The sequence below is a fragment of the Grus americana genome, chromosome 3, assembly GCF_028858705.1.
Source record: "Grus americana isolate bGruAme1 chromosome 3, bGruAme1.mat, whole genome shotgun sequence".
In the NCBI taxonomy this organism is placed as follows: domain Eukaryota; kingdom Metazoa; phylum Chordata; class Aves; order Gruiformes; family Gruidae; genus Grus; species Grus americana.
The window spans coordinates 27,508,193-28,410,749 of record NC_072854.1 but is presented as its reverse complement, the minus strand read 5'-3'; the positions used below and the strand labels follow the sequence as shown (position 1 = coordinate 28,410,749).

Genomic DNA, 902,557 nt, shown 5'->3' with positions numbered 1-902,557 from the left:
GAAAGAGTCCTACCACTAGTGTTTAAGACAGATACAAATATTTAATTCAATCTCATATCCAGAATTAATTCAGTCTTGTGGAGCAAAGAGTAGCAAGGGGTCCTGTAATTAAAGGCTATGTCTGCTTGTATATACTAAAGAACATAATCTAATTATATTGGAAAGTATAAATCTAACATTTCCTAAATCTTCCAAACTAAATATTGATGTGGAAGATGTATTTTTCTGTAATAAGCTTATTTATAGCCATATGTCATATAAAAATACAGTTACTGCATTTAGTTATTAGAAATGAGCTTGTTTCTTCAGCAAACAGCACTTGAAACAAAAAAAAAAAAAACCCACAAAAAAAAATCAGGCTTTGTTGATGGTAGCTAGCAATGTCCAGAAGATTTCAGGTAACTAGCAAAAGTAGTTTTTATCTATCAATATATAGTTTATACTATCAATATACTATAGTTTATACTATCAATAGCTAATGTGGAGTCACTGTGCAGCTTCTCTGGCAGATTGCACGTACAGTGGCAGCAGAAATACCTCCCTCAGTCCTGTACACACCATCACTTCCCATACCTCTGGTGCAACCACAGTCCTTCCCTTGCCCCTTCTGACTACACCAGAAAACAGACCTGAAGGTTAGTCTCCTGCACTGCAGAACAGCGTGAAGTCCTCTTACAGGACTCCGTTCCTTGTCATCACTTCTTCTGAAAGCGATTACACTTTTTTGCCATGCTATTTTTGGATTTACTCTCTGCAAATGGCGATAAAAATTTGAACTATGCCTTGCTTTAGGTTTAGATTTTTCTCTACAGAGAAACAGCTAAAAGAATGTGGCCAATAGCTATTCAAACCTAACACGTCTCTAGACTTGAGAAAAAAAAAATATCAATATATTTTTCAAGATTCTTTCTCCTAGCTAGAGCTGGAAATAAACCCTAGGTCACAGCACTCACACTCCAGTTTAAAGTAGGCTGTGAGAGAGATAAAGATATGGGTGAAAATATGCAGGTTTCTTAAGGGTTTACTTAGATTATAGTTGTGTGTGTTAACACTCAGTATGTGGTAATCTAGGGCTCTTAGAAATGTTTTTCACTCTATAGCAATGTGGAATAAGACGACTGATGCCCCTATTATTATTTGTGCTTTGCACATAGCAAATGGAAGGAGAAGGGGGAAGCTGTTTGCTCTATATGATACAGAATGCTGTTCATCAGGACCAAAATACCTTTACTTATAGCCCAATCTCCTAACCTTTGAACTATGTTTCCTAAAATGGCTTAAGAGTGAGACTTGGAAGTAGGTGATCATTTTCACTCTTTGCCTAAAGAAAATGACTTGGTGTTCTTGGAAACTCAGAGTAGTGATTCCTTTTGGCTTGATAACTTCAGGTTTTAATAAGTGAAAAAGTGTTTCAGGAGGGTGGAGGACCCTACTTATATTTCTAGAAGGTGACCAGAAATCTGTGGAGGAAGAAAGGGAAGTCTGATTTTTCCCCATCCTGAGCAAGCCAGCACTTCATAGTAAAATACCAAGGTTCATCTGCTTCAATGACTTCCTTTGCATTTTCTAACTTTCTTGTTTTCCAGCCGTGTGTGTGTGTGTGTGTGTGTGTGTGTATATGCATATATACTCAATTCAGCTCCAAAGGGCAATTTAGCCCCTCTTCAGGTATGTGTCAAAAACAAGTGGGATGAAATGCCCTCTAATGTTTAGAAAATGGGACTAGATGCCTAGCGTAGACCATGTAGCTGTCTTTTAGATAATTGAGGTTGGGTAAAATTAATCCCTACCTTAATAATTAAACTTTTAAGGAAAATAATTTTAAATTTCAGTTATGGGAGATACATTAAAAGCTACCGATTGTGTGTATCATATCATATTGTATCGCATCATTAATTAAATTGTGCAGAGCTGAGGGAACACAAGGCTTGACACATACGATTGTCCTTGGAGCTTGAGGTAAGCCTGTTCTGTGCCCAATGCTCTGCTGTGCACCAAGAGGTTGAAAAGTAGGCATAGAGAAGCACAGCCCGATGCACAAGAACTTTGCTGTGATACAACAGGCCATTCAAGGTCTTCGCTTTGAGCTGCCCAGGCGCAGAGTTCACCTCATGGAAAATGGCCCATGGAGTTTCCCAGAAGTAGATTTTCTGTACTTCTATAACCTTTGCTAATTCTTTCTTCTGGTGGCTTTATTATTGATTTGCTTGTTTATTAAAGAAATGGGATTTGCTTAGGAGAAGGCACTTCTGTTGATAACCCTCAACATTTTCAAAAGATGGATTAGAAACTTCCATTTGTATTTGAGCACTGAAGACACACTTCTGTTTTCAGAAGTGCTGAAAGCCTGCAGCTTTCACTAGACTCAACTTCAGGTTCTCAAAAATCAGGAGTCATCACTGGCACACAAGATCTAAATATCCTCACCCAAAACACCTTTTTTAAACTTCTTGTCTTGCATCTTTATACAGATACCCTGGAAATTATTATATTACAGATTTTGAGACAGCTAGCTGGTATTAATGAAAGCCAGAGAAGTACTGAAGATGCATATATTACACTAATATTTCACTAACAGCTTGAATTGCAGCTGAAGTGGGCCTACTTTATTTTTCTAAAAGCGTCCCTAATGACCAGGATATGTTGGTGTACTCATGCAATATAGTGATGATCTATGAAAACAGGTAAGCAAATAAGAAGATAAATTGTATAAATATATGCATTTTTCTAAAGGTAGGTAGAATTAAGTGTTGGAGAATATTCAGCCTGAAGCGAATAGATATAAGACACTGTGAACACATACTAGTAATAAATACATTAAGCTGTTAGTTAATCATAGATCTGACTGGTGAGTTCTGTAGCTACATCTGTGACTGCTCTGCAGCACGCAGGTTCGGGTGACTACGCACTCCTTACAACATCTGATGCAGAGATAAACGTTTAGTTAGGGCTGAATCTAGCCTTTAGGCTGTGTCCTGAACTCTCTTTTCTCTCAAAATCAAATATTATTTTTAGCTTTTATTGACCTGGCCAGCTGACTCCACTCAGCATTAGTTTGTGGTCAAATGCACTTCTCCCCCTCTATGTCAGAAGTGACTGACCAAAGAAGTTGTCTTCTTCAGACATGAAATGGATTTTTATTACTGAGGCCCACAGCGCAGATCATTGGAAGTTACGTAATAATGTGAAAGGACATATAATTGAAAGGCTGTCAGAAGATAAAACTATATCAAGCTTCCCAGAGCATTCGCATTTCGACTCACGGAGTCGGTTGACATTGAAGGAGCAATTCAGTGTTTAATGCATGCGCCTCTGGTGGCTGTGCTCTTCCACAGCACTAGCTGTTGAAGTATCAATCACAAAGTCTGTAGCATGGAATTTAATATAGAAGTTTTCCATTAAAGAAGTTAGCTGTTGCAGTTCACAGTAACTTACCTTCTAGTTCAACTTACCTGCTGAGGACACAGTACTTTGTCCTTGAGTAGGCAGGATTGCTCTCACCTTATTCTTCCCACTGGAGCAGAGAGGAAGTAGAGTGTGGGTACATATGGAGCAATGCACAACAGGTGAGTGACTGCAACGCAGGCATATATTATATTGGATTTTTTTTAAATGTCAAGCAATAATAAATGAGAAATAAAAGTAAGTCTGTAACTATCCTGAAATTCTCCTAAATGTGCAGTAGGACTATAAAAGATGCCTGTATTTACTACAAATAATAAAACTGTAGCATAACACTAATCAAATTCAAATCAGTTCAACTGCATAATTTTCAGTGAAGAGGTGCTTATGAAACACAAAATGAACTCCTGAATGGAAGGTTCATTGCTTCCTAATCAAAAGCAGTCAGCTTTAAACACCAGCCAGTCAGGCGATAAGTTTGTCATTTCTCAGCTGCGCTCTTGGAGGGAAGTTGCCAAGAAGGCTTGACAGCCTTTAAACTTCGCAGAGCGTTTTTTGCCTGTTTCTGAACATCATGTTGGTCTACAAAAACTCCTGGGAGGCTAGGAGGAGAGGCAGACCAACAGCAGTTCTATTAAAATATATTTGCAGCAATGAATGTCAAGCAGAGTTTATGGTGTGAAAAAATGTGTAGTTCCTGAAAAGAAATTTTCACCACCCCTCAAGTCTGGTTCTTTCTTGTCTAATTGTGTCCAGCTACTTTGGGAGACTGAGGAGTGTCAATGATTAATTGTCTAGGTGTCAGAGAAGTACAGGCTTGTAATGCATCATTAAAAGCCAGAGATCAGGGTGTCTGAATTAAAATGGGAAGCTCTGAATGAATATATTACTGCTATATACAATTAGCAGCACAAGCCAGAAATCATTTACTTTCATAATTTAGAACAATGGCAGCTCTCCAGTGAAAACGTATTTACAGTAGTTTTACATTGCTTAGTACAGGCTTAGTACAAAAGGGAGAGACACAAATTAATATGCACCAAGGCAATAACAGAGAAACCTGTCTTTGAACTGTTCTTTCCTTTTAATCAGCATGAGGTCTGCTAAATAGAGGAAAGAATTATGAGTAGGTGGAGACCATCTAGGTTACTGAGGGCAAATCACTCTTGGGGGAATAACTTTGCAATTTGAGCAACAGAGTCTGACCTTTACGTGACTTGGGCTGAACAGGTCTTCTCTGTTTTAACCCAGCGTGAACAGCAATTGCAAGGCAGCCGACCTGAAGTCACTCAACCGTCTTTCCCTACATGAAGGTCTGATTTCCCTTTCTTTGGCAATTATACCATTGTCCTGGAAGAACTCTCTAATGCTGACTAATGTCTTTTATTCCACATCCTCAGGTGTGGGACCCTATAGGTATTTTAGTAATTTTTGGTATTGGTTGAAGTCCCATTAAGCTTCTGAGGTTCTTAAATTGCTTCGTGGAGTTTATTTGTCTTGTAACTTAGGTTATAAAAGTAACACCATAAACATTAATTGAACAGCCATTAAGCAGTATGGCTGTTTGTTTTGGGTTGATAGAGGACATAAAGCTTCATACCCTGTGGTGGAAAACAATTAGATCTGATGATGAACATGCTATTAAATATAGCATTTCCAGACTTCTATCAGTTTAACTTTAGAAAATAGCAACCAGCTGTAGCCAAAGCATACACAAGTGATAGAAAGTCATATTTTAATTGTCATGTCATAGCCTGTTATAAATATTGTCGTTTCTAATGTTTTATGCTAATGACAGTGACTAATGGTAGTCATTATCTCCATTCATTCTCATAAAAAATTTCCACAAGAGAGGATGATCATAACTAGAATGCTGTTTAAAATTAAACTGTGTTTTTCTAAAATAGAGAACATAAAAAACATTTAAATACGAAGAGGTTGACTAGCTAATTTATTTTGGTTTGAGTGTGTTTGACAACTACAGCTGTTGTTAATTGTGCCATGAGTTGAACGGATATTGCTTTTAGAAATTTTTTTGGCATACTAACATGTATCCATGTCACATCTTTGTATGGTCTCTGCAGAGTGGGATAAAAGGTGAACCTCACAGCGGGATACCTGTGGCCAGAAAAAAGTCTGATGCTGCCTCTGTAGAGCCTTATTGTTAAGAACATTGAATTTCCTCATCAATTTCTTATTTCAGTTATGAATTCTGCTTACTTGACAGGTACAGAGTACTTCATTATGTGCACGAACAGAAATGCTTAAATGGATGAAGCAGCTATTTACGTCTGATAGGAGCTAAGTGGGACACTAAATTAATGCCAAACAAGTGAGTGCTCATTTTAGTTTCGTTATAAATGGCTGCAGCACAGCAGTAATGTGTTCACTCTCATGTGCTGACAAGTTCTATATTTCTTACAAACTTCCCTTAGAGCTCAATGTGGAAAGACAAATTCGCACTCTGCATGATGAAATTAGCAGCAGATGCATTAATAATTGAATAAGGATCTCTGGAGACACACCATAGCAGGAGAGTTGGTGACTGGCTGGTTTTAACTAGACACTTTTGTCATATATATATATACACACACACACACACACACACATATGCACTTACATAAGCCCCAAGTTAAGAGCCGCTGCCTTCACATAGCTTTTAGTATCAAATCCTCTTCCTGCTTTTAAGGGTAATGGCCTTAAGCTGAAGAAGGGTCGATTTAGATTAGATATTAGGAAGAAATTCTTCACTCTGAGGGTGGTGAGGCACTGGAACAGGTTGCCCAGAGAAGTTGTAGATGCCCCATCCCTGGAAGTGTTCAAGGCCAAGTTGGATGGGGCTTTGGGCAAGCTGGTCTAGTGGAGGGTGTCCCTGCCCATGGCAGGGGGGTTGGAACTAGATGATCTTTGAGGTCCCTTCCAACCCAAACCTTTCTATAATTCAATACTTAACTAATTATTGTACATTTATTACTGTACTGCCATCTTCATTTCCATCCCTGCAAGCAAAGTTGATGTCCTTTGATTGAACCACATGCATTGCAGATTCCCAGGTTTGGGAAGGAAAGGAGCTTGTGTATTTTGGACAGTAGCAAAGAAAACAAAAGGATTGCCAGAAAAAAACTCTGCTTTTTAAAGATACCACCAAGGCCATGATGTAATTCCTAATACTTAAATTATGATCATTCCTCACACCAAGTAATATTATGCTCAGAAGTCATTGACAAAACAGTGTGACACCTCATAGACAGCAATACTGCTGGGGTAAATACTCGTGGGTTTAAAATCAGCACTTTATTGCACTAGTGCCAAGACAATGATAGCAATTGGAATAATCTAAGAATTTGTCCCAGTTAGAAGACAACTAGAAAAATTTAGCACACTGTTACTAGATTAATTCCACACGGATTTCAGCTCTACTAACTGTCCATGCAGACTTCAGTCACTGGTTTCGAGTTGCACACGTTGAAATGACCTCTGTGTTTTGCTTTCCTCCAGTTACAGGTTATTTTGTAAATCTCAGGATCTGGAAGACAGAAAAACTTAACTTCAAAATATCTATCAGTGTTTTTCCTAAAGGAAAGCCAATTCTAATCGTAGGTTTTTTAATATATTGCAGTATTTTGAATAAGCTATAATATGATTTAATAAAGTGGTACAGTCTTTAAAACAATAGTCATTAATATAAATATGGAGTTCAATTCCTTCTCTTTAGATATGCAACTCTTTATTCAATAACAGTGGATATGTTATTTATTCAGTAAGAGCTTAGTATCAATCTTGTCCTAATAGAAATATTGGATTTGAAATCTTTTTTGAATAAGAAACATTTAAACAGTTTCTGTTGTCACTTGAAATAGGAGATAGGTCCCAGAGATTCATATTTGTATAATGAAATAATGTCTCAATCTATTAGACACCCTTGAAATATCCTGCAAGTGACTCAGCTGAGGAAAGAACAGTACATTTTTTGCTTCGTGATGTTGGACCATGATGCAGATGTTAGAGACCAGAGAATGTCAGATGGAGGAGTAAACATGCTAAAAGAACACCCTGGTTTCAGCATCACAGCTTCTTCTGAGGTGCTTGAAACAAAGATGTGGAAAGTAAATTGGATTTCCACATACATTTTTAGTGGACAGAGATAACATTTCAGAATAATATTTTTCATTTGATTCGCACATGTATAAGACAATTCATTGCTGTTTAAAAAAATAATGTTACCGTCATCTGAGTTTTTAAGGAAAAGACTAAATACATAAACTAGGCCATGTACTGCTGCATGAGAAGAATATACCTGAATTGCATAGACCAAAGGGGAATAAAGAAGCTGTATTGATGGGGACAGGGGGAGAGAAATCACAAGTCATTAACTATGGCTTTATGCTTCGCATCTCTGTACAGTGGGTTTAATCCTACTAACTGCTTTCCATTCATTCTGTTATTCCCATGGAATACGATTCTAAGTCTGCTCCAGGTTAGTCATGAATATTATGCAGTCCGCTAACTTCTGTATCTCTTGTTAGCGTAAAAGGCACATCAGAGGTGCCACTGTTTATTCTTAATAGCTGAAGTAATCACTGAATTTCACTACTCCTGTAAAAGCAAAGAGATTTTTCTAAAGCCATCTAGTGAATGAATAAACCAATGGCTTTTATCCAGGTTTTGCAGGTCACTGGGTGTTCAAAACAGCACAGCAAATTAAAAGAACCCTTTCTCTTTTGCTATCACGGTAATTTTGCACTTGAGTATATGAGGATTAGCTAATATAAAAGCTATTGAGGAAGATATGGAGTGATTTTCTTCTAGCACTGCCTTGAAAAGTAGCAATAAATGTTGCATTTCAAATTACAGCTTTCCTTAAAATGTGACTTCATTAAAAAAAAAAAAAAGCATCTTGGACACCAGGTTTTTGTCCCTTGGTGACTTCCAATCAGAGGTAATTCACTTTGAGGTAAAAAGATAATTTTCTAATTGCCAGTCCAGTAACCTCAGCCTGAATATCAAGTGGCTACTTTTTGGTTTATGCGTCATCACTAATATTGATGCTTCTGCAGGCCAGAATTTTTTTTCCCCTTGTAATTCACAACCTTCTAGTCTTCATATTTTTCCTCAGTTGCCCCTTTGTCTCATTATTATTGTTATGTTTCTTCTGAATTGTATAAGTAGTGTTTAGATGCACCACTGGAATAAGTTGGCAAGTCTTTTGGTAATCCATTTGTGTATTTGTACTTTGTTACAGATTTTCCAGAAGAATAAATCATACCTTAAAATAGGTACATGAGCAGATAAATGAGGAACATTTTACAGTTTTTTCTGAACTTGAACACAGTTGTGGAGAAACTGCTAAATGCTGCACCCTCCATAAGCACTCTGCTGAGCACGAGCACTAGGAATGGCCAACACAACTGAAGCAGAGCAAGACATTGCAGGAACAAATTATTGCTTCTGAAAACAGGACAGAATAGCAGTTCTTTCCTTGGAAGCTCTTGGGATGACAAAGTATGGAGAGTGTTCATAGCAAGTCCTAGCCTACTGTATTTAAGCAAAACAAATGCATATAGATAGGGTCACTGTGCGTATCCAGATTATCCTCTGAGGTCTGTGATAGCTGTGCTGAGCTGGCAGGGCTAAAAATTCAATACAGTCCCAATAGAATGTATTTGATTTCTTTCTAGCCCGCCCTGAGAAGAGCAAGGGCAAGTGTTTTCATGTATTCTCTGTACACTTTCTTTGAATTTAACAAATCAGATGGGATGCTGATTACATGGAGTGATCCAAGCTTCTGTAGAAAATGATACCCCTTCATTCATCCCAGCAAGCAATACCATAGTTCTACTTTTTCTCCTGCTGCTGTTTGAGAAAGTAGGACTTATTTTTCCAATGTCCCATATGAGAAGTGCAGCCTCTTCTGATCACTGAAAAAGGTGTGTATTTTTACCAGCTTTTTCCTTCCAATTTTGAGTCTACTGAAAAAACTTTCCTCTCCCATCATGGTCTTCATTAGTTCCCTAACATTTCTTAATCCAATTAGCATTGTCACCTTTCTTGCTTCCTTTCTGTCTTTCTGATAATTTATGGATAATGCATGAGATGTCTGCTGACTTTGGAATTAAAATGTCTATTTTGAACATCACTAAGCAGAAATGTCTAGAATTAGGCACTAACTTAACTCATGCAGTTCCGAAGTCTTCAGTGTTGCACAGTAGACCAGCCATTAAAGCAGAAGACTATTTTTTCAAGGTCTCATTTAGGAACTAACTTTCCCAGTGCTAGAACAGTAAACACAATTTCGTCTTTCAGATACTCTTCCGAAATTCCTATCTCCCACACAGTGTAAGAGTACTTCAGCAGCTTCCTGTCCTTTCCGATACCCTGCCTTTGCTAATCACTGCTCCCGTGGAGCTGATACGAGATTTGCACATAGACGTATCACAGCAATTTTGGTGAATGCAGGCTTTTGCAACTTAAAAATGGCAGTCTTCGTGGGGAATAGGATGAATATTATGGTATGAATAGATAGTGGTTACAATCCTAATCCAGCTGGAGGTCTGTTCCTCATACCTTCCTCCTCTTGTAAGAAATATTCAATACGCATCTCCACATACTTCTATAGTTGGCATTTTAAGAAATAAAATAAGTTTTGTAAGTAGTGATGAGTTCCCCATGAGGAATCATGGTTGTTCCCATTTCCCATAAACACATATTTATGATCTATATTAAAAGAGTTTTAGTTCAGTTCTTATTAATTATTTGGCTTAGTGACATGTTCAACTTCATTTTACACTTCAAAAAAAAAAATTGTCTCTGAAACCTTCTGGTTTTGCTTGTTTCTAAATTAAATCAATATTAAGATTTTCATAAATAGGGAGCACTGACATTTTAGCCACTGGAATTTTTCAAGTATTTTAGGTGCCAATTCAAGCACACTTTTGGGCTATAAAATAATCTAATATTCTAATTGCACTTCACATTCAACTATTTGCTGTTACTTGGACATCTTTTACGCATTGAGCAGCTGTTTCTGTTGGGATGGACACGATGACTTCTATATGTTTTCCATGAATGCAATTAATTTAAAATGAAGGAATATATGTGAGGCTTTGGGCAACCTGGTCTAGTTGAGGGTGTCCCTGCCCGCGGCAGGGGGGTTGGAACTAGATGATCTTTAAGGTCCCTTCCAACCCAAACCATTCTATGATTCTATGATTCTATGATTCTATGATTCTGTATTAGTATTCAGGTTTCTGAAGTACATCATTCTGCATTTTGTCAAAGTATATGTTGGCATACCAGTGTATTTTTCAGTGGCCTACTTTAACGTCATCTCTGAAATTTCGTAACTGTCTTTTCAGATCTATCCTACTTATATTTTTATGTACTTCCTATTTTGACATTTCACTTTCAGCTATATTTGTATATTTTAATTAAAGTATATTCAGCATTAATCTTCATATGAATACCAAGGTGGCACAAGATTAGTTTTCTGATACAGCTTTTCAATCATTCCTATTGGTTGTTATCAGAATCTCATCCAGCTTCTTATCCTCTCACAGTCAATCTTTGTCCAGAGGGATTTTTAAGGTGTGATGATAATTACATAGTACAGAGAGCAAGATTTTCTGTAAACGCCCAGTTGTTTAATTGGTAATTGAGTGGAAAGCATTTTCACTACTTAGATACTATAGGGTTTGTCTATGAAATCAGAAAGAAGTCTATCTTTGCACAGAAGCGTGGAACAGGCTCCAAGGATTGTGAGATTTTTGGAGCCTTTTTTAATCTATTGTGTAATGACAACACTAGAAAAAGTACCCTCAATTAGATAGAAAAATATTATTTATGTCTACTGTTTTTGTGCTCCAGGTCTCTTTCTCAGCATTTCTACTCTCTCTGTACCCCAGAAATATTTTCTGTAATATTGTAATATTTTTAGCATTCTCATAAATATATTTTTGAGTAAAACCCACTTATTTTGTAAATATTTGTGAACTGTAGACAAGCATTCAGCTCATCCTAGTATCTGTGGATTCATCTGGCAGAATGAGCTAAGTGTAACGAGCTCATATGTGGCAAATAATTCACTTAAAGAATGTAATGTATATGCTTCAGAGTTACACGTAAATCAGTAGAATACTGCATATGCGTGTTCTGTCAACAAAAGGGCAGGTATTTCCATCACACGGAAATTGGTTGGAACAACTAGTTCTCTGTGAGAAGCTGGAAAAAGGACAACAAAACCGATTTTGTCAAGGATAAATGAAGAATAAAGGGCAACACAATAGTAAAAAAATATATATATTTAGGCATATACTTTAAAAGATTTGAATGATCCTGATCCAAGGGAAGGGCAGTTAAGAATGATAAATGTAATAACCCTGAAAAATAAATATGAGAACTCATTTAGGCTTTTTACTAAAACCGCAAAGGGTTGACTTACCATAAGCTATAAAAGATGTCATTAAATCATCAGCCTTTATGAGTAATTACCTGTTGTGGTTTTTGAGATGGTCCTTCCTCTCCCAGTACTCTGAGTAACTATGTACAACTCCAAGAACTGATAACTATAAGGAAGTTCCAGTGTCAGACTGACAAAGAAAGTTTAAAAAAAAAAAAAATCATATCTTACTATAGTAATGAGAAATCCTGTTCACCTCAGTGGGTCTAATCAGGTGTATAGGTTGTAAGATCTGTCTCTAAAATTATACTGTGCTGAGAGCACAGAAGACAGTTTGATAAATGGGCTACATCAAGTCAGTTCAATGGTGTTCTGTGGAGTGTAGTCTGTGTACCAATAAAAATCTCCATGATTTTTATTAATTCCATTAAAGCAGCACACCACCTCCGAATATTTATAGAGATCAAGCAGATTCACTTCAGGATGAGCCCTTCATACATACCAGAGGTACCATTTCCTGAAATGTAAACAATTGGCATCTGCTGAGCCATAATCCCTAAATCAGAAACACAAATGTTTGGATTAACAAAAAAATTTGAAAGCCTCGTTCTTTGTTGTTGACCTCCCAATGCATATTTTTTCAGTGTTATGTGCATGACTAGCATTCTTTATCCAGGACGGGAAATGCAGTGGCTATTCGCCATAGTGACCACAAAGGGCAGCGGTGATCAAATTCAAGCCAATCCAAACCCTCACTCAACCTCACTGACTTCAGGAGATTTTAAATCAAGCCTTCAGTTAAGTGCTACACATATGGTGTAGTATGAAGCAGCTGAGATTCGATATTCTTAAGAATCAGAAAAAATGAAAGGATAATTTTTTTATCCATTTAAAAGAGCAGATAGATCTGATACAGGGAAAAGTTGAGGAGATATAGAATTTAAGCATATGTGTACTGTCATTGAAATCTATTCGATTTTTATATACATAAAGTTTTAGCATTCCACTACTAAGTGTTTAATAACTGTTAAGTGGTTTAGCTCAGACCTGCAATTGCTGGTTTTTATATTTGCAGTGCATGTATATGGTATACAGAATGCAGATATACAGAGTAATCCATTGTACAAACTAAAGCTATAATAATGAGAAAACTGCTTAAACTCTAATGCTGAGGGAATTAAGTTTTAAATCCTGTTCCAGCGTAGTTTATATTTGAACAGGGTTTTTTTCTTGAAGGAATTAAATACAGAGCTAGTGGAGAGCACTGGGAAGTTGGAGAAAGGTGAGGGAAATACTGTCCCAGTTGCAGGTGTTGGTGCTCAGGACCTGGGGCACAAGCAGTGATCTAGGAATTCCTGCCCCTTCTGTTATTTGCTGTGGTTTTTAGACTGTATGGCTCCCAGTAGGACAATCCATAATCAAATCTTTGCTGGAGTTTTGGGGCTTCCAGTCTTCCTGTTCACAAGTCATGCTCCAGTCACTGCTCCCAGCCTCATCCCAGGGGCTCTAGAAGTTGTTGGAGCTCCTCTAGCTCAATAGCAGGAGGAGATCTAGAGTTTGTTGGAGCTCCTCCAACTCCATTGCAGGAGGACAAGGAACCAAGTGCTCCAGTTCAACCTGCCTGGTGAGGGGGTTTCCTAAAAATAATGGATTTGTAACGGCAAATTGGAGCTGGCAGTGACCTCTCTGAACCAGCGACTCTTTGGAGCCTGAGGTGGTCACCGGGAATTGCATTTGGCAAGATGACAGAGAAACAGTCACATTTCCACTGGATTCTGCCTAGCTTTACACACGTTCATCACAGGTATTCAGTGTTCACTCAATTTTTTTTGATTCCACGAAGCTATTTGGCTGGGAATAATTCTAAGTTTCAGGGAAGACTGGGATTATCCACATACAAAAGACTGATGCTTTAAAACTGCTACAAAACAATAAAAATTAAAATCAGTAAAATACCCCTAAGTGCAATTTTAATTGTTTCAATAAGTCCTTTTCATGCTCTATTTTCATGTTCTATTAATTTCTGACACATCAGATTTCATTATACTCTATAAGAAGAAAGGAAATTTTTCAAATTTGTCGTTAGGTATTAAATTTTAGGTCTTTGCATTAGAATTTCCATATAACTTCAAAATTATCAAAATTATTACTTTTTGTCTATGCAGTATGCAGGTTTTGCTTTCCTTCCTACCCTGTCATAAGAAATCCAAAATTCTAGGCAGTATAAAAAACGCGTCCTGAATCCTAGTGTCAATATTCATCTACTTCCCTTTTCAAAATATAGTGTGATTTTATTAGACATCACTTTAACCCTGGGGTAAAGGAAAGCAGCTCTTGCCATGTTAAACAATAAGCTGTGTAAATTTCAGCTGTTGGGGATCTATTCTATGCCTCCAACAGGAGAAAAAACTATTTCCAGTGGTTATGACTTTTAATGTTCATAATTTGAAATAACTCGTATACTGATAACATTCAGGGGAAATCTAGTTTTTCTGCACCCTTAGTCTTACCAAAACGGTCTTAAAAACAACATAAAACCATATTATATTATGGCCGCTGCCTTGACACTAGACTTGACACAGTGCAGTGCATTTGTGTTTATAGTTTGTACAGTGGTACATTTGATCCTTGATTTCATTATTCTACTGTCATATAATTCAAATCTTTCCAGATTTTGTCACATTGAGTTACTTATTCAGCTGGAGCAAGGCCAGAAAAACAAGACCTGAACCTCTTCAATCATAGCCATGAAACGAACGTAAGAGTGGAGAAGGCTGCTGCAGCTGTGGGTGTCTGTGTGTGCACATATCCATATGCCATCCGCGGGGCTCTGACAGGGAAGCAGGGTACAAACCTTTGACTTCTGATCTGAGAGATTCTCTGTGCCAGCAACAATAGTGGCAAAGAGCATCCCAAACCTTGGGTTAGTCTCTGTTGTAGAATGATGGTTGTACTTCTTGCACAGAAAAGAGAATTCTTCCTAATTTCTCAAAAGGCAAACTATAGGCAATCACAGCCACTATTAGCAGGATCTGTTCAGGGGTTTTCACTTTTTTTTGTTTGTTTCTATTTTTACTGTGAATATTAAAGCCACATTTTTCGATGAAAAACCTATGAAGAATATTCTTAGAATCACAAATGTACCTGGGAAATTTTAATCATTTGTATTTTAAGTAGCCAAGTTTACCTCATCATTGGTGTGCAGTTCGACTACCTATATTCATAAGGTATGTCTGCATGCCACTTTGGCGAGTACTGCGAAGTTAAGAAATACCCTGCAGGAATTAAAAGGCTTGTTTTTCTTCAGAATGGGTCAGTGATTATGGAATGCTTCATTGCCAATGAAAAATAAAGGAAATCTGCATGAAATAAAAGTAAATACAAGGATCTAATGGCTTGACAAGCAAGCATAAAGTGGTATTTGGAGACTTGAGTCTGAAGAAACTTTCTTGACGTCTAACTTCAAACAAAAATTTATTATGGAAAACTCTTCCTGCTACCAGGAAGTCTATCCAGCTACCAGCAAAGCTGATTCCTATAGGATACATATATAGCTCACGTCTTAAGAGGCTGAGCTACTTAATTCTTTCAGAAAATTGTGTGATTTTTCTAAAAAAAAAAAAAAAAAAAAAGATTATTTTAGAAAAGAAGAAAAGAAACCAGAAAATAAAAGAGAAAAAACAGGGGGGAAAAGGAAAAAGAAATTAAAGAGAAGGAAAACCTTAACCTTATAATCAATTGATAAAATTACATTAGTTTTCTTGGTTTTGGCTTACTGGTAAAATATTTGGGAGCAATAAAAATGTTTCACAAACACAATGACATCTCCTGTCATGTAAAATCCCTGTCCTTTCTTCAAAGGCCTGGCAAGAAAGCCGAGTTTTCTACCTAAATTGTATTTTTCTATCTAAAAGCCAGAGTGCCCTGAAAAATTAAGCTGTCACTAGTTAATGCTGTCAAAATACCATCTCAACTGTTCATGCTTGTTTAATTAGACTTTACTCCTTTTTTTCCCTCTCATTTTGAATGGTGTTTGTTCATTTGTTATTCTCCAGGCTCTTTTTTCACAATATCTTGAAAACAAACCATAAAATAAATGATGCTTAAATTTATGTAGGCTTAATATTAGGCAAAAAAAATGAAAGTGCCTAGTCCCACCATCGATAGTGTGCATTTGTGTAGTTCTCCATGTAGCACTTCAAAGTAGGGTAAGTTAAAGCAATCTCATTCTGAGAGAGGAAGAGCCATATGGCTCCATTTTATGGGCGGCTGGTTTTATAATAGCTCAGAACAAAACATTCGTGATCCTTAAACAGATTCAGATTACTTATGTAGATGGGCAAAGTAGCCGTTCACAGTGCCGTGGAGTTCCAGTCTTTTCCACGTATTGCCCTGTTAGGAAAGCACATCGAGGATTGCAGTTTATCAAGAAAGAGGAGAAATGTTTCCTCCAAGGCATCTATAGATTCAGCAGGAGGTTCTCATGGTTTGCATGGTTACTTGAGGTCAGCCGATGGTAATTAGCTCGTACCTTCGGTGTCTCCAGAAGAAGGCACCCTCAGGCAGAACAGGACAGGCTATGGTGACATGCCACACTGCTATTTCAAATATGTAGACACTAGGGTTAAGTTCACCTTTTGGTCACTATACGTGTGTGTGCATGTGCCTGGCTACCCACACGTGCATCCATATGATGCACTACGTCTCTGAAGGGATCTTAAATGGCTTGCTTTGGCTTGGCTCCTTCCTTATGATACTGAGCTGACTGTATGAATTGAAAGTGAGAAAACTGTTAATACAGTATCTAGTTTCATTGTAAACCCTTCCCGATTGATGACTTACCTTCTCCCAGGACCCAACATTACAGCACAAACCAACTGGTATAACCTGCAGCTAAAACTACTTGGCATTGTCCTTCTTTTCTAGGGAAATGTGTTTTTCATTAATACCAATGTTCAGACTCAGGAAAAAAATGTATCTAAGGAAGTGTGTTGTACGCAGAACTTTAAGCTATTGCTCTTCTTGATAATACTGATCTGTTTTCCTAGAGAGAATCATGTGAATTGTTACCTGTCATTGCATCCCCATGTTCATCTCTTAATAATTGTGGGTGTGATACAAAACTCTTACAAGAAATTCACTGCCCAGACTAGGTGGTTTCCTCTCTTACACCAATATATTTTTCCTGTTGTATTTTTTGGTTTGGTAAGTGCTAATACAAAGATTCTTACCTAGTGCTTTTAAAATGCTTACTGATCTACAGAGACAGAAAAAGTAAACAAGAGTTAACAAATTGCTCTGATAGATGGTGCAGTCCCTCAGGAGGCATTCATAACATCAACACCAACGTTAAGTTATTCTCTCTCAGGAGAGCCATTAACAGACATTTTATCAACACCGAGCGTGTACGTAGTTCTGTAACATCAGTCCCAACGCTGGGCAGATCTCCCGGTCAGAGGTTAACTGTAGGCAAAACCACTTCACTATTGAAAAGAAGGTGGAAACAACTTCCAGTTTAAAGTCACATTAACACAGACATTTACAGATAGCAGAACCAAACTGTGAACACAAATGAGCAGTGTATTGACTTTTTTTTTTAATTGTATACAAAGGGACAGCTTGTGTCTTATTTTTTGTTTTCATTAACAGTTTATTTTGGCTTTAGTTTATTCTAATCCTGACTTAGAAAAATAATAATTTTGAGAAGGACACAGTGTCACTATAGATAATAAGTTGGATATGAACTACAAGCAGGATGCTATTTGAAGACAAATGTAATCCTTGTAAGAGTAAATAGGTAAATCTAATTCAGAAATTGGCACAGTGTTACTTGTTCACAATATTTGTGAAACTTTTACTGGAAAGCCATGTGCCATTATGGTTTGTTGAAAAGTATGTTGAAAATCAGAAAGACGTACAGAAAAGAGTTCTGAAATGACACAAAAAAATAGCGAAAATGTGCCAATAGTGAAACACAAAATAAACTCTATCTATTAATTTAATCAAGAGAAGAATTAGAAGTAGCTTGACTACAGTCTTTAGGTACCTACAGGCAAAAAGGGTTTCTGACAATTAAGAGCTCTGTAATTTAGGAGGAAGGAATGCATAATTAGCTGGACTCAAGAATTCCATTCTGTGTTCCCTCTGCCAAATTAACAGTGGGAGTTTTTAACCATTGGATCGATCTGTGTCCTTCTGAAAGATATGCTACATCTCATACAGAAGCTACAAAGGCTGATGGAGAAAATTTTGGGACCACACAGAAGGTTAGACTAGGCAGTAATGTACAATTTCTTCTGCCCTTAATATCTTTGTTTGAATTTAAGAATCTGTAAATCAACAAAGATGAATAAGGTTAACTGAATCTGACTCTCAGTCATATATATTTTATCATTTAATTACATTTCCATTTGAGGATTATAATTCAGTTCTCTTATGACTTCATCTCTGAAACTTTTCTACAGATCCCAGAAACAGCCTTTCTTGTTCTAATAATTAAACTTTGAACCAGATAGAAGCTTTTCAGCTTGAGACTCTGAATTGACATGATGAAAATTTAAATAAACATCATTTTAGCTTCTTTGTTACGAGTGAACACAGCAATGATATTAGCACAAAAGGTGTTAATGTCTGTTATAGCCCTTGAGCTATACAAATGTGTGGTTCTGTTTTGACCATGCTTGATATGCTCTGTCTTGACTAGGTCTTATTCCATTCTGTTTCTACAGGTTAGTGAGACTTTAATCAAGAAAAAAAAATCTAATGAACAGCAATTTGAAACACAGCATTTGGAAAGGTCAAAATGGTACATTACATCCTTATTATCCAAAAGAACAGATGAGTTTAATATCCTGGCAGCATTTTCCTCTGAAGAAGATATTAAACAAGAACTGAAAATGGCACAAGGTTCCCTCTTCCTTTCTTATGACAAAGATTGTAACAAGATGATGAAACTATACAGAATAAATGTCTTTTTGCTTTAATGTTCAGGCTGTGGATCCTGCTTAGATTTCAAAAACCTAAACTAACCAAAGAGCCAACACACATACTACTTGTTTCAGGTCATTTACAACACATTTTTCTGCTTATATGACCCAGAGTTTCCATTAATATTTTCCAGTCTTAAAGACGGGAAGAGATGTTAACAGAAGTGTCGTGGTTTAGGCCCAGCCGGTAGCTGGGTGCCACGCGGCCGCTCACTCACCCCTCCCCCAGCGGGATGGGAGAGGAGAAGTATAACAAAAGGCTTGGGTCGAGATAAGGACAGGGGGAGATCACTCACTAATTACCGTCACGAGCAAAACAGACTGAATGTAGAGAGGAGATTCATCTAATTTATTACTAGGCAAAACAGAGTAGAGCAATGAGAAAATACAATCAAGTCTTAAAACACCTCCCCCCACCCCTCCCATCTTCCCGGGCTCAACTTCGCTCCCGGCTTCAACCTCCTCCCCCCTCAGCGGCACAAGGGGGCAGGGAATGGGGGTTGCGGTCAGTTCAGCACACATTGTCTCTGCCGCTTCTTCATCCTCAGGGGGAGGACTCCTCTCAACATTCCCCCGCTCCAACATGGAGTCTCTCCCACGGGCTACAGTCCTTCATGAACTGCTCCAGCATGGGTCTCTCCCACAGGGTGCAGACCTTCCAGGAGCAAACTGCTCCAGCATGGGGTCTCTCCCACAGGGTCACAAGTCCTGCCAGCAAACCTGCCCTGGCGTGGGCTCCCCACTGCACGGGTCTACCGGTCCGGCCTGGAACTTGCTCCAGCGTGGGCTTCCCACGGGCCACAGCCTCCTTCAGGTGCCTCCACCTGCTCCGGCGTGGGGTCCTCCACGGGCTGCAGGTGGAATCTCTACACCCCCTCATCCTTCCTCCATGGGCTGCAGGGGACAGCCTGCTTCACCATGGCCTTCACCACGGGCTGCAGGGGGATCTTTGCTCTGGTGTCTGGAGCACCTCCTCCCCCTCCTTCCTCACTGACCTTGGTGTCTGCAGAGCTTCTTACATCTTCTCACTCCTCTCTCCGGTTGCAAAAGTTTCTTTAACTCTTTTGTTTTCCTTCTTAAATATGTTATCACAGAGGCGCTGATTGGCTTGGCCTTGGCCAGGGGCGGATCCATCTTGGAGCCGGCTGGCATTGGCTCTGTCAGACACAGGGGGAGCTTCTAGCAGCTTCTCACAGAAGCCACCCCTGTAGCCCCCCCGCTACCAAAACCTTGCCACGCAAATCCAACACAAGAAGGTACAGAGTGCAGTGAGTTTTGGCAAATGCTGTGCTGAACTGCAGCAAATATTGCACTGCATCAGCACTGCTTAAAATGTAGATTTTTCAGCTTCTGTTTGAATAGACATAAGAACAGAGATAATGTATTCCAACACACAACACATTGCAGGTGTCCTGCTTTGGAGAGTCCCTAAAGGTATGGAACTGTTTGAAGGCAAAGGAATTTGTAGTATATCCCGTAGGTTGTTCACAATTTGATTAATATAAGAAAGTGTCACAATTTGCTTCTGTAAATCATTATCTGCATTAAGACTCTTACTTTATAGGTCTAAGGAGAGAAGAAAACCTTCTGGAACTTGATGTTGTATTTTAACACTAAAATATAGCATCAGAGTCCTCATGTTAAAACTTATGACAACTGAAAAATTCTATGCTTAAAAATCAAAAAATGAGTATATGGCATGCACCTTTACTAGTTACTTCTATTCATTCCACATGATATATGAGAATTCTGTTATTACACCAGAATGTAACAAGTTATATATTAAAGATATTCATAATTATTAAAGAAAACACTTTATATTGTTCCAAAATATATCTGTCTTGGCGTATTGCTGGATAAAGTAGACCTACACAGATTTGCACAAGCTCAGAAGTAGAAATCATATTGATACTCCTTTTTTTTTCACACCATCTAGGGAATACATTTGGAAAAAAAATTCTCCATGGTACATTACATGCAGCATCTTGCTGAGAAAGGTCATTCTGCTTTGGTCAAGAGAGATAAAATGAACATATCCAAAATATATTTTCAATGTCTCAAGTGAATATATATATATGTGTGTGTGTGTGTGTGTGTGTGTGTGCATACTTGGTTTTTTCTTTTCCTTAGGTGGTTTTATTTTCCACTGGAGATTGTAAATGTGTTTTTCATCCTTTGTTTTGCAACTATAAAGTTGGATTGCTTTTTCAATGCACTGGCAATGTGCAACCTATTTTGAAACTTCAAAGGTTTTGCAAAACTGCAGACAAAAATCCCTAATGGCTGTTCATTTCGTACGTGCCTACGGAAATTAATGTTTTCCATGTGTCTAGAAAAAATCCACTAGATACAAATTTCTATCAAGTTCCTTGTGATTTAGCTAATAGTCCTTGAAACTGAAATGACTGCAAATAACTCTTTTCTGCTTCCAAACCAGATATATCAGCCATTGAGTATGCAGCCTACAGAAAGTAATAAACAAAACTCTATTTTCAGTTCCTAATTATTATTCAGAATAGAAATCCATCAATTTTTATAATTGGAATTACTAAGAACTCTGACCATATATACTTTTGCTATGAAAAATTAAAATATATGGTGTTGTATACATTTTTTTTAAAGATTATGGTTAAGGAATGACTGAGTAGAGAATCCAGAGTATTGGTGGGGGACACTCAATGCGTAGTCACACAAACAACTCCAGGATTTCTCAGTGAGTCCAATATATCAGGTGAAAACAGTGGGGTTTGTTACACTCTTTTCAGTTCACTCATGAGTATACAAAATGCTGTTACTGTGTCACGCTCTATTGAACATGGGCAACACCTTGAACAAATTATACAGCCTTATTTAGTTATTTCATGAAATGGATTTTTTTCCACTATGTGATCACGGTCATTCTTTTTTGAAAAATTACCAATCAAGTACATTTTATGAACCAATATACCAGTTTGAAGCTAAACTTTAAGAGGGACCTACTTTCATCGCTTATCTTCAATAAATCATGTGGTGGTTGGGCATTCCATGAAGTCTTTCCTTAATGGGGAAGGTGAAGAGTAAAACTTGCATGTAAAACGTCAGACCTGTGAACCCATGAGAGTCACATCTCAAAGCAAAGGATCATGTAATCTTCTGTGAAGTATATTCATTAAATTAAGAGCAGATGACAAAAGGATATGACTGATGGGAAAGGTGTCGTGCGGAAGCAAGATCACAAAAGAGAGTCATCAAAACACAGCAGACCACGTGCAGCACACACATTCCCACACACATGATTTTGCACCAGGAGGTGCTGGTTCATTGTATTCCCGGTAAGAAGGGCTCTCAGACTCTGTGAAGTATTACTTAAAATACCATTTATTCCAGCTAACACTATAAAGAAAAAGAGGTTAGTACGGGTAATCTTACATCTCTTCAGATGCTGAGAAACCCGGGTTATGCACCATCGAACGGGCCTCCAAGCAGGATGCAGTATCCTGTGCAGATCCTGTCCATGTAAAGGTTACTCAATATTTCATTCTGAGCTACTGTAAGGTTTTCCTAAAAGAAAATAACTCCATTTATCACTTTCACTGTCAAGTAAAAAAGGTGTGTGCGTGAGAATTTTTTGCTGCTGTTTTAGATAAAGGCAGTGACCCACAGGTGGTACGATCGGAGGGACCAAGCAGCAGCTGCCCACGGGCTGCTTCGTTACAATTAGCCAGCGAGGCTTATCCTGCAGCCAGAGGATGTGCACAGCACATCGCAGACCTGAAGGTCACGTTGTGTGCACAGCACCGTGCAGGCCTGCGCCTGTTCAGGGTAATTGCTATGTGGATCACTAACTCCTCCGCGTACAACGGCCTTCTGGTCAGGATCTCTGCACGTGTCTACATACGGACCTATCTTCCATCCGCATATAAAAAGCTCCTTTTGTGCTCCAAAGTGAACCAATGCATTGTATTCGAATCTGCACACATTAAAAATCTGTACCTGTCTATTGCAAACACTCCTTTGTACAGGTCTCTGTGTCCATCAAGCTGGAATTGTGCAGGCAGTCAGATAGGTTTATAATTACACAATTTATACCTCCAAACACTGTTAAAAGGCTATGTAAGTACATTTTTGGAAGTGTGCTTTTTGTGCCTGCAGCTCAAAATCTGGTTGCACTTGCATTTGAATTTGTTTTGTTTTGTCACACAATGTTACTTGATATTAAATGAATAAATAATCCATGAGCTAGAAAACACTCTAAAATCAAAGGAACAAAGTCAGTTGCATTATTAAAGAGAGATTAAAATAATTTGACATGAAAGGCATTTTAGAGACAATACAGCCTGTCTGATTTACTGATGTGCACAGAAGCTAATACATCATTCAGCCCTGCTACCACCTGACAGCTGCTCAACATCTAATGGGAAATGGGATGGTGGTCACAGTCCAGTTCATAGTGGACAGGTGTCGGCATCACAAAAATCATCATCACAACTGGCACTAATTGGCACCTTTGTCGACAGCCTCAGCAGAGAGCCAGTGACTGAATCGGCAGGGAGGCCGCCTTGCAAGCTCCGCTGGCATGGGACACGGGGCTCAGCTCTTCCTTCACTGAAATCATCCTTAATTTTGCACGTATTTCAAAGGAACACGGTCAGGTCCTGACACTCTTTATTTGCCTGTAAATTCGATGAGCGTGCGCATTGCTGTGACATAGTTCTGGAAACGATGCCTCTGTACAGAGGGTTAGGCACATCTCGGGGAAACTGAAGCCTGCCCACTGATGCTGGCCAACAGAAGAGCCTGTGGACTTAGGCTTGAAGTGGAAAAAGACCAAAGGGGATGAGACCAAAGGCTGATGTAAAGGAGAAGCCACACATGACCCACATGGGGCTCCAGTCTCATCCCAGCTTTTCTCAATTCTAGTTTATTTTAGATGCAATTGTCATTCCGTGGACTTCTAGTAGCCACTTTACTCCTCCGTGCCTCAGTTTACTCTTTTGTATGAAGGTCATAATATTTGTCTCACTCTCAGACATAATACGAGGCTTTGCAAACTAACCAATGCCTTCAAGTATTTAAACACCTCTGATGGAAGTCAATAGACAAATTAAAACTCAGGCTTCGAATTTGTACGACCTTTGGTTTCTTAATAATCCTATTAAATGAGTTGTAGGCAATGACTGTTGAATGTATCCATTTCCATATCCCATTCATGCTGCTGAATATTAAATACAGTTTCTTCTTCCACTCAGCCTGCCTTGTCCAAATCAGCGATTAAAACTAATTCTCCTTTGGTGTACAGAAACCTATACTGTTTGTGGGTTAATTATCACTTTTTTCTTTTTTCTTTTTTTAGCTCTCTAGACAAATGTAATATAGGTAATAATGTGACTGTAGGATTTGAGAATGTTTTTATGGTAATAAAAAGAAGTAAAAAATGGGTGATAAGTTTGATTGCAATTAGCAGCAGTAACTGAAGTACAGAGAGGTTATTAGAGCTCATTAGTACCTTTTTCCAAAGTGCAGGAAGGCAGGAAGGACAAAAAGCAAGGAAGTAAAGAAAAAGAAAAAGTAGGGAGGTTGGGAAAAATGAAAGAAAGAACAGTTCTAGTTTCATGTGTGTGGAAAAAATGTTGAATTTTTGTCAGTATATAGATAAAAGTGAGAAAACCAAACTGGAAAATTGACACACAAAGTCTGGTAAAATATATCATAAAGGACTTAAAAAATTATGTTACGAGCCTGAGGTTTATCTGTTTGTATCATTGTACCTGAGGCCTACCTTCATTAGAAATGGTAAGGTTATAAGATAACATGAGCACTTTCAGAGTCTCAAAACACCACCAAGCCAGATTCTGATCTCTCCCCATTGATTTTTCACTGCTGTATTACATTTGATTTCAAGGAAATGTCTTCTCATTTACATGCATCTACATAAATTCAGGATCAAGCCACCAGCTTTTGCTTCCTCCAGTGTTAGTAATGAGCAGTGGCTGCTATAGTGTGCTCCTAAAGACACTCTGGAAAAAGAATATGTCATCGTTAGCCTAATGAGAGGAAAGAGGGAGAGAGATTGCTAAGTGTTTTCTCTCTAGCCCAATTAAAGGAGAGAGAGCAAGTCAAAGAGAGGGGGAAGGCGTGCTAGAGGGAGAGCTGCGTACGTGACGGATTTCTTCCTGCCTTTAGCTACGAGAGCATTCACGTTAGGTAGAACTGAAAAAGACAGGAAGACGTAAGAACACAAAGGATAAATCCTTCGACTGAAATCAGACTGTGGCAGCATGGACCATCAGTCTGAGCGGCACATTAACTTCCAAAAATAGCTTACTTGGGAAGGAAAAAATATGATAACAAGTCCTTTATTGTCATTATTGTTCTTAAGACAAATTATCCATGCAAATATGAAGGAGCAAGGCTTGTCTGCCTGCTGGGAGCCTCCTTGGCCATCCGCAGTCACCTTTCAAGACTGCTCTAGAGGGAGATAACTGCTTGTGTATGAAGGACTTCATCAGTCTGGACGTTGCTGAGCTCACTGGAAAGTGCCAACCCAGTGTTTATAAAACAAGCAGAACTTGATCCCGTGAAGTTTTGTGCCAGCAACATCATGCCTGCCAGAAAAGATGTCTACACTTCAAACTGCATGCTAGGTCCCAAACTCATGTTGTCCCATGAGCTGGGCTCACCTGGCCCAGACCTATGCCATGTACCACACCAAAAATTTCACATTACAGATGATTGCAAGCCAGTGCTTGGGGCCACATGCCAGACCAGTTTGGTTTGTTCATGATTCAGAAGTCGCTAGGGTTGAGCGTGCTGTTTAGAACTCCAGGTGCTATGCAGGGAGTCAAGGATCCTAGCCCAAGCTAAAAACTATGGTGTGAAGGTTTGCGGGTACATCACCGAAGCGATGGAGACTGTTTTCTTTCCAAACACAGAAAAGAACACTACATCCAGTTGTACAGCATGAAAATGTACAAACATTATCTCATATGACAGAAGAATACCTGCTCCTTTAGGCTGCAGCAGAGATATAAATGGGCTTGCTGGAAAGTTTTCTTTGCACGCATAGTTCTGCTGCTGATTCCACAAGCAGCTCACGGCACCTTTCTGCCACGCTGTGACCGCATATTAAAGCCCATCCTTTTAAAACCCAGCCGATGGGCCTCAATTTGCATGCTGCTGACTGACTGCACGTGACCCATGGTCCATGGGCAGGTCCATGGTGTCTGCAACAGGACAAACACATAGGCAGGCAGATGATGGGTGAGAGTCAAATGAATATTTCTTGTGTGCCAGGCCCTGAAATTTAACAGCACTGCATGGCTACATGAAGATGCAAGGTTTTTTCCATAGGTTATAGAGACCAATGACCAAAGGTAGCTAAGAAGGTGGGAGTTTCCTTGTCATTGTGTCGGCCACCAGCCCCTGATGGGATTCCAGGATTGTATCCCACACTGTTCTCATTACCTGCACAATGGCCTGTTTATATAAAATGCTCAGATACTGAGCTGAGCCATGAAAAGCAGATGTGCCTTGTATAATCCAGTACCCAAATGTTGAATTCCTGTTACTTATTTTAAATCTCTCCATATTTCCTTGCCTTCTGACTAAAATGTAGCAGCTTTGTGAGCTAAGCTATAGCTGCCCTCTTGCCATTTCAAGTGCCAGAAGCTTTAGCTAGGAAAAATGATTTTGTAAAGACTTTGTGCTCTGCTAGTCTTACATATTGCAGTTTCTCCCAACAACTAAAAAGTTGAGAAAGTTCCCGAGAAAGATTTGCATTACAAGTATCTTGCTGTAATTATTTTTTAATCTGTGACTCCTGACTCCCCATCCTGAGACACTTTTTGGCTTGTTCCATCATCAAGTCATGACTGGATTACATTTTTTTCCCCTGCAATGAGACCTAGGACTAGGGAAGAGATCGTGCCCCTGTACTCGTCACTGGTGAGGCTGCACCTTGAGTACTGTGTTCAGTTTTGGGCCCCTCAGTACAAGAAGGACATTGAGGTGCTGGAGTGTGTCCAAAGAAGGGTAACAAAGCTGGTGAAGGGTCTAGAGCACAAGTCTTATGAGGAGCGGTTGAGGGAACTGGGGTTGTTTAGTCTGGAGAAAAGGAGGCTGAGGGGAGACCTTATCACTCTCTACAACGACCTCAAAGGAGGTTGTAGCCAGGTGGGTGTTGGTCTCTTCTCCCAAGTAACAAGTGATAGGACAAGAGGAAATGGCCTCAGGTTGTGTCAGGGGAGGTTTAGGTTGGATATTAGGAGAAATTTCTTCACTGAAAGAGAGGTCAAGCATTGGAACAGTCTGCCCAGAGAGGCGGTGGAGTCACCATCCCTGGAGATGGTCAAAGAATGTGTAGACGTAGCACTTCATGACATGATCTAGTAGACATGGTGGTGTTGGGTTGATGGTTGGACTTGATGACCTTTGAGGTCTTTTCCAACCTTAATGATTCTATGATTCTATGATTTTCTTTATTCACCACTTGCCTGAGCACAGACACCAGAAGGGGAATATTGGGTCTGGCTTCTGGTTGTCCAGTAGGAGTCATGGGATGATTTCCCAGGCCTTCCAGTGAGGAGTACAGGATAGGAATGGCTCCATCAACACTCCTGTCAGCACAACAGAAGATGGTGGAAAAAGCAGCCTGTGCTGCTTTGGGGAGAAGGGCGAGTCTGCCAGGAAGACCAGCATTCACCCAGACTCATGAAAGCAAGCCCAACTCAGCCTTGCTTGTGCACTCGCAAACAGGAGGTGAGGGAAGGCTGTGATTAGGGTCCAGATGCTTTCAATTTCCTTACAACATTTTTAGCTTATTCCATATTTCTTCCTGGGTATTTATATATTATAAATATTCTAGCTAACAATGACAATGTTATAAGTTTTCCATTCAAAACTTTGAAACTTTGCACGTCTCAGAGGGTTTTTCACATGCTAGATTCCTTTATCCTCTTTTATGTTTTTTTTCTTAAGAAGTACTAAGCTCCCCAGTAAAAAGCTGCCCAACTTGCATTTGTAATACTCAAATTTTATCTATTTTTTTAATTAAAAAGCATGGCCCACTAAATTCTGACATTCTAGCAGTGCACTCTGTGCTGGGTGCTAGCAAAATCAGTGAATACATGACTGAGGACTTTCAGCTCCTCTGTCCTGAACTGCAAATACCACAAGGTCTGAAATAGAAACATTTTCCCTGACGTTTGAGAAGATGCTAAATTCAGTTTAATTTAGTGATAAAGCCTGCCAATTTGGGAGATATAATCAGTAGCTAATGAAATTGTATCATATTTGGTTATAAATGCCATCTTCTAAAATATAATTCTTAAAAAGAAATTAATCATTCATTGTTTCTGTTGGGAATTAAGCCCAATGGCAAAATTTAATGGACAAATGTGAGTTCAGTTAACTCCGGCTCACATACAAGGTTCCATCACATAACCGGAACCCTCTAAAGTTTACAAATGGCAGATCTTTGTGCCCCAGCCTGGAAATAAGGGCCTTCCATTACCCAGCAATGGTCTAAGGTGATGTAAGGAGGGAGGAGACGAGTACAGTCAATGTTTGTATGATACAGAAACTGCCCAGACACTTTCTGGTCACTTTCCCCTTCCTGTCATATCTCAACCACTGCAAAGTCTGAGTCATGTTAAGGAGGCTGAAGTTATTAACTTCACATGCAGCAATTTAATTTTTATATAAAAATACTGTATTAAATAGGAAAGTTGTCTGCAAAAGCTACAAGTAAAATTTCAATTTCCATCAGCAAGACCCACACAAAAGGCCAATCTAGTCTGAACTATCAGTCATCACTCAGCAACATTCCAATTATTTTCATCATTTAGAATGACCCTAGCAGTATTTTGAAATTATATTTAAAACTGTAGTGGTTATTAATCAGGGAGCTATGGCAAGCTAGCATCATGATCATCAAAAGGGTGGAGACAGATAGTATATCATTTTGATCTTACCGAGTAAATTGCTTTTAAGCACAAAACTTCTTGGAACTGTATCTCTTCATCATTTGGATGTCCAGAATAACAAGCAGAGTATCTTGCAGCGGCTTAGAAGGCTTTTACTACATGTCACAAGAAGAAAAATGAAATTAAATTGCATCTATCTCCCTCCAAAACTGCATGGTTGGGGTTTTTTTTTCATTCATATAGACATAATCTTCATGAAATCTCAATTTCTTAGCCATTAGGATGCACAGTAAAGCCTGCAGTAGCCCTGACCATAGCAGACCAGAGCTGGAATGAATTGTTCACAGCACTTTAGTGCTGACATTTCCTTACAGGAAATTTTTTTTTTTCTTTAATTTATGACACTCTATGGCCACAATTTTTGTTTGTAGCATTCATTCCTATTTTCACTATGTAAAAAGCAATATTGCTAAAATTTTCTTGATAATATTACTTAAATATTTGTGCTTCTGAGAAGAAAAACAACTTTTTCTTTTTTTTTTTTTTTTTTGGCTTTTGAGGGGACTCTTGCATTCATGGCTTCAGCAGGCCTCTTCTTTTCCAGTGTAGCTGTTATGTCCTGAGCATCACTTGGGTATTATTTAAAGAGAGATGTACTTTTGCTTCATCTTATTTCTTATTCCAAGCAAAATAAATGGCTAATGGTAACATCAGTGGCTTCTCTACTCCTTTAAAGTTCTATTTTCCATGGATCAGCAAAATTTTATTACAGTGCTCAGTAAAATCTGGTGAAATTTACTTTTATTATCTTAAAAAAAGGAAGGTCAGTAAGGTTATTTTTTCAAGTAATGCTCATATTTTTTGGTGATCTTAAACATTAAACAAAACAATTTATTTTTATGTATTAAAAATGGGAACTGTCAAGCACAGGGTTTACATAATCCTATTTCTGATTAAAGCATCTCATTTAGAGAAGCTAAAAGTGCCAAAAACTGCAGACAATAAAATGTTATCTGAGGAGTATTTTATTTCCCTGAAACACAGTTCAGACAAACCTGCTCCATGTAATTATCCACACAAAGAGCTGCTGGATTTTGTTTTACTTAAAAAAAAATGAGAAAAATCTTTAAAGCTTTTCTCTGTATTAAAGCCACTTCAATGCCAACAGTACACACAGAATAAACCCCTTCAAATGTCTCCTAGAAGATCCGTAATTCAGTTAGTTTCTAAAGAATGAGGGATAGAGCTGCGCGTAGGATTTCCTTGCCTGTTGCTGTAGGAGGCTAAAAAGCCTGTGTCATCTTTGGTATCAGTCAAATAAGATGGAAGCTATCCAACTTCTTGTTAATTTTATTTGGTTCTGGCCACCACCTGCAGATAAGAAAAGCAATGGAGGCTGCGGGTCTGGGTAAACATTGAACCCACTGCTATGCCGCAGCATCGCCCTTAGCTCTGGTGTTGAGAAGGAATTGACCAGAATTTCCCTGTGACTATCAGAAAGACACTTTACCCAGCTCTCCCCAAGCATTCCTTTTGTGAGGCAAAGATAGTTAATCTCTGTTTTTGCCAGAAGCAAGTGAACTAAGGGAAAGATCCATCCGTATCTGCCATCTTTCAGATACTCTCCTTATGCACCTGCTAGCAGCCACTGAGAGAGCTACACCTTTGGCCTGAACTCGGTGTGATCTGTCTTACGGGTCACTCTTACACCTGACTTTCTACTCAGCTGCTTTGAACCAGTAAATCTTCTGCTCTTCTTTCCACACTACTTTTTGCAGCTACTTTTATGTAGACACAAACCCCAGAAATATTCCTGCCAGATGGTTGCCTAGCATCCTTATTAATTACTAGTTGAGTGTGTACTTCAATTATCATGACAGGAGGTGTAAAGGTGTCAAAGAGACTTTAAAAAATTATCTCAGATAGTACGGACAGAAAAATCCCTTACAGCTCAGTTACAGCACCTTCTGTCAAAGCAGAGACTTGGGGAAAATTCGGTCTGAAAAACAGCACATTCATGCTTCAGGAATTCCCACTGAAACAGCACAGCATTCCCATTGATAAGGGAAGAGGTTTGTTGTGACATTCTCTGATTTCCTAATGATTTTCCATAAGACTTGACTCTTCCTAGAATGGAGTAACATGCAACTGAATGACAAGAAAATACACTGTGCCTAAACATGATGTTTAAACAGCCCAACAAAAACCAATCCAGGCAATGCTAGCAAGACAGCCGACAGATGAGGAAGGGATATTTAGGGCTATGACAACCAATCTAACCATGTGTCTGGACAGATAATATAACACATAGGAGAGAATGAAGTTATTTACTGGCTGCAGCTCCTGTATGATACCAAGTTATAACTCTCCTCTTGTACTCTGACATGTTCATTTGATGATATTTCATCCGCTCAAAACAAGTGGATGAAGAAAAAAGTGTCTTACTTATAAGCACCTGTGAGAAGCTTGGGGTTTAAACTATAAAAAAGGGGGTTGTGCATGTTGTGTTTTAATGAAAGCTCATTTGGTAAGTGTACAACTATATCATGCCAGGTGAAAGGTGCCTTCTTTCTATAACTTTCTTCACAATTGTGTCAAATTCCATTTACGTGCATATTCAAGAGCCGTACAATACAATAAGCACGAACTGAGAAGCAAACATGCAAAGGAAAAGTATAACTTTTCAGAAATATGATAGATAACAAAGTACAATACACTTGACCTTGAAATATTGCCATGGTTTCTTATACTAATTACACAGGTTATTTTATCTTCCTTACATATTTGGGTGATATTTATATACTACCTTACCAAGTGAAATAGATATGTGACAACTTTGAAATTCAGCCCTTAAAACACACTGTGTGTCTAAATTTAAGGATGCACTTTGAAATTTTTGCATGAAGTTTTACATTTTAAAAGTATCTGGAATTGCTATGCTTCTATTTTTCCCCATATGAAAACACTGAAATTGATTTATAAATGTATTGCATTTAGAATGAGAATTAACTTCACTAAGTCTTATCTCAGTAGGTCATCTAATATACCCTAGGAAATAAACTAGAAATTACTACTGACACAGCTGAAGAAAATGAAAGAAAAAACATATTTAAAACATTCAACCCATAATAACATTCAAGAACTAATGTATTAGAGTAGTCACAACCATAACATATTCATGTGCTATATTGAGAACTCTGAAAAGTAGTTTTAAATAAGCAGTTATAAACACTTAGTTGGTTCAAGGAATTCCAACAATGAGAGACTGCATGAATGATAAATACCTAAGCAGAAAGCAAACGATTCGCTTTATCCCCAAAGCCAACACACAGTCTTTCAGCATCAGAAGTTCTATGAAATTGGAATATATGGGTACACACTGTTGAAATATCACCTTTTCATCCAATCGAAGTAAACAAACATCTTGCACACTTCAACAATGAATTGAGGAGTTTTCTTTTACCCCTGGGATGCAAAATGAGAGCGAAAATAAGCACTGCATTCATGCTTTGTGGTTCAGGAGCAAACAATTCTCTGTCTTGTTTTCTCTGAAGAGCTTGCCTGTGTAGTTTGTGGATGAAATTCAGAATGCAGCTATAGTTAACATCTTTCAGATAGTGTAACAATTCCACATGTTCTGCCTGATTTCTGCTGCTGGAATAGCCAGTAAAATATAATGCCACTCTTCTTTTGGGAAAGGGATATATCTTGAGTAGAATAACAATATTATTATTATAACACTACCAGTCCAGTTGTGGTAATATTTGAAATGCATGGTTTGCATAAATAAAAAAATTGTGTGACTTTTATGCACAGGTGATGGACTGGAAATTTTGGACAACAAGGCTGACAAACCAACCAGAATAAACAAACAATACAAGCTTTCTCTTCCAAACCTGGAAATGTCTGACCCTTCTTGAATCAAAGTGAGGGCTATATTTTACTCCTATATATTAGTTGGGCTTTCTGATAATACTGCAAACCGGTGTGCTGCTTTTCTACTACCAACCATCAACCAGAGCTGAGGCTTCAGGTGGTAACAGCCCTGCCCACGTAGGCATCTGTCTCTGATTCGGAAACTATCAGTTCCTTACCACCTACAATCCCTCATACTTTAGCTGGGTTACTGCACAATGTTCTCTAGTTCTACACAGGAAAATGTAATTTGGGAGAAAAAAACCCTAGCTCCTGGATGGCTGTGGGATTCCACGCCCACTCAGGAGAAGTGCTAACCCCCTTCCACTGTCAGTGAGATGCAGAAAAGGGGTTTTTCTGTTGGTACGTTGTGCTACACAGGTAATCTGTGATAGCTTATGTCTTTGATACTTCTGCTTCTCACATTAGGAAGTTATGTATCATTTTTCTCTTTACTGCTCCCCAAACAAATAAAAGAAGTAATGGTTATGATTCTGCTTTTCATTGCTTTTCATTTTTCATCTCTCCTTTCTACCTGGATCCTTTTTTTAAAAAAATAAACCAAACCAACAAACAAGCTTTTTTTGGTTTTGTTTGTGTGTGTATTTGTGGGGGGTTTTAAGCTGGAAATGTACTGAACTATCATCTAAATAATTTTTCCAAAGTGCCTTCTGTAAAGACTTAGATTTTATGATCACCAAGATGCATCCTCAGCCATATGTAGCAGGCCAATGGTGACATTGAAATGTCAGGATAATCAGAGAAGTGCACGGCACTCCATACAGCTAACAGAGAGTCCTGGGGTCATTTCCTCATTCAGCATGATTCTCTAAATGTGTTGGTCTGAATTCATATTGAATGTAAACGATTGTACATTGCATGCTTAGCAGAATTTAAATGTGATGTGACATTAATAAAGCATAAAGGATAAATGCTAATGAAAAAAATCTTTCACATCATATCTGTGCTGGGCACCCATTCTTCTCTATTAAGGATGAATTTTAGCAATGCCCATCGTCTTTTGTTGGCTCATTTTTTCCCCCCACTGCTCATAGGAGTTTTTAGTGTACTGAGTGTGCCTGAGTCTTAGGCTATCAGATAGCCCTGTTCAGTGAGCTATCTTGATGAATCAGAAAAGGAATAGGCAGACTTTTTAACACACAGTGAAGTGGTGAATTATTTCTCTCTTTGTGAGTATGTTTCATGCACCTTTTTCCAAGAATAGGAACTCAACTCACATGCTACTTTTACAGTGCTGGTAGCATAAGAGATTTGTTTGTGTCAGATTTTACACCTTTGTCCTCTTTTAAACATCATTAAAATAAAATCAGTTTAAAATCTCATGATTTCACCCAATTTTTAGACCCATGAAGGACAGAGCGTTGTGCATTTCAGTTGAAGGGCTTTTTGTAATTGCCAGCAAAAATAAAAAAAATCTGGAATGACAGAGCACTTTCTCTGAAGTGTGTTTTGAAAAAAAAATAACATTTCCAAGGGCATATGTACAAAAACTGCACAGAATCATCGAGTGTGCTTGTTAAACTACAGTGAAAGCATGCACTGCGCAGCAGTCCATCCCTGGTTCTGCCACCCGTGCAGCTCTGGGACTGCAGCATGTGATTAGCAGTGGCACACTACCTTGTCACCCCCAAAGTAAGCACAGCAGTGGTGGATTGCTCCCCACAGCCCCTTGCCACCCTTCCTTTGCTCTGAGAGAGCCGTCATTTGCTACTACTCTGTGCCCATTAGCAGTTGTTATATCCGCCCATCACTAGCTCACTCTGCAAATCTAGAGAAGATCACCCACATTTGCAAGGACCTCCACTCATCCACTGGGCCAGTGGATGAACAGTTTGAGGAGGAGATGAAGAGAGAGGAGGCTCTACTGCCTTTCTCTTCAGATCACTCACTACCTGTGCAACACAAGCTGGAGTGCCTTTTGCCTCGCAGAGATGAATTAAATGGCTTGCAAATAGGACATCCTCATCAGTCTCCCCGCAGATGATGCCTGGGATGGGTGATGAGCCAAGACTGTCCAAAAATACCCCCAACCCCCACCCCAGAAGTTTAGATCAGCACGGGCTGTTCATGACATTGCTTGCAAATAATAGTTCTCCCCTTTCAGATCCGTATGACGCCCCTCCAGCTCAGTGTCTGGCCTGGCTGTATGTGAACAAGCAATGGGTGAAAAGGCTTTCTGACAGCCCAATCTCATAGGAATTGAATCTGTTGTGCAACTGTGCTGCAACCACATTTTTCAAAGCTATTCTTTTTCAAAGGTTATTTTTAAATATTCCCCCCCCATTTGATCTTTCCTACTTTTAAAAGGCCAAATGGGAAGATTTGCTGGTAAGTTACTGTATAGACAGTAGGGAGGAGGGAAAAAATATTTCACTTGCCACCTGGATAGGCAGTCGTTCGTCAGTCCTGGTCACAGGTATGTGATGCTTGATCCCACATCAAGGCAGAGTTTCATTTCATTCTGTTTCTGCCATTACAGCTGATGCAAACCATGATTTTGTACTGGTCTTCAAAGACGAAATGCTGCTTTCTGTGACAGAAATGTGAAGTGGGGTGGGACAGACTGTTGAAATTAGTGTCTTGCTTAGTGAAATTGGTTCCAGGATCAACCCTGGCATCATCTGGGGGGCAAAGGTTGACCTTTTTGTCAAAACGGTAGGTCCCATTTTTCAGCCTCCTAAACCTTCCTTTTTAGATATCTGTCCTAAACACTTTCAGCAGGAAAGGTACCCCAAAGTCCTCTCTCTCTTGAAAGACACAGCGTTAGTGTACGCAGCCTTACAGCCTGCAAGTATTCCAGCCATATCTGATGTTATGCACATAGCTCTTTTCAGAACTATGTGTCCTGTCAGGGCATATAAATTCAACAGGCTTGGTAAACAAGTGGCCCAAAGGGAGCTGCTGCTGGCTGCATTATAAATATTCAAGACCCAGTCAGCCATAATTAGTTTATTCCCTTATGTTGACTTTAATACATCCCCCTCCTTCCAGTCTGTATATTTTGTTAAAGTTCTTCCTTTAGAACAAAAGCTTGCCCGGGCATTTTTATCCTCCAAGTACAAACAAAATCTTATGGCTGTGCAATAGCACTGTAAGTGTATCCCATACATAGAGGAGGGAAAAAAATCTTTCCTCCTTTCTGATGAGAACACCAGAGTTTTATTATCATCCATGTTTCTTCTGAAAGGAAACGTCACAATTTATATGCTTTGTTCCTCCAAACCTTGTATCCTTCTGTATTTTGCTTGGTTATTAAATTTTTAAACATGAAAGAGTGTAACTTACAGTCTCATCCCTATTAATGGTAAAAGTGGCTTTGCTGCTTTATGACCCAGAAATTCTGTGAAGTGCCTCCATTCATATCAGAAGCATTGCACAAAGCTGGAAAATATAGTGTTGGGGGTTGCCTATCACAAAACATATTTTATTGCATATCTGCAAAATGAAGCATAAACACATTAAAAATTAATCAGTCATACAAAGGCAGAAAATCTAGGCAGTCGAAGGGGCAAGGGATAAATGAATTGAACAAGAAAAACAAGAAATTACCTCTTCAAATAGTGATTTCTAGTACTTGAAGGAAAGTAAGTTGGAATATTTCTGCATCTGAAGAGATTGAGTTCAGGTAAAACATTTTCTGCCCCTTTTAAATACTGGCACTGCAGCTCAGAACGCGGTGGTACCTCTTGCTCGGTTGGAGTCCTATCTCTGAAGCTGGCGAGTGGGGACACGGCAAGCTGAGTGGAGGGTGATGAACCTATCTGGTTATATTAAATATCCCTTGCGATCTATGTTGTTTTCCTATTCTACAGCCTTTTCTAGTGTAGAATGAAGGTTTTTATGGTCAAACACCAAAATGGTCATGACATAGGGTCCCGTCCTCGCAGAGCAATCCAGACTAAGCTCCTTTTGTGGTGCACACAGTATATAACAGTTCAGTAGCTGGAACAGCTGGATTTTATAAGTGACTAATCCACATTTAAACCCCATTTCAAAATGGAGTTATGATGTTACTGGCTATACCATTATAGAAATATCATTAGCATTATCATACAATTTAATGACAGAGGAGTGCTATTAAACGCAGGACTTGGAACCATATGTAGCTTTCTTCAAAGAAGACCAAGAAAGTTCAGTTCAAATGTTTGGTATTGGCTCATCTCCACTAATAGTAAGAAAATGTAATCACTTCTGCAGCTAGAAAATTTCAGAGAATAAAGACTGAGAATAGCTTAGATGATACAATCAAAACAGAACTTTAAGATTTGTCAATAGAGTCAGGTAATGTTTAATCAAATTATCAGGGCCTTGAGGGTGCTACCATCCCTTTCTGTCCTTATCCAGACCCACAAGGTCTTCCCACACCTTGCCAGAGCCCAGGACCCCTATTCAGCCCAGCCCAGGGCTGTCAGTCCCCGTACCAGAGATGCCATACCTCCTGGACAGCCCTCAGACCTGTGCTGTAGCCATGTTTCCAGTCTTGTCTCCAGCTTTTCCTGCACGGACCCTGGATACAACTCATAGCCTCACCTTGTCTAGGACTGTGGAAGGACCTTTTCCCATTACCATGCCAGTCCTGCTCAATTTTGGTCTGGTCAGTAAAGTCGCATTCCCTGCTTCTGCCAGGGCTGCCCTTCCTTGACTCGTGGCTCATCCTCTGTTATTGCTTCTCCCTGACAAAAGCAGTGTGAGAGTATGAGGCAGATTGCTTTAATCAGAGAAAAACTTTGACTAAATGAGAGTAAATGCTACTGACTAGATTATGTGACTGATGGTAAGCAAAATGATTTTATTTAAAAGGTAAAATCTGAAGTGCCTCACCTGTGGCACCGCAGAACAAGCCGTGTCAGGGTTAAGTTCTCGTATCCCAGACCAATGAGCTGCTTCCTCTGGAAGAAGTGTCTGGTTAGTTGTCTTGGTACAAGCTACATGACTGCACAGCTTCACAAGCACAGTTTCATTAGCCTAACCAATGTCTCTCCATGCCTTGAAGCTGAGTCATTAGGTAATAAAACACCCTTGTTTCCAAAGTTTAGCCATTTTAGAAATGCTTGATTTTTTCCCCTTTAACTCCAATTTTATCTTTGGGTATCCATCAGGTGCTAGCAAATCAATGGAATTAAACTGCACATATGTATATATTGAACGGAATGCACATGAGATTCATCTGATCTAACTTCAGATATAAAGGCTTTCAAATGATGAAACAACTTCACAGGTCATCTAGTTTCTTAAGGCTCCAGTTAATCTGTTTCCTCCTGTCCTCAAGACACCTTTGTGTACACAGATATTTTGATAGGCCTTACTCTGACTTTTGTTTCTAATAAGCAGATAAAGACCCTTCACTGTCATTACCCTACTCTCCATTCTTAAGGGACATCTTTCCAGATCCTGTCTAATGGCTACTTTCTCCCTTGTAGCTCTCATACTCCTGCCATGTATTAGCATTCACTTCAACGTATCTCTTGTTTCTGCTTCCTGGAGAGTGGTGTATTTGGCTGTCCTGTTTGAACTTCACGGCGCTTTACCATAACAGTATTTGGCTTGTTGTTGCTGCTGTTTAACTTGGCCTCTCACCTTTCACACTTCAGCTGCATCCGGTATTTTTGATGCCTAAAACTATATAGTCTCAGATTAACTTGTAAATAACTCATTGGCACTTGAGGCTAATAACTGGTGCAGTTAAATTCGGACTATATACTTTCCTTTCAATTTCGATGAAACTGAGGACATCTCTCTGAGACTGTGTTTCTCTAAAGACCTGTGGAATTAAATAAATGAAAGATAAATGCTGAAGGCAATGATGATTCAAGTTGCCAGAGAATCAAGGAATTATTTGATGCCTTCAGTGTATTCTGGAATTCACAGCTACATTCATGATGGGACATGGCTATTGCAATGGAAGACTTGAAATTCAGAAATTAGGAGCCTGGTGAAATTCCACTTACTGTTAGACATCTATCCTCTACTTCATACCCGGAGAATTAGACATCAAAGAGTGGCAGCCTCGAAGAGTATGAAACTGTCTCCATTAAAAGAGGGAATACTGAGGAGCTGTGTTTCTTACATCTCATTCACCACTGGAGCTCTCATGCAAACTGCACTACAAATGGAGGACTCATTTCCCTCACCTCAGGATGCATTCATAGTCATATCTTTAAATCCTCTGTGTTGGGTTTGCGTGGCAAGGTTTTGGTAGCGGGGGGGGCTACAGGGGTGGCTTCTGTGAGAAGCTGCTAGAAGCTCCCCCTGTGTCTGACAGAGCCAATGCCAGCCGGCTCTAAGACGGGCCCGCCGCTGGCCAAGGCCAAGCCAATCAGCGCCTCTGTGATAACATATTTAAGAAGTAGAAAAACACTTAGAGAGAGCGAGCTTTTGCAGCCGGAGAGAGGAGTGAGAAGATGCAAGAAACTCTGCAGACACCAAGGTCAGTGCAGATGGAGGGGGAGGAGGAGCTCCAGGCACTGGAGCAGAGATCCCCCTGCAGCCCGTGGTGAAGGCCATGGTGAAGCAGGCTGTCCCCTGCAGCCCATGGAGGAAGGATGAGGGGGTGTAGAGATTCCACCTGCAGCCCGTGGAGGACCCCACGCTGGAGCAGGTGGAGGCACTTGAAGGAGGCTGCGGCCCGTGGGAAGCCCACGCTGGAGCAAGTTCCAGGCCGGATCGGTGGACCCGTGAAGAGGGGAGCCCACGCCAGGGCAGGTTTGCTGGCAGGACTTGTGACTCCGTGGGGGACCCCACGCTGGAGCAGTTTGCTCCTGAAGGTCTTCACCCCGTGAGAGGGACTCCATGCTGGAGCAGTGGAATGATGAGAGGAGTCCTCCCCCTGAGTATGAAGAAGCGACAGAAACACCGTGAGATGAACTGACCGTAACCCCCATTCCCCATCCCCCTGTGCCACTGAGGGGGGGAAGGTTGAAGCCGGGAGTGAAGTTGAGCCCGGGAAGATGGGAGGGGTGGGGGGAAGTGTTTTGAGAGTTGATTTTATTTTCTCATTCCTCTACTCTGTTTTGCCTAGTGATAAATTAGATGAATTCCCTCTCTAAGTTTGGTCTGTTTTGCTCGTGACGATAATTAGTGAGTGATCTCTCCCTGTCCTTATCTCGACCCACAAGCATTTCGTTATGCCTTTTCTCCCCTGTTTAGTGAATGAGGGGAGTGAGAGAGCGGCTCTGGTGGGCACCTGGCCCCCAGCCAGGCTCAACCCACCACAAGCATTCAGTCCATAGGACCAGACTAAAGCTAGTCTAAAGTGAAAACCCCAAAACACCTGTGGAACATCAAGTCTTCATCCCTAACTGCATCCTTCTTCAAATCTGCTATACTGCACACTAATGGAGGCAGCCCTCTTTGCCATAATTCCTCTTCAGCTTTTTCTGATAACAGTAGAACAAAAACATACAGCAACCTCAATATAAGAATTCAGCTAATATAATCTAAAAATTCCACCTCATTTTCATCCCTTACACCTAACTATTATGCATTAGAAATCTGGCAGAAAGCTCTGTCAAATTGAACTATTGAACTCAGAGTGGTAAAAGTCCCTCCCCAGGCAAGACATTTAAATCATTTTCAAAGTTAATTTCCTGCTCCCAGATGGAGAACAAATCTAATCGGGTTTACTTCATTCTTCTGATGAACAGGAAAATGTTGCTTGCATACTCAAAAAGGGAAAACGTCCTAGAAGGCAGCCAGAACACTCGCTTTGCAGCACCAAAGAAGCCTCTTCTGCAAAGCAATGCGTGTGGATCAGCATGTGAATGGGGATTTGGATTTAACCTGTCAGATCTTCCTGTTCTCCTGCTAACCCCATTTTATAAAGAAATTATGAACTGTTTACAAGCTAACAGCACACATAGGAGATGATTGAAAATAGTCAAAAAAATATAGTATGGCTGCAGGGGTATGTTTCAGAAAACTGGCTATGCATTTAAAAAGACCCTCCTCTGGTCCCTCTGGATTCCTGGCGACCAAGGCTTTCCCCAGGTTCTAAGGATATTTCCATGTAAACTTCGGATAACAAAACTTCAGTGACCATTGGAAAGAACTGAATGAGGTTACTAGGTGACTAAAGAGAGTTTGTAGAAGAGTGAACAAAAGTGGATATACATGTGGGAACAAAAGTGTATATATACATATATATATTACACAGCTAAAGATATAACAGGGTTAATTAACATCTATGTCAATGTATTATCAAAGGTAGAAGACAACAAGTATTAAATTTCTAAATGCAAGACTTGTTAGATTCTATTTCTGCATGCATTTTTACAATTCCATGGGGAAAAGGTATAGAATAGCACCTCAGCTCCTAAGTATTTCTCGTTTCTTTTGAATGAAATAGCGAAAAATTTTGTGTGTGAAATAGCAGATATATATTTAAGTCTTCTTGAAGCGGTTTAACTGTAACTGAAATTTTCCCAATTTCAGCATATGATATATGACTTTTTATTGTTCTACAGAGCCAAATGCTATATTTCAAAAAAAAAAAAAACCCTGAAAATACTGATATGGTGAATTTAAGTTTACTTAGCAGTAATATTTTCAGTCCATGCAAGGAAATCAGATGTGCATTGCTAAAAGCATAAATCCTCTTTTATATTTAATTGTAATGTTTGTGCTTTTATTTGTGAATCATATGTAAGTACAAGGGTGAATTACTTGAATGGATATAGAGTTCTTAAGTATGGTATTTCTATAAAACAGGGAAAAAAGTAAACTTCTTCAAGCTACTGTTGTAGTGATGAACAATCATAACAATTACAAACTCATCATTAAAAAATAATTAATTCAAGTCACTGAAAACTATTTTTTGAAGTTGTTTAAAACCACTATCAAAAACTTTGTCATTTCCAATTAACTAATTCATATTAGTTGCTTAACTGAGAATGTATCTCAATTACTTTACTCCTTACTTCTCTCTGCCCAGAAACTCTTCTTTTTGGACCCAAATTTATCCCTAGTGATTGACAGAAAATTCTCTTCCTGCAGAGCAATAATAGAACTTACCATACAGCATGATTAATCCTGCCATAAGAATTAAGACGGTTAATGCTATTGCTTATTTCCTTAATTTTACTTTCTCTGACAAGCCCACATAAATTTTTGCATAACCAAAAGATGCATATGACCAACCTACTCCACAGCGAACCTAAAATTGCCCACTGTACTAAAATTGACCCTTCCTGGCACTTAAAGAAAAGGAAAGATTTATTCAAATATTTAAACAAGGTCAACATGAGCAAACTACCATGCTAAATTTCCAAGAATCACTTCTAGACACCTGCTACAGCACCTTAAATTGCCTAAGGGTGATGGATAGGAGAGGGAAACCAGAAGTCTAACTGAAAACTGTAGGAGACTTTTCTTCCATACTGACCTTCAGGAGCATATAATGGAGGAAGAAGCATCCCAGTTTCATTCCTGTATCTTCAGACTTTCTCTGTTCCCTTCTTTTTAAGGTAGGTACTACTAAGTCTATCTTCCTACAAATCCTAGACTATGCTCTAGATTTAATATATGTTATCTGCAATAAAATAAGTGGGTTTTATTTAGTTAGTAAAAAACATTATAATTAGCATTTCCTTGCCCAGTAGTAAAAAAATTTTCATTTAAGATCTTTTTTTATATGTGTGAACTTCCTCTGAATTGCAAATTTTTCACTAGCTCAGACTGCATTTTGATAAAAACTGATATTTGAGCAATATGCTGTGACAACACTCTATTTATCTATCTGCTCTGTTGTTATTAATGGGATATTATATTGCCATGGAAGAAGAACTCTAAGTTTAAAAGTCAGGGTTGAATTATTTCCAGCAGAAGGTTATGGGATCCTTCTGCATTCCATTACTTAACATTTTGTGTGCTCAGCAAAATAATTTTTAGATCAAGTTACAAGATTAATACAGTGTAATCACTTTTTTGTTTTTCTTTAAGAAACTTTGGTGGCAGTGATTTAAAACAAGAAAAATCCCATAATGCCACCTTTATTGTGCTTCATCAGCCAGGTGATTGTATCACTGGATATTTTTACCCTCTAAGTTCAAAACACAGATAGTTAAAAATTAAATTCAGGATGTAAAAGAGGGAATTAATTCACTTCTTCAGGTAATTTGGAGAGAGCCCACAGTGTTTAAAGTAGATGAAAAAAATGGATCCATGTAAACTATTTAAATAACTGAGTGAATGCATTTTTTAACAACTTTTACCAAATTATAAGTTCTCCATACAATGAACTTTACTGCTTCTTCTACTTCATTACAGTACATTTCTTTGCAAAAGTTTTGCTATAAGTATCTAATTGTCCTGCTTTTGAAAACTGCAGTTTCATCCAATTATTTCATAGGATGCAATAGAAAAAAAGAAACCTCATTGCTTTATATGTGATCATTCTTCCAGACAGATGGTACCCACTAAATACCCAGAAGCATCATTAAGATGACTATATTACAAAAATTCAGGAAAGATTAATATGTAATGTTTACCAAATGATACACAGCTAGATCATCATTCCAGAATCAGGCTTTAAGATAAGAATAAAATGAAAATATGTATGGCGTATTCGCTTAGGTGGAGGGGCTGAAGAGAGATAAAAAAATTCCAAGTACTAGTTTCTTAACTGGAAAGTGGTACAAGTAATTCACCATAGAAAACAATGCTCCCATCTTGAAAATCATTAATGAAACTACCATTGGTTTCAGTGGTGCAAGATCCAACCCAAGACTCTCTCTGCTACATCTGAAACCCTACAGTGGAATTATCCTTTCAAGGTATAAATTCTGTGGTGTGAATAGCTTGGTGATATAATTTATTTTCAAAGTTCAATTGCAAAGATTTAAGGGTTTTCATCATGCCCACGGAGTCATAATTCTTATGGACCAAATGGCACTTTCTTTTGAAAGGCAGATGTTGCCTCTCGTGAAAGAGTAAAGAAGGTGTTTACAGCTCTAAAAACAATCTTGTCAATAAGAAAGGAATATTTTATGTTTGCTATTAATTGTCAAAATAACACTGATGTACACTGAGTGGAGTAGCAAAGATTATTGAAAGCAGATCTATTAGCAATTCATCATAGATTATTTAAGAATATTTGTGGGTTTTAGTGCTGTTCTCTGTTATGACAACAACTGTTTTAAGCAAAACCATATCAAAACAGCCTACTTTTCCCATTTCCCCCACTTCCTCACAGGAGAAACACGAATTAGAATGGTAGAATTTTCAAGGATCATTATACACACTGTGCAGTGCTAAAGAAAGTTAGTATTAAAGTGTGCCTGTGGCCTTTGTTAAGATGAATTTACCTCTAGATTGAGACATCATTTTGAGTTTTTCTCACACAATACTCTGTCCTCCAAAAAAAACATAAAAAGGCAAAACAAAATGAAAAACTAGGAGTGGAGAGAAATGGATACATTACTTTGAAAGGATACAGACTATTTCATTCTGAAAGAAAAGCATAATTGTTTTGGTTTGAATTTTCAGTACAGTGGTAAAAAATGAAATACAAGATTTTCTGAGAAAATATTGCCTTTACTAAAAAAAATTGCATAGTTGGGAAAAAGGACAGCTTTAAGGCAGACAAGTCTTTCCTTGGGTTTGGCACAAAGGCAGCAGCCTTATAGTTGAGTTGGTCTAAGCTTAGCTTGATTGTCTTATATAATTAGACAGCTTGAGAGAAAAAGGTGATTTGAACTTGGGGAGAAGAGGGACGAAGCGAAGGAAGAGTAGGATGCTGCTAATCCTAGAATGACAGAGAGAGAGAAACAGGTAACTGCTGCTTACAAGACACTGTAAAGTTAACTTTGTATATAATGTGGCGAAGGTTTTAATATGCTAACAAATTACAATCTCTATTGAGTTCATATGTAGTATCCACTAGATATGAAAAATAACAATCATGAAAAATAAAACTATGAATTTTTATTCCCCGATTCATATCTTGAAAACCATAGGGAGGTCGCTGTTTTATTCCAGCTATACCTGTTTCTCTAGTACAAGATACTACCTTTCTGAGAAGTCTTGCCTCACTTACATGCTTAAACAATCAATCACAGCTACATCAGCGGCAAAACATAAACAAAACAAAACAAAAAACAAATTTAGGTTAATTTATTTGTGACTTTAACTTAGTAAGACTAACTTTAGTATGGGATCTTCTAAAACAGGCTGAAGATTAGGAGATGGTTTGCTAGGCTGCTGGGAGTACATACACTTCCACAAAGCATCTTCCTGTTATGATAGGTTTCATCTTTTGTCTGATCAGCTCCTGCCGTTTGGTTTCAAAAATTTATGTGCTAAGCTTGTTCCGTATCTAAGAGGGAATGCCTCCAAATTTCCTCTTTAAAACAAATTTCAGCTGTAATAGACAAGCCCATGAAGAAATATGAAAGCATATTGGGAATATTATTTCCAACCATGAATGAATTAGACATTAGTAGTAGAGGTTTCAAACATGACCGAATACAAGAATTACATAGTAAAATTCATCTGTTAATTTCCTCCATTGTACCCCAATTTTGGAAAGGCTGGTACCAGTGATTAGTTTTCACTTCTAGCTAGGAACTTTCAGTTATACCTTTGAAAGTTGAAGTGACTGTGCCAATATTGATTCCTCAGGACGGGAAGGAACCAAGTAAGGAAAGCAAAACATTATGTAGAAGTCCTAGAGCCTCAGACACAGTAATAGCTTTGGAAACAGAGGCAGTTTGGTTTTATTTTTGCACTGATCACATTTAATGTTACCAGTTCAGATAACTGGATGAGATGCAAATCTCTATTTAGGTGAGGGCTTCATTGGTTACACATAGGAGCAAATAATGTTTAACCTACACTTCTGGCAGACATGCTTGTAGTCAATCTGGTGAGTGAAACTATCAGAGGGTGTATAGCATAAATTGGCAAACTAATGAGAAAAACATGAACAATGTCTCCCACAGAAGCCCCATTCAAAGTATTAAGAACAGGGTCTAAGAACTGTAAATACAGAAAATACAGAACAAGCTACTAAAAAAAAAATAAAAAAATATTTCTTAGTCACACTATAGAAATCTGCAAGCCATCAGGGAACTAAATCTGAGATCTTTACTTTCTCAATTAAATTATCATTATAATAGACTGGGGGAATGCATCTGTCAAAGTGACAGTTTGCATATGGTCTCTGAATTGTACAGTTGTTCCATACAGTAATATAATCTTTTTTCCATTTTAAGCTTTCAGTCATTGCCAGTGATTCATTGAAACTTGGTCATACTTAAATTTAGCAAAAAAAGACTATGAACTTGTCTGAATTCAAAATATCCCGTACTGCTCCTTCATGTGTTTACAATAGTGCAATTGTCTATAGGTTAATGGGGCACTGCAGATTAGTAACTGAATACCATTTATCACCAGAAAGGCTGATTTCTAAATAAATCCACTTACAGTGCAGGTAGGGTAGGCTCCAGTCTCATATGTGTAAAACATGGAAGGAACAAACATGCAAGTAGAGTCTCAATAGTAAATGTATGATTCCACTATAGTGCATAAACAGAGATCCACCAGGTCATTCTTCAAACAGCAATATTTAAAAAAAAAAAAATTGTCATTTCTTTGAGTGTATCTAAAATTATCCACGAAAAGAGACAATAAGAAAATGAGAAAATGAGAAAAGCAAATGAGACAATGAGAAAAGCAAAAATACATACTAATTGGAGACAGGAGAGCTACCATACCAAAGAAGGCAGAGGCATACAGTAAATGTATGGTAATTGTAAACTTCTTAACCTTTGCACAATTTTCACCTCTTCTCATTTAATATCGCTATTATGAGCTTTTCTATTTTTCCTGTTCCACAAGAATGAGCCTTTATTCACATGTGCATCACAAGGACAGCTGAGGAAGAACTACTATGGGCATAAATAAAGCCAGTCAGTTTGAAACAGGTGCTACAGCAAGTGCACAGGCAAAATCACTGGAGAGAAGTCTAGCTTCCTGTGGTCTTTTGGACACAGATTTGTATCCCGCAAGTCCAAATATAAAATGCTGCACAAAAGTTCATTCCTCTTTCTGGAGTCCAGGAACTCCTACAACAGTCACAGGATGAATTTGGATATGGAAATAACTTGATTCTAACATAGTTGCTTTGTAAAATAAAAGCTAGGACTATTTCAGACCAATGCTTCTGAAAGTAAAAGGAAAAAGATATGTCTAAAAAAATAAATCCTACAAGAAATTCTGCCGATAGTGGTTATTTTACCACTTTTTATTCTAAAATAGCTCAGATCAAAGTAGTTCTATTTAATAACTTCATAAAACCTGAAATAAAGAAAAATAAACAAGGGTAAAATCTTACTGAAAATATAAGATGGCAGTACTTATGGTATTCCTTTAGTAAAGTCACTTCATATATTTGTTTTCTTTAATCTGTGGCAGAACATTCAAGCCATTCTCTGCCACAAGCAGCCATCTGTCACATCACTGTCCTTCATACTTTTTTCATTTCTGTGTAATAGCATGCACTGAGTGAACATATGGCCTAGAAGGTGTACAAATGTCCCTCCTGGCTCATATAAACTCTTCAGAGGTGTTTGCTGGTGGAAATCATTACACTTCTCATTAACAGAGTGAGAAAACTCCTTCCTTCAAGCGTTCAGCTGTTAGCTCAGGAAACGATTGCAGGAGGCTCCTCTGCTATCTCCTTCATCACTCTCTGTAAGCCAGGCTGCTGGCCAATGGTACAGGCACTGGTTGATCTGACCAGTCTTAATCTTCTCCCATAGAAGGACAAAGGTCATTCTTCTTTTCAGCTAAGTACAACTATTAAATATTAGGGTCCTACTGAACTGGATGAATTGAGAAAGGAGGTGGGGATGTAGAAAAAGTCGTTAAAGGTTTTCAATATTTTACCATGTGCCTCAAGTGTTCTGCAGTGGTCTTAATTAGCGAGAATATTGGGAAAGATGGGTAAGTAGCGCTGAGATAGCTAGATGCTCTAAAGTGCAATGCCAAAAACAAGTAAAGGAAACTCAACCTGCTGCCATATTTTCATTTAACCCAGATGATGCTGGGTTTTAAAAACCACCCAGGTCTGGTGGTGACCATGATAAAGTAGAGAAGGAATATTAGGGAAGAAAGCAGTAGCAAACCATTCCTTGCAGAGAGGAGGGTGTCCCATCTTTCACTACAAAGGTTTTAGAAGAGTGTGTCCTTTCCTGAACTTCTACTGTTGCAGAATGGTGAAGGCCACTAGTAGTGCACAAGCACATTACAACCTTTCCTGTCCAAAGCATATCTCACCATATTCTTAATGACTTCATCATATTAGATTACGCCCATCTTTGAAGCCTTTGTGAAAATTTGGCAAATGGAGAAAGTGACTTAGGAAGCAGAAAGTACCTGTGCTTGAAAGAGGCCACTTTTATCGGTTTGTTTCCAAGGGTTTCTTTTCTTGAACACCACCACTTTCCATTAGCATTATCATGAAGATTCATATTAGCAGAAAATGGGTTTATTGATCTTCAAGTCAAGGTCATCAACTGATTGTGAAGGTCATCAATTAATCTGAGATGTGCTGTAAGAAAAATAGCTCGCCATTATTCAGATGTCTTGAAGAGGTATTTTGCAGTTTTATTATGTATTTCTTGCCATGAACACAAATACATGACAGCATACTTTTAACATACCTATATGAAAACAACATGGTTAGATTAACTTGATATGATCACAAGGCACATGAATAGCCTATTTTTTTTACTTTAAGAATAGGCTTGTTATACATATGTCAATAGAGAAAACACCATTCCCTACAGGTTTACTGTATTACTAGGATATATCTGGTGCTGGGAACTTTCCTGGCCAGCTGTATTATTTTGTGGCATCACTTGTCCAATTTTTTTAAATTGTAGGTAACAAAAATTATGATGATAGAGGGACTGTGAAGCTGGAGAAGAACTGTTTACAAGGGCAGGAGTGATAGGTCAAGGGAAAATGGCCTTAAGCTGAAGGAGGGTCAATTTAGATTAGATGTTAGAAAGAAATTCTTCACTCTGAGGGTGGTGAGGCACTGGAACAGGTTGCCCAGAGAGGTTGTGGATGTCCCCTCCCTGGAAGTGTTCAAGGCCAGGTTGGATGGGGCTTTGGGCAACATGGTCTAGTGGAGGGTGTCCCTGCCCACGGCAGGGGGATTGGAACTAGATGATCTTTGAGGTCCCTTCCAACCCAAACCATTCTATGATTCAATACTTAACTAATTATTGTACATTTATTAATTTAATAATTAACCAAAGACAACCTAACAAATTTAATCTTAGTCCCTGTCAGTTATAGGCGGAAGTTTTCTTGACATAATATATACAGAACCAGACTTTAGTAATGATATTGTAGTCTTTAGCATGTTCATGTGATTTCAGTAGTGATCATTCTTACTAAGTGTTTGAGTCTCTAAACTGCAGTAAAGAAATGACTGAGGACCTTGTTATATCTAGAACAAACTAATAAGGCAGCCCCAAAATATGACTACAAACTTTGAAGGACTACAGATAGTTACAGATACAGAAGATGTTTATTATCTGAGTGAATTGCTCCAGATTCTTCCCTGTATTCCAGTTTTGTAGGTTGCTAAGGGTCTTTCATGACACTAATGATATTTGCCTTACCTTCTCCAATGCTCTGACCTTCAAGACAGGTTAAACAAGCCAGAGCTCTGTTCTCATATGTGTCAGGAGCAAGTTCATCCATTGTCTAAATGGAGCTTAGCAGTCCCTGATCATACCTGCATACAGGGAACATAACTTCCCACACCTAAATCATTTTACCAAAACAGTGGACCAGTTTGTAATGTTAATTAACCTTTCTGACCTGCATGCTCACAACAAGGAAATTAGAAGCAAAAGTTAGTGGTTGATTAATTTTGATTTATTTGATGCATTCTGCTGCTTTTAAAAAGAATGTGCCAAGTCCCTAGATGCAGGAATCAGCTTCCAGAGAAAAATAAACCTGACATTCCTAGGTTTTCACTCAGTACAGTCACCTTACTTTTTGTGCTTTTTCTTAGGGCCATGTTGTAGTGTTAAGACAGGATATGCCCTTCAGTCTCTCTCTTAAAGCTGTTTTTAAGGGGTTTTTTTTCAAGCCTCTTCTATTCTCACCTGCCCAAAGCAGAATCCTCCTCCTACAACTGTCCGTATTCACTTTCATATTCAGTCATGATATATATCTGCATTTTGATGTGGATGTTTATACTGTCTTCAAGAACAGCAGTCATCTTTAACTTACTTAGATATATCCCACGTAACAAGCAATCGGACAAGAAGAAATGTGCCAGGGGAGGTTTAGATTGGGTATTAGGAAAAATTTCTTCACCGAAAGGGTTGTCAATCATTGGAACAGGCTGCCCAGGGAAGTGGTGGAGTCACCATCCCTGGAGGAATTTAAAAGATATGTAGATTTGGCACTTAGGGACACGATTTAGTAATTTGACTTGGCAGTGTTAGGTTAATGGTTGGACTCAATGATCTTAAAGGTCCTTTCCAACCTAAATGACTTTATGCTTAAACCCTTCCATGTGCCCTTCCCCACTTTTAAACGTATTTAAGCCATGAATAATAGCAAGAAACTGAAAGATTTACACAAAATGGCAATATTTTTTAAAGTGTGAATTTCCAAGTTACTTGCAGAACACAAAATATTTCTTATGTCCTTTCACCTATGACAGCCTCTGAGCCCAACACAGTTACTTCCTAGGCTTTGAATAAAGGTATCTAAGGTAATTGCGTGGCAGTAGTTAGAAAATGAATTCTGCTTTCCTACTGCTGTCTTGCAATTTTCCTGCTGGTCTTATTTTCTTTACATTGATCTCCCACAAAGTGGCAGATATAGTTTAAGCTGTTCCTGCTAATATTGATGACAAAAGGAAAACTATTTTCACTAGTAAATGGCTTGATTGCTTTGCCTGTAGGAGAAAGAGCAGCAAATGGATGGAGTGCACTTTGGCAGATACCCATATTTGTGAATGGGTCTTCTTTCTGCACATGGTGCTGTGATATGAAATCAACAGAGAAGTATTAGTTTCTTTTAGGGAACCAGTTTTTCTGAATGCTTGGTTAAGAGTGGAATTATGGTGAAGATACAGTGCTGGGGAGAGGTATTGTCATTTATTTCTTTTTGCTAGTTCAAGAGTTCTGAAGGATCAGGAAGTTGATTTCCCTCTTTTCTTAGGAAATAATGAGCAAAGGACAACTGCTATAGGTGCATTAAAATATAATTTTTAAAAAAAATTGCTTCTTCACCTAGAATATTGGGGGGAGAGGGGGGACCTTAGTCCAAATTCCTCAAACCTATCTAAATGCCTGTCTCCCTTAGAAATCAGTGTAAATTAAGCATTTGAATCACTGGAGAGTATGCCTGCCTGGCCCTAGCTGAAATCATTTTATGGCTTTACAGAGTGCCTCTCATCCTACCAGTAGGCACCACTGTGAAGACCCTGGGTCTGCCTCCTCAATACCCTCCATGTAGGCACTAGGGTCTGCTGTTAGGTTCCCCTGAAGCCATTTTCAGGCTCAGCAATCGCAGCTTCCTCAGCCTCTCCTCACAGGGCAATTGCTCAGCCCCCAAACATTTTGGTGGCCTCAGCTAACTCATCCTAGTTTATTAGGGTCTTTCTTGTACTGGAGGCCTAAAACTGGATGCTGTATTCCAGACAAGGTCTAACAAGTGCTGAGTTGAGGACAATAATCTCTTCCCTCTGTCTACTGGCCGTGATTCTCTTAATAGAGCCCATGACAATATCATCCACCTTTGCTGCCAGGGCATACTGCTGGCTCATGTGCAGCTCACTGTCCATAGAGAGCTCCCAATCCTTTCAAGCAGAGCTGCTCCCCCAGCAGCCCCAGTCTGTATCATTGCAATAGGTTCCTCCTTCCCAGGTGCAGTACCTTCCATTTTATCTTTTAATTACATGAGCTTCTTGTGGGCTCCAACCTACCTCAGACCCCCTGAATGGCAGCTCTGTCATTGAGTGCAATACAGAAACTTCCTTGAGTTGTTTAAAGCAGGCTTGGCCTGCTTACCCACCCAGGACATGGGGTTTCCCACCACAGATTCCTGCCACAATGCCACCATCACTTGCCTGTCCTCTGGGTCTTGACCCACAAGCTCTCACCCAGCCTGATGTCCATCCTTTACCGGAGCTCCCTATGTTTGAGCTCATATTTCATGCAGAGAACACCTGCCTCAGCTCCCCCGCCACTATCTGCCTTGCCAGTCTTTCCTGAAGAGCTTGTACCTGTCCATTGCAGGTCTCCAGCTGTGAGCTGCCCCACCACCTCTCAGTCTTCCCCTGAATTTCTGTTGGCAAAGAAACTCTTGCCACATTTGTCAGGTGGATCCCATTGCTCTCATTCTCAGCCTTTAAAAACGTTCCTGTGTTTGTAAAAGCCAAATCCCCATCTATGACACAACTTCTGTACAAGGTGTTGACCTACAGGATCGGCCTACCCCTCCCCAAACCCTTCCGTTAGATCAAGAAAATGTCACCAGGGCTCCCTGGCTCACCCCAGGGCCCTGCAGCCCCTCCTGATGTCCTCAGGGTCTCACCTGGCCAAATTATTGGTGCCCACATGGATGAGCAGCAGGGGGATCAGCTAGAAACAATGTAGAAAAGGTGACATTAGGAAGTGATTAGATGTGGGTTTATGATCATATCTTAAAATGCTTTGTTGGGGGATTCATTAAGTTGCTAGATTTCACTTTCAAAAAACAATTACCTTTTGGAAAAAAAATAGCTGTGGCCTTCTTTCCATCTTCATAAGGAAAGAATTAAGAATATTTAAGAGATTCCGTATCTGGCCCAGATTCTGTTTTCAAATGCATGGAGTATAAACCCACAGAAACCTCATCTAGGAAGTGTGCTTTAATCAAGCTGAAGGTTTTCCACTGCTAAGCATTTTTATTTAAAATGTAGCTCTTCTGGCTTTATATTGGTGTTACTGAAAGCAGAATGTGATTCATTACAGTCATCCCCACCTTTTTTAAAACTGAGGATTAAAAATAATGGCATTTATCAAGGCCTTTCACATGTCGTGCTGATGTTTACAGGATGGCCAAGAAGCATCTTTATTTTTAGTCAAGGTTCTCCTTTAAAACACCTTGCCGGTATAATGTGTCTGTGTTTGATTATCTAATCTATGAACAGATCAGTCCTCTCAGGAAAAAATGTTAACTTGCTCCCAAGAGGCCAGAATAGCTGTTATACAGACATATATCTGCATCCATCTCTCTCTCGCATCTTTGTGATTCTGGTAAAATAGATTAGTTAGCAGCACAAAATACTTTGTACTTGTATACTAGTTTCCATCCATGGATCTCAAAGCATTTTTCCAATGTTAAAAAAGATAAATAACTGTTTATTAGGATAGATAAGTCATCCAGACAAGTATGACTATCGATATTTTGTGGATGGGGAAGTCAAAGTACAGGAAGCTTAGATGACTTGCCCAAGGTCATATTGCAAACAAACAAGAGGATCAAGGGAAAAAAAGGCCTATTTTAACTGTTTTAGGTCATTTTTAATTCCAAGCTATAAGCTTGAAAAATTATTTGTATTGCTAGGAATATTTTGACACTTTAATTAAAATAAGCAATCGGTTGTTATTTAACCCTTAATCAGTTATTATTTAACCCACAAAATCTTTGAGAGAAAAAAAATGAAAGTCCGTCAAGGTGCAAAATGACATTTTCAAAATGTTGTATAATGCTCTACAAAAGCCTTGCTCAAGCATGTGTCCTTAGGGACACATCCTATAAGGAGATTAAGAAGCTAATATCACGATTTATGCCCCAGTATCATCTTCAACATCACTAACATATGCAAGCTGTGTGCTATAAATGTTTATGTACCTATTGGTAGACAGATATGAAGCAACTCAAACATCAATATTAGTACACAAAACTAGGAGCTATACTTCAAACCACGAGAGGGAGGTTTTTAAATGAGATATTTGCTGTCAGCTATATGGCGAGGCCTGAGAGCTCAAGGGAAACTCATGAGCACACTCATAAAGGAAATACTCTGCAAGAAAGAGGACAAAATGAGAGAGAGTGAATGATTTATTTGCCTACACATGGCCACTTCAGGCACAGTGGGATGTTTCATTTGGCCTACAGCTGCAACTCTAACAGAGTGGAATTGTCCCTTTGGTCTGCTGTCATGCCTTGTGTAGCTATTCTAGATATTCCAGACCATCTCAAATAGGACTACATACTGGTATTTAGGCAATCCCACCCCACACATCCAGGTTTACTCTTCTCACATGAACGTAGTAAATGTAGGTCCAAGTCCCCTCACCTTTATCTCCAAGCTAAGGAGTCTTCGCTGTTACAGCAGCCCTACTTTTTATAGATTGCTATTACAACAGTCTTAAATCACATTTTCCCTACAGTCTAGGGTGTCCTTTAGTAACTGGGCTAAAGATTGAGACATTTCTTTTATTTGGCTGAATGCATATTAATTGCTTCTGGAAAATTAGACATGTATGAAAAGAAAGACTGACCTAAGTTGACCTCCTGGCACATCACAGCTCTCAGGAGCATGAGGGCACGCTGAGGTCTTGTCTGTTTTCCAAGTCACACAGAACAAGTCCACCCACAAAGTTATTTGGGGATAACACACCTGCTTTCTCATGATTGCTTAAGGAAATTGGGCCAAACTCCAGGGCACAGTCCATAAGTCATGGCTGAGGAGCCCACTGCATGTCAGGAACATATAGGTGCCTTTAACAATGTAGATATTATTATGATTAGCTACTAAAACAGATACTTCACATTTAGCAAGAACACATTCTTTACCAGGTACATGGTGAAAAAATTTAAATCCACTGCTAGAAGTCTCTGTGAAATCCAAATATCCAAACTGTATTTCATGATGGTTATTGAAATACTTGAAACAGTTTTATGATGTGCTTCTAACCTGTGTCAACCACATCATTACTCTTTAATTCAGCCAAGAAAAGCTAAACGTTATTTACGTGGGCCTTGTATCTGATACACATGGAAAAATCCCAAACGTGAATCAATATACTGTCTGTTACTGTAACCAGCACACTGGGGTTATAGAAGAAAAAAAAAATGCCTTCTGTTTTCGACTGGCCTTGCTCATGCAGTAGCCTGTCCGCTGATTAGAAAGCAGATCATGCTTTCCTTGGCATTTATCCAGTTGCTGTCTGGACTGAAAGGTTACAGAAGCACACGTACCATGGCTCTGCAAAAAGTAGAAAGGCCAGCGAGTCATGTACCCTCAGTGCCTGAGGCAGAGAAAACAGTGTTCCCTCCTCAGAGTTTCTTTCCACCTTCAGTCTTCTAAGGGACTGTCAGACTTAAGGTATCATCCTGCATTAGTGAGTTTGGAGACTGACAGTTTTATTCATTTTTTTGTCAGATTCTTAAGTGCAATGTAGCAGACAGAATATGAGATTTACTTCTCACCTACTACGCATACCAGAATTTCCACCTGGAACCCTAGCACCCCCTTCCTTTTTGATTTTCATAAAATGTAAAAAGGAAAAAAGATTGAGACAAGAGCTAAAATTCAATTCAAGGTGATAAAGATAATTGTTTGGATTATTGGTTTTTCAGTAAGACCATCTATTCTTCAGCCATATATTGATCGTAAATGTTCTGATTGACAGGAACTTCCCTGATTAAATAATGCAACAATCAGGTTACAAATATGCTGAAAATGTTATTGTTCAGTTGGTAATATGGTTCTTCTACACTACCCTGTAAAAAAAAACAATCCAAATTCCAAACCCCATAACAAAAAAAAAAAACCAACCCTCAACCACAGTCCAGAAAATCTTCTATTTTAGTGAGAGATAAAATTCCATAAGCCTGAATGCTCAAACTAGTCCTTTGGCACAAACTAGTGCAAAAGATATGTACATCAACATATGTCTGCCTGACACAGCGTAGCCCTGTGCAGTTGCACCCAAGTCATCCTATAGTGAATTAGCTCAGCTATCACAAGAGATATAATCAGATCAGACCAGCAGTCTCCCTACTTGTACAGACCCCGCACGAGCACACGAGCAACAAGCTCATATGGCCATGTCTAACGTGGCACTGGAGTTATTCACAGGACTGAATCCAGGCCAAATGGCTGGTTGGAAATAGTAGAGTGACATTGGCTTCAGAGGTTTTACACAGCATGATACTCATCGTGAGCTTTGTCCTTACTAAGCCCAGACTAGTCAGGCTTCATCTGACTAGGATACAGATCATCACTAGCATGTGGAGTTTTCAACCCACCCAGAATTTTTGTGCGTCTTCTACAGCTTCCTTCCCAAGCCAGGTTAGAGGTCTAACGGCGAGGTTAGCCATATCCTCCCAAAATTTCCACCCTTAAAAAATCCCTTTCAACCCCCTGAATTTGCTCCAAACCACATCAGTATTTCTATATAGCTCCTTAATGTCTCCTCTGTATGTGTACGGTCTGCTTCTGATTTGCTCAATCAAGCACTTGGCTTACACCTGGGCACTGCCAAGATTCACAGTCTAAGGACTGTTTCGTCTGCTTTATCTGTAGCATCAGATCGGGGGGGGGTATACGTTCTGAAAACATCCCCTTTCTTCCCAGCTTGTCCAAACACAAGACATGAAAAACTTGTGACAAGAAAAGTGGTCATAAGTGCCGAAGTCTGTAACCTTTGTGTTTGCTGTATTAAAACCTATGCGGGAACTGAACTGATCCCACCAACTTTAAATGCTCACCACATCAGTAGTAAATAATTACTTCCCAGAAAGAAATTTGGAAATATTTGATCACTCTACTAACACAAGCTCAGTAACGGCTTGATTTCTTTATACAGTGAGCATGACAAAGAAAATCCTAATGCATTTTTTTGGATGACCTTAATATATTTTCCTTATCACTTTTTAACTTGACTTAAAATATGATACAGCAATTTTCAGGTAGAAAAGGAAAGACTAAAAAGCATGTAATTCAGCTCACAATGGATTTTACAAGCCTCAATGGAATTAATTACTGAGAACTTGCACATGTAGTAATTAATTTCATGCAATTCAGCACCATCTGCAGATGCATTATTCCCTTTCAAAGCTACTATAATTTGATGTAAAATAGAAATTGTTAGGAGTTTTTAGGCAGCAAAAGCTTTTGTATCTTGTTTATGCCAAAGCAATTAGATAAGGAAATTAAATATTATTTGAAAAACATAACCTCTTTTTTCTACTGAAGAGAAAATGACTTCCTGTTGTTGGTAAGGAAGATGCTTGCAATTACAGAGATTTGGGAAAAAGAAACTTTGATTTAGGAACAGTTTTCTGGTTTAAAAAGTTTTGGTGGGGTTTTTTTTTTTTGGGGGGGGGGGCAGGAATCGTTTATCATTTGCAGGTGAAGTGTATTCTTGCATCAAACTTTATACCAATTGCAAGCAAAACCTACTGAGCATACATCACTCTGTTGAAGAAAATTCTAAAACTACCTTATATTAATAACATGTAAGATAGATAAAAACATTACTTTAACTCCTTTTCCCTTTATCAACTTGTATATATATCTTGTCCTGGAACAGAAAGCAACTGACTACAACAAATGACATGAGCTGCTTTTCTTATATTCAAGGGTATTTTTATTCTTTTCAACCCCTATTCAGGGTTCATCTGTACTAAAAAAAAGCAATTCCATAAACCAAAATTCATTTAAATTGAGTACTTTCTTAAACAGTGTCCTGAAGTATTCAAGAGCATTCCTCAGTTACATCTTTAAAGTCTATACAATTTAAAGCCAGAAATATTGTCAAAGAACAGATTAGAACAATGTACTAGAATTTACTCCATCTATCAGCTGAACTATCAGTTTTGTGCTGAGACCTCTGGAAAATCAATCCTGATTTTTTCCAGATATTCATGTAACACCTAACACAAGGGCTGATTCTGCAGTAATACTGTGATGGGAAAGAGGATGTGTTTGGGAGGAAGACGGTATTCACGTAGCACAGCTTTTTTTCTGTGATGCGTTAGGCAGCATGCATTGTTCTTTGGCAGCAATAATGAACGGGTTACAGCCCCATCAGTCTATGCCCATTCAACACAGAGTCACATTATCACGGAATGGTTCCTGTTTTGAAAAAACACATGTGATTATTATTTGCATTTGTTAGCACTTACAGTATTCAGCTTTAGCTGAGAGCTCATTGTCCTCTGTAAAAAACAAACACTGTGGCAACAGAGAACTGAAACAGCCAAAGAGCACAAGCCTTATAATTGCAGGAAGAGGTACAAGACCAGTCAGGCTCTCCATATTTTCTGCCTGCTGATCAAAGTCCTGACGTGGTTTTCCTTTCTGTCAAATATCCACTGAACTCTTGTGTCTAACAAGCAGGCTAGATAACAGCATTAAAATTACATTTGGAGCTAAAAGAGATGCCATCATGACAGTCACATATGAGAATGATATAGGGCAATACAGACAATCAATTTTAGTGCAATCGCTTATCAAAGCGAGAAGCAGTAAGCAAGCAAAAACTCTTCCAATGCATTCTACAAAGAAAACATGAAGACTTCCAACAAGTCTGTAGTGTTCCCACAACAACTACTTTTAAAGAAGCAGGGTATCTTTACCTAGATAAGCAAAGCTGGTGAAACGTGAAACAATTACTGTGAGGTGCCCTTATTTTTGAAAAGCAGTACTAATCCACCTTTTTGGATGAATATGTACTGAAATGGAGCTGGTGATTTGATCTGTGAAATACCCAGTTCAGTCCTAAGAAAGAAAAAAAATTGAAAGTGTGAACATGAGTGTCATTTTGAGGGCCTGAATAGGGCAATAAAGTGTTTTGAAAAGAACCTTGAAATCACACTTCTAAAAACGCCAGAGGATTTGGTTATTTTTATACTGTTCTTACTGTCATTACATTCACTGACAAGAGAAGAGATGAGTAGTTTGAGGGAGGGGAGGCTGGAGAGATTCGCTCACTCTGCAGCCCTAAGATTTCCTCAGGCCTGGATTGACTGCCATTTCCTGATCCTTCTGTGATGTTTATCACAATAGGTTATCACCAGCCTTTAATGTCTTATATATTCTTAATGAATATTGTCATTCTCCTTAATATGACAAAAGGGCAGAGTCATATAATAAACACAAAAAATACCATGAATTTAATGCACTCGCATAAAGAGATCTTCATGCTATGACAAAACAGGCTCAGAATGTACGCAGTCTGATGATTAAATTGAAAATTGGTAAAACAAGCAAACAAAAATATCTTACAAATCATTCTTCCTCCAGACAGATTTAAGATTATGATCTCCCAGTTCTTGGTGTTGCAAGCAATTCAACCTCATGAAAGTTTTAATTTAGAGAGCTTAAGTTCAACTCATTTCTCACTTTTTTGACTGAAAAGAAATTGTTTAGACTAGTGAAATGTTACCTTTATTTCTGGATTACCTTAAATAAACAACTAGTGTGATAAATTTGCAGTTATCTAGTAAAAACTTCCATTTTTAGTTAAATACAGTGTTCAACATGCTGCTTCTTGTGCTAGCCCTTCATGGACTTTGTTGGTTCTGTTATATGATGTAATAAATTACCCATTATTAACATTACAAAACTGTTTCTTATGGAACTGTTTCTTTCGAATAGTTCAGGTGACAATATTATAATCATAAACCTATGACAGGATGATATATGTCCTATGCTGTAATGAATGACATGAGAGTATTTTTCCAGTTACTAAAAACCTGTCTTAGAGAGGTCCCAAACCCTTGAGCAAACATTGTGTGGGGATTACATGGCTTGCCACTATAAATGTGGATACAACAGTTAATTGTGCTGTAAATGAGTTAGACAAACCTTTGACTGCCATACATGCTCAAAGATTGATTCTTTTGATTTCTGGATACTGTAAATGGTCGCATTTTGTTCAGCATGTAGCCTTATTACATACTAAATCTGTCTGTAGTGTCTACTTTATGTAGCCAGAGCTTCTCCTCTGTCATATCTTTAAAAAAGAAAAACATCAGTATGAGTTAGAAGTGAGAAGCTAGAAGGTTTTATCAGTCTGATGGTATATAAAAGTACATAAAAGAAACAAACACACATAAACAAGTATGTGAGAAGACTGACAATGCATAGAAGAACTGAAATATATTAAGAGGCTTATGCAGTATGCTCGCTCTTCTTATACGAGCTTTTGAACTGTACCCCTTCAGGTACAGTTCCGATTCAAACTTCTAAGTGTCTGCAAGTCTCTGCAAAGCCTTCCTTTCCACTTCGCTAAAGTAACACATGCAAGAAGATGAAATAAACAAAACTGGGTTGAATGATTTCCTGGTTTCACTTTCTTCTTCTCTTCACTAAAAGTTCTCCCATGGCACTTTACACTGTAATGCGGTCACAGCTTGGCACAAAGGACTCTTATATTTCATAGTGGTTGCAATAGAAGTAGTTTGAATACAAATATTTATATGTGGTGGACTTTGATTCCCCCCCTCCCCCACCCGGAAATTTTTCAAAAGTGAAGTGAAACATTTTGCGTTAAATGAAATAACACCTTTTTTTTTTTTTTTTTTTTTTAAATGTTTGGGCTTCAGAGAAGAGATACACATTTACAAAACAGCATAGGAATATCACATTCTAGTGAACAAAAGAAAATAACAGCTGCTCATTCAAACATTCAGCTCTCTAGAACATAGGAAACGTAGGCAATGTGATGTGCCACAAGGCTTGCAAGGCATTTAAAACAAGAATCTTACAGCACTCACCTACAGCTCCTACAAGCCATAAGCTGGCAAATTTTTAGCACAACATTCCTAACAGACATTCCTGTCTTTTCCTGTCCTAAATAACATTCACTATAAATACTAAGAATTAATATACAGAGATCACAGTGAGAGAGTAATTAAAAAAAAAAACAAAAACAAGAAAACAAAACAACCAACTTGCAAAGCAAGTCATTTGCTCAATGATCACCAACTTCCTTTTAATTCTGTCTTAGATAATACAAACACAATAACATCTACTTCATCTCTATTCTCCTTATTATTGAAATTCTATTTTCTAGAATGCAGCTGCTTGAAAAAAAAAAAAGTGTTCAATATCAAGTATTAATACCACCAAGACTTCTACTGACAATAAGGACATAACACATTGCTGCTCCATCTTCTAGTTGTTCTAAGTTTTCCTGGTGACAGAAAGCACATGCTTATTTTTAATTTATTTCAATTTGTAAATATAAAAATATTTGTCATCCTAATGGCTTGTATGCCCAGATGAGAGTTATAGGTAGACAAATAAACAAATAGAAGTGAATTTCTCTGTAGTCAACACTATATCCTTTAGAAAGTAAGATATTACAATATCCTTTTGACCATGAAATTTAAGAAAAATTGTTGGAGCTAAAATCCAAAGCAATAAACAATATTTCTTTTGACTTTGGTAAATTTTGACTCAAATTTCACCATGTTCATGATCTTGAAATAATCTTTCACTCTATCCAGTCCCACTGTTTCAATGGGCATACTACATAGCGAAAAAGATGCCTGCAAGATGTTTATGACTTTAGATAATGAAGTGACCTGTGAATATTTGTAAACCAGAACAGTGTACTTTGATTTGCCTGATGGTTTAGCCATTGCTGTGGCAATTCCTGACATCAGTGTTGTATCTAAGTTAAAAGTAGTGACGAAAGGAAATAAACAAGTTTTCAATGCTATAGAGAAATAGCCAATAGTTAGCAATTCTCCTGGGAAACAGGAGCCCTGACGTTCTCAGATTTGCGCAGCCTCTGTTTCAAGCCTTCTCAGATCATCAGTTGAAGGTGGTTAGTGCAAACGAAGTACAGTGCCCTTTCACAACACCACACAACAGCCATGTGGCCAGCAAAACGTGGGTGCTGATTCTCATAACCTGTGGGAATTCACAGCTAAGTCCAGTCAACAAAGTCCTCATCACACTTGCTGCTGTTGACAAAAGAATATACTGATGACCCTAGAACATGAAAGTAATAGATTACAAACTATTGGGAGAACTTAGATGCTTTTAAATAATCCTAACTTAAACAAACAAACACACACAACAAAAAAACCAACAAAAAAACGCCCAAAACAACAAAACCCCCCCCCGAACTTTATTTAAGAAGACACAGTAAAAGCAACCTCAGATTTACAGCAGTTATCTTTAATAATTTGTGTACAGCAGATGAAGGACAGAAAGGGAGTAGAGAGTAGGGAGTTTCAGGTCAATTAGCATAACGTGAATTCTCAGGTGAAAAAAAAAAATCAACTGAAATATAAGTTTACTACTTATAAAAACAAGTCAAAACAACCTAATACTCTTGTAAATCAATGTAACATTGTGGATTCAAGAGAAGTAGCTTATCCTTTATATGATGACTCTCACATGAGATATATTAAGCAAGCTAAGAAAACATGAACAAGATTAAATCATTCTGGAATAGGTCTGCTGTCAGAATGACATGTGAAGAGTTTGTCAGACTTCTGCTCTGCATCCAGCCTTATTCAACAATTCCATTTGTAACCAAAAAAGAAAAGCCTCTAGTGTTTTTTTTAACACCTCTTCTGCCAACAGGAGGCTGGTGGGACTGTGTGTATTTTGGAAGCTAGGGTTCAATTCAAAATGATCTTGAGGGAGTAGATAAGTAGCCCCCAAAATAATCTAGCATGTGGAATTGGAAATAGCTGACCAAAGACTGCAGAATAACTTATTGGTTCTTTGGAAAAGGATCTGGAAGTTACAGTATATCAAACATTGAATGCAAAACTACATCATGCTGTCATGAAAAAGACACCAGGATGAAAGATAAACGATGTCTTCCTCCCACTCCATTCAGCACGGGAAACACTTGCTCTCTTCAGCAAGAGAATGAGTTCAGTTTTAGGAAACATACATGCAGAACGATTAGAAAAACTTCAGAGGATGACATGCATAAAGAACAATCTGTTAAAAAAAAAAAAAGGAACCAAGGTTGTTTAGCATAAAAAAAGGATGTCTGAGAGAAGAATTCTGAAAATAGTCTTCAGTTCCCTAAAGACCGCTGCAATAAGTAAGAAATTAATCTCTACTCCACATGCATAGTTGATATGAAAATACCTTAAGCTACAAGGAATGATAATTCAGGTGAAATATTAGGAAAATTTTTTTATGGCCAGAAGTGAAACACTGGAATAGATTACCCTGAGGCTGTGGCACCTTCGTTGTTTGTGGTCTTTAAGAAAGTCGAGCAGACCTTAGATGACAAGAGACAAAAAAGGAATAGGTTACCTGAGGGTAAGACAGTTGATTAGGTGACCTTCTAAGGCCTCTTTCTAATGAATTTTTCAAGGCAGAGCAAAACTTAAAATTATGCTCCTGTGTGCATATACTAAACCCTGTGCCCATTCTGTCACCTCACTCCTACATATTTTCATCTTACATATTTTCAAGGAAACTTTGGCTCTGCAGCAACTACTTTCATCTTAGACATCTTCTTCAGCAATAAAGCACACAATAAATTTTAACTTTTCTTACACAGCATCAGAAAAAGTAGTTTTCTCTGTATTTCAAAGCCACTCTACCAAGATGACACTATTTATTTTTACACCAGACATGCAATTTTTGTGCCTCTCTGAGGCACTGTCATGCCTGACAAATGCCACTCCAGAGGCAGACCCCAGGGACTTCCTCCCTGCAGAGCATAGCACCAACCAAAGGCCTCAAGCGATATTTAAGGACTTTCTCACCTGTGGAAGCAATGGCAACTCAAGCAGAGTTAGGATTAACAAAAGCCTGCATCGCATGTACTTTTTCCATGCTAAATGCACCTCAAAAGCTCATGGAGAAGAGTGATGACCCCAGTTGCATCTCCCATGTATTGGTGGTGGTGCTGCTGACTGCACTAGCCAACTAACCCTCCTCCTGTCCAGGACTCTGGGAGCTCAGTGATTAAAACTCAATTGCCCCCAATTTACACACCTGCACATCCTTATACCTAGTTGCAGTCAGGCCCCATGGCATTAAAAGAATCCACATGAGAAACAGAAAATTCAAATACTGCCCCTTCATGACAGAGTATGAATAAATAAGAGTGAAAGATTTATAGTATATTAACCATTGGAGAATTCAACCACTATAAATATAGTGTACTCTTGAAATTATAGTGACAATCTGGAAGTAATTGAAGGATACTATGTGTAAATGTGTCTCTATATACAGGCAGGTCCATTCACCCAAAATTGTAGAGAATAAATAACATGCAATACAATTTCTTTTATACCAAAATGACACTCTAGAGAAAATGGAGAGCAGAAGCAGGATAATGTGACAGAAAAAGGCAGACAAAGGACACTGTAAAAATGCTCAGGGGGGAGAAAAGGAGAAACAGGAAAAATAGGACAATGTGCTAAGGAAAAAAACTAGGCTGCAAAAAGAAGAGATAAAGGTTGGTTGATGTGATATGCTAAAACAAAGAGATTAAATGAAAGGGATAGGAGTAATGGGGAAGAAAAAATAAGAAGACGTATGACAAAAGAGAATAAAGCTAACAGAGTAGTATAGAGAAAAAAATAGCTAATATGATGCAGATAAATATAAAGGTAGTTCAGTGCTAAAAGAGAAGAAGGGAAGACTCAAGGTAGGTCAGACATTTCCTTCTTGAGACAAAGAGACTTATGTGAAAATGGCACAAGAGTAAGTGTACAAAAAATGACATACATGAGGAAACAATGGGAAAAAAAGACGAAAAGATGTGAGTTCCGTCACAGTAACGATGTTTCTTCTGTGCTGATGTGCTCGAGTTTAGTCCTGTAATGGCACAAACACACCCTGTATAAAGCTTTGCACCAATGTCATAAGATAGGATTTTTGGAAATGAGAAAAGTAGTGGTCTGATGAGGGCGGGGGGGAAGAGCACAGCTCACAGTATGTACCTGATACCTCAGAGAATACCATTTGTAATGCTAAAGGACTTCTCTCTCTGCCTCCAGTGATTTCCCATATGCCCATTGCATACTAGTGACTGAAGGTGACATGTGCACAGAGGATTAGATGCAGGAGGCCACAGAGCATCCACAACACTGACATGGAACTGGAAGACATGACACAGGGTCTACAAGAAACGTTTTTAAAAGTAGCACCTGGAGTCCAGGCATATCCTAATCTTCCAGGGCATCTAAAATAGCATGAGATACCTAGGCAGCCAAGGCCAAGCCATGACCTAGTTCTTAAGGGGACAGTGCTTGACTTTGCTGGAGATACATATCTGCTGCTAAGGTTTTACAACTGTGCGAATAGAGATGTAGAAGGTCATTTCACAGATGTCTTCTTAGCAACCACTAACAGACAGGGAACGCTACCTCGCTACTTTATAACCTGTCTGTATATGACGTGACTGGAAAGTTTCTGGTAGGAAATTGCTGTGACTTTCACCTTCTCCACTACTTCTCCAGAAAACTGAAAACTTAACTCGAACTCAAAAGTTCTTCATAAACCAACAGCCAAGAAATAGTTCATACCTAGGTCACCTTGTAAAATCACCACTTTTTCTCTAAGGGACAAATTCATACACTCATCAGATATTGGGGGGAGGTCCTTAAAGACATCATCTCTACACACAGGAGTTACACATAACTATGTCTCTCTCTCACCCTTTTCACTGTGCCATGTGACAGGAATTTCACATGGCATGAACTCGAGCTGGAAGAGCAAGGACTACTTCTTGTTTAGAGAAATTGATTCACACTGAAAATTACTTTAAACATGTTCATATTTAGATTTGGCCTCGTCTTCAGTAACCAGGAAGGCAAACTGTTGGTGAAAGTATTAGAAACCATAAAGTTTTCTACTAAAAAGTGAACTGCAAATCTGGGACTGACATTCCACATGGGTGGCAACACTTTGGTCAGCCTTGTAGGATGAGAACACCATCTGCTCATTAGCAGGGCATGAGGACAATTTCATTCACCTTAACTAAGCATAAGGACAATTTGCTCTCTCTCAGACCTAGACAGCAGGACAATTTATGGATGGCTCATATGGTGTTAAAAGCTTTATATTTGAACCAGACCAAAAAAGAAAAAAAAAAGTTCCTCTATTTTACTAGGTATTCCTGCCATATAGGTAGTTTTCTCAGACCTTTCAGGATATTGTACACTGGGGGAAAGTGAGAACAATCTGAGAATCACTTAGAACAATCCGTCATCCAGGCTTCAAAGAGAAGAGAGTTAAGGTCATTGCAAGACTGTTCTTTCTTCTTAGCACACTAGATCTGGGGATCAAGATGAGTCTTTAAAACTGAGGGATGAGAGAAGTAAAACTTCTAGGAGCAAAAATTGTCCATGAGAAAAGTGCATAGGAAATAGCAGTTTTAAGTTGTTTCACAAGTAATAACCTTCCTCATCAAATCCAGGGCAGACATACTGTGATTGTCCCATTGAACACCTGGCACTTGAGACTTGTTTCTCCTGGCTGATGTCTCTCACATAAAAATAGCAACAGGACATAGGAGAACAGGATGCACTTCATCTTCCTTGCTTGGACTTTCCAGAAGAAGAAATTGACCTTGCTTTCATCTTCAGTAGAGACTACTGATTTTCAGCATTCTTTTCAGCTCTGCCTTATTTGCCTTGTGGTCATCTTTTTCATCAGATTAGCAGCTACAGTGTTTATTTAGCATTTTCTTACACTTTTGTTGCTTCTGTGAAAAGAGCTGGAGCAATTTTTGTCTAACTAGTACCAGAAATACAATACAGGAGGAAAATATAGGGAAATGCTGTCATTATACATTAAAGCTCTTAGAATTTTGTATTTGTGTCAGAAATATATGCTCTACATGAGATGATGCATTCTGCTTTTAATTTTTAAAAAACTAACAGACTTTGATTTAATTTAAAAATGTTTCTAACACATCTGACCTGGTGAAAATCCTAGAGAAAAAGCTCTCCTTACAAACAGAAGTAAACTTGGATTTGTGGGTTATTAATCATGTACAATACACTATTGAAAGAACAGGAAATGTCCATATAGATTTTTAGTTATTTCACATCTCCTTTTGAATAAAACTGGCAAATAACAAAGAGTTGTTAAATACTTTAAAATTAACAACTCCTGATATTGAAATGTATCAATGATTATGATGTGCAGCTTTCATAATCAGGCAATAAACATACACACCTTCTAGCTAGTAATTAGGGTAGATTTGTAGAATACAATTCTAAATGTATTCCAATGTGTATTTGTCTTGAGTAGTACCTTCTCCCCCTAGTTGTATCTCACGGAAATCAAGGCATATTCATCGAGATAACTCAATGAATAAACTGCAATTAGCATGAATGCCAAGCCTGGCTATTTTGTTATATGGGTTTAGGGCATATTTGTATTGTTCTTGTCACTCAGCAGCTCCAAACTCAATTGCATTTCCTAATTATTCCCAAATTGCTTATAAGTCTTATTAGTTGTATGTAAAATGTACTGCTGTGTTTGGGATCTCAGCATGCAAGTGGAACCCTGCACCCTTTCTTGCTTGCTACAACAGAAATTGAAGGAGGTGCATAAAAAGGTGAATCATTCCTTCAGTACATGTCCTTCAACTGTCAGCTGCAAGATTAGGACTTTCTTTGGAAAGACTGCTTCCCTGAAGATGCTCTTGTACACTGTAGTGAATGAAAAACCTGTACTTTAAACTCTTGAAAAAATGCATCAAGCTGGAACTTGTGAACTGGTTCTTTTTGCCATCTGTAGAAATAACTATTTGAGCCAAGAGGAAAAAAGTTTTATTTCAATGCATGGTAAGCACGGTTCTGCAAGCAGCTGAGATTCATGCGATCAGGCATAGGGAGTGAAAACATGAAGACAGTAAAGGCATTCTCATGTTCCTGTGTATGCTTCTCAAGGAACATTAAAGGCCAGAAAAAGCATGACTGGTTGTCCTGATTTCCTCTGTGAAAAGCATTAAAACAGTAACCACAGGAAGGAAAAGATCACTATTGTGAGATCCTTTACCTCTCTTGCCTCTACTTTTGAAAAGCCTTCTCAATACCAGATTTAAGAAACCCCGCATAATATTGCATTTTAAAGCAGTTCATTAGAAGACTACGCATGGTTCCAGTGGAGAGACAGAGTGAGATACCTGTTGTGAGTATAAAGTTCAGTGATTGGGGTCATATGAATCTGCTGTTGTAAGCTGAGGCTTTTTGTATGCACGAAAATTTTGTCTGCATTTTGAAACCTAATATTTGTATTTAGAAATTCCAATTTTGTTTTTAAATTCCTTCAAATTTATGTTTTCTGTCAAGTCTATTCTTAACTCTGTTTGCCTCTTGATGGAGGATACTACAGCCCAGGAAGACTTGAAAACGACCGAGCTATCCAGAAACTCAGTCATCATCAATGGTGACACACTTGTATAGCTGAGCTCCTCATTGAAAGAGACCTAAATGATATAGAAGGTGTCCTTGAAAAGCAGCTGGAGTAAATATTGTTAAAGGAAAACCCCATGAAACAAAAGCAAAAAAACCTTTCATTGTTTTTCTGCATTTTTCAATTAAAAATCAATTGTTTCTGCAGCAATATATTTATTACCAATATATTACAAAAATATAGTATTTTGCAGTGTAATAACACTATAATACTTTAAAATTTGTAGAGGAAAAAATAACAACATAATGAATGGTTGAAATGAGGAGTAACCAAACTGCAAAACAGTAATGCAGTAATCCTTATGGAACAATAATAGTTCTAATCATGGGAAAAGAAGGAAAAGCAAAGAATATTAGTGCAACCACAATAAAGATTTTTTAAAATTTGCTTTAAAAATACTACAGATCAGAATTTACTTGTTGCTAAATAACATACTACTGGATAAAATACTTTGGTCAATGTTCTCTGATATTTTCCAGGAGCTACAGTGCAGTCTTTCAAGTTGAAGAATGTCTTTGAGATTTATAATGCATTTGTCATTTGGCAGAGGGAATTCTGCTCTCCAGTTTATTTGCTTTTTGGCAATCAATAAAGCTATTTGTACAAAAGTCCCTTTGAATTTGTCTAGTGTGGTATTTTCATTTCTGTGAAGTAAAGAAACATGGGATAAATAGGAACTTTTATTTTAGCTACTCTATTTGTGATTTGAATCACTTGAGACTAGCACTTTCACAATTTAGATGTTCAGAATGTATGCATAGGGTCACTCATTTTTTAAAAATCTCGGACAGCAAAAACTAGTAACCTTTACTGAACAAACTAAAAGATCTGTAGCTTGTAAAAAAGTACAAATACACCTACCGACATTTAACAGAATTTAATACTTTAAAACTGATTTGCATTTTTCATTTGGCTCTGAGCAAGCTTCTGCAGACTTCATTGTTTCCTGTACTTCATGTTCTGTGATGAATTTGTAAGACCAGAGTAAACTTGAGTTTGAAAAATTGTCATCTACCTCTGCACCAGTACTCTTTAGCTCACAATATGTCTGAGAAACACTTCTGCTGAAAAATGGATTTTCTGACTATTCAAGGATACATCCACTTTATACATCAACACTGAGGCAGACTCCGCCATCATATTTCTTCTTCCTACCTCCTCTGAAGTGTTTTGTATGCCAGTGACAAAAGTCAGCATCTAGACAGCATCCACATGATAATTCCTTCTCATTCTAGTCATTACTTTCTACTCAGTTATCTCTATCTATTATGTGTTACTCGTTTTTCATTTTATGCTTTACAAGGGTGATTCATGCAGAGATGCTGGAAGCATGTAAAAGCACAGAGCCTTGTTGGCTTTTCACATCTGAGACTTGGTATATATAGTTTGCGTTATGTGACAACATAGCCTTCCTAGGTTGTGTTTCGTCTCGAGTAAACCCAAAGATTTCACCAGTGGCTTTTCTTAGTTTAAGGCTTATGCAATCACATTTGTGTATGGCCCAGTATGTGTGAACTTATGTACGTGTTTATAGATACATCTTTTTGCCAGTTTCTCTGTCTGTCAGTAACTTCTAAACATGCAACCAATTTCAAGTTACTGTGACAGAGCAATAGAAATTTCAAAGTATATGAAGTTCCTAAAAGTCCCATGAAAATAAGCAGCTGGGTGAAAAATAGAGAATGGAAAAGGCAGGAATACCTCTGTTCTTATCTTTTTTTCCTTTGGCCCACATCACAGCCCCAAAAGAAGAGCTGTTCGACCGTTTCACGCTTACTAGCTGTCCAGTCAGCCCACACTCACCCTGCAAACTAGCCACAGCATATGCTGCCTCTTGCCTCGGCAGAAGAGGTAGGAGGGATCTGCGTGCAGATGTAAGAGGTAGGTAGGAGAAGAAAAGAGGCAGAATGAGGGGAGAGCTATGAGATGGCCGTAGCAGCTAGGGGGATGTGAGATGAAAAACTACTCCCAGGACCAGTTTCATGCAGAAATGGAATGCCTTCCTCTTGTAGTGTCTTTGTTTCTTCTCTGCTTGAGGAACCGTCTGCTTGAAGAGATCATAATTAGTTAGCTGACACCAGGTAATTGAATGGAAAAAGAACATATAGTCCGAACTGCTTCATAACCTAGATTTTTTAGGTGGCGAGAGATATTTTGATTCTTGAACAATTAGGCCTCTTATTGATAATGGCTTATTGATAAGAACAGAAATACAAGAAAAGGCTGGGATGACTTTAATGAATGTACATAGTTAACTAGAATAAAGTGCTTTGATGGCTGGTATTCTCAAATAATTGGATCATTAACCTTAACTATATCAACCTTTTCTCATTATCAAGGTTAAATAATTGGATAGACTTCTGGGGAACTTCCAGTCTTACACAGAGGACTTCCATTTACCCATATTGTAGAAACCTGCAATTTAAAGAAGCTGTTTGTGAGAGAGTGGGAATACTCACACACATACACACAAATTACTAAATACTTGCATATTAATTGTGAGAATACACAACAGAAAAAAAAATTGAGCAGCCCTGAAAAATTTTCAAGCAGCAGACATGTATTTTATGAAGTATTTATTTACCAGTGATAGTACCTGTCAGATTCTGCTTTCTTTAGATAGCCAGCAAAGATTATTTCATGTGCAGGCCTCCTCATTCTCTAGCTATGGTTCTCGAAATTGTGTCAATAACAGAAGCACCTGAAGCCCCCAGTCAGCAAACAGGTCCCCATGAAGCATGACACCATTGAGAATTTTATGGAAAAGAAAAAATCTTACTCCAAGTGAAAAAGAATCAAGAAGATGCTGTCTAGTAGTCATTACAGATGAGGGATGTAGAAGCATCAGTTTTGTAGTCTATGTATCATCTGCATGTCACAAAAAAGGATTAAAATAGACCAGTGTAAGACCAATATACACCAACATGGTGGCATTACAAGAAACCAGGTTCTTGTGCTGTTCCTATTCTTTGTATAACCAAAAGACATAATTCAAATGTTGGCCTTGCAGAGACAGTACATGATGTTAGCCACCATGCACTGCTCTTCTCAGAGTGGCTAGGTTTAACCCCAGCCAGCAGCTCAGCCCCACACAGCTGCTCGCTCACTCTCCTCCGGTGGGATGGGGGAGAGAATTAGAATGGTAAAAGTGAGAAAACACATGATTTGAGATAAAGACAGTTTAACAGGTATAGTAAAAGCCACACACACAAGCAAAGCAAAACAAGGAATTCATTCACCACTTCCTGTTGGCAGGCAGGTGTTCAGCCATCTCCAGGAAAGCAGGGCTCTGTCATGCCTAACAGTTACTTGGAAAGACAAACACCATCACTCTGAATGTGCCCCCAATTCCTTCTTCTTCCCCCAGGTTTATATACTGAGCATGATGTCATATGGTATGGAATATCCCTTTGGTCAGTTGAGGTCAGCTGTCCCAGCTGTGTCCCCTCCCAACTCCTCATGCACCCCCATCACTGGCAGAGTGGTGTGAGAAGCAGAAGAGGCCTTGGCTGTGTGTAAGCACTGCTCAGCAGTAACGAAAACATCCTTGTGTTATCAACACCGTTTTCAGCACAAATCCAAGACACAGCCCCATGCTAACTACTCTGCAGAAAATTAACTCTATCCCAGCCAAAACCAGCAGACAAGGCAAGGAGCTAAGTGCTGCCTGATGCCATCACCACTACCACATTCACCTTGCCAATGGGCTAAAACCATTTCTTTCCCACTTTCGAAGACACCCTCTGCTACTGAGAGCCACTGCAGGAGTACGAGTGAGGGAGTAGTTCGCAAACACCCTTGGGCTGGCAGCAGAAAATCATAGTCTGAGCAGCTGGAAGGGGCTTGAAACCTGAGAAGTGACAGTGGGAGGCAGAGCAGCACTCGAGCTGCAACTTTCAGACAGATTATTAATTTATCTTTTCCTTAGGTCTAAGGTGAGAAGGAAGGTTGAATTATTCATTGCACACCAGGCTCAGCAGCAATACCAGGACAAATGATGCAGACAGGGGCAGATTAGAGAAGTCCCCTAGGAATGGAGGGAATCTCCTAGGTAAGCCAGTGTATTCAAATGCACAAAAAGACCTGACATATTACTGAGAGATCAGTCCAAACAGACACCTATATCTAGTTACACAAGATAAATATGGAAATTTAACTAAGAAGTGATACATCCATCATCTGGAGACCCTACTTGATACTCCAAATAAAGATATTAAATAGGAGAAGCCTCAGTTAAAAAAAAAGAAAAAAAGTCCAATCCTCAGCCCATTTCTCTTTTCCCTGGGATGCTTTCAAGCTGTTCTTTTTTTAAATTGTTTTTGACTCTCAGTATATCTATAATGTAAACAATATGAAATCAACACCACCATTTAAGATACTGTGGGTTTGGAAATCTATACTGTATAAATGATCAAATAAAAAGGTAAAGGTCAGAATAGTGTCTTGCTAAAAAGACTGGCAGCTAATTGGAAAAATCTGTCTACTCTGAGCTCAACTAAACTCCCTATTGTATTTCTTCAGAACGTGTCTGGTGTTTTATTTATGTGTGTAGTGTGTTGTGATTTTGCCTACTATGATTTGTGTTTGTTTTCCAGCCTGTTCTTGCAGATATTTGGCATGGAACTAATCCTCTCTCCAGCTCATCCTCCCCCACTTCTAACCTAACTTGAGTTATAGCTTGATATTTGAAAGATTTCCTGCAAATTATTTTGTCTTGTGTGGGAGGATCATAATAATGTTCAGAACATTGATCTCAGTGAAACTTTTAGGGCAAAAAATTGCACAGAGAATGATGAGTTTACCCGTAGGCATAAGACATCAAATTGGTCAGACAGTTCATAAATATGTAGTGAGGGTTGTATAATATTGAACTTGTTGATGCAGTTAAATGGTTAACAGACAAGGTTCAAGGAAAAGCTATACAATGCATTGCATTTCTAAATGCTCCATTATAAATCTCATACTTTCAAAATGGCCTATAAGTACTCTTGGTTTCTGGATGGATGGTAACTAATCTGAGTTTTCTCTAACCACTTGTTTTTAGACAGAACTAGACTCTGACTATCTCAGTACTGAAGGTCTTTAAATTATCTTCAGATAAGCAGTTAAAAAACCAAGGTGCCCAAAATATTTCATCACTTCATTTGTTTAGTCTTGACTTGAAAATACTCTAAAGAAAGGATTTCTTGTAATAGAAAGTGATAAAGAAACAGATACTGTCTGTATCACACAGTCAATACCACACATCGGCAGTACAACTATCAAAGAAACCTTGCCTGATTTCCCTCTAAAATCACACTGCAGCTGGAATGATAAAGAAAGCACCTTCCTATCCTATGCAATCAATATCATTTGCTGTGAAATCAGGGGAAATCTTTAATCACTATTAAACTTTTCTGAGCAGAGAGTGAATATGAGCTTATGATCTGCTCACAATTATAATTTTCTACATAAAACTTACTTTATCATTGAATGTAATAACCAAGGTCATGTAAAAACAGGGCTTTCTCCTGTAATCTATTCATTTTATCAGCAAGGGTGATTATAAAGCTATCAGACATCTAAATCTTGAAAAAGTTAACTCTTCAAGGACACAACCGGAGATGCACAATAGTCACTCTGAGCTGCCACTATGGAGCTTGTGCACTATAAAGGAAATGGTGACTTGCAAGCATCTATTGTATGTACCACTGTTTTGTATATAGTATAAAATATATACATACATTTTGCATACAATATAAACACATTCAAAATATTTTTAAAGGAGATTTCCAGAAGGTGAAGGGTGATAAGAGGTGATTCATTATTTAGATGTTATTAAAACAGTAGAAATTATCTAAGCTGAAGACTGGCAGTGGCAGAGGTCTGACTAGTAGTATGGCTTTTGGGATATTTATTCTCTGTCTTAGGGTCTCTGTTCCAGGAACTACCACAGCTGCTAGGTCTTTCACATGGCACCTGCAACCCAGCACTCCATATCCAGTATGAAACCAGGTTTGCTGAATTTGGTACCCGCAGAAGTAGATAAAACATTACAAAGACATAGAATGAGCTGATAGGACTGCAGAAGTCTCCACTGTCTACGTCTATCTTAACTCAGGTCCACAGAAAAAGTATTGTTGTACAAAAGTTCATGCTCCAGAAAAGGACTGCCATAGCAGGTGTAAGAAAACCACCACCACTGCACATCCCCAAAGTGCTGTTAACAGAGAAGGGGTAACTTTGGAAAACATCTGTAAAAAAACATCTTTTCACCAAAAATATGTCTCTCAACTTAACTATTAAGATAAATAGGCAGGTAGGCAGTCACACAGATGAGTAGATGTGAACTATAAGTTAGGAATCATGAAAATTAGTTTCTTAAAACTAGAAGCTTTCAAAGTAGAGGAATGAATATAAGTCAAAAGAAGTCATTCTAATCTAAACAGGTCAAAAGTGTTCCCTGACACTGTTAATTCCTGCCAACACTACAGAAATACCTTTCAAAATTTGAGGCAGGATAATTTTCTTAATTTTCACCTGTGGTGACAACCTATGACGCTATTCAGTAAGTTGTTCCACTAGCTACGTGTTGCAACACCTACAAATGTTCATCTGAAGTTTAGCATCAAACTTCCATTTTCCTGTCTAAATACAGTTTTGAGGTGGAGCAACAGAGTAACTAGTTCCTTTTGCCTCTGTCATGACCATCCCTTGAAGCTTGTGCAGAAACGAGATGAGAAGGTAGGACTGGATTGGATGCGACTGACCATCTTTCATGCACCAAGTACTCACACTTGTGCTCCAGAGCTGCATGACATCGGGTTTTCTCCCATGTGAAAAGCAAATCCTGGTACCTGCCAACTTGACACACTCGCAATGAGGTCACAGTGACCAATGATGTGTGTGGGTCCTGTAGCTGCCTGCTTTGGTATCAGCCCAAAGGCTCTCATATATGTTACCATATGTGGTGAACTGACCTTTTCTTTGACTGCCCTCGAGGCATTTGACCAATTTTGTAAACAGGCACATTGACTAGCTATCCTCTTTCTAATTTTGTTTTACTTATATAGATATTTTTACTTTATAGACATTGTTAGTTATCTCTCATTCTCCTTGGACGCTTATCCCCAGTTTAAGTAATTTCATTGCATTACATTGGTCGGCTGTTGATCTTGATCAGATTGTTACCATGCTCTGTTACTCTACACATTTCTTTGGCAAAGTGCTGTGTCCTTTTACCCTCTCATTGTTATAGACTGCAGCAATTTTTATTCTCAATGAAGTTGTTTCAACTTATCTCTGTGTTTATGACTCTTTTTCTTCAGATGAAGTGTACCCACTCTGTCTCTCAGGACATTTGCCAAGTAGCAGTGCACAAGGGATTAACTATTTCTGGAATTCATTCAGTTACACAGCTCAAGAAGGTCTTTGTACCTTGGACAAAGACAGTGTCTCCCACTAGTTATTTATACTATGACACAAGACTTATCGATGACAGGAGACAATAATTACAGGTGTCACCACGGTGTAGAGACAGTGCAGGTCATGGATTCTCAGACATCTTTTCTTGTTCCATTAGAAAAAGGTTTTACAAGAGAATTCAGAGTCTTTTACGCTTGTAATTAGATTGCTGGAGAGAAGCAAAATAAATTCATACAGTTCATACAAATCACTTACAGTAGATATCTCCTATAATGATTGCTGTTCCACAAAGCAATAGTACCATTATAATACTGCATGCTTTTGAGGAATGATAGCTATATCAACACACAAACATTTTATGAGTCATTCTGTCCACTGTGCATCTATCTGTGAACTAAAGCATGCATACACCAACTTCAAACCAATTTCCTTCAGTCAGGTAGAAAATGTAACTGTCCAACACAAATGCAAAATGAGAATTTCACCTGGAAAATGTTCAAGATTTGTTCATCAATATTTCCTTTGTGAAAGGGAGTCAACAGCTATGGGAAATCATTTAAGAAATGTTTCTTTAAAAGCACTTGTCCAGTTGAAAATGTGTTCATCAAAGTTTATTCATAATTGCTCAACATCATAAATACTTAATAAACCAATAATTGAACATTTAGATATAGCTTTAACAGATCGTGTTTAGGAATGACTACATACTTTTGCACACACAAAAAAACCCCTCAACCTGGAGATCTTTAGAGATGTCTCTAAGGAAAGAATCAGACTGATAAGAAGGATGTTTGTTGCACATTGTCGTTGAGACAATTGCTTCCTCAGACTCTGAGGTCATGAATTCTCTGCAGATCATGGCAGGGTATCATAGAATCATAGAATGGTTAGGGTTGGAAGGGACCTCAAAGATCACCTAGTTCCAACCCCCCTGCCATGCACAGGGACACCCTCCACTAGATCGCGTTGCCCAAAGCCTCATCCAACCTGGCCTTCAACACTTCCAGGGAGGGGGCATCCACAACCTCTCTGGGCAACCTGTTCCAGTGCCTCACCACCCTCACAGTAAAGAGTTTCTTTCTAACATCTAATCTAAATCGACCCTCCTTCAGCTTAAACCCATTACTCCTTGTCCTGTCACTACACTCCCTGATAAACCATCCCTCTCCAGCTTTCCTCTAGGCCCCCTTCAGGTACTGGTAAGCCACAATTAGATCTCCCCAGAGCCACCTTTTCTCCAGGCTGAACAATCCCAACTCTCTCAGCCTGTCCTCATAGGAGAGGTGCTCCAGCCCTCTGACCAGCTTTGTGGCCCTCCTCTGGACTCGCTTCAACAGCTCCATGCCTCTCTTGTACTGGGGCCCCCAGAGCTGGATAACCAATCCATTCTGGAGATCAGTTTTGGGAGGGAATTTGAAGAATAAGCACTCCTGCTATATTGAGTTTGCTTCTTGGTTTCAAAAGTGAGTAATGCATACTTCAGATATGCCTGTTAGCTCCAAGAGCTACAGATAAAAACTGAAGGAGAGACCATGATGTGGATATTCTTCTATGTTCTAGAAATCACCCAATGAACAAAGACCACTGAAAGCAAATAATTAAATAGATAAGAAATCAAATGTGTTCAGCAGGTGGCAATACAAAGTTTGCGAAAGAATTTAGGCAGTAGTCTGGACTTAGTGGCTCAAGGGCAAGTGAACTCAAGCTTCCCTTTACTCAGATAACATTATGACGTTATGTATTCTTCGATATTCATACACTAATACTACAACAAGGCTTACTGGGCACAAAAAGCAGGGTAAGGAAGTGGCCTTTGCACTGATAAAATGAGAGCAGGGAGAAGTTCTGACTTTAGGTGATCTTTCTGAGGAATGGTGGTATTTCAGAAGGGATGTCAGGAAGGACATTTTTCTTCTATTTTAGGGCTGTGTATTCGTAATGACAGTTTTGCTGAGTAGTTTTCCAAAATCATTGCTGTTCATTTGTTTTGTTTCACAAATTGTTTGGGACCATGCTGTCAAACTGCTACACAGATGCATCAGATCCATGTGAATTTCCTGCGCAACTTGCTATGCAAGCAATTGCGTGTTGAGTAGTCAGTGGTAACTGTTCCTGTGCACATGCCAAATGTGAACAGTTAAAGCAAGCTACCGTGGCTTGGGTTGCCTCCCATTAGCTGAAGGCTGAGCATTTGCACCTGAAGAGTTGCCACAGAGCAGCTGATGCTTTTAGTTGTATGCACATATTCTAAGTCTTTAAACTAATTTGGCTCTTAGAAACCCTGTTCGTGTAATGCTCTCAAAGTGCTTATAATCTCTCTCTCTATTTTCCTCTGCCTTATTGCTTTAATAGCTTAATAGAGACTTCTCTAGCATGTGCATTAAAAGGCAGAACGGGTAATAAAAGCAGAAGTATCATAGAATGGTGGTTTGGGTTGGAAGGGACCTCAAAGATCATCTAGTTCCCAACCCCCCTGCCATGGGCAGAGACACCCTCCACTAGACCAGGTTGCCCAAAGCCCCATCCCACCTTGAACACTTCCAGGGATGGGGTATCCACAGCCTCTCTGGGCAACCTGTTCCAGTGCCTCATTACCCTTATAGTAAAGAATTTCTTCCTAATATCTGACCTAAATCTACCCTCTTTCAGCTTAAAGCCACTACCCTTTGTCTTAACTACATGACCTCGCAAACAGTCCAGCTTTCTTGTAGGCCCCCTTAAGGTACTGGAAGGCTGCTCTAAGGTCTCCCTGGAGCCTTCTCTTCTCCAGGCTGAACAACCCCAACTCTCAGCCTGTCTTCATAGGAGAGGTGCTCCAGCCCTCTGGTCATCTTCATGGTCTTGCTCCTCTGGACTCGCTCCAACAGCTCTATGTCCTTCTTATGTTGGAGGCCCCAAAGCTGAATACAGTACTCCAGGCAGGATCTCATGAGAGCAGAGTAAAGTGGGAGAATCACCTCCCTTGACCTGCTGCTCATGCTTCTTTTGAAGTAGCCCAGGACATGGTTGGCTTTCTGGGCTGCAAGCGCACATTGCTGGATCATGTTGAGCTTCTCATCAACCAACATCCCCAAATCCTTCTCCTCAGGGCTGCTCTCAATCCATTCTCTGCCCAGCCTATAGTCGTGCTTGGGATTGCCCCGACCAATGTGCAGGACCTTGTACTTGGCCTCGTTGAACTTCATGAGGTTCACACAGGCCCACCTCTCCAGCCTGTCAAGGTCCCTCTGGATGGCATCCCTTCCCTCCAGCATGTCGACCACACCACACAGCTTGGTGGCATCGGCAAACTTGCTGAGGGTGCATTTGATCCCACTGTCCATGTCGCTGACAAAGATGTTAAATACTGCCAGTCCCAGTACCGACCCCTGAGGGACACCACTTGTCACTGTTCTCCACTTGGACATTGAGCCGTTGACCACAGCTCTTTGAGTGCCACCATCCAGCCAATTCCTTATTCACTGAGTGGTCCATCCATGGAATCCATGTCTCTCCAATTTAGAGACAAGGATGTTGTGCAGGACAGCGTCAAATGCTTTGCACAAGACCAGGTAGATGACATCAGTTACTCTTCCCTTATCAATCAACAGTATAATCTTGCCATACAAGGCCACCAAATTTGTCAGGCACAATTTGCCCTTAGTGAAGCCACGTTGGCTGTCATCAGTCACCTCCTTATTTTCCATATGCCTGAGCATAGTCTCCAGGAGGATCTGCTCCATGATCTTGCCAGGCACGGAAGTGAGACTGACTGGCCTGTAGTTCCCCAGGTCTTCCTTTTTTCCCTTTTCAAAGATGGGGGTTATGTTTCCCCTTTTGCAGTCAGTGGGAACTTCACTGGACTGCCATGACTTCTCAAATATGATGGATAGTGGCTTAGCAACTTCATCCACCAGTTTCCTCAGGACCTGAGGAGGCATCTGATCAGGTGCCATGGACTTATGCAACTTCAGGTTCCTTAGATGGTCTCAAATCTGATCTTCTCCTGCAGTGGGTGGTTATTCATTCTCCCAGTCCCTGCCTTTGCCTTCTGCAACTTGGACAGTATGGCTAGAGCACTTGCTGGTGAAGACTGAGGAAAAAAGGTCATTGAATATCTCAGGCTTCTCCGTATCCTGGGTAACCAGGTCTCCCATTACATTCTGGAGGGGGCCCACATTTTCCCTAGTCTTCCTTTTATCACTGATGTACCTATAGCAGCTTGTCTTCTTGTTCTTGATGTCCCTGGCCAGATTTAATTCTATCGGGGCTTTAGATGACATGGAAATTGCAGGCTGTGGTCACACAGCACAATGCTGTGTCAGGTTAGAGGTAACAAGTAACCTAACACATTAGATCAATATGTACAGCCCTGAACATTTAGCTGAGTTCACTTTGCAGTCTAAGAGTTTTGTTAATGTGGCACCATGCCCATTAGCCCATGTGAGAAACCGGACTGTAAGAACTTTTGTCTCAAAGATCGCTTTGCTCAAGCGGGAAACCCCTCCAGCTACTGAGTGCGATAAGGACAATAAGGACAATTGCTGGGTGGTCAAGACTTTTAACCTGCAAAAAACGCCTTGCCGGGTCATGTGCCGCGGAGTCAGGTAACAGTCGTGTGAAGAACGGGGCTGGAACTGTGTGTACGCATGTGCAGGAATGTGGAAGCCGTGTTGTACATGCCATCGTGAAGACCGCTACCAGTATAAAAGGGGACTGCCAAGATGAGGGAGGCGCGCCTTCGCCCACTGCCACAGAACAAGAGATTTGGACTCTCCCGAGACAGACCTCCAAGACGCTGTGGACCCGTGCCACGCCTTCGTCCACGGCACACTGTGGACCCGCATCTTTGTCCACCGCCGCAGAACGAGAGATTTGGACCCCTTTCCCCCACTGAGACACCGTGGATCCGTGGCGGTGACTATTCTTGCAATTCTATCCCGGAGTCTTGCTTGGTTTTCTGCCTTTCTTTTCTGCCCTATCCTATCGCTCTTATTGGTTACCTTTACCTTTTCCTTTTTACTCTTTTCATAATAAAAACTGTTTCTGGTATACGGCATTTGACCTCATTTGTGTCTTAATCTCGCTCTTGGGATCGTATCGAAACCTCCCCGATATTGGATTGGGACAGCCCAAAAGGAGAATCACAGCTGCACACAAACCTGCTCTGCTTTCAGATCTAGAGCTGCAGCTTGCTAAACTCTTTCAGCCAGCACCACTTAGAAACAGAGCTCTGGAGAAGACCACTGAATTCACAACCTAATTTTTGGCAGGATCAACTGTATCTAAAGCCTTCCTGACAGCTACCTGTCTATTTAGTTGTTATAATTTGGTGGCAATTTGATGTCTTTCTTCACAGTTCACTCCATGTTATATTATGTTAAAATGATGTTGTTGTTGTGCTCTAGGTCAGTTGAGACCCTCTAGAGGGGATGGTTCCTTCCCTGGAAAACAGTTGGTGTGATCAGGTGGGAGAACTGTCTGGTATGTAGCATGAAGCACATGGGGATTGAAAGGCATAGGGAAACTGCAGCATGAGCTCAGAACCTGGGACCAAACAAAAGCTGGGTAAAAAGCCTGCAGTCAGGCCTTAGAAAGAGAAGCAAATGGGACACTTACATGGATAGTCAGAATGGACTACACAAAACATGTTGCAAAGCAGGTATCTACTGAAAGTAACTAGCCTGAGATCCAGACCAGAGGAAAGTTCCTACCCAGTGAGGGCAGAGGGAACAGGAGAGAAATCTGCAAATTCTTTCATTTCAATCTCCCTCACCTAGCAGATCTGAGAATTCCTCACTTAGAGTTCCTAGTTCTAGCTGGTGTTTAGTAAAGAGTACCTTGGGAAGCTGTAATGCAAAGAATATTTTTCATTCACTCACTGAAGAGAAAGTTGAGGGAGTCCATCCTGATCGCTCTGGGCAATGCAGGTTCCACTGTGCACACTTAAAGCTATATAGCTTTGTGGTTTTCCCAAATTTCCTATGCATGTTTTTTAAAAGAGTAATGATTTTTATTTGAGAAAAGTTGCTAATGTAAATTCTCGTTACTGTAAATTAAAGCCGATTATTTCTTGTTCCCCTTCTCAACAGACGTGGAGACCAATAGATACTGTCTTTTTATAAGAAATGTTTTACACATGATCCCATCTATCGTCCTCATAAAGTCTTCTTTTGTACAAGATGTTTTCCATCTTTCCTTGGTAGTCATATTTTTTAAATTTAGCTGCTCTCTCAACTCTTTACAGCCTGCATACATCCTTCTCAAAATATGACATATAAAACTGGCACAGAACTTTAGCTGAGGCTACGGTGCCACTGGGTGTCAATGTATATGAAGCAATAGCAATTATAGATTTATTTCTGACATGATTCATGTAGACTTTCTGTTTTATAGATTGAATACTCTATATCAGAAATTATTTATTCAGCATGCAAGTGGTCTTTCACTGCTAAAGCGGAATAATTATCTCCCTGCATATGATACTTCTATTAATACTTTAGAATATCATCTACCTGTTATTTTGAAAAGTACCCACCACGACTGTTGACTTGTTTTCACTTTCTGATTCGTCATAACATACAGACCCAGCCCTGCTGCTCAGCAGGACCTTCCCCATTTGTTAATTTGATTTCTACCTCTACTTTGTATTTTACAGTTGGATTTCATCTTCCTGATTTCAATTCACCTCTCAAAAGAATTCAAAGCTAAAGCAAAACAATGGCAAAGGGGAAAAAGAGCTTGTTCCAGGTTTGCCTCTAAATAGAGGACTAAATGGGCTCAAGTATAGAGAACTAGTGAAGCCTATTTCTTGAGAAAGAGAATGTGAAAGCTGAAAAATGTCACTAGATGAAGAACTTCATTTTCAATATCCATTGCCACCACAAGTGCTGAATAGCAGAGGATGTGGGGGAAAGTTGGAGGAAGAGGTGGCATCATTCATACAACTCAGCCCAACTAACTTCTACTCAAGCCTGTGAATGTGTTTGTAAGGCCCTTCGGGATGCTGAAAACAGGTGGTTTCACTTTATTCCAGCACCCCAAAATATTAGTGACAATATTGACTCACACAGAACTCAGATTAGGATTTTGTCATATCACATGTGATAAACCTTTACAGTTTGACAGGCAGCAATTTATAACTACTATCGCATTACAGTTTTTCAACCACTTGTGCATCAACATTACTGTAATTTCATCACCCGCAATTTCATCATATTTCCCTAAGAGTGTCATAGGGGATATCATCAAAAGCCTTACTCGAGTCAAGAACTATCACATCTTCCGCTTCTCCTTTTGTCCTCTAAACCAGTTATCCTGTCAAAGAAGGAAATTAGGCTGGTTTGTCGTTATTTGCTCTTAGCAAATCCATATTAGCTGTTTCTTATCACCTTATTATTCTGCGGGTACTTTCAAATTGATTGCTTAATAAATTGTTCCGATAACTTTCTAGTATTGAATTTAGGCTGCCTGCCCTATAATTCTCTGGATTCTCCTTCTCTACAGATAGGTACTCTATATCTGCCCTTCTACAATCCCCTGGAGACCTCAACTGTCTCACACTAGATCTTTGAGATAAATGCTGATGGTGTGTATTCAGCTCTGATGATTTACTGCTTGAAGCAGATGTTTGTTTACAAGAAGAATCTAAGTTAAAATCAGTATTTCAAAACAGAATATTTATGATATTATATAATTTTAGCTGCAAGTTAAGGCCTTGCATATACCCACTATATGGAAATGCCATTGTCCTCGGGAGATGTTTGTGTCCATTCCTCATAAAAGTATTACTTCACTTAAAAATAACCACCTAAATGATTATAGGTGGATTTATAGGAAAATATGGAAGGCAGAAAAGAACAGCAGGCAGGAAGGATGGAAGAAGGGAGAGAGGGAGGGAGGAAAGGAAATAGCTTTCCAAAAAGGTAAATACATGCAGGTAAGAAGCAGCATCACAAAACAACTCTAAGAATGGTTTCTAGCTAAATATCCATCAACACAGCACCCTAAAATAGCAATAAATAAAACATAAACAGAGCTCTTCTGAAGCAGAACACATGAAAATACTACAACTAGTTTAAGTCCGTCTGTCCTTACTTCTACTTACATATGTGATATGTGTTAGCTATGTGATATGTGTTATATGTGATATGTGAAGCTGTGTTAAACTACAGCTTCCTCCAAAATATAGTTCTGTCTACAGAGGTGTTTCTTATCAGTTTAACGTAAAGTATTTCAGGCCTTGTGTATGTTCCTGGAAACACCTGTGAAGTAAATAGTTGCCTAGTTTAAAAGAAAAAAAAGGATGCAGCTTGAAGTTAAAAGACTGTGGGCTAATTTTCCAGACAGCTTTGTCATTATTTAAAGCTGCCTTGCTGTTTTTAGGTGAGAACGAAGTACTGTGCATGGAAATGTTCCCTAATTTAAAGAACCTTGTGTACATTTTTATTGTTGAACATAATCACTGGTGAACTTTACTTACTTTGTGCATATTCCTAACTGTTGTTATACATAATTTTATGCACAAAGTATTAACTGTATGTTACTCAGAGATATTTGAATTCATGACTGCAAGACCACGGTCTGCTATTATCTTCACTGATCTGTGAAAATAGTATTCTTCCAGAGCGAGCCTTCAGTTTTTCAAATCCTGCTTTCACTTTGGTAGCAACTGGCCATGGAAATATCTAAAGTACAATAGAGGCAATATTTCAGCAACATAATAGAGTCAATGCTGAAATTCTCTACTGGTATTTAATTGAATATATTCAATAATACTAGCAAGTAAATACTGACTGTTCTTCAAAAACTGTCTTAGGTAGGTGGAAGCACATAGGGAAGAGTTACTCTGTAAACAGAAGGTAAACATTAAGGTCATTTATCCAGTTTAAGGGATTAAAAAAAAGGAAACATTGCAGACACAGCTGGCTTTCACATCTTCTTCTCCTTAGAACAAATTTGTCTTTTTATAGATTACAGTAAGCTGTAAGGAGAGTGAGATGTCAGGGAACTGCAAGAAATCCTTTATGAAACAGGACAGGGAGACAGTGATGACTGGCGGGAAGTGAAGACAACTAAAGTGAGGGGGAAATTTCTAAGAGGCATCTCTGCTCACAGTGTGTCTCTTGTGGATATAAAGAATGGCTTGATAATAAGTAAGGCTCTGGTTTCAAACATCCAAACCTGATGAAAGGAGGCAAATTCTGTTTCGGTCCCCTATTGTTCCATTAGCTGGAATGTGCTCCCATGTCTCATTGCATGCAGCCTGCACATACAAATGCCCCCAAGGCCCTGGCTCCGTCAGCAACAGCATTCTCCTCTTGCTTTAAAATATTCCACATGAAGCATGTTAAACATGTCCCTCTCAGATTCTCTGGTGAGAAGAAACAGAAGACTACGTGTAAGGGGATGTTTTTGTTCCATTTACTGCTAATTATGAATCTAACCTGTGCAGCATTTCTTCACAAAAATAACTTTTCATCCTGTCTCATAGCACATCGCTGCTTCTTGTTTTCTAAAAGACTGCTACATTCAGAAATATTCTCTGTTTTCATGCTGCATCCATTTTAGCTCTGTCTAGTGTCTTCCCTTCCCCCACAAAATGTTAGTCATTGGAATTTCAGTCAGATCACTCTATTACCTATTTAGATGCTCAAATCATCATCAAGGTACCGTGAGATTCCGGATTGCCTCCAAAACCAGGAAGCTGTCTGATTGCCTGACTGGCTGAGTGTGAAAATGAGTGAAAATGTGAACCTTACAATATGGCATTACAGCCAGTCATGGAAATAATAACTGGTAAAGTTAAGAGACTGGGGTGACATTACTGGTCATTTTGCAAATCTCACCAGACAATCTCACCAAAACCCAGGCAAGGCAGTGCCACAGATGTTAACCAATAGGTGTCAGACTCTACAAAATTACTTAATATAGCAAAGATTGTGTTCTATATATGGAAAAATATTAAGTTCATATTAAACTCCAACAAAAAATGGATGTAACGAGAGGTTAACTTGATTCTGACAAGTAACATGAGAACTGTTCCAACAGTTCCAGGCAGTGAGAGAGGCCAGAAAGATGATGCCTTGCAGGATGCCTCAGACCAAACTCTTTACAGAAATCTCTCTAGAGATAAGGAGATATTTTTTGAGGAAGAAATACAGTCAAGTTGCACACAGTTCTTAAAAAACACAAACAGGACAAATAATGAAAAAGTGTTTTACTGGAGGAAATGCGACAACAGAAAGCACTAAAGAAATCCTAAAAAAAAAAAAAAACCAACACCCTAGAATGTTTTGGGAAAAATAAAAGGCTCAACTAAAACCAAGAAAATAAAACAAGCTGTGAAAATGATATGCATAAGATTAAGTTATTCGGAAAAGTCAAACCAAGGGTACAATCGGTAAAAAAAGGCTAACTGTAAAGTGACAACAAATGCCAAAGAAAAGCCAGAAGGATAGAAGGAACATTTTGACAAAGTGCTAATCCCTGCTGACCATGCAGATCCAAGCAGTCCAGGCACGCTGGAAGGACAGGGCAGCTTTCAAGGCAGAAGGGATGTGAGCACTACGCTGCCAGCAGAAAAAAGGAGACAGAAGGAGCACTGATGTAGATCAGAAGAGGAGAGCTGATGGTGCGGACAGCATAACTGCTGAGCTGTAAATAGCTAGAAGGACAAGTGTGAACAAAGCATTGGAAGTACAATCCTTTAAGCTTTTGAGCAGAGGTGATACTCAGTGACTGGCAAAACACAGCAGTTGTGTCAATCTATAAGGCCACCTACCTAATTCAGGCAATGACAGATATGAATCTCATTGTCAGTTTCTGAAAAACAAAAAACCCAAAACCAAACCAAAAAACCAAACAAACCACGAAGAATGAGACTTTTAACAGATTCAGACAAGTTATGAAGAAAGTTGTAGAGGAAAAGTACAGTTTCAGATCAAGAACTGTTTAGATGTACTCACCCTCAGCTGACCAAGGACAAAAATGGGAGTAGGAATGGTGGTCTTTGCTCTTTTCACTGACTTTCTGAAGGCATTCAATTTTAGCATTTAGAAAAACATTATGGAAAGCAGCAAAGCCATATGATGCTCTAGATAAAACAGGTTCTATTTAAAATGCATATATGAAACCTTCTTGAGTGAAATTGGTAGCTGGTTCACACTGGAGGTTAGAGTAAGAGCGAAGATGGTCTTCCAGCTGTTCGACATCCCTCTATGCTGAATTAGTAAGGGTGCTGTAAGAGACATCAGATGAGATATTAGACGGTCTAGAACTAATCATCTACTGTGCAAACAGCATTACACAGGGCCAGTAAATGAAATGCATTGTGGTGGACTTTGAAGTGTACCACAGAAGTTTGATTAGCACTGATGATTCAAGAATGAGTTTTCATGAATGATGGGAAAGCTGATCAAGATGTGTCCCAGATATGTGTTGCATGGAAATTGATGAAATTGGGAACACATGGTTATTAATAGCATTGTTAATAAGGTCAAGAAAGCAACATTCCAAGACGATTCCTCAACACCCTGGAATTTGCTATATAACATGAAACAGGCTTCTAAGCACTGAAGAATGAACATGGGGGGATACAAAATTATTTTTATGAGAACTTATGAAGAGAGATGGAGAAGAAACCCTTATATGGAGATACAGGAGTCACAACAATCAAGAAAGTTAGAATGGAAGGAACAAGACATAAGACAAGAGAGGATGGCCAACAGCTGGACTGCTGTACATGGAGACAGGAATTAGGTTTAAGTGAGGTAAAAACACTGAAGAAGTGTCACAGGGGAATTCAGTGTGGGATAGCTGCAAGAGTGGAACCACACCAGTCATTGACATAAAATTTTAAATGTATTTATCAAGACAAGTATAGCAGGCAGGTAGTGATCACTTCAGACACACACCAGTCTAGGCCCCTGTCCCTGCCCCTGGACTCAGGGAACAGGACATGCACCTCTGCCGGCTTGGTGTGTCTCAGTCCCGGCTGGCAGCCTGGCCACTTTGCACAGCAGTTCCACCATGGGCTCAGACTTCTGCACAGTGTCAAACTTTTGTGTACGGATGTTCCCCACAAGGGACTAGGAAAGATGCATCTCTAGTAATACATACTATATGTATCATGTACTTTCAAATTCTTAGAAACGATCCATAAATACCAGAAACTGGAAGACAATGCAATTTTGGAAGGAAAATAAAAAACTGTTGCAAAAAAATGCTTCTGCAATGACAGTGCCCAGTCTATCCTTCTTTTGAGGAAAAGAGACTTCAGTGTAAAGACCCAAAGGCTGGAATTTAGTTCAAGGCCAGTATTTAGTTCAACTTCAGTTTACTTTTGTACCCAGTAGCACACTGAGTACTAAAGGTCCCCCCACTCTCCTGTAAAGATGATATGAGCTTCACTAGACCAGGTGCTGGAGGAAGGAACCTGAGCTGAGGGTAATGAAGAGATGCCTAGTGCTGTGCCAGCTGCTAGGCTCTCCTCCATTTAAGACAGTACCTCTGAGACCTGCTCCAAGTGGGAGCAGGAGTACTATGTTTCTTCTCGATGTAGCTCTCCAGTTATCTCTGTACCTCTACTTATAGCTCACCTCCTCTCTTTTTTTATCTGAAAATGTATATAGCAGACATCTGAATGGTCCCTCTGAGAGTGCTTATTCAATTTTGTCACAAGTAAGCCATGCAAAGACATTTCCATAGGTAATAACATATATAGATGCATCTCGTGGATAAAATTATCAAATTTATCCTAGTACTTTGGGAGCCAAAGTAAAAATTGAAGCTTCTAGTGAAACTAAAGATCCACTTCCTCCAGATATGCCTAAGTATTTTATTAAAAATCAATGGATGCATGGTAACTATTTTTTTATGAATCTTGGCCTCTGCCTAAACTGCAAAAACATTTTCAAAAATGTATCCTGTAATAAAGAAGATAGAACCGAATTGTGGTGCATATCTAGGATGCACATATATATAACAAAATAAAAAAGTCTCCTTTCACAGAAATTCAGCGAAGTCAGTATATTTATGCACAGATATGAAATTCCATGGACCTCGGGGCAGGTCCTTGGTGATCAGAGAAATGCAAATTTACACCTAAGCCAAAAGGATGGTCTGGAGAACTGCAGAATAGTCAACCTCTCTTCAGTCCCTGGGAAAATCATGGGGTGAATCCTCCTGGCACAAATTTCTAGGGGCAAGAAGGATAAGAAGGTGGATTGACTAAGGGTTAAGCATACCTGACCGTCATTATTGTCTTCTATGATAAAATGACTGGATTTTTTGATGAGGCAAGAGCAGCACATGTCTTTCACCTCCATTTCATCAGTGTCCAATGTAACCAAGATACAGTGTTGTGGTGCAATGGGAAGACAGCTAGATAAGCAAAACAACTGTTCAGCAGTTGTGTTCAGTGTAGTGATTACTGGGTCAACCAATGGCCTAGAGAAGGTGAAGGAGGGGACTCTCATCAGGTTTGCAGATGACACCATACTGGGGGATCTATTGATATTCTTATGCACAGGGTTGCCATTCAGGAGACCTAGACAGGCTAGGGCAACTTCATGTAATGAAAAAATACCCATGAAAACTCCTGCACCTGGAAAGGAAGAACTCAACAACAATATAGGCTGGGGCTGGTTGGGGAGCAGCTCTGCTTAGATGAAGCTGGTATGCCTTGGCAGCAAAGATGGCCAACAGTGTTCTGGGGTTTTCACTGTCCTGAGAATCACGGCCAGTAGGTAGAGGGAAGGTATTATCCTCCCTTTACACAGTATTCATTAGACTTCATGCAGAATACAACGGGTTTGGGCTTTCCAATACAGGAAAGAAGGGAACCAACTGGAGCAAGTTCAGTGGAGGCCACCAAGATAGCTGGGGCTGGAGCACTTGCCCTGTGGGAAGAGGCTGAGGGAGCTGGGCTTGTTCATCCTGGGAAAGAGACAGCTTCAGGGCACCAAGCAGCAGCCCCCAGTGCCTATGGGGAGGATACTGAGGACACAGTGCCTGGCTCTTCACAGCAGAGCATGGGGGGAGGATGAGGGACAGCAGGCACCAGATGAAAACAGAAGTTCAGATTGGCTATAAGGAAAATTATTTTCACTGTAAGGGCAGCTCAGCGGTGGAGGAGGTTTCCTAGAGAGGTTACATAGTCTCTGTTCTTGGAGGTTTTCAAGACTCAACTGTATAATGCCCTGAGCGAGCTGGTTAGACCCATACTTGGCCCTGCTTTAAGCAAGAAGTGGGACTAGAGACCTCTTGAGGTCCCTCCACACCTGGATTATCCTACAGTCCTGTGATTCTGTGAGATAATCATATGAATACATGAGCAAACTCGCTAATAAAATCTAAATAATTGAAATTCTTAGAAAATCTAGAGCAGTTCTAATTTTAAGTCTAAATTCCTTAACGGTACAAGAACCTTTCAGCAAAATCAGTCAATATGACACACTTCAGCAGTATGGGAGACAAAATAGGCATGATTTTCCCAATATTTTTTTGATTGATTTGGAATACATTATTGAGAACCTAACAGAACCTTTTAGATCCAAGTCTGCTGAGGGTAAAACTTCGTTTCCATAATGTTTGATTTATGTATTTCGAAGTGTCTCAGCAGAACCAATATATCCATTAAGAACAGCTTAAAAGGCAAAAATATTCTAAGAGTTTAACAGGTGCATATAAACTAATAAAGAAGCAGACACTTTGAGGGACCCATTTTCACTGTTTTTCCTCTTGCTCCCACATGAGTTTAATGCAGTGTTAGAATAGGTAACTCCAGTAGGAGTGAATGAACTCTGAACACCTTGGGCATTCATGCTTGATTTCCTTGAAGCACTGATTCAAGTTGGTATTCAAGTTCTGAGGCTAAGAACATAGCAGGATTAGATGTTTTACTAATTTCCGCAGTAAAATTTCAGTGCATGTGAATTGGCAACAACACAGTGACGCATAGAGTCTTGGCTACTGGACAGCTTTATGAACAATTAGGACAGAGGGTAAATACTGTAGTGCCATTTAAATGCCGATGCTGTTTCAATATTGCATAGCACGATTGCTTTATGGTCACACCTTCTGGAGAAATTAAATATGTGAAAACCTTCATGGTTTTCCCCATAGCTTTCACCTGCCAGCGTTTGAATACAAATCAGCTGCAGAAGCCTCCCTTGAGTTATTCTCAGAAGAACAACCTTCCTTATGTGTTTCCTCTGAATGTAAATGGCAGTTTTATCACCAAGCAGGCCATACAGCAGCTTGGTCTGGAAATAGCATCCTCCTCCATCATGAACCAGGATCAGAGCCCCAAGTGCCAGGAGGTGGAAGTCAACATGCGCACTGGAGCCTGTCAACACACTCTAACTTAAAGGTTTGCGCGGGACATTTCTGCATTATCCCAGCAGTCAGGATAGAGACGAAATTGTAATTCAGTCTCATAGTATCTTCACGAGTTTCCATGGTGATGCAGGCAAAAAAAACCTGCAGTAACTCCTCCCTGCTACCGGTATCTTGGGAGACAGAGGTGGAGGTTTATGGTAAGGAGCAGGAGCCTCCCAGACATTTCTCTGCTCGCCCGTGCTGCAGACATGAATGCACGTACTAGGTGTTGTGACACAACAGACACAGCCACATGATCCAGTAACACCAGAGGAGCTGTTGCGATCACTCATCAGTACTGTGGTGCCTCTTTTGGCATCATAACAATATGGCTGTATAACACTTACAGTTATGTGTGTACATTCATTCCCAAAATTATTTGTCTCTAAAAGGAAAATGGAAGTCCAGCTAGCAGCAGCCTCAAAAATTAAACTAGAATAACACCTTCAGCCTATTTTTCATCCATTCAGCCACCTGTGTTAGACAATAGGCATAAGACCAGCTGTGGGAATATTTATTACTTAGAAAAGCAGCAAAGGCAGATCATACACCAAGGCCTTACACCTTTCTTTTTCAAGCCATGATTATGCCAGAGACAATGCCTCTCTAGGACAATATAATGGGATATAATGGGTTAAATATATTTTTAAAATATGGATGATATTCCCAGGTAAATTGATGAAAGTCAGGAGTCTGAACAGCTACAAGTCTGAATTCTACAAGCTACTTCGGTCATGATGCTCAGCACCCTGGAGGATTTGGCTTAAGTATTTTAGGATAGAGGTTTAAGAGCGGGTTTTTTTAACCTAATCTGAAAGTTTATGACCCTATGCTAAGGACTGTTGACTATTTGCCATTCCCACTAATAGTTTAGCTATTAGACATGTTTTGTAATTTGGTTATTAAGCAATCAAATAGATGCTCTTTGAAAAAAAAGAGTTCCTTTTAGCCCTTAGAGACTGCACTACGATTTTCATGTTATGATGAATATAATTTGCATCCTTTGGTTACTATTTCCTACTTGTCCTTGCCCAAAAAACCCCCATTAATATCACTAAATCTTCTGGAGGGGCAGAGAGGAGCTGGAGAAGCAAACAAATGTTGCTTATTCCCCAGTTTAAGATCATCGGAACTATCCATAAAGGAAAGCTTTTTAACAGGAAACTGGTGACTGACACTTCAGCTGCAGTAAGATATATACATTGATGCTTTCACCCACTCAAAAACATAAAAATAGCAAATTTGGCATTGAAGCTTATATTGTTGACAGCATAATAATGCAATCAAAACTCTGCTACAGAGAAGTAAGTAATTCCCCAAAGTCTTTGCATCATTGCAAACTAACACCCACTCCATGAGGTTGTTTATGAAGGACAAACTACTCGTAAATATGATTGGAAGGTACCCTCCAAGAATTTCCTAAAGTAAATACTCCATCAATGTCATCCGAATGAATTATAAAATGTAATTAAACAAATAACAGGTTTTTTGAAAATTAACTATTTGTAATAAAACATTAACTTTGTAGTAGCCATTGCACATAAATATTTCTTCAATAAACATCAGTTGGACAATACAGAACAATTTTATCACCATAACACAGACCAAAGAAGGCAACACTGAAATACGGCAAATATTTCTACCAAAAAAAGGTGTGTGCAATGTTCTTAGAAATAATTTAAGAAAAGCCATCCACGTATGACACTGATCGCAAAATCAAACCAACCATTTCAGTTCCCTATAAATTGTGACTTCAGGAAGAGCTTGGCTCATATTCTCACCTGATTTAGTTACATAGCTGCATCTAGAGACAGTTTAGACACCCAAACCAGAAATTAGTTCCCCAGTGACTAAATGTCATGATCACAGCTCTGTGGCAGAAATATGTGGTGAAAATCAGAAACCTCTGTTACTAAAACTCATTTTCTTATTTGTCAGAAAGAATGCTTCTGTTGGTAAAATTTAGGCCAATTGGACAGATGAGATTTATGAGCCGAAGAAACACACACTGAGCCAGAGTAGCTGGTGTTCCCACTAAGGATGCTGCTGATCCCCTGTATCCGCACAATGTGGTGGAGCCAATCCACTAGCGCCAGTCAGGACAAAACTCAGAGGAAAATACAGATGTAACTTGCAGAACTGTGCCATTTATTTTCCTTGGGGTTTTTGGGGGTTTTTTTTTGAGAGAGAGAGAGTTTTTTAGCAGTGATTTTGAATCGAAATCAAAATCACAAAGACAATTTTCAAACCTGGCACATTATGCCAAGGAAAAAGATATGCAAACTATGAAATTACTACTCCTTTGTTCAATGCAGAATATTTTACTATTCTGAAATTGAAATGTGGCTGTCCAGTTCCTGACCTGGCCCAAAACATCACTTTGTTATTCCACAAGATAGTCTCATATTGCTCTGAAAAGAAAAAACCTCTTAGTTTTACATGTATACCCTAATAAGGGATCTTAACAAACTAGTCCATTAACAGTTGTGAAACACTGCTATTTTTAAAAGCTATTCCATTTGACCCTCAGCTTTTTCAGCCCTTCATTTTCCATTTTCCTGTAGTACTACAGACAGGTTGGCCACTACTGCAACAGATTGCATTGGTGCTACTAAGAAATCATCTGCCATGCAAATATGGGCTTAATCCCAACGTGTTCCACTGCCTCTGAGTGACAGTGTTCATAGCAAAGCTTGTGAATGGTTGAATGTCCAGGGCGTTTGCGGCCTGCCTGCTCACTTTTGCAATAGCGTCAGGTACTAAGCTGACAAGGGCGATAATAATTGAACGCAACTGTCGCTCGCTCTGTAGTGCCTCGACAATACCGCTTCACCACACAGAAGAAACAAGTTCCCACCCATGTTGTAATTCTTATCTTGGATCTGCCTTTCATGGGTAGCTGCTCCCATGTACTGTTTCTTCATGTAAAACAACCTGTTTAGTACTACTGAGCTCCTGAGAGCCTGTAAACCACAGATTCATTTTTTTTCCCCTGTATTGCATTTCTCCCCTTTCAATTTATGTTCCCCTAAGAAGTGCTGCTAAAGCTACACGTGTAGAGATTAAAGGCAGGGTCTGCTGTGGCTTACAGACATCAAAAGCCAAGAGCAGTGCAAGACCGGAGTAAATTGCACGGTACTGACTTTTGTTAGTCTCCAAAAGCCTCTCATTATCATTCTTGCTGTAAGTGCTCTCTATGGCTTCTCTAGTGATGGTAGATGCCCATCAGAGGTGATAAATACTACCTCCGGAGAGAGCACAGGTGACTTGATTAACGTGGGAGAGGAGGCCGTGAGGTGGGTGGGTGTAGTGACCTGTGGAAGCTGTTATTCGTGACACATCGCACCTTACATTTCCTGGTTAATTTATTGTTTGCAGAAACAACTGCAGTTTGTCTAAAACAAACAGAGAAGAAAACCCCCAACCCTTCTGGTAGTAGTTTAAAGGCAGTGTAAAGCCATGCTTTCCCCCGTCCCCCCTCATGTGATGCAGTTATACTGATGTAAAGGTGTTTTATATACATACTTCTGTATATATATATATGTACACACATCTCTCCCTCTGGAGAGGCAAGCACCTATTCCAGTGTAAGCTACCTTCAGAGTAGTATAACAAAATGTCTGTTCTCATAAAATTACACCCCTTGAATGCACGAGAATGAGCATATTGGTTTTTTAAAAGCCCATCCATCCCAGTACCCCATCTCCTGCACCAGCTGTTGGCAGATCTGGATGGAGAAGTGTGAGACCAGAACAAGAGCGTATGGTTTCCCCCTGAGTGCTGTCCCATCTCACTAATCCGTACTGGAGGGGTTTTCTGAGCCCGATGTGGTTTCTATATTTAGAAATTTGGGTTAGAAACCATAACATAATTTTACATAATAATTCATAAACTTAGGCCAGATCTACGTCTTTTTTCCCATTTCTCCGCACAATTTACTGCATTTTACAGAATCCATCTGCCTGCAGTTCGAATTCCAGGTTTCCATGCTGGTATTCAGGATGGCTTATGGGTTCTTTCCATTCCCCTCGTATCTAGTTCATCACTCTCCCAATATTTCATTCCTTTCTGTCCATTTCCTGCAAATTTCAGAGGGATTGCTCCATTATTTGTTCTGTCATGGTGATCTCATTTTGCTCACTCACCTTAAATCTTCCTTCTTTTGTTCTTTAGTGTGTGACTTGCAGCATAAACCTCTTGCAGCATAAATACCCTGTATGAAAACACCAGAATATTTTTTCTGTATGAACAAATCAGGAATGTTTCTTTCATTCTTAGTCAAATTGTTGGCTTTCTGCTGAAATAAAAAGACATTATGTATTTTTGTATCTTTCAAATAGGTTTCTACACATACAATATTTTTTAATTTATTGTAGAAATGTCCCTAAAAGACACAGAGCGTTGTTTCACTTTTATGGGTAAATTAAAAATAAATGCATGTGGGTTATTACATCTTTGGATAGTTTTAGGGATTGGTTTTCTGGGTTTTTCTTTTTACTTCTGACTGTTTGGGGTAGTGGCAAAATTAAATATGTTTCATTGCAAAAACTCATTTAAATATCTTCTTCAGTGAAAAGTATGTTTGATTAAAACTTCCAATTTAACATACACTCCTTCAAAAGTTGTATGTATGTAGAGGAATTTAGTGAATTGTAACTAGGTATTATGTTGTAGATAAGGCTATATAGCAAAATACGGAGAAAAAAGTAAATAGTGACAACAATACCATGAATGTAGGATGGTGATGGTGACATGAAGAAGTGGTCTAGGGAATGATGAGTCACAAAAAACAGTTTGTGAAAAATTGGGAGCTTTTTTGTTATCTTTGCATGAGTTGCTGTTAGTTCACATAAAATATTTTTTCTCCTCACTTCTTTATTACTTTGTGCTGGACACAATGCCTCTATTTACATAGATAAAGGCACTTGCTCTGATATGTTATCCACATCCTAGGCCAACTGGTACAGGGTCACACAGACTGCTGAGGGCCAGAACCTCTTTGGGGACACCGACCATTTCCACACATCCTAGCACTTGGCTTGAGCCTCCTTTCCCAAGGTGATCACGCAAAGCCTCTAATAACAATTTTCTGGGAGCTTTTAAAGTTGAAAGAATTTGAAATCACCTGAGGTTTACATTGCAGAGAACTAATGCAGAGTTCTTCTAGTATTAGACTGAGGATATGTGGTTTATGCCCTGGGGCCTTTTTACCAGAGGAGCTTGGGGTGTGCAGGGTCTCTGTGTTGGAAAACACGACATCTCCACAGGACACAATTCTGGGAACTGCCTCCAGAAACACACTCTGGTTTCATCAAGAAGGGAACTGATTTACTTCAAAAGAGTAGAGGAATGAACACACTATGTATGAGATTGGGACAATTAGGGGCAAAAGAAGGAAGTAAGTTATTTGACAGCATAGGTATACCTAGTGAGTTCCAAATTACCTCAGGGGGTCCCAAAGAGGGCCTTTTCATGCAAAAACTTGGTATTATGGGAATAAATTAGAAGCTGGATGTAGCGAGAGGTATACTTTGTGGCATAAATTTTGGCATCTGGAAATGGATAGTAATGAATGCGAAGGTGAATGGAAAAAGGTTTGCAATACGGGCAAAGCAGGAGAGGAATCTAATAGGAACAAAAATTCTACAAAAGTAGACAGAAATCTATGGTGATCTCTTTGAAATGGGTTTGTATACAAGAGAAAACTAAATCAGACATGACATTAATGGGTTATGAGCTTGCGAGTTTATGTTATTATACAATTTAAAAAAATAATTATAGAGGAATCTATGTGCACTGTGAGTATTACCATACTTTCTCACTCAACATTTCCTTTCCTCCAGTGTTTCTCTGTATTTATTCAAGGTACACTGCAGGGAATATGTAGACATAAATTCTTCTCCAGTTTCAGCACTCTATATTTGAAGAAGGAAAATAACAAATTCCTCTCAGGTTGTCAGTCTAGTAGGTGGTAGCAAACCCACCTCTTGCCAATTCTCAAAATCTATTCTGAATTATTCCTGTTTTGCTCCCTTTACATGCATTGGAGCGTATATGTAGTGGAGTAGCAAAACAGTTATCTAAATAGTTCAGTCTGGCAAATTCCTTCATTGTGTGGAGCAAGGCACAGGAAATGAAAATTCAGTAATTACTCATTAGAAACATGAAAGACAAAATAAAAGGCAAATACAAATTATTCTTTAGAAACAAACAAAAAAAAAACCAAAATCAAAAACTAAAATTGCTGGTCTGTGCTATTTAACAAACCTCTATGTTGTTAATGAAGAGCTTAGACAAGCATTATTCATCCTCACAAGATTTCAGGGTGGTAAACAAGAAAGGAGAATAATATTTTGCTGACTTGACAAAGCAGTCTAATATTTTGAGAATAATTGTTTACCCCAGAATATTTTACAGAAGGGTGGGATAGCAGAATATTTTGTAATTTCTTTTACTAGTTTTCTATTTACTTCGTATGCCTCCATAAATATGAGAGGTTTTATTTTTAGACCTCACATTTTTGCTCTAATTTAATCTAAAAGTGAGTTATCCAAATTTAACAAGTACATTTCTGAACATAAGATCTTTCTAGGTGATAAAGCCAAGAAACTCCCTTATCACAGTGAATAGCTGAATGATCACTTTGTAAGCTTATGGGTAGAAACATGAAGTACAGAGTAATCTAATTGTTTTTAAGGAAGTTTTGTTTTGAAAAAAAAATACTTTGAAAAATCAGATTCCTCATAGTTGGAATCCAAATCTATTGGATTAGATTTAATAACAACAACATAAAAACCAAATTTTAACATAAGATTTTAGCTGGGAAATGAGAAATCATGAAGATTAATTTTTCTTATTGTAGTATTTGTTAGAAGTTAAGCTTGGACTCAAACTGAGCTGCACGCACTTCTTTTGAAGATATTGAGGATGATTGGGGGGGGGCAGGAGAAAAATACATTTATTTTAGCAGACATTGTCTGTCTTGTTGCTAGTAGTAGCCATCTCTCTAAAGCATTTATTTTTAAAACCTTCTTTCGTCTGTTCAAAAGGAATTATATTTAGCACTTATCTGTCATTTTGAAGTCTAATTAGCTAGCCTTGCATTCTTATTAAATTATGAAGAGTTGAAGGTCATGTCATACATCATTTCAAAAGTAAATGTCCCCTAAGTTTTTAATACAGTCTTGAAATTTACCACTTTTACAGATATGACATTTGGCATTAAAGATTTCAACATCATTAGAACACACGTAAAAAGAAAAATCCAGGTTTTATAAAGTTCATTGATTTTCTTATTTTATGAGGAGAAATTTGATTTAGTATACTTATTTTCTAAAATCACTGAGTAGCATGATTCATCATTTGCAGAGGTTTTATACCAGCTTATTTCAATCGCTTTGTTGGAGTTACTCCTGTGTATTTTGAAATGATCCAACACAGAACCAGGTCCAATTACCTACCTATGCATTTCAACATATGCATGGTCATATCCCAGCTGGCAACACACCCTCCTCTTCTCCCTGCCCCACTGATTACAGAAGTGGGATGCTCCGATGGCAACAGAAAGCCCAACTGATTTTTTGCACTGGATGAAGATATGGAGCTGCGAAATGGTCCAGAGAGCAGGCAGCATCCAGGGTGGGGAAGAGCAGAGGTTTTGGAAGCGGTTTCCAAATCCCCTGCAAACAGACATTGGGAGAGGGCTCTGGGTCACCCACAGGAGAGAGGTGGGAGCCTGCGGGGTGCAGGTCTCACTCGCAGGTGGCCCCAGGCAAGTCGGTGTCTTGTGGAGGGAAGGCATTGAAGTCCACGGGTGTTGCCTTCAGATTTTACACCCCACGGCTTTGCTCAGACAGTGCCAGGCCCCTTACGGCCTTGGTTAGAAAATCCTGGCTCTTCAGCATCTCCTGGGTGCTTCTTAGCCCAAGAGGCAGCCCCACGGCACTTTCTCCCTCCTGCAGACAGACTGCTAGGTATGAACAAACTGCCTGCACAGGAATAGGTCATTTCTGTGTGTCTCTGTCTGGTTTTCACGTCTGTGCTCACAAACTGTGCCTGCACTTCTGGTAGGGGCTGCTAAGGGAAGACTTTACACCTGGAAGAAACTGTACGTTTGAGAATCAGCAGCAAAGGCTTCAGTGACTTTGGTTGTCTTGCTTATTCCAGTTCCCTTAACTGAACTCTCAACATCTGTTATACCTAATGCAAACATTTGTGCAGCAGAATTGTTTCATTTTTCAAAATAATTTAGAAATAAACATCCATCTCTGTTCTGATTTGTATTTAGTCACTGCTTTAGACATTACATTTGGGTCTTTATTGGTATAAATAAAACCAATAGATTTAACAGGATAAAAAGCATTTGGGGCTTTTTTCCTGCGGTTTCTTGCTTTTGCAATGCCTGGCTTTCTGACTGGGTTTTATTTTTAAGGCTTCACTGCGTGTTTTGCTGCCAAGTTAACCAAACAACTGGTAAAAACATGTGCACCTGCACCACACTTGCCTTCATTAGCAGTGTGCTCAGAGAGAAGGGAGGGAGGTGAGAAAGAACTCAACAAACCTACCTACAAAGTGCTAAATCCAACTGCATGCCAGTGTGGTGAAACCTTGGAAGCCCTTCACAAGGATGTTGGCATATCTGTCCTTTCTTTCTTAACAAACTGACAGATGTCTCGATTGCTTGAGCAGATCTTTCAGTAACTATTCCAGAATTATGGTCCACGGTGGATAATCCATTTTTGGTGCTCAGCTACTTTGATGGCTACAGTCACAGAGTTACCACTAAAGATTATTAACTGGTTCTAAGATTACAGTTTATAATGGAAAATAGGGCACACATCAAAGAATATTGGTATTATCTTTTTCTCAAACTGAAATACAGGGAAGTAGGAAGTGGAAGAAAAGGAAAGCTTAAAATTGGGACACCTGGTGAGAAACATGAACTTCTCCCTAACACAGAGGAAATTCTAATTCTTCTAATAGGCCATTACAGTAACTTTGAAAATAAAAAAAGACAGCACCCACCTTTCAATTCCATAAACCTTATATTTAGGGCTCAGCTATATCAATCTGAAACCCAGAATCTGATAGCAGGTACTCCTGAAGCACCCAGGAGTACATTCATCTGATGCAGCCTCACCTTTTCACTTGAAGCGTTGCTATTAAAACAAGCAAAAAAGACTAAATCATTCACAATCTCAGCTAAATCTCAGTTCAATCTCAGGATCAGCCTCAGGTCTTACACTGTCAACTTTGACATCTCAACTTTAGACAAAAAAAAGGAGCATTAGATAAAAGTGTAAGGGCACCATTTTTTTGCCTGTGGCTTGCCCATAAAAGTTTTGTTTCCCACCATGCCAAAGCTTTTGCAAGATAAATGATGTGGGCCACCCTAGAAGCATGGAAAGCTAAGTCCCCATGCATCTCTCTTTAAAAAAGAAAACTGGCATTCTGCAAAGCCACTTGTAGCCGTCCATCTGCTCAGCTGAGAGGCTAAAGATGCCATGAAAGTGCTGAGTCTCCTTTTTCCCCATATGATAAATTCGAACTAAATATTTTTTGACATCTTTTAGGACAAGTCAGAGTCAAAGAAAACCAATCGCCTGGTTTATGCCTTAGACCTAGCCAAGCAGGATAACCAGAGGACAGCCATTAATCATTAACAAATTACAAAGCAATCACCATGCCAAGTCAAAGCTAAAATCAATTACAGTGACAATTAAAGTGGTCGGATATCAGACCTGAAGGCTTCACAGTTAATAGATGTTCTAACACAAGGTAGCAGAGGCTATAGGCTTCTGAACTTTCAACTAACAAACTAGGTTTTCCCTAGAATGAATAAAGTTATTAGTTAATAGCAATTATTTGTATAATGAGCTAAACACAAAACTACATATAGAAATTAAACTAATGAATTAATCTCCTTCCTTGCAAAGAATAACTGGTAGTTAAAGCAACAATAAAACATTACAAAGCTTGTAATAATCACAGTTGCTTTTAGCTGCAATTAAGATAAGAACAAAAGAAATTGGCACTTTCCTTTTCTCTAAACTGAGTGATAAAAAAAAGGAAAATGTGGATTACTTAGTGGCCAGGGTCAGAAAGAGTACAAATTGTGCCTTCTACTCCTATTCCTGGAATGAAGCAAAGTCTAACAAGAGTTTTCCAGTCTACAGCTCTGTGCAGCTAAATGTGTCCTTCTATTGACATACTATAGCATGAATGTGTTCAAGTTGGGTTGAAAATGTTCGAGAGCTGAATTGAAATGACAATTCCAGGTACAAAGAAAACCAGCAATGAATCACAAGGGAGAATGAAGATCCTATCACGTGAGAAGGATCTGAAAGTCCAGGAAAATGAAGAGAATGCAGATGTTCATCTCCCAACCAAAGCTCAGGCAAACCATCATGCTGCTATAAATACACAGTGTCTGGTTTCAAGATAAGTTTTCATGGACTGGGCTGCCTGAGAACATGAACACAGGAAGCGGATCCCCCCTGAGAAGACCATGCAGGCAGATTGGAACGCTGCTGTTAGACCCAACCTCCTGAATGCAGTTTCTCAACTGAGAGAGATGCCTCCTGGAGAGCCCGCCCTCGGGCACCTAGACTTCAGGTAGGGTCTGGATTTCTGAAAAACAGCAGCCCTAAATCAGTCTACATTTGTGTTGCTTCCAAGGCATAGCCACCAAGCAATGCTTTTCTGTCTCAGCTCATCAAGGATCCTTGGCAAGTGCCCCTTAGTTAACATTAGTTGAAAAGTGCTTCCCATTCTATGAATGAGAAATTTGTGCACACAATCGAATCAATTTTCTAACAAAGTACAACAACAACAAAACCTACAAAAAACTCACTCCCATCAGGTTTTAAGTACAAAATACAATCTCATGGAGTGTTTTATCTGGGTTCTACTTCTTATTCATTCCTAGGATCTCTCGCTCTCAGAATTTCTCTAAATTATGAATCAAAACTGCTAGGTTTACAAACTTGAAAATTAATGGTGGTTATAACCTAATTTGAATTCCCAACCAGGCAGGGTCATTTCATACCAGACAGCTGATAGCCAATGCATTCAAGGAGAAGGAATTAATGAAGGACTCCCTCTCCTTCTCTATTAGAACTAAATACACGTTAGATTATCTTTTAAAAGCAGTTATTCAAAACATTTAAAAAATTAAATTTTCATATAAAGATGCATTTAAAAAGCAACTGCCAATAACAAAATTTGAAAAAAAGGTAGTAGACAAAATGCAAAAACGTACAAAAATGCATGGAAACTGCTCTCATGCTCATACCTTCTGACATGGAATCAGCACAAGCAGGTCCATGCTTTCCAAACCTCTGCGTTTTTTTCATAAAGTAATTATGGAATGGCATCCATTTATCAATACGTAAATGGATGTGCTCAGTAACTGAATCCAACATACAGAATAACTAACTACATACATAACTATTCTTTAAAAGTGAAATCGGCTGAAACCTAGCTTATCTTTGCTGACAAGTTTCACTGTGGGCCAAAGCTCATATGGTTATTCAATTTGTAATGGGAAACTTTTCAAAATACATATTTATTTCACTTATAACTGTGGAATTTCAGTTTAGCAATCTACAGAAAGTAGGGGCAGGAGCTTTTTTATTTTTCGGTTTTGAACCTGAAATAGGCTTTTTCTTTCTTATTTTTCTAATAAAAAATTGGAGCTATAATGAGGACTATTAACTGTCTCAGACTGTAGGCAATGCAGTGATGTATTTTTCCCTGGATACAGGTACTATATGTCTTTAATCTGTTCAGTTCAATAAACATTTCACAGCTTGGACTAAAAATATTAGTTTAGTGCTTTAATCATGGAGAGCATTTATCTGAGATAATCTATAATGTTTTAAAATACTTACAGGTTAATATTAAAACCTTGAACTTAGGAAACTCATTTATCTCCAATTATTAATCAATTCGTATGTTGATGACTAGTCAAAATTATCGGTGGTTACAAGGTCTTAATCTGTCTTTCCAATCAGATATGGACATCTTCTTCAGGTTGAGTGGTTATTTTTATTCCTAGATGGATGCCAAAGACTGAAACAGCTACATGTGTGAGGCACTGTTCCTGGCTCAATAAACTGTGAAAGATTTGTCCTCGCTCTGCATCACATAAGCGTCCTTGTCTCCTTTCCTCTTCCATGAAGTAATACCTCTATCTCAGTGGGTTTCTGCTTGTCCTCCTGACTGAATATATTCCAGAGGCCAAATAATTCTCCTGTGCCTGTGAAGTCTAACACCTATGCCACCAGCTGACCTTCCCTGTTTTAGATATGCTTTACATTTTCTTATTTCTATAATTTACTTCAGTAGTCAGCTTATTCAAAGTTATTTCTTCCCTGCACTCTAATCATTAACCTTTAATAATTTTTTCTGTATATAAGTCATGAAAGTAAAATGACCAGTTCAACCCATCAGTACAAGATGTCTTTGAAACATTAGAAATTACACTAAGAAGAAATATGAATATTGTTTCTTTACTTTGTCACTGACTTACTGCATGTCCTTGAGCTGTCTGTATTACTAGATTCTATCTCTAAAATGGTAAAAATAATAGTTGAATATATTCTATGCACACAGGTATATATTCCATATTATATACAAAAGCCATTTTCTTTCAACATTTTACAGGCTTTAGTATAGGCCTGTCTCTCAAGCTTTCAGTGTTCAAGCTAGATTGCGTTAACCACAAATGGCTACGCTTACAAAGGGAAAACACCAACCTGCTGGGTGAGACAAACCAACATGCAGAATTGCCCTCCTGCCCGCTGAGTTCTGCAGGATAAACTCTGTCCTCCAGCCTTGTTTTCTAGTACAGCAAATTTCAGCATTTTCCCCAGTCCCAACAAATTCTGAAGAAGCCCCTGTGCACTCCCAAGATAACCACCTACAAGCACAGACAAGCTCCGTCCTCAGCTCCAGGTGCCTCTTTCCTGCATTGTCCATCCCACCTGCATCTCCAGGGACGTCCTCTTGCAGCGCATGTTCAGGCTGTGCCTGGCAATGAAGAGTACCTCCTCGAGACGGAGGGTTTGGCCAAAAGAGTAGCCAACTGCCAGAATAGCTGGTTGTTCTCTGCTTCAGAGCCCGAGCCTTTTTTATCTACAAAATACTAACACTTTAATCTACATATGAACAATAAACGCACCCATATGCTCTGCCAGTCCTCCCGCCCCAAGTTTGTGAAGTCCTTTGCGTTATAGGGAACTGCTAGATCCAAAGGAGATCTTTACAGATCTCTGTCCACAGGAAACTTTGTCCTTGTGCTGCAGCCTGAAGACTCTGTAGTTCTAAAACTAATTGGCTTGCTTTAGTCTTGCACCTTAATTACTCTAAAAATGAAAGCTCTTTGCATCACCAATTTCTTAGCCAGACCACGCAAGTTCTATGACAATCCCCCAAAGACCAGCTTGCCACATAAAAACAAATTGCCCTGCCATAAATGTTATGAAAAACCTACTACCTAGCAGAATAGCTCCTCGTTATAATGAAAAATATCAGTTGCATTACAGCTTGGATTTTTTTTTTCCTGTTGGAATGATAAAGGCTCAGGAGACTGATTGCTTCCTGTACAGCAAGAAGGTCGTTCTATGAACTGAAAGTTGTGAGGATTGGACAGGCTAGGGTTATGTCAGACTTTGTTTACTGGAAATATTAAATAGATACTTAATGACCCAGAAGCAGGTTCGCAACTTTTACAGCTATTGCAAAGGAGTTGCACAAAATATTTGATACCTTTATCAAGAAATATTTGGATACATTTCTAAAGAAATTTTGTGATGATGCTGCAGACATCACAGAGACAGTGACAGAGGGAAAAAAAAATAAATTAGGTTTAGTCTATTAGACAAAAGATGTCAATCTAGGACCTCCAGAGACTGCAGGGTTGATAAACAGTTGTTGATCAACAGCATTTAAATTACACAATAGACTAAAAAGAGCAGGGTGAGATAAGCACTGGTGATTGGGAGGGGCGGGGGAGGCAGGAGAAGAACCTACAGATAAGTCATAGGCTCCAACATGACTAAAATCTATCTGTAGATTTATTATTTAAATCAAACGCCGGAGGAAGGATGTCATGTAGAGTGTGGTCAAAACAATTGACATAAGAAATCCCAACAAAACTTGATGAAATAATGCAACAGCTGGCTGGAACCTGCCTAGAAAGTTTACTGAGGCTCAACAATACTGTCTGTGAAACAGTTTAAACTGCAGAGGCAGAAGAAGAGCTATTCAGCAACTAAAAAGATCAGAAAGCCCAGTGAGATGTTCATCCTGAAAAAAATGTCCAGCCAGCAGAATCTGTGTTATATGTTGATATAGATAAAGACATATGTTTTCACTCTAGGTTGCAGTGTAACGTTGGAACAACTTGACCTCATTTTAAATGAGCTAGCTCAGGTATTGGAAGCAGTGTAAATGCTATGCTATGCTGCAATATTTATTCTGCAAAGGCAATTAGAGCTTTTTGCTTCTATGGCTAGCTTCCTTCTAATGAGTTTGCTTGCTACTTGCTTATCAAAGCAATCTAGTTCACTGAAAGCTATTTCCAATATCTCTGCAGTCTTTAAAAGGTACATGCACTCAGATGTCACAATAATGTAAGACTGAAACAAATGTTATTGGGACTATACCACTAGTTTCCTATCTGGTAAGGAAAAGGATACTGAACAAATTCTACTGAGATAGCTAAAATAAGCAAAAAAGTCTGAAAAACAGATGTGACGGCAATGTCAGCTACCCAAATAAATGATTGTCCTCATTAAAGGCTGGAAATCACACAGGCAAATCAGTGGCTCAGTTACATTCTTCTAAAAATCTTTCCTGGGAGAAAATGGTCTTTGGCCTGATTTCAGTTCTCATTACCAACCCTCATAACACAGGTGAACTTCAAGTAATTTCAGCTTTACCTGGAGTAACTCTGTAGTAAACTTGAAATGCACAGATTCAGAAGTGGAGGAACCACTTCTCTTTGCCAGGACCGGGCACCGCTGGCATTAAAGGCAGGCCTGTACTCTGTCCCACTAGGGAGAAGGAAAAGAAGATAAAAGATTAGGAGGCCTGCAAATACCAGCCTGCTAACTGTTCTTGCACCTCGCCCTCACACCAAAACATGGCAAGGGAACCCCCTCTTTCCTTATTCCTAGGTCCCTGGTCTATATAGTAGCTCTGCTAATTGAATCTGATTTTACATGGGATGGATAGATCAATTTGGTCCTTAATACACAATACCAAGACAGCTACTTTGTAGATGTATGTTGTTTGTCAAAGGCTTATACTAATCGAATCTGCAGAAATCTCATTCACTTTCAGGACCCTTTTATGTTCACCTTCTAGTGAGTCCAAGCATTTTTTTACTTGGCTGCTAAATAATTTCTTCTTCAGATTGAAGTAAAAAAAAATATTAAATTGCAATTGCCTTTAAGAACTTTGCAATGTTTTATCTTAACTAGACCTTTAAACAAATCCCTCTTTAACTACATTATTTTCCTTAGTAGTGGGAAATCTACGCTGCTACAGCAAAAATCGACTTTTCTAGTGCAGCTCAATTTTGAACTTGTAATGAAATTCTCTACTACTGCTGAAATTGGCATCTTCTAAAACATCTTTTAAGATTTCGTCTATGACAAATGTTCTTGGAACTGCCTTCACAGCAAGGTTTATATTGATGACAAGAACAAGTAAATAGAAGAAAGGATCAACACGAATTTCACCTATTGCCTTCAGTATTTCCAGGAGAGAGAGATCAGTTCATTGATTATTTCAGAAGCAACTGTCCCATTCACCCTCTTCAAGGTCCCTTTGATGGGAATGCACCCAGGGAAGGTACTTATTCCATAAAGACAGGAAGTGTACAAATTCAGCATAATATCATTTAATAACTGAATTTCTCCCCAGCAAGAAGTTATTTCTCCATAAAATGTGTGAACTTAATCTTCCTCAGTGCAAAATAAAATATGTTAATTTAAATAACCACTTACGATGCAGTCAGTCATTTTGGCAGAGAGGTCTTGCTTATGATGTCCAACATTGCAAAATTCAGACTAAATAGCTAAAATTCAGGAAAGACAAAAGTAACAGAAAATCAGATCTTATAATGGAAATTATCAGAGGCATTAACTTCTGTCACACAAAGATGCATACACATACACAAAATAATCAGTCTCTGTATTTTTTTATTCTTTCCTACAACACAACACATAGAGTCACACAATTTTTACTATTAAGCAACCATGGAAACGGTAGACATTATATTATTTCATGCACATCCACCTTGCACAAATGGGGTCTAAAACCTCAGGTATATTTCAGCCCTAGCCACAACTTCTTAATGCATTAAAAAGCAATTGGAAAATGAAAGGAAGAAAAAGGTCTATACAGCTAACTTAAATCTAAATAGTAGATCTGATCACATTCCTAGAATCAAATGAACAGATCTTCCAAAGATATCTCAGAGTGTGATTCCACTTTCAATCATGGTAAAAATGAACCTTTTCAAGAGACTTTCTAAGCCCCCAGCAAAGGAAAGGAAGTTGAAATGTTGGTTGTCATATAGATCAATACATTTCTTTAGATGAGATTGGTTGTGTGTCCTGGTTCAGCTACAGTTGCATTTGAATGTCTCTAATGAAATCCCAAACTTCACAAACATCTACACCTACGCATCCAACATTTGCAGCTGTTTCCAGCTGCACAAGAGTCTCCACAAATATCTCTCCAGTAAAGCTAGGAAGGATAGTGCTTTGTGTCAGAATGAGTAAAACCACAGGTAGGCAAGCATTCCACAAAGATAATGATACTTACCTCAGTAATAACATTAGGTGCTTTCAAGCTACCTTTACGGACATCTTCACTTAAGTATACTGTGGGGCACAAAACATGCTTTTCTACTGAATTCAGAGTACACGGAATAACTGACAGTACTGCTGGCTTAAATGCTTCTTTCTATAGGAAGACTGGCAACATGGAGTGTGGTTGTGCTCTGATATAGTACCCTAATTGTCACCCAGATATTAATAGGGTAGATGGGATTCATCCCATCTTATCTGAAAACGAGGTGGTTGGTAAGCTGGCAAACTAGAACAGCTGTCTAAAATAGCTGAGATGAATTGATGGACAGACACATGGGTTTGTATCCATTGACAGTAACGGGACTCTAGCACGCCTAGCTGAAACATGGCAATGAGGTGAATTAGGTATAATGAATTCCCACTGTGTGGTATATGCCAATCTCAGACAAAAAATGGGCTTGAGGTGTCTTTACTGGCATTTCCACCAAAGTCAGTCTCAGGACTATGTTATTGCCATTGTGGTAGAGCTATACAAGGGTCCCTAGCAATAGCTGTTAGCTAGCCTCAGTCAGCTGAATTTCTTTCCACTCTCTCTCTGCCAGATTTCTTTAAAAAATTTCACTAAACCTTTAATAATCCTAATCAAAACAAGGTGATAAATAAAGAGGGAGGGGAAAAAAAAAAACCAAAACACAAAACAAACAAAAAAACCCCAACCAGCAAAAAACCCAACAGAGGATAATGAAAAGGAAAATTCAGGAATAAAAATAAAAGAGGGGAGTAAAGGAGATTGAGGACTAGAAAAAGAAGAGAGATGATCAGCAAGGCAGACAAGGAGAAAATAAAGAAGGAAATGGAAAAAATAGAAAGGTTCAGGGAAGGGATGAGAAAGAAGATGCAATTACTCCATTTATTCCAATTAATCCAATTTATTTAAAAGCTATAAAGCTTTATATGAAATCCCTAGTTTGTAGTAATCTTGCTCACTCATAATTCAACCTTGCTTTTGCAAATCTTTAAGGGTAAAACCCAATATGATTATAAAAGGAGTAGCAAACTAAAATAGCCTACAGGTTAACAACATTAGTATCCCATTCTTGTGAAAGCTAAATAAATTCACCTTGTCCATGGGAAAGAATTAAACCAAAGGTATCTGTTTGATTAATTATGTCTGTAAAAGTAGTTAAATTTTGCAAACCTGTGTCGGTAAAAAGATATCATGCCTTAACACCCGGCTGCAATATAACATGAACGTGAGTCAACAGGAGAAAAATGCTGTCATTTGAGTTCCTATTCTTTACACTCTTTCTATTAAATCAGCTTCCTAGATAGTTGAAGTAAAATTCATGTCAGCATGGGAGCATTAATGCCTGCACTCTGAACAGAAGAAATCCTGATACTTCAGTGTGAATGAAATGTGGCAATATCCATCCCATTCAAAGGCTTTCTTTTTTTTGTTTGCTGTTTCTTAGTCTTAGCCTGTTACAGATTCTTTAAAATTACTTTATGTAGAAGGAAAAAAAAAAGTTGTGAAAGGTTATCAGCTTGTAAACTATTTGCTGAAGAATAACATAAAACAGACCTGCTGAATATACATTATTTCTGTACTTTGTGCCTGAAATGATGTAAGACGACAGTTTATAACTAAACAAGGTATGTCCTTCTTACCAATCATATGCTGCCATAATCCCATTTACTGGGTTAAAATCTATTTTACAGGGAGACAAAGAATATATAGACTGGTATAATGATAGTGTGTAAAACCTCCTAATATGCAATATACTGCTCAAATCAAGTTGCCACTTCAAGTTTATTGCTTACTCACTAGTATTCGCTTTACATATTTCTATGAGACACTATGCAAATTCAAAATGAGTTTATTTCACAGTCTTTGTGAGAAGTAAGATCCAGAATTGCAAACAGGAGATGAGCCAACTATATTTTGAAATGTGATCAAATTCACCAGTAGCAAGTATTATCATTTGATTTCATATTGAAAGAATAGGGATTTCTAATCTCAGTTATTGTGCTAGTTGTAGACAAGAACCTGCAAGACTTTGTGTTGAATATCAGATGCTGATAAATAATAGGGCCATGTTTATAATCCTTTTTCTATTTCAGCTTTCCAGAATGCAGTGCTTCACAGCACTTTAGCAAGATATGTTTCCATGTTAGAAAGAACTTTTTCAATACACTGTCAGGATTACAGTTCTAACAAAGCAGAGAAATGCATATTCTGGTATACTTCACAGTGCAAGGGAATTATTCACAGTAAATTTGGGGGATTGTCAGCTTCTTCTTATATCTGTCTAGCTGTACTTTTACTGTACAAAAAATTAATCACATGACCATAACTGAATGGAAAAGAAACTCTTCTGCTTCTGATACCACAGATCTGGGAGGATTTACTGGTAACACATGACTCTGTGTGTCTGTGTGAGCACCAGCAAGTGGAGTGAGGCTGCAGACCTCAGGGCGTTCAAATGTGCAGATGCTAGCAACTGGAAGACCAGGGATCTGGAGCCAGCTACAGGGTTGATCGAGTGCCTAAGGCCAGCAATTGCAGAGATGGATATAATGTGTGTGTGTGTGTAAATGTATAAGTATGTATATATTCCACTAGCACACTTCAATCCTGACCAGCTGGAGGAGAGGAACAGGGCTGGCCAGTCCATGCCGTTCATGTTCGTGCGAGACCTACATGTTTATGTGGGTGCTTGTGAGTCACTGTTTTCTGTCTGTGCTGACCTTTGCGGCCGGCTGTTTGTGCGCACATGCGTGTGCATGTGTGTACATGCCTGTCAGGAATATGCGCTGAGCCTTGCTACTGGCTGAACCTGGGCACAGGGACCCACAGCAGCCCCGCAGCTATGGGACAACTGGATGGGGCAACTGTTGTGCTGCTGGAGCTGACTTCTGCTGAACTCCAGAGTGTCCCTTCTGAATTTCTTGACATCTGACCACCAAGATGACAAACCAGCTTATCCTGCTCAAGATTATGTTCACTTCACTGACTGCAGGGCAGATGGGTCCCATCTTGAAGGAGTACATCGCCATAGTCATCTCACATAGATGGCTGAGTGGCGACAGCTTGTAATCTCTAACAACCAGGTCTGAATTTAAGCTTACAGAAGACTCATAAGAGGATCTGGATCACTTAAACCCTGGGACGTTTAGTTCCCTAGAAGATGATGTTTCACCTTTTGTTAATGAAAATAAGACTTATTCTTAATTTTTATATTTCTTTCAATTATTTTACTGGTAAATCCCCACTGAGATGAAAGAGTGAATATAAAAGTGTGTTCTAAGAAAGAAGAGCAGAATATGCATTCAGATTGATATCAAAACTTAAAAAAAAAAAAATTAAATCCTTAAACATTCCTAAATAATTTTTAAGTTTTGATTATAGAGGCTAGAATCTTGTCAGCAAACTCTCAGAATAAGGCATTTATAGGCATGAGATAAGCAGGTTACTTGCACTCTTGAACGCAGCAGAAAAATGTGATTCTGATGCAGCTCAACAGAAAAAACACAAGGAATCTAACAGAAATTTCATCTCAGTCAATGACTTTGTATTTCTAGTATTAAATCTATGATTATGGTTCATTAGCTGAAACTGCTGTAGAAAAATTTACAGAAAAATTTATTTGGAAGGATTATTTTAGCTAGTGAGGAGAAAATCTTATTAGACTGTCAAGTCCATCTGCCTTCAAAAGCAACATACTTTCTACTGGCCAGGGGACAGATCAGATATTAAACTAACAGCTTGCTCTTCATCAAAAGGCAGAAAAAACTCATATGTTACATCATTTTCTTTATTGGAGAAACTACAATCTAGTTCTAAAAGAACAAAACAGACATTTCAACTTCATCTTATCTTTTGTGAATCTTTCTCATTTGCTTGTTTGTTGTGGGTTGGGGTTTTTTTTAAAAAAAAAACCAAACAAAACAAAACACATAGCTGCACTGTGGATACTAGCCTCACCTTTTTTTAACAAGTAACTTTGACAGTTATTCATGGAACTGAACTTAAAAGACACTCAGGGCTATAAAAACACATTGCTGTTTTAAGTGCTGTTTTGAGTGACACTCTTATCATGTGGCTAGGGCCATGTATTAAGCCACATCTCTGTCTACACAAACACACCCCAGTGCTTGTCATTCTTCTTATTTATAAGTACTATTTTTCTTATTTATAAATACCATGTATCTTATAATCTATATCTTGTAGGTATCCATTGTGAATCAGACAGCATACAGCCTGTGTAACCACAACTATAATTTATTGTTTTCTTTTCCCATTTATATCCAAGCCTTTGATTCTTCACTCTCCCTCAAATTAATTTCCTTCCTGTTCCTGAACCTGCAACTCTGCTCCTTCCCTAGGCAGACCTCTCAGAAACTTGCGCTCATAATGGGCACTTAACTTTGCTCATCTTTTTCATCTTCCCCCACATAATCTGCTTTATTTGCTTCTTTTTCCCTCAGATTTTCCCTGTTCTCAGCGCTATCCCTTTTGCTCAGTTTCTCTTTGCCTGCCAAAGGTACTCAGTGCTATCCCTTTTGCCACAAGGCTGTGCTAACACTTCCAGTTATTCTCAACGGAGATTATCTTAAATGGAAATCAACCCCTGCACCTTTTTTCCACGTCATAGAAGAACGGATGTTGAGAAGAATGGATTTCCCTTTGATAGTCTTCACAGGCACATACTTCTCTTTGTCTACTGTGTATGTTATATCAGAGGATCTGTTTCTCAGATAGGTGCTGCTGGGAGTCTCACATCTAAGATTTTGATGAGAAATTTAAACCAGTCCCAATCTTGGTAGGAATGAATTTACATTAATCTACCAAGAGTAGAGCCTATCAGTGAGGTCTGTTGACAATCTGGAACGTGGTTAGTTAAAGTTTGAGCTTGGTTTTCCAAATAAGGGGATTCATCACCCTTACTGCAAATTTGCCCCCAAGAATAACAAAAGACTAAAGAAAAGAAAAATAGCTCTCTTCCTTCTCTCACCTTTTTGGCTTCTTCCTCTTTCTGGAAACCAGAAAGCTCCTACCGTAGTTTCCACTAGGCCAGAGCTGCCCAGTAATTTTTGAATGAGTAAGACAGGAGGAACTAACTTACTGGTCCTTCCAAGGCAAATGTTCTGATCAAAGTCTCTGCTGAAGGACACTGGCCTGAAAAATGAGGATCCTGACCCACTAATGAAATGCCTTGAAGCGCTCTTACTGAAGATGAAACAATCCTACAAAATTTCAGAGAAAACCCTCTGCATTTTATTAAATAAAATGAGCAAGAAATTATATCTGAAATATACATATCCCAGTGATCAACAGGACCAGATACAGGAAAGTGATAATCATATCATTTCTCTTAATTCATCCACTCCTCTGCTGTAATTCTTCCCTGGGAAATGCCAGCCCACCAGCCCTGGTTTCAGTATAGCTCGGCCATGCACGTTGATGTTAATTTGCACACCGTAACTGAAGAATGAATATAGAGTCTTTGACTGCTTTATAGTTTTCCCTGGCAAAAGAGGGAAGTCCACTCTCTGACAGACCAGGTAGGATGGAGGCACAGATTTATTTTTGCCTTTTCCTGGCGAAGTATCACTCCTCATTCCATTGCAGCAACACTCCATCCACCTGTGAGTACATCCAGTGCAATTTCTTTCCTTGTGTATTGCTCAGCATTTCACTGTCTTCCTAACTCTATTCAGAACTGAGCTTGAGACTTTATTCCCACCATCCGTCTAGTTAGAGCGCATTCGCTGTCTTGTATCACTTACAGTTGTGGAGAAACTGCCATTTAAAATGGCTCCAACTCCAATTTAGTTTTCTCTGGTTGTCAAGCCATTTTCTTTCAGGTACTAATGATAATAGCCAAAACGACTATTTCTATTAGCTGCTGAAACTTGATCAACAGGTGGTTCTAGTCCACCTACACCTCTCCATAGCTAACAATATCAAAAATAGGGATTTATTGGTACTTTGCCACTTTTTCAGGACACAGGACTCTGTTTTAAAAAAAAATAAAAATCTTGTTACAGCTTTTGTTCTTTTGGTTGGATTTTAATTTTAGCTCTCAGTAAAAATAATATTTATCTGAGTAAAAATAGTGAAGAGTCGGGGCAGACCTAGCTTAGATTATGATTGACATAAAGAACAACTGACTGTGGTGACTCTGATGGGAGGTATTTCATACTCTGGAGGAGACTTTTCTAACAGAATAGTAATTGAGTCTGAACTCCTTGCTTCTCACTTCTTATTTATACTCTTTTGTTACTTGATGACTGAGACACAGTAAAAGGATTTCATTTAATACATGGTACTTTTTAGAGATGGGGTTTGAAACCCTTTCTCTTTTTCCATTTCTTTGCTCCTGACATATATCTGAACAGTGATCCAAATTTGAAAACTGGTTCATCTTAACCCAGATGCTGTAACTCAGTAATTGACAGAAGACTGCTGCTTGTAACTCCACTACAATTAAAAGCGCTGTTTTGTAGAGCTTTCTCCTAAAAAGTAAAGCTAGTACCCTAATTGATTTTTATCAATCACACCAATGGCAATTTATTTTTACTTTGAAGTCAGCATATAAGATCTACTTCTGGGAGAGCTGTGAGACTTGTTAGTGCTAGAAAGCACTTTAAAAGAAAGAACCACTTTCAATCTCTCTATTTAACGACTCTGCTATCACCACACCACACTGACCAGTGTTCAGGGGGAAGTTTTTTATACGCTTTCTCATCTCCAAGACTTCCAAAGTTTTTCTTCTCAGAGTCAATAGTTTCTCTTCCTCTCCATGTACTTGAAATTGTGCTAGGCATCTGCGTCAGCTGGTCTACCTTCATCCTCCCATCACCAGTACTCTTATCATACAGCCCCACCCACTTTGAATTTCCACCTGCACTGTACCCCAGTTTCAAAGTACATTTTAGTAACACTTCTGAAGATCATAAACAAGGGAATGTTACAGAGCACAAGGCTCCCCAGGGTGAGATGAACAAGACTGCCAATTCCCACTGTCCCAGAGAAAAGAACAAAACATGACTTCATTCAATAAAAAATGTAGCCTTCTCTGTTTAGAATGAATAAGGACATCAACAGACAAAAAATAGAGACATTAGCAGTGAAAGACTTAAATGTTACACACCAAGTCCAAACTCCATTAAACTTAATGGCCAAGCTCCTGACTGGCTTAAATGAGTTTTAACACAACTGCAGCAAATGAAGAGCTTCCACATGTCCAGCATGGAGGAAAAGAGCTCATACAAAGTTATTCAGCATAAAGCTTTTTAGCAAGCATCTCTGACCTCTTGGCAGGGAGCTGGAATATTTCCAATCATAGGTATGAAATTGTTCTGGATTTATTCCATGATTAGTCTTTTATGAATATGTTTGTCACTTCTGCTGAAGACCTGTTTTCTTCCAATTACCTCAAGTCTGAATAGGATATGCACACTTTTTAATAGTCTTTCATCCACTGTAACATCTTCTGCTTACATCTGGGCACACTAGTCAGCAGCAGAAAAATCAAGGTAAAGATTATCTCTACAATTAGTCTTCTCCAGGATGTGAAAAAGATGATGTGCATTTCCTGGTATATTCAAATGCATCTTTTTTTTTGCAAACTATGGACAAAGAATGGCATTAACAAGGAATGAATTATTGTGCGTTTTTAAAACAATTTAAAGAAAAAAATGGATATTCATTTTAATTCTTCCAATTATCTTTTATGTTTCAAGATATAAAATGTTTTATTTTGAAAAGAATTTTTAGCAAATGCTTTATGTGGCTTCAACATAAATTCATAGTAATACCATATTTAGTCTCTAATATGTCTTAAGTGTCACTTTAAAAACATTCTGTCTAACTTTTGATACACCAGCAAATACCCTGTAGAGTATAAAAAACAGTGCTGACCCTTCCTATGTGAAAGCACAGTAAGATCTTCTGTATCCTGTTCAACAGAACCTTTGCAGATTTCAGAAGATATTTTAAGAAATTGTATCGCTATAGAAACTACAAATCAGCAATTTATAGTATTTCTGTTACTTTGTACATCTCAGAACTTAAAGTCTGTCCTGAGTAGTTTCAAAAGCACAATGCCTTGATATTTTTCTGTACCTTTTGTCCTTTTGGTAAACAGAGAAAAGCCCCAGGGGAGGTTATTTCATCTTTCACTACTCACAAACTTGGGATACAAATGTATCTAGTCCAATTTTATTAACCATATGCTCTTAAATTTTGCTATTACTTTGGGCAGAGGCAGATTGAAAATAACAAAAGCAATGGCAAAGATTTCATAAATATAGCACTACTTTCACAGCTTCAGCAAAAGGGCTCTGTCCTAAGGTAAGCAGACGGAATATATTTCTGTGTCTCTATTCTTCCTCACATTCAAGTCTTTCCACAAGAATACCTTCCCAGGGCTCTTGGTCAAAATTAGCAACTTGATGAGTCTAATAGTCCTACACCTATAGCTCATTGTTTTAGAGCTTTTGTTCAATAGGTCACATCAGTCTGAGATGTAACTCCAAAGAAAACAAGATTTGCACCAGCAGTGATATGGAAACAAGTTCTCAGGACTGGTACAAGATGCACATCATCAGTTTTCATCTGCTCTTCTCAAGTAAAGCATGCTGAAGCACTGAGCTGCTCAGCTGCCAGACAGGTATATTTACAGTAGCTCTTAACTCCTTCTCCAGATTCCTATCTCAGATATTTCGCTCATTAACATTTTTGTTCCTACATCTTTAATATTTTTATTATGTGGTGTGGGTTATCGCTAAGCATTACTTGTTTTGCTGTTTCACTGCACTTACAGCATAGACCAGACCCACCACAAACCCGAAGAAGCCAGCAAATTTTCCTATAATGTTAATTTCTTACTGTAATGTAAGTATGCATATTTTCATGCATTATTTTCACACATCAGTCTATAGGATAGCTGTAGGCATTACCAAAGAAGATATTTAAGTCAGGATCCTACCTTAAAATTTAAAAAGATTCTTCTTACAAATTCATTTATGTGTTTCCACATAAAGGACAATAACTTTTTGCCTTCGTTTGTAAATTAAAAATTAAATTATTGAATGACCTGACTGTATACCCACACTTATACTGCATAAAAACACAACATACACATTCAGAAAATCAAAATGTGCAAAGGTACACTAAAAATGAGGAATTTTTAAATTTCTTTTTGCATGGAAAAGCATTTGGTATGTTTTTCTTTGAGGTTCGTGATCAAACCTCTTTGAGGCTTATTAACATATGTCATGTTTTGCCTTGATTCAGGAAAAATATATGCACAGGCTAAATCTGCCAGATCTTTCACTTTTGTGAGCAGACTTGTCTTGATAGCTGAAATCTGCTCATTTCCATTTGATTTCAGATTTTCTTATGAGTATTTCACATAATGTTATTATGCATCAAATAAATATTCAAAGTCTACTTATAGAGGACACATGCCTCAAGAGCGACCGTGATTTATTCCTACCCTTCAAATATTGGGGAAAATGGTGTGCTGTCAGCTAACCCCTGTGTTCATTCAGAAACAAGACTCTGGGAAGCAGGCTGCAGTGCAGAGAGCTTCAGCACAAAATTCTGTCAACGGAGCTGCTGGTTTAAGATCTCTTTAGAGAGAATTTGACTTTCAGATTCTCTCAGGAAACAGAACATCACACAGCAGTAATACACAAGCAACTTTTACTGTGGTAGCTGCATATTTAAACTTCATGAAGTAACATTGCATAACACATTGATTCCAATTGCATAATATACTTCAAACCTTGGCTGTGTACTTTTTTCACATACAAAAGTTCTTTTCCAAGCAACCGGATTTTTTTCCTTCAATTTTTTTCTTTATATTTATGCCATGTTTCCTTTCATCTAATAACATAGTTCCTTCAATGTGACCGCAAAACTTTTCTATAATGCCTTCAAAGCTTTCCTCTCAAATTTTAGTAGTCATTCACACTAGTAAGGAAACAGAAGATGAAATGCCATCTCTTAAAAATTGAACAGAAAGTGTTTGTCTCCTAGCTAAGATGACATTTTTCAGCAAATTATTTTTTAACTTATCCTCAGAAGGCCAAATTGTTTATTATGTGTTTAACATGATGCTGTCTTACTTAAAATGCACGAGTGGTTTTTTGAGGACTTGGGGTGGGGGGGTGGTTTATATGGAAACTCACATAATTTCTGCTAAGATATAGAACATGTTTAAGAAGGTATTTTCTCTTTTTTCTTTTTTGAAGTTGTCTGTACTTTTGGTGTCCTTGTGAGCTGATCTCCAACAGCAAAGAAAATTGCATAGCTCACAATATAATTTTATGAGGAACATTATACAAGTGTTCATCCTGTATTGGGCTACGCTGCCTTTTACACTGCACACATCAAGTTTAGCTACAAATTTACCCTATTTTCTCTAATACAGTAAAAGATTTATTTTGCCACCTGTTTTCATGTTCAGTACCCTAATTTGCAAAAGCAACGAGCTGCAGAGTAACTGATTGCTTTAAGTAATACAGGGACAGAAATGGAACTTTCCATTAAGACTTTAATTGTTCATTTGTTCAAGACATAAGCTAGTGAATTGCGAAATAAAAACCTCAGAAATGATTGACCATAAGGCTGGTACTGAATTCTAAAACCTGGACTCAAAGTCTAAGACTTCATAATGTAAATAGGTTCTTTCAGGTTCAGTAAATAATTTGACTATTACCAAACCTAGGCTGCTGCTCTGATGAGTGAAGTGTAAAATGTGACCAGCCTAAAGAATCATTGCTCTCCATGCAAGGGTAACATCTACTCAAGCAGACTTTAATATTTTTATGCTTTATTGCAGGAGTGCTTCCCACAGGAAAAAATTTAACACCGTACCCATGGTGCAGTGATAGTAATCACTCATCTGCTGACTATCTCCTCTGCATCCAACACTTTTAGTAACACAGATTAATCTGTGCTAGCATTAGCTAAATTAGAGAACCTTGGCTGGGAGGACAACAGATCAGAGAGTCTGGGATATTATTTTAAGGGCTACAGGATCTCTAACAATTTTTGCAAATTTGGCCTCATTTTAATGCTGACCCAAAAGGCTGCACATTTAAGCCAACTGTAATTGCTCCTCAGTGTTACACTAATTATTGACATGCTGGCAGTGAAACTTTGATTTATTATCCTGTTTTTCAAAAGCAGGAACCATAGGAGCTCCCAGTACTATTAATCCTGGGAGATGCTCAGGTAGAAAACTCTGTGGATTATCAGGAAAAGTTCTGGTGAGTATTTATGATATAGAGTTTGCAAAACATTGAAACTGATACAGAAAATAGAGAATTATCCATGCCTATCAGAGCTTACTCTACCTTTCAGGCTGCAGATCCTTTAGCATTTGGTTTAGAGCAGTTGTAGGATTTGAATTGAAGCATTCACTTATCACTCACCATCCACACTTAACACATTGAATGGTTCACTTCACAGAACAGATGTGGTGCTCACAGACAAGATATGCTTTGGAAGCCTCTGCTCTAGGTACACAACAAATGTAGTCCATCACCTCCTGGGAGTGGAAAACATAATGGTCCAAAACAGTGTTTGTCCTTTGGGCAATTTTAGACCACATCCATGATAAGGCCATCCAATCGAGGTGACTAGAGTAAATTCAATTCAAAATAAAGTCTCTGAATAGGGCTGATATAGGGGCCCCAGCACCAATGGATTCAACCTGTGATCTGCTCCTGCTCTGCCAAATTACTTGCTAGTGTAGATACAGCCTTAGCCTTATGAAAGGGGTCATGGAACTCTATGAAAACAGACATGTTATATTGCCAATCAAAGAAGTAATATTCTCAGTTCGTAACAATGATGCCTATAGTCTTCTCAGGCTATTGTAGCCCATACTACAGAAACTGGATTGGCTGCTGGATTCCTATCCAAATATCTAAATATAATTATGAATTAATTTTATTACAATCATACAATCATTGATAAAGACTTAATAAGTGCTTACACACTATTTTAGGAGAAACCAATATGGGATTTCTGTAACTATTCCACTACAGAAATGAACTCTTAATCTAGACTTCTTAGCATCTGAGTTTTCATTCTAATTAGGGTTAATTCATAGTTAAGAGAAAATGCCTTTTTTATAATAATGCAGTACTGAATCAGTAAAGAGGCAGGAAATCACATTTCAAGGGGAAAAAAAAAAAAAAGACAAAGCTATTATTTTCAGAACTATGTATTTAAGTTCTTATTGATATCTGCACATTCATTATCCCCAAATCAAGTACTTTCCAAATTATTGCTCAATAATTACATTAGGTAAAATAGTATTAACCATAGCATGGACCTATGTACACAATTCAGCAGTCAATTCATGTAAGAAGACATTTTCAGGCACATTATGCACAGATTAGCTGTATAAGACACTTTTTAATTCAGCCCTATTACATGCATTACAAAAGGAAATGTACCCCATCCCCTTTTATTATATCTCCCGTTAGTTTCTGAGTCTGATACCTTCATTGGTGGCCACTTTTCAGCCAGGGACCTCTCAACAACGTGACTCCCCACAGCATGATCTGTCTGTCACAATATCTGCCCTGCCTCTCACACACTTCTCTCTTATCGTGGGTTTGTATAGGTTATCTGATTATGCATGTTATCTGAAGTGTATATGCATGAAAGGATGCTAATTGTTATCAGACCTTGGATTTTCACGTTTTCAGCTGGATCACCAGCCACCTCATTCCTACTTAATTTTGTGGTAATGTATCTTTTCAATGTGTTTTATTTTGTGCCGTTTTCCCAGTTTCTATGTATTACAATAGTTACAACTTCTTTGTATCAGACTTGTGAACAACTGAAGTCTTGGCAATAAATTAGAGAGTGATTAATTGTTTTGATAACATTTATAACAAAAGGTCAACCCTCAGCAGGTCAATTGTCTTTAGAGTAAATTAGGTTATAATCCATCAAACAGATGTCAGAACCCCATAAAGATAGGAACATATGTGTACACTGACAAATTCATTATGCGAAAATTGTACAGATGATGGCATGAGAAAATTTGTTGTTCCCTTAGGCACCATGTATGAAACATATTTTCTGAATTGCAGTTTGCCATATTTTACTGAATTTGTGATAATAAATAACAGTCATCTGGAAGTGGCATACCACTGGCAATGGAAGCACAGTATGTTCACTCTCTGCGATAATAACAGGATTTGCCAAGGCAAGGCAAAGGCAAGCCAAGAATCAGCTGAAGAAATCAACTTTCAAGCTTCAAGTCTAATGTCACCTGCATTCCTTTGTACACTCCCAGAGAGAGATCCAAGCACACACAAATTTCCTGCCCGATTCCCACACAAAGGGGATCCAAGTCCCAGGCTGGAAAGAAGCTGTGGTGTGTCCTGGCCAGGACTCTGTGCAAATGACTGAATGATCATAGAATCATAGAATCATAGAATGGTTTGGGTTGGAAGGGACCTCAAAGACCATCTAGTTCCAACCCCCCTGCCATGGGCAGGGACACCCTCCACTAGACCACGTTGCCCAAAGCCCCATCCAACCTGGCCTTGAACACTTCCAAGGAGGGGGCATCCACAACCTCTCTGGGCAACCTGTTCCAGTACCTCACCATCCTCACAGTAAAGAATTTCTTCCTAATATCTAATCTAAATTGACCCTCCTTCAGCTTAAAGCCATTTCCCCTTGTCCTGTCACTACACTCCCTGATAAACAATCCCTCACCATCCTTCCTCTAGGCCCCCTTCAGGTCCTGGTAAGCTGCACTTAGATCTCCCCGGAGCTGCCTTTTCTCCAGGCTGAACAAGCCCAACTCTCTCAGCCTGTCCTCATAGGAGAGGTGCTCCAGCCCTCTGACCAGCTTCGTGGCCCTCCTCTGGACTCACTCCAACAGCTCCATGTCTCTCCTGTACTGGGGCCCCCAGAGCTGGACGCAGTACTCCAGGTGGGGTCTCACAAGAGTGGAGTAGAGGGGCAGGATCACCTCCCTCGACCTGCTGGTCACCCCTCTTTTGATGCAGCCCAGGACACGGTTGGCTTTCTGGGCTGCAAGCGCACACTGCCGGCTCATGTTGAGCTTCTCATCAATCAGTACCCCCAAGTCCTTCTCCTCAGGGCTGCTTTCAATCCATTCCTTGCCCAGCCTATAGTCATGCTTGGGACTGTGCCGAAGATCATGGTGTGGGGCTGTACCATGGCACATATCCAGACTCTATATAGTTCTACTCTGATCTTCAGACTCCCAAAAGTCCCTTATTTAGTATTGGACAGAAAGAACCAACAGAGCACCCAATCACCAGCTTAGGGTTGCACTGAACACATGTAGCACTTGAAAACTACAAATAGAGTAATTCCATTGAGTAGCCTCAGAAAAGCAAAAAAAATCCTGAAGCTACTCACAAAGGGATTTCAGAAGTAATCACTCCCTGTCTGGAGCCTGTCAACCACTTGGCATCACTCTTATCTAAGACACAACTTAAAATTCAGTTCACGCACCTTTGTAGCCATATTGACATGAGCTAATATAGGTGCCTAACTTAGGTACTAAGACTGCAGCAGTATTGACATTCAAGACAGCAACGAGCAATCACACTGTTAGGCTTGCCGTGCTCTGGTTCCCTATCCAGTCAATGCAGAGAACTAGTCACAGTGCTCCAGTCAGACAGTTCTAGTAGCTGTTCTTCCTATTTTGGGGATAGTAATGAATTTCTTCCTTTAGCTGCAAAGGAACGAGGGTCTGGCACCTGTGGTAAGCAAATGGTCCAAATCATAGGTTAAGCATCATCACAAGGTGGCTGGAATGCAGGCCATTGCAGTTACCTGCACCTGTCACAATGGGACAAACCCGAGAATGCCACTAGTTATTCCCATTAACCTTGCAAACCGTGAATGGATTGTGTTAAAGGGACTCTAAACTCCACAGGTAATTTTCAGCAGTTTGCTTCAATTAATGCCCAGCTTACCTTTTCTTTTAGAAATTCATGAAGGCACATGAAAATTATAGCATGAAAAGATTATAGAAATGGCAGCTGCACAGAAGCATTTTAATTCTTTAATAATTTTTGTACAGTTCATTTCACTGATGTCATGGTTTAGCCTCAGCCAGCAGCTAAGCACCACGTGGCTGCTCGCTCACCCCTCCCTCCACCTCAGTGGGATGGGGAGGAGAATCGGAAGAGAAAGGTAAAACTCATGGGTTGGGATAAGGACAGTTTACTGGGACAGCAAAGGAAGAGGAAAATAATAACAATACTAATAAAAGAATATACCAAGCGGTTGATACACAAGGCAAGTTGCTCACCGCCCAGAACCCGATGCCCAGCCCAGCCCCGAGCAGCAATCCCTCCTCCCTGGCCAGCTCCGCCTCCTTATATACTGAGCATGACATCATATGGTATCAAATACCCCTCTGACTAATTTGGGCCAGCTATTCTGGCTGTGTCCCCTCCCAGCTTCTTGTGAAAATTAACTGTACCCCAGTCAAAACCCAGGACAACTGACTTGGACTATTTAAAGCAAATATTTTTTCTGGAAAATCAGGCAACACTGTAGAGAAACACAACGGTAGTTAACAGGAAACAGAGACTCTGGCACTCAGGTGGGGTTCTAGAAAATTGGCACTCAGCTGTAATTCAAAATTATCTCTTAACTAAAATATGAACATTTCCCAGAGCTTATTTTAAGCTTTCCATTTTACTGCAATAATGTCACCTATGGATGTTTTCTTCTAGCAAATTAGGTTTCCGTTAATAAGAGACATTAAATCCATTTTACATGAAAACATTAACTAGGTTTTTTTAACTTGTTTCTTTCTTGGATGCCTTTTGAGATCTTCTGTTTGTTCCATCAGAGTCACTTTGAATTAAAACCCATGTGGTACTCCTTGAAATGCGTGATAAAAAGCACCTGACAATTTCAAGAGGTTAAGTGGCCATGATCTGTGCGCTGTCCGTACTGCAGCTGACAAGAAGATGCAGTTTGACACAATATCTAATTTGCTGTGACATTCAAGTTTTAAGTGATGTTCAAGGAGATGGAAGTGCTGGCTCTGAACATATCCCAACGTGTGCTGGTCTTCTGTCTGTTAACTTGCTAATGAACCATGATTGAGTAAAGTAATGAAGAGTTTACAGAGAGCCCCAGGAAACCAATTTCCAATTTTGCAACCAGCAGGCTTTAACTTCACTACAGCCTTTGCTAATTTTGTCTAGAAGGAGGCTTGGATACTAAATCCCATTTCTGCTTTGTGAATCAGACAGACTTTTCTAATCCCTGAATACTTACTTGCTAATGAATGTCTCTTCTTCAGATCCATTTTATTTCCATCTGTAGTTGTTAAAAATAGGCTGAATAACTAAAAAATGATTACTGAGAGAAATGAAATTATAATTACTGAAAATCAGAGGAACTGTTAGGCTGGTGGAGAGAAGGAGATTTTAATCTTCAGTCTGACCTAGGATGAACCCAGGTAAATGTAAGAGAAATACAGAAGGCTAATTTTGAGCAGAAAAAAATAAAAATCAGTGTGAAAATCTTTTATATATGATGTCTTTATGTGACTGTAAGGAATCAGTGTTTCTACCCACCATATGCAGTCCATAGAATCACATTTGCTACAAAACTGTTTCTCTGGAGCCAGCATCCTCAATATTTGTCACACAGGGCAACTGAAGGCAGTTGGAAAGAAAAGTAAAATAGGAGAGAAATCATATGTCAAGAGAAAAGATAGATTTCTAAGGATAAGTTTGCTACACATCTCTCTGCTGAACAGAAGGATTTCTATACTCAGGCCCCTGTAAATTGCAAATGTCACATTTGCTTTGTTTCTCTTCTTTTCAAGAAAACATCATTTTAAAAACACAATTTCCAAAGAAGATAATGCCAGTACAACATTTCAACAGATACATCTGTAAATAATAGTGCAGACACACTTCTGTACTATATCTGTAAAAACAACTACAAAAGCAGTGGTCTTCATATTTCAGCAAATCTTTTAATTGAATTAATTTACTTCACATAAATTGCAATCTAAAATGCTACCTAACATGCAGAAGGGATTTTTTTCCCTCCTTTTTTCTCCTGATACTGTAGTTGTAATTTAGAGAGCTTGCAACTTTATCAGTGGGTGTAATCTTGCAATCCTTAAAACAGCTTTGTCTATGTTATTCATGCTTGCATGAGTGCAGGTTGAGATTTTTCAAAACTGTAGAGTACTATCAATGATTTTCTTAGTGAATGACACTATTGTATTGACAGAGGAATAATTTGGGATATAATTATTAAAACAGGCATAAAAGTGAAATGATGTATTCCATGGACAATGGAGTGAGGAGAAAGCCATAATCTAAAAGTCATAAAGAAGTGCGTGTCAGTAACTATACAGCTTCTGTGGCTGAATATGACTAGTACAGCTCTTATGAATTCTGGGTGCTGCTTTCTATTCTCTGTTCTAAAAGGCACTTACATGTAGGGTGTATTTTAACATTTCAGAGCATCTTCAGATTAAATCTTTGAGATAATAGCAAACTGTCTGCAACTGATCACTGAAAGAGTCATGCTTCATAATTATCAACAAGAGCCTTTTTTCTTTTTATTTTGGTTGTGGAAAAAGCAAAAAAGCATTATCAGGAGAGCATCAGTCTGGATTTCTGCCTCCAGTGCTATTATCTCAGTCAACCTTCTACTTATCTTAGCTGAGTGAAGAATTCTGAGTTATTTTAGGTCCTGTTGGCAGTGAAGTGCACTGTTCCATTTATTAGCTACATGTACTTAACATGCATTCCAGTTTCACAACAAATCCTGATGGATCCATAATCTACATGTAGTATTATTTATTTAATAAATCAGATTTCTCCTTTTCCAGGATAAAATATAACCGATATCTTCAGTAATGAACAGAAGCCCATTAGAGTCTCAACAATTACAAGCTGTTAGAAATTATAGACATTTTCTTCTTCAGAAATTTTAAAATCTTAGGAAAACAACTACAACCTAGGAAGAGAATACTACCAGCAAAACCAAGATTCCACAAATTTTGACATGCTGTCTCAAAAGAAACCTAATTTTTTAAAAATGTGAGTTTTATGAATGTCTGTTTATCATTAAACCTCCAAGTACATGTATAGTATAGATAACAATGCAATTTGACATACTGAGAAATGCTAATGATTACAGATATACCCCATACAACAAGCACTATAAATCCTTCACAATGACATCTTCAGGCAAAAACCTGAATAAGTTTTATAGTAAGCCTTGAAGGTCAACAAACCTTGTCTTGGTCTAAGCTGTGGAATTAAAATCAAGATCCAGGGCTACTACATCTGTTAAACTCTGCCAAAAGCTTTTGAAGGTCCATTTAAGGACAGCGGGTAGCCATAGCTGCCATAGGACTTTATCAGGAATGGCGCATCCAGCATCAAGTCTTGAATTTGCACAAGAAAATAAAATTCCATCAAAAAAATTATGAAAAACCATCAGTTATACTGCTGATGAGAGCAAAGACTGCATTTTTGATTGCACGCCTTTCCAGGATCACCTAGGGATTGAAGGTGTAAACACTTTTGAGGACCAGATACACATCACTCATCTGAGGAAATCCAGTACTTGTGCAACAGCAGAGGTACTAGGCTAGTCCAGTGCTCAGCCCAAGTAAGTCTTTGCCTTCCAGCTTAGCTTCTTAGCTTGTATTTGCTGCCATAACAACATCTTCAGGGAGACGTTATTGTGGCCTTTCAATATACAAAGGGGGTTTACAAGAAAGGCGCAGAGAACCATTTTACAAGGGCCTGTAGTGACAGAACAAGGGGCAATGGTTTCAAACTGAAAGAGAGTAGATTTAGATTTGACAATGAGGAAGACATTTTTTTACAACTGTGGTGAGGCACTGGAACAGATTGCCCAGAGAAGCTGTGAATGCCCCATCATTGGAAGTGTTCAAGGCCAGGTTGGATGGGCTTTTGAGCAACCTGATCTAGTGTTCCTGCCCATGGCAGGGGGGTTGGACTACATGATCTTGGGAGTTGTGCGAGTAATGCAGCTTTCTGCCCAAGCGCAGCAATTGGCATGGGTTGGAGTCAGTTGACAATAATGTTACCAAAGCCTTACCTGATGGCAAAGGTGGGGGGGCAGATCAGAACAAATTGCAGCAGTAACCCATTAAACAGAAAAAGAAATAAAATGTGGTTGAAAATTGACCCCATCTGAAAGAAATTTTAGAGGTGGTGTGTTGGGTTTGCGTGGCAAGGTTTTGGTAGCGGGGGGGCTACAGGGGTGGCTTCTGTGAGAAGCTGCTAGAAGCTTCCCCTGTGTCTGATAGAGCCAATGCCAGCTGGCTCCAAGATGGACCCGCCGCTGGCCAAGGCCAAGCCAATCAGCGCCTCTGTGATAACATATTTAAGAAGGAAAAAAACAGTTAGAGAGAGCTTTTGCAGCCAGAGAGAGGAGTGAGAAGATGTAAGAAACTCTGCAGACACCAAGGTCAGTGCAGATGGAGGGGGAGGAGGTGCTCCAGGCGCCAGAGCAGAGATCCCCCTGCAGCCCGTGGTGAAGACCATGGTGAAGCAGGCTGTCCCCCTGCAGCCCATGGAGGAAGGATGAGGGGGTGTAGAGATTCCACCTGCAGCCCGTGGAGGACCCCACACCGGAGCAGGTGGAGGCACCTGAAGGAGGCTGTGACCCTGTGGGAAGCCCACGCTGGAGCAAGCTCCTGGCAGGACCTGTGGACCCATGGAGAGAGGGTCCCATGCCGGAGCAGGTTTGCTGGCAGGACTTGTGACCCCGTGGGGGACCCATGCTGGAGCAGTCTGCTCCTGAAGGTCTGCACCCCATGGGAGGGACCCACGCTGGAGCAGTTCATGAAGGACTGTAGCCCGTGGGAGAGACCCACATTGGAGAAGTTTGTGAAGGAGTGTCTCCTGTGAGAGGGTCTCCATGCTGGAGCAGGGGAACAATGAGAGAAGTCCTCCCCCCGAGGATGAAGAAGCAGCAGAGACAATGTGTGATGAACTGACCGTAACCCCCATTCCCCATCCCCCTGTGCCGCTATGGGGGGGCGGAGGTTGAAGCTGGGAGTGAAGTTGAGCCCGGGAAGATGGGAGAGGTGGGAGGAGGTGTTTTAAGATTTGATTTTATTTCTCATTCCTCTACTCTGTTTTCCTTAGTAATAAATCAGATGAATTTCCTCTCTAAGATCAGTCTGTTTTGCTCATGACGATAATTAGTGAGTGATCTCTCCCTGTCCTTATCTCGACCCATAAGCTTTTTGTTATACCTTTTCTCCCCTGTCTAGTGAAAGGGGAGTGAGAGAGTGGCTCTGGTGGGCACCTGGCCCCCAGCCAGGGTCAACCCACCACAGGTGGCTCTAAGATTCTGGGGAAGAAATGGAGAAGTGGCACAAAAGTCCAACTGTCAAGCTAGAAGTGTAAGCCAAGGAGGTAAGTGACAGATGAAGGAACTGCTGAAAGCAGAAGCAGCCACCAAAGAAAGCTGTAAGCCTACCCCCAGTTCAAGGGAATCTTATAAACAACTGCTCAGCGAGTTGTATGAAATCAGCTTCTGCAATGAGAGTGCCTTCCCTCTGGCCCGGAAGAGGAGGGGTAAAAAGCTGTTTATTGAACATACAGGGTACAGGGACCCAGCACAACCAATCCCATCAAGCACCAAGCCTTCACAGACACCAGTGCCCCATGCACCCTGTTACTCTCATCCCAAACAGAAGAGATGCCTATTGCTGCCACTGGAGTGACTGGGAGCATGACCCAGCTAGCTGTGCTGCTGGGACCAATTAGCCTTAATGGTGACTGGTGGGAACACATGACTCCTATGAGGGGTCCAATTACAGCTACATTACCAGAGGGGTGGAGATCACAAAGACCCATGGGGACATAAATAGGCTTTTGGCATTGCTACTGAAGAGGGCCACCTTGTCTCACCTGAGCTCCCCAGGCTGACTGAACAATCAGAGGTGGTGACCCTTTTGCAAGTCCCTGAACAGCGTGTAAGTTTTAAAGCTTCTTTGGACAGACATTACTTTTTTCCAAATGACTAACACACTGAGCTACAGGCTGTGAAAGGAGAGAGATGCAAGAAAGAAGATTGAAACAAGGGAAACCTGAATCCCTCAGATTATATCTGTTATCTTCCAGATGAGCAAAGTTAATCCATTTGTTTTAAGAGTCTGTAGAAGACAAGCCCTTACAAAGATAAACTTCTTCAGTAAACTGACTTGTGCAATAACTTCCTTTGGCCAAATGAAACTGATTCAGGTTATTAATAGCTGCATAATGAAAGTCTCGCCATTTCTTTTTAGAACTCACTGCATTCTACACGATTATTAAAAAAAAAAAAAAACCCAGAGAATGAGTCTATATTGTATAGAAATCCAAAGCCACTAATTGAAAATGTATTATGGAAAGGAATGCATGGCTGAGATACTTTATTCAGTCCAGTAACAAATTCAATGACATTTGCAGCAATAGCTCTCTATTATCTACATTGTATTACTTGGTAAATTTAGCAGAAAGAAGGGGATGGGAAAATATGAACACAAGAAATATGAAAATAATGAAACTTTAATGTAGCACAAAAAGTGTGACAGATGTAATACCACAAAGAGTCATTAAATACTTCCCAGTCCATCTCTTTTTATCTCTCTCATCCTGTCACTATCAATTATTCCTAATGTTTCTCCTTGTTCCTGTTAGACTTAAGGAAGCAAAATTAATTTATGGGTTTTGCTTGTTATCTCTCCATCTAAACTGGCTACTGACATTTCAAGATGCTGAACCATATGATGCAAAATCTCTTTCAGTGGAGGAAAAGATAACCATTTTATGAGATAAGCAACAAGTCATTTTAGTATTTGTTTGTTTCTAGTGCTCACATCTTAAAGAAAAAGTCTAAACAATAGCAATGGTTACAGTTCTTAGCTAACCTCCTTATCTTATATTTACTCCTTGGTTTTAGGCCCACAACATATTCCAGTAGAACTTATATTAGTCTTTTTAGCACAGATCAATGCAGATGAAAGAGTGCCCTGAGCAGAACTCATTTGTCCTTGTCAGCTGTGGATAACCAACTAATACACTTAAAATAAAATTACACTGAAATAGCCTGATCTTATTAGGTTTATTTAAAGTAATAAGTGCTATTAAGTCTTTAAGACCTAATTTAAAGTTGCAATAGCCTACAAAGATGTACTGAATTCACCTAAAGCAATATTTTATATGGTAAACTGAAGTAGTCTAGCATATAGAATGAAACCATTTTTTCCATAAAAATAAGCTGCTTATTCCGCAGACAAAATAATACCAAAACTAAATTAATTATTACTTAATTCTACTCATTCTTCTCAGTTCAAAATATTTCTAATAAACAGAATACCATGAAAAGATATACAGTAATCAGTGCAACATTAACATAGCCATTTTCATTATAGAGGTCCAGGCTATTCCAGGCCAATTTATTTGAATATTTAGAGGGATGCAATATGTATTCGGGTTATGTAAGTGCAAGATTAGTGTTAGTCTTAATTCTGCAATGGGACAGAAGGGTTACTTTCTACAGCTTGGCAGGCTCAGTTGTGGACATTAAGGCCTTGTTTCTATTTCCATTTAAACTATAGCCTTACAATAGCCATTAAAATTAAATTCAAGAGTGCATTACAAAATAATGGGCAACACTTTATTAGCTAATCTTTAAAAAAAATCCCATCATAGACAAATGAATATTTGCTTCACATTTTGAATGCACATAACAGTCTTTCTTTTTTTTCAAATTACGTATATAATTAGAAGCTCTATGTGAAGTAAATATTAAAAAATTGAGAAATACATATGGGAAATATAACTTTCATGAGTTAAAATTTCAATTCTGCAAAATACAAAAGTCCTTTGTACCTTATTCACAGTACAAAGTTACATACATGCTTAAATACCTTTATGATGCAGAAGCTGCATGATTATGAAGAATCAAACAGTTCATAGATGGGGATTTCACTATCCAAATCAAATTTATGGCGATGAGAGATAGAGTGGCTATTTTCAATAGCAATTGTACAAGATATTTTAGACCAATGTAGCAAAAATTCTGGCCATTCCTTGCAGAACACCTCCAAAATACCAAAATACTAATTTAATTGGCATCCCAATTAAATTCTTCTGATTTTCTTTTCCCAACTTATGTGCGGAAACTTTCCTCAACTTCCCGACTCAGACTGCAAACTAATATGATGGGAACTAATATGATGGCTGAGACAGCAACCCAGCCTCCTGTTTGGTCATGCAATCCAACAGAGGAGAAGCCTGACCCATAAAGGCTATCCCCTCTTACTCTTGAACTTTTTCTTCTGTCTTTGGAGTTAGAGGGAAATCTGTCTTTTGCCATACAAGCTGACAAAAAGAGAATGTCTTCTGGATCCTGAATTACTTTTTTCTTTTTTTCTTAACTAGTCAGCTTTAATTATAGAATCATAAAATCATAGAATGTTTTGGGTTGGAAGGGACCTTAAAGATCATCTAGTTCCAACCCCCCCCCGCCATGGGCAGGGACACCCTCCACTAGACCACGTTGCTCAAAGCCCCATCCAACCTGGCCTTGAACACTTCCAGGGAGGGGGCATCCACAACTTCTCTGGGCAACCTGTTCCAGTGCCTCACCACCCTCACAGCAAAGAATTTTTTCCTTAGTTCTAATCTACACCTACCCTCTTTCAGCTTAAACCCATTACCCCTTGTTCTATCACTACATGCCCTTTTAAACAGCTTCAGTTTTCTTGTAGGCCCCCTTCGGGTACTGAAAGGCTGCTATAGGGTCTCCCCGGAGCCTTCTCCAGGCTGAACAACCCCAACTCTCTCAGCCTGTCCTTATAGGAGAGGTGCTCCAGCCCTCTGGTCATCTTCATGGCCCTCCTCTGGACTCACTCCAACAGCTCCATGCCCTTCTTATGTTGGGGCCCCCAGAGCTGGATGCAGTATTCCAGGTGGGCTCTCACAAGAGCAGAGTAGAGGGGGAGAATCACCTCCCTTGATGTTTCTTTTGGTGCAGCCCAGGACACAGTTGGCTTTCTGGGTTCCAAGAGTACATTGCCGGCTCATGTTGAACTTGTCATCAACCAACACTCCCAAGTCCTTCTTCTCAGGGCTGTTCTCAATCCATTTTCCACCCAGCCTATAGTTGTGCTTGAGATTGCCCCGACCCATGTGCAGGACCTTGCACTTGACCTTGTTGAACTTGATGCAGTTTGCACGGGCCCACCTCTCCAGCCTGTCAGGGTCGCTCTGGATGGCATCCCTTCCCTCCAGCGTGTCGACCACACCACACAGCTTGGTGTCGTCGGCAAACTTGCTCAGGGTGCACTCGATCCCACTGTCCATGTTGCTGACAAAGCTGTTAAACAGCACCAGTCCCGATACCGATCATTGAGGAACACTACTCGTCACCAATCTCCACTTGGACATTGAGCCGTTGACCACAACTCTTTGAGTGTCACCATCCAGCCAATTCCTTATCCACTGAGTGGCCCATCTGTCAAATCTTTGTCTCTCCAATTTAGAGGCAAGGATGTCGTGCAGGACAGTGTCAAATGCTTTGTGCAAGTCCAGATAGATGACATCAGTTGCTCTTCCCTTATCCACCACCGCTGTAATTAGAACAGAAAATGTTTATATGCTTCTCCAAATGAAACAGAGAGATTCCTACATGTATTCAATGCTATTATCTTGGTTAAAAAACAAAGGAAAAATGGACCATCATAATCTTTCCTGAATATATTTTCCTGTCAACTTTGAAGATCACAAATAGCTCAAATCTCAGGTATGGGCTTATTTAATCAACCAAATATCCAATATTTGCTAACATATTTGTTCATCCAGGGGCCACCGAGGATCTAAGAACTATGTTAGCCTGTTGATCACATGCTGCCTCCCCATCTATTTGAAACCTAGTACACAAGGAGTAAAACAGAATACACAGAGGTACCTGGTATCTGATCCTCTGTTACAGTACTTTTCACACCTCCCAAATTGCCTTTGCCTGCTGGGAACAGTAAAGTTTAAGATGAAAGTGTTCAACTAAGCAACTTGTTTACTTGATAAATATGATTAAGCTCACTTGTTTTTCCTTGGTTTCCTCCAGTCTGGTATATACCTTTTTTAACCTGTGTTCTTTAACAAAAGGGATTATATAAATTACCACTGAAACCCCAGTGAAAATAAGGCCTAGCATTTAATCTCTTTATCCGTACATGTACTTTTAGGACATCTAGTTCACACAAAGCAGTTCAGTTTTCTTAAGTCTGTGAGTCAGCACAACTACCCATCCAATAGAATTTGAAAGTGCAGTTTCAGAGGTTTCTCTGCTGCCTTGAGAAATGGAGAGGACGTAGAGTATTCCCTCAGCAAAGACTATAGGCAGTTTGCTAGTACATTCTCCCGTGACTTACAAATGTGGGTTTCTAGCTACCTAGGAAGAAAAGAGAAGTGAAAAAGATCATACATCTTGGGCCAGTGATCTAAACACTTAGCTTAATTATAGTTCTGAGAGCCAGGATAGGAGTAATACTGATTAAAAAGATCCTAGTGCTTTTTACATACCGGGCAAGTATATAAAAAAGCTGACTAATTCCTATCAAGCCAGAAGCAATTCCAAAGCAAAGATATGGTCCGCTGCAGAACTTCACGGTGAAAAATGAGTAACTACAGACCTGGGATGCCTTCAGGATTAAGCTATATCTGAACAGGGAAACTGATGGTTGGGAATAGTCAGCATGGATCTATGAAGGGAAAGAGCAGGCCAACCTGATAGCCTTCTACAGTGAAATGACTAGCTTAATGGACAAAGGAAGAGCAGTAGATGTTGTTTATGCTGACTTCAGCCAGACTTCTGACTTGCTGAGAAGGACCTTGGGGTCATGATTGACACCAGGTTGACCATGAATCAGCAATGTACCCTCACAGCAAAGAAGGCAAACAGCTTCTTGGACTGCATGAGAAAGAATGTTGCCAGCAGATCAAGAGACATTATCCTTCACCTCTACTCAGCAATGGTAAGACCACATCTGATGTGTGGTTTCCAGTTCTGGGCTTCCTAGAGTAACAGATATGGATGTCGTAGAGCAAGTCCAGTGAAGGGCCATGAAGATGATGAAGATAATAGAGCATTTGTAATACAAGGAGAGGGTGAGACAGCTACGGTTGTTTAGCCTTGAGAAGGCTCAGGAGGGGATCTTATAAACATATATAAATGACTGCTGGAAGCAGCAAAGCAAGCACAGCCAGATTCTTCTCAGTGGTATCTAGTGACAGGACAAGAGGCAACAGGCAGAAACTGCAATAAAGGAAATTTCATTTAAACTTAATTAAAAAAAATGTTTTCCTGTAAGGAAGGATGATTGAATACTGGAACAGTTGCCCAGAGAGGTTGTGGAGTCTCAGTCATTGGAGATATTCAAAATCTGACTCAACATGTCCCTCATGAGAGCAACCAGCTCTACTTGACCCTGCTCTGGGTTGAGCTAGACAATCCCTAGGTCTCTTCCAACCTCAACGATAGTGTGATTCTGTGATGAACTCAATTTTCTGGGCAGAGGCTCTAAATTAGGTACTCCAGTCCTTTTTTAAGATGTGGCATAAGTATGTTTTGCTATTCAATGTGATGATTTTTACATTAATTCCTTTCATATATATTTTTGAGTCTTCAATTCTGTAGATAATGTCATTTAAAAAACAGAAAAGAGGATCATTCCACCTGAGATTTTAACAGTTATTTCAAGAGGAATTAGCTATTCTTTAACCTTATAGAATGTAATTTAATATTTCTGACTAGGACCACTCTTGTCCTCATTCTATGAAGAATGAAGCTTCATAGATTATGTCAGTATCATATACTATAAAATAAGTGTGGTGGATGCCTAATATCTGTGTTCTTGAGAAGTCCTTGTGGCTTGAAGGGGGACAGTTTATGGTAACATCCTTACAATTCGATTTTTAATTGGGTAATTATAATTAATAATATGCCATTCAAACTCATGTCCTGGATAAGAATTACGAAGTTAGACATCCCTTTGTCAAATAGCGTGGAATTCAGTTTGAGGTAACCACATATAAACTTAGGCTGAAGTTGCCATGCATAAATTCAGGGGTATTCAGTATTTAGCTGACTAGAAACACAAAAAGTGAGTTTCAGTCGCATAAACGAAAGCCACATCTATGTTATCAAGTACTGGGATATGATAGAAGTGGACATTTAGAGAAAAACAGTAGGTGCAGATGACTGAACTTCAAAATGCTTTTCAGGGGACTTATTCAGAATTACTCTAATTTAGTTCCATGGACTATGCTCCCACTGGCAGCTAGAACACAATAAATGCACTCTGGAAGTACACTTTCTAGTTTAATTTCGTCTGAGAACAGTCATATTGAAGTGATCCAAGATTGCTCTGTGACGTGAACCAAAGCTTTGAAGATGGGAATAATTGGAGATTTGCTTCGGAAGCAAAATAAATTAAAATGGTAATGCAGACAGATCCCTACTGTTGTTTGAAATGTACTATGTCCCACCTTGCCTTCAACTGCTGTTTCAGAAGGACATGGGTCTCTCACAGGTCCTGTGTCACAGTTAACAGCCCCATTTGAACGTCCTAAACAGCCAAGGACATGAAGATGCATCTTTCTAGGAAACGGAACAACTCTTAGGTTCCTACAGTGAACAACTGAATCATTCTCGAGACCCCTAGTACTGACTAGCCTCCACTGACTAAAATGCTATTTTAAAACACTGGAAATGTTTTTAAACACAAGTGGACACTTACATTTAGACATCATAAGCTTGAACTGAATCCAACTCATTGTATACCCCTCTATTGAGCCCTTTCTTGTACTCTGTTATGTCCCCTGGTCTGACACCCTCTTCCAGGTTACAATTTTTAGCAGGCAGATAACTTTAATGGCACAGATGGGCCTCTAGTTGGAGCTTTCCCCTTCTTATCACATCAACAACTATTTGTTTCACACTTTCTTTTTCTGATTATTCAATTTCAAATATGGTCTCATCAGGAGGTCATAAATTTCACTCCAAAATTTAACTGACTTGCTAGCTTTTTGATGACCCACCTTTCCTCAGCGTAAAGAATGCTTAAAAACTTAAAAATCTGGGAGATTCCTTGCCCTTCTGTATCAACTGAAAGTTGTATAAGACCACCTACATTAAGCATAATTTCCTCAATCTTAGAGTAGCAACATGCCAGAAAAACATGATGTAGTCTCACAAGTCGATAAAGTTGTCCACATTATCCACCTTGCTGCTGCCTGCTTCACTGCCTGCACAGCTCTCTTCCTTTCTCTTAAGAGGATGATAAGCACTGATGTTCTCACACTGTGTAGTGGGTTGACCTTGGCTAGCCACCAGGTGCCCACCAAGCTGCTCTATCACTCCCCCTCCATCAACAATGCAAGGGGAGAAAATACAACGAAAAACTTATGGATCGAGATAAGGACAGGGAAATAACTTACCAATTACCATCACATGCAAAACAGACTCAACTTGGGGAAATTAATTTAATTTATTGCCAATTAATAATGAAGTAGGATAATGACAAATGAGAACAAATTTTTAAAATCTTAAAAAAAACCCAACTCCTCCCCACCTTTCCCTTCTTCCTGAGCTCAACTTCACTCCTGACTTCTCTACCTCCTCCCCCTGAGCGTTGCAGGGGGATGGGGAATGGGGGTTGAGGTCAGTTCATCACACGTTGTCTCTGCTGCTCTTTCTTCCTCATGCTCTTCCCCTGCTCCAGCATGGGGTCCCTCCCGCAGGAGACAGTCCTCCAAAAACTTCTCCAATGTGGGTCCTTCTCACGGGCTGTAGTTCTTCACGAACTGCTCCAGCATGGGTCCTTTCCATGGGAGACAGTCCTTCAGGAACAAACTTACAGATTTTCCAACATACAACAGAAGTTGCACAATCTCCCCTGATCCATGGGATATTTTTTTTCCTCTCCATCACTCCCAAAGCCCTTCTGTCCCCTGCCTTCTCCTTCCTGTAATCTGTCAGTGTCTGTACTAACTGCAAGCCCCCACCTCGTTGCTGTGCCTATCTGATTGTTTCTCCTTCCCATGTTGTGCAGTTCCTGCAACCTTGTCTTCTTGAGCAGCTGCTGAAGAGCAACCATTCCTCCCCAGGAGGTTTCTGCCCTACCCAGTCCTGCTTCTTACAGGAACAGTACATGAAAGCTGAGAACAAGCTACACAAGTCTTTCAACAAAGATTTCTTCTAGGAATTTTTTCTTCCTTTCTGATCTTCCTCACTATTTTGAATCTTTCTGTCAGTATGGACATCTAGCAACTTCTAATCTCTGCAGCACTATGGTTTGAGTCAGTTCTCCTTGTTCATCTCAGAAACTAACACAGAATGATGTTTTGTACCACAAAACAATGAACATCCGTCACTGGATGGCTGGCATTTTGGGTTTTTTATTAGCTGGGAATGAACTAAGAGATGTGAACTGAGAGATAACTAAAGAACAGAGATGACATGCAAATACGAGCTTTCTCAAAGTTACAAGTGATCTCTAAATAAAATCAGCAAAGTGATATGCTGCTTTGAAGCAAAAATTGGTGAACAATTTGCTGAGTGTTATCTACCTGATAGGCTAGCCAGTTAGTGGTTTTACTCCAGAAATCTGAACCTGTAGGCAGAAAAACATTTCTAGTCCTTTATGCAAAGAGAGGCATTTAAAAGTAAACTACCAATATGGCTCATTAAAAAAGAAATGTTGGAATGTTTAAAATGCTATTATAGGTGTGGGTAAGTATGAAATCCATTTACAAATATACCAAACACTTGTATCATTTATTTTTCTCTTTGAAGATGTTGGGAGCTATTTATTAGATTTAAAATTCAGATTCTAAAAAAAATTGTAGACTTCTTTTCTGTAAGATGCTGACACAGTGGTGGGGGTTTGGTTATGGCCTCAGCAAAGAATAAGGTTGCTTTGCAGGAAGAGGAGCATACTGTCAGGGCAGAGCGGGAGCCATCGGCTCCCTTGGGTCAGGTGCCAGGAGCAGCGGGGGCTCCCCATGGAGGGGCGGCAGGGCAGGCCCAGGCAGCCAGGGCCCATCCCATGGCCACAGCCAGGAGAAGGGCAGCCAGGAGCACCGGGGCAGCTCTGGGCATTGGGCACCTCATGGGGATGCGGACAGGCTGAGGACAGACGGGGACATGGGCCCGTGGATGGACCCAGCTCAGAGGGGCCCATGGTCAGGTAAGGCAGGGCTGTGAGGAGGTGGAGACCGGCCCTGCTGCAGCGGGGCAGGGGCTGACGGGCCCGGGGGGGCGGGGCTGATGTGGGGTCCTGGGCCATGGGCAGGTGGGGGAGCCCCTGGGGGTGGGCTGGGACAGTCAGGGCTGGCGGTGCCCTCAGGGCCTGGATGCATACATGGAGTAACGGTATCATGTTCCCTGGCTGGTCAGGGGTCAGGAAAACTAAAGAAAATAAAGCAGAGGCTTAACATTTAGAAGTTCAAGGCAAAATTAGAAAAAGACACTTCTTAGTCAAAAGATTAATGGGAGAAGCTGTGTTCAAGGACCTAAATGCTTATTATGACAGCTGTGAAAAACAAACGCTTTGCAAGTGCAGTAAGGTTTGGTATACATGCTAATGCACCAGAAGTTGTAAAAAAAAAAACAAAAGAAAAAAACCCTGAAGGTTTCTAAAGAGAAACAATCTAAAACAGATTGCAGTTGTTTGCAATTTATGTCAGGCCGGTAAATGTTAGATATGAACAGTTCCAGGCAATATATAAAGTTTAAGAATGCAGATTAATGTGAAAACTGGACCCAAAGAGAATAGTCTGTAAAGTCCTGTATAAGAGAGTGACTTTTCCTTTCCCAGCGTTAGAAGGGAACACATCAGAAAGGTCTTGGTACAGAAAGAGTTAATTATCGTGGATGTTTTCTCTGCTTGACCCCTGGAGATTTCACATGAGTTAGAAACCTGAATTAAGCAGAGCATTTATGCTTAACTTTATCAAAGAAGTCAGAAGAGAGCAGTAGGTTCATCCCATCCTTACTGTAGAATTTGCCAGTTAATAAGAAACTGCAAAATTGAGACTTTCCATCAACTCCTAGACATTAAAATTGTCAAAAGACAGATAATAATAGCAAAGGGTCATAAGACTTGACAGAGAAAAATCACTACCACTAAGACCTTCTCTGCTTAGGAAACCACTTAAGCACATGCTTAAATCTACGCAAAAGTTTTTGTGCAAAAAAATCTGCATTTTCTCCATGATTGTGTGCGTATTTTAGGCACACTCTGAGCTGATGACTGTTACCAAAAATTAACAAGACCATTGTCAAGGCTCCTGTTAATTCAATGAGTTTGAATCAGCCAAGTTAGAAACTGTGTGAATATCTATGTACTATCAGAGAAATTCAATGAAAAATTCTCTTTTCTGGCCTTTTTCCCTGTTGCTCATTTTTTTTCCATCAAGTATTTAATCTAAAAGGTCCACTCATATGAGTAATATTATTGTATAGCAGACTGACTAGTGCATAATGCAGTTTTTCTACCAATATTCATATTTTTTCCATGGCAACTGCTGTATAGGTACGGTGGCCTGTGCTACTAAACTGTATATAAAATAGTCCAATATCCTAAGATTTTCTTTACATGTAAGTCAAACACTATTTCAGTTTTACTGAATATGTATCTTATACTACTGAATATAACTTTTTAAAAAATAAAAAAAAAGTGCAATAAATCTCAGTTTAAGTACAATGACAGACATGATATCCTAAGGATCCTGAAGCAAAGAACTTCTGGGGAGTGAAGGTGAGTTATTTTACGGAAATCTCCTGACCTCACAAACCTTGGACTTCCTACCTTAATCTTTGAAATATATTTTAATCCTTGTAAGATGTAAGAAAAAATGCACCATTTTTTGTAAGATCTACTCCTTCAGCTGTGTACAAAACAACAGCAGACAGACTGCTGTATTAGCGTGAGAGACTGAGATACTGAAGCCAAGATCTTAAAAATACTTCAGCACTAAGGGTAAAATCCACTTTCCCTAATGTGTAGGTGCTTTGTGAGCCAGTATCTATGCCTTAAATTCCATTCGGTGAAGAGGAGGGTATCCTTCACTGTCATCAGAGCAAGAACTGACTGCAGATCTCCACTGGAAATTAAACAATATTTTTAACAGCACTGCATCCCATTGCTAATCCCTGCATAGTTATTTCAGTCCTAACCTGAGAGATGGCAGAGAATGGAATGACCTACAGAGTATTTTTTTATATTTTGAAGGCAACCAACATGATGACTAATGCCAGCTAAAAAGACAAGTAAAACCATACTGAGATTTCACAGAGAATCAGAACAAGGAGGGTTGTTTTGAATCGGAGGAGATCTTGCCTCACAGAATAAGGTGACTTATTTAAGCTCACCAAGAGGAGTGAAGTGCAACCCCATCTGAGATGACTTTGCCTGTCCATTTTACTCCTACAACGTGCATAGGAAAGAATGGGAATTTGGCTATCAGGAAAATAGGATCAGAAGGCTTGTATTAAGAAAAAGGAAAAAAGAAAAAGAAAGAAAAAGAAAAAGAAAAAGAAAAAGAAAAAGAAAAAGAAAAAGAAAAAGAAAAAGAAAAAGAAAAAGAAAAAGAAAAAGAAAAAGAAAAAGAAAAAAAGAAAAAGAAAAAAGAGAAAGAGAAAAAGAAAAAGAGAAAAAGAGAAAAAGGGGGGAAGGGAAAAAAGAGAAAAGAGAGAAAAGAGAGAAAAGAGAAAGAGAGAGAGAGAAAGAGAGAGAAAGAGAGAGAAAGAGAGAGAGAGAAAGAAAGAGAGAGAAAGAGAGAGAGAAAGAGAGAAAGAGAGAAAGAGAGAAAGAGAGAGAGAAAGAGAGAAAGAGAGAAAGAGAGAAAGAGAGAAAGAGAGAAAGAGAGAAAGAGAGAAAGAGAGAAAGAGAGAGAGAGAGAGAGAGAGAAAGAAAGAAAGAAAGAAAGAAAGAAAGAAAGAAAGAAAGAAAGAAAGAAAGAAAAAGAAAATGAACTACAGAGAGCAAGACCTATCCTAGGAGTCAAACTGGTTTTGCCCTTCTTAGTCAGGGCTTGCGTGTGCTGGAAGGCTTTGCATGTGGAAGAAATTATCTGACAAGCATAAAAAATGAGAAAAGAGTCTAGAAATCCCTGTGTTAAATACAAACTGACAGCATCCCTCAGATGGCAGGTTTGAATTAACCTTTAGTCCCTTATAAAAATGCACCAGTTTTTGTATGCTGTTCTGAAAAATAATGTTTACATATATTAGTTCATCCATCATCAGAGTAAGAGGGCAGAAAATAACTTGCAGAACAGCTATAATTCAAAAGTACATATCCTGGTCCTTGAACCAGATTGGTATTTGTAGCATGGGCTTTCACTGTAGTAAACTAACAGTTAACTGGCTGTCAAGCACGTTTACAAGTGATAGGGGTAAGTTCCTGTGTAGAAAGCTGAGCTATGTACCAAGTAAATTATCGCATTGTTAACATTTGTATTTACTCCTCATTACTGTCAATAATTTTTGTTACAGTCTGAGGCCTTAAAATTCCGCACTTTATTTCTGTGTCGACTTCTGCCGAAAAGGGAAGAGATTTTTTTGGCAGCTGTAGCTATATACTGTAGGGGGGAAAATGACTGGAAGCTTGAAAGTCTGGAAGATACTTTAAAACTTCAGAGGATGTGAAACCCTTTTACTCCCTTTCTGTATGTGTGTATGTCATTCACTAAAGCTGTAGGAACTGCTTTGACTGAAACACCCTCAGCTCGGCAAATCTCTGCCAAATCTAAGGAGTCTGAGAGAGTCTGGGCTGGATTCCATCCAAATTTCCCAAGGATCCATGCCCCTAATGCAGTTTACCAAATCCACCCTTGTGGTATGGTCGTCTGCATGGTGTAACATATGGTCTCCAGCCCTAATATAATTTATCTGGTAGGATTCAAGTCTGTGACTGGGGTAGGTCCAACAGCTGGAGTGGCTCAAGACCAGAGAATGTGCCAAATTCTCTTGGCTGAGGCAAGTTGCACAGATGAAAAAAAAGGTAGAGGAGGAGTGATGCTTGCAGTCATTTATTAACAATAGCCTGAACTAGTCTATCTAGCAAAGAGAGAAATAAGAGTGTCTGCAGAGTTTGATCTTCTGCATCTTAGATACCTGTGTTAGAAGAAATGTTTGTTCTCTCTTTTGACTGTACAGGAAGACATGGATATGTATAGTCAGATTGCAACATCTATCTTGTGATACATAATCTCAGGTAAGATTAATTTTACTTCTGCTTACCCTATTTGGTGTCTAGAAATGTTGGCTTTAAAGAAAGGGTGGCTCCCACTTCTGGCATGGCTTTTGGGTTAACATGTAAGATCCACAGAATAGTAATGCCAAACAGGTGGAATCGTGAGGATACCCCAGCCCAGAAGTTGCCTAGTGAAATGCTTGGCAGGGAAGCTCGTATCTATCAATAATGGTAATTTACCTCAGTAAGGATCAATGGGATCAATGGCATTATTTTAGAATGACTTGGGCCAGCACAAAGTTTTGAAAAGCAAGATTTTTCACAGGGAGGAAACCCTCCATTATACTCACTTCTAATAATGGACCCCCACTTCCAATGCAATCACCAAGCACAGGGGAAAAGAAAAATCTTACTAGTATATCTCTTCTGCCTCTCTTACCATCTGTGTCCATCAAAGCAGTGATGTGTTTTTACAAAAATGAATATGTGTTTTCATAACACTTAGAGATTTCCATTGATAAATTTTCACCATGATTATGTCAGAGTGGCTCAGGAACTGAAACAGAACCAGATCATCAGCCAGTGGCAGTCAGTGGCTCACTGACTTCACTAGAATTGGTTGTTTATCACTAGCTGAGATACAGAATTTTATTCACTTTCTGTTTCTTGGTTTAATGTAAGTTTAATGCAGAAATCCTGTCCAAGCTGCATAAACAGTCATTGTCCTTTCTTGTTGTGGTGGGTTACCCTTGGCCAGCAGCCCACTGCCCACCCAGCTGCTCACTCACTCTCCCTTCTCAACAGAACAAGGGCATAAATAGGATGAAAAAGCTCATGAGTTGAGATAAAGACAGAGAGATTGCTTACCAGTTATCATCACAGGCAAACCAAACTCAACTTGGGAGAAGGTAATTTAATTTATTGCCAGTTAAGACAGATTTGGGTAGTGAGAAAGACAAATTTTAAAACACCTTGTCCCTTCTTACCTGACCTTGTTCACACTACTGTTTCTCAGTAATTTTCTTCCCTCCTCCCATGCCTGTGGGGTATTTTCTAGCCTTTCTTAGATATGTTATCACAGTGGCACCACCACCTTGGCTGCAGAGCTCAGCTGTGCCTTGTGGTGGGTCCACTGGAGGCGTCTGGAACCAGTCGTGTCCAGCATGGGCAGCCCCAGCCTCTCCTCACAGAGGCCACCCCAGCAGTCTCCTGCTACCAAAACCTTGCCACCTACACACAAAGGACTTATGCACAACATTTTTCTTTCCTTTTGATTTTAGTTCCATCATCTACAGTTAGTTTACTGTGTCTCCACTTAACTGACCAATGTTCTTCTAAGAGGAAAGTTAGCCATTTGCACCCATTCAGACTTTAAAGAGCAGCCAGTTTTCTAAGATGTGCTAAAAAGACGGTCAGGGACCCAGATCATATGGCCTTTGAAGAGATCACCTTCGTTAGTTTCCTGAAGAGAAAATTAAGGGATAATCCAATACCTGCCTGCAACTATTTGAAAAGTAGTGCAAAACATGAGAGAGTCAACCGATTCTCAGTAATCTCAGCTGACAGAGACATAAATTTGTGGCTTGGAAGGTACCAGTTGGACTTAAGGAAGCAAATTTTCACCATAAGGATAGTGCAGCATTGAAACACGTTGCCTAGAGAGACTGTGAAGCTGCCAAGTTCCTTACTTGGCTAGACAAAGCCAGAGCTGACCTGACCTAATGTTGATAGAACTGCATTATGAGGGAGGCTGGACTACTTGACATACAGAGGTCTCTTCTAACAAACATTTATATTATTTTGTTATTCTAATTTTTCACCCCTTTGTTGATCCAAATAATTAGCATTGGATCATGCAGATCTATTAATACATTCAAAGACTGAGTGGAAAAAACAATGATTTTGCTTAGTCCATTCTATTCAAGTAGACCTCTTCCTGCTCTCTACTATGGAGTCTTCATCAGTTTTATTTTTAAAAAATATTCATTTGGGAAAGACTACAGAAATATGTACTCATGCATGAAAAGAGTTCTTCTGTAACTGTTATTCTGTACCTCTTACTATTAAAAATCTCAGGTGTATTTATACTATGAGGATTTTCCTGAGATGGTAAGACATCAGATTGCTAACTGCAACTATCCACATACCAAATATTCCACCTCCAACAAGTATTCATCCCTGGACAGAGTTTCTGTATCTGTTCTCATAAATCTCACTGATGAGTTATAAGTAATGTTTCTCATTTGGTTTGCTATAATCTGGACTATCTAACATTTAAGAAGTCTTTCAGCAGGTATGATTTTTTTCAGAATATAACAATTAGATAAGTACATATCCAATACTCTTCACCATCTAACACTGATTTGGAAAGAATATTTATTTTAACTTACATTTTAAATGGAGTGTAATCTCTCTTAGAAGACAGAGATATATGAACAGGTATGTTCTGCTAAATTAAGAAAAATTTACCCACAAAAAGTGCTGTGAAAAACAGCATTAAAATAGATTCTTTCTCTCCACTATTTTCCTGAGTTTCATCTGCTGCAATACTTTTTTCACTGGCAAGTCTCAGGTGTGTTATCCTCTACAGCACTTCAGAAACCACTTTATAGAATATAAATGTGACAAATCTTCCATTCTGTCACATTTGAATAAACTCCAAACACCTTTGAAGTTGTCATGACCTCTTTTTGCAAACTGTTTGAGATCTACAGATAAAAAGTACTGTATGATACTAGGTAGTTATTATCATCTATTTCTTTATACTCTTGCCATTTATTTTCACCTATTTGTCACATCAAGCAATGTTTACCTTCCAGATTTGCTAAATGTTCAAAAATGGTTTCCATCTCCATCACTGAAAGTCACTCTTTGTCTTGGGGCAATATTCTGGAGAATTTCCAGAGCCATGTGCTGAAATGGACATTTTCAACATCAAATTATATTTTTGTATTGTTTGTGTATAACCTCTTTGTATATATAAATTTATAGAGAGATATTTTTTTGTAAACTGATTCATGTCTTAACAGCAGTTTGTTTTCAGTTACCTGCCTGTAATATTCTTCCAACAATAGTCACTGTCTGAAAACTATGTCACTTAGTACTGTCTGTCCAGAATAGGACTTGATAGAGAAATGAGGGCCCATATAGTATCACACACATGTTCTGTCTACATGTCAAAGAACAAAATGCAGATAGATGCAATGCCAAGTGCCGGTATATTATCTTTGACTCGGTATGGCACCAATTTCTAATTAAAGTTAAACCCCTCTTGATTGAAGCAGGCTAGTATCCTGCTGTTTTGGTAAATGAGCAAAGAAAGCTTGTAATGATTGTGCACAATAATCCTTGTAAGTGTACCCTAAATGCATTATTTTTTTTAAATGGCCATGAAAGAGCAAGGAACTGACTTCCCACTTTGCAAGACAGAACATATGAGACAGGGAAAATAGCTGTCATCCCCTATCCTTTAGCTATCTATCAGTTAGCAGCACCAACTCATAACTAACTGGTTAGCAGCTAACTAACCATAACATAGTTTGCCAGCATTTTTTTCTGCTACATAAGCTTTTAGTAGGTCATTCTCAGTTCTTTTACCCCAAAGAAAGAATTAATCTCTAAATTCCTAGTGCTCTGCAGAGTGTGTGTAGCCACACACAACATGGGAGTAAGCTGCAGCATTCTGCATAGCCTTCATTTTTGGAGCATGAGTGATACCCATGGCTGTGGACAGGCCTGCATGGCAAAATGTAGGGATGGCAAATCAGGTCAGGACAGAAGCCTGCTGGGTCTGGTCTGGACAAAGCACTATATCATGTATGTTCTATCTTTCTTGTACTCAATATAAGCAAAGCCTGACTCTCGGGCACGTGTTGTAAAATGTGGTGCAGATTCTCCTCTGCTCTCTGGACTTTCTCATCCCAGCGCAGTAACTGATTCACTCTATATCACTGCCTGGGAATGAACTGATATATAGTCGCCATACGGATAACCATAGTACTACCACTATTATGGACCAAAACAGAGAGAGGATATGTTTGGAAATATAGACACCCCTAAACATAGTTATACCACTTCTTGTAGCTTGGTAAGTGCATTTAGGACTTTGTTCTGAATATCTGTAAAACACTGCATCGTACTCTATAGATATATCTATTTCAAGGTATCTTTATTTAGAGAGGTCTGCGATGTTTATACTATGCTGCTTAAACACTAAAAAGGAAGGGTCACTTACTGTCAGGAACTGTGTATTCTGCTGTGTTTGCTACCATATTTCTGCTAAGTTAAATCTCTGTTACTAAAGAGAAGACCTTATCTTCTTAGATCTTCACTGAATGATATGGAAGTGTCATTGCTAAAGAGAACTACATTAGGAAAATAGATATCTCTAAAATTGCTTGCAGAGTAGCAGATCCAAGCAGGAAAATGTTCTGCCTTTATTTTGCATATAGCACACTGAGAGATCACTTATAATTTTCTTATGAAAAAATAATGGAACCTTTAATGAACCTTAAATGTAAAATCATCTGGTTTTTTGCCTGAAAAAAACTCCAGATGTCTTGGCACTATTCACAAAATTTGTTGGGGAACAAATGCAAATACTTGGCTAGTTCTGCCATGCATTATTTAGTAGAGAAAACGAAATCTGTTTGTGGGAAATTAAGCTACAATTTAGAAACTAAGATCAGATGAGGCAATTCAATTGCCGAAAGTCTAAAAAACACTGCAATAAATGTCAACAACTAACCGTAAATTAGTTTAAACATTATTAATGTCATTTTTTATCTTGCGGCTCAGGTATAACATCTGCTTTTGAATACTATACCCATTCCTTTCTGGAATTTCAAGCCAGTAGTGATCTGAATTTTATCGTTCAGGACTCCAGAAGACAAGAGGTAATTTTTTGTTAATACTATGATCCTGATCCCTTTTACCATAAGCATCATGTAGCTTCCTGCGTGACTCATCTTGACCTTTCAGGCACTTCCACACCACATCTACATACACCGAGGACATAGGTCATGAAGGAAGAAAAGTAAGCTGAAAGGCAGACCCTGTGCAAGTCCAAAGAGGGGTGCGCTGGTGATGAATAAATCTAAATTAGAAAATAAAAAAAGAAACCAATAACTGAGGAAATTCTTCTTCTCCTGTGTTCACACAGGGCCCAGGTGAATGTACAGTTCAGTCTGTTTAGTCAACAAAATGTAAGACCCTGTGGAGATTGACTTTAAAACTCCAGCAGGCCATAAATACCAAGTGGGGAACAGAGAACTATATGAGCTAACAAACACTGCAAGCATGTGAGCAAATAACTAAGTGAAATTCTGGCTTTGTCTCAGAATGTTTTAATGGCCAGAAAGGGGAGTACTCTTCCTCTTGGAACAGTGAGGACACAAACCAATTCAATATCAATTGCCAGCTTGATAAACTTATGAAAAGAATTCGACAATTATTTGTCTGTGATTGATTGCTTTGTGATCTCCTTAGTGAACTAAGGGACCCCATCTACTATTGTGTGTCCTGTGTATGCATCCAGCTTCTACAAGGTATCAGATTGACACCAAATTAATTGAGCCTTATTTTTTTTTCCCAGTAGATAATTTCAGTCCAAAAAAACTTACATTCTAACTTGACACTATAAGTTAAAAGTGGGAGAATATAATGGTTATAGTGCACAATTTGTGGGTAAGGAACTGAGACAGGACATAGCCTGACACACACAAGAAGTTAGAAGTCTCAGCCTGAGTCTACACAGCACAGTGGGACTAGAGAAAACAATACCAGAAGAAGTAGAACCACATAGTGTGGGAAAGAGCCACTTTTGTGTTTGGGCCCCAAAAGCAGTACAGCCACAGTAGGAACTCCCCCCCTATGCCTGTACTGGGAAAGGAAACATTTCAGAGCCACCATCAGGCTTTTGAGCCGAATGGTATGGTATGGATTGCATCCATACAGCTAGACTACCTTATCCACCAGAACATGGTAACTTGTCCAAACTGCCTGTTAAGAATGCTTCCTCACCCATGCAAAAACTCATGCATGGTTTGGGGTTTATCTGGAAGAGTGCTAGCTGGCCCTAGGCCAAAACGATGCCAGGGACTGCATGCTGCAAAGCTGGGTACGTGTGCTCGGTCTTCTTCCCTAACTCTTCTCTGCTTAATATTATAGATGCGGCCACTGGGACTAATTAAGCTAAGCACTGTGCTGTATTGATATAGCTGTAACACTCCCCTCTGAAGAACCTACAAATTAAAGAAAACTTCATAACGCTTATAATTCTGACAGACTTTCTGAACATATTAATTGCATTTAGAAACCATAATTTTCAGAGCATAAACCACTTTTCCTACTAGGTAGTGTGGGGACAGGTTTTGATAATGAAATAAGCCCAAAGTTTTTGATTTCTTTTATTATTGTCTCAGGTTTTATTTCTGATATCTTTGCATCTTAGCATGTGGAGAAAAGAAATATTAAGTGCAGGAAAGCGGTTGTAGTTTTTATTCAGTTAGAATCTATTTCATAGAAACATTCACTGCTTCCTTTCTGGATTGTGAATATCCCAAAATGAAAGTTGTATAGTTATAGCAAGACAGCCTCCGGGAAACTGCACGAGAATGTTCATGGACTGTCTGCACTGTTATGAAATAGAGTCTGAAGGTTGATAGAAGATTTCAGCTATTTTCCATCTGAACCATGTTTCAACAAGAGTTATGGATACCTTCCTGACTTCTCCATACATAGGCCTTGAAGTTAAGAAAAAAGTTTTTCCTGTTTAATGCACAGTTTACAGTTTGTTAGATATGTAAAGTAAACTGGACTGGTGTAGATGTAGCCAGCATTTCATCTGAACTGCTATAGCCACCCCAGTGGCTGCAATTCCTGTTCTGTAACGCCTGAATAAGAGCAAGGTAGAGACACAGTTCTCAGTCTGTTGTTTTCCTGTGCTTCATTTCAGTGACTTAAAGATGTGACTTTGTGACATTGCTTCTTCTACGACTCAGGAAATTCTAGTGCTTTTGATTACTTGCCACAGCCACTTGCCCCATTACGATGTCTCTGTAAGAAATATGCTGTTACTTAATCTTGCTTTGGAAAAGCTGGAGATCAACAGAAGAGCTCTGACAATCTAAAAAATATGATTTAGAGATAAATAACCTCGTTTAATTTAGGTCCTTTTGTATTTGAGTACCAACATGAGATTTTTCAATTGATACAAGCAGAAAGCAAATAATGATACATTTTCTTCTGAAGCTTATCGAGTAAGGTGAATTTTGATCGACAAAGCAGAATAGAAGCCTGTTATACTGTGAATAACCTTTATTGTTTCAGTGGGTTGCTCTATCTCTAAATTTCATAATAGCTAATCCTGTTTTAGAAAGACAAGTTTTTAATTATTTACATTTTATCTCTCTGACCTTATTGCAGAATTTTACTTTACCTCAACTGCTAAATATGTAGAATACACATATAAAAAGGTATAATATATTTCTGATGCTAATTGAACATGGCCAATTTTGACTAACAAAGCAAGCTGGAAGAGTGTTGATTTGTGAGTTTATCATTTAATCAAAATGTGCTCATCTTTATATGTCATTAAAATTAAGCCAGTATTAAGAAGATAGATCTTAAATTATTGTTTTCTCTCTTCTAACTTAACGAAAGTATTTTTACCTCTGCTGATAAAGTGAAGAATTAATTTTCATCACTTCACAATGCATAGGCACCAGAAAATGTGCAGCACTGAATTACAATGACATACAGTCTCCTCTGAGTCATTGTATGGTATATCACCAAATGTCATGCAGTAACTCCTTTTTGCTTCAGGGGATCATTGCTCACCCTTATAATTAAAGAGACTGGTAAAGCTAGTGTTTCTGGACTGGAATGGGAAAAGTTAAACTTATTCATGATAATTGACTGTTTTAGTGAAAGCTGGGTTTCATTATAAACAGACAGTCCATAGCTCATTTGTAAAAGAAAAATGCAAAATATTGCTTGGCTACTGGAATTTATCTGTATTTTCTACAGCCAAGTGTTGGGGCAGGAAAGACTAAAACTTCCTTATGAATTACTGGGAGGTTTTCTAATATCCTTTAGCAAACTCTGCACTGCAGATCCACTGCAATGGGCAATTCAGCCCACCTATAGAACAGGCCAATGCCTTGCTGCATGAAATTCACACCAGCCTTTGATTCCCGTAAGGACTGGCACTTAATGAAAGTGGCAATTGACACAGCGCCATAAGAGAAGTTGCTGAAGAGGGTACACTTTGCTAGCAAGCCTTCTGTACTACCAGGATCCCAGCAAGCATGTTACTGTCACCACTGAACTACTGAGGACCCTAGAAGGAACCGACCCAACAAGTGAGACTGCTGCCTAGTTGAACTCACCTGAAAAAAAACGGTTGGAGACAAGACTAATGAGATGATACCAGATGCATAAATTCAGTCTGCATCGAGAATAACTGTTTTGGCTGACTGTCAGTCCAGAGTCTGGATTGCTGACAGAAATATCAGTCCTTTCAAGTCTTACAAACATCAACAAAAAGCTGTATTTTCCAGATTGCTTCTTTTCCTCTATTTCTTTTTGTATCTATCTGTTTTGTTAGAGCAAGATAACAGCAGAACTTAAAAGGTGAGTTAAACATCCTCCATTAAGAGCGGTATGACAAATCAGAGAACTCTAATGGAGATGTCTTACAAAAAGGCTTTTTACTTTCCAATAAATGGGGAATTGAAAGTAGCTTTTACACTGGAATTTATCATCCAAACTTCAATTTATTGAGAGTAATACACTAATACTGCTAAATTTAAAAGCAAGAAAGCAATTCAATTTCACTTGCTGGGAACAGCAGGCAATATTACTGTTATCTGTTGGAGAGAGCTCAAGGTTTTCTCAGCCTTTCAGTTTTCCTCTTATCTCCCCCGGATTTTAAGCACACTCTTGCTTGTCAAACTCTCCAACTATCCCAAAGGTGGACTGAATTTTTCCTGGCCTGCCCTTCTGCTAGGTTAGGTCAAGTTTCTCCTTTTTTTCTCTAATTTGCCGTACTTAATTTCTTTGTTTCTGGGGATTTTTTGACAAACCAGGAAAAGTGGTTCTTCCAATTAGTAGAGCAACAGGATACAGTCTTGTTCATATTTTCCTTCTGGACTAAAGAGAATTGAGGCACAGGAAAGGTATTGCTTACCAGTCTTATATCTTTATTATGTCTCCTACGTTATTGATTTGATTTCTAAACTATTTCTGCAGTCTACCTGCTCATATTTTTGTCATCTGCTTTGCCTGGAATCTCACAATAGCAGAGATATGGTTATTTTCTGTTGGAGAAACTTTGAAGAAACCTCTAACCCAGAGATATAATTACAGTAAATAACAGTACACAGAATTATGTCTTACACTAACACACATTTGCATATGGTACTGATATATATATACTGTATATATCTATATTGAGAGAGATATATATAGCACGCTACAATTTCTATAAGCAATTAGACTCTAAGAACACCCTTCTGGGGGGCTCCTAGCTTTTACCAGAAGTACCTTTAATCTAAAAATGATGGCACTTTGAGATGGTTGACTACCTTCTTTTACACTGCCTGTTTTATTTTCAGAATGCTTTATCCTGTTTTGGGATAGTTTCATCTGTAAATCATGGTCAAATCAGGTAAATGGGTGAATAACAAGTAACATAAAATCTTTATAGGCATGGAAATTCAAGGCCCAAATAGGAAAAGTATAGTATCAAGATTGCTCAACTAGACAGTGATAGTGACTGTGAGAAGTTGTAGGTCATTAGAAGCTAAGGAGAAAAACATAATAATGAGAGTCCATCTATTGTAATATAGACTAGATAGAAATCACTTTTCATATGTGAAACTAAGCCAGTTTTTCAGGCAAAATGAATGACAACTTTGCACACCTGTTTTAAAATTTACTTTCAAAGACCCTGATGAATAAATATCAATTATCTTTTCACGAGTAAGAAAAGCAATACAGCCACTGTAGCAGTGCTTAATTTCAAAAAGAAGAATTACATTAAAAATGAGAAAAACTTTTAGAGAGAAATGAGAAGAGGAAGCCAAAACTACGAAATGTTGGCAGACAACACATTAGAAACTCAAAACAAATGTGCACCATTTGCCAAAATGCTTTTAGAAACATCACAAAGAAGGAAGCCAGCATGGCTAAACAAAACATTAACAGAGGCTATTTTAAAATAAGGAGGCACATTTCAAAAACTTGAAAATGTATTAAAAGAAAGGAGAACAGGAAAAAATTTTAAAAAACCAAGAAAAAAAAAGAAGTTTAGGTACAGCATCTCAAAAGCTATAAACACCTGTATTAAATACTTGTTCAAATCTGTATTTGTTGAGAGAATTGTCTCCAGGGATGCCTTTGAGGAGATGGTCAAGGGGTATAAAAACGTAGCTCAGAGAAGACCACAACAGACACATGAAATGATTCTTTCCATCCAAGTTTACCAGCAAGCAAGGTAAACGTTAGAGACGCATCTGTGTGACAACGCTTTTTACAAAGGGATTTATCTAGAACTGGACTGGCAGGAGAAGTTATGAGCAGTCGTTAGCACATTTGGTTTGTGTTCTTTTTCTTCATTTTTGCGGACACACTCATTCCACCAACATAAACTGAACTGAAGTTTCCAGGCTGGGGAAATGGAAGATTAATTTCTTATTTCTAAAACTTCCCTTTTTTAAGAATTTACTATCTGATCAATGACCATTATTATCTTTTTGGAGATGCTTTTCCAGCTATTCTTCTTTAAATGGTGTGGTGAACGTTGTCCTTATTCCTGTTTGAAGAGAAAACAAGGTTGCCAGGGCTGTAAACCAAACAATGTGCCACTTGCAAATGTTAAACATCCTTAGGCCCTTTTTACCAGAGACACACTGAATCATAGCTAAGCCAATATTTCTTTGAAGCAAAGGACTGTCCAAAAATAAGCTAAAGAAAGTGCAGTGAACTGTTGTTTTACAAGGTTTGGGAATCATTTGCAGCTGCTTGTGTTGTGGCTCATCATAAATAATGATGATCATTTAGAAACCAGACACTAAATGCAGCTGATCCCAGCCATGTTTCCTGAGGGTTGGATTGATCTCACCTGCTATTAGTCTTCTGAACATTAGCCATCATGTCTAAACTTCCAGTTCAGACTCTCTCTGTACTCAGAGAGATGTTTCTTCAAAGCATGATTCATCCTACCAGTCTTAATGTGAATGAATGGGGAAGTACCCATCTTTCTTCTCTTCAGATCCAGATCCCAATGTCTATGTTTCTAACTTTTTGTTGGCAAAAATTAAGGTGCGTAAATCTAGGCCTGACTGATTCATGAACACCTTAAAAAGGATATTTTTTTCCTTCTTAGTACAGGAGGGACAGCTGTCTGAATCAGATAATGAATCAGAAGTAAGATCAACACACAGTTTTCACAAAAAGTTACACTATATTGAATATAGTGTATTCACATATATGTAATATATAGTTACTACTATATTGAATATATCAGATTAGACTTGATATGTAGGTGATCGAAGTATTTTCACACTAGTTTCATGTAAAGGAAAAGTTCAGGAAGAAAATGTAATGGAGTATAATCCTGTTTGTCTAGGTATATAATGTGCATGTATGTATAAACAGATACACCTATGATATCTTTGAAATCAGTGATGATAAAGAGTAAACAAGTGCCTTCATTCTCTGGATATTATTTAAAAGTTGTTCCATGGACTATTAAACACTAAATGTTTTGCTTCTCTGTATGAGAAGGCACACATCGGAAAAAGCTGTACTAATATTTCAGATTGATTTTGAAAATTGGTATATGTGATTTCACTTTACGTTTTCAGTTCATTAAAAAAATGGGCAATTAGAACTATCCTTACTATGGAGGAGAAATAATGCTTTCCCTTATTTAAAGTAACTTGTGTATACCCATGCCGCCTTCTTGCAGTAAGATTGTCTTCATGTAAAACTGATGTTTTTCTACACCAGTTCTATAGATGGGGCCAAAGCTTTCCCCTGAGCTAAAGTTAGCAATGTAGAAATCATTCAACCTGACAGCTTGAATCAACTTAAACGTGAAAGAACAGAAACACACTCTTGTTCATCTCTGCTGATATACTTGTGTCAGAGCCAACACCAGTAAATTTGCTGTTCAAAAACTCATCAGAAAGATGAGTTAACTTTTCTTTAAAATATGTCACAAAAGCTTAGTAAGAAGTGTGACAGAGTGGATGAAAAGGAATAAATAGATGCAAGTCGTGTTATACTGAAATTAATGTCACTGTGCATGAATTCAGAAGTAATGTGATAAAGAACCATGCAAAGACATGATTCAATTACCAGAATACAACTCTCACAAACATCTGGAAACAATACTGCTATTTTCACACTTTTTAACCAATCAGTTCTAGTTTCACACAGTAGTCTCAAGCGGACCTTAATTCCTTAATGCCATAAATTGTTTTTTAAAGTCTAAAACTAAAATACACTAGGATTAGAGAAGTGACTTAGTAGTAGTACATTTGTACTTAAATTAATTCCACAATGTACTGACGAAGACTTTGCACCTCCCTTTTGTTGGCCTTTTGCTGGAAGATGTGGCAATTAGAAAGTAAGAACCAATAAACCAAATAAAATCCTCCTCGTAAATTCACATGCATTTAAGAGAACTGTCTTGATCAACAGTTCGTCTTATCAGGTTTCTCCCTGTCAAGGAGAGATTTACAACAGCAAGCAGGGATTTACAAAGCAAATGAAGTCCAGCCAAGAATTCTTATTATTTGTAAGCAAGATGCTTCTGAAGGGCTGACCGATTTCACATTAGCTATCACATTTCAAATGCCTTGTCTATAGCAGACAGATTTCTTGGAACTGCACAACAAGGGGATGCTGGCCAGCTTTCCCCCCAGAAGTTCCAGGGCTTCACACCTTTGCTTATAGCACAAAATAAGCTTGTAATGGGCACAAATGAGCAAAAAAGCACAGTAGTGGGGCAGGGGGGAGAGTAACTAGTACGTTTCATAACTTATTCAGATTTTATTATATTCTGTAAGAAGATTTGGTACCAAAAGTTCAATTCTTATTTTAGCTAAACCAATATTAACAGGCTAAAGCTTCGGAAAACTTTCTAAAAGTGAGAATAATCAAGCACTGGTATAATTTGTCATTTCAATAGGGACATTTTGATAACAGAAATTGGAGGTGGCAGTGGGTTGTTTAGTTTTGTATTTTCAGCAACAGGTAAAACATAAATCTGTCAGGAATCATCTAAAAAGAGTTGGTTCAGCTGTGGCCCATGCAAAGGAATTGTGACTTTCCTTTCAACCCTGTTTCCTATATGAAACTCATTCCAGAAATAGTTTTTCTTCATTTTAAGCAGCTATTTAAGGATAGTAACAGAAAAAGTGATTCTTCAACATCTTATAATTGTTAAAATTTATTTCATTGATGATGAGAGGTGAAATCGATTTCTGTTGCAAAGATGGTTTTACTAATCTAATTATTAGACTCTACCATATATATATGTTTCAAGTAAGGGAATTGTGGTAGCTTGTAGTCAAAACCACTTTGTTCATCTCCTAGCTGCTACTATATATCTCTTTTCAATTTTGTTTACCTTTGTATTTTTTCATTTTGTTTAATTTTCAATTTGGTTTAACAAAAGCTGCAACACAACAATATTGGCTGCACATGATTCCGGAGCCTTTTAAAAGTAGTATATGTCACAGAAATGTTCCAAATTTAGATTCTGGCATTATCTAATACTTTCATTTCTTTTGAAATTAAATTTCCCCATGTAAATAAAATCTAGTACATAAATATGTTGTTCAACGAAACAGACGGCACGTAGCCCCTTTAAGGCATAGATTTACACATTTCTTCTGAACAGATGAGATATTGATCCAAACACTTTGTTATTATTATTTCTCCTAGTGAGCAGCAAAGATGCCCCATTTCACCAGACAAAAATATGGCTGCAGATGCACAACAACAGGGAAAAGAAATAAGTTGAAGACAAGGATTTTGATTTATGAAAGTAAAAGAGTACAACAGACAGATAAAATGAAACAGAAGATTACAAAAGGGAAAAAATAAAAGCTTAATGGGGAGCAGGTGGAGTGGACCACAGAACACCAGCTGAAAATAACCCTTGCTTGTCATACTGGGAGGTAGAGAATCAACCTCAGCCAACTCAACTGCCTCTCTTACTACAAAGTACTGGGTATATATCCTTAAAATTAAATTCCATGGAAAATGTCCAATGAAGACTGAAAAAAACCTGCCCCAAATCAGCAGAGTTTTCTTGTTTCTCTAGCCCAGTGGCACTAAAATTACCAGTCAAAGCAGAGAAGAAAAAGAGAAAGGTAACTAGATTCTTAGAAAAGTATGTTAATTAAGAACATTAAACAGCTAGGGAGCATGTATCTTACTGCTTTTCTTGTCTTTTATACTATTCTTAACAAACTTCCTCAACTCTTCTTTAATAATTTTCCTTTTTTTTTTCTGCAGCATGGTTAATTTTTCAATTTGAAGAGCTATTGGTATAAAGCACGCCTCATTAGCTTGTGGGAGGTAGCTAGTCTTCATTAATTCAGTTCTCACTTCATTTGCTTTGCATACAGTCATAATTAGCTTCAGAATAACTTTGGTAACTTCAGCAGATTTATAGCTTCAGTTTTATTCTACATTTGGGTTTTTCCTCTTGTTTCAATGTGTTGTATCAGTTTTAAAAAATCAAGAACAGCAATGATTGCTTTAGGGAATAATTTAATGTTGCAATTTTTAGACTGACAGTCTCTCTACGTCCCTCTGTCTGCTCAGCTACATAAACAGTTAAAACACTAAGCCTTACGTAATCTCAGATTACTTTTTCTTATAAATAGGCAGAAATTCCCACTTTATCTGGCATACATTCTCTGGAGAAGTAATTCTTTCCTCACCATAGTGTATATGGCAGCAGAGGAACCCATCTATACTGTTCAGAGCTGAGGAAGGAATCATGTCAGTCTTTTATTGATGTCCTATAGCCAAAAGAGGAGTTAACTTATTCATTGAGGATGTACTACTGTAGTAAGAATACATGCACAGCACTACACAGTTCAAACTGGTTTACATAGGCTGGCAAGGCAGCACTCCTATTTTAAGAAAGGCAAAGAGGACAGAGCTGAAGATAGCAGAGCCACAGCATCTCCCGACACCTCTGCAAGGTTGACAGGGAGCATGTCAGTGTTTTTAGTACATCAGTCCTCCCCTGGCTGAGCTGATTATTTCTTTCTTCTTGAGGCAAAAGCACAATGCTTTATTCCACTATATTGGACCATATTGAGTAAGAGGAGGAGAAATAAACCCTTCAAAAAAGTCTCAGAACTTTTATATAAATTACTAATTTCTTGGCACATGTGCCAAGGTACCAACACCAGAAAGACGGAAATACTTCCAGGAAGAAGCCACAGCAACTGCTGGAGATATTCCCTAGAAATTTCTGATGCTGTAAAGGAGCTTCAGTGAAAAAAGTCTGTGGTAGAAATAAGGTGTCCAGTCCCACACAGACACCATCTGAGAACTGAGCTGGTCAGAGCACAGGGCAAAGGCAGGAGTTATAAATACAATGTTAAGAGCAATGCTGCAAAGGCTGCTGTTTTCCTGGCATAAATAGAAGTCACTCGCAAAGCTCTGGAATCTGTGTGCATTCACAGTGTGCTGAGCCAGCATGAACTGTCTGCAAAGCCCACCGAAAACTCCTCTCTCCAGTATTTCCCACAGAAAACCAAGAACCTATGAGTTAATGCACTGTAGCTATTATACTTTTCCCTTACTTTAAAAGCCAGTTGACACAGTCTAAACCAAAATGAGGTTTTACCAATAAGCTGCCAGTGGTTCAATTTGTGGTAGGAGAGAATTAATATGGTATTGCAAATGTTAATAACCTGCCAAAGTCCTATTAATTGCTCTGCATGTACTGCTAAGTCATGGCTTCTCTGTAGCAGTCCATAAGCGGACATGGTGATCCATGATCTTGGAGAACAACTCTCCCTCATGCTTAGCCAACATGTGAGCAGGCCACTGAGCCCAGCTGATAGTGTTCCTGGCACACTTCACACGTCTCTAAGAAATATGTTCTATTTACTCCTCAATACCATCTTCATTTTAGCTCAAGAGTTAGACACTCAGGGATGTGATCAGTCCATACCACCGCCACCAGACGAGCACCTGGAAAGCTCAAGACCGACACTTAGTAATATCCTTATATCTGTCATAAAACCCATAGGTAATTTCACCCTGCAAGCTCACAGGAATGATTAAATGACATCCCCTCAACAGCAGGCCACCTTGTTAACTGGGATCCAAACATGCAGCAAATTGAGCTGCATGGGTATGTGGAAGACTAACACTCCTGGCAGAGCCTCATGAGCAGAAAATGCGTTTGAGCAGCTTGTTGTGCTGATCAGATTTCAGACAGCTCCTGGTACCTGGAGGGAAACAGGGGCAGCCTGTTGAGTCACCTGTCCCAGATGGCTGATTCTGTCATATCGTCCCTCCCATACAAGAGTCTTCCCTGAGAAGCCCAGTGAAAGAATTGTGTGTCATATTGGACCTGCTACATTGCAAGCACAAAAGAGAGTCAAACTATATCATTGAGGAGATAGATACAAAATTATTTGTGATCAGTTTTGATGCAGAAATCTCAGAAGTTGCTCATATGCCTGGGCAAATGCAAGAGATATTCGTTATATCAGCACATATTCTTTTCTTATTTGTCAGATTCTTCTGGAGGCAGGTGGTGCTCAGATTCTCCTGTCTACAAAACACCATAGAAGTCATTCTGATTTTGTTCTCATTTTGCTATAACCTTTTGTGCTACAGTCTTACTGTGCCGCTAGACCTGAGTCCCGTTATCCCAGTGTAAGCTGCAGGTTCCTTTAGCCAGCAGGTACAAGGATGCCCGGTTAGCTGTGGGAGCATCCGTCACTCTGGAAGGTGGCTGGTGGTGACACTCCTCAGACTTCCAAGTACCAACACCACTAAATATTCAGAAGGCAAGGTGCCCTTTTTAATCTCTAAAATTTCCACGTGATATGCCTATTCACAATATGAAACCCCTACAAAAGCTACAAAAGTGTAACTAAGTGAAAGATGATTATGGAGAGGTGAATTTAAGGGTACATGCTGACATACCAAAATGTACAATGACAGGTTGCAGTCCTGTCCTGTCGTATACGTAAGAACAGCAGAGCGCTGCAAGTCCTTATGAAAAATACTGCTCAGTTCAGTACCTAATAATGTGTCTTTAAAATATGTTCATAACTATTGTATATAATATCAGTAATTTTTTCTCTGTGTTTAAAGTACAGGCAATTCAGGGTTATCATTTTTTGGAGTCTGAGAATTGTTACTCAAGACCTATAAAGGGAAAGCTGCAGGGTAGCTGTTCTGGAATATCAAGAGAGTTCACCACAGGGACAGGGCTGTTTTCCAAAACAAATCTATTGTTCTGCACTGAGCAGGGGGAGGGAGGGAGAGAGGGAGAGAAAAAGGGAAAGGAAGGAAGGAAGGAAGGAACGAACGAACGAACGAACGAACGGAGGGAGTGCATGGCCCTTTCAGCATATCACTAAGAAATGCCCGACAATAAATAGCATATTAAAATAGATGCTTTAAGAAGGATAGGATAAAAAATAGGATAAAAAGAGGACTATAGATAAAAGAATAAATCTTATGTCCCTTCAAATGCAGGGAACCTCTCCATGGGTGGGATCTGCATGACATACTGTGGGAAAGTCCATCCGGGGTCCATCTGATGCTGCATGAAATCAGGGTTCCCAGCACCTGAAGGGGTGTAAGATTTACTTACTATCTATTCCACTCTTTTTGTTCTATCTTAATAAGCCATTTGTTGTTGGGCCTTTCTTACTGACATCCAGAAAGACCCCTGGACCATCTCACCCCCCAAGCCCCCTTCCACCCCCTGCGCAGAGCACGTATCTAGACAAGAGTTACTATAGAACAGCTGTGCCACTTTAAATTTGTACCCTGCCTTAATGATTTCCCTATGCAGCAAGACCGTTCTCACTGACACACTGGCACACAGTCAGAGGCTGCTCCTTGCAGCAGAGCAGAAATGCCTGAAACCAATTTGAGAAACTTTAATTCCTGGGCCTGCAGAAGCTGGAACAGCTCTTTGTCAATTTTCAGGGTGGTGATCTTGCTTTTATCATCCCAATTATCCACCACACAAACAGAGAGGTCTTAGGTGAAGTATCTAAGGTTGCCCATGCCTCAGTCTGTTGTGGAACCTTTCTTCTATAAACACTAAAATAGATCATGACAGACCTGGCAGGATATGGGGGACTAATTGCTGAAAGAATCCATATTTTAAGCTGGGGAAAGTTTTGCAAAGTTTTTATTAATACTTGAAAAATGATATTTCTCCCTGCCTAATGCATCAATACTGTCTCTGCCTCACAAGCTTTCTAGTTAGAACAGATCAGTGAGATTCACAAGGCTATCAGCAAATGTTTTTAGCTGAATTTTCTGCACCTCTCCTTTCTTAATTATTTGCCATTTAAGAATTCAGTCAAAAGACTTTAAAAGTTTGCTATAATGAGGCAAAGACTGTTGAAACAGAACATAGGTTCAGCAGTAACAGACTGTCCCTGAGTTTTTGACAGATGCAACAAATTGCTTTAAAAAAAAAAAAAATTACAAGCAATGCTGTGAAAGTTCCAACATCTGGAAAAGGATTTGTGTTGCTAGCTCCCATGAATAGTCTCTAATTATACTGAGCATCTTTACACCAAGAAACAGGGTTTATCAGCACCAGACGCTGGGCTGCAATCAAATGCGCACAGTGAATTCTAGCTCCAAGAAGTTAAAGATGCATTGAAAAGTTGTAATGAAGTGTACAATTGGAAACATTTATCGGTGATTCTGTCCCAGTATGAGTCAAGTAATTGTCTGAAATCACTGGAAGCTGGTCTGTTGGCTATTCAAAGTCTAGACTGAAGAGCTGATTGAGCTTGCATATAATTTTTTTTTAACAACTTAAGCTTTTTGACTTCAAACCAATGGGGATGCATGCTGTATGATTGAGAGGAACTTTGACTAAGTGGAAAGTGATCCCATCTGGAGTACTGCATCCAGCTCTTGCTCCCCAACATAAGGACATGGAGCTGTTGGAGCGAGTCCAGAGGAGGGCCACAAAGCTGATCAGAGGGCTGGAGCACCTCTCCTGTGACGACAGGCTGAGAGAGTTGGGATTGTTCAGCCTAGAGAAGAGAAGAGTCTGAGGAGATCTAATTGCAGCCTTCCAGTACCTGAAGGGGCCTACAGGAAAGCTGGAGAGGGACTGTTTATCAGGGAGTGTAGTGACAGGACAAGGGGTAATGGGTTTAAGCTGAAGAAGGGTCGATTTAGATTAGATATTAGGAAGAAATTCTTCACTGTGAGGGTGGTGAGGTACTGGAACAGGTTGCCCAGAGAAGCTGTGGATGCCCCCTCCCTGGAAGTGTTCAAGGCCAGGTTGGATGGGGCTTTGGGCAATGTGGTCTAGTGGAGGGTGTCCCTGCCCAAGGCAGGGGGATTGGAACTAGATGATCTTTGAGGTCCCTTCCAACCCAAACCATTCTATGATTCTATGATTCAAGTTCTGCCATCATATCTTGACATAGTCCAGCTTTTGATTTCCCATTCTAAGCAGAAGATAGCAACATGACTGGCGGGCCTGGGGACATTTTTCCTGTTCTTTTTCATAATCCATCATGATGTAGAGAAATTTCACCAAGAAATTTGGACCCAGATCCCCATGGCCTCTCAAATCTTTTGTAGTTGAGCTTTATCAGCAGAAAGACTCCAACAACATCCTCACATGTATTTCGCAAAAATGTTGTCAAGAGTCTAAAATGATTACACTGCTTTTTGCCACTCAAATATACAATTCCCTGATGGTTATATCTACTTCATGTGTCCCTGTTTTGCTGTTATAAAGATCTGTTATATGATGGAGAAGTGCAATATTATTGCAATTCATCTGTCAATTGAAAGCATCAATCTAAACAGAGTTCCTTCATAACAAATCATCTTTTAAGATTAAAAAGCGGTCTCTTGTCATTAATAAAGACGCTTTCATGTAAGAGGAAGATGGAGATAATATTTGGGATACCATCATCTGAGTATATATCTGTCTCTTAACTGAGAAAAATCCAGCAAATTTGCTTGAATACCAAAAAGCAATAGATATATGGGAATAGAAGTTACCCAGTATTGTTCATCATTTAATGGAAAAAGGAGTGGAGTGATCATCAAGGATTATTTTCTAAAACACGATTCAATTTCTGGATTTGTAAAACATGAAAGAGGAAGGGTTACCCATGCCGTCAGAAAGCTTTCACTTCTGCCCAGCCAGCCAATTGAGAGGCCTCCTAGTATGCAGCTTTCCAGTTAAGTTCTTCAAGCTAAGTGAATTGAAACAGAGAATAGTCTACGGAGAGCCTGAAACAGGCTCTCAGGGAGCCTTCCATTGACTAGAAAAATCTTTCCTTCCCTCTGACCCTGTCCAGATGCAGTTGAACCCATCTTCCGACTATGCAGAGCTAAGGTGTCCTGGCAGAGGGGCTCTTAGCTGGTGTCTGTAGGTCCCAGTTCAGCACCAAAGCCACCCATCACTTTCTCCAAAAGCCTTGCAAGGGCTTCCTCTCCTATAAGGGCAGGCAGAACATAATCTTTATAAAAGCACCATGAAAAGCCAAATGATAAATCGATGTTCTTTCAGTCTGAAATTAAAACCTATGTCAATTGTAATGGCAGAAATATATGTTTTAAATTGGACTCAAATTGCTTTCAGCAAAAAGACATTTGAAAGCATCATGAGCGGATTGAAGGTTCTAAAAAAAATAGCAGCTGCCAACATCAGTAATCCCTGGAGTGCTGCAGAGAACAAAAGAGCCTCTCCCATTGAATTTTGCCTGCAGAAAGCCACAGCAGCCTAGAGTGGCTGGATGTGTGGAAAGCACATATTTTTAAATGAGCATTAGGACCTAAGTAGGTCAAAACATAAACATGAAAAAAGCTTGATATTTCAAAGAATATGGAAGTCTACCAGTGCAACTGAAAGCAGCATGAATTACAAAGCTGAGGACTTTTGCCCTGCCACGATTCAGCTCTACGAGTGCTTAATCAGTCACCCTAACAATAGGACAAGGCTGTGAACTGCTTTGCGTGCTCACTGGAGTATGTTTTTGGCATTATCCTGTAATGACACAACAGATTCTATAGACAAATTTTGCTGCGAGAGCAATTTCTCTCATTTTCACCTTAAAAAAAACCTGCACAGTAATTAACTTCACAGCCGTTTCATTTGGCAGAGTAATACAGTACATCATAGAATAAAATATTCATTAATAATTGACTATGAAAACTGTAGTTAAACTATGTTCAGCTAATGTAATAGTTAACAGCTATAAGAATACAGAGGGCATGGTTCTTCGCAAAACCAAAATATTTCAATCCAACAGTGTTTGAGAGTGAAAAACTGTAGTAAAACTGCAAAGGGCTCACTACAAAATTTTGACCCATAGTTCTGAAAATGAGATTAATGATAATTTCTCCAAAACCAAGTAATGTATTTCTTCTAAAGATTTAGAAGGGACAGTCAATGGTTTCTTTTCAGTGAGTACTGCAAGGAAACAAAACTGCATTACAAATAACAAAACCTGACAGCAACACCTGATGACATGGTGAAATATAGAATGAAATCTCTGATAACTGAGCACTGAATCAAGCCTTTTGTTTCCACGTTAAAGCTCTAGTCTTAGCCTTTTACATTGTCTTTCCATAGTCCCCTTAATTCCAATTTGCTGTTCCTTAATGGGAAACAAAACATAGTCCTACTTACCATGTTTAACTGTGATGTGATACATTCTCTTTCTCTCTATTCTTTCTTTGCATGTATGAAAATTTGCTAAAAGTAATTTTTCTGCCTGAGAGAGGGCTTGAAGCTCAGTGGAGCTCCTGTCTAATGCTTCAGCTTTCATACGTTAAGTGTCTGCAAAACCTTTTAGGCAGAAAAGAAAACAAAGGCAATTGGAATATTTTTTCCCAAGCTGTTTTTTTCCACTCTGTAGCTCACCTTTCATAATTATTCTACCCATGCAGCCTGACATACGCTGGGAAATAAACCAGAAGCAGAGAATTGATATGTCCTTTCCAAAAAGAAGTGTTAGAAACCAGCATATGAAAACTCCAGAATGCAGAAATATATTTGATAAGAAGGATAAAAACACACTTTTAAGATTGTTATCTATTTTCTCCCAAGTGATCAGATTTTTCAAGACATGAGTCTGAATCCAAGGTTAAGTTTTCTTTGAAGCTTCAATGTATTAGAAACTATGGTCCAGATTCAAAACTTTCAATGGATAGAATGGCCAGGATTCTGTTTGACCTTAATGACAGGCACCAGATTTAGGAGTCTATAGGGACCCTGGCTGTCTAAACTCCCCCTTGTAATCCATGGAAATAGCCAATACAATCAAAAGTACCTGGAGAGATACTGAACTAACCAGTCACAAGGGCATCAGTACAGTTGCCCATGCACACAGATCCTTCCTGCCACGTCCAAAATCTGCACGGACTGGCAATATTACGCAAGGCTTATGTGGTGGGTTGACCCTGGCTAGAGGCCAGGTGCCCACCAGAGCCGCTCTCTCACTCCCCTCATTCACTAAACAGGGGAGAAAAGGCATAACGAAATGCTTGTGGGTCGAGATAAGGACAGGGAGAGATCACTCACTAATTATCGTCACGAGCAAAACAGACCAAACTTAGAGAGGGAATTCATCTAATTTATTACTAGGCAAAACAGAGTAGAGGAATGAGAAAATAAAATCAACTCTTAAAACACTTCCCCCCACCCCTCCCATCTTCCCGGGCTCAACTTCACTCCCGGCTTCAACCTCCTCCCCCTCAGCGGCACAGGGGGATGGGGAATGGGGGTTATGGTCAGTTCATCTCATGGTGTTTCTGCCGCTTCTTCATCCTCAGGGGGAGGACTCCTCTCATCGTTCTCCTGCTCCAGCATGGAGTCCCTCTCACGGGGTGCAGACCTTCAGGAGCAAACTGCTCCAGCGTGGGGTCCCCCACGGGGTCACAAGTCCTGCCAGCAAACCTGCCCTGGCGTGGGCTCCCCTCTTCACGGGTCCACCGGTCCGGCCAGGAACTTGCTCCAGCGTGGGCTTCCCACAGGGTCACAGCCTCCTTCAGGTGCCTCCACCTGCTCCAGCGTGGGGTCCTCCACGGGCTGCAGGTGGAATCTCTACACCCCCTCATCCTTCCTCCAGGGGCTGCAGGGGGACAGCCTGCTTCACCATGGTCTTCACCACGGGCTGCAGGGGGATCTCTGCTCCGGCACCTGGAGCTCCTCCTCCCCCTCCATCTGCACTGACCTTGGTGTCTGCAGAGTTTCTTACATCTTCTCACTCCTCTCTCCGGCTGCAAAAGCTCTCTCCCTCTAAGTGTTTTTCTTCTTCTTAAATATGTTATCACAGAGGCGCTGATTGGCTTGGCCTTGGCCAGCAGCGGGCCCGTCTTAGAGCCGGCTGGCATTGGCTCTGTCAGACACAGGGGGAGCTTCTAGCAGCTTCTCACAGAAGCCACCCCTGTAACCCCCCCCGCTGCTACCAAAACCTTGCCACGCAAACCCAACACAGCTTATAAGAGAGACATGAAATTAGATGGTGGCCTGTATGTCTGCTTTTCCATGGGCAAATGACTCCAGGCTGCCTCGGCTGGGAGCAGAACCCAGCTGCCAACACCACAGTGTGTCCAAGATGCCACAGGATACTCGAGACACTTGCACAGCATGAATGGACGTGACGTAGGACTCACAAGAGACCTTCACCTTCTGGAGAAGCAGCTTGAGCCCAAGCAGTCAACCTCACACAGTTAAGTAGCACCAGTTGCTATAACAAGGTAGCTGAATCCCACACTAGATCTCCACACAGAAGCAGTTTAGACAACTAGAGAGCTTGTAGACACCTAAAGTTATGTTTCTTATTTTGAATTAAATACCACCGTAGAAATCTGCATGTGAAACCCAACTTCCCCAAGTTTCAAATAAGCTCGAAGGGTTCTGATTCACACTATACACTTCTTACCAGAGTACCAAATAAGCAACAAAAGTGTTCATACTGAGTAAATTTAAACCCCAAATCCCAAACTTCTCTCTTGCCTTCATGCCAAGTGTGTATCCTATCAAAGAGAATCATCTCTGTCCCCATCTGTGCATCTAGTGTTTCTCAACTAGAGATGTATGAAATCTTTTTGGGTTTTTTTACTCTGAAAAAAGCAATGATGTTAATCTCGTTAGAACCAAACATATCCTTTTTTTCTGTAGTTGTTTCAAAAATTGCAAAAAGAGAAAAAATAATTTCCACAATCATGCCGTAAAAAATAGATTTTGCTTACTGAACCCAAAAGTTTCATAACTGGCATTGAAAGGACAAAGTGTATTCAAATTCTTCTTCAGACAGCATTTCCAGCTGCAAGGGCAGAGAGTATATGTAGGTATTTATAACTGTTCCACGTGATCATTATAATCACATTTCTCCCTTAGATCTTGTAAATTGAAGCAGGAAAAAAAGAGAAAACATGACAAAATTTTCTAAAGGAAACACAAATATGTACTTGTTCTTTGGGGTTTCTAGGAACTCGAATAATCATCTTTCATCACATACACAGTCTAATTACATTTTCAAACATAAATAAAAAGCACTAAAGGTGAGTATTGTCTAGGTCAGCATCACTTTTAATAGCAGAACAAAAGCTCTTTAATAGTACACACAATGTGCAACTATTTTGAATAGTTAATGAGAGCTAAATTTCCTACTAGTTACATGGGATGGATGTAGATAACCTACATCATCATCATCACACTGACTATTAACTAGAATCCTTATTCTCAGAAACTATCTACAGTTTTTTAAAGGCTATAAGTTACCAGGACATCTGTCACTTTCAAAAGAAAATTTAAGTTTCATAATAATAGTAGAAAAGGTTAATAATTTGCATTTTTAATATATCCATTACCTTTTCTAAATTATCATCAGATTATAATTCCATGAGAAAAGGAAAAAATCACAACCTTTTTTTAAAGCAAATATTTAAAGGAGAATAAAAAGACCAGGAACTAGGCAGTCAGCTGTAGCTTGATGCTTTTATAGCTCACTAGCAAGAGAAAGTTGCTGCTACATGGGTGAATGATTCCCAGAGATATTTAGGTGATCTTCCTAACATCACCTAATCCCAGTATAACAGTACAAATCAACAGCAGATCAATGAAGAGACCAGGCAATGGAAAACATTAGGTTTCTAAGCAGTAACTAACACCTGAATTTCATCCAGCTGAAGGCAGATATGCACAGAAGTGAGCTTCACTCCACTCACAGGGCAAATAGCATTATTTTGCCCTACAAAAAAAGCAGAGTGGATTTACTCCAAAGGGAGTTAATTTTAACAGTTCTGTCTACTGATAACTAACATGCGAATTAGCAGGGCAAGGCTAAGGCACAAACATCGATAGTTCACACTGCCAACTCTGCGAGAAATTAACAACTGGACATCAAAGGAGAATTTCCAAGTGCTGAGATGAGATCATAATTCATGCCTAGATTTAGATGAGATCATGATTCATGCTTAGATTTGACCAGGATGCACTGCAGCTTTTCTAATGAAATAATACCCCCAAAAAAGCAGACTGAGATTTATTTCTTTGTCAATGTGTTGCCTGACCTTCTTGCTCATACCCAAAAACAACTACCACACTAATTGCATTAAAAGAAAAAGATCTAATGGATTGTTAATGAAAAGAGAACAGCATAAAAGCCCATTGCATAGCCAAGGCAGACAACCAGTTTAGCAGCAGGAGGTGATTCTACTAAGTGCAAAGATAACATTTATTCAGTCTTATCTAACGGCAGCTTTCATTCATTTTCAAACTCCCAAAATGAAATCATTCACCGTTTAAACAAGAGAGCTGATCAAGAGATTCCCAACTTCAAAACGTGATGGACTGGCAAAGATCTGACATTTGAAACTGCCAACTACACAAGGATTTTTGGTAGCATTTCAAAAGTTTCTGTGATACTTTATACACAGATTTTTTTGTAGATTTTTAAACCTCCAGTCTTAAATGCAGCAAATTTTCTGTGAGTTTCACATGAAAGAAAATCACATTCATAACTTGAATGAGGGTCTTGGGATTCAGTGTTTCCAGGTACTTCTCTCCAAAAATCAGGTCACCTACCTCAGTATTTAGATACACCTTCAGGTTCCTTTCTCTGTACTTTCCGGTAACACTGGTTTTAATCTCCTCTACTAAGTAACACAGTCTACAAATAGTTAACTCTATGTAATCCATTATGATCTTGGGTTGAAATGCATCATCACTGTCACTTTTACTTGTGCACACTGTCTGTCTTTATATATATGGATTTATGTAATTATTTTGCCTAAAAAAGAACAGTTGGCCTTCATCTGTTTGGCTGTCTTGAAAATGTATTTCCATACTTCTTAAGCACATAAAGTAGTTTTGTTTGCATATTCTCCCTCCCAATTTGAATTTATTGAGACCAAGGGAATAGAACATGCAATACTAAGCTCCTTTCCTGTTCTTTTTCCCTCTTAAAAAGAAGGGCTTGTTTCTTCTCATTGCTATAGCTACTCAGAACAGTACCTAAGCTCTTTCAATTCTGAATGTTAGTAAACTCTGAACAAAAGATGATGGGGTTTTAGCTTATCAAATGTCATTCAAAAATAGCTCAGTATACAAATAACCTGTTACTGTGTATGTACATCGCTGGAAAGTCTCTGTGCTATGTGGATCGAGAGACTTAAACCTGTTTCTGTTCCAATAAAGCCCCTCCTGATGCTCTTGAGACCAGATTTCTTGATTGGTGAAAGGCAAGGCAGGATAGCAGCAACAATTCTGGATTGCTTACCACCTGTATGCAAACACACAGAAGTCAATCAACAGAGGTATTTACTGGGATACAGAATATTCCCTCGGCTAAACAGATCCAGACACTCATTTAATACTCCATGCCAGATCTGTTCTTCCTGTCTAAACCATTTCTCTTACTGCAGGTTGCAGGGCTGGCAGGCTTCTGAGGCAGAAGATGCTGCTCGGCCCTGTGTAGAAATAGCTGACTTCTGGGCAGGCACTGGCTGGCCCAGCCGTAAGCATTTGACAGAAACAAGGTTCAGAGCAATTTGGGTTTGTCTTTGGAGGTGGACAGCACTGGATCTTCTTGATCCATTTTGTCCCCCCAGTTTTGCTATATGTAGAGCTGATTACCTCCCCAGCCTGACATCTATAGTCATCTCAGCATAAGCAGTACATCAGTTCTCTAAAAGGATCTAATTATTGTCCTTTTCAGAAGTGGGTCTTTCAAGGAAAAGGGGATGGACAGTGCAACTGAGGCACTACTGGGGTGGCAAGGTGAACAGTTTCAACACTGAGTTCATAGTGGAGACATGTTCCTGCCTACTCCATAGTCAATGCCACTCAGTGGAGGTGTGACCAGCTGGGTGAGACCTTGCTACCTTGAGTATCCTAGGGGCAGTCCTGCGAAATGGTACAAGCCAGAAAAAGTGGGCATGCCCCAAATAGTCTACTATTCCAGTGTCCATGTGTTGGTGTGAGATTGTTGTAAGGTATTGAGCACCTTTTAAAATACATAGGTCTGACCAGACCTGGAGTTGCTGTGAAAAGGACAGGATCATTTCATGTAGGATATTTACCTGGCCATAATACTGTTTATGTATCAAACAAGATTGCGCTTACCCACACACCAAATTTGCATTTTGGGGCAAGCACAAATGAGCAGGTTCCAGGAACCGTTACTACTAACTAGCAGGTTTCCAGGCAGAGATCTGAACTCTGAAGGAAGTTTTTGACATCCTAAGGACAGCCTGGTGTGGTGGTTTAACCATGACTGGACGCCAGGTGTCCACCAAGCTGTTCTATCACTCCCCTCCTCAGCAGGACAGGGAGGGGAGAAGAATTAGATGGAATAAACAACCCCAAACTCGTGGGTCAAGATAAAGGCAGTTTAATATAGCTAAAGCAAAAGGCTGTACATGGAAGCAAAGCAAACACAAAAGATTATTCTCTACTTCCCATCAGCAGGCAATGTCCAGTCACTTCCCAGGAAGCAGGGCTTCAGTATGCGTAGCAGTTGCTCCAGAAGACAAACACTGTAGAAACGAATGCCCCTACTTCTTCCCCCTATCTCTCAGCTTCTTATTGCTCAGCAGACATCATATGGTATGGAATATCCAGCCTACTGCTGAGGGGGGGAGAAATGTTGGAGAGACAGCCTTGATGCTGTGCCAGCACTGCTCAGTAATAGCCAAAACACTGGTGTGTTACCAACACCTTGCTCGCCACCAATACACAGCACAGCACTGTGAGGGCTGCTATGAGGAAAATTAACTCCATCTCAGACAGACCCAACACACCTGGTTTTTGTCTTTTAATATTTCTCAATGTGCAATTAAGATTTGTAATAACATGCTCCAAAGCTTCACTGAAATCCTTGGAAGTCCATATATTAACCAGGAATGCATCATCAGAATTGATACGTTGGTTATCAGTATCTGCAGGCTACCTGAAACAGTGTGCTCCAAGCTCCCTGTCATCTCAGTGCAACAGGAATGAGGTTTCCCCTGGGAGACAGGAAAAAAGTATAAAATGCTACTGCTGAAGATGTGATCAATCTGGTTTTAAAATCCTCAGAGGCATACTTGTGCAATTTATCCCAGATGGACACAAAGTCTGTTTTATGTAGTTCCTAAAGAACTTGGCCTTTTGAGGAAACAGAAGGTCTAAATTTGCTACACAATATTATTTTATCAAAGATCCACAGAAATTCTGATGTGCTAGTAAACAGCATTTCATCTATGTGTTTTGTCTTATTATATCTCTGCTATCACATTTATCAATCACATGTCTTAACTACCATGACGAGGTTTCTCACAGGCACACATTTTGCTGCCTTTAATTTTAGACTTGTAGCTACACTTGTTTCAAAGCTTCTTTTTAAATTACATCATTACATTATTTTAATCTCTTGTGTTTGTAAAATATAAATATCATGGGTACTAAATTTCAATCCTATCAAGATTTCAAGAATCTCATACATATTATGTTGGACAACTTCTATTCTTGTGATGATGAATGGAAAGTACCAAAGGAATCACTGGATTAAAAACTTGTAACTTTGATGTGATCAGGTCAGGGTAAATTTTGGAAGAATATGCCATCTGCATCTACTCAGGTACTTTGGTCTATCTACTGTCAACCTACTCACTTACCATCTATCATCCAGATGATGTCTTCTCCCCTAAGAGGTAAACACAGCTTTCTTGGGTTTTTTATTACACATAACCATATTACAGGCAAATACTGATTTGTCAAGTTGTTCATCTTATGCCATGCTTGGTCTCCATCCCAGTACAATTTTCCTTACCTTTGAAAATCTTTGACTGTGACTCCCATGACTTACTTTTCCTTCTTCCAGCAAAATCTGTGTTAGCTATATTTGAAAAAGGCACTTGTGATTATGATCATCTCATCCTCCTCTTGCATTTTCTGAGGTTTCACTTCTTCACTTCAGTTTTTATATAAATCTAAATTTCCTTGTAGGACAGAAGATGTGGAGCAGATTTCAAGATACCTCCTTTCAGATGAGTCTTTGATTTAGGTTATTTGCATTCAGTATTATTCTACATTTTTCTAGATAAACATTATTAGTATTTTTGCTTTCTTTCCTGTTTTCTGAAGAAGACAGATATGCACCCAATAGATATCATGTTTCAGGTTTACGTGTCCTCAGAAGCCATACAAATGATCTGCTGACTAGGTGCTTACAGACCTTGTCTGCCCGTTCTGAGAATGAGACTGTCTCTACTAACAGCACTAAAGCAATGATGACAGCAACATCATTAAAATGGTTTGGGGAAAAACAGAGGAGTACAATTTCACAAAAAATTTCCTCTCTGGCACTCCCAGTTTTTATTCTCCAGTATTGACTCTAATATAATTTTATGCTTCCATCTGTGTACATACACTGTATGTGAAGCAGAGGAGAACTTACACCAACTAAGTCAGTGTTGTAGTAGTACAGATGCGTCTGTTGGTGAGAGACCACTAACATTTTCACCTCTCTAAGGCTTCCTAAGAAGTGAGTTTCTTCCTTCATCCATGCTTCAAGAACTCTTATTGAAGATGGGGTGGTATTCTGTAATTGAGGCACCAAAATATTTTTTATTCTGCATCAGAAGACAGCAAACATGAAAAGGCTATTTGAAAGACATGAAGATTTCAAAGTCTGGTACTATTTCATGTTGTCAGCAAAGTTAAGCTAAGCATTTCTATATAAAGTCCTTACCTCAGTTAAAACAGCAGCTTAAAATTGTGGGGGGTTGATACAGAAAAGACAAAACATGACCCAGCTCATTTAACAATAAAAGCACAATATACAGAAGTCAAATGACTACTGTATTGGATCTATGTGTCCATCACTGCTCATTCAATAAGGTTTGATTCATTTTCCTGGCTATAAATGGGACTTATCACTCCTCTGTTATGCACAAATGTTATAATTTGGAGGATAACATATTGCAAACCTCAGTATCTCTGTGTTCCCTTGGAGACATCCCAGGCAAACTAATGATTTTCATTTCAGACTCTCATTTCGCTCTGCACTTTTCATTGCTATGAGGGCTTTGTGGTGATCACAAAATGCTTACCCAAGCAAAGTAAAACTAAAATTCATCTAAGGTACCCAGAAGTCTACTATACTACCCTTGGAAAATGTGCATTATTCTTTTCAGTATTTTGTTGGCTTAATGAAATGTGAATGTGTAACCTTTTTTTTTTTTTTTTTTTTTTGCTTTCATCCAAGTTCACATTACCAATACCAACACAAAAGTGACATATTTTCAGGTCCAGAAGCAAAACATTCCTCTTTCTCTAGCTAATTGAAGTCAGCTTAATGTACATTTTTAAGCCAGAATCTGTAGTATGATGCCCTGCAGAGCAAAATTTGTCACGTGTTTCATTACACATACCTGCCATTTGTATTTCATCTCAAAATGGGAATTAGTATACAATTTCTAATTTTTGCTTTATTTAGTAAATGCTGACTTCTGATTTCCCAATGCTTTTGGAGGCAAAGTTGTCTTTTACATTTTAACATATTTAGCAGGCTTTTCTCAATCAAATCCTTCCATAAATTCATGTTCTACCTGCTTTTTTTTTTATTTTATTTTAACATTAAAAAATGTTGTCTGTTATGCATTACAATCAGTGAACACTAATATACATTTCTGAACCCTGAAACAGTGTTTTTTCTTATGACTTCCAGTTTACATCAGGAATAAATCACACAAAACTGAATAAACTTTGATATACAAATTGGTTCGTGAAAACAATGACAAAGAAGTAATCTAACTCAAAAAAATTAACCTTCTCAAAACATAATGAACCGTCCTCTGAATGTTTAAACAGACCTGTTAGCATAGCAGTTATTGACTGTGAGTTCTTTAGGTCTGTATTATTTTCAGGTTTGTTATTAATAATGATAGCAACAATTCAAAGGCAAGCAATACCTGAAATGGTATTGCAGTTGTTAGATTAAATTGCTTCCAATCCTTATCAAAGGCAATTCAACACATGGTCAACAAAAAAAAATGGGTATTTGACACTAATTTTGTTATAAAATTGGGATCCGTGTCCAGATAAATGACTTACCAACATGCTGTGAAAACTGTTTTAATGAGTCTTATGCCAGTATAGAGAAGCCATATTAAGCCATTAAATATTGCACAGTAAATGTTTATGAAGATGACAGTGACAGAAGAAGAGGCCATAATTTAAGTGTCCAAGCTATCTCTGCATGTGTCACAAATAAAGATGTGAAAATAAACATAAAGAAGAATAACTACCTTATATGGCATATGCGAATATTCCTTTCTGTAAAGTAATTTATCTGTACTCTTTTTGGTGTTGATAACTACAGAAAAAAAATCTTACAGTTGCAAAATAATGTTAGAGTAATAAAATGGCCTTCTTACTAACTTCATAATGCATATGGCAGAAAGGAGAGATGCTTAAGTGAAGACCGAGCAAAGAAAGGAGACAGCAGCAAGCAAGTATTCTGAACAAAATCAGCCATTAAAACCACTCCTGGAAATGCTGTTGTTTTGTTTTCCCTCCAGTGTAAAATTTCACTCCTGAAGTATGCTGTCTTCTAGGTAGCACAATTTGTAAAGCCCATACGCAATAATTTGCTTGGCAGTCACAATTTAGTGATCCATTAAAGACTTATCTTTAGGCTCCAGTTCCCTGAACCCATCAATCAGAGCTAAAGCAATAAAAGCTTGCTGAGGGCAGAAGCTTTGGGGCTCATTTTCAGAACAGCTGAGCACCCTCAGCTGTCAAAGCCATAGCTACAGGCACCCAGGACAATAAAATAAAAAAGACCTGTATTCTATCTGTTGGTTTCTTTCACCTGGACTGTCACTGAACAGAGAAGATCTGCTTTTGTGTATTTCCCGTTAAGTCAAGTCTCGCAATTTCCACAAGTAATCTGCTTGCCAGTTTGCTAAGATCAGAATCAGTCATTCAGCAGTAGTAACATATTTTGCTTGGTCACAGCAAAGAACTTCCAAAACCTAAAGCAGACAAAGAAAGAGCTAGGAGTAGACAATAAACTTGTACCATCATGAAAAGAGTTCAGGAGAAGCTGGACGGTTACCTTGTCTTGCCACTGAACCAACGTCCTTCTAGGGAATAGTTGCCAATGATTCATGAAGAAACTGTCTTCATCAGCACTGGAACTGTGGGGGTTTACTGCAGGGGCTGAATTTGCGTTAGGGGGAGTTAGAATGACAGTATTTGCATTTGCATTTCAAATATGTCTTCCTCTTCACCATAGATTTAGAACTGTTTATACCTAGGATTATGACTTAAACCAGTTTGGGCATATAAATCATGCCTGACATTCAGACCCAGAACGAAGAACTGTAGTTCAGAGTTTGAAAATGTCCAGATTTAGTATTTTTATTTGGCTAACTGGCATGGTTCCAGACCATCCCAGTTAGGAACTTACCTAGCTGAATGCATTTTACCAAGCCCCCAGGTGTTACACTGAGGTTGAAGATGTGTTCTGATCAACTAGTAAACTTTTCTGAACAAGGAGTTATGATGTGATTTTCAAAACTCCTGAGATGCACACAAATTACAGTGTTGCCAGCTCCCTCATTGTTGCTGTTTTGCTCATGATAATAATATTTTTCTTCAAGCTCTAGCTCCTGAAATGAGAGTCTCAGTTCTCCTTATATAAAAAACAGATTTCTAGTTCTTTCTGTTGCAAGGGAAAGTTTGAAAATAAGACTTCAGAGCACCCTAACATTTTAGAAACCCCAAAAACAAATATTATTGTTACTTGGGGGTTTTGTATTTTGATTTTTTTAAAACTTATTAAAAATTAATCTAGGCAATCTGATTCACCATTTGTTAATGCACAAGAATGGTAAAAATGAGAAATACAGAGAAGGTCCCTCTTGCAGGTGAATGGGACAGCAGGAGAGATACAGAACATATTATAGAAGATATTCTGGTGTTTTCTGTGCAAGGAAAGCTCTAAACCAGTCAGTATAAATTGCCACTGGGGAGACAGCTGCCGCGACCTGCCTTCACTATGTTTTATTTTCCTTTCAGAGCAGAAAAGAAAGCGTGTATGGTAGGCCTGTATGAACTGCACAACTTGCATCATACATGTGAGCAGTATAGTCCTAGCTGAAGGCTGGCCGGAAGACAGCTAACACACGGGGAGAGGGCTGCAAAGGGGCGTAAAGTCACAATCAATTAGTTACCAACCAACAGAGCTATAAAGACGACAAACTCAAAGACAAGAAATTGTTTGCGCTCTCAGATACCAAATGCCAAGGTAACAAGAAGGGAGAAGTGGAAATCCCTGTGGATAAGATGAAATGTGATTTAATTGGTGACACCAAATCCAAGAAGAATAATTCATATGATTGGAATGTTAAAATTACTGGGGTAGGTCTGGAAAAAGAGAAGTGAGTGGGTGGTATGGTGTGCTGCATGAAAGAGAAAACATTTCTCATAGAGTTAATGAGGACGTATCGGCATACGGATCTACATGATAATGGAGGTCAAGAGAGTCTAATAATGGGGTGTGCTACAGACCACTAAAACAGCCTGGTGCAGAGGATAAGTCAATCCCCCATAATGAGGAAAAAAAAATAAAAGCTGTATAGAGAGGAGCTTTGGTTGGGCAGGAGGCCACAAGCAGCCAGTGGCAAATGAGATTAGAGCTGCTGACGGGTACAGATGATAATGGCCCAGCACAAACTCCACCACAGAAATTACACAAGTTGGATTTGGTTTGGGTGAAGTGATGGGATAAAGGGATGAATGAATCACATGTCTGAGATCGGGGCAGTCACCTATTGCTAGTTGTCAAACTGAATTAAGATTACTTAGGGCCCTGCTGCCTCTCCGCTAGACGGTACTCCAGCTGAGTCCTGAAATTATTACAGAAGATCACCAGTTTGTTTCAACAGTAATCAAGAAGCTGTACATTCATTTTTGGTGAAATCAAAGCAGTTGCTTATTTTGTTTTATCTTAACCCACTGAGGCAAAAGATGGTTGTACTTCGGGAACACAGTCTTTAAAGAAAAACCATCTCATAAAGCCTGTACTATGTGCCCCAATGTGAGTTGTGTCTTTGTTAACCTTTGTTCGGTATCACATGGAGCACGTAGGCGGTATGCATGCCCCCGCACAAAACATCTGAAGACAAAAATATAAAAACCTCTATTTAAAAAATGTAGTTGCTTATAATGAAGCTGGGGTGGGGAAAGCCAGAGACAGAATGCAAAACTCTGAGCACCCAGGGATACTCCTGGGAGAAATACCTCGATGATGACAGATCTGACAAACCTGTGACACATCCCAAAATCCATACATGCTGTTATTGTCGATGTGAGGTGAACAGGGCTGGAATCTCACTCCATTGCCCCCACATGTTTCTTCCTGGCACTGGTGGGAGAGCCTGAGAGAGGCAGCGGGGGCATGGCTCCTTGTCATACAACAAGGAGGAGCTTTTCTAGCCCTGTCCAAGGATGACCTGAACCTGTGTTGCCGTAAAGAGGCTCTTTTACTAAACTGGAAAGCCTGTGGTGTGCACATTCACATACAATCACTAGAAGTCACACTTTGTTGGGATGGTCTCATAGACCTTGCTGTCTTAATTTATGCAGAGTTAAAAGCCTCATTCCTAAGCGGCATTTTTAAGGGGATAATTACATGAACTGGATCTTTTCTGAGTATGTATAGTTCTATAAAAGGTGGGCATGGCATTCTTTTTTTTTTTCCTTCTGCTATTCAGATTGCAATAGAAAATGGCTATGCAAACTGTGAAAACCATAAACCAGATAAGCCATTTGGGCTTTTATTTTGCCAATTTGTGCTCTTAAGAACCACCTCCAAGCAGGAATTTGAGAAGAATGCTCCGTGTTTGGTTTATTTTGTCACAAGGTGGATATGGCTTGAGTTTTGAAAACATACTTAGCTGACTTTCATAATATTTTTTCCTTTAATGTGCCCAAGCTGGAGTTTTTCCATACAAAGCAGAAGTATGAAAGTCAAAAACCATCAGTAACAGGCAGAGACAGGGGAAAAAAATTATCTGCCCACTGCAAGGTCCTGGGGGACGCTGGGGAATTCACACAGCAAGTCACAGTCGTTAACTCCTTCCTCTGCCATGAGTGCATTTGAGGAAGCTGTAAGAAGTATGTCAAGGTCACATTTACCCAATTCTAATGAAGCAAAGCATAAATCATGATTTGTTAACTATCCACTGGGAATAAAAGTGTAATTTTTTTTTAAACAGCTAAGTAATTAAAAAGGCAAATGTGTTCCATATTGAAAGAATGTTGCTATATTAGATAAGGGAATGGTTCATGACCATGTGACACTATTAATATGACCAAAAATGATCTGGTCTCTTAAATTACTTTATTTCCCTTAGCAGAATGTTAATTTCAGGTTAGTAATTTTAATTGCATTAGTATCTGACTGCTTAAAAGTGGCATTTCATTTCATTTTTTAAGTTGCTTCTCTTTTAATTTCTTCTCTTCCTACTCACAGGGTTCTGTTTATTTTAATTGGGAGTTACTTACGCCAGATTGTGTACTGACTCCCCGTGATTTTTTTTTTTAAATAAGCAGTTCTTTTCAAACTCACCATACTGTGGACAGAATCACTATAAATAACAGAGAAAATTTAAAATCCAGTCTCACTTGAATGGAGAGTCTTTCTCTTCAAGATGTAAAATGACCTAATAATTTCATGGGCACTATAGGTTTTTGCTTGATTCTGTCACCCTTTCTCATGCTGATTAGCAATGTCTTTTGCATGCAGTGCCACTGAAGTCAGTGTAGGAGGCAAATAATCCATTTTACTTAAAGTCATCTACTTTACGCAAAGGAGGAAACATAACATGGCTACTTTATCCAGTGTGGAAATACAGTATGAGACAATAACTATATAATTGCTCCTATTTATTAATTTTGTCACAAAATTAGAAAATAGCTTTACCTCTTTCCCATTAAAGGCACTGTTTGCATTGTAATTTATTTTTTGCTTTGCTACAGTGTGTTTCCATGGTAACAAAAAACTTTACCACAAACTTCAATGACTGACCAGCAAAGCAACCAATTAGTTTACAATGATGTTTAAATAATCAGCACCTACCATCAGCAGCCACACAATGATATCTAAGATACCACAGTATTTCTTAATCAAGTGGTAGGTGCTAATCAAGTAAAAATGGGGTGGAGGGGGAGACGAAGAGAGAAAACTGACAGGGAGTTGTAATTAGTGCTGAATGGGGAAAAATTGCTACCAATTTCCCTGCAACAAAAAGGGTCTTGAATTCCTAGGAAAGCTGAACTGGAAGAGAAAAATATCCAGGAGTTTTTGCCAAGGAAAGAGGTTACCTTATCTCTTAATAATTATCGTGTAATGAGGTGCTTACTTGGTACCCACCAGGTGTGTATGCAAGTATAGGAAACAGCAAATGTGACAGCAGTGTATCTTTCTAGCTGCTGAAATGTGACCTGCAATTTTGTACTCTGTGGTGGGTTGAGCCTGGCTGGAGGCCAGGTGCCCACCAGAGCCGCTCTCTCACTCCCCTCATTCACTAAACAGGGGAGAAAAGGCATAATGAAATGCTTTTAGGTCGAGATAAGGACAGGGAGAGATCACTCACTAATTATCGTCACTAGCAAAACAGACCAAACTTAGAGAGGGAATTCATCTAATTTATTACTAGGCAAAACAGAGTAGAGGAATGAGAAAATAAAATCAACTCTTAAAACACCTCCCCCCACCCCTCCCATCTTCCCGGGCTCAACTTCACTCCCGGCTTCAACCTTCCCCCCCTCAGCGGCACAGGGGGACGGGGAATGGGGGTTATGGTCAGTTCATCTCATGGTGTTTCTGCCGCTTCTTCATCCTCAGGGGGAGGACTCCTCTCATCGTTCTCCTGCTCCAGCATGGAGTCCCTCTCACGGGGTGCAGACCTTCAGGAGCAAACTGCTCCAGCGTGGGGTCCCCCACGGGGTCACAAGTCCTGCCAGCAAACCTGCCCTGGCGTGGGCTCCCCTCTTCACGGGTCCACAGGTCCTGCCAGGAGCTTGCTCCAGCGTGGGCTTCCCACGGGCCGCAGCCTCCTTCAGGTGCCTCCACCTGCTCCGGCGTGGGGTCCTCCACGGGCTGCAGGTGGAATCGCTACACCCCCTCATCCTTCCTCCAGGGGCTGCAGGGGGACAGCCTGCTTCACCATGGCCTTCACCACGGGCTGCAGGGGGATCTCTGCTCCGGCGCCTGGAGCTCCTCCTCCCCCTCCATCTGCACTGACCTTGGTGTCTGCAGAGTTTCTTACATCTTCTCACTCCTCTCTCCGGCTGCAAAAGCTCTCTCCCTCTAAGTGTTTTTCTTCTTCTTAAATATGTTATCACAGAGGCGCTGATTGGCTTGGCCTTGGCCAGCGGCGGGCCCGTCTTAGAGCCAGCTGGCATTGGCTCTATCAGACACAGGGGGAGCTTCTAGCAGCTTCTCACAGAAGCCACCCCTGTAGCCCCCCCGCTACCAAAACCTTGCCACGCAAACCCAACACATACTCTTAACATTTTGACATCTCAGTTAACTGAATATCACCAGCCTGCTTTAATAACACAGACACCCGAAGGGGTAGCACCCACTGTAACCACCTCCTGCCTCGCTATAGCATGCTCTAATGCATGCCGTACAAACTGCTTCCTGAATCACAAGAAGTGATGGTGATGGTCCCCTTTAACTATGTCAACGTCTTCTGTCTGACACAGATTTCCTCAGGATAAAAGATCTCACTTGAGTAAAGACGAATTAAAATCACTAAAGATAGAAGCGTGTATGTAAATGGTTGTAAATTAATCTTGCATGTTTTACCAGGAGCAGTAATGACTGAAATGCCATGTATGGTGTCTTTAACCTTGGTTTCAACAGGCACAAAAAGTGAGAACACAAGTTAGAGCCAAGATGCAGAAAAAATTCTTCTCTTCCAGGAAGAAGATGATTTTTCGTTGTGGTTGAATCCTTATGTATTCATAAGAGTATCCAGGCAGGAGCAAAGAGGATTTTTTTTAACTTTATAGAAAAACTCTATTTGCATTTTAGGTTGCTTCATTTGCTTGTTTTCAAGAGAAACCACATAAAAGCTGTTTAAAAATAATAAAATTTAAACCTTACAAAATAGCACTTTTCTGGGGAGACCTTATAGCAGCCTTCTGGTACCTGAAGGGGCCTACAAGAAAACTGGAGAGGGACTGATTACAAGGGCATGTAGTGATGGGACAAGGGGTAATGGGTTTAAGCTGAAGAAGGGTCGATTTAGATTAGATGTTAGGAAGAAATTCTTTACTGTGTGGGTGGTGAGGCACTGGAACAGGTTGCCCAGAGAGGTTGTGGATGCCCCCTCCCTGGAAGTGTTTAAGACCAGGTTGGATGAGGCTTTGGGCAACGTGGTCTAGTGGAGGGTGTCCCTGCCCATGGCAGGGGGATTGGAACTAGATGATCTTTGAGGTCCCTTCCAACCCAAACCATTCTGTGATTCTATGACATTTTTTGATATTTGATTCTGATTCATAAAGGAAACTGATGAATTCATAGATTTTGTTGAAACTTATGTTCAAATACTCTCAATTTAGTACATGAACTGAATAGCTCTGTACTTCCAGATAATTATATCATTCATGCTGATACCAGTAAGTGAAATAGCTAATGGCACTTGCAGCATAACATCTACCAGACTTTGTTTTAGACAGATGTAGGTTCCATAAGAATCAAGGAAAAGCTATAGGTGTTGCTTCTTCAACAGGATACTAGGTACACATGTAGTGTTTCCAGTTAAATCATAGTCTCAGTGGCTCGTCTTATTGTAGCATTTAAAAAAAAAATAAAATAAAATTTTTACTGGCATATAATGGAATAGATAATAAAGAATACATACTGATTTTAAAAATTAGAAGATACATGTGAAATCAGTTTTCCTCATGAACGGCAGGATCTGCCAGTACAGCTTTTGTTACAGTTCTGAGAGGTAGAGATACTGGTAAGATTTAGCTAACTGGAAAAGACAGAAAATCCCATAATCAGCTTACCATGATTAAATACCCATATAAGAAGTAAACAAATTCTCCTCTTTAAGAACAACTTTACATTGGATACACTACAGATCTCACAGCATCTGGAATTCTTCATTGATAAATGAAGCACTAAGTATATCCATAAAACATGCTCTTTTGATTAATTCAGATGCACTTAACGTATCTCAGTGCTCTGCATTTATTTGAAGAAACAGAACAGCAGAAACTTGCCACTATATCACGTGCATGTTACACGGTCTTGAAGAGACGAAAATAGAGTATACAGAACTGCAGAACAAACTACCCAACACATCACATCTTGGCAATTTTTACGAAGAGTATGAGCAAGAATAAATTTGCTTTGCAAACCCATATTTGAGGGTGCTACGATACTTCCAGTGCTAGCTACCTACGTTTTCCTACTTCAGTAGAAAAAGAAAGGTCTGATATTATGGCAAGGGCATGATTGTGAGGATTTTTTTGTTTGTTTTGTTTTAACTGCTGTTAAAAATATGAATGAACCAGTAGGTTGCTGAATGGTCAGATCTGGAGGGTCCATGAAGTATTTCCATGATTGGAATTGCTCCCTCTAACAACAGATGGGGAATTGATGCAGAAACCCTTCATAGGCTTTGAACATCACGCAGTATGGAGCTTTTGAAGAGACACAGCTCTATTTTCTAGCTGGTTTGTTGCAAGACAGATCTTAGCATCTTAAAGGAAGTGTCTTTGCTATTTTGTGCACACAAAATTACATACAGCTTTTGATTCGGTGCTTTTAAAAGCCCCTGAGAAAGTGGTTAATCTTAGTCAAAGCTCTTGAGCATTAGTGGTTATTAGAGGCTGGTGAGTATTGCAGAGAGTAGTTATTAGTCTCCTTGTGATCCAGTAACAAGTTTTTCACAGCGGCTGGCTTCTTTTAGTGAGTTGTTCTGTATGAAAGTGGATTATTTATAGGCAGAAACTCTACAAAGTGCCATAGCATCTGAAGGCTGGAGTGGGCTGGCATCATCCGGTCCTGATGACAGACAGGGAGTATTCCAACACCATATGCTTTCATCTGCAAAACGCCTACTTCTGAGTACAAGTGCCCCATAAAATTAAAATTATCTTCCTGCTGAATTCAAAGTCATTTGCAAATCTTCGTCTGTTAAACAAGCTCAGAAATAAGATTAATGGAGTAATGAAATTAAGTCTGCACCAAACCAGTTTTATCTTCTGACTCTTTCAGCAGGTTCTGAATTTCCGTGGCTCCTTTGTGAACATATATTCACAGGACTCTAATCAAAACTGTTTATCATCTTTCCTGTAGCAAACACAAGCTCTCTCGTGCTATAGCAGCATTGTTCTTTTTGTGACATCTGGAGATTAGACAAAGTCAAACATCATTTTAAAAAAAACCCATACAAAGCTTAGCTTCATTCTTTTTTTCACCACTTCTTTAATTACTTCATGTCAACTAGTTTGAAGATCTGAAATTTATCCTAAAAAAAAAATTCACAATACCTTGGAAAACTGATGCTTTGGTTTTGTATCACCAGGTTTTGTTATTAGCATCATTCTTGTTCTAATTACTGAATGTACATGCTGCAGACAGACTGGGATCCTCCACAGTGTCTAGAGGTGATACTAGAGGAGAGACACAACTCACTTGTACAGTGTACTCACGTGATCTTTTATCGCTCCTCTGGTAATGAAGAATCAGTGGTAAATCAATTAAAAGTGTTAAAGCTATTGGCAGGCTAACAAGTAAATACTGGCAGCGTGGCAAATTGGGAACCTCGTTTCCATATCAAAGCAAGAAGGATGGTTTAATGGAGGTGTAACCAAGGGCTGAAAGCTACCGTGGAGATAGCCAAGGACAAAGCCACCCTGTGAGTGCAGCCCACAGGGATGATAGTTCTCACCTTTGTGAGAATCCAAAAAGGGAAGAACACCAAGAATGTGCTGCATTTCTTTAGCTCAGGAATGAACAGTGCAAATGTAGACTTCTGAAATGTGACATTTATATGTGTGTATATATATACACACATACATCTATATATGTATATATGTTTCTTGCTGTATTTTTCATTGCAGGGATGGCAGAACATCAATTACATTATTTTATTTTTTTTAAAAAATAGGTTTGCATGAAAAGCTTGCAGTATGTGAAAAAGCTATGAAAACTTTTCATTCAAGCTGTATTACCCAGGACATTTTGCAGCTTTCCAAAATGGTCTAAACAGGACAATACCAACCCAGGGATAGATTTTTATTCCTTTTCTCTGACTGACACAAAAGACTTGTGGTGGGAAGGAAATTGTGCTGTGACTCACATGCCATCAAATGACTGTTTGTGGCACACAATGGGCTCCATATATCACCAGGAAAAAGAGAATGGCAATATTTAAAACAAACAAATTTCATGCCATTATCAGCCCATCAGGAAGTGATTCAACTCCAGAAAGTCTTCATTTTTATTTTGAAATCATAATTCCTCCCTGCCAAACCCTGGTCAGGTTCATCTTTCTTTTTGATTGCGGCAGACTCAGATCCCTGCAGTGTGTTACACAACTGTTTCCCTTAAACCTGAGCTTTGTTATATCAGAGCTATATTCAGAAACACTACTTCAGCCTAAAATTGAATGAAAATCTATTTTCCCCTTTTATATTGAGTACATTTGCTTCTCCGCTAGGGTAAGAAGACTATCAGAGGCACACAGTGCTTAAAAGTGTTATTGATTTTTAGAAATTAAAGCCAGTTTCACATAGCTCTGGGCTTCAATGAGTCATAAAACCCCATCAACAGTTAGTTCAGATGTTTTTTTGTTCCTGGAAGACAGTGATAGGTTCCTGTGAACTGACAGGTGCAAACATATTCAGTGTGAAAACTTCTGAAGGAATTTTTGAAGTGGGAGTCTTAGCAGAAAGAGGCTGATTTTAACTAACCCACAACCAGCTGAGTACAGAGACCAATTTGTAGTGAAATGGGGTCATCACATTAGGGAAGTCTTAGATTCAAACCTGCAGATGTTCATGCTGGTTGCTTATCTGAACCTCTGGAGTCTTCAAAGCTGTGCTTCAAAAATGTATTTCATGAGAACAGGGATTTTTCTTTTCTTATGACACTTCCACCTCATAGTAATGCAAAAAATTCCCAGAGCACAATCTCTAGGTCAGCAGTTTTTCATCTTGCTTGTTTCTGGATATGTAAAGATGGCTAAGGTAGAAACATGATTTAAAAATGAAAGGAAAAACAACCTAGAGAAATAAACCCATATATTTCTTAAGAATAAATATCTTAAATTTGCTTATGCTGTTTCTATCACATGATGACTCAATGTCTTCCTTTAGCAGATGTTCCATTACATGCAACTGTATAGAAAAAACATTAGTTTTCTCACACAAAACATGTATCAGACCCTGCTTAAACTCAGATACATTCAGATATGGAGAATGTCTGTTTTCATAATATATCAGTAAGCAAGGTGCTATAATTACTACCACAAAAATAATGAAGTTATTACTCAGACATAGGCCACCAGTTCTCAGTGTCCCACCATATAACAAGAAATCATCAGGCGTTCTGAAAACAGTGAAATGCACAAAATTACCCAGCAAAGAGCAAGAAAGAATCCCACATAGATTTCCTCCTAGAATTCCATATAGATGTTTGCCTCCCACCACCAACAGACAGTACTTCCCAAACAGCGTGGGAAAACTTGTAGGATCTTCAGTTATACCTGAAGGAATTCCTATCTGTGTCATGGTATAACCCCAGCCGGCAGCTCAGCCCCACGCAGCTGCTCGCTCACTGCCCCGCAGCGGGATGGGGGAGAGAATCAAAAGAGTGAAAGTGAGAAAACTCATGGGTTGAGGTAAAGACAGTTTAATGGGTAAAGCAAAAGCCATGTGCGCAAGCAAAGCAAAACAAGGAATTCATTCACCGCTTCCCATGGGCAGGCAGGTGTTCAGCCATCTCCAGGAAAGCAGGGCTCTGTCATGCCTAACAGTTACTTGGGAAGACAAACACCATCACTCTGAGTGTCTCTCCCCCTTCCTTCTTCTTCCCTCAGCTTTACATGCTGAGCATGACATCACATGCATCCCAACAAAGAGGAAGTCAAGCAAAACCACCGAACGAGGAGCTCCTGGGCAAAGTCAAACAAAAAAAGGAAGCCTACAGAGGGTGGAAGAAAGGGCAGGTAGCCTGGGAGGAATACAGAGAAACTGTCCGAGCAGCCAGGGAGCAGGTTAGGAAAGCCAAAGCCCTGATAGAAATTAGCCTGGCCAGGGATGTCAAGGACAACAAGAAAAGCTTCTATAGGTATTCTAGTGATAAAAGGAGGACGAAGGAAAATGTGGGTCCCCTCAGAATGAAACGGGTGACCTGGTTACCCAGGATACGGAGAAGGCTGAGGTACTCAATTACTTCTTTGCCTCAGTCTTCACTGGCAAATACTTGAGCCACACTGCCCAGGTCACAGAAGGCAGGGACTGGGAGAATGCAGAACCGCCCACTGTAGGAGAAGATCAGGTTCGAGAAGATCTAAGGAACCTGAAGGTGCACAAGTCCATGGCACCTGATGAGATGCATCCACAGGTCTTGAGGGAACTGGCCGATGAAGTGGCCAGGCCACTCTCCATCATATTTGAGAAGTCCTGGCAGTCTGGAGAAGTTCCTGCCAACTGGAAGAGGGGGAACATAACCCCCATCTTTAAGAAGGGTAAAAAGGAAGACCCAGGGAACTACAGGCCAGTCAGTCTCACCTCCGTGCCTGGCAAGATTATGGAGCAGACCCTCCTGGAGACTATGCTCAGGCACATGGAAAATAAGGAGGTGACTGGTAACAGCCAACACAGCTTCACTAAGGGCAAATCGTGCCTGACAAACTTGGTGGCCTTTTATGATGGGGTTGCAGTGTCTGTGGATAAGGGAAGGGCAGCTGACATCATCTACCTGGACTTGTGCAAGGCATTTGACACTGTCCCGCACGACATCCTTGTCTCTAAATTGGAGAGACATGGATTCCATGGATGGACCACTCAGTGGATGAGGAATTGGCTGGATGGTCGCACTCAAAGAGTTGTGGTCAATGGTTCAATGTCCAAGTGGAGAACGGTGAAAAGTGGTGTTCCTCAGGAGTCGGTACTAGGACCAGCACTGTTCAACATCTTTGTCGGCAACATGGACAGTGGGATCAAGTGCACCCTCAGCAAGTTTGCCGACGACACCAAGCTGTGTGGTGTGGTCGACACGCTGGAGGGAAGGGATGCCACCCAGAGGGACCTTGACAGGCAGGAGAGGTGGGCCCGTGCAAACTGCATGAAGTTCAACGAGGCCAAGTGCAAGGTCATGCATGTGGGTCAGCGCAATCCCAAGCACGACTATAGGCTGGGCAAGGAATGGATTGAAAGCAGTCCCGAGGAGAAGGACTTGGGGGTATTGATTGATGAGAAGCTCAACATGAGCCGGTAGTGTGCGCTTGCAGCCCAGAAAGCCAACCGTGTCCTGGGCTGCATCAAAAGAGGCGTGACCAGCAGGTCGAGGGAGGTGATCCTGCCCCTCTACTCCGCTCTCGTGAGACCCCACCTGGAGTACTGCGTCCAGCTCTGGGGGCCCCAGTACAGGAGAGACATGGAGCTGTTGGAGCGAGTCCAGAGGAGGGCCATGAAGCTGGTCAGAGGGCTGGAGCACCTCTCCTATGAGGACAGGCTGAGAGAGTTGGGATTGTTCAGCCTGGAGAAAAGAAGGCTCTGGGGAGATCTAATTGCGGCTTACCAGGACCTGAAGGGGGCCTACAGGAGAGATGGTGAGGGACTGTTTATCAGGGAGTGTAGTGACAGGACAAGGGGTAATGGGTTTAAGCTGAAGGAGGGTCGATTTAGATTAGATATTAGGAAGAAATTCTTTACTGTGAGGGTGGTGAGGCAGTGGAACAGGTTGCCCAGAGAGGTTGTGGATGTCCCCTCCCTGGAAGTGTTCAAGGCCAGGTTGAATGGGGCTTTGGGCAACGTGGTCTAGTGGAGGGTGTCCCTGCCCATGGCAGGGGGGGGTTGGAACTAGATGATCTTTGAGGTCCCTTCCAACCCAAACTATTCTATGATTCTATGATTCTATGATATGGTATGGAATATCCCTTTGGTCAGTTGGGGTCAGCTGTCCCAGCACCCCCAGCCTCCTCACTGGTGGGGTGGGGTGAGAAGCAGAAAAGGCCTTGGCTCGGTGTAAGCACTGGTCAGCAGTAACGAAAACATCCCTGTGTTATCAGCACTGTTTTGTTAACAACACAAACAAAACACAGCCCCATACTAGCTGCTATGAAGAAAATTAACTCTATCCCAGCTAAAACCAGCACAATATGGCATGAGTTAATGGATGCATGTCTCCTGCGCACCCCTAATGTCTAGCTCTTCCCCCTTTCCAGTTAGAGACTGCCCATAAGATCTTAAAAATAGATGAGTTTTCCCTTTCCCTCATTATAATATTTGTTCTTATCACCATTATTGTCATCACAAGATTCTCTTCTCAGCATGTAAGACCTCATCAGCATTGCATACAAGCAGATACTTTGTGTGGTTTGGGCTGCTGTTAGTAGACTGTTGGGACATCCTAGCAGATAGCAGTATCGTAGGATAATTAGGGTATGGACCTCAGGAGGTCTCTAGTTCACCATATTGCTCAAAGCACAATCAATTACAGGGTTCCTCAGGGCTTTATCCATTTGGGTCTTGAAAACCTCCAAGGACAGAGGCTGCACCACCTTTCTGAGTAACATGCTCTACTGCATAGCAGTTCTCATGGCAAAAACATTTTCCTTTTATTTATATTTATTTATTTTTAATTCTCATTTTATTTGGGGTTTTTATTATTATTATTTATTTTATTCCTAGTCTGGTGCTCTCATTTCAGCTTATGCCCGCTGTCTCATATCTTCTTGCCACACATTACTGTGAGGAGCCTGTCTCCTTCTTCTACTATTCTGCACCATTCTTCAACCTTTGGACCTTCTCCCATTTGTCCATAAAGCTCTGCTTAGGGTTCACTCATCTCTCATTACATCTTTCTAAAGGCTGTTTGCCTTTTACTGTTGATCAAAGGAGGACACTTTGTTCTTCTCCCTTGCTGCATGTAACAATAAGTTATCTAAGTAATTATTCTTGCATTTAGGAAACTACTTTCTTCCCACCTGGAAAAAGTAAACTCATAAAAGTTTCCTCTCCCACATCAGACTAAGAATTTTAGTTCTGAGTACAGACCAACTTTGGAGAAATGCTGAGGACTCCCAGACCCCACAAGGTGAGGCAGGACTTATTCCTGTACCAAGCAGCAGAGTTGCTATGTGTATACCTCACTTCACACTGCAGCTGCAGGAGAGCAGCTGCTGAACTATGGATATGGGAGTGGTCTTCATGCTTCATGTAAAGAATATGTTACTGGAGTTCTTTCATTTGCAACCTTTACATGATAACAGTATTATTATACCTGTTAGTTTAGGATTCAGACATCCAGCTGAAGCTAACACTGTTTACCTCTCAGATGAGCTGAAAGCACAGTTGGACTTTAATGATAGTTCATCTGAGAAGTGCTAAGCTGCTTGCCTCATTTCTATGATATTTCTTGCCCTCAGTTTTGTGCTCCAGTCCCAGGCCTCAAAATCACACCATTTAATAACTTAACAGCAAGCAATTACAATTTAATACTTAAATAATCTGTATAACAAATATATCTAAACCGATCTATAAAATGGCATTCAAGGGAGAGCAGGTCCAGGTTACACATACAGTTTTCAAAACCTCTCTTTCAGACCGTATGAGTGATTTGCACACAAGTGTAAATAATTGCTTTCTCAGCAAGTACATTCCTGTAAACTGGTATTAATGTCAAAAATATACTCATAAAAGCATGCAGACTGAAAGAATAAGTGACAGGCATTGATTTAATTTCTTGTCATGCATATATTTGCATAGTATTTACAGATTAATAAATGAGACATACCTTGTGTAAATCAATAGCTACCCTCCCTGTATAGTGTAAACTTCATTATTCATGGTCGTACACTATATTGAATGAAACATTAAAGATACAACTAAAATTACTATGGATTGCTTTGAAGGACATAGGGAAGGTCATTGTCTTAGAAAGATAGAACAGGATTTCACAAATTTCACTCTCTGCCCTTTTCTTCCTTCTTTCATATTCTCTTACCTGTTTCCCATTCTGTCAAACACAGATGAGAGCATCTCAAAGGGTCATCATGAGGTGTTACTAGTAAATGTTTGTAAATGTCTGAGAAAAGGATCATTATTTTACAGGCATGGATGCCTTCTAGTTTACAATGTCATTAGGCCATTTCCTAACCCTGTAGATCCATATGAAGTGATTACGTGCATTTCAAGGAAAGGAGGCTACATGATAAACAAAGGACAAGGGCACTGACCAGCAGCTGTTTTTTGTGTCACTGGCTTCTTTCATTCCCACTGCTCTCTGCTCCCCCATGCTGCTTTCTCTGTCTTTTGCTCCAGTTCCTAGAAGAAAAGAAGGAGCACCTGATGCTTGAGCAATGGCTGTGGACAGAGAAAACTACAAAGCTCCTGTATTTTTGGTCAGGAAACATATTCCCCTCCCAAACTCTTATTTTTTTATGCCTGGTCAAGCAGGGTAGGTACTAAAGGGACACAGTGCTGTCATGGTGAATGTTGTTCTTTCTGTGCTGTGTGTTAGCTGGGATAGCCTTAGTCCAGTGTCCATTATATCACACAGCCGGCCAGCGGTACAGTGGCAGTCATGTCAACATGAGCCCCAGATTGACCCAACTTCCTGTTGCTGGCAGTATTTCCCTGGGAGAAAGCAGTTGCTGTGTTTTGCTGAGTGTATCACAATTCTTCCTTCTCTCTGCCTCCTCATCCTATTTGTCCTCAATATGCTTTGCAGAAATGAACTTATAGGACTTCTAGATGTTTCCCCATACAGGGAGCATCTTCCACAGAGAGGCTTGTTTCAGTAAAGGGAGCAGAATGAGGCTAAAATTATGTTGTCTTAATCTCTAACAGTAATCACAAATTAATCATTATATCAATATATGGGGATAAAATTCTATGGGGAGATGGGAAGCAAATGCTCTCCTCTGTTTACCAGGTAGCCTCCTTTCCTTGAAATGTAAGTAATCACTTCACATGGATCTACATGGTCAGGAAATGGCCTATTGACACTGTAATATGTATCAGGCCCTGTGTATGATCACTGTAATGTCTCCTGTATTCTTACTAAATCCCCTTTTTCTAATTATCTTCTGTGTGGGTGTGCTCCTTCTTCTCAGCCCATGTGGGTGAGCCTTAGCGACCGCCAAATCAGACTGGACACTGAGCAGGGTATGAGGTCCAAGTGCCAGCCACCAAGGTGGGACCAAAATCCTGGGAGCTCAAGAGTCTTGGGGTCAGCAACTGAAGGAAACCAGGGCCTGGAGGACAGTTTCTAGATAGACCGAGCTGCAAACACCAGATTTTGGAGAGACCCACAGCATGTGTGTGTGTGTGTCCAGTGCAAACTTCAATAAGCAGATAAGGAGAAACAGGTTTAGCTTCTCTGTGCAGTTTATGGCTACGTGAGTGCTGTTTGTTTTCACTTTGGTAAAAGCACTGGCCTCTGTGGTGATTTGCCTGACCAACCACATTAGTAATGCGGGTGAGGAAACACACTCAGCCTCACTACTGGTTGAACTTACAAATGGGAATAGCAGCACTCTGGCTTTACTGAACTGGGCCAGGAGGGATCCATCCTCTCAGTCCCCACAGCCACCAGATTTGGCTCCAGTGGACCAGGAAGCAGAAATCCCCTAGATCATGAAGCCGACCAGATCCAGTAATCTCCCGTACCTTCCCCATATGAAAAGGATGAATGTGCTCCTCCCTCACTCATCAAGTGTCTCCACAACCACAGACTCTTACTGAAAATATTGAGCCATTCCAGTCTCTTCTTCCCACGGTAGGGACATCTAGTGCCTTCTCATCCTTTCTTCTTCCATAATTGTTATTTTTGTGTTATCTTTATAAGAGAGATGGACAGAGCAGAGATTAGGAATATCAACACACCATGACACATAGTATGCTGTCACCAACCTACAGGCACTCTGTTGAAGCTGCTGTGTTCAGAACCCCAAACTGCATGTATATCACATTTGAACTGTTCTGGTTTTCAAATCTTCAGTGAAACTAGTAGAAGCCAGCCCACTGTGTCTGGGAGAGTTCCTTTAACACAGTATTGATCAAAGCTGTATTATTTCCAGGCACAGAAATCACATTGAACCTGGAATTAATTTTGCTTTTTCATAACTGAACAAAACCAAAGTTGACAAATCCTTAGGGTTGAATTCCAGTAAAGAAAAGACAACCAGGGGAGGTCATGGAGCCTTTCAGGAACTTGTCTTTTACCTGAAAATGTGAGCTGGGAAACAGTAGGATACTGAAAGGGCAGGCTGTTCTGCTCCTAGAGAGAATGCAGTTGAAGCTGTGAGCCCTCATTGCTCAAGCCAAGCACAGAAAGCCGATGCTATGAATTTATGAAGATAAAATGTGACCAGAAAAACCCACACCATGCCCTGCCTGAGCCTATAAACCTTGGCACATTGCACCACAAGATCTAATCTTTTATAGTTGACAGCACTATTGGTGCTTCATAATATGAAAGAAAATAAATCCTCAAGGAAAAAAATAAAGCTCACGTAAAACCATGGTTTAACTTTTGTTTTACTTCTCAGACACCTTTTGCTCACCCTGACTGATCTTAGCCTGATCAAATGGAAAACAAATCTCCACAGAAATAACATAGCTGTCTTTCTGGGCTCTCAGATCCTTTGGAAGGGTGGAGAGGGCACTCAGAATATAGAAGTGTTGTTTTCTGCTTCTCTCTTCCTCCTTCTCAATATCCAAAAAAACAGCACAGAAATGAGGTTAAAACCCATAAAGCTAGGAAAGGCAAAGTTTCCATTTCTTAGCAAAACGGAGAAGTAAAAAGAAGGTTAAAGAATACTAGTGGTAATGGCAGCAGGAAAATTCAAACACAGAGCTTTTTAAAAGGGCTTAAATGTAAACTCGCAAGCATGCCCAGTCTTAATATTCTGTCCTCAAAGGAGATTCTGAGGACATGAGAGCGGGAATAAACACAATAAGAGAGTTCAGAGGTCTTCTACCATCATTTATCCAGGAGATAAGCAAGGATGAAAAATGAATGGAGAAAGAGATGGGCTGTCTGGCAGCCATCAGCATCTATAGCAGCACTAATGTAGGAGGTTGAGCAAGGGATGGGGAAACAGGACGGCAAGACTTCGCCCATTGGATCTTATCACATTTGTCACACAGCGTGAATGAAAAAAGCAAAAGAAAATGGAAAATCTCTCCTATGGGGGAAATACTAGACTGTGCATTGACAGAAACCTAATATAGGAACTTGAAAACATATCGCTAGAAAACAAGGGTCTAAGAGGACAATAGTATAGTATTGCAAGTGCCAAACTAAAAGCAAAGTCAGAACCTAGGCACCTGAGGGAGTAAAAAAACATTAACTCACTACTGCCTACACACGTGCACAGCCACCCTTGCAGGAACCCGCCAGTACTCAAACCACATTGCAACAGAGAGATGAATAGTTAGGTACACAGCCTGACTGATCCTATTCCAGGTGAGGTACCATAAAGCACTCAGAGGGGAAAGAAAAAGAAAAAAAAAAAAAAAAGAAAAAGAAAAAATTATTTTTTATCCTATGTCTCTAATCATCTTTTTTGTTATTGTTCTTCAGCAACAATGAAAACACTGGAAAACTGTACTGAACAGCAAACTAAAACATGCCTACAGCAAGAGACTTTTAAACTTCCATCTCACTAGTGTCTGTCTATATGAATAATGTCACCATGTCACTGCCTTTCCAGTATTCTATTACAGTATATTCTTCCCTCATTTTTATTATGCTATTCTGTTTCAACTTGATGAATTATCTATATTACATTTTTTGAGAAATATTCCCCCTAGGGATGGACATACTTAGTTTAGAATGTTTCCAGCAGAAAGAGGAAAAGGGGAAGAGAAAAAGAAAAAGAAACTTCCACATCTCCACTCTTTTCAAGCTACCCTTGGGAGTAGGACATAATTACCCACATTCTGCGATTGCCAGCCAACTCTTAGCAGAGGTAATGTATTTAGGGCAATGAAAATTAGTGGTACTAAGAAGTGATGCTCAGGCAAGCCCAAACAGAAGGAAAAAGGAGTCTGTTAGCAGAGAGCAAGAATGTGAAGCTGAAAACACAAGATGGGGGCCCAGCTAAATAGTTTCATTGGCGTTTATTTTGGTTTGCTACTCTTTTCTCCGTTGTTCCACAAGTGATACGCTTACTCATTCAGCCAGAGATAACAGGCTCAGTAACCTTCTCTTTGAAAGTGGCACAAAATAACAAAATAACTTTCCCCACAGCAACTGTTAGCAGGAGACTAGGTGAGTATGCTCTGGGTTAGACAGTAAAGCAGATTTTGTGTCTGACAGAGACCACTTTGAGGTCAAAATCTATGACTCTGTGGATACAGTTTTCACTTTGTCCTCCTCTCAAATGTGAGAAATAAAAGGAAATAAAACATGCTAAGTCACTTTCTCTTTGTGGGTATAGTTACTAACGGATTTTGTTACATTTCTGCGTTCCAGTGGACTTTACCAAGCATTGCTGGGAAGACCTCTTGTCCCTTCTGCCGTGCTAAGGACTGAGGACTCCACAGGCCAGGTACGCATGGTTTAGCTTGTTTGCCACTGCTACAGCAGCCTATACTTTCATATGAATATGAAAGCCCATTCCCATGGTGTCAGCCTTCAGTAGAAATTCAGTGCTGAACATGTAAGCTTCTGTTCTGTTGGGTTATTGCAGACCTGCTTTTATGCTCAGAGACCTGTTTTGTCACCATAGTGATTTTGGACAAGGAGACCCAATGGACAATTTTTATTTAAAAAACAAAAAAAAAATCATTTGGGGAAAATAAGTTCCACCAGCTGAGCTGAGTTTCAAATAAATTTGTAACTAATAATATGTGTGTGTGCCGCTACTGTGAAAATCTTTATAGGACTAATCAGTCCTTGAGGAACCATAAGCCAACTTTGTCATGTAGAACGATTGCACTACAAAACCTCCTACTTACCCTTTCTTCACACTTGTTTGTTTTAATTCAGTTTACACTAATTGGTTTTTAATAATTGTTAATACTTAAAATTCAAGTCTGCCTATTTGTTTAGAATTAGAAAATGTCTTCCTATGTATTCAGTTAAAATGTAAAACATTCTGCAAACAATCTTCAAAATTCAGCATACATCACAAAAACTTTACTTGTTTAGTGCCACATTTCTTTTTCCTTTTCAAAGATAAGGCTCATTGCTATGTTTCCTTACCTAAAGGGAATGATCCTCCTAGAGAGCCTGGTAGCTTCCACTGCTTAACAAGTGTCTGAGGCTTAAACTGGAATGAGGTAGTATGAACGGTTCTGCACCCTGCAACAACAGTTCTTACTGAACACCCAGTATGATAAGTTCTAGGCTCATAGTCTAGCTATAATTTTATCTCATAATTTGTTTTAGGTCTGTGGACATTTCTCTTATAGAGAAATTGTATGGGTCTGAGTTCTCCATGGATTTGGGACATCCACAGGTGTGTTTCTGCAGTGGCCATATGTTCTTCTTGCCCAGTTGCAACTTGACTACAATAAGGCTGAGACAAACACCACTTCTCCAATGGCTTTTCCCTAAAAAGCAGAGAGCATGGAGGTTCACTATTCATAGAATCATAGAAACATAGAATGGTTTGGGTTGGAAGGGACCTCAAAGATCATCTAGTTCCAACCCCCCCCTGCCATGGGCAGGGACACCCTCCACTAGACCACGTTGCCCAAAGCCCCATCCAACCTGGCCTTGAACACTTCCAGGGAGGGGGCATCCACAACCTCTCTGGGCAACCTGTTCCACTGCCTCACCACCCTCACAGTAAAGAATTTCTTCCTAATATCTAATCTAAATTGACCCTCCTTCAGCTTAAACCCATTACTCCTGTCCTGTCACTACACTCCCTGATAAACAGTCCCTCTCCAGCTTTCCTGTAGGCCCCTTCAGGTCCTGGAAGGCCACAATTAGATCTCCCTGGAGCCTTCTTTTCTCCAGGCTGAACAATCCCAACTCTCTCAGCCTGTCCTCATAGGAGAGGTGCTCCAGCCCTCTGACCAGCTTCGTGGCCCTCCTCTGGACTCACTCCAACAGCTCCATGTCTCTCCTGTACTGGGGCCCCCAGAGCTGGATGCAGTACTCCAGGTGGGGTCTCACAAGAGCAGAGTAGAGTAGAATAGTATTGCCTCATTGAGAAAAGTTGCTTGTGAGTCCCCAAGCTATGTATATTGCTTCTTTCAAATTGTAGATGCAGATCAGTTGTAGGACATTATGATGGACCCCAGAGAGATCTAAAGTGGGTGAAAATAGTCTTCCTCTTCAAGGCTTCCTCTCAAGGAATGTCCTCAGATTTCATTGCCCAGGACACTACATTTCAACATGGGATGGCAGAAGGATGCTCATCAGCAATTTGACCCTTGTCTTGCAGGGGTCCAAAAATCTCATACTCTCATGATCAGAAAAAAAAGTCTTAGAAGTTCATTTAGTATAAATGTCTCTTTGGTCCACGTTATTTATCTACACTCATGACCTTGAAAAGCCAATTGCATTTATGAAGAGGACTTTACTGTTTGACTCAGGAATTTCTTTGATGTAATCCCATTCATTTCACACTCTATTCCTCCATACACCCCCCAAAAAAAATCCTCTTTCACTGAACACTGGAAAAATAAACTGAATAGGCTGTTCCCTTAGAGAAACACTGATGTTTATCTCAACAGTGAGCTCATTGCCTACAAATATCTATCTCCTTTCTTTCAAAGTCACATTTTGAACTCCTTTTTCTGGTGTCTAACTACATCAGCTATACACAGGACATCAGGGCACAGGAGCCCTTTTGCCCAGACAAGAGCTCTGCTCAGAGCTCACCATGCAATTCAATAAACTAGGCAGTAGTCCCCACTATGTACAGCTGTCCCACTGCAAAAAGGATCTCAGTCCCCTTCGTTAAATTCAACAGGAGTGCTTATTGCATTCATTACCTTTAATAAGATCTCTCATAGTTTGAAAACAAAGAGCTCTTTGATAGCGACCATTAGCACTTTCCAGCTTAAAAGAGTATGAAATACCATCCTTACAGGACAGTCACTGGAGGATGTCCCACTGTTCTTTGTACCATGTTGCTTAGTCCTGTTTAAAAGTGGTTTCTATTAAACAACCATTTTTTTGCTGTTACCTTGAACAGTAGCTTCAGACAGATTTTTCCAATATATTGAAAATACAACTGATCATGATGTATGTAAGCAAAGATGAAGCAGTTAAAAAAATTTAAAAAGCGTAATATTGCTGAGGCTCACATCTGTTTCATGAACGTGTAATAATCACTAGTTTCTTTGCATGGCAGGGGAGGAGGTTATACATTTTGGAAGAGGTTCATACTTCAGCATCAGAATCCATTATCACATTTCCATGAGTTTTCACACACATTCTCTTGGGATGACAAATTATTACACCATTTAATGTGCTTACTCTTTGCTGCATTAAAAGGATTATCATATTCTTAGCTGAGAGTTTCATTACATATAATCTTGACTCTTTTGGTCTAAGTACCCTTATGTTTCACACAGGGGAAAAAGAAAGTCTGGAAGTGCCTTGTAACTTGATTATTTTTTCAGTCTGGATGTCTTGTTACAGATTAGAAGTTAAATTTTGTTTTAACTCTGACTGGAATGGGTCTGTTCTTAGGTGGAAGGTTAGTCACTTGAGTACCGACAATCTTTACATTTCCACCACTCCTCTCAAAAGGAGAGACATACTGTCTTGCAATTATTGGGAAAGAATCCTAAAGCATCGTTATACACAGAGTCATTCTTCTAATTACACCTAGCCAAAAGCAAAAACAGTTGTGGTGGAACAGCCTAGCGGTAGGGCTTTGCGTTTGGCTAGGTCAAGTTTGGTACTCAAACTAACTGCCAACTGTAGGCTTACTTGAGGAGACTCTCTATTCTCCAAAGCCACATTTGCTCACCTAGAATTAGTGGGAGGATTCAGACTGAAAGGAAGCTTTATAGATTGAAACTAAAGGAGGATGCTGCAGCCCATTCTTAGTGGGTGCTCCACACCTTTGAAATCCATACTTTCCTCTATGCTTGAAACAGCCCAGCTCTGATAACCTCCAGATTACATTGCACAACCCTCTTTTTTCCAGAACTTTGTACATAGTAGGAGAGAGGTGACTAAAAATGTTTAAAGGAATGATTTTTCAGCAGGGGTGTCTTTCAGTGCTCCACTTAAGATAAGTTTTATATTATGCAAAAAGTTCTGGGTACATATGCAGAAAATGTCTTTATAGTGTTCCAGAAATCTAAATAAATACATAAATTCAGACAGTGTAATGAACTGCAGCTTTCAAAATAAATGTACATTTTTAAAGTTACATTTATGTTTCAAGTAATGACTATCTCACTAAAATCTGAGTAATGGTCTGGTAATGGCTATTTCACAATACTGCAGTGAAACAACAGAAACTGAAAAATCCGAACGTTGTATTTACAGGTTCCCAGAAGATTTTTTTTTTTAAAAGCATTATCATCTTAGCAATGAATTTCATCCACAGCGAACAAGAAAATGGAAAAATAAATAGCTTTATATACAGGGCACTTTCCTGTAGTCTGATTTCTCAACAGTTCCTTGGTCAAAAGAAATTAGAGGTAATAAACTTTATGAATTTCTTGAGAGCCTTTAGTGTGTAGTTTCAATTATTAAAGGTGCTAAGCCAGAATAATGTAGATTATTTCTGTCTTTTAAAGGTCCCTCAATGACATTCAAGTATCTGGTATAGTCTTGAAGAAGCTAAGGTATGACTGTCTTCCGTAACCAAATCTGTCCCCTCTCGGCCCTATATTCAGTAGCTACATCTGTTCTCTTTTGACCCATGATAAGGTAATAAACTTCCAGATCTCAGCATGGCCTGTGCTGGCTGAAATGATCACTGTTTTGTAGTAAAGTAATTTTTCTAGAGAAACAACACTGCAGACTTAAAACACACAGAGCATATAAACCAAAGTTAATTGGGCACATAATGATTCTTGAGCCATAAGGTTAAGTATTGAAAAACAAGGAGATAAACAAATCCCATACACCAGACTATGGTGCATGCCGTGTTGTAATTGATGTAATACACTGCTTAGCTTTCCTTCGGAGAGAAAGAAGTGTTAGGGAGTGAAGTGAAGCAAATAATGCAATACGTTAACTGAAACAATAGTCATCGTATTAATTTGATAAAGTGCTATGTCAGAGCAGTCCCTCTAATCTTGTAAGAATTTATCACAGAAGTATTTTCACAGTTAGAAACCACTGGGTTTAGCTCCTAACAAGAAGAGGCATTAACCCTTGTGAAAAAACTGACCAAGATCTCTACAGAAATAACACATTTTGCAAATATGATACTGCACTGCCGACTTTGATTTTTAAGAGATTAGTGATAACAGAGCTTCTTTCTGCATATAACAATATTTCCAGAACCAGCTATTCTGAATGCAGGACCACAGTCTACTGCTAGTAGGTCAGGGTCTCATGGTTTTGGAGGGGTTTTGTCTGTCAATAATTGTTTACTTGCAACATTTAGGTCTTTATATGCTACCCAAACAGTCAAACAAGCCCAATCTGTTTTATTAGTTTTACTTACTTTTCCAAAGTGTTTCCAGTCGCCCTTTCTTCTGCTGTAGCTATTATTTTTATTTGAAACTGAAAGCTGTTCTTTAAACACAGAAAACTTCTACTGCTTCCTAGTAATACATATTTAGACTTCCCATTCATTTTATTTAGGAAGTATTGCAGGTATACTTTTTCTAAACATGTAAAGATCTAAGATCTGCTTTCAGAGATTAAGGCAACTGATTCACAGATATCTCATTTTGCCCACCTTTAATCTAGGATTGAATTCTCTTGTACAGTTTTAAACAGAAAACAGCTCCTTATGCTATTAATGGTTTTTCTTGTCAATTAAAACAATGTAGTAAAAATGTTATAAACTCAGCTATGACAATAGTGAACATTCCTTCAGCACAATCGAAACTGGGAATTTTACAGTAACGTGAGATAAAATAATAGTTTGAATCATTCCAGGATAAAAATAGTTATTTCATGCCACATACAAGTGATGCTTATGAAACACTCACTAATCTTGAAAATTTAAGCAAAAACTAGGAGGGCTTTCTAGACCCCTAAGATAGGTAATTTAAGGCTATAGACCAAGCACTTTATATTTTAGTACAAAAAGGTTGCTTGTAGCTGTCATCTTCCCTTCTCTGCAGAATATATTTATGCAGCTTGACACAGGGTGATGTAAGTACTATATTCTAGAAATGTGGATATATGCATGCTACTACATAAATGTGAGAAAAAGGGAAAATCCAAGCAGCCCTTAGCTCACGGATGTGAGCAGGCATTCCACATAAAATGGCAGAAGGAGATGCTGTCTTAGCTGCTGCAAAGTACAGAAAAGAAAAGACAAAGAAATCAGTAAGAGTGTCATCCAAAGTAGTATTTGTATGCCTGAAATGCCATAAACCCCTCAAGTTTTGTGACTACAATCTTGCACACAGATGTCCACTTCTTTTACTGCTTAGAAATTTTGTCATTGTGGCTGAATAGATTATTCAACTAAACTGAAGTCTGTCTCCTTTGGCGGGGGGGGGGGTTCAAAGTGATTATCCTCATTCTTTTGCAGAATGGCCATTAAAAATAGACAAATAATGAAAGAAAAGGAGTGGTGTCTTCCCTTCTTTTTGCTGCAGCTCCATAACTGGGATACGTCCCAAAAGCAGAGAGAAGAGACACCCCTCTGATAGTCACCAACCTAAAGCGATGCTGACCATTGTTCCTCTCCCTTACAGAGAAGCTGTACACATCTCTATTAAAAAAAAAAAAAACAAAAAAAACCACACCCAACCAAAAAACACCCTACATAAAACTAAAGGTGTTTTTCATGTCATGTTTGTAGCAAAATGCAAAGAGTTGAAAAACAGTATGTGAAGTAGGAGAGAGGAATTCTGATTCTGGAGGGCACATGGGGAACATGTTCCTGCTTTCAACCCCGGCTCCCAGAACTACTCATCCTGGATGAAAAACAGGAATAATCCAGCTGGAGAGGACAGAAGCTGGTTTTCTCAAAAATAAATTTGGGCTCTAAAGAGCTCATCCAGTGCTGAGACAGTCTTGCACTGTTAGATGTGGTGAGGTCTTTTTGCAAGTTATCTAATATCATATCCTTCTTTTAAAGTTACAGATAGTAACTACAAATAGCAGACAGTCAAAAATCATAAAAATGGAGGGCTGGAAAGCACCTAAGCCCAGTGGGGAATTTTGAAGCATTCCTAGACCATCCCTTCCAAGTGTTTGTTTCAGCTGTTCTTCAAAATCTCTGATTCCGCCATCTCCTTAACACAGCCTCTTCTGGATTTTCACAGTTTTAACACTGAGAGGTTTTCTTAATATCCACCTTAAGCCATCTTCCCTTCAAATTAAATTGCTTTCTTCTTTTGTTTTTCCCAGTGACTATGCGGAATAATTGATCACAGGTATCTTTACAAAAACCTTTAACATCTCAGAAAATGGATCCAGTCCCCCCCTTAGTCTTCCATACTTTCAAAAAAACCGCTGCAGTTCTTTCAACCTTTTTCTTTTGTTGTTGTTGTTTCTTGGGCTTCATAAATCTCTCATAATTACTACTGCTCTTTCCTGGATGCTCTCCAATTTGTTTACATCGTGCCTGAGGTTTGGTACACAACACTGGACACAGTTCTCCAGATAACCTCGCCAGCAGCAAGTGGAGTTAAATAATTACCTCCCCTGTCTGTCATAACCTCTTCCTCATAATTCCAGAATGAGATTAGGTTCTCAAACAACAGCCTTGTTTCTCGGCCCTAGTTATATACATCCTGCATTAGAATCCCCTGCCGTTATCAGCAGTACTATTGTCTACTTATTTCCACCTTTCAGTATTTGTGTTTGATACTTCCCTCTGAAGAACAGTACTTTGTGCTTGCCCTTATTTCATATTGTTGATATCAGAGCATCCCTGAGCTCAAATGAAGGATTTTGCTGATGCTGTTTTGATCCATTTTCCTTATAACAATTTGTGTGAAGATTACATACATTTCCATCATTTCCTGTATATTCTTGGCATGATCAAAATCTAATCATCACCATATTTTCTTACTCCCCTCACACTTCTCACCCAGCCACCCACATTTTCATTCTCTCAACATCTTTTTTTTTAATACTTCTTGTTCTCTTTTGCTTGGAAGAAATCAGAGAATGATTAATAATTTTTCTTTCCTTGGTAGAATAAAGGTCACCCTCGACAACATGAAAGTATTACAAAATGTACCTGAACTAAGAAAGAAAATAACAATTTACACCAAAAACAGAAAACTATACAGATTCAGACTCAAGCCTATTCCATTGATATATATCATTTAGCTAAAATAAGAGACTTTGTGGGTTAATTCATATCACAGGACTACTTAATATAATGTAGATGTTATCTTGTCATCAAGGAAAATGTCAAGGAGCATAAGTTAGCGCTCTTGTCTACCAATAAAACTGGTCTGTTGGAAAGTGTTGTTCAAAAGGGAAAAGACCACAGATGCTGTTACGGTGGGGCTTTCCCTACAGATCCAAGCTGGAAAGAACTGGTAGATAATTTCTTTTGAAAAATTACATTTTTATTATTCTTTTGACTATTGTTTTGAAATTAAATAGCACAGAAAGCCATTAGGAGTTTCTAACCAACAGAGGGGAAATGATTGCAAATACCAAGGGAAAGAGTATCTGGGAAAAAAGCAAGAGTGAAATGACATGTTTAGAAGAAGGGAGAACAGGCAAATAAAACCAGCAGTATTTAGGTAGACTGATTTCAGCGCACTGAAGAAATTTCAAGATACAGCCTCCTGGAAGGCTAATCAAGGTGGAAACCTGTTAAAGAGACTGAATTCCTTGAAGAAACTGTATTAAGGGTAAATACACAAACAATCCCACCACAGGGAAAGAAAAGAAATATAGACAACAGACTGATGTGGCTAAATCACGAGTGCTTTATGGATTTCAAATGCAAGGAGGAGGTATACAGGAATGGTGACAAGATCAGCTTAAAAAAGACAACAACAAAATTTTGGTATGACAAGTAGAGAGAAAATCAAGGTACAAATCAGGGTGAAACTAGCAGAGAACATGGAGAATGGGACTCTATAGATCCCCCGTGTTTGTGTTTTGAAAATTTTCCTCACATGGAAGTTTTCCATACCAATCTTGAGCTCCCTTGCTGCTTTTTTGTATATTTTTCCTGTCCTGTCATTCCAACATGAAGAACAGGGTTTTACATCAGTCTTTCACATATCTAAAATCCTTTAGCATGCTCCTCTCTGATCTTCTCTTCTAATCCTTAATTACATTATCACTTCACATTTTCTCCATGGGATAACAACTTCATTCAGTACAGGAGTTGTTATTCAGTATTTTGTTTTAACCTTCTTGTCCAACTTGTGATTCAGGTTTTTTCTTCTCACTTTTTTTTTTTTAATTAAACATATATACAAAAGCTTTGCACAGATCACAAAATTATTTATTTCCTCCTGGGCTTTTCCTTTTGAGATGCACTGCATTTGAGCACTTTAAAAGCATTAATTAATTTCTCTCCACAATACAGTTGTTGTGAGATAGATGCTACTCTTTTTTCACTGAATAGTTGGGAATCTAAGGCACAGATATTCAAGTTAAAATTGTTAAAAACATTCATTAATTGCTGATTACCAAGTTCAGCCATATAGGATGGTGATCCTTCATATTTTATGCAAGCTGAAAGCACAGTTGCAGCAGGCATAGCTGGAGATGTTAAGCATTATCCGCTTTAGCAGATTTGTCCCTCGGTGTCACACACTGGGAACACATTCATGGCCTAACAATTTAACTGGCTTACCCACTGCCATGCAGCAGCTCTCGGGTAGAAGCAGGAATAAAACCCAGTTTTCCAAAAGAGCACTCTACTCCCTTAAGCATTAATCAATGGTTATGTAATTAAAGATCATATCTCTGTGTATAGAAGACCAAAAGTTGTATGGGTAACTGTATCCCTGGTATTTTGTATCCTGATTCTGTAAAATTTACAGTACTCGAGACATTCTCTGGAGAGATGTGGGGAGCATGGGGGAAGAAGTCTTGCTGTGCTTACTTCTGATATTTGGCATTACAGTTTTCCCCACAAAAACAAGAGCCTGAAGAGAAAATCCCAGTAATTTCAGACTAGATCCTACCCTGTCCAAAGCTGCCAATTGTCACAAAACACTAAAAAACTCCGGACTGTATGAAAAGATTCCTACATTCAGGAAAATTTTCACCAGCACTGGTATCTGCTCACAAAATACCTTACTGAATGTGAAGACTTCCCATAAGAGCAGGGAATTCATAATATCTTTGAAAAATACTAATAAAACAAAAAAATGGTATATAAATTACAATTTTAAAAACTGAGCAAAAAGCAGATTATAGCTTGAATTTAGGTTTCTGATTTTGGTTTAAGCAAAGAGCATCCTAAGAAACCTCTCTGTTGTCAACAACAGATTAAATTCTCAAGTCGACCCGTAGAGTTATCTTTGTATTGTGTCCAGACCAGATAAGATTCAGTGTTGGCATGATGTCAGATTTTTCTTGATGCAAAATTTCCATGTTGTTCATATACCATGGTGCCAAGCACAGCCAGATTAGTAATAGAAACAGTGTGTCACTGGAAAGCAGATTCCTGACTCTGGAGTCAGAAAAATAATTTGCTCATAGCTATGGAAGGGCACATTTCTTCCTACCAGGAAATTTTAACACAGCCGGACAGATTCACAAAACCTGCTTATCACACATGGTTTGCAGCCCGTCCAACACACTCATCTGCCAGCTTGTCTCTCCCACACTGTCCTGGGGAGATGTCAAAAGTCAAAACGTAGTGGATATAGAAAACCTGTCCTACCTATGCAGCACAGCAGAGGAGGAGTCTGTATGGGACAGATCAGCGTGCTACAGGGGACCCGCTGCAGTCCCCCTTTCTGGCTGGTTACCCCACCTGAAGGCAGATGCTGTGGCCAGGAGCCCCGACCCTGTCAGCAGCCCCGGAGCCAAGGGAATTGTTGAAGGCCTGGCCAAAGCTTGAGAAATCAGGGTTTGTCTACAGTAAGCAAAGGTACCGTGCAAAGGGCATACAGGCAGGACAAGTGTTTCTAGGCAGGTCAGGAACTACAGCCAAAATTAAGTGAGTTTTGAGGTTGGAAGAGGAGCAAGGCTTAGGGACCCAGCCTGGAGATGACGTTAACAGCAGGACTCGAGACAGCCCACACAGTCCAAGGGTGTCTCCTTCACACAAACACACCTACCTGCCATCTGCGTGCCGACTGCAGCAGCACACAGCAACCGGTAGCCAGGAGTCACACCTGCAGAACATCTCTCCCTGAGGCAGGCTGTGACTCCTGACGGACAGGAGCTCCCAACCCGCAGGAAACCACCTTCTGAAACCATCCACGCCTGATGGTTTCCCTCTCGTGACATCCCAGTACCCAGCATCACACAGAGAGGAAGACATCTGTCTGATGTCTTAGATCCAAAACCAAAAACGATCCACTGGAGCAGTGTGATGCATGCATTCCTCAAACACTTCAAAAGTAAAAAAACATCATAAATATGAGAAGAATATTCATTTCACTAGTTAGGGGATTTACAATACTATTTGGCTTTAAACAAGGATTAATTCCCTCATTCCTTTACCCTTTTAATGTCAAAACTGACAAAGTGAAAACGTTATTGAATTCTAACAAAAATACCAGAAAAAGAATGAAAAATGAGTAGAACTTTGATAGTAGTTGTGTCTCATCACAAGAGACTCAGGAAAGTAGCTATAGTGCTAGAAAGATATTTTACATGAAAAGAATATAATTTTTTTAGATCTAAGACTTGCAACATCACATAGAAGGAAACAATTTGTGTGTGGCAAGGAAGCCCGTGTGGATGACAGAAAAATGTCTTTGCGCATATTCCCAGCTAAATTCCAGCCAGAGCAGACAAACTCTTTGTAAACCATGAACAAGCAGCCTAGGACCAAAGTGAGCAAAACACTTAAACTAAACTCAGTGCTACAGCTGGTGCTTGAGTCCTTTACTCAGATTTGGCCCTTTTTTTTTTTGTGTGTGTGTGTGTGTGTAGGTGGGTGCACAGTTTGACTGCTCCTCTGTAAAACAGACACCTCAGAGGAGAGCTGTGTAACCCTTTACACTCTATTTGTTCTAGTAAACTGAATGGTCCCAGAAAATACAGCCGGGCACTCAGTTATCTCTGTGGACAATTGTTGGAACTGGCACAGATTTGGCCTCTGCACCCAGACGATTTGTGGGCTTAATCAGGAATTAGCACGGGACAAAAATGATGCTCACTGGGCATGCTGGGTAGTAAAGGAAAGATTTTAATAGTGAATTATTAGGACGTCATTTCAAATCGGTTGGTCTCAGTGCCCAACAACAATCTTGAACACACTTATTTACTAGTATAGACACAACCTAGAGTGTCTGTAAGGTGCTCGCATGTGGAATTGCAGGAAACTGTGCTTACAAACACCCTGCTGTTAATAAGCCCGTAATCAGGCAGCCTCTGGTGACTCCAGCACGAGTAGTTTACGGCATTGCCCAGGTGCCTGTCCCCTCGTGTGGACCTGCCAAAGCAAACCGTGACAGGGTTAATAGTCCATTTCAGGACAAAATCATCCAGATCCACTTCAGCTGCCTTCACTCATAAATTAAACTAATCTAGCTAGATTTAAACTCATCTGGATTAGCAATAACTCAGCCACCATAGGCGTTACGCTCACTGCAACAGAAAATAAATCCCAGAGGACAGATTTAAAAGGCAGCACAGGGACAGAAGTTTCTGACTCTTCTAACTACCTGAGAGGACACCTAGCTGCACTTGAACACGGATCTGTCCAGTGGCCAGAACAGAGCAGCAGTACACATGTTCATAATTTTAAATAAAAGCTTTTCTTCACCATAAAGAATTAAACCACAGTAGAGTGTGACAAAATTGAATGTACCTGTATTTTTGTGCTGTAGCTGCAGAGTGAGTAAGGTAGCTAGAAAAGAAACAAAAGCAGAAATTATCAGACAGCCTTGGGTAAAGTAAGTGACCTGCACCTTCCCTTCCAGTTTGATCATATCTACCAGTAGATTTGAAAAACAACACTTTGTTATTTTTGCTAATTATTCAGTCCTTCCCATGATTCTAAGTATAAGCCAGCAGTAACTGAAAATAACAGAAATCCAAGATACATTATTTTTAAGTTATGTATCCAGACCACCCAGAACAATGAATATAGGAAGCTTTGCAGGTTTTCTTACACTGATTCTATTTCAATCCTTCTTTGCACAAGACTGAAAAATAAAATCTCCTGTCATCACAAAATGACTGTGCAGATCTACCAGCCTCATTTAGACTCCTTTGACAAATGCAAGGGGAAAATTAGACACATCACCTGATTTCTCCAACATTGTTTTAAGTCAGATGTTTTCAACCTGTAAAGCCCTAAACACTTTTCAGAGAAATATGGAGACCCTAGAAGAGTAAATTTAAGCCTATTCCATCTCAGTTTTCGTGACTGTCTTTTTCAGATCCTTTTAGACACAAGCAATTGACCATCAAATTTTAAGTTGCAAATTGGTACTCAAATGGAAACAAAAATACATCATCTTTCCATTTAACCATAAAAGAAAATCGTTCAGGAAAATTACAGCTGCCAAAATAGCAGCGACTTTTGTCTCGATGTGATCCAATCTCTTCACTGCTTCATGATGCTTCTGAATGACCAAAAGCTTGAGAAGTTCATGTGGCATACTATAGGTTTATGTCAACGAGGAGCCACGTGCAGAAGCAAACATGCAGACCACTCCTGTTCATCCCAGTATGGTAGCACCTTAGGGTTTACCCAGCGGAGCTGGGAAGGAAGCATTAGTATTGCCCTTTAGCCTTGTGCTGTTTCAACTTTATGAATCAGAAACTGGCTGATAGTTCTGTCATGCAATCATAGAATCATAGAATCATTTAGGTTAGAAAAAACCTTTATGATCATCGAGTCCAACCATCAACCTAGCACTGCCAAGTCCACCACTAAACCATGTCCCTAAGCACCACATCTACACATCTTTTAAATCCCTCCAGGGATGGCGACTCAACCACTTCCCTGGGCAGCCTGTTCCAGTGCTTGACAACCCTTTCAGTGAAAAAATTTTTCCTAATATCCAATCTAAACTTCCCCTGGCACAACTTGACGCCATTTCCTCTTGTCCTACCACTTGTTACGTGTGGGAGAAGAGGCCAACACCCACCTGGCTACAGCCTCCTTTCAGGTCATTGTAGAGAGTGATAAGGTCTCCCCTCAGCCTCCTTTTCTCCAGGCTAAACAACCCCAGTTCCCTCAGCTGCTCCTCATAAGAGCACCTATAAGTGTAAGGTATTTCATATTACACCCAATCTCATAACCAGGTTCTACATTAAAAGGTGACTTCCCCCTCCATTCATCTCTTTTCCAAAGAAATTATGATTCTTTCAATGGTCCTTAGTTCTCCTGGATGTTTTTGGTGGGACCAGAAAAATTACTATGCCTCTTTCTGTTCATATATGTGTCCTAACCACTCCTACCCAAAACCAAAGGAGGTTTATTTCACAGACCCACAGAAAAGAGATTCTGCAAAGCTGTCTGATCTCCTCCTTTCTCCAAAGCATGGTTTCTTTCCAGTTCAGCCCTTTGGATCCATTTCAGTCAATCCTGACATGTATCCTCCTGTCCTTCCTCTATAGAGTGAAATACTACCTCCCCTACAAGCCTGGTATATTCTTACCATTCCTTGGACAAGCAGTTATCTGCATGGTCTTCCCCAATATCAACCCAGCCACACTCTGTGTCACCCCTTGGCAGACAGCTGTAACTGACCCTACACCTTCTTCCTACCTGTCTTATTCTTCAGGTTGTTTTCTGCCCCTTGTATCTTTGTACTGAAGAATATTGCCATCACCTTCCACAACCAGATGTACCTAGTTCACCTCCTACGGTATCCACCCACACTCGTTATGACTTCCTCCAGAGTTCTCTATAAATACAATCCAAAATAAAAAAAGTACACTGCACATTTACTGCAATATATAATTTGCAAGAAGAGGCACGATAAGCGCATTGTTTTAAATATAGAGTCTGATTTTCTCCTTGTCTACAGAATACATTAATCCTGCAGAACAGCAGGCAACACTGTAGGAAATAAAGTCACAATATCATAGCAGCCACATAGGAAATCGCAATGCAGGACTTACAGGCGGAGGAGGTGATTTTATTTTTAAACAAAACCAATTTCATTTGTTCATACTCACCCTTTCATATCCACTTACTCACAACACCAAAATGTGTGAGACCGTCATCTGTGCAGCACCCAGGCAAGAGGCCATGTATATGCAGGTGCTGTGTCCAGAAGTCCTTGCAATAAAGTGGGAGACAAGGGACACCAGCTGTAGAGTCCTTCTCACATCTGGGTTCCTCTTATGCTCGTGACCATGTGTTGGCTTTAGATATACCTTTTTGTACCCATTAGAAACTGTCAGTTTCTTCATTCCCATCTCCACCTCATCAGGATTTGCTCATTGCCCTTTGTCTCCCAGACTCGGTGGGAAGCTGCAGGTAGATGTGTGCTAGGATACGGCAGGCCATCAACACATGCTGTTCGCACAGCCCTTCTCCTGACTTTCCCTCAGTGTTTCCACACCCAGACATTCCCAGGCTTAACGTTTCCCTCTATATAGCTCAACATAACACCATCTACACAAGAAAGTTTCCAGGGCTCGGGGTTGCACTACACATTTGGAAGAAGAGTTCAATAATGGTTATTTCTTCAGAAGAGGATGCCTAAAATGACTGTTGGGCATGTAAGGTGGTTTGAACATGTACCCAAAGACTGCATTATTTGGGAGTCCGTCCTATGACTTGGATATGGTTATTGCACCCACTACAAGTAGCGGAAAATTACAGGAATTCAGATCAAGGGTTTTCACTTGCTGCTCTCAATGCTCACCATTACTTTTAAATAAATCAGTTGTAGGAAGTTTATGGCAATAATCATAATTACTTTAGTACTGAATAAGAGAAAAACGTTCCTATAAAAACAATCTCAAGCAATTATTTCCACAGAGGATCACACACATTGGCAAATAAAAAACTACTGATAGGAAAGAGTTATACTTACAGGTTTCTCTATGCGCTTACAGCATCTGACCAAACACATAGAAATTGTGAGCAGAATAGGAAATAGTTTTCTGCATTAACCATACAAAATCTATAAATAAATGTTGACAGAGAACAGATGACTCATTTTATATATTGCTTGCTAGCTCCAGATCCCTTGCATTTCCCTGCTCTCAAAACTCAGTGTCTCTGAGTATCAAGCCACCTGATACTGCTTAAACATTGCCATGGGATACCTTCCACTCAGTACCTCCTGCTTCTTAAGACCTAACTTTCTCTTCCAAATATTAGCAATAGCCCTGCCATAAAATTGAAGTTTACTTTTCTGGGCATTACTTTTCCCATATTATTCAGCTCAGACCCTGCTTCTTACAAGAAAAGGCCACAGACAATAACTTTCCCCTTCAGCAACCCACCAAACTCATGTTATGTCTCCAACAGGCAAAAAAACCTACTCCTCTGCCACTGAGTAGCTAGAGCTCAGGCTTCTTATAACTTCAAGCTACCATGGCTGGATACAGTATCAATGTATCAACAATATTATTTAAAAAAAAAAAAAAAAAATGAGGGTATAGGTATTTGTCAGCATGTCCGTTCAGGTGAGGATGCTATTAAAACAGTAAGTGGGCGATGTTCAGTCACTCCTGTTCTGTTCTGTTCTATTCTGTTCTGTTCTGTTCTGTTCCTTTCATTTTAGCTCATCTGTGCATTTTTAAGATCTGTTCTTCATTCCACCCACAAAAATTATTCCTTTTCTCCCTTACTTTGTTATTTCAGTGTGTCCGGTATTCAGGACTAATTGACTGCAGCCTGTTCATCGCCATGAGGACAGTTATATTTGCAGAAAAGTGCCTCTGACAAAAAAAAAAAAGCGTTAATGCTTCTGAAAGTACATCACTGAGTGCATTGGTATGTCCCTCAGATTTCTGTGGGTCTGCTGCTGCTAATAATAATAGCGATGGAGGGATGTGTGATGCTCCCATCAATGACAGGGCTCTAAGACAAACTCAGCTGCTTTTCTGACTTCCCTGCTTTGTCATCCTGAAACAGTAGCCCAGCAGTGCGCTACCATGGCAAACCCAGCATTTTCTGGAAATGAAAGATCATGCTCCATCCTTGAAGAAAAAAAAGAGGGATTAAGATAAATATGTCAGCGGCTCAGTGCATGGCCAGAGGGCTGCCTGCATTCATACCGCAACATGAATTTCATGTTGAGACTTGGCTATGAGAGCGGTTCATAGCACCATATTTTATAAAACCATGGTTAATTTGGGGCTGGGAGGTGGCCTTTGCCCAAATTCTGATTTCAGACTTTTACCAAAAAAAAAAGGAATGGTGAAGAAACTTTATTTTTAAAAAAGCATAAAAACCACACAGTGGGATCCCTAGAAATTCCTACCAATGAATAAATACCATTATCTGAAGTAGGCATTGTGCTAAAATAATGCTATAAACTGAATTGGCCTACAACAAATTAGAACCATTTCATAAAAATATCTCATATGCAATACAGACATAAAAATATATAATGGAAAATATATCTAATTGATGGAATTTTGAAGTCATCATGACTTTTTTTCAGTAAAATTCTAAGGATTGCATGACTTTTAACACAAAAGCTTAATTACATTACTTCCAAACACTGCATTTCATAGCTGCATATACATACACATATATATACACACTTGCACTTATGTATGATATGCTGTAGATTTATACAATAGAAGATATTTTACTCAGATTTATGTGAGTTAATCTCATATATTTAATGGCAGCAGATCTTCTGCTGAAGAAGTCATGTCTCCAGATTACAAGCGGAGAACACGTCCCCCGGAAGCGGCTGTGATTAACAACTTGCACTGTGCCAGAGCAGTGGCAGCCAACAATACGTTGCAGTCCAGCTATGAATTATCAGAAGCCTGTGCACATTGAGAGAGACTAGAAGAAACAGGCCTTCAATCCCCTTTTGAATAAATAACTTACGTTATTGTGCAGCTAATCATACGCCACCCTGCAAAAGGAAAACATCTGCAATGTTCGCTTTATAAATACTCTGCACATGAAGTTTTCACCCAGTTGGTTGGTTCGGGTTTTTTTCATGTGTTTCATAACAGTGTGGTAATGGGAACGAAGACTTTTGTTTCTGCATAAAACAGGAATGCAGAGCAAGATTACATCTGCCAGAAATGACATATCTTTGCCTCCATGCAAGGCACTGACTGCTTGACAAACAAAAACCATCCCGATAGTGTCACAAGTCCATACAGGTGTGATGGAGTGCTGCTTTTCATGCAGAGCTCTGATTTATCTCAACGCCATGAAAAAAGCCACGTGTAGCAAGGCAATTTCAGTGTGACCACTCGTCTGCAGACACAGAGGAACGCACGCCATTCCAGCTGGGAACAACAGAAATGAAATTTCTGCATGTGGCAGCGCCGCTCCCACGGCTATTGTAGGGCTTGATCCCACCCTCCCTGCTCACATCCCACTGACTGAAAGGGGGGTGAGGAAGAGCCTGAAAGGAAGCAGATTTCACTCTTTATGGACATAGGTGAACACTTCATCTTTTATATCCTGGATATAAAATTATCATGCAGTCCGAGTAGTTGTGGTTTTCATGTGTACAAGCAATAATAAATATTTGTATGGACCTGAAGATGAGCACTTTTAAAGAAAGGTGTTTTATCAGAGCATCCCGACTACGAAGAGAATCTTACTTAAGCCATTGAATATTTTAATAATGTCATTCTTAAGGAGCAAAACATTATAGAGCTGACATTACTATGTGGGCCAGCCAGAAACAGGTTTCAGGGATGGAAAATTCTCTCTTGTATTATTCACTGAGGCAATAAAAGTGACAGCAGCAAAAGTCACCTTTTTTTGCTGTACACTTCTGGATGAGCTTTGTCAGAACACATGATCAGAAAGATATAACAATTTAGTATTGCAAAGATCAGATGAAAAAAAAAGTGCAGTGGATCTGATTGCATTAGGTTGCTTGCAGTGAAATGGCAGTAACTATAAGAAGGAAATTTCAGGAGCGCTTAAGACACTTCAAACTTGACGTAGACATGACTGCAGGATTTTTCCTTCTTCCTCTGAACTCAGTGGGCATTAAGAGTGCTCAGCACCTTGCAGGAGCAAATCCTTACCTTCCTCTGCTTGCCATGCATCTCTGCCTTTCAGATAGTCTCTGCTGCCTCTATGGTTTCTCCCTGCTAACCCCTTATTCCTGAAACATGCTCTATTTAGCTACGTGTTCCAGTGCATTTCACAGGCAGCTCTGTTCACGCTCTAGCTATTGGTTTTCTTGTCAAAACATGTACACCTCACATTTTCTGTTGTTTTTGTCTAAGCACAGCAGTGCTCCCGAGTTCAAGTGCCTAGACAGACCCTTTCCTGCAACCGTCCCCAGCTGCTGGAGCAAACACGCAGCTGTCCAGGTGGAGATAGAAGAGCTCGGGAGCACGGTGCTCCAAACACTGGCTGCTGGCTGTACTATTTACTGCTCTTTGTCAGCCCACCGAAGACTGAGAAGTGGGCATGTGTCCAGGAGGAAACATTTGCAGGATGATTGCCCTTCTCTATGTCAGTCCTCTTCAGTAAAGTTACATGATATGATTAACTATCCCATGTGGTATGATGGGCAGGTCTACTTTTACCCTAGCTTTTGGGTTGTGTGTCAAGACACATATACTTCTACTTTTTGTGTACGGATAGAGAATATGGAAAGGCATCCAGACTTCCATGCCTTAACCTAGCACATTTTTGTCAGCCCGTATAACATTATCAGAAAAATGTCATTAAGATATTAAAACCCCTGTGCAATGACATAAAGTTCACAGTGCCAAGAACCATGCAAGCAGAAACCATTTGCTCCATAGCTGCCACCTCGTGTGAGGAGAGCAAAGTCTCTTACAACAATTTGCAGCAGGATTATTTTTTGTCTTGAGTAAGCCCACCTGCATGTCCTCTAAACTGGTAGGGCAAAAACGATCCTGTGTCTCCTTGTGGCACTGGAAACGGTGCGGTCTGCTGGAGCGAGTGCAGGGTTGGCAGCAGGGAAGTCCTGAGCTGTAACTAATCCAACACAAGCAACTGATTCATTATGTGGCCTTAGGCAAATCCCTTCACTCCCCTGCTTTCGTTTCCCCGTCTGTAAACTGAGAACAGCAATATGCACTTTGCGGGGATGCTGTGACCGCAGGCTGCAGTGATGTCAGTGCCTCCCAGCCACGCTTTCCAAGGAAACTTTAGCCTGCCCGTGCAGAAAGCAAAGCCAGTTCATTCCCATGGTGCAGGCTCAGTGGAGCAAAACCAGAACTGTGTAGAGGAAATTACCAAATTAGAAAGTAGAAAGCAGAGCTTGGAAAACAGAGGCTGAAAAGGCATTGCATTCAAAGAGGCACTGGCTCCTTTGGGATTTACTGAGCCTCCTCTGGTGGATCATAAATTCTGGTTTTTCTACCCCTGTTTAAAAGTTTTGGTGGCAAAGTCCATGAGGTGAATATTTTACCTGAAGTGGAACTTAAAAGCCATTTGATGTGACTGATTCTGACAAAAATCAAAAGGGAACTTTCTATGCAGACATTTGAGCCAACATTATCAAATCCATAAACAATATCCATTTTCTGTGTATGTCAAGTTTCTCTTCTGACTAGGTCTTACTATCAGCAAGCAGCCTTCATCTTTTACAGAGTACTGCAAAATGCAACACATATTATCAAAAAAAAAAAAAAGCCCCAAAAAAACCCAATTGAGGCGGTCTATCAAAGCCTGTCATGTTTTAACTGAGTCTCAACCATAGCAAACAACAAAATGTGCCAATGCCAGCAGCTGAAGGAAGATGCATTTACAAGATAAAGCTTGACCTTCTCCTTGCTAAAGCACCCACTTGAGCAGATGAAGTGTGTACATGATCATTGCTTGGAGCATGTGGCTGGTAAGAAGAAGCCACAATATTGGGCAGTAATTGGACATGTCTATCCCATTCTCCATCTCTATCGACAGGACACCTGTGATATGTCTTCTGACTCTGCCATTCTCTGCCAAGTCAATCCTCTCATTAGCTTCCTTAAACACCACCTGTCGGTGTTGAGAAATCGTTCTGAAACAGCAACATCAGCGTGTTACACTCTGCTCTTATTAGGAAGCTAGCTGCAAGCATCACGGACCCAAGAGCAAGGTGCACAGCCTGAGCATTGCCACCTATTTTGGCCATTCCCCTGTCTTTAGTGGCCTGATCTTATAACATTAAAAACTAACAGGCCACTTATTTTTCTGCTGGCTGTTGGAGGGAATGCTGAAATTCATTGTGGTGAATTATTCCAAACAGCTAGTCCACAGTTTATACAGCCACAGGATTTAATCAAGGGAAGAAAGAAGATTTTCAGAAAAATGTTTTATGCATAACTGTGCACTTAATTGAGTGTAATTGTACTGAAACTTCTCTTTGATTTGACCCATTTCCCTCCTTTTTGGACACTTCTTTACAGGCTACTTGGATCCCTCTCAATGACTTAGGAACAATCTTCTGCACTTACCTGACAGATACTGTCATTACTCAACTGATTCCCACAGAACTATGATAATTGCACCTATTAATCTGCCAATACCTCTACAGCCCATGTTCCTGCCTTCAGTATAATTCATCCCATCTATTTACAGAGTCATCACTTTTTTTTCCCTATAGCTGAGTCACCAGTCCCAATGCAGTGACACTTTGAGTTTCTTTGAACTCTTTTACTGACATCTATTCTGTACCCATTGCACAAATTTTGAGCGGAGGTCTGTTGTGACTTTCTCTGGAGATCTATGGAAAACCCTCTGATTCTTCTTTCAACCAACACTGATTCATTGGGAGAGCAAGGTAGAGGGCATGCTCCTGGAACACCTCGCTAGATCATTGCACAGAATAAGCTTTTGCAGGAATCCTACCAAATCAAAATTACTTTCTTGCAGCACAGAACAACATAGCAAGTGTCCCAAATCACACAACTATCAGACTGGGCACTGCAGCCACTCACAACATTAGAAGACAATTACCATGCAAAGTAGGGAAATATAATCTGACAGCATAAAGGTTTAACCAGGGACGGAACTATCTGTACTACGACAGATCGCCCTGGAACACAAGCTCTGATGTTTGCATACACAAACCCCTGTCTAGGTTAAATAGTCCTGCTGCTGCAATTTTGTCTGCCGTGGGAACTCCACGTTAGATTGTGACAAGAATAAGAGAGAAACTGTGAGGGAAGGAGACAGCTATTTTCACTCTGTTTTATTTGATGCATTAAGTGTAGTTTTTCCTGTTCTGTGTCAATAATTTATAGTAATTGTATGCAGTGCCTTCAAGATCCATTTGCAGGATGTTTGGCCCCAGATCGCTCCCTTTCAGCTGCACAGCAAATCCTCCTTAGACTCCTCAACCCTGACTTCCCCATCCCTACACTAAGGATGAACCAGCACGTCACCGGGACATCACCCACAAGGGGGCCCGGAGGGATTTGGGAGTATCACAGAGGAGGGTAAGAATGAATCGTTGGAGTCCTTTGTGCACAGCTACTGCAAACCCAGCAGGCTCAAACTGCAGGAAGGGCTCCTTCATCTGCCACTGGGGTCTGAGGCAAGCCACTGCAGCACATGAGGCTCTTCTAAAAGGTTAAGCAATTTATTTTTCATGTCCATGAAAGTACATGGGCCTTGGGAATAATTTCCATCTCCCTCTCCACTTCTGTTCAGCCCTGATACACATTAAAGTATATAATACACAGCTAAAGCCATTGCCAGGCTGGTTCACAGCTCTCTAACTGTTTTTCTGGTTTCAAAGCATTAACCATCTTAGAAAAAGTGCAGAAGAAGTATCTGACACATATTCAAAATTAAACAGCTGAAGAAATAGAGGGGTAGGTGTGCAGGGACTACTCATTGCAGTCCCTCCTACAAAAAGCCTATAAAACAAAGAAGATGAAGTTGTTAATTATTTCAAAACTAAGATGCAAAAGGAGGTGAGGAAACTGGTACATTCATTAAAACTGCAGGTAGTAGCAAGCTGTTGTCAGCACCTTAATCACAATCATCTCTACTGCAGCAACAACTAATGCCTTCATTTTGTGACAAGGACACAGTCAATAGCAAGGTGCTGCTGTACCAGCATGAATACTGTGGGATAGATGCGATGGTTCAGGACACCATTGTTCTTTCCTAGCTCCCAGTGTCGCTAGCTCCTTCCTAGCTGGAGTGTATTTGTGCTAAATGACCACACCCGTGTTGGCCAGTGGAAGAGCAGTGTAATTCTGCCCATTCCTCTTCCCCTGTCCATTTGCTCCCAAATGATGGGAACAAGTGAAATGTTTTCCCATTTATCCCAATCCAACCAGACTCAATTTCCTAAATAACACCATATGAAGTCTGCAAGGCAGGTAATCCATAGGCACAAGACCCAGATCTCTCCAATGCTTGAGTTGTCTCATGCTGTTCTGAAAGAAGAGTCTTGCAACTCAGATATGACGCTGATAAAATATTGCCATCATTCCTCCTGAAAGTGAATCAATTTATCACAATGTTGTTAGCTTTTATTCCAGAAATTCCAGATACAAAATGAAAAATAACATGGTACTAAATATTTTGCAGTAATAAATTAATATAAATACAGATTTAATACTATCTATCTATCTATCTATCTGTGTTCTTTCTCTGGAGAAAACAGGTATTTTTCTACTGTTGTGATATTCCTGGCAGTTGATAGAAATGCAAAGTTAAACAAGAGGCCTCCTTTAATTTCACAGTCTGTGATTTTTTCATAAAACTTTTAAAGATCAATTATGTCCCATCAATGCAGAAGTCAGGCTGAACTAAGTGATTTATGCATAAATAGCCTTATACAGTCAACTAATGTAGAATGAGCAACTCATCTGTTAAACATACATTCAAAGAACTGTTATTTTTGGCACTGTATTATACTTTACCATTATATTAATCTTTCTGATTCTTCATATTTTCTGTCGTGGAGGCATCTTGTTGTACATGTAGCTCTGTGTGACTTTCATAAAACACGTGCAGTTGAATAAAATAGAAATTGAAATCAGAGAGCAATAGTTTACTGATGGGCCTGTGCAATATCCCAAACACAAAATGAAAACAGTGAATTAGCGCTTTTCAAAGCCACCTTCATTTTTTTAGGTTTATCTCACAGTCAGTTTGTTTAACACAAAAGAAAGATAGATTTGCTTTCCTTTCCCCTGGAAAATAGAGGAAGTGTTTGCATTCCAGCAGAAGCTGGAAGTATCGCTGGATGTGACTTTTGAAGAAATGACATTGCAATAGCTTGTTGGGCCTTTCAGATTAAACTGAAGGCTTGCCTGAAAACTGAAGGCACTCTTCCTCATCTGGAGCAGAGATAGTGACACTCAGGCAATTCTTTGAAAACTCATTCTCTAACTCAGAGAGGCTGGAAATATCAAGTAGCCAGCTTGTGTGCTCTGCTGAGAGCTGAAGAAATTGTGTCCGCCTTATTTTTAGTTCTACAGTCCATAGTAGTCAGTAATTTTATCACCAGGTACCTCTCAACGCTGTTGCAACACAGCAGGCAGTACCCACAACTAATGGAGAGCGAGGAGGAGCAGGGAGCCCTTCTTGATTTGGCATTTCCCTCCTGCTGCAGGGCAGCTGCCAAGCTCCCACGCTGCAAAGGTGAGGTCAGGAGAAGAGCTGAGGGCCAGGATACGTCCCGGAGGGTGGCACAGCAGAGTTCTGTCCCACTACAACAAAAGGCTGTTTGTGGTTTACTCAAAGAAGCCACAAACTATCAGAGGAAGATGTTGGTGTGCACTGGCACCTTCGTGAGTCTGAGAAATGGTCTACAAAGTCAGCATCCAACCGAAGATCTTCGTAAGTATTTTTGGACTAGCTTATAAAATATACCTGCACACTAGTGAAAATGCAGACTCATGAATAGTGTCATTTTGCATTTTTAACTGAAGAATTAGAATTATATTCATAGTGGCTCTTTAATCAGGCAGAAGAGCCACTAGGTATTTTGATTTTTCTGTTGAAGAGTCTTGCAAGACCAAACTCAAAACATTATGCAATCCAAATGCTAAAGTAACAAAGAAATCCTATCACAGAGAAGAAACAGGCAATATTTAACAGGATAAAGCATCAACATTTGGAAATCTTTTTTGTATTCTTAAGTCTATGATCATCCAGTGGACTAAATGAGGTGTATCTTTAAAATGTCCCTGTAAAGTAAAGGACTGGAGCACATTGCAGCAATACAAAGCTTACTGCACATCTAAACCTATTATGTACAAGAAGCAGTTACAGCACTGTCATACCCAACAAAACCTCCCTAGAAAACCAGGAAAAAATAGGGTGTTTTGCCAGCATTAGGATGAGCATGGGTAGACAGCATGAGAGAACCTAGAAAATATGTTTCTCTTTGGGCCTGATTTATTGTTATTCGTCTAAGCAGTGTGGCTGAGCCCGAGTGCTGCGGAGAGACCCTCCGGGCTGCCTTGTGTTGTGCCAGCGGAAGGTGGATGGATCACGCTCTGCTTCGTCCAGCTCAGCCCCACTTCCCTTTCATAACGGTGCTGTGGGTGAGGAGACCAGAATGTGACTATCTCAATGCCTTGCAAGAAGCTACAACCAAAACAAAAAAAAAAAAAAAACAACTACCCACCATAAAGGTTTAAGAGCCCTGTATCCAGCAGTCACCAGCTCTTAGGAAGAGAATGAAGGAATTGGGAAAGGAAGAAATTGCAAAACTCTCATCATAAGAACACAAACTTATATCAGAGGTGCTTCCTCTGCTATGTCCTTACATGCTCTGAGCAGGAGGTACATGTTTTATTGACCATCCCACGCTTAAGTTCAGCTAATGGATGGTACCAGTTATTCAACCGGTTGGTAGAGGAGAGATTTTAAATCATGCTGAAACAAAAATATGACTCACAAGACCATACTTTTTGCATATTTTATGCAAGTGCTAGAGCATCATCGCTTACAGTTCAAACACGGAAAAGATTTTGAAAGCCAAAGCAGAATGGCTCTGACTCCCCACTGCTCTGCATCCTGCAATCTTTTACATACGTACAAAATGTAATGCAGCCAAACAAAAGCAGTGTTTTTCATCCACTTTCCAGTGACACCAGTGAGGAACCTATCCAGGGAGATCATTTAGGAGCACATACAACTTTCAACACACAAGCAGTGTAATGCTAGTTCTAAATTCCCAACGGGGTAGCAAGAGCTCCTGCTTTGCTGGATTGGGCCCTAAATAGTGATTTGTCATACAAGGCAAAGGAAAATACAGTATTTTCTGTTAGATAACCATCTTAAACCCTTCTTTAGGTAAACAGAGCACAAACTGAAGGTTCAGTCTAGTTGTCAGGAAAGCTCATTTCTTTAGTAATGGGAATTTAACCTGTAGGAAACTAGGGGGAGGCAAATTAATTTTGACCATGCCTATCAGAATATGTGGTCACAGCACTCAAAGAGGCACCTTGCTTAGATGTTCCTGGCAAAGATGAGAAGACTTTTATTAATTTCCCTTCAAGAGGAGCAGACACGGGTAGGAAACAGGTCCCTGCAACTCTCCAGTCTGAAAGGGGCTGCAACACGTAGATACGGGCAGATACAGCAGCGTAACCCTTAACAGAGATTGCTTCTTTCCAAAGAGCAGCCTGGAGGCGGAAAGGAGTTTCTGCGATGCTGCCTTGACAGGGCTGCTCCTTCCTATCCCCAGGTGAGGTTTTCCTTGAGGACTTCTTGTACCAAGGGGTTTCCCACCCCTCCTCAGCCGCAGGGGAGCTGAGCAGGCAGCGCTGTCCCAGGGAAGACAGGAACACACCTAGGCCTGAGGGCAAGGATGGCAGGAAAGGGTATTAAGCCTCTTTCTTCCTGGAAGGGCTGAGGCTGGATCATGTGTGAGGATGGCCAGTAACACCCTTATGGTAAAGAAAGGGTAAGAGTCTCCACAACTGTCGTATTGCTTGCATTACTATACAGTAACGGGCAGGATTTTTGTCCCCATTTCTCTGCTATGCTGAGCTTCCTGAGTTGTTCCTTCCATGATTTTGTGTTGCTGCAGTTTTGCTTGTCTTTTTGTGAAGCAGAAGAGCACCAGCATCTCCTGTGGCTTAGGAAGAACTGTAAAAACCCTGATTTGAAAGGACCTCTGGGCCTGCTGCCTGGCTGCTTCAGGCAGCAAAGGATTCGCATTCTATTGAATTACGGTCTTCTGTGGCTGAAGGGAGCAGCAAGGGAATGCCACGCTCACTGGCTGATAGCACAGCTGCTGAAGCATCTTTTTACAGATTTTAAACACCAGCTTTCTCTCCTATAGTAGCTGCGTTGCATAAACAGCACATGCGGTGCCTTAGCTTTCAAACTAGCATTCAGCTGCTGAGAAGAACTTAGCCTGATGTCTGGTGGGGTTAGTCTAAAAGTATATATAAATGTATATACGCTCCTGCATTACGGAATTAAATGATATGCACATACAATAATGCAATCACGCCTTATATAAGGTAAGCATGTTTACATGAGGTATCCCAACACACATACCTCTAAAGTCCTGTGGAATCATCCATATCAACATTATATACTATAGAACAGAAATAAATAGGTTTTGTATTATTTAATTACAAAGCACTTATAGTTTTTATTTTTAAATTATATGTGTCCAGTCTTTAGAAAATAATGCAGGTATGCACATAAATGAGTTCATGTGCATATATCTAAAAGATCACATATATATATACTGTACATATAAAATCACACACAGTATATATATATATATATACACATTGCCTGTAATATGAATGTGTTATGTGAGAAGAGAACATAACAGCTTGTTGCCAGGGAAATTACAGGTAAGGTCCTTAAGCACATCCCTCCTCTGGCCACATGAAGAACATTTGAGGTAGTGGGGGGAAAAAATAAGACTATGGTTTGCAAGGCTATGAAGAAGGTAAGGATGTACTTTTTCCTCCAGCTGCCAGTGACTGCTGAGCTGAGATACCGCAAGCCAGGAGACATTCTCTCTCATAGAGACAAGACACCACCAAGGTGTTGGTGACTCCCATCTTGCTCCTCAGCAAAGTCTTCCATCAAATTGAAGAACTGGCAGCATTTTGAAGGTAGCAATGAAAGCGTTTCAAAAGCAGCAGTAAAATGGCAGTGAACCTACTTTCTCTCGTCCTCCTTTGCAACCCTACATACCACACAGTCATACACACATGCAAATTATCTACCCTTATATTTATGAATGTATTTCTCTAATGTGTGTGTACATACATGCCCAACATGGAGTGGTTCTACATGAGTTTAGGAAAAATGGTTAAAAGCATATAAAAACATATGTACTTTTACATGGGCACAGATTATCTAGGACTCTGCTTCTCAAGAGCAGCATAAATGCAAATGAATGGAGAAAACTGCACAAAGATGTGTTTTTTACCTATTTTATTTATTTATAACATTTATGGAGGATTTTGCAAAGCTAATTCTCAATCATTACTTGCCATTTTACAAGCATGTTTAACATCTGCCGTGTCAGGTAAATGTGTAGCTATTTACACTTCTGCAGAGATGGTGCTGATTACATAAAGGAGCAGGTGTATTTCTTGGGTAATGCAGCTGAAACAGAAATATTTTGTCCCAGGGGAAACCAGCCATGATGTATGAAATGTGCTGAGGATACAGGATACAGTGCTTACTAGGAAAGTCTCAACAAATTCCCTTGCAAGGTGTGCAACCTCTGTACACTGGGAGCATCACCACCAGGTACCTGAACGTGCTGTAATGAAATTATTGCACCAACAATTGCAGACTCTGTGCTTTCAACAGGGAGGCCAACAGCAATTTTCCTTCTCAGCAAGAGAGACTAAGCCCTTTTTCTCTCTGGCTCACACAAACACACACACTCTTTGCATACAACAGCCCTTTATATGCTTTCTTTCCTTTGGGGACCATAGATGTCCTGACTCCGCAAGCGCATGCAGATGGCCATGCCCCTGCTCTGCAGCTTCATTACTCTAACATTTATGAACTGTGCCAAAACCTATTGCTTTCTGCTCCTGTGCCAGTACTGCCATTTGCTCTAGGTGCTCTTCTCCATGTTTACCCTCAGATTACAGCCCACACCCATCACTGTCTGCCCCGATGTTCTCCTCTGTGATCAGTGATCAGCTCCCAGAACATACAGCCGCCTGCTGCACCTTTCTCCATTTCAGTTTAGCTTAGCTTTCCTTTCATCCAGCCAAAATACAGCACCTCCAAGCCACATCACACATAGGCAACCTCTCTTTGGACGAAGTTACCTTGGAGTATTCACTACATAATTTGGTAGCTCACTCCTTAATAGGCTCTACTCTGGCTGCAGGCACATCTAGTGAAGGTATGTTAATTAGCAGGCAGTCAGACCTATGAAATATTGGCCTGGTAATTATCCACTGAAAATTTTCATCTTACTGAACCATTTTTGAGCCCATCTAAATTGCTTCCCATCAGCCCAGCAGGGTTGTTTCAGAGGTAGTGACTGGTACAGTACAAAGACAGTGAACCTCACTAATGAAACACCCTCCCTGAGAGTAGTATGCAAATGGGATGTGTTTCATGCTTTATAGTCAGCAACTCTAAATGCTGTATGGCTGCCCCACTCGTTAGAGCAAAGGCATTGTGCTGGATATACACATTGCCCTCTATCATCTCGGCTGTTTCTTTCCTCGGTAAAATTCATGCTCGGGAGGAACTGCACGGTCAATATAGTCCACTGAGCAACGCAGCACAGAGGAACGAGGCTCTTGCAGAGAATATAGAGTCACACTGCAGCCTTCTCACTTCTGAAAGCCCAAGTGGTTTCCGAACGTTGTGCCCTTCTTTGTACACTCTGCTCACAATCTGGAAAATCATAAAAGGGTTTTAGTTCAGAATTGCACAGAAAGGGCAATGAAATATTGCCCTGCTGGCACAGTTCAGTGTTAGGTGCTGCTCTGACTTAATAAATTGCAAGAGACCACAGGCTCTTGCCTGATGGAGAACTTCCTCAGTGGATTTTTAACAGCTCTTTGATCTGAGGCTTCACAGTATGATGCACAGATTGACTGAAAGACACAATGATGTTACTGAAGTTTGAGTGTTGTTTGATTGGTACAGAATCGTACTAGCTCCCCTTGTCTCCTGTGTCATTTAATTTGATCTCCTTGAGCCTCTTCCCTGACATTTCTAATCATACAGCAGATTTTTGTAAAGGTCAGGGGGGCAGAGGGGAATGTAGAACACAAGATTGTTCTCAGTCTTTTGCAAATGCAGTGGCCTACCACGGTATTTCTCTATTCTGCAGTGGTGCTTTCCTGGAGCTTTCCTCCATTCTTCCATCACATCTGTACAAGTACATTCAGAGATGAGAATTCAGAAAAAAATAAATATATGAGCACAGACCTTGCAGGAGGTGAGTTTGTCATTATTCTCTTTAATGGCATTGATTTCCTTTTCATTTTCACTGCTGAAGAGAAAGGAAGAACTGTAAATAAGAGAATAATGCTACTGTCACACTGACATACTGTAATGAACAGCACAATACGCCTTGAATGAAAAACACAGGAAAGCAGTTCTGCAAACTACCATTTCCAGGGTCATAGGTGATGTATTTATGGAGTTTTATTTTTTCCTAGTTTATTGTGTAATGGAATCATTGAAATGCAGAACCAGAAGGTGCTCAAGAGGTCACGTAGGACAGCCCTCAGTGAGACATTTAACTTCCTCCTCCAAGGACGGGGGAGTGTGGCATCCCGCCGCACCTCTCCTGGTGTTTGGGGACCGAGGCTGTGGGTACAGAAAGCCCAGTTTGTCGGAGCACTGGACGAGCTGCACCTACCCCGTGCGTTCCTTCTGCCCCTACAGCAGCCCTGGACCTGCCTGGTAAGGGAGAGCTGAGGAAGACTTTGGCCCAGAGCAGACCACTGGTGCACCAGAATAAGTCACGCCAGCACCCTCATGAACCCTTTTGGGCCAGCCAGAGACAGGCATCAGGTTGAATACCTCTTGTCTACCCTACCCTTCCTTGCACCAAGACAGGGTCCCTGTCTCCAGACCCCCACATATCCAACTTGCTTGCATGAACTTAACTCAAGACACTCTATAACCGCGCATGTTGCATTCACTCTAGAGAGAAAGCTTTTTCTAATATCTAAACTAAATCTTCTCTTAATGCAAATTAGACTAATTTATTCAGGTCTCTCAGCAGAAAGTAAACCATGGCATAAATTACTAGTTCCAGGGAGATCTTCTTTCGTACCACTCCAAGCTAAAGCCTGACCCTAAGCAATTTGAGACTTATACTTGTCAAATAGGACTGTCATAAACATAATCCAGCAAGAAGGCAAGAACAGAAAGCTTTGTTGCTTCTTAGGGAGAAAAACACTTGGAAACACCTCTTTTTAAGGGTGATGCTGAGATACAAGTGTGTAACTTGTAGAGTTACTCAAGGGTCAGAGACAGTCTGAGAAGATGACTTGAAAAACTTGGTCTGGTGATGATCTGTGACAAGAGAAAGTAAGTCTGAACGGAAATATTTCCTGACATGACTATTTGGAGATATTTGAGTTCATCAGTGACTCAGACCCAAAACAGATGAAGCTATTTGCACTTATTCGACCAAATCTCATCAAAAACTACCCTTATGAAAAAAGCTTTAGTGCTACTGGAGGAAGGGGGCTGGAGGAGGGGCAGTGGGGGTAACCACCAGGTTAAACTAATTCATAGGGTTAAAAACAAAAACCACAAAGGCATTTATTTGGTCATTGCAACAGCAGCCCAGAGGATATTGTGAATTCTTCTAGACTTCAGCAGAATACCATAGCAATTTTGCCCCTCTCCTATCTAGCAATCATATGCTCACATTTGACTTGATCCTGGTCACAGTTCTTTAATCCTTCTTATAGAGCAGACTTTACTGAAACAGATTATTGTACAGTAAGGTCTTTGCTATTTCCCTTGCTGTATTTATCTCTCCAGAGACTTGTGTAGGAAACCAATCAGAGCATCAGCTTCTTTCCATCCATGCAGAAACATGAGAGGTTATGAGTTTCACTTCTCAAGATTGCCTTACAGCCCAGTATTTTAAATGAGGCCATTTGAGAGAGAACTGAACTTCAGTAAATGCCAAAAACTTCCTTAAGAGTATGTATTCTTCTGCAGGTTAAACTTAGTTACAAGACTGAATTTACAGTTAACTTTAGTATAGACTCGCAACAAAGGGAAGGAGTAACTGCCATGATGTCATGCTGAGACAGACCTTTACATGTGTGATGGGTTGACCTTGATTGGATGCCAGCTGTCCACCAAGCTGCTCTATCACTCCCCTCCTCAGCAAGACAGGGAGGGGAGAAAAATAAGATGGAAAAAACCCCTAACTTGTGGATCAAGATAAAGGCAGTTTAATAAAGCAAAAGCAAAGGAAAAAAAATATATTTATTCCCTACTTCCCATCAGCAGGAGATGTCTGGCCACTTCCCGGGAAGCAGGGCTTCAGTACACATAGCAGTTGCTCCAGAAGACAAACTTCGTAAATAATGAATGCCCCCTCCTTCCTCTTGCTTTCTCTCAGCTTTTTATTGCTGAGCAGATGTCATATGGTATGGAAAATTCCTTTGGTCAGTTGGGGTCAGCTGTCCTGGCTGTGTCCCCTCCCAAGATCTTGCCCACCCCCAGCCTATTGGTGTGCGGGGGATGTTGTAGAGACAGCCTTGATGTGTGCCAGCGCTGCTCAGCAGCACCCAAAACACTGGTGTGTTACCAACACCTTGCTCGCTACCAACACACAGCACAGCACTACGAGGGCTGCTGTGGGGAAAATTAACTCCATCTCTGCCAAACCCAATACAATGCGAAAGAAAAAAATACATACATGAAATTCTGAAGTACTTGGAAGCAGTGAATCTGAGCATTAGTGCCCAGAGAGGGCATTTATGTGATACTCAAACTATCTGTCCTTATGAAGTCAAAGCTTTTATACCACTGGCTTAACAGGATGGGTTTAGTTTTCGTGCTCACAAGAGTTTTATAACGCTGCCTTCCTGAATATTTCTTTGCCTATCAAGCATTCACAAACAGAGCAGGAATAAAGATCAATGTATTTTTAACTTACTTACATGGTACATTTGTTACAGATTATGCCATTCTGAAGACAGACAACAAGCCTCAGAGCATGACTGTGAAGCAGACCTTCAGCGAGAAGATGAGTGCTGCCTATAGGAAAAGATGAAAGATGAACAAGAAAACATACTTAGATGAGGAATTGTTGTACGTTAGACATTAAAAAACAGACAGAAGGAAAGCCATGAGGAGAAACAGCAATGATTTAATTGCACACCAAGAAATGCAAGCTGGGTCTACTTGATCATCATCTGAGGAGACCCCAAAGAGCTGATATACTAGGCAGTCACTGGCTCTTTAGTATCAGTTCTCTTCAGCTCGTACCTGCCAGTGTGACCATAGGTTGCTAGCCATATTTCTGTAGAATAAGCTCTAGAAGTAGATGAGGGAGTTTATAACATGTATATTAGTTATCAACAAAAGACAAGGGCAGAAAAGAGGGGAGCAGCAGCTGAGCAGCGGGAAAGATGTTCAGGGTAGTGGGGCAGGCAGGAGCCTGCCGGAGCTGTGAGGGCAGGAGCCCAGTGCTCTGGGCAATGCTGAGTATGCAGAACACAAACGAGGAGTTTCAACGGCCTGGTCATCACCTAGAAGTCCGAGGTGAGGCAGATATTGTCTGAAGCCACAGCAGCAAACTAAGGGGCTGTGACAGACTAGCTGGACCTGGAGCAGCAGCCCGGTGAGGGCCAAGGAGTTGTGAGATGGTCATGGAGAGAACGGGCTTTAAGTCTTCCAGGGCAACCATGTAACAGGGATGTGTTTGGAGTATTGAAGGTGATGGTCTGATTACATCGACTTGAAACACTGCTTCACTGGGTGAAATGGGCTCACAGAGCTTCCAGGTCCCGTGGGAACACTCCAATGCAGGGAAGTACAAGGGAAATATCACCACCTTTCCCAGGCAATGCAATTCAAACTGATGTACATCACTCTGAACCCCTCACCCAAACCATTTGCATTTACAAAATGAGCAACTCGCACTTGCAGTTTGTATCTTTATTGCCTGATCTGAACATTGGTTGCTTAATCTCTGATGCTTTTCTTAGGGAGTTTCTAGATATCAATACTGCCATCCTGCAGATGAGGAAACTGGTACCTGGAAGGATGTGCGATGTGTTTTAGAAGCAGAAGACAGACCACAGTCCAGCTCTCCCTCACAGCAGAGTCAATACAGCAGCACAATATTTGCAGGAAGCTTCGGTGACATGAAATTTAACTGATGTGAAAATGTAACTGAATGCTGTTAGCTTGTGTGTGCCTGCCAAAGCCAAACTTCCGTGCGCTCAGAGGCATCACACAGCTCATGAACAAGAGGAGTACATCAGCACCACCTCCTGGCAGCTGCCTAACTCCAGATATTTATGAAATAAAGAACGGCAGGGGAGAAAAAATCTGATCTTTGCATGGGAAGATCAGCAAAATTATGCTGTCCATGCACTGATGATAACATTTCCAATTCCTAGAATAGTCTTTTAGTACGATGATATGTCCCTGCTATTTGGGAGTGATGGTCTCAAGGGTAGGCAATGACTTAAATGAATGCAGGGCACCATAGTAGGGAGCAGGATGAGACATAAGCACACCAAGACCACATCCGTGACACATAAGGACTAGGGTGAAGTAAGCCCGAAAGCTCTCCCCACATCACATGTTGTCATCCGAAAATCAAAGCACTCTGAAACTTTAGTGCAATGGCCTGAGAGAAGTTTTGAAATGGGTATAAGCAGTCTTTGCAGTAAGAAAGTCCAAGTACATCCATGCTTTGCTTGCTCCTCAGATCAGTGTAGCCAAGACTGTGGTCTCCTTACAAAAGCCCGAAAAGCAATGTCAACACTTGCCTGGAGCACAGAGAAAAAGCAATTCAAAGATAAGTGCTGGCAGTTTCCTTCAGACGGTGTTGGATCCTGTACTTGAACATGACGGCCTCGCAAAGGGCAGCACGTTGATTATCAGCACTACAAAAAGGACCAAGACAGCTTCCTAGCTCTTTCTTTGCACACTTGACAGTGCAAAATGATGATGTAGGAGGGAAATCACTGAGCGTAAAATGTTCCCTGACTCTCAAAACTTACGTGGAGAAAAAAAGGAAAGAAACTCTTGCAATATCAAATGAAATGATATTATACTTACGCCAGTTTTTCAAGCTGTGAGATTACTCAAACAGAACTGCAGGTAACCAGGAGGAAGGCCAGCTGGCAAACTGAAACCTGTTTACATCTGTGGAAAAGATTAAGGTGCTAAAACAGAGGTAAAATAAACCTTCTCATTTTTAACTAAACCTAAAAAAAAAAAAAAAAAAGGAAGAGAAGAAAGAGAAAGAGAAAGAGAAAGAAAGAGAAAGAGAAAGAGAGAGAAAGGAGAAAGGGAAAGGGAAAGGGAAAGGGAAAGGGAAAGAGAAAGAGAAAGAGAAAGAGAAAGAAGAAAGAGAAAATGAATGGGGGAGAAATCCTGACTTCGATGTCTCAGAGAGAAGCTGCAAACTTCAGCATTTCATGAAAGCTGAACAGTGAATTCTCAGGATCTGCACAGAGGGCTTCTAGTTTGAAGGTTAGAAATTTAAATTTCTCACTCCCAAACTTCAGTGAAAAGGTACTCAAGAGCCCTCTTCTTCTTCTGGTTTATACAGCTTCTTTCACTTTCTTGTGGCCAAATGCAACTTCTAATACACATCAACAAAGAGCTATTTGCAGGTATTAGCAAGGGCTCGCACCATTTTTTCCTCACACAGATGCAAGGCCTTTATTTTTATAATGACTTTATTTATTAATCATTTTTAAAGGTTATTTAAGGATAACTTCTGCTCATTTACTAAAAAAAGTTTCACAAGTGAATTTCTGTACTCTGTGGGAGTGCAGAATGACACTCCAAGGACAGACTTGGTCCCCCTGCTCTTCAGCCTTTTGAAGAGTCACCTGGGCAAATCTCACTGTGGTGCTTTGATAGAAAAGCACCTTCAGTTCCGTTAAACGTGGAGAGAGAAACATTTTTCCGTGGTTCAAAGCTAAATCTCACAGATCCTACTCCAAAATGTAAGGTAATCAGGGAATAAATCAACGTCTAAATGTGCTTGGAATCAGGAAGAGGGAATATTAGTCAGATGTGTCACAGGTTCATGTCTCACCTACCACTTCCCAAGCGTACTAAATACAAAGTATACCATCTTTACCCAAAAATCAGCTGAACAAGTCTGTTTTACTGGTCAGAAAGAACAACAAGGGGAGGCTACATAGCACACACACTGGGGGGCGGGGGGAAAGCCAACCAAAAAAACCCAAACCAGATAAGTAGGTCAACCTCTGCTTAAGTACAATATTTTTTTACATTCCATAAAAGCTTAGTATCTCAAAGGAACATCAAGTCAATTTTTGGACTGGACATCCAACCTCTATTTCAAGCCCCAGACTTTCCTGAATTGTTGATACTGAACCTTAAAATTAAGGCGGAGTGGATGGATCATTCCCAGAGCTGTCCTTGCTCCATCTCAGGTGGATACGTGTTGTTTGTAGCAATGAAGACCATAAGGTAGAAAACACTGGTCTTTACCATTCATGCCCAACTTTCTCTCCGATTGCTCAATGCTTTCAAAAGCTCAGAACACAGTTTTGCTTCAGTCTGTGCAGCAAGCTGTTGTGCAAAACCAGAAGGTTTATGAGACAGAAGTAAGACAACCTTCTTCACTAATACGCTCAAAGCAAACAACCATCTGAAGACACCGGGCTCCTCATTGTAGCAGATGCATCTTTTCTATGTGTGTATTTAAACCTATGATAATGTATAGTGTATGTTTCAAGAGTGACACAGTAAGTGTTCGTGTTCCCAAGGTAGGGGATAGTTATTCGAGTCTGTTATAAGAAGCATGAAGCAAGTATTAGTGTTATTCATCAGTCCTGTAAAGAATAACTGTGATTGTTAAAAGGCTTAAGTAGCTGGAAATGAATTCAGGGGGAACACTGATGAACAAAAGCACGGCCCCCAAACACTGTGCTTACACCACTTTGGTAAATTATAAATAAACAATTTCTTAAAGACAAACAGACAGATATAAACATAGTAGCTGTTTTCTCTTAAGAGGGGCCTAAAGATCAACTGAGAAGTTTGGCTTACTAAAACATACTCACATTTTGCAACCAAATGAAATCATTCAAGTTAGAAACTTTTAATTAAAAGTGGTTTATAAATTGCATTCATTATGTATGTTTGCAGTGATATATTTCTTTGCTCTCTGGAGCAATCTGTTTCCCTTGGTTTCTTTTTTGTCCACTTAATAAATTATCCTCATTTACACAAAATGTTAATGCCAAACTCTTTATTAATAGGATAAATATGGACTTCAGTAGCAACAAATTATGTGGTGTCACTACTAAATGATCTGCCCCTTCCCAGCTTAAGTTCACTGTTCAACACCAAGCCTGCCAACGGTTTGGCAGCTGCTTTTTGCAGCACAGTGCAAGAAACATTTAAAGCAAAACTTTCAGGAATTACTGCTTTGGGGTGGTCTAGCACAATCTGAAGTTTCCTGTGCCTTATTTCGAAACAGGACTGTGAGCACTTCCCCTCCCTGCACTGACCTTCCTCCCATGGTGCTGCAGCAGGTTGGGATGCTCAGGAAAACCAGTGGCAGGGCAGACAGACTCTATTTCTTTGACATTTAAACACATTGAAGACATGAGCCCCCAAATATATTATGTTTTCTCATAGACTTTGGCTGCTGTGCCTGATGGCCCATCCTTACAGAGACTGCACAGAGGCAGCTCAATGGAAAGGGGCAGAGACTGCTTCCATGGTAGCATTAACAAGCTGCAAGGCACATGCAAAACTAGCAGAGTATCTTCCTTTTCTTGTAAAACCTTACTGATTTTTTTTTCCCTGTGAAGTCATGGCTCTAGTGATAATAGTAATAATAAGTTTCAAATCAGTGTGCTACAAGTGAGGTACCTAAATTTGTGTGTGGGCACCTGAACACAGCTGGCTTGGTTTGGGACTATGCACAGTGACTCAGACAGTCAAGGGAAATTAACTGCTCGGCGGCAGAGTGCATTCAGCTGTAGTCAGGGAAGCACAGAACCCTGCTGGATAAGTCTGTGTGAACTACTGTAGTCCTAAAGGAATTTTTTGCCTGAAAACACCATAGTAAACAAAAATAAGTTTGACTCTTTCAGCCATCACCTCATGGACTCTGCCTTGTCTTTTATTATGCCACTGATAATTTGATCACCATAAAGACCCACGCTCCGGCAGAGGACAGAATCCACCCTTAAGCAATAGCCCAGCCCAGCCTTCTCAAGACTAATTCAGGCTTTCACATGTCCTCCGTCCATTGACAAGACTGATCTCAAGCCAGCTGGTGGCAATGCCCGTGCATTTCCCTCGTACCATCACCAACCCTCGCACACTTTGTTCCTATTTCTGGGAGCATGACAGAGAGAGCCTACAACCAACCATAGGTTAAAAATGCCTAGCAGCCACTTGTTGAAGATTGGGAACAACTTCTAGAAGGTTTCCCTCTCCTTGGAGAGTCGCTGATTTTCCCAGAACAACTGCAGGCAGCCTGCCTGCAGCTATCACATTTTTACATAGCAGATGAGAGCGATCCTTTCCAAAACTAGCACCTTCCCCCACCACTCTTCTGCCCAGCTATGAGCTGCAGATTGTAAAACACAAGAACAAAACCTCAGGACATGGCCTTCAGTAGTCTGAAACACTCCCAGCTCTGGCACCCAGGCAGCAAAGAGAAGACTGCTGCCTGATGCAAAAAAACAGGGAACAAGGAGGAAACAATAGAAGGACTAGGTTAAGACAAGAAATGGCTAAGACCTGATGAGAAGCCAGGAGAAGCCAGTAAGACTGAGATTAGCTGAGAGAGAACTGACCTCAGAGGACTGAGGAAGAGACCATAATAGATGTAGTCAAAAAGGATCTCTGACCACCAAAGGAACTTCCTCTTCAAAATGCAGAGCATAACTCCAACTTCTTAAACCTCACCACTCTTCTGATATCAGCCATGGGCTGTAAAGTACCTTGGAAAAAGCACTTTTCGTTCCTTACTTCTGGTAAGCACAAGTGATGATAATCTGCTATCAGTTATTCTGCTGCTGAAGTGACAAAGATCTGTGCGATAGAAGGCTCCAGTTCTGTCGATCGACAATTTCTCAAGTGAAAATTTCTGAGGTTTTTTTCAGTATGACTTCTAAAAACCCAAGAATACATAGGCATTTCTTCTGAAGGCTGCAAAGTCAAGGATTTAAAAGTTTAAAAATGGTAGAACTAAGGTTTTGCAGACAGCATCACTTTGTGCAAATTCACTGTGAGACAGTTAATAACTACAAGGTCATATGACATCATGTTCTTTATAGGCTCTACCACATCATTTAGCGAATAAAATAAACAGTACTCACCTCAATGAATACATTTTGTTTCAGTTGTTCAGTGTGATGCCCCAGGCCTTGCATGCTGCAATATTGTTTAACAGCAAACACCAAGGGGCTGGGACTCATCGAGGCTTTGATGCACTTGGTGTAGGCATCCGTTCCAGAGCTGGCCATCTACTTTCTCTTTAAGGCAATGAAGAGGAAATAGGCAGTTTTAGGAAGCAATTCTTGAGACCCAGTTGAAATGGATACATCCAACTTGTATGTACGCAGTCAGGTGCTAAAAAAATGTTATCTTTACAGCCAGTGGCCATCTGAGAAAAGTCAGCAGACAAGCAACAGCCAGGAGTTTTGTGGCAGAGGCTGAGAAAGACTCTCTCCCTCCGGGGCAGTATTATTCCCTCACGTAAGAATTTGTCCTTTCCCTAATTTACAATTGTCTCAGCTTCAGGTTTGGCATTTCCTATTTTTAGGTGATTTTGCAGCTCGATGATCCCTAGGATGTAAGCTGTGCATGTGCATAACAAAGGTACGAGAGTGGAAGATGAAGGCTACTTCACCGTTATCACATGCAAAGGCAGTCCCGATTGCTTGAGGACTGCTGCAGCTGACCTCCGGAGGGCCATCAAACAGCCAAAGCTAATCTGCTCTGCATGGACAGCAGAGGGTTTACAGCAATTTCAAAGGTGTTTACCACCTTCATCCTAACAGAGAAAAAGCAGGCTGGAGAGCTGATTGAATCGTAGCCTGAGAAAACAGGGAGCCAGACAAGGCTGTCAAAAGAGGGGTCAAGATCTTCAGAAGATCACATGCTTAGTTTCCTTAAGGAACAGGGAAGTCCATCTCTTGGCAGGACTGTCGTTTTCTGTCCCTGGCCTGTCCTACACAAAAAAAAAGCAATTTTCTTCCCCATTTACAGGCATTCATTTTAATGTAATGTATATTTAATTCCATTAGCACCCTGAAATTCCCTCCTGAAACACCCTCCTCTCTGCCCCCTTGCAGGCAGGACCCCTGACCAGGGCTGGTTTTTGTGATGTCTGAGTGTGAAGAAATCAGGAAGTGCAGGAAGCATCCAGAAAATGAGAGCTACCTGGCTTGAAAAAGTCTTTTAGCAAAACTTCAGCATCTTCAGACTGAACATGAGTTCAGCCACACACCTCAGAAGAGTCAGTTCCACGTGCCTGAAAACGAGGTATGCAAGTGGGCATACCTAGATACGGAAAATGAACCGCCATGAGAAGAAAATTAATGTAATCACAAAGCGAAAGGGTACTATCACCATGTGTTTCTTCATATTTCCTGATGACATTTTTGACATGAAGCTTAGCCTGGAATGGAAGATATATAAATATATAGTTTATTTGGCAGCCTGACCGAGATAAACAGTATACCACTTTCGTGGGTAGAGGATTTACAAATGTCTCTGGAGACTAGAAACGCTTGACAATCCTCAACACTGTACTTGGTCTTACTTGCTGGCCTTTTGGATTCATATCACTTCGGTTTCTCGTGTGTTAAATAATTCAATCATCATCTTATTTTCTGATTGCAAAGAGTTAGGCTTGACTCACAGTTTTTTCAGCGGCATGAGCCTGCAGAGTAAAGAAATGGTAACAGCAGGCTTCTGTGTGGTAGATCACTTTCATGACAGCGTTTTGTTCTTGCTGTGAGTGTGTGCTACACTGGTGCCTATTTATATTTTATTGAATAAGTCAAAGTGTGAATTCCAAAAATAAAAGCACAAATGTTTCTTTTATGGGGAAAAATAGTGGTTGTCAAATATACGTACTTATTTTTGAGGACATGACTGAGTTATCAGCATGTCTAACCTTTACTAAGGAAGGGTATCTGTGCTATTCAAATACTTTTTTCTTTTCCTCTAATAAATTAAAGGATAGAAGAGCAGGTATCTCTTCTTTACACAAGAGCTGATACAACACAAAGAATTTAACCACTAAACATGGACTCATTGACTGTTTTCCCAGGAGAAGCTGTACTTGCAGTACGTTTTACATCTGGTGTATGTTAGCCCCTGTCAAACAAAATATTCCTCATAAACACATGGAAGGGTCGTTTTAATTCCCCCTTAGGTAGATTGACTTGAAAGTTCTTGCCGGAGGAACGCTGGTGACAACCCATCAGCACTAACCACATTTTCAAGATTTCTCTGATTAACCTTTCAAATCCAGATGAGCTACTCTAGAGTAAATCTGCAGAAAATACAACTCCCTCAGCTTGTGGTAAATGGGAGGTCCTCCGGCTCTCACCCCTGCAGGGCAGGAATCGCAGTACAGAATTACACCCACCGGGCAGACTTTGCCTGAAGGCATCCTTCCTACTCACCAAGGAGAGCAGTGGGGCCACCACACTGGACACAATGGTAGTGGACGTGGGGCCTGTGCCCCCTTCCTGCTGCTTTCACCCATCCCAGTCACCAGCGGCCACGTGCCACCACTGCCCGCCTGCTGCCCGTGTTCCTTGAGGGTCTTCTCATCTCTCTACACCCAAATGTGCCAAACCAGTACAGGTGGCTGTGTGCACTGGAGTTAAGACCAAACAAGCAATGATCATGTGTGGCCTAATAAATACTTAATAGGCCATTACAAGATAACAAAAATTCCTAACGTTGCCCCTACACTTCCAGACAGACTTGATTGCCAACATAAGTAATCTTTACATTTTTCAAAAGGTGGTTGTTCAAAACCAAAAACATGTCAGAAAAGTGTTATTTTTAACATTTTTACAGGTTGGGCTTTTTTTTGCTAGCACATGTATATTTGAGATATAGAGTACACTATATGTTACAGTGTTCAAAGGGCATGTTCAGCTTGTGGTTTGGCAAAAGCCCTGCTTGGAGACATACTCAAGGTTTTCTGTCTTTGACAGCTTTATGCTCTTGTTATCGGCACGTTCATCTTCTCTTGGGGTTTTAGCATTCTGAGTGTTCCTGCTACGGTGTCTTCAAATCAAAATAATGAGACACAAGCAGGCACTATTGTACATATGTCATTGTCGGTAATTGACGGGGACTGCTTACTTGCAGGCCCTCGTGGCTGTAACCCAGGCAAAGAGCTTAAACTCTATATTGAACCATAACTCTAAATTTAGAACCATTATGGTCCTTTATTAATAATAGCAATACTCAGCACTTACATATAGCAGTGCCTTTTATAGGAGAATCTTCAATGTGCAGTGAAAGCACTAAATAAGCCACAAAATACCCTTGGGTAGTTCAGAATGATTATTATGCCTCCCTCATTTTACAAAGGAGCTTCAAGAGGGGGTTTTTTGGTTGGTGTTTTTTTTTTCAATAACAACCATTACTGCTTCATCTAAATGTTTGCAAGGAAAACCAGCTCTGCCTAGTTAAGATGGTAGTAGGTTTTGTGGACCACTCTGCTTTTACTCATAAATTTTAAGGCCATGAGGAATTACTATGATCATCTAGTCTGACCTCATGGATAATATAAGGCTGTTCTTTCTGCCTGGAAAATGGAAATTTTTCAGTTCTGTAGAGCAGCATTATATCCGTACCCTTACTACACACATTATACACTCTATAAACATATGCCATACACGCATTCTAAGTAAATCAGCCCTGTTAGAATCAAATCAGAGATTTTGTGACCTGTCAATCTCTCTTATAAATTAATTTCACAGTTGACCTTCCTCAAGTGAGTACATGTTATTGCCAGCACCCACGCTGCAGCAGAGTGGTTTATTGAGAGTGGACTCTATTCGTGCACCACCATGGCTGAACACTGCAGAGGCTGGTTGCAGTTAGAGTAGCATGAAGCTTGGTGTCTTATTGCCCAGAGTGAATTACATCCTTACGGTGAGCAGAATATTTAGTGTTCGACAATAAAAGATGATAGATGTCTGCAAGGAATATTTTGTAACAATTACCCTGCGCCACGTGCTCCCCATTAGCATAGCAATGAACTACTCTCTTCTGAGATAATGTGAAGGAAAATCTACCACAGAGGTTTTCTCTCTCCTTTTATATTTAACTCATTTCAAATATACAAAATGTGAGAACAAAACAGAGTGGGTAAGACAAAGCTCTTATGACAATGCGTGAGTACATGCATAAATTTACCAGAGAACAGTAGGATGAGAGAAAAAAAATCAAAGATTAACAGCGGAGGCACAGGTACACGAGAAGGATGTATACGTACCATCGCAAACTAAAACTGTTCTTTTTACTGGTTTGCTTAATGCTATAGAGAAATAATTCTGTTCATACTCTTTTCTAGGGAGATAAGCCATGTGTAAATCACCAGGAACTGTATTTTTATTATTCAGAAGTGTTTTCTATTAGACATATACACAGGATTTTTCCAATTTAAAAACCTTTTCCTGGGAGTCTTTTTGCCCATTGTTGAACTGTTGCTGATGATGTATCAGTGGAAAGATCCACTGTGGACACCAGACTGGGATTCTAAATGTATCTTTTTTTCATCAGAACCTGGTGGGGTTTAAAAGCAGCAGCGTATGCGTGATGTTCCAGGGTTTGGGAGAAAGTACCATCAAACTGCTTGCAAATGAAACCCAGGAAATGAAAAGAGAAGATGTGAAGAAATTATGGGGGGAAAATGCTTCCTACTCAGAGCAAATAGGTTATTGTGCTCCGTGGTAGAGAGATAACCGGAGTATGACTTGGCAAGATTTTTTTTATTTTTAGTAGAAACAGAGCAGCGGTTGTTGTTTATGTGTCCTATCAGGATTTCACATACAGAGAACAAAAAAACCATGTGTCTTAACTACCAGTCTGCTTTCCAATAAACCCTGGAACAAGAAAAGAAATGCACAGAAGGGACGTGTTAAATCAATACTTTTGATGTCCAGCAGAAGGGAAAGATGTTAAAAATTTTGTTGTTGAACCAGCTGTAATTACAATAACAAAGAACAGGTGAGGACAGGGAAAAGAGGTACCAAATTAAATGGACATATAAGCTAGAGACTTAAAAAAAAAAAAATATTACACCAGCAGCCTGAGTACTCAGCATACAGGTCCATGCAAGGACGCTTGCTCTGACAGAAACATAGTTGTTCCCACAGCAAAATCATCCTGCTGTTGCTGAATTCTTCCTGCTCAGTATGTGAAAAGGTCATTTTTCTGGGATAGCCTAACACATCTTCTCAGTCAGTGGTGCTAACTGCAGAGGAACTTCTCTGTCCCTCAAGAAGAGGGTAAAAATGACATTAGAAGACTAGAAGCATTTATGGGACCTCTGAAAGTAGCTAGTACTCAACCTGGTTTTAATCACACCATCTGCCACACGAGGAATCACGGGTTAAATATACATGCTTGACAACTGTGGACAGAAGGGCTTAGGCAACAAGATTTGCCAAATGAAAGGTGAAGACTACACATTATGTCACTGTGAAATCAAAGTCTTGACAGTTATTTTTCAGAATTGCTGAGTGCCTTTTCTGACAGGACTCTTTAGGAGAGACTGACTCTTGAGAGTAATGGAGGTTGCACTAACTTTTGAAGAAGGCAGAAGTGTGTCATGGTTTAACGTGGCCAGCAGCTAAAACGACAACACAGCCATTCCCTCACTCCCTCCCTCCAGTAGGATGGGGGGAAGAATTAAAAAGAAAAAAAAAGAAAAAAAAAAAGTAAAACTCATGGACTGAGATAAAAACAGTTTAATACGATGGGGGAAAAAAAATAGAATATACAAAAAAAGTGATGCCCAACACAATTGCTCACCACCCAAAGCTGATACTCAGATAGTTCCTGAGTCACACTGCCTCCCGGCCAACCCCCAGTTATATGCTGAGCATGATGTCATATGTTATGGAATATCCCTTTGGTCAGTTTGGGTCAGCTGTCCCCGCCCGCAGCTTCTTGGGCGCCCCGTCTTCTCATTGGCAGGGCTGTATGAGAATCTGAAAAGTCCTTGTCTGCTTAGCAATAACTAAAACATCAGAGTGTTACCAACATTATTCTCATCCTAAATCCAAAACACAGCACTAAACCAGCTGCTAGGAAGAAAATTAACTCTATTCCTGCCAAAACCAGGACATACACGAATACAAGGGGCTTCTACAGAGACAGGACTACCATAAAATTGGCGTAAGTAAGCAAAGGAAAGGGGAAAAAAATCAGTTGTACAAAGTATCATGGACTTTGATGCTTCATTCTCTGTGCTTTTCTGTGTAGAAGCATGTTGTGGGTTTTGGTTTTTTCTTTTGATGCATTTTCAGTTAAAATGGCACTGTTTTTTTCAGGTAGAGAAAACACTGGTTTTCATGCTCTTTAGAACACATCTGCCTAAAAAGCAAATCATCTGTAATACAAGACACACATCTTATTACCTGTGACACACATGCACACAATTCTTACTCTTACACATAGAAGACCTTGTCATTGATTTGTTACTGAGAGCTCCCATGAGGTCAATAAAGCCTGGAAAATGTGACTGAATGTTTCAGTCTTGCCCTTGGTTGGGTAGTTACTGACACCTTCCTTATCCAAGATTAAAGCTTCTTTATCACATTTTATGTTTCAAAGATATAAGTTATTTTAAAGTAATTGACTGAGATAGCGATCTCCGGAATTAAGATAGGTGTGATTTGCATGCACATCTGCTTTGCTATAAATTGTTGGCAAGGAAATGCAGTACCTAAACTTCAGCTGCTTTGATCATCTCCATGTTATATTTAATATGCTTGCAGTGAGAAATATGTGAATAATAAACTAGGAAGGAAGGAAGGAAGGAAGGAAAGAAGGAAGGAAGGAAGGAAGGAAGGAAGGAAGGAAGGAAGGAAGGAAGGAAGGCAGGCAGGCAGGCAGGCAAGCCGGACCAGAACTTGTACAAAGGCCCTTTCTGATTTTTTTTCTGTCCTGAAAGTTTGATCTTTTGGATGATAATACCAGTGCAACTGGAGCAGTGTTTTCAGATGTATAAGGATGTTTCTAAGACATAATTTTTGGTTTTAGTTAGGTGTTACTGAGATAGAAGTTAAACCAAAGGAGAAAAAGAAGCCCTCATATATCTATTATTTCACATACATACACCTTCCACTTACCAAAAATATATTGCCTGAACTGCATGGCATGAATCCTTTAAGTGTTGCTTGTGTAAGACTCACTCAAGGTGAATTAAATTCAACATTCAGAAAAGTTTCAGGCTGGTCCTACTTTTATCAATGCAATTCAAACTGGAATGCACCTGGCCATTCTTAGGATTTTTTCTATTGTAATTTAACTATTTATCAACTTTTTGCATAGTCAAACATAACATAATGGTTTACAATAAAAACTCTCTAAATTTCTATCCAACATCAAGGAAGATTAGTTTCTTTTACTTCCCCCCAGGCAAACCCTATATTCTTTTGCAGTAAGTTTTCAGACAGTTTGATTTTTGTGTATTCAAAACCAAAACCTTTCTAGTGTTTCTATTTTTAATATCATTTCACAAAGGTCTATAACAGGCATCTAGGTGCCAATAGATTTAAATCCTATTTTAGCAGGTGGTGCAAAAAATCCCAATCTCTGCCATAAGAATCATAAACTTAAAGAGATAACAGGCAGAGAAGGAAAACAAACATGTTACAAACAAAAAAAGAGAGAGGGCACAATGAAAGTTTATTAGTGATTATTTCCTATAACTGCTGTTTGAAATGTAAGGTATTTTAGTTTGCAAACCAAAACTAAGACAGATATGAATATCAGAGGAAAATAGTAAAAAGGCCGTGGGGATGCATGAAGAAGATTTAGGAAGAAATTGAAAGGTTCAGAAAGGAAATTACAGGCTCCGAAGATGCCTCTGAAGAAAGGAGAAAGCCTGAGGGATAAGAAAATCTGAGACCCACTGTTAAAAGCAGCCATAGCCCATGCCCAAGGAGAAGCTGAGAGGGCAGAGAATGCTCTGCGACTGCCACTGTCAGGTTAATTGCACATAATCATCTGTGTTACGCTGCCCACCCCCTGCTTGACAAGTCCTTCCACTGGCTTAAAGCATAGATTACAAACCCTCCAGAAAAGAGACCATCTTTTACATGAAGATTTGGTAATTCCGTAATTAGCAGAATCGAACAATGATTTCTGGTCTGGGTCTCCCGCAATACCAGGGCCATTATTAATCGCAGACATTGTACAGTCCTCTGCAGTCATCATTTACACCGCACGGTTAATGCAGTGATTTTCCTCGTATGGCATACAGACTCCCTGGAAATTCATATTTCTAGTCCACAAAAAGTAACTAAAACCAGCATTCTGTTATAAGCAGACTAATAAATAGACTGCACAGGAATCCATAGCTCTCCTGGAAAGTGCTGAAGCATTAATACATTGGAAAAAAAAAAAAAAGATGATAGCTACCGGTTTTGCATCATTTTGCAAAAATCAGCAAAGGAGAGAGAGATTGTGCCCTTATGGACAGTGCATGTCTGTGCCTGGTCAGGAAGCTGAGGAGCAGAGAAGGTCCTATGAGCTCCAATCGCCTCGCACCAAGATCCTGCCTGCTGCTACTTTCTCCCTGCGGTAGCAGAGGTGTGTCCCCACGGGTGACAGCATACAGATTGCCTGAAGAACTCTGCTTGGGTCTTCATAATTTGCATAATATCCTTCCTTTTTTTCTTTTTTTTTTTTTTTTACACACCTATAATTGGAGACATTATACCATTTGTCTGATTGAACGTACACTGAAGATAGTTTCCATGGCGCAGCGGGTGTTTTGACTAGCACTGAGGATGCATTAAGGGTTTAAGAAAGGGGAAAGAGAAGAGATGGTTGTGCAACCTGTTATACTTGGCTGGCTTTCTCTCGTTTTAAGAAATGCAACCCTTGGAAAGTTGCAGGTCAGGGTATTACTGGCTCATCCTTCCTGACACACTGTGAATTCTTACTGTCCGTGTTCATTTTACAGACTCAGGCAGAGACACTATACTAGGTAAAAATGCTAGCTACGTATTTATTGGAAAGATGCTTTTATTTGTTGGCCTGCTTTCAGTACTGATTATTCTTGGTTTTACCTGTTTTATAACCCCCTTCTGCCTAGTAACATGACTGATTCAGCCAGTTCTTCCAATATCCTGGCACAGACGTCATGATCCAGATAATTTGTTAAACTGCTTTAAGTGCCCTCCCATCTGCCTTTCCACTGGTCTAACCTGAGCTTTCATCCACTTATTGCCAGTCTAAATAGCAGTTGGCCAAGTGATAATCTGAGAAATGAAGCTAAGAAAGCTTTAAATATTTCCGTATTTTAGGTTTCATCTGATCACAACTTTCCCTCTTCGCTGAGTGGAAGGTTTTTTTCCTGCTGTTGTACTTACATAACGATGTAGTTTATGCTGCACCTTCTTGGTTTGCTTATCTTTGTGTGCTTTGGTTTTTCTAAATTTTTTCTCTCATTCCTATTTAATTCTTTATAATTCATCCTTAGTAACTTGACCAAACCTCTACCTCTGCTCTTTTTAGACTTAGAATTTGCTTTTAGCTAAACTTTTTCTTATAATACTTCCTATTCTTCCTCCTCATTGAAATGATTCATATCTGAACATTTAATACAGCTTCTCAGGGAACTGCCAACTATTCCTAACTCCTTTTTCCATCTCAGACTTACCTCCTGTGATTAGCAATACCACTGCAGCCGTAAATCTGAAACCACATGCAGAAACCTAACACAACCTTTGCACATAGCAGGGAAGGAATTTCAGAAGTGAGAAATGACTCGCAGAGCAAATATGAACTCCTTTATATGTGAACTGGAGAAAGTCTCCTTTCAAATGGTACATGAATTTGTCAGGTTTTGAAATGTGCAATGATGGGTTAACGTTACTGCATTGAATCCCAGCAGTCAATGGTGAAAAAACCAGACTTTCATAAAATATGTTACTATCATTCAGGAAGGTGCGTGGAGAATTAGAACCAATTTAAAAGTTTAAGACAGCTTTTCTGAATGGCAAGAGTCAGCTTAATAAAAGGTTCTGTTGTTAGGACACAGTATTCACTAGATGTCAGGGTAACATGTTTTTATTTTAAATAATAAATGCTAATTATTAATTTAATTAACAGATAACAGACAAAGGTATTTCCAACCTATCTTTGTCACAGGTAAGTTTGGGTGTTTCCACGGGCAGAAATGAGGCTCACTAAAGCAAAGCCTCAGAGTTACCTCAGTGGGCTCTCGATTCACCTTTAATGTGAAGTGAAAAACTTGAAGATAAACATAATCAAAGGATGACTGAAGATCTCTGCAGTCACACAGACTTGTTAACTGAGTAGAGGTACATGGCATCGCTGCTCAGATATAGAGAAATAAATAAAGTCTATCCCATAAGTCAAGTCTGAGAAAAGAATAAGTAGGTGGTGATGTAGAAAGATCTATGGAGCTGTTTACTCTGTTGGTGTTGAGCCAAGTTATGACTATTGGAGAACATATCATTCAAGTGACTTTTATACTGCTGTATAATGGACTGATTAAATAGGCTTATAAAACACTAAAGAACATAGAAAAACTATTACAGATTAACAAAGAAAGGTTTGACAAAGCTTCTGGAAAGGGGAAAAAAGATCTGAAAAGGTATAGAGAACTCTGCAGGCATCCAGGAAATCACACTTCTCAAGTCATTGACACCCTCACTACAAGAGACTTACAAGTACACGCTGGTTGTTAAAAAATTGAAAATCCAGAACGGTAAGCTGAAATTTGTCAGAAATCATCATAAAAACACAGAGATTTTCAGGCTGCATGATAGGACATGAAGATGCATTTTTCTGAAATTAAATGATAATATCTTTTCTACTCAAACTGTAAAAAGGTGATATTTAAAGCACGTCTCATCTTCTGGGGACCATCACAGTTCCAGACAGCAATCGATTTTGGATTTCTTAGCATCACATCTGTTTTCAGATAAAGCTTGTTAGTCCTACCCATCCCACCTGAACAAAGAATGTAGTGCCTTTAACAAATAAATTAATGTGACCCAAAAACTAAATAGCAACAGCAAGACAACACTACTCTGAGAGAACAGAAAATTTCCTACAGGAAAGCTGGTGAGGGACTGTTTATCAGGGAGTGTAGTGACAGGACAAGGGGAAATGGGTTTAAGCTGAAGGAGGGTCGATTTAGATTAGATGCTAGAAAGAAATTCTTTACTGTTAGAGTGGTGAGGCACTGGAACAGGTTGCCCAGAGAAGTTGTGGATGACCCCCTCCCTGGAAGTGTTCAAGGCCAGGTTGGATGGGGCTTTGGGCAACCTGGTCTAGTGGAGGGTGTCCCTGCCCATGGCAGGGGGGTTGGAACTAGATGGTCTTTGAGGTCCCTTCCAACCCAAACCATTCTATGATTCTATAAAATACATACCTCCATCCAACAGCAGCTCAGCATTCTCCCATTAAAGTAACTGCCAAAATCCATTATTCTCTTAAAAGACAATATATTGTGAAGTGCCAGACTGAACCAGACAACTGACCGATGTACAGATTTCCCTTCTGCAAAATGTTTCATACACCACTGTCTCTTACCTAAGGGAGTGCTAGGTTATTCTAATCTTAAAGAGAACACAATGCTAGAAAAAGCTGGTGAGAAACAAGTAGATATTTCAGAAATTTTGTCGTTAGGTACTCAGAAATAGCTGGATCAACATTAAAGATACTGAGAGGGGACTGGAGTTTTACACAAGTTCAGCGTGGAAATGGAGGAGGGGAGAGTGTTCTCTACATGAGACATAAAGGTAAACACAAGGGAAAACACCTAAAGAATAACAACAGCTTAAAGGTTTCACTGTGGGTGGTTGTTGTTTTTTTTTTTTTAATTCACACAGCTTTTTAGCTGCTTGAAGAAAAAAATAATTTTAAAGCTCTTTCTGTGGCACCAGATGATTGCAGTGTGAGGCTTGAGCACAACAGCTTCAGGGATTTCCTACTCCGTGGCAGGATGAAGGCCAAGCTCCTTTTACTAGCATGGAATCTGAACTTACATCTAACAATCAGCAGCTTATGAACATACATAAAACATCTACATTTCAACCCAGGCATTGCTTTGAGCTTTGCTATAGATACTTCTGTAACAGATAGATGATCTTTAGGGTACTTGCTGTACTTGACAGAGTCATGGAGGGAATCATTTGTCTCAACACATTTAATTAATGCTCGTACAAGAAAAATGAAAGGATTTAAACTGTCTTTCCCTTTTCAGAAGTATCGTCTATTATCCTGTCTGCCCACACAAAAGTCATGGACTACTTTTCATTCTTCTTTTAGAGCTATTCCTTCCAAAACAAACACATTTGAACTTAGCTGTACAAAGTGCTTACATTAGGCACTTAGTCTATACGTGCCAGTAGCAATACCACCAGATGCGTGACCACAGAGCTTGGTCTTGTTATTGTAAATATTTATGGTGCAAAGAGTTATGCTATAAGATTTGGAAAGATGAGATATTCTGATACTACAGTGATACTTACACAAGCAGATATTTATGAACAAATTAGACAAAGGTTATGCGTCCTGTGGGAATGACTCAAGAGGAGCTCAAGATACTCCCAGAGTGCAAAAAGCTGCAGGTTACCTCTTCCCAGCTGACGTTTGGCAACAGACCCCACGCACTTCCAGTCATTTGCATTGCAAAGTGAACAACAGGCATATAAATCACACAAGGCTCAGACATTCACCTGACAATGCTACAAAGAGTCGATGATTAACAGCACTCAGCTATGACTAAGCCAGACGTGACACCAGGTTCACTCCATGTTTTACAGTTGATATTTCAGTTTTGTTTTCAGCTCTGCTTTGCTTTTGCATTATACTTTGTTAATTGCTTCAGGAAATGGCCAGAGTTTACAGGCTGCCTGGAAATTGGGATGTTTTAAGAGAATGTACTGAAGCGCATTGATCTGAATGATACCGAATCTATTCTTCCCCACTGGTGCATAGCGAGTGACCCTACCTGATTGCTTAAGTCTACTGCTCTTCCATGAATAGTTTACAACTCATGGTTTCAGTTTTCATCCATATTAAATATATTATAAATCTTTAACTTGAGAAGCAGCCAGCCAATATGCAGCACTCTGTAATGTATTGAAGCTCTTCTGTTGTTTGAAATTGTGGTTAGCTCCTGGGGATGGGTTTCTCTCTGGGCAGGCAAATGCTCTCTGCTGGGATATTCTGTTAGAAAAAGCACTGATGGATAGACTGACTGACTTAAAAAATCCCACTCCCAGTAACACCTTTATGCAACTCATCATGAATGTATATGCACCCACCTTTATTGAACACAATTATCCCCTAAATATAGCACAGGTACAGGACACTCAGCACACAGCTCTGTCTTTTAGCATTTAGTGAGTGATGTTATATCATGATCAGCTGCTTCAGAGAGTATATACAACATTTTAACTAAAAAATTACTTCTTTTTTCTTTTTCTTAGCTGGTGGTCTCAAACCCCTACACAACCTAGTGCTTGACAGCATGCCTATGTATGCTTTGCAATAGTATGTGGAACAGCAACCCAAACTCAGAATTGTGCTTTAGCACTGCAGTTCTCTCTGAGAAATATATATTTATGTGATGGTGTTTCATCTGTCATATCCATCATTATTGTGCCACTATAACTAACAAGCATTTTCAGAAGATCCAATAAACATATACAGCAAAAGTTTTTTTATTTATTTGATGCAAGCACCATCCACAGCATGAGGGGGATTTTTGTCCTTGCTATTTCAATCACTGAAAATAGATATGAGAAATTTGGGATTTTAGCTTCTCATTTTGTTTTTGAAGCAGCAAAGTGTCAGCCATCATTAACTATGTGCAACGTACCTGAATACAAATGAGAAAGGAAACTCCAAGAAAACCTTACCTATAGCAATGCTACCATATAGCACAGTGAACAATATCCATATGGACAAGAACACCCAGAAGAGTATCTACCACTTCTTTTCAACAAGGTAATGTCCATGTTGTTTAAACCTTTCAAAAAAAAAAAATCTTTTTCTAATGAAGTTATAGCAGCAACCTGACCTTGTAGCCAATTTTTAGTTAATACAAATGAATATAGATTTATCTATTTCTGTTCTCCATAGATGAAAATTGATGAGTGGATAGTCGTTATTAAAGGAGATGTTATGCTGAAGAAAGATTGTAATTTTCAGAGGGGCTTTATGTTTACCTCACAAAACTTGTGCCTGGAAATATCTGTAAGGCTGCGATGTTTTGCTTACAGGTTTGCCAAGTTTAACTTGGGGTGGGCAGGAAGAGGAAAATAAATCCATGGGTTGATTTTTCTGTTCTTGAGAAAGAGTTAAGAGAAGTTCAGCACATCTTGCCAGAAACAGAGCTATTGAGTACACAGCCAAAACCGCCCCGTGCCCCGTGGCAGGAGGAGGAGCGGGTGCCTGCCGTCCCGACGGGAGGCAGGGGAGCCCCAAATCCCCGCACGTGAGGCACAGCCTGATGGAGAGGGGATGCACAGAGTCCTCTCTCCCCTTCCCTCCTCCCTTGTTTCCACTACACTTTCTGTTATTAAAAGTTCATTTTTGCTATAAGATCGGCCTGCAGTTTCTCTGTAACTTGCTCTCCTGGCTCTGCAGCCTGTCTGCGGGGGGATTGGAGCGGGACCAGGGACAAACAGCTTTGCTGGGCTGCAGCTGGCAGCTGAGCGAATCCACCTGAGCCTTCCCTGTGCCCAGCTGAATTCGTGAGCCCAGCCTCACTGGGCAGAGGATGTTTATTACTGGAATACCAGGGGGCCCTGAGAAGCCAGCGTTTCCCCCAGGCACAGGAGTCTGCTACAAGCATTTCAGTTTTCTAATATCAACTGTTTTCATAAGTTTCATAAGTAAATTTCTCTATCAAAAACACAGGAGTTTTGCTTGTGTCGTGGATGCTTTCAGAGCTTGCAGGTAAGCCTGGAAAGGTTTATAATTTCCCATTTTTCAGTTCCAATACCTGCAATCGGATAAGATTTTGTATGGGAACTTAAACAACATGTTTTATATTTGTTTAGGGTACCCTTAAACATGCCTGAACATACACTCTCCTGGCTAACAAGGTCCACATTTGTTGGTATTTTGCATACCTGATTTCTGATGCTGTGGCTTCAGTTGCTTGCCAAGGGGGTTAGACGCTCACAGAACTTCTTAGTAAGTCTGTGCTGTTCAAAAACCCAAAATAAACCAAAACTCCAGAGGCTTACACAGATTTAATTTCCTTTCTCACTAACCTTGCCAAATACTTCCTTTTCTATAGCGATCCCTGCACACCGCCAAACTTTGTGTGAAGACCAAAGGTCTACTTATGGCCATAGTGCTGCTTTACTGTTTCATTCCCTGTAGGAGTGCAACTAGAGCAATGGAGGCTCATCTTTTCCCGTTGGAATAATGGCATTACATTGATACGGATGGTATTAAACCTTACCAATAAAAGAAGAGGGTATTTGGTGTATACAAAGCAACATTCACTGTCTTTGGCTTCACACCTCTTTCTTACCCAGAAACCATGGACCCGTGACCATGAGAGCTGGACTCAAGAGGAAACATGCTGCCCTCTGTGTTTCCTCTTACTGATGGATGCTATTCACAACACAATTGAAATAACATTTAAAACAGACCCTAACTTCGAAAATGAAACATTATGGCATGCTGCGGAAGAAATTGTCATACATGAATTGCTGTGATTTTCTGTAAATAAAAAGCATATACAAATTAATATACAAAGTAGTGTACTCCACAAACCTGAAAGTTTTATTCATCTTCAAGGTGGGGTCTCAGTGGTATGTCTCTAACAAAACCTTGTTTCAAAAATAATTCAACCAATTCTGCACAAACAGCATGAAAGAGTTTATCATGTCTTCATGATTTCACATGAGAGTTGTTCATTTTGCAAATAAGGAGACTGGTATTTCTGACTCCAGCTAATCCAGAGCTCCTTCTGTGTTACTCCTGACCCATACCATCACTGAAGTTTTCCCATGCTACACTCCATGCCTTTAGTGTCCTTCCATAGATGTATGGGGCATTCAAGCCGGCACCGCAAAGCGGAACTTATTTAACGGTTGTCTTAAGTTGGGGAAGTCAGAAGAAAATCCATTTCAGTTCTTTCCAGGTGTATTTGCAGGACCAAGAGCAAGAGGAAAAATAAGCAGAAAAAAAATGTAGGAAATTCATCAGCAGTGGGCAAAACTAAATCCAAATCTATATGCACACAGGAAATGAAATTGCTCCATAAGAATGTGCCACTTTTATATATTAGCTCTCCGGAGATAAAATGTCCCTTAAGACGTGAACTCTGGATGTCACGGGTAAGCAATGAGAGAATGAAATTCCAATTACTCACCTTGAACACAGAGAAAAAACTCAGAAAATAAACACACTGCTTCTACTGTCCCTAGCAGCCCTACCCATGCACAAGGAGCAGAGAGAGTTTGTGATAAAGCGGATCCCCTTCAAGGTCATGTCACCATAACAGTTTTTGTGTCTTTGTTTTCCTTTATCCTGAGGCTATTCCACCTCCAGTCACTGCAGAAAAGGACACGTTGCTACTTACAAAAGAAGAGTAACCTAGGCTCTGATAAACAGTGAAACAGATTAAACAGTAACTCAAGAAAAAGAGTTCTTACCTACTTAACAAAGACAAGTGAGCATATGAACAAGAGACCAAGGGGAGTCTCTAGTGGAAAGAGATCAACTCTGAACTTTGATCCAATGCAATCGTCACAAGAGACTTTCATGGGGACTGCAGCATGCTGGAAGACAAAGAAAAAAAGAGGACATTGCATGGGAGAAAAGCATACAGGAAAAAAATATATTTGCCTGTTTGATAGAAATATATTAATGGAGAAAAAAATTGAATTCCTCAGAGTGTAACAACAGGATATTATAAAAACTACCAGAGTAAATGTTAAACTGTAAAAAGCATATCAGATCAGAAAGGTGGATGTTTAACAAGGTCAGAGGCTATACATTTTTAGCCAACCTTCATCTTATCTCACATATTATCATATAGCTTTATGAGCATGCTCACCTGGGAAAAGTACGGGTCTGACCGCCTACAGTGATTCCAAGGATCAGCTGCAGATCACTTCCCACCACCAAACGGGTCCCCAGCACAGCACCTCGTGACACTTGGGTGAAGGCCATCCCTTCACTCCATTGCTCCTGCCCCTCCGCTGTGCACCACAGACATTTGTGGAACTACAAAAATGGTCCAGACTGAAATAACCCTCCCAGATGAGCTACCTGACAGGCCACGGGCTTTACTTCCAATAGTCTGTTTAAATTTTTTTTTTGCCCTATTATTTTTTCCAACCAGACCTGTAATGACTGCTTAGGCATGAAACAGTTTTAAAACTAACTTTGTGGATTTTATGCTTTTTATGTAGCTTTGCACATTTCACATTTTTTTTCTCACTTGCCGGGAATTCTGGTATGGCCATTTTCAACCAAGCCCATACCAGGCAGGACCATAAAGCAGTGTCTGAAAGAATCAGCTATGAAGAACAAGCTACAGAAGTATATGAAGTGCTGATCACCCCAAGACTGAAAAAATAACTTTATGCACAAATTAGAAGCATTCCTGAAAGCATGTTTGCTCTGCAATGCTAAAAGCTTAATTCACTTGATGACTTTGAATAAGAACAAGCAGAACTGTTCTCATTTTTAAATACAAAAGACACAACTGCATTGCATTATCTTCCAGTTAGTAATGCTTGCTGAATAATTATATTTTATTGTATCTCGTTCTTTTAATATCCTTTTTCTGGAGAAATAAGGAGCATGTGTGATTGTAGGCAAGCGACCACATCTGCTCTAGTGTATTCCATAAAGAAGCATAATTTATAATCACCATTTATTATTTACCAGATTAGCTGCTGGACAGTAAGAGCAGAGCTCCTCATTTTCCTTCCTCAGTGGCAGAGGATGAAGAAAAGAGGAGCGGCAAGTGTCAGAGCAGCATTGCTCGAACATCTGCATTGCATGAAACTCCAGCGCCGTCCTGCAGAATCTGCAGTCCAACACCAGAACTCTTCTAAAACAGTTTTTGCATTTTACCTGTAATCACACAATGTTTTTGAGCAGTAGGGAGCAGGGAAAGGAAGAGGTTTCTGCCTGGCATGAGAGAGACAACTCGAGGGCTGCTATGCCAGACCCAGTCAGAAGAGGACACCTCCATCATCGAGGGAAATCATTTACAGTTCTCATTTGCTTCTTCCCTTCCCTCATAAATAACATAACAGGCACATCATTGCTGGGACACTCCCAGCCTTCTTGAAAACTGCTGGCATTTCATAGCTAAAGACAAGAATTACTTGATGAAATGGGTCATTAAATAAAGCAGCTGCTATTATTGTAGCACATTAACTTCTGTGTTACTCTGGAAAAAATGCTTACGCTTGGGCTGAGTGCATGCTCCATTCCTCCAAAGCCAGCCACTGAGCTTAACCCATTTGTCAAGCATTAAGTGAGTCAGATCCTCACTATCAGAGGTCACCGACTGCCTCATACGTTCATTTGCTGTAAAATTATTTTTTTAAGCATCCGAGGCACTTCTTTACAGTAACCCACGCGTGGTACCTGGCTCCATTTCTTGTAACGTCATATAGCACTTATGGCATCTGTCAGCATCTGTAGCTGCTCCCAGGATAATCTGGGAGGTCACCCTCAAGGAATAATAGTGCTGCTGAGGGAACAGGTTCTTAGGTTTGGGACTTTGGGTTTTAGGCTTAAGGTAAACATACTGCAGCTGTATCTGTCAGCTGATTTTTCCAACACACGTAGAAACCCCTCATGGGATTCAGAGCAGTTGGTGCACATGGGCATCTGGGAAATGAGACTGGAGCTTTTATTGTCCAGAAAAGACACAGAAAACATCTTAAGGAAGGACAACACAAGAAAGAAAGTATAACAGGAGGTAAAGGGAGGGGGCAAAGGGAACACGCTTGAAGTCCACCCCACAGCATGCTCAGTGGTAAAATCAAACCCTTTTAGCTTCTAGTCAGAGAGATGCTTGGAACTTACCTTTTTGTTTCTGCTCCACAAAACTGTGCTGATGCTCAGATGAATATTCTCCCATCCAACATGCACTTTTAACATTTCAACTGCTTGTATCAAAAGTAATTTTGATGCCAGATGAGAGTTGCTTAAAGTTACTTCATTGGAAAGTGTGGGGGGTTTTCCACAATTGCAATATGATTTTCCTACCAAAAGAAAAGTACCAAAGGTAGAAAGAGAGTAACTCCACAGAAGGGCTGTGCAGTGGGATTCTTCAGAATCCTTCTTATTAAAAGGGGTTTTGTACTGGGATATCCTTCCCCTTCTTTTTAAGGTTCTTTTAGTCCACCCGTAGATATCGGCATCGCAACAGGACGGGCACCCATTGCACCTACCGTTTGCAGGAGCAAGTCCCAAATGTACAAGGAGGAGACTTTTAAAGATAAAGGTGCAGTGTTTTCATGCACCAAAGCATTGCCCTACAGCCTAGGGTGCTCTCATCAGCTGCTGTCAGGGCCACCTACATGTTTCCCCCTCCCTTGGCCGGCACACTGCAGACCCGGGTTGGAACAGCCACTGCCAGGTCAGAACGTAACTCCCCACAGCATCCCCCTTGCGCCAGGGAGGTCTGGGTAGTGAGGGAACACTGCCCTTGTGAAAGGGAAGAAGATGAAAGGAGAAAAGGATCTGCAGAAACGAGCAGTTCGGCTTCTTTTAAGCATCAGTAAGCCAGGAACAGATTTCCTTCTCCATTACAGTAATTTGTTCTTTTACTCTGACAGACCCATTTCCTCACTGCAGCACCGCCTCCCGCAGCTGCCCGGGCAGTGGGCAGGACAAGATGCCTCGTGCCACCCATGCTGCAAACTCATCTCAGTATTTCCTGCCAACTGCTACATCTTCTCCTGCACTAATCTGAGAATAAAATAGGCTGTTCAAGGATCTCCAAGCCATCAAAAGCACCTTACATGGGGAGCTGCCTTGCTGCCTCTCAGCCACGTAAGCGAACTGGTCCTACAGGACAGAGGACTCACCAGGGACAGGACAGGAGGATGGAAGATAACTGGCGATGGGATGGAGGGCTGACAGGGCAGCAGCGCTGGAGAGCTTTCTCTGCACTCAGCGGAAGGACGGAGGATGAGGGAATCGCAGGGAGAGGAAGGACCGGCCAGGGCTGCCCCTCTCACACACAGCCCGGGGGCCGCGGCAGCAGCTCTCCAGGGCTCTGCCATGGACAGAGCTTGGCAGCAAGGTCACAGTCGTGTCCCTGGTTGCCTGGGCACCTGCCTCCTCTGTCTATGCATCAAACTACACTTCTTGACCTTTTGGGGGCCCCTTTTTTTTTTGGCTCCAGTGAGTTTATAAATCACACGGGGTGGGAAAGGGATGGGAGAGGAGGAGGGACTGCGGTGCTCGTCTGCACACAGTCTGAGCAGCGTTGGTTTACACAAGTCTCTTCCTCCTGCCTCACTTCTCAGTTGAGCTGGCAGTCAGTAAAAGCCGTGGATTGACACTTTTTGAACCCTTCCAACAGAGGGGCAGAGTTCCTGTGCTCATACCCTTCCACAGCAAAGGATATTACACCTTAACCCTCAAAGTTAAACACTGATTTCTCCCCAATATCAAAAACTTCAGTGATTAACCAGAACCTGAAGCTTAACGCAACAAGATTTACTAACCGCTACTTTGGACTATTGAAATGTAAATTAAAATCTCTTAGGGCTACATTCTAGCAATTTAATTTTAGGCCATGCATAGCTGTGGAGGGATGCCAGGAAACAATCTCCCTCCCCTTGTTGAAAAGCCAGATTAAAATATGGAAGCTGGTTTACAGTATCTTGTCCTGTCATTCACCCTACATTACCTGTGTCAAACAAAAGGCTGGGAATCAGGCCATCATCAATAAGTCTCAGGAACGTCAATGAACTTTATGTGCAGACTTTGTACTTTGCATGGGTACCAAAAACCCTTCTCTGAATGAATCTTCCAAGGTGAAGCTGAAGAAAACTGGTGCTTTATACCTGTGAAGCACCAACCATCCTAGTAAATGCACTGGAGCAAAATGGGTGAAGTTTTTCTGCAGGAAGCTATGTGGGTGGGAAGAAAATGTATTTCATGTAAAGCTGATGAAATTGCCAGATCCGGGGTCTGTGGACTGTGCGGTGGGAATTCGGGTGCTGAGGTAAGCGTTCCTCTGCTAAGCACTGTGATATAAGTAACACTAAACTATAAGCAAGTTATTTCCCATTGTAAATCAGAAAAGAAAATAAAAAAAAATATCAGTCTTCTTCCCTCACTGCAATACAAGTGAAGCAAGAGAAGAAGCCTGGAGGGAGCAAATGCTCTTCAAAAGCCATTAAATACAGAATAATTTCAAAGACGAAACACTTGTCCCCTCTTCTGCCTAAGCCACTCTGTTGCCAGTGTGCAGGATCATTGCTATGGAGTCAGAGCAAGCGCGTGGGGCACAAACGTGATCCCATCAGTCTATGGCAGCCCTGCACATGAGGCTGTCCAGGCCTCTTTTCCCAAAAATCGCTACCGAGCTCCCCAAACGCAGCGTTACAAGTGAGAGGCTTCTCCCAGCATCCCCAATTCTAGTATCCCACTAGCCTAGAAACACGGGTGACCCCATCATTTGCTGTTAGCACACCCTGCGGCAAAATTAATACCTAAGGCTACAAATTAGCCTACATGCTGGCCCACTCTAGAAAAAAAACAAGGCATCTGCACCTAGGTTTCTTACTCATTTTTAGGGACCCCACCATCGCCAGCGTAAGAGACACCAGAGCTATTTTGTCACTCCTCACGCAAGTTGGATTTGCTGGCCACAACCACAAGAAGACTGCGCTATGTGAATGCCTTGTACAATGCCCTGCGCAAATTCCCTCCAGACGAGATTAGGGAATGCCATAATATGGCCATCACTGAAGGGAGAAAGCAACCCATATATCCTGACTGCTGTTGAAGAAATGTATCCAGCCTACATTAGTAAAACTAGAAAAAGGTACTCTATTACATCCCAAAAAGAAAAAGCTGTGCAACAAAATGTTCATTTAATATTGCTGACTGTACCAGAGTAATAACCCTTCCTCAGAAATTATGACCAGAGACAAAGAATTTCTTGGAGACATCAGTCTTGTCACTCCTCAAACCTGCTCCATCCCTCCGTGATCGTGAACCTGCTCCATTTCCCACCTCTCTTCATTGCAAGTCTCTTCTCATTGCTTTTTGGGTCCCAAAGGCCATCACTCAGGGAGAAAGTTCCAAAATCAGCAGCGTAACCTAATACTTTACGTAGTGCAAAGGGTGTACCCACGCAAGGCAAGATTCGTTCCTTACCTGGGATGACAACATGGCAGTCCTTCCACGCTGGTGGGCATGTTGTTACTGGGGACAGCGGCGCTGAGCCCGTGCCCTGCAGTGTGCTGGCCAACTGGCTTCTCCTGGGACAGCTGGGAGGAATTTTGAAAGCAATACCATCACCACCTTCAATGGCAAAAGTAAGTCTATAATCACAATGGGTTTGTCTGATTATGGGTGTAAATTAAATGTGCTGGAAGTACAGGGAGCAACAAATACTCTGATTTATTATAACAGGCATCGTTCCCCATTTATAAAAACTCGAATTTGTGCTGTACAGTGGTTTGACAAAAAGCCTCGGTAAGTCATTCGCTATCCAATAGTTACATTGAGTTATCACATGAGCAGCCATTACTCAAGGTGACAGTCTCGGCACAACAAGCCCCTGTTGAGAGCACTTGAGTTTATGTCAACATGAAACAGATGAACCTAATGTATATCCGCCTGGGTGAATCCAGCATCTGCACGTAGCCACAAGCCCGACTGTACACAGTGGGACAAATCAGCTGAGCAGTGCATCTCTCCAACATTACTCTCTGCACAATAAGACTGACATTTTCCTGTTTTTCTTTAGATAAACCTGGGGTTTTGTTGATTTTTTTTTTTTTGAGGGGGTGGGAAGTAAAAATAATTCCTAATTAACAACCGCCAGTCACATCTGGCAACCTGTTTAGTGTTGGGGGGAGGGGGCGGTAACCTTTCAAAAGTGATGGGAGAAAGCTTGGCTTGGATTTTCTCCATCAGACCTGATCCGCGTGGCATTCCAGGGCATGAGGATACCCAAAGGCCTGGCTATTGCAGCCCACTTTGGGGAAGACAGAGGCTTTGCCCGGTTCTGGTGCAGGTTAGCCCAATCTTGGAGGCTATTCTGACCCAACATCTATAATTTTAGCTAATTGTGCAGACCTACCTATTTTATCAAACATCTTGAAAAGCAAGTTTTTTAAAGCCACTAGCTGAGAAAGATCAGGATTTCCTCCATGGTTCTCTCTTGATTAGGAGATATTTCTTTACAGAAAGAAGACAGACATCACTGTTTCTGAGCTGATCCCGAATTATTTCTGTTAAAACCTATGGCTGAGCCTCATGGTGCAAAGAGAACATTCATTCCCTAACCAAGAATAGTTGAGAAGAAATAAAATGCACACCAGTTATTTTACTACTGCTGAAGTTACTTCATTGTCATTTTCTAACACACAATTCTCTAAATTACATGCAGAAGTTTCCTCCTCCTCCTTCTAAAAAAACTAATGAAAGTCAATGTCTGAAAGCAGGGTATTCATCTTCTGACTGGTTTTACTGCAGTTTTAGGCTTTTATATCATCGCTGCATATTTGAAGGGGGGGGAAACCCAGTAAGTAGCTAGCGAGATTGATTTCTGGAGCTGTTATTTAATCTCTGGGTTTTGTTCAGCACTTAATACAACGTAGCCAGTAGGGAACAGTCACATTTTGCATTCATTCATCTGATTAAGGAGAAAAAGTCGCTTCCTAGTGCCACGCATTCAGCGGGGGATTAGCCAAATTACCACGGTCTGAGTCATCATGCCCATACCCTCAGTATGGGTACGTCAGTCTCCGCGCGGCCTTTCAAGCGGGGAGACGCGTGGCATGGCCTTGCACCGCTGCACCCCCAGCCTCCACAGTGACCCCCTGTGCAGAGTCACCCCCACCAGCCCTGGCCACTGCCAGCCCCACCGACCCCACGGCGAGCAAGGGGCTGAGAAAGTCCTCCTCGCCACAGACACAGAGGAAACGTCGGCACAGACAAGCCGGAGGAAAATTACATCTATCTGGAGTCGCTTATTTAGAGCTTTGTTTAAAAGGAACGCGAAGCAGATGGGGACAGAATAAATCCACGGTGAGAAGTGAACTGGGATAACAAATAAGACAATACTGAACTGTGTTCTTCAGGGAGCACATTAATATTCTTATCTAACAATATGTCTCTTTAGTGATAATACACTGGAAACAATTCAAAATGATATTAATATAAATAAGGGGTAGCTGTTACCAGCGCTCAGTTTAAATGACAAAGCTCTATATTAACACGAAGTCATTAGTATCCTCTTCCCTGAATGCATATGTCTAATTTGCAACTAAATTATTGGGGGGGGTGTGTTATACTATATGTGACCCCAACCTGATGCTGCTGTACTTTTACCCCCAGAGAACCGGGGGTGGGAGGGGTGAGGAGCAGGCTCTCTTCTGAGCCATTGCCAAACACTTTTTGAACAATTGCAGTTCCAGTACTTGATTAGGCAAAACTCCTTTAAAAGGCAACGGTCATTTGCAGAGAGAGATCAGAGCTCCGCTGTGCGGCACAGCCACAAGAAATGACACGATGTCTCTCTGCCCAAAGATGGAGAACACCACTTACAGAAACCACAGCAAAATTGGTTGAGTCGTCCTCCATCCATCACAACGTTTGCAGCTTCCTTCTCAAGGCAGGCGAGATGATGATAAATACGGCATGAGCATATTACGCTGTGTCTTTTTCCTGAGCCACAAATAAAGCTGCCTGCAGGATCTGCCTCCCCAGGAGCAAATGCCAAGGAGATATCCAGGGAAAACAAAGGGAGCTGGTTAATTGAGTGATGCCCACGTCCCTCAGCAGACATGCTCCTACGGAACGGAGCATGCAGTCCCAGTCTGGCACTGCTTACAAACACGATGCAGCCGGCATCATTTCAGTATCACCGTAACAGGTGAGCACATGTGTACGCTGGGGAGGAAAAAGCATTTTTATTGACTTGACAGATCGCAGTACTACTTTACATTGAACATCCTATTAAAAATTGAGTGAGCCCTGCCTAAAATATGGCACCGTGCAAAGGTTAGCAGTACAGCAGTCATCAAGGTTAAGGCTACCCTGTAAAGCTTTGCTGGGACAGCTACGTCGCTTATGAACGTTAAATAAATAAATAAATATAAATCATACCTCAAAGCCATCTTAGCTTAGCCCAGGGAACCCCTGCGTAGGTACAGATAGGCTTTTGTCAGCTTAGCTGGGCTGTTTGAGGAAACAGCGTAACAGAAGTGGCACCTGTATCGGCACCTTTACTGCGGGGCTCAGCAGACACGCAACGCGGCACAGCTGCTGCAGCGACACTGCTTCCAGCATAAATCACCCCTGACCAAGCTGTGTGCACGTGTGTAGGTATGTATAGATAACGTGTGCCTGTATGTACATATCCTGACTCTCAAGTCCCGGTTCCAGCCGTGGCCACGGCCTTTGCTTCTGGGACACAGGCTGTCCCCAGCAGCTCCCGACAGCGGTGACAGTCACTCCACTGCCACCTCCCTTCACTCTGCATTTCTGGCCTGCCTAAAACCAGGTCGATAAAGTACAAAAAGGATAAAAAGTTAATATGCATGTATAAATTTGACACTTCAGCCCTGAAGATTTTGCAGGATCTGAATTGCAACTCTACTAATTATACATCTTGTTTTCCTCACTCTGACAACCTCATGACTGGCATTTGTTTGCCCTGATTTCTTTACTGAGCTTCCATCTCTACAGCAACCAGTGCTTGAGTACTCATTGAATATCATTACTCATCAAATACCATAGAGAGTAACTGTTCTGTATTGTCAAAACCAAGGGCTGAAAAATTATATCACTTAAAGACCTTCAATGGAAATTATGGAATAGCCAAATGAGTCTGGATGGGATGACTTTCCTGTCTTGCAAAATTTGCCAAAGGTTTTGGGTTTGTTTTTTTTCCTTGTATCCTGAGGAAAAGGGATTTGAAAAAAAACTAGAGATCATATATTTCTCAAAAATGACTACTATACCAATCAGAATATGTATCCCAAAAGAGAAAGATGGGAATTAATTTCCCCCTCTGCCTCTTTCAGACCAGGAACTTCCCTTCAAAACCCATTCCCTCTGAGAAACATGTTTCATAAATAAGTAAAAAAAAAAAAAAAAACTTCATCAGCCTTTTTAACTTACCTCTGACATAAAAATTCTGCTCTGACTACCAGAGAAGGAGGAAAATGATAATAACTGACATATAGGTTAGACACACATATATTTAAAATAACCTTTCGTTGAAAGCAGAGCCAGCCCTGAGTGCAGGCAGAGTCAACTGTTTGCACAAGAACAAAGCTCTTGGGCTTTCTCAAGCCTTGACGTCCCATGCCATTTGCACCTTCCATGGAGTCAGGATCTGGCAATTCCTCCCCAGATCGACCACGTCTGGTGGGGAGCAGCTCTGAGCCAGCTCTGGGGCTACATTGACTCAATCGTCCTAACTGGCCAGGCAGAACTCAAGTCTCCCAGGGAGCTTTGCTGAAACAGTAATTAATGAGAAACCGGAGATATTTCTCCTACTTGTTACGTCAGCAGCATGTACGCGGGCCCTGTGTACGCTGAACAGCAACGAGGAAGCGTCCATGGAGTATTTGCACAGATGTCACTCCACCTTTTTAGACACCACAAGCTACCGGCTCTAGCAAAAGCTCTATAATCTCCCCTGGTTCATAAATCTGAGAGCCTATATAACTGTCAGTATCCCTTAAATTCTGCGTTACATTTGGACAGACCAGCATAGCATTTCTTTAACTGCCTACACGTTACACAGAGCCACCAGACTCCTTGGATGGAGCAGTCGGGAATGCATTTTGGTGAAGCAAATGTATTAGCACTAATTATGACACCGCTCATGAACACGGACAGAGAACACCAATGTTTAGATGACTAACGAAAACATATTTACTACACATAGACAACCTCGTTCAGTTAAAGCCAATCATTTCTCAAGAACTCTTGAGCTTGGGGCTTTGAAGGCAAATGGATGAGTGGAGAGTGGGTTTGGAAAAAAACCTACTGTCTGGGAAGCTGCTCTCTGCTAAGCAGAACACATCGATATTTCTCACAGGACAGAGAAATCCCTTCCCGGCTTCTCCTGTGACACAGCTAAGTCTGGTGGGAGGAAACATCAGGAGGAGGACCCTGCCCCAGGTGTAACGCTGTGCTGTGCAGCTCACACTCCATCCGTGATGATCATTGCTGTTGGTTTTCAGAAGCCTGCTCGTTCTTGCAGAAATAGGCTGCTCCCGTTAAAAAAAATAAATATTCGAATGTGTAGAACAGATGGAAAGCATGAAATTGTGCATGGAAAAGTGGGGGAAGGATTACCAAAAAGTGGCTTTTCAGTTATTATTTTCTTCCAAAGTCTGAAGAAAAGTTAACCTATAATATTTCTGCAGTCACTTCAGCCAGCTCACAATCTTAAAATTCCTGTAAAATTCTAATTTTCAAAACAGCATTTAAAGGTCACACTGGATTCCAGACTTTTTTTAATAATGAGACAGAATAATCGGCAAATCACAACAGATAAGGCTAGAAGGAGCCAAAACCCACTGAAGTCGAAAAATATCTCCCAGAGCTCCAGTAGGATTTGGTCCAGAGTTTGCCTTGTACATAACCATCCTGAAGACTGCTGGCAAGGACATCATACTATTTCTCTTTTTTCATAGTGAGAGTCACATGAATTGATAAATGCTCCCTCATTTGAAAGCCGGGTGCTTAGCCCCTGGCTCTAACAACACTCTGCAGACTGATGACTGATTAATTGACAGGCATTTTTGGGATACCTAGTGATGAATATCAACAATGAAGTGAAATGTCAGCAAGTGAGTGAAATATATCACAAAGCTTACATGGATTATGAGAAGTTGTATTATCAAACAAGAGAACGAAGTCAAGGGATAAGCAAGTGTAGAATCAGAGCATCCAGCAGGATAGTGATAATTAAGTCCAGGGAGATAATTTTATAAATGTAGATTTAACGGCTTTACTCAGATTCTCATCTTTTCTTGTATAACCAGTAGGTTTATTCAGAGATCATGTTAGTAATCAACTCGAGTAGAGGTGGCAACGTGAGTAGAAAAGGGGCTGCACAGAGGAACGGTTAGGTTGAAGAAAAGCAAAATTACAATTTCCCTGCTGCCTGCTAATGACTTAACGACCTCAAATGTGATCCACAGGGGGCTGCGAAAGGAAGCTGTCTTTTGAAATTCAAGCAGGAGTTTCATATCTGTCATGCTAATTTCCAGATACTAATGCGGCCGATTTCATATATAAACAAAAATTTCATCTGTCATTTTGGGCTTAAGTTGCAATCCTTTTCAGTAAAAAAAAAAAAAAAAAAAAAAAAAAAAAAAAACCAGTAAGTAAGTAATGATGTCCCTTAGGCTAGAATTGTGACCCTGGTGTCATCCAGAAAACAAGCCATGTTAATCACCCCACTGCAATGCCATGAAGATACACATCTGTTCATGAGCAATTGCCTGTTCTTATGTACCTGTTACTGGGCACATCATACGCACCATCTTACGTTCATAATGAGGCTGGACAGAAAAAAACAACTCTGTTTAACAGAATGGTTCATGTATCACCACTGAGTTTTGCCAGTCGTAAGGATGAGCATGGCTTTGGGAAGAGACAGGAGAAAACCACAGTGGTGAGATGAGATAATTGCTGCGGATATCCAGTGTTAAATCACCATTCCTTCAGATGCCCAATTTCCCAGCAGTTCCCCAGCCACGATACTATGCAATCAATATTCCACCCTCCCCATATAAATGAAATGACTGGCTTCCAATTTGCAGCCTCTAGACCCCTGAGGAGGACATGGAGTGATTTTAAGTTATCCAAGAAAGAGGATCACAAAAGCAAGCTGCTATACTCTACCTAGGGTTGGGTCGGGACTTTTTTTGGTGTCCACAAATTGCTAGAAACTGAAATTCTCTAAATGAAGTTTTAAACAAGCTACTAGGTGTGGTAACCACCAAAATTCTGAGGCTTGACCCGCGGTCTCATAAAACCAGTGCAAGCGCCAGTGCCATCAAGGGCTCCCTCAACCTCTCTGCTGCAGACACAAAGCAGGAACCTGAGGAGCCTTTGTAACAGACATCTCCTTGAAGCGTTTCCCCAAGCTTTTAGTTTCAACAGATGAGAATTTCCCTACATCAAAAACTTTCCATTCACCTGTAATAAACACACATATACACAGTTTGCACAAAGCACTTCAAATCCTTGGGTTTTGTAAGCTTCGAGTCAACAACTCAACTGGAAAATTGAAAAAAGCCTCAGTATAGTGAGAGATTACAACTGATCAGAATTATCATAAATTATTATGAGAATAAATATATATTCTTCTTAAACATTGTAAAATCTGATTTCACATCTAAGCAATTGCTTCAGTATAACAGCGCTTAAATACCTATAATTACACGTCTATTGTTCAGACCATTTTATATGAACACGTAAGGCAAACGTTCAGATATAAATCCCAGGCGGTGATTATTTTTAATAGTGCAATTATTTTCTCATCGTAATCACTGGGGTACAATTCCCGTTTAACTATTCAGAATTCCTTGAGAAAGTTAAGTAAAAATCAATCTGATTTACTTTGAGGTAAGGGCTTCCCAGCTCTGCTGTCTCCCCCTTCTCTGCTCAGATAAATATAAATTTGTATTAGCTATGGGGAGAATCAATGAAATTATATTAAATTTGCAATTCAGCCAAGTGTCTGCAAATTCAACTAATTATTTATATTTTGAATCTTGTTGATGCTGCTGTTATTGAAAAGCTCAACAGCCCATCTCTTTAATGTAAGCAATATCTGAGGCTTTTACACCTCCCTGTCGTTAAAGTTGAAACATTTTGTGGCCTAGTTAAGTGGTTTGGGTAGTTTTCTAATTATTTACTGGAAATTGTGAAAAAAAGTTTGGTCTCCTGAAATGCATTTATGAGGTAGCACATTTCAATCGGTGCTAATATCTTACCACAAGTGCTGTATAAAAAGATTTGGATGTTTGGACCTTTTAGAATTCATCACTGACCATCTTTACTTACCGTAGGACTTCTCTGAAGAGCTCTTGGTGGAGGTCAGAGAGCAGCAGGTCCCTCCAGACCCTGCACAGCTGGTCCTGTTCCAGAAAGCTGTGTAAAAAACACCCAAAACCATCATTCACCCTATTCTGGCAGCAAGAAAGCAATTAGCCTCATGTTAGTAAACCCTGACAAGGATGAGGAAAGCCTGGCCAAAGACTTCAAGGCCATGAATTTCAACACATAATGAGACAAACGCTAGTGCAAATACCTCAAAATCGATTTGAATCCACAAGGATGAGTTCACCACATAGACCTCCCCTCCCACAGTCACTAGACACCCTGTGACATTTATCAGAGGAGTGCAGGTAACGACCTCACTTCAGCTTGGAAGATTACATTCTGCCTCCGTGAACCCACCTTTAAAATTTCAAACGGATTGCACATTATTCATTTCCTGTTTCAAAATGTCCATTATTAGCAAAAATGACATTTCAGTAGAGAGAGAAATGATTTCAATGTAATCTGCAAATCAATTTGTAAGGATTTCAGCAAAGCAATTAGGGGAATTTCTGGACTACAAACACCGTGTAACGTGAGATTTCATCTTGACTGATAGACCCGTCAGGATCTCCATCCAAAAATACAGCTGCGTTTCCCTCCTCGCCGCCCCACCTTTTCATGAGTTATATTTGAAAGTTCTGTTCTTTCCTGTATTTATTATTGGTGCCTTGGCACTTTACCCAATTTTAATCCATTTTAATCCTCCTGTTGTCCCACTGAGCAGAACAGATGCTGAGCAGGACTGGAGAAAACGGACAAATTGATGCCATTTCTACAGTGCTTTGAAGCCACTGAAGAGAAATGTAAACGCAATTAAACCTCTACCTCTAAAATGTAGCGAGTGCTCGATGGGCAGGGGAAAGCAAGGCTGACCAAACCTGAGCTTGGGTACATGATGCAACCTGTAAGATGAGAACCAGTCTCAAGTTTCCTAACAAAACAGGTAAAATGCAGGATCACAAGTTACAAGCTCTACCAAAAGGCCCCAGGGCACCATTTTAGGAAGCTATATGGCTTTTTTTTTTTTTTTGAGCTTTTTCCCCCCTCTTTCCCTCTAAGTGAAGTGAATTCATAGTTGTGTTCCAGTGTCTTTTGAACTGTGCACCAGAGACATCATAAATAACAACTTTGCTGCCATCTCATTAAGACTCAGAAATTTTCCAGTCATTAAAAAACTGAATTCCTTTCACATTTGCAGGTTGTGCTGTCTCACTGGCAGCTCCCTCTAAAAGGTTCCCTGACATCCCAAGCTTAGTGCAAATAAAATCAAAACCTTAATTAATTCTCTGTCTTCTCTCCCAATCCTTTGTTAGAAATGCCACATCCACAACGCTTTATGTTTGGCTCCATATCTCAAGGGTGATCTCCAGTTCCCCTTCCCTCTCTTACAGCCTGTGTCAGTCAGATCTGTGAAGATCTATTATTTTTCTTTTCCTGCTCTGAGGCAGTCATGTCCTGGCTTGATTATTGCACTTTTCCTTCTGGGGCCCTTCTTCACTATAATTTTTTCTAGTCCCTAAAAATCCAGTCTTTCTTTCTGCCTTGTGAATCCCCTCAAACCTAGCTGGTAGGTTGGTTTAGATAGTTAAACTAAACTTGGTTTAAGTAATTAAACCTTGCACATGTATAAAGAAATGTCTTATGAGAAGCCAGCATCCACTCACCAAGTCTAGCTCTTGTTTTGACCTGCATGTCCCTGCACCATCTCACTAGGGTAGGAAAGAAATTCATAAAGTATTTAACCAACTGCTAGAGCCTGTGTGTTGGAAACAGCAAGAAACAGAACAGCTGAGCTGGTCGAAAGCATCCAGCTGGGATCCTCTTTCCCTGAGCTTCAGGCACAGTCATGCCGGCTGCGCCGGGAGGGAATGCGAGCACAGATAAACAGAAAATCCAAAATAATTAGATACCCACAACACTGCAAATAACTTAAGTAGGGGTTTTCACACTCTGAAGGAGTGGGATGGAGCTGTTCACGGCCGATTTTTCCTGGCTGCATCTGAACTGACTGTTAAAGCGAACAACAGAGCCGAAGAGCGAACTCAGGGCAAAAGCAGCCTGCACCACCCATGCAGTCAGAAGTTTTCCTTCCCTACCTTACGCCCACCACGCTGCAGCCCCGCCACGCAGGCGGTACGTGGGCCATAGGAGCTGACGTGGTTCAGCCCCAGCCCCAGCTGAGCACCACGCAGCCGCTTGCCCACCCCTCCCCTGGCGGGATGGGGAGGAGAACGGAAAAACAACGGCAAGGCCTCGAGGGTTGGGGTAAGGACAGGTTACTGGGACAGCACGGGAGAGGGGAACAATCAACAACAGTACTGATAACAGATATTCACAATGGGTGATAACAGAGAACAATTTACCGATCCAACGACCGACCAGGTGCTGAGCCCACACACAGCCTGTCCCGGAGCCATGCCGAACCCACCCCTCCCCAGCTAGCCCCCTGTTATGGGGAGCATGATATCACATGCTATGGAATAGCCCCCTGGCCAGCTTGGCTCACCTGTCCTGGCTCCTGGTGAGAATTAACTCTATCCTAGCCAGAATCAGGACAGGAGCGAAGCAGATACATTGTGGTAGGGGAGTAGGAACAGCTCTATGTGAGCTGCCAGAAGCCCAGGAGGTTTGAAGGTAATATCGAATGGCAGATGGAAATCTAGCATCCATGGACCAATGTCGAACCCAAACCATTACAGAATTAGCAACCAGGAGTGCCCCAAATGTCCAGATTTTTTAGCATCAGAATGCTAGAGGAGGCCACCTGGAATATTTGTTTCTACTATAATCTATTGTTGCTCAAGTAAAATACACCTTTACACATCGAGTGCCTGGAAAGAGAACTTTCATCATTGCTCATTGTCACTGCAGGCAAGCTTGGAGACTCCAGCTGAGACAATCCTCTCAGCGCTACACAAAGCAGGAGATACAGTACACGTGGTATAGACTGATACAAATGAGCCAGAGCTGGGTTTAAGGAGGGATGCTTCCCTGTGCCTTGCAGGTGAGGCAGGTAGGCAATTTGCCACAGATCACCAGGACAATTCATGGCCACATCTCAAATTGAACACAAACCCTCCAGAGCTCTGTAGCATGGTCTTTGAGTGGTGAAAAAGGTGATGTTCAGTGCATCAGCACTAACAGCAGCAACAGGGTTGTGCCTGCTAAGCCAGCATGAATCTGGTACATTTATTAAGAAGGGAAAATGAATGCATTTCCCTCAGTCCTGTCCCAACGTTTCCAGCATATCCCCAGCCCAGGGCTTCTCTGCCAGCTGCTGGCACATGGGAGCTCCTGGCTCTATTAGTGACTTCCCATTCCCCACCTCATACAAAGGTGTTTTCCTCTCCCTTCGAACAGCTCTGCAAGCAACCCTCCTTTATTTGTAATAATGACAAGCTCTTCCTAAAACTTGTCACTTCAGATGAAAACCAGGCATATGCAAAAGCACTGTGAAATCAGCAGCTTTCCATACACAACCAAAGCCACAAGCTCTTCAGCCTCGCACCGGGCTCCAGCAATCAGAGGCCTTCATTTTTTGCTTGCTCCTGTTATGCAGAAAATACCATGTAATTCAAATTTGGAAGAAAATGAAAGCGAAACATGATTGCTTGTGTCAGAAGCTGTCCCCTGCCCACCACCAGCATGACGTGGGCAGTTGTGCAGCCCTTCCTCCACGGTCAAGGTCATCAAGAAGAGAGCTGTGTGTTTTCTCAAAGCGTCATGGAGAGATAAAGAGATTAATGGAGCAGGAAAAACCACTGTCAACAGCAAAATCTGTTACTGCAGCCACTTCAGAGCTTTAGACAGCAAATTGTGTATTTGCACCCTTCTCCACAACTTCCCAGGGAGAGCACACTATTTTAGAGGCATGACCAGAGAAGCCTAGATATAGGCTCATCCCTGCCAAAACGTCACTGTGAATGGATGGAAGAGTTTGCAATCAGGTCAAAATTCTGGAAATATTTGGCCTTAGGCTCACAGCTGGCGTTAAACTCTGGCAGTTTCTGGTAAGCAGGCAAGACATTGTTTTTCTCATCATATCTTAACGGTCTTCCCATCATGTCCCAGTTCACCAAGGCAAAGCCCTATTCCACGTACCCTGGACGGGCCGTGAACCTTCTTTTCCTGGCAGGATTAACTCACCTAGCTCCCTTTTAGCATACTTTATCATGCAAGCTCAATACTGTACCTGCTTACGCAGCCTAAAGATGTGACTCCGCAGATTTTCATGATTGTCTTTGCAAACCATTCTATATCCTTTCGTAATGGAGGTAGATAAAACTGTTTTCTCCCTCCAGGCCCTAGAGTATTTTCATTTTTTAAATACTGAGTAAAACAAATTTAAAAAAATCACATTTAGTGACTGCTTTTACCTATACTTATGCTTAAGGTATGTCATTTTGTGGCGCATTAATGAGAAATATGTATGTCAGAGCACAGTAGTAGTAAGATTTGCCCACAGTCTGTTGTGACAAAGCATTTATTTCTGACTGTGTTCAGCCACCATCTGTGGCTCACCGTGCAACCTGACAGCTGCCACTGGTGGGGTGACCTCCCGAGCAATCCTTATTAGTACAGCTTCTTACCCCGTCATTTAAGAAAAAGAAATTACTATAGAATAGCTCCCAAATGTTCACCCCTGCATACAACTAAAATTCAAGGGACGAGGCAAGAGACAGAACATCTGGCAGAGAACGGTGTATTTTGTATGTTAATCAGCAGTGGAGAGCAAATAAAACATGTTCTGGAAAATAGAAAATGGACTTCTTCCAAATCAGAAGAGATTATAAGAATATATGCCTGCTATAAAAAGGCAAAGCAAGTGACTGACTCTGCATACGAGAGCAGCCCCAGCCAAAGGCAAGGTAGCTCCCCAGCCTGGATGCTGCTCAGCAGGCAGAGGAAACACTCCCTCTCCCCCAAAGGCTGGGGTACCTGGATAAGGGAAACACCTTCCCTCCAGCGTAGACTTCTGGCATTCTTGAAGGGAGCAAGGTCAAAAAAATATTTTGCCTTTTTGACTTTCTTGTTCGGTATCTTTTTAGGCTCTTAGATGCTGTGTCCTTGGAACTGCAAGCTCAAAAAGCAACTGCAGGAAACTGAATTTTTACTCTTCTCCAGTGTTTTGTCAGGAACAAAAGCGTTTGCTTACCGAACTAATTGTGGACAAACTCAAAGCAAAGCTTCAATCACCCATTCCAAATCAGAAACACAAGGTAAAAGCCAAACTACTGGGAGCCTGCTCAAAGATCATCAATTTCCTTATGCGACTCCATTTCTCTAACAAGCTTCTCCTGAAAGTTCCTGAAAGTACTATTAAATAAAAAAAAATAAAAAAAGGTCTCCTTTAAAGCAATTCTGGAATGGCTGAAATAAATTAATAAAGTGACTGGAGTACTGTTTTGAACATGTTTTCAGCGCTCATGAAATATATTTAACATATTCACCTGGCAGCTCTGTAAAATAAAAACTTCTCTGGCTAGGAAGAGTTGAACGGGAGGCGGAATGTGCTCCTTGCCTAGCTCCAGACGTGTCTCTTTAACCCCAACGTATTAGAAAGAAAATATCTAGAGGAGGGGAAGATAGTTCAATCGTCATGCCAAAAATTAATCAAGTATCCATTTTGGATATCCAAGCATCCAAAAATTGTTTGTCATAAATTATTAGGTTGCATTTAAACAGAGAAGTTACCAGGAACAAGAGTTCTCTTAATCCGCAGTTAACCAAATCTGCCAAGCAAAACATATTTTTGTAATTTGTTTGTCTGTGTAATCAATTGCATATTACAAATTGTGAAAAGTTACTTATTATTATAAAATAATAATTAAAATATGAAATAGACCAGTTTTATGGCATCAATCCAAAATCATTTGCTGCAGCACATAAGCTAGCATATGAAATTTGCTGAAGCCAGAGTTTCGCTCCAGCTGTAAAAACACAAGACTGGAATACAAAACATGGCGTTCAAATACACAGGCATCTAAGAACCTTAAATACCTGTGTTTAGAGGCTATGAGATCTGTGATTCCCAGAACAAGGGAAAGTGTTTACAAAGTATACACAATCCAATTCCTTGGTCGATCAGTAATCATAAAAATAGTTTATATTTGGGGCATTTCATCTCATCTTCAGGATCTCTCATAGAGGAGTATGGTGATAAAACATGGGGCTGGCTTTGGCTTTTACAACACTGAAATCAATCAAGCATCTGTATGCAGTCCAAAGGGATGATAAATCATGTTTGTCACACCTACAACCAATTTTCTGAAAACAAAAGATGTAACAATTTACAGAACCTCCGATGCCCTATATTTATCCTTTTTCTGAGAGCTAGAAGTGAAGACAGAATCCACCCCTCTCTTTTTTCTTTTTTTTTTATAAGCATCTTTTTTTTTAATAGACTACCTTTTTTTAATAGTAGATTTCTTACTACAGCTGAAGCTTTTGCTTGAGGCAGAAGACATTTGAAGTGTTTTAAACAGAGCACTTTGGGCTCCATGGAGTGGCCTAGATTATACTTCATATAAATGAAGTCATTATATTAATCTCAACATTCATCATGAAGTATTACAAAGTTTAAAATGCCTTAGATATGTTATGAAAAACAATATTATGAAAAATCCTTCCTATTATATCTGTTTAATTTACTACCTCCTCCTACATATGTATTCTAGTTACAAGACGTTTGTTTTCTGCGTTGGTAAATATTAGAACAATATGAGAGATTAAATTAGAAAAAATATGTGCTGTTGCAAACTCTTAGCTACAGAATTACTTGCTTCTGCTGCCTTGCCTAGATAATTCATTGATCTATATACCCTAATAAATATTCACGCAGGTCAGTCTCAAGTACAGATCCTTATCAGGCAGATGTGTTTGAGGCATCTCCGTTTCTGGAGCAAAGAAAACACAAGAGAGTCATTTTCTCCGCATCGTGTCCAGCCACCTCTGGTTACCCCCAGCCAAAATTACCTGGGACCCAATTACAGCCGAGTTAGCTGGCAGCAGCCTCCACGCAGGTTCGACGCGAGATGTGAACTCATGCCTCTGGATGCGTAATGAGACTCATTAGCCGCATTGCAACAGTGACCGAGCAAGTCTCTGGAGCACCGGGACTGAAAACACGACTTGAAGTCTGGGGTAGAGATAAACCACATACAAAAAAGCCATAGGAAGAAGAAATATCAGAGGCATAGAAGAACATCCATGTGCAGAAATATTAAACGCAGGAGGACTCTCCAGTTTAGGAAAGCAATAACTGAGGAAGGGAACAGCTAGGACCTGTCATATTGAGAAGGTAAAAGCAGCGCTTAGGTGCTGTTTCTTATCATACAACATAATGATACGATCAGGCACCAAGCTTAAAATAATGAAAAGGAAGTGTTTTTTCACATAATCACATCATGGGAACTATTGTTACACAAGCATGAGAAGGTTAAAAAAAAAAATAAATTACTTCAAAAACTGTTTTAAAAATTCATGGACTGTACAGAGAAGGATCACTGCCCACTTGTCCTTTTCCTGAGCATCTGGCCGGTTACAGCTGCCAGGGATGAGATACGGACTAGGAAGCGATAGGACTCACTCAGTTTCATTAGGTAGAAAGCACTCATCTCAATTCAAAATGCTCAGGGAGTTCAAAGCAGCAGCAACAGCAATGAAATTTTAAGATTTTCCCATCAGAATAAATAATACACTGAATAGGCCACAAGTATGTATCAAGCTGGTTATTGCCATTCTATGCTACAAGAATTAGAGCTGGGATTGAGAGATTGCAAGCAGCTCCAGTATTTCTCACCTGAATTACAGAGCTTCTTTCAAACAGAAGGTCTTTCAAAACAGAAGGAATCAGGCCTAGTTTGTGTGCATAATATTTACTTATTTTTATTTGGACTGAAAGAAACAAAGAAATCCAGGCCCTAGATGCCCTTGCGATCGCTCATAAATGCAATTTTGTGCACCAAACCCCAATACATTAAAATAGTCTTTATAAATAATTATGAACTGACACCTACGAGCTAACATAGCTGAAATGATAAATTAGAAATGTCATCTCACGAGGTGCATTAGCCCAGTGTCACTCAAAGCCAATGTATTTTTACTCACATCAAATTAGAATTGCCAGCTATCGTGGATTTTTTTTCTTTGAACAGGGTAGAGCTGAAAGCTCTGCAGAGAGAAGCGTGACTCCAGAGCACTTCTTATGGAGCAAGCCATAAACCATCTATCTGCATGGACCATTAGTGCTGGACATGGCAGCGGGGCTGCTGGTGTCAAAATGCTCACAGGACAGAAGTGTGTCTTTGGAAAACAAAACATAAAGGCTAATACAAAGGTCTTGTATAAAGCTAACAAAAAGATTACGACGCTGAATGAAGGACACTTGGACGACAACAAAACAAAGATCTGGGCTGTTCTTTCTCCAAAAGTCCCTGACAAGGGAACCGGTAGAGCTTTCTGGACTCTGAGAAGAGCAACATCACGAATGGAGGTCTTGTCAGACGCCAAAGCGTCCTTCTCATGTAGGTGTATGTTAAACAGAAGTGCAGCATGTGGACTAGTATGTATGGAAATGATCCTTGGGGAAAAAAAAATAATAATTCTCACCTGGTTCTACCTTTTGTTCCATCAGCAGTCAATATTTGCTGCTGGCTGAACCTCCTTCTCAGCTAACCATCTTAAACTCCTCCTTTCTCCTTTCTTCAAGCAGGTGTCACTGATTCTGCATTGTTTTTGCAGATGCAGAAATGTTCGTACAGCATTCCCGGGCAGTGGGTTTTGAGCTGCTGTCACTCACTTCGGCGTTCGACACAGTGAGTGACCGGATCAGGCAGAGGGACAACAGTTCCTCTCCTTCAGCCACTGCTTGCGCATCGCTAGTTGAAATCAAGCCTGTGGAACAATACTGTGCACGACAGACCCAAGCCGGTGGATTTATTATAATTTATGTGCATTGGTGAAACCTTAAAATGAACGTCCTTAAGGTTGACGTCACCAGCTGGAAAGCTGCAAACAGTTTGCAATTCAGCCCGCACGCCTACCTATAATTCAGAAGCACCCAGCTGGTGTCAAGGAGTGCCTAGGATTCCTGTGCCTTTTGTTATCGCTGCAATCCCACATCAATAACGCAAAACAAAGTACCAGAACGTGAGGGCCCCTATTCACACAAGAGCTTCTGCATCGTCAAAGATCCTGAAAAGTTTGTGGACAGCAAGAGAACTCTGATAATAAGGGAGGCACAGACTTCAGCTCAGGGTTACTTAGCATGTAATTTGATTTAATGTGTTTTCCTGCTTTGTATTCATTGATTTCAAATCCTTCCTCAGTACCCATTTCTGCCACAATAGCTATGGTAAATCGCCAGCTCATATTGGATAGGCAAGTGGCCAGCTGAGACTATGGACATAATTATCGTGTCTATTTTAACAACCCACCTCAAACCTTCAATTTATGCAGTGATGCATCTATGTAAAAACACCTTCTGGTCACAGTCCTTTCCATTTTTTTTAACATCTGCCCCTCATATTTGTTACATTCAATCATCACAACATCTCATAATTTAAATTGTAAGCTGCTGAGGACAAAAAATATTCTGTCTTGCTCTGTTCTTGTGCAACGAGACCACGAACAATGAGACCCTGCCACAATAGCTCCTCTGGAAATTAATACACATAATAATATTATTATAAGCTTCCAACCATTTTCTTGTCATTTCAAAATTTATTTTTTTCCTGTATTTTTTTAAGCAGAGCAGTGGAAGCTGCTGTCTGATTTGCATTCAAACGTGAATAAGATGCCAAGTGCTGCACCTCTGTGCACTTTGCACCGTGTGCTCCTTACAGCATGCATCTTCCATAGAGAAAAGCGTGTTGTAGCAGCAGCAGACTAAATGAATCCAGACAGGTTTTGTCCTTCAGGGAAAGACGCTTTGTTTTTGTCATGCTCCAGTCTGTCAATGCTCCAAAGTCACAGGATAGCAATCCGCAGCACATGGCATCTCAGTATAGCACTGGAGATCAGAAATGGAAATTGTATTGTTCTTTTTGGAAAAAAAAAAAACAATCTTTCACACAACATCTATTGACCAAAATACTGCAACTCTGGTGAGCAGTTGTCATTTAAGCAACCTTCGGCTTCCTAGAGACTGATGAAGGAAGCAGATGGGTCTCCACATGTTCCTGGTGAGTATTTTCCCTCTTCCCAATTTCCTGAACACAGAACATATGAAACAAGATGAAGACAACATGAAGTTCATCTGAATGTTTCCATTCAGCCAAACCTATTTAGAAGAGCAAACCTAATACCAAAAGACATGTAGGGAGTGTTTTCCACTCAATCCCTGCTCAGAGGAAGCACGCAGAAACGGAAAGGCCTGCTGCCTGCCAAAGAAAAAAGTTCTTGGGGTTGAATCACCCATCCGTTACTAGCTGTGAATAGTAACAGCAGCTTGTGATCGTGAATACTATACCCTGCAATGATCACTTCATACTACTTTGCTTATGGGTAAGGGTGTTCTTGATTTTTTATTTTTTACGCTAAACAACCAGGTTTAATGTCACAATTCTTTTGATAGCGTGATTCTGTGCATTTATAGAAATGAAAATCTATACAGGAATTTTTTTTTTTTTTGAGATATTTGTTTTCTAATAACCATGAGTTATAAACAAAGTCCCTCAGATGTCACCCATAAGACCTCCTGTTTTTCTAGGGATCTGCTGGCTCTCTTTGACACATGCAGCCAACATACTTAACTCACTATGCCACAACCAATTCATCCACACAGAAAGTAAACATATTGATGCTTTTATCCCTCCTTTCCCTATTCCAAAGCCATCCTGTCACCCCAAGGAGCAGGCCAGGCTCCTCTCAGTACTAACAACTGCTGTGAACGGTGAGCAACAGCAGGAGTGACTGCCAACAGAAACCTCACGCTCCTTTCTTCACCCCTGGGAAGTTAAGGCTTTACCCATCACTTACAAACGTTCCACAGAAACTAGTTTAGAAGTATTACATTTATTAGACTTCAGTCTTCCACCTGGCAGAACAAACAGATGCAGAGTAACCCACACCTTTCATCATTTTCCCTCCGCAGGCACAATTCGGCCATACAGCTAATTCATGCTGTAGATTCTGCTCAGCGAAGCACTGCAAATTATCCACACAAGCCAAAATAAAAAAACCAAAAATGACTTCCAGAGAGTAGATTTAGGTTAAGCATCATTCAAGGATTTGCCTGCAAGGACCTCACCACAGCGAACCATGAAGACATTAACACCATGATACATTGAAAAATTATGCCGAATGCATTTATTTATTTATTTAGAGGACAGAGAAGAGCCAACTTTTCATTCCCAAAACAATCATTCAGCAACAGTTGAAAATTAAAACTCTTCAAAAGTACCCTGGAATAGCATGTGGTGGTGATGTTTGTTTGGTTTTAATTAAAATATTTAGATATCTGGAATTGAAGGGAATGCCAACAACTTTCAACTTGCTGGTAGAGCGAGGAAATAAGATACTTCTAGTATATTCCTACCACTTAATCTTAGTTCACACAATTAAAAACATTAGTCCCAATCAACTTGATTACCTCCTTGCGTAGGTATACACTGAGCATTCAACTTCATGGAAGATCTCGGGGTTTTCTAAGCAGCTGGTCAAGGTACCCTGCACAGGCCACCTGCCTGGCAGAGCCCAGTTCATAATCCTCAGCTGAAAAAAATCACAAACACTTCAGTCTGCTACTACGAATCGCAGCTCTGTTAAGACATCAGTTGATACCAATTGCAGCATAAATCTTGCCCAGTGAAGTAGAAAGGGTCTATTCACTCCTTTATAATGTCAGTTTAACAATGTCTGTTAAAAATGGTCTTTACTAAAGCTTGGGATGAACTCATTTGGACATTTCTTCCAGAATTATGAACAACATCAGGTCTTAGTAATTAAGTGTTCTCTATAGTTATGATGATTAAGAAGGTGACAACTGAACAAATAACACTAGATATAGGAGTACTACTCTCTTTTCTGCTTTAAGATATTGTTCTTCCAGGCTACAGAAACACTCCGCAGGCAATTTTTTTTTAGAGAAAATGGTGCTTGCAGCCATTCTTAATAAGGAAGAATAGTGTAGGTCTACTTACATGAAGGAAGAAAAAGTAACTTATTGGGAACAAACTTCATCACTGGCTGACTTTAAGAAACTTTAATAAGAGACCGTAATTTAATAATGCAGCATTTTTCCAGTTTAAATGTGATTAAAAGCTTTTTAAAAAATCCTTTTCTTTTTAACATTACCCAGAAATAGTGCGTAGCTAAATCTGAAGGGTGGAAGGAAAATTTTTGGAAGGGCACTAAATTCTAATAAGGAAAAAAGCATTTCTAGAGTTTGCTACATGTTCAAAAATAAGACCAACTACTAACTAGCCTTTTGAGAAACTGGGTCTGAACTGAGAACCCAGAGTGTTGGTGGCTGGGGTTACTGCAGAGCTGTGAGCAGCATTCCCGGAAAACTGGGCTTACTGTGTTTTAAAGTCTGCACAACAGACAATTTAATAAATATTGAACCTATAATGTAATGGAATAGTCGTGTGGCAAGAACATTGCTTGCAAAAATATGAGAGGTCTGTTATCACTACAGCTATTGTTTTTCCAGACATAAAAAACATTTATCGAAAGCACTTTAGCAGAACCAGTTATACAGGTATACGGTATAGAGAGATGTTTTTCCCCTCCCGTATCTGTATTTAAGCACCTTAACTAAGTGTCGCACAGGTAAAGTTCTTTAAAATAGTTTTCAGCTACCTACAGGAAACAAGAGGCTCTTCTCTCCTCTCCTCTGCCATCGAACTTGATACGTGCTGGGAGCCCACACTGCAGTTAAAAAGAGTGAATATCTCATCAAATCTGCTTGCTAATTGATTTGGATATGCCAGCGTGGTGGCTGTGCTTCAGATTAGCTTTGGCCTTCAGTTTGGAAGCAGTTAAGCAGGCTGAATATTCTGCTATTTTTATTTCTGAGAAGGATAGCGAGGGTGGTTTGGTTTTCCCTCAGACACAAAGTGCCATTAACATATGCTCCAAAACAATTTAGAGATCAAAAGAAAAACACTGCATTTAGAACTGGCATAAATATATTTTCATGAGGCCTCCTGGGTGTCACAGGGAAACTTTTACAGAAAGTTGGTTAAATGTGTTTAGAAGAAAATTTACTCGGATTTTTTTTTTTTTTTATCTACATGCATTCACTATTTCATTTGGTGGGAACTTTAGAAGGGCAAAGGGAGGAGTTAATTTCATATGGCCTATGAAGGTCTTTACAATTTTTATTGTGTAGGGATTTTTTTCTAGCTGATGCTTGAAGAGAAAAAGAATGAAGTGGCATTCTTTAATCCAAAGTTGCAAAATCCTGAGGTTTCAAGGTAAGGCCTTACATATCTCGTAAAAATCAGTTTAAGTCAAAATATACAGGCGATAAAGTCCACAAATATCAGTGATTAAATTAAACAGAGCATTCAAATGTATTTTTCCACTGCATAATACATTCGAAATTTTTACAAAACAAAATTCTAATATTCTTGAAATGAATGTTTAAAAGGTGAGAAATATTTTTTCAAGGATCATTTCTAAACATACTGAGTAGAAATAGGCAGGGGGAAGAGTACTGCACTTATTTCATATATGCCCACACTCAGCACATTACTGTGGCCACACTACCAATATATTCAACTATTATCTCTCTTATTACATACAACTGATTTGAAAAATATATTTAAAGAATACAATTTACTTTTCTTACTTGTATGTTGATTCAGATGTTTGTACTTGTTATTCTCGATACGCTGTAGCAGCCAAGCAATTGTGAGAAGCAAGACCTTAGGTGAATATCTAAATCCAACTGACAAATTCCCTCAACTGTCAAAAATTATATTTCTATTAATACTAGATCCTGAAAAGTGCAGTTTTACAATCATCCCTTAGGACATAATAAACTAAAGAGAAAAATGTGACCAGCTGTAGGTAAAACTTGCCTTCCGTAGTGCCTCCTGATTTAACAGAGAGACGGCCTAAGAAACCTCTAAACTCCTTTCTAAGCCCTAGTGTCAAGGATTCGCCCTTTTATCATTCCGAATCATAGCAGCAGCAGCAATTACGACCATTCTTTACCTACAACATGTTAAGAACTTTACCTATTTTTAATTATGCTCTAACACCAGAGAGCAGAATAGAATTAACGTCATTCAGCAGGTTTCCTGGTATTGTTCTACAGCCAGCCATTTCCCTGAAAACTGTAGCTGGCCAAAACACTGACACTCCAAAGACCTGAACGTTGCGTACCTGAATCACACGTTTCTGACTCTTAGGTCTGTCTACTCAGATTGCCTCTATATTCTACCCAAAAGCACTAGAGCAGCTGTCTGAACCAAGGACACTACGCAGCTTGGAGGATTAGGTTCTTATCAAACTTAAAAATAAATCCTAGTGTCATAGACTTTAATGGCCAAAAGGGCCAGTCGGATGATCTTCTTTAAACCGTACAACATGGACCATTACATTTCATCCAGTAGTTCATGCATCAATTTGACTAGTTCAGGTTGAGCAGAGACACTTCTTCTGGTCTAACTTGATTTTTACTGAAATTCACATTATAACTGCTACCATTAAGCATGGCAGAGACTTGCTGTTTGTGTAACACCTCCCATGATACAACTATGATCCTGAGTAGAACATAACGTTCTTCTAAAAAATAAATATTAACGTTATGTCATATCTGCTTCTGCTATACTAAGGTCCTTTTCATTATCCCATGTTCATGAACCATCTTAATCAAGGTTTATGATTATATGATAAAACATCTTCAACTTGGCTGAGAACTTGCATTTCAGCTAGAAACATAGCATCTTGCGATGCTTTCATTGTGGTTATCATTTTTAAGAGATATTGAGAGTTCATACACCTTCCTGCTGTTTGCAGTCTAATCACCGAGTCCTGCTCTCCCTTGACAGATCTACATCAATATCACCTGCCTCTCTCCAGCCATTGATCTACTTTTCGTCTACCCTAAACCCACTTCTGAAGTCTTCCAGTGCTTCCTCCGTTGTTTATTTATTCCTATTATTTAGGAATCTGTTCCTATATGTTTCCCAGCTACAATTCACTCTTGACATTATTCCAACCATTTTTATACCTGTTTTCCACTCAATTTACGTACATAAATGCTTCAGGTTCCTTGGGGGATTGAATTGCACCCATTGATCATAACCTTTGTCCAACTCGAATGCCTTAGATCCTTCAGCATTTGAGGGATTTAATCAAATCTTTGCAAATAAGTGAGCTAAAGGGTGAAAGTCTTTGTTTTTCATTTTGGGAACTAGATACTAAAGGTAGAAGTTTTGATGTTGAGATAAAGTACTTTTGGTAAAGGTATTAAGAGTACAGATCAAAGTGGAAAGAAAGGTTTGTTGTCTCAAAAGGATTTGTTAAAATTAGGGATCCACTGACATGAACTAGGTGTCTGATTCAGACAGGCCAGTGAAGGATGGCAACGTTCTGTACCATCTGCCAGAGTAACAAACATAGAGGGGAAAATAAAACATGAAAGGCAGCGATTAGCAAGCATGGCAGCAAGGATGTGTTACCCTGCTGATGTGAACAAAGTAGTGGACTTCATATAAGTTCTAAAAACCATCATCAGTGAAATCTATTATGTAGTAGATAAGGAGGAATACACCAGATGGTAAAATAAAGAGACTGAACAGCAGAAGTTAGTTAAGTTATTCAGCAGACCTACAGTGTAGTAAAGAGAGGAAACAAGCAAGAAAAACACCAATAGAATGACCTAAAAGGACAAAGTGATTATTTTGTGGGTTTTTAAGAGACTTGAAGTAGATGCAGATTTTAGAATATGCTTGTCCTGGGTTTGGCTAGGATAGAGTTAATTTGCACCAGAAGTTGGGAGGGGACACAGCCAGGACAGGTGACCCAAACTAGCCAAAGGGGCTATTCCAGACTATGTGACATCATGCTCAGTATAAAAGGGGGGCTAGTTGGGGAGGGGCGGTGAGGCTCCAGGATGGGTCTGAGTTGTACGGTCGTTGGGTGAGAAACTGCATTGTGTCACCAGTTTTATATATTCGTTAAGTACTGTTGTTGTTATTTCCCTCTCCCTTTGCCATCCCAGTAACCTGTCCTTGCCCCAACCCATGAGGCTTTGCCGTTGTTTTTCCATTCTCCTCCCCATCCCGCCAGGGGAGGGGTGGGCGAGCGGCTGCGTGGTGCTCAGCTGGGGCTGGGGCTAAGCCACAACAATATATGCTTTAAAAAAATAAAATAAAAAACTTAGATATCATGATGTGAAATCTACCCACGCATACTGAGACCTCGATTACATCTGTCCAGCTGTAATTCATTAGGTATTTCTGATACGCACTTGGGAAAACAAGGAAAGCATCAGTAATTATATTGGGATAAGCTTGCCCAAAAGCTCTGGATTCCGTCAGCCCTGCCCTAACTGCTTAAGTACACGTAAGGAAGAAACAAAAAGCCTTAAATGAACTCTTTAAGCTTTACACCCTTGCAACAAAACTGGGCTGGGAAACCAGATGATTGCAACCCAGGTAACATAAATGTCCTTGACAGGCCAACATGTCTAAGTAAAACTAAAAAATTATTGCTGTAGGTGCAAGGTTTTAAGTGTTTTCCTTCCCTAGTTGTAGGAAAAAAAAAAAAAAAGAAAAATCCCAGGGAGCTAACCCTGGGTTTCTGGAATACTTTTATTGTATTTTGTATATTATCAGATTTGTGGGGAAAATAGGTCTTTTGAATTGTACAATCTTCGACATATTAAACTTCCATAAGTATTTTGATAGTAGAAACCACAAGAAATTTCACAACCATGTGAAAATAACAGCACCACAGAGTGAGTACCTGCATCGCAAAGACATCCCCCCATCTCATCCTCTAAATGTATTCTTGCCGCCATCTTTCAATTACACGGGCTTGAGACTGATTCACCGTCTTCAAGGGAACCTCAGCCATCCCCACTTGCTCCGGGGGGGAGCAGGGCTGCGAGCATGCAAACTGGATTCCTTTTTGAGGAAATTCACCCAAAAGGCACACTCTGCAACATTCCTCTATCTGCTAATGACCGCTCCAGCCATATTGTAAAATTAGTCCAAAGTAAAACTCCCAAAGCACGCACAGAAGGAACGCCACATGCTCAGCACCAACTGTTCAGCTCCACAGATGCGCTCCTGTCGTGCCATGGTACTGGCTGCACTCCCCATCTCAGCAGAGCACTTTGAAAGTCACACACAACTTGTGAGCTCCTCACCCTTCCTCCTGCGGAAGACCCAATAGTAAAGTTCTCTTCTTCATTAGATCCTGAAAGGCTCTGAAGTCACAGACTGTTTTATTGTCCTTGATGCTAGCACTTCAAAAGATTACAAGCGATGGGCTGGCGTTCCTTCCGAGACATCCTCCTCTAAATTTAACTGTGGTACATTTAAGATCAGCTGTTGCAAAGAAAAGTACTTCCTACATGAACACCACGGCTGTGCAGGACTATCTTTTGGCAACACGCACAGTTGTGTGCGTCCCCTCAGAAATGCAACCAAATATTATCTCAATATTTCATTTAATGATCCAGAACACACAGGTGTCTTGGACCAGAATAGTTTAAAACTTCAGATGTTTGTATGTCTCTTGTTTTTTTTTCAAGTTGCAAAATATAACAAAAGTTTAGTAGAAAGAACCATTTGGAAGGACAGCTGATGCTTGCAAACAGACCCAACTGCAATGCTTTACTGTAGAAACACATTTTATTTTCAACTTGTGAGAGTAGGGTTTGGGATTTGGTTTTTGTTTGGTTTTGTTGTTATTTCTGACTACTGCATAATCATATCAGGGTCACTCGGTTTTCAGAATCCTTACCTTCTGACTAAGTATGTTTTTTTTTTTTAATAGCACTACTACAATGCAGGAAATGTTTTCAAATGAATGATTTACATATTCTTTGAGATTGGAAAGGCAAAATCACTAACAGCTCTATAATCAAGGAACAAGTGATTTGTATTGAAATTACAAAGCAGTAAATGTTTAAAGCTCTAGAAGATGAACAATTCCTTGGTGTCCAAATGCTCAAAAGGAGGATTCTAATTTTGGATTTTTCTGTATTATCAAATTCAAAATATTATGCTTTCAAAGAAAAAGCAAAATGGTCAAAATGTGTGAAATACAAAAATAAATTGCTATTTTCTTCAAACAGCAAGAAAAGCATTAATTTAAATCCTTTGCTAGTTACTTGCAACTGTATGCTATAATTTGTACATTTTTCTGCTATATATTTTATTATAGTCCACCTGACAGGTAATAAACAGGGAAGAAAAAACAGTTTAAAGCAATTTGTAGTACTATTAATCAAGAGAGGTAAACTCACAATAATGAAGTAAAGCAATGAAGGACAAAGGCTTTGTCACATAATGTTACGTTTGTTGCATTTCAGATAAAGATTTTTCACTCAGAGGATTTGTGATGTTATATTCCCTTCCTTGTAATAGAACTTATTTGAAAATTTTATGCTTGACTTCCTAAAAATAACTTTATTCTGCTAATGTAGCAATGCAAGGTAGAATACGTGAACAAGTCACCCATTCCCAACATAACAGATTTCAAAGTACCTGGAAAGCTCAGCAATGAAGCGCTAGGAGTTTTACTCACACACAAGTGACAAGGTCGACATGAGTAGGGTTCGGGTATAAAAGAAACGTTTCTACTGAACCAGAAATTGCGGTTTCCCTTGGCTGGGCAACCTCACCTACATTCAGCGTCTTGACCACCTCATTCTTCTCCCAGTTGTTTCACTAAGGAACATAAATCTCACTGCAGGTCTGTAACAGTTTCACTTCTATTAAAAGGATCCACGATGTCCACTAAAGCACCTCAAACTCCGGTATTCAGTAACACAAAATTAGAGTTCAGTTAGCACTTGAAAGGACACTTCAAAACCCTAAGGTCAAGTTTCTTAACCATCTAATACAACCACTGGACTTCCACACATCAGGGTGCTGCCAGGAGCTTAACCAACAGGAGAAACCAAGCCCACAGTTGTAATTCCTTGTTTCTTGGGCCCTGAACAACCACCCTGCAGGATCCAGACGCAGACCCTTTGCCCAGGGTGGATTTCTACAACTCCTTCGGATATACGATATCCAAAGAGAAAGAGGTTTGGTAGTTTACACAAAACAGTCCCTAAATAAATTAAGGAATAATTCAAGGAAGAGAAAAGGGACAGTGAATCCTGGCAGATCCTCTTCTAACAACAAATGACATGTTTTATTTTTAAAGCCTGGTGTTGCACTAGCCCTGTGCAAGTTACATGCCCTTAAAGGAACACTCTACATATGAGAAGCCAAAGATTTACAATTAGCCCAAAATCTTAACAGTAATCAAATAGTCTTTAGTCCAGTCACAATATTAATAGTCTAAATCAGTCAATTATTGTAGAGAAAATAAAACCTCTAACATAATACAACTAGCAAACATTACATACTCACACACTTGTATCTATCTATCCCTTTCTGTAGTGTTGCACACATCTTGCCACTGCACCTTGGGGTCCTGGGATCAACAGCACGCTGTCAAGAGTCCTACGTTGCTCATCAGGAGTAGGATGCTGATGGTGGGGATTGTTCTTTCTTCTCCCTAGAGTCCATCTGGTGTAATATTACACATTTCCAAAAATGTTTTACTTGCTGTTCTTTCTTTATTGGTCTGGCAATTCCACATTACAGCCAAATAATTACACATACAGTGTGGTTTACTCACGTTGCGTATTTGTTCTTTCTTCTCTTTTCCCTAAAAAACTCATTTTGCACAACTCTTTAGGTTGCATTTCTTTAAGGAACAGCACTTGGCCATGGATGACTTGCTTATACCCATGGGGTCTCTGGCACCTAAGATCGCAGATCAATTCATTCTACAGAAAATAACTACTTATTACTTACTAGCCATTAGCTACAGAAATATATCAAAATCATCATAAACATAGGCAGTACACCACACAATTGTACAAAGCTAAGCTCTCATTTGACAGCTGCCATTATGGCTAAAACAAAGCTTTAGGTAAGGCAAGATAAGCCCAGAATAATCAAGCTTAGTGAGTCTTCATGCTAAGGCCTTGGCAGAGTTACTACAAGTTACCAGCAATGGCAATACTGTGTTTATGTGGTTACAGGGCTATACCAGTAGCTAGGTCACTCTCCAGGGAGGGTGTAATGTTGTCCTGAAACTCCTTAGATAAAATAAAATTCAAGCCTTTCAAATCCCCAGGGAATACTCTAACAGCCTGATACAAAATAGCAGCTCTACTCAGAGCTTCCACCCACCACATAGTGGCTGCTGCTCAATTTAATGCAGTTCGTGTGTTTGGTGACCTCGGCTCTGGGGGAATGGGTGGAATTTAGGTGACCCAAAGCTGCATTCAGACAGCTGTTTAGCTTAGCAGGACACAGGAGGCTCCAGCCATGCTCAGACATTGAGGAAACTTTTAAAGGAATATACGCTAATAAGTTTTTAGCTTCTTCAAGATGAGTCAGTTGGTAGAGCATCAGCTATTTGGATTACCTTCTTATATACTGGTGTCTAAACTCTGATAATGTTCTAATTCAAGCACCAAAACCAGCTCTCTAAATTTAGTTCAAGGCACACAATTTAGGAAACTGATTTCCCTCAGCTCCTCATAGAGAAAAGAGACAGACAGACTCCTCCAGAGGGTAATTTTGAGAGTAAGAACTCCTACTTAATTACCATCCAAATACGGCTAAAAAGAAAACACCACAAATTTTTGCTCTGCAATTTATTTATTAAGAAGAAACATATAAAAGTGACCACAAAATGGGATAAAAATATTTAAACAATCTGAAGAAAAACAAAAGAGGCAAGTCAGGCAAAAATTACCTAATAATTGGGAAGGAACTTTTCATTTCCCGTCCTTCAACATGCCATATGAAACAGTATCCTAAAGCAGCAAAAATAAGTACTGGATGTAATTACAGCTTCAGTACCTATCTTTCTTTTCTTCAGGCTATTCAAAGCACTAGATGTCTGTGTCTTCCAGGTAGCGAGAGGTATATTCCTTAGCATAAGGACAAATCCAGCTAGAGAAGGGAAAGAATGAAAGAAAGAAAGAAAAAAACCCCAAACAAACAAAACAAAAAACCAAATAACACACTGCTTAGTCTTCAGTGAAGTATGCCTCCAGTCCCTCCAGTTCTGCATCAGCTGTTGTACTTGAAGAGGTGGGAGCTGAATTTGAATTCATGCTTTCCTGACTATTACTTTTTTGTTGAGAGTTTCCCGAATTATTTAGTTCCTTCTTCAGTTCTCTACCACCACTTAAGAGCCTTTGACTCTCTGTAAAATACTGATTAGGATGATTCAGAGAAAACCCAATGTCATCAACCTGCACATAAAAGGAAAGGAACACTGAGTTATTATATTTATTTCAAAAAGTATTATTTTTTCACATTCAAGAACAAATTAATTAGCAATTTAATAAGTTCCAATTTTGTTGAAGAAAAAGGCATCTGTTTGTAAATACTATCCCGGTAAATATTAGCATGACACAGATTTACTTTCATCACAAAATTTCTTCCTTCGTGTTGGAAATAAAACAACTGCTTTGGCATATTCAAACAGTATTTCACACTGTCTTTGCTGTAGTAAAGAAAAATAACACCTCAAAACATATAAAATGGCATACCTTTACAGATGTAGTACAATTGAACCTACACCTTAAAACAGCATTTTCCTACCCAAAAGAGGGACTGACACAACTCTAGAGTTCAAATGGCAGTAGAGAATACTACTAAAAGTTGTAACAACTGCACAATATAAATCTAGATCATAAGTACCAGTGTGAAACTGTGAATGGAAACGGGTAGATTCACTTCTTTCTCTCTTTTCTCCAGTAGCCACAAATGCAATATTTACAAGGCAGCAGGCTAAGACAGAAGCCCAACAGATCCAGCTTATCTCTGCTCCACCAGTACCAACATTAGCATCTGAAACTAGATGCACAACCAATACCAAAGAACATTTAGTCTTCAGTGTAAAAGAATACAGAAAACTAGCATAAGGTGCAGCATATTTTTATTGCTCCTTTCTACTTAGCAGATGCATTCCTCCAGCTCCGTAATTATTTGATAAATAACATTTAATTAATGCTCATCAAATATTTCAAATCAACAAACTTTCAGTTTTAGAAGTAAGCTATTCTGACATACCCTTAAATCTCAGTTATAACCTTTGTATCTTTTTTCAGGGGCTCAGAAGTTGGAAATGCTTACTTTAAAAGGTGCTTCTACCTCCTGCTCAGGCAATCTGCACCTTTATCTGCCTGCCAGTTCATGTGAATACTAAGAACGTTTTAAGAAAAATACTGCTCTTAAAAACATTGGAAAACTTCCCAAACCTGGGATACCAGAAACCAAGGAAGACTAAGAGCCATATACTAGTAATTTTCTGCTCCCACTATCTTCCCTTTTTTCCCAGAAGAGTGGGGGCAATTCAAGCATTCCAAGCAACTTTGCACACACATAGCGTCTTATGAGGACATATACTGTAGCTGATTTAATCTGCCAAAACCCATCAGTTTAAGTTTCGGCCACTTGTGAAAAATCATAAAGCAAATATTCAATGTGCATTTTAAATGGCTCCCTGATTCAACGCATTCCCACCACCTGGCTTAGCCCCATCAGAAAACGGCAACATGTATAACAAAATCTAATTCAGACATGAAAAAGACAATATCAACTCTAGTAAGTGACCTTGCTTGAAAAATCTTAAAAATAACTGACAGGCCTAGCACACTAATTTGGCACTCAAAAGAAAAGAAACCTGAAGCCACCACTAAATTTCATTTCAGTCTTAACTGCATGAGTTTCATCCAGCCAGCTTTCATCCATGCTCCAATCTCCGTTATGTGGGAACTAAACTACTTCTTTGCACCAAAAAGGCTTAAAAAGAAGTGATACAGTGAAAAGCTGGCTTTCCCAGAAGCAGCTTTTAATTAGTTCTATTTTTTTAACCTTAAAATCTCAGTTTTCTTCAGACCACTTTAACTTTTTAAGACTTTTTAACTCTTAATTTTGTTCTAAACTCTTCTTTCGCCAACAAATTGGAATAAGCTATAGAAGCAGCTCATTGAGTGAATGGAACCTACAACCATGTTTTCAGAGGTGATTGACAGTATCTGGCTAAAAGCTCTTTACAGGTTGTTAGTTAAAACTGTAGTATGACCCAATGTACCCTATTTTAATTAAAAAAAAATCTGCCTGTTCATTTTATCACCTGTTTTTGAAAGCCTGAAGAGAGAAAGGGGAAGTTTTGTTCATCATCATCACCTTCATTTATGATCTAGTGATACATAAACAATTCTGTTCTGCGTAATTTTCAACAAGGTTATCTGAATAAAAATATTCTGTTCTGGCTGGAAATACACAAGAAATTTGACCACAAAAATGGAGGTGAAACAAACACAGATTTCCTGGCTTCTTTTATATGAGACTGCTCATGTTAATTTTTCTAAGTTTTACAATGCTTTTAGGCAATACAGATCAAAACACATCAATTTTAAAAGCTGCATCATTAACTTAGCTGTAAGTTACCTGAAATTTACTACCAGAAATAGAGACACTAGATTTCTCTAACAGCTTTATCCATTTACACCTGTAAATCCATCTGGAATTCACTATGCCCAAAGAAAAATGTATTTTCTGTGCAGTCAAAAATTTAAGGTTATAACATGTATTGATCCAAGTGAAAAGGCCTGTCACTTTGGACAGAACTGTTTATTCCATCTAGTAGGCGATACTAACACAAGACTTTTTTTGGATTCGACACATTTTGCACATACTAGCCTTCTGCTTTCTCTCACTGAAGTTAAGAGACTTATCAACAGCAAAGCAGAAAGATGACTCGTACTGCAAGCAGCAAAGACAGATACTTATATTACCACAAGATTGAAAAAAAGAATGCTTTTCTGGAATTTGCCATAGAAGAATGGAGAGAGAGCTTTCCTAAAATGCAACAGAACTTCAGCACTGTGTTGATTTATCCTTTGGTGAACGTTGACCTTGGAGTCTATAGTCATCTTGGAAAAATATTATTTCTACTGACTTAGCCTTACACATGGCAAGTAGTATCTAATTTTCAAATTATACATAATTTTGAATTTCCTTCCAGAATATTAGACATATTTTATCATTTTCTAAGACTGCAAGACAAAGTGTACCTCTCAAATTACAGCTGCCAAAACAACACTAGATATGGGTTCAGAGTATAGCTTTGCTATACATTCACACGTATGATTGCTGGAATATGGGGGAGACAAACAGTTCAATTTCAATCAAATGTGAAAACCAGCAAGAACAAAAAAGTCAATGGTAGATATCTCTGGGTGGGTCTTCTCATCCTCATCCATATCTTTAGCAAGGTTGTTCCATAGTCTGTTTGAAACGGATGTTTCCATTTTTTGAGTTGTGGAGAGAACAAAGATATAAGAAGGGCTGCGCTCCATTGTTTTTTCTTGATGAGAAGGAATCTTGAACCAATGCGAAAGGGGATTCTTTGAATCAAGAAATTACACAGAGATGGACTGTGGCCATTCACTAATAACAATTTTGTGAAGAATTTAATTTAATATTTTTCTTTACCTATGACTACACAAATGGGAAAGCTCTGAGAATGTTCATCTTTATTTAAAAACTAATAACACCTGACTAAAGAAGTGGAAAAAAAAGTGAAAATTAACAATATTAACTATGTAGGTGCTGGGAGATTAGAGTTTTAATGACACTTTTTAGATCCTTTTTGTTTATTTTTTTGAGGTATATCTCAAAATATCAAACCTGCTTAACAGATTAAAAAACACAAACTTGTTTAAAACCAGGATACTGAAAAAGTTAAACGGTTTGAAATAGATAAAATTCAACAATATTGATGTTTTCAGGAAGAAAGCATAACCTTTTACTATATCTTGTAATGTCCAGGGTATTAATAACATCAATAGACAAATGCAGAAAATTACAAAAGAGTATTTGAAATTATTGAAATTAAAACTAACAAGGCAATACAGCTAATGATGGATGTGAAAACTGCAAATAGTCTCTGGACTTCATGCATGATTTCCAAGGCTTCCTCAAGATAAAGACAGTGATTATAGTACAACAAAAATTAGCAGCTACTTACATCATGCGTCAGCTCGAAGTACTTCTGACAGGCCAGCTGGTAATGCATGCCCTTCACCAACTCCAGGATCTATACATAGGGAGAAAAACGTAAAGGTTTCAGAAGTAGCACAAGTACATCTTGTTTATACTTACCACGACAAGGTATTTCACAAGTCTTGTGTAATACCTCATGGAACTTTGCAGCACAAGACATCTTTCACATCTGTGTATCCTACTAATAACTGACAACATTTAGACATAATGTAGTTCTTTAAAAATACCCTGGCTACATTAAACCCAAGATAAAACCACAGGAAGATCTGCCTGATCCTTAAAATGTAATTTCAATACTCCTAACTTCAAGAATAAGTTGAAGCTCTATTTTGGTAATATAATTGTGACAGTTATTGTCAAACTATCATATTGCAACATCTCTTCCATAATTGCAGACATCAATCTAGTAATTCAAGTGGCTGAAGCATGAAGCAATCAAGGACACGATTTGTATTTTTATTTTCCACATTACCAGTTCATGCAGATGCAGAATAAAATACTACTGTGCTCCCATCAAGAAAATTTAATGCAAATCCTTTAGACAAGTATCTGTGAGAAGGGAATGCTTTTACCTTCAATCAGATTTGTCCTTTTTGAAATGAAGTTATTTCTAGTCAAGCTCAGCAGAATATGTGAGTGAACAGCCTGTTTTGAACACCTATTAGGAAAATCACGCCACCTTTTGTAAATACAATTTGCTTCCCAATTCTACTTCAGGTAATCTCTTCTGTGCTGCATAAAGTCCCATTCTTATCACCAGAATGCAATGCCGGTTGAAATTTTTTAAAGTTTCATCACTACCTCCCTCCTTCATATAATCAAAATGTATGCTCCCTCCTTATCAAACAGAGAAAATTGCTGGAATTAAGAGATAGCCTCAGTGGAAGGAAAAATAGTTTTCAAGAAATGTTAATTTCAAGCCCCTTTCCCAAGTTTGACCTTTGTGTCAAACACAGCAATACACTCCAGCTTAAGTCCTTGCTGTACTCATTATTGGATGCCACCTTGTATTTATTGACAGATGTATAAATAAATTACATTTGCTGAATGGATAAAAACAGCAACACACTGCCAAGAAAGTACTTAGCTGCATTGTTTCTCTGTAATAGCCCAACTGATTACATTTATATCCCTCTTGCCACCTCCTGTTAAAACTTCTGTAAAAGATCAAGGCTAAGGCCAACTAGGCAATGAAGTCTGAAATCTGGCACTGTGTACATATTTTTTTTTTTTTTATCTTCTCCTTCCTGCATATAAGATGGAGTTGAGAAAAAAGGAGTACACTAAACGTATCCAAACAAGAGCAGGTTTAGTGCATTAACTGACTTTAATAGGGAACAAGTTGCTAAGAGAAGAAACAAACAAACAAGTTAAAAATTGCAATAGAATGGAGTCCAGCTAGAAAGGAGTTCTCTGTGTGAGAGAAAATAACAATTCTCTATTTAAATAAAACAGAATTATAATTCAAAATAAATATTATCTTTCCTACTACATTTGTGCGCATAATGAAAGCAAGCTTGCAGCTGTTTTTCACTAGTGTTATCCTGAAACAGACCTCCACTCAAAGCTCCCTTCATTCACAGCAGGAATATTTTGCCTCTACAGATATTAAGACATTTATACTAAATTGCTTTATTTTGCAAGTAAAGGTACATACTTAAGGATTCTTTGTTAGTTATGTGCCTTTTCTTTGGCTGCCATCTGCAACTTGCTTTTCTGATGTTGCTTTACTGACTGCTAATGAGGTTAAGATGGTATTTGGCAGTTGTATGCAGCCACCTGCTTTATAGATCCTTGGCACTCAAAGCTAAGATGTTGCATAGCAGGATAGTTTGGGCTCTGTAATTATCCATTGTTATTTTCACTTATTCAAAGTTAGTTTGTTTTATTAGAAAATTGCAGAATTATCTTTTCAAAATTAAAATCTTTCTACTATAGATTCAGTTAAGTATGACTTGTTTCTAACTTTCTTTTTATTTCAAAGGTGACTGAAGATACAACTGGTTGCAACTGCTGGAACATATCCGAACACATCCCAGTTTTCATCCATTTCAGGTCAGTTTGTGACCATCTCAGCACTAAGTCCTGCCCCAAGAATCCCCAGTGCCCTTCGCTTCCTGGTCAGTACAGGCATCTCTCCTTTTTCCTGCTTTCAGATATTTCCTTTGTATTTTAAACTGATTTTGAAGGTTTCATGTTTATAATTTATACACGTATAGGACAATTTTCTGATATTTAAGCTCTGTTTTCCCTCAGGGACTCACTCACAGGCTAGAAAATCATTGTTACAGCTTTGCCAGAGCTCCTGTTCCTTTTATATTCTTTGTCTTTTTTGCAGCGAAGAGTACTTGATCGCACAGTGCTCAGCACTGCACATGGCAATATTTAGGGCACCAGAACAGATCAATTCCTCCCCTGCAATTTGCCTCACAATTGTCAAACAACAAAACCTAATTGTATTCTAGCACGCTTTATAAAGGTATAAAAGAAAGAAACAGTCATGATCCAGAAGGTATTTTATTAATGTCTCTTAAAAATACCTATATTTTTTCCTCCATTTTTAATGTAGAGGTTTTCTAGCCTGAAGTTCTTATTTAATGTATGTCAGTAAGGAAATCATTAAATACTTAGCAAAAGAGTAAGCGAATGTCTGAATGAAAAGAATATGTCAATATGTGCCTATATTTGCTGCAGCACCTCCTGGGCAGCTTATTAAATGAAGACAGACATTAATTTAAACTGAGTTAATCATTTTAAAGGAAACGGCTCTAATGCTAGTTGGCTTTATTTGCTTGGTTGTGGGCTACTTTTCAAAGGTTTATACAGTCATTGGTGTGAACATCAAAGGCAAGAAGGGTTAATGCACCTGAGTATTCCACTTCTCTGATTTCACATAGTTTTAAAATAGCGCTATAAAAATGTACATTTTATGATTACAAAATCTTTTGGCTATCTTTCAGTGACACGTTTTCAGTTAACTCACAAATCCTGCGTGAGTTTACAGCCATCTATTTTAAAAGACAGTCATGTCTGCTTTTAGATATGATAGATAAGCGACATTCCTCTGTTGCAAGGAAATGCTGAGTCAAAACCTGGACTGTTACGAAGTATGAAAGCAAGCATCTGAAACACTTCAAAATATATTTTAAAAGTTACAAAATAAATAAAATTGAAATATTTGCTTTATGTACATTCTAAGTTTGCAACATAACAGTTTCAAGAACTATGAGTTGAAACATTTTTATTTCACATCTTGGTTGTTTTCCTGTCTTCTCATCCTGAACTGCGCATTTAATCTCTTTGACTTTTTTGTGTGCTTCTTTTTTCCTTCTTTCTCTTCTAAATAAAAATTTCATGAGTAGTTTAATACACCATAAGTTGAAGCTGCTGAAGTGTGAAGACACAGCCCCTGATTCTGTCCACCCATTCCCGCCATCTGAAAACAAACCTCATTCCTCCTCACCTTCCCCAGGTAAACCTATCATTGGATAATTTTTTTTTAGTCTATTTTACCAGGTAGTCATAAGGCCAGAGTAAGGAAAGGAATGGAAACTCAACAGGCAGGGACAGAGAGAAGTGCCTTCCACACCAGCAGGGCCCATTTAGGCTAATTAACTGCTCCTGGAACTAAAGTCTAAGATTTGACAAATGAATTTAAATACTTCTAATTGAATACACTGAATTAATGCCATTCATCTCTTTAACAACAGGAAGAAAATATGCATTTTAACTCTACTTTTCATATTATTTCTTCTAAAAGCCACATTTGACCGAACTCTGGCATGGAATGCCCAGAGAGGCTGTGGAGTCTCTGTCCTTGGAGATACTCAAAACCCATATGGACACGGTCCTGGGCAATCAGCTCTAGATGACCCTGCTTGAGCAGGGGTTGGACAAGATGAGTTCCAGAGGCATCTTCAAAATGCAGCTATTCTGTGATTCAATAATGAACAGTCTCAATAGCATCTGACCATACCTTTTTATTATGTCCTTTTGGTGGTTAGAATATCAAATCCAAACTTTGAGATACATTTTCTAGTTCACCTTTTAATCGCTTCCAATTTAATATAACATCTACCTTATGTGTTCTATGTATAATAAAATCCATCCACATACTCTAAAAGTCTTCTGTATTCTTACAGCCTGTTATTATCAAACAGGTTAGCTGTGCTTCTCACCGAGTTTCTGCATCTTTCAGCATTCTCTCAAGTTTTCTTTTCCTGTGCTGTTTTTTTGTTTTACTGTCACACACCTACCCATCAGTACAGTAGTTCAACATTTACACTTTTTTTTACTAGTACTTATATCAGATTTTTTTAACAGTCCACGCTTATTTAATCACATACAGCATCTCACCTGACAATAGCCAGATATACCTTCTTATTTTTAACATTTGTTTCAACTTTTCAGCAATAAACTGAAGATTAGGAAAATTCAGTAGTCTGAAATACTGTAACTCAAATTTTTAAAAGAATTAGTTTTAAGTAATGGCAGGTTAAGATGTTGTAAGTTTTCTTACGATATGAAGCCACGTCATGCTAATACTCCACAGTATTCTACTCACTGATGGTGTCAGTAATATTAACACTGCAGCACCAATAAACACACACTAAAAGAGTCACTGGAGTTGATCAAGAGACATAATATCAGAGTGATCAGAAGAGGTGGGAGCTTTAATATCAGAAAAGAAGGCTCAGTATTGGCTGATTACATTTGTATTTGTATCTGTTCAGCTTATGTGCAAAAGTAGTCCTACTGAAATCAGTAAGCATGCTCATACTTGAAAAATAACCCAAATACAAGACAATTAAACAAGGCACACATTTTAGCAGAGAAACTATAAAAGTGTAGCATCAAAATACAGGGTCTAGAGAGTCAGTCAAAGAAAGTATAATCTCAGATAAAATGAGGAAGACATACTCCTAACTCACAACTGTTACTCTCTAAATAATGGAAAGGCTGAACACTGTCACCTATCGATAAATGTTCTCCATCTATAGAAAAATACATGGAAACTTTCAGCATTCACTTTTACAGAAATCTACACCAGAGTACCACAAAGATTTATTTTCACTATGAAGTTTCCTTGAATAATCTTACTTTCAAGACTTTTACACTGTCCACTTTGAAAGATTTAATCATTTTAAAGCATTAAGAGGTTTTGATGTAGTAAAGATAGTAACTACCTGAGAGATTTTGGATAGTGAATAAGGAGTCTTAACCCACCACTTGAGAAACCTGAAGAATGTACAATTTCTAGATCAAAGGTGTAATGCTTTTTTAGAATTTCTTGGTAGCAAATGTGTCAGGGTACCTTAAGATCTGAGTTTAAGTAGTTCTTCAGCTGCAATGATCTAAAATGACCACAATTTGGCAATGATCTAAAATGTCTAAAATGTCTAATATTAGATCATCAGAAGGGAGAGTGGGGTGTTTTTTGTCTGCTGTGGTGGGTTGGGGTTTTTTTATTCATTAAAACATATAACCATATCAGAGGCCTAGGCACAGACTGGCATATTTATTTCAATTTCTGTGAAGACTCTCCAATCCCCCAAAACACTACGTTTGTCAGAGAACACTGGCCAAAGTTCAATGACTCAATCAAAATCTTTAATTTAATCCAATTATGGGAAAAAGCAGCTTTTGAAATTAAGAGAACAATTCTACTAGAAAGAACATTCTTTCTTCTCAAGTTATCTACTGCTCATTTACATAAGCATTTTTCCCTAAAGAGAAACCAGTAATTGGAGCAAAAGCAAAAAGAATTAGTCTAGACCTTCTGTTCCTCCTGACTGTAGAACCAGGAATTTTTACTACCTTTTGCTTTGACTATTGTGATAGCAGTGAATTGGGAATAAGGCCATTTCTCCAAGAAAGCTTTCAGAAAGAAATAACAGATATTTTGAAATAACTTGAATTCAAAGCCTATCATATAATTTTTTCTATTTGTGACATGTAAGCAACACATTACAGTGCACTTTGCACAACACCACAATGGATGTATTTATCTTAACATATGCTTTAATATTCATATTCTTCAAATTGATTAGCCATTGTCAAACCTGGTTTCATAAAGATTTTACCTGATTAGCAGTATATCAAAGACAGAAATGAAATGTGATCTGAAATATACTATAAATTCAAACGCTCTACGATCACACATTGACACATTAGATGCTCAGCTAACCATATTACTTCTCCAAGAAGTATTTTTAAAACAAACAAAACCAGCTATGATCACAAATAAAGAAATAGCCTAACCTAAGGAAAGTGTGAAGTAATACAAGTTAAATAATTCAGTTCTTGGATTAAACATCAGGATTAATTCTTTCTGCTTTAGGCTATATAATAACTAGGCAAGACCTGGAAATGATCTGCTATATTACCTCAAGAAGGTGACTTCAGCAGATACAATCCCAGACAGAATACGACCTCAGAAAATCTGAACTGGGACAGCAGGCTGGATCTAGTTACTTCACAAAAAGCAGATTCACATATTCAAATGTTTTGATCACTTTTTTCACTACTGACTGTACTACAAAATGACTGCAATGAAAGCAGTCCAACGCTCAGACTGAGTACTGAAGTCACGTGAGGTCTGGGAGCATTTGCTCTGCACCATGATCCCAAGGTCCAGCTTTCTGTTGCACACTTAGCCCATGCACAGAGTGCCCTTTGGAAAAGCACTGTGAGGATGAGGTTTGTTTCCACCACAGACCTGCCAAATACTTTATGAAAAAAACCTCAGAAACTTCCTGGTCTTGTGAACCTGAAAGGAAAAGGTGTACTCCTTATCAAGAGTATGAAGGACAGCCCTAGAAACAGAAGACTGAGAATAGCACTGGAAAACTAACCATCTTTGGTAAAACCACAATCACATGGGCTGGACACTAGCCCACATTCTGGTTCAGGTAATAGCTATGAGAAACAAGCTTCATGAACAAGAAAGGGACTTGTTCACGGCTTGAAGGGAAGACGTGTGAGTACTCTCAAACAACAGATTAAAATCCCAGTGGGGGACCAATTCATGTCTATGTAGCTAAATCCAAAACAAGCGTTTGGAAAACTGCATCATTCACATAAAAATGGACAGGTCTGATAAATGAAAAATTTTGAGCAGAGAAGGCAAGTTCTTCAGAAAGTAAAGAAAAGCTCCACATTCTTCAAATCCAAGAAATATCCCAAAATAAGCAATATAAAAACACTGGAAAAGATTGAAAAGAATATTAGTAGATGTATTCTGACCATGTCAGATTGAAGTATACACTCTTGCTGTTGAAAAAACCCCCAAACACTTGACCAGAGAAGAATGTAATTTACCTCAGAGAACCAACTACCATCTACACTGGAAAACAGAGTGTCTCAAGGACAACTGAAGCACTTGATGATAGTCCTAACAATGAATTGCAGGAACAGGCAAAGGCCTCGGGTTGTGAATGGACAGACAGGGAAAGACCTGGAACCAGAACTGAAGTCAAGGTGGAGCACAGGTGATTTGGTAAGAAGATGGCATAAACACTAAACACAGCAAGGGAAACACACCAATGGGTTGGTGCTTGCAATTTTTTCCTGAAACAACCAAACACACCTGAAGCAGCTGCCAATCAACTTGAGATCAACTAAGACAGTGGCCTGCATTTCATGATTCAAGGACCTCCTGAGATAACCTGTGAAAGTCATGGGAGAACTAGGAAAAAAAATCACTTATGTGGTTGCTGATGTACTACAAATCCAAATCTTCTGATGGTCTAAAGCACTGTGAATTCACTTCATGGAAGATAAACCACCAACACTCAGGAGTCTGTACCCCCCTAATGAATACAATATATTCAGGAATAAGCCATGGTTTTTGTGTGACAGACAGCACAAAGATCATTGAAGAGAAACACATAAAACATTAAAAGAGCATTCTCCTATGACAAGCCCGAGGACTCTCATCAGCAAAAAAAGAAAAAAAAAGTCTTCAAGATTAGAGCAGGACCTTGATGAGTATTTAAAAATATTGTGAACAAATGGAAAGGAAACCCCTTCAAAAAAGTAACAGTTCTGATCCAGATCACTGCATATGAACTGGAGATAGTAAGCGTTCAACAGACAGCTATGAACGCAAGCCTACAGGCACTGCTGATAAAGACACCTGCTAAGTCTCTGTCAAACTTTTTGTGATTTGGACAGTAAACTTGACCAGATTCTAGAACTAGAAGATCTCTGCATCCTGACTGAATCCTGGGATTCCAGAATGAAGTAGCCTGATACCAAACTGTCTTGGATTTTTTGTGTGCAGTAGGAGCATTCTTGCTGAAGAGAAGTATCAGAGGAAAAGCACAGAACAGCTTTCCCAATTAGGGAAGCTGACAGCAGTTCCACAACCTGTCCATCCCAGAAACAGAAATACTAGAACTTCTTGTTAGATTCCAAGATTGACAGTTCAATTTTTGAGTGCCCCATTCATAAAAAGTGATTTCTAAGATACCATTCCACACTGCTTGCAATCCAGTAAATATTTAAGTCTATGTAGTCATATATACTTTTGGTTTCACTGCTCAGTGCATTACTTGCACAGATCTTGTAGTATTTTACTTTGCCTATGCAGAACTTGGTAGTGATATAATATCTGCTGTAAGCAGGGAGGGCCGAAAGCATGAATTGATTCAAGAACGGAAGGTCCAGTGTGTTACCTTTCAATGTGATTTCCAGAATGCTGTAATTTACACTCAACAGGGACTGCAAGTCTTGAGCTTTCATTTGAATTCCTTAAAACAAGTCCTTAGCTGCAGAGAGAAGCATGCATCGCCACTAATAACCTGGGAAGCAGAAGTCTACCATTCACATGATCTGACACCTGTTACCACTGCAGGGAGTCTCATAACTCCCTCAGAATCACCCATCAGGAAGTAAGCTGGGAAGCAGTTGAGCAAGTAACGGTTGGTTCAAGTTACTTTTGCACAGATTTCATATAGAGGCTTGCAAAACATCCAAAACTGAATTTTCAAACTGTCAAGCATGAACCTGCTAGCTAGCTGCAAGTGGTATGGTCTGGTTGTGAATTTTGATAACATTTGGACTAAACAGAAGTGACATGTTCTGATCTTCCCATTAGTAAAGAGACATGACACAGAACTACCAGTTAGGATCCTGACCACAGGTTTTGCAGATAAGACTATTTAGATGAAGAAAAATGGGGGCTTGGGAGCCCAGAAAGATGAGGGTGAAGAACCTGGGAAGTTGAGGATGATCCTGGAGATCAGAGATGCACGGAGATGAAAGCTGGGGACTGCCCTTAGTCCACAGTCCACTGAGACTTTAATTGCAAGCAGCTGCAAAGCAGGTGTTGACATGATTTTCTGTCCCATCCTCCCAGACTAGCAGTGATTCCCTTGCTGGGAAGTAAAGTTGAGATCTCAGTAAACACACCACCAGGGTGGGGAGCAAGAGAGGGACTGTGTGAGACAGTCAAGCAGGGGTATAGTTCTAATATCCTTGACTCTTAAAAAAAACCCAAAAAACTCAAACCCATATCCAGATCCACTACAGTCATTTGCTGTCTCACCTGTGACTCCATGGCACGCATTTGTTGATGATTCACCTACTTTGTACACTGTCTTTCATTAAGTGGACATGAGACTTCCACTCATTGCAGACAGCTCAGAGTGCTGGAAAACTCATGTAAAATGCCTGCTCCTTTTGCGTTTGCTGTCCTCTGCACGTGGCCACTTGAGTGTCCCCTCAGTCCAGAACAGCACATTTATCTCTACCATAAACCAGGCAGAGAGAACCGAAAAAACATTTAGGTACATACACTGATCTGGTTTTGACAACATAGAAGGGAATTTTTCACTTTGTGACAACCTGCTTGTCTAGAGCATATAGATCAAGAGAAGTCACTAAATGAAGTCACATTTGAAGACAGCACAAGAATTTTGGAACAAAGCAAGGAACAAGTGTAAAAGGCCCTGAGCCCCAGGAAAGGCAGACTATTTATTAAAATACATAACTGAAAGGTCAAGCTCTGAATCACTCATTAAAAATAGGAATCTGCCAGGTTGTAAGGAAGCTCTCAATTGATCTGGAGTTAACGGGTGGTCTAACAGATTTGATGGGTACAGTTTGAGTGAATGTCAATCTTGAGGCCCAGATACTGGAAAAGCAATTACATGAGAGGCTTTGAAAGACTGACAAACCATCCACCCCTAATAACCATTCACTGAGCTAAAGGAAAAACATTTCTGATATTCAACAACTACCACCACCATTGCACATGTTATTGGACCATGCAAATGTAGCAACGAGGAGTGGTAGCAATAGGATCTGTACGAGATCTTGGAGACAGATGCGAACCAATCCTCTTCCTCCTCCTCCTACTGAATAACTGAAAGACTGTATGATGTAAAAGATCAGTTTCTGAAAACCCAGCCACAGCCAACTTTTGGGGTTTTTTTCCTTCTTAGTTTTTGGGCAGAGGTGCTTTGTTTTGGGTTTCTTTTGTTTTAGCACTAGGAGTGGCCACTCCAGAGCCCTGTACCCTGACTGCACTTAAACTGACACCACAAAATTCGTGGACAGCACAGCATTCATTTCCAGGCTGGGAAAATGCTGATGGGGAGTTTTTCTTAGTCACTTTTGATAAGAAAATATAAGATGACTCCTGAATCCCAATCTACTTTACAAGGAAAGAAAAAAACAAACCACAAAACCACACATACACAATAAGATAGCACCCAATTCACATCAAGTAAGGAACTGCGTTAAATATAAAGATACCACCCCACTGTGCAAATTCACTGAAGAAATAACATCTACTAAATCCTACCCACATACCGCAAGGCAGCTAAAACAGTAAATCCTCCCCAATCTTTCCAATGATTAGCAGGATAAAAATCTCAGAAAGGCATCAATTTTTGATGCATATAAAAAAGAAAAAGTCAAAGGAAAGTATCTCTAGTGTCTGTCATATACGGAAGCCAGTCAAATGCTTATTTATATGAACCAGGAGAAAAGAAGAAAAAAAAGAAACAAAACCAAAAACCAAACGAAATAAAACATTCCTAGGAAAAACTATGGGTATTTCAAGAATTTTTCAAGAATGACTATGAATGAACGATACACTTTAAAACTATTTTCTTTTAATTTGTATCTTAATTATTCCTTCCAAAAGAGACTACTTTAAGTAGAACTTTCACATTCTTTTCTATCTAGTTCAACACTCAATGACTGACAAGCAATGGTAACATTCCACACGAACTAAAGACAACAACTTAAAGCAGGTTTCTCCTATGAACCTAAAGCAGATTTCAGGCAGTTAATATACACAACTTTTTGCTGAACTGTCTCAGATTAACTCTAATGCATACGTCTTCCTCCAATGAAGATGATGGCATCCTTTTATAGCCTTAACCTCTTGCTAGAGCAAGCAATAGGAGTCACAGTCCTTCAGTATACACGTCAAAAAGTTCCAATTTCTGTGTTGTCCTTGCTATACAAGATAAGTTTTCAATTTAATGTTACCTTTTGAAAAGCTGCTAAAAATCTCTCCTTAATCTCACTAGGAATTTCATGTCCTTTTGCTGTTTAGGGGAAGTTAGCACAACGGATGATTAAGAATGTATGGTTTTTAGAAGTTTATTACAGAAAACAATTACTTATGTCTACTGACTACATAGTAGAGTCTTCCACAAGTCACTGCAAGAATAAAAATAAATTCTCTAAAATATTGCCAGATTCATTTAAACTTTCTTTTTTATCACAGTGCAGTAAAACGAAGTAAACTAAAATTCTGCATTGTATCCACTACAGTAATAAACCAACTCATAACATTAAGCAATAAAAGGTGATGACAATAAGCAACACATCAGAAAGCCAAGATTCTGGTTTAAACTTTTCATAAGATGAGATATTTCACAATACATACTGATAAACTGCATATAGCATTCCTACACAAATAGAAAGTAAAATTGAAAAGCAGTGCCTTATTAATGAAAGCATCAAACAAAATATGCCTTACCTGAGTTATTCCACTGGGAGGGATCTTGTATGACTGCAGCTTCTGCTTCAATAGCTCAGGATCACTGTGGCGGAATGGGCACCCTGACAGTAAAAAACAAGGCTGTTTACCCAGGAGTTAGCACAGTAAGGCACTCAAGAGACCAGCTAAGCTGTTCCTAATTGTCTAACAGCTTATTAATAAGAAAGTTAATTGCCCATGTGTACAATTGCTTTTTTTTTTTTCTTCTTTTAAAATAATTACTCCACTGTATGGTTATCAGGGCACCACAGGCTCAAAAGTTACATAAAATATCCCAACATAAACAGGCCACAGTTCTCATTCACTGACAGGAAGAGTTTTAGTTAGTTCCTTATTAACAGTGATAACGCTGGTACATTTAATAGCTGTGCAAAAAACCAGGAAAGGACAAGTAATGAGGGCCAACTGGTCTTTAAAGCATAGTCCTTTGTAAAATATTACTTTAGAAATACCTTAGAAAGCTCGACCACCTTAAATAAGAATGAAGTTTCTTTGTCCCAGAATTAGTTTTGAGACACAACTGAATGAACGACTTCGTACTGGAATAACAACAGTGAACCCAGTGCAGGTTTGCCATGTTTAGTCACAGAGAGGTAGGAGGTTTTAAATTACCCTAGCAAACTTCAGAATTTTTGTATGATTGAATTCATATCTCAAAACACCTCTAACTGGTCACTTTCAAAAGCATCTACACATTTAAAATCTCCTTGCACTGCATGACACAATGTACATAAAACCAGAAGCTATCAAGTGCAATCTAAAGAGAAAAGTGCAAGACCACTGTGGCTTTGAAATTAAATACAAAATTTAAGAGACTACAGAAGGGAGTAACTTCTCTACCCAAGTGTTTCCTTTATTTTTTCTTTTTTTTTTTCTTTTTTTAAAGGAACTCACCATGATAATCCCCTTGACTTGGAGGATTGGACATGATAATCTTCATGCAGCTGTATGGGGTATAATCAGTCCTCTTTCCTTCTTTCCCATAGCTGTGGCGAATGCTGTAAGCATATCCTTTATCAAACTAAATAGAAACAAAATAATAAATTCTTACATACTGTGCGAGTGATTCTATCTGCTCTGCAAATAGAAATATTAGATATCAAAATAAATCTTCCAAACGTTCAAACTGAGAAAAATAAAAATTGAGTTGCTTGCTGCTAGCTTTGATTTTATATTACATGGACTTGGATACGCACATATACATGTTTTACAAACACATCACAAGAGAAGTGTATAACTGCATTGATTTAAGGTCTTTTCAGCTGATGCACTAATCACTTTAAAGATAAGATGATTTAAAGATAAAATTTTGAACCCCACGATGTTAGTAAATGGAGAAAACATAGTAATTTAAAATCTTTCATGAATGTCCATAAATTGATTGCTTTATCAGAGCAAAACCTAGAAATGTAGATTTCTTTACTCGGGTTCACATTCATGTTCTCCCAAAGCATAATACTTGACATATACTTTGTTCCAGCACTGAAGTTCAACTTCCATTAGATACCAAACTGGAGTAAACTTGTACAAAAGGGAAAGATTTTAGCAAATCTGTTTTGTCTACTGACAGACTACCAACTTCTCCAATAAAATGAAATCTTCTTAAGTAATATAGATGTAAACAAACATTTATCTTGGCAGTTGAGGACACTGCTATCAATATATCATGTTAGTTAAGTCCTGTGGAGAACATTCAATGACATGACTTCATGTTATTTTATATGTGGCAACAGGCAACATAAAATCTGTAGTAGAATCAGGTGATTTAACATACAGATTCCCTTAAGGTGCATTAGCTGCTATAAGACATCAAGGAACATTTGTTCAAATACCATACTTCTAGTTCCACAAAACCCAAATAGAATAAAATAATGAAGCATCATATTTAGAATTCCACATCTTCAGTCTCTTTTCTCAAAAATGCTATGACAGTACATAAAAGAACAACTGTGCTCTTGCTCAATTCAAAATTTTAGCATTAACCATACGTAAAGTTGTGTCTGAATTAAATATAAACAACTCCCATAAGACTTTATGTTTTCTTCTCAAAAAACACTTTAAAATAATTTTTACTCTAATATTTTACTAATATAAAACAATGTAATATACTGAGAGAAATCATTCAATCATACAACTGGTAACTCTACTACTTCAGGGATAGTCTCATTTCTACAGATAAAAGTAGCCCCGTTTGGCCTATGGACATCCAAATAGTAATTCAGACTATTCAGATACCTATGAAATACCTTGACCTGCTAAAATATATCTAAAATAAAACAGAACAATAAGTATATTTTTGTGTATAAAAATATACACAACCTTTGAGAACAAAATCCTAAATTTAACCTGATTCAAAGGGTAAAAAAGAAACTTCTCTATCAAGATGATGGTCATAATCAAGTCAATGTATCAAGAAGAGTAACATTCAGCACTCCTTCCAAATAAGGCTTAAGATAACCAAAGCTTCAAACAAATATTGACTAATTAATCATTGCTGTACATTTGACAAAGTGACTTTATTTTTTAATTTTTTTTTTTTTTAAAAAGGAGGGAAAAAAGAAAAGAGAGAGAAACAAGATAGTATCATGTTTTCCAGCATAGCCACAGGCAGGATCCAGCACATAGGAATATTCCTATCTAGTCTACCCTTTTGCCCAAGAGATAAAAGAACTGGTTGGTTGAATAGTAAATGAAAACTATTTTTGCTCGCAACAGAGAGCTTACCAACTCTTCATTAGAAAGAAGAGTACAAGTGTATAAGGATCTGCTATAGGTGTGTGCATGTACTTGGGAAGGGCTGAGGGAACAGGGATACCACCCCTCCCCACTGCAGGGCAAGCAGCAGCTGCTGGCTGGGTCCTGCTGCTGCTCCTGCAGGAGCTGCAAATGGTATATTTACTCCTGAAAAAGAGCAAACATCAGAGACAAAGATGTGTATTTTAATTCCTAATCTCTGAGTGAACCTGTTAAATTGAAGATGGGAGTCTGTGATCCTATGGCCACCTATTCTTCCATCCAGAAGCTATGGAACCTTTTCTCTTTCTTTGCAAAAGATGAATGAAAGCATATTTCATTTGCTTAACAAAGGATATGTGAACAAGCAGTTAGATTAAATTATGGATTTATGAAAGGCAGGTCCTGCTTGAATAACCTGATCTCCTTCTCTGACAAGGTGACCCTCTCAGTGGATGAAGAAAAGGCTGTGGATGTTGTCTATGTGGACTTTAACAAAGCCTTTGACACCATTTCCCACAGCATTGTCCTGAAGAAACTGGCTGCTCATGGCTTGGACGGGCGTACGCTTCACTGGCTGGATGGCCAGGCCCAAAGAGTTGTGGTGAATGGAGTTAAATCTAGTTTGGCAGCTGGTCACAAGCAGTGTTCCCCAGGGCTCAGTACTGGGGCCACTTATGTTTAATGTCTTTATCAATGATCTGGATGAGGGGATCGAGTACACCCTCAGTAAGTTTGCAGATGACCAAGTTGGTCAGGAGTGCTCATCTGCTTAAGGGCAGGAAGGCTCTACAGAGGGATCTGGACAGGCTAAATCAATCGGCTGAGGCCAACTGTATGAGGTTTAACAAGGCCAAGTGCCAGGTCCTGCTCTTGGGTCACAATCCCATTCAATACTACAGGCCTGGGGAAGAGTGGCTGGAAAGCTGCCCAGTGGAAAAGGACCTGGGGGCAATAAAGCTGGTGAAGGGTCTAGAGCACAAGTCTTATGACGAGTGGCTGAGGAAACTGGGGTTGTTGAGCCTGGAGAAAAGGAGGCTGAGGGGAGACCTTATCACTCTCTACAACTACCTGAAAGGAGGTTGTAGCCAGGTGGGTGTTGGTCTCTTCTCCCACAAGTAACAGGTGATAGGACAAGAGGAAACAGCCTCAAATTGTGCCAGGGGAGGTTTAGATTGGACATTAGGAAAAATTTCTGCACCAAAAGGATTGCCAAGCACTAGAACAGGCTGCCCAGGGAAGCGGTTGAGTCACCATCCCTGGAGGTACTTAAAAGATGTGTAGATGTGGTGCTTAGGGACATGGTTTATTGGTTGGACTTGGCAGTGGTAGGTTAATGGTTGGACTTGATGATCTTAACGGTCTTTTCCAACTTAAATGATTCTATGACTCTATGAAATTATTTTTTTTGTAAGAAAAAAGCAAATCTTGAGTGCTTCAAGATGTATTGCTTAGGTTGCCAGGGAATGAATGCCCCTTTTTAACAGTTCTGTGTACTAAAATCTTGAGCTGTACTTTTCACATCACTTGTCTCAATGCCCACAGAAATTACTTTTACTACCTAAGTTACTATTTTATGCTGAGAAGCAGCTCGTGCAGTAAATAGAAACAACAGCTACATAATAACACAACATGGTCTTGGGACAGGTTGGATATAAATTGCTTGGGTTTAAACTATTTCAGATAAACAGTATAAAAACCTGTAAAACTACTGTTACAGTATATTCTAACTGCAATCTACTATAAGGTCATTATGGCAAAACACTGTAAAAGGTGAAAACTCAGCTTTTTTTGAAAAAACATTTTGGTGATGGCCCTATAAGAACCTACAAGGTTTCTATTGAAGCCTGATATGAACTTGCTCAACAATAAAGATGCTGCGCGAGTTGGTGCATTTACCTTGTATTCTCCTGCCAGTTTCCATTGAGACAAAGGAAATTCAGGAATACACAGGCAAAAAAATATTCTATTATCATAGAAATGACTATTCACATATATCCCATTATAGTCTGTGCTAAATATCAGTGGAAACTTACTGTCAAAGTTACAATAAACCAGCAATGTTAAAGCAACATCATTACACTATTGTGTATCTACATGTACTGGGTCACCTACTACTGGTAATACTTGTGAGAAGGAATTCCCTGCAACTTTTTAACAGTACGGCCCACATCTCAACTATCTCAGTTATTTTTCCTCTGTTTAGGTCTCTGAGCTTTCCAAAATCCGCAAGACATGTAATTTATGTGCTGGGTGGATGGGTTGTGGCTTTCGTGAGGGAGAAAGGGATCAAGAAGTAAGTCTTGTTTAAGCAACGAACTGGTTCACACTGAAGTCAAGAAGCAGAGGCAAAGACAACCCCTCAACAACATCTCTATCAAAATCTGTCACTCTGATGTTGGAATGTACAAATCTTGGGATTAGCAGCAGTGTGCATTTTTGTTTTAAAAGACTGAAAGTCAACTATCTGTGCTTTAACTTGATCCCTGAAGATATAAAGTTTTTTGAAGACTTCTCTTTGCTCCAGGCATGGCTGTAGGATGCACGTGATATGCCTAGTCTGAAGTGCACTGCTGATGACAAGTGGGTAGTTTTGAGTTTTTATGCATCAGTATTTGTCGTAATGAACCGAGGTGTCCAGTGTATGGTACCGAATGTACTAATGATGATCCTGGGTATCCCAGAACAAGTGACACTAAGGCTTTCTTAGATGACTTCTCCCTATAAGAAACTAAGCTCTTAGCACTGATCAGTGGGACTAAACCAGTAGTCTAAAGCCAGAATCCAGGAGGCTGGGGGACAATTCACTGGGTATAAATGATTGTACTGTAGCGAGGAACTTATATTTTGCTTTTATGTGGTATATTCACCTATCAGACTAATGCAGAGTAATTTGCCTTGTAACTGTTAGTTAAGACACATACTATATTAGACAGCCTTCACTAGAAGACATACAAGTTGTAAATTAAGGTATAAGTAAGGTATAAATAAAATGGTATATAAAAAATATACATATACAAGTTATAAATTTGCAACTGGTATAGCATAATACCAGATTGCCATGTTCCAGATAGGAATTTAAGGAAATGCTATTTTCAATAAATTCTGATCACAAATAATGCACAAAAAGATCTTTGGATATGGAATGAGGATGTACATCAAATGGACCATTTGGCAGGTATATGCTTTCCTTTGAAGAAAAGCTTTCATTGAACAAAGCAGGGAAGGATGGATCATGTGTGCCTCACAATTATCAATCTGATACAACTGAAGAGACTTTCAAAAGAGAGAACACTAACAAACAACATTCCCAAGGCATTCCAGCCACTGCAGAATAAGTATCATGTCATCAATGAGAGTCACTTTCCTTATATCACTTGTCGTATTTGCAGATTAGTATCTGGAAGTAGAACTAGGTCCTCCATAAATTTTATCAATTATTATATTCATCATGCGTATTTGGATGGAAAATAACTTGCTGACAGGTCTTCCAAGCCCTGCGTGCTCAGGTCCACACTTCCGCAAAACTTTCATGTATATGAAAGTACTTAAAGTGGAACTTGTATAGGTTTTTATGCATCTATTTCTTACAGTACTGGGAGATTTATTTATTTAAAGTCTACAGCTAAGCAAAATGACTACAGTAATTTTGTTTAGCTTCTTGGCTGACCACCAGATTAGTTCCAACTCTGCAAAATTCAAAGTAGTAATGGTTCAACACCTTTTTTTAAAAGTCATTGGGTAATTTCCTGTCTAAAATTGTTGAGCCTGTATGGATCACAGCTTTGAATTCATACATTTATCACACAAACTTGTGTATCTTCTGAAGTAATTGGTTCACTTTTTCATCCATTTCCTAGGCAGTCACTCAAATCATTACTATTGACACTGCTTAGTTGGCATATCTTTTGCCAAGCAACTTTTTTTTTTTTTAAGCTCACTCTTAAAATAACCTCAACTTGAGGTTATCTTTTCCCAAGCACAGTTGTCATTTAGGAGCACAAATAAATGCTTCTCCATCTGCCAGCGACAAAAAGTTTCAATTTATCCTAAATTCTCAACTGTGGCACGATGCCTATGCTTTAAGGTACAGATCAGAGACATCAGCTAAAACTGAGCTGGAAAATTCTAACACGTGCAGCAATCATCACAGACCCATTCACATCAAGTACAAAAAGTTTCTTCCCCTCTGATTTCAGGTTTTCAAAACACATGAGGCAAGAATTGCTTTGCCCTGGAGATGGCTCCATCTACCACAAGGAAATCAGCAGAATTTTGATCAGTTGGATTCCTTGTATACTACCCACATAAGTGTAAACTGTATGGCTGATGAACTAGTTTTTGGGCTACCCCACACCACTCATGCAAAAATATGACAATGTAGGCTTTTATTTACAGTACTCCAAGCTTGCCTTAATGTAACTTAGCGAAATACACAATAACGTACACATTTTCTCCATACATGTACATGGACCAAGACTTTGAATCAGGAAAAGTATAAAATAACCCACAGCAGGCTGTCTTCTGACTTAAGACACTGCATCAAATTATCAGCACAACACATTGTAAAGCCATCTCCCATAACAACATGATTTTTCTTAGGCACACACTTGGTCATCTATGAAAGATTTTATTAGCTACTTCAAGACATTGCAATTTTTCTTTCTGTATCAGTTATCAATACTTTTTTTTTTGTCTGATGTTTCACGTACATTATATTGAAAAAATTCAGAAGATGCATTTCAAAACACATGGTCAAAGAATAAACATTTCAATTCAGATTTGGAGCAAACAATGAAGGAGTTGCTTTCAAACAAACTGAAGTCTCCGAACAAGAAACTGGCACAGGGAAGACTGTTCTTTTGTAGACTGCTACTAAAACAAAATTTCCATGGGTATAACAGCATGTGGCGGTCACAAAGGTAAACGCTACTTCACATAGTACTCTGCTAATTATATTAGTCATTTTCTCAAATATCGTTAACATTTCCAAAAATTACAAACTTAGAAAAAGGTAAAAATGCTATGTATCTATGAATATCACTGTGTTGATAATTCCCAAGAACCATTAATTTTTCTAAATATTTGCTTAACCTACTGCAAAATTTTCCAGTGAGTAACACTACCAAAAAAAAAAAAAAAAACCCTGAGAGAAAGAACAGCCATTTTAAGGCAAAAATCAGTTTGTAGGTGACAATTTCACCCATATCAGAATTCCACTAATAAATTAATACATAATCTTATTGAAAATATTGAAAGTTTCATGCTGGCAGTTCAGAGTGTTACTGAACATAGAGGTGTAAATTCCTTGTCATTTCAAATGAAACAACTACACAATGAAATAGTCATGTTTATGAATTCTAATCAAGAATTATAAGGAAATTGGAAATTATAGCAAGAAAATAAGTATTTTACATGGTAATTTAACACTGAATAGGTGATGAGAATTTCTGTTGCTTTGTTTTTAAATAGAAGAAAATATTAAATCTTATTTTAAACAAGAATTAAACAGTAGAATTAGAATGGCAATATTCATCAGCACCATAAGAGATACTGTGCTTTTCTTAAGTATCTATAAAAATACGTTGGTACTTCCCTTCAAATAACAAATGAACACTCAATAAATCAAATTTATTTTCAACAAATTTCTGCAGACCATTCTCTACGGTTTTAGGGAACTCTTAAGAAAAGTCTTTCTAATATCAGAGAACAATCTTGAATACTATACTAAATATTTACTCCAAAACACACTCCTCTAGAAAGCTTAATGTGAGACAGAAAAAACAATTCAATAATTTATTTCTAAACCAAGGAATCTCATTCAGTGAGGAAAAACCCCACACCGCACTTCTGGTACTCCATGAATTACAAGCACAACAAGGCCTTTCAGATTTTTCTGCTGATGATTTTTAGTGTTTCTCACATTTTTGAATATTCAGAGAAGTTAACTGATGTAACTTGGAAGTGTATTTTTCAGCAGAAGGTAAGCAGTAAATTAATGAGGTTAATTACATCAGAAGTGGTAGACAGAGAATAAAAGTCCCTAAAACATTTAGTGGCAAAGCAGAACACAGAAAGCGTTATCACTGAAAGAGATGTAAGAGTGTTAACATTACAAAGTAAACAGAAATTTGGCATGCGGTACAATAAAAAAATGACTAAAAGTTAAATGGAAGTAGAATAGTAACTAACTGTGTGCATCTATAGGAATAAGATTCAGCTCTAGACATCTAAATCCAGACGTCTCCAATTATTGTCAATGGAGGTCAATGCAATCAGAGGAGCCTGGGGAGCAATTCAATTTACCCTAAGGTAGGCACCTAGAGGCTCATTAAATAAATCATTCTCTAGACACTATTGACTGTATAGGCTAGATCTCTATTGATCATAATGGCATCTTAGGATCCCAGTGTAAAGAATATGTATACCAATGAGAAAAGAAATTCATTAAGCCTGTATCAGAATTGGGAGAAATCCATACTTATATGTATACCACTGCTGCGTGAATTACAGGTTTTCAGAGAAGATGGATGAAGACCAGCCAGGGACTCATGCAAAGTACAAAACCTGAACTTCTACTGTTTATCCAAGCCCTATCAATACTCTAAACAAGACTGCTCTCATGTGATGCTCTATAGTTTTATTTGAGCACAGTCAACATGTAATGCATTTGCAGTCTCATGTAGCTCATGATCTATTGTACTGTAGCATATACTATAACCTAGATCAGCATGTACAATAAAAACCTAAACGTACAGGGAAGAAATAGGAAAGAAAACTGATTGAGCATGGAGATATGTTGTAACTTTGTGAAGAATCCTGAAATGTATCCAATTGGACTCCGGTTATAAGACAAATCAGCAATAAAAAGCAGGACTGGGACATGAGGTCTAGACCGCATGCCGACAGAGGGTTTATTCTCACTAGCCCATAACAACTTCTTAAAGCTGTGGATGAGAAGACAGAGGCATTCAGCAGCCCAGACTCCAACAGGCCAAAGTGGCAGCCAAATGGGCTTCAGAAGAGATTTAGAGAAGAGACACTGCTCTTGGCTCCAGCTCATACCCTAGATATTTGGGAGATCTTCTGCTTCATGGAAGATAGTCCAGTGTGAATATTAGACAGAAAACTGTTACCATTTAACTCAACAGTCTGACATGGCAGGCTCCTTCAGTCTAGTAATAATAATTTTCCTTCTAAGGAAGGAGAAAAAGCATACCAGAAAGCAAAGCTATCCAAGCAGCTATACAACAAACCGGAACTTTGGCAGGGTATGAGAGGTCACTGGGATAGCAGAAGAGAAACTCAAAAATGAGAGAAGATCTGGGGAAAAATGGTCTTAGCCATTTCAGACAACCAAAATGAGCAGGACCTGCCTCATTTTGAAGAGGACTCTTGGCATTAAAACAACAGACACATGTTCAACCACAGCACCAGAAATGAGTCCAAAGGAACAGTGCCTATTGATCTGCTCTTGAAGACCTCTGCTGCTGACACAGGCTGCTAGGGTGTTCCCAATTTCAAAGACCTCTACAGGATACTGGAATTAATCCAAGAAAGTCTGGCTCATTATCCAATATTCCAGTTCTACTTAGTACATCTGCCAGAGTGTCAAAAGATCTGAGCAAGTTAACCACGACAGTTGAAGTTCTCTGTCTATGCATCATTTCCAAAGAGCAACCACCTCCTGACACAGTGGAAGACATTATTTGCTCACTGAATTGTTTGTATTTTACAAGCTGGTTGAACTACGCAGCATTGCCTAAATATGCAATCTTTGAAGCAGAGACTGGAAGGTTTTGTACACTTTTTGGACTACTTAAACCACAGAATTGTTCTTCCCTTTTAAAACCATGTACCTTGCATAGGGAGTTCACCTGAGTAAGCTCCCCATCTTGACTGATTAGATATTATTGAATTACTTCATTAATTTATTACTGCATCCCCTTGCAAGCACCTTTGAGGTGTAGCAATGTTATTAGGAATTCTTTACAGACTGTTATTCCTCAATCTATACACTGATCAGAATAACATCTGAAGCCAAGTTCAGCATTAGATGACAAAAGGCACACAAGAAGCCAGGTGAGTTTAAAAAAACAAAGGTGGGCCTTCTTCGTTGATCATGAGATTGAGCAGTAAAGTGCTATTACCATCAGGTTATGACAGTCCACTAGCAAAGCAGTCCTCATTCATTAGAAATCTATGACCAACCCAATCTAATCTGTAATGAGATACAATAAAGTCCAAAAGATTCAATTTTATCCTAAGCCTCAGATTTCCAGAAGCGGTGGCATCACTCAAAGAGATCCAGTGACTTGGGTTGGAGAATATCCTTCAAACAATCAAAGTGACGAAGTTACCAAAATGTGATACAACTGTGGCAAAAAACCTGTCTTTTACTGAGATATGGTTAATTCTCTGGGACAAGGATTTGTGTCAGAACAGAAGGATATTAAGGGCCAAATCACATAATATCTCAAGATACCAGCAAAGCCCCAGTACAAGTGCAGATTAAAAAATATTTTGATAAATTGATGATTGGAAAGGAGCCTGAGTAATGAATAAGTTTCCTCAGACTGAGGAATTTTTCCTTATGTCTACTCTTGAAACATGTAGACTTAACTTTTTTGATGCAGTCATAAAAGAATGGCAAAACTAAGTCATTAAAACACAAAACCGTACACAGAAATTTGATGTTTGTCAACCCTTTTGAACATAGAGTAAACTTGATATTGGAGCTCTCCAAAAAGCACAGGTTGGCTTAAGAACACTGGCATTCTCTCTGTAAAAAGTCTGCTGAAAAACAAATTTTTTTTTATATTAACAGCACAACAAAACATAAAATCACATTTTAAGATGATCATCAAATGAAACAGAAGTGCTGAAAAACAGATATTAGCCCTTCCTGACATAATAAGGAGAACTGCTTACATATAAAGACACTTTTATATTCTATCTTAGCACAAAGTGCACTGTAATCAAGACATATTTGAATTATACTGCAAGTATGACAAGTCTTTCTGTCTTCAACGACAGAAGAAAGCTTGTTTTAAAATGCACAAGGCTATTTTCCCATCTTTAATTTTTTTTCCGGTTTTCCTTAACTTTTGACAATTCATCATTAATTAAAAGATGACCTGACTGCAGGGAGAACGCAAACAGCAGCTCTACTGCCAGATCGCTCTGAACTGTCTCAGAAGTAACATACACCCCAGCGTTGATCTGCTTGAGGGCAGGAAGGGTCTACAGAGAGATCACAGATTCACGGGGTGGAAGGGACCTCTACAGATCATCTAGTCCAACCTCCCTACTAGAGCAGAATCACCTAGAGCAGGTTGCACAGGATGGCATCCAGGCGGGTTTTGAATATCTCCAGAGAAGGAGACTCCACAACCTCTCTGGGCAGCCTGTTCCAGTGCTCTGTCACCCTCAAAGTGAAGAAGTTTTTCCTCGTACACAGATGGAACTTCCTGTGTACCAGTCTGTGCTCATTGCTCCCTGTCCTGTCACTGGGCACCATAGAGAAGAATCTGGTCTCTTCCTCTAGACATCCACCCTTTAGATATTTATAAGCATTAATAAGATCCCCAAGAATCCCCCAAGCTGGCCAAGGCTAGCTGTACAAGGTTCAACAGGGCTAAGCGCAAGGTCCTGCACTTCAGTCACAACAACCCCACGCAACGCTACAGAGGCTTAAGGAAGAGTGGCTGGAAAGCTGCCCAGCAGAAAAGAACCTGGGTTGGTCAACAGCTGGCTGAATATGAGCTAGTAGTGTGCCCAGGTGGCCAAGAAGACCAACAGCATCCTGGCTTGTATCAGAAATAGTGTGGCCAGCAGGAGTAGGGAAGGGATCATCCCTCTGTACTCGGCACTGGTGAGGCTGCACCTTGAGTACTGTGTTCAGCTTTGGGCCCCTCACTACTAGAAAGACATTGAGGTGCTGGAGTGCATCCAAAGAAGGGTAACGAAGCTGGTGAAGGGTCTAGAGCACAAGTCTTATGAGGGAACTGGGGTTGTTTAGCCTGGAGAAAAGGAGGCTGAGGGGAGACCTTATCACTCTCTACAACTACCTGAAAGGAGGTTGTAGCCAGGTGGGTGTTGGTCTCTTCTCCCACAAGTAACAAGTGATAGGACAAGAGGAAATGGCCTCAAGTTGTGCCAGGGGAGGGTTAGATTGGATATTAGGAAATACTTCTTCATCGCAAGGGTTGTCAAGCACTGGAACAGGCTGCCCAGGGAAGTGGTTGAGTCACCATCCCTGGAGGGATTTAAAACACATGTAGATGTGATGCTTAGGGACATGGTATACTGGTGGACTTGGCAGTGCTAGGTTAAGCGTTGGGCTTGAAGATCTTAAAGGTCTTTTCCAATCAAAATGATTCAATGATTCTATGATTTTTAGTGCCTGCTGTAAGGTTCTAAAAACAGGGAAATAACTCTGGTAGCAAAATACAAGAAAGAGCCCAATGGTATTGCCCCAGTTCTCATGCCCCAAACCCAACTCCATTAAGCTGATGAATTAGAAAAATATTTTTTTAAAATGGATTTAAACAATGAAATTTGCATAAAGACCACTAGCTTCTGCTCCCCCATGTACAACAGCGGAAAGGAGAAGGAGGCAGGGGGAAAGGTATTTGATGGACATGTTTTTCCTCCTTGTGTGAGTGGACTTAAGAAAGGACCACATATGCATACCACATCATGCAGAATTCAGTTTCACTGCTAAATAGCAGTGTACGTGACAATATAAAATCAGAACCTAACCTTCTTTCAAGAAGTAACAACCTTTATAATGTTGAAATACTTAGGCTCTACCATAGTAATTTAACTTTCCTAAATCAATATATTAAATTTCTGAAGCATAAATTGTGCATAGCACAAATAATGTATGAAAGAGCTGTCCTGTCTTTATTCATGAGATTCAAGAGATTTCAAAGACATGCAGCAGAATGTTAAATCAATTCTGAAAGTAAAAATACATTATTATTTACATTGTGCCTATGTGGTATATCAGCAGAGTGCACATTTGATACAACGTGCTGCTTTTCTGGATGACTGAATATGAAATATACCCACGATTTGCTAGCTGAATATAGACAGATGCAATTTGACAGCTATATGATGTTACAACAATTACATGGACATTATCAAAAGAGAAGGCAAAGTATACAGGATTCTGGATTTTGATTTGGAAGTCAGTTTATATGATTACAGGAAATCTGAACAATATTTTAAAATTATTTTATTAATTTCAAACAATTATATCGAGATTAAGAAACTATTCTTTCAAAACTTTTTTGTTCAAAAAGCACTGGAACACAATTGGAAGAGACCTGCTATGTCATTCAGTTTGTCCTGCAAGGTAATAAAAAGATACAGATGAATAGAATTGCACGTCAAAAACAGTTATCCCTTGCCTCAGAACTTGGGGTAAATAGCTGAAGAGCTTAAAGACATTACTGGTGGTGTGCGTGGGAACGTACAGCAAGTATTTTTCAGCAGATGGCTATAAAGAGAGAGCTGTATGGTTACGAAGGTATTCGACAGAGCTTGCTAAAGACCATATTTAGTGACACTCAGATATTTCACAATCGCTGAACTTTGAAATTTGGCACCCGAGTAGACAAATCCATCTATTATTTTTCTTAAAATGTCATGGACTGACTGACTTGCTGCTGCTGTGATGGCTAATAAAATAGAAACCTCTTCTGACAAGTACACAGTCTTTCTACAGCGATAATAAAGTGCAAGTCTGACAAGTGGTTCAAGACTACAAAAGGAATCTTCAAAAATTAAAGGTCTGGCTCTAACATCCATTTTTACACACACAATTCTAAAAAGATACTACAGTATGGAAAGTAAATGTGTGTTGCTGGGAATAAAACAAGCCATAAGACACCAGATTCTGATCTAAATTAGTTTTAGTACAGGAAAAATACTTATTGCTTTCATTCTTGTCAGTGCAAGAACCTTATCACTAACCTGCTCATACACTAGATTACTAAATACAGAATTCAGTGCCTAATATCTAACAACTATGATCCTACTTTTTATGGTAGCTTGTACAGCTAAAAAAGTCACTAAAATTATGCCAGCACTGTAATTAATGTCTTAGAAGAGAGATTATACAGCTAAAGCTCTTCTCTGTAAGACATGCTACAAGCTGAAAGACCATCCAAAATTTTCCTGTATAATGTAAGACAGATGATGAAAACTGAAAATCAAAACTAAGGGCAAATAAGTACATTTTTAACAGGGTTAAAAAAAAAAAAAAGATGAACAAATTTAAGTACTTTAAAGCAAGTAATCATAGGAAAATGCCATCGTAACTTGCTTCATAACAAAGACCAGGGAATTCCAGTTTTAAAAGAACATAACTGAGAAATCTGGTAGCAACTGAAAGAGTGATTGTGTTTGGAGTGAAAGAGAACAGATTTTTACCATAGCACTTATTACTGTGATTCCTAGAATATTTAGGTGTCCACACAATAACCTCCAAATATATCATAGTCTAAAATTATTTATGTTTTCTAATACATCATCATCAGTTGTGGTCTATTTGAATAACACCCATGAAACAAAATTATAGTGAAAAATAATGTTTTTATACCAGTTCCATTTAAGAAATATTGCTTTGAGATTTTGAATCCATTACACAAAAATTAGGGGGTTTTTAATTCTAAGGGTGTTTTTTTTAAAAAAACCCACAAAGTTTTGTAACAAAAATACTGTCTTATAAAAATAATTAAAATATAAAATGACAAATAGTGAAACAGATTCTTGTCAATATTCAGTAAGCTTAGATAACTAAGATATACTGATATGCTGATTAGTAATTTAAGGCCTGAAAAAACAAAGTTTCAGAGAGAAATACACAGAAGCATGATTGAGTTTAATATGCATCTACATTAGCTACAGGGCATAATTAAAACTACATCACTCTCTTAAATCTACGTAATTATGTCCCAAAGGCACTTTCTCTTTAGTATCCTTAATTTTACTGATAAACCAGTAAGGACCTTGGGTTTAAAAGGTCAGGCAATATTGGTTTAATGTAAAATACATTCTTACAAGTAAAAAGGTAAAAAAGTAAGGTTTTGCTTTGGTTTTATTCCTTCTAGTGCTCAGAACACCAGATGTGGCTGGCAAAACAAAATTCTAACGCATGCTGAAAGAAAACAATACCAAGTGAAGTTGCAGATTATTCCCCCGCCAAAAGGTACAAGGAATTGATGCAGCATCTACCACTGGGGCGGGGCGAGGAGGTGAACGTGGCTAATTTTGGAAACACCAATAACTCCTTTAACTGATATTAAAAAGCATCGTTACTTCAGTGCAGGGGTGGGCAACCCCTTTACCAGTGAATATTCAACCTGTAAATTTAAATACCACCCAAGTTAACTAGTTGAATTCAAAAGGACATTACGCATCATTTACCATGTATTTACTATTCTTAATCCAATTTTTAAAACATCTGAATACAGTTAAATCATGTGCAGACTTTATATACACAGTCTCTCTCTCTCCATAGAGATATTCATTTATATATATATATATATGTATATATACGAAGTTGTAAGTTAACAGTACCTTTTCAGTGATGATTACATACATTGCATATGGGCAGAAATGGTGAAAACCTGATAACTTTCATCATATTTTGCTGAAGTAAGTGGTAGGACATTTCTACTATGTATCACAAAGAACATCTAATCTTACAGTCACATATGATTTATCATCTGACTTCTTATATGTCAACTGGAGCTATGATGTGCTTCATTTACTTGCTTAATTTGGAAAAAGAAGTAAAATGGGCTATGAGAGAAAGAGCCACAGAACACACATATTCTTCATTTAATAAAGAGGTCAGAGCAGCAATACCTACACACTTGCACACATTTGTGTGAGTATCGTGAATAGCGTAGATGTTGCTGGTAAATAAATCCCTTTGCAGCAAAGTCAGGATTTCCAATTTGTCAGGAAAGTAGAAATATTATCAACTGCTTTACAAAATTTGTATTATTAATCGCATTATACAGTAATGTCCATAAATACAATGTGACATGTTATTTTAAGGACAGCAATTCCATACTACTGTTTAACTAAGTCCTAATAAAAATCACCGTCTGATGCAAACAACTGCTTAATTAAACGGGAAGCAAACAGCTATCTCTAGCTCTAACTAGATGAGCTAATTTTCTGTAGTCTTTTCAGAATGATTGTGTCTACAACACTAAACAGAAGTAACATTGACAACGCTGACAGTGACTTCCCTCTAGCCACGGGCCAGGGGTATATGTTTATAAGCATTGCTAATATTCTTCACATTTCATACAGTCAGTGACAAATCCTATCTCAGCTCCTTCCTATGACTTAGCAGAATTCAACAGGACTCTGCAAGAAGTTATTCACGTTTGATCCTACTTCTTGCAATATAATCAAATGCAACCCCTGTGAGCATGCTTTCTCAGTCCTCTCACTTCCAGAATCCATTACAGATCTCTTTCCTAGTGCTTCAGTCGACAGGTATACAAAACAAATTGAAGAAATCAAACCATGCAGACCAGTAGGTCAGTAATATGCCAACAGTACTCATCGGAGTGTTTCAAAATTCTGAAGTGCTCCACAAAAGAAGGGGAATGCTGGCAAGCATAAATGAACGCGCACAGGACAGAAAGGACAAATTCCCACATATAAAACATAACTCTAAATAAAAATTCAAATATATGATAGCATGGATCTTGCATAGACTTAACATACTTACTGTGATACACTTATTGCCAAAAAAACTCCAGTTTTAAAGGCAATTGAAACTTCCTTCCGTTCAGCTAAAGAAGGATATTATGATTCCTTGGACTAAACTCTGCGGCCAGACCACAAAGGTTTTGCAAGAAAGTCCTCGTTTTCAGGCTCAGCTCTAACCATTCATACAGAAGAATAATAGCTGTCCGCAACATAAGTCCTCAGGATTTTCAGTTGTTTGAGTCCAGCTTGTCACTGCTGCTTATTAGCAAATTACTACAGCCAAAGGAAAGAAAACAAAATCTTTTTCTAGCTGCAACCAACAAGAAAGCTGTACTAATTCAGCTTGACTCAGATGCAACAACAGCAATCCATGCACTTACAGCTTCAAGTCATGCTTTTAATTCTCATGCCTAGTTGTATAAATTTTAACTATAAAACAAATTCACTCAAAATACCTCTTCTACATATTGTTTAATAAAAATATAAAACGAACTCCAGACTATCCTCTTCAGCCAAGAACACGCCTCCAAATCAATCTCAGCAGCCATCTCTCTTCACATAAGTATCACCTTCAACAGCAGTTCTGTACCACTGGAACAATGCACCTGTTAACCTCCAGGCTTCAATCTATATGCAAAAAAACCCATCAAGGAAGCTGTATGAACGGAGTAGAACTCCTGATGACTGATTCACTGCCATCAAGCCGATTTCTGGAAACTAACATGACTATGGAGTTCAGACTATGGACATTTTGAACTCAGTGTTCAGTGTATCACAACCGGCATCTTGGTCGAGTCACTTGACAGTTTTGCACAAATACTCTGATTTCATAGACCTGGCTGTTCAGAGGAATGCCACAAAGGACAACACAAGAAAAACTCCAAACCCACAATGAAACCCCAAACCAAAACCACACAAAAGAACTCAGTGAAATTTGAAAGTCCTTTCCTTTATCCTTTGGAGTTGAAATTCAAATCAAGTATTAATTTTTATTCAAGCCTAGCATGCACTTGGATCACCTACCGTCTTGAAATCCCCATAACAATTGCACATTACTGGTGGTTTTTTTTCTTCAAACTTGCATTTGAAGAAAACGTTTAATGTAAATTCAATAGTAAGATTGGGAATCAAAATGAGTCATGTAAATGAAAATGCATTTTCATATTTCTTCTCAAATCACTTTTAGCCTGCTATTAAAGTAATTTCAAGAGCTAGCGTTGTTTGTAGAATACAAAAAACATTTGGAAACATATCACAAAAGTATTTTGACTTTCTTTATGCTCAGATATACTAGGTTAGCATAGCCATTCAACATACAATAATGTTATGAATAGAATGTCATTTTGCCAATACAGAATAAAAATGATTCACTCAAAATCTTTAAAATGCACTTGTTTTATCCCACTGCTACTAGACTATGAAAGGATAATTTCCAAATAATGAAATAGAAATACAGATAGTAAGTGGTTCTACCAAAACTAATTTTTACAGTCATTCATGGAAGGAAAAAAAATTCTATTTCATTTTATGATAAGTTTAATGCAAAAATACAATTTAATCAAGAACTTGACTATTTAGTCCCCTGCTAGCCAATGAAAGCAAGGACAATACGCTTAACTGTATTAATGCTTTGTTACCATGATATACTCTTCCACTTCCACAGATTTCAGAGGATAAGATTTTACAGGTAATATATGCTGCTCTTTTATTACTTTTTTTTTTAATATATCCTAGAAGACAGTAAACATTTTCTTAAAGTTCTGTAGTAGCCTTTATATATCTCAGGAGAATTCAAGCCTAGCCATCTCTTTCCATTACAGTACTACTGATGTGCAATTAAAAAAAGATCACATTTTAATCTATATAGAAGAATTTCAATTATACTTATATCTTTATCACTTAGATGTTTAAAAATTGTGGCTTGTTCAACATGTCACTCTAGGCTGCAGATTTGTAAAGTTTTAGTAATTCAAGAATAAAAGTAGCAAAATACAATCAATTATAGAATTATAATTAAACATGTGACAGAGTAAAGATACTTTTCTGATATATGAATCAAAATACGTTCCCAAAATAGTAGGCACCATTACCCAGTACAAAGGGGGCAAGTTAAAAAAAAAAAAAAATCTAGCTGCAAATCAACCCCCAAAATCTCAAACAAATGAGAAAATAAAATATCAAAACCAAATGTAACCAACTGACTGATAAAGAAAATATTTCTGGGGATTTAAGAAGGTGGAGGTTGTTTTAAAGAACCACCACATCATTCACGCGTTACAAATTGCATTGTGGATAGTTGTGTGTGCTTAAATGCACTGCCCTGCAGAATTTCAAGTACTTACTTCTATTTTCATTTAAATACACCAGGGGGGAGGGGGAGGCGCACGTTTTGTAATGTAATTGTATAGACCTACAAAGCATTATAGTATAAGCACGTCTAATATACATCTATATGCTATATTTGTTTATTCCTTATGATCTTGTCTCCCTCTAGTGGTTAGCCCTCACAACGTACTTTTACCTGTATTCAGACCTGTATGCAGAATCACGGGATAATTCAGGCTGGAAAGGACCTCAGGAGGTCTCTAGTCTAAGCTCCCCGTCATGGAATTTCTGCTTGGCCCTGTTAGAAACATACACCAGCAGCTGTTTGCAATTAAGGTAAAGCCTCACTCCTGAATCCAGATTCAAGGACCTCCTAAGATCATCTGGAAAAGAAATGGAAGAGCCAGGAAAATCAAATCACTGGAACTATCTCATTGGGCTGTATCTTCATCCCAAAGTTTCATTGCTTCTTAACAGATTAGGAGACGTATTCCTTTGCATATTGATGCAGTATATAGCTGGGAAGTTGTCTGTCCTTGGTTTCATACATGATCATCTTGCGTGGAAGAAACATCTAGAATATATTAATAATCAATTGAAGCTCAAAAGCTTTATTGTCAAGGGTTTGTTTCTTTACCTGTCACAGACCTTGAGCAAGGTTAAGTCTGAGCAAACTTTCCTCTTCCTTCTTCCAGGAAAATGTCTGTCATGAGGACCTTCACTAGTGGGAAGGGATGAAGAGTTATACCTCAGACAGGAATCTCTGATAACTAGAAAACCACCTGTTCATTGCCACTTGTGATCAACTGCTACAGAAAACAACAAGCCATACGAAACTGCAGTAAAATAATCTGGAAAATTAAGTCAGGAAGAATAAGAGGCTTCAGTAGCCTGAATGCCACCACATCCCCCAGGAAAGAGTCCTAGAACACAGGGGCTAAAAAGCCATGTCTCATTCTCAGTAAGAAGTCACAAGGACCAGAAAGCTGTTCTGTCATCAGGATAATTTTGTAAAGATAGCAATGCTTAAGTTTTGGAGATTTATTAAATAAATAAATTAAACAAGAAAACTCTTGCGCAATTTTCAGATGCACTTCAGCAGAATACACAAAAATAAGAAAAATCAGTGCAGTATCAAATCGTAATTTCAAAGCAATTACTTTTCAACACAGAAGTGCACAACCAGCAACTGTTCTGTAAAAAGATAAGCAGAGTACTAGAAGAGAGCATTTCGTACTACCATGCACCAAATACTGCTAAAAAGAATATATATAACAAGCATATCTGTAGCAAAGGAAAGCACAAAGTGATGGGTTGCCTCAGTCATCCATCTGTATCAAAACCTTGATTCCAGGCTATTAGCTAAGGAAGTAACTGAATAATGCCTTAAGAAACTGATCCAGCTTTCATTCTTTCCTTTGTTCTAAACACTGCATCATCTTTCAAGTCTCTGGTTTCACATTCACAGACTAATCATACAAATAGATCTGAAAATAGTAACAGCCAAGTAACGGCACTATAAGAGGATTTTATTTTCAAGCATCGGAGCATTTTTACAACTGTACTGTAATTATTAATTTGCTTTGATTCATCTTATTACTTTCTTGTTTCAAGTATTGTAAAAGCTTACTAGAGTTGCCCCCCTCTTCGTTGAGGGGGGGAAGTTATTTTTTAAGTAACAAGAACAGGATGTGGAAGAACGTATGGGAATTAATATCTGTTTAGAGTAAGATTACATTTTATAGAAAAAAAAACAGCCAGCCTTAAAATAACACTGAGGTTATGAAGTCAACTGATATAATCATTCAGTCAGAAGTAACACATGTACCACCATTTGACAGTTGATCCTATCATCTGAGCAACAGTGATTTACCATTTAGGCACTCTTAGCCTAGCAATTTGCAGAGTGATTTTAATTACAGTGGCTAAAGAAAAAAAACGCTTTATTTTGCCCTCTGCATTCGTCTCTGTTGTGAACATGCCAGTACATGATCATTCCCCGTCCCCTTGCCAACAAAGCGTCTCTACCGGTTTCAGTGCTACTTGATTTTTTTTTTTCCACTGAATACGTGGTTTCACACTTCATTGACAATATATTTTACAGATTCCGCTCTAAAGGTAAAATATTGTTTCCTACAAACTTTTCTACGGTATTTTTATCAGTGAGCCCTAGGGTACATCCACACCAACGATTCAGAGCACAGCAGAGGTTCTTTTTGGTGCAAATTTTCTTTGTGCCTATGCTAACGTGTTCAAGGTAACTTCCTTCCTGCTGAAGTTGCGTGCCAAGAATTCACAGGATTGAGAACTGGCGTAAATGTTGCAGCCATTAAAGATAACCGTGAACTTAAAATTTTGAAACCATAACCATTTGCAGCAAATTGACACTCCCTCTCTGCAATACACCAGTCAGTAATGAATAATTAACCTTAGTCTTTAGCAAGTATCCAAACGCTCCAGTAAGACAAAAACAGTATCATTATCTCCACTCCACAGGAAAGGAACAATGGCATGAGTGTCAGAAAATAAGAATGTCAGAAGACAAAAGTACCAATAAGAATTGTATTAATCTTCAATTTTTTTCAGGACATTAAACATTATATGATATTTTACTGTGAAAAATCACAGGCCACTGACTTCAGTTACAGTTGTGAAAAATCAGCTTTTTTTTTTTTTTTTACTCCAATCTGAAGTTAGTTATCTAGAACCTGAGAAGAATGAAAATCACATGGAAATAGCAGCCTGCTGGTGAAAAATGCAGTAACTACAACCCCTTGCTTCATTCACAATGTGCTTTCTAAATTTGAAGCTAAACACAGGACCATAAAACTTCATCTATTTCGAGGGTCTATCAAGAGAGATGCTATACTAGAAAGTCATAACCCTGTGACTGAAAACAGGATCCAAGGTGCTTACGTCTTCATACATGGGCATACATGTATGTAGGGTCAAAGCACAAGTAGGTGTGTAACTGTGGAATAGGGGCCGTGAAACAGAAACTATAGAATCAGGTTGAGATAATTAGTTTGTAACCAAGGTAATAGGTAATGAAGCTAACTGACCATGGCAAGGTACAATGCTGCTATGTTCCATGTACAGTCCCTACCAAACTGAACAATAGGTTTGGAGATATTAATCTTATGAAGTAAGTCATTATGGACAGGTGCATCCACAGCAAGGATACTGTGCATGCCTGCAAGAAGAGGGTCACGCAGCGGACACGGGTGTGAGACCACTGATGACCACCAGAGACCCTTGAGGACCACCGACTCAAATCATTGAGCATGCGTGACGGGGAGGAGAATATGGAAATGGATTCTAAGAAATGATTACCATAGGACTGCCCTTTCTGAGATAAACGATGAATATGTATGTTTTGATCCTACATACCCTGTGTGTTGGTGATCACCTGGCATGCACGTTGGGTGGAGCTATCCCCCGTGCATCCAGCGCTGCAATAAAGAATGCCTGCCTTTTAACACTACATTGGTGTTACGAGGTTTATTCCCGGATTTCGGTGACAGGTGGAATTGGACTTGTTCGCACTATTTTTTTTAAAATAGAAATAATAAATGAATATATTTACATTGTTATTGTTTGTGTTAGCTTGTTTTTATTCTTTCAATTTCCTTTAAGTACAGGAAATTGCAGCTGAAGAGTCTGTATTTTCCTGAATTCAGCTAGTAATTAATAGGCATTCAACTGCAAAATTTATTACTTCTTTTCAAATCCTTTCTTGAAGTCTTTGTAAGGGAATGTATTTTGGATTTCTTTTTTAACAAAAAAACCTATCTGCTCTTAAATCACATCCCAGTTAAGGAGCTAGATTTAGAGGTTTAGGTACTCATGCATACTTTCAAATCCCTTTCCCCTTCCCAAAAAAATCTGCAGATCAGTTGATCTGTCTTCCAGGACTTGAAAGAGACATACTTACCGTAATTCATTGTAGCCAGCATTACTTTTTGCCTCATATCTTGTATAAATAGCCATGTCTCAGAGAACCTAAGCTAATGAAAGACTGTCTACCAAACACTCCAAAATACTTCATAGTACTCTGGAAAGCTGAAATCTCACAATACTAGACGCAAAGTATCACAGTCCAAACAAAACTGATACAAGGTCTGAAACATCTGCTCTAACACATACCGCAGGCCAGGCAGAGATGGTTGAGAGAGGAAGCCTGCTTGATTCTACCTAGGTTGTTTAAGGTAAGGAGCAGGTCACAAATCTCCAAAAATTAGCATACATTTTTCATGCTTTCAAAGAGACAGCACACGTATGTTACACTTTCCTCACTCACAATACTCCCAAAAATCTTGGCAAGGGTTAGGCCAATGACTAATACATCAATAATACTGCTCATTGCTCACAGCGTTTTCTCACTATTTCTGTGAACACAATCTTCTGTCTTCATTCACCTCCAGTTTCTTCTTTTATTCTTAGACTGCAAATTTGCTAAGACAAAATCACCTCACACACAGCTATCCAATTTTTTTTTTTTAATTACCCAACAAAAAAGGCTAATCTTGCCTCTCAGATGGTACTGTTTGTGGTTACTTACCTGCTTGGTGAATTAATTTAGTCACATAGTACCTGTACTTCATAAAGGACATTGGTTTCCTAGTGATTTAGTGGTAAAGTAAGATTTTTCTAGTCCTCATCTATAAAAAGCCTCTTTGTGGCTTGCCTTTCTTCCCCATGCTTCAGGAGACCAACCAACAAAATAAGTAAAATCATAAGCAAAGACAGGACAAAAACCCACCCCACCTTTAAAAGGCATCGCTCTGCCTTTTGCTCAATTATCTAGTTTAACAAGCATCTATCCAAACATGTAGCACAATGTACACATTAACTACATTCTCACATTCACATATTTAGATATTTTTCATTTTTTTAATTACCTTGTCTGCATCAACTTTTCCTCTAATAAATTCTTTCTTCCAAAATTCCAGTGCCTGTTCCAGAGTCAAGCCGATGCCTTTTAAGAACAATCCATATTGCATACGGCCTCCATGACGGAGGTGATGGTTATCACGTAGGGCTTTGTGCAACTGGCGCATGCAAAGAGGGAATGATTTCACAGAAAGCTGTCGAGAGAAAAATTGGTGTTTAAGGCATACCGATCATTAAATTTGTCGGATATATGCTCATTTTGATTATTAATTAGCTCCACTAATGGAGCCAATGGCTGGAAGAAAAGATATGCATGTACAGAGCACCTTGGGACTGATGATAACCCAAGTGTGTCCATAAGCCATCAAATCCAATAATCATCTCAAGAACAAAATCCAAAGGACAGAGTACTACAGGTGGTAGTCTCAGACTATCTTCAGCTACAAAGTAACACAGGTTTAATTGCTGTCAGGAAAAATACATCCACAGTTCCCTTACAATGTTTCTAGCTTCTTCCTTATTTTAGCTTCTGGAATGGTGAGGTGACCTTCTTTTGACTTTTTGGGGGTTGGGAGAGGGGATTTTTTTTTTTTTTTAAACATCTTTGAAAAAGTGCAAGCAGGAGTAAAATCATTGCAACCAATCTGCAGGTTTTTTCCCTGAAGAATACTATTTCTTATAAAGCAAGATCTCAGAGATAAAAAAAAAACCATAACATTCAAGTTTACTTGGGCTTTGCATTTTTATTTTTAATATCTGAGTCTTGCCATGGAATTCACTACCAAAGAAACACTGTCATGGTTAAGATGGACACTGCAAGCACAAATGATTTCTCAAGTTCAGATAAAGGAGTTACAATGTGTTTTTAATTGTCTCTGCACCACTGATGTGGTTTTACAATCCATTTTATTTACTTCCTTGTTTGAAAAACCCTTCTGAAGTCAGAAGCCCAAAGAAGAGCAGTGAAAAGACTAATATTGCAATGCAATAATCATAAACTAAACATCATGGGTTGCAAAATTATTAAATACGAAAATTTTGTGAAACTATGGTTTTAATTATGTTAGGTATTTGTGAAAGTACACAAAATTAAGCAGCAAATTAAGCAACTCATTATAGTTCCAGTCTAAATCCTGATTAGATGAATTTTCAGTAAATTCTGCTCCATTTTAAACTTTATCTCAATTTCATTCAAGTAGTTCTCAGGAGCTACAAAGCAAATATGAATCAAAAAAAGATAAAGGTTTTATATGTTGTCTTTACATAGAGTACTTGAATTTGAAAAGTTACATATCAAAATACAACTCAATAAACAGAGGACTTACAGCATCGATCTGTTCTAGAGAAATTTTTCCAGTGTTCTTTTGCACGCTGTAATCTGGGCCAACGTAAGAATGGCTGAAAAACAAAGCAAACAGTACAGCATCACTTAAAACTGTTCAAAAAATATTTTTAGTTTACAAATTTAGAAAAAAATTATTTTACCAATTAAGGGTTGCAAATATTTTGTTATCAGACAAAACCAAGAAAACAGTATTTGACAATTATGTAAGATTTATAAAACTAACATTAGAGTCAACATGGTAAAGAAACCCTCCGTCCCTGTATCTGAAAGGAGTGGTGAGGGGTCATTCAGAATTCAGATCACAGGATCATGCTGCTGTTGAGGCTGAGACACCTCTGAAGATCATCTAGTCCAACCTCCCACTCAAAACAGAGTTAACTACAGCAGGTTGCTCAGCATCTCATACAGCTGGGTTTTGAGCATCTCCAAGGACAAAGACTCCATAGCCTTCTGACCCAAGCTGTTCCAGTGCTTGATCACCCTCACAGTAAAAAAGTGTTTTCTTATGTTTAAGTGGAATTTCCTATATCTCAGTTTGTGCCCATTGCCCCCAGCCTATCACTGGGTACCACTGAGAAGAGTCTCACTGTCTTCTTTACTCACCCCTTATCAGACACCTATCAGTATGTACTGATAAGACTCACACACACATCCCTCCTGAAATTTATCTCCTCCTGGCTGAACAATCTCAGCTCTCTCAACCTCTCTTCATGTGTACTGGGTAGCCCAGGACCGGACACAACCCTCCAGATGTAGCCTCACCAGTGCTGAGTAAAGAGGAAGGGTCACATCCCTCAAGCAGCAAAGAGTGTTCTTCTTCAGCCTGTAGTGGTACATGGGGTTATTCCTCCCCAGATGCAGGACTTGGTATTCCCTTTTGTTGAACTTCGTAGGGTTCCCATAAACCCATTTCTCCATCCAAAGAGATGGACTGTCCAAGTTCATCTGAAAGGCAACACACTCATCTGGTCTAAACCATTCCTCCCAGTTTTGTACATCATCTGAGACTTGCTGAGTGTGCACTCTGTCCCATCACCTAGGACATTGTCCTGGTTTCAGCTGAGATAGAGTTGGGTTTTTTTTCTAGTAGAGAATAATGTTGATAACACACTGATGTTTTTAGTTCTTTGCTAGGTAGTTGTTGTGTCTACACTAAGTCAAGGACATTCCAGCTTCCCACGCCCTGCCAGGTGCACAAGAAGCTGGGAGAGCACAGCCAGGACAGATGACCCAGACTGGCCAAAGGGATATTCCCTAGTATAGAACACCACACTCCAGATACAACTGGGGAAGCTGGCACAAAGGTTTGAGATAACAACAGATCTGACCAGAGCATGTTAAAAAAAAATTGTTATAAGCATTCATTATATTAGTTTAATCATCACATTGTTGTCACAATGGTCACAATGTTGTTTTATTTGTTCACAGACTCACAGATTGGTAGGGGTTGGAAGGGACCTCTACAGATCATCTAGTCCAACCTCCCTACTAGAGCAGAATCACTTAAAGCAGGTTGCACAGGATGGCGTCCAGGTGGGTTTTGAATATCTCCAGAGAAGGAGACTGCACAACCTCTCTGGGCAGCCTGTGCCAGTGCTCGGTCACCCTCCAAGTGAAGAAGTTTTTCCTCATATTGAGATGGAACTGCCTGTGCTCCAGTCTGTGCCTGTTGCCCCTTGTCCTGTCGCTGGGCACCATAGAGAAGAATCTGGTCTCTTCCTCTAGACATCCACCCTTTAGATATTTATAAGTGTTGATCAGATCCCCTCTCAGTCTTCTCCTCTCCAGACTAAACAGACCCAGCTCTCTCAGCCTTTCCTTGTACGAGAGATGCTCCAGTCCCCTAATCATCCTCGTAGCCCTTCGCTGGACTCTCTCCAGTAGTTCCCTGTCTTTCTTGAACTGGGGAGCCCAGAACTAGACACAGAACTCTAGACGTGGCCTAGCCAGGGCAGAGCAGAGCAGGAGGATAACCTCCCTTGACCTGCTGGCCACACTCTTCTTAATGCACCCCAGGACACCATTGGCCGCCTTGGCCACAAAGGCACATTGCTGGCCCATGGAGAACTTGTTGTCCACCAGGACTCCCAGGCCCTTCCCTGCAGCACTGCTTCCCAGCAGGTCAACCCCTAACCTGTACTGGTGCTTGGAGTTACTCCTCCCTAGGTGCAGGACCCCACACTTGCCCTTGTTGAATTTCATTAGGTTCCTCTCTGCCCAGCTCTCCAGACTGTCCAGGTCTCACTGACTGGCAGAGCAGCCTTCTGGTGTGTCAGCCACTCCTCCCAGCTTAGTATCATCAGCGAATTTGCTAAGGGTACACTCTGTCCCCTTGTCCAGGTCATTGATGAATATGTTGAATAAGACCAGACCCAGTACTGACCCTTGGGGCATACCACTAGCTACAGGCCTCCAACTAGACTCAGCACCACTTATCACAACCCTCTGGGCTCTGCCATTCAGCCAGTTCTCTACCCACCTCACTGACCACTCATTCAACCCACGCTTCCTAAGCTTGCTAACAAGGATGTTATGAGAGACAGTATCAAAAGCCTTGCTAAAGTCAAGGCAGACAACATCTACTGCTCTCCCATCATCCACCCAGTTGGTTCATAGAGCTGTTCTCAGAGTTGTGTCATGTAACACCTTACTTGCTGTATATACTAAATTGTACAGACATAGAAACACATGTTAATTCCTAACAGTAAGTGTCTAGCCAAAATAGCACAGGACTTTGCATGTGCTGCCTCATCTTTCATTCCTACACTAGCAAAAGCTACTTCTGATACCTGAGCCAAGTTCAGGTAACCTTAAACTAGGGCAGAGACACTCATGTAGACATTGTCACCAAAGTAATTTCAAAACAAACACAAGCATCTAATGCCTGGCTTTTAAATATATAGACTTCCTGAATGAGGATATATGCAGGGCTGCAGAATAGGCCAAGAGAAATGGTTACAGCAGAACCCAACCAAACTCAGGAGTTGATAGTACGGCAGGCAATAAAGCAAACAGGGGCTTTGGATACAGCATATTCATCCAAAAATCAGGTTGCAAAGTCTGGGTAAGAAAAAAATTTATTTGTGCAAGAGGGATTTTTCAAGTAACTTACACAGATAATTTCTTAAATCTTCTCAAGGCATATAGAGGCTAACTCCAGAAAAAAAGGGATTTAGCTAAATGGTGATACTAAGTGCTACAGATTATTTTGTGACATTTCAATATTGTAAAGAGTGAAAAATATATAGCTAAGAGTTGGTTTTACTACAGTACAAATAATTTGTTTAATTATACATGCATTCATTCTTTAGTCTTATTTCTGACACGCACTGGAGCACTAGGTAAGCTTACTGTACTTAATAGATTTTTTCATTACCCAACAACGGATAAATAATTAAAAGTATTTGAGCTGTGTATGTCTATTACTACTCATTCTACTAAAGAGGTATCTAAATTTCCTTGTAGAACCAGATCTGTACCACTTTACTTAGGCAAACTACAAACAAAACAAGAATTATAATCCAAAAGTCATAGAATTATAGAATCATTTAGGTTGGAATAGACCTTTAAAATCATCAAGTCCAACCATTAACCTAGTACTACCAAGTCCACCACTAAGTCATGTCCTTAAGTGCCACACCTATGCATCTTTTAAATCCCTCCAGGGATGGTGACTCAACCACTTCCCTGGGCAGCCTGTTCCACTACTTAACAACCCTTTCGGTGCAGAAATTTTTCCTAATATCCAATCTAAACCTGCCCTGGCACAACTGGAGGCCATTTCCTCTTGTCCTATCACTTGTTACTTGGGAGAAGACACCACCCACCCACATGGAGTTACAACCTCCTTTCAAATAGTTACAGAGAGTGATAAGGTCTCCCCTCAGCCTCCTTTTCTCCAGCCTAAACCAGAAGCATAGAACAACAGAAAGCAGCTGTGACTTAGGTGACTTTTTTTTTTTTGTAAACAACCAATTAGGAAATGGTTTGGTAAAACAACCGTTTAGGAAAATGACCAGTCAGTTGTTATATCCCAGGATGAGTGCTGGTTAACTTCCTAAGCTGCTCTACCATAAGCACTTTAGATTATCTGTTTGTACCCCGCAGTATTTATTAGAATCATAGCGATACTGAAAAAAAAATTGCTAAGCTAAAGAAAACTACTTCTTCCTAGCATCTGTAGAAAGGATTGGCCTGGGAAGGGGAGGCCCAAAGAGAAAAGTTCTCCTGTACAGTAAGTGAACAAAATAAGACTTCAGAAGTAACTGCTAGAAAGAGGACATACTCTCTCAATCTTGCTTACCTCTACATCTGGACTTGGTAGAAAACTTTACTGCAAGGACAGAAAATCCAATGTTAGGAGTGGGGAGGGAGGGGAAAAAAGAAGAAAAAATTCTACTTTTCAGACTCTCAAAAGCTCAAATACTCTCCACACAGTAAGCAAATAGTAGAAGTTTTTCATAAACATTTTCTTATTTTTACATTAAAAAGTAGCATATGACCTTTGCAAGGTCAAAAGTTTCTTGATACCTGACACCACTCACCAAAAGCTGAACTCTACAAACTGCTTTCAAAGGCTCTGAAAAAGAGTACGCTTTACCCATCCAGAACATGTGGTAGATTGGAGCTGGGCATAAAGAAGCCAGCACTAGTCACGCAGCCTTTGGCAGCTAAGCTGCTGGATTCCTGTCCCAAGGAGCTCAAGGGACTAGAGCTTTTGAGTTTGCAATTTTAGGTGCCAGGTCTTCCGATTTTCTACAGTAGAGATTCCCAAGGTCCCTTGATTTCATCACAAGAAAACACCACACTGCTTTCTCCACAGACTGCAATTTTCTCTACATTTCTATTAAACACTCTCAACAATCTTGCACCAAAAAAAAGAAAAAAAATTAAGACTATCCTATGTTCTATGAACAATGGTCCTCATTTTTCCATGTCATTAAACGTTGCCAAACAGCTTCCTACTGCTGGTTTGAAAACTGATTACAACACAAACCAACCAGGCTTGTGATCACCCTTGCCGCCTTCTCCTATTTTTTACTTACAGTTTTAGCTCTTGTTTTGGACTCATCCCTTCTTTTATTCCACATAGCTCCTGAGGTTACTTCCTGATCAAGCTTCTTACCCACCCAGAAATACCTATAGTTCTTCATAATTTCTTTTTGTGGTTTACTGGAATGCAAGCAGCTATGTCTTCACTTTTTACTTAAAAACCACTTTTATTTTACCTCCAAATATAAACTCCTGTCTCACTCCATTCAGCCTGACTCAATCACACAAAACCTGTTTTTCTAAAATCCAAAAATCTTAGTTACTGAAAGTTTTCTAAACATATCTTGCAACTAAAGATCAATACATACATTTGCACCACTGTTGACCAAGAAGAAACCTCCACTACATCCATGTTACCAAGAATGGGATCTAGTTCTTTCAAATAATCAGCTGTAGGACCACTCTGATAAATACTGTATCATTCACAGATCTGTTAGTATATCATGAGATTTAGTAAGCATAGGAAGGGCACTTTGTAGATGTTGAGGATAGTAAATGACACCAGTCTATGAAGGTGTGCATTCCTCTTTACCTGCTTGTGAAATGAGCATAAGTGAGAAGGAGGGTGAATGTCTGCATGAATATTGTGCTATCCGTTAAAAAAAAATCCAGTCTTGAAAAACACTTCCTTTCTGTATCAACCTTGTGAACTGAACTATCATTTGAAGACAGAATTAACAGAATCATATAAATGTTGGTTGTAAAGGATGTTAGAAGACCAGCAAGTCCCACGCCCCACTTTGATTGGGACTACTGCCAACGCTAGTCAGGTGAGCCATGGCTTTTTCTAGCTGAATCCTAAAAATCTCCACAAACCATGATTCCACATCTCTGGGCAATGTGCTGCACTATCGTTCTAGCACAGACATTTTTCCTAACATCCGATCTAAACCTCCAAAGCTGCTACATGTGACCACTGTCATTTGTTATATCCTCTGGCACCATTAAGAATTCCAATACTGTGATGTTTCTCCTTCAAACAATCGTAGGCCGCTATTTGATCATCCCTAAGCCTCCTCTTCATCAGACTAAACAAAGTCAACTCAGCTTCTCCTTATAATTCATATACAGGTACAGTCCTATAGTAGTTTGATGGGATTACATATGACAGTTTTTGTCTATCTTTGAAGTTATTCCTGCTGAAGATTTTAAACAGTGTTTACAACTGTTTTAAACAGTGTAACAGAGCGTTACAACCCTGTAATTTCATCACAAAACCCATATAAACTCCTTTGAAAGTAGGAGTTGCAGAAGGGTTCTTCTCATGCATTTAGACATAAAGTTTCCATTTCTATTAAATTGCTAAAGTTTTAGCAATTTCAATCTCCTTGTAGCTTACTGTGAGCATGCAAAATCCCTAAGCATGTTCTTGCATCAAACATTTTAACACTTTAACTAAAAACGTTCTCTTTTTTGGTCTAGTACAATTAATATTAGCAAGCAGAATAGGACAGAAAGAGGACCTAAGTCACAGATAAAATACATATTTAGTCCAGAACAGTCCAATTACAAAATACATGTTATGGTCATTTAAAAAAATGGGTAAGGATTAAAAAAATCTCTGCAGACATAATCCACAGTAAAATGACCCTTTGTGAGGACTAGCTAATTTAAAAGTCACAAGCAGATATGAATAGCTGCCAAAAAATGTGTGGGGCATTAACAACCAAACAATGCTCTGTAACCTTCAATTGTATGCTCTTTCACACACTTCTACCTAAGCTTTTGCTCCCCTGATAAAGCTCTATTGACATATGCCAAAAATAAAATACTGCTGTAAGAATTACACAATGAAGGTACAGGAAAGCCTGCAACTAGCTAATACTCTCCTTTCTTACGAGCAAGATGAAGCAAAAATGAATCACAGATTCACAGAAATAAGTAAGAGAGAAGACCTATTTGGTCATCTGTCTGTTCACTGCCAGAGCTTGTTTTTCAAGTTGCAAGGTGTGATGTATTTTGTCCGTTTTAAAGGAACTTCCAAAAATGCAACTCGGAAGCATTTGTGTAGTTTTTCCAACTGGTGACAAAATGTACTGGGAACAGCCCCTCCATTTTCACAAAAGCAAAATGGAAGTAACTCATTAGTTGTTCAACATACATACTCAAGATAACATAAGAATGTGCAAAAATTACCTTTTGCATAAATGTAGGATATAGTATCCCTGTTAAAGGAGCTGATGTTAAACTAACTTTTTTGCAACCTTTCCTTTTCCCCTATTTTTTAAAAAACCACAGAGAAGACTGTGATTGCTGTGATACTGAAGGCTGTTCCACTTACATAGATGCATAGCATATATGAAAAGAAATTTCAAATTTCTCAGCAATTACTCCTAGAGAGCACGATTTATAAAAAGCTAGCCTAATTGCTCTTTAGCTTCAAATGGAGAAAGGTATGCCACTGAGGCATATTTTTTTAAATCCCAGTAAGATGTATGGTAATAAAAACATAGAAGGTTATTGGCATTCAGAAGTATCCCCATAGCAGCTACATAACAGTTACACTGCAATATTCTTTTCATTCATTGCTCTTGAACAAAAGTTCAATCATATATAAAGAAGCAGAAATATAATGAAAGCTATTTTTCCTATTCTGATTTACACTAAAAGCAACAAAATATAAAACTGTTCCTAAACAATTATGAGATTTTTTTTTTTTGTTAAATCAAAATAAAATGTCAGGTTTTGGGTACAGATATGTCAAGCAGTAGAGCACCACAGGAAATAAAGATCATGCTAACTCTGCATCCTAATTCTGGTGCAGTGCTGTCATGATGGCGCCTCACTGCTTCCATTTCTAATTCATCCCACATAATTTCAGTGATCTTAATGCAAAGCTGTATGTGTTCAAAAACAAAGCTTTCATTACTGACATTCAATATTTAAGTAAATTTCTACCCTTGGAGATATTAAAAATTCAACTGAATAAATACCTGAGCAATCCAATCTAACCGGATCTGCATTGAGCAGGGGCTAGATTAAATGATCACCAGAGGTTCACTCCAAGCTAAACTATTCAATGATTCTGAACCAATGCATCTCCTTCTAATTGTACAGTCTTTGTTCTCCTGCATACTACTGTAGTAAGATAACTCTCTCAAACAATATCAAGCACTAAAAAGCAATCGTGTGTGTACGGAAGACACCAGATCTATGCTTAACCTGAAGAACATCAGAAAAGTATTTTTTCTTACTCTTCATCCCCAAACACATTCAAAGAAAGTAGCGAGCTTCTATATACTGTATACCACTAAGAGAGGCAGGCTGTATCAACTGTGTTGTAGAGCACTCTTAATGGTTCATGTTTTCAGCACTCTCCTTAGGTCCATTAAAAGAAGAAAATAGGACTCCATTCATCAATGACAGTGATGGAGAAATCTTCCAAAAAGATCATAAAGCATAAAATATTTGCAACAAGGAAGGCCTATACTCTGAGCAGTGTAATTTGCAATCTGTTTTGTTCATAAAAAAAACTTAACAACTTTGCACTTACTATAAAAAAAGTTTTTACAAAAGCTACAAATATTTTTTTGTTACTTAGAAGCAACACCAGCTCGCTAAATTATGTTTCATGTGAATTATGAAGCATTTGTTGGAAGACATACTTTCAGGGCTTTTTTTCCAGTCAAAGCAAATTGCATAGATGAGGTGTCTGGGAAAAAAAAAAAAAAAAAACAACCCTGTAGCTAAACCGTTCTACTAGTATAATTATTTTAATCTGTATGAAAGAATACATTCATGCTTTCAGTTTATGCTACCTGAGATGACTAAGCAGAGGTTGTAGTCTCTCATCAGACTGTATGGAAGGCAGTGATCGTGCTGTCAGCTAGAAGAAAACAGAGGTTCAATTAATACAATATTAGCTTCAAAGCTTTGATAGTACAAAGTAGGAATGATGTAAGAAATCACCCGGCATTGCTACAACTTTACTCAACACTGGATAAGATATACTTTCTCCTATTAAAAATAACTAAGCACAACCTTCCAGAATCTGAAGTTAGCAGAAATCTTTACAAGTTAACCAAGTTAAACAGTGAAAAATAATTTTGCTAAAATTACAATGTTATTTGAATTAAATAGCAAAACATTGTTGAAAGTAGTATACTTTTTCCAAACATATTTGAACTATAAGTTGTATTCTACCTAGACAGCCTTCTAGCAACCACATAATGTAAATACAGTCCATTAGGCCATATTATATACAATTTACATTTGTATAGAAAAATTTACATATTTAGCACTATATGACTTTAGGTACACATGCCTCTGTGTATACTTTTTTTAAATGGGCGTAACCTGTATTTTGTAATTTTACTGTTCTAAACTAAATACATACTTCTTTCTTGTAGCTGTTTCCTACGACTAGTTAAAACATGAAACTTTTTCTGAAAAAAATAAAGCTAGTAGTCAATACATCAACAAGTATATGTCACACTACCACAGAATACTAGTTAATTGGTGTATTAACTAAAATAATTGGGAAAATATATGTATTAAATTTGCTTAATATCAGTATACAGGTGTCTACCTTCACCTATAAAAGTTACAAGCACAGCAGTTCTGATACTGCTGACATACATCTAATATAAAATATTTGATATAACATACATTTCATGATTCTATTGCTGCCAAGTTAGGCTGTATTTTGAAAACTACCTTCATACAAATTTAAAATTTCAACATATTTCACATTGTATAAATCACCATCAAGTTTGTAAGTATTTTGCAGGTAACTTGAAATAGCATGCATCCAGTTATACATATTCTTTAAAAATCTCATTAAAAAAACAACAACAAAACCCTTTTAGCACCAACAGTGTAGCTTCACTTTGCTGGCTCCAACACACAAGTAAACACAAGCACTGAAGTAGGACTAACTAGCACACTGCAACTTCTATTTATAACCCATAAATAAATATACCCCAGAACAAGTTGCGATCAGTGTTTGGGTACAGGGGGTTTATTTGTAACTGTAAGAAACTCCATGCCAAACTCCACTGGCTCATAGGTGGATTGTATAAATATGGAGGAGGTGTTTAGTATTTTCAGAAAGATCACCCATTCATCACATCCATTTCATAACCTTTGCTGCTAGGCAGAAGTCAGACTGGGGCCAAATTTTAAACTCGCGCCTCAAGCTAGCAATACCAACCACCAGCTAAATGACAGGAGGTTCAAAACAGCTAGTCTGTTAAGTGAAAGTTGAAGGTACTGAACACAAGGACAGGAGGGAAGGAGGAACGGGGCATTTCAGCTTTTAAGCGAGCCCTGGCCTGCAGCAATCACAGCTTCAAAACACAGCTCTTCTCAGTCCCAGGTAAGCCAAGTGTACTCAGCCGATTTGACTGCTGCAGTACAGGTAAGTCAGGCAGACTCAGCAATCCATTCATCCTTCTTTAAAAAAAGATGGGTATCTTGGCAATTAAAGCATTATCCACATTCTCCTTATTTTATGGAGATAGATTGAGATGTAAAAAATTCATTAAGCTCTGTATTTATTCAGAAGTTTCTTTTGATAAAAACTAATTTTCTTACCAATGAGTATTAAAGGCCAATACTTGTATTGTTCTATATTCGCGACCTCTATAAAGTAACCCTCTAATTTTGTTTTAAACACAATCAGAAAACCAGAAATTATTTCTGAAGACAACTTGGAAGCCCTCTAAATACCAGCCAAGTTATTCCACTTGGCTAAAATCAGAACAGAGCCTGAATTACCTGAAATACCATCTGCTTCCCTTTCTATTAATAACTTAACTGATATAGAAAACACTATTTGTGTGCATGCTCACATACAAACATATATTTTTAAAGGACAAGCATATAGTATTTTTTTCTATACAATACTTTAAATATTACATTTAACCAGAAAAAAATTCTCATTAAAAACAATGCATTTTATGACAAAATGATGTTTATGAATGTCAAACTGGACAGCGGTGTACGAAGTAAAAAACAGTAAAATTCAAAACCTGCAGAAGTATTTATATTATTGTCAAAGTTATATACACAATAAAATACATTGTTATGTAAACATTATCAATGAACAGAAATACTGTTTTAAAACTAATTTGGGACACTTGTAGGAATTGAGGTAGAACCAAGAACTAGTGATCTCCGTGTTTAACTGAGTTTTTTCTTGATGTTGCAATGAAAGAATATGGAAGAAGTGGCTGTTTTGGGAACCACCATTAAAGGGGAAAAACCCCAACATAATCCCTTGAAATCACAGGAGAATCCACATCACCAATGCTGCTCTTAATTTTTCTTCTTACTGTCTTAGTGTTTCACCAACAATTATGGAACCTGCAAATTTTAGGAGCAAAATGAATCCCCATTTTCCTCCATTACATTGATTGGAAGGACAGGATAAAGTTCTCTACAGAATATGCTCTTGTGAAAATAAGATCATACATCTTTCAACTCTCAGTCTGTTATGTTAGTTCAAATGCTTGTTTTCAGAAAGATGTGGGATCCTCGTGCCACTCTTCTATCTAAAACTAAGGAGACCTCAACACAGTTGACGAGAGCCCATCAAAATATTTGAACAATTTTAATTGAAAGATCACATTTTCCTTTAACTTACCTGGATTATAAAAATAAAAGGTAAATTTTTGATGTATAAATTCTTTCCTCTTAACTGTATTTCAAGTGAGCCACTCTGTAAATAAAATTTGCTTTTACAAATGTGGAAGTAAATTAACGCTAGACAACAACTTTGGTCCAATTTCATGCCAGCTTCAGTACCAGAGTCACCAGCTGTCTTTGCTACAATTCAGATTGCCAACAGTAAGAAAAAACCCCACAAAACAAAACCCAAAACACAACAACAAAAAACCAAAACAAACACCAAAACACAAAAGCATGACCATTGGAGGGAAAAACCAAATCAGAATCTTCACACATTTGAAGTAACCACTATTTCCAAAAGCAAATTTTCTAAAGTTTTGACAAAATTCAGTAACACTTTTATGCAATCTTGTAGAAGAACAAGAAGCTGAATTTGTCTTTTCTACTGAGCTCTACGCAACACATTTCTAGTGTGCACTATGCTGCATTTGTGGCAAATAAACAGGACATTTTCATACAGCATGAAGAAGGTAATGATTTGAGAATACAGAAACCATGTGATGGTTGGAAAACTACATGAATATTAGAATTATTTAAGATTTGGCAGTGGTACTTCAAGTAATAATGAAGGCAAAAGGATGACAACTTATAGGTTGATGTCTAAGAATTGGTCCGTTTTTCTTCCCCTCCACTTTTGAAACATGAGACCAGCACATGAAATTGCAAGGTATAGAAGATTTACTATAAACCTTAGAAGAAAGTTAACTGGACACAAAGCCTGAAATTAAGTAGCAGCTCCACATGGTATCAGGAAGGCAATGACATTTTTACACATGGCAATTAAGAACAAGATTTTCATGGCTCAATTAACTTGTCTCAAGTTTTTAGGAGTGCCTGAATTTCTTGATTTTGAGGTTACCATGTGAGAGTTATTTGCTAAGTGGTTTTCTGTGCAAAAAAGATAAGAAAATTTTTATTTTCACAGAGTTTACTTTCTAAATGAGATGCCCTAATTAGCTGTATTGCACAAGGAAATTTTAATATGCTGCCAGACCATTTGATGAATACATCAAAAAACCCCACCCATCACATTAAGTTGGATGTCATTGAGAAAAATGGCATGGAAGGCTTAGGAGGAAAGCACAGGAAGAAGAGTTTTGTGGCAAAGGTTACTTTTTAGCTGAGGCAGGCTACTGAATTACTCCTGAGTCTTTCTACAATTTACCAGAAAAAGAAAGTTCCTTTAGCAGGGTGCATTAGAGAACCTAAAATGTAAATTATTACGAAGAGTTATTTCCTTATCGACTGCTAAGCAGTCCTAGAACAACAAGGAGTGTCTGATGGCATGCTGTCCACATGCACATCCACAGCCTGTGATCTGCCTCTACACAATTTGCCAAGCCCCCCTTTTTTTAATTCTCCAGGAACTACCTGTGCTGGCTATTCATGCTATTTCTTTCATGCGTTAACAAACACCGTACAAGCAGGCTTAGCATCCTTTTGCCTCCTCAGTTCTTTTAAAACCCAGACAAGCAGGATTACATCATACAGGACTTGTATTTATTAGGAAGAGTGACTGCACTGCAACTATGTCTAGGGACAGAGTATCTCAAAGAATGCTCAGTCTCTGGAAAGTTACCTTGCTTTTTCCCCCCAAGAAATTCTTCCTTCACAACTCCAAGCTTTATAACAAAATTTACTTGAAGGAAGCTTGCAGAGACTTTGAACGGAGGACTACTCTATCAAGTGCTAAATGCACCTCTGAAATACATAGCACTTTTAAAGGTGAGCCCACAGTTGCCAGCAGCCACTCTGCAGTTCTTGACAACACATGCACTTCTCTAGAGCAGCTGCCTAAACTTTTATCTCCACTGGCAGTTCCAGAACAAACATCACCCCCATACGTGCTCCACTGCTCACTGTAACAAGGTCTGAATTACAACCAGGCGTAGGTTTGGGAGCCTTCTGCATCACAGATGAAAAGATGTTCCTAGAATGTTTTTCTCTGTGTACTTCTGCTATGATAGTTACACCACTAACAATGGGTGTGAAGGAATGGCTCTAATCCAAATGCAAAGATGAAATAAGGTTAAAGTAGGGATTGGTCAGGGCAGCCATAAAAGCAAAGGAAAGGCTTTAACAAAACCATCCAAAACTAACAACCAGAAAAAAAACAGTTACCTTTGCCATCTGCCAAAGTCTACCATCACCTGTGACCATAAAACATCATGCTCAGCAATAAAACTGAGGGGCAAGTTTTCTGAAGTAGCCATTGCTCAGGGCCTGGCTGGGCACTGGTCTGCTGGTGGTGAACATCACTTGTGGGTTTTTTCCTTTCCCCCTCCCCCACCTTCGTCTTTACCTCAGTCCATGAGTTTTCTCATTTTTACCCTTCCTGAATCTCTCCCCCATCCCTCAGGGAAAGATGGGGGGTGGGGGGCTGGCTTTCCTGCCAGCCAGGATCAATCCACCACATACATATATAAACTCATTTCACACTAATAAGAAACTGATAAATTTCATCTTAAGCATAGATTTCACAGTATTTTGAAAGCTTGGTTGTCTATCTTAGAGGAATCCAAAAAGAGCTACTACTGGTTTGTACAAAATCTACTGAAGGTGGTTCTACACCACCTACTTTTACCTTTATACACTCAACAGCAAGTCTTTCCTATCAACAGAGGTAAATTAAAAAATAAATGAAAAATTATATTCCAGACTTGGGAAAACAAAACAAAAAATAAAAAGAGACTACATGTGTTTAACTAGAAACTACAATACAAAAAGTCAAAATCCACTAAAAATGAAGTCTTTTATATCCCTTTTTTAAAAAAAAAAGTTGATCCCATCTAGACAGAAAAAAATTGAACTTCAAACCCTACTCTTGTTTCCCCAGTAATCTAGAGACCTGACCTAAAGAAGCCACCTCCAAAAGTAACAAATATAGTCACCATATCCATTAGAAATGGAACTAACAAATTATACTATTTTTTAATTATCAAATTTAATATACTAATTTAGAGCACATTTTTGATACTCTCCCAAAAAGGTCAAAGAAAAAAGCAGGAAGACTTTGTGCTTACAATATGCAGTATGACACATTAGCTCACTTTCCCCTACGATTTTCCTGTACAACCATTTTAACACTTCACTACTCCATTACTGGGCTCCAACTTTCAAGTTGGACAGTTCATATCCAGGTTAGTTGCTTTTCCATTTTAATTGCTCTAATTAAACAAATTGGAAACAAAACTAGTTTTAAATGCTACTGGGGAAAACATTGACAAGATAATCATATGGTCTTTAATATTAACCAAAAATGTTTTATAGCATTAGTATAACAGTTTCTAAGCCTTGGTGAAAATCAAAGGTCTGTAAGACCTGTTCTCCACCCACAGAAATTTAAAAACAAACAAACAAAAAAAAAAAATAGACTTGAAGCTATTATACTATTAACAGTATCAAGAAATAACAGCACACTGAGACAAAGCTCAGAGATGAAAAGAAAAGCAGACGAGTATGGAAAGTGTTTACCTTATAAAATTTTATTGTCCAATTCCAAATCTTTCCACCTTTGTAACAGCAGTAACAAAACCAATAGATTAATCTATGTCAAAACATCTATAACAAGTGTATTGTATGCTGATTTTAAGAATTTAGAAATAACACTCCTATATTCCATGCTCTAACTCTTCAACTAAATGTCATTAATGCATTAGTGAAAAACCACCTAGAACAAATTTCTTTCACAGCGATTTTGATGCAGCATAGAATAACTACAGTTGTTAGGCTTTTGTTAGATTTCAAATAGATAACTAGGAAGCAAATTTTAGCAAGTAATAGAACCACAGAAATTAGAAATAAGAGTATTAGAAGGGAAACAAAACCCTACATGTTTTGAATTTTACACTACAGGTTACAGACAACAGTTTTACAAGGATTAAATCTACACTGTGAAGGCTTTTGCGTCTTCCCATTATATGTATTGATGAACAGAAAAATGAAGGATTAGGTAACTAAATGGTTAAGTATAGAGAGAAAATTTATATTTAGAAAGCAAAGAAACAAATCATGGATTAGTGTATTCTTTTACTGTATTTTATACTCTTTAGTCTGTTCTCCCACCAACCACTATTTGTTCTCATGATGCGCTTCAATGCCTTTAGTGCTACAGGCAACTCCTTCCTCCATTTCTGCTTTCCAGTTGTTACAATAAGGAGAGAGCATAAAGAAAACCAAAATGAGTTTGGACATCAGAACTTCAATTTCAGCCTTCCAAGTGAAAGCTTTAGATGGTTCTTTATTGCTTTAATGCAATTTAACAAATATTTTTATGAAGAGAGGAAAGAAACATTGTCTGTGTAACGTCAACAATTCAACATATTCAGAGTGAACACATCACTAAAATGCTTCCTTAATAATGCTGTATGGATTTTAAACAAAAAACCAACAACTTTGGTCAGACATTAAATTATTACAGTTAGGACTTTAAACTTTTAAACAGAGAATCTAGTTCAGTCTCTCATTGCTGCCTAAGGAATAAGTTGTAACTTACCTGTTTTCTCTTTCATTTGTTTTGTAATATGCCACTTCACAGAATGTGCCCTTCTTGTTAAATTGTCTTAATTGTGATCTTTGCTTTTTGTTAGTTCATCTTAAAAAAGTTTCCTATTCACTGTTGCCCTGAAACATTTAGTTAGATAATTCTTTCCTGTCTGCTCTGACAAGGACACAATACATATGTGATGGTTCAGAAAAGCCTTAGTTATTAGCCCGAAGGGTTACAGTGGCCCGGTGTGTTGTCTAAAAGGAAAACAAAGGCATGAAAGTTTAGATTGTTTGCTAGAACTGGTTTTGGTTAGTATGAACTGTAGCATTACAAACTTATTGTCAAAGTTATACAAGAGAGGGTTTTTTTGACCGAGGTTGGAGCAGACAGGGAAAAAGATACTAAACTTGTGGGTTATTTCTAAACAGCCTGTAAAAGATATTTTAAAAAATAAAAAAAACCCAAACAACTATTATCTGGCAGGCTTAAACATACCAGTAACTTACAACTCTACTGGATTTTCGCCAAGAGATCTGCAAAACAAAATAAATAAAGTGGAAAACTTGATGCTAATATAAACTTAACAACTTTGTTTGTGTAGGCAATAGCAATTATACCACAGCTGAATCAGTGTTACATCCTCCTGGAAGTTTTAATGAAACAGCGACTTTTCACAGGAATGTTTCTGTGATCAGTCAGAAACAAACTTAGCTTAATTTGAGCTACAGCAGGATCTGACCTGGTGACCAGTAAGACAAAGAAACAGGAAACTCCTTTCACCTGTGGTACACACACAAACCACAGCTTTTCCTGAAGTTCCTCAGACCTGCTGTTCAACATCCTGATATGAACAATTCATCTCCATCAAAGGCTAAATAACAAGCCTATTTTCCAGGAATTTAAAATCTTTTTATCTAGCAAACAAACTGTGGCAGCAAACAGAGGTGATATCAAACTGCATTGCTCCTCAAACCATTCAATTCTTAGATAATGATTAAAAATCATTATGCTGCGCGTCTATTAGAAACAGAAAGTCTTCCTTCTTATACCTCTGACTATGGTTTATTTGCGTCACCTAGCTGAGTACCGGCCTGCACAGTAGTGAAGTGCAACAGGGAGATAAGGTAAAAGATAAGTGGCAACAAAGATATGAGTAACATGTAACATTGTAGTAGTACCTGCAGCAATAACACATACAAAGTAACTGTATTCCATTAGAAATTATCTTTTGTGGAATGAAATAAAATTATGTTTTAGTCTGGTAATCCAACACTACTTTACCTATTCACATCTTTCTCTTGAATTTTTTAAAGAGAGACTACATTTAGAGATACCTATTTAACATTACTAGGCACTACACTTGTTCCAACTTACTCCTTAATACTAGACAAGCTTTATTCAAAGACATGTTTGGTCAGCAATGTTTTGTTTTCCAGATGTAACCACTCTTAGAGAGTATTGGCTCTTATACAACCAAAACCAGACCTGCATATTTTTTTATTGACAGCACAGAAGCCACGACATATCTGAGAGTTCAAAATACAGATTCCAGCTTTCCCTCCCTCACCAGGGATATCCAAAAAATGAGAGAGGGCAGTAAGATGTTTTCTGTGAAAGTTTTTTTTACCTTAATTCAGGATTTTTCTCCTCATCCCTAGTCTATCTAGATTAGCTATCCTTCTGGAGTCTCTGCATGATCACAAGGAAAAACAATCTCCAGGAGATGCTACAAAAGCATTTGGGAGGCTTTCCTCCCCTCGCCGCATTTTAAGGTACAAAACAGGCTGAAAATAATGCTGTAGAAACATCTTAGTTCTACTTAAGGACTGTGTCATAACATTCACTGTATTATTAAAGATACACTACACACATGAAAGTACTCTTTACATATTTATAGTATTTAGGATCAACATGAACCACGCGCATACCCAGCATGATTACAGTAAATAACAGGTCTTTAAGTCTTGGCTCCTCTTATACTGAGTCCAACTACAAATGTTTCTCAATGCATACAATCAAGACCATGTTCTTATTTAAACAGGGAGATGCTACTATATGACATCTTATTTCAAACATAAATTACTCAGGTAAAATCTTTTTCCCACTGCAATCCGATTGTCTTTGATGACGAACACGAGTTTTGATGTACCTTTTATTCCAGAATACAGCCTAAATGGGGGAAGTAATAGTCACAAAAGGTTTGTTAATACATTTCTCTCTGATTAGAAGCATTGTTGATGAATAGGAATTCTAAAACTTTAAAACAACTTCATTTTCACCAAAACCTGAATTTTAGCTAGCAATTCCCTAAAAAGTAGTTTTAAAGGATATGAACTCTCCAGTAAGGTAGCCTATTTTTCTATCTTGCATTGTAATACACCAGGCACCAAAACACTTGCCTTAAATTAAATTTAAAATATAATATCTAGAAAAGTTTTGTACTTCTGAGAAAATCTTAATATTGCTTTCTTTTGCCCTTTTTTTTTTTTTAAATGTTTCAGAACTATAACCTTACATGGTCTTTCAAACTGTACAATTTTGCAGCCACCACTAAGAAGTCATGAGACGCAGATATTGCCAGAACCCAAGAATTCAATTTAATTACATTTCAGAGAAACACCTTCAACATCTGACTAAGTTGCAGGCTGCCTCATACCAATAAAAACTGATTGATTTTGAAACATCAGCTGTCTTGCTAATGTTGTAACAAAATGTCACAATGCAGATGCTATGCAGCTGGGGATACTGAAGAGAAGAGTGTTTGCATGCTGGTATGCTGCTGTACCTAGACAGTTGACATTTTAGCACTGATCAATTGTCTTTTGAAAAAAAAGTTGGAGTTTAACCTTTCACAGCATTTTACAAATCTCAAGTGTTGTGCAAAATTAATAAGTAATTTTTGCCAAGGCTTTTTCAGCTATTAAAAGTTATTTCAGCAGCACTTACACTGAAATATGCTCAATAAAAACTAAAGCAAACAATTAATATCACATGTATTCCACATGAATTGTTCACACCCTATCTGTATGACAGGAGATAACATTTTTCAAAACTAACAAAACCATTTAAGCGAACATATTTTCAACATTGCAAAAAGAAATTGGTAATAGGCCAATATAAATTTTAATGCATAAAGCATTTAGACTATTTTCATATAGCACCACCAAAGGTATGGAAGGAAATAAATAATACAGATTGGCATTACTGGGCTCTTGGTACAAATGTAACAACTCAGTGACATTTTCACAGGACAGGAAAAAGTTTCCCTCATGAATCTCTAGTGATTGACATAGGTATCAATATAAGGCTGAAATTGTTTTTGTGGGTTTGTTTATTGGTTTTGGTTGGGGTTTTTTAATTAAATAAAACTCCCCACCAATCTCTTCTCTCACACACACAACCTTCACAATAACACAAACCAGCCCAAAGAAAATCATGGTGAATGCAAAGTGGCCTTCTGTGTTTTAAGGAAAGCAAATCAAAGGCAACAGCTAACTTATTTCTAAAAAAATGGAATTCAACCTATATTCTTAGCACTGTAATTTTTTTTTTTTTTGACTCTTAAGTGGAGGGCACAAATTATTATCAATGTTGCTTAAATGTTATATCTAACAATTTAAAAGCTATATAAAAATTGTATTCTAAAACATATATTCTAAATTATAAATATTACATATATCACTAATGTCTTTTTATATTTAGTCAGTTAATTCAAGCTGCCAAAGGACAAATCTTCCATGGCAGAAGAAACAAATTAATAGTTGTGAAGAACTTCGTTGCTAGCATGCCCTGGATATTTACCTAATACTTTAAGAACTTTGAAGAAACCAAATTTCACTACTTTCAGCTCAGCATTTGTCAAATGCATTCAGAATAATAATTAATGTTTTCCTGAGGCATTTGCTTCTGAAAATAATTGATTTCTTTTTTCCATTTGGAAATGTCTAGGTTTCATATTCACATTGAGATATAAATAACATCTGGGTTGAAGATTAATATTTAATCTTTAAAGCAAAAATTTTCAATAATTAAACCTTGTTTAATTGGTAAGTGAACTGTTGCTGGTTTTTGCATCATTATTATTTGTGCATATACTCATTTCACTTGCATGTTAGGGTGAAAGTATGTAAATTAACTCATCTCTTGTAGTTTTGCATTCTAACACAAAGCTGAAGTTGACAGTTACCAAGATGCTCATTAGATATTTTTCTCCCAAAACAGATTATTAATTCCATCTTTCTTACAATAGTGCATAGTGTCTTTCAGGCTTTAATTATATGTAGATTGAAGTAGCCACTTAGAAAGCTACCTTGTCAGCAAAACCCAAATCTTCTGTTAAATAATACTGCTTCCCATAATTGTAAAGGTTCTTCCGTGATTTTATCAACTGTTTCACCACTGACTTGCCCTTTACTGGTAGCTTTCTCAACTTTTAATTTAGTCCTCAGTCTTTTTTGTATCTAGTTCCAGATACCTAGTAATTTTAAAACTAAGTAGTTTGTGTACTGGAACACTTGTCTTCAGAGAAAGCCTAGAAAATGAAATAATTTATTTCTCTACCAACTTCTGATACATGCACATATTTCTTCATCTCTTCAATACTGGTTACTGTTCTTTGCATACAGATCTTTTGTTTCTTTTTATGGCATTATTTATGAACAGAAGCTTCTATGTTTTGCTGTCATTCTCCCAGGTTCACAGACTAAATATTGATTCCAGTATTCCAAGGTAACCTGGAATCTGTTCTTCAGATTGTTGCTTTAATTAACTTGCATCAACAGAGAGTTATTGGAGGGGGAGAAGGTCACTCAGAAAACATTAAAATCTTGGGGAAATCACTGCTATGATTTTGAAGGTTTCCCCCCCGCCCCTTTCCCTTCATTCATGAGAAGAAAATTAAGAAAACCAACAACTCTGCATCATTTGGTAGAAGTTACTAGCCAACATCACACAAGAAGCGATCAGCTAGAAAGCACAAAAGATTCATTATTACTTCATTAAGTACACTCAAAATCACTGTCAGAAACCATGGTAGGTTTTTTCTATCACAAACATCATCAGTCTAGCACTAATTATGTGTTCCAAAACTGCTCTAAGAACAACCATAACCACGCTAACAAAACTTATCCAATACTGAAGACAGTATGCAGTCAAAAAGAGAAGTAACAAGCATCTATATATACCCATCCAATCCACTCATAACATCTCATTTTCCATAATCATCATTACTACTATGGGGATTCATCTATTGTCCTACAATGTAGACCATCATAAAAATCTTGAGTTAAAAAGCTGTTATGTAGTTATTAATCTTGACAAACCTCATTACTAATGCCCTATGCCATTCAGAAGGCACTACAGGAAATAAATACATCTGCAAGTGTATAAAAATCAATTATTATATATCAGTTTTATTACAGAACTTCAGAGGAGATATTTAATTTTCTTAACAGGATTTAACGACTGGGAATCAATTACTTAGTCCAGTTCTGGGCTGCCCATTACAAGAGAGAGATGGATATACTGGAGAGAGACCACTAAAATGAAGAAGGGACTGGAGCATCTCTCCTATGATGAAAGGCTGAGGCACCAGGGACTGTTCAGCCTGAAGAAGAGAAGGCTCGGGGGGATCTCACCAATGCATATAAATACCTGAAGGGAGGGTGCAAAGACGACAGAGCCAGGTTCTTTTCAGTGGTGCCCAGTGACAGGACCAGAGGAAATGTGGGCACAAACTGAAACACTGGAACACCAGGAAACACCTTTTCACCGTGAGAGTGACTGAGCACTGGCAGAGGTTGCCCAGAGAGGTTGTAGAGTCTCCATCCTTGGAGTTACTCAAAACCTGCCTGGACAGTCCTGGGCAACCAGCTCTAGATGACCCTGCTTGATCTGGAGGGTTGGACCAGGTGATCTCCAGAGATACCTTCCAACCTCAGCCATTCTGTGATTCCGTGAAAAACCACAGGAGATCAGACAAGTTCTGCCAATCTTCTAATCTCAACTGCTCAAGTATCAAAGATGGTCAAAAAGAATCATGGTTGTTTAAAACCAAAATATACAATACATAGTACAGACCTCCAATACCTAATATTTCTGAACAACTACTAGCATTCCTGTTTTCCATACAAGAATTTCCATTCTCTAAGCATCTTCAAAAGTCCACATTTTCATTGGCAATGTAGTAAAATTTTCAAAATTACTAGCGATTAGCTATTAGACACAAATTCTAACAAGATTGTTAAATCCTTTTTCGGGAGTTATAAGGATGAAGTGAAGTGGTTGTTTAGAAATGAGATCATTTTACTCATAGATTGCTTTCAGAGAAAAATAATTAACAAAAATCTTAAAATACACTTGTTGTTAGGGACCATGATTATTTACCACAGTCAATGCTGACCAAGGCTATGTTCCTATGCAGTCTTTAAACACTAGGGTAAAGACATTAACATCTAAGGAAAAAGGATCCTATTGCAAAGCATTTTCTCTGTTTAAGATATTCACTTTTTTTCTTGAGAAAGTTACTCTAACACTTCAAATTCATTTAAATAATCCTTAAGAATTCCACACTTGATGTTTAGTAACAACAAACATAGAAAGGATTTTATTACAACAGTCTGTGTGACGCCAACCTCTTCCTTTCAAACCTCAGAAGGTGGCATTTGAATGTCAGTGTTTTATTCTCTCAACACGTGGTACTGCTCGGAAATAATTGTTTTGTTGCTAAGACTTAGAATATACCCATCTTCTGAAAGTAAAAAGGTATTTGGAATACTTTGCTCAGTTATGCATATTTTACAATATTGTTGTGGGGGTTTTTTAAGAAGTAAAATCAAATCTTGCCAACCTTTGAAAGAGTTTTAAGCCCCAGCTTCCCGTATGTTCAAGTACCAGTGATTACCTTCTTATCTTTAGTGAATAGAGCTAAAAACATGACAGGCACTCAAATTTCATGCTGCTAAAAACCAGCATTAATCTGAGCCTACTTATCATCATTTTCAAACATTTTATTTAATCTCAACTCTCAATTGCCAGCAACAGCAATGACATTTCCCAAATATGAGTAAGAGTTAATGTTTAAATATTTTCTTTCCAAAACAGAAAGGGACATTTGCATTAAAGAAAACTACTAGCAACTCCAACAACATGCAATTTTTTTTTATTCCTTTTAAAATGTTGATTATTTACATTTGTAATTATTACAAATATTTTACTTCTGAATAAAAATACACTCTGACATAAAAACATTTCCCCCAGGACTCAAGTTCATGAAGCAGAAAACCAAGCCTTCAAAAAAACTACTTAATTATAAAACATAATATTGTTGCCTTAGAACTTAATGATGACAGTAGGACCTCTATTTGACCTCCTCCTATTGAGGCGTGTTGCTTGGTACTTTTAGGCATAAGCAGCAGTGCACACAGCAAGCTGCTCAAGTGAAGCTGAAGCTGGTGGGCTTCAAGGTCCGGTGATGTTCTCCTTCCTAGCCCACCACAGGCAGACTGCTGCCACCCCCTAACCCTAGCCTCTGCCAGTAGTAATGCTGGCCACGTACCCCTCAGACATACACACACACAGTGTACAGACACCACTGGCCACCAGAACACCACCACAAACACAAGAACAGGCACCACACACGCACAAACAGCAGATGATAAACAAACTACACAAATGGTCTGATCTGTTCATACATGTTGGCTGATCTCATGCACACGAGCCTCTCGTAGCTGGCCGCAAACTGTGGGCTCCCCAGAGGCCGTCCCTCAAAGCCCTGACTCACTCCCTCTGGAAGTTGGCTTGGACATCAGTCCCTCCAGCCACTGACTCCCAAGCCCTCTGCTCTCTCCCGTATCCTGCCCCCAGATCGGCCTCTCAGACCTCTGAAGCTATCCGCCAGCTACACTGGACAGAAGTTCACTAGCACCACACACACAGAACAGAGAGAACCCTTATACCGCGAAAATAATTATGAATAGTGTTTAATAAGATAGATTTTCTTTTTAAGTTATTACTGCAGTGATAAGGCCCTGGACACAAGCCTAACAATCAGCAGATTTCTTATGCTCCCTTTTCCTGCCTTTGGACCTTCCCATACACAATCCATAATAACTTTTACACAATCCCACAAGACTCCTCAAATATCTCATAATAAGTTTGCTCTTCGCGTTGAGACATGATAATCTAGTTTCCCTCAAGGCTTTGTGCTGCTCCTTCAATGGCCCATCAACCACCAGTCTGATAGTTTTGGTCTTCCATATCTTCTTAATTATCTCTCATTCTGCAGAGTTTGTGTATCTGAGTTTTTAATTTATTATTTGTCCTCTCTTTTGTCCTAGTTTTTCATGCTGAACAGCCATTAACCAAATATGCTTGTGGAAGGATATGTGGAACGTAAGACTACTTCCCGTGTTCAACAATTAGATGTGGTTTACCCCTTGATGTTAACCAATAACAATGGCAATAGCACTATGTTTTACAGAACCAGTAAAAACAATGACCATTTATGGATGAGGTAAAGGAGAGAACAGTAAAAAGAAACCACAGCTCAGTTCAGATTGATACAAAATCCCAGTTATAGCTCTTGAAGCATCAGGACACAAACCCAGAATGCTTCACCACGCAGTTTGGCAAGATCTTGGATCTTAAAGCATGCATACTGCAAGACAGGAACATTGGAAAAGCACAAGTTGTGAACATTAACTTCTCCTGGCTTGTTTAATTAGTCCTGCATGCAATGGTATTGTAATGAGATGTAGAACATAGGGAATACTCATGAAAAAAAGCTATCCCACCAAAATGTCTTTCCTGAATACATTTGGTATAGAAGAGAGATCTTGTACACAAACAAGGATGCTGTAAAGGGGCAAATATTGTACTCCATACACACTTGCTAAAGACTGCCTGAATCACTAGAGTCATGGCAGAGAAGCTGAGAAAGTAAAAATAACCACTAAGTTACGAGCTGTAATAGTAATGGCAGGTTTAGTCCCTCATATGGACTGGCTCTGCCACCTCCTCCTACTGCTTTTCTACCTTATCACAGAACTGTTGAGGTTAGAAGGGACATCTCCGGAGGTGATGTGAGTGACCTTCTCCAGAAGTCATCTGGTCCGATCCCCATGCTCAAGCAGGGCCACCTAGAGCCAGTTGCTTAGGTCCGTGTCCAGCTGGCTTTTGAGTATCTCCAAGGTGGGAAACTCCACAACTTTTCTGGGCAACCTCTGCCAGTGCTCGGTCACCCTCAGGTATTTATATACATTGGTAAGATCCCTCTGAGCCATGCCTTCTCCAGGCTGAACAGTCCCAACTCCCTCAGCCTCTCCTCACAGGAGAGATGCTCCAGTCCCTTCATTTTAGCGGCCCTTTGCTGGACTTTCTCCAGTCTGTCCATATCTCTCTTGTACTGGAGAGCCCAGAACTGGACATGGTACTCCAGGTATGGCCTCGCCAGTGCTGAGTAGAGGGGAAGGATCACCTCCCTTGACCTGCTGGCAACACTCCTCCCAATGCAAGTCTTACTGGCACTCTTTGCCACAAGGACACATTGCTAATACTCGATTTTGTCTAGCTTTAGTAAAGGACAAAAATGAATGTGAACTATTTTAAGTTCTCCAACATGATATCCTCGTACCTATATTCTTCTTAGTAAGCCTCCTACTAGATTCAAATACGTATTTAACAGAAAACACCCTGGACCTGAAAGCCAATGACTCTTCAAGAAAAAGGGCAATTGCACAAAGCATACAGAATGACCTGCCTTAACTGAATCTTACACACAGGCTAGCAAATCCATTCCTAACTAGAATATAAAGGCAATTCAACCCTTTCCTAAAGATGAATCCTATGAAAAACACTACATTTAATATCATCGAGACACTGTATCTTTCAGTCTCCATGTCCCTCTCTAGACAATAACTAATACAGCTTCACTGACAAAGAGACTCATTTTCCTCCAACATAGGTCTAGAAAATCAAAAGGTAAGTAAATATAATGATAACTATTTTGCACATTTTTCCCAGAGAAAATGAGGCTAGAGTAATCCTGCTATCTACACTCATCTCTAAGTGTTAGAATTAACTTTTGCCCATCTTAGCCAATGTCACCACGTTTGACAGAGAAAAGAATCTGAAAGACACTAAGTCCTAACAAGTTTCATGGAAAAATATTAGGTGAGAGACACTATTATCTCTCAGAAATCAAAACACTACAAAAAAAGAACGTAGTACAGAACAGCAGAGACACTACAAGGAAAATGTGTTGTGTGTCAACTACAAGAGACTTTTCAGAGTTTTCAGTTTGTTAAACTCTGAAGTATCCAAACAACAAAATAATCACAGGAAACTAGGCCCCTGCTCAGATAAAGTAATTTAAAAGATTACCAGCCAAATATAGTATAATTATGACTAGTAACTGAAGTGCTTCTACTGCTTTTCAAGGGCAGATTAAGAACAGAACGCTAGCGAAATATTAGAGGGCACTATTAGGACCATGACTCCCACCAGCTTGTATTTTTTTCTGACTACTGCTCATCTGGAAGAAAGTCTGAAAGCTGCTCCTATTCGCTAATGCATCTGACTTACTGTGAGATCACTAATGAAATAATTAGACACTGAACAAATAACTGCATATAATGACTGCAGCACAAGGGTTGAAAAAGACTATGGAGTCCAGCAACCAAGAGCGTACAGGATTGAAAGATATAAGTGGCTGTTTGAAGTCACAAGAGAAGCTACTTTACAGTAATGTCCTCAAATAAAGGGGGCATTAAAAAAAGTTTTTATCAAGAACGCGCTCCCCAAGCATTAGTCTTTGAAGACATCCAGTATCCATTTTCTAAAGCAAGACCAACATGTTTTAAGGCAAAACCTGTGAGTAAATATCCTTTGTAATATTGTAGCATTCTTCAAATCACAGCTTACGATCCACTGGGAGATGTGAAAATATACAACAGGTATTGGGAAGTGTCTGATGGCAACAGACAGCAGAAGTTTGGTTCCTCCTGAATTACAGCAGTTCACCACCCTTGGGGCAGAGGAATAGAGGATGTAATTACTATTGGCAGAGGATCAGAGGCTGCAATTACTAGTTCAAGTATTTATATTGGCCAAAGAACTTTTGCTGCTACCATCAAATCTGTTTTGCCATGGCAGCTGCGTAACTGTAAAGCCCTAAAGGATCTAAGCTGCTCACAACCACTTGTAGCATGCTCACATGACAGAAAATAACCTGTGTAGAAGACTACACACAGTACATAAAAAGCTACTTTCTACATAGTTCAGCAAAGCCATTGTCAAATATAGTATAAAAAAAAGGTCTATATAGAAGTGACTAGACGCAAATATGGATTAGTCTTGTTCTGGATAGTTTATCAACACAGCAATAATAAATAATAACAAATAATCACTTGTCCATAAAAGTTAACTTACTAATTCTTTGCAGATTGGTTTGGCGTAACACTTGGACACCAAAAAGGCTCCAGTGATCTTCTCACTAAACTGTGACCAGATGTGTTGAGTGACACTTTTTTTTAAAATATTCATTAAATACTTATCTCCTGAAACACACTGATGACAAGTCCTACTAAGCATACCTCCTATAGCACTCCATATATTCCATCATCCCTATGACCATAAAAACCCAAACTCCAAATCTGCACAGTTCTTAAACTTTAATTTTGCTTTTGACAACATTTTCTCTAATGGTTACTCAAAATCATGTGAAATGCCACTCTCCATTTTGCATAAGACAACTAGCTTCTTTTCACACTGACTTGTGACCTCACCAAGACTAATCCGGTACCAAAAATAGTCAAGCAAGAGAAAAATTACCTGGGACAAGGGCAATAAGGTTACTGAGGTTCGGAAAATAAAACTGTTTTCAAATATGTACAAAAGACAATGGAAGAGATTAGGAGAAAGCAGAAAACAGCTCTGATAAAATGCCAGAGCAATCACAGTCACCTCACAGCCCATATATGACATTGCTTTACAAAGTAAGGATTAATGGGAAATTATTTGTCTAAAAGATTATCTCTGCTCTTTAAGGTCAGTTCAATAAGTCAAAATGGAAGGGCACATGCAACAAACCACTTTTTTTTATTTCAAACTTTCTGCACCTAATGCCTTTAATAAGTGAGACATGAAAACAACTGTGTATTGTCCAAGCCTGCTTTGGAAGTATCACTCAGAAAATAAGACTTTGACTACATTTGTCCAGCTCTAACTCATCAGATGATTCTAGTACCCACTTGGAAAATAAGGAAAGCACAGATAAGTTTTATGGGGATAAGCTTGCCCTAAAGACTACATTTGCCTTGCTCTAATGGTTTAGGTATGCACAGGACAAAAGCATGGATGAACTTGTAACAGCTCTACGTTCTTACAACACATTTGGGTCACAAAGCCAAAAGCTGGTAGCACCTCAGGTAACAGCAGAAAGTGGATTTAAGACATGGAGAAGATCAAAGAGATAACATCACCAACCAGGCCATTGACAAATTATGCCAAGTGTCTAAATTAGAAAACAATAAATAAAGTGAAAAATAATAGCCCTGTTTAGGAGGAGGTGAGATATCCATGAACATCCAACACTGCAAAAGCCTGAGGCCAAGGGGGAAGCACTATGCATGGAAGCCAGGCCACCAGCCAAGACCTGAACCCCTTGACCAGCTGGAGTGCCCTGTTCAGAGTCCATGGCACTGGTCACAGCTCGACAAGAGGAGGAGATTGACTTGTTTGATGCGACTCTCTCCTTCACAGAATGCGTGAGTGGGTCATAAAATAGGAACCCCAAACCAGTTTGGTGGATGGACCTTGGCTAAGGGCCAAACTCCCACACAGCCATTCACATACTCCCCCCACCTCAACAGGAGGGTGGGAGAAAATAGACGGAAAAACTCATGGGTCACATACCAATTACCAATTACTCAACTTGGGCAAAAGTAATTTCATGTATTGAACAATTAAAATAGATCTGGATGGTGAAAAACAAAGACAAAAAACAAAACAACATGTTCCCCCCCGCTTCTTCCCAGGCTCCACTTCACTCCTGTATTCCCAAATTCTTTATCCAACATTGCCAAGTGCTGCAGGATAGATGGGGAACGAAGAAAGTAAATAAAAATCAGTGTGCAGTGTTTTATTTTCGAAATTGTAATGTTTTTAACTATGTGCTCAAAAAGCCATATGAATGGCATGTTGTCATGTGGGGTGGGGGCTTGGGTTTTTTTACAATGTTACCAATTACTTTATCTTTTACCTTATTATTCAATGAAATAATCATATATAAACACAAAGTACAAAACCCTCACTACCAGTGAAGTAGCATTATTCAAAATGGGGAGCTCTTTTGTATCATCTAGCAAGAGGTCATTTCCTGTCATATGAGGCCCAGTGCCCTTTCTTTTCAGGAAGGGGCACACCAGCTCTATCCCTGCCATCCACTGCCATTTCAGTTGTTCTTCAATGAACATCACATCTATAAAGTACTCCAGATGAAGAAGATAATGTACACATGGACTGTATACCTGAACACAGGTTACTAGTAACTTAGTTTGTCAAAGACAGTTTGAAATTTGGATAAAGACAAGGATAAGTCTTCACCCACCACGTTTAGGAGATCATAGCAGAGCAAACAATGTGAAAGTATGCATCCTGTGGGCGGTATAAATGCACCTCCTTTCCTGAACCACTGGCAGAAAAACAGACCAGATCATCTTCCTAAATTTAAGTTGTGAAAGCTCAGTTCCACAAGTCCAGGGTTAGAAACCAGTCCCCTTTTATGTTTGGCACAAAGTGAGGTAGGAGCATTTGCGTCGCTGTTGAGTTGGCAACCTCTAAAGCACTTTTGAACAGAGTGAACTAATCTCATGCTGGATCAAGATCTTTCAAGAACAATGTCGCTGTGGTAATACAACTGGATAGTAAGACATGCAAACTTTGCACTAAACAACAGAGAGATCAAAAGCAACAGAACATGCAAGGAAAGTCATAAAATTCCATCAGGGCTGCTGGGTAGAAACAGACTGGTGATAAAACACAAGTTATACAAGCTAATTAGTCAAGTCTAAGGACAAGGAAATTAAGAAAAACCCAAGATATTCCTCATAAAACATCATTGTTTAACCCAAATATTACATTTCAAAAACTAGTAAGTGATCAGGTAAGGCAACTCAGGGTCTTTTTAAATTAAAATACATCAAAGATGTTTAAAAATAGCATGTTTAATTTTTGCATATTACCAAATGATCAGAGACAAGAATCTGCTATTTCTCACATCTATTTTCAATAAAAATGTAACTGTTTTTTACATAGTCCGAATGGTTAACCAAGTACACTTAAACAAAAAATCCCCCCCAAAATCCCCAAAGAAGAAAAAAAAACACCCACCCAAAACAAAAAAAAAAAGCACTTTACATGACAGCCTATTATGCTAAAAAGAAACTGTAATCTCTATTAAAAACCAATGAACTTTAAGTTGAAATATTCTGTCTGTGTTTTTAATCTTCCTTATGTGTTCCAGAGAATTTTAATGACTTAGTTGATATAAAGAAGACTAAGTCGTCACCTCTTCGAGGAAAGTACTCAGGACTGATAGGTAACTTGAAAAGGTGTAATAAGCAAAAAGAAATTTAAACCATTCTCACCATTCACTTTGTTCATTAGTGAGGCAAACCTTGTTTTAGAAATGACACATTCAGAACTTCACCATTCAAATATGAAATGAATCACCCTCCTCCACAATGACTGTCTGACCACAGCAGTGATACATATCCTCAACTTTAATTTAATTAATAGTAAATTCAGTGACTACATTGACAGGTCTGTTTCATTTTCTTAAATTCACATATTCTTTTGATTCAAGTTTTAGATCTTAAAAAAATGCCTGAACATAGACATTTATAGTATATATAATTTATAGTACTCTTAGTTAGTGATTACAAGCATTTAAATGCACTGTAGGGTACATCGAAAAGTAGTGATTAACTTTTTTTTGTAAGCAAACAAAAATATCTTATTAGGGCTAGCTTGCAAAGTTTAGAATATCTTCACTCTAACTCATGCCATGCAGTTCTAGGGTTGGTTTAGAATCACTTTGTATGCCAAAGACCCTTCACTTCATCTTGTACATAAATAAAATTTATCTTTCTCATAACAAATAATTAAGTAACTATACCAGACACAGCCCTTCTTCAAGAAAGACTTGCAGTTTCATGGATCTATGGTCAGTAAGAGGTATGAAAAAAATCCTTTCAAGTGCTCAGAGTATCTTCAGATATCTGGGGGTTTTTTTAGAGACAGATGCCCCCCGTGGGGCCTTCTAATCCAATGCTGCATAACTGGATCAGAACGGAGTTGATTAAACTATATTTTCAATTCAATACAGTACACGAGTACATATAGCACACTGCTGTTCTGACTCAAACTTCACAAACAAGGCTTATAAATGCAAGTAGCTAACTGAAAAACAAAGGGAAGTCAACTTTTATCACTATGGTATCACTAATACCTTATGGTTAGGATTAATAAAGTCAGATCTCTAATACTGAGGAAGTACTAGGTTGTGGATACCCCATCCCTGGAAGCGTTTAAGACCAGGCTGGATGAGGCTTTGGGCAACGTGGTCTAGTGGAGGGTGTCCCTGCCCGCAGCAGGGGGGTTGGAACTAGATGGTCTTTAAGGTCCCTTCCAACCCAAACCATTCTATGATTCTGTGATACTACATCTCTTATTAATTTTATTACTTTCAGAAAGACTGTTGCAAACTGCAGGAGAAAACTTTGTTACAGAAGGAAAACAGCAAAACTGAGCTATAGAAGTGCTGCTTACAGACAAATTACATCAGAAAATATGTCAAATATTTTTCAAGGCTATTTTATTGCTTTATCTTGCCACAAGAGTAGACAACTGAAAAAGCAGATAAACACATTCCAAACTGATGTATTTTGTTACTTAAGTCTCTACTTCTTCATTGGTTTACCAGCTAGAACACCAGCAGTAACAGAGTTTCAGCCCATTCCTGAATTTATACTGCCATTTAAATCAGGTAGACCTGAACTGAATTAGAAGCAAATCTCAACTACATTTGCACTATATTCAAGTTCACATGCAGTAAAGCCATAATATGTAGAAGCATGTTCAGAATGTACTTGCATGTTCAGAATGTACTTGCCTCCACGTGTGCTACACACGCACAACATTCACTAGAGATACCACCGCAAATTCTAAGAATAAAATCATGATGTTAGAATGGAACTGCATCTGTTACTACTTTCATCTACTTCTCAGAGTTATCAGTCACAGCATGACATAGCGCAGAAATGGAGCTGATGGTAACAGAGCCACATGTACCTAATTCTGTTATCTCTGCAGTAAGCTGCACAGTTAACCACCTAAGTGTAATTTTTTTGTTTGGTTTTTTTTTAGGGCTGTGGCTCTACCAAAAATAGGTAGTGCGGTTCATTTATTTATTTTTATTGTAGACCTCTGTAATAGAGTTGTGGGGTTTTTTAAGCTTGCTGTAGAATTGGATTTGTTGCCAGGCAGGGAACACACAACACAAGATAGATCTGACAATGAGCAGAATTCAAATATGCCCATTTAATAAGCATACAATGACACTAGGAACAAAATTAACTAAGATGCTAAGGAGAGAAAACTAAAACAGGAATTGCCCATTAAAAAAAGGAAAAAAGCCACAAACCAAAAACAATGCTAAGCAGTCTTGACAATAATTAAGAGAAAAACATAATTGCTCATTTACTGTCAGATACTCTGTTTAGTTGATGTTAAATCTTAAGGAATGAAGTCTAACGACTCAAAAATTAACCTATATAGTCATAACATCATGGACAAAACATAGAATTACCTCAGACACTGAAAACTTTGAATGCATCAGGAGATACCTGCTACACCAGATTAAAAACTAGAATCAGTGACATATCACAAATACATAAAAGCCTGGTAACCATAAATGACATATGCAAGCAGATTCATGAGGCTACTGTTAAGACATCGTCAGAATTTTTAAATGTTCATCATTTCATAACTTTTGCTTATCAGTTCATACTAACAGATAGAGGGAAATTAATCACAGAACTAAAAATTAATGACATTTAGTGAAATGCTTATTTGCATTTGGTGTGTATGAAGAGAATAAAATCAACCTCATTTACATACATTCCACATTAGACCAAACACAATAAATTTTTCTTTAGAATTAAGAATTCAATCCCATGCCTTCATCTCTTCCTTAAGGGAATATCGTTGCTACACAGAAAGGCTGCATTTCAGGCATAACTTTCCTGCCTTACCTCGTTCAGCACTCTTGTGGTGCCCTCGCATGGCCAAGGCCAGAAGGTGCAGCTATAACCTCCCAGGCCAATTAAGCATCTGGACACATACATTAGTAAGCATCACGGGTCAGGCAAAAACCAAAAGAAAAACGCATTAACAATTTAAGCGAGATTAGATGCAATAGCAAGCCAGAATTTTCTCTCAAACCTCACCCCATTAACTCTGTGTTGACCAGAACTAAAACTGCCACCATAGCTTACAAAGAGAGTCAGCTTATAAAATATGAAATTGATAAAGTTGATCCAAACTCCACACTCAGTAGGCAAAATATTCGATTAGACTGCATGATGTAAGATGGGGAGCTACCACAACCTGGAGAGAAGGCTGACACATAGCATTTAATTTTTAGTATTTTGTCTGTCTGCATCTACTTTTCTGAAAGTGAAAGGTTTCTTCAACTTAAGCCCAACACAGAAAATGATACTTTCACAGAGCTCACCTGCCAAAAGCTGAATAAAGACTTTGGGAGAAAAAAAAAAAAAACCCTTAGAAAAAGATTTTAAAAGCTAACTTAAAAATTGACAGAATTACCTAAATTTGCAATTTCCACGCTTTGCATTTTCATTCCTGCAAATATAGAATACTTTTGAGTCCAATCATGCAGTCAATGAAGCATAGTTGTTGTACCATTTCCAGGTAATACTAAAACTGCATAGTTTAATTATATTTGCTAACTGAAAGGACACAGTAAACAAAAAAAGAAATATTACATATATCCTTTTCAAATTTCCAAAAGTAAATATAAATAAAATAGATCTTAAGTATTCTAGCTTCAAGACTACTGCTACAAATTAGAGACAATAATTTAATATAAATGCAAGTTAGAGAGCAATTTTACCCTCCACATTTTCTGCCCATCCTCACTGACAAAGTTTTCCAGGCAAATGCCTTATAGAGATTATTCAAGGAAGGGAAGAACTACCACATAGTCAAAAAGGATTAAGGGATCTACCAAGAAATTTCCTCTGATGCAAGCCCATGTAACTCTCAGGGTGCTGAGAGTGCTGATGTCATAAGCCTGCTCTCCATCATTGCTGAAAGGCCACTGACGACCAGAAGGCAAGTCCTGCACCCATCTCCTGATAGAGCAATAATGATGACTGGGAACAACAGGCCAGTCAGCCTCACTTCAGTTCCTGGGAAAGTCAGAGAGCAGGTCTCCTTGGAATGCATATCTGGGCACACAATGGAGAAGGCCCTCAGGAATAGCCAGCATAGATTTACCAATGGTAAATAATTTTTTTATTATTTTATTTTTAACCAATCTGGTTGCCTTCTGAGACAAAATTAGTAGATCTGCAACTGACGAGCAGTGGATGTCATCTGCCTTGGCCTTAACAAGACTTTTGATACAGCGTTCTACAATATCCCCATATCTAAATGCAACTTTATAGTCCAGTGGCGTACTAGGATGGGCAAAAATCTATTTGGCTCACTGTAGTGATCCCAGCCAGAAGATCATTGTACATCAATGAGTTAGGGATTCCCTTAACAGTAAACCTGAGTAGGCACAGGTCTGGGCTGTGCTACGCTGCATGTCTAACTTGGCCTTCTGGTGTTGTGCCACACACATATCCCTTGTGTGGTGGGTTGACCCTGGCTGGGGGCCAGGTGCCCACCAGAGCCGCCCTATCACTCCCCTCATTCACTAGACAGGGGAGAAAAGGTATAACGAAACGCTTGTGGGTCGAGATAAGGACAGGGAGAGATCACTCACTAATTATCGTCACGAGCAAAACAGACTGAACTTGAAGAGGAAATTAATCTAATTTATTACTAAGCAAAACAGAGTAGAGGAATGAGAAATAAAACCAAATCTTAAAACACCTCCCCCCACCCCTCCCATTTCCCAGGCTCAACTTCACTCCCGGCTTCAACCTCCACCCCCCTCAGCGGCACAGGGGGACGGGGAATGGGGGTTACGGTCCGTTCATCACATGTTGTTTCTGCCGCTTCTTCATCCTCAGGGGGAGGACTCCTCTCATCGTTCCCCTGCTCCAACATGGAGTCTCTCCCACGGGCTACAGTCCTTCATGAATTGCTCCAGTGTGGTCTCTTCCATGGGGTGCAGACCTTCAGGACCAGACTGTTCCAGAGTGGGTCCCCCATGGGGTCACAAGTCCTGCCAGCAAACCTGCCCTGGTGTGGGCTCCTCTCTCCACAGGTCTACAGGTCCTGCCAGGAACGCACTCCAGCGTGGGCTTCCCACGGGCCACAGCCTCCTTCAGGTGCCTCCACCTGCTCCAGTGTGGGGTCCTCCACAGACTGCAGGTGGAATCTCTACACCCCCTCATCCGTCCTCCATGGGCTGCAGGGGGACAGCCTGCTTCACCATGGCCTTCACCACGGGCTGCAGGGGGATCTCTGCTCCAGCGCCTGGAGCACCTCCTCCCCCTCCTTCTGCACTGACCTTGGTGTCTGCAGAGCTTCTTACATCTTCTCACTCCTCTCTCTCTGGCTGCAAAAACCATGGTTTTTTTCCTTCTTAAATATGTTATCACAGAGGCGCTGATTGGCTTGGCCTTGGCCAGCGGCAGGTCCGTCTTAGAGTTGGCTGGCATTGGCTCTATCAGACACAGGGGAAGCTTCTAGCAGCTTCTCACAGAAGCCATCCCTGTAGCCCGCCAGCTACCAAAACCTTGCCGCGCAAACCCAACACACCTTGGCTGCAGGACAAACAGGTGGCTAATTGTAATGAAGGAGCCTGTGGGCAACTCCCACCAGCAACTGAGCCACTTGCATGTCCTTGTCTTTATTTGAACGTGTGGCAACAAATTCTTATGTGAACATGTAGAAATGATGAACAGAAAATCCTCTAAGAGCTCAAAAGAGCAAAATGGGGTACAGGATCCACAAAGTGAGATGTGCCCTGGTTGGTGGCTCATTTGATGTCCCACAACTCCCAAGTTCCCAGAAGGGAGTTAAGATTATCAGTACTATCCTGTCTTTATCACATTACCTCCAATAAATGGCATTTTAAGCAACACTTTACTTTCTACTGAGATGAAACCAAACCAGCAGCTCCCAATGAAAAACACTCATCAGGCTCAAAGGATAGCAGTTAATGTTTGTACACTACCTGGAGACCAGTTACCAGGGGAGTTCCTCAAGTGCCTATCCCAAAAGCTATGCTGTTTAATAACTTCACCAGTTACCTAGAGGAGACAAAATGCATCTTCATCAGGTTCATAAACATCAGTTTAAGGAAAGCGATCAATGCACTGAAGAGCAGTGTGGCCATTCAAGGGGATCTAAACCGGGTGGAGGATTGAGCTAACAGCAACCTCATGAAATTCAACAAGCACAACTGAAAAGTCCTGTACCTATGACAAAATAAATCCCTGCATTGGTACAGGATGCTGGCCAGCTCCTTGTGGAACAGCTCTTCTGGAAAAGATGTGAAGATCTGGTAAAGAGTAGGCTCATCTTTGTCAGTAAAGACAAGCAGAAAAAGTAGAGGGTAGACTTGCACTAAACTCGCCTCAGTTTATCAACATCTTTCTTGTACCAGGAACCCCAAAACGGGACATAGTATTCTAGATGTGGTCTCATGAGTATCAAGTAAAGAGGTATCCATTCCCTCTACCTACCTACTGTACTTCTGTTGATACCGCCCAAGATACTGTTGACCTTCTCTGCTTCCAGGGCTCTACTGGCTCATGTTGAACCTACTGTTTGCTTAGATGTGAACTACACTAAATCCAAATTGTAATGCTTATATTAAAAGTTTAAGAAACAGGATCACATAAATATAAGTCATCTCATTAAACTCAGATACATAATCTCATTGTGGCTACTTTTGCTATGACATTTAAGTGGCTGAAGCAATATTCATCAGTGGCCAGGGAAGTTCTTAGTGACCATGACTTAGTTTTCAATAGGGCTACCCAACATTCACAAGAAAACATAAGGAAAAAAGTTGAAGAACTAATCCTGAGCTTGGAGCAATCACTTGTTAGATGAGAGCATGTTACCATCTGCTATACATTTCTATGGTGAACCATATCTTCACAAAACAAACACACACATCACAACACACACACACAAGCAATAGCCTCTTCTTTCCTATTCCTGGGAGGTTTCTCTGTGGCTTCTAGACACTGTCACGAAGGCACAGGAGGTTATGAAAAGGGTAAGAAAAGAAAATTTATTTCTTTTTTGCAACTATCTAATATCCTTCTTACTACTCGTAATAGTATTCATGCCTGAGGAACAGGAAAGGCTTCCACCTGAAAGAAGTGCTCACAATGACCCTCATATAGCTTCTGCACAGATCTGCTAGGATAGTGCTGGCAGAGCACCCTGCACAGGGCAGGGCAGGAGCTTTCACTCTCCACTACTCCACAGCTACTTATTAATCCCTGAACAATACAGCACAGGTTTATGCTCAGCATTATCTGATGTATACTTCTTTGTATTAATTGAATTGAGGTATCCCCACATTCGTTCATGAAACAATCCAACTCTTTAAGAGCCAGGTACTAGGTCGTGTACTTCACAAGAACTACCATTATCTTTGAACCATAATAAATTCCCCAAAGTCACAGATCTAACACAGTACTGGTTTCAAAAGCATGCAGCTTGGAAGAATTTTTTATTATTGCCTCTCTAACTATTACTTAAATCATCCCTCTGCTTTCATTGCAGACTCTATCATCATTATCCTACACCTTAAGAAAAATATATAGTTGGATAGAAGTGCCTAATAGTTTTCCACTAGGAAGTGTACTGATAATGAAAATCAGGGCTTACTCCCCAGCCTAAATTTAGGCAAATGCACATCATCAGGTGATCTACAACACTCCCCTCTTTATTCCTCCCTAAATAGCTTTAGATCAAAAGTCCAACTGGACTGTAAGGGTAGAAAGAAAAAGTAACTACCAGCATCAAGATGTGTCCTCTTCAATGCCGCCCTTTGTTTCTGACAGGAGCATCAGAGAACATACCAAACTTAGAAGCAGATTAACCCTAAGATTTTATTTTTTTCAGTGAAAACAATCTAGAGAAACAATTTCAGTAAAGTCCAGAAGCATGTTTCAAAAGAAATAGTGTAATTTGCCTTTGAAATTCCACTTATTAAAATATCTAACAAGGCAAAAATGTTATCGTATGTGACAGATAAGAGACTGATTTTAAATTTAAATATATTCTAAACTAATTCATAGCTCTTATTCTTTAGCCTACATCCTCTGTTACATTTCTTTTACTATTTGTTCATGCAATATGAGATATCATCAACTTTTATTGAGAAACAGGAATTTGCTTTCTGTCACTGAAGGATATTACGTGACTGACTTTCTACAATAGTGCCTGGGAGACTCAACTCCACCAAAAATTACTTTAGAAGCTTGTCATTTGGAGTAAGAATCCATTAATAATTTTATTCATTCACTTTGACAACTGGTGGGATATTTCCCACTTTTTAAAGAAGTAATTCAACATTTTCGTGTACTCTAAAGAGGATTCTTCTGATTCACAGTTCGGTTTTAAGGGGGGGGGGGATTTCCGCATTTTAAAATTTATTTTTATTGTCTATACATCAAAAGGATGGAGTAAAAAGAAACACAAATCCTTTGGAATTAAGAAAGGTGGTAACAGAACAACCTTCACATCATTTTGGCAAGATAACTAGGAAAACAACAGAGAAAACTGATGGGTTTTTCTATTACTTAAGCTCTAAGCACTACATCCAAATTTAATCCATTTCTTTCATATGTACATATATAAACAAAGGCTGTAGTCATTAATAAACCATGTCATTTTGCTTAACTCATGACAGATGATAATAAAAAACCCTTTGCTTTCCAATATTTGTTCAAGACTACAGATTATTTAAATTAAACATCAAACCTTACAAACAGAAAAATACTAGTATTTACATAAAAAGGAATTTACTTACATAAATACAGAAAAAATTTATAGCTAAAAAAACTTTCACAAGCTACATGTAAATTGAAACTGTATGTCTTCATTGGTCTGTTTCTCCAACATTTCATCTTATTTTCTGCCTTTCTACAACTCAGACACTGAACAGCTAATTCAGTGTCCTTTTCAAAAATCAACACAGCACATACAAGCTGTTACAAAATTTCACTTATACCTGGAGACTTTCCTGTGACCCTGAATAAATCCATCACTGCCTTTCAAAATTCATTTTTACTATAAAACATCTATATTACAGTACTTTTGTGCCTCCTCTCTCAGACAAGTGAGGCATCAGACAAATGAGATGATACAAAATACTTACATATATACTTGACATGCTACCAAATGTCCATAACCCATGTAGAATCTATGGAAAACCTCTCCTGGTTTTCTATTTCACAGTAATAGAAGATCCAAAGAATAACAAAAACCAGCCCAGGTAAGGCCATACAGACATGCCTACTAACGTAGAAAGTATTGCTACTAGACCACCTCTTCCTTAAATACCTCAAGAGAAAAGAAAGCCACTCCAGAATAAGAAATTTCAGTTCACAGCAACGTCAAAGTGCTCCACATAAAGCTGCTGTCATCTTTCAGGATTCGAGTGCTTATAAGTCCAGGCAGGCTTGAAACGCTTACAGATTAAGGTAGGCTTGTAAAGGTGGAACACAGCAGCACGAGGCCTCTCGTAATGAAAGCTAAGTCGGTAATATTTGCACACCTAACTTTCAATTCATACCTTTCTTCAGGCTGAACAGATCACATGAGATAACTGGGCACGCAGATAGAATACAGTACACCTCTCGTGGAAATGCAAGGCTACACTCCTCAATAAGAGGAGAATTGGACAATTAACTAGAAAGTATGCTCCCTAGTGAGAGGTAGCTTGCATCAGTGGGTCAGTATTTCCCAATAGGAATTTAGCAAAAAAAGATTAGGAGTGAACTATAAAATAACCTGAGATAATCCATCAGGAGGCATAACCAAAAGAAACCCCAAACCTACCAACCAAAAGCCAATGACAATCTGTGTCAGGTACCCAAGAGAAACTCAACAAGAAAACAGCTGGGGAACATAGGGTAATCAGTTGAGCATAATACACTGATTACCCAACTTCAAAATGTATCCCTGCAGTCAAGATATTCAGGGATAAAGTAGTTCCCTCCTGCGGCAGGAATGCTGCTGGCCACTAGCAGGAAAGAAAGTGATGATCCAGTAGGAGCCTGGCACCTGAGTACAGGCAATGCAGATGCACCTGATGCTCTCCTGGAGACAAGTAATTGCTCAAATAAGGATGTGCTTCTTCACAAGCCAGAGCTGCTAAATGAAGTCACAGCTGTGAAGGGAGTGGGCCAGGTAGGGTACACCAACAGGCCCAATACTACTACAGCCAAGTTTAACTACCCTAGCTCTATATTTGCAGCCTAATTAAATTATGTTTCTAATATTTCAGGAAGACAGCGCTCCAGTGATCTCAGTGACAGCCTGTATAGACTGTCCATAAGATACCAGGGTGTGTTTTTATTGTAAAAATTCTGCCCAACTGTAATGCCTCTGAAACATATCTTGCTTTCTTATTACCAGGAAAAAATATTCTGATAAATAATCTTCATTTACAAGAACTACAAAAAATGTCCACTTCCTCTCTAGCATAATTATGCAGATTAGCAATTAAGTGCAGAAGAAATACATTAACAGATTAAATTCTCTTGGAGAAATTGCAGTAAAATAGAAAGTCATACAATGAGACCGCCCAGAAATCAGCTGCAGCAATAGTGACAGTGACTAGCATTTCTAAAAATACTTCATCTATATTTAAAACATCTTAAAAATAAATATTCAGTAAGTTCAAAAAGCATATTGCTACAGTTTTTACTTAAGAGAGTTCAAAACACTTGAGTTGTGTAATCAGTAAAATTAGTGGTTTTTTTAAATTAGTCTTACAGCAGAATTTCTTTTAAACATGTCTCAGCAAAGGCATTTCTGAGATGAGACTTGTGCATACTTTATTCTTACGCTTGCTGCTTAAAGAAGTGCTTCAACCTCTAGAAAGATTCTATACATTAATTAACCAAGTGTCATCTGATACAACTATCAGTTGTTCAATTTATTTCATGTCTGACTTTGAGCTACTGAAAGTTGTTTCCCATTTTTCCTTCTCATTGAAAAAACGGATTTAAGATTTAGTCCTTCCCCAACAGTCAGCTGATCTTTATCATTAGTAGGAATGGCAAAAACATGTTAACATCACATATGTAAAGTATTCAGTGGCTTAGAATATCGTAAAACTTTACTCAGGAGAACAGCCACTCTCCATATTTCACGGAAAAATGCATTAAAAAACAACCCTCAACCATGTAATTGGAAAGGCAGTCATCACAATTTTTATTGATTTAACCTATTTCTTTTTGCCTGCTCCATAAACTTGCATTAAACATTTTAAAACATATCCTCTTCCTATCCTTCTACATTCCATATTGTCACAGCCTTTTTTGCCATTAATCCAAATTGCTAATTCAAACTGTAATCAAAACTTAAGATACTACAGCTTAATATAGGTCTCAAAATAACTTGCATGACTTCAGTTCTTTCTTGACTGCTTAATCTGACACCCACTGCTGTACACGTTGCTTTCAACGACCACAAGACTTACTGATTTCACTGTGACTACTTACAACAGCAAGTCCTACAAGCATCTGTATTTGGTATGCTATAAAATAGTTATTAACAAGGTGCAACTTTTTGGATATCTGTAGAGTAAGTTTATAAAAATATGCAATATGCTAGCCAGAATTTAATGTCTAACCAAGTACCATGAGAAGCAAGTGTTACAGACAATGGAGATAATGAAAAATCACCATGGTGAATGCAGGTGCACCTACTCTTGCATTGTTCATGATTTTTCCATCATATAGAATATTTTACGATTACATTGCAAAGTTTTCAAAGAGTTCCTCTTCCTTTTACTTCTAAAATAGCTTTTAGCAAGGGAGTAAAGCAAGAAAAGAATCACTTTGAAAAGCAAATGCAAGGCGGGCACTCTAAAGTGTAATAAAGAAACTGGGGAGGAACCCCCAAAACCCTCACATTTCTTTCAAGACGCAAGGCTTGAGATTAGCAGAAAGGATGAGGTGGAGCAAGAAAAAGTCGAATTTTAAGAACTAGACAAGGGCATGTACTCCACAGAGCTTTCAAATAGAAGAACTTTTAATTTGTCTAACGGAAGTGATGAAACAAGTTACCGGAGCAATTAGACGAAGAGACAAGCAAGAATAAGCATATTATTTATATTGTACAGGAATTGCCAATTTAGCATAAATACTTGTAAAGTTTAAGTCATAAACAATTTGAAAGTTAGGACAAAAGAGGCATGCTCTTTAGAAATGTTATAAAAATGTAACTGCCAGGATTTGACCAAGTTTGTTCAAAAGCGTCAGTGAGGCAGCAATCCTGCTTTTCAACAATCATGAATTTAAGAGTCCATTTATTAAGCCCAATGAAAAACTGTTGTGTTCTAAAAGCAACTACATCACTTGAAAGAATTGGTTTAGACAAAGCACATCTAAGATTTATGGTCCTTTACAGAATCCTGCAACGTTGTAGGCAAGATTCAATATATTCATTTCAAGTGAAGTTTATGATTTACCATACCTGGCAGTGGTAGGTAAATTGAGTCTCTTGAACCACACATAAAACTACTAAGTGGTTGAAACTTGGATCTCAATAATGAGCCTCTATTAATGTACACACAGGTGAGAAATCCAAGTCCCCACTATCACAGAAGGGATTCAGCTAGCATTATCGAGATATATGAATCAAGTTTCCCCAGGAAACAACTGTACACACAAATCAGTGTCATTCCACAGTGAAACACTGGAAGGCTGAGAAACACAGTAGGTACATCTTCACTGGCACTTTGGATGGCTCCCTGTGTCACTCAAGTCCTGCTCCATTGGTGGTGCATGGTAAACATCAGCTAGATCACTTACCTGGTAACTTCCAGAAACTTAACTAGTTTTCTCCAAGAAGCAGCCAGAACACAGTTGATGAAACAATTTGTCATTAACTCCAGTGTAAACTAACTCAAGATAGATACTACTATAGCTATCACTTATCAACTGTCCATAGGTCACAGAAGGTCATAAGAAAATAATCAGGATAAAACTCAAATTTCTAATACAGTGTCATCCTGAAATACAGACTTCTGTTTACTTACCAACCACATATGTCATTAGTTTTTTCCTACTGACTATAGTGCATCATTCTCAAATTACTGTTAATAAATTGTCACATGACATTAAACAGGTACTTTATTAACTGATGCATTTCCAGGTTATCTGTCACACAACATAGAAATAAAATTGTACTTCCTGCTAGGATATTTCATTCCATTAGTTTTTCTGAAATTTGGGGAACATCTCAAGAGTTAAGCAAGCCTTACACATGCTTCAAATCCTGTACATCTTGCTTTGTTAGTTTTACTATCATGAAACACCTATGTTGATTTGAAGATGAAAGTATTCCATATAAATCAAGCAGAACAGGACCACACAGAGACCACAGCAATTGTTTATACTGCAAATTTAGTACTTAATAAAATCTTATACTTTGTAGTAGATGCAAAAAGCAAATAGAAGAAATAGAAAAGGCATAATACTGAATACAGCTAAATTTTATTTAGCCTCTTATTTATAATGACTCTATGCTAGCAATCTGTGTAGTCTCTAGAAGAAACACATGTACTTCAATTAGTAGAGGAGATAAAACACTAAAGGATGGATTTCAGAGAATAGCCAACAATGGGACAATTAAGGGGCCACGGCAAAAAGAAGGTCCACAAAGAAAAGTCCAAGGAGTTTCCCTGCCTTGCAGTAACTGTTCCACATACAGGCTTGAGTCCTCTCTGACACACAAACACGCACTCAAAGTCACTTCCCTTGATTTCACTTCTCCCACTCAAAATACCACCATTTTATTCAGTAGACCTGTGCCTTAGACAATGACCTTATGAAATAATACTGCTCAGAAATGAAGACCAGCTGCTTCTGCGCAAAACTCTCACAGCAAACTTCATCTGAGAGATTCAGAGGACAAAGTCACTGTAATCATGTTTTACTCTGCACTGCCAAAGTTATTACCTTACTAACCTTGTATGTGCATATTATAAAAATCATCCATTTATGTTACAGTGAATTACTTTAAGTTAACACTGGGAACACAACACCTGAAATGAATTTCAAGTGACAAGACCATCATCAATCATACTTTCTCAACATTAATGCCACTACATAAAGCCTTCTGCTTCACTGCTTGAAAACATAGATGTTTTAGGAAGAAAATGTTTTGCAGGTGGTGCCTTGTATACTGATACTGTTCCCAAATTAGCAGGTTCTTTGAACATATAGCATAAACAAACCAAAATAGCATCTTTGATTAATATTTAAAGACAAATCATTACAAATATTAGTAAAGCAAGAAGCAACTTATTTGATCCACATTTCTAACACTTTTGAAGATTACATCCCAAAAAGGGAAAGGAATAAACAAAAAAAACCAGAAAAGTCAGAAAAACACCAGTGAGGTCTTCCTTATGTGCTAAGTCCTCAAAACCCAACAATTTGATTTGTAGACGGTTTATCAGATTACACAAAATCATACTGCAAAGTAAAAAAAGTGTAGGCATTAAATTAAGAAGAAACACGTACTATCAAGATAGTAGATATTAACATTGGAATCTTGATTTCTTATGGTACCAGTTTGTGCTATTTGCAGTTAATATTTTCATTTGCAGACTGTTAGATCCTATATGATGTTCTGACAGAGTATTTTCACAAAAGCAACTTTTTGCAGTAGAGTTATAATAGAAAGAACAGCCAAGTTATTACTTCAATTGCTAGGCTCAAGATGGGGGGGAAGGGGGCTGGATTTAAATATAAGTATGAAAAATCTATTGAAAAACTGCCATTAGAATATGAATGGAAAGTTCAGTTATGCTATCATCAATAATTACAAGTCTTTGTAAAATAAACTCTTCAAACCCACAATAAAAGCACTCATGCTACACAGGAATATTTACACATTCTCAAGCATTTGCTTATAGCTTTAAAATATGCACTAAAACTTTAGGACAAAACATAGTCTGAACTGTAACATTCATTAAGAATGAGGTAATGATTCAATCTAGTTGATGCCAACACCTGACACTAATGCATGGATCCCAGTCAGAGTCAGGTTTTTCGATATTTATTATCCCCACCTCTGGAATTTATCCAAGAGCTGTTTCAGAGGAGGAGCACAGGAAACACAGAAGCTAATATGACTTCAAGAGCTGGAACCAGAGTGCTGAACCTCCTTTCCTCCAGTATCCAACCTCAGCAGAACTACAAGCCTAGAGACTGAAAATTAAAAGAACAGCCAAGGTTGACTCACCACAAGCTAAGGGCCAAACTCCCACCCAGCCACTCACTCCCCCTCCTCAGTGGGATGGGGGGGAAAGTAGGATGAGAAAGACAGGGAGATTGCTTACCAATTACCACTGCAGGCAAAACAGACTCAACTTGCGGAAAATTAATGTAATTTACTGTCAATTAAAATAGTCAGGTAGTGAGAAACAGAGACAAACACTAAAACAATGCCTTTCCTCCCCTCTCTCCCAGGCTGACTCCTTTACTCGAGACTCCTCCAGCTCCCACCCTGAGCAGCGCAGGGGGCAGAGGGCAGGGGCAGCTATGGTCAGTCTGTAACAGCTCCTCTTTGCAGCTCCTACCCACTCACATATTTCCCCTCCTCTGGCATGGTCTCTCTCCCACCAGTTGCAGTTCATCAGGAAAAAAATAATTTGCTCCAGCATGGGCTCTCCACAGGCTGTGGTTCCTTCAGGAACTCTCCACCTGCTCCAGCACGGGGTCCTCACAGGTGCCATGAAGATCTGCTTCAGTGTCACAGAGCTGCTCCTCTGACCTCGGTGTTCTCTCTGCTGCTTCTCACTTCTTTTGGTTCCCTCTTCCTCTCCCTGCCTGGTGTTTTTGCCCTTTTTTAAACACATTCTCCCCAAGACACCCCCACCTTGGCTATGGGGCTCGGCTGTGCCCTGCGGTGGGTGGGTCGGAGCCGGCTGGAACCAGCTGTGTCCGGCACGGGGCAGCCCCAGCCTCTCCTCACAGGGGCCGCCCTGCAGCGTCCGCTGCCAGCGCCTGGGCACTCACACCCAGCACACTGGTTTAATCAAGACTACTAGTGTTATTTTAATAATTAAAAGAGCATTTTATCTGCTCAACCTAAAACCATAATCTCTATATAAAGGATTTTCTGATCAATCACACAGGAAGAGTATTTGTATCAGACCTTAAGTATGAACGGTACTATAAGAAAAGTAGTTCAAAAAAACTTAAATGCATCTTCAAAAATTATGCCATTTCTGGGAATCAGCCATTACAGGGAAGCTCACACTGAACACTGCAGCACTTTGAGCAGGTGGGAGATGTAGTCCACCCCTATGCCCTTGTAGTTAACCACACAGGGCAGGAATTGTGGAGGCAAACTGCTGTCCAGTGCAAACCTCTGTTCAAACAAGTCAGACAACTGCTAATGTAACACTAAGTCATTTTCTCAATTATTTGAGGACACTGCTGATAAAGGCAAATCCTAGGCAATGATTCAGCAGCCTCTTCTGTCTTTTCCCTCCTTTGTCCCATTTCAGCTTTCTCTGGAGCAATCCTCCTCTGTGCTGTACCAAGTATAACAGTTCTGATATGGGTCTGCGGGTCTGAACTGCGACACTAAGCCAAATCTTCTGGTTTCAAGAAATCAAAAATTAAAATGACTATCCTCAAAAAAGAAGATCCAATACTGCCAAGAATTTCACAACCTAAGTTCACTGCATGGCTATAACTGAAATTACTAAAATGCAGCATAGCATTACTGCAGAAATGTTTGTGTATTAGTGCAAACACAGTGAAACCCTCATGAATAAAATATACAGCAATTTGAATTAATAAAAGTTTGCTTTAAGTTATAAAACAATTGTAGAGCTAATACTACAACTTACATGAGCTAGAGAAAATGTTTAGGCTTTCTACAGTTTAATCATCATTAATGGCACAAAGGAAATTATTTACTATCGAATGGATCAGAGAATACAGAAAGAAGGTCCTTGCAGTACTGATTTTGCACATAAAATGAACGCATTTGCAATTGTCAAGAAGGCTCAAATAGTATTAGCTCCTCCTATTACCGAGCCTCAAGCAACGGCCACATAATCGAGATCTCAAACTTATTTTTAAAGGATGAAACAAAACATAGGACTGCTTCGTGGGCTTGACTAGTAAGCAACTAAAACATAACTCTGATTAAATTGAATTTGTGCCAGTGTCAACATAAGTCTTTTTTTAAAAAGTCAGTACTATGAATTATTTACTGTTCTCTCAAAGCTCAGTATCAACACATCAATTCCCTCTCGTTATATTCCTCTGTTATAATCCTGGCTAGAATCACCCTGTAACATGCAGGACAGTGGTGACATGTGCCTGCAATGCAGTGAGCAAGGCTGAGCGACCACCCAAATTATTCAATGCTTTGGAGACCTAGGAAAAGTAGCTTTAGCACAAGCACACTCCCATAAAGCGTAACAGGCACCTCGGAAAAGACAGGGCAGGCCTTTACCATGAAATCATTCCTGTGTAGGGATAATTCCTTCCAAAAATCTGTGCATGCGACTGCCTGGAGTAGCACCAACCAAGCTCCAAGAGGCAAAACACGCATCGCAATACAAATAATCAATAACACCACACAAACAGCCCACATGTGGAAAACGATGCTGCTTTAACATTGAAGAATTGAACCACCAATGAGAGCTGTAAGAAAGATTCCTCAAAACTATGTGCCCGAAAGACGGTCTTTGCGCTATCTATATTCAGGGTATTTTATCCTTTAGAAGCTTGTAACAGACTGTCAAAGCCAGAAGTATTGGCCAAAGTCAAACTACCCCACAGAAGAAACAAGTATTTAGCCTAATTTTATGGCCCTGTGAAGATACAAACCACTTCTTTAGAAATAGCATTCAAGCCTAATTTGGATTATCAGCCCATTAAGATATTTCATTCTCAAATTCTAATAAACCAAGGATTGCCCATTAGACAATCCAAACAAAGTGCAAACAGCCAGATGCTGCAAAACCACTAAAACATACTCCCAAAAGCATACATAAGTAATGCTTACCAAAGTAGTAATGTTCTCAAATACACTCATTAAAAGACAAATTAAACAACAAATCAGTGATGCTGTTTAAGGCTCTATTACTTCTTATTTAAGTCTAGCCACAATGCACAACTTCTGTGCAAAGTCATGAAGACCTCTGTACTGTCATAGTGCCTGAAATTCAGCACCATTTCTCGATTGATTTCTCTTTTGCAGTAGATACATACAAACATCCATGTGCTACAAAAGCAGTACCGAGCTACAGTAAACCAACTGTACTTGCAGAACTTAAGCCGAGACCAAACAGTATTTCAACAACTACTTTTCACAAACAATACTGGAATATAACTTCTACTGAAACGTGCGTCTTCGCTCCAAATAAGGCTGAGGGAAAAAAAGGTACTTTGCTAAAGACTATCCTCCCAATTTGTATGTTGTGGAAAAGAAACTGTTACCATCTTTAAATTTGAAAAAGATTCCTTATGTACAATCCTTTCTATAAAAGTGTATTCTTATACTTTCACTGAAATGTAATTGATGACTATAGTTTTGTTCCAGTGAAAACTACACTAATTATCCAGCTACCAAGCGTAACACTCCAGTTATGGTATGTTTGGTGTAACAGAATAACGTTAGATTGACCTCTGTAACATATGCTGGATTTTTTACCTTCATTTCCAAAAGACTCAATTTAATAATATTCCTAGTATCTCTTAGTAGTGCACTGTGCTGGCTAAAATTATCTGAAACAGCTTATTAAATGTGGTTTTGCAAACTAAATTAGTAATCAAAATCCCACAACTTTAATCAGAAGCTTTGGAATAAGTCAGAAATCACTAATCATCTTTTATTCCTTACTCTTAAAATACGGTGAACTTTAATAAACAAAACATATGTATTAAACTAAAAACTAATGCAAATCTGAAATACTGCAGTAACTTAAAACATAGCAGTTCTATAAAATTTCTAAGCTGTGATTACAGAGGATAACATAAAGAAGTGCTTCTTTACTATAAAGCAGCTATTGGTTTTAACAAAGTAATCTGGGTTAAATGAATTCTACACAAGATAGTGTGTGCTCATAAGAAAAAGTTGCAGATTTTTCCTCCAACAGAAAAGTCAGGTAACCTACTCATTACAGTTCCTACTGTTTTTCAGATTTCTCCTCAGCTACTCACACAACAGGCAAATTCCAGAAGTCCATGAAACTCCTCAAAAGTAGATGCAGATAAGTTGCATACTTAGCCACATTTCTGTAGAATACATTCATTGTTTTTAAATCCCCCACAAATGTTACCAGCTATCAGCAAGAACATTATGCATCAACTAGAGACATCCTTCAGTTGAAGTTGTATTAAAAGAGTTCTAATGGAAACGTTCACATAAGAGTGTCACCATTGTCACTGCACATTAAATAATTCCACAGACTCCAGTTACATTCAAAATTAACAAATTAGAAAATTAGCATATTGGCAGCTTCTTAAAGAAACACATCTTTACTTCACACTGTTTGTTTACTAAACACTCATGGCCAACCTTGATATTAATGTGACATAGCAATACAAGGCTTTGAAAACATTTTTAAAAAGCAATCCAAACTGCCTTCATGTTATTCAATGCCATATTTTCTAGGACTCAAATTCTGTGCATTATACATGATCACCAACTTTTAAATCTTGTGAAGAGTCTAATATTGTAAAACTAGCAATTCCTACATTGATCACCAGATTGCTAACAGAACATTCACACACAGTATTTACCATAGGTGTCCAAACTAGATTTGATACCTCAAACATTCATACAATGAAGACACTATTTTTGCCTGACAAGTTCTGACTTATCCTCATTTCAGTTCTCACTAGCAAAAGAAAAAAAGAAAAAAAATCCACCAACAAATCACTATTTTACTTGTTTCAACAAAAAACTCTTGCAAAAAGTTGTGAGATAAAAGATTGATACAAAGAGAATGCACAGTTGTCTGTATGGGCCTAACATTTTGAATGTCACATTACTCTCTCTGAGGGAAACAATTTTAAAAATCCTCTAGCAGAAATTTCTTTACAATGCACATCACATGCTAAATTTCATTTAAAATTAATGAACTCTCAGCTCATAATGAACTTTTTTTTAGCACTGTCAGCACTTTTGATAGGGTTTCTGGTATTCTCCAGATGGAAGCAGACAATGCAACAAAAGTTATAAAGTTGTCAGACTTTATCAGACTTACCGCCAGTGCTTTAGATAACTTTGTTCTATAGCTATTCAAAACAATCGCATCCATCTCCTTAAGTGGCACATATGCAAAGCCATCTTTAATAAACACTCTTCTGGCTCGAAATAGATCCACAGCATCTGCAAGTCCAACCTGAGAAAGAAGAAAAATCCACCCTGTAGAATAGCAAAATAATGCAGTAATAATGTTTACAACCCTAAGATTCAAGATGGACCAGTAAAGCTTTTAAGTCATTCTCTGTCTTTTAACAAAGCTCTATCCAGGCAAAACGCAAAGATTTTGAAATTAAATGTTGACTTTGGAATAGCTGATCATTATTTTGGTGGGAAAATATTGTTTACTTATAGGAAATCATGCAACTAGGCAAAATAAGCTACTTTAAAAGTTTGCATCTATGATTATTAGCCCAATTATGTAGCTTTGCATCAGTTACTCATTTGATATTTGAAAATGAACTTCTGTTGGCCTCCTGTTTCAGACATCTTGAAATATTTGATTCGTGTAAGCTACATATAAAAGGTATTGGAAACAGATCTGGAACCCAACCAACTTTGCTCCAAAGAAGAATCAGTGGGCTACATTAGATAGTTCTTTCCTTTCCCTTGCTCTCTTGCAAAAAGAATTTCAGACTGATACAGTCAGACCGAAGTCCAACTGTTCCAGCAACAGATGTTTGAGAATGTCTCCATCCTGAACGCTCTGTCAGCCAGGCAATTTAAGTCATTTGTCTGGGAAACGTTAAAACTTTAGACAGTTTTAACTTAAGACGAGGCACAGCAGAAGAGAACAGAAGACATTAATGGTAGTTTAAAGCTCCCTTCATTCTCCCAGTCTCTCCCTCTAGCCTTATACTGCCATGAAGAAGAGGAACTCTCATTTACATTATTAAGTAAACTTAAAATTACTAAATCCAAGTTTAAATGAAAGAGAATGAATGTAAGTCTGTGGAACTTACCCATTTCTACTTACCTTATAGAACATTTGCTCTTTCATTTTATTATTAAAGCCAGGGGTTGATGAACACAGCTCATTTGCCAATTCATTTTTCAGGTCTTCACTAATCTAAAATTAAGAGCTTGTTTTAAAACTGCTGAAATACTTCAGAATAAGGCTTTTTTTTTAATTAATGTGAGCTAAAAGATTACTTAATATGTAAATATATCATCACTTTAGTTGACAAGGGAAAAAGAATGATTACATATTCAGCAGGTGATCACTAATAATTAACTAAGCATAAACCAGCAAAACACTAGTGGTCAATAGTGTTAAGTAACATTCCTTCTGAAGCAGTAGTGTAGATTTTAAAATATAATAATAATTTTAAACATTAATGCAAGAACTATAAAAACATGCTTTTTAAAAATCAAGCTCTTTAAAATAAAACTTGTGACAATCCCTGCTCATATCTAGATTTATTGCATGCATTAAAGCACAGCATGATGACTCACTGGCAATTAGTAAGGACTTAAAAAACTTTGTTAGATTTTTAATAAAAACATCCGCTTCAGTTCATTTTTAAGTCCAGACTTTTAAAAAAATGACATATCATCTTGTATTCATGGATTTCTCACTTTTTTTTTTTCCTCTCTGAGGAGCAAGAACAATGAGAGATTTACTGTTCTCTAAATGTTAGTGCTTTCACAGTTCTTAAAACAGGTAAGTTAGGCAGCACTATTCTAATTTAACTTAAGGTATTTCTAGCTTGAAAAATCATGGACAATGTTACATTTCCTAATATAAAAACTTAAATACTAAATACACACAAATATATATATTATGCTTTTCAAGTACTCGATAATGTAGGTTTTGGGTAGCACCAAACAGCAGAAAAGCCACACTTAAAATCAGCATATTTCAATTATTTTACTATTCAGTAGAACATTATTTTGTTCAACAGAAAACAATTAACAACAACATTTGAAATCAAATCATTTTGCTTTAATTCGTTATTAAGCTCAGGCTTTAAAACCTGAAAAAAAGTAATAAATAAATAAATAAATCATAAATAATCCACCCTGATAAAACAAATCAGACATGCTGGTAATCCAACAATTATACCTAGTAAATTAACTACATGCAAGAACACTCTTAAAATATTTACACAATATGTTCTTGATAAATTATTACGGAAATAGTCTTTACCTGGAAGAGATTAAGTGTTAAGGAACACAGAATACCTTCCCAAAACATAGATGGACACAGATGCCACCCAAGTCTAACACTTTGTGTGACACTGCTCTACAAACACTGGACATGTCCTCCAATATCTATGGAGAGGTGATATTAAGGCTGCAGTCAAAGGAGCTTTTAGAGACAAGTCAGGAACCAAGCCAAGACTATCCCATGCAAGAGATACCAAGAGTTCAAATGCAAAATAAAAAAGGCACTCAGTGTCCTTCCTCCCCATGGACAGGGATGTGATAAACAGTTCAGTTTCTTCACTGAATGGAGCAGAATAATTTGTTGACTAACACTTCTTCGCAGTTAAATGGACATTTAAACAAGATTTTTTTCCCTTCTCAGCTGAAAAACTGAGAAAATGAAACAAAACACTTTCCTTGGAAGTCATAGGAAGGACCTTTTGAATTTCAAACTTGAAGTAGCTCAGCAAATCTATGAAAGTGATTTGATAGATGCATATGGAATGGCCAAGGCAGCGATGTCTAAAGGCTTATGATTACCCTGTCCGCATCTTGATGTAATCTGTAGTACTCTCTCAGGAAAACCAGCTTTAAAAAATAATAATAAAGCTGCCAGCAAGGCAGAAGAATGTAACTTTCAAGACAGAGGACACAGTAGCATTATATTTCTGCATGTGAAAACCTAATGCTCCAGGGAAAAACAGCCTGTAAGGAAATGATTTTTCTTTAACAAAGTAGCTGTATCAAAACAGTTAAATGTGTTTGTGTAAATGATACAAGAAAATACGTTCTATAAAATACTCTCACAATTTTATTTTTGTTAGTCTTTGAAAGATTCCTGCTTTTCAAACATGACAACCTGGAACTATAAACAAATTTCACACTGCGCTACCGAAACCCCGCTACTCCTTCCAGATGATATATTTCTTGTTTAAGAATAAATCTAAGTCACTACATAAGCCTGCAATCTTGTTTTTCACCTTGTATAGACCAAAGTTTTACTTTAATTCCAGAGTAGTGACTTCCATTTTTCAAATGTAACTGGTTTATGCTTTCTCATTAGAAATTGCTTAAGAGAGCCCAGTCTACCATGACATTCCAAACCCTTGGTGAAACTGCCTTCTAATAAAAACAGTACAACATATCGTACAGTTATAGTGGTTACAATTGCATCTTTTCTTCTAGGGTACCTCACTAAGTCAAGCTGAACCAAGCATATGGGGTTTTTTTACAGAAAGCCATTAAAACAGTCCAGTGACTGTTCTACAGGCAGGCTTGCAGGTTGGGGGGGAGAACGAGATGGGGGGAAAGGCAAGGATTCCTTGTTTATTTGTTTCTTAAAAATTAATTTGCTCATTTTAATCAATAAAACCATCTTATTCAGTATTACATTTAATTTCAAGGTTTCTTTTATCTTAATATACACATAAAATAATTATACTGACTCCGAACTTCACAAGCTGTCCAGATCCTTCTTTATTAGTAATCTGACCATATCAATCTTGTACAGATTGTAAAGTCACAGTGATTTTATATTTTCTTGCATCATCCTAGCAAAAAAAAAAATAAAAAATTAACACTGTTGGGGTAAAAATGGTCCTGGTGAAACCTCCAGAAAAATAGGTTAATGGGCCATGCCTAAAGATTTGGATAAGTTTGTGGAAAGTGTTACCAAAAATACAGTTTCATCAGAAATTGTATTTTTTAAACAAATGCAAATATTATTGCAAATCAATACTTATCATATAAATAAATAATACTTATAAAGCTATTAAATAACTTACTTACAGCCTCAAGTACGTTATAGGTTATGCAGCCCTACAAACACTCTGCTTCTAGCCTTTTCACCAAATTCCCATTGCTTTCATGTTTTCAACTAACAGACAGTGCAGAATAAGAAACAAGGATATCCCTAGCACCTAACTACAGCTGGCAGATGACTCCAGAACGCATTTAAAAATAAAACTTTCTTCCCAGAACATTAAAAATAACCTTTCATTGACATTAAGGATTTCACCATTTCCACATAAAATTGTGTAAAATTGATTGAAGATGCAATGGAATGAAAATAAGCTCCTAATAGTCTAAACTCAGATTCAAGCTTTCAGCTAGGTCATGTCTGTACTCTGTATAGGGAGCATCATGAGCCATGTATCCCAATTTTTCTTGGTTCATGCAAGCTGAAAAAGCTTTTTTCTTTTTTAAATTTTAATAAGAACACTACAGTTTGTACATTTAATAATTTCATCCTAAAATGGCACCTGCAAGAACACATTCCGGTAATCATTTAAAAATTAGACACAATTAAATACAGCTTTTAGGATTCTAATCAAGATCAGAAAGATAAACAGACTCCTTAACTTTTGACAGCACTCAATGGTGTTTGCCAGATAAAACACTGTGATGTTCAAAAGACTAAAAAATCAACAGGATTCTTCTGAGGGTGTCATCTGGTGCTCATCTGACCCTCCACACCAAACTGATTCAACTCACCCCACAGAAAACAATTGCTAGCTCTGCCTTGTTAGTTTTTGCCAGTTTAATAAACTGAAACTGCTTATCACCAAGTCAGTCTTTGCTTTGCACAAGTAAAGAACAGTAACAGCAGGAAAAGGATCTTCCCTTTTCAGTGACAGCAGGTCTCATATTGTAGCTTGAAACTATTCAACACTTCATCATAATTTTTTGAGACTTAGAAAAATTAGAAAAATCAAGGCATAAAAAGGGAAGGCATGAGAGGAAAGGAAGGAAGGACTGGGACAAGTTGTATTATTTCTAGTTTTCTTGCTTTCTATGTGCAGTTTATTCATTGATTTTAATCACAGAATTGTCCAGGAAACACAAAGACACATAAATTTAGATTAAAATATGAATAATTTAATATGTAAGGCTTGGTTAAACAAACACTGGCAATGAGGCAGTCCAAAAACTTCAAAATAAATTTGATATCCTCACTCTGTTTTAATGAACAGACAAAGATGCATGCATACATTATACTACTATACAAGCACAACAATTTTGCTGTTTCTAAGTCTCCCAGTGAGGAACAAGAATTTAATGCACAAGTCCATTTCCAAGACTTAGCTTCAGGTATTTCCATGCACACGCCACTGGTGTCCTTAGTGAACTTTTTAAAATGTGCTTTTAGCCACTGAGCAGCTGGTACTCAAGTGGCAATACACCCTTCTCAAAAAAAGATGGCATCAGTCTCTCAATACTGCGTTATATTGCACTTTTAAGTATCCAACAGATTAAACAATCATTTCCTTGTCAATCTGCTCCATTGCCACATAGCACAGTACAAACCAAGCTTGAACTAGTATGCAAAAGTATTAACCTAGATACCATTAAATTTAAGAATGTAAATTTAAAGTGTATTCAGCTGGTTAATGAATACTAGCTTGACTAGGGAAGGGCATCACTCCCAGCTGTCCTACCAATTAAAAGCATGAAGAACCTTAAATAAAACATTCTAAAGGCTCATAATTCTGTTGTTCACAAATCTCATGACAGTGTTTCTTAAGAGATATCAATTCCATTTTGGCCAGCCACAAATGAATTAAGAAAATGGTATTTGCCATGGTACTACAACTTACTATGTTAGCTCAAGTTCAGGTTGCTGGCATCCCTAAAAAAATAAAGGGCTGCACTTGGAATTATTATGTATTCTTATCCGTTGACTGAAATGTTGTTTGGGCTTTTTTTAATGTCAGGAGTGGGAATGGACAGGACATTTCATGGATCTTCCTCAATTAGGCAGCTAACTCATGGTTACCATAATCACAGAGAAACTCAGTGACACAGGCCCAGTTTCCTACATTCCTGACAAACATTTCCCTACATCCATGAAAAGGAAAGCTGAACAAAAGCAATTACTACAGATTACTCTAGAAACATCACCACAAACATATTAGAGTCACACTTGACTGAAGAGCTAACAGAAGTTCCTCATGTGAAATAAGGCAATGAGTTTTCTTCCATTTACAAATCAGGATGCTAGCATCAGACTCAATTTTACAGAAACTTATTAACAAATGTTTCTCTAGATTCAATCACAGGATTAGCAGGAAAGAGTATTTCAGTATTTACAGACCATTTTACAAAGCTTACACCCAAATAGTAAATTCTACTTGCAGTGTAATTACATCCTGTGCAACCTATCCTATCAGCTTTTATGCTGCTGTATGAAGGAACAATATAAACATTTCCAAAGTTACTTCATTCACTGCTATGTGAAAAATAAATTAATTTTGGAAACATTCCTAACCTCAACCACTACAAAAGGACTTAACATCTTGATTATCCAAAGAATTTATTTTCTTCTTGAATACTATATGGATATAATTTTTAAAAATACACTATTGATTTCCCAATTTTCTCTTCCCTTATGTCCCAAAAGAATGTCTAAAATATTTATAGAAAAAAAGAACGAACACCTGATGACACCATTCTCCTTGTCTATACTAAGTTTCTTTCAGGAATCCAAGATTACCAACTGCTAAGAAGTAAGGAACTACAGGGATCAGGTTAGGACTTGCTGCTCTTTCATCATTTCCAAGCCATCAAATAAATGGCAGTCAAGTGTCCCCTGATCAACCACTGAGTGCCAGAGCACACTATCACACAAGTTGTTGCTCCTATCATAAGCTGAAGAACGTTGTGTAGAAGACATCCACTCTCCAACTGCATTTCTGGAACAGCTGCCATTTCACATGACTTTAGAAACCCAGGGTTACAGCAGCACATCTGCCTCAGGATTCAGACTGTATTCCAAATAGCCTGTTTGTTTTCAGCTAGATTAGGAGGAAGAATGTTTTTATTCATCATCTCATTTTTATTGCAGCCTTTTTTGCAATTTTTACTTCAAAGCACGTAACCTTTTCAAAGCAGGAAGAGAATGTACTTCAAACCAGAAAAAGCATGTATGGTACCCTGTACAGAAGGATTCGACCTTAGAGTGGACTTTAACGGTCCTATTTAACTCAAACGATGAATTGCACAAGGCTATTTAGTAGAATAGTAGTGTTCTAGTGCACTAAAGGGGGCATAAGTAACTGTACAGTTTGTGGCTTAGTTTGACTTTAGTTTCACAAGTCAATTTTAAGCAATAAAAGCTACCTTCTAAGGGTCCATTTAGATTTCTGCAGATAATCAGCATCTGTTTCTAATCAAACAGAGATGATTACCAAATTAAAACTTTTAATTAGCATTTTGCATCATTTACAAACTGTTGTGCATTATGTTTATGAAGGTGAAAAGGGACATTCCCAGTAGCTATATATTCTTCAATCACATTTATTACTTAATTCCACAATTTTATAGAACATCACCAACACCATATGTGCAAATAAATACATGCAACTAGAATTACTGCAGCAGAATACTAGTTTTCTCCATGACTAATAACAAAGTCATGCTTATAGTTCAAGGATCCATTAGAGAAGGGTAAATAAAAGACTCCTCCCCATCCATCCTGCCAGTCCACAAAAAAATGGCAAGTGCATGTTCTCCCCCTCCTTCCAGCCAACACTTCTCCTTCTTAGATTTATGAGATGTGTTTATACTCTCCTGTGAACCAAGCTTTATTTAAAATGTCTATAAGAGAATACTACAATTCAGTTTCAGCCTAAATGTTTTAACCAAACCTCACCACATCTACCCATCCGTCACAATGTTAGCTCACTAGAATACTCTGGTTGCTTTGCAATCAATCCAAATATTTTAGACTGCAACCAGTTAGTAAGACTGCAAACTAATGTCTTTTGTAAAGCAAACAGACCTGCTAGTTGGCCTACCAAATCCTCGGGCTGCAGTTCAATGACCTGAAGAGCACTAGCTACTGGTTGAACTGGATTCCCACGCTGCTGATACTTCTGAGGAAAGAGGTGTCCCTAGGATTTTCTTCCCCCTAACACATAACTACAGTCAACTACAAGAGGTAGCCATAAACCTAGATATCAATGGGTTGTTTTTTTCTTTATCTGGAACAAAAAAAAAAGTTTTAAAAATGGAACAGTCAGTTCTGCAACAAAGCTGCCACTTGTTTTCAATTAAATCTACCTTCTGAAATGTGAATGATTAAATTGAGAAATTTATTACTTCCTTTGAAATTAGGACTTCAAAAAACATAACAGGTTACTTTCATCCTAAAATGCTAATGGTATACATGTTTCACTGTCTTAATTAATAAATTCTAGCATTTTAAAAAAAACAACCAAAAACTACTCCCGAGCCTTTCCACATACAATTTTGTTCCTATTATGACTTTAAGCAGGGAGCTAAGTGCCAGAATACATATTTTTAGCTTACTTTGGCAATAAGACACTATTTCCCACTTAGACATGCATCACTTCTGACCTGTGCTGTCACCTGTAAGACAAGCATCATTGGTTTTCAAGCAAAGGGACAAATGTAAGATTCAAGTAGCAGGAAACTGAACTAAAATTCAGAACAATTTCCTTCACAAATGCAAATTGCAGCCTACTTGGACAGAGCTACTGTTTTAGCTTGGCATGAGTTTCCACACAGTAAAATCAGGCTTTAGACAGTTTCCACTTGTAAGCATTTTTCCCCATCCTGTTTGGGAAAGGAAGAAATATTATTTCAGAAGCTTCTGAAATGCCAAGCCATAAACCCAATCAGAAGAGTATTTTGGTTTATACACCTGGTACCAAAACAGATGATTGCAGTCATGGCCTTTTAGTAGCTAGACACCATATTGAGTATTTTCTTTCATCTATGTCTGTCCTTATTAAGGACACAAACTAGTCCCAATTCTCACTAATCCAAATCTGACTTTAGGATCTTCTGTACCCAAAAGGCAGTCATAAAACATTTTTTCAAGAAGCTAAACTACAAATATTTATACAACTACCCCACTACTGAGATAAATGCTTTTGAAGAAAGCATAATAGTGATATCAGAAAGTCTCTCATAGCAGTGCTCTGATCATAAAAATGGAAATTAAAGAAGTTTAATTTCTGCTGCTTAAAGCTGCTAAAAAAGTACTTCAACCACAATATCAAAGAAGAGCTACTGTGGAAAAAAAAAATTAACTCCACTAATGGATTTTGCTCTTTCCTTTTATTTTGCAGTTCTTATTCTTTCTTCTCAAATGCTGGCAGATGCATTACAGAGCATTAGCTCCCCCAGCTGACTACTCCCATCTGCTGTTCCTTCCCCATTACTATGATCCAAACATTTTATTAAAATAATGTGCTTTATAACAGCATTAAAAAAAAAAAGATGGTTAATTTTGCAACAACTGGCAGTTACCCAAAAATAAGGCATCTAACCTCAAAGTTATTAAAAAAAGTTACAATATTTTTTAAATTTCAAGAGGCAAAGAAGTTCTAAGATAACTTCAACAGGATCTTTTACGCTCTGTGGAGAGGAAACAGCAACACAGAAAGATGTATTCAAGAAGAAATATACCACACTTTGAAGTTTATTTCTTCCGCACACTTCAGAAAGATAGCACAGCACAGCAGCATTGCAGGGAATCTAAATTCAATTATACATCATCCTTATACCACAAATAAAGATATGATGATAACTATTAATTTTCGTTTCTTGTGGAAGCAACAAAGGGGAATTATGTCTATTTCAAGGAACGGTCTGAAGATAAGATGAAGTAAAGGTCAAAAGAAGTCAGAACAATCAAGATAATGACCGAACATCACTGAAAAATAAATTTAAGATAAAACTTTACATTCTATTCCACTCCACATTTCAGTATATGAAGTTAAATTCCTGGAAAGGTACAGCAAGAAATCAAAGCATCTGATCGCATTTAGGAAAAACTACAGGAGACAAGTAATAGCCCAAGTGGATCTGTCAAAAAACCAAATTATGTTAAACCGACCTCACCGCCTTTATGACAGTGCAACAGACTTCAGGGATAAGGAAAAAAGCAGGTGCCGTATTACATCAAAACCCCTTGAAGTTGTTCTCATAAGAGACTCTTCATGAGCAAATGACCAAACAGGTCTACTGAATCTCCTGTAATCTGGGTGTAAAACAAATTGGAAAAGCCACGCATGGAAGAATTTAACTCAAAAATAGGAGGTATTAAGCCAAGGTCTGTGATTATCTAATTTTAAACTAAAATTTAATATTTTACTTACTAGCTTATACATTAAAGTAGAAGCAGATTACATATTTAAATACCATAAGGCTGGGGACACTGCAAGGGATCAGACAAGAAAATCTGGTCTAAAAACGAAGGCTGTATTTGAGCAGGAAATTTGCAAGGTTCTACATCTGAGCCAGTTCTGTACAAACAGGAAGAGCTGACTAACCAGGAGCACTGAGAAAAGCGGTTGTGAGACCTCCCCAAGTCCAGCTTGGGAGCTGCGATATCATGTTGAGGGGGGGAAAATGCAAATAAAATATAAATTTAATCTCCATATCATCTTAGAATTGGTAATGGTTAAGCTGGAATATTCTGACCAGCTGACACTGCACTTAAAAAAAAGATGCTGTCCCATTAAAAAATGGCAAAGGACATCCACAGAAATGACAAATCATCACACACAGAGAAAGTCTAAAAGAAGAAACAACAAGAAAGCATAATTAGAGTAATCTTATATGTAGAAGGCAAATAAAAGAGGAAGGGGAAAAAAACCCCAAAACTCACTTCTCAATTAGCGGATAGAACAAGAAGTAATAAACTTACGTTCCTGGAAGGTTAAAAAAAAAAAAAAAAAGTTACAAGGAAAGTAAAGCAGCAGAACAATGACCACCGCTGTGAGACATGAATGTACAAGTGCCAGGGACTTTACAAGCAGAACTGTGAAGTTTTCCTGCACAAGGCAAATGAAAAAACTGTTATCTTCAAAGGGCTATTGAAAGAGTCAAAGACAAACAGAGAAATACGTAGTATTATGAAAGCAACCACAGAACATTTTGGTCCACATGAACAGAGAAGAGACCCTTAAACAGCCCCCAGAGAGAGACAAAGTCTGACTGGTTAAGATGAACAAGTTTCATGGCAAGTTTTCACAAGAACCAAGTGGGAAAGAACCAGAAGTTCACTGTGTCTAAATCAACGCAAGATATATCACAGACCTACACAGAACTTCAGCTGCAGATGCTGAAAGGACAGATCCTTCATTTGATGTCTAAGAACAAATGATAGGTCTCGGACAGTTAAAATTGTCCAAGAGGCTGAAATTCTCAGGTTGAGGGTTTGGAAGGAGATACCTCTGACAGTGCCAAGTAGTAAGTGGTGTTCTGAGGAAAAGCACAGCTTTGCTACACTAAACATAAGCTAGAAGAGCATCCAAGAGAGAAAGCAGGGAAGACAAAAAAAAACAAATTAAAGCAAAGATGTAGTAGCAAAAAAGCATTTTTAAATATCAGGTAAGGGTTGAGACCATAGTAACACTGATACACACATTCATGAAAAAGAAGAAAATTTGAAGAACTGAATGCTATTGCCCTCACCACAGAAACAGAATGGGTAAGTTAAAAGAAAACAATAAAAATATTCACAGCCATACACAATAAGAAAAGAGGAGCATGACTGAGTAGATTAGAAAGTAGTTTCAATAGAGGAAGAAAAAGTAATAGCCAAGAAACACCAGAAGGACTTGAAGTTAGGACAAAGAAAAAGCAAGCATTAAAAATGCTACATGCATTTAATTTAGTGATGAAATATTGAATATAATATTGGCAGGAGAGCTCATTACTTGAAGACAGACAGTAAATTTTCTTCCAAATTTAAATCCTGTCAAAAGAAAGATTATGAACAGCTTAAGTGCATTATCAGTTTCACTGAAGCAGACTATGGCATGGAAGAATCTCCCAGAATTTAAGAGCAAAATTAGGCATTGCTTCTGCTGAGATTTGTACACAGGCAGTAGGAATGCAAGATGCTGAGATAAGTAAGTTACGGGGGTTACTTTGTGAGTGAAGGAGGAGGACTTGACTGATTTGAGAAACAAGAGAGAATAGCAAAATGAGTATGGCAGACCTATTACAGGAATTAGAAGTTAAAGGCCCCAGAATATGTGGCAGTTGTCTAAAAATTAATTAGATACGTGGCAGTTCCTACATGAAAAGTTCTATGAAAAGACAATTAAGAGGAAAGTTCTGTTCATTGTTATTTTAGGGAACAGAGGGATTGAGCAACAGCTGAGGAAAAAGTCAAATTCATGGAAAGAAGAAAGCATTAATAATTACGGAAATTAACATGTAAGTTAAATTCACAAGGAATGACTTCTGCTGATAAGAGTTTTCTTTTAAGAAAACATTACTCCAAACACTAATTTACAGTAACCAATATGTTAGTTGCCAGTCCAGGAGACTCCACTTCTACCTCTTGAGCAAAGTGAAAATACTAGTACAACCAGGTAACTTTTGACCCAATTTCTCCTTTAACACTACAAAGCACAAGTTAGTATATATTAGAAGAAAAAAAAAAAAGTGTAACTAAAACTCCAAAGACAATACTCTCACCACTTTTCCAAAATATCTTAAAACAACTGCTGAAAGGAGCAGAATGTATTAGAGGTGCCTATTAATATTTCAGAAGCATGCAAAAATCGAGCCTAACGTCTAGGAGTTACTGTGCAATATGACATACACAGACACAACCTTGAAGGGCAAGAAAAAGATAAGCAACATACAGAGTGAAGGAAAAAATAAATTTACTCTATTTTTATGGCTTCAGGTTATCATCATCATGATTAATATCTTCCCCAGTGTTAGGTCCTGTAAGACCAAATACATGAACAATAGGAAACTCAACACCTTAATTCAGGAATTTCTAGGAACACCAATGACCCAGATATCCTGCAGTCTTCCTCAAACTTACAGACACATTGAAAGCTTTGCAATAACAACTTGTGGCAGTTGCCATAAATATTCTCATTATGTCAAAAAGGCTATCAGAACGTCAAATCGATAAACTAGGCTTTATCTCACACTATGAAGGTCTAAAAGCACTACTGTAACAAAAGAAGTCTAAGTGTGGTCATTTCTCAAGGGCTTCTGATATGGGCATGCATAACCAGCTACAAGAAAAAAGGGAAAAGGACAAGTGAAAAGGTTGGGGTAGGGAGAGGGGGACGAATAAGGGGGTGCATGCGTAGCAGGACATGTGGAAAACCCCACAGACAACCAACCTCACTGATAAAGTTACATGACAAAATGGGACTTGGGCAGCTGACTCCAAACAGGCCTTGTATCACAATCTGGCAGAAATAAAATCAAGCACTCCTAATTTAAACAGAAAACGTCAGATGCCCACAGCTTGCGGCAAGAAAGAAGAACATCTTCCTAGTTAAAACTCAAGTGTCACTTACCTGTAAAACCATTTACTTTTATATAATTCCTTCATATACTGAAGAACTTACTTTATGATTAAAATATTTTCTTCAATGACTATAATATTTAAAAAATTCACTATATTTCCCTTTAAATATTTTTTTTAAAAAAACTATATTAGTGGCTTTTACTGCCAGAACTGTCAGGCATCATTGTTGTAATTACTCATTTATAGTAAGATTTTAATGCTTTAATCTTCTAAATTAATGTAAATCTCAACTGCACACCTGTGTTTGCATATTCTCTTTGATGGGCTCTGTCACCGTAAATGTCAGCATTTACTTCTTTTGAGTGCTGCTTAAGGATTTCCTGTGCTCCCTATGTGACTGACTTTGCACACAGACTATTTAATGTGCCTTGAAAGCTTAAAATTACATGCCATACATAAAAAGCTTCAGTATTTAGCTGGATGAAGACAGCACTGTCCCTTAAAAACCCTTCTTTTTTTTTTTAAGTACATAAAGTATAGAATAGTCTGAAAACATTCTGAAATACCTTCAGAACCATTCCATGATCTCCTGTTATTCTGACAGAAAACCATTCAACATATCAGGGGGAAATATTCTTGAAGAATAGACTAAAAATAAGCAAGCTCTAAAAACAGGGAACAGATTACTAAGTACTTCTTGTTCACTAGAGACAATTATACAGCAGAATCTTCTTCTCATATTGAATGCCCCATATTAAAGTGTCAATAAAGGCAATGTAGCACTCCTTTCAGGATGTGGTGGGTTGACCCTGGCTGGGGGCCAGGTGCCCACCAGAGCCGCTCTCTCACTCCCCTCATTCACCAAACAGGGGAGAAAAGCCATAACGAAACGCTTGTGGGTCGAGATAAGGACAGGGAGAGATCACTCACTAATTGTCGTCACGAGGAAAACAGACTAAACTTAGAGAGAAAATTCATCTAATTTATTAACAAGCAAAACAGAGTAGAGGAATGAGAAAATAAAACCAAATCTTGAAAAACCTCCCCCCACCCCTCCCATCTTCCCAGGCTCAACTTCATTCCTGGCTTCAACCTCCTCCCCCCCTCAGCGGCACAGGGGGACGGGGAATGGGGGTTACAGTCAGTTCATCACACGTTGTTTCTGCCGCTTCTTCATCCTCAGGGGGAGGACTCCTCTCATCGTTCCCCTGCTCCAGCATGGAGTCCCTCTCACGGGAGACACTCCTTCACGAACTTCTCCAATGTGAGTCTCTCCCACGGGAGACAGTCCTTCACGAACTGCTCCAGCGTGGCCTCTTCCATGGGGTGCAGACCTTCATGAGCAAACTGCCCACGGGGTCACAAGTCCTGCCAGCAAACCTGCCCTGGCATGGGCTCCTCTCTCCACGGGGTCACAAGACAGCCAGGAACGCGCTCCAGTGTGGGCTTCCCATGGGCCACAGCCTCCTTCAGGTGCCTCCACCTGCTCCGGCGTGGGGTCCTCCACAGGCTGCAGGTGGAATCGCTACACCCCTTCATCCTTCCTCCAGGGGCTGCAGGGGACAGCCTGCTTCACCATGGCCTTCTCCACGGGCTGCAGGGGCATCTCTGCTCTGGTGTCTGGAGCACCTCCTCCCCCTCCTTCTGCACTGACCTTGGTGTCTGCAGAGTTTCTTACATCTTCTCACTCCTCTCTCTCTGGCTGCAAAAGCTCTCTCTAACTGTTTTTTTTCCTTCTTAAATATGTTATCACAGAGGGGCTGATTGGCTTGGCCTTGGCCAGCGGCAGGTCCATCTTGGAGCCGGCTGGCATTGGCTCTGTCAGACACAGGGGCAGCTTCTAGCAGCTTCTCACAGAAGCCACCCCTGTAGCTCCCCGCCCCCGCTACCAAAACCTTGCCACGCAAACCCAACACACAGGACAAGGAAACATCAAAACCAAGGAAACTATCACATCTGAACATATGCAAAGGCTGACAAACCATGTAATGCTAAAATAAAATTAATTTAACGTGACCAGGTGAAAAAGGAGTGAGTCATGGATCCATGTGTGGTGGTTTTGTTTTTTTTTTTTTTAAAAAGTAAACTTAGTTTTGAGGCAAGAGTATTTCTGTCAAATAGTAAGACATGCATTAACTAGTCTGTTGCAGTCTCTCCTCCCTCAAAATTTGATGGACACTTGACAGCAAGCCATCTATGAAGCATTACATAAAAAGTCAGACAGATAAGATTACAGAATGAGATCCAGAAATTAAAGTGTCAAATAAGGATAAAAATAAGCTTTACTGAACAAGAGAACTGCTGGAATTACAGAATAGAAATGTTCAGCAAATGTTTCTTTAAGTCCAAGGCTCTAAACCGAACAACTCGATCCTTTTTGCAAGACAGCAGGATCCTAACATGAAGCAAATGCTATTCAAATTGCCATTTTCCCAGGGAACAGGTAACATCAAGAGAAACACCCCACAACTGGCTATCAATTAGATGACACTGCTCCAAGAAAACTACATTTTAAATGAGCTAGTAAATATTTCTAATAATACTTTGATAAAATACTATTTCCTAAAAGTTGTTATTGTAAAAGTGTCATGTAACAAATTCTGCTCCCAGGCCAAGCCTAATCACTCCCAAGTCAAGACTAACCCCTCTCAGGAAAACACATGGAAGGGACTTCTTCCAAGTAACGTATCAAATAATCTACCAAATAATGAGTGGGTGGGTGTGTGCAGAAAATAATTTCTGTTTGCCCCCAAAAGTTCTAACTACTGTCAAAAGTAAAGTTCAAAAGTTAAATTTCTTTAGTGTCCTTCCAATTAGTGGGAAGGAGGCTATACTGTAAACATCACTTTTGACACCATGGTTCAACTACAACTTATTTTCTGAGGAAACACAGGGTAAATCCTGAATTAAGTTCTCAATACAGTAATTTTGAGGTGGAAGCTATTCATGAAAGGTGCATAAATTATTTCGTTAAGATAGAAATCATCTTCAAAATTGAATGTTTTAATTTTTAAAAAGATACCAAAAAGAAGAGATACATCTGAAAAAGTTCAAAAGTGTCTGAAGAGCATTAATCTTAAATAATTTGTTTTCTAATGCAATACCAACAGCTTTAAAGCTATTTAGTTTAAAGCTGTTGGTATTACATTAGAAAACAAATGACTGCATTAGAAATTAAATAATGGAAATGAACTAATTAAGACAGCTACTCCCAGATACCACAAAGTACATTAGCCTGTATTATTTTTGTACTATTTGCAAGCAAAACAGCACTTCATTAAAACACTTTCTTCTGCCAAAAAAAGTTATGGTTTTGTATTCTGATTAAGAGCTGAACACTCATTACAGTACACAGAATGCTTTAACCAAAAGGAATAAATAAAATAGTTTCGCTCCTGACCCAAAGTGTAGCCAAAATCAAAAGCTGAAGCAAATTAATGTTGGAGATGTTGAATAATTCCTCTCAGAAGTTGAGGCCATTGAGTTTTTCAAACTGAGAGGAGTAAAATTCCTCATCAGTCTCTATTCTTGGGCACAACCCAAGTGAGTGACCTGACAACCTCTTCTTATCCAACCTAACATATCCATGCTTAAAAAAAAGGAAAACACCACTGCCATTTATGTAACTTTTTTAGCCTCTACCATTTACAAGTAACTAGAAGAACATCAGTTGTCAATGGCCCCAGTAGGATATCAATCTCAATAACAGTCAAACATCTACATTGGAGTAAAATAGAAGCGTAAATAAAGATGTACAGAAGTTGCAATAAAGGAACCAAATGCAGCTGTCATTTCATACTATGGTAGTTACGATTAACAGCTCACCACCAGCAAAAGAAAAGGGAAAAAAAAAAAGAGTGAGAATGAGGTTTATCATTCCTGTTTCCCCACTGTTATTCCTACTTGCCCTCTACCCTCCTTGACATTTTATTCAATACCCTATGCTCTACCTCTTGCCCATGTTGGCACAAATTGGTAGGATAATACAAACACTAATATTTCAGAGCAGTGTAAAATTTTGAGTACTGAATCAATGTTCCAGCACCAGTCCAGGCATCTTGCACACTTGCCAGAAAACAGATTGGCCAAAGCTATTTCGTACAAGTGATTAAAATGCAATCTACCTGTTAGTAGTTCAAAAAAATGTCTCAAATATAAACCCAAAGCAAACTTCCTTTTTTTTTTTTTGAGATAGCCCACGTTCCAGAGGCTTCTCACAGAAATATTAAAGGTGGACTAATTCAATGCAGTGACAGCTTTGTAAAAACATTTCAAGGAAGAACTTACCTAAGCTTCAATTTTCATAATTTATACTAAATATAGAGATGCTTATTTTCACAAACATTGTAAAAATGTTGTACAATCATAATCCTATGCATATACAAACACAAATTCATTATACTGAAGTCATCATCTTTGATCTGAATACTTTGAACAGTTTATAGTCTCCTTTTTACAAGTAAAGGGCATCTTTATAATCAGGTACAGCTCCCCAGAGCAAATATTTACTCATTTTACAAACCCCTTCCCATGTATTTTGCTCCATTAGCAATATAAATGTCAGCAACAGGACATAAGAAATCCTATTATAAAAGTGAAAACATTCATTTTCACTAAATTTCACTTCCATTTTTATTTTCAGAAAGTTCATGTTCTTTGATAAAAATTCTCTTTAATCATGAGATCAGAACTACTATCATTTCAAATTCTTTGCAGCTGACTATCATACAAAAAATTCAGTCTGATATTTTTTTCTTCTGGTTGTCAACAACTTCATTCTTTCCAAAGAGTTGCTAAATAAGATCTTTGGCACTACAGTCTTCAAAGAAGATCTTAACAGCTGCTTAAATATTATCCCTGAGTGGGTCTGAAGACTTCTTGACTCTATAAAGCAATAATTCTCAGTCCATAATTCACAAAAACCTCAGGAACTAGTCTGCAAAGCTCTGCAAAAAAATGTAAGAATACACATCTTGCTGTCCCATGCATGTAAGCAAACATGAAAAGGAGAGAAGCGACAGTTATTAAATTCTCAGTTTTTAGCTTCATTTTGTTGTTGCTGTAAATGAAGACACCTGTGACAAAACTGTACAAGACAATCCACTTATTCCACCTCTCCACAAAAAAAGTTGACCAGTTCTTAAGGACTGAGAATCACTTCTTACAGTGGTTCTTAGAACTGTTAACTGGAGACATAGCTAGGCCAGGCTACACCAAGGTCTGAACTTCAGCAGCTCTGACTTATCTCAGATTGCAATTCTCCAATGTAGAACCATAATCTAGGAAATGCAAGGCATCTGTCTTCTCTTTAAAGAAATTTCACTAACTTCCTTCAGATATCTTAAGCAATTAAAATCCAATAGGAGAATTCCTATCAGTTCAGCAATACAGAGGTTGCATTATAATATCAGAACTTATTTCCTTTTCCTGGAGATCATTGCCTTTTCTAACAGGTGGAACACAAAGTTTGTTTTCCATCATTTTATACACAGTAAGGCCTGAAAACATTGTAACTTCTAACAGAGAAGTATGGATAGCACAGTTCATCTTCATTTCCCCTTTAAAGCCTTTTACAAATACAACACTGAGAAAAAGAATATTGCTTTCACAATCTTATTTTTTAGTAGCCCCTGCATAGCACCATAGAGTTTAGACCTATTTCAGATACGTATGGAATTCCTTAGTAATATTCAAATACTTTATACATGAGAGTGTAAGGAGGGATCAGCTTTGCTCGAAATTCCCACCAGGATTGGAAGGGGGAAAAACAGTAGAAGCAGGGAAGTAGATTTTCAATTAAATGATGCTTTGTTGCCTTAATAGGTGTAAGAAAGTAATACCTTCTTAATCATCTTGACATATTGAAGGCACATTCAATAGCACAGAACCAAGCCATACTCCTAGCTATTTCCAGCAACCTGTAAACATTAATTTATTCTCACAAGCCTGAATGCTGAAACTGTGACAGGACAATCAGACTGGGGAATAAGCAGTGGAAATACAGCTCCACTAACACACCATTCCCTGAAAGGTCTGTTGAACCAAGGAATGGCATTTCTAACAGTGTCTCAAAGACCCAGGAAAGGCCACCAGTTACTGTTCAGCTAGACAATGTCATTCTCAACACTGCACAAGTCATCTTTCATCATCAACATGCAGTGCTGCCAGATCTTTCAATCCAGCAACACAAAAGCATCAGTCAGTCACATATTTTAGAATATTTAAGTTCTTCTAATTAAGCAGTATTTTAAGAGGTTTTTTTGTACATTAATTTAACTTTACTCTGAGAGCTACAGGCAAAGCTGGAGCTTTCTAACAGAATAGTGCATAGCTGCAACGCAAAATTTTACTGAAATCATTAATGCAGAAACTGCAATAGACATTTTAACTCAGACAAATGAAGCAGTATATAACAGCAACAACTCTTCTGTAATATCCCTAAAGCATCTCGAAAGCAACAGTTGTTTGTCTACACAGATTTGGTATTTTTAAGGTTTTTCAAAAGTTGGTAAAGAACTAGAATGACATTGTGTTTTAATCCGCTTTTGTAATTACATATTTTTCAGTTAGGTGTTGGTTGACTGAAGCAGACTGAACTTCTCTTGTTGCAGCACAAAATTACATCACTTACTCCTCATTTCTGTGGCATAACTATTCTCCAAGTTCAGAAGTTCTGTGTGGCTGTTTTTTAAAGCCACAAGTGCACTTTTTTTTTTTTTTAAACAGAAGTACTATAACTATTTTAATGTGAATTTTAAAAAAACATCGGGCACCATGCTATGTAACAGAAATCCAGAAAATAACATACTTACAGCTTCAAAAGATAGGTTAATATGTTCCAAGAATTTCTGCCTTAAAGCTTCAGTCAGTTCATGAAAGCGATACCGCAAGAGATCCATTTCTTGTTGAAGAAACCAACGCCTGAGGTCCTCACTGCAAAGAAATAGTAATTAAAAAAAATAATATTTTTTCTGATTACACATTATCTCTTTCTTTACAAACTAGATGTCAAACCTAGTTAACATAGCAGTAAATGTAGTGCTGACTTTGGCATGGGACCCACAAACTGAAAAGCTTGGAAGAGAAGGTAGGAAACCTTCAGGAAGGAGCACTCAATCAGTAAAGACTTTTGAAGAGAAAATACACAAACATGACTGCGGATGTTTTGGAAGAACAGAGGTAGTCCATCTCAACACTAAAAATTGCTCTGTAGGTATCAAAGTTGTTAGTCTCTTAAATGGTACTCAACATTTCTTACTTGTTTTAGATAAGAATAACCAACTGCAGATAACATTCTCCTTTGGTATTTATAGGACAGGGGTTTTTTTTCTTCAACATGGCACAATATTTCTTCATTGTACAATTAACATCATAGTTAATCTGATAAGGCAAATACATTATGAAGCCTACTTCTTTTAATTCTCATTTTTGGGGTATCCTCCAGCTGAAGGCACACACACATACCTCAGATACTGTAACAACAGTGCTCTATCCTAGGGAAAAATACCCTGGAAGCAGGCAACGACAATTAACTTGAGTGAGGAACACAAATAGAACATCTAACACTTGACAAAACAGCGAAAGGGGTTTAGCAACTGAACAAGTAGGAGAATGAGTAAGAACACAGGGACAGGAGTCAGTAGACAGCGTAAAAGAAAAATGGAGTTGTTTGTGTTTTTCTGGACAAAACCTCTGCTTGAAATACAGCTTTGAGAAAAGTAATTAGAATTCCAGATGGAAAGGCTCCATTAAGGTGCTTTGTAAAGTATAACCCTGGGTACAATTTCAGTGCTTGGGATGTATTAATAACCTATGCAACTTAAAGTGAAAGTTAATGCTTTTATGACTGATCTTCTGCAGTTCTTCTGTGTTCATCTTAGTAACAAAACCTTAGGATGTGGCAATTTTACTCTTTTCCTAATTCATCAGCTTTATACTGCATTTGTTTTCCTAAGCCAGAAAACAAAAAAAGCACAGAAGTATGTTTGAAAGTTCTCTGAATAGAAGAGAGAGTTTCACTGTCAGAGCAGAGGCAAGATTTACTTCTTCCATCTTAAGTAAGTAAAGTGAAGATTATGCTCCTGTGACTTTCAAGATTCCTCACAGCTGATCTGATAAAGTGGAGAAACATGCAACACACAGAAGCAGAAATGCATGGTCATGGCTGTGGTGGGTTGACCCTGGCTGGGGGCCAGGTGCCCACCAGAGCCGCTCTCTCACTGCCCTCATTCACTAGACAGGGGAGAAAAAGTACAAAACGCTTGTGGGTCGAGATAAGGACAGGGAGAGATCACTCACTAATTGTCGTCACGAGGAAAACAGACTGAACTTAGAGAGGAAATTCATCTAATTTATTAACAAGCGAAACAGAGTAGAGGAATGAGAAATAAAACCAAATCTTGAAAAACCTCCCCCCACCCCTCCCATCTTCCCAGGCTCAACTTCACTCCCGGCTTCAACCTCCACCCCCCACCCCCCCGAGCAGCACAGGGGGATGGGGAATAGGGTTACAGTCCGTTCATCACACGTTGTTTCTACCGCTTCTTTATCCTCAGGGGGAGGACTCCTCTCATCGTTCCCCTGCTCCAGCATGGAGTCCCTCTCACGGGAGACACTCCTTCACGAACTTCTCCAATGTGGGTCCCTCCCACGGGAGACAGTCCTTCACGAACTGCTCCAGCCTGGGTCTCTCCCATGGGCTACAGTCCTTCAGGAGCAGACTGCTCCAGCGTGGGGTCCCCCACGGGGTCACAAGCCCTGCCAGCAAACCTGCCCTGGCGTGGGCTCCCCTCTTCACGGGTCCACCGGTCCAGCCAGGAGCTTGCTCCAGCGTGGGCTTCCCATGGGCCACAGCCTCCTTCAGGTGCTTCCACCTGCTCCGGCGTGGGGTCCTCCACAGGCTGCAGGTGGAATCTCTACACCCCCTCATCCTTCCTCCAGGGGCTGCAGGGGGACAGCCTGCTTCACCATGGTCTTCACCACGGGCTGCAGGGGGATCTCTGCTCTGGCACCTGGAGCACCTCCTCCCCCTCCTTCTGCACTGACCTTGGTGTCTGCAGAGTTTCTTACATCTTCTCACTCCTCTCTCTCTGGCTGCAAAAGCTCCCTCTAACTTGTTTTTTTCCTTCTTAAATATGTTATCACAGAGGCGCTGATTGGTTTGGCCTTGGCCAGCGGCAGGCCCGTCTTGGAGCTGGCTGGCATTGGCTCTGTCAGACACAGGGGAAGCTTCTAGCAGCTTCTCACAGAAGCCACCCCTGTAGCTCCCCGCCCCCGCTATCAAAACCTTGCCATGCAAACCCAATACGATGGGCAACATGTAAATAAAATTCTCTTTAGCTGTGTTTACCATGAAAGTGAACAAATCAAGATTATTTTACATCCGGTCCTTACAGATATAGGTGATATTACAAGAGGTGTGAAAGAAGGGTATGGATGACACTGTTCACTCCAGACTGTGCATACCATATCTTAGCAACTTTATGTGGGAAAGAGCTTTAACATCTTGGATTTCAGAAGACAGAAAAAGGACAGTCAAGAGATGATGACTACATTACAAATTTAACTGACAAGAATGGTGGAGCTGGCCACTTCAGACCATGCAAAAAACAACCCAAAACCTATCCAATTTATAAGTGAGGACTGATGCAAACTAGAAAAAAAAAAAAACTGATGTAAACTTGTACCCCTGGGTGGCACTGTTGGCCAACTAGAAACTTAAAAAGACGGTGTCACAGGAAAACAAGCCTATAAACAACTGCCTGGCAGGCCACAGGGAACTGAATTCAAGCGAGTTTGCACTTATGTCTACTTAAGTATGCTTTTTCAAACACTCCTACCTTAATAGCTTCCATCAATTAAACTAATGATTTGTGCCAAGCTTATTTTTCTGACCTAGTACGATAAAAACTTAGAGAACGGTATTCTATTTGCCTCCCAATTTTATCTTTTGGGGAACGTGCCAGTTTTAGAGCATAAAAATATCTCATCCCTGAAATAGCTGCTTTATAAGAGAGGATGAAGAATGCTGCGTACAGGGTCACCTCACAGTGCTTAAGATGCTATTTTCCATTTTATAAGTAGTCCCTAAGTCCACTTCTGCAAAGAAAAAAACCCACCAAAGTACAAACTGACTATCAAGCTGCTTTATTGAAATAGTACATCAATATACCTGTATATAAACATGAACACAAAAATACATTTGCAAGTAGTTTAAAAAGAGTGCCCTGGAGCCACATCCGAGGCCCCTCCTCCCTAAGAAGGGCTCTTTCCCCCCGAGACTACAAAACCAGACTCTTTCCTCCTGATTCTGTGGCCCAAAATAGCTTGTATTCATTTCTGCATGGTGGTTCACCTTCAACAAGCTGTCCGCCTCTGCCCTGCCTATAGTCTAATTCTTAAGATACTTCCCTGAAACACAGGGTTGAAAACATGTCTCCCATTTATTTTGTGAGCAAGCACTGCAGTCAAATAAGCTCTCATACTAAAACCAAGGACCTTCTTTTAAAAAGATAGCTTGCACAGAAAAAGAAAGCAGTCCCATTACCTGCATCTATCATTATTTCCAGGAGATTCCAGAGCCATTACAGAGATGTTGGCAGGAGGGGAGAGATAGCACATCACTGACAAAGGCACATGTTTAGCCAAGTCCCTGCCTGGTTATTTCTGACTGAGGCAGCCTTTCACTCAGCATGCTGGCCACAGTGACGCACATATGCCTTCCTCCCTTCTCAGCACAGTGGACAAAGCTTAGTGAATTCCACTCCTGAACCAGATACCTAACCTTCAGGCTTTTGCTACGTGGCTTGTATTGCCTTCTGTGAATCTGGCTCAAACTCATTTTCCCTGAAGCCACCGGCCAACCAAAAAGAGACTCTTCTTGAAGTGCAGATCAGATTCTTGCCACCACACACTTCTACTTTCCAGAACAGCAGAACTTTCTTCAACTGTGTCTCTACCAACACCCTCAAGGTGTCTCATCACCCACAGAAAAGCAATGGTCCCACCTAAATAACTAAATGCTTAAAGTTTTACAAGAGAAGATAATGGAAACTAAACTGACTATTCAAAATGCCACAAGGTGCATAATAAGAAACATTAAGTTTTCAGGGGCTTTTTAGTCCCAGGCTACTTAAGGATACAATACAGATAAAGCAAGACATTTTCTTGTAAAAATCAGTAGGACCAGTATGACTAAGGAAATTCATAAAAATACATATAGCAAACATAAGCACTAGAAAGAAATCAGTCTTGTATTTCTTATTCATAATCACAAATAATGCATATAGAATAGAGAAGGGTAGTAGGAACTTCAGTTGTAATTCTGTTATTCAGCAAGCTCCCTTCTTTCAGGATTTTAAACGACACTATCAGAGTCACTGCAGCGAAGGCTGCTGTTGACTTTCACATCCACAACCTGTTCCTCACTGTACACACATCACAGATCTAGCTGGCTCATTCATCACATACATCAACAGACTGTCTTCAGCACAGCCCAGCTGTCTTTTGAAAGGGCAACATAGTGGGATGTGAATAATCCAGAAGATTTCAGGGTGGTTAAAGTCACCCAGGGCCTGTCGTGGTGAGGTTTCCTCCATCTGGAGGCTTTTGAGGCCTCTGCCACTTCCTGTTCTGATCAGATGGTCTGCAGCAGGCACCTACCATGTTGTTCGCTATCTTGATCTGTTCTCCAACACTTGTCCCAAAACTCTCAACTTTCTCATCACCCATTCCAAAGCAAAGCCCCCATCCATTTCAGCACCAAATCCTAGCCTAGAACACAATCCCTCCTACTCACCTTCCCAGTCTATTTTTGTTTATGAATCTGTATCTATCCACAGCAGCACTTCAGTCATGTCAGCTATCACAGTATCACAATATGTATACTATCACACTCATCTAATTTAAACAAGCTATATCACAACTTACAGTGCAACTGAATCAACAATTCAAAACAGTACACACTTCATATTTGCTACTTTTAATCCTAAAAAAGGACTGCAATGGCAAGGAGTCAGCAGTTCACACTGACGCATAACAAAGCTGCTAACAGACATAGAGTGCTCTATAATTTTATCCAATAACTACAGCTGAAACAAAAGGAATGCACTTGATGAGACCAACTTTGTGCCTGAGATTTCATGTGGCAAAAAAAGTGCAGTGCAACCATCCATGGCAACGAATTTGGAAGAAAAGCAGAGTCAGTAGAGGAAACCTCAAACTCAGATGGTATTTTTAGTATGCCAGAAACAAGGCTCTCTCTTTAGACAATAATATAAAGCTTATTTACATCGTCAGGTCTTTGGGCAGTAATCAACAGCTTAAGCATATGCAACAGTTATCAATCACTGAGAATGCCTGACAAACACTTAATATTGGTGTTCTTTAATCTTAAAAAAGATGTCAAAACGAAGAGACTCAAATCAATGTTCTGTGCATAAAACCCAAAAGTTTATCTTTTTTTTAACAATTACAAAATCTAGATATTAATTTTGATCCCAAATGTCCCTTTTCATCACAGTTGAAATCAGGTTCCTACAAAAAAAAAAAAACCTCTGTTTGACACCCTGTCTATTTAGTAGCCACACAACTCTAAAATATCTGTAATATCTATAAAAAAGCAATGTAGTATCTGTGTACATTTAAAATTAATAATATGACTACAGCATAATCAAAAAAGTACTTACGACTGACAGTAAGCGAGGCGTAGTATGAAATGAGAGATATGGTCTTTTCTTCTTGCCTCATAGTCATCCTCAGCCAGAGCCTACAGAACACATTATTTATTATTTCAGAGAAATAATCTGTCCCAGATTAAAAATCCACAATTAATTTATCATTGCTGTTCAACAGTGTATTAATACTCATCTTTAAGACAATAAATGCAAGACTATTAAAGAAGCAGGTTGTCCTAAAGAAAGAAACCTATACTCTCAAAGCAAAACTACATCTCTGACAAAATGACAGGATTTAAGTTTTAGGAATAGTATTTCATCACCTGTACATTTTTTTCCAAGTTCTTGAATGGTGTAAAGAAAATAAAGTGCAAGAGAGTTTCCTTTTTTATTTTTACTTACTTTGTAGGGAAACTTAAGTCTCCGGAGCTCAGCCCCCAGCTTAGTTTTGTACGATTCACTACCTCTCGTATAGCTCACACCAAGGTTTTCAACTACTTTGAGCACTGTGGGGGAAAAACAAAACAAAAAACAAACAAACACAAAAATACCACAAAGTCCATGTTAGATTTCTTTTCAGTATGTTGTCCCTGTGTCATATCTTGGGAAATGCACAAATTGGAGTAAGGCCACAAGAATTGCTTTTAGTGGTATGGAGAAGAAAGGGGTAAGAATGGTGGAGGATGTGGTCCACCTTACCCTGTAGCCCACAAGTCCTAAAGAGCTCACCCAGCTCTGAGATCCACACAGTCAGCATGGAAAAGGAGAAATGGATCGGTCCCTAAGCACTGCAGTGATGGAAACCTTGGATTCACTGGTTTTCAGGAGTTCAGGGGAAGCTGTGCTCCCAGCCTCAACGATCTGAGTCACTGTCCTGACAGACATCAGGTAGGTCACACCACCAAGTGAAACATGCTCATAAAAAACACCCGTGTAAACCAAAACTATAGAGTCCTGACTGCTATCCACCAAATACTCGTTGTGAAATCAGTCACAGCTCTCCGAAATACCTAAAGCAACACGTTTTCCTTTAAAGGGGGCTCATTTCAGCATAAGCAGGCAGCCAGTTCACATTAATAAGAGGCAGAGAGCATCTAAGCCCGCCAAAAACACATACAGCCATGACAGGAAGAATCAAAAGCTTCCAGGGGCGGGACGGCCGGGGACGCTACTCACGCTTCAGGCGGTCGACGGCAAAGCTCTCAAACTCCACCAGCGAGATATTTTCCGTCGGGGGCTCCAGGTAGAACTGCAGGCTGTGAGGGTACAGATCCCGCCGGTCCCCAGCCAGGTGCCCGTGCTTCAGCCTCCCTCGGCCGCTGAACTGCATCTTCCCCGCCGGCGGGCCTGGGGGCGACGTGGGCGCTCAACCCCGAGGGAGGCAGTACCGGGGGGAACGGGGGGGAGGAGGGGGGGTGGGAGCAGGAGGGAGAGGAAAGGGGGGAAAGTTGGGGAAGGAGAGGGAAGGCCGCCGCCGGCCCTCGGAGCGGACAGGGCCCGCCCGCCACCGAGCCGCCCTGGGGCTGCCTCCGGCCCCCTCCCGGAGAGCCCAACCCCTGGCTCCCATGGCAACCACCCCCGCCCACCGCGAAAACGCAGAAGCCCCCCAACCTGCTACTGCGCCCCGGCCAAGCGCCTCAGCTTCCCGCGCACAGCGAACCCCACCCACTTCCGCCTCGCCTCTCCACTGCGTCTCACGCTCAGCCCCGCCTACCCGGGCCACGCCTTCTGCGCAGCAATTGGCTGGCGACAGCGAAGCGTGCAGAATCCCAGTGAAAGGTGCCCGCAGCCAACATGGCGGCTCCGGCTACCTGCGGGCAGGTTGCAGCGGCCTCTCTAGCCCCAGCGGGAGCTCTATGGTGCCTGACCCATTGTACCCCGATACCTAAACTGATGAAATGGGTCATTTTGTCTGGTTTTTGTGACAGCGTGTGATAACGCTGTAACTAACTTTATGTCAGTTCATCATTTTCATGACTGCAGATGTTTAAAAATACTTGCCACTGAATGAAACAAATACTCTTCCTTTTTTTCCCCCCTTTTGGTAGGGTAGCAGGATAACAAAGCATTAGAGACAATTGGGAAATTGTATATTCTGGAGAAATTACATTAAGTTGTAAACTTGGCAAAGACAACAGTTGTGCTTCACGAATCAGTAAAAAAATTGACTGTATCAAGTCCCACGTTGTGGTAAAACAGGCAGAGAACTGCTGTTCCATTTTGTGTCCCTGCCTCAAAATGCCACTTACTTGCTAATTTTCCCCAACCAGAGAAGTTGGTTGATGTTCTTGCAACAAATTCAGAGTGTAAAGGGATGGAAAAACAAAATTGACGTATAGTTTATACCCACAAAGTGAGGAAAATCAGTAGCTTAGGCTGGCAAGTCGTTCTTAAGAACAGCAAAGCAATCATGGACCAGGACACATACCAGTCGCGTGTTCACCTAAAACATTGCCGAGTCATCAGACTGCAGCTTTAGCAAATGCTGCCACTGGAAGCTGGCCTAAAACCACAGCTTACCTCTGTACCAGCAGGTTAAATATGGTGCTGAGCTCAACTGAGGTAGGATAACCCACTCCAGTTACCTTTCGAAACAAGGTGGCCACATCCAAATTGCCTATGGAGAATAGTCCTATGTCCATACTAATTCTCAAACCATGAGGTGTGCTCTTTGGTGTGGGACAAACCTCTGTCAAGGGACCATTTGTACAGTTTAACAGGATAGAAAATCAAGTTTCAATCTCCAGGGCTGCTCTGCAGATTTCCAGGATAAAAACATTCATAGAATCATAGAGTCATAGAATGGTTTGGGTTGGAAGGGACCTCAAAGATTATCTAGTTCCAACCTCCCTGCCATGGGCAAGGACACCTTCCAATAGACCAGCTCGGCTTCTCCGGGCATCCTGTTCCAGTGCCTCACCACCCTCACAGTAAAGAATTTCTTCCGAATATCTAATCTGAATCTACCCTCTTTCAGCTTAAGGCCACTACCCCTCGTCCTATGACTACATGCCCTTGTAAACAGTCCCTCTCCAGATTTCTTGTAGGCCCCCTTCAGGTAATGGAAGGTCTCCCCGGAGCCTTCTCTTCTCCAGGCTGAACAAGCCCAACTCTTTCAATCTGTCCTCATAGGAGAGGTGCTCCAGCCCTCTGATCAGCTTCGTGGCCCTCTTCTGGACTCTCTCCAACAGCTCCATGTCTTTCCTGTACTGAGGCCCCCAGAGCTGGACGCAGTACTCCAGGTGGGATCTCACAAGAGCAGAGTAGAGGGGTATAGAATCACCTCCTTTGACCTGCTGGTCACGCTGCTTTTGATGCGGCCCAGAACACGGTTGGCTTTCTGGGCTGCAAGTGCGCATTGCCGGCTCACGTTGAGCTTCTCATCAACCAACACCCCCAAGTCCTTCTCCTCAGGGCTGTTCTCAATCCATGCTCTGCCCAGCCTGTAGTTGTGCTTGGGATTGTATCGCTATATATTTGTATTTTTAAAAATATATTTAACCCAAAGCACCTTTATATCTTTATATACATACAAAGCAACTTTAATCCAAAGCAACTTTTTTTTTTTTTTTTTTTTTTGCATAGCAGGTGCTCATCCCTGCAGTTTCTTCCCTTCTCCACCTAGCTGCTACACAAGTTGCTCAGGAGTAGGAGTGAATCTGCCAAAATCCACCTAGTAGCTACAAGAAGGCAGAGTTTTTGCCTTTGGCTGACCAGCATGTTAATATCCAAGAAATCTTCCTGAGGCTGGCAGTGCACCATCCAGGGCAGGTCAAGGAGTAAGGTAACAGTTCACACACTCGCTTTGCGTGCTGCACCCGGCCTGGACCGGAGCAGGAGAAGTGTGACAATGCTGCAGAGCACTCTGCAGAAACCAGGAATGCTTTTCATTTTCATCTCATTTCAATTAATGTTTAGGGTTTGGCACATAAGCGGTACCACGCTTTTAGAAACCAGAGTATGCAGTTTGCTGTCCATCGCCATTTCTCCTATAGAACTGTGTCCTGCTAATTTTTTACAGGTCAGCAATTATGTCTACGTTTGCCTTTTTTTTTTTTTGTTTCACTACTAGTTTCTGTTCCTTTAATGCTGAGTAATGATCCCTGAATTGTCTGAAATATTATGTCAAGACCTAACCTCTTTCTTTTTTTTATTTCAATTAACCATTACCACTAACATTTTTGCAAAAAGTCCTATGATTACTTCAGCAGATTTTAAGAAGCAAAATTTAACATCTATATTACTAGACCTAAATAAATCTTACGATGCAAAACCTTACAAGGGGTTTGTCAGCCCTTTCACACAAAAATCCTTTTCTTGGGAAAAGAAAACAGACAAAGAAGTGACAAGATATCATCTTACTGAAAAACTCCAAAACCACAATTCAAACAATCTCATAACCCAAACTTTCTTACTGATGTATTTATTGAAACCTACAGACAGTTTCAATAGTATTTTGGTTATTTTTTTAATGTACATTTTCAACAATTCCACAGTAACATTACCAACAGGGACTGATTTTTTAGGTATTTTAACACAATCATTGATGTTGCAACAGCCCACCTCACAAATGTTTTACAACAACATCCATATGGTCAGCTGTCAAACTGTCCCCATCATCCCATCCAAACACAGTCCATTCCATCATACTCCAACCTGTTCTGCCACCTAATTAACAAAAAACAATTCCTTATTTGCATTAAATATATATCATCGCACAGTTTCTACTCCCACTTTTGTTACACTAACTAGCAGAGTGCCCCATGCTAATCTGTCAGAGCCCATTTCTTCTCTACTTGCATGATTACCACTGCTAATAGGAGGGTAGACATGGTGATGCCAATATCTAGTCTGTCTTTTAAGCTGTCCATTCATCCATCATGTCTGGGCTGTTTGGATCTCTATGGATGGCAGGGATTAGCGCAAAATGTCCCTTCTCTGCTTCCAGCTCCCTTTCAGCTCTTATTGTTAATTTACTTACAATCTCATTTACTGCATGTATCATCAGCCTGATTGAATTCCCATGTAACTCAGTCTTTATATCTATTGCCTTCATAACTTGCTTTCTTGATGTTTTCACCTCTTAAAATATTATTCTTGGTTTTATTTTTTAACTTTTGTTTATTCGAAATATTTATTTATAGATTTTTCCATCATTTAACTGAGTTCCTTTACTGATCTGGCTTCTTTGGATGTCTTGACAAGTTTGCACTTTTCTTGTAATGTATTTGTGTCATTGCTAGCCCAACTTATCTTTTCATGTCTGTTTCGCAGTTCTCTGCTCCATGCTTTTTATTATTTCTTTAAATATTTGCCATCCAGGTTACACCAAGACTTTTTTTCTGACCATGATGCACAGATACCTCTGTACTTACTATAAATAGCAGGGTAAATGTTCTCAGCTAGCCTTTAAATTCCTGCAGGCTCCAAAGTGAGTAAAGCGTGAATCATGCAGTGAAGAGAGGTTCAGGGGGCTATTTTAGTCAGAACACACTCTTGGTCTCTCAGTGTTAATTTGTTTAAGTGGGGAGTGACATTCTTTCTGGCACCACTCGTCCAGGGCTTTTGGATCCTGGATTTATTCCGCAAGTCCCCTGTCGAAGACTGTAGTATACATTTGGAGGAAATCTGGATACATCTTCACAATCTTCTTGAATTTATCCTGACAGGTAGGTCTATCATCCACCTCTGCCTCTCACTACATGCATCTTCTTCAGTATGTTCATGCTGCTGTAGCAAATATGCTCACTGGATCCTTGTTCTGTTATGTATCATATTTTCAATCCCTTAGCATCATTTTTCAGGTTATGTACCAAGGAAGAATCTGCCCTGTCCCTGTGCTAGGCTTCTCCAAAAGGATGCCACTCTTGTACTCCATTATAAGATGTTCCATGTGCTTTAAATAATTTTGCCTGCCATGCTGGGGCTTGGGGAGTTTTTTGACCTGTTTCTTTTTTTCTCTTGTTAATGTTTCGCTGATAACTTTTGAGCATTCGATCAATGTTAGAGAGACGGGTTGAAGCATCAAAGATAAGAAGTACTTGCAAATTTGAAAAATTAGAGCCTGGGTAAAGGAAAGAGAGAGAGATTCAAATTTCTACGAGGAGAAAGAAAAGCAGAACTCAGCCTCTTCTGTGCAGGGAGCAGCAGCAACCACCCAGTTAACACAAACATCCTGGATGAGCAGCGCAAATACAGCTTGAGCTCAGCCACTGCTCCAAACAGACAGACGGGGAAGGTTCGAACTATCGAGCATCAGGACTAAGAAAGTAGAATTAATTTGTAGACTTAATGTATTCTGCTGCACAAGGATCTCCTTCTTTTTCCTAGTCTAATGTCTATCTTTACCATATTTAAATTGTGAGCTTCTGAAACACACAGTTTTTCAGTCTATCTGTATCGATACTGACGTTTTCTTTTCTCAGAAATGATTACCACTAAACTACTTTACAAGAAAAAAAATGCATTTGTTACATATAACATTTAAAATTTGCTGCATTTCTAATACTCTCTTGTGATTAATCAACTTTCTACCTGTATAGCAGGTAAAGAATAGGATCTTTTCTTATCAAATAATCTGTAGGTAACTGAAAAATTTCTTTAACCTCAAAAGTATTGCTATCCAACATAAAAACTAGACAGAGCTATGTATCTAGGACTTTTTTTCTTTTAATCATATAAAAAAAATAATTGTCAGGATTCAGAATAATGCAAAGAAGGCTTAAAATATTTTTACAAGCAGAATCTCTTACTGTCTGAAAATTCCAAAATATTATTCCACCTCTATTAAAAGATACCTACTGCAGTTTAAGGATTTTCTTCAGCCTTTTTGGTGTTTATTTAGGGCTATTGAATAATACAGACTTGGCCAAGCAGATTTCCCGTATTAAGCCCATGACTTGATCATGAAAAAATGTCCTGCTCAGTACTGACACACACTGAGTTTTCAAATACCCAGTCGCTGTGTAAAACAGTCTGCAAAATTCCAACGTAAACGTAAGTGGCCAGCTGCCTTCCCATTGCTCATAAATCTGTGTTAGACTTACCCAGAGCACTTTCACCATTACAAGTGAAAACCCCCAAAATGAACACCAGGGTGGGATGTGGTCTGCCTAATCTAGCCACTGAACCTGCACCTACCTTTTAAGCTCTTCTTTTAAAAGGAATAGTTTCCCATGGAATACTTGGAAAGAGGTAGGTATCCGCGTGGCCTCCAAAAGAACATCCAGCCTGCCTAAATTTAGGTGCCTGGGTAGCTGATTTATTTTCCATTTGTTTACCTCAAGTTTGTTTTGGGGATTTTTTTATTTTGTTTTCTGGCTTTGGGTTTTGTGGTCTTTTTCAAATGTAAGTGATGCACAGGACTGGAAACTTAAGCATTTTTGCAAGTTTGGGGAAAAGAGTCTCCCTGGTACATAATACTAGGTCCTGTTCCCCATTATGAATTTATACCAGCATAAGGAGTTAGACATAACTCCTACATTCCTTATGCAAGCAAAATTCCAAATTAATTAGAAGTTGCCTGAGCAAGACATATGAGATCAAGATTATTAACATACTAGCCAATTGTTGAGCTACCTTCCTACTGGAAAATAAATACAATACTTTGTCTTAGTTCTTAGTATTTTGTCTTTATGTTACTTTTGTCTTGTTCTAGCATTTTCTTTGGCTGAGACTTTGTGGACGTTGAGCTAAAGAAGGAATACCGACTAGTTTATTAAAAAGTATCGGTGAAAAGTTCAAATAAAGGCTCCTCCCCCCATTAAGTCTTATCTAAAACTGCATTGGTTTCACTGGAAGCAGAATGTAGCTGCAGAATGTAAAACCCCATCCTCCAGCAGAGTGGCCATCAGTTCCTACTGTAGCGCTCCTTAAAATTCAGGGCTTGCTGATAAAACTGTTGATTTATTTTCAGACCTCAGAGCTAGAACAACTATTGGCACCACTATCTTGGCAATCTTTCTTCAGATCACTTATGTGAATATGTAGATATCTGGTACACACATTATTGTTTTGAAAACTACGTGGTACCTTTGCATAACAAATTTCAGAAGCTGAGATTCATCCTAATAACTTTTAAATCACTGTTAAAATTGCCTATAATATAGCCACACTAATTAGAAGAGGTTACTATGTTTATACTTGGTTAGGAAACCAAGTTTATCAGTTGCGCAGCTATTAACAACATATAGTTTTCAAAAAACACAAGGTTATTAGATATATTGAAGACTTAACATTTTTATAACAAATCTGGTAACAGTTAAGTGGCAAGGGTGGATCACAATGAATCTAAATGAATCCAGCTGGTATACCTTACTGTCATATTTTAGGTAGCATTGATGCTTTGCAAAAAAAAAAGCAGCAGCATTTTTCTTCCTAGCATATAGTGTCCCAAATGCTTTCAAAAGGGACTGTGTTCTCTTTGTATATATTTAGCTTTTACGGACCCATTACTTCCATGGCTATCTGCATGGTACTGCACGCCTCAGTGCCTGCAGTTTTGCCTTCTCAATTAACTGTGTACAGTTAAATATGGGTACAAATGATGGCAGATATGTAACTATATACTGAGTGTTGAGTACACGTGCAGGTGTTGAGTGCCTTGCCAATTTATGATTAATGTGATGATATCTGCAATAACTTGATATTCCATGCTAGTGGGAGAAAGTTCTTCCAAGGTCTTCTAGACCAGACTTTAGGCAAAGTAGACTTTGAAAGTAGAATAAAGCAAATATCAGTCAGGCAGGGACAACAGTTACAGTGGCAGTCATTGTGGGTAAAAATCAGCATTTCTCTTTGCTCTTTGTTCTTGCTGTTCTCTGGCAGCCTGAATACTCTCTCAATTCCTTCCTCTCTTGACTGCATAGTACAGCATGGCACACTTGTCCACCTTCACCTTGCGAGGAAAGCTACCAATAAATGGGCACCTATAGGCAGATTCTAGAGGTCAGGGAAATAAACAAAAATAAGCACAGTCTAGCTGCAGCGAGATGGTCAGTTGTGCATCAAAAATACTGAATTCTCCATTTCAGAGTGCCAGCCAAGTTTTGGTTTAGAATAACAGAAAATTTCCATGTGATAGAGCTGCTGTAGTTTACAATCACCTACTATTTCAGAGATTTTTTCAACAATTCTGAAGACTGGAAGTCTCAAGGCAACACAGCACTTTTTCTTTTCCTACAAAGTCCACAGCTGAGGGGTCACATAGCAAAAAGAGCTCACAGGGTGGTTCAGCGTGTGCTTCAGTTTGAACTGTTTGTTGTATTCCAACAAATTTGTTTGATATTTCCTAGAATCATAGAATTGTTTAGGTTGGAAAAGACCTTTAAGATCTTCAAGCCCAACGGTTAACCTAACACTGCCAAGTCCACCACTAAACCATGTCCCTAAGCACCACATCTACATGTCTTTTAAATCCCTCCAGGGATGGTGATTCAACCACTTCCCTGGGCAGCCTGTTCCAATGACTGACAACCCTTTTGGTGAAGATATTTTTCCTAATATCCAATCTAAACCTGCCCTGGCACAACTTGAGGCCATTTCCTCTTGTCCTATCACTTGTTACTTGTGGGAGAAGAGGCCAACACCCACCTGGCTACAACCTCCTTTCAGGTAGTTGTAGATAGTGATAAGGTCTCCCCTCAGCCTCCTTTTCTCCAGGCTAAACAACCCCAGTTCCCTCAGCTGCTCCTCATAAGACTTGTGCTCCAGACCCTTCACCAGCTTCATTGCTCTTCTTTGGACACACTCCAGCACCTCAATGTCCTTCTTGTACTGAGGGGCCCAAAACTGAACACAGTACTCAAGGTGTGGACTCACCGGTGCTGAGTACAGGGGGACGATCACTTCCCTAGTCCTGCTGGCCACACTATTCCTGATACAAGCCAGGATGCTGTTGGCCTTCTTGGCCACCTGGGCACACAGCTGGTTCATATTCAGCCAGCTGTCGACCAACACCCCCAGGTCCTTTTCCACCAGGCAGCTTTCCAGCCGCTCTTCCCCAAGCCTGTAGCATTGCATGGGGTTGTTGTGATGCAAGTGCAGGACCTGGCACTGAACCTCGTTGAACCTCATACAATTGGCCTCAGCTTATCGATCCAGCCTGTCCAGATCCCTCTGTAGAGCCTTCCAACCCTGAAGCAGATCAACACTCCCGCCCAACTTGGTGTTGGCTGCAAACTTACTGAGGGCTCACTCGATCCCCTCATCCAGATCATTGTAAAGACATTAAACAGAACTGGCCTGGGGAACACCACTTGTGACTGGCCACCAACTGGATTTAACTCCATTCACCACAACTCTTTGGGCCTGGCCGTCCTGCCAGTTTTTTACCCAGTGAAGCATATGCCCATTGTTAATTAAAAAAAAAAAAAAGGTTCTGTCTTTTCTTTTTTCCCTGTTCTGGCTCTCTATTGAATGCAAAGTCTTTCTCTTAATCTTGAGGACAAACAATTCCATGGCCAAAGGACTACCTAAGATTAAGGTTAATAACTCTGTTCCTTGGGAATAAAGCATCTTTCTAACAAGGTAAAAGATGACAGAGGCTTGAGGAGGCAGTTTTCCATGCTTTCACTTCAAGTACAAGCATTTCTTTGCCTTCCTGTCATAAATTTTTAAATAAATATAAATGCTTTTAAAATAAAACAATAGCATGCAGCAACAAAGCACTAAACTTCACACACAATTCTCCCTCCTCTAAGGTTAAGAGAGAAAGAACCAACCATGTGTACATGTACATTATACATGATACATGCATAATATTGCATGTATCCCTAGAAGCTGTTCACACAGTAGAGAGATGAGGCTAGTACAAGAAACTACACAGAACAAAACCCTGTACGGTGTACAAATAGCTACTACATAACAATAATATATTTGTTAGTAGAAAAAGCTAAGTATACCAGAAGAGTAATAAAAGAAAATAAAACAGTAATAAAAGAGTAATAAAAGAAAAACTGTATTTGGCTTTGATTAGAAAGTCCAACTAGTTGAAGATTTAATGGAATGAGAAGGACAATGAGAAAATCAGAAAATTAGAAATACGCTCTTCTGTGACAGTAACTGAGGCTTAGTGTTTAAAAGCCCACGGTATCATCTGTCAGGGACCTCTTGCACAGAGGTGAACAGAGAATTTTCTACACCAAAATGCAGTTTTATGGCAGTGACAGAGCTGCCAGTAGCATTTTGGTGGCAAGTCGTGAGCAGGCAGCACAGCCTCTGTGTTACACCTCCTCATCCAACGCCAACTGATCTCATTGCCTTGCAGGAGGGAGCAGGTGATACTCTCGGGGAACACAGCCAAGAGTGTTAATTTATTTACAGGCCTGGGAACATCTCATTTTTGCTTTGTATGCCCATGGCATCCTGCAAATTCTACACAGGGCACTGGGAAAGCCGAAACTATAGGAAGGGACTACACAGCAGGCAGTGTCAAAAGGAGAGGGACAATTCCAGGTGTCCTCACAGGTATGCTGGTTAGGCTGCCATCCCTACCTCCTCAGTCTCCTCATCTGCCATCCCAGTTCACTTAAAACATCTCAGTCCACTCACTCTGACAGTTTCTGGGCCCGAGGAACCTGTGATGCTCATTTTCCCTATCCCCTCAGTATTTTCTTCCCCTGCTCTGTCTCCTGCCTAGGCATCCCTCACTTGTAGGTAGCAGTAACTCAGTAGTTGGAGTACCAGTAGTAACCCAGCCCAGTGGCATGGATAATGCCACCATAGTTCACTTCTTTCCCTCCCTCGCAGCCCTATAGCCAGCCCTATTTCTTCCCACACTTCTTTTCACCAGCATCAGACTTACTTACCTGCTTACTCTGCATCTCCAGGCGCTCCCCGTTCAGCAGTCACAGCCAAAGCGATCTAGACCCTGTTTGTCATTGTGGCTCCATCTCAGCCTTGCCATCCAAGGAATTCAGGCTGTCCGGGGAAGAGGAGCAGAGCTCCCACCTCCCAGCCCTCTGCCCCTCCAAGCGTAGGCATAGGCCAAGTAGGCAACGCCGGCACAGCTGGACCTTCCTGGTGCAGTCTCCAGACAGTACTGAAATTCAAAGGAACACATCAGACAAAAGGCTTTTCTGAAAATTCAGTGATGTGACACATAAAAAGAGGAGGGGAGGTAATGACATTTTAGATAATTACAAATACATTTGCTTTTACAGATTATTGGCTTTGGAGGCAAAATAGTAGCATAACTTCCCATTACATTTATCCTCCTTCATAGTGTTTTACTTCTATGATTCTTATTGAGCATTTTCCTCAGAGCCTGGTATAAAAATACCTGCATTGACTTCTAAAGTTCCTGTCTCCCTCAGTAAGCTAAAGTTGGACTCATTAACTTTTTTTTAAGGTTGCTGTGACAGACTCTTCAAAGTTCAAGTGTAATAGCCTGAATACAGATGAGTTTTCAGTAGCAGCCAAAGAAGATGTCAGAAACTCATTCTCCTTGACATTTTTGAGCTTTGAAAAGACTGAAAAAAATACCTGGCTGAGATTTTGCAAAACTAACCAAGTTTTTATACAAATTTGTTGAAAAACTAGCTGGTTTTTCAGCCACGTTTTTACTTTGGAATATTATCTTTCCCATGCTGCACAGGACTAAGAAGTCAGATGGCTAGAATGTTTGGATATCTGTAAAAACTCCTTTAAAAATGAGATAGCTCTGGAAATTCAACAGAACAATTTATAGAAATTGAGGTTTTTTTGATTGACAGAACATTTTCCATCAGTGACAATTGCCTATTTTAAGTTGCGGTCTACTGATGATGGGTTGACTGTAAGGTGCTTGCTGGTGGCCTACAGAAAGAGACTGGTCATACAATTAGAAAAAATGGAATATGCTCTATGATTTACTTTTTTTGCTTTAATAGATTTTAGAGCCAGAAGGAAATATATTTAAACTGCCTATATATGACAGGCCATAGAATTTCATCCACCGTATAGATCCGTACAACTAAATTTGGTCTAAGAAAACTGGTTTAGGAAAGAGTGGATCTTATGATCTTTCGGTTAAACTCAAATCCAAATTTTCTGGAGTAAACTTGAAGTAAAAGGGAGATCTGGTTGTGCTAAAACTTAGTAAAGCCCACATGCTGTGGTCACAAGAATGTGGAACATATTACATATCTGAAATTTGCAGCAAGACATTGCAAACGGTCCTTCAGATCAATAATTATTTATTCACTTATAACAGCAAGACTGGGGCTGGTAGAGACTACTTTTAATTTTCTTATATTTACCAAAACATAGGGGGTTTTTCCCTATAGTTTGGCTGTAACATCTTACAAAGTCAAATTTTATTGTCTTGTTGCTTTTAACTAAGGGTAGCCTTTCTTAACTACAAATTGCTTTCCTCTCCTGCTTCCAACAGAAATACAGAAGACTTACAGAGGGTGGCCTGGGAAACACAGATGCAGAATATTTCCACTGTGATCTACACAAGGAAGTTCTAAAGTTGTCTGTATGTTTCCCAGTTGTTTGGGGTTTTTTGCTTTTATTGGTGCTAGTTAGTTCAAAATTTCTTGCTTTATTTTCCTCCTTATGGGTGTGGACATAGATTTAGTTTTTATGTCTACATTGACATGATCTCAGCCTGACAGTACATCATGGGAAGCTGGAAGATTTATTGGCAGAAGAGAGCCGCTTGGAAAAAAAGCTGGGTAGTGGTAATTGGAGAATGAGTCAGTGTCTGGAGTCCAGCTGTGCTTGCTACACAAGCCTGACTAGAGCTGAGTTACTCAGATTTCTTCAACTATCTGAAACTTTGGGTTTTTTTTAAAAGGAAGAGACTTTATGTATGCTGGATACATTTTTAGCTGAGAATATTTGTATAAAGGCAGCAAATTAGCTTTCCTCCTTCTTATTGTTGGTATTGCAGTGGAGTGTAGGAGCCATGCTCTTGGAGAAGCAATTCATTGTACACACATAAACCAGCATGTCTGAAAGATGTCGTGGCATCAACATCTCAAAATGCCCCAATAATAGTTTGATATGCAATAAGTTCTGTGACTAATATTGTAAAAACACCTACATCCTGACCCTGGGAGGCAAAGCATTGCTATTTCTTATTGCACACATTTACAGACTGAAAAAAACCAAAGAATAAATTAATTGTGAATAATTTACATTTTTCTATTTCTTTGCATTTTAATAATTCCTGAAAGTTTAGAAACATAATGAAGGAATTTTCTTTTTTTACATATGAGATTCATGAAAACAGACATTTAAAACAAACGAAGTAGTACAGACAAGTTATGACAACTTTGGGCTACAGACACAGAGGCTAGGATGATAACAGCAGTACTTACATGAGCCACAAAAAAGTCAGGATTGAAATTTATGAAAAAATCGATCAAACAATGGGAGTCTCATTTAATACAGAAAAAGCCTTTGGCAGTCAGCTGGAAGAACATTTTGAGGCAACGCTCACATATTTGGGCTGAAGTTTTGTCAGTGATATGGTGTCTAAACCAGTTTCAGCTCATTAAAGTGTGACATGGTCGCCCAGTTTCTCGTCTCAGTTTTTGGCTTATTCATTGCAATTATAATTGTAGGTAAGTAAACCAAAAGTTCAGGAGAGCAAACCTGACAAGATAGTGTATCTTGTATTTCTTACAGGCATTAATAACACTATTTCTGGAATTTTAGATCCACTTGAGAATTGAAATAACTAAAAACAGAAGGGAAAAGATAACAAGCCATGTTATCCATTCCTCTCCATACCCATTACTCCACACAGATGTTTCAAAACTACTAATTCCAGCCCTGTGTAGCTAGAAAGCTAGCACTGCCTGCTGTGGTGTAGAGAGCTGGATTTCTCAGTAGCTTCGTTCCAGCTGGGAATGCAGAGTGACCCACACAGGCTGTGGGAATAGATCATTGAATAAAGATGATCTCCCTGAAGCATCTGGGACCTGGTCTAATTCCTGATCTCTCTATGGCATTAGAAGGACAGCACTTGTTCTATGATTCAGAGAAGACAGACAACTTGGCTTTTTATGGATCACCATCCCTACCATGCCTTCAACCCTGTGCTCCATTTCACACACAACCACCTCACCTTCTTCCCCGTTCTTGTTTCCTAAGTAAGTCCTCTTCTTCCTTGCTGCCAGAAGAAGACCGTACATGTGCTGAGCATAGCCTGGACACTGATAAGCTAAGTAGTGGCTCTATCAAAAGTGACAGATATTTTCTGCTTTTTTTGTCTGTGGTGAACACATTCATTTATCTGGGTCTCTTTCGTCTACTTAGTTGCCAATTTTCAGACAATGCATTTAACGTTTACCATCTTTGAGATGTTTATCTATATTATTTGGTTTCTATCTATATTATTTGGAATCTACTCTTATTAGGAGGAATCATGCACCACCATCACCAGCTGCCAATGCAGACAGAGAATTATTCTTCTGCAATTGCATTAGCAACAGTCTGCAAAGGCAGTCAGCAGAGATCAGCTGTGTAGACAACATTTGCTACTCAAATAGTAAGTCCCTGTCTTCACCACAGTACGTCACATGGAATGGGGACAATGCTGGTAGGTGATATGGTGGCCATCATGCAAACTTAACAGCACATTGTTTCTGATGAGGAAAAAACAAGACTTTTTGTCACAATATTGCTTTCTCAGTTCTCTTGTATGTCTTAAAGAAGAAGGTATTTTATTGTAAGGTCCTTAAGAATTATGACTACCAGAATTCAGTTCTATAGAATATTCCATATCTCACATAGTTTCTCACACCATAGTTTCACTTCATGATAAATTCAGCAGTGATGCTAACATAGGCATTTTCTCCTATCCCTGTGTGATGATATGAAGTGGATCAGGAAACTGATCTGACTTTAAGAAAAAAGTGTTTTTTGAACACTAGTTCAGTTCATCGTCCAATTTCCATTGTGAGCACACAAACTGTTGTTCCCATGCAACTGAGTGAGAGGCACAGCACGGGGAGGCAGATAGCAGTATCTTCAGTATTGCCTTCAAATGTTAAGCTCCTGCATATACTTACTGGTTTTCAGGGTATGTGGAGCCGCTATGACTAGGCAAACACTTTCTGTCTCCTTGCCTCCCATGCTGGATCCCTGCCATGAAGTTGGAAGAAGAAAAGATGGAGCAGCAATGTAAGCTTGAAGTCTCGGGCTCCTTCTGCAACTGAACCCCAACCCTCCTTGGACTTTCAGTTCACATTAGGAGCCTTAGCAACTTGAACCTCCATGCGTACTCATAGTCATTGCCCCAAAACACCACCTTCAAACAATCTTCAGTTCTAGTTACCAGATCATACCCATTTGTCCTGGCTTTAAAACAGCTTATCCTCTTAATTTCCTTGATATGCCTATCCACATCTACTTAGCAGTTTCATCCAAGATATCCAGACATCCCAGCTACCTCAGAGTAGTGCAGAGGCTGCTGATCTGAAGGAAGTGCTCAAGGAAATAGCAAAGTCCACAGGATTTTTAGTCCTTAGCATCACCTAATCACACTCAGCAATGTTGTGCGAGACTTATTCTAGCCTGGAATTTTCCAGACTTCACAGCAACAGTCTACCCTGATTTGCATGAAGGTATTTCTTTCATTACTGTTATATCAATCTGAAAATAATAAATAGTATCTCCTGTTTGTAGGGAAGCAAAAAGGAACGTGAAAAGTCACATGCAAATGAAGAGGATCAAATGGTACTTCTGAAACCCTCTTACTGAGAAACAAAGGAGTTCCCTGGATGAGAGCCAGGGTTGACTCGATCCAGTCAGTGGGCTTCCCACAGGCATCATTTTTGCATCACCATAGTTATTCTACCTTGAAGGTAGCATTAGCTTTAACTATTATAAATTCATATATGAGGGAAAACATGTAATGATTGAATCCCTTTTGTAAGTGACAAAAACATGTCCTCTTGACATTTTTTTCTTCCAAAAAAGTTTGAGCTGTGTGATGCTTTAGGACAGAAATCAGTTTCATATATTTTTTAAATGCAAGAGAGACAAGCGCTAAAGAGAAAGGCAACATAATAAATAGCAAAGATAAAAATTTACTCCTACTAATGCTAAGGTGACTGATAACCCATCACTAGGCAAAGAGCCTCAGTACTGAAAGAAATCTAAAGCTACTAAAGTAGAAAATATAAATCTAAAGCAAGAGGACCACTGTGCACTAGCCCCATAAGTGGGACATTGTAAAGTGCCAAAATTCTTTCATAGCAACCATCACCAAGGACATCAGTTACATAAAAATGTGATATAAAAATGTGAACAGATAGATATCCTTCTACAAATGAAGTAAAAGTGGGTTGGTTTCCATCTGTAATGTTGATAAATGAAATGTTGAACTATTTGGTGCAAAACATCGGTAGCCATTGATACATCTTTTACCATCACTCTCTACACCTGTCTACTCACTCACATCAGGGCAATACAGAACATAGGTTGGTTGTAAGTCTTTTTACACATAGAATCATAGAATCATAGAATGGTTTGGGTTGGAAGGGACCTCAAAGAGGGGTCCCATGGGCAGGGACACCCTCCACTAGACCAGGTTGCCCAAAGCCCCATCCAACCTGGCCTTGAACACTTCCAGGGAGGGGGCCTCCACAACCTCTCTGGGCAACCTGTTCCAGTGCCTCACCACCCTCACACTGAAGAATTTCTTCCTAATATCTAATCTAAATCTGCCCTCCTCCAGCTTAAGACCATTACCCCTTGTCCTATCACTACATATACTTGCATCTATGAAAAGGGCAGGAGCTGCAAATACAGGAGCAGCCCAAGCGTCTACTTAATGCAATCTGTTTCTGACAGTGATCGGTACCAGATGCTGCAAAGGAAATTTCCACAGAATCAGTCATGGAAGAACTGATATATAAGGACAGTTTCTTCCTAACTTTGCTGTTTAGCTGGTGCATGCCCTGAAGAATGGCATCTTATGCCCTTTCCAAATTCATTCTCTCCCATCACCTTAATAATGTGTATCCTGTTTACTGAACCCTGTCTCTCTTTCTGTACCCTGCTGCAAGCTTTCCCCATCACCAGGGCTTTAGCAGTCTGTGCACCAAGGATCCAGGGGCCAGCTCTGACACCACAGCTGCACAACCTCTGCTCAGACTGCTGAAAATGAGCTGAGAGTCTGTACAGAGATGAGAAAAATGAAAATTACAGGTACTGGTGTGATAGGATTATTAGCAGGTCAAGAATTCAAGAGGGAAAACACCAGCATGGAAAGGTGTATAATCCTACATTAAAAAAGAAAGGGAGGCTTGTTGGCCCATGGACTAGTCAGGAGCTGCTGGGTCAAGTCACCAGTGTCACAAGTGTCGGTGGAGCTGGTGGTAGGTAGCAGCTCAGCAGCCCCATGCATCCGTTGCGGGGAGGTGTGGGACCAGCCTGCCCTCCCCATCATGACTGATACCTGGCTGGGCAGGAAAGACCCTGCATGCCATGCCTGGAGCAGTGAGTGTATTAATCCTTAACCTAAGGGGTCATTAAATACAAGCTACTTTTTGTGTGAGTTGATAAGCACTTGCTTAGTACTCGTACGTTGTGCATATCCTGCTTGTAGAGGATCACAGGGTATGGCTACACATACCCAAACAAACCAACTCAAAATAGGGACCGTAACAACTGATGTACCCTTATTTCTGAAATCTACTCTTAACCTCAGTAATTTATTGAACAATCAAATCCATGATGTGTTGTATAAACCACTGGTGATGATTGTGTAAACTGAGAGAAATTGCACATTTCTGAGTCTGTGCTGCAGAAGCCTGACTGAAGCAAATCTTTTGCAACATGATGTTTTATATTATTTTTTTAATCTCTGCAAAACCAGCCAATTCCTACCACCCAATTTGCTTATACTGCAGTGATTCAACCCTTGGCATTTTTAGCAGACTCACCACAGGTCATTAGTTGCAATGTGTGTGTAGTTTATGGAGTAGATAGCCCACAACTGCGCCTATTTTGTTTTTACAAGCATTTTTGTTCAGTTACACTGGACAAAGCAGTCAGCAGGATAATATTTCATGAGGTCATCTTTTGCAGTAGTAATTTTTTTGCAGTAGTAATGAGAATTTCTGAAATAGAATATTGTTGCTAATTACTTTCACTCACCTAATTTAGCCATCTAAAGCTTAGGTGTCTAATTTAAGCTAATTGACTTGGCTGCCTCAGTGGTTACTGGAGAGAGAGAGGTCTCAGACAGCAAAGGATCTCTAGCATATTTTTGATACTTACTTTATCCCACTATGAATCACCCTCTAGGAGTCCTCCCTTTTTCTGCTGAGTACAGAGGTAGTCGAAATGATAATTTTAAACTGGATGCCCACCCTTGCTTTTATGCAGTGTACATATGAAGTTCTCTGCAGATGGACTGCAAGGAAACAACATTACATAGACACAGCTTAAAATCACAGTTAGCTGATACATATTATTTTAGAGATATAGGAAGCAAGCTTGAGATTTTCTACTCCAAAACAAACAAAAGCCCAGGTCTCTGTCTTTTGCATTGTTATGATGAAAACTGGATGAACCTTCACTGAATTTGATGAGCACAATGAGTCTTTTGCATGGCTGTTCAGCTCAAGGTAGTTCATCTTTTTTCACGGGGTTTTTTTGGGGGGAGGTGAGGGGTTAAATTTCAGTAGGAGCCATCATCAAAAGTCCAGACCACAAGTCCACAAGGGAGGCCATGAATATGGTTTTGCAGTTGGTCATCATATTTCAAGAAGGGTACACAAAAACTGGAGAGTCCAACAACAAATCAAAGATCTAAAATCAAAAAGACATAGTGGGGTTGTTTAGCTTAATGAAGAGAAGACAGATAGGGAAGAGTGGGAACTTCATGATTTTCAAAAACCATCATGGAGGAAAAGCAATGATCACAGCAAGGAAAATTTCAGGGTAGACATAAGGAAAAAAGTCATTCTAAAGAAGTGTCTGGGGGGGACTTGCCCAGTTTTCATTACTGGAGCTTGTTAAAACTAAACAAGACAAATGTCTATCATGAATGACTTAGGCATAGGCGCTCTGCCCTAGGAAAGGGAAATGGAAATAGAACAAATGCATCCTTCCTCTATAAGCTTCCATTATCTAATTAATTTCTTATTTAGAAGAAATTTGTTTCTTATTTCTCTGTTTCTTATAAATTTCTTCTAAATAAGAAATGGGCTGACAGGAACCTCATGAAGTTCAAAAAAGGAAAGTGCAAAGTCCTACACCTGGGGAAGAACAACCCCAGGCACCAACCAGTACATGCTGAGGCCACCCAGCTGGAAAGCAGCTTTGCAGAAAAGGACCTGGGTGTCCTGGTGGACACAAAGTTGATCATCAGCCAGCAGTGTGCCCGTGCCACAAAAGGCTGCATTAGGAGGAGTGCTGCCAGGAGGTAGAGGGGGGTGATCCTTCCCCTCTACTCAGCACTGGTGGGGCCACACCTGGAGTGCCGTGTCCTGTTCTGGGCTCCCTGCTACAAGAGAGAGATGGACGTACTGGAGAGAGACCAGCATAGGGCCACAAAGATATCAAGTGACTGGAGCATCTCTCCTGTGAGGAAAGTCTGAGGCAGCTGGGGCTGTTCAGCCTGGAGAAGAGAAGGCTCGGGGGGATCTCACCAATGCATATAAATACCTGAAGGGAGGGTGCAAAGAGGACTGAGCCAGGCTCTTTCAGTGGTGCCCAGTGGCAGGACCAGAGGCCATGGGCACAAACTGGAACACTGAAGGTTCCCTCTGAACATCAGGAAACACCTTTACACTGTGAGGGTGACTGACCACTGGCACAGGTTGCCCAGAGAGGTTGTGGAGTCTCCATTCTTTGAGATACTCAAAACCCATCTGGACATGGTCCTGGGCAACTGGCTCTAGATGACCCTGCTTGAGTAGAGGGGTTGGACCAGATGAGCTCCGGAGATCCCTTCCAACCTCAGCCATTCTGTGATTCTGTAATCAATGGGGGGAGTAAGCAGATGCACAGAACAATTTTGAATATTACTTGAATTGCTCTTTCCCTGTTTGTCTGTCTTTTTCTGATACCTGTACAAAGAGTTCCCAGTTTAGGTGTCCATGTTTATGGGCAGGAGGGGATGAATCTGGGCCAAGGGCTGAAGAACACAGATAGCAGACTGCTCCTTGGAGGCAGAGTCCCTGCTCAGCTTCCACTGACCTCCCAAGGAGTTAATGATGTTTAACAGCCCACTGAATAAAGGTTGCTTTTTTTTTTCCTGACAGAATTTAAGCTTCTGTATAACAGGCGCTAAAACATAGCCTGTCAGATTGTCAAAATTACGGTCTTTATTTCTCTAGAGTATGCCAGAGAAAATCCTAAAGTAAATGATTGAAGATTTTGTTATAATACTCATAATGTTTAAGTAAAGCAATGACTCTCTGTCTCACATATGCTTCATTTTTACCAGTCCTCAGTTTACTTAAACATTAGAGACAATGTAACAAAGTCTTCATTCACTGACACTATGAAACATAACAAAAAGGGGGTTGCCAATGAAATAACTTTATTAGCATGTTAGTAATACCTTTTTGCATTTCTGTAATCTTTTTGTATTTTTTTTAATTTGGTCTTTTTCTAATTAATAATTACATTTGACAATCTGGATCTACTTTACCTAAATACATAAACTCTGTTTTAACCTCTTATGAGAAGCAAGAGTCAACGTTTAAAAAGACATTTTCAGATTCCATATTTTCCCTTCTGCCTTGTGGTACTGAAAACCAAACTTTCCTAGCTGATTTGAATCTTCCCATCCAAGTTAAGCTTACTTACACCACCTTCCTAATTCCACCTCCTGCAGAATAATGCCTTCATTTTAATCTATCATATAAATGCAACTCATTGATTTCTTTCTTTGCAGGCATGCCACAACTTGCCCTAACTTCCTTAAACTATTTCTAATGCATTTACTGGTCTTTAAAGTGATGTAAATATTTTGTTTCAGTTGTCAAAGATTCTTCTTTACATGTAATGATTGTGAAAAGACAGTCAGTACTGTTACTGACTATGTTTAGTGTGTGGTGTCTAAGTGATGAGCAAGAATATGCACTCTGCAAGCACAAGGAGGCTACTAAGGAAGATTGGTATTTACCTGAAGGTATCAAATATCAGTAAATAGACATGAAAATAAGCAGCACAAAAATTATTGTGATTTCAAGATAAAATAGCAAAGTTCTAAGTCTGAAATAGCCACCAAAAAGAATCTTTTCAGTTTTCTACACATGAAATTTCAAGATAACTGATCCTCTTTATGCCACAGCTTCTCCCCACACAACATGTAGATGCAATATTTCCTTTTTTCTCTTTTAGCATCTTTTTAGAAGACTTACTATTGCCACTGGCTATAAAAGCCAGCCGGATGAAGTGCTTCATTATATGTCTCTTAATTAAGCTAGTGAGAACATTTCATAGAGCCATTTTTTAATTTTCTCCTGTGACTCTACAATAAAAATGTGGTCCCTAGTCTCCCAGTCACCTTTTAAAAACCTCATATAATGAGAAAGAGATATATTGGGCTCTTGATCCTTGCCATTTGGCTAGTACATTTTGCTTTTATTCTTCCTTCCGGGGGGTGGAGATATTCAGTATAACATTGTTAGAGTTGCCCATTTAAAAGTCTTTTCCTGAAGAACATTTTACTGCTTTTTGAGAAGATTTTATGGAGCTTAATATGTCTTTTATTACTGAAGGCTGTACTGCAGCAAAGCTCTAAAAGACAAACCTGAAAGTAGATTAGTTATCCCAACTGTTCAGACCTTCCAGACCCACGTTGGCACTTACTGAGTTTCATTAGCCTTTCTAGGGGGAGAAGAGCTTGAAAAGCAATCCAGTAATAAAACCAAAACCCTCAGTACACTATGGGAGCAAGAGTGTATGGAAAAGAGGGGAAAAAAATACAAGGCTTTTATTTTATCTCTGGGCCCATATGGGACAGGCATCTCATGTAATGGATGCAGTGTCAGAAGAAAGGGGTTTAGCCTTGTAGTGGGGTCTCAAATACCACTCAGGCTGGAAGAACAGGCTATTTCAATTTTCTGACAGCAGAATTTACAAAGGTGAATTTGTTAATAGTGGAGATAAGCAGTATCAGTTGGGTGCTGTGTTCCTGTGGACTTAGGAGAAGTTAGGAAGCGCAGCATACCCCAAATGAAGAGTACTGCTCAGAGGTGGACTTGGGATTTGGATTTGGTGACACCCTCATGTACAAACCCTCACATTTTCAAGATAAAGAAATCTCATCTCTAATCTAGCAAAATGACCATAGTTATGCTTGACTAAATACAATCTTTTCCTAATCCAACTGGTATCAGTGGAGAGATTTTTTTTTCAGCCCAAATTATTTTGACATGTTGGTCAATGGTGGATTTCTACATATAAGTTACTTACAGCTTCCTTTGAAGCTATGGCCTGCTCATTTGGCAGAAGTTCAATGACTCACCATGCCACTAGGAAGTCAAGCGTGAGCTGTATTCATTTCAACAGAGCCCCTGGCAGAGAAAGTCAATCCCTCTGTTGACAGGAGCTATAGACAAGCTACTTGTGTAAGGTAAGCTGCAGCACTCTACCAGGTAACCTACCACGCCTTGCAGTGACAAGCTATGTGGTAATTTCCTCCTCTTTTCAGTCACATTTTACATGACATCAATTTTATCAATGTATATTTTCCATCAAAAGGTTAATTTATATAACTGACTCCAAAAGGCATTTTGGGAAAATAACTTGTGAGCTTTCCTGAGATTTGTAGTCATCTGGCAATGCACATGAACATCTCCCTGTGGTGACCAGTGATAGAACCCGTGGGAACGGAATGAAGCTGCGATGGGGGAGGTTTAGGTTGGATATCAGGAGAAGGTTCTTCACTGAGAGGGTGGTCAGGCACTGGAACAGGCTCCCCAGGGAAGTGGTCACAGCACCGAGCTTGAGAAGTGTCTCGATAACGCTCTCAGTCATATGCTCTGATACAACTGGTCCTGTGTGGAGCCAGGAGTTGGACTCAATGACCCTTATGAGTCCCTTCCAACTCAGGATATCCTATGATTCTATGATCTGAAATGAATACTGAGGTAAGACCTGTAACCCTGTCTCAGCTGTAACCAGCCATACAATATAAATAAGCAATGTATGAATGTGAAACAGAAAACAGGAAAAGTAAGTCTTCGAGCTGATGTTCAGGAGTGACTTACGGTCTCATGGATTTCAGGTGTTTTTTCTCCTCCACTGTGACTTCTGATTTCTTGGACAAATATTTCCAAAAGCACTAAAAGACCGACTTTACCCATAGACCACAAATCTTCTATATAATACTATTTTATGAATTATTTTGATTATTTTCCTAAAATCAGCTATATATATATATATTCTTAGTCCTAGCTCAACATAATATCTAGATGCACGAAAACAATGCAGCAAAGAAACCCCAACAAATAATACAGGTAAAAAAGGATAAAACTCTGACATGAAAAAAAAAGTCTTCCATAAATTGTTTGTGAGAAGCAAAGAGTGGGCTGCTTCCCAGGGAAGGCCAGTCAGGAGCTGCGGTAACAGCAAGGTGGCAGGGCACTAGCAAGGGGACAGTCCCACCATGCCTGAGCCAGGACAGCAGCACAGGTCTGGTGATGGTAACCAGGGTCAGTCACAGCCCAGGCAAGTCCCTGGTGACCAGGCAGGTCCAAAGTCACATCACCAGGTCAGGATCAGGGCCATTTCATACATGAAATGATCCAGAGTTAGGCAGAGAGTAACACGCCCCGGTCAGGATTTGCAGCGGCTGGCACAGTGAGATGACTGAACCAGGCAATAACAAATGGCAGAGAGAGATTTTCTCCCGTGTGGGCCTATTTGAATGGCTTTAGACCCCAAAACTAATTCCCATTTTAAAGTGTCTTCATTTACTCAGGATTCAAAAAAATCAGCAAATTAGGGCAAATTAGAGGCCAAGGGGCTGTGACGGGCATGGCTCCCTATATAGAATATGTTGACATGGTCACAGGGCATATGCCACTCAGGTGATAAAGAAACAGAAAGTGTACTAAAAATCTACATAGTACAAGGGTGAAAAGGGTGAAGAGTTAAGCTCTCCTATCGCAAAGCACTCTTGCCATCATGTCCCCAAGGACAGTGAGACAAGAACAATATGCACTGTTTGCCCTAGGAGTCATCATCTGGTGAGCTTCCAACCTCACACAAAGCATGAGGCAGCATTTTGGCAGTTCTGTATGCTGACTTGCCCACTGCTTAGAGCTATAATTTGGAAAACTGAAATCTAGTTCACATTCCTCTGACTGGACTCAAATCTTTTATCCCTCCAGTATGTCCTTCCAGCATACTGGTAGAAATATGATTCAAGTTACTTGAGCAGAGAGAGGTGGTTTGTCCAAATGACATTTTACCTCAATTAATGCATTCCCACAGCAAATAATTTCCTTACAAAAATTCATTTTTGATGAAACATATACAGCAACTTCAATATACATAAATTTCCCTCCAAGCTCATCATGTTGTATAATCACAAACACAAAAAATCCTAAGAAATCTACACGATGGCAAATGTACAAAACCCCAGCATTATGGAGAAGGCACAGAAGACAGGTCAGCTACTGGGATGTAGGAATCAACTTTTTTATCAAATAACTCATATTTGTTGCTCTTTTCAGCAGTTATTTAAAACAAGCCTATAGCATTTAACGTATAAGATACAACATGTTAAGAACAATAGAAATAACTATGTAGGCATAGAAAGAATCATAACTACTGTCAGAACTGTATATTAATTTATTAGTAATTTATTAATTTTCTATTAATATCTCCTTCACAGTGACTAAGCAAATTTCTGCCATTCTTAATTAAAACACTAAATAAAATCTCAGAAAACAAGTTATGTTATTTTAATAGTACACTTAATGACTTTTTGCACATTTTTGCATTTTGTCAGTTGTTCCAATCTGTACTTTTAATCCCAAATAAGTTATTCTTAATGTTATGGTTCAGCCCCAGCCAGCAGCTGAGCACCACATGGCTGCTCTCTCACTCCCTCCCGGTGGGATGGGGAGGAGAATTGGAAGAAAAAGGTAACACTTGTGGGTTGGGATAAGGACAGTTTACTGGGACAGCAAAGGAAGAAGAAAATAACACCAATGTAACAGAATATACAAAGCAGGTGAGATACAATGCAATTTGCTTACCTGACCCAATGCCCAGCCTGTCCTCAAGCAACAAGCCTTCCTCCCTGCATCATGACACCATATGGTATGGAATACCCTTCTGGCTAGTTTGGGTCAGCTGTTCCTGGCTGTCCCCTCTCCCAGCTTCTTGGGAAAATTAACTCTATCCTAGCCAAAAACCAGAACACTTAATTAATTGGAGGCTTAGTAAATACATACTGCAAGTATCTCCCAAAGCTTTTCATAAAATTACATGCAGCCAAGATACGCTTTCTAGCTCTCCTCCCTCTGCTCTGCTCCCCAAACAAATCTGCACCTCAGTCTTCCAGGCAGAGTATGAACCACACAAGTTCCCTCTGTGGCTTGCAAGTCCCCGCTCCAGTGGCTCCAACAAGGGAACATTACCCCACCTGGAGTACTGTGTTCAGCTCTGGGGGCCCCAGTACAGGAGAGACATGGAGCTGTTGGGAGCGAGTCCAGAGGAGGGCCACAAAGATGATCAGAGGGCTGGAGCACCTCTCCTATGAGGACAGGCTGAGAGAGTTGGGGTTGTTCAGCCTGGAGAAGAGAAGGCTCCAGGGAGATCTAATTGCAGCTTACCAGTACCTGAAGGGGGCCTACAGGAAAGCTGGAGAGGGACTGTTTACAAGGACAAGTAGTGACAGGACAAGGGGTAATGGCTTTAAGCTGAAGGAGGGTCGATTCAGATTAGATATTAGGAAGAAATTCTTCAGTGTGAGGGTGGTGAGGCACTGGAACAGGATACCCAGAGAAGCTGTGGATGTCCCCTCCCTGGCAGTGTTCAAGGCCAGGTTGGATGGGGCTTTGGGCAACCTGGTCTAGTGGAGGGTGTCCCTGCCCATGGCAGGGGGGTTGGAACTAGATGATCTTTGAGGTCCCTTTCAACCCAAACCATTCTATGTTTCTATAATCCAGAGAGGCCATTTCATCCTCGCCCCACGTTAGAAGCTCAGAAGTAACACTGCACGGGGTGTGCTTTGGCCAGGCCATACAGTCTGGGGGAAGAGCTGTTTAATTGTGACTTACGGTTATTGTCCTTATGGGAATTAACACACTTCAGTTTCAGGCTCCGCTGTTCAAACCATAAGCGTTTAAGGGAGCTTCAGAGAAAATTAGGATCTTCATTAGAGAGCACCGAGGCAGAGCCTAGAAGGGACTGTCGTTCTGTCAGCCACAAGTGAAGCTGGAAGGAAAAAGGAAGGGTACTGCAGCATTATACAAAAATACCAATAGTTTATTTTAACATTGTTTTTTACTGAGTAAAGTCAAAACATTTGGTACTTATTTGTCTGTACACTTAATCAAATACAAGGTTTCATTTCATTTGCAGCAGGTTTATTCAGTTTAAGTCAGTGTGAATTAAAGTAAAATGATACAGATTTCATAGCAAATTGACCTGTTATCCTTGCACCAGTTTTCTTGACAATTCTGCCTGAGAGTTTTCTGATTGCTCTAATGCAAAATATCCTGCCTCACTCTTGTAGAGTGTCCTTTTTGGCATCTTCATTTATATTTTACTGTTTTCTTTGTGTTTATGTAAAGAGAACGGCAATAACTGGAGTTCAGGCTTTTTAAAACAGATCCTGTTAAATTTTGTAAATGTACGTACAACAGTATCTAAAAACCAATCTAAACTCAGTCCTGACATACTTCAGGAACAACTTTCTGAAGTCCCACATTACCAAAACTATTACATGACTGCTGCCTTAACCATGGGGAAAAACAAATCTCTATTTCTGTAAGAACCTAAGTAGAGCATTTTCATCTCTGCCAAAAACATCCTAGTTGATATGTAAAACATTTTCATCTATAAACTTGTATATTAGGACACCTTCATCTCACAGTGCTATGAAGTTTAAAATGTAAGTGCAGATGGAATACTTTATGAGATACCGTCTGCCATCTGATCTACCAGTGGCTGGTCACAGCATCACAGATACCTTACAGGTCTCCTTTAACTGCAAATATCAAAAGGGTAACATCTTAATAATTCTACACTTTCATTTTGGTTTGTGTTCTGCTAAAAGATAACTGTTGTCTACAAAAATATACAAAGTTAATATAAAATACCTACAGATCTGCACTAACCTCAAAATATTTATCCACAATCTCTTCCTTACAGAGTTCAGCAGTTACTTTTCCATAGATTTTGAGTACAAGACAGATGGCATGTCACAGCAGAAACCAGATGAGATATCACATAGACAAATTTGTAACATATGGTAAATACAAGTCTCTTCCTGACTCTGGTAGATCATAGCAACATTTCCCCCAAATACTTGTGTTGTTTTGTAGTAGTGCAATATTTCAAAGCTTTATTCAGACCGTGATTATCAGTGTCTTGATTTCAGAAATATATGTTCTGAAAGACAATTGGTTTATAATAATCTCAAACATTTAGCTTGTTTTGTGGTATTTTTTGTCTGAAATGGGCTAAACTTCACAGACTGGACTGGAATAACAGCACATAATGTGGCAGTTCACATTTAAACTGCTTTCTAGCAACAAGTGTCTGCAAAGACACCCGTCAGCATGCAAAATTTGTAATGTGGAGAACTAATGCTTCCAAAAATAAGGCTACAAAGATGCTGACTGCTCAATACAGTAAATGAACACCTTCTATCTAACAGAGCAGGTTTAAAATAAGGTTACACCAGTCTCACATAAGACATTAGCTTACTTCAAAAATAGTTTGCACACATATGACTCGTTGTACACAAAGCTGATTTTTTCCACTTCTCTAATGTGACAACTATGAATTATTCCAGTCCCTGAAAAATTTCTCAAGTAATAAAAATCTGGCAAGCAGGCAAATACATTACAAGCTGTAAGTCCTCGGCATACCCAAAACTCATATAGCCTCTGTTACATGGTTTTAGATGAACTCAGGTGCCTAAATGTAACACTGTGAACTTGAAACTTATTTCTGTCACTCCAAATTCTGGAAATTCAGATGTAATGCTCCAATCAACAACATTCCCTGAAAAGAAAGTAAAAAGAAGCCTATAGTTTGCTTGACTATAGTTAAGCACTGTGTTGTCCAATATACTTCATATCCTGCCAAATTTAAATAAAGGAATGAATTACTAATAAAAAAATCTGACTGCTAAGCCTTCTGATCATCATTTAGACAGTTCTCTTCAGCTACCTGCAGCGGCAAATTTTAATCAGAAGGATGTTTGGTTTGTTTTCTTATCCCCCAAATAAATTTCTACTTCTGGCACTCCTCATTTTGGCCCCTGGTCATTAAAATTTTGATTTGGAGATCCATCACATGAAAGATTGATAAGCAGTATTCAGAACCTGCTTTTCCAGGGGAATGTGGTGCTAATGCCATAGCAAATATTTAACTTCATGCTCTTTATTGCTAATTTTGACTCAGTTCCTCCCTCCTTTGCTATCCATGTCTTCACACCTTTGTCGTCTGTCAACTGTTAAATAAGCATTTTCTGTGCTACCAGGAAATACTTTCAAACGATTACCCAATTTGGGTTAATATCTTCATTTCCTTCTCATTTGGTGGCAGATCTCTCTTTCTCAAGCAGCCATTGTATTTCATTCACCGGATACATATTTAAAGTAGAAAAAGCAGGAAGAGAAGCAAGTCCATTACTGCAAACAACTCAGCTAATATCAGTTTATCAGAAACTCTGAATGCAACAACTTTAAACACTTCTGGCATTTTCTTTGGGCAAATGCATTTCCAGATGAAGTAAGCTATAGCAAATACTAAAACTATGCATGATTCTTCAATACTTATAACTGAATTATCTAATATTTAGTGTTTCAGTCCTGATGTTGTCCTCAAATATTTCCATTTCTCTTCTCTTTACATTTTTATTACTCAAAAACCATAGAGCACACAGTTCAAGTATTCTGATATTTTTATCAATCTCTATAGAGTTAACAGAAATAACTGTATTTAGAATTTCTACTTTGTCATTGTTTGACATATTGTTTGTACCTGATAATTCAACAGCATCGCTGAATATGTTGGTTGAAATTAGCTGAAAGCACTGCTGCCAGCAACTTATCTTGGTTTATTTATTTTATTTACACTTAAGCATGGAAACTATTCCCTTCAGCATGAGAAACGTCTTCAGAACTGTTAACATCTCAAGGCTCATTAACTTCTACTCATAGATCACATTTGGTTTGGGCATATTTAAGATTTAAATAACAATGCATTAATAACTGCAGTCATAAACATTAGTATGCTCAGAATTACAAAAATAGCCATAAAAATACTTCAGTGCAACACATCTTTCTTACTTTCTCTGACCTCGTTGACATAGCCCCAACCCTGGGATTACAAAATGACAATGTCAGGCTGTATCATATGATCATCAGTTTCAAAAAATACAAAAAGAATATACTCAAAATTCATATTTTGATGTTTGTGAAGTATATAAAAATTAAAATTGAATATGATACATTAATGAAAAGTATGAAAATTAAAAATAAATGACAATAAAAAATGGTATAGCTTCTAAGAACTTTTTTTGCCTGTTTTTCCATTTAGATGCCAAGCAAAACTGGATTATTTGTAGAACAAATTTTTAGTGTCAAAAATGCAAGCAAATATTGATTAAAAAATGGGACTTTATATTTCACAGATAGGCTTTATGTAAAAAAAAACCTCATAGCTACTGACACTTTTACACTGTGGCATTCAAGTGGATGGTTTTTTTCATACCTAGATATTCCTGTGATTGGATTGTGTATTATTTTCCAACTTTCAGCATATGTTCTGTTTAATGAAAGAAAGAAAACATAAAACTGCTATGAGAAGACACTATATTGGGTGTGATGCGTAAGCTTGTAATCTAATGAAAAGCTTGGGATCATTTTTATTTTAGGCTACTCAGATGATTCTTTACAGGCATTGTTTGGAAAATTAGTTCTTCTGATACTATAGAGAGGAAAATACATAAAATCTACAAAAATAAGTGATAACGAGAAATAGTAGGTTGGAAGAAAATGGTAAGTCAGAATTGCAAATTTGCAAGGCTCTTAGTAATGGGAGAGAGAGAGAAAAGAATAATGAAGAATATCAGTGGCAGCAGATTTGAGAGGTGAAGCTTGGCTTCCAACTCAAACCTTTCAAAACGTCCAGATGGTTTGTGTCTATGAGTCTGAGTTGCTGAATTGTGGAGAAGCATTTTTTTTGGCAAGTGGTAACCTCATCTCTTTGTCAAGAGGTGGAGTACAGAGGAGAGAGAGCCTGGGACAGGGAATCACTGCAGCTCATTGCATGCCTTGCTACAGCAAGGTCCACTGTCACCCCTCTAAGTTTAGGAGCTTGTGGGAACTGGGGATCTTAGTCATCCACTCAAAGGAGCGCATCACAGTTCACTTGTGTCTCTGACACTGTAGGTTCTACTTCAGCTGTATGATCTTACTCTTAATGACTTATTAGCATGCAGTTCAGCTCCTAGATATTCTATACGAGCAACTACATTAAAATCCAACTTCAAAAGGATTTAATACAGTAAAATATAAACATATATAAATGGAGATATTTTCATCACATTAACAAAAATATAGTGACTAAAAGTCCAGCATGCAGCATATTTTCACAGAAAACAAATTATATCAAGAAGTTGCTCTCTCTTTTTGGTTTTTTTTTTTTTTTCCAGGATTACATTGGCCACAATGCATATATTGTGTGGAAAAAACAGGACATGCAGCAGATGCATTGAACTGGCTCACTGAGAGATTTCAAAATGTAGCTGTGATTATGGATATCAGCAACTAGAGTGACTCTAATGGGACTCCCAAGGACTCTTGGTGAAAGATTATTTAACATTTTTATTGATTAATTAGACAACAATATTCATTTAAAGCTTGCTGTTAGCAAACATATGACTTCAATAAAGGACGGCATTACTTTCCTGTTATAGATCAATTTGATTTGCCTTGCAGTCAAACAAAATAATTTCATTGTAGCTAACTGCACCATAATACATCCGGAAAAAAAAAAGAATATGGGCTATATGCTTACATTAAAAAAATGCCTTGGAAGGCAGTAATCACAGGAGACTGTACAGAAAACTGTCTGAATGGGAGACCTTGGAGAACAGGTATGGCAAAAGGGATTAGCATGACCCTTTGGGCTTCTGTAAATGGGAATACAAAGTAGAAGGTAAGAAGTTGCCTTACCTCTGCACATCTAATTTGGTATAATATGCTTCCTAATTTGGTGTATCTGCTTACAACATCAAAATATGGGGAAGTGTTCAAAGGAGTATCACAGAAAGTACTCTAGATGCTGAAGAGTTAGCCTTACAATAGGTGTCTCATGGGGCTTGGGATATCCTGTTTGTCAAACAGAAGTTTCATGGCTGATTTCATTAGTGCGTCCTGATACCTGCAAATGGAAAAGATTAGGTGCTAGTCAGTCACCATGAAAAGATGTAGTAAGATCCAGTGACTAGAATTTTAATTTAGACAAATTGAAGAGAGATACAATTTTTTAGTTGCAACCAAGTCATGCTGCTGGCTGATCTCATCACAAGTCATCGAATCACATATATGCTAAAGCCTTGAAATCTGTGAATGCATCAGTTCATTCTTCTCTTTCCTTTGTGGGACATGATATGAAAAGTTTCCTGAATTGCTCTCAATATACCCATAAGACATGCTGGAATGGTTTAGCCTCGCTGAATTATTGGGGTTTCACAACGAAATATCTGCACATCACCAGTATGACAGACAGGTCATAGTACATGTTCTAGCCTTATACTTCATAAAAGCTTTACCCAATATATGGATTTTAAAGAACAGGAAATTAGAAACCGAAATTATTTACAGCAGTCATTAACTTACTGCCTAAATTAGGGCACTTAGGATATATCTCCTCTTCTAATCTTATACAGCTGTGGCCAGAGGCTCCCTTTCCAGTCAAGGGAGGGAACTGAGGGAGTGGTTCACCTGGGCTACTTGACAGCCATCTGCAGGTGAACCATACCATACAAATGTTTACAATATAGGCATTAGGTGAGATGAATCCCAGCCATGTGCCTCAAGTCTCCCACGGTGAAACTTGGGAAGTGCAATAAGGTGCACTTCTGATGTAATAACTTTGGTATTAGGCAGGTAACAAATTTTTGTTAGAGCTAATGGGAGGGCTCTCTAATTCAAGGCCTTTTGGCACACACAAGCTCTGGCATCAGGCAGACTCTGAGACTAGCAGCCAGGGTCAGCATTAACAAAAGGACAAATTTCAGAATAAAAACCATGCATAAAATTTAACTATTCTTTTGAGGTGTAGCTGCAAAATGCGCTAATCCAAAAGGTATTTATTTAGGCACAGGCAACACCAATTGGCTCTAGAGGGAAGACATAGCCTTGGGAAGCATGGGACAGGGATAAAAAGACCTCAGTTGTGCAAGGCAGCTTTCAGCAACCTGAACTTGTAATACCCGAGTGTTCCTCGGCCATACTTGAGCAGCAGGAGTGCTAGGAGGCACTAAGAGCAGCCACCCCAGCCAACAACTGGGCTTTGCAATAGGAAGAGAGAAAGGGATTTTAAGGCAGGGGACACCTTTTATCAGTCTAACTTTCAAAAATAACCCACAACAGAACATCTTCAGATCTTAAGGCTATCACATCTATTATGCTAAACCCCATCTTTTATAAAAAATGTGGGAGCTGGCTGACCATGTGCCACGGTGACGGACTGAGACCAGGCACAGTTACACCTTGGTTAAAAAAAAAAAAAAAGGGTACTACCCACAGGAACAGCCTGAGGAAAGCTAATGGATGGCCACACACAGTTTTGTTTGCCATGGAAGATGAGATGAGGAACAAAGGCCGCCAGGTGGGAGTGAAGGAGGGATGAGTGTATCTGGGGGCCGGGAAGATCAGCCTTGCCCGGGTCTTTCCTCAGGCACCCAGATGAAAACCTCTCACAGAGGCAGATCCCATCTGCCACCTCTCCCTCGCTTCTCCCCCGAGTCGGGCGGCCAACGGCCCCCGAAGCCAAACCCCACAGCAGGGGCTCCCGGCCAGCCGCCAGCCCCGCGCTTGCCCATCCCATCCCGTCCCGTACCCGTCAAGCGCCCCAGCCACCTCCCCACGCCTCCCCAGCCGGGGGCCGCGGGGGCGGAGGCAGCAGGCGGACACCTCCCCGAGCGGCGCCCCTAGTCCTGACGGCGTTTCCGGGCGGGGCAGCCGGGATGTGCGTCCGGGTTGGGTCGGCCCCAGCAAGCGGTTTCCTCTCGCTTTCCCTCCTTCTCCCTTTCCCTGCCTCCCTCCCTCCCTCGCCGTCGCTGAGGTGGAGCCGCCGCCGTGCCCTCTGAGGGAGCGCCGCCCGCCCCGCTCCTGCCGGGGGTTGGTGAGAGGGGCCGCGGGCGGGCGCGAATCGGGGCCCCGGCGGTGGTTGGGGGTGCCCCGAGGCGGGAGGGTGCCGCCGGGCTTGGCGGGGAGCGGGGCCGGGGAGGCGGTGGGGCGGGCGCCGGAGGGGCCGGGGTCGCGGGAGGGGGGCCGGGGCGGCTGGCTGAGCCTCCGCCCTCAGCGCGGCCACCGCGGCGGCGTTCCCTGCGCAGGGCCGGGAGGTGGCCGCGGGCAGCTCCTTTCCCGGAGACTACCGAACGGCTGTCTCTGCCGAGCGTAGGTCCTCGCTTAAAATGGCCATCCGGATTCCTGGGGGCCGACGTAGCGGCAGTTTTAGCGGTGCTTGCCGAATACCTGATAAAAATCCGCGTATACGAATGTGTAATGCAACCAAAGGCAGTCCAGAAACATTATCTGCCAGGGTGAGCCGGAGCGAGGGTATCGGGTAGCCCAGCTCTTCCAGCACGGGCTGCCTGTGTGTGGTGATGGGCGAGGTCTTTAAAATAGGTGTATTTTCCCCTCCTTTCAAAGGAGAGTAACCACTTACCTCTTAGGAGGAAATTTGCCGCTCTGCAGATGCGAAGCGCTACTGTGACAATATCCCAGCACAGCAAAACGTGGGGGAAACAACTTTTACGTGCGCCTCTGTTTCTTCCTCATTAAAGAAACCCACCAAAACTTGAATGAAATATTTTTACAGTAAGCCCAGTAAATTATTTTCCCTTTTTGCACACTGGAATTTTCGTTTATATAAAGAGTTCTGTGTCTGCTATAACCGCTTGCACTGTGAACTTTGTCCGTCTACTTCAGCCACTTGGTGTTTTCTTTGGTTAATTGGATGGTGTACTCCGGCTAATTAAATCAGAGAGAAATTAGGTGGCTTCCTTGCAGTGGCCGTGTGATGTGAGATTGTGGTCACACCTAATATACTTACGATACAGGCTTTTTAAATGTAAATAACTTGTGTATTGTGTGTTGATAAGATAAATTATCTAAAAGTTAAAACACTTTGAAATGTTTTAAGACAGTTGGATTATTCAATTTCTTCTTTAAAAAAAGAGTTTTGGAAAACGTGTTTTCTTCAGAATTACCCAGTAATTATATGTTTAGTGTTTTGATTCACATGCTAAAAATTAATAAGAGTGCACAAAATTTATTTGATCATGATTTTTATTGACTTCCTCAGGACACATTTAGACAACTTCATAAGAACTGGAGTAAGGGATATAATCACAGAATGGTACAGGTTTATGTCTTCAAAGCATCAATGTTGGTGTTAGGTGACGATATCTGAACTAGGTGTAAGAGCGCAGTGGCTGGAGTTAGAAGTTGCTGTACTTCAGACTTACGCTACGTGTGCTAGGTTGATCAGTTGAGCGTCTTGTATGTGATAGCAGTGAAACATCAGGAACGTCATCAACATATGACAATACACTTCTACAGTGGAAGGATATTTTTTATGAAGAGCTATATTAATTTCCAGTTAATAAATGGCAAATCAAAGTACAGATGGGCTAAATAACATGCCCAAGGTTGCTTAAGCAGTCTGGTAGAGCTGAAAATAAACCGTACAATCTTTGTGACTCCTAATGTGTGATTGTATTTCCTCTTGCTTTCTATTCACAGTGTTTTTATGAACATAGCTGTTTACTATTTTTTTTTTTTAACAGAATCAATAGTTTCCTGAATAAGCTAGAGAGTCACTTGGGCTGCAAAGATGCTGGAAGAAGATATGGAGGTGGCCATCAAGGTGGTGGTAGTAGGAAATGGAGCTGTTGGAAAGTCCAGTATGATTCAGCGATATTGCAAGGGGATTTTTACAAAAGACTACAAGAAAACTATTGGTGTAGATTTCCTGGAAAGACAAATCCAGTATGTATTAAACAGATGCCATACTACTGATTTTTACCTTTCCCTCTGTTTCTTTGTTCTGTTGTAATTCTGAGATTTACAAAGGCTTGAAACAAGGCTTGCTGTCTCCAAAGCACAATAAAGGGAGTTGTTTTCTCTCTCTCACAGTGGGCTAAAATTATATCGCTTTATTTTCCATACAAGGTTTAGAATTACAAATCAAAAGCAAAATAAAATTTGGAACCTCTGTCATACTAAGCTTTCTGACAAGTTTCCTTTGTATTCTACCACCTGTTGATTTTTATTATTATTATTTTTAATTTCTTGTGGAGGAAGTGGAAGTGCTTACGATAGAGTGATTACACAAATTTATTAGCCAATGTAGATTAAAATGACTGTGGAAAAAAATAATTAAATATACTATAGATTTAGTGTCTTCATGTAATATAAGCAGATAATACCCAATTAGATTTGATAAAATGGAAAATACTGTGGTAATGACAAGTAGGAAAATACTATAAATTTTGTAAGCTGATTAAAAAGACAAAAGGACCATTATTCAGGCACTTCAGTTTTGTTCTGAAGTCTATATTATTTTTCCTCATAGAGGGAAATGTAGAGGAAGAAGAAGAAAAGGAGAGGAAAATGTAACATGAATTGTCAGGAAAGAGCATGTAATGTAATTGAGGGATTACTGCCATAGCATGTTACAGAGGTGAACCATTATCAAATTAAGTTACGTTATATTTAAATGACGTTAAATTTGAACTGAATTACTCTTATATTGTAGACATAGAAGTATTTTCATGTTGTTTTGAATTGCTCTTGTTTGTTGTATTGATTACAAAACCATGTCATTTATTTCAGAGTTAATGATGAAGATGTCAGGCTAATGTTGTGGGACACTGCGGGACAAGAAGAATTTGATGCAATAACTAAGGCCTACTATAGAGGTGAAAATACTATGTTTGTTATTTGGTGGTTGTTTTGTGGGGTTTTTTTGTCTGTGCATCTCTAAGATATTTTCCTATCTCTGTGTTAAGAATTGTAGTTAGTTTGTGTGTGTGCAAAGCATTTTTAGTTCACCTTTTACAGTTCTTAAATGTTTTTCCCCTTTGTGTAAGATCCTTGCCTTAATTAAGTGTCACTTTATGCAGGACACTCAGTAGTGCCCTTTAACAAACATAGAACAAAACAAGACAAATACCTGCAATAGCCATTCAGACAATCAAATGCAAAATTATTTTTTTCCCTCTAAAAGTGTCTTCTTACTTCTGTAAGACATGTATTCATCAATGTTCCAAAAACTATGGCTGAGGCACTTAGAAGTTAATCCAAGGGAAAAAAACAATCCACCAGTCATCCCAGAAAGGTAGTTTACTAGGCACAGTGGTTCTCTTGCTAATACAGACTGCCTTGGACACATTAACACAATGGAGTAAGAAGGAAAGTGTATGTACTTCATAAAATAGAAACTATATTACTCAGTCATGTAAAGGTAGGTTATCTATTTAGCCAGTTACAAATTGCATACTTAGGCTTTCTTTCGATATAATTTAACAGGGACTGTGAAAATCTTTCCTTTTTGTTTTTTAACATCAGAGATACAAATGACTTGGCAAAGATTCCATCATTCAGTTCTTGTCAAACTAATTACCTGATGGCTGGGAAAAATCTATTACTATGGTACAAAATCTTAAAAAAAATACCTCATTTAGAGATAAAATAATAGTTATGCCGTGCTGTTTCGTTTCAGGGTGGTATAGTCCTCTGACCTTTTTATATTTCATGATTGGTTTTGGCAACTAATAGGGGGTTGGGATTTTTAATGTTTCTGGTTTTCACTCATAATTGATGATTACTGTTTCTTCGGAGAAAGATACTACTTCTCCTATTTTTTTCCTCCCCCTCTACTCTGCTCTCATGAGACTCCACCTGGAGTACTGCATCAAGCTCTGGGGCCCCCAACATAAGAAGGACACAGCTGTTGGAGTGAGTCCAGAGGAGGGCCACAAAGATGATCAGAGGGCTGGAGCACCTCTCCTGTGAGGACAGGCTGAGAGAGTTGGGATTGTTCAGCCTGAAGAAGAGAAGGCTCCGGGGAGATCTTATAGCAGCCTGCTAGTACCTACAGGGGGCCTACAGGAAGGCTGGAGAGGGACTGTTTACAAGGACAAGTAGTGACAGGACAAGGGGTAATGGCCTTAAGCTGAAGGAGGGTCGATTTAGATTAGCTGTTAGGAAGAAATTCTTTACTGTGAGGGTGGTGAGGCACTGGAACAGGTTGCCCAGAGAGGTTGTGGCTGCCCCCTCCCTGGTAGTGTTCAAGGCCAGGTTGGATGGGGCTTTGGGCAATGTGGTGTAGTGGAGGGTGTCCCTGCCCATGGCAGGGGGGTTGGAACTAAATGATCTTTGAGGTCCCTTCCAACCCAAACTATTCTATGACTCTGTGATGGATGTAGTAACAGTTCAAGCTATTAGATACAGCTCCTGTTCTACACAAGACTTTGACTCATGAAGGACAAGGGAAAGTATAAGAGCCTGGAATGAAATTTTGGTGTAGCATCATGTCTGCACGTACAATATTATAGAAGCAAAAGGTCAAGCTTACTTTGGAAAAGCAAGGATTTCATTGCCAATTATTGGTGATAAGGGGAGGACGCCTCCAAGTTAGGTAAGATAGATGTTGGCTGTTACTTCTAGATCTGCCTCTCCCACAGGTCACTGTCCCACTATCATTACACTAGGGCTTTCACTCTCTCCTGGAACCTTGTGTATTGTCAGTTCTTCAGGGATCAGCTGCTCTTCCATGGTCACATAATGACTGCTTTGGAGCCTGTTTCTGAGCCCTTCTTGTCCAGGGGCCAAATGCATTCAGCCTTGCAGAGAAAATTGGAGTGGACAGTGGATTCGTCATGTGGTTTTCTATGTACAGGTGAATATGTGCAGCTGGTGTAGCTGCATGCCCATGATCACACAATGTAAGGAGTCCAGCAGCCTAAATTCAAAGAGTTGGAGGAAGTTCTGTATGTATTTCATAATTTCTTTTTTAATATTGTATCATGTGTCTTCTTACCAGTTTCTATCCAATGGAAATAACACATTTTCTGATTGGCTAGGTACATACACAGGTGGCTGTCATTAGCAGCACCACATGTTCTGTCCATGTTACAGATGTTTCTCAGGCGGTATTTGAACACCACTTCATGCCTGCATCCTTTTTCAGCCACTACTACTGCTATCTTGAGTAGACCTTTGTTAGGTTTTTGATGGAAAACAGACACCTTGCTCATTAGTCTGTTATTCAGTTGCTGATTAGTCAAATTCTCAGGCTCCTCATTTTGTTGCATAATAGTTAGGCTTCATATTTCTCTAGCCTTCATAGCATTGCTCTAACTTGCACTTGTCATCCCTTTCAGCTGCAGTAACGATGATAAAGGGGAGGCTGCAAGACTGTCCTGGTCCAATTTGGAACAAGGCAGCCCTCTTTTTGGATGCTGTTAGTGAGACCTTACACCCTGCTAAGCCTGTTAAAGACAGCCAGGATCCACAATGGTTAGACCATCATCAGTAAACAAGAACTTCTGGAGGATGGTATCATTTGACCTTGCATTTTATCTCAGTTTAAGGTTGAAGCAGCCACCATCAATTTTGTAGTGAACATGTGGGGTTTGTCATCGCCTGAAAAAGCTGAGGCAAAGAACAGAAGAGTGAAATGAATAGGTAAAAAGCCCTGTGTGAGTCCAGTCCTGGCAAGGAATCTCTTTACACATTTTCTATTACATAGGCTTTGTACCATTATGAAAGGAGAAAATACGGTTACGGAGTCTGTGAGGATGAGATAGTCTGCTGAAGATCTTTGAGACCTACTTAGCTGACAAGCTTATGCTGTACTTCAGTCAAATACAGATGGTAGCACTACTCTCTCAGTTTTTTTCTGAATTAGTCTAGGTAGGAATATTGTATCAATGATTCTGCAGCCAGTTGGAACCTTTTTAAAATGAAGATACAGGGGTTATCAAAGTAGTAATTGCACACAAAAAAATCCAATGTCTTTTTCTTTAGTGCTTTAAAGTAACTTTATAAAACAGCTTCTTACAAAAGAACTTTGATTTAAAATGTTCATAGAGAACATCCTGGGTTTAGCTGTTATGTTCCTGTCTGACACTATCCTGTGCCTTGCTGTTGGTGTCTGTTGTTGTACACAATCTGCTGTATGACAGGTGGCGTATGACTCCGATGGAGGGGATGAGATAATGTCACTGACTCTCCTGAATACAGTCAGTGACTGCATACAGAAAGGTGTTTACATGTGTAAATCCTGGTTTTTGTCTTTTTTCTTTTTCTTTTCTCCTTAGAGCTCCTTCATGGACATTACAATTTCTTAAACTTGTTTATGTTCTCAATTTAAATATTGAGTATTTAGCAATATTCTTGGAAGATGAAAATAGTTTACATAGTAAGAACTCTGTCGTGCAGCATCTTCTGGTGAGCTCTGTGGCCGTACTAATTTCTGCACTAAACTGAAGCATACTTTCAGAAAGATTACATTTGATATTGTTTTGAATTGAGCATGAGAAGAATAGTCCTTTTGTTCTTCTCTTCTTAAATAAGCATTTTGCAGAGTTACTGGATTAGTAAATTCTGATACTTTTTCCAATCCAGTGACCAAAACCTTCAGCAGACATTTGGAAATACACAATTACATGTAGTATATATGTATAGAATTTGTCATTGTTGATACACAGGTATATCTTTTGATGAGATTCATTTACTGTTGTTTGTTAACTTCCCGGTGAGAACCTTTAAATGTCAGAATCTTGAATATTTCATTTTGATTCCTAATTAGAGCCTATTGTATAATTCTCTTTAAAAGCAGTATGACCAAGCTGAGTTATTTTTACTGTCTCTGTCCACTGCATTCTACATGTATTATATCTAAATTAGATAAGGAGGTCTGATGTTGTAAGTCACCCCCTTTTCACCTACCACATGCTAGGACTTTTCCCTCTAAAGTTACTATTACCAAGTTATCCCCGTGTTTTAGCATTCAGAAGGAATGAGTGGAAGGAGAGAGATGAAGTGAAAATGCCTTAGAGTGGAAACTTCACAATGGATTTCTTAGTCTTAAAACTGAACAAGATGATGTTATCAGATGGTGAGAGTCTTTTAATAAATATTCTCATCTCCAGTAGAGCAAAGAACTTGAGAGGCTTTATTAAGCTAGACTGTGAGACCATAGGTTAAGTTCAGCATTGACAAATGCAAAATAGCCTGCTTTGGGAAGACTAATTAATTTTACACCTATCTCACAAGATTCTAAGTGGAATTGCATCAGAGTAACTGCATACATTAGAATATTGTCTGGACATTAGGAAAAACAAAACTTTAAACCATAAGTAATAGGGAAAGTTATGGAAGACTACATAGCTACTATTTTATTGGTAGAGCTTGATTTGAAATTCCGAGGGCAGTTGTTACTATTCTGTATGAAACCATGCCAGAAGGGTCTTAAGGGTATGTGAAAGAATGTTAAAGAGCATAGGAAAACTTCTGTAAAGGTAGACTGAACTTGGCTTTGAAAGGTAAATAAAAGGAAACCTAATAAAAGAACTCGAGTGCTTTGTGTCTAAGAAATACAAAGACAAACAGAATACAGGAATGAAGGATACTTGGTGAAACTCATAGATAAAAGAAAATTCATACTGATGAAATAATTTTTCATGCTATATGTAGTTAAGTTGGGATGCTCACCAAAAGATAATACTAGAGTCTTAAAGACATTAGCTATCTATTCCTTTTACAGTCTGTTACTAAATATCAAATATATTAAAGGCATATAAATAATAAAGTGTTTCTCCATGTGTTTATGTGCAAAGAAAAGTAGTTTTTGAGGATAACAAAGGGACTGGACGGTCAAAACACCACTCAATAATATTTCAGCTGTGGAATTACCTTCTCAGTATCTATGTGGTTTTAACTATTGTTTGTTAAGGCTGTTACAAAACAATAACAAAAATGGTACAAAACATTTTATATAACTTACCATAGTGCTGTGATAGAATGAATACGAATTAGAAACACACTTATTTTCTCCAAAAAGCTACTGAGCAATTTACTTGAAATATTCACAGCTTTCTCTGAAAAAGTTTTCTGCTTTTCAAAATCCAAATTAAAGAATAATGTCAAGTGTGGTTTACAGATACTGCATACAGAAAAATATTTGCCTTCTGGCCCCCATTAAGCTGTCTGGAAAACAGTGAGCAATCAGCAAACCTCCCTTTCCCTTTTTCTAGTCCTTTCCACACCCCCTCCTATTCCTTTCTCCTGCATATATACACCATGCTGGAAATAGCTTGAAAGGTAACAGACCCATAGCCATCATGAAGAATGGGTATGTTGATCAAAATAATACGGTAATCTGTTTTTGTTTGGGGAATTTATGGCTACTGGTTTGACACAGCCTGGTGGTATAAGTGCACTTTTATGGCAGGACCTTGAAAAATCTCATATTTGAAATATGATATTTGATTCTTACTTTTTAATGTTTGTTGATTTATTTGTATTTATTTGTAATTGATTTGTATATTTTTAGGAGCCCAGGCTTGTGTTCTTGTGTTTTCTACAACTGACAGAGAGTCCTTCAAAGCAATCCCTACCTGGAAGGAAAAAGTTGTGACTGAAGTTGGAGACATTCCCACAGTTCTTGTCCAGAATAAGATTGATCTTCTTGATGACTCTTGTATAAAGAAGTAGGAGTTTTATCTTACTGTTTTTAATGAACAATATATGCCCCCTGTATACATGTGTTCAGACAAAAAAAATCTATGGGAGTTTCTGGTGAAGACTTATGATACTTAGTTTGTCAAACCTATACTCTGCATCAAAATGTGCCCTAGAAGCACAGGTGACAGGTATTGCTGCATGAGTGTAGTTAGTTGGGCAGGTGTGCTTGCCAAGCTAGGAGCTTTCTCTTCGCTTCACGCTGCCTTCTGAAGAGTCAGCCAAAAAATGGAGGAATAGCGTGAAGAGTTTGGTTGTGCCATGATATGATTGATTCTCTTTTTTTATGTTTAAATCAGAAATTCTAAAACTGTAAATTTTTTCTCCTGTTAAAATTTACAGTTACTGTGAAACTGTGCTGTGCACCAGTGAAGTTACATTGTCTAGTTTGGCTGGTGAATGCTAGCTAAAATGATGAAGTATTAAACAGGTTGTTTGAAAAAGTATCTTCATATTCTTTGCCTCACTTGTTTTTATTGCTCATTTTTATCAAAACATTATAACTCTATCTGTTAATATTCTCAAACTGTGCATGGTGCTGTTCAGTGTGTTTTTCTCTACAGATTTTACTGTCAGTTCATTCTGCCTTTGTATATGTGACCAATTTCATTCTTGCCGTAAAATCAGCTTAACAAACGCTAACTTTTATTTACCACAGCATATCATGTAGAAAATATTGCATGATGAAGTTGATCATTCTCTACTTCTTTATTTATACCATCTCCCTGAGAGATTTAAATTATTTCTTCTTTTTGTTGTTTCCTGCACTGGCTTGCTTTCTTCTCTGTTTGCTATCACTGATGGCATAAATCAGCTTCTAGTCCCTCTGCAAAGAATACTGAGGATTTTTCAAAGGAAAAGCAAAATTGCATTTGAACTCCTCCTTTTTTCATGGCGTGTCACTTAGGTTTTGTTCTCAGGATACTCTGTCTGTCTCAGTAACTTCATCTTATTCTCAGAATACTCTGTCTGCCTCAGTAACTTCAGCTTTCTGGGGATGTGATCTACCTTGGTGAAATTTTCATAATTTTCTTCATCTTTTCCTTAAAATGTAGCACAAGTTCTTTTTCACTTCTTAGAAAGAAGTAATTCTTGATTTCATCTCTGCACTCGTCTGATTGCATAGTCTACTGCTTCATTAAAATAGACTTAAGATTTACTTTGTTGTTGTTGTTTCAACTTCGCAGTGGTAATTGTTCTGATTCTAGTGCTGTTAATTACAGCCTCTTTCCTTTTGGTTTCACTAACACCTATCTTTGACCCTGGGAAATTTTAGTTAATGAAGTCAATAAATATTGAAAAGCAATCACTTTTGGTCATAAAGAAACTGCATGTAAAATACCTTCTTGTCATAGTGGAGATATTGTAAAGAAATTAAGCATCAGGGGTTTTTTTGACTGTCTGATTTTCTTAACCCACCTTGCAATGTTTAACTTACCAGGAAGCACTTTGTCTGTAAGAATAAATGCTGACAAATAACACAAATTAGTATTTACAAAGTCATCTTCTATTGTGCAGCGAAGAGGCAGAAGCACTGGCAAAAAAGCTAAAATTAAGGTTCTACCGAGCGTCTGTGAAGGAAGACCTAAACGTAACTGAAGGTACGAGATAGAGCAGGTGTCTGTCCTGCCTGCTGCTGTGTAGCACTGTACAGCTCTCTAGTTTTGAGCTTATCTGTTACTTCCTATGTTGTTGCATGCTCTTGGCGATCCTTTTTATATTTCTTAGCAGCACGCTTTAAACATAACCAGAATTACTTGATATCAGTGTGTTAGGCCCATTTCTTTGTGTATGTCTTACCTTTCTCTTAGGCAAACAGTGCATACCTTCAATGTTTAGAAGTGCCATGTGTTAAGGCTGCTTAGTCCTAATGGCTGTCAGTAAGCACTGAGCTTTTAAAAAAATTATATGTAGAAGTTCAATTATTGCAATATACAAATTTTTGGACAGATTATTTAGTAATTATTAATAGTTAATAAACAATATAAACAATTATTTCACAGTTTAGTTATATTCAAGTAAAGTACATCAAAAGATTGGATCTCTTGCAGTCTTTTGTCTGCTGGTGATAGTTTACTGGTTCCCAAGTAGCACTTTTTAATGTACATATTTAATTTCATAAGAGTACTGTTATAAAATTCAGTCACTGTCTTTTGTGGGGTAGGTGTGAATAATAATGAATTACAGTCTCTGATAACTTTTTGTTTAATCAGGCAAAGTGAATAGTAAATGAATTGTTTCTTCTCTGTTAACATCATTCACTTTGGAAAAAAAATCTGCAAGAGAAAATGTTTCTGTATCATCTTTCCATGAGTTATTTATTACAAATGTAAATAATCATAACACATACAGATTCTGAAAATTCTCCTGTAGTTGTAGATTTTTCAGAATCCTCGGTAGAATTTTGATATCCCAGTACAAATGAGGGTAGCATGAGTTAATTAGAAAAATGCTGCTGCTAAATTTTATTAATAGCCTTACTTTATATGACTGCTATTATTCTAAGACTTTTTGCAAAATATATGTATATTAATTTTCTACATAACTTTACAGAGTTCCAAGTTGCATTAATTGGAACATTTGGCAATATGTATGTGCCAGCTTTATTACAGGAGTATTGAGATGTTTCTGTCTGCTGTGCATGACCTCACTACTGGAAACTGTAAGACCTGGGTAGACACTGGACTAATCTGGATTCTGCTCCGGTACGCAGGCCTGCCGAGAGAGAATCACTTACCAGATCGTGCTAAACCTGTGGTGTTGAGTGCACTTTTGTCACCACATAGAAGTTTGATACAAAGGTATTATTATTGATATGCAGATGATTTTTAAGCATACTCTGAAGTACCTTTTTTCATTTCAACATTCTAGTTTTTAAGTATTTGGCTGATAAATATCTTCAAAGGCTCAAGCAACAAACAGCTGAAGATCCAGAACTAGTACATACAAGCAGTAACAAGATAGGTATGTATACTGTAATAAAAAAACCCAGAAACAGTATTTTCTGCCATCAAAGCTTATGGTCTCATCTGTTTCCTTATGGAGTTAATAGAGGGTGAATCAGGGTCTAATTATTACCTTCCTGTCTGAGGATTTTGCCTCCTTTCCTTTCGTAAAATAACTTTGTGACTCTCTAAAGTGAAAAGACTGTCGAACTGATGTACTAAAGTTTCTAGCTAATGTTTGGCAAGTGCCCTTTTAGTAAATTCGTTTAAATAAATATTGTGTAAGGACTTGAGAAAGGATGCTTCTTGGGTTTTTTAATGCAATTAGTATTTGTGTTACTCATCTTGATGCGGATTTACAGGAGACTCGCGGTGAAAGAATCTGGTGTGTAATCAGGTCGTCTTTGTAAAATGCCTTTTGTAAGGGAACACTGAACTTCTGTAGTCCTCCTTTAAAGCATTTCTGAGTCAGTTCATTTATTTTCCTTAAAGCACTCCCTTTTTATTCAGGCTTTTTCCTTACCTTTATCTCAGCAAAGTTTGTAACTTTAAAATTGTTATGTTTTTTCTTTTATTATATTACTCAACTAACCATAACTTTGTTACCATGCAATTAGTAGTGTACGCATACGCAGATGAGTGCATATGCTGCCCTTCAATTACGTAGATGTATACCAGCTTTAAATACTGCCTGGCTAGTAATTCCAGCTGGCTCTATTTCAAATTTAGCTGCAAAATTGACCCAGAAGTAGATAAAGCCTTTCAAGATTAGAGTATGCATTTGAGGTGCACTACTATGCCTTAGTAAGTGTCGTGTCTTACGTGTTAATGTATTATGCTGAAGGAAGTAAAGAAATACAAATACTTTTCTTGTCTTTAAATTCTGTAGGTGTTTTTAATACAGCTGGTGGAAGTCACTCCAGCCAAAATTCTAGCACTCTTAATGGTGGAGATGTCATCAACCTTAGACCAAACAAACAGAGGACCAAGAAAAACAGAAGTCCTTTTAGCAACTGCAGCATACCTTAGACCACTTTGGGAGGAAAGAAACCCAACCCGGTGAATTGCATGAAGTTGTGCAATTGAGTACAGAATAAAGCCAGCTGTAGAGGTATTTTTACCAGTGCTTTAGCAAATCTTGTGCCAATGGGATCCTCAATAAACTTTCTGATGCTGTGGGTTTGGTGTGTAGAATGAGACACCTGGTGGTAAAACACAGAACCGTGGCTGCCCCACGCACTTTGTAAAATTTAGGCAAGCTTCTCCTTTTTCAAGGAATTATTTACAGAGCTATCCACTAGGTATTGCTGAATTGCAAAGCACGTTTAACATAGGGATAATACTTACAAGTATAGGTACAGACCATAACACCTCGGCCCAAGGTACAGTAGCAACCTTGCAACTAAATTTCAAAGAAAATGTTAGAATTTGTTGGTCAGGATACTAAGATAAATGAAGAGCAAAAAGAAGACACTACATTTTATGCCTGACTGTATTTATATGGATTCTGGCAGTTCCATCAGTGCAATATACTTGTATTATATATATATGAGTGCTAAGGTATAGATATAAACATTTGGTATGAATATTTAGGCTAAATTCCAATGTATACATTACTTGGAGATCAGCTAATGATCATAAAATGACATCTTCAACACAAAATTTTCCTTTAAAAATGTTGCATTTCAGGTGAGGCTTTCCCAGCTGCTGCTGTGTACATTTAACTTGCTAGACTTTGGGCCTAAAAGGTTAGATTTTAAAAATGTATGGTGCCAAAAATGCTCCTTCTTTTTACCTAATGCTGCGCTACAGATGTTTTTGTAAGTTTGTTTTTGTCAGTCTTAACAAGTTGAACAAATAACACAATCTTTGATACTAGTAGCTATTCAGAAGGAAGATATAATATAATCATATTCCTGTTCAAATTTGATTGTTGTATCCTGTGTTGTCTATGAAAAAGGAGTTTGTAAAGTGGTGTCACAAAATATTTATCTTCTTTGGAAAAAATTTTCATAGATACCATAAACTAAGTTATGGAGGATCCAAAAAATTGCAGCTGATGACTGAATTACATTAACGAGACATTCTTGAATGTTCTCTCAGATTCAGAGTTAGCTGCTGGTTACAGAAAATCTAATTCGGCAAGATCAGAGACATGGCAAAAATTTTTCAAAGTGCTAAAGTAATTTTACAGAATTGATTTAGATGTTTAGGAGCCCAAATCTAAATTACAGTTATTTGGGGTTAGGGTCCTAAATCACTAAGGTGCTTTTAAAAATGCTAAGGAAGATACCTTTTATTTACCAAAAATAAACACTTTTTAATCCTCTTCAAGAGCATGCATGCCTTTTAAAAAAATATCCATTTTGTTTACATGTTTTTGTATGGTATGATATAATTTTAACTTTCTAGGATTTCTACAACAAACCTGCCGGTGACAAATGCAAAATATGCTGCTTGAACGAATTCAGAGTTTTAATAGTTTTTTAAATGGTTATGAGAATGAAAATGAGTGATCCTGTATATTTTTGGAGGAAGGACTTTTCACTGTGTGAATTCATGTAGGAAGCTTGACTTACTTTATTTCTAAGTCAGTGAGTATGAAAACTGAAATGTACCCTTTTTCCCACTGTCTGCAGGGAGAGAAGTGGGTGGCAAGTTATGCACAAACACTAAAGATCTCTGAACTCTGTATTTTATGTTTACTATATTAGACTTTCTACCGAGTACCGTTGTTTCTTTGACAAGCTGTTAGAGCATCTCCTGTTGCTGGCAAGAAGGTGGCCTTCAAGGCGCTCGACCCCCTTTGCTATTGCAGCAAAACTGTGCGTTCTTCACCATAATGTTTCCTGTATGTTTTTCTTGGATAAAAGCCTTTATTTTTTAACAAGTGCATTTAATCACTGTATGTATGTATAAATGGCGTCGAGTCCTGTCTTAGCAATTTAAGAAGTAAGGTACTTAGGATAAGACTTAAGATTGTCCATCATGGGGCCACCTACAACTTCAGGATGTAGGATAGCGCGTATGCGTGAAGAATTTTGACGATTGTATTTAATATGGAAACTTTACATTTCGTTGTCTGTCTGCCAGTTTCACATTTTTTATTCATTTTTCTTGAAAAAGAAACAAAACCACAAAGTGTCTGGAACATCTTTTTTGCCTTGTTTGACTTTGTACAGAGTACTGAAAAATAAGTCTTTATTACGTTTAATGACCATTTGTACTATTGCATGTTATACTGTAGACATTGTGCTATTATATAAGCCATTTGTATTTAAAAGTCTGTCATTATAAACCACTCTTTTAAGGACTGAAAACTCAGTAGAAATTTTCATAGGTGGAAACTTGACAGACTTGCTAAATTTAGGATATGTTGAAATTCAGTACACATACACTTTAACGTAGGAATATATATTTACAGTGAGTTTTAATTTCATGCCCATCTTAAATCTGAAGTGGCTCTTTCTTTGTTGTGACTTTGCAGTGCTTGTTCTCCACTACAACTGAGATGGAGACTGTCCAAATTAGCATTTTTCTGGAGAGTGCTCTGCATGTACGCTGCTTGAAAATTTAATTTTTATCCTGCTGGGGTTAGCGTGTAGATGTAAACCAGATGACTTGCATATTGCAGGAATTCTTAGGTATTCATATCATTATTCAGTGGGAGTAACTTTCGTCTTTTGGATGAAGAGAGATGCCTGAATGTTGAGCACTTGCATTGTCCCATGTGAATCAGTTTTATTATAAACATCGCCCCATTCTCCACTCAAAGTGTTCTCATTAAAATATCATATGTCTTACTTTCCAAAACCTACAGGTGCCGGGCTGGTAATAAAAATGCCCTTCTCTGTGCATCTGTGTGATTGTGTGGTGGGAGAGGATGTAGCTCTGTTACACCTGTGGCAGATCAGCATCCTGGATTACTAGCAGCATGAAGTTTTCTTCTGTGAGACTAAGCTAATTGCACTCCTCTTCTATCTGTTAATATCTCTTGAATAGCTCATTGGATGTATTACCTGAATCTTGCCAAAATTCCTTGCTTTCAACTGATAACGCTACCACTACTAGAAAACTTCAGTAATCATTAATGCCTTAGTGAAATAATCATTCACTAAAGAGTGTGATGCTAAAGCACCTCCCGCTCCCGTGTTGTGTCCATTCAGTGAATGGGTGTTCTCCCAGTAAGCGGGGCATCATTCGATGCAAAGCAGTAACGCTAGAGATGTGTTTCCAACTGGAAATAACAAATCTTAAAGTTGTAAGACTGATCACACTAAGATTTTTGTGCTTGCGTGTATGTGGATAATTTTTAAAAAAATTAAATATTCTGATTAAGACAATTTCGGAGCTTTCTTATTTTCAGTGTTTCTTAAGACAACACTTACTTACCTTTTTTAGTCAGAATGCCTGGATTACTATACTGTCAGTCTGATTTTCATTTTTTTATGCTCCAGTAAAAATGGTCTTCCCCCCCCTCATTATTGGGCTACAGCATATCTGACACCTAGTTCTCCTTTGCATCACTTCTGTAGATGTACATTACGCTAAAGGGAATTGAGCAGGTGAGCACATCGTACTGCCTGGAGGTTATGCAGAGGCACATGCATAATACTCAGTGTACATGTACTTTGAACCTGTTAATGAATCTATTCAAGTTGATAGCTACCAGTTAATAATAGAATTAATTATTTGCACTGCGGAACCCTCTTGTGGGAGTTGAGTCATACAGCAAACTAACAGATGTGCTTTTTGGATTCCAGTGATGGTGCCTAAGCCCCTACTGCTTTTCTAAATGTAATCACAAACCTTTGGCTGAAGTTGCAGAACCTGAACTGTAACTGGACGTAAGCCAGAGAACAAGTGTGGTCCAAGCAGCTTGATTTCATCAAAACTACCTTACCATCTTGTAGGAAGCAACAACTGTGCACATCTTCTTTTTAATGCTCACGTAGTATTGACAGAAGAGAATACTTTGTTAAATATGGCATCCAAACAGAAAATAAAACTATAGAAGAAAAAATGCAGCAATTTTTAGATTTAAGATGAAAGGTGCTATAATAGAATAAGGGAAACTTTCAAACAGTATGTGTGGAAGAAGCGTTCTGTATGAGTCATCTCAAAGCCAGGTGAGTCCTAGTACTGAACTAGACTCATTCTCAGGTTTCTAGTGGTAAGGTAATACTGATAAATAATTTGTGGAGTGAGTATTCTTTTTTCGCTTACTGAGATAAATGTGGTTTAGCAGAACTGACTCAAGTTGATCAAAAAAAAGTAAAAACTAATCTGGATCAGGAGAAATCCCGCTCTCATTGCTAGGATAAAGATGCATCGCTACTAATAAATGACTTACTTGCAAGTTCACCTGAATCTGAATGGTTAATACAGATAATGTACGTAACTTTTTATCACTGTCGTGATCTCAAGTAAATGTAATATATTTTTAGAAAAAAGACTCAACATAACTTACAGTAAATCCTCAAGTGGGAAAATAAATGTTTAAAACTGAATATTCTGTGTATGCCGTTCCTGTAAAATCCCTACCTGTTAACCCTGCCGTTCTCTTGTACGTGACATGAGTTGTATCATGCAACTTGAACATGTTGATTTGATCGCTGTTTGATCCAATACAGGTCACTACTTCCATGGTTATATTGTCAGTGTATTAAATTGCAAAAAAGCGCTATAACCCTGTAGCTGTGCAACCTGAATCTGCTCAAGAACCGCGTGTGCCTGATTCTAGTCCGTGTGTGGGGATCCAAGGCAGCACATGCAGATACTCTCAAAGGAACAAGTGTGGGCAGCCTGGTCTCATATAAATGCTGTTTCCGAGCTCTTGCCTTTCATTTCTCCAGCGCATAGTTTAAATACAAAACGCAGATTCTGTTCTGCTCTTTCTCGTCATTTTATTTGTCGTGATTGGTCTTGCTAATGCAGTGACAAGGTTTAAGTGAATGGTTGTAGACAGTGGGAGTGGTATTAAAATATGATTAATATATCAAAGAGGCCTGATGCATTTTCTGAAAAGAAACAGGTAGATAGTCACATCATTATTTTTTTTAAGTAAAACAGAACTTGCAGCATCTGGGTCTGCCTGTACCCAGGTATTTCAGGAATCTGTGAAGTAAGGTGCTCCTGCTTCCTCTTGCATGCAGTCTTGTACACAGAAAACCAATTTGTTTGCTTAACACCCCAATAAAGATTAATTAGTAATCGTTTAGGCAAGAAAAAAATCCTGAAATGTGAGAAAACTCACATTTTTATGGTCAGGTATTTTTAGGTCAGGGAAGTGCTTAACTACAGTTGGGTTGAAGACCTTGAGAAAACTGAAGCTTTGACATGCGATCGAGGTGGGGGTTGTAGGTACTGACAGCCCATATGAAACTACAGTAAAAATAAAAAAGATCTCTGCTGTGCCTTACAGGTATGACTGTGTGAAAGAAATGATAAGGACAGTTACCGCTGGTTTTAAAATTCAGTTGTTCAAATCTACGGGCTCTTTAATAGATGGAACCTGTCAGTATGCAATTGTAAATCACAGGAGGCAGAGGAGATAGGATTTAGGGAAGTGGAAGGTAAACAAGAAAGAATTTTAATAATAGACTAGTAACTTAGATCAAACTAAGTCAAATCTACACTATTAACTAATCTGTAGATATGCTGGTTGTGATCACGTCATTTTGTCCTTGATAACACACACACTTGTACAAGTGCTATAAAAAATAAAAATACTTTTAGCTATTGGTGCAATGAAGAAGATCTAAAAAAAGAAAACAAAAAACCCTTGGCACTCTTGGCCTGGATAACCTTATAATGGCCTTAAAACCATAAATATTGAAGGAATATTGTAGGCATCCATAAGCTACGATCAGCTTTATTTCACAGCATGGTATCTGAGAACAACCTGTGCAATATATTATTGTCAAGGGGTTTAATGCTGTTAAAATAGCTGGAAGTTTTGTTTGCTAAAGTTCACAAGGATCTAAGCCAAAGGAAAATAAACTGGTTCTTTTTATATTTTTAGAGTGGAATTATAGAATTAATTTCACCAGATTCTTTTTACAACCTCAAAGCTGAAAATTTGGTTTGGAAGCCCCCCACCTGAAGCGCTGTTTCTGTGACTAAAATGCTGAGCTTTCATCTGAGCCAAGGTCAGGTCTCTGAGCAGTAACCCAGAAGCCCGAGGGCCAGGCTGAACCGCAAAGCCCCCAGCTCCTCTGAGGAGGCTGCTGCCCTTTGGTGAAATCCTGCAAGGCTGACAGTCAGTGGAGGGGGTGCAAAAACTCCAGGCTCACCTTAAAATCTGCAACTTTTGACCCACAGCTGGTGAACTGGAGTGTGGCAATGATGAGCAGAAATTTGGCGGGGGGGGGGGGGGAGGTTGGAATGGAAAAAAAACAAACCCCAAATCAATAAAACCCCTCCTCCAAAGAGTAAGGTTAAATTTAAAAAGTGTAGTATTGTCCTACACAGAAACAAATATGCTATCTTCTAGTTGAGAACTGAATCATTTTGCTCTTTTGAGTCACAGATGATAATGCAAAACCAATCTGCAGCACAGTAGCTGAAAAATACCATTCCCCTTTATATTACCTTAAAAAAAACCCCACAGCAACTTCCAACTCCAGCTGGATGGTGGGAGGCAGGATGGTTCAGCAGCAGGCGTGGAAGGGGGGTACCATGAGGTTCATTTCTAGCCATGGTCATGCCCTTTGGATGGAGGTGGCACCTTTCACTGCCTCAGTGGTGGGCTGGCTGGCGCTTGAAATGATTGCAATCTACTTATGAATAGGTCCCAATTATTAAAATGATAAATGGTAATGAGTAGGACAGTGTTTTGTTTATGAAAATACAATATAGAGTTTATTAATGTTTTCAATTTATTGCAATGATTTGTCTTTTGTCCCCAAAAGTCTGGTTCACACACCATCTATACAGCGGAAAAAAGCTGAAATCTCACTATATGACAGAACAACTTTAGTTTAAAAAAAAAAACAAACCAGGAGAATGGAGGAAAGGCTGGATTTTGATGGTTTCTGACAGTTCAGCAGAAGCACAATTACAATTTGCAATAGAGCGGTATTGACTCTACAAGAGAACACCTGATAGCATTCTTTATTGCCAAAAGAAAATGCCAATGCTACCAAAACCCACTAAATGCTCGCACCTCGCAAAAATCAAAGGTACTTTGGTACGTGTGCATGCGTATATACGCGCGTGCTTGTACAGACGATTTTTTTTCTTAGCTTCTGTGTGCTTTTTACGGAGATTTGCTCTTCCTGCCCTTTGCCAGAAGGAGCCAGGAGGATAGTTTAATCCTGTTTGCTGTTGCAAGACTGTCGAATGGATGATTTCTGGTGCTCCAACAATGTGATTGACTTTTCAGAATTTTCTAAGTTTCTGAGCAGAGTCTCTAGCCGCCTTTTGATTTTCTTCTGATCCTCAATGGCACATCCTATTACCACAGACTGAAATTTCTGATCGATGGGTCCTGCTGGCACGTCAGATGTGCACGCACCGTAAAGTGACATTAAGCGGATTTTGGAGTCTTCCAAATCATCTAGAAGTTTATTGACAATTTCATCGATCATCTTCGTGGCATGCAGTAGGGATTCCTGCTGCTGGGCGTTTCGGATGGTTTCTACAGAAACCTCCACAGTGAGGGTTCGGCCCATCAGACGATTAGCAGTCAAATTAAGTTCTTCTCTCTCACCTAAATCAAAAACCAAGAAAGTATTCTAGGTTACAGGTGAATACTTTCCTGTGCAAATAACATCATCAAGACAATCAAACTGCTACAACTTTGCAATAAACAAGGTTGGCTCTTTAAGTGGCAATCAAGCAGATTTCCAGGGGCCAGAAATAGGTTTTTTGCATTTAAGTTCTACTTGTTTCACAGATGCAAATCTTCTGACTTGAAGTGAGGCATTAAGCTCTGCTAAAAACGTAAGCAATGCTTTTCTGCTCCTGACACAGTCCTTGCTGTGTCACATTAAACCGAAGCATACAGTATTATCAGGAAACATTATTCATTAACAGAACTGGCATGTTAAGGACCTCTTGTGCCACTGTGAGGGAAAGATTTACCAGTACTCCAGAAGACCGTGAAGAGAAAACTGATTTCTGACTATCAATGCAATTAGGGGCCATGGAAAAAAGGGTTTTCTATTTTCTGAAAACTTTTTTTCCTAAAATACGGACACAACATATTTGACTATTTGACATGGAGGCTCTTGAAAAGCCAATAAACCAGCAACTTAAAACACCAAATATAAACCATACAGATTTAGGGAATATATTTAAAGCCATATATCACACAAGCACAACAATCATTCTTGCAGGCTGCACACTGTAGCAGTCACACCTGTCCAGTAGTCAAAGCCATTAAAATGGTGTTTTTTCAACTGCATTTAATCATCATCATAATCATCAACTTCTCTCCCTCAGCTGAGCTTTATTAACCCCAACTTTGAAAATAAATCAGTGAACTGGGTCTGGGCTTTTACATCCCAGTTGTGACATCGATGGCAGCCCACCCAGCTGAACAGTATGTGAATGTGCAGAGTGAAGCCAAAGGGGACCCCGGGGTTAGTGGGTGGCCCTTCAATAACCACAGCTGGCTCCAACACCCCTGCCTGTACCAGCAGGGAGCAAACAAATGGTGCTGCTCCCTCAGGTGTGGGCTGTTTGGGCTTTAGGTCAGGTGGCAGGGTACGGCAAAGCAACGTCTCACCTTCGCTGATGTGCCTCATGTCCTGGCTGTTCTGTATGTTGTGGATCATTTCGAGCAGCGTTTCTTTCTCCTGTTCCATAGCAGATGCTGCGTCACGGAAAGCCTCTACCCTGAACCAAACAAAATGTTTAAATAATAAAATAGCTGTTCACCCATATAGCTGCCGAGAACTGTTTTTTTTAAACTTCAGCTTAAGTACTACAGTCAGTTCTTAATTATCCATGAGCCAGACACTCTGATTTCATGACCCTCTCCTGTGTCTCAACTTTTTTTTTTCCCAAGGTTCAGTATAATTTTAAAAACCACACAAATGGGGGGGGGGGGAGAAAAAACCCAAACAACAGTAATTCAATCAGATTTAAATCTTTTATTTTACTGACAGTGCCATTCTATCCTACTCCGGGGTTAGTCTGGACATCCAGAGCCGGACAGTACTACAGCCCTCTAGCAGAAGTGCTGTAGCTAATTGGCAATTATCATCAACTGCTTAACTAGAAGAGAAAGGAACTGAGCCCCCATCAGGGCACTTGAGGGCAAAAGCTGCAGCTATGAGGATGGAGGCAGCAAGGGGGCCTGGCCCCCCCACTGGCCCCTACCAGCAGCGCAGAACCCCTGTGACCCACCTACAAAGCAACAAACGCTCCGGAAAACTCAAATGCCACCTTGTAGCTGAACGACCCCAGGGAGAGAAAAATGGGTGAGAGGGACAAAGCTCACATGCTTTTATTAACATGACAAGGGCTTCCCCCTGAGCAGTGTGCCCTGGTTACTGGGAGAAGATGCTGGACCACCTGTCCCCACAATTACTGGTGTTTTCCATGGAGTGATGCTCGCTGCGATTCACACGGGGAGGAAGCTTCTGTAGGAGCAGCTCCTGTTTCTGGGCTTGCAGGGAAGCATGACACCCAGTTCCTCCTGAAACAGGACCCCTACTCCAGTCTTGTTCACTGTGCTGAAACTCACACGTGATGCAGTGAGGGCGAGGGGAAAGCGGATCAGAAACTGCTCTCCCTGGTATCTCTTTGGTCTTGGTAAGCTGTGTGGTTGCGTGGCTATAGTCTGCCCCCATCCTCGTGCCGTAAGGTACAGACAGATTCACAGATTGGTAGGGGTTGGAAGGGACCTCTGGAGACCATCTAGTCCCAACTCCCCTGCTAAAGCGGGATCACCTAGAGCAGGTTGCACAGGATGGCGTCCAGGCGGGTTTTGAATATCTCCAGAGAAGGAGACTCCACAACCTCTCTGGGCAGCCTGTGCCAGTGTTCTGTCATCCTCAAAGTGAAGAAGTTTTTTCTCATGTTGAGATGGAACTGCCTGTGCTCCAGTTTGTGCCTGTTGCCCCTTGTCCTGTCGCTGGGCACCATAGAGAAGAATCTGGCCCCTTCCTCTAGACATCCACGCTTTGGATATTTATAAGTGTTGATCAGATCCCCTCTCAGTCTTCTCCTCTTCAGGCTAAACAGACCAGCGCTCTCAGCCTTTCCTCGTGCAAGAGATGCTCCAGTCCCCTAATCATCCTCGTAGCCCTTCGCTGGACTCTCTCCAGTAGTTCCCTGTCTTTCTTGAACTGGGGAGCCCAGAACTAGACACAGAACTCCAGATGTGGCCTCACCAGGGCAGAGTAGATGGGGAGGAGAACCTCCCTCAACCTGCTGACCACACTCTTCTTAATGCACCCCGGGGTACCCGTTGTATCCATGACCAACCTGGCCATGGGCAATGTGAAAATGCCATGCTAAAAATTTGAGTCTAGTTCCTTAATTCACGTTTTACTCCCCACCATGGTTTGAGGGAGAAGGTTTTTGCATCCAGCCATCTGTAATAAGCACATCGGGGACCTGTCTGCTTTGGAGACTGGGGAGAAGAGGGAAATGTTCCCCTCCCTTGGCTTTGGCCTGGAGGTGGGAGGGTAGGGGCTCGCACAGGACCTGCCAAGCTGCAAGAGTCGTGCCAAAAAACATCAACGCTGCATTCCCAGACCCCAGAGAAAAGCAGAGTATCACATGAACGTGGCTGACGGTTTCAGATGCTTTCAACACACAGCTTGGGAGGTCTAACTGCTGTAAGCAGCACGGGAATCCATCTATCCTGAAATGTTTATTAAAACTGGCCAGAAAAGGGGAAACAAACCAAAACATCGTTAAACCTCTTAGATGCTCTGCGCTTTTCAGCATTACTGGATGCAGCCCCAAGGTGGTGGTGGCTCATCATCGTTGCTTCTATAGATACGGACTTATCTGATGAGATAAGTATGGAGCTGCCGCTCCTTCCTCAAAGGCTGGCTGAGGGCAGGTAACTTTGGAAAAACAACAGGAAGAGAAAAGAGGGCAAAAAAAGGCAGAATGAGAGCATTTGAGGATACAAATAGTCACTTCACATGCAGCCTGCTCACGAAATGGTTCTGTTTTACAAAATATTTAGCCCGATTTAGTCAGTGAAAGCACAAGCTTCAGGCCTTGCCTTTAATGTTCATTCTGAGGAGGGGTGGGAAAAGTTAATGCAATGCAAATTCTTGCCAAGAGCAAATACTTTTAATTATTATTTTGGACTGGTTAGTAAGAGCAACGAGGCAGGTGGAGTCATTTCATACTTCAGATGTCTGCACTTTATAATTTAGGAAGTCTAGCAATATTTTCATAAATGCCTCACCATGCCTTTTTAAAAAAACTAGTATTTTCACCATTTTAAAAATGCACTGTGGTCCCTGGAAAGCTTAAAATTAAAATTTGGAAGTGCAGAACTTCAACCGTAACAGTATTTTTAAATCAGATTTAGTGTATCATTGTACTGACTTAAAACTAAAGGATGGACCGATCCGTGATTTCCACAGGCTTTGCTGGGTCCTATGAAGAATGTGGAAAAACTGCATTGCAGAGATGCACCCTGAATTGGTGTAATTCAAAGGAGAGTGCCTAAACCAGCACTGCTTCCCAAAGCGTTGTTGCTGGTATGCGTGATAGGACCTAAAAGCCAAATTATCAGAATTAATGATTGTATACTGAACACCCCCCCCCATAATTTACCAACTAGAGCTTTGATTGGCATTATTTTAAAGAAGTCATATAGCCAAATATCGAGAACTATTTTATTTGCAATAATTGCTTCTCGGGAATTAATTTATCCACTTGTTTCAACTGCAACGCAACTGCAATCCGCTGGGATTTTCATTTCAGTGTATTTGCTTCCATAAAGGGCAGCCACAATGAGTGCCTACCCTGGCATGGTGTAACGGCACGTGAAGGACCCGCACTGGCTCCTGCTCTGGGGCAAAGGGACAGGGGACACAGCACGTCACGACTCCCCCAACCCTCTGCTATCCCTTCTAAAAATTTCCATCTTGACCAATTATTAGCAGCGTGACAGGACTAAATAACCCTAAAAAATAAACTCCTCGGGTTTCAGAGACCTCTTGTGGGCAGGGTGGAGGCACAGCGTGATAACACACCATACTGGCAGCAAGGGCAGCATCGCAGCAGCCAGCCAGCCGCATGTGGGAGTTACACGCTCCGACAGAAGACGGGGAAAACGGCTGGAGAAAGGCAAGGCAAGGCAGCAGAGGGAACGGAGGTCGAAACAACAGGACAGGATCATTTCAGAAAGTGGTCTAGGGGGAAAAAAACCCCAACAACCAAAAAATCCACAAAAACCAAGGAAACCACTCACACCAGCCCCAGGAAAAGAGTTAGTGCTCCAGAGAAGATGCTGGGGAGCTTTATCAAGGTGAGATATCCACCATGGCCTCATCCTATTTCTCCGCCTGAGGCCTCTGGCCGCCGGCTCAGCCAGGCCACAGTGTGGGAGACACCCGGGCCCCGGCAGGGACTGCACAGCTGCACACCTCTCCCTCCTTACTCGCTGCAAGAGCGTCAGCTCCACACCTCACGGTCAGCCCTCATAACTTCTTTCCTAAAATGTGCTCTGACTTCATAGGCTTGTGCAAATCTTTACTTTTTTGGGGTGGGGGACAAAGAAAAGGAAAAAGATTGGAAGGGATAAACTTCTAGCAGAGGTGACTGCCATGGAAAACGGTGGAAACACAGTCCCAGTCTCAAAAAAACAACCAAAGAATGGAGGGAAAGAAAAGAGAACACAAAATATTCGTATTTATGCCCAAACATCATTTCTCTTGATGCAGCAGTACAGTCTTTTTCTAACAGATGAAAGCATCCCATCATATTTTTCCTTGGAGTGTATTTGTTGCTTTGAACATCAACTAAATATTCCATCTATTACCTAAGACTAAAAAAAAAAACAAACCAACATTCCTTACTTCTGATTTTCCCCAGCTGGAGAGCGATGAGCCGTGCAGTGCCTTTCTTTCCTACATACCATTTACATGAGCAGAGCATTCCCCCGTGGAACAGGTGGACCAGCCTGCGCTTTTGTTTCCAGATGAGAAACTCGATACCCGCTTTCTTACGACAGCTGCAATAACTCCGTCCTTTAAACTACTGACTGACTTAAATAGCTCGCTATTAGGCTTGCGCGCCGGAGGTGCAGATAAGTTTTCAAAGGAAGTAAGAAAGATCTGAAGATGGTACAACTTTTTTTTTGTGAAACGGAGTTAAGCACACTGGTCGGAGATAAAGCAGGCGATTTCACCCCGGCACCACCTCAGCTGCTTAAACTGAGTTTCTGTTCGCAGGTGAGCGGTCCCATGAACACACAAATGGACGGTGGGGGAAACTGGTTGTTCCAAAGGAGAACAGGAGGAAAAGTACAAAAAATTAAACAAGAGTCTGACGTATCTCATGTACCATTACACCTAGGACTGCATGTTCGCAACCACTGGGACACGGTGACTCATAAACAGAGACTCCGGTCCCGCTTCCAGCTGCTCCTGAGATGTCTCGGCATTCGCCAGCAGCCAGGGCAGCACGAAGGTCCGAGCCCTTCCAAGGCACGAGCGTGCCAGCCGCCCCCCTTGCCGCCCTGCTGGGGGCTCGCTCCCTGGCAGCCACATGAATCCCCCTTTCCCGCTCACTTTCCCTACAGAAGAAAGTCCCTCCGCAGATGCCTAGCAGGGAGGTACATAAATACCCCGCAGCTCCGGCGGTGGAGGGAAGGGAGCAAAGGGAAGGCTGCTCAAACCAGAGCATTTCCGAAGGGATGAGGGTTGCCACGGGGTCTGGGCCAACCTTAAGCAACTTGAGAACTGAGGATTGTCGAGGGGTTTAATTAAAGGCTGTAGTTCACTCTGACAAATTTTCACTCATATTTACAAGCAGCATTTCAAGGGTCAAGAGCTGAACTAAACTGGCTGGAGAAGGAAGAAGCGTGGAAGCTCTTCTTGCTGTCATTCAAATAACTTTGAAATGAGGCATGTTGATTAGTTGTGCATGGCAAAAAAATAAGACTTCAGTGACTTTAATCCAAGCAGTTTGACTCTTTTTTTCGTAACTGTTCCACATTTAGAACTATGTCTGTTTGAAAGACCCACAGTAACCTGGGAAGTTTAATTTGGGGTTTAATTTCTGGTTAACCAAACTGTCTGCTTTGTTTCAGAGTCACTTGGCAAATTTAAAACAGATTTTTGCATATTCTGATGCTCATTTTGTGAGCATATATATTCATGCGCTAGACCTGGATGTGAGCAGCGAGACTTGTTTGCAGACAGTGATTTTGTTTAGTCAAATTCAGTGAAGTCTGCAAAGGACTTCAAGGAGATTTAATCAAGCTAAGTGAAAGGCTAATATAATAGCACACAGAGTCCACTCCTGAATAATGCAAAGTAACGCAGGCAGAAAGGGGAAAACACCAACTCCTGTATCTCACAGAGTTCTTTTAATTACAGGAAAGTCCTAGAAACATTCTGGGTGGTTCTGTGAAAGCCACTGATCAATATGCAACTGTAATGAAGGAAAGGGTGTGTTGAAACAGTACCGGCAGGAGGTGAATCAGGGGTACACCCACGGCACCCTGCGCATCCATCCACCTCAGAAAGGACACTGTGTAATTAGGCAGAGCCGAGAGGACGAGAAGGATGATTAAAGGCAAGGAATCATCTCTCATGTGGCCGAACTAGGAAAAAAAATCAAATGGGAATTTTTTGGGCACATAAAGTAGCAGGAGGAGACAGGACGCGTCTCGGTGCAACGATGAAATATGCATTGTATTCGCAATTACTTCAGAAAAATACACCTAAACTGCAGAATGCAATGTTATTCACATTATAGTTACATGATTTATTACACATCAATGAGGAGGTGGACATAAGCAGAGGTAACGAGAACATCTGTGGCTGAACCAGTAAGTGCAAAGGCAGGTTTGGAGGCATGAAGCCTCCCACACTGGCATTCAGCTCTGCGGCTTAAAGGCTTTTCAAGAGCCCGAACGACACCACGTTCATCCTCGGCTTTCCTGCATCTTACGGAACAGCTGCCCGAGGGACGCGGGACGGGGCTACGGGGCTACGGGGCTCTCTGCAGAGCAGGACGACGGACACGATCCACCACGGGGCTTGGACACGTCCCGTCACTGCTGCCCCGGCACCCCCATCCCCTGTTTGCTAAAGACTCCCCAAACCTAAATGGGTAACAAATCCGGAAAAGCCTCTTGCTCTTTCTCTGAAAAACATCTGTTTTTCATAGTCACACACATATTGTGTTTTCACGTATTTCCAGACCACGCTATCTCACCTTAACGCAGCATCTGCCACTCACAGACATGCCCCCCCGCCCCCGCCGAAGGGGGAGCCTTTTTCCCTGGGTCACCTCAGGAAGCCTCACCGCAGCGCCAAGCCGCTCCCCTCCCCTTCTCTCCCGCCGGCGGAAGGCCCCGCGCCCGCCGCCGGGCCGCTGTCAGGAGCCATCGGCTCGGGGCGAGGCGGCTCCCCCGGCCCCCTCCCCTCTGCCCGCCCGGCCCCGGCCCGGCCCGGCCCCGGCCCGGCCGTAGCGGAGCGCGGTGCCGCCGCCCTCCGGGGCCCCACCTGAGCTCCAGCTGGTCCAGGTTCTCGAGCAGGCGGCTGGAGCGGTCCGCCATGGAGGTGGAGCGGTAGAAGCGACCTCGGAGCTGCCCGCCGGACTGCTGCTGCTGCTGCTGCGCCCCCTCGCTGGCCTTGGCGCTGATCTTGGCCTGGGCCATAGCACCCGCCCGCTGCCGGCGGCGGATCCTCGCTGCGGCCGCTCCCTCCCCGCGTCCCGCAGGCGGCGGCGGCGGCCGAATGCCGGCGCCTCGCTCATGGCCAAAGAAGGAGCCCGCCCCGCCGCCTGCCCCTGCGGCCACCCCGCCTCCGCGCCGGGCCGCGGCCCCGCGGGCGCCGCCTCACGCAGCGCGCCGGGTCGCCTGGCGTACCCTGGCGTGGCCTGGCCGGTCGCTCCGGGGGGGCTGCGCTGCTGCCCCCGGCCGGCTGCGGGGCGGCTCAGCGGGGCGAGGCACCGCTCCCCTCATGGCAGCCCTTCCGTGCGCTCCGCCTGTGCAGCAGAAACATTGGTCATGGCAGGCTGGACGCACCAGCGACACGTGGAGATTAAACCCGCTGGGGGACAAGCGTTTGCTGGTGGTACCCACACCTCGGTGTCACCCTGGCCCACACAGGTCACTGAAAGCAGTGCCCGGCCGCCGTGCACCCCGACGCAGGGCAGCCACGCAGCACCTCTGCCTCTCCCCGAGAGCTTTGTGGGGCACAGAGGGACCCTGAGCAGCCCTGGCCCCAGTTCCCTTTGTGACCAAAGCAGCACGAACCCTGGCTCTTGCTAAACCAGAAGCTAAGGGAGGAATAACGAGGTTTTCAATATCTATATTAACCTCATTCAAGAGGGTAGCTGTTAATATGAGGATTTGCCTTCCAGAACTGTTCCAGATGGTTGGTTCATTGGCTTGCTCTTTTCTAAGGAAAGCAAGAAAAACCCCACCACCCAACTGTCATTTTTATATAAAGCTATCAAAAAAGTGAGCTACAGGCCTCAAACAGCTGAAAACACAAGAAATGGGAGGAGGAAAACAAGAAATGCTTTAAAAATCCAGAAGCCTGTTTGGAGGGAGAGAAGAGTTGGAGAAAAGTAAACCAGAGACCTCCCTCACTGTAAGCAGAACCTGAACGGGATTCCTCGAAACAAGACACTTGAGATACTGCCCCTGATGGCACATCTTCCTGATGCCGGCTGCGAGAGCCCCCTGACCACCTGTAGAAGAGAAGCCATTCTACCAACCATTATTACCCAAGATAATACAAAAAGGCTTATGAGAAATAAAATTGTTTAATGTTCTCTTTTTATGCCAAAAAGGAGGAAAAAAAAGTATCTGTTTCATGGCAGCCACTGTAGTGGACCTACATTAAGTAATGACTTGTTCTGAGATCGTATTTAAGTTGAATGTACAAAACGGTGACTTCTCTCTCGCAAGCGCCCACCCTACCAACTTCAGCAAACAACTGGCACAGAAATCTCTTGTACTTCGGGTTCCTGCTGGGAGCATTGGTTCCAGCAATTCAAGTCACACACAGGCTTTACTTGCCTCTACTATGAGTATTTAAAAAGGAATTTGCTTATCCCAAAAGTCCAGGTTTGGGCAAATACCCCATGGCTCAAACAGACCAATTTTTGGCACCCAGCTAAGAGGGATTTTGTTGCACAGGGATACTGTTTTGTATGCTTATCCCGCTGCAATTCAAAATAGCTGTTTTCTCAGGCTCGTCCATTCAGAATGATATCATGTCCCAAGCGCTCTCGTTAAATTAATTGCCTGAGTTTTCTTTGTTTTACGTAGTTGGGTAAGTAAGGCTCATTGCCTGTGAGCTCATGGAAATAACTTCATTTGAACAATTGTTCCAGCCATCTCTCTACGGTCTTTGTAGAAGGTAATTAAAAACCGCTTCCCACCCCAAACAGAAACCATTTGTAGCCATGACACACAGCTTGCAATCATTTTTTCCCTAGGATCCTTCTATTCTTCCCATGCCAATTTATTAAGTGTCAATTAGATTGGGTTTAAAAAGCAGAAATCAAAACAGCTGAACAGCTATGACCATTTTTTTCCTTGCGCAAAGGGTTTAATTCCACGCAGGTAGAAGCTGCAATAAAACACAGGCACAGAACAGTTGTGTCCAAACGCATCGCGTATGACAACAGCAAAATGGCATTTTACCCTAGAAGTGAGAATAACACAAACCAGGGAACCAAAATGCAGGTTTAAAAGCAAAAATGGTCTTCTGGGATAAGCCTGGATGTTACTGCCTGCGCAGCATGGGATATTTTCCCATTTAGAAACTTGGAAGGACCATGAGAACTGCTTTTCCTGCTCTCCAGAGGGACAGATTGCTCTGTCCCTTCTGTTTCTTGCTGAGGTATGTGAGGGGCAGTTGTCACCACTTTTCCAAAATAATAGATGGCTGGGCTGGAAAGACAGTAGTCTGTCACTGGAGGAAGGGAAGTGACTCACAGCTGAATTGGGAGAAGTTTGGGGGGGATAAAAGGCAGGAATTGGGTCCTTCAGAGGAGGAAGGGCCCCCACATCTGAAACAAAGCACAGATTGCATCCTCCTCCCTGCGGTCTGTAGTGGAGAACGGTGATGGCTGGGTGATGACTGCTGGCACTGTGCACGTGCCCCCTCTCCTCATCTTCTCCAGTTGTGTTCAGGCGAGGGATTGCACAGCCCTGCTCTGGCTACTGGCACCAGCGAGAAGAACATGAGGAGAGGGTGCGTATCTCAGGGTTTCTGCACTCCTGCCTCCGCAGCAAAGCCGCTGCCTGTCTGTTGTTTAAAAAATGGGTGTCACTTGCAAAACACAGCAACGTACAGAAGAGTCTCATTCACATGCACAAGGTCCCTTGAGGTAGCAGAAAAAGCAGCTTTCCCAGGTCTTGGATGTCTGATGTATCCGCAGAGGTCCCAGAGCCAGGGGGATGATCTACACCAAAAGCACTACAAATTGTCACATTGCTAAATAGCACCTTAGTTCCAACTTTGCCTTCTTCCAAACCCTGATACACACCTTGTCACATACCCTAACGCTTATACATGAGCTGTCATGGAATAGGATCAAAGAGAAAGTCCACACCCAAGAAATGCCCTGCCAGATTATTTTCCTCCCTTCACCTACAGGAACGTCATCTGAAGAACCTTCTTTATACGCAGGTGTTACAGAAACACAACAGTTCCCATGCATAGCAGAAAGATGCAACCGTGGCTTGGGCCAGCCAACCAAAGCCAGCTTGCAGTCTCCCCAGCACCATAACACAAGCAGTAAAGATGGGCCAACATGAGTTTCTAGGATTCGTTTTCAATCAAAATACATACCTGCTATCGCAGCAGGCTGTCCCTTCACTCAGCACCTGCTGAACTTGTCCTACTGTGTCTTTACCGCTGTCGTTACTGATGCTAATTAAAGCTAGCCCTAGGTTTGCCTATACACGTTGCTGTCATTTTACTGTGTAGGCAAGCCCTGAGGTCGCGAGCCTGTCAGAAGTCTGAACGAAGTCCTCCATCTCAGAAGCAATCTGAAAGCCAGTGTGACCATTTCAGGGCATGCAACAGTTCATTCTCACAGAGAGGAAAACCGCCTAATACATGAGCCAGTGAATTCTGTACAGCTGCAGATTGTCCATGGAGCTCTGAGCAAAAAAACAAATGGAAGGAGTCCTAGAAATTAGGATACTGCAGTCAGTGAACATAAGCTTGCACAGACTTACCAAAGGAACTTTACATGAAATTTCCACACTCACAGAGCTTTGCTGGCCAAGTGCACACTTTGCATGTACTTGCCACCTGCCATAAATTTTCTGACTTGTTCACATCCACTTTTATAATATCTTGGCCCATGTTATTTGACCCAGATTGTTACAACTGAGCTCTAAATCACTTGAATTAAGAATTTCTATAGGAAACTTGAGGAGGTTTAGAAGCGTCAAAGAAATATGCAGATGCAGAGTTCAATAAAGCTACTTAGCTGGAAAGAATTGCCAGAAAGTATCTTTGTGCTAATGTCAGCCAATTTTTCTAAATTAATTTTGAAACAATTCGTCATCCAACCTCCTCACCTCCTTCCAATTTACAGCAGTCATTGTAAACATTGCTAGGACAGCATAAGCAGATGATAGAACACTTTCCTTTTAAGAAAGAAGATGGCATAACTTCATACCTCTACAAACTTCACCATATTTGGTAAAGATTCGGTAAAGGTTTGCCTTCTGTGACCGCTATAGAAACAGAAGTGGTCATTTCTGTATACTTTGAAGAGCTAAGAAAATTAGCCCACCACCCCAAAACACGTACAAAGCAAGCAGCTTACAGTAAGCTGATCTCAATTTTTAGTGGTTTGTTGTTGGGTTTTTTTTTTAGTATTATCAAACTATAGAAACAATCAGGCAGGCACTGACATTTTAGCACTCCATCGACTTTCCTAACAGTTACACCGTCTGACTTGGCATCTCATCTTGTCTCTGAATATGACCAAAAGAGGGATTTTGTTTGACATGAAACAATATGGCACACAAAGCACCAAAGAGATAAAAGCCTTGTACCAATCTCAACTTGTCACAATTTCAGTTTTGTAAAACTTAATTTCTTTATGGTGCATGTGTTAAGAGCTCTGAAATGAACAGCTGGTGGTAGCAAGGTAGAGGTTTGACTTTTTCCTCATGAAAGATGAAGATGAAAAAGCACCACAGGGTTACTTTAGAGCAATGAAGGTTGAACTCAGACATCACCACAAAAGCCAATTCTTTTAAAAAGGGCAGGACAAATGACTTCTAGTACAAATGTAAAGGATGCTGGGCAAGCTCATTTTAACAGATGAGTTGTGCTCATAAATTAAATGCAGACAAATCTCTCAGCATATGCAGGGCAAACCTCAAAAATTTCATCCAGTTCAACAAGACTCCCCAGCCAGAAACATTAAATTCTGAAACACAACCATTTACAAGACACCTTTTCCAGCTGAAGAACAAGGTGCAGTACCAGGAGATGTTGGTGAGTAATGAGTCACATGTCTGTACATGCAGTGTTTTAGGAATCCTATTTTCTCTGCTGTTCTGGAAACAGAAGCATTACAAGCCTGTGATGGCAGAAAACTTTGCAAAGAAACGTTTCAGAGAGTTTAAGAGAACCTCAAAGAGACCAAAGACAGTGAGGCCAGATTTCAAGACATCAGTAATTCTGGAGACTACCTTTTAACATAAAAAGAATACAGACTAGAACTCTATTTAGCTGTTTCATAAAAGCCATAGCAACAGTGGTTGGGATTTGCTACTTGTTTTGCTAAGCAGATGAGGCCAATACAATGTGTTTAATAACCAGAGCTCCAAGTAGAGAGAATGTGTGTGCACATACGGCTTTTTTTTTTTTTTTTTTTTAATCCAACCAGTGAAGTCATGGCCCATCAGGTACAAACTTTACATTTATGACAGAATAAAGGGGTATGAGGAATAAAAGCACATGATCAAAAGCTAACATAGCAGACTCTGGTGAAGACCATCTACCTGGGTTTTAAACATTTGCTGAGCCAAAGAACTTTCTCAAGCTGAAACATCTTTTCATGGGAAAGGAATTTGCAACTTTAGGGTCTGCACTGAGGGGGGGGGGGGGGGAACCAACACAAAAAACCACCCACGCCCAAAAGCCTCTATAAACTTGGCCTGAGACGTTTTTGAGGATAAGAATTGTTTTCTCTCTCATTCCACCCTTTATTAGAAGAACTTGGTGTGAAAAATTCTGGAACTGATTTAGCTTGAGTCAGTAGCTAAAGGCAACTTAAAAGTCTTCCACAGTAGGGCTTCCTCAGCAGCAGTATGAGCTACACACCCAGATTTGAACAGGAGTGTGATTAACCCAAGATGTGCAGTGGGAAAGCAACCAGCAGGCACAAGGGAAAACATTAAGAGGTCCTGTTCACTCTCTAACACTTGGGTATGAGAGTCAAATGCACTGGAAATGTTTAAACTATTTTTGGGGTTTGAACAGTTTCTTCAAGTTGTGCGATTGCTAATGAGCGCTGAGATAACTCACTAGATTCTTCATTAGTTCTATTTGTTTCAGAGATGCCAGTTATATCAGAAACATGATTGGTAATAAGCCAGTGCCAGTTTCCCAGCTTTTCTAACCACGACAGCACACAGCTGTAGTTATTCTGACTCTTTGGAATGGAGAGTGAGAAGTCTAGCCTCCCTCTTGTCTTACTCTCCACAAAAAGTATTTGTTTGCATAATAAATATTTAGAGTTACAGGAGTTAGAAGCAAACTCACAGGCTAATGAATATTAATAAAAAAATCAAGCTGGCATTTTATTACATTGAGGTTTCTTACTGATTGACAGCAATCATTAACTGAAGTATAACAGGCTGGTAAAGCTGGACAGCTTGCATAGGTATTTTTAAACAAAGGAACTGGGAAAGGTGGCATAGATAATTTTAAACACAGAAATAATTGTTCACCTTAAAGTAAGGACAGTACAAAAATAATTAACACATTTACATTCATTTATCCAAGGCCACCTCTTCATGAAGAGAAGGGAGCAAAGAATGATAGTACAGAGGAATAATACAGCTTAAATTCTCTCGCATCTATTCCAAACAGGAACTAGCAAGTTTAATTACCTTCTGTTCACTTAACAAGTTGTTCCAGCCTCAGATCAGGGAGAGGAACCAAACCAGTCAAACTTTAAGCCATCAAATACAACATTCTACCATGCTACTATTGGAAAAAAAACCACATACACATTTATAAAAATAAAGCTAACTAACTGTACATCCTGTGGTCCTAATTCTGACATTTATAACAAACAGGACATAGACAAAGTTATGGTCTATGAGGTGAGACTGGTCACAGGCAAGAGTTAAGCCATATGTCCAATTTATAAGCCTGGGATCTAAGCTTCTCTTTATAACAAGATTAGCTAAGCAAATCTGAGATAATTGGAGCTTACTATTTTTATCTGTTGTAAAGACCACATAAAAAAAGTAAATAAAGACAGTGACATTTTGTGACAGAAAAATTAAATACAAGAAACAATAAAAAAACCCAACACCAACAAAAAATCCCAAAATACCTAGTAAGACCAGCCTACTAATTAGGCAACAACTTATACAGCTAGACTGAAGAGACTTAGTCATTACCCATTAGAAACAGAAGATGCAAAGGCTTAAAAATTTATTTTTATCATACACAATATATTGCAGCAGATATTCATAAACTCCAGCCATTTATCAGCATGACAGAGGACATCAGATTAATCTAACAATTCAAGATACAGACGTGTTTTTGAAGTGGTATTTCTGAACCATTGTAAATAGATGAACAAGCTTCCATTTTTGTGAGCAGCTCTGATGACATGGTGTTAGCATCCTGAAGTATCTCCATTCACATTTCCTCAAGGCTTCTCTTGATAGCTTCTTCCAATTCTGCATCTTGCCCTGTATAAATATAAAAAAAATAAAGTCTCAAATTATGGTTGATAACTAGTCATAAACACAAATACATTAATATTACTACATAAAGCAACAAATTACTTCTGTGGGCAATGTCGGTAGAGTGCAAAAAAAGTAGAAAACAAGAATGAAAGTATTTTCCCTCCTTCTGTCTTACGTTCTCTTTTCAACACTTCAAAATATACGAACAACCTCTACAACCTTCTACTGTATAAAACTAATCATTGAGCTGCCCCTTGTTAAGAGTATAATGCAACTACGTCTTTACTGGTCAAAATCACACCAAGATTAGAATGCATATGTATGCACCAAGAATAATAAAGTATTAAACAAGACAGACACACAAAACAAGCAGAGAGGTTTCAGTATTTTCATTCCAGTTCCTTATCAATAGTATTCCTGTATCTACATTCTAACTTGGCACCACTGCTGTCATTCTTACCAGGAAGGCCTGACATAAGTAGAGAAAAAGTCCTATCAACAGTAAGAATAGTCTAGATCAGGGCTGCAACATTTTTGATGGTAGGGAGAAACGACTGCATTGCACTCATCTGGCTTGTTAACAATCTCTCTTAAGCACCTGTGGTGGGTTGACACAGGCTGGGGGCCAGGTGCCCACCAGAGCTGCTCTCTCACTCCCCTCATTCACCAAACAGGGGAGAAAAGGTATAACAAAACACTTGTGGGTCGAGATAAGGACAGGGAGAGATCACTCACTAATTATCGTCACGAGCAAAACAGACCAAACTTAGAGAGGGAATTAATCTGATTTATTACTAAGCAAAACAGAGTAGAGGAATGAGAAATAAAATCAACTCTTAAAACACCTCCTGCCACCCCTCCCATCTTCCCGGGCTCAACTTCACTCCCGGCTTCAACCTCCACCCCCCGTCAGCGGCACAGGGGGATGGGAAATGGGGGTTACAGTCAGTTCATCCCACATTGTTTCTGCCGCTTCTTCATCTTCAGGGGGAGGACTCCTCTCATCGTTCCCCTGCTCCAACATGGGGTCCCTCTCACGGGAGACAGTCCTTCATGAACTTCTCCAACATGAGTCTCTCCCACAGGCTACAGTCCTTCACGAACTGCTCCAGCGTGGTCTCTCCCACGGGGCGCAGACCTTCAGGAGCAAACTGCTCCAGCGTGGGGTCCCCCACAGGGTCACAAGTCCTGCCAGGAATGCACTCCAGTGTGGGCTTCCCATGGGGTCACAGCCTCCTTCAGGTGCCTCCACCTGCTCCAGTGTGGGGTCCTCCACGGGCTGCAGGTGGAATCTCTACACCCCCTCATCCGTCCTCCATGGGCTGCAGGGGGACAGCCTGCTTCACCATGGTCTTCACCACGGGCTGCAGGGGGATCTCTGCTCCGGCGCCTGGAGCTCCTCCTCCCCCTCCTTCTGCACTGACCTTGGTGTCTGCAGAGTTTCTTACATCTTCTCACTCCTCTCTCTCTGGCTGCAAAAGCTCTCTCTAACTGGTTTTTTCCTTCTTAAATATGTTATCACAGAGGCGCTGATTGGCTTGGCCTTGGCCAGCAGCAGGTCCATCTTGGAGCCGGCTGGCATTGGCTCTATCAGACACAGGGGAAGCTTCTAGCAGCTTCTCGCAGAAGCCACCCCTGTAACCCCCCCCCCGCTGCTACCAAAACCTTGCCACGCAAACCCAACACAGCACCTTTTCTAATACTCAAAAAAGAAACTCAGTTTCTGCATTATATTTCGGTTGTTTTGAGCACTAATTGTTTAGTTTTAGTGAATGACATCATAAGTTAGACAAGGTTTATATGTATGATAAATATTAATACCAACAGTATAGTTGGAAAAATTAAGGCAGCTTTCAGAGACACTGTCATTCTTGAATTAATAATCTGCTTTAGGAGAACACAAGCACATCCTATAAAAAAAGCTGTCTGTTCTTATGACAAAGGAAACAGAATAATTATATATATTAACATAACATTTTAAAACTTTAATTATAGTTGGGCTGTTTTATACAAGGCCTAGATTTGAACAGAAATAGTATCAATGAATGCTCTCCTGTCAGCAGAGCCATGTTCTTTCACCTGGACTTTACTGTAATATCCAGTACTACTGATAAAACAAAGTTAGTTTCTGAAAGGAAAACATTACATGGTCACAGAAACAAAAAAGAAATTTGAAACCAAAATAAAACAGTAAGCCATTTGCAGACAACTGCTTGCATTTAAAATATGTTGCCAGCCACTAAGCATGTGCAAGAATCAAGAATAAGGTCCAAACTGTGAGGCTGTTGCTAATGGCATGCAGTTTGCTCCACAAGTGATACCTAGACTGTCCTCTATTCCCTGGAGTTGCTGAAGCAGGTTCTTCTGCCTCCTACAGTTGCTTTTTGCTTTCTCCTCATCCAGCGGTTGCTAGTGCTTTTTCCTTTTTACCCCTTTCTAGGGATTAATTTGCCTCCACACTCCCTCTTACCCCATGACAGGAGTGCCATTAACCACACAAGCAGCCAGTGAATGCAGCTGGAGCCAAGCTGCTTTGTAAGGTCAGATGCCTTCAGCCCAGCAGCAGCAGAACTGGGACCTCCTGCATGCACCAAGTGCCACTGCTATCCCCAATGGCAATACCTGGTGCTAGGGGGACCTGAGCATGGCAGACTTTCAGTACTGTAGGAGAATATGTTGGACATTTAACAACAATAGTAACAGTTGGTAAATTTATAACTTAATAAATTCCGGGAATATAAGGTTCAGTTATCAGTTTTCTAACTGACCTTGTACAAATTTTTTTTTTTTTTTAAAGTTTGTTTTATTTCCATCAGGTAGAAGGGCAGTCAAGCCTTTAAACAATACATTATTTTCAAAGTGCACTGTAGTCTGTCACCAAAAATTAATGACTACATTGTATGACCACCACCAAGCTTAACAGCAAAAGGATGAAAACAATTTCAAATAAGGTAAGATACGATGTGAGCAGACAGCTCTACTGCTGATTCAAACTTGTGCATAAATCTACAGCTCTTTTAGGAGACCACAGTGCTTTGTTGAGATATAATACCTCATTTTGAACTATTTATTCAGAAGTTCTACTCTGAGTCATGTAGTCATATTAAACTGGTACAAAGTGAGCTCAATCAAGTCTTTAATTGCACATACCCTGTGGTGCACCAACAAAATAGATTTTGAGTCTGCTGGCATACTTTTCAGGTTAGGAAATTATTTTTTATTTATAACTCATCACAGTGTTCTTAACTACTCAAGATTGCCCAGCATATTTTAGAGAGTATTCCCACAAGGCCATTTGCTGTAAAACTGATTAAGTTTAGTTTCTCTATCTTCCATAATTAATAGCACTCCTGAACACAGAAGAGTAAAAATTAACAGACCTTCCTCTTCTTTCTTTGCTTCTTCTAAGCTCCTCTTCACTGTTAGTTTGATATCTTCATCCTCTTCGCTATCTGAACCATAAACGAAACATAAATTACAAATTGCTTCTAATAAAGTTAACAATCCCCTCTTGCATTTCTTTTACTGTAACAACATTGTAGGCTGGATTTGAGGAAATACACTTGTGATGATCTGAAAATCAAGATAAAAATACATTACAGCGATAGTTTAAGACAGCAATTCAAGAGACAGTGTTATTTTTCAGCTACTTCTTCCCTTTCTCCCCAAAATCTAGAAGCAGACTGCTTCAATTTTAAACAAGAAATAATAGGTGCAGAAGCTACTGTGTCTACTGCATTTGCTTTTTTAATACTTAGTTATTAAAAAAAGACATTACTCACTTTCTATAAAATGTATCAAGGATTTAATTATGGGAAGAAGTACTATAGTGTGTCTCTGCCTACACATAATCTTAGCTGTATTTTGTTGCCTAAATACTCCATTTGAACAATGGGGTGCTATAACTCAACCGAACAGTGCAATTCAGCAGATGATGTTCAAGTCTCACAGAAGAACAAAGTTAATACACTTAATCTGCTAACTCATCACAGCCAAGCCCAACCAAAACTCCACCACCTTTCCCCTTCTGAATAATGGTCTTCATGAGGCCTGTTTCCAGCTCCAGAATGACAGCTCTATTTTGAAGTGTCTAGTAGGGACTAGTGTACCTAAGGTGGCTTTCCCCCCCCACCCCCTCCGTTTGTTTTTAAAAGAGCCTCAGTAAGCTAGAGGTTAAAAAATAAACAAGTTGATGAGTCACATTATGTATTCATTCTCCTGCTACAGGCTATTGCTATTTTCGGAGATGGTCTCTGTAATGAGGTCTTACAGTATTTGCAATCAACTGGGTTTCTTACGGTCATATCACCAGAAGCACTTCCCTTAAAGTCATCACATTTATTAGTACACCAATGTACTTCTGATTACATTTACCGACAAAGAACATCTAATTTACTGACTGTGTGACTTCTGGCATTTTAAATGACCCAAGTGACAGGTACACTTTCTAAAATCTGTTTTCAAACCTCTGACACACATACCTTGTTTGAACAGCAATCTTGCTGACTTTGCCAATTCCAGGAATACAAACTCCAACAGCTGGTATCAGAGATCAGGAGCCCACAAAGATGCCAGAAATAGCTAGATACACACTGCAGTCAAAATGGTCTTTCTCCAGTCACTTGGCAGACTGACTATGAATCCTTTTTGGAGCTGCCTACTACCTCTGGGCAGGAGAGATGCTTTTTTTTTTTTTTCTTTTACATCATCTCCCAAAGCAAACAAAGCAAAAGAAAAAAATCCACAAACCTCCAAAAAATGTCATTACCATCACTTACGAAAGGAAGTAAAAAGTGCAAAGAAAAGGCTTTGCACAAGTGGCTTCTCTCTTATTAACTGTCCTTTTAATCTTTCAGCCCAGAAGAAATCTCAGACTGCTCTAAAAAGTTTAGTGCCTATTAGAGAGAAGTAACAGTTAGAGCAATCACTCCCTAACTCATTTCTTGGCGTAACAGAAGAATTAAGTTCTTGTGAGCAGTAAGGCATAGTACAGGAGAGTCTCTGGTTTGCTACCATTTAAAATAAAAATGCATTAAGAACGCTTTCCTGAAGGTTTGTGGGGTTTTAAGTGACTTGACAAAAGATGCTGGCAAAAGGGAAAAGGCAATATTCTTCTGATTGGCATCTTGCATAGATGGTTAAACAGCAGAGGACAGCAGTAGTCAGAAATGCAGGAGTTTCTTTCAGATATGATCTAAAGTAGTCAACTTTCCCGGAACTGGTTATGGAGTCAGTTAGCATTCACCACACAAGATGCCATGATGGCAACCCACTGACATGCTGTTAGACGACAGCACTTTCCTGCTTAACTCCTGGCTTCCCCAACCCGGGCAACAGGCTAACTTGACACTCATTTTTCAGAATACAGCAGATCAGCTAAGTTGACTTTACTGTCACTTAGGAGAGTTATGAATGCTAAAACAGGATTTGTAGATAGAATTATTATTTTAGTTCATTAAGAAAGTTTAGGATTCGTCTTATGTATGAATGTAGGCCTCATCTTGCTGAAATGTTTTGCTAGTCACACCATCTTAATTACACTACTATAATAACATGGGGTACACATTTATATTGGAACAGAGGTATATGCAAACTACCACGCAAAACATTTAAACATTTTTTTAAACAAGCTGCCAGCCCCATGATTTATCGCTGCACTTGATAGGCAATAACTAAATACTACTTGATAGTTATAACATCACAGAGAACAGGTTTGCTTAAAGCATAGTTGAAGAAACACCATTCCACTGCCAGCAACTATGAAAACATGAAAATAATTAGTACTGATGATCTTCCGTTAGTTTGAGGGGAAGAAATCAGCTCGGAGTCAAATGTGGTTATGAAGCATCTTAAAAGTCTCATGAGCTACGCTCTGCTTTTACTGGTCATTATTTGCACGACTGGTCAGGGATTGGAACAGCCTCCCCAGAGAGGTGGTGGAGTCACCATCCCTAGAGGTGTTCAAAAAATGTGTCGATGTGGCACTTCAGGACATGGTCTAGTAAACACGGTGGTGTTGGGTTGATGGTTGGACTTGATGATCTTAGAGGTCTTTTCCAACCTTAAAGATTCTATGATTCTATGACTTCTCTCCCCTCTACCTAACTGCATTAATGTACATTCAGCTTCCCATGCAGGCAGTTGCTGGATTCTCTGAAATCTTTGAGGTGGTGAAAGTTAACCTATTAAGAGGCTAGCAAAGAGCCAAATCTTATTCAGGAGCTTTTCATGCAAAGGCTTGTCAGTATCTCAAATTATATTGAGACTTTTCTTATCCAAAAACCAAAACATGGTTATGCTTGTCCTCAGTGTTTCCCCCTGCCCCCACCCTCCTCAAAGCTACACAGAGCAAAGATTACAGGCACAAAAGCAGTAAAGATGAGAATTTTAAGATGTTCTGATATGTCTCTGTGGGAATAAGACTGTAATGGTCAGAAGAAAAGCTGTCTGCAAACAAAAGTCCCAGGCAGAAATGCTCCAACAAATAAGGGGGTGGGGAGGCAGGAATTCAGCTTCCTTTAGGGGTTAGACAGCAAGAACTGTTAGTGTGGAACTTGTCACTTGTCAACCAAAGAGAAGGAAAGGCCAACTGATTGGACAGATGCATGTTTAAGTCAGAAGACAGCAGGCTGCTTTTCCACATAGGACAGGTCATTGTGCTTGATCTAATGTTGCTTGTAGCGTGTCTGTACCCTGTGACTGAACTCTGCTCTCAGAGAGATCTTGGATTCCCATTAAGAATATACTCCATGCAAATATCAGAGAATGGCTGAGGCTGGAAGGGACCTCTGAAGGTCATCTTGTCCAGCGCCCCTGCTCAAGCAGGATCACCTACAACTGGCTGCCCAGGCCTATGTCCAGATGGCTTTTGGATATAACAAAAAAAGATACTGTACTGGGGAACTCAGAACTTGAGTTATAGCTTTACCAGGGCTGAGTAGTGGGAAAGTACTACCTCTCTCAACCTGCTGGCAACAGTCCTAATACAGCCCAGGGTACCATTGGCTTTCTTAGCCGTGAGAGCACATTGCTGGCTCGTGGTCAACTTGGTATTCACCAGGAACCCCCAGGTCCTTTTCTGCAAAGCTGTTTTCCAGCTGGTTGGCCCCTGGTCAGCATATATCAGTGCCTGGGGTTGTTCCTCCCCAGGTGCAGGACTTTGCACTTCTTGAACTTCACGAGGTTCCTGTCAGCCCTTTTCTCCCCTGTCAGGGTTCCTCTGGATGGCAGCACAACTCTCTGGTGTATCAGCTGCTACTCCCAGTTTTGGGTCCTCAGTAAACCTGCTGAGGGTACACTCTGCCCCACCACCTAGGTCATTAATAAATACATTAAATGGGACCAGACTTAGTATTGATCCCTGGGGTACACCGCTGGTTACTGGCCTCCAACTGGATTTCATGCCACTGATCACCATGTTCTGGGTCTGGCCATTCAGCCAGTTTTCAGTCCACCTCAAAGTTTGCTCATCTAACCCATACTTCATCAGCATATACTCATGGTACTGTTGACATCTTCTGATGAAGAATAATTGAGAATGTTTAATTTGAAGAAATCAAGCATGTCCTGTCTCATTAAAATGCTTAGCACATTCTGTAGCTCCCAACTCCTCTTGGGTCAGAGGAAGAGCAATTGGCCAGTTTCTCAGCCAAGAGATCTTAAGATATGGCCTCTTCTCTAGTGCATTTTGTTAAATAAACAACAGCTAAGAAACTCTGACCGTACCTATTCTCTCAAAGAAATCCTACTGCTTGCTATTGTCCTCATGTATTGCCAAATTCCTGCTGGAAGAACAAAAAACAGGAAAGCAAACTCTGGATGAATATAGAGCTCAGAGCTCAGACAGATTAACCCTATAGATGGGAGCAAATACAGTGATTTTTTTTGACATTTCATGAGTCTCTCATAGAAACCTATTCTGGGAAGAGACTGGTAAACTTTCACAGAATGCAAGCGCCACCCACTGTCCTGACATCAAAGTGCCACAGTTTGAATTTGGATTAGCTGCCCACATGGCTCAGCATAATTCATCCCCTGTATCTGACTCTCTTCTCTTGCAACCTCCCTAGTTGCCACCATCCCCTTAATAATTTCCATCAGGTTTCCTGGTTCCTGTCTCACCAGAGACTCTATTTCCCTTCCCTGGCCTTAGTCCTCCTCCCTTGCCTCACAACTACTTAACACACCTCCTGACTACTTCGCACGTTGCGCAGTTTCACACCCTACCTCCACTTCTCTCTCCTCCAGTGCTCCTTCTTTTAGTCTTTTCACTAACACCCAATCTCATCTGCCTCTTTCCCATCCCAATGTACGGTGGCATTAATATCACACTTAAATCACTGTCTCTCCAACCACCGACCCCTTCCCTTTTAGAGTTGATATCTGAAGTTTTAGTGCTACCTTACGTGAAGGACACCATTAAAGTTACCTCATTCAGGATCCTAGTAACTACTTAGCCAAAAACTTAAGATCAGTACCTCATCCTTCTACATTCATTAGCAATCATGTTCAGTATGTGATCGCGCTGCCTCTAAAATACCGTTCCTTGGCTTCCAGAATCCTTTCCTTCATTCCTTCTTCAATATGTCCCTGGAGGATCCTCCCCACATACTCCTCCCCAATACTTACTGCTGTAATCTCTGTTTCTTCATTAAGCTAACATCATCTGTATGCACGTACAGCTACTCCCTGCTGAGGGTTCACAAATACACAAGACCTCTCTTCCTCCATGCAAACTAAAGCTTCACTCTATCTCTCCCTAGAGATGCTCATTCATCTGTTCATTCAAGTGTAGCATGACTGAAAATACAGCTCTCAATTACCCACCCTCCTCCAACTGCATTTTTTGGAAACTGTGGCCAATACCATAATGGTCACTCAGACGTTCATTTAACCTTCATCTTAGACACCTCTCAAAATTCACAACCAGATTAAATTAAACCTTGAGATTTTTTGGTATGATCTGAGTGGTGCAGTCTTCCCAGTTCATCCACTTGGCTACAATTCTTGTTCAGACTCTTTATCTTAGGTCTAATACATTGCTTTCTCCCTAGGGTGTGTGTATATATGTATATATATATTCAAAGATGCACACAAGAGATGCCACTGACATACCAAAGCCAGTAATAACTTCCTGTTGTAGCTAAACACAAGGTTACAACTCAAGGGTGACTTTCTCAGCACTCCCTACTGCAATAGGCTGTGGCCACTGTAATACCAGTGTAAATAAAGGAATAGATGCTTACTAGAGTAACTATCATTCATTCAGGGTGCATCACACTGCAGATGCTCATGCCCTTCACATTCAGTCTCTGTGGACGATGGGGGCAGGAGGCTGTGACTTATCTTTAGTTATTTGCAGTCTGTGTTAACTGAAGGGTCAGAAAAAGCAGAGATGGGGTCAGATGTGGTATTCATATTGGATCTCAACAGCCACAAAAACTTGACTACTGAGAAGACAAGCAACTATTCTTAATGCCTTCTGTAAATTAATTCTTAACTCCTCTTAAATTCTTTTGTTGGCTGTATGTAAACCAAAAGTTTTTTGGGATAGTGGGAGCTAGGAAGCTTAGCAGCCTATATCAAAATGAACTGAAATCCTGCTCTCCCAAATATAAACTCTCATAGAAGCTGCATTCAGCAGTATTTAAACACTGCAGGCAATAGTAGCAGCTTGAAGATTCAGACAGACATCTCCACTTGAGCACAGTGGAAATGAACCTTATGGGTCAGTGGAAGAGGTGCAGTGGCTATTTGGCAGACAACATAGTACATCACTACACCATTGATTCTGACAGTCTCATGACACAGCCTGGCTCTCTAAAAGAAAGGAGAAGAAACACTGAAAAGTTTGGTCCTCTTATTAAAAAAGTCTGTTTTATTTAAGAGCTCGGTCAAGAAGGGATCTCATCTGAATATCACTGTGAGAAATACAGTTAAACTAAATCCACTGACTTACACAAAAAATCACTTTTGACAACCAAGAAGTCATGGCATTCCTGTCAGTGTTAGGATGGGTATGATGACCCCTAACCTACCACCAACTTCACCCTCATCATTGTCCAGCACTCATTAAAAGTATAAGCTGTAGCAGTACTGTCATGAGTAGCTATCAAGTGTCAGGACATAGACAAGGGAGTTACAGTGGTTTTCTGCATGCTACAAACTTTTCTTTGTGAAGAAATTACAAAGGGAGACATTGAAAATTCATCTCTTCTACCCTTCTCAAACGACTCCATTAAAATGCATGAATTTCATCGTGTGTTGTGCCTTCAGCATAAAAGAAAAAAAACAACCCACCTTCTGTATTTATGAACTCAGGTTTAGCTGCAGAAGAGAGCAAATGTCTTGCCTACTCTTTTCATACCTCAAAGGAAATTCATGCATCCACTACAGCCAATGGTCTCCTAAGGTAACATACAGTTGATATTCTATTGCAACATATGCAGGAACTTTTCTTTATTTATTATTAAATGAATGCATGTACCACAGTTCCCATAGCAGTTCTGCTGACATGGTAAAATGGTTCACAAGGTGCAACTGTCAGAGACTGCCACAACCAAACACAATCCAACTGCTCACAAGCTAATGATAGCTCTGTCAAGGTGATTCAGGGAAATAGCTTTTTCATTTTGAGGCTCATCCAATACCAACAACTGTCTTATATTTTTCAATGCAATTCTCTGCAGTAATTGTTTCTCACTTATTTCTCCCTCCAGGATAATAACCATAGGCTGAGAAAGTCACAAAGCAAGCAATTCTTGTTTGTATTTCCTTATATTTAGCTGCATTTCCGTAACAGGACAACAGGTTATACCAGCCTATGATACATTGCACGACTTTCCATCTGAGCCCTCCAATACTGGTCTTGCCACACTAAGACTTGCAAATGCTTGCTGATGCCACTGAGACACACAGTGAAGTGTGTATTATGTGGTGGCTTTATCTTTTTTAAAAAACCCACAAAACCAAACCAAAAATCAAACTTTACTTTTTTTACTTTTACTCTTGGTAACATCATCTAATGTCCTGTTTTAATACAGGAACAAGAGACAAAGGCAGCTCTCACTATCTCGGTGTCCCGTCCCCCCCACCGCTGACACTGACTGGAGAAAAGAACCAGGGACGGCTCAAGACAGTTCTGTTCCTTACAAGTTTCCCAGGGAACACTGACAATCTGAGGGCTTGTGCATGATTCCATCACTTTCCTGCTGAAAGTATTTAATTTTTTTTTTTTTAATGACCACATGCATAACTTAAGTGGGATGCACAATGATCAGCCAGCCAGCCAGCAAGTTAAGATTTGGGGCCTCTCAATAGTGCCCATCACCATAACAGTAAATTAAATATTAACATAGTAAAGGACACTGAAAGAAGGGTTAAGATTAGGAAACTTCTGAAAGCAAGACCCATATAAAAAAAAAAAAAAGAAATACTGGAGTATAATTTATACACAGGTTAGATCAAGTCATCACCTCTGAGCCAGTATACCCCAGTGAATAAAGCTACACTAGCAAAACTACCCAGGCAGTGAGCTGAACTCCCCTTACATAGCAAAACAGTCATTTCCCTCTCCTCACTGTCTCGTACCGTTAAGTCACACAACAAACTGTACAAGAAATGAAGCCCCTACAACTAAATTGACTTACAGCTAAATCGACTGCTTGCAAGTTACAGCTCTCTTCCAACTCTTCCTCCCAAAAATATGCAAAGCTCCCAAAGCAAAAACAGCCTCCCACATTCATATACAGTTACAGCTATAATTACATTAGAAAAGATCTATCAATACACTCCACAAAGAAAACATTCGTAGTGGGAATGCAATGATTCAATGTGTAGCTTTATAGGTAACTGTGAAGAAAAGTCATCTTCCCCCTTCAGCAAAGTGAACTGCACTAGTCAAAGTGACAGTTCTGCAATTAATTATGCCAAGAAATTTTACCAGAATGGCTGCTTCTGTCTGGAAATCACATCTCCAAAATCCAGCTGAAGAATCTAGACCAGCAAGTGCTTGAGGTGGCCAGAAGACTCTATAAGCACCTTTTCTGTATCAGAAGCACATAAATCAATTCCAGCTCACCACAGATAGTTTTTTGCAGGAAACCTTTATAATTACCCTATCTTTCATTTTCCCTCTAATCGATTGATGCTCATTCACCATTGAGTGCTAGCACTCTAATCTTCCTGGTAGAACAGCAGCACCACGTGATAGCTCTCATACACCTGCATCAAGACCAGCAGTGTATTCTTCTGAAAACAGTTTAGGGCTAATTCAGAAACAACTTTCTGTAGTATGTGCTCAGTTTACAAGCCCCTCAAAACCACAACGAGAAGCCAAGAAAAGCAATAATGTGCCTACAGAGACATGTCAGGTCTTCTAAGTAAACTTTACTTCAAGGTATTTTAAAATACTGAGAAGTATTAAAACTCAGCTCCGGTATCTTTTGCATGAAAATGAGCTGGCTCAAACCTCTGATTATCCTATATAAAAACAGGGTGATCATTTCGGTGTGCCATTAATTAGAATATGGCATTCTGGAGAACTCAAATGCTTTAACTGATATTTTTCCTTCCAATGGATGAGAGCGCCATGTGCCAGTGAAGACAAATACCAAGTGACTGGAAGCAGCCAGGAGGACAATCAGAGTTAAAATAGGCAGAGAAATTTTGGGAAATAATGATGCTTTAGCAGGGTCACGATTGTTTCAGACCCAGAACAAATCAAGTAAAGTAGATTTCGGTACAAACTGACAAATATGCACATGAGCGCGCTCTAGAGAGCTTTAGCTAGAAAGGAGTTTTCAGACCGAAACAATAGTTTGTCTCCTGCTATAATAAAGAATACAGGGAGAACAGAGCTTGTTATGTTGAAAAAAATGCTTAATTAAGTCTGGTTGCAAAGCTTGCCCCAAGCAAATTGATTTTCTGATCTATATTTCATTGAAATATCAGTAAAATACAAGAAGCATCAAGCAACAGCTTGTGTTACCAGCTGAACCAGTGGTCAGTTCTTTTATTGGAAAGAACTATTGGTTTACTGGAAAGATTGTATTTAATTTTTACTTTCTACCTTTTGTGGTATCTGAAATGCTGTTCAGCAAGGCACACATCATGTCTCCTTCAATGTGGTGAGGATTTAGAATGCGAGCTGACCGCTGGGTCATCTTAAATTGACTTTCCAGTTCCAGGAAGCTTTTGTCTCCAGAAAGTACAGTGAAAGGAATTTGCTTGGGCAGGTGCTCATCCAGGCGACCAGCCTGTATGGAAACAAATAACAATTGTTGAACTGAGATCATATTTTTATCTTTTGATGTTTAGCTAGCTTTTTGTAAGACAGGTCTTCACAGGAAAGCCTTCTACAGCAACTTACCTCTGCTTTTATGCTCCAATGCATGTTATACCACTATGAAAGGTATTATTTCAACAGTTTGACACTGCTTTTATTCTATACGTATGACATTATAGGAAATGGCTACCAGAACGGTACAGATAGAGTATAGAATGAACGCCTAAAAAGCAGTATTTCAGAACTATCTCCACAAAAACCAAGTCATCTGCGCAGAGCATTTTCAGAATCCTAAAAAAGTCTAATGTAACATACACTGTTGCAAAACACGCTTATATTGTATAATTAGATTCTCAAGTATTTTTATCTAACTGATAAAGCAGTATTAAGAACATGAGTCCCCATGGCATCCCAGATTCCTGCCCTTCACCTGCACCTCTCCCAACCCAGCCAAAGCCCTAGGTCTACTGAACAGAGACACTGCTCTTTCTTAGCCCAACTGGGTCTCTGAAACTGGCATCCACCCATCCAGCTCCATCTTAAAGACGGCTCTAGATTTGGGCTACTTGAAGAAAGAGGCAGGAGTTACATTTCCCTCTGAAACAGAAACTATAAGAATTGTGATTTTTTTATTCTTCATTCCCTAACCAGCCCCCTTCCCCTCCACAACAGACTGATGTCCTATTTGGGCTTTTTTATTCCTACAGAAAGAAAATCACTTCTCAACAGGCTGTCTCCACTCAATTCGGTGACAGGTTTATCATTCTTCTTAATGAATGCAGAAGTCACGTGAACAGAATCTAAGAACCTCATCTGTAATTATTAATTAACATCAACAGCAGATATCATCTGCCACTCTTCTGTGGGCACAGAAACACAGTAATAAAGAAAACATGCACTTACATGAATACAGAGAGCAAAGTCTGCTGCTTCTCTTCTGGTACCGCAACGTGGATGAAGAAAGAAACATCCAATCCTCTTAAGATAATTGTAAATTTTGCACTGCACTGGAGGTTTCCAGTTGCTGTGTCCTCCTAAACAGTGAAGAAAAAAACCAAACCAAAACAAAAAAACCAACAAAACCAAACCAGACACACCACCATGAATTAAGAATGCAAGAAGGCAAAAGCAAAGATAAATCTGTCTTTAAAGACAGAATTTATTTTGACCAATGTGAAAGCTAAAATAAACTTATAACCAAAATCCCAAAAGAACCCTCGTTCTTGGATTAGAAAGCAAAAAAGGGAAAAGTAGCTAGCCTGATCCTACACAAAGCCTCTCAGTTTTGTATGAATTTTTCTTCTAATCCTGAAAAACTTATCTTCTAAAAATCATGTGCATTTAGATACAAGTATTTATTTTTTTCCAGTTTTAAGCACAGTTACAGCTAACATGCAGAAGCAGAGGAACTCTGGGAACGTAGTACAAGTAACAGATAAGGTTCTCTTAGGGAATCCTGTACTAATGTAATGCCCAAGATTATTTCTAACACACTCTAACTGCCTGACAGATCACATGTCAGAACTCTTTAAAGAGGATCCAAGAACTGAAGCAACAGCTGAAATAAATGCTAGAGTCCTGACAAACACTGGGATGCAGTCAAGGATAAGCAAAATGAGGCTACAACTGGGGAAAATATAAGTGCAGGAATTTTCTCAACAGTATCCTAAAACATGTAGTTACTGGCTGAGAAAATAGTTAGATAATAGAGATGAGCTGAGTAACAGGCCTGCTACAGATAAAAAGAATACCAGGCTGAAACAGATTGCAAGGGAAAAGAAAGGAGCAGCAAGTTTCTCAAGAAGAGAGGGGAAAAATAGAGGAGCTTGCAGTTACTATGACAACATAAAAAGAAAAACAAATGGAAGGACAGTTGGAAGGGAGCGAATAAGAATTTCATGACTTCCCAATTGCTAAGAAATAATGAGTCTGCAATGGGGAGGAAAAAAATGTTGCATTATCTGCCAGATGATAGAGCAGCTGGATGTAAGAAAGGATTTTGAATGGAACGTGAAAGCAGTCATCAGTGGCACTTCATGTGAGGACATGTGAAACTAAGGCTCAAGTAAACAGGCTACAGAGGATTGTGTATTCCAACCTGCCCATCCCCAGTCTGACAAAGTAGAAGAAACAATTTTCAGTGTATGTCTCCTGGTTTGTTTTTTGGTGGTGGTGGGGGGTTATGTTTTCTTTCTGGTTTGGGTTTTTTTTTCCCCTCCTCCTCTTTCCTTTTCGGCCTAACATCTATGAGAGGGTATTAAAAAAAAAAATCTTAAAAGATTTCATAACAGACTACACAGAAACAATTTAGGGGTATCTGTCCATGAGAAAAATGGTATTCGCAAGTCATTCTCATCTGTTGTGACAGGCTTGGTCACTATTTGGGAAAGACTTGTAATTACCAACCCTGGCTTTTGGCTACATAAATGTACAGCATAAACATTTGACCAGGACAGCTGAAAACAATGACAGAACTGTATTTAGTCTGGTGGAGTTAAACCACAAATTGGTGAATGACATCTGAAAATACAAACAATACAGAGCCTGGGCAATACAACAGAGAACTCAAAGCAAAGCTAAGGCTGTATTAGCAACAGGAGTATCATATAAAAAAAAGAAAATCAGAAGTGTTGTTTGGGAAACACAGGAAAAAAACTCCAGAAGAGACAGGGATATTGCTCTATTTGCACAGGCTAAACAAACAAGAATAGCATGCATCAAGTAACTCCATAAACCATTATTATGGGAGGGCACCTACAACAATAAATCCAGATGTGCCTGGGAGCCTTAGTGTTCCTGTGCTCTGTAACAATATAGTTGACACAAACTGCTGAAGTGTTCTCTGATATGAATACAGCCCATTTAAATCACCATGAACTTTCAGTTCAAGTGCTCTAGGGGCCATTCCCACAAGGCAGCCTGCACGCAGCAACCCCATGTGAGAAGCAAGAAACGAAGTGGCACTGACATGGGCTGGGCCATGCCAGCAGGTGCCCGTGCCTGTGACATCCCTGGGCATTGTGTCTTAACTAGCACAGGTACCTTTGGGTATGATTATCGTATTAATAGAGCTTCCTAACAATAGATTAGTAACACTAAGACTGTACTATGGATTATTTCTTTCTTGGATAGGTCAGAGAAGAGATATTTCTGACAATTACACAGTTCAGACATTCCTGGGTTCAATCCATTTTTTCTTACTGAATCAAAACCAGGGCATTTTAACCTTGGAAAATAATAGTAACAGCCCAGAAGACCCTGTCATAAAAAACAAGCTTAGGTCAATTAATGACAAACTAGTTTTGATTAAATTAAATAGAATAAAAAGTACAACTGAAAGCAAGCGTCTGAATTCAAGTGGGGAAAGTTTGACATAACTGTGAAAAATTATTCTTTACTAAATAATTCTTTATAAAGCCCAGACAGAGAGGCTTTGGACTTTAGATGTCAAACAGGTCAGCCATTTATTCAAGTCAGATTCCTAGTAGTTTCTACTTTTTATCTGTAGAAAAAGGGAAAAGTGTTTTAAAGGCCAAGTGGATTGAATAACTACAGAAATAAACAACAAACCTTCAGCAATTACAAGCCACAGCCAAACTCCAAATCATAATAGCCTTAGAAGTCAAGGAGTGCAGAGGTGAAGTGAAATTTGACCAGAAGTCAAGCTGGGCAAAGCCTCACAAAAGATCATAAGAACAAAGAACAGGTTGCTCAGCCATATACAAAAGAGAACATAAACAGAGCAGCCAGGCAGCAAGGATGAAAGAGAAATCCAGGACAATTAGGTGAAATTTAAGTCCCCCAAAATCAGTATTTTCTGTGGCTTTGTGTGTGTATGTGTGCACAAATACTGCTACTGTAAATAGAGGCCAAGTGCTAGGTAATGACAGTACAGGTCATGATACAGAGGTAATGCCTGAGCAGAACACAAAACTCAGGAGCATAACCTGCTTTGATAGAGAAGACCAGCGGATTTGTCCCCAGACCTCCTAACAATCAGACATTAGATTAGAAGTCCAGGAGCACAGCTGACACTGAAGAACTTACACTAATAGACATACTTGCTCTGCCTTCACCAGCTAACTGGAATACCTATTTCTAAGAGGGAAAAAGAAGGAAAAAAAATGTAGGGATTCAGGCATCAAAAGGCCTTTCTGTCCAACCTCAGCAGCATGAAGACTCTCACCTTTCAGGATGTTCTTGATTATCTTTTAAAGAAAGAGCTTATTAAGAACATTAAATACAGAAGAAGTGCAATGCAATGGTATTTACTAAGTGTAAAACATGGCTGACAGTTGCTACAAATTTGTTAAGACAATGCCTATGTTTCAGGCAATACATATTTTGAAACTATCCCTTATCTAGACTCTACTGAAGTTTTCACTGTACCACAAGCAAAATAATTATGAAGGCAGATACAGAGAAAACCAGTAGAAAAAAACATGAGGTGGACAAGAAGTTGGTTCAAGAACAGTCAGGTAAGGAAAAGCATCAAGTTAAAGTGATGCTATTGGTAGACTTCGCAAGAAGTTTTCTTACAAACCCATAACAATGTGAGTTCCATCAACCACCTTGCACCACTACCACTATCTCCCAGATGTGAGATACACCTATTGATGTACAGGTTGGCCAGGAACATCCTTAAGGAGCAGGCCAGATGCAGAATAAAATTCAAGTACAAGAATGTAAAATCATGCCTTTTGGAACTAAGATCATCATGACAAGCACTTGGGAGTTTGAAAGAAAATAATCTCTGAGTATCATGGCTGCCCTGATAATTATGAAAACCTATTATGATACAGCTGAGGCAAGTTCAGCAGGGAAGCCAGAAACACTCCTAAACTGTTTAGCAATTCTGGAACAATATTCTACAAGGAATAAGAAGAGCAGAAGAGGTTAAGATTGAGTTAGAAAAGTTCAAGAACATTTCTATTACATGGTGTCTGTGACTTTGTAACTTAAGAAACCTTAGTGGCTGCTTGTTCCTGTTCTTCATTCTCTCAGATTTAAAGAATCTCTTCTCAAGTATCTGTGCAGACTTGTTAATGTTATCTTCCTATTTTCTTCAACCACTTCTTACCTTGAAAACCCCAGATAAATGTCCCTTGGTTCAGGTTAGCTGGCAGCTGCGTGAATAAGCTTCCCCAGTTGTCCAGATCCACCAACACAATGTGAGTCATGGTACTGAGGTAGTCAAGATCGGGAAGTTCATCTTCAATGGGATAAAAGGGACACATTTAAAGTTCATCTGACTTTCTGGTCAACCAACATACATCAACTTAGATAAGCTTTTGAAAATTCATGTATTCAACTGTTCCATAAGCTAAAAGTTACAAAACATGATCCTATTTAGTGATTACATTGTTTTTAAATCAATTGAAGTAGCATTTAGTAACACACAAATCGGACAGAAGAAAGCAGAATCTAGCAATATGATGGTGTAAAGCTGGATAGTTTTGTGGTAGGCACAGAAAGCTGTTGTCCTGCACAGAGATATTTTAATATTCAAGTGTGCACTCCCTACTATGGCAAGTCTCTGTGACATTTAATTGCTTACATGCATAAAAGCATGTAAAATGTTGAGACATACTTTTTGCTGTATATCTAACATAGAACCTTTTAATCAAAGGCATTATGACACCATAAGTAATTAAAAATACTTCCAATTTTTGAACACAAAGTACACCTTCAGCATTCTTGATGTCATTCTTATAAGTGACATCAACTTAAAAAAATATTTGCATGCTCAAGGCAAATAGCCTAATACATACTGAGAAAATAAGTTCTCAGCCAAAATTATTTTTGGCAAGCTAAAGGAAACTGAGAAGATGGTGTTATAATAGGACTGCCCACACAGAAAGCACTACCAGGCTCATAAATATTTATACATACAGAAGAGGCAAGTTTCTCTTGAATGCATGTGTATTATAGACCACTTAGAAATCTAGAAATGTATCTGAGTCCTTGATTGTCATCCTCCTTTTAACAACAAATTATGCTCCCAACTAATTTAGAAATTAAGTTTTTCAGTCTCAGGGTTCTCTCATCTGCCTACTTTTTGTTTTTTTAAAGACTTCATGCATATGGCATATAGCAATAAACTGTTGAGTCCAAGTTCTGGAAACTCAAATACCAAGACTTGTAAATGCAGCTTTGAGAAATAAGAAATACTAAATTCTGAGCTGATTTATAGAATGGAAGTAGGGAAATGGTATGCTACATACTTGTACTGACATTCAAACAGAGTGTATTAAAGACAAGAATATTTTTCTAATGTTAAAAAAAATTCTACAAACCTTCACCAGGTTCTTCAGAGTGTGTTGAATTTTCTTTTTTTTCCTTCTTTCCCTGTGTTGGTCCCTGCAGAGGAGATGACTGTGGTCTCTTGGATGGAGATGCTTGAAGTTTTAGCTTGTGAGGTTTTCTGTCCACACAAGCCCCACTTGCTGTGAACTTGAATACTGTATTTTCCGATTCTGATGCAAGACTTGATAGATCAGGTTTCTGCAAGAAGCAGTGTTTCATGTGATAGTGCTGATGTGCACTCTGAAGATCGTCAAAGTTTTTGTTGCATGCAGCACATCTAACAACATACATTTCTTCCTTGTGTTTTGCTGATGTATGACTGTTGAGATGACTGTTCATATCAGCAAAATTCTGTGCAGTTGCAGAGCAGGAGCAGCATCGAAACCATAAGTTTCCTTTCTGCAGCATGGCTTTCCGACAATTCACATAATCGTTCCTCCTGTTTATTCTGGAGACATAAGTTGTCCGGCAACCACATGTTAAAAGGTCTCCTTTTTCTACTGGGAGAAAGTCTTCCTCTTTTTTTATTGATACTTCCATCTGCTCAGGCACAAATGCATAGTCCATGCTATGAATCTCCTTATAATGGATTAGAAATTCTTCTTCTGTGTCAAAGAAGAGATTACCACAAAGGCCACAGAAGTATTTAGTCTGTATCTCCTGGTTATTATGCTCTTGGAAGTGTCGCTGTAACGTTCCTACTTTCCGAAAGTGATTTCTGCATAAGCCACAGCAATATCTGTGAAACGCATGGCTTTCTAAGGACATACAATGTTGTTTAACGCTCTCTTCAGATTCAAACATCTCCTCACAAATGCGGCATTGCCATTTTCCCAGAATAGGACTTTTTTCAGGGGAGAGTTCCACAGGACTAGCAATGCCACCTTTCCTTTCACCTGCAGAAATGCACACTGTGTCAGAAGCAGAAGGCATAGGTTCATCTTCTAGAGCTTCTTGCTCATAATAGTAACTATGTCCACCATGAAATTCAGTCACGTGTCCCATAATATCCTCTTCTCTAAGGAGATCTACAGAGCATGCTCTACACCAGAGAAGAAAATTATTCAAGTGCGCTCCCCCATGGAATCGACTCATATGTAGGCGGATAATGCTTGAATTTTCAGCAAGCTTTCCACACACAGCACACTTGTGACAAATCCTATTTGCTGCTAAAATGTGCTTTTCTACTGACTCTTCGGTAAAAAACTTTTGAAGGCATTCACAAAACCAGGCTTTTACTTTGCAGTCTTCACTACCTTGACTCTGGTTTGCTCCACGATCTTCATTTTTAACTTTTAAATCACTCTTCCGTTTTGAAGGAGTAGACCCTCTTTCACTGGTAGACTCATTTGAAGTCAAACGTCTTTTAAGCAGAGGTCTTGACCGATCCACAATATTGCACAAATGAGACTGATTTTTATTTTTTCCATTGATATGACAGAACATCAAGATGGACTCTTCCAATGTACTAAGAACTTTTACGTTATGTTGAGTGGTTTGCTTATGCTGGGTGATCTGATGCTTATCAGCAAACAGTTCATCACAGTTCTCACAGTAACCTTTTGTTTTAAATATCTCTGCAACTTGGGAGATGCTCTTCTTTGACAGTGCCACAGGCCCAGAATTACGACAACGTGTTCTAGAATGGAGAAAAAAAGAAAAGAGGTAATATCATAACCTGAAACATTTTTAAACTGTCAGAGGTACTTTGAAATATTATATAGTAGCTACAGTAATTAGCATGTGGAAATGGTGTGCTACAGCAATTAGCACGTGGAATACTGACTCACCTACTAGCTTGTCAACAAAAACATGCAATGCCTATCTAGTCTCTGCACTTTAAAGAGAATTAGGTGCTAATTTCCAAAACTAGCACTTCAACTGATGCTTATGTTGTTGACTCAGTACATTTTAGCAATCAAATCCTGCCACCTTAGAAACAGTGCAACAGAGACCAAGTTCTGTTGTTCTGTTTGTTACAGAAAGTAACAAAAAGAATACAGCCAGCCATCAGCATTCTGCAGTGGGTTGTATGAGGTAAGGTGGGGTAAAAGACATGGAAAGGGGACAGTTTTTTGGATAGCTGACTTAGGAAATCAACATTCAAACGGGTCCTAGATGACCTGAAAGCCACTAGCATCACAAAGAACACGTCTGCCTATCTGTTACTGATCTATGGATGTTCACATTATAAAGACAGTTGTCTCTTACAAACCTGAAATGAGCCGTTAATTCCATATGCGAGCGTAGTACCTGGTAGCAGGATATACACTTTACTTGGAAAGGGACTTCTTTGCACAGAGATATCAGAAGGTTCTTTGCATAGGATGGGAAAGGTAGAGGAAGGCCAGCCTTCATTTCGTCTGTAACGTGGAATGGCAGAAAGTGCAACCATGCGTTAAAGATTTCTTTCACAGTATTTCAGCTCTCGGGTGACATAGTACTATATGCACTCGTTTGTCACAGCGTTCAGAAAGCAAGTTACCATGTGTCAGCTGAGCCACCGTAATTGTTCAAGGGAAGCTTTAAAACTGCATTAATTGTTTAAACTTCTTTAACCATCTCATATTTGAATCTGTTTGCATCTTGTTTTTTCACACTCAGTGACTGACTCTACTTCCCTTTTCTTCCTTCTACAAGGTCAGGTCAGACGTTTCTCTCAGAAAGGTTCTTACTGACCTTCTTCCCCTCCATCTATCACCACCTGTCTACTCTTACTACATACACTTTTGTTTAAAGCTGTAGTGTGTTTAAAAAAGTGCACAAATCATTTAACAAGTTCCCGCATACTCTGGCCATTTCTCTCTTTCCCATCCTCAATGTTAATTCTTCTTAAATTTTTAGGTGCAGGACTTGCTGTTGTTCCAAGCATATACTCCATGACTAACTCCAGATACCAGTAGAATAAAAAAAATATTGAAAAGAGAACTTTATATTGCTGTTAATGTTCTGCATATTAGGAGGCAAATTCTCTTTGAATTTTCTGTTTAGTAAGATGTGATGATCAGCAGGCAGTAACTTGAGGTTATGCCTTTTGACTAACTTCACTTCCAGATCTTACAGCCCATGCTGATATTAATCATGAAGACCTACCAATGCAAATGGAAAAATGGAGCACTTTTTTTTGTTCTGAGCTACAAGCCATCCATCTCTAAAGAAGAAAACACTATTTTGTGCTTTTAATCTTTTCAAAGCAACAGCTCACTAGTAATCTTTTTTAAAACCTACGTCCTGATTTTAAAGGCATCTACAGTCAGCACATTCAAAATTAATAACCGATTTGAGAATAAAGGTACATTAGATTTACAATACATAACAGAACTCAGAACCGTGCAGCTGATTGTCACTTCCATGAAGACAGCAGCACTCACTCAACCTGCAGGAAGATTCCTTCAAAGCCTGTCTTTACTGTACAGTTACTGCAGCCACTCTGGGGGAGGGCAGAAGATATAGTTATTTCTCATCTTCATAACCGCACCAATCCTTTTTGCCATGTAGGTTTATCCTGAAAGCTACGTTATCTAAAATATGGCAGCTTCTTGAATTAGAAGTCAACTCCATCTGTACCTCATCTGTCTCAGTCATTTACTTAACATTAAAGTAGATGCTTTAATGCCTATTGCTTATGTCAAAGCTAAAAAGTCACTACAGCTATGATGGTCATTAACTCTGTTTTCCAGACCACAATCAGACAGATATTTTCTGTGGAATCTAGTAAGTATTGTTCAGGATGTTATCAGCTCACAACATAACCAGCATTTTAGCCTTCAGTAGCAATGCTGCCAGTGCAAGGCATCAGATCGGCAACACTGTTCCAGCTAAGCAGGCTAAATTTGCAATTATACGGAGAAGAAACTGTCACGGGTCTTCTCCATCAGGAATGCCAAGGACACTGACAAAAATAGACTTCAGACAATACAGTGAGGGGAAGGAACATCACGACCAGTCTGACTGGAATTGGAAAAGAAATTTATGCGCTTTGTTCCAAGTTCCTATCAACATGCTAAATGTAAACTTATTTAGGTAGTTGCACAGTGTCACTGGAGGATGAGAAGCTTGTATGAGAGACCTGACAGCATGAGATAAAGGAAAGTCTGCTTCTCATCATAGCAGCTGTGATGGAGGAATCTTTTCTACACAAAAGTATGAATTTCAGAGCATCTTCTCTTATAGCACTGTAACACATTTAAGAACTTAAAAATAAGAATCCATTAAAAACAAACTTTAAAACCTTAAGCTTTTATACACAGTAGAAAAACATAAGTTGCTTCGTATCATAAGGATCAATTATCAGAATAAAAGAAAAGAAGTACACTTAGTAGCAACATACCACTCAATTTAGAAACCTGGAGGAAGTGGTTCTTTCCTGACATATGCTGCAAGCATTCGTCTCTTTTGGTGAAAAGGAGGAAGCAGTTTGGGCATGCAAAACACTGAATATGCTGTGGAGGGAGATCTTTTTTATGTCCATCACTTTCATTTAGCTGGAAGAGAAAATCATCTAGTTAGGAAAAATATTAAGTCAAGAAACCAGTCCCAATTCTCCTCATGTCCTTCCATTCCTCTTGCTTCTGTGGTAATATTTTCACTCTTGGGTTTTCAGCTACCACATCTATGTTTATCTACAGCCTACCCCTATGCACTTCAGCTCGCGAGACACAAGGGGCTGGCCAAACTGCCATCGTCAAACTCAGCTACTCATCCTTACTAAGCTGGTGTGCTGGTTTTGGCTGGGATAGAGTTAATTTCTTTCATAGTAGCTAGCATGGGGCTGTGCTTTGGATTTATGATGAAAAGAGTGTTGATAACACAGGGATGTTTTCGTTCCTGCTGAGCAGTGCTTACACAGAGCCAAGGCCTTTTCTGCTTCTCACACCACCCCACCAGCGAGGAGGCTGGGGGTGCACGAGGAGTTGGGAGGGGACACAGCTAGGACAGCTGACTCCAACTGACCAAAGAGATATTCCATACCATATGCCATGCTCAGCATATAATGCTGAGGGAAGGAGGAGGAGGAAGGGGCGATGTTCAGAGTGATGGCATTTGTCTTCCCAAGTAGCCATTACACATCATGGAGCCCTGCTTTCCTGGAGATGGCCGAACACCTGCCTGCCCATGGGAAGTGGTGAATTTGTTGTTTTGCTTTGCTTGTGTGCACAGCTTTTGCTTTACTTAAACTGCCTTTATCTCAATCTATGAGTTTTCTCGCTTTTACTCTTACAATTCCCTCTCTCATCCTGCCAGGGGAGAGTAAGCAAGCAGCAGTGTGGTGCTTAGGTGCTGGCTGCGGTTAAACTACTGGCAACTTTTCTATTCCCTTCTTGCACCACTGGGAGCAACCACCTTCCTCAGGAACTATGGGCTCCATCAGTTCTTAGCTATCCCTTTATCCAGGCTCTTAGAAAAAGCTCCTTCTGTCACTAAAGCAGCTGGTTTTCCTCATGTTGGTTCTTTCCCAATCTTGCTAACCTCCAACTTCTCAAAATGCTGCTCCTCAGAGTAGCCTGACAGGCCAGTGACTTTTATAAAAGTCAACTTCTTCCACCTCCTTTGCCTTCTACATCAACTTCAGATCTCTGCCTTCAGTGCAAAAATCTTTTAATTTTGCTTCTGACGTTTTTGTTTACTCCTTTCTTATTGTCACTCAAGGAATCTTCATGACATTCTTATGCTTTCTTGCACAGCTTTGTTTAGGAATATCTCCCCATCCTTCCACACCAAAATAATCCCATCTTCTTGCCTGCTGCAAGAGCCACTCCCTTTCACCAAACCTGTCTGTAACTCCTGCTAACAGCCCTAAGGCACACCACAGACACACAGCTTGGAAGGAATGGAAAAATAGCAGGGGCAAACTATGATGCATTCTTTCAAGCTTGTCAGGGATGACTATGCATCAGGAGTTACTACTACTAGCTAAAAGCAGTCCGATTTTCGGAGTATCTAAAACTTCCCCTGAATTTAACACAGCTTCTGGAGACTAGGTGGCTACACAACAGTATTTGTTATTAAAACATTAAACTTGAAAACTGCTATCCATTATCCAATTCAACACCAGACTGCTTAAATAAAACCACACACCCTAAAGACAACACCTGAGCATCTGTCATTGAACTGAGGTTTTACAGTGGTAAGTTATGAACAAAAGGAAAAGAGAGTCTTATCAAAAAAAAAAAAAGCACAAGAGTGGAAGTAGGGAGGAACAACACCAAAAAAGCAAATACTATTAGCTTATATTCAAATCAGAACTAGCTTATGTTCAAATCAAAACTCAAATGCTAGATTATCCTTTTCCCTTCTGTAAGTTAACTAGTGAGTAGCAGCAAACATCTGTCAGACTGGAAACAGAGAAGAAACATTTGCATCTGAATCACCCAAGTTTCTTTTCTCATTCTGTTGTCTCTTCTTCCCCCATCTCCTTTCTGCTGCTTCTCTTTACCATCATTTATTTCACCCTAACTACTTGCCTTTATCTTTCATATTTTTGGAGATGCAAAAAAAGGGAATACCTTTTCACAGCATGAATAGAGGGACAAGAGGACAATCCTCTTGAAAGTACAACCTAATGGTCACATCTAATAGGAGTACCATCAGGATACACTAGGTGTTTGATACACAGCAGAATAAGAAAAAATATCTTGAAGACTAAAAGAAGGGATGGGAGAGAAAGAAGGTTGAAAGAAAAAAAATCAGTGCATAATTATAAGTCTTGAAAACCCTCTCCTATGTTCAGTCAGGTGAGTTACTTATCCTTATGATCTTGCCTTAGACAAAAGATGATCACTGTACTGCTGAGAGGTTGAAAATCTTTTGCAGCATATCACACAGGCAACAGCATTATTTGGGGGTCCATGTAATGTGACTGTTGGGTCACAAGGAGAATGATCAAACCTGGAGAGGAAGAAATAGTTAACAAACTAGTCCCCTCTAAATAGTCAAAATGTTTTTTAATGGGAAAAAATTATGTCTTTTGAAGTGTTGGATGAAAACCTATCGAATCAACCTAAACTAAAATTCCTCACTTCCTCTATCATTAACCGTATAAGATGAAGTATCGTGTACAGAGGTGATTCTCCCTGCAGCTTACCTGTTGTAGTGAACACTTTGCAGAGAAATCGTAATGGGTTTAGGAGCAAGAGAACTAGTAAAGCTTCTATTTCCTACGGAGGGATTTTTTTAAATTTATTTTTACCTCCCTGCATCCTTCCTGGGATGGAGTTAATTTTCTTCATAGCAGCTTGTATGGTGCTGTGTTTTGGATTTATGAACAACAGTGTTGATCGCACAGGACTGTTGCAGCTATTTCTGAGCAGTGCTTGCACAGTGTCAAGCCCTCCTCTGTTTTTCAGACTGCCCTGCCAGTGAGTAGGCAAGAGGCTGGGAAGGGACATAGCCAGGACAGCTGACCTCAGCTGACCAAAGGGATCTCTCATACCATATGACATCATGTTTAGCAATAAAAGCTGGGTGGAGGAGGAGGAATGGGGTGGATGTTCAGGGTGATGGTGTTTGTCTTCTCAAGTAACCATTACGCATGATAAAGCCCCGCCCATCAATGGGAATTCCTTATTTTGCTTTGCTTGTGTGTGCAGCTTTTACTTTACTCATTAAACTGTTTTACCTCAGCCCAGAGTTTTCTCACTTTTACCCTTCCTCATCCCACCAGGGCAGGGGGTGCAGGGGGGGAGGAGCGAGCAGCTGTGTGGGGCTGAGCTGCCTTTCAGGGTTAACCCACAACACTCCCCTTCGCTTTTCTCCTTACCATCTGCCCCATGACACATTCACGAGTTAAAAGGCAGTATATGCTGGAACTGACCCCAGACACAGCGAGTGCTGACTAGCAATGATCAGCTATGAACAGATGCCTGGCCTATAGCTACTCTTTGCTCCTCTTTCCCTTCATTAGGGGGCATCTTTTTAATCTTACCATCAAGTTGTATACCTTAGCCTTTTGCTCTTTTCCAAGTTTGGACGAAAAAAAATTAACAGAACTGATGAACAGCAACCTTGTTTCTCAAAAAACCCAGATATTAAAAAAAATGCTTAACAAGAGGAAGAAATCAATTCTGAATGAAAAAAAAAAACAACCAACCAGGAAGTTCACCACATCATCTATGTAAAATCTATAACACATTAATCTGCTCACCAAATGGAATTTTGTCACTATAGGCAGTTTAAAGTAGACTTGACACTGATGTCCTAAGTTAAAGCATATGCTTTCATTATTATTTCTTGCACTGAGCTCTTACACTATGTCCTTACCTTTGAAGGTGACCTAAGAGAAGAGGTCTATTATCAAACTCCCTGTTGCAATGCATCACAGGACAAGATATGGGACTGCTGTTGACTTGCGTCTGACCTGCCCTCTTACAAATACTCCTTTTTCCACTGTTAACGGTGTCTGGTTTAAGACCTGTTATAAAACAAAGCACTTAACCAGAATCTGAATTATAGAGGCTTAAGAAAACAAACAAAATAACATACAAGTCCTAAAGCACTTAAAAATGAAGTTATATTGATTCTTAAAAGCAAACTAACAATGCACTGTATTGCAATCCTACTACGGTAAGTCTGCTCTTTCACTTGAAGAATCTGTCTCTTCAATCCCTAGTAGGATTACTTTTCATTCATTTTGACACCCTTTCTCCAGGTCCTCCAGGCACTACTTTAAACTGATTGAACATCCTGAGATTATCCTTGCTTATGTAGACAGTTTCCTGAGCAACAGTAATACTTTTCCCTCTAGCAACATTGCTTATATAAGTAGTTAACATTGCCTTAGTGGTTCTTAGACTTTGCATATTACATTTTCTAAGCAGCAAAACATTAGACAAATAGCTTTGATGGAAATGAGTGTATAAGAACTTTCGAATGCCACACTCTAGCAAAGTTAATACTGTAAGACTTGGTTATGCATAAAAGAGGCACGTGCAAGCTCAATGTCAGTATTGCTCAATACAATTATCAGATGTTCTATTCTGCAATGCAGGACTTCAAAAACATATGACTGAAACTTAGTTTCCCTCTTACCTGGCATTTTTAACCACTGGTCCACACATAATCTTGCAGCTTCTGTGTCGCTGCGTTCCCGAATAAATTCTAGTTCTTGCAACCCATGAGCATATTGGGAATCAACTTTCTCCTGAAGGGGAAAACATATCAGGTAAGGTGGCAATCAAGTGTGGGTTGGGTTTTTTTTTCGTTTGTTTTTGGTTTTTAAAAAAAAAAAAAATCAAGATTAAGTATGTATACCAAAACTTGCATATGGGTGTCTCAAAACCTAAGGAAAAAAAAACCCCACAAACAACACAAAAATGTAAGGGGGGAAAAAAAAAAAACCCTTACAACCTGACTGACTTCAATACAACACAATAAAGACAGAATGTAACAGCAATAAAAAAAAAATTAAAAAATAGTTATTTTTGTGCCCTAAATAAAAGCTACAGCTTAGGTCAATTAATTTATTTTTACCATACCTACTTAAGTTTCTGAAGCACGTACAGAACAAAGAAGAATTTAAAATTATAAGATTATAAGAAGTATGGAATTTAAGAAAAAAAACACAACACAAAATGGTTACTGAAACCAAAGAGTCTATCTGTCCACTGCTGAAGAAAAAAAAAAAAAAAGAAAAGGTAGTTTCACTTTGAAGAGTAATTTTAATTCTGCAGATTGCATTACCTGATGAGGAGTGAAGAGCTGTCCAGCAGGAAAATATTCATCGTTAACAAAAGGATTTTTTTAACCTTCATTCTCAGACTCCACTTCACAGTTTTTCAACTGTATATAGAGACATTAACAGATTGCCAAATTCTAAGTGGAGGAGACAGGAGAGGGATGTAGGCCTCTAGACGTCAAGGCCACCTTGGACTATACCTAACAGCCTTTTACTCTGTTTATTACAGTTGCATAGTCTATGGTACACTAGAACAAGCTGAAACTATAGCATAATTACATGACTTTAACAGCCATTAACAGCATTCAGAAAATCAGGCTGGAAAGTCAGCATATTCCACAAATATTGGATTTGCATTTGTCCCAAATTCGTTGAATTTCATGAGGTTCTTGTAAGCCCATTCTTTCACGCTGTCCAGGTCACAGTGATAGCAGACCTACCCTTAAGCCTACTGACTGCACCTCTCAGTTTGTAACAAAAATTAAAAATCCATGCCTTTCAAATGGCTGCACAATAGGATTCAAATTTAAAATTATGCCTTACATATAGAAAATTTTATCCCATTATAGAATATTACCTGATATAAAGATTTATAGCCGTGCCAAATGGCTTCCCAAAAATCTTAGAATAAAGCAGGTAAATAATCAGGTTTGGTGCATGGTTGTTTGTGATAACAGTTATTTTTAAATTATTTAACCAGAATAATTGACTTAAGGTCCCTCTGCTGTATATGCAAACAAGAGAACAAGTTTTTGCCATTGGCTTGCACAAAGTTAGTTTGTTGGGTTGGTTTTTTTTTTTTTTCCTTCAGAACTGCAGTAGGACTCGCAATTTACTCAGTTAAAAGCCACTGAAGAGACAAAGTTTCAAACAATGCCCCAGAAGCAAAAGTCTCTAGTTGCTGGTTCCAGGTCTGGCTCATGAATCTTTTTATTTACTTAGTAGTGAAAACAAACACACTTGTGACTACAAGGCCTGTATTATGCAATTCTACTGAAAGAAACTACGTCCAATACCTTAAAGGCTTTGTTTTTCTCTTCTTTTTGCTGTTTCTCTACTTCAACATGGCGTGCCAGACGATCCAAAGTTGACGCAACTCGTTCTTTCTGATAGTCGATGTGATCTTTACGCTTAGTAGTTCTCTACAATGGAAAAGTTAAACTTTTATTTGGTAATTGTTAATTAACAGGCACTGACATGGTAAAAAGCGATGGCCAACCATCAGGATATAATTCAGTACAGATACTCTGATCCTAAAGTTCCATGATCCACCTTGCTAGTTTTCTCTATTTACAAGGATCTGTAACTTCTGTTAAAAAAACCAAACAAACAAACCAGCCCCCATTCACCTACACATTCAAGGCAATTCAACGTCAACACTTGCCTCACCAAAGCACAAGAAGGGGCATAAATGATTGTGCTGCATGTCCTAGAAGTCTCCAACAAATTAAAAATTAAGTAAATTCTTCTAAGTAGGTAAACAAAATTCCTAAAGATTTCAAGGCCAACAAGCAGCCCATCTGAAAAACTGAGAAGTGATATTCTTGCACTAAGACAAGATTGGCCAGTATCTACAGAAAGGCAGATCATTAGCTTTTTCTAGCATAAGGAATAGGCCATACACTGTAGTTTGCACCTGCTACATGATCAGCTCTAGCAATCATCACTGGGGAATCAGCCTGTATGTGTACAGAAGACCCACCTTTCCTTAAGAACCAGCTTTATTACACACATCCTCTGCTGCAACACTGGAAAATGGAAGTGAAGAGATGACCACTACTGCCAAAACCAGCTCTACTAGAGTCATTCTCAGTCACTATCCCTCTCAAAAGCCCTGCAGAGTAGGCACAATACATTTGGAAAACACATGAACTGACCAGCCTGCTTCTGACTCATACATTCTTAGGAGGGATTATGAAGAATGAGGCTGAGTTAAGACCAAGCTATTATCAGAATAAGGTCCTCCAACCTATAAACTGCTCCTAACAAGTCATTTTAGAAGGAAGAGGCCTGGCAGTAGACCAGATACATCTGCAGGCTAGAGATTGGACACATTGACTTCTGAGGTCACTTGTAAAGTGACATTTTTCTTCTCTTTTCTTTGCCACATTTGCTAAAAGCACTGAAAGCCAAACAGAATCATAGAATGTCCTGAGCTGGAAGGGACCCATAAGGATCATCGAGTCCAACTCGTGGCTCCACACAGGACCAGTCGAATCACAGCATATGACTCAGAAGTTTTAAGTCCGTTTCAAGAAGGCAAACAATGGCTCTGGACAAAAAGAAGTGTTGGCATTCTTGCCTTTCACTCAACAGCAGGTAAAAAACCAAAAGACTTGAATGATGACTTGTTTATTTATTACTTGATAAAAAGACCACTAACGACTTTTTCATGAAGAGTAACTGATGGGGAAAAAATACAGGAGACTAATTATTTTATTCAACCAAGAAGGCCCGAGATACATTACAACATACTCACATGAGTGTAAGAACTGCTGTTAGGTTCTTCATCCTCACTACTGACAAGATCAATGCATTCAAGCACAGGTCTTAAAGGTCCTTCCTGAAAAAAAGTGTTAAAAATACACACAAAAGTATTACACTGGTTCTCTCAGAGGTGAAGTGTTGCATGCAGTACAGCACATTGTCAGCATTAGCAATACCTGAAGGGGAATTTCACCAAGTTTTCGAGAAGGTCTAGCAATGAAATTTCTGCAGGGCAACTTTTCAACTTAGACTAATCCATAAAATTGTTAAAACATGCAAATAAATAAGTATTCACAAATAATGACAATAACAACTTAACACGTAAATATCAACTAGAAAAAAAATCAAATGAACAGTCTTGGCTTGCTTAATAACCTAATATTCTTCACCTTCTCAATCAACTTAGATCTACATTTTTAAAGATATTTAACTTGCACCATTAATTCAATGGTAATAGGGCAGCAGGCTGTTATCAAGAGAGTAACAGTCTTAGATGTCACTAACCAATCCTAAATGGTTTTTCATTTTTTTTTTCCAGGTTTAGTTTGTTTCAGTTTTGTTCATTCATTTTAAAAGACACAAATTTCAATTCCAAAAGAAATTAAACTCGTTAGGCATTTCAAACATTAAGAAAGTGGGAACCAGTTTCATACACATTTAAGCCCTGAAGACTACTCCTTTCTGAGCAGATATTCCATAAGCAGGTTACAAGTGTCTTCTCTATATTGGAATCACAATGAGGGGGGAGCTCATTTTAAAAGAAAACACGTTTCACCTATTCACACCACATACTCAAAAGCACAAAGACACATGTTCGAATTGTCTGCCAAGCATTCAGTTGCTAAGATGGGCATCCAGGAAGCCTGGTTAGGACTCAATGCAGCCATATGGAAGACAAAGGACCCTGGCTATCAACAAGTACTTAGGTCTTTTCTATTCTACCTCCCTTGGCAGCCATGTGCTCCTGTTGCATATTTCCCATCTTTTGCCTCTCTCCACACTGCACCTCCTCTGTGAGTCACTAAAGGTTATTGATTGTTTTTGTCTCCTCCTTAGGAGGTCTTAAGGCTCTAACCCTGTTCTTTGTCTTCTGCAATCATCTTAATGGTTTAAGCCATTCACTCTCTGTTCATACCAATTTTAACATTTCTACTACAAGCTTCTGGTAGATAGCAGAATGATGGCGCATACATGAAAAAGCAAACAGAAGAAAAATTAACATCAGCAGACCCAAACTAAACACACAGGTCATAAGTTTTTTAAAGAAGATGTGCAAAAAAATGTCTGGTGCTCCATCCACACTCACTGCAACATGACTTCAGTTTTTAAAGGCAAAAAAAGAAGCACTATGTCCACATAACCTGATGTCAGGTTAAAAAAACCCCTATCACGCTACAACATTAGCACATGCCAATTAAATAATCAGCATGAGTAGGAAACAGGGTGACAAAGTCTACATACACCAAACAAAAATATTCCTAGTGACCCTAACTCACATCCATGGTCAGAAGCAAAGTTAACTAAAATCTCCATGTGCCATAAACAGTTTCCCATCCAAATTCGGAAAGTTATTATTGACGTGGTTTAGCCCCAGCCGGTAGCTGGGTGCCACACACCACTCACTCACCCCTCCCCCGGCGGGCTGGGGAGGAGAATGGAAAAACAACGGCAAAGCCTCGAGGGTTGGGGTAAGGGCAGTTTACTGGGACAGCAAGGGAGAGGGAAACAATCAACAACAGTACTGATAACAGATATTCACAATGGGTGATAACAAAGAACAATTTACCAATCCCACGACCGACTGGACACTCAGCCTGTCCCAGAGCCACACCGAACCCGCCCCGGCCCGACCAGCCCCCTGTTATGGTGAGCATGATGTCACATGGTATGGAATAGCCCCCGGCCAGCTTGGCTCACCTGTCCTGGCTCCTTGTGAAATTAACTCTGTCCTTGCCAGAACCAGGACAATTATCTAACCTCAAAGTAATAAACCAAAACCAAAGATAGTTTAAGTTTTTTGTAGTGAGGTGGTGGTTGTTTTTTTTTTTTTAAAAAGTCTGTACATGCAATGTCATCTACATCATATGATAGTTTTTAACTAAACTGCAGCATTAGCCATTAGCAATATTGCTGGCAGATAACACAGAGCTGTTACATACTCCAAAGGTATTCTTTATTTGTTAGAAAGTTAAGTTTTCCAACAGAAGGAGGACTTAAAATAGTCATCAGACTGACTTCTTGAAGAGGCGCAGTACTTTATCTACCATCTCTGCCATATATTTGGCAGTGTCCTCAAGATCTTAACAATCAACCAGCAAGGGCAGGCTAGGAAGATTTATTGCCTCATGAGAAGCAGCAGAGAGAACAGCAGCATGCAATTCTCTCTGCTCTTACTGAATCTCATTCTTTACATTCTTCCACCTTTCAAGGCTGTAAAGCTGTTCAGCTAGCCAGGCATAAACAGTCCTCATTGTCTCACTGGGAAGGAAGAGGGATGAGATCTTGGACAGATGACAAACTTATATGAATCAAGCTGCAGGCCTCAAATTACCCCAAAAGAGTGCTTAACTTTTATCATTAAATAAAGAGAACATGGTTTTTCTAAATGAAATCTTAAATAAATAATCACATTTGCCTTTGTAGAAACTGACCTCTCTAAACTTAACAAGAAATCAAATCTTTATTAAACAACAAGTGGTAGCAAGTACCAGTTCAAAGTCACACTCAGACCACCTGACTGTCCAATCAGTTCAATAAGGTGTTCTGAACTGTTCAACTCTGATCCTAACAGCTGTAGCTTCTTTTCCTGGTTTCTGTTTACTTACTCCCTGGGTTCAACAACTAACTAAAAGTTAGGAAATTGACAGCTGAAAAGCAGAGTAACTTGCTTTCAAGCATAGGAAGTTCTAGTGACCAGAACAGTAAATTCCATTTAACACAAGTAATATTACACTTGTTTGCACACGTGAAATGTTTTTTCCTTCTGAATTCTGTGCCTCTTACTACACGATTTTTGTGTAGTACTTTTTGGATTGCATTCCAATTTGAACACAAATGCAATATGGTAATTCTTTCAAATGACTACTCAAAGATATACACCCTTATTTTCCACAAAAATAAAATGAGGAGGAAGAAAAACTCCAAAACAAACCACCACATCATCTGCCGATATACACTCCTGAATAATAATGTGAGTCCCACATGTAGCATTTATTTAGGCTAGTTTGTGTTTCACTGGTTGGTAGTTTAACCAACTTAGATGAAGACTAAAACCAAATACTGAAGAGTGTAAGAACTACAATCCTGTGTCTGATCAAGAACTCATCTGTGCTACAAAAGATTATTTTGGGAGAGCATAAGAATTGGGTAAAACTGTATAAACCTATCCCAAGTATATCCACTCAGCAACTGCTTACACCAATATCTGAGAAACCTTAGTTGAAAGTCATCATTAAGTGTCACGACACTGGTTTAGATCCACCCCATCTGAGTGCCATTACATAGAGAAGTCTCCAAATACTATTTCTAAAGAGACAGTGACTTCAGCCTGGGCTCATCCTGACAGCAGTGTTTCTGTCTGCCAAAAGGTGTTGATACCAAAATGAAAGTATAAGTTCAAAGCTTCTTTATTCAGTGGCCCAGGATAGAAATTTTCCTCACAGAGGGAAACTGAGTCTAGGACTCCCCTACCCTTTAAACACTCATAGAGGCCTTCTGAGAATTTCATGCAAGCCATAGCTTCAGATGGACTTCCTATAATTTTAATCTGGACTGGAGAAGCAGTCCCAGGTGAAACACATCCTTTTTTCCAGCAAGAGAGAGCAGGTATTGCTAGTAAACATTCCCAATGAATACTCCAGTACCACATGGTGGGAAAGTTCTCAACAGCAGGAACTGAGCTTTCGCTCTGTTGGCTCACCTCTGCACAGGGTGAGCCCCAAATTGAAAGTTAAGAGAAGTTTAATTACTTCATTTTTTTCCAACTGGTTAAACTAAGTAGTAACATAATACAGAGATAGTGCCAACCCTTAGGATTTCATCACTGTAGGAGAGTTAAGAAACCGAGGATCAGTTAGCTTCATCCAAGTCTTAGTATGCCCCCCCAAGACCACCACCACCAGCTAAAAAGTATCTTGGCACACAAGAGCCTGAGATTACAGAAGAAACAACATGGATAAGCACTCAACAAACAGCTGAAAGTTGTGGCCTCTCCAGCTGACTATACTAGCATACTTGGCACTCAGAAAGCCATCAATGCTTAGTATTAAGTTATGCTCAGTCTTCACATCTTGTAAGCAGATCCTTCACATTCAAAAAACCCAAACAAAAAAACCAACACTCCACTTTTCAATTACGTCTCTAAACAATCTTTGAAAGCCACTTCTCACCAAACAGCTGCCACACCACTGAGCAATCAACCAATGGCTAAATCGCAGCTATTTTGGTTACTAGAAGAATTTTTAGGTTTTAATTGATAGAAAAGTATCTTTTGAGTCTTCAGGCAGCTGTAGTGTATCTGCTGTTATTCATAGCTTTGGTTGAAAGCATTAGCATTAAATCAACAAAACTAATTTCACTATGCTATGCAAAATACCAATTCTAACAGTTAATATAATCAAGGCCATTTAATTGGTGGCTGGTAAAGATGGAGACTCATATTCATCTCCAAGGACAGTTTCTTCTCAAGGAGTTCTGTGAAGCTCATTTTTACTGTCTCCAGAAGTTTTCTCAAAAAGTCCTAAACTGTGGTCTCACTTTCTTCCCCTCCCTCATTTCAGTCAGTCTTTGAGTTATCATGCCTAGCTAACAGACACCTAGTTCACTGATACATCATGTAAGGTTTTTGTTTGCTTGCTCAGCTTTACATGCATTCAGAAAAAACATCATTTACTTACAAGTATGCAAAAGTTTAATTGTGCTTTGTATACACACTGGCATACAGAAAGCATGAAACTGGCTTTCAATATACGTTGACACCACAGACTTAACATATCTTTGACAAAATAATTATGTGAGCATAATTGTGTATACACATGTAAACAAACTAATTATCACGAAACAAATCTAAATTAAAATAAATTTAAAAATCTGACATAAATTGTATTATTTGCAGTCTAAATCTTTGTCCCAGAAGATTTCCAACTTTAAGCCTGCTGAATAACTGACCTACGTTGTGAACCAAGATGCACTTAGAAAGTTTGGATTTCTGTAACCTAGCAAATACAAAAATCCAAGTCCGTGGCTAGCTGGGGAGCAAAACCAGAAGTCCTGCTTCAGAGATGCTTTGTAACACCTGTACAATTTTCTTCTGTTCCTGCTGTGATGCAACGGAAAGCCAGAGAGACAAATATTTGAGTCTATATATCCAATATTTAACACCTCAGGGGGAAAGAACCAAAATATTGAAATGGTAACTATCATGTTTCAGCAAATCACTTGATTTTGGTACATCCCAGGGCCAAATGTTCTTCAGATCTCTATTTTTATTGGAAAACAATAATTACAAGGAACAGGTAAAGTTTTTGATTTTCCTTAAGACCTCTGCAGGAACTCAAAGAACTGCAATTGTTTTTAATAAACCAATTTTTCTAGTATCATCAGTTCCCATAATAGTCCAGAAGTCCTCTTCAGGATTGAAATAAAACCCAAATTTTTAAACATCTGTTTGAAAAAAAACTAAGTGGCTGTTCGAACTCCTCCAGGGCAGAAAGGGCCTCTGTCTTTTCCTATGAAGTGCAGCCAAAACATTGTAAAAAGGAAAAGTTACAAAGTATATGGAGTATGTTTGGTTTTCTTGGATTTCAAGTTGAATTAAATTTACAGCTCATTATTGAATTAGCCAGGGCCTATGGAAGTAAGTTTTTCTTTGAATTCATACTTTTGAAATAAAAATCACCAACAGTGAAAAAGACTTGGCATAAATGTAATATTACACCAGAAAATGAAAGTAATTTTTAAATACATAGATCTTCAATTTTCCAGTTGAATTTTATTTTGGATACATTATCTTTACATGTACTTAACAAATGTTTACAGAAAATAAACACAAATATCCTCCTTAACAGTGTTCGCCATTGTAACGTAACAGAGGAGTCAGGAAGTATTTAAATACTTTCTAAAACTACGTATTATCTTGAAGTCCCACATACAGCAACAAAGGTAAGAAAAGCTACTGCATTGGAAAGCCAACAGCTTTATCAGGCAGAATTTATATTTTTTTAAAAAAGCATCATAATGATGAGCCTCATCTTTAAAGAAATTAGTCAGCAACAAAGCATGAGTGGATGGATACCATTAAAAAACCCCAAACAAAAACAAAACAAAAAACTCCACTTCAGGAAGAGTCCAATGCTTTCAGCATAGACTGTGGCAACTTGAATAATCTGTCTACTTAAGTGCTATAGACTCCATTAATACTGTGAATCTCTTCACTCTTGCCTTGTACTTCCCAAGGAAACAGAATGGGAGCCAGACTATCCTATCCTAAGAAATTAAGCCATTAGGAATAATGTTGTAGATTATATTTTTCTGCTGGTATGCAAAATTTAGAATTTAATGATTTTAAGTGGACAAAATATATTGTAATGCAGAATTAAAAGGTAGGAAATTATCAAAGAACAGTTTTAAGTTTCCTGAATGAGGGTGAATCTGACTGTAAAAGCTCAAAAACTCTGGCAGCAGCAGAGATCCCTTTTGCTCCTTCAAATGAGGACTTTTTGCCATAGTCCTACAGAAGAATTCAAACACCCTAAGACGAGCAATTGAAATAAAAATACCACACACAAAAAAACCAACCTCAAAACAAAACACACCAAAAAACCACCCAACTTGTTTTCAAGAAAAAAAAAAGAAAAACACAGAGATCACATGGCCTACAACTTTTTCTATCAAAATGAGCACAGGTTGAGAAATCCAAGTGGCTTCTCTAATTCAATTTATATGGTACCACCTGGTGCACTGAGTCCTCAGGACATGCAGAAAATAGTACCTGGATGATCAGGTAGCATTCATAGACAATATTTATGAAGCCTATACACTTCTAACAATACACATTATTATATGGAAATGATGACCTAAAGCTAGCCAAATAGTTCAGAAACCCTTTTGCAAAGTCCAAGTTCACTCTCACTCAGAGGAACAAATGGGAAGTCCAAGGACACATTGCTGACATTAGGCAATGGCCAGCATCACACACCTTTCCCCTTGTATTCATCAGTGACAACAGTAAGCTCCTCAACCCAAGATACCAATCTTGCACAAGCAAGCCTAAGCGGAGTCATCTTCCTATATATAGCAGCCTCTCTCAGAAGCAATCATCACTGGGACTATAAGGCTCCATATTATCCACAGGTGAAACCAGGAAAAAAAAAAAAGAAAAAAGGTATCAGAAGTGTTGATTTCAGTAAGTCTCTCCTCTTCCAATTGCTGCTCTTGGTGCTCCAGCAGCCATTCAACCAAAGCTATAGTAGCTTCCTCATTGTTTGCCCAGTGTTTCAGGAAAATGAAGCTCATACAGTCATGCTACGCATGGATGCTTATGTGTGTATATAATGAACTTTGAACTTGTTAGTCAATTTTGACCATATCAACTCAAAGGACAAGAAGTCTCAGAGATAATCAACTACTTAAAATTTTCACAAAAATATACATGTCCTTCATACTTGAGCACCTAAATACCCCTGCAGAAGAAGTCTGTACATTGAACATAAGCTTTAATCAAACACCATACAAAAAAAACCCCTAGTTACTGTTCAGCATTAAAAATAAGACAAATCCATAGGAAATCATCCATTATTAGTTCTGGCATCAATTAACCACTTATTTACATGACACGCTCCTTAGGGAAGATCATCTTTCTGTTCTTGCACGTATCCCTGCCACCTAACACCACTTCACTGATGACAGACTGAGGCCAAAACACAGGCAGCATGAAAAACATTCTGCTTCTCTTGGATATTCAACAGATGTGTCTTAAAGTTACATTCACATAAGCCACATGTCTGCATTAGACTAGGTGTTGTACTGTAGCTATTATTCAGTGCTTCACAATTTGAGAAGACCGTTTAAGGCCTCTAACCCATTATTTCCTTGCTTGTCTTCTAAACAAAGTATAGTGGTTTTGACATTTTGCAGAGCAAGCAGTGCTTTATTCCATTAACTTCAGTGGGACTATTTATGAAGCAAAACACGATGCAATACAATTACCAGAAAAGTTATCTACAATGACTTCTCATATACCTCACTGATCACTGTAACCCCCCACTCACCTGCTAGGATACTCAAGTCTATATTCTCTCTATAGGAGCAACTGACATCATCTTATACCCTTCCAAAGAAAGGGCAGATAAGCCTGTTATCTGCCACAAAGATTTACAAATTAAATTATATTTAAATCCAGAAGTAATGCTTTCCATTGAAATATAATCAAGATCATCAACGCAGTACGCAAAGGCTCCCTCCTATTTTATCAGGCTACCAAGACCATATTTACTACAAGAAGCAGATGTTCCCACTACAAGATCTACTTACTCCAACGAACTCAATCTCATCTTCACTCTCAGAAGTTGATGATGTACTCTCATGAATGTTGGTAGAGCTATGAGACTCCATTATCTTAAAAAAAAAAAAAAAACAAAACATGCATCATCATTTTATTTTCTCCGTTTTCTTTAGCTACATGGCATTTTCCATTTTATGCCTACTTTGGCCTTACAGCCTATTTGCACTCAACCAACCTCTCTACATCATTCACCAACAATTATCAGTAATACCAGAATAAGCAGTAACAATTTTGACTCGAATCACTTTACTATGTTTTTCCAAATACACAAAACGTGGCCTAATCTACAAGGCATCCCAATGCCTGTACCCCACCATAGCTGTAGCATACCGCCAGCGTTAATAGTGCACTTAACCGTGAAAAACCTTAGCAAGAGACAGACCGGAGCTCTAGCCTAACGGCGCACTACTACCGCTAGAACAGAGGACGGTTTGGTAACAGACGCGGGGCGAGTTCAGGCACAATTAGCAGCCACAGCTATTTCTGATGCCTGTGGCCGCTTTAGGACCACGGCAGAGCCAGGCGGCTGAGCTTCTTGCTTCAAAACAAGCGCCGCTCTACCAAGCGGAAAATCTCCGTGTGAACGGCGAGGAACCGCGGCCCGCCCGAGGGCGGCACGGGCAGCACGGACCCGGGGGGGAGGCTTTGCTGACTCACGTTTCTTTAGCCGCACGGACACCCCAGCCCCGCAGCACACCGCCACCGGGCCTCCCCGCCGCCACAGCTCAGGCTGGGCGGCGGGTTGAGGAAGCGGCGGCCTCGCCAGGACCCCGCTCCTCGCCCAGCCGCCCTGCGGGGGTTGGGTTGCTAAGCGACGGCCCCGCGCCCCTCATAATGCCCCGGCCCCGCTCACCCCGCCGCCAGCACCCGAGGACACGCCAACGCCCCGACCCCGCGCGTCTCCGCTTCCTCTTCAACCCGGGGATGGCGGGGAGGGGAGACGTGGGGCGGGAGCGCGGCACTGCTTGCCGGGATTTGTAGTTGCCACCTGCTTCGCCTCGCTCCCCCTCCTCTTCCCCCATGGCAGGTGCCGGCGCTACCGTGATAACGCCATGGCGCGGCCCCCGCCCCCCGCGACAGCGTTACGGGGCTCTTTCCTTCAATAACTTCCTGCTTCCCTTCTTCCGCCTTCAGTTAGGTTGCATAGAGTTCCTGCTCAAAGCAGGAAAACCCACACGCCGCTTCCGGAGGAGGAGGAAAGTGGCGGCCATTGGGGCGGACAGCAGAGGGAGGAAGGCGCGAAAAGCACCTCTGCGGGAGGAGGGCGCGCGGGGCCGGCAGTCAGCGGTGCTGAGGCGGCCGCAGGGGGGTGCTGCTCCGGCGGGCGGCCATTCCCTGCCCCCACGCCGTTGTGCCTTTTCAGCCTGCCAGCTTTCAGTCCGCCTCGCTGCCTGCTTATCCAGCCCAGACATCAACAGCTTGTCTGTAAGGATCTTATGGAAGACCGTGTCAATGGCCTTGGTGACATCCAGATTGCTCTCCCCTCATCTACCAGGTCAATCACTTTATCATAGAAGTTTATTTAAGTTGGTCAAGCATGACTTCCCCTTGGTAACACCATACTGATGACTCCTGATGATTTTCTTGTCACTCAAGTGCCTGGAAATGGTTTCTAGGATTAGCTGTGCCATCATCTTCCCAGGGATTAGGGTAAGGCTGACCAGCTTGTAGTTCCATGTATCCTCCTTCTTGCTCTTCCTGAAGATGGAAGTCACATTTGCTTTCCTCCAGCCCTCAGGCACCTGTCCTAGTCAAGATTACGAAGAGTGGCCTTGCAATGACATCTGCCAGCTCCTTCAGCACTCATGGTGCATCCCATCAGGGCCCATTTTGTCCAGTTTGCTTAAGTATCCCCTGACTTGATCCTCTTCCACCAAGGGTACAACTTGCTTGCTCCAGCCTTTTCCCCTGTTCTCTGGGACCTGGGATTCCTGAAGCTCGGTCTTGCTAGTAAAGACTGAGGCAAAGAATGCATTCAGTAACTCAGCCTTTTCCATGTTCAGTGTCACCAGGTCACCCATCTCATTTAGCAATGGGCCCACATTTTCCCTAGTCTTCCTTTTGTCACCTATGTATTTATAGAAGCCATTCTTGTTGTCTTTGACATCCCAGGCTAGATCCAGTTCCAGCTGGGCTTCAGCTTTCCTAACTTCATCTCTATATGCTTGAACAATGTTTTGTATTCCTCCCAGGTTATTCATCCTTGCTTCCACCCTTTGTATGCTTCCTTTTTGTGTTTGAGTTTGACGAGGAGCTCCTTCTTCATCTACACAGGCTTCCTGGCATTTTTGCTTGACTTCCTATTCACTGGGATGAACTGCTTATGAGCTCAGAGGAGGTGATCATTGAATATTAACCAGCTTTCTAGGGCTCCTCATCCCTCCAGGGACTTATCCCATAGACTCTTCCAAACAGATCTTTGAAGAGGCCAAAGTTCACTCTCCTGAAGTCCAGGGTTGTGAACTTGCTTTTTACACTCCCTCCCTTCGATACACCAGAAGGCTGTGCTGCCATTCAGCAAGATCTGGACAGGTAGAGAGTTGGGCAGAACGGAATCAAGTGAAATTCAACAAGGGCAAGTGTAGGGTCCTGCACCTAGGGAGGAATAACCCCAAGCACCAGTACAGGTTAGGGGTTGACCTGCTGGGAAGCAGCTCTGCGGAGAAGGACCTGGGAGTCCTGGTGGACGACATGAGCCAGCAATGTGCCCTTGTGGCCAAGGCGGCCAATGGTATCCTGGGGTGCATTAAGAAGAGTGTGGCCAGCAGGTCGAGGGAGGTTATCCTCCCGCTCTACTCTGCCCTGGCTAGGCCACATCTAGAGTACTGTGTCCAGTTCTGGGCTCCCCAGTTCAAGAAAGACAGGGAACTACTGGAGAGAGTCCAGCAAAGGGCTGCGAGGATGATTAGGGGACTGGAGCATCTCTCGTACGAGGAAAGGCTGAGAGAGCTGTTTAGCCTGGAGAAAAGACGACTGAGAGGGGATCTGATCAATGCTTAAAAATATCTAAAGGGTGGGTGTCAAGAGGATGGGGCCAGACTCTTTTCAATGGTGCCCAGTGACAGGACAAGGGGCAACGGGCACAGACTGGAGCACAGGCAGTTCCATCTCAATATGAGGAAAAACTTCTTCACTTTGAGGGTGACAGAACACTGGCACAGGCTGCCCAGAGAAGTTGTGCAGTCTCCTTCTCTGGAGATATTAAAAGCCCACCTGGATGCGATCTTGTGCAACCTGCTCTAGGTGATCCTGCTTTAGCAGAGGGGTTGGACTAGATGATCTCCGCAGGTCCCTTTCAACCCCTACCGTTCTGTGATTCTGTGACTCCCCTCAGGATCCTGAGCTCCACCACCTCATGCTCACTTCAGCCAAGGCTGCTTTTGAGCTTCACATTCCCAACAAGCCCCTCATTGGTATGAGCGGGCCAGCAAAGCAGTGCTTCATTGGTCCGCCTTGGCTCCTTTATGACTTGGAGGAAAAGGTTATCAGTGCACTTCAGGAATCTTATGGATTGCTTATGCCCTGCTGTGTTGTCCCTCCACCAAATATCTGGGTGGTTGAAGTCCCCCATGAGGACCAGGGCTTGCGAATGTGAGACTGCTCCTATCTGTCTACCTCATCCACTTGTTCTTCCTGGTCAGGTGGCCTATAGCAGACACCCACTATAACATCGCCTTTACCTGTCCTCTAATCCTCATCTGTAAACCTTCATTTGGTTCCTCATCCACCCCAGGCAGAGCTCCATGCACTCCAACTGCTCTTTCACATGAAGAGTGACTTCCCCCTCCTTGTTGTCCTAGCTTCTCCTTCCTAAAGAGCCTGTATCCCTTCACTGTGACACTCTAGTCGTGGGAGCCATCCTACCGTGTCTCTGTGATCCCAACAAGATCATAGCCCTGCAACTGCACACAGATCTCTAACTTTTCATGTTTATTCCCCATGCTGTGTGCATTAATATACAGACACTTTAGAGAGGCACATCATTGATGTATGCTTATCAAATCCTGTACACGCAGGAGAGAAAGAATTCAGGGTTCTGTGTTAAATTTTGATGTTATGGGAGCTTCTGATATTTATGAGAGAAGACAGACAAACAGATGCTAATTATATATACTAGTTACATACTAGGAAACAAATTTGTACAACTTAATCACTATTGTTGGACTGTATAAACAACATTGATTTGAACAGTTTTATTTCATTATTAAAATAATGGAAACCTGACTACTACTTTGAAAATTAAAGTCATTGTTGCTGTCTAAACTTTCATATTTTGCATTTATAACTTAAATTTGCTAATAAAATAGCAGCCATTCTATTCATAGCTTGCATTTGCACTTAATTTTGATTCTTGAGGATAGATTAGATAAAGTGCCATAGTGACAAGTTACTAGAACAGCAAGGTGGCATTAATTTTCCAAACTCTGATACCCGATAAAAATGACACTCTCTTGAATATAAATTTTTCAGCAGTAATTTACGTAAATGGTTGCTCATGCAATGACCCATCCAAACATCCTCCTCGTATTTAAACAACACAGTTAAGGAAAAAAAAAATAGTAAGGGAATTGCCATGCAATCATGTCAGCATTTATAATATGCTAACAAAACTTGGAATTCCAAAATTTGAGTATTTCAGCTAATTCCTGGGAAAGCACAGGCTTCCCAGGCTGGGTCAGCTTGGGAAAGTTGTTACGCGTTTCGTAGAGAAGAGAAAAGATGTAGCCTGCTGGACTTCTTGGCTGGTGGGCCACCTGCAAGCCACATTCACTGTCTAACTTGGTAAGAGAGTAATTTTTTTTTTAAACACAGGCAGTAGATTGCCAAAGGGAGGAGCAAACAAACCTGGGAGAGCAGGGCGTACCCACGATCTGCTCTTCATGACCTCAGATCTCCAAGTCCAAACCTCCAAACGAAGTCTGGGTATCACATAGGATGTGGAAGTTGTTTCTGACCAGACTCTTATATAAACTCAGTAATGCTCGCTAGCAACCGATTCCATATATTCATAATGTGCCCTTAATGATTTTCTTTTATAGAATTTAAACATATTTCAACATCCTTGTTTCTCTCCTTGCTCCTTAAAGTGAGTGAAACATTGCCTTTTTAACCATTGATTTCCCTCAACATTGCATACTGCCACTTACTCTTGATCTAGAAAATTTAGATGTCTGGCAGTTTGGATTGTTTTTACTCCTATCTATACACCATAATAAGAGGAGACATGAACTTGACATGCATTAAAACCCTTGATTTATTCAATAGCATATTTTTTCAGTAAGTTTTTTATCCCATTCTTCACATATCTCAATATTATTCCCTCGTTAGAAAGCAAGTGTTCTTACTGAGCAGTTCATAATAAACAATGACCAAATTTTTTTCCAGGGTAATCTTCAATCTAAAATGCAGTAATAGAAACAAATAGTTCAAGTTATTAGTTTTAGTATTGCTTACCTTTTCAGTACTAAATCTCCAGTTACTAAATGCTGTATAGTCATATAGTTGTTAGGTTTTTCTACAGTAGCCGTCAGCCTTCTCCTATTCTACGTAATGCAAATTATGTGTCCTCTGTCACTCGTATCAGAAGAATTTTACACTTTGTGACACCACACATTTACACACCACCAATTAATTTTGATTTTAGTGCAAATGTTGGCAGAAGCAGCATTAGACTGCTCTGGTCTCCCTTTCTGATACTTCTGAAGTTTCTAATCTGTGATTATCTAGTCTTCAGTTGTGTGTTCTCAGTTTGTCAGGGTCATTTTGGAAAACCAGTTGTATTTTCTTCCTTTTTGGTCATACTGCAAGGAGCATGGCTTTTCTGTTAACTGTGTCGTTGTGTAAAAGCTATTTATCTTCTTTTTTCTGGTGGGATAACACTAGTCCTATACTTTAGGAGAGAGGAACAATCCTTTGCAGCTTGCTCCCTCCTTACCCTTTAGCAAAACACTAAGATGTCTCCTTCTGTGTTGCTCTTTTTGTCCAGAACACCCATCTCTCTTCCTAGCTTGTGCCTGGGAGTAGGCCCATCATCCTACCACACAAAATCCTCCTTTACTCCTTGTGGTGAGCCTTCGACAACTTACCTGGTCAGCAGAATAGAAGAGCGTGTGCTATAGTGTGATCTTCAGTACTGCGACAGGGAGGGCCACCACTCATGTTTGGCTCCGTGTACCTGCCCAAGTGTTACTACACCTCCCAAATAGCAGAACAGCTGCAGCTGGGCAATATCAGCTGTGACAACTTTAAGGTTAGAGAGCCCTTGTAAGCTAGACCAACTCCTTCCCCAGCTAAAGATTATGAGCTTTATAGAAGCTGGCTTCAGAACAGTTTTTTTAAAAAAGGAAAAAAAAGTGAGCGAGAAAAAACTCAAACACCTTACATTAGAGATGGATGTAAGAAAAGGCCCAGAAGACAGTCAGGACAAGAAAGTAGAACTAAGACGTAGTAATGTTTCATTTTATTTTATAGAAAGTTGCTTCAAAAATATGATTAACTATATACATTCTTATATGCTGTACATACAGTACATATACAAAATATACATAATAGCAAACATCCTTCTGTTGCATTTTATGGATAGTAGTTAATAACATGAGATAGGACTTACATCATATTTCATACCTGCTTTCATCCTGATCTTATCTATAAGGAATTGATAGACATGAGAGATGGAAAAGGCTAGCAGATCACTTAATTCATACCCCAGCCCCACAAAAGTCTTCTTCACAGTGCATTTTGTTAGTGCATTGTTCTAGTACAGTTATGTTTGCAGCACTTTCTTTTAGAGGTATTTGGCTGCTAACCTATCTTCAGGGTTTTTTTCTGGCATTCACCCTAATACTATTTCTAATTTATTTCTATAGCTCAGATCTCCTGAGTTACAGAAATCTTCCTCAAGTCAAGCTAGGTTTCTTCAACTTTATGTTGGGTTTTTTTTCCTTCATCTTGACTCCTTAGTTGTTTGTTTGCCACATACAAAATAGGTTTAAGTATTAGCACTCTCTGATCTGGGAGAAGTACACTCAAGCACGAATGCTATAATCCAAGTGTTCTCTCCTTCCCATGCTACCAGCACCCTGTAAACCTGGAATCAGTCAGTGAGGAAAAAAATGTAGCTTCCCCCCTCCTCCTCCTCCTCAGGCAATTAGAGGGTGTGTGACTGCCAGCTGCTCCCAGGGGCAAGTGGTGTTAAATTTCAAGAGGAACTGCACAGTTACTGGGATTTTTCTAGTCCCAGTCCCGTAAGGAAAGCTCTGCCTGCCTACTTACTCTCCCAGCAAGAGGTAGCATACCAAAATTGGAACACAGGGAGTAAAGGCTGGCAATTCTGCCTTGTACTACTTGCTTCCAAAAGACAGTCCTCCATTTCCTGACCAGAGGGATCAGGCACCCTGATGTTCAGGGAAGAAGGGAGAGCAAGAGCTGCCAAGCCAGCAGGATGCCAGCAGGATACCAGCAGCAGAAGGCCTGTGAGAGAAGGTATGGCCTCCACAACCTAAGAGGCTATCCTGGAGGACCCTTCCCTGAGCTAAGAGGGAACATGGCTTCTTTCATTGCCTTTCCAGCTTTCAGAGGTTAAAAATGAGCTGCTGCTTTCTTGCAGACATCTTGAGAGCTGCAGTTTCATTGCCCCAAGAATATTTTCTTCTTTCCAAGTTAACAGCATCCTCCGCTATTTTATTCCTTCTCTGCTCACGTGGCCCTGTGCTGGTCATAGTCTTAATTTCACTAGGAAATTTTTCTATTCTCTTTTCATACCTCTATATCTTTTTTGTATTAATATGCAATAGCTTTCTCTGATCGGTAAAGCGGTTTTCCATCAGCTATCAAGGTGAAAGCAAGGGGATTAAGGTTCCTTTTATACATTCTTTTGGTATTACTTTAAATCATGTTTTTTTCTAGCTAAGGGGAACTCTTCTTATATTCTTCAGAATGAGTTTATATTTTTTTAATTACTGTGTAACATGCATATATTTAATAATATCTTAAAGCCAAAGATATTAATATGCCTTCATTTTTTTCTATGCTGTGGGATTTTAATTTGTTTGAGAAAATGGTTCTCAGGCTTCTATTCTGCTTGCAGCATCTCTGTCCACTATTTCTAGGCCGATTTAGATATTACTTCTTTTTTATTTTATACTACTCCTTAATCTCCATTGAGAATTTAAACCGGTATGAAATACCTTCTATTACTCTTTGTCTGAATTCCTGAGATCCTGTCTGCAACCCTGGTTGGGAGAGGGCGCTGGTGAGCTTCTGGTGAGATGAGACTCCACCTTAGAAGAAGTGGGTTTGAAGTACTCCTGCTGACCTTGTGTGGTGGGAGGTGGAGGAGACAGATGGCTGTTGCTTTGCTGAATTTGTGCATTAGCAGCTGTTGAATCATCATCCTGCTGGTCTTGTGTGCTGGGAGGAACAGCAGAAGAGATGATGCCCTGAGGAGCAGCTGTCGAACCACTGTTGAGACAATTTATAACTGAGCCTGAGATACTCGCATTAAATGTGCAATTACTACTGTTCTTAGTTTCCGAGCAGCAGAGTTTGTTTATTAGCTAGTTAACTAGTTTTCTTCATTGACACATTCCCCTTTTCCTTGTTTCACCTCAGCCATATGGATCTGAGATGGTCATTTGTCTGTCTTGTTGGATTTGACTCCAAACTCCTTCTCTTGAATTGTAATCACGTTCTGAGGAAGGGCAGAGGAGGTGGGCAAGGAAGGTGGAGCAGCCAGGGAGGAGATCAAAACTGCAATATCACCATTTTTAAAAGTTCGTAACTTTTGTGTAAGTTGTTACTAAAGGCACTGCACAGTAGCATTTTCTCTTGGCCCCTCTGTACGTCATTGCTGGAAGGTGAACTGAAGGAGGAACTGTCAAATTATGAGCGCTTTTAAATTCTTCTAATTTTCTTACAGAGAAAACTTGTGTCATCTGAGTTAAAGGAATGGCCACCATTATCCTGATTACCTACAAAGTGCTTAAATGCTTTTATAGTGAGGAAATTCTGAACAGATGTAAAATGAATCCATTATAAATGCATTCTAATAAGCATCCATTCAAGACAAGCTATGCAGGCAATATCTGCATTGGTTTCAGTGGATGTTGGACTGGATTTTACGTAAGCACTTATCAATACCAGACATAAAAACATATTTAAGATATCAAGTTTAAACTGAAAGGTCTATAGGCAGTATTAAAAAACAACCCAGAATTGTTATAGTGCTAGCTCAAGATCCTCCTGTCAAGGCTTCAGGAATACTGTGTCTGTACATGAGAAGACTCAGGAATTAGCAAAATTTATGGATTTATCTAATGAAGATAAAGATATAAATATAAAATAGTTAAGATTTAGTACTTTCAAAGAAGACAGAGTCTATGTTTCTGTGCTTTTTTTTTACCACCTGCATCAAGGACAAGGAAAAATACTACAGTGAATCAATGCACACTGTATATTACAAATACAGAGGACCTTTGTTTTATGAAGCTTTGTCATCTCTAGGAGAAAAGCATTAACATAGTAAACTGTATTTTAGCCAGGCTAGTGCATTTGTTTATTGTTTCCACATGGGAAAACCTGTGTATGTGGATTCTTCCAGTAGATGTTATCTGATTATTTCTCAAGTAGTAATTCATAGACCACTGGTGGTCCATGGAGTACTTCCAGGTGGCTTAGAGAGGAATTTTAGCAGCAAAGCACTGCCACTTTTCAAACAATTGTGTTGTAACATAGTCAAGTATCTTGGAGTGGTTTCATTCATTGTTTGGTTTTTTTGTTGTTGTTGTTATGAAGTGTCTTACAGTTGCAAATATACATTTTAAAACGTGCACGAGATAACTGAACTAGAAAGAAGTAAAATATTACTTCAGTATGGAAAGTCAAAGTAAGGACAAATCTGTTCTCCCTGTCTCCCTGATTTTAATCTCCTCTCCTGTTCCTGAGGAGAGGCTGAGGGAGCTGGGCCTGTTTAGCCTCAAGAAGGCTCAAGGGGATTTTATCTATGTGGATTAATATCTGATGGGAGGGTGTAAAGAAGATGGAGCCTCTTCTCAGTGGCGCCCAGTGGCAGGACCAGAGGCAATGGGCACAAACTGAAACACTGAAGGTTCCCTCTGAGCATCACGAAACACCTTTACGCTGTGAGGGTGATGGAGCACTGGAACAGGTTGCCCAGGGAGGTTGTGGAGTTTCCATCCTTGGAGATACTCAACCCAACTGTACATGGCTCTGTGCAACCCAGTCTAGGTGACCCTGCTTTCAGCAGTGGGGGTTGCACTAGCCAATCTACAGAGGTCCCTCCCAACTTCAGCCATTCCATGATATGTATGTTTGGTATATATGGAAACAGTACTATGCAAATAATTGACTTGACTGACAATAGGGATGAGTTCAGCACTTTTAGACTTAGTCTTGTTCACAAGGTAAGAATGCCCATAAAAAGCAAGATGTTGTTAAATAATTCCTCTGCCCCAATAATTTAGACTCTTCTGGCAGTAAAATAATGCTAATTTAGCTCTCCTACAGTACTTCTATCAGTAGGTACAAAAGAGGTGTGATTTTCCTTATCTTTACTTGTGGGTTATTTGAGGTGCAACAGGTGACATGAAAATGGAATTGACTGGTCTCTGGAGAGCCTACAGAAAATAATAAGCAAAGTAAATAATGCCAAATCTAAAACAGACATACGGATCAAGGTAACTCCATGTTTACTTCTGTATCCTCTTCCTGTAATTTAATAGCCTTGTGCAGCTTTGTCTAGAATGAACAACTTTTTTTGTGCTGTAAAGTTGGACTGCTTCTGTATTACAAGGTTATGAAAATATTTACCTACTTGTCAATGCATCTATGAACACGTATCTTCATGGTAATTTTAAGACTGCTTTTAGATTTTGTTACCACAGGGTAATATACGGAATTACATATTGAGGCTACATTTTTATTTTTTTCTAAGACTTACCAAAAGCTATGCTTCTGAAAAGCACCTGAGTTAACATCTTTGCTTAAAATTGGCTTCTTGGTGCAATTGTTCAGTTTTTGTCCCATCATTCGCCTAATTAAAGCATCATCTGTGTTTGGAAACAACTGTTTTGTGATTCCTGCAAAATAAAGAGATGATATATATGAGGCCTCCAAATCAGTGAAACAACTCATTTCTTGCATCTTGAAATTTCCAGCTACTTCATCAGCTTCAGCTCTAGTTACTTTGCTTCTTCACACAATACTTCATAGATTTTGCATGCGCCAGCTCTTGCTTTTCTCTGTGCCTTCTCTTGGCAAACTCAAAGGGAACTCCAGGGCCACAAAGGGCTTCCTGTAGTGAGTGATTTGTGTTTGCTCATCCTCTCTCCCTTTGTTCTGCTCTTGATCAAAGAGTCCTATTCCTATCCTCGTCAGTCCTCATGCCTCTGAATCTTACAGATTTTGTTCATTAATTTTCATTTGCAGGTGATGTCTCCTTACCTAAAAATTTCCTTTCTGTTTTGGCTGGCTAACTTTTTTGAATGCAAAAACCCAAACAGAACTCAACATCAGGAATGCAACTCCTGCTCTCCTCGATCATCTTCCCTTCCCCTGTTTTTCTCCCCTCTTTCATTTCATTTTGAAGTTTTATAGTTTCCATCTTCTTTAACTACTAACTAACTTCTACTAACTCATTTTCTACAGTCCTAGAACTCCCAGGCTTCCCTCTTATTTTAGTTCTTCTCTTGTATAATGTTGAAACTTTTCTATTTGAATTCAGGAGTGTTGTCATTTCCCTCAACAAACTTCTTTGACTTCTCTATAGGTTCCCCTTGGTCACTGAATTCTCTGCAGCCTGCTGTATTCAGTGTCCTGATTATCATCTCTGCTTCCCTTTTCAGTTTTGCCTAGACCCTTCCCCAGAATCCACCTTTGAAAAGTCACCGGTAGCTCTTACAATCATAGAATCATTGAGGTAGGGAAAAACCATTTAGATCATCGAGTCCAACTGTTCTTGTCATCCCATGAAATCTTAATTTTTCTCATACATCATTCTGAAATTGTCTCATCTTACTGCCTCTAAATATATTTTCACCACCTTACGCACTCTTTCCTTTTCTCTCTCTTGACTTTGGGCCTTTTTCTTTAGCTAGGCTCTTAAGAAAAAGAGGTTTCTGCAACTGATAACTTTTGAAACTGCTGGCCCGCTTCAACAAAACTGGACCAAGGTACAGGGACTGGAGCTAAACTGGGAAGGGAACTGAGAGAACTGGGGAAGTCCAAGAGAATGGCAATGGGTAAGGGATTCTAATACAGGAATTTAGGCTATGTTGTTCAAGTATTAAGCTATAGGTTGGAAACCAATAAAAATCAGGCTTCGTGTGCTCACAAAATACTGTTTTCTTTAAAGCTGCTACTTCCATCTGAAATTATTCTCTTTCCTATGCACCAAACATTCTTTGCCTTAAACCTCAGCATAAAACAAATTTTGTTTGCTTCTCTGATCACTATTCCTGTCTTCTATACTTATTGTCTCATTTTGCCTCCAGCGTTATTTAAAATGTCAGCATTCATAACATTCACTAACTTCAGAACATAGCAGACATTATTTTAAATTTGATCTGTGTCCTCTCTTTGCCTTCCCTTATCTGTTATTGTCATGCTCCAAATTTGACTGTCACAGATTAACCTTTCAAAGGCTAAAAAAAAATTATATCCCTGTGCTAAGTAACCACTTAAGTAAAACCCACAAAATTCACGCAACAGAAATACTACTACTTAGCATTTCACTAACAGTATTTGTAACAGCTGAGTTAAAAAAGTATGTAGCTGAAGAAGGAAATAGGAAACAGCACATCACCCGAGTAGACCAGCTGTTAAGCATTACAGCCCCTCCCTCAGAGAAAGCCCTCCATCAAGTCAGTGCCACATTGAATAACGTGAACAAGTCATCACCTATGATCTCCTGAACTTCATTCTGATTCATAGCTGGTTTTGCTGCTTTATCCTTTGAAGAGGAGGACTTTGCGCCTGTCAGGCTGTGTGTAGCCATGTATTCATGTGTATAAAGTGCTTGCATCAAGTCATTTATAAACTTCTGAGGTTTGCTTTTGTTACAAAGTGCAATCTGCCACTTTTCAATCTTGAACTGGAAAACAAAATCAGTCATAGGCATAACTATTGCAGTTCTCTAGAAAAATATAGAATTACCTCTGAATTTTTTTTTTTACATTTTCTTTTTTTAAACCACAAATCTCTGCAAACTGTGTGCTTGAGATCAACGCTAAACTTGCATACTACTCAACGTTTGCAACTGTGCACGCAGGTTGATTTATTTTCAGAAGCAAGTCTGGGGCAGACTAAAGACCCCATTCATCCTAGCAACCACTTCACCAAGCGATCCTTATTACTCACTAGTGGAGACAGGACATGTTCAGACATATCTAAATCCTTCCGCTTGCACTCCACGCAGGCTGGCTGTGGTCCAGTTCTGGTGTGGATTCTGTACGGCCTCGGGAGCATGGCATCGTGCACATTCCTGTCTCCAAGCAGACATGCCCTAAGAACCGTGACATCTAATCCTGGGCTTTGAGAGTGACTTTGACACAAGCAGTTGTACAGCCTAAGTAGTTGAACTCTCCTAATGGGCAATTTTGAGCTACCTCTATTAAGTAAGGCTAGGCTGCTTAGAAAATTAGGTCTTTTTATTTCTTTGGAGATGCTAGGTCAAATTTTGTGTATTGCAATATTCAGTAAAAACATCATTGATATGATGATTGATAATTCTTAATAGATTTCTTTGTTTTTTAGGAACCCATGACAACACACAAGAATGATTTCCATCAACTGACATGACTCAATGCATAAGAATGTTTATGTAAATTGTGAATGCAGAAGCTAGAATTCTTTTGGTTGCGTCTTTATAGAATCATAGAACGGTTTGGGTTGGAAGGGACCTCAAAGATCATCTAGTTCCAACCCCCCTGCCATGGGCAGGGACACCCTCCACTACACCAGGTTGCCCAAAGCCTCATCCAACCTGGTCTTAAACACTTCCAGGGAGGGGGCATCCACAACCTCTCTGGGCAACCTGTTCCAGTACCTCACCACCCTCACAGTGAAGAATTTCTTTCTAATATCTAATCTAAATCGACCCTCCTTCAGCTTAAACCCGTTACCCCTTGTCCTGTCACTACACTCCCTGATAAACAGTCCCTCTCCAGATTTCTTGTAGGCCCCCTTCAGGTCCTGGTAAGCCACAATTAGATCTCCCTGGAGCCTTCTTTTCTCCAGGCTGAACAACCCCAACTCTCTCAGCCTGTCCTCATAGGAGAGGTGCTCCAGCCCTCTGATCAGCTTCATGGCCTTCTTCTGGACTCACTCCAACAGCTCCATGTCTCTCCTGTACTGGGGCCCCCAGAGCTGGATGCAGTACTCCAGATGGGGTCTCACAAGAGTGGAGTAGAGGGGCAGGATCACCTCCCTCGACCTGCTGGTCACACCTCTCTTGATGCAGCCCAGGACACAGTTGGCTTTCTGGGCTGCAAGTGCACACTGCCAGCTCATCAATCAATACCCTCAAGTCCTTCTCCTTGGGACTGCTTTCAATCCATTCCTCGCCCAGCCTATAGCTGTGCTTGGGACAGCCTCTGTGCCTGAGATTTGTCAGTTATGCTCAGTGATAATTACAGAGAATAGGGGAACATCTTTACTCAGTATCTATATATGTATGTGTTTCTACTGGACTGCTGGCCCGTGTCTGGAGCAAGAGCAGAAACATACCATTCTCCATTTACTTATTAACAGTTTAAACAGACTGCTGGTATTTTTCTTAATTATCTCTGAAACACTACCATTCCTCTTTGGCATCCAAAACACTGGGCTGGAAGTTATCCCTGGGTCTCAGTATTTTCTTCATGCATCTACATTCTGCCCTTAGTCACAGATGTGGAAAGCCACCGACATCAAAGCGAGTTTGAGAGTGTACCAGCACACTGATTTAAGTCTAGTGTTTCTCATGGAAAGAGCCTTCTGCACAAAAGGAGCTCATTAGTCACATCATCAACTGAATGACAAAATGATTTTTACTGATGCTTATTTTTTATATTTGTTATACTATAACAGTAAAGTTTGTACTATATAAAGTTTTAATTTTTATGCCTGAAATTGCCTTTTAACTGACCTGTTTTTCGGTCTGTTGCTCCTCATCTTCCACATTCAAAGTTATTGGTGAACCGGAGTTACTATGCATAGCTGCATATGAATCTGCTAATGGATTGTTAGATGCTTTCCAAACAGCATGTGAATGCAGACTGGACGTAGATGATGTCACTCCCCCTTTGAGCAGTGCTTCAGCCATCCCTACCAGTTCTTCAAAATGGGTGACTGCTTGTGGCAACACTGAAATAAAAAAAAAATGGAAAATGAGGGGAAAAATAGTAATTGAAACTTTCAGACTCTAATTACATAAGCATGTATATTTTTGCAATTAGATTCCTGTCATAATGCAAAAGAGTCAAAGTAGTCAGCAAAGATGCTTTGACATACTTTTTTCCTATTCTCTCAAATGCTTTTCTGCCATTCTGCTGTCCCCACCCATGAAGAACTGGCCTCTGTTTCTAGAACAGGATAGATGAGTTCTCTGCAAGGCTAAGAGGAACCATTAGTTTATGCCTATTGCAGCATTAGGCAGGCTATTTCTCTTTTTTCTTTTTGCTATCTCAAAATATCTACAAGTCTGTAAGGCTATTGAATATGGGGTAAGTAATGTTATGTCTGATTTTTTTTGTTTTTGCTTCAAAGAAGTTACATAGACTGCATAGACTTTTTTCCCCTCTTTTTTAATCTACAGAGAATATATTTTAAATAACCTTTTTTCCAAGTAATACTTATTTTCAAATATAAACTTTTATTGAGTCCATTAAGAAGAATCAATTCAGAGCAAAAAGGATGCAAGCGATGAAGGATCAGCAAGATACAGAATCACTAAATTACAGAAAATACTGTAAAAGACTAATACACATGCTTAAGATGCAAGGCAAATGGACCTAAATGTGTAATAAAATTTGTCAGACATTAACAAAATGTTTAAAAATAATATTCAAAAAAGTGGAGACGAATGAGTCTAAGATGAATAACATAAGGAAGGGAATCAGGTGGACAATGAAACTGATAAGCACTTGCAAAATCATATGACAACTAAAAAAAAAAGATACTAGGCTGCCTAGGGATGGTATGATGTAGCTGGCAAGGGAAGGAGCAAATCCTCTTTAAACCTTATTCATTCACTAACGTTTTGAAATTTTGGATTCAATCTTGGCTGCCCCAGAGTAAGGGTCAGGGACAAGTAAGAGGGGCTTCAGAGGTTATGACTAAGTGATGACGGATTCTTTTATAAAACAACGAAAGGCTTCACCTCTGGGAAAGGACTAAATTTGTTGCATCTGGAACTAACTCAGATTATCAATAATGAGGAATTACCAAAGTAATTAGAAATTAAATCATTCCAGAATAAACAGAATCTCAGTAGATCACGAAAGACTGGTAATAAATAAGGTTAGTTGGACTGGTCGGTGCAGTGTTTGAGCTTAGCCGATGGTTATACACAGCATACAGAAAGGTTCTCTTGGGAACAACTGAAAGGATTTGGACAGATTTTTCCATTTCTAACTCTATGATTGCATGGCCTCCGTGTACGACAGTTTTTTTCTAAGTGCTGCTGGAATTAAATGTTGCCATGTATCAAAGACTTTGATGCTAATGGTAGGCCTTGATCGTGTCAGGTGCTTGAGCATCTGCAATTCCCATCCAAATAGCCTCTTATAAATCAAGCTTTTCATGACCTTCAGGCTTTCCTCTTCATCAAAATACTTCCCCTGACTTTACCTTGAAGCATCACCAGGGACTGCCTTAGGCGGCAGTTTTCTCTCATGGTGTCTGTCAGCTTCCTCTTGAGACTTTTTATTTTGGCACACAGTTCTACCTTGGATAGTTGAAATAAAGGCTCTTCATCGTCACTGCTACTTTCACTGTACAGAAAGTTGCTTCCTGAATACGGTTCTCTCTGGAAAAAAAACAAACCTTGCTATCTAGAGCAACAACAACAACATAAAATTAAAGCATTAAATCTAACATTAAAAGATCTGGCTATATCAGAATATTCTCTTTGTACACAGAATGTATAAACAGACTTGGTGCATTTTAATAATAGCTGTTACTGAACATAGATATTACCATTCCTATTAAAATTCAAAATGAAATGTCAGGGTAACACATAACTGTTAGGTATTTCTCTCTCTGTTCCCCATTCACCAGTTTTCTAATGTCGTGTCTTTTAGAACCGTTAACTTCACTAAAACAAAAGTCTTATGCCCCCTAAACAAATACATTTCAGTTTGCTTTTGCTTGATACATTGAAATTGCTGAAGATGAGATGTTTACCTGTTTGTTGATTAAAGATGTTTCAAGTTGACTCAGGATGTTGGCAGGAGCAGAGGCCTGTAATGATTTCTTTCTTTTTATATGCTTCATCATCTTCCCCTGTAAACAAGAGCATAATAGTGCTTTTGCATTCATATAGAGCCTTTAATTACAGTATCTCCTTGTATACCATAAACTTTTATTCACTGTGCACTTGACACTTGTGGTTAGTATTTTTGAAAAGCAGGTTTGTAACTTTTTGTTAAGATTTATGTTTTCTTTCCCCACATTTTGTCACTGCAGATCTACCTGGTCCCGTCCCCTCCTTATGCAGTGGTCAGATTTGTCTTATGGTAGAAAATGTAATGGAGCTACAGAACATCCAAGTCGTGAATAACACTTCTCTCTTTAAATAGCAAAGGACAAAATCTATTGGCCTAACTAATTACTCTGACAGGTTATTGTGCTGAGGTACCACGGGAAGACTGCCTGTATTGCTATACATATTTTATGTATTATATTGTGAAGAATCAATAGTTACAGTCTATTTCATTCTATTATGGGCCTGTCAATGTCAGGCACATGAAGACAGAAACTCACCTGTTCTTTATCCAGGTCACTGTCTTCACTCTCTGAGAATATCATTTCTATCCTCTTCCTCTTGCCTTTTCCAAGGACTTGTATTTTTGCAATTTCATCCGCTCGTAATATCTTTTGCATCATTTCCACCAGCTCTTGGGGGTCATCTGAAATGATGGAAAAAAAAAAAAAGGCGAAAGCACAGAAAAATCAGATAGCAATACCATACAACTAGACTAAAATTTCATATATCAGATGAATGCTCTGGAACTACACTCACCACTCATGTACACAACTTTCACCAGGTGCTTTTCTGTCTTTCTTTCTGCCACAGGCCAGTTTACTAGAACATGCTCATTTGGTTTCAGAAGTCTTTCTAGTTCATTATCATCATTGGGAAGGTCCTGTATCCACGAAGTCTCTCCAATTTGCAGTGAATTATCATTTACAAAATCAAACAGTGTGAATTTTTTCATCCTTAAGTGGTTTTCTTGTCACACAGACACTGCCTGCAGGATGTCACAGGAAAAATTGCTGTTACTGTGTCATGCCACAGTGTGGTGGGTTGACCCTGGCTGGAGGCCAGGTGCCCACCAGAGCCGCTCTCTCACTCCCCTCATTCACTAGACAGGGGAGAAAAGGTATAACGAAATGCTTGTGGGTCGAGATAAGGACAGGGAGAGATCACTCACTAATTATCGTCATGAGCAAAACAGACCGAACTTACAGAGGGAATTCATCTAATTTATTACTAGGCAAAACAGAGTAGAGGAATGAGAAATAAAATCAACTCTTAAAACACCTCCCCCCACTCCTCCCATCTTCCCGGGCTCAACTTCACTCCCGGCTTCAACCTCCACCCCCTCAGCGGCACAGGGGGACGGGGAATGGGGGTTATGGTCAGTTCATCACACGTTGTTTCTGCCGCTTCTTCATCCTCAGGGGGAGGACTCCTCTCATCGTTCCCCTGCCCCAGCATGGAGTCCCTCTCACGGGGTGCAGACCTTCAGGAGCAGACTGCTCCAGCATGGGGTCCCCCACGAGGTCACAAGTCCTGCCAGCAAACCTGCTCTGGCGTGGGCTCCCCTCTGCACGGGTCCACCGGTCCGGCCAGGAGCTTGCTCCAGCGTGGACTTCCCACGGGCCACAGCCTCCTTCAGGTGCCTCCACCTGCTCCGGCGTGGGGTCCTCCACGGGCTGCAGGTGGAATCTCTACACCCCCTCATCCTTCCTCCATGGGCTGCAGGGGGACAGCCTGCCTCACCATGGTCTTCACCACAGGCTGCAGGGGCATCTCTGCTCTGGTGCCTGGAGCTCCTCCTCCCCTCCATCTGCACTGACCTTGGTGTCTGCAGAGTTTCTTACATCTTCTCACTCCTCTCTCTCCGGCTGCAAAAGCTCTCTCTAAGTGTTTTTTTCCCTTCTTAAATATGTTATCACAGAGGCGCTGATTGGCTTGGCCTTGGCCAGCGGCAGGTCCGTCTTGGAGCCGGCTGGCATTGGCTCTGTCAGACACAGGGGAAGCTTCTAGCAGCTTCTCACAGAAGCCACCCCTGTAGCCCCCCTGCAACCAAAACCTTGCCACGCAAACCCAACACACACAGGAATGCCACAAGAATGCTTTAAAAAGCCCTGAACAGCCCTCCTATTCCTGGACATTGGTAATTACCTTGTATGAAAATATCCTGGGTAAGGAAGTGAAAACTAGCCAAGTGGTGTGTTATATCTCCCCTGAAGGATGGGAGATGGTCTGTTCAATACATGTACATGAGACAGGTGCCTCCAAAACTATGCACAGACAACAGCTTTCACTCACAGAGCCTTGCTGGCTTCCATATTACTGCTGTGCCTGAATCTGTCTCCTGCCCAAGATCTCCATTACTACTACATTTGCCCCAACAAAAGTTTTCAGTCCAGCCTCTGACTAAAAAATACAGATGTGATAACATTCCCTAGAACGAGGGAAGGTTCTAGCTCTACATGCTCTTACGAGGGATGTATGACTTCCGGGGCTGTATTAATCATCTCATGGGTAGCAAGATGTACAAGTGCAGCCACGAAAAACCAACCCAGAACAACCCAGGACAACTGACTGGATAAGGTATGACACATTCTGGCAGCAGAAAACTTGACGTACAAAAGAAATGACAGGCTGAGGGCTGGAAGAGAGCTGGGCTGCTTCATGAAGAATAACAGCAACAAGGAGAACCCGGACCCAAATATACAGCTAAATCTTTTGCTTACATAAAACAATATTTTTAAACCAAAGGACCATTTCTGGAATTTTTAAGCCACTGGATTTCCACATTGCCAGAAGGGAACAAGTCATACATTGTGCTTTATTTTTCTAATTAAGCTGATATGCCTTACATGAAAGTATGAAATGTAATGTACATTATTAAACTCTACTGGAAATGCAATCAGTTAATTAAGTGCTTCCATGATACTCAGAGAAGATATTTTCTACTTTAAAATTATTAAATTAGATAAAACCAATAAATAGAAAATCTGATTTTCTCAAACCTTGGTCTTCTTTCCAACAAACATACAGTTTGGCCTGTCAGTTCATAAAGGCGAAGTAATTTTACAGAGCTGCAAACTCATAAAATCCCAGATGTGACAGCATGATTTGCGATCTACTTGGCCTCAATCAGTCAGAAGCAAATCTAGTGCCTCATGCAGAGGCTGTCAAAAAGGTAACTCAGAGCTAGGAAAGGAGAATTACACGGGGCTATTATGTCAAAGTGAGAAAATCTGGTTGCAGTGCTCTCAGAAGCAATGTCAATTTATTTGCAGAAGCCCAGCTCACCACTCTTCACCCTGTCTATGCTATGCCTCAAAAGAGCTGGCTTTTCACACAGGGGTGAACTTGCTAATTTGCGAAAGACAGCTGCGCTCTTGTCAACATGTTTACTGATACAATGAGGCAAGCGGCATAAGAAATCGCCATTAAAAAGAGTATTAAATCATGCTTTTATGCAGAATGCGTTGAGTGTGATAGCAGTAGGATTGTTAAACATTGCTCTACTGAAGAAAAAAGACTGTGTTTGCAAGAATTCACATTAATTTTCTTTAAAGAGAGTTAGAAAGACCAGGAAACATCCATCCCATGTAGATTCTGGAAAGGAAGCAGCCTGAATGTCTGTGCCCAGCATGAATCACCGGAGGCCTCATTCTGCCACTGATCCACACTGAGTGGATCCTCACACCACAGAAAGGGATCATTCAAATGAATACACGTACAGACAAAGCAGAACCCAAAGGAAGACAAGTTTCAGCATTGACCTCACTAGGGATACGTGAGGTCCAAAATGAAACGGCATGTTTGTCCAAACAATTTAAAACAGCCCGTGCACGCAACCACATTGACCATCAGTATTTTTCCTTCTTTTTCAAAGTGCTTTTGCATCTATACCCCAAGTCAGCTTAACATTTCTCATCTGGCACAAAGATGTTAACTTCTACATCTGATCAACCCAGCACAGCAATCCCCATCACCCAGTTCTTCGATTCTCAAATGAAGTCCTTTGATCATTCCCCTCCTTGGCCCTTGGCAGTTGTGAGCTGCTTCATTACCCTCCTAAAAGCCTACATAAGGTCAACAGACTTGCAGCAGAACTGCCAGTGTGCTAAGATTAACAGCTGATTGACTGACTTCTGTATTTTTTTTAATGTTTCCTCGTAGTCCTCTAACAGTCTGTGTGTTGTCTCTCATTTTGTATTGAGGCAAATATTCTCTGAGCCATGGGACGTGCTTGTGGTCTGCACTCATACAGGGTTAGCAAGCCAGCCTGGGATTTCCAGGGACGCACTGAATACACAGGCTGCTCACAGCATGGAGGGTAGGTGATGACTCCCCATGGCGCTGGGGCTGCTCATATATATACTGTGCTGCCCAAGCGTATCGGCAGCAAGTCCAACAGCTTTTGGAAGGTATCAGCCTTGTGTACGTGTTATACAGCTTAATGATGTCGACAGACACGTGGACTTTTGCATGTTTGGAGCCCACAACAGCAGCCTGGTGCCACTGGTAGGCTCTGTGAAGTGCATGGCCACCAAAATCCCTCACACAATCTTTACATCAGACAAGCACGAAAATTCATCCCGTCACTCAAAGCTAGGGACAATTTTTACCACGGTCATGGCAGGACTCAGAGCTCAGCAATTTGTCTACATTATCTATAAAGCTCTTTGGAGCTGTCAAGATTTTTGCCTGTGGTGGGAGGGTGTACTAGTAAACAGCTAAACTGATTTCACCAAGAGTCTTAACAGCTGCCAAGTTAAAATATAAGCTAGATAGGATGCTGAGAGAAATAAGGAATGAATTTCCCAAATTGTCATGGGAGGAGGGATAGGGTTGATCCAGTCCGGAGTCCAAGAACCTGCCAGCAGCTTTCTGAGACTTGCACTCGGTCCTGTTGCTCCTGCTGCTTTTGAAGGGACCAAGGCAGGAAAGCAGTTGTGGGGCAGCAACAGAGGCTGGCCAGGTCCCTTCTCCTCTGCTGCGGCTCTGCTGGGCATCAACTCAGTGGCTTGAATTACACATAAAATAATGAAACTATTACATTGCCAAATAAAAGGAATGGAGTGCAATAGTTGATTGTTAGTACTTCTCTGTTACAGAGCTATGGCTTCAGCTCCCCCAACAGACATTAATCAAACTACGTCTTTTCACAGAATTTATTGTGACAATCCATGGGCCCCGGGGATAATACCTAACTGTCTGCTGGCATCATCTCTAGCCAGTGATGAAAGGGAATGGAAAGGTAGAACAAAATGTCTTTGATGAAGAAAAGGAACAGTAAAATACTTCACTTACTGGAATTGAAGTCCTGCAGTGTTTTCTCACCCTGTTCTCCCACTGGAGTCAATGTGAACCTTGTCTGAATAAGGACTGCTACAGATGCCTCCCTCTAAGCTATTTTCTTTGCCAAAACAGATCAAAGGCAAAATATACCGTATCATCAGGAAAAAAAAAATATCTTGGGGGATGGGATTAATCTTACCAAACTTTTACTGCCTTAAAAGTGAGAGGTTGTCTAGCCGTGTTTGGCTCAGTCACCGCAGAAAGAGACGTGATTCATCTCACCCTAAGACATATATTTAAAAGACAGCAGATGACTCACTGTCTGGGAGAGCCTATTTCACTCTACTGACTACTCAGTGACTATACAGGCATAGGTATGCCTCCTTATAGAAGCTGGCTTGGTCCAACCCATCCTATATTAGCTTTTTTGAAGCCGTAGGATAGATTCCCGTAACCTTGGCTATAGGGAGCCAAGAGGATGGAGTATGAAGTCTGTTAAAGCGTATCTGGTTCTCTGTTTTAAATCCTTCTTACACAGTTCTGCAAGTCATCAAGTAATATTTCTTACACTCAGTGCTTTGTTCAGGGGTTTAATCGGAAGATATATAACCATTCACAGACATTACCCTGTGTGCAGCTACTAACCACAGAGACACAATTACATGACCTTTGAAAGCCACTTATGTTTTGCAAGTTACTTAATTCTGCTATATTCTCCATTTGAAAACACTAACTACTTACTTGAGAAGTACTCAAATGCAAATTTATGATTGATTACTGTTCTAAGACACAAATCTGTCTCCGCTTTTTCTAAAAGCGGGTAATTTGCAGAAGGGGAAAAATAAAAGGAAGGAGCCATTTAATTTTAAAGCTCTGCAGAGGAAACATTAATTGGACTCAATTTTTACAAACATGTTAACACCTCACATTCTGCACAGATGCTACAAATTTGCACACAGAATATTGTTACTAAGCAACCCAAAAAGCCAGAACAAAAAAAACCCTAACCAAAACCAAAAAACCACAAGTCATTTAAAGACATATCTCACACTTTGACTGACATAGTCTGTTCCATTCAGCTGGAGAGCTGGCAGATGGCATGCTGAGATCATTATTTCTCCTTTCTTTCAGTAAATGCAGTGTAAAATATTACAAATTTACAACACAAGATTGTAGGCCCACTCAATGGGTCTGATTCCGCTGCGGCTTAAAATAGGGCTTTGCCACCGATTTCAGCAAAACAAGAAACTGTACCATAACCATGCAACACAGATCCATAAGAAAGCACTAATATTTTATATTGTCTGGCCTCTAAGTTCAGCCTTCGATAATCCCAGTTTTCCTTGGAAAAAAACCCCACCTTTACTGAGCTAGAAATTCATCTATATCTCACTCAAACTATTTATTTCCAATTCAGGATAATGAGTGGCAGTCACAGATTTGGTTTGTGTTACTTTGACTATGGCATTTTACATCGAACTTGTCAGGACATTAAATACAATGTTGGTGTAAAACTCTTGGGCTACACTGAAGTCTCAAATTCCCAGTTCTCTGTAACAAATTTATGATGGAAAACATGACCATATTTAAATACGTTACGTGCCTTGTTGTGGGTTCTAATCTTATTCCCCTGAAACCAGTGTAAGATTTACTAATGATTTCAGTGGAATTAGGCACTGCTGCAAGAATGCAGAAGTGCTGTTACTGCTCAAAAGAGGTACAGTGTGAATCTTTAGTCATTTTATGGGAAAACATGACTTAAAAGCACAAATCTGTGGCGCTCAGATGAGAATTACAGAGTACAGATTTTCCAGAATCATCAGTACCGCCGTGTTCCAAATTCAGCTGGAAATCTGGGAGAGCACCTATCAGAACGCTACTGCAACTTTCAAGACTATAAATGCACAGAAATAATCCCACTTGTCTTCCACAGGAAGGATAAAACTACATTATTTTTATTACTGATATCCAACAGCTCACTTCCCAACTGTAGATGGCTATCCTGGTGTGACTAGCTACGAAATAATCTGAGATACTTTTCTCAGAAGTGATGCTATTCATGGTAAAGCAACATCTTCTGCCCTTAAGGACGCAGATGATCTCATTGACTTCAAAGCCTCAGCAGCATTTAGAATCCACTGGATTATACGCAGAATTTGGCCGATACCTTGTCCCACACGCTAAAATTGATTTGAATGGCCCAAGGAATTCATGAAGCCATTATTATTTTTCACAGTAGTGCCCTCCATGCTGTGAATTTTAGCAACCTAGAAGTTCTATAAAATAACATTAATACCTAAATATGCCAAAGCCCTTTGTAGGACTGTGGCTTAAATCAAAACTTTGAAGAAGTTTATTGGAAAAGCTCTCTGATTTTTGCATCAAATCATTAATTTAATTTTTAATACTGAGTGATAGGAAAAGATGAATAATGAATTTATTAAGCAGGTATATTTAGTATGTCTTGAAGGACTAAACTTTTGTTCTAACTAATAATTTGTTCAACTAACAGTGAAACATGGCGATCATTTTAATAAACTTCAAGACAGCAACCTGGCATCATTATTGGGCTTTCAGGACAGGATTTAGTTCTAGATTAAGATGCTTACACTTAGGTGTCACTGGTGCACCAGGTATCTAAGTTATCACTGTAATCACTGGAGATCTAAGGATCAATTTGGCTTCCTAAACGTAGGTGTCTAACGCCAGCGTCCTCTGCTATTCTGCTTGGCTTTCAGCTGCTATGTCAGCATTGCGCATCTCCCATGGGTCTTTTTATCACAACTGCCATCCCTCTGGAGTTGTCTCAGCCTTGAGCACCTCCAACCATCGTAAGAGTCAAGCCCCTATTGAACACAATTAAAGCTCCCTGGAGAGCAATTCAGCTTATTTCAAATGCTCTAGGGCCAATTCAGTTGCCTAGAAATAAATGCATGGTGTAATCTTAGATACCATAAATTATTACGCCTGACCTCCAGCTGCCTCTTCTGATGGGCACATATCTCACATAGGGCCTAGACCCTCTTCCAGGCTCATGAGGGTGGTTACTAACTCCAATGACACTAAACACGTAAATTTAGGGAAGTGAATTGTTCTCTAGGCCCCAATAATTCAGCTGAGTTTAAATAGGAGCTTAGATACCTCACATGCCTATAAACCACATACATTTATTTATCTGAATTTTAATCTTCCACGCAGTGAAAGATCCACATAAAGATAACAAGATGCCAAATAACAAGATGCAAGAAGTTATCTTAATTCTACGTCATAGATTAGTACCTTTATTAAATAGCTATTTCGTAGCTGACAGATGGAAAACTAATACCCACTTTCACTTGCTTGTTCGCAAATGCCGTGCACAACAAAATGTATTAATATACAGACCAACAGAAATCTTTTTATTTATTGAACTGGATGAGATACCTAAGCTACAGGAATTTGAATAGTCTCATGAAAGCTCTTTCCATGCAGCTTAATATATCCAAACTCTTAGAAGCAGTAAGTAGCTTGGGAGAAGCAACAAGTCAGCATGGCTCTGTAGAGTCTAACACTTGGCCGCACTCATTCTGGCTTGGGTAATTCAACACATCTTAACAGCTCTCAAATTATGAAGGTTAAAGACCAGTGATGTATTCACTTATTTTTTCTAAAGATGTTTATGGGAAGGCAGAATCATTAGGTAAAGTTTGACCACGAGCAAACCTGTGCTGAGGTAAAAAAACTGTGCACTTGCTGTAAGTAACTCAAATACCCTTTTCCTAGAAGGCTGAAAAAATATTAGACATACTTTCCATATGCAACTAATGTACATTCAAACTGGACTTGTTCAAACAAACCCACTGGCAATCTGGTGTGAGAGTTCATAGGAGGAGGCTTCTTACTCTTTTTATAAGGTGGCATAAGCTGTCTTCTATCTTTTGATAAGCTGTGCTGCCCCAAAGCATTGCTATCAGTGTCATTCTCTCCTCAACTCTAAGAGCACAGACGTGAAATAGCTGTTGGGAAATTCCAGGCTTGAGCTCTGGTCAGTATTTAATAATCTAGCGGCATCTTAACTATCTCTACTCATACGTCTTTACTGGCTGTCATAGGTGAGTGATGACAGATTAGAAGTCATGCCTGGTTAGTACTCAGAGTGCCTGCTCTTTTACTCCAAAGCTCTTCCTCAATTGCTCTGGTTTTGCGGCAGGTTGGTAGAAGGGAATGAACTTGATGATCTCTGGTTAAAAAAAAAAATCTGCATTACTATTAAAGGTCATGAGCTAGAACAAGAGACATATACGTTGTCCTCTTACTCCAGGGAATATTACTGCAATTAAGAGTAGTTCTGCGTGCACTTAGGAGAATTGATAGAAAGGCATCTTCCCTGCAAGGATAACAACCTCAAACCTTATTAGAGCTATCTTCCCCCCACTGTCCCTTGTAAAATTAAATGTCCTTTTAGTGTATGCACTTCAACCTAACTTTATAAATTAATATAAGAGATGAAAGGCCAGTGTCATATACTGGTCTGAAACAATCCTTAAGCAACTTCCAATTATATACATAAAATACTAATGAAGTACAATTTCCTCTGGGATGCAAGGCCACATTCAGATTGACAACTGCTACGTTAAACACTGCCAAAAACGAATACAGAGCAAATTTTAACCAAGGACAAAGGGGCATATCACTGCTTTAATGAAAAAAAAAAAAAAGCGCCGTAGGAGCTTTAGCAGTGTATTTCCATCTAGGCTCAAGATCAGCCTCTCTGTCTGCAAAGTCAATTTATGCCCACAGAATTCCTGCCAGCATTTTTCCAGCAACACCATAAGCCATGAGTGCACAACTGCATGGCTCATCCTCCATTCGATTTACATTCAGTCTAATAAACAGAGGGAATCAAAACATGCAAGTTGTGTGAGTTGATGAACCTGCAAAATAAGGACAATTACCTCTCCACATATAAAGCGGGTGGGAATTTGGTTTTATGTGGTCACCTAAGACACTTGCAGATGGTAAAATGTTCCAGTCATGGAGGGGTCTAGTCTGCAGCACTGGAATCACACAGTTTGGTCTTGGGTAAATCAAACAACCTTTACAGTTTAGCTTCTCTTTTCAAAGGATCTGAAATAATAATGCATGTTTACCTAATTTCAAGGATATTGTGAGAATTAACTAATGCTAGCGTGCCTTCCAAACTTAAAAAATGCTGTATGGAGCAAACAATTTAACAAGTTTTGCAGAACAAAGATTTGCAATAGCTTTGCTGAATTTAGAACATGTGACTTCACATAGCAGATTTTTTTTTTTAACCGTAATGCCTATATCAAGCTGGAAATCACATTCTTCAGCTGAAAGAATAATATTTTATAAGGTTTAATCATCTTCTAGAAACTCCTACAACATCTTCTTATACATCATGCTTAAACTGCTAGAAGGCACAATGAGGACAGCATGTAACCTGTGAAGTAGAATATTGAGGGGGAAAGAAAATTATTTCATTGAATGAAGTTGATAATACTCAGACATTATGATATATTCTGTATTTACTTTGCTTGCTTCTTTGGTTTTTACTGTATTTACTTTGGTTCCTCTTTGATTAGAAAATAACCAAATATTTTGTTAAGAAATATTAGATGATTAGAGAACTCTTCTAACCAGTTAAGTAGTCATTTAAGCAGAATATTTTACTTAATTATAATTAATTAGTAGAAACACAGTCCTTAAAGCATACCTACACACCAGTGAAAGGAAATGATCTTACCCTTTCACTTACTCAGCAACTCTTCTGAAATTGTATCACGTATCATCTCCTATTCTTATGTCCACATCACCAGATCTAGCATGTGACCTTTTTCTTTCGGCTCACTGATACAGGGAGTCTTATAATTGCAAAATTATAAGGCCTGAATCTGTAGGAGCAGAGACCTGCCTTCGCAGAGTGGTGGAGCGCCCTTGAGTTCCACAGCTCACATTGGGGAAGGGCAGTAGATCTCTGCAGACGTGGTTTCTCCACTCAAAATACCATCATAATTTCTTCTTACATTTTGTTTTCTCCTTTCAGCCTAACCCATGGTACTCAGCTAAGATTTTTAGTTTCTTTTAAAAAATGTTGCTGAACCTCACATAAATTACCAAGGATTATGCACATAGATTGTACTGCAATTCTGCAAACAGGGCAAGAGTAAGGGAAGAAAGTATCTCTGCCTTCAGCCTTGCTGGGCAAGACTGCTAAGTCAGAACAGGTTATCATGAGAGACTGGCTGAAAGAATATTTTAGGTCAACACTGACTTGCCTCCCTGCGGGAGGGCTGCTGCTGCTACAACACATTCCCTGCTCAAGTCTTCCATTAAACTGCAGAAGTCTGACATAATTTCCGTGCTGTTCCCCTCCCTCACACAACTTGGGAAAATACGTAGAGAACTGCATTCAAGAGTGACTGCAACCAGAGAAACATCCTCCCCTTCTGTCCTGTCCCTTTCCACTGCAAATGTTTGCTGGTCACCTCTTTTCTGTGGAGTCTCTGAAGCAGAACTTTCCTTTTTCATCCCTCTGCCTGAGTACCTATCACTACCTCCTCCCTCAGCGTTGCTTTAGCAAAAGGCTGCTCTCACTGCTCTGTTTCTCTGTAATCCCCATCAAAACAAGCATATACAGGATGCTACCTCCCACCTTCTCATATCTCCACAAAAGCATGGCCACGTCATGCGTACTCTGAAACGGCAGCAGTACCGCTTATTTATTTCAGGGTCGAGGGCTGCCTTCTTAGCTTATAAAATCCTATTGGACTTGCTTCAGCCTCTCAACAACTTAAATCTCTTTTCTGACCTGCCTCGCCATTCCACATGCTCTTGCCACCGTTAGTCTCAAGACTTCGTTACCTTCTTTTGCTTCCTCTTCTCTGAAATAGCTTCACCTCCGGGATTCTCCTTCTGAGGTCAAATCTCAGCTGAGAGCCAACGGTTTTGTTTTAACCTTCTCTCTTCATTCCTTTTCTCTTCTCTGTTTAGCATCCTTAAGATTTATGAAAAGTTCCCTGAAAAACATTCTGTAAAGAAGCTTATATTAAAAATGCTATACACATAAAACTTCTTTTAATTTCTCTTTATTACTATTTGGGGAGGGGCAGGAATCTACCTGTATATAATTTGCTTATTTTTAATGTGAAATAACTTCAGCAGCTTAAACTTTATTCACCATGGAAGTAATATTTTAACCACACTACCAAACCCCGCAGTATTTAATAAAAACAGAGCAGTAATGAGTACAAAGAAAGCCATAGCAGCAGTTTGATATACATGTGAGACAGTTGACTCAGAAGCCTGGAGCAGTAGCTCTCTGAAAAATCACGCATGTCAGCATGTCTTGTACTAAATTGTATTCTCTTTTGCATTTGAAACAAAAAATTAAGCAGTTGTCATGAAATTTATTATATCATTTTGGCAAAGTATTACCTTCAAGACACCACTGAGCTCGAAGTCTTAGAACTTAAAGACTATAAGCTATAAAATTAAGCTATAAACCTTAAACTAACAAGCTAACATTCGAGATTTGTCCGTCAAATGGTTTCTATGCACTGCTACCCAAGAGCAACATGAAAATCACCGCTCCCCCTCAGTTCTCTGCAGTTTACCGTGCAGTCACTGCTGTGCTACGTTTCCTCCACAATCCCATTCTGAAGCAATAAATCAGTGCAGGGTGAAAGGCATTGAAAAGTTTCCTGCTCCTGCAATATACTGCAGTGAATCACTGCAGCAGGGCAGCGTGTTGCCAGGGGGGATCACGCTGATTTGCTTCACGTTTCAGTGAGGTAACATGAACCGTTTGAATAATCTCCAGGTAATCTGCATTAAAACCATTTTACTGCAGTGTACTGCGGTATTAGGAAAGATTTCAATATTGCATCACATGATGCAACACAACCTTATAGCATTTGTCAGTTCCTAGGCAGTGAGGGAAAGCTTTAAATCAAAGGCTGCAATGTAGCAACTTTCCATTTTACAAAGTAATACAACAGACTACTTTGGCTCACTATCTTGGCATATATTACAAAATTCCTGAGATAAAGTATTATACACCTAAAAGCCAACATATTTTTTTTTCTTTCTTTACTTAGCCGCCCAACCCGGTATCAAGAGAATCTTTCCAGGAAAATGGATTTCCCTAACCTTAAGGTACAGTGAAGTGTTACAATGTTATTAGTTCAGTGATAAAGGAATTTTAGTATTTCAGAGATCATTTTTCCTGTTGTTATTTAAGCTACCACTGATGTTTCCCTCTGTCCTTCCAGCTTGCATATTTTGTAGTTTAATTTACATTTGCACATACACTTTTCTATATAGTTTTATGGCAATCATGTAAGGCAGCAACATCTCAATGTTATTCCAATATTTACCAAGGTTTTCATTATTTCTAGCAAGTTTTGGAAATGTTCCTCTCATTTACATGCTCACATCAAAGATGCATGAAAAAGAGCATGAATTTCATCACAAATTAACCCTAACTTTTCCCTCAGTAGCACACGCAAGCACAATGTTGCAAAATACTACCTGGATATATTTGCAGCATGTGATTTTTTTGTGCGTAGTAGTACGAGGGAGTTTAAAACTGCATTTTCAAAGACCTCTGAAACAGTCTTTGAAAGTACGGAGTATCAGCAAAGCGAGAGCTGCAGAGGTAGCAATGGTGACAGAGATAAACTCTTGTTATTATCCGCATTAGCAACCCGCACATGTCGGGATTTTTTTATGGTATATGCGATGCATGGGCTCGGGCAAGGGGGCAGATGAAAGGCACAGATGACATTTGCTGCACCACGTTGCAGTTTCCTGCAGTAAGAGGGTATTTACAGGGTATTGCTCTGTAACAGCTTTCGCTGCAACGAGCCCCTGCGCCGGCCAACTTCTCCGCGGCTTTCATGGAGGAAACGTCTTGGCGAGCGTGCAAATGACACACGGCCCGGTATCTAAGCACCACACGCGGTGTGCGCCTTAACGCGTCAGGCAGATGAAAGCTGGTGAGGTGCCGGCTCTCCCGCAGTCATCTGCCGCCTAAATCCCAGCACCACAAACACGGATCAGCACGACACGAGGACCCTAATCACCTTCTCAGGACGTATCTCATTAACATTTCCCAATCCCTTTCCCCTGCGGCAGCTTTGCCACGAAGCCAGCCGCGATCAGTGCCCCGGGTCCAGGGTCCCCCCTGCCCGGGAGACCGCTACAGACAGCGCCCCCTCCCTCCCACCCCCCCTTCCTCCGCCGCGCACAGACCTGCACGGGCGATCGCCGCCGCGACCCCGCGCCACACCGGTCGTTGCCCTCCGGGGCGGCGGGAGCGGGGGCAGCCCCTCTGCCCCCGGGGGTCCCCGGCCCGCGCGGGGAGGCCGCTCCCCCCCCACCCCCCGGTACCTCGCAGCAGCCATTTTCCGCCTCCCTCTGCAGCAGCTCCAGCGCGTGATGTCACCGGCCGCCCCGGCCAAGTCCCAGCGGCGGCGGGCTGGGCTGCGCTGCGCCGTGTCCCTTCCTTCCTCCCCTCCTTCCTCCCCCCGGCGGCACCCCCTCCTCCTCCTCCTCCTCCTCTCGGTGCCCCGCCCCGCCGTGCCCGCGCCGGCTGCCATGCGGCGCCCCGCCCCGCCCCGCCCCGCCGGTGCCCGCGGGCGCTCAGCCCGCCGCGCTCCTCGCGCCTGGCTGCCGCGCGGGCGCGGAGAGGGAAGCCCCGCTGCCGCGGCGGCTGCTGCTGCTGAGTCACGGCCTGAATTTCATCCCGCTCCTCCTCCTCCGTTGCCTCCTCCTCCTCCTTCGCCTCCTCCTCCTCCGTCGCCTCCTCCTCCCCCGCGCCGCCGCCTCCCGCCCGGCTGCCGGCTCTAGCAGCGCGGTGCTGGCGGCGATGCCCGCCCCGCTGCCGGGGGGAGAGGCTGCCCGGCGCTGCCCGGCCCCCCGCCGCTCGCCGCAGACCCGCGCACGCAGAGGGGCAGCCGGGCGCTTGAGCCATGATTGCCGCGGCTTTCCTGGTCCTGCTGAGACCCTACAGCATCCAGTGCGCCCTCTTCTTGCTCCTGCTGCTGCTGGGGACCATCGCTACGATTTTATTCTTCTGCTGCTGGCACCGCAGGCTCCAGAAAGGGAGGCATCCCATCAAATCCGTCTTTTCAGGTCGCTCAAGGAGCCGAGGTAAGAGATGCTGCTCGTCCCCGAGGGCGGAGGAGGGGTGCCCCCGGCCCATCCCGCGGTTTCTGCCGGCGGAGGGCCGCTCTGCCTCAGCTTAGCCGGGCAAAGGCTTTAAAGAAAATTCAAGCCGAGCCCAGGACTGCGGCAGCCTTGTCTCCACCCATCCCTTAGCGAAACCTCGGCCCGCGGGAGGGAAGTGAGGGGCTGGGAACCCCCCCCAGCCCTCCCCGGTTTCTCAAGTGCAGCAGAACTTTATGCTCAACTTCTTCCCCATGAATTAAATATAAATGCCGGGCGGAGCTGCCAGCTGCGCCGGCAGAGCCAGACCCCGTCCAGGAATATGCTCTGAAGGGCGAGCAATTAGATAAAACCGTTAGCCCGAGCGAAATCTGAGGTGGAGCTGGATGCAGCCTATGTGTCTTTCTGCTTCCCTTCCAGATGCTGTCATGAGAACTCATCACTTTCGCTCTGAGGTAATTTATTTAGCACGCAATTTCAAGGTCAGAAGTTGTTCTCTTTACCTGAGTACATATTGTTGTGGTCTTTTGTTAATGAAATCGCATAGTAAACTTTTAATTTTGCATGAAAGACATAATGTCCTCTCTCATTTCTTGTTTTTTCCACACAAAACGTCAACTCTTCATTCATTTTATCCTAAACCGGCCTGCTGATTTGTGTCATTTCCAAAGCAATTGGTTACTTTAAGAAAAGCTGTGCTTGCTGTACGTGCCAGACCTCCCTCTATCCAAAAAAGCAACCCTGAGTCCAGTTATTGACCGCACTGTAAATACATGCGGAGCTGGTAGGTTTTGTGACTGCAGAGCTTCTGCTCGCTTGCTTTGCCGCCAGCCCTCACCTGCGCCTTGCTCCTTGTCAGGGAAGAAGTTGCCCGCTTGGCTTGGACGCTGCCGCGGGAGATCCCAGAAGGATCCAGATTCAAGCCTGCTTGGCAGGCGCCTCATTTTGTGACCCTTGTATGCACAGGTCAGGGGAATCAAAACTCTTAAATGCTGGTGCTAAAAGTGTAGCACAAAACCCAGTCACTTCCTAGGGATTCTGAATGAGGAGCATAATTGCTGGGAAAATATGGAAAATAATACTTGTCTTAGCATCTACTTTGTTTCCACGCTGCCCTGTAGAGCTCCTGTCTAGATTATTTCTCTTGCCTGGTTTCCTGCTATTGATTTAAGGCATATCTTCATGCCATTGTCTGCTACTCTGGAAGCCTTGAGAGGGAGTTTTGCACTAAAATGATCTTTTGTTTTAAATTATTTGCATTTTTCCTTACTTGGTTGTGGGTGAGAAAATTACCCAGTTATGAGTAATGTTTTCAAAAGTGCGCATGGGATACAAACCACACTGCAAAAACGTATTGGAAATTAGCTTTAAACTCCTAACCATTTTTAAATTTGTACACGCTATCACAAAAAGAAGACGACATAGGGAGTGTCCTGTCTTTAAACCATGAAAAGTCTGATTTTGTTGTTGACCGAAAAGTGCTGCAGTAAAGTGAACAAACGTGTCCCTCTGGAAGTCAAAGGATTTTTTTCATGATTTAGTTCCTCCAGTACGAAATACTTGGTTTCCATATAAAATTATCTCACTCTTGAGCCTAGATAAAGTTTAATGTGTTGTGCCCTTTTGAAATACATGTCCTGCACAGTGACTCTTAAAAGGGAAGTTTGCAAAGTGACTAATTTATTTTTATTAATCTAGCATGTGGTTATTTGCATATCACCCAGTTAGAAGGAGACACATTTAAAATATTTCCTAGAAGCTTCCATTTACTGAAACGTGCTAGAATAAACCAATAAGAACTGTTACATTCTTTTGTAATTTTCTACATTTCATTTAGACAGAGTGACACCACGGCTAATGATCTAAACTGCCCTTTTAAATAAGTGGTGGAGCTGTTTTCCCCTTCGTTATCTGATGATAGACTTTCGATTCTTAAGAGAAAACGATGACTCATTTGACATCATTAAATTTTCATTTTCCAATTTTGTTTTTCAAGTAAAACCTTATTTTAATGAATCTAATTGAATTGATTAATAAAAAATTACAGGCATACTCCCATGAAAATATTGGCAGCATTATCTGAAACAGAATTTGACATTCTCATGCTATATCAGCACAAAACATTATACGCTTCCAAATCTAATAAGATGTTGATGAGATCAAAGCATGATACATGAAAATATGGACTTTGCACAATTTCCCCCCCCCCAAATGAACATAAAATCTCAACTCCAAGTTCTACAGCACAAGGTCAGTCTGCTAGCCTCCATTATGCTTAGCTGTTTGTCAGGTGCAGTTACAAATGGTGTTTCTTAATGATAAGAAAAGATAATGAAAAACAGGTTGATAGCAGTGGGTTGGCATTCATCTCCGGAGAGCTGGGTTCAAATCTGACTTAGATCACACGTGAAGATGCAGGTGGTCTAGTGGCAGTGCACAGAGAATTATAATTGCCCTATCTACAGAACGGTTGGCAATTCCTGCATGATTGGCTGCCTGCCAGGAAAGCCTTATATTTGGAAAAATGGATGTGTAGCAAATTTATGTTGAGGTTCTTTGCCAGAGCCACAGCTCTCGTGGTGCATGCCTATGTTGTCTTTGTCTATATACAGTGAGAACTATTTAATCCCTTTCCTTTAGTACTGAACCCCATGTGAAAAAACTAAGACACCGTACTATGGGAGGGTAAATACTAAATTTGAAAATGTATTTATGATCCTTATCAGCTCTTCTGTTCTGATTTTATATGCCATTGGTGAATTGAATTCACAGTTTGTCTGTTTTTGTGGGTCTTGATTTTGAATGCCTTGCAAAACATGCCTCTTTATTATACTGCAAAAATCGATGTAGATTTTACTCATTATAGAATGAACTTAAACACTTGACCCCCTGCCTCAAAAGGAGGTAAATTTGCATGAATCATTATGAATATAAAGTAGGTTAAAGTCTGTCTTTGTTAGAGATGCTTCATAACAGAAAAATTAACCAGCAAGATGATGTGAGTTTCCTGAGATAATACAGCGGTGTCTCTACCTCCCCACTAACGTTCATTTACTACCATCTGAAGTTTGTCAGGTCTATTTTTTTAATATATTTTTACTGCATTCCTTTAAGTTCATTATGACTATAACTGCTCCTAAGATTCCCTCCATCCCCCAGGTACTATAGATACTTCATGAAGTCACATAGGAATCGTACCCAGAATAGTTAATGTTTCTAATCTGAGGGAGACCTAGATATGCCATGGCTGTAAAAAGAAAACAAGTAAATTTCCAACGGAAATATTCATTGCTTACATGACAAATCAGACTTTGATGTAGCTATTTGCACTATTCTTTATTTTGAGAATCAGTTGCAGAATGAAATGTCTGTGCTTAACCAAAACCACACCAAAGTAACAGTGTAACTCAGAGAGAGTTTCACCAAAATAGGGACTATGTTGGGGGGGGTTTATTTATTATTATTCCTGGTATATTAAAAAATGTGAATGCTATCAGTGATTCACTGACTTAATTCTTCTCATGCTCTCTGTAGAGGTTTGTTTTTTCATGAAGTATGGGAATTTTCTCTGAGTACTTTGGGGTCTTAGGCTTGATACATTTAAATGTTTAGCAGCTTACACTTTACAGAGGTCTGCGTGTCTTCTGTACTTCACAATTTAAAGGCACTGCTTTACATGTTGGTGTTGCTACGTCTTGTGATTTAAATTTCTTTCTGAATTAGTTTTCCTTATTGTCTAAACCTCTGGAGTCATGGGATTATGTGGGATTTTTACCTTTCAATTAAAAAGGAAGTAAGGTTCTAGCCCTTAAGCTGGAAGGAATAAATCCAAATGGTATAATTCTTAAAAATCTCATAATTTAAGGGTAAGAACTGTGAAAAGGAAGGTTCTCATTCAGGATTTTTAAATGGTGTTTTTTATGAGATTGTGAAGGGATAATTGTGCTAATTGCTAAACCAGTAGTTGATGGTTTTAATATTATTGGGCGGAAAAAATGACCAGATTTATAAATCTTTTGCCTGAAATTTTCTGAGCTTTACATTTTTCCCTTATCTTACTTTTTAAATTAGAAACACTATGATCTCAGAACTGAAGGTACTGGTGTCTGTGGGTAGTCAGGAGCAGCATCTTTTTGTATTTGTTTAATTTTGAATCGTATATTTTGGGCAAGCTTCTGTGCATGCTTCCACTGAGACCTACAGGTATAAACCTACTAGGAAGGAAATCCATACAAGTTTTAGAGTCCACTGTAAATTCACATAACCCAGGTGCACGTCTGGTGGGACTAGTCATACCAGTAAGGCAAACAGGAGTTGACACTTTCTGAGAAGACTCTCTGGGAGGGCTGGCAGCATATATTAACCACAGCTGTAGCAAAGGAATAACATTTGGTCATTTGAGTTTTGCAGACCCCACAGTTTCTTCTTAGTATACTGAACAGTCATTACAAGGTTATATATTCAGTCTATTGTTGTGACAAGACTGGTAGTGAAATAGGTCAGTCAAGACCAATGACAATTTTCAAGAGCAAATGAATTTGCTAAATCATGCATTATGGTACAATGGATGCAAAACTATAGTACAACGATCTCCCGTAAATGTATATATTGACTTTGCCAACAATTGATGCCCAGAAAAAGTGTTCACAAATTTATCCCTAAGCATACCTTTGTCATAAACATCCCCCTTCTGAGGCCAATTGTGAGACAGTTGCCTAAAAATATAGTTCTAGATATCTTAAACCCCAATAATGAATAGTCTTTGAAGAGTTGCACCATAATTCATCCTGAGCATTGCAGAGTTATTTATAAACTGCTCCAGATATGTACAGCTCCAGCGAAAAGAGAAATCAGCAGCCCCTCCAAGCTGAATTTGAGTCTTCTGTTTGATTGGAGGGAGTGCATTCAAGGAGCAACAGAAATGTACAGAAAAATACATTAATTCACCTATTCAAAGGATGTCTTTTTGTCTTTGCGGAGCTGAATCACCCTGAAAATATTTTACCTTTGTGTTTGACATCTTTTCCCCCCAGGATGTTTAAACTGTTTTTCCATTAGCCGTCTAAGAGTTAAGGAACAGGTTCAAGGGAAAATAAATCAGAGACAAAAATAAATTGTTTTCTTACATGTATGAAAGCACTTAGTATAGGGATGGAGAGCTATAAATACAGGTTACACTGTATAAGCACAAATCCTTCTATCCATTTTTCATAGTATGTCCAGTAACATGGCCCAGATAGAATATGTCACGCTGAGCTGCTACATAGCAAACTAGGTACCACTGAGATTCTGTTTACTATACGTCATCTGCCCATCACTGTGTGTCAGCTTTATTCACTGCAGTGCTGCCTTTAGATAGCCGAGCAAGCATTGGTCTATGCTGAGAAACAGCTTGTTTGACAATTGTACCACAAAATATATGGCAATTCCTTAGTGGCTGCAGCAAGACCACTTGAGTTCCTGAGCTAACTCCAGAGTTAACTTGGATTGGGTACCTTTACTCCCTCCTACACTGTAGTGTAGAAATGCCCTCCATATTTCTATAGCCATCTGGTTGCCTGCATCTCTGTTCTAGCATCCAACAGTCTGCAGAGCATTGAAATGCTGAGGAGATCTCCTCCTAGCTCCATCAATCACCTGATAAAATACTGACATTGTGTCACAGTCCACATCAATGGGTAAGGCATGGTCTCGATACACTGTGTATTGGGACCTGCATTAGGAATGCACACATCTTCACAGCTCTCTAACAGGATAGGGACAACCACCGCATAAAGATCATAGAATCACAGAATGGTTTGGGTTGGAAGGGACCTCAAAGATCATCTAGTTCCAACCCCCCTGCCATGGGCAGGGACACCCTCCACTAGACCACATTGCCCAAAGCCCCATCCAGCCTGGCCTTGAACACTTCCAGGGAGGGGGCATCCACAGCTTCTCTGGGCAACCTGTTCCAGTGCCTCACCACCCTCACAGTAAAGGATTTCTTTCTAATATCTAATCTAAGTCAACCCTCCTTCAGCTTAAAGCCATTACCCCTTGTCCTGTCACTACACTCCCTGATAAACAGTCCCTCACCAGCTTTCCTGTAGGCCCCTTCAGGTACTGGTAAGCTGCAATTAGATCTCCCTGGAGCCTTCTCTTCTCCAGGCTGAACAACCCCAACTCTCTCAGCTTGTCCTCACAGGAGAGGTGCTCCATCCCTCTGATCAGCTTCATGGCCCTCCTCTGGACTCGCTCCAACAGCTCCATGTCTTTCGTGTACTGGGGCCCCCAGAGCTGGACGCAGTAATGTAAGATACGGTACATATTAAAAGTTCTTCTTACTATTTGGTTTCCCATTAATGCAGTTATGTCAAAACCTCCTAGCTATCATGTAAGTACTTACATACTCAGGCTTCTCAGTATCTACTGCTATCTCTGGAAACGTGTGTTTCAGATGAGGTTGCAGCTTCAGATACGTCGCACGCCAGTTACAGCATTCTTGGTGCGCACAAGCAGTTGCTTGCAAGCAGGCAGAGCCCTGGTTTCAAGGGGATCTGGGTGGAGCAAGGCTTGTCACCATCTGACTGTTAGCAGCCGCATTGTACACGTGTACAGAAGGGGAACTTCTAGTTACCGCTTTTTGGCCAAAGCTAACCTCAGATTTAAACTGTGAATTAAAATAGCTGAAGTCATACTTGTGGTGAACACATGTATTACCACGTCTGCTGTAGAAACTGTTCTTGTACAGACAGAAAGGATCACGCAGGGGTCCATAGATCACATATGGCTCAAAAAGCTTAACCATCCACCTGATTTCTCAGTTACTGTGGTTAGATTATTAGGCTGACAGATCAGGTTGTGGATGCCCCTTCAGAAACAGCTCAGCACTTTAGGCTGAGCGTATTAAATGAAAGCAAGCACTGCATGAAAATCTTGGTTTTGAGCCGATTCCTTGTGCTTCTAGTTCACCTGCAAGCCTGGGTACCCGTTACCTGGGTTCTTCTGCCGTTCAGGCATCTGAGCCCCTGCTGTGCTCCCTTGTGCCCTACCGCCTTGCATCAAGGAGAGTCAGCGGTTGCTGTTCCTGACTCATCAGCAGGAATGAAATACGAGTTACGGCTGAAATGTGAAAACATGACATCAGCTACAGAAACTAACTGCAGTTGACATTTGGGCAAAGACACGTTTCTTCCAAGTTGTGCCAATGTCCTTATCGCCCCTGTCCACTCAGCTGCTTAAATAAAGCACTCTGCTTCGGGATGGCAGGGCAAATAGTAGAACAGGCTGGAAGTGAAACAGTTCTTACAAGACTTAATTTATGATTATCTGAATTGATAGCACTAACTACACTGAAATGCATAATCGTGTCAGATGGAGGCATTATATTTATCCTCCTTCTCTGTTCTAGAGAGAACAAAATGATACAACTAGGTCGAGGCATCATTCCTTTCTGATCTGCTGCCGCTACCTTCCTGCACGTAAAGTGCAGCCAGAGTTGGAAAGTGACTTTGCAAAAACAGCATCTTCTTATACAGCAAGATAAGTTTGCTGTAAGCATTTACAGTTTATAGTCTGTAGAGCTACTCAGCTGACCTCGTGTAGGTGTCTGCTTCAGGATGAGCTGGACAGTTCTTCAAGCCTCGCTGAATGTATTGGCTAAATTTTTTGTTGGCTGTTAGGGGAGCTTGGACTAGTAGTTCCTGAAGGAGAGACCTGTTCAGATAGGTTGTTAGTATCTGAATCTAGGTATCTTAATAGATATCTGAATTCCACCCTAGGTATCTTTATTTTATATATATGCCTGTTAAGTCTCTCATCAGTTATGCACCTGTTTTATGCTTGACAAAGTGCAGACCCATCTTCACATGCTGTGGTGGCATAAATTCTCTCACCAGTTTGTACTTAAAACAAGCACACTGGACAGAGGAGAGTCAGTTCTTTGGTTGGGCAGCACTTGCGTCGTTTAGCAGTCTGTGTGTTATTTCTTATTCTCCTTCTTACTGTATTTTTAATATTTAAAGTTGATTCCTCATGGCAGATTCTTGATGTATACTGTACACTGCCCAAGCTGAGGAGAAGTGGTGAGATGGAAAATAGAGGAAGCAGGAGTGGAAGAGGGACATGTTTGGGGAATGTCCTAGTATATTCTAAATTAAACGCTTCCTTGCAGACCACTGATCAAGCAGTACTCTGATTTATTTTTGTTCTTAAATAATTGTTCCATTCCTACTGTAGGCTGGCGGTGCCCTGAGGTAACAGGGAAGGAACTGGGACAAGCCATCGCAAAGGCAAGGCGGCCGTGGAGGGCTGCAAGACTTCTTGTCAGAGAATGACAGGACTGCTTGGAGAACAGGCCAGTTTCTGTGGTTTATAGATTTAGACAGGAAAGAGTATTTAAACGATATTTTGAGGCATGGCTGGGGATGCTATGTGGCTATTAGCTTACCCATCTTCAGATTTTCCTAGTGTTACAGCTTACCTGCTTTGATAGGAATCCTAAGCTTATGACAGGAAAAAACCACATTGTGTAAAACAGCAGTGTGATGCAGCATGGGTTATTAAAAACTGTACTCTAAATGCACATCTACACCCTAGGTTCACACAGGGGCTGGTATGCGTACACTTAGGGGCCCGCTTAGGAAGTGGAAAGCTGGTTATTGATGTTGTAGTTCACGAACTCGGTTGGAAAAGTAATCTTGTGCAGGTTATGTAAAAGACAATTGCTTTTAATCCCTTTGAATGTGTGGACTTATCTTGAAATATGACACATGCCAAATCAGTCTTCAATATCTGAAAAATGGTTCCAGCACTGCTTGGAGTTTAGGGTTTAGAAGATAATAATAATATCTCCTAAAATAAACATAAGACATGCAAAGAAGCATCAGTGAAAGCTTGTTAATGAGGAAGCAGAATGAAAAATTGAATGTAAAATTTTACATTTGATGTTTTAAATCTTAATTCAGATATTTATAGGACTAACCCTTAGCTAAGATTGAAAAAAAACCAAAAATCTCAAGAGAACCACAAAAAAAAAAAAGGTTGCAGTCTATTTTTTGAGACCTGACAGAACTGAGAAAGAGCAAATGCAGTTGCTTCCTTCTTGTGAGTTTGTGAAGTAACATACTGAGGGAGTGTAGGTAATCTTCCTGCTATAGAAAACTAAGACCTGGATTTAGTTAGCAATCTTTTATATCAGAGAGGATGTATAAATAGTTTGGACTTAACGTGAATCCTGGATTTGGGGTTGAACTTGCAAAACTGGCAGTTAAATAATTATGGGGGGGTTTTGTTTCTTTGTAAACTGAGGATATGTGGGATGGAAGTCACTATGGAAGAAGACGAAGGGAAATAATGCAATCTTGGTCACTGTTTAATTTAAAACTGTTCTTACAATACAGATGCACATATATATGTTTATATGTGCAGCAGAAAGACTCTCAAATTTCTCTCTTCTAGTGTGCAGGAGAACCCGAAACAATAAAGTTATTAAATTAAACCTGCCTTTTTAGTTCAAGTAGATACTTCAACTATAGGGTTTAATTCTATTTCAGCCTGTCAGCAAAACAGCTGAGAACTCTGGCATCTTGAAAATGGTTTTGAAACTCAGCATGCTAATGTTGCCAGGCCCTAAGATGTTGTAGGTTGCATACACATGAAAGTTTCTAAGCTTTAAACAGGCAGTAACTGACAATTCAAAGACTGTTTCTTGAGGCCATTAATTGACAATGGTAATAGGTGACAATTCTCATGCATACACAACCACTGTCGAAAACCTTAAAAGCAAGCACACGAAGTTGGATATCCTATGTCAGCTTCCTTTGGCTTTGATGTTCATTAGTGCACCTGCAAAAGTGCATTTAATCTATGGGACTCACTCAAATATCTGTAAAGGCACTTGCAAACACAACTGAGTTCTGCTGTCATTCCTCCTGGTATGCTGAATTGTGGCTTCATGCTAGCTAGAGCTTTTTCTGCGGTTTACTGAAGTTCTGCCAGAAGGTAAACTGGGCTGCAGTCCAGTGTCCACTGAAGTTAATGCAAAGATTTCTGTTGACTTCAGCTAGACATCAGATAATGAACTCTTACTTCTCTTGAAGTTACTGTTTAGTGACTCTGAAAGCACATACTGGCTGGAAAGGTTGGGTTCCAAAATAAGAATTCATATATATGAATATATTCTATATAAAGTACTTACACACTGGAAAAAATGAAGAATGAATATGGTTTCTTATAAAGCATAAAATAATAGATAATGTATGATGAACGCAGTAGGGATATTAGAAACTAGAATGGAGAGGAAAAGGATGTGATGAATTAATACAATCACACAGTGAAAGAATGGAGGAGTCAAAGATTCATTTCACTAAAGCAATAATGCACATATGGGATAGCACCGATGTATTCATATGGTGCTATTAAAGTATCAGAAAAAGAATTAAAAAGAAATACAGGGAAATGAAGAAAGGGAAAGAAAAAGGTTCAACACATTATCCAAAATGTCCTTATCTGTAAATAAAAAAAAATAAAAATCAAAGGTTAGACAAGTTTTTTTTTAGGAAGTTTCAAAATCCTGGGTTTTTTATATTAATGAATGGGCTACAAATGGGAATAGGCAAAAAACATAACAAGGATTGCAGAGTGTCACATACTTGGTTATCAAATACCAGACCGTACTGGAGAAATTCTGAAGAATGGGGCAAATGAACACACATGATAATAAATGCAGGGCTGGGTATATTACAAAGAAAAGTCATTTATTTACTTTATTAATTTTTAAGTTTATGGTCTTCAGAAAGGGCCTTTTGAATTACTCTTGAAAATTCAGTGCAGACCTCTTTCAGATGTATAGCCTGATCAGAAAAGAAGATGGGATGGGAAATATTTAAAGAGAATGGAAAAACATGCTATACTAGTGTGTATATATATCAGTAATACAAATTTGTAAGAGTACTATACTGAATTATGGGGATCCGGCAAGAGGGATGTCTGTGAATAAGGACATGTAAAATTCTCACCGAAAAAAAAAGTGATGGAAGAGACTGGAATCGTTTCATGTAGAAGGAGGAAAATAAGAGGAAATCTAATAATAAAATATATATGGAATGAAGTCAGATTTTAGAATCACTTCTGACAAATTGAGGATGGTATTTTCTAAAAATATTTGCAAGGTGTGAATTGGGGATCTTACCAATGCATATAAGTACCTGCGGGGAGGGTGCAAAGAAGACAGAGCCAGGCTCTTTCAGTGGTGCCCAGTGGCAGGACCAGAGGCCATGGGCACAAACTGGAACACTGAAGGTTCCCTCTGAACATCAGGAAACACCTTTACGCTGTGAGGGTGACTGACCACTGGCACAGGTTGCCCAGAGAGGTTGTAGAGTCTCCATCCTTTGAGATATTCAAAACCTATCTGGACATGGTCCTGGGCAACTGACTCTAGATGACCTTGCTTGATCTGGGAGGTTGGACCAGATAACCTCTGGACTCCTTCCAACCTCAGGCATTCTGTGATTCTCTGTGAGTCTGTATTGAAGGCAGACCAAAACCCAGTCATCATGGGTCTGATCCATCCTATCTAATTTTGGATACATACAGTATGGATGTCTGTGAGTGAAGCAGTCAGCTTGGGCTCCCTTTATGGCCAATGGAGAGAAATAGATGCCATTACGGAATGGTTCATCTTATCTGCTGACTGCGGTGACTTGAAAGGGAACCCAGAGAGGGGAGGTCTACTGAGCTTTGGTCAGAGGAATCCCACACTGTGTTTCTATAGACAAGAAATCAGTCACTGAATGAAAGGTGTGAAGTTAAAACTTGGCTGCATGAGAAGACTTTTTTTTTTTACAGAACTTCTTCCCATGGAAGTCATTTTACACAACCAGTGGATTGTGTGCTGTGGCACGCAATGCCCAGGCATGGAACATTCATCGTTGGTTAGGTGTAAAGAGAGACACAACAGGTCCTTTCAATATTGCCCCACTTCATTCCAGGAAAAAAAACACTTTCAGAGAAGACTTAAAAGGATGAATTTCAGTTAAAAGAGGCTGATCTCCCCAGCCTTCTTCCACAGACAGGAAAGCTCCCTTGAGAGTAGGTGAACTAGGCTTTGGCTCTGCACTGGTCTCCAGAGACACCTCTCTATTCCTGCTGACTGTAGAGTATGACTAGGAAGATCAGTCTTCATGGATTCAGACTCTAACGGAAAGGATGCACATGAATGGTTTTGGAGAGAAGATAATCCCAGGTTCAGTTTCCCTGTTGTCTTCCTCTGTGATATCTAAAACCGTTTCTGGTGGTCATCTGAGTTGTTTCTTGAAGGAAAAATACTTTCTAGTGTAAATCTCTGTGCAGTTATTTTAGTATTTAGAAGACAGATTTTCTAAAAATATGTGTTTGAAGTCTTATTTGGTTTGCCTTGTTTCAGAATTTTACAGGCATAAAAATGAGTCAGGCAGTAGGGACTGGGAATGAGCAACTCCTGAGCACAAAGAACAAGAAAAGGTTTGTCACTGTCCAGTGACACAGCATTCACATGATACCGGAAACTACAAATTGCTTAACGGTGTTACAGCAATCTCATTGTATTGCCTGCGTGATTTTAAAATCTCTAGTGTTTTCTCAGTGATTTGGTCCCAGGTGGTGTACTGTGCATCCCTGAGTATTCTGTAATACTTTTCTGCTCTTCCAAGTGCTGACTTAACATCTAAAATAGTGCTGTCTTTGCCAAACAGATATTTGTGTCATTTTCACATTTTTTATTTGGATTGCTGTATTAGTATGATAAGTTTTCAATTTTGGGTTCAACTGAAGCACAACTAACACAGATGACACAAGGAGCATCAGTTCATTTCACTGTTGAGAAGGAATCACTGGCCATTCTACTTTTGCATTGAGCACAGAAGTAGCAGCTCCCATACATTACATCACTTTTGACTCCTGTTTTCATTTTTGATTACCAAATTTTGAAATTTTCCAGATTTAGGTTTTTGCTCTGGCAAAGTCTCATTGCAGGAATGAGTAAGCATTTCTGGTTTTGGTCTGAGGACTCTGCCCTTGTAACATTATCTTTGTTGATATGGAATTAATTTTCCACCTGAAATCATGATCCTCTGCCTTTATCGCATTATAATCCTCCCCAGAGCAACCATTTGTGATACTGCAGGCAGATTATGACTTCAAGTGAAGAATAAGCTTCAGCAAACAGAAGCAGATGAGCTCTTAAAGAGATAAAGATCCCATTTTCTTGCTAGTAATAAACAGTAAAAGAGAAAAATACATAAAATACGAAGGAGAAGCACTGTCTATAAACAGACTTTTCTGGAAGTCACAAGTGATTTTTTTGTATCGAAACATAATAATCAGTAAACGTTGAAGTATTTTGAGGTGAAGTCACTCAGTGAGAGAGACCCACATAGTTAAATCCCTATTTGGCATGCATCTCTAAGCACTTTTAGAGCTGCTTAGCTTCTACCAAATTCTTCTGTTACATAAACATACTTTCCAAAAGAGTTTTATCCAGCTAATGAGGATGGGAGAGTGGTGAGGGAGCAGCTGCAGCGGAGGGTATATAACCAGGCTTCGGCCAGTAGCCATCATCTGTAAATGAATCACAATGCATTTAACATTTAGAAAATCTCTTCTGATTTCAGAACTCAGAACAGATTTGCTGGGTATTTTGGTCTCTTAAGGAATATTTTCTTTTACTATGGAATAATTCCTGATGCGCATTAACTTTTTTTGTAAAGAGAAAATTTCCAGAAGAAATAAGCTCTGTAATAGCAGGCTCCCTGTGTTGTATTTTTCCCTGTCATCCTGAATAGTCCTAGTATCACGTTGAATGAAACGTTCTAAGTATCTGTTAGCTGTTTCACAGTGTAGAAAGAAAATGGGGCATTAAGTTTTCCCATTGCACTAGTGTGGCAGAGTAACTCACAGATTTACATCTTTGAATGTTTAGAGATCTTCCTAAATCAGCGCAGGTCCGCTGGCTGCGCTGGCTTCCACTATGCTGCTTGTGTTGGTTGATTCGGACAGGGTCCTGCTTCCCCTAGGAGACAGGGAGTCAACGTCTGGCCCTAGCTGTAGTCTGAACAATTCTATTGCTTCAGTAGAATAGGAGGGATCATAAAAAAGGATTCAGGAGATTTTGGCCGTATCTTTCCATCCTATGTATTTCATAACCCTGATGCACCACATACATGAACCTCCCAGATGGACTAAGTAGAGCTGGGGTCTATTCCTGTTCCTCCCATCCAGTGTCCAGGAGTAGAAGGTTGCCACCTGCAAGTTACTTCAACTTTTTCACGTCATCTGTTGCATGCAATGTATATCTGTAGCAATCACTAGCATGTGTATGTGAATATATATATATGTATGTGTGTTTTGGCTATTTACGGAGCAGTTTTAAATAATGAAAATAGCTGTCTCTCCCAGGGTGCCTAGAACAGACTGCAGCCCCCTTCCCTTGCAGTCTCATGAACACTGGAGCAGTAAATCCAATTTGCACAGGGAGCCATACATTTGATTTTTGACTGCTTCCATTTATGAACATAACAACATTTTAGCGTAACTTTTCTATGCTGATTTCCTAATAAAAAAAAAAAAAACCAACAAAAAACCCGCAAAACAAAACACAAAATCCAAACCCAAAAGCTAAGGGAAGGGGGGAAAAAGAACAGCAGCTTTATATGGAAATGTATTGCTCCCACTAGTTGTCAGCTGGCAGTAACTCAGGATATTTAGATTCATAGCAGAGATTTCTGTGGTTTTAGCTAAAATCTCACCTTGCCGAAGTTTGATTCTTTATATGGACCAGCCATTTCTGAGTGCTGGGTTTGTCACATAAGGATTTCAGCAGAGATATTTTACTAGAAGGGAAAAGAAGGTAGAAAATTAGGAATTGTTGCATCTCTTCTTGGTTTTGAAAGGGAGTGTAGTTCTTAAACTGCAGACTGTCACTAAGGACAGACTTGGCTCACTTGTTCTGAAAGTTCATGTGACTAAGTGAATGAAATTCTTATTTACAACCTGGCCAAGTTTAATATCAACCAGCATTGTATTCAGTACAAATGACACATGGCAGGCTTTTGCATGCTCACGATGGTTGGCATAGAGAGGACACAGCGAAATGAGAGAATGCTCATTGTAAATCCTCTGCAGGTAGCAATACAGGGCTAGCATTATACGTGTGGCCATTAAAGGAATGAAATTCTGTAAGGCTGTGAGACATTATGGATGATGCTCAGAGGTTTTCACAGCAAGCCTCTAAAAAGCATTTGTGAAGGGCAGCTTTTCCTGAGTTTATTACTTTGGCCAAATATACATGTATTTCTCAGACGATAGCAAAAGACAGCACTCTGTCTCAATTATTTTATTCCAAACGGTAAGGTCTCCCCCCAAATCTAGCAGCATCAGAACTCTGAACAAGAACCGTTAGTCATAATTAAGTGTTGCCAGCTACCACTTTTTCTTCACTTTCATTCTCAGGAAAAAATGCACCTTTTCAGCTCACGCTCCCTAAAACAATTTCTCATGAGGCCAAGAATTAACCTGGAAAATTTTAATTATAAATTTTAAATTAGAACTTTTTAGTTATAAATAACTAAACGTATGAGCTTATAAAGAAAAGCATCAGGAGTTACTGCTACTAGCTGTGTCAATAATACGTATAATTGAGAAATATAAAACAAATGTGATACTAACAGCACCTGGCAACATCTCTTTACTGTTACATGCAGTACATATGGACGTTATATTAATTAAAATGAGCATGCTTGTACCTGAAGTCATTGTTAAGATCCTGTATAATTTTTCTGTTGTTACATGGGTCCATTCTGGGAGATGTCAAACACAATGATTGCTTTTTCTGTTACAGGGTTTTAGATCAAGTCCTCGTCATGCTAGAAGACGTGTAGCACCTCGCCTTGAGGAAACACAACCTCTAGTGGAAGCTCACCACTTAAGTGAGCAGGAAACTTCTGTAAGAAAAAGAAAAATCAAGAAAAGCAGCCGAGTTCAACCAGAATTTTATCATTCTGTTCAAGTTACCCCAACTCGAAAACCTGTAAGTATTCTGCCTGTAGGGATAAAGACCACTCAAAGTATATTATAGAGGCATGTAATATAATTCTAATTTGGAGACCATCCATATTCTGTTCCTCAATTTAAAAACTTCTTCAGTTCTCATGTTCAGTGAATATAGATATAAGTTTGTCGGACTGTATTTAATGTTGATCCATAACTCCAAAAAATCCAGTTCTGAAGAGGTTTTTTAGATTTTGATTTTTAATTAATATTCACTCTATAGTCAATATGCAAATAAGGCATCTCATTTGATAGTTTTATAGTGATATTACTTAAGATTTTTATAGCACACGTATGTGTTATTGAAATTCCTCAATTAGATTTATCAGAGATTCTATGTACTGAACCAAATTTATATTAAATCTCATTACTAGATACAATTTTGAGGTCTCTTCTGCTTTATACAGTATTTACAATCTTTCTGCTCAACAAAACTTGTATCAAGTCTTACCGTTCTTTGCGCCTCAGCTTGATCTACACGCAGTTCTTTTAATAGCGATAACCTACTTTTAGTGAGGAAACAGGACAATTCATTGAAACGCTTATACAATTCCTAATGTAAATGCAGTTGAAGATATATCCTGCAGACATAATGCATTTCTCTTTTTAATGAGAGCTCATTGCTTTGATACATTTGCTGACTAATCTATCTGTGCCAATGTTAAGGGGCTTGAGCTACTCCTATTAAGCCAGTATTATTAAAAAGCTAACTATTGAGCATACCCTAAAAAAGATTATCTCGAGGTTGCTCCAACCTAACTGAACCTTCCTAGATTTGTGTTAATTGATCACTGAGAATTATCAGTAAGCTCTGAAGTCGGTTTGAGAAAGAGCATTCCCTAGTGGAAGTACATTGCCTGATAGAGCAAGAATCTTTTGCAAAGAAAAGAAAGCCAGAGCTGCCAACAACTGCCAGAATTTTTACCTTTTAGCTGATACATTTCGTTTCTCTGCTTTCACTTCACTACTCCCCAATTTCCTCTGTTCTCTCATGCTTCTACTTATTACTAATTTTACTCTGCTGCTGTTCTTGTGGTTTAATTTGATCTGATGGATTCATCTTCTGCTCTTCTTAAAGGATCTGCTCTTCCTTTCTTCTCAACTGTCTCCCTTTCGCTCCCATCCTATCGTGATCTCTAGACTACTTTGTCTAACTCCGTTATTCTTACTAGGTCTCCAGCCTCTCACCAGGCTCTTCTCTGTTCATTACTTGCTTCTGGTCCTTGCTTTGTTGTCCTTCCTTCAACTCTTCCATCATCTCCTCTATTATTTTCCATTCCACTCCTGTTTTTCAATTCCCTTTTTACTTGATTGTTCTTATTTTTATCCATGGTAGGCCTATGCCAAGGGTAAGCTTGCCTGGAATTGCTGTGGCTATTACCAACTGCCACTGATGACCAACATGGGGGAAAAGAGCGTCAGTGGTGCTGAACTAAAGAGCTAAAACTGTGGAAACGGTGTAAGCAGCAAAACAGGCTTTGAAGAATGGATTAGTGAAGCTAAGAAAGCCCTGATATTCCCCAAAGTCAGTAACAGTTCAGGGACTTCAGGACCAGCAAAGGAAAAAAAGTATAAGAATAGAAAATGCACAGTGTTACTATATAACTTAACTTTCCTGTCGTTTCATGGGTCTATGCTGTGCCTGACAGCACCTACCACTGAAATAATAATAAATCCTAGATTTAGAGAAAACTTCTCTCAGTGCTGTCACCATTATGTCACTATCTTGAAATTGCTTTTGCAATATATCTTTTATGCACCGTTATATAGTTCTTTTGATAGCCTTTCGTTCTACAGCCTCAATCAACTGACATTTCTACAAAAAAAGAATATATCATTATCTTTATTAGACTATGATCCAGAAAACATAAGTCACCAGTTTCATTTCTCATGGACATCATAAGTTACTCTGAATGTATTATTAACGCCATGGTGACAGGGTGAGTAAGGTTCATGCCATGACAAATCACTGCATCGTTGTGAAGTTCCACACAGTCACATTGTCGTCCATCCCGCAGTTTGTCGCAGCTTTGTTCCGCTTAGTCTCAATGTCTCGAAGATGAGACTTTTGGCCTTTATCGTTGTACAGTTTTACATGATTCAGTGCCAGAAATGCTCTTGTTGGTCTGCATAATTTCTTTCCATTATTTTTTCCTGTTATTCCTAGCTCTGCCCACTTGAACCACTTGAAATAAATCATCTGTTGTCTTGATGTTTACACTATGGAAACATTTGTAGGCAGCTATGGCCATATCCTGCTTAGTCATCACTTGAAGAAAAAATGATGTATGATGTCTGCTAACGAGAAGACAATTTCTCCTCATAAAACTGTTCTCCTCCTGATCATTTTTGTTGTTGTTTTCCTATTCATGCTTTTTTGTCCATTTTCTGACAAGAGAGAATGGTATTTCCGAAGTAACTATAAAATAGCCTTACGGAAAGATTTTTCTTTGCTCCAGGAAATTTTTGAGCAATTAGTCCTAAAATATGTTAGCCTGTTTTGTTGCTGTATTAAGATATATGCTTAAAGACTTTTCAGATATTTCATTAAAAGTTTTGTTGGATGTTTAGATGCTAGGCTTTCTTATTCCTGCTAATTTAGACTATGTTGTATTTGGTTGGTTTTGTTGTGTCTAAATCTTGTTTTGCAGTTTCCTAGCCATGGCTATAATTATCTGAATTTGCTTGGATTATTTCTCACTTCCTGCATAGCAATCTCACATCTTTCCAGTATTGTCCCTGATCTTGGCAGAACTAAATTAGGTTTAATTGCATGTATGGTAGTAATTCTGCTGAAGACAATAATCGCTCCCCTTGAAAAGATACATGAGCAGATGTTTGCAGAAATAGAACATTAGTTTTCTTGGAATTTTTTTTTTAACACCTTCCACGTCATTAATGAAGATATTAAATACATTTAGTCCTAACACTAGTCCTTACCAGACAGAGTTCATACCCATTTTCACTTAGTTTTATTCATCTTACTGCAGTGCAACATCAACATAATGGTGTGTAGCTTACCCCTTTGATGGCACGTTGTTAAATCTTGTGCCCCATAGGTCAGCCGCTCATTGGTAGCTGTATTATTTGTGCTGACATTCTCCATAGGTGACAGTTTTACATCAGCTTCACACCGAGGGGAGTACAGATACCTATTACCGAAGCATGCTTTGAATTTTTGAACACAATGGAGAACTCTTGACAAGAAACAGGACCATGTTCTTTAAATTAGCATGACTTCATGCAAGTCAAAGGAGTGTTACATCTCATTCCTTTCAAGACCTTATTCTGTATGGATAGTTAAATTTTTTGAAGGTGTGGAAGGATGCACAGAAAGTCTCCTGTTGTGAGCTCGCTGTTGTCTAGAGATACTTCTCCAGGGCAAATATTAGACTGTTAAAATCTTTGGGTTTTATTACAAGCATTTGCAAATATTGTGTGTATTTTAGATAATGGTTGGCTCTGAAGCAAAAGTATGTAACTCTGCAAATTATTAACAGGGTTTTTACCTGTGCTGGTTTGGAACCAAAAAATGGCCTTGAGTTTGTGTAAACAGATCTGGGTCCTGAGCTGTGGGGTCAGTTAGACATACAGTTCTGCCAAATTCTAATTTGTACTGTATGTCTAAGTACATAGTTGAAAAGAGATGCTGTCAAAGCAGCATCTTTTGATATCTCCATTGTTAAACAGTTTGAAGGGCTCCTAAATTGCCTGACTCATGAAGCCACCAAGGATTATTTAAGATCATGAGCTGTAGTACCAAAATTTGCACTTGCATTTGTCATAACATGATCACTGTAAGACATGCGGCAGATGAGACTATAGAAACTGGAGCATAAATAAACCTGGTGCCTTCACTTTCAGATGTGAAATCCTGTTTCTACTCAAAGGCCTTGTACTTTACACATCCAAACTTACCGGTCTGTTTTGTCCCAGTGCTGTAGTGACAGTAGATATTGAGGTGATTATCTACTGAATAGTGTTAAGATGTATCTCTGAAGTAACCTACAAAGAATAAACTGACAAATAATGATAATTCAGGATGATCTCAGAAGGATTGCTGCTCGTAGGTATCCCTCAGTGTCTCCTAATAAACCTGTTACTAATTATTTAAAGACTGCCATTTGCTGAAGCAATTTAGCTGCTTAGGGGTGGGTGCTTATTCTGGTGTTATTTACTCATTTTCCAATACCATGATGTACTTTACATGATATTTGAATGACCTGATACAGATGACATGCAAAAATTACTCATCACCCAGCACAAGACTTGGTTAATTCCAAGCATTAGCTATTTAATCTATAGATTGCATTCACAGCTTCTTTCTTTTGGAGACATCTGCTTGTGTTGGATTGTGTCTCCTGTGAATCACATTTAGAAGCAAATATGGCAAAACATTATCGTATCATTTTTCACTTTCAGCATTTTTATTAACATTGTATTAATGTTCTCAAAACATATGACTCCGCATGCACGTGTGCATACGTACACACACACGTGCGCGCATCCTCTCTCAGGGTAACCTCAGCACAGCCACGATGAAGAAATGCAGGGAACATGTGAATGAATATAAAAAGGGAAACAAGGACTGCATTTTTTGCTTTATGACCTAATGGATATTGATGGAGATTTTGAGAAGCACCTGAGAGTTTATTAGGTCATTGATTTGTAAAGTTTTTAACAAGATTTAAGCATCTAGCCATCTTAAACATTTAAAAAAAATACCTCAAGGAACCCATTTTAGGTGTGTAGGATCTTTGCAAATACGACTACAAATGCTAAATCCAGTCATCTTTGAAATAAGCAGAAAGCCTTCAGTGGCCATTAGGTTGACTTCATTGGTACCTCTTCTCTTTGCAAACATACACACGCCTACCAAAAGACTGTTTACATCTCTTTCTTGGAGTGCTGTGTTTTATCGCTTTTCTTTTACAGCAAGTAACTCCTCACTGACAGATTCTTCATAAACAGTTTTGCACAAAGACTTCATTTTCCCGCTGTCCTGCTAGCTTCTGTGACCTCCTCCCTTGCTGCCTGCTCCTGATTTCCTCTTGGCTGCTTTTCCCTCCCCACCCTGCAGCTCATCTATTGCATTGTGGCGTTTCTTCCACTCCTTTTGCCCAGCTCCTGGGCAGTTTTGATTTTTGAAGGGATTTCTTAAAGGTGTATTCCCAGGAGTTTCTCTAGGTCAGGGATGTGATGTCTTTACGACTTTAAAACTACTTTTTGTTAAAACACAATGGTAACGTGCTAAGAATTATATCTGAGATTTAAAATTATTGTTGAGTGATTTTTTTTTCTATGGATGCATTGTTACAGCTATTAAGCACAGTGCAAAAGAAACAGTTAATTGCAATGGTGCTAAAAATTATTGACACATATATGTAAAAATACATAGAAATAAGCATAGCAGTAACAGTACAAATCCACATTTAGAGCACTTTAACTGACTTTTCACTGCTAGCTCTTATTCGGAAAATTAAGGTCATTTGAATCAATTGTCCCTGTGGCATGATCACGCCTGCATGTATTTACTTAGATTTACACTTGTGTGGTTGCAAATCACATCAAATCTATGTTATTTTTCTATCCACTGTTTCAAAACATCCTACACTTGTGGGCAAAGCCCTCTAATATAACAGGTTTTGTCTTGATAGCTAAGCTGATTCCATACAATTTTTGTCTGTATCAATTTTCATTCCCAGGGCAAATGCTTATTTACTGAAAATGGGATGAGAGCTTAAAGCAGCCCAGCTCTCTGTTTGATCTAAAGTGTTGAGAGGGTCAAAGTGCACCATCAGCATAAAGCTAAGACAGCAATCTTTGTTGTAGGATGCAACTTTGACTTCTATTCTCTTTTACAAGCTCAGAAAAAAGAAAGCAGCATAGCTAGTCGGGGGGGGGGAAGCAAGCGGCATAGCCAATTACGTTCTTTTTGATGTAAAAATAGTGCTTACTATCAAATAAACACCTTTGACATCACTTGCCAGTATGGTGGTTTGCCGCTTCTAAACTGTGGATTACATTTTTGTTGAGATTGCAATAGCTTCGTGATAAACCTGACTTTGCATCATATTGGTCCTTGGAGCTGAAACTAACTTGCTACTAAATTAGAAGTGAATGAGAGAAAATATTCTTTAATTGTTGTATCAAAGAAATAGAGCTGTAAAAGTCTGGCTTGAAAAATGTTTAATACTTTAATTTTTTTTGGTCACTGAAATTTTGCCATGATTTGTATCAACTGGGATTTTGTGTTCATTGATAAAATTATACTACATGTATGCAGCATAGCCTCACTGAGAAATTAAATTTTTAACTGTTCAGAATTTTCTTTTTTAAAATCCCAGTGTCCTTCCTTAAGAGATAGTAATATAAACCCAAGCTGCTAAAATGTTCTAGTGGTCTTAATTGTATGAAACAACATTTCACATAAGTAATCATAAATAGCAAATTCTGTACCGTAGCTGAAGGCAGGTTAAAAAAAAAAATAAACTAATCAGCTCTGATTTTGTTATGGTCGTGGTGTTTGCACAACTTAAAATGACCTGTAATTGTCTCATAGATGTGTAGTAATTATAGAGTCTAAATGCAGATGTTTCCTTTTCCTTTGCTGCCAGAGGAGTCACTCTTCAGAGTTGTATTGTGTAGCATCCTACTGTGGCACATAAACAGTACATCTTTATATAGCAAGGGACTCCCTTACCCATTTGTATTTATATATAACACTGCACATGGGTATTATGTTAAAATAATAGTTTGGCAAAGGCAAGTATTCAAACGTTAGAAGTGCTGGAATTAAGGTTACATGTGCAGCTTTAATTCAATTATGCTTCTGCATTGTCATATAGACTTTCATCGTATGATGGCATACTGTTTTTTCACAGGATGTACTCTGTAGGATGGAAGTGCTCTTAGGATGACTCTTACGTGTAGGAGTTCTGCTGCAGAAGTTGTAGAGTTTGTAAATGAATAAAACAGGAGATTGCAGGAAGAGAGAGGATCTCTTATTTCTTTAAAAAGCAGTGAGTGCTGCCTTGGAGATTGAAGGGTGGGCACAAGGTCACTGTGAACGTGCTGAACAATTGGCTTTAAACATTTTTTATCTTCCATTTTCTAAGTGCCTGACTCAAAGCATGTAGTTGACTTTATAAAAGCTCTCAAGCTGCCATTCACCACTGAACTCTGTGCGCGTTGTGGTCCGCGTATGACTGATAGGTAATTCTAATAACTCTTAAAAATCAGATCCCTGGCATCTCAATATGACCTAGGTATCAAAATTGACCGCCTGGTTTCAGTTTGCATCCTGTGTAATGGGAAAGATCATTAGCATTCGTGAAGCAGTCAGATGCTCCTGCGCCACAAAACAGTCTGTGAAATAATAATTTCTTCTTCACACCAGAATTTGAATAGCATGAAACAAGTTAAGTTTTGGGGCTGCCCACTGAACAGAGGATGAAAAAACAAAATACTGAACAGCTGTTTATGGAGTTACTATCACCCAACATTTGCAGTAAATAAGAGCAAGACACTGGGGATGTAATAGTATACAATCACACCATTATGACTGCATCATGATGTACAAATGAACAGGCTTAACTAAGGTTGCATAGTGAACCTTGAATCTGGGACTGGTAACATTTGGTAACATTTTAGTGCTTGACTTTGCAACCTTAAGAAAAGCATTTTAACAAGAACTTTGTGCTTAATTTCATACTGTTGTTAAAAAAGTAAACTTAAAAACTTGTGCGGCTCATCAGCAGGTTTTGACACTTGAACTACAACACAGAAAATTCTGCTATGGGATTTCAAGGAGAGACTGACAATATTCGTATTCCTCCATATGAAACAGTATCACAGGGGGAGAAGTATTTTCTTCTAGAGGAACTCTCAGATACTTGCTAATGGCCGGAGTTGGGGTGAAATTTCCATTTCCTACCAAGCTCCTGAGGCAGATGTGCTTTCCTGTGCTGGTTCTTCCCGAGCGTGGCTCCTCCAGCCTGCTCCTGACCTGCCTCTGCCGCGCCGCTGGCTCCTTCCTCACCACCTAGTCCTCGCTCCTCTGCTGACCTCAGCCCTTCTCTTCTTGCTTCGTCAGTCCTTGTATCACCCCTCCATGTCACACCCCTTGCACAGCCCTTCCCAGGCTCACCTGGACAGTCACCTTGGTACTCTGAGGCACTTGTTCAAACAGTCTCTTTGATTTCTGCGTCTCCCAGTGGCCTCTGGTTACATACCCCTTGCGTACCTTCCTTGGCTCTTGTGTCTCCCCTTGGAGACCTCTTCCTCCCACACAGTTCCTACCCTCCCTGTTCATCGCCTTTTGCTGAGGCAATACCTGTTTCATGCCAACATGTCAGATCCTTGGCTCTCCCCTGATCCGCTCTCTCCAACATTGACGGTTACTGGTCCCAGTTGTCATCTCACAGGTCCATTTCTCCTCTAGTCTTTATCCGTGGAGTCTGCTGCTCCCTTGAACACTTTATAGCTGGTCTCTGTGTTTGTCCCTCAGGCTGTCAGTCCCAGTGTATTTCTCCATCCCTTTCCTCCAATGCGCTGGTTCCGGTGTTTGTCCTCTCTACATTTAGATCGTACGGCTTCTTCCTCTTGCTGGCTAAGCACGGCCGAGCGAGTCACGGAGAGCACAAAAGAAACGGTCTCCTGCCTGTCAGGTCTGGTGCCTGCCCTCCTCTGTTCTCCATGCCTCTTGCCTGCGCTGCCATCAGCCCGCAACCACAGTGGGTAACCATTAGACAGAAAGATTAGTTTTGCTTCTGTATCTCCAAGCTGGAAGGATCCTGCTCAGCTCCTTGGTGGGGACAGTAGGTGTCCTGAGAGCGGAGGTAAGAGCTGCGAGGGTGGAATTTGCTTGGTCGGTCGGTGATGGTGGGGTATTGTTGCAACAGCTGTAAGACCTCTGAGAGTTTTGAGAGGCTTTGTTTAGTGGGTGCCAATCTGAAGAAATTTTTGTTGATACATTGAAGACATTTTAGTTGATAAATTCAAACATGGCCTTGTTACCAAAAAAAAGGAGAAAAAAAAAAGTGGTAAAATCACATTGGTAGTCACCTGGGCCCTAGGAGTAGTTAAATCAAACTATTTCACTTTGCAAAGGACTACTAGCAGATGAGAAGAGATTAAAAGAAGTTGACTTGCTCAACAAAACCAAAAAAGGCTGAGAGGAGGTACAAAGCAAGCTATGAATGCACCAGGGAAGCAAAAAAGGCATTTAAGGAAATGAACACTGTTGTCACAAAACCCAAAAGACCAGGAATAAGTTTCAGGTGGCAACTAGAGGAAGATTGCTTGGAGTCAAGGCAGCAGTAGGTTCTGGAGAGCTTTCTCATCAGAGCAGTGAGATCAAACCCAAACTTCAAAAGCTTTACTTTATACTCCCTGATGCCAGGGATGGCAGATGATATTTATATTTCAAAGACTTACCACTCTGACAAATGTAGACAGATTTTTAACAAAGATGGCAAAAGGCCTATGTCTAGTTTAAAAGATATTCATATTTGAAGTATCCATCCCAAAGCCTAGAGTTTTCTCAAAAGACATCTCTGGGGTATCTTTTTAGTGTTGGCAAGTAACTACTGGATATTTTCATCATCTTGCTCTCAGGCTTCTCAGTCAGCCTTTAATCAAAAATTTTCAAGAAAATTCAACCTTGGGCAGGGAATACTTTCAACCAAACATAAGATAAGGCAACTTAAAATTGATTTTGTAAGAGAAAACAATCTGATAACTTAATTATTAACAGTATTACTAGTGTTGTGTAATTATAAGAACCTGTACTTTCAAACAGTTAAAGTCTTGAAACTTTGTTCTAAAACATTGGATTGAAACAGTTTGAAAAGAACAAATGAATGTTTAATTCTATAAGGAGGGAAAGTTATAAGTCAGGAATGTTAACAGTTGTTACTAAAAGCAGAATATCAATACCACTGTTTTTGATTTTCATTCTGTCATTTAAAAAAATTCTTCTAAGTCCTCCTTTTATTTTTTCTTGAAAACAATCTGTGCCCATCAGAGATTCAAAAGCTACTTAGAACTTTAAATTGCTCTTTGCTGTCCAGAGTGTTTGATACTCTGATATGCCTTTTATGGCAAGAGTAATTTGGTTTGCTATTAAAGTGTATATATATATATATATATAAAATACAGTCTACAATGAGAAGTTTAGAAGGCCGAGGAAAGTATTTGAAGCTAGATGGTTTCTTATTCCAGACTTCCTCTGTTACATGGTTGGCCTTGTAGGTGTAGTAAGCAGATAAAACTCTGTGTGCCTTCTTTAAACCTTAGTTGTTCTGTCATGTCATTCTCTTTTGTGTCTGGCAGACTGGGGGGATCTGGATGGATGCAAGATAGCTGCAAATATAAATCAATACAAAATGTATTTTTAGGTAATGCAACAGTTATATACAGCAGTCATCTACAGTATACGCATTTCTTTTACAGAAATAATTCATGATTTTGAGACCATGAAATCCTGATATTTTAGGTATTAATATCTATGAAGCATTAATTTTGAAACAAGATAATGATAATTATAATGGCAGTAGCACTTATATCTTGCTGAAGGTTTTAGCATAAAACTCATTTAAAATACCTATTCCACATGCCGTAGCTTCCCAGATTCTCAGAGCTCAAAATATTATCTTTCCATCTGCAAAACCTTCAGTACCTTCCTGTCGGTTTCTATAATACAGGTAAGCTATTTCCAGATTAAATCCTGCAACTCTTATTGAAAAACTAAATAGAGAAAATAGGTGAGGAATGGATTAAGCATGTTATAGATCAGGGCTGTCATGCTGATGATGTTATTAATTTTCAAGTGACATTAAAAAAGAATCTACATTTTTGTTAGCACAGTTTTACTGAGCAGCTTTTCAAGAGAATTGATGGCTTTGGCACAACATGGCTAGTTTAAGCTGAATGTTCTTTGGCTCCACTTCTATACAGGTCTTGGTTACACTGAATGAAGTATGCCTTGCTTTTCAATGTATTAATTTGAAAATGAAAAAACAATGAGCAGGTTTTCCTTGCACAGCAACATACTTTAAATGCCTGATTTTTCTCTCGTGATGGCTGTCTTCCTTGATGGAAGTTGCTGAGATCTGTAGAGATTGTCTTGACAGTATCTGATCCCTCAGCTCACCTCAAAGTTAACAGGGACTTACAAATGTGGAGCATCTCTCAACTTTCTGCTCCTGAAAGAGATCACCGATACATGAAGTAAATAAAACAGAAACTCTGCTTGTTGTAGCGTAATATTCACTAATTTCTATTTTTTACCTCCTAGAAGATGGTACACTTCAGACCAATAAATACTTGAAATTTGGTGTATCATCTCTGCAGAATTGGTACACGAGCTGTACTGTGGTTTCTGTTGCCTCCATTACACACGTCTCATCCAGGGACTACTTCAACATTTTACCCAATTACTACTTAAAGCAGAATGTATAAACAGTCATCAGGGCAGGGATCAGAACCCAGCACCTCCTTCTCCCCGCAGAGCGCCTTGTGTGCTCTGACACAGAGCACTATGCTCCCTCTTCCTCAATCCACACCTAGAAATCTTGAACTCTTTTTTTAACTTCTACCACTTCCACAACCAGGATGTTGTTGCAAAATAGTCTCCGGAACAGCTGCTTCACTTCTTTTATGGTTCAAAAGAAACTAGTGCTCTCTGCTCATATGAAAGGATGACCAAGGACCAATTTCAGGAGGTTTGGGAGTGTCTTGTGTCCCTGAAAATGAGATGCTGCATCATTGTGGGTGACCAGGTTCTTCTGACTGCTTAGTTCCTACCAAAGACTCAGTTCTGCATCACGTCAGTTTTAGATGCGTAAGTAGATGGTTAATCAGATGTTACAAAACTGTATTGCAATGTCCAACTACATACGCGGATCTAGTCTTTTATCCATTTTGAATTTCACATCCTCAAATAACCTATTTCTTTCATGAAACTTGTCTCTGTAAGGTTATTTTCAAAGTGGGGGAATGGTAGAGATTGACCTACTAGCATCCAGAAAAGATCCCATCTCCTTTTGAGATGCTATGAAAGCATCAGAATTTCCTTGTATAAGTACAATCACAGGCTCAAAAAATGCATGTGACAGAATAAACACTGAATGCTTATTTCCATCTTCTCCTGCCTTTAGAAAAAAAGAACGTAAATTCTCTCTGCAAACCAATAATTTGTCTTGATGTTTGAAAAGCCTAACTGTTTGCAAAGGTAGTTTAACACAGAGTCAGACCCTTGATGCTCAGGAGTTTCAGATTTAGTGTATTTGCCTTCCAGCTTTCTGCTTATTGCTTTGTAAGACTAAATACAAACCCAGAAACTCTGTAGTTATGTTTGTGTATCCTGGTAATGTAGGCACTTTCAAGTATGGACGTCCTCTTAAATGACTGACACAGAACCAGAGAAAAATATTAATTTAATATGGCTGCATCTCCACTGGTGGATTTTTTTTTAAGCTTAGCATAGTTGGTTTTACATTGCCCTTGTTTGTACTTTCATTCGTGTGTCTGTTTTGAATTTTGATCATTTCTGACAACATGCAGTCCCAAGGGACTCGCATACCCAGATTACATACATTGGATGTTTTGTATTCTGCATTGCATTACCATCTAATCAGGTTAAAGTGGTGAAGATTTACTAATGGGAACATTTAGTTGCCCTAGATTTTGTCTTAAATTTATTAAGTTATTTTACTTTACAAGTTGATCCACTTTAATATCATTCAATCTGGGATGTTAAAGACAAAAATAGCCTGTTACATTCAACTGATATTCTAAATTTGGAGGAATTTTGTTGAAACACACTCAGTAAAACCATCATTCAAACACTTCATTTCTGTTGATATTTATCCATTACCCACAATAAACAAAATGAAAGAAAAGGAAATGTATTCCAGGAATTCTGAGATAGTTTAGTATAAGTGAAATATAAGTAACTTACAACTAAACTGAAAATTAAATTTCGGTCAATGTTGACCTATAATTCCCAACAGCTTCCAAAAACCAGCATGAAAGGACTCACTGCAGTGGAAAGTTTTCTCAAAGATAAGATGTGAAAGTACAAGATATGTGATTGGAATTCAGTTGGCCAGCACAATCTCTGATGTGTCATAAAGTTGGGGAAATTTTGCAATATGACGATAATTCGGTATCAGCCTCTGGGCAGCTTTTGCCAGCTGGATTGCTTGACTGAGCTTAAAACCTGACCTCTGCTAATGCTTCCGCCTCAAGGAATGACAGTGCAAAACCCACTGGTGTTCTTGAGGGTATCAGATCCTATTTAGGGACGGCTTATCTGATATCTGGTGTCGTGTGTTACCTTATACTATTTTCCACCTAATTTCCACCTGATCTTCTGCAGTGCCTCACCTATGACAAACAGTCCTTCTTTCCCTCCTCAAAGGAAATGATACTATGGTACTTTGCCAAATCCCTCTTCCAAGAAGTATACTAAATACTTCTTTGAAATCATCCCCATTACCAGCTCGCTTTTATAGCACAGTAGCAAGCCCGACTCTTGGGCGGCTGCTGCAAATCACCTGATTACAGAGAAAACCCTAGACACTGGCAGAAATGAGTTTTGCTCTCCTAAATGCGTGTCCTGAGCACTTTGCCTCCCGAGACACAGCGGCGAGGACTCTGTGCAGTTTGCACCCCCCTGTGGTACTGACAGTGAACGATGCATTAAGTTTAATCCTGTATTTTGAATGCAGAAAAAACTCTTCTTAGATTTGCTTATGTATGACCAACAGGCTTCAATGCTCAAGCTGTAATGTGCATAACTGCTATGCAAATTCAACAGTTCCCCACTGATTGACAATAGAGGCTACAGATAAGTCTTTAGGCTAACGACCAGGAGGAATGCATAATCGGAGGTATAGAATAAGCAGCTATAGCATCTAGGCTGTGACCTTACAGGCCTCCAAGCTAAGAAGGGTCAAGTGCTGACCCTCGCTAAGTCCCAGAGTAGGCTAAGTAAGGATATATCTGGTCAATGTTATAGTGAATATAAAAGACGCTGCACTCACATAACCCCAAAAAGTGGTGTGTATTATTGACAGTTACATTTTTCACTTGCATACAGCAATGTAGTTTATAGAAAAATAACAGAAGTGCCTTACATATTTTGATTTTAACAGAATATAACCCATTTTTTTTTCCCACATGCTGTCTTAATTGGCCAGGAACCTTTTTCAGGATAGTACAGATCATAGGATCATAGAATGGTTCGTGTTGGAAGGGACCTCAAAGATCACCTAGTTCCAACCCCCCTGCCATGGGCAGGGACACCCTCCACTAGACAAGGTTACCCAAAGCCCCATCCAGCCTGGCCTTGAACACCGCCAGGGAGGGGGCATCCACAACCTCTCTGGACAACCTGTTCCAGTGCCTCACCACCCTCACAGTGAAAAATTTCTTCCTAATATCTAATCTAAATCTACCCTCCTCCAGCTTAAAGCCATTACCCCTCATCCTATCACTATGTGCCCCTGTGAAAAGATGTTCTGCATTATTTTGTAATTTTAAACCAGTTAATATGTTGCTGTAATAATGGAATGCTTATTTGGGACTTATAGCTATGGCATGGAAAACATGTTTGCTAGAAACAAACAATCCAGTGGGATGAGTGGTAAGCATGTTGCACATTTGCTAGATTTTGCTATTATGAAAAATTCCTTTCCGAGCTTCCTATCTTGTTCTGAAAATGAGATAACATGTTTCCTGAAGAGTTAGTAAGCTAAAGTGGGTTTTGTTCATTCATTTTGCTAATGCTAGTGCATTAAGTAAGGTAGAACAATAACTTAAAAGAGGATAGCTAGTTGTAATACACGTAGGTGCCAAAGATTGCTCTACCATTGCCTGTTCAGTTTGATTTCTCAAAAATACGGAAGTGGGTTCTTCTCACATATCTTATCTTCCAGCACTGTAGCACAGCTGGCCAGAAGGACAGTCTCCTTTTTCCTAAAATTGACATCTCAATAGAGAGCATGGAGAATGTGTTCAGTGGTGTATATGGAATGCTCACTCAACAGTGCTTTTGGTTCCTAAGGGCAGGAGGAACTCTAGAAGGAGTTGTTGTTATAAAAAATAAGAATGAGCTATTAAGACCTCTTGAGAAAAGGAAATCCTACTGGATAAAAATTATAGCATACTTTCAAAGATAAATCTGAGAGTTGAGAGATCTTTTCTTCAAAGCTTCAATAACAACTGCTATTGTACTTTGTCCTTGCATATTCCAAACTGCTACGTAAATATTAACAAATTATCACTATAGGACCCTCACAACACTGTGTCTAGGCTATTTCTAATTTTCACATTACAAACTAGAGAAGGCGGCGGTGAAGAAATTGAAAGGCAAAATCTGTCTCCATAGGTGTGTGCGATCCAAAGATACTGAGAGTTGCTGAGCAGCCAATAGAAGATACAGGCCTGAAGCAGGATGTTCAGTGCTGGGATTAAAGGGAACACTTTCTCTTTTACAGCAAAATCTGGAGCTAAGGGCAGGCCACAAGAAACCTAATCCCTGACTAAGCACATCAGGGGCCCTGTTCGCCCCACCCGGTACAGCAAAGCACCCGTCGTGCTCTGCAGCAAGCTGGGCACTTCCAGCTCCCATCAGGCGGACACCTGGCTGTGACCGTCCTGCTTTCTGAAATTCTACAGACAGTTTTAGCCTATTATATAAACTAGCAGCAAAATATTCCCGGCACTAGAAATAATTATGAAGACAATCAAATCTGGGATCAGACATCTCATGTTTCTGGTTTTTCTGTGCTTACCTCTTGATCTCTCCACATCACAACACAGGGAACAAGAATTCAGTTAATTGGTTTTGTGAATTCATTCCCTTCCTCTCTCCCCTTTTGAAATTTACCGTGAAGTAGCAAAGAAGGAGAAAAGAGGATTGGGATAGAAGTGAAGGAGGTCAGGAGGTGCAGGTTTTGTATTTTAAAACAGGCAAAATACCCCCTGACGTAATAATAATGATTCACTTGTCCACCTCATGAGAATTGACAGTAAGAAGGCTCAGACAGCAACAATTAATTTTATCAGATCTCAGTCACAGTATAAATTTCTACTGTAAGTACAGGTACATTTTAAGCCCCTCAACAAAACCCCAAAACAGCAAAGGGGGCTACAAGACAAGCCTAAAATAATAGCTGGTTTAGTATCAAAAAAATCTGGAATCTAGATGGGCTGAATAAGGGCTATCTCTGCACAACAAAGTATACTACATCTCTCCAAGCTGAGCCTAGCATACCCCTAAAAATTAACATCATACCTGGACCAGCGTCACGTTACACTTTTAAAAGACTGTCACGGTAGCTCCCACATGAAATCACAAATAAAACCCATCGTTTTCTAGGCAGGTGCCCTGGAGAAACCACAAGTCTCTCTGATCAGAAAATGCAGAGGAAGAGAAATAGCATCTTCCCCCCCCCACAAGTGCCCTGATAACCTGTGTAGAACGTTGCATCCTAAATTCTCAACTCGGCGTTGAAATGATATCGTTCAGACATCTCCGTTCCCCACTGCACCCTGAACAGGGACGGCAGAAATGGCAGCAGCCCTATCCCTGCACTGCATCACTGCTTATTTACGCTTCTGGGTGCGCTCTTTTTTGGGTAGCTGGGAAGTCTGAACGTGGATACAGTCTGTAAGCCGAGATCAGCCGTTTGTTTGCCGAAGCCATTTGGCAAAAATTTCTGCTCCGAGAAATCCTATTTCCTCCTGCCCTCCAGCCCGGCTGTTCCCGGGAAAGCGGGGCAGGAAGAGGGGCCCGGCGGGGCGGTAACAAAGAGCCCGGCGTGGGCAGCCTGCGGGCGTGGGTCTTTCCCAGAGGCGGATTTACTGGAACGATTTCACCAGCAGCTCGGTGATGGCAAATCTTTCCCTTGTCCTGGCGGGGGAGCCAAACCCTATCGATTTGTAGCCCGGAAGGTTTTTTTTTTTTCGGTTGTTGTTGCTGCTGCTGGGTTTATTGTTGGAGAAGTGGGAGGCTCATTTGCGAGCCGGTTGCCCAGCCGCAGGCCACGGCTCTGCCCATACATCCCTCCAAATGCATTCCCACTAACGACCGGATATTTTTTGGAGGATCACCCTCGGCACACGCACCCCTCTTTTCTCCCTAAATTCACGGCAATGGTGAGCGGCGGCGTTCCTCTCCCCTACCCTTCTTTTCCCGTGAGATGCTTTTCCACGCCACGCGGGGCGGGTACTCGCCGGTGCTACCGGAGGCCCCGCGTCCCGAGCCGCTCCCCACGCACCCTGTCTGTCTCCCCGTACAGAGCTCCGGCAACGCGTCCTACCGATGCTCCATGTCGTCCTCCGCCGATTTCTCCGACGAGGAGGACTTCAGCCAGAGGTCGGGGACGGTGTCGCCGGCGCCGGGGGACACGCTGCCCTGGAACCTGCCCAAACACGAGCGGTCCAAGCGGAAGATCCAGGGCGGCTCCGTGCTGGACCCCGCCGAGAGGGCCGTGCTGCGCATCGCCGGTAAGGCGCGGCTGGGGGCTGTGAGGAGTGGGCGGCTGGGGGGCAGAGGGACCCCCGTCCCTTGGCTGGTTGAACGCGGCCCCTCCGGGTGGTGACTAAGCTTTTTGGCCGCGTTTTCCGGCTGGGTGAATTGATGCGTGTGGGAAAGCGAGCCGAAATACGCGCAGGTGCGCCCATTAAACTTTCATGCGAAAACGCATTAGCGGCACGGGGGCTGCAGCAGCGGCGTTTGCCATTTCAGCTGGTGCCGACGTTTGGGCCGGGAGGCCGAGGGAGCATCCCCCCCTTCCCTGGCTGGAAGCGGCGTTGGGCCGCCCTAAGTGCGGGGAGAGGCCGGGGTGGAAGCGGCCGGTGCCGCTCCGCGGGGTGCGGTGCCGGTCTTTGTCCGTGCTGGGCTGGGGCTGCGCTCGGGGGGGGCCGGGACGGAGCCGCCCGTTGTGTCGGGTGAGCAGGCGGGCGCTGGTCCGCGGCCCGGCGGTAAATGATGTCGAAAATAGGGCGGAGGTCTGCTGCTCCCTGGCGAAAGCTGGAAGCCGCCTGTAAATGAATTATAGGAAGATGCGGCGGTGCTCCCCGGGGACACCGCTGATCCCCGCTCCCTGCTTTTTCTTGTGGGCGCCTCCGGGAACACGATTTCCCAGGGTAGCGCATCTTAACGGTGCTACCGGGGGTAGCGGAGGACGCAGGAACAGAGGGTGCTCTGCGAAGCCAGGCTCTCGCCAGCCGCTGAATGCAGCCGCAGGGGGGGGTTGCGGAGCCGAGCCGGCCCGGTCCGGCCGTCCGCGGAGCTCGCCGCCGCCCAGAGGAGGGGGGCGGGGGCCCGGCGCCGCGCCCCGCCGGGCTGGGGCCGGGGCAGGAGGGACCGCTCGGGGGTGGGCCCGGCGCCCGGGGTCAGGGCCGGGAGGCGGTAGCGGCCCGCGGGGCGCAGGCGCGGTGGGGACGCGGCCGAGGGTGGGTGAGCGGCGGTGACACCTGCGGCGGGGCCGGGGCCGCGCCTGCCCCGCCCCACTCCGCTGCCGGCGTAGCGGGGCGTCCCGCACCGGCCAGTTGTCAGCGGCGGGGGCTGCCCATGGGGCCCCAGCCCGCGGTCCCCGGGCGGTGTCCGCCGTGCTGCGATCCCTCAGCGCCAGCCCCGTAGGGTGACGGTGCCCCCGCCAGCCCTGTCTGTGCCGCGGGCGTCGCGTCCCCGCCCCGGCTGCCACCCCCCTCCTCGTCCCAGGGGGAGGCCGGGGCAGAAGGATGGGGGGCGGGCGGGAGGCGGTTCAGGGCCGGAGCCGCGGAGGCAGAGCTCGCCGGCCCCTCAGGCGGTGCCTCGACGATGGGGCTGGAGCCGGGCGGCTGCGGCGGGGAGGCGGCGGCCGCCGCCGGGCTGGGGCCACCTCCCTCCGCGCTCCGAGGGGCGGCTACCGAAACCCGAGCGGCCGGCGGGGGCGTTTCCTCGACCGGGCTGGCAGCGCCCTCCCCCTCGCCCTCCCTCCCGCTAGCCGTTGGGTTTTTTCTTGCGCTGTCCCCGAGGCTTCTGGCTGCCCGGAGCCGCGCAGGGAAGCGGGTAGGGCTAGCCCCCGGCCATGGCTGGCTACCTCTCCCCCGGCGCGTACTTTTACGCCGAGGAGCAGGAGTACCTACAAGCTTACGAAGATGTCTTGGAGAGATACAAAGGTAGGGCAGCCCTCCCTGCAGCGGGGCCGCCGCACCCACCCAGGCTGCCGCTTGCCCCGCCGGGCGTGGCGGCTGCGGACACGGGAGGCTCCGGCGCTGGCGGGGGGCGGCCAGGTGCGCCCGTCCCGGGAGGGGGGAGATCGACGGCCCCGAGTCCCTGTGTGGTGTCTGTCCGGGGGGGGAGCGGACGTCGGCGGCATCTGCGATAAATAAAAATACCGTCTCTCCCTCGCCAGTGGGTGAAACGCACTGTTTGGGGATTTAAAAATGTCTTTTTCGAGTGACGTGCGGATACGGTGATTTACATCTCGATGTGCATTTGTCTTCAAAGCTTCAGTTTATGTTGGCCTTTTTATTTTGGTTTTGTGGTCAGGCAAACAATGATCTTAGTTCATGTAGCACCTGAGTTTTTTCATCGAATACAGAAAAATACAAGAAAAAGGCATTCATCTATAATAAAGATGCATATAGCTAAATTTATCTTGCTAGAAACATAAATTACGTTGCTTTCTTAAATTAATTGGGATGGAAGAGATGGTTTGGGCAATGTGATTCATTACTCTGTTTTTCAGTCATTCGCTAATACTAAATCTGAAAATGCTTATCAGAAGTGTAATGGCTCTGATTTTAATTCAAGTGAAAAAGGGACGAAGTTAACTGTTAAGACTCAATTTTCATCCCAGAAATAGTTTTTACAGTGTGTCACAGCATATGCTGACATTTGCAGTGCTGAGTCCTTTTGTAATGTTTGGGGAAAAGATAGGTTAGATTTTTATATTTGAAATTTTTCAGCTGTCTGTTTCCAGTCAGTTCTAAAGGTTTTGGTTAAATCGTTTCCACTGATGGGAATGGGAGTGGCATAGTTTAAGACAGCTTGATTTGAAGATACCGATAGTTGATTTTATTTAATCCAGGTTGTTAGCGGTAATATTTTGAAAAATAAACCCTTTACAGATGGTTATTTTGACATGAGAACTTGTCAGGTCTGAGTCTACTTTATACCTGTGTCACTTGCAATTTCATGTGTCATTGACAGTATTGACTAATGACTCCTTTGTGTCTGTTGCCCATTGTGTCAGTGCAGCTATGGAGCATGTGCACTGTTTCTGTACTGAAATGCATTAGTGCATTTTAGTTGAGAAATAATTACGGTTTGTAATAAATAGTCTTCAAAAGCACATCTTTATTCCATTCTCTCCTATCTTTTTAAGTCATCAATTACTTCATATGTAGCTGAACTGATTTTTGCAAAATTTTAAAGCAAGTAAGACTGTTTACTTTGTAAAAGAAAACCCTGAGAAAACTTGTTTCTCTGCTCTGGTTCTAACCCAAAATACTGCTATTCTGTTTTAGATTACCTTTGATTTTGCTGCTAGAGTCACGTTTAATAAAATTCATTCTCATACCAGTTTGTCTACTTGCTTAAAAACCTGGGAAAGATATTAGGCCTAATTTCCCCTATTTCAGTGGGAGTTTTATCAGGAAAAGGACTGAAAGATTTGGGTTTTTAAGTGGGGGAACAAAAAGGATTTTAATTCAAACAAACTCCTAAAACTAATTCATGTCTCTCCTAGAAACAAAGTACATTCTGGAAATATTTGAGTATATTGTACTGTGGGGATAACATCGCATCCATTCACATGCTATTTTCAGTGACAGCCAAATCCCGAAATTATTCGGAAGGATCCTGTTTCTGTTGTCTTAGTTTTTAGTGTCATATTCGGTATATTGGTATGCTGTGTTTTGCTACTCAAGGTATTCTTTATTCAGCCATTGGGAGCAAAGGTAAAGATTTGGACTTGTTTTAATTAAGATATATTGGAAACCTGGAAAACACATTATTTTTTAAAATGTGTTTCCAAGCCGGTCATGATTTCCCATCCGAGTCCCAGTAGTATGACTTCACTACAGCGATTGTTGTTCTGATGACTTGCTATGGGATCTGATCTAATCAGAAAAGAATTGCTACAATATAGGCTTTGAAGAGGGAGTGCCATTTCTCTGAATTTCTCAGTTTTGTAAACACCACCTTTAGTAATTTTCTTAATCAAATGCAAACCATGTTGACTTCGTATTTTTAAGATAAACTACAATCCATAATTTTAATGCTAATAGTTCCTTTTTTTTTTCCTTTTTACAGTCTGCAGAATGCTCTCGTATTCATCTAGGGCATTATCAGGGTGCCAAATTATCTATGCCCCAGCTGTTGAGTACTGTAACTAGCAGAGTCAGCTGTACGGAATTCATTGCCTGTCTTGGAAGGCTTGGGATCATATGATGCCGCATCGTTAAGACGTTAGAGCCATTTGATTTAGGAAGAGAAAAGCATTCCTTTTTAAACGTAGAAAAGTGAAATTTTACTCTTCGTCCATTTCTGCAAACAAAGGTGTCTGCGGATCTTGAAGACCATACAATACAAATTACCTTGTTGTTTTAACAGTTGAAACCAGGGTATTTGTACATCTCCAAATTCTGTCTGCTGACTGTGCCTCTGGCTGTGACAGTAAATAATTAGGCAACTGTTTGCTAAATCTGAGATAGCACAGAAGAGCTGTTTGCTGTGGAGAAGAAAGTGTTGTTTTCTGATTTCTGGTCAGCTCAGTTGCTGGCTGTAATATTTTTTTCTTGATTCATGTAGTAATTCATTGGCAGTATTTCTAAAGCATTTTGGTGGAGGAGAAAGTGTCACATTTAGAAATCATGTTGAATCAAGCTAGTTATTCAGGGAAAAAATGCTTCTTTGTTAGTAGCACCTCTAGGAATTCTAAGGCAAAGCCTTTGTTGTGGTAGTGGCGATAAAATGCCCAATATATTTTATCTGGTATGTTTGATGTATTTTGCATCTTTTTTGTGACTGATAGAAAGATGAGAAATTGTACAAATAGTTGTTAATGTAACTAACAGTTCAACTTTATTTCGAAAACTATATTTGAGCTCTCTAGGAAGTTGTAAAGAACTTAAAAAACCCAGTCTTGCTGTTTTGTAAGTTCTCTCACCATTGCCTGTGAACAAAAATTAATAAAATTATTGTTAGCTGCAGCCTTCTTGGTAAATAAGAAAATATCCAATAGTATTTCGTATACATTTAATTTTTAAAATATTAATGCCATCTCTATCAGATGGCATAGGTATGCATTGTTCCATACCAACAGCATTTGAGTATTAAATATTTGAAGATCACCATTTTAAGCTTTAACTGCAGTGCATTCATTAGATTTACTCTGGTATACGCCAAGAATTGAGACTTACATATATGATCCCTGTGGAATTGGATAGTTCATTTCAGGTAGAACTTTTTTGTATTTTTCAGTTCAGATAGTAAATATTTACTTCAATATCAGCCTTCTTTTCCTGCAGGATTTTGAACAATTATGTAACAGAGTCACGTCCCTTTGACATCGTTATTGAAATGGGCACATCTGTTACTGATCTGTGTGACTGCTCTCTCTGAAAAAAGCTAATTCTTAGCATTAAGTATTGAATAAATTACAGTTACTCAATAATGTTCTTACAGTCATGTAAGCTATAAAAGTTTAAAATGTATATGGTTATCTGGCCTGTGCAGACCTTTTAGTGCAGTAGATTCTGGCAGTATAGGAAACAGATCTGTTTGAAAATTCAGCTTGACATGACTGTCCATGAAAAATACAGCCTTGTGGTTCAGGGACTTGACTCAATTGTTGTCGGTGATAGGAAAGGTATCATGGCAATATTTTCTTTGGATTGGATGCCCAATTCCTGCTTCCTTGGGGTACTTCAGGCTCGCTGCATAGCCTCTGTCTCTGCAGGAAGGAGGGGCAAGTCTGGGACTGGGGATAGCAAAAGCCAGGTTGGGTTGTTTAAACTTTGGTACATTTTGTTTCACTGTTGGCATTTCTATCTTGCTTTAAAAAGATCTGTAATACTACACATTCAGCTGAAGCACAGCAAACAGTTCTGTTTCTGTATTCTGAGAACAAAGACGCTGGAAATGGACGAGAGCTAGCAGGTCATCTGATGCATTTCGTTGCCTGTGTTAGGGTTCAGAATTAATGTAATTTGTTCTAATGATTGATTGAGGTTAGCGTCAAGTAAAGGTGTTCTGACATTGTTTGGGTACAGTTTTTGAATTACAATTAAAAAAAAAACAAACAGATGCCTGTCATCCAGATCCTTTGAGCTTCCTTCAGGAAGGGACCATTTGGTCAGAATGGTTTTCATACATCTGAAAATGAAGCTGCTGCTGCTGCATTTTGGGACTTTGGAAGCTCCTAAATGTGTTTGGTATCAGACTTAATCCAGGGATATTCTTCTTCAGAGGTAGTTTCATAAAGCAAAGACAGGAGGGGCTGTCCAGATGCTCCTGGCTCTGGAATCTGTGAATTTCTGTATTTCTTATTTATGCTCTGAACTTACAGTCTGCAGAAACCTTGCTCTTCTGGGCTGTTGGCTGTGAACTAGTCAGATCTCCTGTTTCAGGGCTTCTGATTTTGAACTCAGAAAGAAATACTGGAGTGAGTAATAGATTAGATGCTTTTAATTTATTTTCCTCCTTTGGCATAACAAAAATGGATGGCATATAGGTGTTAGTTTTGCAGGGCATGTAAGGAATTTCCACCTTGGATCGTTTTCTTCCACCTCTTTTCCAGGTGCTGGTAGTACCTAGCCTTGGAATTGATCACTTTTTTGTTCAAATAGGACAGAGGGGTTTTTGCTGACTAGTGGAGGGTACGTGTGGATTATCCAGCCACACGTCACCTAATCCTTTCTTTGCCACCATGCAAGTCTTCAGCATGATGACACTGTAATTTCCTCTGTTCCTAGCACATTTCCTACAGCAGGTTAGCCTCCCGGGAACGAAGCATTTTAGCCAGCAGAAAGTGCCTTCAGTTAGGGATGGAAACGTAATGGCATTTGTGCTGCATGAAGTCAGATGAAATTAGTGGAGTCCTTGGGCCATGTGAAAATTCAAAACCTGCAGCTTTACTCTGTTTCAACATTCCTCCTTCTTTAAGCAGAAGGTTCTCACATTCAAATTGCTTGGAGACGGGATTTTTTTGGACTGCATTTCATCCTAAATACGCGTCAGATTGTGCTGATTTGACTTGTGTGACCACTTCACTTGAGCCGAGTTGAAGAGGTCTTAAATTCATTGGAATAAAATGAGAACCTGAATACTAGACAATTCAGTGAGGTTTTGTCTGTGTAAAGGCCTTGAGATTTGGGCAGCAGTTTCTGAAGCTGAGTTTGATGGTGTACATAAGCTGCAATTGCATCTGCATGGTTTTAAGAGATACCTGTTTGGATGACTAAGGCAGGCAGAATTTGGCCATCGATTCAAATATCTTTGGTATGTGAATTGGGGCAGAAATCAAAGCTCTGTTTCGTATCTTTTCTGGTACTTCCCAATTCCCACTGAGTCAGCAGCATCTTTTAAATAGGGCTCACAGCAATATTCCATAATTCCTTTTTTTTAATGGCCAAAACCGGAAGGTGGTGAAGTATGGGGGGGGGGGACGACAAGGAAAATAAACTTCAGTCATCATTGTGTTAAAAGACTTGTTTTGGCACGGTGTATATTTTTGGTTGAGGCGTTTCTAATTGTTTGCCGTGATTAGTTTGCTAATCCCTAGTGATATTTTGCTTGAAAACCAGATTATACATTCTCTTTTTCCTCTACACTGTTTAAAACATGCCTGACTTAAGGAATTTATTCTACCATTTTGCTAGAATGTCAACATGTACTTGGAATTAAGTGCTTGGTAAAATAAAAATGGGCTTTTTTACATGCTTAAAGTTAAGTACAAGTATTTGATAAGTTCAGGCTTAAAAGAATAAAGTTTTGTAAATGTCAAATATGAATGCAGCTTATTGCTGCATGCCTGAAATGTTTTCTGTAAAACATCATTAAAGCCGTTTAATTTAACAAAGCCTTGATTTTCCGTAGTGGGTGAAAATATTCATGTACTGAATGCTTTCAGTCAACCCAGCTTTCAAACAGGTGAAACAATGCTTACAAAGACACTTCAGTCTGCGGGTCAAATCCTGAAGGGCATGTTAATGGCCAGATCTTACAAGTTGATCTGTGTAGGCAGACTCCGGTGCTTTTGTGGGAATACACTGGCTTCAGAAATCCACCCACGCAAGCTTCTTCCCAAGATTGGGGCCCAAGTAGTAGCTCAGCCTTTAATAGGCATACTCCTGCTGAAATCGGTCGTCCTTTAGGGGGTTCGGTTTGGCCTTAGCTTCATTAAAAGCAAGTTAGTGTGTTTCCGGGTTTAATTTTATTATACCTGGTAAATACATTGTTTTGTTGCGAAGTGTAATCAATCAACTTTTTGGAATTCGTACATTTTGAATAAACTGACAAACTGTAATAAACTGACAAACTGTAAATAAGTCTGTGAAAGGAAGAGGTTTCTAGGCAAATGTATCGAGGGTTAAATTCTGCGCGTTGCAATTACACAATTAGTGTAACTATTTCTGTAAGACAAGGAGGATTAGGCCTCTGATGGGCTTTTCAGTAGCATAGGCCAAAATCTGCTCTTGATTATAGCCACATGGCCCTTTTGAACTTGGTTTGCTTTTAAATATTGTTTTCATTGTTCAGTTTCACAGTTAATATGTGCAATTCTAGTATTTAATAATGTGTTCTGCAATGCATATAAATACAGATCGGCAATTAAGTGGGGTTCGTAATCTCATTGTTTGGCCTGTGATTCAGGTATCCAGCTATCTGACAGCTATGACACTGCACCACTTGCATCTAAAATTAGTAGAGCTCTTCTGTACTGGGATTAGAGAGATGTGTATATGTTTTAGTTCACAAAATGGATAGGAATCTGACTATACATCTTTTGGAGGGATGTTTTGGGCAATTTACAGATGAGGCTACAGGTGAACAGAGAAGTCCCTGAAGGTCTTTTGCTGGGTACTGAAATGGCTATCCTGTCATCCTGCCTGGAGCCTTTTCTTCTGCCTGCTCAGGTTACAGCCTGAGCCTTCCTCATGTGACAGGGTCTTTTAGGCACTGTGGAAGCAGCATTAGAAAATGCGTGTGGTCATTTGGACAAATGTTTTACAGTAATTATAATAATAAAGCATCCGGAGCAATTCTAGCAAAAGAGCTTTTTTGAAAGAGCAATGGCACTTGTAATGCTGTGGTTTTTACTCAAACAAAACTTCTGTTCATTTTGATAGGAGTCAGGAACTTAGCTATTGATGTTTATAAATATTTAATGCTTTAAATTATTTTGCCTTTAGATAAATTTTTAACCTAGAGAGACAGGATTTACATTATGTCCTAGAAATTAGGAAATGACCCAAGCATTTGTCTGGAGAAGCTGCTGTTGTGTAGGTGTCCATAACTTCTGGGAATAAGGTATTGTTGCTAAGGTAGTTCTGGTTTCAGAGTAGGATATTTTTCAAAAGCACACCTAGCAATTTTATTGCTAACCCCAATGACTTTTAATAGAAATTAGGTGCTTCACTGCTGTTTGTGCCTTGAAAATTCTCTCCAAGTGACTATACATTGTTCAGATCATAACCTGATGCTGGAAACTGTAGTATAATACCATGTATTACAGATTAGTTCTGCATTTAAAACTCAGTTTTTGAAAGGTTTTATATATAAAATCTTCTGTGGAGGAAAATTCATCATAATTTTTAGAAGGAAGGTTGGTTTCAGAATTGAACATTTTCAAACATACCGAATTTTCTTTGTATTGTAGAGCAAACATTTTTCTCAGGCTTTGACTTCTACCCCCTTCGATTTTTAAGGGGACAATTGCTGAGAAACATTTGTTGTGTTTTTGGGTAGGTTTTTGGTTTTCTTCTTTGCAGATAATTTTTGTTGACATCCAGTTTACAGTAGAGTTAAAGCAGCATTTGGCTCAGTATCTCTTTAAAGGAGAGAAGAACAGACACAGATGAGCTACAGGAAGAAAGCCAAAGTTGATTAGATCCCTTGATGAAATTACCTTATAATTTTACCATGCTCAACAGGATACTTTTGCATTGTTCTGTTTCAATTTTTTAAAATAGAGCCCTTGTTAATAAAGTCCATACACTCCTCCTGAGGCCAGATCTAGCCTACCTCTGAGAATATCAACCCAAATTCTAATTTTCTGCTTGTTTCTGTTGCGAATTGTATTAAATGAAATCAAACTGATTCATGTGAGCATTGTATGTTTCTACTTAAACTGTACATTTATTTTTGGTTTCTCATGGATATACATTTCCTTATATTACATTGAATCAGTTCAGCCATCCAACGTGCTGTTTCAAGTGGGTTTACAGTAGCACTGAGCAGCTATCTGTAGTTTGCAGCATCAAACATTTATAATCTAATGTGTAAAGATTACATTAGTGTCCTAGAAACAATACATGTTTATGTCTTGATATTTTGACTGTCATACTGAAGCATTTTTTGGCTTTGGGAACCACATATACTCAAGAGAATTTAAATAATTAAGTTTACATTTTGAGAGCATGCATGTCTCTGCAATAATTTGCAATTTAAAACCAAATGTAAGGATTTGATTAAGTAACATTAGAAAGTGGGGGATCATCTTTATTCTAAGCATGAAATGTATTTTGACTTCAGTGCCTAGATTTTTGTAGTCATTTCAGTGACCAACATGGTGAACTGTCTGTTGGAGATTTAGATGTGTGACTGAAATGTTGATGAATCTTTGTACAGTATGTGCTGGATGTTGGATTTTTTTCTTCATGTTTCCCCAGCCAGTCTGCTTTATTGAGTCTACGCACCTCTGATCTGTCATTTGCCTTCTTCAGGGTATGCTTCTTCGCTGAAGGTTGCATGCCCTCTTCTGTTTTCCTAGTAAGAAATACCTCAAGTTGGGGGGTGGGGGAGAGCTTTTTTTAAAAAAAAAAAACCAAAAGACTTTGTTTCTAGCATCTGGAAGATCCAGTGTGAATCCTGTTACTCTACCCTTGGTTCCTGTAGGTTGGATTCCTTGTGGATCTGCACCTACAAAGTGCAGGCAGAAGATCAGCTTGCTTTAAGGCGCTTATGGTGGGACACACCTGTGTACCCCCTGTCCCAACTTTGCAGAGGAGTGAATCGTACTTTCTCCTCAGGCTGATCCCTTCCCAGTCGTTAAGGAAATATATAAGACCTCCATTCCAGTCCCCTCCTGCCCGCTGCTTGAGCGGAGAGCACCCATGGAGCGCTAGCTGTCCTCCTAGAAAACAACACGGGCTTCACTCCCTGAACTGCAGTTGAAGTTGTAGAGAAACCTTTGAGATTTTCCTTATCATAATCAAATGTAAAAACTGTACGTGTGTGGAATAAGATTTCTCAGGCTACGTGCCTGTGTGCTGGTTCCTGCTGTGAACTCGAGTTCCTAGAGTCAGGATAAAGCCTGACTGGGACTTGAGTCTCAGGTCATGTACTGACGTGCTGGTGTCCTACTGTGAGAGCATTTCAAGTGTAGAGTTTAATTCCTGTCAGTGAAAGTGAGAGAAGAATGCCCCGGGGACAGGCATGAACATGGTCACTTCTTTTTGAAGTGATTGTATTTCCTTAGCTCCTGGTTTCAGTAATCTAACTTGCACCTGGATGTGTAAGCATTGCTGTTCAGGGCGAGAAAGTCAGTCTGGTTTCATGCTTGGACCTCGTGCTCCGATGGAAGGAAATGCTCCCTCCCCGCTGTGTGCGACCAAGTTAATTAATTACGCAATGTGCTAAGATGTCCTCTGTATCTTAACTGCATTTTAAACCCCCAAGGCTTGTTTTCCATGTATTGGCTTAACAACTCAGCTGATAACAAATAAATCAACTTAAAATTATTTGTTTATTTACTCAGAAGAAGAAAAAAAAAAAGCCATCACAGTATTTATCTCAAGGACTAGCAGTTAGTGTTGACAAGTGGCTTAGATGCTCTGGAGAGAATGGAGCCTGCTTGCCATTTGATTTTGCCAGGCTAGCAAATAAGCGAAAGGGAGTCTAATTTTTTTTTTCTATTTCAGCTAAAATGTTTTTAGTTCTGTATTTCATGATTAAAACTCTCAGCTTCTACAATAGTTTTGTGCTTCTAAGTTCTCTTCATGCCATAGTACTAAAGTATTTAATGACTGTACATACACTTCACTGCTCCTACTGCTGATGTACTTTGTGAGGGGAAGCAGTGTGATTGTGTGTAGTACCTCTGTTCCATTACTGATTTATGTCATGTGTCATTGATATGTATTTTAGAATACCCATTGATTTTTTTTTTCTTTTAGATAGTTCTAGAATACCAAGTATAAGATTTATTGATCTTTGTGCAGTTAGCAGGCAGTTTTCCGCTGATGGTCTTGGTAGTTCAGAGATGCTTAGCTTCTGTTTTTCATTCCCAATACTTTTTTACTTTTTGTTTAAATCATATTTCATATCCTGTCATTGTCTAATAATATTTCCAGTTTCAATAGGTTGGTTTTTAGGTCTTAAAATTTTGGAGTTCTCCCAATCTGAAAACAATTGTATCATCAGACAAGATCCCATTTTTTTGTTTACTGCCTTTTCCAAATCTTTAATACATGCAGAATGCATTGATGAGTTCTGGAAAACCACACCATTCTTCTCACATTGGAAGGCAGCCAAAATTAAAGACTTTATTATTCTGTAAGTAATTTTTCAGGCTACAAAAGGATCACACACTATGTCCTAGTTGGTTTTAGTCAGCTTTTGGAAATATATGCCAATTTTCCCTCTATTTACCTATATATACACACACCTTTTTTATTTTTAACTCAGAGGAGTCCAAACACTTATGGAGGAATTTGATTTATTGTTGCAGAAATTATGGAAATTTGGCATTGTATTCTCAGTATCTTGCCCAGTATTTTTGGGTTTTTGTTTTAATTTGTGCTTTCCAGTTACTCTCAGTGGATCTAATCAGAGCTACATCAGTAATTTCTCAAGCTGCTTCGTTCATTTCTTGCAAATAATCTGGAAAATAGTGATGTATTTTAGTGTAAGTTTTTGTAAGCAATTTTTTTTCTCTGATAGCTTAAGTTGTAGCAAAGTGATGGTAGTTGGCTATGTAAGCTGCCTATAGGTGGATGTGTTTAGGTTTCCTGTGTGGCTACATCATTGCTTCTTTGAGACTTCTTCCTGTGGTGGAAGGCAGTAATTTTTCTGTAAAGGAGGCTGTGAGGAAAGGATCAACAAATTGTCTTAAAGACTAGGTCCTTGCTCAGGCAAGAACTTATTCGGATACTTAGCCACTGCAGCGGCTTGCCTGGTCTTGCTGCCTCCCTGATCCTGATCATCCATGAACATGTGTGTTATTGTCTGACTTGTAAGAAAATTCTCTTTTCTTTTTGATAGGTACTATGTCTCTTGTTTTGTATGTTATCCTGATTTTCCAGCCATTGCTTGGGTAGGGCTTTTGTCTCGCTAAGGAAACATTTCTGGTATAGCAAACTTCTATAGCATGTGTCTGTTTACTTGTTGACATTGGGCATTTAGGTTACTAGCCTGCTGGTACCGAAGTAAATTATACTCCATAATGTTCATGTGAAAAGGGATCAACATTGCACTCTTTTTCCTTGTTTAAAATGACTTTATGACCTCCTTCCATCATCTAACAATATCTATGGTACTTGTATAGGATGGGAAAGTTTTAGAAAAATAGGAGGATCTTTGTGTATATTGTAAAGCAAAAATTTCCCTTGCTACCTAATGTTTTCTTGTTTTCTCTGGATAGATATGTATTTGAGTAAGATTGCTTTAGTTTTAGTTTTTCCTGCTTCTGTGTGACTTACCTGTTATGCTTTACTCTATTTCATAATTATAAATTTTGGTTATTTTTAATATAAGTAATTTAAAGATACTATTGTTTACCTTTTTGAAATCCAGCATCAGTTTTGACCTTTGAAATCTTAACTGCAATAAGATTTTCAGCTGTTTGATGGCCTCATAGTGATCTTCTAAATTTTTTTCTAAAACTTGAACAAGATGACATCAGGAGTGCCTTCCTCAGTGTTAAAAACAAGTGATCCCCAATCTTGTCCAAAATACCAACAGCATCTGTTAAATTATATCTTGAAGCAATTGATCAAAATAAAGACTGAAGATTTCAAGATTTAACCTTTTAAAATTTGTGATATTTTTTTTCTGATTTGGAAGGCACTAATGGCATTTTTATTAACCTCAGTAACTATGTATTTATATTTACCTCTTCTCCCACTTCATCTTCCCCGTGCTGAACATTCCGTGATGGATGCTGTTGGCTGCTTTATGAAGAGTGGTGCCCTTCATGATCTTATTGCTGCTCCCTGTGAAGTTTGTAAACAGGGATTTTTGTGTGTCGGTTACTGCTGATATTTTTAGTGTGACAACACTTTTATCTGCAAGCAGAGCTTTTTATCTCACCCGTTGGGCCATTTTCATTTTTGACATCAGGCTAAAGCTATTTTTATGTTTTAATTGATATCACAGTTGCTGTTCCTGTCGTTTTTGTTCGGGCCCTGAGGTCAGTAATGAGCCTGACTGTCCCAGCCCACCCCCTGGGGCTCCCCCACCTGCCCACGGCCCAGGACCCCACGTCAGCCCTCTGGGCCCATCAGCCCCTGCCCCAGTGACACCGCAGCAGGGCCGATCTCCAGCTCCCCACAGCCCTGCCGTGCCCAGCCATGGGCCCCGCTGAGCTGGGTCCACCCGCAGGCCCACATCCCAGCTGGTCCCCACCTGTCCCTGTCCCCAGGGAGGCACCTGGGGCTGCCCCGGTGCCCTGGCTGCCTTGCTCCTGCCTGGGGCGGTCAATGGCCCCTGGCTGCCTGGCCCTGCCCTGCTGCCCCTCCATGGGGAGCCCCCTATCCCAGGGAGCTGCGGGCCTCTGCTGCACTGTGACAGTTCCATGCAGGCCTATCTTTTGCTTCACCTAGTTTCTCTTCTTTAAATTGCCTTTTCACTCCTAATCAATTTCTTTCTTTGTAATTTGTCCTCTCTCCTGGCCTCAGGATACGTGCATGGCAACTTTTCATATTAGAGCGTGATTTATACCTGCTTGGCTTTCTGTACCTTCCTAGCTGATTGTATTCTATCGTGTCCTGTTTAGTGTTGGCCATTCTAGAAATTATTGTGTAGTTGAAAAACTGCTGTGTGAAACTAATGCATTTTAATGATGTGTTAAGGCAGTGTTATTGATGCAGTTTCTGTGAACATAAAATTAATTTGTTTATACAGCTTTGGTAAAGCTTGATTCAAATTTTCTGACAGGTATCTGCATTTCATTTTCTCAGTTATGGATATGTGTTTACTTGAGGGGAAAAAAATAAGCCTCTCTTTTCTCTTCATGCTTTTGAGCTTTTAATCAGAAAGGAGTATGGGGAGGTTCAGTTTTAGGGCTGATCAGTGATTTCAGTACAGATGGGCATAGTAGTTGGCAGTTGTCATGTCTGCTCAGGGAGCATAGCTGCAATAAGTAGCTCTTGTTAGTCTTTGGTGCTGCAGGAATAGTTATGAAATAGCTGAAGAAACTCTTGAATTACTCTTAAAATGCGATGGACTAAATACTTAGTGTTGAGTTTTAAATTTTTTTTGCTATTTTTTTTGTTTGGTGTGTTGTCCCGGTTCCCCCATTTCTGAGTGGACTAAAATGTAACACTGGTAAGATATTTTGCTCAGGAGGTGTAGATCTCAGAAAAATGCTTAGAGAACAAGGAGCACTGAAAGTCTTAGAGGGAAGGTGAAGAATTGAGATAAAGGCACTGCCTTCATATGAGGGCTTGACAGGAAGATCAAACATGTGCTTGAAGATAATGGCTTTTATTATTATTAGTAGGGCTTAATTACTTTAGCCTTCAGCCTAACAACCCAGTGATGGAGAAGGAAGAGCTGTAGAACAAGCTCATTGCACAACTTAAAGGGTACTGAGAAGTAACTTTAACAAGTCACTAAGGAGCTGGGAAGAGAGCTGTCTCAGGAGCTAGGATAGCCTCATGCTTCATGCATATATATTGCTAGTTGGAAAAATAATTAGTGTTTGGAACGTACTGTGATCCTTGGAAGAAGTGCTCTGCAGCATGTTGTTATGCTGATTTGATACCCACCCCTCAGACCACCCAGTGTACAGAAAACTCCTTTGTCTGGTGCAATCAAGAAATGAAGGCTGAGAGGTACTAAAGCCTTAATGCAAACTGATGTTTAGCAGTAAGGGTGTATGTAACAAGACCATGTAGAAGACAAAGGGCAAAATCCAGGCCTAGATCCTGCCTAAATTGGGATGTTCCTTACAGCAGTCTGGGTTAGCTGCTTTCCACCACTACCAACTTCTTTAGGCATCTGAATTTGTGAGGAGCATCAGTGTTTTGCTTAAAAGACACTTGGGTACCTGTGTCTTCACAGAAATACTGCATTCTCAGGGGTTACGAGCTCATCTTCTGCCTCGGGTTCACTGTACGCTGAGGGTCAGATGCCAAATTGTCTGGATGTTTCTTTGGTTTACTAACCAGGGAAACCTAATCCAAATCTGAATGCTGCTTGTGTGTGAATTTGCATAACAATAACAGTGATTTGAGTATTTGCCTGAGAATTAGACATAATTTTAGGCTTCTCTGAGCTTGAAGAGTTTTGATTATCTGCAGCTCGGAATGCCACAAGTTTTTGGATGTTTGAGTAGGAATATAATGTTTTTCTCTTAAAACTGAGTTGCTCTGTGAACAAGTAGGAGTGAGAAGGCTTAAAGGAAAGCAAATTATACATTGGTGTTAAGGAGAGGGAAGTGTAGGTTCTGGTCTTTGCCTCTAGGGCTTTTTGTTTGCTGGTGTTTATATTCATAGAAAATTCAAAGGACAGGATGAAACACTGAGCTGAACTCTACTGTATGGTAACATTTCCACAAAGACCCAGAGCCAGAGAAATTCCACTGATGTATTCAACATTGACAACACGTATAAAATGTAGAACTGTCAACATCGCGAATACCAAGAGAGGTTATGACACTGCCATTCGAGGATATAGATGTCTTCATCGAAAGCACTGATAACGTCCATTGAGAACAGAGGATCCACACAGCAGTCTGTGATAGGAAACTCTAAAAATTCCAGCAGAATTGGGCTGTGGCAGGTAGCTGGAGCACTTTTTATGAAAACAACAGTGAGGATTTGGAAGATTCCCATGATTTCCCGTCTCCATACTACCTTCTAATGTGTCATCCAGATAAGAGGATGGAAACTCTGAGGAACGTGTTGGGGAGCAGCGAGCGCTGGCCGCTCTGCGAGGGACTGGGTGCCCCGTGTGATAACCAGGCTAGCAGAGCCCCTGCCCGTGGGCCCAGCCCCACAGCCTCCGAGTGGGGCAGTGCCCAGATTCAGCTGGCAATTCAGATCACCCAGGTGGCTGGGGATGTGCCCAGGGGCTTGAAGAGAACTGTCTCAAGGCTGACCAGTCTCCAGCAGTGCCGTCTCCGGCTTCCCTTCAGCAGGGGCTAATAAACACCTTGCTGCTGAGTCTAGCTGCACACACTAAATCCCTCATTCCTTCCCTGCCTTATACAACACCTCCCACCCCCGCCCCCATACAATGGTTATTTCCAATATTGTTACATGTTCCTTAAATGATAGAACAGACATTGCTTTGCAGCGTCCTGTCACTCAGGAGGGGAAAGCTTATGGTCGTTAAGAGTTGTTCAGCTGGATAGAAGATACATTTGTCTGTCTCTGTGGCTACTGATGTGCTTCCTTGCCTGTCATGGTCTGATGTCCCACTGTAATGTGGGAAAGAGATGCTTGCAAGGTCTTGCACAGTCTCATGTAGACTTTGTTACTGACAGTCCTTGACTATTTGTTGTGTTTGAAGCAAATTGTCTTTCTCAATTACATTTCAGCTTGCCACTCAGTGGTACAGATTTTCTGCATCTTGTCCTTGTCTCGTGATACTAAAGTTTCTCTTAATTGTCAGAGTCCGTTGCTGCGAGGTCAGCTTGGGATCCAGTGATTTTGAAATTTATGAATCTCCCCTCACATGTCTCTGAATGTTGCCTTTGTGACCTTATGCCAAGTCAAATATCACTTGAGCTATTTTTGGTAGCTGTTATTTCAGCAACAAATTTCTACCTGAATCTCCAAGCAACAGCATTCACCAGGACCATGAAATTCCCATCTGATTCATTTCCGAATGATGGATTTTCATCTAAAACTTCCCTTCTTTTTAGAACCACATTTATTATAGAAGAAATAGAAACAGATTTAATGTCCCCAAGATTTTGATTTCTTTTACTGACTATTACCTCCTCTGTTTGTTGTGGTATGTGGAAATTAAGAAGGCACAGCTGTGTCTTCACAGAGGGTATTAAAGTGCATAACCTAGTTAATCTTGCCAAGATACCAGCTGTCTGGTAACCTTTCCCTCCTGCTGGACGTCGGGGCTCACACCAGGAGACCAGTTGCTGTATCCTCCTCCTACTTCAAGGGTAGGTGAGTTAGTACAGCAGCAACATGGTGTAAACAGACAAGCAATGCAAGCAGTATGCTTTGGAGTTAGCTACTGAATTGGATGTTCAGTTCAGGAGAGCAGCGTTTCAGCTGCTGCTTGACCAAGGCAGCTGAAGTGGCTCTTCCATGTCTGTCTTGGAGAGAATGGTGTTGGCCAGTTGTGTGCAGTGGGAGCAATGCTGACTCACTTGCACTAGGATATGACCAGCCTTGCGCACCATAATCCAGTGAGGCACAGGGCATGCAATCACTTCTGCTGGTCAGAAATACCTGGTGGCACCACAGGTTTACGCACCTCCTGTCTACATCTGAAGGAACTGTAATTGCTGTGTGGCATTGCAAGATGGATGAGTTGCTCTAGACTAGGATAAAATGAGAGATTATGTATTATAGCGTGTGAGCTAATCTGTATTAGCTGCCTTGCGCGTCTGCTTGTGCTTAGTGGTGAAATGGGATGAACTAACTCTTTGAACAAGCATTATGCTTTGAGGCACATCTGACATTTGCCTCAGAGTAACTGTGATATATCTGATATGCTCTGTGTCCCTTCGTTGCCTGGCCTCACAGTACCCCACTTGTCTTGGGAAGGCTTTTCCTTTTCCAGAATGCAGCAGACAGCATGATTGATGTTTGCAAGGATTAGAGGTGTAAAGAGTTGAGGGCGGTCATTGTGGTACTTGGAAACCTGGATTAAAAAGTTGAGACAAAAGTTACTTGTCTTGTGGTTACATCAATGCTAGTAAATTAACGTGATCAGGACCATTCTGATACTGATGCCTACTGCTATGGAAGAGCCTGCATCTGTTTTCTGAAATTCTCTTTTTCTCCAGATTGGGCTCCAAGCTCTGTTGGGAATGGTGCATGACCCATGCTCACCCTGAACTGTGCCTGAGAACTGTCTGGGAGATGGACAGCTGTCACAGGCTGAAAGCAAGCTAGGGATGGCTCTGTCAAAAACTTACTAGAATGGGGAGATGTAATTCCACGCTGGTGTTTAATTTGCTAGGATAGAAGTAGTCTGAAAACCATCCTAAAAATATCTTTACAAGTTTAGGTTTTTTATAATTACTAGGTTTTAGTAAGTGTCATAGTTGGCTTCTACTCATATTAATTAAGCAATCTAAATTCTGATGTCCTATTTTTAGGGGAATTCATGATGGTAAGATTGGAAAAATTGGATGTGCAGATTTAGAGCAAAAAAAATTTGTTTGGAATACTAAGCTATGGGGAAAAATTCCGAGTTAATAGAAGTGTTTAATTTGTTATGATTTTTATTTGTTTGCTAAAGTATTAACATCTGCTTGAATAAGAAGCTTCTGATGTTTTTCCTGACCTCTTTATAAGTTGGTTTTTTGCAGTTACGAATTCAGTTTGTGTTTAAAATGAGTATTTTATAAGGGTGTATTCCAGTGCATAGGATAAGCAAACTCAGAGCAATGACATTTCAGGAAGGGTGGAAACAAAAAAGGTGTAAATTTAAGGCTTGATGCTATTACTCTATGTTCCAAGCAATGCTTAAATGGTCAGGAAATTTATGTATGAGCGTTGAGAAGAAGTTGGGTACTTGGCTGAGAAACTAGAGTAAGATCATGAAGTGTAGATTACACCAAACAAAGGTGCTCGATTTCTTCTCAGGTTTGATGGGCAAGGAGTATGCACTAATATCAGTAAATATTTTAGTAAGATTTTTATATTGTTAGTAATACAAAAGTTACTTGAACACCGAAATACGTCAAGGCCACACTGGAGTGAGGTTAGGTGCATTAGAAATGTGCCTCCTACTTTAGAGGACAAAAGGGAATAATTAACAATTTGCAATAGAGTGAAAAGTTGAAGCCTTATGTATGGTCAGTATTTGCAGAATTGTAATGTAGTAAAAATTGGGGAGAATATGAAATGTTTACATCTTGTGTGCTGTTATGGTCTGTCTTGCAGGCTTTGGTAGAGTTGATTATGAAAAATGCAAAAGTAATTTTGCTTGGTTGTGTTGATGGAGTGTTATATTCCTCATTTGTTTGTTCCAGATAGGAATTTGTGAAATGTGAAAAATTTCATTCCCTTAGGCAAGGCTTATTATTTCTAGAAATATCAGTGATTTGTATGGAACAGGATTTTTCAAGCCTTTTTTGTATGAAATAAATCAATTTTGTTTTCTCAAAATTGAGAAAAATGGTTTTGTTTTTTCTTTTCTTTTCTAAAAATAGCTTATCTCTTTAAAGCAGAATAACTGTGATTTAAGGCTTCTTCAGAAGTCCTTCAGAGAGCACTTATTTGTGTGCTCGTGTACACACAAACATGTGCCATGGATGTGCAATGCTAAATTGTGATTTTAAAAATGGAGTGACCATATATATTCCAAATGTTCAATTGCTAAGTTTATGGAAAAAGGATTTTTCTCTTTCTTCAGAGAAAAAAATAATCTCCAAATAGTATTTGTGGGTTGAAAAAAAAAGTCTGATTTTAATAATATTTGGAAACTGGAAAAAAATTAATCAACCAGCCCATCACTGGTTCTCAGGAATTGCCTGTTACAGAGACACAGGATGAGACGTAGAAATGACTGTCCATCATCAATGAAGTTTTGACAGCCAGTTGGAAATCCTGTGGTAGCCCATAAATGTTGTCAGCCACCAAGCCTGAGGGACTGTGACCTTTCCAAAGTGATGTGGGAATGTGCCCTGGGTTCCAGTGAACGGTAGGCAGCATGGGCGCCCCTGAAACGCAGCTACTCTTGCTCTCTGCAGGATTGTGATCACCACATCACACTTTGCTGGTGGGATGCTCCAGCTTTTTATGTGGTTTTATGATGTGGCTGAGTGCCACATAAATTGTTTTCAACTGCATGGAGAGGAGTATGTGCTGAGAGTTTTGGATGGGTTTATTTTTAGTGAGATCTGGAATTAAACTGCAGAAACGGTGTGAGTCAGTGCTTTGTGGTCCATCTGCAATGGTGGGTATCTTTGGGGAATCAGAGTGCTGTCTTAATGTGCATGTACAGTGCATCAGGACCACAGATGGGAACAACTGAACAAACGTCACACTCGTACTGCTTTCTACTTGATGAAGTAACACAGCGGGATGGATAAATGCTCTGGTTTATGACTGACCCAGTCTTACAGAAAGGTGGCCAGAAGCGTGTGTATGTTACAGATGGGTTGTCACGAGGTGTAGCTGAAAAAGGATCTAGAAGGGATCTTCTCATGGTTGGGTGGATTTAGTTATTTATTTAAATACTTCTTACATGTTAATACAAGAGTTTGCTCCCAATGCTGCGGTGATTGGTTTTGCATGTGCTCAGTGTGGCTTGATTTGTGAGGTGTATATAGTTGGCCTGATTGCTGATCTTTCTTGTGCATAATAACTATTTTGTGCATGTTTTCCAGTTATTAATTTTACTTGTTTGGTGCCATTGCTTTGCAACTGGTGTATGGTATAGTACTTTGTAACATATTTGTCTAATTCAGCTATAGGATATACAGATTTTCTTTACATTAACTTTGCTCTGGATACCTAATTTTAAGTTCTGACCTAGTCATTTGGCCACATTTAGTTTGTCTTAGGTCAGGTTATACGTTGGTCTCCAGTTATATCTTTCCTGAAAACTGAAATTGCTCACGTGACCTTTTGGCAAGTTAGCCTAGCTCAAGGGAAAACAGCCACCGTAAGTAATAATATATGAGATGCAGAGTGAAATTGGATTACTGCTCAGTCATTGTTTTCACTGTGATATGAAGATGATAAATTAGCAGCTAATGAGTTGCACTGGTTTGCATTGTACCCTCTGACAGATTAGACAAGTTGAATAATAAGCATCAGCCCCCTACAAGAAAAGATTTCGATGCACAGGATGTCAATTAGGGTTAACACTAATTTCAGTTTCAGTTAACTCTGCTGTAGAGGTGAGGGAGAAAAGGTGATCAAAGAGCATATCGTATATCAGTACATCAAACATGTATAGGATAATAGTGTCCAGATTTTGGGCTGAAGAATTTGAATTCATATCATGTGCAGAAACATCTGAATCTCGGGCTCTAGATGCTGCTTGTTGATTTACTGACTTTGGGAAAATTTTTATACTAATCTTCTTCAAGGCAACTGAACCCCATAATTAGCCAGCACTGTTTGAGTACCGTAAAGATGTAGCAAAATCAGCAGGAAATGAAAATGTAAATAAACAGTAGATGAAAAGTATTGCTTTTTCAGCAAAATAGAATGTGTTTAAAAGATCAAAAGAGCAGAAAAAGATCTGAAAGCTGTAGTGAATACATAGATCTGAGCTCAGAATATCATGCTATGCTGAAAAGCTTAATTGTTACTGTGGAGGATTTTTTTATAGTGATAGAGCTGTATGTAGCAGGAACAGTAAAATAAATAATAGTACCATTTTAAGCTGTAGTGGAAGTATGGCTGACTAGGAAGGTCTAACATTATTAGGTAATATGTCTTCAGTTTGTAAATCTTTTGTTTATTTTTTAATTACCATTTACTTTTTTTTGCTCAGTAGTTTTCTGTAATCTGAAATATCAAATGCTTGTGGGAGCCAAGCTACAGGGATTACATATCAGTTGAAATGCTGAGATCACATGAGTACCTTGTTCTTCTGTTGCCAGCAGCACCAAACAGGGTCTCCAGAAGTGAAGGGAGGTAACTGCAGTTGTAGCAGATAAGATCAAAGGTAATGCTTACTTTACAAAAGTTGCAATCTTTTCTTCTTATATCCCCGCTGTATTTTGTGGGTTAGGCTAACCTTTTGAAGTATGAGGAATGCGTTCATAGATCAATTAATTAATCTCTTCCTGATGGAGAATACTCTGAAAGCATGTGAGTTTGTGTGACCATTGAGCCCTAGAAGACTTAAGACCTTATGCAACACTTCTGGGAGAGCTGATGTCTTTAGTGTAAAAAAGAGAACTGTTAAAATAATGTTCTTTGTGACTTTTCCCCTACATTGGGGTTACAGTTGCATTGCATAATTGAAAAATCCTTATGGCATCATCACTGCATAGAGTTAATAGAAGTTTTTAGGAAGAATGGGAAAATTAGTTGACCATAATTATTTTTATTCATCTGGGGTTTTTTAAGAGAAAGTAAATAACCATGCAATATAGGAATCCTTTCATGTGAGAAATAAAGCAGTGAAAAGGAACACAGTAGTTTCTCAAATAAAAATATTTTGAAAACTTTAAAGAAATAAACACCCAAAGTTAATTTTAGAAATCGGGGCAGGGATCTAGTCCACCTAATCTGAATTTCTTTAAGTCCGTATGTTCCTTATGTGATCAGTTGAGAGAGTGCTTCTAGGAGGAGGGAGTTTCTAAATAGGTTTTGGCTTGTACTTTTCTGCTTGCTGGTACTTGGCTTCCACAGGAGGTGTGAAAGATGCTCTATCAGTACACATAGTCATGAGGTGGTGTAGGCACCCTCCCACGCTGGGGGCGGAACAGATCACTGGTGTAATGAGGCATTTAAATTCAGTCGTGGCTTGAAGACCTTGATAAATGTCATAGTACTGTTACTGTAAGTCTTGTAAAGGTAAAAAAATAGTCTTTGCATTAAGAGTTTACAACTAAACAAGAATTAGAAGATGGGGAGGATGAAGTTGTGTATGTATAGGTATGCGTATATGTACAGGCTTGTGTTGTTCTGTCAAAGTGTCTGATAAGGCAAAGGTAGAATATCTGTGCTCAGCTGTACAGATGAGGGAGGAGATCATGTGAAAGGTTAGCAGACTTAGTAATTTTGCTTTGCTTTTCTTCATTTGAGGAAAGGGAGGTATTTCACTCCTCCTTCCTCTCTCAGGTATAGAAAAGGAGCCTTTCTGTATAACTGAGCTGGTCTGGGCTTCAGAATTTGGGCTACGTTGGCTCTCCTAGAAAGGGCTACAAATAGGAAGACTGCCCATGGACTGCTGTTACAGAGGAGAAAATGGTTGTTTTCTCCTGAATAGACCATGACAATGTATATTTATACCTCTAAAAATTGATGAATTTTTTGTTAGATGTTTTAAAAGGGCTTTATGGTTGTATAACAGATGAGGAATTTCAGGAGCATTTCAAGACTTTTGATAACACCGCTTTACTCCCCTTGACTAGTCATTGAGCATTGGCTGATTTTTCTGTGGGTAGGAGAAGTTGTTTTGGAGAAGTGTTTTGAAGTTAGGGTACATAAATGGTATTTAAGCTTAAGTTAAAACTGTTTTTTGCCTTTGAAAGTTCTTTGCAATGAGTTACTGTGATGCATAGCTTAAGACTGAGGTGCCCAAAACTGTTCTTGCTCTATCAAATAACAAGTAATTGTTGTTTGTTCATATCTGTTAGTGGTGACAGTACTCCACCATATGTGCTCTTTTTCTTTGGTATAAAATGTAACTCGCCTGGTTGCATGAATCATTTTCAGAGGAAGGTATGTTAAGTAGTGCTGCTGAGAGGTGTTTTTAAAGGCCCATACTCATAAAAAGTAAAAATTACATAAGCATTATTTCAGACCTAGACTTGTAACAACTATCACAGATACTTTTACAGAAGAATTGATATTAAATCATTCCATTGCAGCTTTGTTTTTCCTTGTGATATTTAATTCATATTTTAATGTATTTAGAAGTTGCCTGGATATTTATACTTATACTACTACTTCTACATGTTGTTGGCAGAATGTTAGGGAGTAATGCTTTTATACAGTATGAGTAACTGGAATTAAAGACTGTTATGTCTGATGTCAGTTTTTCTGATCAAGGCTGTGACTTATGTAATATTATCTCTAAAATACTCCATTGTGGTCATTGCTTTGTCTTTTACTTAGGTAAATGGATGATATGTTTGAACTTCTTACTCTTGAGCTTACTGTTGTATTAAAAAACCCCCACAGAAGTCCACCAAAAAAACAGACAAGAACAACAACAAAGTCAACCAACCTCCCGCCCTTGCCAATCATGATGGTATTGAGGGGCATGCAGAGGGCTAAGACAAACATTGCAGTCAAGAGTAATCCCACCTCACTGAGCTGTCAAAATTATGAGCGTGGGACCTAAACTTGGAACCACTCTTTGGATGTGCCCCTTTCTGTCTGTTGACTACAGAAGGAGACAGGAGGCAATTGTGTTTAGAGGTGAAGTACTTAAATTGGATGAAGGTGGGCCCTGTGCTTTTAAGACTTTTCGTATTTTGGCTATATTTGAACTTTGGGACTCAGGAGCGCTTTCCAGGTTATGCATCGCAGCCTGTCCGTGTCCTGATTTAATATTGGGGTGAACCCTGAGCACACACTATTCTTTTCCTCTTCTTTGGCTTCTCCTTTCAACCTGAATCCTGGTTTCCAAGGAAAGGAAGCATGAAGGTGGAAGAAAGCCATAGTGTGCTCTGATCAGATCCTCAGTGTGAATAATCTTACAGCCCGTTGCAGAACATGAATACTCTGCAGTGTAGGTGCAGTCTAAAAAGCAGTGAAGTCTGCTGATGGGCCATCAGCAAATGACCCAACTCGATGAGTCAAGACCTCCTCCACTGAAAGCGGAAGAATGGTGGTGACTAACATGGTGTAACACAATGGAGACAAATACAATGATTTTGCAGAGGGGAAACTTGAGAAACTTCTATTTTACCCTTACACAAAGCCACGTGCTCACAGATTATGTGGCGCCTAAATTTTAGGATTTATTTCCTTGTTTGAACCAATGGATTCAGCCTTGAAATGGCTGCTGAACAGCACTTGATTTCAGTCTGCTGGGAGTGGTGCGGGAGAGCAAAACCTTTATTTTGAGGAAGTGATCTCACATGCTATTTTTGAGGTAACGTAAGCGCATGGTTGTGCTTCAATTAGGATGGTCAAGGCCAGATGTCTACTAAGCTTATTTCATTAGGATGATGAACTTAGAGGAGGACTGTGGAAGTAGGTGGTGATGGTGAATTTTAAGCACAGGAAGCAGCTGATGTTCAAAGAGCATCAGGGTATTTATTACAGAAACATAATATGAAGAAACAAGTCTCCAACACGGAAGACGCTAGCCCTGAAAACCCGATGATATTTCTCTGCTAACCTAAACAGATTTGCTTTTGTTTCCTTCCTGAGAAACAAATCTGCCTGTAATTGTGAATACTGACTTCTCCACTTACCCTTTGAAATTTTTCCTGTGATAGTTTTAGTAATTGTGGCTCATATATGTGGGAGAAAAGTAGTTGAAAACATAGAATTGTTGATTTTGCAACTAGTCTTACAAATGACATCTCTCTGTAGGCTGACAAACATTCTTACTTGCACGTCTGTTTTTTCATATTCACATTCCCTTTTACATAAGGAGGTATCCTATTTCTAAAGATCTTTGTATGGTTTGAATTTCATGGAATTAAAAGCGTTCATATTTTTTAAGTACCAATGGCAATTCTGAATGCTACAGCTTACCTTGTAATTGCCAAATATTCTAGCAGAATGCTAGCAAATATTTGAAAATCCATCGTTTCCCTGCCTGCTTTTTTGATCAATTCTTTTAGAAGAAATGCATGGATGAGGATTAACTTTTGCAAGCTGGTGAGTTTGCATTTTTGTTTTCAGTACAACCACTCCAAAGTCATGACACTTGCACAGGAGTTACTGCTGGTGGGATCTGGCCTGTCTTTTGGTTAGTACAGCATTGTACACCATGGTGTCAGATATAGAAAATGTAGGATATGGTTACAGAAATCATATGGCTGTGACGTTTTCCCCTTTTAAAAAAAAAAATCTTTGAAATTTTTTTGGCTGATCTAAATGTTGTATAAAACCCAACAGTTTAATGTCAGACCCAGCTTCTCTGAAAAATGTAAGATGGAGACAAAAAGAACTTGAGCCAGATTGGAGCTGCACATAGTATTTTCATTTTTACTGTTGTTTGTGCCTCAGCAGTAGAAGAGATGTGCTTTATGAAGAACACTCTTACATTGGTTGGCCTTCAAAAACACTAGATTTTTCCATCTTGAAGCAAGCAAAAGTTATTCAATAGCCAAACTCAGAAAAAATTTTAACAACCAGAAATTTTCTTGCAATTTGGGAAAAATCTGTTTCCAAAGGAAGGAGTTGTATGTTTTGAGATTTCCACTTGCACATTTACAGTACCACTAAGAGCTTCTAGATTTTTTTTTTTTTTTTTTGCTTGTGATGGAGAGTTTGTGCCCCTTCACAGAGAGACCTGTGCTCCTGGAGGATGTAGAATTAAATCTCATGAGAATTTCAGTATTATAAAACTTTAAAATAGGTGATTTTGTTGAAGCAGAAGAAAACACAACTAATATAAATAGTAAAATAAACTTGTGAGTCACTAGCATGCCTCACTGAAGTCTCCTTCTGTTAGACTACTAGTAACAGTATCAGTTTCGTTAACCATTATACTTCTCATGTTTCTTGAATTTTCCTCAAGCTCTGTGACAAATACTGAGGAAAAATGGAGTGAATGTTCTTTTGAGATTTGTGTTCACTTTCCTTCTGAGTGACTTCCAGAATATATCAATACAGGCAAGTACTGTTCTGGTCCTTTCATGGGAATGAAGAGGTGTGCAAGTTCAGGCTGTCTGGAATGGGTTACCAGAAGGAAATAAGGAAACCTAGTGACTTTTGTCTGGTAGGTGACATGAATTTATGCATTTTACTATCCAAATATAAAAATGTTGACATGGTTTGAGTGGAGGCTTGGTATTGGACAGGGCAAGTAGACAAGAATTGTTTTCCTAAATTCCTTAGGATGGGTGGCTCAATGCTGAGGGAAGTTCCAACTTCTCCAAAACACTGGCAGTGCTTCTTGCTAATTACAATCTAGAATTGTGCTTTCTTATCTTAGATATCTCTATTATAACAGGGTTTCCAATTTTTGCACTTAAATGTTTACAATATGATTTATTTTTTTAAATCCACTTTCATAGTATGTGTTGTTTCCATTTAAACTTATCTGAGATGTAAAATTAACTCAGGTAAACCTAATAGGCACAAATAAAATGCTAGTGAAAAGTTAAGTGATGTTGCAGATTAATTTCCTGGAGCATCTGCAGCCCGGGGAATATGAGGATCCAGTTGGAGATTGCTGGACTGAGGAGCAACAGTTGACCAACCTTAGATGTGATTCAGCAAGTTAAGAGGCTTGCTAAATTAACTTCTGATAATAAACATTCATTAACTGTCAGAGCAAAAAATTACCAGGACCTTTAATGTTCTTTGCTAACAAAATCTTCTAATGGGATCCCATGGCAACATGTTTCAGATGCATAAATCAGTGGCTAAAATCCTCTTCCATCTGTAGCCCAAGACTCTGGACAATGTGTGCTCATTATTGTTTTCTTAAATATTTTCACTTGTGTTTCGTGGGAGAGTAATAGCTTAGTCATATCACTCCAGAGTTGTATCTAATTTTTCTGAAACAAATTTTCCTCAGAAAAAAAAAATCCTTAAATTTCTCAAGCTGAGAAGAAAGGAGATATATATATAGATATTAAAAGAAAAAAAGGCAAGAAACCTTCTTGGTGAAACAAGAATGTGTCATCTCCAGTTCAAACTTTAGGACTGTCATTCTCTAGTAGTGAGTTTCCTGAGGCCTGCTAAGTAACGCACCTCCTGCATGTCTTTGTAGTAATTGTGTTACAGTGTAATTGCTTTGTACTGGGGAAAAACAATTACTGAGCCATAATCCCTGCTGAAAAGATAAATTGTGATTTTTCTCCTGTGAAGCTGAAATTCAACCTTGTAAATACCTGGATTTCATTATAAAAGGTGAATTGTTCAAAACTTTATTGATTGAGGTTTTTTCCTAGTGGTTTCCCAGATATCTGGCACCAAAGAGTAAAATTTGACTTTATTTTTTCCTAGTGAAAAACAAATGGGAAGACTTTGAAACAGTATTTCTGTTGGCTATTTTTAAAAGATAACCTCATAGTGAAAAATAAGGAGTACAGTAAGGCAGAGAGAGTGCCTACACTACACTGACCTATTTAGTCTGTATTTCATCTGGTTGTGATAATCCTGGATGATACTTCTTAATTGTGCTAAGACTATTTACAAGAAGCTGTGGTCTTTTTTTACTTTTTTAAATGGTTTGGAAGTAATACTATTTTAATGGTGTTGGGTAGTCTGGAGTTTGAAAAGTAGTCATACTTTGAGAACAGTAACAATTGACGAAACAATGAACTTTTCAAAACTGGAAAAAATGAGTCAAAAGCTCTTGAAGGGAAATAGTGGTATTGTCCAGACAAGACATCAGGGCTTGCAGGCCTCCCCCAGTGCTTTCTTTCCTCCTGGAATAAACATCTTTACCTCTTGTAACCATGATAGTCCCCTTGCCCAATATGGGTTAGACTAAAGATAGATGCTGGCTGTGATTAACTAGTTTGTTTGCACTGGATTTGAGGATGAGATCACAGCTCTCCCCTCCTTGTAATCGGTTTGACAGCATTGGAGTAAACCAGCTTTTGCTGTGCGAGATGTTTGTTTCCCATCCATGACTCTTTTCTCTTTCATCCTCAGTGACGAAAAGGTTCTTTGTTTTGTTCATAGAAACATGCTTTAATGTTTAAGTAATATTGAATCAAAACATTTCCAAATTGATTCATGTCCATGAAAAAAATTCTTTTAAGTTTTTCTAAACAGTTCCCTATGCTTCCCAGGTAGGGGAAAAATGGTTTATTTTGTTTATGTACATTTTCTATAGCTTTTGGTTGAGAAAGTAACTTTGGACCAGTTAAATGTTAGACAGCATGCCATTGTGGCGGTGCAGAATGGCAAAGTTCACTATACCTCCTGCCGTTGCACATTGACACTAAGCATTGTCGGGTAAAGAGGACACTGGTGTTCTAATTTCCCATTCTGCTGTCTGCAGTAATGAATTTTCAATATGCTAATGAAAAATCTGGGAAAATTGGAAGGCAGAAGCTGGCAGGTAAAGATGACAAATTTATTTTGGCCTTAGTGTTGGCTAAAGGAGAGCTGGAAAAGCCGGAGACTGCCAGACAGAACTTCCTGGCAAGGAGAACTGACCTATCTCATACCTTTGGAAAAAGCACTCTGTATGACTAGATGTGATACAAAAATCTATCTTGTTGCATCTGGGAAATCGTTTGCAGCCCATTACCATCAGTCTGGAGACTGGAATGTTCCTGCCTCTGCAGCTGATTTACATCCTGGGCCAAGGCACAATAAATAAGATTGACACAGAAAGCCATCGGTGATAGTCATCCTTTTTTGTTCTAAGTCTGGTGATTACATAGGCTTAAAGTGGATTTTGTCTTTTTATAGTTCAATCTTTTCTTTTTTTTTAATTATTGCTTTCCATTTCCTTTGTACCAACGTGTCCCAGATGAACCTTGGCTCCTTGCTTCTGTTGGACTGTGGATGAACACCTTGCAAAGAGGTTTTCTTAGGTTTTGTGGCAACCACTCAAACTGAATTGCAGAATACTACTTTCAAAAAGTTCAAAACAAGCTTGTTCTGGGTTTTTTTTTCATTTTAGTCTTATAAATTAGTCTTGTTAATCTCATAGTGTTACTAAGTTTTTAAATCTTTTTGCAGTGTCTAGTATCTACTGCTGTAGGGCAAGAACAGTGTGATCTTATGACTGGTGAAGTAACTCCGTTATTTCAGTCAGATTTTTGCAGTTTATTTGAAGGAACACAACATCAGGGAGACCAAATTAGCTGGAGGAGGTAAGTTACTCCTGTAAGTCATTCTAAACAGGAAATTAAGTGGGGAAAAAAAGCACCCTACCATGAAGATGGTTGTTTTACTATTAAGCTAAATAGTAATGCACTGTAGCCAGTGTTGAAGTGCACTAAATAGGAGAAAAGTGTTGTGGCACTTTGACATACTTAGAGCTTGACTGTGTGTTAACTACACTTAACTGCACATACTAAACATGCTTGCACAGTTCTGAATAAACAGTACCAGCCATCTGCTAAGGTAGTACTGAGCCATGAGTATTAGTTGTCATCAGAGGTGCTTTTTTAATTGGCTATATTTTTAACAGGTGATGTAATTTTTTTTTCTGACTATACAAATATAATTGATAAAAAACCATCTGGTCCCTCAAAGAGGGGAAAGGATTTATGGATATAGAGGTTTTGTTTGTTTTAGCTTGTGGTGCAGGTATGGTGAAGAAATGGTCTTTTGCCAGCCGTTCTGTCTCTTTCCAGCTTGAGAAATACTTAATTCTCTACTTAGGATAGCTAAGCAGTCAACTTGGCTATTTGGAGAACATTGTACTAATTCTGCAAAGGTTGGGTAGACTTGATGTTCTCTTCCAGGTATGTTTCAGAGTTCAGAAATCCTGAAGTGGTTTAGATTATATCTACTTGAGCAGCTACCTGTTCTGCATGATCCAGCATGACAGTTATGTTCAGCTGGCCACGTTGTGGTAAGGGTTCTTGACTGTAAATGTCTGGTGGTTGCTGGCAGGGCTTTGTGTTGTAGGATGGTGGAGCTGGCTTCCTCTTTGGCAGATCTGGAATCAGTTGACCTTCCAGTGATTTTTTCACATCACTTTTTGTCAGGAGGAATCTTGTATTGAAGATAAGTTTAGAATTAGAATCACATCTTTATGCTAAATGGTAAACCTTTAATTTTCTATTGTTTTCCCAAAGTCATGCGTTTCATAACATAAGTCTTCATTGGTGATGATCATGGAGGCCTGTGTTTTTATCCTGTTAGTGTTTTTATTTTAGCCTTAGAAACATAGTTTCATCGGCAGACTGTTTGAAGCTGTTACAGATGCTCTTTGGGATACGCTGCTGCTTGATGAGAAGGAGTAGAAGTATTAAATTGCTTACAATTGCATCCTTTCCCAAGGTGATTGTTTAGGTGCTTTGAATTGGAATACTAATAGACATTTGATTAGAATTTGAATACTAGTAAAAACAAAAGAGAAGAAGCTTAAAATTTCAGATGTTGTCTCCACTTTCACCTGTCCTGCTTTTTGGAAGAGTGCTCTTCGAGGTCTGAGGGTGAAGTTTGAGGGAATATGAATCAGGAAGCTGGCTAGCCTGGGAAAACATATTCCTGTTGTTCATACTGCACAGCTGTAGGATTTCTGCTGCTAGCAATGTGATTCCTGTAAAAACTGTGCTTCCCAATGCCAATTCTGGTTCTGGAAGCTCTTTAGTGGGATGCCTCTTAAAGGAGTTAGGTAATGAGACAAAATCCCTTAGCACTTTCCAGCTTCTCATCCCTGGAAGAGAGAAGTTGAAGTTGGCTATTTTAACTTCTTTCTGATTTATTTATATGCTGAATCCATTTTCCTGGTGGGAACACATATTGCATTCTGGCATTGCTACCTCACATATGGCTCAAGAGGCTCAGATCAGGTTCCTGAACATGGAATTAATCTCATTCTCTGGCTATTTCTGTATCCCTTCCATCATCCTGAACTGCATCAGATCAATGCCAGGTTTCCGCTGGATTAAAACTTAGAAGAGTCTAATAATATTAACCCTACCTCCCAGCTTTCTACATTAAAGGTGTTGAGCAGTGTTTTTGGATCTCGTTTCTAGAAAATGAGAGTGTGTGGAATAATAGGTTATTAGATGGTAATAGTTAATGGTTATTAGAGGGCTTAGGGATTTTTTAAAAAGTAAATTTAAGTAATGTTATTTATCTCCTTCACAAAGTCATTCCCTACCAAAATCACACTGTATACTGGCAGTTGCCCTCATAGTAAAACTTTAGGAAGAATTTATTGTTAATCAATGTTTGGTCAGTTCAAATGTTTAATAGATAAACAGTGTTGAGAATGGTAAAAGAGAAGGTGAATTTATTCAGTTGTACTGAGTTTTCTTCCCCCCCCCCCCCCCCCCCCCCCCAAAAGTATTTTAGGGCTCCTTTTCTAAGATTTAAGCATTACATTGACACACAAATATACATTGAAGTGTAGCTATTTGGCCCTTTTTTATCAAACTGCTGAATCAATCTTGCTTGCTTTGGCACCCACATTTTAGATAATCAAATGAGAGGCTTGAAAATATTGAAGATTAAATCTTCTAAGATTGCTTGCAAATCCTGTTTCCTTCTTGGCTGCTGTAGCAGATTCCAAGCATGACTTCTCTACGTTTAACTCTATATATCTATTAACTGCTGATGTGCAAAAATGTATGGGTACAACTTCTGTGATAGTGTGATGTTAGTCAGTATTAGTCACACCAGATGTTGCCTGCTCTCTACTTGCTAATCCAAAAAGGTAGACTCGTGTGAACTAGCAGTGGATCTGAAGTAGGTGACTATATAATTATGTTGCTTATTTATGGTGTTTTAGGTTATAGAAGGCTTGTATGCTTCACTTCAGAGGATGGGCAACTCAGTACCTTACATCCTCTTGCTGATGTCTGCTGTGCACCTAACTGATGTCTCCATTTTGCCTAACGGGCTTTTTTTTTTTTCTTTTTTTTTTGGTAGCAATTGAGCAACAATTAAGCACTGGATTCCAAAGCTTCTTCTCCCCTGTCTTTATTATAATTAGCTGTCTTTAAACTTGGATGTAAGATAGAGCTCACCAACTTAGTATCAGGGGGTCACGGTGGTTCCCTACATAATCCTGAATCCTCTTTTCCTGTAATGAGAGCATTTGCCCCCCAAAAAAACAGTGGTAATGTAGATTGTTCTTATTTTCACCGCTGCTGTTTCGTTGTGATAAATGTCTATGAAAACTGTATAGTTGATTATTCAGACACCAGTTTTAATGGTACACAAAGGTAATGGTTTGCTTTTATGGAAATTTTGGAATCACACAGTGTTAAAAAAAAATAAATTTCACAAAACATGTAATAGAAGGAAGGAGAGGAGCTCCTTAAAAATACTCATGATGGGAGATGCCTCTGTGCTAGGTGTCTGTTTTTGAAGTGCAAAGCTCCTATGGGTGCTGCTGGAGACTTATACCTGTGTAGGGAAAACTCTTTGTCAGAAAGCATTTTGACTGCCTCCTTGCCATTTGTCTCCTGAGATACCAAATGTGTATGTAACACAAATGGGAGCTGAAGGACTCGAAACTCTCAAGTTTCTAACTTAAGTCTCTAACTTTCACTATCGGAGATATACAACTTCTTCTCTTTTCTTCAATACAAACGATTTTCATTATCATCCGTAGTATTCTGCTGACATAAAAATATAATTTAAATATAGTATTGAAATCCATGGTGGATTTATACTTGTCACTGGTTTTTATTGTCTTAGTCATCACTCCATTTCTTAGCTACTTCAAAAGGGCACCGCTAAAAATTGATGCTATTATTTTTCACTTTATATGACTCTTGTTCTGAAGCATTACTGCTTGTTGCAATCTGCCTTTTCCTGTGGCTATAACTGAAAGCCATAGCTAAACCTTTCTGGTTTCCCAGGAGTTTTATGCAACTGAAGTCAGATGCTGGGAATTTGGACTCTCATGTTACCCCTCTTGGTCACTCCCTCTATTTCATCAGGCCTATATCTCTGGGTTTGGTGGCCCTTTTGAAAATGCCAAAGCATTTTAGGATGCTCATCATAGCATGGCCATGGGAGTGGGGTTTTGCCTCTAGGCAGTTCGGTCTTGGTGGTTGCACAGCTGTTGTTACAAGGATGGTGGTACTTTCCTCTGCTGAATCTCAGTCAGCTCCCACGCAGTAGTAGTTTTGTAAATAGTACAGTAAAGTCCCGGTCTTGATCTCACTGAGGTTAATGGAAGTATTTCTCTTGGGTTGTAGGATCTTTTGTTCAGACTGTAAGGTTTTAAGAAGATCATATTGTTCATATTAGTATTAACTGAGATGATCTGAATTGGTCAGTATTTAGTCAAGTTACTAAATGCTTATGTTCACAGTGGTGCAGCATGTTTGGGTAACTATCATGTCACTGAAGTTTAAGGACTTATTCCAGTGTAAAAGTGATGAACTCTAGCATAGAATTGAGTCATGAATATCTTACCTTTCTGTTGTATTTGTCATGCAAATAAGTGACACTTCTTGTTTCATCCTTTGGGATCAGAATTCTCTGGCTTTTTCTCAGTATGTCTTCCTCTAAAATAAAATAAAGTGCCATCTTATTTTGTGCCTTCCAACACTGGCTGTTCTTACAAAAGCTTGTGTTTCTAGTTTTATCTGATTTCATAAGAATCCCAGTTTATCTTACAAACAGTAAGATTTTGGCTTGGATGATAACAGAAAGTTTTGGTAATATGAACCCTAAAGACTCAAAAGCTGAAAGCAATGGAAGAGAAGCTGTTACAACCAAACCAAACAAAAAACCCCTAGAAAACAAACCACCTTTATGAATTTTAAACCATTCTTTGTTTTTTAGTGTTGGGAATAGGTAGAAATTAAAAACAGAAAGATTTTGAAATTCAAAAGCTAGATTCTCTCCAGATCAGAGAGTTGGAATGGCTTAAAAAGAGTTACTGGGGAAAAAATAATCCCCCAAGTGCAGCTGCTGCTGGTAGGTTCAGGTTAAATAGCAAAAAGAGGGATTGCCCAGCTATCTGTGGGGTATTTGCATAAGACAACAATTTATGGTTGAGGCTGGGTGAACAGGGATGGCTTGGCAGAGTGCTTGTTTATTGATGGTGACAGGTAAAACCAAAGGTTCCTTGCAGTGCCAGATACTGTTTCAATAACTTTAGAACCAAAATGATTGTATTTGCCTTTTGTAACAAATAACTAGAACTGGCAGTGTTGGAAAAGATTAGAGAAACAGTTAATTTTTTTAAAAAACGCTATTATTAATTAATTTAATTATATGAGGAAGTGAGGATTTTACTATGCAGACACTTTGAATAGCAGGGGATGTGCGAGATTTTATAGCCTGCACTGTGGGATAGACTCAGCGCCTTTATTTTTAAGCATTTGATGTAAAAGGACATTAAATTAAAAGCATGAAAAGGACCTCCAATAGGTGATTGGAAGGAGATTGAGATGAAACTCTCAAATGAAAGTAAAAATCATGGGTATTTTTTCACTTGAAAAGGAGAAGTCTTATGGTTTACTTGCTAGAATAGCAGAGGACGCTGTCAGACACCTAAGTTCTTTCTGACCAGCTCAATAGGCTGTGGCTAAAGTCAGCTCTAAAGCTGCTCTGAAGTAACATTCATTGTTAAATCTCAGTTGGCTGAATTGACAGCTGCCACCCAGAAAAAACTTCTGTTGGGCTTTTAAATCTCTCCATGTTTTACAAGGATATATACATTCGGGTCCTCTAGGTATCTCAGACCATTCCCCCAAGTGATGCCTCAAGTGTGATGACCCAGAAAGATCTTTCCTTTGTGCTGGGCAAATCATTTAGTGCTAAACAAGTTAGGGAAGAGCGGTTCAAAAGTAGTAGCAACAGCATGGCTTTATCTTAGTCTATGTGATAAATGTATTGTATGAAATTATTACTGGGCCCTGCGACAGAAGAGGAAGAACACAGCCAACTGTGTAGTATGTTCCTTACACAGCACTGAATGTATGATGTGGAGACTAAGGGCCTGTGCTGATGCAGGTGCTGACCTTATCAAAGGAGAAAATAGTTTAAAAAAAGTATGAATCTCTTTATGTGAGTGCATGGGGAAAAACTTAGTTGTGCCTGGAACATGACAGTCCATTTCTTTTCATCATTTTTGGCCTGGTTTGTTGTTGTTTTACTTCTGTTGAGTAATGATGCCAGTTCCTCAATTTCAGTGGTGATTTAACTTTGCCAAAGGAGCTGTGTAGATGCAAGGCACACCCATCGTTATTATTTAAATGTTTACATTACAGTACCACTTGGATAGGTGGGAGGTGAGGATGCATCTGTGTCCTGTATGAAGGAAGCAAAGTGCATGGGAATGCATGGAGTGATGGGATAAAGAGGCAATTTAAAAAGAGAACTAGGAAGATTTGGCAGGCTGCTCGTGTAAATCACACTTAAGAAAATCCAGTTTTTGAACCAAAGCATCTTTCTTGAATGGAAACAAAAGTACATAATCCATTGTAAAATTTTAACTCTGTAACTTTACCATTTCTGTACATTTTGACATCAAAATGATCTGTTTTCTGTAAGCTCTGTTGATAGATATTGTTTATCACAGGGACTAATCTTTCCAGAAGAGAAATAGCTTGCATTAATACACAAATTCATATACACATTGTGTGGAATGTCATTATGTGTTTCATTTATAAGTTTAAAATGTCTCTTACAAGAGATTATATTGCTGGTGAAAATGACCTAGCTCATGGGGCAAAATCTTCCAGTATTCGTACACCACCTACACTGTTTCTGAGACCTGGGGAATCCTGTGTTCTGTATTTAATAACCATGAAGCTCAGAAGCCACAGACAACAGCTTTGTAACATGGAAATCAATGTGAAACTCAAATAAGGAGTGATTTTTGTGCTTTCAAAGCTGTTTAATGTGAATATGCAAAAAAAATTAAAAATCACTTGGTAGGTTTTGTTTTCCAATTGTTGTTAAATTAACTTTTCAGTATAACTCAAAAGATTATTTTTGACATTTTTCATAGTCATTCAGAATATTTAATGGAGAGTTAAAATTAAATAACAATCACAAGATAAGACAACTTAAACAAACACAAACCAAAAAAACCCACAAAATCTTCCTCCACATCATTCTGGTGTGCACTATAGGTTGTAATTCTGCCTATTTTGTTATGGTATGTGCCTGTTCCAAGTTCAGCCTGATACCACCAAATTAAAAGGTTGGTTGACTAGAAGATTACACACATAAGGGAAGAGTTTTATATTATTTATATATTTTTCTTTAGTCTTTATATCTTTGAAAATGTTAATTCTTTGTCTTGATTTTTTTTTCATTCATGCTATGTGACTTTTTTTATATCTGTTTTTTATTTCTAAAATGTGAACAAAAGTCTTTCAGTCAACTACAGGAAAAATGTGGGCATGCTTTTTTAGATAGCATTCTTGTCTTTTTATTGCTCGTTTATGTCAGTTTTCAATACCACTCATGTCTAACTCTAGCAGAAAGCCTTAGAAAATGTAATAAAATTATCTGGATGGGGAGAACATTAATCCTCATTGCGGCTCTTCTGGAAAGTTTTTTTTTTCTGCAGCCTTTATGAGCGTCAGAAGGCAATCTTTGTACAATGTGGGTACTTCTCCTCTCCCTGGCGGGGCTCCAGTGGCAAGACATACGTTCAGATTCTTCTGTGCCTGGTTGAAAGTCAGCTGAGGAAGTTTCAGTCTTCCTGCTAGGCAACATGGAAAGGTCATCGTGCATTTCTGGGGGAAGAAATTGAACCCAAGGGTTCACAGTGCCACACATCACATTGTTCATAAAGGCAGTGCTTTGTTTTACCGAACATGCACAGTTTGACTTCCCTTTATCCCCACTTTCTTTTATTTCTCCATTTTCTGCTGCTTGTTAACATGCATACAGAACCTGAAAACTAGTTTTATGTTATTTAAGTAACTGTATTTTCCTCAGGGCTGGATTGTTCCACTGGGGAAAACAAAGTCAAAAACACAGTTGACTTTTAGATAGGCCATAAGCATGAAAAGGGATAAAAGAAGAGAAAAAAAATTAAAAAAGGTGTATCTCTTCTGTAAAAATGATGTAAACCTGTGAGTATATTTGCTAGAATACAGATTTGTTATAGATTATTGGTTACGAAACAGTGAATTATTTCACATGTATGTTCTACTTGAATAAATGTTTCATCCTAGTTATTTTGCTTGTTTAATACTTGCAATTCCTGTAGTTGTCATACTTCCCTCCTCCCTCCTGGTTGAACACCACGTGGTTTGCTTAAGAAGAATAGAAAATAATTACTAACACATCAACAGTACATAGTTTTAAGGAAAAGTGACCTCTATGGTAATTTGTAATGATTTCCAAATTGAGGAGTATATGCTGTTTTCCTGAGTGCCATGATTCCCTAAATCCTAGCAAAACAACTGTCTGATTGTCTCTATGAGAATGCAGGTGAATCCTTTATCCTTGCTCACTGGATTATCATGAATGGGAGAGTTAGCATATGTGGCTTAACTCTTAGAGTACACTTTTGAAAGCACTCAGCTGATATTCCAGTGGTATCTTAAAATTAACAGTGATAGATTATTCTACCCTTCCTGCACTTACTAAAATATCAGTCTCAGTATATTTTATAAGGAGATGAAATTAAATCTTACTTTGGAGGCTGAGATTCAGGGAAGCCCTGGATTATGGTAGAGATGGTGGTGTAGATTCCTTGCCAGTACAAATCCTGATTATTTTGCATTGGTGGTTACTGCGGTGCAGGAAGGGTCTGTGTACCCTAGTTGTGTCTGCTGGCTGCGTTGCAGCAGGGCTTGGTCTGGCTTTCCCGTGCGTGGAAAGCCCATGCTGAGCTCTGCCGCTGTCTCTCTGCAGCTCCCAGATGTACCACTTCCAGTTAGCATAGCTGAAGCTCATTTCACATCAGCTGCCTGTGTAGTTATTCATTTTGCTAAACAGCTGCTTATGGTTTTATCTTATTCTCTCTCTATTAATTATACTGTTTTCCTGTATTGTTTCATGTGGAGCAGCGTACTTAGGTATGCTGCAACTGTTAGATGAAATGGTGGATGTACGTGGTTCAGCCTGCCTTTCACCTGCAGCTTGCTGGGGTCCATCTGGCCGGGACCTCACCAACACCCGGGCCCTGAGGGCACCGCCAGCCCGGGCTGTCCCAGCCCATCCCCTGGAGCCATCAGCCCTGCCCCAGCAACACCGGGGCAGGGCCGGTCTCCAGCTCCCCGCTGCCCTGCCCAGCCTTGGCCTGGCTCCATCGCTATGGAGGTGCCTGGGGCTGGGGCTGCCCCGGTGCCCCCTGCTGCCCTGCTCCTGGCCGGGGCAGTGGGACTGGCCGTGGCTGCCTGGCCCTGCCCTGCCGCCCCTCCATGGGGAGCCCCTGCTGCTCCCAGCACCAAGGTCGCTGTTGGCTCCAGCTGTGCCCTGACACGAAAAGAGTTGAAGAAAAAAACCTAACACCCCACAGGACCTTCTCCTCCAAATTTCTTCTCTTTGGCAAACAGTTCAGCTGCAGCGTTGTTGGACAGCCAAAGACAAGTGCAGAAATGCTACAGCAGTCACTTCGATTCCCTCTTTGTTTTGCTTGAGATGGATGTGATCGTTCAAATGGCCCCTGTCCTTTCTCATGCCCCTTCCTGGCACCAAGATAAGGTCATTTCTCCTTGAACTACTTCAGAACAGGTTTCCATTTGTTTTAATTTCTTCTGCCAGGCGTGATCTTCCTTCCATCTGCAGTGAGACAAGGCCACTTGAGCCTTTCATTCTGTCTTGTGTGGTTTGTTCCCCCCATCAGTCCCGGACCCCAAGCAGGGCTGTTCCTTTTTACTCTCTTCTGCCTTGCACTGGAGATGGGAGGTGACAGGCTGCTGCCGTGTATCAGTACAGCGCTGATTCTCTTGATGGTGAGAACCAGAGGGAGCGATGGCTTAACGAAGGCTATTTTCATGTCTAGAAGAGTGCAAGAGAACAGTACCTTGTGTTTACAGATGCACTCCCAGAATGAAAGCTGTTGAAAAAGGCAAAGAAAATGGTGTTACCCAGTTCTGCAAGGAGAGCTGGGTTTGGAGAGTTTGAGTGACTTGATTGATCGTAAGTTAAGCTAGCTAAGCTTTTGTGACAAGGAATATAAACAAATCAGTTTGTTCACCAGTATTAAACACTGCTGCTGTAGTCTTTAATAACAGCATGTGTACAGCCAGGTGATGTTCTGTTGCAATGAACTAAAATTAAGGGAAGAAGTTACCTTACCACAAACATGTAAACAGTTTATAAAAAATGGGAGAACACTGGCTCTCAAAATGAGGAGAAAAAAAAAAAGAACTTTGTGCTGCAACTAATCAAAAATTAATTAAAGGATTACTCTGAGACAGTTAACAATTTCTTTATGGGTATTAAACTTGGGGCGAGGAGGCGATGTCTGTCTTCTCTGTTGGCTTTCGCAGAGCAAGGCTATTCTCACACACACCTCTAGGACTTGTGGTTAAAGGTATTTTATGGGTGGAGCTGTGATGTTGAGATGCTGAGCATCTCAATTATGTTACGTTAGCAAGGTGGTCTCTTGTGTATCCTTTCCTTCTGCTGACTTTCACGTAACGCAGAGGAAAAGAGACACATCCTGTTTGGAACAGGAGAGGATGAGCAGTGCAGTGCATGGAGAGTGTAATACAGGAACAGGAGGAAGATGAGAGCGTAGGAATGGGGGCATCAAAAGAAAGGAAACACAAAGAAGTCATAGCAATTGGCTAAAAAATGGAAAGGGGCAAGTGGGGTGGAGGGGAGCAGGAGACCAAGGATAGAAGGAGGAGATGGCGGGGGGGAAAGGAAGGAGAGCCACAAAAGGCAGGTAATTGCAGAGGAGAATTGAGAAGAGCTGCAGTAATAGGTGGAAAAAGGGCTTTGGAGAATACACCCTGGAAGCCAAGCCCAAGAATACTTGGTCTGCTACAATTTTTCTGTCCAAAAATAAATTGAAACTGCAGATGGCGTGTGTCATCCTCCTTTTGTGGCTGTTCTGAGTAGAAGATAAAGGCCTTTTTATTGTCATAATTTGCTTCATCAGGCAAGTGGTAGAAAGAGTGGGTCCCAGTCTCTTATCAGAATAATTTAATATTTTTTCTCAGTTTTAAGTTAAAAGTCCTTGCTAAAAGACTATACAATTACAGGTCAAGCACTCTGACTTGGGATAGGAATTGGTAGTATTAAAGTTGCAAATCCAAGATAAGAATTTCAGCAAATCTTTAAGGTCAGATCTGGCCAAAAGAGTACACGAGTGGGCCTTTAAAACAGACTAACTAGGTGTTAATAGCACTCATTAAAATTTAACTGCGGGATTTAAAGGGCTTGTCTATGCATGCAGTTCCAGAATTCCTTGAGCGGAGGGGCTGCCTCCAGAAGAATGGTTTATTTCCATTGGTCTTAATCCACTGTAATCTAGTTTGTCGATTCAGTTTAAACTGGAATAACATAAGGTGATGGTGTTCATCCAGTTAAGTGAGAATAGTTTAATTTTTTTTAAATTTGTCTTGTTTCTTGATTGTTTCAGGAATAGGTGCTCCTTCTTTTCAATTTATTCTGTAGCTGTGACAATTCAGCATATCACTAAAAAAAAAAAAAAGGTAGCATTTGTGAAATTGTAAATTTAAAAATGTTGCAGAAAAACTCAGAGTAATATTACAGAAATCAACACTTGTGCCGGGAGCTAGTTCAGAGGAATTGTACCTGGCTCCTAGGCAGCATGGACCTTGTAGGTCCCTTCTGAATGGATGAGGATGGTGTATGGCTGAGCTGCAGCTTTCCGTCTCAGGTCCTTCCCAAACCCCTAGTTACTAGGATGATAAAATCCTATGCTAAAATTCATATTGGAGGGAGAAGTTCTCTGGGAATAATTTCTGGAGAAGGGGTGTTGCTATTTCATTCTGTAATTATATTTCTCTCCTTTTATTCCATCACATAACAACCTGGAATTTTATTTTATAAAATATAGACTTAATATATATGTAATAATTATGTGTAATTATTAAATATATGTAAAGAAAATGATATATATAATGTTATTAAAATATATATATAAGCTCTTGGGCAGACACTGTGTTGCTTCATCTTGCTGTGCTTTCTGTATTCATTGCTGATGGACTGGATAGTACAAGAAGTACAAACGGAGCTGCAAGATTATTTTCCTTCCTTTAACCTGTTCTTTGGGGGGGGGCTTTCATCTAAAGTGGTTCTTGCATAAGTCTTGTCTAAAGATAAAAAAAGAAAAAAAGGTGTTTGCAATAGCTGTCTGTTCCTGTGTTTTTTGACTACTTAGCACAATGAAAGACAATCAGTGACTACCACAGTATAAAAAAAATAACAAATACAATAAAATGTTATTATCTTTCTCCTGTCTTTAGTCTCCTAACTTTCCCTTGCCCCACTTAGCTGTGTGAAGACAGAAAAGTGAAATGCAGTTCATGCTGTAGTGCGAACACAGGCCCCAGTCAAGTAACGGGGCAGACGCAGCCAAGTTCACCATCAGGGTACAGTAACAAACTGCTTATCCAACACCTGTGGGCATGAACAGGAGACGTGCTCTCTGCAGGGACGTGTGGGAATAGCTTTGGTGTCTTTGTTGCTATTCTGCTTTATATAAAAATACTTAGTTTTAACTACCTATTTATTTAGCTGTGTTCAATGCAAGTTAGAGATTTTCCAGTGTATTCACAAAATACTGTAAGAACATTTAATGTGGCCACTGGCTCATAGTACTGTGTTGTACTGGTAGTTTCCTAAATATGGACAGCTAAGGACCAATGGGTGTGTTACTGCTTTGCATTTATCATCACTCTATTTCTGACTCAAGTTTCATATATTTTTTTTTAAGGGGATTTATTTTGAATGTGGATGTGTTTGTATATTTATAATTTTTCTTTCTGAAGAAGTCTAAGCTAGCCACTTTGAACAGGGCATTAGCTTCTATTTACTGTTGGTAACCATGATTCATCTGTGTTATTTTTAACATTGCAAACATGAATGTATTGTTTCCCCAAATGATTCTCTTTTTTTTTTCCCCTACAGTTGAGTTTTCCACTTAATTTTCCATAAATCTGGGAACCTAGGTTATATATCTGTAACCCAGCAAGCTGCCTAGAGTCGAATATTTTAACAATCGCTATTGTTGTGTTGTAACTGGAGCTGTTAATGTAGGGTGACATTCTTGCCCTTTATTAGGCAGTAGGCTTTGTGCAGCTGTTCGGGATAGGATTTGGGGAGACAAGATCCATCACACCTTCAGTGCCTAGGTGTCCCTGAAAACAAGGAATGTCTCTGCTGTAGGCTGTGTGGTTTAAAAAAAAAAAAAAAAGGCATATCCTTGAAACTCATGGAGAGACTTGTGCTTGTAAACATATCCAGAGTCCTGTTGATTTGCTCCAGGTCTTCACTGGACAGACTGAACCAAAGAATTAAAGACAGATTTGGGTTTACTTTTTTTCACTCCCTAGGAACATTGTCAGAGCCAATCTTAAGAAAATTGTTCCTTCGTAAATAATCATATTTTCATAGAAGCCAGAACTTCTGCTGTGACTGCCATTCTAAATAAGGCTTTGCAAAATACAGAGTTTCCTGAATAAGCTTCCTCTTCCTCAGTGGCAGTGTCATGTGTCCTCAGGGATTTTGGAGGCAATCCTCAGCACTGCGTAACTGGTCCAAGAAAGTACTGATCTACCTAGTAGACTGGTAGGTCTGTGATCCTGCATTTAAGCTTTGTAATGTTACTAAATATTGTATTTTTGGGGTTTTTTTTTTGTGATGATGTACAACCTCAGTAAGCCGTTAGCCTATAAAATGTTTGCTGCTGCAAAGACAGTGGTGCTAGGCCTGCCTGTTACAAAGCTTTTTCATTCTTTACCTTTTGATTGGTAATACTCAGTAATCTTTACTTTTTTAGGCATAAAAATGTACTGTTTCAGAAATCTCTTCTAGCACAAGCGTCCTGGACTTTTTGATAGAAAGATCTTGTCCTGCTCACTGGTTTGTCAGCCATAGACCACTGCTCCAGCATCTGTCCCAATTACTCCTTGTTTCAGGTTTATGGTCTGTGTAACTGTGGATCTAGGATTCTTCCATGAGACTCACAGAAATTGGTACTCCTCATGGTAATCTAGGTGGAAGAAATAACATAGTCGCATTCTGGCACAGCGACAGTTCCAGAAGATCTGTGTTGGGGCCTTGCTGGACCATGTCTGTATGTGATTCATGGAGCATCTTTGCCAAAGATGAGTTTCATTCATACTTTCATTTTTATTAGCAGAAAATCTTGCTAACTTTCTAGGGGATCACTTAATCAGGTCTGTTATTTCTCTGTAACTGTACCTTACATGAAAGAATACAAATTTCAGGAGGTTGAATTTGCTGCAGCGAGTGTAGAACAAATCTGATGTGTGGAACAAGCCAGTTGTTAACAAAATCCCACTCAATTGAAAGTAAACTTCTCGGCGCCTCAGGTAGTAGTTGCACTGCTACTGTAGTACTGTAAAATCAAGTAGTTCACATCTTGTCAGCATCTTGTGACTGGGCAGACTGTATCTTATTTCATTACAGTAATTTCAGACAGTAATTCATTTGATCTTTTTATCCCAGGCAGTAACTATTTGAGGCTTACAAGCCAAGCTTTGGGCTCTGAGTTTAAAAAAAAAAAGAGCTCCTCCCTTTGAAGGACCAGGAGACTTGTAGGGACTCTCTTTGGTGGCACCTGAGCTTGCTTTTAGTAAGGTAGTTTGGGTGGTACAACAGTTCAGGTAGGGAGCTTGGTGCTCAGGGTTGGCCTGTGTGACTGGCTGCATTAACCCAACCTTCCTTTACGTTCTTCTGTGCCTCCTCCAGCCAGAGTGGCTCTGGCCATGTCTGCAAGCTGGAAAACAGTCATTTTGGCCTAACAAGCTCTGTTCAGTTGTGGTGTTTCTTATGTGTGTCGCTGCATATGTAAGAGAAGACTTGGATTTGTCCCTAAATACCACAGTGACATATCAGAGAGCAAAGCTAAACCAGACCTGCTCAACCCAGTCCTCATGCTGTTAACCTTCACTGAAGTTTGCTCCTGGTTTCAGGGAGGTGGGTCTGGCTCTACTGTGGTGGGTGACTTTGTCCATCTGACTGTTTTCTGGCTGTCTTTCCTTCCCATTTGAGTAACAACAGTATAGGTGAGAAGGGAAAGCAGCTCCGTAGCTGAATGCGTGGGTCAAGTTTCCTTTAGCACAATTCTTGCCGTGGGTTCTTCTGGGAACCTCTTTCCTCCTCCGTGGTCGTTCCTGTCATCTGGTTTCTTTCCATGAGTTCTGTCACGCCACCTCGTGCGCCAGGGACCCTCCTTGACCTGGCACTTGGCTGGTGCATGTCAGTGTGCAAGTTCTTCAGGTCATGGGCTAGCCAAGGTTCATGAGGTTTCAGGTTTGTTCTTAGTTAGCATAGGATCTTTGCTTTTAGGATGTTAAATCTCTGTGTATAAAAGTGTTGTTAATTCTATATTGCAATAATACTAAAAGCTATTAGAACAAAATCCATTTATAGTCCGCTAATATTTGCAAAGACTAAAAATACATCCTAACTTGGATGGAGGGGCAAGTTTTGGTCTGGCAGCGGTGGTGGTGGAAATCAATCCCTCTGCCTGGGACAGGCAGGTGGCCTGTCACTCAGCCTGTCCCCTTACTGCCATCCAGTCTCTGTTGCGCTTCTGCTCTCTGTCTCAGAGTATGTCAAACTTCTTAAGGTTGTATTTCATCTCCTGTTATAGCACAGATCTCCTGTTGGGTATAGATCTTGAAAGATGTAGAGGGAGCCAGGCAAACATGGAATAAAGTCATCACAGTGGCTTAGTGGTGAGTTTTGTAATCAAGTTACAGATCAGTCTATATTCTTGTCTAGTGTTCTTCCCAGGACTTGTAGTTTTCTGAAATATTTGTGTTCTAGTTGTGTGTTGCGTGCTCTCTCTCTACCAAGTCATTTTTGTCTGTAAGCTTGAAGTACATTATTATTATATACTTCAGAGTTCCAAGAGAAAACCATGATTCTCGATGTTCTACCATATTTTTAGTCCTGTGAGAACAGAAATTTGCCATCAAGGTTTCAGTGAACAATTTATATTTTGCTGAGTTGAGAATATAGTGTATGGCTTTTAAAACACAGGAATAAGATTGTAACTGAAAATTTGGCTGCAGAAATCTTTTGAAGCCTTTGGGGATGAAAGGCTCAAAAGGCTTAATTATTTCCGAGCAAGAGGAGGTGGAGCTCATATATGAGTACAGTCGCTTCCAGAAGAGAGGTACGGTACAAGTGCACTCATTTGGTGGTGTTCTTGGTATGAAATCTGAGTACCTTTACACTTCTGGCTAGGTAGCTAAATCCAAAAGAAGTACCTTTTGGGGTTCTTTGGTACAGTGATTTTGGAAAGCAAGCTTGCGTTAGCTAGTGTATCAGTACAGTTTGTGCTGGAATTTGCAGAGTAAAAGCATGGTGTATGACAAGAGACACAAATCGTATACTTCCAGTTCTCTAGTTTGAAGGATGCTGGAAGCCCCTTAAAACTCTGGTGTCATGGATGCCCAGATGCCATTTCAGATAATTGAAACTTCTCTGCGGTTGAAAAAATGTAGTATCTGTACACATCGTGTCTGGAAACCAAATTGGATTGATTTTTGGCTTTGTCTTTTACTGGAAATGTTCAAATGGTTTAGTAATCTAAGACTAACAGTAACAAAGGATATGAAATGGATTAAAAATGTTAATTGTACAAATTACAAACCCAAAAGTTTGTAAATTTAAGCGATTTAAGTGGGTTTTTTTTCCCACGCTAAGTTCCAGTTCAATAGTTGGAGTATCCTTTGGGTTTGTTGTTGGGTTCATGAGAACAAATAGGGATATTTTAACATGAGCTAGCTGTTTAGGTCTTTTTTTGTGGTTAGCTGAGAAAACAGTCCCAAAAGAACTCTTTTTTCTCGACTGCTTGAGCTCATTTTTCTCCATTGCTTTAAAGAAATCCTCTTGTGACTCCTTCAGATGGATGTATCTGCACTGTAGACTTCTGCGGTTAGGTGAGATGGATCATGCTCCTATCGTTCTCATTTTTAAAATTGTCTGCAGCAGAGGTATTAAGGAATAGTCTTAGGAGGGAAAAATCTTGGGTTTTTTACTTTGCCTACTGGAATTTGGGATCAATTACGACCAAGGATATTAATGTAATTTTGAAGAAGGTTTTAGATATGTTACTTCATTTATTGCCATAAGGTACAGTGCTTCAAACAAGAATCAGAATTCCCTTACTAAATTTTGGAGTGCAGAGTATCAGCCTGGCACTTGCTATTTGCAGACAGTCACACACGAGGAGACCATTTAGGTTGGCAGGAAGGTTGTGGCCGCATGTAAAATGGTATCGCTAAGTATACAAATGTACATTTTGCTAATCACTTTTCACTTACACTCTCGGTTCAAAACTCTCTGGATCTTTCAGAAAAACAGCAAAGCTCTGCAGTTGTTATTCATACAGAAACATTATTTTAAATGTATTTTATGCTTTTTTTTAGTGATAGGTTAACTCAGGTTACAGAGCTCCCCACCTTTCTCTTTCAGTTACAGCAGAAATGTGGCTACTATTTTAATAACTTCATCTTTGCAAAGAATTACTTAAATTGTGAACTCTCTGAAGTGAAGATGAGTTTTGTCACTAATGGGGCTGAGACTTATGCATGTGCTGTTGGGGGGGGGGTTGTGTTAGTTTTTTTATTTTATTTTTCTCAACAGACTTTGTAACAGAGACTACATTGTTGCTCAGTTGCTGGGGGATGCTGCTGTGTTTATTTCTGGACTTGTGGAAAAGATCTTGTTCATGACAGCTCAAAAAGTGTTTATGCTGTAAAAAGCATAGGTAATAGAATAGCTGTAAGGAGAAATGTCTTAAAATTATGTAGACAGAAAGGCACAGTAAAATAGAACATGCGCAAAGTAGGTGTAGATGCTTGATCCAAATCTTTAGAGCTCTGACACACCAGCGTTCCTGTGGTAGCTGGATTTTTTGGTGGGGAGCTCCACAGTTTTTTTTAATTATCCAAAAAGCTTTCATGAATACATACACTTCCTTAGGCTCACATCAACCCTTTTTTAATTGTTTGCATTTAATCTGAGTAGCAGCACTTGGATCTAAGTGTTAGAGAGTTCATCTGGCTCCATTTATAAGACACCAGAGAACCCACAGGTGAGGCCATGGGAGGGAGAGGAGGCAGCAAGGAAGAGTCTTCATCCCTTCTCACTGCCCTGCCTGCAGGAGAAGCATCAAGTGAGTCTTGCACTTTGTCAGACCAAAGTCAATCAATTTGCAGGAAATCAGCTGTCCTTGGTTTCACTGACCATGGAAGTACATTTTTATTAGCTTTGTGCGGTTTTTAAAAGTAGGGTTAGACTGCCTGGGCAGGGAAGCTGCTGTGCTTTTCTGTCTCACTTAGAAGCCCTTGCCTTCGTTTGAAGAACCCAAGTGTTTTCCAGATAGTGCTTTGACCCTTACAGCAGGGTTTGTTGTGAGCAGTGTTATTGAGCAACAGTTCTTTATGGAGGGAAGGTGAGAAGCACCAGTACGAAAGTGTCAGTTGGGGTGACACCAGGGACATTCACCGGTATCCAGCTGTAGTCTGAACCGTGACGCAAGTGTTGCTTGTTCTAAGGAAGGGCCACCTCGACTTCATCGCTGCACCGGCAGTAGAAATTGTTCCAGTTGAGGAGCTTTGGTGAAGCAGAGCATTGCTTTTAGCAGATGTTTCGCCTGTAACTTTCTGCTCTGGAACATGGGTCAACTTTCTGTTCGTGACGTACCTAGTTTGGCTATCATTTTTAGAGCTTGCAATCCTTCCATCTTTAAATGCAAGAAAGTAAGAACAATTACTCTATGTGCTCCTGCTCATTAGCTTTTTGTTTAAAGAATTAAGTACTGTATTTAAAATATTATATTTAAATAATACGCATAGAAGATCCAGGATTTAGCTGTGATTTTGCATGTGACTGTTTTGTTTAATGCCCTGGTGGAATGTTTTGGCATGTTCAGGACTTTGTATTCACTTTCCTTTTTTAAGTCCTTCTCACCTTGTTTGACCTCCGTGACTACTCTGAAGCTATTAACTACACCCCCCTTCATCCCCTGCTTTTTATCTCTCTCTGGTTGTTCCAGTGTTTTTTCCTTGAAGGGAGTCCTCCTCATCGTTCTTTTCCTTACTCCTTTGAGATTGCGGTGGCCCCTTGTTGGCCTTATCTCCCGTTTGGTATTTCTAGGCAGTCCGATCCATCCTCATGACTTCATCTGTCGCTGTAGTGAAGCAGATTCAGCTATGTTATGTTCCATCTCATTTGTATCTCCTGTTTGCCTTGCCTCCCCTTGGGTGAAATATGGCCAAAATTAAATTCCCTGTCATATTGATACACAAAATTTCTCAAGTTCAATCACTATTTATGCTATTTTTTGTCACTGTTGGGAGCACTTACCAGTTGCTAAGGCTGAAACATGTGACTCCTCTCTTGGGCTCTTAATCTGTAGTTTCAAACTACAAAGTTTTCCTGAAACCTTGCCTTTCTGCGCGTGCAGCATTAAGCTGTCCTGTGGAGAGGTCTGAGTTGTGTACTGACTGCCATAGGATCCATCGTTATCCTACTCCAGGTGCAAGCTTACCCTGTGATTTCAACATACGTTTTCACTAAAATCATCATCTTCCTGTCCTGGAATCCTCTTCTTCCATTATAAAATGTACAAGGTTCTTGTTGTTATCTTCAGTACCACTCACAGCCCTCTCTGCCCTATCATTCCTCATTCCTTTAATTTTCCTGTTCTTCTGACAGTGCCATTTTCAAAACTCCTTTACCCTGTTCTTGATTTGCTCTTTATCAGCTGCTCTTCATGTGCAATGACTTCTCAGAAGTGACCTTTTCTTCTCCTTGAAACCTTAAAATCTCCTTCCGTGGTGACACTTCTCTTATCTATGGGGCAGCTGCTATGCACATGGAGCCATCAGAGGTCCATGGACCTTTGAGTACAGGTAAAGGAGGACAGAGCCTGTGTGGGGTGAGTTTAGAGGTGCCAAACCCTGGCGGATCAGGAGAGCGAAGGTGTCCCAGCTCCTCCAGCACTGCCGTGGTGCCTGCACCGCAGAGTAAACCAGCTGACTTTGGCGCTGCAGTGAGATCAGATGGGAAGGGGCATTTAGGTTGTTAGTAAGTTTGATGAAGAAACAGGTACCTGCCCTGACATCACCCCCAAGCCCCACTGGCCCCGCTGTTCAATAAGCTTTAGTACTATCTCAGGACTTGATAAATCATTTTTGCATCGTTATCATGGGTGATTCAAATGATACTGTATTTTCTTAATCAATCCATGCTGCCATGAATATGGGAAGGAAGCAGATTATTGAATAAAATATATTGTTTTAATTGGTTGTTTACATGTGGAAATTCACTTTAAGAAAGAGTGATCATTACTTCAGGATAATTTTTATGTGACTAAATTAGCACTGTTATTCCTTTCTCTGTATCCTGAGTTCACAGCTCTTATATTTAACCTAATAGCACCAGCGTAGCCACATAGAGAAATTATGTGGTTTACCTCCTTTATTAGCATAGGTAGAATGTTTGTTTGATAAAGAGCAGGAATTTTGTGATCATACCAAAGGTCATAAAAAGCTTTCACAGCTTTCTGTGAAAGTTAAAGGCAGGGATACATTTTGATATAGACTGACTATGTATGGTAAGTCTGAGTTAAATGGGGACATGAAAAAGCTGGTGAAATGCTCAGGAAGTTTGCATGCTTTACACTCTCTGAAATCTAGAATAAGAATTTAAGATGAGAAAGATAATTTGATGATTGGGGCCACCTGCCTGCCCATAGCATGCTGTTAAACACTCATGCAGTTTCCAGTTGCTTTCCACTGCTTTTCCAGATGTTTGTACAGCTGTACGTTCTGTATAGCAATGCTATATTTGAAAAGCAGTCAGATCTCATTCTTGCAGTAAATAATTTTCCTTTTTGCCTTCTCAACATCATTTTGCACATCTCAGCATGACAGTTCAATCAACTGGTTTCTCTTTACATGAATGAAAAAATTGCTTTGTTAATAAATCTTTGTGAAGTGGATTGAGGCTATAGATCCTCCTGGTGAAACACAAAATGTATTTAAAACACTTCAACTCTGACTCCAGGTTTGTGTGGTAATCAAAGAAAGTGGTCAACGAACTTTCCAAATTATTGTAGGCGTGTTTTAAAAATAAAGTGTGTTCTTTAGGCCAAGTCTTCAAATTAAGTTGGCCGGAATAATTTAAATGCAGTACTACTAAATTCACTGGAATACTTTTAATATTTTAATAACTTTTTTTATGTGAGCTGGCATTAAATCTCTGAAAGTCTGATAGTGGTTTCAGAGTATGTGCGTTCTTTGTCTTCCCGTGCCACGGAAAACATCCTAGTAGTTATTCTTATGTTTCTTTGTTGGGGGGGAGAATCTTCTGTTGTTTGTGAAACTGAAAGGAGAACAAGGGGTGAGTGTGCTAATGGAGATGAATGAGGAGCAGTATCATATACGTCCGTGGTGTAAACATCAGCTGGTGAGAGGTTTTTTTTTTTTTTTTTTAATGTCCAGTGATTCTTAGTCTTGTTCCAGTTATCTAGACATCACAGGTAAACTGCATTAATCTTCTTTAATGTAAGTGTTTTAGTGTGTGTGAAGATGAGAGGGAGAGCAAGACCTACTGATTTAGCCAAACTCAGCATCACAGATCTCTGTCCCTAATTTTCAAGCTATCTTGACTCTGCTTGTGAATATATTCATGTACTTTGTACACTGCATTAAAGTTTCATAGTCTTAGCTTGTTCTGAGGAAATGGCGATGTGAACCGTGCTGTTCAGAGGCTACGTGTGTCACGTGGAAACATTGCTGCTCTCTCTCCAGTTCTTCATCTTCTGTGGCAGTCTGGAATTAGCACGGTCACTGCAGGCGCAGGACTTCACAGGCTGGCTGAACAGTTTGCAAAGGGAACCCTGTTCTGGGTCTTCTCTCAGGGCCTGTCTATGCATTTCTTGCAATGTATGCCTCTGCTTTTTCTCCAAGGAAGAATGTAAAAAGTGAAGGAGGACTCGATCAGAGGACAGCAATACACAGAGTCAGTGTAAATCTCCACTAACTTCTGGGGGCTTGGGGAAAAGGACTGCAGTTTTCTTAGTGCAGTGCTGCCTATTGCTGTGACATGAGTTTGCACCAGATTGAAGAAGGAGATTTTAGGCTCATAAGCCTTTTGCCTGTTTGGTGAGGCACATCTTTCCAGTATGGGATTTCTGTTCAAATTTGCTTCAGCTTTTAAAAATATCTAAGCTGTAATCTTGCACTGTAGAAACCCATTTTTAATTTGTATCAGAACTTGCTGATGTCCCACTAAAAAAAAAAAAAAAAAAAAAGTTTAAATTCTGGTTGAGGTGATGATGTAAAAAGGTGATACAGCCACAAGTCGAGGTGGTGTGATATGCCCTGCAGCAGTGTGATGTCTGCTGAGATACTTTTTTGGACTATGTGCAGGTTTTTTGCGTCTTGATAGCTGGATGTGACATTTTCACATGCGTCCTCTCTCTCATATAAAAGCCAGAAATCAAATAATAATGAAACCTGATTTTTTCAGTGATGCTCACTGTCATCTGTGGCATTCTGCTTTGTTGGGCTCTTTGTAGTAGTGTTAAGCATCTCCCCTGTTATAGGGCTTGAGGGAGAGGGCTGCACAAAAGGAAATGCATGATGAGGTCACTGAGCTTCAGGAATTTTGTTCACAGGATATTGTACTAGTGCAGTACTTACCTAGGAGTGATTTTTTGGTCAGAAAAGAGCCAGATGTGGAGATCTATAGTGCTGCATAGGACATATTTTCTACGTGACTTTAGTTAACCTGAATTGGTTAATTAGTTGCTGGTTTTTTGTTGTGGGTTTTTTGTTTTGTTTTATTTTTAAAAAAAGAAGTCTAAATAAGAAAATTTAATGCTATATCACTTCCCCCTCCTCCCCCCCCTTAACTGGAACAGGCTTATAGGTAAATGCTGTTATTTTATTATTTCATTGTATTTCTCCTCTGTTTGTATCAGTGGTTGATTCCTTGTTTTATACTTCAGCTGTAAACTTTCAGGGGCTGGTACCTTTGTTTGATTTGTGTTTCTAAACTTTTTGGAGCACTCACTGCTAGGACTGGAAGACACTAGAAAAATGCTTTTTGAGCTTATTGCATGTGTCATTTTTGATCAGGTGTGAGTTAGCTGCTTACTACAGCAACGTTACAAAGTGCTGGCTGACTGAGATCCTATGAATACAGAGTGATTCCTTTGGGTTCCTCTTGAGTTTGGTGTATGTGCACACACAAATAGCAATATTTCTTCCATACAGGTGTGGGTATCATTAATTTACATTCCTGCAAATCATATCAGAAATACAGCTCTTGTTCCAGTAGTTGAAGATATATGTAGCATCTTCTGTGTAGGATGGTAAACCTGGGCAAACCTGCAGAGATTTTAGGCAGCTGGGTTATCCCCGTGTGTTTCAGGTGTAGGCCAGCTGAATTCTTCATCCTGCTTCAAACATAGATGGAAAGTAGAGGCAGAAAAAAGGTCCAAGTGAGAATTTGATGAGTGCAGTTTCTTTTTGAGCCAGATGGGTGTGCAATTAGCAAATTTTTTATTATTTTCAGGGTAGAAAGCATTTATTTACTGCCTATTGTGTTTTCATATTAACCTGCATTTGTAGGGTTGAGGCGCAGTGCATTACAGAATATCACAAGCCTAAATGGTGAGCCAGTCACTGATGGCTTAGGGGTTTTGTGTGGTTTTGTCCGCATGCGGTCTTTAGTTTGATTTTTGAGGTGGTCATAGCTCGGTCAGAATCAGTGGGAGTTTTATGATTGCTCCTTCATCTACAATTAGAATTAAACTCTGACCTCCAAAAATATCAAGAAGTCTTATTTTGTTTCTAGCAAACTATGGTGGTAACAGAGAACACTGTTCTGTGCTGTGCCTTCTGTCCTTCTGTTTCAGCAAGTATCTCTTGAGATCAGTCTATATCAGTCTGGATTATGACTGTTGGTGTTACAGTCAGGCATGTCTGACATTCACGCTGTCATGCATGATCTGATATACCTGGGAAGCGGCTCGTTGGGAAACTGGGAAGAGTTTAGCCACAGCAGGCTAGGTCTTCATAAGACCGGAGTGCGAATTCATGCTGCCAGGTACAGCTGTTTTACTACAATTAGCCAAAGAGGCTTGTTAAAGAGTTTCCAGAGTTAGTCAGCAAGAGCGTGAGGACTTCCTTGGGGCCAGGAGGCAAGAGCACCCAAGCCACGCAGGCAGCTTGAGCTCCCCCAGCTCCAGAGAAGTCGTCTCCTCCTGGTTGATTGATGGAGTTCTGCTAGATCTTTATCTTGCATAGACTCAGGAAAACTGCTTTTATTTGTTTGCACATAGAATTGGGTCTTTTGTTTAAGAACCAACATATGAACAACTAGGCTGCATACAGCTGGAGAGGATGGTGCAGCTCATGTTACTATTTTATTGTTGACTATATATTTGAGTCCTGATAAGCCCATCTAAGCAGTTAACAAATTGTTTTGGGGATATGAGTCTAAATGTTGCATTTCATTTTACAGCAGGGTAGCAACATATCTTCCAGAGAGTGTGCTGTATTTTGCAAAGCCTTTTACAAGAGCTGATGACAGAGCAAATAAAATGGTTTATGTGTGACTAAAGACTTCTTTTTTTTTATTTTGCAAGCCTTTGCATTTCATTGCAAGTATACTGCTAACATATCAAAGCAGTTCATTTCAGATTTTGTAGTCTGTTCTATCCAGTTTAATAAACAGACATATTAATCAAACAGAATATCCTGGTATTACGTATGAAGAATTGCAGAGTTTCAAAGATAAGTGTCATTCCAGATCACAACGTTTAAACTTCTGTAATATTTTAAGTCTTCTCTCCATGAATTAATCTGCAGTGTTGTTTCATTGCTTTACTTGCAAGGCTGGGAAGCTACTGAAGTGGGTCACTGGGTGAACAAACATGTATTAAAGTAAAACACAGATGAAAGGGCAATATCTTTGGATTCTGTTTGCAGCTGTTGCAGTCAACTTCGTTGGGAAGGCCCACTGAAGGGATGACTGAATGTTATGAAAAATAAAATGCTGAAGTTACCCAGTTTATTTTCAATCTTTGTCATTTTTAGTATGTTTTTTCCCTGCAAGTTGTATAAAATTGAGCACTTCCTAGTCTTTGGTGCATTTATGTCTGTCATCAAATTTAGTTCACATTCTGCCTACAAATTATATTGCTCATTTCTTTGAAGAACATTTTTGCAGAAAACATTTGCATTTTTACAGCTAAATGCATACACATAGAAATGATTTGGCAAGTAAAATTTGCAATACTATTTTGTGAAAGACAGGAAAATAAAAATACTTAGAAAAATATATCAGAGATCCTAAATATTGATTGTTTTTATGTTGTGAAGGCTGAACCCTAATCACGTAGAAGCCAGTGGGGGCTTTACTTAGTAAAGGTTAGCTGTTAACTTCAGTGAGGTCTGAGTTTGGTCTTATTTGACTGTAACTCCAGGAGCAACATGTAATTTCTAGTTCATCCTCAGCTCTTGTTGCATGTAGTCCACAGTTTAATAGAAGTAGAGCATGAAGAGGCATCAGATTTTAGGATAAATGGGCAAAACTTCTATCGTGATTTATCCCTGTTATCAAACCAACTGAATATGGGACCTTTCACCCCAGTGTGTAAGAAATTTGAGTTGTTTTTTTCGGAGGGAACTGAAGTGTAGAGAGACTTACATTCTTCACAGAATAATTGGAGCAACCATAAAAATAAAGAGAAGACCTCAACTGAGGTGCATATTTCATTGCTATTTAAATTAGCAATGCAAAGCTCAGGATAGCAGTAAATTTGAATTGCTTCCATAACTATGTGTATATATGACCTGACATGAGGTATAAAATGAAGCTGTGTTAAGAGCTGATGGCTTGCCTCATTAGGAGTATGCAGAAGAGGAGGTACTCATCTGAAGTAACCTTGCTGTATGAATGCAGACCTTGTCAGAGGCGGCAATAATTGAGTGGGATACATTTTCTAGGAAAATACAGCTCAGATGATGCTGATTGCCAAATATTTATGAGGGTAGCAGTTGATTGTGAGACACAGGGAAGCTCCGAGTTTCGCCTCACCAGTGTCCTTCTCTGGCAGCAGCTGGTTTTGAATGCCTTGGTAGAAGTAGAAGAAGGATCTAGTGGTACTTTTGCCATCCTTGGGTAGTTTCTGGTTAAACTAGTGTGAGCAGTGATGGGAACACCACATAATACAAGCTTTACTTATAGGGTTTAAACAATAAATAATAAATATTTTGGGTGTAAGCACTTTCCCTTAGATTTTTCTAGTTGCTGATGGATATTTTTCTTGCATAAGCTGACTTCCTCTGCTGCACTGCGTCAGTTCCAGATTTCAGACATTTGGGAGTAACGTAGTGAGAAAGAAGCACTTACCTTTCTCTCTGAAAAGCTGCATTTGTATATGTGCAATGGTATATCATTCATGCCCCTTTGTGCTTGGGACACGTCAGTGGTAGTTGAAACTTCACATCCGTGAGCCAGGTGAGTTGGGATTGAAGCTAGTCACGAAGAAGGAAGCAATGGCAATAAGCTGTAAGTGGGAAAGAGAAATGAAGGAATTTTACCTGAATGAAATAAGACTTTAAAAGAAGGTTTTAGGTTTTCATTGTTTGGGAAGCGAGCCTCAATTAGGCAGTGCATTTCAAGAGTTTGTGCCTTACTTGACGAGTGCCTAACAGCATTCATTTTTGCTTGTATTTCTTAAATCGTAGGATATATCCTTTGTATAAGAATCCTTGTCTATCCTGCTGCCTCTTGATTTTTTTTGACAGTTCTTCCAACAGGGTGAAACCCCATCATTATGTCTATCCTGAATTCTCTTATCCATATTTCACTATCTAGACTCCTAAACTATACCTGTATTTTTAATTCTTCTCACATGTGGACCATGTCTCTCCCTTGCTCCGTACCCTTCCTGTCTTTCTTCCTCTATATCGTCTAAACTCTGTACCTTACCAGTCAGTCTCCAGTTATCCTCTTATTTTGTATTTGGTTGACAAGGCTTTCGTTCAGTCCTTCTGAAAAAAGTAGTAACGTGATGCTGTCTCCAAGGCAAGCTCCTGCAAACTGCTAGCGCTGTTCCCCAAGCTGTCCTGATATGTGAGCACCAACAGGGACATAAACAAGAAAAGTTATGAGTTCCAATATCGTAAATCCAAGGGGTAGCTGATCAAATTAAAAAAATGGCAGAGGTGGTAAAACAGAAAATGTTGCTTTTAAGCTTGACAAATGTCTCCTGCTCTTCAAGAACAGCTGATTTAAGAAGAGCGCCATTATATATTCAAATACATGAAGTATTCTTTTGAAATATAAAACAGAAGGCACTATCTGTGCTCTGTTAAAGGAAGCAAATACCTAAGAAAAAGCTGGTTGTCAGGTGAGCTGACTCTGAGAAAACTCATATTTACCCAGCACTTTCGGGAGTGAAGATAACAAAACTTTTAGCAGAGAATCTAATCTTTCATGACAAACACTAAATGTATATTGCCATTCTAGTTCTGGGTGACTAAATTGTTAAATATTTTATAGAAGTCTGGGTTTGGTGGTAGTTTTGTTGGGTTTGGGTTGTTTTTTTCCCCCTTTTTTGGTAAAGTTAGAAACTGTTGAAAATAACTTGTGAGTTCCCTGTTTTCCTGTAGTTCTTCTCATACAGTAAATACGACCACAAAAGCAAGTCCTAAAACTGTAACACTTGCAGACTCAGTTTTTATCTTGACTATTGTAGTGGTGTTGAATATGCAGAAATCTCCATATGAGGCTCCTAAGTTTATTTTTTCAGGTATTTTTAAGCATTCCTACATGCCCTTACCATAGCTATCATCTTGTTAGAAACATGGATGCTATTCAGCCTTGATATTTTTATAGCAGGAAGGATATATATTTTTTTATTATCGGACGTCATTGCCAAAGTATGTATGATTTTGTGTGCTGTGTGTCTTAATGAAAATTTGACACAATAGTACACAGTTCATAGCATAGGTCTGTATTCATACATGTTACTGTATAATAAATAGAGTCTTATTTTATTCATTTCTAAGTTTATCTAATTTAGGATACTACACAGGATCGAGGATAATCCCAGTTCTTTGTAACAGAGGTAGTTTTCACTGAATCACTGTTTCAGATACTCAAAATTGATATACAAGGCCTACAGATACTTTTAACCCAGGTATAATTAACAGTACCTACTAATGATACGAAAGATGGTAGATTACCTGTTAGTAAGGTTATTCAACCCTTCCCTATGGAAAAACCTGTAGTTTTAATGTTCCAAACTAGATTTGTTTGACCTGAGATTTTACCTTCCTAGAGACTGCTTCAGATTGTGATAGGTTTGTTAGATGTCCCCTGGTTCTTAACGAGTGAGAATGAATAATTAGTACAGACACGGAAGGCCTGTGAGAAGTTAAGGTTGAGTTTGCAGGAGCAGAGAGCGAGGCCTCCTAGATAAGGTGTTTAAGCACTGACCATGCTGGAGAATTGGATTTGTCCTCTGTTTTTTTATATAGCTTTTGTGATTCTGAGTGAATGTCATAACCCAGATGTTTTCCCAAGAGATCATATGTTAATTCCGCTCTATTTTCTGAGTGCAGCATTTGAGATACCAGGGTCTAGTTTGCAGAAAGAACATTAGGAATACCAGAGGAAAACCTATTGTGAAATGAATTTTGTCTTCAGAGCTTGAAAAATGATGAATGATTTTGGTGCCCTGTATTCAACAACAACATGAAATACACTACTGAATAACTATTCCTTAAATGCGTAACATCCCTTCTGTGCAGTAGACAGTAGTCTCTAAAAATAATAAAAGACCATTTCATTAAATATCGTAATGTATACTCACAAGAAAGTTGTGTTAAGGGTTCATAGCCAGTTTTAATTCCTGTTTTAACTCCACTTGAGTGCTTCACTTTGCAACCTTAATACTGTTCTTTTAACACAGCTTTTTGAGTTTAATATAAATAGTTATTGTAAATAGCAACAATATGTGCAGAAAAATAAGTGCATTTATACATGAGTAAGGCATAATGCCTATCAGGACTTTTGTTAAATACCTGGATGAATGTAGAAAAACCTGTTGCCTATCAAACTATTCATGTAGGCAAATAAATGTCATCAGAGAAGCAAATATAACTTAGCAATGCATAAGGCTGCCTGAGAAATGGAGATTTTTTTGCAAGTCTGTCACTAGGTGGAGGAAATGCAAACTTTGATATTTTCACTATTAGAATGAAGAAAAAAACAGCAATTTGCAGCTTGCCTAGAAAACTGAAGGGTTTTGTACTCTTGGCACTCTTCTTGCTTTTCCTCACGTCAGTGTGGAGATAAGGGCACTATTCTGCTCCTTCAGGCTGGTGGCATCTGGTGCAATTGCTCAGAGATGGTTTCAGGTCCAGGCAGAGGACCACTCAGCAGCTTCTCCCCAGGAGAGCATTCAAGGGGGTCAGTGCCACGTGTCATCTTTGGTGTAATCCTGCTAATAAACCTGTTTTACAGAGAAGCCATTCTAATTCACAGACGCTGCGATCCGTGCAAGCCATAGGGATTTGTGGAAGGGGGCATCGGTGTTAGAAGGATCTGGCCCCCGAATTTGTCCTTCGGATTGAGGAATGACAGTGAGATACCTTACTTGTGGCAACAGATTTTAAGTCCAGATTTTCTAATCTGGAGCCTCTCTAGATGCATGGTACCTTGCTGCTGTGTTGTAGTTCATAAAGTAGGTGCCAATCTATTAAGACAGGAGACATTTTGTTGCGGTACTTTCCAGGCATATAAAGCAGAAGCAGCTTTCAGTTTGTATGTCTGATACATTAGAATAATGTCTGCAATATATGTGCCTGCAATAAACAGGTAAAAGCAGAGAAACTCAAGTTGATTAATTAACCATTGAGGGTTTATCGTGATGATCTACAGATCAGATGATCTAGGAAGGTGTGTTTTCTTTCTGCAGTTCCTGCCTCGCCTGTATTGTTAAATTACCTTGGCTTAAGGAGCACTTGCTGCTGCTCCTTTCGTGGTGCTGTTCTTTCCTTGCTACTCACTGCTGGTATAGGGAAAAAAAAATAGACTTCTGATTTGCAAAGCTCAACATTTGGACTCAGATGCATATTAATGCACCTAAAAGTTGAAACCAAACAAACACAGATGCTTAGTTTAGTTCTTATTGTGAGTTAAATCCAGAGGGCTGGCAGTTTTGCTTGCTGTGACAGCAGATGGGCTGTTTGCTCCTGGTTTTGTTTTGGTTTTGTTTTGGTTTGGGGTTTTTTTTTTTTTGTGTGTGGGGGGGGGGGTTGTGGGTTTTTTTTTCCTCCAAAAAGGGGAGTTGCTACCTTCTGTCAGCTAGGAGAAGCCCTGGTCACTCCTTGGCTCTCCTTTCCCTGTAAAGAAAAGAAACTCTCAAGTTTTGAAGGGAAGAATGAGAGAGTTTGCTGAAGGTGAAAAGGACTGGAGCGCAAAGCTGGTGGAAGTGATGTGCTGCATGGGTCAGTAACGCGCGCTGCTGGGCTGGCAGGGTGGCAGGGCTGCCTTCGGGAGAGAGCGGGGCTCTGCCTCCGGGAAACTTCTCTCCAGAGGCTTTCACTGGGTTTCCTTCCTTACCTGGGTGTTTCTTTTGTAGTAAGCTGCTGCTTTTCTACTTCGTTTGGGGCGCTGATTTTGTATGTTCTGCTCCGAGCTCGAGCTGTTGCACTGTGTTTTCCTACTAGCATGCATTTGCTTTTCTGGAGGCTTTTGGCTTTTTGATTAAAAATCACAAGGGTGGTGTTTGGTTTGGTTTTTTTCCTGGGTTTGGTTGGGGTTTTTGGGGGGGGCGGTGGTTGTTTTTTTTTTTTTTTCTTTAATCCTGTTTTTTTCACAACACAATGGGTGACAGCTTTCCTCCTTCTTACACATTTGTGTAAGGTACAGAGTTCTTCTCTGAGTGCATGTGTACAGATAGTAAGCATCACTTCTTTTACTTAAGTTGGCATTTTAATTGGAAATAGAGTTGAAATTAATAGTCACTGCATGTTCTAACAAGATACAAGGAAGTGGATTTTTTTTAAAAAACTTTTTTTTTTTTACTGTTGTCACAGTAACATTTCCCAAAGTGTAAACTTTTGTGGTAGTTAGTCAAAACTAGCTGAGGTATGGTAGGAAAAAAGGCACATTGTACACTTTTGGGCTGGAATATTAAATTGTGCAGTTGAGAAAACTTGTGTTCCTTTTAAAACAGTAACCTATAATGGAACAGTTACAAGTGAAACTATTTCTGGGTTTCTTTTATTTCTGAGATTTTCTATTCTCTACATCTACCAAACGAGAACTTCTACCTTATTAGGATAAATAACTGAGGTCAGAAATGCTGTTTTACTAGATGAAGGCTATAGGGAAATGTATATATGGAAAAAGCTTTTCTTAATCTGCCAGTTCTTTTTCTCCAATAGTGCTGCTTTGCTCTTTAGTTTGTCTCTTACTCCTCTTTTTTGGGTCCTCATCTAGAATAAGAGAGTGTGGAACTGCGAAGCAGTGAAAAAGCGTATGCCAGAAGCTTGGAAGATCTTGAGTGGCGTGGAAAAGGCGTTTAGGGAACAGCAGCTATTCTGTACAGAGCCAAATGTACGCATACACTACACATACTATGTGAAGAACTCGTTGCCACAGTCAACTGTGGCTGCAGAAGTTATAGGTGTGTTAAAAAAGGATTGAAAAAAATAACAGAAAAAAGCATCTATGACTCTTAAATGCAAAGATATGTATAAGCATGTGGAAAGTCTGTGAGTCACATGAGGGAGGAGTATACAAAGTCTTCACAAGCTTTTGCTCGTCTTGTTTTTGTATTTGTTCCCGAATACTCATTTCTCCCTGCTGTTGGGAACAGCATATGGTGCACAGTTTGGCCCAGGACAGACTTTAGTATGATCTCATGCTGTTTTGAAAGACCTCAGTATCACACCAGAGACTTTAAAGTCCATGAACATGGACCTTCCGTGAATTTTGTTTTTTTATTTTATTACTTATGTTACCTTTGACCAATCTGAAAGCAGTATTTTTATGTAAAATACTGCTTCTGATTCAGTCTTCTAGTGATGGCAGTAGCTGCAGACGGGGTGTTGTTTTGCTACCTGAGCTCATTGCTCATTCTCGGCCACACTACAAATAGCCCAAATCAATGAAACAGCCGCAGTTTCGTTGTATTGGGTCTTAAGGGATCTCACTATTTTAGGCTTGCACAGTTGGTCCCAGTTCTAATGCACTACAGCTCCTGCGCCCGGGAGCTCTGGGGCTGCGAATGGGCTCTGTAGCAGTTGTACTGGCTACTGACCATACATAGGTTTGTGGAGACAGCTTAACTCTTGCACTGGAGTGGCGATTAGTGTTTCTCTGACATGGCTCTGTAGAATACGTGTATATATTTCCCATCCATATATTTCCAGTCCATAAGTGGCATGCTTTCTTACCCCGAGCCTATTGCTTTTATTGTTTCTTCTCAATATTTTGTGGGCAATCATTGATGCTAACTCCCACGCCGAGGGGTGAACTGTTGGCAGCGGCTGGGTCCCATATCTGGGTTAGTGAACATCCCTGTCCATATTATGGAGGGTTAAAAGAAAAAGAGTCCTTTCTCTGGCTGAAGATGTGGTTCATCTTTGTGTGTTGAAACAAGGGTGATATTCTAGTCAAAAAGCATCGTGATTAAAAAAGCCGGCTTTCTTATAGTAAGAAATTTTCTATTGGTAAATACTTTAATAATTAATTAGGTTTTACAGGCTACAAGTAGTATTTATAGCTCTTAAAGTTTGCCTTGATCTTTTTAGTACATTTTAGGGAATGGTCGACTTTTCCTAGGAAGTTATATTTTTGTTAGTAGTGCTGCTATTGTACCAGCAGGGCTGTCGTTCTGGACGGACTTACCTGGAGCTTCTGCTCAAGAAACTTTCCGTGACATGCTGTGATGTACTGCAGAAACATTTGCGTGCTGTTATTTTAATTAGACATTTCAGAGCTTTTACAGGCTATTCTCTTTTAAAACATTATTAGAATGCTAATTTTATAAAGCTGTCCATAACAAAAAAAAATCTTCTATATCATTTGTAGAGCTGTTGAAAACCCTTTTCTCTTTCCTTTTTACCTCCAGATGAGCGGGACAAAGTACAAAAGAAGACCTTCACAAAATGGATAAATCAGCATCTCATGAAGGTCAGTTGATATTTCTGTGATGTCTGTGTGACTGATTACTACTGCAGTGTAGTAAATGTTTTACTAAATGTTTGATTTGAGGATGCAGGGGAGTTGAAATGCTGCTTTCTGATATCCCAAGGTGATCTATTTGAATACTTGCATTTAAAATTAAAATGAGTCAAAGTTTAAGGGACATGATTGCTTTATACAAAGCTTGACATTTTTCTGGCTGTCATGATGGCTGTAGCACCACAGCTAAGACAAAGGAAAGAAAATATTTTTTATTATTATTATTATTTTTTTTTTTTTTAGAGAACCATGTTGAGGACAGGGAAATGACCTTGAGAAGGATAGCTCTAGATCATCCCATGGCATCAGTATGCTGCTCATGGATTAGAAATAGAGGCTTTCTAGGGACAGAAGTCACTTTTCAATATCTTTCTTTTGAACAGCAGTGAACTTTGCCTCAGGGACAGAGCACATCATTTTAACAACATGTACAGCTTTTAGTCAACAGAGAACTAAAAGCCACGAGTTCACCTTCACTGCATGGCCCTTCAGTTCTAAATTTAATCTTCTGTTTCAGTGCCAACTGTCTAGCCCAGACATTTCTCTGGAGAAACAGATTGTATAATTACTTAACATAGCCTGCTTTGATTTTTTTTTTTTTAATTCAGAGGCTGAAATCATGTAGAAGTCACATTAAATAAAAATGTCTCTGCAAGTTCTCAGAGTTGAGATTTAATTAACGAGTATAATGTTCAGACACTGTTGGAAAGATTTGCTTGCAATCTTTTTTTTTTTTAGGGGGCAACTTACTCTTGTGGCTGTATTTGTGGGTATTTGAGAAATATTGGACACTGAAGCAGAACAGAATTTCTTCAAGGGTGTTTACAATCAATATTTCTTTTTTTGTCTCCTTGAACCTTTAGAAGATGCGGAATTCTGGTTTCACATCTTTTAAAAATTTGAACTAAGGTAGCTCTTGGGAAGTGGCATGGCTTGGGGATCTAGCAAGGCCTAGATGTGAAAGTGGTCCCAATTTTGTCTTCAGCAAGAGAAATCTTTTCCAGAGTGGTCTTTCGATCCTTCCCACCATGACTGAGCCATCAGGAGCGGTCCTGACATCAGCCCCTGTGCAGCAGCACCCATGCGCAACCTTTCTGTGGGCAGGGAGCGTCTGGAGTCGCAGAATGGCTTTTAATACTGCTCATACTAATAGGTTTTTCTTTGTGGTTTTGCTAGACCCAAAGGAATCACGCTGTGTAGAAACAGCTGCTCCAAGGACCCCTTCTATGTAGACACCTCCTCACAGTAATCCTGAAATACCTGAGTGGCCCTTTTGTCCTTGCAGAAGCCTTCTACTTACTAATGAGAAAAGACAAGAGGCTGCAGACCTGCAGCCTTCCCTTTCTGGATTTCACCTCATATTTACAAGATCAGAAATGTATCCATTGTCCAGTACTTCAGACAAATTAGATTTAAAGAAAAAAACATACAGGAAGATTGCTGGTACTCTAGCAGCAAAATGCAATCTCCAAATTAACCATCAGGCATTTCTCCTTCTAATTAAAGGTAATTATTACCATGTTTGTGGAAGTTACTAATCTTTTTCCCTCTTAAAGATGCATTTTAAAGATGTAGTTTTAATTTTCTGTGGGAAGCAGAAAAACCTGTCTGAAGCTTTTTGGAGAGCAATCCTTTAACATAAGTTTAAAATGATGCCTGTTTTTACACAGCTCCCTCTGTATTGAAAATGAAATTTCTGTACACCGTTATTTTACACAGTTTTAAAACATGCACAGTCATTGTTGCCATACTGTCAATCTCGTGGGAGTAGCTTAAAAAAGATTTAGACTCTAAACCTGTAAGGAAATCGGGGTAAAGAGTTCATGTTAAATCCTTTGACGTGCTTGCCAAGGTCAGTGGCTGTAGGCCTTCATCTTCAAACAATTTTCAGTATGAGTGGTTGTAAAGATATATGAAGATAGATATATATCTATATGTGTGTGTATCTCTACTGCTGGCCTTGATTTTCATCTCAGATTGCCTGTTTTAGAATTCAAGTAAAGGATTGTTAGCTTACACAAATATAGTTTGACTATGGCTCTTCCGTTAACTTGGAATTTATGTAGCAACTCAACTTTATCTTTTGGAAATACTCAGTTTGACAGCAATTGGTGATAGAGTTGTCAAATTTCAGTTCTTATAGCATCATTTCTAGGACAGTGACTTGCATGGAAATGAAAATCAACCTTCAAATGCTCTCCCTTAAGACGCAAGGGCATATCTAGAAAAGAGTACATAATGGAGGGAATGCAGAAAAAGTATCACAGTAAATGAGTGCATTTCTAGTAGAGTCTCCAGACCTGTCCTGGTCTACGCATTAAGCTGAATTTGAGTCCTAGTTTTCAGCTTTATTACCTTGGATTTAACACAAAAGACATGCAACTCATACTTGCTCACTCACTGCTTGTTGCAGACAAAAAATCAGCTTATTTCAGGCATCTCAATAGCTTTATTTGAGCTACTTTCTTTTGTAGGTAGCAGAGAGAACAGGTCCTTCTAGATGTCTCGGACATCTGCTTACTTAGGGGGAGATGAATTGCATCCTAGAAGTGCTTTTGCTCCACTGACTGAAAAAGGAGGCTAGTGCGCTTTGTCACTGCGTAGGGTTCAACAAGTGGAAAGGATGAAGGTGATCATGGAAATTATGAGGGATCGTGGAAAGCACCAGACCGTGCATGTGGACAGGACCCCGCTGTGGGCCCAGGGATAGAATGCATTTTTCTTTTGTCTTTTTTTCCATCCTACTTATTTTCTTAACGTTCTCTTTCCCGTGTTTCTTTTCTCTGTCCCTTGTTTCTTTTTTGGCTTTCTTTTATCTGTTTTTCTTTTCTCCTGATGTCTCTCTTTATTTTTTTCCCTGCTTGTTTAGTTCTTTTCTTGCTCATTTTAATTAATCTCCTATTCTTCTGCAGTCCTTGGGAAAGTACTGGACTCTTATCCCTTTCTAGGAGTATATTCAAAAGAGTTTTTTCTAGGTCAGCAGCACAATGCTTTTACAGGTTACCATCATTTGTTAGGGGATGGCATGGAAGCTTACTATCATTCTTCTAATTAAATTCTGTATTTATAGGATTCACTGAGTAACCACAAACATCAAGATGGCTGGGAAATATTTACCTTTCTGGACTCCGTTGCACATCTTTAGTTGCATTAGATTTAAAGCATATAAATGCGTAGTATATAAGATTCAGTGTTTAAGATTAGTCCCTTGTCATTTCAGCTGACTAGTTAAGCATGTACTCGTGTACTTTGCTAAACCAGAAACATAGTCATTGCAGAAATATTTCCTGCAAATGATCTTGAGATACGTAGTTTTAGAGACAGGTACATAATGTGTATTTGCAAAATTCAGCTGCTCAAGTTATCTTTGAATTCCACAGTTTAAGATCAAGTGGACTGTCACTGCATTTTTTAAATGCTGAAGTTTTCCTTTTGAATTGATAATAGATTTTCCAAGGGCTGATTAGAGCATTGCACTTGCTAAGGCTGCTGTTTAATGTCTGATGGTGGGGCTCTGGTTTAAATGTTATCTTTTACTTCTTGTTGACATACGGGCTGGAGAGGTGAGATTCTGGACTTCAGACTCGCCTGCTGCTGTGGTATGAGCTTCCAGGGAGAAACTCTCATGCCTGTGTCGTGCGGCAGTGGGGTAGAGATCTCTGCTCTTCATTTCTCTAAACCTGCTGCTGCTTCCAGCAAGTCTTTCACTTTGCCGCTGTCAAAATAGATTATTAAATTCCAGTACTTGCTCCAGCAGTAAGTACCCTTTGATGTAACAAGAACAGGTACATTTGTGGAAGAAAGGGGTTTCGTTCTAGTGTAGCGTTCACATGGTCCTAAAGCACCCAAAGAAAAATGCAACTTCCATGAAAGCCCAGAAATTCTTCCTGACACTTCTTTGAATACCAAACCCCAAACCTAAAGAGGGAACGAGAGAAGTGTGAAATACAGGGACAGGATGAGATAAAAGAAAATAAAAAAAGTTGATGATGAAAAAGGAGTAAACCCAGACAGATTCTTCTTTGTTGTTCAGTTCCTTTCTCAAACCAATTTAAAAATATTTTTCTAGTGCCAGATCTTAGTCTTGACAGATTAAATGGGATATTTTGAAATACTTGAAGTTTCTTTGTCAGAAATTATGATGTACAGAAAACACGACTAAAGGCAAGGCAACCATAGACTGGCTAAATCAGTGCTCTGAGGGGAAAATATGGTGAACACCCAGGTTTCTCCCCTCCAAGGGAAAATGTTTCTTCTTTTTCATGGAAGAAAAGGTTGTAGAGAGCCTCTTAACTGACCTTCTAGCAGTAATAGGGGACCCTGGGGTGCCTGAGCACCGCCTTGGGGAGGGAGGGCTGTCCTGGCCATGGCTCCGGCAGTGAGCCCCACCACCCCCTGCCCCTCGCAGCTTGGGACCTTCGGCTGACCGGACCTTGGGAGAAACATGCAGGTGATGGGAGCAATGGGCAGCATCCCTGCACAGCCATTAGTTGCTCCAAGAGTCACTTTTAAAGGTCTTATGAACGAGAAGGCTTTTATAAGTAGCAGGACTAAAATGCTTTTAAAACTATTGTTTGAAAGCTCCCTGTTGAAAATCATGTACTGTGTTGCAGTGATAATGCATTAGAGAGAGTGAGCAGCTTTTTGTTGTGCAAAGACTGAATGAATAATTCAGAGTAGAAACCTGAAGTTATTGATTCCTGTGCGTCCTTCGCGCTGCACAGGGTTTGCAAATGGCCACTTAGATCGATTGCTTCGTGAAATGTTCAGGTATGCCCTTAATGGCAGAGAGACTGTTCCTGATACAGCGCTGTCATTCCCTTGCTGAAAGTTGGCACTTCACTGATGCTAGTGGTTAGCATTTTAGATAGCACTACTCTGCAGTATCTTCTCTTTAGCCATGCAGTTAATCTGGTATTTAAAATTCCCCACCTCCTCCTCTTTTAGAAATGAATGCTTTTTAGCTCTATGTTTATATTTATTTTAAGAGATGAGGCATCTGGTGCTAGTCTAATGGTAGTGACTTTTTTTAAAAAAAAAAAAGTCTCAATTTAACTTGGAAAAAGTATGTTTTGGTTTTTTTCCCTGTGTTAAGGAAAATAAGACAAAGATTGCTTGCTGTGCTAGTGCATCTAAATGAGTCTTCTATGTATTCGTCCTAGTTATTTCTGACAGCTGCTGCAAACTGTGTTGGGAGCAAATCCTGTAAAATCCCACTTCCAGCACGGCATGCAGCTTGCTTTAGGCATTGAGTGGAGCTGAAGTAGCAGCATTTCCTCCTTTATTTTGTTTTTTCTATTGTTCAGCAAGGCCTGTTGTCTGCTTGGTGGACAGAAGAATATTTCAGTTTTTCTCCTAAAAATTTTTGCTGTTGTGTATTCAGGAAGATTCTAAAAGGTCTTGAGGTGCTTTTCTTTTTTTGAGACATGCTCTTTCTGAAAAATAAATAACTCTTGAAGAAGATCATCAGTTAATGGTGTAAAGTAGTATTTGATTTTGCTGTTATCCCCAGATTTTGCACAATACAGTTTATTCACACTGCATTGCATACAAATTTTTCAAAAATCTTCCACTTGGAGGTAAACTGCAGAGCATCTTTCATCTGCTTAGTATAATCTATAGCTGTTTGCAAAGCAGATCAGCAAACAAACTCAGGACTTTTTTGGTGTTTAATCAAAGTTTAGACAAGGGAGGGAGGTAACTGAGAGACGGTGAGGAAAAGTAGTGACAGAATGCCAGAAGTTAAAGCTGAAAAAGAGGAGGAAATTGTACAAAGTTTTAAAGGCTAATAATAAACTGCATCGCAAAAATCTCTCTGCAAGCAAATAAATAAAAATCCAAGTCCATAAAAACTGTGCCACAGATTTCAAGTTTATTTGATCCTCTTTAATGCATTCAGACTTCATGACTAATTGGGAGCAGGAAAGAGAATAATTGAAAACAGTAAATTAAATATGCATGAAATATATGATTGCTTGAGCACATTGATATTTTTACGGTATGCAGCACTATTGAACCAGTGGAGCATACTGTATGCTTTTATGGTCCCTTTTATTGTGGCTTTTTAAAAAAATTGTTTTATATAAGTGCTTATATATGAAAGAGAGAATGAAGTCTACCATGAGATAACTGCGTGGTCAAATAGAACCACTGGAATCAATGTGTTTCCTATGATAGACTAATGTATTAATATATTAATTAATTCTCTTTTTGTGGGTTCATTGTTTGCAATTAGCTCTCAGCATAGATTTTATTTAATATTATTTATTCCTTTGAGATCGCCAGAGATAAAATTCCACCATTTGCAATTAAGTGTTGGCTTTTTAATTAATTGCTAAATTATGCATGGAATTATTTTTTATCTATATACTTTTGATGTATCCGTATTTAATAATCATTTATATATTACTTTAGAAATACTATGGCTTGATCTTGCTCCCATGGGGCCAGTGTAACTGTGCCATTGGCTCCAGTGGGAGTAGTATTTGTCCCAGTACACGGACTCCAGTGAGCAACTTCAAACATTCAGTCATAAACATTACCTAAATAGTTAGTTCTCCAGCAATATTGCCTGTAATTTGGAAGGCTAGGCTTACCCTGAGGTAATGTAGATGTGTGACTGCATGAGGACCTAAGAGGGCATCAGAATAAATATTTTTTTCCCTTAAAGAAGCATGTGTTATCTGTTAAAGGCATTTATGGTGCTTTGAACAGGGAATGTTTAAAATCCTCCCCTACCTAGAGTACCTTGACTGTCATCAGAATAACATTATATCTGCCAACCTTATATTTTACCTAATTTAGGCAGGTGTGGAGTGTATTGCCTTTGGTTGGAGTTAGTGCATCCCTGTAGTTTCAAGCTGTGAAAGCCAGATTTATTGGCCAAGTTTACATTTGCATATTTTAAACAATCCATCCCTGATAAGTTGTATTTGGCAGCACGTAGTACAGGTCTGGAAAGGCGAGGACAAGTTGGAAGCATGAAGGGTGAAGAAAACTGGGTGCACGGTATAACTGGCCAGAGACAAAACAGGACAAAAGGTGACCATGGTTGCTGTCGATTCGAGGCGTTGAACTGGAACGAGGAAGTCGATGGTAGATTTTTGGTCACTAGCTAGAGTTGGAAGGACAGGACTGTGTAGCAGTGGGGAAAATCATTTATCTCGTAGCTGACAGGAGGAGCAGATGCGGAGGTCTGCATTTGAACACCTACAAAGGTGCCCTCAGTAGCCTCTGCAAGAGAGAGGCATTTCTGTGGCACAGCTCAGCTCATCCCCAAGCAGGTGTGCAAACCAGGTCAGGGGACACTTGCTGTTGTTTTTCCTGCCTGCTGCAGGAGTTGGGGTGGCTGCCTCCAGCAAGGACGTGTGTCTTGTGAGAGAAGTGCCGGCCAGAGAGACCTTCAGCCTGTCAGGTTTGGAAAGTCACTAGTTAGGTCTGGACTGATTGGGAGGGACCGCTTCAAAATTTAAAAAGTGAAGGTAGCTTAACAGCAAGAGATTGCAAAAACCCAGGCTCACCTTTCAAGGCAAAGAGAGAAGTGAGAAGTAAAAAAGAGGACAATGAACTTCTAAGCAGCAGATCTGGGGAAAGCAATAGGTAGGGTCTCCTGGGGAAGTAATCCAGGAGAGGGAGGAACGTGGGAGATCTGGCAGTCATTGAAGGCATTCGTGTTGGAGGCACAAAAGCAGGCTGCAGGCAGGCAGGACAGATAGGAGGCATCGTATAGAATATACTGCTACTTGTAAGAGATGTGTGAAATACAAAGGAGTCATACAAGAAGTGGAAATAAGGGCAGCAGGACTAAAGATTTGTATAAATTAGTTGTAAAGCGTGGTGGGGTAAAATCAGACAAGTAGAAGGTCCAGGAGGAGTTGCAGTGTGACATGAAAGTTCACAGGAGAAAGGTTCTGTAATTATGTCAGATTATGAAGAAGGAGGGAGAAATATGGATGTATTACCAAGGAAGAAAAAAGAGAACTAGTATTGAATGGTGTAGAAAAGTCTGAATTACTCTGGCCTCTTCAGTCTATACAAGACTGACTTGACAAAACACGTTTTAATAAGATGAGGGTGAAATTCAGGTAAGGAAAGAGCAGATTGAAGAATATTTAGGTAAGTTATGTGCTTTCTGGTTGCACAGCTTTATTCACCCAATAGCTAGGAACTAATTGAAGTGATAGATGGCATTTTATCATTCTGTTTAAGAATTCAGAGAGGACTGGGGACTCCTAGGTGTCTGCAGCTATAGTAAGCATAATACCACTCTCCCAAGCAGAAGAAAAGGATGGGAAGTTACAGACCTCACAGGCTAATTTCTCTCCCTGGGAAGATGTGGAACAACTGGTCTTCAAAAGCAGGTGGACAAAAGAGAAGCGGTGTACATGGTGTATCTACATTTTCTGACATGCAGATTACTGTCACAAAATTTGAACAAAAGGATCCCAGATACAGTTTGCTTGGACATTGCCATCAGTAACAGCTGTAACTGCAGGTACAACCGGCACTAGGAAGAGCCGAAGAGCCAGTGCCATCGGTTGTTGCTGCTGTCATGGCTGCCATCGGTTGTTGCTGCAGCAGCAGCAGCGTCTGGCTGTGGGAGGCTGCAACCATGAGCAAGGACCCATCTCCCTTCCACCCAGAGATGGCATCCAAGCGCCTGCTGCCCTTGCCGTGCCGCATCCTCAAGTGAGGATTCAAGCTCTGTCACTTCATCCTTGCAGTGATACCCCTGTTTCTCTAACACTGCGGCTGCACTTTTCTCTGACTCAGGCCTTTTGTCATGTTGTCAGCAGCAAGTGTCACCCTTGCCCTGCCACGAATCTTACAGGTTCCATCATCTGCACTGGGCTGCGTTGGCTTATGCCCAGGGAGCTCCAGGAACTACAGAAGAGCTCTGCACCCTGCCCATCGGTCAGCATGGTGCTTAGGAGACAAGGAGACAGCTTGTAATTCCGCCTTTTTGTAGACACATGAGCGTGCTTGTGGGCACGTGGTCGTGAAATTTCCTCCTGGCTGCGCAACTCCTGATCATTGCGACAAGAGGTTTGCAGCTGTCTGTAATAAAGCAGTACGAAGATAAGAAGTTTTCTTGGAAGATCAAGGACAGATTGTGATAAATTGAGTTTGTTTAGTCTGAAACAGAGAAGACTGAAGGGAGACGTGATAACGTGTCGTCAGTGTGTAAAAAGTGGTTATGCAGATGCTGGTGAAAAAGTGTTTTCTGAGGCTCTAAGGGGAGGGACAAAAAAAAAAATCAGCTTAGTTTACAGAAGAACATTTAGTTTGAAGATTAGCAAGAAAAAATCCCCCTCTCCGAAAAGCAAGTAAGCATAGTAAAACACTGAAGTGTATGTAACGCATATCATATTTCCTTCATTTGAACTTTCAAGAATAAACTAGAGAAGCATCTCTGGTGTGTTCTAGCCAAACTCAGTCTGCTCCACTGCGCTGGCTCAGGTGAGGTGATCTGTTCAGTGTTTTTTAGCCTTACAGTTGTATTATTCTGCAACAGCCTAGTAAGGCCCAGCCCTTCTCTGGCAAAGTAATATTCAGCTTCTGAGTCTTAGAGCTGATCGCTCCAAGTTGTTTACCAAAGCTTGTATTTTCATTGAATTAGTGACTTCAATGTGCATCAATTCTCAGACTCTTTATATAATCTTGTACACAAAAGCATCTGAACAAAGAGTACTGCCTTGAGGAAAAATCTTAAAGGGTTACTGAGGTGCAGAAGAGGGAAGAGATATGGACATGCTGTGCATTAAGATCACAACTGGTGCAAGAAGCGTCAGTGGGCTGGGAGCGTGCGTGGAGTTGCACGGGACCTTGCATGACATATGTCACATCTGTCCCTTGTGCTCACTGAGAGCTGCCGTGGAATGAAGGTGAAGTAGATACTAAAGTTGGCTGGACATCTCTGCAACTTTAATGTTTTAGGATTTTAAATTGTAGCAATAATGGTGTAGATGTCCATTTTATGTTAGTAGATGTCCATTTCTGCTGAACTTGTGAATCTATGCCACATGGGCTCCGTTCAGATGGATTTGCTGATCCCAATGTGCAGAGTTACAAGCAGCTGCCCAAGACTGTGCAAGTGTTAAAAACAGTGAGGGTAGTGCTGTGATGAGGGTGATGAATAAGGGGAATTGGACCCATGGAGGTATTCTGAGCGGCTGGACCAGTGTTAGTTGGAGAGAACATTTCAGCCCATTCTTCAAAAAGATTTGAGATGTGTGAGCTGGAATGGAGACAAGATTTATTTTTCCGCAGGAAAAGGTAGAAAGGAGGATTTTTGACACTTAGGACATTTGGTTAAAGTTGTTCTGTATAATACTTGTGTTTCAAATATCACACAACTGCTGACATTCACAAAAGGACTCATGGATGTGCATGGTTATGTCCTACTGTTTGATAGATAGGCATGATTAATGCACCTGCTTGCATACTTGCAGACTGCTGATTTGGAGATTAGGAGAATATTGGAATGCATTTCGTGAAACCAAATTTTGGAAGATGCAAAGAAAAATGTAAGGACAAGATTTAGCAATGGTCTGAGATTTTTTTGTTTGGTTTGTTGGATTTGTTTGGTTTTTAAATTGAGTAATAGTATATTTACCTTAAAGCCATACAAGTATCTTTTTTATGGTTATTAAGAATTATCCAGATGTGAAATAATTGAAGGCTAGAGTGAAAATGCAGAATAGAGGATGGAAAAGCAATGGATTAATCGGATGATCAATTGTCTGGAAGAAATGTGAAGGTTAATGCAAAAAAAAAAACCCCAAACCAAAAAAGTGACTGATCTAAGCTTTTTATATACAAGGATAGGGCTTTAGAGGGGTGGAACACACAAAGCGTGTTCAAAGCGCAAAGTTCTCATGCTAATGTAGTGTAGAGCATTGGTCAGATGAGAAAGTGAAGAATGAATCCAAGGATGCAGTCAAGGATGAATCTTCAATTAGAAAATATTTGTTAGAGAGACAGATCAGGGTGTTGAACTCGCTTCGTGCAGGAGACTTGTTTAAATGTGACTTAGTAAAAGTATTTGAAATCATAAAGGAATTTTATGAAATGGAGTATCATTAGCTGTGTCTGCTGTTTAGGAGAAATAATATCTGGGAACAAATCAAGCAGCTAGAAAATTATTCCTGAGTGTGAAATAAAGAACTATTTATTTTAAGTGAACTATTAGAAATGTTTCCCGTGGAGGGGATTATCAGACTGGTGAGCAAAAGAAAAGAGTGAAAGTGAGTTTTGGACCACTGGACCTAAAACTAGATTTCCCAGACTTGGCTTGCAAGTGTACAGGTGCACCAAAGAGGCCGAGCACAAGTTTTTCCCTTTGTGCCATCTGGCTGCCAGCCCTGGCTGCGGGCCCGTGCCATTGGTGTCCTGGGCGATGGGCGTCCAGCCCCCAAGCATGTGGTCCTGCGCGGGGCCGGGGGAACAGCACCGTCTGCAGCCCAGCGCCCCACTGCCTGTGCTCTGCGCCCGTACGCCAGGGAGGGCTCTGCCCCCAGGGAGGTCACTGCCGCAGGGTTAGCCAGCAATTAAATTCTGCCAGGACTTGTGTGGCTGTTTGTTTTTAAGAGGACGGGTGCGGTTTATTATAGGATCCAGGAGAAAAAGATCGTGACCAGGGTGTGTATTTGCAGTTTGTTTTCCCTCCAGAAATAAATTTTGGGTTTAAAGTAAGGTGATTAGAAAGCATGAGAGACTCAGGGGGAGAATGTCAGTCTGCATGTAATGCTTCGGCTCCCTGATCTCCTGGCATGACATCACGTTGGCCACGGACCGCAGCTCAGCACCCATTGGGACGGCAGTTACCCGAGGTGGAATGGCCCTGCTGCGTATTGAGTGCTTTACATGGGGCAAGCGAAAAGGTCTGCAGAGCAAAATAAGTAGTCTTGAAGATGTTTGAGGAAGCAGCCTTGTTTGGCAAATCAGTCACGTGGGAGTACTTTGACAAATCTGATATTTTGACAATTATGTGCTGCATTTAAGCAAGGATCTTGTTACAACGTGTTCAGAATTTTAGAATGTGTCATAAAACATGCTGCGTGTGTTGGTTAGTAAACCTTTATTTTTTTACATAAATAAAACTTTACATATGAGATTTTTTTTTTTATTCTTCATTCTTTACTCATGGCATAGGTTTGTTATCGTGCAGTTAGACCTGCCAGTGCAATTCCTTAATTTTCAAAGGTGAAAGGACTAAAGCATACAAATTTTCAAAACTTACAGAAATCTACTTCCTTATGACTAGAGTTTTTGATACAATTTGTCTTTTAAAAACATTTTTAGGAAGCTGAGACACAAGGGAAACTCCTCAGGATGTCAGGTTCTCATACAGTGGCCACAGGAGTTTTTCAGCAGTCTGAATGCTGATGACATTTTCTGTGGAATAGTGTAATTACAGGAGCTCTTAACTATCTGCGTCTATTCTAGGACAAAAGCATTTTACTGTAGCTGGAGTGAATGGGAGTCTTAAGGGATCTTTTTTCCGTGGCACTGAATCAGATTCTTAAAGAATAAATTCAAAGTTTATTGTGCAAATCGCGGTGGCCTAGTGCCAGCTGTCGTTTGGACTTATCAGTGACCTCAGTGGTAATTAAGGCCTGACCCTTTTTTCCCAAACACACCCATTACAGTTCTAACTTTTGAGCCTTATCCCATTTTCCTTTGGAAGAGTGGTAATGCTTTATGTCTGTGTCGGGCATTTAATTAACTTTGCTTCCAGAAGCAAAGAAACGGTACTTGAAAAGACTTTGCCAGGCTATGTGGTCTGAGAAGCCTCTGTTGCATCTGCAATATTATAATTCTTGATAATGCCTGGGGATGACACTGATTTTATAAAAGCTTGTCAGCTGAACTTCAGTTTTTCAAAGTAAATGTGATTCAAATTTGATTCTAGTTTTTGGCTGTTCTGGAAACCGTAAGAAAAGGTCTGGTTTGGCATGTTCTCCTAACAGTCAGTTCAGCTTAATTATAACATAGATAAGGAGAATCCCGATATTAAGAAAGATACTCAATTACAGTAGTCTGCTTTCTTTACCCTGAAAAAGACAGATAATTTTGCAAGGGTGTGAGCACAGAACTCTGCCTTGTTTCCAAGCCCTGCAGCCTGACAGGGCCACCACAGTTGTCTCAGCTCCCTCAGGGAGTTCCTGGTGGCCTCTGGTACATGGGAGTTACTTCTAGTTATTCCTGCCTGATCTGATTATACGCTCTCTCCTGCCTCTTTTGCTTTGACTCCAGATTATGTGGCATATTAGTGTTTGTTTCTGCTCCTTCCTATGCTCTTTCAGTCGAGAACATGTTCCCTTGTGTTTTAGGTGCTGGTCTGGAGCAGGCCGTACCATAACACGAATGTCTGTGAGGTCTCTCTAATTGTATGGTGGATGTGCACCCACTGTATACACAGAAAGGGCCATAACTCGATTTTCCTGCCACATTTACTTCTGAATAAGAAAAAGGGTGTGATTCTTGTGTGTCTTTATAGAATCATCTTAGAATCATAGAATGGTTTGGGTTGGAAGGGACCTTTAAAGGTCACCTAGTCCAACCCCCCTGCAGTGAGCGGGGACATCTTCCACTCAATCGAGTTGCTCGAGCCCCAGCCAGCCTGTCCTTGAATGTTTCCAGGGATGAGGCATCTACCACCTCTCTGGGCAACCTGTTCCAGTGCCCCAGCACCGTCATTGTAAAAAATTTCTTCCTTCTGTAGTCTAAATCTACTGTCTTTCAGTTTAAAACCATAATCCCTCATCCTATTGCAACAGGCCTGACTAAAAAGTAGAGGTGTGGCAGTGTTAGAGCAACCTTCCTACTGTCCTCTAGCCTGTGCATCTTCTGTCCATCCTTTTCAAGACCAAGCTGGTTTCACTTGCAGAAGCAGAAGGGACAGTCCTTCCCCTTCTACCCACACAAGCATAAGCAGTCTGTGGTTTTATTGTGTAAAACTGTAGATTTTTTTTCAGTATCAGCACAACGCAACTAATAATATCAAGAAAAGTTGTAAAAAACAGGCTTGCCATGGAAGATGGCTTCTTCTTTGCTGTGACCCATAGCAAAAATAGATATCATTGGGTGCAGGTTCAGTTCCCTAAGTATGGACATCTAGGACCATTGGAGATGCGTAAGGGTATTTGGGACAGACATCACTGGGGGACTGGCCAGCAGGGCTTGGGCAAACCCTAGTCATTCTGGAGAAGCGGGTGGAGGCCAAGCAGCATGCCCCTTAAGCATAAACATAAACCAGTCCTATAGGTGTGTGCCAAGGCAGCTGAATCACACGTTTGTTCTCTGTCGGTGGAAACGAGAACCAGGCAGGCTGAGGGCATTGGTGACAGATTTACTGTGACGCCAGCCCACAGAGGAGGAAGCCAAGCCCGGCGGGTCAGGGTCTTTCACTGCAGAAGCAGAATGGTACATGAGGTTGGAACCGATAGCAACTTGATTGTAAGGACAACCAGATGTGTCAGCTCAACAGTATGCTAAAGCTATGCGAGTTACGCAGGGTATTAGATTGCTGGCTTTCGGCGGTGACAGCCACCTTCGTGGTCTTCATTTGTCAAGTGCCTAATGTGCGGGGGTCTGGGGGGCAAGAGTGCAGCTCTGTGACTGCTCTGGTTTTAAAAGCTGTTTTTTAGTAGTGGTAGTGCAGGTTCCCCCAAGGCACTAGACTGTAAAGTTTGAGCTTACTGGGAAGATGTGATATGAAAATATCTCATGCTCATATCAAGGGGAATGGAGCTTTCCTTACCACAAACATCATAGTATACATGCCAGAAGATGAAGATCAGAAGATGAATCACTTCTGGAACAGGGCCTTAAATTCTCCCTGTCTCCTTTTAACTTGATGAAGCCATTTTGCTTCTCTTGTTTAAGTTTTGTCAGATGCCCCTCAGCCACTCAGTATCTCCCACGTCTTCCTTAAAGAATCTCTTCTCATGCCCAAATTATCAAATCTGCCACACTCACGTGGGTATATTGCAAAAAGTTGCCCAAGGCAGCGTGTAACCTACTTTGCACGTGGACCTTGCAAAATGTAGGGCTGACAAGTCTGCTATTTTATTGAAAAGCAACAAGAACTGTTATGAACTGCTGTGGGTCTCAGCAGATCCCACAGATCCATCCAGGGTCCCCCATCTGTGTCTATAGTACTTGTGGTACTACGCATTCCAAAGGAGGCTGAATGTGGCACCAAAACTCTTGTGAGTTTAAAGATCTAAGAATTCATTATATATGTCAAGAGACAAGACTTGCCCAAGTGACAGCGATAATTTCACAAGCTTTTTCTCAAATGGCAGTGTAGAATCTCGTATGCTCCTTTTAAAAGAAGTGATCTTCTGCTTTGAGTAAATGTGCTTGCTGCACATCGTTTGCCCAAATACATCTTTTTAGGTGCACATCTGCTGCTCAGAGTATTGGAAGAAATTCCTTATTATATTGTCCTGTACCAACATACCGACGTAGTATGTCCTAAATAATTAATCCTCACAGTATTTGTCAGCCAATGGCAGAACTAAGGCAGACGTCTAAGGCGTACTGCTGGTTTTCCTGTTTTGCCAGCTCTGTGCCACTTTTTTCATACACGGTATGAGTTCATCTCTGCAGCATCTGTGATTTCTAGAGAGATAAGTTGGGGAAGATGGTTGTCCCCATAACGCTTTGGAAACCTTGGAGTACAAGAAACAAACAGAAGGTCAACAAATGTGTGTTGTGAGAAACAGAGCAGCAGGATAACAAAATTATCCTGTGTCTAATGGAAAATAAAAGCAGGCAGACTAGAAATGGTAGTATTTTCTCATCCCACAATTCAGATACCTGCACGTTGGGCAACTCCCATGAGTTCTGTGTTGAAAAGAGCGTGGGCATTGACTGGTTGCTTCACAGGTAGCTCTCCAGCTGCGCGGGTGCAGTGTCTTAGATGTATACCTCCTTCCTCTGACCTTAACCTGATGTCCTCCCATGCCTCTGGTCACTAGCCTGCCCTGTGGAGCTGCTCTGGCTTGGGATTCTGTTCTCCTAAGGGCAGTGGAGAGTGGCATGTCCTGGCTGGACGGGCAGGGAGGAGCAAGGAACAATCTCACAGGCTTTTATTGTAAAGAAAACTTGCCTGCTTTTGTCAGGAAGAGTTTAGCACTCAGTTCAGCATAGTTCTTTGAACAGAAAAATATAAAGTCACAGTTGGTTTCAGTTAAAAATTAAAGACCCTTGTGCTTTTCATCTTTTAAGTATTTAGCATAATCAAATCAAATATCAGGGGCTTTAATGATATCTTTGAGGTTTCCCTTTTCTTTTTTTCACCACAGATGTAATGGGAGTGCATCTCTTCTCTTTCTTTGTTCAGCTTAACAGTACTTCAGTATTACCAAAGAATATTTCTCCTGGAATTTTTTTAAATTATTACTTACAGGATTTTTTAAAAAATCACAACTAGAATTAAAATGACATTATTTTGCATATGTGTATAAGCTACGTGTAAATGTAAGAGTTCTGGTATGTACGTAACACGACTGCGTATGTAGAGTCTATAAACGTTTTGGAAAATACCAGTTGTAATTCCTTATGGAAGAGTCTTCTAGATGACTTGTTCTGGCTAGTGTTCAGCACGAGCATAAATAGGCTCTGATATTATTTCCAATTAAGATGATGGTCTTTGTAAAAACAGGGTAATGTCATGCTTAAAAGTTGAAGTAAGAAAACCTGAACTAAAAGCATTTATGAAGCTAATCATCAATATGGAGGTAGATATTTATTCAACAAGATGGATCTAGAAATTCCCCCGAAAGTCAGATAAACAGACCTCTCACATAAAGTCGAAGATCTAGGTTGATTCCTGCTGCCTTTGTCAGACGCGCAGAGATGTTGGCAGTCAGGGGAGTGTCCCGTAGATCTCATATTGGAAGTACAGTTTGTCTCTAGTAGAGGTAGTAACTTCAGAAGAACTTTCTGATGTCATATTTTATCCTCTGGAAGCTTAGGGAGTTTCTGATTTGGCACCTCAATGGGAATGCCAGGGAACTGACATTAGCCGGAAAGCTCTCTGCCCTGGCTGGCAACGTCAAAAATTTCTGCTTCTGAGGAATGAGGCCCTTTGTTTCATGTTTAAAAAGCAACTGGCTGAAATTGTTAAAGAAATTTCAGATAAAGTTGTATTTGAGCTAAGTAAGCTAACGCTAAGAAGCAAGAAGTTGGCCTGTGGATGGAGACATCTCCCAGCTTTGCTGTGCCTGTCAGAAAAGTTAGGACAGACAGCTGTCTGTCTCCTCATTACATCTGCTCCCTCACTCATGGTTGGCCTCCCAGGATCTGCTGGTTATCAGCCCTTCTCATAGAAGCATAGAACCATAGAGTGGTTTGGGTTGGAGGAGACCTTAAAGATATCTAGTTCCAATGCCCCTGCCATGGGCAGGGACACCCTCCACTAGACCAGGTTGCCCAAAGCCCCATCCAGCCTGGCCTTGAACACTGCCAGGGAGGGGGCATCCACAACCTCTCTGGGCAACCTGTTCCAGGGCCTCACCACCCTTACAGTGAAGAATTTCTTCCTAATATCTAATTGAAATCTACCCTCCTTCAGCTTAAGGCCATTACCCCTTGTCCTATGACTACCTGCCCTTGTTAACAGTCCCTCTGCAGCTTTCTTGTAGGCCCCCTTTAGGTACTGGAAGGTTGCCCCAGAGCCTTCTCTTCCCCAGGCTGAACAATCGCAACTCTCTCAGCCTGTCCTCATAGGAGAGGTGCTCCAGCCCTCTGATCATCTTTGTGGCCCTCCTCTGGACTCGTTCCAACAGCTCCATGTCTCTCCTGTACTGGTGCCCCCAGAGTTGGACGCAGTACTCTGGGGTGGGGTCTCTCAAGAGCAGAGTAGAGGGGCAGAACTCAATTTAGTTGAATGAGGTCAGCTGGCAAAGGCTGACCATCTCTTTGGGGGCACCAGAGGAGTGGGTTGGCTGGGTTGGTACCTGCCGCTGCTAGAATGTTACTGAGCTGGAACCTCTGCCACCGGCATGGCTGGTAGGAAGGGCTGTGCCTGTCCTTGGCTTCACTAGATCAACCCAATGGCATATTTCTTTGGTAGGGTGGACAAGGTGGATGTGAGCTGTTGGGAAAACTCACTAAGTACTGGGAGATCTGAGGTGACAAAACATGTTGTTAAACGTGGATAGTAGTATGCTTTGGTTAGTAATAAGTTGAAGGCCAGAAAGTGTGTTGACTTTTGGCCTGACACGAGTGAACTGAGACGCTGAGGATATACGCATGTCAAGACAGGATTTAGCTCTGTATTTTTTTTACAATTCATTTGATATAGCTAGTGTTGTCTGTTAGTCGTCATTATTTAGGTCAAAATAGGTGGATATCTGGTGCTGTTTAAATCATCAGATACTGATTTTTGTCATTGCTGTATGCGTTCATTACCCCATAACTTCATACTGTTTTTCTTTTCCTTTTCAGTAAAATGAAATAAAATGTAATGGAATTGTGTGAGTGCAGATATAGAAGTGAATTTTGTCTGTTACAATTAATTTGGGTTTGTAAATTTGTCATGAAAGTGAATATATTTGAAAATCGTGCTGAGGTATATCTGAGGTTTATTGGTATATATTAAAAGATATGCACTAATACGAGTGTGAATTCTCGGGTATAAATGGGGATCTTATACTTAATTTTTGTGTTTATCTGTGCAGGTTCGAAAGCATGTGAATGACCTATATGAAGACCTAAGAGATGGACATAACTTGATCTCACTTTTAGAAGTCCTTTCTGGAGACACCTTGGTAAGGTTTTAGATCAGAATGCAGTGGTTCCGGTTTGTTTCGTACACGTTTGCTCTGTTTGTTAACTCTTTGCATATCGACTGCTGGAGATTTCTTTGATACTTTCCATAATCTGTGACTTGATACCAAAGACACAAGTTGTATTTCTGTTGGTAAAATACTCCACTATGAATTCTGTGGGGGAATGCAGTCTGTTCTCTTTATTCCATGTGGTCAGCGAGACTTCCTTTCTTAATAATGCGCTATTCTTTCTGTTCTTCCCTTTTGTTTACAATTTTTCATTTAACAAGTATTGGATGCTTAATATCCCTTCGCATTAAAGGGAGTAACTTACAAATAGCAAGGATAAAATGTCCCTGAAATTGTATAACACACTCCTCAGGTGTCATTTCCTTTCTTTGTGAGCATTACTTCCTTTGCTTGGTATTTGTTCTCTTCATTATGTTCTTCTTTTCATGCTCTTCTTTTCATTTGTGGTCTGTCTTGTGTTTTTGCTGTCCTGTCTCCTGTCTGTTATATTCATTAGCCAAGAGAGCGAGATTTTTTGAAGACCTTACGGTTGGTGAGTTCAACAGAAGCATGCGCAAATGAACAGCATGAGGATGTGGAGGATGAGGATAAGGGGGTAGGTGCCGACCCCCGTAACTGTACTAACGTAGTGTTTGAAGTGTGGTGTCTGCTCATGTAAATTCTTAGTTTGGTGTGCTGCAGTAGTGTGCTGTAGAAAGGACAAAAGAACTGGCGTTGGTAAACCAGGATATGTATGTTTATGATGGAGGTATGGAAAAGACAAATTTTTATTCAGCTTTTTTGCAAACAGCCAAAATACAAATGTTCAAGATTTCTGTTTGTTTTCTTTCATTACACTGTACAAAACCCTGGCGCAAATGTGCACTGGAAAACATTATTGAGATGTTACAAAATGATCTTTTAAAATAATAAATAGGGAAATACCATAATTCCATTAAACCAAAATTTTTGTTTTTACTTGCAAACAGTATTGTCCATATATAAGTAAGTTAGATGAAGACTTGAAGGCTCTCCTTTGTGAAGTCAATGGCCAACAATTGATTTGTCTTAATTAGAAGCACCAGTCTACTGGACCCAAGGTGTATTTGACATAATATTGGATAATATTTTGAAATGAGGTCATTCGGATATGCAGATCTATTTGTTAGAATTTATCAAATATAATAGTAATTTTTATCAAAGCAGAGAGGCAAAGTAGAAGTTAAGTGACAGCTCCGTGTAGTGGCTACTAAGTATACAGATTGTTTGCAGGGTTTATCTTTCTCACAACAAATGCTGAATTATTGTTCCACTGTATTTTAACCATCCAGAAGGGAAATATCTACTTATAAGGTGTAAAATGCTGAGTGCTTGTTAGTCCAAGTGAGCTGTATCATGCCTTTGTAGACCTCACGTTATTAGCGTTTGCTAAAGCAATGTGCTGTCACAGGGCCCAAGGGCCACCCTGGCTCCCTGTGTGTTGCGCTGCAGTTGTCATTTCAGCAGAATTTGTGTGCTTTTTTTTTTCTGGGGCATAACATAACTCAAAATGCTGCATTTTAGCTGTCTGTTAAAAAATATTTCCCCTCTGAGATGCTATACCTAACTATATAGTTTGGGATTTGTTACGCCCCCTTTGTTGTGGAAAACCAAGTTCCAGATCTGCAGTCCTTCGTTCCATCTGGGGAAGCTACTCGGTAGCAAGGGCTGCAGGGCTTGATCCTGGGCTGTCAGTGTGAAAAAAAAGGGGCTAAATCGAAGGTTCTGTAATGGAAATTAAAATTCTTTGTGTTTTAGTTTATGCTTCTTATTCAACTCCATTTCCCCATGTTTCCTTTTGGCAAGCATCTGGTACTCCACGGGGTGGGGGGAAAGGCAGTTGAGGCTTCTCTGTGTGTTTCGTGGTGATTGTCTGAGGAAATACTCATATTCATGGCTGATCCCTAGCAATTATAGTCTGCTTCAGTTTATTGCTGTGAAAGTTTGTGAAAAATCTGAACTAAGGAAGAAGAATAGAAGGATTTGGATGTGGTGGTGGTGATGATATAAATTTAACTGCTTTCCCATTGCTGATCTGACAGCTAAGTAAAGTATGCTTTTTCTGTGTGATTCTTCTTCTTGGTGATTTTACACTAACTGCATGCAGTTTTGCCATTTTTCCATTAACACACCACTCATGCTTATTTTACAGTTTCTTCTTGCTAGTTTTGACTTTGCTTTGAGAAGAGTGACTTCTTAGGTTTTTTCACACTTTATAATGTTCTGCCCCATTCAAGAGTTTAAACACACTCAAGGACTGTATAAGTTGTATTATTCTGTTTGGAGGAATGTATTATCTTTATTAGATGCTTTAAAGAAATATGTATCGATATCATAATGATTATGCAGTCATACCATAAATAAACAACATTAAATCATAAAGTTGCATACAGAGGTAAGCTTTTCCATCACAGAATTTACCAGAGCAACATAAAGGTCCATGACATTACTTTTATTTTGATTTGCGTAATATACCGTAAATCTTTTATAATAATATATTGCAGTTTAGTTTCTGTAGGTGGATTCACGTGGGGCCTTTTTTAGCCCTCTTGGCCTTAATGGTACTTTACAGGGAAACAGCTATCAGCCTGCATGGATCAAAGTTGCAGTTTGGGACCACTGATCTCTGTTGACATCCATTGTGCTAAAAAATGTCAACTACAGTTTAAAAAAAAATTGTTAAAGCACATTTTTCCACCAAAAGTATTGGCTCCATTAAAACTGTAGTGCTTCAACTGTTTTACATGGTATGTTTTAAATTGGACTGTTGGTTCTTTTGTCTGATGTGAAGATCTCACAGCTATTGTTTTCCGATTTTAGCCCCGAGAAAAAGGTCGGATGCGTTTTCACAGACTCCAGAACGTCCAAATTGCACTTGACTATTTGAAAAAACGCCAGGTATGGTAAAAATTTTAATAATGCTAATGAAAATTTTGTCACCTGTAGCTATTCAATAAAAAACATGTCCTGCTTGGTCTTTTATGCATGTTGTATAACAGCTGCTAGTGTAGGTTCGGTTTGATCTTGTGCTTGAGATGGTTAACAGAGATGTGGCAAAGGTAGCTTTACACCTCCCTTCTCTGAGCAATAACATCAACACACTCCATGTGATATATGATGTTAAAGAGGAGAAAATTATGGGTAAGGTCCTCAGGAGTTGCTTATAGTAGATTTAACTGCCTTTCATGCTGCCCAGACACTAGCTGGTTTGCAGTTTTGTTCATAATCTAATTTGTAGTGCAAAATGCATATTCAAAGAAATTAGAACATTGTATTGTTCCTTGTTTTGATTATATTTGTTTTGGGAAAACTTTCTCAAGCCTTGATCCTGATGAAAGCAAAACTGGTGCCCTAGAAAGGCAGCAGAGTCAGCTGGGCTGTGGAAGATGGAGGCTTAGTTTCACCTGTATCTCCTTTAAGCCAAGCACTTGAAACCCACACTGCTGGGTGGTTTTCCACTGCTGTGAGTTGCTTTCCACTTTTAAATTTCTTTTAAACTCTTACAGGATTCTTGCTTTCTCCTTTTGCAAAACAGCAATATTAAAAAATGTCCAAAACATAGGTGGAAGGAAAAACAGTATCTCCCTGTCCATCCATCGAAATGAATTGACACTGGAAATCTGCTTTCTGAATTTTTGTTTTTATTTGCTATTTAAAAGGTTTGAAAAAATATGAGTTAGCAAACCATAGACAGATAGTGAATTTGGTTATAAAAACAGATGTCTTTTCGTATTTTGAGTGAAACTGTGAACTATCTTTCGGGTCACAGAGTGCTGTGTGTGCACTGAGAAGTCAATCCTGCTTCGCTGAGCTCAAAGCAAACTTTTCCTGTTAACCTAAGCAAGCTGTTGAACAAATACACTACGAAGTAAATGAATGGCTACTTGAAATGACAGTCACAACAGCATTTTTATGCAGTGAGACCTCTGAACTTGTGCTGCACCATGCCTTATTTATGCACCACAGATGGTGTGTATTAAAACGGGGGATAGAGGATCAGGTCACCCTCATGTTTATGAATCTGCAGGTGTCATTGGGAACCGCAGGTCTCCATCATGCAGCTATCAATGGTGATCTGAGGGTTTTTGTGCTCTCTTTAGCCTCACAGTTCTATGAAGAGGGCTGTGCTCTACTGTACAAAGTGCTTGTAGGGTTTTGGTCATCTGGGCAAGTTGCCAGTAAGAACTTGCATTTGGTTAAAGTTTCAGCCCCCCTTAGGTGTTTCTAAACTGTATTTAGGAGGTAACTTGCTCAGGTTGCCTGTATAACCTCCAAATACAATGCTTTACTGTGATTGTAAGGCAGACAGATCCTATATATTGATAATTTTGAAGCCTGACTTGGGAAAAAACAAACAAAAAAAGAAAAGGCATATTTGACTATCTTACGCAGTTTTTATAATGCAGTGGGAGGAAAACATTTGGATTGATTTTAATTTCTTTTTTTGAACTGTGGAATACACTCTCTCTTCCCAAGAGAGCATTTTGTGGTTTGTTTGTTTTTTTCTTTTTCCCTAATAGTTAAGATAATGTCTGCAGATAGAGAAGGACATGCCTTTGCTTGCTCAGTGTTGATAACAAGGTATATGTTAAAAGGCATGTGCATATAACTTTGCTAGCATAAGCATAAAATGCCTTTTAGCTGAGTCATCTTTAACGGCTGGACTATATGGATACATAATACATACAGAGAAATTAAATGTAATAATAAAATATGACAAAGAAAATAGAATTATTGAACTCGCCCTGGATGTGACTTTATTGGAGTGGCAAAAATGTCAACCTTTTGTAATCCTATTAACCATTTCATGTTTATAGCACTGTGAATGGATAGAGCGGAAGTAATAATAATTGTTGTCATTTTTAAGCCATTGGTTATTTAAATGTGATACTAAATTCCTGGTTTTATCAAGCCAGATGGTTGTGTTTTAGCAGGCCAGTTCTGCTGCTGAATTCCTGCTTTGATGCAGGAGAGTGGAGAGGGGAAAGGAAAGGCAGCGATAGCTTCCCGGGTCTCGGCACTGCCCTGAGACTGATACACCAGTTACAGATTATCGTATTCTCGTTGTCATTTACCCCTCAATCATACCTTCCCCCTCTGACATGGACTGAGGTGAAGGGTGTTTGGCACCGGGAGCAGATCTGCTGGCGTAGTGACAGCTGAGGAATCTTCTCAGCTCAGCGTGGGTGGGAAAGGGCAATTCCTGGCGGGCTGCTTACAGCCAGAATGTAATTCCTTTCTGCTTTTGAGAATTAAAAAAACCCAACAGAGTAGGCTTGGGAAATAAGTAATGCATCCTTTATAGTTGCGCCTGTGCAGTGCAGCATGTATTTGTGGCATATTTGTTTAAATTTTGTCTGTATTTTCTTTCCACAATGACAGGTGAAACTGGTTAACATTAGAAATGATGACATAACAGATGGGAATCCCAAATTGACTTTGGGGTTGATATGGACCATAATTTTGCACTTTCAGGTAAGCTTGACAGTATGTTTTGGTCAGATTCTTGTGTACAGTTATGATCATAGGATATCCTGAGTTGGAAGGGACCCATAAGGATCATGGAGTCCAACTCCTGGCTCCACACAGGACCAGGTGAACCTGACTGAGAGCATTATCCAGACGCTTCTTGAACTCAGTCAAGTCTTGAACTCATGATGAATGTGGCAACTTAGGAGTCCATATAGGCTGTGCAAAAATATAGATTATGTGTCGTCTTTAATGCATATATGGTTTTGATGATGTATCTTACCTGCTGATGTAGACTGAAGGTGTAGTTTGTTCACTTCTAATTTTCTGCCTGTGGAGTGAGAGGAAATGATAGCTTGGGTTTTGAACATTGTTAAAGACGGTGGTCAGTGTGTTTCTTCCAATGCTTGGGCAAACCAGTCTTGTTTTACTCTACAGACTTCTTTTGTTGAATATTAAAATATATTAAAAAAAATAAATAATTTTTTCATTCTGGATCTGAGTTTCTCGGCCAGTATGAGTATTTTAGCAAGCACGACTCTTGGCCTTTTGGAGCAGTCCCTAACACTTCAGTGTTTGTTTCTAGCCCCAGCGATGGTAACGCGGGTCACACTAGGTGGCACTCTGGTTGTTGTACACTGGTGGGATTGTGTACAGTATAATGCCGCCTTACAGTGTGTGGTGTTAAATTGCTCCTCAAAATGAGGCTTTCACAATGGCCCTGCCTGTAGATGATGTAATTCAGATGACAGATAATTCCCATTTAGTGACTGCAGCATTGTTAGCAATAAACTCCCTGCTGTGCTGGCAATTTAAATGATCAGAATATTACATGATCTTACAGAAAAAGCCTGGTTCACTTAGGAATATCCTGCACTGGATTTATGACTGGAAAAAGATTTTCTTAAACAAACAAAAAGGCTTTTAGGATCTAATTTGCCTTTCTGCAAATCCTAATGAGGCACAGAAGACATGAATAAGCCCAATGTGGCCCTGGGCTAAACAGGGTGCGCAGCTTAGCCCAGGCCAGCGCACAGGGTAAAGGAGAAACCACTGACTGGTCACCACTAGCGAGGACCTGAAGCTCCCTCAGCTCCCCTCTGTCGTGCATCAGTCTTTGCTCCCACGTGGTTATATGCAGACAGAAGGCTGGGCTTAAATATATTTAAGCAAGAATTAGGCAATGATTGAATGTTAGTCTGTTTTAAGAAATAAAGATTATTAACAACTTATTAATAGAAGCTGTTAGCAGAAGTTAAGCCTTTATTTGATGTATGTTTTATCTTTCTGAACCCAATGAATAGGTTTTTGCAGGGGGAAATTGTTAGTTTTTCTCACTAGCTGAAGCAGGACAACTGGCACAATTTTGAGTGCTTATTAAAAGTGATGAAAGTTAGTGTTACTAGTTATAGCTGCAAAAAATGATGAGAAGGAAAAACATTTATATAAAATTAACTAATTTAGGTGAGCTGGTGTGACAAGGATTTTCCCCTGTAAGGTCGCCAGCCCCATATGAAATATCGTAAAAGTGTTTAAATGGTAGCTGAAACACTTCACTTCACTCTGTCCTGACCCCCAGTAACTACCAACTAAATGTGTACCAGTACAATTCAGATCTTGCACATCTGTCAGAACAGAATATTTCAGTTGGAAGGGACCTACAATAATTATCTAGTCCAATTGCCTGGCCACTTCAGGGCTGACCAAAGGTTAAAGCATGTTGTGTAGGACATTGTCCAAATGCCACTTAAACACTGACAGGCTCGAGGCATCGACCACCTCTCTAGAAAACCTGTTGCAGTGTCTGACCACCCTCTCGGTAAAGAAATGCTTCCTCATGTCCAGTCTAACCCTCCCCTGGGGCAGCTTTGAACCATTCCCACGTGTCCTGTCGCTGGATCCCAGGGAGAAGAGCTCAGCAGCTCCCTCTCCGCTTCCCCTCTCATGAAGCTGTAGAGAGCAATGAGGTCGCCCCTCAGCCTCCTTTTCTCCAAACTAGACAAACCCAAAGTCCTCAGCCACTCTTCATAGGACATGCCTTCCAGCCCTTTTATCAGCTTCGCTGCCCTCCTCTGGATGCATTCAAGGACCTTCGCATCCTTCTTAAATTGTGGGGCCCAGAACTGCACACAGTGCTCGAGGTGAGGCTACACCAAGACTGAATACAGGGGGATAATCCCCTCTTTTGACCAGCTGGTCATGCTGTGTTTGATACACCTCAGGGTCCAGTTTGGTCTTTTGGTGAGCTTTTATTTTTTCAAAATAGTATCTTAAAAAATTGGTGTTAAAATAATTTTAAGAATGAGTAGTGATTCTTGGAGTAAATACTAAGCCTCATTAGTAAATATGAAATAACTGAAGAACAGGATTTTTTAAAAAATATTTTCTTTTTGCTGTTAATGGCTGCAGTACTGACACTGAATGCAGAAGGGATTTGTAAGGTTATGTAAGAGACACCCTCTGTGCTAATCTGTGCTAGCCTGGCATTTGCCTGTATGCCGCTTCTTTTGAAGTATATGGCAGTGTGGTGTCATTGACACCTGTATATGGCCAATGTAGGTTCCAAATGTATAAGGAAATCAGAAGAATGTGCGTATTTACACTTCATATTTTCTTGTCTTCGCTTAGATTTTTGAACGAGGGGAAAAATCTGAACAGAGAAGTCTAACAGCAGTCTTCACAAAGGGATGAAGCTTCATGATAATAACTGTGTTCATGTATGGAGTAATCCTATAGATACTGGGAAAGTTGCAGTGAGATTCAGTTTGAAGTTAAGACGCTCCCAGCTTATGGGGAGCTGTGTTCATATGCATTAAGTGTCTAAATTGTCCCTGTAATCTGATAATCTGAGTGATAGAGGTTTAGTCTATACAGCTGGTATAGCCCAGAGAGTGAGTCAACTAGCCAGCTACTAGAGGATCACTCCATTTGACTAATCATAAACATCTGTGTTGTTGGAGATTTATGGGACAGCCACGTGAGTATGTGAAACATGATGTAGGTCTTACGGGAAACCCACTATTGTCTGGGAAGAGACAGATCAGGCAGGATAAACTGCATCTTAAATGGTGGTAAACATGTTTAGCAACAGCTTTGAAGCCTTGAGGGCCAGTCAGTATAGTGGGTGAGGTTACATGTTTAGCAACAGCTTTGAAGCCTTGAGGGCCAGTCAGTATAGTGGGTGAGGTTACATGTTTAGCAACAGCTTTGAAGCCTTGAGGGCCAGTCAGTATAGTGGGTGAGGTTGGTGGAGCAATTCAGATCACCTACTGATCACCCACTGCCTAAAGCACCTACTGAGCTATTAAGTTGTTCAGCATAGGTGCTTAGTGTGATCAGGCACTGCATATCCAGTAGCACATGCAGTGGGAAGCAAGTTTCCTTAGGTCCTGTGGTGTATCTGCTATCACCATGTAGAGATATCAGATAGTTTTAATTGTCTCAAATGTTCTAGATGGTCAGTTGACTTTCTTCTTATGTCCCTGCTTCAGGGTGTGAAACATTGCTGTTCAAGATCCGCTGATTGTACTAACTAGATTTCCAGGGCTTTTGGTTCAGTTTCCTAAAGATAGGTGGCATTTGAGTGACATCTAAGGTGTGCTAGAGTATCCAGGGCATGCATGAGGAGTTCTCTGATGAGACACCAGATCTATGAGACCCCCATGCTCTTCTAAACCTGCAGTTGGAGGCCAGTTAGGGTGCGGCAGGATGTGTCAAAGAGCTCTAGAAGCCCATGTTTAGGAAACTAAATCCTGCCTCCACTGGATAAAATGGTCTCTTCAAGACCTAGTCAGCATGTAAACACAAATATGTAGACACCTCCTTTGGGTGTCTTAAATTTTCCCAGCATTTGCAGAAGTACTTCATTTCTCAGTGAGTATAAGGAGCTGTTGACTGTGTGATGTTACTGCCCCTGCTCCATCATTTATGTGTGTTCTAGTAACACTGCAACCTGGGAGGTAGTCAAGATGCCAGGGATTTTTTTTGGCTGTTGTTTGTGGCTTCTTGTTTCTCTGAGTCATGGCATTTATCTGGAGGATAATATTTTCTCAAAATAGAAAATCCTTCTGGGTACTGGAATGAATTTAGGAATGATTTAGGGGAAAGACATGATGAACAAAAATAAAAGATGATATGCATTTAAGGATTACATTTCTTTTGCATCTAAATTATGCCTAGAGATGGTTATGGCTTTGTGACTTGGTACCCATAATTAGATAAATATAAATGTTGTTTTGAGTTATTCCACTGACTTTTGCAGCAGTACAAGTCCAGAAGTTGTACATTCTTCTGTGTCCCAAATAATTACATATATGAGAAAAGATGGAATGGGAAATTTGGTGGTTTATTGAGTTGAGTGTGTTAAAAAATAATTTGTCCTGTGGGTACTGAAAATGCCCGAGACATGTATGTTATTAGGATTTAGGCACGCATTTCACATGCTTTTAATATGTGGCTTTTTTAAAATTCAATTTCATAATGCAATAACTACTGTAAGTTATTTTCCTGACACCTGCAGAACATGCTAAATCAGATTACAGTATTTTGTATAATTAGAGGCTATATATCTAAATATCCAAATTAGTACTTGAATGGACTCCTCCTTCAACATCCAGTACCTTTTCGTTGATGACATTGGAGATGAGCAATTACAAATGAAAGCAGAATTTGGCCTCAGTAAGTAACCACAATTTTAGTAAGATAATTTCTGTGAAAATTGGTCATAATTTCTTTTCAAACCACTGCAAACATTTTTTAATTTAACAAATGTTAAATATTTAGAATAATTTGCAGTTGGTTGAAAAAACATGCCAAAACAAAGCAAAACCTGAAACTTTAAACTGTCAGGCATCCAAAATTAGGCCTTTGTGAACTCAAACCTTAAAAAAATTTCTGGAGCTTCTAAGTCATGACTCAATAAACTACTTCTATTTCAGTTTCATCATCATTTTGCAGCTCAGGAACTGCCATGAAACACTTTTCCTTCCACCCTCCCCAGCTTCCTGCTGTCAGGCTGCTTTGCAGGATGCTGCTTTTCCAGGCTTTGGTTGGTAACTTATTTGTCCAGATGATTCAGTACGGTCCAGCCCTCTCTGGCCAGATGGGTACTTTCTCTCAGGCCTCCTTAAAGCACGTGTTGCCTCTTCACATTTCTTTTGTCAGCTAGCAAATAATTTTTTTTTGTTGGTGTTGACTCCCCAGGAGTCTTCAAGCAAAATTCATTCTTTATCAGTCTGCCCCGAAGCGATCTATAGACTGTTCATTTGGGGCAGCAGATCAGCAGTTAAACTTCTACCTGCCTTGGGCAAAAAAAGGTAAGAAGGGTGGATTTGTTTGTTGCTGACTTGGCTGAGATAAAGGACAGCTACCCAGCCATTTCTCGAGTTCCTGATACCCCTTACTTCCGTTGGGTGTTCAGAACCTGCAATGCAGCTGGTAATTTTGAAGCGCTCTTGCGTTGGTCGTGGAGGCTCTGTCCTTCATACAGCGTGGCCCATTGCAGTAAATGACGTGCAGAAGGCAGAGGGATAATGGGACGTTCTGGGGCCTGTGCACCTTCCTGTGCCTCAGCCGCTCTGCTCTTAAATCCGTGATAGGTGTCACCACACACGAGACATGCTGCCTGCTTCCCTCGCATCTTTCCTGGAGCTCAGAGAGCTGGGTCTGGCCTTCTCTTGCCATCCTTGCACCTATTTCTGCTGGGAGCAGCGGGCTGATGGCAGCTGGCTCTGAAGCTTGCCTCTGGGTCTTGCCCAAGCCGTGGCTCTTGGAGCCAAAGGATTGAAGTTTAATCTGCATCTGCTTTCACATGGCTAGAACAGTTAAAGGTCTGATCTTCTCAAAGATTTAAAGATGGAGCTATGCGGCCATTTGTCTAATCTCTGCCTGTAAGTAGTTGTAGGATAAACTGTATTCCACCTGGGAGTTGCGGTTCCCGGTCATTGGCCATTGCAGCAGACCTGTCATTCAGCATTTGGTGGGGTATACTCTTCCTGTATTTTACTCTTCAGCTGAACTCCTAGTTAGCTTTTCTGGAATTCTTCAGCATTTAAAAAAATAATTGCTAACTCTCAGGTAAGAAAATGAGCATGGAGTTCTTGGCATTTCTGGGACTCGCCTGAATCACAGCAAAAACAAGAGGCATTATGGCTCATTGCAGAGTCATATTTAGACTTGATCTCTACAAATAGTGGGATATCTGTAGCAGGATAAGATTTACAAGCAGTTAGCTCATCCGTTTGTTTCTCTTCATCCTTAATCACATAAAACCACCACCAAGGAACAAATTCCTCCTTTTGTAAGCCATCTCACTGGATATAAAACCTCTCCTGTTCAGGGTTGTGACTTTTGGTACCTCAGTGGTACCTGAAAGCTGAGCGGTGCTCTCTCAGATTTTGAGCAGCGGTTGCCAGTACAGCTCCAACAGCTCTGAATATAACATTCTGTTTGCACTGGGAAGCCTTTTTTGGTTTTTTGGGGGGGTTTTTTTGCCTTGTTCTCTCTCTTTTGTGCTGCTTTAATTTTAATTTTCTCTTCGGTTTATCTCTGCGTCATTCATTCTGCATGTGACCCTTTGGCTGTGCAACAAAATGTTTGCAGATTATCTGGTATACTGTTTTAGTGCCATGAAATGACATGTCCCTTTTATGTTAAATGCTCCATTGCTTTTGCTGTGTTGCATGAACAAAAAAAAAGAAAAAAAAGAGGGGTGAAGGGATCTTAGATCCAAAACTACCTGAACTGCATTCCTAGTAGGTTTTTGATCACGTTATTCTAGGATAAAAGAAAGGTACCAGGTGCAGTTTGATTGGCAAAGCAGAATAACCTTTCCTTTACAACATTTAGTAAATATATGAAACCAATGACAAAGTGCAAATTAGCAGTGTACACAGGATGAACGGTCTCAGCATTTTGCAGACTAACAGGTACGCAGATATTCAACAACATTGCCTCTATAACGTGTAATGCACCTGTCCTGCGTTAAGAACATAATGCATTTCACTGTCACAGACGTACTTGACAAGTTACAGAAATCTAGGGTTAAATGCAAACCCATACAAATCTGCATGAGCTATTTCATGCCTTGATGCTAATCTTTTGTTTGCCAAGTCTTAATGTTAACCTCTTGTTTGTGATTAAGCAGCCTCTGAGACAGATCAAATTGCAGACAAGTGTTGGTCTAATCCTTTATTCATGTTATACTTCTTAAGGGTTTATGTGCCAGAAAAAGTCTTTCACTAATCTCTCCTTAAAACTTTCTGGCATTGATAGGTATAAATTTGTATCTTAGAGTTTTTCATTATAGTATTCCATTATAGTATTTTTAACAGCTTTGATCATCCGGATCTTTGGCATTGGCCAGTGCTGAGCTTCCGTTCGGGTCTAGTCAGATGTCTGAGAGAAAGCCCCTGGTGTGGTCAGGTCTTTGCTATATTGTGGTGGTTCTTGTAGGCTTCAGCGGTAGTTTCTTTTCATGCTGTAGAATATCATATTTCTTTGCTCTAGCAGACAGGTTTTAGAAGAAATTTCAATTTTTTTTTCTGAATATCCAGTCTAATCCTGTTATCTCTCTCTCTTTCCTTGCTGAGACCAAGGTTATGACTTTATAGAATTTCAGTTAGCTGAAAGTGATCATTTTGTCTTTACAGATTCACAGATTGGTAGGGGTTGGAAGGGACCTCTAGAGATCATCTAGTCCAACCCCTCTGCTAGAGCAGGGGTTTAGTTACTTGCACTTTTATCATCTTCCCTTAACATGGAATATTATTTTCCATAGTTTTTTTAATGTAAAAACCTCAACAATTGATATAAATGCAATTTGTCAGTTCTTTTGTACTTGATCTTCTGTGGTTCAAGAGCATAGGTGACTTATAAAGTTAAAGTGACTATGAAGTTTGTTTTTGGTTCATGGAAAAACAAGGAACAGTAGAAAGAGTTGTTAATAGAGAGGTGATAGCCTTCTCAGGAACAGCTGGTAAGTACTGTTAAATTGGTTATTAAGTATCAAAAATACATATTTCTTACCTATTTCTAGGAAGATAGGCACAAATGCTACTAATAATCTGTTGAGAAATACTTGGAATGCATTTATTCCTACCTAATATTTAGAAATGGTTAAATGCTAGGAGTTAGCTGCAGGTATACCAGGTGCATTCAACTAAATTGACCTGGAATATGCAGCAGTAAGCCAGGATTGTTTGGAGCACTGAGCTTTTAACTAATGTTTCAGAACTGATTCTTGTATTTTTGCTGCCTGAATTTTTTAATTCCTCTTCAGAAGAACCTGATTTTCTGAAAAAGTGAATTACCTACTCTTAAGAAAAAACATAAATCGACATTTAAGTTATATATGAAAGAGGATGTGCAAAATCAGAGACTTCCTAAATTACTTATCACATTACAAAACACAGATTGTCAGCTGTAAAATAACAGTATGTGTTTATTCTGACCTATCTCAAATTAGATTTGATTTGACATTTTTATGACAGTCAGAGTGACACCAATTCTAACAGGAGTTTTGAAATAACAGAGAATGCTTAAGGGATGTTTTCTCTTTGGAAGAACATGGTATTATGCTAATGGTTAAACATGTAAACAGTTTTAAAAAGGTATATACTAAATTGCTCCATTAAAACTCAGATAGTCTAATATAGTTATTATTTAGAAGCCTCAGTGCCTGCGTGTCTTAATTTAAATATACACTTGCATTGGAAAATTTAAATTTGCAATATTTTAAAGCAAATTCTTAACTCTGAAATTTGTGGATGAAGGACAACATTGGCAGTGTACTTGTGTTATGCTATATTTACTTTCATGGGGTTCTGATTAGACAGTTAATACAGCATGAAAATTTGCAATTTTCTTTCAAATGCTGGACACTCTTTAACCTTTTACGTAATTTCTGCTCTATGAGGATACTCTTAAGTTTTTTTTTTAAGAGCACCTAATGTAATATTTCAATATTATTATACTAGAATGTATTTTACCTTACATTATTATTATTATTAGATATGTCATTATTAAATCAGAAGCTATATCTGTGTGAAATGAAATCAATCTCAGTCTGTTGCACTGCAAAGTCCTGAATCTTCTATTTTAAGGAGAGGAGAAAGAGAGGTGTAAAGGCCATTTGTTTGTACAAACACAGCAATGTCATTTACAAAGGCTATATTTTAATTTTTTTAATGTGCTTTTCTATTAAGGAGAGGGTGGCAAGTCAGGACGCAACTCAGACCCATGTGGATGTATGTTTTAAATCAATGAGTCCTCTGGGCCTTGACTGAAAGTCACTTTTCTAAGCTGAGTAAAAAAACACAGTTTGTTTTTGTTTTTTTTGGTTTTTTTTGTTTTTTTTTTTAAACTGTGAGTCAAGGCAGCAAATGTCAGACCCACACCTCTGTGTTGAGCATACAACAAATGCCAATACAAATCGAGGCCGTGAAAGAGAGTGTCCTTATGGCATAAAAGTCTGCTTTGAAAAAAAAACCTGTTAGCATTGTGCATGTATGTAGTTGCCTGTCTGTCAGTGGTACAGGGTATTCTGTAACAGCCTTCTAGTCCCTTCGTATTATGGTACAACATTTTCTAAGCATTACTGTCAAATTTTACCCCAGTGCCCTGTAAGTGGTCAGCAACGAGCATCTATTCTTGGAAATTCTTTGGAGGCTGATCCTACTACTTTGCTGTATTATTCATTCTAGATCCCGTCAGTAAAACATCATAGAATACTTCAGTGGAACTGGCCCCTGCGGTTAAAGTCTTTGGGTTTCATTATTGTAATTCCTTTTCAAATAAACAAGGGAAACTTAGTGATAACACCTGATAATGCACGTCACTCAGTAGTTCTTTCTCAGCATGAGAAATCATACACATCTACCTTTGCTGATGTTTTTCTAGTAGGTTTTGTATATTGGTAACAAAAACGAAGCTGAAGCTTTAAAACACATATATTTTTCAAAGCAAGTATGTTGGTGATTAATTAGACTTGCTTGCATTTTAATAGTTTACTTTTCTGTCTGGTTTTCATATGTAGTTAGATGCTTCTTGGCTGTCGTATTCAGAGATGCCTACAGAACAGGAGCGCGGGAGGAGGATAAAGCTCCATTTTTATAAACAGTAACTTTGTGAACAGTTTTCTAGACAAACTGGCTCTTAAGATTTGTTTCACCTTTATCTGTCAGAAGATTTAAATCTGCTGCAAAGTTCTGGCCCTCAGTCCACAGCACCACTGCCCTGAGCAAGCTGTTCGGCTTGTATGATAGTAGTGAAGCAGCAGGTTATTTATAGCTGACAAATTAGTGAAAAATCACATTAGCTCCACATACAAATAAAAATTTGACCCCCGACAAGCTGTCAGAGCAATCTCTGATCCTTCCCTTTAATCTTTCCTTCTGTGGATCACTGGTTTTGTAATAAAAACATACGAAGTGCAAACCAAATCTGCTAACTAAATCCCTGCTATTTGCTGCGCTGCTTGCTTTTGGATTTGGAGTGTAGCTAATAGTTTCAAAGGTTGCTGCATATTTTTCTACTTTATCTTGCTCGAGTTACTAAATGAAACGGGAAGTTAAAATGCATGCGAGAATTTTCTATTGCTCATAAATGCTATGTCATCTCTGTGAAAGGCCATCAGCATTACAGCCCAATGCTGAAGCAGTGATGTTTATTTAAGAGGATTGGTGGCCAGAAATAAGCCACAGCGTCTAATCAGACACAGGCCCTGCCTGGGCACCATGCCACAACGTTTATTGCGTGTGCATTTCTCATAAGCAAAATGGCTACGTACTGAGGAGGATGGACGTGAAGTCTGGAAGAAATTACGGTGCGAACGGCGGCTCTTAACTTTCTGAGGAGGATTTAAGTGTGTGTAAATATACTGGAATGAATGAGACTGTGCGACCGTGAGTTACCAAAAGCCAAATGGGGAATGTCTGTGGATGTGTGAGGGCTGAAAAGGAAGAGCAGTGCTTAGATCCTGCCAAAGCTCCCTTAAGTCCAGCTAAACATTCCCCTGGAAGAAAATATTTCAGAAGAAAAACGAGAAAGAAATCAACTGAGGAGGGACCAGATTCAGCACAGGTTAAAGAAAATGAAGAAAAAAGCCAGTATGAAGTGGGGATTTCAGAAAATGCCGAGAATTGTCCCAAGAGTGTGGGATTGGCTGATTCCTTCCCCCGGAGAGTGACAGTGGCTGGAAATGCTCTGCCCGTGAGTACAGACCTTTCGGCTGATCTTGTTAAAGCAAAAGTTCTACCGGGTGAAACAAAGAGTGATTCTCTTTGTGGGGACACTTTTCATGGTGATAATCAGAGGCTCACCAAGTCTGGTGAAACAGGGACGTGGTTAAAGGAACAAGACAAGAGGAGTTCAGAGAAATGCTGTACATCGAAGAAGAAATACTCAGAGGATAGCAACAGGAGAGAATTAGCATTCCTGAAGAAATCTAGTGGTCTTTGTTATGGAAAAGCAGCCAGCTTGGATTCTGCTATCCACGTTTTAGGCAGACAACAGGAAGAAACTGGGGTAAACATAACTTCTTGCAGAATTGTTGAAGATGTCCCAGAAAGCAATAAATCTGAAAAGTTGCATCACTTTCTTTCTGAAAGCAAAAGTGATCTGCTGCTTGAACAAAAGAGGTTTTATTCTTCCGATGCTGTGCTTTCCCAATTGCCAAAAGAAAAGGTGTTATTTAGCATTCCACCAAACAAGGGCAAGGTAAATATTTTGGCACAGTATATTATCTTTCAAAGTTCACTCAGAATAAGTATTGTAACAGTATTTTTACTGTTACAAAAATATCTTCTCTTTGCTGTATATAAGCCTTTTATTTTTTTTACACATGCTATGATACTAGAGGTAGTCGTAGGACGGAACATATTGCTTCATCTTTTTCATACCTCTATACATCTGGAGTGTTGATGTATCCTTGTGCTGTTTTGCTGTCTGTGGTTTGATTTGTTTCCTAATTTAGGAAAAAAGATTTTCATGTTAAAATGGTTCTAGAAGGTGGAGTGTATTTTAGAGAGTTGTTTAAGTTTGCATTCACTATCTGCAGTAAATTTTCTTACCAACTCTTGACAGTCTTGCAATTCCTTTGGGTCTTGTATCAAGGAAAGGAATATTTCTAATTCTTTTCAGTTATGGCCAATAGGAACTGAATAATGGTAGAAATATGTAGGCAGTTTGAAATAGAAAAAGTGAACATAAATCATGTTAATAATGCTCTACACTTCCTTTAAAAGATCTTTCCTCCCAAACTGTCTACCTGACCTATCAATATTAATTATTGAAATTCTATCTTCTTGTGAGGGTAGGATTATTTTCCTTTTACAATAAAAGAAACCAAAGTACAAACTTAGTTGCAGAGTGTCTGAAGGAAAGCAAGCTTTTGTCTGTTGTTATTCATGCTTACCAATTCAATCCATATTACTAGTTCTGCCCCACTTATCTTCAGCACAACTGAAATCTGTAGGCGTGGATCAAATGCCGACACCAGGATCTGGTCCAAACTGATTTCCCTGGCTCAGCAGCAACATCTGAGCTTTGAGCTGAGTGAACAGAGGGAACGGATGTATGCAAAAGGTACTCTTTCCAGCAAAGAGTAACTACACTTCTGTTGTTTATATAGCTTACTTTTGTAACAGGAATCAAATTATACTTCTTCCGAGCTTAGTTTTTAAGTACAGATAACACACCCAATTACAACACACAGTACACACTAATACAAATAGCTTCCTAATACGCAGAGAGATCTTTGCCCTCTTAATCTTAACTGGAATTCACAAACAGCTTAGGGATGTTCTTTGATTTGAACGAAACGTCATTACTGAGCAAAAGAGTATGAGGCCTTGTCCGTTCAGCCAAGCGTAGACGCTTTTTCCTGTATAATCAGAGTAATACAACTTCTAATATTGCTGCAGTTATTACTCCAACCAGGCGTATACCCCTTATTGCCACAGGGGTAAGGGGGAAAAATGAGGCTTTTGCTAGGCACCGATGTCAATACTGAGACTTGGGCTGGTGTTATCGATGAAACACTGCATGATGATAGGAATATGAAATCTACTGACAGATCAGGCTAAATGCCTGAGTTGCTGAAATGTCTGGTTTTCAGTTCAGTTCCCTTTCTCCACCCGAGATTCTGAGTATACATAATTTTAAGAGTGCCTAGCTGTGACCTAAAAATAAATCCAGGAAGAAGACTTGATTTCAGACTCTAGCCTGTTTTACAAAGTCAGGACCAATTTCCTTTTGATTGCATTTGAGAACTAAACAAGTATTGGAATGTTTTTTATTTCAGTATAAAACAGTAAAGCTATTATTTATACAAATCCACAAAGTTCCTGTTATCAGCCTGAGCTAATACACAAGGTTTGCCGTTACCAATCTCAGTTTTTACCATTTTCTTTGCCATAATTACAGAGATCAGTAGCTTCCACTCACCTTGTCAACTTATCCATGCTGTAATGTACTCTCAGCTTACACAGTGGCTCAGATGTGGCTGATCCTTGAAAGTGTGTTGGCTTTTCAAACTGGGAGACAGACACCAGAGGAAACTCATTGGTAGAGCTGGTTAATTTGTGCTGTAACAGACATACGACATTTGATCCTTTGAAACAGCATAGTCGCCACTACTGGAAAATAACCTTTGAATTTCTTTCTGTGGCACATCTTCCTATGCATGTAAAACAATTATGCATGTAAAACAAGTATAATTTGTGTTCAAATACGTGCTACCTCATTACCTCTGTTTTCCTATTTGCAAAATTCAGGTAACCGAGGTGTTCTAAAGCTTCGTTCCTGGCTGCTCACTAATAGCTTTGAGATAGAAGTTGTGGGTCTTTTTTACTCTCTGCTGGAGCCTAATTTCTACAGCCCTTGTTCCTAATACAGGAAGGTGATTTCCTCGAGCAAGATATGCTCTGATACTGTTCTAACTCAGGGCTGTCCTAAAGCAGATGGCAGTTGGCATTAAGGTCAGGACATTGTGAGTCAAGACTGAAAGAGGCTTCCTGTAGCCAGACCCCTTCTCAGTGATGTTTTAGCGCAGTGCAGGTAGAGTAGAAAATCAAGGTTGTAGTTTTGTCTTCTCTCCAGGGGATGCTGCCACTGTGATATTTGATGTCTCCTGTGTTGAAACAAGCCATGGTTTTCATTCAGTATCAGCAAAAGATAACTACCAGGTGATGTTACCTCCAGGTTTTGATGGCTGTCAGCTTGTGTCAAAACCAGTGATTTATGTGTATCACGTTTTCAGTCATTATCATTATTCTTCCAGTCTAATTTGTGGTAGTTTCAGTTCTGGTTTATGGATGTAAAAGTTTTCTAGAAAAAACGTGTCTAATTTATAAACAGAATCACTCATCTACTTCCAGTACTCAACCATTGTCTTGGCTGCAAGTTCCGCAGCTGTTTTTTTGCCATGCATCTACATAGTGTCCGATACAGCACATTTCATCTCATCTACAGTACTAATAATAATCTGCAAGAAAGAAACCCATGATGTATTTGAGTCAGGTTGAAGGCAGTGCACCTGCTTATAAATAAAAAAATGTAGATTATTTGTAATCAGTATATTCAGTAGAATACTTCTGGCTAAGTAGTCATCTGTTTATCATTTCAATTGTATATTGTAAGATTCCAACCATGTCCACCATCATATAATCTTGTGTTATCTATTCATGTAGTACAGTTAAGGAAGGAAGAGATGCCAGTTGGTCTTCTGGAATGTGATTGGCAGGGCAAAGGTGCAAAAGTCAGGGGTTTTGCTTTATTGGCATAGTACTGTTCGCTTCCTTGTAATACTCACAAGGAGCAGGCGCAGTCCGCCTTAAATGCTGGTAATGGAAGGAGATCTATAATCATTGATGGTACTACAGAACTGGGACAGGAAGGGTTCTGGACAGGTCATCTAGGTCATCTCTGTACCTGAAGGCAAGATAACAATGAAAACCATTCTTGACTGATACTTCTTTTTCCGTGTCTGCCTTACTGGTAGTGTCACGTGCTTCCTGAGTCATTGCTTTAGTGCTTATCTGTCTTTTGTATTAAAAAGTGTTTTTAGCTGAAAACACATACGCTCATTTTAAACTCGTTAGTTCTTTTCCTATTCCCAGAAGAGTTGATTTATTACCTTTTTGCAGCAGCATTTTACATATTTGAAGACTGTTGTCACATCTCTCCTCAGTTTTCCCTACTTTAGAATAAATAAACCCAATTTTTCACTCTTTCCTAATAGCCCATATATTTTTTAGATCTTTGTCATTCTTGTTTTTCTCTTTCGATCTCCTTCTACTGATCCAATATTTTTGAAGGGTGTTGTCCAAAGCTGGACTCGCAGCTCCGCAGAGCCTTGCGAGAGCTGAATAGGAGCATTTGAATTTACGGCCAAATGGAAACTCACAAAGTCCAACTCTAACATCAGGGGAGATGACTTCTTGTGATCACGTGCAAGTTCAAATTCCATTCGTATAACTATACTTCCCTCAACGTGCTGTCAGCAGTCCTTTTCAAACACAACAACACATAACTAACTTCTTAGCTTAGGTGGAAAACAGCATTTCAAAATCTCTCCATATTCATGTATTCTTTTTTCTCGTATTTCTTTGTGTTCTTCAGACTTTTCTGGCTTAGGGCTAGCTGATAGCAGAATACATTTCATTATACATCATATATCTCTAGCTCATTATATACTTTTGTGCAGTTAAGTACATTATGTCAAGTTTAGACTTGCTTCAAAACATTTGGGATAAGATGGAATCGGAGGGAAGACTCCTTACTACCTATATCAGTCTTGCTCTTCTGTTTGCACTGTAAAAAAAGAGCTGCAGAAATCCAGCACCGCCGTTGATCTCTTTTGGAGGGTTTTCTCTGATCTGCTCTGCTCTTTGGACTCAAAACTGTGTCCCTGAAATCAGTGCAAGCAAAGAGCTTGAGGCTTTTTGGCATATGTTTTTTGTATACTGTGTGATGCAGAGGAAAGTTACAGGCAGAGAAAAAACACTTACAGTACCAGAGGAGAACTAGTTCTCCCAGTTGGAAACAAGCAAAAGAGTATTTAGTGCCAATTAAAGCTTTGATTCTGAGATACCAGGGCTATGCAGAGAATTACCTCTGTCTCTTTTTCTTTCATAACTTGTAATTCATGGTCTTTGAGATAATTTGGAGAACTGGATCTCTAGCAAACAACTGTTCAAATTCATGCAAACTCAGTAATTTGTTCCATGCTCAAGGCTTGTGGGATATAAGAATGAAAGTTTCACACAAACTGCTTTGAAGGACAAAATTTGAACAGTGAAAGATTTGATTGCCCCTTAGCTTATTTTCTGTTCTAGTATTCCTAATTTAGTAGTCTTTCTTTTTCTTTCCTGTGGCAAATGATGTTACAAATATTGATGATAATGCATAGTTGGTAGATGAGTATCTATGCTGTCCTTATGGGGTTATCAAAGGAAAAATGTGCTCTGTCTCTCTTTCTGACACCTTATTTGTGGGGGTAGTATTTTACTTGTTAAGTAGTTTCAAGTTAATAGGACATCTTGCAAAGGAAAGCTCATATTTGTAGGCATAATAAAATATAGCGCTCTGACTCACCATTTCCCTCCATGTATTTTTACACTTTTTAAATATGAATTCAGTGTTTATGAAAAAGTCTGAAATCTTAGCCTTGGAATCTGAAATACTTTATTTAGAGAACAGAAGGGCTCAGGCTGTTTCAGGTCTCAGGCTAATGTTAGTGTTCCTTATCCTGGACTGAAACGGGCTACCTCCGTGAGTGAAAGGCAATTTCAGTTTTTAAACCCAGTCCAGTCTATTCTTTTTCCTTCAAATGGCCAACTAGGGTGCCGAATGGTGCTTGGCAGATTTTGGATCGAAATCCTGTTGATCTAAGCATAATAAGCTAAATTCATTTTTTAGCCATCCAAAATTTGGATTGCAAGCTTGCCTAAGCGGTCACTTTCAGCATAAGAAATATTCTCCTTGAGTTTGTGTCCATAGCTACAGATGTTGTTTGCATGTAACAACAGATACAAGTACGACCTTCACAAGTTGCCATGATGTCTGAAATCGCTTGTTGCCAGAGGAATCTAATGTGAGCTCAAATACGCTGCGTTTGCACTCTCTGCGGTCTGAAATGTACATAGCCATCGCCGGTCAATTAACCGTGAAGGAGGCTAAAGGTTTGAACTTAGCAGTAAGGGATGGCCCACATTAAATTACATTGTTAGCTTGCTTATGCTAGAATATATTAAAAAATATTATACTTATGGATTACACACAGAGCACTTTCTGAAAATGATGGGGAAAAAAATACAGGTTGGTGTTTTGGGGGTTTTTTTGCTAGACATCTGACACTTTCAGATGACATCATCTCTTTCAGAAGCGTTGTCCGGATAAGTGGTAAATGGTTGACTTCATTTATATTGTGGCCTGGTTGTTCTATGATGAATAGAAGCTAAAGCTACTGAAAAAATATTTAGTTTGCTTTCTTGCTTTGAAATACCAAAGAATAAAGGTAACTCACAGAAAGGAGATCTTACACTACAGATTCTGAGTTCCCTAGATTTTTGCAAGGAAATTTTCAGAGTGATTCTAAGTTGGTCTTTTGCCACATTGAATTCCCTGTTGTTTTCACATAGACAACTCATACTGTCTGTATTCTATGTGATTTCATGTAGTAAATACTCTGTGCAGGATTTTGGTACCTAGAAATTTATAAACAATCACAGCTGCATTTGTTTCTCTTCAGTGTTTGAAATAAAAGAAGGTATTTTTTTTCCTCTTTGATTTTTCTTAAAAATGTGCAATACTGAAACTGGAGACAATAGGAGACAAAAAAACCTGCTGTCAGATCTTTGGAGGTATTTATGGGCTAGTTGAATAGTTAAAACTACTTTGCTTTCTAGTGTCAGTGCCTGTAGTTTTCCATTATCTAGAGCCAGCAGATATGACGGCCTGTGATAAGTACCTGAAGAACTGCTTTCACAACTTGTGATTTTGTGGATACTTGGGTAGAAAATAATGTAAATTAATTTGTTCCCTGCTTAAAATTTACTTACAATTTACTGCATAGCTGTAAATGCTTTCATCCCCTGAAAGTGTGAAAGGTGGTTAAGCAGAAATTGCAGCAGGCACTGCGGCAGCTACGTTGCCCTGACATCTCCAAGGCTCTTCCTTTAGTCCCCTGCTTCCTAGTTCTTCCCACCACCTCCTCTAGACATTAAGATCGCAGCATCAGTAGGAAAGCTACATCTCTTTATTCCTGGCATTGTGTTTTGTGTGGCTCTACCATGAGAAAACCCCGTAATTTCCGGTCTAGCCTGTCTGAATTCCCCCAGGAAGAGCTCAGGCAGAAGATATCTTTGCATGCAGAGATTTCAAGGCCAGGAGGCATCGCTATGACCATCCCATCTGAGCTCATGAACATAGCTTCCCGGTTTACACTAGAACGGATTGCTGGAATTGGCACAGATCAAGTTAAGCCTCTTTGCAGCAAAATTGAGCCTCCTACCTCGCCCCCAAAGTTGCCTGTGGGCAAACCTCCCCTGAGCTCTAGCCTCAGGCTGGCTCCAGAGCCGCAGGAGACCCTCCCCACAGTGCTGCGTGTAGGCTTGTGCGGTGCAACGCTTTTCCAGGTGGGCTCATGGGGGTGCTTAGCATCCACCCACAAGCTTGCCTCTGCCCAAGCCCCTCAGCCTGCTGTTTGTAATGTCTGAGCTACGGTACTTGGGTTCTTCTACAGTGCGTCATGGTACATGCATTCTTGGTGTTCTCCATAATAACATATTATCTACTGTTGTTTGAGTAAGTGGTGAAAGGTGGCCACTTAGAAGAAAGACAACCTGTGATACCACTTTATTTATGAAGGCATGTTGTCTTTTTGTTCTGTCTTGCATTTCAGCTATACACTGAATACAGTTTCTATCATGTAACGTGCAAGCAATACACATGCACATTAGGGAAATGTCTGCTTCATATTCATACAGTAATAGTTTTCTAAGCAAGCTGACTGAATTTTATTAGGGGAGAATTTAAGGTACTAGAAAGTTGTGTTTGTATGTAAACTTCCCAATCCTTTCCTGCTTTGTCTGACATGAAGTTGATAATGCTTAGGTAATACAAAACCAAACCTTCTGTATCAGGCAAAATTTTCATGTATAATCCGTCAACCTTTCAGTCATTCCTAAAATGCTTCTCAGAAGATTTTGTCCTAACACCATTAATGTCAGTTTTCACCAAAAATTACTGTTTTGTTAGTGAATTCCATAACAACATGTATTATAACTTAACCTGTTTTAAGAGAGGAACATTGTAGCTAAGTAAAGGATGTATAATATAAATATGGGTATTACACAGGTGTGAATATATACGTATAAAATATGTTGTATTTTATATGTAATTGTATAACATTTATATATAATAGGCATAATACATAAAAGATATTAGTATTCATGTTATCAACATAAATCAGACATATTTAAGTATTTTTCATTATGTAATAATTATATTGCCCCCAGACATTAAGAAGCTGAGAACTAGCAAACTGAAGAAAATTGTGAAACAATGAATTTTGTATTTCATATTGAAGATGCTAAGGGTGCATAAGGATATGATATGAAAAAATATTAATACAGTACATGCATAATCAACATATTCATGTATGCAGATACCAGACAGAAAATTCTTCAGTAATTTTCAGCAATATTTTAAACATTATTGTGTGTTAGATGTAATTGTAATATCTATATTAACTATGTTTTAGATATCTGATATCCATGTTACTGGAGAGTCAGAGGACATGTCTGCTAAAGAGAGACTGCTCCTGTGGTCGCAGCAGACAACCGAGGGTTATGCTGGAATCCGCTGTGAAAATTTTACTACCTGCTGGCGTGATGGAAGATTATTTAATGCCATCATTCATAAATACAGGTAAGTACTCCATTTGTTCTCTTTGAAATACTAATTACAACATTTTAGTGTACAGAGGGAGAGGCTCTGTGGTTTATGCCTGTAATAGCACTGCAGCTGTGGAGATGACACTGACTCTTCCTGGGCAATTCCCTGCTCTTTGCAGCCAAAGGATGCCTCATTAGCTGTTGTGTGTCCCTCCTTCCTCAGAGTAGCATCTCCACAAATCCTGCGCATCTGCCATGGAGCACCTCCAAGCTGCTGAGAAGAATGTCCTGGGGTTCAGTCCTCTCCACAGTCCCCTTTTTGTCATTCTGACATTTAAGCATAGGCAGGGTGGCGTCAGAACTGATCACCAAACTCCAAAACTGCTGATTAAATCCATCAACTACTGCAGGACCTGAGATATGCCCAAGATCCCCATATTCTTCCCTCTATGACTTTACCATGCCCTCGGAGTCTAGGGCTTCTTTGGTGTTTCTGCTTGGAGCCCAGATTTACTCTGAGATGTGTTTCCTGTAAAACAGCAGGGTATTCTCATGAAAAATGGGACCAGTTGGCTTGAATGTTCTCAGTCTGAGAAGGAAATTGTGCTACTTTCTTCCCCTTTCTATGCTTTTGTGACTACAGTCTCATAAACAGGCATTTGTGGAACCACTGGTGGCTGTGGCTAGAAGCTAAAGGATGCACTGCATTAACTTACAATACAGTTGAAGAAGTCTACTGACAAGAGAGGATTTCTAATTCTGGATTCTAAGTAAAAACAGGTCTCTCTTGATAAAGCCAACTTTGGCATCAAAACTTGGCAGAGGAATGAGATTTAAGATCATTGCTATGCTCAATGTTGTCTTGGTTGGAGACATCTCTCTGTTTTTGTACATTTTTTTGTTCCTGAATTGAATAAGGAGGTTTGTGTCTTAGAGTACCACATGGGAGAGTATTCTGGCCACTGGGCTAATTAGCGTATACTGACTTGTCCCTCGCTGTGCAAGGCTTGTAACTTCTGGGTTTTATTGTAGCATGTGTAAAGAGTTTGTGCTGTATACCCTGGGGCATATCATAAGGAAGTCTGAGGGTACATGATTTCCTTGGTAGAATACCGAAGGAGCGTCCCATGTAGAGAGATCCAAATTTGGTATGTCTCAGTGCAGCTCCAAGGAACAGACGCTGGAGCAAATTATTCTGTTCTTGGATTTTCTCTTGTGGGACCATTGGGTTCACCACAAAAAGAACATGCTTGCGGTACGGGGACTAGGACACTAAAGTGGGAGACAAGGCCAAGCAGATGCAGCCTTTTCCTCACACACTGTGTAGAGAGGCCATAAGCATAACATACAGTGCTCTGAGTCCGAGGAACTTAGTTGTGGCAGTGCATAGCTTCACGGTAAAATGAAGCCGTGTGTGAATCAATGAGGTCTTTTTCTGACTAACGCTTCTGTTCTGGGTAGGCAGTCAGGGAGGAGGTGCATGCCAGCAAGAAAGTCTTCTTTTAGTAACATTGGCAAGACAAAGGGAAATAGCTGGCAAAAGACTAGGCTGTTTTACTTCAGGACAGAGCAGCCTAAAGAGTGAACACAGCACAGGCAAGTATTTGAAAAAATAAACAATTTGAAAGATATAGAGAGAGGGGAGGGAAAAAAGGAAGGAACTTAATGAGATGGAATAATGGAAAATATTTCCCAGAACTTCTTCAGAGCCTTATACCACTTACATAGAGCAGTGTAGCCTTCACAGCTCAGCAACTAGTAGTTGTGGTACAAATCAGTTAATAAATAATGAAAAACTTGAATTCTGCCCTCTGGCTGTGCAAATGTTAATGCCTTGGGACATGACTGGGTACCTGCAGTTGCTTTGCTGGAGCAGGGTTTCTGACAGCGCTCCATGAGTTTTGTTCACAGCGTTTCAGCGGGGAAGCACAGGTGCCTTTGACACAAATGTGTTGCCCAAAACAGATGATTCAGTGGCTGAGGTGCAGAGTCCCCATTTTGTGTGCTTCTGTGCCAGTTTTCATTTCGCTTATCCTCTTCCATAAGCATCTCTTTTCCACCTAAGGATCCCGTGTCATTCTAAGGAATGTTTACTGTCCGTATCTGATGTCTTTTTGCTGTGAGAGGTTACAGATTCTTGGACTCCGTCTTGCTGATGAAATCAATGAGATTCTTCCACTGATTTCAGTGAGCTTCTGTGTTTCTTTCCTTTCCTGTTTTATACCATTCAAACAGAGATCATAATTTCCAGCTATTGCTCACAAGATAGGAATGGTCTTCCCAAACAGTTGTCTGATATTTTTAACTACAGTGTTTTACTCCAGAGAGCTCTTTTAAAGCTTGGTTTGTGTTCTGAGCAGTAAGTAGGTTAAATGCTAACAAAATGCATGCATTTCTGGCAGTGATTCTCCATATGCTCTGTTTGTCTGTTTTAGTAGCTCCCAGTTTGCAGACACAGGTGGTCTCAGGAGCTAGGCTGGACATCTGAGGGTCTCGCAGATGCCTCTGGCTGGTGTGCTCCATCAGGGTGGGTGACCAGGCATGCCTGCTTGGGTGGTGGGGTGGGACTGTGATGCTGCCATCACAGAGCACCCCCATGGGTGCATGCCTGTCAGTTGCAGTGCAGCGTGGCAGCCCCTCCTGTGCCAGGTATGCTGAGCTCGCTGGAGATACCTCTCCTTACAGAACCACCATGTACCCTGGGCCAGGAGGAGTATCCACTCTCTGTGAGAGGGGATGGGGCTCTTCAGCAGGGACACGACTGCCAGCCCTGGAAGGGATTTAAATGCGTCCAGACCTAATTTTAAGGGGATGACATTTAGTGCTATGACAGTAATAACCAGAAAGCTCAGAAATACCCAGGCAAGTTACTGGTATCTAGAGTTGCAGTTGTGCTGAGTGACAGTAAGCTGTATGTTGGATGGAGGGCACATGCCTGCCCATGTCAGGGCACAGCGGCGAGGGCTCCCAATGGAGGGGCAGCAGGGCAGGGCCAGGCAGCCAGGGCCCATCCCACCATCCCAGCCAGGAGCTGGGCAGCTGGGGGCACCGGGCACCTCTGTGGGGATGGGCTGAGGCTAGGCTTGGGATGCAGGCCCGTAGGTGGGCTGCACCACTGCAGGGGCCATAGCTGGGCTGGGGGCCAGAGGCGAAAGCACCAGCAGCTCCCAGGGGACGGGAGCCACGCTGTCTCCATGAGCTCTCAGCCATCAGCTGAACCTGAGCACAGACAGGCAAACCCCATACTCACAGCCCTGACATTGTGGCTGAGAGGCCTTTTCTGGGTACATGATCAAGGACACAAGTCATACAGGTCCAGCATGATCTGTTCAGGGAGATAGGAAGATGCCACTGTCTAATTCTAGATGACGGGGGACTAGAGTGGCAGTTTATAATTACTTCGTTTCCAGGCATAAGTGATTTTTTTAAACCACAAATACACACCAGCTTCAATACGTGAGGAAATTGCTGAAGCTGTGGAGGGCTGGGCGAGGAGCTGGGCTGTGAATCAGCCGCCAGCGGGCAGGGAGCCTCTCCCCTCGGCGGGGCTGACAGCCTGCCTGCTCTTAGCAGCAGGTGAGGATTGTTTCATCTGGGCTGCCAGTAGTGGTCTCAATTTTTTTTTCTGTCCTGGCAGAGGATCCTAGCACCTTTTGGTGCAAGCCAGCTAAGATTTATGATGCAGAACTGCAGGAATAGTGCGTGGATTTGCTATGCCTCCCTGCTTCCCACCCAGGGTGCACGGGAGAAGCAGGATAGGGCTGACGTTTCCCTAGCATGACTAATTGTTGTACCGCTGCAGCATCTCGGCGGAGATCAGCAGGCCAGGTCGTGACAGCTGGGTGAGCCAGGTTCCTCCCCGTCTCCCAGCCCCATGTGCACCACAGCCGTGCTGGCAACGCTCCGCTTCCAGTGCTAAGCCTGGGGATGCGGGCAGCATCACACGCGCTCGAGTCAGTCACCTGCTCTCCTGAGCAAATGCAGGGGATTCATTTGGTTTTCCTCACAAGCAACAAGGGTTAGATTGTCAGAGCTTTCTGTAAGGGCCTTCAGTCACTTTCTCTCTTAGCTCTGTTAAGAGTATGAATGAGTTTCCAGTGATTTTGCAGTGTTATTTAAATTAATTTTATGAATGACAGAAACGAGAGGAAAAAATTACTATATTGGAGCTACTTGGCTCCATACACAATTTGATTTTTTTCTTCCTCCAGATTTAGGCAAATGTAATTTTTTTTCATGTGAGAAGGTTGCTTATGTTTTCAGCAGGTTCCAGCGGTCTGTGTTCATAGGGTAAGATTGAAGATTAGTCAGCTGAACTGAAGAGTTTGTAAAGCTTCCATTTTAAAACATCCTGCACGTGGTTAAATCCCTGGCAAATGAATGGGGCTCCACACCTGCCTCAAGAATGGCCTCAGGGGGCTCCATTGCAGGCCCTGGACTTTGCTTTTCATGTCATTACTCTGTGTGAATATTTGTTCTTACATAGAAAGATGAAATAAAACAATGAGATTAAAAAGGCAGTTTTAATACTGAACATTACCATGTTTGTTAATTGTACGATTTTATTTAAATATATCATCTTTCAGACCATTTTTTGAACCTCCACACGTTTCTCTGAATGTGTGATCAGGTCCATTAGTGAAAGCTACAGATATGCCCAGGAGATTCAAGAATATTCTGTATGTCTCATCTAGATGTAATTGGTCTTTTATAGCTTAATTTTTTGTTCAAGACGTGTTATTTGATTTAGTATGTTGTGTTGGAAGAAATCTGACTTCGGGCAGTTTAAAAAGTACGTGATGTTTCTTTCATACCATCGTATCATACGTAGCAAAAACCTGCAAGCCAGACTTCAAAGTTGGAGGCTGACTTTAATCAGCATGTAATGCCCAGATTTTCCCAGAGATACTGCTGTCTACGCATGGGGGTCTTCATCTTGCAGCTCCATCACCTCATGTGTTTCTAGTCACTAAGCTGTGTTTTAGGTAAATGCTCTTGATTTGTGTTTTCATTTTCTTATGTACGTGCCTTTTGCCCAGGAAGAAGAAATACTTACGTTTTTAGAACTGTATCCCGTTGTTAAAATACATGGAAACAGTTGGTGTCTATAGAGAATGAAGGCTACTCTTCTTTCATTAGGAGTTGCATGCCAGATTGGAGCTAATAATCTAAATTGCAGATCTACATTACACTCTGCAGATACAATTATTTTAAAGCAAAGCAAATTCAAATGAAAATTTATACCAAAACTAACAAACTGCTTTTTTTGACCTCAGACTGCCCTGAGCATTTGGTGCATAAGGACTGCAGGCAATTTCAGTTAAAATGTGTCTGAAAATGGAATTTAAGAAATAGCAGAAATAACAGCTGCAAGGTTTACAGGTTAATAGTACCTATAGACACTTTGTTAAGGACAGTGGCTGCTGATACTCAGAAAACACGGGTGTGGTTACAGACCAGCTCATCTTTCTAAGGAAAAGAAACAAAGTATGTAGGATAGGAAAAGCAGATTAATGTCAGATGTGCACATTTTTTTGTAAAAATTTTTGTGTACATTTTATTTTTGTAATCTTGCATTTTTTATAATGAAGAGGTAATTTTGCTTTTAGCATTTACAAAAGGAATTCCACCAAGAGCAGTATGTTCTTGTGTGAGTAGATAATAGCATTTAACGAGTAGCCCCAGTGGTGCCTGTGTGATGAAAAATAGCATCTACTCAGGAAGCACTGCAAGCTTGGTTCCCAGATAAAGCCATGTTTCTAAAGTTCTAGTCTCAGATCTTAGGTCTGTTTTAGTAAAGGAAGCGGGCCCAGCCCCTGCTCCCTGGCCTATGGCTACGCGGTACAGCAGGGCTGGGGTCTGCATGGCTGAGCTCCCCCCTCCACCCCCAGCCCGGCTGCAACCTCTTGAGAGCAGTCCTGGGTCGGTGCTGCCTCTTGAACTGGGCCCAGGTATTGCCCAGGAGGGTTTAGGTGGTGATGGCCACGGTCATGCTGTGGGAAGGACTAGCAGTTAGAGTCATGGGCCCTTCATCTGAGCTTCTGTACGCTTTCAGCATAGACATGTCCAGTTATGTCTGGACTTTTAGGTGAATTTCAGCTACCATACAGAATGGAAAGACACTGGTTAGGGAAAAAAGTGGATAAACTGTGTTTAGGACAGGCAGCAGTCTGACAGGCAAGCAGGACTGTAGCACACACGAAGGGTTTGAGGCAAGAAAACAAGCGAGGTGATTTCATGTACTGCCATACCAAGACTTGCTGAGACCACATGCGGACAATTGTCTACAAATTTTGGCACCACCTAACAAGAACGCTAAGTATTAGAAATGCTGCAGAGAGGGAAAGTGGTGATAGATTTCAAAGGGGTGCATTTTGAGCGCAAGTTTGAAAAAAAAAAAAAAAAGGTTTTTACTGTATTGCTAACGAAATGTGGGCATCTGATCCAAAGGAGCCTTTGGTACTGGTAAACTTTGTGCAAGACCTTAACGATACCTATACTTTTAAGTTGTATACAGTTTAGAGAGCAAGGAAAAAATGGCTATTATTCCCAAACAAAAGAGGAACAGAGGCAGCACAGAAAGAGTGTAGGTACACTGGGTGTGTCATGTGGGAGGAAGAGGAATAGAAGCTGCAGCAGAGAGTGTGACCCCAAAGGAAGGAGCAGTGTGACAGCTCCATAAATGCTAGATAAAAGTGAGAGACACAAATTTGCCAGTGCCACAGCACTTTTTTAAAAAAATATTACTGTAATAAGTCCGTATGCTTTCAGAATTATGAAGCAGGTGTTTTTTGGAGTGTGGTGTAGCAGGGAGCAAGCTGTGCTCCTGCCTTCTAAATAACTGTTCTGATTTAGAATAAGCTGTTTCAACTTCACCCAGGACGATTTGCCATGTACGTATAGTTAGTTGAACACTAAGCTCCTGGCCTGCAGTGCATGTGACATCCCTCTGATGTTAAAACATGTTGCAGCTGATCAGGTACTGACACGAATACATTCCTTAAGGGGAGGGATGGCAGTGCCTCAGTGTGCAGTAACATGTTGAACACCCTTGGGGAATGAATGAGAAAGAAACTAAATATTACACAGTGTCAAGCCTTAAAAATGCTAGGGGATATGTTTTAAATAAAGAGATTAGGTGGGTCTGCTAGTTTTGGCTTGCCGTTTTGTAACTCGTAATTTATTGTTACCCAGCTTTAACAAAAAATGTGAGTTTGGTTGTGTTGCCCCCTACTTCCCACCCACCTCATTGGTCAGAAATGTGGTTGTTACTGTTTTCAACAGTTTTTGCTATGTTGAAGAAACAAACTTGGCATTAAGAATTGGCGATTTGGGAAAAGATAAACAGTGTTTAAGATGATTAAAAATATTGACAAGCAGACATGCTTTTAATGTTACTTGCCTGAGTAAGCATATGCATATAGCTAATGGGTTTAGAAATCACAAGTAACCTCACCTACAGTTTAATTGAATGCACTCAGAAAAAAATCTGATGGCTATTGGTAAAGGCTGTATTAAAATAGTACTGGAAGCAGGCCTGCAATTTTAACATCTTCTGTTGTGGTGGTGGTTAGCATTAGTGGGTATTAGATGGAAGACTTCCAGGCAGTTGTGTTGATTAATTTCAGATCTGGACTTAAAATGATCCCTGCGTATGTTGTACTGGATCCTATTGCTAAGTAGCAGCTGAATGACAGATGACAGTTTTATTTTTGCAATAACTGAGAAGAAAAATAAAACTGGGATGAAATCAAAGCTTTTCTCTTGTTCTAGCCAAATGGGAATAAACTGAAAAATAAAGCTTTGGATTGAAAGGCTATTTTTTTATTCAGTTTTCACATGTCTCTTACTCTTTGATTAGAAAAGACCAGGACACCTAAGGGTGTCAGAAGCCTTTATTCAAAAGAGCGTCTGAGCAGTGGTGGCATATATGCCCATGACAAATCGGTCAGGGAGAGTTCTGGCAGTGCCTTCGACAAATTTGTGGCAGATAGAGGAACGGTTGCCTCCAAGGCAGGATGGCACAGGGAGAAATCTTGGTTTTGAACTCATTGTGGTACCTCACCCTTCTTCCTTGTTGGTAACTGTGTTAATCCCACTGGAAAGCTAGTGTGTCACCCAGTCACTGCTGGGGCCCAGAAGGAGTTTTCTCAGCAAACAGGACAGAAAAATCATTTGGTTGGGTTTCTTCATTGTCTTTTTGGTATTCAGACATTCCAAGGAACCATAATTCATGGTTATTTCTGTAGACCTCACAGTGTGGGTTGAGGTTAACAGTTATGAGCCTTTCTCCTATTTAAATTTTATCATGGGCAAAAAACTGGCAAAGTTACTGTATCATTAATGTTTTTGTAATGACAAAAACATCTCGAATTACAAAGAGACTGTAAAATCTGGTTTTGAAGCTAGTGAAAGGACTGACTGACATCCTTTCTAGTTTCATTCATGTGTGTAGCAAGCTTGAAATCTACATTGCAAACTTACTGCCAAGTTGTGATTAGGTGTGGTGGGTTGACCCTGGCTGGGGGCCAGGTGCCCACCAGAGCCGCTCTCTCACTCCCCTTATTCACTAAACAGGGGAGAAAAGGCATAACGAAACGCTTGTGGGTCAAGATAAGGACAGGGACAGATCACTCACTAATTGTTGTCTCGAGCAAAACAGACCAAACTTAGAGAGGGAATTCATCTGATTTATTACTAGGCAAAACAGAGTAGAGGAATGAGAAAATAAAATCAACTCTTAAAACACTTCCCCCCACCCCTCCCATCTTCCCGGGCTCAACTTCACTCCCGGCTTCAACCTTCCCCCCCTCAGCAGCACAAGGGGAACGGGGAATGGGGGTTACGGTCCGTTCATCTCACGGTGTTTCTGCCGCTTCTTCATCCTCAGGGGGAGGACTCCTCTCATCATTCCCCTGCTCCAGCATGGAGTCCCTCTCACGGGGTGCAGACCTTCAGGAGCAAACTGCTCCAGCGTGGGGTCCCCCACAGGGCCACAAGTCCTGCCAGCAAACCTGCCCTGTCGTGGGCTCCCCTCTTCATGGGTCCACCGGTCCGGCCAGGAACTTGCTCCAGCGTGGGCTTCCCACGGGCCGCAGCCTCCTTCAGGTGCCTCCACCTGCTCCGGCGTGGGGTCCTCCACGGGCTGCAGGTGGAATCGCTACACCCCCTCATCCTTCCTCCATGGGCTGCAGGGGGACAGCCTGCTTCACCATGGTCTTCACCACGGGCTGCAGGGGATCTCTGCTCCGGCGCCTGGAGCTCCTCCTCCCCCTCCATCTGCACTGACCTTGGTGTCTGCAGAGTTTCTTACATCTTCTCACTCCTCTCTCTCCGGCTGTAAAAGCTCTCTCTCTCTCTCTCTAAGTGTTTTTCTACTTCTTAAATATGTTATCACAGAGGCGCTGATTGGCTTGGCCTTGGCCAGCGGCGGGCCCGTCTTAGAGCCGACTGGCATTGGCTCTGTCAGACACAGGGGGAGCTTCTAGCAGCTTCTCACAGAAGCCACCCCTGTAGCCCCCCCTGCTACCAAAACCTTGCCACGCAAACCCAACACAACCAAACACAGGGTTTGTTAGGCATGGCTAAAGCTGAACTCCATGTTTCACTAATAGGTCTTTGATGTTACAATGCCTCGGTTGTGTCTTTATCTAAATCAATTGGTATGGCAAATTGCAGGTAAAGTTTTGCTGTGCTAACAAAGGTGGGACAGGAGGTTTCAGTTGGTTTATTAAACTTGGTGCTTGTTAAATCAAGGACGTGCATGATGGAAGGAATTATCTGAATTAGCTGTATATATTGTTAGGGGTTAAATTAATAAGTTAGGGAAAACCAGCCCTCAGGTGCCCTTATTTTTAGTGCAGCTGAAACATTCATTCTTTTTCTATTGGAAGTCTTGATACAATGTGTTGGGAGGTCTGAAGAATAGACAAGAAATCTATCTGTGAATAGTGTGCCTGTGTTACAATATTTCCAGCTCACCATCCCTTGCAATGTTTTTTTCAGAATTGTTCATTGTATCTGAAAATTTGTATGAAAAATTATGAAAAGATCTACGACAGAGGGCTGAAGAGTCCAGATCGCATAAGAACATTTCAGCTCTTGAGGGAATAAAAAGGCATGATTGTTCATCTTTAGGGAGGCATTGAATGAAATCTATAGAGGCACATAAAATCATGAATAGTACAGGCATTCCTGTCATACCAACGCAAGAGAAAACAAAACCAAAAAGAGTGTACAACTCATAATGATCATGTGAAATACAATAGCACAGTGTGTCATTGGGGCAGGGGACCTGTGGAGCTTGAGAAAAGAGTTTGCCACATACTCGAACAAACAATATGCAGACCTGTAGGCAGCAGCGTGCTTTTTGGTTTATCACAGCTTATCGCACTTTTCTATAATGACAGTTTTCAATTAGAAAATTGTTTGCATTTTCCCTGAATTTTGAAGTGTTGCCTAACTTCAGTAATGACACTGCTCAGCTTCACCCAGTGGTTTGATGCATTGGGGTAATTTTTGTGTCATCATGTCATGATTGTTATTGTAAAGTCTACGGTTGAACAGTCATTTTAGTCTCACATTTGAGATTACATGACATATTTTCTATATTCCCTACCCTAAAGATATTTCTGAAAAGTAGTCAAATATTTATATAATTTACTTTAAATAATCCGTATAATTTTGCCAAGATAGAAGAATTTAAGGGAGTACTTTTCACTTGCTTTCACCTTTAAACTTCCAGTCAAGTGCTGAATGATGAGCTACTTAGACATGACATACAATGCATCTCCTTAATTACGGTGGTAAAATTTTGGTAGCCTTTTTGAATTTGTTTCATATTAATTGAATGAGAAAGTCTTCAAGAAGTCCTAAGCAAATCTGCAGTAATCATTGTTATCAAGTCTGTAAGAGCCAGTTAAGCAATTCTGCATTTAAAATGTACAGTACTGCTTTATTTTTCTGTGAGCGTCAATCTCAAAACATGCGTGTTCAGTGAGGCAGCATGTCATGACAGCTTTGCAGTTATCTAAACTTTTTCTCGGTACGGTCAGTGGATTTGGCTCGCTCTGAAGTAATTCTTAGATTCTGGATAGCTTGCTGGATAGGTTGCACTGGATGCGTTGGCCAGATTTCCACCAACTAGAATGAAATACATATAGACACTTGCATGTAGACACCTAAATTTAGGTGTTTGGATCTGGAGCTGAATGTCACCCCTTGTTACTTTTCTCATCCTCATACAGAGACCTCGTGATCTTGGGGACGTATAAAAGCTGGAGGCTCTCAAATTTTTCTCTGTTCTTTCTTGTCATGTCCGGGTGAATCTGTTAAAAAGAACCAAAACCATTCTTCATTAAAGCTACAGTCTGCGTTACTTAATCCTGTGAATGCTCGAGGCTGATTACTGGTGATCAGACCTGGCTGCACATTATTCCGTGCAAACCTCCTTTTCTGGGCAACTGCACTCAATAGTGTTGTAACAATAGATTAAAAGTCTTGCCTGTCCTTTGACTATTTCCTCTGAAGGAAGCTGCAGCCAGTTTCGCTACTCCATCACACGTCCATGATGTATCTTTCATGTTTAATTTTCTGTGTTTTCTACTCAAATGTTTGTGAGTAGTGTACAAAACTATCCATCTCACAGACATGTCAGCTTAAGGACCAGTGCCAAGGAGCTTCAGACAAGCAAGGTGACCTGGTTCAGACATCTGGACATCTGGTTCAAAACTTACTTTTGCCAGTTGCAGATGTTGGCATGGAAATTAGTGCTCACAGTTCTGTACTGAGCTCTGAGACTGAAGGGTTCTTTCCCAGCATAGAGCAAGAAACTCAATGAAGATAGAAAACCTCCTCATGTGTGATTGTTGTCCATAGATCCTTCTGAGACAAATCCACAATTTTGTAAGGAATCCAGAGCTGCTGAAAGGGGGGGTAGCCTAGCATATAGTGGAAGATAGCGTTGACTCAGGAGTCAACATTGTTCCTCCTCTACTCAGCATGGGGTTTTTGACACCAAGGAACCTGCAACAGACCCTTGTGCTGTGTGTCCGTTTTGTGGTCTTTGATTCTGATGATGGAGGAGATCTGTTCCTCCTCAGTGCCTCAAAGTCATATCTGCTTGCCATTTTTGAGCAGAAGCTCTCTTTTCTCTTCCTCCTCTGTAATGAGTAATCTAAATTACTGTGCTCCATGAAACTGGGTTGCTGAACCCAGCTAGTCCTATATGGCCTTTTTTTCCCTAAGACATGGCATCCCTTATATTGAAGCTCCCATGTGATGATGGCAAAAAGATCAGGGAAATAACTGTGGTAGGCATATGCATTAGCAAAGGATACCTCCAACACTATAGATCTCATGGTCATGACAACGTACAGAGCACTGCTTCTGCAAGCGCTGAGCATCAATAGAAATGCCCCCGAGGACAGTATGTGTTAGCTGGAGTCCAGGAGTCATTCCCATGGTGTTGATGCCTCAGTCTTTCTGAAGCAATTTCTTTGGCAAGCTCTTTTGAAAATGACTTAGATTTGTACCTGATGTGGAGACGAATTCTTTAATAAGTTCCCAAACATTGACTCTGCATATAAGCTGGTGTAAATATTTTTTTAGCGCTTTTGAAACTCTGTTAAGGGTTAGGTTAAATGCTAGGTGTTACTGTATAGTAGGTTGAACAATAAATAGATTTTGCTTCATTGTCTCATTTGTAGAATTCCTAGGAAAGTAACAGGAGATATTTGTTAGAAGGGATAGAGCTAAAATTTCTGTTTTACATGGGACTTTTCCTAGCTGCTATTAACCAAAATCTTTCAAGTAGTTGATAATATATTTCTTGTGCTCCCTTTTGAAATATGTCAAATCCTATCCGTTTGAGAACGCTCTCTATTCTTGTCTTTTTTTTAAATTTATTTTATGACTTTGTATTCTGGCATGGTCTTTAATTTGTTTCAGTAGTTCTCCCATCCCTGAAAAATGCATGCATGAGTCTTTCTGGCACCCGTCCTTTTCAATTGTCTGTGAACAATGAAGCAAAGAATTTGTTTAATTTTTATAGGCATTTTCTAATTACAGCAGTGGAAAAGCTGTACTGGACTATAGTGACTTGTACGCTTCACTCTGCATCTTCAGTCATGTTTTATCTGAGATTTCTGCTTGAAACTCACTGTATTAATATTTCTGCTCAATATAAGCCAAGAAAGAAATACCCTTTTAATATCAGGCAGTGTCCAGAGTTTTGATTGCAACAGAGTTGTGCAGATCAAACAGCTTAGATGGTTCACATAAATAACTTCAGGCTTGTCAGCATCCTGAACTCGTTAACAGTATTTTCATGTGGAATATTACTCTGATGTATATATGTTTTAATAAAATTAAACATGATTGTAACTTGGGTAACTGTCATTGGGGAACACTGAAGAGAAGGATGTGGTTTCTTGATCATTGGCTGGCAAAATAAAAGTTCAGTTAAATATCTTTTTCCACTTTGAAATATCAAATTCCCTTCAAGTCTAACCTTTTGTTTTAACGGGCAAATATTGTAGCTGCTAGTTTGGAACTTGAACTGTTTTACTAGGTATTAGGTTCTGGCTATGGGAAAATGTACATGTGCCTAACTTTATTTGTTATGCACAACTCTGATTTCAAGGAGTCCTTGCAGAGTAGAAAGCTTGCATTTGACCCATGTAACTTGCATTATAAACCCCTTCATTTCTTTATGCTGTTCTGCAGATATTGTCTACTTTTTCTCTTGGTGGTGCCAGGTATTTGTTTCCTTGAATTGATTATAATTTTGTCAGCTTCCTAAAGGTATCAGTCACACCGTTTTTCCCCCCTCACTTCTGGTACAAATTGTGTCTAATTTCTAACACCTACACTAAGATCTCAAATGGCAGGCACCAGTCTTTTTATAAATGAAATGATTAATGACTGACGATATAGAAGCCAAACCCCTTGACTTAGGTGTGGCTGCAGCAGAAGTATCTCCTTCGCATGGAATGTTCCCGCTCAGCTGGTGTTTGGGATGTTTATGTGTGTGTTTTGATGGCAAGGGCTCAGCCCGCTGAAAAATGTGCCATAAGGTGACTCACAATATTATGACAGAAGGTAGAGTCATAGTGTTTTACTTAAAGTACATTTAATTTAATTTGTTCTTGACTATGTATAAAACCACTTAATAGTGCTATGCAAATTGATATAAAATATATTTACAGTACATGACAAATAGCTTCTACAAAATTCATATATTTTCTCTTTAACCTTAAAAATGAAAATGTTTACCATGATGGATGATGCTTTTAAATCTAGCATTTACTTCAGTTAAGACAGTTAAATCAATATGTATTAGAAGGATACTCATTACAACTGCAATTTAAGCAGTTAGTAGTATTTCAGAATTCAAAGGAGAAATAAAATACAAAAGATATTGGAAAATATTTGTGACCCTTTATAATACAGCCCCACGACACTCACTGTGTACAACCTGTGTGTCGTGACGCTGAATTCCCTTGATTCTTCAGAGAAGGATAGTGGTCACAGCACTGAAGTCGTTGGGTAAGGATGGTGATCAGTGGTTACAGCACTGAAATCCGCGTGTGCGTGCTCCAATGCAAATTCCCCTGTACCCAGTTAATGGGCAGGTATCTCTGCAAGCTTATGGCAGATAAAAGCTACTTTTATTTTTATTTAAAATCATGAGAAAACACTCTTAAACTAAAGGAACAATGTGGCAATTAGTGATTTCGTGAGCTGTGTTTTTTGGATGAGTTTTTCTGCGGTTAAAAAAAAGTTTTTTACTGAGCTGTTGGAGGTAAGCTGCTTTTTCTGTGGCTTTGCAACGTATCCCTCTGTTATTTGGGAAGAGGAAAGGGTGACCTGTGGAGGGTGGAGGCCTCAAGCCTCCATCAATGTGTACTTCCCATGGCCAGTACCAGGTGCTTTTGCATTCATCATACCTGTCTTTTCCTTTTTATAAGCCATCAGCGGGCTTGTTCTCCATCAGCTGTTGATCCTTCTGTCTGCTTCAGAAAACCAAAGACAAGCACTGTCAAGACAGAGACAAATGCTGTCTTCCGTAGTATTTTCTGGTAGATCAAGACTTTAGATAAATATAGAACAATTAATCTAGGTCAGTATGCTAAGTGTTAAGTGTATAATTAACTGAAAACAGCAGTATTCATTGCAAACTTCCCTTGCTCTTAAAGGGGAACTGGAATAACCATATGCTGGTAGGAGTTACAGGGATAGGAAAATATATTTAAAAGTGGAGGAGACATCTCACAGAGTGGGCTCTTCTTCAGCTGGGTGGTAAAGCCACAGCAGCAATGCAAAATGATGTATTATACAACAACAGTTGTTTTTATTGATTTGTACCTGTATCACTGCAAGAAAAACCTTACCTCCTCTTCATCTAAATGAAAGCTTTATTCTAAGGAGATTATCGTGTTGGTGGCTCTGCAGCTTGCAAATCGTTTTCTGGTAATAGTCAAGGCTTTTACAATAACTTGTCCTTTCTTGTTCTGAGAGTTGGCAATTGAACAGGCAGCGTAAGTGATTCTTGGGCGTTTTTTATCAAGTGTAAAGAAGGCAGATAAAAAAAAGACAAACCAAAGAACAGGGTGCACTTACAGAAACCCACTTCTCTCATCAAAACTGTGCTGTGAAAGCAATCTTTATTATTCATACCATCTCCATTATTGTGGCTGAAATAGGAGACTGGAGTGCTCTGTTTCCTTTTCTAGTATTGTCTTTTATTTTTCATGGATTTTCTGTGCTGCTAAGAGCAACGCGTGATACTGGTTTCGTTGCATTGTTGTCGTTGCACTGAAATTCAGAGAAGAATGGGATGAACTTGATCATGCTCCCACTAAGCATATTGGAAGTGGAAAGTCCCGCTGTTTTAGGAGGATTGTGTTTCTTTTTACACCGCTTAAGTTTTATGATTAATTACATGTTCTTTCAAGAAATAGTAGGTACAGTTTTATTATCTGTCTTGTAGACATGTCTTCTAAAGAGCACAAAGAAAAGAGTGATTCTAAATGGCTGAAAAGAAATACATTTTTATGTGCAGTGCTCTTGTAGGTTATTCAAAGACAAGCTGCTATTGAGTTTCCCAAAGTTAATACCATTTTGCGATCAAGGGAATTTGGGGTGTTGCCAAATCAGATGTTATCATTCGTTTGAACAATGTGATATTTATCAGTTTTATTTCTCTCTCTCTCTCTTGAAATTATTTAAAACCTGCTAGGTGTAAAACTAAGAAAATAGTTTCTCTAGAAACAAAAATGAGAAAATTTAAGGACTGAATTGTTCATAAAGCTTATATGTCGTATTTTTCCTTTTGGGTTTTTGTTTTAGGGTTTTTTCCAGTGCGGGTCTGGTTTTCAGTAGCATAGGATTTCAGTAGCAAAGGTTTCAGACCCTTGTGACTCTAGTTGGCTTCAGTGGGATGTGTTTTTGCTCAGCATCTTTGAAATCCATTCTTCCTTTAGTTGTTATGACTAAGAGGATTCCCGGTGGTGCAAGAGGCAGACAGTAACAGTGTCTGCCCTGAGAATTGCAAGATCTAAAAGCCAGGCACCACATAGCAAACCTAAAAGACAATATTAATTTTGAAGTTTTACATTAATTTAAAACATTAAAGTAGTGATGTTTGGGCCTTAAAAATGTTTATAGGTAAGATTGGCTTAAGAGGAATACTCCATTAAAACAAGAATGTTGTGACTGGCAGTGTTTAGCAGGATGTAGGTGTGAAGGCGTAAGTGCATGGGGTTGAGGGTTCTACAAGAAAACTGGCGGCAATGTGTATCTGAGAGCAGGACTTCAATGCAGTTTGAACAAGACTTCTTTGAAGCCCAGTAAGAATACTTTTCTTCCAGGTTAAAGTGATGACGTTGTGAGTTAACTTGTTTTTGTATGGGTTCTGACATGTGCTGATGACCTTGATGCAAAATGACTAAAATCTTGTGAAGGCAGTAGAAATGAACTTCCTCATGTAAATGAGTCCAAAGAGAAAAATGAGTTTAACCTCCTTAAGGGCAGTGGAAAGGACAGGGCACAATAATGCAATGGCAATGCACATGAATAAATATGCACAAGAAAAGAAAAATGTATATACAGGGTGGCTAGAAACTTTAGCTTGTAGATGAAGAAGAACTGACAGTGTTGTTGTTGCCTGCTGCTTGTGCTTATAACTTAGCACTGTCCTCAGCTTGTACACATGATTTTAATGAAAACTCTGTTGTGGTATCCATCTGTGCTCTTGGTTTGATTTACTAGTACAGCAGTGATTTAAAACTGGTAAAGAGGTGTAATCAACTGTTACTGTTTTTATTTGACAGGCCGGACCTGATAGACATGAATACCGTTGCTGTTCAAAGCAACCTTGCAAATTTAGAACATGCTTTTTTTGTAGCAGAAAAACTTGGTGTTGCCAGGCTTCTGGATCCTGAAGGTAAGATAGCTGCAAAGGGCATTGTTGCTAAAACCCTAACATTAAAATAATACCCAAACTGCCTGCAGGTTGTAGCATATTTGTGGGCATTCTTACAACTATGTGATAAAGCGTTGTTCTGTCTTGCTCTTTTAGATGTTGATGTTTCCTCACCCGATGAGAAATCAGTAATAACTTATGTGTCATCACTTTATGATGCATTTCCCAAAGTACCAGAAGGTGGTGAAGGCATCAGTGCAAATGTAAGTGGGAGAAAAATACTTGTGCAGTGTGTGAGCTTCACTAATATGTTTATGGATTTCAGTTCCAGAACATTAGATGGATCTCCCGTAGGACTGCTGTCACACTTTTCTTTGACATGATTGTCTAGGTTGAGATTTTAGAGGCTTAGCAGTTATTTCATGTTCTGAACATGAAAATATTCGTGCAAAGAGCTTAACTAAAACCAATATACGTGAAGTTGGAGAAAGATAGAGTCAAAGTTCTTACTATTCAGTCATGGACCTATAAATTGCGCCTCTCTGATTCTTATCAATTTGAAGTTTATTGAACTAGAAAATTTTGTGTTTTCAGTGGAATTTTTGGGGACCAAAACTGAAGAGTGAAATCATATATTTGGAAGCTTTTAAGTGAGCTGTAATGAGCAAGTAAATATTGTTTCAGAATTGCAGGGTTTAGAAATCTCTTTTCTATGTGTGTGAAGACCTCAGACTTCAAAGATAAAACAAAAATGAGCTCTCAAATTATTTTCTTCTGATCCTTAATATGGGTTGTCCTTTGGTAGGATGTTGAAGTCAAATGGGTTGAATATCAGAATATGGTGAACTACCTCATGCAGTGGATTAGACACCATGTCACAATAATGTCCGACAGAACATTTCCCAACAATCCTGTGGAATTGAAGGTGAGGTGTGGCGTCTTAAACTCTCTTGTTGGAATGACACTTTATCTTACTGACTCAAAACATGCTTGAACAAATGAAGTGCTTTGATTTATACAATCAAATCCTCTGTAGAACAGTACTACTCCTTAATCTTTTCAAAGTATAAAAAGTACATTTCTAACATATGAACAATATAAACCTAATCTTTAGCTTGTCACTGATCGTTTTTCATAGAACTGCAGTAGTGCAATGTAAGAACAAAAGCCTACAAAGAATATTAGAAGAGGGTTTGGAGAGTAAGGTTATATGCATTGTAAGTAAAAAAGTTGATGATTTTTGTCTTTCTGTAGGCACTTTATAATCAATATTTGCAGTTTAAAGAAACAGAAATTCCACCAAAGGAGACAGATAAATCAAAAATTAAACGTCTATATAAACTGCTAGAGGTAAGTTTTAACATGCGTTGATATGTACAGGAGTTCCCTTTCTGTGGCTTAAAATAACAAATATGTATGAATTTTTAAGGTCTGGATAGAATTTGGACGCATCAAACTTCCTCAAGGCTACCATCCAAATGATATAGAAAAAGAATGGGGAAAGCTTATTATTGCCATGTTGGAAAGAGAAAAGACCCTTCGGCCTGAAGTGGAGAGGTACGGCAGTGAACAACTGACAGGCTTAGTTAATATATTTTCTGTTGTTTTAACCCATGTTGAAAATTGTAAATGTCTTTTGCCATGATAACATCCACGTTGTTTTTCTAGATCAAGTAATTCTGCCTTTGTTCAGGCCTGAAGTCTTCATCTGCTTCACAGAAGCAGGTCCAGATGGAATGGTCTCATAAGGTCATAATGAATAGTATCTGTGCTTCAGGTCATCAAAGCACTTAAACACAATTATAACCATTTTCTTTGTACAAATTTGTCAGAGCCAGGTTCACATCACTTTGCTGTCTCATTTGGACTCTATTTCATATAAGCAACTTCCTCATCCTTTACATGAAATATACATTTCACTTGGTGCACAGTGTTGTGGGCTAACATCCTGTTCTGAGGTTGCTTAAAAGTTGGTTGTACTCAAGGGACCACAGAGTGTTTAGATGTGCAAAGCACATAGCAGCCTTCCATGGTAGTAGAATATGTGACGCTGTTTTGTACATCACTAATAGCATACTGAGCACGTTTAAAATCTTGATGCAGTCTTTGAGCATTTCTGCTTTTTAATGGTACCTCTTTTGAGTTGTGTGGCAGACGCAGATGTTATCCATTCGTTAATTTAAATCGTTTTATTTAACTCTTAAGTTAAATGAGTCTTTGGGCTTCTACCTGCAGATAGGTATAGACACCTGGGCCTGGATTCATTCTGCTTAACTTTAAGCATCCAGAAGACCTGAATCACTTTCTAGAGAGTCCTGGCACTGACTTTCTGGTGACAATACGGTGATCATTCTCTCTGGTTTAGGTACCTGAAATTGTGAAGAATCCAGACCATTGTCTAGGAAGTCCTCAGAAAGACAAATTTTAGCAAGAGAAGGTCCCAAAGACAGTCAGAGCTGATTAAATATGTATCATGCTTACAAAAGCAAGAGCATGACTGAAATGTCAGATTCAGTGGGAGGTGTTGATTCACAGCATTCTGCTGCAAAAGAAGTGCCCGTAGAGGAATACAAAGTTGTCCCCACCACACAGAGCAGAACACTGGAAAGCAGCTGAAGAAATACAGCCTGCTGGATCTTGTAGGCTAATCTGTCTTGACTTGCAAAAATCAAAGTTTAGTGCCTGCCTTCGCCAAAAGAAATTCTATTCATACTTGCAGAAAGCTGGATTATCTTTGTTGAGATTGTGTATACATGACATAGGTTTATTTCTTTTTTATTCAGATGGACTGAGCACAGGTGAACAAACATAAACAAAAACTCCATCCCATATTTCAGGATTGGTAAACACACTTCGAGTGACAGATCATATGGTGATGGTCACTATGCATGGTGGTCAATGCAAAAGGAGAGGGAAAAGTTAATTAAGTGATTCTGGCTTAGTAATCAAGTTAATCGGTTGATCTGGACACGAGAACTTCATCCATGTTTGTTGTATTGGTTACTAGTGCATCTCACTAATACGCGGTGTTGATACAGCTCCTGAGGTGGGATTTGGTTGTGGCAAAGATGTGACCTCAGCCAATATTGAAATTTGGCAGGAACTAAAACCTTGCCTGCAAGTCTGGTGAATGCATCTGAAAATATCAATACAGATAGGCAATGTGTGGCCAGATTGTGTATGGGATCAAAACGAATGGGATGTCAGTGAGCAGAGTGCCAAACCGAGCTCTAGTTTGCAAGACTAGCAGAGTATGGGATTACCGCCGGGTGGGTCTGTGCCTCTGCTGTGCTCTTCTGCGTAAACACAGTCCTCTTACGGTGAGGGTGTGGTTTTCAGGAGGTCCTGAAATACTGAAAAAATCACCTCTTACCCAAATTCTGAGTTAAAATGTAAACTTAAGGGTAGTGATCAGATTTTTCTTACTTGTTTTGTGGTCAAAACAGCAAGAAGCAATTAGCTCTGAGCGTGGAAGAAGTTGAAGGGAAATTTGCAGGAGGACAGGTTAGTGGGACAGGGCAGTTAGTAAACATGCATACTTGGACAGTGGAGTAAGCATGCTGGGTTGGATGGTGCACAGGTGTCTCCGATTATATTATTATGAGCTGATTAACCAAGATATTCCCCCAGTTTTATTGTGTGGTTCCATTGGAAGGAAAAAGAGGCAGGCCAGCCTGGAGGTGTTTTGTACCATACTGTGGAGCGTGGAGTTCTCACTTCACTCGTTTTTGAAACTTTTCACTAAAGAGTCTGAGAAACACTGCAAAGACTTCTTTAACTTCTTATTTGGCTTACAGACATTTAGTGACACTTAAATGAAATATTTGGCGCGTCTGTTTCCTAGAGACGCCCTAATGTTGCTGCCTAGTCTGTACTTGCAAAGCTTTAATGCAAGGTAGGCAAGCCAAAAGCAAGGTAGCGTACATAGCCCCAGGTAAAACCCTTTGAAGAGCTGGCAGAATATTAATTGCTGGGTTTTGAATATGCGTACTGAAACCTATTTAAAGGAGGAGTGCTAGGCGTTTCAAAAGCCAGTACTGAAATTTCATCCCTAGAAGCTGTTCATTTTGCAGGAGTTTTCTCTTTTCATTTTTCAGCAAATGTAAACAGCCAGAAGGACTGTGCTCTGGATGTAAAAATGAATAGCAGTAGTTATAGCTATCATAGCAGTGATTCTGTGTTTAGCAACAGTACTAGTACTCGAACCAGCGTGGATTCTAACGAGAATTTCCTTTCTGTTAAGTGTGGTCCCACACTGATTAAATCTTGTATAAGCTTTGGTAATGGCACCTTAGAAGGAAACAGGTAACTTGGCATATGTATTTGTTAGACGCTGTTTGTTTATTTGTTTGTTTGTTTGCTTTTAAAGTCATACATCATGTATACTAAATATAAATAATATTAATATTTATTTATTTTTCTGAAATGCTCTGGCATCACCTAGGTTGGAAATGCTGCAGCAGATTGCAAACAGAATTCAGCGGGACAGCCGGAGCTGTGAGGACAAACTAATACTTGCCCGGAATGCTCTGCAGTCTGTAAGTCAGTTGGTGATTTTACTTGCCTGTGTTCATGAACTTACTGCAGTGGAATGGCTACTTAAAAAAAAAAAACAACAACAAAAAAACCCCAACCCCCAAAACTTTAGGATTTTTGAGTGCATACGTAATAGCTGCTACTTTTATTTTCGTTGTGCTGTCATTTTTAATTTAGTATTTCTCCAAGAAAAAAATAAAAAAATGCCTAGAGTGAGTTCTGTTAGATTTTTTTGGTTGTTAGATAAAATTGTTGTTCGTAATTGTTTCAAGATCATAAGTTTTTAACAAAACAAAAAAAAGGATTTCTTACAGCTCATTTCTCTTGGTTTTAGCCGCAGGGCTTAATGGCTTTCTCTTATTTATTCAGGACACCAAGCGGTTAGAGTCAGGGCTTCAGTTCCAACATGAAGCAGAGATAGCTGGGTATCTTCTTGAATCTGAGAATCTTCTCCGCCAGCAAGTGATTGATGCCCAAATTCTTATTGATGGAAAATACTATCAGGCAGACCAGCTTGTGCAAAGGTATTTATAAGAATAAATAAATGTCTCAAATATGGATACCCTTTATGGACACCATTTTCAAATCTTTGTCTATGGATAAACTTCTCAGTCTGTCATTGCGCAATGAAATAAAGATTATCGGGTATTCTGGTGGGTGCATTGCCCACGGACCCTGCTGAAGACAAGAGGAGTTGTTTATACTCGTTTATGGAAATGAAGTCATTCACCAGAACATGACTTAAATGTTTAATGTATACTAGATATCTGAGTGTAAAGGTGTTAGCTTGTTTTATGGCACCTAAAATGCCTGTAGAATTCACTGACTTTGATTTTAGAAATGGAGGCGACATTTCTGGCAATAGCTGTAGATGTCTTAACAGGTAATAAGTGGAGTAACATTAGCTTATATGTGGCTGTGTGTACAGTCTTGGCAGAAAGATGCGTTTAAACAGCATAATTCAATTTTATGAAGAAGTGGCTCCAAAGTTTTTCAGAATTCGTCCTGGACTGGGTGAGATCAACCACATAACAGTTCCTTGGCAGTGAACTGCGTTTGATCTACTGCAACATGTAGTATCTTGTAAGATTTCTGCTTTGCTGATTGTTCCCCGGAATTGTGTATGGTGCATGCTAGTGCCCATACCATGCTGATTTTCTAGTCATTGCCTGATTTCTGCATCTATTATCTGTATTTATAGAAGTATAAGCTGACATACCCTATACTTTCTGATAGAAATGCTTATTTATAAATACTTAAGTACAACTAAAGTGTGAGAGATCATGTAAATTCATATTGCTATTCAGTTTAGCATGTTAAACCTTAATCATAAGCATTCCTTGAAATGAATTATTTTAAAATTTATTTTCTTTTGCTTTAATAGAGTTGCAAAACTTCGCGATGAACTGATGGCCATACGGACTGAATGTTCTTCTGTGTACAACAAGGGGCACGCACTGACAACAGAGCAGACAAAGCTGATGATATCAGGAATAACCGAAAGCTTAAACTCAGGATTTACAACAAACCTAACCCCGGAATTAAATGCTGCAATGACCCATGGTTTAACACCTACTTTGACTTCTTCCAGCTTGACATCTGGCCTTTCATCAGGTCTTACTTCCAGACTGACACCAACCACCACTCCCGCTTACACACCAGGCATCCCACCACGGTTAATTCAAAGCTACGTAACAGGAGTAGACAGTGGGACTCTGCAAACACTCAAACTGATGCAAATCAGAAAACCTCTTATGAAATCAGCTTTTGTGGATCAGAATTTAACAGAAGAAGAGGTGAACATGAAATTTGTCCAGGACCTATTGAGCTGGGTGGAAGAAATGCAGGTAGCAATCTTTACGGAAACAGTCTACTCCTAATTACTACGTTTACTCCTTGTAGCGCATGGCTAATTTTTCCTTCTTGTTTGTAAGGTGCAACTTGATAGAGCAGAATGGGGTTCAGATTTACCAAGTGTTGAAAGCCATTTAGAAAATCACAAAAATGTTCACAAAGCTATTGAGGAATTTGAATCCAGCCTTAAAGAAGCTAAAATGAGTGAGGTATGGCACCATATTCTTTATTTCTTTGGTTACTTTCTTACTGGGTGACCCATAAACTGATCTTGAATTTTAGAACATGTTTGGGTTTCACAGTCTTTCTTACTTTTACTTCTGATCTCTAGATGACATATCATGAAATCAGATCTAATGGTTTAAAGTGTCTAACCTTTTTGTTGTCTTTTGACCTCATATACCAAATACAGATGCAAATGACTGCCCCTCTTAAACTCAGTTATGCAGAAAAATTGCACAAACTGGAGAGTCAGTATTCAAAACTCTTGGTAAGTTTGTCATGTCTCTTCAATGTTCAGGTTCTCAGCATATATCATCTTTGATAAAGGATGAGCTTTAAGTTCTGATTTTTGTAAATTTTTTTTTCTTTAACTAAAGAACACATCAAGAAATCAGGAAAGGCATCTAGATACTCTTCACAATTTTGTGTCTCGTGCTACTAGAGAGCTGATATGGCTGAACGAAAAAGAAGAGGAAGAGGTTGCATATGACTGGAGTGAAAGAAACCCCAATATAACAAGAAAAAAGGAATACCATGCAGTACGTATTGCTAGTATAATCCAGAGGGAATAATTAAATCATCTTTAAGAATTTAAGAGATTTCTAAAACATTTCTATCTCTTTTGTATCTGGAAAAAAGGAATTAATGAGAGAACTTGATCAAAAAGAAGTTGTTATTAAATCAGTACAAGAAATAGCTGAGCAGTTGCTTCTTGAAAATCACCCAGCCAGGCTAACCATTGAGGTAAGTTAGTAAAAACAGCACTCAAACAAGAAAATAGTTTTGTGGTTTAATAGACCTTAGATTTGGGGGGAAAAGAAGGGAAGTGCTAACGCATAGGAAATTAAACAACAAGACTCTGAATAATGGGGCCTTTTTTTTTTTTTTTCCTCTTCAACATCTCTGTTGTGAGAAACTGTCTTCCAATTTCCAAAAAGTAAGAACACTGCTGTAAAGTTAAGGTTACATCTTGGATTGCTTAGATAAAATCCCCCTAAAGGCTAAAATCAAAATTTCTGGAGTTGGTCTGTGCAGATATTTCTGGTCATGCACGCAGCTTCTGGAGTTACTGATACAAATTGTGTTGGCAAATTGAGGGCACCGAACAGTCCTGATGTGATTTCTCTTCTGTTGGATTGAAAGACATTTCAGTAGAGCTTTTCTAGTCACTTTTTATATGCACAGGTTCCTTTTATGGTTTAGGGTTGGTTTAATAACTTCTTTGTCAGTGAATTATGAAACTTGTTTGGATGTTAAAAATCTGACCAGATGATGTGATTTACTTCAGGCTTGAATTGAGCTTTATATTACAGGTAAATGGTTTACAGAAAATTTATTGTAGCTGTTGTAGGGTCATAACAAGTTTCCAAAGGAGAATGTAAAATGCTTTTCCCTGTAGATCTTCAAGAAAAGAGTAAATACTGACAGTGGGTGGTAAAAATGGAAACAATAAAAAGCTGCTTTATTATATAGGAATGAAAAAACAGTCAGGATGGATTTTTATGGTTCTTAGCTCAGGGAGTTTATATCTGCGTAAATTGGAAACACGAAGAAAACTCCTCCCTTCCTTCCTTCTCAAGGCATTTACTTTGAATAATAAATGAGTTTTTATGTAATGTGGGGAATTCTATTCTTTAAAAGTATGTGCTGTTCTAATGCGTTCTTATCAGTGTTATATACTAAAGAATATATTAAAGCTACATTATTATGAAACCAGACAATCTCAGTGAAGATGACTGTACAGGTTATGATGTCTGTAATAATGCTGTATTGGGACACTTAAAAAGAAACTCATGCCTTTTCTAGAGAAGAATCTATGCATTAATGCATCAGTTTGAAATTCATTGAAGCCAATCGAAAAACTCTTTTGAATTCCCTGAGAATCATATGGAATTGAAAAATTGTGACTTTTGGCTGATTTCACAAAGTCAAGAGTACCCTCTGCTGGTGAACACTCCTGCAGTGCATCTCTAGTGGCAGCACCCTGCAAACAGTATAGGAGGTGTCATTCGAGTAGGGTTATGGTCTTTAAATTCCTGTGCAACTGTTACACAAAATTAGACATTTCAGCGAGTCCTGATTAATTATTTTTATTGTGTATTCAGTGTTACTTTAATATCCAGTTTGTATCCAGGCAAGAATCCAGCTATTTTCATTGAGTAAATAGTGACACAGAATTGTAGATGAGCTTAGGCTGGAGGAACCTCAGGAGATGTAGTCCAGCCCCTGCCTAAAACAGTGTCAGGGCTTGCTTTGGTTGAATTCTGAATGTGCCTGAGGATGGCGATTTCACAGCCCCTCTGGGAAAGTTTTCTTGTGTTTGACTGTGCTGTAGTGACAGGTTTTTCTCATGTCCAATTGGAATTTTCTTTGCTGCAGCTTGTTTTTCCTGGGTGAGGAGGTCAGGTTTAGATGCTTGTGTTTGATACATTACTTTTGTGTTTCCTAAATTCTGTAGAGTTACGCACATTTTAATTTTAATTTCCTTTTGTAAAATACATCTCTTTCCCTTAAAGGCCTATAGAGCTGCAATGCAGACACAATGGAGCTGGATTCTTCAGCTCTGTCACTGTGTTGAACAACATTTGAGAGAAAATGCTGCGTATTTTGAGGTAAGAGAGTAAATCAATAAAGATGTGAAATGTTGTAAGTTTTGTCCATAGTCAAAAAGTTCCACCGAAAGTGCTAGTTGTTCACTCACAGTAGTTGTAGAATTAACATTTGTCATATGCAATCATTAGATGATGAGCCATCCTCCCACAGTGTTACCACACCTGTATTGTCTTCACTACAGTTATATCAGTTCACAGCAGATGAAAATCTGGCCTGACATTTTTTCAGAGTTGCCACAGCTGCAAGTAGAGATGCTAAGAACGAAGCTGTGTTTTTTCCCTGTCATGCACAACTGCCATCAATACAGCTTCTGTGAATGATGTAGAGTGGAGGGTGGTTAGTGATGGCCAAGAGAGAGCATAGTCTAGGTGGTTGTTCCAGGACTAGCGAAATAGAAATGGAACGTACAACATTAATAATAAACAGAGCAGAGAACACCGTGACAGCAGACACATCCAATGAAACACTTTTCTGGTTATTACCTATTTACGTACTCAGCAAATGATGCAGTACTCAATTACATGCACAAGGATCAAAAATTGAAAAGGCTTTTTGGGTTTTTGTTGTGGTGGTTTTTTCGTTGTTTTTTTTTTTAATATTGGCTCTTTTTTATATTTAAATTATAAACTTGAATCCTTAGTGTCTTCTGGGTTGGGTGGTTGAAGAGGAAGGGGGTGATGTTGGGATGAGATGCCTTTGGGCTGAGAAGGGTGAGAGCCCAAAGTTAGGAAATGGACACTGGAGAAGAATTTGGGCTCCTAGTGGGAGAGGGAAGAAATGGGAATTCTGGATTTCAGAAATGAGGTTTCAGGGACAGAATAGGGTGAGGATTATCACAGGACATTTCCCTTCCCAGTCATGCTTAACCAGGACCCTAGTTTGGGGGTGCAGATGCCCACGCAGACCTGCCAGGTGTGGCAGCTCACTTCCCCTCCTGCACAAAGTGTTTACTCCAGTGTGCAGCTAGTTTACTACAGTTTGTGGGCTTTGTCTGCTCTTTATGTATGAAAGTAATTGTCATTCCAAAGGAAGCAAGAATCACTGCAGAAAATTTTTCCATTGCAGGAACAGTAATTAACTCAGGTTCAATAACTGCTGAATTAATTTTGCATGTAGATAGTCTGAGAATAACTGGTGTTACAACATGTGCCTTCTTGAAGACTACATTTAGACATGAGATCATGAATAGCATTGTGTGGTGCAGTGGTCACTTCAAGCTACTAGAAAAATTATTTTTTAAAAAGACAGCACTTAAAGAAAACTTCATAGTGTAGCTCTTTGTATACTTTTTAGGTTGTTTAAAAATAACCCAGATATTGATCTCATCCTAGTTTTTCAGTGATGCCAAAGAAGCCATGGAATATTTAAAGAATTTGAAAGACACCATATACCGAAAATACAGTTGTGATAGATCAAGCAGCCTTCATAGGCTGGAAGACCTTGTCCAGGAGTCTATGGTAAGAATTCAAGGATCCTATTAACCTGAGTTACAGTTAAACAAGAAATGTGTAGATTATAGTTGGATATAAAATGTGTCTGTTAAAATTATTCCTGTAAAGTGAAGGAAAAAAAAAAAGATTTATTTATTAGAACTTATAATTAAATAATCACATCTATCCATGTATAATGACTGTTTTTCATAACTTTAAAATGCAGCTTTATTTATTTCTTTATCTTTACAATACCAGATGTTGTGGGAAACCAGGGGCTTCAGAAAGATACTTTGTTCTTGTAAAGTGTGTTACTGTTAAGAAACACAGTAAAAGAAGTCAGGAAAAGAAAAGCTTAACAGGATCAAAGAAGCAGCACTGTCTTCTGGCCATCTCTTATGACGTATTCTTTTTCTGAACTGTTTTAGGAAGAAAAAGAACAACTCTTGCAGTATAAGAGCACAGTAGCAGGCCTTGTGGGGAGAGCAAAGGCAATAATTCAGCTGAAGCCAAGGAACCCTGACTGTATACTCAAAACATCCATCCCAATTAAAGCCATCTGTGACTATAGACAAATTGAGGTTAGAAACTTGAATTTCCTCAAATGAATTACAGACGTGAGAATTCAGCTAAAGTTTCATTAATTACTATGTTCCTGGAGAACGCTGGGCTCTAAATTTCTTCCACCCTAGTAAACAAGAGCAAATCCATGTGTTGAACATTGTTTTTGTTGTTCTGTCGCTTATTCGTTGACACCATTTGCAGAAGTGCTTTGTAAAATTATTTTGCAATGCTCAGCTCATTAAATTATTCTGCTTTTCTGTTAATACTAGATAACTATTTACAAAGATGATGAGTGTGTATTAGCAAACAACTCCCATCGTGCTAAATGGAAAGTCATTAGCCCAAGTGGTAATGAGGCCATGGTTCCATCTGTATGCTTTACAGTTCCTCCACCAAACAAAGAAGCAATAGATACAGCCAACAGGTAGGGACAAAACAAAACCACCCATTTTCCTTTAAAATTCATTTATTTGAAGCTTGGGTTAACATAAGAGCTTTTTTTTCCCCTTTTCATGTGTTGCTCTGATGTAAATTTGGAGTGTCTTTATATTTCAGGATTGAACAGCAATTTCAGAATGTTCTTGCCCTTTGGCATGAGTCACATGTAAACATGAAGAGTGTGGTGTCCTGGCATTACCTGACAAATGAAATCGAAGCTGTTCGAGCTGGCAACGTTGCCTCGGTAAGTGCTATGTCTAGGGAAGGGCCTCTTAGCCATTTGCTAGGAAGTTGTAGGGTACACTTCCCAGAAATATTGTATAATCAACAGTTTGCGGCAATCCTCATCTTCCTTGTGGGAATAGCTGGCAGCGACCATGCTGGTTACCACTGTGCAACGTTCTGCCTTGATCTGAACAGCCTTTACACAGATACATTTGGGGAAGGAGCAGAGAGGTAGTATCATGAAAACTTCCTGCAGCCTTATTGTGCTAATCTCTCTAGTTTCCTGTTGTCAGGGAGGGACGGGATCTCGAAAGCAATGAACAGTGACTAAATCTGGATTTTGTTCTGCAAGAGTCTACCTTCCAGCATGTATGTTGAAGATATCTGGGAGATTAGCTTCGTTAGGCTAAGATTAATGTTCATGAAACCCCCATTATTTCCTCGTGCTGCAACTTCTTACTAACAATGGAACAACTAAAGTGACTTTTAGTCTTTCAAGCTGAAGGCAGCTGAACACTCATTCCTCCGTAATGCATTTTTTTCATTCTTATATGTGTCTGTAACTTGAGATGTTAAATAGCTAGTTAGGATCAATTTGTCAGAAATGAAATAGTGATATAGATCAAAATACTATTCTTTCTGGCTAAAACAGTGTGTGAGATCACTGAAATACACCATGTTAGATGTATGGCATAACACTATTTCGTATAATAGTTTATTATACAACATTGGTGTATATCTGTCTGCAAACTGTTGCAATAATACCTAAAAGTACATAATTTCCCACTGCTGCTGTTGGAAAGAAGGAATCTGAGATAATTCTTGAAGTGTCCCTACTTGTATGACTCTTGCTGGCTGCTCATTTGTTGCTATATGGCATAAGATGGAGAAATGGTGTCCGATGTAGGGTTGGCTTAACACAGCCCATTACTGGCTTTAAAGATGGAAAAGGATTTTATAGTGAGTGGAAACTATCACCTGTCAAGTGGATTCCAGCTTGGGAACAGCAGGCTTTCAGATCCTTGATTCTTTGACTTTACCATCTCAGTAATCGGCCAGTATTGCTTTTTGATAAAAAGCACTACAGGGAGCAGTGTGAGTGATGCATCATTGCTGACTGTGCCTTGGGTTTATAATCTGTTGCAGATAAAGACGATGCTGCCAGGTGAACATCAGCAGGTTCTGAGCAATTTGCAGTCCCGCTTTGATGATTTTGTGGAAGATAGCCAGGAGTCCAAAATCTTTACAAGCTCCGATACAGCACAGCTGGAAAGGGAAGTTAATGTTTGCAAGCAATACTATCAAGAGCTTCTGAAATCTGCAGAAAGAGGTAAAACTTTGCTGAGAACTGTAGAAAGATGTCCTCATGTGAGAGATTGTAGTTCTTGATAAAACTTTTCTCTCTGCATACAAGCTGTAGTGAATTCCCCATTTTATCATATTGATATTGTTAATGCCCCAGTTCTTCTGAACACATAGGCATCATTTTAACAATGTGCACAATTGCATTGTACAGAATCTCTAAGTTTTTTTAACTTCGTATATATTAAGCTATGTAAAAATATTGATGTGTTACTTTATATAAAGAGGGCTACAAAAAATTTTACACCCTAGAATTTATTCTGAGTGTTATAGCTCACTGTTTAGTCACGCCTTCCTTGTTTTTGAATGCTGGAAATGCAACTTGATTACTTCGTTGAGTTCATAACAGAACTTTTTTCACACTGTTAAGGCAAGAAAAGTGTCCTAGATATTTTACTAGCTCCACAGAAAGCCTGTAGTTACAGCTGTCTTTATTCTTAAATACAATAAGAACAGAAAGCTAAAAATATCTGTTCTGATTTACTGTCAACTAATGACTTAAATAAATACAGTAGGGCAAAGCTGATTACTGCATTAGCATGATTTACTGTAGTATTGTGCCTGATATCATCTGAAAGAATCGGTCACTGAGTTTAGTGGTGTCTGCACAGGGATGATGCCTGTGCCTGGATGAATGGTCAAAGACATGCTAATTTTTCATGTGTGAGGAGGTGAGCTAACAATAGCTAAAATTTAAGCATTCCTAAAATTTGCCTTATAGCCAAAATTGCGGTAGAAACTGATGAGATTTCAGCCAGTCATGAAAAGACCTGTGGAATAGTGACTTTATAAAAAGTGTTTCATGAGAAGACATGGTGAAAATGACATGATGGCTTTGTTTGCCAACATGTGCTTTGTTTCTTTCAACAGAGGAGCAGGAAGAATCTATTTACAATCTGTACATCTCTGAAGTCAGAAATATCAGACTACGGCTGGAGAGTTGTGAGGAGCGGTTAATACGGCAGATCCGAACCCCAATGGAAAGGGATGATCTACATGAAAGTGTGTTTAGGATTTCAGAGCAAGAGGTGAGCCTTTGAGAAAGGCTGTTTTACCTAGGAAAAGAGTTTTATTTTAAAACATATAGATCCAGATATTTTGAGTGTAGCCAGGAGGGTTTGTGGTGCACCTTGAAAAGACGAGTCAAAGATTAAGTTTGTGTTTGTGAGAAAAAAAGATGCCAATAAAGGGCAACTCTGTTAGTTTCCCTCTTGTGCATATGTTCCTTTTTAAAAATTTTTGATGGTGTCCACGTGAAACAAGCAAAGGAGAGCACCCCTGTACTGATAATGATATGTGGTGTATACATCAGGTTGACATAGGATAAAAGCACTGTCAATCACCTTTTATTTTACAGAAACTGAAGAAAGAACTGGATCGACTGAAGGATGACTTGGGAGTCATCACAGATAAATGTGAAGAGTTTTTCAGTCAAGCTGCTGGTTCACCTTCAGTCCCTACTCTACGCTCTGAGCTCAATGTTGTTATTCAGAACATGAACCAAGTTTATTCCATGTCTTCCATTTATATAGATAAGTACGTAATAGGCCATCTCCCATCACACATGTTTTAGTTTATAGTTTTCTCTTAAAAAAAAAATTAAAGATATTAGTATGAATAATACTGATCGAGGAAAAGGGAGTTAACATTTTAACATTGTATAAAGGGGTACTCTGTGACATGAAAAGGCTGAAAAACATTAATGTGTTAAATATTGTTATTGATGGTTCAGTTAACAGGAGATTACTGTTTTTCAGATTAAAAACTGTAAATTTGGTGCTGAAGAACACCCAAGGAGCAGAATCATTAGTAAAACTCTATGAAACAAAGTTGTGTGAAGAAGAGGCAGTAACAGCTGACAAAAACAATATTGAAAATCTGATGGGTACATTAAAGGTAAGAGTTGGCTGGTGCCTTTTCATGGGCAAATCAAAAAATAATAGGAAAATGATCTGTCTTACAACACCTGTTTTGGTTACGCTGTACTGTATAGTGTATCAAAAGTTAGCTTGTATATTTGGAGGAAAGTCTGTATTAGGATTGACATCTCAGAAAAAAATGGCAGCTTTGGAGCATTAGGAATTGGATAGTTTGTATGCACATTCCTGCTGTTGGGAAATGCCTTGAAGTATCTGAACTTCCAAGAGTCGCACTTGTTAGTGCTGCAGTAAGACTTACTTTTTTTGGTCTTCAAAAGGTAACATATGCTTACAGTAACATAAATATGCTGTTATATAAATGTGGCCACAGTAACATTCCTGCTACTGCTATGGTATACCACTCAGGGTTTCCTAGGAGGTTTGGCAGGTGTCTTTGAGAAAGGGTAAGATTGAAGTTCAGCATTTTTTGTGTGCTGTATGTACCTCTTTTTAATATTGCAAATGATGAGTAGTGCTTTTTTGTTAGATAGAATGATTGGCATCTACCTAATGATTTTTCTGAAAGCCGTAGTTTGTAAGATAAGTGTGTTAATTTGCTGTGTTTTGATGTGTTGTGGGGGGGATGCTGTCACTTGGAATTATTTTGCAGTTCACAGCTAATTAGTAGCTTCAGACCCATTCTGCTGTCATTCCAGTGTTTAAGCAACCACAAGTAACATACTAATTTAAATATTTTTCGTTTATTCATTTATACATTTTACTCATGCAAAATACTCATTTATAAAATAATGTCATAATTTAGAAGTAATTTACAACTTATCATTTATCACATACTAGCAATGGAGATCTGAAGTAGATGAGAAAAGACAAGTGTTCCATGCCTTAGAGGATGAACTGCAGAAGGCAAAGATGATCAGTGATCAGATGTTTAAAATGCACAAGGAACGTGATCTTGACTTTGACTGGCATAAAGAAAAAGTTGATCAGTTAGCTGAGAGGTGGCAAAACATTCATTCACAAATTGAAAATAGGTTTGTATAATTTTTTATTATAATTTGTTCATGTTTTATGCTGGTTTTGTTGTTTCTGAGGAAAAATAATCGGAAATGAATGTTAAAATAGGTCAGAATAGTTTACTGAACTGTTTGTGAAACGTGCTAAGATCAAGGATTCTTACCTTTTCTGTGCTGTTGACAGCATTGTCTTACCTTTCCACAGGAAATGTCTGTGACTATTGAGCACCAAAAGATTAACAAGATACAGAAATTTTATTTACTCATAACTTACTGGGACACAGTAGAGATAAATTGTCTTTTTTCTTTCAAAAAAAAAAAAAAAAGCCTGCAGAAATGGCTTGCTGCCCTATGGAAATTCCATCTGTTTCTCCACATAATTAGGTCTGACAGGCTACACTGATGAGCTGATTCATCAGTTATGATTGGATTTATGTTAACTTACTTCTAATGACTCAAGTGCTAAGTCTGGAAGTCTTTAGCTTCCATTGACTTCTGTGATAATTATGCCGCCATAACTTTTGGTGAAGTGACAGTATTTTCTTTTGGTGTGCAACTGTTTTCATGCAGCCTCAATATCCAGTTGAGATGTTGCTGTAAATTCAGCCCTTCAGCGTTACTGTCATGATGATGTCGGAGAATGTTGCTCAAATACACATGCCTACACAGATGTGCAGATACAGCAGAACACACCCACCCGTAATTCTGAAGGAGATGTCCATACATAACATTTACATTCCTTTACATACAGGAAACCAAACTGTAGAGACTGAAGGAAAAAGTATGGGCAAGTTAAGGAAGTCTGTACTATACAGCCTGAATTTATTGCTTTTAAAATTTACATTAGTTTGTCATTATAGATAACCTGAACAAGAGCATCGATGATAGTGCTGTTGATGTAAAAGTTCACACAACAACCTTTCGCATTTTTGTCCCCCTTTTCTAAGGGTGAATATCCATTCAGGTCCAATACTGAAGTTATTCACTTGTAATTAACTAATCTAGTAGTCTCTATTTAATGTTGCTGGAAGTTAAAAGGAAGATGGGCAAAAGCTGACTCATTTAAGGCTGACTGCCGAATGGCTAGCTTTAAATCCACCTCAGATTTTTCATCACTTAATAGTATGATGTAATTTAAATGATAAATCAGTAGTTTTATGAGGTACTGAAGTGTCCTTATTTCCTCAGAGGGCAAACATGAACCACATGCTGTCCTCACAGGACTGTAGCCTGAATAGAATATGTTGGAAAATGGCTGTTAATACTTAGTGGCTTCTAGTGTAAATAGGACAGATTGTGGTAGTTGCAGCATGGAGCTGTAAACAAGCTGCTTTCTGCAAATGTTTGCTCTGCTGCTTCCTAACAGCTTGACACTGATGATCATTATACAAAAAGTATGTACAAATATTCGCTGCAATTATCACGATTCTTTCTCTTTTTCATGGTTATTAGCTTTAAAACATGCTTAAATTTGAAACCTGAGCAATACGGTTTCCTTTGCTTGCTCTTTTTCAGTCTCCTTTTGACATCTTGAGAACACCACTAGAGTGATTCAAAGTATTCATTCCAAGTCAATCTATAAAAAGTTGTTTAATAAGTATGTTTATGCTGCAGTGTTTTGTAGTGGTACTTTGAAGTAACAGTATAAGGATCATAAAAGAAAAACTGTCAGTATTCTCATCAGTATGGAAACCACTTTCAAGAAATACACAGTGCTCTCTTTTCAGGTCAAAAACATGATTTAAAAATGGACTTACAGGATCAATTGCTTTCACACATTAGAATATTTAAAGGCTTTAGATTTTGTGTAACTCCTGTTGTTTTGTGAGAGGCATAGAGATTATAGGAACCACAACTTCAGCACAGCCCACTCCTTCCTGATTCACATAGGTCACATTCGAAATACTCTCACTTCTTATGACAGAATTAATTGCTGTTGCAGAGCCCTCCCTCTTGCTTGGGGTTTCCTGTGCTCATGGAGGTTCAAGCAGTTCAGCTCGCTAATAAGGGATATATGCAGAGTTTGTTCTGTATTAGGATCTGTGCTGGGTGTCGTTTATGACAAATGAGAAGGCTTCATCAAGCTGGGAATCCTGGTGTTTGAGAAGTTCATTTAATCTTTAGTTAGTGTTTTTTTAGTATGTTTATAGCGTGAGTTATAGCAGAGCTAATGCATCCAAAGCCTTTAAAGCTGTATTTGGCTTAGTGTTGTACTTTTTATCTTTAATATTCATCATCTCCCTTTTGGCTTATCTTGTAAAATAAAATCAGGTTGCGTGACTTAGAAGGTATTAATAAATCTCTGAAGTATTACAAAGATACTTACAATTCTTTGGACACTTGGATTCAACAAGTGGAAGATACTCAACGGAAGATTCAAGAAATCCATCCTGAAAATAGCAAAGCATTGGCTAAACAGCTGAACCAACACAAGGTATGAAAGCGATCTCTTTGTAGGAAAGCACTGCTGTAATTACCGAAGAATTAAAATGTCAGTTTAACCAAGTGGATGTCAGTCTTATTTCTTCATATGAGGTGCTTCTATCCCTCGTCCCTTACTCTAAAATTCCAAGTCATCACCGGCTTTTATGGGTTTATGTTTATATATAATGCAGGTAACACCATGAATATATCACTTACTGACTTACTGCCATTTTATAGACCAGATTGATTTGGTCCTCAAAACTGCAAGAAGAGCAAAACCTTAGAGAGTGCCAGAAATTCTGGACTTGCCTTATTACATCATTTTTTTATTCAATACTGCTCTTGATATTTATGGATGTAGAAATAGTTTCATGGAAGCAGAAATAAACTCAACAACTGTCTCCTGCAAGAAGGAAATATGGGTTAAATAAGAGACAGAATAACAAATTATATGCACGAAATAGTATGTTCCTGATTTCATTTTAAATTCACTCACCAGCTATTAAACTTGGCAGGGTTTTTTCACTACTTCTGTACTGTAAGCCTGACAAAGCCCAGGACATAGGCTTGAGCATACAATTACTTGTACATACATGGAAATGAGCATAGTATGTAAATTCATGATGTTAGATAAGGTAGAAATGCTCATAATAATAGTAATACAAATAACTTTTTAAGATGAAGATGTAGATTACTATTTTACAGATGCTGGTTTCTGAGATTGAAATGAAACAAAGCAAAATAGAGGAATGCCAGAAGTATTCAGAACAATACTCAGCTGCTGTGAAGGTAATAAATAACATTATACTTAGAATCCTTTTTTTTTTTTTAGTGTCAGTATCATGTGGAATGCCAATCATTTTGTGTATTTTCTCTTTTACAGGACTATGAGTTGCAGACTATGACCTACAGAGCTATGGTTGACTCCCAACAAAAATCTCCAGTGAAACGCCGAAGAATGCAGAGCTCATCAGACTTCATTATTCAAGAGGTAAATGGATATCTTATGACAGGAAAACGTGGGGTGCTTTTAGTCTTTGCTTAAAACAGTGAACACAAGAATGGGATGTAGGATTTATTAATGATTAAATAGAGTAACCCAAGCAAGATTATATAGATGTGTGTGTATATATATCATGTGATAAATAATTCTGTTGGTCATTATGCACTATTTAGATAATGAGACAGTATATTGCTGTCGATAAACAAAAGTATCACAAATTATAAAAAGCTATATGAGAAACGTACCTCAGTAAAACTATTTAGAACTACCTCTGGGATGGATCGTGATCACAGTAAACAGGGGGAGCTTTCATTTTTGCTATGGTAAAACTTACCAGATCTGGACACTTTGACAGATTCCAAGGCAAATCAGCCTCATTTGGGTGGGAAAGATCAATCTGTCTCCCTGCTAACCGTTAGAGAGAGGAATAGTGACCAGCTCTGCTTGTCCCTCTTATAACCTGTTCTTACAGGGGGGAATAATGAAGTGACTGTGAAGTCAAAACATTGTCTTCTGTTCCTCTTCCTTATGGATCTCCTCCTAGATCCTCAGGATTTATTTGCGCAAGTGCAGCCTGTTGATCTCATTCAGCTTTGGAATCAAAATTAGAACTTTGGATTCCACAATCATGATTTTGGAATCAAAATTGGCATAGGTTCTAGAGTCATTTTTATCACTTCTTTGAAGGTTAATGGAGTGTTTCCCTCTATCTCCCCCCTGCCCCTTGTTTCTCTGCAGTTCATGGATTTACGGACTCGTTATACTGCCTTAGTAACCTTGATGACCCAGTACATTAAGTTTGCAGGTGACTCTTTGAAAAGACTGGAAGAGGAAGAGGTAGGTCATCACCTGGCACCTAACCAAGCAAAAAGAACAGCTAGGCAAACAAAGAGCAATATACCTGTTGGAATTATTCACAAAGTTAGCAGCAGATATGAAAGACTAAAATTCCTTGTGTACCGCACTCTATACAGGAATGTAGGAGTGTTAAATTACACTATTATCATTCAGATAAGCAAAATCCGATACCATCCATACATTTTACCACTCCTTTCATCTAGAAGGATCACATGAATCACTAAATTCTGATGGAGATGTAGTTACATACAGTACTTTTTAATACTTTAATATTTTAGGGCTTGATCTTTTGGATAAATACAGACATTAAGATAAGGGCGTGAATGCACCACTGATATCCTGTGTAGGTCGTAATATTCCATAGTATACATTCTGGTCCACTTAACAACATATAGAGGAGTTCTTTAAACAGGGAGATGCGATGCCCTCTTAATTAATTTCTGAAGTTTCTTTGACATGTTTAGATTTTTTTTCCTTCTGCGTTTCTACTGCATCGATTCCTTGTGGTCAAACAGCATTTTATTTATGCTTAGTGTTGAATCTTGTTAGCAAGAATAGGTTACTGAAATTGAGCAGACAAATTACTCAAAGTACATGCTTGCTGCAGAATCAACCTTCCAAATAATTGAGAAAAAAACACTTATAAATTCTTTACTTTCTTTTGAAATGTTTCTCTCTGAAAGACATCATATAATCATTCTTTAAGGACTACAGTGTTTTAGTATAATACAGTGCATACCTCTAAAATAATGCCCATATTAAATGTAGTCCTATACAAATTACATAAAATTGGAGAATACTCTCATAAGGGTATAAATTGTAATGTGGTTATTGCAGAAAAAAAACAGAGGTTTTTGTTTGTAATTCTGGTGCTGGCTTTGTCTTTATTAGCTTTTCTTGCTATTGAATACCTCTGGGCAAACTGTAACACTAACAGCATGTATCTTGGTGCGTCATGAAGTGGTGGAGCATATTAATGGAAATATATAATGTTTGTTGATAAGTAGCCATTATAACTGAGGTTTTAGTATGACTAATAATGCTAATGGTATCAAGGATAAAAAGTGAAACAACAGGAATTGAAACAAGGATCAAGAAACCTGTGAATGCTGTCAGGCTTCACGTTCCTCAAGAGCAAATGGAATCTTCTAAACTCTTTTGAGTTTCAGTCTGCTCTGAATCTCCAGGAGTGCTTTTCTGGAAATCAAACACCCCCCCATCTTCCATCCTGCTCCACCTTCTGGCAGTCTTCTAAACCTAAGTCGGTTTCCAGTCTCAAAGTGATTTGATGGCGTTTTCCTTCGTAATCAGGGTAGGAAATCAGAAAATGAATAATCCTTTTCAAAGAAGGAATAATAATATTTTTCTTCTGGGGTCAGACCTCTGAAGTCTGTGATTGTTCCAAGATTTTCTTCCATGCCAGTCTTTCTTCCTAACTCTCAGTAATGGCATTAAGAATGGACAGAATAAGGAAAAAATAAGATGCTTTCCATGATATCTCAATTTAATCCATATACTGTCGTGCTCAGAGCTTTCCAGAAGAGCGTGAACTCCAACAACCTGTGAAGTCAGCTGAAGTTTTTCAACATTCGAGATGTAATGAAGCTGTTGAATTGAGAGAAGAAAACACACCTAATGAAAGCATGATGTATGTGGAATATTTGCAAAATGATAACTCTTCCAGTAAACCTAAACACACAGAAAATAAATTGGAAAATAATAGAAGAAATTTAGATGTAGACAGATATGGTAAAATCAAAACTGATAGAACATTAAAGCAATTTTTAAATTTCAGTGGTCAAGAAAGTAGCATTAGTGACAACAGAGGAAATAAGCTACATACAGAGCAAGAGAATTTAATGGAGTTTGGTAATCAAAGTAAAGAAGAAGAAAATGGTAGAAAAGATTGTTTTGTTTCAGCTGAGATCTGTGTGAGTGTGAATGATGATCCTGGTGAAACGTTAAATGAGAAGATTGTTAATGGCGAGAGACAGAAAACAGTGGGAGTATCAGAGAAGTTGCCTGAAGTGGAAATGATACACAAAACCACAAGAAAAAAATTCTCAAGAAAGGCAGGGAGTGATGTTTCAACACAGGAAGAACATGAGATGCAATCAGAAACTAATATTCAGCTAACAACAAAGAAAGATGATGTTACTCCAAAAACTGGAAAGCATGCCCTGGATATCAGCCCATACAAGCAGCAACATTTTTCACCAAGAATCCATTTTGAATGTCAGCATAAAGAACATTGCTTTATGGAAAATAATAGTCATAATACTTTAAACACTGAAGACAGAGAGTTTCAATCGTGTGGTGAAAAACGTGACTCTCTTTCAGCTGTAAGAGATGCAATACCTTTAGAGAAAGTTGCATCCGCTTCCAGAGAGCTGGCGGTGCACAGTGGAAGTGAAAAAACAAAATTAAACTTGCAATCTGTGAGCAATCCAGCCGTTTCCGGTAGTGGTGAAAGGGATGCAAATGAACTGCACAGAGCATCTCTGGATAAAAGTTACTTCATAGCAGGAAACAAAATCCTAGAAAAATCAAATTTAAATCCAAATGAGGCCAAGAGTACAATGCAAGAAATGTTGACTGCTTCTTCAGGAAATATTTCAGAGAATCAGTATGCAGCAAAAGTCTCTGAATCTTATCCATTAGATTTGGAAGTATCACCAGTGCAGAATGATCCAAGTTCAGGTACAGAATTGTTAGGAAATGCTGGTGATTTAATTGCAAATATAGCCTTCTCAGAAATTATTTCTGGAGGAGAGGATTATTTTCCATTATCAGAACATGGATTAGCAAAAAAGCTTTTGAGTCGTGATGAGAAAGTAAGTGAGAAGAAGATATCCCAGGGTAAATTTTATTGTTTGGACAACATAAATATAAGCACGAAGCAGCGAAGTGGAGAGGGTAAGTTAGAACAGGGTCAGACATGTAAAGATTTATTGCTAGTTGCAGAAATGGACAGTAGAAATAAGGGCCACAGGACAAAGGTACTTGGAAAAAACACTGAACTCCAGCAAACATTCTGTGAAAAAGCGGGGAAAAAAACCTCACTTGAAAAAAAAGAAAAGCAAAAAAAAAGATGCAATGATAATGAAGAGAAAAGGAGCACAACTATTATTAAGGTACCAGAGGTTTTATGCAATGCAAATGAAACAGTTAATTTAAGAATGATTCTAAACCAATCCAAATCAACATTTGAATCTCAAAATACGTCAAGGTCAAGTGATTTAAAGTTGATTGAAGATAATTTAAATTATGAATATGCTAATGATATATTAATTATGGTGCATTTTGAGATGCTTATATTTTTTAAGTTCTTATAAATTTATTTTTATGTTTATTTTTTATTACTACTTAATTACCATCCTTTTCTCCTCCCAGCTGATGCTCAGCCATGTTGATTAGAAATAGTGGAAGCTAACAACATATAGTTTGTGACTGTATCTGTATTTTTAGTTCTTCTTTTTCAAGGATAACACATTAGATTTTGTGTCTGTGGGAGCATAGACATAAACAATGTTTTGTATCCATTGGGATCTGTTCAAAATTGTGACACAGGGAAATAGAGAGGAACTGAAGAAACTGCCTTTGCATTAGCCTTTTAGGAAATAAGTTTCATATATCATATGAAAAATCAAGTAAATCTGGTAAATTTGAACTAACCCAACATTTTGTTTATTTGAAAATGTTGCTATAATTACCCTTCATGCCATGTTTGTATGATCATAGGAATATAGGTGTGTTCTTACCTCATGTTAGCTCACATTTGGTAACTAACACCATAATAGTGGTAATGAAGACAAGGTATGTATGGTTTCAACCATATTATTACTGGTGAATACACATCTTGCTTTAAGAGTTTCCCTTGATCTGCCAACGTACGGACACTATTAACCAACACGTTTTCGCTAGGATTTTCTTAATTACAATGTTTATATTTCTAACTGTGTCTACATTGCAGAGCAGCCATGCTCTTACCAGTCCTCCAGCTGAGCCAGTGGCGGCACTGGGACTGTGGAGCACGCTGTGGAGCACAGATGTACTGGGGTTTTGATACTTCTCTTTCTGGAGTTGGTGCATCTTGGCTCTAGCTCTAGATACCATTTCTTTTCTTGGAGGGGATTTCCAAACTTCTCTTGTGTTATTTTTGCTTGCAAGCTTAAAATGCTTCTTCCAATTCCTACTGAACTGATCCAGAAATGGTAGGCCACTTTCTCCTTGGGAATTCTTGCACGTAATGTTTGGCTCACTGTTTGCTCTACCTGTTTGTTTGGAGAAAAAGCATATGCGAGCTGTTTGACGCTGCTTACCGCTAAGAGGCATCTGACTGAAGTGAGAGGCTTCAGGACTTCTTTACTTTGTGGATATCTTTATGAAGGGTTTCATATTTGGCTAATGGTAACTTCCTGAAGCCTTCAAGAGAAGGTGATGGTGGTGGGAACTGCTCGTCCTACTTTCTGGACATACCGTGTAGATATGAGTAAGTATTTTCCATTCTGCTTTTCAAAGAGCCTAACATGTTTCATATGCTGTACTACAAAAAGTACATTCTGACTTATCTCATTCTTTCACAGGTTTTAAAGGCTAAGGAAGCATCAGTACGTGAGGCATATTCAGATCTAATGGCACAGCAAAATAGTACAATTGATGAGAACAGAAAACTCATGGGAAAGGTAAAAACACTTGAGGAGATGTTGGAGGATATGAAGAAACAAAAAGTCCAAGTGGAACAGGAGCTCCCTAAAGTGAGGGAAGCTGCAGAAAAAGAGCGAAAGAAGCAGCAAAAGGACATGGAAGAGATCTGTCTTCAGAAGACGAAGGCTGAGCAAGAGGCAAAGCAGTGTCGTATAGATCTAGAGAGCATTGAGAAAGAGAAAGCAGATGCAGAGCAGGAGTTGGAGAGTGTAAGGCAGCTCATTTTTCAGGCAGAGACTCAAAGAACTATACTGGAAGAAAACCTCCGTGCTTTTCGAAATCAAATAGAAGAAAGCACTTTTACTAGAAGAAACCTTGAAGAGCATCTAAGAAGAAAAGATACTAATCTCCATGATTTAGAGCAACAAAAAAAAACCTTAATGCAGGAGCTGAAGAAAAAAACAGAAGGAGAGGAGAAACTTATGAAACTGATAAAGCAAATGGAACAAGATCTTGAATTTAAAGGGAACCTGTCAGAAATAAAGCTGCAAGAAAGAGAGAAAACTGAAGCCAGAAGGAAGGTTGTTGAAGGCAGGTACTCTATAACTAGAGAAACTTCTCTGCTGACTTCCATGGCTGGGCAGGGCAGCCACTGCAGGACTGATTCTGAAATTACAAGTTTCCGGAAGAAACAAGAAACCAAAAAAGTAGAAGAGCTTAAACAGAAGATAGATGAGCTGACCCTTGCTAACAAAAAAGCTGATAGAACTATTAAAGACCTGAAATATGAACTGAATGAAATTGAGCTTCAGAAATCATCAACAGAAGAAAAGTCTCGTTTATTAAAAGAAAAACTAGATAAAGTCAACAGTGAACTTAAATGCTTAAAAATTAAGTTGGAGGAAAAAGACCAAGTAGAGCAGGGATATTTGCAACAGTTGAAAGAACTGGACAGGCAGCTACATAGAACCACAGGTAAAGCTGAAGAGGTGATGCAAGAAGCTATAGATCTTAAGAAAATTAAGATGAACTATCAGGAGGAGCTGAAATCTGTTGAGCAAGAAAAGACACAGCTAAAAAGAGAAGTAGAGGAATTAACTAGATTGCACACAAAAACTGAAATCACTATCAAACACTTAAATTCACAAATTGATTCTCTTCAGAAAGAGAAGCTGGCGGCTGAACACAGAACACGGTCATGCAAAGGAGAAGCAAATAATCTTCAAGACCAATATAATAAAATTCAAGAACAGTTGCTTCAAAAAACAAAAGTAGAGAAAGAAAACCAGCAGGAAATTCAGGTGCTGAAGAATGAATTATCCAAAAGTAATCAGGTGTCAGAAACATTGAGACAAAAGATAGAGGACCTTAATAAATGGAATGCTGAAACAAAACTACTGATGAAGCAAACTGAGTCTGAATCAGAGAAGATGACTTTGGAAAACCAAAGTATTCAGAGGAAAAATGATGCATTAAAAGCTCTAGCAGATGGTTTCAAAGAGCAACTGCGTACAACAAATGAACAATTGCACAAGCAAACAATAATTGAGCAAGAATTCATATGTAAAATCAAAAGCCTAGAAGTTGAACTAGCAAAAACAAAAGACTTAGCCAGTGAATATAAACAAAAATGTGATAAACAAAGTGCTTCCTCCCTAACCATTGATCGGGAGGTTAAAAATCTAAGTGCCCAAATGAATGCTCTAACTATGGAAAAGAGAGTGAGTGAGCAGAAGATACAACTACAACAAGCTCACATACAAGAGCTAAGTAGTAAATTAAAAAAATTACAGGATGAACTCCATCAGAAGACTCTGGATGAACAAATGGCACGCAAGAAGATGATTCTGTTTCAGGAAGAATCCATAAAGTTTAAACACTCTGCAGAAGAATTTCGGAAAAAAGTTGAAAAATTACTGGAATCCCATAGCATCACAGAAAAGGACATTTCTGGCATAAAACTAGAATGTGTTGCTCTTCAGCAGGAAAAGCATATGGCTGAGGAAAGTATCATGTTGTACAAGATACAAATGGAAGATCTGCAGGAAAGGCTTAAAAAATGTCACGAACAACTACAGCAAGGGAAGCAGGCAGAAATGGACTATCACCAGAAGTGCAGGAAACTTGAGCAAGAATTGGAAGTGCAGAAGCGCATGGTTGAGAGCATGAAGCAGAAAATGGATTTGCAGGTCAGAGAGAATGAACACAGGTTTCTTTTGTTTCAGAACGAAGTTCAGCAAAATAATAATCTCCAAGATTCTGGATTTAAATTGAGCTGTGAGAGAAGAGGAAATGATTTCAATTACCTGAGTGACACCACCACTAGAGAACGTGAACAGCTTCCTCCACATGCAAAATCTAGCTCACCTTTGCTGAGGCAGAAACAGGAGAGATCAGGTTTTACATCTGATCAAACAGAAGGAAATACATTACACGTGAGTGCTGATGATACGATACCAAGAGAGGTGCAGTTCCAGATGTCAAGAATAAACCAATCACTAGAAGATTCAAGCGCACAATCTTTTACAGAGTTTGTTTCTGAAACAAGTACGCAGTTCCAGATAACTTTTGATAAAGCAGGCCAAATCTCTGGAACATCAGAAAGGGACAAACTGAGAAACAGGAACCTACACAGTTCCAGACAAACTATTAGACATGGAGAAGACACAAAACATGAATTAGGAGTGGTAAAACTGCATCCCTTGGAGGTACACACTACGTTTTGTAAGGGTTTGCCTTCCTAGTGCTGGTTTTTACTATTCTATTTGTTCATTTGTTTGTTTTTAGTTATACTTTTCTGTATTCTCTCTAATGTTTCTTAAGTTCTTACCTTGGTGAAGGGAACCCCTTCATTCTTACATGACAGAAAAAGCTTTTCATTAGACCTTTGTAGCAGTGTGTTAATATCTAAGAAACACATTATTTTAAAAGTTTGTGTTGGAAAAGGAATTCGCATACACCATTGTATCATGATTGGTCAAAATAAACTTTGATTAACGGCACTAAATTCCTGTAGTAACAAACAACAGTTATTGTTGCTTAGTCTAGTCATATTCCTGTTATTGAATAAGTAGAAATGGCAAATGCGCTTTAGAACTCTAGCTATCTATATTTCTCTGCTCTCCAGTGCTAGTAGCAGTTCTCCTTTCTGGCTTACATTCAAGTTCTCCCTTTTGTTTCTCTGGTGGTGGATTTAGCAGTGAGTTATGTACAGCATAGTTCTGCAGATGTATTTCTCACTGTGTCAAAAAAATTCCTGTTTACAGATAGTGAAGAACAAGCAGTATGACATGCATGTTGAAGTCACAACATTAAACCAAGAAAATGACAAGACTTTTGGTAATGAAGAGAGAATGTTTGAGGGATACAAAACATCCGAAGGGTTTAGGAAAGAAGACTTTGCAAAGATGAGCTCTTTCTTAGGGGAAGAGATTTTGAAAACTGTTGATGATGCTACTCAGTTGGAATATTTTACAGAGGAATATGATGATATTAAATTTCAAGGCCTCCGACATGATGTAACTGCCAGACAGTTGACCGAAGTTAAACTTTTAGACAGGCTCACAGTTGAGCAGCTCCATTCAGGGCAGAAAACTATTGATGAGATTCAGAAAAGTCTTGAAAAATTTTTAACTAAACCTACAGCTATAGCTGGGCTGTACCTTGAATCCAGCAAAGAGATACTCTCTTTTGCTTTAGCAGCAAAGAGAAGAATCATAGGAAAAGCATTGGCATTAGCATTTTTAGAGGCCCAAGCAGCTACTGGTTTCATCATTGATCCCACAACAGGTCAGAAATTCTCTGTCGATGATTCGGTGGTTAGAGGGCTTGCAGATACTGAATTCAAGAGTAGACTGCTTGAGGCAGAGAAAGCTGTTTTGGGCTATTGCTGTTCTGGGAAAGTGATCTCTGTGTATCAGGCTATGGAAGCTCGACTCTTAGAAAGACAAAAAGGTAAAAATATCCTTGAGGCTCAAATTGCAAGTGGGGGGGTCATCGATCCCGTAAGAAGTGTTCGTGTACCTCCAGAAACCGCCATGCAGCTTGGCTTGCTTAATAACACAATTTTAAAATTTTTACATGAACCTTCTAGTAATGCAAAATGTTTTCACAATCCAAATAACAGGAAAGCTATGTACTACTGTGATTTGCTGAAAATGTGTTTGTTCAATGTAAGCAGTAAATGCTTGGTGCTTCCAGTTGGTGAAAGGAAAATAAGCAGCCCATCAGCAGAGAAAAGTCATAAAATTTCTGTAGTAGATGTCGAAACAGGAGCTGAAATGACTTCATATGAGGCTTACCAAAAAAATTGTGTTGATAAAGCGACATATCTTGAGCTTTCAAAACAGGAATTCGATTGGAAAGAGTCTACATGTTTTGACTCTGATGGGAATTCTTTTCTTTTACTTACAGATCTTAAAACTGGCGTACAGTTCAATATCGAGGAGACCTTAAATCAGGGTAGAATTGGCAGAGCATTAGTCAGTAACTATAAGGATGGTTTAATCACAGCTAATGAGTTTGGTGATATTTTAGTTAGCAGTTCACAACCAAATAAAGATTTAAACAGTCCTGTTGCAGGGTTCTGGCTTTCTGAAACCAATGAAAGAATTCCAGTCTTAAAAGCCTCACGCAAAAACTTGGTAGATAGAGTTACTGCCCTCCGATGTCTTGAAGCTCAGGTTAGTACAGGAGGCATAATCGATCCATTTACTGGGAAAAAGTACAGTGTTTCAGAAGCTTTGCAAAGGGAGTTAATCGATGATGGTTGTGCCAAGCAAATCCAGCAGTGCGAACTGATCTTTACTGGGATCATTCACCCCGTAAGGAAGACAGTTATGTCAGCTGTTGAAGCTATGCATTTAAATGCCATTGACAAAGAAATGGGCATGCGCTGCCTGGAGTATCAGTACTTGACTGGTGGGTTAATAGATCCGAAGTCTCATTCCAGATTAACAATGGAAGATGCAATTAAGAATGGTATTATTGACGCTGTCACAGCTACAAAGATAAAAGATGAACAATTGTATGTTAAAGTTTTAACATGCCCCAAAACGAAGAAGAAGTTAACCTACAAAGAAGCTTTAGAGAGAGCTGTTTTTGATTGCCACACTGGGCTGCGATTGTTAGAAGCAGCTCAGCCCATGAAAACGGGAATTTCCAGTCTTTACTATAATTCATAATGGAACAAAGATGTTAGTACTCATTTGGGAGCCTGCTTTAAAACCCATTCAAGTCAAGGTAAAGATCTGTGATGGCCTTTATGGAAAATCATAAATGGTGTTTTCTAACATAATCATGAGTTGCTGTAAAACTAATTAGTACAAATCACTAATTAGTATGAACTGCTAAAACTGGAATTAGATATTACGTGTTACAAAGTTGAAATATATAGATAAACTTAGGCAGATTCATAATTTCAAAATGCAGACTATGTGATCAGTCTTTACCCGAAGGCCTTGTCTGACATTATTTACATGTAGGTAGTGTAAATGAGAAGTTATGCTGAGGTTGGTGAAGATAACGTTAGTGCAAAATGGGTAGATTTAGGTGAGACAAGAATCAGATTCTTATATAAAAATGGAAAGGGATTGCCCATTTTGCAACTGAAGACAGTGCAGTATTTCATGTGACCTGATACTTCATTTAATATTATATATCTGTTTGCAGATATCATTTATTTTACAAAAGTGGCAATAAAGGATACAAGGGTTAAATCTGCAGTCCAGTACACGTGTATGCATATGTAATTTTTCTCACACTGATATTTCATTAATTTTAATGGGCTACTCACATCATAAAGTTACATATCCTAATTTTTTCTCTCACTTCAGGTAACTTTTATTTTTTTAGAATTATTTTCATGCTCTAATAGGCAAATGAATTACAATTACATGTCAAACTAAAAAAAATCCATTGAAATAAAATGTTTTAATTTTTACTTGTGATACGTGGAAGAGCTTAAGCATGTTTTCTAAGTATTGATAAATCACAAACTACTGACAGGTTGTACTACTATAAAAAGAAATATATTTTCCTGTGGAGAAAAAGATTAAATGTCTCAGTATTTTACTTCCATTGTTCTTGTTTCTGTAGACATAAAAGCAGTGTATTCTTCCTAATTGTAATTTAGTAAGCCATGTGCATAGATGGCAAAATACTAATATCCTATGCTGGCTGTACATATCCACACCCTGAGGGTAATGCAAAGGCAGCAATTCAAAGATACTTCATCTGCAAATGTTGTTTAGATTTTATCTGCTGAGTAATGGCTGGGAAGCTATGCTTTTTCTTAATATCAATCATTTTATAATGAATGTACATGTGTATGAATAAGCACCGTAATCATAATTACAAATCATTTGAGGAATTCTTTTGTTAATGTCTATAATTATGTGGCATTTTTGTTCTTGCATCAAAGTGTCATAGTAATGCATGTGGTGATAAATAAAAAGAAATCACTTTATGTTTATGTGATACTATTGCCATTGTGGTAGAATTGTGTTTATGTGGATGTTAATGTTAAATGTTCCAACAATTTACATTTATGTGTCTTTTACAATTCGCGGTGCTCATCAGAAATCAATGGAAGAAGAAAAGAAGGAACATGTTGAGAAAGCTGGGGATTTACTGAAATGGGTATCAAACCTCAGCAAGACACTCAGCAAAGAAGAAGGAGAAAAGGCTGAAAAGACAGATTTGCCTAAGCAGCAGGTACACAGATGTCTTCTGGTAAAATACCACTCCCTCTTTTTAGTTTTCTGTGTTGATTAAAATGACAAAGTATTCCATAAATACTTTTTTTCTCCAAATCACCATCCACATTTTGCTAAAGATGTAATGTCACGTTTGGTTGTGAGTGGAGGGTTGGGTAAATGAACATCAATGTTTAGGGCCACAAACGTTACTCAGGAGGAGGTGCAAGCTGCTTTTTACAGGTCTGGCATGTGATGTATTCTCACACTGCAAAATGTCAGTTTAGAGAAACTAGACCCTGCACACCGTAACTCAGCCTTTGTAGAGGGACAGTGCACCCCGGCAGGACGGCATTTTGTAGGTCTGGCCCCTTGTCCTGAAATAATAGTTCCGTGAGTGAGTCTGGTAACTTCTACCTTGGCACCAGGAAGGAGAAGGCTGGCAGGAGGGGCCTGAGGGCCAGGTTTCTTTTTATTTGCTTTTAAATTTATTCTGAGGGAATACAGCAGGTGTTGACTGAGACCTCTTTATTATCATATTAGTCCACAGGCTGCTTGAGTATTTAACAGGCACATTGTCGTTGCGTAGAGTTGTAACTCTGACCGTAAATCTCCACCTGTGAAGTTTCTTATCATTTCTAACAGCTCCCCTGCTAGGCTTGTCCCACAAAATAGCTTAGTGATACCTACAAAGATTTTACTGGGTGAAGGTCTGCCTGCACACGGAGCAGCAGAGGGACAGAGCGATGTCTTTACCACATTGCTCGATACAGGACTGGATGTATGGTCATGCAAACATGATTTTGGCTCTCCTGGCAACCTATTCCTGTGGTTTTATTTTGGCCACGCATGCTGGAGCTGGTTACAGCCACTGGAGCAGCGTGTGTGTAAATCAAGCTTGCTGTCAGGCAGGCTGGCAGTCCTGATGGCCACCGGTCCCAGTGCATGGCTTGTTCACAGAGGGGCTGTGCTAGTTCTGGTACTGAGTTTGTCCCTGTGCCTATAGGAGGAAGTAAGTTTGTATTGATTTGAGCATATCAATTAATAAATCACTAATAGTTAGGATCAGGATTTGCAAAATCATTCAACACTGGTCTTTTTCTGTCCTCGTTAATGACAACAGTGCAAGCCTTTGTCAGCATTGGGCCAGTGCTTACCTCGTTAAAGCATCTCAGCTTACTGCAGCAACTATGGGTGGCATCTTCCCCATCCAGCCTGAGCCCTCAGCGAGTAACCTGTGAGTTAGCTGCCTTGGCTTCCTCCGGCCTGTGGGAGCTGGGTTTTTGCTGAGGGTGTTTCCTTCCCTTGTGAAACGTCCCGGCAAGGTAGCGGCACCCTCCAGAGGTGCCTGGTTTTATGTCTCCACTGACTAGCACAGGTGCCTTGACAAGTTTTGTAGAAACATGTAGACTAGGGATTTGATAGCTAACTTTAGCTGAAATACATTTCACAGAGAGGTTTAGGGTTGCTGTGGGGTATGGCCACAGAGCGGGTGGAGAAGCTGGTGCCAGTAGTGATGGGGCACACACAGCAGCTGCAGCGATGCCAGTTCCATGAGCAAAGTGGAGCTCGTGATCCAACCTGCTTACCTCAACCTGCCCACATTGCTGTCTTGTGTAGTGCATACACTGGTTGCTCACTTGGTTTCTGTCCAGGCAGCACAAGTGGTGGGATTGTGGCTTGTTGGCGGTGATTGCAAAGGGAGATTGTGTTCAAGACAGCGTTCGTGCTCTTTGACGTGATGCACACAGGGACAGAATTGGTTGTGTCCAGATCCAGGTGAATGTAGGGCCCAAGCACCTTGCTACAGTTCTCTTAGCACCGACACTGAACGTGCATCGGGCTTGCTAATGAAGTCCCAGATTCCCCTTTGATACTTTCCCTTTATTTATCCAAAATGCATGCTTTTCTCTGAAGAGACTGCAGGCAGTTTCTCAGAAAAGTTAAAATATTGAATACTCGCAAGTTCCTCTGCCAGAGCACGTGCTTTAGTGGGGATGACACGGAAGTGATAGCAGGGAGAATATTAATACACAATTCATTTTTTCCAAGTGTCTGATGCTGCATTTGTCTCCATCATTGAATTTCATGAAGGTCTGTGGCCTTCTGGTATGTTTTTTTTAAAAAGATTCTCTCTCTCGTCTTGGTGAGCAACTTCTTGAAGGTGAACATTGTGCAGATATCTTTATAAAGCTGCTTCAAACTGTGCCAACTATAATAAGTGGGTTTAAATGATTGGTTAATTGGCAAACAAATAACATTTTAAAATGAATTATCTTTGTCTCACCCAATAGTTTTCTAATACAAACCGCATATTTAAGCAAAAGGTGTAGAACACGATTTATCCGTATGTGAATGATACAATTCGATAGTAAATGATATTGCTGTAAGAATAGATGGTATTTAAAGAAGAAAAAAACCAAGTTCTTACACTATTGAGTATAGTCCCACATAGAAATACTATGTTGTTTGTTTTTCTTTTATGTATGTGCATAGTGAAGTCTTGAACACAGGTTGTTCATTTTTCAGGTTTCCCTGGATGAAATGTCAACCAAGAAAGAGCAAATAGCTGAAGCTCTGCAGACTATTCAGTCATTTTTAGCTAAGCACGGTGACAAGTATGCCATTTTTTATTTTCCAAATAATTTAAATTAATTGAATCGGTATGTAATGTTTGCTTAAAAAGAAATTACATCCTCATAGTTCAAATTACATTTCACCTACGAATGTCAGGTTTTTTCTTTAATTTTACAATTTCATCTTCCCATTTGGGGAATCTTGATTCAGTTTTGTTTATTTCAACAATTTGGCTAGGTTTATATACCTCTGGTCAGCTTGAAAAACATCAGATAGTAATTATCATTCAAAGTCAAAATAATTAACAAATTAGTAGTAAATTAGTACTTGCACTGTATGTGACAAGTTTGTTTCATCTGTGTCTGAAACCAGACTGTTTAAGATATTAAATTGCTGAGATATCTCATGACTCATTGCTAGCTATGTTACCAGTCTTGACTGGTAATCAGTAGACAAAGGCACGTGCAAGTGTTAAATGCTTCAGCGGTAATTCAAAACAAATTCTAGATAAACGTAGCTTCTTTTCCTGAATTACTACAAGCAGATTGTAGCTTTCTCAAACATCCTCATAATTAGGCTCTATTTTTTTCAGACTACTTTTACCAATTTCCCACCCCTCCCCACCCCCTTTTTTTTTTTTAAGTAAAGGTAAGCAAATCACTCCCTGCAGGCTACAAATTACTCAGAGATCTCCTTCCTCCATCTTTCTTTTTTTTTCTTAATAGAATGACAGACGAAGAGAGAAATGAAATGGAAAAGCAAATCAGGTCCCTCCAGGAGAGCTACAGCTTGTTATCCAATGAAGCTTTGAAACAGCTGCAGGAAGCACAGTATCTGGGTGATGAAAAGATGGAAGAAAAGGTAACAAGATCGAAACTTACATTTCAGTCTCTTTTGAGATTTACTGCATGGTTTTGGAACCGCACATGATCAGTAAAAGAAGAAGCTGCAATTAACAGTGTGTAAAGGAACTTGAGATTTAATTGACCGAAGGTTTTGTGTATTTGCTATGGGATTCTGTGTGTGACCTTACCTGTGCATATGAACATTCTGCTCATCAGATTTTTTTGTGAAGAGTCTTAATAATGTGTGCCTTGCATGAAGAAAGATAAACAAATCATTCATCTCTTAACTCTTCTCTTAAAAGCCATTCTTTGACTGCTAGATAAGTCTGTGTTTCTGCTGCAAAAATGACACCATAAAATAACATGTTAATCTCTCCCATATATCACTCAGAAATGTCCTAGAAGAGATCTGCTTTCAATTTTGCTTAAAATTTGTCTGGATATGAAAATGGGAGCACATAACGTGATTAGCTCTGAGACATTACAAGTACATTTGTTAATGGATCTTAAATATGGAATTCTCAAAAATTATGTTGCAAATCAGTGTTCTCATATACACATAAGAGGCAGTGTCTGTATAATTAGTTCAGATAATGTTGCCAAACTGACTTCATGCTTTCCATGCAAACTAAGTGCAATATTTGGTGCTGGAGTATCTGATTCCATATTGAGTGTATATACAGAAGTGCTGTATGCTGTAAACATGAATAGCATGGTGGTTTTGAATCACATACTGTTTCCGAATATTCTAACCTTTCACAGACATTTCGAGCATGAAAATTTGCCTTTCAGGTATATGTTCTATTTGCTCACTCTGCAATCATTTCTTCTATTGTCTTTCACTAACCCTATTATGTATGCAAAGCATAGGTTTTCAATTGACAGATGCATGTTGATTTTAAATCTTTTATCACATCGTGTGCTGTTGAATGACTGACATAGATCACTTGCGCATTTGAGCTGCTAACATTCACAGCATTCCTCCAGGCCTGGTAAGTACATGTTTTTATGCTTATCATGCATTCAAAATCAAAAGAAAATTTAAAACACACAGTCTGAAAATAGTGATAGCTTTTCTTTTATACTCCTTTCTAGGTGAATAAAGTCATTGCTGGTGCCATTGACCAAACGACTGGAGAAGTCCTTTCAGTCTTTCAGTCTATTTTAAAAGGTTTTATTGACTATGACACTGGAATTAGATTGCTTGAGAATCAGCTGATCCTTTCTGGAATAATTTCTCCAGAATTAGGAGTATGTTATGATTTGGAAGAAGCTAAAGCTCATGCCTTAATTGATGAGCAGACTCTGTTGCAGTTGCAGGAATTAAGTAATGCAAAGAAGCTTATTTCAGAGTCATCATTATCAAATCTTCCAGTTGTATCAGCTTTAGAACAAGGTCTAATTTCAGAACCTTTGGCTATTAAAATTCTTGAGAATCAGCTTTCAAGTGGGTACTTGATTTTGCCATCTACTGGAGAAAACCTGACTTTGCAGAATGCTTTTCAGAGAAACCTGATTTCTCCAACATTATATGCAAAGCTTCTGGAAAGACAAGACACATGTAAAGATCTCATAGACCCCAACTGTGCTGAGAAGATTTCCCTTGAACAGATGATTCATAGGAGCGTAATACATGAAGAAAAAGGTTTAAGACTCCTACCTGTGAAACCACAAGAAAAAGGTAGAATCATGTTCAAATGTGGAAGGAAGATAACTATTTTGAGGGCAGCCCATGAAGGACTCGTTGATCGGGAAACAATGTTCAGGCTGCTTGGTGCTCAGTTAATGTCTGGAGGTATAATTGACCCTGACTCAGGGAAGCGATTGACTGTGGAAGAGGCCGTGAGACAAGGGATGATAGATCAGGACACTGCTTGTGGGATCCTCACACATCAGGTTCAGACTGGTGGAATCCTTTGCCCAAATTCAGGACAACGCTTGACTGTTGATGAAGCTGTACAATGCAACTTAATATCATCTACCAGTGCACTGCTGGTATTAGAAGCACAGAGAGGCTTTGTTGGACTAATTTGGCCTCACACTGGTGAAATATTTCCCATATCAACGTCTTTGCACCAAGAGATGATAACAAATGAGCTGGCATTCAAAATACTAAATGATAGACAGAAAATAGCTGCGCTTTACATTCCAGAAACTTGTGAAATAGTCAGTCTAGATAAGGCTGCACAATCAGGGTTAATAGACATCAATACTGTATCTATTTTGACCAATGTGACTTTACCAGATAAAATGCCCAATGTAGAAGAATTAGAGTCCCCTTGTAAAAATGCTGCAAAATGGTTATCGACGTATGAATTCCTGCCATCTGTATTTCGTGACTGTGAGGAGCAACATGAAGGTGCTGGCACAGAAGACCCTGTATGTCATAATTTAGATCAAGCTAAGAAATTATTCATATCTTATCTGATGATAAATAGTTATATGGATGCAAACAGTGGAGGAAGACTTTTATTATATGATGGACAGTTGCAAGAAGCCATCAACATGTTGCTGGAAGGTGGTGGTGCTGCGTACAATGCTGATGTGTCAGAAATGGACTTTAATAAGAAATACGCAAGCCCGAAAGGAATTAACCTAAAGTCAGCTGGCAGTGTCCACTTTAATAATGTCACAGGCAGTGTTCAGGGTGATCTTTCAGGTGCTGAGAATACTTCTAATAACAGGAAATTAAATCAGTTTGAAGATTTTGGGAATTATACATATTCACAGGGAGAAGATCTCCATGTGTGTAGACCAGATGTTTGCAATACTGGTCGTACTGAGCAATCAGAATATACACAGGAGACAACATCAACTAACCCTACAGAACTTAGAAACGTAGTAAGTAGCACTCAAAATTCCATGAACAGAAATTCACTCGGAGGTCTTCTGGTGGTTTCTGAGTGGACAGAATTGTGTAAGCACAACGATCAGAAGGCAAATTCAGGAAACATTGAAGGATGTATTCCAAATGACTCAAATCCAAATCGTATTTCAGAAACAGAGAAAGAGGAGATTTATATGGCAGATAGCCTGGGTAATGAAAACAGGAATGATAAAACCTTACAAAATTCCTTGAGTGTGAATGATTTCTCAGATAATGAAACCTGGAGAGAGCTGGAAAGGTGCACAAAATATGGGCCTCACATATTCCAAGCCGACAATAGCAGAATGGTACTGGATAGCGGCAAGAAAGATGATTTTCAGAGAAGTCTTGATTCATCCATCAGTGCAGATACTGAATATAGACTTCCAGAAGAATTGGTTAGTCAACGTGGTGACACACTACAGTTTGAGGATAATGGATATAGCGACCAACCTCTACAGGACTGCACTGATGCACATAATGGGCCATCCCTAGAGGACTATCTTTATATGCATCGCAGGCTATCCTTGGAGGATTGTGCTGATATGTGGAGTAAGCTGTGTCTAGAAGACAGTGGAGACATGCATTGCAGGCCTTCATTGGGTGGCGATCCTGTTATACATGATGGACCGCCTGTGGGGGACACTAACAGCGCAGCACAAAGGCTAACAGTAGAAGAAAGCAATCTTACATTTGACAAGTTACTGCTGTGTGACAGTAGCTCTGACTCATCAGTAGAAGGGAGTGATGGCATCCCACAGTTTGAAAGTAACTGCTTGCAGCATGAATGTGGTGAGGTAGCCTCTGAAGATGACAGCTCTCAGTTTGATGATGATGACGACGACGACGATGATGCCTATGAAACACCTCAGGTTGATGATGATGACAGTGATGTCTATGGTACTCCACAAATTGATGATGATGATTCCTATGAAACTCCTCAAGGTGATGATGGTTTTGATACCTTGCAGGTGGGGGATGATGATACACCAGAGCCGAAATTGTCTGGAACATCAGTTCCATTAGGTTTTCTAGAGGACAGAGGTGGTATAATAACCCTGAGAGAAGAAACCAGCTCTTTTCAAGAACTTGCAACTAGTGTTGGAGAGAGTGTTGGTGTTAATCTGGCAGGTCTGCCTGACAGCATAAATACAGCTTCTGCAAGTGCCAAAACTATGGCAAGAATACCTGAGGAGGAAGGGGAAAGAACAGGGAGCTTTGGAGAGAAGGAGCAAAAATTAACAGTTACTCTGGAGAGTGAAGGAAGAAAGGAGGGAGGGCATAGTTCTTTACAGAAGATGTATGAAGCAGAAGTACAAGAGAGAAGAGAGGAAGATGAAATGAAAGCGGAAAGTGACTCCTATGAGGATGAATCTGAAGGAACACAGGAGGAGGAAGATTATGAGGAGGATTATGATAGTTATGATGATTCTGACACTGATTCTAGCAGTGATGAAGAAATGGATATTTTTTGCTCACACCGTCAATGTATAAACAAAGGTGACCAGCTCTTAATTTCCTTAGGAGACAGAGAAAATAGTGATGAAAATAATCAGAATATTGATGACTGTTGCTATTCTTTAGGCCAGAAGAGAGGGTATACTTTGCACTTCCAGTCTAGCCATGAAAATGGAAAACTATCCTCAGGAAAATGTGAATCTGCATCAGATGTTTCTGAGGAAAGATGTGCTAGTCTTACATGTACAAGTGAAGAAGACAGACAGCAGGAAACAGAAGATGAATATGGGGCTTGTGTCAAAAGTAAACACATTTCACAAGATACTACTGAGCCTATTCAGTCTGAAAATACCTTTGACACTAAATGGACCTCCTGTAAGAGTGAAGAAGATAACAAAACACAGCTTAAGGTTCGAAATTCTCAGCTTCTTGATGATATTGTGACATCTGACGTTGGTGTAACAGCCTTCCCAATTACAAAGCAAGCTACTGACGATGATGAAAGCACTCAGACAAATTTGCTTCTCTCAGAATGCTTTATTCATATCATAAATAAAAATAATAGTACCATGCCAATGTTACATTCAAATCATGGACAGAGAGAAGCAGTATTTGTAAAGGAAAAAGTATTAAATGATACAGCTGGTATGGAACAACTAAAGGAAAGTTCTTCCCAAATGGACAATAAATTCCTTGTGGATATGCCTTATGTGAGCGATGGTGATAGTTCATTTAGTGACAAAGTACATCCGATCACCAGTAGAAAGCATGGTGAGATAAGAGGTTTTGAAATTCTTACAGAAAATAAAAACAGAGTAAATATTATGGAGGAATGTAGTATTATGGGGCTAAGTAGAAGTCCCATTCAAATGGAAAGCCTTGGGGAAATATTTGATGCATCAGGAAATAAAGCTGATAGAGAAACTCCTGTTTCAAGTAAAGAACAAGTAAATGTTGATCAAGCTTTGCTTAACATTGGAGGTGGTGCGAAATCAGATGAATTTAAGAGAGATTTTAACATTTCTGCTTCTTTAAAACAATATACAACAGACATAAAAGAAGGTGGCCATTCAGAATTGGATAAAACTGAATCCTGTTGCTTTGAGGACAGGGAAAGAGGGAAAAAGGGTATGCAAAATGAAAAAGATTTTCTGCTAAATACAGAAGAAATGCCTTCAAGTGAATTTAACAGTTGTTCTTTTCCTCCAACTGATACAGTGGAACCAAAGGAAATTAGCATAATTAAAGAAACAGAGAGAGTTATCTGTCAAAATACCAACAACGTTCTTAAAGACTTTTCAGAAAACAAGAGCAGCAATGACAGTGAGTTTTCCCCAATAAAAGCAGATGCTTTAGGAAGTATTGAGCATGCCAAAGAATCAGGGGATGGGAATGAAGTGCTACCTTCTGGGAGTCATACTGACACCACTGATGTTTCTTCTGCAATTCTGAGCAGCATAGGGGCTGGCTTGAATTATGGTGCCGAGAAAGAACATGAGACACTGAAAAATACAAAGGGAGAAAATTTCATGGCCAGTGAGACTTCTTCCCTTGGAAATGGTTTCAAAAAGCTAGTGTCCATGGAGTCATTACAAAAGGAAACAGGACCCTGCAAAGATTTTCAGGTAAAGGAAGGTATTTTACAATCACCAGAAATGTCTGACACAGTAATGGAAGACTTAAAAAATATATTTCGAAGGAAATTGAAAATGGGACATGTTTACTGCAAGCAGGAGGGTGAACCCCTAAGTTACTCCGATACCAAAATTTTAATGCAAAATTTATTTACAATGGTTAGAAGCACCCAGCTTGGGAGTGACACGTCTAATGGATCAAATCGCAAGCAAATAAGCAATGCTGTTGGAACCGCATTAATGTTTACCCCGCCGTGTACAGAGCCAAAGGATGGTGATGCTCTTCCGTTGCATTGGCCTGATTGCAGAAGTCCTGATCTTCTTCGTGATATTCTGAAGCAGGAGTCATGCAAGCAAAAGATGGCTGATCCAGATGAAAGGAAGAGTGAAACAGATGTGAAAGCTCCTTTCCCAAAACTTACTGCTTCTGAACTTCTGGAGATTTTTCAAGTCTCACCTGGAGATCAAAGTACAAGCAGCTTAGAGGAGTTGATAAGTGGTTTGCTTACGAGCTCACAGGTTGCTAGTATCACCACAGAACGTGAGGGTAGAGGCAAAGTAGATGGGCTTTGTACTCTTTTCTCAACAGAACAATCGGAGTTTGGATCAGAAATTGCTAAAGAGAAAACATTGACAGATGACACAGCCGTTGCTTGGAGAAGTGACCAGGAGCATGGGAAGACAGACGGCCTGTCCAAAGGCTTTACTGAGCCTGTTTTCAAAACAAAAGAAGCAGTCCTAGAAGACACCCCCACTAGCATGGTAAGTAACAACAGCTGGTATGTGCTACATGTCCTGTGTTAAAGGAATTGCATGAATCCTTCCAAGTGCTGGAGAGAATAATTAAACAGGAAAAATGGTTGAAAAATTAAATTATATTTAATATAGATTTAAAATAAATTGAAATATAATCAAAAGTAATTAAACTAAGGACTTTTATTGCTTATTTTCAAGTCTGTCAGATTGGAAAACCTCTTCTTATTGTTAAAACTCATTTTCAGGTTGATGGAATACAGACGTGTTTAAAGTTAACAGAGAAAATGCGAGGACATTTGGCAGTGCTTCGAGATATGAAAAGCCACCTAGAAAACCAGCAGCCTATTAGTAACAACCTGGAAATACTAAAAGATCAACTGGAACAACTAGAGGTAAGGAAAGTGTTCTTTATGCTTGTACTTAGTGATGGGTGCTAGGAGAAGCCCTTAGATAAAGAGAGATTTCAAATATAATTAATTCAGATTTAAATGTCTTTCTTGCTTAGTAACTTCATGCATTTTATATATATTCTCTTTATAGTCATTTGAATCAGGACTGACTACCTTTGCAATTATCCTAAAAAAGGACATGAAGTTGACAGAAGAGTTTTTAAAGTTTTGTAACAGGGATATTCCTGAAGAGAAGCTTAAAGAGCTAAAGATAAGCTATGACTATTTGCAGGAAGCGTTTTTGGTGGTCTGTGATACATCTTCAAAACGAGCAAAACAAATAGTCTGTGCTCTTGACTCGGAAATGGTATGTATTTATCAGTGTATGTTTTTAGCTTGGTTTTCTTCGAGGTAATTTGGCTAAAAAGAACGAATTTGGTTTTGCTTTATTTTGTTTTATCTTAATGTAAAAATACATGTATTATTCTATTAAATATGATAGAAAATGTGACTAGACTCCAGGGGCATAAATAAATATACAACTTCCCTTTCTAGTCTAAGCTTGCGGTATTACACCAGCAACTTTTAAGCAAACTGCAGAGATTTTCAGACTGGATCACAGAAAACAGTGAAATCATGAACGACTTCACCGTGAACACTAATGATATAGAAGAGATGAAGAAAAGTTTACAGCTATTTAAAGTAAGTATCCTTTATGGCAGGTGTTGGTGCTTCTGACCAATGTTGCTACTTATTGTGAATTATTAGCTCGGTTTTGTATACCTGCTCATTAACTTCTATCGGTTTAACAGATGGCTAGAACTAATTACTTCAGACAACGGCTACTTGATAATCCAGTAATAAAATATTGTTGATTTGCTTTTTCTCTTGGAAAAAAAATTTGACAGAGTTTGGCTTACTGAGGAAGCTATTGGTTCTGCCTACATTTTTGGAAATCTAATTTATAATACAGATATTTCAGTGATTAAAATTAGATCTTTATGCATAAGGACCATAATCTTTACTGAAGTTTAATTACCTTCCAAAGCAATTATATATGAGAACACACAAGGGGGAAAGATAAAAACCTCTTCATTACACACTCCATGAAACGAGTCATGGAAAACAAATCAGATCAAATTTTTAGTAAAGTTCATACACTTCAGTATGTATGAACAATAAAAATGACATTATTTTACTGTGCTTTAATAGAGTTCCAGTGTGCATGGTAACGTCATAGGGGCTGCACAGTGCATAATTACAGGCAGAATTTGCCACACTGCTGGAAGTGGGGCTTCTCGCTGTGGAGTTAAGAACAGGAATGCTTTCAAGTAAGTATTTTAACATTTCTGGGTCTTCAGACCTAGAACCTAGAAATGTTAAATCTAACCTGCCATAAATCTTCCAGAGTTGAAGGTCAGCCAGTTTTCAGACATCCATGTTCAAGGTCATCTTATTTATTACTTGGACATGGACTGTCCCAGAGGCAAACCATGCACAAATTCAGATGCCATATCTGAATGTGTCAGAATGATTCTGACACAGAGTTTTGCTTTACTGTGGCTAAACTGTCTCCCAAAAGCATTTCGGAACAGGAGCTAAGAGCAAAGAGTGGAGATACTTGTGTTTTATTTGTACTGAATTTGTCTTTGTTGCTAGTCATTTCCTTCTCTTCATTTACAGAACAGTGCTGCAGAACTTGGCTGTAAAAAAATGCAACTGGAGTCCACTGCATTAGATGTTCAGTTCTTCATTTCCGAACATGCCCAAGACCTTTCTCCTAATCAGAGCAAACAGCTGCTGAGGCTCTTAAATACCACACAGAAATCTTTTCAGGAAGTACAGGAAGCAATAACATCTCAAGTGGAAAGTTTAGAGACTCAGTTACAGGCAGCGCAAGAGCTGGGTGATCAGAAGGTTTGCCTTGCTGTGTAAATGTGTGCTGAGTGTTTTTGTCTATGGATGAGGAATTTTAATACCAGCATGCAGTATTAAGTGTATTCCTATCTTCTCAGGTTTTACTGCAGATACATTCGTAGTTCTACAAAGATGCTATTGATCAAGTTTGGTGAATTTTCATTTCTGTCTTTCCTTGGTACAGTCACAGAAACAGGATATTAGATTATGGACAGATACAGTTTTGGGCGTTAGGATCTGTACAGCCTGAGGTGACCAGGTCTGCTCTTTCTAGCAATGAGAGAAATTTACTTGAGGTTTTCTTTCCTTAGCAGCTATGTCAGTAATTAAATAAACGAGCAAACTCTTCTGCCTGCAGCTGTATTGATCAATGAATTTACTATCGCACCATTGCTCATCATTTCTGTCCTGCTGAAGACCTTCTTTTCCTCTGATTTGCCAGGTCGTCTGCTAATGTGATTATTTTCTTTCTAGGTCCTTACAGACAAAGAACCAGATTTGTTTGAATCCTTGCTAGCATGGCTTGTTTTGACTGAGACAGGTTAGAGGGACAAACATATGAGTAAATCAGCTAAGATACTTGCAAATCTAGGCGTGGGCACAGGGAAAGCTATCAGTGAAGTTGGGACACTTACTTCTTCAGCTGGCATGGCTGCAGTTGGCAAGCACAAGCAGCCTTTGTAGAGTCAAAGGAGGCTGATAAGATGCTGCAGTGTAACTGCATCTCCTCTTCTCTCATAGAAGCACTGTTAAGACTCAGAATCACCATCTCAACCCCCAGCTTATGCATAATGAAAGGTGTTTTGGCATTCTGAAGACTTTGTATTGTTTTGCCATCTTAAGAACATTTGTTTCCACCATGCTTTGTGAAGGAAACATAAAATTGAGTAAAGGAAAGACACAGATAACTTTTCTATGACTTAGTAACAACTTGCATGTTTTGTTCTTTTCTACTGCTTAAAAAGTCAACATTTTCTATTCAGGTAACATATTATGCATACCAACAAGAGCTAACTCACAATCACAACTAACCTCTGTTTTGATATCCTTTTTTCAGAATTAACAGTGTTTATCACAGGTTTCCAGCGGTTAAGAGACTGGATTTTCACTCCTGTCATTTGGAGATTTCATCTTTCACATATGTGCATGGCCAGACTTCTACTGGGCAATTCCATCAAAACATGGCCTCTTTTACTTACAACATATTTGAGGTTTATCCATAACTTCTGTATGTTCATCTTGCTCTTTGTACCACTGCTATCATGTTTACAGCATACTTCTAAAATGATTGCTTTGCAATATTGATGTTCAAAGGTAATTCCTATTAGAGTGTCTGTTAGTTCCTGAAGTGAGGATGTTTTTGTTTCATTGTTCGATTGTATTTGGCTCTAATATAGGATGTGGCTGAACGGCAGCAGGAATGCAAAGAGAAACTGCAGGAAATCTGTGATTTGCTTACGCAGACTGAAAATCGACTCATCGGACAGCAAGAGTCTCTTGTTATTGGAGACAGCAAGGCTGAGCTAGAACAATACCAGACCAAACAGGAGGTATGCACAATTCTAGTCAGCTAAGTTAAAGATGACTGAGTGCACAGGAGAGTGACTAGGCTTAACAAGACTGTCATGTGAGAGGAGAGTAATATAGATTTGTTTGACCTACCAAAAGTAAAAGCTTAATGGTGTGCATTTAAACTGCTGCCCATGAATACACTCCAGTATGTGCCAGTGGGAGGAAAGACACTTTCAAACTAGGAGGCACTAGAATAGGGAGTATGCATGAGACGTTTCAAGAAGCACCCTTGGAGCAGGCGTGAAATTTGTTCTATATTGTCAGATGTGATAAAATCACGCTTGTTGATTATGCTAAAATAATTTCACTAGCTTTTTAACTGGTATCAGGGGGTGCTTATTCCTGTTCACAGTATTTTGAAGAATTTTGCTGCAAGACTCTCTTGCCTGAGGCTTTCCATTGCCTTACTCTTGTTTTGGTTTGAATTCTGTTTTTTCTGGTGTTACTTGCAATCTCCTTGGTGTCCTCATGTAACAGAGCCCTTTTGGCTTGCTTGCTTTCCTATTGAGACCTTGCTTTTCAACTGTATCCTGTCATCTACAAGCTTTTACTCTGTCCTGACTGATACTAATTGAGTTTAAGATAGTTAAAGGACTGAAGGACTTGGTACTCTTCTTCTTCCTTCTCCTAGTAGTAGTTTACTATATTGTAGAGTTCCAGATCAGGTTTAGTAATCTATAAAGGCAGAAATTTCCTTATTCATCTTGCCTTGCTTTACTTATCTTCAAAATAACACATCTAGTTTGTCCAAGTTCTCCTTATAGTCAGTGGAAAGATACAGACACTCCTGCGGTACTTCTTAATATCACTTACCTGTCTTAAGAATTTATGCCTTAAATGGGGTACCTGTGGGAGTAAAGAACTGACACAGCATGTGCTCCATTTTTTTTCCATCAGCTGTTTGTGACTGCCTTGTTATTTGCTGACTGATTTCTTGTAGACACCATCATAGAAGCATGTGTCAGGAGGGCGACAGGGGCTTAAAAAAGGTCTTTAATAGATCAAATCAGAGCTTTCATTCTCAGTGAGCTATTTGAAAGAGATCTTTGTCAGAGAAGGAGAATCTTGTCTTAATATAGTATTCCCAGGAGAATCTTTCTAACATATTTGCTGAAGTGTTAAAATGAGCTACAGTTTTAGCTGCCAAACTATATTCTATAATTGTTGCAAAATCTGTAGTCTAGAATGTGAATCAAGTGTTTTGTCTTCCAGCTTCAAGACTGTTACACTGTGTATAAAGAAAAAATAAAATCATTATTTCAGTAACTGGGTGAATGTATTCAACAGCATAATTAGTTATCATTAAAGCTCCCCTCAGATAACTGAGAGGCAGATTTTTTTATCTGAGTCTATCATAGGACTAGGCAAACTGCTTTGGATAAATGAAAACTAAACATCTGTCCTCTATGAAATTTAATTGACTTAAACATTCTTTGGAGATTGAAATTCTATGATTGATTACAATTAAAGAATAATATTCTTATGGCCTTTCTGGCCTGAACAAAACCAAGAAATATGGGAAAAATTCCACGTGGGAAAGATGACTACAAGTTTCTGAATGTATTCAGTCCCCTTATTTTCCGCAGCTTTTTGTTAGGATAATAATGGAACAGGATTTGTCAGAAGACTCACCTTACTAACTAAAGTGGAGCAGATATACTCTTACCTCTTGATATCTAAAAAAAAAGAAAAAAAAAATATTTTCTTCTGTGTACATGGAAATACAATATTTGAGCTGCTAAACAAAGGGAAAAAGTGGTCTCAGTCTGGATAGGGGTAGAAGCCAACAGACTTGCAATTTAAAAAAACCCTAAAAAACCAGATCAAGCTGCAGCAACGTTGTCAGATGTTGGATTGAATTTATTTTTTTAATAATCCTTTCTGCAATTTAGTAATGTATCATGTACTCTCCCAAGTTAGAAAGGACCAGTGTGGTGCTTGCCCCTAGAACAGAGATAGTTCCAGTAAAGTTAATTGAACAGATCTGGTGAATAATTTACTTCTATTTGCTTTCTTTTTTCTCAAAAGGAGATACAAAAAGACATGAGAATGAGTGCCCAGACATTGGCAGAGATTGTGAAAAATACTGAAACCTTTTTGAAAGAGAATGGAGAAAAGTTGTCACAAGAAGACAAGACTATTCTTGAACAGAAACTGAATGAAGCTAAGACAAAGTGTTTGCTCCTTAGCCAGAAGGCAGAAGAGTCCAAAAAAGAACTGGATAAAGCTATGACAACAGCAATTAAGCAGGAAACAGAAAAGGTTTTTAGGCAACCATTTCATACCTTTATACAACCTTACTACATGTCTTACGGGATTAGTCTTGCAACTTATTATTGATATTCCATGGAGAGATTAAAATCGTATTTCATTTGGGTGACTAATAAACTGTTTGCTGGTTTATTTTCTTTATAAAATAACCAGCAACATATATGTCAATCAAAAATTTTGTTTAATGTCAATGTATTTTAAATGGTCTGTTTGCATATGATATTTTGTAGAGCCTAAAGAAGATTTCTAAACTGAAACTGTAAAATTTCAATGTAGGTTGCAGCCATAGAACAGCTGGAAGAAAGTAAAAATACGATAGAAAATCTCTTGGATTGGTTATCAAATGTGGATAAAGAAGCGGAACATGGACGGAAATTTAAGCAGGCAATAGAACAGAACGGAACACACTTTGAGGAGGGAGATGTGAAGGCTTTGGAAGGAGAAGAGGATGATGTCAATGGTAATCTGCTGGAAATTCAGCCAGACATTGAAACTGGGGTGGATGGACTAGTAAAAAGCACAGAAGATAATCTGAACCAGCAGTATCAGAAAGTCAAGGTACTGTTACTGGGTTTATTCAATATTCAGGTGCTAAGCATGTCAATCCTCATTGAACATAAGTGAATTCAATCTCATCCTTTCTGGCATAGACAACAGGCACTAGGAAGTTAGTGATACACAGTGGTAGGAATTTCAGTAGTTAGAATGTATTGCCAATTTGTCACTTTTTCACTGTTACTATGATTGTTTCCTGCAAAATAAGAAAAAGGACATATTCTGCAAGGTAAATGTTGAGAATCCTGATGGTGAGTCTATTATTCTTAAATTTTATAGTGAGAAGATAATGCAGGTAAATAAAATGCAAAAAGCAGCAACATAAATTCATACCCTTTATGTGAATTCTTCAAAAAATCCTTGTAACAGCCAAATGATTCAACCCCCTGCAATTCCCTCTGAACACTGATTCCCAATATCTGCAAATAATAGTTTGCTGAAAAGATAATCTTTATTCCCTGTAACTTTAACACATGGGCAAAGCACTACTTAAAGGCTTCAGAGGGATGAATTACACAAAACTACAGCACAGTATTTTACAAAAAGATTTTCCAGGGAAGATAATTGGAAGCATTTAAAACAATAAGAGCTCGGTTTTATGACTTTTGTTGACTTACAGTTGAGCAACCAAGAACTTTTAGGTGTGTTTTGATGGACATGTTAATGAAAATGATTATGCTGATAGCTGATACTATTTTGGATTTCCTTTCTTATTAGAAAAACCCAAACACCTAAGAAAATAAAATATTTTGGGTTTGTGTACATGATGTTTTTACTTCCACTTTTTTGACAGTTCTTTTCTGCATCTAATGCCCACTGTACTCATAGAAGAAAAGCATACCAGTCTATTTTACATAGCTCTTTCACATGGGAATAGAGGACCTTCAAGAATGGAGATTTTTTGAAAGCATATATTTGAAATATGTTTTTTAATTGGCATACAGTTCTAGTTCCTATGGCTTACTATTTTTTTAATGAGATTGAAACAATTTACATGCATAGAATGTGTCTCTTTTTAATGTTGAAAGGACCTGTTTTATGACCAAATATATTGGATAAGAATCACTGCTCTTGAAGTTGAAACATGAAATTAAAATATTGGAGAATAATAATGTTTGTTCACTCAATCTAAGAAGAAAGAATCTGTCTTCTTTTTAATGTTTGATGCTTTCACTCCTTTTGGTCTGTTTGTCTAAATTGTCTACAATGTATGTAACAGAAAATGGAACAGTTTTGATTTGGAAAGTTACCTACCTTTGAATGCTTTATTTGATAAATCTTATTTTGAGACAGGGTATTAAGAAAATTTTGACTACACTAAGCACGCTACCTTAAATGTTAATTAATAAGCAAATAATTTTTGTTAGGAAAAAATGAAAGAGATTTATAATGTCTAGTTTTACTATACAGAGTTGTCTTTTAGAAGTACAGTGGAAGTGTTCATGTGATTATATATATCTCCTAGTATTTCTGAGTTCCAGTGATATATGAAGACTCCCATTTGGCCATGGCATGTATATCTGGCTAAAATTACCATTGGATGTTTTGTAAAATTTTGAAACTGCACAGAAATATGACCAGCAGTCACACTCTCCCTTAAATTACTCATGAAATGGTTTTTAATAAAAATTATGAAAATTAGAAAAGCTTTTTATCATTTTGATGGACTTTGTTTTACTCATTGTTTCTAAACAGAATTCAGCAGAGATTTCAAGACAGTGATCGTCTAATGGAACCATCTGAGAAGGTGCTGCTCATAATTTATTTTATTTTTTTCTTGCAGGCTCAACATGAGAAAATTATTTCACAGCAGCAGGCTGTCATAATAGCAACTCAGTCTGCTCAGGCACTGCTTGAGAAACAAGGGCACTACCTTTCCCCTGAAGAAAAAGACAAGATGCAAAGGAACATGAAAGATCTGAAGGCTCAGTATGAGACTGCTTTAGCTGAATCGGAACGGAAAATGAAGTTGACTCATTCTTTAAGAGAAGAACTTGAGAAATTTGATGCAGACTATAGTGAATTTGAAACTTGGCTGCAGCAGGCAGAACAAGAACTTGACAATTTGGAGGCAGGTGCTTCTGACTTCAGTGGTATTATGGTCAAACTGAAAAGGCAGAAGAGTTTTTCAGAAGATGTTATATCTCACAAAGGTGACTTACGGTATATTACGATTTCTGGACAAAGAGTTTTAGATGCTGCAAGGTCATGTAGTAAAAGAGATGGTGTGAAGGTTGACAAAGATGGTATCGATACTTCGGCTACATATACTGAAGTGCAAAATAAATTGGATAGTGCTTCAGACCGTTTCAAATCTGTCTATACTAAGGTAAGTTTTATTTATACTGAGTAGGAAAGACAACTATAATTGATTTGGCAGTTTGTATAAAAATGGGTTAGCTGATGAAACAAATACTGTAGGAAGTTGTAAATTCTTTGTTTCTTAAAGTTAGATAGCAGAATAAGATGCTTTTCTAGAAGATCTGCTTTCCTCAAGTGCCAGACTATTTAAGGTCTGAATGCATGAAATTTTCTACCTTGTGTTATAAGGGAGAAGTTAGACCAGATTTCCTCATTGTTCTTTCCATCTTTAAAGAGGCTTTTTGGGTTTATGACAGTACAGAATGCCTGACTAACATTTTGGGATGGAAAGAAATTGTAATACTTTTAGATGGATAACATTTTTTTTATATTCGTTGCTTATTTACTTGGCTTCCTACTCGTACAATGAGTATAGAAAGAGAGAGACTGTGCCAAAATTAACATTCAAAATTTCAGTTTGATTTGTATCCTGAAATAGTTTGTCCCAATGTGACCTTTGTTGTCAGCACTAGCCATGCAAGAACGTACTGATTTGAGTGTAGCGATTCTTTTGCACTACTCTGCCAAATAAACATTTTATCCTTAACAATCTGAGATCAGTCTCTAACTAAGGGGAAACGAGCAGTGCAAAATCCTCCACGTACCTTAGAGAGGGAAGATAATCCAGCTCTGTGTGCCAGGTTCACGTATGGAATCTGTCTGGTATGACGAGACAAACCTCACCAACTGGTCTCACATGCCGACTCTCCAGCTTTCAAAAAAACCGACAAAGTGTCGTTCAATATTGATAGTATTCTGAAATTGTAAACTTTTGAGATAATTATTAATAGAACCATTTAAGAGACAGTTACTGTCTGTATGCTTTGACTATGCCATTTCATAATTTTCCAAGATCATAGGTTCAGACTCCTTAGTAGAGCTTCAGTTTTCACTGATACAGTGTTGGTCTGCAGCAGTTGCCATCTTTGAGAATTTTCACGACTTCAAGGTTTTCTTGCTCAGAAACATAAATTCTGTAAATTCATGGGTTTGATCACTTGATGACAAAAACAATGTAAACTCTGTTGAACAATTTGTGAGGAAGGCTTTCCAATTGCAGAAGCTAATTTTGATTTTCCTATGTAGTTTGTATGAACAGTGAAACAGTTGCTTTACTGGATTAGTTAGACTGTTAATGGGAAGATTTCATTGCAAAATTTTTAGAGAGCTTACTTTTATGCACATAAAAATCCTGTGCTAGCAGCTTGATTTCTGGTCTCAGATTAGTCAATTTGCCAAATTTTATCCTTTCCATATATACAGTAAGCACAGACACAATATTTATTTAAAATTAATATTTGACCATAAATATGCAGAGCAAAACCAACGGAAGTTAGACTTTTCTCATTAAATTGGGTCTTGTTAAGAACTTGAAAGACATTTAACAAGTGAGTTCTTCCACCATTTGTAAGTGGGATCTTCCAAGTTGTACATGGGTTTCTAGTAACCTTTTTGCCTTTTGTAAAAGCTTCTTGCTTTTAATAAATATTTATATTGCTTTTGTTTTTATGATATATATATATTTGCACACACACATATAAGTTTATAGGCTTATATGTTGAAGGAATCTTAGTTTTTTGTAAATTGTTTATGTAAATGAGTGCATTCTGTATTTGGCCACCAGATGGAGACCGGGTACCAAATGTGAATATTAAAATACAGTGTATGGAAGATTCAGAATATAAATATTTAAAGTAACTGTTTAGAAATATTATGACTTGATATAATCAGATTTTGTATGTGAAACCATCTCCAAAAAGACTGAAAGGGTTCCACTCACCTTTTTACGTGACAAATCACTGTATGCATCTTGGGGCATGCTAATATATAGGACTAATAGGATCTTGGTCAGATGATGTTCTTAAGTGACCAAAACAAAGCATATGTGCCGTACCAAGCCATATCGTTGTGAATTCGATAAAGCATTTATGAAAGCAATACTCTCCTGTCTGTATTTTAATTAACATATACATATCTTCTGTTTGTTAAAAAAATTTCTAGTTTCCACTGGCTACGTTTTTGGTGTCAGAGTGCTAATAAAGAATCTCGACATTGGTGGATCAAAAAATCTTCCTAAAGCTTTTCCTATTTTAGTACAGTGGGTTAGATTCCAGTTTCCCACCTGCATTGGTGAATTGATCCTAAATCACGCTTGAGGAGCACAAACTGGGAAGACCTGCGTAGCCTGTCCGTTTGTCATGCCTTAGTTCAGAAATCAATTAGAGTAGAACGATGACAAGAAAAAAATCATGCAGTCTTTCAGAAAGGAAAATATGACCTTGAAATTGGTATGAAATGCAGCACAGAGTTTAATGTCTGGGTATTTGCTTGTTTGTTTTCTACTGTTTTAGTGTAGCATCCTTGGAAATAACCTTAAAGACCTGGTGGATAAATACCAGCATTATGAAGATGCCTCATCTGGACTTTTGTCAGGTCTCCAGGCCTCTGAAATAGCTGTGAACAAACAACTATCAGAGCCAATTGCAGTGGATCCCAAAAATCTCCAAAGACAACTAGAAGAAACCAAGGTGAAAAGCTTTAAGCAGCAGAAGTACTTTTGTCCTAAAAGGAACTGCTTTGTATATGAAGAACAGGATAATCTTATATAATCCAAGTGGCTGCAGGCCGAATTCTTGCCTTGCATGTGGGCACGCAACTTTTATAGTTCTCAAATTCAGCTGTCGAGAGTGTTCGGGGGGGAAAAAAATGGGGACCAAGATACCGTTAGCAGTGGTGAAAGCAAGATGTATTTCATATCACTTAGCAAATGATAGGGTAAAATCAGGAAAGTTTTTGAACTAAGAAAAGATTTAGTGATTACAGTTTGCTCTCAGAGTAAGGCTTGGGTCTGAGTTCCTGATGGAGAAGACCATTTGATGTTTGTGGTCTGCAACTTTTGTTTTTTTCTGTTCACATTTGTGCATTACTGCATTATGAAAGGGTTCATACTGGATCAGCAATGTGATGTGAGTAGCCTGTTTGCCTGCTCCAGTTGTATCAGGTACTATATACCCTGCAGAGAGCAAATGTAACATATTTCGCCCTGCACAGAAAAATGGTATTTTGGTTGGGTTTTTTGTTGTAGGATTTTGTTTTGGTTTGTTTTGTTTTTTCCTCACTGAGGGGGTAACTCACAACTTTATGTAAATCCTAGCAGAGGCAAGATGGGTTAGTGATGGAGCTTGTGAAGATAAAACTCCTGTTAGTTGTATAAAATGCAGGTTTACAGACGGCTGTAGGAACCCAAGTATAAGGTGACTTACACAAAATTTTATACAGTCTGTTGGCTCCTATATTTTCATAAACACATTCAATCATCTATACTATAATTAAAATGTAAGATTATTTATTTTTCAGTGAGCAAGGCTGTTGTTCAGGCATTTCCTCACTGTTTTGTCTGTGCTGTGTGGAATATCCATGCAGTCTGATATTTTTGCTATTGACAAGTGATAGTCAATGGCTCTTGGAAAGTACGTGCTTTAACCATTTCCCTTACATCAGCCTGAGCAGTAGTTACATTTACCCCATGGTATCTTTCAAATCTACCTCTGGAATTGCCCAACACTTTGGGGTGTGACGCATCAGAGGAGACAAATCACAGCAATGTTCTAAGACGACAAAATTAAAAGTGTAAATTTTGAACTCCTAACAGTGGAACAATGTAGGTACATTTGTGCTTCCAAGCACTAGAAAAGTAGGAATAACACCAATTACAATTTGAAGCTTCATTTAAACTTTTTGTTCCTTATGCCAAAACAAATTATATCCTGCATAATGCCAATTTTCATGCAAGTAATACAAAAGGAGAGAGTACTGGGGCTCTTTTATGAAACGCCTACATGGATTACTTGCCACACAAAAGAGCACTCAATGAGTATGAGCTGGGAAGAAGGGAGAGGGTACAACATGTCAAAAGATTCAAAGGAAGAGAAAAAACAGGAGGCTGAAGAAAGAAAGCCAATTAATGAAAGCAAAACAAAGAGTATTTCTGAAGAAGTCAGGTGTTGCAAGTTAAAGCTGTCCCTTGTAGCCAACACATGCAGCTGATAATCCAGCTAGACACAGACCTTGGCAGCATGGTGAGGCCTAATCTTTTTATGGGGATTAACTGTTCTTCAGAATATTATTCAGTGCCTCTGGCATCAGCTTGCTTGCTTTCTGTCAATATACGAGGTTTTCTGGTACATCTTCTTTTTTACTTTTTTTTTCCCTCTAGAAGTAGAGTATATTTCTCTAGTGTAAGCAAAATTCCTCTTCAGGTCTATCTGAGATTTGTTGTGTCAAGTGGGTCAGCAAAACATGCTATGTTCTGGCATACTGTTCTGCTCCGGACTCTGGATACCAGTGCTGAATGCACTGACATGACTTCTTTGTCCTGGCAGGGCAGACAGGAGGATTACCTTTTGAGTCATACGTTCATTGAGTTAGCGTGTATCAAAAAATAAATGAGAAGTCCCTTTATTTTGGACTTGTATAAATTTCAAGTGAATCAAAACAAAGATACATCATATACATTAGCACAGAGGCCTGAAATAACGTAAAGACTGTTCACCCTAAAGTACTTTTATGTAAAAAAGGCTTTATGAAAGCCAGTTTCAGAAGTTGATTCAGCCTTCCTGTCTTTCTCTGTTGACTCTGGTGTGAGTCATGGCTGGGCTACTCTCTAAACCTATGTTCCTTGGTTAGATGGACAGACCTAGGCTAAATTCAATGATGCTGGCTCCACGAGGTTTCTAAACTGTGAAGGCGATAACATCTTGTTTCAAGCTATTCCTGTTTATGCTATGGTATCAGCCTGATCCTTTATCAATACAATTGGTGGTGAATGTGTAACTACTGCTGCTGGCTGTATGTTTTTTCCACCTGAATTGTTCTCTGATGCTGAGTTGAAAAATATGTTTATCCTTCTTTTGGATAGTATATGAGTCTGTACAAGTGGTCTTTAAAAACAATTAATCAAAAGACACATTTTGAAGTTACATGCAAGAAATCAGTTGAGTCAGAGAAGTATTGTAAAACAAGATAAAAAAGATGGTGAATAAACAAGGGCCAGAAGATCAACAGCAGTCATAGCCACTGGTGAAGATTTTCCTTAAGGAGAGGTCACATACTGAGTTAGTTTATTCCCAGCACTAAGTTTAGATTGTATGGCATATCTCAAGCTTTGCGTGTATAACTGTTAGCTGTACTGAAAAGCAAAACTGATAATTGTGGAATTTTACAGGTTCTTCAGGGACAAGTGTCTAACCACCAAATTGCTGTAGAAAAACTGAAAAAAGCTGCTGAAGTGTTATTGGATACAAGGGGAGAATTGACACCAGACAAAGATGAGATTCAGAAAACACTGGGTAAAATGTTTCTTTTTCTTAATACCTCTTTTTATCACTTGCATCTGCATGCAGGTACCGGAAGAAACAAAATACGGAGTTTCCACATTTTGTGTCACTGTTCAAGTCCATGTTTTGTTGAGTCATAAGCTATTACGACACAGTAACTTCATTGTTGGTCTGTCTCCTACATTGATGCATATGCTTTTCACTTAAAAGCTGTCATTTTATTTTTTACCTTTTTTTTTTTTCCCAGAAATAGGGATTATGTTTAATTTCCATGTTACAGATGGGCATGTTGAACAGAGTTAGTGATTTGCTGAGGATCATAAATTCTCCAATGGGAAGGAGCATGTTTCCAAACAATGATTTGAAGTTTGCTTAGCCAAGGAAATATTTCCTTCTGCCTTCAAGAAGCTGTCTGTGATGAGTTGATCTTGGCTGGCTGCCAGATGCCCACCCAGCTGCTCTCTCACTCCCCTGGCCCAACAGGATGGGGTTAGAAAATAAGATGGAAAAGCCCATGGATCGAGATAAAGACAGGGAGATCACTTACCAATTACTCTCATGGGCAAAACAGACTTGACTTGGGGAAAATTAAATTTCATTTATTGCCAAATAAAATAGATTTTGATAGTGAGTAACAAAGACAAAGCAACACCTTCCTCCCACCCCACTCTTTTTTCCAGGTTCACTATCACTCCTTCCTTCCCAACTATGCACACCTCCTCCCTGCCAAACAGCGCAGGGTGGATGGGGACTGGGTGGTTGTGGTCAGTCCATAACAGCCCCTTCTCTGCCACTACTTCCTCCTCACACTTTTCCCCTGCTCCAGCTCCCCTGTGTCCTCTCCTTTGGCTGAAATCTTTCAGGATAATCTTGCTCCACTGTGGCTCTCTACAGGCTGCACTTCCTTCAGGAAATATCCGCCTCCTCTAGGACGGGGTCCTCCATGTGCTGCAGGGTGGTTATCTGCTCCATGGGCATGAGGGAAAGCTGTGCTCCAGTGCCTGAAGCACCTCTCCCCCCTCTTTCTTGTCTGACCTTGATGTCTGCAGGGCTGTTTTTCACACTTTCTTTTTCCTCACTTCTCGGTCCCAGGCAACATTTTCCCCTTTCTTAAATACATTTTCCCGGAGGCACCACCAGCTTGGCTGCAGGGCTCGGCTGTGCCCTGTGGTGGGTCAGTTGGAGCCGGCTGGAACCGGCTGTGTCTTCCTTGGGGCAGCCCCGGCCTCTCCTCAGAGAGGCCAAGAACCTTGCCACTACCAAAACCTTACCACCTACACCCAATACTCCTTCCTATCAGTTGTGAGAAGTAGCACAGCATGACATTCACCACTGTCCGAAGTTTGAAGACTCTCTATGTGTATCGCACAACTATCTCTTGCTGAAATCCCACTAGTAATTTTCAGAGCAACAAAATAAAACAACTGTGGGCTTGCCTCTTTAGAGTTGGTGATGAACGTCCATGGGAGGTACATGGAACTTGTAAATTTCCGAGGCTTATCCCAAAAGTGTTGAATGTCTAATGAAGAACCACCTGGAAGAACCTTTCAGCTCTAACAGTAACATAAGATACATAATTATAGAAGAGCTGTCTTAATACTCTGCTATTTTATCTCTTGGGAACAGTCAACAGCTGTCATAAGCTAGAGCTGCATGGGAACCAGCTTCTAGAAGCTGGGGAGTACAGCTGGAAGCTGCTCTTTCATTTCCCTTGTCCTATGGGCTTCTGGGCTCTATTTGAAGATTTTGATCTTTGCTTGTGTGTTTTTACTGAAAAAAGCTGATGGTTTTGCTTCGTTCTGCTGTAGGCAATTTTTCACTCACACTTACCTGGTGAGAAATGGTAAAATGAGTTAAAAGCTTATTTTGGCTAAGGGAAAAGATTGAAATATATTTTGTCTTTATCAGATGATATTGTGGAGAGGTATGATAATTTATCCAAGTCTGTGAATGAAAGGAATGAGAAGCTCCAAATAACTCTGACACGATCCCTAAGCGTGCAGGATGGTTTGGATGAAATGCTGGATTGGATGGAAGGAGTTGAAAAGAGCCTTGAAGAACAAGATCAAGTGCCTTTGAATTCTGCTGCTATTCAGGATATTATTAGTAAAAGCATTGTAAGTAGCTTTCTCTGAAAGAAGAAACATTTGGTTTATAATTCAGATTTCAAGAAAGAATTAAACTCTTAGTTTGGCACCTTTAATGGCTTCAAAATATTTAATGAAGAGGACTGTTGCATGAAGTGAAACTGCACATAAGGATTTTTGTAGCTGAAATTGATAGATCTGCACTGATGGTCTAGCTGTACTGATTGGTAGCTTCACATGGTGGACTAGTTTCACTTCTTAAAATTTAGTTATAAGCAATACAAAGTAGTTCTTGCTTGTTTCAGATGCTAGAACAAGACATTGCGGGTCGCCAAAGCAGTATAAACACTATGAATGAAAAAGTGAAGAAGTTCACGGAAACAGCAGATCCATCCACTGCATCCACGCTGCAAGCTAAAATGAGTGAACTTGCAGGACGGTTTTCTGAAGCAAGTAACAAGCATAAAGAGAAGCTTATGAAAATGGAGGAGTTGAAGACTAAAGTGGAGTTATTTGAAGGTCTGTCAGAAAAACTTCAGTCATTTCTAGATGAGAAAAACCAGGCGCTCAGTGAGACAGAGGCACCAAGAAAGGATGTTAGTGAAGTGTCTCAATATATGCAGGTACTGTACCATTCCATTTGTGTATATTGGGCATTTCTAGTCTAACTTTTCTCAGTGATTGAACAATAAATAAGGCATGCTTGTTTCCCAGCTTTGGTTGGTTAGCTAAAACCAAGAATTTAATTTTGAACAAGTGATTGTAAAGTCTAACATGAAGAATGTAATCCTGTTTTGCAGGAAGCTAGTGTAGAATTGGCACAACATAAGAAGGATCTGGAGGTTTTGCAGCAGCTTCTTGAAGAACTTTCATCCCATGCTCTTCCTGGAGATAAAGCATTGGTATTAGAAAAAGTAAATGCTCTGTCAAAGAAATTCAGAGAGGTAGAGGAGACTGTAAAGGAAAAGTAAGTCAAATAATTAAAATGTTTCTGTGTTGGCTAATAATACAGTGTGAATGTTGTGATGCCTGCTGTCCTTGTGCATGGAATCTCAAGGGATTGCAGTTAACTAGAGTAGAGAGGGGTTTTTATTAAAAAAACAAAATGAGATTCTAGTTGGAAATGCCTTTGTAGCTAGTCCGTCTGGTTCAAGAGCTCTAATGTTGGTTGTAAAGACAAGTACCTCTTCTCAGATTTTGTGACATTTACAGGATCCTGTCAGTTCTAAGAAAACCCTCCTTCTCTCCTCCTCCAATAGAATATAAATTGCTGCTCTTGCAAATCGCTTTAGAGTACCGTTGGGAATCAGGCTGCAAAGGAAAACTGGAGGCATTATTAGAGCTTCCATATAAGTTACCTGTACAGCAAGACTAGGTTTTCCACATTCTGCTCATATCCATAAAATTAGTTTTCGTGACTCTTTGAATTTAGGAATAGCAATGTCAGATTGATAATATTTGTTGGTTTAATTATCAGAAGGAGTACTGAGATTCAGTGCTCAATTTATTTTGTTGTCTTTAATTGTCTAGAGAAGAGGATGTATCATCTTGTCAGAAACAAATGGATACTTTTGAGCTCCTTGTAGAATCATTAAAGAAATGGATAAAAGAGACGACAGAACGAATTCCAGCATCGCGACCCTCTCTGAATACAGAGGAATTAAAGAAGCCTTTGGAAGATACATTGGTAAGACACCGTAGATGAGAAGGGACATACAGCTGGAAGAAGTAGGGCATCTATTGATAACATAAAAGTCCAGACTTAAGGGGTAAGCAGTCACAGTAATTGGGACTAGGGAGCTTGCAGTCTACATTTACATTGCCATTTCCTTTGTATGTTTGGATATACTGAAGGGGATTCCCAAGTAGCAAGGTTATTCCTTTCTCTAAACTAAATCTTTCAAGTCTGAAAATAGTTTTGTAATGAACAAATTACTTTTTTTGTTAACCAGAATTTAAAAGATGAATGGACATTAAAAGCACCTGAGCTGCAGAAAATGAATAACAGCGGAACATTGCTGTGTAATCTAATTACTGCTGTGACTTCTCCTGCCAAACTGAGAGCAGTTACAAAATCAGGTATGCATTTGTATAATCAGGTAAGCCTAACATTTCAGGAGTTTTTAAAACCTTTAAGACAAAATTTCAGATATTTCACCTTTTTATTAGCTTTCTGAATATTATGGCTTATGAGAAGTCTCTTCGCCATATCTGTTCTAACCATTGTTTGCTGTGACTATCATTTAAACTGTCTAACTGCTGTAGTAATTCAGTACGCATTCTGATTGCTTTACACTGCCAAAGTAGCGTAAAAGCACTTTGATGTAAATGATTAACAGGTCTTAAAGCTGTTACTTCAGTATGTAATTCCCAGATAATGAACAATATCACAGTTGCCTTCACCTCATGCCAGAAAAGTTCTGATGAGTACAAACTGACTGACTCTGATCAGTGTTCAGTGCTTCACACATCCACCAAGTCTGCAAGTAGGACAAATACAAATCCTGCTTTTGCAAACACGGATGTACCTGCACACCTTTGCTGCCACAGAGAGACCGCTTTCCACAAGGCTGTTCTGTGTGATGCCAAACAAACACATAAAGGTTTGCAGAATCATAGAGTTTTTGTTAGAAGGTTGATAAGAACATTGCTTATCTAAAAAGTGAGCCTAGGCAAACCTTCTCACGCCAATATGATAGCAAAATTAGTGCTAGTCAATATTTTAGTTGAAACAACAGCTCGGGAGGGAATCGGCTCCATCACCCAGCATGACTTCCCTGGGCCAAAACATGTTCCCAGTCTGGAGCTTCAGCTAAATCCTTTTTACTGGTAGTCTGATTTTAAAGACAGCAAATCTATTTCCGTGATTTTCTGTACTCTAGTATTTAAATGTTAATTTCTTTTACAGAAACCAGTGATTCTGCTAAGTAATATTCAAACCATAGTTCAAGGCACATGGTACCGAGGGTGTTTTAATGGCCATAAGCACATTTGCAGTCAGTTCTTGAATTTATTTCCAGACCTAGTCAGTTCAAGTGTGTTGGCCTTCATTGGTCATCTGCAAAGGGAGGAAGGGGACTGCCAAGAGGATACCTGTTTGGCAAGAGCAGAGCACTTTCTTTTTCACTTCTCTTTGTAGTAGCTGCCTCTGGTTTCATTCTTGTTTGAATTTGAAATAAAAATCTTTCAAAGAGCATTTTGGAAGCTTATATGGGATATTTGGGCTCCGTTCTTTGCCCCTTTCTCTACTCCTATGCAACCAAATAGAAAAATAAATAAGTAGCATATAAGAGCCTCTGTAATCCTCCAGACTAGAGTATTCAACTCCTAGACAAGAGCTGTACTGTGTATCACTTAATCACAGTTATAAATATTGGAGTCCTGCTAATAGACCATGAAGATTTACAAGGTTCTGGCTGGGGCCTGTGACTTCTCTTATCTGGTTTATTTTCTCTTGCCATCCTCCAGCTGCCACTAATGTGGTCCTCCCTGTCCAGCTGGTACTGTGGGATGGATGCATAGCCTTTTCCAAGGCAACCGTTAATCTTTCTCTGTTAATTGCTCATCTGGGAATACATATGTGCAGGAGAGCGGGAAGTGATTCTCCTTGCAGTTCTCTGTGGCTTGACCGCATGCCCCAGCTCCGTGGTCTGACGGCATTTTACAAAGCCCATGTAGCCCTGGTTCCAGAGGCTTTGAAATTTTGGGGAGAGGAAGGAAGTGGCGTTAGCCATATGGATGTGAGTAGGTCTCACAGCTAGGGCATAGACCTTTGTCCACTATAGTTGTTTATTTAGCATAGTATTGTGAGTGGTAGAACTGCTTATACATCATGCATACGTGCATACTTATTTGTGCATCCATGTGCACACCCACCTGCTATGCACATGCCGTGTATATGTGGTACCACTTGTGGTACCACTTATGGTACTAGTTGGCTGGAGCAGCTTAAAATGTAAAACAACCTTAAAATATATAAACCAGTTTAAATAGAATATTTGCTATTACAATGTTAGCATTCAGATACTTCTTAAAGTTATAATGAGAGCTATGTATCGTGCTATTTTGAAGAGGAAATGCAGTGTTGAGGTTTTAGTGGGAAAAGGCCCAGATAAGCATAGGATGTGGTCTCTCTTGATCCACAGGTGGCACAATGTTAAATGGTGAAGGAGGAGCTCCAGGAACTCAGGATTTCCTGAAAAATAAAGGTCAGTAAAAATTTCAGGATGTGATAAAGAAACGCACTTGCCAATTGCTGTTAAATATGTAAGTATTTTTAAAATGCTGTATGTAAATCTGCTTGTAGCAGTCACTACTAGACTGAAATTTCACATCACCATCACGTAAGGAAACTATATTGACTAGGACATGATACTAAAATTAATTTTAAAAATACCTACCTTCAGTATTTTCTTTGAAGACAGATCAAATCTAGCTGTGTTTTCTGAATCAGTAAGTACTTCTATAAACGTATACATGGATACCTATTCTAATATAACGCATGGCTTTTGAGAAAATTCTAACGTGTGTATGTGGCTTGAAACTCAGCAGCATTTACAACATGCACATACACAAGCATACATATACAAAGACACTTTACACGTATTTGTATCACTGTATGTGACCAAGCCCTTTACAGAAACAAAGGAACTTACATAGGCACTTTATATGTGCTTATGGATAGCCGCTTACCACGTCCCAAGTCTGCAGCGTCTGTTCTCCTAAACTACAGTCTGCCTGCTGCACTCTCTCAGCGATAAAACACATTTATAATGGTACATGAATGTGAGCAAAATATTATTGCAGTAATGTTAGGCTGCCATATAAGTAACTGCACTGTAGTCCAGTATGTTCAACTTTTTGTCATGGAATTGTTGCTTAAAATATTAAAATAACACTGGGTAGAAAGATTATGAGGTATTTGTGTACCCATGTGTATGAAAGTAATAATTTCTGTGAAATGAGAAGCTCTTGTAAATAGGAATTTACACTAGGCCATTCAGATGTAGTGTTACCACATTTAGAGTGAACTGGAAATAACACTTAACACGTTCAGTAGCATCTTATTTGGGGGACTACTAGCTGTTGTAACTCAGGGTACTGTTTAGAAGATCTTGAAGTGTAAGTATTGTTTGAAGGACTTGTAACTTCTAACATAGTCTTTGTGCATCTCTCCTTTTACAGAACTGACAACTGTTCAACAAGCCATGTCTGACGTGAATCACAGTTACGAAGATTTGGGAGTTTTATTGAAGGAAAAGATTTCAGAACTAGAAAGTATGCTTTCAGAAATGCAGAATATTCAGGAAGAGTCAACCTCAGTGATGCAGTGGTTGCAAAAAATGGACAAAACTGCATCAGACTGGGAAGCTGCTCCAACTGATAGTGAAGCAGTTAAAACCCAAGTTGAGCAACATAAGGTACTTTATGCCTTCAAAAAATACTCTTTCTTGCAGTTACTGGGCAAATTCTTTTTGAACAACCGATATCTCAGCCTAGCTTAATATTGCAGAGACTATTTAAATGATCCTAGTAAGCATGCCAGTCAGGCTTAGAGCAGATCTGGCACACTGTGTCAGTGGAGTACAAGGAGCACTGCATCAGAGAGGAGTTGTGCAGGTCAGAAAATAATTATTTTTGTGGCCAGTTTAGGTGAGGCTGTATTGATTATGCCATACTGGATTGCTTGTAAGATCTGAAGGTCTGTATCTATCCAAAAGCTGTTTCTGCAGCTGCTGGTTCACTGACACTCCACAGACCTCCCCGTTTCTGCAGCTGCAGGGGCTTATGCCTGTTCCAAGGCAGTGTTTCTCTTCAGCAGCCATGTCATGCCTGTTAAGTTATATAGCTGCACAACAGTCTCCTCCCCGCTTTTACATTGATACCAGAAAACCACTGAATCAGCAGTAAGCTTCTGTCCTGTTTCAGCATTGGAGATGTATGCTTCTCTAGCAATGAAGGACAATATTTACACATGTAAAGGTTCATCTATAAAGGGTAGTGTAATGGGTAGGGAAAATTCTTTCGTTGCCTGTGATTGTGGATAAACAAGGACAGACTTTGATTCAACTGAGGTGGTACTTTTATATTTAGCAGGTCACCCTTAAAAATTAACCTGAACAGCTACTAACTTTCCTTAGACTCAGATAACATTCAGTCCTAAAACTCAGACCACATGTAGAAGAAAACTAGCTCCTTATTTTTTAACAGAGAATGTGCAAAGCTAACATGACCATCTTACCCCCAATGTAGTAATAGAAGAGTATTCACAGCTAGGTGGAAAACTGAGCGAGTCCTCAGGCAAGAGTCATCCTGATGCAGTTGGACCTTTTACTAAAAGTTCTAAATCAAGCACAGGTTTGTTCAGTGTTTATTTTAGTGGGGTTTGGATAATTAAAAGGCAGCTCCACAGGGCAGGCTTTGTTACTTAAGAATATTCATGTAAGAGCCTTTTTCCAGGCATAAGGACTGTTCAGTTCTGTCTGTAAGAATGAATTAGGAATTTCTGGGGCATCTCAGTCTCCTGCTAGGCCTACACTTTAAGCTATGGTGCTCTTTAAACTACAGTTCTAGATGATCTACAAGAAGCAGTCTGTCTGTGGTAGCAGGACTGTGATAGAGATAAATGAGGCTACACCGCACTCTTCTCTGTTGGTGCTACCTGGGTTATTTCTGCTGCAAACTGTATTGTGCGTTAGTTTGCCTTCTGTACAAGAATGGCTTCCAAGTGGATGTGAATATGATGGCACCTAGTGGATTTATTTATCTGGATTCTTCTAGTTCTGTCACTTGTTCAAATTAAACAATAATTATTATTAATATAGTTTAAATGTCAGGTTATCTCCTCGAAAAAATTGACCAGCAACAAATGCCATTATGAAGTGTTTTGAGATTCATAGCAGAAAAGTAGTGTATAAGTGCTAGATATTTGTTGTTTATCTTTATGCTTGGCATCTCAGTATTATGGACTTCAAACTTTACACTTTACTGTTCTTCTTTAGTCTCATATTTATTTATTTAATCACTTGAATTTCCAGCTTTTTGAAACTGAATTAAAGCAAAGTGCGAATAAAGTGCAAGAACTAAAGGACAAAGTGACAGAGCTGTTGGAGAAGAACCCCAACTCTCCTGAGGCACCCAAGTGGAGACAAACGTTGGATAAAATAGGTACTTCAGTACAGCTGCATTATAGCTCAGACTGATTTAGAAGTTGTTTTATTATGAGCTTTTTTTAATGTATTAGCAATCACTAGTATTTTTAATATCTTGCTCCCTCCTACCCCTTACATTCTGTGGAAGTAAGTCCCTTTACAAGAGTGTAGATCTGGAGTAATTCCACTGATGTCCATGGGCTTTGAATTTGTATCAGTGGAATTGGGAGAGGTTACAACCAGACTCTGTTTGAGAGGGCTTTATCTTTTTCAAACAGTGTATGGCTAAAACTTGACTGGTCAGTTATTGCTCCAGATAAATATGCTGCTGTTCTTCTTACAAAATATAACAAATTAAGTTAATTGTAATTTCATGGAAAGAACAGTTTGAATTGTTGGTAATGCTTTTCTGCATGCTTTTTTCCCAAGCACTAGTGCTTTTGTCATTTTGTGGTTTTGGTGGCTTTTTGCCACTTTCTAAAAGTGACTCCATAAATTTTGCCAAAAAAAATGGAAATGACCATGTTTGGACAATAGATTTTGAGATACTGCAATGCATAATTTTCATGAGCTTTTAAAAATTCTTCTTAGGTTTGTCATATTTTAAATAAATCATAAGTCAATCTTGTGTCATACTGATAGGCATTTCTGTAGCTATACCAATAATAATTTTAAAGCTGAGATTTTTTTTTCCGCTCTGTTCTGCTTGTAAGTGAAACTCTGAAAAGTTTAAGTAGCAGGTAAGGTCTCCAGGAGAACTTGAGTAGTGTTGCAAGGGAATTAATACAGAACAAGCAGAGGTCAAAGACAGTGAAGTGGTAAAAGAAATTGAAAAAACATAGATGAAATTCAGGGACAAGGAGAGTTAGAAAAATATCAGAGCTGAGTGAGCAAGCACTGACAGTATCACAGAGGGAAGGGGGAAGTTACAAAACTGCAAGATTCAATGGCTGCTCTGGAAGCCACTTGCTACAAGTGGAAGAGACCATAGATTGGCCCAGGTGCGAACCTAAGCTCACACACCACTTTTGAAATACCCATGTACAGAAGTATTCTCACTGCCTGTCATTAGGTACCTGGTCGAGATGTTTAAATGAGGCACTTAATCTCCACAGGCTCCTAATACAGACATTTGAAAGGATTGAGCTCCTTCAGAGGGCTGTTCAGAGTAGAAGCCTAAATTAGGGCTTCTGCTCACCCTTGGAAAGGAATCTGTTTCTTTTTATAGAATGAGCAAGAAGATTTGTCTGTCTAAATCAGGCACCTAAGTTATAACTGAGTACAGCCCTTTGGCTTTTATGTCATTTGAGACCAAAGCCTGAATTTGGTGGCGTTTCACTTAGTAATATTCTAATCCAGTTTTATTACCCGTTGTATATTCATTGCTCTCAAAATTCCGCACGTGGCTGTGCTAAACTGCAGACCGTCATCCAAGTGTATATGGATCTGACTGTGAAAAGATGTATTTGCCGAGTCACTGCAATAAGGCATCTGGAGTTAATCAGCAAGAAGCCTTATTAGAGAGCTCTGTTTATGTTTCATATATAGTCTGCTGTCTGACAACCCATCTGCTAGGACATGCATGCAATGTGTTAACGTTATCATTGTTAGATTCCAAATGGAAAGAGCTCAATCAAGTTACATCTGAGAGACAACAAAAACTGGAGGAGTCTTCAAATTACCTGACCCAGTTCCAGACAGCAGAAGCTCAGCTAAAGCACTGGCTTGTAGAAAAGGAGCTAATGGTCAGTGTGCTGGGACCGCTATCAATTGATCCTAATATGCTGAATACACAAAAGCAACAGGTTCAGGTGAGTCATGCCAACATGCATTATTGATTTAACTTTTTTTTTTTTTGCTATTAGCGAAGTACTATTTTGCATTTAGATAGAGTACAGCACAGTTGGTATGAGCTATTACGTTTGTTTGTCAGCAAATATCAGCGTCATACTTGACTACAGTAATTACAAAAAAAAATTATCATAAGAGCAAAGAGAGATCAGAACAGCTAAAGGAAAAAAATATTGAGGAGATACTGATCCTCTGATACATTTTTGTGTTTTCACCATACTGTGGTTTCTCTGTAGTCGAATGAAAATGTTCCTTTGAAATTTTATTAATTTGAGTATATATGTAACATTTTATGGTTAGTCCTCCTATACAGCCTATGCTGTAGAACTAGCTTTTTGAGATTTTATTCACTTGACCGTGCTAGTAGCTATAAAAACAGGAAGGTAAGTGAAATGCAGTACTGTGAATAGATATGGAGGCAAGAGTGTGAAAGACAAAAGAAAAAGTATAATGAAAAAGTAGAGTAGTATACTTACAGAAATACAGCAAACTGCAGACAGAAGAAACGTTAAATCAGACAAAGTTGCAGAAACTAGAAATTTTCATTTCAAACATTTCTGTTGCTGCCAGTTATTTTAAACTGTGATGAGAAATAACATTTTTATTTTGCAAAAATATTATTAAAGCTGGCATATCAATATTGATCAAAATGAAGTGTTTGAAACTATGTTCTAATACTATGTGAAAATGAGTTCATACTGGTTTGTAAGTGCTTCAGAAATCTAGACAGCTGGCATAAGACTATCATGTATCACTTAACAGTCCTTAAAAGTTAAACTTAATTGACTTAAAAAGAAAGGGTTTGCAATGTTCTGTGAAGTAAAATCATGATATTTGTCCCTTCTTCTGCAAGCACTATGACTTACTGTAAAAAAACCTAAAATATGGGGAACCAGTGATGTAAAGTTTACAGGTCTTACAGTACATGTTCAGTCATTTTGTGAATTATCCAAATATTCTCTGTGCTATAATGATACATTGCAATATTATGTCAGAATACACCTTCTTTGAAGTTCTACCTTAAGACAAATATCAAAACTGTCTAGGAAGGAAGACACTGCTTGAAATGAAACAGCGATTATTTTACTTGGTACGGTTCCTTAATTACTGTAGTATTAACAGAATTCATTGTTTACTTGTATTTGCTGACTGAATTTCTATTAGATGATGTGTAAATCAACCTCATTTTTTCTGGTTCTTTGATGTAAACGCTTGGAAACAACACAGTTTATGTGGAGGAGACGCAATTATTTCACTGACTTTTAAACACAGAGATTGATTATTCAATAAGAGAGCTTAGCTACAACAAATTCTACTTGAGTTTTGTCAGAAGCACTTTGCTTCTTTTTTTCATGAGGTAAATGCATTTTAAAATTTTCTTTATTCCCAGATTCTGCTCAAAGAGTTTGACACCAGAAAGCCACAATATGAGCAGTTAACTATGGCTGGTGAAGGGATTCTGAAGAGACCTGGTGAACATCCACCCTCCCATGAAACTGTAAAAGAGCAACTGGCAGCTGTGGCACAAAAATGGGACAGTCTAACTGGCCAGCTGAGGAACAGATGTGACCGAATTGAGCAAGCCATTGTGAAAAGCACAGAGTATCAAAGTCTACTCAGAAGTCTGTCTGATAAGCTAAATGCCTTGGATAGCAAACTAAGCAGCAGCCTGGTTGTGAGTACACAACCTGATGCTGTGAAACAACAACTGGAAATTGCTAGAGAAATGAAGGAGGAAATAGAACAGGAAATGAAGAACATAAATGCAGCTCAAGCTCTTTGTGAAGAGCTGTCGACACTGGTTGGAGAAGAGTATCTGAAAGCAGAACTTATGAGACAGTTAGATGGCATCTTAAAATCGTTTAAGGATATTGAGCAAAAATCAGGTTAGTATTTTTTGGTGGGTTGACCCTGGCTGGAGGCCAGGTGCCCACCAGAGCTGCTCTCTCACTCCCCTCATTCACTAGACAAGGGAGAAAAGGTATAACAAAATGCTTGTAGGTCGAGATAAGGACAGGGAGAGATCACTCACTAATTATCGTCATGAGCAAAACAGACCGAACTTAGAGAGGAGATTCATCTAATTTATTACTAGGCAAAACAGAGTAGAGGAATGAGAAATAAAATCAACTCTTAAAACACCTTCCCCCACCCCTCCCATCTTCCCGGGCTCGACTTCACTTCCGGCTTCAACCTTCCCCCCTCAGCGGCACAGGGGGACGGGGAATGGGGGTTACGGTCAGTTCATCTCACGGTGTTTCTGCTGCTTCTTCATCCTCAGGGGGAGGACTCCTCTCATCGTTCCCCTGCTCCAGCATGGAGTCCCTCTCATGGGGTGCAGACCTTCAGGAGCAAACTGCTCCAGTGTGGGTCCCCCACGGGGTCACAAGTCCTGCCAGCAAACCTGCCCTGGCGTGGGCTCCCCACTGCACGGGTCCACCGGTCCGGCCAGGAACTTGCTGTAGCGTGGGCTTCCCACAGGCCGCAGCCTCCTTCAGGTGCCTCCACCTGCTCCGGCGTGGGGTCCTCCACGGGCTGCAGGTGGAATCGCTACACCCCCTCATCCTTCCTCCATGGGCTGCAGGGGGACAGCCTGCTTCACCATGGTCTTCACCACGGGCTGCAGGGGGATCTCTGCTCTGGCACCTGGAGCACCTCCTCCCCCTCCTTCTGCACTGACCTTGGTGTCTGCAGAGTTTCTTACATCTTCTCACTCCTCTCTCCAGCTGCAAAAGCTCTCTCTAACTTGTTTTTTTCCCTTCTTAAATATGTTATCACAGAGGCGCTGATTGGCTTGGCCTTGGCCAGCGGCGGGTCCGTCTTGGAGCCGGCTGGCATTGGCTCTATCAGACACAGGGGAAGCTTCTAGCAGCTTCTCACAGAAGCCACCCCTGTAGCCCCCCTGCCCCGCTACCAAAACCTTGCCATGCAAACCCAACACATATTTATTTAAAGAAAAATAGTAACCAAGTCATAAAGTAAAGCATATAGTCTCATTTGTCTTTATAGAGGTGTTGAGTGAGCTAAGCCTTAGGCCACCTCTCTATCCAGTGCAACCCCCAAGCATTTGTACGTTAGAATTTAGAAGAGTCCCCATACCTTGGAAAGGTAAAAACAATACTTAGGATCTCTAGCGAAGAGTTTGGGAGAAAATCTGAAGCACAATAGCAGGGCTGCTTTTCTCATCACTTCCTTCAGGTGCATCTTCACTCAATTAGAATACCAGAAGAGGATGCTGTTCATTGAGCTACATAACGGCATAGGTGCAGAGTGTAAGCCAAAATTGTCATTTTTAGGCAAGCACAAGTTAATGGCTGTGGTAATTGTATAATACTGCTTGTGGCAGAAGAGGGACAGTAGTCTGCAGCTTTCCCTTACCCTGTGAACAACAGAATTGAGCAAGTAATACACTGCAGTTCTCCCTAAGAGCCTCAGTTTTAGCTTTTTAATTTCCTCTGGTCACGAGGAACTTGAAAGTATCTCCCCAAGAACACATATTGCCAGCAGGCCATGACTTTGACACTGCTAGGCTAGATTACTTAATACTCCCTGTGCTTACGCTTCATAATTCCATGAAACACGACTGCGTTTTTTACCCCCGAAATCTGCCTGAGTGGGATTCATGCAGACACAGATTGGCTCACCTCATTTGAGTCCTGTCCAAATGCCTTCACTGCTCTGCTGTAGTACAGACACAAGTCTGTCCCTTGTGAGAAACACTGGTGACTTGGTTGTCTTCCAGTTGAACACCACATACTAAGGACCAGCTTTAATGGTGACTCATAAAAGAATCAATATTCTTATTTCTTCACTTGAATGCTAACAGGTTCTGATAATGAACCCCTGTGCTGTCTTCTCTTTTGTAGATAACCATGTTCAGCAGCTTCAGTCAGCATATGCTGCTTCTCATCAGTTCCAGCAAATGTCTAAGGACTTTCAGGCCTGGCTAGGCAAAAAGAAAGAAGAGCTGAACCAGGCTCGTCCAGTGTCAGCCAGACTTGATGCCTTGCAATCACTAATTGAAGAACAGAAAGATTTTAAGAAGACCATGACCGATCAGGTTAGTTCATACGAAAGGATTGTTGCAGAAGGAGAAAGTATCTTACAGAAGACTCAAGGAGCTGACAAAGCAGCATTACAATCCCAAATCGCCACACTCAGAAGTAACTGGGATGAAATGAATAAGCAGGTAAAAGAAAGGCAAGATAAATTAACAGATTGTCTGGAGAAAGCTGTCAAATACAAGCAGCATGTAGAAAATCTGCAGCCGTGGATAGAAAAATGCCAAAGCAACCTGAGTGAATTAAAAGTTGGCATAAACCCTGTTGAAATAGAGAATTCTATTGTTCAGGTGAGGGCCTGGCAGAAGGACCTGGATAAACACCATGGGATGGTGGAGCTCTTAAATAATACTGCTGAAAGTTTGCTCAGCGCAAGTCAAACAGATAAAGAAATTATTCAGAAAGAAACTAAGGTGCTGAATCAGAAAGTGAATGTGGTCACAGAACAATTACATAAGAAGAGAGAGTGCTTGGAAAATATGGCACAAAGGCTGAAAGAATTTCAAGAATCATCCAGGGAAACTGAAAAACAGCTTAAAATTGCCAAAGAGCATCTGGAAGCTCACGACTCACTTGGACCTCAGTCATTCAGTAACAAACACCTGACGATGATGCAGGCCCAGCAGAAAGCCTTGCAGGCTTTAAAGCCTCATGTTGATTTAGCGAAAAAGGTTGCCCAAGACCTGGTAGTAGAAGCTTCTGATTCAGCGGGTGTTTCTGACCTTTTGCTCCAAGCCGAATCTTTGGAGCAAGAATACACTGCAGTGAACCGGCAGGTTGAAGATAGGTGCTCCTTCTTAGAGACAAAACTTCAGGGAATCGGCCATTTCCAAAACAGCATCCGAGAGATGTTCTCTCAGTTTGCGGAATTTGATGATGAACTTGATAGCATGGCTCCTGTGGGGAGAGATCTCAAGGTGCTGCAATCACAGAGAGAGGACATAAAACGTTTCCTGAAAAAGCTGGAGGATCTTATAATAAATAATGAAAATGCTAATAAAAACTGTAAAATGATGCTAGCCACAGAAGCAGAAGCTTCTCCTGATCTTGTTGGTATAAAAAGAGACTTGGAAGCTTTAAATAAACAGTGCAACAAGCTACTAGACAGAGCAAAAGCCAGGGAAGATCAAGTGGAAAGTACTATTAGCCGTGTTGAGGAGTTTTACAGTAAGCTAAAAGAATTTTCCAGTCTGCTTGGGAGAGCTGAAGAACATGAAGAGTCACAAGGTCCTGTTGGAATGGAAACAGAGGCTATTAATCAGCAGCTGAATACATTCAAGGTAGGAAGATTTCTTTCTTACTACTATAAAGTGTTTTACCACAATGCAGTTTTATTAAGTATCATTGTGAAAGGGATTGGTTAAGTGCAGACCTTGGAGAAGTCTTGTTTCACAGCAGTCGGTTCTACTTGTATGCTTTTTATGTGTTTTAAATAGGATAGCTTCTCGTGCTCCAGAGAAGCTTTCCTTTGCTATGGCTTGGCAGACATTGATAGCTTTGCATCCCAGCTCACAGTTCCTGCACCCCAGTTCCCTCCTCACCTCTCTTCACTATCTTGTTTCCTTAGGCAATCTATCTACCTCTTCTGCTTTTGAGAACTGTGTATTGCCTCTACTCTGATGTCCCTGTATTAAACAAACTTTCTTCTTCACTGTGGTGTGAGTTTTAAACTCCAGTGGTCACATACCAGCCCATACTCACTTTGCTCCTCTGAGTAGTTTAGGTTTTTTCACAGGGGTGTAGGCATCAGCATATGTAGGTTTAAGACCTTACCTTTTGCCATTTTCTGTTCTGATGCACTGGACAGTTTTACCTCACTGAATCCTACCCTTACCTAGAAACATCCTAGTAAAAAGAAATTAGGTAAAATAACCCCACTTTTATATCGGGTGTTTATCATAGCGTCCTTATCCAAAATGCACTTTGGAGCTTCTGTGCATAGCTTTGTTAACATGCCAGTTAGCAATCCTTGTCCAGCTCAAAACACTGCATTGCAGTGATAGTGGGTGTAAATTGTGCTTTGGTGCTGAAATGAAGCACAGATATTTGCTTGTTTTAGGTTACAATAAATGAATTTCCAATGCTTGCTGGAAAGATTTATAAATCCTACAGATGTAAGCAGTGTTTGAAAAAGATCATAAATCTCCTAATGGCTGTATAGTAGCACTGAATATTCTGAGCTGCTTTGGTTTCATTTCAGTCTAATACTGCTTCAGACATTTGTATGACTTGTACATTAGTTCGCAGTTAATCATGAAAACAAACCTTCATAACAGGATTTGATAAACCATGCTATTAAAAAGATGACCTTGGGAAAAGTCATTACAGGCTTGGCCCAACAGAGGGTGCGTTTCGCTTGTTTAAACTAAAGGAAAACTAAACCTGAAAACTAATCTGGGAATTTTGGATGCAAGTTACTGTGAGTTTTGGTGATCTTTCAGAATGCATAAATAGAGACAAAAATCTTGAACAAATAGTTACATTATGAGGAGATTCCATGAGACTGGGAGGATTAAAATTGTATGCCAGTCTGTCCTAGCAAGTCTATCTCAATTTAAAAGAGAAACAAATGGCTTTCCTTTGTATATGGTTAGTAAAACATTTTGGATATCGGAAAATAGCAAAAGTTCCTGCTGTGATTGCTCTTGCTTACACTGACTGTACAGGATTTCAGTTGTAGCCAATTTGTGATCTCTGATTTTACCACGTTCCTTGTGTTTTCAAACATTAGGTGCAGCTTTAGGTGTTTGTTACTATATATCTCTACATCTATTTTTGGCTACAAAGAACAATGCTTTTAGGGGGAAGCAGCCTGATGAGCAGGCAGTAGAAGAATTCAGTTCCCTGTGTGTTGTCTCAGTGTTGTACTTTGTTAGGGCACTGGACAGGACACAGCAATTGTACAATTCAGGAGAGAGAGCCTTCTCTGTCTGTGCAGACCTGTGGGGAGACACTGTTCTTGCAACCAAAGAGCTTGGATGGTAAAAAGACCAAAAAACCTGGAGGGGCGTAAAGGAGAACAGCAATAGCAGCATGTTTATATCAGAACTCTACTCCAGGATCATATTTATATTAGATACTTATAAGCTGAGAAATGTGTTTTGCTCAAAGCAACTATTTTTAGGCCATGCTTTTGCTTATGAGTGAAAACACAATACCATTAAACAGGAGGTGGAAAACGATGAAAGGGTGAAGGGGTTGTTTAAACAAGTGAAGAGTAAATGCAGGAATAAAGCAGCAAAGTGGGGAGCCTTTGAAGAAAGGAAATAGGAAGACGAGAATGGGAAATTTGACTAGGTGAGGGTGGTAGGTAGCAAAGGGGTGCTGATAGCAGGAGGATCAGGATCAACAATTACTCTCCTAATACTCGGCGTGAGTGCTACTGGAGCACAGCAAAATTACAGTAGGTAATGTGCCTCTTCATACTCTTTACTCTTCTAGAGAGCAATTTTACCTGAGGCAGCAAACTGTAGGGAGACCTGCTCCCACAAATCCTGCTTCACTCATGGTGTATTTGCTCACATGTTTGTGCACGTAAGCAAACACACACAACCTGAAAATGTGGCTGTGGCCACAAAACCACAGTCTAGCTCCTTATTATGTCTTTAGCCTCTGTGGTCAAGTACAATCAACTTTTGTTCCCCAAGAGTAAAGCAAAAGAGTTGTTCTTTGGTAGATAGATGTATTCACATGAAATCTTTGCTCTCTTCAGGGAAGGATCTCGTGTAATGGGCCAGAGGTGGTTTTTGTGGTTTGACCAATTTTTATGTACAAAGAGTTAGAGCTTTGTGCATCTTCTTGGCATGACATTAAAATGCATAGTTATTTTAAAAAAAATAAACAGGCTTTGAGTTGTATTATATATATAAAAAAATGTATAAATATATATACATACTTGGTTTATTCATATTCCTTCTTCGTAATCTACTTATTCCAGTTAGTATAGAGTGTTAAATTGAAAGCACTTATTGTCAGTGTTAAACTATGTTTATTTAAAAAGCAGATATAAAATTTGCTTTCTGTACGTGAAAATCTTCGGTGGAGTTCATTTGAAAGTAGAACCATGACTCTTACTTCACAAAGTACTCCAGGAAGAGTATAATCAAATGAAGAATTTGTCTCAATTAATATAAAACATACAAAATTAATTACTAATTAACCCACCTTGGTTAGACATCTTTTTCCCCAAAGTCTGTACACAATGCATAGATTGATAACTGAAAGGAAATTTCAGTAAATTAGGTCTGTTGAGGTACATCAAGTCTGCCGTCTTTCTTCAACAGCAAAACACAAAAGAATTATGCAAATGGGCTAAACAGAACGCCCTGAGTTTGGGTAGCCACGCAGTGCTAGGATGTTTGCAGTAGGAGCAGTATTTGCAGCTAGTTTCTCTCTGAAACAGAGAAAGAAAAAACCCAGAAGCTGAACTATTTTGCTTCTTGAACCCTTTGCACAATTCTTTGTACTGCCATTAAGAGGCATTCTTCTTAGTAAAACTGATGTGGCACTGTTACAGCTTTCATCAGTATCTGGTTCATTTGATTTTTGCTTTTATTTTTGGAACAAAAGTAGATGTAGTCGTTACAGGTTGCCTTCTAATTGGGCTTTATGGGAATTTTAGCTAGCCTGAGTATTCCTGCCAATGAGCTTGAACTAAGATGTTAATTGGCTTATCTTAGTTGTGTAGAGGGTGTCTATCCTCTGATTTTCACTTTGAAGACAGATAATGTTGAAAGAATAATCAGAGGTTTCTCTTGATGCTCAGTAAGAAACTAAAAGTGTTGCATTTCCCATGCACTGGTTTACAAACCCTGGAACAAGATACTATAACCTTCCTTGGGATTTACTACAGTTAGGATCTGTGTTCAAGAGCAAAGGTAAAATAAGCAACTGCTTCAACTTTTTGTTTTTAAGTATTGCATTTGCAAGTGACTGATGTGTCATATGAGTCTTCAGTAGATACAGTGAAAATGGTAAAATATTTTTAAAATGTTAATAAAATCTTTTTGCTGTTGAACAAATACAGACCAATTTCAGTTATATACTTCCCCTGTAAAATGGTGCAGCACTCTTTGAATTCAGTAAGGATCTGTTTGGGGGTGTTTTGGCTGAGAATAACCATGACTTCAAAAAATGCTTTTCTCATCTTTACTATTATAGTATATAGTCTCAGTTAGAGAATCCAGAGCTGAGTATCTGTTTGGCAGATTTTTAATATGTTATGGCTGCTCACCGGAGAGGAGGAGGAGAGAATTTGTCTCACATGACTTTAATATTTTGATACGTAACTGCCTGTATATCAAGTAAATGAATAAACAAGAAGTGTGGTGTGTTTGTATTTCCTGAATATAGTGTATCCTGCTCGCTGCTTAACTCAGAAAGCTCCAGCTGACTGTAGTTAATGCCCTGTGTTAAGTTTTAGCACAAAGTGCCATATGCTGTCCTTAAACTGGTCTGAATTGTCCCTGTGACTGATGGCTGCTGTCACACAAGCTGTCATTAGGGGTATGGTTTCTACTGGTGCCGCAGCAGGTTGGTCAGGGCAGTTTCTCTTGCACTGTTAGTGAGTTACTTGCGAGTCTCCCAGCCTTTCACCTACATGATGATAAGCTAGAAGTGTAGGTGCAAAGTGTTGAACAGTATTTAAAAGATGTAAATGTCGAACACCTGAATCTTTGTCCCATCTGGCTGCTTTTGTGCTGCTCAAAGTCCCATTAAAAAAGCTTCCAAATATAGATGCTTTTTTCCACCATTGTAATGTTTCTTTCGGTGGGAGCGGGGTGGCTTGGCGCTGCTGCATTCCTTGGACAGTGGTTGTCCTGTCAGATGATGCCACCCTAAGCTGTTGCCTCAGAGCCAGGAACCGAGACTGAAGAGAATCAAAACTGGACTGAATGTCTCTCTTTGCGTGTCAAATTGAGTAAAATGTAACTATTCCAACACCACTAAGGGCGAGTTTGGGGGATTTTTTTAAATAATACACGGATAAGCCTTCAATTTCATTTGTCGTGTGGAAGCGTCCATTTAAACGACGCGTTTATCAGATGGGGTGGTTGAAAGCAGCGCGTACCGTAACCAGAATTTCTCTGAGGAAGGCGAGCCGGCTGGAGCGGTGTCGGCTCACCTCACCGAGCCGCGCCCTGCTGCCTTCTCGGTCGGGGCGATCCGGGCTCCCGGAGCAGCGTGCCGCCGCGCTCCTGCCTCACTCAGCCGGCTCCTCCAGCGCTAACGAGGGGGCTGAGGCGTGCGTGATGTCACCGCCAGGCGGGCGGCGAGGCTTCCCGCCGCCTGCCCCCCGCTGCCACGACCCAGCCCGCCGCACTGCACCGGCAGAACGATGAGCGAGCAGTGAAGGAGCGGGGGGCTGAGGAGATAAGGAGGCAGCGGGGAGGAGGGGGGAGCCCCCAGAGCGGCGCTCCGGGAGCGGGTGGGCCGGTAGCAGATGTTGCCTGAAGAGCGAAACGGGGCGTTTCGTACAGCTCGGCGCTGGGAGGGCGCCGCCGGCCCGCGGGAGAGCGGGGAGAGCTGGACGGCTTCGGCGGGCGGTACGCGCCGGCGCTCGCCGAGGGGGGTTTCCCTTCCTCGCCTCGTTCTTCGCAGCTGCGCTTCAGAAAAAAGGAGGAAGGAGCGAGGGCAGCCCGCTAGCTGCGGCTTGTAGTCGGGACCTGTCGAATGTAAACCTGCCGTGCCTTCGTGGGGGACACGCCACGCTTGCTCTGCTCTGCAGTTGCCTTAAACAGCTCTCCAGGATGGTCTTGGGAGAACCGGCCTGAAAACGTTTTGTTTTCCCACTGTCTGCTCGAAGGCTTGGCTGCTAGAAAGTGATGTTTTCCTGTGGGACTTGAGGAGGCACCACGGACGAGCCTGGTACAAGAGGAGGATAAGCTGCCTTTCGGATCAAGGTTATTTATAGCTACTGCCAAAAAAAGTAAAGGGCTGTTTTATTATTCTTACTGTTCTGGAGTTAACTTATTTCTCCCCCCCCCCCCCAAGATTTTCTCTGTGCCTTGGTCTGAACCATACACAGCCACTGTGGATTCTGTCTTTTTGAGCTGCCACGCCATGTTTTATTTATAAAGGAGATGGGACTCTGCAAACCGGTTAAATGGATTACAGTTAAGCCGTCACCCACAGAAGATAACGTGCTGCCTTCTGTAATGCTTGTTCATTTGGAAGGCTTAATCGGGAGATTTCAGATACAGATTCTGACCTGGAAAAATTAATGAAGCCTTCCATGGAGTGTTTGAAATATTTGAGCCACTGCTGGTTTTTGGTATACTTTTTTTTTTCTGTGACATTGGAAGATTTCTGTTAGTTTCTTACTGAAGCACTTTATATTTTAGAGGGGGCGGGGAAAAACCTCACATCCAGGTAAAGTTGCATTTAAACTGATGCACTGATTATGAATGACCTCAACCACCTCATAAGTTATGATGTATATTTTGTATCTATGCATCTTATGCTAAGGACAAGTTTACTATAATTCTTCGGAGTGCTAGAGTTTTTTAGATGTTTCCCCTGTATCCATGAAAACAGAGGTATAGTGGTGTACTTGTACGAATATTTTCAGGATGGGGAAGCCACTTAGCAGGCCAGATTGTCTACGTCAAAATCCTCCATGTGTTGGCAAAGGGGAAGAAGATGAAGATCTAAATATTGAGGACTGCTACGTTCCCCAGAGGTCCATCTATGACACTGTGCGGCTGAATGAACAGATTGATTCGGGCTCCAAGGGCAGCCTCTCCTCGAGGCATTTCACTGACCGGACCTTACCCTACAGTCACAGAACACTGGACATGGGCACTTTGTGCTCCAATGGTGCCCTTACTTCTTCCAGTGTTTTTGAGCTCCGAAGCCGCGAAGCTAACAAGTTAGACGAAAAAATGATCTTTGATGCTCTCAAACTGAACAGTGATATAATTCGGACAGCTGGATTACCCAAAGCAAAGTCTCACACAGAAAAGAAGGAGCATAGGCGATCGTGGAGAATGTTTGTTCCGCCCAACTTTTCTGATTACACAAATAAAAGTGAATGCTCCTTTAATGAAACTGCTGATATGTCAGATACAGCTAGATCGGGCAAATGCAAATGGGGTACAAATTCTCTTACCTCAGAAGAGGATGATTCTGGTTTATGCAGCCCTCCAACAGAAAGGGAAGAAAAACAAGATACACTGTTAGCAGAGGACCAAGCTCAAATACAAAGTTTATCTTCTGCAGAAGATATCCATGCAGTAGGTCAGTTCAGACCATATTTCCCAGCAATTTGCAGAGAACAGCAACCACCACTGCTTGCAAGCAGTAGTGTCCCTGTCAAAGAAAGCTGCAGATTGGCTTTGCATGACATTTTACCCTCTGGAAAAGTAAAACAAAGCAATGCACAGCCTTGTGAGAGTGATCAGGAAGAGATGGAGGGGAAATATTCTCACTTACAAGGTTTCAAAGAGAAAACTCTGTCACATGAAGATCCTCTTCAAGGTGATGGAAGAAGTATTTGCCTCAACAAAAATGAAGTGGAAAATGCATATGAAGTTCATGAAAAAATTAAAACACGAGTCACAACAGTAGAGGAGGATTATGTGGATGATGCACATCATCGTGTAGATGTTTATTATGCAAACGTTGCTGTAAATACTAGTGACTTGGATTTAGCAAAATACGAGATTTTATCTGATACGGAGGAATCCAGTATAATGCATACAGGCTCAAATGAAATGGCATTTTCTGTTCAACAGCTTGAACTAGATAGTACTGTAAACTGTCCAGAAGCTATCCCAGGGAGAAGTAAAGGCAATATCTGGACTACTGGCATCCAAGAAACCTTGGATACAGTCTGCAATGGCCTATTGTCTAACAAGGTAATTTAAAAAAAAAAAAAAAGTCCATAATTTGTGAAATAGTTGTAATGCAGCCTTAAAGGTATTTGTTTAAAGCTTTCTTTAAGCTTTGTTGTCATCGCAAAAACGTCATATTTTTATTAATTCAGCAGATGCAGTAATCAGTGTCATTTGCATAGCACACACGCGATGTCCAGAATAGGTGAGATGGTCAGTATAGAAAAGGAATTGGGGACAAATTCTGAGTGGGATGATCACTCACAGCCTTGTGGGGCAGGGTTCTTCATTGCCCAGCTGGTGCCCGTTACTCCCGATGCGGAGTGCCTCCTCCTCTGTGCACCCACGTCGGTGCTCAGCGTTTGCACAGAGTGTGCTTACGGGCAATGCCATGCAAGGGCAGCTACAGCCCGAGCAGCCTTACTCATCAAGATATAAGCAACAGTATCAGATCCTTGTGGTTTCCAAAGCAGGCAGATTAAAGGCTCACCGCCTCTTCTGAAAGCTGCCTTTTGCGTTTGCGTGCCAGAAAGCAGATCTGACGTTACGGTAGTATTTTACAAGCGCAGGATCTTGCAGCGCTTTGTGAGTGGTGGATGAGGTAAGAGAGTAAGAAGTGAAGCTTTGTAATAAGGAAAGGGTGTTTGTCGGGTCTGTAATTTTTTTCTTCCCACTCTGGTTGAAATCTGAGATACTTCGGGCTTTGTTGCTAAGTTGTTCTGGTAAACTTTGGCCTCAGCAATAATTGTAATTTATTTTAAGCTTCCCTCTGCAAAGAATGCATGCGTTTTTAAAGGACAGCTTATGGAGATCAGTCCTCTCTGTGGTAGGACGTTGCTCTTAAAAGATGAGGCTTTATGGCACATAAAGGAAGAATTAGTTACAGATTCTGTGTGGAAATATTATTCTACCTCCTCCCCACCCTACAGTCAAGAAAAACACAAGCGTTTTCCTTTTTCTGGCAGCAGCCAGCTGCTTGCACTCTCTTAAGTTTTCATGTAACCACAGTCTTACAGTTTTCAGGATTGGGGTTTTTTTTGTGTCCGTAGGAACAAAATTCTTAGGGGTGCTTAATTTATTTTACCCCTCGTGTGTAGTGTAGTTGCTCTAGCTTCTGGATTGATTTGTCAAGCTGGTGGAAGCGTGCTCAGCCACCTGAGGCCTGCTGCTTTAAAAGCAGTTACTTGCCACACAGTGTTTGATGCAAAAGAGGAGAGTCACTGGTATGTTCAGAGTGATCCCTGCTTTTCAGGATGCTGAGAAAGGTTGCTTTGAATGCACTAAGTGTACACCAAAACTGTTACTGAATGCTGCTATAGAAATAGAAGGATTTAGGGTCAAAAGTTGAGCATTCTTTAGCATTGTTTATTCATTGGTTATTTTTCACTAGCCTGTGTAATTAATTCAGGGGCTTCAGGCCATTTTCTGATCTCATTGACACTGGTGTCAGTGCAGCCTAATGCAGTTGAATACAAATGGAGATTTACATTGCTGTTGCTAATGGTAGTAATCTGGCTCTGAAAAGCTTAAATACCTGAAAGAGTAAAAGAAAGCAAACAGAAAACTGCTCAAACTGCTGTTTGGGTACGGTCAAAGCCCTGGCAATTTGCAAGAATATCCCTCTGAATGAAAACCCATTCTCCTGGGCGGCCGCTGGGATACTGTTTCAGCAGCATCTGTAGTGCCTCCTCCTCGCTTGTTACCATTATATTCTCCTAAAAACTACCTTAAAATCTCCCTTTTTTCACTGCTGCTTCAACTTCAAACTTTTGCTTTTGTCCTAATTTAAAAAAAAAAGCCTGATTGTCTCTCTTGGTGTGTGTTTGTTTATTTGAGGATAATTTAACAATCCTTCTGTGCCATTTTTTGCTAGATTTTATAGACAGATAATTAAACAGGTGAGTTTCTCTGGTCTTGAATTTTTCCCTCTATTAGAAGTTCGGGTCCCGTCCCCAGTCCTGTCCCACCACCACCCCCCACCACCACCCCTCCCCCCCAAAAAAAATAATCTTTCCCCCCTTCTCTCTCCCTTTCCTTCCTGTCTAAAACTACTCATGGAAATGTACATCAGGTGCTGATGAGGAATGGTTTCCTTTCTTTGAGACACCAATTTTCAACAATTTTTTTTGGTGTTGCATACTGTGATATAAACACCAGATGCATTTTATGTCACAAGATACGATGTTTCATGTGTGTCTTGGATTTCAACTGCAGGTATTCCAGAAAGAAGAAATTGAACCCCTGCAAGTAAAACAACAGGAGGTAAATTGGTTGGGTCAAGGCCTTATTCAAAGCGCTGCTAAAAGTACAAACACAGAAAATCTTGAACATGACCTTGAAGATGTCAACACCCGATGGAAGACTCTTAATAAGAAGGTTATTTTGTATACTATTGTGCTTTTGTAGTGTTCTGTTTTCTGATTATTTGCTTGCTGACGTCTTTCAAAATAGAGGAAATTGAATACTCACTAAGAATATGAATTATATCACTTGTATTACTATAATTTATAAGGTTTTGTCAAACTTTCTGTATGTCTGTCCTGGATTTTTATTCAGGAGAGACTCCTCTAGGACTATGTGTTCCTTCCTGCTTAGGAAGTTCGGTAACCCAATCAAAGAGGTTGGAGTTGTGACACATTCATGGGAAAGGTAGCTATGTCATTTGTAGCCACCCACTTTCAAGTAGTTGTTTTTCAGTCTTTGTTCGTATGATTTTTCACAGTGTTGTATTCATTCATGTACACTGTTGTACCCATGCAGAACACAGAGCAGTGATACAGCCCAGCTTTGTGTGACTGGTGGCACATTTCCTTTGTAGCACCTTAAGGATTGTATTGCTTGAGACATGGAAAGGTACCACTGCTTTGGAAATCTGGCTGTAGATGTTTCTGTGTGCTTTTTAAGAGACCGCTTCCAGCAGTAGCTGCTATTGGAAAATGAAAAGGGTGGGAAGTAGAAATCGCACTGATTTTTCTCCGCTGTGTCTTCCAGGAGGAGTAATGCAGCAGAACCACAGACACCTGTAGTTCATCTGTTTGCTCTCTCCTTTTCTATTTCTTCTTCCCTTTGAAGGAATTATTGCCCCTTATTAAGAGTTCCTGGCTCGGTCTTTCTATAAGGAAAATAAAGACCATCTGAAACACAAACATCCTGTCAGTGTATTTGATAATACCATAGCTATATAAAACAGGAGTATATCTTGTAAGGAACTACTAGAGCAGTCTGATTTACTGGGAGTCAACTTCTTTTCATTGAATGTCTGTAGCCCCAAGAAATTAATGCTAGATTGTGCCATAGTGCTGTTATGAATAGCTATGAAAATGAGAGTATTTGTTTGTGATGTTGCCAGATGTTCTACAGATTTTGGCTACTTGTTTCACAGAAATAAAAAGAAAAGGTGAGTATGGTGTGATCCTCTGTTTTTCAGGTTGCCCAGCGTGCTGCACAATTGCAGGAAGCTCTTCTTCACTGTGGGAGATTTCAGGATGCCCTTGAATCTCTGCTTAGCTGGCTCATTGATACAGAAGACCTTGTAGCTAATCAGAAACCACCATCTGCTGAATTCAAAGTTGTGAAGGCCCAAATACAAGAACAGAAAGTAAGTGAAATGCCTTCAGAATCTCTCTCCTTCCACTGTATCAATGAGAATAAATTTCTAGTCTTTGGCAAAGCATAAAATCTGTTCAAGTGTATTATATTACACTGAAGTGTGCTGAGGTGTTTAAAGCGGCCATCTGTTCGATACTTAGGAATCTGTCCAGGGTGGGGAGAAGTGCTCATCTTCTGGGACATAAGACAAAGAGTGACACTGTGCAATCTGAGCTCTGCTTAGAATTATTAACACTATCTGGAAAGGATTGTTAAAGGTCCATTGGAAAAAGAGGAAACATAAAATCCAGTGTTTGGCCATTTGGAAAGTAGGAAATTAAAACCAGTAAATTTTCATTGTAATAATCCCAAGGTAATGTTGCAGATTATGAACTTAAATACTTGGCTCTTAATCCTGATTGTGATCTGATCGTTGTTGGTAATTAGTTGGAATGCTGTTGGGAAATGGCCTGTGCTAATGTAGAAGCGCTATCAGTGTTGTCAAGTTTTGCAAATTTTCATAACAGTTATAGAAAAAAGAACCGTAATATAGATCATGAAACATACAGTCTGTGCAGTTGGACTGTGTTGCCCACTGCCACCCAGAGATTTAATGTAAAGTTATGGTCGATACAGGTTGTCATGTTGGGATATCTACAGAGGCAAAATGTTAATGTTACCAAAGGCAACAAGAGAATGGAGGAAGGGAGGATTTTAGACAGAGGTGTATTTTATTCTTCACAGAGGAAGCAGTTAATTTACTGGACTAGATCAGTGAAGTCAGTTGTATCTCAAACAAATGATGAGTCGATTATACCTATATATATCTATTTTATATCTATAGATATATTTCATATCTATTTTCCTATCTCTCTATATATTAGAATTATCTTCATGTTGCCAAATGTAGAAGGGCATGCAGCTTTCTCAGAAATGTTCCTATAAAATGTATCAGATAGTCTAAATAGCTTGTTTCCCTCTGTGGTATTAAATAGAACTCGCTCTGTATGTTCACTCTTCGGGCTGCCACACGTCTTTACCCCATGGAAACCAAAGAGGTTGTTTGGGCTTGGTGAAACTCTGCTGTTCATAGCAAAACAACTGAGAAACTAAAATGAGCATGTGTTGAGGGGGATGGGTTTAGTGTATGTGTCTCTCTTTGATTAGCATTATTCACACTTTCAGCACAATATAGGCATTACTTTTTCTTTTTTTTTTTTTTTTTGCTTTAACATGTTTTCAAGAAGTCTCGCTCCTTCTGTTTTTACACTTGTGTTATTACAATGTTTCTTAATAGCCTGATGCCTGATTGCTTTCTTTGTAGCTTCTCCAGAGGTTGCTGGATGACCGCAAGCCTACCGTTGAGGTAATCAAGCGTGAAGGGGAGAAAATTGCAGAGTCAGCAGAACCTGCTGATAGAGTGAAAATCTTGAAACAGTTGAGTTTCCTGGATAGTCGATGGGATGCATTGCTCAGTAAAGCTGAAGCAAGGTACTTGAAATTCTTTCATAGATTTGAAAAATGCAGACATAGCATGTGATAGATGATTAGAAGCAGCATGTGGAACTCTAGAGTGTGAAATCTTGTAAGTGCTATCATTCTTGTTATTACATTACATTGTGTCGATATAATAGGTCCTCTGAAGGTATGTATCTTCTGAATATTTTATCTCTATTAGCTCATGAGAATGCAAGTTTCTTGATGCAAGAACCTGTTTTGCATAGGATCAATTGCAAATTTTACACTTAAATAATAATAATGATGTTCCGTTGCAACTTCAAAACCCTGACGTGCTGCTACAAAGCGGGGGGGATTCAGTTCTTCTTCTCTTTTTCTGTTTGGTGTCATCCATATAATTACTTTCTACAACTTAGCGATCCTCATACTGTCAGTTGCTGATGCACTTAGGCAAGGTGCTGAGCTCCTTTACTCTCAAGAAGAAAAAGGACCATCAAAGTATGTAGGTATATTCTAGCAACACAGAAGATACTTTTAAAGACATTGCAGTCCAATTTGAGTTCCAATTAAAAATCAACAAAAAAACCCCAACAACAAAAAATGTACACACAGTATCTGTGTATACACACACAGATTTATGAATTGTTTTTAATGTATAAAATACCTGAAAAGTTATGAACTGTAAAGTGGCTTTGAAGAAATCTTGGTTGAAAGGGTTGCTGAACAAGTTTTCTGGGTGGGGATGTGAAAAAAACGTTCAGAGTAGAGAGAAGAGTGTGCATAAGAGGTGGTCTGAAAAAGACATATAATTGAGAACAAGAAAGGACTTGGAAAGGTGAAGAAAAGGATTTTAAGTGGACAGTGAAGCTTTACAATGAAGAACAAATGGATGTGTTGGGATTTGGGTGCTTAGAATGGCATTGAACTCACCTCTGTTGTCTCCTACTCCTTCTGGTAGCCTTTATTTACTTCCTTTACTCTGAACCTCTTTTGTTACCTCATAGTAATAATAAGATTATTTAATTAGTAGAGTTAACCACTAATAGACCATTACTTCCTTCTTTTTTTTTTTTTTTAATTGAAGGAATCTGACTCATTAGCTGGGGTAAACGTTAATGTCATGTTTAATTTAATATTATCCTCCCAGTCTGGTGATACTTAATTAAAAATAAAATTGCAACTTTTTCCAAGTCATCTATTAGCTGCAAGCTTGTCTCCATTTTTTCTTTGGCCAGTCTCTAGAAATGAAGAGATTTGAGAATAATTTTGAAAACTGTCTAGAGTACTTCAGTGAGTGTTCTGTGGCTAAGTTTGTTAAGTCTACCTTGTTTACAAGCCTTGGAAAGCATGTATAAACATAACTTTTTTCTGGATTGAAATCCCCATTTGAAAAACAATATTGCGATGCTTTTCATGTAGGGCAAATCTCTCTTAAAAGTCTGCTTGAATGAAATTTATTCAGCAGTGGTTGTAGAGGAGACTCTTCCTGTAATCAGGAGCCTTCTCTGAAATGTAATAATCTGAAACAGAAATGTTTTTAGATAGCGCTTTTATATTTTGGAGGTCAGGTCTCTGTGCTTTGTTAATGTCATCTCACTAACTTCAGTGAGAGCTTTTATCCAGAACAAGAGATGCAAAAGTAGAGCCAAATAGTTCTGTTCACATCATTGAACAAATGTTTAAAGATATTTTACAATGCTGAGGAAGCATGACAATATGTTCTGGTTCAGTAAAGCCTTTCCCTAACTTTAAAACATGTATGATAGTCAAGGGAATGTAACTTGATGCTTAAAGACAGCTAGAAACTTGAGAACTATTCTAATTGGATATAAAACAATGTTTTGCTGAATTGAGTGCTAGATCATTTTTAGCAACAAGTATATGAATAAAGAGATATTCTTTTTATTTGCAAAACTTGCATATTAGCTAGAAGAATTTCAAACAGCTTCAGAGGGTTTTTTTTTAAATTTTATTTGATTTTTACTTTACTTTGGTTTTCATAGAGTATCATGGGTATATTCTGTTTCATTTGGTGACTGGTTCCTACAATAAGACAGAATTATTTCCCTTTTTTTTTTTTTTTTTGCAAAGGATTCAAGGGGCTTTTTTAAAAAAAAAACAACACTATTTCACACTTACTTCATCACAAAAAATAACCTTTCTCTTGGCATGTTGATAGGAACCGTCAGCTGGAAGGCATCTCGGTGGTAGCACAGCAGTTCCATGAAGCTCTGGAGCCACTGGTGGAGTGGCTGACCGCCACAGAGAAGAGGCTTGCAAATGCAGAACCCATTGGAACGCAGGCCTCCAAACTGCAGCAGCAAATTTCTCAGCATAAAGTAAGATACAAACCACACACTTGATTGTGTCTCATTCTTTTTGGACACTTCTGTAAAGTACAACACAACTGGCAAAGCTGTTGTGGTGTACCTATGTTTTACCATACTGAATTTTTTTTCTGTAATTTAAGTTTTATGTATTTATGTTGGCAATATATCCTTTTACGTTCAGTTTTTATTGAGTTCCACTTATGTTTCTTTTATGATTTTCTGATTTTCTTTTCCATTATTCTTCATTACTTAAAAAAAATATAGGCCCTAGAAGATGATGTCCTAGCTCACAATAAGAGTTTACATCAGGCCATTAGCACTGGTCAGTCTCTAAAGACTATGATCTCCAGGGAAGATAAAGATATGGTGCAGGAAAAGCTAGATTCTTCTCAGGCCCGATACATTGAGATTCAAGAGAAGAGCAACAGCAGGTCTGAACTTCTCCAGCAAGCTTACAGCAATGCTCAGATTTTTGGGGAGGACGAAGTTGAATTGATGAACTGGCTGAATGAAATCCATGATAAACTGAGCAAACTGTCAGTCCAAGATTGCAGCACAGAATTGCTTGAGAAACAGCACTCTGCACTACTGGTATTTTGATTTCTGTTCATTTATTATTTAACTAATTTTTAAATTTGATTTATATTTCCATACTTCATTTATTTTTCATTAAGATATTATTTTGTTTAAAATGACGATATGCTTCTTCCGAATAAAAATAATATATTTTTTTATGTCTGTGCTGACACAAATGGCCTTTTCTCTTAGGATCTTCAGGAAGAGATTATTCTTAGAAAACAAAATGTTGATTTGGCTATACAAAATGGCTTAGAGCTGCTCAAGCAAACAACAGGTGAGAGCTTATATAAAACCATGATTCATCAGGCTTTTTTTGTTGTAATTGTAAGTGCTTATGAGAAAATCAAAGTGGAACTTGTAAATATTAGTCCATATTTGCTGGTTAAAGCAGTCATAATTGTTTATTTTAATAAAGGTTTGAGGTCACGGTAGGTTATGGTTTTGGGCCAAATTTACTATTAATGTAAATGAGCAAAAGTCCTTTTTTGCCTGTAGAGAATTTGGTCCTTGAATCCTTTATTATTTTTAGTGGAAAATTACTTTAGTGAACCTACATTCCATTCCTAATAGCAAGTTATGGACATTACTCATAATGGAGGGCTGTTTGGCAGTGGACGCAGTCAATTCCCTGCAGGCATCCACAGATGAACGAGATATTAGACTACCTTTTACTGCAAGAGGAAGGCTTTGTCCATTGGAGCTAATACTGTGGGAAACATTGCATTCCAGTTGTACACAATGTGTCTGTTCTGTAAATCAACATCTGTCCAGATTTTCCAGTACTTCTAAAGTTTTTTGAACTCTTTAAGACACACATATGGTTGGGGGCGGGTGGGTATCCTTTTCTGTTCCAAACTTAGGCATTATACATAGTCTATAATGCAATCTGAGTATACACTGATAAATTTCAGTACGTTGTTTTTGTTTTAGCCTTTTGAATTATGTTTCAAGTAGATAGTAATGAGGGTATACAGTGATGTCAAGTATTACCGTAATTGAAAATCTGTTTATATTTTGTTGATTGTTTTCCTTCACATTTTCAATAACCCTTTTATAATCTTTGTGAATTTAAGGGTGGATTTTTTTTTTAAAGAACATTTGTGTTAAATATTGGAACTAAGTCCTTACTTTCTAATAGTTTAGTAAAACAGAAAAAAGACAGAAGGACAGATCATGAGCTGAGGTAAACTTTGTAGCTCTTTGGACTTTAGTGACAGTAGGATAATTTACAACAGTTGAGGATTGACCTTGTCATCTTGTTTGGGTTATTTGATAAATTAAATACTGAGATTTCTACAATAGGTGGGGTTTGGGATTTGGAGGGGGTTTTTTACTTTTAAGTATTTGTGATCACAGGAAATAATATCCCTCTGATATTTTAGGTGATGAAGTTGTAATAATTCAAGATAAACTGGAAGGCATTAAAGCAAGATACAAAGACATTACAAAACTGAGTTCTGATGTATCCAAGACCTTAGAGCAGGCTCTGCAGCTTGCAGGTCAACTGCACTCAACTCACGAGGAACTCTGCAAATGGCTTGATGACGTGGAGGTGGAGTTACTCTCATATGAAACTCAGATACCAAAGGGTGAAGAATTAAGCCAAGTACAAGAAAGACAAAAAGTATGTTTTAGAACCTGTGAATAATTTATTGCTGTATGATTCAGATAGGTTTTGTGTTAACTTACATTTGGCATGAAGTTGTTTTGTGAATAACTAACTTTGGCCTCAGATCATTTGACTAAATGTAACAGTAGTTAAGAATTGAATTCACTTTCCAGAGTCATCTGTTATAATCACTTACAAAATTGGGCTGAGGTTTATTTTTAGCACAAGAGAAGCACAATATTTCCTTTTTATTCAAGCTGCTACCTAATCCTGGGAAAAGTCTTAAGTTGTCAAACAAAGTTATCTTGGTTCTTTAGTTGTGACCTGGATAAAATCCTATGAAGTATAAAAAGAGTTAGCATTTTATATATATATTGCTAATCTTGTTTAACAATATTTATTTTGAAAGAAAAATTGTAGTATAAACTGGATGGTGAGGACCATGTTGGAGGAAGCTTAAAAAATTTTTTTCCATTAAATTTCTTATATGTATAAAAAGAATTGAAACAGCATTGGGGGTTTCTGTACAGGTGAAAACTCATTCCTGAAGCACCGTGTGATGATTTGATTGGAATTCAATCCAGTCATTGCTCATTTAAGAAATCACTTGAATTCATTGTGGTTTGCTTTATTGCACGCCTGATTTCACTTGCTGGTGAAGTTGCAGGTTGCAAAGAATATCTGTTAGTTTTATTTGCTTTCATTGCTTTATTAAGTAGTAACAACTCTTACAAAATTACAAAGACTTTAAAGCTATCATACTGACTGCAGAAATATATTTAAGATTTATTCTGTAGAAAATTCTCTTCAAGAATCACCCATTTTTCTGTCACATGGCTTACAGTATCAAAAAGCTAATACAACTGAGCTGAAAATAGGTGCGCTAATTTATCCCTTTGGTTTGCCAGGAAAACGTTTCAGTTCCAGACTCATGGAGTAGTTGAAAGAACAAAAAACCGTGTGCAAGCTCTATGCGTTCAGCTCATATGCTGGCATGTTTACTTTAAATCGCCTTTTTCAGGAGTTGAAAAAAGAAGCAAAGAACAACAAAGGCTTACTGGACACTCTGAATGAAGTTGGCAGTGCCTTCCTGGAGCTGGTGCCATGGAGAGCCAGAGAGGGGCTCGACAAGATGATAACAGAGGACAACGAACGTTACAGATTAGTGAGTGACACGATCTCTCAGAAGGTGGATGAGATTGATGCTGCCATGCTGAGATCCCAGCAGGTACTGAAAACTGTTCTTTGGGCAATAACAGTCTCTGACCATGTGTACCTGAACAAAAGGTGTCCTTTAATAATGTTGCCAAAAGTTTATTGTGCTTGAGCAGCAAAAAGCCTGTTTGAATGAAATGGGACTCCACTGTTAAGATAGGAGTACCAGAACTCAGCTAATCTGTACACTGTTGTAGTTGTCTGCCTTCTTGTTGACACAAACATCAGTTTTGTAGCTAAAATTGCTGTAACTATCCTGTGGCTCCTTTAGTGGGAGTTTGCTTAAGTAAGAACTGAACAGCCCATGTCTTCTGTAGATCGTGTTGTGTTGAGTAAAATATGGTCCAGATGCCCAGCCAATTTTACTAGATGCAACACTGAAATAACTAGGGTTGCCACACCTTTTAGCATCAGCTGACTGTCTAGCTCCTCTGTACTTTCCACAATTAAAAGCTGGATCATCTTGTTCAAGCTGTAGTGGAGGATTTAAATAGCAATTGCTTTTATTTGTATCCACAATGCTTTTCTTGGGGCTCAAAAATTGAGTTATTTAGTATGTGGAGGTTTCTGTACAGGCATAGAGGTATTTATATGGGTACACTTTGAGAACTGGCACTCTAATTTCATCACTAAATAGTCCCATATTTAAGCTTGCATATAAATGCATCATGGAAACACAATTTTACAGTGTCTGCATAAAAATACTGGTGAAGATTTCTGTTTGTGCTAATAGTTCCCATAAACAGTTGTAAGAGAAAGCATGTGTGATATTTTCAGTTTGCTGAAAGCTGACTAAAAGAGACTGGCAATAATTCGAATCCCCTTGTAACTGAGGTTAAAAATAACTTAATGTTTCTTTTAAGGGGTTTGCTATGAATATTATCTTGTCTCATTAACCAAATTAAGGGTGATTTTTGTAGTGAGTGATAAGCTGAGATAGGAGAGTATGTGTTGGCTCTCCTTCAACTTTTCTGAATTCTGTGAGTATGTTGAACACAGGTTCAGCAGATTCAGGTCCAGGCATAAAAGGTCCAGAGCTGCTGCTGCACTAACTAATGTTGTGAGGGCACATTGCACATCCTGCATACCCTTAACCTCCGCTTCAGCCCAAATCACATCACCACAATATACTCCTATACACTATATCCTATGATAAACATCAAGTGGCTTAACACGCTTCCCGTGAAGCTACTTTCCATTTAGTTCAGAGAAAGACCATGCAAAATAAAAAAAATCTTTGGAGAAGTTAGTGCTCTGTAGGCTTTACCCTATGGCAACTTGTTGAAGTTCCTGTACTATTAAAAAGTTTTGGGTGGAGGACAAAGCCACCAAGAAGATGAGGGTTCAATTGGAGTAGTCTGGGGTTTGTGCTAGATGTTACTGGACCAAGGTGAAAAATGCAGTAAGCTGTATGAACAGCTAAGCATATTGTTCTATGTTGTGAATGGGAGCTGGAAGGCTTAATACACTAATGCAGTGTCCTGTTTTTTAACTACCTGGGCAAAATGCCCCTAGAGATAAATGTAGCTATGTGTTTTAATCTTCATTTCTCAATACCGAAAGCATTGGTCAGTGTTTTACCCTAGTGAAGGAGTGCTACATGGAAACAGAAGGTCATATTCTACTTTTGGCTTACTTGTTCTTCACTCTAAAGCAGCCATAGAGAGTGCTTTAGAAAGCATTCACGGAGCAAATCACAATGCTGTCATATTCAGAAGTCAATCATTGCTGGTTAGAAGAAAAAGTACCACAATGAATTATGCTTGGTTAAACTGGGTGGGGATGAATAGATGATTTTATAGTGACTCAAGTGAAGTTCAGGGCTCATAAATAACTGTCATGCATAATGGGAAGAAAACACTTCAAATTTTGGATGCAGAGAGTACCAATTTTGTGTTTTTTATTCTCTAATGTTATATTTGGATATCACAAATTGGAAAGCCTATGACCTCGGCAGATGGAGTTTAGAGCCCTGTCCTTCCTCGATGCTATGTAACCTAGAAGTTTCACTGCCATGCCTTGATTTTGTTTATTTTCCATTAAATACTTGTTCAATATTACTTGTGGATATTTGGTATCAGGAAGTCACATTGGAGTTAATTTGTACATCTAACACATTTGAAATCAACTTCTTCATTTTGATCATAGATAGATGGGTTTCTGAAGAGCCTGGTTGTGAACTGCAGTTTCTAAAGCCAGGATTTAACTACTGCTGCTGTGCTTCGTGCTAATGTTGACAGTACTAATTGTTTCAGAACATACCTTTCTATTAGGAAGTCACGATATTTAGGACAAAACTTACTTTGTGTTACTTTAAACGAGAAATGACATACAGTGAAAAAGAATGTTTGCTCTCTTTCATGTAGCAAATGGATTATAAAGGCTGAAAAAGATTGACTCATAAAGAATGAAATCTCAGAACTGCTGCTTTTGTTTTTGTGTGACTCATGATTAACCACTAAGACAAGACTGATTTAGTGGCTAAAGTGAACTCCAGCTAGGTTACAGGAGCAGGGCTGTCATGGTCGACAGCCACAAAGGCACAGACCAGCAGATTTAAGAGACGAGTGTGGTCAGGAAGTGACTTCTGAGAAAAGTGTGGGTATGAACAACGCGAGTAGCAGGTATATGACAAAAAAAGTCTTGATAGACTTTCACAGTAACTCAGAATCATATTAATGTTCAGCTAATTGCAGTGGGGGTCAGTTTAAAATATGTAAATGCATAAATTAGTTCTTAGTAGTTTCAGTAATGAGTGTTTCGTGCATCTCATCATCCCATGTAATATTTCTCTATGGCTTAATCTCAAAGCCGCCCCCGTTGCGTGCTGCAGCATGTGTGTGCTAAGATACATGCCTCTAAACTTGAAGAGAGAATGTATGATTTTTTTAATATTTGGTCTCACTTTTCAGAAGAATTACATCCCCCATATACTTCTTTTCAGGATCTCATGCTCTCCTTCACAAATTAGTAAGAAACAGATCCTTAAATCCTCTCATTACTTTAATGCTTTGAGGTAATTTCTGAACCTTTCAAATGTTGACTAATGGTAGTCAAAAGTTAATCATTTAGGAAAAGGACTGGCTGCACCCAGATGCCCCAAAGAATGTTCATATTTAATCCTAGGTCTAGTTTTGGACGAAATCCTATCTTTTCTGAATTCAGTGAGGTTTTTCCACTGACTTAGTAGAATTGTGACTGTTTTGCCTGTATCGTTTTATACCAAAGCAGCTCTTAAGATTAGAAGTATAACATCAAACAACTATTTCTTAGGATAATTGCAACACTAGCAGTAATAATAAACATAGAGATGGAAAAGACATGTGAATGTAGAATAAAATGAAAATAAACAGTCTAGTTAAAATTCTGAAATTATAATTTGCTTATGTCTGTTAGAGAGCTGTAGGCTTTGTAAAAATGTATTTGCTTCTGTTGCTTTGTCACACTTATGAATCAAGACACTTGTAATCCCTCAGAATAATTTTGGAGTTTGGATTTAATTTATATAAAAATGTGATGCAGAAAGAGAGTTGCTATCTTTCTAAGAATTCAAAAGTATGCTTTTTGATCATCTTTAAAATTTTTGAAACAGTCATTCTAATTTCATGTCTATAGAACCACTGAACTAATTCATGTCTCCCTCGTTTAGTTTGATCAAGCAGCTGATGCTGAATTTGCCTGGATTGCAGAAACAGAAAATAAACTGATGTCTCTGGGTGATATTAGGCTTGAGCAAGACCAGACCACGGCTCAGCTACAAGTTCAAAAGGTAAAAGAAATGCATTTCCAACTGTCATGTTAATTATTGGCCTGCACACTCTCCATCTAGAAAATGTACTGGCATAATTTAATTTTCAGTCCATCATAATGCACTTCAAAAATAGTTTTTGCTCCACGTACTCTGTTTTTGTTTTTTCTTTTGCTGACCAATTTTGTTGTGTTTCAAGGCTTTTACCATGGACATTTTGAGACACAAAGATAATATAGATGAACTTGTTAAATCTGGGGATAAGATTATGAACACGTGCACCGAAGAAGAGAAACAGACCATGAAGGTAAAGTTCCTTAAATTGCAGCTACAGCAGTAGATATGCAGACAATATGTAAGTAGAAGGATTCCTATAGTGTCTTTTCTTAAATACTAATGAAAAAGCATTAATTACAGCCGGTTCTAGTCTGAGGATTGTAATGCTAGAAGAAATGCTGTTGTATATAACTCTACTTCCTTCAGGATGTTCAAAGAGCAAACACTGTGTACTTGCTTCGTTGCCTGACACTAATTTGGAGTCCCATTTATCATCTTCATCCATGGTAAATAGTATTTTAGCCAATGGACGATTGAGTGGATAGGTATTAGTCATCTAGGGTGGTGTGTGTGGAATCTGGCTGTTTATCTTCCCCAGTTCTCTGGGGTCAGTGATGCTCTGGGCATGCGTATTTCTGTGCCAGATTCAGTGGCCGTGCACCTCAGCGTGAATCTTTACTTTCATTTCAGCTGACTTCAGTGTAGGCCTTACTTCCTAAGATTATTCCATCCTGTTGACTGACACAGCCCATGAAAGCATTCTTCTGCCTTTGTTTATTACACACACACAGAGCCTGATGTTGAGGCTATATATATATGCAGAGATATTTTTTTGTGTTGGCATTTAAGACTGTGTTAGTTGCAGGGTTGGGATTTTTGCTAAATTATGGTGAGGCTGGATGTGTTGCATAAATTTAGTCCTTCCAATGACCACCCTCCTTGAACAGCAATACTTTGCTAATTGTGCCCTGCTACAGGATAGCTGAATAAATTTGATTTGCTCTTAAGTGAATTTAAAATAGATGAGATGTTCTGTCTATGAAACTGTAGTCATAAGGGAGAGCAGTTTTATGTGAGTCTCTATTAAATATTTGTCAAAAATACTGTATATCTGTGGGTTAGGCTATGTTTTGTCCTTTGGATAGCATCTCTATACTTAATTTACATGCAAGACATAACAAATGAAAGGATAGCTTGTTCTGCCAAAAAAGATTCTTTACTTCATGTTCAATGGCTTGCTTATATGTCTAGTTTTTCCAAGGCTAGCATTTATGTGCACGGTCACATATAATATTTCATAAAAATGATAACATGGGCAGTCTTCCACAGGAAAAAATGTATAGCTAGTTGATACTTTCTTTTTTTATCACATGCTCAAATACAGTAGATATGTAATGTTTAAACCTTGTAGTTCTATCATATTATTAATGGTAACACATCCGCATTAATTAATGTATGCTAACCTGGAAAATAATGTTTTGTGGTTTGTGTTGCAAGTTTGTAAGCTACAAGCACAACAGTATACCCTACTCTTTTGCCAGACGTAAAGAAAAAACCCACAGATATTTGTGTATTGTTCACGATGCTTTGATTCAGAAATGCTGTGGAAAACTTAAGTTTCTGCCAAGTGTCACTGAAGATAAGCATCTTCAGTAAGGAAGTGGGGCTAAGATCTGCAATCAAATAATTTGCAACTTGACTAGAAGCCCTATGAATAAAGTGTTATTTGTAAATATCAATATCATTAAATATGTTCTAATTACTTTGGGATTTGGCAGAGTACTTTCAATCTCCCGCAGTATTGATTCTGTCCACCTTAAACAGTGATACTGTAGAAACATTATCAAAACTAAAACTTGGTTCACTGTGGTTTGGCACTGTAATTATCAAAGACTGTTTAGAAAAGAAGGTAATAGACATGTGGAAAAACATACATTGCTATTTTTTGTTAATATTATTTTACAGAAAAAAATTGAAAGCCTCTTACAGAAATATGATGCCGTCTGTCAAATGAACTCTGAGAGAAATCTCCAGCTGGAACGGGCTCAGTCGCTGGTTAACCAGTTCTGGGAGACATATGAAGAGCTTTGGCCATGGTTAACTGAAACAGAAACAATCATCTCTCAGCTTCCTGCGCCAGCCCTTGAATATGAAACTTTAAAGCAACAACAAGAAGAGCATAGGGTAAGCGTTTTGCCAGTTTTGAAAAACAAAAGTGTCAAAAGCCAAGTAGTATTCTGGTTAGAACTGTGAAGTACTCTGCTAAATGCTGAAAACCCAGACTGTTATACTTCTTTTGAAAAAAGAATTATTTAAAATAATAATACAAAAGAAATACATTTTCAGTCATGCCTCTACTGTTTCCCAAAGTGCGCGTGCAAACAATATTCTCTGGGGAAGGCAACAAACAATGTATAGGCATAAGAGAGGGCTAAAGGGGAAAAAATGCCATTGTCGTGAGAGAACTGAGCACACGAAAGTTAGTCAGTATTAGAACGAACCAAACCCCTAAACAGAACGGATGTGGGATGTTATAGCAAGAAACAAAAGAAGATAAAACATGACTATCTGAAGAACTGGAGTACCTGCTGTCAGCATGCTGAAAGTGAAATGCTGCCTTTGTGTACTGTCTGTATACAAATACGCACATATGTTGATCTTATGTACATGTAAAAAATTTGGCTTTTGTTTTGTTGATATTGTTGGAACTAAACTTAGCTGAGCCAGGAGGATGGACAATTAGAGGGCAAAGAATTGATTGCTTGGGTTCAGCCAATCCCATAATCATTTCTCATGTCAAGTATGTTTATTATGTAATAATTAAATAATTGTTTACCATAACATTACAAAATAGAGGCAGCAGTTTTGTAGGCTGGCCACCATATGGGCTTTCTTACATGGAGGAGTAATCATCTGGGGTAAAAATTAGTACATTTCATATATGGCTACATGGAATCAGATGTGTCCTACCGAGGTTAAAAACCTGCATGTTTTGGTGCATGCAAAGCCCGTATGGCTACTGGAGATACCTGTCTGAGCATAGAGTAACTAGGTTTTTTCATTTTAACTGCCTTCAGTGAAGTGACTTGGCTTAGATAGGATGAGCCCTGACTTCAAAGTCTTGTTTACTCTGAGACCAGTTAATGAAGATGTGCCACTCTTATGTACTGGTAAACACTGGGTTCACTCATTTGTTGTCCTATTATGCCCATAATGAACAAACAGGCTCTATTAAGACTAGCTGTATAACATGAGCTTTACAAACTATTTTGATTAGTCACCACGAACCAAATCATGCTTGCTTTACTTACAGGATTGTTCCTCATCTACTTTAATCATTCTGCTTGCATGAGAGGCCCTGCAGATGAGCTTCTATTTTTGCATTTTCCCTGGGCTATGCCATTAGCTGAGATTTGTTTGTTAAGTAGAAGATTAATGTCAGGCAATTTTAACACATAATCTGATCTGAAATACTTATTTACTGGAATTGTTTGTTTACCCAGTAGTAGATCATGGAGAAGGCTAGATCATTTATTGTTCTATTAAAAAAAAAAGTTCTGATTGTGAATTGAAAAGTTTTCTATATTCACTTACATTTCTATTCTGATGTATTTACTGATGACTATCTTTGTTCCAAGTCATGGAATTCATGATTCTGCGTGAGTAACATGCAATCAATTCGGTTTGAACTGAGCTGTGGGCAGAACATTAGCATAAGGTTTTGACCCAGAAATGTGCACTCTTGTGGCCTTGTGTCAAATCATATATTTGTGCGCAAAAATAAAACACACAAAATTACTTTGTAAAAACTTTCAAACTGTTCTTAGTTTCACCTTTTCCTCTTTTCTGCTAATCAACATCATTTTTCTTGTTGCAAGGTGTACAAATAGAGTTACATTCTTGGTAAGTAGCTAGAATCAGGGGGGGTTGTATTTTTATTGCTGTTTTGTCATCAGGGGACTGTGGAGAATCATGGTCGCTGTCTTTTCAATCTTTTCAACCCCTCCTCTTCTGGGGAAGAACAAGTAAGCAAGCCAGTATCAGGATTTCTTTTTAAGGGAAGGCCCTTAGTTGAATAGAAGAGGATTTATTTACACTAAGAGTGATATAGGCCCTTTTCTGTGTCTTCATTAATTTAAACAAACTCTGAGCTGGGAGGAACAGAGCATCTGCCTCTCATGTTCCTGCACAGGGGCTATAGGATAGAAACACGTGGAGTTCACAGCATCAAGGGGGGACAGTGCCTGACAAGACAGGGGGATTTTTCTGAAAAGGGAGGAATGAGCTGAGAAAATAAATAAAACCGGAGGGAAGGATCAGGCCACTCCCACAAAAAAACCTTTCTCTTTTGTCAGATCTATGGGTGCAAGGAAACAAAACCAAAATCCTTAGGCAAGTTGGAGGACATCTTGTGACCTTTCACTTCCACAAGCCTCTGCACGGTCTTCTGCACAGTTTTGACTTACTTTGAAGGTGGATGATGAGAGGGAGTAGACAGCCGAGATCAGATTAAATTTACTTATTAATTATTTGTTAAATTTCGTGTCAGTTAAGTAATAGCACTGTGTGAGGACAGAGAGGGGTCTTGTGGCCAGAGGGGGAGATTACTAAACTAGGTTGATAGATCTCTGCTGATAGTCTTCCTTGTCCTTTTGTCCTTTTCACTGATTTCTTTGACCTTTCCTTGTGCTAGTTTCCTCCTCTTAAATGAAGGATAATTTGAATTTATGTCCTTGCAATGCCAGTACCTCTCTCTGTGATGTTCTTCAATGGAAGGCTTTGCTCCAAGTGACAAATACCAACATGAAAAGTATATACGTGGTGGTGTTATGCACATGTCTGGAATATGGTTGCCGTTTCTGTCATTATAGGTACTAAATATGATGGGGAGTGTCTGTTGCCAGCATAATAGGCATTGTTAGTATCTTATATTTTACCTGTAATCATATGTCCTACAAGAGTATTGCACGGACCTTTCCAGTGCATCTCTAATTGTGATGTTTCATGCCTGGATAGCTCTGTGTTGGAATGGGAGCCATCACTGGCAGAGCAGTCGCTAACTTTGATGTTATTTGTGCTTTACATTAGGACGAAGGGTATTTGTTTGGAATTTCTTGCCAGCTGGATGTGTTAAAAGTGTAGACAGCTGTAATGTGGTGGTGCAAGCCTAAGAAACTGATAAGTTGTTTCATTTGTTATAGCAACTGCGTGAGCTGATCGCTGAACACAAGCCTCATATAGATAAGATGAACAAAACTGGGCCTCAGTTGCTGGAGCTGAGCCCAGGAGAAGGTTTTTCTATCCAAGAGAAATATGTGGCAGCTGACACCCTTTATAGTAAAATTAAGGAAGATGTCAAAAAGCGAGCACTGGCACTGGATGAAGCCATTTCTCAGTGTACCCAGGTATCAGTTTAAGTTTAAAGTATAATTGGATTCATTCAAATGGAAAGATACACAGACATTGTCATTTTAAATGTATATATCAAGACTAAACTGCTGTTTTAGCTGTATTTTTCAATCTAATGGCCTGTGAATGTTCATATCGCTGCTTATGGCATTGATTTTTCTTTTTATCAAGGGGTTATAACGCCATATATTGGTCAGTATTATGACTGCTGCAGTTGAAAAATGTTACTGCTTCTTAATTTTGAAGTTAAAAAAAGGAACATTTGGTCTAAAAATGTGGGATTTTATTTTCACTTTATTCTGATTTGTTTCGCTGGTCTGTTACTAGCTGATGCTTTGTTTGTATGTGGATGTCACTGCTGATGAGTTAACTTGAGTATAGTTGTATCTTGAACTTGGCAGCTTTAGTTACAGTGCGTTACGAATGCAACTAGAGGGTAGTTTGGCAGTGGTAATAGCATTTGGTTTTTGTTGCAGACCCACAAGAACTTAGCAAGCAAAGTTAGACCTCACAAGTTGTCATCATAAGCATAAAGTTCAGATCAAGTCCGTAAAAGCTGCGTATATTAGGTTCATCAGCCTATGCAGTGAACCTCAATAGAGTCTTGTTAGGTATCGTGTTCTAGAGACTTTTAAATATCGGGTTAATTGTCATTAAACCCAAGCTAAAAGTCTTTTACTCAACCCCAAATTCAGAAAAGAAGTCAGTAAAACTGTGTGCATGAACCCATACAAAAACCTGAATAAAAATACTTTGTTCTATACTGCTATTTGTATAGGAAATTCCCCTTTTTCTCTGTTGGCTGGGAATTAAGTGCTATATTCTGCTCAGGTCTAAAATGTTAAATAAAGAAATGCACCTTAAAGTTCTCATTAAGTCTACATTCTAAATAATTTTTGATATAGGTCATTGTACTTAATGTCATATTCCTAGCCCCTGCAGACTGCGTTTAAGAAGCTAAGGAAAAAAGTGACATCAGACATCATCCTGCTTTTGAGCTAGTTATAGACGTTATATTGTACTTAAAGTCATTCTAAACACCTTTCTTATTCACGCCTCTGAAAGATGACCTAGATCCAGTGGGGCTTTTTTTATCATAAATGCTGAGTCCTTCGCCTGTTTGGAGCTGCTCATTTGGAAATCAAGATGTTTACTTAGCATTCGAGTCCCTGCTTTGTATGTGATAGACATTAACATGTTGTACTGGCTAAGTACAGAAAGCAAGAATAAAAATGCATTCTTTGGTAACAGCTAGAATATAATCAGATGTTGAGAAAATACTTAATTATTTATGCAATACTTTAAGGTTCATTTTATATACATAAATGTATATGCAGATGGCAAAGCAAAACATTGTAACGCCCAGAATGTAATTTTATATAATCTCCTTTTTTTATTAAGATACGTAAATATATATTATCAGGGCTCTGTACTATGATGACTATGTCAATGTTTGTCTAGACAGTCCTGGAAGAATAATTATTTAACTCTGCAGCTTCTAAATTATAATAAGTAGCGTTATGTATCAAAGCCAGGACATAATCTATGGAGCCAGAATGAGAGGTTGTAATGACTTCCATTTTCTTCCTTTTAAGTTCTAAAACACCTTGTCTCATTCATTGAAATACGAGTACAAGGAGGCCCACTGAATGCACTGACAATTTTAAAATATAATATATATGTCCTAAAATTAAACGTGAATATTGCCAATTTAATTTCAGGTTTTAATCACTTTTGTAAGGATTCGTTGCCACAGTCTTGCTACTTATCTTTCTGAACACATTTTGCTGGCTTGTATGATATTCACACTTCTAACAAAAACACTGAGTCCATAACATTAGTCACAGAGTCTGATTTGAAGTGGGTTGTATGGTGGGAAAAAGTAATTACACTTGTATTGCCTATATTCCTTTGAATGGAAAGGATGTAGCTATTTGTTCACACAAGGTAATCTTGTTTTGCTGTGCTCTTTCTAGCACCTTTTCCAAGTGTAGTCAAGAGTGCTTTTTGTAGATCCTGGAGGATCATTAAATGCACCCACAATTTATTAATTTCTGTAATTTGAAAGAGGTATATTGGTGAGATATTTTTAGGAATCTCTATGGATTCAAAAGCATATAGTTAAGGCTAACTTTGCACCTGTATCAAAGGATGAACCATGTTAACATAGCTGTAATTGAGTTTCTGGGCCCCTACCGGGCTCAGTCAAACATGAGTGAACATAATACTCACTGTTACGTGCTTTTATTTGCAGAAAGTAATGTACCTTTACTGCACTAACAAGCATCACCTGGGCACTAACAAATGTCTTTTTGAATGACCTTACATATCAAATCCTGATCAGTGGTTATATGCCAGTATGATATGAAAATGTATGTATTTAATATTAAGGTAAATACCTTTCTAAAATTATGAAATCGGAAAGCTATGGCTCTCCAAAATCAGGTACAAACTACTGTATGAATTATGCAGGACTAAATTTAAGTAGATTCTGCTATATGTATAATATCTTCAGATGGAGTGTCTCAGGACTGAACCCAGACTTCATAGTAAAATTCTTAAATCTGAGAAGAAGTACAATTTTGCAAGGTTGTTTTTGTAATTTAGATGTTAAAAGTGGGGAAGAACCATGAAGGAGGGTATTGCAAGTTGCACATATATATGTTGGATGAAGATGTTAAATATGTTAATTTTAAAGTACCTTTTTTCAGGAGAATTTCAGATGCCATTTTTCAGTTGTTTTTTTCTAATTTCTCTGCCACTTTCTGTCCTTTACCACTCTCCCAGTTTCATGACAAAATAGATCCAACTCTTGAGAGTCTGAAACGCATAGTTGAACGTCTGAGGCAGCCACCTTCGATTTCAGCAGAGGTTGAGAAGATTAAAGAGCAAATCAGTGAAAATAAGAATGTGTCAGTGGAACTGGAAAAACTTCAGCCGGTGTATGAGACACTTAAACAGAGAGGGGAGGAAATGATTGCTCGCTCAGAAGGAGCTGATAAGGATATATCTGCTAAAGGTAGTAGACTGAGAAACGCTTCATGTAGTGGAAATGCAGCAAGCTGCAGCATATAAAAATCTTCATTTCTGATGACCACTAATCTGAAGATTGCTCTCCTGGAGAAGCTGCTTATAAAAGCAAAGCATTCGTTTAAAATAATTCATTGTGGATATGACCTTTGTATTATTTTTAAAGGCCACGTTGGTTGTTTCCACTTAACGTTATAAGGAGTCCTGTAAAGAAACAATTTTAGAGTCTAAATTTTAAAATGTACACATATGTTTCTGCTGTAGAACTGTAGAGAGATTTATGGCCAAGAATTGTTTGCCAAGGTAGTAATCTAGTTCCTTTGTTGTTTAGCTGTTCAAGATAAACTGGACCAAATGGTCCTCATTTGGGAAGACATCCAGACCTTGACTGAGGAAAGGGAGGCCAAATTATTGGATGTAATGGAACTAGCTGAAAAGTTTTGGTGCGATCATATGGCTCTTGTAGCTACTATTAAAGATACTCAAGACTTCATTCGAGAACTGGAGGGACCTGGAGTTGACCCATCTGTAGTCAAGCAACAGCAAGAAGCTGCTGAGGTCAGTAGAACATATTTTGTTGATATAAAGAATTTTATTTACAGTATGCAGAGAAAAGAGAGATTTACTATGAAATACCAGAGGAGAATATTTTATTTTTTTTAGAGACCAAGAGGGATAATTATATAGAATTTTGCTATAATGAGATCTCAAGAGTCTATGGTAAATAACATGTATCAGTGTTTAATTGCAATGAGCATGCAACATGTGCCTGTCATTATATTTACATATCTGTTTATAAACATGTATATAATAAGCATGTCACTGAGACTTTTAAGTTATACATACTTTAGATTCTCTGAGTAATATGTAACATCTAAATGAAAGGTGTACGGATGTATTATGCTGTATCTGTTATGCTCTAAGCCTGTAATTATTTATGCTGATAGTTAAAGATTTGAAGGTTCAATGATAACCTCTGAAAAAGAAAACACTCTGATTAAAGAAATCTAATTTAAAACTTCCTGTTTATTTTTTCCATCTCATACAAAATGACATCATACGCCATTGTTACAATTTAGACTGATGTCAGTTGATTTCAGTGCAAAGGGATGCTTATATTTTAAGCATCCAATTGTAAGTCCAAGTGACTTTAAAGAAAACAAAGGTCAAATCCTACCATGTTCTGTCTTGAAAACAAGCTGTACATAGATTATTAAATTTAGTATTAGCAGTGTTGGATTTTTTTTTCTCTTTATAGGCTGCTAAAGAAGAAATTGATGGACTACAAGAAGAACTAGAAACAGTTGTGAGCCTTGGCTCTGAACTTAGAGCTGCTTGTGGAGAGCCTGACAAACCTATTGTCAACAAAAGTATAGATGAGGTATGGGAAACGCAGGTGCTTAAATCTGTTATGTTAGATGCTTGTTCAGCTGAAATTGGTATATCTCCTCCACCCCCAGCAAATTTTGAAAATAAAAATTCTGTGGCAAAAGTGAAATATCCCTGAAGCCTTTGTGTTAAAGTAAGATTTGCTTTTCAGTGAAATTAATCTTGACTCACATTAGATTAGAACATACAGCCAATTTTATTTTCTTGGTTTATGGCTTAAATTTTTTGTAAAAGACAGAAAGGGTTTTTTTGTAAAAATACTCACTGATTAATACAACAGACAGCTACTTTTTGCAAAAGTAATGCTAGAACAAATTTCAGATATATCTGGTTTATGCCAAGTGAGACATCTTAACTGAGACAATCCTGTTTGGATGACTACAGAGTACTTAAAATTTCTCTAATGTTCAGCAATGTACATTTCTTTTAAGCTACCTTTTTATAATGATGCCACTCCAAATGATTTCCTAATAGTATTTCCCATACTAACTATAATCCCTATGTTAATAAAACAAAAATATTCAATAATCAGTTTTGAAGGTTACAGCTTTTGTAATCCAGAACCTCTACTGTATTCTGAAGGAAACTAACTATGCAGTGATAGGGAGAATGAGAGTGTTAATATGGAATGAATATGAACTATTCATGCTTAGTTTATTGATGTTATTGATTGGTGAATAACCAGTGAATGCACATTATACAGCAGTAAAATTCTTTCGAGTAAATTACACTTACTTGCAGCTGAATTCTGCCTGGGATGCCTTAAACAAAACATGGAAAGAACGAGTGGATAAGCTTGTTGAAGCTATGCAGGCAGCTGTTCAATACCAAGATGGACTGCAGGTAAGAAGGTGTGATATAGCTAACCCAATCTTGAGTCAATAGGATTTAATGGAGTTATAGTAAAAAACACGGTGTGATTGTATCGTTCTGATTATAACGACTATTTTCTTCAGATATTTTTTCTCAGGGTTGGTTGGGTTTAGAGTTTGGGGTTTTTTTGCATTACTGAATAAATCTCTTTGGGTTGTTTTCTTCATGTAGTTCTTCATATATTGCACTATGCTTAGATTTGAAATTAACGTCCCCTTGTTTATTGATGAGATCAGAGGTTTTTGATACTGCACAAACTCACAGTAATCCTGCTCACCTTTTCTTGTAATAGTCAGTACTTCATGATAGGCGAGTTGGAGTTGTGACACATTTACATGATTTGAAAGGAGCAGAATACAGGTCCATGTACTCACTTGCAGCTGTTTTCTTTGAGTGGAGGACAGTGAAAGAACTTCAATTTTATTCTACCTTTTCTATAAGTCAAATATTTAAGTTTGAATATTTTAAGCAAAAAATATTATTAATGTAAAAATATCATTAACATATTGTTTCCAATCCAATCACAATACTTTAAAAGATGATTCACTTTTAAAATCTGTAGGTAAATTTTCCAGCATTTTTTTTAAAGATATCTTTTCTCTATATGTGCTGGTTTTTTTTCAAGGGTAGGTTTTATGGGGGTTTTTTTGCATATTCTTTGCACATTTTGGCTTAGTGGCATGCCTCATCTTTTGTCAGTGAATGGCTAGAAGACTGAAACACTTGAAAAGATTCCAAACATGGTCAGATTTTGCAAAATTATTTTTTTGCTCAGTGGAATTATTGTCTGTCTTGGTTCATGACACTAAGGGTAGTTGCTTGTGTGTTCAGTGCAGATCAAGCAGCAGAACACTCCCTAATAATGCAACATGCTTGTTTTCCAGTGCACCCTCTCTATGTATTTTTCTCCAAATTCTCTTATGTTCATACTGTGCAGAGGTTGACTTGTTTGGTTACGTTAGGAACATTACCATTGGTTTAAGTGCTTTGTATTTCCTGTGGCTGCACGTTGGACATCCTGCAAGTTTGGTAGTTTGTGAAGGAACCATATTTAAATGCCTCTTTATGCTCATTTCAGGAGACAATATGAAAAGTTATTGTCAGCAGATTGTTAGCTGCAGCTGTCTCATGCTGTTGAGCTTCTTGTGGGTAGGTCTCCTTTTCTCAAGGAGTTGTGAAGCAGTATGCAGCTCTGACAAGCCGTCCTAAGCCTTTCTCCGTAATGAATCGCACATAATGGGCAGGAGGAAAAGGGCCAAGCAGAGGTGATTTTTCCCCCTATACAATTACCCAGCTTGATATAGCTGTTCTTAATCTGTAAGTGGAGTATTCTTGAGGTTGTTCTGCATTGCATCAGGAGCAAAAGTACCCACAAAGCCTCGGAACTGGGGAGACGAGTTCTGTTTTTTTAAAGTGATAACTGCATTATCCTACGGAGATTCAGTCAAGCTTGGTTACAGCCCTTCACTGTCTAATATGTGCTGAATGGGTCATGTTCCTTACACAGGTAACATTATCCTTCAAAGGAAGTTTGTAATCATCATTTAAAGTGTGTTCTCATTCAGCTACAGTCTTCACCTTTGCTCCAAAGGACTGTAGAACAGAGTTTGCCTTGTATTTACCTTTTAGGGTATTCATAAAAATTGCTGATTTTACTCAAGAAGTAGAGTACTATTCAGCATGAATAGTACTGGCAGAATATTACTGCTAATAAGTTCAGTCTTGCAGCATGTACATTCTTGTAAGGTGGAATACTTTAGTTAATTTTTGATCCCTTGTATTGCAAAGAAACCTAGGTTTCACTGAAGAAAGCTATTTTCTTTCAAAGAAGAACACAGCAGTATTGTTCTCTGGAGAGAACAAAAAGGAATTCTGATATTTTACTTAATACAACTTTCAGTTATGACACTATTTCTCTGCTCACGCTTCAATTTCATGCTGTGATTTTCAGGCAATATTTGACTGGGTAGACATTGCTGGTAGCAAGTTAGCATCTATGTCCCCAGTTGGAACAGATCTGGAAACAGTGAAACAGCAAACCGAGGAACTTAAGGTATGAACTAACAATTTATTTCATTTATTTTTTTTCATCTGTCTGCATTTTTCTGTGTTTTTTAGTATTTTCTGTGTTTTTCAAGAGTCAAAAGCAATTTTCATTTTCAATTTCTAGTAAAAAAGAATCTGTATGAAAATTGCAGATAACATTTCATTGCAAACTTTTAATTTTAAAATGTATTCCAAATTTTGGAGAGACCACATTTTATTTTGCGAATATGTTCTGATAGTCCAGAGATGCTTGTTACAAGATTCCTTCTCTTTCAAAGGCTATAAGGTTATTATGTACAGGGTTCTTTTGCTATGACTTTTATGTTTCTGGTTTCTACCATGAACAGCTTCCTTGAGGCTCTGAGAGAATGCCTCCAAAGCTTCACTTCTGCCATTATAGGCTTTATCTTAAATGCTCACACAGATCACAACATTCCCAATACATGAGTAAGTTGAAAATCAAAGTTTCAGGCTAACTTAGAAACCTGTCTGTATGGATCTGTGACTGAGTATGCTCCCAAGTTGGTAGACTGTTAGGCTATATATAAAAAACAGGGATGTATAATGATCTGAGAATGTCCTTGGTTTTGTTGCTCACTTGTACATTTTTTGTCTGTGGGCAGGTTGTTCATCTATTTTATGATGTAACTTCAAATGAACCCTAATCTTGTCTAGTTCAGAAGAACCCACATATGCAAGTTGTATTCAGACCCCTGCCCAAGTTGCGTGTACAAGAGAGGATGGTTCTACTAAAGAAATTTTGCTTTCAGCACTTTTGAAGATTAATTCTATTTGAAGTTTGAAGTATTGTATTATCACAACCACAGGAGCTAGAAGTTACTCAAAATAGGTTCTGCCTTTTTCACAGACCAGGGAGATCACTGGAGATCACTTCCTATTGGGCATCTTTATCATACTCGGGTCACAGCTAGCAATATCTGCTAGAATAGTAAGATGATGTATATTTTCAGTTAGCTGGGACTGTCTGGATTATCAGTGTCTTACAAGCATTTTGACCCTGGAAAACAAACCCCCAAATTTATGACAGTTGACAGTGATGCATTAATATTGCAGATATGCTATATTCACGAAGATCATTACTTGTAATATGTTTATTTGTATTCTTTTTCTATTTACCGTAGCAATTTAAGACAGAAGCTTACCAGCAGCAGATAGAAATGGAAAGACTGAACCATCAGGCAGAACTGTTGCTGAAGAAGGTAACAGAGGAGAGCGACAAGCACACTGTTCAGGACCCTCTCTCGGAGCTCAAACTATTGTGGGACAGCCTAGAAGAAAAAATCATAAATAGACAGGTAAATTAACTTGAAGGTGGGGGCTTTACTCATGACTTAGATTTTTGAGAGAAGCTTTTTATTATGTATAAAGTTGGTATCAATTTACACATTTATTCCTTTTGGTTTGGAAATTACAAAACTATACATAATAGAATTTGATATTTACAATTTATTGAGTTGGTTTTATGCTTTTCAAACCCTTTGCAGTATTTTTTGTCATATCCTCTGTCAGCAGCACCATGTCAAATCATTATTATTTCATTTTGGTTGTTTGATAACATCTTAAGTAGCAGGTGAATACATGTTTATATGTACAAAAGTAGTATTAGCTGCTATTTTAAAAAAAAAAAATTTTCGCGACAAAGGAAAGGTTTTAAAAAGATGATGCACCAAATTGCATTTATATTGAAATTATGTTTTAAGTGATGAAAAACTATTGTCATATCTCTAATGAGAGAACTTTCAAACTTAAGTCTGCTCTAGTTACATGGGGTCTTCAAAGGTCAGGACTTTAAGCCTGGAATGTAAGGCTTTATAGGGGAATTGCTAACTCGGCTCTTAACTATAAAGCAGTTACTTGTGTTGGATAACTGTTTCTCCCTGGTTTTTACGCTGTCATATACATGGACTCTGCTCTGGATTATGGTGACTAATGGTAATATAAGCCAATTCAATAGCATTGTGAAACCATTTTATCGTTAATTTTATTTTTACTATAGCACAAGCTGGAAGGTGCCTTGTTAGCCTTGGGGCAGTTCCAGCACGCCCTGGATGAGTTACTGACATGGCTGACGCATACAGAAGACTTGCTGAATGAACAGAAACCTGTGGGTGGAGACCCCAAGGCTATTGAAATTGAACTTGCCAAACATCATGTATGTAATTATAATGAATATTAACTGAAATGTTCTTTTGATGTTTCTTAGTCATGAGTCTTGTAGTAAAACTTAGCACTTGATAAATAATTCTCTATAGAGATTTTCAAGATGCAGATTGTAGCTGAAATGCAGGTTTTGAATAACTAATATCTTTCCTCTTACTCCTTCATATTCCTTCCTTCCTTGCATATGCCGTGCAAGTGGCATAGGTTTTGGCCAAAGAGAGCAGCTCACCCTAGTCCTCACCTTTATTCACCTTAATTTGACCCAGGGAACTCAAAAATTACTGAACCTGCTACTGTCCCTGAGGCAATAATCTCCTTGATTACTGCTGTTTAGGCCAGGTCTCACAAAATGCACATAACCATTCCACATCTGTCATTCTTCCTTCTTCCTTCTCAGGAAATAGTGATTTCTTGTTTTGAATTCTGCAAAATTGTATCTCAGTTGGGTCCAACTAACACAAAGAGTGCTTCTCTCAAAGTCTCAGCAAACTTTAGGGGTATCCATGCTCCCATCTTTTTGTTACATACAATGTAGGATTAATTTTTAAAATTTTTTTTTTTTTTAGTATTTTTACTGATTATTGTGACCTTGGAGCCCATGGAAGAATGCTTCCATTGTGCCTTTATTTTGAAGAGTATCTCCTAGGAGCAAGAGATCTTCTCTACCTCTTTGTGTGACTTGGTGCTGTTCACGATGATGTGTTCTTTCTAGTCCTGAAGATTTCAAACCAATTTCCTAAATCTTCTCCTTTCCTTTAAATCTGCCATTTAATTTTTGGCCTGCATATGATGTGAAAAGTGTTCAGAGTCCGTTTTGGATTTAGAGAGAATTGATTGAAATTGACAGTACAGAGATAATTAAGGCATTTTCATTGTTTGTGGTAATGCAGCTTCTGAAGCTTTTTGTGTGGTCAGTTGGAGCTTGAGCAGAGTAAAATATCTACATGCCCTGTGTGGCTACTTTTAGAAACAGGCCCTTTAAAAAAAAACAACCTACAAATTCAGCTTCCACTCCATGAACCTCTTAAATTCTTATCGAACAGCAGTGTTTTACTACTGAAGAAGCATCCAGACATCGTTTATGACTTTACCTTCAGTGCTGAAGAAGTTCAGCAAACACATGAACGAATCTACTTCCTTTTCGTAAACCAGAGTTTCTAGGTTAGAAAGTTCACACAGTAGTGCATCCTGTGGTAGCCTGGAAAAACATCCATCTCTTGAATAACTTTTTGGAAAGAATAGACCTTGTTCTTGGTGAGCCTCAGCAGGAAGGAAGGGATAAGATGCATCTGCTTCTGTGAATATCCCTTTTTTTCACCCTGTTAGGAAAATAAAATAACGAATATCTTCCAGTGCTTAGCTTAGAAGAATGAAAGCAAACATGATGCACATTTTGTATACAAGGGCTACTTGTGATTTGCAGTTTCATCAAGTGCCTTGTGTAGTTTATTTAAAAGCTCCTTTGTATTTAGCTTTATATTTTTTCCATATACTAGCATTTTGAGGGAGGTGAGTTTGAACCAGACCCCATGGAAGACAGCAGTCATAAACAACTTGAATTTCTTAGATGGGGTTTACCATTCCCTTCCCAACCATTCTGTATAGTCTCTTTTTCTAATCTTTATGTTTATTTTTTTTCAATCTTTCTGAAAACAGCATCCTTTTCCCAAATGTACTTTTCACATTTTGTGGCTTTACTGTGGTTGGTGATAACAGGTTTTCAACCAGATGGAGGAGGTCTTGTGGTGTTAGTATCACAATCGTTCCCTAGCTTTTAGCACAGATGAAGTGTCCTGGCAGCCCGACATAACGTGAAATGAGTTGTAGATCTGAAATGCATGAAGAGATGTTGCAGCAGTCAGGTTGTTGCATGGCACAGCAGGCACGTAGTATTCTTGTTCTGATCTCTCCTTTCTTCTTAGACTACTGCTCTGCAAGCAATTGGCACTACTATATATAACACTGTTTTCACGACTTACCCTCAAAAAAAAAGAAAAATCCTATTAAAGAAAAGTATGTAGTAAATTAAGGAAAGTGAAGAAATAAATCTTCACTGTCAGTACCAGAAACATTTCATAATTTCAGGAAGAAATGTATGTATTCAGAAGGAATACATTCTTTTTTCCAAGACATAAAAATAAAATGTAGCATTTTGGCAGAATGGTCTGTTACTGCTTTTGATTGAAGAAACCTTAGTTATTAGCTTTAATTTCTAATACCTGTGCTGATGTTAAACTATTGCCTTGTCACTGGATTAGAACTAGCTCAGTCACTGTAATTGCCTTCATTCAATAACTTATCAACATGGCCAGTCATACATACTGTATTACAATTGTAGGTGCTACAGAACGATGTTTTAGCTCATCAGTCTACAGTGGAAGCAGTTAAGAAAGCAGGAAATGACCTGATTGAATCAAGCGCTGTTGAAGAAGCAAGTAATTTACGGAGCAAGTTGGAACTTCTGAATCAGCGTTGGCAAAACGTATTGGAAAAAACAGAACAAAGGAAACAGCAGCTGGACAGTGCCTTGATCCAGGTGAACAGGAAATGATCAAATAAAGAGATAACTCAGAAAAAGTGTCTTTTTACATGAAATACATAGATACATGTATTAGAAGTTAGCCCAAATCAAAACCATAATGCAGACACTCCTGAATTTGGAGAAGGTTTGAGCCCAGCTGTATCTTCCACAGCTGGCCACTGTCTTTTATAGTGCTGAATCAAGACTTCAGCTTTTGGCCTATATATTTTAAAATGGTGAAATGTCTGTATGGGTATATTATTCAGGGAAAATATTGATCTCACAGTTGCTCATTTAGCCTGCTTTCAAGATTTCCATGGGTTTTGTTTTTATCATTTAGATTGGATTGAGCTAGTTTAAAGTTTGGTTTGTTTTTTTCCTTTGTTTTTTCCTTTCATTTCCTTTGATTATTGCAAATATCTGATTAAATCTGTTACCAGTATACTTCTGCATCTGAGCTTATATTAGAATGGAGAATATTTAAGTAAGCTCTAAAATGATATGGTATAATTTAGGCCCAAGGTTTCCATGGTGAAGTTGAAGATATGCAGCAATGGCTGACAGACACTGAACGTCAGCTGTTGGCATCAAAACCTGTTGGAGGCTTACCAGAAACAGCAAGAGAGCAGCTTAATACCCATATGGTAAGTATCAGTATTAGAATGCTTTGCAAATTGCATTTCAGGACTAACTATCTTTCAAGAGTGTTTATGGTAAATACAGAGCATGTTCTATATATCACAATGTCTGTGCAGTATCTTAAAAAAATTTAATAGCTTTCAAAACAACACTGTTATTTTCAGTGTAGGAAGAGTAGTCACTTGGGAGATGCCCAAAGCTGAACCATTAATAGTGTTGAGACAGAAATAAAAGAACTTTTGCATCCTCATTCTCAGAAAGAAAACCAGAAAGTGTTTGCAGATTTTTCAGTGATTCCTATTCTTCTTTTCCCTTCTGTCCCCATAACTGCAGTTAGGCTTTTTCTAAGATACAAAGATGAATCAGAAAGTGATCCACTTTCATTGGACCTTCAATTAAGAGACTCGATCCTTTACCCTGTGTCTGTCTAAACCTGACATTAAACTCATCATTAGCACAGATGTAATAAGGACTACTGGCTCATGTAGAAAGACTGCTTTAGTTAGAAATGGCAAGCTGATCAGGATGCCTCAATTATTCCCTTACTTCCCTTCCTTTCTCTTTAAGAAACATACGGATTTCTCCACCCCTATAGAACCATAGAGCCTAAAAAAGGACACTTAAACTTGATCTCTTACCTCAAAGGAAGGTGGTTCTTAATGCTCCATTTATGTAAAATCATGCTGTGCTGTTAGGCCAGGATATAAAACCAAACCCAGTGAATTAAACTCCTGACCTCCTGGCTCAGATGTAACAGTGATATTTACTGAACTGTCCTTGAACTCGAATATGCCTGACACAGTTTCCAGTAGAACACTGCATTGTCATAGCTTTAAAAATCAGATTTTGTTTTGGAATGATGATAAAGGTCACTGCCCACCAATGAGGGGCACTTATTTTTTTTCTTTCTTTCCTCCGAAATTCACCAATAACTGGTTTTTAGAAGGAAAATAATTTACAGTTTTAAAATCAGTTATGACAGGAAACTAGGACAAACCACAGAAATAACCTTGTGGTTTTGAACCTCCCAATCCTTCTCTTTTTTGTCTTAAATTAAAAAAAAGGCAAAAAACCCACCGTTGGTTGGTTGGTTTTTTTCCTGTGAGGGTGGATCATAATCGTAATTCCATGAGAGTCAGTGGAGCTCTTTCCATTTTTCATCCTGGACCTGAAGTCAGATCAAGACCAAAAAAGTTTCCCTGGAAAATTTCAGAGTTTTCTTTGGTACATTCTTTTACTATGCAAATTTTCTATATTTATTGCACTCACAGCTTGATTAGTTAAAAAATCTTTAACCTGAATGTAGTAGTATAGTTGGAACAAGTGTGAATATGTCCCCACTAATACGTACTCTATATGTACAATCACTTCCTAACTCTACAGGTAGGTACGTTTTAACAGATTGTTACTATGTTGTGGGCCATCATATAACACTGCAGGCATTGACTTGTTATCCTTTAATGTATATAACCCTTAAAAGGTAGGTCTTGATTTCAGTTTAGTTAAACGTCAGTGCATCTGTGTAGATATGTGTTGGTTCTCTGGGGTTTTGTTTGGATTTTGGGGGTGTTTTTGGCAGCTGAAATGTTGAGGCCACTTGTCATGTTGAGTGATATTTATTATAAGTTCCAAATTCACTTGCCCCTAAGTGATACAAACCATGTTAATGTGTGATGTGTAACTGAAGAAGAAAGTTTTGCACTATATTTTGATTTGTTTCTCATTGGAAATAATGTTGTGAACCATCTTCTTTAGTATAAGGTCTGTTTCTACAGATAGGAATAAAAGAGCCCTCAACCATAATCAGCTCACAAATGGAGTTGAGATTGGGCAGCGTTTCCAGCTAAGGCAGCTCCAGGAAAACAAAAGATAGGAAGAGACATTACAGGACATCAGCAGGAAAGGGTCTTAAAAAGAGGCCTCTTTGGCTGTCCCAGTGCTGCTCAGAACATCCCTCTCCTTTTCTTAAAACAATCATTTTTCTCAGTTCCTCATTTAAAATAATTTTAATTGCTCCTACCCTCTTATGAGTGTGACTGTACTGTAGAAGTAACCAGTGTGATGAGCCCCTCTTAGACTAAGCCCAGCCCCGGTGCTTGGGGCCATTCCTGCTGTGCCGCATCTCACCTGTGCTGCGCTTCCTATGTTTTCTTCTGAGGGGTTCTTGTGCTGCAGTAAAATAAGGTGCTCTGGGGAGTTATGGAAACCAAAAATATTGTAGGGAGGGTGGGAGCATGCGAGGAAGCAGACTAGGTGACACCACTTTTCATCGTCCTCGGAAAGAAAGCAAGGAAGCCTTCTGTCACGTTAAAATCTTAGCTCGTCTTTGAACCTGCTTCCTGCTTTGCCCTCCTCTGTGAGCAGGTACAACCCTGTGTACAGTATCTCTTAACCCAAAGAAAATGTTGTGTTTGGGCTCTTGTCCTGGGAATCAAAGGAAAAAGTTCTTTTCCTCCTATTTGCAAGCCACTTCCTGCTCGTCTCCTGGAAGATGTTCCTTGTTTGGGAGTCCGCAGCAACTTTGTTGGTACATTTCGGACGGTCCATTACAAATATTGAACATGCCCTTTTGAGTCAGAGGGATGCATGGGAGCTCCCAGTCTCTAGCAACCTCATATTTAACATGGTTAAAAAAGAATAGTTAGTAGAATAGTTAGCAGGTACAACGGTTGTTACCATTATTCTTTCAGCTTTCTTTGTATGTGTAAAATGTCTTCAGTGCTCTTGCCTAGCGAGTGAAGGAAGACACAGACAAAACCAAAGAGAAGATGTACAATAAAGCAGCCCTCCCAAGTTGTCCCACCCACTTTTGAAGGTGTATTGGATAGGTCTGGGCTTTCAGCACGCTGTATAATGCTGACACTTTTTGTGTTTCAGCTACAGATGGACTTCAAACTAACCAAGTTGTAGCAAACCTTGTGCAATAAGTGCATAGTACTTTCTTTGCCAAGCTTTGGATCTCAGGGAAAACATCTGACAGGCAATGCAAGTTCTCATTTCCTGAAGAATTGGGCCCTTTCTTTGCTCATTTGGCTTTTTATTAATTACATATGTTTCCTTTATTAGTCTTAATCATACCTGCTAAATGTTGGGCGAGGACTAAATATTATACTAGCATTTGTAAAGAGCATTGAATTTCTACCTGACTTATTTTTTGGTGCTTTCTTTATTTAGGAACTTTGTGCTGCCTTTGAAGCCAAAGAGGAGACATATAAGTGTCTAATGCAGAAAGGCCAGCAGATGCTTGCAAGATGCCCAGAGTCTGCTGAAACAAACGTTGAGCAGGACATAAATAACTTAAAAGAAAAATGGGAATCAGTACAAACAAAGCTCAGTGAAAGAAAAGTATGTATTTTTACATAAAAATAGAAGTGTAAATCATGTATTTAAGGATGTTAACGTTTGGTGTTCTATGCATGCATACTTACTTGATCTTTTAGATTTAAAATCAATTGTAGAGACAGTTATGCAGAAGTCATTGGTATGTTTAGAAAGTACTTCAAAAAAATGGGATTCAGGTAGTTGTTTATCCATAATTGGGGGGAGGATGAGTGAGAATGGCACAAGTCTGTTCCACAGAAATACATTAACTTATACTGATAATGCTCATTTGGTGGGGTGAGGGCTCTTCTGGTTTTTATTACAGTAATTGTAGACATGAGAGAGTGAGTAACTTGAATGATCAAATAATTTTTATCTCCTTCTCAGTGCAGAATCACTGCATTAATTTTCCTAGCTTTTATCCATTTTTTTCTTAAAATTCCCAAATGCTTGGCCTTCTGCCACTTACTTCAAGTGACTACCTTCTGTTCTAACATAGATCAATGATTTCACTGATATGCAACATAAGTTTTCTTATTATTAATTTCATTTTGCTTTCATTCCTTCACGAAGTATAGTCCATTTGTTCTACCTCAATTGAACAATGAAGAATATCAATAATTATAAACAGAGGAACTCTCTGATATGTATAAAGCACAAATAATTTAACTCACAACTTAGTTATATTTTAAAGAAAGAATGCTGGTGCCTCTTAAGTTAACTGTATAATGTAATCAGTCAAACGAATACCCAACATGCGCACCTTCTTGCAGAAAGCTGTAAGGTTGGAGTGCTCAGCTAGGCCAGCAGTGCGATAGTTGGAAAATCTCTGACTTCTGTCTCATGACGAACAAAACTTCTGTATCCAAAATTAGTCTCAGTTCAGGCAACCAAAATGGCAATTGGGCTTTATTAAAAAGAAGTGGTCCAGGAGAACTTGTGCTTTGTTTAGTGCAAGAGAATAAATTAGATGACCTCTTTGAGGCTCTTCCAAATGCCCTGCCACTTTAGATTTCTGAGATTCTACTGGTTTTGTATTCAAATGGAAATATCCATGTCCCACTGGGATTAAGTAGTAGAACTGCTAGTAGCAGATGGAACTAGGTGATCCTTAAGGTCCCTTCCAACCCAAAGTATTCTAAGATGCAATGTTCTAATGTGGAAAATTTTATCTAGTACTAGGTGCTGTACTTTCTACTCATCTATCATACTGTTACTCTTCTATCCATCTTTTTTAATATGCTCAAATGTAGGCTGTTATTTTAAAACTCAGAAACTTTGAGTTGGAAAAATGCTTCTAAATGCTAAACTGAAATGGTTTACTCCAAAATGCTGAACTAAAATGGTTTACTTGGCTGAAGCCCCTGCACAATATCAACTGCTATTAATGTATGACGTATCTTTACAGACCAAACTGGAAGAAGCCCTCAATTTAGCAATGGAGTTCCACAACTCACTTCAAGATTTCATCAATTGGCTTACTCAGGCTGAGCAAACTCTAACTGCAGCTTCTCGGCCAAGTCTTATCTTGGACACTGTCTTGTTTCAAATTGATGAACACAAGGTATGTAAAGAAACAGATGTGTAATGTTTTTCTCCCACTCTGTAGAGATACTTTAACAATGTCCAAATGAACCCTGTAACGCTGGCACTCAGAGAAACATTTAATTTGTTTTAAAATCGTGTTTTATAGTCTTTCTCGCTACATCATTCTTTATCAGACTGGGTTTTTTTCAGTGTTTACACAGTGCTTGAGCAACATAGTATTCAGAGTAATTTTCTCCCTTTTTTCCAAGGTTTTTGCCACAGAAGTGAATTCTCATCGAGATCAGATCATAGAGCTGGACAAAACTGGAACCCATTTGAAATATTTCAGCCAGAAACAGGATGTTGTCCTTATTAAGAATCTGCTGATTAGTGTACAGAGTCGATGGGAAAAAGTAGTTCAACGCTTAGTTGAAAGGGGAAGAGCGTTGGATGATGCAAGGAAAAGAGCCAAACAGGTAATCGGACAACAGCTGTTGTACAACTCTTTGAACTTAGCTGTAATTACATCCAGACTCTTGAAGAATATGGTGCTTTAAAGCACTTTCAAGTAAATCTGGCTTTAGTGTAACAGACACTGTTGAGTTAGTGGGGCAATTTCTGTGATTCAATCATAGAGCACTTCATTTGGGAGGTGAAAGCGTCATTTTCGACCTGAGCAGTGACTTCTGTCTGCAGTACAGGATAGTCTGAAAGAAGAAAGTTACAGTATGGCTTCCAGATGTATATTAGTGCCATCTGTCCTCAAAAAGAAGTTTCACAATCAACCCCTTATATTTAAAGAATGTGATGAACCCCTTTCACTAGTCTGTGGGAGTATTCCTTAGTGTTTTCTTCTTGTGTTTACGTTGTGCCCTGATTAATACTCATCGCTTCCTCAATCTCTTATGCTAGTTACTAGACCAATATCTTCTGTGTGGTAAGACATCTCTGTTTATTTCCTTAAAAACCTGGAGTGGTTTTTTACACAGTTTTCCTCAGCAGGGAGCATTCATGTTTTCTTCCTTAGATTCATGTTTCCCTCACTGGGGAACATAAATGATAAGATGCAAAATGTGTGGGAGGAACGTAATCTGTTCAAACGTCAGTAGGAAGTTCTAGCTGCTTTTTATTCAAGTGAACATGACCATTCAAGATTTGGTCATGTTCACAGCCAAACCACATTCCCATGTTCACTGCTTCTGCCACTCAGCTCAGAGTAAGAACTTCTCTGAGCAATAAATTTAGCCCATAAGCCAATCAAATGTTATTTATTTTCCAGCAGTTTCTCTTGTGCATTCACACACACAGCAGTTCTGCAATGAGATAGATTTCATCTCTATATCCTTTTATAGAGCTGAATACAATAAGTTATTAATTTACGACGGCAACTATCTGTGCAGAGCAGGGAAGGAGTACTGAAGGGTACTGGTATCAAGGCCTGATCCACAGCCCTGAACAACAGGGTCTGGGAGCCCTGAGACATTTCTGAACTGGTTCATTGTGCTTTCATGTGTAGGCAGCCCAGGCAAGAAGAATTTTCAAGAGAGATGCAGAGAGAGAAACAATCAGCTTAGAAAGATTGAATCCCAAAGGGATGCTGCTTTGTGAAAGCTCGATGAATCTTTGGTCTTACCCTGCTTCCTTCCCTGAAGCACTCTCTTTGTTGAGACAGGAAGGAAGATCAAGGATCTGTTCCTTGCCCGTCAAGATAGCATTTGATATAATGAGAGCATTTATGAGCGTCCCAAGGAAAATCTCGGGGCAGTCATCCAGAGTTTTTCCAGTGATTTACTGCTGTTGTCCCATATAGGCAATAGCTAAGCCCCATTCTTGCTGTATTTAATATTCATTACTAAGAATGTAGGAATCTAAAAGACCAGCTCATCAACAGAAGTTGCCAGTATGTCTCTGAAAGATGCTTACTGTATGTGCAGATCAGGTACATAAGAGGTTGCTAATTCACCTGGGAGAAGGGAGGTTAAGTCCAGTGGGGACGTGGTTGGGCTAGTCCCTGTTTGAGAGACCAGGGAGAAAAAGCACACCAAATCTTTCCAAAGGCGGCAGAGCACTTGCTTGGCTTGTAGAGAATTGGTTGGGGTTTAATGTTTTCTAGTTATTCTGTGAACCAGTGAATTTTAAAATCCATGCAAATCTCACTTTCCTGCAGTTCCATGAAGCCTGGCACAAACTTATGGAATGGCTAGAAGAGTCAGAGAAATCTTTGGACTCAGATCTTGAAATTGCAAATGACCCTGACAAAATAAAGATGCAGCTTGCACAGCATAAGGTGAGTCACAAGTGATGAAATGCAAAGTGCCCGGTGAGTTGTAGGTAAGCCTCTCAGCCTTGTACTGTTCAATCAGCAAAGGAAGTAGATTCGTGGCCTGACTGCAATGGAGTGCTTATTAGCATCAAATTAAATCGTGGTGTGTTACAGGTGGGGAGTGAAGATAACTTCACAGTACCTGATCTGTGGGGGAATGGTTATGAAGAGGAAAGACATAATAATACAGCACCATGGAAACTCTAAACAATGAAGTAATACTATCTGAGAATAGGAATCTCTGAAGAGGTTTTATTACAGACTTTTTTCAATCTTTAAATCACAGTTTTACCATCCAGTTATTTGGGTTGGGGTTTTGCTTTTAATAGTACAGGACCACCTCAAAACTGAAAAATAATCCTTTATTTTGACTGGCAGTTGCTTTTTACATCAAGTGGAAATATTAATTAAATCCTCTAGAAAGTACAGTGACACCATTAGTAGCAAAAATTGTTTCTGTTCATGAGATTCAAAATTCCAGGACCAGCTTTCCACAAACCCAGCTAGTGTAGGTGAAAACGTAAAAATCTCCCTGATTGACCTGGCTTTTCAAACAAATTGTGATAATGTAAAAGCTCTGTAGTTCCATCAGACACAGAGCAAAAGGATGGATGGAAGAAGTCTTTACTTAATTTTTATTTTTCTAAAGAGCCTAGAATAATATATTACTGAAGATCAAGTGGGTTACTGGTAGAATCTTCAGAGATCAGTCTGCGTCTCAAGATTTTTCTTGGAGCAGTTTCATCAGAGACAGAGTGTTGAAAGATCATTCATTTTTCTATGTTTTGGCATATATTTACTTCTTCTTTTCATGTCAGTCTTACTGTTCTCCATTTACTCCTATTTTTTCATTCTGCGCAATATCCCCAAGGGTTTGCATATCTAATTTTTCCCTCTCAGTATAGCTTCTGGTGATTGTTTTTACCTCTGACAGGTTTTCCCATGTATATTAATGATTGGTTGCTGCACTAGTCTCCTTTATATTTTTATCATCTCTCCATTTACATGATGATTTAAGTATTGTTTATCAACCAGGCAAATATTTTCTTCTAATATAAGAAAGTTGGCTGTTGGTCCAGCAAAAATAGTTTTACCTATGTTTGCTGTTAAAACTTTTAGATAAAACCTACATTAACATTCTGTTACGCTAACTCTGCAATTTCAGTTTGTTCTGGGATTGCTGCTCTTGCCAGAGTTTGAAGTCAGTGATGGGAATTCGGGGGAAAAAAATCTTGCTGTTAAGATAGTCTTTCTCGTCTTCTCTGACTCTATCAATCTTTTAATCCTTCCATTCCTCTCTTTTCTTTATATAAAGTTCGAACTCCTCACAAGTACAGTCAACACATTGTGACTTTGCTTGGAGGTCCTTTCAGGTTCTGAGATTTGACTCTCTACCTTTATTCTCCTCCTCTCTTCTGAAATACTAAACGTGATAATCCCACTTGTTCTTTATACCTACAGCAGTTCGTTTTATGAGCCCAAGCTTCCTCACATGGATTGGCAGACTCATCACTTCTCTCAATATCTTTTCTCCAGCTTCTTTTCATATAAAATGCCTGCAGAGAATAGATACTTGAGTTCTTGAATCTCATTTCTCATTAAGGAATGGGATGGAATGTGGCACGGGGACATCAGGATTGAAACTGGCAATTTGGAGGAAAAAGATGAATGTGTGTGAGAGAGGGAGTTCTGCGAACTTTGTGACTTTAAACTTCAAACCACCCCCCAAGAAATCAACTCAATTGTTTTTTAATGAGCTGTCAAACCTCCCAACACTGCAATGTCCTTCCTTGTATTTTGAGTCTTTTCCTTCCACTCCCACATATACCCCCCGTGTCTGTCTTTGTCTTTTCTGTCCAGCCTTGAAGGTTTCCTTGCTCCATTTAGTTAACGATTTTGCTATCTGAACTGAGTGTGTGCTCTCTGTGTGCTGTAAGCAATAATTTGGACTTGCTCTTTGCCAATTGTTACTGCCAAAAAAAAAAAAGCCTTAAAGAGAAAAGCCAAGATAGTATGTTTTCTCTCTCACTGATATCTAGTGTGTTGCCAGGGACTTTTGGGGGTTATTCATGGTCTGTTTATCAGCATTTTTTTCTCATTTTTAGAAGTCAGGAATGGAAAAACCCTTACTAGGTCACCCAGTCCATTCCTATGCTAATGCTGAATGTTCCTTACATTTACATGAACCTGGCTAATTTTATCTGTATGTTTCCATCTTCCTTAGAAGGAAGGTAGATAGTTAATTACTGAAATTTTGTTCATCTTACCTGTCTGCTCCTGACAGCTTAAACCAAAGTCTACTCTCAATTACACCTCTGTGAAATCAAATGAAAGTACACAGTGTAGTGTGTCTAGTCTCAAAGAATGAATTGACTGCAACCTTTCATTCACCTTTAAATCTGTTTCTCTTGTGTGATCTTTTTCCTGCAGCAATTTCATTGTGTTTCCTCATGCAAAGCAAGTAACACCGTGCATGTAGTGTGAAGCAGTTAATAAACCCCATCAAATACAAGGAGCACAGACATACTGTTTGTATTGAAGGAACTTTTATTAAAAAAACCTAGTTATTTTCATTTTGAAAATTATTTTTATTTTTATTGTAGTTCTAGCTTGACAATGATGTTTGTATTCTTAAAGTGTGTTTCTTTGTTTTATATGAGCAAAATGAAAGAACAGTAAGGAAATACTGAATTAGAAAACAAATGCTGCTTTTCTTGTTTTCCTGATAAATTTTGATTGTCAGTTCCCTCTGGATCCTGAAATAACACTAAAGTAAGGGCAGTACAGTGCAAAATACCAAGAAAGTTTTTAAAAGGAACCTTTAATCACCCTAGTTGTCATACTGTCCACATGGTGTATATAACCCAATGCCTACGTTCTACTTCAGACACCTCCCTTCCACCTGAGCTTTCCCTGATGGACAGTCACACCTAAAAAGAGCAGATGACTATGTCGACACTTGGGGAGGTTGGTGGAAGAGTTGTAAGCTGCTGTGGCATAGATTGGTGCAGGCCAGCTAGGAACAGCTTGCCAGCTGGAGGTGAGCAGGCACGCATGTGTGCTGGCAGTGACCATGAAGAATCCGTGCAGTCTTTACACGCCCTGAGGAATCACTATAAGTTGTAGGTGGTAATCGTTTCCTTGCTGGATGTGATGATACTGAATGTTGCTCTGAGAACCAGATGAAAATCTCTTTCAGCAAACACTCTTGTGGCCTAGTGTTTTTTGGTGACAAAAAAATATTTGATTCTGCATATATGTTTCCTAAAGCAAACTCATTATTTTTTTTTTAAACTGAAAAGTTAGCTTTTTAAACTAAAGCTAGCAGTTCATGAAGGTGTGAAATAAAACACTTCTAAACATGGCTACCATTTAAAAGCTGCTGTGTAGCACTGGTTTTGTCTTTTGGTAGTGTTTCTTTAATTATATACTCTGTCAGTTGGTTAACTCCTCTGTGGTATCAGATGAGTTGTGTTTCTGTGTGTGTCTTGGTGCCTGTGAAAAGCTTCCAGAGGCTCTGGGCAGAAGGAGCTGTCAGAGCTGGGAGGCAGATGCAACTGCTGTGTCACTGTCATCTTCTAAAGTCCCTGGGTCACAGAAACATGTTTGTGGTCATGGCTTCCAGCCCAAAATGAGATATCGGGATGTCACCTGGCTGCTGCTTGTGCCTGGATCTGTATACTTTTGGCATGCAATTCTTCCCAATTATAGTATGCTTCAATCCTAGGAGGGTTAAATGCTTGTGGTGGGAGGTTTCCCAGCTTGACCATGCTGAGCTAAACTGGAATAACCTCTGTAGCCCTTGGGATACTCTAGACTGACTTGAAATCTTAGTATGTGAAAACGTGGTGTGAAGACTGCTCAGTTCATGGCTCCCAAACTAGCAGTTCTTTCACATTCTTCTGACTACCAGGCAGCCCCTTGCTGAAATTTAGGAGTATTATAGTAAGACACAAGTCGTGCTCTCACTGAAGGAGGGATTTTCCAGAAGTTGTTCCAATAGGCATAAAGCTACGTTTCCAGAGAGGGACAAAAGGCAGGGACTCTGCTGGTGTCAAGCCCCGTGCAATCTCAGGTGCACTGTGGCACTAACAGGCTAGAAATTTTGCAGTAAGTTTAAAATTTGCCTGCAGCAACATTTACAATTTCCATTGCAAATAATATGTCAAAGATTAATTACCTGTGGCCTGGAAGCAATTAATGCTATATGGGTATTTTCTTTTTCTTCCATATATATAGGAATTTCAGAAATCTCTTGGTGCCAAACATTCTGTGTATGATACCACAAACAGGACTGGACGCTCCTTGAAAGAGAAAACCACCTTGGCTGATGACAACTTGAAACTTGATGATATGCTGAGTGAACTAAGGGATAAGTGGGATACAATTTGTGGAAAATCAGTGGAAAGGTAGATGAAAACCAATTTTAATTTTTCAGCAGATAAGAAAAAGGCTTAAGAGAACTGTTTTGGCTTCTGTTGTGTAAAAGTAAAACCAGAGTGGCTAGCTTGTTTGATAATTAAGAGTGCCAAAGCAGTAACATACTAGAAATGCATACTTTCCTGATGGTATGGAAAGGGGGGTGGATCCCACTATTTTGAAAACACTCATTTAAAGCTCTTAGTTGTTACTATTTTATACTGAAAATTTTTTTTTCAAGTGTATGAATGATTATTTTGTGTGTGTTCTTTTTTTCTTTTTTTCCCCCCAGACAAAATAAACTGGAGGAAGCCCTGTTATTTTCAGGACAATTTACTGATGCTCTGCAGGCTCTCATTGATTGGTTATACAAAATTGAACCTCAGCTAGCAGAAGATCAGCCAGTACATGGAGACATTGATTTAGTGATGAACCTGATTGACAATCACAAGGTAATTCCAAAACTATTCTTTTTTAATTACTAGACTGCTGATAAGTGTAGCATCTTCATGCTATTTTTATTTGGCTAATCTGTAATTTTTAGAAACACGGAATAGTTTTATAACACAAACATGTCATCAACAACGGAAAATGCTATAAAACATGCATGGAAGGAAGCAACTGTTAGTGACTCATTGACACCAGTTAGCATTGAGATATTCCGTTTAGTGTTGCTATCCTTTGTATTTATGAATATCATGTCAAAAATCACAAGTGTGCATTTATGAATATGTGTGTGTGGGCAAGAGGTGACAAAAATTATTTTACTGGAAATCTTTGGGGGAGATAGGGCTTTTTATTTAGTACATCTGCTAACCAAATGTCCAGTACGCTCATGATGACTACAGCAGCCTTTCAAACCTGCAGGGCTGCTGTGTAAAAAGCAGTTGCAACGCTGAAGTTATGCACGGGATTATGCAACTAGACTATGGTGCAGGAAGCCTACATTGGCAAGCTGCAGTATTTTGTAACTGAGTGTTTCTGGAGGTGGGAACAAGTAGGAGATGTAGGACTGTGCCTCTGAATCCCAGGTTTGCTGTTCAGTATGTCAGAAGAAATGGCTGTTGAAGTTACTGGTATTGCACAGTCAGAGTTCTGGAGCCTGGGAGGATTATGAGGTGAAGGTCCCTCTGTTCATAGAATGGTTAGGGTTGGAAGGGACCTCAAAGATCATCTAGTTCCAACCCCCCTGCCATGGGCAGGGACACCCTCCACTACACCACATTGCCCAAAGCCCCATCCAGCCTGGCCTTGAACACTGCCAGGGACGGGGCATACGCAACCTCTCCGGGCAACCTGTTCCAGTACCTCACCACCCTCACAGTAAAGAATTTCTTCCTAATATCTAATCTAAGTCAACCCTCCTTCAGCTTAAAGCCATTACCCCTTGTCCTGTCACTACACTCCCTGATAAACAGTCCCTCTCCAGATTTCCTGTAGGCCCCCTTCAGGTACTGGTAAGCCACAATTAGATCTCCCCGGAGCTGCCTTTTCTCCAGGCTGAACAATCCCAACTCTCTCAGCCTGTCCTCATAGGAGAGGTGCTCCAGCCCTCTGACCAGCTTTGTGGCCCTCCTCTGGACTCGCTCCAACAGCTCCATGCCTCTCTTGTACTGGGGCCCCCAGAGCTGGACGCAGTACTCCAGGTGGGGTCTTACAAGAGTGGACTAGAGGGGCAGGATCACCTCCCTCAACCTGCTGGTCACACCTCTCTTGATGCAGCCCAGGACACGGTTGGCTTTCTGGGCTGCAAGCGCACACTGCCGGCTTATGTTGAGCTTCTGATCAATCAACACCCCCAAGTCCTTCTCCTCAGGGCTGCTTTCAATCCATTCCTTGCCCAGCCTATAGTCGTGCTTGGGGTTGCCCCAACCCATGTGCAGGACCTTGCACTTGGCCTTGTTGAACTTCATGCGGTTCATCTACCAGTGACTTCCAGTATCCGAAGACTGGTCAGTGAGGAGGAGATTTTTTTCCCTCGTGAAAAAAAAGTATTTGGAAACATGGGCTGTCTATAAAAATTAGCCTGAAATATGCTGGAATTGCTTCTGAAGTTCCATAGTATATCTCAACTGAGTCATAGTCAGTGGCACGATATACTGTAATTGTCCTGTCTTCTTTCAAGAGTTTCTTTTATATAACTGGAGCTTGTTCCGTCTGCAAATGTGATCATACTCTCACATAAATATGTGAATATGTGGTGAGATCTACAGCCTTATAGTCAGACCCCCAGATGGGGTTTTAGTTCTGTTTTTATGATTTTAAACCTTCTCCTTGATTGTTAGCATTTTATCTGATCCTTTCCTGCTGCGGCAATCTTGCACATTAATCAAGTGTGTCAGATCAATTGCTTTGATAAAGAGTGGAAAGCCAGCGTGGTAAGGAGGCTAGATTTCCCATGCATTGCATCAGGATGGGTTCTCAGGATCTGCCTGCCATTTTCCTACCATATTTCAGTTTTATTAGGATAGGATATAGTGTAAATATCTTTATATGGAATCTAATCAGCAGAATTTGTGTGTTTTGAGTCACTTTGATGGAGTTATTCTTGATTGAGTTGAATCCGTATTTTGATTTCTTCTTATAATCAGTAGGTTTTTTGTTTCTTTTTACATAATTAGGCCTTAATGAATTAAACATATCAAATGTATTTGGTGGTGCCTAGGTTTTCCAGAAGGAGCTGGGAAAAAGAACGAGCAGCGTCCAGGCTCTGAAGCGCTCTGCCAGAGAGCTGATAGAAGGCAGTCGTGATGACTCTTCCTGGGTCAAAGTCCAAATGCAGGAACTAAGCACTCGCTGGGAGACAGTTTGTGCCCTGTCAGTATCCAAGCAAACACGACTGGAACAGGCTCTTCGGCAGGTAGATGAGTACTCATGATGCTACGTGTACTTTATGAGAAGCAGAGAAAATATCTTACAGTCTAGTTGCCAAAAATTTAATTTCTTTTTCACTTCATGTCATTAAATTTCATTTAATTTCATTTCATTCAAAAATGCTCATTTTCTTGCTCACGCATTGCTTACCTTGTCTCCATCTACCACAGCACATAAATAATGCCTCTTAGCATTTATTATTGCTGTTATTATTAGTCTATACCACAAATGCAAAGCAAATGTTTCAAAGACCTTACCATCTAAGGAAATCACTGCAGTTACAGTCAAGCGTGAAGGGTGATTAAGAACTATGCCCCCTTCACAGGAAGCTGGAGTTTGCGGTCATATTTATGCCCTTTGTGCCTTATTGGAAAGAAGTAAATTTGTGTACTGAAAACATGTTTACAATGGCATAATTACAGTGCACGGTGAATTACATTGCAGAAAAAATTTGTGCTGAGTGCACTCAGTACCTAGAACAGTCTATTGGCTGGTACCGATCCCAAACAAATGGGTCCATCTGTATTGTTTTCAAACCTGAGATAATATGGATGTACAGCTCTGTGAAGGTATACTAGCTTGGGTTGATGCTAGGATGGGGCTCCTTCAACAGTGATGTATCCACTGTGTGCAAAATTCCTGCCCTGCTTTTCCCAGGGTACTGTGTTTGTCCAGCTCTCCAGTCTCTCAGCAGGCACAATCCTGAGCTACCTCAGACACTAATTGTGTCTGAATATGGCTGTGCCCAAAGGTGGAACTTTCTTTTTTTCTCCAGACATAAAAGGGTCAGTCACCAATGGGCTGTCAATTAATTCTGCTTCACTGGTGATTTAGGGTATGCGGAAAATATAGTTCTCAGTCTCTCCAGCTGGTCCATGAAAGCACCTCCTTTGCAATTTGTCAGCGTAAACGCATGATATTCTCAACTGAGCTGCAAATACACTATAAATCAGATGGCTAAAAGCATGAACAGGCTTTTAGGCTTCCTATAATTTTTTTGGGAAGCATGAGATATTTTTACAGTTATGAAAATGCAGTACTGTATATCATTGACTTTTTAATGGAAAGTTAATGTGCCAGTACTGCTGCATGATTAATGACTCCAAATGTGGGCTCAGTAAACTGCAGTGTGTCTGTCAGATCCCCTCATGAGTGATCGTGACTTCTTGTGTTTTAACAGGCAGAAGAATTCCACTCTGTTGTCCATGTCCTTTTGGAGTGGCTAGCAGAGGCGGAGCAGGCTCTTCGTTTCCACGGGGTCCTTCCAGATGATGAAGAGGCCTTGCGTACACTGATAGACCAGCACAGGGTAAGCAAGAAAATGTAGAGGGTCCTCTTCATTCCAATAGGTCTGTTAGAGGGTAGAATAAAGGAAAGGAGGCAAGGTCTATCCCATATAGTCATATCCAGCGTCCAGTGTTTGTTATTGCAACTGTTTCTATAGAGAAGTTAGAAATTTAATGGAGCTGGCAGTTTGGTTCCCATACTGGTGCTGGGCTGTTGTTTGAGTCATCTTGGCTTACTAAGAAAATACTGGGCCTTTAGAAAGTTGCTGTAAACATTTAGAGACAGATCCAAACCTCTCTGTGGAATATATGCTGCCTGACAATTATAACACAGACTGCTACAGTAGCAAAAGTATATCTCTCCTCTTAGCACCATTGAGCAGAACAGCATATACTTTTCTTTCAAGGTCATTTCTAAATGTCAGCAGAATGATGTCCTCATCCATTAACCTTCTGTCACAGTGAAACAGCGTGCTGTCATACTTCACATGCATTAGGTACTGAAATACTGCAGTGCCATAGGTACTGCAGATACTAGATTATAGGCCATCAAACTAACTTTAAAGTAACAAAATGGGAAAATGGCTAAGTAAGGAGCATGGAGGTCATAGTTTCACTCTCCGAACAGGAGGCAACAAACATGCACATTTAAGCCCTTGCAAAACTTCTTGTAAGTGCAGTAGTAATAGTACCAAGAATGTAGTGCCCACAATGTTATAGAACAAATTATAAGAGTAATGGATTTGTTCATCATTGCTCTGGAGAAAGTTATAATGAAACTTATGAAATGGGGAGTGGAAAAGCATCCTGTTTAAATTGAGTTTGGGAATATTACTACGCAGAGGAGTGCGTGCAGGGTATGACTGACTGTGGTTCTTAACTAAGGAGTTTTCAAGGTATTCAGACTGCAATGTTTTGAAGAACTTTTCAGATTTAATTTAGGGCCCTGGAAACTGGGTGCTATTCTTTAGCTGGCAAATGTATGTATGCATCAGCATATGCTGACTAATGTTGGCAGTAGCATCCTGCTGCCTCCAATGCAATGAAATTTGCCTTCTAGCTGCCTTTCCTCCACATGTGCTTCATCAGTTGCCTTTTATTTAATTTTCTGATCTTCTGAATACAGAGGAAAGAACTATCTGAATGAAATCTTGGGTCCACTGAAGTCATTAGGGAAAAAAAAAAAATTAAATTTCTCCCTCTGCAGTGTAGATTGATTAACAAAATACTTCTGTACAAGAGTTCAAAACTGTGCTGCCAAAGCTGAAGTGTAACTTGGAACCTCAAACCAAAGCAAAGTTCGTCTCTGAGAGAACCTGTCCAGCTGGGGATAATAATCACTAACAGAACACAACCAACCTCTGTGTTAGGTGTGGCCATACAGTACTTAATTTTTTTAAGGAGACTTTAGATGACATTCTCCCAACCACATTTTCTTCTTAAAGGCCAAATAATAGAAATACAGAAATTGTCAAGCTAAGAAAGATGGTGGCTCTGCTGCTTTACCACTCAATATGCACATACGGCAAAATCTTTCTCGAATGAATGATCTCTCCTCTTAAATTTGTAACATTAGCTTTCAAGAAGAAAAAGAATAGGGAAAATGTAATATATGATATTAGTTTTAAACACTGTGTCTGTATTATAATGTTGCAATATTAATATTAAAAAGTGTGACTGACATTATTTACATAAATATGAAACATATCTTCCTTTTATCACTGTGATTTTTGTACAATAGTTTTAATGCATTTGTATCCAGCTACACATTGAAAGATTTCTTTGGGACAATATTTTATTCAATTGGTCCATCTTTATGCCCACTACTGATTTTCTTTTCTTGAATATTGCACATGATTTAATGAATGCTTCTGTCTCAGGCAGGGAGGTTTCTGTCACTCGCCATCCTCTCTAGGGACTGAGAGGCATAGTAGGTTAATGCTGCATTAGTTAATGAGAAGCATCCCATCTCCTCTCTTGTGAATGTGTCTGTATCACTGGACCGCTACAGAGTTCAGTACAATTAGTATCCTTTACTGAGGGAAAGCTTAATTCACTATGTGTAGTTGTCGTGGTTTAACCCCAGCCAACAACTGAGCACCACGCAGCTGCTTACTCACTCCCCCACCCCACCCCGCAGCGGCATGGGGGAGCGAATCAAAAGAGTAAAAGTGAGAAGACTCATGGGTTGAGATAAAGACAGTTTAAGAGGTAAAGCAAAAGCCGTGCACACAAGCAAAGCAAAACAAGGAATTCATTCACCACTTCGCATGGGCAGGCAGGTGTTCAGCCATCCCTAGCAAAGCAGGGCTCCATCATGTGTAACGGTGACTTGGGAAGACAAACACCATCACTCTGAACGTCGCCCCTTCCTCCTTCTTCCCCCAGGTTTATATGCTGAGCATGATGTCATATGGTATGGAATTTCCTTTTGGTCAGTTGGGGTCAGCTGTCCCAGCTGTGTCCCCTCCCAACTCCTCGTGCACCCCCAGCCTACTCACTGGTGGGGTGGTGTGAGAAGCAGAAAAGGCCTTGGCTCTGTGTAAGCACTGCTCAGCAATAGCTAAAACATCGCTGTGTTATCAACGCTGTTTTCAGCACAAATCCAAAACATTGCCCCACACTAGCTACTAGAATTAACTCTATCCCAGGTGAAACCAGGACAGTAGTGTGTCATAGATTTAGATTTTGAGATATTCTAGTACAGTTGTGCAGGGAGAACTGCTGTTGTTGCCTGTTATCACCTGGCCCTCTCTTTCTTTGGAAATCTCTCACTACAACCCACCTCAACTTTTCCAAAACCATTCTGAACTGAAATATTGTAAGAACTCATGCGGTTTTATGAGAGAATTGCTATTGGGATTGAGTCTTAAATTCTGGCATTAATTTAAGCTTAAGTCAAAATCAGTTAAAATCTCTTTAAATATTCAGCCTGCCTATTCCAGGCTTTTAGAACAAGGTAGAAGAGATTATTTCTTTTACACTTTTATTTCATAATAGCTTCATATTTATTTTGTAATGGCACGGGATAATGTCATTATGAGTTGTAGAATTTGTTTTTACAATGTTTAGGTGATTTTGAATTTTCTAGGATCTGACTTGGCTGATCTTTAATTTCAGGAATCCACAATAGCCCTTTGTGAATAGAGAGAGGAAGAGTTAAACTTAGAGACATGCTTCCATTTTGTAGCTCAATTAAACATGTTAAAATATAATAAAAAATGCCATGAGGCACTGAGAGATGTTGGCAGTTCCAGTTAAGGGTGCTCACAAAGACACATAGACTTACCCAACATTTAGACATAACAAAATAGGCAGAATAGTAAAACCATTGTTGTAGTAATTATTTTTTAAAAAAGAAATGCAAACTATAGAAAGGATGGGAAAAAAACCAACCCACTATAGAAAAGGATTTGTTGTTGTTTCTCCGTTGCACCCAATTCTGGTTTTGCCAGCCTCTCCTTTGCCAGACTCCCTAGGAATGTCAATGGCTACGAGCTTGGATGTCTAAAGCTGTAAACATCCTTTTGCTTTTACAAGATTTTTCCCACATGGCAGTGCCTCTGAAAACAGCTGGTTAATTAGCAGTCTCTGTCCCTGTTCTTGCTGTGTCTCTCCCCCTCAGCTGCTGAGTTTTCACATTTGTGTTAGTTTAGTATAGCTGCTCCTGAAGTCCTTTATCATCTTGTCTGAGCATGTAATTATAGTTGGACATTTCCAGCCTTTGCAAGGAGCTTGATAGTTTATTATGAAGAATTACTGTAACTGACAGACAAACCAAGTCATCTGAAATGTTGCCAATAATGATTCTAACCATCATATAGTTGATTTACAGCACTTCTAAAATGCTGTGATTTTCCTTCTTTTTTTAATAAGGATATGTGTCTTTCAAGTATTTACAGTATGATGGGCTTTTAAGGAGTGGCAAGCTGGGGTACAGATTTTAGAGCTTCATTTAGTGCTTTATGTGGAGTAGGCGCTTTAAACATTTTTAACTTTCCTCAGACAAATTAAACTTGCCTCTAGCAAGTTGAATCTGAGTAATCAAGAGGCTTATGACCTTCCAAACTATGCACTCAGATTTCTCTTGCAAATTTTGTCAACATGTAATTGAAATTGTTACTGTTCCCTCTGGTTTAGGAATTTATGAAGAAACTGGAAGAGAAAAAGGCAGAACTGAATAAAGCAACAGGTATGGGAGAGGCTATCCTAGCTATCTGCCACCCGGACTCCATCACCACCATTAAGCACTGGATAACAATTATCAGAGCTAGGTTTGAAGAGGTCAGTATATGTCAAGCCATCTTCATTGCAACAGTCCATCTTTGATTGGAACATAGCTGACAACTAATATGGTAGTTACACTGGGAGGAAACGATCCAGCTGTTGAGAACTAAACATTTAAAATACCCGCAGTGATGGATGTGAATACCATGCTTCCCTAGGTTTTATTTTAAAACTTATAGGGCTTTAAGAACTAAAGCAGATGGTCAAGCTTCTTTGTTTGTATGTATTAAAGGAAATACTGCCTGACACTTCCCATGTGAAGAAAGCCAATAGTTTCTAGGGAGAAAGTCAAAAGTTACAAAGGAAAGAAAATACAGGGCAAACTTGAAGTGCTTTCTAACTGCATTAGGGAGGATTTCAGTCCAACATATTCCTAATCTCATAGATTTCCAAATGATGTAAGTGGCTACAAATAGGTCTCAGAGCTCTCTCAGCTGCTAAGGAGGTATTTTCTGTGTATATTAAGTTTAAAGAAAAACAAAATACTGGTGTTAACAAAGTGTGGCTTCAGGAATACCCAGAAGGAAGATGGACACTAAGTCCTGTGTGATTCACTAACTTACACATATTGTTTGATAAAGTTCTTAGTATGTTGCCTGAATGTGCTATTTACTGCATTTAACAGCACGTAATCCTGAATATCTGTGCAAAAAAATGCAGTGTTGAACTGGGAATTCTAGTTACCTAACACCTTCAGTGATCAGCTAGCATCTTTGATAATAGGCCTGGGAGGAAGCTCTGGGTTTACAGTTAGCAGAGCAATTTTAAATACATTTTAAAGAATTTCAGATGTGCACATACTCATGCATTGGTTCTTTTATCAAGGTCTTAGCATGGGCTAAACAACATCAACAGAGACTGGCAGGAGCTCTGGCTGGACTTATTGCTAACCAGGAATTGCTGGAAGCCTTGCTGTCCTGGTTGCAGTGGGCAGAGACTACACTTACTGAAAAAGATAAAGAGGTTATCCCCCAGGAGATTGAGGAGGTGAAGGCACTTATAGCCGAACATCAGGTAAGGCATGTTAAGTGACATGTGTCCTGCTCATTCCACAAATGGTGCTAGGTTTCGTAATCGAGTGTGAATCTCCTCAGCTATTTTCTCTCCTAATAATCAAATCCCTTTTCAGATACTCAGTTGTGTGTTTTGTATGTGTATGATGTGCTCATAGTGTATTCAACACGGAGGTAAAAAAACAACCAAATAAAAATTCAGTGCCACATTGTTCTAAAAGCAAACCTACAACTCCCTGTAGGAACAGGGATAATAATAATTAAAACCCACATGAAATATATGATAGTGCTGCTGCTTTAGAACTAGTGTTGCAGTGTGGCTTTGCTGATTGGATTTCAAAAATACGTTTATGAAGTGCCAGAGGGAGCTGCTGGTGCAGCAAATGCTCATAAGCTTACCCCACCTTACACACCAGAGCTGTCTAGCTTCTATGAACTGCAGTCTTGACAGCAAGGAACACTGAGTATTCGGAGTCAAAATTCTGTTGTACATCTCCTCACCATACACAGTTAATAAAGGAGTTCGATAGACTGTTTTTTAGATTTTGCCTTCCTTTAGCAGCCAGGCTGTTTTTCTTACCTACAAAACCTTTATCTGTGTCTTTTTTGTGAGGCTGGCATTATAAGAGTGCCATTCTTCTAACTTCTTTCTGTGCCATTCTTCTAACTTTGGTGTTTTGCTATTGTATGTGTTTTTCATTCCTGTGGTCACTTTTGTGTATTGTTAATTAAAACCACCTCTATCTGATTGCAGACATTCATGGAGGAAATGACCAGAAAACAACCTGATGTGGATAAAGTTACAAAGACCTATAAAAGAAAGGCACTTGAACCCACTCCAGTACAATCTCATATTCCTGTCCTTGATAAGGGGAGAGCAGGAAGTAAGTAATGAAGTATTTTGGGGCAGGTCACACACACCGTTGCTCTATCTATAAAGATAAAAGATTACTAATAATCTAATAGGTTTGATTAGCTTCTAGTGAAACAGGGTGAAAGTCTCTTGGCTGATTTTTCTAATTATTTCACATTTTTCATTGTGAGGAAATTTCTCATAGCAGACAAGTATTTTTAAATTTTGTCCTATAAATCTTGAATACTTATTTTTAAAGCGTGCAGCCTTTCATGTGCTATTAAACTTCTGAGAGTATGCACATGCTGAGTCTTTGCAAATCCACCATTATCTGAAAGTGCAAGCAACTTCTTTTACATAAAGATGTAGAGACAAAATTTTGCTCTTACTGTTTATGAAATTATATGGATCCCATTAGAAAGTGTGTTCAGTGAAGTTGAATGGAAAGTGAAGCATCAAGTGAGGAAATCGCTTTTTGTATTTTTTAGATATACTTACACATTATATTTTATGCTTGCCCATACATGGAACCTGCTTCTAAAATCAAGTTGTTTACTTTGCAGCTCTGAGATATTTAATCTTTGCAGCCTCACTAGTGCAGCCACTACTAGCTGCTGCTGGCTAGACAAAGATACTTTTAACCACCATGTGGTACTTCCCCAGCAATGGAAAAAAAAATAAAAATAAATCCCATAAGATGCAATCATACTGGGGTATGGGCTCATTATTTGGGAAGGAAGGAGTAGTTTTAGGAAGGTCAAGTACCCTTCATGTGAATGTTTGTTTTGTTTGAACTGAGTGAGACTTACACATTTTATCATATTTTAACAGGAAAGCGTTCCCCCACACCAGGCTTATATCCGTCAGCAGCCCAGGCGCAAATCGAAACCAAGAATCCACGGGTAAACCTTTTAGTCAGTAAATGGCAGCAAGTCTGGCTTCTGGCCTTGGAGAGAAGAAGAAAACTTAATGATGCTTTGGACAGACTTGAAGAGGTCAGAAAAGGACTGTACAGAATACACATACTTTTTGCATAATGTTGTTTGCCCGGGATTAAATTGTCAATACTTGTAAATAGTGTAAACAAATATTTGTTTTATTGTATTGTATGGTACTGAAAACACTGTGATACCCGTGGTTTAACATGCTTTAAAAACCATCACTCTCATTTTAAATGTGAGAAGAGTTGTTTAAAATGTTTATGTGGATCCTTAAACAACCAATTATTCAAAAGAACGCTGATGCTGTGTATCATTAATTTTCTAGATTAATTGATTTCAACTGAGAAAAGTTCTTTCTCTTTTTTTATTAAGCTGAGAGAATTTGCCAACTTTGATTTTGATATTTGGAGGAAAAAATACATGCGATGGATGAACCATAAGAAGTCTCGTGTGATGGACTTCTTTAGGAGAATTGATAAAGATCAGGATGGAAAGATAACAAGGCAGGAATTTATTGATGGAATTCTTTCTTCAAGTAAGTTTTAAAACTAACGTAATGTTGAACTTGGAAGAAACAGCTTATGAAGTCTTATTGTCTGTATAGTGTACTCTATACAGTTTATTGTGTTAGAAGGTCACAGATTTCCCTTTTGAAGTCACTAATTATGATTCATTTAAACTGTAATTATTTTACTTGAAAATATTTCTAGATTCTAGAAGCTTTCTAGTTCTTTTACATTTGGAATCAGATAACAAATGTCACATTTATATTATTGGTTTACTGGACCCAGATTGTCATTCCTACAGTACACTAGCCACTTCAACAATTACTTTTCATTGGTTAGTCAGAATAGTAAAATGTACTTTATAAAACCTATAGACACTTTTCAAAATCAGTTCATATGATTTTTATTAAAGAACTTCCATGGAATAATTTCAGTTGTAGAAGGAAACCTGTAATTTCTGAAACCAGTGTTTCCATGAACCATGTCCATGTTCATACACCTGTATAATAAGGATCAAAACATCAATCAGACTAGGAAGGGCCTTTTCCTAGCTTTCCTGATGGATTGGCATTCCTTAGGTACACACAATTCCTGGTAACATAAGCCTTTCACATCATGTCTGTGTGCGATCACGTTTCCCTTTAGCAACAGATTCATAACAGATAAGGGTGTACTACTTAGAATAATCCTTTATCTTCAGATCATAGAGACTTCTGCTTTGAGCAGTGAAGATTCAGAATTGAGCTGCTTTTAGCATCTCATGTTAAAGTTATTCTGTAGGAGAATATTGTAGTGCACATATATTTTTTTCTCCCTGCTTTAGGAAATGCAGTAATATAGTCACTATATGTGCACATTGCTGTTTTGCATGAATTGATGGAAGTTGATGAAAAAACCCTGATACCACCAAGAGTTTAAACAGCTTACTCATTTAACTCAGTTGGTATCAACCTGCTAAAACTGCTAAATACTCATTATTTAATCCCTGTTCACTAGCTTGAAATTTTCTTTGACTGCTCTGTAGAGAATCTCTGTGTGGGTTAATACCCTGCTCCTGTGAACTCGATCTAAAGAAGGATTTCACGAAACACCGTACATGTTTCTACAGTGGGAGGGCCTTGCATTCCAAATTTAATTAGCAGTGAAATTCTCACTTGACCTTTCCTCGCTAACAATTTATCTTGTTAATCTGTGGTATTTTATGCACTGTGAAGGTCAAAATGTTAAAAAAATCCCATATATCTTAGTTTAATCTGTGTCTCACTTCAAGCCACGCTATGATATTAATTTTAATCCAATATCTAGGTAACATTGGAGATTCAGATTGTTTTTTCAGAAAGATTCCTTCCCTCTTTCGAATGTCCTTGTTTTGTGGATAAGCATTGTCTGTCACCTAGGTGCTAAAAATCTTTTAATATTTATGATAAAGGCTTTCATTGTTACGGTATTTAAAAGCCAAAAAACTTAGCTTTTGTTGTTGTCTTTGTCTTACAGAATTCCCAACGAGCCGACTTGAAATGAGTGCTGTTGCAGACATTTTTGATAGAGATGGTGATGGATATATTGACTATTATGAATTTGTAGCAGCTCTTCATCCAAACAAGGATGCATACAAGCCTCTCACAGATGCCGACAAAATTGAAGATGAGGTACATTCTCTGCTTTCTTAGATTGCACTCTGTTCTGCTGGGCTCATGTTCTTTAATAATTCATTTTATTTTCACTCCTGTATAATTTGAAGTTTACTAGTTACACAAATATTTAGAAATGTCATATTAGCAGTCAAGTAATCTTCCAGTTGTGGTTTTTTGCAGGTTACAAGGCAGGTAGCTAAATGTAAATGTGCAAAACGGTTTCAAGTGGAACAGATTGGCGATAACAAGTACAGGGTAAGTCTTCTAAGGACCTTCTTAGTTCTTCCAGCTTAAAGATTCTTCATATGATATGGTTATTCAAGGAGTATTAACTTACAGGAATTTTATATGACAATTATATGTTTTCCTACTTTAAGCTTGTCTAAATTTTATGGGTTTTTTCTGGTTAGAACATAGGCTAAAAATATGGGAAAATGCTGCTGCTTGTATTTATTTTCGCTGAAACTACTGAAACTTTCCAATGTATGGGAATTTTTAAAAGCTAACTGCATGCATACATACATACACACATGTATACGTACATACAACAGTTCCTTAAAAGCTAATCTTTTTGCCTGGATACCCAATGTGTTTAAACTGTACCTGATTTTCTCTTAGTTTCATAAAAGCAGTGATATTTTCCTGTGGTATTGTGTTGTACTTCAAAAATCTTTTACCAAAGTGTATTCAATCACTTTTATTCTCCCTCATCATTTATTGAAGCACACTGTTCCTTCTGAAGAAGTACAAGAAATGTGTTAGATATCTGCAGAACGATTTTAGATCACAGAAAAATAAATAGCACATTGTAGAGAAAGGTCTACTACCCCTAGATTCAATAACCAGAACAATTTCAGATGAAATATGCAGTATTTGGCTAAATACATGTAGATTATTTTGAAAGACCGCAGAAACAGCAATGGGAAGGAAACAAAGGCCTTGAATGTTTTCCAGTATTCAGTCTCCAGATGTCTAGCTACCTGCTCGTCTCTGAAGTAGATTCTTTATTTAGAATGTCTAATGTGTTAGTTTGCATGTGTTCTAGAGTCATATAAAGAATTTCCTGTAAACTAATCGTGTCTTTCTTCCATTTTTCATTTCTTATCAGTTCTTCCTGGGAAATCAGGTATAAACCAGTGGAATGTGTTATGAAGTTTCTTTTTTTTCTATTTTTTTTTCTATTTTGTTCTAATGCATAGTGATTTAAGCTTGCAATGGTCAGTTTTCTCACCATCCTTTCATCTTCAGCTAATTCATTGCTGGTCAGCTGTGGTATTTCTTTAAATGCTACGGAGCATTCCTTGTCTCAGTATCCTTCCTCTTCAGTCTCTCACCTGCTTTCTTTGGCCATTTTCCTCATTAAGGAGATTACTTTTAAAGGAACCAGATAATGGTCAGCAGCAATTTCCATAGTAAAAAATCTTGAGCGTTTAAACTGCAATTTTAGAATTACTGTTATTTTATCAGTTTTTCAGTTTCATAGCAAAATGCCTCAGAATTCTATGTTGCATTTTTTAGGCTGTCAGATTAAAGGCTAATCACAGTAAATACAGATCCCAGTGTCATATCACTTATTTACTGTAAATTAGGCAAAAAATAATTTCATTTTCAGAAAAAAAATAAAAATCCCTGTGCAGTCAAGCAGACTGATTAAGAACCTACCTGATGGTATTTTATATACTAACACAGTGAATCATTAAATAGATTATTTGGGAAATAGGCAAATTAAACTTACTGTTCCAGTTTAGACTATTCCCTCTCCCAAAGTATTTTCAAAGAGCTATTGCAGGTCTGTAATGTACTGGAGCTGTGTTTAAGAATATTTTTTGTCAGTTGGGTGATTAGTGAGTCATACCGCAGTGGCACTGTACAGTGGTCCAGGGAGGATATGCTAACCAGTGCTCACTTACTCCTCTGGTACAGACTGACACACAGCTTCTTAAATTGTTAAATCATGCTTGCCTGATAAGAATGGAAATACTTTACACAAACTGGATACCGGATACCATTAGTATCTTATTCACACTCTTATAAAGGCAATAATATGTATAACCCATTCTGGAAATGCTGATGTTAACAGCATTAGCCATTTTAAATCTAGAGATGAAAATTTAGTTGCATTCTTATTTATTGGCAAAGCCTGTTGAAGTCTAGAAGAAAGCATAAAGAGTAGTGGATAATCTTACCACAAACCTCAAACAATATATCTAAGCAATAATTTAAAATGTTTTCCACATATAGAACAAGCCTCTGTTTGAAAAGACTATTTGAAATTATGTTAATCCTCTTATCTGCCATCTGTACTTTCAGATCTGGGAATAATACAGCATTTTTTGAGAGCATCTAACTCTTGCTGTTGCAGAACAGTGTCACAGTGAAAATCACCTACATCAAGTTGGCTGAGGCTTCTCTAGTGACAGTGATGTTATATGGCTGTTGTCAAGAACAGCCCTTTTTGTAGCTTAAACTAGACTTCCTTTACATTTTTATTGCAGTGTTTTTACCTCTGATTATTTGAAACAACAGTAAATACTGTTCAAGGAGAGCTGGTATCCAGGCTGTTTTAAGAGGGAAATGGACTGAGTTACCATTAGGAAAAATGCCTTGCTAGATACCTGTGTTATTTTCCAGGAGCCCCACTGTCTGCATTAACCACAGCCTAGGTGGGCAGTTTCCAAAGGATACTGTATCTGACCCTTGGTATAGTTACCTGATGGAGTATAACTGAAGAATTAAGCTGGGATGGGGAAAAAATAAAGAAAAGAGATAGTATCTTTAGAATCTCTAGAAAAAATTCTCTGTAGAAATAAGCCAATGAAAATAAACGGCATCAATTTGGATGCCATTTTTTTTTTAACTTCGATCTACATATGTAAAACAGTTCTTTGTTCAGCACATACTGAATGTATTATTAAAAAGCCCTTACAAATAATGCTCATGTCAATGTTCTTATTTATAATAAAAAAATTATTATTGAATTAAGCAGCAAGCTTTGCTTTTGTTTGGTTCCTAAAAGTAATATTCCTTTAAACTTATTCTCTCTTCTCAGCTTACGTAGTACCAAACTACTAAAGTCATATAACAAGTAGGGAGCACGTTTGTGTGGTTTGCATTTAAAGCATTTCAGTCCCCTCACTGGAGCAAGTAGGTACAGTTGAACTATGGCCAGCCTTCTCCAAGGGTCAGAGATTGTCCCAAAGGTGTATTTGAGTCCCGTTGGTTTCAGCAAGTGCTCTGCATGTTTGCGTGTGAGAGCACTACACTTGGCCTGGTGATCTGATATCCAAATAAATATTTTAGTGGCATTGTCTAAAAAGTACTGAATTCTTCTGGTTAGTTTTCATGAGATTGTGGGGTCAACGTTTTGGTCATGTTTTCTTCGATCCAGATTTGAACGGAGATACTGTCTACAGATTTTTTTTTTATACAGGTTTCAAGGGCAAAATATACATTAGGCCTGGCCATCAGCCCAAAGGAAGAATGGGCTAGTATAAGAATTAGTATGAAACAGGTTTTTGTGTATCTCTGAATTGTGAAGAACCTCGATGTGTAGACAGAGGAGTGACAAACAGTTTATAACAAAGGACAATAATGATAGCTATCAATCATTCACTGCTTCTTTACTGTTCTCTTCCCCACATGCACCTCGCTATAGGTCAGCAGTGTCAACGCTGTACCTGAAAATATCCCTATAAGTGAATCAATTGATAGAACTGCGCGACACTCGTAATGCATTGAATTTCCAGCCCACATACTGATGATTTAAAGCAATGCTGCCTTCCTTTCAGCTGACATCATTAAAATCTAGACTGTTGCAGAAGAGTTTGCTTAAGATTTTAATAGTGAAATAATGCAAATAGGTCTTCATTAATTCGCACAAATGCAGATCGTAACCAATTATATAATGTGTTACTAATTTTGCTTCCTTTATGAGCTCAGACATTTGAGAATCAAGCATAAAATTAAACCTGAGATCCTTTCTTACCATCCTGCCATCTCCTTTGGATTAATGCAGCGGCATCTGATTTGAAATCTTAACAGCTTTAATAATCTGCATAAATAAATCTGATTTTTTTAGCATTTACTAATAATTAAATATCAAAATAAACTCTTAAAATGTCTGATATTTAACCTATCAGCATTGAACTGCATCTGAATGACTGAGAGCCTGAGACTACTGTTGTTTGATTTTTTTTTTTTTTTATTGCAGTTTGGTGACTCTCAACAACTGCGCCTTGTTCGTATCCTAAGAAGTACAGTCATGGTTCGTGTTGGAGGTGGCTGGATGGCACTTGATGAGTTCTTAGTGAAAAATGATCCTTGCAGGGGTATGTAACAAACACTACTGTTAAAATGGACATGCAGATAATTATTTGGATACCCTCACCGTTTATTGTTTCAAGATGGAGATTGAATTGTATAAAATGCCAGTTCTGTAAACATCATCTCACTAAATGTCACGTAATGATCTGTTTTTGTAAACTTTAAATCTCGTGGTTAAGATCCTCTTCACTTGCACTGATGTATGTGTAGAATAACTGTGGTGTCTTCTGTGCAGTTCCTCCAGCCTTAGAGTGGTGTAACTAAGGAACTTAACCAGATAGAGTTTATGATGTGTAAGCCACTTGTATGACTTGGCAGAAATAGCACACAAAAATGTCCAATAAAACCTTCTCGGCAAGAGAGAAGTTTTAAGGCAATAAATCAAAATAAGGCAATTGAATCGGAGAGTAACAACAACAACGATACAAAAAAAATTCTCTGGCCAAGGGCTGTGCCCAGGCTTTCAGGCTTTGCCTTTATAGCCCTGTCTTTTCATTGGCATCTTCCCCAGAACCACTTTGCAGAACCCTGAGCCTTGTACAAAGCAAACGGAAAATGCTCTGGTCAGGAGGACTTCGTGCTCTGGGCAAGCAGGGAGCGCTCTGTCACCATGCCCTCCAGGGCATTGTACCAAATCCATTGTTTTATCAGTACACAGCAACGTAATGACATCTTAGTTTGCTGGAAAGCCTACTTGTGTAGTGGGAAAGTAGGCTCTGTCTGGCACTGTTCTTGAAGGAACAGTTGGAGATAGGAAAGAAGCCATTTGTGAAGGGAGTCAAATAATAGCCAGAGTAGTAAAACTGCAGAAGGTATAATAATGGCTGTGTTCAGAATGAGCTGACGTTCTGTAACCAGGTAATTCTATCCTATTAACTAGCAGCGCTAAGTTTACTGCATTTTTACCTCTTGGGAGTTCTATAGAATCATAATCAATATTGTAATAGTGCAAGAACAGCACAGAGGAGTTCAGGAGAGGCAAGTGAGCCAACCAAGACAGAGACATCAACTGTCCTGTAGACCTTACTCCAATGTCACCTATCTCACACAGCTCCTACTTTGGGACCAAGGTTTCTAAGCAGTCTGATACAGACCTTGAGAGGGTGAAGAGTTTGCATTTGTAGCAATTGTCATGCTAAGTCAAGGATGTTAAATCCAAAAAGAAGCTACCACAAAACCCCATGAGGGCTGACAGCATGCCACTAAGGCCTAGAAACCTTGGTCTACAGGCTTAAAATGTACCCATAAAAATTATTAACACAGTGTCATAAAAGAGCTGTCATAACCTTGCGATGACATCTGTGAGTTTTTCAGCAATATTAAAAATAGTCCTTTTGCTTACCAACATGTTGTATATATTGTTTACTAAAGAAATGAGACAATAATGTTATATTTATTGGTGTTGGATTACAGGTCTAACTGAAATTTAGCACCTGATTCTGCACCTGCTACTATAAGAAAGTCATTTATGCCTGCAGAGCCATCGTCACTTAGATGTGAGCTCCAATAGGAGCTTTCTACTCCTATTCCTCAAAAGTGCACAGTAGTGGAAAATGAAATGTGCCTCAAAATACCTGACTTCATTGAGGGGTTAACTTGATTAGCTTTGATGTACCCTGAACATTTTCCTTAGGCCTACCGACAGGTAGACTGTTGCAATTCCTACTTGGGTTGACACTGAGATACACAATACTTACTGTCTAATTTATTGGAATTCCTTATTACTGTCCTCAGATTAAGAGTGCTTTGGAACTGTATCCCCTCTTTAATAAACCTTGTATTCTAGGTATATCTATAGTATTTTCTATAGTATTTTACCCCTTTTTCATGGGAAATATATGAGCAGATGAGTAAGTCAACACAGTGGGTCTAAAGGAATGCCAGTCAATCTCTATAAAATCATCCAGACACTGGACGTTGTGCATTGGTACCTAATCCTAGTCTTGTTGAAGTCAGTGGTGCAAAGTAGTCATTGACGTCAGTGGTGTCGGTTCAGACTTCTTAAGCACTTCACCTCGTAAATCTGCATTTCCACCAAGGGCTTCTCGTGTATTCAGATAAATCACACTTCATAGAATTGTTTTCATAAACAAGTAGTGGACCTAGTTATATAAAATAATTTTAGCTTTTATTACCTCTTTATGTCAGCAGATAAATACCATTGCACAAGTATACTTGGGACTGCAGCTGAGTCTATCCAAGCACTATTTCCTTTTTGCCTAGGAGACCTTTGAGAACTCACCTCAGAGCACTTAGAGACAGCTTTTGCTCTGAGTCCTGTCTTTTGGCCTGGTGCTCTGAGTCTCTTGCATATGCAGCTGCTGTACTTGATTTCTTCTCCTGCTAACGATTTTCTTTAATGTGACCCATGTCCTGTGTCATTTTTTCTAGTTCATCATCACGGGAGTAAAATGTTACGTTCGGAATCAAACTCTTCAATTACCACTCAGCCTACTATAGGTTGGCAAACCCCTCTCTTTGTCTCCTCCTCCTCTTCTCCTCTCTCTTCATTTCCTTCCCACTTTCTTAAAATATATACTTTTAACAATATGCTACACCCATCACGTTTAGCTTAATGTGTTCCTACATGGGCTGGTGCTTTGCAAGCTAATTTTTTTTGACATGCTTTAAGAGTGTTTCAAAAACAATTGTCATTCACACTGACACGGTTAAATGCTAACATGTCTTGCATCTCTTCTTGCAGAACATTCTCTCGTATGTGTGTTTGTATGTGTGTGTGAGTGCTTAGCCACCCATTACCTCATCATAGTTTGGATTTTATGTTCATCATTGCATGTTGCCAAACTACATAACTTCATCGTTTTGAATAAATATATTTGCTGCTTTCCTGTAATTTGTACTTAGCAATTTCTTCTGGAACATCCAAGCAAGTATTATTTATTATGAGTAGCTGTAGAGTTAGCAAAACTGCTCATCAGGTTGTGTCTATGTATTAATAGTTGATTGATTAACAATGATTTAGCACGTTGAGCATTCCATTATCACGCTGACTTCCTTTGACAGTGGTTCATTCCTGCTGGCATAAAGTATTAGAATAAGCAAGTTCTGCACATAACTCTTCTGTGTCCAAAATAAATGCATTACGTAGTAATGCATTTTATTTATTGTTAAAATGTGTTGGAGTTGGCATGGCAAAAATGACAATAAACAGCCTTGTGACAATTTTTATATCTGACTAAATGAGCACCTTTCTTTGCTGCAGCTAAAGGGAGGACAAATGTGGAGCTGCGTGAAAAGTTCATTTTGGCAGATGGTGCTAGTCAGAGCATGGCAGCTTTCCGACCAAGGGGCCGTAGATCACGACCCTCTTCGAGGGGTGCTTCTCCCAACAGATCTACTTCTCTGTCAAGTCAAGCCGGCCAGGCAGCTGCCCCGCAAGCAGTTGCTACGAGTACACCAAAGGTAAGGAGAAACAAAACTGCACTGGTTAACAAATGGGGTATAGATTTTTCTTTTTTCCTTGCTCCAACAATATTGGTGCCTTCCCTAGCTGATAGGGAAGGAGTATCTCAATTTTATTTCATAATCTGGGGAGGATCTGAGAAGTCTTTTCAGTGTATTTCCTCTACTGTTTGTTTGCAACACGGGAATAGAAGAATTCTTTACGTTTAAGGTGCGGCACAGGCTAACTGGCAATTTGGGAATAAGATCTGAAACAGCAATGAACAGCTCCATCTTGTTTAAAAAATAAGCTCTGCCATCTCTTTGTTTCAGAACATTTGTCACCAACTCTTTCTGCTTAGTTTTTATTTCTACTAGGAGATTTGATCTCTCTGTGAAAACCTGGGTATCCTTCTCCATGACATTGTTTTCCATCTACTGTCCTTCATATTTTGATTTGCCATTGTTTCATACAGACACCCCATCATTTAACTCGCAACTATGGTAAACCATGGTTGACAAACAGCAAAACGTCAACTCCTTCTAAGCCACCAGAATCCTCAGACTATCAAGGGTCATCTGCAGAGGTACAGTAAGGACAGAGATTCTAGTCTAATGACTTTCCTTCACTAAAGCTGTCACTTCACTAACAGCCACTAGAGTTTCAGTGCTTCAGAGCTGCAACATCCTTTGCATATTAATGCATTGTCTTTATTTTAGACCTTTGTCAAATTATTTCTTTCCTTTTTTTTTTTCCAAGTCTGTTTTGGTTTTTTGGGGTTGGGGTTTTTTTTATCTTCTGCGTGTTATGGTTTTTGACTTCTAGGAAAACTCAGCCTCAATGAATTTAGGTTAATAAATCATAGCAGTATGCAATGAACTGTATGAGCAAATGTGGAAAAGTACTTTTTTTTTTTTTTAAAAAAAAATGCAGCAGTCTATATACTTTGCAGGTTTCTTTCCTAAAATTGTTTACTTTGATTTAATAGTGTACTGTAATATTAATGAACTGAGGGAATGAGATTAATTGTGATCTCCAGAGCAAAACCACTAAATAAATATCCGGTCACTGTGAAGAAGATGGCACAAAAGACTGACTCTGATACAGAAATCTCTCCAACAACTGAAAGTTTTGGTTAGGGGGGTAGTGACCAATCGTTGCTCAAATAAGATAGCTATTTGATGACTTAACAGGAAACAAGCTTTGGTCTTATTTCCAGCCCATGACTTACACAGAAACTGCTAGTAGAGCGATTAGGATTTTGCTGGCCATCGAGCTGTATGACCAAAATTTGAATGGGCTCAGAGCCAAAGTGTCTTCTGTGATGTCATTGCAGTCAGTGAAAAGATTGCAGCTGGATCAGGCTGCAAACTGACTGGCCACTTGTAGGAGTTACTCTTGCCCTGGGTTAGATGGAGGGCTCGGTGAGGGGAAGCTTGTGCCACCATCATGTCTGTTGTATCTGCTTTTCACATATCTGCGCTGTGACACCTGTTGCTGTTCATGTGACACCTTCCTGTGCTAAGTTCACATGACCTCACCGTGGCTTTGCTCAAAGATGCATAACGACCTTTTCACTCTCTCCTTCTGTGTGAGGGGGTGCGATACTTGTGCACACTGCGGGCGTGTGTATGCGTACAGCACTTCACACAGGGCTGTTGCGTAGAATGATTAACAGCAGCACAGAGTGGAGTCAATTGTCAGTTTCTAATATATTTTCTTTCATCTCTTAGCTGGTAACTGAAATGTAAGATTAATTGATGGTACTTTAAAGGGTTTATAGACATGGAAAGGTATTGTTTTTATTGAATTACAGTGAGGTGAAAGCAATTGGCATTGATTTCAAACGGGGACACCATATTGTTACACCTGCCAGTAGTTTCAGTGAGTTTCTTTTGTGTAAGCCACCATGATTTAAGATTATAAATGGAACGATTGGGGTGGGGTAGGTTGTAGTGAATTTCTAGGGCATTCTGCAGCATTTTCTGCCCAAGAGCGGTTGTGTGTTTTATATTTAGGCTGCGTTTGGGTTTAAGGTTAAACTGAAGAACGAGCTTGGTCTCTTTCTTCTATCCCAATGCCTCGCCCAAAGTGCAGCAGCTTCAGCAGGGGTAATGGGGGCATTCTCCTTATCCTCCCAAGCAGTCTTTGTGTAGCAGAGATATCCAACGTGTGGCTGATGGGAGGTTAAGCACTTGTACTTGGCTTTAAAGAGAGTTTAACATTGTGACCATCCCTGTCAGAGCCAGCAGATTATTTGCTCTGTAGCATCTCGATGCTCTTTTTTTTGGATGAGCCAGTAGTAGTCCAAGCTGGCAGCTGCCAGGCCTCTGCTCCGTGCTTAGTTCTAGGCAGCTCCCAACACGCTCCTCTGGATCCTGGTTCTCAGTACCTGATTCTACCCCACCACTGTATGGGGATCAAAGGCACAGAAAATTGGAAAAAATTTGAGATTCGAGGATTTAATTTTTGTGGCTTTCAAAGAAATCTTCCCATTTGGGGGAGATTGTAAATCAAGGCTCATTTTATTTCAGAAATGAGAAAGCAGGCAGGGTAAGACTATGGAGTGGAGACATTTCAGACAATATATTGATAACAAGAACTTCTTTAGTTAGTCCTATGTCTTTTTTTTCCTGCTTTTTTTCCTAGCAAAAGGTTTTGAAATTTTGTAGGTTTGTTTTACCATCAAAATATTTATGAAATTTAAACCGATGTATTCACCACCTATAACCACAGTCAGAATGGTGGAAGCTGTGCAGACATAAAACCTCAACTACTTGTTTCTGTTTATTTCAGTCATGTACCATCAACTAATCTTATGTGCTTGACTAATTATAAGAAGGTAGCATTTTTCTTTCTTTATATGCATTGAAATACACACAAATAATGCAAAAATGTTAAGGACTACTTCAAATACTAACTGCTAAAGGAATGTTCAAAACTTTACATCATGAAAAATGTCCATGGTGACTCAAACCAGTATCTCAGATTCACAGTGACTGTTATGATGATCATATTCTAAGCTATGTACTACCTAATACCTGCCCTTATCTTCAGTAGCGACAATTGAAAAAAACATTACTTTTTTTTTCTTCACGTAGGGAACACCAATTCAAGGAAGTAAACTCAGACTGCCAGGATATCTATCAGGGAAGGGTTTCCACTCTGGAGAAGACAGTGGCATCCTGTCAACAGCAGCTACCAGAGTTAGAGCTCAGTTTGCAGGTGAGTATCTTGACTTCAGAGCTGAATTCTTCAGGTCACTTTAGGGTGTGAGGGAGCTGTCAGAAGAGCGGGAAGGAGTGACAGTCCTACTGTCTCCACATTCATGTTGCCCGTTCAGCTCTGGATGTACAAATTCATGACGGCAACCTTCTTGTCAATGGTATCTCAATGTATCAGCCTAAGGAACTAGGGAAGAAGCATTTAGTTAAAAAGCAAGGGTCCAGTTCTTCACAGTAGTCAAGCTCCACTGTGATGGAGCGAAGGGGTCACTTAATCATGACTTGTCCATTTCTTTTGAAAGAACAACTGCAGGGAGCAGCTGTAGATGACCTTATTGATGGAATATCCCATAGAGATTATTAAAACAGTATATGAAAATAGAAAGCAGTGAAGCTGTGCTTTTCCAGGATCCTCAGAGCAGCTCTATGCAAGGGAGAGGGCTGGATGGTTAGAACAGAAGATAGCTCTACTAGCTTTCCTTCACACCTTAAGCTGTGCAGAGCATACTGAGCAGTGCTGGAAAATCCTGTTCAAAGAGAGTTAAGTTACAGGTGATTTGAAAAATGAGCCACCTGAGATTTCAGTTCCAACTTGGTGTTCTTCACACATACAGGGAACCAGATTTGTCAAGATCAACAAGATTCCCCCATCCCTGGAAGTGTTTAAGACCAGGTTGGATGAGGCTTTGGGCAACCTGGTCTAGTGGAGGGTGTCCCTGCCCATGGCAGGGGGGTTGGAACTAGATGATCTTTGAGGTCCCTTCCAACCCAAACCATTCTATGATTCAATATGTAATTGGGAAATTATGAAACCCCACATTAATGGTTTTCTGTTTAAAGAATCTTTATTGTGGTTTTTTCTTCATGGCACACTGTCTGGGCAGGCTTTTGCTTTAGCAGGCTTGCTGAGAGCTCATTTACTCAGTGCTTTGTTTGGGAGAATGTGTACTCTGCCCTTGTTTACTTGCAGCTTTCAACTGTGTCGTTTTGATTTCTTAAAAAAAAGAGGGGTACACATTTAAAAATTGGGATATTCATCTGCCTCTCCAAGGTACATATATTGGGAAGTCATGAATGCACAGAGAGGCCAGATGCTGAATTCTTTCAATTTGTAGCTGAGAAAATGGCAGGGGAAAGCAAGAATCTGGCTGTTGAGTGAATATACAATGCATGTTTAGCAAGTCAAGCTGCCAGGATTATACATTTTTAATGAGATGTGCTAGTGACAAATTAACTATGTCTCAGCATTTGATCTCACATTTCCTTCTCTTTAGTGGGAGATACGGTGGTGTTTTATGCTCTTATTCAATATCAAGATGAAATTTGATCGTTGTCTAGCTTGCCTGCCAGAGGTCTAAAGTTTAGTTTGCGCAATGGGGAATTTTGGGGGTTTCTGAAGGCCTAGGAAAGACCTGCACTCCTTTTCCATCGTTACCTCTAATACTGATGGATATCTTTTCTCTTTCTAGAAACCAGAAGAACTCCAAGCAGACCTGGAAGCCGAGCAGGAAGCAAGGCTGGCAGCAGGTCAAGTAGCCGCCGAGGCAGTGACGCATCTGACTTTGACATTTCGGAAATCCAGTCTGTATGCTCGGATATGTCAGAGACTGTTCCTGCTACAAGCAGACCAACACCCCGAGCAGGTACTCGGCCAGGATCAGCCAAGCCTTCTAAAATTCCAACTCCCCAGAGAAGGCCGCTAGCCAGCAAATTGGACAAGTCCTTGAAGAGATAATATGATGGGTTCCGTAAAGTTCTTTTACTTTTGCATTAAGTATTTAAGTTCGTAAGATGTAAAATATTATGTAGAAATTATTGTGAAATATCGCAAGAGGTGGATTTTTAATTCTGCAGATGGCCTTATTTGTGTATTTGTCTTCTTATTTTATGTGTATAATTTTTGTCAGATTTGTTTTTGTTTATGCCATATCCTGTGAGAAGGGGGAAGAGTTTTAATGTAAACTAACAGTTGTACACAGTAATGTGTAGAAAGTACACTAAAAATAATTGCCGAATGTACAGTGTACTGAATGTACAGTAAGTCTCTGCAACCTGAATAAAATAGGCCTATCACTATGTCATTAGTTAACAGTAAAGGATACCTCATGATTTTTCTTTAAAAAAGAAAAAGAGAATACTAAAAAGCCAAAAGACACAATTACACATTTTGAGCTAACTAAACAAACACTAAAGGATGTATGTCAAAACTACTAAGGAATACAAACCCACATTCACAGTACCCTTATTTATACAGCATTTCTCAGAGAACTCACAGAGTTAATTAAGCACTCGCCAGTAATATGATACTCTGATACCTTGCAGCATCTCTGTGCCATTGCTTACAATGAGGCCAGACACATTCTGGATATCTGAACTATTATTCTGTAAGAATATCAATATAAAGTGCATTCATGTAAATGTGAGGTTTTCTTTTGCTTGAGTGGATGGTAGCACTGTATCATTGAACTCATTTTGTATCAAAGCAATTTTGCTTGCAGAAAGCTCAGAAATAAACATGTCCCTTAACTTTATTTCTATTGTATTTCTTATTTCGCAGGAAGAGAATTTTCTACGTTATGTTCTAGGGCATATATTGTTTCAGATGACCAATAATTACCATAGTGACATAGGCTGAAATGTAATTTCATTATCAGCAATCAGATTTTGGTTAGCTACTGTATTTGTTTAATAAAACACTAAATTGCACATATCATATCATTTATGAAATTCTATGTAATTATTGCGTCAACAATTATTTTCTCCATATTAAATTGTGACATTCACATACCATGTATGATAGGCAGAAAGAGTAATTCAGTTGCTCTTTTTTGTCAGTGAAATATTTTTGCCTTTCGTGGATTATTCTAAAGGATTAATAATAGTTTGTTTTCAGAGGAAGAAGGATGCAGCTCCACATGGGAGTGCTGTGGAATGGCTGCATAGGTGCTGTAGTAAGTAGTGGCAGAATCCCTAGAAATTCAAAATGCTCTTTGATAATAGCAGAAAGACTCAGGTAGAATTTGGTCAATGTGGCAGACCAAATAGTCTAATTTGTATACCAGAAAATGCTGTACCTTTAGTAGAGGAATTTTAGGAGAAGACTGGTTTATGGCTGGTCCCTTTGCATGCAGAAAATGAAGCAGAAGCTCAGGTGATTACATGCAGGTAGTGGCAGTATCTGTGTTCTCTTGCTGGCACTTACTGCCAGTATTGCTAAGATGATGTTTTCCTGAGTTGTCACAAGAGCTTCCTGCAGACTCACAACTTGACTCACACAGTTTGTAAGAAACAGAAAAACAAAATAACAATCCACTTGTATCAGGATTTCCTCCAACACAGAGTCGTACGAGCGTTTGTGGAAAGCGGACACTAACCAGTCCTACTGCAGCCGGTGTGGGAATCGGCACACGTGTTTACTGGGTACTAAAGCACCAGTCTCTGCTGCGGTGCTTTATCTTTCTGTGCTTCACCTCTCCTGTTGCTGCTGTTTGTCACATCAGGATGACTTCAGTGCTTTTTGGAACCCCACAACGCCCTTGGGTAAAGAGAAGTAGTCAACATTTAGAGCAGTCACTGAAGCATCTCTGCTTGTCAGCAGGAGAAGGGAACAGGGTAGAATTTAGGCGCTGGCACAGGTAACTTGGCTGTAGGAGGAGGTCATGCCCTGTGTAACATTCTTTGTGTGTTGTGTAACCACAGGATGGATGGAGAAGGGGTGGGGATGGCAAACTGGAATTGCTCCCGTGCAATAGGTGCGTAGTTCAGTTCCTTGTACCCCAAACGGGCCGAGCATGAAGTAGTGTTGGCATGTACCTGAAGCACCTTGTGCGTATATCGTGGTCTTACCTTTAAACGTATTCATAATACTTTATTAATCATCCAACTCTATGGAATTGTCCTTTTGCTACATTGTAACTTTACATATTAGAGCTATCACCAGCTTCGGAGAAACCCAACGTCAGCTAAAAGCACCCAAGGACTAGGTGGCTTTCTGTGGCTTGTTGGGTACTGCAAACGGGGGAGGCTGGGACTGGCAGCGTGGGGAAGTTCATTTATGGGCTTGAGAGAATCATCCAATATTGGAAACCCAAGTAATAAATTAGATGGGACTAGGAATTCTGTTAAAAAAAAAAAAGCCCAAATCTCTCTCAAGATGCTATACCTTAATAACCGTCTTCCAAAAATGATTTAACTGCTTTAGATTGATCCTAGGAATTCCCAAAACTAAGACATGTTCCAAAATTCTGTTCCCCGGGTTACAAAAATCATACTGACAAAAGTCTGAAAATAAACATTGGATCCTCGGCACTTCTCCGGCCTGAGGATGAATCTGCAGGGTTTGATGAAAAAGGCATATTATGGACTTACCAGTAAGTGACAAGTAGCTCAGTTTTACTGAACTATTTTTGCAAAGAAAGAAGTCGTATTCAATTTCCAGCCTTCTGTAAATCAAAAATATTTCTTCTTTGGTACCAGCATAAATGAGAAAGGAGGGATCAGCCCTATAACCAGTTGCCCACCTCGTTGAGTTGCGTGAGCCTTTACATAACCTCATCATCAGAGAAGGGTTTTCTCCCTTTTATTATCCTCCTCCTAATAACAGACGTTGATCCTAAATTCACCCAGCCTGATGGATGACCACGAGTCGAGTCAACCTTTTAGTGTGGCCAAGACTCTTACACCGGCATATTCTGGGATTCTCCTGTGCAGTGAAGGAGCAGAGGTGATGGGGAAGGGGAAGGGTTGGAAAGCCCATGGCTGTGAGTATTGTTTAGGGAATAATGTATATTTAGTACTTGGAAAAGCTGGCTCAGTTCTAGGCTCCTTTACGTTTTCGGTCATTTTCAACTTTCTGCATTTCTGTTTTGCTGCCTTCAAAGTGGGAAAGTGCCCGCAGAATTTTGTGAAGTCTGCAGGTGAAACCTAGGTGAAAAAATGCACCGTTAGAACAGCTAGTGATGCCTTGTGGCCTAGGCAGCCATCCTCAGCTTCACTTCAGGTATTTTGTGAGCCTCTTAATTACATGCTAATATAATAGGTGACAGTAATTCAGGCTTTGCCTGCGGCACATCCCTTCACAGAAGCGTGGGGATGAGGTTATATGCAATCTTAAATTAAAAATGAATGCATTTCATAAAAATAAACTCCAGTGCAAGCATTTACACCATGCTACAGTCAGCAGCAACGTTTGAACCTGTAGCTGCCTCTGCTGATCTCTGCCATAGGACCGGCGAGACTATCTACACCCACAGCTTGCGTACGAGAGAGGGGCCGTAGTGCTTACACACATCAATCACAGCGTGGCAAGAGGACGCGTTGCTGAGAACTTGCTGTAGGGTTTTGTAAATAGCCGCAGGGGTGGAACATAAACATTACCTGGTTTGCTGTGTCTCGGCACAGCTGCCCTAACAGCTTCCAGGTGTTTCCAGTTCTCAGGCTGTACGGGAGCACCTCAGCTCATCCTGGGCTGGTGGTACTTAGCTAGATGTTTGCTCTAACTCTGGGCTACAGTAGGGAGTGGTGATGTTAGGAGGTTTATATCCTCATATAAGGTGAGTGGAATTTTGTAGAACAAAGAAAAGGTGCTTTCCTAATGAAAATTTGAATAACCTGTTTGCAGACATGGAGGTGGGAGAGATGGCTGGCTTGGCGGTTTTGGGGTTTTTTCCCCCAATAGTGTTGTCAGGTTAAATGCAGGTAGGTTACTCATTTCTGTAGAACAAAGAAGTTGTATTTGTTAGAAAGGGGAACTATGCAGAAGAAGAGGGACCTCTTCAGAAATAATGGATGAGGCAGCAGCTTAAATTTCACATAACTTGCATGAAAATGCTTGGTGACTGGTATTTTTGAGGTATTTTTTATTGCAGATTGAAATCTTTCTGTTAAGACTTGTTCAGAGTTCAGCTGTTGCAGATGAAGTGGTATCTGACCCGAAGCTAAAAGAGTCTTGGGGGCTGTTATTTCATAATTAAGTAGTTTTTCTGAACTGAAATTGTTCAAATAGTCTGAATTGCAGCTCTGGAGCTCTGGGTGCTCAAACTGTGTTTCTGTATCTGAAGGTTGAAGGAAAGAGTCACGAAGGTGAATTGCGTAACTTAGCTCTGGATGAGTACGTATGAGAAATCTAATAGATGTGTTCTTAACGCTTGGATGATTGAATATCAGTAAGAACCCCAAACCATAAATTGGGCCCTGTCAACATCTGCAATGTTTTTTGTTCCTCTGGGAGGAGGCAGCCAGAGTGATGATAGCTCTGTCTTGACAGGAAAAGCTGACTTAGAGCTTTTTGTGGGGGTCAAGACGGTCTTTCCAACACTTAGAAAGTATCTAGCACTGCTCTTTTTTTTTTTTCTTCCCCCCCCCCCCCCCCCTTTTTGGGACTTGATCATAGTTCTTCCAAGTTCTCTTTTATTGCCAGAATAATGGGGACCTATGGAAGAGTTTGCACTGTCCAGGCTATTTTTAAAGGCAATAAGTTCATATGATAAAGAAATATCTCTATATTTAAAAGCCTGCGATCAAAGTATAAGACAGGAAACAAGTCAGTTCAAAATGAAGATTAAAAAAATAGGTTTGTAAATACTGCAAATATTGAGCAACTGCACATCTGCTGACCGGAAGGGGGGTGTAGCTTTGCTTCTGGCAACACTGATTTGAAGCTTTATAGACCAAATTGACAAAACAAGGTAATCAGGAGTAGGTAGCGTTCACCAAAGGCTGCTACAGGAACTGAAGAGTGACGTAGCTGAGCTGCTACCTGGAGTTCTGTCATCTCATGTGAGCATGAGAAGTGTCTTAACATATAATGCAGGCTTGTTCTTAAAAGGTACTGGTAAGCTCTGGGAAACTTCTGATCGGTTTGGACTTGAACAAAAAGTATAGATGCAATAATAAATGAAATATTAGTGGAAATTTGAATAAATATACTATGGAAGAGTTGGCTTAGCTTCTGGAGGGAAGTCACGCATGCCTTACAAGCTGCCTGGAAGCCCTTGAAAGGATCAGTTAGTGTGGACAAAGGTTGAGATAGACCACATGGCTTTGCAAAGAAAATGCCACAAGTTCTCAGAGAAGTAAGCACTTGTGGGATCAGAAGAAAGATCTTCATGAGGGTAAATAGCACGCTGAAAGCTAGGAAAGAGAGTGTAGGAGAAAGTGGTCAGTTTTAAGAGAAGAGAGAGGTCTGCAGTGGAGCCCTTGACAGGTTTTAACACAAAGCTGCAAACGCTGGCTCTGAAGTTCCTGAAGTGCACGTTGTTGGAAGGACGCTCTGGAAAAAAGCATCACTGGGTTTCTGTGATTCATCGCGCCTCCTGGGAGGTGTGCATTGCTTTCTGCTGACGCCGAGGATCCGCAGTGACTAGCTCAGCCCTAGCCAACTAACCTTTAGATGGCTAATTTAAGTAGAGCAAATCCCATCCCAAATTAATGAGTTCATTTCTAGCTAAGGGTAACATGGGATGGGATTTTTACAAATAATTTGGACGTGCTGCTGGCTTTTATCACTTACACACCCTTTTGGTGCACTAAATGCATTTTAGAGCTATGCAAAGCATGGACCATCATATAATTTGGTACCATTTCTAGTCACGTTCAGGAAATGCAAACCATGTAAGATGGGTGGACAATCCAGTCACGTTATTGCTCTCAAAGACCTTTGGGGCTTTTGAGCATTCCTGGGATCCTTCAGCAGCAAACTCAGGTACAAGCAAGTGTTTTTCTCTCTGTGTTGCTTAGTCACGTATACCTCTGCAAGGCATCTGCAAATCCCATTTCCTTTGGGTTCTCCAGTCGTTCATCCTACTGGGATCCACTGGCGTCAGTGTAAATGAACGCATCTTTCATGGGACGCTCTGGCAGGCAACACACCTCCTCAAGGCCCAAACCATTTAAAAACTTAAGTCATTGAAAAGGATACCACATAGAACTGCGTCTCTTCCTTTCAAGTGTCCTATGGATCAGAGGAAGATAGCAGAAAGGGGCTTTCCCAAAGATATGAGCTATTCATTACTTTTTGTTTGGTTGCTTTGGGGTTTTTTCTCGATTTGCATTCCAAATAAGCACAATCGAGTGTGGCCATGCATAAAAGCTCTTTCTGGAATGAATAACAGTAAAAATAATGAAGTATTCTGGGTGCGATGAGTATTTACTGAAAACTATTTCTTTGAATAGCTTTCCATTCAGTCAGAAATTAATCCAGAACACAGTTTATTATAGTGGAACTCAAAGGCAAAACATAGACATCTATTTTAAAGCAAATTTAAGTTGTTCTGTAAAAATACAATGAGATGCAGTAGACAAACCACAAATAAATTAGGCAAGCCTAAAGCCTTTTTCGTACAGGAAGGTGAAACGCGAGCAGTGAATGCTGTTTCCATGCATTGTGATTGTTTTTTCCTCGCAGAGTATATTTGCAAATACTCGGTGTGGTTGTTCTGAACTGTACAGCAGCTCTGCAGCGTTTCCTATTAAAATGAGCAAAGAGAACGTTCCAGCCCGTGTGCGTGGCTCTGTAACAAAACGCGAAGCGATGCTGTCCGCGGCCAGATGGCGAGGAGGGCGTGCGAGCCGCAGCTCCTGAACTTGGGCTGAACCTCCCGGTGACGGTCCCTGCGCAGGCACAGCTGCCTCCTCGCCCCGGAGGCCTGGCAGCGCTGGAGAGAAACGGCCTGTCGGGAGGTGATGGCTCATTATTTCTGACGATGCTCGTGAAGAGCGTTAGCCTGACCACAGCCTTTTTGAGATGCTGGAAAGGCTTCGTAAGTCTGCTGATGTGGTCACTTAGCCAGCACAGACTTCTCCATGTGATTTCTTATTTATGGACACTCTGCCTTTACCTGGGAGATGAAATAATGAAGAAATAATCTTTAATAATCTGTTACCCCCACACAATTCAAGGGTCTTTTTTTTTCCCTTTTCTTTTTCCTACCAGCTTATAGGACTTATTAAATCTTTCCAAACTTTTAAGGAGGGTTTTGTTCTTAATGATGCAAAAGAATTTTAATGTAGCTCTCTCTAATGGAAAAGCTTTCCTTAATTACTGATGGAAAGTTCACCCCCCGAATGAACACTTAGTATTTGGTAGCTTTAAAGCTTTCCAGTTGAGAGAGCTGCTCCTCTGAGCTCCCACTCTGTTTCCAGTGATGTGTGTATGACTCTCCAAAAATGTTGCCGTGATCTCATCCAATAAAACAACTTCGGTCAGTACTAGCCCAAATCCTCTGTTAGGCTACAGCGGCTACAAGGGCGTTAGGCTATGGCCACCAACCTCTCTCCCCACTGCAGGAGCAATGCCTCGAGGTCAGCGTAGGGGGGATCTCTGCCCTCAGCGGCAGCGGGGAACGAAATGCGGCAGTGGTCTGTCTATGGGCAGAGCTGGCAGCTGGGGTGGGTGGCAGGCAGCGGCTTGGTGGCCCATTTTCAGGAGAACAAGACTTCTGCGATAGCTGGGCATGCTCAGCCCCAGGGGCGAGAGGTCTTATTTCCCCTGGCCAGACCGTGCTGGTGCTGAGAAGGTTCTGCACATGTTGTACCTGTCCTCTGTCTAATGCCAGGTGGCTTCATCATGCTCAGGGCTGACTGCTTCCTTGGGTTAGCGGCTGTGTCACAAAGCGATGGCGATGTATAAAGCAAGAATTACCCCAGTAATTTCCAAAGTCTGCAGCTGAATAGCTCTTTACTTAGGAATAGTTATCAATAACAGCACCGCCTGCTAGCTGCTCTTGCGTTTCCTCTTTGGCAGGAATCTGAGCATCCCCTCTTCGTGTCCTCTGCAGGGGCTTTCTGAGAGTGTGGCAGGTGGGAATTTGGGAAACTTCATCTATTTTCTGAAGGTGCGTGCATGTGACTCTGTATTGATCCGTAGCTCCAAGTACTTGCACGGGAGGTGAAAGTGGGACCATGCCATCACCTTGTGTGTCCTGCTGGTCCATGGAAGCAGACCAGGATTTATGCTACTTGCTGCAGCATAAGCATACCTCGTAGGAGTAACTGAGTAGTGGGACTCAGACCTGGAAGATATGCTTCGTTCTTTTCTCACCTTCCCTCAAGGGCAGGACTTTGTGTGTGGCAGAGATTTCCAGTTTGGTCACGTTTCTTTATTCACAAAGCTCCATGATTTTTGTGTTTGAAGGACTGTTGAAGATGTATTAATTTCTCCTCCTAATGGAAGGCAGTAAGTTTTTCCTTTTCTCTTAGAATATGGCTGAAATTTAGAATTAATGCCTCTAAAAACTTTTTTCAAAGATAAAAATTTCTCTTTTTGTAGAAAATGCCATTGTGTTGGAAGGGGCAGAACGATCTCCTGTGGTTTTTATTAAACCATGATTTGGGTTAAATTAGTTTTGGCAGAAAAGACAGGTAGATAATGCAGAGCCATTCCTTTGTTTTATTAACTTTTTCTCTGGTTTATGTTTAGTGTTTCACTAGATGAAGTAGACAATTAGTCAGGAATTTCCTAGATAGTAATGCAAACTAAAAAAGGGGATTATCAGCTGGCATAGAGTTTTTCCATCAAAATGGCAGAGATTAAGGAACCTTTTCCTTCTCTTAGATATATGGCCTGCTGTATACAGGAATGTCTTTTCATATTATGTCTTTATATATTAGTAGTCAGACTCTGGCCCTGAATGCAGTGTTATTAAACTCTAGGGTATAAGATGTGGTCTCCAACTGTACATAAATAAAAGCAAACATTTTCAACTGAGTACTCAAATGATGTTGAGGGAGTTTGAGTTCAGGCACACTGATGTCATTCGACCATTAAAAACCCCCAAAAAACTCTGAAGAAATACATAATTGTCCAATAATTATGTAGAGTATGATTGTTAAAGTACTGAAAATACGTAGAAGCACCTGTTGGATGGGCAATATTTTAGGCAGCTGCGTTAACATTAAGTGATGATTTGTAGAGTTCTGTTTTGGGGGGCTGGTGGTGGCTTTTTGCGATTAAATGTCTGTGTGTGAGCTTACCAGACTGAGGTCATTTGCAGTCCAATGCAAGTATGTATATGTGGTTTGGAAGGTAGAGTTGAAGATAAAATCAGTTGAATTAAAATCCAAGAGGAGAAGACATTTTGTTGTTGTGATAAAAAACTTGTAAGGAAACATTTTTGCTGTGAGTTGTTCTGTGTAAACTCACATGTGTAGTCTCAGACTGGAGCACCAGCTGTGTCTATCGCTGGAGAGATCTAGTTAACAACGCATGTCAGAGAAAATTATAGCATAATTTATTCATACCTCTTAGAACAGCAGAAATAAGGCTGAAACCCATGTGCCTGTAGATGAAAGGTTTTGTCCTAGTTCCTGTCCTATCCGAGGATGCTATACCACAGTGATAAAATGCCATTGTGATGGATGACAAAGAAAAAGCAAATTAAAGCATAGTTCCTAATTAAAGTCTGAAATAAGTGTGCAATTCAACTAGAAATAACTTGCCGATTAAAGCGTGAACAGCAAGTCCTGTAGCACAAAGCTGTTTTCCTGGCTCTGAGCATTGGGGTGGGTGGGGGTGAGTATGGGATTGACTTCATCAAGCCTGGAGAGAGAGATGGCTAAAAATCAAGTTCCATTTATAATTTTTTAAGTCAATGTTTAGTTGTGTTTTCTGTCAAGGTTTTTCTTCAGTTAGTCTTTCAGGAGGGGAGACCGTCCAAAAGAAAAGGAGTCTCAGATTTAATGTCATATCTTGCAAGAGCTATTCTTTGGCAGGGCTCTGTTCTGGCAGTAAAGCAGGACATGAACGGTGCTTCTTCAAGCAGATACAACATCGGGAGAGACTTTACTCAGAGGGACATTGCAAATTGGTGTAAAGCAGCAAGCTAGTGTTTCAGGCTGGATGATTTTGGGGCATTTCTTGAGCTGGTATTTCTTGACACGGCTCTGTAAGACACCAGTATAAAGCACTTGTGTTGGTGATCATTCTGTAGTTAAAAAAAAAAAAAAAAGTCAAATTACTGGAAATATGAAAAATACCATATGTGATAGTTTCCTGGCTAGTCTTGGTTTGCCTCAGAAATGCTTTGGTGATGCTATGCTTCCAATAAACATTAATATAACAAAACACATTCTGTTTTCAGCACTTCTGAGGGTGACTCTCCTCTCCAATCTCTAACTCTTTGTTGTCTGGTCTGGTGAAGTGGTTACGGCGCTCTGCCAGCACTTTTCCTCTCTCACCAGCTGAGGGCTGTATCAACAGCGATGACTAGCAGCGGTGGCAAAATAGAGATGGCATTTCTTGCTCATAGGGGGTTGATTTTCTTGTTCTTGGATTTCAGGGTCCTGGGTGGAAAAATTACAATGACTATTTGGTACTTCTGTTCCCTGTGGTGAATGGAACCAAGAAATAAAGTGCAATGTGAGAATGTGAAAGTCAATATATGCGAGTGCTTTAATCTTCAATGGTTTGCCTTGGGGTGTTTTTTTCCTGTTCATACATATCTCTTCCTAGCATATCACAAACAAAGTTCACCTGGAGAATGGAATTCAAAATGTACTGAAACACTTTTTTCTTTTCTTCTGAGGCCAATAGGTGGTTGAACGGGATAAGTATTCTGTGTACTTCAAACTTTCTCTTATGTTAGTGATAACACGTTATCTAAGTTTTGCTCCAAAGAGATGCTTAAAATATAAAAGCAGACGAGATGGGAGGGCAGAAAAACACCTCTTAGTTAGAATTGCTCTGAACAATATGGCCCAAAGAGCAAATGCTCAAACGCATCTTGTTTCTAAAGGCAGCGTGTACTAAAACTGTCTACGAGATAGAAGAGTTTAGTCTTTGAAGTGTCCTAAATACAAACTCGTAATTACTGCGGCACTGCTTGTCCCTTATTCTAATATCTGTCACCTCCGCAGAGTGCTGCTCTGGTCCTACCATTTTACAGCTAAGATAGCTAAAGAGCAGAAAGAAGGGAAGCAGGAATATGCCGCCTGTGCAGATAGGAAATGGAGAAGCAGATTAAGCAATTAGGCTGGGAATATTCAGGAAATTTGCTGGCAAATCAGGAAACTGGTTTGGCACACACTAATCTTCATCAAGTCCTCAACCTGAAAAGAATGTCCCTCTCGTTCAAGCACATCGCTATTTAATTATGTCTGTTCAGAACCTAAATTTAATCCTCCTTGTCTGAAAAGACATTCTGGGTTATCTGGAAATTTAAGTTATAATTAATTTTAAAAATAGTTAAATGTCAGTGTTTACTCATAGAGGATTATCTGGTAGAGAAGGCATTGGATGTGCTAGGTACAAATGTACAAGTCAAGCAGTTACACTACACTGTGCCCATCGAGTGTTTCTGCTAGGAAACACAAACATGAATATGAATTTATCTTTCAGTTTGGGGCTCTGGAATGTTTCTGTTTTAATAGTGTTCTAATAAAATCAAAACATTGAATCTTTCCCAGCAAAGTTATAAATAGAAAGTAGGCACCCTCCTTCTTATACAGAAAGATAAAGTGCAAAAGGAGATTGTTCACAAAATGGAAAAAATCCAATAAAAAACGCTGACTTTTTACTTGCATCTCAGAGCTGCTGCACTTCGGTAATAAGCAGCTGTTATTTCTCCTTCATTTTCCCATGTAATTGATTTATTCTCATGGCAGAATTGCACGATGCAGCACGAACAAGACAAATGGCCTTTCTGCCCAGTGGCCCCACCGTTCCTCTGACGGGTGAGCTGACGGTGATCTTGGAGTCTAAGTGGCCTCAGCAGCTTTGGGACTGTGCAAACCATGCAACCAAAACCTCCTAGGAAGATAGGTTGAAATGTAATTCTCTTCCTATTATAATCTGCATCATGTTTATTTGAGTCTGGAACTTGCTCTGTAGATGATACAAAACTGGGAGGAGTGGCTGATGCACCAGAGGGTTGTGCTGCCATTCAGAGGGTTCTCAACAGGCTGGAGAAGTGCCAGGCAGGAACCTCACGATGTTCACCAAAGGGAAGTACAAAGTCCTGCACCTGGGGAGGAATAACCCCAAGCAGAAGGACAGGCTGGGAAGCAGCTTTGCAGAAAAGACTCTGGGGGTTGTGGTGTACACCAAGTTGATCATGAGCCAGCAGCATGCCCATGTGGCAAAGGTGGCCAACAGCATTCTGGGCAGCATTGGCAAAAGCATTGCCAGCAGGTTGAGGGAGGGGATCCTTCTGCTCTCCTCAGCCCTGGTGAGGCCACATCTGGGGTGCTGTGTCCAGTTCTGGGCTCCCCAGTACAAGACATGGACATGCTGGAGGGAGCCCAGCAAAGAGCCACAATGATGAACGGCCTGGAGCATTTCACGTAAAAAGAGACTGAGAGAGAGGGAGCTGGTTATCTGATTGGAGGAGAGATGGAGGTAAAGATGGAGGTAGACTCTTCTCTTTTGTCCTGTCAAAGGACAAAAGGCAATGGGCACAAGTTGAAATACAGAAAGAATACTTAGAAGAGATTTTTTGCTGTGAAGGTGAATGAAAGCTGGAACAGGTTGCCTAGACAAGCTGTGGACCTCCCATCACTGGAGACATTGAAAACCTGACTGGACATAGTCCTGAGTGGCATGCTCTAGCTGGCCATCCTCTGAGATGATCTCCAGAAGTCCCTTCCAACCTCAACAATTCTCTGATTCTGTGACTTAAACACTCATCTTTAGAACATACAAAATCATTCTTAATGGTATTTGAGATTTATAGTACTACTGAATCTAGTGGCATCAGCCACAGCTATGGCTCCCAAGGAGACGTCAATACAGTTAGACAAGACTTAGGACCATGAAAGAGAAGGGCAAAGAAACAAAGTTATTTGCTGAAGGCAAGCTGCAAGCTGTATCTTCCTCATTCCTTACACAGAGCTCTATTCACAAGTATTTCTTTTTATTTTTTTTTTTTCTTCCCCCATCCTCCCAAAACCCCTCTGGATTTTGTTTCAAAGTCTGCATGGGTAACAAATGAGATATGAATGCAGAGATCTTCCTTGTTATAAATATACTAATATAGATTATATTTCTGAACCAAGTTTGCCCTCTGTTCAGCACTTTGGGGAAACAGAGGTACATTCATTCTGTGAGAACCTCTTCAAAGATCTATTCACAGCCACTCATGGGAAGTGCTACATCTCTGGGCATGTGTGAGAGAAAAAGCACTTTAATTGAATGCATGAGTAACTAACTGACTGCCAGATTGTGACTGGCCCCTGTACAAGCCCAAAGTTGCAAATGTTCTGCTGGGAGCAAGAAACCACTGCTGGGCCACCCAGTCCTCTTCAGGTAGACCAGGCACTGCTGAATGAAGATGAATCCTCATCTGCTCTATCAAGGTAGCCACGGGATCTGAAAAAGAAGCTCCATACAATATAGATCACTCATTCAGCTATAGGACCTCCTAAATGTGGCTACTATCTACATACAGATGTACAGAGCTGTGAGCTGTAGGTACTCAAGACTAGTCTGGGGCACAAAACTGCTGTGAAATGGCAGAGACAGTTTCATGTTTATGCAGTGTTCTTTTGACTATTTGTCTCTATAGGTAGCAGCATACTCTTTGGTCTCTGTTCAAATTTTGTTTGAACTGGACACATCTGCTCAAGAGCAAAATTTGGCTTTAGCTTCCCCACAGTGCTGTGGGATGTTATATTATAAATAACGTACATTATAATGTTATATTATAAATAACGTATGCATGACTCTTGCTCCATAGATGTGGAAGAAGTCACAAGTCATGTAGTTTTAAATGTGGACTCCAGTTTCACTCTGTACCTTTGCTTGCTTGCAGTACAGTATGTTTAATTTTCTGTCCTTCCATTATTAAAAGCTGATTTACTCGTGCTTTCCTAGAAAAAAATCTGCTGGCTCATGACTAATAATACAAAGCATCCAGAAAGAAGGTGAAACAGGATGGGCAAAGGTACCCAAGGATGCATTTACACTGTTCATTAAAAATATATGAATCTGCTTCAGGAGATTTGATAAACATTGATTTTGCTCATAGAGAGCAAAAGATAAAATAGCAGGTCCCCTCCTCGTCTTCTGCAAAATGAAAGGAACTGATGTAATTGTTCTAAATTCAGGACAATGAAGTGCTATCGGACCAGTGCCAGCAGTGTATTTCCTGCCAGTGTCTGCTCCTCCAATCAGTTTAATTATGAGCAATTGTTTGGGTTGTGCTGTGAAGAAATATTAGAGAATGGAAAAAAGAACATACTTCAGGTCATTATTTTGCAACTGATTCATGGTTTGGCAGAAACCATTAACTAGATTTTATGCTTTACAACGCTGTAATAGTATCAGCATGGATCAACCTTGCCATATAAGCACATACAGCACAAATCCACCGTTTATTTTGACAAGGTTCTAGTTGAAGCATTTGAAAAATGCTGAAATAACATCAGCTATTGGCTAGAATTTTTGGTTAATCGTGTGCCTGCTCTTATCCAAGGGATCTAAGCTGGCTATGAAAAAACTGGCTATTGTTAATGCCTCCTCTGTTTATCTGTCATGTCAAATTTTGATGATGATTTTTCTTGTGCATGACACACATCTCATGTCTTGCTGCTACATGCAGAGGCATTTTGTAATCCTAGATCAGTTCTTCTGGAGGGGCAGACTGGGGGAACACAGTTCTTTTCCCCAGCTTGCAGGATCGCTCTCCCTCTGACTGTTTTCCTTGGGACGCTGAAGACTGAACCGGATAGCTCAGGAAGTGAATCCTGATTAAAGTGTCCCTCAGGTCGTGTGGACTGGTTTCAATGCAGACTAGATAGGGTGGTTACTGGGGCAGTGCTTCTGCGCTGAATGGTTTTAGTGCTGAGTTCTTGCAGGACAAAACCCAAAATACCAATTAGTGCTGCTCGGCAGCCTGGTCAGCTGCCAGGACAGGAGCCAGCTGGGCACGGCACTCAGCTCTGGAGGGAAGGAGGTCTTGACGTTGCTGAGGCTTATGTAGCCACCCTTGGTGTCCTTCCTCTGCGAGCAGAGGATTTTAGATTTCAGGCATTGTCAGATAATATTTATCTGCAAACTTGAAAAAAAAAAAAAATCCCGTGGAACACAGAAAACAAAGAATTTATAACACCTGTGGCAAGTGTTAGTTTTCAGGCGTTCATGCCTAGATCTGATATATGACATGCTGCAACAGGGTGCTCCCTCCAGGAATGTAACATAAACTAGCCCAGTCTGGATGCCGTTCCAACAGAAAACAAAAGATGCACTTGTTTTCACATTTGCTAATGGAAAATGTTCGCTTTTCCACTCTAGTGTGACTTGGGTACAATCCTATGCTTTCTGATACCAGAATGAATCTTGAATAACTAACGCATCTCTCCTTGCATTGAATAATATCAGATTAAAGCATATAAATTGGGTAAATGCTGCAGGTGGCATTTTACATCTCTGCCAGGTTCTGCAGTCTTTATATTAAGCATGTTTCTTAGATGTAGTTTAAGCCTGCAAAGCTCAAGGGGTAGAAGGATCCAGCTGTTTCTGAAAACAAGGGGATCCAGCTGCAAATGATCCAAGAACGGGGCTGCTCTGATTCTGCCATTATAATGTGAGCAACTGCTATTTCTGGCAATGAAGTTCGGAATTTCAACAGAGTTCAGAATTAATAGATAGAGAAACTGAAGTTCTGTGTTCGGATACTTCATTTAGCACTTTTGTGTATCTGCAGAACCCACTTAGCCTGAAGATCATTTAAAATGGAAGAGAACATATTTTACCTGACAGGGTGTTGCACCTTGGTTACCTAAGCATGGCTGGGAAAAACATTTTCCATTAGGAAGCTGTGTTTCTGTGAATATGAAATCCTTCCCTTCTTGTCGAGATGTTACAGAAGGAACAGTAACGTTGGCCACTGCAGGCAACAGAGACTGGGGAAACGAAACTGATGTTTGGAAATGTAGGATCAAAAGAATAATGGGAGATAAGGAGATAAGACCATATGATGTGTTGTAGATGTTACCAGAGAAGAGTAGAGATTAAAATCACACAATCCTAGGACAATTTAATAGAATAAAATAATGAAAAATGATTTCATTCTAGCCACTGACATAGCAAATGAATAAGGGCAGAGGTAGGTCTCATAAAGAAATTTCCATTACCACTGATGTTTTTAAGCATTGTATTTTGACAACAGTCTAAAAATAAAATTAGATATGTTGCCAGAGTTATAACTGGTTTATTTTTTCCAGCTGTATACTTAGAGTTACCCAGAAAAGTGTTGTTGCTTTGAGAGCATGGCTATGATCTGCTCTGCTGCTGTTGCCGCCTTCTGCAGTACCCTCATGAACAGTAGAAATAAGAAAAGAATTTATGCAGGTCTTTTACTAGCCTCATCATACTGCTTAACATTACTTGCTGATTGTAAGCTTTTTGCCTCGTGGAATACTGTTCCCTGGACATCCTCTGGCTGTTCAGCGTTGAACCTCATCTTTCATCATACTGCCCCATCACTGAGTTATGCGATACCCTCACAGCTCTGCTTTTGTTTGTGGTAAGGGCTCTCTTTTTTCTACACCATTTAGGAGTACATTGAAAGGCACAGTTCCCTACAGGAACAAAACCTCCACTATGAAAGCTGTTTTTTATTTCTAACTTTTTTCCTCCCATTCTTAAAAACATTATTTTATAAAGGATGTCCCTTTTTCCTTAACATCAGCCTTAGTTTGTTAGGGGTCTTTGGGAAGGACTTTGTTCAAAGCTTCTTGGAAATCCAAGAAAACTACTTCAGGTATATCACCTTTGCAGTAACTCTGGTAGTTTGCCAAGACATAACTGCCCTCTTTTCTAGGACATCCCTCCACAGGCTATTGTCCTGGGCAGTGTTGGTTGCTTCTATTTCTTGCTACAGTTTCTACCAATTTCTGAAGTCCAGAAGTCAAATTTATATTCTTCAAGTGACACAGACCTCTTAAAAAACCCCAACCAACCAACCAACCAACCAAAACCCCCCAAAGCCCCCCCAAAACCCCACAACCCCCTGAATTTGCCACTCCACGCTTTTCTGCTACTGTCACTGTTTTACACAGTAGCTGGAGTCAGTTGTTACTACCAAGGAACAGTTTTAGTCCCTACACAGCAGCTCCCAAGACACATTTATATGGTCTTTGCATATAGCTTAGCATACAGGTGAACTGCAGTGTCTGCAGTGCCTGGCAAGAATTAGACTTCTGCTCAGAGTCACTAGCTGTGTATATGACAGTGAATTATGCAGTGCCTGAGCACCGGTACCCAGTCCCACCCGCAGCATTGGAGAGCTCTCTGGCATGGTTTTGGCCTGAACCAACTTTCACACTTGTAAGCAATTCCTGGGCACAGGTGGGGAGTTGGGAGTAGTCATCATCCTGTGCTAATATCTGTTTTGGATGCAGCCCCCCTATTTTGGAGAGCGGATTTAATGGTAGGGATGCAAGTTGCTCCATGGCAGCTGGCCCGAGTGCTGGGGAACAGTCCCAGTTCTGGTCAGTGTGCAGCTGCAACCACGATGCTCAGCATGCAGTGCTGGGGACTCTGCTAGGCACCAGCCTAAGATGGTTCTTGGGTGAAGGGATTTAGGTATTTATTAATTTTCCTTCAGAAGATCCCAGCACGTTTCACATGAACGAGCTATAGCTAACTTGCACAGCCTTATTTATATTCCATGTGGAGAATTGCAGTGGTTTTCTTCCATCTCCGTATGCTGATTTCTCCTGAAAACCTGCCACGAGGCAGTGCCTGTCCGCACGTGTAATGGCTCCTGCTGCTCATTGACATGGTTTCCCTTGTCCCGTATGAGGTGCCCCGTGCTCCTCCAGCAGCGCCGGCTGTGTGCATGCCCTTCTCAGCTGGGGGCCACATGTGGTTTATATTTGTGACTCGGTCTCTTCAGTCTGATTTCCCCCTGCCCCTATATTCAGTCTCATCCCGGAGCTCTTGGCTCTGCCCTGCTGCACTGGGATGAGCGCTCCTGTCCTCATGTGGCACAGCATCCACTTGTGCACAGCCATCACAGACAGGGTCCTTCAGTAGTGCTCCCGTCTTTCGGACGTTGTCTCGTTTTTCTGACGGTAAGTGCTACTCACGTTCCTGGTACCCACTGATTTAAACCTCCTGTAATGTTTTAAAGAGCCTTTATCTCATGGTAAGAGTTTCACCTGATTTTCATGTATTTAAAGTAGACAAAAGTCCTTGGAGACCCGCTGATACTTTCTCTTGCTCATCCCCCATCTCTTTCCTTACAGTGCCCTCAGCGCAGTCACCCCGCGAGTAAGCTCACTTGCTGAAGGTGGCCTCCCTACAAGGCGGTCTCTAACAACACTCACACAAGAGAAAGCAGCAGCCACCTTTATAGGCCTCCGCAGGCTGGTCCTTTCCACCCAGCCTATTTGCTCTAAAGTCAGCGAGATCTAAACTCCAGGGAGATGCCCCAGCAGAGCAGCGCCGTGGCTCTGGCTGTGCCTGGCCAGCTTCTACAGCCCAAAAGGAAGATTAATTGAGTCGAGCTGGCAGCACTAAGCTGCTGCTGAGACCCAAACTAATCTATCTCTGTGCAGCCTGTTGGCCTTACAATATAAAATCAAAAGCTTCTCTGTTTTCATATCCTGTCTCTGACACCGGCCAACAGCAGATGCTTTGGCTAATGATGTTTATACCCAGACCATCTTGCTGAGAGTCACCCTTGACAGTGTCATTATAGCAATCTACTGCATGGTACATATATGACCTTAAACTTGCACTATGTAGACTATTAAGTACATTATACAACAGACAGTGTAAGAAATTCTCTGGGTACTACTAGTAATACAAATTATTTCAAACTGAAGTTTATTGCAAATTAGCTGTTTCAATTTTTTCACCCTCAAGAATAGTTTGCATTGTGCCTTTAGAGTCCTCTGCATGCATCTCTCAATTCGTGTCTCACCTCAAGCTGTCGGCTGGAGTGTAAATGCTGCAAGAAGGACTGACTTTGCAGCTTTGTGCATAATTTTAGTGTTTTAAAATGCCCTAGTTTTATAATACTTTTTTCTTGCTCAGGCTACTTTACTCTGCAAATCTATAAATAAAGACAAAAACTTTTTAGGTCTCTCAAATGTTCTTATCAGAAAAAAAAATAAATGTATTACTACATAAATAGTAAAAACCAAGTTCGTTCTTTTTCTAATTATAGAGCAATTTTCCAGAAGCTAAGCAATGGAAATACTTGTCTGAAGGAAACTTATGTTTTTGCTTTTGGGGGTTATTGGTTTTTGATTCAAATTCAACTTCTAATATTCAGTTCACTTTTCTAGTTTGCCCCACAACAGGAATTCTCCCTGTGTTTGCAACCTGCTGTCTAGCTACATATGTGAAGAATGTGAAGATGGAGAGTTTTATGGGATCAGTAATACACTGTATTTCTGATTGGGACTTTTCTTCATAAATGTAGATTTAATTCCTTTATTTTTTCTCATATCCATTTTTTTAAGTTCATGCCTTCTCTCTGTATCAACTTGCCTTGTTCTGGTGTGGTTCCTGTCTAAGCGGAAAAAGCTCCAGCATTACAAAAATTAATTGCTAGAGCTTTCAGGTGCAAAGTGCAGATGCAAGTCCTCTAGGTAGTCCTCAAGCAGTCCAAAATAGTTGTGGTTATCTTCTGTTGCTTATTTTGTCTCTATTCAATGATGCTAAAGGTAATTCTGTCCTGCCTGGGTAGGCTGTAGTTGTTCCATGAAGTTTCCAGCAGTGTTGGCTTGTCTGTGTGGCTGTTGCAGCTCGTAGGCAATCCAACCTTTCTGTCAAGGAGCATCTTCTAAGCACAAATTCATAGTCATGCAGACAAACCTGAGAAATCTGCATCTTTGACAGGCTCCTGCTTTTTTCTTGGCATCCAAAGGACTGAGATAAAATTGCCAAGGGACTCTGTGCCAAGAAAACAGTCTTGTGATGGTGAAGGGTCACCACCACTGGCTGATGGGACCTATATCCCCTCTGCTGGAATCAGAGCATGGTGGTGTTGAACTGAGGATCTGAAACAAGTCTACTCTTGGGGTTAAAAAAAAATATAGCTCAAGCAAAATAAAGTTTGTACTACACAAATTTCAATGGCTGATTATTAATTATTGGCCACTACAAAGTCTAGAAAAACAGAACCTGTTTAATTCTGCTCTGTCAGTAAATGACCTGATACCGTGCTGTTTCTGCAGTAATTCTGCTGCTGTTGCTGATGACAGCGCATGGGGAATGATTTTTCTACTCAGGTGTCACAGATATTCTGCTAAACATTATTTAGATGCTGATAAAAATGATGCAGATTACTGGGAATGAGCAAGGAGATGGAATGCTCATAGGACTTTGGAAATTTCTCTGCCATATCTACCTCACATCAAAGAAGAATTCTTCCTTGTAGGAATTTAAAAGTAAGTAACAAGAAACTAGGCTGTCAAGCAAAAAAATACCTGGAAAGCTTAAAAAAAAAAAAAATTATGGCTACTAGCCTATTTGAAGCAGAAAACACCCTGTCTGTACTGTTCTTCAGAAAAACTGCAATTTAGGCTGTGCAGCAGGGTGAGTTGTGGAAAAGAGTAACTGCTGTGAATGACCATGAAGGGCAGAGAGTGGTTAAAAAATAGACTGTGGGGGAAGTGGACAATGTATCTCATGTCTCAAACCCTCTCACGAGGCTGAAGGTCAAGAGCTGTAAAGAAGCCCAGTCAGTAAAGGAGGTTAGCTTGACAGAAGCATCCATAGATGGTAATGAAAGGAAGCAATTAGACCAGCTGCTGCCATGGTATGCTGGTGTGTTTTCCAAGAACAACGAAGAATTTGGATGACAGGGTTGAGTGCAATGCTGCTCTATGCTACCACAGGATTGAGTGCTACACCACTGAATGGTCCTGGGAAGCAGCGCTTATGCTGGCTGCCCTACTGTCTAGGAGCTGGGTAGAAATGTTAAATTACAGGCTGGGGAATGGTCTGGCTGTGCATCCTATGGTGCTGTTGGCATCCTTGGTTACCTAGGCAGTTCTGTGTTCATGGGTGGTTTCAATTTTGCTATTGATACACTTACTGCCTTTGAAGGAGTTTGTTAGCACAGGTATGGTGGCACCACCAGCAGCTTTCAGGACCTCTTTTGGCTCAGAAGTAGATCAGCTATCTATGTGCTGTGCCCACACACAATAACCCCTAAGTGGGCTGCGGGCCAGAGCTTCCCAGGTACTGCTTCCCATACCTTGGGAGAATGGCTGAAAGCCCGCTGAGGCGTGCACCAAACCCTCTCCTCTGCAGGCAACGCCGATCACCCCGCCCATACCTCGGCGGCTGCCTGCAGAGCCAGGGGTTGCTCCAGTAACACACTTTTAGCACTCTGGGTGTATTAGCCTGGGGTCACTGCCAGACTTGAGCGGGCCACACGCGTGTATTTGCTGCTGTAGGAGTCAGCTCCAGCACAGTGCTGGCTGTTCTGAGTCCTGCCAGCTCCACAAGCCATTTCGGTCTCTACGCAACACATTCCTTTTCCCACTTCTTTCTACCCAGACATACGCTATCTGGGCTTTTCAGTCTTCTGAGCAGTCCCTCATTTCCTTGGATGAGATTTATTTTAATTATATAAAATCTCAGAGGAGACTTGATGCTGCATACTGACTACAGGAAGTTTAATCTTCAGCCTGTTCAACATAGATACCTGCCTGTCTCTGTGGTAAGCACCCCAAATTAAATTTGAAGGAAAAATATTTTCTTTATTTTTTTTTCCTTTGCTTGCTCAGTTTTGTTCTCTTTTGTTAATTTTGTTGCTCACTAGATTCTGTTAGGTTCAGCTGAGAATTTAAAACACTACTCCTTGTGTCAACCTCTGGGTGATTGCAAGTCTCTTGAATTAGGTGCAAGATCTGGGTGGGTTCTCCACTGCAGTGCTCCCTGCAGATTCTGATTTTGGATGATCTTCTCATGTTTTGCGTGAACTTCACATTGTTTCTCTAGAACGTGGAAGAAACAGCTAATATTAGAAGAAAAGATTGTATAGCTTGTAACTGAGCCAGTTTCTAAATCTATAGTGTGAAGGTATGCAACCATTTAAAAGCAGAAATCTATCCCGCTCCTGAAGTAGTCTGGTACAAAGCAGTTGTTAAACAGTGTTGATATTAACGGTGTGACTAATGCAGGTACATGCTTCTCCCTCCCACAAGGATCTTTCCTCAGTGTTCGTTAACCCACCTGTTTGCTAATTCTAAACACTGACTCAGGCTCCTCATTAATCTCCACTTAGAAATGTGACCAAGACCAGAAAGACCATAAATGGGGACAAGACAAGAAAGAAAGAACTACAGATACTGAAGGAACTGAGAACAACAGAGACACATGGTGAATGAGAAAATGGAGGACTTACAGTTTTGGTGCAAAGTCTCCAAAAATTTGGCTGACAGGTGGAAGTGAGAGATCTGCCTTTTCATAACGGCAAATGAAGGTACTTTGGGACATGAAATGGAGGTAATTTTCTGAGTGTTGCAGAATTAGTAGCAGGTAATATCTTTAATGGCCTACGTATTGTGAGGAAGAGCAGGTTGGTTATTAGGTATTGCTATGCAGATTTTGCACTGTCTTACATCCCCAGAAAGAAGTAAATTTTGGAAATGGGTCAGGAGAAGAAAAACCAAGAAAGGGAAAAACCTTAAAAGCTTTTGTTATAGAGCTGGGCTGGTTGAGACAAACACGTAGTCCTGGGGTGATGATGATGTCAGATTGTACAAGTCAGATACTGCCCTGAGAAAAAGCTTGGTAGGCAAACATAAGCCAAACTTAAAAAGTGCAATTAGATGCTAAATTTGGAAGAAATAGAAGATCTGCAAGTTGTGGATGAATTTTTGCAGATCTCAGTATTGAAGAAAGGTAACTAAAGTGTCAGTCAGTGACTACTTTTTGTAGATCCTGCCTCAGAGTCCACTAGATAATTAGGCAGAGCAAATAAATAAATAAACTTCAATGCTAAACCATGCATTATACTGTTTTCCTCTCTGTGATAGCTATGGTAACAGTTATTTCATAATCTTAAGTTTTTCCTCACAAAATTAGAAAACTTAAGACATCTGTCCCAGTGTACACTTTTGTGTTTATAATTAATTTTATTTGTACTTCTTCCTCCTTAGTTTTTCTATTGGTATAATTTTTAACAATGGATCAAGAAATAAATTAGTGGTGAAGAAGTAATTTGAGTTTTAGAAAAACCCCAAACCCACAACATTTCTGTAATGACAACAGAAATACTCTCATTTGCCACTCATGATGTATTGAAATAGTTGGGCCAGAGCATTATGCACATTACTGTCAGTCACCTTAAATTCACTATCAAATCTGTATCAGCTAGTAAGAGCTAACACCTCTTCTCTCAAGTCTGCCCTGGCATCTGGCCTCATTTCCTTCACAGAGCCATCATATTCCTGCCTTGGGAGTCCATGCTACACTCTCCAACTGTCTTGGTAACATCCCAAGTTGCATTTTTCCCTGGTGAAAGCCCGAAGGAAAGAAAAAAAAGACGATGTTAAGAACTACAAGTCCAGCACTGAGATGTAACGTCAAGAGTACTGTATAATGAGATCTCCGAAGTAACTATTCTAGTATTTAACATACTGGTGAAGTTTCATATGTGACTCTGTGGACACTGTGCTTTCAAGAAAGATGTGGACCAGTTGGATAGAGTCCAGAAGCAAACAAAAAGAATGACAGAGGTTTAAAAAAAATCATGCCCTATGAGTGGAAGGCACTGGGGTTGTTTAGTCTAGAGAAAAGAAGACTGAGGGGAGGCATGATAACAGTGTTTGTTAAAATATTTTAAAGGATGCTCCAAGGAGGAAGGGAATAAATTATTTGTTCCAGTGGGGAAAGTGCAAGAAGCAATGGTCTTAAACAGCAGTAAGGGAGATGTCTGTTAAACTTTAAGGAAAAATAAACTGTTCTAATAGTAATGGTAGTCAAGCACTGGAGGTTCTTCAAAGGAGAAGTGGGAGATGGTAGGAGCCCATTACTAGAATTCTGTAAAATAAAAGTGTATACATACATGCTATGTATATAAATATCCAAAGTTTGACCGGAAGGGTTTAGTTCAGTGATGAGCTGTGAGCTGCATCGTGTCTTATGGACACTTGAGGATGATTGTTCTTCCACCATGACATGAACAGAGATAATGAGGAAAAGGCAGAAGCTGTTGCTTGTCCCACGTAGGTGGTTTCAGTCACTCAGGGAGCAACACCTGGGTTTTGGTAATGCTGAAGAGGGGCTCTAGGGCTTTGCAAAAGGAGGCACCTGAAGGCAGGCCTTGGGCCACAGGAATGTGTCAGCTCTGTGGGTGCTGCTGGTCAGATGCTGCTGTTCAAGATAGAAATGCCCTTGCCTTGAAGCTTTCCAGGTGGTTTCTGGAGTCCAGCTTCTATCTCTTTTCTTCTGTTCTTTAAGTGCTTCTGTGTGATCGTGCCAGGGCACCTGGTTCCCATGAACTGGAGCACCCTGTCCTGCTTATGTGTATTTGCCTTTCAGCTTTCATCGACATCCCTTGGGCAGCAAAGACCACTTGGCCCGTCTCCACACCTTTCCAGGCTCCAGGTCCTCTAATCAGCATTTCATGCCATGGATGTTTCTCTTGAAGCTACACAATTTCAGTGCTTGATTCAGTTTTGCTACTTAAGGTCTGTTTACAGTCTGGGCAGTCCTGATGTCCCATTGCCCCCAGAATACCTCCTTGTAAACTGCCACTTTCTGCATTCCTTAAGAATTATCCTGAAATCCATATGCACAGGATGGCAGCCAGAGGTTGGTGGAACTGCTTTAAGGTGTGAGCTTATCTGCCTCATTAAATAACCAGGAGAAGCTGGCTGCAACTTTCCTTCAAAAAGCCCAGTCATACCAACAGCAGATTAGGGTATAAATAATCCATTTGGCAGGGTTAATACAAAAATACCACTCTGTTGCTCAGCACTTGTTTTTCATCCATTTTCTTAGTTACGCTGCCTCACTGCCTCTGGCACCCACTACGCAGTTTCTATTTTGGGAAGCTCCCTGAGTGAGTGCTTTCAGGGGACCATAAGGTTATGGGGCTTTCTTTTAAAACTAGATTAGTTCCTGGCATGCCCATAGCACGGTAAGCGAATGGAGATCCCATTCACCAGCTGCACTTTAAAATCACACACGTCTCCTAAAGCAGGTCTAAGCAGCTAAGAGTACGTGTCACATAAGGTAGGAGCATCCACAGCTCCCCTCCTTCCTCGCAAGTGCCTTCTAGCTGTCTGAGACCCTCAGTCTCTAAATCACCCCCTGAATTTGTGTGTGCTCCCTGGAGTTTTGTTCTCTAAGTCTCAGGGATCAGTACAAATGTAAGGAATGAAGCTTTCCTTCTTTTCCTCCCTCCTGGTCCTCCGAGCCCGCCCTGGCCATCTGGCCGCATGCCTCATGGCTTTTAGCCCCAGCAAGGCGCCGAGACAAAGGAGCCATTCTGCAGTTCAGACTTCCAGCCCACACAAAGGCAGTTAGATAGGCATCTCTATCTCCCTCCCTCCTGGAGACCCGGGCCATCGTTTAGCACACGAGCCCCCTGTGGAGCTGGCATTGTGTCCTGTTTCTCCGCTGCCATTCTGCGGGGACTCTGGCTTCTTGGTTTCCTGCGCATACTTGCGTTATTTGTCCCAGCTGCAAGGTGCCTCCCTCCCAGCCATCGCTCACTCCCTTGCAAGATTTTTGCCTTATTTACTACTTGTCTCTGGGCTCTCCGTGAGATGTTTATTAAGACATAGTTGTACCTAGTGTATTTTTTTTCTATTTGGCTTAGTTTCTCACTGCAGGAAAAGAGCATGTGTGTATATATACTTACCCTATTTCTGTTTGAAGCCATTACTCCTTGTCCTATCACTACAGATTTCTCGTAGGTGCCCTTTAGATACTGGAAGGCTGCTATAAGGTCTCCCTGGAGCCTTCTCTTCTCCAGGCTGAACAACCCCACCTCTCTCAGGCTGTCCTCATAGGAGAGGTGCTCCAGCCCTCTGAGCATCTTCGTGGCTGCCCTCTGGACTCGCTCCAACAAAAAATATAGGTGAGTCTGTAATGTCAGGTGATCATATAAAATAGCTAATGCATTTACACTCTGCTTTATGTGTTCTGGGCCTACCAGACTTGCTGTGTGCTCCCAGGTGAGCTTTAAATCACATACATGGTCAATTTGCTAGATCCCAGGTCAGAACTGTTGCTCCAAGTGAGCTGCATGCTGCCCTGGCAAAAATATTGGACTGCAAATCAGACATATAAGAGGAAAGCAATGAGTTGGTTGCAGAGATGGGGGAAAGAAGCTGGGAGAAGAGTAAAAGGCATTACCTCATTTGCCCATATTTTGGTATAAGGTGGAGGTAATCTAGGGGTTTAAGGCAGGGAAGATATTAGGGAACCAGGCCAGGCAATAGCCAAGACAAGGGACACCACAATATGCAATAGCCAGGCTTCCAGCTGTGAAGAAACTTTGTGTTGGCTCTCATCCTGGTGGTATAAATGGTTTGTGCTTTGCCAAGGGTGAGAGGGAGCCGCTGACCCTTCAGTGGCGCTCGGTGCTACAAAAGAACCAGAGGTAAGCAGGCAGACATGGGGTGGTGGAAGCGAAGAGGAGCCTTGCAGCAAAAGCCGGAGGGAATACACTGTGAGTAGGACAGGGCGTTTCTTCCAGGTCCGACGGGAAGCCAGCAAACCTGGAAAGGAAAGACCAGCTCAAGTGTTTGCATGGGTGTCTCGGACAGCCTTGGCGAGACAGCTCAGTCCCAAGGAGCAGGGTCCGTGAGACATTTTTTAGCAGCTGTGAACCTGGTTATTGTGTGCACTGGGCCACTCCTTCTCTTTGCTATTGTTTCACTTTTCCGGCTTTGTTCCTTTCAACTTCTCCATCTGATCAGGCTCCGCAGCAATTAATACCAATGTAAACAACCACTTAAGACAGCTCCATATGCTTTAGAAATAATATGGATGTTTTCCAGTTGAGAACAACTGCATTGAATGAAACTTGCACCGATTGCCTTCTTGCTCTTCAGCAGGCCCTCATGACCTGCTAAACCTTGCACAGTCTGGGACAATTATTCAGTCAATCCTTGCATACGGTAAAGCAGAGGGGTTTTCTTTTGCGACATTTCCATTCCGGTGCTGGCACTTGCTCTATGAGCACTGTGGTTTCTGTAATTACTTTTACTACATCATGTGTCAGTGAAAATAATTTGCCAGAGCCAACTGTGAGCATAAAACAGAACTTCTATGTATGTACAGGTACTTTGTGCATTGTCAAGATGTGTTACATACCATAACATCCTATATAGGTAAGTATTTCTTACAGGTAGTTCATACAGCTCCAAGAGGAAGTTAGTAATTTGTGTTGAAATATCCAGCTTTAGGAGTTTATTAATTTAGGAATAATGTTGCATAAAATTCTGCCTGCCCTGCTCCCCTCCAAGTGCGTGCTTTCCCCTTTCCTGGTTGAAATCCCAGCTCTCACTGAGAGATCTCCTGTCTCTTTGCAATTTTCACTGAGCTATCCAGAATTTTACCTTCTCTAAAGAATCAGCTGCAAATACTCTGGAGTTGGCTGTATGGCAATCCTACAGGAAAGCCCCAGTAGCTTGCTGCATCCCCCAGCTGGAGTCCTTGCTCTTCGCAGTTCATCAGTTCTGTTGCATGACTTTGCTTTCACTGTTTGCAGTTGAGTATTTACAGTACCAGCAGCTGCCAATGTCTTTGTGAGACACACAGTAAAATCTTTTCTGTTTCTGAGAATTGCTGGATTTGCATAGGCTACTCTGTCCTGAATTTCCAGGGGTATAACTGGGAATAATTTGGGTTTTCCCAACAACCCATTTTGTGGGGTAGGAAGGGTTCTCCAGCGCACTCACTACATTATCTAAGCACTTGTAGATACATAACTGTATCCAGCTACCTAATAGCTCTATGCTTCAGTTACAATTTAAACCACTGGATTTTGCCAGTATTTGCCAGGAAAAATCATGTGCATGATTCAAATTTCTGACCATAATGTGTGTATCATTCCCAGTGTGTACTCTTCAATACTTCAGCCTGAGCTCCTGAACCAGCTACTTAAAGCCAGCACCAGAAGCACAACAGTTGTCACCCCTGTCATCTGCTCCCCTCTCCTGCCGGTGCCGCAGCCGCTCTGAGGCACAGGTATCACCAGCTCGGTGTAAAGTGTGAGCAGATGCCGCAGGTATAACACAGCAGCCTCTGCTCCCTTCCTGACTCCAGACAATTCTGTGGTGCCTCTTTGTTCTGCCTTCTGCCTTGTTGTCATTGTAAAAATCAGTAGGAAAGCTCATTTCCAGGAAGATGCCCCAAACATTTGATGAAGAGAGTGAGGTTTTTACAGGCTATAAACCACATGTGCACTCCTTAGTTAAAGACCTTTTACAACTCCTGTGATTTTGATTGCGGACTTTTAGATATCCTGCATGCTATTCTCAGCAGTCTTTCTGCAGTCAGTCTGTCCCTATGTAGAAGGTTATTATCAGTAGCTTTTCATGAAAAATCAATGTAAAATTAATATATTTGATATTCAGATTCTACTAAAGAGATTTGTACAAAATCCATTAACAGATGCATTAAAATATTTCCTTTTTTTTTTTTTTTTTTTTTTTAATTTGGCTTCCAGCTTAGGACACAGTCTGCAAACTATTCCACTAGTACTGCTGACTCCCCTTTATATTAAACTAAAAGCTGAGATAACATGTGCTCATAGCAAATGAATGATGCAAGATGATCGGCATGCCAATACAGCTGTGCTGGAGATATGCAGTTGGATTTAAACCACTGGTAAATTTACGCAAGCTTTCCAGAGAATGGACTAGCTGGCTTCGAGGCAGAGCTTTAGTACCCTCCTCCTCCTGATACAGATGTCATTAGCTCAGGAAAGAATGGGAGCACCACACAATTATTTACACAGGAAGCAGTGTTTTAAGGCACGATCTCTGATGTGAAAAATAGCCTCAAATATTCTAAAAACTTACTTCTAACTAAAATAAACAAATACATAAAGTCTCGTAAGCCAAACAAAGAAGTACTGAACTCTTCCACGGTTTTTATGAAGCCATTTGTTGAGACGACTGAGTGATGAAGCCATTAAATGAGGAGTATCTTTAGGAAATATTTTGCTGCCCTCCACTGGAGCAGCAAGAGAAAATCCCCAGCTAACAATGTGCCACCGAGACTCTTCACTTCAGATGGATTTGAGGCTCTGTGTTCTACTTGAAGTGAAAATTAGATGGTTTTGCTTTTAAACTGCAAAACGTAAACCTACTGCCTGGTAGATCAGTGACCCATCTGCTACCTGGGAAGGTGTGGACGTGGAGTTGTTACGTGTTCAGGCTATGGAGGGATTTACTCTTTCTGCCACACACAGAAGAGCAACATACAAGTGGGGTTTTATAAATAGGTACCTGGAAATATGTTCTCCTTTCTCTATTCCTGTAATATTTTGATCTATGAATATGAGGAATCTGCAAGAATCTATGCTTGTGGGTGGACTTGGTGCTTAGTTATTTTATATGATTTTTGTGTTTCATACCAATGACGACATGTTGACCTTGCCATTTATTCATTAGCAACTTTGTACCAGTTGTAGTCTGTGGCAGAGGACTAGTATCAGTATTTTATCTAGAAACATTTACTATTAAAATGTTTTCTAGTTTGAATAATGTTTGAGAGGATATCCTTGAAGAACCACTTTATCAAAATAGGAGACTGAGGCAGTCACTGGGGCTGAAGGGGAAAACTTTCATGTGAAAGTGGAGAAAGGACAGCTGTCGAAGGGATGGGTATTTGCAAAGAAACAGAAGTAGCAGACTAGCATGGACACTGGGATCAGAATTTGTGAGGGTTGCTAGGACGGCTGGAAGAGATATTCACTGTGTACCTACAGCTGGGAATTTTCCTGTGTAAGGGAGACTTTTGAGGACCATAAAGTTGTTTCATGATGGTGCAGAGGATTTCCTTAGGAACTCATTAGCTTTCCATCCTTTTAATGCAGAGCACAGATACAGTTGAACCACTGCTGCAAGGGACAGTAGTTGGGTTTGGCTATGAATATTTTCACCAGTGCTTCTGTTCTGACATTTTAGTATGAAACAGAGGAAATGGTAGCAAGAATGAGAAACGTTAATCTGTTTGTTTTCAGTCCAAACAACTAGGTGTGATTCTTATCAGACAATAAAAATGAACCATATGATAATTAAAGTCCGAAACTTGGTGGTAGCTATCTGTGTGTGGACGGCCCATGTTTTTTTCAAATGTTCATGTAATTTGCAGTTGCTGTCTAGGTATTAGAGCTAGAAGAGTTACTACAGAACAGGTTTCAGTTGAAGTCTTAGTTTGAAGGGTACTTAATGGCTACCATGCTGGATTTATTTTATCCCAGTTGATAGGCATGCCTCTACTCTCTTAATTCAAGGTTTACCTCACTACTTCTCCAAATGCTATCTTTCACTATTGCTAAATATTTTTAAGGAGTTCTCCCTGAGATGCCACGAAATGTACTGAAAATACGTGCTACTCACTCCTGCAATAAATGTTTCATGAAAACTGAAGCAAGCTTAGACATGCAGACTGAAGCTGAAATTTTTTCTGATAATTTGAAGAGGAATAGAAGAGATCTCTATTTTGTCATTAAAGAGTGACAGGAGATGAAATCCTTTGTTGTCCTCAAACCTGTGGATGAATACACTGCTCTGGAAAAAAAGATTGTTGTAGTGTTTTAAGTCAAGAAATTAATGAAAGTTACATTGTGGTTGTGCAAATGCCAAGGTTACAATATGCAGGCAAGCACTCCACTAAAGCTTGTAAATCAGGAGTCTCAATGTGGCAGCAATTTTTCAAAACATAACAACTCTGTTTCCTCTCATGATATTATGTTTTGATGTAGGTGGTATACAACAGAAGTCCATTAACACTAGATTCGCTTAGGGTAGGAGGGAAATTTCTGCTCTGGATGAGAGTGGGGAGCTTCTTATGAATTATACGGTCAAATACTATTGCTTCTTATGGGAGGAGCAAGCAGCTATCACAGAAAGAACAGGCTTGGATGTCACGCACTGAAGTATCTGGTCTACCAGGTAGAAAAAGTATGGATTAAAAGGAATTTTTCAGCATTTTGTCTTGATGTAAGATGACAGTAATTGCTACCACATGTATTCCCTGGAACACAAATGCCTTATTTTGAGTTCATTCCAGTGTCAGCCACGGAGACTCCCATTCCTCTGTCCTGATGCCCCAGGGTAGCCTAAGGAGAACATCACCCTGGGATCTCCTTAAGGTGGTGTGAGAGGGAGAAATAAATAAGTCATTACTGATGGACTGCTCAGCTATAACATTCATCGTTTCTTTTTCCCTATGGTATCTTTAGGAGTCAAGCAGCATCATTTGGAGAAAACCTCCAAAAATCTATTCTATCCACAGCTGATCTATTTCTCTTGGATCTCTTCTCTCTCATAGGATCATAGAATGGTTTGGGTTGGAAGGGACCTTGAAGACCATTCTAGTTCCAACCGCCTGCCACGGGCAGGGACACCTTCCAATAGACCAGGTTGCTCAACTTGAACACTTCCAGGGAAGGGGCATCCACAATTTCTGTGGGCCACCTGTTCCAGTGCCTCTCCACCCTCACAGTAAAGAATTACTTCCTAATATCTAATCTAAATCTATCCTCTTTAGCTTTCCTAACCTGATCCCTGGCTGCTCAGACAATTTCTCTATTTCTCCCAGGCTACTTGCCCTTGCTTCCACCCTCTATAGGCTTCTTTTTTGTGTTTGAATTTGTCCAGGAGCTTGTTGTTCATTCCTGCAGGCCTCCTGGCATTTTTGCTTGACTTCCTCTTTGTTGGGATCTACCAAGACTACACAATGTCTCACAGGGTCCAGCAGAGTCTTACATGTAGGAATAGAATTGCCTCAAATAAGGAGAAGAATTAAGAAGTGTTTCCTAATGACTTCTAGTTATCAGCAATAATCTCTTTTACTGTAGTGAATTAAGATTTTTATTAACTCTTGTGTTCTGTAATGAACAGGCAGCCAAAATTTCCATAGTAGGTATGAGTAGCAGCTAGAAAAGTTTTGTTAGATTTTAGTTCAACAGATATCTGTTACTGCTGGACTGTAAGTGATGTGCTGAAAATCTTATGAGGAAGGCTCGGTAATTGAGAAATCTGGAACCTCAAGGATGGTTGAGCAGAGCTTACCTGTTAATTAAAGCTGATTTACACTGCCCTGCCAGTAAGGTGTCACATATTTGAAACTTCTTGGGCAGATGGGAGAAGAGAAATCCAGAAATATCTTTCAGCCATGGTGAGACTTTCCAGCCAACTCCATTTGGCAAGGGACCTTCCAAGAGAAGAAAAGACCTAGTAATCCCAGCCTACTGCAAGGAAGCAGAGTTTGTAGACGCTGCAATGGGAAGGAAAAAGGTGCCCAAAGGTAATGAGGGTCTGAAAAAGGCATTTGGTGGAAGGTGTCCTTGTGCATCTCTCTTCATCCGTAGCTTTTACATATGTCCTTCTCCTTGCCTGTGTGTGCCACGTGTGCTCTTAGACTTTTTCACTTCCCACAGCAGCTTTGCCTCTTGCCTGTCAGAGATCTACTTTTTCTTGCTTGTATTTGTAAAGTTGCTTTCCTGTATTGCAAAAGATTTACCCATTGTAGGGTGTCCATCCCAGATGGCTGTTCTTCCTGGCTACTGTGAAAGCACAGCAAATGGTTAACTCTGTTGGAATTTTTACATTTGTTTCTCTCCCTTTTCTTTATAACGACCTGTGATTTTATTCAGAATAATTGGAATACAAAAAGTATCAACTGATTAAACTGCAGTTCATAGAAGAATTTTTTTAATGCTTTATTATAGGAATGTTAAAAGCATTTTTTTCCCCAAGTTATCAAGTATGAAATGTGCAGGCTGTCTTTTAAGGTAAATGTACACATAATTTAACAAAGATGGCTTTTTAACAGCTATGAAGTGACATAATAAACATTTCCCTATATTAAATATACAGAGATATAAAAGTAACTGGGTATACTAATAGAACATTTTAAGCAAGGTTTTGAAAGATGGCATTTGAGAAGTCCTTTCATCTTTATTTTAGAAAGTGATTTCTATGTGTTTGTTTATTTGAATATCAGTATTTAGATCACTGTGCTCCAAATGCGTATTGTTATTGTTGCTGCAACATACTAATAGGATATTAATGCTGTTGTCCTTTTTTGATAAGCTTACTCCCTTGCCTTTTTTCTGTTTATGGCCAGAGACGGGCTGATGGGGAAGATGATAATGCAGGTTGGCTGCTGAAAAACCCATCAATCGCAGGCTTGATGCTGAGCAGGGTACGGCTGGGCTGAAATGCAGTGTTTGATTTACCTGGCTGGAAACACTCTAAAAAGCCTCAGCATCACGAGAAGGATCTGGCTCTGTGTCATCTCCAGGGAGGCTTTGGAGGGTATTCCTGGAACTCAGTGATCAGTCATTCTTTTTCTCTCCAGGAGATATGTACACACACAAACATTTTGTAGGTACATACATACATTAGCCCTCTGTGCTGAGGATCTCATCACTGCAAACTTAACACTGTGAGTCTGTGGAGGGATAGTTGCAGATGATCGTTCACGGTGACAACAACTAGAGGGAATAGGAATGGTTGATCAGTGGGAAACTTGTTGACCTTTACATGTTCTCACCAGGGGTCTGTTCCCTACCTCCCTGCAGTCCTAAAGGAAGCAGAAATTTGCTTTGCAGGTTGAACTAATTGAACTAATTGAGATTTGTTTTGCCATGAGTAATTTTGAGCCTTATCTTTTTAAAATGAAGTTAAGAGCAAAACTCCTCCTGGCATCAGTAGCTTTAGAGCTGGATCTTATGGTGAGAATGATAAGAAGTAAATCTGTTTAATATCATACCTTTCCACGTAGAAAATACAATCCATGTCTGGCTAATTAAATTCAGGAAACAGGAAAGAAAAAATCAAAACCATGCAGGAAAAAAAAAGCCACATTAATCATCTAGTCAGAAAAGCAGAAAGCTGAATTCTTAGACCAGATTTTCACAGTAAACTATAAGTGGCACATTCAATATTTAACTTCTCAGCAAAAGAGGGTTAATTTGTGCTACTTCTGTGTGCTACATCTGGAATGTTAATACACATTAGTTGAAATTCTATTATTTTTCCAACAAATGTGAGGAGTTGCTCTACTAATAATATAGCTATAGAAGATGCTACTTGCTGCTTTCTTGTTGTGGATGATTCTTCAATCTAATTTTCAAAAGGATTGCGGTGTATATTTCTAGGCCATGAATTTATATAGTGAAGAGATATTTGCATTCCTAGCACTTACACATTTTTTCTTCAGTGTAGAGGCAGAGCATCTTTAGAGAGAGATTCAGAGCACATTAAATAAGAATACCGATAAGGTTATAAACTAATTTTTTTTATGTTCATACATGTATTTTTTTATATAAAAACCACTGCAAACCTAATGATTAAGAGATTGTTAGTAGTGGACTATAATTGGTAGTGATCAGAATTAACTATTAAATGTTTCATTCATAGATACATGCATAATGTATCATACAATGCATACGATATGATTTCAGGTTGTTTCAGTTCTTCTGGTGATACTCTTCAGTACTTTATTGTGCCTATATTTAATCAATGCTACAGGTATGTAAACAGAAAAGTGCTCTCTCTTACCCTTTTCTCCTCATAGCTGATAAATTCTAATTTGGAGTTGGTTGAAAATACTTTTCTTTGTTACACAAACATGATATGATGAAGAAAAAAGAGAAGTAACCATGCTTTTTATTCATAATTTATTCATGATGTTTTAAAATGGAAATAGTCCAACAAATTCTGTTAACAGTATTAAAGAACAACACGTTGGTTGGGTTTGGGTTTGGGTTTTTTTTGAGAGAAATGACCTTACAACTCATGGAATTAATAATAATCTCTCTTGTCAGAACATGTCTCCCTGAACTGCACCTTCATTTGGGATGTGATTTAACATTAAGCTTAAAATGGTTCTCTGTCTTGTCAAAATGAACAGAAAAAATGTGCTCTGCATCCAAAGATTATGCTATTTTATAAAGTAACCCACCAAATTTGTTTTTACATCTATGAGTAGGTCTTTCAATGTATTCTGAAACTGTAAATCTCCTTTAGTTGGTATAACATGGATATCAGTATGGAAACACTCATATGGAGCACTGTGATTGACTTCAAGGTTTCTACAGCCGATTCAGTGCTCTCGCAGTCCGTAGTCTGCAAGCTACCAGCAGTGAGCCACTGCAGCTAAGCTTCCAAAACTGAAGCCTGCATGTAAATTAAGCAAGTGGATGCAATTGTGTTTCATGCAGCTGGATAAGAAACACATTTCCTGACAAAACACTCCCTTTTTATTTCTAATTACCTATGAAATAAGCAATTGTGAAGAGTAGGTATTTTTTTTCCCAGGGCAAGAAGTCATTGTTAGAGCTGGGGAAGGAAATGTCTCATACATTCCAACTAGTCTTTCGGTTTGAAAGTGCATTTACTGTAGAATGCACCAGGTAGCCAAAACAAGGAAATTAATAAAAATCACATTGAGCTTTCTTAAAGGAGAAATCAAGTGATCAATTTAGGTGCAGATTCAGAAGTTGTGGGGAGCTGGGATTGTGTGTTCTCCAGTCCAAACCATCATAAGCTTCCAGTTTTAGTAGATGATGAGGAAGCAGGTCCATAATTTTTTCTTTGACTTCCTCCGGGACAGCCAACACCCCTTTGGGAACTGCCAGCACCAGGGCCGTGCATGCCTTTGGCATACAGACCTTCTTTGAAAGAAGGGCAGTATCTTCATTGCTTTGAGTTGCCAAACCTGACAATTTAAAAATATAGGTCTAGAAATAACCACAACAAACACATTTTCCATTGGCAGCATTCACAAGGCCAGTGTTTCCAGATAAGCAACTACCTCCAAAGAGCAACCCAGCCACTGAAGTGAGATGGGCAGAAAATTCTACCAACTGCTAATTTGTGGAGATCCATGTCAAACAAATGAAAGTAAGAAAAATATTTCCAAATTGCAATGTTGGAGCTTTTTCAGGGATTCAGATTGTCTGAAGCAAGTGAGGTAAGCATAGCTGAAGAATCCAGCTCATGAACTGTAACCCACCACAGAAATCTTATCATGCAGCATGGGAAAAGCTCTAGGTAAGCAATAAATTAAGCTGTGGGTTCTTTCGGTGTTGGTTTTCTTGGGTTTGGGGTTTTTTCTTTGAGATGAAACACTATTAACCAAAAAAAATCATTGTGTTAATTGCAATCAATACACATAAAACCAACTCAAGATCACTCCCTTTGGGTGTGCTGGAAGGCAACCCACCTCAAAGGATGAGGTAAACGGACAACGTGCTCTTAGTAGTCTCAGCCTGCTCCGCTGCACAGCTGGTGTAGCAGTGCTGAAAGCTGCACAGACCCACAGGAAGAGTGGCCCTGTTGAATTCGGCAGAAGTTTGCCTGAGATAAAAATACAGATAGTGACCTTTTCTGCTTTGAAGTCCCCAGACACGTGGTTAATTAGTGTAAGGAAGCCTCATGCAGCCAAATCCTTTAAATACTGATCTTAAGATGTATTCCTCACCATCACTTGATGTGGATATCTCTGCTGCATTACAGGGACATTAAAATAGCTATGTGAAAACCATTAGAAATGTGATTTATTGAATGGATCTTTCCTGTATTTGTCAGCAGGCAGACTCTAACAGGCCTTACGTGTATTTTTCTTACAGTGTGGCTTACCCAAATAGCTTCCCACCCGAGTACTCTATCATTGCAGCCTTTGAGGTTGTGAAAGGCAGTCGACGGCTTGGGTGGGATTTATGGCAAGTCAGCACTTCTGACAGAGAAGACCATGTTGGCATTCGTGTACTGACAGATGGGCAATCTCTGGGTCTCTTCTGTACCACACCAGATTAAACGCTCATGCTCAGGACAGTCAAGAATGCAATGAAAGCTTTTGATGGTTCTTGGCACAAGATAGTGCTGAGCAAGAAAGAAAATAATGCAAAATTATTGCTTGATTCTTAGAAGGTCTGTTCTATCCCAATAAGTGAGGAGAGAAACACTTGCAGAAATGAACATCTTTCACCACTGAAACCATCAGCTGATGAGTCTTCTGGTTTGGTGAGTGGCTCAGCCAGGTCGTCAGTCTTTGCTTCCTCTGGGTACCCGACGGTGTGTGATACTAGCTGGCTTGCCCAGTGAGCCTCGTTGGTGGGACTGACTTGCGGGTTATTTTTCTGAGAGTTTATCCACCTTTTTTTTAACTAAATAAGGTTTTTACAAGCACATTTTTCTGTCATCCCTGATGTGATCCGCTCCTTGTGTAATCTCTTAAGGCATGCCTTCTTTTTGATTACAGTCAGTATTTTTTTCTTTTAGTTTTTAAGTCTGCCAAAAGCAGTCTTTACATTTATGCTTTTCCCTTTTACTGAGAACTTTTAACACTCTTCAGGCAGATTCTTCCCCCTCTCCCCCTTTATTTATTGCTATTACAGAAATCAGAAAAAAACCTGTGATTTTTAGAGGTAGAAGAAGAGAGCTTTTAATTGTGGCAAACTTGTTTTTCTTCTTTCTTATTCTGTAGTTACGTCTCTTAAGAGCTATTTATGAGTCCATATTTTTGTCGCCAATGGAACGGAACATTATTATTTAACCAACACTTCCCTCTAGTGGTGCCCATAGGGCTCGAAAGGGAGGGAGATTTACATTGACAGGCCACACAATTCTGTGTAGTGGTGGCATCCTTGCTGTATGTAAATGCAGCCTTGTGGTTACTAACCAAGCCTAGCATTTGTGAAAGAGTTTGCTGTATTAATTTTAATATTTTTTGTAGATCCTAAATGGAATGAATTAAGAGGGAGAGAAACCAGTTAGATAAAAATTAGGTGGTACACTTTCAATACAAAGAGTGTTATTCCTGATAAAGCTGCAGACAGCGAGTATTTGACCTAAGAATTTCAATTGCAAAAGAAAATTAATTTATCAGTGAAAAAAAATTGAAATCAGCAGAGATGTAATTGTCTCCTAGTCAGTATTTGATTAGAACACTCTGCAGCTTCTCCACAGGACCTGAAATCTTGTGTGTGTGTATGGGACCTACTCTTCCGGATAAAATGGAGGGATGAGGGAAACCAGCGGGGCGGTGGCTGAGACAGTGAGGAAACAGCCGTCCCTAGGCTGACGGACATGGTGGCTGCCGTGCTTGCATGGTGACGAGCCGTGTCCAGGAGCAGAACAGGGTTAGGGGTTTGTTCTGTGGGTTCGCTTGACTCGTGTATTTGTTTACTAATTGGTGTCATACTATGCATAGTTAAAAGCGATTCTTTTATGTGTCTCTCAGTTTTAAAGCAACTTGAAATACACTGTAATGCAGATAAAGCCTGCTTGGAAGACTGCCGAGAGCTTCCCGATACAGTCAGTCTGTGCTCTCTTCCCGGCACTGTGGCTTCCTCTCATGATTGCTTTCGCTGATGATTACTTAATATTAGCTTGCCAGTTCCCCCTAATTCTCTGTATTGTCTAAGAACACGCAGCTTCTTTATCGAAGCACAGCTGAAATGATATTTTAGACAGAAAGAGCAAGCCTTAGGCTCCACTCACTCGACATATGAAGCGAGAGCATTTGGAAACTAAGATGTTTTTTGTCAAAACGAAGAGGCTGATGTTCATAGTGTGTGCTGCCTGTGGAGGGGGTTCAGAAAGGGATTGTTAGCAGGGAATGGATCAGAGCTGCTGTGCCCACGAGCCAGCCTGGTGCTGTGTAGGTCACCTCCTGAGGGGTGCATGGGGTGCCCAGCCAGCGGTAACCGAGGAGGTCCTGCTTGATGTGGAAATTACAGGAGCCCCATAACATTTATGTGATTGCACTCACAGCGTCTGCCAAGAGGCAGCTCCGCCATAGGACTTTACAGCCTTTCTAAAGCACTCTGAGAAGAAGCAGCTTTGCAGTCCCTCACACAGCGAAATCAAAACCAAAGCCAGGACTGAGTCCCATTCCCGAGAGCTGCTTGTTGAAATCCCAGCTGGCTGCCTGCACTTGGCACAGCTCGGGGCTGCTTTTCTCTCCACCTCCCTCTGCCTCCTCCCTGCCTGCCCCAGGCTTCATCCTGGAAATCTTCTTCCCAGATGCAGGAGAAGAAAAAGATCCTGCCAGCTCCCCGCCGCTTGTCCCTCCCCTGCCTGCAGAGACACTGAAACTCATTTGCCAGCAAATTTGCCTTTGGATGGAAATCAGGGCTCAGAAAATAAATAACGCGTCTTTGTTGCCAGCATGGAGGAAGCGCTGAACTTGGTGACGCTGGAAACCTGTTGTGACAGCGTGCCAGCAGCAGACTGCAAGGACGTGGAGCACCAGGCCACCAGGTAACCTTTAAACACAACTTGCTGTCCATGAGGAGCTTTTTGTGTCCACGTAGAAGTGCTGCTGATTCCCCTTGATACCCTGCTTTTCTTCTAATACAGCTACCAAGGTCAAAAAGGACAGTTTGTCAGAGTTATAAATATAGTAGACATATACTTTGGTTTTGATATTAAAACAAGGTATCATCCTTCTGTTACCAGGCCAGCTTTGAAGTGAGTAGGGTGGGAAGCAGAGCAGCAATGCCAGGGCTCAGGTGCTTTCCTCCATCTCTGCTGGCCTCCAGTGACAGTGCGGTTTTGCTGCTCCCTTTAAGAGTGAAAAACCTGGTGGGCAGCACAATTTTTAGATTGCCTGCACACTGTGATCCCGTGACAAACTACAAAGAGCTTCCCACACCTCTCCCCTCCGGCTGTGGAAAAGCACCTGGGCTCGAGAAACTTGGCCTTGTGTAGGATTTGTTTGGCTCCTCTCGGCAGGGAGGAAGCAAGGGCCACGGCCTGCTGAGCACTGCTGCTGTGGGAGTTGAGATTTTAACCATTCGTTAAGACAGCAACATACACTTAACGATTCTCTGGGGAAAAAACCCCGAACTTCCCAAGCTGAAGCTCTCTGGTGTCACTCTGAGTGAGCTGTCATCCTAGCAGCCAAACCTAAAGTACGTGGAGGAAGCTGAGATGTTTTAATCATTGCTGTCAAGGTAGGCTCTGCCCCCTTATGTGACCTCATCTGGGCTGTTACATTTTGTGAGGCGATGTGACGATGCTTAGCTGTAGCCTGCACTAGAAATGCTAGTTTCTCAGCCCTGAGTGTTATCTCGGATAAAGGCTGTTGTGGGAATCACCCGGGGGTTAGTAACAGCAGCGTCTTCTCTTAGTACATACCTCCATGTCCTCCAGGACTGCGCTGCGCAGCAGGGTACAACTGCAACGTGTTCTGCCTCAGGGTGCTTTTACGTCACTCTTACTGTCATCTTCCCACGTCCCATTGGCTAATTTCAACAAAACGTGACTCATCTCAGAGTGAACAAGGTCTTACAAGTTTTGTGAAATGGGATGACGAAATACCGAGAAGGACTGGGGTTAGTGCTCCCCGTTCTGGGCGGGACGAACAGAACTCAGCCTGTCTTCTTCCCAGCAGCGGCAGGCTGCTCAGGCAGCAAATGCCCACTGCGCCCCATCAGAGGTCTGGAGCAGCTGCAGCTGGTGCCGCTTTTCCCCACGTGCTGAACCGCGTGAATGTCGGTAGAAGATATGGAAGGAAAGTAAGGGCTGAGGAGTTTATTACGGTGGGGATATGTAAGGATCGGAGGTCACAAAACATAATAAAACACCCTTCATTTGTTTTGCAGCAAGTGTCCCTGCCACTGCAGGGATCACTAATTATGGTTTAAAAACTGAGAAATAAATTTGAAGCAACTAGTCCTATGGTAGGAAAAGCCTTGGTATGCAACTGGTGATACCAATGACTTGAAAGACAGCTCTCTTCTTGCTGAGTTAATACTGAATTGATGTTGCTGAAGGATTTTATAGGATGAGACCTCTCCAGTGATGCCCTTTTCCTGATGACTTTTAGAAACCTCTTTCTGGTTACTCATGGTTTTTGAATTATCTCCTGCTTTTCTGTCCTGGAAAAAGACACTAAAACTTCCTCTGTCTTTAGATATAAAAGCATTTTTTATTCCTTCCCCAAAATGGCTGTGGCATGTTGCTGGTTCACTCCAACCATGGCTGCATTTTGCGTGTGTGAATTTGAAAACTCCAGAGAAGCATACATAAAGCGCTATAGGAAGTAAAGATATGTGAATTGATTGCATTGAAGTCTCTACAGCAGTGTGCTACATTACTGGTGTAGATTCTTGGGGAAAGGTAACACATCTGTGTCTAATATTGATAGCTATTATTCAATCTGTTAGGGAGATCAAGGAGAAATTGAGTTTATGAGAGCTTGGGGATTCCAAGCTGTAAAGTGTAAAACTTTATAGCAAAATGTGTAATGTCCACTACAAAGCAATAATGTATACTAAAATTTGATGACATCCTTCCGGCAATACTCTAAGTATTTTAATATGTAATGTAGGTATCGTTAAATCCATACACAAAGAATAACTCCTAATTGGAGCCAATAATACCCAAGTTCATCCAGACATACCCTCCTTTTTTAACAGCACATTTAGTGTAATCAGAATTAAAAGACTTAAAAAACATTTTTATGGGACTTTTTGACACCTGCAACCCAGTTAAAACTCCTACAAAGTCACTATATCTGTGTGGGTTTCCATTGCAATGGGCTATGATGCTCTTGGTGGGGTGGGGAGTTAAAGACCAGGGCCTGAGCCCTTATGATCTCTGAGACACTGCTCCTAGAGTGTCAGCATGCAGAACATGCTGACCGTTTTCTACTTCTGTTAGTCTCACATGCTGAGTCTCTAATTACAATTTTAATTACTGTAGTTGATGAACGTGTGATGTCTGGTGAAGGTTTGAATGGGGCTGGTGGTTTGCCATGTTAAGAAGTACTTACATTAGTGGTGATTAAAGCACAGATTAGCATTACTTTGTTCCATTTTCCCAACTATTAGTTATATTTGCTGTTAAGAAAAAGGTTCAAAAGGTATGTGGTAGTCCTTCCTTCACTGTTAAAAGTTTTTTAAATTACACTGACTGTGTTTACCAAATCAGGTGTAGGAAGCTGGTCAGAACTTGTTGCAGAAACTTGAGTAGCCAGTGGCAGAAAGTCCCAATGGATGATCACGATGCTTCCTTTTGATATTGCAGCATATTCCCACCCTCTGCTTTCCAAATCTGTATGTATTTCATGAATTTTACAGAGTTAGGAATTGCTCACTGTTCAAAACCTTCTGTTACTAGTTCCTAAAGTAAATAATTTAGCCGTTAAGATTAGGTAATGTATCGCATGGTCCCTCACCTGCTTACCGTTGCTGCATCTTTTCTGAGTGCTGCTCCCTTAAGGATAGTTTTTAGAATAAAAATTTGAATTCTTAATTTTGATTTAAATTTTTTGTATTCTATACAAACGGATAAACAACCCAGGCCCACCAAATTCTGTCTGCAGCTTAGCAACCAAAGACCAAGGCTGATTGGCCTTGTTTGCTAGCTAACTCTGTAGGGCATACACATTTTTTATCACTTTGTGCAAATCTGGCACAAAGTTGGCTTCCAGGAGTAACTGCATCTTTACTTCCACCTGGCTTTTCAAGATCATAAACAGGATCATAAACAAGCTCTACATCCTTCTTATTAGCGAGTAAGTTCTGGTTACTTTTACCCTGGTCTTTAAAAGCTGAAATTTGCCTCTCTGCGTTGCACTGGGGAGCCCTTGCTTGTTGCTCCTGGCAGAGGGCTGCAGATCTGCAAATGCTCTGGATAGATTCAGCTCCTGTGGCAGCCTGAGGAAGGACTAATTTTCACTTGTCATCTGTCTGTTGCTCATTTTTCTCGAACAGATGGTCACATTTCTGTATGGTTTTTAAACATGACAAAAGCGACAGACATAACTTGGAGGTGTTTCCTTCTGTGATCTGTTTGGGATTGTCCCTTCTCAAATAGTCTGGTTTATTTTCACAGAAGGCATGCATTGGTTCATGCTTTTTCTTTTAACCTAGATTTGAATTTTCAGTGGATCTTAGCATACGTGTATATATGTTAACAGATAAAGAATAACTAGTTGTCTGGCTGGGATCTTTGTGCACCTGGCTAATAGCATACTTTAGGTGGGGAGGTGGCCACCGGCTTCTGAAAGAGCTCTTGGGGACGGCTCTTCTTAGAGCTGAATGTGCTCTAGCAGAAATGGAGAGATGAATGTAGAGAAGCAAATGCTAACTGTTGTTTGCATGCTGTTGGCACTGTGAGGTGGACCACCAAAGCCACTGAAACAAATACACAACAAAAGGTGCTTAAGTGGAACTTTCTTGTTTTCCTCCTTTGGTAGCCGGTGGTGACACAAGTGAGACAAATATGACCCTGAACAGGGAGCAGCTGGTCCAAAAGGAACGGCAGCAATTCCTGGAAGTCCAGGACTTACAAGTCTCCCTGGGGCAGTTGTGAGTTTAAATTGTTACTAATTACATGCAATCAAGTCAGTCAGTTTTTGCAATCAATATGAATGAATGTGAGACTTGGGATTTAGCTTAACAAGGATAGCCATCAAGCAGCTAAGAAATATAACTACTGTAATTTTCATTTCCTGCTTTCTGCAGGGTTACACAGAATGCTGTGGGCAGAATGCACTGAGAGAGACAGTTTCTCATAAGTCTTTGCTTTAAATTGAGGATTAGACACTTCTTTGATTTTTTTATTACAGTACAGTCAGCACAGGGCAATTAGGGCTAAAGTGGAAAGGAAATGTATTTCAGAGGTAAACAGATATGGAAAACAAATTAGCAGCTAGTTGGAAACATGTCCAATTTCTAAGTGTAAATGTGTGTGGCTGTAGGAAAAAAACCACCCATAAAATAAAGATGACAATATTGAAGTGGGTTTTTTTTCTTCTTTAATTCTCCCTTCTTAGGGAGAAATCTTTCAGTGCTGCTGTCATTACTTGGTGCTGTTGATGAACAAGTTGTACCACATTGCAAGTGCTCTGGTATATGTTCTGCTACACAGGCAGTGCTCCCTGAAGCATGGAAAAGCTGGGTGTGCTCACTGCCACTGATCTTAATGGTGTCTGGCAAAGAGCAGGTCAGTGCTGCTGGCTGGGTCTGAGTTCCTACAGAGCTCCTGCACCCGCCATTAGTCATTCTGACCTCTGTTAGGGTGTTAAATGCTTCTGTGGAACAGAAATGGTACAAACACACCAGGGCTGTGATTTGTTCCTGGCTGTTTTATGGATCAGTCCAGGGGAAACTTTCTGGCTACTCTCACTGCTGGACAGATACGTGTAGGAATCAAGCAGTACCTGGCTGTAAATCAGTGGAAAACTTCTTTTATTATTTGCTTTATGACAATGAGAAGTGAAACTGAGGTTCAGAGGGCTTCAGTTCTTTGCACATTCAAAACGTCTGTGTTGTGGTGGTGGTGTGGTTTTTTTTGTTTGGGTTTTGTTGTGGGGTTTTTTTTTTTTTTCCCCTACAGAAGACCTCGTAATGGGATGAGTAACATGCTGTCTGCCCTGGCCACCTGTGCCAGTGCCTGTCAGTATGGACACATGTGTAGGCAGTGGGCTTTTGGTATTGTCAGTGCACTAAGGAAAGGCTCAAAGTATAAGATGAAAACTGGGGTCAAAAGAGTTGTGGAGAGGATTATTTTCCTTGAATTGGTGATGTAGACACACCTGTAACACCCTGATTTAGGGTGTAAATCTTTTGCCTAAGGCTGAATGATACCTCTTGGTTTTGAATAGTATAATCCTGAATATTTAACAGTCTGTTTAATTCAATTTGTAGTCCTCTAATACCCGTCCTCGGCATCTGTTCTTTGAAAATACCCATTGAACTGATGCCATAGCCTAACAATTATGGACCAGAACTCAAGAATTCATCGTCTCTGCCACTCAACTATGTATTAAGAATAGAGTTGGGTAAGTCATGATACATTTTGT

The 902,557-nt window shown here is 39.7% G+C and overlaps 6 protein-coding genes across 24 annotated transcripts; 2 read left to right on the top strand and 4 right to left on the bottom strand.

Annotated features, from left to right (window-relative positions):
• Positions 1–284,723: 284,723 nt before the first annotated feature.
• Positions 284,724–405,858, bottom strand: PRIM2 (DNA primase subunit 2). The gene is made up of 14 exons (XM_054822955.1): positions 405,796–405,858; positions 405,361–405,531; positions 404,587–404,690; positions 404,197–404,276; positions 398,323–398,443; positions 379,079–379,171; positions 378,104–378,241; positions 336,041–336,108; positions 327,211–327,283; positions 325,894–326,079; positions 302,084–302,210; positions 301,169–301,251; positions 289,133–289,201; positions 284,724–285,344 (listed from the first exon to the last, which is right to left on the bottom strand). Exons 2-14 carry the CDS (start codon positions 405,512–405,514, stop codon positions 285,117–285,119), a joined length of 1,524 nt encoding a protein of 507 aa, XP_054678930.1. The 5' UTR covers positions 405,515–405,531; positions 405,796–405,858; the 3' UTR covers positions 284,724–285,116.
• Positions 405,859–409,456: 3,598 nt separating this feature from the next.
• RAB23 (RAB23, member RAS oncogene family) lies at positions 409,457–455,781 on the top strand. Of its 6 annotated transcripts, none has more exons than XR_008576728.1 (8): positions 438,529–438,693; positions 440,363–440,564; positions 441,411–441,496; positions 447,139–447,295; positions 448,845–448,927; positions 450,198–450,290; positions 451,161–451,382; positions 452,911–455,781. XR_008576728.1 is itself a non-coding variant. In XM_054822963.1 (8 exons), the coding sequence occupies exons 3-8, from the start codon at positions 440,410–440,412 to the stop codon at positions 451,298–451,300; spliced, it is 714 nt and encodes a 237-aa protein (XP_054678938.1). In that variant the 5' UTR covers positions 438,529–438,693; positions 439,247–439,391; positions 440,363–440,409; the 3' UTR covers positions 451,301–455,781. The 6 variants fall into 6 exon arrangements, 4 of the variants coding, with proteins under 4 accessions (XP_054678937.1, XP_054678935.1, XP_054678938.1 ...); XR_008576727.1 differs by having other exon boundaries at positions 452,684–455,781; XM_054822963.1 differs by adding an exon at positions 439,247–439,391 and having other exon boundaries at positions 451,161–455,781.
• A 2,352-nt stretch (positions 455,782–458,133) lies between these two features.
• BAG2 (BAG cochaperone 2) lies at positions 458,134–467,318 on the bottom strand. The gene is made up of 3 exons (XM_054822964.1): positions 466,933–467,318; positions 460,005–460,114; positions 458,134–458,984 (listed from the first exon to the last, which is right to left on the bottom strand). The coding sequence occupies exons 1-3, from the start codon at positions 467,085–467,087 to the stop codon at positions 458,584–458,586; spliced, it is 666 nt and encodes a 221-aa protein (XP_054678939.1). The 5' UTR covers positions 467,088–467,318; the 3' UTR covers positions 458,134–458,583.
• Positions 467,319–473,197: 5,879 nt separating this feature from the next.
• On the bottom strand, positions 473,198–515,777 carry ZNF451 (zinc finger protein 451). The gene is made up of 15 exons (XM_054822954.1): positions 515,512–515,777; positions 514,628–514,711; positions 506,091–506,174; positions 504,628–504,753; positions 502,966–503,077; positions 502,198–502,348; positions 500,700–500,826; positions 498,269–498,422; positions 496,154–496,301; positions 493,929–495,577; positions 492,713–492,844; positions 488,536–488,666; positions 487,417–487,603; positions 477,728–477,799; positions 473,198–474,350 (listed from the first exon to the last, which is right to left on the bottom strand). The coding sequence occupies exons 2-15, from the start codon at positions 514,706–514,708 to the stop codon at positions 474,298–474,300; spliced, it is 3,207 nt and encodes a 1,068-aa protein (XP_054678929.1). The 5' UTR covers positions 514,709–514,711; positions 515,512–515,777; the 3' UTR covers positions 473,198–474,297.
• Positions 515,778–521,103: 5,326 nt separating this feature from the next.
• Positions 521,104–546,948, bottom strand: BEND6 (BEN domain containing 6). 4 transcript variants are annotated; one of them, XM_054822958.1, is made up of 11 exons: positions 544,288–546,619; positions 542,358–542,529; positions 533,683–541,642; positions 532,897–533,125; positions 532,638–532,783; positions 532,059–532,157; positions 531,504–531,681; positions 529,801–530,018; positions 527,574–527,766; positions 525,616–525,754; positions 521,104–523,118 (listed from the first exon to the last, which is right to left on the bottom strand). In XM_054822958.1, exons 4-11 carry the CDS (start codon positions 533,090–533,092, stop codon positions 522,851–522,853), a joined length of 1,437 nt encoding a protein of 478 aa, XP_054678933.1. In that variant the 5' UTR covers positions 533,093–533,125; positions 533,683–541,642; positions 542,358–542,529; positions 544,288–546,619; the 3' UTR covers positions 521,104–522,850. The 4 variants fall into 4 exon arrangements, with proteins under 4 accessions (XP_054678933.1, XP_054678931.1, XP_054678932.1 ...); XM_054822956.1 differs by lacking the exons at positions 533,683–541,642; positions 542,358–542,529 and adding an exon at positions 546,817–546,948 and having other exon boundaries at positions 544,288–544,454; XM_054822957.1 differs by lacking the exon at positions 542,358–542,529 and having other exon boundaries at positions 532,897–541,642.
• Positions 546,949–547,062: 114 nt separating this feature from the next.
• Positions 547,063–858,164, top strand: DST (dystonin). Of its 11 annotated transcripts, XM_054822942.1 has the most exons (105): positions 547,097–547,578; positions 548,014–548,048; positions 563,453–563,641; positions 580,974–581,181; positions 645,008–645,069; positions 663,816–663,905; positions 664,432–664,530; positions 666,774–666,851; positions 669,336–669,428; positions 689,185–689,351; positions 706,651–706,763; positions 706,899–707,005; positions 707,548–707,667; positions 707,997–708,092; positions 708,172–708,299; positions 711,187–711,280; positions 711,648–711,802; positions 712,663–713,125; positions 713,213–713,341; positions 713,545–713,622; positions 713,732–713,893; positions 713,994–714,098; positions 715,871–715,966; positions 717,299–717,424; positions 717,826–717,978; positions 718,231–718,385; positions 718,517–718,643; positions 719,771–719,954; positions 720,857–721,014; positions 721,344–721,522; positions 721,744–721,882; positions 722,704–722,897; positions 725,151–725,313; positions 726,009–726,092; positions 726,187–726,294; positions 727,045–727,143; positions 728,694–730,298; positions 738,391–738,525; positions 741,036–741,124; positions 741,809–741,944; positions 743,024–748,648; positions 748,888–749,034; positions 749,183–749,398; positions 749,587–749,733; positions 750,715–750,948; positions 752,346–752,498; positions 754,549–754,782; positions 755,068–755,349; positions 757,130–757,675; positions 760,059–760,235; positions 762,932–763,055; positions 764,952–765,160; positions 765,436–765,753; positions 765,931–766,097; positions 766,661–766,817; positions 767,083–767,209; positions 769,276–769,338; positions 770,315–770,550; positions 772,168–772,297; positions 773,893–774,092; positions 775,523–776,018; positions 777,999–779,473; positions 789,242–789,403; positions 790,455–790,625; positions 791,940–792,106; positions 794,253–794,412; positions 794,668–794,994; positions 795,172–795,256; positions 796,365–796,606; positions 797,613–797,819; positions 801,456–801,575; positions 801,754–801,861; positions 803,577–803,795; positions 806,813–807,016; positions 809,808–810,039; positions 810,382–810,608; positions 811,309–811,431; positions 812,181–812,282; positions 814,264–814,365; positions 815,501–815,674; positions 816,376–816,531; positions 818,878–819,075; positions 819,576–819,704; positions 822,874–823,044; positions 824,429–824,584; positions 824,817–825,023; positions 826,715–826,834; positions 831,110–831,279; positions 831,582–831,741; positions 833,955–834,149; positions 835,344–835,472; positions 839,590–839,733; positions 840,562–840,750; positions 841,504–841,633; positions 842,434–842,597; positions 842,916–843,078; positions 844,544–844,698; positions 844,864–844,938; positions 845,792–845,809; positions 848,894–849,011; positions 851,398–851,466; positions 852,230–852,429; positions 852,885–852,995; positions 855,511–855,634; positions 857,103–858,164. In XM_054822942.1, exons 1-105 carry the CDS (start codon positions 547,398–547,400, stop codon positions 857,366–857,368), a joined length of 25,194 nt encoding a protein of 8,397 aa, XP_054678917.1. In that variant the 5' UTR covers positions 547,097–547,397; the 3' UTR covers positions 857,369–858,164. The 11 variants fall into 11 exon arrangements, with proteins under 11 accessions (XP_054678928.1, XP_054678917.1, XP_054678919.1 ...); XM_054822953.1 differs by lacking the exons at positions 664,432–664,530; positions 728,694–730,298; positions 845,792–845,809; positions 851,398–851,466 and having other exon boundaries at positions 547,063–547,578; positions 548,014–548,075; XM_054822943.1 differs by lacking the exons at positions 547,097–547,578; positions 548,014–548,048; positions 563,453–563,641; ... (1 more) ...; positions 664,432–664,530; positions 728,694–730,298 and adding an exon at positions 582,682–582,840.
• The last annotated feature ends 44,393 nt before the right edge of the window (positions 858,165–902,557 follow it).

What these genes read in the sequence shown, in the direction of transcription:
- PRIM2 (XM_054822955.1), bottom strand. Translation starts at nt 405,514, where the DNA reads ATGCAGTTCAGCGGCCGAGGGAGGCTGAAGCACGGGCACCTGGCTGGG. An exon ending in GAAAAGTTGATGCAGACAAG is followed by an intron (nt 302,211 to 325,893) that starts GTAATTAAAAAA and finishes GTTTCTATTTAG; the next exon opens with TTTGATAAAGGATATGCTTA. An exon ending in AAGTCAAGGGGATTATCATG is followed by an intron (nt 301,252 to 302,083) that starts GTGAGTTCCTTT and finishes TTTTACTGTCAG; the next exon opens with GGTGCCCATTCCGCCACAGT.
- RAB23 (XM_054822962.1), top strand. Translation starts at nt 440,410, where the DNA reads ATGCTGGAAGAAGATATGGAGGTGGCCATCAAGGTGGTGGTAGTAGGA. An exon ending in GATGACTCTTGTATAAAGAA is followed by an intron (nt 447,296 to 448,844) that starts GTAGGAGTTTTA and finishes TCTATTGTGCAG; the next exon opens with CGAAGAGGCAGAAGCACTGG. An exon ending in TACAAGCAGTAACAAGATAG is followed by an intron (nt 450,291 to 451,160) that starts GTATGTATACTG and finishes TAAATTCTGTAG; the next exon opens with GTGTTTTTAATACAGCTGGT.
- BAG2 (XM_054822964.1), bottom strand. Translation starts at nt 467,087, where the DNA reads ATGGCCCAGGCCAAGATCAGCGCCAAGGCCAGCGAGGGGGCGCAGCAG. An exon ending in CTGGACCAGCTGGAGCTCAG is followed by an intron (nt 460,115 to 466,932) that starts GTGGGGCCCCGG and finishes TGTTTGGTTCAG; the next exon opens with GGTAGAGGCTTTCCGTGACG. An exon ending in CATGAGGCACATCAGCGAAG is followed by an intron (nt 458,985 to 460,004) that starts GTGAGACGTTGC and finishes TTTTTGATTTAG; the next exon opens with GTGAGAGAGAAGAACTTAAT.
- ZNF451 (XM_054822954.1), bottom strand. Translation starts at nt 514,708, where the DNA reads ATGGAGTCTCATAGCTCTACCAACATTCATGAGAGTACATCATCAACT. An exon ending in CCAGTGGTTAAAAATGCCAG is followed by an intron (nt 502,349 to 502,965) that starts GTAAGAGGGAAA and finishes GTTTTATAACAG; the next exon opens with GTCTTAAACCAGACACCGTT. An exon ending in AGCAAAGAAAGAAGAGGAAG is followed by an intron (nt 474,351 to 477,727) that starts GTCTGTTAATTT and finishes ATATTTATACAG; the next exon opens with GGCAAGATGCAGAATTGGAA.
- BEND6 (XM_054822956.1), bottom strand. Translation starts at nt 533,092, where the DNA reads ATGAAAAAATTCACACTGTTTGATTTTGTAAATGATAATTCACTGCAA. An exon ending in GTGACCTGGATAAAGAACAG is followed by an intron (nt 532,158 to 532,637) that starts GTGAGTTTCTGT and finishes TCTTGTTTACAG; the next exon opens with GGGAAGATGATGAAGCATAT. An exon ending in GTCCCTGGTGATGCTTCAAG is followed by an intron (nt 530,019 to 531,503) that starts GTAAAGTCAGGG and finishes TTTTTATTTCAG; the next exon opens with TGTTGCCACAAGCAGTCACC.
- DST (XM_054822942.1), top strand. Translation starts at nt 547,398, where the DNA reads ATGATTGCCGCGGCTTTCCTGGTCCTGCTGAGACCCTACAGCATCCAG. An exon ending in GAAAAAAGGAATACCATGCA is followed by an intron (nt 713,894 to 713,993) that starts GTACGTATTGCT and finishes TCTGGAAAAAAG; the next exon opens with GAATTAATGAGAGAACTTGA. An exon ending in TGGACAGTGCCTTGATCCAG is followed by an intron (nt 819,076 to 819,575) that starts GTGAACAGGAAA and finishes GGTATAATTTAG; the next exon opens with GCCCAAGGTTTCCATGGTGA.